Genomic DNA, 1,153,433 nt, shown 5'->3' on the forward strand with positions numbered 1-1,153,433 from the left:
CTTCTTAAGCAGACTTTTTAATTCTCAGTTGTAAAACCAACAAAAATGATTCAACACTTGTGAAAACTAAAAAAAATAATTTGGAAATCTTTGAGAACGTTAATATAGACTACAATAAATGTTCATCATAGAGAAATCGACTAAAAAAATATCAAAGTTATCCTGACTGCTTGAATTTTAAATTAAAAGTTGAAAACACACAAACGAAAAAATATTTTTTATGTAAATTTTTGGCTTCAGTTTCAGCATTCAGCTTCAGCAAACAAAATGTTCCAAAAGTTAAAAAAAGAAAGAAGTTTCTGATTCGAGTGGTTGAAATGACAGTTCTTCCATAAAAATATTTAAAAAGAAAAAAGCTAAAACTAGTAGAATCGAAGTGGTCCACTGTCAAAACTGCTCGAATTTAAAAAAATAAAGAAAATTAAAAAAAAATTAAGAAAATTGAAAAAATATTAAGAAAATTAAAAAAAAAATAAGAAAATTAAAAAAAATTAAGAAAATTAAAAAAATTAAGAAAATTAATAAAAAGAAAATTAAAAGAATGAAGAAAATTTAAAAAAAAATAAGAAGATTAAAAAAATAATACGTTCGTTAACTAAAATGTTTCATCGCTAATAAAATCTAATAAAAAAAGCTAATAAAATCAAACACATTTTACAAACTTTGCAAAATTCGAGCAGTTTTGACAAATGAGTTACGGATTCGAGTAGTAGAAATGACAGTTCTCCCATAAGGAATTGTAGCTTTCATTACATTGCAGAAAAATATCAAAAAACTGCTTGAATGGAGGGGCTTCACTGTCAAAACTGCTCGAATTATGAAATTAATGAAGCACCTGCAGTCGAGCAGTTTTTGACAGTTCGCTCCATAAGAAATACATTGTAGAAAAAAGCAAAAACTGCTCGAATGGAAATGCTCCATTTGAAAAAAAGTTATAAAAATAAAAATTTTCTGAAAAATGAAATTCTGATATTTGTCAAGCAATCTTTAAACAAATGTTTTCGTGAGAAACCTTAAGTTAAAAATTTTCGCTACTCATAAAATATAAAAATAAACCATCGTTGGGAGCGTTGCGCCATCGTTTCATTTTGAATGAAACACGAATTTCCGTTCTCCAATTTGCATTTCATTAAAAAATCGCAACAAAAAGGTAGAACCAATTAAGCTAGAGCAAAAAATATGCACAAAAATCACATTGAGTTTGCGGTTCCGTTTGCTACACAAAAAAAAACAGAGCGAAAGCGTTATGGCCGTTACTTTAAAAAGGCGTTCCCTCCGTAGCAAACGCAAGTGCTTCCACCTGGCGGCGAGTAGCGGGCTTAAGTATTCGTCGAAAGCTGCTGCGGCTGCGCCGCAGCCGACGTTGATGCGATGGCGCTCAGCGCGTTACTCAGGCTGGTACTGCTGCTGGTCGGCGCAGCCGACGCGTACGCAGCCGAGCTCGAGGGTGGCGAACTCTTCTTCAGCGCCGATATGCTGATTTCCGGCTTGATTCGGAGCTGCTGCTCGAGCTGGGCCGACATCTGGGGTGGCATTTGCGATTGTTGTTGGTGCTGACGTTCGTCTTCCGCAGCCATGCTCGCTACCGCCGAAAGCGCCGCCAGATGTTCGTGGTCGGGTTGGGCTGCGGCCGCTTCCTGTAGCTGGGAAAAGATGGGGAGAGGTTAGTGGGGTTAGCTTGCCCCACAGAGGGGGGCTGCGCGGCAAGCTTGCTAAGCTACTTGGACTAGAGGGGACTACGCGGGGTCTACGATCTACAACTTAGCAACGTCTACCACGAGCGAGGAGTTCCACGGTTGGTGCGGCCAGGACGCAGCCGGAGGCTGCGTAGCGTTTAAAATGGAAATGGTCACCGTTTGATCTGGGGACGATCGGCAGCTCATATCGAGGGCTTGGTCCTGCTGATCGTCACCTGCGGTGACCGGGGTGACCGTCACGGCGGAATTTGCCAGCCGACTGGCTGCGTCCTGATGGATTTGCTGCTGCTGCCGAACCATGGTACTTACTTGCTCCAGGTAGCTGCTGATGGTGGACGGGGTCGTGTGCATGAGTTCGGCCGCCCGCGGCAAGCTGATGATGCCGCGCTGAAGCATTCCGAGGATGTCGGTGGTGGTGGCGACGCCGGGGTCGTTTGCGGAGGCGGCAGCGGCACTCGCCGACGCCGGCCACATGTTGTTCATCCGGGACGCGGCCATGAAGGGGCCTCTGTAAGAAGGAGGAAAAAAAAGTTGCGTTAGCGATGCATGAGTGGGAACGTTACAAATGTTTTCAAACTTACCGGTAGGGGTGCTTCAGGCAGCCGTACGTTTCGCGGTACCGTCCGTACAGGGTTCCGTACGACACTCCGAGCAGCTTGGCGGCCTTCTTCATCTCGAGGGTTTTGTTCTTGATGCCGTCCATGACCCGCTTGGTGAAGGGTTCCTCCCAGAACTGGGGCCGGCGGCCCTTGGTCAGGTAGTCGTTCATCTTGATCACGTCCTTCCACTCTTCCTGCTCCTGGGGCGTCAGGAACACGGAGTTGTTGTGGTCATTGGGGCTGGGCGGGGACTGGTCGTCGTACTCGAACTTGGGACCGGAACCGACCCCGACCGCGGACAGGTAGTCTTGCGGGGTGTCGGGTCGCTCCATCTTGGGAATCATCTTCCGAGGGATGTGCGTGTCTTCGTCAAACTCCATCTCGTGCATCGCTTCCGGTGGCACCGTCCGGCTCTGCTGTTCCAAGTACGAAGCCGTGGCTGCGCTCAGCGGATGCAGGGGATGGTGATGGAGCTGCGAAGAGGCCTGCTGCTGCTGCTGATCTTCCCGCACCTGATCGTTCGAGCTGTCGTCCATCATGACCGCCACCAGCTGCGAGCTGGACGTGAACGGCGTAGAACTTCCGGCACCTCCCTCCACGTGCGAGATCTTGGGCAGCTGCTGGAACGTGTCGTACTCTTCGTCCAGTGGAGGTCGACCACGTTTCTTCTTGTTGCTGCTACCAAAGTAGTTCATCGGGGAGGCACAGTTGGCGGGATTCCTGGGCGAGCCGGCCGTCAACGGCGTCAACAGGGGCAAGTTCGGCGAGTCGGAGATCCGATTCTCCAAACTGCTCACCGTCAGCGGCGTCAACGAGGACGACCTGGCCGCCAGCGAAGACGCGTGATGCGGAGCCATCAACTTCTTCGTCTCAACGATCTTAATACTGTTGTTATTATTATTGTTAGCACTGGCAGGGTTCTTCACCAACAAACTCCCGTTGTTGTTGTTATTGTTCCCGCTGGCATCACTGCCCGCCGTACTCCCGTTGTCATCGTCCCGCCAGGAAACCTCCGCCAACCCCTTAATCCGCAACTCCTCAGCCGTCTTCAACAAAGAAGCCAACGACCCATGTTCCACGTTGATCTCCCCCTTGTACATGAACTCGATCAAGCACTTGATGTCCTCGAACTTGGCGTCCCGCATGATGATGATCGGATCCTTCTCGGTGGCGCCGCAGTTCGTCAGCAGCTGATCGAAGTAGGTGCTGCACGCGCACAGCACCACCCGGTGCGCCCGGATCGTTTGGCCCTCGCAGGCCAACGTCACGTCGCAGAAGCACCCGCGATCGAGCAGCTGTGAGAACATGGTCTGCAGGTTGCTGTGGTGGTACTTCCACCGGAGGCAGTACTGCTGCGGGAGCATGGTTTGTGTCTCGGGTTGAAAGTGGGGAACCTGGAAAGAGAGGACGTCGATTAGTCATTTGAATGTCAACAAACAGTAGAACATTTGTATGGTTCTCTGTCAAAATTTGATGATTTAAGGACAAATTCACAGTTCAATATTTGAATAATATGCAGCAATGGTAGAATACAGCAAGAAAATCCCAAAATCTCATAAGGAACCTAAAAATGTGGTTTTATCCATCGCTAGCCCAAACCATTCTTATCAACGTTAAGTCAAAATTGATTTTTTCTAGCATTCACCATTAGATCTCAAGTATTGAAAATGTAACTATGAAAGCCGAATCGGACTAGTCCACCACCGAAAAGGATCGAATAAAAATAGTTTTAGGAAAAAACAAATAAATTTTGAAAACATTTGTAGTGTTCACTCTAACATTTTTGATAAGTGAAAGCCAACCAAACGGTTCGATTCCTTTGCATCATGCTGCAGTTGTAAGATATAGCTATGAAATTAAAATCTGTCATAAAAAACCTTACAAATGTGGTTTTATTCATCGCTAGCGCATCCATTCTTATCAAGCTTAAGTCAAAATTGACCTGATTTTTTAGCTTTTACCATTAAACCTCTTGTATTGAAAAAGTAATTACGAAAGCCGACTTGGACTAACTCACCACCAAAAAGGAACGGATAAAAATAGTTTTAAGAAAAAAATATATTTTTTGAAAACATTTGTGATGTTCACTGTTTTAATTTTGACAATTTTGACAAAGCCAATCAGACGATTCGATACATTGGCAACATGATACATTTGTAAAATATAGCTAGTAAATTAAAATCTGTCAAAAGAAACCTTACAAATGCGGGTTTGTTCATCGCTAGTGCAACCATTTTTATTGGGCTCCCCTCAAAATTTGACTGAATTTCCAGAGAAGTCATTAGTTATGCGAATTCGATCCACAAAAAAATCTATCAAAATACAGATAAAAATCAAATTAGTTAAACATTTGTAAGGTTTTCGGTTACAATTGTGACAAGATACCCAAAAATTTAGCTCATCAACAACTATCAAAAACCCCTTTCGAATGCATCGATTAATCAGTATTTGCTTTATGATCACACCAAATTTTATTTGTCCATAAAAAAGTTCAAATCAGAAAAAAAAACATTTGTAGGGTTCCACATTATCTTTTTGTTTAAAAAAAAGACATCTAGTTTGACAAAATGTTTTAGCAAGTTGTAGATTTCAAAAACATTTCTCTAATCAAAATAGGAGCCTAGAACTCTACAAATGATGGTTCAAACAATTGTTATACGTCACTAAATCAACTGATTCAAAATTTATTAAGTAACAATCATTTAAACATCTTGGGCTAATCATCGCACTGTTGACATCAAAGCAAAAACGTGTTAGGAATATTAAATTGATTAAAAGTTGTTTTGATTTGCTCATTTTTAAACCAGTATTTAAAGGGCCTCTTAAAATTTTAAGTAAATCGTCAAACATTTGTATGGTTCTATGTAGTCATTTTTTCTTTAGTTATATCCTGTCAAAATCGCTTGTCATTAGGATTGCTATTTCCAGCATTAACCTTCTAATGAAACTGTCAGTCTAGAAACCTACAAATGTTCTACTGAATGAGACGTTATGCGTCGCTAAGCCAACTGGTTTGACGATAATTATGGTTATTATCACTTATTGTTTCTAACAAACTAACAAATGCTTTGGCAAATAAAAAGCTCACCTTCGCTTATCAGAACACTAAAAATGATGTTTCAAACTATTCTTATACGTCACTAAATTAACTGAATCAACATTTATTAAGTTAAAATCATCATCAGAATAAAAACGTATTAGGAATATTAAATTCATAAAAAGTTGTTTAAATGTGCACATTTTCGAACCCGTACTTGAACCACCCTTTTTTATTAAATTTAAAGTGAATCGTCAAACATTTGTATGGTTCTATATTGCCATGTTTTTACTTAGTGACATTCTGTCAAAATCCTTGTCAAAATCGGTTGTCATTAGGATTGCTGTTTCCAGAATTAACCCTCTAATAAAACTGTCAGTCTAGAAACCTACAAACGTTCTACCAAATAAGATGTTATGCGTCGCTAAAACAACTGGTTTGACGTTTATTATGATTAAAATCACTAATTGTTTCTAACGAACTTACAAATGCTTTGGCAAATAAAAAGCTCACCATCGCTAGACTAGAACACTAAACATTATGCTTGAAACAATTCTTAAACGTCACTAGAATAACTGATGCAACATTTATTTAGCTAAAAATCTATCAAACTTCTTGTGATAACGTCGCACTGTTGACATCAGAACAAAATCGTGCTAGGAATATTAAATTGATACAAAGTTGTTTAAAATTGCTCATTTTTTGAAACTGTATTTGAACTCCTTCTTTTTAATTGAGTATTAATTGCATCGTCAAACATTTGTAAGGTTCTATGTAGTCATTATTTGTTATTTCCTGTCAAAATCGCTTGTCATTAGGTTTGCTATTTCCAGAATTGACCTTCTGATAAAACTGTCAGTCTAGAAACCTACAAATGTTCTACTGAATAAGATGTTACGCGTCGTTAAAACAACTGGTATGACGTTAATCAAGATAAGAGTTTTTAACGAACTTACAATTGTTTTTTTTTTTAAATACATTGTTCAATATCGCTAGTCTTATTATTATTGTTGTGTTTGGATCAGAATTTGAATAATATGCTAATGTTTCGCACCTCATTTAATTTAAATCGGTTAAGAGTTCATATTTAAACATTTGTAGGGTTCCAAACTGGAATATTTTTTTCTGACCATTTTATATAATCAACACCTTTTTTCTGAGAGATTTTCGATATCACAAACTTCGTATTTGAAGTTAAGAACCTAACAAATGTTCTACCAAATCACAAAAGCCGTTGTTAGACATCGCTAAATCAACATTTCCGACGATGCTTAACTACAAAATACATCAAATTCGCGTCAGTTTCAAAAAAATAGTTTCCAGCACCGCCCTCAATTTCATCCGAACATGTCACTCTGCCGACATCGGAGATGACAAAAAAAATCCCCGCTGCATAAATTTAGGCGCGCACAAAAATGGGAAATCGGGGAAAAAATTGTGATGGAACGGTTTTTATTTTTTTTCCCGCTCGCTGAGATGCTTTTTTCTTATTTCAATCCCATTTTTTTTTTCGTTTGGTTGCTGAAAAAGTTGCTCCGGTGAGTTTCGAAAATTAAAAAAAAAATTAAAATGAAAACCCTTTTTGCGATGTTCGGAGCCTGGAAATTCAATATTATATAGAGCAGAGGAATACGCGGGAGTTTATACTTTATGGTTTTTCCTCTCGGGTTTTTTTTCTGCTCGCTGCATGTCGTCTGCTTTTCTTTTTCATATTGAATTTTCCTACCCGATCTAGGATGGGTTAGAAGGAGGGGGAAGCAGGGAAAGTAACAAAAAAGGGCGACCTGGCGAGGGAGGGGGAATATGACATTTTTCCCGACCGGTTCTCGTTTTTCATTTTTTTTGTCGTATTACTTCTTTTTTTTTTGGATTTTTAAGCATTGAGTTGCTTCTTTTTTTGTTTTCACTGTCTCCAGAGTGGTCCCTTTGCGGGGTTTTTCCTCTTTTCTTTTTGGGTTGTGTGCTTGTTGGTGTGTTTTTTCTTATATAATAAAATTTTATGACGGGAAAATCGATACTTTGGTTTTTTTTTTATTTTGCGCAAGCTGAATCTTGACAATTTTTCCGAGAAATAGACAAGTCGGATTTTTGTGAGGGTTCAACGTTGGCTCATTGGAAGTGTCAAAAATGATGAATATTTCTTTGAAAACATCACAGCATTCGAGTTTTAACTTGCAACGAAAGCGATTCTTATACCAAATGAAGAAAATTATAATTTATTAAACATAATTAAAGAACATTGCAAAAATCCATCGAAATAATTGTTTTTTCTTCAGAAAAAAACAAATAGAACTGAAAAATAAATATAATAGGTAAAAGAGAAAAAAGATGACAAATAATTAAAAATAAAAAGTTTTTTTTAAATAAATTTTTGCTAATTTTAATTTTTAATAATTTTTTTTAATAAAGAGTCATAAATTGATAAAAGTAGAGGAATTTTTTGCCCTCTTTTTTTTAATTTATGACATTTTAATATAAAAAATAAAAAAAAAACTATGGAAATTATATCTCTAAATTTTGGCAAATAACATCCTTCCAAAATTACAGACATTGAAAAAATGCAGCTTAAATAGCAACAAAAATTAACTTTAAAGATAAAAAAATCAAAGCAAAAAAATATATAAAAAAAAATTAGAAATTGGAAAAAACAGGATTTAAAGAAAATAACATATGTTATAAATGAAGATATCAAATTGGATGATATTTAGATAAACATAAAAATTGCAGTTTAAAAAAGCAATAATAAAAAAAGATTAAAACAAAATTTATTTCTATATTATAAAGAAATAGGAAAAAAAATGAATAATAATAATAAAGAACATTGCAAAAATCTATCGAAATAAATTTTTTTCACTGAAAATCCAAAAGAACTGAAAAATGAATATAAAAGGAAAAAGTGAAAAAAGATGGCAAATAATTAAAAATATTGAGTTTTTGGTATTTTTGGTAATTTTAATTTTTAATCATTATTTTTTAAATAATGATCGATAAATTAATAAGAGTTAATGAATCTTTTGCCCTCTTTTTTAAATTTCGACATTTTAATAAAAAAAATATGGAAATTATATATCTAAATTTTGGCAAATAACATCCTTTCAAAATTTCAAAAAAAAAAAAATAAAAAAATGGAGCTAAAAAAGCAATAATAAAAAAGTTAAAGCAAAATAATTATAATTATAAATAATTAATAGGAAAAAACAGGATTTAAAGAAAATAACATATTTTTTAAATAAAAATATCAAATTGGATGATATTTAAATAAACATATCAAACAAATAAGATTTTTTTAGTTTGTTTGAAATAGGACGGCAAATAATTTAAAATATTAAGCCTGGTTTTTATTTTTTCTATGAAATATATTTTTTTAAATTATCAAAATATTAATAATTTTCTAAATAAGAAATCATGAATTAATAAAATGGGAGAAACATTTGACCTACTTTTTTTCATTTATGACTTTTGGTTTAAAAAAAGTTTTAATAAAAAAAATAAACTGTGAAAATTATATCTCTCAATTTTGGCAAATCACAGCTTTTAAAAACAACAAAAATAAAAAAAATTGCAGCTTTAAAAAGCAATAATAAAAAAATTAAAACAAAAATCATTTAAGTATCAATAAGAAAAAGGAAAAAAAAGACTTGAAGAACATTTTTTTAACAATAATATAAAATTGAATGATTTTCAGAAAAAAATATCAATAAAACAAGATTTTTTTTAATTAGTTAAAAAAAAAGTATTAAAATAATCAACAATGAAAAAATTTAAATAAAAAAAATACTAAAATATTAATCAATTCAAGCGTTCGTTCAATTAAAGATAAAAAAAAAAACAAAAAATTAAAGAAATTATAAAAAAAAAAGTAAAATAAAACGACGCACTTAAAATTGCATGAAAACAAATTATACAAATAAAAGAAAATTATATTTAAACAAGAAAAAAAGTAATTAATAAAAATGATTTAAAAAGATAAAAGTTTTAATAAAAAAAAATAATCTCTGGAAATGACCTCTAAAATTTTTGGCAAATCACATTTTTTTAAAACAACGAAAATATAAAAATCAGCTAAAAATTGCAATAATAAAAAAAACTAAAACAAAAATACTAATTAAAAATAGAAAAAACAGGACTCGAAAATAAAAAAAAATATAATAATATAAAATTGGATGAAATTTTAATAAAAATAGCAATAAAATAATTTTTTTTTTAAATTTTTCTAAAAAAGGTTTTAATATAATTAACAATAAAATGGAAATAAAAATAAAATCAAATGAAATATAAATCAATTGATGGGTATTCACATCAAAATAAATCGTTGCTATAAAGATAAATAAGACCAAAAATATTAGAATTAACTAAAAAAAACTAAAAAAAACTACTCATACGAAAATAAATTATACAAATAAGAGGAAATTATCGTTACACAAGAAAAAGAAAGTCAATAATAATGTTTAAAATAAAACAAAATTTTACATATCATAGGAAATAAATTTAGTAATTCCAGTCATTCAGGCTTCAAACTCTTGATTGAAAAAAATATCAGAAATTTTCAGGAAACAAACTAGAAAAGAAAATCCTAAATATGTAACAAATTTCAGAAATTGCGAGGGCCATGCGTAGAGGTTCCGTTCCGAACGAGAGTGTGGAAAAATCGGACAAGTGGATATTGGATTTCGCCAAGAAGGTGTGCCCGGACTCGGTGCCGACACAACCATCATTCGACGTTGTTGATGGGAGCGATTCTAATCCTCCCTTCTCGATGGTAGAGCTCTCCATAGCACTATTGACGGGCAACAACACTGCTCCTGGTCCGGACAAGATCAAGTTCAGCTTGCTGAAAAATCTTCCGGACGTCGCCAAGCAGCGTCTGTTGAAACTGTTCAACACGTTCGTGGAGCAGAACATAATTCCACACGAATGGCGACAGGTCCGGGTGGTTGCCATTCAAAAGCCCGGTAAGCCAGCGTCCGACCACAACTCGTATCGTCCAATCAGCTTGCTGTCGTGTCTACGCAAGTTGCTGGAGAAGATGATCCTCGACCGCCTCGAACCATGGATGGAACGAGAGCACTTGCTGTCAGACACGCAGTATGGCTTCCGGAGAGGCAAGGGAACAAGCGACTGTCTAGCCTTGCTGGCCACAGGGATCGACATAGCCCGTGGTAAGAAACAGCAAATGGCTTCTGTCTTTCTAGACATCAAGGGTGCATTCGATTCAGTCTCCATCGATGTGTTGGGAGTAAAGCTGCGGCGGAGCGGTCTCAATCCGACGATGTGCAACTTCCTCATCAACCTGTTGTCAGAAAAACACATGCACTTTGTGCAAGGTGATCTGGCAATCACCCGGATAAGTTACATGGGTTTGGCACAAGGCTCACGCCTTAGCCCATCCATGTATAACTTCTACGTCAGCGACATCGATGATTGCTTGACCGGAGACTGCACCCTTATACAGTACGCAGATGACGCAGTGGTTTCAATCGCTGCCAAGAAGGAAGTCGATCTGCTAGAACCCTTGCAAGATACCCTGAACAACTTGGCCCATTGGGCAGTTGAAAAGGGTATTGAATTCTCTCCGGCGAAGACGGAACTGGTCGTTTTTACGGGGAAGCATGAACCGCCGCAGCTCAATCTTTCTCTCTCGGGAAAGACTATCGAGCAGTCGGACCACTTCATGTACATGGGTACCATCTTTGATCAGAAGGGAACATGGGGGAAGCACATTAACTACCTGAAGCAAAAGTGCCTGCAAAGAACTAATTTTCTGCGCAGTGTCTCTGGCAACCGGTGGGGTGCTCATCCTTCTGACCTGCTTCGACTGTACAAGACAACGATACTCTCGGTGCTGGAATATGGCAGTTTCTGCTTCCAGTCAGCTGCGAAATCACGCTTGTTGGTTCTCCAGCGGATACAGTACCGAAGTCTTCGCATTGTCTTGGGATGCATGCACTCAACTCACAACATGACCCTCGAGGTCTTGGCGGGAGTGTTGCCTCTGCGAACTCGTTACTACGAACTGTCTTACCGGTTCCTGATCCGGTGTGATTACAGGAATAAACTGGTTATTGACAACTTTGAAACGTTGCTGAACCTTCACGTTGAGTCTCGGCGCATGCTTCTATATTATGACTTTATGTCATCGTGGGAATGGAGCCCGAGCACAACGGTACAGCGCACGCCTCCGTTAACCAGCAGCACCCTGATTGGCTTCGACACGTCCATGAAAGCCGATACTCGCGGTATCCCAAACCATCTTCTGCGGGGAGTTGTACCGTCGATCTTCGCATCTAAATACAACCATGTTCCTCCAAACAACAGATTCTTCACCGATGGCTCCAAGCTTGACGGCTGTACGGGCTTCGGTGTTTATCATGAATCTTATCAGCTGTTCTTTAAGCTGAAGGACCCGAGTTCGGTTTATGTCGCAGAGTTAGCCGCGGTTTACTGCGCACTGCGAATCATCGAGACCATGCCACCTGACCACTACTTCATCTTCACCGATAGCTTTAGCTCTGTTGAGGCTATCCGGTCTCTGAAGCCGACCAGGGAGTCTACGTTTTTCCTCACGGAAATACGTAAGACTTTAAACAACCTGGCGGCTCAGTCCTTCAGCATCACGGTGGTATGGGTCCGCGCTCATTGCTCGATTCCGGGTAATGAGAAAGCGGACTTGCTCGCCAAGAAGGGTGCTGAGAGTGGAGACATTTTTGAAAGGCCAATTAGCCTACAAGAATGTTACGGTTTTCCGAGACAGCGTGCGCTTCTGGATTGGCAAACACAATGGGACGGCGACACCAAAGGACGTTGGATGTATTCCATACGACCTAAGGTGCAAAGAAAAGCCTGGTTCAAGGGAATGGACTTGACGCGTGGATTCATCAGAACGATGTCCCGCCTTATGTCGAACCATTACTCGTCCAAGGCTCATCTGTACCGTATCAACATGAGTGATACGAACCTTTGCGACTGTGGGCAGGGTTATCAGGACATCGACCATCTCGTATGGGCGTGTCCAGATCACCAGGCTCACAGAATTAAGTTGAAAGATACCCTCAGGGCCCGAGGAAGACCACCAGAAATCCCGATGCGAGACGCGATATCTCAACTTGACCTTGATGTTCTCTATCCGATCTATCAGTTCCTCTCAGATTCCAAAATATCCATTTAGTTTTCTTCCAGTTAGTTTTCCTTCAGTTAGTTTTCCTTCTGTTAGTATAACTCGCCTTCGCACAAAGCCGTCGTTTCTGGATTGCACCGGAAGCAAAGCAAGAACGCCCCAGCAGCTGGACACCGAGTTGCGGCTGAGGACAAAACGCAAAGGCCAGCAGAGCCAACCAAGACCCCTACACAATCCCCCTTCCCTTCCCACGCCTTGTCATTAACATCAATCCCTTCCCTACTAACCCCGAGTAGGCCGCGGGTAATCGGCTCCCCTCCCACTAACATTTACACACAAGATCCTCTGTAATTATTAAGCCAAATGTAATTACAAAAGCCGACTCGGTCCTAACCAGGTCCCAGTACCGAAAAGGACCTAATAAAAATAATTTTATGAAAAAAAAAAAAAAAAATTTCAGAAATTAGACATTTTATCTCAAATATAATTGTAACTTTAAAATGATTCTTCGAAAAATGGAAAATAAAAAAATATTAAAAATTAAATAAAACAACAAAAATGTAAAAAGTAAAAAAATAATTACAAGATAGAGCAACATATTTAAATGAAAATCAATAATTAGAAATCAAGAGAATGACAAAAACAAATAAATCAAATCTGATAAAGGTGATTGTTTTAATGTAAGTTCGACAAAAGAAAAAAAGAACAAAAATTCAAAGAAAAAAAAAATTAAAAATCAAGAAAAAATATCATTCAAAACTTGCTGGTTGTGTTTTATGAAATATTATTTCAATTTAAATATTTTTTACGCAGTTACAACATTGAACTCGAAAAAAATGAGGCCAAAACACGCACAATCTAATCAATCGATCCAAAGTGTACGTATTGTGTGGTGCGTTAATTCTTTTCGAAATTTTGACAAGACAAAGTCTAAACAAAATAACCGGATGCCCACTCATTCGACGTCGCTCGATAGCAACCAAACCGAACCAAGAGCCAAAAACAACAAAAAAAAAAGCGCTTATCTACTCGATTTTTTGTGTGTTTTTTTCTCTCCGTCATTTCCAACGATATTTTTTGACTCACACTCGAAATGTACCAGTTTTACGTTTTTTTTTGTAATTTCGGGAAGCGAAAAATTTTATTTGCCGAGTTATCGAACTTTACCAACTCGCGTCAGAGTTTGGCACAAAAAAAATGGCGAATCCAGTTTTGCGCCGAGGGGTGCCACGATGCAACTGTCAAATGTGCCATAAAAAATTACGTTTCAATCGTGGTGGCGTTTTGACCTTTTTATAGCAAAGTGACAGTTGCGCCCACAATCGAAGCACCCCTCGTGATAATTTTTTACTCCCAAAAAAAACAATCAACGTTCGTCATTCTCCGGAAAAAACGTCCAAGAAATCCGCCGAAAACAAAAAAACGCTCACTCACGGTGGAGTTCTCCGAGGCCAAAACCCCGTTCCGAACAAAAAAATCCCCTCGCGCAACCAAAACAAAAACGGTCCAAAAAGAACCATTACTCGTTTTAATTTGGTTCCATGAAATTCGTTCGGTTTTTGTTGCTGGCGTGAATTTTTTTCTCTCCAGCAGGCACAGACTGTGTTCTGTTTTGGAGTTTTTTTTGTTTACTTCGGCCGAAATGGTCCGAATTGCGCGCGCCCTCGCGCCTCAAAAACGTCCCGAAGAGACAACAAGAGAGTGAGCGAGACAGATAGGGAAAGAGTAATAAGAGAGTAGAGAAAAAAAACGAAATTAAAATTAAAAGCGAAGGTCGAAACGCGCGCGAGGTAATAAAAGATTGAAATGAGAGGAACGGCGACGACGTCAGTTCTCGAAAAAAAAGTTTCCCGAAAAAAATAACAACTCCGAAGCAGCTCGTCAAACCGGGATAAAAAGTTTGAACAAAAAATAGCTTGAAAAAACACCCCAAAAATTGGTGGAAGATAAAATGTGAAAAGTTCAAATCATGCTTCGCAACGAGGGGTCCTCCAATCACCATTATGGCAAACTTGACATTTGAACACGGTCGCCATTATGGCACTTTGACGTTTAAACCCTTAAAATTTGCAACAATTATGGCACACGTTGACACTCAACCCCCTCCCCCTCCATATTATGGCAACTTGACAGCTTCGCCAAAACTCGCCACCTTCAATTAAGGTGACAATCACGTCGTCGCCAAACTTTGCATATCCGATTTCTTATGGTTCTTGTTTTGCTTGCAGGCCCGCACCGCAGTCGAGGACGGATGTCGGACCGCCAAACATGGGAGTAAAAACCCCGAAATGCCAAAACAAAAAATGATTCAGCCCAATCGGCGCGCACCACCACGCGAAAAGGGTGTAAACAACAACAACAACAACAGACGAGTACGAGCGAGATGGCGCGCCGTTTTCGATTAACTTTTTTATCGAAGGAAAAAAATTGACCTCTGGACGCAAAAAAAAATCGACCTGTCATTGTTGGCAGTAGGCGCTGCGATTTTTTTCGCGCGGAGAGGTCACGCCATTATGGCAAAAAAAAACAAGTTTGACAGATGGGTGCCATTGTTGCGCGCAGCGCAAATGAAAACATTTGAAAAATAGGATTCCAGGGTTACAAAAAAAACCCGATTTTTACGTAATCCGAAAAAGTATGTAACGCGTCGCGAGTACTTGCGAGAGCGTCGCAATAAAAAAAAGCCAAATCCATCAAAATAAGTAACAACAACAACAACACGGCCGAGCACGTTTTCTGGTCAGATAGTGTGGGCACGTGTAAGGTCCGAAAAGTGCGCGCGCAATTATGTTTGGCGGAGCAAGTTTGCGAGCCTTAGCAGGCTGTGGAAGCGTTCCGCACGAGGTCGCGAACTTGACAGCTGTCGGCTGTGACAGCTGAGTTGCCACAATTTGAAATATTTTTAAAAAATACTTTTTTTCTGTTGAGAAAGTTGCCTTGAAATGTCGCCATAATTGAGTATGATGTAAACAATGTTGCAAACAAAAGTGTTGATCCCAAGCGAAATTTGACAGCTGTCAAACTCAGTGAGAGTCGGTTCTCTAATAATAGATTTGTTTTGCATCGATGCCATAAAAAATGGCCATCTTCGATTCTGTCAACAACAAGCTCAATAAAATAGTTTATAACGAGAAGATTTTCATCAGTATTGTTGTTATCACTTTCGCTAGGGTGGCTCCTCAACGCGACTGCCATCTGCAGGTTGCTGCATTTGACAGCTTCCAAGATGTGTGTCACCACGTGGGGTCGACTCCGGAGACACCCTGCCGGCGTAATTTTTTTCCTTCTTTTCTCCTGGTTTCTTAATTTTATTGATTTTTCGCCAATTTTCCATTATTCTTCTCCTCCCCCCACCCCATCGACCAGGGGTGGGTAATTTGTCTGGACGGCGAATTTTTCGCTCTTTTTCTTCTTTTTTGATAAGTCTTGCCCTCCTTTTATGGCACATTATTTTATTTTTTGCTACCTTTTTTCCTGGCACACAAACACCAACAAAAAAAAAGTGGGGAAATAACGAGCGTTGCTTTGGGATTTTCACGTTTTTCCTTCTTTTTTTGTGTGGGCTGTTGATTTCGTTTTTCAAGGAATCGCCACATCCTTGCGGAGGAGGAGAAAGTTCACTTTTTTTTGCGGTCCTTAGGGGAGAGTCAAAATCCATTTTGGAGGAGGAAATTTGATTGGATTGTTTGCAAATTTTGCCTTTTCGAAAAAGTTGAGCAAATTTGACCACCCTAAAAAAATCTTTTGACAGCTTGAGTTTATAGCAAAATTGACGTAAAAAACGACGCTTTTGTTTGAAGAAACAAATTGTGCCATAATTTTAAGAAGACCTTTTAGGTTTTGATATTTTTTCCAACCTAAATATAAAATCATTTGACAGCTCGAGTTTATAGCAAATTTGCCATAATGGCGACGTCAAACCATTTTTTTCTTGTATGACGTAAAAAAAATGCCAAAATTTTTACCAGACCCCCTTTGTTTTGATATTTTTTCCAACAAGTCTCAAAAAACGAACAAGAAATGCTCCAATTTTTTGCTATATCCTTTTCGGAAAATTTTGCACTCACACATCCACGACCTCTAGGAAGGAAAAACGGTGTGGAAGCAGACATGATTAATGTTTTCGAATATATATTATGTACAAGATATTTTTTTTTCGTTGGCTTCTGGAGACCGTCCTTGTTCCGGATGTTTTTTTTGCTTTCCTTCTGGGAAAGTCGGAGGAAAAAGAAGGTTTCTTTTTTTTGGGATTTCAAGGGGATCAGAAAATGGAAATGGATTTTCTTGCTCCCCGGGAAAATATGGAGGAATTATTGATCCGAACTTGGAGAAAGACAAATTTCGCTTTAAAAAAAGTGACAGCTGTCAAATTTGACGTTTGGTGATTATTGGGTAACGAGGGGTGTACCAACTTCACTACTATAAATTTAAAAGACTGACCATTTTCGTAGCAAAAAAGTGCCATTAATTTGTTGGTATACAAACAGCTGTTAAATTGTTAACAGTTTCAATGGACCAAAAGCGATGAGTGAACAAGTTATTCGTTCGAAATACAAACATCACGTGAATTTTTTGTTTACATTACGTTTTTAGCACATAGACATTGTTTTGCCTGAATTTTACCATAAAATTTGACGTTTAGTGACGAGGGATGCACCAATTCCATTGCGATGAACAGCTATAAACAAAACAGCTGTAAAACTTAAAGGCTAGTATGGAGATCGGAAGGAAAGGGGTCAAGAAACAGCTTTACGAACAGCAGAACAAAGGAGAGGGAGCATTTTCTTGGGGCTTTTCTTCACCCTCTCTGGCTTGCTTCCGCTGCCGCTGCTGCCCATTTGAAATTTTTCTTGACCGGTTCCTTCCGAAGTGCATACACCGCTTAAGATTGAAAGCTTATTTTGAAGAATTCTCGAGGGCAAAGGACAAATTTGACGTTTTGTGACGAAGGGTGTATAAACATTGCAGATATAAAATTTCTAATATAGACGATTTTCTTAGCAAATAAAGTGACGTGAATTAATGAGATTTTTTGTTTACATTTTGTCTTTGGCCTATTGAAATTGTTTTGATTGAAATTTTCCATAAAAATTGACGTTTAGTGACGAGGGGTGCACCAATTCCACTGCTATAAATTTATTTCGAACAGATTTTTTAAAGTTTTTATTTTTATTGTTAGTAAACAAAACAGCTGTCAAACTTAAAATTGAAAATTTTGTTTTGTAGAACTCTCGAGGGGCTCACGATGAAAACCCTAAGAATCTATCGATTAAAGCTTAATTAGAGTACGGTTACTTGACCCCAGATAAAATCATCACTTTTTTTTCAAAACTCCCGAAAAAGACCGCTAATTTGGTGTGAAATTAAGCGGCCAGAAATTTGAAATTCCAATTTGGGGGGCGCTGGGCAGCGAAAAAACAAGCCTCAACCTCTCATAGAGATGACCTTTCGGCTCAAGAAACAAGTTTTAAGAAGGTTAGAAAAAAAGTGTGAGCAACTGACTCAGCACTTTCTGCGGCAAATGAAAATGTTCGAAAAGGAGAAACGAAACGAACTCAAAACTTTTCAATTGATTTGTTTGGTAAAATTTGTTTGACGGAGACGCGAGGGGTCCACCAACTTTTTTTTATAGCAAACTTACCAAATTATCACATGCGCAGCGTATTTACTTTGTCAGCGGGTAGCGAATTTCAAGGGAATCTGCAAAAAAAGGAAACAAAAGTTATGGTAAATGACTGGTGTCTTTGGTCACAATTCTTCGAGCAAATCTAATTACAACGACCCCAATCGGGCTCGATGTGAGGCGGTCTTTGTTGACCGGGGGGGTACGCGACAGCAAACACAATCAATTTTCTTCGCTGGGCTGACGATCGAACGAAGAAGCTTTCAAAGCTGGTCAGGAATGTGAAGATGAATTATTTTTCTCTTTTCTTAAATATTTGAATGTTTTTTTTCCTAGCAAAAAAGAGGGAGATATAAAATAAAAATAAGCGCTCGGGAATCGACCGAAGAGAGACGCGCAAGAAAAAGCTCGTCTAAAGATAATTGAACTTTTTTTTTTTCGTTGTTGAATCCCTTTTCCCCGCCATGTGTCTAGCCCCTCGTCCCACCGTTTTTTTGTGTTCGCGCGCGCTGTCATCGCGAGTGTGCACAATTTTATAACCATTTCCATTGCATTTCTTCCCCGTCTCCGTTCGTCTCTCTTTTTCTTGGCAGGGTTTTTAATGTGTTCTTGCTGGGGAGATCCACACGTGAGGCGAGGGGTCCACCAACTTGGCTGTCAAATTATTTGACCTCATTGCTATAAAAAGTTAGGTGTCAAAGTTGTCAACAATCACAAGTTTTGTCAAAATCGATTTGCTATAAAACTAAGATTTGTTTTTAAAACTTCAGAAACGTTTGACATTTGTTGCCATGATGACAAATAATGTTGCTATAAAATGTCTTTTCAAAAGGTTAATGACATCATGACACCCCTCGCTTTCCAAACTCTTTCCCGGAGGCAGCAGCAGAAGCATCGAAAAAAAAGGATGGTATAAAATGAAAAATCATCTTTTCCTAGGAGTTGTGTTCACCCTCCTCCGCGGAACCTCCCCGAACTCCGCTTCGATTGGGTCTTATTTTTTTTCAATCTTTCACATTTCCACACATTTTCTCTCCATCATGTGGATATAAATATTTTTAATAAAGAGTAAAAAAAAATCCTTCTTTTCCCCCTTTGCGCTTCCATCTCGACTGACTTTTTTTTACTCCTGTACTTGATTTTTTTTCAACCCGAACTTGCATCGGAGACTTCTTTCGTTCCGCCACCACCGACGCGGACCGTTTTTCCCTTCGGGAAAGTATTTCGCCCCTGTCAGCGCGATCGATTTTCATTTTCCCGAAAGAAAAAGTCCAACTGAATTTAATCGAGTTTTTCGTTTGACAGGCGGCCATTATGGCGCGCGAGCGCGCCCGGGCGATTTGACAGCTCGCCATAAAAAAAGCGAACGCAAAGTTGATTAGCCTTAAAAAACTCTAAACTATCACTGCTGACATGTAAAAATGCCATATTTGCGAGTTTTTTTTGCTGCTCAATTTCAAAAGCCTCTTTTTCGAGGGGGGCTTGTTATGCGTGTACGCAGCAAACAACCTTCCGACAAAAAAACACAAAACTGTCGAAACACACAAAAACAATGTGGCACACACGCACCAAAGTCCAAACGACGAGGTACGCACTTTTTTTGTGTTGTTTTCTAAACACAAACTTCGACCAAGAATTTCTGACCGTGTGTGCGCAAACGTCAAAAAGGGTATACACGCTAAAGTGAGAAACAAAAAATATCCTTCATCGCACCTTTCTGGGTCAAAGAGTCGTCAATTTTGGGGAAGGTAAAAAATCTCTTGCCAAAAGGAGCCACATAACCTTAAATTTGTGCGTTGGAACAGCGGGGAGGAGGAGGTTAAGCTTTTTTGTCTGCGCATAAGTTTGCGCTTCACGCAAAACAGCCTTACGAGCGCGGACACAATTTATTTCAATGACTTAAATTTAAAGAGGGGAGCCCGAAAAAAAAGAGAGGCGAATTACTTGGAGCAGCTTGAGATTGATTTTTTTTTCGAGTACACTTTTGTGTGGCATTGGTACGGGGGGAGCGTTCATAAATGACGTAAATTTTGCTGAATTTGTCGAAAAAATGAATGTCGATGACGTAATTGATGAATGACCCCTTTTGGAAGATAATGCCGATTTGGTTGGAGTGAACGGCAATAAAAAGGGAACCAGCAAATTGACATGAGTTCTGAAGGTCGGTGGATTTTGAATAGATTTGATTTGTTGTTGTTGTTGTGGCTGATCGAATCGACAGATGGTTTATTGCTGTCGCAAATTTGCTTTGCTCCGATTTGCGTTTTAAATTGCTTACGAGCTTGTAAATTTAGCAAGATTAGCCCTAAACGTTGATAATTTGCTAAATAAATTAGGTTAAATTTAGGGTAAATAGTACCAAAATATTACTACATCACACTACACTCTCAATCAAAATAACCGATGTGTTAAAAAAGCCAAAAGAACCCAATATTTCAGTACTTTTTGTCCAACTCCATAACAAAAACGATAAACAGCAACCCAAAATAACAAAAAAATAACCCATTTTTTCGTACTCACAAATCATTAAAAGAAAAGTTACCCAAAATTGTGTAATCAGTAACTACCTACTGTCGTAAAAGAAAACAAAAAAAAGCGCTTTAAAATAATCCGAATTTAATTTTTACAATTTGAAATATTTTCAAAACAAAAATTACCCAAAATTGAGTACTATTAAATGAGTTTTGAGCCAAACGTCAAAATTTGCTTATTTTAAATTAAGTTTTACTGTTTGCTCACTTAGTTTGCTTTATAAAATCGAAATACTTTCAAGTGGTTGTGGGATGTCAAAATGTTTGAAAGTGAGTCCAATGGAAATATTCAAGATAATTTGCTATGACAAGTTTCTTCAGAGGAATGATCACACTTTTTCTAAATACCATACAAACTAACAAAAAAACCCCATCAAACTCGATTTCCTGGTAACATTACACGCTAAAAAAACCCCATAAATACCACCCAGTATCGTATTGGTGCCCTTCAAAACGAGCTTTGCTAGTATTGGTTGGCCCCAACCAGTTGCAATCAGCGAGAGCAAAAAGCAAAAAATTTGCGCGCGCGAGAGTTGTTTAGATGCAAATACTAGATGGAAAAGCCGCATATTTATTGCTAGCTGCAGCAACTAGTTGGAGTGATTAAAAAAGGCGGAAGGCGATCGGGGGTGGAGGGGGGCACATTTAAATGTAATGTTTCATAATTTTTATTATATACCGAACCAGCGAGACCGAACCTTGACAGTTGCCACGAGCAATTAGGGTGAGGGATTATACTGCGATTTGTTGGATTGTTTTATTTGTTTTAATTTTTGTGTTTTTTTATAGCTAAACTGACTTTTTTCGTCGAAAAAGACAAATAAAAAGCTTGAAAACAAAATATTACGTCTGTTGATCTGTGAGAAATGTCAAATGAATGCACCCAAACAAAAATATTGAAAAGAATTTTTGAATGTCAATTTGTACGCTTCTCCAAAATAACTTATTGTTGAGTTATATTTCCTCAGATTTCTTGAGGCTAGGTGAAATCCACCCACAAAAAGTTCATGATATTTAAAGTCTCTGAAATCTGAGTTTGTTTACGATAAGATTATGAAACACTGTCAAAATTGGGTAAAAACTGCACTGTTGTGTGAAGTCCATCAAAACTGCAATAAAATAAAACTCAATTTGAATGTTATATGATCAACTCAAAATGAGTAGTTTCAAAAATGTTATCTGAGTTTTAATGACTCTGAAATTCTTTTTTTTACGATAAGATTATAAAGAACTGTCAAAATTGGGTAAGAACTGCACGCTTGTGAGAAGTCAATCAAAACTTTAATAAAAAACTCATTTCTGAATGTTATATGATCAACTCAAAATGAGTAGTTTCAAAAATGTTATCTGAGTTTTAATGACTCTGAAATCAGTTTTTTACGATAAGATTATAAAGAACTGTCAAAATTGGGTAAGAACTGCACGCTTGTAAGAAGTCAATCAAAACTTAAATAAAATAAAACTCAATTTTGAATGTTACATGATCAACTCAAAAATGAGTAGTTTCAAAACTGTCATCTGAGTTTTACTGACTCTGAAATCAGTTTTTTACGATAAGATTATTAAGAACTGTCAAAATTGGGTAAGAACTGCACGATCAACTCTAAAATGAGTAGTTTCAAAGCTGTCATCTGAGTATGAAGAACTGTCAAAATTTTAAACTTTCCTAAATTTAATCAAAATTCAAATAAATTTAACCCAACCTTGAGGTCCATCAACGCCTGACGCTTCAAACCATCTACTCTCCATTCAGCGTGCACGTTCCCTCAAATCTTCACCTTTCCCTTTGAAAATATACCCTAATTACCGAAAGTAGCTGCAACTTAAAGAGCACTTTCGGTTGAAGAAATCGATCCCCCGCAAAACGCGCTGACTCACGACGACTCCCGGTCTTCAAAGCCCCTTTCAAAACATCAACAAAAAACACGCACACACACACAACAAAAAAGGACCTACTCTTTTTGTGAGTCCACACCGAAGATTAAAGTGCGTCAATCGGTGGGGTTTTATTGTAGGTCAAGCTTTTTGCGAAAAAAAAATCGCTTCTCGAAAAAAAAAACAATAACAACGCCGAAAGCACTCTCGCTCGCGCGAGAACTGTCATTATGACAGAAGGTGCGCGGCGGCGCCATCCGCATGAATCGATTAGGGTGTAAAACCAGAAGGGCATCTTCCAGAGAGTTGGCTTTTAAGACCCTGTGGCTACCGTATAATTTAACACCTAAGGTCCCGAAAAAGAAAAAACGCGGTAGCCAAGAATGGCCGCCGTGGCCTTCTTCGATCAGTTTTTTTTCGTTTGGTTTCTATTAGCTACCTTAAAATGTGGTATATCTTATTTTAGTTTAAAACGGCGGCGGCCGCGGCAAATCGCACAAACGCACATTGTCCGTCGCGAAGGTGGTAATTAAGGGGAGGGAGGGAGAGAGGGCCCCCTAATGTGGTCGACCTCTTAAGACCTCTGTCTGGGGTCCCTGGCGGCACGTGAGCGACCGTAGGTCATGCCGACGTCGAAAAAAAGAGCGAAAGATGATCCCTGTCATTAGAATTTTTTTTGCGGGATGAAGAGTTGGGGGTTTTAAAATTTAAGAAGAAGGTCGGAATCTGGGAAATCGGAGCAAAAGGAAATGAGTTTTCGAATTTTGAGTGACCTCGGGTCACCCGAAAATTGAGGTGAAATATTATTTGAAACGTAAATTGATTTTTAGTGTTTCCCAATTTTGGGTTAGAATTACTCTTTCGGTGGAGATGCCCTAAGTTGTAAAAGCATTTCAAATCAGGTTTTTGGATCGCAGTTTAAAATTAGGTGCGGTGGAGATGCCCTTAATGACCAATTTTTTACTATCTTAAGACCAGAATAGACGAAGAAGTGGTCCTAAGTAAGCTGTTGAAATGTGATTTCAAGTACAAATTAATTCCTGATATTGACCAATTTTGAATCCATATTATACCCACGGTGGAGATGCCCTAAGTTGTCAAGTTGTCACTTTTTACGTGCGTAGTGCACTTCAATAAAATTATAAAGCAATTTTGGTTTTTAATGTTATACTATTTTGGTTTTGAATTAGGTGCGGTGGAGATACCCTTAGTGACCATTTTTTGCTATATTTATGACCAGAAGATGAAGAAGTGGAGAATGTTATCCTATTTGAATCTAGAATAACACTTTCGGTGGAAATGCTCTCAGTTGTATAAGTATCAAAAAAAGTATTTCAAATTGCACTTTTGAATAAGGTGCGGTGGTGGTACCCTTAGTGACAATTTTTTGACCAGAAGATGAAGAAGTGGAGAATGTTATACTATTTTGATTTAGAACTACACTGGCGGTGGGATACCCTAAGTTGTATACGTATCCAAAAAAGTATTTTGAATCGCACTTTTGAATTAGGTGCGATATAAAATGCCCTTAAGGACCATTTTTTGCAACATTTATGACCAGAAGATGAAGAAGTGGAGAATGTTATACTATTTTGATTTAGAATTACACTGACGGTGGGATACCCTAAGTTGTATACGTATCCAAAAAAGTATTTTGAATCGCACTTTTGAATTAGGTGCGATATAAAATGCCCTTAAGGACCATTTTTTGCAACATTTATGACCAGAAGATGAAGAAGTGGAGAATGTTATACTATTTTGATTTAGAATTACACTGACGGTGGGATACCCTAAGTTGTATAACTATCCAAAAAAGTATTTTGAATCGCACTTTTGAATTAGGTGCTATATAAAATGCCCTTAAGGACCATTTTTTGCTATCTTTATGACCAGAAGATAAAGAAGTGGAGAATGTTATACTATTTTGAATTAGAATTACACTTGCGGTGGAGATGCCCTGAGTTGTAAAAGTATCCAAAAAAGTATTTTGAATTGGGTGCGATGGAGATGCTCTTAATGAAATTTTTTGGTTTTTTTTTATGCCCAGAAGACTAAGAAGTCGAGATGCCCTTAGTAAGCTTATGAAACATTCAAGTTAAGTGCGGTGGAGATGCCCTTAGTTGACTTTTCTTCAGAACTACCAAAAGCGAAGCAGTGGAGATGACCTAAATAGGAAAATGGAATGTGGTTTTGAATATAAATTGATTTGTTCAATTATTCAGTTTTGAGTTCAAATGATACCCGAGGTTGAGATGCCCTTAGTTTTCATTTTTTTTCGTTCACACATGGTCAAACTAAAGTGTCGTAATCAGGAGCGGTGGCAAAAGAAGAATGTAGCAAAATTTCAATTAAGCCAATTAAGAACCTGAGAAGCAGTGGAGATGCTCTAAGTAAGCACCTCTAAACACAGTGCGATGCGGTGGAAATGCCCTTAACTGTCAAATTTGGTCAATTCCTTTGAATCAGAAGTTAGCAAAGCGGTGGAGATGTCTTAAGTAGGATTTAATTTTAAAATAAAACCAATTTGAGAACGTTTAACAAATTGGGGTCAATTTCCAATCACATTACCCACCTCGCGCTCATTCCCATAATGGATTCTAACCTCAACGAACAAAAAACCACGCAAAAAACTCAAAGCTTCAATACTTTACACTACACCCCTCAACAATTTAAATAAAATGTTCGTCCCATATTTCTGGGCTGGCTTTTGCTACAAAACTCCACCACAACCTCGGGCATCGCTCGCTCGCTCGCGAACATAACCTTAAGTTGGGGCTAGGAAAAAAAAGTCTAGTGCATAGAAAAACTAAACACACCGCGCGCGCGAGACTTTGAAGCTTCGTCGTCGTTGAAAATGGCAATGAGAACTGCAAAGCGAGAAAAAAACAACATGCAAAAGTATTAAACTGTTGACGGGTTGGGAGAGAACAAAAAAAATGGTTAAGCTTGGTGCAGCGTGCACAGTTGCAAAAAATTAGACATTTTGACAGCTGTCAGTTTGACAGTTCGTTGAATTACGGTTGTGAAAATGCTGTCAAATTTTTCTTCAGTGAATTTGACAGTTCCAATCAAGATTTTTTTTTTCAGCGTGCACCAAATGGAGACGAACGATTGCTAGGCGACCCCGCGAGCGAAGACGGGTGCAACAGAGTAAACAAAACAAAACTATGCACGCTGAAGGGAGCGTACCCAAAGTGTGCGTAGCGAAAAAAAGCTCCTCGCGAGAGGAGGGCGCGAGGGGTTTGCGTCGAAATAAATAATTCATTGTAATTGAAAAATACTGCTCCAACGTGCATAGACGAGAGTGCAAGAGAGAGGCAACAAAAGGAAAGATCGGAAAAAAGAGGGAGAGAAGGTTCGGCCAAGGAGAAGAGCGAAAAAAAGAAGATTAAACCTTTTTTTTTGCATGTCGCGACGAGGGGTCCACCGAAGGTGGACGCGAACGGGGAAAATTTCTTTGACAGTCGTCCTCCGCTATTTATTAAATTTATTTTGTGCCCACAGAGTGCGCTGCGCGCAGCTGACGAGGGGCGCCCCGATTGCGAGTGACATGCGAAGCAAAAACGACGCACACACACTGAAATAAATGAGGACATGGAAAGTATAGTTCCATTTCGAGGAGGCAAGAAAAAAAAAACGGCGGAGAGACCCCGAACGCCAGAACTAGGATCGCAAAAAAGTATTTTCTATGTGCGGTGTTGAAAAGGGAGGTAAAAACGCTCTATGTACACGGGTGCAGCAGCGCCGCCAAGCGGCACACTAGCGCAATCCGACGCTAGTTTTAGTGTTGATTCTGACTGACATTTGTGAGCGATTTGAATGCTTGGGGAAAAGAGTGAGGGAAGCACGCGAGGGGTGCGCGGATATGTTTTTTATCATTATTTTTTTTTGTGTTCGCTCTTCTTGATTTATTTTAATGGACACTATGTACTTGGATGGAGTTTTTTGTCTTTTTTTCCGAAGTTGAAGGTACTTTTCCGTTTTTCTCGTTTTTATTATTCCTGTTTGCTGGTGGCTGCTGTCGCGACGCGACTCTGCTCGACGAAAAAAACTAGTTTGGTCTAGTTTGAGTGAATACTGTTTAAAACTGCTCAACAATTCTGTTTTATTCTAACAGATTTGAAAAAATCTATAATTCTAATGTTAAAGTGTCGTACCCCTCGCACTCTAATCGGATCTGCCAAATTGACAACTTTTGATGTCAGTTTGACAGATGTGATTAGGGTGCGGGGGGAAAGACACTTTAATTTCTTAAAAAAAAATCAGTTTGACAGTTTGACAGCTCAAGTGACCGAGGGTTAGGACACACCTCTCTTTTCAAAATTCACCTAACCTAAAATTAATTAATTTTTATACACTTTTCACGCACATTTCCAAGCCGTTTTCACCGCACAAAGTAGCCAAACGTCAGCTGACTGACTGCAACAGCTGATGCCCGGCTTTGACAAGCCAACATAATAACGCACACACACACGCGTACCGGTTTCGGCGCCGATCACGTGCACGGAATAACCCCCAAAAATCGAGCAGAAACGTGCTCCCCAACGCGATGGAGAGGAGATAACCGGCCTGCGAGTGAGTGAGTGAGAAGCATTCAACAAGAGGTTGTTTTGTTTTCGACGGCCTGCTCCCCTCACTCCGTTTTCCTCACTCCTCGCGAGAGATGAACCGGCGAACCAGTTGATGATTAATCCGCGTTCTCCTCCCTCTCTCTCACCCTCTTCTTCGTCGCCGCTCAGTAGGCTGTGATGAGAGTCGCGTGCTGCTGAATAGACCGCGCGAGTACGCAAATTTGCTCACCAATTTTCGGCAACGAGTGTGAAGGGGGTGAGCGGGTGAGAGAGTGAGAGAGAAAATTTGCGTGAATCAGCTGTTTTTGGGAAAGAACGTGAAACGAGACGACGTCGGGGAAGTTTTCGCTGTCTCGGACTGCATACTAAATTTGATAAGTAGAATAAATTTGCTGAAAAAGTGAATCATGGACGCGATAGCAAGTGCACTTGAAAACATTTGATTCGTTTGTCATGGAAACTTTCCTAAAATGTTTATCAAACTCTTTGTTTCACAGGCTGTCCCACCTTGGTCAACAAATGTTTTCGTGTAACAATTTAAAGCCTCAATGTTTTATTTTTAAATGGTTTGATTTGCCTCACTATGGTCAAAGATTCGTTTTGTCTCATACTGTTTGTCCCAATTGATGCTAAGGTTGTCTCATCATTTCTGTTCAATTTGGTAAACTTGGAAAAAGTTTGAGTTCGTCTCATAGAATCCGTCTCACCTTGTTAAAAAAATTCTGTCCCACTGGTCAAGGCTTCGGGTTGTCTCATAACATCTGTCTCAATTTGTTAGAAACTTTGATTTTGTCTCATACAATCTGTCTCACATTGGCCAATGCTTCGGGTTGTCTCATTATGTCTGTCTCAATTTGGTAGAAACTTCGATTTTGTCTCATACAATCTGTCTCACTGTGGCGAATGGTTCGATTTGTCTCATTTTGGCAAAAAAATGTGTGTTTTGTTTTGCAATCGAAGTAACTTTTCAACAAAATTCTTTCAACAACATCATTTCAAATCACTACCAAAGCATGTTCAGTGAGCAATTTCAATTGAGCAAAAAAAGTCTCACCGCAATAACGGGTTCTGATTGCATCGATTCAATCTAAATTAGTTATTTATTAAATTGCCTCCAGTACTAGGAAGAGTGAGACAGACCACCTCCTCTAGCCAGATGGGCGCGATAAGAGCCGAATAATTTAAATTAATGAATATTAACTGATTTTCTCTGTAAGCACATCTCTCGCCATCATCATCATCATCATCAATGCGATGACCTCTGAGTTTTTCCCCGATTTTTTTCTAGCCATAAAAACAACTTCTTTTTTGCAACATGCAACAATTCTCATCATGAATTCTATCGCGCGAATCTCATCGCTCGCGATAAAAAGAGAGAACGAAAAAAAAAAAAACGAAGAAAAACAAAACACAATCGAAATAGGAAAACGGCAACGGTTGAGGAAAGAAAAAAAAAAGCTCGTCAAGAACGGACGCGAAAAACAAGCAAAATAAAGCGCAAAAAGGAACGAAATTGAACTTCAGCGCGCGAAGCATCATCGAGTGGGTTTCCCCTTGCATTCACGTGGAGTCTAGGTTTGAGGGTGGTGCGAGGTGTGCTCTGAGCAAAAGTTTGCCGAGTTTTGAGGAAGTGATTCACTAACTTTCCGTTTTGCTAATTTTACGAGTTTGTTGAGTTTTGCTGAAAACGAACAAACTCCGCAAATTCTCTGAACAGTTGATTTTTTTTTTCATCTTAAAAGTTCTTTTGAATGATTTTAGAAAAATTGACTGAGACTTTCTTAAGTAAACGATAGATAACATTGTTTGTCATTGTTGCTCAAAATTAGCAAACTCCAAAAATTCTTTGAAAAAATATTTTTTTCTGTGCTGAAATGATTTATCAGATACACAATTACGTTTTGCCTATTTTTGAATCAATCTTGCAAAAAATATTGATTTTTTATCGCATAAAACAAGATGGAAAACAAAGTTTGCTGAGTTTTGCTGAAATTTATAAACTTGACAAATTATATGGAAAGATGAGTTTATCCATTATCTCTTAAAAAGTTGATGTTTTTGTAAAGAAATCGATGCCTGGAGTCTAGCATTTGGGGTGGTTCGAGATGTGTTCTGAGCAAAAGTTGGCCGAGTTTTGCGGAAGTGTGTTACCATTTGATTGTTGTTTCCGTTTTGGCAATTATCCGCATAAATATTTATACTTTTGTAAAAAGCATGAATGAAAATATAATTTGCTGAGTTTTGCTGAAAACGAACAAACTCCGCAAATTCTCTGAACAGTTGATTTTATTCTTCTTGAAAGTTTCTTTTGAATGATTTTAGAAGAATTGACTAAGACTTTCTTATGTAAACGATAGAAAACATTGTTTGTAAAATTTTGTTCAAAATTAGCAAACTTCGCAAATTCTTTGAAATTTTTTTATTTTGTGCTGAAAGTTTGCTGAGTTTTGCTGAAATTTACAAACTTCACGAATTCTCTGAAAAAAATATATTATCCATTATCTCTTAAAAAGTTGTTGTTTACATTAAGAAACCGATAGAAAACAATGTTTGCTGAGTTTTGCCCAAACTGAGCAAACTCCATAAATTCTTTTAAAAAATCCCAAATTGTATTTTTCTGTGCTGAAATGTATTTCAGTGGTTAAATGTTTGGCCGATTTTTCATTGAATTCATCAAAATCATTCATTCAAAAATCACAATTGAAAATTGTTTGCTGAGTTAACAGAATAAATAAATCCAGAAATTGTTTTAAACGTTACATTAATTTTTCCTACAAAATACTTTTTTCGATTTCCGCAAAAAATCGTTTTTTAAAGCAAACTCTAGAAAACATTATTTGCTAATTTGCTCCAAATGTGCAAACTCTGTAAATTCTTTGAAAATAAACTATTTTTGGGCTGAAGTGTTTAACAGATTATCATTTACGTTTTTTCAATTTTTCACTTAATTCAGCAAAAATATGGATACTTTTGCATAAACCACAATGAAAAACATAGTCCTTTGAAGCGTTGCTTTAATTCTTGTAAAATGTTCTTCTGAATATTTTTTTAAGGAAAAAGATAGAAAAAAATAATTGTTAAGTTTTGCTCAAAATGAGCAAACACCTTTCATTTTGTTCAAAACTTGCATTTTTGGGCTGAAGTTATTTAACTGGTTTATATTTATGTTTTGCACATTTATCACAGAATTTACCAAAGTATAAAGTACGATGAAACATAGTTTGCTGAGTTTTGCTGAACAAACTCTGTAAATACTTTTAAAATTCTCCTTTTTTGTGCTGAGGTGGTTTAACTGGTTTATGTTTCCGTTTTGCATCGCATTCAGAAAAATTATTGATAATTTTGCAAAAATCAAGATAAAAAACATAGTTTGCTGAGTTTTGCTGAAAGTTGACAAACTTAGCAAATTATTGGAAACGTTGCTTTAATTTTTCCTTCAACAATTATTTTAAAGATTTTAGCAAAAATTATTCCTTTGGTATGAAAACGATAGCATACTTTGTCTGCTGAGTTTTGCTCAAAATGAGCAAACTCTATAAATTCTTTTGAAAAATCGCAGTAACCACAAACGTGATTTAACTGGCTTTGTTTCTGTTTTGTCGATTTTTCATTGAAATCAGCAAAATTATTGATACTGTTGTAAAAAGCAGAATAAAAAACAAAATTTGCTGAGTTTTGCGGAAAATAAAAAACTCCGCTAACTGTTTAATGATTTTAACAAAAAAAAAAATATGAAGAAATCAATAGAAAAAATGTTTTCTGTGTTTTGCTCAAAATGAGCAAACTCTGTAAATTCTCTTAAAAAAATGTTTTATTTTTAAAAAAGCTCTTAACCACCCCAAAACCCCACACAAATGCACTTCCCCGCCAAGCTTTTCAGCAAAGTTGTTGCTGTGGTAGATTTTAGCTGGCTGGAACTTTAACAAGTAGTTTTTCCGCCTTCCACCAGAAAGCCATCATCATCAACATCATCGCGAGGAGAAAAAAAAGTGTAGGAGAGCCTGTTGCAGCAGCAGCTTGAATGCAGTTTTCAAAGGGGGTGGGGGTGGGACGGGTTGTAGGTCGGTGGTGGGAAGCAAAATTGCATTCGAACTACACAAAAAGGCCAGCGAAAAAGAGTCTAGCTAGAAAAAAAACGAACGATGTTAAGGGATGAGGGCATTGCCGGAGAGGGGGTGAGGGGAATTGTATAGTCGAGGTAATGGCAGCAACAAAAAGTACACACAACGAAGAAAAAGCACACACATCTTGAGAAACGAGAGAGAGAGGAAATCACAAAAGATGGAAAATTACTGAGCAAAAGTTTTGACTTAGGTTGGGCGAGAAGTTGATTAAATTTTAAAGCTTGGAAGAAGCTTGATTAAAATTGCGGAAAAATGTGATTTTTTCGAATCCTTGACTCTTGCGAGATAAAAATAATGGGTCACAATTTTATTTTCACATATTTGTTGACTCATTTTGAAGTTTCAAAATTTTCAGCAAACTAGAATTGACAAATAACATTTTCAGCAAACTTCTGTTCCGATGGTAAATTTTTCAGCAAACTTTGACAAACAATTTTTTTTTGCAAAATTTTCAGCAAACATCAATTAAAGAATTATCTTTTTTAGAAAACATAAATTTCGCAAGATTTTTTTTCAGCAAACTTCGATTTTGCGCATTTAAGCAAAACGATTTCATCAAGCGACGAACCTTCAAATTTATTTCATTTTCTTTTCAAAACTTCAGCAAAACCACGCTCAGAACGCTGACATCCTGTTGCATGCCACCGCCGGCCAGAATAAATCGTTTCAACTATTGAAACAAGGAAAAAAAGCGGCCTGCACCGTCCCGATCCCACATGATGCATTTTTATTTCCAACCGTTAAAACGAGGAACTAAAACGAGTTCCCCGCTTGCTCCACCCTCCCCCCAAAAGGGGCCTAGCCCCAAAGTTGTGTATATTTATATATTTGTTCGATTTTTTTCCTCCCTCTCTCTCTCTCAACTCTTTTTCATGACTGCATTACTGGCCGACCCCCGCTCTCCAAACCTTCCCTCCCCCCCCTCCCCCCAACCATCTCAAGTTCAGTAGAAGTATAGAAAATAATAATAAAGGTGGCATGCAATTGCAATCATGCGAGATGGGGTACCGACAACCTCCTCCCCCCCCTTATCCATCCCATTAATTCTGACAGAAAGTGGAGAAGGAGGGGGGGGGGGGTAGTTCCCCAGGTACACACCGTTTGCGCGCAAAAAAAACCTTGCCTAGAAAAGAATAATTTTAATAAACAAGCAAAACCCAGCGAGAAAAGAATAGTGGTCTTGATGGGGAAGGGGGGAGGGGGGGGGGGGTTACTAGCAAAACGGGGAAGAGAAAAACAAAATTACATTGATTTTTTTCCTCTCGTTTTCACAGCTTTTTTCCGTCTTTTCTTACATGCAACAGAGGGTTTCGAGCGAGCAACTAGCAGAACAAGAGAGTGGAGAAGCGGTGTTAACCCTTGGATGTCAGATGAGAGGGAGCTTTTTTTGGTGGAAAGCTTTTAAAATTTCACGCAGCTGATTGAGTTTGGGTTAGACAATGTTTCTCAGTGTAGTTTGATAATTTCAATAATGTAGCATTTTTAAGTTAAGATTTTCAGCAAACTTTTGTTTTTCAGCCAGTTTTTCGGCAAACATTGTTTCCACCTTGTTTTCAACTGATTTTTTTATTTTTCAAGTTTATTTCTCAGCAAACTGGTAATTTATTTATTTTGATTTTCATCCAATTAGAAATTTGCATTGATGCTTTTAAGCCAACTCTAGTTTTGTTGGCAGAATTTTGGCAAAACAAATTGTTAAATTTTCAGAAAACCTGATTTTTCGATTTTATTTTTCAGCAAACTTGATTTTTTTAAATTTCATTTTCAGCAAACATGAAAATTTCAGTGATGAGTTTTCAGCAAACAGCAGTTTCAGTAGCAGGATTTTTGGCAAAAAAGGTTTTATTTTTCAGCAAACTTGAACTTTTAATATTTTTTTTTAGTAAACTTTGTTATAGGATTTAGATTGTCAGAAAACTTCTTTTTTATTAGCAGGATTTTTGCCAAAAAAGTATAATTTTCAGCAAACCTGATTTTGTAGTTTAATTTCCAGCAAACTTGAAATTTTCAGTGATGCTTTTTTAGCAAACTTTCGGCAAAAAAAAAATCCAGCAACTTTGCTTTTTAAAATTGGATTTTCAGCAAACTTGAAATTTGGTGTGCTGATTTATAGCTAACTTTAGTTTTATTAGCAGGATTTCGAGCAATTAAAGTAGAATTTTCTGGCAATTAGATTTTTAGATTTTATTGTTCAGCAAACCTTCTTTTTTATTTTGATTTTCAGCAAACTTGAATTTGCAGTGCAAGCTCTAGTTTTATTAACAGGATTTTCGGCAAAAAAGTATAATTTTCAGTAAACTTATTTTTTTAATTTAATTTTTCAGCAAACTTGAGTTATCAAATCTGATTTTCAACCAACATGATTTTCGCAGTGATGCTTCAAAGCAAACTGCAGTTTCATAAGCAAATTTTAAGGAAAAAAATGTATTATTTTTCAGCAAACTTTTTGGCAAAAAAGTATAATTATCAGCAAACTTGATTTTTATATTTATTTTTTCAGCAAATTTGTTTTTTTTTTATTTGATTTTCTGCAAACTCAAAAATTTCAGTGACGGTTTTTAGCAAACTTCAGTTTAACTAGGCACTTTTTGTTTGGCAAAAAAAGTATAATTTTATAATTTCCAGCAAACATAATTTTTCAGCAAACTTGATTTATCAAATATGATTTCAGCTAACATGATTTTTGCAGTGATGATTTCAAGCAAATTGCAGTTTTATATGCAAATTTCAGGGTAAATAAAAGTTTTATTTTTCAGCCAACTTAACTTTAATTTTTATTTGTCAGTAAACATTTGATTTTGTAATTTTGATTTTCTGCAAATTTTTGACAGGCAATTGTATTATTTTTCAGCAAACTTTGATTCTTAGCAAAATTGAATTGTAGTTGAATATTCAGCAAAGACATTTTTTAGAATTTTAAAATAAATAAATTGTTTTGCTTTAGTATTAATCAGATTTTGAATATTTTTTCATTAAACAATATATTTTGCAAGACATTTTTCAGCAAAAAATGATTTTGCATTTTATAGTTAAATGTTAGTATTTACTTGAAAAAAAGTTTACCTAAATACTTAAATAGTTTTCCAGCGAAAATAGTTAAATAAGGCTTTAATTTAGTAAAAATGGGTTAAGAAAACTTAATTTTTTTCGTCATGATTTTGAAAAGACATAGTTTTATATTATGTTTTTTCAAGCAAACTTATTTTCAAAAACCTTTTTAGCACGCCTTTGAAATTATACTTTTCATTACATTTTAGTTTGGTTAAAAAAACCAGCTAATTATTTGAGTAATTTAGAATTTATTAAAAACAAAAGAAGTTTTTGCTGATTTTTTCATTAAAACTAAAGTGATGAAAAGTACAATTTCAAACACTTGCCGAAATTTTTTTTAACAAAACTTTCAAATTGTTTAAAAATTAAAAATTACCTAAGCTTTCAAATTGTTTAAAAAACTATTTTTTTAACAAACATTAAATGTTTTAGTTCATTTTTGTCAGAAAATTCAAATTTAAGATAATAAATGTTTAACAAACATGAATTTTAAGAAAAGTTTTGGTAAATCTTTTTCGGCGTTTTTTTAATTTTTAAAGAATTTTTTACGGTACATTATTTTTAATTTATTCAAGAAATAAATATAAATTTAAAAAAATGCAAAAACTTCAAAATTATAAAAAAATATTTTATGCAGTTTGCAGGAACAACTCGAACTAATGTTTACACGGTTACATTTTTTCAAATTATTTTAAATAAAGTAAGATTACAAGAAAAATCACGTTTTGCAAAGTACTGAATTGATTTTACATTTTTTTTAAATTAACAAAAGTGGAGTCCATTTCAAGTTGATTTTTAATATAAACTTTTGACGTAGGACTACTTTTGGAGAAAAATAATAAAAAAAAAAACAATAAAATATGCTTAATATTCAGCCTAAAAGACTACTATGAAATATGTTTAATAAAACTAAAAGAAATAAATGAAAACGTGCTTTTTAGTTGAATTTTCGCTTACTAAAAATTTGACGTAGGATTACTCACTTAATTGCTGATAGAACAACCGATTTTAAAATTAAGTTTTCGATAACAAACAAAACATGCACAATGTGAAAACAGAGCCGTTTGTAATGTTTGTTGAAATTATCAGAAAAACATATTTTAAGTCATAAAAAATGACGTAGGACTACTGTTTGATTTTGATTTTGATCCTAATGACATCAAGTAATTTTTTATTACAGTATAAAATGACAACCAATGTGAAAAGAGAAATTACTTGAGGCAAAACTACAAATTTCATAACTTTCTAGTGCAGTTTGCTGCTAGAAATAAAATTGAAGTAGGACTGCATCTTGAACTAAGTTGTCTTCTGATTGATATAAAATATTTTTTTGACTGACGGAATTATGGACCAAAAATGTTTCGAAAATAAATTGGATTGATTTTTAAACAAAAAATTTGACGTTGGACTACTTTTCAGGTTTATTTTGAATCCTTACTATTTAAAATGTTTTACTGATTCAACCGGAACCAGTTTAGAGAAAAAAAACAACATATTTATTTTTTCTAGCGGGGAATTTTTTTCAGTGTTTAACTTGACGTAGGACTACATCTTGCACATGTATTTTTTTATACTGATTATGAATAATGTTTTTGACTTGTAGAGAAATGATATTTTTGGAGGTACTGAATCAGTTAATTCTTGGAAATTTGTTTTTGTTGATATGAAGTTTTTATTTAAGTTTTGCGAAACAAATTACTTTGACGTAGGACTACTCTTTCCTGTGATACGTTAATACTTGAAATTTCTTAAGAGTTTTCCCCCAAGTCACTTGAGGGTTACCCCCCCCCCCTTAAAGTAAAGTGGGAGGCTGCGGTTTAAAGTCTCTCTCTATCTCTCGGAGGTCTAGCGGTGGCGGCGGCGGGTGGCCGGCTCTAGGTTAACCTTCAGAATAAATAGGTTTTTTTTTGTGTGTGCGGTGGAGATCGCGTACGTACTACAAATCCGCTGATTTAAAGGCTAAGAATAAATAATCGCGGCGGCGGTTGTGCAATGAGAGAAGATTGCGGGAGGTTGAGGTGGGGGGAGCGAGGGGAAACACACTCGCTTAAACTTGGCGTTGGTGGCTTTTCCAGCTTCCACCCCTGGTGCGATTCCGGATTGAGCGTTCTTTTTGCTGAATTTTTAAAGTTTTCAGCAAACTTTTTTGACTTGAAGAATTTTTCAGCAAATTTTTAATTACTTTTTTTAGCAAAGTTATTTGGTGTTTTTGTTTACTCAGCCAACATTCAGTTTCAGCAAACTGTCAAATTGCATTTTCAGCAAACTTCTTTTTGGTCTAAACTTTATCAGCAAAATCTTTTTTTTTTGCTGTTTTTTCAGCAAACTTTAATTTCGCCATTATATTTCCCTCACAGCACACCTATTTCGCGAAATTGCCTCTCCACCGCACAAAAAACAGGTTTTTCGAGAGTGCTATTTTCATTTGAATTCTCTCGGGCTTGTAGTAGAAAAAAAATGTGTATTGCCTTTGTTGACTCAGCGAGCCCTTGAAGCCCGGTTTTCCGTGAAGCCATTTGGTTTAGAGACAGAGAAGGCAGAACAAGCCTCCTCCGGAGGAGGAGGAGGTGGGAAAAATGTGTCTAACTTAATGTTTTTGCTAGAACTAAAACTAGTCGTGCCGAACGGTTAAATCGACTTAAGGTGTGGGGGAGGGGTTTGAAGGAGGGAGGGGGTCTAGTAATTCTCCGGTAAGATTCCAAGGTTTTTGCAACAACGATTTTGCCCCGGTGATGCTGCTGGAGCCACTTTGGATCTCCGCTGGTGAGAGGTTTTTTGTTGTGGAAGTACTGAATTTGTAATTATAGCTAAACGAGCAGCATTATGAATTCTGAAAATTACGTCGCAAACAACGCTCTTGGATGATTGGAGAGGGAAAAAGTGGGCAAATTGACGCTTTTTCTGCGATTTCTGATGATTACAATTTGAACAAAATTGATCGTTTAGAAAGTTTATACAATTAAAATTAATAAAGTTGCTGAAATTTGCTGAGTTTTGCTGAAAAAGATTGTTTCAAATAAATAAGTACAAATTGGTACATGTAGATTCCAAATTTGAAGAAGTGTTCAACAAAATCAAAAGACTGAATCATCGGTTTCCGTGGTGTAGTGGTTATCACATCCGCCTAACACGCGGAAGGCCCCCGGTTCGATCCCGGGCGGAAACAAGATGTTTTTTTTGCGGTGAATTAAACGGCATTTTATAGCAAAGTTTTAAAATTTGAAGTTTGGATGTTTCAAAGAACACGCAAAACTGCAAATGAAGCAATGCTCTTAAAATGTGGACAACAACAACTTTGACAGTTTGTTTTTATGGCTTCGCCATAATGGCGTGTTTTTCGGACAATTCCCTAAAATTGCGTTGACACACTTGACGAATGTTTTTTTTTTTGCTTCTACCTCCTTCAACCAACATTACCGTCGCCAGTCGTAACCATTTCGTTCGAAATGGCACTTTACCAGACCACAGAAAAAAGCATGATTATGATTCATTTCACTACTTTTTTTTGCCTTTCCGCGTCGTCGTCGTCTGTCAAACTCCTCGCGTCCAACAAACCAATTAGCCGTTTTGTAGTAATATTTTTTCGTTTTTTCCACTATGTGTCTCTCTCTCTTAAAATTACGTAGTCACAACTATAAAAAGCAATTACCCCCTCGCCCCCACCCACCCTCTCTTTTTCATCGTGTATTTCCTCCCAAAAGTCGTCCGTCACTTTGACGTCCGCGCGTCCCATAAAAGGAGATATTTTGAAATTTTTGCTCCCTCTCCCTCTCTCGCTGCTTCTTTGAAATAGAGTTCAACATGTTGTTTCGTAGAAGGCCTCCAGCTAACTTTTTTTTTGCCCCCCTCCTGCAAAGCCTACTACACATTATTACAACTATTGCCGGTTGCCATAAAAAGCGAGCTGTCATCGTCGTCTTCGCGTGACACGTGTGTGTGTGGTTGTCCTCCTCTTATTATGCTATTTTTTGCGCCTCCCTCTCCGAAGCTTTCGATGCTGTTGTTGTCATTGGCGACGACGTCTTCCCTTAAGGTAATGATGATTAGGCCCATTTGTTTGACTGTTTGTGGCGCTTTTTGTTGTCCCTTTTAGCTTTTTTGTGTGACGTTTGAGTTGGAAAATATGAAAGTTTGCTGGCGAGCGTTGCCATAAAATTGTTGCGCAAACGTCTAAACACGTGGTTTTTATGGCAAACTGCGCTTGCCAGAATTCGTCGAGGTCAAGCTCAATTTTTCCAGAACAAAAGGTCCGCACTTTTTTTTCCCCGACTGCGTAAAGTTTCTTTTGCGTCACGTACAGCAACGCACAAAAGTAAAAATAATGAGAAATAACAACGCGGCGCTGGCCAAGAACGGGAACAACAAAAAAAGAGACACAAATTGTATTATATTGAAAAATAAGCAAAAAATTACGAGGTTAATAGCTATATTTGAATGAATGTGCAAAACAGTGCGCGAGGAGGAGAGGGGCAAAAAATAACAAGTCTCTCTCTTCTTTTTGCGTTTGGATTCTGTGAGGTGCTTTTTTTTGCGCTGCTCTTGGGTCCGTCAAATTTGGTTTAAAAGCACACAAAACGACGTCAAGAGAGAACTTGGAATTGCAACAAAAAAAACGAACGACAATGATCGGCGTCCAAGAAATTGGTTTTGGACCACGGAATGGGCGAAATTGGGGAAATTTCGTGCGAAAAGTTGTGTCGAAATGGTCAAATGTAATTTTTTTAGTTGCTATAAAAGTTGTCATAAGGTTTATTGCACTTTGCCTTACCCCTTGCTAAGGAAATACACTTTTAAAATTGTTTTTTTAGAGCTGCTATAAAAGTTGTCATAAAGTTTGGCCAACCCAACAAAAAATAAAATACAAAAAATACACATTTTTGTTCACTTCAAATTCAATGTGCATTGATTATTTTTTGGTTGAAAAGTTGCTTTAAAAAAATTGGTCAAAATAATTGCTATTTCTATAACAATGACCTACCCGATAAAAACAATGAACTACACTAAAAAAAATTAGCATACATTTTTACAGCATTCGCTATAAAATTGTCAAAAGGTTCTAAATTTGACCGTCATTCAAAAAGCAGTAAGAATTTTTACTTTAAATTATTGTTGTTAGTATGAAAGTGTCCCTCCCCTCGCAAAACAATGAACTACACTGAAAAAAATAAACACAACATTTCGACAACATTCGCCTCACAACTGTCAAAATCACCAATTCCAACCATTTCCGTGCGCCTCGGCGCGCTGAAGGTCGTGGATCTCTCGCGGAGAGGAGGCCAAGTGGGGAGACACTTGAAGTAAACCAAATCAAAACAAAAAACAGAGGCGAACGAGTGTGTGCGAGAGAGAGAGAGAATCCAGCAGCCGGGTCCGAAAAAGGAGAAAAGGTTAAAACGATTTTTTGATTATGATTAATTTCATTTAAGCAGACGCGAGGCAAATGGAAGGGGGAAAACGAGGGGTTTTACAAGAAGGGGGAAAAAATATAATTTCGATCTGAAATCGAACGAAGCCGGAATTACGCATGACTTTGAGTTTTTTTTTCTGTCGATTTTTTTTTTCGGTCTCGCTCTGTCCATCTAAATTTTTATGGCGCGCCAGTTGAGGTCCCAAGTGTCAAACAAAAAGTCAAGCGTAGCGCTTCAATTACCACTTTTTGGTTGTTGTTGTCTCGGGGTGTCCTAACCTCCAAATCCACGTTTTTGACCGCTGCGTCAAGCTTTTTTTGTAACAATTTCCACTGAAGAGATGTGCACAATTTGTGGTAACTTTGTGAGACGAGCGTTTGGACGAAAAAAAAACTAACACCTTGGTACTGAGAGATGAATTCTGGGGCTCTTAACGGCCACGAAGTCGTCGACGACGACCAAGACGTGAAGAAGATAGTCTAATTGGGGCGATTTTTTTAACGCGTTGAATTAGTTGAAGTCCGTTTTTAATGGGGTTTGTGTTTCATATTTTTCGTAAAGTTGAAGGGGGCCTTCGAGAGTGGCGGTTGCGTCACTTTGTGAGGTTGGGTTTTTTGTTTGCTGTCAAACAAAATGTTAAAAGAAATGGAGTACGGAGAAACGGAAAGCTGTGCTTGCAGAGGCAATTGACACCTGTCACACGATCGGGGACGATTGTTTACAGTTTTAATTAGGTGATGCCAAAGAAATTGTGACTTTTTTCTCTTTCCGGCTAAAATAAAAACAAAGTAAACAAAATAATTATAGCATTTTAGGTTATGTTGATTGTCATACCCCTCGAGGTATTCTTTCAATGTCTTACGTCAGATGTCAAACCTTAAATGAGTTGAATAACTTAATTGCTTTTGTGTTCTTATTCTATCAATAGATTTTGCATAAGTTTTCTGAGGCACACTAATCAAAATTCTTACTTCGTTTTCTTGAATAATTCAGTCAAAAATTCGTTTTAGCAAATGTCACATAGTAATGATGGCATAAAAACAAAATAATATAATTTATCTCAGCTTAATTTTAGTCATAATTCACATCATCAAGCCTAACAAAAGAGCGCTGTGAATCACGACCATGACAGCTAATTTTGCGTTCTTATCAAAAAAAAAAAACCACAACCAGTGCACAAAAGTTCCATAAACAGTGATCTGACTAGTATATTTACGCTTGAAATAAAAGAAAAAAGAACGCGTGATGAGTAAACAATTCTGCGCGCGAACTCCCCCTGGCGGCATTATTCAAAATCGAGAGAACGGAAAAAATATTTTTCAATAAACCCCGTCGTCGTCCAAATGCAAAAGACAAACACGCAACTTTCCATGGAGGAGGCGGGTCGGGGATTTACTTTTTTATTTTCTTGGAAGAACCGCGCGCACAAACAAGTTTTGTGCCCTACGAAATTGAATTACCTGGAAGTGTGATGACGTTTAGTCAAGATTAATCTCTGGAAAAAGTATAAATACACTGAACGAAATCTACATCTAATTTTTGTTGCTATAAAAAAAAGCAACAGTGTTGTCAAAAACAACAAATTTCATCATCTTTCCTCAAAACCCAAAACAAAAACACTGAAAAAAATCGACGCGCCACTTCCAACAACAAACTGTCACCCGCGCTCAAAACAAAACAAAGCCGCTTCCGCTAACCTTGAACCAGAAAAACACACCAAATCGATCTCAATTCTTTGTCGCCTCCTTCGAATCAGCAAAATTTCCCATCTGCCCGGTGCCGGTGCGCACATTTTTGTTTTTGTTTATTATTTTGTGGAATTCTCACTCGCGCTTTGTGTCAAAACGCGATAAAATTTTGACTCACACTCACTCACTCACGGAAAGGTGTCAAAACTTGGAAATGGTCAGTCGGTGTGACGAACCGAAAATCGATTGTTTATAATTATAACAATTATCGATTAACCCAAAAAAGAAAAAGAGGAGGGATGCTGTCAAGCTGAGGGGTGAGGTCCACCGAGAACTGTTTTTTTTTCGATCGAAACGGAACGAAGATAGCGCTATAAATATTTTGCCAAAGTGTGACATTTTTGTCACTCGGGATGATGGATCCCAGCGGAGGCCGGTGACCTCATTTGCGAAATTGATTCCGGTGGTGAAGTGTGCAAAAATGTTGGCTTTAACCCAATTTAGAGTGACGTTTTGGGAGCTGTCAAACTGGAAGGCGCCATTATGGCAACTTTGACAGTTGTGTTCAGTGTTGCCATAAATGCTTTTTTGTCAACAAAAAAGTTGCATTCTATCGAAACAAAGAAAGTCTGACTAAGAATTCCGCAAAAAAGGAGCAACCGCAAAACGTCAGAGCAAACATTCTCACCACAAAAAAAAAACAACAAATCGAAATTACAAAGACTTTGAGCGTGAATTTGTTCGGGAAAAACACACACAGCAGCGATAAGATCTTGTGCACAAGTGCACCACGTGAAAAACGGCAACGGCCACACATTGGAAAAGTCAAAATGGAACAGTGGAACGCTGAATAAAACAGGGTAAACAACGCCGAGCTGAGCTGAGGTGGTGTGAGTTCTGGCTTGGTAATCATCATTATGGGATCGCCACAAACGTCGTCAAATGTGTGGACATTACGCTATCTGATTTTTTGGAAAAAAGTAATTTTTCAACTGAAGTTTAAAAATATTTAAATTGACGTTTCGAAAATTTGGTAAACAAAGCAAACTTGCCATAAAAATGTCGAAACGTCAAACCCAACAACCGTCACATCACCCTAACCTTTGTTGCTTCCTCCGTCCATCTAGGGACGGGTCGTCCTTTACCCACACCACAAAACTACAATATTTCTATACTTTAATGCTCGCCAAATTGCCTCTTCTTTCCTCATTCCTCGCTTTTTTTTGTTGTTGTCGCTCCTACTGAAAATGGATTTTCCCCAGCGAGAGCAAAAAAAAAGAACTCAATTCGAATAAAATAGACCGTTGTCCTACAATTTTCCCGGGAAAAAGGTTGGATTACCATGTCGAGGGTGGAGCAGAAGGAGGAGGAGGTGGAAAAAGGAGAGCCCGTTTTTGCCACCTACTTACATTTTCTAAATTGTTTTTGCTAGGGTGGAGCCGAGCCGACCTAATTGCTTGTTTTTCCTGCGACCCCCCCTTTGTGATAAATGGCCGTTTCTTGGGGACAAAAAGTTGATGGCTTTCGTGTGAAATGTGAGAGAAAGGTACATTTTTGCGTTTTTGAAGGTTTGGTTTTCCGGTTGTTTAAACGCAAAAAGTGAAACTAAAATTTAAGCTTTTTGCTTGATTCCAAATAACAGTGTAGGAATGACAGCTCGCCATAAAACTTGCCATAAAACAACCAAAGTCAACTTTTTTCGGGAACCACCCTAGCAAATCTCCTTTTTCTCGGTTCCATTAGTAAAGTTCGCCCTAACGATCGTTTTTGTCGTGGAATTTTTGGAAAATTTCCACACAAATTTCCCCCGTTCCCTGCTTGGTATGAAAATTTCCTTCTCCGAATTCCAAGCAACTTGAGTGCCAACCCACGTGTGGGTCGTTTTTGTCCCGTGTGGTCATCGTCGGAGTGGGGGTTGAGGGGTTTGCTCTTGGAAAAAGATTGTCACTTAATTTTATTTATTGCAGTAATATTTCATAGAAGTTTAATATTATTTAAATAAAAGTATTTTTTGAAACAAAAAAGAACAAAACCTTCCAAAAAGTTATGCTAGCTTTCTAGTTTGACAGTTTTTAGTGGAATACCGACAAAATATGATCAAACTTAGGGTTGGGCGAGCAACGAGAAGGGAAAAGGGACAGTTTGGTCACAAAAACTTTCCACCACACTCCCACAAAACGAGGTCCTTTTTCAAGGGAGGGGAAAGAAATTTCTGGAGTGATCCCTGGAAAAACGTCTCAAAAGTTGGGGTCGTTCATCGATTACGAACTCGTTGTTTGAATTTAAAGAAAGAATAGAAAGTTATTTGTAATTTTGACGTTTAGGGTACGATTATGGCAAATCTTTATGACACTTTGACAGCTTAACTAATGCTAACAAAATGCAAATTTCTAAAACAAAATTGACTTAAAAATATTTAAAAAGGGGTAAATTATGAACGACCCCCTGTTAAGGTAAACTGTCACCAAAAATATAAAAAATCAACTCAAAAAAAACTTTTCCCTCAGGGACAATACACGCTGACCTGAAATAGGTCGCTTTATGTGTTAGAGAATACCCAGTGGGGAGGAGGAAAAAAGGGCCCGGCTTTTCAAGTTGGAAGAGGGGGGACGCAGCAAAAAACGCCTCAAATTACTCAGAAAAAGTGGGGAAAAATCAATACTTTGGGAAACTCGCCGCACACACACAAACACATGTGCACAATGTGTGGAGGTCTCACGACTCTTTTTTTGCAGCTCCATGTTTTGTTTGTTCGCCGCTTAGGCGATTGTATTTTATAGATAAAAAAAATGTGAACGTGGAAATTTCCATGAGTAATGCTTTGAAACATTAAATTCTCATTTTCAAATCGATTTTTAGTGCTTTTCAAAGGAATTTTGACGTTTGCGCAACGTCAAGTTGACTGCGTTGACGTTTCCTTACACGCTGAGTTTCATTAACCCAAAATGACGTTCAATTACACCCAACACCATATTGCACTTCCCTGCAAAAAGATATCCACTTGTTGACTTACCGAAAGTGTCTGCGAACAGGTTGCTGCGTTGTTGTTGTCGCCACTCACACTTCCTTATCAGCGTCCAGTGACGTTTGTTTGTTTTCGTTTGCCGCACGCTCGCTCCCCTCTTGAACGAGGGGCGTCCCAATTTTTTTCTTGTTTTTTGTTCAAATCGCCGCCGCTGCCTCCTTTGTTATCAGTGTTTATTCAGCAAATACACACACATCCAAACACAGAGTAGTATCACTTTTGATGGATCTGTTTGATTGACTTTTGAGTGAGAGAAAAGGCTGCACTTTCCAGCAATTTCCGGAAGTTTGTTGTTTCTTTTTTTTCGAGTGTGTAACTGTTTAAAATAGTGATTCAGCAAGGTTTTGCGAACGCACACACCGACACGTGTTTGTTTGCTAATTTCTGTAGAATTGAGAACGGACGCGCGCGCAAAAACACTTATCTCCTCTGTTTTTGTGCCGCGGAATTTGTTTAGACTTCTCTCGTTACACGGAAAAATCGCACACACTAGCACAAACACCGCAATCTCACTTGAGCGTGTACCCAAAACAATGGCGAGAAATTCCGTTTAATTGTTTGTTTCGCACACTCTCACACACCTGTGTGACCTTAAACTCGCAAAGTGCAAGCTTCACCTTAATTCGGCACGTGAGCCTCTCTTCTGAGGCTGAGTAGGCTGTGATGATTCACACACGTGGGCTCCAAACTGACACTTGTCGCGCTTATCAATAGATAAACACGCACGCACACACGTACACAGCCTACTAAGATCGCTCACTATCGTGAACAAGTTGAGCAGCGAAGAAATTCCGGTGAATCACTCTCGCCTACTACGTTCTTTTATTTATATTTTTTTTCTATAAAATTCTTCGAAAAAAGCAGCACAACACACAAAAAACGTCACGCGAGTCTGACGGGGGCTCGAACTCGGTCCGTTCTCGCCGATGGCTGTTTCCGAAATGAGCCAAGTTTGGTGCGCTAATTTTGCCCTCCGAACTGGTTTCTTTCGTTTTTTCGTTTTTTTCATGTGCCACAAAACAAAGAGTGAGAGAGGAGAGGGAGCGAGCGCTCGTTTTTTACTCATTTTCAAATGTGTGTGCGTTTTTTGTTGTTGTTTGTGTCTCGCTCGCGCGCACCGGTGAGCCGGTATCGCGCGCTCTCGCTCTCGCAGTATATTGCATTCGGAGAGAGTGGCAAAAAACGTGCTTTTTTGTTGCGCTCGTGAGCGCTCTCTCGAGAGCGGTAGTGATAACAGCAAAAAATGCATTTTAGAAGTAATGTGTTTACATAAAGTCAGTTTCTTGAAAAAACTGAAATGTTTTTTCTTACTTTTTGCGTAAACTTAGATTATTACAGTAGAAAATTTGTTGTTTAAATAATAAAAATCACGATTTCTAAAAAAAATCATTAAAATATTGATTATCTTTAAAGTTACAATACTTTTAGTGTTGGCCTTTTTACAAATTTGAACTCAAGGCTTTTTCCCCTCAACTGAGTGTTCAAATGAGCGCTGGGAGTAAATTGCTCCCTCTCCCTGCCTTATTCTCTCTTTCACACAACCTTCACTGCTCTCGTGCATTGAAGGGCAGCGCAACAACAACAAAAAACTTTTATTAAAATTTATCCTTCCTTTTACGGCGGGTAAATAAAGAGGCACACACTCTCCGAGCAGGGGAAAGAACGTGTTGCGCGCCGAGAAGAGGAAAAGAGAGAGGGGGCAAGAATTTGGATTTTTTATTTTGAAAATATTGACACAAAAAAATGTAGCCTTCTCGCCGCGCGCTTATGTACATTTACGTTCACATTTATTCTCTTTTTTTTTTTTCTCGAGTTCTGTTTTTTTTGCCACTCTGACATGGTTTTATTTAAGCGTGTGTGTGAGTGTTTAAAAACGGAAAAATATGACGAAGAACGGGCAAATAATATCTTTGAAATGTGGCAGTCCAAGCAGGCCAGGAGAGAGGAAGGAGCAGCAAAAAATCTTGTTATTTAAATTGAAAGGGGGAAGTCCGAGAATGGGGTCGGGGTTGTCACCGTGCAGTGGGATTGGGTTTTCGAGTAAGTTTTTTTTATTACTGAAAGTTCACTTTTTGTACTCGCTGTGAACGGTTTGATATGAAACGATCGTTGTTTTGTGACTGAATCTGAAACGAATTGAATGCATTAGTTCGAATGAATTTTAAAACATGAACAGAGTGGTTTTTGTTGAAGCACAAAATTTAGTGGAATAAAATAATGTTTCAAAAATCACTTACGTAATTTCAAAACATATTGGAAAAATTATGGAGATTTAAACTCAAATTTAGTCAAACGTAGAATGAAATGTTTTTTTTATCAAAATAATCAAAAAAATAAAATAAAGAAAATCAATTTTACAATTTAACAATTTTACAATTTTACAATTAAACAATTTTACAATTTTACAATTTTACAATTTTACAATTTTACAATTTTACAATTTTACAATTTTACAATTTTACAATTTTACAATTTTACAATTTTACAATTTTACAATTTTACAATTTTACAATTTTACAATTTTACAATTTTACAATTTTACAATTTTACAATTTTACAATTTTACAATTTTACAATTTTACAATTTTACAATTTTACAATTTTACAATTTTACAATTTTACAATTTTACAATTTTACAATTTTACAATTTTACAATTTTACAATTTTACAATTTTACAATTTTACAATTTTACAATTTTACAATTTTACAATTTTACAATTTTACAATTTTACAATTTTACAATTTTACAATTTTACAATTTTATAATTTTACAATTTTACAATTTTACAATTTTACAATTTTACAATTTTACAATTTTACAATTTTACAATTTTACAATTTTACAATTTTACAATTTTACAATTTTACAATTTTACAATTTTACAATTTTACAATTTTACAATTTTACAATTTTACAATTTTACAATTTTACAATTTTACAATTTTACAATTTTACAATTTTACAATTTTACAATTTTACAATTTTACAATTTTACAATTTTACAATTTTACAAGACGCAAGACTTTTTCAGTTTGGCCTGGCAACCCTGCACATTGATCACGAGAACTGTCAAATGAAGGTACCAATCGAGCAACAGAAATTTCACTTTGCGGTTTCTTCTTTTAATCGATGGAAAAATATTTTTTTAAATCGCAAAAAAGACATATTGACAGATTTGAAAGCAGTTGCCAGTTCGAGTATTTTTAAGATTGATTTTCTTTTTAACATTTTGGTTTCTCTACAAATATTTATGTAAAATTTGTATTTGAAAATGTTTTAAATCAGGGATAAGTAACATTTTTAAGATTTTAAGAATGTCAAATCAAAACAAACAGATAAAAACTTCTTTTTTTAAATAAAATTAATATAGAATAAATTGCGTGATCGTTATTTTAATAAAATTATCAATACTTCTCCATCGCCAAGAAAGCCCCCTTTCCACTCTGTTAGATGCTTTGCTCGGAAGAAAAACTCATAAACGAATCCACAAAAAACAGAGAATGGCTTCGAATGAGAATTGAACAAAAGCAAAGCAAAAAGCAGTTCGCTCTCTCGCTCACCAACACCGATGAAACCACCGTCACGAATCATCTTCTCTTTGTTCTTTCTCTCTCTCTTTCTCATTTTGCATTTTAAATGAATCACCACCACGGCCGATCGTTTGTTCATTGACAAAAAAGTGCACATGCACAAATTGCGTTTTTTATTATCTTTAAAATATGAGAGAACAAAAGAGACGGAGAGAGAGCTCTCTTGCTCTCACTCTTTTTTTTCGAGTGTAAATTTTCCACTTTTCCCACCCTCATCGGCACCCTTGTCCCAGTTTACCCCGAACCACCCACCTTCCTCCTCACACAGGAAAGCCCCTTCTGAATTGTTTGGAAAAAGCTCTCTCAACTCAACTCCAAGTCAGGGAGAACTAGATTGTGTGTGCGTTCGAGTATTACTTTTGCATGCTTTTAATGCAAAACTTAGTTCTTGTTGCGTTTTTAGCGTTTTTGCCAGACTCGCTCTCTCTTTATTTTCTACCCTTCTCTTTATTACTTTTTACTCTTTTCCTAGTGTGGTGGTTTGCAGTAAAGTTAGTACCGCGCGCGTGGCTAGTATGTGACCGTTTGGCGCTGTTTTTATCCCATTTTAAGCGTTCGCACACACACACGTGCACGTGCACGATACCCAGAGCGGACTTATTTTATCTATTTATGAGCAAGCTGCTTCTTTTTTGTTGTTGCGATTCAATTTGGTGTTCTTTATTACTATCCCACTGCATCGCCACTTCTGTTGGGGAAACTGCTGTGCGGTTGGAAATGGCTCACTTTGAGTTTCGAAAGTGTACTTTTTGCTTGTTTAAACAGTGTTTTTTTTTTCATTTTCGCATTTTTTCTACGTGCAAAATTGATGGCGATACTTATAAGTTTGCTATTGCAATTTTTAAAGTTAACTTTCTTTTCTCGATAAGCTAAGCAAAAACTGAGAACAATGTGCAATTGCATTCAACACTTTAATTTCTGATTTACATTTTCATTCAAAAGATACTATAAATATCACTTACCGTTAACTGGGACCAATCGAGACAACAGTCTAAAAAAGAACGGCAGTTTTCAAGCATGAAATGGTGCATATTAGAAAATGTTTGTACTAATTTAGCTATTCTATGTTGTGAGAGATTCGGCATTCGTTGCTGATATTTCTATTATCAAGTGTGATTTTTTGCCAATAATTATGTTTCCAACATATATTTCTCAAATCACATTTGAAATTAGACAATCCCGTTGTAATCTTATTTTTATTAGCTTTTTGTCCAATCCTGTTTATGTGTATTTGGCCTTATTGTTGTACACTCAAACCCGATGGTTTGACACCAACTGTTGTTAAATGAACGGGGTCACTTTATAGTTTGACACCCCTTTTACACGCAGTTCACACACACATCACCAAACGTTTGTTTTGATTGTGTTTGTGAGCGCCATGTAAACAATGACAGTTTGTCATACCTTTGTTTGTAAAAATCAGTTATCCAAAATTAAAAAAATCAAACACAGCCAAACGATAAGTGATAAGTGACATTTAAGTTTGACAGGTTTACTGTTACTGGTTCCTCAGCAATGTTTTCGTTCATTGCTGAATTTCAGCAATGGTTACGATTACTGAATTGCGTTCAGTTATTTATTTTTCTGCAATGGAAATCCAAAATTTGCTGTGTAGATTTATCTTGAAAGTTGTGTTTTTTAAGTTTATAATATATCAGGCATTTAAAAATAATTGGCAACACTGCCAAATAATGCTTGCCCTTTCTGGAACATAGCTTGAAAGTTGTCTTGTTGCGGACCCATATGAATGATCATGTAAAATGGCCCGTGGAACACCTCTAAATTGATTCATATTTTTTTTTAAATGAAGGGTATTAAAAAAATATGGTAGTATGTTTTTTTGTTAATACAAAAACGACTGATTTATTCATATATCAACCTATTTTAACCATATTTTAATCCCATTTTATGAAATAAATATTTTGTACAATAATCTTAATAATTAAAACAATTTTACTTGTTTCAATGTGAGTGAAACAAGTAAATATCGTCAAAACTTTCATCAAACATTTTTTGACTACAATTTTATTCAAATAAATAAACTTTTTTCAAACACCTTAAACAATCAAATCAACAGTACTGATAGAAAACTGTGATTTCGTGTTTTTTTTTATTATTTTCATTAACGAAAAAGTTACTAACGAATGTAAAAATAACAGAAATTAAAAAAAAACTTCTACTGATAGATGTATTTTCTTAATCTTTTAAATTAAAATAAAGTTTTTTTTTTCAAATAACTTATTTTGTAAATATGGCCCGCAAGCTTATTGCAGCTTTAAATTTGGCTCGGCCTCAAAAAACTTTGATCACCCCTGCTCTAAAATATATATACAGTCGACTCTCTGGTTGTCAATATCCAAGGGCCCGTCGAGGAAGAGAATCATCAGATTACAGAACGATGCAAAATGAAGACTCGATTGAATATATTTTTTTCTTGATACCCAGCTATGGGAGAGAATCATGGCAACGTCCATCAAACAAAAACAAACTAATGTCAAACATCCTTCAAAGCATCGTTTCGCCAAGAAAAATGTCTATGCAAGCCATGAGAAAGTGAAATTATTGACAACCGGAAGAGATTTTTAAAGCAAACAGAATCCAAGGGACCGTCGAGGAAGAGATCCTTCAAGCAAGGGGAAATATCGAGGAATGAAGATAATTGAAGTATGCAGATTGAAGGGACTGAAGAATTCATCGATAGATGGAGAATTATTGATATCGAGAAGATCGACAGCCAGAGAGTCGACTGTAAAAGATAATCTTTCAAAAATAGCGTATCTGTGCAATTAGTTTTTTTTTGTTTTTTGGTGATTCTTGAAGAGTATTTTTATTTTACCTACAACTTTGACGAAGACATTAAATTGAACAGTTGAGATTCGGATCAACGGATATCTGGACGGAAACATCGGGGGTAAAGGGCATTTGGGTGAAATCTATCACCTGGTAAGGGGGCGTTCTTTTATTACGTAACGCAGTTAGGGGGAGAGGTAGTCGGTGTCTGTTACGAAATTTTATGAAAATTGTGGGAGGGGGGGGAGGGAGGGGGAAGGTGTGTGCTGAAATATAGTGTTACGTACACTAATATAAAAAAAAGTACCAAATTACCAAATTCTAGGAATTTTGCCTCCTTTTAAGTTAAGTAATCCAAAAAACCCAATTACTAAATAAGGAAAGGAGCCAAAATTCCTAGAATTCAGGAATTTGGTACTTTTTTTTATTTCAGTGTAACGCAAAATTTTCATACAAGAATTCATTAAAAAATTGCAAAAAGACCTTGCAATTGGTGTCAAACCATCGGGATTTGAGTGTAATCGAATCTTCGGATAATCTAATCAAGAAATTTTCGTTGTGTTATTTTTGATTGTAAAGCTGAAGTATGACCCATGACCTAATCTAAAAGATTTAGCATTTTTAAATCCAAGATGGCGGCCAAAGTTGCGGTGATAACATATCGTCGCCATCGTGCTAACTTGTCGTACGTGCATTTTGGGCCAAATTGAGTTAAGAACGCCATTTTGTGCAGCTCACAATGCCTCAATTTTTGACCTTCACAGATCCCCAAAATTCGATTTCAATCCTGAGATATTCAACAAAAACCGAAAAAACTCCGTGCATTTTTGTCACTTTACATATGAAAGTAGTTTCAATCTTGTCGTGCTATCTTGTCACTCCATGAAAATTGATGTAAATGCGACAAAAGGCCAAAGGGATTTCAGGCCAGGAAAGTCAGGATGCGTTTGTAGCACGTACAAGCTAGACTACCGTAAACATTTGTAATTATAACTCGGGACTCCAGCAACCAACTTCAACCAAACTTTGGGACAATGCACAGAATGGTGAGCCAAACAAAACGTGTTTGTTATTGCGTGCTCTCGTTTTTGAATATTCAAGGTCAAACATTAAAACGCGTTTTTCTCGGAACGTCAAAATGGCGGGTGCGACAAGATAGCACGACGACGCCGAATATAGAAACGATGCTATTTTTAATTTTAAAATCAATCAAATAATCAAATTCATTTAAAATGGGGTCGCAGAAATCGAATTTGATGTGGAGTGAAAAAAAATTACAAACTTTTTTAAACTATAATTTCTGGAGTTTTTTTTTTAACAAAGGTCCAATAAACCAAATTTGCTTTTTGAGTGTTTTTTTTTAATACCCCTGACTTAAGGCGGTTTCAAAAACACTAAAAAAACAAAAACTGGGAATTTGGTTTATTGGACCTTTTCAAAAAAAAAAAAAAAATCCAGATTTGTTATATGAACGTAGTACGGGTACAAAATTCAAAGTGTTCAAAGTTCAAAAATTGCGCGCCACGATATTTCACCACGCCATTGTCCAAATTGACTTATGTTTGGCCATTAAAAAAAGAAATTAAACAATCATCCTCTATTGACCGATGACGGCTGGCTAATTGGCTAAAGTCTCTAAACCACACCCGAAACCACCACCGAAGATAATCTCTTCAAAAGAAATCACCAACAAAAGAGGCCCCGGCTCCGTTACTGTGTGCATAAGGACGCTTCCCTTAAGTAGAGGTCAATTTCTACGGGGTCGTGTCGGAGGTCCTTCGCAAAGGAAAAAAGGATCGTTTTTAGCTCAAGAAGGGAGCAATGAATGAAGGAAGGTGTGATAATTTGCCACTTTTGAGCCAAACCAGAGAAAAGGACACGCGACCCCGGCGCCTTACGGAAGGAGGTTGTTGAGGTCAGTCAACTTTTAAGGGAGGAGGTCAGTTAAACAATTAACGAATGTTTTGATTGCTCTTTTTTGGGTGAGCTTGAATGGGTGTGGTATTTGAGGTGTGAAAAAGTAACATTTTTGTGATTTATTTGTCTTTAATTTGATTAGATTTGACCCAAGATAAAAGCATCTTGTGATGGCACATCAGAACTTTGGATATGGCTTTCAAAATAATTTGATTGTATTGTGAAATTCGTCGAATGCTGCGGTAGGGCCAAAACCTAAACCCACTAAATGTACAAGCTTTTTAAATACAGTTTGATATTTCGAAGAAATTACCAAATATTTTTAGAACTTTTAAATATCAATAATAAAAAAAAGTACTTCTAATAAAGAAATCGAAATAAACTTGAATTTATTTCAACTCCAACCCCCTTGTATTCCACATCTATTTCTTTAGAAAATGTTCTCCCAAATGTGCTCATCATGATCTTCTAATAGATGCCATAAATTAAACTTAAAAATTACGTGTGCATCCTCTCTGCTGTTTCTGCTGCATTCTTCCCGATCACGTCCCCTTTTTGTCGTCTTCCTTCCCGTATTTTTTTTCCCATTTTCAAAAAAAAGAAATTTAAAAAGCAAACGGTGCACAGTTTCCGGTTTGGTCCCAAATTACGCCAAAAGGTGAGAATCTCGGCTCGGAAAGACAAACACTCGCACACACACATTCAGGGACGAAAAAAGAGGATTCAAACCGGCGTGTCCCCGTTCCTCCTTTTGTGGCACCTCTTTTTCGAATTCTTTTTGTGTATTTTCTGTTTAAACACGCCGATGAAAGGAGTTTTTTCGTTGTTGTGGGAAATTAATCCTTTTTTAACCGGGCAATCGTTCGAAAAACGTGGCACAGCTGGGATGTTTTGAGACTTTGAAAAAATTTAAGTTTAATGCGATTTCTTTTTAAATTATGTGATTTTAGCCTCTCAAATCTTGGTTGTCTTTTGAGTTTTAAAAATGATTTAAAAATCAATTAAAAAATCGGACTGCCGAGAGCGGGAGGTATCAAATTGTTGAACGAAAAATCACAGCATGCTTCTTGAAGGGACTGACATTTTTTCGACAGCTGGAGCAATATTGATTTCGAGAAGATCGACAGACAGAGAGTCGACTGTAGTTTACAGTTGGAAGATAATTGTTAGGACATACCAAAAAAATACTTTTTGGCGGGCTTAAAAGAGCTTGTTTCAGTGAGTGTACTGAGCCCAAATCCTAAATATGATCTTAATTGGACGTAACAGGACCTGCGAACCATAGCTCTTTGCATTTGACGCAACAAAATCACTGTCGAACATTGACCTCCCAAACCTCTATTCGCCTCATGTCCGCTTCCGTTGTGCCCAGTTCTGGGTTCCGTCAACCTGTTCCAGAACAACTCAATCACACTCACACTTCCGCGCCGAACGTTCACTCTCAACTGTTCACAGCATAAAAATAAACACGCGCCTCTTTTCATTTGTGTCAAAATGAAGTACACGCTTCTAGAGGACTAGTCTGTTTTGGGATATTATTTCCCACATTATTATTATTTACATTATTTTGACAGATGATTTGAGGTGCTTTGGCCACTTATGCGTTTACTTTCAACATCACTGACATGTAAGCCAAATGTAAAGCAGCTTCTGATTTGATGTTTTGAACTGTTTTAATAAATAAAATAAAACAAATCTAGGCCGAGTGAAAAAAATATTGACCCAAAAATGACGAACTTCTCATCACAGTGTCCTGAGGCAAACATTGATCGAGCTCGAGCTGTCACAGTCCCTGCGAAATATTTCGGCCGACATATCGGACGGTCAGTCAAAAAACCAGCAAGAAGTCGCCTGACAAAAAAATTTTGCTAGAAAGAGATTGGAACTACTTTGAATGTTTTGATTAATTTCTGACTAGAAAGCCTTATTCAAGATATTCTGTTGAATTAAATTTCTGCTAATCATTTTTTTACTGTTAAAAAAGCACATAATTTCAACTGCAAACCCCTTCATCAATCCCGTCACAATGTTTACTTTCCAGGTGATAGACTTCCCCCAAAATGATCTTTACCCCCGTGATATTTCCGTCCAGAAATCCGTTGATCCGAATCTCAACTTTGGAAAACATTCTTCGAAACTGATGTTCGTCGCTGTTCAGATAACGATATTCCAAACAAAACTAAAACCTTCAACAGCTGAGCTGACTGCTGTTGCTGCTGAAGAAAATCAATAAAACGAAATCTCCAAAAAGAAAAAAAAAACCCTTTTCCCATCAAATTATGCGTCATCCCCTTTTTTCGTCAAAAATAAAAAAACGAGGTAACAAGAACCGAAAGGATTCAGCACCCTCTCACCGGTCGGATTGAAAATTTACCTCTTTCAAAAATCTTGCGCAAGCAAGCAAAAAAAAAGCGCGCCGAAAATCGAACAAAACTTCATTCAACCCTTGTCCTGGCAAAAAAAAAACTGATCCATCCTGCTGTGTGCGTCGAGCGCCGTTTTGAGGGATTTTTCGCTATACTGTATTTTTCTTACCTGCCTCAGATATTCTGTTCCCGGAGCCACAGGATGTGTTTGATTTCAATCCTTTCTTTTTCGTCAGCAGGACAAGCAGCAGCAGCACATGCTTACATGGCTGTTGGCCTATCGTGTGGGACCACATAGGACCACATGCTGTTTTGATTTGAAACTCTTCGTTCGGTGCGATGTTGAAAATTTAGTTTATTTCAATCATCAAAACTGTCAAATTGATGTTGGACATTGCTCGTTAAATTACCTAATAAATATTATTGATTTTCCACCACCGTTAGTCATCGGCTTGTTAGTTTGTTTGTTGATTTTTTAAAACGAACTCTAAGTCATCATCTTGGATTAGAAATTTTCAAACCAGAGAATATTAATTTTATACTTAAGCTCCTCGACCCGAAATAAGGAGGATATCATAACATTCAGGATCAGGGTCAGGATTTTGCGGCTGTATCTATTCTTTAAGACGATATCTAAGAATTTGGGAAATATTTGTAGAGCTGGACAACTATGGTAAAGAAACAGTCAACTTTTCCTTGGGGAAAAATACCTATTTTCATCAATCACCTATCTTTGGCATATGGGGAGTTTGCTGCTCGATTAAAGCTTCAAAATAATTGTTTGGGCCATTAACTTACCAGCAACAACTCCGCATCGAGTAAGCACACAAATCAAAATTTTTATCTTGCGCATGCTTTAGCTTTTCACATGACAAATAATCTCGAAACATGTATTTTTTTTAGCAAGCGCTATAAAAATAACAAACACCCCGAGTCACTTGACGTTTTACCTATTCTCGTCGAAATCTGACAAGAACCGAGCGCGATGCGAAGGCACATAAAGAACAATGGCCCACCACCAACACCACCAGCAGTGAGGCTTCCTCTGGAAACGCTACTTTTTGGTGGTTGAGTCCTAAATGTTTGTTTAAAATAACATGGACTTGAAGCCACAAAAATGCGCTGACAGAAAAAAAAATTTAGGCCGATAATAGAAATTGCGTCGGCAATAGGGCATTCTCGTCAGACGAGAATAGACTTTGAAAAAATAATTTTGTAAAATGGTTGGAAAATAGATAGAAATAAGTGTTGGTAAAAATCAAATTAAGCAGAAATGTTCACAAAAAGCTGCTGGTGTTTTTGGTTTTAGTAAATTTCAAGAAACACTCCGAATTATCGAGCATCATTCAGACACCTCCGCCTGCCATTAGCTTTGGCTCAAGTAGGTTCAAAGTCATTTTATGTACTACTGTACGTAAATTTCGATATCGTGCACCGTTTTCAAGTTAAAGCCACCTTAATTTTAAAGTGACTTTTCTAACTGAAAATTAAATCCAAAAGATTGGTAAACATGCGGCTGATTTTCAATGTAAAAAAAACATGTATTGTGAAAATTTTGAATATTGAACAAAAATATTAAAAAAAAATGCTAATCAACCTCAGCATTTGAAATGTTAGGATTGATCTGGGTGATGAATAGAGAGAATGATCCCACTTTGTTTACATCTACAAACTAGGAGTCTGTTCAAGCACAAGCATGACTTTTTTCCTCCTGGCTGATTTTGGAATCCTGCAGCAGAAATCAAACAATAAAGACAGCTTCTGGATGTATACAACCGCATCGACTCCATAAACAACTTTCGTTCATAATCATTAAAAATGTCGATCCTGCCTTCAACTTTCTTAAAATTTCTTAACTTCAACTTGACTTCCAGGTCCTCAAAAGCCACACATTTTTTATTCCTGCAAAAAAAAAAACTTTTATTAATGATCGATAACAATACTCTCTACTTTTAGTGAACAGTAAATTGGTTCCACTTTGACAGTTCAAAATTGAGGCCGTTTTGCGAACCACTTTTCAGCACCCAGATGGGCACTAATTTAAAAAAAAATGAATAGCTGCGATTATTTTCAAAAAAGTTACCCAAAAATGGCTATAACTAGAAAACGGTGCACTTTATCAAAATTTCACTACAGTACTTTTTGATTGCAAATTTGATTTTACTTCGAAAAATGAAGTTGAAACATTTTTACCACCAATATATTTCGATTTTTTGAAAAAATCAGTACTGATTCAAAAATAGGTCAAAGATTTGTTGCACATTCTGGAAATTTTGAAAAAGTTGGCACTTGATGTCCCCTAAAACATATCAAAAAATAAAAACTGTGTTTTTTTTTTAAATCAAATTTTTGTGACAAAAAGTGAAATAAAAGATCCAAATACCATGTATCATTTCTTTCAATGTAGTCTTTATCCATACTTACGTCTTTTCCAAAAACACCAAATCGATCAAAAAATTCCTACAATGGGTAATTCTCTACCAACTCACACGAAATCGGGAAAAGTTGCACTGACCCCTCTTCGATTTGCGTGAAACTTTGTCTTAAGAGGTAACTTTTGTCCCTGATCACGAATCCGAGGTCCGTTTTTTGATACCTCGTGACGGAGGGGCGGTACGACCCCTTCCATTTTTGAACATGCGAAAAAAGAGGTGTTTTTCAATAATTTGCAGCCTGAAACGGTGATGAGATAGAAATTTGGTGTCAAAGGGACTTTTATGTAAAATTAGACGCCCGATTTGATGGCGTACTCAGAATTCCGAAAAAACGTATTTTTCATCGAAAAAAACACTAAAAACGTTTTAAAAAATCTCCCATTTACCGTTACTCGAATGTAAAAAAATTTGGAACATGTCATTTTATGGGAAATTTAATGTACTTTTCGATTCTACATTGACCCAGAAGGGTCATTTTTTCATTTAGAACAAAATTTTTCATTTTAAAATTTCGTGTTTTTTCTAACTTTGCAGGATTATTTTTTAGAGTGGTTTGCTTATAAACATCACGAGTTATTGCGATTTTACGAAAAAAAGTTTAGAAAAAGTTGCTTTTTGCGTTTCTCTTTGTTTCGTCGTCCGTGTCTGTCGCGGGTGACCATGAACGGCCATGATCGATGACGACCAACTTTTTTAAAACTTTTTTCCGTAAAATCGCGATAACTCATGATGTTTATAAGCAAACCCCTTATGTCTATATATCAAAATTTTTGTTATTATCTGTTCTACTGTTCTACTTTGTAGAACATTGTTGCACTCTAAAAAATAACCCTGCAAAGTTAGAAAAAACACGAAATTTTCAAATGAAAAATTTTGTTCTAAATGAAAAAATGACCCTTCTGGGTCAATGTAGATTCGAAAAGAACATTAAATTTCCCATAAAATGACATGTTCCAAAATTTTTTACAGTCGAGTAACGGAAAATGGGAGAATTTTTAAAACTTTTTTAGTGTTTTTTTCGATGAAAAATACGTTTTTTCGGAATTCTGAGTACGCCATCAAATCGGGCGTCTAATTTTACATAAAAGTCCCTTTGACATCAAATTCTATCTCGTCACCGTTTCAGGCTGCAAATTATTGAAAAATACCTCTTTTTTCGCATGTTCAAAAATTGAAGGGGTCGTACCGCCCCTCCGTCACGAGATATCAAAAAACGGACCTCGGATTCGTGATCAGGGACAAAAGTTACCCCTTAGGACAAAGTTTCACGCAAATCGAAGAGGGGTCGGGGCAACTGCTGTGTGAGTTGGCGGAGAATTACCCCAATAGATACAGATTTTAGAATTTTCATAAATTATTTTTGTATGGACAGCTGTCAAATTTGTACGGAAAATTATATACCGAAGGCACCAAAAAAGTTTCAGCCGGATTAAAAAATATAACGATTTCGTAGCGAATTGCTCAGCTGTCGTTTTACAACTTCCTGGTGTTTCGAAAAAGTTCACTTTCTCTTGTGAAAGATTCTTTTACAGTTTCCAGGCCATAAATCTGGAGCAGCATTTGAAAAGGGCACATAAGAGAGCTTTCCATAATTATTTGCTAGATGATTATATTCCCCTTATACCCCTTCTCAACCCAAAGGGCCTCGTGGCGCGGTGGTTAGCGGCATCGGATGCCGATCCCTAAGTTGCTATGGGGCGTGGGTTCGATTCCCGCCTTATCCTCCTGGCCTTCTATCGGATGGGGAAGTAAAACGTCGGTCCATTTGCGTAAAAGAGGTTTTGGGTGACTCACCACACAGAACCTTCGGATGCCTAGAAATGAGCAGAAACTTGCAACAGAGCCCACAAAAGACCCGGGAGTCGTTAAAGTGGATTGCTTTTTTTTACCCCTTCCCCACTTTGTTATTCCTCAGTCCCAATTTCCCCCAAAAAATATATATATATTTGATAATTTACACTAACAAACCACGCATCCTTCCTCCCCCGTTGATTATGTGAAATGTGGTCCGTTCACAGAATCTGTCTCTGCGGTTAATGCAACGGAGTGTGCCTGGCCACTTAAATTTTTGCCATAAATTTAATGAGTTACAACATAACCAAAATAGGAACAAAAATTGTTTTACAATTAAAATAACAGTGAATTCTGTCTAAATTTAAATTAGTCTGAAGAAATTTCAAAACTTACCATTTCCACTACTTTTTAAAATCTACGTTATTCTGAAAAAAGTGTCCAGCTGCGCCCAGCATCATTAGCCGACCCTTGCTGTGCCACAACGCGCACATTTTTTGACAAATGTAACGGAAATTCGATACGTTTCTAATGAATCCTTACCCCTTTCCTCCGGTTCGGTTTTCGATTTGCGCAAAAATTTACCGTTGCAAAAAAGAAAAGAAAAATCCGTGAGAAACTTCCGTTTTTCCCCGTTTCCAAAAAAAAAAGATCGCCTAATATTTTCATCAATTTCGAACGTTTTATAGCGTCAATATCAATTTCTCAGGTTTCAATCCTTTTGCACCATTAATCTTTGCCGGGACTGCTCTAACAGGACCAGACGATCTGGCTGCCGTCGATCGTAAGCTGTACAAACATCATTTTTTAGCGTTTCTTCATTAATAACACACGCAAACAATGGATTTTTCGAAAAAAAAGTTCCTTCGATTTCTTCCCCCTTCGAAACGCATCCTAGCATGCCACGACACCGGAGAGATATCGGAGAGACCTAAAACCTTAACCCCATTACTTTCAATTTCTCAACCTTTTGCTCTCGGGCGGAGAGGTCTTTCTACGGAACCTTTTCCGTCTTGTTCCGTAAAGGGTCGCGCAAGGGGGCAGCTGACTTGGGTTTTTTTGGGTTTGGTTCTTTTTTTCGAAAAATGTTAAGATTGGGATCAGCTAGCAGTGAGGGTTAACCTTTTTGAAATTTGAACTGGATTTTTACCTGAAAAAACTAAAAACTAAAAACTAAAAACTAAAAACTAAAAACTAAAAACTAAAAACTAAAAACTAAAAACTAAAAACTAAAAACTAAAAACTAAAAACTAAAAACTAAAAACTAAAAACTAAAAACTAAAAACTAAAAACTAAAAACTAAAAACTAAAAACTAAAAACTAAAAACTAAAAACTAAAACTAAAAACTAAAAACTAAAAACTAAAAACTAAAAACTAAAAACTAAAAACTAAAAACTAAAAACTAAAAACTAAAACTAAAAACTAAAAACTAAAAACTAAAACTAAAAACTAAAAACTAAAAACTAAAAACTAAAAACTAAAAACTAAAAACTAAAACTAAAAACTAAAAACTAAAACTAAAAACTAAAAACTAAAAACTAAAAACTAAAAACTAAAAACTAAAACTAAAAACTAAAAACTAAAAACTAAAAACTAAAAACTAAAACTAAAAACTAAAACTAAAAACTAAAAACTAAAAACTAAAACTAAAAACTAAAAACTAAAAACTAAAAACTAAAACTAAAAACTAAAAACTAAAAACTAAAAACTAAAAACTAAAAACTAAAAACTAAAAACTAAAAACTAAAAACTAAAAACTAAAAACTAAAAACTAAAAACTAAAAACTAAAACTAAAACTAAAAACTAAAACTAAAAACTAAAAACTAAAAACTAAAAACTAAAAACTAAAAACTAAAAACTAAAAACTAAAAACTAAAAACTAAAACTAAAAACTAAAAACTAAAAACTAAAAACTAAAAACTAAAAACTAAAACTAAAAACTAAAAACTAAAAACTAAAAACTAAAAACTAAAAACTAAAAACTAAAAACTAAAAACTAAAAACTAAAAACTAAAAACTAAAAACTAAAAACTAAAAACTAAAACTAAAAACTAAAAACTAAAAACTAAAAACTAAAAACTAAAACTAAAAACTAAAAACTAAAAACTAAAACTAAAAACTAAAAACTAAAAACTAAAAACTAAAAACTAAAAACTAAAAACTAAAACTAAAAACTAAAAACTAAAAACTAAAAACTAAAAACTAAAAACTAAAAACTAAAAACTAAAAACTAAAAACTAAAAACTAAAAACTAAAAACTAAAAACTAAAAACTAAAAACTAAAAACTAAAAACTAAAAACTAAAAACTAAAAACTAAAACTAAAAACTAAAACTAAAAACTAAAACTAAAAACTAAAAACTAAAAACTAAAAACTAAAACTAAAAACTAAAAACTAAAAACTAAAAACTAAAAACTAAAAACTAAAAACTAAAAACTAAAACTAAAAACTAAAAACTAAAAACTAAAAACTAAAAACTAAAACTAAAAACTAAAACTAAAACTAAAACTAAAACTAAAAACTAAAAACTAAAAACTAAAAACTAAAAACTAAAACTAAAAACTAAAACTAAAACTAAAAACTAAACTAAAAACTAAAAACTAAAACTAAAAACTAAAAACTAAAAACTAAAAACTAAAAACTAAAACTAAAAACTAAAAACTAAAAACTAAAAACTAAAAACTAAAAACTAAAACTAAAAACTAAAACTAAAAACTAAAAACTAAAAACTAAAAACTAAAAACTAAAAACTAAAAACTAAAACTAAAAACTAAAAACTAAAAACTAAAACTAAAAACTAAAAACTAAAAACTAAAAACTAAAAACTAAAAACTAAAACTAAAAACTAAAAACTAAAAACTAAAAACTAAAAACTAAAAACTAAAAACTAAAAACTAAAAACTAAAACTAAAAACTAAAAACTAAAAACTAAAAACTAAAAACTAAAAACTAAAAACTAAAAACTAAAAACTAAAAACTAAAAACTAAAAACTAAAAACTAAAAACTAAAAACTAAAAACTAAAAACTAAAAACTAAAAACTAAAAACTAAAAACTAAAAACTAAAACTAAAAACTAAAAACTAAAAACTAAAAACTAAAAACTAAAAACTAAAAACTAAAAACTAAAAACTAAAAACTAAAAACTAAAAACTAAAAACTAAAAACTAAAAACTAAAAACTAAAACTAAAAACTAAAAACTAAAAACTAAAAACTAAAAACTAAAAACTAAAAACTAAAAACTAAAAACTAAAAACTAAAAACTAAAAACTAAAAACTAAAACTAAAACTAAAAACTAAAAACTAAAAACTAAAAACTAAAAACTAAAAACTAAAAACTAAAAACTAAAAACTAAAAACTAAAAACTAAAACTAAAACTAAAAACTAAAAACTAAAACTAAAAACTAAAAACTAAAAACTAAAAACTAAAAACTAAAACTAAAAACTAAAAACTAAAAACTAAAAACTAAAACTAAAAACTAAAAACTAAAAACTAAAAACTAAAAACTAAAACTAAAAACTAAAAACTAAAAACTAAAAACTAAAAACTAAAAACTAAAAACTAAAAACTAAAAACTAAAACTAAAAACTAAAAACTAAAAACTAAAAACTAAAAACTAAAAACTAAAAACTAAAAACTAAAACTAAAACTAAAAACTAAAAACTAAAAACTAAAAACTAAAAACTAAAAACTAAAAACTAAAAACTAAAAACTAAAAACTAAAAACTAAAAACTAAAAACTAAAAACTAAAAACTAAAAACTAAAAACTAAAAACTAAAAACTAAAAACTAAAAACTAAAACTAAAACTAAAAACTAAAAACTAAAAACTAAAAACTAAAACTAAAACTAAAAACTAAAAACTAAAACTAAAAACTAAAAACTAAAAACTAAAAACTAAAAACTAAAAACTAAAAACTAAAAACTAAAAACTAAAAACTAAAAACTAAAAACTAAAAACTAAAAACTAAAAACTAAAAACTAAAAACTAACTAAAACTAAAAACTAAAAACTAAAAACTAAAAACTAAAAACTAAAAACTAAAACTAAAAACTAAAAACTAAAAACTAAAAACTAAAAACTAAAACTAAAAACTAAAAACTAAAAACTAAAAACTAAAAACTAAAAACTAAAAACTAAAAACTAAAAACTAAAAACTAAAAACTAAAAACTAAAAACTAAAAACTAAAAACTAAAACTAAAAACTAAAAACTAAAAACTAAAAACTAAAAACTAAAAACTAAAAACTAAAAACTAAAAACTAAAAACTAAAAACTAAAACTAAAACTAAAAACTAAAAACTAAAAACTAAAACTAAAAACTAAAAACTAAAAACTAAAAACTAAAAACTAAAAACTAAAAACTAAAAACTAAAAACTAAAAACTAAAAACTAAAAACTAAAAACTAAAAACTAAAACTAAAAACTAAAAACTAAAAACTAAAAACTAAAAACTAAAAACTAAAAACTAAAAACTAAAAACTAAAAACTAAAAACTAAAAACTAAAAACTAAAAACTAAAAACTAAAATCTAAAAACTAAAAACTAAAAACTAACAACCTAACAACCTAACAACCTAACAACCTAACAACCTAACAACCTAACAACCTAACAACCTAACAACCTAACAACCTAACAACAACCTAACAACCTAACAACCTAACAACCTAACAACCAAACAACCTAACAACCTAACAACCTAACAACCTAACAACCTAACAACCTAACAACCTAACAACCTAACAACCTAACAAACTAATATAACTATTTCAACACTTTTCCCTCGCAACAAAAACCCAAAAAAGAAATCAAAACTTTTAATCCCTTCCACGGAAAATGACGAATCTGGCCCCGAAAAGAATTTCATAGGGTTAAACCAGCAGCAGCAACGATTCCTCAAAAACCCAAAAAAAAGAGGAGATTCTTCAGTTGCGTAACCTTAAACCATCGTAGCAGGCGCCCAAAGACGGGTGAACTTGGCCTGGCAAGGTCGACGACGACGACGAACCTTAAAATTTCGAGCCCAAAGCAACAAAAAAAGAAAAAAATGAAAAGAGGAGGACCTCAAGGGTGAAGCATATTTTGATAAATCGTAATCGAGCGTTTAGGAGAAAATTTTCGTTTTCGGCCCGTTTTCCCCTCGGATGGTTCGCCGGAGGATCAAGTGGTCTGGTCGGGATCGTTCGTTTTTTTTTGGAGAGATTTTTTTTTTTCGTTCAAAGAATAAGAAAGGGGGAAAGCTGTGCAATCGAAGATGTAATTTCGGAGTTTTTTTCTAGATATTTTTATTTCGATGGAAGTTTACTTTCTCACAGTACTTTCCTCGGTGTCAGATGATATGGTCCAGCTGGCGAGATTGATGAGGTTTTTTTTTCGTGAACATTAGGAACTTTTTATTCCTTGGAGTGCATTTGAAACTTGAGACTTTCGGCGAATATTTTGTTAATGAAGTGGATGATAAATTGATTGCGATGATTGATTGAATCGCGACTTTTCGCAAAAAATAACGATTTCTGATGTTCGAATTCTATTTTTTAATGTTTGAAAATTTCCGTTATTTTCAAACTTGTGTTCGGTAAACCGGTAAACCAACTAAAATCAGTGCATTTGCTATTGTTTGCATTCTTGAGTGAACTTAATGTATTTTTTTACAGAAGAGCGGTTCTCTCAGATTTCGGTCATTAGATTTTTTTTTGTATTTTTTAATCCGACTGAAACTTTTTTGGTGCCTTTGGTATGCTCAAAGAAGCCATTTTGCATCATTAGTTTGTCCATATAATTTTCCATACAAATTTGGCAGCTGACCATACAAAAATGATGTATGAAAATTCAAAAATCTGTATCTTTTCAAGGAATTTTTTGATCGATTTGGTGTCTTCGGCAAAGTTATAGGTATGGATATGGATTACACTGGAGAAAAAATGATACACGGTAAAAAAAGTTTGGTGATTTTTTATTTAACTTTTTGTCACTAAAACTTGATTTGCAAAAAACACTATTTTTATTTTTTGATATGTTTTAGAGGACATAAAATGCCAACTTTTCAGAATGTTTGGCCCTTTTGAAATGTTAGTTTTGGTTTAAAATATTTTTTTTGGAAAAGATCGGAAAATTTCACGAATGTTTCATATTTTAACATTGAAAATCGGACCATTAGTTGCTGAGATATCGACATTAGAAAATGGTGGGTTGTTTGGGTGAGACTTAGAAAACAACAATTTTCCTGTTTTTATACCTTTGCATGGCAATATTTCAGCAACTAAGGGTCGTATGAACAAAGTTCAGAAAAGCAAAATATAGAGAATTTTCTCAGCTTTTCAAAAATATTTTTTTCAAATGTGGGCAAACATGAACACTAATTAAAAAAAAAAGAAAAACTGCGACTATTTTGAAAAAAGTTACCTAAAACTTGCTATAACTTGAAAACGGTGCACTTTATCAAAAATTCACTAGTGTACTTTTTGATTGCAAATTCGAAAATTTTTAAGACCAATATTTCTATTTTTACTTAAAATCTGTATTGATTCAAAAAATCATAACTCGGTTAAAGATTTTTGCCCATTCTGGAAATTTCTGGAAAGTTGACATTTTATGTCATATACAAATAGTGTTTTTTTTGCAAATCAAGTTTTAGTGACAAAAAATGAAATTTAAAATCACCAATTTTTTTTCCGTGAATTATTTTTTTTTAGTGCAGTCCTTATTCATACCTACAACTTTGCCGGTTAAGGCTAAGGGGTCGCTTTTAATCGTTGAAGTTTATATAGGAAAATCACGAAACTGTATGGGGAAAAACATCGTTTCAGTAATTTTCTGCTAGGTGGCGCATTTCTCGCCCAAAATTGTCCAAGTGTGAGATTCTTGTAGGAAATTTAATTCCCTATAACTTTGTGGAAGGGTGCAAAACGATCCGAGTTGATCCTGATTTTTTGGTGATTTTTCTAGAAAAAAATATTTTTTAAATACTTTCTATATACCCCTTGTATACTTTCAAGTATATAAGCCAATTTCTTTTCATCGCATTGCTAATAACTCATCAGGATAAACTCGAATCGTCTTGCACCCTTCTACAAAGTTGTAGGTAATAAAATTTTCTACAAGAATCTCACACTTGGACAATTTTGGGCGAGACCTGCGCCACCTGTTGCAAAAATCCTGAAGCGATGTTTTTCCCCATACATTTTTGCAATTTTCCCCATATAAACTTCAACGATGAAAAGCGACCCCTTAACCTTAACCGATTTGGCTCAAAATTGGCACAGTAAATTGTTTTTGCCTAATGAATCGATCCAGTATTTCTTGCGATTTTCCGAAATTTTCAATTTTTCTTGTCACCCTAGTGTACATCCATTTCCAAATTTAAAAGCTTTAAGTGCTCTAAAAAATGCTGTCCTTATTCAGATTGTAGTCCCGATTCGCCCCAGATTACGGTAGTTTAAAAAGTTACTTAATTATAATTAACATTTTGTTGATCTTTTTAAAAAATAATTCAAAAACATCTTACAATTAAAAGGCATTTTCAGTACAAGAAATTTAATTTAAAATGTGAAAATTTTTGAAAATCGTGCTTCGCAAAATTATGACTTTTAACAGTTTTACCAAAAATGTATTTGAGTAAATTCTCCGCCAACTCACACAGCAGTTGCCCCGACTCCTCTTCGATTTGCGTAAAACTTTGTCCTTAGGGGTAACTTTTGTCCCTGATCACGAATCCGAGGTCCGTTTTTTGATATATCGTGACGGAGGGGCGGTACGACCTGCGAAAAAGAGGTGTTTTTCAATAATTCAGCCTGAAACGGGGATGAGATAGAAATTTGGTGTCAAAGGGACTTTTATGTAAAATTTGACGCCTGATTTGATGGCGTACTCAGAATTCCGTACTCAGAAAACGTATTATTCATGGAAAAAATACTGAATAAGTTTTAAAAACTCTGCCATTTTCTGTAATTTTTTTGGAAGATGTCATTTAGAGGGAAATTTAATGTTCTTTTCGAATCTACATTGACCCAGAAGGGTAATTTTTTTCATTTAGAACAACATTTTTCATTTTAAAATTTCGTGTTTTTTTCTAACTTTGCGGGGTTATTTTTTGAGTGTAACTATGTTCTACAAAGTTGTAAAGCAGACAATTACAAAAATTTTGATGTATAACAAAAAGAGGTTTGCTTATAAACATCATGAGTTTGTAGAACATTGTTGCACTCTAAAAAATTACCCTGCAAAGTTAGAAACAACATGAAAATTACCCTTCTGGGTCAATGTAGATTCAAAAAGTACATTAAATTTCCCTTAAAATTACATGTTACAAAAATTTTTACAGTCGAGTAACGGAAAATGGGGAAGTTTTTAAAACTTTTTCAGTGTTTTTCCAATGAAAAATACGTTTTTCGGAATTCTAAGTACGTCATTAAATCGGGCGTACAATTTTACATAAAAATCACGCAAATCGAAGAGGGTTCGGGGCAACTGCTGTGTGAGTTGGCGGAGAACTACCCACGAATTTAAACAGAAACTATTTTTCAAAAATAGTGCATGGATCGTGTGTGGCCTACCCCATGTTGAGCGAAAGTTTACCAATTGAAAAATATTAAAAAAATATATTAAAATCCTTTCAAAGTCACCCCCGGTTTACGGTATCAAAAAGTGACATGAAAGTGATGAGAATTTCACCAGTTGCTGAATTGCGCATTTTTTTACACAAATCTTTCATGAGAGTTGTAGAATTTCACTTTTTAACTTATTAATTTGGATAAAATTACACTAAAAATAGATCTTATTCAACCGAGACATTACGCAGTTTCACCATAGAAAAATGTAGGTTTGGTTATTGTTGATTTTTTTTATTTGTTATTGAAAGGGTCATTTTTCTCTCAAATTTTATTCAATTAAAAGCAGAGTTTATTTTTTCATTGTTATATTTCGTACACGTATAGTTTTTTTCTGACTTTATGTTAGGTTTTTTCATATGCTATTTTTATGAGATATTTTTTGTGCTTCCTTATTTAATGACTAAAATATGTTTCGATAAATTCACTTTTCAACGAATTGATGTAAATACTAAGAAAAATTACAAATTCTAAGTGTAATCATTTGATGTTTCATGTTGCTTAGAAAAATATGGTCCTAATCCTATACCTTCTATCAAACTATATTAGATGGTACATATCTTTTACTTTTGGGGCAATGACTGTCAATGATGGTTCTGAATTCAGGGTCCAGAAATAGTAAATTAAAATGAAAATATAATCACTACATGTAAAATGCTTCTACAAACAACACAAGGAAAACCAATTTTTGATTGAAAACTTCTGAATCAAGATTTGAATGTTTTTTTTCTAAAACAAACATGGCCGCCAAATGGCCGATTGGGGATGATGCCTTCCAGAGCCTTAAACCTATGTAGGGGGAGAGGGGATAATATGCACCCCCTGCTTTTCTCGGTATTTGGAAGAATTTTCCGGGGGAAAATTATAGAAATTGGAAGCTTAACACTGCTAAACCATGTTGGAAAAATTTGAGCATCGTGGTATAAAAACAGCTTAAGTTATTTGCAAAACTTTATAATGTTGTGTTTTCATCTAATTTTCATTGAACTTTGATTATGATTTTTGGACAATATAAAAAGCATTTATTGATATTGTAAATTTTGAGGTAGGGGAAATTCTCGTATGTTTGGCAGGTTAAGCACTCGCTCCTAACTCCATCCAATTTGCTGATTTTCACTATTTAAACAACTAATTTTGCAAAACTTTTGATAGAAACTGGCTAACTCACTTCTTATTGAGCTATTTATCACTCCATTTCAGTTGAAAACGCTTTTAATTAGCTTTAATTGAATGTCAAAGTTCTGACCTGCCAACATTAGAGGCACGCTGGAATTAGATGCTGTTCCCCTATATAGTTTTTGCCATAATCTTCGTTATTCTGTAGATAGATGAGTCCAAAAACATCAAAAAATGCATTTTGAATTAAATTTTATGCAAAAAGCGTGGTCGGGGCAAAATGTACCGCTGTGAAGCTCCTTTGTAAAAACAGCGGTGTCATCTAGTGGTGACTAGTGAAAACTGCTTTTACCATGTGCATTTTGCCCCGTTGTTGTAGTGCATTTTGCCCCGCATGGTTGTTTGAAATGAATCAAAAATATTTTTAGAAATCTGTTATTTTTAAACAATTTTGAGCTTTTTTAAGACTTTTTTCAATTGGATGACGTTGAATAATAGTTATTTATGAAAATCTAACGAAATTATTTCACAGAAATGCTTTTATGGTTGAGAAATCACAGTTTTCTCTTAGGGGGTGCATTTTACCCCCTGTCCCCCTACAATCATGGAAGACGTATAGAATTCTTGAAGAAAATCCAAATCAACTTACGAGCATAGTTCAAGCCAAAACGGGGTCAAGGCTATATTTCATGTTCAAAAGGGTACTTGGCTGCAGTCCATGCCGTGGCCAGGTCAAACTAATCAAATCGAAAGTGTCAAATTACTCCGTTTCACACGGATATTATTACGCTCAAGTCAAAATCAAGGGTCAAAGGATTGGATTCAATTACACATAATTTTCAAAATTTTGCTTGCACGATTAATCAATTTTAGTTTTTTTTCTTCTAAAATTGCATTTTAGCAATTATGCAAAGTTGAAAGTATTGGAATTGTTTCAAAAGAATCAATTTAAAATTAAATTCAATTTTGCTCTTGAGCAATTCTCTACGAAATCGGTCTTTTTTCTTCAATTTTAATTTTTGTATATTTTAATCCGGCTGAAACTTTTTCGGTGCCTTCGGTATGCCCAAAAAAGCCATTTTGCATCATTAGTTTGTCCATATAATTTTCCATACAAATTTGGCAGCTGTCCATACAAAAATGATGTACGAAAATTCAAAAATTTGTATCTTTCGAAGGAATTTTTTGATCGATTTGGTGTCTTCGGCAAAGTTGTAGGTATGGATACGGACTACACTGGAAAAAAATGGTACACGGTAAAAAAAATTTGGTGATTTATTTATTTAACTTTTTATCACTAAAACTTGATTTGCAAAAAAACACTATTTTTATTTTTTTTTATTTTTTGATATGTTTTAGAGGACATAAAATGCCAACTTTTCAGAAATTTCCAGGTTGTGCAAAAAATCATTGACCGAGTTGTGATTTTTTTAATCAATACTATTTTTTTCAAAAAATCGAAATTTTGGTCGCAAAAATTTTTCAACTTCATTTTTCGATGTAAAATTGAATTTGCAATCAAAAAGTACTTTAGTGAAATTTTGATAAAGTGCACCGTTTTTAAGTTAAATCCATTTTCAGGTGATTTTTTTAAAATAGTCGAAGTTTTTCATTTTTTTTAAATTAGTGCACATGTTTGCCCACTTTTGAAAAAAATATTTTTGAAAAGCTGAGAAAATTCTCTATATTTTGCTTCATCGGACTTTGTTGATACGACCTTTAGTTGCTGAGATATTGCAAGGCAAAGGTTTAAAAACAGGAAAATTGATGTTTTCTAAGTCTCACACAAACAGCCCACCATTTTTCAATGTCGGTATCTCAGCAACTAATGGTCCGATTTTCAATGTTATAATATGAAACATTTGTAAAATTTTCCGATCTTTTCGAAAACAATATTTTCAAAATTTTTAAACCAAGACTAACATTTTAAAAGGGCAAAATATTGAATGTTTGGCCTTTTTGAAATGTTTGTCTTGATTTGAAAATTTTTAAAATATAGTTTTCGAAAAGATTGGAAAATTTCACAAATGTTTCATATTATAACATTGAAAATCGGACCATTAGTTGCTGAGATATCGACATTGAAAAATGGTGGGCTGTTTGTGTAAGACTTAGAAAACATCAATTTTCCTGTTTACCTTTGCCTTGCAATATCTCAGCAACTAAAGGTCGTATCAACAAAGTCCGATGAAGCAAAATATAGAGAATTTTCTCAGCTTTCAAAAAATATTTTTTTCAAAAGTGGGCAAACATGTGCACTAATTTAAAAAAATGAAAAACTGCGACTATTTTGAAAAAAGTTACATAAAAATGGCTATAACTTGAAAACGGTGCACTTTATCAAAATTTCACTAAAGTACTTTTTGATTGCAAATTCAATTTTACATCGAAAAATGAAGTTAAAAAATTTTTGCGACCAAAATTTCAATTTTTTGAAAAAATTAGTATTGATTAAAAAAATCATAAATCGGTCAATGATTTTTTGCACAACCTGAAATTTCTGAAAAGTTGGCTTTTTATGTCTTCTAAAACATATCAAAAAATAAAAAAAATTAAAAATAGTGTTTTTTTGCAAATCAAGTTTTAGTGATAAAAAGTTAAATAAAAAAATCACCAAATTTTTTTTACCATGTACCTTTTTTCCAGTGTAGTCCGTATCCATACCTACAACTTTGCCGAAGACACCAAATCGATCAAAAAATTCCTTCAAAAGATACAGATTTTTGAATTTTCGTACATCATTTTTGTATGGACAGCTGCCAAATTTGTATGGAAAATTATATGGACAAACTTATGATGCAAAATGGCTTCTTTGGGCATACCGAAGGCACCAAAAAAGTTTCAGCCGGATTAAAAAATACAAAAAAAATCGAATGACCGAAATCCTAGAGAACTGCTCTCTTGTAATAATCTCTAGAAGTTGATGTTTAGTTCTAACAGAAACCAGCTGTTTCGAACCGTTACAGGCCAAAAGGATTATTTTTGCAGCATCATTTTTCAAACGCATCTCGCGTCCACCAAAATCATCAATCTCCCGTGAGCGCAAAGGTTTCAATTTCCAAGTTTTAAACAAATAACCCAAAAAAACGAGAGAAAACTTTTCTCACACTCCGCTTTGGAGAGCCCTTTAAATGTTCAGCTAGAAGCGAAAAGGTTTTTTAAAAAATAAATCTGTACCCGAAAAAAGAAACTTAAAATCTCCCGCAGGCCATCATCAATTTACCTCTTTCCCCCTATTTTTTTTTTGTTTAAATCTCCACTATTTTGCAACGCAGATAGACAAAATAAATTTCGATCGATTCCCTTTCGCAACTTAAAAAAGTTTAAAAACCGAGGGGAAAACCACCGCCAGTCCGCTCTTCCTTCCTTCTTTTTGCTCTTGGTGACCCTCTCAAATTCCAATCCTCCAGCCCAAAATCCCTCAAAATGATGAATTATTTGTCCCCTAAGTTGTTTCACTTTTTTTCGGAAGAATCTTCCTTTTGCTGCAGCGGCGCAGCGCCAAGTGCACTTTTAAATTGGGGTAATTTCGAGCGCAAAAAAAAGTTCACTTTCTCACGGTGACCTTTTTTTTTTTGAAAATTTAAAGGTCCCTCTCTTTTTTTTTGAGGATAGCACCTAAAAAAATCTGCCAGTTTAAAGGCCACCAAGCAAATAACTCATTACTATTATCATCGTTTGAACTCGGCGGGATATTCGATACCCTCATCGATGCCATTCGAAAAAAAAGGTGGTTTTTGAAAATTTGAAAAATTTCAGGGGTGAAAACAAAAAGCTCGATGTCGGGAAGAAGGTTAACTGTATCATTAGGTGAGCGAGCGTTTCTTTGAGGATTTAGGGAAATTTATTGAAATTTATCCCTAAGGGTCAGGGCATCAGGGATTGTGACTAAATTAAGGGTCTGTGGACGGAGTGGACGAAACGGAAAAGGTGCTAATTGACGGCGTTCGGTCAATACTTGGGCTGTGAAGGGGGAGGTATTTAGAGGGTTTTGTTTGAATAATATTTGCTTGGAGAGGCTTGGGGTGCAAGTATTTAAAAAATGCCCATGATTTTTTTTCATATTGATCACACCTAACGATCACCATGATAAAGAAACTGTGAGATCAAAGCATAAATTATTTTTTGCAATTCCGTCGTGAAACTACTTACTTTTCCTGTCATTCTTAAACGACGAAATAGCCTACTTTTCTGTACCAAAAATAACAGAATCGAATAGCAACACTTATCAAAATAAATGCGGAAAAGTTCTACTTTTCAGCATTGAAATGGGTGCTGAAAAGTTGAACTTTTCGGCACATGTTTCGAAAAGTAACACTTTTCAACATTTTTTTTATTTAAACGATTTATTGACAAAATACATGAAAATTTGACTTAAAATTTCACTCAATGGGTGTTTTTAGGAATTGCAAAAAATGTTGTATGGAACTCGTTGCAAAACTTGATTTTTTCAGCACTCTTCGTATTTATCCAACTCGGTGAACCTCGTTGGATAAATGTACGACTCGTGCTGAAAAAATCCACTTTTTGCAACTTGTTGCATAAACTACTATTTCACGATTAATTCTCTTGATGAACTTTAAAAGATTTTCTTTTGATGATGATTCTTCCATCGCTGGTCACTGATTTTTTTTTAAAGAGCAATTCTCTGAGATTTCGGTCATTCGATTTTTTCTGTATTTTTTAATCTGGCTGAAACTTTTTTGGTGCCTTCGGTAGCCATTTTGCATCATTAGTTTGTCCATATAATTTTCCATACAAATTTGGCAGCTGTCCATACAAAAATGATGTATGAAAATTCAAAAATCTGTATCTTTCGAAGGAATTTTTTGATCGATTAGGTGTCTTCGGCAAAGTTGACACTAAAACTTAATTTGCAAAAAAAAAACACTTTTTTTTTTATTTTTCTGATATGTTTTTGGAGACATCAAATACCTACTTTTCAGAAATTTTCAGAACGGGCAAAACATCTTTGAACGAGTTATGAATACTTTAATCAATACTGATTTTTTCAAAAAATCTAAAAAATTGGTCGCAATCAAATTTGCAATCAAAAAGTACTTTAGTGAAATTTTGAAAAAGTGCACCGTTCTCAAGTTACAGCCATGCCTCGGTTTAGCACCGCATATGGGGGATGCAAAACCGATGCGTGCATAACCGAGGCACAGAGCTTATAGGATTTTGGCTATATGGGAGACATTGGTTTTAGTCGTACGAAAAATCATCCAAACATCAAAAAATTATAGTGTTTTGAAATCGGGATGATGTCAGCTATCCATTAAAATGATTATTTCATGAAAATTTTCACAAAAATACGTATTTTTCCTATTTTTCGAAAATGCATTTTTTTCTCTAAAGAAACCAAAAATATATTGTTATTGCAATATGGGCATCAAATGATCAGGTTTTTTTCATACATTTTGGATGTAATAACAACATTTGTGTGGCAGTGCGTGGCCGAATGGTTATGCTGTCCGCTTTGTAAGCGGATGATTCTGGGTTCGATTCCCATCTGCTACAACCTTCCATCGGATGAGGAAGTAAAATGTCGGTTCCGGCCTTGGTTGTTAGGCCATTAAGTCATTCCAGGTGTAGGAGTTGTCTCCATGCCATAAATACAAACAACACACCAAACCAAACCTACTCCGGTAGAATCGCTGGCGGCGGTTGGACTCACAATCCAAAGGTCGTCAGTTCAAACACTGGGGTGGAAGGTTCCTTGGAGTAGAAAGAGGTTTGGGTGCTCTCCCCATTCAAGCCTTAGGACTCCTAGGTTCGAGCAGAAACTTGCAATAGAGACCACAAAAGACCCGGGGGTGTGGATGGTTTGATTTTGATTGAACAACATTTTTAGAAAATACTCAAAATTTTCACAAAACTACGTCTTTTTAAAAAAAACTCCAAATTTCAATTTTTACAATATGGGTATCAAGCCATCGGGACTTTTTCATACATTTCGAATGTAATAACAACATTTTTAGAAAATACTCAAAATTTTCACAAAACTACGTATTTTCGAATAAAATACTCAAAATTTCCGTTTTTACAATGTGGGTATCGAACGATCGGGATGTTTTCATACATTTCGAATGTTTTTTTGAAAATACTCCAAATTTTCACAAAACTACGTATTTCCGAAAAAATACACAAACTTTCCGTTTTTACAATGTTGGTATCAAACGATCGGGATTTTTTCATACATTTCGAATGTAATAAATATTTTTTTAAAAAATACTCCAAATTTTCACAAAACTACGTATTTTTTAAAATAAATACTCAAAATTTCCGTTTTTACGAAGTGGGTGTCGAACGATCGGGATTTTTTCATATATTTCGAATGAAATAACAATATTTTTTGAAAATTCTAAAAAATTTCACAAAACTACGTATTTTGGAAAAAATACTAAAAATTTCTGTTTTAACAACGTGGCTATCAAACGATCGGGATTTTTTTGATACATTTCGAAAGTTATTAAAAAAATTAAAATACTCAAAATTTTCACAAAACTACGTATTTTTGAAAAAAAAAATTATTTGACCATTTGATACCCATATTGTAAAAACTGAAATTTTGAAAAGTTTTACAAAAATACGTAGTTTTGTGAAAATTTTGAGTATTTTCAAAAAAAAAATATTGTTATTACATTCGAAATGTATGAAAAAATCTCGATCGTTTGATACCCACATTGTAAAAACGGAAATTTTGAGTATTTTATTCGAAAATACGTAGTTTTGTGTAAATTTTGAGTATTTTCTAAAAATGTTGATATTACATTCGATATGTATGAAAAAATCCCGATCTTTTGATACCCATATTGTAAAAATTGATATTTTGAGTATTTTTTTTCGAAAAAACGTAGTTTTGTGAAAATTTGGAGTATTTTCTAAAAAATTTGTTATTATATCCGAAATGTATGAAAAAACCTGATCATTTGATACCCATATTCCAATAACAATATATTTTTGGATTCCTTAGTGAAAAAATGCATTTTCAAAATACAGGAAAAATACGTATTTTTGTGAAAATTTTCATGAAATAATAATTTTAATGGATAACTGACATCATCCCGATTCCAAAACACTATAATTTTTTGATGTTTGCATGATTCTTCATACGATTAAAGCCAATGTCTCCCATATAGCCAAAAACCCATAAGCTCTGTGCTTCAGTTAAGCACTGGGCCGTGCTTAACCGAGGCAGCTGAACGGTGCAAAACCGAGGCGTGCAAAACCGAGGCATGACTGTATAGCCATTTTTAGGTAACTTTTTTTTTTTCAAAATAGTCACAATTATCCATTTTTTTAAATCAGTGCCCATGTTAGCCCACCTAAAAAAAAAATGAAAAGCTGAGAAATTTATATTCTATAATTTGCTTTTTTGAACTTTGTTGATACGACCCATAGTTGCTGAGATATTGCCATGCAAAGGTTTAAAAACAGGAAAATTGATGTTTTCTAAGTCCCACCCAAACAACACATCATAATCTAATGTCGATATCTCAGCAACCAATGGTCCGATTTTCAATGTCAAAATATGAAACATTTGTGAAATTTTCCGATCTTTTCGAAAACAATATTTTCAAAATTTTCAAATCAAGACTAACTTTTCAAAAGGGCCAAAAATTCAATATTACGCCCTTTTAAAATGTTAGTCTTGATTTGAAAATTTTGAAAATATTGTTTTCGAAAAGATCGGAAAATTTCACAAATGTTTCATATATTGACATTGAAAATCGGACGATTAGTTGCTGAGATATCGACATTGAAAAATGGTGGGCTGTTTGGGTGAGACTTAAAAAACATCAATTTTCCTGTTTTTAAACCTTTGCATTGCAATATCTCAGCAACTAAAGGTCGTACCAACAAAGTCCGAAGAAGCAAAATTTAGAGAATTTTCTCAGCTTTTCAAAATTATTTTTTTCAAAAGTTGGCAAACATGTGCAATAATTTGAAAAATGAAAAATTGCGACTGATTTTGAAAAAAAGTTACATAAAAATGGCTATAACTTGAAAACGGTGCATTTTATCAAAATTTTACTAAAGTACTTTTTGATTGCAAATTCAATTTTACATCGAAAAATTAAGTTGAAAATTTTTTGCGACCAAAATTTCGATTTTTTGAAAAAATCAGTATTGATTAAAAAAATCATAACTCGGACAATGATTTTTTGCACAACCTGGAAATTTCTGAAAAGATTGCATTTGATGTCCTCTAAAACATATCAAAAAATAATAAAAATAATAAAAAAAGTGTTTTTTTTTGCAAATCAAGTTTTAGTGATAAAATAATAAATAAAAAAATCACCAATTTTTTTTACCGTGTATCATTTTTTTTCCAGTGTAGTCCGTATCCATGCCTACAACTTTGCCCAAGATACCAAATCGATCAAAAATTTGATCAAATTATTAATTTCTCGTCTCTCCATACCCTCAGTGACCGTGATGGGAGCAAGGGCGTCTGTGCAATGTGTCCCTGCACACGCTACAATTTTTTTTTTGACAAGACAACAATTTTTTCAATGGATCAACTATGGTCCCCTTGGACCGAGCTGTCAAGTAGGAGCTTTTCTGTCAAGAAGGACCGCGAGGTTAATTTTTCAAAATTGATTTAAAACCCCATTTTAAACTCTTTGTGGTCGTATAAAGGGTCATTGTGTTCAGAAAAATTAGCTTTATCGCTGTAAACAATAATATCAGCAATCTAAGCTTCATTAGGACCCAATTGCTCTATAGTTAAAAATGACGAAAAGATAAAAAAGAACTACAGGGGAATTACAGACAACACTGCTTTGAGTCTCAAGGGACTTTTCTCATTTTTTTTCCGTGTCAAGAACACAACTGCCCGGCTGAAATCAGTATTAATAAATGTTTATTACTTTGTTCACTTGTCTCGCTTAATTGGTTGAATGCAGTTCACTTTTGTTTTGTTTGTTTTTTTGTTGTGTCATAAACAGAATAGTCATCCTATTATGGCTGATATAATCATAGTAATAATCATATTGTTTCATATGCTGGTTGTTCTTCTGTATTTGCTTACGATTTTGTTTTTGCACCGCGTTTTTTTTGTTTCGATTCTTGCTATTTTGGAAACATAATCACTCACTTTCAACTGTTTGCTCTGGTTCAAAACCGACATTGCTCTTTCATTGTGTTGTTTTTTGTGTTTTTTGCCGAAATGTTTAGTTTAGTTTTACGCCGACAGGGGTGTCGTTAAAAATGTGTAAAGTGTTACTCTTTTAGAATCGTGTCTAGGAATCTGCTTTTATTTCTCGGACTTTCGATTTTTTTGAATGTGACTGTTTTTTCTTGCTTGTAAGATTCGAAATTTTGACCGGATTCGGAACGATGCAAAATGAACAGAACTCATATTCGACTTATTGACTGTGTGATAGATTAGTTTGTTTGTTTGTTTTTTCTAACAAGAATAAGTTCTAACCAGAACTTGAGTGCAACTTTTAATGGTAGTTGGTATTTCTGGTATTTGGTTCTAATTGGATTGAGATTTCTTGCGTTAAAATATAAACCATGTTGTTTGTAACACACGTTAGTTTTTTTTTTTCGTGTAAGAATTGACCTTTTTGCTGAGTGAAATTGTTTCATTTTTTTTATTCAGGCTACAAGATAGTTTGTTTTTATTTTTTTTTGCTGTGAAATTTTCACAAAGAACGAATTAAAAACAATTGTTTTTCTCTTTTTTATTGTTATGTTTGTCGTCGAACGATATTACTTTTAGAATTTTTTTAAAGGGGTTACTTTCTACAAATGTCAAACTATCAAAAACGCACACACACAAGTACAATTTTGCGTGGAACTATATCAAACGTTTGTTTTTTTATTTTGTTTGGTTACCTTACGAAAAAACGAGTATCAAATCACAATTGGTTTGCCAATTTCAGTTTAAACTTTTGCTTCAGATTCAGGGTTGATAATTTCGCTTCAGAACATCTACAAAAAGGGTTTTTTTTTCTTTAATTCGATTTTACTTTGATATAGGTGAGTTCTATCTCTAGAGTCATTCAAGGTGATAGCGAGCAAAAATTACTAGAAAAAACTCTCAACAAAAGTTTATAGTTTCAATATTTGATATTAGGTTCGTAAATTGTTTTGTATTGGTTTTTGCACTAGTCTACTTCGAATAATTTTTATTCAATTGGTTTTGTTCTTAAATATCATTGTGTGTTGTGAGCGTGTGTGTTATGTGTGTGTGTATTTGTGTAATCGATGCAGATAAGTCACGACGAAACGAGAGCACTATCTGGAAGTCTTTGTTTAAAAATTATACAGTTTTCTATCCTACTTGGTTTTATTTATTTTACAACTTTGGTTTTAACAAACCTGTAATGTTTTGTTTTGTTTTGCTTGGGATTTGTTCAAAACCGATCTCGGTTTCAACCTAGAATTGGGGATATTTTACTTATTCGTGATAAGAGTTGTGGTATTTATCGTCTATGAATTGGTAATCATCTTTTTCAAGGTCTTTAACGATAAAATTGTCGTTATAGATATTTCGATAATTCTATCAGCGATAACTTATATTTAATATTTTTCTAAAATTTACTAAAACCAGCCAAATTATGTTGAATTTTCAAGCTTCCTTTAAGGTTTTTTTTGAAAATGCGGTAGGTTTCAAAATATAAATACTCAAAAAAATCACAAAATATAGTATTTTTTAAAGAACTCAAATTTTTATAATTTGCAATATGGGTATCAAACGATTTGAAATTTTGCATGTATTTTAACTATTTTAGAGTTTTTTTTAAATTAAATACTCAAATTTTCACAAAATACCGTACTTTCTCGAAAACACTTTTTTTTCTAATTTGCAATATGGGTTTCGAATGATTCGAAATTTTACATGCATTTGCACTGTTTTAGATATTTTTGAATGAAATACTTAAATTTTCACAAAATACCGTATTTTCTCGAAAATACTAAAACATTAATAATGCGCAATATGGGTAACAAACGATTTGAAATTTTGCATGCATTCTCACTGTATTAGAGTTTTTTGAATGAAATACAAAAATTTTCACAAAATACCGTATTTTCTCGAAAATACTCAAATTTTTAGAATTTGAAATATGGGTATTAAACGATTTGAAATTTTGCATGCGTTTTCACTGTTGTAGAGTTTTTTTTTTTAATGTAATACTGAAATTTTCACAAAATGCCGTACTTTCTCGAAAATACTCAAATTTTTATAATTCGAAATATGGGTATCAAACGATTCGAGATTTTGCATGCATTTTCACTGTTTTAGAGTTTTTTTTGTAGTGGGTCTCGTGGCGCAGGGGTAGCGGCTTCGGCTGCCGATCCCGATGATGTTATGAGACGCGGGTTCGATTCCCGCCTTATCCACTGAGCTTCTATCGGATGGTGAAGTAAAACGTCGGTCCCGGTTTCTCCTGTCTCGTCAGAGGCGCTGGAGCAGAAATCCCACGTTAGAGGAAGGCCATGCCCCGGGGGGCGTAGTGCCAATAGTTTCGTTTTTTTAGAGTTTTTTTTTAATGAAATACTCAAATTTTCACAAAATACCGTATTTTCTCTAAAATACTCAAATTTTTATCATTCGCAATATGAGTATCAAACGATTCGAAATTTTGCATGTATTTTAACTGACTAATTTTTTTTAATGAAATACTCAAACTTTCACTAAATACCATATTTTCTCGAAAATACTCAAATTTTTATTATTCGCAATGTGGATACCAAACGATTTGAAATTTAGAATTTATTTTAACTATTTTAGAGTTTTTTTAAAATTAAATACTATCACAAAAAACGGTATTTTCTCGAAAATACTCAAATTTTTATTATTCGCAATATGGGTATCAAACGATTCCAAATTTTGCATGTATTTTAACTGTTTTAGAGTTTTTTTTAATGTAATGCTGAAATTTTCACAAAATGCCGTATTTTTTCGAAAATACTCAAATTTTTATAATTCGAAATATGGATATCAAACGATTCGAGATTTTGCATGCATTTTCACTGTTCTAGAGTTTTTTTGAATAAAATACAAAAAATTTCACAAAATAGCTTATTTTCTCGAAATTACACATTTTTTATAATACGAAATATAGGTATCAAACTATTTGAAATTTTGGATGTATTTTAACAGTTTTGGAGTTTTTTTTACTAAAATTTTCACATATTTTCTCGAAAATACTCAAAATTTTAGAATTTGAAATATGGGTTTCAAACGATTCAAAAATTTGCATGTTTTTTTAACTGTTTTAGAGTCTTTTACAAAAATATTAAAATTTTCACAAAATAACTTATTTTCTCGAAATTACACATATTTTTATAATTCGCAATAAGAGCATCAAACGACTCGAAATTTTGCATGTATTTTAACTGTTTTGGAGTTTTTTTAATGAAATACTAAAATTTTCACATATTTTCTCAAAAATACTAAAATTTTTAGAATTTGAAATATGGGTTTCAAACGATTCAAAAATTTGCATGTTACTGTTTTAGGGTTTTTAAAAAAATGATATACTGAAATTTTGCATGTATTTGCACTGTTTTAGAGTTCAAATTTTCACAAAATACCGTTTTTTCTCGAAAATATTAAAAATGTAAAAATTCGCAATATGCGTAACAAGCGATTCGAAATTTTGCCTGCATTTTCACTGTTTTAGATTTTTTTTAAATGAAATACTCAAATTTTCACAGAATACCGTATTTCTCGAAAATACTCAAATTTTTATGATTCGCAATTATGGGAATCAAACGATTCGAAATTTTCCATATATTTTAACTGTTTTAATTTTTTTGAATGAAAAAGTGAAATTGTAAAAAGTTGAGTTTTTTGTGTTTTTTTAGTATTTGAACTTAAAAACATACCATTTTATCAAATAAAAAAAATACTTAGAGGCAACTTTAAAATTCAACATAATTTGGTTGGTTTTAGTCAATTTTTTGAAATATTTTAATTATAATTTATCGTCCGTTACCATCGATAGAATTATCGGAAAAACGATAACGATAGATTATCGTTATCGTCCCGACGATAACGATAACCATTATCGTTATCGTTAGACGATAATTCCATCGATTAACAACCTTGATCATTTTATATTCGGTTTGCTTTATTGGCTAAAAATAGGAGCGTGAGAAAAACAAGTTTGCCCCCGGCGAGAATCGAACCCGCGCCGCTTCCGGCAAGCTTCGATTCCCAACGCGAAAGCTGTCAATTCAACTACTTTCTGCAAACGCTCGTTTCAACGTTCTACGTTTCCGCAATTGCTACTTATTTGGTAAGTTTTAATCATGTTTCGTTAAGCCACTTAAAATTTTTCTTTTCCCAACTTCCCTCAACCGGAAAGGAAAAAAAACAAGGTCTACCTTACCGACGGGCGTCGTTGTATCGTGCTTGTCGAAAGAAAAGGCGATCGGTAAGGTAGATCCAACCAGCGCTTCGCTACCGATGTGTTGGTGTGCGTTTCGAGTGAGTCAGAAGTAAGAAAAGAAAAATCTAAAGCGTACGCTTGATGCATTTTGTTGTTGTTGTTGTTGTTTTGTTGGGTTAGATAATAAGTTAAAATGTGTAAGATTTATTTAGTTTATCTTGAAATTCTGTCTAGGCAAACAAGCTGATCTCTGGTAATATTTATTATTCATTTTTTTTTCGCTAAAGATTTCGAATGAAAAGGTGTGTCGCTTAAGGTATGGGTGTTGTGAATGTATTGGTGAGCTCGAAGCTGTCCGTCGCACTAGTTTGCGCACACGGTGGGAAAATTGACCAATTTGCAGTGCTAATTTTTGCGGGTTTGTTTTTTACTGAAATTATTCAACTTTCGGGCGACTTTCGGCCGGGCGACCGGACGGACAGCTTCCTCGTGCTTTGCGTTGTGTTTACTAGCAGTGTTTTTGTTTACTTTTTGTTTAATGCGCAACGATCGGATAAGTTTTGAAGGAAGATAAATTCTTAACTGTTACTTTTTTGTTTAATAATGTTAGACTTTACGTTACTTTCGCTAATTAACGCCTTCCGTTCGTCGGTTTGAATATTTGTTGGTTGATTTTTCTTTAACCATTTAACGCTCATTTGACATTTCTACTCCCTAATACGAATGTCAATATTTGAAGTAAAGATTAATATCACAGTAAATATTTCAATTTATTATCGACATTTACACATACACAAATATTCTGGGGGCGAAACTGTGTGGGGGAAATCTCGCTCTCACTCGCTCATTAACGCTCTCACGCACACTCACTCACGGGAAGAGATCTGTCACTAACACTGCTGCTGCTGGAAAGCACAAAAGGAGAGAGATTCTCACGGCCTACTGCCGCTGCGCTGCCAAGATTAAAACGTAAAATACACCCAAAACCGAGTCGATAACGGTAAGTAACGTTCAAGGCCTACTAAAAGTGACGTTTGTGTCTGCATTGTTTGTTTACTATAGTAAGTCTACACTTTGCTGCTGCTTCATTCCTTTCGCTCTACCATTGGTGTATTCGTTCCGTTTGTTTTTGTTTGTCTGCCGGTTAAAACGTGCGTTTCGCTAATCCTAAACATAACCTCGAAAAAAATCTTAAACTCAAAACAAAAAACTTGTACTACGTGCTATTCGTTTGTTTACCTTGCAACTACACGCTGAACTAAAACAAAAAAAAATGAGTCTCAATCACACAACTTTACTTGCAAGATTTGCAAAGTTAGGTTAGGTTGCCAAATGTTTGACATTTGGCAACCTAACCTACCAACCGTCAGCTGTCAAACCGCTCAAAGCAACAAAAAACACTCTCACATGCACAACACTGTTTGTTCGCACTTGCTGTCTATGTGTTTCAGTCGATTTTCAATGGGGTCCGCACGCTGCGTGCGTGCGCGCGCTTGTTAAATTTGAATAATTACTGAAATATTATCTTTACTTGAAATATATCACACGGGTTTCCTTCTCTTCGAGTTATTTCTTTTACAACTTGGTTTACTTTGTTTACTTTTAATTGATGTACTTGTTTTTTGCTTTCTTTTTGTTTGAACTCTACTTACTGGCGAAGAACGGGGGTGGTTAAATGTTGTGGTTAAATACGAGTTGATTAGTGGATTTTTGTTGTTGTAGAACTTGCTGGTTTTGTTGGGGTTTGTTTTGATGGATTTTTACACAATTATGTCGGCTGTATAAATCGCCGATGTTTTCTTGTTTATGAGTTTTCACCGAGTTTGCTTTTCTAGAAATTTAGTTGTTTTGATCGATCTTTTTTTTTTAAAAAAAAAGTCAAATAAATAATAATACAAAACTAAAAAAAAAAAATATCGAAGTGTCTTACCCCTCGGAGCAGCGTCAATTCGTAAACAAAGCACATCACTGGGCACTCGTTGCCATGACAGTTGGCACTTTGTTTTGCTTCTGTTCAGGCAAATTTTCCAACAAGTTTGCTTTGTTTTGGTAAGATTTACTCGAAACGGTCTTTGTTTTGTTCTAAAATGATCTAGTTTTGAAGAAAATTCTCAATGTTTAGGAAATTGGTAAGTTTAACGAAAGCTGTGGATGGTGATGAGTTGAAGAAGGCAGGATCGCTGGTAACCACCGTCATCGGCACCAGCAAAGAGATCCGGACTCGTATTTTGCAGGGAATTGTGCATACGGATTACGGAAACCTCCACAGAATCCTCTATGGTCACGAGATCTGGACGATTCGGCAGGAGGAGGAACGTGCCCTCTGAGTAAATGATCAATCAAAACAACTACATTTAATGTGAAATACTAGAGTACTTTCTACCCTAAACATCTTCGGGAAGGTTAGTTACAGATTCTTTAAAAATCAGTTAAATTATTCGCTTTGACGCAGCTTTTTCGTCAATCTTTTCTCACTTGTTCAGACGACCGAGCTACGGCTTTGCGTCTGCTTTGCGTCCGGTACAGTTAAGCCTACAATTCTGCACAGCTAACAGAAAACTTAAACGGTTCAAATAAAATCAAAACAACCAACCTAATCCTAGGTTACACGACAAAAAAAGAAACAGCCTTTAAACCTTAAAACTAGACTCTCTCGAGAATCATCCCGACCTACACCGTCCACCCAGCAAGTAGCGCCCTTCTACTTGCCCTGCTTGCCGGCATGCTTCCCCCCGTGTCATTTGCCACCCTGCGTCGGTCCGTTCCCATTGCCGACCGGGGCCACCCCATTGTTGCCGGCCTGGTTCTGCTGCTGTACCAGCGCCAGCTCCTCCGGCTTGGGCGGAATCAGCGTAAACTGGTCCTGCTCGATCGGTTTCTTCAGCCAGTCGCCCAGGTCCTCCTTCGCAAAAGCCGCAAACAGCTCCTTCTTCGCCTGCTGGTACTCCGGCACGGCCATCTTCGTTTCAAAGTACGTCGGCAGCACTTCCCGCAGCACCGGCGCCGGTTCCGGCAGTCGCTCGATGATGGCCGCGTACCGGCGGTAAAAGGACTGCTTCGACAGCCGGGACATCTTGTTGGTGTTGGTGTTGTTGTTGATGAGCTTGCCGGTGAAGGAGTTGACGATTTCCACCTCCTGGCAGCCGATGACCCAGTTGATGCTGAAGTTGGGCGGTTTCGTCTGGTTGCGCGACTCGGCCGACGTCATGAGGGCGAGGCGCGGCTTGTTGAGCCGGTACGGCGGCGGGAGGCCCTGGATCGAGTTCTCGACGCGGCCGCAGATGGCGCTGGTGGGAGTGGGGGTAGGTGGAAGAAAAGATTTGGGTGGTGTATTAGAACTGGGACTTGATGAATTTTGTCCATAGTGGATAGTTCAGTGCTGCCAAGCAATGTAATTTGCATTTTATTTTAATTTTGTAGTCAACAATTGATAGCCTTATTTCAAAATGATGATAAATTATAAAATTTTGGCAGTAGCAATTGTCAGTTTGTAAATTTCATCAATATTCTAGATTTTTATTTGATAAGGTCCTATAATCACACAATATTCTATAGATAATTGGAACTTTTCGAGAAATAATACTCTGGAATTTAATCAATTTTATCAATGCATAAATTTCTCAAATTTTACAAATTGAGGAAAATTTAGCAAAACTTCTCGAGTTTATCAAATTAATAGATTTAATTAATTTATCAATAAATTTCACAATGTAAGAAATTAAACAAAATTAACAAAATTATGCAATTTAACAAATCTAACTTTTTTTCAAATTAAAAGAAATATTCAGGATTTATTAAATTTATCAACTATTTAAACAAAATATCAAATTTATCGAATTTATCTAAGCATAAAATTTTAGAAATTTATATAATCAATCAAAATTTATTAGATATATGAAATGCATCCAGTAAACCTACTTTATAAAATCAATCCTGATTAATTAAAATTATCAATTTTAAAATAAATCCAAAAATCGAATTTATTCAACCAATTTTCGAATTTCGAACTTATGAAATTTATAGAACATTTCAAATTTATTATATTTCTAAAATTTATCAAATTTCTAAAATTTCTGAAATTTTTGAAATTTTTAAACTTTATGAAATTTCTGAAATGTATCAAATTTCTGATTTTTTTAAAAAATCATCAAATTTCTGAAATTTTTAAAAATTATCTAATTTCTGATTTTTTTAAAATGTATCAAATTTCTGAAATTGTAGTTATATTTGAAATTTTTGAAATTTCTGAAATTTATAAAATTTCTGAAATATATGAAATTTCTGAAATTTATCAAATTTCTGAAATTTATCAAATTTCTGAAATTTATCAAATTTCTAAAATTTATCAAATTTCTGAAATTTATCGAATTTCTGAAATTTTTCAAATTTCTGAAATGTACCAAATTTCTGAAATTTATTGAATTCAACAAGATTATCAAACTTATCAAAGTAATCAAATTTATCAAATTTATGAAATTTATGAAATTTATCAAATTTATCAAATTCATCAAATTTATGAAATTTATGAAATTTATCAAATTCATCAAATTTATCAAATTTATCAAATTTATCAAATTTATCAAATTTATCAAATTTATCAAATTTATCAAATTTATTAAATTTATCAAATTTATCAAATTTATCAAATTTATCAAATTTATCAAATTTATCAAATTTATCAAATTTATCAAATTTATCAAATTTATCAAATTTATCAAATTTATCAAATTTATCAAATTTATCAAATTTATCAAATTTATCAAATTTATCAAATTTATCAAATTTATCAAATTTATCAAATTTATCAAATTTATCAAATTTATCAAATTTATCAAATTTATCAAATTTATCAAATTTATCAAATTTATCAAATTTATCAAATTTATCAAATTTATCAAATTTATCAAATTTATCAAATTTATCAAATTTATCAAATTTATCAAATTTATCAAATTTATCAAATTTGTAATGTTGTACCTTTTAAAAAAATGCTATTTTATTAAAGATTTGTCGAATTTGTCATGGCAAACTGAGAATTTGTTAATTAGATCAATTTTTCAGCTTTTTTTAAGTTTCAATTTTGCTTTTTGAGTGATTTTGAAACCACCTTAATTAAATATTGTCCAAAATCACCGAAAAAGCCAAAATCTAAAATTTTGGTTCATTGCACGTTAAAAAACTCCATAATTTATTATTTTAAATTTATTTATTCGTGATTGTAAATTTGTAAATTTACAAGTTTAAAAAAATAAGGAAATTTTAACAATTCAGGAAAAAGCCCATTTCAAAAATAATGAAATAAGAAAATTAATAATACAGGAATTCTTCAAGTTAAAAATATCCTGAATTTGATAAATATGCAAATTTACTATTTTAATTCGCTTTAAATGTATTTTTTGATTTTAAAATGTCGTAGAATTATGAAAATTGGTAAATTTAATAATTTTGTTAGTTTTGAAATTTCAGTTATTTTGTAAAGTTTGTGTTTAGTGAAAATTTTGTAGATTTTGTCGAATTTTAAAATTTTTATCAATTTTGTTTAATATGTTAGTTTTATTTATTTTGTTAAGTTTGTTGTGTTTGCTAAATTTGTTAAGCATGGTAGTTTTGTTAATTTTGCTTATTTAGTATTTTTTTTAAATTTTATAGATTTCGTAAATTTTGTAATTTTTGTAAAATTTTGTTCGTTTGGTAGATTTTGTAAATTTTCCAACATTTGTAATTTTTTGTATTTTGTTTCAGTTTGTTCATTTGGTGAATTTTGTTGATATTGTTACTGAAATGAGTGCTGAAAAGTTGAACTTTTCAGCACTTGTTTCGAAAAGTAACTCTTTTCAACATTTTTTTGATTTAAACGATTTATTGACAAAATACATGAAATTTGACTTAAAATTTCACTCTTTGTTTTTTTTTGCCGAATTGCAAAAAATGTTGTATGGAACTCGTTGCAAAACTTGATTTTTTCAGCACTCTTCGTATTTATCCAACTCGGTGAACCTCGTTGGATAAATGTACGACTCGTGCTGAAAAAATCCTATTTTTGCAACTTGTTGCATAAACTACTATTTTTCTATGTTTTTGTGAATTTTATTAATTCTCGAGCAGACGGAAATATCTTGGGAATAACATTTTTTGATGTTCGAAAATACTAGGCCGATAACATTTTATGCTATTTTTAACAAAATTTGTTATAACGACGAGTTATGATTTTTTTTTGTTATTTGATTGTTATTGTAATAAAAGACTGATATCATTATATTCTTTGAACTAATCTTTGTTATTTTAACATCTAATCCGATCATCCCAATAACAGTTGGAAGTATTCTTCCATAACAAAAAATGTTATTCCAATGTTGTTTTGGGTTTTAACCAATATCAGACCAATAACGAATTTTGTTATGATAACATAAACTGTTATTAAACTCTTATGCAAAAATGGATTTTTCAGTTTTTTTTAAGTTTGTTTGTTTTGTTGTATAAGTTAAGTTTTATAAATTGTTAGTTTTGAAGATTTAGTTTTCTTAGCAAATTTTGTTAGCTATGTAAATTTTGCTAGTTTTGTAAATTTTATTGATTTGTTAAGTTTTTAAATTCTTTGATTTTCCGGATTTTAAAACACATCAAGTGTTAGTTTTGTTGATATTTTTTTACGTAATCTTTGCTATTTTGTAAGTTTTTTGAATTTGTATTTTTTTATTTTGTTAATTTAATTAATTTTGTTCATTATGAAATTTTTAAAATGTTGTTGATATTTTGATCTTCAATTTTGTTAAAATTGTTAAATACCATTAATTATTTTTTGTCTTAATTATAGAGTTTTATAGCCGGAGGCTGGTTCTACTATTAAATTAATGTTATGAATTTGTTATTTTTTATCTGCTTAGCTCAGTAGTTTTATTGATTATGTTCATTTGGTATTGTTGATTTTAGTAATTATCATCATCTTCAAAATTTTATCAAAATTGTAAATTTGAGTGATATTTTAAGTATCGTATTTTTTTAATTTGGTCCTTTTTGAAATTTTTGTAGATTTTTTGATCGTTAATTGCAAGTGATTTTTATGTTATAGACATGACCAGTATGACGAATAATATTGAAAATAATAAAAATTGCGTAAGAATTCTTAATTCTTACACGCTAGTCTTAAATTTTGACAAATTGACAGAGGGGTTTTGTTCTTTTCGGACAGCCTGGCAACACTGAACACCCCAACAGATCATGCGTTCGTTTAACGTGACACTGAACCTGGCTTACAATGTGTCTGAAGGAAATGATAAAACCTTTACCAAAAGAGGCAGCTTACCACACGAACAAACAAACAAAAAAGAAAAACAAATCTCGAAGCGAAGAACACATTCCGGCGTAACAACGTAAACACGCACTCCGGTTGACCGTTTTACATTGTTACGCCCGAATCGTTTGTGTCTATAGCAAACACTCACTCACACAGTGTATTGGTAACATAGTAGTAATAGCAAACACCCGGAACCCCGGTGGCTTTCGGAACTATTCAGCAGGAGTCTGAATACTGCAACGTTAGTTCCGAAAGTGTCAAACCGTGCGTTGCACACTACAAAATTTTCCTGACTAAACTTTTTTCATGGATTGCTTGGTTGGAAAATTTCGACGTGGCTGCTCACGCAGCGGCCGGTTCCGGGAAACAACACTTGTCATTTTTTTTGTTTGTTTCTGTTTCCGCTCTGTTTGTGGCCGTTCTCGTATCTTACCGGTACATGTGCGCCGGGTGCAGCAAGCTGCCCAGCACGATCGAGTGCAGATAGATCGGCTCGATCACGGACGCGAGCAGCGATCCTTGCAAGCCGAGCACGTTCCAGCGTGATATTTTGTCCGAGCAGGACATCGTCAGCAGACGCTGCCCCTGCAGGACACCATCCCACGTCTGAATGCCCTCGCTGCTCTTGACCGGTATCGTCCCTTCGCCCGATTCCACCTTGGTGCGCAGCTGGCCGCGGGCTTTCCTGTGTGTTTTTTTTTTTGAGGTTAGGGCGGGGTAGGAATGTTAGGGAGCGCGATCGATGAAAAGATGGAATCAGTTACGGGCTTTTTTTTCGAACGGGGAATTCCACCAAAGAAATTCAAACAAACAACCTAGCCAAGACGCAAACCTGAGCAGTGCCATCTGTTGGCAAAATTGTTTGCTTGCGTGCTTCTCTGGCGAAATGTCCCCAGATCAGAGTGATCTCCCTACCGGTTCGGGTGCTTGTCCACGTCCATGTTGTCGTTCTCGTGCGGACTAAACACCCGCGCGTCTCCGCACGGGGCCGTGTTGATGTACAGATGGAAGTAGATGCCGTCCTTGAGCCGGTACAGCTTGGACGAACCGTCCGTCGGCCGGACGAAGATGCTCGGCTCGGGTTCCGCCGCTTCCGGTTGTTCGCCATTTTTCCCATTTTGTTGAGCAACAGTGTTATTGTTATTGCCGTTATTGGTCGACGCAGCCGCAGCCGCCGCCGCCTGTTTGCAGTGCTGGTCCAGCTGGGTGTAGAAAAAGTCCAGCAGACCCCGCCGGGCGATGATTTCGGCGTGCGAGTCGTTGATCACGGAACCGGTGACGCTCATGTGCTCGCCGCTGACGCACTTGGTGCCGGTGGCGAGGGCGATGACCTGGAATGGGAGGAGATTTTGGTGATTTTTTCACTTTTAAAATTGTTCCCATACAAAATTTGATATTTTTTACTCAAATCCCATTTTCAAATTCTGGTCTCTAGGAACTCAAATAATAGTCATTTCTTTTCTAAAGAATGATTTTCTACGCTTAAAACATGGTAACTGTTTTCATTCTTTCAAAGAATTTAGAAAAATATCTAGGAATTCGTTGACTGACCAGTCTAAATGGAATTACCAGGTTTACTGGCAATATGCCACGGATTACTTTGATTTCCCAGAATTACTACGGATTACCAAAAACCACGCAGAATTGCTAAAATTTATAAAAATAACTTGGAATTACTGCCTAGCTTCCAGCATATTGAGAAAAGTCTTTGGAATTCAATCGACTGACAGCTGTCAAACGCACAAAACCACGTGCTTGGCAATAGTGCGTCCATCCCGGGAATTCCCGGCACAAAATACCCGGGATTTTTTTCAAAAACCGGGATTTCCCGAATCCCGAGAATTTTTATATTTTGTACGGGAAATTCCCGGAATCAAACAAAACTCTAATTTTGGCCTGGAAATTACATTAGCATTACAATTTATAAGTTTAAACTTTTCTAAAATTTTACGTAAATTGGTACCATTTTATGTGTTGTCATTTTTGTTTTTTAGACATCTTAAACCAATTTTTAAGCTGTTTTAGTCATGTCATATAGAAATAAATTAAAAATAAATATTTATAAGATACTTATTTTATTTGAATTAGAAATGTGGTGTATTTAAAATTCAAAGCACAACAGAGAACAACAAAAATTTGTTTAAGCTATCTAAAAACGTTATTTAATCCACCTTTAGTTGGTTGGTGCCTTCCTCGCATATTTCTATCAAAATATCTGAGATCCGGCCTCAAAAAAAGTTTATTAAAAACACTAAAGTACTTATAACTTTTGATATGTCCCGTGTCAGATCTTCAATCTTTTGGACTTGTTGGAAAGGTTTTTTGATTACCTATCCAACGATGGGTCGCATGATAGATCCGGACAACATTTTCATCAAAATATTTGAGATCCGGCCTCAAAAAAGTGTATAAATAACACTTAAGTGCTCATAACTTTTGACGGGATTGTCAGATCTTCAATCTTTTGAACGCATTGGAAAGGTCTTTCAAATACCTTTCTAACAATATATACCATGACGGGTTTTCTTAAAAAAACCACCCTTTTTATAATATTTCAAACTCTAGCCAAATCGTTTTTTTTAGCATAACTTTTGAAGTACTTTTCTAAACTTCATTATATTAACTAGGGTCTTGTGGGACCCTAAGACGAATCGAATGAGACCAAAACGGTCCAAATCGGTTCAGCCAGTCCGGAGATAATCGTGTGCATATTTTTCGGTGCACGGACTCACATCCAGACACACGTACAGACATTTGATCAGAATTTGATTATGAGTCGATAGGTATACGTGAAGGTGGGTCTACGAGGTCGAATAAAAAAGTTAATTTTTCGAGTGATTTTATAGCCTTTCCTCATTGAGTTGAGGAAGGCAAAATAACCACTATACGTAAAATGATTCTACAATCAACACAAAGAAAACCATTTTTGATTGAAACATTCTGAATCAAGATTTGAATGTTTTTTCTAGAACAAATATGGCCGCTAAATGGCCGATCGGGAATGATGCTTTTCAGAGCCTTAACATTGAAAATCAGACCAGTACATTGTCCAGATACCGTCAGCTTGAAAAATGATGGTTTATTTGTTGGAAAAAACACAGACAAAAGCTTCTGACCAGCAGCGAAATTATGAGTAAAATTTGTAATCAGACATGATTTAATATAATAAATAGAGCGTCCAATTTTCCTGGGTTTTGCACTCCCGGGAAACGGCAAAACTATTTTTTGAATAACGGGAATTCCCCGGATCCCGGGAAATTTTTGAAGCAGTCATAAAATATATGTTTTCATTATATTTGTTGTGTTTTTCTAGCTTAAATCATAGAATTAGCTCAAAACTGTTAATTGGTGATAAGCTACACTTCAATCTGAACAAGGACAACAGTCTTTAGATAGTTTAAAACACATTAAAAAAAAGTTCTTTGATGTGCTCTGGAATTTTCAATTAAATGATTTTAATCTATTTTTAACACTTGTAGCCTCAACGGGGTCAAAAAAGTTGGAAATGCAACTTTACCGGCTCTTTGAACACTTGGAAAAAAAAGTTGGAAATGCCTTTTTCATTGTAACTTAGGGTAGACGCATCTGTTTTGAATCTACCTTGTTTTAGGTGATTTTTGACATCCTTCCGGATCGAATGCAACAAGAATGATTTAAATCGGTTGAGTTTTCGCCGAGATACAGCCGGATGAAGTTGCATTTCCAACTTTTTTGACCCTCTTGGTGCTTTTCGTAAGTTTTGTTTATTTATTTATTTATTTATAAAACATGACTATAAAAGCTTAAACAACTGTCTGAAACAACAAGAAATAAAATTATACCAGACAATGTAACACTTTCGCTAAGTTTAGAATTTTATGTTTTATATTTTAAACATATTTAAAAAATTATCTTTAATTCACTACCGCCAACTGGGGATAATCAGGACTGCAGTCTAAATAGGTACAGGAGATGTTAGAGCAATAAATTTGGAAATCGGTGTACTAATTGTTTTGATCTGTTTCTGCTGTAACCGAAATCGATCAAAACAATCAGAAAATTATTTAAAAAAAATTAGCTTGGACAGCTGTCTTAATTCGTTACATTTGTCCTTATATGCTCCAGATGCCGGTTTTTAATTTCAAGTTTAAAGTCATAAATATACGTGAAAATATTTATGACATATGTAAATTTATTTTTAAGTGCATAATTGGGGCAAAATAAGTGCCTGTTGAAAAGAAATATACAATCTAAACGCAGGAATATAATATAAAGTCTTTTTTTTAAATAAATGAAATTTAATAGAAAATATTGAAGGCGCAAAGCATTTTGCGGACCTGTAAACTAAAATTTTAACATTTTTTTTCTTATAAGCCAAATTAATGCTGATATATGCCGACTACAAATTTTAATGCTTTTAAATTCTTATCGATTACTAAGTATTCAAGTGTTGATCTATTTCCACCACCAAATCAGAATTTCTAGTCCAAAATTTGATTTGTTTTCAATTTCGGGAATTCACGGGACAAATTATGAAAAATCCCAGCTTTTCTCAGTAGGGACGTGGCGTTTGGCGTTACATCGTGCTGCCATCTGGTTTTTTTAGCACAAAAGTGGAAAAGTGCTGAGTCATCGTCTAAAAATAGACAGTATCCAATCTCGCCAAGCAAAATGAAGTCGGTAAAGTAGTCGGTTTCGATGGAGAAAAAGTGGAATACGAGGTATAAGGTGTTTTTTTTAGATGTTGCAAATGGAAGAATTTACCTTATAGTTATTTCCAAAACCAGCTAGGCAAATTTCTTATTTCTAGTTGTTCGAAATTTGAAATTTGTCTCAAATTATATTGTAATGGAAGTTACAACTAAATATGCAAGACCATTTTGTTTCGATCTTGAACCACATTGTACCGGTTTCTTACAAAACTTTTGAGCAGATCTGACCACCTTGGGACCGGATCCAGGTTCTTCTTTTACAAAAAAAATTATATTTGGCATTGAAACCCGGGCCATTAGTTTTCAAGATCTTTTCATGGCAATATCTCAGCAACCAAAGTTCAAAATGTAGGAAATTTTCTCAGCTTTTTGAAAATATTGTTTTTTAAAAATAAAGAAACATGGGCACTATTGTTTAATTGGAAAAACTGCATGTTTTATAAAGGTTTATTAGGCCTTTGCAAATGTATTTTCGTAATTAAAAGACGCAACTTTTAGTACCCAAACATGTATAGGTCATCGCTGAAATTTGAAAGTTTTGTAAAAAAAAGTCGTTTATTCCTGTTTTCATCATTTTCTTGATCATGCGCGCGGCGCGTCGAAAAACACGGATTTTATTTTCAAAAAATCGTGTCTCGGAATCCTGTTCATGAACTCCTCCCATTTTGTTGTATATTATGTAAACTTTTCCAAGGAATCCGATAAAAATATTTTTAGATATAGGACACGGTCAAAACGCCATTTTAAGTTTTCATACGACTTTTTCAAATATTTGACTTGTTTTTTCGGTCCTCAAATTATTTTTCCTTGAAAGGCTAACTAACCACCTTTCATTTGCATCTGAGACAACTGAAAAACACATATGCAACTGTAAACTAGAGCGTTTGGTACGGTATGTCCACACATCCGTCCTCCCCTGTAGATTCTTTGAAATGTGATCCGTTCTCAGAATCCTCTCTGCGTTAAACTCAACGTAGTAGGGCTGCCCGCTTTAATTTTTGCAATTCATTCTCGGGTGTTCTCGAATGTACTGCAATTATTAATAATGACAAGAAAAGTGCTTGGGGCGTTATCTAATTACAAGACTTTCCAGCATGCTTTCATCGGCCTGGCTGCGTTTGTGTTAGATTAGATTAGACAAAATTGATTTTAATATCTGAAGAAAAAAAAATCGTTGTATCATTTTTTTCAGAGTAGTCCTCGTTTAAACCTACAACTTTGCCAAAGACACCGAACGATCCAAAAAATCTTTCAATAGAAACATACTTTTGAATTTTCACATACCATTTTTTGTATGAATAGCTGCCAAATTTGGCTGATAAATGATATGGACAAACTGATAATGAAAATGGCTTTTTTGGGAATACATGAAGCATCCAAAAAAAAAAATCAGTTAGGTTAAAAAATAAAAAAAAATCATTGAAAATTGATATCCAAATATAATAATTTGCATTTTGCATCCTAATTTCCCCAAAAGTTTTCGAATTAGTATTGATTTTTCAAATGTCTCGAAAACAATAACCCGCGTTGAACATAAAAAAAAAATAATTTTTGTTAGCTCCGTGTAAATTAAAAATTTACCCCGAATAATCCATGTCAAACCATCAAAGTTTCAGCAAAAAACTAATTTTCGACGCAAGACAGTGAGCAAGGAAGCAACTCTCTTCCCTTCAGTTTTCACCCTTGCTCTGTTTCCCTAAATCAGATAATGCAAAGAATTCCTCAAAATTGCCACCAATTTCGCCAAAATATCTGCACCAAAATTACCTTCGCCGACTTGACATCATAGCCCTGCGTCATCACGATGCCGGCCAGCACCTTCCGCCGCGAGTACACATCGTTGCCCTTCATCACCTCGTTGAACTTCTCGATGACCAACCTAAAAAAAAGGAAAACAATCATTAGCGTCACGCACACATCTTGCCTTCCCAAGGGGCAGGACACACTCACTTTCCAACCGAATCGGCAAACGTCTGCGGCAGCTCCACGTTCTTGCCCTGGTGGTCACAGCACTGTCCGAGGTCCCCGTTCGACCCGAACCCACCCATCATCGCGACCGGGTTGAGCCCTCCGGTGTTGAGGCCACCGGTTCCGCCGGGACCGATGCCACCGCCTCCACCGCCGCCGCCGATTCCGGACGAGTTCATCACGCCGAACTTGGCCTGCTGCAGCGGGCTGAACGAGATGTTGCAGAGCGAGGCGAGGGCCGCCTTGGCCGCCGCGTTCTTGGCCATCTTCTTGGACGGGCCGGTGCCCTCGAAGCGCTGCGTGTCCACGGACACGACCACGGTGAACTTGGAGTGCTGCAGGCCGTCCGTCGAGACGCACTCAAAGTGGGCGTCGGTGAAGAGCTCGTGCAGCAGCATGACGGGGCCCTTCTCGGGCTGCGGTTTCGGGGGTTGGCCCGGGGCCACGTTCCGGGACGCGTTCACCGCGGATGCCTTCAGCTCTGCGCGCGCCGTGTTTTTGTTTTTGTTTGGGTTTTGTGGGAACGAGAAAAGATGGATTAAAAACTGATAGGGAGATTTGCGTTTTTTAGAACAGAAAATTTGGTTTTAGAACAAAAACACATACGATTGGCTCGTTTTAGAACAAATGAGGAAAGGTTGTCAAACCGAAAAAAAGAAAACAATTGTTGATTCTCTTGTTTGTGGCAATTTTTTGGTTGGTTGACATTAGACAACCAAAGACAGTGGTGGGACAGTTTTAGAACAGGTGATTTAGAACAAGAAAAGGGTGGTGTTAATCGAGGGTTACAAATTTTGAAGTTTCGATGCATCGTTTCGAGGGGAGGTTCATGAAATACGTTACGCTTAATCCGAGATTACTCGACTCAAGAGTTTGATTTGTTTTTGTCAACTCATGGAAGGGGGAAAAGAAACAGGGTATTGTTGTTTGATTAGAAAATCATCTGAAAGTTGCATTATTTGTGAACTGAAAAACACATCAAACGTTCAGGCTTGAAAGAGACAGAGAGATGGGGTAGAAAGGTAACGCACACAAACACGTGTCGAAATTGAGGTGTAACACACGCACATCGAAAGTTTAGTACAGTTTTAGTACAACTTCAAAAAGAGAAATCATAACGAAAACACAAGTTCGATTCTCACTGAGAATCACCGTCAAAACACTTATCAAGGTTTGCTTTGATTTTTGCTGGTGGAGTTCGATTTTTTTGGTTTCGTAATGCCAAAATGAGGGCGTCCCTACCGGACTGGTCTAAAAAAATATAGAGTTACCGATAAAGCATGACAGGGTTTCAAAGCGTTTGGAGTTTCGGGGGAAAATGTGTGTGTCAGTGTGTAGCTGGGTGTGTATCGCTGTGTGTGTGTGAGTGTGTGAGAGAGAGTAATGATAACTTCTATTGTTTCCGCTAAAGTTGTATATGTACACATTGAGAAATAATCTTTAGTACAGAAAAAAATACACAACTAAACGCTAACTCTAGTACAACGAGAAAGGAGGCGTTTGCTACTTGTAATATGTACACTAATAAAAATTGAAGTAAGGTAAACTCGCGCAAAAAATTTCCGTATTTTCCTGAAATTGTTTTGCTTTTTTTTATGTACAGATTCATTAGTCGCGCATACTTTAGCCCGCAGTGATTTTTCGACCTTCATACAGTTTAAATATATTTGAAAAAATCAATGAAAATCTGTTGCGTGTTTTCGGGGTAAAATTAACTCTTCTTTTTTTCATCAAAAAACAAAATAAAAAAATTAACAATCATATAAGAAAAATCATGAAATGAATCTATTCTATTATATGTATGAAATTATATGCTTTATCTGTGGTAATATTATTTTAAGTTATGACAGGAAATTTGCTTTATATGATGAGCTGGTTTAAGGGAACGACAAGGTAAAGAAGTATTGGTTTGAAGGTAATATTGTGTTCACGATTATTTCATCGAAAGAAGATAACGACGAAATTATCGTAATCGTCAACGATACTTCTTTATTCATTCAGCGATAACATACGAAGATTTTGAGAAACGTATTCTATTTAAAGATTAAAACCCTGTAATTTGTTATGCTGAAGCATCAAAAAAATTTAAAACATAAATTTAAGAAACAAAATATTTTTTTGAAATATAAACTTTTAAATATTAATTTTCAAAAAATAAATTTTTAATAAATAAATTTGTAATTTATGAATTTTTAAAGTATACATTTGAAAAACATAAATTATCTAAATGTATTTTTTTTAATCTAATTTTTAAAAATATAAATTTTCAAAATATAAATCTTTAAATTATATTTTTTTTAAATGAAATTTCAAAATATATTTTTTTTAAATATATTTTTTTAAATATAAATATTTAAAATATAGATTTTTAATAAATAAATTTTAAAAATATAAGTATTAAAAATATAAATTTTAAAAATATTTTTTCTGAATACAAATTTAAAAACTATTTTTTCAATATTTTTTTCAATATAAATTTTTAAAATATATTTTTTCTGAATATATTTTTTTTAAATATATTTTTTTAAATATAATTTTTAAAATATAAATTTTAAAAATATAAATTTTAAAAATATAAATTTTAAAAATATAAATTTTAAAAATATAAATTTTGAAAATATAAATTTTAAAAATATAAATTTTAAAAATATAAATTTTAAAAATATAAATTTTAAAAATATAAATTTTAAAAATATAAATTTTATAAATATAAATTTTAAAAATATAAATTTTAAAAATATAAATTTTAAAAATATAAATTTTAAAAATATAAATTTTAAAAATATAAATTTTTGACAATATAAATTTTAAAAATATAAATTTTAAAAATATAAATTTTAAAAATATAAATTTTAAAAATATAAATTTTAAAAATAGAAATTTTTAAAATATAAATTAAAAAATATAAATTTTAAAAATATAAATTTTAAAAATATAAATTTTAAAAATATAAATTTTAAAAATATAAATTTTAAAAATATAAATTTTAAAAATATAAATTTTAAAAATAGAAATTTTAAAAATATAATTTTTAAAAATATAAATTTTAAAAATATAAATTTTAAAAATATAAATTTTAAAAATATAAATTTTTGACAATATAAATTTTAAAAATATAAATTTTAAAAATATAAATTTTAAAAATATAAATTTTAAAAATATAAATTTTAAAAATATAAATTTTAAAAATATAAATTTAAAAAATATAAACTTTTAAAATATAAATTTTTAAAATATAAATTTTAAAAACATAAATTTTAAAAATACATATTTTAAAAATATATATTTTAAAAATATATATTTTAAAAATATAAATTTTAAAAATATAAATTTTAAATATATATATTATTAAAATATAAATTTTTAAAATATAAATTTTTTAAATATAAATTATCAAAATATAAATGTTTCAAATATAAATTTTTAAAACATACATCTTTAAAATATAAATTTTTAAAATATATATTTTTAAAATATATTTTTTTTAAATAAATTTTAAAAATATAAATTTTTAAAATATCTTTTTAAAATACATTTTTTTTAAATATAATTTTTAAAATATAAATTTCTGAAAAATAAATTTAAAAAATATATTTTTTTTAAATACAAATTATACAAATATATTTTTTTTAAATATATTTTTTTAATTATTTTTTTAAATATAAATTTAAATATTAGTTTAATTTGAAAAAAAATTAAAACATTTTTTTTTTAAATATTAATTATTAAAATATAAATTTTAAAAATATAATTTTTTGAAATACAATTTTTAAAATATATTTTTTTAAATAGATATTCTAAAAATTTAAATTTTTAAAATAAAAATTTCTGAAATATTAATTTTTAAAATATAAATTTAAAAAAAAATTATAATATAAATTTTTAAAATATGATTTTTATAAATAAATTTTCAAAATGTTAATTTTAAAATATAAAGTTTTGAAATATATATTTTTATGTTTCTCAAGTAATATTTTTGAAATTCATTTAATACTGATTATTCAGAATTTGAGGGGTAAGTTTTTTTTCGCAAATTTTTTTATTTATTAGTTGAAATAAAGGATTTTGAGAATATTTTGATTATTTTGAACAAAAAAAAAAAAACACTGTGATCTGAAAACACAACTTTTATTTAATAGGTACGTTTGTCATGAATTTTCGTAAATTATCGCCGATGATTATCGTGGATAAATGACGCTAAGATTATCGTTATCGTAGCGATGTCCTGACAAAATTATCGGTAAAAAAATAATTTATTTAGGCATGTTTCCAAGTTTTTTATTTAATTGATAGTTATCAAAATCAAGGTATTCTCCACGTAATAACTAGTGACAAATATGTGGTTATATTTTTGATAAAAACAAAAAAAATTCTATTTGACATTTTTCCTCAATATTTTTTCTATCAAAATTTATTTTAAAAAATACAAAAAACGCCGCTTTAAACAAAGAGAGAGTTGCACAACGAGTGAGAGTGAACTTGCTCAACACATTCTCAACAAAATAAAATAAAAATCAACCAAAAGGTATAATGACAACAACGATCTTATGCACGTGTATGTGTGATGACGACGACATCGATGGGGGGCTGGGGGCAGTTGAATAAAACAAAAACAAAAACAAAAATGTAACAAAAACAAACGCAAAAAAAAAAAACAAAACAGTAGGCTACGCACAAGAAGGGGGTGGCGGGGGATCGCTATAACACATACATACAAAACATTTTCGCTTCGTTTGTTTTTTGGGAAGACTTTCAATTTCGCCGAAAAAATGCCAATTTGATGACGTCACGAGCTAACATCGTGTCACTACTGCGAGAGAGCGAGACAGGACAGACAAACAGGAACAGAGACAGAGAGAAACACTGTGTTTGCTCGTATGTGTATGTGTTTGAGAGAGAGTGTTTTTGGGGCAGCTCTCTCGAAGAGAGAGAGCGCGCGCGCTCGACGGAAGAGTACACAGAACAGAAACGTAAAATAAATGAGCGAGAAGGACACAGATAGAGCGAGAAACACGACAGATGACAGGACAGATAAAGGCACAGATAGGTAAGACAGAGAGAGAGAGAGGAGTGAGAAAAACAAAATATACTTGCTTTCTAATCGCTTCTTCCATGCTACATTCTTTTCATTGGAATTTTTAAATAGATCTAAACTTTGCTGAATTTTTTCAACCACTTGCCGGTGCCCGTTTTGCGCGTTTGGGGCGGCCGCCGCGGCCTGCTGCGATTGCAGCAGCGGCGGCTGTATCGGGACCGCGGAGGAGGGGGAGGGGCTTAGCGTGACATTTGACGTTTGGGGCGCCGCTGCCACCACTGCCGTCACCGACGACGACGACGACGGATTGCTGCGATTGTTCTGTTGGTGGTTGTTGCTGTTGTTCTGGTTGCAGCTGTAGTTGTTGTTGTTGTTGTTCCTATTGGTTGTTGCTGCTGTTGTGGTAGCTAGTACAACAGGACGTGATTGTATTGGTGGTGGTTGTTGTTGTTGTTGTGGAAGGTGGTTTGATGGTATTGGTAGCAGTGGTGGTTTGCGCGTTCGTGACGACAGAGCATTAAAGGGGTTGGAATTATTATTATTGTACGAACTGAGCGGGCTCGAGGGCACGGGCTTGTTATGGTAGCAATAGAGGTTGGCGGGAGGGTTAGTAGTATTAGTAGTAGTAAAGAAAATGTCATTACTATTGTTAATATTGGTGATGGTGGTGGTGGAGAAGGAGTTGGAGTTGGCCGCGGCGTAGGCTTTCACAGTGCCACCACCATTTTTGCCGATGTGGTTGTTGTTGTTGTTGTTACTGTTGTAGCTATTGTTCTTGTGGTGGTGGTGGTGATGCATTGGCTGCGCTAACAACGGTTGCGGATGTGGCACCACCTGACTATGATTGTGGTGTTGTTGTTGTTGTTGATGGTGATATTGTTTTGGTACGTATTGTTGATGTTGTTGTTGCTGATTGTAACTCGTGTAGTGATTTTGTGACTGATTGAGGTTAGGATTGTGACCGTGATGGGACTGTGATGGGCCCTTGTAAAAGGGCCCGGGAGGATGGGACGGGGAATAACCGGAAGTAGTGTTGTGGCTATTGCAGTTGCTGTTTAAACTAGTAGTATTGTTATGGCTAGCGTTTTGGTGATAGTAACTAGTGGTAGTATTGTTATGATGGCTGAAATTCGAATGTGGATTGGGCTGACAAGGGGAATTACTGTTGTTTGTTGAGTGGTTGTTGTTGTTGGTATTGTTGTTGTTATTGTTATTATTGTTGTTGTTGTGGCCGTTCTGCTCTTTGGACCCCTTCTCCGAGCTGGACTTCCGCTCCGCCGACTTCTTCTCCGGCGTCACCGTCTCGATCTGCTCCGGCAGCACCGCCACCGGGTCCGACAGCGGGAAGATGCTGTTCTCGATCATCGGATCGTCGCTGGTAAAGTCCACGTTCTGGAGCGGCTTGATCGGCGTCAACGTGGCGCCATCCTTGAACTGGATGAAGCTCCGGAGAGCCGCGGCAGCGGCCTCGATCCGGGCCAACTTTTTGCTCCGACCGTGGCCGATGAACTTCTGGCTGTCAACCTGCGGGCAAAGAGAGAAAAGAATCAAAATGGCGGTTCATCCACATTCACCAAAATCGTGTGACGTTTGCTGGATGCCAAAAAGTGAGGTTAAGTCGCCTCGTGCATCAGGTTTTACGCAGTTACGTAATTTGACAACTCGTGTGGACCAAAATTTCACAATTCTAACCTCAAAACAGTGTCGGAAAAGATCCGGCAGCAATTCAGTAACAACATTTCAATAGGGCGAAACCTACGATCCTGCCATTTCGGGAAAATCAACATTCAAAATTTTGCAATTCCGATCAATTCCTATTTCCACACAAAAGCATGAAAACCATCAATTTTGTCAAAACGTAACAGAAAATAGCAATAATTTCATCATAGAGAGCAATTTGAAATTAATTAAGGTGTTTTTGCTATTAAAAATTGAGAAAAACAAATTACGCCTTTTTGAAGAGCGTGCCTCCATTTTCGCCCCACCGTATTCGCCACCCACTCAACCAAAACAACGGTTTAGCCCGTCAGGTTACGCCGCAAAGCAAAAGTAAACAACAGATTCGCCCTTTTGTTTTTTGTTCATTTTTCGGGTTTTTAAAGAAAAAAAGTGGTGAAACAACTATTTTATCATTGTGAAACGTTACAGTCAGTGATAATACAGTGATATTTGCAACCTCAGTGATAAAAAAATTGGTCTAGAAAGCCTTCAGAAGGAGTCCGATTCAGGCCAAGAATCGTTGAGCCAGGATACGTAAGTAGCAAGTTGGTTTGACGATGTGGTCTATATTGAAGTGACGTTCCTTGGGGTGTCCCCACCGGAAGTGGGAGACATGGCACCTGACGACTAGGCCACCCCGCGACACCATCCTGCCTTCTCTATCTTTGCATAGCTTCAATGGTTACGGAGGCGATGATTTTGTACGGCATTCCTCCTAAACCTCCCTACACTAACTTTTTGTCCTGCAACTGCTAGACCCAGAATCCCCGGATGTTCCAAGAACCGGTAAATTATGGACCTTCATATCTAGATTGTGAATCCAGACCAGATCCGATACTACAATAATTGAAATTAAAAAGTTATGTATTTAGGATCATACAAATCTGTGTTTGTTGTGGAATTGTGGTCAGAGACATCAGAAACATACATTTTGATCCATTTTGAGGATTGTCAGGTTAAAATTCACTAAATTATAACGAAAATTTGGTGTTTCTAAATATACGTCGGAACTTGCAGAAAACACTACATTCGCCCCTCGTGATTGGATGAAAACACAAGGGCGGAAACTCAATTTGGTTTGTTTTGATTGATGTTGATGATTAGCCCTTTTGTTTTTTGCTTGTAAAACTACGTATTTTCGGAATTTTGTGATGATGGAGGGTGTTTTAGGATCAGTTTTGTTCGCTTTATATGATTCTGACAAAAACTCAGTTTGTTTACATCTGAGGGTTTCGCCCTATTGAAAAGTTGTTACTGAATTTAGAACGGTTTGACGTTTGCTGGGGAAGCCGAAAATGTGAGGTTATGTCAATTGAAAAAGGTCGATGAGGCTCTCAAGAAAAGCGCAGCCATCAACATAGATCGACTCTCGTTAGTCAAACGACCAGTTTTGAAGACCCAATCTATCGCCAATAAAACAACCCGAAATTAGTGCTGTGCTGTCACTGAAACTATCTTTAACCCCTAATTTTCATCAAATGGTCACATTTTGCCAGTCGTCCAAGTGTGCATTACCAGCCCATTAACGATTTCCCACACACACAGTAGGCAGACATCGTCAAAAATTCTTTCCACCTCCAAACAAGCCAACAAACATTGAACTGAACAAGAACATCATCATAATCATCATTACGGAGCGCAGATGGTGGTGAAGGTACACTGAAGCCCCGCTGGTTTGACAATGTCAAGCTAAATGTGTTTTGACAGGATTGCTCACAAAGATTCCCGCAGTGGAATACCACCTTAAACAATCAATTGTCAAACTAGCGATGCGTTACTATAGTAAATATGGATTCCCAATCGTGGGCAGTAATTAAACAGTTTCGGAAAATTGAGAATATCCTCAGGCCCTCCCTTAATTCTAGTTTTGCTCTGTCATAAACTGCTTCATTAGTGAGAGGTGCAGGGCCGCTGTTGTTTGATTGGAAAACGGTGTGTGTTTGCGCGATGAAAGGGGAAATTGTTGGTTAAATGGAAATGGCTTTAACTCGTGGTTATTGATTGCTTTTGTAAGAAAACGTACCCTTTTTTCGGCGTAGTTTTTACTTTATCGTAATTATTGATAAAAATATACCAATTTATGTCAATTTTGTAAATAGGTAATCTATTGTTTTTATTTATCGAATTTTTGGTTAACATCTAAACAATTACAAAACAAGAACTGTCAAAACTGAATAAGACACAAATTCGATTTCAATCCCGAGATATTCAACAAAAATCGAAAAAAATGTCCGTGCATTGTTGTCAAATGTTTCGATTTGATCGTGCTATCTTGACACACGCTACAATTCGCTGTAAGTGTGACAACTGGCCAAAGGGAATTTATCCAAAAGACGTTTTGTCATACGTACATGCCCGACTACAGTAAACGACATTTTGTTATAACTCGAGACTCCGGACAACCGAATTCAACCAAACTTCGGAACAAAGCACAGAATGGTCAGTCAAACAAAAAGTGTTTGTTATTGTTTATAATGCTTGCTCTAGTGTTTGTTTATTCAAGGTTAAACATTGAAACGCGTTTTTCGCGGAACGTCAAAAAGGAACGTGCTAAAAAATTTTTCGTCCAGTTTTTTTCCAAAAATTCCAAATTTTTTTTTTAATATTGGCAACACTGCAAAATAAGTTTTGCCCTTACTGAATCATCGTTAAAAAAGTTTCGTTTTGGTCCTCTAAATCATAAAAAAATATTTTTTTTTAAATATTGTTTTGCCCAATACGATTTTTTGTGTTGAAAAATAAAATAAAAAATGGATTTTATCGAATTGTTTGACCTTTACCTAAACCTATTACCAAAACTCCAACTTCGTCCACAATTCTGTTCTCCTGATACAGATTTAAGAATTTATAGGTACCATTTTTGTATGGACAGCTTGTGAGGGCCTTCCATATGACCAAATAAGTCGTCATTGGTTCACCTAAATAAGTCTCCATACAGCTGTTGATACAAAAAATGTACGTAAATATTCGTAAAATCTTTAACTTTTGAAGGAATTTTTAAATCGATTTGGTCTTCGGCTAAGTCTATCCGGAAAAAAATAAGTACACGGAAAACAAATTTTGGCGGTTAAATAATTTTTTTCACAAAATTAATTTCCCTAATTTTTTATTATTTAATTTATGAAATGTTTTAAACAAAATATTAAAAAAAAAAATTAAAAAAAATACTTCAGTTGTAAACGTAAAATCAAATTTTCAATCGAAAAATACTTTTAACAGATTTTTGATCCATTTTGAAAATATAGCAACTTAGAGTTCAATTTTAGCTGAAAAAAACCTTTTTTGATAATTTCCATTATTGGCCAGAGAATAAATCTGGAGTTTTTTTTGAAAAGGTCCAATAAACTAAATTTTCAGTTATTGCTTTTTGGGTGTATTTTAATACCCATGACTCAAGGCGGTTTCAAAAACACCCAAAATGCAAACACTGGAAATTTGGTGTATTGGACCTTTTTTTTTAAAAAAAAAAAACTCCAGAATTTAGATAATTTTTGTTTATTTTATTAATATTAAAATTCCAGACTTTGCACCAAAGATAAGTTTATTTGCGAAAACGTTAAGAATTACTCTAATGAGTCCAATGGTTAAAATTGGACTTTTATATTAATTTAGAAAAATTAAATCTGCGGCCTTTCCTGACAGAATTTATTGACATTGACAGCTTGTTCTATAGGATCACAGTTGATTTAACAATCCACAGTTGATTTTTTTTCAATATTTTGCATGAAAATCAGGGTGACCACTCAAAACCCAAATTCAAATTTTTCAGAACTATAAAAAAATATATGTATTTTTTATCTAAAGAGTTTTTCAGTTTTCAAAAAGCCGTAAGAGCCACCGTGACCTCTGACACTAATTTTCGTTTTGCTCCAAAATTAAACAAAATTTAATTTATTTTAAGTTTGGGGCACTTGAAGGACGTGTAAATGATCAATCTCAAGCATTTTTGATATTGGTTTCTCGTAAGTAGGTCGAATACCGATGCAAAAAGGACTTTGTTTACCAATGGCTCTTACGGCTTTTTGAAAACTAATCCGAGATATAAACAATTAGATAAAATGTCAAAAAAAAACAATTAACAATTTTAGTGAAAATTAAACATGAATTTTAATAATAAATTCCTTAAAACTTCAAAAAATCAATTGACCGAGTTATAAATGTTTTTTAATCAATACTGATTTGAAAAAAATCAAAATATTGATCGCAAACATTTTTCCACTTCATTTTTCGATGTAAAATCAAAATTTGCAATAACTTTAGTGAAATTTTGATAAAGTTTTCAAGTTAATTCCATTTTTAGGTAACTTTTTGAAAATAGCTGCAGTTTTTCATTTTTTTAAACGAGTACACATGTTTGCCTACTTTTGAAAAAAAAAGTTTCCTAAGACTCACCCAAACAACCCACTTCTTTTCGAAAACAATATTTCCATTTTTTTAAATCAAGACTAACATTTCAAATGGGCGTAATATTGAATGTTGAGCCCTTTTAAAATGTTAGTTTTGATTAAAAAAAATGAAAATATTGTTTTCGAAAAGATCGGAAAATTTCACGAATGTTTCATATTTTAAAGTTGAAAATCGGATCAACAGTTTCCGAGATCAAAAAATAAAGACTTATTGGGCAACACTGAGAAAACCTCATTTTTCTGTTTTCAAATCAAATCTCAACAGTTATGGGTCGTATCAACAAAGTCAAAAAAATCAAAATATAGAGAATTTTCTTAGCTATTCAAAAATATGTTTTTCAAAAGTGTGCAAACATGGGCACTTATTTAAAAAAAATAATAACTGCGACTATTTTTAAAAAAGTTGCTTAAAAATGGCTATAAACATTAAAACGGTGCACTTTATCAAAATTTCACTAAAGTACTTTTTGATTGCAAATTTGATTTTACATCGAAAAATGAACTTGAATTTTTTTTGATTAATATTTCGATTTTTTGAAAAAAAAACAGTATTGATTCAAAAATTCATAACTCGGCCAAAGATTTTTTGCATAACCTGGAAATTTTTGAAAAGTTGGCATTTGGTATCCCCTAAAACATATCAAAAAATGAAAAAAATAGTGTTTTTTTGCAAATAAAGTTTAAGTGACAAAAAGTGAAATTAAAAATCAACAATTTTTTTACCGTGTATAATTTTTTCAGTGTAGTCCTAATCCAAGCCTACAACTATTCTGAAGACACAAAATCGATCCAAAAATTCCTTCAAAAGATACAGATTTTTGAATTTTTATGCATCATTTTTGTATGGACAGCTGCCAATTTGTATGAAAAATTATATGGACAAACTGCTGATGCAAAATGACTTCTTTGGGCATACCGAAGGCACCAAAAAAGTTTCAGCCGGATTTAAAAATACAAAAATTAAAGTTAAAAAAATATCAATATCGTAGAAAATTGTTCAGTTAGAAAATTTTGGTAATTTTTGGCAATTTTAGTCATTTTGGCCAAAGCAAACGTTTAAAAGGGTAAATGTAAAATTTTGGGAAATTCAACAACAAATGTTTAGTTTTTCGCGATTTTTTTCAAAAGTTTGAAGAATTTTCATGAATCCGTAGTAAATTAGGGCGCAACCTTGAATGTATGTAAACAAGCTGTCTATCCCAAGGTTACGCCCTTTTGAGAAGTTACTACGGAAATTCGGTATTTTGTATAAGGTAACACGGAGTTTCAGTACATCAAATCTATGCGATATTTTTTTTGAGACAACAAAAAAATCGTTAAATCAACTCTTTTACAAGTTGAATAAAAACACTTTTTTCTAATTTTAGTCCCGAAACGCTCAGCTTATTTCACCACCACGTTTGTCAATCGTTACAATTGTACTTCCAGTCAAAATTTAATCTCAATTTGTAATTAAATTGAAATGCAATGAATCTGTTAAAATACTCACCACGACGGACATGGTAAAGAGCGGCGCGTGCACCGGCCCCGACTGGGACTCCAGGTTGTACACCAGATTGCGCTTCAGCTCGTTCAGCACCGCAACGGTGTTCTTGGTTTGGGGGACCTGGTCCGCACCGCCACCACCACCGCCTCCAGTCCCCGAGGGCGGTTCCCCCACCTTGAGCTGGGCCTGCTGCAGTTTGCGCCGTTTCCGGGCTGCCACGTGGCCTAGAGAGAGAGAGGTGGGAATTGAGATTTTTATCAAAGTGTCGTCGCAGCTCGTTTCGATTTTTGCGATAAGGGACTGCACTGCAGCAGAGGAGATAATGAAAATAAATATTTAATAAAGGGGGGGACTTGACACTTGAAAAGACAAAAGAATGAAAAAAAGAGATAAAAATATTCACACATTCTTGAAATTAATTTGCGGCCACCCGAAATGTGAACCAAACCAAGTCAAACAGAAAAAGGTGGGAACGTCAAACGTAACAGCAGAAACTCACCTGACGGTAGATTTACTATTTTTAGTGTCCATTTTGGGGCGTGAAGGCGCGAAGACGTTTTTTTTTTGGTAGCGGGAAAAGAGAAGAAAATAGACAAAGTAGAGGAAAAGTTAGTCGTTTTTCAAAATATTACGTTAATGAGAAAATCTAGAAAAGACTTATTTCGGTAAAGGTAGAATGAAGCAACATTTGAAAAGGGCATAACCTCAAAATTGAAAACAAAATCGCAAATTTCAAAAATTTTGCCGCATTACGCCCTTTTCAAACCTTACTCGCAATATTTCGCGGTTGTTTATGGAGTCGCACCGTTGCCAACCGCTCTCGTTCGGCCGTAGTTTCCTAATAGACTTTTGGGGTTTAAAAATAGTTGGCCCTCCCCCCTCCCCTTGCTCAGGTTCATTCATTGCAGTGGAATAAACACGCGTGAGACGACGTGAAACACACAGGTTGAAGTCGTGACGAAAGACTGCCCGCGCGGGGCCAGCTTGAAATTCAACCCAATTTTCAGCGTGTCAAGACGAACCTGTCAACGATTATGGCTGAGGGAACGGGACGGGTCACGCTAAGGGTTAGGTTGATTTTGAAGCAATAAATTGAGGTTTGCATTCAACTTTGTTATTTTTATTCAAAATTTTTCAATATTTATTAAAAATTTGTGTTACAAAATTAAAATTCAAAATAAAAAAAATTGGCATTCAAAAAAGTTATCCCTTAGCTTCTCAATTTAAAAAAAAACGAAAAAAAAATATTTTTCCTAAAATTAAATTCATAAAATTCCATCAACTCAAAAAAAAAAGAAACAAAAAATTCAGAGCTTTTTCAACGGTTTCTGTCGAAAGTGTGATCGATGTCATTCTTCTGCGAGTCTGCGCTGGGACGGGGCCATCGTGTTAGATGTCTTTTTTTTCCAGCGAGTAGTGACAAAGTGAGAAAATTTAGACACGAAAAAAAATCCGGGACCAAAACTGTCAATCAATGTGCCGTTTTTTTTTGTGACGCAGCTGATGTTGAAAGGTCGAACAGGGTGACAATTTGGACGGAAAAAGTTAAATCAGCAAGGTTGTTAACGATAAAATTATCGAGGCTCGATAACGATAACGTTAATTCTATCGTTATCTCGGGACAATAACGATAATCTATCGTTATCGTTATTTCGATAATTCTTTTAAAATCTTTCTAAAATCGATTAATTCAACCATATCATGTTAAGTTTTCAATGCTTTCACCAAGATTTTTTTTGTAAATCTAGGAAGTTGCAAATTAAAATATTTACTTAAAATTAATAACAAAATACCGTATTTTCCGAAAGTATTCCAATTTTTATAATTTGCAATATGGGTATCAAACGAAGCGAAATTTAGATTAACTTTTACACATTAAGAGAGTTTTTTTTTGAAAATATTAAAATTTTCACAAAATACCGTATTTTTTTCGAAAGTACTCAAATTTTCATAATTTGCAATATAAGTATCAAACGATGCGAAATTTTGCATGCTTTTTCACTTTATTCAAGCTTTTTTGGAAAAATATAAAAAAAATCACAATATACCGTATTTTTTTCGAAAATACTCAAATTTTATAAATTTGCAAAAGTGTGTATGAAATGAAGCATACACAATTTGAATGTATATTTGAAGCATGCAAAAATTCGCCTCGTTTGATACCCATTTTGTATAATTTGAAAATTTGAGTATTTTCGAAAAAATACAGTAATTTGTGAAAATTGTAGCATTTTCCCAAAAAACATACAGAATTTCGCTTCGTTTAATACCAAATGCAAATTATGAAAATTTGAGTATTTTCGAAAATATACGGTATTTTGTGAACAATTTTGAGTACATATTTATACGTTGAAACTTACTAAATTTTCAAAAAATATATTATTGTTGAAAGCATTGAGAATTTAACATGATATGGTTGAATTAATCGATTTTAGAATGATTTTGAAAATGACGACGACGATAACGATAACCGTTATCGTTATCGTCAGACGATTATATTATCGACGATAATGAGACAGAAACTACGACAGAAACTGCGACAGAAACTGAGACAAAAACTGAGACAGAAATTGAGACTGAAACTGAGACTGAAACTAAGACAGAAATTGAAAGAAAAACTGAGATAGAAACTGAGACAGAAAGTGATACAGAAATTGAGATAGAAACTGAAACAGAAACTGAGACAGAAACTGAGACAGAAACTGAGACAGAACTTGAGACAAAAACTGCGACTGAAACTGAAACAGAAACTGATACAGAAACTGAGACAGAAATTGAAAGAGAAACTGGGACAGAAATTGAGACAGAAACTGAGACAGAACTTGAGACAAAAACTGCGACTGAACTGAAACAGAAACTAAAACAGAAATTGTCAGAGAAACTGAGACAGAAACTGAGACTGAGACAGAAACTGAGACTGAAACTGTCACATAAACTGAGACAAAAACTAAGACAGAAATTGAGACAGAAACTGAGACAAAAACTGAGACAGAATCTGAGGCAGAAACTGGGACAGAAACTAGGACTGAAACTGAATCATAAACAGAGTTTTAAACTTATTGAATGAATTGATATCAGCAGACGTGCATCGGCACTCAATAGCACTTGACAGTTTTTCTAAGGCCATGGCTTGGCAAAGGCACCAAATCAATTTGTTTTATACAATAAGTATGTTTTTTTCATTGCACTATAAGTTACTGAACGACCGAAACCTTTATCTTCACTTATTCGCCCGTTTTAGCGATGAAGTGCTATTTGAGTGCTAAATAGCACATTTAGCACTTGAAATATTTGTGTTATTCAAATCACTATTAATTTGTTGGTAATGCACATTGTGTAGTGAAAAACGATAATTATAGACATCGAACTAAAGTTTGATGTGTTGCACAGTGAGCAAAGATTCACTCTGCCGGTTTGCTTAGGCCATCATCTCAAAATGTGGTGAAGTGCTATTGAGTGCCGATGCACGTCTGGATATCAGTTTGATTTCAATCTCAATTTCAGTCTCAGTTTCATTTCAGTTGCAGTCCTTTACTCAAAAAATTGCTCATCATAATGGCTTGCGGCTAATTCGACAAAGTTTGATTGGAAATATATCTATCAACTAAATACATTGCCAAGATTCAGGTCCAGGTGTCTGGCGGGCTGCAATCGATCCAATTAGCCTAAGAGAGAGCAAAACTTTACCCTTTTAGCTCGCGCCAATGCATTGGCTGAAGAACAAATAAACGGGCAATAATTGCACATGGAGTCGAACTAACAACCCAAGTTCAAGTGCATCCACGACAGATGCAATATCACAGAAAAAAGTGATTTTTTTAAAAGCTGATTTTGAAAAGCATCAGATAACGCTTAGTTTTTTTTTCAATAAAAAAATAAATTTTAATACAGTAATTTCTAAAAAAAATTAGGCCATTTTAAAAAGTGATTCCAGCCGCCACCTTTCAATTGTCGAGTCTCGATAAGGATTTTACGGCCCGAGCTCGTCTAGCAAACACAGCTCAGCAAATAGTTTGACGGAAGCTTTGTCAAAGATTCTCGTCCATAGCTCAGCGTGAAATGTTGAGACTTTGCAGAATGTCAGTGGAAAATTGCGTCACCTTTTGGGTGGTGGATGGAAAATTTAACATTTAACTCGGCCGTGATTTTCCGGGCAAGAAGCCAAAATTTACAGACACACATTCGCACACTAATGAACTGTAATTTTTTGTCCATGTGAAGTTGCATGCAAGGCGTCGTCAGCTGGTCAACCCTTGACTCGAGTTATACTGAAGTTTATTTTTATTTAATTTAGACATAATTTATGAAATAAAAGTTATGATTATTTCTCTACAATACAATTTTCGTTTGATTGATTCCAATCATTTTTGAAACAATTCATCAATTGTTTGATACTACATGACGGAGAAAGATTTGTTTTGTTTTTGCCAAACGTCACACTGACATGCTGTCAACAATGGCTTATGAAATGTAATGAGAAATTGACACAAATTTCAACATAAAAAAACGAACTATCATTGAAAAACATGAATCATGAGTCCATTGTTAAATTGATAGTTTTTGTATATTTTTTGAAATATTTCATCGCCATTTTTGACAGAATGTGTCAACCTGGCAGTTGACTCAATCAAATCGTTCCTAGTCAAACATTTCTACCGAAATTATTAATTTTACGAAATGTAAACAAAAAGTCTATCCTGCTTGTTCCAAATTGGAACAACAACTGACGTGAGCAGGGTGGTCTGTTTGTTTACATTTTCAACTGGACATTGTTTTGCTTGACAAGTTGGATGATGAAATAACTCATTCATCATCCACACAGTATAAAAAATCATGGTAATATTACATCTGGAAAGGGTACATTTTTTATGTCAGAAAAAAAAATGCGTAATTTTACCTCTGAAAATGAGTAATTTTACCACTTTTCTGGTGTAATGTCACTTTTTCAGTCTAAATTTAGGAAAAATTACATCATAAAAGAGGTAATATTCAACCTTCCAAAATTAAACCTTCGAAAATTAAATTATTTTTTACTGTGCACCAAACGTTAACGATGGTCGATGGGAAAGCGACTTAGCTGTCAAAATTGTACGATGAAATGTTTCAAAATATCTACAACATTGTTTTTTTTTCAAGTACGTTAAACTGCAAATTTTTGAGGATTTTTTTGAAACTTTTCATCGATAAGTCGATGTGAAGTGGATCGAAGTTTTATTGTTGAACTTAAAATTTTGGTGGATTTTCTGGAAACATTTCATCGCACAAATTTAACTGCACATGTCAGGCTGACATTTGTCGAAAATGTGTCAATCCTCGCCAAACTTTTCACAGATATGACATGAGAAAACTTAACGATGAAACATTTCAAAACAATTCACCAAAATTGTATGTTTAATAATACAACTAGAATCTTATTTGCAAAATGACAAATTTGTTGGATGAAATGTTTCAACAGCTAAAAGAATCACAAAAATTGAAATTTTCGAGATTTTGAAATAAAAACAAAACTGGTAAAAATTTTGAAACATTTCATCGCACAATTTTGACTGCTAAGTCGCTTTCCAAACATCGATCAAAACAATTTAATTGGGAAAAAATACGTAGTATGAACAAACAATCAATCCTTCTCACGACAGTTGTTTTTAACGTGAGCGTTTCACCAATTAGGTCATGAGGCTATTTCTTAATGTTAGCATACAGCCATAAAATGCACGCCAGAGAACAATTTCTGATTCTATCTGTCAACAAAGGTTGCAAACCAAAATTTTCAAAGTTGATTTAAAAATCATTTTTTTACCTTTTATGGTCATTTAAAGTGTCATTGAGATCAGAAAAATGAGTTTTATTTTGTTGGGTGAAACAGAATTGGGAATCTAATCTGAAATTAAAAACTATACACGCACTATCAAAACAGCTCATTTTTCATGAAAATCGAACCTACTCCGAAATAAGTTAAAATGCAGGGTGACTACTCCAATCTAATTTTCGGAATCCCGATTTAATTTTCGACTTTTTCAGAACTTCAAATAATAGGCATTTCTTATTCAATGAATGATTGCAAATCGATAAATTTACTTTGAAAAGTCAATCTTAACCATCGAAAATCAAAAAAAATCGAAATAGAAGCAAAACTGCAAAGTTTAAAAACAGCTTCAAATATGGAGTGCACTCATAATTTTAATTTAGAATTTTCGATTTTTTCCCGATTTTTTTTCGGATTTGGCGTAATTTTTTTCCCCAATATTCACGATTTGCCTACTTGAGTGGCCACCCTGATAAAATGTTATATTTGAATTAATTTTTACTCAGATTGAAATTCACTCCAATCTGACATTTGCTGCTTCACTCATTTGTGATTGTTGATGGGGATTTTTTTATTTTATTTTTTTATTTATTTCCAAAAAATAGAAATGTCATTTTAAAACAAAATTAAGGATGCAAAAAGTCAAGGGATACCTGTCAAAAAATTCCTCCCTTTTTAATAAAACATTAATCACACCTCATCGTTAAATACAAGCTATCCTCACGAAACCTTAAATCTATCTCACCAAATTGAGCCACGTGGTGCACGTGCGTTTGTGCTTTCAACGTTCCAATAATCTTGACGATCACACACACACGAGGCGCGCACACGCACGAGACATAAAGGTGGGAAGCAATAAAATTGAAATCCCGAAGAAAGCCTTTGGCACGCAAAAAACTCCTTGTTCCTTCCTCAATAGAATAGAATAGCAAGAAAAAAAAGCAAGCCCCTAATCGCTAGTTATAAATTGTCTGCGCGAAAGGATGGGAAAAAGGTAGGAAAAGTGGAAATCAAAATAGGATTAGTGTCGAAAATAGAACGCAAAGCTGTAATGAAATCTACCAATAAGATACGGTATGAGTGCAGGTTCCATTGTTACCGGGGTTCTGCTCTACTCAACCAAGATGATTGATGGAAAGGTGGGAATCAAACGTCAAAATCATCAACATCGATTTATTTTTTCAATCAATCTAAAAAATTACGTCGATCATCAATTCCTAAAAATTCTTCAATTTTGACAACCACCATTTCCCACCTTTTTCGCACCACCTTGGCTTCGCAAATCACTATCCCAACTCATAAATCCTACCAGAGAAGGGAGGGGAGCGTGGGGGCGGAAGGATTTATACCATCGGCACGCAACTCTATGTTTGCCAATCGGATCAACAAGCGTTGAAATTTCGCGAGCGCGTTCCTTCCCGTTTTACTTCGGGTGGTGGTGGGAACGTCCCACCTATTTGGAGGTTACTAGGGCAGAGGTCGGTCTGTGGGCTGGGAATTCACGTGTCGAGTCGAGTTTACACTTTTTCAAAGGTTTCACTTTGCACTTGACTTGATATAAGGCAGAGGAGGAGGAGGAACGGAATTTTGGGGTTAGGGTTCGTGTGCAATTTAGTGCACTTTTCGGGTGTGCCAAGTGCAGTTCCCACCTACGACATTACATCATTTGCACCTGACGGAAAAATGTCTGAAGGTGAGGTTAAGCGTTGACGTGGGAATTCTTTTTTCGAAGGTTTTGCTTCGAACTGTTCATGTGGTAGTAATCTATTTGGACAGTGAAAATTGAAAATTACTGGTATTTCCGACCTTTTAACCCAAGAATGGCTATGTTTGTGTCAGCGTACACGCTTTTTGGATGGTAAACAAACAGCTGTCACTTTAGAAAATGCAAATTGAATTGTTTGAACATTGTTTAAAAATGACACCATATTGAGGGGTCACCCACAAGTGACGTGGACATTTTAGGAGGTGGAAGAGATTTCAAAGAAACTTAAAGAAAATTATAATTTACTTGAGAAAAAAAAAACCAAACATGATTCACCCCTCTGCAGAGTTCACACACGTTGATTAATAAGTGGCTCCAAGAATTTTGTTGCGGAAATCGGACGCGGCACGTTCGGCCAAAGACCGCGTGTGATTATCGAAGGAATAAACACACCAGATGGGCTTGCTTGGCTTTGTTTATTTCCTCATCAGCTCCTCTTTCTCTCCAAACTACTGCTGCGCTGGAAGTCAATTTTGGAAACAGTGCACAGTAGAAAAAAAATTAATTTAGGTAACTTTTCTCAAATTTTGATGAATTTTTATTGAATTCTTTAAATAAAAATTAAAATAAAACAAAATTTTGAAGAAATGCCATGAAATTTCGACCAATAAAAGAGTAATATTGAAAAATTTCTTTGATACAATATTTTTTTATGCGTCCCTTGTTAGATTTTTGACTTTTTAGCTCCTTGGCTCTATGACTCTTTGGCTCTCTTCGAGTCTTTGCCTCGTTGGCTCTTTTTCTCGTTAACTCGTTGGCTCTTTGAATCTTTGACACTTTGGCTCGTTGACGCTTTGGCTCGTTGACTTTTTGGTCTTTGCCTCTTTGGTTCTTTTCCTCTTTGACTCTCTAGCTCTTTTCCTCTTTGACTCTTTGGCTCGTGTCCTCCGTCACTCTTTGGCTCTTTTACTCTTTAGCTCGTTGGATCTTTGACTCATTGGCTCTTTGACTTTTAGACTCATTGGCTCTTTGGCTCCTTGCCTCTTTTCTTTTTGACTCTTTGGCTCGATTGTTTTTGGCTTTTTTCCTCTTTTACTCTTTGGCTCGTTGGCTCTTTGACTCTTTGGCACTTTGGCTCTTTAGCTCGTTTAGTCTTTAGCACTTTTACTTTTTTTACTCTTTTTCTCGTCGGCTCTTTGGCTCTTTTACTGTTTGGCTTGTTGGCTCTTTGACGCTTTGGCTCTTTTCCTTTTTGACTCTCTTGCTCTTTTCCCTCCTTCCTCTTTGACTCTTTTCCTCCTTCAAACTTTGGCTCTTAGGCTGTTTAACTTTTTGGCTCGTTGGCTCGTTGGCTCTATGACTTATTGGCTCTTTGAGTCTTTGGGTCTTTGGCTCGATTGCTTTTTGGCTTTTTTCCTTTTTTACTCTTTGGCTCGTTGGCTCTTTGGCAGTTTGCTCTTTAGCTCGTTTGCTCTTTAGCACTTTTACTCTTTTACTCTATGGCTCGTTGGCTCTTTTAATCTTTGGCTTGTTGGCTCTTTGACGCTTTGGCTCTTTGGCTCTTTGAATCTTTGTCTCGTTTGTTTGTTTTGTTCGTTTTGTTCGTTCTGTTCGTTTTGTTCGTTTTGTCTCGTTTGTTTGTTTTGTTCGTTTTGTTCGTTCTGTTCGTTTTGTTCGTTTTGTTCGTTTTGTTCGTTTTGTTCGTTTTGTTCGTTTTGTTCGTTTTATTCGTTTTGTTTGTTTTGTTCGTTTTGTTCGTTCTGTTCGTTTTGTTCGTTTTGTTCGTTTTGTTCGTTTTGTTCATTTTGTTCATTTTGTTCATTTTGTTCATTTTGTTAATTTTGTTAATTTTGTTCATTTTGTTCATTTTGTTAATTTTGTTCATTTTGTTAATTTTGTTCATTTTGTTCATTTTGTTAATTTTGTTAATTTTGTTAATTTTGTTAATTTTGTTAATTTTGTTAATTTTGTTAATTTTGTTAATTTTGTTAATTTTGTAAATTTTGTTAATTTTGTTAATTTTGTTAATTTTGTTAATTTTGTTAATTTTGTTAATTTTGTTCATTTTGTTCATTTTGTTCATTTTGTTCATTTTGTTCATTTTGTTCATTTTGTTCATTTTGTTAATTTTGTTAATTTTGTTCATTTTGTTCATTTTGTTCATTTTGTTCATTTTGTTCATTTTGTTAATTTTGTTAATTTTGTTAATTTTGTTAATTTTGTTCATTTTGTTCATTTTGTTCATTTTGTTCATTTTGTTCATTTTGTTCATTTTGTTCATTTTGTTCATTTTGTTCATTTTGTTCATTTTGTTCATTTTGTTCATTTTGTTCATTTTGTTCATTTTGTGAATTTTGTGAATTTTGTTCATTTTGTTCATTTTGTTCATTTTGTTCATTTTGTTCATTTTGTTCATTTTGTTCATTTTGTTCATTTTGTTCATTTTGTTCATTTTGTTCATTTTAATCATTTTATTCATTTTGTTCATTTTGTTCATTTTGTTCATTTTGTTCATTTTGTTCATTTTGTTCATTTTGTTCATTTTGTTCATTTTGTTCATTTTGTTCATTTTGTTCATTTTGTTAATTTTGTTAATTTTGTTCATTTTGTTCATTTTGTTAATTTTGTTCATTTTGTTAATTTTGTTCATTTTGTTCATTTTGTTCATTTTGTTCATTTTGTTAATTTTGTTAATTTTGTTAATTTTGTTAATTTTGTTAATTTTGTTAATTTTGTTAATTTTGTTAATTTTGTTAATTTTGTTAATTTTGTTAATTTTGTTAATTTTGTTAATTTTGTTAATTTTGTTAATTTTGTTAATTTTGTTAATTTTGTTAATTTTGTAAATTTTGTTAATTTTGTTAATTTTGTTAATTTTGTTAATTTTGTTAATTTTGTTAATTTTGTTAATTTTGTTAATTTTGTTAATTTTGTTAATTTTGTTAATTTTGTTGAGAGGAGAGAGAGTGTACTCTAAAGTGTCAGACGCGTTGTCGCGGTGATCCAATTGAATTATGTTTTTACGCGTGAAAACTTCGGAATTTCGGTTGGAAATTGGTATTAATCGTTTCGTGTTGATGTGCTCCTTTGAAAGATTATGAAGTTACGCAATAATTTTGCAGTTCTTTGCTAGTTTTCAAGTGTTTTATCCGTGATTCCTTCTTCAGAAAACGCGTGAACACAAAAGGGAGCATCGAAAAGAGCGAAGTGTCAGTTTGCGCGAAAGAGAAAGTGGAAAAAAATGAGAACAAGAGAAGAGAATTGTGCGAGTGTCAAGAGCGGCGCGTTTTCGATGGTGAGGGGAAGACGGGAGAAGTAGTGCTGAGCCTGCTGTTGCTGCTTCTGCTGTTGTCCTGAATAAGAGAGGGACCGTTTCAAGAGCGGTGACTTTCTCGTGTGCTGCGGTTCGGGCCGTCGTGCTGAGGACGAGGAATCTGGTCGGCGTGCAAGCAAGAGAGAGTGCATCGGCAATAAACCACTGGCAAGCACTGCAGATAAAAAAGAGACTGGTTTGTTCTCGAGTAAGAGAGCATGAAATCGATGAATCAAGTTGTCGTCGAATATGCCGAAGGGAGGGATGTTCATGCAGTCAAATATCCTTTTCCAAAACTAAATGTTCAATGTTTAATCAATACCTTTTTTTTCAGCATGTTTTCAAGGTAACTTAACATAACAAATATCATAATCATAATCATTAATATTTCCATTTATAACATAATGCATATAAAACTACAAACAGGAGCGTTTGGTACGGTATGTCCACGCATCCTTCCTCCCCTGTAGATTCTGTGAAATGTGATCCGTTCTCAGAATCCTCTCTGCGGTAAACACAACGCAGTAGGGCTGGCCGCTTTAATTTTTGTAATACATTTTCGGGTGTTCTCGGATGTACTGCAATTATTAATAATGACAAGAAAAGTGCTTGGGGCGCAATCTTATCACAAGACTTTCCAGCATGCTTTCATCGGACTGGCTGCGTTTGTGTTAGATTAGATTAGATTAGATTAGATTAGATTAGATTAATTTTGTTAATTTTGTTGATTTTGTTAATTTTGTTAATTTTGTTAATTTTGTTAATTTTGTTAATTTTGTTAATTTTGTTAATTTTGTTCATTTTGTTCATTTTGTTCATTTTGTTCATTTTGTTCATTTTGTTCATTTTGTTCATTTTGTTCATTTTGTTAATTTTGTTAATTTTGTTCATTTTGTTCATTTTGTTCATTTTGTTCATTTTGTTCATTTTGTTAATTTTGTTAATTTTGTTAATTTTGTTAATTTTGTTCATTTTGTTCATTTTGTTCATTTTGTTCATTTTGTTCATTTTGTTCATTTTGTTCATTTTGTGAATTTTGTTCATTTTGTTCATTTTGTTCATTTTGTTCATTTTGTTCATTTTGTTCATTTTGTTCATTTTGTTCATTTTGTTCATTTTGTTCATTTTGTTCATTTTGTTCATTTTAATCATTTTATTCATTTTGTTCATTTTGTTCATTTTGTTCATTTTGTTCATTTTGTTCATTTTGTTCATTTTGTTCATTTTGTTCATTTTGTTCATTTTGTTCATTTTGTTCATTTTGTTAATTTTGTTAATTTTGTTCATTTTGTTAATTTTGTTCATTTTGTTAATTTTGTTCATTTTGTTCATTTTGTTCATTTTGTTCATTTTGTTCATTTTGTTAATTTTGTTAATTTTGTTAATTTTGTTAATTTTGTTAATTTTGTTAATTTTGTTAATTTTGTTAATTTTGTTAATTTTGTTAATTTTGTTAATTTTGTTAATTTTGTTAATTTTGTTAATTTTGTTAATTTTGTTAATTTTGTTAATTTTGTTAATTTTGTTAATTTTGTTAATTTTGTTAATTTTGTTAATTTTGTTAATTTTGTTAATTTTGTTAATTTTGTTAATTTTGTTAATTTTGTAAATTTTGTTAATTTTGTTAATTTTGTTAATTTTGTTAATTTTGTTAATTTTGTTAATTTTGTTCATTTTGTTCATTTTGTTCATTTTGTTCATTTTGTTCATTATGTTCATTTTGTTCATTTTGTTCATTTTGTTCATTTTGTTAATTTTGCTCGTTTTGCTCGTTTTGCTCCTTTTGTTCGTTTTGTTCGTTTTGTTCGTTTTGTTCGTTTTGTTCGTTTTGTTCGTTTTGTTCGTTTTGTTCGTTTTGTTCTTTTTGTTCGTTTTATTCATTTTTGTTCGATTTTTCACTTAGTTTTTGAGTATTTAAAAAATGGCTCAATATTGAAAATTAAGAACACGGTTGCCAGAATTAATTTCATACCAATTTTAAAAAAATAAAAACTTTTTTTTAAGTTTATTTTTAACTGTGCCCAAAAAGAAAGATTGTTTTCCTTCGTTCCTTTCTCAATTTCGCTCCAGTTAGTTAGCGGCTCACCTGACGACGGTGTGGCAGGTTAAAACGTGGCAATTAATTTCCAACTCAAACACACATACACATTAACATACGGGGAAATCGGCGAAGCCAGGTGCGGCATCTTTGGGTAACATTTGTGCGATGTTTCGTGGAGGTGAAATTGGCTGTTTAACACCTGGGTGCTTGAAAATTGAGAAAAATGAGGTTGTTTAGCTTGGTTGAGCTCATTTATCAAGCTGGAGTTGGTTGATAAACAGATTTCTGAACTGATTTTTTTTTAAACAAACTGTTCAAAAAGAAGTCGCCAAGTCGTCAAGTCTAGGTGCTGCCGCTAGTAGTTTAACTTAAAGTTCACGTCGCTTCAACAGTTGGAACCAGCGAGGTATCGATTGTTACTAACCCTTTAAAAAAACAAACTCCGCTCGGTCTTCAAGTTCTCATTGCATAATGCATGCAAACTCAACCCTAACCTCAAAATTTTCGTGCATCGCAATTTTGGCGCCCTCCGACGCCGGGTGAACGTCCTTCGGGAAGAAAACAAAACAAAACAAAAACAAAACTCAGCACACTTTTTTTCGCGAGGTGTCATCGTTTCACGAAAATAGGGGAAGGGTGGTGTGGGGGTGCATTAAGGGGAAGGCTCGCCGTATGAAAACACAACAAACCCGGAGGGGTGAACAAGAGCGAAGGAGGGAGAGCATAACAAAACTATTTTATGGCAACACCTCCCACCCTCTTAGTGTGTCAATTTCATAATTCAATTCTAGCTTTTCGCCTCACACCCCCACAGCACCCTGCCCCTCAACAAAAAAATGGTAAGTCAGGTGGGAAACGACCGAATGAAGGAGAGAGAGAGAGAATAAACATCGCATAATGACTGCACCACGTTCTCTCCTCTGTGTGTGTGTTTGTCATATTATTCTGTGCGGAAAGCCAAAAGTGTCAACGCGACTCGACCAAAAGAGCCGCCAAAAATATACAATATTGTCTAAATGCCAGTTTGGCCCCACTTGCCCTACCCCCTTGTGCTTTCCACCTTTTGACGTAGTGCTTCTTGTAACATATTCTAGCCTCCGCCCCACCTCCTTCCAAACTTTGTTCACCGTGAATGTCGTGTGGCGTTTTTCACGTACGTCCAAAAAAAAGGTGCCCGCGTCGACCTGAGCCGTAAATTTTGGGAAATATATGACACGCTGGTTAGACCCCCCTCGCAAATCCACCCCCAACCTTGTTCTAACAAAAAAAAAAAGAAGTGTCGCGTTGTTTGGCGGTCTCCAGAAAGAGCCAAAAATATATGCATTTCTGTGTGAATGTGTGTGTGAGTGTGTGGGTATGACTTATTTGCTTCCTTATATTTATTATGACTTTGTCGAAGAACGACGAAATCGAAGTCGAGAAATCGCAAAGCTTTATCGCACCTAAAGAAGAAAATAAGGTGTTTTATCGCTTGCCAAACTTGCATTCAAGTTAAAGTTGGTGCAATATTCTGAATCAACTATTAAAAGGTTAAGGGACTTTTTAACGATTTCTCGACACGAAATTTGTAATTTCCGTGAAAACACGTGAAATATAATATTTTACTTTATCGCAACTCAATTCGATTCGTTAAATTTTATTTAAAAAAATTCAAATTAGCACTCTTTTTATATGATTTATTGAAATAATATTCAAATACTTTTTTCAAAATAATATAAACTTTCAGAATTCGCAAAAAGAATATTTCCTATTTAGAAAAAAATGGGTACACGGAAAAAAATTGTGATTTTCTAATTAACTTTTCTTCACAAAAATTCAATTTTCTAAAATTCGTTTTTTTATTTTTTATATTTGTTTTGGGACAAAAACCCGAATTCACAAAAAGAAAATTTCTAGAGCATTTTTGAAAAACAACAAATCTGGAGTTTTTTTTTTCAAACGAACCAAACCAAATAAACCAAATTTTCAGTTTTTGCTTTTTGGGTGTTTTTTTAATACCCCTGACTCAATGCGGTTTCAAGAACACCTAAAAAGCAAAAAACTGGAAATTTGGGTTTATTGGACCTTTTCGAAAAAAAACTCCAGAAATGCGCCAAGGTAGGAAACCCATTCCTATTAAGAAAAAATAGGTACACGGAAAAAAAATATTTCAGAAAATCCGTCATTTTTTTATATGTTTAGCGGACAAAAACCCGCATCTTCTAAGCCATTCAGAAGTATGGACAATTTTTTTTTAAATAGTGATTTTTGTAATAAATTCAAATCCAATACTCAAAATTGTATGAACTCATTTTTTATGTAAAATCGAATTTGCTATCGAAAAGTACTTTACAAATATTTTGATTACGTGAACCGTTTTCAAAATATAGCCATTCAAAGTTGAATTTTATCCGATAAATTCCAGTTTTTGACTTTTTCAAATAGTTTCCACGATTGTCCATTCCTGAAAAAAAAAATATTTTGAAAAATTTAGAAAATTTCTTACAATTTCGTCTAAGAAACATTGAAGATTGGACCTCTGGTTGCTGAGATACAGTGACTCAAAGAAAATGAAACAAGAAAATTGTTTTTTTAATCAAATTCGATTTTTAGGAAAAAAAAGCGAGATAAAAAAATGTTGAGTAACAGTTTTTTTTTTTACAAAAATCACTATTTAAAAAATAATATAACTCGTCGGCAAAATTTTGATCCATATTTCTCAATGGCTAAAGATGCAGATGTGTCATAAAAATAAAAATAAAAAAATTAAAATACGGAATTTGGGAAATTGAATTTTTATGAAAAAGTTAAGTCACATTTTTTTCCGTGCACCTTTTTTTTTCTTTTTTTGGTTCACCCAATACACAACAAAATTAGTTCTTTGATCATGGGAAAGGCCTCCACAAAGTTTGAGCCAAATGTAAAAAATATTAGTAAAATCCATTTCAGGGTTTGGTGGAGCTCATATTCATCACTTGAAAAAAATCATGTTTAGCTGGATATCAAAAATTTGATTAAAATTTTGAAAATGCCATTTTAAGAGCTTATCAGTATCACCGTCAACTTAACTTGAAAAAAAAATCATTTAAAAATGTTAAAATATTCTTGTTTTTTTAAATCATTTTTTTAGATTGGTGATTTTTTCAGAAATTTTGTGTTTAGAAATATGGTCCCTTTAAAATTATTTTTAGCCTGTTGTTTTTATGTTTTTATGTTTTTATGTTTTTATGTTTTTATGTTTTTATGTTTTTATGTTTTTATGTTTTTATGTTTTTATGTTTTTATGTTTTTATGTTTTTATGTTTTTATGTTTTTATGTTTTTATGTTTTTATGTTTTTATGTTTTTATGTTTTTATGTTTTTATGTTTTTATGTTTTTATGTTTTTATGTTTTATGTTTTTATGTTTTTATGTTTTTATGTTTTTATGTTTTTATGTTTTTATGTTTTTATGTTTTTATGTTTTTATGTTTTTATGTTTTTATGTTTTTATGTTTTTATGTTTTTATGTTTTATGTTTTTATGTTTTTATGTTTTTATGTTTTTATGTTTTTATGTTTTTATGTTTTTATGTTTTTATGTTTTTATGTTTTTATGTTTTTATGTTTTTATGTTTTTATGTTTTTATGTTTTTATGTTTTTATGTTTTTATGTTTTTATGTTTTTATGTTTTTATGTTTTTATGTTTTTATGTTTTTATGTTTTTATGTTTTTATGTTTTTATGTTTTTATGTTTTTATGTTTTTATGTTTTTATGTTTTTATGTTTTTATGTTTTTATGTTTTTATGTTTTTATGTTTTTATGTTTTTATGTTTTTATGTTTTTATGTTTTTATGTTTTTATGTTTTTATGTATTTAATTTTGAACATTAAAACAAGCTATGTTTTATGGGTTTAATGATCAAATGTTTGAAATGTTTGAAATGTTTTAAATGTTTTTTATGTTTTAAGTGGTTTAAATGTTTTAAATGTTTGAAATGTTTTAAATGTTTTAAATGTTTTAAATGTTTTAAATGGTTTAAATGTTTTAACTGGTTTAAATGTTTTAAATGTTTTAAATGTTTTAAATGTTTTAAATATTTTAAATGTTCTCAATGTTTTTAATGTTTTAAATGTTTTAAATGTTTTAAATGGTTTAAATGTTTTAACTGGTTTAAATGTTTTAAATGTTTTAAATGTTTTAAATGTTTTAAATGTTTTTTATGTTGTAAGTGGTTTAAATGTTTTAAATGTTTTAAATGTTTTAAATGTTTTAAATGTTTTAAATGTTTGAAATGTTTGAAATGTTTGAAATGTTTTAAATGTTTTAAAAGTTTTAAATGTTTTAAATGTTTTTAAATGTTTTAAATGTTTTAAATGTTTTAAATGTTTTAAATGTTTTAAATGTTTTAAAAGTTTTAAATGTTTTAAATGTTTTTAAATGTTTTAAATGTTTTAAATGTTTTTTATATTGTAAGTGGTTTAAATGTTTTAAATGTTTTAAATGTTTTAAATGTTTTAAATGTTTTAAATGTTTGAAATGTTTGAAATGTTTTAAATGTTTTAAAAGTTTTAAATGTTTTAAATGTTTTTAAATGTTTTAAATGTTTTAAATGTTTTAAATGTTTTAAATGTTTTAAATGTTAAATGTTTTAAATGTTTTAAATGTTAAAAATGTTTTAAATGTTTTAAATGTTTTAAATGTTTTAAATGTTTTAAATGTTTTAAATGTTTTAAATGTTTTAAATGTTTTGAATGTTTTAAATGTTTTAAAAGTTTTTAAATTGTTTTTATGCTTTTTATGTTTTTAATGATCAAATGTTTTAAATGTTTTAAATGTTTAAAATGTTTTAAATGTTTTAAATGTTTTAAATGTTTTAAATGTTTTAAATGTTTTAAATGTTTTAAATGTTTTAAATGTTTTAAATGTTTTAAATGTTTTAAATGTTTTAAATGTTTTAAATGTTTTAAATGTTTTAAATGTTTTAAATGTTTTAAATGTTTCAAATGTATTAAATGTTTTGAATGTGTCAATTTTGTAATGTTTTTGAAGGTTTTTTTATTTTTCATGTTTTTGTAATTGTAATGGTTTTTTGTTTCAAATTTTTTTATTGTTTTTTTTTAAATTTTTTAATGTTCTTTTTTGTAACATAATAGTTTTAATGTCTGAAATGCTTTAAATGTTTTTTTTTATGTTTTGAATGTTTTTTATGTGTTGAACATTTGAATTTTCCTATTTTATTAGTTTAGTTTGGTTTTAAGGTTTATTTAAAAAATATATTTTACTTGTTGTGTGTGTGTGTTTTTTTTGTTGTTGTCTTATTTATTGTTCCAGTTTGTCAGATTGTCTTTCACAATTCGATCCACAGAATTGTTGGATTGATTCTAATATATTATTTCTTCAAAATACTATAAATCTTAATTATGACTGAGTGGCTCAAGTGGTGATATCACACAACAGGGTTGCCAGAATTTAAAAGTTTACGTTCATTTGGAAAAGTCTTTCAATACTATAAAAAAAAGCAATTGCGAAAGTTGTGTTCACTCAAATTGACTGCAAACGCTCTTAAAATTGTTTTTATTCAACTGGATTCGTGAAAAGATATTGCCATTTTACTATGTGTCGATAATTTACGCAGTGTTGCCAGATCTTCAATTTTTGTCTTCATAATTGATAAAAAAAAAAACATCTTGAATTTAGTTTAATTTTTCATGGGAATTTTTTCTAACAATCATTTCAAGCATGCTAAAATAAAAATTTTGATAGTAAATTTGCTTTAAAAAAAGGTTTAAGGCGAAACGGGACGCCAGTTAGTGAACAACCTCAGTTTTATTTAATTCAATTTCTGAACTCGACAGATTGCTTGCAAGTTTTACATTTATCGTCTGCAACAAAAAAAAAACTTGTTTAAGTCACGGCATTTTCCTTAAAGGTGCTTCCAAAAACTCGAAACGTTGTTTCAATATGGCGCTGCCAACCCGTTTCACCTTAATAATCGCAGATGATCATAATAAATTGAAGTTTGAGGTTTTAAAAATCAATTTAAAATACTACTGAAAATGCAAGGTTAAATCTAGTTTAATTTTCTGTACTAGCCATGCTCCCCTACAAAAAATACCGTTTCAAGAGCCTAGTGTTCAGGCATAACTACAGTCTCCGGTATGTATGTCCTTCTTTCTTCCTCCATAGCTCTGTTTAGTTCTGCGGTGTAGTTTTTCTTTTTATTTGTTTTTTTTCTTCCTTTTGTAGCACAACCAACCAACGCCTAATAGACTCTAGTGGCGCTCCTCGAAGACTCGACTCTTTTTCTTTCGCAATTGTAGGAAGCGTTTCAATTTTCCTTGGAGTTTTCTCCCCTCAGCTTGTTCTTATTACTCTTGTATCCCTTCCCTCAAGAGGGTGGGGGCGAAAACGTGCCCCACTATAAATAGATGATTTTATATTTCCTCCTACACTGCCGCCCTCACTCCAAATCGCTTTTCTAGTTTTTTCGAAACGTGTCCTGATTTATTTTGACGAATTTCAACTGAATTTATTCGCCCTTTCCTTGAGGTTGAAATTTATCGCTTCGCTTTATTTTGATCGCTAGAAGTAGATTTTGAAATTTATGACACCTGAAGCGTTCTTGCTTTTTTTTCCTAAATAGAACAAAAATTAAGTTCCAAACAAATCAAGAAGCGTTCACTTCAAGTGTCAGCATTAATTAAAATGTTTTCGTGCCGTTGATTGTTGCGCTCTTTGTTGTCTGGTCCGTGAACCAGCTTGAAATGTCAAAACAAAAAAAAAATCTAAAAAGGGTTAGTTTTTTCCCCGCCGCCGCCACCGTTATTTATTGTGTTTCATTAAATTTCTAACACCTTCTTTCTAAGCATCGAGAGACCGGAAGTAGCAGGTCCTTGGCGCGTTCCGGATCGCATTTTTAATTTATTTACCCCACCCACTTCCTTGCTCGCTTGGCTAACTCGTGACAATTCAAGGACTGGCCAGGGAACCCACCGGCAGCGATTTGTTTTTTTTTACCGTGATGTGGAGGGAGTTTGTTTGGCAGAGATTTTGTTTAAATTTAAACAAAATTTGAAACGTCAATTTTCATACCTAATTCAAAATTAAGAACAAAAAATAACTCTTCAGATTTTATTCAAATTAATTTAAAAACCTTGACAGTTTTAAAATTCTGTTATTTCAACAATTTTTATGTTTTTATTTTTGACCTGTTTCTTCTGAATTTCCATTTTTAATTTTTTTATGATGTATATTTTTTATTTATTTATTTTACTTAATTCTTAAGAGAGTAGTTTCGCCAAAAATAAAATTCTTTGTATTTTTTTTATGAAACTTTGCCCATTTCCTATGTCAAAAAAAATCATTAGACAACATTAGTGTTTCCATACAAGACTCCATAAAATTTTAGGGGCTGGTCATACAAAATGGGTTTGTAAATGTATGAAATTCTGTATCTTGAGAAGGGATTTTCTAATCAGAGTTGTACGATATGGTTAGGACTTTTCGGAAAAATAGGCATACGAAAATTTAATAACTTTACTAAATAAAAAAAATACTTAACTTTTCATCCCTAAAACCAAAATTCCCAAAATACGTTTTAATTTTTTATGTGGTTTAGGGGACTTAAACAGACATTTTCTGAGCCAAAGTGCGTGAAATCTGGTTCAGGAGATACGATTTTATGAAAAATCGTATTTTTTGGAAAATATTAAAAAGCTGGCCCAAAAAGTATTAGATTCCAAAAGCAAAATCAAATTTGAAATCGAAAAGTACTTTTTTGCAATTCCGTCGTGAAACTACTTACTATTCCTGTCATTCTTGAACGACGAAATAGCCTACTTTTCTGTACCAAAAATAACAGAATCGAATAGCAACACTTTTCAAAATAAATGCTGAAAAGTTCTACTTTTCAGCACTGAAATGGGTGCTGAAAAGTTGAACTTTTCAGCACTTGTTTGGAAAAGTAACACTTTTCAACATTGTTTTGATTTAAACGATTTATCGACAAAATACTTGAAAATTTGACTTAAAATTTCACTCAATGGGTGTTTTATGGAATTGCAAAAAATGTTGTATGGAACTCGTTGCAAAACTTGATTTTTTCAGCACTCTTCGTATTTATCCAACTCGGTGAACCTCGTTGGATAAATGTACGACTCGTGCTGAAAAAATCCTCTTTTTGCAACTTGTTGCATAAACTACTATTAATTTTTTAAATAAAATGTGCCGTTTTCAAGTTATAGCTACTTGTAGATATGAATTTTATATTTTTTTTTGTTTTTTTTTGCATTTTAAAAATTGTTCTTCAAAGAAAAAAACTCCTGAAGTATTTTTCGGTCTTTTTAATAAAAATTATTTAAAAAATTAAAATTTGGTTTAAACTATGAAATAAGGAAAATTATCTATTTATAGACCTTTTAAAAAGTGAAAGCTGATTTTATTTATTTAAGCAGTCATGATTTTGTCAAAAAATTTCAAAATATCACTCATATGATGAAAATAACCGGTTTTCTAAAGTGTTGCGCCAAAGAATTTAAAATGCTCTATTAATTTAAAAGTATACAAATCTAAGTGATTCAATGTATCCAAAATACTTCAATGTATCCTTAATCTTACTTTTTTTCAAATCCTAATTTAAACTTTTAGTATTGATTAATTTTTACCCCCGATTTTTCGATTTTTCGGAATTTTTAAAACATAAAGTTGAGTCAAAATTTTGCAATAGCCTTAATTTAGGCATAATACACCATTTTGAAATAAAACACACGGTAAAAAAAATCGATTCGAATTTGGATTGAAATTTGAGCGTTAATTTTTTTATTACAATTTTTCAACTTAAATTTTAATTATTTTCAAAGACGAAAAGTATCGAATGATTTTTTTTTAACATATGAGAAATATTACCAAAAACACAAATCCAAATAAAATATTCAAATTAAACTGAAAATTAAGAAGACAACAACTTCCTTGTTTTCTGTGTACCCTTAAGGTCAAACACTATAACATATACTGAAAATCCATACAAAATGTAACTTACATTGCCAATTAGCACATTAGAAAAATGAAATTAAAAAAGATATTTAGCTAAAACAAGAACATTTAAAAAGATACCTTACATTGTCGCTATTAATTTAGAAAAAGAAACTGAAATGTAAAGCAATTCTAAACCAAATCCGTGTCATTTGATGCCTAGAAATTGAAAATTAACAATTTATTTCATTTCCGATCCTTTAAAAAAACTTCTGTATTTATTTTGTGAAATTTTGAATGTTTTGCATTATAACTTTTTAGTTCAGATTCATAAATACGCCGTTTCATATCAATACTATAAATTATGCCGATTAAAGTATTTTTAAAAATACGGTATTCTGAGAAAAAATTGATCATTCTAGAGTAAATTTTCAAAACAACCTATGAGTCATGGGTTTTCTATGCAGATAGGACCTTTTGAAAATTTAATCAAGCATTGAAAAAACTTTATGTGTGAAAATTTAAGCATTTCAAAACTATAAACCAGTTTCGTTACGAACTGAGCCTTTTTTTTATTTTAATATTTTTATTTTTTAATCTGTCTGAATTTTTTTAGGTGCCTTCCGAAGCAATTTTTATCATCAGTTTGTCCATATCATTTTCAATACAAATTTTGCAGTGTGTGTGAAAATTAAAAATTCTTTAGCTTATGAAGAAGTTTTTTGATCGATTTGGTGTCTTCGGCAATGTTGTAAGTGATAAATGAGAACTACACTGCACAGTGGTCCAGAACGAAAAATTAAGTGGAAAATGGATTTTCCGAAAAATGGTGAAGTTTTGGAGCTTTGGTGTCTTCAGAAGAGTTGTTGCAAATGGAAAGACGCAACTTTTGATTTGCTTGAAAATTAGAATGGTTCACGATTAGGGTGATTTTGAAAATCTAACTTTTCAGGAATATTTTTGGGAAGTTTTCGTCTTATAGAAAGTTGTTAGGCTTGCCAATTCATGCAACTTTGTTGAAGACACCAAAATTTTATCTCGTAATCTACACCTTCTACGACCAAATTTATAAAAAGCATCTGAGCGAAACTTCAAAAATCAGTTTTTTGAACGTGGCAATTCAGGGTAATGTTTTAGAAAAAAAAACATGTTCGCGGCACTTTTAGAACTCTAAAAAACGAACATTTTTCTTATTTGACATGTCAATTTGGACTTAACGGTCAAAAGTTACAGCCATTTTAAGGAAAAAAAGATGCAAATTTAAAACTTAAATATCTCGAAAAGGCGCAAGCCAAATTTTAAGCGCCAGGTTGCATTTGAAAGAGGAGATCCAGCACTACAAACGCTGAAAAATCTCAGGGGTGTTTTTCTTTAAACTCGAAATATCTTCATTTGAAAAAGTCTAATTTGCAAGGGAAAACCATATGGGACCACCCTAACGAAATTCGAAAATTTTCCAAATATATGTTTTTCCATGTAATTTTGCCCGCTGAATCTGAATCTGCCTTCAGAATTGAGTCAAATTGTCAACAAATCGATTTTTGGTCATATTTTGGGTTTAAATGATAATTTTACATGGTCATTTTAAGGTTACTTTTTTGAAAAAAAGATTGCCCATCTTTAAAAAAATATGCTCAAAAGGCTGAAAAAATCCCTACAGGAAAACAGAAAAAATAGATTTTCTCAGTGTTGCCCAATAGGGTGTTTTTTGTACAACGGTAAACTACACGTTAAGAAACATTTCTGAACATCTTAGCATAAATCAACTATGGTCACCTGTCAAGCTGTCAAGCAAGACCTTTTCTGTCAAGAAAGTCAATGCAGTTAATTTTTAATAAAAAATCCGTCTTAAACACTTTATGGTCGTATTTTCAATGCTAAAACAATTAATTATGTAAAATTTCCGTATTTTTTAAATTTTATTTTATTAAAAAGAACATCTTCAAGAAAATAAAAAAAAAATTATCTTAGGCATTTTGAAATGATGGGCTTAGCAGTGGATCAAATTAATTTTGTGATTTTTTTAAGTATCTGGGGCGAAACGGGACTGCTGATATAGCCTTGTAAAACTGCACAATATTTTGATATTTTTTATTAGTAGCCGGGACCGTGGTAAAGGGGTAAGCGTGGTTGCCTCTCACCCAGTCGGCCTGGGTTCGATCCCAGGTGGCATTTTTCGAGACGAGATTTGTCTGATGACGCCTTCCGTCGGACGGGAAGTAAATGTTGGCCCCGGACTAACCTAAAAAGGTTAGGTCGTTAGCTCAGTCCAGGTGTAGGAGTCGTCTCCCTGGGTCCTGCCTCGGTGGAGTCGCTGGTAGGCAGTTGGACTAACAATCCAAAGGTCGTCAGTTCGAATCCCGGGGTGGATGGGGAAGCTTAGATGTAAAAAGAGGTTTGCAATTGCCTCAACAATCAAACCTTCGGACACTTAGTTTCGAGTAGGAATCTCTCAATCGAGAACGCATAGGCAATGCTGTAGAACGAATAATTTGATTTTTTTATTAGTTTCGGATAGAACAGAGACAGAACAACAAAAATTGTTCATCAAGCTTTTAAGTGCTTTTAAGTTAAACTTTTCGGTACAGTTTGAAAAGAGTACTGAAAAGTTGAAATTTTCAGTACTCAAATAAGTGCTTCAATGATCTGTTAAAAACTTTTATTTTTAGTGATAAAAAAGTAGGTCAAGATAGTTATTACACAACGAAATTGCAAATGTATATTTGCCTTCCTCACCTTATTGAGGAAAGGCTATAAAATCACTCGAAAAACGAAATTCTTAATTTGACCTTATAGACCCACCTTCATGTATACATATCGACTCAGAATCAAATTCTGAGCAAATGTCTGTGTGTGTGTGTGTGTGTGTGTGTGTGTGTGTGTGTGTGTGTGTGTGTGTGTGTGTGTGTGTGTGTGTGTGTGTGTGTGTGTGTGTGTGTAGGGATGTGGATCTGTGCACCAAAAAATATGCACTCGATTATCTCAGCACTGGCTTAACCGATTTGGACCGTTTTGGTCTCATTCGATTTGTCTTGGGGTCCCGAAACGAAACTATTGGCACTACGCCCCCCGGGGCATGGCCTTCCTCTAACGTGGGATTTCTGCTCCAGCGCCTCTGACGAGACAGGAGAAACCGGGACCGACGTTTTACTTCACCATCCGATAGAAGCTCAGTGGATAAGGCGGGAATCGAACCCGCGTCTCATAGCATCATCGGGATCGGCAGCCGAAGCCGCTACCCCTGCGCCACGAGACCCACCCATAGGGTCCCATAGGTCTCTATTTAAAATCAGCAAGTTTAGTAAAGTACTTCAAAAGTTATGCTAAAAAAACGATTTTGACTAAAGTCCGGAAGATTGTAAAAAGGGTGGTTTTTGTAAGAAAACCTGGCATATTATACATTTTCAGAAAGGTATTTAAAAGACCTTTCAAACGCGTCCAAGACATTGAAGATCTGACAACCCTATCAAAAGTTATAAGCACTTAAGTGGTATTTATGCACTTTTTGGAAGCCGGATCTCAGATATTTTGATGAAAACGTTGTCCGGATCTCTCATGCAACCTATCGTTGGATAGGTAATCAAAAGACCTTTCAAACGCGTCCAAGACATTGAAGATCTGACAACCCTATCAAAAGTTATAAGCACTTAAGTGTTATTTACGCACTTTTTGGAGACAGGATCGCATGATCATCTCATCTTATCTCATAACATTTATGCGACCTTTCTTTGAATAGGTAATTAAAAAATCTTTTCAACGAGCACGAATTGGACTGTTTTGTGTTTATTTTGGATAGTTCCCTTTAAATGTGAGGAAGGCGCCAACCACCTAAGGGTGGATTAAGTAACGTTTTTTATATAAATCAACAATGATTTCAAATTCACCTCAATGCACGGTGTTTAGTTAGATTTTTTCCCCTGCGTGGGATCAGGTTTTTTAGTTCTGCTTTATTTTTCCCCATTTTTAATTAAAATTTAGGCACACGTAAGTAAAACGCCCCATTCCAGGTGGTGGTCGTCGCTGTATTTTTTTTTCTCGCTCCATATCAATCAAAACTTTTACCCATCAAATCACAAAACTAACCCGGAAAAATAACAGCAAACTCTGTCGGGTGTTCTGTTCCCTGCACCCGAGGACCGTTTTTTGTTTTGTTGCTTTCGACGTTTTGTTTTGTTTTGTCGAGTTGGATAAAGTTTTGCCCCCTTTCCGCTCGTCTCCCCCCATTTTTGTCACCCCTGGAAAAAAAAGCCCGACAGACTTCAAACCTGACAGAACGAAGGAGGCGGAGGGGAAGGAAAATGAAAACTGTAATCATACTTTGGCGAGTAGTTTTGTTTACCTTTTTGTTAGGCAGGAAAAGGATTAGTACAATTGCGAGATAAACATTTTAATCAACAAATTTTAACCAATAAAGTTGATAATTTTGTTACTCTTTTTTAATATTGTTGGAAACAGTACCACCCTAACTTAACAACTGTCAAATGGGAGCAAAATCCAAAAAATAAACATAACATTAAAATTCTTACACCCTGTTAAGTGAATCAACTTGACACTTTTCCTTCCCTGTCATCGTCGTCGGGACAACAATTCTAAGTATTTCTTCCGTGTTTTTTCGTTTCTGTTCTGTTCCTCCTTCAGATAGAGAAAAAGTGACAGAAGGGACGCGCGCCGTTGTCACACTACTGCGCGATACTATGCCGTTATTGTTATAGTTTTAGTGAAACTCACTTTTAAGGGGAAACACAGGAAAGGGAAGCGAGGTGGTAACCGACTCTATTTGCACGCGCGCGCCTTTTCACACTTTATTAGTTGTTTTTTTTTCGTTCGAGTTCTAGTTGGGTTTGTTTTTGTTTTGAAATGTGTCAACACTGTGTCAGGTTTCGGGAGGGCGGAAAATTTGTTTATTGATCTAATTTAGAAGCTCGGTGGGCGGAATAATCGCTTGGGAGACCCCCTTCCCTAACCAAACAATAAAATAAAGGCACGATTAAAGTGACAGGCTGTGCTCGCAGTTTCTGACTGGTTTGATTGGTTGATTTTTGCGTAATTGTTTATTCCAAAAATAAACATTATGGGTCAATTCAATCACTGCGTTGGAACTGCTCCCATTTTTTTATTGAAGCCATTTTTTAACACAAAATCATACTTTTGCATTGGTGTAATTATTATGTTTTCTCAAATTTAACAAATTTGGTGTCGCTTAACTGCAATATGACCCCCCTAGAATACTCCAAAGTACTCAGGGAATGTTCAATCCAAGATGGCGGAATTAAAAATCCTTTTATGGTGGTTTTTTCCCTTCAGTCGCCATATTGGACGCCATCTTGAATATCTCGGTTCCCGTCGAAAATAGGGAAACTAACAGGCACATTCGTATTCGGGAGGGGCGATTTAATCTAGATCCATACAAAATTGACCTGTTACACAGTTTGCTTTTTGCATCGCTGTTTTCGGGTTTTTTTTTGTCCTGACTAAAAGCCAAATAAGTAAACAAATATTAATTTATGAGCAATACTCTACTCAATCTGCCGATTTCGACAATATTTTTTGTATTTTTTTATTTGGCTCAAACTTTGTGAGGACCTTCCCTTTGGCCAAAGAAGCCGTTTTGTGTCATTGGTTCACCAATGCAAAACTCCATAAAATTGTGGCAGCTGTCCATACAAAAATGGTACGTAAATATTCGAAAATTAGTAACTTTTATAATGTTTTTAATGTAAAATCAAATTTGCAATCTAAAAGTACTTCACAGAATTTTTAATGAAGTGCAATGTTTTCAGATATAGCCACCTCAACTTTAATTTTAACTGAATTTTTTTTCCGATTTTCGAAAAAATACTGCATATTATTGTCCATTTCTGAAAATGTTTTCTTTTTTCGAAATGTTCAGAAAATTTCCAATTAAACTGCCTAAGAGACAGGGTGATCACCAAAATCTCATTTTTGAATTCCCTACTATTTCCCAACTTTTCTAGAACCAGAAAATAACAGGCATTTCTTGCCTAAAGAATGATGAAATATCAATTTTAAAAAAAGCTAAAATCAACCAAAAAAAAACATACTCAAATTAAATTCACAAAATTATTTATGACTATTGAAATATTAACTGAAACTGAGCAATAGATTTCTTTAAAAAAATACTTCAAAAAAGGATTATTATTTTGATCCAGTGTAAAAACTTTAAAAATCAGTCTTCACAAAATGACTAGAAATTTAACAAAACATATAATTTCAATGTTTATTTAAAATTTAAAAAAATAGAACTTTTTCAATTCGTATTCAACTCTAAATGAAAGAGGATAGCAAAGAGTAAAATAACAGAATTTTAAATTTTATTTTAAGTTTTTTCATTTTATCAAAAAAATGCATTAAACATAATTACAGCTATCATTCTTTAAAAAAAATCTAAATTTCTTGAAATTCCTTGAAAAATATGTTGTTACCAAGTTCCTTTGTCAAAAAATTCCCTTATATTCTTTTTAAATTCTTATTTTTCAATTTTTTAAAATCAATTTATCAGGATGACAGTATTTAAATTAGTTTAATGATTTTTTCGTATAAGACTGCTTTCTACTCATTTTATGCGAAATGTTTTAAAAGATAAATTCTTCAAACTTTGTTGTAATGACCTAAACAAATTTTTATTGATGTTTTTTTGCAATTTGAATTTATTTTTTCCATCTTTTTAATACGTCAAAAAGTTTTTCCAATTTGCATTTAACGAAAAGCATTTGGACTTTTTTTGATATTTCAGTTTTTCCTCTAAATAAAAATTAAGCTTTATCTATAATTATTAACCCAAAATAAAAATATTTTTTCCAAGGAATTCAACATTTGGAAAAAATATTTGAAATCACTTAATGAGTTTAGTTTAACTTTAAAAATATTTACCGAAATAAAAAAAACTTGCCAAACATGTTGAAATCGTATTTTTTGCATAAACGTAGAAATTAAGTTCTGTTCTCATGTTGGCTTTTCAAGCATGTGTTGTTATTTAACACTCTAGCGCCCATGGTTACTCCAGAGCACCACTATTTTTTGTCTTCAAAATTAAAATTCTCTTTTATTTGACTAACATTGTCAAAAATAAATAAAAACAATTTGATTCATTAAAAAATAATCTGAAAATCTTTGTGATTATCATGTAATAAAATTCATCCAATATTTATTAGGATAATTAATTTCGCAAACAGTCTCGTTTTAAAATAACGGAAAAAACCTTACATTTTTAAATGTGCTAAAGACAAATTGAGTGAAATCAATTTTAATTGAACATAATATTGCAAAATTATTTAGGTTAGAAAATAATTTCCAAACAAATATGTTTGGGGTTTCAAACTTTTTGAAAAAAAACACAAGTTCCCGATTTTTCGCAGATTTTGGCGAATTCCCGACTTGAGTGGAGTGGTATTGGAGAAAAGCAGAGAATAAAACAAAAAAAAGAAACAAGGAAATTTATGTTTATTTATGTTTTAAAGTCTCATCCAAACTAATGGTCCAATTTTCAATGTTAAAACATGAAACATTTGTGATATTTTATGAACTTTTCGAAAAACAATATAAAAAAATGGAATCAAAACTAACATTTTAAAAGGGGCAAACATTCAATGTAACGCTGATGGAATGTTCAAATTACACCACAAACACTGTCTTAGTCAATATGAATAATTTCAATACATCCGAGAGCGCTCGAAATTGTGAACGGACCCACATTTCAAAGAATCAACAGAGGAAGAAGGATGCGTGGACATACCGTGAAAAAAAGCTCCGTGTTATTTAATTTTAGTGCCATCGTGATATATTTTTTAATTATTTTAAACATTCTCAAACAACATTCTACGCATCCTAAAATCTACTTCTTTCCCCTAACAAACCCCACCTTCTGTGTCCTTAAAGTATTAGTCTTGTGCGCTAACCAAAGAAACTTCCTTCCCACCCTCTCCCACCACCCGGTTTCACTATTCTTTAAACACCCCCCGCACCGGAAACCCCGGCAAGCATTGTTAGTGTGTTCAAGGAGAAGAAAAAAGGGGGGTTTCCCCGACTCTCCCAACTGGTTAGCTGTAAAGTGTCAGACTGGGGTGCCAGGCGTGATTTCGCAATTCAGAAAAGATTTTAACTCGGAAGCAAGTCGGCGGGGAGCCATCAACAGTCCTCCCCCCTGGCCCAGGGTGCCAGGAAGGTGGCGGTGACTTTCCGTTTTTTTGCGCTTGTGAAAAGGAGTCACATCTTAAGGAGCGAGAGAGGGTACACGAAAAATTGGAAATGGAAATTTTAAGAAAATTAAATTAATAAGTATATTTACAAAAATTGGAGAGCGATATTTAAAAAAAGCTTCTCAGAAAATATAACTAAAATCAATTTATAGTGTAGGCCCAAGCAGCAAACTTCAACAACTAACACTTGTCCAGCTTCTAGCACAACCAAACTACATTTGTGCACTCCTAGTTTGTTCATTCGCCTGGTTTCGCCTTGTTTAAGCTTGAGCACTTGGTAATTAAAAGTGGGTGCTGACCTTAAAGGGGCCAGAACAAAGTGTACACTTCCAGCACCACCCGTCATCGGCTCTGTTCAAGGAGAGAAGTTTCCTTTTGATCAAAGCAACCACGTAAGCAGTTCCATGTGTACGCAAGTTAACCTCAAAGTTGAGTTCCTTTGAAGTAAAGAACGTCTTTTGGTATTGTAGTAAGAGTTCATGACAAACAATGCAAAAATTGGCAAAATTGGTAAAATTGGCTAAAATTGGCTAAAATTTGCAAAATTGTCAAAATTGTCAAAATTGTCAAAATTGTCAAAATTGTCAAAATTGTCAAAATTGTCAAAATTGTCAAAATTGTCAAAATTGTCAAAATTGTCAAAATTGTCAAAATTGTCAAAATTGTCAAAATTGTCAAAATTGTCAAAATTGTCAAAATTGTCAAAATTGTCAAAATTGTCAAAATTGTCAAAATTGTCAAAATTGTCAAAATTGTCAAAATTGTCAAAATTGTCAAAATTGTCAAAATTGTCAAAATTGTCAAAATTGTCAAAATTGTCAAAATTGTCAAAATTGTCAAAATTGTCAAAATTGTCAAAATTGTCAAAATTGTCAAAATTGTCAAAATTGTCAAAATTGTCAAAATTGTCAAAATTGTCAAAATTGTCAAAATTGTCAAAATTGTCAAAATTGTCATCATTGTCAAAATTGTCAAAATTGTCAAAATTGTCAAAATTGTCAAAATTGTCAAAATTGTCAAAATTGTCAAAATTGTCAAAATTGTCAAAATTGCCAAAATTGTCAAAATTGTGAAAATTGGTAACATTGGCAAAATTGGCAAATTTAAAAATTGTAAATTGGAAATCGGAAATTGGATACATGAAATTAAAAATAGGAAATTGGAAACTGGAAAATGGAAATTAGAAATTGGAAATTGGAAATTGGAAATTGGAAATTGGAAATTGGAAATTGGAAATTGGAAATTGAAAATAGGAAATTGGAAATTGGAAATTGGAAATTTGAAACTGGAAATTGGAAATTGGAAATAGGAAATTGGAAATTGGAAATTGAATATTGGAAATTGGAAATTGGAGATTGGAAATTGAAAATTGAAAATTGAAAATTGAAAATTGAAAATTGGAAATTGAAAATTGGAAATTGGAAATTGGAAATTGAAAATTGGAAATTGAAAATTGGAAATTGGAAATAGAAAATTGGAAATTGGTAATTGGAAATTGGAAATTGGAAAATAGAAATTGGAAATTGTAAATTTTTTGGCTTTTTAAATCCTACAATACCATAATTTCAAATTTTTATGTTTTAGAATAAATAGATTGTATTTGTATTTGTATTTGTATTTTATTTTTCAACAATATACCGAAGGTACAACCTTTTTTGTATACATTGACTTAAATGATAAGGACCTTATGTTTCATTAAAACTAAATTACTAACTAAATTAAAAACTAAAACGAAATAAACTAAAGATATAAAAATTTCGATAATACGACAAATTACTTGTTTAGTAATTATTGTCGACAAGAAGCTAACCTATTCAAAATCATCAAATTGACAGGTTGTTTACACCAAAAACGTCAAACCTATTTTGGACAAAATTCTGACCACTACAACCATTAGAGCAGCTCCATCTTCGCCGGCAAAATTAAGAAAGACCAAAGACCGTAGCTACATTGAACTCCTGCTGCTGCTCGTTTGATTGCTCACTTTGACGTTCGCCGCTTGAGCGCCCGAGCTGTCAACGAGGCGTGAAAAATCGCTGCCCGCAGCCAAAGGAGAGACAAATGATAACAAATCAAGCTCGACATCGTTGGGCTCTTCACACAGCAGTTGTTTACGAGCGTGGGAGCCTCTTCTTCGATGTATGTATGTGTGTACGATCTGATTGTGTGAGTGGCTATTAGGTCATCCTTTATGGTTGGACAAGGAGGAAACACTGATCAAAATCAATGTTTTGGTTTTTAAAAATTGAAAATTTGTGATTTTTTTTAGAATGTTTCATTTTTTTATACTCTGTAAATTACCTCTATTAAAATTTTGGTATATTTTATGAGTGTTTAAATAAATCACAATATTGCATGGCTTTGGGTCATATAGAATTGATGAATTTTCGCCAACTCACTCGCACCACCCACACTTGGGAGCCAATTTGACGCGAATCACGTGGTGCATAGACAATAAGATTTTCAAACTAGACTCGTATTGTTCTGTCGCAGAGCTTTGGTTTGCAAGCTGTCAAACGCAAAGCGCCACCCATTTCAAGGTGGTCAATCCGAGAACTAATCAAACTTTTTTTTTCTTTCTAAAATGTTGCAATCCATTTATCTGTGCCGCTGACGTACTTGCACCGAATGTTGCAACTTTCTGCCAAATCAAATCCCAGAAAATGCATTCGACGACGATCCAAAAGGGTTTGCCACATAAATCAGCCCGGAGTTGTGCGGCCAATATGTGCGCGCACAACACATTCATGGATTTTCTCCAGGCGGAATCTAAATTTAAAATTCGCGACTGCCAACAGGAAATGGAGTTGCATTTTGCGCCAAACCAATAATTCAGCGGGGCAATCGCAATCAATTTGGCCCTTATTGCAAGTGTAAATTAGGGCTGAGGCCGCCACCAAGTTGCAGAAAACTTTACGAGCTCAAGAAGCTAAAGTTATTAACCCTCCCCGCGGTTGCAAAATAAATAACGCCGGCAAAGGTTAAAGACCACCCCCCCTCTCTCTACACACAGGTCGTAAGAATAAAACAAACGAAATGATCAATACCCGTAGGACCGGAGTCCAACCCACAATGTCAACCTCCTTCCCTTAAAAAGAACGACTCAAACTGCCTATTTACGAACGTTTCCCATCATAACCTCAATCCTAGCTTCCCCCAGCTAGGACACTACGCTGACGACCCCCGCTCACACCTGGACGGTCTATTGAGAGGGTCGTTCCCCGGTTCGATATCCTTCCTGAAAGTTGCCAGTTCTCTGCGAAAAATTACATGAGTTTGACGTAAATTTAAATTAATTGTAGGCTACCCTGAAGAAGTCGCTTGATTGTATCGAAACGTCAGTAAGTTAATTTTTTTGAATTAAAGCTCATTCGGAAAGCAAAATTTGATCACGATTTTAGAAGATTTATCGCAAGATTACCAATCAAAATTAGTTTGACCGATTTTGCTGAAATTACAATTTTTTGGTTAGATTTACTAAAATATTCGTTAAGTTTACAAATGTAATTTTGTTGAAAAAACGCTACTTTGTTAACTTGAACTGACAGCCAAAATCTGACTTTCTGTGTATTCCAAGTAATTCAAATATTTCACGAATTTCAAGTATTTTTTAAATGTTTTTTAAGTATTTTAAGTATTTTAAGAATTTTAAGTATTTTAAGTATTTTAAGTATTTTAAGTATTTTAAGTATTTTAAGTATTTTAAGTATTTTAAGTATTTTAAGTATTTTAAGTATTTTAAGTATTTTAAGTATTTTAAGTATTTTAAGTATTTTAAGTATTTTAAGTATTTTAAGTATTTTAAGTATTTTAAGTATTTTAAGTATTTTAAGTATTTTAAGTATTTTAAGTATTTTAAGTATTTTAAGTATTTTAAGTATTTTAAGTATTTTAAGTATTTTAAAATTTTAAGTATTTTAAGTATTTTAAGTATTTTAAGTATTTTAAGTATTTTAAGTATTTTAAGTATTTTAAGTATTTTAAGTATTTTAAGTATTTTAAGTATTTTAAGTATTTTAAGAATTTTAAGTATTTTAAGTATTTTAAGTATTTTAAGTATTTTAAGTATTTTAAGTATTTTAAGTATTTTAAGTATTTTAAGTATTTTAAGTATTTTAAGTATTTTAAGTATTTTAAGTATTTTAAGTTTTTAAGTATTTTAAGTATTTTAAGTATTTTAAGTATTTTAAGTATTTTAAGTATTTTAAGTATTTTAAGTATTTTAAGTATTTTAAGTATTTTAAGTATTTTAAGTATTTTAAGTATTTTAAGTATTTTAAGTATTTTAAGTATTTTAAGTATTTTAAGTATTTTAAGTATTTTAAGTATTTTAAGTATTTTAAGTATTTTAAGTATTTTAAGTATTTTAAGTATTTTAAGTATTTTAAGTATTTTAAGTATTTTAAGTATTTTAAGTATTTTAAGTTTTTTTAAGTTTTTTAAGTATTTTAAGTATTTTAAGTATTTTAAGTATTTTAAGTATTTTAAGTATTTTAAGTATTTTAAGTATTTCAAGTTTTTTTTAATATCAGAAGTCTCTTAAGAATGTTAAATTTTTAAAAAGTATTTAAAGTTTTCTTAAACAACTTAAAACAAATATTTTGTAATTTCCTTCAGAATCAACCTGGGTGTCGTACGGGAGCACCTTTTTCCGTCCAACTGCCGTGCAAAATCCGTGTTGTGTTTGGGGTTTGTCGAAAGACAACACAAAAAATGGCAACTGCCACACATTATAGCCCCATTAGTCTCTGCCCTCCCCCTTCGAAGTCAGGACCCAAAGGGGACGACGACCATCGAGTCCCCGCTTGATGGCAGGTTGGACGAAACTAGCCCTGTAGCCTTGGTGGTTTGTTAGTTGGAGGGAGGGAAGGAGAGTGGGGTTAAGTGGACCTCCTTGAGCATATTTTTCCACTTTGATGGAATGTTTCATTTAGTTGAAGACATATTGTGGGCGCAATAGTCCTGGCTGGTGGCCTCAGAGAGAGAGAAGAAGGAAGTTATTTCTTTTTCCTACTTAATGCGAAACGAGCGCGCAAGTATTTTCCCGTGCTGAAGATTAATTTATGCAATTCCATGAAGTCGCATATGTCACGTAATTAATATCACTTCAGGAAAGTCAGTGAGTACCAATAGCTCAGAAGCAGTGACTTAGTCTTCGTTTCAATACAAATTTGGAGGCAGTCCATAACAAAGCGCTATGAAAATATTCGAAAATCTGTATCTTAAGAAGGAATTTTCTGATCGAGTTGGTGTCTTCGAAAATCACGACTTACATTTTAAAATTTAGTATAAAATATGAACTGAGGACAATTATGTAATTTAAGACCTTTTCACAAGTTATACCTGACTTTAAGATTTTAAAATCTATATATATAAAAAATTTCGACGGTTTTGTTCGAACGCGAATCAATTCAACACGGAACGTTGGATCTAGGTGCTCTTTGTTGCGTTGGGTTCGTATGAGTCCAAGGAAGGTTCTTACGCCAAAAAGTTACAACTTTGGCCACTCAGGAACCGATTCCGAAAAATCTGCAGATTGTATGGGAAAAGTTACGTAAAATCAAATTTAGATCACAGGAGGCTAAAGAAGCTTAAGGCTGAAAAAAATAAAAAAGTCAACAAACGAAAAAGAGGCAGAACGAAGTTTGTCGGGTAAGGCTTGTTATTTATAAAATAAAAAATAAAAATTTCATAAAAAATTATTAGAAAATTTCTCAGCTTAAAAAAAACATATTTTTGGACATGCATTCTTGAATACTTTGCAGAAAAAATCTAAAATATATTCCCAATTTTGGCTATAACTTAATAACAGTACATTTTACAAAAAATTTAATGTTCTTTTCGATTTTAAATTCATTTCGGTGTTTGAAATGTTTTTTTTGTATTTTAATCCGATTTTAAGACACTTAAAATGCACAATTTTTCGACAAAAGCATAAATTCGGAACCAGATTTTGCACCGACATGCACTTTTGCTACAAAATGTATTTTTAGTCTCCTAAAACATCAAAAATTCAAAAACATCAAAAATTCCTATTTTGGGAATTTAACTTTTCGTGATAAAAAGTTGAACAACAGTAAATATTTTATAAGTATACTTTTGTCGAAAGTCCTAATCATAAACTAAAACATTGCCGAAGACAACAAATCGATCCAAAAATTTAATTTCCAAATTTCACAAACGAGTAAATTACAAGTTTTTTTTCTTATTTTGATCATTGAAAAATACATTTAAAAAAAAAATGTGCAAGGCAAGACAAACAAAAAAGAATATTGTAATTTTGTGAATTACCAAATATTTCAATAAACTATTTTACACAAAAAGCTCAAGCTTTAGTTTCGAAAAATCAAATAATTGGAAGGAAACTTAAAGATGTAAAATGTATTTTACAATGTTTTTCCCTTTAACATTAAGATTATACGATTTTAGTTTAGTTATTTTTTATTTTCAGAGTCGCGGGACAAGAACTTTGTAATAAAAATGTTTTATAAAAAGTTTGTATGTGAAAATTATGCAAATACACACTAAATAAAAAATTGTATTAAAAATTCTCAACTTTTAATATTTTTCAAAATGGGAACAAAAACGACGCAAAATTTTGTAAAGACTTTCCTAACATTAAAGTTTCTAGTGTAGCAAAGTAGAGTACAAATGTAAAAAAACGCTTTATTTTTGAGAAAAAAAAATTAATTCATCATTTTTTAAAACTAAAATATTTGAAGATTGCTATGCTGGTAACATTTTTTTTTTATTTTAAATCGTCACAAGTGTAATAAATAAATGATATTTTGTTTAAAAAAAACTACACTTTACAGAAAATTACAGCATTTTTTATGATTTTTTTTACTTCAATAAAGAAAACTGAACCTTGATGAAATGAAATAATAAATTTCGCGTACTTTGATACCCATTCTTCAAATTATGAAAAATTTGAGTAGTTCAAATAATAAGTTTTTTGGTGAAAATTCTAGTTTATTACCGCAAAATTTTAAAATATTGCAATGCCTTACAAAATGTTTTTAAAAATTATAAAAATCTGACCCGAGTTAACTGACCGCCATTATGGGTTGCAAATTTTCAGAGTTAGAGTTCAATTTAGAGTTTCGGGGTCATATTTAATCTCAACGTCCTAAAGTAAGATAACAACTATATTTTTTTCGTGATTAGATTGGTGTATTGAATATTGAACTTTTGGCCACTGATTTCAAAATTTTCAAATTTATTTTTTCGAAAAGATCATAAATTTCCACAAATGTTTCTTTTTTCAACATTGAAAATTGGACAAACAGTTGCTGAGATATTGGGATTAGAAAATGTGGGAATTTTTGGAGCAGACTTAAAAAACTACAATTTTCTTGTTTCTTGTTCTTTAACGCCGTATCCAAGCAACCTGAGGTCCAATCTTCAATGTTTCTTAGGCCATTTTAATTCATATTTTCAGTTAAAATTATACTTTAAATGGCTATATCTTGAAAACTTTATCAAAAAATCTGTAAAGTACTTTTCAGCTGCCAATTTAATTTAACATTAAAAAATGAAGTCAAAAAACTTTTTTTTTTAATTTTTATTATTTTTTTTTTCAAAAAATCTTAACTAGGCGACAACATTTCTACTTCTTCATGGCAAAAAAGTTGTGATTTTTTTGTCGTCTAAAACATATCAAAAAAATTAAGTTGTTTTTTTTTAAATAATTTAAGAACCAGCAGAAAATAGTTCCATATATCTTTTTTTCTAAATAGTTCTAATCAATACCTACAGCATTGCCGAAGACACCAAACCGATCATCAAAGTTACAGATTTTCTAATATTTACGTACCATTTTTGTATGGACCGCTGCCAAAATTGTATGGAGTCTTGTATGGGTGAACCAATTACACAAAATTGCATGTTTGGCCATAATGAAGGACCCCACAATGTTTGAACCAAATAAAAAAAAAATCAAATAAAATCCATTTCCGGGTTTGGTGGAATGTTTTTTCATTCTTCAATTTTTTATATTTATTTTTTATAGCTGATTTGTTGGGATCGACTAAATGTTGAAATATTGTATTCGTAAAAATATGCTTCGAGAATTCTGAATCAGCAACAATTCTTCTAATTTTTTATGCTCATTTTACCTCATTAATCCCCCTTCATTTTTGGTCTGTAACCGTACCAAGTTCACACAACCCGTCCATCCTTTCGCGTTGCTGTCGCTTCTTTTGTACACAAAAATCTACTCTAACATAAACATAACCACACATGCTCTTCGTCGTCGTCGTCGGTCGTCAGCTATGTCCCCCCTTTCCCAGGAGGATCCTTCCTTCCCTTTTAACTGGTTCTTCATGCGACACCCGGCCAGACCCAGAGGTTCGATTTCCCCTGCGGACTTTTTCTCTTCCTTGGACTCTCCAACCGGTTCTCCCCGAGCAGGGGTAAATAACACGGGAATACCAAATTTTGGTATTACTTGGGCTAATAACAGCGACCAAAATGTGCCCTTGGTTGCCCCGTAATAGATGGTAAAATACCATGAAATCATACCAAAGTCTTGTATGTGGAAGGGCACAACAATACCAATCCATGTTATTCCAAAGGTAAAATAATACCACAAAATAAAATCATTTCAATACCAAGTTGAGGTCTTCTGGATTTTTGAACATTGCTTGAATACCAAAACTTGGTATTGTCATGGTTTTATTTTTAGGTATTCCCGCGCCCTTGGAAAATCAGATTTTGGTATTCCTGTGGTCTTCCACAAACATGATTTTGGTATGATTTCATGGTATTTTACCATCTATTACTGGGCAACCAAGAGCACATTTTGGTCGCTGGTATTTGCACAAGTAATACCAAAATTTGGTATTTTCTTACAATTTTTAGTGCAGCAGTTGCAGTTTGTGAAAAAACGGAAATGATCCATATGCAAATGCCAAATCTACTCACCTGATGATTCCATGTTGTTCTTAGTGATATTCTTCACCACACCGAATGCATTTGTCATTGATGAACGGCCTGTGCTTGAAGTTCTTGAAGCTTCTGAAAAATAACAAGATTGAAAAATAAGTATTATTAAAATGAAACCGGATTGAAATTCACCAAAATTAAATAATGTGTTGATTGACTCGTTTTTCAAAGTATTTGGTTATCCCGACTTAAAGAAATTTCAACGTTTTTGAAAAAAATATCAGTGAGTATATCACAAAAAAAAAATCAGCTTTAACATTTTTATGTTTCAAGTCATTTTAGCGCAAAATTAATTATCTCGCCAAAATTTTTAAAAAAATTCCACAGTTTCAGAGAAAATTGATGAAACCTTTCAATACCAAAATAATACCAAAATGTGGCATCCTGACTTAGAAAATTTTCCACAATTTCAAGTCATTTCTGTAGGGGGTATATCAAAAATGTTTAAAATCAAGTTTGAAATTTCCTGTTTTCAATGAAAGCATCCGCTTTGAGATATCATTTTAGCGCAAAATTAATTATTTTGTCAAAATTGGTCAAAATTTTCCCATAGTTTCAGAGGAATTTGATAAAATACTGTAATACCAAAAGAATACCAAAATGTGGTGTTCGACTATTGACAAATTCTGCAATTTTGCAATATCAAAACAATACCTTAAATTGGTATGATACCACATTTTGCTCTTGCATAATCCTTAAGACAAATTTTCAAGGGTCCAGGAATACCAAAATTTGGGATTGATACCAGAGAAAGGTATTATTATGCATTTCCCTTGTTATTTACCCATGCTCGGGTCTGAGCGCCGGAACATGCCAGACGATGCGCCAGGTCGTCACTCCCCCCCCCCCCCTCCTCCACCACTACTTCCTTTTTTGTTCCTTGGGGTCCACTTTTTTGCTTCACTTTGAAACTTAGTTTTTCTGCGCTTCTTTCCTTGACGTTGTTTTGTTTAATGATGCTAAATAAGTAATCGGAGTTGGTTCTTCAATGAAGTTGTGCCAGCACAGCAGTGTGCACCTGCTCTGGGTGTGGTGGCCGCATCCATGTTTCGTGAAGGTTGTAGGACATAAGTTTTCTCGGAAACTTAATTTGCCCAACCAGCGGACCAGAGGCTCGTCGTCCAATAAGCATAAATTGCAATGCTTTAGTGCGCACAGGAGCAGCATAAAAGTGTAATGGGTGAAAGGACTGATACAAACTTTGTGTGTAAAACATTGCAAAAGCGATGGTTCTATATCAAATTAGTTTTGTTCTTGCCTGTTGAAACATGCAGCGTGTCACTGTACAAGGTTTGCTGAAATTGTTCCAACGATGTGTTTGGGACCACTTTAATGAAAAAAAACTGGACATTCTTGCATGAACTTTTTATAATATAACAACTTTAATTAGGTTAAAAAAATGACATTACATTAAAAAAATTGCGAATCAGTTCAATACGGAGCGTCGGATCGAGGTGCTTTTTGTTGCGTTGGGTTCGTAAAAGTCCAGGGAAGGTTCTTACGCCAAAAAGTGACAACTTTGGCCCCTCTGGAACCGTTTACGGAAAATCTACAGATTGTTTCGGAAATGTTGCGTAAATTCAATTTTTGATCACAGGAGGCTGATTAAGCAAACAAGCTTAAAACGTCAAGTAACTAAAAAACAAGACGAAGTTTGTAGGGTTAGGCTTGTGGTACTATAAAAAACACACAAAAACGGTATTTTTTCGAAAATTCTAAAATTTTCATAATTCGCAAAAATACAATCAATTCGAATTCGGAATTTTGCATGCATTTTCACAGTATTAGAGTATTCCGAATAAAATGCTCTAATTTTCACTTAATAAAATTTTGTAAGTACTTAAATTTTCGAAAACAGCAAAATAGGTATAAAACGATTTGAAATTTTGTATGCATTTTCACTGTTTTAGAGTTTTTTGAATTAAATTCTAAAATTTTCACAAATATCTTGTAAATGTGTAAAAAATCAAATTAAAGTATTTAAATAATAATTAAACTTTTATAACTTGCAATATGGGTATAAAACTCAAAATTTAGAGGTTTTTGGAGTAAATATTAAAAACCCGATAATTTGTAGTGCATTTGTTGCATTTTTCCTTCCTTTCAGTTTTCGGATTTTTTTTTCTGAAAGACATATAAGAATACTTTGTATATTAATTTCATTTCTTTATTTGATAATTTGAGTAGTAAAAGTAAAAAAAAAACACAAAATGTCACTTCGTTTGATACCCATATTGCAAATTATGAATATTTGGGTATGTTCGAAAAAATACAGTATTTTTGGAAAATTAGAGAATTTTACAAAAAAAATAAAAAACAAATGAAAAAAAGTAAAAGTGAATAAGGCATACAAAGTTTCGCTTCGTTTTATACACAGAATGAGAACTATGAAAAATTGAGTATTTTCAAGAAATATGGTATTTTGTGAACATTTGAGCATTTTGTGAAAATTTGAGTATTTACAAAAATACGGCATTCTTTCGTATAGACGACTTATTTATTGTTCCAGCAAAAATGATCTTTTGAGAACTATACAAACAAGTTATGTTTTAAGATTTCAAAACAATGTTATTGCTGGATTTCATCTCAACTCCAGTTATTGCCAAAGTTTTCAGAAATCAACCACTTTTGATTGATTGGCTCGACCTAAATATTAGATTATTTCGCTTCTCAAGTGTCAGCCGCGTTCAATGTCCAAACCCATCAAGCAAAATTAACACATACACAATCCCACGGGCTAGTGTCAAACGCCAAAATATTCATGCTCGAAACCTCATCCCTTCAAGCCCAGAACCAATCCCGCTTTTGTAGGTTAGAACCGACCCGAACAGACGGTAATAACTAAAATCATGCCATTTCAATAACAAATACTGTTAAAATAACAGAAAGTGCTATGGAATATTCTTGCAAAATCCATTCTTGCATAAGAGTTCAATAACAGTTTATGTTATCATAACAAAATTTGTTATCGGTCTGATATTGATAAAAAGACAGAACAACTTGAGAATAACATTTTTTGTTATGGAAGAATACCTCAAACTGTTATTGGGATGATCAGATTAGTTGTTAAAATAACAAAAAAATAATAACAAAGATTTGTTCGAAGAATAACTTAAAATGTTATAAGTCTGTTATTACAATAACAATCCAATACCAAAAAAATCATAACGACGAATAACAAATCTTGTTATAAATAACATCAAATGTTATTGGCCTTGTATTTTCCAATATCAAAAAATGTTATTCCCGCGTTATTTCCGTCTGCTCGGGGACCCACAACATAATCGATTTCCAGAGGCCATTTCATTCGCCAAAAACCAACCCCTTTACCCTTTCCCGCAAATACTCTTGAAAATGAGTGACAGTCCACAAAGCGCTGTGTTTGTGTGTATTGGTGTATGTTGATGTGATTTGAGTTTGCACTCCAAATGAAGAAGGGGTAATTTTCGGTGCAAAAAAAAGAAGCATTGAACCACTTTTGCGAGGTTAGGTCTTTGCGGAGAGGTTAGTGGCCAGAAGCCCGATGTGGAGTGTGGGTAGGTTGAGAGGTGATTTTAATTCCACCAGCACCACAACGATGATAATTATGACACGACACGGCAGGCAGTGAACTTTATGTTTCGCTTTGGGTTGATTTCCAAAACGTGATTCAATTCCATTTGTTTTTGTTCGACTGGGATGTTACAAAAAATTGCTTTGAAAGATTTCTTGAAAAAAAAAAGTTAAAAAAACAACTTGCGTAAGTCCACCTAAGCGTGTGTAAATGACAGTTCACTAACGTCAAGTACACGTTACTGTAAGAAGACGCATTATTTTGGTTTTTTTTACCCAAAGTTGTAATTTAATTTATTTCCTAATTTTAATCAAAACTTCAAAAAAAAGAAGATCGTAGGGAGTTAATGTTTTCAGAAAGTGCTGTAAAAAAACCCTTTTCCCCGCCATCTATTTTTCGCTGTAAGAAGCTGCCACTTTCAATCAATTTTCAAAGAGAGTTCGCGCAAGCCACAAGTGCTCGCGTCCGCGTCCGACCGAAATGTTTTGGAAAATTTATTTCTTTTCGGTTTTCGAAAAAAAGTTGCTCCCCTTCGATTTTTGCTTCGATTTCGTGCTCCAAAAAAATCACCCTTCCTTGTTAGTGTGTCATATTACGAAATTCAGTGATGAATGTGGAAACGGCGGAAGAAGTTGTAAATATAAAATGTGTGGCGTTGCAGGAATGTGAATTAATGATAAATGAGACAGAGTTATTTTTTTTTGCTGGTTTTTCTTTCGGTGGGAACTGATTTTTAAATATGACACGCGATTTGGTGGAAAATCGGAAAGAAAAAAAAAGGGAAAGTGAACACGACATGGTCATATTTTATGAGCGACGATAATTTTTGATGCCATGCATTATTTTGTGATTGTTTTCTTGAATACTATGAATACATAGATTTCAACTTCAAACAGCTGTTATGTTAGTTGACGAGATTTCAGTGGAAACTGATCTAAAAACCAAACCAATAAAAACTTTTGTTTGAATTTCACTTTTCCTGTTTGAAATTTTTCTTCTTTCATAGTAGTTTTAGCAATGGATTTGCCTTGTTAAATTGCAATTCAATTGCAAATTTCTTTTCAAAATTTTCTTCAAAATTTAAGTTTTAGGCAAAAAACCTTGTAAAATTGATTGTTAACTATTCAGAATAGATAATATAACGCCTTTTATGCATTTTTAAATCAAAAAATACTTTTTAAGTTTTCTTCAACAATTTTTGAATTTTTTGACCACAGATCATTAAAAGAAGTAAAAAATGTTGTACAAAAAAAAATATATGTTCATGGCTTCAATGATATTTTGCAAGTTCTTAATGGTATCAGGCTTGAAATTTGAAATTTAGTTTTTTTTGCCCCACCTTGACCTCGACCAGACTAATTTTGAGAGTTATTACACAAATTTTTAAAAATACTTAAAATTTTCAGAAAACTATGTATTTCCGAAAAAAAAGTACAAAAATTTCAGTGTTTTACAATTTGGGTATCAATTGATCTGGATTTTTTCATACATTTCGATATTAATAATATGTTTTGTGAAATACTAAAAAATTTCACAAAATCACGTATATTCAAAAAAATACTACAAATATAAGTTTTTTTTTCAAGATGGATATCAAATTATCGGGTTTTTTTCATACATTTCGAGAGTTATAACACTCATTTTTAAAAATGCTCAAAATTTTCACAAAACTACGTATTTTAGAAAAAATACTAAAAATCTCAGTTCTATACAATATGGGTAACAAATGATCGGGATTTTTTTCGCAATACTACGTATTAAAAAAAAACAAAGAATTCCAGTTTTTTATAATATGGGTATCAAATGAACAGGTTTTTTTCTTACATTTCAAAAGTACAGCCACAAATAAAAAAACACTCGAAATTATTTACAAAACTACGTATTTAACAAAAATGAAAAAAAAAAACAGTTTTCTACACAAAAAATCCAATTATTTGATTTGATAGCTGAAATTTTGAGTATTTTTTTCTCATAAGTACATAGTTCTGTGAAAATTTTAAGTATTTAAAAAAAATCTATCAAATTGTATGAAAAATTCCCAATCATTTTATACCCATTAGAAATATACCAAATTTTAATATTTTTTCATAAAAACTAGTTTTGTGAAAATTTTTAATATTTCACAAAAAAAAATTATTACTATCGAAAAGTTTGAAACATTTTCGATCAATTGAATCCCATATTGTAAAAAGCTGAAATGACAAAAAAAATTATTGCTATCGATTTGTTTGAAAAATTTGGAATATTTTTTCAAAAATACGTAGTTTTGTGAAAATTTTGAGTATTTGAAAAAAATGTGTTTTTAATTTCGAATGTATGAAAAAATCCCGATCATTTGATACTCAAATTGTAAAAAACTGAAAAATTTTAATATTTTTTTGAAAATACACAATTTTGTGAAAAATTTCAGTATTTCACAAAAATAAATTCGATTTTTTGTCGAAAAAAATTTGCATTTCCAACATACAGGAAAATACGTATTTTTGTTAAAATTTTAATGTAATTATAATTGCAATCGATAGCTGACATCATACCGATTCTAAAACACTATAACTTTTTAATGTTTGTATGATCTAAGGTAGGATTATGGCCAATGCTATGTCGTATGAGACAAGTAAGCGTTGTCTAATGTGCATTTTGAAGGAATTGAGAAATGGTACGCAATGGACCACATTTAAAATTATTTTATTCAAATGGGAAGCATGATAAATTTCGATTGAAAATAAAACACCAATCATGTTTTTCTCATTTGTTGAAAAATGCACATTGCACAAATATACTTTTACTGGTTGTAAACAAAACTAGACCCAAAAAATGCACCGTTGCCCTATGTGATGTTTTTTTTTTTCATTTTAAGCTTGAAATTCTTATTTGAATAATAAAATAAGTTTAAAAATGTCCCAATGCATACATTGTCACATTTCCTTCTAAATGCACATGGGACAAGTATGCATTTGGATTGAAAAAAAAATGAAAATAATGGTTTGATAACAATTCAGAAAAAAATGTAAACAATTATTATCAAATTGCGGAAAATTCTTGATTTAAAAGTTTATATTTAATGTGTTCGGCTGTAAACAACTGAAATTAAAAAAAGGACTGAAATTTCTTATGAACAATTAAATTTCATTTAAAAAAATAGGGAGTTTTTTTAATGTCCAATATAATGTTATATAATTTTAACTTTTGATAGTATAATTGAGCCAGAAAAAAAAAGAAAATTTGGGTTATTGGACCGTTACAAAAAAAAAACACCAGACCCACAAAACTAAAAAAATGAAAAAGTGGCTGTAAAAATATGAAAAGACTAAATAGGCAAAAAAAACTGATAGGAGGTGGTAGTTTAAGCCAAATACTATCAGGAACAAAAAAAAAACTATAAATGCAAATAAAAATACAAAAAATTAAACAAGAAAAAAATAAAGCAAGAGAAGTTAAGTTTTTCGTAGAGCAAAGTCGCTCAAAATTACCTCCAAAGTACGGGAAATATGCAAATTTTCGAAAAAAAAAATGGGGCATTACATGGTTAACTTCGATAATTAATCAAATAAAATTAATGATCAGAAAATGTTACAATATCTCGTAACAAAAAAAATGTACACCAAATTAGATAATGTTTTCAAAGATCTGTTACATTTTTCACGATTAGTTATTGAATATTGAAAGCAGTTACATTTGTTTGATAATTAGAAATTTTAACAAACAAAGAAATTTAAATTGTTCTTCCAAAACTCCAAAAAAGCCTAAAATTTTATTTTAAAACAAATCGATTGCATTGACCTCTCAACGACTTTCGGAATTCCCTCATCGATTGTTTGTTTTATTTTTATTTGATTATTCCATTTTATTTTTTATATCCTCAAAAATCAAATTAAATCCCCTCAACCGGAAACACACCGATAAGCGCGCGCTCTCCGGCCACTCATTGCGGTATAAATTTCCGTTTAATTTTTTAATGTCCCCACCACGCGACACTCAACAACAACAACAACAACGATGAGGACGATGCGAATTGTGTGAAACTTTTTTTTAAATCGATTCTGACACTTTTTTTACGACTGTTGTCTGCCGATTATGGCTACAGCGGGAGATGAAATTTGTAAATTTCAAAATCGCATACTTAAAAAAAAACAATCCCAAAATATCGCAAATTGCGCACAAATATTCCCCTCTAAAAATAACCAAGCGTCATTTCCCCCTCCCCCCCCAAACTGAATCATTCTCTCTACTCTTTCGAAAATTGACTCAATCGCGCAAAACTCGCGTGTAAATGACGTGCAGAGCAAAACTTTTCCTTCGAGAGTGAGATAAAGCACGCGGCGGCACCTCTGGGCCGTCACTTTTTGGCGCAGTGATATAATCGAGCTATTACTGTGTTGATGAGGGGCCAGCAATTTTCATTCACACGTTTCATCCCTCAGGAGAAAAACTATTTGCGATGACGTCGATGGGCTTTGATTGCGAACCCCTGCAGTTATGCAACACCAACCAAACCGCAGCGAAGCCCAAAGGTTCGCCAAAGGGCTGGTGGTTTTTTTTTGGGGAGGGACATTGAGGGTAGTTTGGTAGTTATTTGTTGACCGAATTACACTCTTAAAAGTGGTGCCATACTAAATCTGGAAATGGTGATAGATTATGAATCAAAAAAAATAAATATTATTACGCATTTTTTTGGTAAGATATAAAAAAAAATCCTTCCTTCAACTTCTTTTTTACTGTTAGATCGATAAACTACTGATTTATGAAAAATTAAATCAAATTTCCGTGCAATGTTTGTTACATTTTGTTCAATTTATTTAAAGGTTCAAAATTTCCCTAACAAATCGGAGGGATAAATGTACTTATTTGCATTTCTGATCAAATGGGCTCCAGCTCCAGCTCCACAGAAAAAAATAATGTAAATTTGGAAGCTTTAATTTTGGAAGGTTGAATATTACCTCTTTATGATGTAATTTTACCTCAATTTAGACTGAAAAAGTGACATTACACCAGAAAAGTGGTAAAATTACACATTTCCAGAGGAAAAATTACACCTTTTTTCTGACATAAAAGATGTACCCCTTCCCAGATGTAACATTACCATGATTTTTTTTTTCTGTGTCCAGCAGTCCCTTCAAATAGATTGCATTGATTTTTCTTTGGTACTTTGAAAACTTTAAAATTGTACTTGAAACACACATTTTATCAAAATAATGTGTATAAGCCTAACTGATTTTTGCAAATTAAAAAACATTAAAAATAATTTAGATTACGTATACACAGTAAAAAAAAATCATGGTTTTATTACATCTAGGAATAAGTTTATCGTTTATGTCAGAAAAAAGTGTAATCTTACACCTTTTCCGGACTTTTTCAGTCTAAATTGAGGTAATATTACATCGTAAAAGATGTAATATTAAACCTTACAATTAAACTTCTTCCAAATTTACACAACAAAAAATAAAATATATTTGATTTGATTAGAACGCGATTTTTAAAATATAAATCCTATAAACGAGGCAAATATTTTTCAAAGTTTTTGTCTGGACAGGGTTGCCAGCTGCAATTTGCTTTTTTGTGATTTTCAACCGTTTTGATTGGATTTTTTGACAAAATAAATCAGTATTTTACAATGTTGCCTTTTTAACTTGAGTTTCTTTTGTGCAAATCTAGCCATTTTGAAAACAGAAATTTTTAAATTTCTTTTCGGCAGTTGGCCAGATTTTTATAAACAACCCTGAATGTAGTTTTTTATCCTTAAGGGTGCACAGCAACAAAGGAAGTTATTGTCTTATTATTCCAAAATTTTCAAACTTGCGGACCCAATCCTGCAATAATGGGATTGAAAAATTAGTCAAACTTTGTTGTAAATTACTTTGTTGACAGTACTATAGGGGATGAATAAAAAATATATCAATAGTACCCATAGTTTTGAAGGTACTAAAATGTCTGTATTACAAAAGCTCTGGTTGGTTGATGTGTACCGTTAAAGTAAAAAAAAAGGTGTAAATTTAGCAGGTGTAAAATTGGAAGGTTTAATATTACCTATTTATGATGTAATACTACATTAATTTAGACTGAAAAGTGGCATAACAACGGAAAAGTGTAAGTAAATTTATTTTTTTAGATTTAAAATTTTTGGTTTAGTTTTTTTAAGGTGTAGCCTTTTTTCTATAGATTCTCTGTCAATTTACGAATTATCAACTTCAAAAATGCCTTAAATCATTCATCAATCAAAATTTGATTTGTTTTATCAAACAGGTGTCAATTTTTAATATTACTAACCCATTTATTATTTATTAACTCATTTATTCTGACATAAAAGATGTAGGTTAAGTGCCCCTCATTAAACAAGTTAGAGTGATTGACTGCCTGTAAAATACAAAATAAATGGTTCAAAAATCACATTTATTTTGAGCTTGTTTAACGTCACAATTTGAGCTTAACTTTCCAAAATCAGACAGTTAAAAATATCGTAATCAATCATATTAAGTAATGTTTACTATTTTGTATAATCGATCGCATGGAATAAAATTCAAAAAATAGTGATGTAGTGCAAAAAATTGCTTGCTGATCCAAAAGGGCTGTAAAACTTAAATAATTCGAAACAAACACAGGATTTTTTCGTTGCTTACGAAAGAATTTAAAATGCATTCATAAATTAGGAAAACTCACGCAACATTTTAATGGATCCTCATAAAAAATGATGATTGTGTATTTTTCGTTAAAAAAAATCACATTCCAACCCCATTTTTTCCTAAACGTAAGTTAACACATATTTATCATTGTACAATCATGGTAAAATGTCTATAATAATAAAAAAAATGCAATCAAAATTTATGCGAATGGTGGAGAAATTTAAATGATAGAAAATTCATTGATATCAGTTTAGACCAGTAAAAATTGTATCAAAAGTTCAAGTCTCTCCGACTATCCGAAGGCCTCGGAAAAGAAATCACTTCGGATAATCGAAACACGATTTTTTTCCGTCTTGTTTTTGATTGCTAAGCTTGAATATGACCCCAAACATGCCCTAAAGTGATTTATAATTATTAAATCCAAGATGGCGGCCAACATGGCGGGGTTGAAACGCTGATAAAATGTATTTGGTATGCTAAAAGGCTATCAACAGCTAAAATTTGACTAAAATGGTGTCACAGGACTCGAATTTAATGTTTAAAATTAGAAAATAAAGAAAATAGGATTTTTTTTGTTCATCATTCGATTATCCGAAGTCCCATACAAACCTTCGGATAATCGAAACTTCGAATAATCGAGGCTTCGGAAAATCAAGTCTTGACTATATTTATACTTTGAAACTTACAATATTTTCAAGCAATATAATCTTAGTAAAAGCTTAGTGAAAGTTCTTCTGTTTACAACAGCTTTCAAAATGTCTGTTTAAAATCTTGAGTAGTGCATGAAATAAAGAAAAATCAAGATTTGCTTTGAGGAGCAATTTGACAAAAGATTATTTCTAATTTTGCCGTATTTACTTGATTTCACGGCCGAAGGCAAATTTAAAAAATTAGGTCAAAAATCTGATTTTTAGACTTAACAATTAAAAAATAAAGGAATGAAAAAAATGCTTAAGTTTAAGCAACGAAAAATTATGGAATATAATTTCCAAGATTTACAAAAAAAAAATAACTCCACATACAATCCTAATTTGCCAGATTCATAAAAAAAATCATAAATCAACAAAACTATCACATTCAACTCGCTATCCAAATTGCCAAATTCCCCTTTCCGCACGGTATGACCATCACCAGCGGGCAATCGCTAACACAAACGACGACGTGACATTGTTTACATACATCTGCATCCAAATTAACGGGGCCGCCGCGTGGTTTCGTCCCGTGCATATTTCCATCCATCCTTTTTCATCATCCATTCCTTACCCATAGGCAGAATTTGACAGTCAAGAGGCTGATAAAAATCGAATTATGCCAGGCCTGCTGCTGCTGCTGTTTTTGTTGTCGCCATTCTTTATGTAAACTTATGTCAAAAACATAAACAATGACTTTTATATCCCGCCGTCTGACATGCATGATTTTTAAAACCCGCCAAACAAATCGCAGCAAACTGGTTGTTGTTAACCTATTTTTTAGTTTGGTGAAAATTTTTGACGGGCGTAAAAGGGATTGGTTCGAGGATTGGTTAGTAGTATATATTTTTGCTTTTTTATTGGTAATATTATTTAGTTTTCTATTCACTAATTTAAACACGTTCTCTACAGCTTTCAAAATGATTTCGCTCCAAACCATTGGAAGCTCGTGCCGTCACCGAGCACACATCAACCAGACCGGAACGCATTCCGGATCCCATCTTAAAAGGCCTGGAAAAGGCTCCTTGCCTAACTCGACCAAGCGCCAACTGCCCTCAAGAACTATTTTTGCTCCTGGAATACCCCCGTGAATTGTGCCGCTCGGATTGTGAAAAATTTCATTTCGACGTCCGACGTACAGTGCCACGGTTGGAGCGGTTAAGTTCGAACTCGAACATGGATCAGTCTTGGTTTCTCAACCAAAATAGGAGACCGTAGATGAATTGCAGGGCCGACAAGGACTGCTAGAGTGATAATTAGAAGAGATAATGGTTCTAGATTGCCGGTGGAGCTTTACAATAGCAGTCAAGAAGTGCGCGTTTCCAGTGTGCCATACCGCTGTAAAAAAAATCTGGATGTAAATTTATAATATTATGATCTACCTAGTGATAAGCTTCATTTTAAAAATAAAAATACGTTTCTTATTTTTAATTTATCTTTCATTATCTAACTCGCTTCGACTTATTTGTTTTATTTTTAATAATTTGCCCAAAATTTTCCAAGATCGACAAATAAAAAATATGGCTATTCAAAATCGATACTATTTTGAATTCAAACACACTGTTCAACGACAAGATCCACACCCCCTCCTAAAAACATATTTATTTCACTTGCAAATTTGAAAATTACAGATAAGTAACAAATTAAACATCATTAGGCTTCTGCTTCTGCTTGAATTCCAACATTTTGATGAACATTAAATAAATTTTATTTAATTGCCACTCCACGGTCCGCCGGGAGTGTTACTTCACTTTTCATCATCCAATTTGCATCCGGAACCACAAAAACCATTTTTGAGTTTTCTCCTGTTTTATTCGGTCTTGTTAAACCGGACCTCGAAAGAACACCACCGTTTCAAAAGAAAACAATTTTATTTTGACAAGGACTTTTCCTATTTTCCCCCAGCAACCCCCAGTGTGCTGCGATTTGTTTGGCGGGTTTTAAAAATCATGCATGCCAAACGGCGGGATTTAAAAGTCATTGTTTATGTTTTTGACATTAGTTTACATAAAGAATTGCTCCAATATGAATTATGAACGCGGAATTATGCGGCGAAGGCCAATAAAAAAAGGAGAGAACAAACTGAGGGAAAAGAAGGGGGGATTTGGGGTTGATTCAGGGAGGGGGAAAAATCAAGTAAAAGGAAGTTTAAAAGCGCTTAATCATCATAAAAGTCACTTGAAAAAGAATGAAAGGAAGTAAGTGAACAAAAGAGAAGTGGAAAAACTCGTCACTTTTCAATAAACAATAACATAACTGAAACAATACAGAAAAAAAAACTTTACATAACAATAAACAACACAAAACTAGGTCATCCCAGAATTTATTGCAAACATTTAAACGAACACACGAACGCACAACACTTGCTCGGCATGGCGACTCGAGGCGTAATGACACAAGTAAACCGTGCATAACATTATTTTCTAAAAGTATCGCCATTAATTGCCGCAAGGATATTTCCCAACAGTCGTGGGTGGATATCGTGGATATGGCGGTGGCGGAGCCACGTGCGACACCGGACAAAGTTTGTGGTATTCGTTCTAGGGAGGGAAGGGGGGGGGATTAAGTTCGCGCTAGTTTAGACACAGACAACTGGGTGTAAAATTTGTCTAGTTTAAGGAAATGATAATAATAATAATAATAATAATTGAATTTTTTTGAAAACATATTTTTAACCCAAATACCTGCATAAAAAAAAAAAATTAATAGAAACAAAAAATAAATACGAAAAAGATTAGAATAACAAATTTAGGCTTGAATTTTGAAAAAAAAAATAAGATATCGATAAAAAATATGCCAACTAAAATGCATAAAATATAATATGAGGAACGAATGCTTCATTGCCTATGTTAAGATATTTTTCGCAATTTTATCTTTTTTTATTTGTCAAAAAAGTCGTCAAGTATTATAAGTTTTTGCATACAGGTATCCATACAAAATAACTATGTGAATATATTAAAATCTGATAATTTTAGGGATTTTTTTAAAGTTGAAAGGAAATTATTATTGCTGTTAAAGAAAAGGATAATATAAAAAAATAATTCTCAAAATACGTACTTGTGAATTATCATGATGATTGCATTAAATCCGAGTACCTAACACCGAAAATGTACAGCAAAAATTAAAGCGGCCAGGCCTACTGCGATGCATTAACCGCAGAGACAGATTCTGTGAACGGACCACATTTCACAGAATCAACAGGGGAGGAAGGATGCGTGGACATACCGTACCAAACGCTCCGAATCAGTTGTGGTGTGTAAGTGTAAATTTGACAAATAATTGTATTTTTGGCAAATGAAATTGTAGAAATGGTAGGGGGGATTGGAAAAATGTAAGGTTGGAGGAATTGGGTCCTAATATGAAGCTTAGATTGCTGATATTATTTTTTACAGCGATAAAGCTTATTTTTCTGAGTACATTGACCCTTTGTATGACCACAAAGAGTTTAAAATTATTTTTTAAATCAATTTTGAAAAATTTACCTCGCGGTCCTTCTTGACAGAAAAAATTGCTACTTGACAGCTCGTTCCAAGGGAACCATAGTTGATCCATCGAAAAAATGTTGTCTTGTCATTATTGTTTTTGCATTAAAATGAAAAAAAGTGATCGGAAATGGTTTTTGATTGTGTTTTTTACCGTTGTACATAAAAATTGACATATGGCTTTAGTACCCAATTGCGTCCAGATTTATTAAATTAAAAAAAAAATTGAAATACGATCAAAAACAGTTAAAAAAATGTTAAGATTAAAAATTAAATTTGAAATCGAAAATTGCTTCATAATTCGCTTTGCTTCGATTCGCTAGGAGACGGTGATTTTAGCGGATTGCAGACTGGATTTCGATGATGATTCGAAAACTACTTCATAATTTGTTGAAAAAGTGCTCCTTTTTAATTTGAGGCACTTTTAGATCAACACTATCAGAAAATGTATTTTATGCAAGTTCATGGAAAAAAGAAAAACTTAACTAATAAAATAGTTTAAGCAAAATTTACTACAACATTATTTTCTAAAATTCAAATTGATTTTGAGAAACATTATTTTTATCACCACTTATTAAATTATCATTCTTCAACTGACGATATCTCGAGACTATTGGATCAATTTTCAGTGTGGAAAAAAACTACAGTAAAAATATCATTTTACATCCAAAATAGCGTCGATTTTTCAAGTAACGCTAACTCAACGAATATGTGTTCGATTTTCAAAATATCAAAAAATAACATAATTTTTTTTATTTTATTAGATAATTTGTTTTTCAAAATTTGTGAATCAACCCTATTAATTACATGATCAAAATTAAGTGTTTTGGGGCATTTTAAAATGTTAAGGTTGATTTGAAAATTTCGAAACTATTATTTATCGTAAGAACGCAAAGTTTTATGATTTATGTCTTTTGAAAAAAAAAACCTACGATATTTTGGTGATTTAAAAAAACTTTTTTTTTCTTTTTTTAACAGAGGCTTTATTTTATCAACCACTGGTCCAATGTTTAAAGTAGTTAAAGAAAATCCACAGGAAATTTTCCAATCTCTTAATTTTTTTAAAGATGACCAAGTTAGTCATGACTTCTACAGTACAGAACAAAAGTCAAGTCAATTTTTATACTTCAAAATGAAGTCAATTTTGTATTGTGTTTTCCACGTTTTTCAAAATTTAGTCTGGAACAATTTTTTTTAATGTTTTTGTCTCTCGATTCTACATGAGGTCGGGGAGGGAGCAAGATAATAAAAATAACGCAATTTCAAAATTTCAATTCAAGCAATATTTTCAAAAAAAAGCAGAAAGTATCACAAAAAGCTATGTATTAAACAACATTACAGTTATGCTACTATCAAAAATTTGCAAAATATCAATAAAATTATGAAAAAAAATTCTGATACTTTTTCGTCTGTAATTAAAAAAATCTAAATTTGTATCCAGGTTTTTAAGCGAAGATGGCGTTCGAATGGTGAACGTCCGAAATTTCAAAATCGCGCAGTAGCACCAACATTAGAAAAAAATGTGGCTGTCATGCCATGGCACACTTTTTTCGTAATGTTGGTACCACTGCGTGATTTTGACATTTCGGGCGTTCACCTTTCGAACGCCATTTTCGCTTATACAATGTATTCTGAATAGTGTACAATCGATTTAACAAGTTTTTTTTTATGAAAATGTCAAATTCAGTAAATAGTTATTTTTCTATGCTCCTGATTTTTCATGAACAAAAACTAGAAATAAAATTTGCAACGAATTTTGACCAACGTGTGCCGAAGCTAAAAATATACAATTTTTTGTTATTTAAAACCAATTCCAAAAAAAAATGATTTTCTAAAAATGATTAATTTGCGCAATTTAACATTTTGTCGATTTACTAGAATTATAATTATTTTTTGTCTGAGAAGTCCAAAGCAATATCTTCAACTTTGCCGAAGACACCAAATTGATCAGAAAACCCCGTTCTCAAGATACATATTTTTAAATATTAAATAGTTTTTTTGTATGGAAAGCTGCCAACATTGTATGGAGACTTGTATAGACGAACTAATTATGCAAAATAACTTTTTTTTGTCATAGAAAAAGTACGCATAAAGTTTAATCCAAATCAAAAAAATATAATAAATAAATTTGATAAAAATTTGCTAATTCTTGTGATAATGGCTCCAAAACATAATTAATTTGATCATTTGAAGGGGTAAATAAACAACTTAAGCGTATATTTTTTCCAATTTTGAACAATTTGATTTGATTTGATTCACAGACAAACTCAAATATATTTTTCCCATATATTCTTAGATATTCGAATTTTGAAGAAAGAGTAAATGGGTATAAAAAGATATTTTTTTCAGATGTTTTTTTTAAGTATTACAATTTTTTTGATTATTACAGGATTTGACAAGTCTCAGCAAAAAACTATAAAAAAATCTTCAAACAAACTTTCAAAAAACCTTACATCCCCTTATCTATGCTCCAAGACTAAGTTGTCATTATGGTTGGCCTTAACGTGTCTGGAAGTCGCGTGAAAATTCCGCGAGAGGGGGGCAAACCAGCCCGGTCGGTTTCACCGGACCCAAGACCAAAACCGCGTGGGACACACCGAGCGGAAGTGTGTTAGAGGCAATTAGCGTAATGCGGATATTTTCCATTCCCCCTCTATCGTAGTCGTAAGGCTCTTTTGGAATGCTCAATTCCTCAACCCCAACCAACTCAAGTCTGGGTCTGAATTTGGCTGAATAATTTCCTAGTTTTTTGCGGGAGTGACCCTGTGGTGCCCACTTTTATTGAATTATTTTTTGTTGATTTCAAATATTGAAAAAAAAAACATTTTTTTACCCTAAATTTAATTAAAAATTTTTACCAATGGAAAGTTACAAAAAACAACTCCTAATCTTAATAAAATGAAAAAAAAGTTGTTACAAGTTCGACAAAAAAAAGTCTAAGAAGAAGATTGAGGGTTAATCGCTTAGGAATTGGGCTCAAGAGTATGGAATGGTCACACACTGCGGTGGATTTGGTATTGAAATTGGAAGAGGGGACAGAAAGGCGCAGAGACAGCAACATTTGGCGGAAGATGGCATTGCGGAGTTGGCTCGGAATGTGGCACGAAATTCCTTGGGGGGGTTGAGGGAGAACATGGGCGTAGACATTTAGAAATGATTTTATTTGAGTTCAAACAACAATCGTTAGTAGATCGAAAAATGACGTTATTGTAAGACAAATTTGAAAGAACTTTTTTTCACAAAAACTGCGTAAATTTTACAGTCAAACTTAAACTGTGAAATTTTGTGTTGTACCCTGGACTATGTTATATAAAGCAATTTGTTGCAAGTCAAGAAAGTTACATAGAAAATATAAAAACAAGTAAAAATATTAAAAATCAGATGAGAAAAGTTATGTTTTTCGTAGAACTAAAGTGATTTGATTGAATTGGAAAATTTGGATTTTCAAAAAATAATTGGCAATTCAGGGTTAAAATATAAGTTTGAAGTTTTAACAGTTTTGCAATTTCTTGGTATTTTTTTTTTCAATTTGAGTAATTCTCGCTGAAAGTGGACCACTATTTACACAAGGTGCTCAAAAATCAAAAGCAATGTACTTTTCCAATAGCCCCCACCAAGTTATGAATGAAACCATGTTTGGTTGGTTAAATTTGTCCTCACCTCGGCGCCACAAAGCTAAAACATTTTTTTAAATTGGTAATTTTTTGACTTAGACGCGTCTACAAAATTGCTCATAACTTTGCAAAACTTCAACGAACCCTTGATGTTTAGGGGTGTTTTGGAAAGGAAATGAGCAGAGCTTTCGAATGAACTTGTCAGAAAAATACCGTTCCATACATTTTTAGCCACAAAACACCAATGTATTTTTAAAGTCATTTTTGAAGGCCGGCGCCCCGCTTTATCGAAGAACTGACAAATCCATTCGAAAGCTGAGACGATTTCACATAAAGGACCAATAAATCTAAGGTGTATGTTCCTCCTATCTTTTTTAATCTGATTTTGATTCTGCGAGCGCAGCGCTCCGTTCGCATTTCGGGTGCCCAAAATGTTGCAATTTGCTTGCCTCCTTTTAAGGTTTTGTCAAAAAATATAGGTGGTCACTTTTTAAATGATAGTTTATTGTCCAAGGATCAAAATGCACTTTCGATAATTGACCAATATTTATGTTTTTGGGTTCTTCCAGGCAATTTAATGTCGAAAAATTGTTTTTTTTTTTGTAAAATTCTCACCTACAATTGGGTGGACTTTTTTTCAGTAGAACTAATGAATGTAGCATGTAGGAAATTTCACCACGATCATTTTTCTCTAAAAGAAAACGTAATTTCGATACTCCAGTGCCAAGATATTTTAGTTTTAGTGAGAAAAAAAGTGCCAATTTTACAAATTTCTTAGAATTTACAAGCACGGCCTATTATTTACATGCGGCATATGTTCTGGAGGCCAGAGTATGGTTTCTTATAATTATTTTGGTCGCTGAATTCGGATCTGGAATCAAATTTCAGATAAACAGTGAACAGTGATATTTCAGTCACGCTAAAATATTATTTGCGTGTATTCCCCATTGCCACATAGGGATCGGCAGCCGAAGCCGCTAACCACCGCGCCACGAGACCTCTCAAAACAATCAGAAGTTGAAAAAAAACTTCTCCATAAAAAAAATCCGTGAGTAAAATATCAATTAAAGGTGAGCGAAAGATGACATATGACCGAATTCACTAGCGATTAAAATTACAGCATATTACCGCTTGACTCCAAATTTAACTGTTGATCTGAAATTTGATTCCAGATCCGAATTCAGCGACCAAAATAACTATAAGAAACCATACTCTGGCCTCCAAAACATATGCCGCATGTAAATAATAGGCCGTGCTTGTTAATTCCGATAAATTTGTAAAATTGGCACTTTTTTTCGCACTAAAACTCAAATATCTTGGCACTGGAGTATCGAAATTACGTTTTCTTTTAGAGAAAAATGATCGTGGTGAAATTTCCTACATGCTACATTCATTAGTTCTACTGAAAAAAAGTCCACCCAATTGTAGGTGAGAATTTTACAAAAAAAAAAACAATTTTTCGACATTAAATTGCCTGGAAGAACCCAAAAACATAAATATTGGTCAATTATCGAAAGTGCATTTTGATCCTTGGACAATAAACTATCATTTAAAAAGTGACCACCTATATTTTTTGACAAAACCTTAAAAGGAGGCAAGCAAATTGCAACATTTTGGGCACCCGAAATGCGAACGGAGCGCTGCGCTCGCAGAATCAAAATCAGATTAAAAAAGATAGGAGGAACATACACCTTAGATTTATTGGTCCTTTATGTGAAATCGTCTCAGCTTTCGAATGGATTTGTCAGTTCTTCGATAAAGCGGGGCGCCGGCCTTCAAAATTGACTTTTAAAAATACATTGGTGTTTTGTGGCTAAAAAATGTATGGAACGGTATTTTTCTGACAAGTTCATTCGAAAGCTCTGCTCATTTCCTTTCCAAAACACCCCTAAACATCAAGGGTTCGTTGAAGTTTTGCAAAGTTATGAGCAATTTTGTAGACGCGTCTAAGTCAAAAAATTACCAATTTAAAAAAATGTTTTAGCTTTGTGGCGCCGAGGTGAGGACAAATTTAACCAACCAAACATGGTTTCATTCATAACTTGGTGGGGGCTATTGGAAAAGTACATTGCTTTTGATTTTTGAGCACCTTGTGTAAATAGTGGTCCACTTTCAGCGAGAATTACTCATTTATCATAATTTCACTGCAAGCCACTGTCTGCAGCAAATGTAGAAAATTCCCTGACTAGACACTGGCACTATAAAACGGAAACAAAGTCTAGGAAACCTTCATTCCTCTAGAAGGGAGGGGGGGGGGGGGGTCAAAATAGTTTCACGCCAATTGCAAAACTATCCTCGCTAGAGCGCGCGCGATACCAAAACATACACAAAATGGTTCCAACTCACACTCACACATTCATACAACCACCGTCGGAGAAGAACCGGAAGCCCAAAGTCGTCACATTTTGTGCTGAATTTGCGCGAGAGAACTCTCGTTCGACTTCTTGTTGTTTTTCTGTTATTATTTTTTTTTTTTGGAAACAGGCGATTTCCACCGACACGGATGGTGGAAAAACGCAAACACACACATACAGCTAGGAGAAGGGCACAAACACGTTTGAAGAGGTGGGTGATGGAAGGATATCAGGGGGAGGGGGTTTAGAGCAGGGGTGCTCAAAGTTTTTGGAGGCCGGGCCAAATTTGGAACTCAAATGAGCTTGCGGGCCAAATTAAAAAAAAAGGTTATTGAAAAAAATAAATTACATTATTTTAATTTAAAAGATTTAAATGGCTATTTTAATAAAATTTAAATTCAAAATAATAGAAACCACAAAATAACGGTTTTCTATTCTGCCCACCATTGAAAAAACGGCTAATATCCACTTTAGGCAAAAACGAGATATTAGTACCTGTACTTGAATTTTACTGAAATAGTGCTTAGACTTGGCTGCCGATGCGAAAAACCAAACGGCTAATATGCCACTCTTATGGGAAATTGCCTTGACGGAGATTTTGTCACCAACACTAAAACGCGTTTTTCTCGGAATACTTGATTTGGCATAATAGCCGAATTTTCAATTATGGGCAGTATTGGTATCGTTGATTTTATTGTTTCAGGTATTAGAAAAAAAGTTTTTAGCTGAATGTACTTGTGTTTTCAAAAAAAAAAAACAAAGTTTTGTTTTTATATTTCGAAAATGGTGACATTACATGTTGAACAATTCATCTAAAAGCGTATTTTTATCTATAAATTAAGTGTGGCTAATGAAAAATCGTTGAGAGCCAGAATTTCAACATTTCAATGGAAAAAAATGTTAGAAAATGTTTTAAGCTTCCGTATAGTTAAACTGCAATCATTATTTTCAAAAAAAAAAAGATTTGACAAAAAAAACATTTTAGCGAAAAAACATTTATTTATTATTTCATCGAAAATTCACTAAAATTATTTTTTTCAATAAACTCAACTGATTCTTAATGCAAAGGAATGTATATTTAATAAATTTTAGCTGATTGCACTTACATTTAATTTTTTTTTAATTTTTGAAGTTTTTTGAAAATATATGTTTGCTCCTTGTTTTTGAGCCAATTTTTTATAATGGTGGAGGGGTGGGTTGATCGACGAAAGCTTTGTTAAATATTTGCAACAAACTTGATCCTCCGATTTCCACATTTTGTCTGCCTGAATCAGTTCGTAGTCAATCAGATTCGTTATCTAACTGTAATGAGTTCGAATCCCGAAGGAAGTGCAATGTATGTTTGAGGGTCAGTTCATAAAAGTGTCATTATGACTTGCAAATTAATAAAGAAAACTTACATTTTTGCAACTATTACAGAATTCTACCTAAGTCAATCTTGAACGTTTTTTAATATTTCTAAAAATGTTTGATGAAAATTTTGACGATATTTACTAGTTTCATTCAGATTGAAACGTATGAAATAGTTTTAATTATAAAATATTTTGAACAAAGTATTTGTATCCTAAAATGGGGATCAAAATATTGATAAATCATAAGTTTTTTTATTAACAAAAAAAAAAGATTAGTATATAAAAGTTTAAAATAAACCTTAATTTTGAAAAAGTATAAAATCACTTTACAAGTGGTCAACGGGCCATTTTACAGAATCATTCAAAATGGGTCCGCGGGCCACAAAATATCACCTCGCGGGCCACGTTTGGCCCGCGGGCCATACTTTGGTCACCCCTGGTTTAGAGGAATCAGCAAGTGACTGCATTAAACTTTCTAGTGGTGGAATTTGTCAAATTCAAGGGGCAATTTTGGTCACGAATCTGGAAACTGATACACACGGTGTGATTGAAAAGGACTTTTGTAGTTTTGGAGGAGAAACTTTTTCAATAATTCTTTAAATTTTGACCATTTAAACAAGATCCCAATTTATTTATTTTTTTCAGATTTGCTACCCTAGTTTTTCATTTTTTTTTCAGAGGTTACTAATTTGAAATTTTGGAAACAATTAAACAATTCTTATACATACAAATCGCTTGACTTTTTTTTTACCACTGAAGGAGGTATTCCTTACCGGGAAACTGTGTTTGCAAACTCACGTTTTTTGATAAACTCTTCTTTTTACCCTATTTTTTTCATTAATTTTATATCGTTGTAAACTTTTAATTAAATCTTCAAGCTTTCTGGCTTATTGCCAAAGTTTTTTGATAACCTATAGTTCGCATGATTGATCTGGACAATATATTAATAAAAAAATATTTTCAAATAATTTCAACTTTTTTTCTATTGATAGGGTTGTCAGATTTTTAATCTTCTGGAAAGATCTTTAACATAAACAAACAGAAAAAAAAGATGGTAATATTCATCAGGAAATGGTGACAGATTTTGTGTCAAAAAAATGTAAAATGTAACATGTAACATCAGAAAATATGGATTTGTTTTAAAAAAGGTCCACACTTAAAAAAAAATGAGTTCACGTAAACGTGAACAGAGTTCAAGCCAACGGGAACCAGGAAGAAAACTGTTCCTGGTTCCCGGTGGCATGAACTCTGTTCACGTTTACGCGAACTCATTTTTTTGAGTGCAATAAACCAAACTTCCAGTTATTGCCTTTTGGGTGTTTTTGAAACCGCCTTTAGTCAAGGGTATTAAAAAACACCCAAAAACAAAAACTGTAAATTTGGTTTATTGGACCTTTTCAAAAAAAAACTCCAGAAATGATGAATTGTCATCAGTTTCTGATGAATATTCATCAAGTTCACATTTCTACACAATTTTAGGTGCACAGTAAAAAAATCATGATAATATTACATCTGGGAAGGGGTACATCTTTTATGTCAGAAAAAATGTGTAATTTTACCACTTCTGGTGTAATGTCATTTTTTTCAGTCTAAATTTTTTACTCTGTTATATTTTACTCAAAAAAGAGGTAATATTCAACCTATCAAATTTTCAACATTCCAAAATTCAACTTTAAAAAAAAAAAACAATGAAAAAATGTATAAATTTGAAATGATTCTTTTATGATGTAATATTACCTCTGGCTGAAAGAGTAAACGAAAAAGTGGTAAATTTACATTTTTTTCTGACATAAAATATGTACTCATTCCCAGATGTAATATTACTATGATTTTTTTTACTGTGCAGCTTCCAACAGTATTTGAAGTTCCAAAAGTTAGTTAACTTTAATAAAGGCAATGTTGCAAAATAAGACAACTAAACCATTCTGTACGAAATGAGTCTTTTTAAATTTTATTTTTGAATTTTGTAATCTCTCTGAAATTTTATGCAAGCCTTTCGTATGCCCAAAGGAGCCTTTTTGCATAATCAGTTTGTTCATATCATTTTCCATAAAAAATTGGCAGCTGTCCGTACAAAAATGGCATGTAAATATTCAAAAACCTGTATTTTTCAAGGAATTTTAGAGGCTTTTATGTCAGAAAAATGTGTAATTTTACCACTTTTCCGGTGTTATGTAATTTTTCAGTCTAAATTGAGCTAAAATTACATCATAAAAGAGGTTATAGAGCAATTCCATGTCAACTAGGGAATCGGTTGTACCCGACCCTCTCCGATTTTAATGAAATATGGAGACTTTTATGTAAAATTGTCTGGAAAATCGACTCTCGTGTTCGGTTTTTGAAAATTTTGATGTTTAGAGCACTTTTGAAAACAAAAACAGTTTCAGTAAATGATTTTTGTATTTTTTTAGGTGAGTTGCTTCATTCTGCATTTTTCTTGAGTCTTTTTTTAACATCTTAGGCTATTTTCACAAAAATTTTGAACGAAAAAAAATCGTGGGCTCACCTTCAAATTTGACTTTTAAACTTAAAAATCAAAAAATCTCATAAAAGTGGTGTATTTTTTTCTTTCAGTGTATTTTTTTAAGAAAGCTCGTCCAATTTCCTACAAGTTTGTCTTTGACCACTTTTTGATACGATGCAACGGCTTCGAGATATAGCAATATTTAAATTACGAAATACAAAAATATTTAAAACACTTACGCCCTTCTCAAATGTCATTATCGAGTGTAACTGGCTCCATATACACGAAAATGGCTTATATATTCCTAGCATAACATGTCTACAAAGTTTCATTGAAATCGGAGAGGGTCGAGAAAAAAGTACCTAAAAAATTCCTGTTTTGGGCTGGAATTGCTCTATATTCAATCTTTTGAAATCACATCTTCAACATTTTCACAATTTTTTACTGTGTAGGTATGAGGACAACACTGAAAAAAAAGTGATGTACGGATTTTTTTTTCTGATTTTTAAAATCGCTTTTGACACTTAAACTATTTCTTTGTACTTTTTTTTCATTTTTTCATATGTTTTAGGGGACATAAAATGCAATTTTGTCAAAAAATTTCTGGCCAAGTAATTTTTTTTTAAAGAATTGCTATCTTTCATAAAAAAGTTAAAAAAAATCAACTTTTTTTACCCGTTTTTATTAAAAAATATTGTCGAGAGCTGCGAAAATTCCCTACATTTTGTTTTTCTTTTTAACATTATAGATACGGTTCTCATTGCTGAGATATGACCACGCAAAAAAAAAAACAGGTAAAATGAGATTTTCTCAGTGTTGCTAAATAAGCCCTTATTTTTTGATAACCAGTATCTCGGAAATGTATGGTCCAACTTTCAATGCTAAAAAATAAAAATTTTGTGTTCTTTTCAATATTTTTTTTCCGATTTTGTACATTCAGGATTCCTGTATCAGAAATATTTTTTTTAATGGGCTAAAAACACTTATTTTTTGACATTTTCAATTGTTGGGTTGTGATTAAAATGTGATTTGAAAAACCATCAAAAAAAAATTCTGTGAATCGATTTTTTTCGAAGTAGTCCTCATCAATACCTACTACAATAAGGTGGCCAAAATCTCAGATAATTTCTCAACTTCAATATTCTCAAAATGTCATGATTTTCTCTACAAAAAATAGTTCTAATCGTAAAACGGACTGCATTTTCAGATGTCTCCTGAAACAGGATGCAAAACAATCTTCAAATTTATATTCATTTGCAGTATAAAATATTCATATACGTTAGGCAAAATTATATGTATGTGTTGAAATATTTATTGCTTGTTTAAGGACATATTAAACTAACTATGACAAACAAACTTTTTGACGGTTTGCCTGCATACATATGACTTTGTTTGCGAGTTTGCCGCAAACTGTCAAACACAAAGAAGTGCGAATTTGTTCGTTTGTTTGCCATAATCTAATACCTTCTTTACTTGAAAAAAATTTTGATGTTGCTGTTGTTAGAAATTAGTGTAGAGGTCTTTATGATTTGGATAAAAAAAGTCTAAGTTCTAGACATTTCATTGGAGTGGAGGGCCTCGGTGCTGGACATTAGGTCTAAGTGTCCAATTTTTGGACATGAGAGCAGCTGGCATCGGTGTTGGACATTAGAATAAACCACCCTAAACCAGAATTAAAATCTTGTACTCACTTGCAGAATTCTTCCGCTTTCCGGCCCGTCGCGATGGCGACGCTGCCACGGGTGTGGTACCGCTTCCGGCCGACGACGCCGCCGCCGATCCCGAACCCGTCCGGGGAGGCGACCCGCTGGTGGTCGTCGCCCCTCCCGTGAGCACCGGAATTTTGTGACCACCCTCGCTATCACCGCCTCCGCCGCCACTTTTGGCCTGATTTCGCTCCAACGGTTGTTGGTCCATCTTTTTCCAGCGATACCGATCGTACACGGAACTGTTTGGACGCATCAAATACACGCTGAATTGGGGCGATTTTGCGGGGCCAAATTTGAAGCGATTCAGAGCCGGGACAGTATGAACTCTTTCAGACAGTTTCCACTTTTGTTTTAAATTAAAGACATTTTCTTATTCACTTGTTTCCTTTCACAAATCACAGATTTTTTTTCCGAGACAGGACTGGACGAAATTGAAAACGTTTCTTTGTGTTTTTTTCTAACGGTTCCTCCAAGTCGAGCTTTTCACAACCCTTTTTCCTTCGACAACGAAAAAAAAAACACAGAATTCGACGCGACGTTGATTCTATTGGGCCTCGTGGTGTCGTTTCCGGACTCGATCTCTGGACTCTGCAATGAAATAGTGATATTTGATTCGATTATGTCATTTGCCATTATGTCACACTCTCGGTGGAGGAGAGTAAAGGGGGTGAAGAAGCGTAATGTTTATTGCCAAAGGACGCCTTTTTTGTGTGTGGACTCTATTATGGGAATTTAAAGTTGTTGGATCCTTTTTTGAACGTTTCTTTTCCAACTGTGATAGCTGGCACAGTTTGCTTATTTTTAGATTCTTTTAAATGAGAAACATTTCAGCACAAATGATAACAATATGATGATGGTGGTGGTGACTCTGTTGCGTAACAACACGTGGTAGGACGTCTGGTAGTACTCCAGCAGGACACACATTGTACTTGCGGAAATTAAATTTCCTGGCAGACTTTATCAAATCAGTTGCTCTTTTAATCAGAGTGAATATCTTTTCTCAACTTTGAACCTCACTATGCTTTTCGAAACAGTTTCATAGTCCAACATTTTGCTGAACATTCGCATTCGCATGGAGTTGGTGATCTTAGCGGGTTGCAGACTGGACTTCGTCATGTAGATTACGTGATTGTCCAGCGCAGGTTGCTTAAAAACTGATGAAAGGGAATTAACGTTCAGAAATTTCGCTGAACAAAATCAAAACTAGCTTTCTAAGTGAGTAATTCTCTACGAAATTTGTCTTTTTTCTCAAATTTTAATTTTTGTATTTTTTAATCCGACTGAAACTTTTTTGGTGCCTTCGGTATGCCCAAAGAAGCCATTTTGCATCATTAGTTTGTCCATATAATTTTCCATACAAATTTGGCAGCTGTCCATACAAAAATGATGTATGAAAATTCAAAAATCTGTATCTTTTGAAGGAATTTTTTGATCGATTTGGTGTCTTCGACAAAGTTGTAGGTATGGATATGGACTACACTGGAAAAAAATGATACACGGTAAAAAAAATTTGGTGATTTTTTTATTTAACTTTTTAACACTAAAACTTGATTTGCAAAAAAAAAACGCTGTTTGGGTGAGACTTAGAAAACATCAATATTCCTGTTTTTAAACCTTTGCATTGCAATATCTCAGCAACTAAAGGTCGTATCAACAAAGTCTGAACAAGCAAAATATAGAGAATTTTCTCAGCTTTTCAAAAATATTTTTTTCAAAAGTGGGCAAACATGTGCACTAATTTAAAAAAATTAAAAACTGCGACTATTTTCAAAAAAGTCACCTTAAAATGGATTTAACATGAAAACGGTGCACTTTATCAAAATTTCACTGAAGTACTTTTTGATTGCAAATTTGATTTTACATCGAAAAATGAAGTTGAAAAATTTTTGCGACCAATATTTGGATTTTTTGAAAAAATCAGTATTGATTCAAAAATTCATAACTCGCTCAATGATTTTTTGCACAACCTGGAAATTTCTGAAAAGTTGGCATTTTATGTCCTCTAAAACATATCAAAAAATAAAAAAAATTAAAAATAGTGTTTTTTTGCAAATCAAGTTTTAGTGACAAAAAGTTAAATAAAAAATCACCAAATTTTTTTTTAACCCTGTATCATTTTTTTTATGTGTAGTCCATATCCATACTTACAACTTTGCCGAAGACACCAAATCGATCAAAAAATTCCTTCAAAAGATACAGATTTTTGAATTTTCATAAATCAATTTTGTATGGACAGCTGCCAAATTTGTATGGAAAATTATATGGACAAACTAATGATGCAAAATGGCTTCTTTGGGCATACCGAAGGCAACAAAAAAGTTTCAGCCGGATTAAAAAATACAAAAATTAAAATTGAAGAAAAAAGACCGATTTCGTAGAGAATTGCTCAGATGGTTTTTATTAATTTTGAGAATTTTCAGCAGCTACCATTCTAATGTATTTTGTATTTTTTTTTTTTAATTGTTTCACACATGATCATCAAACACTGAGCGCTGAGCAGTTCCTTGGAAGCATAGCAAAAGAGTTTTTATAAAGAAAAATTCTATATTTTTTTGTATTTTTTTTTACGTTTGCAGATTTTTCAATATTTTTTTTATAAAATATTGTTTTATTGGTTTTGATTGCTTAAAAACTACTTGGCAAAATAGCTTAAAACTTCAGTATCCAAATAAAATTAATGATAAGTAGTTCCTTGCAAAATTATTGTGTCCTTTTTCAGAGTAAAATGACGCTTTAAACGCAAAAAAGTTTAAAATGGATTTTTAAATTAATTTAGAAAAAATATATATATATATATCGCAGTCTATCATGACAGAATGTATTTTGATTGACAGCTCTTTCCAAAGGGAATATGGTTGATTCAAAGCTAAATTTATGTATGTAATTTATTTATTTTATTTATTAATTTTTTTAAGTCAAAGAAAGTGATCAGGATTTTTTTTAGGCCGTAGCCCAGTTAAGAAGCAGACAAACGTCAGAAATCCAAACAAACCGAAACGGCCGAGGGGTAAGTGGATGCAATATTCATGTTTAATAAATAAGCAAACTTTTTTCAAACTTTTAATTAAATTTCAAGTCACAATTAACAAAATATGAAAAGTAAGTAATTTGTAAATAAATTTAAGTTAATTAAATTTTACTAAATCCTATGATTTTTCTGCAATATTTTATACGTTGGAAGATTCTTGAATAATGATCGGTAGTTCCTTGCAAAATTTTTGTGTCCTTGAATTGAAATATATTTTAAGCTTATTTTTCAGTGGCCAATGCCACTTCAAACGCGTACAAAAAAGTTTGGAATTGATTTTTAAACTAATTTTCAAAATATATATCACAGCCTTTCATGACATAACGTATTTTGTTTGACAGTTCTTTCCAACGGGGTCGAAAGCTAAATGTTAACCTGTAATTTTTTTTATTTTTTATTCACAGAAAGTGATCAGAAATGGTTCTCTGGTCTGGTTTTTTTGGGCACGCCGCAAGTCGAAACCCATCCCCTACCGGTCAGTATTCCCAGTGAGCATATTTTACAGGAATCGAACCCATCACCTTCCGCTTACTAGGCGAAACCCATAACCTCACGGCCACGGAAGTTCGGGTTAGTGCATGCAAAATGCATGTTCAATAAATCAGCAAACATTTTTTTATTTAATTTCATGTCAGAATTGAAGAAGTATGAAAATCAAGCATTGTTTATAAATTTAAGTAACTTTTATTTTAATAATTCATCAGTGAAAAAAAAGAGCATCGGTGGTCCCCTCGTAATTTTCCGTTCAGCCCAGTTAGCGAGGAGCATTCGGTGACTGGGCTACGTTCAATTTTGTGTGGTTTTGCCTTCATGTTAACGGATGAGTTAAAAAAAAGTTTTTCGAAAGAATATTTTGTGAGTTTTATTTTTTTTTAAGGAAAAGCAGTTCAAATATTTTTTAGTTTTCCATTTTTATTTATTTTATAAGCAAAAGGTAAAGTTAGGCGAAATGTCCAATAAGCGAAACAACTTTTATGATTTCATCAGACAATTTACAAAACTCACTTAAATAAAAAAAAGACTCGGATTTTTTTCATTTTGTCCTTTCTTTTGTATGAAATTGGTCGTTAAATTTACAGTGAAAATATAATATTAAATGTTTCAAAAAATATGAAATGTATATGATTTAAGGTTGAAAATGGTGTAAAACGTTGACAAACTAATTTTTAATTAGTTTTCACTTTACCGTGAAGCGAGGTCAAGACTAATTTTATTATATATTTTTATTTTAACGGTGCACATCAATCAGGGCTTTTGCATCAAGTATCTTCAAAACTACGGTAACTAAAAATATATTTTTTTATTAATCCCCTAAAGTACTGTATACTAAAAAAATACAAAACAAAATTTTACTTTTTTTACAATCAGATTGTTGCAAGATTGTATCCGTAAATTTGACAATTTTGGAATAAGAAAACAACAACTTTCTTGGTTGCTGTGCACCCTTAAATGTTTTAAAAACAGTTTCGATTTTGTTTTAATGGATTTTGCGTTCACAAGTGGAAAGAAGAAATCAAATCTTAGAGAAGAAACATTCGTTCATTAATTCTTTCCCAAATTCTAATGTTGGCATATCAGCACTTTGACACTCAAATGCAGCTTCTGTAAATTCGCTTTGAACGGATATCGAGTAACAAATAGTTAATGATTTAGTAAGAAGTTTGGAAGCAAGTTTCTGTCAAAAGTTACGCAATTTAATTTGTTCAAATAGAGAGAAACAACAAATTGCATGGACGGGATTCTCAACCTGCCTAAATTATGAAAATTTCTAATGTATTATTTGGGAATACTCCTGGCTTACCAATTTTGAATTTCAAGCAAGAAATTTGATCTTATTATTTTACCTCCTTCTAATAAATTTAAAAGAAAATTTAAGCAAATATTAGGCAGTTTATAGATTTAAAATATAAGGTTGTAAACTTCTCTACAGACGTTCAAGAGAAAGCAAAAATAACAAATTAAGAAAATCTTTTAAACCAACAGAACAATAATTTTCAATTGAATCAATAAACCTTTCTACAATGCAAAAAAATTGTTATAAAGTTATCTTTCGCGTTGATTTTCGCCTTGATCCTAACCAGCACCAGAACCAAATAAAAATAATTTTTGAAAAAAGAACTTCCCTAACACCGACGTGAACTTCCAGTATCTAACTCTGAATTTAATTTCTACTCTGCAAGACAGTATTGAACTATATCTGGTCTTAAGCCATATGCCGGTTTTGTCGGCGATTAAAACTTTTCTGACATTTTGATCTTATTAGAACCGACAAAAGGACAACTTTGAGATTCTTTGACGTTTATGAAGGTCTCCTCGCCTGCTCAAACACACACACAATGTGTCCTATCCTTTGAAATCCTACTCCATCCTCCTTATCGTCCACCTTTGCCGCTGACTAAAACTATTTCTGCATTGTTTGTAAACTCCTCAATCCGAGCCGTAAATTGTTAATCATCTCATCACCAAGCTCTTCCGACAATGACGACGACAAGTACCCCTCTTCATCGGTTCCGCAATCTCCCGGCAAATCGGCCTTGCTGCTACGGCTCGAGAGCACCCCCGTGTCCGCAAAACTCATCAAAACACACTCGAGAACAGCAAGCGTTTGACACTGCCGCTGTGATAAAATCAATTTTCCCCTAACAGACACAACGAAACAAAAAACGTAAACAAACATGGTGGTGTGCGGCCCAGACGCGAGAGTCAGGGGCTTGGTTGTGTCTGTGTGTGTCCCGAACGCCGATTTTCCCAGTCGTCTGTGTCGGAATCGATAAACGCCAAGAAGGAGAACCTTCAGAACCCCCCATCGGTCCGAAAATGCCCCCGGGCTGATAAACGCCAGTCTCCGGTTTTCCGGATTGGAAGCTTGCTTGGGGATGGATTCGGAACTAACCTAGCGACACAGAACTTCCGGAAGTTTCGACTGGCTTTCGCGCACCTTTTCGGGCTGCAGCTTCCGGTTCGGCAAGGATATTTGCGGCTTGCTACGATTGGCAGGTGCGAACTTCTTTTTTCACTTCCAGAAAGCAACGCGAACGAAATACTTTTGACAACTCCCTCGACGACGGACGTGCCGAAACCGGGGAAAACGCGACGGAATCACCCGGAGAACCAAAAACCAACCGACCGACCGACTCGATTCCGCGGACAACGGGACGAAAATTTTCCTCGACGGGGCCTTATCACACTCTGTGCAAGCCAGAGTATAATTATTAGCAAAACGCTACACAAACACACCCACACAACGACGATGCACACACACGCGCGCGCACGAAGCAGCTGCAGGAACGACCGATTTTATCCGTCCGTCGTGTCGCGTCGCCCTCGTTGAACTGAAACCAGAGCTCCGCAGGAGCGGGTTGTCAAACGAGTCAGCGCTCTCTCACTGGTGCCGAGAGAGGGAGAGCGGGCGCGAAATCGCAGTAAGCCGAACGACGACGACGACGACTGCCTCCGGGGCCGCTTCGGAAGGGAATGTTTTTGTTCTGCCGGACGAGGCGTCGCGACGCGACGCGTTCTGCTGCAAGTTCTGAAAAGTGAAAAGCGTGTTTGGTGAGAGAGAGCGGCGGCGGCGGCGGAGAGAGCGCAGCAAAGTGACAAGAAAAGAGCAAAGGTTTTTGCCGAGCGAGAAGGTAGGGCAGTCGGGCGCCATGTTGGATTTTGGTGGTTGCATTTTTTTGCGCACAGGTGCGCGGTGATGGTTGCGATTTGGGGTGCAAATTGACAGTTGGGATCGCGGTCGAAGTAGGTTGGTGGAACACATGGCTTTCTACCTATATGATATACAGCCTTGGGTGGAACACGTGTAGAATCAGTAGAATTTCAGGCTTTCAAGAAATATGATCACAAATTTAGCTGAACTCACGTTCATCGGTACTCAACGAGCAGCAGGTGCTGTTTTCAACGATAAAAGACATGTAAACAAAACAATCCAGGCAAAACAATAGCTCTAGCAGAATTCTGATAAAAAAATACTGCTGTTAAAGTTAAATGAAAATAGCTAGCGTGAATCAAATGAAATGAATCAAATAATATAAAATTAATAATTTCATGACCAAAATTTATGAAATCATCACCAAATTTAAATCCCAAATTTTAACCAGAAATGGACCATTTTCTTGAAAAAGCCAAAATTGGCACCGATTTGGCTGAACATTTCTTTATTTTTTTGTTTAACTAACACTTTTATGAATCTGGAAATCTAGACTTTTTTTTAACTGATCCTATAAACAAATGAAACACAACAGCTTATAGGAAACTCTAGAAATATAGTGTTTCACAGAAAAAAATGGCAGTTCACATTATTTAAGTAAAATTACACAAAAAAATGTAATATTAAACAAACCAAATTTTTTTATGAGAAATAACAAAAATGACAATAATCATCTAAATGACAAAATAAGAACAAAATGGCTAAAATGACCAAAATTACTAAAATTACCAAAACTACGAAAATTACCAAAATGATCAGAATGATATCAGAATGGCCGAAATGACGAAAATGATTAAAACGACCAAAATTACCAGAATGATTAAAATGACAAAAATGACAAAATTGTTAAAATTGTCAAAATGACCAAAATGATCAAAACAATAGAGAATTTGCAGCAAAGCTAAAAGACGCGTGTCGCCTATGAACAAATAGCGTAAACCTATGATTTTTAGAAAAAATGTGTTTTTTCCTTCCTAATCAACATTTTTATAAAACTTATGCCGGATTCGGATGAGAAAAATTATTTCCAACAATTTGGTGTATAACTTTCCAATATTTGTTTGATTTTTCTATGAGAAAACTGTAAATTTAGAAAAAGATAGTAATTTGGACTATTTGGCAAGAAAGTCTGTCAAAAATCAATACAAATTGTTGAATATACGTTAACACATCTGTTATCAACTATATAACTGTTTATTTCATTGATATATACGGGAAACTCATTTTTCGTGTTCCAAAACATGTTTTTAAAGAAAAAGGTCACAAATTTTTGCGCGCCCAAAAGTTGATGTTCATTATTTTAAAGCAAAAAAATTTTCTCGTCTTTTGCAACCAGTTTCATGAAGATTGATGCAGGGAATCATGAGAAATAAGCGATTTTGTTCTTTAATCGACAGAAAGGCATACGACTTTAGGCAAGTAACCTCATTTTGGCGCCACCTACATTTGAAACGCAGTCGCGCTGCAAAACCTCAATAAAAGTGATCAAAATGTCAAAAAATACCAAAACGACCAAAACTGCCAACATGACCAAAATGATCAAAACGACAAAAATTATAAAAATGACCAAAATGACCAAAATGAAAAAAATGACAAAAATGACCAAAATGACAAAAATGAACAAAATGACCAAATTGACCAAAATTACCAAATTGACCAAAATTACCAAAATTACCAAAATTACCAAAATGATCAAAATGATCAAAATGATCAAAATGATCAAAATGATCAAAATGATCAAAATGATCAAAATGATCAAAATGATCAAAATGATCAAAATGATCAAAATGATCAAAATGATCAAAATGATCAAAATGATCAAAATGATCAAAATGATGAAAATGATCAAAATGATGAAAATGATCAAAATGATCAAAATTGACAAAATTGACAAAATTGACAAAATTAAAAAATTCACAAAATTGACAAAAATGACAAAATTGACAAAATTGACAAAATTGATAAAATTGACAAAATTTACAAAATTTACAAAATTTACAAAATTTACAAAAATTAACAAAATTTACAAAATTTACAAAATTTACAAAATTTACAAAATTTACAAAATTTACAAAATTTACAAAATTTACAAAATTTACAAAATTTACAAAATTTACAAAATTTACAAAATTTACAAAATTTACAAAATTTACAAAATTTACAAAATTTAGTAAATTTACAAAATTTACAAAATTTACAAAATTTAGTAAATTTACAAAATTTACAAAATTTACAAAATTTACAAAATTTACAAAATTTACAAAATTTACAAAATTTACAAAATTTACAAAATTTACAAAATTTACAAAATTTACAAAATTTACAAAATTTACAAAATTTACAAAATTTACAAAATTTACAAAATTTACAAAATTTACAAAATTTACAAAATTTACAAAATTTACAAAATTTACAAAATTTACAAAATTTACAAAATTTACAAAATTTACAAAATTTACAAAATTTACAAAATTTACAAAATTTACAAAATTTACAAAATTTACAAAATTTACAAAATTTACAAAATTTACAAAATTTACAAAATTTACAAAATTTACAAAATTTACAAAATTTACAAAATTTACAAAATTTACAAAATTTACAAAATTTACAAAATTTACAAAATTTACAAAATTTACAAAATTTACAAAATTTACAAAATTTACAAAATTTACAAAATTTACAAAATTTACAAAATTTACAAAATTTACAAAATTTACAAAATTTACAAAATTTACAAAATTTACAAAATTTACAAAATTTACAAAATTTACAAAATTTACAAAATTTACAAAATTTACAAAATTTACAAAATTTACAAAATTTACAAAAATTACAAAAATTACCAAAAAATTTGAAAATTAAAAAAAAAACAAATTCTCGCTAAAATGGAATTAGTTAAAGATATATTTTTTAAATTTGGATTTATGGTATTCAACGACACGTAATTTGAATTTTCTTCTTTCATTTGTCCACATTAAAAGTTTATGAAAATCAAAGTATTTTCAATATATAATACGGCATGTTGAGATCATTTTAGTATTTTACAAAAAAAAACTCAGATGTAAGACAACCCATTAAATTTTTAACATTTTCTGATAATCATATTGCAAAGAAGAAAAAATGGTATTTAAAAAACTCTATTTTGAGAAAATCCATTCAAGATTATGCCCAAATTGGAAATAACAAAAAATAACAGCAGAAATATCGAATCTCGGCAAATTTAATAATAAAAATTTAATCCCAAAGTAAGTATTTTGTTACTTTCATTTTTGGAACTAAAAAAAAATATCTTAAAATATGTCGAATAAACAAAATGTAGAATAGACAAAAGGTCGAATAGACAAAAGGTCGAATAGACAAAAGGTCCAATAGACAAAAGGTCGAATAGACAAAAGGTCGAAAAGACAAAAGGTCGAACAGATTTTTCACAAATGTGTGAATTAATCCTACACATATTCCTGAAATTAAAGTAAATTAATTTAAAAGATTATAAATTTTGCCTGAATTAAAAAAATAAAAGTTTTACTTTTCAAATAACTAGTACGTCAAGGCTTTCTTTCGTTTCTACTTCCCACAAACCAAAACCCATCGCAATTTCATCACTTTTTTCATATATTTATTAATTTTCCGTGTAACACAAAACGTTCAATATATTTTTTTGTTTGTTTTCTCTTTTTTGTTATAGTTTTTTTTCTCTCTTTCTGTTTTTTAAACAACGATTTGACGGTCAGTATTTGTTTTCTTTTTCTTTCTTTTTTTTCACCAACTGTTTCCCATAATAAATTTTCTCTCCCGTTTGCTTCTCACCACTAAGTGAATTTCACAAATTCAAAGTACAGACTTAGTCTTAAAGATTTCCCAACTTGCCTCTCTCTTTCTCTTACCCAAGAAAAAAAAACTCAGAAACTTTTAACCCCCACTTCTCTCCGCCTTCCTCTCGGCGTCTGATTCTGCCCAGTTTCCAGATTGTATCAATTTGTTAAGATTTGTCTGCTTATTTTGTTGGTTATGTTGTGCTTTAACGTTTGTTTGAACCGGTCAAAGATTTGTTTGTGTGTGTGTTTTTTTAAACTACATGAGATGAAAGATGGCGGCGTCTCTTTTGTTTGTTTTCTTGCAGAGAGAAGTATCGTTTCCTTTTGCGGAACAAATGGGTTTTAGTTTAAATTTATTTATTTTTACGTGTCGCATCCAAAAATAGATTACTTTTTCTCTTTTAACCTTAAATTTTTCATTTTTGAAATGAATCGTTGATTAGTTTGTTAATTTTTTTATATTTCTCTGTTTTCAAATAGTTCAAAACTGTTTTGTTTTTAGTTTTTCTCATTTTTAACTTAGCTAACTAGTTGCTTTCTAAATTTTTCTGTATTTTCTCTCTTTTTAAATATACTTTCTCTAGCCCAGCTCTCCATTTGCACTCGATCAAAAGAGTAATAACACTCTCTTTCTATTAACTTCTTCTTTTTTTTGTTAAATTGAACTAGCTATTCGTTTTCACGTGTCTGTGTTGTTGTCTCTGTGTGTACGCGTATTTGTGTGTTCTGCTTCAATCTGTTTGCACACAAGGTATTCGTTGAAAAACGTAATAAATTCTATCGCATTTTATATTCTTTCTCTTTTTTTTTTAGTACAAACAAATAAAACAGCAACAGTTGCATAAAATTAAACGTTTTACAGGGAGAACTGCTTTTATCTAACAAAAAAGTGGGATAATTTAAGACATAATAGGCATAAAAATAGAAACGGGGGCCGTCCATAAACTATTACACAAGAAGGAAAGCTAGTGTTCTAAACTATGTACAACTCGTCGTCGTTTCCTTAGCACGCTAAACCATAATTAACTAAAGTGGGAGTTTCAACTCACTCACTCTCTCACTCGCTCGCTCACACTCTCACTCTCTCACAACGATTCGCGCGCGGCCATTTTTAATGCATTTCTTTGCGTGTGTTTTTGTGTTAAACATAAATTAACTTTTCTTAAACTTTCTTTAAAAGAGGAATGTTTCAGTTTTACTTCATTATTTATTTTTTTTGCTTGGTTCATTCATGTAACTTTTCTCTCTCTCTCTCTCTCTCTCTCTCTCTCTCTCTCTCTCTCTCTCTCTCTCTCTCTCTCGTTTCTTATTTTCCATTTGTCATTTCATTCGTGAGTCGATTCTGCTGAGGTTATTCCATTTTTTCGCTTTCATTTTTAGTACAACAAAAGCGTATTTCACTAGTTTTTGTTTCAATTTGTGTTTTTTTTTTCAGAGCGTTGCCGGAGGTGAGTTGTCAAAAATTATCACAAAGTAAACAAAGCTGGAGGCTGGTTCGTAAATTACGTCACGCATCGAGTCTGCGCTTTTTTCGCGTTACGAAATTTGCAATGATTCGTGAGCACGTGTTAAAAAAATAGCCAACAGTCAAAAAAATTTACAAACTTGCTCAATTTTGAGTCGGCGCTGTTGTACTAAAAGTTTAATACTTTCAGTACATTTCACTAGACTTTTAGTACCTTATACTAAACTTTTAGAACATTGTACTAAACTTTTAGAATAATGTTCTAAACTTTTATAATATTGTACTGAACATTTAGAACATTGCACTAAACTTCAAATCACCAATTGTCAAAAAATAGGTAAATTTAGGTTAATCTATTTTGAGTCAAAGCATTGTACTAAAATTTCAGTAAATTGATTTGATTTTTTAAATATTTAACTGAACGGAACACTGTTTTTTTTTTAAATTCAGTACATGTTGTCGATTATCTGCGAATTTAAGAAAATGCACCAACTGTCAGAAAAAGAATAAATTAAACGCCTGAATTAAAATTTAGTACATTGTTCTAAAATTTAGGAGAAATTATAAAAATAGGTACAAGTTGGTGTATAGAAAAAGAAGGATTGTACTAAACTGTAATACAGTGCCGTCTTAAGTAAATGTTGACAATAATCTGCGTAAGCATTCACTAAAATTAACCAATTGTCAAATATGAGTTACTTAACTTTGGTTCATCGTAAATATACTTTCAGTTGAGTTGAATTGTTACGCATTACGTAAATTTACCAACGGACGTCGACGTCTTCATACTAAATTTTTAGTACAATGTACATATTGGCATTTAAAAAATATACTCAACTTAAGAAGAGTGTACTAACATTTAGTACAAGTTGGCAGCAATCTGCCGATGCATTTACAAAAACTTATCAACTGTCTAAGGCTCAATTTCGAGTTGAAGTCATTGTACTACAATTCAATGTACCTGAACTCAAACAAATTGTACTAAAAATTTAAAACATTTTTCTCCAATTTAGAACAATATTACAATAATCGGTAAATCTTGAGTCAAAATAACTGTACTAAACTTGAGTGCAATGTATAAAATTTAGAACAAGTTTGCAATCTGCCCATGAATATACTACCAAAAGCACAATGTTGAGTCTTGGTCGTTGTACTAAAATTTTAATTCAACGTACTTTAACTAAAATAAATTGCTCTAAATTTTAGAACATTGTTCTCCAATTTAGTACATATTGGCAATAACCTGTTGAATTTTGAGTCAACGTCACATTACTAAACTTTAGTACAGTGAATGCCCGGGCAATTACGAAAATTCATCATCTGTCAAATGTTCAATTTTGAGTCCATGTTAATGTACTAAATTGTACTAAATTTTGGAAAATTGTTCTCCAATTTAGTACAATTTTGCAACTGTTAATTTTTAATAACGTCATTGTACTAAACTTCAGTGTCGTGTATACAAATTTAGTACAAGTTGGCAATCTGCCCATGCAATTATGAAAATTCACCAACTGTCAAAAGCTCAATTTTGAGCAGTAGTCATTGTACTAAAATTTTAGTTCAATGTACTTAATTTTTCACTGGCTAGTAGAGGCGTGGTGGCAAAATAACAAAACAATAACAATTGGGAAAAGCGGGAAAGAGGACGGGGAAGGGGTTAGAAAAATGCATTTTTTAATTTTATTTGAGAAACAATATCACATCGACCAAGTCGGCTTTTCTCCCATTTTTCTGTTTAATTCTGTTTGTGTACAATTGTGTGTGTGTATTAGTGTGTGTTATTTCCAAGAAATAAAAAAAAAACAAAGACAAAGTGACCAGCACTTTGACCAATATAGAGATATATACTTGAACTACAAACTATGGTGCGGAGTTTCCGGACCCGGTTCGGTCGGAACAGCCGATTTTAGTACAAAAAGTTACAGCACAGTTGTGGGTAAAAAACGGGAACTAAACGTCCTCTCTGTGTCGCTGATTTTAGTACAAAACTCAGCGTTTAGTACAGCCCAAAAGCGACGGCGTTTGTTTCGGCTATGAGTGTGTTATGTGTTGTGTTACTTTTTTTTAGTACAACCAAAATGGACGAGAAACAGCAAGTGGATAGCGTTCGGTAAGCTTCAAGTGTGATTTGTAAAATATTTTTTTCCAGCGACCCTCTTTAAATAGTGTGTGTGTTAAACGCTCAAATTTGCTACCTATCGCATCGTTACCCTTTTTTTAGTACTTTGTTCTGAAAGCTTTAAGTTTTTATTTTGTTTTTTGAAATGTACGTTTTTTTAAACTTTATACTTTATATCTGTTTGCAATCTGTATTAAATGGTTTTACTCTCTTTTCGTTGGTATACATTAAGGTCACTCAACACTTATTAAAGATAAACTGTTTTTTAAAAATGTACTCTTTTTTTCGCGATTTTTGTCACTAGTATAAATATTATCTCTGTATTTTTTTTTTCTTTTTTTGCGAAAGTCGCAATCAATTTTGCTACACACATTAGCACAAGGAAAAACGGAAAAAGAGAACCAAAACCAAAAAACACTCGCAGCAGGCTGTTTGTTTACGTGGATTTAAAAGGTTATCTCTCGCTAGGTTATTTTTTCTCTCGCTCTCTCTCTAGTTTTATTGTTTTATGGCAGCAGTTATAAATCTTGTTGTAATTCTTGAGTGTGTTCGTGTTGCATTTATTCGCTATTTTACTTGGTATTCGTTTGGGCTGATTTTAGGGGGGTGTACTAATTTTTTAGTACAACTTTTTTGTACTAATTTTTTAGTACAGGTTGTAATTCATAAAAATTAAAACAATTTGATTTGTTCTGAAATTTAGTACAATTCAAACTTGTACTAAAATTTTAGTACAACTTTTTTTAGCTTTCTAGAAAAAGGAGCAAGCGTGCAAGTTTTGTGTGTGTGGTTGAGCAGATTTTTGTTTCGTTTTTTTGTGTGATAGGGATGAGAGAGTACGGTTGCTTTCGTGATTTTTGTTTAGTACAAGTGTTTCTCCAAATGGTTTGTGGTGACAAAAGTGCGACTTTTTAGCACTACGTTGGAAGGAATACGTTTTGTTTGCGAGATGTTTCCACCGTGCGTACGCGTTTGAGAAGATTTAAAAGATTGTATCTGTGTTTGAAAAAGTTGTTTTTTTTAGTACAAGTATATAAGAAGTCAGCGTTTTTGTTTGTTAGTTTCCTATAAAAATTACTTTGTAATTACCGCTTTCTTTGCATTTTGTAAAACAAACGTACTTTTTTCTGTAATGTTGTAATCTTAACTGTATTTTACCTTTATGATTTCTGTTTTGAACGAAATTTTGCGTTTCACATCCAGATTAGTTTATATATTTTTTTCAAATATGTATATATATTTCCCTCTATTTCCATACGATGAAATTTCCCAACAGCCAACAATGAACAACCAACGAAAAAACGGAAATATATTTCTGTTACGATGATATCACTACAAGTTCTGTTCTACGAATGCACCCAGAGTGGTTTGTCAACTCTGAGTTTTGTTGTGCCAAAAATAAAACAATTTTAAATTTGACCAAAGGTCGTCGACTCTCTTCAAAAATGTGCTCTCTCCCTCTCTCTTTCCTCCCCAAACCCTCCAAATTTCCCCTTATAACAATTAGTACAACAGCTTAGTTTCCGAATTCAACCACAATATTTGTTTTCCCTGATTTTGAGTTCTTTTTTTTTCATTTCATGGTCTCAAACCAAAAACTGTCAAATTGATTCCACTCTCGCGCTCTCTCTTAAAAATCTTTTCTAAGCTCTGTAACGCTCCCTTAAATACTCTCCCACCCTCCTTTCTCTCTCTCGCGCAACGCTTCCCACAGCGTTTGCTCTCTCCCATCTCCCTCTCTTTAACAGGTAAAATTACACTTACTTCACATCGAGGTAACATTTTGTTTTCTTTTGCGTCAATTTTTGCTTCTGCTTCGTCCAAAAACAAAAAAAAACTCCGGCTCTGGCATTAACGCGTGTGCCCAAGAGAGTTTGTGAGGTGCCATCTTTAGGTTCCAAAAGCGGGATGATTCTAGTCAGCCGGCTTGGCTTCCTACTTGGACTCGTCCTGGTCCATCGGCTCCTCAGAGTCCTCGCGCGAGATGTCCGATGTTCTGTTGGGAAGAGATCCAGAGATAAGATTATAAAAAAACGCATTAAAAAAATTCTTTAAGCAGCACAATAATGAAAATACTAACAATATATTCGAAGAACTTGCCAACATTTATAAAATAAATTAACATACTTTTCTATGTATTTCCCCGTTTTTACGCGAATGAATATAAATTTACATGGAAAAGATGTAACATTACACCATCCAATATTATACTTTTTTTACTGCACACCAAAAAAAAAATGTTAAACTTTATGATGTAATTTATACTAAAATTTACATGCTTTTCTGAGTAATTGCCCTTTTTACATGAATTCTTGCTTACTTTTAAAAAGGTTCTATGTGCGTAGGAAACCCATGCCGCATTGGTTGTTTTGAAAAGATAACCTGGAATTAATGCAAATTAAGCTGAAGCTGTAAAATTTTATGATGTAAAAAAATTACATTCTTTTCTTAGGCCCTTTTTCACATGAATTAATGTAAATTTACATGAAAAATATCCATCCAAAGTACAGTAAAAAATTGTTAAAATTCTAAGATGTAAAACTTTTTGAAGTAATTTTACCTCAATTTTAGTTTAAAAAGTGGCATGACACCCAAAAGTGGTAAAGGTAATAATGTAAAATATGACAATTTTTGTGACATCAAAGATACACCCCTTTTTTGAAATTTGGTGTTCTCCCCAAGATTTTTCTTTTAAAAATGAGGAAAAAAATACTAAAACTTAAATTTTCATTTAATAAACTTATCAAATCGATTGTAAGCTATTCAGAATTCTTTAAATATGATTTATCTATATATGAATTTTTAATCAAATTAAGGATTTTTAATCTTTTTTTAATTTTGAACTACAAACCAGCAAAACCACAGAAAAGACGTAAAATAAAAAAAAAATTTCATGAGTTCATTGCCATTTTGCAATTTGTGAAAGTAGAAAAATGAAAAAAATGAATCGCAGAAACAATATCGGCAAAGAACAAATATATTTCGAAAATTAAAAATAGTATTTTATAACAAATGCCCGATATTACACAAAAAAAAACATATCAGAAAAGATGTTTTATTTTATTAATCAGATTTAAATATTTAGAATATTAACAACACCGAAAAAATGTTACATGGTATCTCATATAACAAGAGGTAAAATAAAAATTGATGTAAATTTTAATGCGAGTTGCATAGAAATTTACATCAAATCATATGGAAAATTCAAAATTAATGTACGGCTTGACAGATTACATTGAATTTCAAATTTAAATTACATTTCCATTTAATTTGCTCCAAGTAGGGAAAAATGCATGTTTTATTTCGTGAAAATTAGATATGATTTAAAAAATGCAGTGAATTTTATTTCACCTGCAACAAAAAAAAAATCAAAGAAAATCAGGAAATGTTGTCAATTTTCATGGTTTTTTTTCTATAAAAATAAAAATAAATCGAAAAGTTTGGGCATTTTAAACTAGAGAAAAGTTGATATTTGAAAAAAAAACATTCTTTCTAACGCAAAAAAAAAGTTTTATGATCACTATTTTATTTTAGCCATTTAAAAAAAAGTATACTTAAATATTGGAATTGGAGAGATCAGATTTAAAAAAATCGTCTTTATTGGTTTTAGAAAGGATGTCTTGAATTTTTATAAATATTGATATTTCCGTACGATCAGTAAAAAGAAACCGTATGGTGTTATCAAGTCTAAGATTTTTTTATGCCCGAAAATGTGCCAAATCAAATGGATATTTAGTAAAAATAAAGATGAGAATTTCATATAAATCAAAAAAATTCCATGCGATTCTATGCAAAATTCCACGAAACATCCACCCAATTTTACAAGTTTTATCATGATACTGGATGGTACATGATCAATCGTGTTTTTTTTTCTTTAAAGTGTCACCCCTTTTACGTTGAACTTCTGAAATTGTGGCATAATTTCTGGTAAAACGTGTCGAATTTAATAATGTAAATTTACACATTTTTAACTTAATTTTCCTCTCGATTTGGGGATAAATTACATCAAAAAGATGTACCTCATTTCACCTTAGGTAGATTTAATTTACCTCCGTTTTTTTATGCAAATTTACACATTTTGGCGGACAACTGACATAGAAACTGAAGATCTTTTTGTAGGTAGGTTATTTTAATTTGGTCACTTCAAATTCGGCACAAAATTACATCAAAAAAGTTGTAAATTTACACTTTCCAATTTTAGACTTTTTTACTAAGCACAGCAAAAAAAAAAGTTTAAAATCAGCCAGTTACAAATTTTAAGGTGTAGAATTATCCCGTTTTAATGTGATATTACCTAAATTAATGTGTAAAAATTAAATAACACAGAAAAGGAGGGAAATTTTGCCAGTTTTTCATGTAATACCTTTTAATATATTTTGTATTTTATTGGCAGAAAAACGTGTAATTTTACATCAGAAAATACGTAAAATTACATCAGCGAGGCACAAAATTATGGGTTTTGTAATTTGCTTTGTTTAAATTACACTTCCGAGCGGTTAAATGGCGAATACCCTCTACATTTCGCACTCACCGATTCGGCGGCTGCATCGACAGCCCGGCCATCGCCGTCACCGTGTCCGACTCTTCCCGGTCGCCCGAACCGCTCAGCGGCCCACTGACGGCCTGCATGGCCGAAAAGCCCACGGTGTGGGCGAGCCGCTTGACGCAGGGCCAGTGCGTCATCTGGATGGCGATCGTCTTCTGGAGCGTTTCGATCGCCGACTGACAGGGCGGGCGGGACAGTTCGGTGGCGGCTATTGGCGAAAGGTCGTCACCGAGCAGGGCGCGCACGCACTCCTGGGCGGAGTCGCAGATGGCGGGCAGATCGTAGCCACCTTCCAGGGCGAGGACGACCTACGGGAGGGAGGGTTGGTTACGTTACGTTTGGGATGAAGATTGTTGGTTCTTACCTTTCCCTCGGCCAGCTTCATGAGCTCGCGCGTCAGGTACCCGAAGCAGGCCGGCGACACCATGTAGCCGCCGAGCGGAGCCGGGTGGCCAAAGGCCGCGTCGAACCCGGCCGACACGAGCACCAGATCCGGCTGGAACTCGCGCGCAATCGGCATCACAACGGTGCGGAACGCGGCCAGATACTCGGCATCGCCTAGCGGAGGGCTCAGCCCGCCGGACCAGGCAATGTTGACGTTGAAACCGAGGCCCGGGCCGGCCCCGCACTCGGTGGGACCTCCCGTTCCGGGGAAGAAGTTGCCGTCGTCGTGCCGATGGATGGACAGATAGAGCACGTTCGGATCGTCGTAGAAGACCTGCTGCGTTCCGTTGCCGTGGTGCACGTCCCAGTCGACGATCAGAACCCGCTGGACGTCGGAGGGAAGTCGCTGGCGCAGCACTTTGGCCGCGATGGCGATCGAGTTGAAGAAGCAAAAGCCCATGGCGGCGTTCGGTTCGGCGTGATGACCCGGGGGACGGACCACGGCGAACCCGTTCCGGATTTCCGCCTTGGCTGCTTTGTACGCGAGGTCTATCACGCAACCGGCGGCCATTCGAGCCGCGGCAGCCGTGTGGTGTTCGTTCCAAGTCGTGTCCAAATCCACCCCAACTCCGCCGCAAGCCAACCGTACAAAACTGACCCGGCTGGCGTCCACCTTCTGCCGGTTCAGCTGACTCGTCCCGAACAGCAGCGAATGCGCCTCCGTATGCACGGTTTGAAGTTCCTCCTGGGTCGCCTTCCTCGATCGCAGCTTGTCGCAACGCGACGCTAGCCCCGTCTCCACCAACCTCGCCCAAACGCTCTGCAACCTGCCGCTGTGCTCCGGATGGGCCGCGTTGTCCCCGCAAACACAAGTGTGCTTCAACATCAAACTGTCAAACGCCAGCCCGGTCGTCGGCTTCCCACTCTGCTGCTGCACCAACCGAATCGGAATCGCCGACGCCGACGACGAAGTCGTCAACTGCAACGGCCCCGGACTCGTCAACCCCTCGTTCGTGTAACTCAGCATGCTCCGGCTCCTGTTCTGCACCGTCAAGTTCACCGGCGGCGGAATATCGTCCTGCCCGGTGTCCGACAGCGCCGTCGCCATCGGATGATTACTGCTCGCCGGCGCCCCCAAATGCACCAACGGACTCGACGACGTCCGCGACAACGGCCTCAAAATCCCCGCCGCCGCCGCCCTCTGGTACTGATCCTCCAGCATGCCCAGCTGCATCGAGTGCCGCATCAACGCCAACTCCCGCTCCCGCTGCTGCATAAACTCCACGTGCTGCTGCTGCTGCAAACTCTCGGCCGAGGGATCCCGCTGCAGCAGCGACGTGTGCGACGTACTCTTGATCACGCTGCCCAGCCCGTTGTTGACGGTGGTTGTTGTGCTCGCCGCCGCCGTTATGACCGTCGTCTTCGGAGGTTGCTTTTTGTCCGTGAGGTCGATCACCTCGCCGCTTTCGACCTCCTCCTTGAGCTGGGGTTCGCGGACGCAGTTGGCGCGGTTCAGCGCCGTCTGGCGGATCTTCTGCTTCATCAGCAGGTGCTGCTCGTACGCTTGGCGTTCGGCCTATAGGGAGGGGGAGAAGACGGAGAAACGGGTTAGTTCCATTTAGGCAAATGCAAATTCAGAATTTTGATTATTCTTATAGAGAATTTAAATAAAATTGCCCTGCCCAATTCTCTACCAAATTGGCCAATTTAATAAAATTTTAATTTTTATATTTTTTTCTATTTGACTGTCATTTTTGGGGGGCTTCCCTATAACTAAAGCCCCTTTTTTGTCAATGAACGATCCACACAACACTTGAAAACTTTTAAGCAATTTTGGCAGCTGTCCATAGATAAAAAATTTAATGGTAGGTAAATAATCGAAAATCGGTATCACCTGGAGAAACTTTCTGATCTATTTGGTGTCTTCGGCAAAGTTGTAAGTAATGATAAGGAGTACCTATTTTAAAAAATAGTACTGGGAATTTAGTTTTTTTTTTTCGATATTCAAGGCAAATATTTTTCGCCACATTTTTCAAGTCTTTCTGATGCCCAGTTAAAAAGCAGAAAAACGTCAAAAATTAATAAAGCTAAATAATTGAGGGGTCAGTGGATGCAATAATAAATTTCATCAAAAGAATAAATATTGTTGATGTTTTCAGTAAATTTAATGCGTAATAAAGAAAACGAACCGTTTGTAGAAACGTGGACAGAAGCTGTGCATCGGACCAGCGTCTTCTGACGAGACTACGGATAGGTCACACCCGCTTGACTCACTCGTATCTCCTCGAGAAAATTGCGCCACCAGTTTGTCGCTATTGTGGCGTCTCCTTTACAGTCCAACACATTCTGCAAGACTGCAGAGGTTTCGAGGAAAGCCGAAAAAACAACAGCATCAGTGGAACACTTCCAACCATTCTTGCAAACGAGAAAAGAAAGGAGATCTCGATGATAAATTTCCTGAAAGAAACCAGTTTATACAACAAAATTTGAACCATTTTTCTAAGACATGAATGCCACAAAAGTGGTAAAATGTCTATAATAAAAAAAAATAAAATAAAATAAAATAAAAAAAATGCGTAATAAAGGATATTTTAAGTGGAAGCTCTGGGAATTGTTTTGAACTTTTATTTATTTATTTTTTGTTATTTTTATAAGAAAACATAATTCATCGAGGTTCCCCTCATCATTTTTCGATCAGCCCGTTTAGCGAGCAACATTCGGAACCTGGGCTACGTTCTCAGCCACTGGTGACTGGGCTACCAATTTTAACCACTTTTCTTTTTTTACCATTTTTGCAGGTAATTTTTTTAAAACTTAAGTTAACGCATTTTGGTTCAAATTTGGCGACATGTCAAAAGTGGTAGTCTTAAATTCTATAATATATTTTTTTTTTAGAAAAAGATTGCAAAATTTGACAAAGGTTTCATTATTTGATATATAATATTAGATCAATAGTTTCCAAGATATCGTCGATTGCAAATGAGGGTTAATTGGAAAACTGAAATAGATTTTTTCCCTAACATCCAGTCCTTAACCCTCTACGCCCAAATTTTTTTTCGATTTTTTTTTATTTTTCTACGAAAAACTTTACTTCTCTTGTTTTATATTTTTCTTGTTTAATTTTTTGTATTTTAATTTGCATTTATCTTGTTGCAGGCCAAGGATTGATACCTAAGAGCATGCAATGGCACTGACCTTGTTGCGTGCTCTTCGGTTGACGTCCACGTAAGGAACATCCTGGAAGGAGCGTAACTAACTACATCCGTAGTTCTGTTAGATCATCCGAATTATCTTGATCAGAACAGTATAGCTCTGGTTCCTTGCGAGTGTCCTATTTTCTTACCTCCACGTTGGCTTGGTTTTCATGATGACCTAGCTGGTGGCCTGTGGAAACGGATCGTAAACCTTTGACCAGCGAGGGTCAGAGTCGAGACGGCTAAAAGAAAGGGGCGCGACAATGTGGGAAAGGGAAGTAATTTGTGATAGTAGATGGTATTGTTTTGATTCGCAGTATGTTGAGTCAACTGCTGTGGATGTACCTGAAACATCACAGAACGGGGTTTCTATTCTTTCCATTTTTATCTACCATCTATCTTCTGTTCTTATTTTACTCAACTGATTCAAACTTATTCACTGATTCTTCTATTTAATATCCATCATTTAATTTTGATTTTACTAACTTTTGATTCTCTTATCTCTCAAAGCTTTTCCACTCTTTTTTTACCAATTGATACTGCTGTAACAAACTTTGTTTTGTTTTTTTTTTCCCTAAAAATATACTTTTCTTTAATGTACTAGTAATATCAAATCTATTTATCATTTGCCTAATCTTTTTTGATTTTATTGCGAATTTATTTATTTGAATAATTGTTTATCTGTCCTATAAGTTATCATTACTATAATCTACGCTTGTTTTTTATCTCTATTTATTAACTATTGTCTAATTTTATATCTAATACATCTAGCTTCTCATTTTTTATTCTTTAAAATACGCTCATCATTCTCTTACTATTTATTCTTGATTTTTTATAAAATATATTCTCTTTAACTGTCTATTGTTTTCAATCTTCACCCTTTTTTTCAAACAAGTGAGGTTTGAGCCCTTACTTAATTTATGGAATGGTTAAAGGATTAACACAAATATTACTATTGTATTTTTAGTAAACTTTTATAACATGCTTAGGACCAAAAATTGTAACAAAACACCGCGACAAAAGAAATAGCAACAGAAACACGACTCAACACTAGGAAAGATTTCAGGAGAAAACAATACACAGTAAAATAGCAACTAGTTTTTGAATTCAAACTGAAAATAAAACAGTTTTTGCTTTAATGAAAGTTGATAGGCACACTATAAATGGTTAGGCGCTTATACTTACATCAAACCCTACGTAATGTACCACCCCCGGCCGAGTTAAAATGCGTAACCGGAAAAGAAGGTGTGCATGCCTGGCACGAACACTCAAAGCGTGTTCTAGCGTGCTGCTCGTACTGACTCAGAGCAAGGGTGAGATGTAGGTGTAAGGGCAGTGCGTGTTCGTCGGGAACCTGGTGCATAAGATCGGTCAAGGCCCGTTCTTACACTGAAAATTGCGAATTGCGAATTTAATTTGCATTTATCTTGTTTTTTTTTATGTTTGTTTTCGGTAGCACAACCTCCTATCATTACATTTTGCCTATCTATTTTTAACATGTTTTTACAGTCACTTTTAGATTTTTTTGCTTGTATTTAACATTTTCTGCTATAAAATAACACAATTATCAATTAAATTTAAAAAAAAAATGCGTAGAGGCACAGTCTGGGACACTAAACAAAATTATAGAAAATGTTGGTAAAAAACACTGCCAAAGTTGACCCCTAAAAAAATTACATTTTTAAAAACATTGGCAAAGTCACATAAAACACGTCAAACTTCCAACCTTAAAATTTTCTAAAACTTTAGGAGTTCTTCTTTTCAATGCTTTTTATAGATCAAAAATTGGTTGAAAAATCGATTTTAGGCGATTTTTCAAATCGAAGCCGTCGTCTAAATGCGGGGTTGGGTTGTAGAGGGTTAAGTTCAGTCAGTCCACACATTACACTCATTACAAATTAATTTTGAGTCGATTTATATACGTAAAGGTGGGTCTAGGAGGTCAAACTAAGAAGTTGAATATAAAAAAAACAACAAAATAAAAAAGTAATAAAATAAAAAACAACTGATAAAATCGGAAAATATAGAAATAAAAATATCAAAACAATCAAAACGTTAAAATATTAACAAAACAAACTGCTCAAAAAACTAAAAAAAAAATCGAGGGTTGAAAACTAATTATAACAAATTAATAAATTTAAATAAAATTATAGAATATAAAGATATTTAAAAAATAAAATTAAAAAATATGAAAATAAAATAATAAAAATTTAATGTGAAGAAACCAAAAAACAAAACAAAAATCATTAGAAAAATAAAAAAATTAAAGAAAAACATATTTAAAACAAAAAAATTCAAAAAACATATTTCCATAATTTTGGCTTTCGAAAATATTTTCTATGTCACCCAAAATAAAAATAATCCTGAAAAATTTGAGGGCTAAAAAGTATTTGATTTCACAAATCATGAAAATATGCATGAAATCATCTGAAAACTGCATAAAACAAGTTTTTTTTAACATAATATTTCGAATTATTTTAAAATCCTAATGGGTAGTACCGCGAAAAAAAAATCGAAAATTTTTGTCTGAAACTAATACATATAATATTTTACAACACCTTTTTCATAAAAATGTAGATTTTTTTTTATTGGTTTAATCATATCATAAATTTATAAATATTTGCAACGGCCACCAATCAAAAAATCATTCAAGTAATAAATTCAAAACATATTTTTTTTATATCAACAAAAATCATAAAAAATTCAAAATATGCAAAAAAAAACAAAAAATCAAAAGAAACACAATAGAAAAACCTTCAAAAATTAACAAAATCTAAAATTAAAAGAATAAAAAATGGAAAAAAATCCATCAAATTCAAATAAATTAAATATAAAAAACTGATAAAAAAATAGAAATTGCTATCTTCTTATTCCAGAATTGTCTAGTTACGGACCCAATCCTGAATTGTAAAAATAATCAAACTTTGATGATGGGGGAGAGGGGGTAATAAGCACCTCCTAAGGAAAAACTGAAATTTCTAAACCATTAAAGCATTTCTGTGAAAGAATTTTGTTGGATGTTCTGAAACAACTATCATTGTACGTCATCCATGTGAAAAAAGTCTTGAAAAACTTCAAAATTGTTCGAAAATATGAAATTTATAAAAACATTTTTGATTAATTTCAAACAACCATGCGGGGCAAAATGCACCACAACAACGGTGCAAAATGCACCTGCTAAAAGCAGTTTTCACTGGTTCCGCTGTTTTTTTTTAAAGGTCCTAAAGCGGTTCATTTTGTTTTTTTTTTAAATAAAAAATATGAAAATTTAATTAATTTTATATGTTTTTAGACTCATCTATCAATAGAATAATCAAGATCATGGCAAAAACTATACAAATCAACATTTACAATATAAATTAATGCTTTTTACCTTGCCCAAAAGTCATATTGAAAGTCCAATGAAAATTAGATGAAAACACAACATTTTTAAATTTTGCAAATAACTTTAGTTGTTTTCGTGCTACAATGCTCACATTTCGCCAGCATTCCTTTGCAATGTTAAGCTTCCTCGAAAATTCTGTCTAACAACGAGAAAAGCTGGGGGTGCATATTACTCCCTCTCCCCTTAAATTATTTTGTAGACAATACTTTAGGGTATGAATCGATCGATTTTGCAGCTAACTTAAAAACCTAACCTAAGAAGATTTTTTTTCATAAAAAATGGCTTTTACCTTCAACATTTAAAAAAAATACCGCCATAGTGCCGAAATTTGATATAGAAGTTTTACAGCGAAGCTATAAGACACATGTCGCCACCTATGAACAAGTAGCGTAAACCTATAATGTTTTGAAAAATTGTGTTTTTACCTTCAAAATCAAAAATATTATAAAACTTACGACGGATTCGGGTAAGAAAAAATATTTCCAACAATTTGGTGTATAACTTTCCAATAGAGGATTTGACAAAAAGCTAAAAGACACATGTCGCCACCTATGAACAAATAGCTTAAACCTATGATTTTTTGATAAAATGTGTTTTTTCCTTCATAATCAACATTTTTATAAAACTTATGCCAGATTCGGATGAGAAAAATTATTTCCAACAATTTAGTGTACAACTTTCCAATATCTGTTTGATTTTTCTATGAGAAAACTGTAAATTCAGAAAAAGATAGTAATTTGGACTATTTGGCAAGAAAGTCTATCGAAAATCAATAAAAATTGTTGAATATACGTTAACACATCTGTTATCAACTATATAACTGTTTATTTCATTGATATATAATGCCGTTCTACGCATAATTGTCCCATGTTCAAAAAAGGGCAACTGAGAAAAACGCGATTGAAATTTTTCGATCGATTTCTGTGTTTCTACGCATAATTGTCCCGTGGGTTCCTATTCGCCCTATATGTTCCTAATCACCCCGGTTAACATTTTATCACCCTTATTTGTAATCTTCTTGCAGGTTAACAGGTAAACAAGATGAAATGCTTCGTAAAACTCATGATTTCGTGATAGAAAATACTTGGTGGGACAATTATGCGTAGAAGTTCAACGATGGGACAAACAGACTTGGTGTTGTTTTCAATGATTTTCTGAACAAAGTACTAGATTTTATGTGTTTTTCTGAAAGTATACGTAAAACTAAGCTTAAAAATGATAAAAAGTCAGAATCGTCCAAAAATGACATGGGACAATTATGCGTAGAACGGCAGTATACGGGGAAACTCATTTTTCCGTGTTCCAAAACATGTTTTTTATAGAAAAAGTTCACAAATTTTTGCGCGCTCAAAAATTGATGTTCATTATTTTAAAGCAAAAAAATTTCTCGTCCTTTGCAACCAGTTTCGATTTTTTTTTCTTCAATCCGGCAGAAAGGCATACGATTTTAGGCAAGTAACCTCATTTTGGCGCCACCTACATTTGAAACACAGTCGCGCTGCATAACCTCAATGAGAAGTGTGCTGCAAGACGAGAGAATTTGAAAATCTCAAATATTTTGTTACGTTATATGAAACGCTACCATTATTTAAAAAAAAAAATCGATATTGAGTCAGCTACTTGCCAATAGATGGCGACGTCATATTAATTGCCAGAACACCATGTACTTTCAAAACATATCCAATACTCACATCACTATTCTCGTAGTGCGTCTGCCCGATGTTCACCCCGGCCGCCCCCGTCAGCATCGGATGCCCGAGCGGCAACGGCGCCGACTGCGTCCTTCCCAGCGGCCGGTGGCCCTGCTTGTGTAACCGCGCTTGCGCCACCTGGGCGTCCGTAATGGGATGACCGTACACGGGGACCGGGGGCGGCACTCCGGCATGCATTCCCGCCAGATGGTGGGCCGGGTTGATAGACAGCCCACTGGCGGCGGCAGCCGCTGCGGCCGCCGCAGCAGCCGCCTGCAGCTGCTGCTCCGTAAGCTGTTCCAACATGGCCGCCCCAAACTGCTGCTGCTGAGATTGGTGGTGGGAGGGGGGTGGTGGTGGCTGCTGACCGGCAGCGGCCACCAGCGGATGGGGCGGTCTCAGCGGTACCATCAGCGGATTGTCGGCAAGGTGTGGCCGTCCGAGGGAAATGTTCGGCATCGAGGGGGAACTGAAGAGTGAGAGGTCGTTGATGCTGGACCGACCTCCGGGGCCGTACTGCGGGTCTTCGTTCTCCTCCTGGATGGGTGCGTTGGACGGGGAGCCGCGACTTCCGAGGGCGGGCGGTGAGTTTGGACCCGAATCGGGCGTTCCTCCGGTGGCGCAATCTGTGGGAGAGTAGCGAAAAGAATCGTTTGGTTAGTGACGCTAGCGAACCAGAGATGACGCGCGAAACGGTTGAGAGTTAGTGTTTAGCGAGAACAATCGCAGGCGGCGGCGGCGGCAGCTGCTAGAAAGTGAGGTTACGTTCGCAGATTAGTCTTCACACACGCACACAATAAATCACGCAGTCAAAGTGTAACCGTTTACCGGAGAGTTCCGTCGACCGTCGTCTGCTTCTTCTTCCTCATCATCATCCTGATCCCGCCATGATCTACCACCAAAGAAACGAATACGTACTTGCGGAATGTGCGGCGGCCAGCGCGGACAACTGCGGGTGCGTCGGATGGGGATGGGAACCGTGCTGGGACTGGCTCTGGTGCTGCTGCTGCTGCTGCTTCTGGAGTCGGCGCTGGGCCGCCTGCTGGAGCCGTTCCTGGCGGCGGGCGAGCGCCGGCCCCGTCATGGCACGTTTCTCGATGACCCGCTGCTTGATGCGGATCTTCAGCAGGTTCGACTCGGAAGCTGCACCACGGCAGGTTTGCGGGTTGGCATGCGGTTGAGAGTTTTGGTGTTTGCAATTACACAGGAAAGGCGGGGGGTTAGTAAATTGTTGCTTGTTTTGGCTTGTTTTTTTTTTTTTGGTTGAAAACAATGGGCAGAGTGTGTTATTTGTGATTATTTTGAGAAATGTTGGATTATGTTGCACATTTGAGACAATAAAGACGCCGTGAATTGTGCTTTTTAAGGTTAATTTGGCTCGTTAGGATGTGGACAACAATAACACCAAGTCATGCAATAAATAAATATCTTCTTTTTTTTTTCTAGGGATCACACAACATAATTCAAGGCATTATTTTTGATATATTTTTCTTCTGCTTAAAATATTTATTTTATATGAAAAAAAACAAGACTTGTTAAATTTCAGAAATTTTGAAAATGTAATGTTTAATGTTCATGGGGCTCGATTAGGTTTAACGGTCTCGTTTTATTCAAATTTTAAATCATTTTTGCCATTCTTAGGTTGTTTTTATTGATAGTTTTACCATTTTTTTCAAATTCCACATTATTGTTATGTTTTGTTGTGAAATCTTTAGTTTAGTTATTAAACTGTTCTGATTTTTTAAATATTTGTTTATTTGTTTTTAACTATTACTTTTTGTTGTTGTTCTTTTAAGATTGACATTTTAGTTATGTTTTTAGTGTATTTCTTTAATAATTATGTTTCTATCGTTTGTTTAAAAGAATAGTTTACATTTAATAAACTTATATTGTAACTTCAAAAATGTTTTATTCCTAATATTCTTTCTAGTTGTGCTCTTTATGTTGAAGGATATTTTTATTAGAATCCTTCTTTTTTAGTTCTTTTATCATATTTTTCATAATTTTGTACTTTTTCACATTTTTATAACATGCGGCTATTATTATTATCTTTTCTTTTATTTGAATATTCTATTCCTCATTTATTTTTTCTATCCTATTTTAGTACTTTTTCCTCCTATTTTATTCTTCTATTTTAATTTTTTTTTATTCAATTCTTTATCCAGTCTTTCTATTCTATTCTTTTTTTATATGTCTTCCTTTTTTAACTCTTCTATTCTATTATTTAGTTTTGTATTCTTCTATTTTTTTTAAATTTTAACCCATGCTTTTATTCTGTTTATTTTATTTTATTTCATTCTTCTATTCTATTTTTTCGTTATATCATTCTATCCGATTCTTCTGTCAAATTGTTGTATATTTTGCATCTATTCTTTGTTTGTACTCTTTTTTTACATTCTTTTAAGTTTTCCTTCTGTTCTACTCTTCTTTTGTTTTCTCATATTCTTTTGTATTATATTCTTCTAATCTTGTCTTCTATATTTATACTCTATTTTAACTGACATTCCATTTATTTTATTTTTATTATTTTTTACTCTTCTATTTCTCCCTTCAGTTATATTCTTGTTTCTTTCTTTTGATCAATTCTTTTTTCCTATTTTTCTGTTCTATTCTGTTTCTGCCCCTCCATCCTTTTTTCTATGACATCTTTCTATTATTTCTCTCTATTTAATTCTTTGATTCTTTTTTATTGATTTATTATTTTTTAACATCTGTTTTAATCATTAATTTAATATTTTTCTTTAATTTTAATTTTCAATTTGATAATGCTATACTATTTTTCTATTCAATTCTTCTTTATTTTGCATCTGTTATTGGTTTGTATTCTTTCCTTTTCTACTTCTTCTATCTTTAATTCTTTTGCATTCTTCAATTCTATTATATTGTATTTATTTTTTTTATATACTCCTTTTTTATTATAATTGTTTCATTATTTTTTTTTATTATCGTATTTATATTTTTCTATTTTATTCTTCTATTCTTTTCTTCTATAATATTTTTCTAATCTATTATTCTATTATATTCTTCGTTTCTATTATTTTTATTCTTGTCTTTTATTCTCCAATTATATTCTTCTATTCTATTCTATGCTTCTCTTCAATTCTTCTTTTCTACTCTTTTATTCTATTCTTCTATTCTATTCTTCTTTTCTATTCTATTCATCTATTGTATTCTTCTATTCAATTCTTCTATTTAATTCTTCGATTCAATTTTTCTATCCTGATCTTCAATACTATTTTATATTCTATACTTGTCATTTATTCTTATCTGCTATTTTTATAATCTACAAGCCTTACCCGGCAAACTTCGTCCTGCCCTTTTTTGGTTTCCTGACGTTTCTTGCTTGTTTGCTAATTCAGCCTCCTAAGATCAAAATTTGATTCTACGTAACTTTCTCCATACAATTTGCCGATGCTCCGGAATCGGTTCCAGAGTGGCCAAAGTGTCAATTAGTTAGCGTAAGAACCTTCCTTGGACTTATACGAACCCAACGCAACAAAGAGCACCTCGATCCGACATTCCGTGTTAAATTGATTCGCGTTCGAACAAAGCCATCGAAATTTTTTATATATATAGATACTTGTCTTCTATTCTTATCTGCTATTTTTATATTCTGTTCTTTTTGACTTTTTCATCATAAACATAATTTTATTAGGTTCCTAACGGTATTTGGATCTGGTTAAAATTTATTTTATTCTTTTTTTTCTATTCTTATCTTCTATTCTTTTCAACTATTCTTTTCCTCTACCTTTGCTTTAATTTTAATCATTCTTCTATTCTTTTCTGTTATTTTTTTCTTTCTTCAACTGTATGTTTCTGTTCTGATCCTATTCTTCTATTCTTCTTTTATATTTTTTCTTCTATTCGTTTTTTTAATTCTATTTTTCTGCTCTATTCTTCTGTCAAATTTTTCAGATCTATTCTTTAAATGTATACTTCTAGACTTTTTTTTATTAGGTCTTATAAACATATGAAACACAATAGCTTATAGGACCTTTTCAAAAAAAATCTCTAGACTTGTATTCTTTTATTATTGGTATCTATACAAGCTTATTATTCATATCTTCCGTTTTAGCTAAACAAGTTGATTATTCTGTTTTTGTTGGTATGTTTTTAAGTTCTGATTTTCTGATGTTTTTTTCTCTAATTCTGTTCTGTATTCTACTTGTTTTGTTTTATGTTACTTTATAAATGTTTTTATTTTTAAATCTTCCATAAAATTAAAAAAATGTGTTGCTGATATTTTTTGATTAACGAAAATTAATAATTTTATTTTATATTCAGAAAAATTAAATGTTATCCTTTTTTAAATGAGGAGATAATTTTGTGTGGTTTTTTTTTCTTTTTTAGTTTCAAAGTTGATTTTGTTATTGTTTTATCTGTTTATTTTTATTTTATTTTCTAGCTTGTTTTGCCTAATTGCTGTTCTATTTGAAAATAGAATGCTCTGGTTACTTCGTAAATTCAATTTACGGCAAATTTTAAATCTTTAGAATTTTAATCTTTAGAATAAAAACGATAAAGAAGGTGAATTTTATTCTGGGAAAGTTCACAATTATTTCTCAAGAGGTCCTATATGCCGATGGGTTTCCTATGTAAATAGGACTCTTGAACAAGTTAGTTAGATAATTCTTTTTATTTTTGATTAATCCGGTTAACAATTTTAAATAATTATAAACATTTTAATAATTTTTTTAAATATATTTTATAATATTATTATATTATAATATAATATTTTTGACAACTATTTCCAAAATTCGTAAGATTCGGAAGAATCTTCTTCCTTATTTTTATTTTTTTATGTTTTTGAAAAAATAATAACGTGTGTTTGCTCTTTCTAATTTTTTTTTGTATTAAATTTTTTGTGTTGATGCTTGATTAATTTTGACCTTTATTTTAATTTTATTTATTTAGTTTAAAATTTTGTTTAATTTTTATTTGTGATGTTCAAATTTAATTTGAGAAAAAATAAACTAAAAATATTGTTTTCTGAAATTTCTAAAAAAAACCCTAAAGAGTTAAATGAAAAACAACACACTCAAAAAAATCACACATGCACAAATCCCACTTACCGGTTTTCCGCAGCGGAAAGTCCGACTCGTACTTGGCGATGGCGGACGGCGGCGGGGGCGGAATTTTGTACGGGTGCGAACTGGCCGCGACGGCCCCCGCCTGGATGGACTCACCGGAGGAGGATTTCACCACGCCCCTTTAAAGCAAAACGGAAGAAAGTTAGCATTTTCGACGTTTCGGCCCACTCGCAATCTTCCTCAGGGTCACTAATTTTGATTTTTATGCCAAAACTCACCAATTTCGATAGGACGAGGGGGAATTCATTCCGTTCGAGGCTGCCGCTTGCTTTTTCTGTATCAGGAAGGTCTGAAAAAATTATAAAAATGTCTTAAATTCAATTCTAACCTCAAATTTGATATGTTTGAACCCTAACCTGAAGCTTCTGCTTGACCTCGGAGCTGGCGTTGGCGCTAAAGTCCTGCTTTTCCTTGCTCCGCTTGATCGCCTCCCGTTCGCGCCGTTCCCGCTGCTGGGCGGCCTCCTCGGCTAGCCGCTGGTCGCGCAGTTCCTGGAAGACGTACCCAGTAGTGTGGTGATAGGCTTGCGCTAGCTAGTTTTGTTTTTGGGTTTTTGGTTTTGTTTGTGGTGTTTGTTGTTGTTGTTGTTGTTCGTGATGGTTGTGGGTTGCAAGTGGGTGGGAAGGCAGGTGAAAATTGATTTTTTTGTAAACTTTAACGAATATTTTGTTTGTATTTTTTTTCACAACACTACTGTTCAAAGCTGTCCAATCAAATTTGATGAGCAATGAGCGCAACGTAATTCTTAGAAGAAAAAAAAAACTACTCACCTGAAATTTGTGTTCCAACTGTTGTCGGTGCTGCATCTCCAGCTCCTTGTTCTTCTCCTGGAAGGCATGCCAGAGTTTCTGCTTCTGGATTTCCTGTTCCTTGCGAAGCTGGAAGCAAGAATAAAAAAAAAAAATTGGGTTTATTATTGAATATGTCAGGAATTATTGTTCACACCGAACATACAAAGACTAAACAGCAAAAAAAACATACACTATTAAATTTAACAAGCATAAAAATACTCATGAAAATATTTGTTTCGTTCTAGTACCTTAAACGTTTTATACTATTTTAATAATTTATTCTGTTTCTTTTTATTCTTCTACCCTTTTCCTAAATTCTATTCTTTTTGACATTATAAGCAATCATGGGTCTGTTTCATTCCTCAATAATGTTCTTCTATTCTATACTTCTATTTTATTCTTCTATTCGATTCTTCTATTCTATTTTTCTATTGAATTCTTCCAATAAATTCTTCTATTCTATTCTCAAATTCTGTTCTTTTATTCTATTCTTAAATTCTGTTCTTCTATTCTATTCTTCTGTTTTATTTTGTATTCTATTCGTCTATTGTATTCTTTAATTCTATTCTTCTATTTAATTATTGCATTCTATTTTTTCATTCTTCTATTCTATTTCTCCATTTTATTTTATTTTTCTTCAATTTTATTCTTAAATTCTATTTTCTATTTTAATGAATTCTTCTCTTTTATTTTATTCTTCAGTTCTATTTCTCCAATTCTATTTTACTATTTTTATTTAATTTTTTTTTCAATTATATTCTTCTATTCCTCTTCATTCTTCTATTTTAATCAATCCTTCTCTTTTACTCTTCTGTTCTATTTCTCAATTTTATTTCTCTATTTTTCATATTTTGTTCATCCCATTCTTCAATTTTATTCTTCTATTCTATTTTTTTTCTTTTCTTTTATTCTTTTCTTCTAGTTAAATGTTTAATCTATTCTACTCTTTTATTCTTTTGTTCTATTCTTCTTTTCTGCACATCTGTGCTATACTTCACTTCTTTTCCATTCTACACTTTTTTCATATTCTAAATTTTGGATCTATTCTACCCTTTTTTGCTGTTTCTCTATCCTCTTTTTTCTAATATTAACTGTAAATCGTTATCGTTATTTCGATAATTCTATCAACAATAATCTTATCGACGATAACGGATAATAACTCATATTTAAAGTCATTCTTAAATTAACAGAATCCAATTATATCATGTAACATTTTCAATGCTTTCATTAAAAATATTTTTTTTGATAATGTAATAAGTTTTAAAGTATAAATACTCAAAAAATATCACAAAATAAAAATAAAATAAAAAAACATAATAATTTGCAATATGGGTATCAAACGAAGCGATATTATATATGCTTTTTTACGTTTTTTTAACGGTGCACATCAACCACAGTTGCACCAAGATTTTTTTACAGATATTTTAGTATCTTCAAAACTACGGGAACTATCGAAACAAGGATTTTTTCATCCCTTAAATTACTGTCTACAAAATTGTTTACAACAAATTTTGACTATTTTTACAATCAGATTGTTGCAGGATTGGGTCCGTAAACTTGCCAATTTTGGAATAAGAAGACAACAGCTTTCTTGGTTGCTGTGCACCCTTAAATATACATAAAAAAATCAACAAATACCGTATTTTATCGAGAATGCTCAAATTTCTATAATTTGCAATGCGGATATCAAACGAGGTGAAATTTTGAATGAACTCTCAATTTATTCAAACTTTTGAGTGAAATAGTAAATTAAAAACAAAACTGTATTTTTAGAAAAAAAATATATTAAAATTTTATTTAAATCGATTTTTTTTAATTAAAATTTGAATATTTTTGAAAAATTACGATATTTTGTGAAAATTTAATATACAAAAATTTTCACAATATATCGTATTTTTTCAAAAATATCCAAATTTTAATAAAAAAAATCGATGAAAAAAACTAATTTAATATTAACTTAAATAACGTGAAAATTCATCCAAAATTTCACTTCGTTTGACACCCATATTGCGAATAACAAAAAATGAGTATTTTAGAAAATATATTTTCGAAAAAACGGTATTTTGCAAAAAAAAAATAGTATTTTACAAAAAAAAACTCTAATAAAGTGAAAATGCTCTAAAAACAACGCCTTGCTTACAACCAATGTGGCAAGTTACGGAAATTTGAGTATTTTAGAAAAAATACAGTGAATGTCAAAATATGAGTACCTTACAAAAAAATAATAAGAAAACTTGAAAAACAAATCGCTCCTTTTGATACTTGTATTGAAATTTATGAAAATTTTAGTATTTTCGAAAAAAATACGGTAATTAGTGAAAAATTCAGCATTTTATAAAAAAAAAACACTTTAAAAAAAGCGAAAATATTTACATACTCTGTTTTTATTACTATTCTTTTCATGTGATTTTGCGTTTAAAGCTTGTTTATTCATCTATTTCTTCTTCAAAAAATCAATCCTCTTTGCTGTTATGTTAAAAATTGTTTTTTTTTTTATAAATTTTCTTATTAACGTTTTGATTGTTGTTTTTTTTTCATTTGTCTTCTTTTCGATTTTTTTTGTTCCAAATCCTGTATAAATAATTTTAAAATATGTTTTAAATATTTGTTTACTTAAATTTCAAATCGTTAATCTTTATGTTTATGTTCTTAATTTTAGTTTATTTTTAATCAAAAAACGCTTAAAGCATGATTTCTGTTATTATACTTTCAAAGAACTTAGGAAAATATCTTTGAAATTGTTTTACCAAGTTCACTTTTCAATTTTGTAAATTTTGATATTGAATTTTGGAGTTAATGTTTAATTATCTAGTTGTCAGTATTTAACTGCTTTAATTTTTTCAATAAAGAAAAGTTTTGTAAGATTCCATGTGTTACCACTTATTTAATGCAAAATGTTCGAAGAGAAAAATTCTTTGAACATATTTGCAATAACTTAAATCAAAGTTTCTTGGAATATTTTTTTTTTAGCAATTTCAATATTTTTGCATGTTTTCAAAATTACATGATTTTTTATTAAATTTTTGTATTTATTTTTTTTGTATCTGTAGTAATTTCCCCAAAATCACAAAAAAGTTAAAAAAAAATTAAATGACTAAATGAATTTAGATGAACACTAAAAAATATTTACCACAAAAACAAAAACATTGCCAAACTCAAGTTGGAATCTTATTTTATATATATTTAATCAATGTGACAAAATGAAACAAAAATTTTCGGCGGATTTTGGCGAATTCCCGACTCAAGTGGCCACTCTGCAATGATGGTACAACTATTGTTATCGTTTTTTGAAATTTAATTCTCATTCTTGCTTTCTATGACACAGACCATTTTTAAATTGAGCTAAAAAAATCTTTAAATTACGAAGAAATCCAAATTTAAATCAAATTATTGCTGTAAAATCTTTAACAATAAATAATATAAAATAAATTATGAAACCATCAACATTATTAAATATAAAAAAAAAACAAAAAAATAAAAAAGTTTGTCGTTACTGTTATAAGTTCAACCGTAGCCAAATTTAAGAGTAAAATTTCAATAACAAACGTCAAAATTGAAAAAATAGTAAACAAACATGCATTAAAAATCATAAAAAATTAAATAAATGCATTATTTAAAAACATAAAGCTGTAAAAAAATATCACTAAGAGTTTTTTAGATATGTTCAACAGAAAAAGCTGATCCAAACCAACCTTCACTGAATCTATTGTTTTGATAAATACCATTTACGACAACTCTATGATAACACCTCTATTTTCGATTTCGTTATCAGTGTCGTCACTGTTTTTTTCTAAACTGCCCATTTCTCATGGGTTGGGCCCCACTTCTGACGCAAGCTGCCAAAAATAGACGGTGCTTATCACACCTTGGCATGACCGTAAAGTGACGCGTATCTCCAACTGTTTGTGGGATTACACTTTGTTTGTAAAATTGATCGATTGTGGTGTTTACGAGGGGGATTTCCTCACGTAAAAAGTTGTTTGATTAAAAAAAAGTTAAAACGATTTTTTTATTGTTGGCAACACTGTCTAAACGTCAAAACGTTGTTAAGGTGAAACTGTAACAAATTCAAGATGGCGTCAACAAATCATTTTGAATTTCAAACAAATTCGCAAAACATTTGCAAAACGACCAAGTGCTAAAAATAAGTTTCATTCAAAAATTTCCACCGGAAATTGCTGTAAATCCTCATTCACAAAAGCGCACACTTGCGTAATGCAGGGTGTTCGTCCATTCATAAATCTGAGCAACAACAGCAAAAAAAAAAGCCAAGATCATCGCTCAAAAATAATTCCACCTCCTCCTCCTGCCTTCTGTAACGTAAGGTAAGGTGTAAAACTGCGCCCACGCCGGTCGCACAAATGTCAACAAACCAGCAATCTTGGCAGCTGTCAAGTTAAAATTTTTATTCCACCGGATGTCGGAAATTTTAGCAAAAATAACACACACACACACAAAACAAACACGCGTGGCAAATCCATTATGGATGGCGATTTGCGAAAAAAAAACCTCGCTTTATTTTTATTTTGGGAATGACGCCAAAAACTTAACGAAAACTGAACCGAATGACGCGCCATCTTTTGGACGGTTTCGGAAGCTGCGCGCGTCGTCGTCAAGTTGGTCGTGTTTGTTTACAACGCAATTCTGAATTTATTGCCCTTTGTTGTGATCAACCCTTCAGATTCTAAAACAAATTTGACAGGACTGTCACAATGCTTAATTCAAGCTTACCTTAAGCGTTGTTTACATTGACTATTTTGACGTTTCAAAATTTGAGATTTTTTAAATTCCTTTAAAATGGCACCTGAGGGTTAAGTCAACAAACTATGGGCCGAGCCAACTTGCCAAATTAACACAACACCACCACCTTGGCGGTGGTGGTGATGAGGAAGCCAAACACATTCGCTCTGTTTACATTTCTATTTTTAGTGACAGTCCGTGCCCGCACACAAACACAACCCCGCGTGAAATGAGCTAAGCGTGTATTTTTTGTTTCGCTCGTGTTTTTTTTTTGCACTAGTTTTGCCAAGCCATTTGCAAAAATAAAACTCGAAAAGATTATTATTCAAGGAAATTTCCTAGTATTTTTCGATGACACGGTGGAAATTTCGGGTGAATCACCCAACTTCTCTTGAGATGGATTGTTTTCAACGATCGGAAAAAGCTGTCAATAACGTCAAACTTTGACAGGTGACGGTTACGCACAACAGTTAGTAACAAGCTAGCGACAATGACAATAAAAGCAATAGTTATTTTGGTTTGTTTTGTTTTTCCTGTACATACACGCTTATCAATAATGACTCAAATAATAAATTACTAAATTATTTCAACTCAAATTTCGTAATTATCGAAGCTACTCAAAAATAAGTTTTGAATGTCTTTTTTTCTATTTTTAAGACTCAAATTTAAATGATCTAGAAGTTTTACGCACTTTTGGGTATGTTTAGAGTTACATTAACCCAAACATACGAGGACAGATTTAGTGTGTTGCGGTGAATTTACACGAGAACACTTTTGGGTGAATTCGGAGTGAAATTAACCTAAATTAAGGTTAATTTATTTAATTATTCAAACTTAAATTGGAGCAAAGTCAACAATTTAAATGAAATTTAATAAATTTCAGCCTGTGAAAAAAATTGCACCAAAAAATATATATTAAAAGTAACTTTAGAACTCCGTATAAAGACAAATTACAGTGTATTTAACTTAGGATTGATAAAAATTTCCTACGGCAACTTAACGTACAATAATTAGCAACACGAAAAAAAAACAATCTACAATATGTACACACTTATCAAAAATGACTGAAACCACTATTTTTTCAAAATTTTCAGCCTAATTTCCAAAAATACCTAGTAAGTTGTACTCATTTATTTAACTCAAATATAAGGGTGTAATTAAAAAATTTATTTAGTTGAAATTTTATCATTTTGTAGAACATTAAATTAGAGTGTAATCAACCATTTTTTTATGTTAATTTACAGAAAACAAGTGATTTTAATCAACTTTTGCTAAATTAATATTTGAGAAAAGCCAAATTTAAGTTAATCATTATTTCAAATAGTTTGTGATGTTGACTGTACTAGTTCTTTTGTTTCCAAAAAAAAAAATCGCGGATTAAAGTTATTTGTTTTTTTTTAAACATTGCACCAACCACGAACCCAAAATTCAAGCAAATAGGCTAATTTTAATTCATTTTTTCAAAAACGAACTTTTCAACAAAATCAGAGCGAAATTAGCCAAAATTTGTGTACATTTTATGATAACAGGATTCAATAAATTTCGGGTAAAATCAGAATTACCAAAAAAAAAAATATTTTCTATAAAAATGATTTTTTTACAGATTTTCTTATCTCAAATCTGTGAAACAAAATAGTAATTAAAAAATGAAGTGCGGCTTAACCAAAAAAAAATGGAGTGCGGCTAAACCAAATGAGAGTAACTTTACCGAAATACTCATGAACCATTTGAGTAAAACCAGAATAAAATGTATAAAGATTTAGTTAAGTTTACTCACATTCCGTGCAAATCGAGGTTTTTGTGTAAAAAGAATCGCTTTCTATAAATTCAAATTAGACTGACTACTTGCTAAATATATTAAAATGTTTTAATTTGCTAGTGGAATTTGGAACGAATTTTCACACATTTTTGTAATATTTTTTTAAAGAAATTGTCATTTCGTGAAATTGTTGAAATTTTGTACCAAAAATAGTAAGAGTTTGATGTGAAATTACAAAAAAAAAATCACCAACTTTAGGGGGATTTTAGAATTAACGTTATAAAAATTTAGTAAAATTACTAAAAACTAGGGGGTAGCCCAAACTTTTGGGTGAAATGCTAATCAAATTTTCCAATTTGAGTAAATTAAACTAATTATAATTTGATATTTGAAAACAGAATTCCAAAATTACTAAAATATGTTAATTTACGAAATAAATCCCAACAAAGTGAAATTTTAAATAGATTTTAAAAATATAAGTTTTCTTAAAAAATAAGTTTCAAGAAAAGAATATTCACAAATTTCCAATTTGTGAAAATTATATATTTTTTACAAAAGAAGGTTAGAATCCCAAGTAGCACTCATAACTTGTCGTCTGTTGAATAATAGTTAGACAGCTGTTTTGGATCAACATACGAGAAAAAATTTCAACGTTAGTTAAATAACAGTTTGTTTCACTACTTGTTTACCTGACTTATGTAACTCTTGAGATTTGTGCCACACAAGTGTTACAACACAGTCAACTTCACTCTTTTCCAACTTTAACACACAACATAGGGAATATTTTCACATGTTTGGGAGGGTTAGCACTTGCTCCTATTTAAACAATTTATTTCACTATTTAAACAATTTATTTTGGAACACTTTTGATAGAAACTTGCTTGCTCACTTCCTATTGAGATATTTATCACTTTATTTCACTTGAAAACACTTTTTATGAGCTGTAATTGAACGTCAAAGTGCTGATATGCCAAGATGCTGTTCCCGTATCTGCAGTGTTTACTCGAAAACAGTTTGTTGAATAAAAACAATATTGCACTGTTTGTTTCACTGCTTATCTAACATTGTCATGTGACGGCATCTGCTGAAAAATGGGCGCGGCCAACCATTCTATAAACAACCTTAGGTTTTCTCGCTTTGTTACACAAATTTTATCGGAGAATAGATTATATGACTGATGCTCAACATACATATTCAACTTGACATTGCGTGTTGTTAGGTGGTGTAAATTTGTACATGAGGAATTTAGAGTTTCAATTATGTTTATTTATTGAAGATTGCAATAGTTTTGATTGTTGACTGATTAATTTGTGAACATATCGCTGGTAAAAGCTATAAAAATTATCAGCTTATTGAGTTTATGATAGAGAAAACAACAAATCAAAACCATACTGATTCTAATATTACTCCGTGGTACGGTAATCGAAATGACAGTTGAAACGGTGTGTTATAACAAAGTTATATAGTGGAGTTATAAAAACTGACTTGAAACAAACTTATATAACTTCAATTTCAATGACAGCCTTCGTTGGAGTTATGTTCTTTGGCTATCAAAACAGACAGCAGCCTTCTTATTGACGCTTGGGCCAGCTTGTTTACTATGAAGCCCCGTGGAGAGATGTGGAAGCGCGCCTGGACCTGTCGTGGAGATAACAACAAATCGTCGAAGTCATCGGATCGAATCTTGGGAAAGAGGAAGTTCACCAAAAAAGGAAAATCTAAAAGTTCGTCATGCAGGGAATTTCCCACTAATCACAAGCGCGCCATGATTGTTTTTCTTTTTTTTTTAATTTCAATTTCAAATTATTTTAAATAAATTTTGCAGAAACAAGCGTACTTTTTTGATTAGCTTCGTCGTTGATTGAAATTCTAATAAGAAACGTTTGTTTACATGTAAGTTAGTCGACGGTTAGACAGCTGTTTTCAATCTAACTTACCTTTCCAGTGTGCGCTTTGATTTGACAGCACAGCCGTAAACCACGCCCCCTTTTTTCGTCGAAACTCTTGTTAGATAGCACAGTGTTGTCAAATACATTTGTACAACTTACTCTGATAACTTGCATCTTTTTTGGCAAGTTATACAACAGAAAAAAGTGCGCTTTTTCCAGTTCACAGGAGTTGTAGAACAAGTTGTGGTAACAAGGGGGTTTGGTTATACAACCAGTTAGGAAATACGTTTATCTGACAAAGTGTGTTGCTTGGGATGTAAAGGATCATAATTTTAATGAATTAAGAAAAATGCTTAATTCCACAACTTTTGAGTAAATTTCAAATGAACTCAATCCAAATTTGAGTGAATTTTCTAGAACTCGTGATTTGTGTAAATTTTTGGGTGAATTCTGTTTTTCATTTATTATTACAATTTGCCTTTTAAAATAATTTTCACAAAAACGGTATTTCATTTAAAAAATAATGCAATGTACAAAAAAATAATGTAGTTAAATCAAATTATAGTAATTATTTAAGTATAGTGATTTTTATAAACGTTTGGATAAATTCACAATGAAATTATTCCAAATGTGAGTAAATTTTCTCAAAATTTGATAGTTTTACGATCTCTTGAGTAAATTCAGAATGAAATCAACTTCGCCAAAACTCAATTTTTCAACCAATTTTCGATCTTTAAAAAGCATTGGAAAGAAGAATTCTTCAAATTAAAAAAAAGTTTGTGTTGGAGTTTTGACTTGGTTTATGTGACTTTGCCAATGTTTTTAAAAATATATTTTTTCAGGGTCAACTTTGACTGTGTTTTTCACTAAAATTTCCTATATTTATGTGAAAGTAAGTATGTAGTAATTTTATAATGTCTCAAACTATGCCTTTACGCATTTTTTACCAATTTAAATGATAATGGTATCGTTCTATAGCAGACGATATTTAAATTAAGCAAAAATTTGAAAATATACTCTAAAATAATGAAAATCTAGTAAGGCAAAAGCTAATGATAGAAGGTGGTAGAAAAAATCAAGTACTATCAGAAACAAACATAAACGAAAAATGATAATTTCAAATAAAAATACAATAAATATAACAAGAAAAACATTAAACTAGTAAAGTTTTTCAAAGAACAAAAGTTGCTCAAGATTACCCCCAAAACACGTGATTTTTTTTAAATTATAAAATTTGGTCATTAGAGGGTTAATTTGCTATGTGTTTGCCGAGAAGTTGAAAAAAATTCACAATGAAAAAAAATTAAAAACCATTTCGTGAAAATATTGAAATTTTGTACGAAAAGAATTAAGAAATAAATGTGAAATTACAAACAAAAAAATAATCATCTTTGGGTTATTTAAGAATGAATGCTTTCCCAAATTTAAGTAAATTTACTAAAAACCAGGGCGATACAAAAAATTTTGGGTAAAGTTTTATTTGCATCAACCCAAAATTTGAGTAAAATTACAATTTTATGTTTGCTAAGAATAATAATTTAGACAAAATTCATTTGAGATGTTTACTTAAAAAAAAACGATAATTTACGAAATAAATTCCAAGTAAAGCAAAAAAAGTTCTGAAAAAAATAGTCAAAAATTTCCTGTGAAATTAGATAATTTTAGCAGAAGAAAGTTTGAGTGTAAAGTACCAAAATTTGTTTGAATATACATAAAAAAATAGTTAAATTCCACAAAATGAAATTCAATATGAATTCCACCCAAATTTAGGAAAATTTAACATAGTTTTAGTTTTCAGAAAAAAACGAGTGTTGAAAAATTGCATTTTGAGAAAACATCAGTATTTTTTTTTAAATAAAAAAATAGTATTTTGTGCTAAAACATGAAAAGTTATTAACCAAAATTTGAACTACTTTTACTAAAAAAATATAGTGAATTTTACAAAAATGTCGGTTAAACCAGAATGACTTATGATAAGTTAATTTACTCAAATTCTATAATGGGCGATTTATCATAAGTGCAGTGCTTCTGGAGACGCGCAGTCCTGTTTTTTCGCGATAATTTTCGTCTCTTTTGTGTGGCTGTTTGTGCGTAATGTTCCGTCAGTGCAAGCGGATGGTTGTGTTTGTGTGCAAAGTGCCCTTTCTTCATCATCGCTGGTTGGAAGGCAATTTGACGGTTGAGTTCGTTAGTTTTACCGCGTTAAATAATATTTTGATTCATCAAGAACGTTGTGTGTTGTGCGAGTCTTTTTTTTGTGTTGAAAAGACCTTCCCATAGCTCCGTAGCTCGGAGGGCTCGACGTCGGTTGTTTATGTGTTAAGCCCTCTCCATAGCATCGTAGCTCGAGAGGCAACGATAATCAATACCTCATCTAGTTAACAGAAAGAAGATCGGAAGGCATTTGATGGTTGAGTTCGTAGCGTCGTTTCCGTAACAAATTTATGAATTAAATGGTTATATAATTAAAAATCAGACTACGCTATCATTGCAGCATTGCGTTTAACACCTCATTCTTTAAATAAACATTATTTGGCTTTATCTTTCCACAGCCGGCTGTCTAAGATGAAACCATTTCATTTAAAATTTAACAACAGTTAAACGGGAAATGTCTCATCCGCAGCATCCGATTGTTTGCCTTGAGAATAATACATCATCTCTCCAAACAAAACATTCAATTTTGGGTCGCATCATCATCTTCTATGATTAATCCTGACCATATACCCTACCCTACTAACACAATTTTCAGGTTTCTGGCGCTCGTGGGGTGTAAGCACAGAGCAAATCAGCTGCCCTAGTAGCAACCTGCGCTAACTAACATTCCCGTCCCTTAAAATCGAGGTCTACAAACTGACATGGCCGTTGGTGGCCAATGACTGTTACCTATTCGCAACTGGTCTAGCTTTAGCAATCATGGTGTTTTATCTTTTCAGCGCATTCATACATGCTGTTGATAAGAGAAACACCACTAGATCGTCGAAGCCTATAATCAGTAGTGCTGAAAGGATATTACGGTTCTGTTCAGCAACGGAGGGGCAACCATGGGTGATCTCTCATGCTCATGCTCATGCTCATGCTCATGCTCATGCTCTCAAATTCTATAATGGGCGATTTGAATACTACGCGAAGATAAAGTTTGATAATAATGGATTTATTTTTGAATATTGAGTAAATTTGATAGGAAAACATCTAAATCAGACCAAATTTGAGTGAAAATAACTTAAAATTACTTATTTCAGATTAGCGTACACACCAAACCTACGGATTACAACACGTCAAACAAATTCCACTAAAACACACAAGTATAAAAAAAGAAAGGTTTTCGTACTTGCAGCAGGCTCACCTCCAGTATCTGCTGGTTGATGTCGGACGGGACGGCGGCGCCACCGCCACCGGGCCCGGCCGCACCACCACCACCACTGGGCTGGGACGTCGAGGGCGTGTCCAGCGCGATCCCGGTGCTGGGCACCACCAGAATCCGGTCCCGTCCCATTGTCGAGTCGCGTGCCATTTCTGGGAAAAGAGAGAGATGGAAGAAATTAGGTTAGAATTAAATAGGTCGAAAAAAGGAACAACTAGACCCAAAATAGGTACATTAGCACTAAATTAAGCTGAAAAAAACAAAATTTGATGCACATTTCTCTCAACTTCGCTTCGAAAGTTAATTAATCAAGAGCATGGGAAAATTTCTCCACCACAAAACAGCCAGAATCGTTCTTAAAAGCAACAATAAAACAAGAAAGGAAAAAAAAACACTTTCCCAATGTAGAAATCGCTCAAATCAGAGAGGGGGCAACAAGAAGAAGGAGAATGCACTGACTGCGGGGAGGAATGTCATCAAGTCGTAAAAATTCCGAACTCTGCTGTACACACAAAGGCCTTTTCCGCGGTTCTAAATTTAGCGCCCGTGGGAAAAGTCGAACGCATGGACGCTGTTGTTTTTCCCGCCCTATCTGTAACTGTGTGTTTGGAAAATTAAGTTCGAGGGGGGAAAGCGCGAGAAATAGTGCGCTGCACTTGATTCGCTCTCTGTTGGGAGATTTTCGAATGGTTTGTGTCACACATGTGTCAAGTGTCAAATGGCATTAGTTGAAAGCACGATATTGCATTCCATAGAAATTTCGAAATTTCTCCTAGAATAAAACTATAAATCACATTAGTATGATAGTTAGGGCTAGTGATTTTTCACGAGAAATGAAAAAAAATGAAAAAAACATTGGAATTTCACGCCAATTTTACGGTACCGTAAACTGGGGTGACTTTGATTGCCCGGGGTGACATTGATAGAAATTTTATTTGGCCACTAATTTTGATACATCCAATGTAACAGTCACATTATTGCATATATGTTCGATAATAAGCTATCCCTTAATGCTTACATACTCAAAATTCTCAAAAATGTTTAGATATTAATTTGACGGGCATTTGAAAAACCTATCAAAGTCACTCCGGGCTATCAAAGTCACCCCAGTTTACGGTACTCTAAAGTCTGCTTAAAATTATCGCAAAAATGCGTTATTTTATAATTATTGTGTACAGGATAGTTGCTGAAAAAGTTAGCAGAAGTTGAAGATACAAATATTATTCCTTGACACAGAATATGACTCGCAAAAAATTCGAATTTTTAAACCAAAAATCAAATTTACGAATTTACGATTCAAAAATCCAATTTTACTGAGACTCAAGAAAATGATTTTGCTAAAATATTCCCAAAACGAAGCACATCCTAACTTTTCAAAAAACTTTTAAATTTTAATGGAAATACAAGTGCAATCAACTGTAATCAATTTAAAATGCATTCCTCCGCGTTTAGTATCATTATTAGGATGTTTGTGTTTATTCAAAAATCTTTTGATTTTTTGTAAATTTTCAATGTACAGTACCACCAAATGTTTTTTTGCTAAATTTTTTTTTCGTCAAATCTTACATATTTTGAAAAATAATGATTGCAAAACAACTGAACTAGTGTAAAAAGCATTATAATACTTTCTTTTCATTCAAATGTTGAGACTATGGTTTGTTATTTTTATTTTTTTATTTTTTTCCCCTCCCTGAATTTGTTTAGAAATGAAAAAAATTGTAATTAATTTTAAATAATACATTTTTAAAAAAAATAATTTAATATTTGTTTTAGTTCCATATAATGTTCATTAATATTAATCAAAGTTTGATTTTAAAATACGACATTTTCTGAAAAGTGTCAGTAGTTTCTACCAAAAACTTCAATTTTCCGAAAATCCTTACAAACTTTCACTACATTTTAACTCATGTATTTCAAATTACGAGTTTTTTTAAGTTACACAACACAAAATACACAAAACTGCGAAAATCAATATTATCTTTTACCTCATACTACATATTATGGAAATACATATCTGGTGTCTTTTCGGCAAAAAAGGACAAAAACCGTTTTTTCTGTAATATTTTGTTTTTTTTTTTTAAGTTTGACAACATTTTTGCACAAAAAATACTACTATTTTTCAAAGTAAAAAAAATCATGTCTTGAAAAATTTGCTTATTAACAGCCCTTTTTTTTGCAATTGACACTCATTTGTCAATTATGAAAATCTGAAAAATATTCAAAAATCTAAAAATCATTACAATTTTGTTCACTATTGGAAATGGCAAATTATGAAATTATTAAGTCAGAAAAAATGTTAGGGTTTGTAAAAATAGTATATGGGTCATTCCATGTCATATGGGAACACTTCAAAATAAAATTTTAACCCTTAAATGCCCCCTAATATTATATTTTAACGCTTTAAGTATTTAAATTCAGTTTTGACCAATTCCTTATATTTTTATTTGTTTTATTTTATCACCTTCGTGTTCCCCGGACAATTTTACATAATAATCAATGTAAACCTCAAACTAAAATAAACTATTAGCGAGAAACAGCGATTTTACTGGAAAAAAGTTTGATTTTGCGAAGCACTCGGAAGTACTTTTCAATAATAAGGGATGAATCCCCATTTCATGAATAAATGAAAGTTGCTAGTATTTAAAATTGAGGTGAAAAGTCATCGATTGTGATTGGACACTTAATAATATTTTAACTGAATGAATGTACATGACAAAAAAATCTGAATAAATAAAAATTAAAAAAAAGGGATGAATACCGCATAGTTCGGTTTTTATATGTGAGAAACTTATTTCGGATTTGAATTCATAGGACAGAGTGCAGTGCAAAATCTTTTTTTTTCAGTTAAATCGCTGTTTCTCGCCAACAGTTCATTTTAGTTTGAGGTTTACATTGATTATTATGTAAAATTATCCGAGGAACACGAAGGTGATAAAATAAAACAAATAAAAATATAAGGAATTGGTCAAAACTGAATTTTAATACTTAAAAAGTTAAAATATAATAAATTTTATTTTTCCTAAATTCCTTGGACAATTTTCTATAAAATGCAACCTGTAGAAAGTCTTTTGCTCATATAGTTGCAAAGTTATGATTAAAAGAAAAAAGAATAGAAATTCGTCAAAAAAGAGGGCGGTGCCAAAAATATAGGGATCAATCAGCACCAAACTTGGGATTTCTGTTAACTATCGATAGATGAACGTTCCCTCCAAGTTTTGTCCAGATCGGCGAAGGTCGAGTCCAAAAGTGTACCCAGTGACATGGAATGACCCATATTGCGCAAAAAAAAACTATTGGTCTATCGATACAAAAGTTAGCTTGTCTTGATGAAATTCATTATTTTTTTTATGAAAAGTTTGTGTCCTTCGTCCCTGGTCAGGATATTTACTGAGATAGATTTTTTTTTTTTTAGCGAGGGCAAATATTCAAAAATAAACTATAATTCAAGCTTAATAGTTAAATTATTGAAACAGAATGTATCACAAAATGGCTCTTTTTAATGTGTTACGCTACCGCAAAAAAAATATTACTGAAAAAATAAATATATATTTTTTTAAATGCCCAAAAAACGTTACACAATATATCCCAAGTTTTTTACGAACTATTGCGCAAGTTTTTTTTTTCAATAAATGTTTTTTGTTTAAGCAATTCAGTTTTTACAGATTATGAAAAATGTAAAGTATTGAAAAAATATGGTGCTTCTTAAATTTTTTAGCATTAATTTAAAAAAAATGTAAAAATAAAAACAAAATCTAAGTAAAACTTAAACTTCAAATAGGGGGAGAGGGGGTAATATGCACCCCCGGGGCAAAATGCACCCCCTGCTTTTCTCGGTATTTGGAAGAATTTTCCGGGGAAAAATCATAGAAATTGGAAGCTTAACATTGCTAAACCATGCTGGAAAAATTTGAGCATCGCAGTATAAAAACAGCTCAAGTTATTTGCAAAACTTTAAAATGTTGTGTTTTCATCTAATTTTCTTTGCACTTTCATTATGATTTTTGGACCTTATAAAAAGCTTTTATTGATATTGTAAGTGTTGAGGTAAATAGTTTTTGCCATAATCTTCATTATTCTGTAGATAGATGAGTCCAAAAACATCAAAAAATGCATTTTTAATTAAATTTTCTGCAAAAAGCGTGGTCGGGGCATAATGCACCGCTGTGAAGCTCCTTAGTAAAAACAGCGGTGTCATCTAGTGGTGACTAGTGAAAACTGATTTTACCCGGTGCATTTTGCCCCATGTTGTGGTGCATTTTGCCCCGTTGTTGTAGTGCATTTTGCCCCAATGTTGCGGTGCATATTGCCCCGCATGGTTGTTTGAAATGAATCAAAAATGTTTTTTCAAATTTGATATTTTCGAACAATTTTGAGGTTTTTTAAGACTTTTTTCAAATGGATGACGAAGAATAATAGTTGTTTTAGAACATCGAACAAAATTCTTCCACAGTAATGCTGTAATGGTTGAGAAATCACAGTTTTCCCTTAGGGGGTGCATATGACCCCCTCTCCCCCTACTAGTTTTAATTTTTTTGAAAATGCAGTGATTTAAAAATAAGGTGCTTCGCGAATATTTTAGAGTTTTTTTTACTGTCAAAATAACCCAAATCACGGAAATTATTTTGCGAAAAATTAAAAAAAGTTCTGCTGAAAATTTCATAAGTGCGAAAACATATTTAAATTTTGGCTTCATTCGACATGCAAATTTCGAATTATTAAAACAAAAGTTTACAAACATGAGTTAACAGATTTTAGTGCTAATATTTCAATATATATATTTTTAATTTGACCCAGTTAAAAACACGGTTATCTTTAAAAATAAGTAAATTTACATCTTTTTATGTGTAATTTCCCAAATTCCACATACATCATGGTAAAATTACACTGAAAAAAGATGAACATTTTATAACCTTCCAAAATTTAACTTTTTTTAAATGTGTAACTTTAATAACCAAAAACACAAAGTTTTGAAATTTCGATAGGGATTTGTCAAAAAGTTAATTTATTCAGATAATATTCAGATAACAATTTCGAATAATGTAATGAGGACCTGTTTTTTTTGTATTTTAATGTTTTCATTTCGATCCTCTAATCAACGTCAGTAGAACCGCAACAGACGCGCACACAAAACCTTGTGATATTTTCCAACGTTATCCCCCAATCGAAACAAATGTGTACGTCAAAAGCTCAAAGCATCTGAGCGGTATTACGCGCGATGATGATTCTAATTTTACTCCAAACGCGAGTTCACTTGATCCCGCCCGCGTGGTTCGTCGTTTCCTTATTTTTGACTGCTTCTTCTCTTTTCAATTTTGTTCTTTTTTTCGTCAAATTTGTATTCCTTTTCAAACTTTTTTTTCTCGTCTATTTTCATCATCATCTGCATCGTTATTGGTTTTCGGTGAGTTTGGTGCTTGTGCGTCAGAATGTTTTAATATATTTTTGTGTACTTTTTTTTTACGTTTTTTTCCCTCAACTTCTCTAGTTAAGTCGCATCGCCTCTTGCTGAGCGGGATTCTGGTCGCGCTAAAAATAGCATTGTTTAAAGTATAAATAAAGCGTAGTATACACAAGCGCACAGTTACACTCGATAAAAATAACAACATTTTGCCCCGACTCGAAGCTACAAATACACAAAATTGACGAACGCCGCCGCCGCCGCGCGCGCACAGCTTAAGCCGCGCTATGAATAGCGCACTAGAGTATAGTGCTTTGTTGATGTTAGTTAGTGTTTAGTGTTGGTGCAGCGCAAACTTGGGAAAGAAAGATCGGCAAAATTTTAGAATAAATCTCGATGAGATGATGCTTGGCTTTATGAATTATTGATTGTTTAGTCTGGAATTTGTGCAATTTAGAATTTCAATTTATCAAAGCAAAAAAATAATAATTTCAACTAAATGAAAGACAACAAAATTCAAGCAAGACCGTCTAATTTCACCCTAACCTTGTTCAAACAAAGATGATAGACTAGATTTTTAAAGTAACTGTACGCTGTCCCACCACGTCAATGGGACAGCGACGTCCAAGATAAGGTTTCCCGTACAATCACGTACGAGTCACTTTAAATTTGCGTACGCCTTCGAACCTGGCCTTATCGGAGTCCGTTGCTGGCAGAAATGTTCTAAAAATAGAACAATTGACCACATTGTCCTCCTAACGCTTGGCAATCGGGGGGTAAGATTTTAAAATGACTTAATAATTATCAAACCAAAATTACTAAGAAAAATATACTTTTGAGGATTTAATTTTGAAATTATTTTTGAATTTCTGCCCTTTTCAAAAAGTCATCCCCCTGTTGTAAGGTGAGCCGTTACACGCAGCGTAAAGTTTGATAAGAGACCGCTGGCGACTTGTACGATTTCTGCTACTCGTAGCTGTCACAAAGCGCCAGATATCGATGCGGGGTTTGCCGCCTTGGTTTCTAATCGAATGACCACCAATAAGCGACTATAAATAGGTGAGAACGCGCGAGTGATGGAGTGCCTAGTTCAAATTTAATTGTGCAGGTTGTCTCAACATTTCAGCTGTCTCAACTGCCTCCAAATGACGAACTGCAATCAAATTTTTAAGCGTCTCACTAGTTTCCACCAGATTAGGCGTCTCACGTGTCTGCCATTAAGTTCTCAGTTGTCTCAAATTTAATAGATTTTCACCACAATAAGCGTCTCAAATTTTTAGTGCCTCATTGTCTCAGCAATTTCCACGGCGTTTGTCTCAAGTTTCTGAAAAATTTCCACTATATTAAGCGTCTCACCAGGTTGTATTAAATTTCTCATCGTCTCAACAATTTCAATACTATTGAGCATCTCAAGAACATTTTTGCATTGAACGTCTCGAGTGGTTTCCATTTGACTGTCTGAACTCGACGTAACTGTGTTAACTGTAACACAAAATGAAAATAAATTGAGCGTCTCAACAATTTTCCTTGTATTTTACGTCTCAGGTGTCCCATCAGTTTCCACCGTTTTGTCTCAAAAAATGTCTACTGTATATGGCAAGATGCCTATCAGTTCAAAGTAGTTCACTGTCTCACCAACTTTAAATGATTTAAGCGTCTCACTCTCTTTCTCAGTATTTGATGTGTCAAGTGTCCCATCGGTTCCCACAGTCTCAAAAATGTCGACTGTATTGTGCGTTCCCACTGTATGAAAACAAATTTCACTGTGTTAAGCGTCTCACTGTCTCAGCAATTTTAAATAAGTTGAGCGTCTCACCAACTTTCTAAGTACTAAATGTCGAAGTGTGCCAACGTTTCTCACTGTCTAATTTTCCAAAAAGTGTCCACTTTATTATGCGTTCAAACTGCCTGATTTTTTTTTTAATTCAAATGAATTAAGCGTCTCAACAATTCTATTTGTATTAAGCAAGTGTCTTAAGGGTTGCCACTTTTCAAATTGTCTCACTGTATTACCATTTACACTGTATCACTTGTATCAGAGTCTCGGCAATTTTGAAATATATTGAGCGTCTCAACGTCTTTTTTTTTTTGTTTCTAACGTCTCAATTGTCTCCATTGCCACAGTCACAAGTGAAACATTTTCACTGTATTGCTGTCTCAGCAATATCAGTTGCGTCAGTTTAAACGTCTCAACAATGTCAACTGTGTTGTTTGCTTCCACTGCTTGAAAAAAATCACTGATCGTCTTAATATTGATTTTTATTAAGCGTCTCAAGAGTGTTTCAGTTTCATTATGCGTCTCAATTGTCTGAATAATTTCGACTGAATTGCGTGTCTCACTGTTTCCGCTATTTTGTTTAGCGTCTCAATTGCATTCAGCGTATTAAACGTCTCACTGTTCTTGCTGTTTTTCCCTCGAAAATGTCCAGTCTGCTTTATTTAGTGACTCCACTGTCTGATTTAAGCGTCTCACTGTCCCTTTAATTTAATTTGCATTTAGCGTCTCAATAACTTTCTTGGCATTAAGCGTCTCAAGTATCTTTAGTTACCACTGTTTTAAGTGTCTCATTAATTGCCCGTTTTATTAAACGTCCTATGGATGCGCAGCAACCAAGGAAGTTGTTATTTCGTCAAACGCACCGACCCAATCCTTCAACAATCTGATTCTAAAATTAGTCAAACTTTCTTGTAAATTGCTTTGTAGATTAAATTTAGGGGATGAATGCAAAAAAAAAATCGACAACTCCCGTAGCTTTGAAGATACTAGAATGTGTGTAACAAAACTCTTGGTGCAAAAAGCTCTGGTTGTTATGCACCGTTAACTGGGGCTTACTGTCTCAGAAATTTAAAAAAAAATAAGCGTCTCAAGTGTCCCAACAGTTCTTACAATCTCAACTGTCTCAAAAATGTCTACTGTTTTATGCGTCCTCACTGTTTTAACAAGTTCCACTGTGTTCACAGCGTCTCACTACCTCAGCGATTTAAAATTAATTAAGCGTCTCAACATGTTTTTGCATTAAGCGTCACAGATGTCTCCCAAAACATTCGGATGTCACCACACTTTCATTCATTGAACGTCTCAAACCTTGAAACGTTGCAACTGTCTTTATTGTCTCAACAATGTCCGTTGAATTAAATGTCTTTAAAGTATAAACAATAGCCACTGCATTGGGCGTCTCACTGTTTCAGCATTCTCGAAGGAGAGCGAGACTCTCAACACTTGTATTAAACGTCGCAAATGTAATAGCGATATCAACCTTCTTAGTTGTCTTAAAAATATCATCTGTATTATACGTTTTTCATGTTCGTTTAGGTGTCTCACTGTCTCAGCTATGTTCTTTGCAGTGACCGTCTCAACAGCTTTGTTGTATTTGAACGTCTCATGTGTTTCGCTCAATTGTCTCAACTAACTAAACTGCAATAACTAGTTTGATTATCTCAACTGTTCTGTTCTGTTTTAAATCGTGTCTCAATGATTTGCAATAAAATAAGCGTCCCAAAGGGTTTAAACTTCATCCAGAATCTAAATTGTTTCAAACATCTCAACTGAAATAACATTAATTAATTTTCACAGCATTAAATTCCTCAAATGTCACAGTTGTCTCAACAATTTCAATCGATTTTATGTCTAAAAATGTTTGAAAATTCCAATGTTATAAGCGTCTCAAATCAGTCAACTTTTTCTACTTCATTAGGCGTCTCGTGCAACCGCAAATGTTTTTGCTATCAACTCAAATATCTAGGTCAATTTTCACTGCGACAAATGTCTCAGTTGTCTCAACCGTTTTCAGAAAATTAGGTGTCTCAAATAATTCAAAACTCTAGTATTTTAGGCGTCTCAAATTAGTCAAGGATTTCTATTATATTAAGCGTCTCCGCTGTCTTTACAATCTTGCTTGTCAAAACATGTTGAATTTTCACTGCAATAAGTGTCGTTTATGTCTCAGTCCCAATAATTTACACAAAATTAATTGTCTCAGATGTTCCAAAAACTCCATTGTTTTAAGCGTCTCAAATTTGTCAGGCCCAGAGGTTGTTAAAGTGGATTGCTTTGCCTTTTTTCTAATGTTTTAGGCGTCTCGGTGAAGATTCTGTTGTCTTATTACATTTAACTGCAATAAATGTCTCAAATGTCTTAGATGTCACAAAAAAATACAGAATAAGGTGTCTCAAATATTAAATAAGATTTTTTTATATTAGGCGTCTCAAATGTGTTTTTTTTTGCTTAAATAAGCGTCTCAAGCGTCTCGAAAAAAGATTTATTTGTCTAAATTGTCACAAATATTTACAGAATAAAGTGTTTCAAATGTTAAAAAAGCGTTTTTATATTAAGCGTCTCAAATGTGTTTTAAGCGTCTCAAACGCCTTGAAAAAGGATTCCACTGTTTTAGGGACTAAATTGTCTCAAATATTTTTATTTATAGTGTCATAACTGCAGCCTCATCCCAAGTTTCGTTTACTAATATCGAAAACAGATTTTCTGGAACCACCAAAATGTCAAATCAAAATTATAAACGTTCCTGAAGGTCATCCCCACCCAACCAAATAACAAGAAGGTTAATTATTGCGATTTTAATCCCGGGCCCGCACACACACACACACAAAATCCCACAAATCACTCAGAAAAAAATAAGAAATCTCATCATTCCGGCCAACCGGCCGTTGATTGATTAGGTGGGAAGAAACGCGAGCCAAAGAATTATGACAAGTCGTGTTCTCTCGTCCCTCCACCATCTTCTCGCAACCCTTCATCATAATAAACTGTGGCGGCGGTGCGCAATTGAGCTTAATTCTCGACATTATGTCATCAATCATTGGGGGTTGGCTAGCCGACTAACTGGCACCACTGGTTTATAATATTTGCATATTATTGCGCCATTTTAGTTTAGTTTGTATTTGAAATTTTTATCGTTGAAATTGAAAATTTTCAAATTAAAATCGAAAAACAAAGTCAAGCTGTTCCCTTTTCCTCGACAACAATAACAACCGGGAACCAACAAGTGTTTATTTACTCACGCTCCTGTTTTCCCCCAATCACATTCAAACTGTAAATTATATACCAACCAAATCCCATCACAAATACATAAAAAGTTGCACCAAAAATAGACCAGCGAGTCCTTGAAAGTGTGTAGATCGGTTCCGGCGCCCAGCAAAAGAGGACTTGTTTTTCCAGGAAATTTCCCCACGAACGAGAGAAAAGTTTTCCCAAAGTGGTATTGGTGCGAAGGAAGTTGGTAGACTTTGACACGTCTGTGTATTGGTGAAGACGGGATGTCCTACCGCAATCGGTTTGCTGCTGCCCTTCCTCAGTCTCCAGGACTTGGTTGAAGTGTCCTGGGAGGGGGAAAGGAGAGTCTGATGGCAACACACCCTCTTAACACAGTGGGGTTGATTTGTGCGAAAATTGCTAAAAATAAATTAATTTTGAATTGGACAACTTTGATTCTAAGGAATAGCTCCGATGGAACCGGTATCCGGAACATCCCGGGTGGCCAAAACTGGTCGAAGACAAATGAAAAGAGTCGTACAGCAATTATCTGGCTTATTACATGAAGTTTGAAGTGTCGCATGACCATTTTGAGTGGTTCTAAGGAATGGCCCCATGGGAACCGGTATCCGGAACATCCGGGTTGATCAAATTGAAACGTTTTTTTTTTTTTTTTGCAGCAATGAAACATTTTCATTGTAGTAGCAATAATTTTCTACACATAATGGTATTATAAACCAGTTTTATAACTAAATTTTGTCAAAATTCCAAAACCATCAGAACCAGTATCCGTAACATCCGGAATCGGATCTAAATTACCAAAAGTAGACCTGTGTAACTCAGAAGTTGCCAGAAAGCGAAACTTTTATTTATCCTAAATTTGACCCAGCGTTTTTCTTATTTTTTTTAGCTTAATGGATTCAAAAAAGTATTTTTAAAATTAAAAAATAGATCTTTAGTTTCAAAATGCCAAACATAAAATAGCCAAAAAATAAATGCAAAAGGCCAAAACTGAAATAAAAAATATTAGTGATGGATAAAATAAATTAAACTTTTCGAAAAAAAAAATAAGTTTTGAGCGTTTTTAAAAGTTTTTAAAAGTTTTTAACGTTTTTAACGTTTATTTCTGATTTGACATTCTGGCGAATGGGATAAAGATCGTGAAAACTATTGTGACCCTGCAAACCTAAAAAAAAGCAAAAGAAAAATAAGGCTGAAATAAAGACAATAAAACAAAAATATTTGAGACAACTCAGTCCTTAGAGACAATGGAATATTTTTTTTTTTCGAGGCCTTATTGCATTTCTGAGACAACCAAGTCATTTGAGACACTATTGAAGTGAAAATTTGGGAACTAAAATATTTGAGTTATTTGAGTCAAATCAAGACAATTGAAACAGTTTTGTTTGTTTGAGCTTTTCATATTTTTGACGTTTTTTTCATTTTATTCTTATTTTTTAACATAACATAAATATTTTTAAACGTTTATAACGTTTTTAACAGTATTAGCGTTGTTAACGATCTTCACGTTTTTTACGTTATTCTTAATTTTTTTAAGTTTTTTTTTAACGTTTTTAACAGTTTTATAAATTTTCTTAAAGGTTTTTAAACGTTTTGATTTTAACGATTTTTAATGTTTTTATGCGTTTTTGAACGTTTTTTCAAGTTTTTTCAAATGTTTTTTTTTACATTTTTTGAACGTTTTTGAACGTTTTTAACGTTTTCAACGCTTTTAAAATTTTCAACATTTTTCAATGTGTTTTTAATTTTTTTTCAACATTTTTTAAATATTTTTTTAACATTGTTTTAAGCGTTTTTAATTTTTTAAAAGCTTTTTTAGTAATTTTTAACGTTTTTTAGCGTTGTCAACGTTTTTTTTTATTTTTTAAAAATTTAATAAACCTTTTTAAAGGTTTTAAAGGTTTTTTTTTAATTTTTTTTTAACATTGTTTTTAACGTTTTTAATGTTTTTTAGCGTTTCTTAACGTTTTTTTAGTTTTTAAAATGTTTTTTTCTAACGCTTTTATGATTTTTTAACGTTTCTAACGTATTTTTAACGATTTTTTTTATCGTTATGTAACGTTTTTTAACGTTTTTCACGTTTTCAAGTTTTTTAATTTTTTTGTAAAGTTTTTAAAGTTATTAACATAAATATTTTTAAACGTTTATAACGTTTTTAACAGTATTAACGTTGTTAACGATCTCAACGTTTTTAACGTTATTTTTTATTTTTTTAAAAGATTTTTAACGTTTTTAACGTTTTTTTTTAAGGTTTTTTCACGTTTTTAACGTTTTTAAACGTTTTGTTTTTAACCATTTTTAATGTTTTTATGCGTTTTTTAACGTTTTTTTGTTTTTAAAATGTTTTAACGTTTTTTTCAAGTTTTTTTAAATGTTTTTTTAACGTTTTCAACGCTTTTAAAATTTTCAACGTTTTTAAATTTTTTTTTCAACATTTTTTAAATATTTTTTTAACATTGTTTAAAGCCTTTTTTAATTTTTTTTTTCAAGCTTTTTTAATTTTTTTAAAGTTAAGTAAACCTTTTTTAAGGTTTTAAACGTTTTTTTTAAATTTATTTTTTTAACATTGTTTTTAATGTTTTTTTTTGCGTTTTTTTTAGTTTTTAAAATGTTTTTTTTTTCTAACGTTTTTATGATTTATTAACGTTTCTACGTATTTTTAACGTTTTTTATCGTTTTTAAACGTTTTTCACGTTTTTCAAGTTTTCCAAGTTTAAAAAAAATTTTAGGTTTTTAACGTTATTAACATAAATATTTTTCTACGTTTATAACGTTTTTAACAGTAATAACATTTTTAACGTTCTCAACGTTTTTTTAATTTTTTTAAGTTTTTTTTAACGTTTTTGTATCGTTTTTAACGTAAACGGTTTTCTTAAACGTCTTTAAACGTTTTTTTTAACTTTTTTAACGTTTTTAAAGTTTTTAACGTTTTCAGCGCTTCTAACATTTTTAACGTTTTTCAACGTTTTTTTGAAACTTTTATTCATTATTTTTTAAATTATTTTTTTTAACATTGTTTTTAGCGTTTTCAATGTTTTTTTGTTTTTTTTACTTTTTTAGCGTTTTTTTACGTTTTTTAGCGTTCTCAACGATTTTTTATAACTTTTCTTAAAGTTTATTAAACTTTTTTTAAGGTTTTTTTACATTGTTTTCAACGTTTTTAATGTTTTTTGCGTTTTTAATGTTTTTTAGATTCTAAAATGCTTTTTTTAAACATTTTTCATGTTTTTAAAACGTTTTTAACGTATTTTTATCGTTATTTAACGTTTTTAAACGGTTTTTAACGTTTCTCACGTCTTTTAAGTTTTTCAAGTTTTTCAAATTTTTCATGTTTTTCAAGTTTTTCAAATTTTTCAAGTTTTTCAAGTTTTTCAAGTTTTTCAAGTTTTTCAAGTTTTTCAAGTTTTTCAAGTTTTTCAAGTTTTTCAAGTTTTTCAAGTTTTTCAAGTTTTTCAAGTTTTTCAAGTTTTCAAGTTTTCAAGTTTTCAAGTTTTCAAGTTTTCAAGTTTTTCAAGTCTTTCAAGTCTTTCAAGTTTTCAAGTTTTCAAGTTTTCAAGTTTTCAAGTTTTCAAGTTTTCAAGTTTTCAAGTTTTCAAGTTTTCAAGTTTTCAAGTTTTCAAGTTTTCAAGTTTTCAAGTTTTTCAAGTTTTTCAAGTTTTTCAAGTTTTTCAAGTTTTTCAAGTTTTTCAAGTTTTTCAAGTTTTTCAAGTTTTTCAAGTTTTTAAAGTTTTTCAACCTTTTCAAGATTTTCAAGATTTTTAAAGTTTTTTAAGTTTTTCAAGTTTTTCAAGTTTTTCAAGTTTTTTAAATTTTTCAAGTTTTTCAAGTTTTTCAAGTTTTTCAAGTTTTTCAAGTTTTTCAAGTTTTTCAAGTTTTCAAGTTTTTCAAGTTTTTCAAGTTTTTCAATTTTTTCAAGTTTTTCAAGTTTTTAGTTTCTAGTTTTTAGTTTTCAATTTTTAGTTTTTAGTTTTTAAAAGTTTAACATTTGATAAAAAAAAATACAATTTTACGATTAACGCTGTTCCACTATGCCAAATCTCAAAGTAAATAAGACAACCCAAAGTGCGAGTGTGTATGTGTATTTCTCGAGTTTTTTTTTGAAAAGGTCCTATAAACAAAATTTTCACTTTTTGCTTTTTGGGTGTTTTTGAATACCCCTGACTCAATGCGGTTCTAAAAACACCCAAAAAGCAAAAATTGAAAATTTTGTTTATAGGACCTTTTCAAAAAAAAGTCGAGATTTGTAGACTATATTCCCATCCCAGCAACCCACATTTCCATCCGAATCAAACAACAACAACATCCCGATCCAGATCCCGAACCCCGAACCCGAAGCAAATAATAACACGCACAATTCATCACACTCACGCGCACACACCCTTAAAGAAGGAACACACATTACTCCGTCGTCGTCTAGCAGTCCAACACAACCGTAGTACGTGGTAGTAGTGGAAGCAGTAAGAAGAGGACCAACAACAACAACAAGAAGAGTATCGTTATCGATTGATGGCTAAAAATAGACTCCATGCGCCGCACGCGCTTGTGTCCCCCACCTCCACCCACACCCACCTTGCCTACCCTACCTCAATATGTTACCCACCACTCGTCACCACCTACTGTGTGGGGAACACTTGACTGACAGTTCGACCAACAAAGTGGTGGTTGGTTGGGTTTTGTAGTTTCTTTTTCTTTATTATGACGATTTTTTCAAAAGAATCCAAAACAATCAGTGTTACCCACTGTCAAAATCTTCTTTGTTCACTAAATTTGACATCAAATTTTACGAAATCCGATTGAAATTCAAAGTTTAACTCAATTTCGCAACATTCCTCACCATTTTCAAACCCACCCTGCAGCTAAAACTTTTTTTGAAGGGACAGTGAAGGTTAGTGGGTGCAACCACCCGCCCGAAATGTTACCCACCGAAAAGGTCGGCCAGCGCTTTGCGTGTTTTGGGTACACAATTTATTAGAGTTTCGGGTTGTTGGTGGTTTGTTTGGGGGTGGGTGTTTTGCCGCAGAAACCTGCAGCCTGGTCGCAATTATACGGTCCTCGTTGCGGTGGGTTGAGGGGTGGGGAGAACTTGTAACAAAAGGGGGCTTGCAGCTAAAAATAGATGATTGACACTCCCCGCCCGTTTTTGGGTTGAGGTTGAGGGAGTGGGATTTTTTTGTTCTATCGAAGAGCTTTCTTTTTTATGGATTCCTTGGAAGTTTTATTTAAACTTACATGGTATTTGTACTATTTTAACTTATCAAATTGTTTTTCTTTTTTTTTTGTTGCTTACCTAAAAAGAGAAGAAATAAAAATATTTGATTAGAATAACTGCACAGTCAAAAATTGTGTAAAATTCGAAGCTGTAATTTCGGAAGGTTCAATATTACCTCTTTTATGGTGTAATTTTACCTCAATTCAGACTGAAAAGGTGACATTACACCAGAAAAGAGGTAAAATTACATATTTTCAGAGGTAATTTTACACATTTTTTCTGACATGAAAAATTTTCCCCTTCTCAGATTTAATATTACCATGATGTTTTTACTGTGTGCATTAATTTTAAATAAACTTATCAAAAATGTAGATTTTTAATCAAAAATAATTTTGATTCTACCAAAATCTTCTTCAAAAATTCAAATAACCACAAATTTTCCAATTACCTTTATTATTCAATTACCACGAAAGCAGCCCACAATCCCTTCGGAAATCCAGCATCAAACAGAGTTCATTCCGGGAAAATTTTCCTCTTTCAGGTTTCAGTTATCCTCTTTCCAGAGCCTTTTTTTCCCGGAACGAAACACGAGGGACCTTGTTTCCACATGTTCAGTACCAGTACCAAAGTAGGGTCGGATGTGATTGACACTTATCCGATTTCCAGCCTGGCTGGTTTCCAGTTGGTTACCTGATTTCCGAGAAGGAAAAGTTTTGCAAAGCCTTTTTGCTTCGTGGAAGCGATAATTATCACCGGAAAATTATAGTGAAAATGTTGTTGATTCGATTTGCTTAATAAACTTCTACTTACAAAATCGAACCGTAAAATTACACATGAATAATGTAAAATTGGTAAAATTACACCCTTTCCACACAATCTTGCAGGAAGATTTCAATTTCAATTAAAAATATGTAATTTTACCTAAGAAATAGTGTAAAATTACACCAACAAGCTAAGCTATTTTGTTTCCTTTTTCAACATAAATTCTGGTGAAATTACACCAAAGAAATGGTTAGATTACATGTCCATGTTTTATATCATCCAAACTTAAACCATTTTTTATCTTCATCACAGAAAAAGTAAAAGAATAGAAGCTTGACAATTTTAAAGCATAAATTTACTTTCTTTTAAATGTAATTTTACTTTATTTTATGTGTAGAAATTGAATTACACATTATGTACCTATGTGTAATTCAATTTCTACACATAAAATAAAGTAAATTTTTACTTTAAAACTGTCAAACTTCTATTCATTTACTTTTTCTGATATGAAGATTAAAAATTGATTAAATTTGGAAGATGTTACACATGAACATGTAATCTAAACTTTTCTTTGATGTAAATTTACCAGAATTTATGTTGAAAAAGGAAATTGCACAAAAAAATTACTTCACCATAAATTTTTAACATTTTCTTAGGTAAAATTCTTATTATGCTGACGTGTTATTATGCGTATTTGTTAATGTGAACAAAGCCTAGAAAAGAAAATTCAGAATTTATTTCCCAACAAAATAGAAAAGTAAAAAAACACATTAACATTAACAAAATAAGCATCTTATTTAGATTTAAATTTAACACCTAAATTTATAACCAAACCTGTATCATCATCAGTCGTCAAAACAACAACAAACCAATTCAATCCACGTCGAGAGATATCACCGCAAAAACCAGTTTCTGTTGGCAAAATCCACAAACAGCACAACACAACACAACTCGACCCGTTCCTATCATCTGCAGACAACAGAGCCGCACGGCGTTATCACAGAGCCAGAAAACTTCTGCAAACTTGCTCTACTTTGGGCCGCTCTTGTGTCGCCATTGTGGCTCAGCAGCAGTTAGGGTGGTTCACAATTTGAAGGAAAAAAAAAGGTTTAATTTTGGAAGGTTAAAATTTTTATGATTGAATTTTACATGTTTTTCGATGTAATTTTACCTCAATTCATGTAAAAAGTGAAATTGAAATACGTAAATTTACACACTTTTCAATTTAAAATAAACATCTGTTCTGAGTCAGAACTTCTGACATAAAAATCTTTCCTCGTTCCAAGATGATTAATTACCACGATCTTTTCAACTTTTAAACTTAAATAAAAAAATATTATTAACTTAAATTCTTTGCCAGTGCGGCCGGATTTCGATGGCTATCTTACTAAATCTAAATAATTTTACAATGCGTAAATGCCCCTTAACAATAGTTGCTTTATACGGCCTTGAAAATTCTAAAAATATTGCTTAAGTGACAAAATCTTGCGGCAGTGTTGCCAGATATTAAAATTTTACAATTAATCGTAATAATCCTTAAATCCAAAGTTCATAAGGACGATTTTGGAAGTATTTTTTTTTAAATTCAAACCTTTGAAGATTTGCTAACACCCGCTTAAGTGACAAAGATCAACGTCAAAGTTGCCAGCTTTTAAAGTATCGTATCTCATTGGATAAATTTTACAAAAAAAAAATAACTGAGAAATTCACGATATCTGGAATTGCAAAGAAATGTGAATTGTGAGACTTTAGTATTCATAATTTTAGACAGGGTTGCCAGATTGTCCGAATATCTTTAAAATATCAATCTAAATACTAATAATTAAGAACACAGATAAAACAGATTTTAGTAGCTGTTCCGTCAAATTCATCATGAAAGACTTTTCTAAAAATAGCTAACAATGTACATTTAGACGGCTTGAATAGTACTTTTTATTGATATTTTAAATTAATACAGGGCTTAATACAGGGTTGCCAGTTTTCAGAGACAGAGAATGCCTTCAAATATTTAAATAACTAGGTTCAAAATATTAATTAGCATTTTATCAAAACGTCTATCATCCGAACTTGAAGATTCCGCAAAAGTGACAAAATCTCACACAAGTGTTGCCAAATCTTCATGGTTTACAATTAATCGGAAAGGACTTCCAAAATGTATCAAACAAAGTGTAACAAGAAGAGTTAAAAAGTTATTTTCATTCTTATCCCACAACATCCCACCTTCAAGTGTTTGCTAACTCGTGATAGTTCATGACAGGGTTGCCAGATTGTAAAATTTGTGTTTGTTCAGGTACCAATATTTAAACAAAAAATATCAGAAAGGAAATTTACAACAAAAATTCGACATCCAACTTTGAAAAGCTATGTGAGTAATATAAACTTGAGAATTCATAACTTTAGACAGGGTTGTCAGATTCTCCAAATATCCTAATCTTCTAAGTATCTAAATACTTATATTCAAAAAGAGATTTTTCGAAAGCTAAAAAAGTCGTGTTACGACTTCAGAAGGCAATATTAATAAAAAAATAACAACATTTGATGAATTATTTTCAAGTGGCAATGATTCTTGTCCAGGTTGCCACATTTTCAAACATATATTTTATAAAAATAATAGTAATAGTTCAGATAATAATTTTTAATTGAAATTCAATCTTTTCGGATTTGAAAAGCTGTATGAATTGAGAATGTAAAATTTTTATAACTTTTGAAAGGGTTGCCAAATTATGGGAATATCCTTCAAATATCCGATTTAAGTACTGAATTTTGAAACAGGGCTAAATTTGATTTTACTAAAATGTACATCATTCGGAATTTAAAAAAAATCTATGGGCCGACGAAATTTTACGGCAGGGTGGCCAGATCTTTAAAGTTAAAGATTAATTGTAGAGGTCTTTCATAGACAATCAAACTGAAAGCAATAAGATGGGTTGGAAAGTAATTTTCGCTCATTATCACAAAATACCAACATTAAATATTTGCAAATCCTCTTCTAAGTGACGACAGTTCATAACAGGGTTGCCAGAATGTTCAAGTTTGTGCATAAATCAATGGTTCGGAAAGGCATTTTCATCAGAAATCAAGATTTTTGGTTTTGAATTTTTTTGTGAATTGTATAAATTAAGTATTCATAACTTTTGACAGAGTTGCCAGACTTCTCGATCATCTTTAAAAAAATGTCTACACGTATTTTTACCACAAAAAAAATCCATAAATCTTATAGAAAGGCAATTTCTTAAGGCAGGGTTGCCAGAGCTTCAATGTTAATGATTTATCAATGAAGTCTATCAACAATTATTTGAGTTTATTTCAGTTCATAACTTTATAGCAATTTATAACATTCCACCAAAAATATCAGATCAATCAGACCTAAATGGACCTAAATAGCTATAATTCACGACAGGGTTGAAAGATTTTCAAATTTATGTTTTATTAAAAAAAACTCAGTTCGGCTAGTCATTTTCATCGATATTTACAATATCTGCATTTGAAAAGCTTTGTAATTTTTGTTAAGTTTTTGAACTCATAATTTCAGACAGGGTTGCCAGATTTTCGGATTTTACCCCCATTAAATTGTTTTTTTTTATTTCAAAAATCAAACTATTTTATGTTTTCTATAATTTGAATGTTTTTGTGTGTGTGTGTGTGTGTGTGTGTGTGTGTGTGTGTGTGTGAACCACCCTAACGCACAAATTAACTCCGGAATGACACCATATATGTGCGTGCATTTACAACCAAACAGAAGAAGCATCCCGCGCCCGAAAATTGAGTCCGAGCGCGCGCATATCGTGTGCGGCTAATTAAAACCAGTTTTATCCGGTGGGACAATTGATAACGAAGAAAGAAAAAAAAAAAAGTCGAGAAAAATTAAAGCGACCTTTGTTGTGGAATCTCGAATCTTGGTCGAGCCCAAATATTAGGCAAATTGTTGCCATTTGCGTCACACAGCTTCGCGATTAAGTGGTGGAAGTCGAAAACAGTTTAAGTTTTCAAAAAGGTTTAGATTATTATTTCAAAAAATATTTGAAATAGTTTGGATTCAACTAAAATAAGAAAATTTTGCAAATTTGTTATGAAAAATAACTATGAAAATTTAGACGATGATCAATCAAATGTAAAAGTGGCCGGCAGCGAAATTATGGAAAAGTTTAGTTTACATTTCCAACAAACAACCTGAAAATTTCGCCAAGCCTGCTTCTCCGAAAGTTAAATTGCAAGTAAAACCACCCCCACATAACAACGTTCGTAGTAGGCGGAAGACGCCCGCCATGGTTACAGTAATGATCTGACGAAAACGCTACTCTCTTCAGGACGTAGACAAAACACGGACAACAACTTTCGATAAGAGACTTGAAGAAGGAGGCTGCGAATCTCATCGGCGCGCGCGCCGACTTCGCGGAAATTCTTCAAGCGGAAACCTTCTTCTTCGCAACTTCTCTTCAGAATGTCTGAGCTCGCAACTATCGTCATTTGTTTTGCCACTTTATTATCATTTCTCTTCTCTTTTTCGTTTTCAACTTCTCTTCTTCACTTCTTCACTTTGCTCGTTGCTATCTTTTTTGCAAACTGTTTTGTTCTTTTCTTCTTCTTTCCTTGTCTCAATTGAATGAAGCTGTTATTGTTTTCGCTTCAATGTTTCCTCTATTCTGTTACTCTTTTCATCCCGCTTTGATAAATTACGTCCAGTTTTGGCTCGTGTGATCCGCTAGCCGTCAGTTTGGTGCCGTTTTTTATTCTGTTGCTGGCAATTTTATTGTATTGTAGTTCTTGGAAGTTGCTGGCAAGTTGAACTCTGGAACTCGTTTGGCATCCAGCTCTCTCTCTGGATTGATGACTGGATTTTGAGGTGGCTTTGTGGTTATTTACCAGAGTGATGATTAATGCTAAAGCACTGTAGTTTTTTCAAGAGCAATACAAAGTTAATTTTAGAACATCAAAAAATAATATTTTAAATCGATTGAATCGATTTTAGTCTATTAAACTAGAAATGAAAATTTTAAAATTGACATGCAAAATATCCAAAATATGAAAAACAAATGAAACTGTGAGCAAAATTCCAAATTAATTAATATTTCTACAATTAGGGTGGAAGTCTCTATTGTGGACTCGATAAAATAAGCTAGGGTTTATTTTGGATTGTTCGTGAAATTGTATTCAAAAATAATGACAACTTTATTGCCCATAATTTCGTAAATGCCTCACGTAAAATAACGACATGTTTTGATTTTTTTTAAGAAAAAAAAGTTTTAAGTTAATTTTTTTTTAATTTTGTAAAGTTTTTTCGATTTTTTTACTTAAATCTATTTGATGTTGCTCAAAAATATTATTTTCCGCAATATGTTTTTAGCCTTCTTTAAAATTTTTGTTGAAAATAAGTCAAATGTGGTATAACAATTACTCATGGTACCTAATCGAAAGAAATATTTAACCAAAGTTCATTGGCTTTGTTATTAGTCACTCTGTCTGCACTGGTTTTTCGATAAAAGAACCGAATATTAGTCATAAGAAGCGATATTTTTAACCGCACATTAATCATCTGGACAAAGTCTTCCAATTGTCTGTGATCTAGAGTGGAGAAGAGTAAGTGAGAAGGAGAGTAGAAGAGGGAGAGCGAGAGACTTGATTTGTTTTATGCAAGTCATGCTTAATTACTGTAAAGACACTATCGCTTTGCGGAATTCCTGCTTCTTTTCTGCTACTTTTTTTTGCGTCATGGTGACACAGTGGAAGTATGGTTTAACCCTCCTCAGCTGACCAATTTTGGATTAAATTTTATTTCATCTTTGTCGTTTTTACTTTGTTAGATTTAGCCACTTTTCTTCAAAATTTTGCTTGTCTAGTTTTGTGTTTTTTATAAATATTTTTTATTTGCATTTTTTTGTTTTGTTTATTTTGTTTATTACTGAAAGTATTTTCTCTACCTATCATACATTTTGAGCCCAACTGTCAAAAATGATCTCAAATTTTAATTTATTAATTTATATTATTTACTTTGCTTTGTTTTTATTTCTTAATTTTCTTGTGTTAGGCCTTTTCCTGTTACCAATTTTGTTTTTTTTTTCATAATTTTTCAGCTAATTTTTTCTTATTTTTTACATTTTCAAACATAAAATGAAATTATAAACGTTCAAAATGAAACAAACTGCATCAAAACATAATTTGGAACATAGCAAAAATTACTGCAAACTTATTTTGACATAAAAAAACTCGATATTAGTTTGCCCTAAACGACCTCAACGTTCAACATAAAATACCTAGACATGAAAAAAAATAACATAAAAAAAATTTACAGACAAAAATACGTTTCATAGAAAAAAATATTGTAAATAAATAAATTTCATAAAAAATATTTTCTATAAAAGAAATATTTTTCATAAAAAGGAATATTAATTTTTCATAAAAATATATATTTCCAAATAAAAAACTCATTAAAAAATATTTTTCGCAAAAAAAATAAAAAGAAATATTTTTCTAGATCATAAGAAAAAATTGTAAAAAATACTTTCCGCAAAACAAAAAAAAAATCATGAAAAAATATTTTTCATAGCAAAATATTTTTCATAAAAAGGAATATTTTTCATAAAAAGAAATATTTTTCATAAAAAAATATTTGTCATAAATCATCAGAAAAAAATTGTAAAAAAATACTTTCCGCAAAACAAAAAAAAATAATGAAAAAATATTTTGTATTAAAAGAAATATTTTTCATAACAAAATATTTATCATAAAAAGAAATATTTTTCATGAAAAGAAATATTTTTCATAAAAACAAATATTTTTCATAAAAAAAATGTTTTTCTAAACAAAATAATCCTTTAAAAAAAAATTCCGCAAAACAAAGTATTTTCCGTTAAAAAAAAATTTTCCGCAAAACAAAGTATTTTTCAATAAAAAAAATCATTCTAACAAAAAAAAATATTAAAAAAAATCCGTAAAAAAACATTTTTGGCAAAAAAATAGTTTTCTTCAAATAAAAGTCATGAAAAGAAAATGTACATCTAATCTAATCTAATCGAACACAAGCGCAGCCAGTCCGAAGAAAGCATCCTGGAAGAACTTGTGGTAAGATTACGCCTCAAGTCATTTCTTGTCAATATTAATGATTACAGTACATCCGAGTTACCCCGAAAATGTATAGCAAAAATTAAAGCGGCCAGGCCTACTGCGTTGCATTAACCGCAGAGACAGATTCTGTGAACGGATCACATTTCATAGAATCATCAGGGAGGAAGGATGCGTGGACATACCGTACCAAACGCTCCGAAACAGTTGTGGTGTGGTGTGTAAGTGTAAATTTGGCAGATAATAATATTTAGGGGCAATGGGGGAGGTGAGGGGAGGAAATGTGGATAGGAGAAAAGGAAGGTGGTAATGGGATAATATGGATATGATCAATAGAATATTATATAAAATAAGGGAATAAAATCATCTATCAAATAATGATAGATAAAATGGATAGATCTCACCAAGTCAAGATTCAACAGCTCCAGACAGCTGGCAACCGTTTCCGTATTTTTATATTCTCCGTCACATCCAGATGGGCGAAAAACTCTTCCACGATGACGATGGTCGTCGAAATCATGTGCGCCACGAAACCAACCTTGGGCTTGTTCCTTGTTCAGCGTCTGGTCGCGGGTCCACCGTCCGGATCTTTGGCCACGAGCAGCAGCTTGCAACGCGCACCCTTGAAGCAATCTCTTGCACCGGTTTGTAGTTCGACAATTCCGGTACATAACCCATCGTGGCCTTCATGGCGTTCATCGTGCCAGTGCTTCTTCCAGGATCCAAAATCGAGCTTCTTATAAATCCACAGGAACCAGCGTCGCAATTGCCGAAACCACTGGCTTAATCCAAAAATCCGCGTTGATTCAAATACTTCTGTAAACTTTTTTCTAAAAACTGATCGTAGAGAAAAAAACGACAGCAGAAAAAAAAACACGTCTGCCCGCACGCCCGGCTTACTGCCAAAGTCATGAAAAGAAAATGTACAGTAATTTTTTTTTTCAAGAAAATATTTTCCATAGATTATTTTTGTAAAACCAAATTCTATAAAAAGTGTTTATACCAAACAATATTTCTCATCAAAAATATTTGTAGTTAAAAAAATATTTTTTATATAAAAGCATATTTATTTTAATATATAAAAATATATATTTCCAAACAAAAAAATATCATTAAAAAATATTTTCGCGAAAACAAATAAAAAACTATTAAATTTTTTTTTTCAAGAGCATTTTTTTTTTTGAAAAAATTCTTTACGCCAAACAAAAAAAATTCATGAAAAAATATTTTTCATAAAAGGAAATATTTTTCATTAAAAAAATTGTCATAGAAAAAAGGTTTTTCTAAACAAAAAATCATTTTTCATGAAAAAAATATTTTTCGCAAAACAAACTATTTTCTATTAAAATATATTTTCCACAAAACAAAGTATCAATCCCAAGATTTTCTAAAATTTGCCAAGTTCTTTTTTTCAATTGGGTTTAAAACTGATTTTGGCGAATTTTTAGATCTTAGAGAACTTTAGAATTGGAAAAGTCATAAAAATCAAGTCAAGCCATCAAACCATAATTTGCCAAGAAAATAAAAAAAAAATGCAATTGCAAGAAAATCTGTGTAATTATCAAGTATGAAGGCCAAAAGTGAAAAGGGAAAATACATAATAACAAAAACAAAGAATTATAAAGAATAAATTCAGCAAAAAAGAAAAAAAGAAAATTAAAAGAAAAATATATTTGAAAAAAATATAAAAAAAATGCGGACATCAATTTAAAAAAAAAATAAAGATATTATTAGTTATTTATTATAAAAACAGACAAAACAATCAAAACTATGATGTTGAGTTAATAAATTATTTAGAAAAAAAATACAAAAAAAAAAAACAAATGACGAAAATAATATAAAACGAAAGGAATATTCAGTGAAATCATATAAAAAAGAAAATATATTATTAAATAATAAAAACTTTAAACTAAAAAAATAAGATTAAAACATTTTAACAGAAAAAATAGCAAAATCAAAGAAATAGTTATAAGAAAATTACAAAAAATATTAACAAAAAGTGGGACAACATTTTTAAGCACATCAAATAAAGTTATTGAAACCAGAATACGTAGTACTAGGAATAAAATATAAAAAATATTGTTTTTTTATTATAATAAAAAAAGAGAAAAAATATTGAAAATAAATAAAATACGTAACAAAAAAGGGTATAGAAATGAACCATGCAAGGAAACCAAGAAATAAAATTCAATAGAAACACATTAAAATATTTGAAAAGAAGAAAAAAATTAGCTTCGAAGACTTTCAAAGAAATCTGCTGAGATATTTAAAACCCAGAAAAAATAATGACGAAAAAAAAGGTCGTTCAAACAAATTAGCTATAACATAAAATTGAATTACGTAAAAATCGAAGTAAAAACATCAAACAATAAAAGAAAGAAAAAAATGAGAAAATTTAAAGAAAAAAAAATGAAGCAATCTTCTCGCCAGGGGTGTGTCTCCGAGCCAGTCGGATGATGACTGATGCTTCGAGAGCGAACTCCTGGTGACGGACCAAAAACCACCGCCAACGTGGGCAGCGCGGCGTGGGCGTTCCGCTGATGTGCGGTTTCTCTTGTAAAGTTTGCCGACAGCAAAGACAAATAGTCGATCAAATTTGCTTTCAAACGGTTAGCATTAAAAAAATCTAAGAATCAGTAAAAAGAATACGAATTACATTTAAATTTGAAATATAACATACGATTTGATGTAAATTTCCACGCAACTTGCATTTAAATTTACATTGTTTATCATGTAATTTTTTTTTCTGTGTAAAAATGAAGCAAAAATACGAAGTGACGTAGAAAATGACACAAATTTCAGCAAAACGTGCCCACAACAATTCTCACAAACTTTTAACAAGTCACACTCCAGCGGAAGTCTTGGCGTGAAAATGAAGTCGGAAAAGTGTAAATTTCCATCGAATCAGAAAGAACACCTTCGAAGTCGATGAACTTTATCCCGACGAGAAGCTGCTATTTCCGGCGTGGGCGGGGATTGCTTCAGCTTTCAAGGAAGCCTGAACCTAAACTTTGGATGTTTTTACTCCACACGAAATTTGCATTTACTGGTGTTGTTTGGTACTTTTGTTTTCCAGGAACGAAAAAGGTCACATCTTTGACGTGGGACTACGCTGTAGACTCTGTTTTCTAAGCAAATTTCGTCTTCCTCATTGTTCAAAGTGCTAATTTGATCACCCTTAGAAACAGCAATCAACGTGACTTGGAAAAGTTGAAGGAAAAAAATGTGACACCATCGACGCGCGCGACAGACGTCTGTGTTTTGACGGTTGGCTTGGTGGGCACGTATTCGCACCTGGGTAAAAATTGAGACCCAAACCTCACCCCCAAACTTCTCCCCTCTCGAACTGGTCAACAGTTTGTGGTTTCAGGTGGACAATATTGCTGAAGACTGTTGAATTTTGTGTCAAATATTGAATCGTGTTTAATTAGAATCAGCTGATTGAATTTGATCTTGATTGTACCTATATTGGGCCTATTTTCGGTCTATTAGACGCCCTTGTTTACATTCAAAAACATTTTCTTGTCTATATTTCTTCAATTACGGTGAAACACTTTCGAATTTCAGGCTTTTCCCCAAAATTGGATCCAACACTATTACAATTTAATTTCAAACAAGGGCGTCTATGTAGAATGTCCCAATGCAGACGCCCTTGCTCACTTCAAACACTCCCAACAAAAACTCACCAAGTTTCAAAACGTGCATGGCTAGACGCAACGGCGGCAAGCATAAGGTTGGACCGGTATCTAGCCGGTGGTGTCGCTTAATCTTGCTACGACAGTTCCGACAGTTGTTCCGGCTGCGGCGTACACGAGAACCGGACGGCGCTTTGCTCAGCAGCAGTACATCACTGGGACCGTTGAACTTGGCGGCAGCTCCTCGTTTTTGCAGTTTCTTCCTCAATCTGGTATCTTGTTTTCTGTTTTCTGTTTGATAAGACTTGTTTTCTCTTCTTTTTTTTAACTTTAAATCACACTTTTTCGAACTCTTCAAACACTTTTTTGATGTTTCCAACTTCAAATGGGTTCTTTTCAATCTTCCAAAAAATCAGTATCAATCACTTTTCAACAAATCGCTTCTCACTCAGAGTGAACTAAACGTCGCACCAATGAAAAAACGAAACGAACAAATAACAATTAAGTATGACAAATCGAAAGAGGATAATGACACAGCTCTTTTCTGACTTCAGAGAGCGAGCATGGTGGTGTACGAACAACAACAAATTGACACTCTCCACAATTTGTATAAGTCACTGTTTGTGTGGTGTCCCGGCAGCAAATAAACAGAGCAAGAGCAGCCAAAGAGAGCGAATGTGGGGAAACTTCCATCACTTGCTCATACTACAGTGTTGTGTTTTGTGAGCCGTGATTGGTACTTTTCCACTTGGAACTGGTTGGATCGGTCGGTTCAAAACAGCTGGACAACTGGAGCTGAAGGTGGTTTGAGAAAAGCGATCGTTCAACCTAATTAAAGGTTATGATATTGTCAAATTCTATCCACATTTGGCAAGGTGGACAAATTGAGGGTCAGACAAATTCTATCTTCGTCTGGCAATGTAGACAAATTGGGGGTCAGATAAAATGTGTAAATTTACATGTTTTTTTTCTATGTGAATGCATAGTTCCCATATAAATTTAGGTAAAATTACATTCAATAAGAGGTGTATAAAACTTTAAAGTTTTATAGTACATATTATAAATGTGTAATTTTACCACTTAAATGGTTCAAATTTACCTTGTTTCCAGTGTGAAACCACTTTTCAGTCAAAATCTAAGTAATATTACATCATAAAGAAGGTAATATTAAACCTTAAAAATTAACACCTTCCAGAATTACCAAAAAAAAACAAGGTCAAGCAGGGCGAATTGAAATTTAAAATTTGTACACATATTTCTTTTATGTAATTTCACGTAAGTTTATGTGTAAACAATCTATTTCATATTCAATAAACACTAAAATTTAATTCCATCGATTTAAAGCAGTTTCCGATGTAAAATTACACATTTTATCTGCAGTGGAATCTCTCAATAAAAAAATACATCCGACAGTATGTAAAAAGTTAGATTTCAATGTTGTTAAGGTTGAACATTACCCCGATTGCGATGTAATTTTATATCAATTTAAGCAGAGTAAGTAAAATTACAAATTTTTCTGACAAAAAAAAACTGTCAACATTCCCAGACGTGAATTTTCAGCTTGATGCATTTTTTTACAAAAAAATTGAGGTGAAATTACATGGAAAAGGTAAATTTTCACCTTCAAATATTCACCAAACCATTTTTTACCTCTTTTCTGTGTTTTGAATTAAACGTTTTTTACTCTTTCGAATCATTAACACTTTGCTGTTCCTATGTAGATTCTTAAAAGTAATACTGAAATACCGATACTGATACCGATACTTACACTGAAATTAAAATCAGGTTTTCATTAAAGTATAGCAAAATTAATTTTATTAGGGTGAAACCATCTTTTACATTTGAAAAATGTGTAATGTTACATCTAAAAATATGTAAACCTACCGCTTGTTTAGTGTTTTGTCATTTTCTAAGTCTAAATTGAGGTAATGTTACATCATGAAAGATGTAAAGTTACACCTACAAATGTGGCAGAAAGAGTAGAGCAATTCCATCTCAAATCAGGAATTTTTCTGGTACTTTTGTACCCGACCCTCTTCGATTTCAATGAAACTTTGTAGACATGTTATCCTAGGCCTATATAAGCCATTTTTGTGTATACGGAGCCAATTGTACTCGAACATAACATTTGAGAAGGGCGTAAGTTATTTAGATATTTCTGTATTCTGTAATTTAAAAATGACTGTAACTCGAAGGCGTTGCATCGTACCAAAAAGTGGTCACAGACAAACTTGTAGGAAATTGGACGGGCTTTCTGAAAAAAATACACTGAAAGAAAAATACACGCCACTTCTATGGGATTTTTCAATTTTTATGTTTAAAAGTTAATTTTTAAGGTGAAGTCACGATTTTTTTTCGTTCAAAATTTTTGAGGAAATAGCCTAAAATGTGACAAAAAGACTCACGAAAAATGCAGGATGGTATGTCTCTCCTAAAAAAATACAAAAATCATTTACTAAAATTGTTTTTTTGAAAAGTGGTCTAAACGTCAAAATTTTCAAAATCCGAGTACGGGAATCGATTCTCCAGACAATTTTACATAAAAGTCTCCAGATTGACCATTGTCCCAAGTCCAATCCTTGCGAAGTTACAGCGGTTTTAAAAATAAAAATGTTGAAAAAACAGCTTTTTTGGTGGTTTTTCTCATTTTCTGTATGACAAACTTGATTTTTCAGTCTCGAAAATATTTTTACCGGAAAGCTCGTTCAATTTCCCATAAGTTTGCCTTTGACAGCTTTTCAATTTGACTCGTTTTAATATTTACGTAGGATGATTTACCTTCCAGATTTCTACCACACTGAAAAAAATATTCTGTGTTCAGTTATGTGCAATGTAATTAAGCTTATATCTGTAAGCCCATGCATCCAATTGAAAAGTTGTCAAAGGCAAACTTATGGGAAATTGGACGAGCTTTCCGGTAAAAATATTTTCGAGACTGAAAAATCAAGTCTGTCATATAGAAAATGCAAAAAACCACCAAAAAAGCTGTTTTTTCAACATTTTTATTTTTAAAACCGCTGTAACTTCGCAAGGATTGGACTTGGGACAATGGTCAATGTGGAGACTTTTATGTAAAATTGTCTGGAGAATCGATTCCCACTATCGGTTTTTGAAAATTTTGACGTTTAGACCACTTTTCAAAAAAAACAAGTTTAGTAAATGATTTTTGTATTTTTTTAGGAGAGACATACCATCCTACATTTTTCGTGAGTCTTTTTGTCACATTTTAGGCTATTTCCTTAAAAATTTTGAACGAAAAAAAATCGTGACTTCACCTTAAAAATTAACTTTTAAGCATAAACATTGAAAAATCCCATAGAAGTGGCGTGTATTTTTCTTTCAGTGTATTTTTTTCAGAAAGCCCGTCCAATTTCCTACAAGTTTGTCTTTGACCACTTTTCGTCACGATGCAACGCCTTCGAGTTACAGTCATTTTTAAATTACAGAATACAGAAATATCTAAATAGCTTACGCCCTTCTCAAATGTTATTTTCGAGTACAATTGGCTCCGTATACACAAAAATGGCTTATATAGGCCTAGGATAACATGTCTACAAAGTTTCATTGAAATCGGAGAGGGTCGGGTACAAAAGTACCAGAAAAATTCCATGATTTGAGATGGAATTGCTCAGTATAAGAAAAAAATAATGGTGGTAATATAACACCTGGAAATGGTGATTTTGTATCAATTTTTATTGACAATGTGTAATTTTACATCAGACTGGTGAAATTTTCATCAGTTTCTGTTGAATTTAAAAGTTCTACACATTATTTAGGTCAAATTATTCAAAATATAGGTTATTTTCCATCAACCAAACACAATAAAAAAAAATTTGGAAGGTGTAGTTTTGGAGGTTGAATATTTCTTCTTTTATGATGTAATTTTACATAATTTAGACTGAAAAAGTGTCATAACACCTGAAAAGTTGTAAAATTACACATTTTCGGAGGAATTTTTATTTCTGACATAAAGGATGTACGCCTTCTTAAATGTAATATTACCATGATTTTATACTGTGCATTTTCACTCATAAAAAACTGTTTTTTGCTGTGTATTTTCATATTTTTTTGGTTCCTGTTTCCTATAAAAACTTTTAAGACGTTCAGATAATTTCAAAGTTTTTTGCAAACTTGCTAAAAAATAATACAAACAACATTGCAGTCATCGAAAAAAAAAACAGTGTAGTTTTACCCCCAAAACAGTGTAAAATTGCATCAGCGTTCTGCAATCGTCATCATTTTATTGGTAAATACATTCTTAAATTCCAAGATTTGGATAAAATTACATTTAAAAAATGCAATGTAACGTTCACAGAGCAGATAAAAACGATTTTTTGTTCCAACAATTCCTAAATTATTTATAATTTAAGGATTCCATACATCGGTTTGCTATTGATTTACTAGTCAGTTTTGGAAGCTTCAAAATTTCATAGAAATAAAAGGGCATTTAGATATAAAAACTATTTATTTTCTCCGGTGATTTTTTACTAAATGAAAAGAATTGTTATACAGAACAGAAAATCTAAAATAAATATTTTTCAAACACAAGTTTCTTTTAAAATTAAGACCTTTTGTTGTCAAAAGCAAAATTTGTTTTGAAAATTTATTCAGTTTGCCAAAAGTTCAATTGTCGATGATTGAAAAACGTGATGGTTTAATATTACATCAAGTTTCATGTAATTTCACCACAATTTATGTAGAATAAGTGAAATTACACATAAAAATGTAAAATTACACATAGTTAGAGGTAATATTACACATTTTTTCTGCCACTCCCAGATGTATTATTCCAAAGATGTTTTATGCTGAAGAAAAAATTCGAAAATATTTCTGTGACTTTCTGATTGCTTAGATTTTTTTAAAACTTGTAGATTTCTTTAAAAAAATGAATTTCAGAAAAAAAAGAAAAAAAAATTTGAAATTCTTCGATATTATTGAAAAAGAATAAGATGAATAAATCATCATTCTTTGAACTTCTTTTTTTGACATTTAACATGGAAAGTTTTTTTGTAAACATTGGAGTTTTCAAAAACAATTAATGATAATGGTTGCATTCTTTCAAAATAAAAAAAAATGCTGACAAATAATGTTTAAATAATAAATCGCAACATATTTTGCTAGAATTCGTCGATATAAACTTCACATTTTCTAACAAATTCCCAACCATGACTAGATTTGCTTGATTTGATAATACTTAATGTTAATGGTCGTAACGTTTACTAAGAGCGTATCCTAGACTATTTACTCTTCCCAAAAACATAAAACTCAAGGCGAAGCTCACTTGGGAATACCGAGGATATTACTACTTTGAATTTTTTAAGACTTAATTTTAATAGTGATTAAAACTAAAAATGATTCAGTCTTTTTCTTTTGAAAATATTTTTGCTAAATTTACTAAACACTATTTTGATCAATAAACAAGTCATTTGACATTAGTTTCCTACGACAAATTCCACCAAACTAATTAATTCACAAATTAGAGCCACTCCACAGCACTGTTTTGATTATCAACCAAACAAACTGGTTCCAGCGTTTTCTGTCTGGTGTCTGATCCAAGTTCCACATTTAAAGCGAAATTCCATCTCCCTCTCTTTGGCTCCTCTCTCTTCTTGTTTTCCTTCTTCAAAAACTGACGCACAGACTCCCCCCAGAGCGCACAACTGTTTTTACAACTTGTTGGTCTCTCTCTCCCGTGGCTTGCTTTGCGAGATGTTTATCTTTTCACAATTCGCGAAACATGCCAAAATCCGGTTTGCTTTGATCACTTCTCGAGTTTTTTTATATTCCTTTTTTTTAATTTGCTTTCCGTGTCTGGTCTTCATAAGACGAGCATTGCTGGCCCGATTTTTGCTTTGTTTTATTTATTTTGGTTGATTATTTCACCTCTTCCTTTTATCGCACTCGCGCAGGTTGAGAAATTTTGGCAATTTATTTCCTGGAGCGAAAACAAATAAAAAATCACACATGAAAGCACCGTGATTCACACCTTGGCAGGAAAATAAAAACAACGCTGAGCAATTAACACAAATGCCGTAATTTTGCTTGTATTAATTTTAGCGTGTAATCAGTAAGCTTCTTTTTTTTTCTTCGCAAAATTATCTCTTCCTTAGCTTCGCAAAATCACTCGCGATTGAGCTCTCCTCCACACTTCCGGTTTCTTATCACGAGCGAAAATTTCACTCTCGCAAAATTTCACTCGCGAAAATCGCACTCATCCAATCTGTCAAACAAAGTAGTGTGCGGCACTGCACGCGCTGCGCAACACTTTACTCTTCACTCTCTTTCTTCCGTTAAATTGCCTGAAAGTCGCAGAAAGTTGCGTGTGACACGCTCACCTAATCAGCAAGCGAACAACTCTCCTGCTCTCCTTCTTATGCTTCGCCCTCGACCCCCAAAACGCTACGCTCTCATCGCCGCCTTCTACGATGATTTTTCTTCACCCTCTCTCCTCTTTCGCCACACGTTCGCTTTTGTTTTTTTTTGTGTTTTTCATGTCGCGAATCGCGACGCAAAAACAATCCAAATTTTTTTGAAAACCAATAAAAAGAAATATCGCACTCACAAGCTGATAATAGCTCCGTTTACTCTTTCGCTCTTCTTTTTCCTCTTCCCAAACCAAACAAAAAAACAACAAAGTATTCACTTTTTTTTTTATTATTCTGTAATTAACAGCAGACGAACCCCCGCGGGGGTGGTTGCGGTGGTGGGGAAGAGTCTAGGCTGGGAGTGGCCAGCCAAAGAAGCAACACAACACACACGTTTTCAACGGCCGCGCTGGCAAGAAACACGTCTGCTCTGGACGAACGAACTCTCGAGACTGACACGACGACGACGAAGCAGGCGGCGAGCGAACCGAAAATCGCGGCGCGAACGGTGCTTTGTGTGTGAGTGTGAGTGGGGTGTTGGGGAAAAACCCGAAGACGATGGGGTGGGTCAATACATGGGTAAATCGGTTGTGTTAGTGTGGGTTGGGGGATGAGTGGGAGCGAAACGTGGGGAGAGGATGAAAATGGGAGGAAAAACGGCGGGCATAGAATGTAATGTACGAACATTAGTAATTTCTGAGGCTGAATTTGTTTGGATTTGCCTTGATGCAGTCGGAGAACATGAAGAACTCGTGATTGATCTCTAGAATTTCGCAATTTTCAATATTGTTGCATTTACAAGAAAACTTTGTCCATGCATTTCCTACATAAAAAAAAAACTTTGTTAAGAAAATGTACTCTGATACATTGGGAAAAAATTTACAATATTAAAAAAAAAAAATTTCGATCAGAATAAAAATTCAACTTACTCTGAAAATAAAGAAAAATAAGACAAAATTTAAACCATATACAGAAAAAAAATTATGGTAATATTTGTCAGGAAATGGTGACAGATTTTATGTCCAAAAATAAGTGTATATTACATGAGGAACTGGTGAATTTTTATTATTTTCGGGTAAATTTTCATCAGGTTCACATTTTTACACATTTTTTAGGTCAAATTGCTAAAAAAAGAGATAATATTTTTGCAACCAATTTTTCAACCTCCCAAATTCATTTTTTTGTTGTGTTCTTTAACCTTAAAAATACTCAAGGCTGAAAAACATTTAAAGTTTTTTTTGTGCCACGGAAAGGGTTACATAATTTTTATTAAAATTTAATATTTATTAATTATTTATATATAACAGTCCAGACTCGATTATCCGAAGTTTCCATTATCCGAAGTTCGATTATCCGAAGGTTTGTAAGACTTGGATAAGTTTTCTATAATTATATTTTAGATTATAAAAATCGGACAAATTGAATAAAAATAATTTTCTACGTGTATTTCTCAAATGACCTTAATATTTCAACTGAAAACAGCGTGGTAATTGTCGAGCTATGTTTCTATGTTAAAAATTGATTAATTTTTCAAATTTCCAAAATATTTCAAAATCATTCATTTTATTTTAGAAGAAATAGAACACCTATCATCGGCTGAAAAACATACATCACATGAATACTATTTTATTAATAAAATCAATAGTACCTAAATTTAACCTTCCAATTGCAATAACTTTGACCTTAATCTGCTTATTACTGGAAACAGTGTACTTTTTAAAAAATGTGTAAAGTAATTTCCGATTGCAAATTTAAAATTTTGTTTGACCGTTTCTTTGTTTTTTAAAAAGGTCACTTTATTTTTAAAAATGCTTCTATTCCAGGGTGGCCACCAGATTTCGATTTTCAATTTCCCGGTTTTTTCCCGGTTTTCTCCCGAGCCCAGAAGGAATTTTCCGAAATGTTTTTAAACCAAACTACAATGTTTTTTTAGGCTAACGTTAGTACCAAAATACTTTTTGAACGCATACATTTGGTTCAATGTTTGAATTCCTCAAGAAAGCTTTCAAATCTTGAGTAAAAATTAAGTAAGTTGTAAACGAAGCCGTTTTTATCTGTTTCAAATCCAAACATCTAATTTCCATAATGATTGGGATTTTTCATCATCATACATGTAGATTGTATAACCTCAAAATAAAAAAATCGTTTTATTTTTTAGAATGAGATTAATTGTTACTACAATTTATTAATTTTAAAGAAAAGAATTGCAAAAATAAATTGTTATCAACATTTCCGAAAAATCAGAGGCAAAAAATATTTTTCAAAAAACATCAAAATTTCAATTGAAATTTAAGTGCAACCAGCTGAAATCAATATAAAATGCATTCCCTTGCGTTTGGAATAATTTTTAAGCATGTTTGGGTTAATTTAATGATCTTTTATTTTTTTTTTTAAATTTTGCACCTTTAGTTTTTTTTGTCAAATCTTACATTTTTTGAAGACAAAACAAATAAACTAGTGTAAAATGTATTTGAACACTTTTTGCATTCAAATGTTGAGACAATGGATTGTTCCCCCACTTGACCCCGGCCAGAGCCGAGGGACAAAAACTTTGAAAAATATTAGCATCGGCCTTATTTTCAACATGATCTCAATTTTTGTGTTGATTTAGTAACCACCTAAAAGTGATTGCCTGTATTTCAAGTGACTTTTTTGTAGCAGAATTCTAAATATTTTGTATTTTTAAAATATCTGAAAATTTGACATAAATTTCAAACGACATTTAAAAAAACTTTGCAAAAAAAAATTCATTGCAAGTTGTCCTTAATAATTTGTCTGGCTGAGAATCTCAAATATTATCAAATAAAATAATATTTACAAACAGAAACTCCATGATATTATTATTTTTAAGTTGAAATATATTATAATTCAACGGTTCTCAACCTTTTCTAGGCTAGGTACCCTTTTTCGTGTTACTTAAGCTGCTGGTACCCCCTAGCGTTCATACATGATATTTTCGTTTGCATGAGATTTTTTTACATTCCAATTCACGAAGAAAGAAAGAATTTTGAAGTATTAAAAATGTCGTAAATCTTGTTTCTAGAGTTGTTTAAAAATATGTACTGGATAGGCCACACAACGTCCATGTACATTTCTCGGGTGAGTTTTCAAAAAGCCGTAAGAGCCATCGTGACCTCTGACACTAATTTTCGTTTTTCTCCAAAATTAAACAAAATTTCATTTATTTTTAGTTTGGGGCACTTGAAAGACGTGGAGATGAACAATCTCAAGCATTTTTGAAATTGGATTTTCGTAAGTAGGTCGAATACAGATGCAAAAAGAACTTTGTTTACCAATGGCTCTTACGGCTTTTTGAAAACTAATCCGAGATTTCTTCAAATCAGTTTTCTTAATAAAGCTTCAAAATAAAATGTTGTACCCTGTTTTTCTTTAAAACTATCTACTGAAAATGCCTTTAAATTTGGAGAAATTCTTTTTGTAAATTAAATTTTCGTTGTCTTTTTCATTTTTACAAACATCCCCCATATTTTTTTAAATTTTATTTTTATGTAAATTAAAATTTTGTAAATAGTATTTTTTTGAAGTTGTAGCTATTTTCAATTGAAAAATTATTTAATAAAATTCTTTTCTGCTTTCTTTTTTGAACATTTTTGATCCATTCTTTTGTTGCTAAGATACAGGCCAAGAAAAATGTTTTAAAATAGTGTAATTTGTGTGACAATTTGAAGGAAATGTCTTGATCTTTAAATTTAGAGAGATATTTACTGTAATGTTGTTTTCGTACCATGAGATCCATAATTTCTACTTACAAAAAATCCTAATTTTTATGTTATGCAAAACTAATATTTTAGCAAAGAAAGGTCGAATTGAAAGTATCCAAATCATGAAACATAAGATTATTTTTACCAACATGGTAGTAAATGGTAGTTGGCACAATATACAAATTTGAAACAAATATTTGTAGAAAAAAAACAAAAAAAAAACGGTGCAAAAAAATTTCAAAAAATTTCTAAACGAATGCAAATTATATATTTATCATTCAAATATTTTTTAAACATTTTCTGATTGGTCAAAAACAATTCGCACGTAATTCATTGCACCTTAAGCATGGTTGTTATTTTTTGCTTCAAAGCAATTTGTTTTTTTTTTCTCTCAAATATTTTGTTCGGGACAAATGTCCGCCATTGCGGGGTTTGTCCTCCGGACCCCCTGAGACCGCTCGTGGTACCCCCAGGGGTACATGTACCCCAGGTTGAGAATCGCTGGTAGAGGAAACATTTTGCTTTATTAAAAAAAAATCGCCATGTAAAAATATAACAGGATACAACAGAAAAAGAAACATCCATAACCAAGAAGCATGAGTCTATTACACAAATTCAAACATAGTTTTTGCGAATTCTTCATTTAGAATAACAGGAATAATATTCTAATTGAGAAAAGAACATATTGAATAATTTAAAGAGGCTTTTGTCAAATTTTAACTAAACTTAAAATATTTTCCCGGTTTGTCAGTCGAATTCCCGAGTTTTTCCCGGTTTTCTCCCGGTGGATAAAAATCCCGGTTTTTTCCCGGTTTTCCCGGTTTTTTCCCGAGGTGGCCACCCTGTTCTATTCGGTACCTGTTTTTGCACCATCCTAAAATTTAATGCAAAAGAAAATATTTTGACTATCAAACTCCGCTTTGTAAGCGGAAGGTCGATGGCTTGAATCCCATCTGGCGAGGCAAAAGGGGAAGGTGGCGGTCGAGGGGGGATTTCGGCTGCTGCGGGAATTGACTTTGTCAAGTCCCAAGCCTCCCCAAAACCCATCCCATCCAATCTCTCGGACGATCTGTTGGCGACTGAGTCTGAGCGTTGAAGAACTCTGTAACAATACGCAGAGAAGAGCTTCAAATGCTACTTTCGACTCGGTCACATGCTCTCAGGCAAAATTCGAGCTGAAGATTGGGCTATATGATCGGTAACGATCTCTAGATGGGTCAAAAATAAACGAGGTTTCCCCTCAATCTCGCTCATCTCCACGTCCTCGGATCGGTCTCTCGTGCTCGTGTGGCATGATATTGGGGGATTGGTCTGGGGAATGAGAGGGGGCAACTGCTCGAATAATTCGTCAAAATACTGTCTCGCTCAAACAATAGCGCTACGGAAGACGATCGTTCGGCAGGCTGTAACAGCAGCAAAACAGAAAACCTGAGAACAGATCATACTACAATAGATACGCAAGTGTCGCAGTGGTCCGTGTCTGTTCACAGTAAAAAAAAAATCAAACTTTTACTGATAAAAAATCAAATGAAAAATGGGATTTTTTTTCCGTGCACCTAATTTTATCTGAAAAGACTTAATCATAAACTACAACTTTGCCGAAGACACCAAATTGATCAGAAAATTTTGTATTTCCGGCCCGCAAATTATATGGTACCATGTATGTTGAAACTAGCGATGCAAAATGGCTTATTTTAGAATAGGGAATTTATGGACAAAGCTTAAAAACTCTGGCCAAAGCCGAGGGGGGGGGTAGCAAACAAATAAAAAAAAAAGTATAAAAATTGAAACAACAAGCCATGGTTTTTTACATTTCAACGAAAAAAGTGTTTGAAAATCTCGACTTTTTTATTAGGTCCTATTATCATTAGACAATAGCTTATTAGACCTTTAAAAAAAAACTCTGGAAATGCATTTTACACCTGCCCAGATGTTTTGCAATCTTAAGTTTTCAAAATATCAAAGCATTGGCAAAACTATTTTTATTGTCGAAAAAAACCTTTTTGCAGTACTGTACAACGGAATTTGACAAAAAAAAATATGCTAAATATGATTTTAAACGCAGGAAAATGCATTTCAAATTATTTCCAGTTCATTAGACTTCTTTTCCCATAAAAAAAAAAATTTAAGTTTTTTGAAAAAATATTTTTTTTGCCCCCTGATTCTTCGGACCGATTTTTAAGGGCGACGAAACTTCAAAAAATATTTGCAACGGCCTTACTAAAATTATAAAATATTATTAGAAAAATACTGAACAGTAGCGTGGTTCACGTTTCTATGAAAAAGACAAAAGTTGTTATTTTGTCTTGCATCAACCGGAATTTCGTTCTTTTATGTCCCCAGAAGCACTCCTGAAAATTTGAGCCCATTTGGTAAGGTCTAGGAGCTCCAGTTTTAATTTGAAATTTATGTGGGATTTTGATTTATTTTCCATGGGAAACTATCTCTTTTTACATTGTATTAGGATTTTTTTTTTATAAATCGATGAAATGACTTGATTCTTATAGTAGGAGATAGGTTTTGAACTGGGGAACAACTTTGTAGAACACACCAACTTGCTTGGTCTTGACCCTTTAAAGATACAGATACTTTTAGATGGTGGCTGGCCCCTTCAAAAGCCACCATCTAAAAGTATCTGTATCTTTAAAGGGTCACTTCCTAGCTTGTTGGTATGTTCTACAAAGTTGTTCCCCAGTTCAAAACCTATCTCCTACTATAAGAATCAAGTCATTTCATCGATTTATAAAAAATCCTAATACAATGTAAAAGATAGTTTCCCATGGAAAATAAATCAAAATCCCATATAAATTTCAAATTAAAACTGGAGCTCCTAGACCTTACCAAATGGGCTCAAATTTTCAGGAGTGCTTCTGGGGACATAAAAGAACGAAATTCCGGTTGATGCAAGACAAAATAACAACTTTTGTCTTTTTCATAGAAACGTGAACCACGCTACTGAACAGTGATGAAAACTATTTAAAATTTTCCACGTCAAAAATTGCAAAATTGACTTTTTTCGATTCTGAAAATACTTTGAAAGAAAAAGGGTCTAAAAATCTAAAAAAAAAACAAATCAAAAAGCCATAAAACTTTATTTAAAATAAAACCTTTTGAAGAAATAAAAAAAGTGTTACCCAATCTGTATTAATTTTTCATCTGACGATTTCTCAATAACTAGCAATGTCATAACAGTAGAAAAAAATTAAGTCAAGCTAGATTATAGAAATGATTCAAAATTGTCCATTTCCACTTTTTTCAATTATTATTATTAAATTCGAATTTGGTTAAAATCAGGAATATTACAAATAACAGCTTGCAAAACAAGATTTGGATTGAAAGTTTAATTTAGGTTTTTAAATTAAAAAAAAAAAAACATTTTTAAATTAACGTCCTCAACTTAGAATTTTAGCATCGGCCAGAGGTAACAAGATAGAATGTATGTTTCAGAAAAGTTAAGGTGGTAGTAGTTAAAAATTTTATGAGTGTGTTTAACCAGTCCAATAGCCAGTCCAGACCGGCTGTAAAATTATGAGAAATATAGCGAAATTAAAAAAAAATAGAAGCGAGTCGGAAACATGGAGAATATATCGTGCTTGCCATTTCATTAGGGCACATAACTTATGTAAACTGTCATTCGAGTGAAAGGGATACACTATTGTTTACAAAAGTTATGTGCCCTTTTGAAATGTTAGGCTCAGTTAATAAATTTGGAGATTTTTTGGAAGATTCTTGATCTCACTAAAACAATCAAACTTACGGAATTTTGATGTACCGCTATGCAGTTTTGGTCTAAAACAAAAAAATGCTGTGCCAAATCTGTTTTAAACTTTTTTAAATGTAGCTTTAAAAGCAAATCCAATCTAATGGTATCGGTGGATAAAGCGAATCTTTTGTGTGAAAAATGTCAGTAGACAGAAAGAGACAAAATCCCGAAGAGTAAAAAGAGAGCCAGCTAGAACATAGCAGCCAAGTAGCGACACCTACAAACTTGCAAATTTCCCTCATTATCAAGGTGTGAGAAACGCGCCACCGCGTCAAGAAGATTGATGGTGAGCGGTGGCCAAATGTCAAATTTGTTAAAGGTAAATCTTCTAAATTTCTAATTTCTAATGATCAAAATTACTGTCGGCAAAGTTTCGCGAGATCGCGCAAAACAACCACCACCATCAAGAGAAAAGAAGGAAAAACACACCAATCCAGCAGCCACTACCGTTCTTCAACCAGGTGGTCTACGAGCGAGCGAGAGCGAGAAAACGAGAGAGCGAGAGGGGAAGCTGTTTTCGATCATCTGTCAGTTTTCTCAACGCACGCTTATCGCGCGGATTTGCTGTGTTGGTTGCTTGTGTAGAAAACAGAACTTTTTACGATTATTTTTTTTTTCGCGTCATCATCAAAACTGCTCTTTCTGCACGGTATTTTTCTCTCCGTGTATTGGTAAGCGCAATATACTGAGAAAAAACACGTGTATGTGATTTTACCATTTTTTCCTCTCTCTGTTATCGATGGTTGATTTGCCGTTTTTTATTGCGTTCGTTTTTAGTTTATAAATAAAAGATTGACTCTGTTTTTTTTGCGTCTGAATTGTATTCTACTACAAGCTTTGCACCAATACTACCGTTTTGACAGGCGGGATTCACCCTTGGGGTCATTGGGGATCCCTTTTTGTGCGCTGCAAGTTGGAATTTGTACCTTCAAGTGATAAGATGTTCAAGAAATGAGTCTTTATAAATTAGTCTGTTTTTGCACAGAGGGATCTACACTTGCAGACTTTGGCTTCCAGTGACGGCTAGATGTTGATTCAGTTTGACGCGTTTCAGCTTTTTTTGCAGTTTGTTGCTACCCGGAATGTTTGGCTTTGTTTACGTTCCTTTTTGATCGATTAAAATTGTTTTGCTTGATTTTCAGTAGGGCGTAACTTAAGAAATAAACAAACGGCTTATCATTAAAAATGTTTTTGTTTACATGCGAAGTTACGCCCTTTTGAATGTTATTATAGCACAAAATTTATAGGCAACAACAACCTCCTGTCAAAATTGTTCATTTTTCCTCTTTCGAAACGATCCGTCAAGGAGTATCGTTCCGGAACAACGCAATGTGATGCATTATTTAACTGTTTACAAAAGTGTTTTAAGCACCTATCAGCAGCACCACCCAAATCCAGTATCTGTTGGTTCCCCGCAGAACTGCTCTAGATTACACCTGATAGCAAAAACACCCGTACAGAAAAGAGCCATATTTCATCGCCAAGTTGGCACTAATAAAGTTGATTACCAGCGAAGTTTAACCTCAAAAAATGACTTTGTTTGTTGACGCCGCCTGTCGGGCCGACAGTTTGCACATTCCGCTCCACACTAAACTGTCAAAAGTTGAGCTTTTTTAGCTGGCGCACGCTTGCAAAAGCGAGCTGTCAAAATGTTCCGCCTGCTTGAAGCAGCGTGATTCACCACCGCCGGTGGTGAAATTCGTGACAGATCCCAAAAGGGGTTGTCAACATAGCCAAATTAGCGATTAACCCCGTTGAGTTGTCAACAAACGCCAACAAAGAAACGCACAGCATTCGTTTTGTTATTGTTGTTGTTTTCGATGGTGTTCGCTTTTGTTGTTGTTGTTGTTGTTGTTGTCATTATGTTCGATGGAGCGTTTACGACAACACTACTCGTGTGTCTGACAACTTGGGGGGGTGGCGTTCGGAAGTCACGCAAGAGGAGGAGGAGTAGGCCGCATTCTAAAAATAGCAAACTGCGCTGTGTCTGTTTGCGCACTTGTTGTCATTATTTAAATATATCGCACACACAGAAGCGGGCCCGCGTCGTCGATCCAAGTGTGCGGTGCACACATCCGCAAGAAAGAGGGGCGTTTAGTAGTGTGCGTTGCGTTTAGTAGGCTAGGGCTACCCAACCGCGCTCTTTGTTTACGTTTTGCGCGGCTGGCAGTGTTGCCAGTGTTGGTAACCCTAAACCGTGCGAGCGGAACCATCTGGTTCGGCAGGACCTGCCAAGCAGCTGGAAGGTCAGGGACGGACAAAGGGCTGGTCCTGCTGGCCGAGAGAGAGAGCGAGTAGGTGAAACAGTTATTCGCCACATAACCTGTTCCGATTGCCAGCCAGAGGTATTGGTGGTAGTGGTAGCAATGTCGTGTCAAGAACCCGAACGACGACGAACAAAAAGCAAGCGAAAATTGGCATTCGCGACGACGAAGACGACGACAACATCGGAAACTATTTTTATTTGTTGACGTTACCGCACCGCGCGCGTTCGTGCGGTTGACATTAGCCAGGCCAAATTCAAGTTCAAACCCGAACTTCTCCAGCAACTGGAGCGATCAAAGTAGACGACGACGAAGCGGAACCTGACCCGTCGTCGTAGCAGGCCGCGATTCTGTTCTAAAATTAGAACGGCACAGCGAAGTCTCGGTTCTTGTCAAGAATCCCCGCTGAGCTGTCACGTTGCACCGCGAATCCCAACTACGAAGCCGTGCAAACTGTCACAACGTGGTTAGGATTCCAAGTGCAGCGGCCAACTTGGACGCTCGAATCCCGAAACCAAAAATAAACCCCGCACCTCGCACGGCACCCTTCGGGGAAGATCCGCGGTAATGTTTTGGGGCGTTGTTCTATTTCGGGCGCCGCGCGCCGTTTTCTGTGCTAAGTTTAGAATCGGGCCGAAACCTCAAAATTTTCACTCTCCGCTCCCCGTCCCAAAGTTTTTCCTTATTTACTGACAGCGCTTTCATTGTGTGCGTAGTTGTTATGTGTCATTCGGGGAGATGCATTTCGCGGTGCGGCGAGCGCAGAAGGAAACTTGCACAAAGTTTTAACGAAACGCGCAATATCGAGTGACAATAGCAATAAAAATTACATTTTTTTTTATGTTGTAATTCAATAATCATAGAAATAAAAAATATTTAATAATTTAATAATTTAATAATTTAATAATTTAATAATTTAATAATTTAATAATTTAATAATTTAATAATTTAATAATTTAATAATTTAATAATTTAATAATTTAATAATTTAATAATTTAATAATTTAATAATTTAATAATTTAATAATTTAATAATTTAATAATTTAATAATTTAATAATTTAATAATTTAATAATTTAATAATTTAATAATTTAATAATTTAATAATTTAATAATTTAATAATTTAATAATTTAATAATTTAATAATTTAATAATTTAATAATTTAATAATTTAATAATTTAATAATTTAATAATTTAATAATTTAATAATTTAATAATTTAATAATTTAATAATTTAATAATTTAATAATTTAATAATTTAATAATTTAATAATTTAATAATTTAATAATTTAATAATTTAATAATTTAATAATTTAATAATTTAATAATTTAATAATTTAATAATTTAATAATTTAATAATTTAATAATTTAATAATTTAATAATTTAATAATTTAATAATTTAATAATTTAATAATTTAATAATTTAATAATTTAATAATTTAATAATTTAATAATTTAATAATTTAATAATTTAATAATTTAATAATTTAATAATTTAATAATTTAATAATTTAATAATTTAATAATTTAATAATTTAATAATTTAATAATTTAATAATTTAATAATTTAATAATTTAATAATTTAATAATTTAATAATTTAATAATTTAATAATTTAATAATTTAATAATTTAATAATTTATTAATTGAATAATTTAATAATTTAATAATTTAATAATTTAATAATTTAATAATTTAATAATTTAATAATTTAATAATTTAATAATTTAATAATTTAATAATTTAATAATTTAATAATTTAATAATTTAATAATTTAATAATTTAATAATTTAATAATTTAATAATTTAATAATTTAATAATTTAATAATTTAATAATTTAATAATTTAATAATTTAATAATTTAATAATTTAATAATTTAATAATTTAATAATTTAATAATTTAATAATTTAATAATTTAATAATTTAATAATTTAATAATTTAATAATTTAATAATTTAATAATTTAATAATTTAATAATTTAATAATTTAATAATTTAATAATTTAATAATTTAATAATTTAATAATTTATTTAATAATAAATTTAATAATTTAATAATTTAATAATTTAATAATTTAATAATTTAATAATTTAATAATTTAATAATTTAATAATTTAATAATTTAATAATTTAATAATTTAATAATTTAATAATTTAATAATTTAATAATTTAATAATTTAATAATTTAATAATTTAATAATTTAATAATTTAATAATTTAATAATTTAATAATTTAATAATTTAATAATTTAATAATTTAATAATTTAATAATTTAATAATTTAATAATTTAATAATTTAATAATTTAATAATTTAATAATTTAATAATTTAATAATTTAATAATTTAAATACTTCTTTTTTCAAACTTTTTATATCAAATAAAAAAAACATTCATAAATAATTCAATTCAAAAAACTTTGAAGTATTCTTGGGGTATTCTTTAAAGTAAAATAACAAAATATAGGAGCAGTTCTACTTACTCAATGTTTCTTTATATGTAAAGAAATATGGCTTACCTAAAAAAAAGAAAAAAATGTGTAAATATTTGATCAATTTTCATAAAAATTAATAAAATTCCGATTCATTTAAGCCAACCATCAATTATGGCCCCACACCGTTTCTAACCGTCAAACACGTGCTAATCCAATTCACGGCCCGCGTTTGTCACGATCTCGCGCCGCTAGAAACTGTCGTCACCAATTTTAATAGATCATCAATTCGATCACTCGGACTAATTAATCATGCTCGCTGACTTTGCTGACGTCACCGTTTGGGCATCACGATTTTTCATCGGAAGGCTCGCGCTCGCGAAATATTTCAAAATGTCAGATTGAAATATTTTAACAACAAAAATGTTGGATTCGGAAAAAAATTACATGAAATTTGAATTCTTCAACAAAAAAAATTACAACAAGTCCTTTTGAAAAAACGAAAATATCTCAACAACTGGATCATCACCTGAGTGCCTTGAAGAGTTCGTGATCGAGTGCAATTATCGTTGACTAATGCGAACTGTTTCCCTCCTCCTCCTTCCGACTCACTTTTTGTTTCTTTACGGCTAACGATGTCGTAGGAGGTTCCTATTTCTGGTCCATGTGTTTGCATGCACTTGTCCCTTAACCAAGACGACAATGACGTCATTCGTGTAAGGTATCGGAGAGGATTGATAAGTAGAGCATCGCAGTTAAAAGAAAAGGTAATTCAATGTAATTTTACCTCAATTTATGTGGAAAACGTAAACTTACATGTAAAAAGATGTAAATTTACATAGTTCAACAAGCTTTCGTCTTGAACTATAATTATGGTTATATGAAATCAATTTCTAAAAATATATGCAAAATAACCTCCCAATTTGTCTAAACAAAGCGGAAAATTTCCCCAACTTTCATAATCACAAACTAATTTCGCTGAAACGCAATAGCCAACATGTAATATCAATTACGAGTGGCCTCGACGGCTCCTGACTAACTGCTGCTGTCATGGTTACGGATCATTATGGACCGGCAGCAGCCAGCCTCCTGCAGCAGGAGAAAAAAGGACTATTTTTAGCTTTAAACCGAATTGATGTACACACACGTACAAACTCGAGGCCGGCACGAGCTCTAGGGCTGATGTAATGCCACCTGATGATGATGGCGATTGGGGAAGTTTTCCATTTGAGAAATTTGAATGGTTTCGATAAATTTAAAAATGAATTCATAAGAACAAAAAATCATTGAAAAAGGTTTCTTAAAACCACTACACCCAAACGAACAATCCTTGACAAGAAATGCCATTTTAATTTCAATTTTGATCGAAAACCTCTCACTAACGTGCCTCATTGTATTTTACCTGATTGATTCCGACAAGCCACCGTGGCACAGCGGTAAAGAGAATGCAAACCAATCCGAAGGCTCTGGTTCGGTTCTCGGAAGAGAGGAAGATTTTTTTTTTTTGGTATCAGAGGAAGGGGGTCCAAACCTAAACGCACGTTCGAAATTACTCAATTTTCGTCAAAACCGAATTTACTCAAAATTGATTAAATAGGGCATCTGTCAAAATTGAGTGAATTTCTCATGGTCATTTTGCTCATTTCTGAGTAGGTTAATTTTTTTAATTTTGTCGAAAACTGAGTGATTTTTAACAAGCGTGTGAAAAAAATATTTTAGATTTGGTTGGGGTCATCCACCAATTCCGTTTTCCAAAATATTGTAAGAATGCGACAGGATTAAAAATTCTCTTAAATTTTGTTTTTTTTTTAACCCTTTCGAGCCTGATGGGTCATATATGACCCAAATATCAAAATTTCCAAAACTAGCCTATAATTTTTGTATGGTCATAAGAATCATTTTCCCATCATTGACTAAAAAAAATATTTTTTTGAAAATTCAGGCCTGAAAGGGTTAAATAAAAAGAAAACAAGTAATTTACTAACTTTTTTAAATTACAGATCAATGTTTTGCCTCAGAAAAAAAACTTGATGGATTCAGTCAATTCCAGTAAGCATAAGCATAAGCATAGGTACCCACCCGCAGTTGCTACTCCGTTATTGACCAGGACCTCCAGAAGTTACATCCACGAGCCGTGCAAGATGAGTGGGTGCTATCTTTCCTCGCTTCGCAACTTCTCAAATGCCCCTATCATGCTGATCAATACCGGCGCCGGCCACGACCAGTGGTAGGGTCACGGGGAAGTGGATGGGAATGTTAGTCCGATACTTGAGTGATGGGACCGCCAAATCGACTGCGTCTCCGACAAAGTATCACATGAGTTTTGAGGGGGTTAGTAGATGGGTATGAGGTCAGGATTCACGAGTGGCAGTGATGTGACCATGAGCATTTTGTTTATCGGTTGAAATTTTTTAATCTTAGGCAGCCGGCTGCGGAAAGATAGATAATTGATTATTTAAAATGGTTTATTTTTATCGTACGCGTGCCAGCCGAGCAGTAGTGCTATGGGCTGGACTTATCAGTATATTTTTACTGTTTTTACAATTTAGATAACGCGAGCAAATTTCAAAAATAGTAAATAAATGACGCTTTACTCTTCATAAAATCGATAGTTTGATGAGTTAATACTAAAACTGAAAGTTTGAATATTTTTTTTACGATCATTTACAACAAAAATTATCGCGAAAAAACAGGACTGCGCGTCCCCAGAAGCACTGCACTTATGATGGCATTATTCAATTATTATGACCAATCACCCCATGCACACAAACAGCGACACAAAAGAGACGAAAATTATCACGAAAAAACAGGACTGCGTGTCCCCAGAAGCACTGCACTTATGATCTGATGGATTCAGTCAATTCCAGTTGGATAAAACTACGAAATATTACTTATTCAAACCTGCTATATCGATTAGACTTGCCACCACTTCCGTTTCCCTACAGAAAAAAAGTATCAACGGCACCGATAGATTCTTTACACTGAGGAAAAAAAATTACGTAATTTTACATGCATGTAAATCTTCCATTTGGGTTTTTTTTACATAATTATGATTACAAATGTTTCAGTTCATCAGCATTTGAGCAATTCTCTAAGAAAAGTTTTTTTTTAATTTAATTTTTGTATTTTTAAATCCGGCTGAAACTTTTGTGGTGCCTTCGGTATGCCCAAAGAAGCCATATTGAATATTACGCCAATTAAAAATGTTAGTCTTGATTTAAAAAATTTCAAAATATTTTTTTCGAAAAAATTGGAAAATTTCACGAATGTTTCATGTATAAACATTGAAAATCGGACCAATAGTTGCTGAGATATCGTCATTACAAAATGGTGGGTTGTTTTGGTGAAATTTGTCCCGCCCGTGTGGATCAATCGGACCGCGCACTGGACTCACAATCCAGAGGTTGCCGGTTCGAATCCCGCGGCGGGCGCTCTAAAATTCTTTGTGTAAATATGGGTATTCGGCGCCGTCGCTCCGTGCCATACTTTCATACACTTAGGAGCCCAGGGCGGCGAAGTCCGTGTAGGAAGACACTAGCGGTTGGTGGTACTAGCAATGGTGGCCGACAGCTATAAAGTCAACTTCGTTTTTGGTGAAATTTAGAAAACTTCAATTTTCGTGTTTCTTTTTCTTAAAGCGGCTCTATCTCAGCAACCCGAGGTATAATCTTCAATGTCTCTTAGACAATTTTATAGCAAATTTTCTGAACTTTTCAAAAAAAATATTTTTAGAAATGGTCACTCATGTCACTATTTTTAAAAATCGAAAAACTGCAAATATTTCGCTAAAATCAAACTTTCGGTGGCTATATCTTGAAAACGGAGCCCTTTATCAAAAAATCTGTAAAGTACTTTTCGATTGCAAATTTAATTTTGCATTGAAAAATAATGTCAAACTTGTTTTTGCATGAAACTTCGATTTTTTCCATGAATCATAATTTTTTTCAAAAATTCATAACTCGGCGGCAGATTTTTTGACCATGTTTCTCTATGGCTCAAAAGTTGCGAATTTTTGTCCCCTAAAACATATCAAAAAATCTCGAAAATCAAAAAATACGTATTTTGGGAAATTAAGGTTTAGTGAAAAAAAAGTTGATTAAAAAATATGCAATTTATTTTTTCAGTGTACCTATTTTTTTCTCAAAAGTCCTCAACAATACCTACAACTTTGCCGAAGACACCAAATTGATCAGAAAATTCACTCAAAAGTTACAGCTGTTTGTATATTTACATACCATTTTTGTATGGACAGCTGCCAAAATTGTATGGAGACTTGTATGAGAGAACCAATGACGCAAAATAACTTATTTGGTCATAGGGAAGGCCCCCACAAAGTTTGAGTCAAATAAAAAAATACAAAAAATAAAAATGGTCGAAATCGGCCGATTTCGTAGAGAGTTGCTCTTCTTTGGATATACCAAAGGAACCAAAAAAGTTTCAGCCGTATTTAAAAACACAACAAAAAATCGAATGACCGAAATCTTAGAGATTTGCTCATTTAGTATAGTTGTTAAGTTCTAAATTGTATAATTCATCAGTCAATTTTGTCACCACATATCAGTTAAAAATTTGTCACAGTAGCCAGTTTTGTAAAAAAATACAGAAAAAAGATGAAATTTTTGAAGGTTTAAGTCTTACCATATAATATTTTTATAAAATCTTTAATAACGTAATTTTATCACAATTTAGGCGAGAAAAGTGCATTTTTGTCACATAGTCACCATTGAATTCAACACTATTTTCGAAATGTGCGGGCAAATTTCATAGATTTAATTCTGTAAGCATTAAAAAGTGTAATCTGGAAGAAAGTAATTTTACATCAATAATGTGTAAAAAAAATAATACCGAAAAAAAATATGTAAATTTCAACTTGCTGATTTTTTTTTAAAGAACGTCAAATTCTATCTCACAAGCTGTCTAAAATAACTTGAAGCAAAACATTGCCAAATTATATGTAGTTTTACATCAATTATGTGTAAAAAAAACTAAAAACAACAAAAACTTTGTAAATTTGAACTTGCTGATGATTTTTTAGTAAGTTTAGGAAAAAATAACCCTCTACAACCCAATCCCACCTCCAGACGGCCTTCGATCTAAAAAATCACCAAAAATCCATTTTTCAACCAATTTTTTATCTTTAAAAAGCATTGGAACGAACAACTCTTCAAATTTAAGAAAATTTTAGAGTTGGAAGTTTTACATGATTTATGTGACTTTGACAAAGCTTTTAAAACTGTTATTTTTTTAGGGGTCAATTTTGGCTGTGTTTTTCATTAACATTTCCTATATTTTAAGTAAAAAAAAAGTATGCAGAATTTTTTTTAGTGTCCCAGACTATGCCTCTACGATTTTTTTTACAATTGAAATGATAATAATGCCATTCCATAGCAAAAACAATGTGAAAAACAAGCAAAAAATTGAAAAAGTTACTTAAAAACATGAAAAAAACGAAAGGCAAAATGTAATGATAGGAGGTGGTAGAATGGGCCAAATACTACCAAAAACAAAGATAAAATAAACAAGATAAACTTAAATTAAAATAGTAAAAATAAAACAAGAAATTCATAAAACAAGAGAAGTCAAGTTTTTCCTAAAACAAAAGTTGTTCAAAATGACCTCCTGAACACGGAAAAAATAAAAAATACGAAAAAATTTGGGCAGTGGAGGGTTAAACAAAAAAGATAGACATTTTCTGTCAACAGACGAAAGAGAAAACCTGGAAGTTTGAAAATTGGAAGCTTAAAATAATTAAATCGCATAAGCATTTTGAAAGCTGGATCTATTTTGCGAATTCCGAGACAGTTACCTATTGCTTTGACATAATTCGCAGTATTGAAAGGCCGACCAGCTATTGTGTAACACTTTGAGATTTGTGAGAAAGTTAAAGTAAGCTTGAGAATATGCAACATTGTTTAAACTGTCAAAATGCTTTTCGGTAATTTGTAAAATAACAATAACAAAAACTAGCAAAATGTACACTATTTTAGTAGTAATTCTATTTTTACACTTAAATTTTGGAAAATTGAAATTGAAATTTTTTTTTTTCAAGCAGTCAAAATTGTAATCTTAATTTGAAGATAACAATAATCTAAAATTACATCAATACTGTGTAAAAATGGAATGACAACAATACTGATATAAATTTTAGCTATTTGATTTAATTTCACATATTTTTTTAGATAAAATATCACACATTTTTTATGACCCATCATTTTCAGCCAGGAAAAACCGATTAATTTACTCAAGAAACTGTGTAGAATCACAACTGAGAGCAACAATTTACACCTTTTTGATTATGACTAAAGTTTTTACAAATAAATCTACACAGAATTGACAAAAAAAAACAACTACATGAAACAGTAAAATCGAATGAAAATTAGTAAATGGAGCAACCGCCGTCGAGCAGTTTTTCCTTCTTTCTACAGTGTATTTCTTATGAAGCGAACTGTCAAAAACTACTCGACGGCGGTGCTCCATTACCATTACCAATTACTTGCATTTAAATTTGCATGATTTATCATGTAACTTTTTTTCTGTGTAGGAAAAATAACAAAAAATGTATTTGAATTTATACGTTTGAATTTGGAATCATACAGATTTTATTTTACTGAATAGAGTTGTTCAGCATGCCAAACAGTATCAAAAAACTCATTTAGTTGGATTTCGTTCTAGTCTGACAATTTTAATGATCCTACAGAGAAAATGTGTCTTTACTTAAAAAATCCATATGGGTCATCCTCCGCCAACGCACATGAAATCGGAAAATGTAACTTTGGACCCTGATCATGAATCCAAGGTCCCTTTTTCGATACCAAGTGACGGTGGAGCGGTAGGACCCCTTTCATTTTTCTGGATTTTTACTAAGACACATTTTCCAGTGATTTGTAGCTCGAAACCGTGAAGAGATAGAAATTTGGTGTAAAGTTGGACTCCCGATTTGATGGAGAAATCCCGTACAAAGTATTTTCATAACAAAAAAAAAGTTTAAAAATAGTTTTTAAATCTCTGCAATTTCCTGTTAAATTTTTTATGGGCATTTTAAATATGCACTCCCGAGCAGACGGTAATAACTTTGGAATAACATTTTTTGATATTTGAGAATACTAAGCCAATAACAATTTATGTTATTCATAACAAGTTTCGTTATTCGCCGTTATGATTTTTTTTTTGTTATTGTATTGTTATTTTGATAACAGACTGATAACGTTTTTAGTTATTTTTCGAACAAATCCTCGTTATTATTTTTTGTTATTTTAACAACTAATCCGATCATTCCAATAACAGTTGTAGTTATTTTTCCATAACAAAAAATGTTATTCTCAAGTTGTTTTGGCCTTCAACCAATATCAGACTAATAACAAATTTTGATATGAAGCATAAGCATAAGCATAGGTGCCCACCCGCAGTTGCTACTCCGTTATTGACCAGGACCTCCAGAAGTTACATCCACGAGCCGTGGAAGATGAGTGGGTGCTATCTTTCCTCGCTTCGCAACTTCTCAAAGGCCCCTATCATGCTGATCAATACCGGCGCCGGCCACGACCAGTGGTAGGGTCACGGGGAAGTGGATGGGAATGTTAGTCCGATACTTGAGTGATAGAGACCGCCCAATCGACTGCTTCTCCGACAAAGTATCACATGAGTTTTGAGGGGGTTAGTAGATGGGTATAAGGTCAGGATTCACGAGTGGCAGTGATGTGACCATGAGCATTTTGTTTATCGGTTGAAATTTTTTAATCTTAGGCAGCCGGCTGCGGAAAGATAGATAATTGATTATTTAAAGTGTTTTATTTTTATCGAACGCGTGCCAGCCGAGCAGTAGTGCTATGGGCTGGACTTATCAGTATAATTTTACTGTTTTTACAATTTAGATAACGCGAGCAAATTTCAAAAATAGTAAATAAATGACGCTTTACTCTTCATAAAATCGATAGTTTGATGAGTTAATACTAAAACTGAAAGTTGGAATAAATTTTTACGATCATTTACGACGAAAATTATCGCGAAAAAACCGGACTGCGCGTCCCCAGAAGTACTGCACTTATGAAGGCATTATTCAATTATTATGACCAATCACCCCATGCACACAAATAACGACACAAAAGAGACGAAAATTATCGCGAAAAAAACAGGACTGCGCGTCCCCAGAAGCACTGCACTTATGAAGGCATTATTCAATTATTATGACCAATCACCCCATGCACACAAATAACGACACAAAAGAGACGAAAATTATCGCGAAAAAAACAGGACTGCGCGTCCCCAGAAGCACTGCACTTATCAATATCAGACTAATAACAAATTTTGATATGATAACATTAACTGTTATTAAACTCTTATGCAAACATTGATTTTTCAAGAATATTCCATAAATGAAATGGCATGAATTTTGTTATTACCGTCTGCCCGGGCTAACCCAGAAAGGTCTTTTTTTATTTAGAACACAGATTAAAAATTTCGTTGATTGCTCCAAAATCTCGATGAAATGTTTCAATGTTTACGAAACCTTTCATTAAAAAAAATAATTTTGCGTTATTTTACAAGCAAATTTCCCTCCGTGCCCCACCATTCCAACTAACATATCACATTACGTTTGACCTTTCCGGGAGCTAGGATCCATCACCGGGACACCTCCTCCTCACACTGCTGCTGCTGCTGCTGCTGCTGCTGATCCAATCGTCCTTGGCGGTGAACGAACCGAACCGAGCTCTATTTTGGGGACCAACCCCCAAAATTAAGGAGAAGTTGGAGTGGAGTGGGAGTTTCCCGGGGTGCGTGTTTACCGTTACTCCCCACAGTAACGGGAAAATCAGCCCCCCTTGGGATCAATATATTCACAACATGTTGTTGATGGAAATTTGGGGAGGAAAGAGAGAATTACACGCTGAAAGAAAGTTGAGCCAGTCTATTTTGCGTCAAAGTTTCCATTCATGAGTTATTAGCGCGCTTCGCGCGCGCACAAGCTTCCAAAGGTTACAAACTTTCGAAAGAAGTGAAAAGTTCACCAAGAACAACAACAGCAAAAATCTCCAAAGTCCAAAGTCCATGACGCACTTATTGGAAGCCTTAAGGTGTCCATAAAATTAGCGCAAAAGTCAAAGTGCCTCAAAAAAGCAGCAGCAGCACCTTTTTTGCGCTATCCAACTGTAAGGATTCACACAGCCAGCAGAGGTCGTCCCGACCAAATGTCAAATGTCCTGTGCTCCATGGTTTCCAGCAGCAGCTGCTGCTGGCTGGTCCGAAATAAACGTCAATAACAATAACTCCTGGTTTTCGAAACCCACGCGCGGAAAAAAGTTGTACACAACAGTGTTGAGGTTAGAATAAGGAAAAAAGGACATTCCACTAGGTTAGGCTGAGGCTGGGAAATGTCAAAGGTGACACGTGGACACGGAACACGTGCACGGGAAAGGGAGCAGGTGGACTTGAAACTAGACTTGAAATAGTAAAATTTGTATCAAATTAAATGGGATATATTTTTTTGAATTACAGAACATTTTTGGTGCAGGTGAAAAAGCGTTGATTTAAAAAATGGACAAAGTTACGTAATTTGCGAATGATCTCCGTTTTGTTATATGTATTTTTTTGAAAGAAACGAAAAATTAGAGAGAAGTTGAAAACAATCCAACTAGCGCCACTGCATACACATTTATGGAAAGTTCCTCCAGCAGCACTGTAAAAGTCATGTAAACATGACTTTGTTTGTAACGTAAAATAAGTGCATCATGCCAAACCGACGTAGCATTTTTTGCGATTTATTTAAAAAAAAATCATTTGCTCTTGAAATTGTTATGTTAATGAAATTTACATAATTTTTCAGAAATATAATTTTCAAAGATCATTGTTTAATAAAATCCAAATTCGCAAATTTAATAGTCCTTTACTTTTTTTTTTTAATAAAAAGTGCTGACTTCGAGAAATATTCATTTTTGGGTAGATTACAGGTAGCATTTTTTTATTTTTATTTTTTTGAATGTAGCCTAAGTTTAGATTATCCAAAGGATTATGCGGAAAAAATGGATAGAAAAAAATAAAACATTGTTGATTCAATGTTCACTCAAAGTTACCACTTTTTATGTAGTTTTACATCAACTTTATGCAAAAAATAAAATAACGACAAATGATTTTAATTTCATATAGCTCAGTTTTTTAGATAAAATTGCACATTTTTTCTGGACCAAATTTTACAGAAAGAACAAAAAACATAATTTTACATCGGAAATTTAATAAAATTACATAAACGAGGAAGCTCAAAGTTGAGCAGTTCTCTAGGATTTCGGTCATTCGATTTTTTTTTGTATTTTTTAATCCGACTGAAACTTTTTTGGTGGCTTTGGTATGCCCAAAGAAGCCATTTTGCATCAAAATATTGTTTTCGAAAAGATCGGAAAATTTCGCGACCAATATTTCGATGCGATCAATATTTCGATTTTTAGAAAAAAATCAGTATTGATTAAAAAATTCATGACTCGCTCAAAGATTTTTTGCACAACCTGAAAATTTTTGAAAAGTTGGCATTTTATGTCCTCTAAAACATATCAAAAAATAAAAAAAAATTAAAAATAATGTTATTTTGCAAATCAAGTTTTAGTGATAAAAAGTTAAATAAAAAAATCACCAATGTTTTTTACTGTGTATAATTTTTTCCAGTGTAGTCCGTATCCATACCTACAACTTTGCCGAAGGCACCAAATCGATCAAAAAATTCCTTCAAAAGATACAGATTTTTTAATTTTCAAACATCATTTTTGTATGGACAGCTGCCAAATTTGTATGGAAAATTATGTGGACAAACTAATGATGCAAAATGGCTTCTTTGGGCATACCGAAGCCACCAAAAAAGTTTCAGTCGGATTAAAAAATTCAAAAATTTAAGTTGAAGAAAAAAGACCGATTTCGTAGAGAATTGCTCAGTTACCACTTTTTTTGTAGTTTTACATCAACTTTATGTGAAAAATAAAATAACAACAAAAATTATGTTAATTTCTAATAGATCAGTTTTTGAGATAAAATTGCACATTGTTTCTGAGGCCAAATTTTCCAGAAAGAACAAAAAAAGTAATTTTACATCGGAAACTATGTAAAATTACATAAACGAGCTAAAATGTAGACCATTTCAGTAGTAATTCAGTTTTTTAAACATAAATATGAAAAAAAAATTATAAAGGCAAATTTAATTCTTCACGATTATAACCTTCTAGATTGACACTTTAATTTAAAACAATTGAATTTTCCAATTCAAAAGTCCTTTACATTTTTTCAACGTACTGTCTTAAAGGAATATCCATTTTAGGGCTGATTACAGGTAGGAAACTAAAATTTCATTTTATTTTTTAATATATCCTAAGTTTAGATTATCCAATGGATCATACAGAAAAAATGTATCTAAAAAAATTGCATTATTTTTTATACAATTTCCACATGGTCCAAAAACAACCAAATAGAGGTGGTCACCATCAAACTTTGTATTTGTTTATTGTGCGAGAGATTTTTTACTTTTTTTTTCTATATAAAACTGAATTAATGAAAATTGAAAGCTCAAAGTTTCCATTTTTTATGCATCAATTTTATGTGAAAAATTTAATAACAACAAAAATGATGTAAATTTCTATAAGCTCAGTTTTTGAGAAAAAATTTCTCATTATTTCTGAGGCAAAATTTCAAGAAAGAACAAAAAACGTAATTTTACCTTAGAAGCTGCGTAACATTACATATTTTACATTTGTAAAAAAATTTAGTCGTAATTCCAGTTTGAACAAAAATATATTTTATATTTTTAATATATTTTTTTTTTTCAATTGTTGAGCAAATTCTTTGCTATTTTCCTATTATGGCTTTGAAAATCGGAAAAATAGTTACCTAATCTTCGGAAACTTTGTAAAATTGCATAAAAGAGCTAAAATGTAGACCATTTCAGTAGTAATTCAGTTTTGTACACATACATTTAAACAAAAAAAAAAATATAAAGGAAAATTTACCTGCCAGAATGACACTTTAATTCAAACTAAAACGAAAAAAATATATGACTAAACTTTACAGAGTTGAGCAATTTAGCATTAGCATTAGAAATAGAGGTCGCCAATTCCGGATGGCTGAACAACGATGATTAAACTTTACAGAGTCTTTGAGAAAACATCACAAATTTTCAAGACAGAAAAAAAACGTAAATTTTACCTTAGAAGCTGCGTAACATTACATATTTTACATTTGTAAAAAAATTTAGTCGTAATTCCAGTTTGAACAAAAATATATTTTATATTTTTAATATATTTTTTTTTTCAATTGTTGAGCAAATTCTTTGCTATTTTCCTATTATGGCTTTGAAAATCGGAAAAATAGTTACCTAATCTTTTGTACAAAAATATGTTCAAAATTTCAAAATAAAGCATTTTTCTATAAAAAATAAAATATAGTTTTTCGATTGCAAATTCTTCTCTTAAGAAAATGTTTTGTAATGTTTTTAGAGTTCAACTGAAATATTTTTGAAAAAAAAATATTTTTTTCGAAAAGTCTACGTGATGAAAAAATAGTTTTACTTTTCTATGGCTCAAAAATTTCCTATTTTATCCATTTAAAGTTTAAAAATAAATAAATAAACAGGTTTACTGATAACTACATTTTTTTTAGATAAAAGCGAATTTTAAAAATGGGAATTTTTTAGAGCGTATCTTTTTTTTAATTATTCTAATAATTTATCCTTTTTCAATTCCACCAAGGCGTTTAAGTCTTTTTTAAGCTTTTTTTTAAATAAACTGAAAATACAAAACGAAAAAAAAATTAATACTTAGTTACAGTCTCACCATTCCAATAGCAAAAACGTTATCAACACTGCTCTGTCCAGAAATAGAAGCTTCGTTTGCTTTCCTCGAACACGTCAAAAGCTTCACGTAATACCGGTAACAAATCTTCCCTCATTTCTTCTCATTCCGGACCGTCAATTATGGGGAACGATATGCCTTCGTTACGACCTCCTGCTCTTCCTGCCATTTCTAGTGTTACTTTTTTTCTGTCGTCCCGATCAAAGTTCGAGGAAGATATAACTGTAAAAGTACCGTTACGTTACATTAAATTTGATATGTTTTTATTGTTTTTTAAATCATTTTTTCAACAAAATTTATTTGGTATGATAAAATGTCATCAAAGTGCCACTAAAAAAAAGATAATGATAACATTTAAATTTACTGTTTTTTTTACTTAACCATTAAATTACCGTTAAAGGTAAACAAACATTAAATCAACAGTTTTTAATCAATTCCTACGAGAAATATAGCCAAAATTAAATATTTTACCTCAAGAACGAAATAGTTTGTTTTGAACCATACAGTTTAATGTTCCTTCAGTAAGGATCTTTCAGGCGAGTCCTTCTCTTCCCGGGATCACTCCGTTGGCAGGCAAAAATAACGAACCATTATCTCGTCGTAATGATGAATATTTCCATCAGCATTTTTCCTTCCCAAGAAAAACGCAAAACGCGTATCGGAGGCAAACACCGCAGCAGCTTAATATCAATTACCGATAGTTGCAATCCTGGGGCTGGTCCGAGCGCTATTTTTAGCACCCTTATAATCATTTGTTTTCCTTTCATTACCGTCAGCTGTAATTGAGTAATCTGTGTGTTGCTAATGTGCCGACACGTGACGACGGCGATCGAGATCGATTCCTGGAAACGGTCTCTGTCCAAATCGGTGATCTGTCGTCAACGATTAGCCCGTTTGACGTCACAACCGATCCGTCATCGATTATCTCAACAGAGATAAACAACAACAAACCACGCCACTCTTTTAAGAGTCACGATCAGCTGTCAATCTGCGAGGTGTCGGTAGGGGATCGTTCGGAAATTACGTTACACATTTAAGTTTAGATTGTTAATGTAAAAGTATTTACAACATAAAAATCTGCAAGCGTTACGTAATTATTGAATGATCCCCTCCAACTAGACACAACAAACAACTTTCAAGCTGTGGGTTAACGGCACCGTTACGGAGGAGGAGAGTAGTTTCAAGGACATGGTCAGGGGGTTGATGACGATCGATCGTCACCGTTTTGACGGTCACGGTGACAATCACAACACGAACTAGAATGTTTCGTTGTGATTTGGTGTTCAACGTGTCTGAGTGAGTGTTTTGTTTTCATTTGCTGAGATTGCCGTCGGAATATTGAAGTCGAATTAAACGACCTTACTAATTGTCATCGTCATGTGGACAAATTTCTGGTAATTTTGTTTAATATTCCATATCTCCAGTGTATTTTTACTTATTCCACATAAATTTATGTAATATTACATCGAAAAAGAAGTAATATTCAACCATCCAAATGAATCAACCTACCAACACTCAATGGTTTATGGTTGAATATTACTTCTTTTTTGATGTTAATTTACTTCAATTTATTATGAAAAATTTACAATAAATAATTAATTTAAACTAAAAAGCGATATACACAGCAAAAAAGTTGAATTTTGGAGTGTTGAAAATTTTGTAGGTTGAATATTACCTCTTTTTTGTGTAATATTACCTAAAAAATGTGTATGTGTAATGTCAACAAAATCAATGCAATATTACATCTGGAAACATTGACAGATTTTGTGTCAGAAAAAGTATGTAATTTTACCTCACATAACGTGTAAATTTACATCGTTTTGTGTGAAATAAAAAAACAAATGTGTAATTTTACACTATTTTGAGATAACATCTTTCCTGACACAAAATTTAAGGAAAGATGTGTTAATTCTCAGGTGTAATTTCACTTAAAGAAATGTTTAAAATTATAAAAAAATATTTTTAACACTTTTTAAGGATTGTTTCAACTTTTTAGCGTTAATTAAGGTAATTTTGCATATGAAAAAAGGTAAAATTACATGATCAAATTTTACACATTACAAATTTACACATTTTTTTCTGTGATGTACAATGCAGTCAACTGCGCAAGTATATTTGTTGTGGCACAATTTGCTCGAACCCAAAATTAATTCATCCAGATGGAAGATTGAAACGTTGCAGACTGATTTCGTCACTGAAATGCGCAGTTTATTTCCATAGAATTGCAAAAATAGCACACACCTCTCCTTTATTCTTCTATCTCGAAATCGAGCCCACTAAATTTAATTGAAGAATTATCTATTTAAAATTTTACAGATTAAAAAAAATAATAAATTGTAATTACAAAAAATACATAAAATTTCATCTCTATGGGAAACTCTCCGCACCTTGGGCGGAGGAGGAAAAAGTGACTCTCGGAAGAAGCCAGCAATCGGCAGTTTATTTATGAACATTTTATTTATAAATTAAAACGAAATATGGCCAAGCTTCCATGCCTCAATGGCTTCAGCTGAGAGGCGGCAGGGGAAAAAACGCGAGTTTGAGCGCGTCCAAGCCGCGCTCGATTGGTTCTTGGTGGCCGGTCGGATTCGAAGGAGGAGTCCGAGGAGAAGGGAAAGTGGAAAAGCAAACAATTTATATTTTCGCTATTTTTAGTATTCAGAATTCAATGTATATGGATATATACTGATTTAATTTCCAAACAGGATGGCTTCATTTCGCTTGCTTGCCGATGTCGTTACTGATTTTGTTTGCATTACTCCTTCGGGGATTTGCACAAAGACTTCTGAATAAAATTGTAAATTTACTAATATTTCATGTAATATTACAAAAATTATGAATAAATCTTTTCTCGGACACATAATCTAAAAAAATCACATTCCGGTCACGCATGTAACTTTACATGGTTTCTCTAGTAAAAATACACATTTTTCTGAAACAAAATCTGGCGGAATCAATTTGGGCAATTAAACCCCAAAAACGATGAAAAATTTCATATGTGAGCTGAAACTTACATAATTTAATTTGTAATTCCATTTTTTACACATAAATTCCGGTAAAGTTACATCAAAACCGAAAACCGAATTATATTAAGCTCATAACGAAGGCAAAATGAGCAAAAAAACATACGACAAAGTTTGTGAAGATTCCAGCAACTTCTTGCAATTTACCACCTTCACCTGTGAGCAGCTTTTGCGTCATCGTTCTCAAATTGCACACATACACTTGCTGGTGCTACTGCGTGGTTCGTCAAGACGTCATCAGGGGTTATCAAAACCACCCCACCTTCAGGTGAGATAAGCGGAGGCCCGTGCTATTTTTGGGGCAGCCAAAAACGGTGACGTCAGTCGGGGCCCCAAAAAATGTGTCCTTTGAACACGCAACAATTCGTTTTGAGAGAAAGTCACTTTCGTGACGGAGAACGATTCCGTATCAGGAAAAGGGGAAGGATGACGTCCCCCAACCATTGAAGGTGGATTAGTTCCTGAATAATTGATTCGCTCAAGTTGGGGCTTGCTTGTGAGAAACGAGGCCGAGGAGTTCCTCCAAGTTTCGCTGACGTCGGTATGTCACCGGAAAGGATCCGCGCGGGCAAATTTGTTTGTCACAGGTGGTTACCAAAAATAGTGCAGGAAAAGAAACAGCAGTGAAAGCTCAGGCGAAGCTCATGGGAGTTACCCTCAATTGCATGTAGTTTTACGTCACACATTTTTGATGACAGATATTTGAAAAGCATTGTTTTCTGAGCATTAAGAAAATTCAGCACAAATTTCCGTGCTTCTTATGAAAAAGTACATGTTAAATCATGTAATGTAAATCAAACTGTAAAAAATCATCATGTTATAAAACATCGGACCATGTTGACAGATTTTGGGTCCGAAAATCATTTTATGTTATCTCTTAAACTGTGTAAATTTACATCCAAAGAGAAGTAATATTCAACTACTAACTTGCTCAACCTTTCAAAAATAACATGTTTTCTCGATGTGGGATCGTTCTTGACGGGTCGGTACACGCTAGTGTCCGTGACCAACTGTAGGAGTTTGTTGTTGTAGTCCTCTTTGTAGATTATCACACTCCTGTTCCCTTTGTCAGCTTCGGTAATGATAATTAATAATAATATAGGCCCTGAAGAAGGTCCCAACCAAGGACCGAAACGTTGGCGACGACAAAATATAAATCGACGCGTTTTACTGCGACTGCAAGCCGAAACAATCTCCCTACGTTTAAAAATGAGAAGATTTAACATTACAGTTTCAAATTATTTTACTCTCAAATTTACACATTTTTCACTGTGTATTGCAAAAATAATTGTAAGGAATTTTACTTGGATTTTTTCTTTAGTTTAATGTATTCGTTAGAAAAGCTTATTTTTTTATTTGCTGTATATATTTTTTTTAATTTTATTTCATCAGCCTCTACATTATTTGTCAAAACTATCAAAACAGATAAAAATTTAAAGTTTATAACATTATGTTTAATTATAAACTACTTGAGTTTATTATGTTTGAATAAAAAACGATTATTTGAGATTCTGCTTATACAAATTATTAATAAAATTCAATAGCTTCGGACGGTTAAATAACGTGATGGTTAAATCTTAGTACTTTTGAATGTAATTTTACCTGAATTTACGAGGAATAAATGAGATTATACTGCACTTAATTTAAATTTACACATTGTACATCACGGTGGGTAAGAAGGGGATTATTATGCAACTTGCATGCACCTCGGAAATTCCTTCTGGAGGTTGTTGGGGGGACTATTCTGAGTCAGAAAAATCGATTCCCAAAATATTCTGTCGGTGAAAACTGGTTATATCTCGATTTGAAGTTAAAAAACCTAATATATCACCTAAAACCTCAAAAATACGACTAAAATCACGGTCTAACTCTGGACAAAGATGCACATTTTCATCAAGATATCAATTCTTAGTCCCCAAAATATATTCCTGACATAGTACACCTTAAATCGATTCATTACTTGAGTCCCAGCGTCAACAAGAGGTGTAAAATAGTGTTATTTCTAAAAAAATATTTTCAATTTGCTCTGGTAAATAAACTGTCATGTCTAATGTTGTAGCATTGTTGCAAACAAAATGAAGAACAATTTTGCAGAAAAAAGAATTAAATTTCATCCATTTTCAGTAAAGTTATGTCTATTTTAGTGGGAAAATTGCTGCCAATTTTCAAAGTTCTTCGATATTTAACACATTTCTGTTATTAACAGCTACTACGATCATACTCAGTAGGATGTAATAAAAATTACATTTTGGCGGTCATTCTGGGGCTTGTTACGGAGGGCATACTGAGCTGAAATCCCAAATATGAGCTTGATTGAACTCAACAGGAGCTGCTTTTTGCATTTGAATTTTTAATAAGACTTAACCCGTAATTTTTTTTTCAGAAATGTAGATTTTTTAGACATTTTGGCCACTGAAGCGTTTATTTTCAACATCATTGGCGTGTAGGACAGATCCTTGCGCATGTTTTGGTAAATATAACATTGTAGTTTTGAGCAAAATGAAATGGTGCGTCGCCTATCTTTTCTGCTCGAACGTTTTTTTTAGAAAAAAAATCAAAACTTTGAAGGCCTGTACAGAGCTTCACAGTGCTTCAATTCAATATTATATTTACCAAAACATGCGCAAGGACCTGTCCTACACGCCAATGATGTTGAAAATAAACGCTTCAGTGGCCAAAATGTCTAAAAAATCTACATTTCTGAAAAAAAATTACGGGTTAAGTCTTTTAAAAATTCAAATGTAAAAAGCATGCTCCTGTTGAGTTCAATCAAGCTCATATTTGGGATTTCAGCTCAGTATGCCCTCCGTAACAAGCCCCAGAATGACCGCCAAAATGTAATTTTTATTATATCCTACTGAGTATGATCGTAGTAGCTTTTAATAACAGAAATGTGTTAAATATCGAAGAACTTTGAAAATTGGCAGCAATTTTCCCACTAAAATAGACATAACTTTACTGAAAATGGATGAAATTTATTTCTTTTTTCTGCAAAATTGTTCTTCATTTTGTTTGCAACAATGCTACAACATTAGTTTTTGAATTCAGACATGACAGTTTATTTACCAGAGCAAATTGAAAATATTTTTTTTTAGAAATAACACTATTTTACACCTCTTGTTGACGCTGGGACTCAAGTAATGAATCGATTTAAGGTGTACTATGTCAGGAATATATTTTGGGGACTAAGAATTGATATCTTGATGAAAATGTGCATCTTTGTCCAGAGTTAGACCGTGATTTTAGTCGTATTTTTGAGGTTTTAGGTGATATATTGGGTTTTTTAACTTCAAATCGAGATAAAATCAGTTTTCCCCGACAGAATATTTTGGGAATCGATTTTTCTGACTCAGAATAGTCCCCCCAACAACCTCCAGAAGGAATTTCCGAGGTGCATGCAAGTTGCATAATAATCCCCTTCTTACCCACCGTGACATGCAATATAATGATTCCTTTGATTTGTGCTTTTGCAATGTTAAAAGTGTTGAAAATGTAAACAATTTATGTGTCAGAAGAAATGTGTAATACGTTAAAATTGTAATTTTACATCCTTTTGTGTGTAAATTTACTTGCTACACATTTTTTTTATTAAATTTACGGTTAAAAGAGCAAAAATTATTGACTAAGATAAATTTAACTTATTTTAAAAATTTATTTGATTAAAATTTTGTATTGTATGTTGAATTTTGAAAGGTTAAATGTTACCATATTTTTTTAGAAATTTTACTTTTAAAAGGTGTTTGAAAATGTGAATTTCAACAGAAACTGATAAAAATTTAACCGTTTTCTTATGTAAAATTATACATTTTTACACAAAATCTGTCTTCATTTCCAGATGTAAAATTACCGATTTTTTTCTATTTACCTTTAGTATGCAATTTTATTTCACTTTATGAGGAAAAGGTGCAATTTCACTAAAAAAATGCAAATCTTTATTTTTTAAAAAGGAAATATTTAATTTTTGCTGATAATTTTTATTTCAGATTTCCAACATAATGTTACCACGTTTTTTTACTGTTTAAGTCTAATTTGTGTTGTATTTAAAAAAAAAACCTCTGAATTGTCTCAGAAAATTCATTGACAAATAATACTCAAATTTCAGGTTTCATTGAAAGTTGAATTGCACCAGGACAGTTTCTGTCAGAAATAAATATTACCTAAAAAATGTGTAACTTTACATCATTTGTATGAACTTTTACCATTCTACACAAAAATTAAGGAGAATAATGCTTTTTTAAATTTATTAAAATGCATTAAAAAAAGCACAAACAAGGTTTTTTTAACAATTTTTTTTTGTTGGAAAAATGTAAAATTTTTGTGGGATTGCTATATTCATGAATTGCCTGCTTTTTTATTCTCCTTTTATATGTTTGCCAGAACAAGTTGTTCCTTGTTATATTTTGCGGAAAGTTCATTTTTTTCAATTACCTGAAATTGTATTTTTATTTTCTTTGTTCTGATAATAAGTTTTGCTTCCATTCTGTAGTTTTTTATTTTCTTTTAAGTAACATGTTTTTATAATTTTTTGTGGTCAGCCTTATTCTGATCTTATTCATCCGGTTTTGACTGGTTTTCCCCAGTTATTATGTCCCTTGTTTGAATAATATATTGATTATTTTGTTGTTATTATCGATTTCTTCTCTAATATTTTTTTTATTCTTTTTATTATTTTGATTTTGTCAAATCTACTTCTTTTCTCCTAATAATTTTTATTGTTTTTTCAGACCAGCATTGCATTTTTGTTTTTTTGTCAATTTTTGTTTTTTTTATTGGTTTCCCTAATGAATTGGTATGCTTTAGATTTTGCTTTTATTTTTTTCAACTCTAGCTCTTAGTGTTAACTTCTTCCTCTTTCATATAGTTTTTTAATTGTTATTTTTTGTACGATAATTTATTTCTAAGTTTAGCTTTTAATTAGTTAGTACGCACTTTTTTCTCATTATTTTCATACATTTATGATAACATTTTATTAAGAGAATACTTATGTCTTTTTGTTTTTTTATTCGAAATAGTGGCACAGCTTTACTTTAATTAATGTTTGTATTAACTGCTTTCATCTTTCTACAGTTTATTTAAAACTCCTTTTTATAAAACTTTTTTGGCTTTTTCAAAGTTTAGATCAATATTTTCAATTTAAGGGCATTATTTGAATTTTAAGAAAAAAAATTCAGTTGTATTTTTTCCCTTGATAAACAATTTTTCAAAAAAAAATCATTTGAGTTCACAACCCATTAGAGAAAGTTGCCAAATCTTCGATATGTGGTCTTTAAAATCAATTTTTAAGAATAGTTTCAATGCTTTTCCAAATGATTGCATTTGAAATTTCCTCAAACGAAACATCCAATCACTTCGGAAACAGTCAGCAAAATGCCAAAAGGCCACAATTCCAACTACGCCACAAACACACCAATTTATTGATTGAAGAGCAGTAGCGCGCGGCAAATGTGTCTGGAAATAGAAACTGCCCCTGACTGCCTGCCGGCGATGGCTTCTCAGGGGTTGGGTTTGGGCTTGGTTGCCCCAGGAATCGGCTCCAGCTCTTCATGCATGCATTAAACGAGTTTGGCGCTAAATATATCACACGCCAAACAAATCTCCCTTCTGCGAAAGGAAGCAACGCCTGGAAGAGACACACCAGTGACAGGTCACAGTTGAGAGTATTGAAAAAGAAGAAAAGAAAATTCAACAATAAAAAAGTTAAAAAAAAAACAATAAAAGGCAAAATAAAGAAACCAAGAAGAAGATATTTACAAAGAAAAACAAAAATAAAGAAATGTCAGGTATAAAAAGATATTTCAAAACTAAGAAAAAAAAACAAAAACAAACAATACTTTGTGCCACGTTGTCCCTCAAAACCTTGCTCGTTTATCAACAGGACCGGAGAGCTATTTTTAGCGTTCCGATGCAGGCAGGCAGGTCTCGATTGCATAATTAGAGCGGCTAAATTTAACCCAGAACCGATTCGGTCGGTTGTCAATCGCAGCAGGCGGTTGTGTGCAACTGACAACTTGTGACAGCCAGCGCAGCCAATGATGCCGGCTGCAACAATGTAAAAAGGCTTAGCGCAACTTTGAAAAAGTTTATTTTTTAATTTGATTTTTTTCAAAAATTTATTTGATAAAAAAAAACTCAAATCACAAAAAAAAATCATTTAATTTTAAGTTCATGTTAATTTATTTTTTATTTTTAATATTTCACTACAAATTGTTACCACCTTGATCAGCACGCCGCCAACAATAGAAACTTTGTTTGGTACCGAGTCTGATTGTTACGTGGCGAGTGTTTTGTGTAGTTTGTTATTAATAAACTCACCACCACCATCGCCACCGTCCTCCTGTCAAGAGCTTGTTTTATCACCGAGCTAAAAACGATTTGTTTTCCCCTTGTTAACCCTTGATTGACTTAGGCGGTTTTTTAGCAATTTTTAGTTTGTTAGTTTGTTAGTTTGTTAGTTTGTTAGTTTGTTAGTTTGTTAGTTTTTTTGTTTTTTTTTTTGTTTTTTTTTGTTTTTTGTTTAGTCAAGGGTTAACGAGGGAAGGAAAATGTTGCTAAAAGCACTGCTGATAAGCATCATGACAATCGTATCCCGTCAAAATCGGGTTGAGGAAGGGGGAAGGAGTACACAAACATTTCCCCCTCTCACTCTTTCTCCCGGCTAAAAACGAAACTATTGGCACTACGCCCCCCGGGGCATGGCCTTCCTCTAACGTGGGATTTCTGCTCCAGCGCCTCTGACGAGACAGGAGAAACCGGGACCGACGTTTTACTTCACCATCCGATAGAAGCTCAGTGGATAAGGCGGGAATCGAACCCGCGTCTCATAGCATCATCGGGATCGGCAGCCGAAGCCGCTACCCCTGCGCCACGAGACCCTCCCGGCTATTTTTAGCAATTCGCGTGCTGTTTTATGTCGCTGATGGGTTTCCTAAGTGGTGCTGGTGTAGCCATTTTTAACTTTCGCTCGTTAGGGGCGAAGAAGCGCCTGGCATATACTGCTGATAAAGTATAATTTGCCATTGGAAACATCGCCCGATATCATCGCCGGGAAGCTATTTCGGTAAACGCTCTCGGCGAGGGTACTTAGTTTAAAAAAAATTGATTTGATTTTGCAGAATGAATTAAATTGACCTTTTTCGTTCTGAATAAACGCGTCAAAAAATAGAAAAAAAATGTATTTAAAAAAAGGCCTTTTCAAGAAAATTTCTAAAAATCTTAGAAAACTATGTCATTTTATAAGAAAAAAATAACTTGCAACTTATAAAACAAAAACAAATTGATAATTAAAATCAGACGAAGATATTTTGAAATTTTCATGAAAAATCGCACTCAAGAGAGAAGGGATTGGGCGTCTGAAATTTTAAAAAAAGATGTTCACGTGATTTGTGGATGGCCCCTTACTCATATTATTTATAACAAAAAAAACGACTTTTTCATTTCTTCTATAAAATTAAATATGTGTGTAAACGAAGACAAATTTGGTATGGATTTCACAAAATACAGTTGTTTTTGAAAATATTTACAAAGTAAAATCTAACATGAATTTTCACAACATTAAGTTGTTTTTTCAAAGTTACTTAAATTTCAAATGAAGACAATGTTTACATTATTTTTGCAACAATAATGTTTTGGTTCAATTAACTTAAAATTTCAAAAACTATTAAATTTAAAAAAAAAACAAAAATTTAAGTGCTTTATTTTTATATTTTTAACATACTCAAATTATCACAAAATACTTAATATTTGAAAATACCTATCAGTACAAGATACCTACAAGATAAGACTTTTTAAAAAATCATTTGCTTTACAAATTTTGAATTGGATATAAAATGCTAAATTTTTTACAAAATCAATTGGTATCAAGTGAACCAAATCTATCATTAAATTTCTAAGATTTTGTTAAGGTTCTAAAATTTTCAAATTTTTTTTTTTAATAAAATTTGCAATATGGTTTCAAATGAAGACAAATTTTGCATGGATTTTTACAGCATTGATGTTTTCGATAAAATTGTTTTTTTTTCACAAAATATCGTGTTTTTAAAAAAATAAAAAATATTTTTTTAAAACACCTAAATTTTCAATTTTTTTACATACTTGAAAAACGAAGCCAAATTTGGCATGGATTCCGTTAATAATTTCGGGATAAATACAAACACTTTCCCAAAATACGATATTTTTGAAAATTTTCAAGTTTGTTAAAATGAGTTTCAAACGAAGATAAATCTTTCAACATTTTAACATTTTTACATTCTTACATTTTAACATTTTAACATTTTAACATTTTAACATTTTAACATTTTAACATTTTAACATTTTAACATTTTAACATTTTAACATTTTAACATTTTAACATTTTAACATTTTAACATTTTAACATTTTAACATTTTAACATTTTAACATTTTAACATTTTAACATTTTAACATTTTAACATTTTAACATTTTAACATTTTAACACTTTAACATTTTAACATTTTAACATTTTAACATTTTAACATTTTAACATTTTAACATTTTAACATTTTAACATTTTAACATTTTAACATTTTAACATTTTAACATGTTAACATTTTAACATTTTAACATTTTAACATTTTAACATTTTAACATTTTAACATTTTAACATTTTAACATTTTTACCAAATTTTAACATTTTAACCAAATTTTAACATTTTAACCAAATTTTAACATTTTAACCAAATTTTAACATTTTAACCAAATTTTTACATTTTAACCAAATTTTTACGTTTTTACCAAAAATTTTACATTTGAACGAAATTTTAACCAAATTTTAACATTTTATCAAAATTTTAACATTTTAATCAAATTTTAACATTTTTTACCAAATTTTAACATTTTTACCAAATTTTAACATATTAACCAAATTTTAACATTTTAACCAAATTTTAACATTTTAACCAATTTTTTACATTTTAACCAAATTTTTACGTTTTTACCAAATTTTTTACATTTGAACGAAATTTTAACCAAATTTTAACATTTTAACAAAATTTTAACATTTTAACAAAATTTTAACATTTTAATAAAAATTTTACATTTTAGCCAAATTTTAACATGTTAACCAAATTTTAACATTTTAACCAAATTTTAACATTTTAACCAAATTTTATCATTTTAACCAAATTTTAACATTTTAACCAATTTTTAACATTTTGACCTAATTTTAACATTTTACCCAAATTTTAACACTTTAATCCAACTTTAACCAAATTTTAACCGAATTTTAACATTTTAACCAAATTTTAACATTTAAACGTTTTTTTACATTTTAACCAAATTTTAAGATTTTAACCAAATTTTAACATTTTAACCAAATTTTAACATTTTAACCAAATTTTAACATTTCAACCAAATTTTTAAATTTTACCCAAATTTTACCTTGATATTTTTTAAACATTTTATTATTTCAACATGTTAACAATTTTACATTTTAAAAATGAATAATGCATCAGTTTGAAAATAGGTATGCAAAAACTATATATTTTTTATTAATGTTCCGTCATTTTTGAATGCTCCCTGTTTGACAATTTTTTAATGGATTTACAACATTTTCTGTATAGTCGAAATTTTATCAGATATCGGAATAAAAAAACTACTAAAATTTTCAAAAATTATTATCAAATGTGGAAAGACGTTTTAAAATTTGAACAAAATGTTTTTATGCAAATTTTCTTATGTATTTCAAACGATGCCAAATTTGAAATAAAATATTTATAAAAAGGAAATAATATTTGCAAAACTCCATTTTTTTTTATCAAACTCCAACTTTCATAATTATATATAGGTGTCAAATCAAGATAAATTTTGCATGAACTTGAAAAAAATTAGAATTGTGAAATTTTCACTGAATACACTAAATTAGTGAAAAGAAATCCTAATTTCAATAATTTTACACAACACTCTAAACTCAACTGAATATACCTCTAAATAAATTAACCAGTGACAGTGTTGCCATCCCTTCCACTTACCATTTCCGGCTTTGAATATTTTTAACCCTCACACAATGCCATCTGGTGGGCAACGCACACACCCTTTATGACAGCAAAGCATGGATATCTCCCTTTCACTCTTTCTTTCCAATTTAAAATTGCCGCAGAGTTGGAGGCGGATGAGAGTCGTCCTTCAGAAAGCTCAGCACCTTTACTCCACTCTTCTTGGTGCCAACCAGGGAGGCAGGGTGGCCAGAGTTATTCTCGGCTATGCGGAGAATGATAAAAATAACGCTTTTATGGCGGATTTACCCGTTAGGGTAGGGGGCTCAATTGTTGGAGATTGTCGAAATTTAGATTTTTTTTTGTTATTTTTTACACGGTTTTGATATTTTGACAGCAGTGTTGCCAAATTTTTAGATTTAAAAAAAGTAAGTCAAATACATAAAAATTGCTATAAACATTTCCAACCATCTAATGCCCCACTACAAGTCAAACCAATCACAAGAGGTCGTTCTATAAAAAGAACTAAGCCTTTTCCGTTTCAAAATAGTCGGATTATTTTCTCTGCCCCTCTGCACTGCACACTTCAGCGGATTCAAAACAGACACCTGGGAGTCGTCCGGGGTTGCCATCTCTTTCCCTCCCCTTCAGCGTCAGTCAGAAAGCAGTTTGCTATAAAAAAAAAATCCCCCCCTTCCTCTCGTTTTCTCCCCCTTTCCAATGCACACCGGCATTTGATTCGATTGGCAATATATGCAAGGAATTTTCTATTTTAATCCTCCTCCACCACAGAAGAGAGAGAGAGAAAACCGTGCTGCCAGCAAAAAAAAAACAGCTTATGGTCGATAAATTTAGCTGCGCGACATATGACATGACAGAGTGCACCGCTGTTTACTATTTCTAGGGTGTTGACAACAAGTAAGAGGGGATTGCGACAACAGCGGCAACTCTTGAGCCAGACTACTAGACGCGAGTGTCGTCCCCTGCAGGTGCGAACAAGCTTTCGAAAGGATTATGACACAAGACTGTCAATGTGGCAGCGAGGCGTGCAACTGTCAAAAGTTTGCTATAAAATGCAATGTTGTTGACTTTTTCTCTGGAATCAAACTGAAGTGACAAAAGAAAAATATGGCATTATGGCAACACTGCACCCGCAGCTGTCAAAATCGCTATAAAAAACCAACAAAACCGCATTCATGCGCGGAAATAATAAACAAATCAAAATAATGCTTCGCAGTTCCATTCCTTTTGTTGTTGTTTTTTTTTTAATTATTTTTAGGTTATAAGTTGAAAGTTGTTCGCGCGTCCGCACACACACACACACACACACACACACACACACACACACACACACAGAAGAAAGAAAAACGACCGAATGGGCTCTAAAAATAGGACTTCCCCCCCTGAAACGGGGCGCGCGCTCTAAAATGTGCGGCGGTCTAAATTTAGCACGGGGCTGCTTTCCTTCGTGCCGTCTCTTTCTGGCCCAGAAGTCAGGTCTCTCTTTTTGCTTGCACTTGTTTCGGTTCGATTTTTCGAATTGTGGGCGCACGGTTTTGGCTTTGTTTTTTTGGGGTGAATATTTATTGAAATGAATTATTTTTCATTTTCGTCACCTGCGAAAGTTTCAGATTTTTGTACAGAAATATTACTTCAATAAATCAGGTGCATCAGCGATTTTATCATCAAATCTTAAGTATTGCAAGTTATTACAAAATTGAGATAATTTCATTAAAGAATTTACCATTTTCGAAAACAAATCAATAATTTTCTTATAATAGAAATATTTTATATATTTTTTTGTATTATTTCACATTGTTTACATATTTTAATTGCAGTGTTGCCAGTTCAACTAATATTTAAATAAAATAAAATTTAATAAATTAAAATTTTAAAGTTTTATAAACTCTTCTAACCTAACTTCTTCGTAAATATAAAAAAATATGAAAAAAAATCAAAAAAATAAGAGCGTTGCTTAAAATTGTGACAGCGTGAACCAAATCTAGACTCGAATTCGGCGATAAGAGTCATGAGGTAAATCTTGCTTAAATGTGATGTCTTCAATTGAGTTTTAAATATATGTTTGCTATAAACTAGGTTTTTTCCGTAGGTTCTAGTTTTCTTTCGATTTTTTTCTTTTTAAGCCCTTGATATCAATTTTGTTTAATTTTATTTTCAAATTACATTATTTTTTTCTACCTATTCTCATTTTTGCATTTTCTATCTTTAATTAAATTCACATGAGAATGTTCCAAAATGTTCTGTTTTCAAGCTTTTTTTAAATGTTTAAATGAGATTTCTAAAAAAGTGCTCACGTTGTTTGTGGATAATCTCTTTTAGAGTTCTATTTTATTTTTCTTATATTGCTTCAAATTTGATTTTCCTTTTTTTCAAATTTATTTAATTTTTAAACTATTTTCTATTTCATTTGACTATATTTTAAAAAATAAATGCAAAAATATATACTTGTATTCAATTATTTTTCATAATTTCTCTCTTTTTCATCATTTTAACACAATTTTTGATTGTTCCATGAGAGAAAAAAAACCTTTTTTGTTTACTTTTTTATGTTAACCTGTTGTAATTTTTCGGTTTTCAAATTTACTACACACAGTAAAAAAAAGTTGAATTTCGAATGGTAAAAAAAAGTTTGCTTGAAGATAACCTCTATTTCGATGTAATTTTAGCCTCAATTTATGTGAAATATGTTAATTACACATTGCAAAAAAAAAAATACACATTTTTAGAGGTAATATTATACATTTATGTCACACATTACCACATTCCTCGATCCAGGCCATGATTTGCACAAAGTAAAAAAAAGTAAATCAGATTATGAGTTGAAAAAAATAAGGTTTAAATTTACCTCATTTTATGTAATTTTACCATAATTTGTGTGTGAAATATGATAAACAGGTTACTAAGTTTCTCATAAAAACACATTGTTCTGGCACAAAATCAATTAGAAAAAAATGTGATACGAAAAATATGTAATTTTACATCATAAATGGGTAAAATAAATTTACCAGGAATCCATTACACTTTTACATGTGATTATATTTCTTAACCATAAATTTAGGTAAAATAACATAAAAATAGGTTAATCTATACTTTCATAATTTTTAAATTTTTTACACTGTAAAAATATTTTTTTTAATTAAGTCCAAAAATAAGCCTCAGAAATTTATTCCGAAATTTAGGATAGTTTTCTTTACACTAAAATTTACTCATTTCATTGTTTTTAATATTGTTTTATTTTATTTTATGATCAAAATTATTGTTCTTTTTATTCATTATCTATTGTAAAAAGTTATAAGGGTCATTCTCCGCCAACTCACACAGCAGTTGCCCCGACCCCTCTTCGATTTGCGTGAAACTTTGCTCTAAGGGGTTATTTTGGTTCTTGATCACGAATCCGAGATCCATTTTTCGATATTTCGTGACGGTGGGGCGGTACGACCCCTTTCATATTTCTGGTTTTTTACTAAGACACGTTTTTCAGTGATTTGTAGCTCGCAACCGTGAAGAGATAGAAATTTGGTGTCAAAGGGACGCCCGATTTGATGGCGTACTCAAAATTCCGAAAAAACGTATTTTTCATCGAAAAAAAGTTCAAAAATAGTTTTAAAATCGCTGCCATTTCCCGTTACTCAACTGTCAAAAATGACATGTCATTTTATGGGAAATTTAATGTACTTTTCGAATCTGAAATAACCCAGAATGGTCATTTTTTCATTTAGAGCAAAATTTTTCATTTTAAAATTACGTGTTTTTTCTAACTTTGCAAGGTTACATTTTAGAGTGTAACAATGTTCTACAAAGTGTCACAAATGATGTATTTCACATTAAATACATCATTAAACATTCAAATGTGATTTGAATGTTAATTTGCAACAAATCATAAAGATTTTTGTTTGTTCATTTACGCATGATCTAGTCGATTAAATTGATTCTTGAGTTAACATCAACCGAGTTTACATGTGATTCTTAATTCGTAATTTCCGTATTGAGTAAATTCACACTATTTTCACGATGTATTGCTAGAATAGTTAATAAATTTCTAACACAATTGTAGTTTGATAATTTGTGATGCAGCAAAAGTACCTTCTATTAATTTTTTTGTCATTGTTTTAAGATAAATTTTAACTATTTTGTTGTCTGATTTTCTTAAGGGTTTGTGCATTTTTTCAGCTTTTTTCGAATATTATTTTATTTTATCTGTTTACTTTGCACAAATGAATGTCTAACTTAAACTTTGGTTTTAAGCAATTAAAATTTTAAATATTACTTTAGGTTCATTTCTTGTACTTGTATCACTCTTTTTAAGCCTGTGCAATTTTTCTTTGTTACTCTTTTTCTGATATTCCAACAAAACATTTTTAATCATTTTCCTCTTCATTTTGGAATATTATTTTTTAGTTTCATGATAAATTATTATAACTTTAAATTAATATCAAAATAAACAATGCTTTTTTCCTAAATTTATTAGAAAAAAAATTGTTATCTAGTTTTAGGGGTCAAAACATTCACTAATCACCACCTCGTAACATTTCTCACCCTGATGAGGGTGATTTTATGTTTCCACGCACCACCTAAACATTGGTAAATAAACCCACACAATTTGCCCCAAACACACATTGACATAATGTACTCTGAAAAGATTGCAGGGTATATGTACGGAACGCAAATATAAAAGAATATGAGAAAAATAAGAAGAAATAAAAACGCACAAAAAAGCTTGTTTAGTCCAAAAATAGTTCTGTTTTTGCCTGTTAGAAAGATTTAATGTGACACAGTGAAAAATTAAAAAAAGGTGTAAATGTAAACATGAAAAATTACAATATTTTTTTAAAGTGCAAACAAGGTTAGATAAAAATTGCGTACCAAATATATTTTTTTAATCATATTTCTCCCCATCAATTTCGCACAAACACACACCCTCAAATTCGCGAAAGAGTGTGTTTGTGTTTGTTCGCTGTTTAGGCTATGTTGGCTGTTCATTTTCCAATTTTTCATCATAAATTGGTTTGTTTACTTTTCGACGAGGATGGCGACTTCTTCGCTCGGTTGGAGACATAAACGACACCATCAACACTACTACACAGTGAAAAAAATTGAGTGATATTGGAAGGTTGAAATATATGATGATTGAAATAGACTTCTTATTCGGTGTAATTTTATTACAGTTATTATTTTTTACTGTGTACCACTTTCACCAAGTGCGGAAGTATATTTAGAAATGTTTGAAAAAAAAAATCCCAAGAAAAGCAGGCTCAGCTTATTGGTCAAGTTGGCCTTGGGACCATCCATAAACCACGTGGACACTTTTTTGGGAATCTCGACCCCCCCCCCCTTCGTGGACAATTGTCCATATAAAAAAATCTTTTTTGTATGGAGCGTGGACAATCGCCATACCCCCTAAAGTGTCCACGTGGTTTATGGATGGTCCCCTTGCACTAATGAATATTTATCTTGATATTTATTGATGACAAGATGACCTGTCACTTTATCGCTCGTCGCGCTGAAATTTGTTTTGAGGTTAGAAACGATTGCAAAGAGAAAATGTCATAAATTTAAAGAAATTCAACCGTTCATCGATTGCAAATTCCCTCAAAGCAAAAATCCTAAACCCTAAATTTCTAACCTCACCCAAAAAAACGCCCCTTTAAATCCAAACCGCATCGAGGCAATTTCGCCGTCACGACTTATGAGCGTTGCGATTTTTCATTTTCCCTCCCTGTGTCTGTTCCGCTGTTTCCGGTGGGGGTTTTCCCCTCGCTCCTTGTTTAACACTGGAACGCCCAACGTATGTCCAACTTACACGGACGCCCAAGCCTCCCAAAAAAGGTGGAACGGTAACTTCAACTCGCTGGTTCTCGGGCATTACTCAACCAATTGGCACGATTCTAGTTTCCAGTGATTTGTTAGGATGTCTAGATGATTCTAGAACTTTGAAGAACTTAATTTGATCAAATCTGTAATTTTTGCGACCAAAAACATCGTTCCACCTTTTTTAAAACGACTGTCTCCGCGGAATTTTTGGCGAATTTTTTTTTACACCCGAAAAAAAAAGTTGGAACGATGTTTTTGATCGCAAAAATTACAGATTTGATCAAATTAAGTTCTGCAAAGTTCTAGAATCATCTAAACATCCTAACAAATCACTGGAAAGAAGAATCATCTTTATTGGTGCCCGAGAATCATTGAGTTGAAGTTACCGTTCCAACTTTTTTGGAGCCTTGGGCGTTGGAATGTTAAAGGAAGGAAAGCTCTCTAGCTCTAGGCCCCACTTTGCATCGACAATACATTAGTCTCTGCCTCTGCCGCTGTCTGTGGGGAGCTAGGTTGGCGTTTTGGTCGTTTTAGGGTGTGTTATTTTTTTGTGTGTATTATTTTTCTTTTCTTTTTTTCTTTCTAAAGCGGAACTACCCCCAACCATGTGAGGGGAATATGGTAAAGAGATTCTAGTTTTCTAGTTTGTGCTTTAGCTCATCAATGGTACAGTGGACTCTCTCGTTATCGATATTGAAGGGACCGTCGAGATTGGGAGTTATCAAATTATAGAACGGAAAATCAAAGCAATCTATTTGAAGGGACTGAAAAATTTATTGACATCTGGAGCAATATTGATATCGAGAAGATCGACAGCCAGTAAGTCCACTGTAGTTGTATTTTTTTGTTAGTAATTTTTATTTTTTTTTTATTTTTTTAATTTACAATTTTATTTATTATTAGCATTATTTTTGGCTTTTTTAATTGACATTTTTGTTTAACAAAGCACACAGTAAAAAAATCATGGTAATATTACATCTGGAAAGAGTTTAATATGTTGTCAGAAAAAATGTGTAATTTTACCTCTGAAAATGAGTAATTTTACCTCTTTTCTGGTGTAATGTGACATTTTCAGTCTAAATTGAGGTAAATTTACACCTTCCAAATTTTTTTTACTGTGCAGATTAATAAAATGTGTAAATTTTTAAGGTGCAATATTGAAGGTTGAATATTACATCTTTTATTTTGTAATTTTGCCTCAGTTTAGACTGAAAAAGTGGCATTACATCAGAAAATTGATAAATTTACATATTTTTAGAAATAAATTTACATATTTTTAGAAATAAATTTACATATTTTTAGAAATAAATTTACATATTTTTAGAGGAAAAATTACATATATTTTATATTTTGCTCCTGGTTTTGATGTTATATTCAATTTTTACATATTTTTGAATAAAACTTTTTTTTACAGGTTCACATTTTTGAATTCTTTTATTTTTATTTTTACCTTTCCTTCTATTGTTTTTCAGCTGTATTTATCCTAATAAATTGGTAAAATATACCTTTCTTGCTGTAATTCTGCGTATTATTATTATATTACGTAGAGTTTTTTGATTGTAATTTTCATTACATTTTATAGCATTGTTATTTTGGGGCACTCTATCAATTTAAACAACAAATTGGTTAAGTAAAATTCCGCTTTTCGTTTTTTTTTTTCATTAATTTCTTTTTGCTTATTATTTCTCAACTTTTTTAATATGTTTCTTCACACAATGCGTTTACTTTGTTCGATAATTTTTTCTTTGCTATAAAAGTTTAAACAAATTTTTATTTTTTTTTCTATAATTTGCTATATTTACGTAGTTTATTTTGGCATCCATTATTTAAAATAGTAATAAATGCAACAAGTTGCAAAAGAAGATGTTTCAGCAGGAGTCGTACATTTATCGAACGAGGTTTATCGAGTTGGCAATTTCCTAAAATACTTTTGGAACTTTTCAGCCCTTTTACACGGATTTTTTTAGCCAAAGTTTTAGTTGACTTTTTTCCACAAAACAATAATTTCACAAAATCCATTTATTTTAAAATTTGTTGATATGTTCCAGGGGACAAAAAACCGCAAGTATGGACAGCAAATTTGCGCAAAGTTAGGTTATTTTCTAATACAAATTTTACTCTTACTCAATCGAAAAATACATTGGAGATTTTTTGATAGAGTTCACCATTTTCAAGATATAGCCATTTAAAATATCATTTTTATTTTTTTTTTTATTTAAAAAAGTGTCCATGATTGTCCATTCCTATTTTTTTTTTCAAAAGGTTGACAAAATTTACAATAAAATTGCCTAAGATACTATGAAGATTGGATCTCTGGTTGCTGAAATACAGCGATTAAAAGGAAAAAATACAAGAAAATTTAAGTTTTTCATGTCTCATCCAAACATCCTTAAATGTTTTAGTATCAATTTCATAAACTAATGGTCATATTTTTAATGTTAAAGAATGAAACATTTGATAAATTTTTTGATCCTTTCGAAAAAAATACTTTTAGAGTTTTGGAATCAACTCTTACATTTCAAAAGGGCTTCATATTGAATATTTGATCTTTCTGAAATGTTAGTCTTGATTCCAAAATTTAAAAAAAACGAAAGTATCGGAAACCAGATGTCCAATCTTCAATGTCCCTTAGGAATCTTTATAGGAAATTTTGTGAACTTTTCGAAACAAATATTTTCAGGAATTGACACTAATGGGCACTATTGAGAAAAAAAAAGAAAAACTGGATTTTTTCAGTTAAAATTTAACTTAAAGTGTATATATATTAAAAACGGTGCAATTTGTCAAAAAAAACAGTAAAATATTTTTCGATTGAAAATTGTCAAACGTTATAGAAGGCAAGTAAAATTTCTAAGTTTCTAAAACAAATTTGTTTTCAAAAAATCATAACGTGGCTGTAAAATTTATGTTCATAAATTTCTATGGCTTAAAAGTTGCGGTTTTTACCCCCACAGATTTTGGGAAATTTAATTTTCGTGAAAAAAAAGAAAAAAAGAAACATTTTTTTCCCGAGTACCATTTTTTTTCTTAATTGTCCTCATCAATATCTACAACTTTGCCGAAGACACCATATCGATCAGAACATTCTTTCAAAAGATACAGATATTCGAATATATACGTACCATTTTTGTATAGAGAGCTGCCAAAATTATATGGAGCCTTTTATGACACAAAACGGCTTCTTTAGCCATAGGGAGGGACCCACAGAAAATTTGAGAAAAATAAATATAAAATGAAACAATTCATGCTTTGAATTTGTGATTCTTTCACTAGATCAATTTTGAATAGTTTGAAAAGCACTTTTCTGTGAATTTTTATGAACTTTTATCCTCCTATTTATTGACTTCATAGCCCCACTGTTCGACCAGGACGACAACAACAACACAGGAAGCTTTCCCCCCCCCCACACATTTCTCCAAGAACACCCCCCACCTTTACACGATTGTGTCACGTGGTGGTGGCGCTAGTGTCGGGGGCCGACCAAACGAAAAGAAAGGCAAGAAACGACCGAAAACGGCCTTGAAAATAAATAATAACAGACATTTGCTGCCGGTGGGTGGCAATTCTCCCGGAAGCAACTGCTGAAAGGGAGGGAGTTTCGGTAGGAAATTCGAACAAATTCTCAGTGTGCCACCCTCTCCTTCCATATTCTCCCACAAACAAGTCGCAGCAATTGAGGATATGTTTTCATGGTCGACTTGCGGAGCACATGAAGAAAGAAGAAAGAAATGTTTGAGAGAAAGAGGGAGCCACGCTTTTTTGTTCCATACATAAGTGTAGTGCGCGCCTGAATGTATGTAACATGCTGGTAGCAATGGCGACGAATTGTACTGTACTGCGCGTGGTGTGAATGTGTGTAGAATTAAGGACATTTGGTACTTGGATGGTAACCCTTGGCTTGTACAGTTTTATTTGTTTGTTTATTATTTTTTTAAATAAGCTACATTTAGGTAGGCATGATTGGTTTTCGTTCTTAAGGTTGGGTTGTTTTTTTTTTTAATTTTAAGTTATTATTTTTAACATCAATTTCGAGTTCAGTTATCCCATATTAATCAAATTCGAGTGGTCTTTTACATTGCCAAATGCATCATTAAGCTCATTAACCCAAAATAAGACAACGAAAAAAAAGCAATAAAACACAAATTCATAACAAGATATTCAAAACCAAGAAAATGAAAAAATATTAAAACTGACAAATTCTTAAGAGAAATTAAAAAGAAGGAATAAAAACAAAATTAAAAAATGAATGCAAAATAAGAGATTCAAAATAAAAAAAAAACATGTTTGTGTTTCTTTTTGTTTTTCTGTGTTTCCGTTTTTTCTGTGTTTATATAGTTTGTTCTTCTATTTTTGTTTTTAATGTTTTTCTTTGTTTCGATTTCTTTAAATTTTCTGCTTTTCTTATGTGATTCTGGTTTTTCTGTGCTTGTGTTTTTTTTCCTGTTTATCTGTTTTGGTGTTTTTTTCTGTTTTATGTTTATCTGTTTAACAGCATTTTTGTTTTTCTATTTTTCTGTGTTGTTCTATTTTTTATATTTTTCATTGTTTCGGTTTTTATATTTTTCTTTGTTTCGTTTTTTTTCTATGATTTTCAGTTTTTTTTAGTTTTCTGTTTTTCTTTTTTTCAGTTTTATTTTCTATTTTTTAGTATTTAAGTTTTTCTGTTTTTTCTGTTTTTCTGTTTTTCTGTTTTTCTGTTTTTTTCTGTTTTTCTGTTTTTTTTTTCTCTGTTTTTTTCTGTTTTTTTTTTGAAATTTTATGTTTTTTTCTGTGTTTTGCGTTCTTTCTTTGTTTACATTGTCTGTTTTTTCAGTGATTCGAATTTTCTGTGTTTTTATTTTTCTGTTTGCCTATGTTTTTTCTGTGCTTCTTTTTTTCTGTTAAATTTAAATTGACTTAAAATTCAGTTTTTTTTTGTGTTTCTGTATTTTTTTTACCGAAATTTCATTTTTTATAAACTTTGAAAAATCGGTTGATTGAAAACAGAAATAAAAAATCAGAAATAATAATTTCACAGACAACGAATTTTATCAAAGCTATGAAAAAAATGTTACAATGATAATACAAAAAAAAGATAAAAAATTTAATTATTTTTTGAAACTGAAAAATATATAGAAAGAAAACAAGGCAAACATTGCAAAGATCATAAAAAAAGTTTAAACAAGAATTTTATAATAAGAACATCAAACTGAGATATTTTACATGGGGAAATAAAAAAAAATAATCAAGAATTCAAAATAAAAAACAAAAACAAAATTTCAACCACGAAACAAAACAAACTTTACCAAGAAATTAAAAATACACAGTAAGGCCGTTGCAAATATTTTTTGAAGTTTATGTCCCTCGCCTCTGACCAAAGTTGAGGGGGGGGGGGGGCAAAAGAATAAAAAAGTTTAAAAATAAGATTTACGAGCCATGGTTTCAACATTTCAATGAAAAAAGTGTTTTAAAATGCATTATACACCTGTCCAGTTGTTTTGCAATCATTAGTTTTCAGAATATCTAAGTATTGACGAAAATTTTATGTTTCGCAAAAAAAAAAAGTTTTTGCGGTTCTGTGCATTGGAAATCCGTAAAAATTCAAAATATTGTAATTCCAGCCCAAACATGCTAAATATGATTATCAATGCAGAAAAATGCATTTTAGATTGTTTTCAGTTGATTTAAGTTTAAAAAAAATAATTTTTGAAATCTAAAAAATAAAGAATGTTCTAGTTGAAAAGCATGGATCATGACATCAAATGTTGACAAATCTTTTGTCAGAAATATCTGTAATATCAGCACTAAAAATGTGTAGATTTACATCTTTTTATGTGTAAATTCACATGTTTCACGTAAAAGTAAAATCACACCAAAAAAACTGTGAAATATTTTTTTTTTCAACCTTCCAAAATTACATGGCTTTTGCTGTGTACATTTTACACATTTCCAGAAAAAGTTTTATTTTGTTTGGTTACCACTTTTTTGATGATATTTTACCTCAATTTATGTGGAATATGTGAAGTTACTCATAAAGAAATCCTAATTTGTTTTTTTTTCCTAACACAAAATCTTTAATGTTATAAAATCTGTTTTGTAATATTACTATTTTGTAACTGTACAACATATATTTTTTAGATTCTAAATATGTATTGAAATGTATGTCCGAATATACTTAAATTAAAAAAAAATGCAGAAAAAATTAATATAAATCATTTCAAAATTATTACACCATTTTTTTTTTCATGAATAGACTGAAGTTTTTTTGCGACAAAAAAATATTTGTTTCAAAATTAAAAAGAATCTTGCATAATCCGTTTGAAAAAATACTGGACATATATGAAAAAAAGATAACAAGGCTAAAATAATTAATATAAATTCGTATAAAAATAAAAACTAAAAAATGAAAGAAAAAACGTCACATTGAAGCAAAAGCTGCACAATTAATGAGGACATTTCCAGAAATAATAATTCCGTGAAAAAAAAAACGTCAAAATAAAAGGGGCAGTAGAGGGTTAAGGTCACAATTTTATAAAATCGTGTTCTGAATAGCTGTTTTCAATTTCCCAATCATTAAAAGCTTCAACAGATTTAAACTTTTAAAATTTCATATTGTATTTATTGCACACGTGTGACCATTCCCCATGCCGAAGAAATTGTCCGTTCCCAAGACGATCGAAAATAGCAACGTAACTCTATCTCTCTCTCTCTCTCTCGTATTGGAAACCGAAACACACAGTCCGGGATGTGTGTTCGTCAATAAGAAGAGTTTTTCCCGGGACTCCACTTCTCTTCCCCCTCCCATCCACCCAAGCAGCTTTCCAAGGTTGTTTGACGGCGCTTTTCCTCTTCGCATTTTCCGTAAACCAGAAGAAAAGCGCATTTCAGCACTTGGGAGGGGGTGGTGGAAAAAAAACTGTGAGTCTAAAAATAGCCCGTCGTTGCTCTTTGCTTCTTCCCGCCCCAAAGCGGAGTTGGACCACATTTCAAAATCGATTACTTCCACCACTGCTGCGGAAAAGCTTCCCATTTTTGACTAATGATTTATGTGTGACTTACCGTGCCGATTCAGGAAGTGCCCTCGGGAGCTGTCCATGCTGGAATGATGACGAGGCTGCGCCGGTGCGCTGGTGGCAGGCACGCACACGATCACACGAGATGATCCTGAAAAATTAAAAGAGTCAGAAATTTTATTTATTTTTAAGAATTCAAAAGTAGTATAATAAAAAAGGATTTTAAATCGCAAGAAGTTTTTCATACGAACTCAACTGTTTTTAGTTTTTCAGAAACATTAAATAAACTGCTTGAAAATGAAAAGTGAAAAGTAAGTTAAACCAAAAAAGGATACACAAAGAATAAAATTTAAAAAAAAATCAGAAAATTAAAACAAATTGAAAGCGACAAAAAACTGCTCTGACCGTTTCCTACCGTTTGTCACTTTCACACCGTTCGCTACTGAATACTCTCTCTTTGCTCTCCCTCTCACTCGAACCGGCTGGTACAGCGAAGGGCACTCAGAGAGACCGCTTGCGTTATGTCGCTCATTCGCTGAGTCGAAATAGTTTGCGATCGGCTTTATTTTGCTCAGTTATTAAACTGCTTAAAATCTAAATGTTTTGCAATTTTGTTGATAACACAACATCAAAGACACTTCTAAAAGCAATTACCATCATGCCAAATACAAATTTACGGCAAACTGTGGTAGTGCAGGCCAAAAGAGCTCCGAGCTGGTATGTTGTTAGATTCTCTCCTCTCTGGACGTATTCGTGTGTAACTCGGGTCGATGGACGGAGTGGGAAAAGCAATTCACAAAGTATTTGAGTCGCTGGGAGAAGCGATTGATCAAGTCGCTCGCAGCCTGAGTGTCGTGTTCGCTCGCGAATGGTTGCGAGCTCCAGTGAGTGAGTGATTTCTGATTTTTGAACCGAAAATACGGACAAGGGATTATTATATTTGATTTACAAAATTCAAGAAATTTTACATTTAAACCGTCTTTTATTGTTATAAAGAATGTTGTTTTTATTTTTTATTTTTTGAGCGTGGACAATCGCCAACCTGAGAATATTTTCAAGTCATATTTGAGACAAAATAAGGATTATCGACTGTATCGGACTGCAAAACTTTTTGTTTGAATGGGATCTCCTCTATTTCATAGTGTTGCTTAAAAAAGTGATTTTTATATGCTTTCTTTTATTTATTTTTTTCAATTGCTTCTTGTTATTTTTCAAATATAGATTTCTGTTACCATTCTCATCAAAAAACCTAAATTTATTTTTTCATGTGATTTTTTTTTTAAATTTGTAATTAAATGCATTGTAATTTAGATCGAAAATTAGCTACTCAACATTCAAGGCATATTTCCGTAGTAACTATTCAAAAGGGCGCAACCTTGAATGTAAACAAACTGTTTATCCTTTTCGCTATAGTGACAGTTCGCGTTAAGTGTGGGTGGGATAGGCTGCTTGTTTACATCCAAGGTCGCCCTTTTGAAAGGTTACTACGGAGCAATTCTCTGAGATTTCGGTCATTCGATTTTTTTTTGTATTTTTTAATCCGGCTGAAACTTTTTTGGTGCCTTCGGTATGCCCAAAAGAAGCCATTTTGCATCATTAGTTCGTTCATATAATTTTCCATACAAATTTGGCAGCTGTCCATACAAAAATGATATGTGAAAATTCAAAAATCTGTATCTTTTGAAGGAATTTTTTGATCGATTTGGTGTCTTGGGCAAAGTTGTAGGTATGGATATGGACTACACTGAAAAAAAATTATACACGGTAAAAAAAAATTTGGTGATTTTTAATTTCACTTTTGTCACTAAAACTTGATTTGCAAAAACACTATTTTTAATTTTTTTATTTTTGATATGTTTTAGAGGACATAAAATGCCAACTTTTCAGAAATTTCCAGAATGGGCAAAAATCTTTGACCGAGTTATGATTTTTTGAATCAATACTGATTTTTTCAAAAAATCGAAATATTGGTCGCAAAAATTTTTCAACTTCATTTTTCGATGTAAAATCGAATTTGCAATCAAAAAGTACTGTAGTGAATTTTTGATAAAGTGCACCGTTTTCAAGTTATAACCAAATTTATGTAACTTTTTTGAAAATAGTCGCAGTTTTTCATTTTTTTAAAATAGTGCCCATGTTTGCCCACTACTGAAAAAAAATATTTTTGAAAGGCTGAGAAAATTCTCTATATTTTGCTTTTTTGGACTTTGTTGATACGACCCATAGTTGCTGAGATATTGCCATGCAAAGGTTAAAAAACAGGAAAATTGATGTTTTCTAAGTCTCACCCAAACAACCCACCATTTTCTAATGTCGATATCTCAGCAATTAATGGTCCGATTTACAATGTTAAAACATGAAACATTCGTGAAATTTTCCGATCTTTTCGAAAAAAATATTTTCAAAAATTTAAAATCAAGACTAACATTTTAAATGGGTATAATATTCAAAGTTTGGCCCGTTTAAAATGTTAGTCTTGATTTTAAATTTTTGAAAATATTTTTTTCGAAAAGATCGGAAAATTTCACGAATGTTTCATGTTTTAACATTGTAAATCGGACCATTAATTGCTGAGATATCGACATTGGAAAATGGTGGGTTGTTTTGGTGAGACTTAGAAAACATCAATTTTCCTGTTTTTTAACCTTTGCATGGCAATATCTCAGCAACTATGGGTCGTATCAACAAAGTTCAATAAAGCAAAATATAGAGAATTCGCTCAGCTTTTCAAAAATATTTTTTTCAAAGATGGGCAAACATGGGCACTAATTTTAAAAAATGAAAAACTGCGACTATTTTCAAAAACGTTACCTAAAAATGGTTATAACTTGAAAACGGTGCACTTTATCTAAATTTCACTAAAGTACTTTTTGATTGCAAATTCGATTTTACATCGAAAAATGAAGTTGAAAAATTTTTGCGACCAATATTTCAATTTTTTGAAAAAATCAGTATTGATTCAAAAAATCATAACTCGGTCAAAGATTTTTTGCCCATTCTGGAAATTTCTGAAAAGTTGGCATTTTATGTCCTCTAAAACATATCAAAAAATAAAAAAAAATAAAAATAGTGTTTTTTTGCAAATCAAGTTTTAGTGACAAAAAGTGAAATTAAAAATCACCAAATTTTTTTTTACCGTGTATCATTTTTTTTCAGTGTAGTCCATACCCATACCTACAACTTTGCCGAAGACACCAAATCGATAAAAAAATTCCTTCAAAAGATACAGATTTTTGAATTTTCACATATCATTTTTGTATGGACAGCTGCCAAATTTGTATGGAAAATTATATGAACGAACTAATGATGCAAAATGGCTTCTTTGGGCATACCGAAGGCATCAAAAAAGTTTCAGCTGGATTAAAAAATACAAAAATTAAAATTAAAGAAAAAAGACCGATTCCGTAGAGAACTGCTCACGTGGATTTCTTATTTTTGTTAGTATTTTAATGTTTGACATTTTTTTTAAGTTCTCATATTGTTCATGTCATGTTTGAGATCGTTTTTTTTTCATTTCATGATGCAAAAATATTTCCTAATTTTGAATTTTCTAGTTTAATTTCTTACTTTTTTGTCCAAATCTTTAATTTTATGTTTATTTATTCAGTTTTGTTATAACACATTTGATATTTGGGAAGAATTTTGGTATTTTTTAAAACATTTTTGCAGCTTTTTCAACCTTTTCTAATTTTCTTTTTTGAATTTCTTATGTGGAATATATTGTTGAAAGCTTCTTATGTTGATTTTCTAATTTTACAGTTGTTACAATTTTTTTTATCTTTATTATTTTTATTTTCCATCTAGTGAATTTCTGTACTAAATTGTTCTATTTTTTTCAATTTTGAATCTATTATTCTAAAGGCCCAACCTCGTGACTTAACGGATTTCTTTCTAATAACTCGAAAGAAAAAACTTGTTTAGACAAATTTTTAATCTTCAGAAAGTTTTTTTTTTTCTTTCTAAAAAATAGTTTTAATATTACTTCTTTTGTTTTCTTTATTTTCTTGTAATCCTCAAATAACGATAGTTCTATTGAAATTGTGCATGCTTTTCACATTATAAAAGTTTTTTTTTGTAAATACTAATTTTTTTATAAAATAGCGTATTTTTTCAAAAGTACTCAAATTTTCATAATTCGCAAACTCTAATAAAGTGAAAACGGATACAAAATTTTGCTTCGTTTGATACCTATATGACAAATATGAAAAATTTGAGTACTTTCGAAAAAAAATTATTTTGTGAAAATTTATGTGTTTTCAAAAAAACTTCAATAAGGTGAAAAAGCATACAAAATTTTGCTTCGTTTGATTTCCATATTGCAAATTATGAAAATTGAAGTATTTCCGAAAAAAATACGATGTGAATACTGGCTATAAAAATGTAAAAATCCTCGCTACGAAGCGAAATTTTGTAGGATTTTTACATTTTTAAAGCCTGTATTTTTTTCAATACTAAATTTTTCACAAAATATCGTATTTTTTCGGAAATACTTCAATTTTCATAATTTGCAATATGGAAATCAAACGAAGCAAAATTTTGTATCCGTTTTCACTTTATTAGAGTTTAATTTGAGAAAACTAAAATTTTCACAAAATACAGTATTTCATAGAAAATACTTAAATTGTAAAATTTCGCTTCGTTTGATATTTATATTGCAAATTTAAAAAAAAAGATTGTTTAAAAAAACGGTATTTTGTTAAAATTTTAGTATTTTCAAAAAAAAGTTTAGTGAGATGAAAACAACATGTCGCTTCATATTGCGAATTTTCAAAATTGAAGTATTTTCAAAAAAATACGGTATTTTGTGAAAACTTTAGTATTCTTTAAAAAAAACAAGCTATAAAAAGTGAAAAGCTTACAAAATTTGGTTTCATTTGATACCCATATTACAAATTATGAAAATTTGAGTACTTTCGAAAAGATACGGTATTTTGAGAAAAGTTTGAGTATTTATACATTGAAACTTACTACATTATCAAAAAATGTAGAATGCGAAAGCATTGAAAATTTAACATAATTTGGTTGAGTTGTGTCGATTTTATAAAGTTTTTAAAAATGACTCATCGGCGATAAGATTATCGTCGATAAAATAACCAAAATAGCGATAACGATAGATTATCGTTATCGTCCCGACGACATCTTAACATGTTTTTCCAGAGGCGACTCGTCCACCTGTTCAACCTGTTCATTGAACAGGTAGCCGATTTCATGCGGATAATTTTTTTATTTAAGTACCACGGTGCTTTTTAAACCAGCAACATACAATAATTGTTTATTACAATTTTTGTTTGAATATACGTTGACAAATTCAACGCCCTATGTTCAGCAGCGCTGCATGCACCGAAAATGCTTTGGCCCGCCACCCTTTTTTTCCTTTGCGGTGTCAGTCTAAGGCCGTTTGTGATCCATCTCGACTGGCCCGCCACCCTTTACTCTTTACCTCTCTTTACAACCCACCAATACTAAAGCGAGCCAGCCTAGCGGGCCACGCGCAAATGCTCGTCGCGTTCAACACCGACCCTTTGAACGTCGGGGAAAAAATCTCCATACAGAAAAAAATCAACACATGTAAAGAGCTTCCTATTCATACACAGCGGCAGTATCGATGTGTTGGTGAATCAGGTTCAATCTGAGAGCGTGAACTGACAGCATTTTTGGGAGGGAGCGAAATGCCACCCCCAGGCCCCAGCCGACTTAGCTCGCTCAGCTCTCCAGAGAGCTGCATGCAAAAAGTAAACAAGCCAGCGCGTTGACAGCACGTTGAGAGCATGAATAAACGAGAGAACGCGAGAGCACCACAGATATTGCTCTATATTTGGCGCACTTTTAGGCATCAGGCTGTTTTGCGCAGACTGGTGATGGCTTGTTTCAAAACTGGAATGTTCAACTGCTCGCGTTGAACCTCTTCGATCTTCTTGGTTACTTTGGTACTTTTTTTTATTTCAGTGTAGTGGATTCTTGCTCTACTGGAATGTGATGTAATGTTAAGTTAAGATAGTATGATTGATAGATTGAATTGAAACAATTGAAACAAAAAAGTACTGTGCTTTTTCCAGAATCGGGACACATGAGAAGAATTATGACAGTAGATTCAACCATGATCCTTATTTTATTTTTCGGATGGTTCTATTTAAAGCGGTTTAAGATTTGATGCCATTAAATGCTCTACAAACGACTGTTTTTATTCAGACTGTAGTCCCGGTTCACTCTAGTTGAATATATTATTATCCATATATTGTAGCATGAATTTGTTCTGAAAACTTTTTTTCACTGATGCAAAAAACAAATATTTTAATTATCTCGGATTAATGTCAATATAGCTATGTTTTTAACATCAAAAGCCCTTCAATTCAATTTTCTAAACATTTGACAAAGGATCAAAAGCGATACGACCTGGTTCTAAAAAGTATAGAGTAAAATGTCAATTTTATTTTTAAATAGTAACCAAGTTAGCTCAATATTAGTTGGGTTTAAAAAAGCCCAACAAACAGTTTTCTTTTGTTAAGGATGTGGTATTTTTTTCTAACATCCTGATGAATAGTTTTTAAATTCAGTATAATATTCAATAACTTCCCTTGAATTTCGATAAGGATGGCAGAGCGATTACTCTATTTTTCCACATTCCCCACGATAATGATTAAGTCTTAAAAATACATTTTAACGAAATAAAAAAAAGTCTAAATCATAATTTTAATTAATTATTTGCATAATCAGAAAATTATAATAGTATAAAAATAATAAAGCGTAAAAATAAAAGCCATTGCACAGTGGTCCGAAACCGAAATCTAGCGTGACAAAATTGATAGCGGCCACACGTTAAGATTTAGAGCTTTGGTGTCTTCGGGACAAATGATCAGGGTCAATAGGGGCATCTTTTGGTATGGTGGACATTAGGGTGGTCCAAATTTTAGGGTGGTTCAGAATTTTTATTTTTGCGAGATGACGAGATAGCGCTTTGGTGTCTTCAGAAAAGTTGTAGGGAACACCATTCTGAGCAACTTTGCTGAAGGGCCCAAAGCTCTATCTTCAAACGGGAAGTTTCTAGAGCCATTTTTGTAATTTAGGTTTAGGTGTTTATGAAAAAATGAGTTTTTTGAATTTATCAACTCAGGCTTATGTCGTAGCGAGTTGGTGTCTTCTAGACATTTGAAGAGCTTATCAAAACACACATTTATCTTCCAAGAGAGCGAAAATCGGACCTTTTAAACGAAAGTTATAGCCAAAATACGACGAAAAAGACGCCATTTTGAAATGTGAATAACTCGAAAAGGTGGTGGAGTTTGACCTCGCTCTTAGAAGCATCTGAAAGTACACATTCTAGAGTACATTTGCTGAAAATATCTCGGAGGTCTTTTTTGTTTAACTCATTTAATCTTAATTTGAAAATGAGCATTTTTAAATCGTTTTTTGCCCATAACTTTTGATAGAATTGGCCAAAATTCGACAAGCTCTACAATTGTCTAGAAGGGCTCAAAAATGTACAAAATGATCTAGTGGTTGTAAAAGAAGAAACAAGTTTTTACTGAAATATTTCAGGAATCAACAAAATAATTAAATTTATTCCTGAAATATTTCAGTAAAAACTTGTTTCTTCTTTTACAACCACTAGATCATTTTTTATATCTTAACGTGTGGCCGCTATCAATTTTGTCACGCTAGATTTCGGTTTCGGACCACTGTGCATTGGAAAGAAAAAAGCTTTAAAAACATTTTTTAACATTGAACAGGTACTTCATTTGGGCACGAGTCGCCTCTGTGTTTTTCAATGTGTTATTTTAAACTTGTAATTTATTTTATTGGGGTCTGGTACGTTTCGCCGAATGGATATTTCGCCGAATGGACATTTCGCCGAATTTAAAAAAGAACGATTCATGTTTGAAAGAATGCAAATACTCACAGAAGTATTCTCAAATCCTTTTTTAGTACTTTTTTATCCTTTTTCTTTTTTTCTTTTGTTTTTAATTCGGCGAAATGTCCCGCACCCATTTTATTGTTATTTAAATTACAATCTAATCTAATCTAATCTAACACAAACGCAGTCAGTCCGATGAAAGCATGCTGAAAAGTCTTGTGATAAGATTACGCCCCAAGCATGTTTCATGTCAGTATCAATAATTGCAGTACATCCGAGAACACTCGAAAATGTATTACAAAAATTAAAGCGGCCAGCCCTACTGCGTTGTGTTTACCGCAGAGAGGATTCTGTGAATGGATCACATTCCACAGAATCTACATGGGAGAGGAAGGATGCGTGGACATACCGTACCAAACGCTCCTGTTTTTAGTTGTATAAGTGTTATGTAGATGGTGTTTGTGTTACATATAGTGTTGATTGATTTTTTTTTTTTGACGATTAAATATAGTAAATATCAATAATTTTATAAAATAACCCTCTACCTAGAAAATAGAATAGGTGTTTTTATGAAATAAAAGATTTCAAGAAAGTAAGAGAAGGAAGATTCGAAATTGCATGATATTAAGTCTGAAGAATGAAAAAGTACAATGTGAAATAAGTCTTATGTTATTTAAATTTCAAAACTCCTTACTCCAAATTAAAAGCATAATTAGTTATCAGTTATCTTTGATTTTTTTTTTTTTGTTATTTTCTTTTTTTTTGTTCAATATTTTGATTTTGATTTGAGTTTCTTATTTTTTCAGTTAATTTTTCATTAGATATATTTTCGTTTCGCAAATATTCGTAAAATAAATATAATTGAACTATGTATCGTATTTTTACAAATTTTTATGTAAACTAAGAATGCAAAATATAATAAATGGAGGTTATAGAACAAGCTTGAAAGTAACAATAAAAACAAGAACTATAAATAGACACAAAAGCTGATCAAATGACCTTTTTTCATTTATATTTAGTTTTTATTTTATTTTATTTTGGTATTTGGTACTTAATGTCTGTTATTAATTTTGAATTCAATTTGCTTTGGTTTTTTGAATTTCTAATTTAGTGTTATTACTTAGTATTTCTTATTTTGATTTTTAAAAATAAGAAACTGTCTTGGTTTCAAATAATGAAGTCATAATAAGAAATTTAAAGTAAAATTCGTCTAATTTTGAATTTCTTATTATATCCTCAGATTGATAAAAAAAATAGCTTTTTTGAACTTTTTATTATGTTTTTATTTATTTGTTAATAAACCTTTAATCGTTAAAGATTTGCTTATATTGGAAAAAAATTGTCTGTTCTAAAATGACTCAATTTAAAAAAAAAACATAAACAGGATATTCAATCCTACTTTATTGAACCAACCTTTTATAAACTTTCTCCGGTCAATTCCTTCAGCATGGTTCAATCATGCTGCTGCTTGCAGCAGCTTCTGGTCATATTCACTTAGAAATTTAGACACTAAACTTTTCTGTTTCCTTTTCACGATTTTCCTTAATTTTACACAATTTTCACACTGGCACTTTGCTACTTTCTTGTTTCAAGCGATACTTATAATTTAGCCACTATTCTTTCAACAATTTTATAAACTTATTTTCACTACTAATAATGATTTAACATACACTTGAAACCCGTTTTTTTCTTTCTTTCTTCTTCAGAAGAAGCCTAAAATTTATTTTTTTCTCCTGTTTTCACTCAAACTCTTCTTCGTAAACAAGAAATTCTTCCTTCTGCTACGCTGCTGCTGCTGATGATGATGACGATGATGAATTTTAGATTCCAATGACGAATTATTACGGTGATGACGACGACCGACGGAGCAGCGCGATGGCACCTGAAGACACACCGTTTTTTTTTTTATTTTATTTTATTTCTTCTTGAGGTTTCCCGTTCCGACTTCCTTCAATCTTCAATCTTTGCTCAGAATTTGCGATGAAATTCTTTTCCCAGGCCAGTTGGAATCAACTTCCAAGAGACTCCCGCTGCTGAATCTGGTTCTCGCTCCGCGGAATTCCTCCGCGAGGAAAGCTCTCCCGGAACTACGCCACGAATTTCCGCGATCCACGACGAACTAAAACGCGGTTTTAATAATAAACTAACCCCGTGCTGCTGCCAGTACTAGCGAGGCACGACCTGACCGAACCGATCGTCGCGGAGGAGGAGAGCAACTTGTTCGCATCTTCGACTGAAGAATCTGATTTTTTTGCGTGGATATTTTTTTCCTTCTTTCTTCCTTTCAGTTTGTTGTGACGTTTCGACGTTTGACGTGCGAAAGTGGCTGCGTGCGTGGGAGGGGGCGCTCACCGAACTTGCGTGCAAGTTGTGAGTGGCATTTGAATAGAGAGTTTTTGGGGGGTCGGACAGTGGCGTACTGAAATGATTTAAAAATTTGAGGGGATAATTTTTGAAACCATAAGATTTCGAGTTTTGTTTTTAAAAGGTCCTATAAACAAAATTTGGATTTTCTGCTTACTGGGTGTTTTAAAACCACCTTGAATCAGGGGTATTCAAAAACACCCAAAAAGCAGAAAATCAATATTTTGTTTATTGGACCGTTTTTTTTTAAAGAGCATGCATGCATGACATTTTTAATAGTATCCTAGATTCTTATGTTTTTTAAATGCAAAATTAGACAAAAAACAGGGACAAAAATATTACCAAATAAAGAAAAAACTTTCTGTAAAGAAAAGCTGCGAAGCTAATTATTTTTAATTATAGTGATGATACGAATTTTCCTGATGATATTTACATTAAAATCTGCTGCTGAACCACAGTTATTTCTGAAATTTTTTGATAATTGGGTACTAAAGCCCTATGTCAATTTTTATGTACTACGGTAAAAAACACGATTAAAAACCATTTCTGATCACTTTTTTTCATTTTAATGCTAAAAATTTGTTTGACAAGACAACATTTTTTCGATGGATCAACTATGGTCCCCTTGGAACGAGCTGTCAAGCAGGAGCTTTTCTGTCAAGAAGGACCGCGAGGTTAATTTTTCAAAATTGATTTAAAAATCCATTTTAACGTCTTTGTGGTCGTACAAAGGGTCATTGTACTTAGAAAAATAAGCTTTATCGCTGTAAACAATAATATCAGCAATCTAAGCTTCATTTTAGGACCCAATTTGATACGAAATGTTTTTTTTCTTTGCTTTTATTTAAAATGTTCAAAAATTTACTTTTTCAGCAAAACGCACAATAATCAGCTCGAATGCTCGTCAACTTCAAGAGAAATAAAAAAACCAGTTTAGTTATATTAGTTTACATCGATTTATGGCTTGCCAGAGATCTATGAAAGATATTTTTTAATGAACAGGTATCGAAAAATAAAAATATGTCAGCTTTGTTTGGAGAAGCCATTTCAGAGAACCAAGCATAGAACGGACTGTTAAAAAAGAAAGACCACAAACCATTTGATTAAAATAAATTTAAAATCTTGTCAGATTTTAAACATCTCAATAATTTTTAAAAGTTCAAATCAAACCAGTATCAAAACTAATATTTTGCAGTAGTAATTTTTTAATGTGCTCGAAATTGTAATCTTTTAAAATCCATTAATTTTTAAACTATTTGATTTGTTTGAGGATTTTCAAAATATATCAAGTATTACCACGGACGAACGGACATGACACGGTGTGTGTGTGTGTGTGTGGTCCAATCCAATACCCGCTGGCCGGCAGCGAAATTATGGGAAAGTATAGTTTGTATCAGACTTGGTTTATGCTGATACAACATATCTCAGTCCCGGGTATTAGGTGGTGACAGCCCTCGCGCTGCTTCCAATGACCCATTTCAGAATGGCAGAGATCCTAGCGGCCCAATTCCGAGGTCCTTGGGCATTGTCTGGCCCCGCCTAAACATAGAGCAAGAACCAGACGGGTTCTCGAACTATCTTTAAACTTCCAATCCCATCAGGCAAAACAGGGATCAGCGCGTATATAGTGGTAAATAAATGGCATTTGTATAACACTTCATTATTTTTTCCCTCCTCCTACGAAGCTCGCACACAAACTGGCCCCGACGCCCGACCAACTCGTTGGATTTTCTTCTTTTTTTTCACTTTTTCACTCCTTTTTTTCACCAAGGATGCGCAGGCTTAATCCTGTCATCCTCCGACGAAGCTCGCACACAAACTCACGGACGAACGGACATGACACGGTGTTTCAAAAAGTGAAGCAGGTTTTCTTTTACTCTTTCTTTGCGAAAACCTGCGCAGACGAGATCGCTTATGTCAAAATCTTCGCACCACGTGGTTTAAAACGTAAACAAACCCATCTGATGATGGGCATTTTTTGATATGGTCGTATGAATTTATATTAAAAATACCGTTTCTACCAGTTTGTCGGCAATTTCAGTATCCATGATAAATTGCAATAGAATCATAACGACAAACTTAATGCCAACAAACTGTTTCTAGCATCATATTAATGCTAAATGTTTTAAATAATTATTGCATAAGACATTTTGAGAAATCATGCGTAATCGCGCGATGCTACTTCGATAACTCGAATGTAAATGGCGCAAGTGATAGTTTGCTTCAGAAATTTGAAGAAAATTTGTTCCTGGTGTCATGTCCGTTCGTCCGTACTCAAACGTCAAAATTCAGCTATCGGTTGTTTGAATAAATAATCACAGATTCGATTATTTGAAGCAAATTTGTTGAGATGAATTTAGATAATATTGAGTCCTAGAATTAAGCTTAAATTTAAACAAAGGATTACAACGATAAAGCTTTGTTTGGATTTTAAATAAATTTAAAAAAAAATAACTTCGCGGCCCTTGAGGAATTCTTGATAAAAAAGGTCATACTTAACAGCTCGTTGTCAGCTATTATTTTTTTTCAGCAATTTAGCTATTTTTTAGCATTAAAAGGAAATAAAGAGTTATCAGGAATGGTATTTAATCGTGTTTTTTTTTACATATGTAAAAACAGCAAGTGGAGAAAAACGCATGTCAAATTTGTTCCGCCCATAAGTCTACGTGTTAGAATTTTACGAAAAGGGGATTTTCTTTGGTTTTCTAGAACAAAGTATTACATTTTATTGGGTTTTCTGATTGTTTACATGATTTCGAACCAAACTGCATCACTACTTCAAAATTGACGAAATTACATATGGGACGAACTAGCAATTTGCGGCAGTTTAGGATTCAAATTGAGATTAATTTGGTAATATTGTTATTCACAAAGATGAAACTAATTTTCCGAGGGTAAAATTATCAATCCGGGCTAATGTTCTTTTTTCATTCATTTTATCGAAATTAATTAATGTTTCCATCAAATTTAGTTTGAGGATGCATAACTGGGCTTTGAGATGAAAAAATATAATTTTTTTTATATGATTTTGGCTTTAAGATAAGATTACTATATAATTTGGGTTTAGTGCAGTGTTAACCAACCATGAATACTTCCAAATTATTAATAAAACATCTTAAAAAAACGATTGTTTAACAAAAACTATTTTTAAAAACTTCAACCATGATGTTATTTTATAATTTGATTGATAGGTTATTAGTTGTCATTTAAAACAGAAAATGTAGACATTCAATAGAATACCCTTTCCAGTATGATTGAAGTAAAATTCAACCAGGTTGTTAAATATTTGCAGTAAATTAATAAACCTATTTGAACAGTAATAAAACTATTCTATTCATCCTTTTCCTCCTCCATGATAATCAAGAAGCTCGCTTATTCACAATTTGAATGTAAACAAACCATCATCATCACTCTGTTTATTTCATTGCAATTAAGGTACCCTTTTTGCACTGCTTCTGTGAATGTCCGCCGACCACCAAACTGGTGCACCAAAATATTCCGTACGTGACCAACGACGGTTAGTGCGCGTGCGTGATCATCAGTGATCGTTAATCCTCACCTCTCTCTTCCAGCTCTGATCAGTATCGATCGGAAATTGGCACTCACCGGTTGGGCAGACTTTTATTCTTAATCATGCCGAGGGCGACCGTGAACTTGTCGATTATCATTTTTATATCCTTTGTGATAACTGCAACGCATGCGGTACGCACAACCCCTGGCGACACGTGGAACTGTGAACGAAACGCGTCACGCTGTAAGCTGGAGGTGATCGTCAATTATGGCGAAGCTGGGCTGGAGTTTGCCGTACACTTTAATTGCGCCGCGAAACCGATTTTCAATCAGCACTCACGGAACGTGTTTAGAAATGTGAAGCGTTACAGACTTGAGGGTGATGAAGTCAGTCGGGATGGATTGGGTCTGGAGTATTTGCACTTTCCGGAACAAGTGGAAGTTCTTGTGATGGCTGATTACTGTTTGGAAAGGATTGCTGATGATGCGTTTGCGGAGTTTGCAAGTTTGGAATCATTGACTTTGAAAGATAGCGCAGTTAGAAGGATTGAAACAAAAAGTTTTCAAGGGTTAAGCAATCTGAAGAAGTTTGAAATCGATAGCGTTCAAATTGAATCAATGGATACAGAAGGGCTTAGCGATTTGAGAAATTTGGAAAAAGTACTAATTGTGAACAGTAGATTAATTACCTTCAAAACAACTGGTTTGAAAAGGCTCAATAATGTAACCATTGTTGACTCGACAGTTAGTGATATTAACGAAATGATCATTATGCTATCGGCTTCTGTAGAATACTTCAACGCAGTCAACATAAGCTGTAATCAAGACGCTATTGTTAAGTTGTGCAGCTCTAGCAACAGTTTCCAGCTGAAAACTTTGCAAATAGAACGCTCGAACCTTAAAAGTTTCTCAATGTGCAACTACGACCAAATACAAACGCTGAACCTGTTCAGTAACGAACTAACCGACGCAACGGTGCAGCTTTTTGCACTTAAAAATGTCAGAGTCATTGATCTCAGCTTGAACCATCTAATTCATTTCACGAATACGACGTTATTCGACTGTCCACGTCTTGTTAAGCTGAACTTAGAGCAAAACAGGCTTCAATTTCTTCACTTGAGTCACTTTGAGCATCTTCAGGAGATTATCCTCTCAGGGAACCAGCTCCACGAACTAATCCCAGAACTCTTCGTTCCTTCGATTGACCTCATAGTTGACGACAATCCCTGGGATTGCGTTTGGTTACTTCAGCTGATCCAGCAGCACCCGCAGTACTTCGCTCAGCTCAAGTACCATCAAATTCACTACGGTCTTACGGTTCGTGGCCTCCCTTGCATGGTCCATCTGGCGGTCTCAACATCCACCTCGTCAACCGAACCCCTCCCGCTCAGTACACTTCCCACCATTATACGCCACCCAGTCCAAACGTACCCAACGGTGACCATCGTGGAACCATTCAACGTGCCATCCAAGCTCAAGATCATCCTGGCAACCGTCGTAACGGGACTGTTTGTATCGCACAGCATCCTCCTGGTGTACAATCGCTACAAACGACTACACCACGAGCCCTTCTATCGACGCTTGCCCAAGGAGGATCAGCTGGCACGGTTTACCATCACCACGCGGACGAATTCGTTTCTGTACGAGGCGCCAGCTCCGGAGGTGCAGGAAACGGCACTGCTGCGCCACATCTACGAAGAGTTGCCCGAACGGAGGACGGAAGAGTGCTACGATCATCTGCAGTTTCATCGGTTGGAAGTGGAGGAGGATGTGGTTGATGTTTAGGATAGGAACAAGATCTTTTAGGGTTAGAAAAAAAATAATTTCATTTGAAGTGAAATAAAGTGTTAAAAATGTGAACTGAATTAATTTCGATGATAAATTATATTAATATTGTTATTTTATTTAGAGTTGCTGTATCAAAATCCTAAACCCTGACTGCATAAAAAAAATGAAAAATCAATAACCTAATCTAATCAAGGAATTCTTCTTAAATAAGTAGATTTATGGAATTTAATAATTCTGTATGAAAGTAATTTATTAATTTATACAGTCATGACTTGACTATTGAAAGGCCTTTTAAAAATTTCGCTTCGGATAGACGAATTAGGAAAAACATTTACTTTTTTATATAGGTAATAGTTCAGTTTTCAGTAACACGAACAGGAAACAAACATCAGAACCACGATCAGAACTCTTGTGTGAACTAAAAATAAAACATTGAACCCAATTGTAAAATTTTCTCAGGAATACGATGGTGATGTCAAAACTTTATTTAAAATATGCTCTCAATGTGAAAATTTAGCATGGAAGACTTAATTTCCGCAACATAGACTGGAAGCTCCTTAAAAAAAATAATGGAAGACGCAGATCGATTCTATGCACAATAAAATGAGTCCTGGTTCGACTTTGTACATCTTGTAGTTCTAGAGATATGTTATTTGAAAATGAAGGTTTTTAAACATTTTTTGCGAAAAGGTGAAACTTTGCGGACCACAAAAATCAAAATTGTTGAAACAGCCCTATGAAATTTTGGCTTGATCAGAAAATGGTGATTTCAATTTTGCAATTTTTTAGGCACAAATAAAGTAGCATGAAATTAAAAAATAGATAGTTAAAAAAAATCAATTTCAAAACAAAACAAAATTAAACCAAAAACTTAAGAATCTAAAAATAAAAAAAAGAATTAAAAAAATTACAATTAAAAATTATTTAATGAAAATATATAAGACCTATGGATTTGAAAAAAAAATAGACGCAGTTCGAACTCGAACTCCAAAGTCCTCGTTAAAAATTCACTCCGGATAATCGAATAATTTTTTTTTGTTTCTCAATATTTAGGTCCCTAACCCCTAACCTCTTCTTTAACCCTCTGCTGCCCATTTTCTTTTATTTTTTTTATTTTTTCCGTTTTTATAAGATCATTATGAGCAACTTTTGTTCTACGAAAAACTTTACTTCTCTTGTTTTATGTTTTTCTTGTTTTATTTGTAGTATTTCAATACGTGTTTATCTTGTTCAGTTTATATTTGTTTTTGGTAGTATTTGGCCTATTCTACCACCTTCTATCATTACATTTTGCCTTTCTATTTTTTTCATATTTTTACCGTCTCTTCTTAAATTTTGTGCTTGTTTTTCACATTTTCTGCTCTAGAATGGGACCATAACAAGGACCATTATCATTTAAATTGTAAAAAAAATACGTAGAGGCATAGTCTGGAACACTACAAAAAATACTTCTTTTTAGTTAAAATATAGGAAATGCTAGAAAAAACCACTGCTAAAGTTGACCCCTAAAAAAATACATTTTTAAAAACATTGGAAAAGTCACATAAAACAAGTCAAACTTTCAAACCTAAAATTTTCTAAAATTTCAAGAGTTCTTCTTTCGAATGCTTTTAAAGATCAAAAATTGGTTGAAAAAATGATTTATGGCGATTTTTTTAGATCGAAGCCCGTCTAGAGGCGGGATTGGGTTGTAGAGGGTTAACCTTGAATGTGACTCAAAAAATGCTCCAAAATAACCTTATTTTGTGTAATTTTAAATGATGGCAAGAATAGCAGGATTTGAAAATTTGTAGAATTTAAGAACACATTAATTTAGGAATATGAGAATACTAGAATAGGGTCCTAAGCCCTATGTAAATTAGTATGTACAAAGATTAAAAACACGCTTAGAAACAATTTCTGATCACTTTTTGTTATTTTAATGCAAAAACAAAGTTTACAAGACAACCTTTTTTCGATGGATCCACTATGGTCCCCTTGGAAAGAGCTGTCAAGGAGGACCGAGAGGTTAACTTTTCAAAATTGACTAAAAAATCATTTTAAACTCTTTGTGGTCGTACAAAGGGTCATTGTACTCAGAAAAATAAGCTCTATCGTTGTAAGCAATCTAAGCTTCATTTTAGGACCCAATAAAAAAAATATGAATTTAAAAAATTAACGCCTCGAAAATTAAAATAGTTTATTCAGGAAGGTGCTGTGTCCTATCCCTCGCCTAGACCAGACCAAAATCCATGATAAAGCTGTCAGACCAAATCTGTCAGACCAAGACTGTCAGACCAAAGAGCAAAAAGTAAACAATCTTGGTCTTCGATGTAGGTGCACACAAATCAAGAAAATAAAATTTGGAAAAGAATTTTATTTTTTTCAATTCAATGACTGGTTTTGGACTGCAAAATTGAATGTACGCCATAAAATGATTAAACAGTGCGGCGTCCTGTACACCGACAATTAAATAAGCAGTTAAAAGCCTTATTCTTCCACTTTAATTTTTGATCGCGTTTTCGGTTTACACCTGAACAATCTTGAAATTATTTATACGGATTTGTGATTCCTCTCTTTCCATCATTCCCTTGAGTTTATTTGTTTCTCCCAGGAATTACAAGCGTTCTCACCTCGGATCTCACCGTCACACTCGCTTAATCCAAACTGTCATATTTTATTGCACGAAAGTTCAAAATCTTAGTCAAAATCACTCAGTTATCGTCGAAACAGAGCCTACTCAGAAATGAGTAAAGGAATCATCTGTCAAATTCGAGTGAATTTCACTCTGAAATTATCAAAAATCGATTCAAATTCACCCAGATATGAGTGAAATACACTCAAATCTGACAGGTTTGACGAAAACTGATTGATTTTGAACGTGAGTTTCAGTACTCAATATAAATGTTTTTATAATTTGCCTTGTTGTCCTAATTTTTATTTTAAAGAATATTAAATAACAAAAAATATTTAGAAATAAATATCACATTTTTTTCTCTTGATCACCCCCATCGCCCTCTTCAAAACAACTCACCAGCCACTCCCTCGCAGCGCGCTGAGTTCCTTCCGCGCTCAATCCGTCACTCACTCACGCGCCGCAGCCATCCTGTCAAATACGGCCAGCTCAGCTCCGGCGATCTCCGCTTTGCTTTGCTGTCAAACTTCCCATCCAAAAAAAAAAATCTCTCCGGAATCGCGTCCACAGAAAACTTTCCAATTTCTTCCGTGTCCCGAAACGCGCGCGCACCCAGAACCGTCTTTCCCCCCGGGTGTGTAGTAGATTCGCCGCGCCGAGTGTTCCCAGAGTTGAGCAATGGATCGCTTCGGGGTTGTTTTGCTGGCGCTGGTCGGCGCCACCGCACTGTTCCAGACGGCCCAGGCCATCATGTTTGGGCTGGAACCGAACACGCAGAAATGCCTCAAGGACGACATGCAGGGCAACCAGATCGTGGCCGGCGAGTACGAGGTGACGGGCGCGCCCGGCCAGAAGATTAACTACGTGGTACGTTTTCGGATTTCCCCTTCCTTTTAAAGGGCAATTAGTTAATGATCCGGATTTGCTTTCAGGTGCGGGACAGCAAGGGCCACATCATGTCCCAGAAGGAGGACATCAGCAAGGGCAAGTTCACCTTCACCAGCGAAATGTACGACACGTTCGAGATTTGCTTCATCTCGCAGGTTCCGCCGAGTAAGTTTGCAAAGTTGTGAAATTTGTCAAAAAAAATCGTTGCATAAAATTGCTCTTTCGTTGCAGCGCACCGCGGCGTGAACCAGGAAGTGTCCCTCGACATCAAGAAGGGCATCGAGACCAAGAGTTACGAAGGGGTAAGTGCGGAGGAGGGGCGCTGGAAAGGGCCAAAAACATTTCCGTCTAATTATTGGTTCTGTTTCCTTTCTCTACTTTCTTATCGAAATTTGATAAAAAACGAAATGATGTTGTACATTTAAACTCTGGCGCTATCGGGCGTGTTTTTCGATTCGATAGCAGTTTATGAGTGCTGTAAGTTTTTCGTTTTCCCCCAACAAAAGCCACGTTTTTCTGTGTTTTTATGAAATCAGTTTTCTAGTTTTAGCTTGTGGCTTTTTTTTTTCGTGTTTCAAGATGCAAGTTTGACCTTATCTAGAAATAAGTCACAATCTTGCAGTTTAATTCATTCATTTAACAAAATTTACATCTGTTTTATTTGTCATTACTAAAAATCATTTCGTTCGTAACAATAAGCTTAAACATTGCAGAATTTCAATGTCAAAATTTCATTTGTTTAATACAAAAACGTCTTCTTTAAATAGCTCATAACTCGTCCGGGTTAACCTCGGATCGTTTTGCGGTCTTCGACAAAGTTGTTTGTCATAAAATTTTACATATCATTCTCACACTTGACAAAGATCCGACACATTTAACGCCATTTTTTGATATCTCTTAAGATTTTCCAAAATTTAATTTTCTTTCTTTTTCTTGTCAATTTTAAGTTATATTTTAGGTTAGAAACCCAAATTTTGAGAAAGAAAAAAAAATCTTCATTCATCGGATAATCATGTACAAGATTGTTTTAAATTTGACATCCCTAGTTTTTAATTCTGTTTTTTTTTTATGTTTTGGCTTTATACATTTTCATTTTCTTTAAATTTTAAGATTCCCTAAACTTTTAATTTCAAAATTCAAAAGTTCCTTTAAAAAATCAAGAATTTAATCTCTCTTCAATTCTTAATTCTGAAATTCTTGAATTTTTCATTGGTTCAATTCTTGAATTTTTAGGTTCCTAAATGTTTAAATCCTTCAATTTTAATTTCTTAAATTTTGTCATAATTAAATATCAAAATACTTAGATTATTAAATTCTAAAAAAAATCATTTTAAAAATGTTATATTGTTAGATTCTTCAATACTTAACTGCCGCCATCTCAAATCATCAGAAAATCATATAATTTTGGAGCATATTTGAAGTCATATTTTAGGTTTCGTGAAATTTTAATGAGCACTTCGGAAATTTTGATAATCGAGTACGAACTGTTCTTTTTTCCAAATCCCTAGATTTTTTATGTACCTATATTTTTTTCAATTTTATTTTTTTTAAGTTTGTGATTTTTTAAGTTTTTTCAAATTATATTTTCTGTGATTTTTTTGTTAATTTTACATCAAGAACTACAAACAATTTTTATATTTTTTCCGTTTTTTTATCTTTTCTTTGATTTCTTGTTTTGTTTTGTTTTTGAAATTTTAAATAAGTTTTTTTTATTTCTACAATTAAATTCATTAATATCTAAATTTTTAAAGCATTAAGTTATTTTTTTACATTTCTTACTTTTTAGGTTTTGTTTTTTTATTTTTTATATACAGTCCAGACTCGATTATCCGAAGGCCTCGCATTTTATTATTTAATAAGCAATCAACGATTCAAATTTGACTAAAGTGGAGTCGCTGAACTCGAATTTGATGTTTAAAACAAGAAAAAGAAAAAAAAAACAAAAAAATACAAACCTTCGGATAATCGAAACTTTGGATAATCGAGTTGCATTTCTGAATTTGTCAATTGCCAATTTTTATTTTTTAGGCCAAATATTTTTCAATTTAATTTTTTATTTTATCAACTCAAAAAATCAGGGGACAAAAAAAAACTTCAAAATTTTAATGGAAATAGAAGTCTAATCAAATGAAATTTTCTTTAATTTTTTTGTCTGCGGGTCCCGCCTTTGAATTTTAGATGGGATTTAACCCTTAGATATATTTTTTCTAAATTTAAATATTCTTGGCGCAAAATAAAAAAGATTAGAACATTCAAAAAATTAATGCTCCAAAATTAAAAATTCATTTTTTTATTTTAATAGTTTTTTTTATTCCAAAAATATTGAAAAAAATGATTCAAAAAATTTCGAAGCTTCTAAAATTGTAATTTTTAGAATTCGAAATTTCTAAATTCAGAATTTTAAAAATCTGTAATTCAAAACTAGAAAATCAAAAATTAAAAAAAAATAAAATTTAAAATGTCAAAATTTGAAAATTAAAAAAATCTCAAATCTGGAATAATTTAAAAATTATTAATTTCTTTAAATTCTAAATGCCAAATTTTTTGAAGCCATATTTTAGGTGAGAGATTTTGAAATTTTGAGAAAAAAATATTTTAAATATTGGAAATGATATTTCTTTTGGAGTGAAATTTTAGCGAGATTTTGGAATACAAACTGTATTTGAATTCATAGATTTTGAACTTTTAGACTTTCGTAATTCAAAATATAATGTTATCAAAATTTTAGATTTTGGCTTTCTTAGCTTATGTTTTTAAAGTTAAATAAAAAAAAATTGTTGTTTAAAAGTCCCTCTAGTTTGCAAAAAAAAAAAATATTCATCGGAAAAAAGGATTTTTTGCATCCATTCCTTTGGAGCCTTTAAACATAAAACGAGTTTGTTTGTTATCAAAAAAAAATCTGTATTACTTTTTTTCCTTTAAAAATTGATATTTCTTGAATGTTGGTCGCGATTGGGTTTTAGGTCGGAGCGGATTTGGCGCGGATTTTTTTTCGACTTTCCCGTAACAACCCTGCAAATTAAATTGCATTCCCTGCGTTAAGAATCATTATGAGCATATTTGGGTTGATTTAAAAAAATATGAATTTTTGAATTATCGATGTTTAGTATCGTAAAAAGTTTTTTTTTGCTAAAATTTTTGTTTCTTATATTTTTTGAAAACTAATGATGGCTAAACATCTGAACTAGTGTAAAATGCATTTTGAAACACTTTTTGCATTCAAATGTTGAGACTCAAAAATCAAAATCAAATTATTCGCTCTACAGCATTGCCTTGGCGTTCTCGATTGCGAGATTCCTACTCGAAACTAGGTGTTCGAAGGCTTGATTGTTGAGGCAATTGCAAACCTCTTTTTACACCTTAGCTTCCATCCACCCCGGGATTCGAACTGAAGATCTTTGGATTGTTAGTCCAACTGCCTACCAGCGACTCCACCGAGGCAGGACCCAGGGAGACGACTCCTACACCTGGAATGAGCTAACGACCTAACCTTTTTAGGTTAGTCCGGGGCCAACATTTACTTCCCGTCCGACGGAAGGCGTGATCAGACAAATCTCGTCTCGAAAAATGCCACCGGGACCGTCTGGGATCGAACCCAGGCCGATTGGGTGAGAGGCAATGTTGAGACTATGGCTTGCTATTTAAATTTTTTATACGTTTGACATTCTACCGAGATTCCGATCATCTCTCGCGTGATCGCATTCAAATGACTTCTGTCACCACGCAGTAAACACAAGGAAGACAGAGAGAGAGAGAGAGAGAGAGAGAGAGAGAGAGAGAGATGCGACGAACATACAAAGGAGTTTAATAATAATTTAAATTTTTCAATCTCAGAACGCAGATTATTATTTTATTTTTTCACTATTTTATAAATATTAGCAAAAACAAAAAGAAAGCATTCGTGACTGAATTAAAAAGTTTAGCTTTAATTTCGAGTTTTTTTTGTTTCCCACTAACAAAAGTGTGCTCCTCTCCAGTTTTGTACGCTAGTCGAAATTAGCTCGAAGGTTTTTTTTGTTCAATATTTTAACAATTATTTTTTTTTGTTGTTCCAGATCGGTGAGGCGGCCAAGCTCAAACCGCTCGAGGTGGACCTGAAGCGCCTGGAGGATCTCTCGGATGCCATCGTGCAGGACTTTGCGCTGATGCGAAAGCGCGAGGAGGAGATGCGCGACACCAATGGTAAGAAAAATCATCTTTTTTTTCGTTTCAATAAATAATTCTTTTTTTTTCTCGTTTCAACAGAGAGCACCAACAGCCGCGTGCTGTTCTTCAGCATCTTCAGCATGTGCTGCCTGCTGGGGCTGGCCACGTGGCAGGTGCTCTACCTGAGAAGGTACTTTATCGCCAAGAAGTTGATCTAATTCGTGGTGGAAGGTGGAAAGCGGGGTCAGGAAGAGGAGGCATTTTGGGAGCCGTGCTTAGAAGAAATAAATCAACTTTTTGGAGAAGACAGTGCATCAATCTGAGAAAGAGAGAGAAAACAAAAGTTGAAGATCTGTGCTTTGATACGAATTGCGGGGGTATTAAATAAATTGAGACGGGGTTCAAAGAGGGAACAAACAAAACAAAAACACAGAAATACTTATTTGAAAATCCGATTCAGTTTCGTTTTGCTTGACGTCGTAAAAGGTCGCAAATATACTTTTAGGTTTGTTTTACTCATGCGTTATTTTGAGTTTCTAATCAAATTGAATAAACACACCGAGTGTAGCTTACAATTTTTTTTTGTTGGACGGTGTATCGACTCGAGCTCAAATATGATTAGACCCGATTATTCACCTATTTTTCAGTTCTCTCCCACACACAATTAATACAATTTGTTTCTGGTTGTCATAAAAGAAGGTTTTATATCTAGTTAATTTAGGCATCGATAAGAAAACTAGGTTTGACGCAGTGAAATAAATGAATTTAAGAAAAGAAAATTGTGTCTTTTACTTCGAAATGTTCTCATTTTTTGTGAGCCTAAATAGTCTCATTGGCCACCGAAAGAGTGCTTCCCAAACACAGATGTGACTGACAAATTTGTTTCAGGGTGCTACAAGGAAGGACAGCTTCAAGAAACCTATAAAGTCTCACAAGGTAGGTGATTAGGCTGAAGCAAAGCAATCACACAGCACTCTGATGCCAAATCAACTCATTTCCAAGCTGGTCTATGACGCCGTCTCCTTCCAACGTGGGTCTTATTTGGGCGAGGTCATCCCAGAAGCCGTCGACGTAGTTTACGAAAAGGCCATGGCAAACGGCAACTTAAGCTTGTTACTTTATCTCACAAACGATAAAGTGTATACCCCAGGGTTACCAACAATCGGCAGTACCGACCGAATCCGAACGTTCCACGCAGTCAATAGGTTAAGCCAGCTCAAAACTGATGTCGATGAAAATTTATCATCAAAACGTTAAGACAATGTTAATTTTTGACGAAGAACTCCAAAGGGCTCTGATTTCTGATGCGATTTCAATCCAGTAAAGTGGAAAATGTTGCGAGTTACGAAAATTGTGCATGGTAAGCAGTTGAAGTTCTCGTCCGTGTTTGAGAAGGGCTCTGCAGTGTAACTGCAACACGCAAAACCAAAAACAAAACTGGCGAAAAACGGTGTGATCGTGGAACGGAGAAAGCTTCACCTTATCTAATCCCGAACAAGGACCTCTTCACACGTCTGCCAACTCTGGCCAACAATGCCAAGGTGACCGCTATATCTAAAAGCTCACCGGCCGAGGAATCAAGATCGGGTGCCGAGTCGGGTGCGCTATACGGTGGAGAAATAAACAAAGAATTGGAATTTTCCTTTTTGAATGCGACTGATAATTACAAACGTTTCAAAATTTTTGTAATCGATATAATAATCATTAGTTTTTTGGTCGAAATGGAGTTAGAAAAAAAAGTTGTCTTTATAGTTGTCGGCAATCGTGTCGCCAACTATTGCTAGTATCAACCAGCAACTTCTGGATTATGAGTCCACTGCGCTGTCCGATCGATCCACACTGGAGGAACCAATATGAAGGTAAACCAGAGTGAAAATAAACAGGACAATAATCATAAAAATATCTATTTTCTTACTGAAAAATTCAATAATAATCTGAAATTTTAAAATTCAACGATAAAAAATTATTCAAAAATAAAAAATACGGAAAAACAAACATTTTTGAAATTTCAAATAACAAAATAATAATGAAGGAAATTTCAACATTTTATAATATCTGAAATTTGAAAATTCAAAATAATAAATATGCAGAATTGAATAATAATTTGAATATCAAAGCAATATCAAAGTATTCATAAATTAAAAAAGGATAAAAATTTCAAAAATTACAAGTCAAAATTTCAAAAGTTTTAAAAATCAAATTAACAAAAACCCCGGAATTCTAATATTAAAAAATTCTATTTTTAAACAAATTCAAAAAATAAAAATTCTAGAATAAAAAATTAAGAATTCATGTATTTTAAAATCTAAGAATTGGGTACTAAGGCCATATGTCAATTTTTATGTACAGCGGTAAAAAACACGATCAAAAACCATTTCTGATCACTTTTTTCATTTTAATGCAAAAAAATAATGACAAGACAATTTTTTTTCGATGGACCAACTATGGTTCCCTTGGAACGAGCTGTCAAATAGGAACTTTTTTTGTCAAGAAGGGCCGCGAGTTAAATTTTTCAAATTTGATTTAAAAATCCATTTTAAACTCTTTGTGGTCGTACAAAGGGTCATTGTACTCAGAAAAATAAGCTTTATCGCTGTAAACAATAATATCAGCAATCTAAGCTTCATTTTAGGACCCAATCCAAAAAAAATAAATTTAGAAATTTAAAAATTTAGAAATATAAAAATTAAAGAATTTTATAATTTAAAGATTTCGAAATAAAAATATTAAAATTCAAAAATTAAAAAAAAAACAAAATTCAGAATTAAAAAAAAATTACAAATTTTAAAAATTAAGAATTTATTAATTCAATAATTGAAAATTAAGGAATTTTCAGAATTTAAGAATTCAAGAATATAGGAATTTAAGAATTTAAGAACTTAAGAACTTAAGAATTTAAGAATTTAAGAATTTAATAATTTAATAATTTAATAATTTAAGAATTTAAGAAATGAAGAATTTAAGAATTCAAAAATTTAAGAATTTAAAAATTTAAGAATTTAAGGATTTAAGAATTTAAGAATTTAAGAATTAAAGATTTTAAGAATTTTAAAATTAATAATTTAAGAATATAAGAACTTAAAAATTTAGGAATTTAAGAATTTTAAAATTTAAAAATTTAGGAATTTAAGAATTCAAGAATTTTAAAATTTAAGAATTTTAATAATTGAGTATTTTAAGAATTTATGAAAAACTTTCAAAACATTACTTTATAATTTTCTAATTTCATAACTTCGTAATTTCATAACTTCATTACACGGGGACATGAAAAATCAAAAGAGTCACGAAGAGAATGCGCAACATTTCTTGACAGCGTTCCTTCCTATCTGCATACTTAGCTTTAGCTATAAGTACAGTATGAAGTTCTCGTTAGAATAAAATAAAAAGATTAAAATATTCAAAAATCCAAATTCTTAAAAAAAATAAAATTGAAAAATTAAGAAAAATAAAGAGCCCAAAAATTTAGGAATTGAACAAACTGCAATGAAAAAAACAATGAAATACGGAAATTATATTATTTAAAAAATCTTAAACTCAAAGATTCTGAAGTTTTAAAGCTCCAGAATTATTTTTTTCAATTTTAAAATCCTTCAATGAATTGTACAATTTTTGAATACATTAATTTTGATGTTCTAAACTTTCCAAATTTTGAATTTTAGATTTTTTTTATTTGGGAATTTTTGAATTTGTAAGTCTTACAATTTTTTAAATTTCAGATTTTTTGAATATTTTGAATCACCAATTTTTTAAACTTTGGAAATTTTATAATTTTTAAGTTTTGAATTCTTTGAGTTTAGATATAGGGCTTTTTCTAGTCTGAAATTTACCAACGAGAAGTTTGTCATTTTTGGGTTAAATTATTTTTTTTTTCACTGGGCCTAGAAAGCCTCATTTCTGGAGCAACATTTGAAAAGGGCGCATAAGCATTTTGCAGGTGAAACTATTTTGCTACTTCCCAGGCAATATGCAACTTTTTTTCAAAACCTATTACGTTAAACGATAGCTGGGAAGGCCAGCTATTGTTTCCCACTTTGAATTATAAGAAATAATTACCTTAAGCTTGAGAAATCGACGGTAACATTTCAAAAGGCATCTTGTACATTTTCACGCAGATAAATACTGCCTTATCAAATTGATAAATATCATTACTTTTGATTATTGTTCTGATAACGTTGAATTATCGTTTTGATAAACTTTACGTATCGAAACGACAATCTTCTTTATCATTTTGATAAATAGCATTATTGCTAGATTTTTTTTTTCCGTATGCACGTTTTTGCCTGTCATTTGAAACATAAACAAACAAACCAAAATGAGTGAGGAAACGAACAAGTTTCTTTAAAGACGTTGTACCCGGAGGATTTGGCCAGCTTACAAAATAAAGGTCGTCTGTCGGTCGAGTCCAACTGTGTGTAAAGGTCAACGTGCTTAAAGAAGTTGAGGAACCACCGTCCCTCTCTTCCTACTGTCGTGGTTTCACCGGAGAAATTGGAATCCTCCAAACTCACGGTCACAATGATCAAGTCCGCAATGGCGAGTCCTGCTGCTTCCGCAACTGAAGAGACGCACCCATGCTGGCCATATTGGAAAAGCAACTGCAGTTTTCTGGAAGAACCAGAACCGGAGCCTAAGAAAAAAGGGAAACCGAAGAATCTGGCACCCAGGAAGAAGAGGCTGGCTGACGTTGCCAATGGAACCGGTGAAGGATAGTGTCAGATTTGCGCTGAATTTCAATAGGTGAGTTTTAAAATAAAAGTTGGATTTCTAGTTGGTCGTGCTAAACGTGCTTCTTTTCAGTTGCGTGTTTCCTGAACCAAACCCTACCAGAAATCAGGACACCGTCAAGCCGCTTTTCGACGTCTTCGTCCTTGTAACACAACGCACCCAGTATCGAGAGAATCCTCCGAGGTGGAGTTTCGACCCGATGGCCCACCACGGATGCACATCTACAACCTGGAGAGTCCAAACCTCTGTCACAAATGGCAGCAACCGATGGACCATTCACCGAGTAGGATTATCTTCTTATGGTATTACAATTTTGTAACAAAATAAAGTTTAAAAAGCAGCATATATTTTGTTTGGTTTTATTTTATATACGAAGAACTAGCAGTGGAAGGAAGATAAATAACATTTTCAATTTGATAAAATACTTTATCTTTTCTATAAACTCATTTATCGAAATGATAAATATTTTTGTCGAAATGATAAATTTTGCTTTTGACGTTTCTCAAATGACGTTTATAAAGCGATAATATATTTTGTCAAATTGATACACATTGTTTATTAAACTGATAAGAAAAATTATCAAATTTGATAAAATAAATTATTGGTTGCCAACCGATAATTTAATTTATCGAAATGATGGCAGAAACTTATCGAATTGATAATTCTTTTTTCTGCGTGTTGACACTTTCTGGGTTATTGCATATTCTGAAAGTACTCCTAATATGCTACCTCTCCACCAAAAATGAGCAAAAGTTACTTCAGTAAAGTCTGTTTAATCATGATTTTAAATAAAGTAACATAAACAAAATCTCTGCCATCAGCAGTCCCTGTTTATATAGCCATGTCAACCTGTCAAACAAAAGACTACATGAACCTCGTGACGAAAAAAAATCATCATGAAAAAAGCGCCATGTACATTCGGCGAAGAAAAACGAATCATAACAAGGCGTCCCCCTCAATGACAGCAGGGTATCACGTGATATAGACGTTGGTGATTTCAAAAGAAGTTATGTTTGTTTTACTCAAATAAAATTAAATGATGTTTTATTGAATTTGGATGATTAAGTATCAATAAAAGCAACGTTTTTCATCGTTTGTTATTATTAGATCATCTTATTTTGCTTTTATATTAAAATGGGAATTGAAAATGGGTGCTCAACATTCAAATGCGTTTTTCTCAAAACGCATGGTTTGTACATGATGCTTTTTGAAATGTTGGCGTCGAAATAGCAAAATAGTTCAAACTGCTTAACCGCCCTTTTCTCGTGTTGCTCCAGATTTTAGAAGTCAAGGCTCAGTGAAAAATACATAATTTTACCCAAACATGACGAACTTCTCGTCATCAGTGTCCTGATGTAAACAATGATTGAGCTCGAGCTGTCACAGCCCTGCGAAATATGTTGACTAATATATCGGGCGGTCAGTCGAAAACAAACAGCTGGAAGTCGACTGACAAAAAGCTTTTACTGGAAAGCGATAGCAAATCTGATTCAAACAAACGTCTAGCAGCCATGTAAACATACTTTGAATGCGTTGATAAATTTTTGACTAGAAACCCTTGTAACACTAACATTCAACAGAATGTCCAAACTAGCGAAACGGTACTGCAGTTGTTGTTTCCTCACAGTTTTTGGTCGATGAGGCATCATCACCCCCCTCCACTATGACAGCAACGCGAAACGTCACGCGAACGATGTAAACACGGAACAAAATCTAAAGTGCTCAGATCTTTGTCCAGGAAGTCAATTTGGAAACGCAAAATCTCCGTTTAAAAAAAATCCACTAAATTAGTTTTAGCAAAAAGTTCCCATTCAAAATGCGCAAAACATGGGTCAAGCGGGACAACATCTACTACAAGCCGTTCTACAAGCAGAAGCTCAAGATGACCCTGCTCGGGGTGCTGCTGATGGCGTTCGTCTTCTTCGGCTACCAGTTTTTCTACATCAGTCAGTTGCAAACGACGGAGTCTTCGCTTCACACTAACCCGCAAACTAACCGGCACGGTTCGGTAGTGGCCGCCAGTAGTAACGTTCCACCTCCATCACATTCGGCAGGGAATAATGGCGCCGGAGGGAAGCAGCCAAGCAACAACAACGCCGTGCAGGACGAGGGAGGGGGAGGAGGAGGGGACGGCAACAGGACCGCCGACTTCCGGGGACCGTCGGAGGACGCGCGGTACGTGTACGTCGAGAAGGTTGGCAGTTACGAGAAGCGGATTCTGCGGTGAGTGAGATTTTTGAGTGAAGTTGAGAGATTTTGGACGATTGACGCCTTTTTTTCAGGGGCATCCGGTTGCGCGACCTGGACGCGTACCAACCTGGATCGTCGGCGGCGTTCCGCTGTCTGTCGTCGACGCGCCACGTCAGCTGGGCGCGGGTCAACGACGACTACTGCGACTGCCCGGAGGACGGGAGCGACGAGCCGGGGACGGGGGCGTGCGACCGGGGCAGGTTCTACTGCCGGTTCCAGAAGCGGCATGCCACGGGGAGGGGCGGTTACACGTCCGTGCCGAGCGGGTGGGCCAACGACGGGGTGTGCGATTGCTGTGATGGGTCGGACGAGTGGCTGAGTGGGGCGGATTGTCGGAACACGTGCAAGGAGCGGTTCCCGTACTGATGGGAAGGGTCTTTCTACTCGCGAAAATAAATTATTCTAGTGTTACACAAAAGTTTGACGTTTTCTTTCAAACTCCACCGAAGAAAAAAAACGCCCCGCCAGCTTTGATTCAAACGTGACAAATCGTTTGCTTCTTCTTCTTTTTGTTTGCCGCGGAAAACTTTTACTCCATAATTTCTAATCTTACCGAAAAACATCGACTCTAATTTCTTCTGACACTTTCATTCCGAAAAATACGACCTAAATTCACGCGCTTGCTTTGATTGTTTTCAAATCATCTTAATTTTCTTCTGAGTGCATTTAATTTAAAGGTTATTTTCATCGAAAATAAGCAGCTTTTTTGTTGTTGTCAAAATTCGCTCCAAATTGAATACTTTTTGTGTTTGTTTGTTTGTTGCTGTTTGCTGCTACTCACTAAAAACTCGCCACTTAAAAACTAGCCTGAAATATCGTCGCACTCGCTTACTGCTACATTCTGGTTTTTTTCTTAAACAATCAAAGGAAAATTATACCTAAACAAAAAAAAAAAGCTTTAAAATAAATTCTCTCGCGCACATGATCCAGCATTCCAGAAGTTACTGTATTTTATAGAAAAAATAATGTTCTACACTTTTTAAATGAAATATATACCTACTAAATCTGTTATACTCAAAAAAAGAAAAAAAGAAAGGAATCCACAATCATTTTTTGAAATTAATGGCATGGTAAGAATTTTACACTGGTTTTGCAAAATAAACAAAAAGAAGGAAAAAAAAAGGGAGGAAACTGTACAATTTTTTGTTGTCCACCATCAGCCGCCGTGTGTTGTGGGAAGAATGCGCACAATAATCCTCGAGAAATGCATCGCGATTGCGTTCGTCCTTTTTTTTGTTGAGAGGGGGATGATTTGGGAGCTGTGAAATAGAGAAAGAAAAAATGTTGAAGTTTAGTTAAAATTGGTTGGATTTCTTCGGTAATAAGTTAAAATTGGTTGGATTTCTTGTAATTTTTATCTGGTAGCACTGCAAAGGTTTGTCCAATTTTTTCAAATTAGATTCTGTGGAATGATTTGAGATATTTTTTTTTTTTTTGGTTTTTAATAATATAAAACTTTTTATGATACTTTGATACTTAAAAAAAAAAAACTTTTGAGACCAAGATCGCTTAAATTCAGTTTTTTAAGAATCCTCCAACATCGACTCCTCTTTTTTGATATTTAATATTTTTATAATTAGAATTTTGAAGTATCCATGTTTATTGTTTCTTAAATTTTCTGAATTGTAAATTATTAAATATTAGGACTAAAGATTTTTTTTAAATATGGGTTTTAACAATTTTAAAGTTTTTTTTAAAAAATGTTATGGTATCTTTTGTATTAAGTTTTTTATATTTGTAGTTTTTATAGAATTACTTTTTTTATTTTTCATTGTAGATTAATCAGTTTTCAAGATTCTTAGATTTTTTTTTAAATTTTTGTTAGATTTTTAGTTTAGTCTTGAGATATGTAAATTTTCCACGAAATTTTCAGTTTTTTTATGCCTTTTTAAATTCTAGATTGCTTGATTTATAATTTTTAGATTTTTTTTACGATTTCACCATTTTTTTCAAATTTACCGTTTTTTTCAATTTTTGGCCGTTTGGATTTTTAAAGAATTCCTGATTCTTCGACTTTTAAAGATTTTTGGTTTATTGAAATTTTTATTCTTACATTCTTTTTAAAAGTTTTTTTCGATAATTAATTCTCTGTATTGTGGATTTTAAGTTTCCTTTATTTTCAAGGCTGTGAAGATTAAAAATTTTACGAATCATAGATTTTTAAATTGAAATTTTTTAATTTGAGATTTTGAGACTTAGAATTTTTAGATTTTTATTGTCCGGTTTTCATCTTTTTTAATATTTATTTAGATTTTTTGATTTGTTAGAACTGTAGATTTGTATTTTTTCAATATTTTTAATGATTAAGATTTTTAAATAGGTTTCGTTTTAGATTTCAAGAAATTAAATTTATTATGCATGGACTTTTAAGATTTTACCAGAGAGAAGGGAACGATACTCGATATGAATACTCTTTGATTTTACGATACTTTGAACTTTTCATATTTATTATTTTGTTATTTGATGATTTTTTGATGATTCGATTTATTAAATTTAGATTTTTCATATTTTTAGGATTTTATTGATATATTTTTTTTATTTTATAGAAATAAAAATGTAAATATCTTTCTTGGATTTTTATACAGTCAAGACTCGATTATCCGGAGTTTTGATTATCCGAAGTTCGATTATATTGATATTTTGGCCGCCATCTTAAATTTTAAAATTCTAAATCACTTTAGAGTAGTTTAAGGATCATATTAAATCTCAACAATCAATTTATCCGAAGTGAGATTTTGCCAAGGCCATCGGATAATCAAGTTCGGACTGTATTTTTTAAATTTTAGTTTTGAGGATTTGAAAAACTCTAGATCCTAGGTATCACTATTTTGAAGTTTTTATTTTGGGCATTTTGGATTTTCATATATTTTTTTTACCATCTCAAAAATCTATTTAAATTTTTAAGGTTAAAAATTATTATTGAACTTTTCTAAAGATTTTCAAATTTTTGGATTTTAAACTTTTAAATTTTTATTCCAGATTTTCAGTAAAACTGTGAAAATTGACAAGTAACAGTTTGTAAACATAGAATGTATTCTTCTCACGTTTTAACACATTTTAAAATTCTACGGTTATCAAATTTTAAAGTTTACCATTTTTAACTTTAAAAAATAAAGATTTCGATATTTTTCTGATTTTTGATTTCTACTTTTATCTAATCTAATCTAATCTAATCAGACCCTAGCGCAGCCAATCTTTCGAAGGGATCCTGGAGAGTGCCTTAGGTTAGATGACGCCTAGCACTTTTCTTGTCATTTATTAACATTTGTAGTGCGCCATTGCATTAGAATGCATTGAAACATCACAAGCGTTAAACCGGCCAGGCCTACTGCGTAAAGCCGTATCGCAGAGATGACTCGTAATTGGGTTGAGTTTGAGCACTGAGTGTTCGAACAACAACACAATTCTGAATCGACAGGGGAGGAAGAAGCGTGGGGACACACCACCATACGCTCCGAGATTTTTGGTTGTATTCGTTGGGAGCACCATGCTAAGAAGGTTTGGTACTCCGGGACCCTCTGGGATGGGACATTGTATTTCCACGAATGCCCTGGACTCTATTTGCCGTGGTTATAGCGCCACAACTCGCTCTCTGTAACAGTATTCCTAATTCCAGTACACGCTCACCAAGTCGTCATGGCCTAGTGGTTAGCATTTTTGCTTACCAATCCAAAGGACGGAGGATCGAACCCCGCCTCGAGCGACTTTGATTTTTCGTTCATATTCATCATTTCAAATTTATGTGTTCTTAACTTTCTCGTTGGGAGCAGATGGGAATTGAACCCAGAACCATTCGCTTACAAAGCGAACACCGCAACCAATCAGCCACGGCCGCTCCAAAGATTTTTGATTTCTACTTTTAGGTTAAAAATTCATGTTTTAGATTTTTTTAGTTTTGCATTTGGAGATTTTTAGATTTTAAGCTTTTTACAGTAGATTTGTAGATCTAAAAAAAAAATATTTCGAGATATTCCCATAATTATGCTGCGAAATACCACAAACATCACCGGATCACCGCAATTTTTAAATTTTGTGATTTAAAATTTTGCAGATACTTAAATTTTGTTTTTTTTTAGGCCGCTGCAAATATTTTCCAAAGTTTATGTCGTTTCAGTTTAGATTAGATATAATTTTAGTTTTTTTAGATCCAATTTTTTTTTTTGATTGGTAGATTTATATTTTTTTAAGATTAATAATTTCTTGTTGATTTTATTTTATGATTTTGTAATTATCTGATTTTTGAATTCCAGGATTTTGAGATATTGAGATTTCAAATATCTAGCCATTAAGATTCTAAGAATTCAAAGTTTTTTTTTATTTTTGGTTTTAGAATTTTTAGATTTTAAACTTTTGTTGTTTTAGTTAATCAGAAGATTTTCAGGTTTATTTCAGGTTCTTAAATTTTCGGATTCTAAATTAAAAATATTTTTATCTGCAACTTAAATATTCTTAAGATTGCTTGAATCCGAATTTGTAAAATTCTTGGATAAAAAACTTGAATATTTTTTATTTTTAGATACAAAAATCTATTGTTTTTAATTTTAAGTTTTTTTTTTAATTTAGAATATTTAGATTTGTAGATTTCTGGAGTTTTTTTTTTAAAAAAAGGTCCAATAATTCAAATTTCCAGTTTTTGGGTATTTTTGAAACTGCCTTGAGTCAGGGGTAGCAAAAAAAAAAACACCCAAAAAGCAAAAACTGAAAATTTGGTTTATTGGACCATTAAAAAAAAACTCCGGATTTGGAAATGTTTAGTTAATTTAAAAAAAAAAAATAACAGCTTTTTAAATATCAATGATTTTTGTCAATTTTTCAGCTATAAAGGTTTTTTAAATTTCTAAATTATTAATTTTTAAGATCTTGTTTTAAGATGTTTTTTGAATTTTTTAATTGTGAGATTATTATATTTTAAGTCAATATACAGATTTATATTTTTTCAACTTAAGAAAAGAAGATTTATTGATTTTAATTTAAGATTAATTATTCTATACATATGAATTTCTCAATTTTACAACTCTTAGAATATTATTTTATTTCTTTATTTTAGATTTTTTAAATTTTATTAATTTTAGATTTTAAAATGTATAGATCTTTTTAATTTTTCTATTCATACATAGATGATTAAATTTTAAATAAGTAAATTTTTAGGTAAGATTTGTGAATACCTTTTTATATGTAATAACTCTTTTTATTACCTTTTTGGATAGTAGGATTTTCAGATTTAAATTTTTATTTTTTATTTTTAGTTTTTTAATTTAAAATAGAGTCATTCCTGGTCGAGAAATTGGTCGATTTCAGTTAAAATTGGTTACAAGAAATTGTAATCGAACAACAAAATGCTTATGTGCAAACATTAGGCTAGACTTTTGATTTTTTTTAGATTCCTAAATTATTGGTTTTGCTTTTAGATTTGAAGTTTTTTTTAATCTGATGATTTTTGAGATTTTCCAAATGGTTTTAGAATTTCTAGGTTTTTAAAGATTTGAAGTTTTTTTTTTAATTTATTTACTAACATTCATAATTTCATATTGGTTTTTTTGTTTTTTTTTTCTATATTTTTAAAATTTGATTTCAGTTTACACAATATATCATAATTCAGTCAATTGCTCAGCAAAACGGATAGACGTCGAAAACGACGCTCATCTATTTAGTGGGACAGATTTTTATTTTTTTTAAAATTTTGGACGGTTTGAACAGAGCCTCAGAAAGATCAATACATTGATGTGTTTTAAACCGAACCACTTTTATGAGAATGCATTTATGTAAAGAAAGTAATAAATTTAAAGTAAGCCATTTCAATAATTTCCGGTTTTCAGTTTATCGAATTTTTTTCCTAATAAAACTAGAAAAATAGAATCTTATAAGTCTACAAACCTCCCAGAACTTACCCCTTTCTGTTCACTTGTGCCCATTCTCCTCCTCGTCCTCCCCGTCGTCCAGCTTGTCCTCCTCCAGATCCGTCTCGTTCCCTCCGCCGGTAATCATCTGCTCCACAGCATCCACCGCCGTCACAATCGAATTGCCTCCAACCACTCCCATCTGCTCCAGCTGCGTCAAAATCGGCTGCTGCTGTTGCTGCTCATCCACGGAATTCGTCCCCGTCGTGCTCAGATTCGTCGCCGTCAATTGCTGTTGCTGCTGGACCTGCTGCTGAGCCTGCGCCTGCAAGTGCTGCTGGGCAAACACGTTGATCTGGTACTGCCGGAAGCGGTTCAACACCTCAAAGTGCGTAAACAGGTTCGTCGAGTTGGCCTCACTGGGGTACAGATGCCGATCGAAGGGCGCCCCCAGACGCTTCAGCAGATCCGTAAACGCCTTCTCCTCCTTCCGGATCCACGGTCGGTGGTCGTCCTGAATCTGGTACGGCGTGACGTGCACGTGCACGTTGATCCCCAACCGGCAGAGCGTCTCCAGCAAACTTCGCGACGTGATCCAGGTGTTCTTCCCCCCGCCGTGACCCCCGTCCAGCCAGTACATGTCCTTTATCCGGGACACCAACCGCATCATGGTGCTGTCGTCCGGGGTGAGCGTTTTGTAGTAGTGAAACTCGTAGATGAACTGATTGAGGACGACGCAACCCTTGCTGAAGCCCATCAGGGCGAGGTTCGCCTTGTCCAGGTTGAGACTTTCGCGCCACCAGAGCAGCTCGTTGATGTCGGCGGTGGACGAGTTGGTGGAGGCGGAGGAAGATGGGGAGGATGTGCTGGCGTTGTTGGTGCTATTGTTGGAGGTGGTGGAGTGGCCGTCGGACTGGAATAAAAAAAATGAAAACGTTTTACTTTTGGTAGTTAAGTGGCGATATCATACGGCAGGGCTGCCATATCTTCAATACTTATGCTCAACTGAAAGGTCTTTTGAATTTCTAGAGTACATTTCTGCAGTAAGAAGGTTTCGGAAAGCCACTTTCATCAAAATTATAGGATTTGAATTGCTAATTTCGTTGAGTACTAATAACTTTAGACAGGGTTGCCAGATTTACAATATGCCTACAAGGTACCTTCAATTGTATTTTTTTTTAAATTTCCGACTTTTCGAAAATTTTCCAAAGAAATAATAGATTCTTACCTCAGGATAAATGAAAATCAACAAAACATTACAAAATTTCTAAACATTTTTTAAATATATTCGTAAAAAACTAATTGTGGAAACATAAAAAAAAACTTTAAAAAACGTGGTGATTTATGCATTTGATTGTAATTTCTCGACTCACGATCAAGATTTCTCGATTGTAAGATTACGACTTACCATCGAGAAACTACGATCGAAATTTTACTATTGAGAAATCTCGATCGTGGATCGAGAAATTACGGTCAAAATTTGTAATACCTTTTTCGTGGTTGTTTTGATTGAAAAGATGGACAAATTTCAAAAATTTTAAAAAATAAAAAAAAAATTATAAAAATCTTAGGATTAAAAAAAATATCTTTTTTAATTTTCAAAGATTTTTTTTCTTTAAAACATTAAACTTTTTTTGAATTTGATTTTTTTTTATTTTTAATTATTTTAACTTTTTTTTCATTTTTTTTTTAATTTCGTGGTTGTTTTTATTGAAACGGTTGTCAAATTTCAAATATTTCAAATATTTCAAATATTTCAAAAATTTAAAAAAATTCAAAAATTTCAAAAAATTCAAAAATTTCAAAAAATTTCAAAAATTTCAAAAAATTCAAAAATTTCAAAAAATTTCAAAAATAAAAAAAAATTAAAAAAAACTCAAAAATAAAAAAAATAATAATTTTTTAATTCAAAAATAAAAAAAAAATCTAAGGATTAAAAAAATAAACTTTAATGTTTTTAAATTTTTAAAAAGTACTTATGAATTTATTTTTTTTATGTACTAACTTTTTTTTAATTTTTATTTTGTCTTGATATTTTTTTTATTTTTAAAAAAATTTGTGAATGTTTTTATTGAAATGATGGTCGAATTTCAAATAGTCAAGACTAACATTTAAAAAAAGCGTAATATTGTATGTTTGGCCCATTTAAAGTTTTAGTCTTGACTCAAAAATTTTCAAAGTATTGTTTTCAAAAAGATCGGAAAATTTCACAAATGTTTCATGTTTTAACATTGAAAATCGAAAAATTTAAAAAAATTCTAAATATTTAAAAATTCAAAAAAAAAACTATTTTTTTTTGTTTTTAAAAAGTACTCAAGAATTTAAATTTTTTTAAATGTTTTGAGACTTTTAAAATTTTTAAAATTTCTGTTTTTTTTTTAATTTAGAAGTTTTTTTAGTTATTTACCTTTTTCTACCTTTTTTATTTTTTTTATCTTTTTGTATTTTTGATTTTCTTAATTAATTTTTTTTATTTTATGATTTTTTTTAATTTTTAATGTTTTTGAAATTTATAATGATTTTAAATTTTTGAAACTTTTTTTTTTAATTTTATTAATTTTTTGACATTTTTGAAATTCTGCATTTTTTAAAACATTTAAAAATTTCTGAAGTTTTTGACGCATGACGAGATTTTCTCGATCGTCAGTCGTAATTTGTCGATGGTAGGTAGGAAAAATTCAAAAGACCTTTCAAATGAGAAAAAGGCAGGAAAATTTTGGCAACACTGCGTAATGTTATGAGCACTTGAATGGATGTAATTGAATTTAAGGGTCAGATGACGCAAATTGGGATGGAGATATTAAAATTTACAATAATTAACGGGACTGCTTTTTGATAAAAAAAAATCAAACTTCTAGCCGCCCATCTTTAAAATTGTGTAGTAAAAAGTACCACACAATGCTTTATACATTATTACACTTATGCTACTACCAAAAATTTGTTGTGTTCCTACCGCTTGTCACTTCCACATACCAATCGCTACTGAATACTCTCTCTCTCTTTGCACATCCTCTCACTCGAACCGGCTAGCACAGCGAAGGGCTCTCTGAGAGACCGATTGCGCTTTGTCGCTCAAAGCTGACTCAAAATAGTCTGCGCGATCGGCTTTGTTTTGATTACTTATTACAGATGACATTTTACAGAATCTACAGGGGAGGAAGGATGCGTGGACATACCGTTCGAAACTAATCTAATTCAATCAAACATAGATAATAATGGGTGTCAAAATTCTTCTTTTTGTCACGAAACATTTCAAAAATTATCTTCCGATATTTTTTAAGGCTACTAGTATTAAAGTTTTTTTTTTCCCTTACCTGCAACACATCCACGTCCATATCCGTCACCACCGACGATGCCGTCGTCGTCGTGGTGCCCGCGGTCGTTCCGGACGTTGCCGCCGCCGCGGCCGCTGCCACCGTGGCCGCCGTCCGCTCCAGCTCCCCTGGGCAAAGGCTCGAACTCGTGGCCGCAATCAGCTTGTGCAGCAGGTCCGGCTCCAGCACCGGTTTGGTCAACTTTTTCGTCAAGTTGTTGAGTAATCTGAGGGAAAATTGGTTTTATTTATTAAATTTAAATTTAACATTTCAGGAAAACTCACTCTTCGAGGTGCTGCAGGGAAAAGTGCATCGGCGTGTGGTCCGGAATGCCGGCGTTGTTCCCGCGCACGAAGTTATCGAAGCAGCTGAACGTGCTGTACTCCATCCGCATGGGTCGCACCACCACGATGTGGGCCCGGGGAAAGGAATCCCGCAGCAGGAGGGCCGTGTTCTCCAGGTTCCACTTGATGTAGTTTTTGTTGTCGCGGTTCGTTTCCATCTTTTCCGGAATGTCCTGAGAAATGGAAAATGAAAGAAAAATTGAGGACAAAAGTATTTGCAAATATTGCAAAAAATGTAATAATTAAAAATAACCTAATTAACCAAAAAAAATGCAAAGATTGTGAAATATAATGTTATCGGCAATAAGCAACGATAACCCAAATTGATCAAATTAAATTAAAACAAAATAAACTATTCATACAAAATCCTCTCAGACCATTAAATATTTTATTAAAATCAAAGTTTTTTGGTAGCTTTTTTTTTCTACAAAATACCGAAAATTTCGATCTTCTACATATGTAGGGACCATCCATAAACTACGTGGACACTTTTTTTAAAATCTCAGATCCCCCCCCCCCTTCCCCCTCGTGGACAATTTCCATACAAAATAAATCTTTTTCATACAACGCTTCTTCCAATTTTGCGAACTGGTCATATAAATTGGGCTTGTGAATATTCGAAAATCTGTATCTTGAGAAGGTTTGATGTCTTCAACAAAGTTGAAGGTTATGATTGAGACTTTTCAGAAAACTTTTTATCATTCAAAGTTGAATTGAAAAAACCCCGTATTTTACGATTTATTTTTTATATGTGTTTTAGGGGAATGAAAAAGGCATCTTATGCGCTAGAATTTGGGATGATGCCAAATCTTGTACCTGAGTTATTGTGCGATCAGTACCTAGCTGGACTCGGTCACTGGTAACGACCGGCGACTCAGTGACCGACGAAATAGGCGGCGGGCCAGATGCGGGCATAAAAATGTCAAAATCTCTTCCCCCCTCACTTCGTCTCACCATCCAGCTGCAGCTTTGTTGACAAACAAACGGAGCACGCGGTCGCATGATGGCGGCATCGAGCCAGAATTAGGGGTGATCATGTGATTAAAAATGAAAGTTTTTTCAAGAAAAATAATATTTTTCCGACCGAATAAAAAAATTGCGAGCATGTTCAAACAATTTTTCCTGATATCGGAGAAGTGATAAAAAGGCAAAATTTTAATCCATAATTTTTCTATAAATTGATTTTTTTCACTCCAACTGGGAACCCCTAGGTCTATCCACGACCGTTTCCAATGACCGTGAGAAGAAGCCAGAAAATCCAGCTACGAGCTAAATCCACAATATAAATATTTCAAAAAATTGTGATACAATTGTGAAAACAATATTTCAACTACTATTTTAAGAATTTAAATCAAATTAGGATGATGATTTGACACATACAGTCCAGACTCAATTATCAGAAGCCTTGATTATCCCAAATTTAGATTATCCGAAGGTTTGTATGGGACTTCGAATAATCGAATCACGAGCAAAAAATATTTTTTTCGTATATTTAAATTTGAGTTGTTGATTTAAAAATAAAATGCATTTTTTCAATATTTATTGGTCACCATCTTGAATTTAAAAATTCTGAATCAATTTAGCATATTTTAGGGGTCATACCTAAACTCGACAATCAAAAATTAGACAACGAAAAAAACAATTTTCCCGATTCGATTATCCGAAGTGATTTTTTTCCGAGGCTTTCGGATAATCGAGTTTGGACTGTAATACTTTTTTTTAAGCAGAAAATCACACAAAATTTTTTTTTTTTTGCATTGAAAATCGAATCAAGATTTGCAAGTTAAAAAAGGCTTATTGGATGACACTGAGAAAAACTCACAAAAATGCTTCACTGTATCAACAAATTTGAAAATCTAAAAAAAAAATAAAATTCTATAGATTATTTTTCTTTTGCGGTACAGTTTTCCATCACATTGGACGACAAGAACTTTGAAAAATATTTTCAACGGCCTTACTATTTTATCGTTCAAAACTCCTTTTTTATGTTCGAATTTGTTACCCTTTTTGTTATTTTTTTTAAATGTTATATGCAAGGATTTTTTTAATAGTGTTTCTAATTTTCTAATTAACTTCGAGTAAAAGCTTGAGCTTTTACTCGATAAGTTACACTTAACTTTATTATGTTTTAGCAATTCCATTCAAAAGTATAAACTCCAAAATTAGAAATGACCCGCAATTAGTCCAAAATTGGCCGAAATAATTAGGAACTTTTTTTTTATTCGACCATAAGGGTGACCCTAGCCAAGTGAAAATGGTTTAAAAAAAATGGATTACTAAACAAAATGTCAAAAACATTTTGCTTTGAATGGTGATTCGTTGAACTATCAGGAACATAGTTTGAGCTCCGAAAAATCTAGCCGATCTTTTGAAAAGGTCTTATGAAACTATAAACTGTCGTTTTTTGGCATTTGGATCACATTTTAAAAATATGGTGAGTAATTCTTCGCCAAAACCAGCAATTTGTAATAGTAATTTGTAATTGGTTGCTTTATTAGATACGATAACTCCTATAAATTATTGCCTTTCATATGATTATAGGACCTATTCAAAAAGACTCTAGATTAGATATGTGCATGTTTTGACGATTTTTAAATAAAATTTCTTAAAAAAAAACAAATTCCCAAAATCCGTTTTTTTTCATATTTGAAATTTCTTGACAAAAAACCGCAACTGAGTCATAGAGTAGTATGGACAAGGATGTTGCCGCCAAGTTATAATTATTTTTAAATGAGTTTTTTTTTTTAAATAGAAATTTGTTGACTTTTGATTGTTTACACTAATTCACTTAAAGTTGAATTTTAACTGATTTTTTTTTCGAAGAGTTCTTCCAATAAAAAAAATGAAATCGAAGATTGGACCTCTGGTTGCTGAAATACAGCGAATAAAAGAAAAAGAAACACAAAAAAATAAGTTTTTTAACTCATCCAAACATTCCTGCATTTTCTAATGCTAATATCTCATCTAATAATGGTCTTATTTTTAATTTAAGAAATTTTAGGAACTTTTAGATTTTTTTTAAATTTTGGATTCAAGACTAATTTTTCAAAAGGGCCAAACATTCATTATTACGTCCATTTTTAGTGTGAGTCTTGATTTTACAATTTTTTAAATATTTTTTTCGACAAAATCATCAAATTTTACAAATGCTTCATTATTTAACATTGAAAATAGGAGCTTTGGGACTACCCATAAACCACCTGATACTCAATACCTACAACTTTGCCGAAGACACTAAATCGATCAGAAAATTCCTTCAAAAGTAATACATTTTTGATTATTTTTCTATATTTTTTGGTAATAGCCGTTGGTAATTGGCCTTCCGCCTCCACAAAATTTGAGCCAAATCAAAAAAATAAAATGGTCGAAATCGGTCAAATCGCTCTGGTTTAAATATTATTGTTTTTATTATTTTTATTTTTTTTAGGAAAGTTTTTTTTTCTTGTATACTTTGTGGTGCTTTCTTGAACATGTTTTGGCCATCTTCACAAATATTTTAACCCTTTTAGATAAAAATCAAAATTTCCAAAACTAGCTTATAATTTTCGTATGGTCATAAGAACCATTTTCCGATCAGTTACACATCAAAATGGCCAAACATTAAATATTACACCCTTCTGAAATTTTAGTATTGATTCAAAAAAATAAAAATATTGATTTCAAAAAGATCAGAAAATTTCACGATTTTTTTTATATTTTTACATTGAAAATCGCTCCATTAGTTGCTGAGATATCGACATTAGAAAATTGTGTTTTTTTTTTGTGAGACTTAGAAAACATAAATTTTCCTGTTTTTAAATCTTTGCATGGCAATATCTCAGCAACTAAAGGTCATATCAACAAAGTTCAAAAATGCAAAATATAGAGAATTTTCTCAGCTCTTCAAATATATTTTTTTTTCAAAAGTGGGCAAACATGGGAACTACCTAATTTAAAAAAATAAATAACTGCGACTATTTTCAAAAAAGTTACCTAAAAATTGCTATAACTTGAAAACGGTGCACTTTATCAAAATTTCACTTAAGTACTTTTTGATTGCAAATTGCGACCAATATTTCGATTTTTTGAAAAAATCAGTATTGATTCAAAAATTCATAACTCGGTCAAAGATGTTTTGCCCATACTGGAAATTTCTGAAAAGTTGGCATTTGATGTCCCCTAAAACATATAAAAAAAAATGAAAAAAAAATTAAAAATAGTGTTTTTTCTTGCAAATCAAGTTTTAGTGGCAAAAAGTGAAATAAAAAATCACCTAAATTTTTTTTTACCGTGTATCATATTTTTTCAGTGTAGAGCAATTCTCTACCAAAACCGGAAATGGATTTTATTTGTATTTTTTGATTTGGCTCAAACTTTGTGGGGGCCTTCCCTATGACCAAATATGCTATTTTGTGTCATTGGTTCACCCATACAAGTCTCCATACAATTTTGGCAGCTGTCCATACAAAAATGGTATGTTAATATTCAAACAACAGTAACTTTTGAGTGAATTTTCTGATCAATTTGGTGTCTTCGGCAAAGTTGTAGGTATTGTTGAGGACTTTTGAGAAAAAAATAGGTACACGGAAAAAAAATTGCAGATTTTTTTATCAACTTTTTTTTTACTAAAACTCAATTTCCCAAAATACGTATTTTTTGATTTTCGAGTTTTTTTTATATGTTTTAGGGGACAAAATCCGCAACTTTTGAGCCATAGAGAAACATGGTCAAAAAATCTGCCGCCGAGTTATGAATTTTTGAAAAAATAGTGATTTTTGGAAAAAAAATCGAAGTTTCATGCAAAAACAAGTTTGACATTATTTTTTAATGCAAAATTGGATTTGCAATCGAAAAGTACTTTACAGATTTTTTGATTAAGGGCTCCGTTTTCAAGATATAGCCACCGAAAGTTTGATTTTAGCGAAATATTTGCAGTTTTCAATTTTTAAAAATAGTGACCATGAGTGACCATTTCTAAAAATTTTTTTTTTTTTGAAAAGTTCAGAAAATTTGCTATAAAATTGTCTAAGATACATTGAAGATTGGACCTCTGGTTGCTGAGATACAGCGGCTTAAAGAAAAAGAAACACGAAAATTGAAGATTTCTAAGTCTCATCCAAACAGCCCACCATTTTCTAATAACGATATCGCAGCAACTAATGGTCCGATTTTCAATGTTAATACATGAAACATTCGTGAAATTTTCCGATCTTTCCGAAAAGAACGGAAAATTTCACGAATGTTTCATGTATTAACATTGAAAATCGGACCATTAGTTGCTGCAATATCGTTATTAGAAAATGGTGTGTTTTTTTTGTGGTGATATTAGGAAAACTTCAATTTCGGCTCTATCTCAGCAACCCGAGGTCCAATCTTCAATGTCTCTTAGACAATTTTATAGCAAATTTTCTGAACTTTTCAAAAAAAAATATTTTTAGAAATGGTCACTCATGGTCACTATTTTTAAAAATTGAAAAACTGCAAATATTTCGCTAAAATCATACTTTCGGTGGCTATATCTTGAAAACGGAGCCCTTTATCAAAAAATCTGTAAAGTACTTTTCGATTGCAAATCCAATTTTGCATTAAAAAATAATGTCAAACTTGTTTTTGCATGAAACTTCGATTTTTTTTCCAAAAATCACTATTTTTTCAAAAATTCATAACTCGGCGGCAGATTTTTTGACCATGTTTCTCTATGGCTCAAAAGTTGCGGATTTTTGTCCCCTAAAACATATCAAAAAATCTCGAAAATCAAAAAATACGTATTTTGGGAAATTGAGTTTTAGTGAAAAAAAAAGTTGATAAAAAGATCTGCAATTTTTTTTTCCGTGTACCTATTTTTTCTCAAAAGTCCTCAACAATACCTACAACTTTGCCGAAGACACCAAATTGATCAGAAAATTCACTCAAAAGTTACAGCTGTTTGAATATTTACATACCATTTTTGTATGGACAGCTGCCAAAATTGTATGGAGACTTGTATGGGTGAACCAATAACGCAAAATAGCTTATTTGGTCATAGGAATTTTATAGCAAATTTTCTGAACTTTTCACAAAAATTTTTTTTAGAAATGGTCACTCATGGTCACTATTTTTAAAAATTGAAAAACTGCAAATATTTCGCTAAAATCATACTTTCGGTGGCTATATCTTGAAAACGGAGCCCTTTATCAAAAAATCTGTAAAGTACTTTTCGATTGCAAATCCAATTTTGCATTAAAAAATAATGTCAAACTTGTTTTTGCATGAAACTTCGATTTTTTCCAAAAATCACTATTTTTTCAAAAATTCATAACTCGGCGGCAGATTTTTTGACCATGTTTCTCTATGGCTCAAAAGTTGCGGATTTTTGTCCCCTAAAACATATCAAAAAATCTCGAAAATCAAAAAATACGTATTTTGGGAAATTGAGTTTTAGTGAAAAAAGTTGATAAAAAGATCTGCAATTTTTTTCCGTGTACCTATTTTTTCTCAAAAGTCCTCAACAATACCTACAACTTTGCCGAAGACACCAAATTGATCAGAAAATTCACTCAAAAGTTACAGCTGTTTGAATATTTACATACCATTTTTGTATGGACAGCTGCCAAAATTGTATGGAGACTTGTATGGGTGAACCAATAACGCAAAATAGCTTATTTGGTCATAGGAATTTTATAGCAAATTTTCTGAACTTTTCACAAAAAAATTTTTTTAGAAATGGTCACTCATGGTCACTATTTTTAAAAATTGAAAAACTGCAAATATTTCGCTAAAATCATACTTTCGGTGGCTATATCTTGAAAACGGAGCCCTTTATCAAAAAATCTGTAAAGTACTTTTCGATTGCAAATCCAATTTTGCATTAAAAAATAATGTCAAACTTGTTTTTGCATGAAACTTCGATTTTTTTTCCAAAAATCACTATTTTTTCAAAAATTCATAACTCGGCGGCAGATTTTTTGACCATGTTTCTCTATGGCTCAAAAGTTGCGGATTTTTGTCCCCTAAAACATATCAAAAAATCTCGAAAATCAAAAAATACGTATTTTGGGAAATTGAGTTTTAGTGAAAAAAAAAGTTGATAAAAAGATCTGCAATTTTTTTTTTCCGTGTACCTATTTTTTCTCAAAAGTCCTCAACAATACCTACAACTTTGCCGAAGACACCAAATTGATCAGAAAATTCACTCAAAAGTTACTGTTGTTTGAATATTAACATACCATTTTTGTATGGACAGCTGCCAAAATTGTATGGAGACTTGTATGGGTGAACCAATGACACAAAATAGCATATTTGGTCATAGGAAAGGCCCCCACAAAGTTTGAGTCAAATCAAAAAATGTAGTCCTCATCCATAGCTACAACTTTGCTGAAGACACCATACCTATCAAAAAAATTCCTTCAAAAAATACAGATCTTTGAATTTTCATACATCATTTTTGTATAGACAGCTGCCAAATTTGAATGGAAAATTATATGGACAAACTAATGATGCAAAATAGCTTCTTTGGGCATACCAAAGGCATCAAAAAAGTTTCAGACGGATAAAAAAAATACAAAACAAAAATCGAATGACCGAAATCTGTGATCTCAATAGGTGGTTTTTCACTACGTTCCCAAATTTCTCGGAGACTTGCCGTGTCGATCCACAAAAAATTAAAAAAAAATCGGGAAAATAAAGCAAAATAACTTTTATATTATGGAAACATAAAAAACTATAACTTCTACTAGAATCAAAATATCTTTAAAAAAAATAAACACTTCCTCACCTGCACATCCCCACCAAAGTACACGACCGCCGTGCAGTCCTCCTTGGAGCGCAGCAGCGGTGGACAGTAGATGATATGGTTGGTCCTGTTCTGGTAACCCTTGACGCCGTTTATCCGCACCGGACCACCTTTTGGAAGTTGTTGTTGCTGTTGCTGCTGCTGCTGGGATGGACATTGCTGTTGCTGCACCTGTTGTTGCTGTTGTTGTTGCTGGAGTTGAAGAATTGACGTTCCGGACACGATTCCGGAGCTGCCGCCGGCGGCGGCTATGGCACCTGCTCCTCCCGTCGTTGTCGTGGCCGTCGTCGTGGTCGACGACCCGTCACTGCACCTTAACGCGTGCATCGTCGGATGAGCATCCGGATTTGTAGATTTTTTTGTTGACTTCCTGAGGAAAGAGGGAGAAGGGGGAAAACATTGTTGGTTAGGTTTTGTTCTAAGGAGGCCATGACAATTTTAATTAGGTCGCAAATTTCGGGAAGGCAACTTGACAACTCGTTCGCAACTAAGGCGCCGTGGCTTAGTTGGTTAAAGCGCCTGTCTAGTAAACAGGAGATCGTGAGTTCGAATCTCGCCGGAGCCTTCACTTAAGAAGTGGAAATATTTTTTTTTATCTCTACTTTATCGATGAAGCTCATAAATTAGTTACTTTAATTAAAAATTGATTGATTGCTACCCAGAAAAAAAAAACTCCCCATCCGTGACAATGACATTTGGGTGATGCCATTGCCGTGACCAGGATTCGAACCTGGGTTACTACGGCCACAACGTAGGGTCCTAACCACTAGACGATCACGGCTACTGGGGAGTGTTGAAGATATCATGTGGTGGAACTCAATCAAAGCAAACCGGTTGGGAGAGAGTGCATTCGAAGCGAGTTGGTGGCGATATGGTGAAATAATCTTGTTTCGTTTTGCTTGAGTCACCCAGTTTTTACACTGGGTTGCAAGAAAATCAAATTGTTGTGTTATTGAATTGTTTGAAAATTTGGACTTTATTTTAGAAACTTGTTTTTGCATAAAATTATAAAAAAAAATCACCATGAAAAAGCAATTTCAACTAAAACATAATTACAGAAGTTTAATTGAAAAGCTAAAAAAAACTTGATTGATAAACTAAAACAATGCATCTGATTGTTTTAAAGAGCACAAGAAACTAAACTCTAACTCCTCAACACGATTCGACAACCTCTTCGGTTCTTCTACCACGAATGTCAACCAAGGCGCCGTGGCTTAGTTGGTTAAAGCGCCTGTCTAGTAAACAGGAGATCGTGAGTTCGAATCTCGCCGGAGCCTTTCAACTTTCAGAAGTTGGGAAACTTTTTATTTTGAGTCTCTGAGTGTTCTCATAGGCAGAATACTTAACGCGGGGAAGGCAGGCTTCAAATATGAGGAGGGGAGCGTTCAGGAATTACGTATCCGCATAATTTGTTCAAATTGTCAGATTAAAAAAATGTTTTCGAGTTTTGTTTCAAGTGCAAAGTGGGTAAAATTTAATTAACCTTTAAAAACGTAGAAAAAAGTTAAAATGAATAATAATAAAAAAAACAGTAAAACGAATTTTTCATGCACTAATTTTCTAAAAACATTTTTTGGAAAATACAAATTTGACAGTTTATTTGTTTTCGATATATGTGTTTTTTTTGGGCAAATTTTTTTTTAAATAAAATTTTCTTAGAAAAACTAAATTAATTCTAAACTATTCAGATTACATTGTTTGACGTTTATTTGCATTTTTAATTTAGCTAGAGACTTTTCATTCCTCTTTGAGAAAAAAAATGCTGTGGGACTACAATATTTGAAAACGTGAAAATTCAGAAATATTTTTTTCATGGATTCATTGATTTTATGCAAAATTGTGGCAGAAGCATAAATGTAACAATAAAAAAATTGTTGATAATTGTTGCTTTAAAATAATTTATAGTTTGGGTTGAAATTTGAATGAAATGTTTAAAATTAATATCAAACCATAAAAAACACGATTTTATAATATTTTTTTTTTGGAATCCAAGAAAAAATGTCAATCTTTATTTATGTTTATTATGTTTATTTTCCTCAAATCATATTTTTAATAAAATTACCGAAAATAATATGGTAAATTAGAAATGAAAAAAAAAAATATCGAAAATACAAGATCTAAAAGACGTAAGGAAAAGTGAGAGGTCGAAATGACAAAAGGTCGAACGTATAAATGAAAAAAAATAGAAAATAAAAGAAGAGGTTTAAGAGTCAAATAAAGACAAAAGGTTAAAAGCACTAAATGTCGAAAAGAAAAAAAAGGTTGAAATGACAAAAAGGTCTAAGAGACAATGATCGAAAGGCAAAAAAGTCGAAAACACAAAAACAATAATCTTAAAGACAATGTGGCGTAGGACATAACCTCCAAGTGACAACAGATCAAAGGGACTAAAGGTCAAAGGAAAAAACGTCTAAGAGCCAAAAAATTCAAAGATAAAAAGGTCGAAAATAAAAAAGTAAAAAACAAAAGGTTTCAGAGCCAAAGATCGAAAATACAAATAATAGTCAAGAGTACAGAATGTTCAAACGAAAAATGGTTGAAAATAATTGAGTTGAAAAGGTTCAAAAGACAAAGATCAAGAAGGTCGAAAGTACAAAATGTCGAAATGAAAAATAATAAAAATAAAACAAAATGGTCTAAGAGACCAAATCGAAAGGAAAAAAGACAAACAATCTTAAAGACAAAATATCGAAAGATATAAGCTCCAAAAAATAAAATGTTAAAAAGAAAAAAAAGAAATTAATAATGGTAAAAATAAATAAATAAAAAGTCTAAAGCAAACGACCGCAAAAAGACAAATGGTCGAAAGTAAAAAAAGTCAAAATGAAAAATGGTCAAAAATGATCTAAAAGCAAAGGTCAAAAGTCTAAAAATTAAAAAAAACATCAAAAAGGATCAAAAGACAGGGTGCCGTAGGACAAAAGCTTCAAAGGACACAAGGTCGAAAGGATAAAAGATTGAAAAGGCAAAAGATTAAAAGTACAAAATGTCCAAATGATCGAAAAAAATAAAATGTCGAAAGTATCAAAAACTCAAGGTCGAAAATACGAAAAGACAAAAGGTCGAAAGTACAAAATGTTGACATGAAAAATGGTCATAAACAAAAGGTCTAAGCGACAAAGATCGAAAAGACAGAATGTCGAGAATACAACATGTTGAAATGAAAAATAGTTAAAAATTAAATGGTCTAAGAGACAAAGATCGAAAAGGTCGAAAGCACAAATGTTGAAATGAAAAAATGATAAATTGCCAAAAGCGCCAAAGATCGAAAAGACTAAAGGGCGAAAGTACAAATGTTCAAATGAACATTGGCAAAAAAACAAAAGTTCTAAGAGCTAAGATCGAAAAGACAAAAGATAAAAAAAAGGTTAAAATGAAAAAAATAGTAAAAAACAAAAGGTCCAAGACTCAAAGATCGAAAATCCCAAGAAAATCCAAGAGGTAGGAAGTGTAAATATTGAAATGAAAAACTGTAAAAAAAAAACAAAAGGTCCAAGAGCCAAAGATCGAAAAGACAAAAGGTCGAAAGTAAAATATGTTGAAATGAAAAATGGTCCAAGCAACAGAGTTCGAAAGGGGAAAAAAGTCGAACGGACAAAAAAACTAAAATACAAGGTGTCTTATGACAAAAGCTCCAAAGAACAAATTGGCAAAAAGATAAATGTTCGAAAAGCAAAAGGTCGAAAGTAAAACATGGCAATGAGACAAATGATCGAAAGGAAAAAAAAATCGACAAGACAACAAATCATAAAGACCAGTACTAGTAGGAAATAAGCTCCAAAGGACAATAGGTCGAATAGACAAAAGGTCGAAAGGATAAAAGACAGAAAAGACAAAAAAAGGACGAAAGTACAAATGACGTCATGAAAAATAGTCGAATAAAGATAAAAAAAACAAAATGTCGAAACAATGAAATGTTGAAACAAAAATTGCTCGAAAAACAAAAGGTCTAAGACCAAAAAAATTAAAAATTGTTGAAAAACAAAAGATTCAAGATCGAAAAAAAGGTCGAAAGTACGTTATGTTGAAATGAAAAATGGTTAAACAATAAAATGATCTAACAGACAAAGTTCGAAAGGCAATCCATAGGGAAAAAAAAATCTAAAATACAAGGTGTTTATAGGCCAAAGGTTCCAAAGAACAAATTGGCGAAAAGATAAAAGGTCGAAAAGACAAAAGGTCGAAAGCAAAAAATTGCTGAGACAAGAGATCGAAAGGCAAAAAAGTCGACTAGACAACAAATCTCACAGACAAGGTGTCGTAGGACAAAAGCTCCAAAAGTCAAATTGGTGCAAAAATAAAAGGTCGAAAGGAAAGATTAAAAAGACTAAATGTCGAAAGTATAAAATGTCAAATAAAAAATTATCTAAAAGACAAAAGGTCGAAAGGTCAAAAAACATAGCGTTGTAAGATATAAGCTCTAAAGGGTAAAAGTTCGAAAAGGAAAGTGTTCGAGAATGAAAGGTCGAAAATACGAAAGCTGAAAAGACGAAAGATAGAAATCGTTCAAAATTATTTCTTTAAGTTTCATTCTGTGAATTTTTTTTGTTAATATTGTGTAATTATATGATTACAGAAAACATAATTTATTTTAAAAAGCTTAGTTTTTGTTTATGAACTAAAAAAATTTAAGATATCAAGAACAAGAACAAATTATTTTTGTTTTGAAAAATTTAAGACAATCAAATCGCCGAATAAACTTTTTACACATTTTATTTTTTAAACCAGTGCTACTTTCTGCCAACGGCAAAGTGCTCTAGTTTCACACTTCGTTTCTCCCTCCACCACCTTTATCAATGGTCAGGTCGTCAGGTTTTGGAAGAGAGAGAGCATAGCAACAAGCAGAAACGAAAGGTGGGGCAGAAATTTCGTTCGTTTCATTTTTACCCTCACCACAGCAGACTGGAGAGGGTAGAGCAAAAGTGAAAGGTGACCATTTTTAACTTCGATTTACCTGAGTTTCTTACAAGTTTCTTTTAAAACAGCAGTCAGAAATTGTCTGCTTTGCCGACGCCGACTTTGTTTCGAGCAGACATTTATAGCCCGCAAAACAAAATTTCATAACATCTGTGGCGAAAAGCGAGTTTGGCTCTGTCTCTTTCTCGGAACAGCTGTGGTCGAAAGCAAACTGCTTGAAAGCGATAAGATTAAATAAACTGCGAGGAGAGACAAGCAGCAGCGGTTGAGTTGTGTGGGTCATTTCGAAATTACGCACTTGAACGATGTCGAATTTAGAAATTTTATTGTAAATTTTCATTTTTGTAACGTCAAAACAATTAAAAGTCTCTAAACTTTTCTTGTCACGTAATTTCCGAATGACCCCCTCCCCATTCGCTGACGAAATCGTTTGAAATCGCACTCCTCTGAGCTATCACATTTCGGTTTCAGACAAAACTGCTTAGTTCAGCGTCAAAATTGAGCGATGAATGTCTTCAAAAAAAGCAACCTTTCCTCTTCCGTGACAATGACAGTTATGTCATTGCCGTGACCAGGATTCGAACCTGGGTTACTACGGCCACAACGTAGGGTCCTAACCACTAGACGATCACGGCTACCGAGGGGTTGTAAAATCGGAAGGAGTGATTGGTGAACTGGTGGTGAGTGTTCAAGTGGTGAGTCAGTGAATTGCTTGATGAATAATCGTGTTTTTTCTTATTTTAGCTCGAGTTTGATATAATTAAAAAGGGGATTTCCAGCAACAAGAAAAAACTAGTTTTCGAGTGTTTGTGAAATGAGTGGGAGAGCGTACCAGTAAAAAAATGTCGCAAAATAAATATTTTGAAGTAAGAAAGTGAACGCGGATTTACCATTTGGACACACAAAAAGATGACAGATTGCACTATCGATGCAGAAACTCGTTAAAGCCTTCCAAATGCGTAGTGATTGCTTCTAAGCCAGCCAAATTCCAACACTCCCGGTAGCCGTGATCGTCTAGTGGTTAGGACCCTACGTTGTGGCCGTAGTAACCCAGGTTCGAATCCTGGTCACGGCAATGACATCGCCCAAATGTCATTGTCACGGAGGGAGTTTTTTTTTATCTATTATTGTTCTGAAATTATGGATAATTTGTCGAAATAATTTATGAAAAAAAGGTGGAGAGAAAAAAAAACTGTTCGAAAAGACAAAAGGTCGAAAATACTTTAAAAAAGATTCGATCTCTTAACATTTTAAACATTTAAGCAAAATTCATATTCGAATAAAAGTGTTAAAAAATGTAGATAAATTATTAGCCAACTAGGTAGATCTAATTTCCAATCAATCAATTTTTCATTCGACTATGTGTTCATTCGACCTTCTATCTCTTTAACCTTTTACTCAATCGACCATTCGCCCATTCGACCTGATGCTAACTCGACCTTATGTCCATTCCATGTTATATGAAGTCAACGTTTTGTTAATTCGACCTTGATGCCCATTCGACCTTTTGCCTTTTAAAATTATTGCTCGTTCGAACTTATGTCTATTCGACCTTATACTAATTCAACCTTATGCCCCTTCGAGCTTGTACCAGTTCAGCTAGATGTCCATTCGACCTTTTGCTCATTCGACCTTATGTCAATTAGCCCTTTATATTATGCTATTTCGACCTTTTCAATTCGACCCACTAGCGTGCCCAGGTCCTCAAGGAAGGTGGGGCAAAAATATTAGAGTTTTGAAAATTTCGTCGTTTATGGACACCCCCTGCCCAATTTTAGAACAAATTTCCGAGGATGGTGGGGCAACTGCCCCATGTTGCCCCACCCTGGGCACGCTAGTGATTCGACCTAACACTCATTCATCCATAATGCTAATTCGACCTTATGTCCATTCGACATTTAAGCACACTCAACCTTAGGCAAATTCTATATTATGCCTGTTCAGCCTTGCACTGATTCGAACTTTTTTTTTTCAAATTTCGACCTTATGCTCATTCGACCTTTTTGTAAACACATTCATTACCATCAACCTTTTGTTGCACAACTAACAACAACGAAATTAACAGTAAAAAGATTACAGCACACTCAACTACTTTCAAAGTGTGCTAAGGCTCCGGCGAGATTCGAACTCACGATCTCCTGTTTACTAGACAGGCGCTTTAACCAACTAAGCCACGGCGCCCTGGTTGGAAGCGGAATGGATATTACGTAACCGGTGGTGTTAATCGATTTGAATGAGGTGATTTTTGGGAAGATCTTGTGTATTTAGCTGTTTCGCGATGATAAAGGTTGATTTGTAAAATTCTGAATAAGTCGATTGAATTTTTGAATTTTATAGAATCATTGATTTGGGTATTAGAAAAAAATTGTTTGAATAACAACTGTTCTAAAAAGAGAAGATCAATTCTTGTAGGAGAAATAATTTAAGTCTAATAAGAGTTAACTGTACATATATTTGAGTTAACTTCGAACACATTAGAAAAATAAATTCAAATTAGAAAACTAGATTTACAACACAAAAAAGTTGTATCAAGTAACTTGTAGTCAAATTGAATTGACTAATTTTTGATGTATTATTTTCAATAAGGACAGAAAAACCTTCCCAATTTTTGGAGGGTCAATTTGCTCTAACCAGAATATCTGAATTGAAACGTGATCCATTAAAAAAACATCGTAGGTGGGCTCGTCCGGGATTTGAACCCGGGACCTCTCGCACCCTAAGCGAAAATCATACCCCTAGACCAACGAGCCCGTTGAAAATTGGTTTGTAGATTTTCAATAATGTACTGCTTTTTTGTTGTTTTTGTTTTTTTCAGGTTTTTTTCTGCAAAAATATTGAACTTACTTTTTTGACTTATTCGTTTATTTTTTAGTGTTTTTTAATTTCTTGTTAAATTTTAGTTTTTTTTTTGCATCACCATGACGAATGAATGCCAATATTTTTATTTTAAAAAGTACAAATGAGCAAAACGTAGCTTGTAGTTTAAATTTTACTATTTTTCATTTCGAATTTTTCAGATAAAATCAGTTTTAAAAGGCTTAAAAAGATAAATGCAAATAAAATTCTAAAAATTAAAGAAGAAGTTTTTTATTTGAACAAAAGAGGGTAAACTTTAAAAAATTGACAGCAAATTCGGAAGCTGTATTTTTTTAAACAAATTGTATTATTGAAGCCGAAGAATCCAATTATTATTTTTTAAATCACAAACAAAATGAAAACTCTCTCTCAAGTCCAATTAACCAATTCTGGAAACATTCCGAAATGATGCATGTAGGAAACACTAATTATCTCGTTTTCCTCCCCAAACAAAACGGAAAAGTCGGCCACACACAAATCGAACCAAACTCAAGAAGGGGGAGGAAATTTGTATATTTGCGTACAAGACCAAGCTTCCGCTGTAAAACATACTTTTCACCGCCGCCGCGACGACACTCCCTCTCCAACTGACGGCGCCACCCTACTTCACCTCCTTCTTGAGGGCAGAAGATCGAACCGCTCAAAATATTTTGCATTGTGGGATTTTTTTCTTCTTGTTTGCTCTTTTACTCATCTTAGAATATATTGACGAGCAGACGCCACCACCACCACTGATGAAGTGTGGTATAGTGAAACGCACAAGTAGGGAAGTAGGGTAGGGTAGGGTAAGGGAGCCAAATTTGGGAAATTCAAAACTAAACTCGAATCAACCTTTTCATTTGTAAAAGCCCTAAAACACTTCTTTCAACCAAATTTAATGTAAGGGTGATCACATTTTTTTTTGAATGTTTTTTTTCCAAAAGAACGAAAAAAATGTTATGATATTTTCATTTGACATTAAAAATTGAAAAAAAACTTCATGTTTCCTGTTTGCTTTTCATTCAGAGGCTGTTTCTCAGCAATCATTGGTTCAATCAAATTCAATTTTAGTAGGACATTTTCTGAACTATTGTTTTTTTTTGTTTTCAGATATGATCAAACTTAGTCATGTCTCTAGGTACAGGTAAAAATACGTTTTAAACTAAAATAATAATTTTAAGTGGTTACAACCTAAGATATCGTAATTTATGTTAAGTTGCTTTATGATTTGAAATTTATTTTGACATCCAAAAAATAAAGTTTTTTTTCTTTTTCCCAAAAAAAGTGATAGATTTGCTATCTTCGCAAAAGTTTTATAGGGACTATCCATAAACCACGTGGGAACTTATATGGAAAGGAAATCTCAATCCCCCCCCTCCCTTCGAGTGAAGGAGCTATTACACTATGGCAAACAAACAAAAAAACTCGCACTTTTTGACAGTTTGTCAGTATGCCAGCATTGTTTGTTTCCCTTGATTTGTTTGTACAAACGTCAGCCTGCATCAGCGTTACCACACGTACAGATATTTGAGCACATATTCAAAGCTCAAAATAATTGTTTTCAATTGATTTCAGCAATCAAACAAAGGATTGATTTGTTGACCAAAAAGAGGATCATTTTCCAGAACTTTTGACTTATTCATTTTGGGAAAATGATGTTTAGCTTAGAAGTTAAACTCGTTTGAGCATTTTTTATTTGCTCAAATATCTGTACGTTGTGGCAACGCTGGCCTGCATATACTTTCCCTTGTTTGCTAGTTTGCCGCAAACAACTTTGCAAGTTTGGCAAACTGTCAAACCCGAAAAAGAGCGAGTTTGTTTGGTTGTTTGCGGTAGTGTAATGGCTCCTTGACAATAGTTACTCTTATTAAATAAAATTAATTATATCATTAAATTTTTCATCAAGAAAAATTGCAATTGTATTCTTTGTATCTGGTATATAAAATTCAATTTTATAAGCTTTAAATGGAAAATTTCCAACTCAGATATTTGCCAGATATTTAATACAATTCTAATCGAAAAATATTCGTTTTTTAAATACAATACCTAGTTTTCAGGTGAAAGCTATTTCAAAGATAACTTTTGGCAAAAGTATGAGTTGTTTTGAATTAAAAGCACATAATTTGGGGTGTACCCCATTTGCCATTACGGTATTTCCCAAAGGACGGTTGGCATAATTAATACTAGCTATTTTTGTTTTGTAAAATTTTGAGTTCGCATTTTAAAGAGAAAAATGTTCTTTTTCCTGTTTTTTTTTTTTTTAAACGGATGATATAAATTTCAGATTTTATGATTCTCGAAAAAAATAGAAATCTTAGTTATTTTTCACAATAGATGATTTTTCCCCCTTTTTTAGAATATTTCTCAATCATGTTTTTTAATACAATTTTTAATACTTTCAATCAAAATTTAATTTCAACAGGTAAAATTCTAATTTTTACATTGTATATTTTTCCTCTTTTCAAATATTTTGCAATTGAGTTTTTTTTTAGTACAATTTTCTTTTCTTTTATTCAAAAATGAAACATAAAGGAGTGATGTATATTTTTTGCATTCTTTAAATACAATTTGCAATTAACTTTTTAATGCAATTTTCTCTTCTCATATTTAATATTCAACCTAATAAATAAAAAAAATTAACTAATTTTTAAGAAGGTCACAAAGTGAATCTCTTGGGAGAATTTCCCTTCTTTAGGTAAAATTTTGAATAAAAGATGGGAAAATTGCTTGAAATAGCTCAATTGTCGAATTAAGGAATAATTTAATAATAATAATTAAGGAAAAATTTTGTTATAAAAATATAAAGGCAAAATATTTAAAAAAAAAAGAGGTAAAATGTAATGCATCAATAAATTTTTACTTTTTCAAGCAATTTTTTTTAAATTAATAAGGCTGGTACAAATATTTTTAAAAATTTTTGTCACCCCCCCCCCCCCTTCAAAATTGGCCCGAAAAATCAGGGTGCAAAAAAATATTTTTGCAATAAACTTCAAAATTTCAATGAAAATTCAAGTGCAGCCAGCTGAAATCAAATTAAAATACATTCTCCTGCGTTTAAAATCATTTTTAGCATGTTTGGATTTGGAAATTTTTCGATGCAAAATCTTTTTTTTCGATACAATTTTTGTTTTTGTCAGATCTTAGATTTTTTGAAAACTAATGATTGCAAAACAACTGAACTAGTGTAAAATGCATTTTAAAACACTTTTTTCATTTAAATGTGAAGACTATGGCTTGTTATTTAAAGGGATAAAAACTTTTTTAAATATTTGCATCGGCCTAAAAATTGCACAAAAAAAACTTTATTGTGAAAAAATTAAAGAAGGAAAAAAATCTATTAGGGTCACATTTCAAAGGCAATTGTTTTTTCTACAAAATCATAATCTCATCATAAAATCAAAAATAACATTTTCTTAGGAAAGAATGTAGGTTTAATAAACACAAAGTAAAGTATTTTTTGATTGAAAATAATATTTTTTGAAATTTTGTAGAGTGCATTTCCAATTATAAATTGAAAGAAAAAAAAACCTTTTTGTGGTTTTTTTTGGTCTTCTTAAACAAATTAAAATACGGTTTTGGGAATTCTTGAGATGGTGGTTTAAATTACGTTTTCTCTCATCAGTCATTTTTTAAGAGTCGATAAATCAGCAAATATGCTTCCGATTTTCAATATGAAAAAATAAATTTATTGAAAAGTTGCCGATCTTTCAAATATTTTTTTTTATTAATTTTCAAAACAACCCTTACATTTGATATGGTCGAAAAAAGTGTTTTAAGGCCTTTCAAATGTTGTCGATGGATTGAAAATTTAGAAAATATTTTTTATTGGAATGATCAAAATTAGAGAAAACTCCAGCATTTTTTTCTGAAAACAAAACATAATATTGAATGTTTGGCCCTTTTGAAATATTAGTTTTGATTTAAAAAAAAATGTTTTCGAAATGATCCGAAATTTCACGAATGTTTCATATTTTAACATTAAAAATCGGACCATTAGTTGCTGAGATATCGACTTTAGAAAATGGTGGGTTGTTTGGGTGAGACTTAGAAAACATCAAATTTTCCTGTTTTTAAACCTTTGCATGACAATCTCTCAGCAACTAAAGGTCGTATCAACTAAGTTCAAAAGAGCAAAATATAGAGAATTTTCTCAGCCTTTTAAAAATATTTTCTTCAAAAGTGGGCAACCATGGGCACTAATTTTTAATAATGAATAAATGGGATTTTTTTTTTTTTCAAAATAGTGGACTCTATCAATATTTCACTGAAGTACTTTTTGATTGCAAATTCGATTTTACATCGAAAAATGAAGTTGAATAATTTTTCCAACCAATATTTCGATTTTTTTTAAATCAGAATTGATTCAAAAATTTATAACTCGGTCAAAGATTTTTTGCCCGTTCTGAAAATATCTGAAAAGTTGGCATTTTGAATTTTAAAAAAATAAAAAATAGTTAAAATAGTTTTTTTTATTCAAAACCTGCCCCCTTTACCCTACCGACGCGATCGCACGATCTCAAGTGTTTGCGTATTTTTCACCGTTTTTCCCTCCCTCTCGCCCAAATCGTGCATTTTCTCCGCGAACGGGGAGTTTTCAATTTTCCAACCGCGAAAAGATCTCGCCTCTCGCCGAACTCACGATCAGTTCAGAACCGACCTTTCAGCCGTGAAAACGCGTTTTTCCGCGCGCGCTCGCCGCGGTTTTTCTCGATCCGGAAAAGATCTTTGAAAAAAAAAATCTACTTTCGACGTAGCAACCCGTGTTCGCGCCTACCACGATCGGCACCAAATCAATCTTTCGCCCAGCACTAAATCAACCCTTAAGCAGCCCTTTATCGGCCCTCGCATGATCGCAGTTTGGAAGAGCTTGCAAGAGGCCCAAAAAAGGAGGAAATTGCGAGAAAACGAGGAGCAACAGCCGACGAGCGCGATCCAAGGCGATGGACAACGGCGAGTGACATCTGCGACGACGACGACGACGACACCAACACAGCCAAAGCAACAACAAGCCCATCGTCGCCGACTGCGGGCGGCCGTGCCGAGAGAGCGCAGCCGAGAGTGCCTGGTGCGAGAGAATCGGTACGCGATCGAGCGAGCCGAAGAGGAGCAGTGGGAGCGGGAGCACGAGCAGCGGCTCACCAATACCGGCGCGGGTGCACGTGCTCGTCGTGACGGCCGCTTTGCCGGAATTGATTTGCAGCAGGAAGTGGGCGAAGTGGGTGGCGGCAGAGGAAGAGGGTGGCAAAATCAGCACTTTTGTTTAGAACGCGGTGGACAGGCGGAAAAGCGAGAGGAAGAGGAAGAAGAATGGAGTAGTTTGCGTGCGGCGGAGGATCGAAGGAGGCGACGGGTCAAAGACGGCGAAGACAGCGACGACGACGACGACGCCAGAGCGAATTATGGATCGGCGTTTAAATTTAGTTCTTGTTGGTGTCTGTAGGGTGGATTGACCGGTAGTGGAGTGCACTTTTAGGGAGAGAGAGAAAGCAAAATAGGTTTGTTTTTGGGGGAGGGAAATTATGCATTTTTATTGACCCAACTTGCAACAATACTTGATTTTACATACAAATATTACACTTTCTCGGTGTAATTCTACGTTGTCAATCAGAATTTATGTAATATTACATCATCAGAGAGGTAATATTACACCTTTTAAAATTTACAGTATTTTATGTGTATAAATTATATTTAATCATTTAATGTTTTCACCATGCAAAGTTATCTTTCGTTAAGGGACTATCCATAAACCACGTGGACACTTTTTTGGGAATCTCAACCCCCCCCCCCTTCTTTTTTGTATGGAGCGTGGACAATCGCTTACCCCCTAAAGTGTCCACGTGGTTTATGGATGGTCCCTAAGGCTGGTACAAATTTTATTTAAAGTTGTTGCACCTCCCCCGAAAAAAAAATCAGGGGGCAAAAACAATATTTTTTTCAAAAACTTCAAAATTTCAATGAAAAATTTAGGTGCAATCAACTGAAATCAATTTAAAATGCATTCCCCTGCGTTTGGAATCATTTTTAGCATGTTTTGGGATAATTAAAAAAATCTATAGATTTTTAGAAATTTTTTGATATTTAGTATCGCAAAAAGTTTTTTTTCCCAAAATTTTTGGTTTCGTCAATTTTTACAATTACGTCAATTGAAAAGAGTTACAAAATTGAAGAATAAAATAGTAAAGAATTTCTGAATTATTGATTTAAAAAAAATAGCGAAAGATTTCTTCCAGATATAAGAAAATAAGAATTAAAGTATTCAAAATTTTAGAATCCCAGATTTTTTTAAAAATATTTGAGTAATAGAAAAAAATATTTTTTGCAATTCCGTCGTGAAACTACTTACTTTTCCTGTCATTCTCAAACGACGAAATAGCCTACTTTTCTGTACCAAAAATAACAGAATCGAATAGCAATACTTTTCAAAATAAATGCTGAAAAGTTCTACTTTTCAGCACTGAAATGGGTGCTGAAAAGTTTAACTTTTCAGCACTTGTTTCGAAGAGTAACACTTTTCAACATTTTTTTTATTTAAACTTTACTTTAAATTTCACTCAATGGGTGTTTTTCTGAATTGCAAAACTCGTTGCAAAACTTGATTTTTCCAGCATTCTTCGTATTTATCCAACTCGGTGAAACTCGTTGGATAAATGTACGACTCGTGCTGAAAAAAACCTCTTTTTGCAACTTGTTGCATAAACTACTATTTTTGACTTCTGTTATTTCACAATTAAAAAATGAAGAATTCATGAAAAGAAGCGTTTTTTTTTTCAATGTGGAATGTTTTAATTTTAATCTGTAGAGTTTTGGAGTTTTTTAAAGTTTTTTATTTAGAATTTGAAATTTAACCATTTTAGAATCATAGAATTGTAGAATTCAATAATTAAATTACCTTTTTTATGATGTTATTTTACATCAATCAAGACTGAAAAGGTGACATTACACTAGAAAAGTAGTAAAATTACACATTTTCAGTGGTGAAATTACATATTTTTTCTGACATAAAAGATGTACCCCTGCCCAGATGTAATAATACCATGATTTTTTTACTGTGCGAGTTATCCAAGTAAAATTCAACTAAAAACAATAAAATTTAACTAAAATGTGTTGAAAATGTATATGGGATTTTTTTTATTGATAAAATTGTAACAATTTCAACAATATTTTCTACTATAATTTTTTTTATAATTTCAAAAAACGAGTCAAAATTAAAACTAACAAACAATAAGAAAATTAGGTTATTAATCGTGTTCTCAGTAATTCACATTGTCATCATTTAATTAATCGATAATTTCATATTTTTTATTTCCAATAAAATTTCAACATTTACTATTAAACATAAGAATGAAAGAATTCAAAATTTTAGAATCCCAGATTTAAAAAAAAATATTTGAGCAATCGAAAAATTGAATTTTTCGAATTTTGTAATTTTACAATTTAAAAAATCAAGAATTCATGAAAAGAAGCGTTTTTTATGTGGAATTTTATAATTTTAATCTGAAGAGTTTTGGATTTTTTTAAAAGTATTTGATTTAGAATTTGAATTTTTAACGTTTTAGAATCTAAAAACTGTAGAATTTAATAATTAAAGAATTGAAGCATTAAAAAATAATTAAATAGTTTTCAAATTAATGAGTTCTAGAATAAAACAATTATAGAATTAAGGAGTTTCAAAATTATGGAATATCAGAATTAATCTTTAAATAATTTAAACTTTTAGAATTTAAGAATTCTAGAGTTTTATAATTATAGAATCCTGGATTATTTTTCTAGAAATTCTGATTTTTGACATTTAGAGTTTTAAATTTTTAAGGATCTTAGAAAATTAAAAATGTAAAATCAGAATTTAGAAGTTAGGAGTTTAAAAGCGTAAGAATTTCAAATTTTAGAAATTTGAGAATTTAAGAGTTAACCCTCTAACGCCCATGGTTACTCCAGAGCACCACTAACTTTTGTCTTCAAAGTTGAATTTCTCTGCAACCAAGCATTTTTTCAACCTGGTTCAACCTGCATTAGTTTATGTAGATTGTTAACTTATAACCATTCCAATTTCATCAAATTTGGTCGATCCAGTCTTGAGTTATGTAGAAAAACGTAAAAAATCTTGATTTTGCTCTGGGCGGGAAGGGGTTAAATAATAAAGTGTTTGAATAATTGAATGATTGAATAATTCAATAATTAAATGATTAAGTAATTGAATAATGAAATATTGAAACTATTGAAAATTTAAATTATAAAATATTTAAGTAATTAAATATTTAAATAATTAAAGAAAATAAAATAATTCTTTAATTTAACAATTGAAATTGAATAAAAAATAAAATAATTAAATAGTCAAATAATTAAATAGTTTAACAGTTAAGGCTGGTACAAATATTTTTAAAAGTTTTTGTCACCCCCCCCTTCAAAATTGGCCCGAAAAATCAGGGGGCAAAAAAAAAAATTTTACAATAAACTTCAAAATTTTAATGAAAATTCAAGTGCAACCAGCTGAAATCAAATTAAAATACATTCTTCTGCGTTTAAAATCATTTTTAGTATGTTTGGGTTTATTAAAAAATCTTAAGATTTTTTGAAAATTTTCGATGCAAAATCTTTTTTTTCGATACAATTTTTGTTTTTGTCAGATCTTAGATTTTTTGAAAACTAATGATTGCAAAACAACTGAACTAGTGTAAAATGCATTTTAAAACACTTTTTTCATTTAAATTTGAAGACTATGGCTTGTTATTTAAATTTTTATATTTTTTATTTTTTTAAATTAAAATCTGAGAAATAAATAATATTCAATAAATCATAAATTTATGAATAAATTCATCAAATCCAAGAAATAATTAATTAATCAATAAGGGAATAAAAAAAATAAGAATTGAAGATTGATGAATTTATAAAGTTAAGAATTGAAGATATAGAGTTTTAGATTTTAGTGTATTAAAAATTAATTTATTGATATATAATTTCAGAATTCCATCATATTAGAATTTAGGATTAATAAAATTGTAGAATTTCAGAACTTCAGAATCCAAGAATAAAAACAATAGTAATGTTAAGAATTAAGTTATTTAGTAATTAAACAAATTAAAAGTTTGAGGATTTAAAAAATAAAAAAAATAGGATTTGTAAGAATTTGAGAGAAAATCAAGAATCAAGAATTTAGAAATTTAAGAATATTAAATTTTTTGAAATTTTATTTTTTTCTGGAATTTTTTGAATTTTGTAACTCAAAAGTTTGAAATAGAAATTGCAGTGTAAAAAAAATATGTTAGGATCTTTGAAAAAAAAAAAACTAACAAAAATTAAAAGTTTGTAAAACCTTAATTTGTATTTTCACTAAAGAATCATGAATTTAATAACTTAAGTGTTTAACAATTAAAATTTTTGTTTGGGAAATTCCAAAATTTATCCCAAAATGGCTTCCTTGGGCCAAAAAGAAAAGATCCGTAGGGCAAAAATAAGGTGACGCGATGCAAGTTAAGCGTTGAAGTTGAAGTTGTTACTTTCATACAAAACAGTTCTCTCAAAATCGCTTTATAACTATTCAGGTTCAACTCGGATCAATTTGGGGTCTTGGACAAAGTTATAGATCTCTCGCTGAACACACTAAAAATTTATCTGGAAAAATATGAATATTTTGCCTTTATTTTAAATTTCTATTTTATTTTCAAATAAAATTTCAAAAATAAAAAATATATTTTGCCTAATCATCCTAAAGAAGATCGTGGAATAATTGTGAATGCATAAGAGGGCACAAGGAGAGAAGTGATGAAATACTCTGGAAAACTTTAAAATTTTCGAAAGAAAACTAAATTATTTGCCATCAATTTTACTGAATATTTGTTAAAATTACAGAATTTTGTTCAATTTTGTTTGAATTAGAATTGATTGAATTGATTAGAATTGAATTAGATTAAAATTTCTTCCAAAAATATCAAAATTAATTTATTATCTTTGAAATTAGGATAATTGACGAAAGAGAAGAGATGTATATTCTCTCTCGACTTCAACTGGGGCAAATGAGTTCATACATACTTAAACGAGAGAAATACAAAAGAAAGAGCGTTGCTCTCTTGCTCACTGTCTTGCCTCCCGACGGCCAAAATAATATCGTTTTCTTCTTTTGTCAGTTTTTTTTTTGTGAGAAATTTAAAATTTAAAGTTGGATCAATTTAAATCGATTTAAAATGGGTTATAGAATCCAGTGATCCACTACCGCTCAATTCCACCTAAAATTCTTCAACTAGCATACAGCAAAGTGTAGTGACAATTAGCAAAGCACCCTCGTAGACAATCATTAGACACTTAGTGCTTGAACAACAAAAAAACATCTCTTCAAAAATGAACCGCCAACGCTCGTCGGTCCGCAGCCGCGGCTCCTCCTCCACCACAACGAGCGACCCCCGCGAGAAGGTCAAGGACTGCTGCCGGAAGTTTATCGCGTTTATGTGCACCCAGGTCGGCGTTGGTGGCCTGATCGTGGTGTACGCGCTGGTGGGCGCCGCCAGTTTCATGTCGATCGAGACACAGGAACCGAACCCGTTGATCGAGTACGTGTCGGTGCTGCGGAGGAACTGCGCGGCCGAGCTGTGGGACGTAACGGAGCAGAACAACCTGTTCAACAGTTCGATTTGGCACTACGAGGCGGATGTGGTGTTGAAGCGGTACCAGGACGACCTGGCGGATGCGATTCGGCGGGGGTACGATGGGCGGACGCCGGAGGAGACGTGGATCTTCCCGGCGGCGTTGATGTTCTGCCTGGCGGTGTTCACGATGATCGGGTACGGGAACATGGTCCCGAGGACGGCCTGGGGCAAGGGCGCGACGGTGATCTACGCCACGTTTGGGATCCCGCTCTACATCCTGTACTTTATGAACATGGGCAAGGTGTTGGCTTCCACCTTCAAGTGGCTCTACACGTGGCTTCACGAGTGCAGCCACGGCCACGACGACGATCTGGCTCTGGAGGACGGCAACGGAGTCCCGCAGCGAAAGCGGATCATCGTCCCGACGACGGCCTGCCTCTGGGTCATCACGATCTACATCGCAACGGGGACGATCATGTTCGCCGAGTGGGAAAAGTGGTCCTACCTCGACTCGGCGTACTTTTGCGTGACCAGTCTGTGCAAGATCGGCATCGGCGATCTCGTCCCCGGAGCCAACATCCTGGACTCGCAGTCCGGCAAGCCGACCAAGCTGGTCATCAACTTTGTGTACATGCTGCTGGGGATGGGCCTGGTGGCGATGTGTTACATCCTGATGCGGGAGGAGGTGCGCATCAAGATGCAGGAGATCAAGGAGGACACCCGGCTGTGCCTCGAGGACATGAGCTCCAAGTTTGCCAAGTGCTTCGGGACGGGCAAGGACGCGCAGTACTACGATTGATTGAATTGGATTCCAGTGAAGAGTGCGTGTGCGTGTGAGCAGTGTTTCTTAAAAGTTAGTAATTTATTTTGTATTGTTTAAGAGAGAGTTGAAGTGTGATCCAAGTGTTTCGCAAACGAATGGGGGAAAAAAATGAGTCTGTCAGAAGTGGGATTCGAACCCACGCCTTCAGAGAAGACTACGACCTGAACGTAGCGCCTTAGACCGCTCGGCCATCCTGACTTGTGAAAATTGGGGAGACACGAAAGAGCGTGGTCAGAATTTGAAGAAAATTAACGATGTGAAAAAAGTGAAAAAGGTGAAAAAGTGAGTGATTTAATATTCATGAATTTCTTCTGTCCCCAAAATAGTTTAATTGAGATTAAAAAAATCAAATTGAGTCAGATGTAAAAATTTGTGATGCGACCCAACAGTTTCAAGAAAAATTAATCATCAGTCAATCAGTTAATCTTTGAATTAAATTCTATTTAACGAATATCTGCGCCAAAAAAAAAATCAGCACAATAAAAAAAACAAATTTACCTCGATCGAGGTGGAATATTTGAAATTAGACAGATGGAAATTTACAAATTTTTCGAGGTAATTTTACAAATTTTTAGAGACAAAATCTGTCAACATTTAACGATGTTCTCATATTAGCAGGCTGGAAGGATATTTTTTATTCTTTAAAACAAATCTATCTCAAAACTATTTTTTCATGCAATTATTGTCGTCTTGGTCGACAAGCATTTATTAATGATGTATATTTGATAACAAAATTGTGGTGAATTTAACCAAAATTTGGTCATTCATTATCATCACCAAGGATTAGTGATGATCATCATCTACAGTAAAAAAAAATCATGGTAATATTACATCTGAGCAATTATCTGCGAAATAGGTCTTTTTTATTTAATTTAAATTTTTGTATTTTTTTAATCCGGTTGAAACTTTTTTGTTGCTTTTCGGTATGCCCAAAGAAGCCATTTCGCATCATTAGTTTGTCGATATTATTTTCCATGCGAATTTGGCAGCTGTCCATACAAAAATGATATATGAAAATTCAAAAATTTGTATCTTCTGAAGGAATTTTTTAATCGATTTGGTGTCTTCTGAAAACAAAATGATGCACGGTAATTTTTTTTGGTGATTCCTAATTTCACTTTTTGTCACTAAAACTTGATTTGCAAAAAAAAAACACTATATTTTTCATATGTTTTAGGGGACATCAAATGCCAACTTTTCAGAAATTTCCAGAATGTGCAAAAAATCTTTGACCAAGTTTTATTTTTTGAATCAATAATGTTTTTTTTACAAAAATCGAAATATTGGTCGCAAAAATTTTTCATTCTTTTTTTTCGATGTAAAATCGAATTTGCAATCAAAAAGTACATAAGTGAAATTTTGATTGTTTTCAAGTTATAGCCATTTTTAGGGTATTTTTTTTTTTGAAAATGTCGCAGATATTCATTTTTTAAAATAAGTGCCCATGTCGAATGACCGAAATTTCAGAGAATTGCGTCACAAATGAATATTTGGAACAACTTGTAGAATGAATTTTATCAATATTGTCAAGGATTCAACATTTTTATACTCGAACGAAACGCCATGACAATGCAATGACTGCAGTCTTCTTCTTGATTGATGAGTTTAACTTCTTAAAACAATTATAAACAAAATATCAATATTACTCTAATATTATTAGAGTTTTTTTTTGGTACTTTGCGAAACAATCAGAAATCAATAATAATTAATGAATTTTGGTCAGCAAAACATGTAGCTAATTTACACAGTAAAAAACTATGTATTTTTGAATGTTTAATATTATTTCTATTATGACGTAATATAGCCTCAATTTTGGCTGAAAATGTGAAATTAATGGAGAAGAGGTTTATTTATTTTTGTCATAAAAAAAGAAAACAGTTTTGCAGTGATTGATTTTTCAATAATAAATTTTAAAAAAAATAGGTTATTCGGATTTGAATATCCGAAAACAGTAAAATTTAACTTAAAAGAGTTGAAAATGCTGATAATATTTTTTATTGAAAAAAAATGTAACAATTTTAACAATATTTTTGACTATAATTATTTATAATAATTATAATTTCCAAACGAGACAAAATTAAAACTAACAAACAATGAGAAATCTAGTTATAAAATGTGTTCTCAGTAATTCACAGTGTCATTAATTAATTAATTAATAATTTCATCATTTTTCCAATGAAATTTTGATATTTAATATTCATTTATTAGCCCTTGATTTTTCTGCAAAAAATCTAAAAAGCTGATCAAAAACGTTCAATAGAATGTGTAATGGCGCTAATATTAGAAATGATTTAAAATAACCTCAAATTAACTCAAAAAACAATGTCTCTCAATTTTTTATTAGCTTGTCGAACTTGCAGTATTTTTTTTCCTGTCATACGAAGGCAAATCAAGAACAAATGAGTCGATTAGTAGAAAGTAATCGAATTTTCGAAATTTAAAATTTTCAATGTTGTTGCCTTGCTAATTTTGTATCAAATTTAACAAAAAAAAAAACCGCTTTTGAAAAATATTTCGTTGCAAATACAATTTTAAACTAAACAAATATCCAAAAATACATTTTGTTTTTCAAAATGTTTAAAGTTTGACGATGTTTCAATAAACTAATTTCAGTGTACTATCGAAAACTATCCTGGATCGATAATGATGTAAACATGGAACGAAGTGAAAAACTCTTTCAAATTTATACATAGCAATAAAGAAGTTGAAATACGGCGAATTTGAAGCAGTATTTTTTACATTTAAACATACATCTTTTTAATGTAATTTTACCTTAATGAAAATGTTAAAAAAAGATGAAATTTTTGCATGTTTTTTATGTAAAAGTAAAAATTAACATCAGAAACTGAGTAAAATTACATTTGCTACCGCCATCAGGGGTGACATTGGGTTTGGGGGGGTGAGATTGGGTCATACAAATTTCAGCTGTTTTGTGTGACCCAATCTCACTCCCAGACCCAATGTCACCCCTGATGACGGTACACAAAATAAAAAAAAATCAAAATTGGAATTCAATGTAATCTGTCAAATCACAAATATCAAACATACGATTTGATGTAAATTTCCATGCAAATTTACTTTACTTATCATTGTACCTTGTGTTACATTATTTATCATGTTTTTTGAGTAAAGATATCGTTTTTTCTATGTAATTTTATTTTTTACAAAAAGGTACGTCTACAAACATAAAAATAATAACGAATGTTACATTTAAATGCGATTTTATGTAAATTTGCAACGAATCATTCACAGAATTAAAAATGTAATTTTCCAATACATGAGACAGTAAATCAAATAGAAATGTAGTTGCTGTAAAGGTGATATTCAAAGTAAATTCAAATTTCATTTTAATTTACATTATTGATCACGATACTTTTTGGTACATGATTTATCATGTAACTTTTTATTTCTTTGTACGTAAAACATGATTTTACGTGTGAAATGTGTGACGATTCCACAAATCATTATTTGACATCAACTGAGTTTACATGTGATTCATAGTTACCGTCTCTAGTAAACTTTTTTATTTATTTTTTTTTACAATTCAGTATTGTATATGAATCTATTTTTAGTCATTACATTGATTTTTTTGAAGCTTATTAATTGTTTTAAAATTCAAATTCAGTTTCAAAAAATAACTCCCATTCGTTTCTGAAAAAAACCCAGATCACACTCCTCAAACTTTACCTATAATCTCATTAGTTTGTAACGATTTTATATTTCCCCCACTCATCCTCAATCAAAACCGACGAACCAACAGGTTAATTCCCTGTTCTAGGCACTAAGTTTCTCTGTAGCAAGTAGGAGGTGTGCCTAGGTTATATTTATCGGATAATCTCTTAGGTTAGTTGGTGGCACGCGCAGCACGCTGAGCAAAACAGAGCAAATTTGTTCGATTTTTTTTTATTATTTTGATTTTAAAATAAATCTACAACGGACTAAACACAGCCAAGAGGTGTGAGATGAGTTATGAATTGTTTATTCCTCGAAAATCCGAACAGCCCTTCCCCAGTTGAGTGTCTGAACGCAAATCTTGTTAGTGTTTACATTTTTGTGGGGTTGATCGATCTAATTTAGACGTCTTTTTAACGCTTGAAGAAGGGGTAAATAGAATAATTTTGCGTTGAAATGCACGTGCTCGTAAAAAAATATCGTTCTCCAGGAAATTCCACAAATCAAGTTAAAATTAAATCCCAACAAAATTCTGGTCGAAAAACAGGATGAAGAAGCTGAGCAGTGTCCGTCAAAAGTCTGTCACGGTTGCGCGGTTGATGTTAATTAAGTGCATTTTACGGAGCAACGATTGCCAACAAAATCGAGTAGTTTTGTTGCACCGGAAGTCTGAATCTTCAAATGAGTCATAACCCCCGGAGCGAGTGTCGAAAATAAAAATTGTCACACCCGAGAAAAATAAGAAGGTAAGTCCACTTGGCTGGCATTTAATCATCCTAAATCGAGTGGATCAGGCGAGCTGAAATCGAAAAAATGTCCTAAGGGAAGTTTTGACAGTGGCGTTTGAGACAAATTTGCAATTTGCGAAAAAATATAAAGCAAACAGGATGAATTAAATTTTGCACGGTACATTAAGAGACACACCGACTCTCAGAGTTGAAAATTTCACACTTTTTTTCAGTCGACATCTATTTTTCTCTTTATTTCTGGTTTTCTTTTACGCACCAAAACGCAAGTTAAGTCGTTCATCAACGCGGTGGGACGCCGTCGGCTTGGGAGGTAGAAAATAGCAAAAAAAAAAAAAAGGTGCAACGCGTGAAAGCAAAACAAGATAGACAAGATGATGTGGCTTGGCGGAGTTTAAAAACGAGAACAAATATCGGTTTCCGTGGTGTAGTGGTTATCACATCCGCCTAACACGCGGAAGGCCCCCGGTTCGATCCCGGGCGGAAACAGGGAATCTTTTTTTGATGGAATCGTAACAGTGATTTATTGAGTTTAGTTTTGTAATAGTAGTAAAAATACAAAAAAGTTTATTTTTGCAATTCCAACTATGCAAACTACTAACTTTTCCTATCATTATTGAACGACGAAAAAGCCTACTTTTCTGTACCAAAAATAACAGAATCGAAAAGTAACACTTTTCAAAATAAATGCTGAAAAGTTGAAGTTTTCAGCACTTGTTTCGAAAAGTAAAATTTAAATATTGAAATAACAAGCATTTTACACTAGTTCAGTTTTTTTTGCAATCATTAGTTTAAAAAAAATAATGTAAAATTTGACTAAAACAAACATTTTAGCGAAAAAAAACTTTTTGCAATAACAAACATCTAAAATTTTCAAAAATTAAAAAGATTTTTAAATCAACCCTAACATACTAAACATGTTTCTAAACGCAAAGGAATGCATTTCAAATTGATTACAACTGATTGCACTTAAATTATATTTTTTTGCCCCTGATTTTTCGGGCCATCTTTGACAAAAACAAATTTGTACACATTTGTTTTACCCATAGTGCGTAATGTTGCAACCTCTAGTTTAGAAAATATGACTTTATTTATGAAATAATAATTTTTGGAAAATATCGAAAATCGGGGATAAAAATTTAAAAAAAAATTTTAAAGCAAAATCGAAAAGTTCTTTAATTTTTTTTAGTAAAATACAGTTTTGTAAACTTTTGGCTACTTTTAGGTACAAATGTTCGTTTTAAAAATATTTCGAGCTTAAAAAAAATGGAAGAAAAGCTCACCTGACAAAATATTTTTCAAAGTTGAGTTTCTTAGTGTCTGAGATACAGGCGCACAAACAATTCGAATTGAGGAAAAGGAATTTCTCTAAGTGTCACCTAATTTTTGTCAAATGTAATTTTCAACTGACGAAATCTCGGAAACTATTAGTCCGATTTTAAATGTTTATCTTCGGAGCGTTTGGTACGGTATGTCCACGCATCCTCCTCCCCTGTAGATTCTGTGAAATGTGATCCATTCTCAGAATCCTCTCTGCGGTTAATGCAACGTAGTAGGGCTGGCTGCATTAATATTTGTATCACATTTTTGGGTGTTCTCGAATGTACCGTAATTATTGAAAATAACAAAAAAGTGGGACGTAATCTAATCACAAAACATTCCAGCATGCTTTCATTGTACTGGCTGCATTTGTGTTGTTACGATTTTTTAAAATTGAAATTAGATAAATAATCTAGATTTAGACCATTTCAAACGTTAGGCTCGATTTTGAAATTTTAAAATTATGAGAAATAAAAAAATACAAAAGTTTAAATTTTTTACACTAAAAATTGGACTAATAGTTTCCAAGACGTCGTCAGTTGAAAATTACACAAAAGAAAAAACATTTTCATCGATTCAAATTCTTTATCGGCTGTATCTCAAAAATAAATTGGCCGATTTTCAACATTCTAGAGAGGAAATAATGGAAAAAAATGTCAGCTCTCAAAAAATATTTTTTTGAGGTGCTTTCTTTCAAGAAGTATTGTTAAAATTCAAAATAACGAAAAGAAATCTAAAATAAAAACCCAGAAGTGGCTATAACTTTATAAAAAAAATAGCAAAATACTTTTCGAATGCAAATTTGATTTAACTTCAAAAAATAATTTCTTTTTTTCCACATCTTTGGTATTAAAAAAAAAGATTTTTTAAGTAAATCATATCTGTAGAACCAGATTTTAAACCATCAATCTCACACACTATGGCTCGGAAGATGTCTTTTTAGTCTTCTAAAACATATAACGAATCAATTTGGTGTCTTTGGCAATGTTGTAGATATTGCTTAGGGAACGTTCTTTTATTTTGTAATGCAAAAAAAAAAATGAATTTTCAGACTCCCTCGTCACAAAATTTCCTACAAATTTTGTATGACGACCATTCTTCCAGAAACCAAACAAACAATTAGTCAGGACGGAAATTAACCCCAAACTTCTGTAGTTTTTCAGAAGAGTAATTTTGAAATTCATTTTGAGTTTTATTTAAAGTTTTGTTCCTCTGCTATGGTTGGGGGCCGAGGTAGGGACAAAACAATAAAAAATACATTACATTAAAAATATTTGTAAATATAAAGCAAAATTTATAAGGCATCATAACCAAAATGTCCAAGAGTTCATTCAAATATTACGTAACACATTTGCATTACGCTTCACTAAATTGATGAAATTTGAATGTGTTTTTGAATTTTGTAATATGGAAGAGGTAGACTTAAAGGGACCAATTATTTGTGTAACGTAATATTTGAACGAACCCTAAGCTTCATCAAAATTTGTTCAATGTTTATTTTGTCTGCAGTCTAAATTTTATTTTTTTTATGTAAAAAAAACAAATTTGAATGAAAATGGAAAGCAAAGACCTGTCAACAAATTTTTCAACTCATAATATTAAAATCGTGCACGAATAGTTCATTTAAACTAAGAGATAATGCATGTTTATTTTTGTTGTCGGAGTCCTTTTGCGAGGAAAAATGATTTAAGACTCTCTATTCTCTCAATGCGCAAAAGTTTATTTTTGTGTCAATTTGTATGTACACTCAAACCCCGATGGTCTGACACCAACTGTTGTCAAACGAACGGGGTCACTTTTTAGTTTGACACGGAGTTCACACACACTAGCAAACGTTTGTTTTGATAGTGTGCGTGAGCGCCGTGTAAAAAGTGACAGTTCGTCAATTTTAAGTTTGATGGGGTAAATTTCATGGAACGTCACTCATTTTTCTCCGCGTACGTTTAAATCTGTTATTTTTTTTCTTTAAATATTTCACATTTATCTTTTTATTAGTACAAATAAATACAAATTATAATCGCTAGAAAATGTAAACAAAAATCTAAATTAAACAAAGTGAAAATATTCATGAAATCTGTGCTGTTGAAAAAACGTTTAAAAAATGTAATTCGAAAAAACCTCAATGGTTTTGTAGCAACCCAACAAAAGAATATTTACTAAAATTCTGAATATCATCAAATCACTTTTTTCAGTTTTTGTTCTTAACCCTCAAACGTTTATGGTAGCACCAGTGTTCGACTAAATTTGTTAAGGGGTTGCCAAGTAACTATTTATTTATTCAAAAATTTTATTTATAAAAATTGTAGACATATCTGAAAAAATACATTTTGAGCAATATTGTGAAAATAATTTCAAATTAACTGCAAATTAACCGTTAATTTTCTCCCATGAGCCCAACTCAAAGAGAGCCTCGCATCAAAAGTGACTCTACAACATTCAAAGCATGACATAGTTGCCAGCCAGTCTGCTGGCCAGGAATCTGCTGACAGGACAAATCTGATCAATTGCAGTGGATTTGATCGCACACAGAACCATGTGTTAGCCCATTTTTCCCCTTTTGCAGTCCATTATTCAGTGTTGTGCTGAAAAGGTTGCTTTTTACCCGCCGGAGCAAGTGAGTGAAATTATTGTTTAGTGAACAAAAACTTCGATCATTTAGGTAGATCGAGGTAGAGACGAAAAATTTCAGCGTGAATAATTCAAGAATTCAAAAAAGTCATTTTTACTGTCGAACAATCGAATTCAATTCAATAAAAGTGGTGAAATTAGCAGCGAGATCAAAAGATCTACAAGGAAAATAAAAAAACTAGCTGTTTCCGCCCGGGATCGAACCGGGGGCCTTCCGCGTGTTAGGCGGATGTGATAACCACTACACCACGGAAACACTTGTTTTTAAAACAAGCAAATTCCAACGGAAGTTTAAATTGAAAAACTTGACATACCTCATTCGAAATAACGCCCACCTGTTTCAACATACATTCCCACAGGCAGTTTTTTCCCAAATTTAATTCGACAAGATGTTAAGGACCGAGATTTACTTCGCTCAAACATCCTACCCCTAAAAGAGTTTGTCTTTTTTCTTGTGTTCTCAAACGAGGAAGAAACCACACCAAGGACCACCGCGAGGCGAAAGGCAAATAGTCATTATAAAAAATTAACTACCTTCGTTTTTACAAATTAAAATTTAAATAAACACTCCCTCCCCACTTCTATCTCTTTATGGTGAAAGGGGGGGGGGGGAGGGGGGGGAGGCGCAAGTGTTTTGTTCCACCGGATTTTGAACCAGCTGAGTACACATCGACGCAGAGCTTTGGTCCCCAGGGCTGCAGCGGGGACCGAAAGCAGCAGCAGATTAATTCCCTCGCGGTCGGTTGCTGCACCCCGTAAATGGCATAAATTAGCCAAACGGCGGCGGGCGAAAGTGGGGTAATTTTGGTAATTGTTGACAAAAAAAAGGTTAAAACTTTTTAGAAAAAAATCTGCTTTGACAGATATGTTTTCTCTTTCATTTCAAATGCAAAATTCATGTTTTCAATCAAAAATTTGTTATATCATAAACTTGTTTAAAACAAAATCTATTATTTTGAAAAAAAAACATTATTTTTAAACTAAATCTGCTTTTCACTTTCAGTTGATATGAATTTTATATGCATTTTAAACTTCTAAAAATATTAGAGTGGTTCAAGTCAAATTGAACCACTCTAATAAATGCAGATGTGGAGACTGGTTTTGTGAATGGAACCCACCTACATTCAGAATCATCAGGGGAGGAAGGAGGTGTGGACATACCGTTCCAAACGCTCCGAGTTAGTTACAACAGAAATTCCGTATCAAAGCTAAACTTAATTTTGTAAATGGCTCAAAATTGGTCAGAAAGTTCCCTGGTCCAAATAATTGAACAAGTGAAAATGTGGCAATAAAGTCTTGCGGTATAAAATTTACAAATGACAAGACTTAGTTATTTTAGGTCCCTAAACCAATTCCCATACTTTGCATGTTGCATTTAATTTTATATTGAAAAACCTTCTTTTTACATTTTCCGTCATTTAATTTGTATACGTTTATACCAGTTGCAGGGTGACCACTCAAATCCCTTTTTTAAATTCCCAAATTTTCCATTTCTTATCTAAAGAATGACTTCAAACAAAAAACTCTTTATAAAACCATTGAAAAAATCTAAACGAATTTAAAGAAAATAAAACCATTGACAATTTTCGTAAAAACAGAAATTTAACAGCAAATTCCCAAAAAAAAACCTTTTTTTTTAATTGAAGCACTCATTATTTTGATTCCAATTAGAAACATAAACAATTAGTCTTTGAAAATAACCGAGAGCTTTATAATATTTGTAATTTCATTGTTTATTTTTAAAATTGGCAAAAGTATAGTTTTTGATACTTCGTTTCATATGACAAAAAGTTAAAGAAAACTAAATTTAAAATTTTATTCTTAGTTTTAAAATATGATTGCTGTTAATATTCTTTCGATTAGTTTGAAAATATCTAGGAATTCGTTTAAAAAATGTTTTTACTAGGTTTGCTTTTGAATTTTGTAATTTTGGTATAGAATTTTTAAATTAATGTTGATTTATCTAATTGTCAATATTTAACTGCTTTATTTTTTTTTAACGAAAAAAACACTTTTAACATATTTGCAATAAATTAAACCAAAATTTGTTGGATTTATTTTTTTACAAATTCAATTTTTTTCATGAAAAAACGATGTTTATTCTGAATGAAAATTTTTAAATCCTTTTTTTTCCATTCAGAACGAACATCGAATAGATTTTTTCGATAGTAAAGTTTTCCGATAACTGAAAATCAAGCTTTATCTAAAGTCGTAGTCACCCATACTAACAAAAAATCAAGCGAATCATTTGGGAAAAAAAATCATAAGACTTAATGAATTTAGTTCAACAATCAATATTATTTACCACAAAAAACATTTATCATCATTTGCAGTCCTCATGAAGAGAATTTCTGATCGATTTCGTGTCTTCGGCAAAGTTGTCTATTCAAGTTACACACAAATAGGTTTACGGAAAAAAATAACGTTTTTTAAATTTCATTTTTATTCACTACTTCTTGAAACACTTTTTTTTGTTTAAAACAAAATATATCTAAAATATTAGAATTTAAAAAGGATAACATTTTTGCTATTATAAAATATAAGTGCCTGCCTCGAAAAGAAAATTTGAAAAAAAATCAAATTTTCTTTTTTTGTTTTTGTCCGCTCAACAAACATTTTGTTGCTTAAAATGTTTATGATTTTTTAACTTTTGATGATTCTTTTTCAGAAAAAATATAGGGAAAAATTAAATCACTAATTATAAACACAATTTTCTAAATTTGAAGCAAAAAGTATCACAAAGTAATTTGTGAATTCTTTCATTCTGTGGTCTCAAAGTTAAAAATTAAAAAAAATCTTTTTAATAATTGCAAAATTGAACATTATAACATTATTTTTTGTATCCTAACTTTTTGTAGAATTTTTAAGGGGGAAAGACAAAAAAAATGCCATAACGGAAAAACGATGTATTTTTTTTAAGATTTCATAAAGTAACGCTGAAACGAGCATAAAGCACAAAAAATACAAATGAAAAATACAATCATGTAAAAAAAATCACAAATCCTTCAATAATAATCTACCTAATCTGAAAAAAGCGCAGCGAAATTCGTCAAATATTTAATAATTCTTAAAATCGTTTAAATATTTGAATCATAAATACAAACAATAAATTCACGAATTTTAATACTTGATTCTATTTATCTTTTTTATTAATCGAAATTTCAAATTTTTGGAACACAATTTTCTCCGTGTGGGTCTCAAAGTATATAAGTTTTGGAATAAACCAGACACCAAACTTCCTGAATTAATGTATATCTTAAAAAAAGTAAGAAGAATCCCAAAATGGTTGAGGCATGATTATTGATTACACTTTAAATTTCTACAAAAATTGCAATAAAAACGAAGAATCCATAAAAACATTTTAAAAAAAAACATGAAAACGTCAATTTAAAAAAAAAAATCGTAAAATGTTTTCAGTTTACAATCGATTGATCAGGTTTTTTTTATAAATTGGCAACATTTAATATATTTTGAACCTTTGATAATGTTGTTGAATAGGCAGTGCAAGACACCCGAGGAACAGATTGACGTGATCGCACACTTGCTGACACATGGCACGAGAAAATGATCATCTAATTCAGTTACAGTTTTTTTTATTATTATTATTTATTATTTGTTGTACTCTTGATCCTCGGTCCTAACCTGGTCGCAGCACCTAAAAGGACCTAATAAAAATAAGTTGTGAAGAAAAAAAAAAAATGTTGTTGAATCCTTTTAGGTGAATGACAAATTTTGAACATTTGGCAACCCTGTCATTAATAAATCGCCATTTCAGTAGTTTTTTCGAAAATACTATAAAGAAAGAATGATGTAATTTTTTATTGAAAAGGCAAAAAATTCTTCCTCATTGTCAAATATAATTTTAAAAAATCGCGTAACTGGGAACACTGCCAAAAGATATCAATATTTTTTTAGTCTGGCAACGCTGAAAAAAATCAAACAAATTAGAAAAGGGTCATACACACTTTTAAATTAATTGTTTTAAAATTTCTTTTTTTTTAATCTTTAGTTTAAATTTATGTGCCACAATTCCACAATTCACCCCAGGCAATTGTACCAAACCAGCCCCTGCGTTCCCAGGAGCGAAATTTGAAGTGCTTCCCGTCCTGTCCCGCAAAATCTCAAAAGTGCAACCGGGAAAAAGGACACCCATTTCCGGCAGTAGTTGTTTCTTCACCACTTCCCCTTCCCAACCTTTCGTCATCGTGCCATCATCGTCTGCCAAACACAAGACACGAAACCGGTTGTGTAAATACAATTTCGCGTTTTGTTCTGCCGGTGCCACCTTCTCAAAAATGGAAAAAAAAATGGAAAAGATTTGGAAGAGCGCTTTTCCGAAAAATGACGACGCATTTTTAGAGAAGGTTTGACGAAGATGATTTCGACTTTCTTGGTTTTAAAAGTGAAATTTGATTTTCTTAATTTGTTTTTTTATAATTTCTAAAAATAAAATTTAAGTTTTTTCTCAAAATGATAAATTTTCCGCCAACAGGCGGCAAGTGATGCAATTTCCAAGTCTAAATCCCCATTGTTGGGGTTGGTTCAAGTTGTTTGTTTTTCCCTTCAGAATCCACACTGACTGTGATGATGGTGGCAGCCGGCAGTTCATTTGTGTGCTATTTTTCTTTTTCCCCGGAACGAAACAACAACAACAGCAGCACCGCCAAAACACACTCCGCCAGATCCAAGAGATCAGGATAAAACTTGGAGAGCTTTTTTCCACCACTACCACCGGCAAGAAAAGAAAGGAAAGCGTGTTTGCGCGTGTGGATAGTGGTGGGTTTTCTGTTGCAACTTTTTTATCAACTTTTTTCTTCAAGAGACAGGATTATTCGCACTGGATAAGCATCATCGTTTATTGTTGAAGAGTAAAGAACCAGAAACAAGTTTGTAGAATAAATAACAACAACATCAACCACGCACTCTTTAGACTTTACATAATTGTTTTTAGATTATTGAAAAGAAATATTACTCCGGTTCTATATGGATAATTTAAAAAAAAAATGTAAAAAATAAATTTGTCCTAACAAAAAAACAAGAACAAAAATATTCGTCATTTTACGCAACCTGTCATTTCCCCTTTTTCACGTATTTCAAATTTAAAAAGTTCAAGTTGAAAAGTCAAATTTTAAGGTAATGTCACAATTTTTTTTCGCTCAAAATTTTTAGGAAATAGCCTAAGATGTTACAAAAAGACTCACGAAAAATGCATGATGGTATGGAATTTTTACTTACTAAAACTGACATTTTTATTTACTAAATCTGTTTTTTTAAGTGGTCTAAACGTCTGTCATATAGAAATTGCAAAAAACCCTATTTTTCAACTTTTTTATTTTTGAAATATATTGAAGTTTAGACCACTTTAAAAAAAAAACAGTTTTAGTAAATGATTTTTGTATTTTTTTATGAGAGACATACCATCCTGCATTTTTCGTGAGTCTTTTTGTCACATTTTAGGCTATTTACACAAAAATTATGAACGAAAAAAAAAATCGTAACATCACCTTTAAGTTTAACTTTTAAACGTAAAATTGAACAATCTTATAAAAGTGGCGTGTATTTTTCTTTCAGTGTATTTTTTTCGGAAAGTCCGTCCAATTTCCTACAAGTTTGCCTTTGACCACTTTTGGTACGATGCAACGGCTTCGAGATACAGTAATTTATAAATTACAAAAAACAAAAATATTTAAATAACTTACGCCCTTCTCAAATGTCATTTTTCAGTACAATTAGCTCCATATGCGCAAAAATGGCTGACATAAGCGTTGGATAACATGTCTAAAAAGTTTTACTGAAATCGGAGAGGATCGGGTACAAAAGTACCACAAAAATTCCTGATTTCAGATGAAATTGCTCTATTTACTTGTTGAAAGAAAAGCACCCATGAAAAAAATATTTTTTTTGAATGTAAAAAATGTTTTTTTGCAGATTTTTCAATGAAAATATTTTAAAAAAAATATATAATTTGGTCTAAACTACTAAATTAGTAGACTTATCTTTTTGAAACCCTTTTGAAAGGTAAAGCCTAATGTTAAAATTTCGAAATTATTTTTACTAAAAATATCAGAAAATTTCGCAAAAGTTTCTTCTGCCATTGAAAATTGGACAACTAGTTTCCGAGATATCATCAGTTGAATATTACAGGCTAATTACTAACTTCACAAAAATCTCAAATCTGTATCTCAGAAACTCATTGCTCGATTTTCCAAGTTTGAGAGAGAAAATTGCAGGAAATTTTCACGGCATTTCAAAAAAATTTCAAAGTTCAAAAAAAGAAAGAAATCGAAAATTGATATAGTTCGATGAGATGAGAAAAAAACTGTGTTTTGAGAACGGTATTTCCAATAGATTTGTTGTCTGCGGAAAACATATGTATAACAGAAAGCTGAATTTAAAAAGTTGTTGACCAAAAAAAATAATTCAAAAATTCGTGAAAGATTTTCGAAAAAAAAATCGCAAAGCTGAAAAACAACATTTTGGAAAAGACCAAAAGAGTCCTTCTTGTTCTCTTCAACATTCTTCTTCAATTTCTCCAATCATCAGTGACAAGTGATCATCAGTGATGTCTGATCGTAGCCTCCGCCACTGTTCAAAAATTGATGAAAAGTTCTTTGTCATTTTGGGCATGTCTGTAACATAAACACTTGCAGCACCTTCTTCAACATAAAAAAAATGACAATTCTAAAAACCTATTCCACATGTTTTTTTTTGTCATTTAAAAATGATGTGTTAGTATTTTTTATTTTTTGTTTTTTTTTTGGGAAAAAGTAACTAGAAACTTCTGTTGCAATTAACGTTTGAGATTAAATGGTCTTCATGCCGTTCAAATGACAAACGGCGTAAGTGCCAAAATGAAAATAAAAATCAAAATTACATTTGAAAATTTTATTTTCAAGCCTATTTCAAAAACATTAAGAAAAAAAGTAAATCCATAACCAAATATTTAAGAATTCCTTTAAAAAAAGGATTTTATGTCTATTCCGATCATTCATGGGAATTTGACAAATTTTAAAATAACCCAATTTGACATAAATTTGATAACAAAAAAAAAACTAATTAATATGGTAGGTAGAATAAGCTTGCAAAACTTTTTTATGGTTTTTCAATAAAATAGAAGATTATTTTTTAATTTTCAATTAAATTGTTTTCCAAGAAAAAAAATAAAGGAGAAAAAACAAGATTATGAAATTTCAAAATTTGTAAGCAAAACCTATTACAAAATGCATAAACTGGAAAAAACGGGAAACGAGAAATTTGGCATTTATTGAAAATTGTTCTGACCCTGGTACTGATAAATATTTTGTAACAAATTTCTAAAGGAAAGTAACTTTAAATGTTAAAACAAGTGTGAGGATCAATTAATGGCTTTACTGCCTTAACAAAATACAGCATCAAAAATATCTTTTTCTACTAAAAATTTATCAAGCTTTTAAAATTTGTAAGGAAATTCTGTTGAAAAAGGAGGGAGGGGAGCAAAATTATTTTTTTGCGTTACGTAATAAAAAAAACGTTCCCTGATTATAACAGTTGCACTGCTGTCATAAAATTAAGAAAAATCAGAGAAACCTTTATTTTATGCAGATCTACAAAACGCATTTTAAAGCTTGCCAAAATATTGTATGAATTAGGACAAATCGACGAAATAAAAAGCGTAACGCCTTCGCGTAAAGAGCAGTTTGTCTGTATCAAATCAATGAATCTTTTCCGATCTGAGAATCAAAATTCCATAATTTGAAAAAATTAAGTAGATTAAAGTAGAGCGATTCTCTACCAAAACCTGAAATGGATTTTACTTGATACTCCATACAATTTTGGCAGCTTTCCATACAAAAATGGAACTTTTGAAGGAAATTTCTGATCAGGTTGGTGTCTTCGGCAAAGTTGTAGGTATTCATAAGGACTATCCAAAGAAAAATTATACACGGAATCAATTTTTTTTTCAATTAGCTTTTTGTAACGAAAATTAAATTTCACAAAATCCATATTTTTTCTTGTGGAAATTTATTTATTTTTCAGGGGTTCTAAAACCTAAACTTTTGAGCCATAACAAGTATGGACAATGATTTTTGGAAAAATATAAATTTCACCCTAATTTTTTTGACTTCTTTTTTTCTAATTAAATATAAAATTTACAATTGAAGAGTATCTTTTTTTTTACTTAAAGTTAAATCATGACTCTAAAAATATAGTTTTTCAAATTTTTTATGTTCCTGAAGATAATTTTTTCGAAAGGTTGTGAACATTTGCAATAAAATTGCCTAAGATAGATTGAAGATTGGACCTCTGGTTGCTGAAATACAGCGAACAAGAAAAAGAAACAAGAAAATTTAAATTTGTCCAAATTTTTTTGGCTTAAAAATGCAGTTTTATGTCCTCTAAAACACATAAAAAATACCAAAAAATAAAGAAAAAATACGGATTTCGAGATATCGGGAAAATTAACATCTGGAGTTTTTTTTTTTTAAAAAAAAAAGGTCCAATAAACCAAATTTCAAGTTTTTGCCTTTTGGGTGTTTTTGAAACCGCCTTCAGTCAGGGGTATTAAAAAACACCCAAAAAGCAAAAACTGAAAATTTGGTTTGTTGGAAAAAAAAACTCCAGAAATGGAATCTACAAACATTAGAAATATTGAAATTTAAAAAAAAACTTGAGGTACCAACGAAACTTCCCAGCACCATCTGCACAATAAACCCATCACAAAATTGCATCTCCGAGAGTCTAAATCTTCGTTTTTTTTTTGGTTCTGCTTTAGGTAAAAAACAAACCCACACCGGAACAATTCCAGGAAGCGGATTAGAATTTAAAATAAACGCTCGCGAAGTCCTCTCCGCAGACTGTCTCTCTCTTATTGACGCAACAGAATTTGCACAAAAACGGGGGGACCGAAAAGTTTTGGCTGATCTGACGATGATGATGCACACACACAGCAGCCAGATCCTGCTGGAATGAAGGATTTAGCGCGGTTCTTGTTGCTTTTTTTTCGAATAAGATCCCAACAAGAACGCATTTTTTGCTGTAGTTTTTGTTTTCTGTCCGGATGGAAATGTTTATGTAAATCCGGTGGCATTTCCAACAGGAGCAGCGCGTTTGCGTTCTTTGTGCAGCAGCTTTGTGATGTGGCGCTGTTGTTGTTCCATTAGGAAGTGCCATTTTGGCGCGAGTATTTATTTTTTTCTCTGATATGCATATTTAAGGCTGATAAGAATTGCAGGAGGTGGAATGAACTTAAAACTCAGTTTAATCGATTGTTTAGTTGGAATCAGCTCTTGAAAGCAGTTCTAATTTGAAAACATGCTTCGAATGTACGAGTTTGAACGACCAGCCAAACATCGGTTTCCGTGGTGTAGTGGTTATCACATCCGCCTAACACGCGGAAGGCCCCCGGTTCGATCCCGGGCGGAAACAGGAAACTTTTTTTTAACTAAACTGACATGAACTACGTTATTCAACACCATTCTGGCTATGTCAACGGCATAACTACTTTGACTTGATAAATCACGCCGCGTGCCGACTTGAGTTGACTTACCCTGGAAAGAGAAAAAAGAGAACAGAAAACATCAACATTAATCATAAATATGAGCAACTTTTGTCAAAAACAAACAGAAATTAATTTCGCAGAATGAACACGCACACGTGTTACACTCACAAAAGTTTCTAGCAAATAAAACTTAATCCTCGCGCGAGAAAGCTCGCGACGACAAACTTCAAAGTGCATCTCCTCTAATGAAATTCAGCCTCATTTTGGAGAATTTCCCTCATCCCCTTAAAAAAAACCGGAGTGAGGAGAGCAACTAATTAGTCATGATGTAATTCGAAATGAATTCATTTCGCGCGCTCCGCGCTCCCGTGACGTATAAATATTTATCTTCTCGCAAGAAAACGCGTCATCTTGCCTCCCCAAAATAGTTAAGACTAAAAGTATTTAATGCACTCGGAGAAAACACACAGTTTTAGAACTGAAAGTGACAGTCGCGGAAACTTTACGGTGCTCGCACTCTTGAGCGATGACAGACGACTTCGTCGTCGTCGAGGCTAAAAGTCATTTGCATTAATTATGATAATTTCGGGCGAGCAAAACATTATGCTCAGGTCGAAGCAAGGCAATTTCTCAAAAAACGAGAGGAACAATTTGTTCTATTTAATAAGCCCATCCCATTCTTTTTTTTTCAACGAGTGGAAAGTACCTTCTTCATAGTTCTTCAATTTTGCTGTTTTATCAAAGGGGAAAAGGGAAGAAGTAACAATTATTCTTGAAATTTGTTTCGACTTGACTTCTGTTGTTGAAAGTCGATGAAAATGGCCGGTGGCGAAAAGCAGAGCATTTTTCAGCAATTTTTCATTCGTGAGTTCCGACGAGAGAACTCTTTCTTAACATTTTCCCTATTTTTTTTATTCGGGAGGAGGTTGAGGAAGAAACTGCAGCCAGAGGGCGATATTTAATTTATCATTTTGTGTGAATGTCTTTATGGAGAAGGGACACTGCAACAATGGAAACGTTTCTGTGGAGGTTCAGTCAAATGGAAACAAAAAGTTTGCTTAAAAAATTACTTGTCAGAATATTACAAACATGTTTAAACGGTTAAAAATGTTGTTTTTTTTTTGTGTTCAGCGACTGTCCACGCTCCGCTTTCGGAAATCGTGTTTTCGGCCTCTCTTACCGTGAAACAAATATTAAATCGAATTTGCATCTTCGGCAAAATTGTAGTTATTGTTGAAAGGTCTAAAAAAAGTTCAAATCTAGAGTTTTTTAAATAGAGAAAACGTTCATAGAATTAAAAAAAAAACACTGGAAACGTAAAAAAATAATATTTCTTCAAAAGTAACCAGTAGAAGTGAAAATCAAGCTTGACCAACTCTGAAAAAACCTATAAATTTAAAAATTAAGATCTGAAAAATATTTTAATTTAAAAAAATAATACAATTTATAATTTTTTGTATGTTGGCATTGAAATTAATATGATCAACTCGTTTTAATAGGAATTTTACTGATGAAAGATTCCTAAACCACCTTTTTTAATATCTTAAATTCCAAATGCCAAAGAAATTTTTACTCTTGGATTCATAATAAATTAATAATTATTTATAGTTCAGTTCATCAAAAAAAAAAAAAAAAACTTTTAAAAAATAACAAAATATTCTATTTTATTTCACCAGATTTACAGGAATCAAATTCTTGATTTTTCCCGGTTTTTTCCCAAGGTAGCCACGTGAAAAATTTCTGGAGTTTTTTTTTTTTTTTTTTTTTTGAAAAGGTCCAATAAACCAAATTTTTAATGTTTGCTTTTTTGGGCGGTTTCAAAAATACCCAAAAGGCAAAACTGGAAATTTGGTTTACTGGACATTTAAAAAAAAAAAACTCCAGATTTAATAAACAAATTTTTAACGCAAAATGTACAGCGCAGTTATTATTTATTTTACAAAAAAAAAAAGAAAAAAGAATGTAGAAACAGCATACATTTACAAAATGCAACTTGAAAAGAGGACTTCTGATCAATTTAGTGTCTTCGGCAAAACGGGTGGTTACAATTTAGGACTTATCAGAAAATAGCAGTACAAGAAATAAAAACTATTTAATAAAGCCATTTTTGTCGTTCAATGTTACATCCTCAAAATATTTAGTTTTGAATTTTCTTGAATTATTTTGAATTACAATTGTTTTATTTTCAATTAACGTGTTTTTGAAAATTCATGTTCAGATACCAAATCATCTTTGCAACCGAAAACTACAACATTATTTATGATACAATTCGCATGTTTGGGGCAACATTTTTTGTTTCTTTTTCAATTTTGATATATTCGATACTGGAAATACACTTCGACAATGAAATATTTGTGTAAGGATGACAAAATTTACTACGATTTTTCTCTTTACATTTTTTGCCTCGGAAAAATCTTACTTTGGATAATTCGAATTTTTTATTACTTTCGTTGGCTAATTTTGGATTGTCGAGCGTATGCTGGACCCCAAAACTACTCTAAAGTGATTTAGATTTTTTTAATACTAGATTTCGATGATAAAGTATTGAACAATGCATTTTTTAATTTAATAAACAATCAAATATTCAAATTTATCTAAAATTGGGTTTTTTTTAGATCCGTAAAACGGGGTGACTTTGATAATTATTAGATTTTTCCGCAAAATATCATTCTGACCGTGGTATAAAAATGTTCAAAGTACCTCAAGAAGAACTTTTCATAAAATTTTGAAAAGTTAGTTAACTACCGAAAAATCAGGGGGCAAAAAATATTCTTTTCTAAAAAAAAATCATAGTTTCAATGGAAATTCAAGTGCCATCAGCTGAAATCAATTAAAAATGCATTCCCATGATAGTAGTCCTAATGTAATACCTCCTTCAGATTTTTTTAAAACTAGTGGTTAAAAGACAACTGTTATTTTTTTAAATGCATTTCGCTACTTTTTTGACTTGTAATATAAGATAAATTCTGTTCAATAAAATAAATTCTCTACGTTTTTGCAATTCGACTGGCATTTGACTTTTTTATATTTGCTTTTTTATATTATAATCATGTTAACCCTCTACAACCTAAGCCGGCCTTTAGACGGCCTTCGATCTAAAAAATCGCCAAAAATCAATTTTCCAACCGATTTTTGATCTTTAAAAAGCATTGGAAAGAAGAACTCTTTAAATTTAAGAAAACTCTAAGGTAAGAAGTGTGACATGATTTATGTGAATTTGCCAATGTTTTCAAAAATGTCATTTTTTTAGGGGTCAACTTTGGCTGTGTTTTTTACTAACATTTCCTATATTTTCAGTAAAAAGAAGTATGCAGAATTTTTTGTAGTGTCCCAGACTATGCCCTTACGCATTTTTTTTGCAATTTGAATGATGATGATGCCATTCTATAGCAGAAAATGTGAAAAACATGCAAAAAATTGAAAAAGTGACTGTAAAAACGTGAAAAAATTAGATAGGCAAAATGTTGGTAGAACAGGAAATAGAATACTACCAAAAACAAACATAAACTAAACAAAATAAATGCGAATTAAAATACTAAAAAACAAAAGAAGAAAACATAAAACAAGAATAGTAAAGGTTTTCGTAGAACAAAAGTTGCTCAAAATAACCTCCTAAACACGGGAAAAATAAATAATTTCGAAAAAAATTGGGCAGTAGAGGGTTAAGGCTGGTACAAATATTTTTTGATTTTTTTGTTTTCGACCCGAAAAATCCGGGGGCAAAAAAATATTTTTCAAAAAAAATTATCATAATTACAATGGAAATTCAAGTGCAATCAGCTGAAATCAATTAAAAATGCATTCCTCTGCGTTTTAAATCATTTTTAACAAGTTTGGTTTATAAAAAAAATCTTTAGAATTTTTTAAAATTGTCGATGTACAGTACCGCATAAACTTTTTTTTCGGTAAAAATATTGTTTTCGTCAAATCTTGCTATTTAAAACACTTTTTTCATGCAAATGTTGAGACTATGGCTTGTTATTAAAATTTATAGAAAAGAGTAAATTTTGTCAAAATTTCCATCAAACATTTTTGGAAATGAGTTATAGGTCGTTCTAATTTGATTAAAGCAGGAATCTGTTGAGATAGTTAAAATATAGGTATATAAATAATTATTCAAAAATGCTATTTTTTATTATCTGGGCCTCAAACTTATTTTGCACTTAGAAACCATTCACCTCATGATTTAAACTCATAACGGTGGGTTACGAATCTGAGGACTTAACATCTGATTATGGCAGAATTAAATTTATTGAAATTTTATTGAAATGCAAACCCCGTTTAAACGATTTATCATAAAAGTTTTACATTATTTGTTACTTTTGCAAAGTTTGCATAACCCCCTAAAATATATATAAAAAAATCAATAAAAAAACAAGTACATTCAACTTAATACCTTTTAATTTTCATTTTATTTGTGATTGTCGATTGTATTCAGTCATAAAAATTGTATAGATTTCAATGATTATTCAGACTAGAAAGTAGCAATAAAAAACAGATGAATAATATTTGTGTTATTATTTTTTTTGATTTTCTGATTTTACAAAATTTTAAGCTTTTTGTACAAAACTGTATTTTTTTTGTTTTCTAATATTAAAATGACGAAAATGTTCTAAACTAATTGAAATTTCATAAAACTTGTAAAAGATGATTTATTTCAGTTTTATAGATTGAAATTTTCAAAAAAATCTCATTTGGCCCGCAGGCTCATGTGAGCTTCAAATTTGGCCCGCCATTCAAAAACTTTGAGCAAACCTGGTCTAATACCTCCTTAATTTTTAACAAAATTTGTTGTGATATTACACATTGAAATTTGTCGTATATTAAATATATTTTTAATTGGCTTCAATTTTTTGGATATTGGAAATCATTTTGAAATATTTCAAACGGTCTAAATTGATTATTTTTTATATACTTTTGTATTTCATTGATAATTTTGGAAGAATCAAAAATGTATTAGTTAAATCCATGGTTTTCACAAATTTATCTCACTGTTAATCCCATAAATAACAGAGAATGGATCGCATCCCATAAAAAACGTCCCTTCTTTCAGTCAGACTGTTGCTTAAACTAAACTTCTGTCTGGTGGGCAGTAGCCGGCGCCATATTCCTCCCACCGTGGAGATGTGACGGAACGCGACAAATCACCAAGAAACAAATGAATTCCTTTTTAGCCCGTAAAGTGCTCAAATCATCAGTCGATTTGTGGCAGAATTCTTTTTTTGTTGATTTTATGCAGCTTAAAAGTACAAAAGAAATAGCCGGCTGCGAAATTATGTGAAACTATACTTTGAATTTTTTTATTTCTTGAGGTGGCACTGTATTGATATTTCGTTTGAAATAAGTTTTGATTTTGAATAGCAAAGTTTTAAAATTTCGTTCTGTTTACTTTCCTGCAATGCAAACTGTAAAGCTCCAGGTAAATCTTGAAATATCTTCTCGTGGATTGGATTTACCCTACCTTTTTTCAAATTGTTTCGCCTACAGGAAGGATTGGTAGTAATAATAGTCCTTCACACCAACATGGCAATAAATTTTAACGATGTTTCTCTTCAGGATTTGCCTAAATTTACCTAACCATAAATTGGCGCTCAACCCAAGCCTTTACCTGGTCTCCGTCTTAAAACTCTAACATTGCCAATCTCAAACATTCAGTCTCTCACCAAACTTCCATCAATACGTTTCAGAACACCGCGCAGCCATGGCCGATCGTCAGCAACAGTACCCGCCGTTCCAGCCGCACCAACGCGGAGGAGGAGGAGCAGGTCGCGGAAGAGGCGGTCCCCGTGGTCGAGGTGCCCCGGGAGGTCCTCGCGGTTACGTCAATGGCGGCGGCCAGCCGCGCTATCCCAATCAGTACCATCAGAACCAGAGTGGTGGCGGGTATGAAGGTGGTAACGGCGGCGGCGGAAACTGGCGTAATGGTAACGCGAGAGGGGGTTGGAATCGGCCCCAGAACAATGGCGGCCAAGGTTACGGTCAGCAGAGGCAACCTCGGGGTAGTCCGCAGTTGAACGAAGTGGTTAGTGAGCAACCTCCGGTTGCGGAGCAACCGGAAGTGAGAGTTGACGCCGTCGCGGATCAACAGCCGGTTCAGCGGAACGCGCAAGCGGCCGGGGATCGTGGAGGTCGTGGAACGATGCGTTCGGGACGGGCGATTCCGGATGTGGTGAGGACGCGGGCGGCGGATTGTCAGGTGACGAAGCACGGATCGTCGGGCAGGCCGATTGCGCTCACGGCGAACTACTTCCGGGTGATGCATACCGACGGGGAGGCCATGTTCATGTACCGGGTGGACTTTGTGCCGGACATTGAGAGCGTGCGGGTGAGGAAGGCGTTGATGCACCAGTTGAAGCCGACGCTCGGGGCGATCCTGTTCGACGGGGGCTCGATGTTCATGAGTCGGGACAAGACGCGGAACGACGAGAGCGAAATTACGACGAAGGAACTGCAGAGCCAGCAGGATTACCTTGTTAAGATCAAGAAGGTCGGTACGATCGACTGGACGTCAGAGATGGCACTGACTGTGCTCAACCTGATCAACCGACGAGGTATGGGAGGTCTCCGTCTGCAGCAGATCGGCCGGAACTTTTTCGATCCCAACGGGAAGGTCCGGATCGCCGAGTTCGGGCTGGAACTCTATCCCGGCTACATCACCAGCATCCGCCAGCACGAGCAGGACATCCTGATGTGCGCGGAGGTGACGCACAAGGTCATGCGCGAGGACACCTGCTACGGGATCCTGCGCAGCTGTATGGCCAACGGGGGCAACTGGCAGGCGGACTTTACCCGCGCGATCCTGGGAACGGTGGTGATGGCGACCTACGGCCGGAACAGCACGTACACGGTGAACGATGTGGAGTTCAACACGACGCCGGAGCACTCGTTCGAGACGGCGAACGGGCGGATGACGTTTTTGGAGTACTACCGGAATCAGTACAATATCGTCATTCGGGATCCGAGGCAGCCGATGTTGGTGTCGCGGGCTAGGGCGCGGGATATTAGGGCGGGGAGGCCGGAGCTGTTGTATCTGGTGCCGGAGCTGATGCGGGCGACCGGACTGACGGACGAGATGCGGAGGAACTTTACGTGAGTACCATTTGATGATCTGTTCTGTTACACTACGATCCTTTCAAGTATACTAGAGTCCGGTATACAATCCTTTCAAGTATACTGGAGTCCGAAAGACACAGTTCGGAATACGATTCTTTCAAGTATACTGGAGTCCGAGATACAATCCTTTCAAGAATACTGAAGTCCGGGATACAATCCTTTCAAAGTATACTAGAGTCCGATATACAATCCTCTCAAGTATTCATACCAGAGTCCAGGACACAATCCTTCAATGTATTCCAGAGTCCGAGATACAATCCTTTCACGTATCCATACGAGTCCGGGTGCAATCTTTTTAAAGTATACTAGAGTCCGGGATACAATCCTTTGAAGTATACTGGAACCTGGGATACAATCCTTTCAAGTATACTGGAGTCCGGGATACAATTCTTTCAAGTATACCAGAGTCCGAGGTACAATCCTTTCAAGTATACCAGAGTCCGGAATACAATTTTTTGAAGTATACTAGAGTCCGGTATACAATCCTTTCAAGTATACTGGAGTCCGGAACACAATCCTTTGAAATATACTAGAATCCGTAATACGATTCTTTCAAGTATACTGGAGTCCGGGATGCAATCCTTCAATGTATTCCGGAGTCCGATATACAATCCTCTCAAGTATTCATACCAGAGTCCAGGACACAATCCTTCAATGTATTCCAGAGTCCGGGATGCAATCCTTTGAAGTATACTAGAGTCCGTTATACGATCTATTCTTCTATATCAGAGTCCTGAATACATTGTAATTGTAAATCGGAGGATTACTGGCAAGGTTGATAACGATAAAGTTATCGAGGCTTGATAACGATAGTTCTATCGTTAACGTTATTTCGATAGTTCTTTCGGCGATAATCTTATCGCATATAATGGACGATTTCAAAATCTTTCTAAAATCGATTAATTCATCCATATCATGTTAAATTATCAAAAATTTCACTAAGAACATATATTTTGAAAATCTAGTAAGGCCGTTGCAAATATTTTTTGAAGTTTATGTCCTTCGACTCTGACCCAAGTAAAAAAAAATACAGGCCGCGCTTTCATTATTTAAATTATAAAAGTGTTTTCAAATGCATTATAGGCACCTGTCCAGTTGTTATGCAATCATAGGTTTCCAAAATTTCTAAGGATTGACGAAAATTTTATGTTTGTGAGAATTTTTTTTTGCGGTGCTCAACATTGTAATTTCATGAAAGTTCAAAATATTTTTAAACGAGTCCAAACAAGCTAAATATGATTATCAAAGAAGAAAAAGGCATTTTAGATTAGACTTCTATTTCAATTGATTTTTTTTAGTTTTATGGAGAAATATTTTTTCCCCCTGATTTTTCGAACCATTTTTAAAGGGGAGGGGGAGGGAAGGGGGGCGACATAAATATTTGCAACGGCCTAGGTTTCAAAGTAAAATATGTTCTCAAAATTGCTCTCAAAATACAATTTTTTTCGAATGATCTCAAATTTTCATAATTTGCAATATGGATATCAAACGAATCCTAATTTTGCATGCTTTTCACTTTTTAAGAAGTTTTTTTTAAATTCAAAAATTTTCACAAATTACGATTTTTTTTCGAAAATACTTAAAATTTCAAAATATGCAATATGGGTTTCAAACGAAGCGAAATTTGGTATGATTTTTTTCACCTTTGAAAAATAACTTTGAATCACCTTTGAACACATTAACTTGACATAAACTTTGAAAAATATTTGCAACGGCTTAAGTTTCAAAGTAAAATATGTACTCAAAATTACTCTCAAAATACCGTTTTTTTTTCGAATGTACTCAGATTTTCATAATTTGCAATATGGATATCAAACGAAGCGAAATTTTGCATGATTTTCATTTTATAAGGAGTTTTTTGAAATACAATTTTTTTTTACAAGTTTCGATTTTTTCGAAAATACTTAAAATTTTAAAATATTCAATATGGATACTAAACGAAGCAAAATTTTGTATGATTTTTTCACCTTTAAGGTGAAAATCTGAGTACTTTCGAAAAAATACGGTAATTTGTGAAAAAATTTGGAATTAAAAAAAACTTTAATAATATTAAGTTATTTTTTGGAAAATACAAACATTTTCCAAAAAAAAAACTCAAATTTCCAAAATATGTATTATGGATATCATACGAAGAAAACTGTTGTATGTTTTTTCACCTTATTGGAGTTTTTTTTTTGAAAAAACTAAAATTTTCACAAATTACCGTATTTTTTCGAAAAAAACTCCAATTTTCAAAATATGCATTATGGTTATCAAACGAAGCCAAGTTTTGTACGTTTTTTCACTTTATTAAAGCTTTCTTTTGTTAAAAATACTAAAATTTACACAAATTACCGTATTTTTTCGAATAAAAAACTCAAATTTTCAAAATATGTATTATGGTTATCACACGAAGAAAAAATTTGAACGTTTTTTCACTCTATTGGAATTTTCTAGTTTTGGATAATACTAAAATTTTCACAAATTACCTTTCAAAATATGCATTATGGTTATCAAATGAAGCGAAATTTTGTACGTTTTTTCACTTTATTAAAGTTTTTTTTTATCAAATATAAAAATTTTCACAAAATACCGTATTTTTCGAAAGTTCTCAATTTTTTTAAATATGCAATATGGGTATCAAACGTAGCGAATTTTTTTTATGCTATTCACTTTATTAAAGTTTTTTTTGTGGAAAATACTAAAATTTTCACAAGCTACCGTATTTTTTCGAAAAAAAACTCAAATTTTCAAAATATGCATTATAATTATCAAACGAAGCTCAATTTTGTACGTTTACTTTATTAAAATACCGTATTTTTCGAAAGTACTCAAATTTCTAAAATATGCATTATGGTTATCAAACGGAGCGAAATTTTGTAAGTTTTTTCACTTTATTAAAGTTTTTTTTATCAAACATACAAATTTTCACAAAATACCGTATTTTTCGAAACTACTCAAATTTTTAAAATATGCATTATGGTTATCAAACGAAGCGAAATTTTTTATGCTTTTCATTTTATTAAAGTCGAAAAAAACTCAAATTTTCAAAATATGTATCATGGTTATCAATCGAAGAAAATTTTTGTATTTTTTTTCACTTTATTGGAGTTTTTTTTTAAATACTAAAATTTTCACAAATTATCGTATTTTTTCGAAAAAAAACTCAAATTTACAAAATATGCACTATTGTTATCAAACGATGCTCAATTTTGTACGTTTACTTTATTAAAATACCGTAATTTTCGAAAGTACTCAAATTTCTAAAATATGCATTATGGTTATCAAACGAAGCGAAATTTGGTTTGCTTTTTCAAATTGAGTTTTTTTTAAATACAATTTTTTTCACAAAATACCGTATTTTTTCGAAAATACTAAATTTTTTTTAATTTGCAATATGGGTATCAAACGACGCAAAATTTTATATGAAGCATTCACAATTTGAATGTATGTATGAAGCATGCAAAATTTCGCTTCGTTTGATACCCATTGTTGCATATTTTGAAAATTTTAGTATTTTCTAAAAAATACGGTATTTTATGAAAATTTTGGAATTTTCCAAAAAAAACTCTAATTAAGTGAAAAACATACCAAATTTTGCTTCGTGAGACACCCATGTTGAAAATTAAAAAAAATAGTATTTTCGAAAAAATACGGAAATTTGTGAAAATTTTATTATTTTCCAAAAAAGCTCTATTAAAGTGAATAAAGCATACAACATTCTGATTCGTCTGATATCCATGTTGCATATTTATAAATTTTGAGTTTTTTCGATGTTTTTTTTTTGATTATAAAAAAATCTCTGATAAAGTGAAAAAGCATACAAAATTTCGCTTCGTTTGATACCCATATTGCATATTTAGAAATTTTGAGTATTTTCGAAAAGAATACGGTATCTTGAGTACTTTCGAAAAAATACGGTATTTTGTGAACAATTTTGAGTACATATTTTTACTTTGAAAATTACTACATTTTCAAAAAATATATTCTTTATGAAAGCATTGAAATTTAACATGATAAGGTTAAAAATGAGTTATCGTCCATTATCGGCGATAAGATTGGTCCGGACATCTGAAGTTCCTACTCATCAAATCCTAACCTCAACCCCTTTCCACAATTCCAGCCTGATGCGCGCCTTGGCGGACCACACCCGGCTGACGCCGGACCGGCGCATGCAGCGCCTGGAGGCGTTCAACCAGCGCCTCCAGCAAACCCCCGAAAGCATCGAGATCTTCCGCTACTGGAAGACGGAACTGGACCGCCGGCTGGTGGAACTCCCGGGCCGCGTTCTGCACCCCGAGAAGATCCTGTTCCACGAGCAGCAGCTGAACATGTGCGTAACTCCGGACGCGTCCGCCGAGTGGCAGATGGCCTTCCGGAACAACCAGATGTACCGCTCGGAGCGGCTCCAGAACTGGTTCCTGATGGTTCCTCGTAGCTGGGACCGGCTCGTGCCGGGGTTCGTCGAGTGTCTGCGGCAGGCCGCCCGCGGAATGCGCTTCGAGGTGGCCGATCCCCAGCTGATCCGCATCGACAACGACTCCCCGATGGCGTACGTGTCCGCGCTCAACCAGATCGTCAACCGTGACCCGCAGCTGATCATGTGCATCGTGAGCAACGACAAGGCGGACCGCTACGCCGCGATCAAGACCAAGTGCTGCGTCGAGCGGGCGATCGCCACCCAGGTCATCAAGGCCAAGACGATCACGCCGAAGGGTGGCAACGTGCGCACGTTGATGTCCGTCGCGACCAAGGTCGCCATCCAGCTGAACTGCAAGATCGGTGGAATCCCGTGGATCGTGACGAACCCGCTCCGTTCCGTCATGGTGATCGGGTTCGACGTCTGTCACGACACCCGGAACCGATCGCGCTCGTTCGGAGCCCTCGTAGCGACCAGCTACCACGAGTCCATGAAGCACCCCCGGTTCTTCTCCACCGTCAACCACCACTCCGCCGGCGAAGAACTCTCCAACTACATGGCCCAGAACGTCGTCAAAGCGCTCCGTGCCTACCGCGACGAGTTCCAGAACCTCCCCAACCGGATCATCATCTACCGCGACGGCGTCGGCGACGGCCAGCTCAAGTACGTCCACGACCTAGAAATTACCTCAATCAAAGAAAAGCTCAAACTCATAACCAAAGACGCCCCCACAACCCCCAAGCTGACCTTCCTCGTGGTCAGCAAGCGCATCAACACCCGGCTCTTCCACGACAAGCGCAACCCCGTGCCGGGAACGATCGTCGATGACGTCATCACCCTCCCGGAACGGAACGACTTCTACCTGGTGTCGCAAAGTGTCCGCCAGGGAACCGTTTCCCCCACCTCGTACAACGTCCTGTACGACGAGTCCGGACTCACCGCGGATCAGCTGCAGGTTTACACCTACAAGCAGACGCACCTGTACTACAACTGGTCCGGAACGGTGGGCGTGCCGGCGGTTTGTCAGTACGCCCACAAGCTGGCGGCACTGGCCGGACAGCATCTGCACCAGGCGCCGCACAGCGATCTGGAGAAGAAGCTCTACTATTTGTAGGGTTATGACGAATGACCTTCAAAAATCAATAATTCTAAAAACAAGAATGTAATGAATATTTCTGGAGCAACACTTGAAAAGGGCGAAAAAGCGTGTTGCTCTAGACTTCAAGTACAAAAGCTAGAAATAAAAGAACACCAAAGTTATTTGAACTGTTGCGTTTTATTGTGTAATCTAGAAATGTAACCTTATCACAGTCTCGTCTTCAATAAGTGCCTCTTTAGCTCAGTGGTAGAGCGCTGGTCTCGTAAACCAGCGGTCGTGAGTTCAATCCTCACAGGAGGCATGGGTGATTATTTTGATGGGAAATTGACAAAATTATAGAAAAATTAAAGATATTCGTAAAAAAAAACTTTCGAAAAAATATGAATTCTTCTCAATATTCAGTTTATCTAAGTTGCTGTTGCTGTTTGACAAAAAATAGTTAAAATTTTACTTTTAAAAATAAATAATTAGTATTGTTTTCAATTTATATTCAAATTCGAAAACGAAACCACAATTTTTACAATACCTTTCTAAAAATCAAATTATTGAATTCTTGAATTTCATAATTAATGAAGTTGATTTTTTTGAATTTTAAAATTTATGAATCTTTAATTTTTTTTAAAGCATAGAGTTCTAAATATTATAAAATTTATAATTAAAAAAATATATCTTAGAATTTTAAAAATTTAAGAATTTAATAATTTGCGAATTTTAGAATTTTAGAATTTTAGAATTTTAGAATTTCAGAATTTTAGAATTTTAGAATTTTAGAATTTTAGAATTTTAGAATTTTAGAATTTTAGAATTTTAGAATTTTAGAATTTTAGAATTTTAGAATTTTAGAATTTTAGAATTTTAGAATTTTAGAATTTTAGAATTTTAGAATTTTAGAATTTTAGAATTTTAGAATTTTAGAATTTTAGAATTTTAGAATTTTAGAATTTTAAATTTTAGAATTTTAAATTTTAGAATTTTAGAATTTTAGAATTTTAGAATTTTAGAATTTTAGAATTTTAGAATTTTAGAATTTTAGAATTTTAGAATTTTAGAATTTTAGAATTTTAGAATTTTAGAATTTTAGAATTTTAGAATTTTAGAATTTTAGAATTCTAGAATTTTAAAATATTTAAAAAAAAAAAATTAAAATTTGAGAATTTGAGAATTTTAGAATTGTAGAATTTGAGAATTTTAGAATTTTAGAACTTTAGAATTTTAGAATTTGAGAATTTAAGAATGTTGGAATGTTTAAATTTTGGAATGCTAGAATTGAACAATTATTATATTATTTTGTTATTAATTTTAAATCATATTTTTTTTAATTTTTAATTTTTAAATTTCGAAACCTTAAAGCTTTGATTTTTTGAAGTTTTGAATTTCAAATTTAATTTTTTTAGAATTTTTTTTAATGTTAAAATTTAGATTTTTTTAAAACTAAACTCACCGTTTTCAAAATATAGCTAATGAACTGAAAAAATCCCGTTTTTCGATTTTATAAAAAAATAAAAATGTCCATGATTGTCCATTACTGATTTTTTTTTTCTAAGTGGTCAGAAAATTTCCATAAAATTGCCCAGGAGACATTGAAGATTGGACCTCTGGTTGCTGAAATACAGCGAATAAAAGAAAAAGAACCTAGAAAATTTAAGTTTTTTAAGTCTCATCCAAACATTTCCACATTTTCTAATGCCAATATCTCAGCAACTAATGATCTATTTTTCAGTGTTGAAAAATGAAACATTTGTGAAATTTTATGATCTTTTCGACAAAAATATTGAGTATTGATTCAAGACTAACATTTTAAAAGGGTCAAACATTCAAAATTACGCTCTTGAATTGGTAAAAAAAAAATTTGCCTTATCTGACATTTAAAAAAAATACATTTCCCCTAAATTAAAAAAAAAAAAGAATTATAGCATTAAAGAATAAAAAAAAATAAGAGAACTAAAGAGAATTAAAATACTCAAGAGAATCAGAAAATGTAATAATTTAAGAAATTCAGAATTTTAGAATTATAGAACTTTTTCAGTTACTAAATAATAATTTGATTAAATATTTGAAGACATAATTTAAGAAATTTAACATTCAAGAATTTATTTAAGAATAACATTCAAAAAAATTTGATTTTAATGTTTTTGTAAAATAATTATTAGTTTTCAATTTAAATTTCTTAGCTTTAAAAATTTTGAGTCATTTGCTGAGATTTAAATGTCGTTTTAAATAGCCATGCATTTTCGAAAACAACAAAATCTAAAAAATACAACAGAAATGCACGGCTGCCGACTTAACAATTTACGCACCATTATACCAAGAGGCCCCATAGCTCAGTTGGTTAGAGCGTCGTGCTAATAACGCGAAGGTCGTGAGTTCGATCCTCTCTGGAGCCAAGTTCTTTTTTTTTCAAGTCACCACACACAATCATTACACTAATTTAACCCGTCATTTACGAAGGCGGCAATCATTTAGTGCAATACGTGTGTTTGTGTGCGGTGCGCGCAACAAAGTATTCTCATAACGTGATAATGGTAGGTGATTAGCTTGAGTTGTAGCTGCTGTATGGGCTCGCGACATGCTCGTTCAAGTGGAAGGGAAAAGAACTGTGATGAGGAAAAAATCACACTTTCCCTGTGCAGATAATTACAACGTGTAGAGCAGGGTGTGATTTAAGGATGGGGTTGGTTAAGGGGAAACGGATCAATAGGACTAATTGAAGATAGCAATCTTTATTGTGTGAAGCTTGTGTTGACACAAACTGCCTCCACTCGTGTGTGGATCAAAGCTGAAATAATGCTCATTGTTGCTTCTTTTAACGGTGTTTAGTGCTTGTAAGCCCTTTTATGTTATTGTAGATATCTCCTAAGTGCTTGTTAGCCCTTGTAGCGACCCTATATCAACACTAACGTCTCTCGCTAGAGCACTAGCGAAAAATCGATGAGGCAAACGCTCTGCCCCTCATTACTCTCAATTATGTAAACAAGATTGTGTCGTTTGATCTCGTTTGCGCCATCGATGGGACATGTTGACACTTTTTTCCTACTTCTTCTTGTTGTCTCTGTCGGACATTATCAGTCCCGATACATGTTGTGGATTGAACGCCGTAGAAGAGGGGAGTTCGCGCGCGTCCTTTCTGCAGTAGATGGTGGTGATTAGGTCGCGAAACAGCAGGACGCGACGCGGGGCACCATCGATTAACTTTTAATTATTCATCTGTAACACAGGGCAGCGATTGCAGCATGTCCTGTGAATGGCGGGATAATTCGCGCGCTGGCGCTTGTTTCTGTAGTTGCAAGGAGTAGGTAGTGCGATTTAGGTGTGATTTTACAATTAGTCGCAGGAATTTATTGATTTCTCGGGAACAAATCAATATTTTTATTTTTTTTTGTGGCAACTTGTACGTCTGAAGCAGATTTAAACATCATTTTACACCAGTTCAGTTTGTTTGCCACCATGTTTTTTAAGTAGAATTTTTTAATTGATGATAACAAAAATTAATTAAACATTTAAAAAGAATATTTTCTTTTAATTTTTTAGTTCTTTAATCATATTTTTTAAATTCTTTAATTGGGTACTAAAGCCCTATGTCAATTTGTATGTACAACGGTAAAAAACACGATTAAAAACCATTTCTGATCACTTTCTTTTCATTTTAATGCAAAAAAAAATATTGACAAGACCACATTTTTTCGATGGATGGAACTATGGTCCCCTTGGAACGAGCTGTCAAGTAGAACCTTTTCTGTCAAGAAGGACCGCTAGGTTATTTTTTCAAAATTGATTTAAAAATCCATTTTAAACTCTTTGTGGTCGTCAGGCCCGTAGCCTGGGGTGGGCTTCGGACTAAAGCCTCGTATAAAGGATCTTTGTACTAAGAAAAATAAGCTTTATCGCTGTAAACAATAATATCAGCAATCTAAGCTTCATTATAGGGCCCAATTATTGTTTGTTCTTTTCTTGAAAAACAAAAAAAGAGGTAATTTTGAAGCATTATTTGATCGACCAAATAACGATCAAAAAAAACGTGAGAGGACAACGCATCCAATGTACTCTCCTCAAGTACGAACTGTGTTTAAATTTTTCAAATACATAGATCTAAAATTTTACGGTTTTTTTTAATTGCAGGGTGTTACGGCGAAGCAAACAAAAAAACCGCGCCAAATTCGCGCTGCCCTGAAACCCAATCCGCGCCATTTTGAGAAAAAAAAATTTCGCGACAAACACACAGAAAAGTTTTGTAATAATTTTTCAATTTTTCAATCTCAGAACGCATAATCTTGAAACGCCAAAAATTACAACACAAATTTATTTTTGCTTGGATGAAGTAAACTAAAGGTAACTAATCAAAACATGAAATTTCAACATTTAGAAATTTAAATCTTAAAACTAAATCAAATTAAAATTTAAAAATAAAAATTTTAGAATTTTGAAAAATCCTAAATCTTGCAAATTTCAATTCTTACTATTGTGTCCCTCAGAAAAATCGACGCACGAAATTTTCTATTATTTTCTTCTCACAATTTCTCTAACCTAAAAATGATTCCAAAAATGCTCCAAAGTTATCAGATTTTTGTAATAGGAACAAAAATTGTAGCATTAAAGAACTCTGCAGTTTTCCATTTTTTAAAAGGTTTAAATTTAAGAATTCTGTAGTTCTATTTTTTAAGGTCTAAAATAAAAGAATTCAAGAATTTGAAAATATTTTTTTTGTTCTCTTGATTGAATTTTCTGTTTTTCAGTTCCAAATATTTTTCAAAGTTTAAGTACCGTCGTCAGGGGTGACATTGGGTCTGTGGGGGTGAGATTGGTTCATACAAAAATGCTGAAATTTGTATGACCCAATCTCACCCCCCTGACCCAAAATATACAAAATTATATTTACCAGTTTTTGAATTTCTTAAAAAAAAAATGTCAGAAATTTAAGTTTTTAAGCATTTAAGAGTTCTGCATTTTTACATGTTTTAAAAGGTCCAGAATTTAAGAATTCTGTAGTTTTCTGTAGTATTATATTATAGACCTTAAAAAGTAAGGTCTAAAATAGAAGAATTTAAGGATTTCAGAAATATTTTTTTTTGTTCTCTTGATTGTTTTTAATTTTATTTTATCTTTTGATACCTTAAAAGTTTTACAATATTTTTATTTTTGAATTTAAAATTTTATGTTTTTTAGTTCCAAATATTTTTCAAAGTTAAAGTATGAAATATCATATTTAGGAGTTTTTAAATTTCTAAATTTTTTTGTCAGAAATTTAAGGTTTTAAGCATTTTAGAATTCTGCAGTTTTACATTTTTTTAAAGGTCCAGAATTTAAGAAAAAAAAAAAGAATTTGAGAAATATCTTTTCTTGATTGCTTTAAATTTATTTTTATAGAATTTTGTGTTTTTTTATTTATAATTTTCGCAAACTTTTAGTTTAATTAATTTTTGAATTAATTTATTTGACGTTTGAATTTCTGTTTTTTTAACTTTTGGTTTTTAGTCCTATTAAAATAAAAAATGTTGAGAATTTCTGAAAATTTGAAATTAGAATGCTAGAGCATTCATTTTTGGATGTTATGATCTTTCTATTTTCCCCAAGAATGTTTAAATTTAGAAAAAAAAACTTTCTACGAGTAAAATTCCGTCTAAAATTTAAAGGCGGAGGCCAGCTTCCGTTAAGTCTAATCAAGCTCATATTTGGGATTTGAGCACAGTATGCCCACCGGAACAAGCCCCAATAATTATTTTTGTTACATCATAATGTCTCTAATAGATTACTTTTTCAAAACAACCAAAGCTCAATGTAAGCGAAATATTTTCGGGAAAAGTTTGAGGTATGACAAGATTAAAAATTTAATGTATCCAGTATAAAATAAACACTAAATAAGGTTAAAAAACCACCAATCGAAACTCAAAAGAACTTAAAAAAAAAAATATTCTGAATCGGTAAGCAGATTTTGTTAAAATTAGTTGAGTGTAGTAATAAATTTATTTAAGAAATCCTTAACAGTACATTTAAAGAAATATCTCTTCATATTCTTCATTTCTCGACGTTTCTTATTTAGAAAATACAAACAAACATTTTCGGAAGAAAATACAATTAATAAGAAATTGAAGTTTTTGCACTCGGAAAAACGAAAAAAAATAAATTATCCTAATTCCTGATAATATCAGGAAAACTATCGCGTTCTTAACTTTTTGAATTTAATCTTCTGAATTTTAGAATTTGAAATTTATTGGTTAGCATTAGCATTAGCATTAGCATTTGGAGGACGCCCCACCACCGGAAGGCTCCACAACGCTTATCCCACTGTTTGGTCTGGTTGTGTTAGACCCTCATCCGGAACAATAATCCAACACGGGAGATACCATGTCTTCATCTTTTGATGAGTGTGTAATACAACCCAGGGCATAAGGGGGTCCAGGCCGGGTCCAGGCTATCCTCAGGGATGTGAAGGATCGTTAGTAAACACCTATCTAAAGTGCGCAAGGACCCCTACGTCACCTTAGTGGTATAGATGTTTGTAGGGAGGTTTTGGACTCAATGTTAGTAGGAGAGGTAGAACCCTAGGATACACCTCGAAAGGCGTTGCGGGTTGGTTGTACAGTCATCCCACATATTCGGAACGGTTTACAGATCGGCCAATGTTCAACAAATCATAGAAAATCGTTAATTGAACATAATGATTTGCTTTTACCTTCATGTGAAAGCTTTTCTTGCGATCTTTCGATTGATGTATAGACCGGCTGTACATTTTTACGTTTTATAGCAAGTTTTTAAAGAAAAACATTGATCCTTGAAATCCACAAATTCGGAACACTTTTTTCTTACGACGTAAACAAACTTTTTTTCCCTCCAGGAGTACATATTTTTTACAAAATACCAACTTCACACTCTGAAACCAATAAAACACATGCTTAGTAATGTTTTATGAATGGTCTGATAACTTTTTTGTGAAAATATCAGTTAAATTCAGGTGTTCCACAATTGTGGGAGGCACAATAACATCCCACAATCATGGAACAGGAAATTTGGAGGCAGTGTTTTGGTGCTCTGAATAAAATAATCTTGAAATGCAGTTTTTTGTTGAAAAAGTACTACTTTTACTAGTGGAATAGCAAGATAATGTACAAATAAAGGTCCTAAAAATAGCAGGGTCGACAGAAAAGTTGCATTTGGCATCCTATTGACAAATTACCACAAAGGTGTTCCGAATATGTGGGATGACTGTAACAGTATTCCTAATTCCAGTCTATGCTCACCAAGTCGTCATGGCCTAGTGGTTAGCATTTTTGCTTACCAATCCAAAGGACGGGGGATCGAACCCCGCCTCGAGCGACTTTGGTTTTTCGTACATATTCATCATTTCAAATTGCTGTGTTCTTAACTTTCTCGTTGGGAGCAGATGGGAATCGAACCCAGAACCATTCGCTTACAAAGCATACACCGTAACCAGTCAGCCACGGCCGCTCCCTTTTAGAATTTGAAATTTATTGGTTCATGAAAAAATTACAAAATTTTGGAGTTCTGTTCTTACAGAATTTTAAATGTTTTATTTTTTTATTTTTATCGTTTTTCACCATTTTGAGCACAAGCAAGATACTTTCTGTAAACAAAAATCCATTTTAAACTTATGGTGGTCGTTCAAAGAGAAAGCTTTCTCTGTCTGTGTAATAAAATCGGGATTTTAAACTCAATGTTTAGACCAATTCTGGAATCCAATTGAAAAATTACCTTAGCATTATAGGCAGTGTTGCGATTTTGAGCGCTCATCTGCTCAAGAGCGAGCATTTTTCGGTCATTCGTGAGGAGGAGCGCGACGCGAGCTAGCTCACGTTTGCTCGTGCTCGTGTTTGCTCATTTATTTTATGAGCGAAAATGCTCATTGCTCGCGCTCGCGCTCATTTTTGCTCATTGAGCAAAATGAGCGGCATTTTTTTACCTGTAACGGGTAAACGACAATAACTTTTTTTTCAGCAGAGCTTCGAGGTTGTTTTTTTTAATGGAGGCTTGAATAGGATAATCTTAATAATATTGGATGAAGTTATTTGTCATATTTTTTGTTTTGAAACTTATTTTGGAGTCAGAATTAAGGGGTTAAGGTGTTACATTAAGATCTGTACACAGTAAAAAACCATAGAAATATTTCATCTGGGAAGTACGTCTTTTATGTTAGAAAAATGCGTAATTTTACTTCTGAAAATGTGTAATTTTACCACTTTTCTGGTGTAATGCAACTTTTTCAGTCTAAATCGAGGTAAAATTATAACATTCAGAGGTAATATTCAACCTTACAAAATTTCACCATCCAAATGTACACTTTTTTTACTGTGTAGAAATAATTCGATTAATAAAAAAAAGTTGATAATAGAGTAACACGTGAAAGTGAACTGTTTAATAAAGCTGAAAAGTATCTTTTAAGGAACACAAATATGTTTTCTTGGTAATAAATTACGTAATTTTTTAATCGTGAATGTTTTGAAGTCTGGGCACCTCATCTTGTTTAATCAATTATTTGTAAATAATTTAGCATAATAAATGTCAATTCTGTGTCTTAGATGAATTTCAATAAACTATATTATTTAAAGTAGTCTATTTCAAATAAATAAATAAATGAGAAATGAGTCTGGCCACAAGTAAAATTATGTTTTAATATAAAAACAAATAATTGTCTTCTGCTGTTAACAGCTTATTTAAGACCTAAAAATGCAGTTCCTTGAAAGTTTAGTCTATTTATGAAAGTTAAAATGATAAGCTCATAAGTGTGTCTGGAATTCTAAGTTATTGTGTCTTGAATGCAAATCAGCAATTTTTCATTGATCGAGTATTTAATAAAAACTAGTATTTTTAATTATAAAACTCTGAAAAAATACTAGGCTGACAATATTAGATGAGTACATGCCTCTTTTTCGTGATGAAATTATCTCAGGAAATTGAAATGAGCTTCAAAATTGGCAATCCAATTGGCCTATGCGTGATTCATCAACAATACTAAAAATCTACCTACTTTGGTGATGAGCGCTCATTGAGCGCGAGCGCATGCGATGAGCATGAGCGAGCACGAGCTACCTGACAAGTCCTCATGCTCATGAATGAGCGAGCACGGATTTTTGCTCGCTCGCTCATTCGCAACCCTGATTATAGGTGACCAACATAGATCAATAAGGTACTGATAAGGTAAGTCAAAAATGAATGCTCCGATAAAAGGTACCGGGCAGACAAATCTGGGGTAACATTTGAAAATGGGGCGTAAGCATTTTGACAGTTGCAACTATTTTGCAAATTCCGAGGCAACAAGTAACTATTTAACAATCCCAGAAGTGTTGAGAGGTAGCTGGGGAGACAAGCTATTGTTTTACACTTTAAGTTTTGTGAAAAAGTTTCCTGAAGTATGAGAATTCTGGCAAAACAATGTAATTGGGCCAATGTCGAAGTGTAAACAAAGAGTCCAGCTCGTTCCTAATGTAAACATTACAGACGTGAGCAGGACAGACTGTTGTTAACAAATCCACATTGGCTCATTTACATTTTTTTCTTGAATTAGCAAAATAGTTCAAACTTTCAAAATGCTTACCCGCCTTTGTCTCATGTTGCTTCAGAAATGGAATTTTCAAAAATATAAAAAATAATCGATCAGCAAAAATATAAAAAAATAAATAATAATAAAATTACCAATCGAAACGCACTTCTCTAACACCGACGTGAACTTCCAGTACCTCAACGAGTCTAGTAGGCATAGAATTTATTATCGAAAATGCGCTTCCCAAACACGGACGTGAACTTAAAGTACCTAAGATGGAATGATGAAGAACCGGTGCCCGGTGATGCTTCCGACAACTTCATCAGATTGGTTGGTTATTTTTAAATGAGCGAAAGGGAATCCGATTCCAATTCTGGAACCAGTTCACGATGATAGACAATCGATTCAGCAAGCTTTTTTGTAATCATGGCAACAGTAATCCTTTCCCACCTGCTGAAAGTAACAAGAAATTTGATTGTTATTTTAGAACGACGAAGTTGACAACACGGATCTGCGCAAATTTGAAATGACAGATTCTGCCACCCCGCTCCGCGGAGGTCAGAACCGAACTCTTCCCACCCACAATCCCTTCTCTGTCTCTTTTACTGGATCCTGGACTCATTTCAAAGAAGACAAAAAAAGAATCCCAATTTGTCCTTGAACGCGCGAATAAACTGTCGCGGACTCTCTCTCTCCCCCTCCCGGTTGATTATTTTCAATCAACACACAAACAAACAAGCAGCTCGCGCGCTCGCTCCCTTGCCGAGGCGAACACTAGAAAACGAAGTTTCCAATATTTACAAACAGTTTTTCGCGTTTTGTGCTGCTCGGCCTTCTTTATTTTGTTTTGACTTCTTTTTGCGCTTGCTGCTGCTGTCACAGCGAGCAAAGAAAGAAAAAAAAACAATCAACAAAGATGGCTTTGCGCGACACTGTCCCGTCACTGTGTGCGTGCGGGCGCGCTTTGAGGTTAGAATTTCTGCGGCCACAAACACACCAACACACACACACACGCTGTGTGTGGCTCTGAAGAAGCTCAAAAAAAGGGAAGCGATTTTCATGGGCACTTACCGAGTCCGAAACTCCGGAACCGGATTGGGGCCCCTCGCGGCCACAGATTCCACCGGAAAACTAGCACCGCCCGTTGCCCGAACCGTGCCCCACCGGATGTGCACCCGCTAGAGCCGAACCGCGTCGAATTTCGGTAAGAAATCACCGCCACAAGATTTCCCTCGAAAAATCCCGCAAACACAAATAAAACACACTCGCGAAAAAGCACTCTGTGTTGTGATGTTGCGCACAAAAATTGTTTCTCTTCCTCACTCACTCACTCGCTGCTCTGGTGCTGCTGTTTTTTCTTGCTCGCGCGCGCTGCGGGGGAGCGTTTTTGTGTACACAAAGCGGTGGAGAGAGCGAGAGGGGAATGCCGCCGCGTTCTGATTGGAAAATAACGGTGTGCGGCGTCGTCCGAGGACCCCGGTGGCGGATTTTTGACAGATTGCGTGAAATGGAAGGGGGTGATTTTGTAAAGGGCGTATATTTTGTTGTTTTGGTTTTGTTAGAAGTTTTTGAAATCAAAGAGCATGTATTTCTATCGGGCTCATAATGTTGGCATATTAACACTTCGACGCTCTGTGTTTAATTGGGTACTAAAGCCCTATGTCAATTTTTATGTACAACGGTAAAAAACACGATTAAAAACCATTTCTGATCCCTTTTTTTTCATTTTAATGCAAATTTTTTTTTTTACAGGACAACATTTTTTTTTATGGATCAACTATGGTCATCTTGGAACGAGCTGTCAAGCAGGAGCTTTTCTGTCAAGAAGGACCGCGAGGTTAATTTTTCAAAATTGATTTAAAAATCCATTTTAAACTCTTTGTGGTTGTACAAAGGGTCATTGTACTCAGAAAAATAAGCTTTATCGCTGTAAACAATAATATCAGAAATCTAAGCTTCATTTTAGAACCCAATTCAGATTGATGAATATCTACTCCTAAAAGAATCAGCATGTGATGGTTGTGCCCTTCTTGAAGCCAGTAAATGATGTTTTTAGGGCTGCGGAGTTGGGTCATATTTCAAGCGACTCCGACTCCGGCTTTCTGAGATTAGCCGACTCCGACTCCGGCTCCGGCTTTCAGCTCCAACCGACTCCGACTCCAACTCCGGCCTACCAACTCTAGCCGACTCGGAGTCCAGCATTCAAAAAATGATTGGCTTCGACTCCGACTCCACATATTTTTAAATGTTTCAAAAGTTATTTAACTATTATTTCAAAAACATTGATAAATCGGATTATTTAAAAACTCTCTAAGTGGAAAAACGGAAAAATGTTTCTAGTTTTACAAGTTTTATACGTTATTGAAACAGAAATCAAACAATTTCTCCAGTTTTGAAGGCATTTCAGAAGAACAGTTTGATAAGTCAATTTGGATTTATTTATTTTTTTATTAAATTGTTTTTTTTTTGAATGATCATTATCAGAAAGCCGGCCTTAATGATCGATTTAACATATAAATTCAATTTGCTCTCTTTTAGGCTGGCATTTATAAGAAGCACAGTGACTATAAAAGTCACCTTGTTTTTTTAAATAACAATTTTAAATGAAACTATTTTTTGAAGCTACATTGATTTTATTAAGACATCACGCCAAGGCTTGTACTCAGACCTGAGTAGGTTCTATTTTGACCGAATCGACCAACGTTGTTTATCGTGGGCTCTTCACTAATACTACTGCGTGGGCTCTGTGAGTTGTCTGTTTGTTTACACCAAAATTTAATCTTCAAGAAACATCGCTTTTTGTGTGTGCAAATCTGTTACGAAAAAAGGTGAGAACTGTTGCTTCCGATTGACCGGGAAGATTTGCCGGGTAGTACTGGACCGGGGACTGGCCAAGTCCCGCTGTTGATCCTTCCGATCAACTCGCTGCAATCTCCGACAGGGAGTAACCGACCAAGTGCAGAAACATCCATGATTCCGAGATTGTGGAGGAGCTGGTCTTTCCGAGCATCCTTCGATAACCTTCTCCGAGGACTAGCCCACTCCCGCTGTCGACTCGTACAGGGAATCGAACTTGCAAAACGTCTTCATCGCCACTTCGCGGGGCATTTATCCACAGTCTCTGGCGGATAGGGTCCTTCGGGAACTTGTGTTTGGAAATCCGTCCTGTGTCATTTTTTTTTTTCATGGAAATCATTTCAACATTATGAAATTATGCCTTTTTTCACCACGCGGTTTGTTTATTTTCAAATTTTGACAGCAAATGCGTTCTTCATCTTCATTGTTGTCTTAATGTTCGCGTCGAACATTTAGGTTTCATAAATATGGCCGTTGTGACAGAGGGCTGGAATCGACCGAAGCAGAGTGATTTTCACACAGAAATGAGTTATTCTAAATGTGCGTGATTGACATTATTCAACTACGTAATTTACGGACGAACCATGGTTGCCAGCGATCACCAACTAACTTCACCACAAGGGACATGACTTCCATCGTATCGCGGCAGCCCAGTCAAATCAATCCGAATTCTGAAACGGAATCTAATTAGAATCGTAATCGAATTCCGTTTCAAACGCAACAACCGGTTCGAACACGGAACCGGTTGTTGCGTTTGAAACGGAATTTGTATACGATTCTAATTAGATTCCGTTTCAGAATTCGGATTGATTTGACTGGGAGGCGGCGCGCGGGTGATCTTGTTCAGTTCTGTTCGGTAACCGTTGGAAACGGTACAAGTTAGTGATTTTCCTACAGATTTCATCTAAATTTAAAAAAATCACAAGTTTTAAATTCGAAGTAAGTGAGTGAGCAAAGCATTTGAAAGAACAACAGGATTCGACTGCGTCTGAAGAGCTGGGATGTTTCGATAATCAATGTAAGTTTTTAATTTGATGGTTTATTTTAACAGTTGAATGTTATCATTCGAATTAGGACAAATAAATCATGGCTTTCTACCTAAGGTACTCGCGATAGAGTTATCTACGTGCGCATATATTGCGTGTACGTACACGAAAAAGATTGAGGTTAAATTTTGTACCCGCCAGCAAAACAAATGGTGTGCTAGTGTGCGTGGAAGCAGGCTTAGATAGCTCTATTGAGTGTGTAGTAGTGCGGTTGTCAAAATCGCTATCTCTGACTCTCTCACTCCACTGACACTGGCATTGTTTATGTTTTGGTTTTCCTGGCACGGTCCATTGTTTTTTTGTTATTGTTTTGGTTTTAGTGGCACGGAGTCATGCACTCACACTCATGCAAAGCAAGATGGCGAGTACCTATGATATACAGCCTTGCAAATAAATTACCGTCAGTGGGGGTGACATTGGGTCTGGGGGGTGAGATTGGGTCAAAGTGATTTTTACGGATTTTACCATTTCTCAGGTTCTTCTCAATGAAACTGAATTCTGTTAAAAGGGTTGTGTAGGGGATATCTTAAGATGACTTCACTGAAAAAATCTCGTTCCTAGAACAAATCCTGTTATTTTGGCAGCTGTCTAAAGTTGGGGTACGTTTTTGGCCAACGTTTTTGGCCTCTCGAAAAATCATTTTTCTAATATTTTTGTTAGAATTGCTCGAAAACTACCCAAATGTTTGAAAATCTCCACATCAAACAGTGTAGCGTGTCAATACGATTCACTCGAACAAGAAACACTGTTAGATGACTTGTTTTTACCATATCGTTGTATTTGAGCATCATTTTAGTTTCATTTGACCCAATGTCACCCCCTCTAAGGGGTGAGATTGGGTCAATTTTCAAACTATTGGCATTTAAGGTAGTGTTCATCAAAATCCACCATATTTTGGGAAAATGTTAGTAAACTATCTAAGAACAAATCTACGTTGAAAGATTTTCGATGTTATTTAAACTGTTTTTGTTATTAAGAAATTACGAGAGGTGTATCGTTTTTTGACCCATAGTCACCCCCACTGACGGTATAACAAATTTGATAGCCGTTGAAAAGTCGCATTTTTTTACAGTTTTGCTGGGCCAATTTTCTAAAAAGGCTTTCTATAGTCGAAAATTTACCAGCACACACCTCTGAGTGCCGTAGAGTTATCTACGTGCGCATGTATTGCGTGTACGTACACGAAAAAGATTGTGGTTAAATTTTGTACCGCGCTTTCGCTGCCGCTGCTGCCCATTTGAAATTTTTCTTGACCGATTCCTTACGAAGTGCATATACCGCTTACATATCGACTCAGGTCGAAAACTGAACAAATAACTGTTTGTGTGCACCGAAAAATTCTCACTCAATAATCTCAGCACTGGCTGAACCGATTTTAATCGTTTTGGTCTCATTAGATCCGTCTTGGGATCACATAAGTCCGTATTGAAAATTATGTAGTTTAATCAAGTACTTCAAAAATTATGCTAAAAAAACATTTTGAGGAAAGTCCGGAAGTTTGTACAAATGATTGTTTGATCGTGTTTTTTTACCGTTGTACATAAAAATTGACATAGGGCTTTAGTACCCACTTAAAAGGCCTTTCAAATGACACAATAATATTCAAAATCTGCTAACCCTATAATTTGTTATCAATATTACGCCCTTTTATTCCCTTTATGTTATTCTTGATTTGAAAATTTTGAAAATATTGTTTTCGGATCGGAAAATTTCACGAATGTTTTAACATTGAAAATCGGATCATTAGTTGCTGAGATATCGACATTAGAAAATGGTGGGTTGTTTGGGTGAGACTTAGAAAACATCAATTCTAGACTTTTTTGATTAGGTCCTATAAACATATGAAAGACAATAGCTTATAGGTCCTTTAAAAAAAACTCTAGAATTTTCCTGTTTTTAAACCATTGCATGGCAATATCTCAGCAACTAAGAGTCGTATCACCAAAGTTCAAAAAAGCAAAATATAGAGTTTTCTTAACCTATTAGAAATATGTTTTTGAAAAGTGGGCAAACGTGGGCACTAATTTAAAAATATGAATAACTGCGACTTTTTTCAAAAAAGTTACTTAAAAAGTTACCTATAACTTGAAAACTGTGCACTCTATCAAAATTTTACTAAAGTACTTTTGATTGCAAATTCGATTTTACATAAAAAATTAAGTTGAAATTTTCGCGACCAATATTTCGTAACATCATAACTCAGTCAACGATTTTTGCCCGTTCTGGAAATTTCTGAAAAGTTGGCATTTGATGTCGCCTAAAACATATAAGAAAAAAAAAAATAAAAATAGTGTTATTTTGCAAATCAAGTTTGAGTGACAAAAGGTGTAATTAAAAATCACAAAAAAATACCGTGTATCATTTTTTTTTTTCAATGTAGTCGTTATCGATACCCACAACTTTGCCGAAGATGCCAAATCGATCAAAAAATTCCTTCAAAAGATACAGATTTTTGAATTTTCATATATCACTTTTGTATGGAGCTGTCAAATTTGTATGGTAAATTATATGGACAAACTAATGATGCAAAATGGCTTCTTTGGGCATACCGAAGACACCAAAAAAGTTTCATCCGGATTTAAAAAATAAATAAAATTAAAATAAAGATCGATTTCGTAGAGAACTGGTCTGTAGTTAAAATTTGATTAAACTTTTTGTTCTAGAGTAAAATTTCAAAACAACCATGGGCCATGGGTTTTCTATGCAGATAGAACCTGTTAAAAATTCAATCTAGTGTTGAAAAATTCATTTTGAAAATATTTTTCAACATTGGCTCTGTAGCTATTCTCGCGATTTCTACCTCACAACAGGGATCCCGGGTTCCGGGATTAAATCCTAGTTAGTTCCATTGAAATTTTGGAATTAAACTTTCAATATAATCGAAATCCTCGATGTCATATATAAAAGGTCTTTTTTACTGTCCACTGTCGAGTTCAACTCGAATCAAATCTTCAAACCATTAAACTTACCTCTTTTAAAACTTGTCTAAAGAAAACTGTCATCATAAATTTGTTTCGGATGAATAAAAAGATGTTTTACTTCGTAAACATAAGACTTTATTGAAACACATAGTTTTTTTTTCACCGTCCTGGGTCCATCCTGCACGCGAATGAAAAGAAGAAAACATTTTAGAAATTGTAAAAAGAGTTTCATTTGAAAAATACAAAACATTAAAGGGACTGTCATCATAATAGCTGGTTTGTCTCCGCTTACTCACCCTTCAGAATATGGTTTTTCACCCTGAAATAAACGCTTTTTTTACAACAATCACACTTTAAACATCAAAACCGTCGGGAAAAAAATTCTTCAAATAATAAAGTGAAATTGTTTTGAAAACGATAATAAAAAAAAATCAAAACTTTGCTTGCTTTCGAAATTGATACGCTGCTCGCTTGACAGTTCGTCACTCTGTCGGCGTGTGTTGGTGGGTGCGTGTCTGTAAACAACTTGCGCGGTTATTTTAAAATCTGTTTATTATTGATTTCTATTGTAAATTTCAAAAATAGGGTTTTTCATATTGGTTGTTCTTTTTTTTTTCATTTGCGTTCAATGTATACGGATGTGTTATTTCTGTTTTCTTCACTTTTCTCTGTTCAGTAGACTTGTTCTAGCGTTCTTGTGTGAGTGTGTGTGTGTTTGTTTACATTTCGGCATTCGGCGCGGGTTTTTTTAGTATTATTAGTAGTAGTTTAGGAAAGGTGGTTGCCATCTAATTTTTATGATGCACATCATGTTAGGGTGGTGGTGGTTTCATGTTTTGTATGTCTGTGTGAGGCTAACAATATGGCTCCTTTCTTTTTGGTTTAATTTTTTTCTGATATTGGCTTCTGTTTACTTTTTTTCAAGAAAGAAATTTTGGGTACTAGGTTAGAAAAACTATTTTACAAGTAACTTTTCTGTTTTTTTTTTTTAAATTCGACTTTCATCCGGCTGCGCACCCTTAAGGTGGAGGCAGCCGGCACTCTCCTTGCAGAGTCCTTCCCTTGTATAAACCTTCGAGTGTGTAATTTTAGAGTGTATCTGTGCAATCTTTCTTTACAGTGTTTGCGAAATTTAAGGTACATCTTATCGATAAAAAAATATCACATAAATGTTTTTTTACTTTCTTTTACTTTCTTTCCTTAGTACACCAAAACGTGTAATCATGTCGTGCTTTTTTATGGTTTAATAAACACACGAAACTGCAAATTTATAGTTTGGAATTAGCCGGTTGCGCCGTCTGTGTGTAAGGTGAAAACAAACACTGTCAATGAGAATGGGTGAGTTTTTCGTAAGCTTTGAAAGTTGAACAAGTTGAACGCGTGTTTTTTTTTCAGCTAATAGTTTGTTGTTGGTTTAGTTTTTTTTTCAAGTCTTGATCCAGAGTCTGTGAATCTTCTTCGTCGTTTTCTCGCTTCTGGAAGGAATAGAAGGAAATTTCATACTTTTTACAGGTTATGTTCACTAATTTCCTGCTACTATGCTTCTGCTTCGTTTGATTTATACTTCGTAAAGTGATAGAAGTTAAATATAGTTAATATGAAAAAGAGGAAAGTTGATTTTTTGATATAGAGTTTGTTGTTTTTTTTTTGTTGTGGTTTCGATAAAAATATGTTTTTTTCGTTTTATTTTTATATTTGCAAATTTTTCTTTACTGCTGACCTGTGTCTTGAGTTATCGTTTAAATTCTAACAAGAGCAAAAATTCTGAAGGAAAGAAGATAACTTGTGTGTGTGTGCTTTTTGTTCAATTTCATACTTGATTCCTACGCATATTTTGATAAAAAGTTCTAATAGTCTGTGTGTTTCTTTACAGCAAGGGTTGCACCCTTCATCTTTGATTAAATTCCCTCAAATTTCTACAGTTAGAGAGGTTTTTCGCTCGAATTAGTTTTGATCCTAGTCTCCAAATTTTAGATCTTCGCTTTCAAGAGCTTGTTATAAATTGTGTTTTTCTGAATTCCATTTTGTACACTCTGATGGAACGGAAAAACCTTACAAAAACAAAATAAAACTGATTAAATTCAACTGATTGGCTACTGGTTTACTTTATTTATATCAAAGTTGAGCGGAAACCAACGTCCAGCTGGGAAATGTCAACTTTGAGTACCCCTCGGCGAGCGTGCATTTTGACAGTTCCCCGAACTGTCATCGGTTCCCGGGAATACGTATTTTCATCGAGTGGATACAACCCCGTAACGATTTGTTTTTCTTAAGGCGGTCGCTAATCGCATTCTCTCGCTCGCAGCGCACAGCCGCCTGCTCGTTTTATAGCAACTTTTTATGGCAATCGAAATGTCAGATTACGTGCGTTTGTTTTGATGGACGTTTGACGTTTCGAGTGCGGGGGACGAAAACACTTTGTTTTATGGCAAAGGTGCTATAAAAATCGCAAGGTCCGTGCGAGGTAGAGAGAGAGCATCAAACTTTTTTTTTCCTAGAATTTTCACAGAGCTTTGATGATACCAGTTCATGGGTGCGGTGCCAGAGAGCGCTAGGTCTCTGTCCACAAATTTACACGTGTGTTTCGAGGGGGAAAAGGACGAAGGGGGTTGCGGGAATCTGTGGGAAAGGGGGAGCTGGACGGGTGTCAAAACGCACGTGTGACAGTCGATCGATTCCAGTCCAGTTGTTTCTGGCGCTAAATTATCTATAAGCTCGATTTTGTTGTGGTTTTTTGGCGACCTTTGGACGCCATTTTGCGAGAAAGTTCCTGTCAGTTGACGTAAACAAAGGATGGAAAAGGGAAAACAAAACAAAAAGCTGCCTCTATTTTCGACGCTTGCGTGACTCTTTATTGGGTATTTGAAATGACAGAAACAAAATAAGAAAACAAAAGAAAAAGAATACTAAAAGTGAGTAGAAATATTTTGATTGTTGCGTGTACATGTGTGTGTGTATTAGCGTGGTTCACGTTTCTATGAAAAAGACAAAAGTTGTTATTTTGTCTTGCATCAACCGGAATTTCGTTCTTTTATGTCCCCAGAAGCACTCCTGAAAATTTGAGCCCATTTGGTAAGGTCTAGGAGCTCCAGTTTTAATTTGAAATTTATATGGGATTTTGATTTATTTTCCATGGGAAACTATCTTTTTTTACATTGTATTAGGATTTTTTTTTATAAATCGATGAAATGACTTGATTCTTATAGTAGGAGATAGGTTTTGAACTGGGGAACAACTTTGTAGAACATACCAACATGCTAGGAAGTGACCCTTTAAAGATACAGATACTTTTAGATGGTGGCTGGCCCCTTCAAAAGCCACCATCTAAAAGTATCTGTATCTTTAAAGGGTCACTTCCTAGCATGTTGGTATGTTCTACAAAGTTGTTCCCCAGTTCAAAACCTATCTCCTACTATAAGAATCAAGTCATTTCATCGATTTATAAAAAAAAATCCTAATACAATGTAAAAAAAGATAGTTTCCCATGGAAAATAAATCAAAATCCCATATAAATTTCAAATTAAAACTGGAGCTCCTAGACCTTACCAAATGGGCTCAAATTTTCAGGAGTGCTTCTGGGGACATAAAAGAACCAAATTCCGGTTGATGCAAGACAAAATAACAACTTTTGTCTTTTTCATAGAAACGTGAACCACGCTAGTGTGTATGTTCTAAAATCAAACAAATATTTACAAATACTATCCTTAGCGCGCACTGACTATCTTGGAATAAATTGCAATTGTGGTTGTTGTGTGTACGTGTCTGTGTGTGTGTGGAAACTTAATCGCTATAAAAAAGGATTGTTTTTAAAAATCTACGTTTATAGTAAAAAAAAAGCCTTACAATTACGCACCCGTTCTGTTTGTAGGATTTACTTATTGTTTAAAAGCTTGCTTTGTTGTTGTTTGTGTATACGTTCGTCGCGTGTCATTTGAGTTGGTTTCTGCTCTCTGTCAAACAAAGGCTCTGTCGACAAAAGTAGATTAAATGTTAAACGAACAAAAACAATACAGGAAGAACTTACTCTCTATGACGTACAAAATGGTCGCTTCTTGAGGTTGGTGTGAGTGAATTGTGTAGGTGTGTGTGTGTAATCTGACTAATACTAGCACGCAAATGCTGCTCCTCCGTGCAGCAGTCTGTGTTGGTGTGATGCTTGCGCGTATCTTTGTGTGAGTGTGTGTCGCTTACAAACGAATAGAAACTTTTGACAGCTTGCCGGCTTGTTGTTTTTTTTGTTATTATCTCTCTGTAGTTGTGTTGTGTTATTCTTCTTTCTCTCTATACACGGTTTAGAAGGGAGGAGGGGGAGGTGTCCTTAGAATATAGGTAACGCGTTACAGGAATTTTCTCGTGGCTTTAGTTTTGCATCGAAAACGATTTTGTTTTTTAAAAACGTATGTAAAAGTAGTATTCTTGGAGATCATTGGTGTCTTGCTATATCAGCTTACGCTCGTTCTTAAAATTTTGACAAAAATATAAACCTAAAATGAAAGTTTTTTTTTTCTGAGTGCAGCCGACTTTCGCGGCTCGCGAGTGTCAGTTTCGTTTCTGTGTATGTGTGTTTTGTTGTTGTTGCGAAAATCGACTTATCTACTAGCTCACGCACATGAGCGCCGGTGGCGCCGGTGTATGGGTGAGACAAACAGAGAGAAAGAGTGCGAGAAGAGAAGGAGGAGGAAAAGTTATTTGCGCACAACAGTTTTGCGGTTTGCTCTGGTATACACTTATGCATATGGCACTTGTGGAAGAAATTTGTCACAGCTTGTGGGATGTGAGAGTGAGGGTGTGGGAGTGAGTTTTGACTGTTTGTCTGAAATATTTTTTATGAGAGATTATTGCTGGAAGAGAGCGTCAATGCATTGAAAGAACAGTTTGTTTTCGTTCAATAATTTCTTTCTTTTCATGTTTTTTTTTCAGGATCGTCCAGGACTCCTAAACTATGGAATTTCTTCGAAAACACTAGAACAACGTGTACAACAGTCTTCAAATGAAAGTGTATCATCGTAAACAAAGCAACTTCATCAAATCGTAAGACATCGCTAAAGCAACGTGTACAACAGTCTTCAAGTGAAGGTGTATCATCGTAAACGTCGCTAAAGCAACGTGTACAACATTCTTCAAGTGAAAGTGTATCATCGTAAACAAAGCAACTTCATTAAATCCTTAGACATCGCTAGAGCAACGTGTACAACAGTCTGTAAGTGAAAGTGTATCATCGTAACAGAAGCAACTTCATCAAATCGTTAAACGTCGCTAGAGCAACGTGTACAATAGTCTTCAAGTGAAGGTGTATCATCGTAAACATCGCTAAAGCAACGTGTACAACATTCTTCAAGTGAAAGTGTATCATCGTAAACAAAGCAACTTCATCAAATCGTGAAAAAACGCTAAAGCAACTTGTACAATAGTCTTCAAGTGAAGGTGTATCATCGTTGACAAAGAAACTTCATCAAATCGTAAAACATCGCTAAAGCAACGTGTACAACAGTCTTCAAAAAAACGCTAAAGCAACTTGTACAATAGTTTTCAAGTGAAGGTGTATCATCGTAAACAAAGAAACTTCATCAAATCGTAAAAAAATCGCTAAAGCAACGTGTACAATAGTCTTCAAGTGAAGGTGTATCATCGTAAACGTCGCTAAAGCAACGTGTACAACATTCTTCAAGTGAAAGTGTATCATCGTAAACAAAGCAACTTCATTAAATCCTTAGACATCGCTAGAGCAACGTGTACAACAGTCTGTAAGTGAAAGTGTATCATCGTAACAGAAGCAACTTCATCAAATCGTTAAACGTCGCTAGAGCAACGTGTACAATAGTCTTCAAGTGAAGGTGTATCATCGTAAACATCGCTAAAGCAACGTGTACAACATTCTTCAAGTGAAAGTGTATCATCGTAAACAAAGAAACTTCATCAAATCGTAAAAAAATCGCTAAAGCAACGTGTACAATAGTCTTCAAGTGAAGGTGTATCATCGTAAACGTCGCTAAAGCAACGTGTACAACATTCTTCAAGTGAAAGTGTATCATCGTAAACAAAGCAACTTCATTAAATCCTTAGACATCGCTAGAGCAACGTGTACAACAGTCTGTAAGTGAAAGTGTATCATCGTAACAGAAGCAACTTCATCAAATCGTTAAACGTCGCTAGAGCAACGTGTACAATAGTCTTCAAGTGAAGGTGTATCATCGTAAACATCGCTAAAGCAACGTGTACAACATTCTTCAAGTGAAAGTGTATCATCGTAAACAAAGCAACTTCATCAAATCGTGAAAAACGCTAAAGCAACTTGTACAATAGTCTTCAAGTGAAGGTGTATCATCGTTGACAAAGAAACTTCATCAAATCGTAAAACATCGCTAAAGCAACGTGTACAACAGTCTTCAAAAAAACGCTAAAGCAACTTGTACAATAGTCTTCAAGTGAAGGTGTATCATCGTAAACAAAGAAACTTCATCAAATCGTAAAAAAATCGCTAAAGCAACGTGTACAATAGTCTTCAAGTGAAGGTGTATCATCGTAAACGTCGCTAAAGCAACGTGTACAACATTCTTCAAGTGAAAGTGTATCATCGTAAACAAAGCAACTTCATTAAATCCTTAGACATCGCTAGAGCAACGTGTACAACAGTCTGTAAGTGAAAGTGTATCATCGTAACAGAAGCAACTTCATCAAATCGTTAAACGTCGCTAGAGCAACGTGTACAATAGTCTTCAAGTGAAGGTGTATCATCGTAAACATCGCTAAAGCAACGTGTACAACATTCTTCAAGTGAAAGTGTATCATCGTAAACAAAGAAACTTCATCAAATCGTAAAAAAATCGCTAAAGCAACGTGTACAATAGTCTTCAAGTGAAGGTGTATCATCGTAAACGTCGCTAAAGCAACGTGTACAACATTCTTCAAGTGAAAGTGTATCATCGTAAACAAAGCAACTTCATTAAATCCTTAGACATCGCTAGAGCAACGTGTACAACAGTCTGTAAGTGAAAGTGTATCATCGTAACAGAAGCAACTTCATCAAATCGTTAAACGTCGCTAGAGCAACGTGTACAATAGTCTTCAAGTGAAGGTGTATCATCGTAAACATCGCTAAAGCAACGTGTACAACATTCTTCAAGTGAAAGTGTATCATCGTAAACAAAGCAACTTCATCAAATCGTGAAAAAACGCTAAAGCAACTTGTACAATAGTCTTCAAGTGAAGGTGTATCATCGTTGACAAAGAAACTTCATCAAATCGTAAAACATCGCTAAAGCAACGTGTACAACAGTCTTCAAAAAAACGCTAAAGCAACTTGTACAATAGTCTTCAAGTGAAGGTGTATCATCGTTGACAAAGAAACTTCATCAAATCGTAAAACATCGCTAAAGCAACGTGTACAACAGTCTTCAAAAAAACGCTAAAGCAACTTGTACAATAGTCTTCAAGTGAAGGTGTATCATCGTAAACAAAGAAACTTCATCAAATCGTAAAACATCGCTAAAGCAACTTGTACAACAGTCTTCAAGTGAAGGTGTATCATCGTAAACATCGCTAAAGCAACGTGTACAACATTCTTCAAGTGAAAGTGTATCATCGTAAACAAAGAAACTTCATCAAATCGTAAAACATCGCTAAAGCAACGTGTACAACAGTCTTCAAAAAAACGCTAAAGCAACTTGTACAATAGTCTTCAAGTGAAGGTGTATCATCGTAAACAAAGAAACTTCATCAAATCGTAAAACATCGCTAAAGCAACTTGTACAACAGTCTTCAAGTGAAGGTGTATCATCGTAAACATCGCTAAAGCAACGTGTACAACATTCTTCAAGTGAAAGTGTATCATCGTAAACAAAGCAACTTCATCAAATCGTAAAACATCGTGTACAACAGTCTTCAAGTGAAGGTGTATCATCGTAAACATCGCTAAAGCAACGTGTACAACAGTCTTCAATCCAAAGTGTATCATCGTAAACAAACCAACATCATCAAACCGTCAGACATCGCTACAGCTTCAGGTTTGACATTATTCAAGCAGCAGTAATCAAATGTGAGTACCAAAACCAGAATTTCTACACCGACCTTCAATTGATACCCAATCGACGCAACCTCCTCCACACACAAGTGCCCACCCAGACGGGTAGCCCAACCATGGGGGAGATCATTTAATTCGCTTAATTTGACACGAAATCGGCTGCGCAAAATCTCATTATTACCGTTTAAATAAACATCACGACAGGTTGCGCGGAGTCACACCGAAAAAAATGCAAACGTAAAAAATTCGAACCGAAAAAAAAAATTCCAACCAGAACGTGACCACATCAACTATGAAACCGCTTGCCGCCATCCGTCAGCGTCCACACAGTCTGTCAGATGGCATAATGATAATGATGGCCACCGGCGGTGGCCGCCGCGGCAGGTTTTTAATTCCTCCAACGCTCCGGTTGGTCGGGCTTATTTCCGATGTGTCCACTTGACCGTCAAAAAAAGAATTATTGGCTGATAATTAACCCTTCCACCGAAAGTGATGTCCGAATACCGATGTTGGAGCGAGGGGAAATGAGCATATTGAATTCATCATTCCGTCATTGTGATGGGTAATTAGGGGGCCCCCTTTTGACGTTTATGGAATCAAAATGAAATAATTGGTTAATTTGGGTTGCTTTCGGCTTAAAGTTTACCCATTTTCGCGTTCACTACACGTGCGGGTGACGGCTGCCAGCGCGGGGAAAAGTGGAACTACTCACTTTCTCCCGAGCTGGGTAGTTCTAGCTGTCAAATGTCACTTGATTGTAGTTAAAGTTGAAAATAGGTTTAGTTTCAAAATTAATTTACTTGAAATTAAACTATTTCGCTTGGCTCAGTACTCAAACAAGTTAAAACAAAGATGCTGACAGTTTAAATTTACATAACCCCAAAATACTCAAACGCCATTCAAAATTCGCGATTTTTCAACTAGCCGCGGCATTTCCGGCCGAAGGCCGGCGTCCCTGTGGAAAGGGATAATTTTTACAATATTATTTTAATTTATTGACAGCGGGCGCACCCGTTCGCCCGCTCTTCATTTGCATTTATCCTGATTTCGTGATTAATGTCACTTTTTTTTCTGCGTGTTATCGTTGCGGCAGGATTGTCGCTACTCTCTGTTGGACAACCATTTTATAATGCATTGCGCTCTTTCTCTCTCGAAATTTTTTATTGTTTTTCTTGTTGTTGTTTTTTTGTTTTTGGAAATTTACTCCACTTTCGAACTCTCCAGCTTAATTATTCATGATTAAAACGGAAAAGTTCATTGCGAAAACCCATTCATCTTTGTTTTCTGCATGAAACTGAGTTGTTTTTGTTTTTGTTTATGTGTGAGGGTGTGGAAAGGGGTTTTGTGAAAAATTTCTTCTCTCTAAATTAAAATCCTAACCTAACCAGCAAAACACTGCGCTGTCAAAACGTCAACGGTTACTGGGTTGTTGTTGTTGTTGTTTTGAAAAGGGGAGAAGGGAGGAGTTTTGTTTACACACAATATGACTTACCGCGCTCACAGCTCTATGAATGTGTAGTATGGTAAGAGTAGGTTGGTAACACGTAAACAAACATTTACCAATTATTTGGGAGGATCGCGTTGATGATATTTTGACGCTTCTCAAAACAAAGGCGAGTGTGTGTGTGTCTGTGAGTATGTGGTGTGCTTGTTTGTGTTGGTTTGCTAAAATATTCGATTAGTTTAATAACTAAGAGCCTTAATTAGGAACTTGACTTGAAAAACAATGATTTCTTTATGGCATCGCGCTCTAAGCTGGGCTTCATGTTTGACATTTTTAAAGATTCGGTTTGCGGTTGTTGTTGTTGTTTTGTTGTCTGGCGAGTAAACGTCAAACGGAACTGTGCTCTGGAGTGTTTCCTCCTCTCTGTTGATAGTAGTAGTAGTGTTTGCAAACTGTGTGGTTCTTGCAATGGCCGTGCGGCGGCGCTGCGGATGGTTGCGTGGTGGTCGTCGTTTGTGCCTTGTTCCCTGTAGTAATCCGTGCTGCTAGTTCCGCGCGTTTGTTTACATTTGCATCTTGCAGTTCGTGGGCGTCCCGAACTTGGGCGCGTTCAGCCGGTCCGCGTGCTTTATCCGCAGGTGCGACCGGAGCGTGTCGATCCGGCTGTAGGACGCCGGACAGTACGGACAGACGGAGCGCTGCGGGGTGTGCGAGTGGAAGTGGTGCCATCGGTTGGTGACCTCCTTGCCGCAGGAGCGGCACCGCCAGGCCGTGCCGGGCTCGCGCGACGGCGTAAACATGTTGTGGTACGACATCTGGTGGTGCAACGGGTAGTGCCCGTGGTGGGAACCACCGAGGCCCCCGTCGACGCCGTGCCCACCCCCGGTGGGACCGTCCGGGGATGCCGCCACGACCAGACCCGCCGACGTGAGAATGCTCCGCGACAGATGGTGCTCATACTGTCCGCCTCCTCCCCCCGGCCCTGCAACCAACGAAAAGGGAACAGAAAACACACCGATGGGCATTTGGGGGCCAACTCTGTTTGGGGACGCGTAACGTAGGCAATGGACGTGCCCTCGTTTTGGTTTTGACTCGCGAGGTCGCAACTTCTTGCGGATATTGAGGGAAGAGAGTAGTGTAAAAGTGTGCGTGTGTAAAGGATGCGATGAAAAAAGAGACACTGAACTGAATTTTATTTTGTTTGAAAATTTGGCAGCACTGCCCTTGATAAACGTCAAAAAAAATTTCATCCAAATTTACTCAGATTTTCGACTAGTTTTCAAAATTTATATTCTCTAAGATATTAGTAAAATTCACCCAAATCTGTCATGTGACCACCAAAAAGTCATTCCTGAGAAAGATTTTCATTTTAAATACTCAGTTTTCGCAAACTCGAACCTACTCAGAAATGAGTAAATAAGGCTAATGTAAGGCTTGGGTAAATTCCTCTCAGATTTGGCAGTAATTCACTAAATTTTCGTTGAATTACAAGAGAAATTCAGTCAAATCTGACATTTGATCCCCTTACTCATTTCTGAGTAGGTTCGATTTGGACGAAAAATGAGTAATTTTCAATGTGCGTGTTTGTAAAAGTAGCTGTCAATTTCTGACAAGCTACGTTGCAAATTAATCAAAACAAGATACCGCCATCTAGGTTGAATCTGGACAAATGGGGCGAATTTGGACAGCTGTTTAAGTCATGTTTTGGCAAAATATGTTGATATATTTTTTTATTGGTTTCAGTTAGAACAGCCACAAAACAATAACAAAGATTTCATGATTTCCAAAATCGAAGCTTCAAAGCGCTCTCAGAACCAGGGATGCCACTTGGTTTTTTGAAATGTCTGTAAAAAAGTCTGTGTATGTCTGTGCATTTGTCTAAAATTTAAATATATCAATTCTCAGTCATTGAAATCCATTAGAAATCGCGTTTTTAAGCATTTGAAGTCTAACGAAATAAGTTTCGACGAAAACAGATTACAAAATATTAATTCAATGAAGTTTTTTAAAAGTCTGTGTACCTCAAAAAATGTCTGGCACAAGCTCAAAAGTCTTTGAAACACAGACAAATCTGTGTATCTGGCATCCCTGCTCAGAACTACTGTCCCTATTCAGACTGTAGTCCCGAATCACCCCAGATGACAGTACTCGTTTCTAATGTAAACGTCATCTGATGCGAGCAGGATGGATTGTTTGTTTACACCTTACAAATGGCTCATTTACATTGTTTTGATTGGAATAAGACTTGTTTTAGTGACGTTTTAATTGTCAAATCTTCGATTATTCTTAGATAATAGTAATACTAATGGCCGACGCACAAAGTGATTTGTTTACATTTTTTCGACTCTCCCCGCGAACGTCAATCCAAACAAAATTGCTGCCGGATCTTTTTCCGGATCTCTTCCGTATGGATTTGACGTTTGCTGAGAGTGCCAAAAAGTTTGTTTATGTTACTGCTTGCAAAAAAACAATGAATTTGTTGAATCAAAAATCTAAGCTAAATTCCAACGAAACCTAGCTAGTATTACTTTAGTGTGCACGCGTCATAACTGACAGCAGAGCTGTCAAAAATGACAGCTTTCTCAAAACAAGTGCACGTTCGTCGAAGACAACTCATTTAAAGCATAATATTACCTAAAAACTTTCTCAACAAACTTTTTTCTCTGACGTTCATCAAATTGAACCCAATTTTGAGTAGCCCAAAATTACTTTTAAGCCTAATCCAGTTCAGTGTCATTCAGTTCAGCGAAACAAAAGACAGTTTGGAAGCGAAATTAAAACCGAGGATAAGCAGGATGAAAATGCATAAGTGTGTAGTTTTGTGTGTGTGTTTCGATGTGTTTGCGGATACAGACTCAAATGCAGAAAGATGCAATTAAAAATAAAAACTAATAAAGTCACACACACACAGGCGCGCGCTCGCAAAAAAAGTGGCAAATTTGTTTCAGTGTGCTTGATTATCGCCCCGCGCTAGCTTTGATTACGGATTACTCAAACCCCGTAATTAAGGGGGTGGATTTTGAATGTTTTTTTTTTGTTTAAAAATCAGAAAAGGTGATTGAAAGCCTTTGTTGAATGCAAATTTGTTGCGCGCTTACTTTTTTGCGACGCGCGCTTGTGTGTGTGTGAGGTTATAATTAAAACATAATCAGAAAGTATCAAACTAAATTTAATTAAACATAAAACGAAATCCGGACGCTCAATGCGTAAGTGTCACTCGGATTTTTTTGTATGAAAAGAGAGTGAGAGAGAGAGAGAGGTAGAGGCAGACAGATAGTTTGTTTGCGTGTGTAGAGGTGTGTTTGTGTGTGTTTGAGAGAGAGATAGAGGATACAATCAATCGCGTGCGCCACGTTTCCAGTTTGGTGAACTCTCGAAACTTTTAATGATATGATGATACTGTTTTTGTTTTTTTATAGTTTTTTTGGTTGTTCCACGGAAAGGAGTTTGAGGAAATCGGGAAGAGGGGGAGGGGTAAAAAAAGAGTGTTTTATACTAGGTTATGTGATACTTTCCAGGTGGAAGAGGGGGTGGGCGAGGGGATTTATTTCGATGTGAGGTGATTTTTTCAGACAAGGAAACGACTCCTAATACGTGCCACGCCATTTTTAATTTGTTTTTCAGGAATGTGTTCTTGTCTTGCGCGGCAAGCTGTCAGGAATGAACGAATGCGAGAAGACGAAGGGTGGAAGGGGGGGGAGAAATGTCAAACTTGAACACAAAAGTCAAACAGAAACAAACGGATGAGATATGCCACACGTGTGTGAGTGCGAGTCAATTTCGAGTGAGTGACTTGAATCTGTTTTTTTTTTCAAACATAAATTGAGTTTTTTTTGCAAAATGCCGCTGCGTGTAGTTTTTTTTTATTTTGGGAAAATGGGAATGGAAAGGGAGAACGGGGGTCTGTTGTCGTTTTTCCTAATTGCGACCCTGGTCAGGTTGCGCCAAACTAGAGCAAAAGGATAAAATGTGAGTTTTTTTTTTTTGGTATTTCTTACGGTAACAAATTCGATAAAAATAGGAGAGTGAGAGAGAGAGAGAGCAAGAAATCTAGAGAAGAAAAGGGTTAGCCAAACTAAAGTTTACTAAAAAAGATAGGAAAGATAGAAGAGAGAAGAGCGAGAATTAGTTTCAAAAGAAGAGAGCGAGAAATAGTGAGAGAGAGAGAGAGAGTAGCAAAAACAAACTGCCTGTCACACGCACGCGTAGCGGCGGTGGTGTCGGTAAAGTAGAGCGCGTGCCGAAAATCTCTCTCGAGGACACACGCTTGACAGAAACACTCTGCGGTTGGTTGGCTGGTTGGTTTTGGTATGCTTGGTGGTGGTGAGATCAAACGAAACAAAACTGGATGAGCGCGTCTCAGTGTCTGTGTGAGTGTGTGTGGTTGAAAGAGAGCGAAACACGAACACGAATGAGAGCGTGGCAGACTTTTCCGATCGGTCGGTACAGAACATTGGCTTTACTTACTGCAGCGAAAGGGGGGAATTTCTTTCATTGTTTACGTTTTTGAAGGGTGTGTGTTTGCGAATCGATATGCTAGTGTCAGTTTGTGATTTGAGGCTCACAAAAAACGGTGGAAAGGGGCGGGATTTCCGAAGAGAGGGGGGAAAAGGGGGAGGAGTTTAAAACGCTAGTTCACATTAATAAGTAGATGGCGCTTCGAACCGTGGCATGGCGCGAATTGATTGCATTCTCACAGTATTGGTAGGTACTCTCTCAGTGTTTTCAAAACAAGGTTTGTTGTGACAGTTGACTGTTCTCTGTTCTTTTTTTTCTGTAGTATATATTAGTATGAGTTCAGAAAGGTAACACGATAATCGAGAATTGTGCAAGTTTATGTAATTTTGTTTTCTGTTAAGAAGAAGGAAAAAAGACAACGTAAAAGTGAGTAAAAACTAACCAAAATGAAGGAGAGCAATGAAAGAAGAAACTGGCAGCGAGAAACGAGTTGGCAAAACAGAGTATGAGCACGATGTGTGTGTGGTAGTGGTGAGCGGGGTTTGGGTGGAACAAGGAGTTACGACCATAACGCTATGACGCGGTGCCGGGCCGGGAGGTTTGCGTAACGTCCGCGTAACGTCTCTCTATGTTTAAGGGTCGTAGCGCTAGCTTCACGTACGGGTATTGGCGCAGTCGGGAAAGAATCGGTAGATCGTCGTCGGTTCAAGGTCGTCGTCGCGACCGAGGCGTCTTCGCCATCATCTTCACACGTTCAGCTCCGGGTGCTTGGAGCGGCAGTGCATCAAGAGCGTATCGCTGCGGGTGTACACGGCCGTGCACAGACTGCACGCGTACTTGCCCGGAAAGTGCACGTAGTAGTGGTTGCGCACGTTGCACACGATCTTCCCGCACAGCAGGCACCGTTTGCGTTCGTCCAGCGAGTTCACTTTCTCGAATATCTGCGCGATACGGTACGTCTTGAGCTCTGCAAAATAGTGGGGGGGGTGGTTGCAAACACACATACACGCAGATGCGGTGGAGAATGGGGGAGAGAGAGAGAGAAAAAGGGGAGAAAATGACAGGCGACAATCTGACGGAGAGCGGCGATTTGAGAGAGAGAGGGAGAGGGAGAGAGCGTGCGCGCACGCACACAGACATTTTTTCCGATTGCTCTTTGTGCGGCGATTCGCGCGTCTTCTTCGTTCGGTCCCGTGCCTCAGCGATTCTTCTTATTAATGTGAAAAGCGTTTGTTCCTTACACTAAGTTAGATGTACTTTTTTAGAATAATGAAAAAGGGAACGAATCTGGACTGAGAGAGAGAGAAATAGATACTGATATTCAATGTTTGGAGAGAGAGCGAGCGAAAAAGTACGGTACTCAAATACGAGAGAGAGAGAGAGAGTGTGTGAGAAATAGCTGTAAACTGTCAACTTTGAGAGCGAGAGAGAGAGTAAAAATTGGTGAGTTGATAAAAGAGAATGAACGTAAAAAGAAATGTCAAAAAGAGAGAGCGTATCGTAGCGGTCATGAATTTGCTTGTGGTGGTGGTTATTATTCATCTAGAATTACTGGTTTAAGAGAGAGAGTAAGAAAAAGGCAAAATTGGTAATGATTTTAGAAAGAAAAATAGAACGAGGCAATAAAAAGGGGGTGAGTAAAGATGTAAGAGAGTAGCGTAAAACTATGTAGACATTGATTTTTTTTAAATGTGCGTATTGTTTTATTTCGAAAGTTTCTCGTTTCTCTCAAAAAAGAGCGAACTTCGCGTGGGGCTCAAATTTCTCTCCGCAAAAGAGAGTGAGTGAGCGATTGAGAGCGAAAAGTCGGTGTGTAACTTGTGTGTTTTTGTGTGTGGTGGTGTGAGTAGAGGTTTAAAAGGTTTTATCGAGAGAGAAAGAATTGGATCAAATATTCGAGAGAGTAAAAATCCTGATAATGGTAAGAGTACTGAGCAAGCAGAATAAAATTCAAACCAAGCAAAGTTTCGATTCGTTTGTAGATATGAATTGTTTTTTTTTTAAATTGAAAAATCATACAGAGTTTGCGCAAGAATGTAACGATACTGTTTCGCAAATCAGAAATGAAAACGAAACAAAACAAGTTTAAATAAACCTAAAATGAAACTCATTTTCCCTCCTTCTTCGAAGATCAGACGATCAAAGTGAACTGGCGATTTTTTCCAGTGTCTTCGATTTTGACAGCTATCAAAATCGCTTACACGATTGTAAGAGATTGAATCAAAATATGTTTTTGCGTTCCCACTTTGACAGATCCAACTTGATGTTTACACGGCTGTCAAAAACCAAGCAAATAATTCCTTAGCTCGAAAAAACACGCGAAAAAGCATCGCTTTTTGCGCGTCTCATCCCGCGAGTAATTCTCGCGGGGCAATCGAATAAAATAAGGGTTAATGAATATGTAAATTGTTGAAAAACAGCCAGATTAATGGCGTCCGGAGAAAGGAGACAAAAAAACGCGTGGAGTAAACACAGCGAAACAATTGACAGCGCACCCGCACACACCCACACGCTCAATTCGAACGAAGCACAAAAGAGGAAAAAAACTCTGTTGACTTTATTTTCCCATGTGGCGTGACGCGCACTGTAAATAATTGAATCCTCACGCCATCTTTTTTTTTTTTTGCTTGCCAAAAGTCGCGAATTTGTCACAAAATTAAAATGAAATAAACACATATTGAATGTTTGTGGGTGTGGGTGAGCGCGCGCGCTCACTTATTTCGTCGCAACTGTCATTTTTTCTTCCCTCTCCCATTTCCTCTGTGCTGTGTTGATTCATAAATTATTGGTTTGTCTACCATTTTTTTTCACCTTTTTAACCGTCGCAAAGTAGTTTACAACACACCCCCACCGACGAACGAACGAGTTTGACACGTTTTCCTTTTGACAGCGCGGCGAACCAACAACCACGGGCGGACGAAAACAAAAGAAACAAGCGGCTTTGTTTACACTTTGGCCGCGCACACAGATGCGCGTTTATTAAACATGTTTTTTTTTTCATCTTCGACACGACTTGGGGATTTTTGACGTTTTTTTTTGCGTTGTGAAATTATATTGAAACAAAAAATATATTCTTTTTTTTTTCTCTTTACGCCTAATATAAATAGTGTGTGTGTGTGTTGTTGTTGTTGTTGTTTTAGAAATGATTATTAAAAATAATCACCGGTCACTCGATATAATCACCTTAAGTCGATAACATTAATAGTAATTAAATGTAAGTCAGGTAAGTATTGATTAATATCAAAGAAATAGCAATTAATTTATTTAATAGACTTTGTAAAAATACAGCGACTAAGAAAACATTACATTGTTTCGCTTGCTTTTTTTTTCATCAATTTTCTGTTAATTGTTTACTTCACATATTTGCTACACACTAGCTTAGTGCGTGTGTTTGTCGGTCTGTGTAAGTCCGTCTCATTTCTATTTGTTTGTTTAGTATATATAATGGTTTTTTCACATTGTTTTGTTTTTTTTGCTGCTTTACGACAATCATTTTTTTTAATTTTAGTTTTATTTTGCTTTGTTTTACATAACTGTCCGTTTCGGAAGGAAAACATTTTTTCATCTGTTTCTTTCTTTCTTTAGAGGGGTAACATAAATGACCAATTGTTTACGTTGCGGTTTACTTCGCCCTAACCTTTTTTGACACCGCAGAGTATCTTCACTTCTCTGAATTTGTTTTGTTTCACTTTTGTGTGTATGTATCTGTGTGTTGTTTTGCTGTTGTTTACCTTCATTATAAATAATCATAACTAGTCAATATTGCACGTACGGTTCCTTCTTCTATTATTTTTTTTCATCGAATCGGTCTCGTTACCTTTTTAAAAGTTTGTTTACACAGCTGTTCGGCTTCATCACCTTCTTCCTATAATACACTCACAGCATTGCTTTTTCGCCCCCATTCATTTTCACTCCGACACGCATTGCTTGGTTCATTGGGCTTACACGCACACAACACATCGAAACGGATTTCTGCACAACACAAACAACAAATGTCGGCCCGTTTTTTAGCACCACTTTTCGCTTCGTTTTGACCTAAAATTTCGTAACTTTCAGTGCAATTCTTTCGTTTTTTTTTTCCTAGCCCCGCCCACTTTTTTTTTGTCTTCCCGGAAAATTATTGAGGAAAAACGATTTTTTTTCAAACTACTTAAAAATTGTGTGTTGTCGACAGTTTTGAGAAGTGTTTCGTCGGAAAACAGTGGAAATGAGTGTTTTTCTTTCTATTTTTGCAGTATCACATGTTTTTGTTTTCATTTTGGAAGAGAGTTTTACTTGTTTTTTTTTTCAATTTAAAAATATTGGAGAAATTATAGTTTTTGGAGTTTCGATGAACGTTGATGTTTGATTTTCATTTTGTTAAAATTGACTTATTCGCTTTTAGCGTGTGAAGTAGACAGCTGTCAAATACACGTTGAATAATGTTGCTAAAATTACTATTCAGCAAAAATAAATTAATTTATTTTTTTTGCCACTTTTCACTCTAAGTTTAATAAAAAATGAGTAATTTTTACCCTGATTTGAGTGACATCAATATGACATTTGATTGGAAGCATGTTTATTTATTTAGTACACGCTGATTTTAAATTTTCTCTAAAACATTCAAAATAACCCAACTTTTTCAATATAGAACCAATAAAAATAAATGTATTTTTTTAATCGGGTAAATTCTTCTCAAAATTAAATAAAACAAAGAAAAAATGATTAAAAAATAGTCAAGTAAACGTTTGCTTTCAATTAAAATTTTAAAAATGATTGTAAACCTTAAAATGTGTTAAAAATCGACTCAAAAATCGTCGAAACCTAATCTACTCAAAAATGAGTAAACTCACCAAAACCAAACTTACTCAAAAAATTACTTAGTTGAAAATGTCAGATTTTAAAGTTTTACACGAAATGCAATTGAAAATGAGTCAATGTCAGTCGAAATGTACTCAAAATTGATCATCATCACGTTGAAAAATATAGTCCAAATTTCTTCCAGCAAAAATAAATCAATTTATTTGGTTTTGCCACTTTTCCCTGTTTTTAAAAATAGTAATTTTTATCCTGATATAAGTGAACCTCAATCTGACATTTGATTGGAAGCTTGTTTATTTTATTATACACGCTGATATTAAACTTTCTCAAAAACATTCAAAATAACCCAAAACTTTCAATAAAAATAACTGTAAATTTTAAATCGAGTAAAATTTTCTCAAATTCAAGCAAAAATAAGTCAAAATTGATCCAAACGTATGTTTTCATTTGAAATTTTGAACCTCGGAATGTGTGTTGAATCGACTCAAAAATCGTCGAAACCGAACATACTCAAAAATGAGTAAACTCACCAAAACCAAACTTACTCAAAAATTGATTCAGTTGAAAATGTCAGATTTTGATGTTTTACTCGAAATGCAATAAAAAATGAGTCAATTTAATGTCAGTCAAAGTGTACTCAAAATTGGTCATAACCAAAGTTACTCAGAAATGAGTTAAATTACAAATGTCAGATTTTAGACGAATTTCGCTTGAAGTTAACACGTTCGCATTTATTTTTAATTTTGAAGTACCGGAACTTGAATGTGTTTGAAATCTACTTTAAAAAAAATTAAACTGAATCTAAAAAAAAGTTGCACTTGCAAATGTCAGAAAATGAGTAAATTTCACTTTATTTGAGTGATTCAAAACTCATTTCCGAGTAGGTTCAGGTCGAAACAATTCGAATAATTTTGAATGAAGGCTTCAAAAATGTTTTCTAAATCTTGCCAAAAATCGTCGAAACTAAATTTACTAAGAAATTAGTAAATTCGTCAAAACTCAACTTACGTGAAATTCAGTTTAGTTGCAAACGTCAGATTTTGAATAATTTGCTCTCGAAGTTCAACGAAAAATGAGTCAATTTCATCCAGATTCGAGTGAACACTGACGTTTGTCTTAAATCTCATTTCTCATTTAGAAAGTGAGCGTGACAAGTTAAATAAAAAATTACTAAAATCCACCCAGACGCTCGCGTTTTTTTTTTATTTCGAAGAACCTGAACCTGAATGTGTTTTAAATAGTCTTAAAAATTGTTGAAACTGAATCTAAAAAAACAGTTTACTTGCAAATGTCAGAAAATGATTAAATTTCACTTTTGTTTGAGTGATCGAAAACACATTTCCAAGTAGGTTCGGTTCAAAACAATTTCAATAATTTTGAATGAAGGCTTGAAAAATGTTTTCTGGATCTTCTCAATAATCGTCGAAACCAAATTTACTCAAACATGAGTAAATTCGTCAAAACTCAACTTACGTAAAATTCAGTTTAGATGCAAACGTCAGATTTTGAATAATTTTCTCTCGAAATTCAACAAAAAATGAGTCAATTTCATCCATATTCGAGTGAACGCTGACGTTTGTCTTAAACTAACCTCATTTATCATTTCGAAAGAGGGCGAGATAAAAACTGAAAATGATTCTGAAACTCAAAATGTTTTCAAAATCTTCTCAAAAATCGCCGAAACCAAATGAGTAAATTCGTCAAATTCAAACTTACTGAAAAATAAGTTTAGTTGCAAACGTCTTTTTTTGTATAAAATTCACGAAAAATGATTAAATTTCATCCAGATTTGAATGAACTCTGACGTTTGTCTCAAACCTCGTTTCTGAGTTGGTTCGATCCTTAGCAACTTAAATAATTTTGAAATAGAGCGTGACAATTTCTGAAAATGGTTATTAACCTCAAAATGTTTTCAAAATTTATTCAAAATTCGTCAGAATCAAATTTACTCAAAATTTGGTTGGTTTGCAAATGTCAGATTTTGAGTAAAGTTAACTTGAAGTTCAATGAAACAACATTGAGTTATTCTCAATCTGACATCCCCTCTGGTATCGCCAGTGTTAAAATTTGTCATAACTAAGCATTCTTAAAAATGATTTTCGTTGCAATAGTAAGTTTTTGAGTTAATTTTCTTAGTAGGAGTAGGCAATTTAGGATGTGAATTATTCTGAACCTCATAAAATGATTCTTCTGGTCTGAACTTTCTCAAAAACTTAATTTAGTTGTAAATGTCATAATTTGCATGAGTTTGAATCTTGAAGTTCAAAGATAAATGAATAAAATTTACCCAGCTTTGAGTACGCTTCAAACTGTCATTTGCTTCCAAACTCAATACTCATTAAGTATAGTTTTAGATTTGAACGAGTCTAATGTCAAAATTTGAACCCGTCAAATGCAAACTGTCATATTTTTGATTGTTTTGAAGAGATCTTGCTCAAAAGATAGTAAAACCTTCTGCTGGTTAACAACATGAACGAACAAGACCAAAACTCTAACAGCCACAAAAAGCTGGAAACATTCCCCGCAGATTAAGTCCTTAAGCTGCCCAAATCTGCTGTCCATTTCCGGAGCGATCCCTCATCCCCTCAAAAACTCCCAAGTCCAAGAAGCAAAAACTTTCTCCCTTTTCCCGGAAGCAGCTTCTTCCGCTGCGCAATCAGCGCGGAAACTTGGCTGCCGCAGCAAGTCGATAATTAAAATTCAAACGACTTTTAACAGTTGATTTCCGACCCGTTGCACAATTACAACTTTGGAATACTAATTCGATTTCCGGTTGGTGGTTGGTGCTGGCCAGGACAATCAGAGCTTCTGTCACCGAAAAAAAAAAACCCCGAAAGGGGGTTTTCGTGCCCGGAAAAAGTTGCTCCTTCAACTTCTCGGAGCAAAACAATAATTATCGCTTTCTTTGCTGCGGCCTCGGCTATGATTGAGCTTTGCGGATTTTCTGCCCACCCCCCCTTGGAGAGAGCGGCCGGGACTTAATTGTTTTGTTTTTGTGTTCTTTTGCGCGGAACTGTCATTCGGACGTGAGTCTTTTTTTTGTTTCTCTTGGGCTCTTTTGCTCCGTTTGGCAATTTTGAGCTTGCGGAGGATTTGGCTACTTTCCCGGAATTTGGGGGCCGAATTTATGTAGTTTGAGGTTGGGACGAGACGGGATCCGCTTTGCGGATATAATTATGTCGTAGTTTTTGGCTGGACGATGGGAATTGTTTTTGGGGAGTAAAGAATGGTTATCTTTTGTTGATTTTATCTTAATTCTTGTGGAAATTTGAGTTGCAAAAACTTTCACGTCTAAACACTAGCTGTAAAGTGAGTTGTATCGAGTTAGCGTGTAAACGTAATCAAAACAAATGTGACAGCTGAACATCTACTCACTTTTGAGTAACCATTTTTTGATTTTTGAACACTTGAGTAACAAAAACAAACTAAAATAAAATCGTCGGAGCGTGTAAACGCAATCAAAACAAAAGTGACAGATGGAAAGTTACCCAAATTTGGGTAGGCTGCCCCCTTCAAAACATCAACGTTCATCGCACGATACTCAAACAAATGATTTTTTAACCCATCCAAACCCTTCAAATTTCGTTCCGCTTCGCGTCTATTGTTCTCCCGCTTTTTGACAGCTGCCGCTCTCTTCATTGGTGTGCGTGACTTCCGGTGTGATGCTTTACCTTTGCGCGCGCGGCGCGCTTGTGTGTGGTTGCTTGCTTTGACGTTTACAACAAATATCCGTTTTGTTTACCTTTGCGTGAGTGACTGTGACTGTTTGTTTGTTTATTATTAGTACTGAAATACATTTTACTGCCAAGTTTTGTTTTGTTTTGCTGCGTTTTACTCTACTCTTCACTGAAATGCTTCTGTTTGTGTGGGAAATAAATGCTAAACGCAATAACAATGAGCCTAACATTCAAAAACGGAAATAAAAACAAAAAAGATAAATAAGTCTGCGCGCGTGTGTTGGTGTAGAAAAAAAAAGGTAAACAAACACAGCTGGGGGAGGGGCGTTTTAACCTAATAGGAATAACTCTATTTACAATAGCACGATGCTTGTGACAGCCGGTTTAAATGAGGTAGTATTCACACACAAACAAAATGTTTGTTTTCGTTTCACTCCATTGTGTGCGCGAGCGTCTGTTTGTGTGTGTGTCAATAAGTCAAAGAAAATTAAGAGTGTCGGTTTGTGTGTGTTTGTGGTGTCTTTTTGCGGTTTAAACAACTAAAAAACTTAAACAAACTTAACAAATTAGCGCCGCTAGGGGCGCCGGTTTTGTTTTCCTTTTGTTGCAGTTGTGTGTTAAAAATAAGCTAAAAATGGTAATTTTTATCATATTGCACGTTGTTAGTAAAAATAATCAGGTTCGCGATTCTGCCCTTTACAGTTTACATACTTTACATGTTAAATCTTAACGACTGAATGTTGTTTTCCTTTGTTGTTGTTGTTTGTTTGTGTGAGCATGTTTTCCCTAGTACTTTACTACTTATAAATGTCTATTTGAGTATGTAGTTGTTGTTTTTTTGTTGTAAATGCCTTCCATTTCTCGTCTCTCTCAGCTGGCCTTTTTGTGACTGGTTTCGGTTTCTTCTGCACTATGGTTATGTTTTTTTGTTTGTTTATTTCGCAACAAGGAATGATGGTTCCACTGTTTTTTGTTAAATTTATGTATTTTTTTGTCTCTTGGCGGCAGTAGAATGTATTTCACGTATGCGATTTGACTGGTTTGCTTCACTATGAGCTTCGTCAGTTGTTTTGTTATTATTTACAAAGTTTTCTTCGACTCTTTTCTTCTTGCCAAGTTATTTTTGTATTTTTTCTCTTTGATTTTACGTTTACCGTCAGCTCGGGTAGTAAATATTTTTTTCTATTTTTATAAATATTTGCTTTTCCATTGTGTTTTCTTCCTTTTCTGCTTTACCATTATAAATATAAATATTTTACCTTTTTTAACGCTGGTTTGACGCTTGTGTGTTACTTCAGCTGCTAAACTTAATGCTTGCGTTACGCTCCATATGTTTTGCTTCAAATTGTAAATAAACAGCTAACGATTCATTGCGAAAGGAAACAAAACAGCATTCTTTTGTTTACTTTTTTATCATTTGATTAATTAGCCTAGAATTGAATTACTCGTAAAAGGTGTACTATAAATAATGAATAAATTATTACAAATTATGTTACGCTTCCTAGGGTTTGCAACAAGCGTTACACGCGTTACGCGCGTGTTTGACTCAAAAGTAACTGCAAGTAGTAGTAGTAGGTAGTATGCCCGCGGTTTACAAGTAGAAAAAGATATAGCTTAGCGTAACGCTTGATTTTTTTGCAAAAAAACTGTGACATCGTTACGCCGAAGGCGCGTCGCCAACAAAACAAAAACCCCTACCGGAAGAGAACGACACTAACTGCGCGAAGACCTGAAGGTGCGTAACTCTATTGAGCAATTATTATTCTCGCTACCTGCGCTCTACTCTACTCGCTAGTTGTTTCCCCTTTCTAAACTGCGCGTGCTCAAAAACGGAGTAACGTCTACCCTAACTTGCGTAGGCTTGAACCTCAACACGTCACGCGTTACGACCCTGTCCGTAGCTTGCTTTTGTTCTTTTTTTGTTTTCTCTCTGTACAGCTTCACTACACGCTAAAACTAACCCTACGCTAACTGGAATCTAAATCGAACGCAAGTTTCCAGCGAAAATGACCGAATTTCGGGGTGAATGACCTGTTGTTGTTGTGTCAAGGTTGAGGTTGCGTCACTTTTGAAAGAAAAAAAAGTTTCATCTTTACCCTTTCTCTTCCAGGTATTCCACGAATCGAAGTAGCGCCATTCGTGAATGGTCCCCCCCAACTGTCAGCTCAGTTTGACGTTTCAATGAGCTGTCAAGAGGAATCGCTCGCAGTAACGCAGGTAACGCAACCATTTGACACAAACGCGCACGCACGTTCAAAATCACTCAGATTTCGTCAAAACCGAACCTACTCAGAAATGAGTAAAGGGGGCATCTGTCAAATTTGAATGCCACTCAGTTTTCGTGGAATTCTGAGTGAAATTCACTCAAATCTGACAGATGCCCCCTTTACTCATTTCTGAGTAGGTTCGGTTTTGACGAAAAGTGAGTGATTTTGAACGTGCGTGCACACTCTGTTTATGACCTAAATGTTGGGGTAAACAAAACCGTCAACCAAGAAAACATGGCAACACTGCTACGCGCGGTACACTTGTCAAAATCTACATCTAGAGGGGGGAGGTGTGGTTACAAGGGTGGTGGCGCTCAATATTTTGACAGCTAAGCTCGGCGCATAAGGGTTCATGGCTAATGGTCTACAGTCTATAATCTCACTAGTGTGTGTTTGTGTTTTGTTGTATTTGCTTGTGGTTATCGATACGGTGACTTTATTTGGGGAGGAGGGGGGGGGGGGGTCTTGATATGGAACTAGAGTGGGGTGGGGGGTTAAGCTACTAAGTACTACTACCACACGACACTAGCCTGTGTGTGCGGGGGAAGATTGGCTAGGTGGGTTCCGGAACGCACTACTACACAGTCAGTATATTAGATAGGGGGTTGGCCCCGCCCCGTCAACGTTTGACAGTGTGGCACAGGGAGTCGGCGCGCACTCCGTTAACGATATCGCAGATTTTTGACAGTAACCTTTGCCGGGGTGAACAATAGTAAACATAAATAATAAGGTAATTTTTTTCTTCTCTTTTGTTTACGATCGGTGTCAGTGATAAAATCTGTTACAAATAAAAACAAAAACAAACAAACAAAAAATCCTGTAAACTTAGGTTAACAAATAAGCAAGGCCTCTCGCTGCGGTAGAAGTAGAACCTGCAGAAGGGGTGAAGGGGACAAGGGGGCGCCGGAAACATTCAGAGAACACACATTTAGATGACCAGGGGTTGATGATTAGCTAGCTATCGTTGCCGTGGCGACGAAGTCGGCGTCGACGGCGGCCGTTCTGTGGAGGATTTGACAGCTGTATGACCGATCGGTTTGTCCGCCGGGACTTGCGGCATACCCGGGTGGTGGTAGTGGTCGTAAAAGTCCTGCCCGGCAGAGTACAGATTCCCAACGCTGTTGCTACGCCGTCCGTACAACATGCTATGACCGTTTTCGAGATTCTTCCAGTGGTTGTAGCCGCCGCCGGTGATGTCACTTTCGCCGCCGCCGCCAGACTGATCTAGATAAGAGGACGGTGAAATGCTGGCCGATGCGGGCCTTGTAGCCGTCCGTTCGCTACCAGGTACATTGTTGTTGTTGTTGGTTGGTGCTACCATCATCATCATCATGCTACTGCTATTGTTGTTGTCGGTGACTACCGTCGAGGAACTATCTACTATGTCGCCGCCGCCATTTTGTCTAGGGTACTGCGCGTCACCGGTTGGATGGTAGTGTTGGTGGTGGCTGTAGCCGGGCGGCCAGTGGTGGTACCTCCTATATCAGTCGGACGTGCCGCTCTGGGAGTGCAGTCCGGGCGAGGAGGACGCCGTCGAGGCGGCCGCCGCTGCAACGGCCGCCGCCGCCGCAGCCGCCGAGTTTGGAATGGGAAAGTCCGCCTTGAAGGGGCTCAGGGCGGCGTAGTTGACGTTCGCGGCGAGGCCCGCGGCCGCGGCCGAAAAGTCCGTCTTGAAGCTGTTGGCGGCGGCCGCGGCGGCTGAAATGGCGGCGGCTGCGGCGGCCGCTTGCGACGCCATCGCCGGCGACATCATGTTGTCGAACTTGCGCGTGTCCGGGTTGTACATCGGATGCTTGAACTTGCAGTGCGTCCGCAGGTTGTCGCTCCGGGTGTACGTCGCCCGGCACAGCGGACACTCGAACCGGCCCGGGAAGTGCACGTGGTAGTGGTTCCGTATGTGCGTTACCACTTTGCCGCACAGCTTGCACCGGTGCAGGTTGCAGCCGCCCGACAGACGCTCAAACGTCAGCCGCATGTGCCAGGCCTTGGAGCCTGTAGGGGTGAGATTATATATAGAGAGACACAGACACATAGAGAGGGAGAGAGCGTTTGACAGAGAGAGAGAGAGGTGGGCGAGACACAGAGAGTGTGAGAGCGAGAGTGGGACAGAGCAAAACAAACAGGACGGCGCGTGTTTGAGGGGGCGGCTGTTCCAGGAGACTCCAAAGTGACAGCTGTCATCCGGTTCAATTTGGCGCTAGAAAGTCATGATTTCATCTATGGCTCTGAATCGCACTATTTTTGTTCGATCAAAATGGCTGATTTCTAAAATTTGACAGCTCTGTCTGATATCGTTTTGTTTACGTTTGTTTCTACACCCTCATTCAAAATCACTCAGCTTTTGACTAAACCGAACCTACTCAGAAATGAGTAAAAAGGGACATTTGTCAGATTTGAGTGAATTTCACTCAATTTTCGTTGAGTTCTGAGTGAATTTCGCTCAATTTTCGATGAATTCTGAGTGAAAGTTACTCAAATTTGACAGATGTCCCTTTTACTCATTTCTGAGAAGGTTCGGTTTTGGCGAAAACTGACTGATTTTGAATGTGCGTGACAGAGGAAGCTAGATTCTTTCAATGATTTGATGGTTTGCTTAAAGAAAATAACCAATACAAACAAAGCAATGTAAACATTACTTTACCTGAATAAATGAGAAAACCAACTTGCAACAAAACATTGTGGTTGGCAATTTTGACAGGTGTGGTATTTCTGTGATCTTCTGTTAAGCTTTGAACTTTGAGTGACTCTAGTTCTTTTCTGAAGTCACGATTTCCTTGTTTATATTTTCAGAAATTTTGACAGCTGATGTTGTTTTTTTACTGTCTTGGTAGCTGTCAAGCAGTTTAAGTCGCTCACGAAATGAATTTTTAGGATTTTTTCCCCTTTTCAACAGGCGCATTTCAAATAAATAATTTTTGAGTAGTTAATTTCACCCAGTTTTTTAATCCGAACCTACTCAGGAATGAGTCTTGAAAGTATAATTTTCATTCATTTCTGAATGACATTCACAAGTTTTGGGTAATTTTTACCCAGAATTCTGAATGAAAATTACCCAGACTCGAGTCAATTTTACCCAAAACCGGGTAAAATTCACCCAAAAATGAGGGAAAATAAAACTTTAAAAAAATATTCGTGAGTTGGTTTGGGTTTGATCAAATCTGAGTGATAATAAATCAGAAATAAGTTATTTCAATTGAGCGTGTAAATACAGAATGACTGTTATATTTGCAATGTCAAAATTTGTGAAAAGATGATTTCTATCAAAACAATGAAAAAGGACCTTAGACAAGATGTAAACAATAACTGAAATCTACTTGTTCCAAATGTAAACAAAAACTGACATTTGCAGGACGCAAAGTTTGTTTACACTCCTTCCATATTGATTAGCAACAAATAAAGCTGCCGCAAGGTTTGACAGCTCCAACCTGTCAAACGCCTCAAAAATGTGATAAAAAGTCGCCTGATTGCGCCGACTGACAGCTGTCAAAGTGGAGTCTCCTTCGCGTCCAATGAAACGCCCTCCTCTCACACGGCGAGTTCGACGCGTTGACAAACGGGTTGTTGTTGTTGTTTTGATTGCGCGCGATGACACATTCGGAGCGAGCTTTTGTTTCGATACGAATCGATTCCCGGGAAAAAGTTTAAAAAAATAAAACACAAAAAATGACAGAAAAACAAACTCAAAACAAAACAGGTCAAAATATAAAAAACAAAACACAAACGAAAAAGGGGGGGGGGGGGGGGGGAAAACGAAAATGACGCAATGTAAGGGAAAACGAAAAAATAAAGTTTTAAAACAATAAATGAAATCAACCAAAACTGTACAAAAAAGAAGGGTAGAATTTATCCAAACAGAAGAGAGTAAAAGAAAGAAAGAGAGTTAAAGAACGAAAGAGCAGTTAATTTCTCTCCATAGCTCGGTGTTTGCAGAGAGGCGCGCGCGCCTCGTTGTTGTTGTTGTTGACAGATTATTAACATGGGTTTAGTCGGGCGCGCACGCGCGCTTTTGACAGGTGTCATGGTGGTTTTATTTGCAGCGGAGGCGGTTTAGTAGATTGTTGTTGTTGTTGTTTTTGTTCTGAGGGGGTGAACTCGGCGGTTTGTTTTCTAAACATTATTCTTAGAGTTATATTAGAGTTATATAGCTGGTGGTGAGAGAAGAGTATCCAATTACAGAGTTTACAAAATACACTTAGAGAGAGAGAGAGAAGGGTAGAGGGTGAGAAAATTACAATTAGGTAAACAAAAATATTGATATGAACGTTTTTGCGTTGTAACGAGAGTTTTTTTTTGCTTTTTTTTGGCGATACAGAGTGGGACAAATTTAGTAAACACACTTAGTTCGGAAAACAACGTAACTCCAATCACAAGATATACAAGTAAGAAACGGTGGACGAAAACACGTTCAATTTGGCGGCCAAACTGCTTTGCGGATTAAAATATTGTTTGTTTTTTTCGGTGTAAGTGTAATGTGTGTCTGTGTGAGTAGATGTCGCTTTGTTTGTTTTTTTTTTGTATGGAATAAAGTAAAAGAATCACCAACCAGCACCAACATAGAGATGTTTCAAGATAAAATGTACACAAACAAAAACCGGCGCTGCGAAGCAGCGCACTCGCTCTTTTGCTTTTGTTTTTTGTTTCAAACACTTCCGTGTAAAAACAAAATGGCGACAAAAAAAAAACACGAAAAGTCAAAACCAATTGAAAACTGAACACTCGATTTTACATGTTGTGTTAAAAGCAAAATACACATTCACAGGATTAGTGTTGTAAGGTATTATTTACACAGAAAGAGAGAGAGAAATATATATGTATATGTATTCATAAAAATGGTACTCATAAACGCTAGCAGAGAAACATTTAGAAAACATTTTTTCGCGACATACTTTGTTGTGCCGCAAAACTTCCAACAAAACAGCGAATGTTGTGACGTCAGCGAGACAGCGAGATAGAGTGGAGACAAACACATAGGCAAAACAAACGCGCGGGAGAAGAGCCGTCACAGTGGAGAGAGAGCGGAGAGAAAATCGGACTGCTGCTGGCGCTGCTGCGTTGCGCTCACAAAAACACACACACATAGAGAGAGCTGAACAGGTGAGTGACAGACAGAGAGAGTTGGTTTTTTAAAGTGACAGCGAGAATGAGAGTGATGGGTTCGTCGACAAAAGAGAGAGACACCAGCGAGAGAGAGAGTTGGAACGCAACGTTTCAAAAATTAAAAATTACGACATCGAAATGTTGATTTGAAAGTTGACAGTCATGCGTTTGACGTTTGGAGTTGGGAGCGCTGCGCGCTCGCAATCGGACGAAATAATAAACAACACTGACTGAACTTGAGAATAAAAACGGAACGCATAAAGAAAATATTGAATGACCCACTTAGAACGAACAAAAGGGGACCATAATAAAAAAAATCGAAACGAGTGGTTTAGAACAAAAACAAACAAAAGGGTGACACCTGGCCAATAATAATAAATAGCAAAGTTTATTGCCGTTTGCCGCCGGCCTTCGGGAAATATCTGCAAGATTGAGATTTATGTTGATATCGTTGCAGGAGGATTTTTTCCTCGTTCTTTTAACTCCCACCCAGCGCAAAAAAGGAGGAATGGCGAACATAACCTCGCAAGCCGGCACGACCGTGCCGGCTTGGAGGTTATGTTGGCCCGTGTGACAAAAACAATCTGTAAATATGATTAATGTGGGTTGGTTTTGCCGAGAAATTTTTTTCCCGACGCTTTTTAGTACACCCGGTTTGACAGCAAAAGGCGCCTCTGGCGCCCGCTAGCGAAACTAAAGTGACGTTTCGAAATGCAATCACTGTGCCACAGTGTGCGGTTGGGGACCAACCGGGCGCGGACTAGGGGTGGTGGATTAATGTTTGTGTTTTGTGGTTGTTCTAACCTGGTTATTTTCACAGTATTATTAATCGTTTTCATGGAAACGTACAAATGTTTCGGCTTTGTCGTTTTTTTTGTGTGGTTACAACGTGACTGCCTTGTTTATTTTTTAAATTTATTATTTTTTGGTATTGTTTTCATATAAATATACTTTTCTATATAAAAATATATCTATGTATATTAGTCTACTTTGTTACGCTACCGTGTATATGGCTGTTTGTTTACTTTATTCTCCTAGGTTGCTACGTCTTATATATTGCAAACGGTTTCGGAAAAGAACGCAAAAATCAGACTAGATGAATCAACAGTTAACCCAAGGAACGCCAAACTATCTCGCAAGTTCGCTTTAAGTGGTATTGCACGGTCAACTCAGACAACTGTACTAAAAAACTGTACTAAAACGCAGATCTACGGTTGTTTTGCACTATTCTTCTAGAATAAGGTCCGACTAGCGGTAGGTTTAGCTATTATTAGATAGTGGCGGGGGACAACATCCCTCGGCGCGCCGAGGGACCCCCCGCCATCTGTCAGTTTTGACGTTTAGATGAACGCATTCTTCTTAAACTTGAGCCGCTGGTGCTTGTTCCGGGCGGCGTTTAATCACATGTGGACGATGTGGTTGTAGAACCGGTCCCTCAGCTCCGGATGTTTGACCTTGCAGTGGGCCTTCATGTTGTCGCGGCGGGTAAACTTCTGGCCGCAGACGGGGCACTCGTGGCTCTGGGGCCGGTGGATGTTGGCGTGGTGCCAGCGGTTCGACACCGTCTTGTGGCAGCTGACGCAGCTGTACAGCGTCGGGAAGGTGCCGGTCAGCTGGATGAAGAGCGACGAGTAGTCGATGTTGTGGTCCCGGCGCGTTCCGGCCGACCCCGAGCGGGAGCTCTCGCTTCCGGAACCGGTTCCGGTGCCGCAGAGACCCCCGGAGCTGGTCCCCGGTGGGGTGCTGCTGGACAGGAGCGACGATCCGGACGAGCCGGAACGCTGCTGCTGGGCACCGAGCCCGTTGAGTCGCTGGTGGTGCTCCAGCAGGGATCCGGCCGGGCCGGGCAGGTGCGGGTGGTGCCGGGACGCCATCGCCAGACGCAACATCGGGTCACCTGGAATGCACACAGCACAAGGAGCGGGGGGTGGCATTCAGATGAGAAAAGGGGGCGTGCCTCAAATCACGCAACGCACACATACAGAGAGCCACAATCGAGAGGGGGGAACGGGGCGGGGAGGCAAACTCAAAACAAAGGGGTTTGTTGTGTTGGGTGTCAGCTTTTGACAGCTCTGTCAAACTCTACTAGTAAATATACTCAATAGGCGGCCACTAATTGGTTATAGCTTATTCATATGTAGGTGTGTGTGAGTGTTTGGGGGGTGGACAGAACGAACACTAATCTAAGTTTGATGCTTGCTCGTATCGGTTTGTTATGACACATCTGTCACTCGAAACCCCCACCCGGTCTAGTTGCGTTTTGTTTTGAAACTTCTGCCGCGGGGCGTATTCATGGATGCACTAACACTCAATAAAAGATATCGTTTGAAAGAAAACAACACAAATAATCCGTAACGCAGCTCTAAGAGGGGGATGGCAACGAAAACAAAACAAAAACACACGCAAAGATGGACAATTTTGACAGCTTTGCGTGTGGTGGCTTGTACTAAACAAAGATCGCGTCGTTTGTGTTGGTGAGGGGACGAACTATAACAATCGAAAGCGGTTTGGTGATATTGGTGTGAGCTTTGGGAGCGCTAGGAGGCTAGGTTTGCGGGTGTGTGTGTGTGTTGGTGTGATTGCGGCTAGTTTATTTTTTATTTTTCTAAGGTTGTTACGACATTCGAATTGCGGTTTGTTTTGTGATTTGACAGCTAGGTTTCACAGTTTTTTTTTGTTTACTTTCGTGAGATCGATTTGGCAGGTTGGTTTTTTTTCGGTATCGGTATTGTCATATACGAGTAAATATATCCATACTGGTTACTAGTTTTGGTTTTTTTAATGGTATATATATGTATATAATAGGCACTAAATGTTATCATATAATACAACACTAAGGAATCACTAAGTTTTGGTTTCTGTATTCTCTGGTTTATCAACTAACACAAGCTTGGAAATCAAACGGAAGGTACGTACTAAGGGAAAACAAACGGAAAACGAAACAAAACGAGTTTTGACACGGGCAAAAGAGACTAAAACAAAACAAAAATGTGTCTACCGTTTTTTTAGAATGCAACGTCGTTTTGCTCTTTTGACAGTTCAAAGGAACAATTGTTTGTAAACAATGATGATTGTGTGTAAAAGTGTTGCAGACGCTCAGTTGTTGTTCAACCTTCTCAAGGTTTCAAAAAGTACTCATTTTTTGACAGTTCGATTGTCAGCGTAATAATCACTGCAATGTATCAAAATGTAATGGCTTAATTCTGCGAAAATTTCCCTCAAAGCACTAACAAAACCCCGACAAATCCGCGCCAGACAAACTTATCCCCAAACAAACAACTCCAGAGGGAGCAAATGACAGATTCCGTTCCCCCCTTAGGGGAAGAACAACAACAAACCCCGCAGGAAAACTTAGTTGAAAAACTTCTCCCGAAGACGACGATGCACAGACAATCACGAAATTATGCATTGGATTGTGCATAACCCCCCTAAAACCTGATCTAATTCAACCCCCCTGGAGCGATTTGCGTCCTCAACTGACAGAACTGTCCTTTGAGCGTTTAAATCCTTTTCCCTGTTTGAGGAGGGGAAGGATTTTGGTCTCGAGGCGAGACAATTTCAATTATATAATTACATCGGAGGGAGTTCTCCTCAACCTCACAATTGCTCACTTAGAGTGGGCGAAATTAGGAGGAGGAGAAGTCCCTCAGTTTTGTGGTTCCTTTCATCTTGAGAGGAGTTTCCTCTCTACCCTTTGGAAATGTAGTCGCGAGCTCGGAATGAGCACTTGGAAATGCAGGTGGAACCGTTGCGAGGGGAAGGTTTGAAATTTGAGAAAGAAAATGATGAAATTCGATAAAAGTGGGTAAACATTCATGATCGTATAAAATTCGAGCTGTCAAAAATACACGAAAAATGGAAATTTGTCAAAAATCTGGTAACATTGCAAAATTTTACATCTTCTAACTAATATCAATTTGAATATTCTTCTAGAAGCGTGTAAATGTCAAAATAAGTAAATTTTGTTTCAGCGTGTAATTGTCAAACCTGCACGCTAACAAAATTAGAATAAAAATGTCTAAAAGAAACATGAAATATTTCACTAGATAACGTCATATAAATGTGGTATTTTTGATCAAATTTGACAGCTGCTTTTCAATAGTTTTATTAAATGGTGTATCTGTCAAAATAATGGAATAATAATTTTCTAATTTTTGTCAAACATTGAAACATTTCCCAAAACCGAACCTACTCAGAAATGAGTAATCTGTCAAATTTGAGTAAATTTCACTCAAAATACATAATAAAATGAATTCATCCAGATCTGAGTGAAATTCCCTCAAATCTGACAGATAAATTTCACTCAGAATATAACTGAAATTCACTCAAATCTGAAATGTCAAATTTACCCTTGTCTGAGTTCGGTTTTGATGAAAACTGAGGAATTTGAAATCAGCACGTTCAAAATTACTAAGAAATGAGTAAATTTTACATCTGTCAAATTTCAATGGATTTAACTTAAAATTCATAAAAAAATTAGTGAAATTTACCTAGATCTGAGTAAAATTTACTCAAATCTGACAGCTGCAATTCACTCAGAATTCACGAAAATTGAGCGAAATCTCTCAAATCTGACAGATGCCCAATTTACTCTTTTCTGAGTTCTGTTTTGACGAAAACTGAGGAATTTGAAATTAGCACGTTCAAAATCACTCAGTTTTCGTCAAATCTGAACCTACTCAGAAATGAGTAAGTTGGACATCTGTCTAATTTGAGTGAATTTTACTCAAAATTCATCAAGAGTTGAGCGAATTTTACTCAAAATTAATCAAAAGTTAAGCGAATTTTATTCAAAATTCGTCAAAAATTGAGTAAATTTACTCAAAATTTATCAAAATTGAGTGAATTCTACTCAAATTCATCAAACGTTAAGTGAATTTTATTCAAAATTCATCAAAAATGGAGTTAAATTCACCTAGATATGAGTTAAATTCACTATAATCTAACAGATGCAAATTTGAGTGAATTTTACTCAAAATTCGTCAAAAATTTAGTGAACTTAACTCAAAATTCATCAAAAATTGAGTTAATTTTAATCAAAATTCATCAAAAGTTGAGTGAATTTTACTCAAAATTTATCAAAAATTTAGTGAATTATAATCAAAATTCATCAAAATTTGAGTGAATTTTTATTCAAAATTCATCAAAATTTGAGTGAATTTTTATTCAAAATTCATCAAAACTGAGTGAAATTCATCTAGATATGAGTTAAATCCACTCAAATTTGACAGATGCTAATTTGAGAAAATTTTACTCAAAATTCGTCAAAAATTGAGTGAATTTTACTCAAAATTCATCAAAAATTGAGTGAATTTTACTCAAAATTAATCAAAAGTTGAGCGAATTTTACTCCAAATTTCTTAAAAAAATTAGTGAATTCTACTCAAAATTCTCGATAAAATTTTCAAAAGGCCCTATCTGCATAGGAAACCCATGAGGGTTAGGTTGTTTTGAAAATTTAATGTAGAATTCATCAAAAGTTGATTGAATTTTACTCAAAATTCATCAAAATTGATTGAAATTCACCTAGACATGAGTTAAATTCACTCAAATCTGACAGATGCTAATTTGAGTGAATTTTACTCAAAATTCGTCAAAAATTTAGTGAATTTTACTCAAAATTCATAAAAAATAAGTGAATTTTAATCAAAATTCATCAAAAGTTGAGCGAATTTTATTCAAAATTCATCAAAAATTGAGTAAAAGTTAAATTTTATTCAAAATTCGTCAAAAATTGAGTAAATTTACTCAAAATTTATCAAAATTGAGTGAATTCTACTCAAAATTCATCCAACGTTAAGTGAATTTTATTCAAAATTCATCAAAAATTGAGTTAAATTCACCTAGATATGAGTTAAATTCACTATAATCTAACAGATGCAAATTTGAGTGAATTTTACTCAAAATTCGTCAAAAATTGAGTGAATTTTACTCAAAATTCGTCAAAAATTGAGTAAATTTTACTCAAAATTCATCAAAAGTTGAGCGAATTTTACTCAAAATTTCTTCAAAAATTTAGTGAATTTACTCATAATTCATCAAAAATTGAGTGAATTCTACTCAAAATTCATCAAAAGTTGAGTGAATTTTACTCAAAATTCATCAAAAATTGAGTGAAATTCATCTAGATATGAGTTAAATCCACTCAAATCCGACAGATGCTAATTTGAGTGAATTTTACTTAAAATTCGTCAAAAATTGAGTGAATTTTACTCAAAATTCGTCAAAAATTGAGTGAATTTTACTCAAAATTCATCAAAAATTGAGTGAATTCTACTCAACATTCATCAAAAGTTGAGTGAATTTAACTCAAAATTCATCAAAAATTGAGTGAAATTCATCTAGATGTGAGTTAAATCCACTGACAATGACAATCCATCTGACAGATGCTAATTTGATTGAATTTTACTCAAAATTCGTCAAAAATTGAATGAATTTTAATCAAAATTCATCAAAAGTTGAGTGAATTTTACTCAAAATTCTTCAAAAATTGAGTGAAATTCACTAAGATATGAGTTAAATTCACTTAAACCTGACAGAAGCCACATCTACTCATTTCTGAGTAGGTTCGTTTGTGACGAAAACTGAGTAAATTCTGTCAGTCATAAAAAAAAAAATAAAACATCTGACAGTCCAAATCCCAAGTGTCTTCCAAACCAAATTAGCGCCACCTGACGGCCCAAATCCTCCCCGCACGCTCAAGATGCAGTTAATGATGATTTGATTATTTACACACACTCGACGTCGTCGTCGGTGTCGTTCTATTGCATACACCTCGGGGGCAAATCCCCGCGCGACGGTGCTGCCATCGCTTGTCGATTCTGGTGGCGGTGGCGGCGACGACGACGGGAATCAACAGCGCAAACAACCAACTAATCTCGTTTTCAAGACATAAATACACAACGCTCTCGGGGTTGCACACTTACAGGCGCGCGCACACAGACACGTGTGTCGGTGACGTGGCGCAAATCGAGATTTGAGACGGGATTCTGCTGGTTGGAGTTGTTTGAGGTGTCACAGAGTTGGGGAGGCGAATTTAGGCTAACTTTGGGCGTAAAACTGTTTTTGTCAATAGATGGCGCTGGTCAGTTATTGATTGAAGTTTATTTTCTTGCAATCTGCGATCGAGTACTGAAGTTTGAGGGGTATTTCGTTACAAGAAACGTTGTTCATGATCTAGTCAAGACTCGCACCGCTGGACAAAAATAAATCGCGTTTATAAATTTTGTCAATAGATGGCGCACATAAATTTCTCTCGTACAAAAAGACTGTTTCCAGTTTTGAAAAAACCCAAATTTGTAGAAAGGAACAAATCAAGCATACCTTTAGGCGCCTAACAATTTCCCCTCAATAGATGGCGCCAACCAAAATTCCAGTCTTTTAATCTGTGACTTGCTGCAGTGACATCGCGTTAAACTCTGCAAAGCAAGTGTGCAGCGAAAAGACGGATTACTTGGTCCCGTGGGTGGGTCGTAGCGCCAAGGGAATTTTCCTAGCTAGGACGACGACGAAGTCGTCGAGGGGATAAACTTCCTAATTGATTAAGATATGAATAATTAATTTTCTGGCTCAAAGGAGCAAACCGCCGAGTTGAGGTTAAGTCGGAGCAATAACGGGCTCTTTTTGCACAGCAGAACGCTGATTACACACTGATTCGCGCGCGCTAAGACAACCGTTAAGACAGGTGACGATGCGATAATTTCCGGCAGCTTAAGCAGCTGTTTGACAGTTGCGCCGAGGGGTATGTAAATGGAATTTCACGCTTGGTTTGGGGTGGCAAACAAAGTTGGTGGAGGAGCAACTTGGCTGCAAATTGGTGATTTGTGGTTTTTTTTTTAATGAAAACGTAATGGGTTAGATTTGGGTTGATTTTGTGGTGGGTTATTTTTAATCTTATTTTGAGGCATTTCCTCTGAGAGTGTACAACTGACAGCTTGTTCACATGTTTTCTAGATTGATTTTTGATAGAATACTAAATTTGAGTAGGTTGCCTTACTTTTCTTAATCAAAGTAGCGATTACAAAAAAATACCCCGTAAAAATGCATATTTTTTGTGTGTAGGGCCGACAATGGCTTGATGTCGGGCAAACTGTTAATTTCTCAAAAGTGACAGCTGTTTGTTTAGCGACACAATAAGTGTGCACGCTGAGGTGTTTTTCCTCATTTTTTGAATATTTTAAACTCGTTTTGAAATTCTACCCAAAATTGGGTTCTTAACTTATCAACTACTCAATCTTAAATGGCTTTCCTTTTAATCAAAATCGACTTAACCAAAAAAGTTCACAATCGCACCTGTCAAATCAAAGTGGCAATCGCACGCCTGTCAAACGTCGTCTACCTGACTGTTTTTTTTGCTCTTCAAAGAGCAATCCAGTCCCACTTGCTATTCGTTTCACATCGCCCGAAACCAAACTTTAAATTAAATCAGATATCTGCTAACCACTCTCAAGCTGGGATGTCGTCTTTTTCCCCCCTCCCCTAACTGCGACCAGTCGCCAACGAGGCGCAAATTCTGCTCTCGCAGGATAGAATAAAAATTGAGCTGCACATATCGTGAGGAGGGATACAAAAAGGAGGGCACAATCTTCCTCGAAAAGGGCATTTTTATTCTCATTCTTGATTCTAGAGATGATTCACTGCGAAAAATCAGCTTAAAAATTGCAGCAAAAGTTGTTTTGACACAAAATTTAGTACTTTTCTGTTTGACGTAGAGAAATTACTCATTTTTTGACAGCTGCACATCTAGCGACAAAAGCTACTTTGGTTAAAAATTTAGTAAAGTCGTTTTTGTGTGTAATGAGTAAAAAGGAATCATTTTTTGACAGCTTCGATTCAATTTTGGGTACTCTCTCAAGACATTTTAATTGAGACAGTTTGAACAAGTTTTTCGATGTTTTTTGAAGATAACCTAAAAATTAAGTAAGTTTCCATTGAACGTATTAAAAGTACTCATATTTTGACACCTAACGGAACAAGCTGCTTTGACTCAAATTTTAGTACTTTTTCGGTTGTGTACTCATTTTTTGACATTTTGAAACCCAATGACAAAAGCTACTTTGGCTTAAAATTCACTTACGTCGCTTTTGGGTGTAACGAGTAAAAAGTAATCATTTTTTGACAGTTTCGGCTCAAATTTGGGTACTCTCTCGGGACATTTAAATTAGGACAGTTTTAAAAAAACATCTTGATGCTTTTTTAAGATAACCAAAAAATTAGGTAAGTTTCTGTTGAACGTAATAAAAGTACTCATATTTTGACACCTAACGATAAAAACTGCTTTGACTCAATTTTTAATACTTTTGTGGTTGTATCAGTTGTAACAGTTTAAAATATTCGTTCAATATTTTCAATATTGATCATCAACGTAAAAAGAACAATTTTGACAATTTGACTCAAAACGGCAAAGGCTGATTCAAATTCGAGTTCTCTGAGTTCTCGTAGAGAAAGTACTCATTTTTTGACAGCTTCACATCAAGCGACAAAAGTTATTTTGGTTAAAAATTCAGTAAAGTCGCTTTTGTGTGTAACGAGTTAAAAGTAATCATTTGTGGACAGCTTCGACTCAAATTGGGGTACTCTCTCTGGACATTTTAATTGTGACAGTTTAAAAAAGTTTCTCGATGCTTTTTGAAGATAACCTAAAAATTTAGCAAGTTTTCGTTCAACTTATAAAAAGTACTCATTTTTTGACAACTTGAAACCTAACGGCAAAAGCTGCTTTGGCTCAAATTTGAGTTGAGATTTAGGGAGTTTACTTTCAACGTATAAAAAGAACTATTTTTTGACAGCCTGACGGCAAAAGCTAAACATACTCCAAATTTGGTACATTTTTGGGACGTGTAAATTGCGAGAATTTAAATATTCCTTCAATATTTTTTAGATTTACCAACAAAACTAATGAAAACGTATTAAAAAGATTTTTTTGACAGCATGACACCAAACGGTAAAAATCTGCATTGACTCAAATTTGAGTTCATTTTTGGGACGTGTAAATTTAAAATATTTCTTCAATTATTTAAATTATTTTCAGATTTACCAACAGAATTAGTAAACGGCAACTAACGGTCGTCGAGCAAAAACTAAAATGACTCAAAATACAGTATGATTTATTTTGAGTGTAACGAGCAAAAAGTACTCATTTTTGACAGATCCTTTTGCAGCTTTTACTGAACTTTGGGTACCCTTTCTCGAAATTTTTAAGAGCTGCTAAAACATTTAGTTGATTTGCGTTAAACGTATAAAAAGTACTCATTTTTTGACAGCTCGGCACAAACAGCAAAAGTTGACATGACTCAAAATTCGGTGCTGTAACTTGAGAGTTTATCGAGCGGAAAGTAGTCATTTTTTGACAGATTCTTCCATCAAATAAAAAAAAACTTCGCAACATGGACTCAAATTTGAGTTCTTTTTTGAGACGTGTAAATTTAAAATATTTTTTCAATATATTTTTCAGATTTACTAACAGAATTAGTCAGTTTACACTCAACGTATAAAAAGAACTTTTTTTTGACAAATTGACACCTAACAGTAAAAGCTGTATTGACTCAAATTTAAGTACTCTTTTGGATTGTGTAAATTTTGAGAATTCAAAATATTTTTTCAATATTTTTCAGATCTATCAACAAAATTAGTCGGCCGACAGGCAAAAACTGCAATGGCTCAAAATACAGTATGATTTATTTTGAGTGTAACGAGCAAAAAGTACTCATTTTTTGACACATCCTTTTGCGGCTTTTACTTAACTTTGGGTACCCTTTCGAGACATGAAAATTGCGGCAGTTTAAAAAAGTTTCTGGAAATTTTTAAGAGTTATTTAAATATTTAGTTGGTTTGCGTTAAACGTATAAAAAGTACTCATTTCTTGACAGCTCGGCGCAAACAGCAAAAGTTGATATGACATAATAATCAGGTGCTGTACCTTGAGAGTGTATCGAGCGGAAAGTACTCATTTTTGACAGATCCTTACAACCCTTTGAGTGCAAAAGCAAAAGCACTCATTTTCAACAGATCTTTTTGCAACTTTTACTAAATTTTGGATACCCTTTCGAGAAATGAAAAATTGTGACAGTTTAAAAATGTTTCTGGAAGTTTTAAATAGTTACTCAAATATTTAGTTGGTTTGCGTTAAACGTATAAAAAGTACTCATTTTTTGACAGCTCGACACAAACAATGAAAGTTGATGACTCAAAATTCGGTGCTGTACCTTGATAGTGTACCGAGCGGAAAATACTCATTTCTTGACAGATCCTTACATTGATTAAAAAAATCATATCGGGATGAACTCAAATTTGGGTACATTTTCGAAACTTTTAATTTGAGACAGCTCAAATCGTTTTTCCGATATTTTTTTAAGGGTTACTTTAATTTTACATCAAATTTCCTTGCAAAATACCCAACTCCAGTGCAAGAAGCTGCCCCAAGAAAGGATCCAACCATTTATCCTGATGGGACCTTGGTTACAGACTCCTCATTCTCGCCATGCAGCCAAACGTGACACTAAAGTGATTTGTGGTGGGATGTAGTGCAATTTTCCTCACACATTGCCAGCTAGAATTCCCAAGGTCATCCGACTACGGGGAATGAAATGTGCCTTTAAATTGCTATTTACCGCCCCTTCTTGCCCACACTCGGAACCTGGAGTTGGCCACGGGGTACATTTACTGGGTTCTTACCGAGTCGGTTCTAGAAAACGGGGGAGGTCCCAGGGAAATGATTAATGGGCGCCTTCTCGCCATGTCATCGCATATGGTTTTTCCTGTGTAATGAACTTCAGGCCTCACATGGAACGATCCCCCTCCCTCTTTGCTGCTTCTTGTGAGGACATAAATGCAAAGTGTGCCTCTTTAAAACCAAGAGGGGAGTGCACTTTGGAGTGAACCCCCTTTTGCTTGGCAGGAAGACATTTTAAACTTACTGGAAAATCGATACTGATAAGCTGGAAGGAATTTTTTCCACTTGAAAAATTGAAACCCATGCAGCAAAAGTAGTTTTGACTCAAATTTGAGTGGGTTTTGTTGAGCGTGTGGCGCAAGAATGTACTCATTTTTTGACAGCACAACCCCTTTTCAATTTGCTTTTGACTTTCAAAAAGTCTTCTTACTTTAAATTGAGCGTGAGAAAAAGTACTCATTTTTTGACAGCTCGAAATTTAAAAGTCCCAACAAACCTTAAAGGTTGCCCCCCCCCCACCTAATCGATACGTTTAAGGGGGACGAAACCTGGAAAGCAACCCCTTACCCAACTTTTACCCACCACGAAAGTACGCCTGTAATTATGCTAAGTGAAAACGGCATTCATGGTGACACAATAGCGGTTGCACGGTGGCGAAAAAACTCACCCACCTAGGAAAATGTCCTGGGTCGTAACGAAAAAACCGTATGAGCGACAGCAATTAAAAATTCCTTACGGGCGAATGACCAGAAATAACATGCACAAACACACACCCCGTGGGGGGGAGGGGGCATCGATTTTCCTAGCAGAGAGAGCTTTTTCGTAAATTTGTGGCATCGTGCGCTGTTGGAGCAGGTGGGATTTTTGCTCAAACCGCAAGAAGCGTGTAAGACTGACGTTTTGGAACTGTCATCGAAAATTAGTCGAAAAATTACTCAAAATAATGTCTACATTTTGTGCAACTAGAAAAAGCGTGTACAAATGACAACTTGGAAATGTCGGCACGCAAAATTGAGTCAAATTTATGCTTTTTTCAAGTTGCAAGTTTTGAGAAGTCATCAACTTACGAAACTCAAAATTGAGTAAAAATATTTCTTATATAGAATCGTATTTTTGTGATTAGTTTAAACTTTAAGAAGCGTGTATTAATGACAGATTTGAAACGTCATCAAAATACCAACATGAAATAGCTGAAAAAGGAATCAATTTCGTGATTTTATAACATTAAGCAAAATTGAGATAAATTGTAGTTCAAGATTAACTTTTAAGATTTTTTTAAACTTCAATAACCGTGTAAGAATAGCAGTTCGCAAACGTCATCAGCATGCTTATCAATATCTACTCAAAATTGATGCTGATTTGTGTTTGTTCTCTGAATCACGATAGACTAGACTCATAACTGTGTAAAAAAAAATTACTAAAATTAATGGAATTTTTGAGATTTGTTTGATCTTTGAGAAGTGTGTAGAAATGACATTCCAGAATCGTCATGGACACACTTAAAAGGAGTTACTAAAAATTGAGTAAAAATCTATTTAAAAACACTGGAATTTCTGTGATTTATTCAAACTGTGTTAGCGTGTACTTTTGACAGCTCTCAAACGTCATCAGGAAATTTCTAATAATCAAGTTTTATCTGATAATGAATTGATTTTTTTTTAACTTTAAAAACATGTGTTAGTGACAGTTCGGTAAAGTCACCAACACACTGACAAGGAATTACTCAAAGTTAAGTTTAATTATGGATAAAAAAACATTATTTGATTAATCTCCAATATGTGTGCATTAATGACAGCTCGGAAACGTCATCAAAACACTGGCAAGAAATTACAAAAACTGATATAAATATGAGCTGGAAGGCAATGTATTTTTTTGTGATTTCATGAAACTTAAAAAAAGCGTGTAGAACTATTTTTTTAAATCAAGCAAAACAAGCCGAATTGTAAACAAAGAGTCTGTCCTGCTCGTTGTTAATGTAAACATTCACTGATGTGAGCAGGATAGACTCTTTGTTTACACTTCGGCTTGGGCCCATTTATATTGTTTTGCTTAGAATGTTTCAACTTCAAGAAACGTGTAAAAATGACAGTTGAAAACGCCATAAACTTACTGACGGGGAGTCACTCAAAATTGAGTTGAAATGTAACTTAATTATGCTTAATTATGATTTATTCAAACTTTCAAATCCGTACACTTCTGACAGTTCGTGAAAGTCGTCAACACGTAAACAAGTATTTTCTCAAAATTAAGACATATAATAGCAGAATCATGTTGAAATTTTTGAGATTCTTTCAAAACTTCAAGAAACCTGTAAAAATGTAGAAAAAATCAGCATTGCATTAAATTCAACAAAAAACGTGTGAGGATGGCAGTTTGGATACGTCATCAACACGCTAACAAGAAGTTACTCAAAATCGAGTCCATTTATAGTAGAATCTCTTTGGAGTTCATGCAACAATTTTTGAATTCCAAGAAGCGTGTACGGATGACGGTTCGGAGACGTCATCAACACGCTTACCAGAAAATACTCAAAATTAATCGAAATGATTTAAATATAATCGATTCTTTTTAATCTCCAAGAAGCGTGTATAAATGACAGTTTGGAAACGCAAAAAGTTGCTCTAAATTGAGTCAGATTCCAAAGCTGAACAGCGGTGTTATTTTTTTTAACTCTAACAAGCCTGTGAAGCGTGTACGGATGACATTATGGAAACGTCATCAACACGCAAGTAGTATGGAGTTGCTCCAAATCGAGTCCATTTATAGCAGAATCTCTATCGAGCTCATGCAATTCTTTTTAAACTTCAAGAAGCGTGTACGGATGACAGTTTGGAGACGTCATCAACACGCTAACCAGAAGTTACTGAGATTGAGTCAAATTCCAAAGTTGAATGGCGCTGTAATTTTTGGATTTTTTGCAACTCCAACAAGCCTGTGAAGCGTGTACGGATGACAGTTTGGAACCGTCATCAACACGCTAATATGGAATTGCCCCAAATTTAGTTATATAATAGCAGAATCGCTTTGTAGTTCTTGAGTTCTTGAAAACTCGACGTCAACTAGCCGACGAAGAGTTACTCAAAATTAAGTCAAATTATGAGTGACTAAACTTCAACTAGCGTGTAAGAATGACAGTTCGATATCGTCATAATCGCGCTGACAAGACGGTACTCAAAATTGAGTGACATTGAAGTTGAATGGCAAAAGAGAAATAATAATGTAATTTTACATGCATTTCCACGTAAAATTATATTTTAACGTAATCCACCTCAAAATTTAGATTTTTAGGTAAAAAATTGTCACACAAAATTTGACAAACCAATCTGACCCAAGTCAGAACACCGGCAACGCTGGCTGCCGCCTGCCCTGGGCGAGCGAGGACCTCTGTTTAATTAATCGTTCAATTACTGAAAATTACACGGCAATCAAAACAACTGCTGGCTGCCGGCTGAGTGAATCAGGGGCAGCATTTAGTCTGTAATTTGGCACTCTCGGGGCAAACTATCGAATCGAATCAGGTGCACGAAATTAGATTGAGTGTGTCTCGATGAGTGTGAGTAATTTTTACAGCATTTTTAATTGTGGGGAACTTTTTTGACTGGGTTTTAATTAAGTTGATTGCGGTGTACTCGATTTTGAGTAAAGAGATTCGGGTTTTTTAAATCGTGACATAACCCAAATTTGCGTTCGTTGTCATTTTATTCATTTGACAGTTTTAAAAGAGTTTAAAAGAATTGGTTTGTATAAAATTTCATACTTTTTTCAAAGATTTATACCGTGATAAAAGGACGAAAAACGAGAGGGGGGAAAATTCAAAAATCAATGAATCTACGAGTCAAAAACAAACAAAAGTCGGCGAAACAATAACTTCAATAAGAAAAACAAAGAGAGAAACCAAGAGGAAACAAGCCAAAAGAAAGAAGAACGGGGGAAGAAACGAAACAAGGGTGTGAAACGGGGGGTGAACGAAAGAAACGAAGAAACGAACGAACCGAAGTAAAAAAAGGCACTTGCACAAACACTACCTACTGCTTCGAAACGGACAACAGAACAATAACGAACAACATACACACATACAGTTTGCATTCCGAAACAACGAAAAGAGCGAGAGCGAGAAAAAGAGTTTCAAGCGGTGCGAGTTCGAAAATGCAGCGAAAGAGAGAGAGAGAGCGGCGGCGGCACGTGCAATATGCTACAGACAGATAGCGAGAGAGAGTGAGAGTGAGAGTATGGGTGACGGCACAGTAGGCGACGCGCGCGCTGCGCGCAGTCGAAACGTCACACTGGCGGTTTGTTTTGTTTTTGTTTGCGTGTGTTTCTTTTTCGGACGCTGTGCAACACTCTCTCTATTGTTTTGTTTGTTTGTTTTTGGAATGGTAAAGCGGGGAACGTTTTTTTGTTTTTTTTAACACTATCTCGCTAAGTCTCTACCAGAGTACACTACAACTGTCAAATTCTAGTGGTAAAAAAGCATGCACTTCAAAAAGGGTAAAATATAGTAACTGTGAAAGTAGTTTTGTTTTTGTTTACTTTATCAAAACACCAAATTACCCACATTTATTCTTTTGGTAGTTTTTCTTTTCTTTTTTGGATTGTTTTTTTTCTCGTCGTGTTCATAGTGGGGGGAAAAAAGGTGGGAATGGTACTTTACACGTTTTTTTGTTTGTTCTCAGCGTGCGTAGTAGGCTGTTGGGCTCTCTCTAACGAGAAACACGGAGAACGGGGTTCACTACACACTACAGCATTTGGTATTCGACTAAGAGGGGGGAGGGCGGGTGGTGTGGGTTTGGTGGGAATTCTGTTCTGTTTGCTTTTGTTTACGTTCGGGCGGCGAAAACAAAACAATGCGGGAGTCCGCCATCGTTTGCGAAGGGTTTCTGACAGTTGGGCGCAGAAACAAGATGGTGGACGCCGTAGAGGTGCAAACAATTTTTTGCTTGTTGTGGGAATTGTTTTTTTTTCGTTTCGGGACAGGAAAATCAAAATTTAAAAATGTGCGTGGCGAGGCGTATCAGTTGTACTATTTTGGGTTTTAATAAAAAGGCTAGCGTTTGTTGTTTTTTTTCTTGGGGAAACTGGAGAGAAAAGAGTTAGTAGTTGGGGATTTTTTTGGGATTCACGAGGTCTGTACAGAGAAAAGAGAGGCTGGAACTAAATTTTGGGAATTTTGTGGCGATTGCAACGAAGGGGTTCATAAAAATATACAGGGTAAAATAAGTTTGACGTTTTGTTTTTGTACACTCAGAAAAGTGATCGATCAGTTTTAGTACATTAATAAATTATTGAATTATGAGTGAAGCTCGATCACTTTTCCGATCAGCGGGGGTTTGAGGAAGAAAATTAGAGAGTTAAGTAAACTTAAAAACCAAACGAATGAAAAGAATGAGAAATCAGAATTTGTACAGATTTTTTGTTTTGATTTTTTTTTCAAAATAAAGTAAGGTAATCTATTCACAATTTTGTATAGTTTTGGGATGGAAACATAAAAAATAATGAAACAATGAAGAAAACGAAAAACGAATGAATACTAAACGGAAAATTTGAAAAAGAAAACTGGGAGCACTGGATCGGGAATCAACTGTCAAAAGTTGGGACTTTCAGGATCGTTGACTAAAGGGTGGGAACGGGTGGCATTTTTTTGCGAGAGAAAAAAATCTTAGCAAAAATAGGACTTTCATGAGAGAAAAGAGAGAGTACAGACAGAGAGAGAGGTTGAGAGAGTAGTATTCATACTAGTAGATAGAGAGAGAGTGAGAGAACGGGTACCGGAACAAAGTGGGCTCGTGGTTTGTAACGTAGGGTTACGTTCGATTTTTTTTTTCATCATGTCAAAAAACAGCAGTAAAGTAAAACGTGTGTGTTCACTTGGAAATGCGTAAAATAAAAACACCTTGAGGTGGGCACTTACCGTCGATGTTGTCCGGGTGGTCCGGGTGCGAGAGGTGGCCCTCGTTGTCGCCGGAATCACTCAGCGGGGGCATGTTGCTCGGCAGCATGCTGCCCATGTCCTCCGAGTTGAGGTTCATTGGCATGGGCTGTGTGGGGTTTCGGTAAAAGAATGTTAGAATGTTTGTTGTATTTTTAAAGCAATTTTTTAACTATGAAGAAAATCAAAAAAAAAAAGAGAAGAAACAAAGTTCCATTTTTTCTAAGAGCCGGTTTTAAATTAATATCAAATTGTATAGAGTATAACGAAAATCGGCAACACTGCCAAATTTAGATTCTTGGCAATTTACGATTTTTCAATATTATTATTTGATAATTATTCATTTAAAAAAACATAACCAAATTTTAGTACAAACCTAATCATTTAAATTCAATAAATAATACTGTAGTCCTACGCCAAATACGTTGAAAACTTACGAAAACAGTGACAATAACACAAATTTTTAAATGAGAACAAAAAAACAACAGAGCAATTTTTTACTTTACATCAATACTTTTTATTTTAAACCAAAAATAAACATTTCCGACTTTTTGGCAACCCTGCCGTTTTTTAGTTTTTTTTTCCATTTTTTATAATTTCTATGTTTTTGGTAAGAACACATAACTAAATTTAAATTTAAATATTTTTTTCAATTTCTTTGAATAAATAAAACCAATAACAATGACAGAACTTTTCAAGAGAAAACAATGCTAGATTAAGCTTTAGCGGGACATTTTTAAAGCCGGGTCCGGTGGTTTAGTGGTTAGCGTGGTAGCCTCTAAACCCCAGTATGGCCTGGGTTCAATCCCAGACGGACCCGGTGGCATTTTTCGAGACGAGATTTGCCTGATCACGCCTTTTATCGGATGGGGAAGTAAAACGTCGGTCCAATTGCGTAAAAGAGGTTTTGGGTGACTCACCACACATAACCTTCGGACGCCTAGAAATGAGCAGAAACTTGCAACAGAGCCCACAAAAGACCCGGGGGTCGTTAAAGTGGATCGCTTTGCTTTGCTTTTTTGGGACATTTTTAAATTTTAAAACGCTATAAAAGATTTTGGGGTCTATTTCCTTTTTTAAACTTTTTTTTTTAATCTTTCAGCAAAGTTAAAGATTGTAGGTGCTTCTGACAACGTTATTTTTTTGCACTTCAGTAACACAAAATTCATTATGAAATATAATGAAAAAACAAAAAAAAAAAAGATTTCAAGGTTTGCCTTTTTTTATTTTTTAAATTTGTTAAAATTTGTGAAGGGATAAGAATTGTTTTTTATATGAATAACTTAAGACGTAGTCCTACTTCAAACATGAATCAAATAAGTAAAGTTCCGATAAAATTGTGGTTTGGTTGAGCGTTTTTTTTCGAATAAATTTTAATTCATCCGATATTTTTCCTAAGCAATATTGAAAAATTGACGTAGGACTATGGTTATTAATATTTTTTTACATTTTGACGCAATTTTATTTTAAGAAATTTGATTTTTTTCTAATTTTGAAAACTTATTTAAATTTGTGAAGGGACAAGAATACTTTTTTTTAAAGAATTACTTAAGACGTTGTCCTACTTCATACATGAATCAAATGAGTAATGTTCCGATAAAATTGTGGTTGTGTTGAGCATTTTTTCCGATTAAAAGCCAATTAAATATTCTTCGATATTTTTTGAATAATTTTTAAATTATCCTATATTTTTCCTAAGCAATGTTGGAAAATTGACGTAGTACTATGGTTATAATTATTTTTTTACATTTTGACGCATTTTTATTACATAAATTATTATTACATAAATTATATACATAAATATTTGTGAAGGGATAATAATTGTTTTTCTTTTAAATGAATTACTTAAGACGTAGTCCTACTTCATACATGAATCAAATAAGTAAAGTTCCGATAAAATTTTGGTTTGGTTGAGCGTTTTTTTCCCGATAAAAGCCAATTAAATATTCCTAGATATTTTGTTTGAATAAATTTTAAATTATCCGATATTTTTCCTAACCAATATTGAAAAATTGACGTAGGACCATGGTTATTAGTATTAATTTTACATTGTGATGCATTTTTATTTCAAATTTTTTTTTTTTTTTTTTTATTTGTGAAGGGATAAGAATTGTTTTTTTAAAGAATTACTTAAGACGTAGTCCAACATCATACATGAATCAAATTAGTAATGTTCCGATAAAATTGTGGTTTGGTTGAGCGTTTTTTTCGATAAAAGCCAATTAAATATTCCTTGATATTATGTTTGAGTAAATTTTAAAGTATCCGATATTTTTCCTAAGCAATGTTGAAAAATTGACGTAGGACTATGGTTGTTAATATTTTACTTTTTTACATTTTGACGCAATTTATTTTAGAAATAGATTTTTTTTAATTTTAGTTTTTTTTATTTGTGAAGGGATAAGCATTGTTTTTATTTAAAAAAATACTTAAGACATAGTCCTACTTCATACATGAATCAAATAAGTAAAGTTCCGACAAAATTTTGGTTTGGTTGAGCGTTTTTTTTTCCGATAATAGCCAATTATATATTACTAGATATTTTGTTTGAATAAATTTTAAATTATCCGATAATTTCCCTAAGCAATATTGAAAAATTGAAGTAGGACTATGGTTATAATTATTTAATTTTTTCATATTTTGACGCATTTTTTAAAATAATTTTGATTTTTTATTAAAAAAAATGTTTAAAATTGTTTTTTTTTAGGAATACTTAAGACGTAGTTCCGATAAAATTGTGGTTTGGTTGAGCGTTTTTTCCGATAAAAGCCAATTAAATATTCCTTGATATTATGTTTGAATAAATTTTAAATTATCCGGTATTTTTCCTAAGCAATATTGAAAAATTTACGTCGGACTATGGTTATAATTATTTTATTTTTTTCTCATTTTGACGCAAACTTCTAACAAATGTTTAAAAAATATAAGCAATTATGAAAAAATAACATTTTCAAATGTAATGGAGGAACCAGTTAAAAAATGTATTCAATTATTAACGATAAAAATATGTTGATAAAAAAATTAGATTTTTCTATTTTGAAACTTGTTGAAATTAAAAAAAAAAGATTATTTGTACCATTTTTTTTAAATAAATAAAGACGTAGTCTTACGTCATACTTCAATCAACAGGTAGAGTACTGTTTTAACGCCATGAAATTAATATTTTCTAAATATTTTTTTTAAAATATTATTTTTAAAAGTCAATATTTTTAAAACATTAACTTCTGTCATAAAGCAATATTGACGAAATGACGTAGGACTATGGTTACGTTTCGTTTTTTTTAAAGTTTTGTCCCATTGCTTCAAAATTTTAACAAACGGTAGCACAAAGTGGCATTTTTGAGGAGAAATTTCAAGGAAGAATAAATGGTTAGTCTTTTTTGTAAAAAATGACGTAGAAGTACGCAGTTTGAACATTAGTTTTTTTCCTAAACTTGTTTTAAAGAATTCTTTTTTAAATTTAATTTGTTAGATTTATTCAATACAGAATTTGCTAGAAAGTTATATTCTATTTCATTCATGAATGTATTTAAAATTGTCTAGAGTATTTTTTGACGTAGGGCTACGAAAAATTAATAAATTACGTGCTTTTTTGTGTAAGAATTTCAATTAATTAAAATTATCCCCGGAAAAAATCGTCCTTATTTAACAAATCAAAACACAAAATAAAAAATCATTCAAATCTCCCCCACTGCCTTCGATTTGACAGCTGTCACTTTCCCCGCTCTTATATTTACATGCTTCGACTTGTAACGGATATGGTTCAGGTGCGGGTGTGACGAGTGGTGGTGGTGGGGCGGAAGCGGATGATGCTCCTGCCCCGGGCTGGAGGGTGTCAGCAAGCTGGACATCTCCTCCGCGTACATTGGCATCTTAACGGGCTAAACGGCGATGGTGCGAAAGAATGAGAAAGAGCAAAGAGAGAGGAAGAACGAAACGTCAAAATTGTTTGATTTTTTTTCGCTCAGCGAGAACAATAGCGTCGTGCTTTTGTCTGTCTGTCTGTGTGTAATTGCAGGCAAAAAAGGTGGCGAAAAATCGACGCGAACCAAAAAGAGATAACAAAAAGAAAAATATTTAAAAAATTAATCCCCAACACACAAAAGCGGGGTAATTGAGATAAACGGCTACTGAAAAATGTATGCTCCCGCGAGCGCGCCGGCAACACTGCCGGGGCAGTTTATTTTAATTTTCCATTTAATTTAAAACGATAAACTCATTTCCCGCTGTAAATCAATGTGGTGAGCTGCATCAATCTTGCCGCTCCTCGGCCGTTACAGGCGGCAGTGGTGCCAGTTTTTGCGCGCCGGTGTGGCAAAAACGGATGGGGAATCGTCATTAAATTTACAAAACCACCGACCTAATCTGTTTCGAGCTTCGTTTTGGGCAGTGTTGCTAGTTTTTTCGGAGAAAAAATGTTAATTTTTCTAACTTTTTATTTCAAAACAAGACAACTTTTAACAGTTTTGTCAGTTTTTCTTCTCAATTAAAAAATCAAAAATTCCAAAATTCTAGCAACACTGCCTCCACACATGACAGCGCTCCGTAACTCGGTGCCAATTTACGACGGTGGCCACCGGGAGCTTCCTAGTCCATCTGTCCCTACCGGTAGCAGATTTCGTCGCCGAGTCCGGGTGTAAGCAATTAGTGTTGTCCGACCGGTTCGATGTGGCCTTGGGTCCACGTGTGTCACTCGCGCGCAAAATGGACAGTCGTCAATGTCAGGCGCGCGACAGATTGGACGGACACGTGCATCGGAATCGACCAGAGAGAGCGAGCCTTGAGGGCATTTGATGGGAATGTGGTTTTGAGAGGTGTGATAGTGTGAGTGAGGGGAAGGGGAAAAGGGGGAGGAGGAGGTTTGCAATGTAATTATAATGTTGTAACTTGTTGGTCACACGCGAATGCGTTTGTTCGATGACTGCTGGAAGGGATTTGGAAGTTTGGTGGGAGACTTTAAATTTTAAATATTTTAGGCAATGTGGAATGCTTTAATTTTCATTTGTTGAGCTAATTTAAAATAGAAAATCTTTTTTTAATAATAGAAACTTGGCAATACTTCTAGAAAGTTGTGTAATTTGATTTATTCAAAGACATTCTACAATTCTACAGAATTGCAAAATCGAATAGCATTGTTTTCGTACTTTCAACTTCAACTGTTTCATAACATAATATCTAGAGTTTTTTTTAAAGCTCATACAAGCTATTGTGTTTCATATGTTAATAGGACCTAATAAAAAAAAGTCTAGATAGGTTGACTTTTATTAACAGTGCTCCCAAAATTCCAGAGTGTCTTTCAAATAACAGTCTACCAATGTTTGAAAGGACTCAATTGAATTTATATCAAAATTTGCAAAGCATGAGGCTTTTAAAATAAAATGAAAACGCTGAAGTGTTGATAATCTTGTCAGGGTTGCCAGTTCTTCCAAATTAACAAACAGGCAAAAAGACTTCTGGTCGTTTTCATTACAATGTACATCATCTTGCCTTGAAAAACTCGATTTATCCGATATTTCATGAAAGGGTTGCAAGATCTCTACATTTTCTAACACATCGAATATTTTATATAAATAAATATAAATAAAATTTATTTTGTTTATTTGGATTGGTAGCAAGTCTGTCAAATCTGTTGGCAGTTCTTGTAAAACAAAATTTTCTTTTGATATAAAAAATATTCACAAATTTAGTAGATTTTTTTCTTGTTCTTAGGTGTAAATTTACATTCTTGAAATGTAAATTTACGTAAGTATTGTGCAACATTGTTTTTTGTTGAACTGATGAGGTGAAAATTTGTTTGTACATTTATGTGTAAAACTTCTATTACACAGATTTTTTTTCAACAAAATCATCAATTTCTGATACAAAATTACACTTTTTGTTTCAATTTTTTGTATCACCTTACCTGAAAAACAACTTTTTATGTAGTTTCATTTTTTTTCATTTTTTACCTGAAAAACAACTTTTTATGTAGTTTCATTTTTTACCTTTTAATTAATGTAAATTTACATCAAAATCAAATAGGTTATCAATTCAGCGCATTTTAACTCATAATATTGTGATTTTACGATAAATTTTTTAAAATAACACTTTATTATAGTGTGGTTAATAACACAGAAAAAAAAGTTAAATTTGGAATGTTGATAATTTGGTAGGTTGAAAAAATAGGGTAAAAATCAAAAACTGATGAAAATTAATTATTTTCTGGAGTAAAATTATGATTTTTTTTTTGCCGCAAAATCTGTCACCATTTCCTGATGAATATTACCATAATTTTATTTTCTGTGAACACTTTATAAATTTATAGCTTCTTTTGTGTTGGAAAGAATCAGGAGTGAACATCAAAAAGCATTTTCAATCTTTCAAGACAGAAATTCTGGTAGAGAAAATGTGTAAATTTGTATCAAAAGCTGTTAAAATTTTCACCTTTTTACACTGCAAAATAAAACAGTTGAATTTTGGAATGTTGAAAATTTGGTAGGTTGAATATTACCTCTTTTTTGAGTAATATTACCTAAAAAATGTGTAAAAATATAAACCTGATGAATATTAACCAGAAACTGATGAAAATGCATCATTTATTGATGTAATATTACACTTTTTTTTATACAAAATCTGCCACCATTTCCTGATGAATATTACCATCATTTTTTTACATCAAAAAGTGGTAAATTTTAATTTCAAATTTTCAACTAGTAAGTTTTCTTAAACAAGATTACACTTTTTTTTAATATTTCATGAGAGATTTTTTGTTAGAAAAAATGTATAATTTGGGATCAGAAACTGAGGAAGTTTTTATCTTATTTATATTTTTTTTAAACATAAATTTATGTAAAATTACATCAAATCATCAAATTACACTGTCAAAACTGTAATTAAACTACGTTTAAAATTAGGTAAATTTATAATTTCTTGTGAGTTGGGAAGAATCACGATTGAACATCAAAAAGCTCTTGCAGAAAAGATTTTTTAATACAATTTTTTACGCGTAAGATCAGGTAAAATTACATCATAAAGGTGTAAATTTACAACTTCAAATAGTCAACTCGTCGATTTTCAAATTTTTATACTTATATGTGACATATGTTCACCATAAAATTTTCAGCATTCCAAAATTACACTTTTTTACTGTGGAATTCGACCAAAAAAGTTGGGATGTTAAGATTTTATGTTTTTTTTCAAATGATTGTATTGTCTAGAAATTATGTATTTGCCATATTCTCATTTATTTCTCTAAAAAAAAATTCATAAACGTTCAAAAATCATCTCAACTTATTTGCAATGTTCTATGAAAAGGACAAATGATTTTTTTGTGTTATCAAATCTTGGCTTTAAGCCAAAGATTTAAAATTAAATAAAAAATAATACACAAATGTCAGTTCAGGAGAATATTAAAACTTTTTGAACATTATTTTAAGAGAAATTTTAATTATCCATAGTTATCAAATAAAACATCCTAAAAATTTAGACTGATAAGTTAAATTATTTTCTAAGATAGAATAGATGAAATAAAAAAACAATGTATAAAAAATATTTTTAGACAACACATTTTAGTTGAAATGTGGACAGATTTTGGGTGAATGCACTCCAAAATCGCAAAATTTTTAGTATGAAATTTCATTGTGTAAATATTTACACTCTTTGACTATTTAATAACTCATAATTTTATCATGACAAATAATGTTTGATTCAATATGCTTATACGAACTTTGTCTTAAAATCATGGACAGATTTTGTTTTTAAATAAAGTGTCCCATGTGCATTTTTTATGTCTTAAATTCATTTTTTATTTGTGGTTCGTGTTATCTCAAAAAGTTTCTTTTAAAATTTGTCCTATTCTTAAATTAAAAAAATATGCATCTTAATGATTTCCATATTTTTTCATACTGCAGAAATCATCAATTACTACTTTTCCATTTCCATGGTGGATTTAACAATTTAAGGGTTAACTACGCTGCGTCTCCATCGAAGTTATCACACCAGAATAATTCAATGGAGCCGCACGGTAGTTTTGACTAGTCCACCACTTTCCGAAACTAACTTTTTTTTTCAATTTCCCCAAAGTTACTGACACCTTCATTCCGCAACAGATATTAAAATTTTTAAGGGATAACACATTCTTTTCTCACTGTCTCTGCGCTCTCGTCGAGTTAAGCCTTAAATATGATTATGAAGTGGCATCAGAAGTAGCTCTTCCTTTTTCCCCTTCTTTTTTCCAACCACTTGTACTCTAACCCATTTTTTGTCTGTGCGAGCTGCGCTTCCAGTGTTGCCAGCTACACTTTTCGCCTCACCCCCTCCGGTGAGAGTTTCGCGTGTTGGCAGCTAGTTTGTGGTACAGGGGAAAAAAAGTGCTGTTGTTGCTGATGGAACCGTAACGGGAAGTTGTTTTAAGTTGATCAAACAATAATTTAAATTTCTGTCTTTTTTACAAAAATAATATAAAAATTTTGTCACAAATTTTAAATTTAATAAAAATTTCAAAATTACCCCACCTCACCGCACCCTTCAACGTCGTTGAAGTCTCTTCATGACCAACGAAAAAAAAAGTAACCGTACATCCTCAAACCCCTCCCCTATCTCCCCCATGGATTGTTTTAAATATAAAATTTCCCCATCGTCGAGCCCCTCGGAAGAGTTTCTCTGGTCGTCCTTGGGACATGGCGCGCGCGCGCCACCCCTGTGTGCACGTGCCAGTCCGCGCCAGTGGGTGGATTTGTAGAATTTATGTTATGAGAACTTGAAACATGAGAAGTAGCGTAAGACATGTTTTACACTGGCTGGCTGGTCGGTCGGTCGTTCGTCCGACTTCTGGTGGTTGAAGCGAGCGAGAAGGAGGGTGGCAGTGTTGCCGGTTTTTCGGGATTTTGAGTTAAAATGAGAATATATATTTTGTGTTTAAATTTTCAGCTAATTTGCTCATAACTTTTAAAAAGACATTTTCGAGGAAGTCATGTCTCCTGATGATAGAATTTTCAATTTTGGAAGTGTTGCCAGTTTGAACAATCGAAGTAAAAAATTGCTGACTTATTCAATTCCACCGTAAATTTTGATAATTACTCTTGAAGAGACACTTTTAAGCACTAGCGTGCCCAGGGTGGGGCAACATGGGGCAGTTGCTCCACCATCCTCGGAAATTTGTTCTAAAATTGGGCAGGGGGTGTCCATAAACGACGAAATTTTCAAAACTCTAATATTTTTGCCCCACCTTCCTTGAGGACCTGGGCACGCTAGTGCTTTTAAGATTTATAAGTCGCCTCCTGGTGGAAAAATTCAGAAGCTGGGAAGTGTTGCCGGTTTTCAGAGTTCAATCTTCTATTTACGAAATGTTTTTTTTTTCAAATTGGGTATATAGCCTTTTCAAGAATTTTCTTACTTTTGTGCTAAATTTGGAAATTGGAAACTCTAATTAGACTAATTTGTGATGTTGTTTGTTTTTATTATAAATTTTTGGTTGATATTTATAGAAAAAAATGTCTTCTCAAGGCAGAATTTACAAACTAAGCGGCTTTCCAGTTTTTAGCGCTTAACGGTGAACATCAACCAAAGCTTTGCACCAAGATTATTGTTACAGACATTTTAGTATATTCAAAACTACGGGTACTATCGATTTCATTTTTTATTCATCCCTTAAGCTACTATTTCCAAAAAATACAACAAAATTGATCTATTTTTAAAATCAATTTTTTTCAGGATTGGCCGTAGGTTCAACAATTTTGGAATAAAAAGACAACAACTTCCTTGGTTGCTGTGTACCCTTAAACAAATATTTGTTAAACTACTTTTTTTTATTTATTGAAAACTGTAGTCATTTTTTTGATGATCCTTCATTAATTATATTCATTTGCAAATATAATTTAGAATTAAGAAGTGTTACCAGTTTTCAGAATAAACACATTAACTATTGCAATATTTTTTAATCAATTGCAAATTTTTATTACTTTTTCTTAAAAGCCAATTCAGGGACATTTTTTCCTAATAGAAGATTTTTTTTTGTCATAGATGTTTGTTCTAAATTTCAAATAGGGAGCACTTTCAAGCTTAAATTACTTGAGGAAAAGTATTTTAAAACAAAAAAAAATAGAAGATAAGAAGTGTTGCCAGTTTTCAGACTAAAATTTCTGAACCTATTTTTTTATTTGAGGTTTAATTTTATATTTTTTCTTAGAAATTCTTTTCCAAGAATTCTTATATTTTGATGCAAAGATTTAGAACTTGAAAAGTTGTGCCAGTTATCGAAGTTTCAACCCAAATTTGCTCAACTGCTTTGTTTTTAAATTTGCTGAAATTTTGGTAATTATTCTTAGCAATCAATTTTGGAAAACGCTTGTTTTCTGCAGACAGAGTTTAGAAGCAGGGAAGTGTTGCCGGTTTTTGGTGCCCTTACTTAAATTTATGAAACAGTTTTTTTTTTAAATTTACTGAAAAGTAGTTTTAGTAGCTTCTATCAATTATAATCTTATGACAGTAGAATTTAGAACCTAAGAAGGGTTGCCAGTTCCAGAACTAACACTTTACCTTTTGCAACGATTTTCTTCATGCAGCAATTTTTTTCTATCTAAAAAAGCTTGTTCCGGGAAATACCTGGTGAAAGTATTTTTGAGGCTTGAAAGTGTTGCCAGATGTTTCTTTTAAATTTAGAACTAGTTTTTACTAATTAACTGCTGATCATATTATTTGTTTTTACAAAACCTTTTTCAATAATTATCACTAGTAGATAATTATTGAATTAAAATTTAGAAGTTAAGAAGTGTTGCCTATTTTCAGAGCTCAAGCTTAAATTGGCAAAACTGTTCTTTTTCAATTTGATGCATTTTTTGTAATTTTTCTTAAAAAATCTTTTTCAAGAATTCTCAAATTTTCGTGCCAAGATTTCGAAGTTGAAATGTTGTACCAGATTTCGAATTGGAAACTCTTTGAAAATTTTGGTGAAGTTTCAAAAACCCTCGATTTCTGACTTTAAATGCTGAGAAGTGTTGCCAGTTTTCAAAATGGAATGTAATAGGTGAAACTGATAAATTTACTAGCGTTGTTTTTGACTTTTTATCAATTATTTCTAACGGCAGTAGAACTTCGGAAGTGTTGCCAGTTTTCAGAATGGAAACATAAATTTACTGCAAATATTGACAATTTTTCTAAGAAGGCAGATTTCCGGAAAAATATGTCTTTTTTGAAATAATTTTGAAGATGGAAGAGATGCCAGTTATTGTTTTAATTTATAATCAGCATTTGGAGAAACAGTTTTGTTTTTATTTTTACAAATTGTGGTAAAATTTATCAGAAATCAAATTGTTGCCAGTACCACAATTATTGTTTTACTTGATATCAACATTTTAACTTCAATTTGCGAAATATTTATTTTTTTATTCATTTATTTATTTATTCGTCAAACAAACGTAGACTACATTGATCATTGCTTGATTACTAATTACAGGTGAACATTATTTTAATTATATTTTTTTAATGTAACGAAATTTTGGCTCGCTTTTAGAGAAATTCGTTTTTTCAAGAATTCTCATGTTTTTTTATTTGATTTGGAAGCTGGAAAACTTTTCATTTTTTAACACTTAACCCAAATTTCTTCAGCTAATTTTACTGCCATTTTTTTGCAATTATTGTTAGAAGGCAATTTTCGGAAACGCTTGTATTTTGAAGGTACAGTATAGAAGCTGAGAAATGTTGCCAGTTTCCAGATTTGTGAACAAAAACTTGTCAAACTGATTAATTTAATTAATTTAATTTGAATTTTGGGAAATTTTTGTTTGAAAAACAGTCTACCAATTATTGTCTTCTGAGTAGAAGAGTTAGAAGTGTTGCCAGTTTTTTTTCAGAATTGTTGTGGTAGAATTTAGAACATGGGAAATGTTGCAAGTATTCCTGATTGAAACATAAAGTTACTGTGAAAATTGGTCATTATTCTGAGATACTGTTGTTGAAATATTTCTGAAGTAGAAAGAGTTGCTAGTTTTATGGTTTTGATAAGCAATTTGGAGGAACTCATATTTTTGCATGTCGATTATTTTAAGTGGACATATTTCCAAAAATTTCCAGTTTTAAAATGATAAATTTTTCTTCGATTTGATTCTAGGTTCACCCTAAAATGTTAACGTGCCAAATAAAAATAAACAGCTTATAAGATAACTTGCAAAAAAATTCAACTGTTTTTTAAAACTATTTATTTATACTCTTCAAATGCTTTCTTAGTTCAATGCTATCTGATAGATTTTTGAAAGTCTTGCCGGTTTTCATGAATTATTCTAACTTCAAAAAATAATTCAAACATCTTTCTGACCGATGTATGGAAGTGTTGCCAGTTTCCAGGATTCTTTCAACATTGAATATTAAACATTCACTATATCTAATAACGTCTGAATCTTAGTCTGAAAACATTATTTAAAAAAAAATTATACTTGTTTTCAGGTACTTTGCAGTGTTGCCAGTATTCTTTAATTTGTTAAACTTATTTTTTTTAAATAATGAAAATTAATTGATTTCAAAATTAGAGTTTTTTTTCAAAATTGATTTAATTTTCAAAACTTTCCCAACTCTGGCAACCCTTCCCAACCCTTCGTTTCGCAAAATCGTGCCGCGGGGAAGTCAAACCTGCTGCCTGCCCTGTCAAGTGCACCGCGCCCGTGGCCAAAGAAGAAAGTCCAAGTTCAAGCAGGAGCATCTAGTGGGTTGGTTAAGTAAGCGTATTGTCACGGGTGGAATCCCCGCGCGATGTACACGTCGGCGAAAAACTAATTAAAACAAAAGCTACGAGGACAGTTTTTCTTTCCTTCCTTCTGTGTTTTGCTATGGGGAAGTCCCCCCGACATCCGGGGGATCAAATTGGGCTCGCGAAGAAGGTTTGAAGACCTGCTGGAGACGGGGATTACAGCGGGGGTTTGCTAGTTTGAAATCGAATTAAGGTGTCGGAGATTAACTGTCAAACTTCCTGCAGTGGAATACCACCTTAACTGGAATTAGTGACAACTGTCAAGTGTAAGAAAACCTCTAGTTTTGAAAGATTCCAATCAGCAAATCCGCCCTGTACTCGCGAGAAGGATTGCAAGAAAAAGAACCCAATCTGTTGATGCATCTTCGTTTGGGGACTTCCGGGAATCATTGGCTTGTTTTGTTTTGTTTTCGGAGAATCACTCACGCCGGAAGTGGAGACGTTTGTCAGTGTCGCGCGGGATTGACGAGCAAGAACTAGAGAAAAGAGTTCTTGTTTTGCGGGGGGGATTGATTGTGTGATTGTAATTTCAGTCACCCCCGGGTAAACAGTCACTAAATCAAGCTTTGCTGGGGAATTTGGGGGTTTTGAGGAGATCATCAAATACCCTTGAAAGAAGCCTTAAGCTGGTATTGCACTGCAGGAAATATTGTTGACAAACTTGTCAAAACACAGTTTTGACAGTTTCCGTGTTTGAAACTGTCAAAACGTGTTTTGACAAATTTGTAAACAAAGAATCCCAAAAATTGCTTCCATTTCCCAAAATTTCAATGCTCAAAACGCCAAACTCACCGCCGGAAAGCCACGTGCCAATCGCCACAAAACCGAGTTAATTCCGGCTGAAAAAGGCTTATTACATCAACATTGTCCCTTCGGGACCGAGAATCCAGGCCGACAACGACGCCGGAGGTGGCCGCCGGCCATAGCGCAATTATAATTACGATGATAATTGTCGTTTGGCCTTTTTGCCAGGCCATGGTCACCACCGACGCCCCAGGACCATATTTTCGCCGGGCCAAACGAACAGGCAAAAGCCTACACACGGATGACGTTAGGGGAGATTTGGGCGTTTTTTGCCGATTGCTTTGACGAGCTGTCAAAAGAGTTGGTTTGCTGATCGTCAAAATTCACCGAAAATGACGGAACTTCAGCTGTAAACAAACAAGAATTCCTTTTGTCACTCTGACAGATGTTTACAGGAAGTGTCAACAAAATTTAAGTTTGTTTACATCTTGCTCTCACTGCAAAAAATCGGTTTGTTTATGTTTTGCAGTTTCAAGTCAGTGTTTGTTTAGTTTAGCGTGCAGCGTGACAGTTCCTGTTGGTGCTTTGTTTACATTTGAAAGGGAACAAAACTCAAAGACGAAATGTAATCAAACAGTGCATTCTGTTCAAGTCAGTTAATGTTTACATTCCGAATAAGCATGATGCATTGTTTGTTTACACTACGTTTGTTTTGGTAGACTTGTGAAAACATTCAAAACAACTCAGAATTCGTCAAAACGGAGCTTACTAAGGAATGAGTAATTGGAGCAACTGTCAGATTGGGATGAAATTCGCTTAGAATTTAAGAAAAACTTAACAAATTCAATCATTTTTGATTCTTTTCTAAGCAAAAAACACTCAATTTTGACAATTTCCCTACTTTCTCAGTTTGGTAGATTTATTCATTGCCAAGTCAAGCAAAACAGAGGAAGTATAAACAAATAGTTCTAGATGTAAACACACACTGAACTGAGCAGGATACATTGATTGTTTGCACTTTTTGTCTTTGGGTCTAGCTACCCTACAAGCGTAAACAAAGAACCAACGAGAACTGTCACGCTGCACGCTAAACTGAACAAATAAAGTTAATTAAGTTTTCAGTTAACCATAAAATTGTGTTTACTTTTTTCCTGGTACTGAGTGAGGCACTCAAACATGGGAAATCCAAAATGGTGCATCCAAAATTGCTGAAAATTTGTCAAATTTTGGGTGAATTTGACAATTGAGTTGAGTAAAATTCACCAGGATTCGTGTGAAATTTACTCAAATCTGACAGTTCTAGTTGCTAATTAAATTTTGGCGAAATTTGAGTAATCCCAAGTCCCAAGTCACCTCTTCAAATGTAAACAAAGAACCACCGAGAATTGTCACACTGCACGCTAAACTGAACATATAAATTTAAGTTTAATTTCAATAACCTGAAAACTGTGTTTACTTTTATCTCGTACGGAGTTAAGCACTCAAACATGAGAAATCCAAGATGGTACACCCAAAATTACTCAAAATTTGTCAAAACCAATCTTATTCAGGAATAAGCAAGTAGAGCATCTGTCAATTTTTGGGTGAATTTGACTCAAAATTGAACTGAGCAAAATTCACCAGGATTCGAATGAAATTTACTCAAATCTGACAGCTTTCCCGCTTACTCATATCTGAGTAGGTCCAACTTTGGCGAAATCTGAGTTGAGTCATTCCAAGTTGCGCCCTCTCAAAACGTAAACAAATCGCCACCGAGAACTGTCAAAATCAGTTTCGTTTTCAGTTAACCTCCAAAACTTTCCCGTACCCCAAAATCCCCCCAATAATGAGCTATTGAGAGGACTCATGCCGTTCGTAGCCTCCTGTGATCGATTAGACGATTTCCGGGGGGCCCCATCCAGAGTAATTTGATAAATTCAAACTTAATTAGCTATTGTTTTGCAAAAGTGCCAGCGCGAAATCGGCAGAGTCCAACCGGTCCTCGTCGGAATCTATCATTGATGACCGGACTGGCCAACCTTGGTCGGGCTGCCTAATTAAAAATGTAAATCCTGCCCGGTGCAGTTCGTAGCGTTCCCTGTAAGCGGGACCAGATTGGGTGACAAATGACGGTGAAGATTGACGGATAATTAGTTTCCTGGCGGGGTTGCTGCGATGTGGGGATTTGCTAATCGGTTTTTTGAGGAGGGGCGGAAGTTAACTCGGAATTGACGGAGGAGGATTTAAACTATACGAAATGGGTTGGTTTTGATTGGTGCAGTTTTGTTCGTGAAAACCCTTTTATTGGTTTGTTTTTGTTTACATTTTTTATTGACGATTATCGCGAGCTGTCATCCAACACGCTAAATTATGATTACGTCTGATGAGGTTATTCTGCAACCTGAATGCAATCTTACTCAAAATTTAGTTCGGAAATCATTTGCTGTCAGTTTGTTTATGTTTACAATTTTGTGACAGTAACCCAAGTTGGCGTCGATTTTCACAAGCTGTCACTCTACACGCTAAATTCCGTTTACTTGAAATAAGGTTATCCTTCTACAAGTTTCCAAAATTGAGTCCGAACAAGTCTGCGTTATTAATAAAGCCAATTTCCTCGATTTCCTTATTAAATTCATACAAATTGCATTGACTGTCCCCTTTAATTCTCCCCCATTATTTCCAATCCAAAAGCCTAATTCAATTGCAGTATTCCATCGAGAAGTAAAAGATCATCAAAAAGCAACCCCCCCCCCCCCCCCTTCTTCCAGCAGTCGGAACCGGTTCCGGGGGCGACAATCTGCTGCCAAGTCGCTCTCCCTTTACTTTCTCAACCCCCAAAAAGTCCTCTGGCCAAAAAGAGGCCGCCCCTCTTTCATCATAATTTTATTATTGCAACTCTGCACACACACGTGTGCGTCTGGACTGCATCGAAACTGCCGGATTCTTCCGGCTGCAAAAGAAGAGCCTCTCGGGAGGGGTGCCAGCTCTGGGACAATGTCCACTTTTTGTGCGCACGGAACACACTCCCAAACGTCCGGGGCAGACTGTGTAATTGCAGGCACTGATTTTTTGGGTGGTGGTGGCTCCAGAGGAAAGGGCGAATTCTGCAAACAAATTTTGTAAATTGCTACTTCGACTTTTTGGAAAAGGACGTCAATGGTATTTTTAACTTTTGGTTTGTGGCAGTGTTGCCATCAACATCGAAATTCTTCGAAAAAATTGCGCTAACGTGAAAAAAGGCATATGGCAACACTGCCGCAAACGCAATTTTCCGGCGTCAACTGTGCGGTCAAGCTTCGAGGTCGCCAGGAAGTTGGAATCATATTGCGCGCGCGACTGCCTTTTACCATTATTAGCATATAATCGTTATCCTCTGGTTATGTCCTCGTCCCGGTTCGGGTTTGGCCACGGAGGTGTCGCCCACAAATAGTGGTGCGCACCGGCGAAAGAGGGCGAAGCCATAGATTGGTTATTATGATGTTCTAATTTTTGTTGAAAATATTTTTTTAAATGTCCAAAAAGAATTAGAAATTTGGCAACACTTTTAGAATTAAAAAACAATCTAAAGAAATTAAAAATTAAATTGGCAACACTGATAAAATGACAGCAAGCAAATTTCAAACCATCTCTACACGCTAATAAAAAATAAACAATTTTAGAGTTATTTTTGTTACGCAGATTTCGTCAAAACCTAACTCATTTTGTGGTAAATTCCGCTCGTTTTTTTTTGCTATATTTAACTACAATTTGACATGAAATAAACTCAGTCTAAATTTTGAAAAAAAAAATGTGAAAAAACTCTGGAAAACTGATTTTTACGATAAACGTGTGAAACTATCACATTACACGCTAATGTTAGAATAATTTTTGTTTTTTTTTCGTAAAATTCACGAAGACTCAATTTTGACCAAATTTGTCAAAAATAAAGATCATTTGTTGTTAATAATATTTGTTTTGTCTTTTTACTCAGTTCAGGATAATTTTCACTTAAATTCGAAATTTGAATGAATTTTTGGTTTGTATTTTTGCGTGAGTTTTATTAAGACCCAATTTTTATCAATTTTGTATAAAAAAAAAGATTATTTCCATTGAAATATTAATGAATTTTTATTCGTATTTTGATCAAAAATAATGATTAATTCTTAGCAAAATAGTTTTTTTTTCTTTTTGCTCAGTTTAGGGTAATTTGTATTCAAATTATTCTTCATGCTCATGCTGAGTTCTAATCAAATTTAAATGAATTTTGATTCGTTTTGTTTTGCGTGAGATTAACTAGATACAATTTTATCAAAAATCAAGATCAATTTTGGGTTAAACATATTTGGTTTGTCTTTTTACTTAGTTTAGTGTAATTTCCACTGAAATTTTAATTTTAAATGAATTTTGATTTTTTTTTTGCGCGAAATTCACTAAGACTCTATTTTGATCAATTTTGTCAATAATCAAGATCAATTCTGGGTAAAAATATTTGTTTTGTCTTTTTAATAAATTTAGGGTTTTTTCCACTCAAATTGAAATGCATTTTGATTCGTTTTTTGCGTTGAATGCCTGAGTAGGACCAATTTCGCCAGTATATGTGGAAGAAAAACATTAAAATGTTTTATTTTTACTCAAATTTAATCGAAATTAAATCTATTCCGGAATAAGGTACGATATCTTTCCACTATTTTTAACGTGATTTTAACCCAAATTTGCATAAATTTGACTCTTTTTGTACGAAATATTAACCAAGACTCGTGAGTAAGACATCATGGATTAAATCGTTAATTTATTTGTAGAATGAGCGAAAACAACTCTTAAATGAATAATTTTTATTCAGATTTCCTCGAAACAGCTTAGGGTTGAATCTACTCTTTATATGAGTTTCACTTGTTTGTTGCGTCGAACTTACTAAAACTTGAGCTAATTACACCTTGAGACAATATGACTGAAATAAGTATTTTTTTCTAACTCAAATTTCGTCGAAATTAAAACTTTTCAGAATTGTGGTGGTCTTTTCACGCAGGTTACGGTTTTTTTCATTCAAAATTAGATAATTTGTTTCTACTGAATAAAATTTTAGAATTTAAAAAAAAGAGAGCAACAATAATTCTGAAATGCGTTATTTTAGATAAGCGTGCAGAACTGTCATTGCACACGCAAAATTCAGAACGATAATTTTTCATTTCATTTAAATTGTGTTTTTTTTTTGTAGAAAGTTAAAATTTATTTCCTTTTGTTAACGATTTTTTCAAAACGAATAAACTTAAGAAGGTATTAAACTATGACAAACAAACAAACTAGCACTTTTTTATCTTTGAAAGTTTGCTCAAATCGCACACTTGTTTGCGGCAATCTCGAAAACAAAGCGAGTTTGTTAGTTTTGTCATAGTCTAGTACCTCCTTAAATTGATTCGCTTTAAAAAAAAGTAAAAAAAAAATGGGATACATTTTGACTTTCCTAAAAAAAACGGCTTAAAAAGAAACGGAAAAATGTTCGTTCTGGATTTTGCGTGGGAAATTGCAGTTCCGACGCTGATCTTAAATAACTCATTTCTCGATTAAATTTTCAAAAGGTCCTATCTGCATAGGAAACCCATGAGGGATAGGTTGTTTTGAAAATTTAATCTAGATTTCAGAATTATTGACTAAACGATTATTTTTCCATTTAATTCTAATCGTTTCTTTTTAAGAAGAAAGTTAGAATTTATTTCCTTTTGTTTACTTTTTTCAAAACGAATCAACTTAAGAAGGTATTGGACTATGGCAAACAAACAAACTCGCACTTTTTTTGTGTTTGACAGTTTGCCAAAATCGCATACTTGTTTGCGGTAATTTCGCAAACAAAGCGAGTTTGTTTGTTTTATCATAGTATAATACCTCATTAAGTTGATTCGCTTTTTAAAAAAAGTTGAAAAAATGGGAATACATTTTAACTTCCCTTAAAAAATTACTTAAAAGAAACGGAAAAATGTTCGTTCTGGATTTTGCGTGTGATCGATGTTTTCGTTTTACTCAGTTTTGAGTGAAACGATGTTTAGGAAAGGGTGATTTTTGCACTTTAACAGTGCAACAGTATAGAATCAAATCACAGTTGGAAAATCGTTTTAAAGCTTGTCAAAACTATTGAAATGATCAACAAGCTTCTTAGTTAAACAAATATTTTCATGTTTTTCCAAAAGAACTATTTTCAAAGTGATTTTAACGTGAATTCATTATTTTAACCTCAATTACCTATTTTTTTGTGAAATTTAATCGTATTTTGCCTCAAATTCAGTGGACAAAATCTTAGTAAAAAAAAAATAGTGAAATGCCTTATTTTTGGAAGACCGAGCAGAACTGTCACTTTACACGGTAAATCCAGAACAAAACAGTTTTGCTTTAAATTATTTTTTATTTATGTTTGAGTAAGTTTCTTTTATAAAAGTAAGTGTAGTTTGGCACTGCCAATCGAACTGCCTGTATTTTACACGCTTAACTAATCTTACTAATTTGTTTACACTCGGTCCAAAGCGAAAAAAAACATTTGGAAGAGTTGAAAAGAAAAATGTAAATACTAATTTCTGTGTTATTTGTAATCCAGAAATGAGTTAGTTTGCATGAACGTGTGATAATCAAACTGTCGAGCTGTCACTTTACACACTAAATTGTGACTTTGATTTGTTTGAAATTGATATTTATTATTTTTAAACATTTGATGTTTGTATTTTTTACCCAACTTTGAGTACCCAAGCAAGTGTTTAAATTTTATCAGCTTCAGTGCTACCAACCTATCTAGATTTCCACTCTATGATGGTCAGCCTTGGAAATCAACTGTGAGTTTTTGCAAAATGAGAAACGATTGCCGGCCTCTGCAAAACGGTGGTGGAACGGTGGAAAATCGACGGGGGCGCATCTCTCGAATAATGTAATTTCGATTGTTTGTTTATGGATTGAGTTATGCATTTATAATGATGTTTGTGGAAAGGAGGAGGTGATTTGGCCGATTGCAATCAGAGTGGACGATTCACACACTGCATTTGACGGGTTTTGGTCGCTGATTAGGGAGTGGTGGGGAAATCGTTTTGGCAACCCCTCTGGAGAGTTGTGACGGTTGTTTTGTGGGTTGGTTTTGTCGAAAATTAAAAGGAGGTTATGTGAATTTGATAAGGGTAATATTTTTTTAGATTTTGGTTGATTTCTATTAGTGTGCAATGTTGACACATCAACTAGTAGAAACTGTGCAAACATTTTAACGTGCAATTTTGACAGTTGTAAAAAAAAATCAGGTTCAAGCTTAAAACTACTTTTCCATAAAGAATTCCATCGTCCACGTCCCAGAAGTCAATTCCCTTCTGGGGAAAAATCCAAAAACGAAAAGGAAACCCCAAAAGCATGTCGTATCATGTAGCCCCCACACCCGAAAAGTGCAACAAATTGACTGTATCAAAAATCAATTTCGAACCGTTTTGGGAGGGCCCAGTCCGTCCCTTCCCGGGAGAAATCGGATCGTATGTCGAATCGAAGAAAGTAAACGTTGCAGTAGCAAAAAAATGGCTGTGCAAGCAGTAGCAGCTTGACTAGTGACATTTGGGAAATAAGGAACGTGTGACAGATTTATGGTTCAGTTTAGGAGCCCGAAACGATTGGCGCTTGCGATTTTTGTTTTTTTTTGTTTCGATTTGGGAAGAGAAATTACTTTGTCGGTGGAGTTAAATTTGGGTAGTAATTGAAGGAAGTTTGCTTAGGGTTGCGTTTAGCGTGCGAAATGACAGTTGGTTACCTGATAAATATAAACACTTTGAACGGAGATTTGATCTCATTTAAAAATATGCAAAACCTTTTCAAAATAAAGCATTAAAGACTTGGGTAAAATTTTAACGAAATTAGCTAGGTTGCAATCAGTGTGCAAAGTGACAGTTCGTTGCCTGATCAATGTAAACACTTTGAACGAAGATTTGATCTCATTTTAAAAAAAATGCAAAATAAAGCAAGACTTGGATAAAATTTGAACGAAATTAGCTAGGTTGCAATCAGTGTGCAAAGTGACAGTTCGCTTACCTGATCAAAACAAACTCTTTGAACGGAGCTTTTATCTCATAAGAATGCAAATTTCAATGCCTCTTCGCCCTAAATCGACTTTAAATCAGCATTTGAAGAGCACTTTTGCTGCACTTCCTCTCAACCAAGTTGGTTAACCTAACCCTCTTTAACTCATTAGAAGAAGTACCCCCCACTTCCGGTCCGTTCATCAGCGCTAAACTATTTGCTCTCGACACGCAAAAAAAAGCAACGAGCACGTGTCACCTTTCAGCGCCATTTTTTTCTGGCGTCATCCTGCACGTGCCATTCCGGGAACGCGCGGACATTTGAGATGACGGCGACAACAAGAATGTTGTTTGCACACCACTTGCCCGCCCAGCTCCCTTCAGGAATGTCACCTGGCAGCGCCATCTCGACGTGAGAAAGGTGTAACTTTTTTTTGTGCGAAATTAACATGAAAGGAATTTGTCGAGTCCTCCCTTCAGGAATTTTTTTTTGTCTCCACTGACAGGAGGTGAAAACGAGCGCGTTTCTGAAGGTATAAAACCACTCGAACTTCGACAGGACTAATTGGACAGCTGCGCTGGCCAACTCGTCGTGGTTTCCGGCAAAAAAAGTCCTGTTTAAACAAGTGAGGATTAAAGGATAATCACACTTCTTCCGCCTTGCTTCCCCCCTTCAGGAACGACGAAAACCGGGCGTGAAGAGATCGTTTGCGGCGACACAGTCGTGATGATGATGAGCTTTTACTTAACCTGCTCTTTTCTTCCCCCGAAAGACCCAAGTTCGGTGTCACACATACACAGCGTTTGTATGTGTGCCGTCACACACACACCTGGAGGAGACGTTCTGTAAGAGTCCCGCACGATAAACGAGCAAACTTGTACGTTGGCAAACATTACAAGGAAGTCGTCGGAGCAGGATTATGAAAAGCTAAAGTTTTCCCAACCTCCCCTCCCGAAAACTGTCACTCTATCGTTTGATGAAGAAAAGTTTGGATTTATTACTGGTTGCTTCGCAGAAGCGCAACCACCGCAAAACTTGATTTTACATTTGTTTTGTTTTTGCGACGTGACGTTACAAACTGTCAGATTTCGGCTAAATTAAAAAGTTAATTTTCCGCGCGCACACATTTGGATCGTGCTCTCTGGTAGAAACAAGTGGAAAAGATTGCAAACAATGTAAAGCAATGGCTTCCTTATCGCTGCTGGCGGTTGGTTTTTTTTTAACTTTCTTTCTATTTTCTGTGGAGCTTTTTCTGCACGAGAAGGATGAAACGGCAGCAACAGTGTTGCCAGCGGGGGCCACTTCTGAAAGGGGGGGTGAAGTGGCGTGCTTCCTTGCAGTTTGCTGGTTGTTTATCTGTTCGCACAATGAGGTTGCTTTATACTTGTTTATTTTTTGTTAGAGTTAAATTGTTGTTAAAGAGCTAGGAAATTAACTATTTTTAAAATCTGAAACCTTTCTCCATATAGTAAATTAGAGTTTGGACCGATTTCTTAACTTGTCAAAGATACAAAAATTTCCCCTACTCTTTGTAATCAATTTTCAACAATAACAATTTCTTTCTAGGCCCAGTGAAAAAAAAATATTTTAACCCAAAAATGACGAACTCCTCTTCACAGTGTTCTGATGCAAACAACGATCGAGCTCGAACTGTCACAGCCCTGCGAAATATATTGGCTGACATATCGGGCGGTCAGTCAAAAAAACCAGCTAGAAGTCGCCTTGCAAAAAACTTTTGCTAGAAAGAGATAGGAGATCTGATGCAAACAATATCGCAGCAGCCATGTAAACATACTTTGAATGTGTTGCTAAATTTCCGTTTAAAATCAAAATGACAGATCTGTCATACATTTTTTTTTGTTATTTGTGTAATTTTCTAGAATTTTGCCTATTTTTTCCAGATATTTTTTTTTATATTTTGAAAAATCTTTTCCTTTGTAAAAAAAAATATGTTTTTTTATAAAAGGATCCATAAAATTTTGCGGGCTGTAATATAAAATGGGATTGTGAATATTAGAAAACCTGTGCCTTGAGAAAGGATTTTCTGATCGATTTGGCGTCTTGAGCAAAGTTGTAGGTTATAACTATGACTTCCCATTCATTAATTTTGCTCTTAATCACTAAATATTTAAATCCTACGATAGATTAGGATGGTGCAAAATCTGGTACCGGAGGAATGATTTTTTCAAAGAATTATGAAAACCTGAATAATCGCAAATAAAATTCAAAAAATTAAGGTCAAGGTTTTCGAGAAAAACTTTAGTTTTTAGCAATTCAAAAATATTTCATGAGGAAAAAGCACCCTCGCAGAAAAAAAAAATCCAATTGCAGATAAAATTTCCTACAATTTTTCTTTGTCAATTGCTTATCGAACTGCTGGTTGCTGGGCTATACAGACTCTGAAACTTTGAGTTTTGTGAAAAATGAAACTTCAGAGCAATTTTCTGTCTTTTTTATGAAAATGATTTTATTATTTTTTGTACAATACGATATATATATATATCGACTCAGTGTTTTCAGTAAAGATGATGGTAGTTGGTAATATTTAAGAGAATATAACAAAATATTTACACCCCTAAAAGAATATCCCAACATTTTTTTTTACACCAAAAATGAAATATAGGAAAACTTTTTGTTTTTTCAAACCCTTCAAGGGTTGATCCAGGGGCAATTTTGAGCTCAACAAATTTTTACTTAAATAATTTTTAATTAAATTGCCAGTAAATTTGACTTGCAATCGAAAAGGACTATTTTTTTCTTGTTTCATCGTTAAAAATTGATTATTTCAGTTGAAAGTTTAGAATTTAAGTTTTAAAAATTATTCGTGTATGTCTATTTCCGTTTTTTTCTGACTAGCTGAAAGATTTCTCAACAATTTTCTTTTTTGGAATTTGAACATTGGACAAATACCTAATTGCTGAGATGAAGCTTCGCAAAGAATTGAAACTAAGAAAAAAAACCTTTTTCAGTTGTTTTCCAATTTTTCCTACGATTTTCGATAAGTTTTGGTCTGGTTTCGATTTTAAAATAAAAATGCTTGTGAAATTTTACGGTCATCCCAAAAAATATTACCAACATTTCAAAATCAACCCTAACATTCGAAAGGGTCAAATTCGAAGTTCGGAACAAGTACTTAATGAAATGAACACAACTAAAAGAAAAAATAAATACATACTACTTAAAAATAAAAATAACTAAATCATTCTCAACAATTTTTTTTGATATTTTGCTTTTAAAAATGAATTTTGTAAACGTTTTTTTGTTATTTTAGAAAAATCACGACTTTTTTCATAAATTTCAATATTATTTTTTTCTATAAAAACAATAATTTCTCTGTTAAAAAAAGGGTTTCAGTAGATTTTTAAGGTCCAATAAACATTATTTTCATTTTCTGCTTTTTAGGTGGTTTTGAATACTTCTGACTCAAGCACTTAACAAGCTAAAAATGAAAAGTTTGTTTATTAAATCTGTAAAAAAACCCAATTTTTTTTGGTACGCTTTGAAAATTTCCCTTTCGTTCCCTTAAAAATATTACCTTATTTTCGTAAAACAGCAAATAAAAAAATTTGTTGATTCTAAAATTTTCGTTACGTCATAATAGAAAGCTCCCTAATTTAATCATAATTATTTTTTAATATTTTATATTTAACATGTTTGATAAAAAAAATCGTAAAATCGACACCGCCATTCGCCCTATGAAAACTGTTGGTGAAGAAACGTCAACATAGCAACAACAACACAACAGAAGTTTTCTAGCAGAACAATTTGAAAAAGACCGATACCGACGTAAAAAAAACGAGAGCCTCATCTCGAAACGTCAAACAGGAACGTACACGCTCATTTCAAATAACTATTTTCTTAATTAATTTTACCTAGATTTCTTCAAACTCAGGGGGTAGCGAAGAAGCCGCCATCTTGGAAGTTCAGATAACAAAAACTTAGAATCAGTGTTATACATATTACTTTGGTAACACGAATCCTGGTTAAACTCAAAAGTACCATGCAAATGTGTAAAACCAAACTGAAAAATGTGTAATGCCGATTCTTAGTGTACGGGTGCACTGTTTGATCGACCCAAAGAAAAAAAGCAAAAAAAAGGTAAACAGAAAAATCACTATTTTCGATATGAATTTTCAGCCAATATTGGGATGGAATCTCCAAGGATATGATAGAATTTACCATCAGCAACACAATTCACGTGTTTTTTTTTCAGATATTTATCGTTTGAATTGCAGGAAATTTGAAAATCAAAAACCCAAACAATGATTTTTTATGGGCTACCATTTGACAGTTAGTGTTTTTGTTGTGAGCTCTCATTTGACAACCGTGCTAATGTCGACTGTTGTCGGTTTGCTTAGGTCGGAATAGGGGTGCCATCCCCCCGTTCAAACTCCACGTACTTAGGAATGAATTTTGGGTTATTTTACTTGAGTGTGGTTCACTTTTTCTAAGAATTCTAATAAAAACTATAATAAAAAACGGGTGAAATTAATCCAGAAATGTGTGAATAAAAATCTTCCAAAACAAACAAAAGTTAAATAAAAAATCTTTTTTGCTCGTTTCCAATGTAAACATCAACTGACGTGAGCATGGTGGAATCTTTGCGTTCTCCTCGTCCTTTAAACATTTTCATTGTTATGCTTGATAATGTTAATTTTGCTACATAGTAAACAAATGAGGATGGTTGAATATTACCTTTTTTTCGATGTGATTTATTATGCATGTGGAATATGTGAAATTACACACAAAAGATGTAAATTTTCACAGAGGTAAAGTTAAAATTTTCCTGTTCCAGAATCTTTAAATATTCCTCCATGTTTTTTTAAACTGTGTTCTGTTATCATTTGATCATAACAAAAATATTTAATAAAATCGGATAAATTAGGAATAACTTTTCTAGTTGGACAACTTGACAAAATACAATCAAAACAATGTGATTAAGCCAAAAACGCTATCCTGCTCACATTAAGGCAGGTGCAACATTTAATAAGGGCGGATGAGCACTTTGACAGTTAACTATTTTAATAATTGTCGCTTCAGGTAACATTTTCACAAAACTCGTAGTGTAAACAAAAGATTGCCTCCCCACCCTCAAACATTACTTTTTGCCTTGGAATTTGCAAAACAGTTGCAGCTGTCAAAATGCTTGTGCGCCCTTTGAAAGTTCTGCTCCAGAGGGAAATGATGTAAGAAGAAGCAACATAGTTCCGCATAACTTATTTTAAGATTCTTTAGATGAACACCTAGAATTCGGCATAAAATTTGATATATTTATATTATAATCTATTTGATTTAACCGATTTCGACAAAAAGCCACACCCCCTTTGGTCTGACAGCTTTACACTCGTTTGTTTACACTTAGGCACATTTACAATGTTTGTCTTCTCTTCAGCAAAATGATAAAATTTCCATGAAAATCTCATGTTTGTAAACAAACGACGCCATCTTGCCAATAAAGCTTACTGAAGTCTCATTTTTGCCCCAAACTCAGCAAACGTCAAACCGGAAACCGAAGCTGCCAGATCTTATCCAGAATTCTAGATCCGGTAGCAGGATGTACTGGTTTGACTCGGTTTGACGTTTGCGGAGGTTGTCAAAATGTTGATTATAACCTGAAGAAGGTGCCCCTGTGTTTTGTTTTGATTTTTCAAGGTCACTGCAACGCCGCCACACAATTCCGTCAACTGTCAAAGGACTTCTTTCCGGAAGTTACGCAACACACAACACACAGTCCAAACTCGGCTTAAATTCATCACTTTTTTTTATTGTTTACTCTCTGGTGTTCCTACTGGTTTACATGTATTTCTTTCGACTTTATGTTTTACTTTGAGAAACAAAATATTCACTTTTAACATCAATTCCGGCTGTAAGCTGCTCTCTTCAAAGTTTTCTCACTCTCTCTAAAAACAACAGTTTTAAATTCATCTTCTGCAAAAAAAGGAAAACTAAACTCTCTAAAAACTTTCTAACCTCTAATTCTACGCAAAAATAAAGTAACGATCGTTAACGATCGCCAGCGTTTCGCTGGCCTGATGGCTTCCACGGGACCGGGTTTTGGTTTATCACAACATCCTCCTACCTCGCTGCTGCTAGTCCGGAACTCCGGACCGCTCCTCCTCCCTCAAGTCCCTCCTCCTCCGCTCAGCTCGAGCTCCCTCATCTGGCGCTCCTTGCACAGCCGGTGCGCCTTACACTTGTCGTGATGGTTGACAATCTCCAGCCGGAAGTTCGAGTTGCCCTCCACGAACGACGTCCGGATGTCCGGGATGTCGTTGCTCCAGCGGCGACAAAACTCGCAGTACATGTAGTTCTTCCCTTCGTCGTACTTGAGCCAATCGAACTGGTCGAGCCAGTTGGGCCGGAAGCGGCCACCCTTGCGCGACGAGGAGGTCGTGGTCGGGGCGCGGGCACGCGGGTTTGCCGCGGGTTTCGGGCGGGGCGGGACCGGTGGTGGCGGTTCCACCGGCGTCCGGAAGATCTCCTCCAGGAGGGATTCTTCGGCGGAAGTGGTTCCGGGGGCGGACGCCGCCGCCGACGGATTGGCACTGGAAGATCCACGGGTTTGCTGTTGCTGCTGGAGTCGGTACCAGTCGGAGAACTGGCCCGGACTGGCCGCGGCCGCGTTCGAGATGATCGAAATTGTACTTTGGGCCAGCTGGAGCTGCTGGGTTTGGTGTTGGCTCTGCTGGCCGGAAGTCGACGGCTTCAGCTGTTCGGCCAGGCTCGTAAAGAGGGACTGCTGCTGCTGACGCTGCTGGTGGAGCAGGTTCTGCGGGTGGAACGGTTCCTCCTTTATGGCAGTTGTGGTGGTCGTGGTCAGGGTTAGCGTGGGCGCCCGACTTCCGGACGTCGACGGTTGTTGTTGTTGTTGTGGTTGGGAAGATTTGCCCGAGGACGGCTCACATCCCCAAACATTTTTCTGTCAAACATAGGAAGGGGTAGGAAGGGTTTTGTAAACAATTGCGCCGGGTTGTTTGCTTTGTTTATTTTTGGTGTCTCGCTAGTGTGTATTGATTGTTTTGTTTTTTGATAAAGCTTTCACAAATCTACCAACAACTGTGGAGGAAGGGACAATGCTTTGCTTTGCTTACTGCAAAATTACTCATAGTTTTTTGTTTGTTTGTTTATGTTTGGCATTTGTTTTGATTCGCAAGGGACGACAATGAACACATTGTTTAGATTTTTTCTTTTCGACGCTCGATTCTTTCAGAGTTCGCTCGCTGTTTGTTTTTGTTTTGTTTTTTTTTTTCGTTTCGCTACAACTTTTCCGACTAAAACAGACAAAATTTTGATTGATCGAACCTGCCGTGTTTGCTGCCCGCGAGAAACAATTCGAATCCTTCATCCTTCCGATGAATTTGACGAGAAAAATGTTTGTTTTGATTGTTGCGTTTTGCGCGCTCGCGCGCGCGTTTGTTTACTTTTTTTTTTTTTGATTTGGTTGTGCCGATGACAGTTGACAGATTGCGTTCGTTTGCGCTTGGCGCAGTCATTGTTTTGATTTTCAAAAAAAGGGGTGTTTAAGTATGTGTGTGCTAGAAAGCAATCGGTGGGTATAATTATTTTTCGTTTTGTTAAAAAAAAGTTCCTTTCTCAAGACCGAAATAAATAGTAAACAAAAGTATGCTTGCTTGTTTGTCGTTTGTTTGTTTTGTAAAAAATATGGAACCAAAAGAACCGGCTCAAAGAAAAAACCTAGACAAAGTTCCAATTGATGAGGAAAACATATTTACAGTAACGAAAACAAAACACAAATAATAATAAAGGTAAACACGGAAATGAAGAGTAAATGAAGGGTAGCCAGCACCAGAAAGAGAGAGAGAAGGAGAAAGAAAACAAAACTAGGAGTATCTAAGCGATAACGTGAGTCTGTGTGTGTTAGTGTTAGTAGCGGGTAGGGAATGTTAGCATTGTTACGTCACTTTCTTTCTAGAACAAAGGAGCCCAATGGAGGAGGTTAACAAAACAATAGCAAAACAATAGAGTGATCGTCACTTACCGGGAAGTCTGGAGGTAGCGAGTGATGTCGAACGCCGGGCATGTCGGGCAGCTCCTGCTTAATACTAGACTGGATGATCGGGTGGCCGGACAGGGAGAGGACGGGCGCGGGCGAGCCCGACCCGCCCTTGAACTCGTCCTCGGGCTTTGGACTTAGCTTGAAACTACTGTGTGATGACGCCTGGTAGGGAGGAGGAAAAACGTGTAAAATTGTTAATAATTTTACATTCTCACTTTAGTAAATATCTAGCCAAACAATGTAATTGGGCCAATGTCGGAATGTAAACAATGAGTCTATTCTGCTCGCTAAGAATGTAAACATCAACTGACGTGTTTACACTTTGACATGGGCCCATTTACATTGTTTTGCTTGATATTTACAATGTTTATTTTTGAGCTCTCTTTGGTCTTTTAACATTGTTTTGCTTAGAACTGTCAATAGAACAAGTGGGAGAGACTGTTTGTTTATATCCAATGTGACGCTCCTTTTGAAAGGATGGAAATCAAGCAAAACCATGCCATAAGGCCAAAGACAAGGCAAAGCCTATCAACATTGTTTTGCTTGAAACACTACTACAACTCATTTTGAAAAATGCTGTTGGTAACAAGGAAAATTTGTATTTATTTATATACCTTTCTATTTATTTTCAAATGATTTTGATTTTGGCGTTTGGGGGCCATCCAAAAACTACGTATTGTGTCCATTTAGTTTTATTAAATTTTACAACACCATTACAGCAAATTCCTCATATAAAAAATCTCTTTTATATATTTTGAAGAAAAAAAATCCATTTATTTGGAAAAACGCTTTAAAACGTTTAATTAATTCAATAGTCTACATAAATATTAAAATTTTCTAAAAAATGCTAGCTGCGAATAAAATAAAAAAAATCGAAGAAATCATTAAAAAACAAACATACATTAATAAAAAAAACTAAGATTGAGAGAAAATTTCAATCCAAACCTAGAATTTTATTTTTTTTGTTCCAAAAATACAAATTTAAGAATTTGAGAGCATTATGAATTCAGAATGTTACGAATGTTGAGAATATTGGGAATGTTGAACATGTTGAAATTTTTTGAAATTTTTAAGAATATTAATAAATTAAAATTTAGGAAATTTTGCAAAAAAAATAGATTTTTGTTTAAAAAATTCAGAGAATTTTGATGATTTACTAAAATTAGAAATTTGAAGAATTTTAATCTTTAAATAAAATTAGAGTTTTCCAAATTTTGAAATTTTTGGAAAACTTTGAATTGTTTGAGAATGTTGTGAAGGAATGAGAATGTAGTGAGAGGAAATTCATAAAATAAAAAAAAACATAAAAATTTCAAAGATTTTGAGAATTTTGAAAGTTTGAACATTTTGTGGATTTTGAGTATTTTGCGAATTTTGAGTATTTTGCGAATTTTGAGTATTTTGACAATTTTGAGTATTTTGACAATTTTTAGTATTTTGACAATTTTGAGTATTTGGTCAAATTTGAGTATTTTGGTCAAATTTGAGTATTTTAGTCAAAATTTTAAAATGTAGAAAATTTTGAGATTTTAATTTTTTTATAAAAATTAAGAATTTTAAGAATTTTAATGATTTTGAATTTAGCGAATTTCGAGAAATTAGAAAATTTAGAGAATTAAGAGAATTTTGAGAATTTAGAGAAATTAGAGAATTTAGAGAATTCAGAGAATTTTGTCAATTTAGAAAATTTAGGCGAAATTGTTAATTTTGATCGAGTATTTTAAGAAATTTGGGAAAATTGAGAATTCGAAAAAAAACATAAAATTTTGAAGTTTTAAAGATTTTGAGGATTTTGAGAATTTTAAGAATTTTGAGAATTTTTAATATTTTGAAAATTTTGAGAATTTTGATTATTGTGATTTTAATTTTAATTTTAATTTTTTTGACAATTTTGAGTCGAATTTAACAAAAAAATAGAAAAATTAGAGAGTATTATCAATTTTGACGATATAGAAAATTTAGGAAAAATAGTGAATTTTAAGAATTTCGATCAAGTATTTTGAGAAATTTAGAATTATTGAGAATTTCGGAAAAACATGAAATTAGAAAATTTTAATGATTTTAAAAAATTTTAGAGACCGGAAAAAAATTGAGACTTTTGGAAATTTTGAGAATTTTTAGAACATGATAATTCTGAGAATTCATAAAATATGAAGAATTTTGTCAATTTTGAGAAATTTTACAATTTTGACAACTTTGAAAATTCTGAAAAAAAATATTTTTTTAAAGAATATTGAGAATTTTGAGAATTTAGAAAATTATGAAAAATTAGAGAATTCTCTATTAAATTTTCAAAAGGCCCTATCTGCATAGGAAACCCATGAGGGATAGGTTGTTTTGAAAATTTAATCTAGAATTTAGAGAATTAAGACATTTAAGAGAATTTTGAAAATTTAGAGAATTTAGAAAAAAATGAGATTTTGAAAAATTTTGATAATTTTGAGAAATATGAGTATTTTGAGAATTTAGAGAATTACGGAAATATTGTCAATTTAAATTTTTTGAAGGAAATGAAAAATTATATTAAAAAATTAAAAAACTTAAGAATCTCAACATTTTGAAGATTTTAAGAATTTCAGAACTTTTAAGATTTGAAGGATTTTGATATTTTTGAGAACTAAGAGTATTTTGCTTATTTAGAAAACTTGAGAATATAATTTTTTTGAGATTTTGTTGGAAATTTAAAGAGTATTGGGATTTAGGAAATTTCATGAATTTCAAAAAATTTGAGAATTTAAAGTATTTTGAGAATTTTGATCATTTAAAAAAAGTTGGAGAATTCAGAAATTTTCTAAGATTTAGAGAATTTTGAGTATATCGAGAATTTTAAGACATTAATGTTTTTTTTTATTTTAAAATTTCTGAAAATTTTGAGTATTTTGCGAATTTAGAAAATTTAGGATTTTTGAGATTTTTAGAGTTTTGGAAGATAGATCAACATAGATTGTCAATCGAATGAATTAAATTTTGAATAGTCTATCTCATCAATTCATTTTAGAATAAAATATTTTTTTAAGCTACACTGCCGTTCTACGCATAATTGTCCCATGTTCAAAAAAGTGCAACTGAGAAAAACGCGATTGAAATTTTTCGACCGATTTCTGTGTTTCTACGCATAATTGTCCCGTGGGTTGTTATTCGTCCTATGTGTCCCTAATCGCCCCAGTTAGCAGTTTATCACCCTTATTTGTGATCCTCTTGCTATACAACAGGTAAACAAGGCATAATGCTTAGTAAAACTAATGATTCCGTGTAAGAAAATACTTGGTGGGACAATTATGCGTAGAAGTTCAACGATGGGACAAACAGACTTGGTGTTGTTTTTGATGAGCTTCCGAACAAAGTACCAGATTTTATGTGTTTTTCTTAAAGTGCACATCAGACTAAACTTAAAAATGGCATAAAGTCAAAATCGTCAAAAACTGACATGGGACAATTATGCGTAGAACGGCAGTACATTCCGTGTCTAATAAATTAACTGAAATTTTGCAATAATTAGAAAATTTTAAAGATTTAAAGTTTTAAAAATTGAAGTATTTTTAGAAAGTTCCAGTATTGCTTCAAAGTCTCGGTATTTTCCTAAAATTTTATTATTTAATACTTACATTTTACTATCATGAATTCAAAATAATGCAACTGAACTAGAAATATAAAAAGTAACAAACTAATTAAAACAAAAATCGAGCTATGACAGCTGCCGTGGCAAAGCTGAGAAACTGTCAATTACCGGAATTAAATCCAATCGAATCAAAGAATCGTCGGTTTTTATTGCAGTAAATAAATAAATAAAATGCAGTTTTATTTTGTGGTTAAACTTTAATAGTTTGACACCTGTCAGTGGTATTTTATTCTATTTGTGATGAAAACGTAACATAATGTCTGTCAAATTTTCTAACCTTAAAGTTTGTTTACTTGTAACCTATATTGTAAATTTGCGCTGAATTGTAAATTTTTAAAGAATTGCTGTAACCTCACTCGGATTATCCCCAACTAAGTCCCCCTGTAAGTACGACTCCCGTACACGTGTGTGTGTGTGTGTTTGCACGGCGCTCTCTCTTTCAACATTTCAAACATTCTTCCGCCACAATGGGAAGAACTAAGAAAGAAAAACGTGGTGGTGGTAGCACTGAAACGTTTCACTCGCAGTTCGCCCGCAGTTAGGCAGCACCACTTGGCATCATCGTAGCATGCCGTTCATAAAACTCCCGGTTTTTTTTTCCTCCTTCAAAGTTATGCACGGAGGGGGTTGGTGAAGCTGCTTTAAATAAGCTTGATGGCACTCTTGAGTGGGGGCAAAATTGTCCAGTGGCGTCGTAAGGTTGTGGAAAAGCTATCTGTCAAACAGTTTGAGCAAACTGTCAAACGCCGTTTGACGCCACTGTCCCGCTTGCATTTTTTTTTTGAGGTTGGAATGGCATTTCCCATCCAACTTCCAGAGAGATCTGTCGAAGTGACGAAAGATATTCATGTTTATGTAAATTTCGGTCGCGCCTCCTCCTCCTCGTGAATGTTGTGCCATTTTTACGGGGCGTTATAGCACCAAGCGGAATTCAACAGGAGTCGTCCGGGCGGGGACTGTTTTGTCATTCATAATTTGTTTCTTCGGAGGAGGAAGGCGGGCAAAGTCGGGGCGGGGACATTTGAAATAGTTTTGCCTAATGCAGTGTCGGCGTTGCCGACAAGAAAAGCTTAAATGGATTTTTAATATTTTGGCCGCGCAGCGGCACAAGTGTCGCCGGTGATGCTTTTTTGAGTTATTTCTGAAAGAGGGGGCGGGGAAGAGGGGCGGGCACATATTTGCATAAAGTTTTAAAGTTTTTTCCTCCCCGCAGGGAGGGGAAAAGGAAGTTCTGTCCACTTTGTTTCGCCCAAGAGACCACAAATTCCTGTTGTTTTATTCATGACGACCGGTAGGAAGAAACTCACCTGCGATTCGTACCCGCCTTGCCGATCGGTGATCAGGCTCGGTGTCGACGGCAGAGATATATCACAGGTGCTGGACATTTTACGCTTCTTCTTGCTGCTCCCGCCGCCACTGTCGCCACCGCCGGACCGGTCCAGATCCCGGTCCCGCTCGTCAATCCCGCCCGACGGCGAATAGTCCCGCTCGTCAAGCCCGCCGCCGCCGCCGCCCATTGGCGTCAACAAATCGGCGCTGCTGACCCGCCGCTGCTGCTGCTCCTGCAGCTCCACCCGGTGTCGGAGTTCCGCGGCCTGCTCCCGGTCCAACCGGTCCCGCTCCCGCCGGGCCGCCTGAATCTCCGACTCGCGCTCGCGCAGCTCCTTTTCCCGCAGGGACGCCACGTGGTGCAGAGTATTGTTGTTGTTGTTGTTGTTGTTATTGTTGTTATTGTTGTTGTTGTTGTTGCTGCCGCTGTTGGCGTCCCGGTCCCGGCTGAGACTGTTGCTGCTGTTGTTGTTGTTGGTGAGGGAAGCAGGTGGGCAGGAGTCTCGGCCATCGCGGGAGTCACCCCGCGGCCGGTCCGGGCGGCTTTTGTCCGCGTCCGACGAGTACCGGCTTTCGGCGCTGCTCTCGGTGAGACCTCGGACCTGCGAATTTTGAGAATTAAGAGAATTTTGAGAATTCAGAGAATTTTGTCAATTGGGTACTAAAGCCCTATGTCAATTTTTATGTACAACGGTTAAAAACACGATTAAAAACCATTTGTGATCACTTTTTTTCATTTTAATGCAATTTTTTTTTGACATGACAACATTTTTTCGATGGATCAACTATGGTCCCCTTGGAATGAGCTGTCAAGTAGGAGCTTTTCTGTCAAGAAGGACCGCGAAAAAATTTCAAAATTAATTTAAAAATCCATTTTAAACTCTTTGTGGTCGTACAAAGGGTCATTGTACTCAGAAAAATAAGCTTTATCGCTGTAAACAATAATATCAGCAATCTAAGCTTCATTTTAGGACCCAATTTAGAAAATTTAGACAAATTTGAGAATTTTAGGAATTTTGATCGAGATTTTGAGAATTTTAAGAATTTTGATAATTTTTAGTACTAGATTTTTTTTTTATTTTTATAATTGATTTTTTTTTTAAATTTAAAAAACTTAGAGAATTGATTTTTTTAGAGATTTAGAGAATTTAAAGAAATTTAAGAATTCAGAGAATTTTGACAATTTAGAAAATGTAGACAAATTTGAGAATTTTAGGAATTTTGATAGAGATTTTGAGAATTTTAAGAATTTTGATAATTTTGAGAATTTTTAGTACTAGTTTTTTTTTTTAATTTTTATAATTGATTTTTTTGAAAAATTTAAAAAAAAAATAAGAGAATTGATTTTTTTAAAGATTTAGAGAATTTGGAGAATTTAAAGAATTTAAAGAATTCAGAAAATTTTGACAATTTAGAAAATATAGACAAATTTGAGAATTTAAGGAATTTAGATCGAGATTTTTAAAATTTTGGTAAAAGAAATTTTTTTTTGAAGAAATAAAAAAAATAAAAAAAAACTTAAAAATTTGAAAATAAGGAAAACTTTGAGAATTTTAAGAATTTTGATAATTTTGAAATTTTGGAGTATTACATTTTTTTAAGCTTCTTGAGTTTTTTTTAATTGTGATAATTGAAAGTTTTTGAAATATTTTAAAAAACTTAGAGAATTGAAATTTTTTAAAGATTTTATTTTAAGAATTTTGGAGATTCTAAGATTTTTGAAATTTTGAGAATATTAAGAATTTTGATAATTTTGAGAATTAAGAGTATTTTGATTATTTTGTAAATTTTGATTATTTTAAAAAATTTGATTATTTTGAAAATTTTGATTATTTTGAAAATTTTGATTATTTTGAAAGATTTGATTATCTTGAAAATTTTAAATATTTTGAAAATTTTGATTGTTTTGAAAATTTTGATTTTTTTAAATTTTAGGAATTGTTTCAAACATTTGGGAATTTTGTTAATTTTAATTTGTCTGAAAATTTTGAAAATTTTGAGAATTTTCAAGAATAATTACCATTTTGAAATTTTTTAGAATTTTCAAGAATTTAGAAATTTTTTATCATTGAATTTTGTTATGTTCAAGATTTTTGATTTTTTTAAATTTTAAAAATTATGAGAATTCTCAAAAACAATTGTTATTTTGATTTTTTTTTAGAATTTTCAAGAATTTAGAGATTTTTTATCATTGTAAAGAATATTAAAAAAATAGAATTTTGTTATTTTCAAGATTTTTGATTTTTTTAAATTTAGAGAATTTTGGAAACCAGTAAATTTTGAATACTAGAGGATTCAAAATTTAAAATTAAAAAAAAAATGTCGGGAATTTTCTGTTTTTTTTTTTTAGATTTTGAGTGTTTTGAATATTTTGAGGAATTTTAGATGAATAGAATCATACAATTATATAATTTTTAAAACCATAGAGTTTTGTAATGTTTGATTTTAGGAGATTGTTTAGTTTTTTACCGCAAATTTATAACGAACCAAAGCATATAAGAATGTTTTGTGTATTTGTGGTGTTTTCCAAAATATGGTTGTCAATCGAATGAATTAAATTTTGAATAAACCATCTCATCAATACATTTTAGATTAAAATATTTTTTTAACGACATTCCGTTTACAATAAATAAACTGAAATTTGTTTAATTTGCAAGAATTACCAAATTAATGATTTTTACAGAGATTTGAACCCATTAATTTTTTTTTATTGAAGTATCAATATCAAGCAATATCAGTGACAAGTTATACGAATTCCAATCAAGTCACGATATATGTGGACAGTGTTGCCAGAATGTTAATGTTTATTTTCATCATTAATCATATCATAACTTGGCATTGATTATTTTTATGAATTCTCATGACATTAGGAAGTGTTGCCAGATCAGCAGTATTTATTTCTAAACTTTTGTTTTTGTGAAAAAGTTTGTTTTTGTTTTTTGTGGAATTTGTTATTTTGTATTTATGAGAGTTTTGATTTTGTGGGGTTATCCATAAACAACGTGGACTGTATAGAAAGAGGAATATTTTTAAAATTTTATTAATTTTTAAAAAATTTAAATTTTTTATAGTTTTTATAATTTTTATAATGTTTATAATTTTTATAATTTTTATAATTTGAATAATTTGAATAATTTGAATAATTTGAATAATTTGAATAATTTGAATAATTTGAATAATTTGAATAATTTGAATAATTTGAATAATTTGAATAATTTGAATAATTTGAATAATTTGAATAATTTGAATAATTTGAATAATTTGAATAATTTGAATAATTTGAATAATTTGAATAATTTGAATAATTTGAATAATTTGAATAATTTGAATAATTTGAATAATTTGAATGATTTGAATAATTTGAATAATTTGAATAATTTGAATAATTTGAATAATTTGAATAATTTGAATAATTTGAATAATTTGAATAATTTGAATAATTTGAATAATTTGAATAATTTGAATAATTTGAAAAATTTGAATAATTTGAATAATTTGAATAATTTGAATAATTTGAATAATTTGAATAATTTGAATAATTTGAATAATTTGAATAATTTGAATAATTTGAATAATTTGAATAATTTGAATAATTTGAATAATTTGAATAATTTGAATAATTTGAATAATTTGAATAATTTGAATAATTTGAATAATTTGAATAATTTGAATAATTTGAATAATTTGAATAATTTGAATAATTTGAATAATTTGAATAATTTGAATAATTTGAATAATTTGAATAATTTGAATAATTTGAAAAATTTGAATAATTTGAATAATTTGAATAATTTGAATAATTTGAATAATTTGAATAATTTGAATAATTTGAATGATTTGAATAATTTGAATAATTTGAATAATTTGAATAATTTGAATAATTTGAATAATTTGAATAATTTGAATAATTTGAATAATTTGAATAATTTGAATAATTTGAATAATTTGAATAATTTGAATAATTTGAATAATTTGAATAATTTGAATAATTTGAATAATTTGAATAATTTGAATAATTTGAATAATTTGAATAATTTGAATAATTTGAATAATTTGAATAATTTGAATAATTTGAATAATTTGAATAATTTGAATAATTTGAATAATTTGAATAATTTGAATAATTTGAATAATTTGAATAATTTGAATAATTTGAATAATTTGAATAATTTGAATAATTTGAATAATTTGAATAATTTGAATAATTTGAATAATTTGAATAATTTGAATGATTTGAATAATTTGAATAATTTGAATAATTTGAATAATTTGAATAATTTGAATAATTTGAATAATTTGAATAATTTGAATAATTTGAATAATTTGAATAATTTGAATAATTTGAATAATTTGAATAATTTGAATAATTTGAATAATTTGAATAATTTGAATAATTTGAATAATTTGAATAATTTGAATAATTTGAATAATTTGAATAATTTGAATAATTTGAATAATTTGAATAATTTGAATAATTTGAATAATTTGAATAATTTGAATAATTTGAATAATTTTCATAATATTCATAATTTAAATATTTTTTCATTTGAGTAATTGGAGTAATTTGAGTAATTTGAATAATTTGAATAATTTGAATAATATGAATAATTTGAACAATTTGAATAATTTGAATAATTTGAATAATTTGAATAATTTGAATAATTTGAATAATTTGAATAATTTGAATAATTTGAATAATTTGAATAATTTGAATAATTTGAATAATTTGAATAATTTAAATAATTTGAATAATTTGAATAATTTGAATAATTTTCAAAATATCCATAATTTAAATATTTTTTAATTTAGCAATAAGGACTTTTAAAATTTATGTGTGTTGAATACTAAAATGTACAATATTTTTGAAGATTGTTTTTTTTTTACAAATTTGTTTGGAAAAAAACTAAAATTGTCACAAACTAAATTTCGGTTTTCAAAAAACATGTCTAAATTTGATGATAATGTGTATAAAAAATAATATAAAACGCAGTTCAAGCAAAAAATGATCTAAAGTTGTTGATTAGTAGTTTTTAATGAATGAAAATTTTCAATCACGACTGTTCAAAATAATTCAAATATCTTCAACTTTTGCTAAATTTGGTAAAATGTATCATTTCAAAATATTACTTTGAATTTCTTTAAAAAAAACTAAATATTTCTTCTGTTCGCTAAAAATGCATTTGAAAACATTTAGTTTTAGTATAAAATAGTTTTTTTTTTGCTAATTTTGATCACGAAATGAAGGTTTCAATTTCTTAATCTTAAACGACACTCACCTTCAAGCTCTCCGCCGTCTTGAGGAAGTTCTGCAGGTTGTGCTGGCCGACGTTCACCTCGCCCTGGTACATAAAGTCGAGCAGGGCGCGCATCTCGCTCACCTCGACGTCCCGCAGGTAGATGATCGGGTGGGGGTGACGGTTCTCGACGAAGATCTGCTCAAAGTACGGACTGCACGCGGACAGGATCGCCTGGTGGGCCTGTTTTCATAGAAGGAGAGAGAACAATAGAATGTCAATCTCTCAATTGACGGTGGCGCCGCCACCCTGGTGGCGGGTGACGGAAACTCCAACTCACCTTGACAATGCCCTTGTCACAGGCCAGCGTGACATCGCACAGCTTCTCATCTTGCAGCAGCGTCGTCAGCACTGTCGTCAGGTTGGACTGATGGTTGTTCCAGCGGAGACAGTACTGCTGGTCCATTGTTCCTGTGTCAGTGCTGTTCCTGTGCGAGAAAAGCGGAAGGGAAGAAGAAAACAATACAAATTAGTGGTCCGAAATTGGTAACAATTTTCGAGGTTAGGTTAATTCCTAAATTGCAGTCCACTTCCGGGCGGCTTTGCAGGTTCAAGAAGGTTGAAAATTAACACCCTCATCCAGAGAAGAAAGAAGGTGCACGCAAAACGAATTTTCATTATTTTCCACTTAAAAGCTACCCAGCTCATGCTGGTGTACAGGCTGGAAAGTCTGACATTTTCCGAAAAAAAAAGAAAAAAAGCAAGCAAGAAGGCACAAATTGTTGGTGGTTTTTCCCCAACCCCCCCTCAAACCCTTAAGTTTAAGGTAAGAACAGAACAGTACAAGTTCTTAAATGTGGGTAAAGTTGCTGAAGGTGAGAGTGTGTGGTGACAAATTAAATATACCTTTTCGACCACGAGAATGTTCGTGTCTGGCGAAACGAAGAAACTAACCCGCTTCTCTCCCTTTTCCCCCTCCTTGGACAAGAAAATGGGAACCGGAAACATTTGTTACCGAAAGATTGTGGTCTCTGGCCAACACGGAGGCGATGACGACGATGGAGACACACGATTTTTCTGCAGGTTGGTGCTGACGGAGACTGTCGGGGAGGGTGGTGTTGAATTTTACATGAATTTTAAGTATTTTATAAAATATTCAAAATGCTTCTAACAAAACATTAATTTTTGCTTGATATTGATCTATCAATCAATACCGTAAAAATAATTTGTTTTTTTTTTTTTAATGGAAAATATGAAGTTTTATTTCCTTTTTTGACATAATTTAGTTCAATTTTTGTGGAAAAACAAAATAACTAAAATTACAGTTTTTTTGCGATTTTGCCAAAAAGGGTTTATGTAATTTTCAAGATCAAAGTTTTTAGATTTTGTATTTTTTTTCTCTGAAGCAATGCTTGTAAAATTGCATTAGGGGCAATTATGCGGACATGTGCAGAAATTGCTTTAAAATTTAAATAACTACGTGTAAATTCAGAAACTCTATGAATTATATAAAAAAACTGATTACTTTTTATTACATTTTTTATTGTTTATTTTTTATTACAAAATACTTTTTACATTGTTACAGTCAAAAAATTGCCAAATATTAATGAATTTTCTAACGTTATTTTCAAATCAGATTTAACGTCTTTTCCTTTCTGTAGTCCAAAATAAAAAATTAAAGAAAACATGAAAATCCTATACTTAAAAAAATCATCAATAAAAGTTAAGCAATGTATTTATTTGCCTTTTTTTGGGAAAAAAAAGTTCAAAAAGTAGGAAACAAGAACATGAAATAAAATGTTCAAACTGTATCACAAAAACCAACTGAAAACGGAAATATTTAAATATGATGATAACCATACCATATTTCACAAAAAATATCAAGAAAAAAAAAATGAATTCAAAAATTAACTAAATCAACAAACAATGATTGATCTAATATATAAATTATAAATTTGAATTTTATATAAATTGCTAACAAAAATTAAACAACAAGAAATAACAAATTCAATCAGTTAAAAAAGTGATTAAGTAAAATAAAAACGAAAATAGAATGAATGTAAAAAAAATACAGTAAAACATTTTAAGAAATTAAACTAAACGTTTATCAAATAAGAAAGAAAAAGAAACAATACCAAAACTTACATGATAACCTAACCCTTTAAAGCCTGATGGGACATAATCCAAAAATCAAAATGTCCAAATCTGAAGATTGTTTTTTTGTTTATCAAAATAAAAATATTTGGCAAAATCAACAAAAACATTCAAGTCAAACTAGTGTTTAAAGCAAAAAAGCTGCTAAAAATGAAATATAAGAAGTAACAAACAAAATTAAATGAAAATTATAAACATTTTTTAAATAGATGAAAAATAAAAAATTAGAAATGTTTTGCCTTCCTATACCTATCGACTCAGAATCAAATTCTGAGCAAATGTCTGTGTGTGTATGTGTGTGTAGGGATGTGGGTCTGTGCACCAAAAAATATGCACTCGATTATCTCAGCACTGGCTTAACCGATTTGGACCGTTTTGGTCTCATTCGATTCGTCTTGGGGTCCCATAAGTCCCTATTGAAAATTATGAAGTTTAGTAAAGTACTTCAAAAGTTATGCTAAAAAAACGATTTTGGCGTATGTCCGGAAGATTGTAAAAAGGGTGGTTTTTGTAAGAAACCCTGTCATGTTATACATTTTCAGAAAGGTATTAAAAAGACCTTTCCAATGAGCCCAAAACATTGAAGATCTGATAACCCTATCAAAAGTTATTAGCACTTAAGTGTTATTTATACACTTTTTGGAGGCCGGATCTCAGATATTTCAATGAAAATGATGTCCGGGTCCATCATGCGACCCATCGTTAGTTAGATAATCGAAAGACCTTTCAAATGAGCCTAAAACATCAAGGATCTGACAATCCTATCAAAAGTTATTGGCACTTAAGTGTTATTTATACACTTTTTAGAGGTTTGATTTCAGATATTGTGATAAAAATATTGTCTGAATCTTCCATGCGAACTATCGTTGGATAGGTTTTTTTTTATCAGACCTTGCCGATGAGCCAGAAATATTGATGGTCTGCGAACCATATAAAAAGAAATGAGTAATAAAGTTGATTTGTTAAACATGTTAAGGGGGAATGTTGCTATTTTTTACTGAATGTATTGACTTTATGAATATGAGGAAGGCACCAACCACCTAAAGGTGGATTAAGCAACGTTTTTTTTCATTACATTTGAAAAATTTAAACGAAAAAGAAAACTATTTGAAGAAAAAAACAAATGACAAAAAAATCAAAATACTTAAAAGTGAGTTTGAAAATTAATAAATAGAAAAGACGTTTTCATAATTAAGAAAAATATCAATTAAAAATATTGAAAACAGAATTATAAAATTACTAAAAATTAAACTTATTTTAAGATTTTTTTACTAAAACAATAAAAATGTAAAAAGGAAAAAAAAATTAGAGGGTATTAAAAACACGAAAAGTTAAAAGTCAAATGTAAAAGACAAATAAGAAAACTATTGCATATATACAAAAAAACATAAAAAATGTAAAAAAAGTGCAATTGAAAACAAATAAAGAGACAAGAACAAGACGTCTACAAAATCAAAAACGTCTACATAACTAATAAAAATTAACAATCAAAAATCAGATACAAAGATTTTGATGAAGGAATTTAAAAGATACAAAAATGAAACTAAAATGAGAAGTTTTGGAAAAAATTAACTTGAGAATAAAAATTTAAAAAAAAATTTAAAAAAGACAAAAATGAGACAAGGTATGGAAATAATAAGAAAGGTTAAAAGTCAAATTTAAAAGAAAAATAAAATTCATTTTGAAAAAAAAAACAGATGAAAAAAATACTAGAAAACATGAAAAAGTGAGATTTAACACAAATTATGATTTGAAGTGCTCATAATTTAAAAAAATAATAACTAAAAATGAATAAAACAATCTTAAAAATAAATTTAAAATAAAAACTTAAAAAAAAATTTAGGCCGTTGCAAATATTTTTCAAAGTTTATGTCGCCCCCACTTCGAAATCGGTCTGAAAAAAAAAATTTCCAAAAAACTTCAAAATTTCCATGAAAATAGAAGTCTAATCAACTGAAAACAATCTTAAAAGCATTTTTCTGCATTAATAATCATATTTAGCATGTTTGGGCTTGTTTATAAATGTTTTGAATTTTCATGGAACCGCACCGCAAAAATTTTATTTTTCACAAAAAATAAAATTTTCCTCGATACTTAGATATTTTGGAAACTAATGATGGCAAAACAACTGGACAGGTGAATAATGCATTTTAAAACACTTTTTTCATTAAAATGTTGAAACCATGGCTTGTAATTTCAATTTTTATGCTTTTTTTTATTTTTACTTATGAAACTTATGAAAAAACTTAATACTTTTATTAATACAAAATTAAAGAAAAACAAAATCCAATAATTTTTTATGTAAATGAAATGAATATTTTTCTACACATATTTTAAAGAAAATTAACAAAAAACTTGTAAGGCCGTTGCATTGTTGTTGTTTGAAGTTTTTTGAAAAAAAAAAAATTTTTTTGCCCCCTGATTCTTCAGACCAATTTTGAAGGGGGGGTCATAAACTTTGAAAAATATTTGCAACGGCCTAATTAAAAAAAAGTGTTTCAGTTTTGCTCATTCAAAATAAATTTTGAATATTTTACTTTATTTGAACTAAATGTAAATTAAAAGTCTTTATTCTATGTTAAAAAGTATAAAAAAGCGAATGTAAAAAAAGCTATATTAAATACGAATTTAAAGTCAATTCGTCATTTTAATTTTGGAAAATTATCAATTTAAAATCAGATACAAATATACAAAAAGAAGAAATAAACAAAAAGAAACAATCAAAAAGAATCTTAACTGAAAAGATAATGAAAACTGAACACGTAGAAAGTCTAAATTGTTTTCAACATCAATTATGAATGATTCAAATTAGGACACAAATTAATAAGCTAACAAATGAACATTACGCTATTTTCAATAAAAGTTAAATATTTAGTTGATAAAAATAGGTGAAAAAATGTTGTATTGTAAAACATAGAATATTTCAAAGACACATTTAAAAATTGAAGTTTCACGTGAAAAATAGAAAAAATAATAGGAATATCTAAAACTAAAAAAAAACCAATATTAAAATTAAAAAAGACCGAACAGACATTTTCGAAAGGGATATTTAAAAAAATAAAAATTGATATTTTTAAAGATGATAAAAACGTTTATCCAAAAATGTTTTTTTTTTGCAAAATTCAATCAGTAATCAGTTTTTGTCCACATTTTTCTCCACATTACGACCTGAGAATTGACTTCTATTCTAGCCTATGAGAAGCAAATTCTGATTTTAGTTTTGTTTCATAATATGTGCAAATTGCACAAGTCTTTTCCCCGCCTATTAGCAGCCTCACTCAAATTAGCCCTAATCGAACAATCAATAAATTAGAGTACTGCAGTGGGCGCTAATTAACTAGTCGAAACAAACCAATTTGCTATGCTTGAATCTTTTTCAAAAAAAAGATTCGCGTTTTTTCAAGCTAATTTTATTAAAATTATAAAGGTGACAAACACAAAATCAAACTCACTCCAATCGACTGTGATCAAAAAGAAGAAAAGTGTAAAACCCCCTTTTTTGGTAGAAGAAAAAGTTAAAGGAAACCCCCTTTGCAAGACATGGCAGTGCTCCCAGCACTGCAGAAAATGCCGGTTGATTTTGCGTCGTCGACGACGATGATGATTGTTTGCATATGACACTACTCAGTCTGACTCTTCTTCTTCTTTCTCGCAACTGAACCATCGTCATCATGCTCTGCAATGTAAACAGTTTAGAAGTGGGGCTTTTGGCACTGTTGCAAAAGTTGGTAAACAAAACTTTAACGGTCAATTTGAATGGTTGGAAACTCACCACGGCAAATTTGAATTCACCACAGCACGCGTTTTTGACAGTTGCTTGATTTGTTTAAAAACAATTTTGAATTTGTTTTTTAAAAACTTTTTTTTTCAGTGCAATTAAGGTGAAATCGGAGTACATCAAATTGAGCTTCTTCTTCTTTGTATTCTTCTTCCTAGTAGTCATTGAAATCATTAGCGTCATCAAGCTGATTGTTTTGTTGTTGTTTACCAAATAAAATCAAACAAAAATCTGTTTATTTTGTTTAGTTTGAAATTTCAATGTTTACAAATATGTGTAATTCACCTTACAGTGTCACTATGAGAAAATATGTTTCAAATGTTTTATTTTTTTAAATATTTACCTGTAAACGTTAAATAATGGTTAGTTAAAAAATATTTATGCCTCTGGATTTCATCAGGGTTGAAGAGTCAGATAACGTTTGAAGCAAGGTTTGAAGCGACTCCAAGTCTTGATTCCAGCCCCGACTCCACGAGCGTGAATATTGTTAAGATCAATGTTCTCAGGGAACCTTCCAACTGTGCCAGGGAGGTTGCTGAAGATCGTAAAACTTAATCAACTTATTTTTGTTAGTTTGAATCAATTACAGCAGATCACGATTTGTAAAACCATTGATTTTTATTTAACAGATATTTTACTTTTGATAAAATAGATGATTTTCAGGATTATTTTTTCAAATATTTTATTTTATTTTACCCAACACGTTTAAACTAATAATATAGAACTTTTAGATAAAGGAGAGATCGGATTGCATTTAAAACTTATTTTTGAAGGCAGTAGCTTTAGATGATCCCCGACGATGTATGTACATCTCGATCGTGTTGATGTGTTTGCTGCCGACTCAGGTTCGCGTGACGTGGCCCGTTCCGTTGAGCCAAAGCGGAAACAGCCCCTTCGCACAACTGTTCTGAACAACCTTTCTGCGGGATTCTTGCACACTGCACAAACCTGGTACAAACGCAAAACCATCGCCTTGCTATGCACCAAACCCGAAGTGACGTCCTGACTGCCAAGGCTAAAAGCAGACGACCTGTGAATGGGGGTGGAAATGAACATTTTATTAGCAAAGGTTTGACATCCGGTCAAATCCGGTGACGGGACCTTTGAAGCCCACCTACCTTCTACTCCAGTAGCACACCGACAGATGTTGGACGGATTTTGAGGAGACTTTTAGCGGGTTCTTTCACACATCGGCTCACCATAACCTTACGTGCCTTGAAACTGGGTGCGCCGGATAGCTTCCAATCGATCCGCTTGGGTGGTGGAGACATTTTGGTTGTCTGGGCGATCACGTGCTGCTTTATGGCTTCGGCTTGCCTGGCGGCACATATCGGACAATGTTGTGCAAGGTGGACGGAAGCAGGACGGAAGCCGACCGGCCATGTGACAGTTCCGTTTCCGATGGTTTGAACGGGGTCGTATCCTGTGCGCTGGCACTGCTTGATTTGGATGAATCGGAACTGCTGGAGGCGGAGGACGAGGAGCAGGACTAATGAGTTTCTGGTGATAAAACTGGTTCCGGTTCGGGTAGAATTGGTGGCAAACGGCTACTTCCTCCGCTTATTCTGCAGCATCACATACAGGGTTTTGTCCAAAACTTCCAGCACGTCGGTTTTGTAGCAAGAACTGCCGGACGAGTAACCAGTGCGCCGGCTAGAAAATCCTCCAGCGGGTTTACTGTGCAGACTCGTTAGGAAAAGACCGAAATTGCTCATGTCTAGCGAGGAGCGGAAGCAGCGACTCAGTCACCATCGGCAAGTGCTCCGTGATCCGGCGAAGATCTGGAACTAAACATACTGAAACCGTCCAGGATGGCAGAATAACCGAAAAATTACGTTCGATTTTGCGACTTGCGGTTTGAATTTTGGAAAACTTTTGTTTGTTTTGCTCGCTTGCTGCGATTTTTCCCGAAAACATGACAGATGGAGAATTGCGACAGCAGCAGGTGCAGTGATGCCAATCCGAGGGTGAACGAAATTAAGTCAAATATGATTTTTCTAAAAATGGTTGATTTTATTGTCAAAATGTTGTTTTTTGATTAGATTAATAAATATTAATGCATTTGAAAAATGTTCCGTTGCTTTTGCTGATATTTTGATTCAAAAAAACTCGTTTGTTTTTTTTATTTTCACTTTAACTTGTGATTGGTGGCTGGCAACGATGTTTGCATGTGTTGATGTACGTTTGGCAAGAGCTTGTGACAAGGCAAATTGACCAAAAACCTTGATTTTACATACGTCTGTTTCAAAAGTGCATGTCGAAATGGTGATTTTCTTGCTGTGTAGGAGCAAAGAAGAAGACAAGTATTTTTTCGTGCATGGCTGTGCTAAAAAATCGCCAAATTGTGAAAAAAGTATAGTTTTTCGGGTCTTCAAAAACAGTTCTTTGGGAAGTTTTCCTCAATAAAGAAAGTGCTTAGTGATATGAAGCGTATCTATAAAGATAGCTTCGAATTACAAGTGAATCTAAATCAGCGCCTAGTTCAAAGAAGAAAATGTTGAAGAAGACTTAAAACCGGCAAGAAGAAGCAGCGGCCAAAATATTTTTGGCTGGCTTCCAAATTTTTTGGAGTTTGTGGATTATTTGAGTTCATAAACACAAAACTGTGAACTTCAATTGATAAATTGTGTTCATATCTTGTAGGAGATATCTTTTGGTAAAGGTAAGTGTCTGAATTGTGATGCTAGAGCCAATCTTCTGGCAGCGGGATTTCGTCTTCACCGAAAATCAAGGACATAAAGCAAATCATTGATTTGAATTAAGGACAAACGACGGCAGCCTTTTCGGCCATTTTTTTTATGCCTTAGAATTTCACCTTAAGGTGACTTTATCTTGCTAGTTTTGAGTAAGGACTTCTGTGTGACATATGTTCATTCCAAAGGGAGGAGGGGGGGCAACCTCGTAAGACAATTGTGCTGTCGTCAGGATGTTTCCTCGCCGTTTGCCTTTTCGGTCAAAAGTGGCAAAAGTAAATCAAGTTGATTTTTCGGTATCAAACGAATCTGCAGAATTCTTTGGATAGATAGAGTGTGAGAGTGAGCAAATATTTGAGATTTTTGCCTTTCTTCTCTGTGATGGCCTTTTGGCACCCTCCCCCTTTGTAAGAGGCTAATTGATGGGTAGATTTGTGGGATAAGCAGAATCTTTCTTCTTCTGGCTTTTTTTGTTTGGACGTAAATTAAACAAAAGTGTCGACAAACATTGGTTTCGTCAGTTCACAAATCAAATTGAATTGTTTAAGGGGGATTTATGGTTAGGGGTTTTATTTTGAATTTTGAGCTTCAGACGATTATCATTCTCCCTTTCACCCACAATAATTCATGGGGTTATGAATTTAACTCGTGAGTTCATGAATCTTATTCATGAGTTCATGAAACTATTTCATGAATCTTATTTTTAAGTTCATGAATCTTATTAATGAGTTCATGAGTCTTATTCATGAGTTCATGAATATTATTCATGAGTTCATGAATATTATTCATGAGTTCATGAATCTTATTCATGAGTTCATGAATCTTATTCATGAGTTCATGAATCTTATTCATGAGTTCATGAATCTTATTCATGAGTTCATGAATCTTATTCATGAGTTCATGAATCTTATTCATGAGTTCATGAATCTTAGTCATGAGTTCATGAATCTTATTCATGAGTTCATAAATCTTATTCATGAGTTCATGAATATTATTCATGAGTTCATGAATCTTATTTATGAGTTCATGAATCTTATTTATGAGTTCATGAATCTTATTCATGAGTTCATGAATCTTATTCATGAGTTCATGAATCTTATTCATGAGTTCATGAATCTTATTCGTGAGTTCATGAATCTTATTCATGAGTTCATGAATCTTATTCATGAGTTCATGAATCTTATTCATGAGTTCATGAATCTTATTCATGAGTTCATAAATCTTATTCATGAGTTCATAAATCTTATTCATGAGTTCATGAATCTTATTCATGAGTTCATGAATCTTATTCATGAGTTCATAAATCTTATTCATGAGTTCATAAATCTTATTCATGAGTTCATGAATCAAATTCAGGGGATAAAAAAACTAATTCATGACTTCATGAATCTCATTCAAGAGTTCATGAATCTTATTCATGTGTTCATGAATCTTATTCATGAGTTATAAATTCTAAACCATGGGTTCATGAATCTAATTCATGTGGTCATAAATTTAATTAATGATGTCATGAAAATTGGTCACGAAATCCTGAATTAAATCACGCCATCAAAAATCAATCATGAAAATATTACGTAGAGTAACGTCTACTTGTCTGTGTTGTCCAAAATTTTGACATTGCAAATGGCGACTCAAAATTTGACATTTGACAACCTAGCTCAATTTTTTTTTTCGCGATTTACCAATCGAAAAAGCCACTTCCACTTCCTGCAACTTGATAGTCGCTAATTGCAGCGCCACCTAAAATCGCAACCACCCCGTTTGACATTTCGCATGATGTCACAACAATTGTGCGACGTTTCGCCGCTGCGAGCCCTCTCACTTTTGGCCCCAAAAACCGAGACAAACGATGTCGCCGGTAACCTCACCCATTATCTAATAAAGAGTCTCTCGAAAATCCCTCTCTCTAATATGGTCACCAAGGAAAAAGAAAAAAATATGGCGATTTCTTCTTCTTTTTCGGCACAAATCTTCTTAGACCAAAATTTCACGCGCGTGAGACCACGCTGTCACATGGTCGCCCTCTTCCGGCGTCGTCAAATTTAGACTAATTCTGGCCAACTTTTTTTTCGCTGCTCTTTGTTGTGTGTGCGTCTTGGTGACCGACAACCTTAACCTAAAAAAAAACTCAATTTAATTTATTTGAAGTTCGCGGCGCAAAAATTGACACGTCGCGTGGAGTCATAGAGTGAGGTTGTTAGATGGTGAGTGAGAGTTTGACATTTGGCAACACTGGATTAGAAAAAAACAATCTGACAGATGGCACAAATTAGTGTTTATTTAGTGCTAATTTGTGCTTTTTTGTAGTTTCCTTTACCCAATTTTGAGCAGCAAAATTTGACAGTCAAAATTTCATTTTTCAATGTTTGTGCTTCGTCTTCAAACGCAGTCTATGGCAAGAAGGATTATGGCTAGCGCAAAATAATGGTTTCGCAACACCACGTAAACACACACGTGTGCGTGCGTGCCAGTAAAGGGTTTCCTCACCTCGAAGGTGAGGGTTAACCACAGACAAATAGACGATTGTTTTCCTCGAAAAAACAAAAACAATTTAAAACTGTCAAATTGCTTCAACAGCGCCACGCTGTGGCCAATCCTAAAACTAAAATTTGACAGTTTCGCGTTCAATCCACTTGTCTATGTCCACACACAAATGGTCAAATGGTCGAATGACGCACGTTTTGGGGGTGTCAAACCCCTGCGTGTGTGGCCGTCGGCGCGAGCGACGAACCCCCCCAAAATAGGGCACTTTGTATGACAGGGCACGTCGCAAGAGGGCGTTCGCGCGAATTCTTTCAAGGTTCGTCGGGTGGCGTTTCGGCGAAGAGAGGTACACGTTGAAAAGGGTTTGAAAAGAGTTGGGATTGGATGGTGACTCATGAAAAAATAATGTTTGAATTTGGAAAGAACAACAAATCCCAAGGCGGGTTCAGCGAGCTGTCAAAAAATATTAAGCACGAAAACCGGATTTTATATGGAGATTTTCAGAAAAGTGAAAATGTTAAAAAAAATTGAGCAATTTGCACCGGATTTTTTTTCTGTACTTTTTTTTTGTTTAACATGCCCGTTTTCAGCTGAATTTTATTTTTTTGAAAAAATATGTTGGTTTCAAAAGCGATTTTTGGTTTGGTTTTCATGGCAACAACTTTTTGACAGCTCCAAAAACCTGCCTTACCTTATCTAATCTACATATTTTGAACAAATCGGTGAATTTGACAACACTGAATAACTGTCATTTGTTGACATTTTGGCGCACACGATTATTCAAAATTACTCAAAATGAATCCAAAAGTTGAGAGAAAAAAAAAACAGAATTACTCAGATTTCGTCAAGACACAAAAAAAGTTAACCAAAAATGTTTATCATTTTATTCAAAACTTAATTAAACTTATTTTTGAGACCAGTTTTTGGGAAATCTGAGCTTTTATGAATCAGAGTGTTCTTCAAACAATAATTCAAAATTACATAGATTGCATTGACACCGACACAGAAATTAGTTAAACTAAGCTTTGGATAGAGTTCTGAGAAACAGTTTTTGGGTGAATTTTACTCAGAATTGTGCAAACTGATTGAAAGTTGAGTGAAAAAAAACAGTACCTCATCCAACGAAAACAAATGTTGAAAATTGTAATTGTTTAGAATTCATAAAACTTGTTAAAAATTTTAAAAATTGTTTAAAAATTCTTTAAAATTGTGAAAAATTGTAAAAAATGTTAAAAAATGTTAAAAATTGTAAAAAATGTTAAAAAATAAACAAAATGTAAAAAAATGTTAAAATAGGCTAAAATTGTTTAAAATTGTGTAAAATTGTTTAAAATTGTGTAAAATTGTGTAAAATTGTGTAAAATTGTGTAAAATTGTGTAAAATTGTGTAAAATTGTTTAGAATTGTTTAAAATTGTTATTTAAATTGTAAAAAAGTGTTATTTCTTTTTAATGTTGAAAATTGTTAAAAATGACAAAAAAATGTAAATTTTTCTAAAAGATTGTTCAGAAATGTTAAAATTTGATGCAAATTACTAAAATGTTAAAAATTGATAAAAAGTTGTTAAAAATTGTTCACAATTGTAAAAAAAATGTAAAAAATTGTTAAAAATCGTAAAACTGGAAAAGATTGTTAAAATTTGTTAAAAATTGGAAAAGTTGTATTAAATTATATATTATATATTGTATTTTTGTTATATTGTCAACAAAAATAGATAAAAATTGTATTTTTTTTAAACTGTTAAAATTGTTGAAAACTGTAAAAAAAATAAAAAAAGTAAAATCTTTTAAAAAATTGTTAAAAATTGTTCAAAACTGTTAAAAATGGTTGAAAATTGCAAAAAACTGTAAAAAATTGTTAAAAATTGTCCAAAACTGTTAAAAATGGTTTAAAATTGAAAAAAATGTAAAAAAAATAAAAAATTGTTAAAAAATGTTAAAAATTGTTAAAAATTGTTAAAAATTCATAAAAATTGTAAAAAATTGTAAAAAATTGTAAAAAATTGTAAAAAATTGTAAAAATTTGTAAAAATTTGTAAAAATTTGTAAAAATTAGTAAAAAATTGTAAAAAATTGTAAAAAATTGTAAAAAATTGTAAAAAATTGTAAAAAATTGTAAAAAATTGTAAAAAATGTTAAAAATTGTAAAAAATGTTAAAAAATAAACAAAATGTAAAAAAATGTTAAAATAGGCTAAAATTGTTTAAAATTGTGTAAAATTGTTTAAAATTGTGTAAAATTGTGTAAAATTGTGTAAAATTGTGTAAAATTGTGTTAAATTGTGTAAAATTGTGTAAAATTGTGTAAAATTGTGTAAAATTGTTTAGAATTGTTTAAAATTGTTATTTAAATTGTAAAAAAGTGTTATTTCTTTTTAATGTTGAAAATTGTTAAAAATGACAAAAAATGTAAATTTTTCTAAAAGATTGTTCAGAAATGTTAAAATTTGATGCAAATTACTAAAATGTTAAAAATTGATAAAAAGTTGTTAAAAATTGTTCACAATTGTAAAAAAAATGTAAAAAATTGTTAAAAATCGTAAAACTGGAAAAGATTGTTAAAATTTGTTAAAAATTGGAAAAGTTGTATTAAATTATATATTATATATTGTATTTTTGTTATATTGTTAACAAAAATAGATAAAAATTGTTTTTTTTTAAATTGTTAAAATTGTTGAAAACTGTAAAAAAATAAAAAAAGTAAAATCTTTTAAAAAATTGTTAAAAATTGTTCAAAACTGTTAAAAATGGTTGAAAATTGCAAAAAACTGTAAAAAATTGTTAAAAATTGTCCAAAACTGTTAAAAATGGTTTAAAATTGCAAAAAATGGAAAAAAATGTAAAAAAAATAAAAAATTGTTAAAAAATGTTAAAAATTGTTAAAAATTGTTAAAAATTCATAAAAATTGTAAAAAATTGTAAAAAATTGTAAAAAATTGTAAAAAATTGTAAAAAATTGTAAAAAATTGTAAAAATTGTAAAAATTGTAAAAATTGTAAAAATTGTAAAAATTGTAAAAATTGTAAAAATTGTAAAATTTGTAAAAATTTGTAAAAATTGTAAAAATTGTAAAAATTGTAAAAATTGTAAAAATTGTAAAAATTGTAAAAATTGTAAAAATTGTAAAAATTGTAAAAATTGTAAAAATTGTAAAAATTGTAAAAATTGTAAAAATTGTAAAAATTGTAAAAATTGTAAAAATTATAAAAAATTGTAAAAAATTGTAAAAAATTGTAAAAAATTGTAAAAAATTGTAAAAAATTGTAATTTTTTTTTAAAATTGTAAAAATTGTAAAAAATTGTAAAAAAAAATAAAATTGTAAAAAATGTAAAAAATTGTAAAAAATTGTAAAAAGTTGTGAAAAATTGTAAAAATTGTATAAAATTGAAAAAAAAATTAAAAAATGTCAAAAACTTTAGAAAATCGTTAAAATTGTTAAAAATTGATAAAAATTGATAAAAATTGATAAAAATTGTTTAAAATTGTTTGAAATTGTTAAAAATTGTTAAAAACTGTTACAAATTGTTAAACATTGTTAAAAAATGTTAAAAATTATTAAAAGTTGTTGAAAATTGTTAAAAATTGTTAAAAATTGTTAATAATTGTTAAAAATTATTAAAAAATTGTTAAAAATTGTTAAAAATTGTAAAAAATTGTCCAAAACTGTTAAAAATGGTTTAAAATTGAAAAAAATGGAAAAAAATGTAAAAAAAATAAAAAATTGTTAAAAAATGTTAAAAATTGTTAAAAATTGTTAAAAATTCATAAAAATTGTAAAAAATTGTAAAAAATTGTAAAAAATTGTAAAAATTTGTAAAAATTTGTAAAAATTTGTAAAAATTTGTAAAAATTTGTAAAAATTTGTAAAAATTTGTAAAAATTTGTAAAAATTTGTAAAAATTTGTAAAAATTTGTAAAAAATTGTAAAAAATTGTAAAAAAATGTAAAAAATGTTAAAAAATTGTAAAAAATGTTAAAAAATAAACAAAATGTAAAAAAATGTTAAAATAGGCTAAAATTGTTTAAAATTGTGTAAAATTGTTTAAAATTGTGTAAAATTGTGTAAAATTGTGTAAAATTGTGTAAAATTGTGTAAAATTGTGTAAAATTGTGTAAAATTGTGTAAAATTGTGTAAAATTGTGTAAAATTGTGTAAAATTGTGTAAAATTGTGTAAAATTGTGTAAAATTGTGTAAAATTGTGTAAAATTGTGTAAAATTGTTTAGAATTGTTTAAAATTGTTATTTAAATTGTAAAAAAGTGTTATTTCTTTTTAATGTTGAAAATTGTTAAAAATGACAAAAAATGTAAATTTTTCTAAAAGATTGTTCAGAAATGTTAAAATTTGATGCAAATTACTAAAATGTTAAAAATTGATAAAAAGTTGTTAAAAATTGTTCACAATTGTAAAAATGTAAAAATTGTTAAAAATCGTAAAACTGGAAAAGATTGTTAAAATTTGTTAAAAATTGGAAAAGTTGTATTAAATTATATATTATATATTGTATTTTTGTTATATTGTTAACAAAAATAGATAAAAATTGTATTTTTTTTAAACTGTTAAAATTGTTGAAAACTGTAAAAAATAAAAAAGTAAAATCTTTTAAAAATTGTTAAAAATTGTTCAAAACTGTTACAAATGGTTGAAAATTGCAAAAAACTGTAAAAAATTGTTAAAAATTGTCCAAAACTGTTAAAAATGGTTTAAAATTGCAAAAAAAGGAAAAAAATGTAAAAAAAATAAAAAATTGTTAAAAAATGTTAAAAATTGTTAAAAATTCTTAAAAATTGTTAAAAATTCATAAAAATTGTAAAAAATTGTAAAAAATTGTAAAAAATTGTAAAAAATTGTAAAAAATTGTAAAAAATTGTAAAAAATTGTAAAAAATTGTAAAAATTGTAAAAATTGTAAAAATTGTAAAATTTGTAAAAATTGTAAAAATTGTAAAAATTGTAAAAATTGTAAAAATTGTAAAAATTGTAAAAATTGTAAAAATTGTAAAAATTGTAAAAATTGTAAAAATTGTAAAAATTGTAAAAATTGTAAAAATTGTAAAAATTGTAAAAATTGTAAAAATTGTAAAAATTGTAAAAATTGTAAAAATTGTAAAAATTGTAAAAATTGTAAAATTGTAATTTTTTTAAAATTGTAAAATTGTAAAAATTGTAAAAAAATAAAATTGTAAAAATGTAAAAATTGTAAAAATTGTAAAAGTTGTGAAAAATTGTAAAATTGTATAAAATTGAAAAAAAAATTAAAAAATGTCAAAAACTTTAGAAAATCGTTAAAATTGTTAAAAATTGATAAAAATTGATAAAAATTGATAAAAATTGTTTAAAATTGTTTAAAATTGTTAAAAATTGTTAAAAACTGTTACAAATTGTTAAACATTGTTAAAAAATGTTAAAAATTATTAAAAGTTGTTGAAAATTGTTAAAAATTGTTAAAAATTGTTAATAATTGTTAAAAATTATTAAAAAATTGTTAAAAATTGTTAAAAATTGTAAAAAATTGTCAAAAATTGTATTTTTTTTAAATTGTAATTTTTTTTAAACTGTAAAAAAATGCAAGAAATTGTTATAATTTGTTAAAAATTGTTTAAAAATGGTTCAAAATTGTTAAAAATTGTATAAAATTGTATATAAATGTATTTTTTTTTTTAATTGTTAAAAATTGTTAAAATAGTTGAAAATTGTAAATTTCTTTAAAAAATTGTTGAAAATTATTAAAGCTGTTAAAAATTGAATAAAAATTAAAAAATTGTTAAAAAAAAATCTAAATTGTACAGAATTGCTAAAATTTGTTTAAGTATGTTGAAAAAAATTAAAAAATGTTAATTTTTTCCAAAATTGTTAAAAAAATTCAGAATTGTTAAAATTCGTTGTAAATCATTAAAAACTGATTAAAATGCTTTTAAATTGTTTAAAATTGTGTTTTTTTGAAAATAGGTAAAAATTGAGTGTGTAGCTTTCATTCAAAATCTGCATAAAATGTTTGTTTTGACGTTTTGTTTCGAATTTCCAACCTTGCTAAGATTTTTCATGAATGAAAAGTAAAGTTAAAATTCAAATCAGCCAGGTTTAAAAACAACTTTTTTTAAAGAAAAATGTTGTCAAGTTTGGCAAATCATAAGTCTCGTATGAGTTGGAAAACGTTTTTTTCCCAAGATTTGATATAAGTTTAAAAGAATTTTAAATTTACTTGAACTTGGGAAACAATTATTAAATGTTATAGTAGCAATCTCAAAACAAAATTTACCAAAAACTGAGTTAAATTAACAAAGCTCATTTCTAGGCAAGCTAACTTGGATAAAATTTGGGTGACAATTTCTCACAACTAAGACACTTCAAATGAACGTTTGGGATTCAGTTAAAATCTGTAGAAATTCTGATAAATTTGTCTGATTTGACAATTTATCACAATAAGCAGTGTTGTCAAATTTGCGATATTACTCTTTTTACTTTTAGTGTCAAAATTATCACTCCAAATGTAAACTGTTCAATTTTTTGGCAACCCTGATTCCAACTATCACCATCTCCCAGCAAATTTTCCACTTCATCAAACGTCAAAAGCCACTCTCAAACATCCCAAAGAACGCATTCAACAACTGTGCCTTCTCCCCCCGAAAAAAATATCCACCGCACTTAATTAATTTCTCAATCTTGTCCTGCACCAGCATTCCGGTGCCCGGGAACACACAACATAACCTCACTATTCCGAACCCGACCCGTTAGAGCGGGCCAATTGCGCTCCACCGCCGTACCGTACCGTACCAGATAACGACGACAATGATTCACACTTCATTGCGCGTCCTGAAAGATATCCTGGTCCGCTTCTTTCTCGATGATCACCGGTCCGCTGGACCTTGGACCATTGCGTCGGTTGAGTTTCAGGGCGAACCCTTGGCTTTCAAGGTTGGGAAGTGGACGATTTTTTGATTTTTTGGGGTTTCCATAATGGCGAGGGGTTGCTATAAAATCAAGTTTTGACAGTTGGGCAGTGTTGCCAGAAATGCAAAAATTTTCTAAGAAGAAAAAAAATGTTTAAAAAAAACAATTTTATTTTTTAACATAAAATTTAAAGATGCTTTTTACAGATGGGTAGTGTTGCCAGAAATTCAGAAATCTTCAAGAAAGAAAAAAAATTGTTTAAAAAAAATCATTTTTATTTGTTTACTTAAAACTCAAAGATGCTTTTGACAGTTGAGCAATGTTGCCAGTAATTCAGAAATTTTTTAAGGTAAAAAATTGTAAAAATGGTAAGTTTTAGGAAATTTTAAATTAAAATAAATGATTCTGACAGCTGGGCAGTGCCCCCAGCGCCAAGGGATACCTCTAACGATGCAGTCCTGGAAGCTGCTCCGGAAAAGAGCAACTAATTTTCCTCTTTTACAACAGACGAGTCCTAAGCCCCCGCTCGCCCGAAAAAGTGGGCCTTGTTAGAGTATAGTTGTGCAGGAACTTCCGGCAAAGGATGCCCGGAACAGTATACGACGACTCTGTCCTGGGGCTTGTTGAAGCGAGAACACACCGGCAAAAGGCCAGTACTAGGTAAGATTGGGTTGGCCAAGATATCCTGCTTCTGTGTGCGGTGCGATATTTATTACACCATTTAACCTATTAATATTTCAAGCCCTTGTTTGAAGCGTAATTTATACTTTCATCTTCATGTAATGAAGCGGTAAAATGTAAGAGTTGGGTTGTGTGTGTGTGTTCAGGGTGGAAAATTTACCTTTTCTGTAGATTAAGGCTTGGTTTGTGGGAGGGATTACTTAAATAAGATTTAGCCAAGTTACAGCAGGCTTGAATTAGTCAGACTGTAGAGCTTATGGTTATCCAAAATGTCGTCAAAGTCCATAAATAAAAAATATTGAAGAGGGCTTTCCGGTTAACTAGTTAATAATTATCCAAATGATTATCCCGGTTATCCAAGTGGTTATCCAGATCATTCAAGAGATGATCTTGGTTATCCAAGAGGTTATCTTGTTCATCCAAGAGGTTACCTAGGTTATCCAAATAATTATTGTGATCATTTTCTTATGTTTCGTTTATTTTTGAAACATTTTGTGTAATTTTTTCACATCTCTTTAGCCAAATTTTCTGCAAGCAATAATCATGCAGATAGGCTTAGATAAAAGTTCCCATTTTTTATCCATGATGTCAAAGGATTATTCAAAAGGTCGTCAACGTAAATAAACACCGATTTTTGGAAGAGGCCGTCTCGATTTTCTATTCAATGGTTATCCTTCGATTATTCCGTTTATCCAGATCATTATCGAAGAGGTTAACTTGGTCAACCAAGAGGTTATCTTGGTTATTCAAGACGTTATTTAAAGTAACCAAAAGGTTATCTCGGTTATCCAAAAGTTTGTCTAGATTATTCAAGAGGATATCTAAGTTATCCGAGAGGTTATCTTGGTTATCCGAGAGGTTGTCTAGATTATCCAAGAGGTTATCTTGGTTATCCAAAAGTTTGTCTTGGTTATCCAAGAGGCTATCTAAATTATCCGAGAGGTTATCTTGGTTATCCAAAAGGTTATCATGGTTATCCAAGAGGTTATCTTGGTTATCCAAAACTTTGTCTAGATTATCCAATATGATGTCTAGATAATCCAAGAGGTTTTTTTGGTTATCCAAAAGGATATCTAGATTATCCAAGAGGTTATCTTGGTTAGCCAAAAAAATGTCACGATATCCAGATCATCGAAGAGGTTATTTTGGTTATCCAACAGGTAATCTAGGTTATGCTAGAGGTTGTCCAAGTTATCGATGAGGTTATCCTGGTTATCGAAGAGGTTATCTTGGTTATCCAAATTCAATAGGTTATCAAGATTTTCCAAGAGGTCATCTTGTTTATTCAAAAGTTTGTCTAGATTATCCAAGAGGCTATCTAAATTATCCGAGAGGTTATCTTGGTTATCCAAGAGGTTATTTTGGTAATCCAAGAGGTTATCTTGGTTATTCAAAAGTTTGTCTAGATTATCCAAGAGGTTATCTAGATTTTCCAAGAGGTTATCTTAGTTAACTAAAAGTTTGTCTATCCATGATTATCCAAGAGGCTATCTAAATTTTCCGAGTGGTTATCTTGGTTATCCAAGAGGTTATTTTGGTTATCCAAAAGTTTGTCCAGATAATCCAAGAGGTTATCTTGGTTATCCAAAAGTTTGTCCAGATAATCCAAGAGGTTATCTTGGTTATCTAAAAGTTTGTCTAGATTATCCAAGAGTTTATTTTGGTTAACCAAAAGTTTTCTTGGTTATCCAAGAGGATATCTTGGTTATCCAAGAGGTTATCATGGTTATCCAAGAGGTTATCTTGGTTATCCAAAAGTTTGTCTAGATTATCCAAGAGTTTATTTTGGTTAACCAAAAGTTTTCTTGGTCATCCAAGAGGATATCTTGGTTATCCAAGAGGTTATCATGGTTATCCAAGAGGTTATCTTGGTTAACCAAAGGTTTATTTTGGTTAACCAAAGGTTTATCTTGGTTATCCAAGAGGATATCTTGACTATCCAAGAGGTTGTCTAGATTATCCAAGAGGTTATCTTGGCTATCCAAGAGGTTATCTTGGCTATTCAAGAGGTTATCCTGGTTATCCAAAACTTTGTCTAGATTATCCAATATGATGTTTTGATAATCCAAAAGGGTTTTTTTGGTTATCAAAAAGGATATCTAGATTATCCAAGAGGTTATCTTGGTAAGCCAGAAATTTGTCTTGATTATCCAAGAGGTCATAAAATTTTGTTTCACTAGTTTCTAGGTTACAGCACATCTGTATCAAAGCCATCCCAATAAAGTTCGCGTCAAAAGAGAGCACAAAAATGGCACGCTACTTGACCTTCAAAATGATTTAAATTCAAATTTTGCGCGTCTGTGTGCGAGAGAACGAGCCAGATGTGTACGCTGACGAAGAAGACAAGCGACGATGATGACGGTGTCAATTTCGACCCAAAAATGGCGTTTGTAAAGCGCATTGTTGTTATTCAATAGATGGGAAAAATATTGCATCGCAAAATGAAAACAAAGTTTGACAGTTGACGCTTGAAATTGGAAGTGTTGCCAGGTTGTCAAAATTTACTTCATTTAAATTGACATTTTTGCAAACAAAGTTTGCCGCAGTGGAATACCACCTTCATCAGCTTAAGTCAAGTTATTTCGTTACGTAATTTTTGAATACACCTTCAAGATTTACTCTTCATCTGTTTTGACAGCTCAATTTGACGTAGAACTACGACTTACCTATTGTTTTTTCAAACAGCATTCGACAACATCAGATGAAGCATGAAAATAAAAAGAGAAAAACAAATAATTTGTTAGTATTTTCGAAATTTCCAAAATCAAAAATTCAACTCCCAGTTTTATTAGGGTGGTTCCCCCCCGGATAAACGAAAACTATATCGATTGCAGTGTGGAACTTAAAAAAACCTTATGAAATATGGTCACCATTTGTAATAATGTTATTTGGCGGACCTTGATTCCTATTTGTCAAATGGTAACCATACGTAATAGAGTTATTTTAATGTCTATAATGGTCAACAATTTTCTTCAAAACTTTAAAAAACTGTTAGCGGATGTCTTCTCAAATGGTTACCCTTAATCATAAGGTAATTTAAAAGTTCAAATGGTGCAAATTGCGGACCTTGATGACTATTCGTCAAATGGTTACCAAAATTGTTATAGTTATTTCAAAGTTTATAATGGTAAAATGTTTTTTTGGTAACATTAAAAAACTATTTACGGATGTTTCTTGAAATGGTTACCATAAATCATGAGGGTATTTTAAAGTTAAAATGGTAAACCTTGATACGCGAGCACCATATTGAATCATTTTTTCCACAAAAACAAAATGGGTACTGTTATTTATTTTAGATTTTTGTAGATTCTATTTAACGAATTCTTTAAAGTTTATTTATGTCTAACATATTTTGAAACATAAATCCAACAGGTGGACAAAAAACTGAGTGCCCTGCGCGAGCCACGTTTCGAAGAGCTGTACTCGGACCGGTTCTCGCAGTTTAATCCGATCCAGGCGCAGGTCTTCAACGCAGTTTATAACAGTGAGGAAAATGTATTTGTTGGGGCGTCAACCGAGTCGGGAAAGATGACGATTGCGTAATTTGCAGTGTTGCGCATGCTACAGCAGAATCCGCACGGTCGGGTTGTTTATTTGGTCTCGAGGAACGCGCTGGCCGATCTTCATGTTTGGCCAGAACTCGGAATGCAAGGTGGTCAAATTAACGGGGGAAACCGGAACGGATATGAAGCTGATTGCCTAGGGACAAATTATCGTGACCACGGCAGAGCGGCCGCACCGTACTTGTGCACCACCTCCATCGGGTCCGGGTAGTTCTTCTTGCGCTTGCTCATTTTCTGCCCGTCGGCGGCCAGCACCAGCCTGTTGCAGTTCGGTCCGGGTAAATCTCAGAATTCCATAAAGTTAACGCACCAGCTAGGTGCGCCATCGTCACCTCCAGCTGGGCCATGGCCTTGGCGGCATCGTCCGCCTCCACGTACTGGACGTAACCGAAACCCTTGGAGCGTCCCGTCTCCTTGTCCATCACCAGCCGGAGCACCGTAACGGTTCTGAAAGGAGCGAAATCTGCCTCCAGCTGCTAGATGGTGATGGTCCGCTTCAATTTTCCCACAAACAGGACCTTTTCCTTGGTGGATTCCTTCGGGGCCTTGGCCTTTGCAGCAGCGGGACTGGCAATCGGAGCAGGAGCCTCCCGACCTCGAGACGGAGCTCCTCGACGGATTCCGGCGGTTAGAGCGGTCATGCGCACGAGGCCATCATCCGTAAGGGGCCAAAATCAATCCGTCTGGACGTGACATCCTACCGAACATGAATTAACCTAAATTGGTTAAATTTCTCAAGTTTTTCAAACTTTTAGCAAACTTATGTAGTACCTATTCCATGAGAAAATTCTAGAGCAGCAAAACGAAAATCGAACGGAAGCAAAGACGAAATCCAACGTCATATCGATAAACAATCTTGTCCTCCTTCTCGAACCGATCAATGTTCTGCAAACGTCCTTGATTATGTCCTTGACGCCGTCTTCCTTGAAACTGAAAGAGACATCATTATTAGCAACGACTTCTAGATAAATGCTCAAGATATCAAACTCACCGCAATTTCTCCGCACGCTCAACCGGCGAATTGATGAGGTACAACTTAGCGCGTCCACCCCGTACTTATGCAACACCTCCATTCGGTCTGGGTAAATCTTCTTGCGCTTGCTCGTCTTCTGCCCGTCGGCGGCCAGCACCAGCCCGGTGCAGTTCAGGTTCTTGAACGGCGGCTTGTTGAACAGGGCCGTCGAGATTTCGAGCAGCATGTAGAACCAACCGCGCGTCTGATCGATTCCCTCGGGAAGTTGTAGGTAAGAAAGTAGTCGGCGGTTTTGAACGGGTAGTGATTCTGGGCGAACGTCATCAAACCAGCAAACCCCTCGGAATGCGCTTCAGCGCGGAATTTCCCGGCACGGCGGATGGAATTTTGATGTGATCGATGCTTTCGCGGTGCAGATCTTCGGATTTTTTGTCAATTCCGGTCGTTTTTTTGTGGATTCCGGCCGGTAAGAGGTTACACAACTACAAATTTGTATCAGAACCAAAAAAAACTTTTTGCCGGACACATTCAAAACAAAAACAATGGTTTGACAGATCTAGCTGTCAAAGTGTCAATTTTCCAAAAATCGCGTGAAGAAGGTGCACGCTTACTGGGGGAACACCATTTTTGAGTTCGTTCAAGCAAAATGAAGTTCGGTTCAGTGATGGCAATTTTGAGATGAGTTTGTTTTGATTTTGCATGGCAAATTTGAGATCACTGAACCGAACTTCATTTTGATTGGCGACTTTGCCGAAATAAAACAGGGACATTTCTGGACTAAGCGCGTTTTGAAAGTAGGTGTTTTGGTAAGTTTGCTAAAATAAATCTTTTATTTGAAATAAAAACCTATCGGTAAATTTGTTATTTTACAGAAATATTTTTGACGCGCCGGATTGATTACCAACGGAGAACCTTGAGAAGAACCGTTAACATAAAAGCAGCAGGAGTTTCTACGGAGCGATGCCAGGTTGCCGTCCAAGAGTAGTATCAACAAAATTTAATGTTTCGCGAATTTCAATCTTTCCCATAACAATCTGAGCCATGACAAGATCTGTAGATAGTGTGAAAAGTCTGCAAGCACAAAAATCAGGCAAAACAATGTAAGTGGGCTTCGGTTCGCGTGTTCAGATGATGGTAAAGAAAGTGTGCTCCTACAAGGTGATTTCGCTGATGCACAAGCTAAAGGCCGCCAAGGTGATTCCGTCGAGCATTGTGCCCAACTACGAAAATCCGTACCGGGTGTCGTTGACCTTCCTTAACAGGCTGTGCACCAACATTCCGTTCTAGATGTTTGAGATAGTGTACGATACATGCGACTGGTCGACTGGCTAGAGGCGACAGGGCAGTACATTCAGGTTTGTTTAGCTGCTTGATTTTTTGAATTGTAGTTGAAAATGTAACTTCTAGGTCAATCTGGAGCTGCACAACACTTTCAAGGCCGACGATCTGGGCAAGGTATTTATTCAGTTAAAGGTGGTGGAGCGCAGGAAGCAGACCAGAAACACCGGAAATCAAGCCGGAGCCGGACCTCAAGAGGTTCCCATTCGATCAAGAAATTGACCAAGATCCCTTTGCACTTTTTCTGCTTGTTGAACAGTTTTCGCGTGCGAAGGTATGTACTCAAGTATGTACTTGCGAAACTATTCCAGATCAAACTGTCAGCGAACATTTGCAAATTACGAAACATGGACGGTGAAGGCCATCAAGAAGAATCTGAAGAAATGCAAGTGGGACGCGGCCCGGTACGCGCTTCATCTTTTGGCCGATTTGTTAAATTGTCACGTCATCTCTCTTGTTGCTCTAGCCGTTGGCCTAGGTTGGCCGGGAGTTGTACTAGAAGAAGGAATCGGCGGTGGAAAATTTGCTGGGTCGGATTTAGGTGTTTTTGAACAAGCGCACCAAGAAGCATCATAATTCGCCTAATTCGCAGGAGTTTACCAATTTTAACTGACAGAATCTATATCAACCAAAAAAGAAAACAAATTCAGGAGCACAAGAACAAAAAGGCTCGAAATTCATAAATAATTTTAAACATGTCATGTTTCTGATGTTTGTTACTTTATGTCAATTGTTTGAGCGAATCATTTTTCAAAAGTTAAATATAATAATATTTTTTTTTTGGATTTAACGCATAATTGCGAGAGCAAGTATCGAGCGTAGCAAGAGAAAAAAAAATGAGAGAGCGCGCAAGCCAGAGTATTAATAATCTGCCTTGCGCGCTCTCTCGTTTCTCTTCTCTCGCTACGCTCGTTACCTGCGCTAGTGCAGGCAAAGCGCAGGCAGAAACAGTCTGAAGCGAAACGTTTGTGCGGCTGGTCGTTGTTTACGCTTTGTGTGCAGGTATAATTTTCAAACAAATCATTTGATTTACCAGATACTTTGTTTACATTTTTCTTGTTGATCATTTCAGCGCCGTGGAGAACTTGAAACAACGGAACAGCTGGTGCTGGAGGATTCGATCGGCAATCAAAAGAGATCTTGGCGGCAGCCGACCGACAAAACAAAATCGAAGCGAACGCACGATTGGCGTTAATCAAGGAAATCATTTGAATCATCAGATAAGTACACATATTTGAATGTTACATTCTACTCGATACTTTGTGATTTTTTCTTATTTTTTCAGGTTTGTACGACTTTGGCAGTATGATCAACCGAACAGAATCGGCAATCAACTAGAATTAAAGCCGAAAAAGTTCAAATATTATTGTTGTGAACCATCCGTCAAAAAGTGAACAAATTTATATGATTAACTTAAATTTACCATTTGATAACCATGTATCAAAAAGTAAAAACTGGTCGGCATTGTTCAACAAACCTTAAATAACAATTTGAAAACTATTTCTCAAATAGTGAAACTGGGAAAAAAAAGTAGGATAAACCTTAAATAACCATATGAAAACTATTTCCAAAATAGTAGCGCTAGGTAAAAATAGCAAGAAAAACCCTAAAAAACCATTTACAAACCCTTTCTAAAATAGTAGACGCAAGGTTAAAATTTGTAAGAAAAACCTTAAAATACCTTTTAAAAACCATTTCTCAAACAGTAAAAACCGAGAGAAAAAGGTCGCTTTTTCGCGGAAATTTACTTTATTTTTACCATTACACAAATGGTAATCTTACGAAACGTTGTTCGGAGATTTTTAAAGTTACCGTTGCTAACCACCCTCAATTCAGATGGTCGAACTTTATGAAAAATGGTAGGGTACCATTTCCGATATGGTATTTTTAAGGTTTTCCTACCATTTTTCAAATAGTGGTTACGATCTCTGAAATGGTGAGTAAACCATTTAACAAAAAGTTTTTTTAAGGTTCTCGTTTATGCGGGCCCGCACCTAAAACCGTTCCAGACAAAACCCACTGTTTTGCCACGGCGGTTGAATTTATTCACTTTTCGCCACAAACCGATTTATCTCGTCGCCCCCCAAATCCGCCGTCGCCTTTTGTAAGCGAGCTGCCCCCGAATGTAGACTCGGACTCGTTCGGTGGAACGCATCGTCACGTTCCACTGTTGCACCCCAACTGGTGTGTGTAGATCTTGATAACACGCAAGTGATGATTATTGAGGTGAGTTTTATGGTGAACCATGCGGACCGTAAATTTTGAGGTTAGGTTGCAGTGGAGGAGAAGGAGCGGGGCCAATTTGGAAGATTTGTGATTCGCAACTATGGGTAGAGGTTTATCTGGGTTGATCTGGCGTTCAAGTGACTGGGCGATAATCACCCTAATTTAGTGTGAGAGGAATGACAAATGTTGCGCTAGGACTGCTTTACCGACGCTTGCTGTCAGTTTTGACAGCAAAATGACGATTGATAGATGCATATTTGTCTGAAATGGCAAACAAAATGCGATAAAAGAAGACTCTTAAATCCTTATTTATTAATTTTTCAAAATTGTCACGTAATTTGTGAATGAGTTTGAATCTGACGTTTAACAGCTATAAATGTCAACGAGCCACGTCACAAAAGTCGATTGTCGGCACATGTTTCTATCACTCAGAAATCAGCTTGCTTTGTATTCTATTTTTATGACAAAAAAAAATCTTAACAGAATCATCCTCAGAGGGGATGTCCATCAATTACGCGACCGAATGCAATTGTGCTACTTTATCGACTAATTTGACACAACTGGAGTCCGCTGTCCTATTGTTTTGTTTTAATTTACACGCCCAACAGTAATCGGAATTATACAAAACATTACAACCCAAAAATGAGTTTTCAGGCCAACGTCAAATTTTGGGTAGAAATGACTCAAATTTTGGTGATTTCCACTCAATCAATTTTGTTTTCACGAATTCTTAGTGATTTTAGTCAAGGGCTTCTTTTCAAAAACTTATCCTTGCTCTCCAAGTTGTTGTTGTTGTTGTTGTTGCCTCGCCCAAGATGACAGCTAGACAATGATTCATTTATGACTTTGAAAATTACCGATTCCTCGTGCGATAAAATAAACAGTAATTTATTGACATAAATCGCGACCTGTCAATCTCGGGCGGCCCGTGTTTCTCGCCGACCTGGAGCGGGGTCAACCCACGAGAGACGCCGGAGGAGGTTGGAAGGTTCAAGAACAACCCGTTTTCGCGCCGACTTCCAGACGACGCATCCTGGACACATGGAGATGGTAATTTTGTTGAGGGTTGAAGAGTGCAAGGCAGAAATATCCATTGAAAATTGAGTTATTTTTACTTTTTATTGGAATAATTGCAGTTTTTGATCGTTTCGAAACAGTAAGGGAGTCTACTTTACCGACGATTTTGACAGATGAAAAGAAAAACGTGTTTTTGACCGATTTGATCGCTGGAGGTCAACCTGGTTAACATGTGACACATCTCGGATGATTCCGATTGTTCCAGACGGGATCATCCGTCTGGAAAAAAGAATCCTGGTGGCACATGTTTGATGTTAATTTTTGTGTCGGTTAAAGGGAGGAACCAGAGATTACAATTTCAAATTGGGATGGATCCGAGGAGGTATTTTTACGTCAGAATAAATTTGTCGATTTGACGAGTCTCAATTGACAGTTTCGTCATATGGTGGTGGAGTTGGGATTACTTTGTTCTTAGTGAGATCTACTTTATCGACATTTTTGACAGATGACATTTGAAAAGTTGTTCAAAATCGTTTTATTTTGTAATTGCATTTATTATAGCTTGTTTACCTCAAGAACAATGCAAGCTAATTTCATGTAAACGTGTACACTGAAAAAAAATCAATTCTTGTGAATTAAGTTCACGAATGTGAGAACCACGAAGGAATTTATTCATGAGTATGGTGCATTTGCACTATAAACGTGCATATATTCCTTCGTGGTTCTCGCATTCGTGAATTTAATTCACGATTTCGAGAATTGATTTTTTTCCGTGTAGGAAATATTTGATTTTGCAAAAATATGCCACTTTTTCAAAACAATTAAGTCTTGTGTAATTTTTACTCAAAATCCATAATAAACAAACAGACAAACAAACCTAACTAACATTGTTTTGCTTTCTAAAGATTTACAGTCAAGGATGAAATATTTCAGCTGTCAATTTTGACAGCAAATTTTGGTTCCATATCTGTCAACAGTCGGAGTTTGTTCAAATATTACGTAACACACTCTTATTACTAAAACCGGATCTACTCAGAATTGGTTTGAGGGGAAAACTGTCAGATTTGGGTGATTTTAATGCAGATTTAAGTAAATTTCCCTCTTTTTTTTGTTGAATCCTGAGTGAATTTTACTCAATTCTGACAGTTGCACCATTTGCTCATTTCTGAGTATTTGCGTTACGTAATATTTGAACGAGCTTTCAGTCGCTCTCTCATCATCATAATTATAAATTATAAATTAAGCGCTACAATAAAAAATGGTCAATGTGGATTTGAAAACAAATAATGAATTGTATTGCAAATGTTAACATTAAGTGACGTGAGCGAGATGCACTGTTTGTTTACAAATCCACTTTGGCCCATCTTTACTGTTTTTTTTAAAGAAATCTTTTTTAAACCAATTTCGATAAACTATGTCGATCACATGTTTGACGTGATTCGATTTGTGACAGATGTCAAAAAGATATGACAAATGTCAAAATTGACAGTAGAATTATTTCATCTGTTACCCACAGATTTAAATTAGATGGATTCTTCTAAAAAATTGTCACTTCCGGCTGTCCAAACTTTTTTTTTCAATATTTTTTGAATTTCGTCATTTTTGAATGACCCCCATCCAAAATCGTTCCTTGTCAAAATTATCATCGCAAATACCTTCACCGCGTCGTATTTATATCATCTGAAATGCATAACACAACCCTCCCCCTCCTCGAACTGAAATATTCATCAATCGATTTAAATTCTTTCACCACCATTTGACACTCACTCTGCGCGCGCTAGAGTAAACAAACCGAAAAAACAACAACAAAAACAATTCTCAATTGGCTTTGACGCTCGCAACAAAAAACCCTCTCTGCAAAGTCATTTAGGAATCAATTTTTAAATATTGCTAAAATTGACTCCCCCCCTCACACCTGCCACATCGAAAGGTTGACGTTTGAGCCAGATGGCAGCCCTGTTACTCAACACATAACCTCGAAAAAACGAAACAAAACAAAAAAGCGATAAAATCAATCCAGTCGCAGCAAAGAGAGAGAGAGGTGAAGGGCATCATGAAATGTTTAAGCATTTCCAATTAATATATTATACCAACACTTCATTATTAAATCATGATTGTTTTCTCGATGCATGGACGCAGTGTTCCCAGTAACGCTGCGAGTTTTCGCTCGCACAAAAAAGTGACGGAAAAAAAGAGCAACTGAACGCTGAAAACATAAGCCGCCCTCGCAAAATATTCATGTGCACACACATACAGTCACAAGTTTTTTTTTTGGGAAAGGGTTACGAACAGACTTCGTTTGACAATTTGTTTCGTTTAAGCTTTTACAGAGTTAATTTGAGTCCAAACAATGCGAATATCAACAAAAGTCAATTTTCTAACCTCAAAACGCCCAATCTAGTTGGCGGCGCCCACACAGCCGCGAAATGTCAAAAAGGGCAAACGAGCACTAATCGCGCGCACCAACACAACCGTGCGCGCACCAACCCAAAATTTGTCCTCGAACGACTCGCGAAAAAAAAACCCCGAATCAACACGCCCAAACACGTTCGCGCGCACACACACTCGCCTGCTAAGTCGGGTTTAAAAAATTTCGCGATCTAAATCGCGCGAGCGCGCGTGCACTTGACACTCCCGCGAGATCGTAGCAAGCGAGAGAGTGAGTGCTTGAGTGCGCTCTCGCGAGCGCTCACTCTCTTTGTTGATGTTGATTTGCGGCGAAAAAGAACGGAAAGAAGAATCGCTCGCGAAAAAAATCGTAAGCGAGCGTACTAAACTAATAACAATAACGAGCGGCTCTTGCCAAAAATATCCGCTGGAAGAGGAGGAGAAGAAGACGAAAAATCCCTAACCTCGTCAGAGATAGCGCAAGACGCACCAACACATGTGAGAGTGAGCGTGAAAAAATAAAATAAATATAAATAATAAACAAACCGCAACGAATGCGCGAACAAGTACGCGAAATATGAGAACGCGGACTCTTGTTATTCTTCTTTTTTTTGACGTTTCACGATGAAGGGAGCGAGCCCAACTTGTGTGTGAAATCTAAACGATCATCATCTAGTCATCCGCGCGCGCACGTGTGTTTGTGTCGGTTTGCCAAATTATTGGTTTCGTTTATTTTCGTAGGGTTTCCGAACGTGGTCGGCTCGTAGTAGGCGTTGGTGTCGTCGGTGTGAACGAACTAGGAAGTTCTTGAAACCGTTATGGCGGCTCTTCCCTGAGCGAAGGGTGACGTAAGCGCAAGTGTTTTACGCCGAAAGGGCTGTTGACCTTGTTGACGTTTGCGAGGTGGGAAGGTAAACAAAGGCGGGGTTTGACGGAAGAATTTGACGGTTGTTGAACTTTTTGACACTTGGCGAGAGGTTTTGGATAGTTTTATGAGCGTGTTTGACTCAATTTTAGAACAAAATTTAACAATATTAGAAAGTTACGTCATTTCTGAATGGCTTTGCATACTGAAATGTCATCCTTAACGTCATTTCTACACGCTCAACTCAATTTCTGTTCCTTTTTCGTAAAGCTTAATTGGACTAAAATTTCGATTAATTTTGACACGCAAAAAATTTGTAAAATCGCGTTACGTCATTTGTGAATGCTGACTGCATCTTCAAATCTGTCAGTCAACAACAACAATACACGTTTACTCAAAGAAGATTCAACATTAAGTATGAAGTCATCACAAACATAATTTTGTGGCCTCTTTTCTTAAAGTGCACAAATTTGACAGTTCGTATAGAAGGTCGTTTACAAATTCCGTAACTTACTTTTGTTATTGAAAAGTTTTGTCACAAAATTGAAAAATTAAAAATGAAGTAAGTAAATTATACAATATGGAGTCCTTTTTTATTTTTGTGAGCAAATTTGACAGATCGTAAAAAAGGAAATTCACAAATTCCGAAACGAACTGATCAAAATAGTTCCGTCCAAATTATCTAGTTGTCCGAAAAAAAGGGTTTTCGGAGTACAAAATAAACATAAATAAATGACAAAAAGAATCCAAATCAGAATCTTAACTGACAGTAGCGCCATTCAGTAATTACGTAACGATGTAATTCTGATAAAAATGGTTAATTTCAAAATAAAATCAACAAAAGAAGGAAAAAAAACTTAAATTTCCTAACAAATTTTGACAGCTCCTCCATAATTTTCCCATTCATTTTTCCCACTCACTGCCCCCGTCAAAATCGCCTTCTTTCACTGGGCCTAACCTTACCTAACCTCGGTCGATGATTTGTGGCCCACGACCACCAACTGGAACTTATGTTATGCGGGCCCCCGCGTGGGTCTCATCAAATTTGCACTTTTTGGCTATTAGCCAAAAAAAATCGCAAGCAACAACCAACAAAAAGAAGAAGAGCGCGATAAGCCGCCGCGCTTTATTATGATGACGTTTTGCAACTAAATCGCGAAAGGGAGAAGGAGAGAGAGGGGATGGTACCATTAATTATCACTTTCCACGAGGTTCCACCTCGAAATGGCTGGAAACCATCGTTAAAGGGATCCATAACCTCTCAAAGTCGAAGGAGTGTGTGTGTGTGTGCGCTATAATCGCATTACCATTAACAATTTAGCGGAAAATATTATAAATTAAACGATGACGAGAGACTGAGAGGGAGAGGGTTCAAACTGACAGGTGGAATGCGATTTTTGGGTTTTTTTTTTGCTAAATTAGAAGATAGAAACACTCATTGGTACTTGAAATTGAATTTGACAAGTTTACTTTGCTTTACTTGTCTAAAAGTTTGACTCAATTTGATACTTATACGTTACGTCATTTGTGAATGTAAACTGTGAAGTAGCTAATCGTAAGTTTCGTCACAAAAAAGAAACTTAAAACAATGTTTAGTCCAATAGTCCTTGACCAAATTTTCTAAATGAAAAAAAATATTAAAATGAGGTTACGTCATTTGTGAATGATAACTCTAGCTAACTTTCAAAGCAATACATGGTCAAAAAATGAATATTTAACATTTAGTAAACTTTTCCTGGCATTAATTTTGAGTGCTCTGTTTTGACACAAATTTCAAAAATTCAAAAGCAATATTTTGATTTTTATTCTTAAGCATTACATCCACAACTTGTCAAATCGCGTTACGGCATATGTGAATGCTAACTGTAGAAATCAACAACGTAAACAACACACGTTTACTGGAAGAAGACGTTTAACGTTTCGCAAAGCTACACTAAAACCATGTTTAGGTCTTTTTTCCAGAAACGTGTACAAATTTGACAGTTCGTTGAGAGGGACATTCACAAATTCCGAAACTTACGTTTGTTATTGATATGTTTTGCAACAAAATTGAAGGAATCAAATACAATTTTGGTTCCTTTTTCTGAAGATTTATTTGACAACATTAAATACATAAAAAAAACTTGTATAGTTGGGTTACGTGCTTGGTTACGTCATTTGCGAACGATAACTGAAGCAAACTGTCGAAGAAATAAACGTTTACAGGAGGAAGTCTTGACATTTAGGATAGTTATCAGAAACAGAATCAGCCTGCAGAAAATGTGAGGCCTCTTTGCTGAAAAGTATATAATTTTGACAGTTCGTAAAGAAGGTCGTTCACGAATTCCGAAACTTACTTTAATTATTGATATTTTTGTAACTAAATTGAAGAAATCAAACACAATGTATGCTTCATTTTGTCTAGTGATTTATTAGACAAAATTTGATACAAAAAATTCAGGTCACGTCATTTGTGAATGATAACTGAAGCAAACTGTCAAAGCAATACTTGTTTACAGAAGAATGTCTAAACATTTAATAACGTTGTCAGAAACAAAATCGTTGGGCAGAAATTGTGAGGCCTTTTTTCTTAAACGTGTACAAATTTGACAGTTCGTAAAGAAGAAGTTCGTTCACAAATTCCGTAACTTACTTATGTTATTCAAAGTTTTGTCACAAAATTGACAAAATTAAAAATTGATCGAGAAAATTGAGCACAGTCCTTTTTATCTATTTTGATGTGCAAATTTGACAGTTCGTAAAGATGGTCATTCACAAATTCCGAAACTCACTTTAATTACAGATAGTTTTTGATACAAAATTTAAGAAATCAAATACAATTTCCGGTAAATTTTCTGATGATTTATTTAACATAATTTAATTATTAAAAAACAAAAAAAGTAGAGTTGCGTCATTTATGAATGATAAATGAAGAAACTTGTAAAAACAATACACGTTTACAGTAAGAAATAAAAAAACTTGGAGAGTTAACAGAAACAGAATCAGCGGGCAGAAATAGTTGGGCCTCTTTTCTGGAACGTGTACAAATTTGACTGTTCGCAGTGAAGGTCGTTCACAAATTCCGAAATTTACTTATTTTATTAAGTTTTGAAATAAAATTGACAAAATCAAAACTTGAACGAGGAAATTGAGCATAGTCTTATTTCCTCAATTTTAATGTGAAAATCTTACAGTTCATAAAGAGAAAATTCACAAATTCCGCAACTAACTTTAGTAAATCATAACTTTTTCGCCAATTTTGACAGTTTGCACTGTTCAAAAAACCGACCAGCTACTGTTCAACCTACAAACGAAAAGTAAGGCCAAAAAAAAAACCTTAACTTGGTGCAAATTTCTGCCTTTTTCCCTCTCTCTCCAAGCCGTGCCCATCAAAAGTTCGAGTGGTTTGGTCAGTTTTTGGTTGGCTTTCTTTTCGGGCTCGGACCTCGGTTAGGGTGCGAAGCAAACGAAAACAAAAAAAAGAATCGCCTTAAAAAATTTTATGATTGCAGTATAATTAGTGACTAAAACAGGGAAAACATGTTTAGTGTGTGTGTGCGATTTTTTTTCGCGCTTCAGGTAAGTTGATATGGGTGGGGCCAAGCTCATTCATTGCGCGAATTAATTCAGAGTGTGGAGCGGTTTTTTTTTCGCGGAAAGTTGATCTTGTTTAATGTGGCGGAATTTTTTTCGCGGGCCAAAATCGCGATTTGGAGGTTAGGCCCTCGCGCGAAAGCACATGTTTATGTCGTTAAAACCCTGCGATCAAGTTTTTTTTTTACGAACTGGTAAATTGCTAATTTAATTTGACAGTGCACGGTTTGACAACCTAACCTCAAACGCGCGATCATCTAAGCAACCACACACACCGGAGAAAGTCCCAACAAATTTCGCGGCAGAATTTGAATATTTGTGTGATATTTACGCTAATGAATTCCTTCCCCCCTTTTCCTATTTTTTTTGCTGGATTTTGTCTCAAGTAAATCCCCCCTCCAAAAAAAAAAATCGAGACAAAACCCACATGACAGCGCTCAAAAGTACAGTTAGGCAAAAACAAGAAAGCAAAAGGGACCGGCGCAAATTTCGCGTTAAAAGCGCGAAAAAAAGATACTTTTTTATGTCTTTTGAATGCTGTCATTTTGTTTCCCTTTTTTTTTGCTTGGGACCAAGATATGCTACTACTTGTCACATGTGGTGAAGGCAAGCCCCGATTCTGCAGAATCGGAGACGGTTTGTGCTAATTTGGTCATCGCTAAAAATAGAGCTCGGCGCGATTTGGTTCAGTGCAGTTGGGAGTACTTTCAAAATGATGTTGATTTTATGTTGTGAGCTTGTTAAAGTGTCAATATTACACAAAAATAAAACAACTTCTTTCATCAAAATAAAAAAAAACAATTTGCTGCGTAATCTGAAGATGGTCCTTGACAAACTGTCAAAACAATACACGATGCGAGAAGGTTGCTTAAATTTGCATAAAATTTAGTTTTCCAGAAGATCGCTCTCTTCATTTTTTTTAAAGAAATGAAACGTTAAACATTAGCTGTTAATCTCAGCTGTCAATTGTCAATAGAAGTAAACAAGCAGCTCATCTCGCACACACTGAATGTAAACATTCGCTAGAGCGAGGGGGTGGACTCTTTGTTTACATCCAAGGTTATGCACAATTGATAGGTGATATTACACGCTAACTTGAAATAACTCAACTCTGAGTAATTTTTACTCAAATTTCGTAAAACTGGACCAACCCAGGAATGAGTATTGGAAAGTTTCATCAACTCAATTAACTTTAATCGGGCCTGGATAAATTTCACTTCTAATGTAAAATTCACCAAAATCTGTTTTGGTTCTGAAGACATCTATCATTTTCGAAATAAGATTAAAGGTTACTCACTTTCGTTTCGAATCTGGTAACATGGATTCGTTTGACAGTACAAAACGGGCCGAAGTGTAAACAAACAGTATATCCTGCCTACGTACCCGTATTTACATTGGGTACGATCAGGAAAAGCTATTTGTTTATCCTTCAGCTCTATCATTTACATTATTTTGATTGATTTTCGCATTTGTCATCTTCACGCACATTCAAAATCACTCAGATTTCGTCAAAACCAAACCTGCTCAAGAATGAGTAAGTGAGCTCAAATTTACTCAGAATTGGGTCCTAAAATTAAGCTTAAATTTGTGATATTATTGTTCACAACGATAAAGCTTATTTTTCTGAGTACAATGACCCTTTGAACGACCTCAAAGGATTTAAAATGGATTTTTAGTTCAATTTTTAAAAATTAAATTCGCGGCCTTTCTTGACAGCTCGTTCCAAGGTGACCATAGTTGATCCATCGAAAAAATGTTGTCTTGTCAATATTTTTTGTTTGCATTAAAATAAAAAAAAGTGATCAGAAATGGTTTTTAATTGTGTTTTTTATTGTTGTACATAAAAATTGACATAGGGCTTTAGTACCCAATTCAATACAATTCAATTGTTGCAATGTAACAATCACAAACGACGTAACATTCTATTTTTAACCATGCAAAAATTGCTTTTGTTCGCTGTCAGTTATAATCGGATTAATGATTTTATGATTAATCGTAATTTTGAGTCCGTTCTCAGTTTTGTGCATTTATTTGACAGTTTATCAAAGGAAGCGTTCACAAATTACGTTTGCTGTAATTTTTTAAAATGATAAATAAATAAAATATAGCAAACCACATTTTTTTACATTTTTTTTACATTTTTTGTTTTATTCGTAGCCGAAAAAGTTTTGTAATGTTTCGTTTAGTAATTTTGTCAAATTAAACATTCTTAAATTACGTTACATGTTATTTTTAAACGATTTTAAAAATATAAATAAATAATCTCGAATAAAAACGAAGGACACACAGACAATTCTGATTCACCCAAAAACTTACAATTTCCATTTATCATCCGTCGGTATCCGATAAATATCGATTCCGTATTAATTTGGCAGTTCGTCAAAGGGCACGTTCGCGGTTGACGTAACACGTTATTTTCAAATAAAACAAAAAAAATGTTTTGCCTTCAACAGCCGCAATCAAATTTGATAAGGTCATTCATGAGAACAAAGTAACTTAAAATTTCGAGTACTTTGCTAGAAGCGGGAATAAATTTATGAGTTCCTCAAATGAGTTGTCCACAAATTACGTTACATGCTATTTAAAGTGAAAAACATCTTTTTTGCAATGACAGCTGTCGCCTTATCGGTTAAGCAAATTAGTGAGACCAAAGTAAGCACAGTTTCCTTGCTCGGTGTCGTGCATCGGTTTGACATTTCTTCGAAGGGATCATTCGCAAATTACGTTGAAATTGTTGTAATGATAAAAATAATAATATTTGTTGTAAGTTAATTAGATAAGGTTTAATCTGGGTGCTGAATAGTGGTTCGCAAAACGGCCTCAATTTTGAACTGTCAAAGTGGAACCAATTTACTGTTCGCCAAAAGTAGAGGGTATTGTTATCGATCATTAAAAATTGTTTTTTTTTGCAAGAATCAAAAATTTGTGGCTTTTGAGGACCTGGAGTTGAAGTCAAGAAATTTTAAGAAAGTTGAAGGCGAGATCTTCATTTTTATAATTATGAATGGAAGTTGTTTATGGAGTTCATGCGGTTGTATTCAACTAGAAGCTTGATTCCGTTTGAAAACCTACTGGTTTAGTGAAAATTTTCTCTGTTGGATCAGCTTCGCTAGAATTAGTGATGTTTTTTTGCTGGACCAGGAAAAGCTGCAGGATTTCAAAATCAGCCAGGTAATTTATCTGCGACATCGCAGAATGACACTCTTACCGCAGTTCTTCGTCAACCGTATAAAAAAACCTTTTCTAAACGATCGATACTTGAAAACACACACAATTTTCCAGCAAAATGTCCAAAACTAGACAAAATAAAACACATACCACTGATAATAAAACAGCTCATTTACCAGTAAGAAATAAGTCATCATTGTGCTTGAACAGCCGCCTACTTTGTAGATATAAACAAAGTGGGATCATTCGAAAATCACGTTACGCATTCTCTCTATTCAGCACCCAGGGTTTAATAAGGGCGAAGTAAATTTCGTTTCAAATTCGTTCTCGGCAACGAGCATTTGACAGTTTGTAAAATGGAACTTTCATAAATAAAGATACATAGGGGAAATTCTCGTATGTTTGGCAGGTTAAGCACTCGCTCCTAACTCCATCCAATTTACTGATTTTCACTATTTAAACAACTAATTGAGCAAAACTTTTGATAGAAACTTGTTTGCTCACTTCTTATTGAGGTATTTATCAATCGATTTCAGTTGAAAACGCTTTTAATTAGCTTTAATTGAATGTCAAAGTTTTGACCTGCCAACATTAGAGGCACGCTGGAATTAGATGCTGTTCCCCTACTCGTTATTTGGAGTAGTTTGTTTTGCTTTTGAAGAGTAAGGCCAAAGTAACCTCACTTTCAAATACTTTCTCATTACCGTGTATTGTTGACAGTACGTCAAAGGGAGCGTTCACAAATTACGTTTCATGATGGTTTCATTCGACAACTGGATTAGTGAGTTATTGAGTGCTAAGCAGTAAGGCGTATAAGTTTGACAGTTCACCGAGGGCAAATTCACAAATTACGTTACATGATGATTCAGTAAAACAAAAACATGACAAAAATGAAAAAAAATCGAAAAAAATCAGAAACAATCCTGCAACATCTAATCGCTTTATTATGCAAACCGTCTCCATTTCCGTTCCGCAAGTTGGTCCCAAAATTCCTTCGCCACGAACCTTATGCCGCAGAGTTCCTCCAAAAAATCCCCTTCAAAAACCTTCACCGATGATCTCATCCCGATCTGTTTTTTTTTTTTTGCAGACGTTTGCACAAGCAGTTATTCCTCCTTCCCTTCAAGAAGTTTCGGAACGGGGTTTGGACTACCTGTGAAACAAGTTTTTTTCTTTAAATATTTTTTGCGGATGCGCGTGGGTGCATCTCATCTTGAAAGGGTTGGCCCGGCGCGCGGAATAAATTACCTCGCGCCGGTTAAGAACCATTAAAGTATTATTTCGTTTAATGTGCTGACCAACCGGCTTCGCCGGTCGTTCAATATTTGCGCAAGCTAATGGTGAAGGTTGAGGTTAGGTTTTTGGCACTTTTGACGTTTCAAGATGTCGAGAAGCTTTTTGGGGAGGTGTTTGACCAAAAACGATAAGAACGATAACAAGGGGTTTGTCAATGGCTTTTTTTTAAATCAGTAATCGTTGAATAATTCGATTAGCTCAACATCTGAAAGCCTTTTCGCGCAGATTTTTCACCATCAAACCGCACGTCGATAAACGGCGCAACGCCATGAATCTCAATCGACCCCCGCCCGGAAACTGTCATTTGAAATTCTACCCTGTATGAGTTGTGCAACAGAAAAAACCACGCTCCCAGGCCCATAATTCAAACCAATCTCATCAAACAGCGAAAAAAACCTCCAAATCGGAGGCCATCCACGTCCGCGCGATCGATGGCTTCCTCCTCCTTCTCCTTCAAAATCGATTCCGTCCACGAATGCTTTTAATGTTTGTATTATGTAAATATTTGCAAATATCTCATTTCGAATCGCTGATTTCGAGTGATTGATACTGGCCAGACAAAAAAAAAACCGAACCAACCAACATGTGCCACACTCACAAACAAAAAAAAAGCGAAAAGATTGCACAAATCCACTCCCACGGCAGTTGACAGCTACGGCGAATGCTGTCACCCTTCGCGCTTAGAAAAAAACAAAACAGCTGTCAAAACGAAGCAAAAAACCTTTTAAAACTCGCCAAAATTTGCATTAGAGAGAGGCACGCGGTCGTAAAGAAGTTGCTGGAGGCACTTTTATGACCTCCTGAGCTTCTTTTTGACACCTCTCTTTTTTTTTCGGGCGGTGTCAAAATGCACCACCTCGCGGTGGACCCCTCGGCGTGCCGGGATTTTCAAAACAGTAGAAAGTGGTCAGTCTCACGCTCGCGGTGATCTTCCCGAAAACTATTCTGTCATGCAAAACACGAAGATTTTGGAGGTTTTTTTCTGCGTGGGTGAAAGGGTCCACCATCTTGAACTTTTCGTTTTGCGTGGTGACACTTTCTAATCAAAGATGGCGGCGGAGTCTGACAGCAGCGCGTTGATTTATTGCTCGTTTTTTGGGAGGTGAAATCGATAGATTTGCTCTCTCTCGCTCGCGCAACTTCGGGGCCATGGTCGTCAATTTGATAGCGTCCTTAATTTTGAAAGCGCGAACGCGATAAAAATTCAAATTAGGTTTAGAAGGTAAGGACGCGGTTGCGGTGGGTTTTCGAGGTGGTGTTTTATCGATTGATCGAAATGTTGGCGATTTCGGATTTTTTTTTGTGAATTGAAAGTTTGGAGTCTTTGAGATTTGATGAGATTGCCAAAGTGCAATAAAAATCTTGAATGGTAATCTCCTGCCATGGATGACCTAGTTTAGCTTGACGAATTGCCAGAGTAGTACCCGTCACTGAAACATGCGCGAAATTTGTTTTTTTTTATTAATTTGCTTATCCAGTCCTTAACAAAACAAAATTTCACATTTAAGCATTTTTTTTGTTTTATCCTTTAAAAGTAACATGCAACGTAATTTTCGAATGCTCCCTTTGAAGGAATGTCAAACGTCAAATGTCAAATTTACGCTACTGTGAAAAGATTCAAAGTCAAATTTACTCTGGTCTAATAAGGCTGGTACAAATATTTAAAAAAGTTTTTGTCATGTTCTGATTTCGATGCTCTCAAAAGGGGTTATCCATAAACCACGAATTTAAAAAAGTTACCCCAAACTGTCTGATGTCAAAAGCCAACATTTTTTTCTTGTTTTAACTTCACAAAGAAAAAAAAAAATGTTGAATTTTGAAATGTTGATAATTTTTTAGGTTGAATATAACCTCTTTTTTGAGTAATATTACATAAAAAAATGTGTAAAAATGTGGACCCGGTGAAAATTCACCAATATCAGTTGAAAATTCACCAGTTCTTGATGCAATATTGAATATTGACACAAAATCTGACATCATTTCCTAATTTTTTTTCTGTGCAAATGTAACGTCAATTCCGAACGACCCCTTCGTCGAAATGCCAAACTAATACATGTTAGGGACCATCCATAAACCACGTGGACACTTTTTGGGAAACCTCAACCCCCCCCCCCCTTCGTGGACAATTGCCCATACAAAAAAAATATTTTTTGTATGGACCGTGGACAATCGCCATATCCCCCCCCCCCTAAATTGTCCACGTGGTTTATGGATGGTCCCTTATCAAGAACCAACGTATATTGATACTGTAAGGTAAGACCATTTCAGTTCTCAAAAATTGTTGGACGAAAGTAAGACATTTTCATTTCAGAAACGCCCTTAGTAGGGCGCTAAGAAAATAAATAGAGAATTTCCTTTTGAGAAAAATCCCTAAGGTAATTTATAACGCCCTCTAGAGGGTGGTTGTGATATAAGTGATAAATTTTCGTTGAGAGAAATCGCTTTAAAAAATTAAAACACTTCATGAGGGCGCTTAAATTTGAGTAAAGATTTATTGTTTATTTTTGAGTAGAAGACTTAAATACAGGGCGCTTAAAGAAAAAGTGCAAATGTTTCGTTTGAAAATCATCCAAAGAAGTTGAAAATGCCTTCAGCAAATTTCCGGTAAGGAAAACCTTTAGAAAAAAGCAAAACAACCTAAGGAGGGCGTTTGGAAGGGTTCATCGAGACCAGAGATTGGTATTAACTAAGAAAATTAATAAAAGCTGTGAAAAGAGCGAGCTAGAGAGGCGATTAATTACGAAAAAAAAAACCATTTTGAAAAGTCAAAACCACTATAAAGAGAATGCTGTGGAAGTAAGTAAGAAAAAATCCTTTAAAAAAAATTATCGCCTTCAGAAGAGCGTTAAGAGCTAAGTAGCAAATAAGAAAGAAAAATCTATAGAAATTGAAAAACAACCTTTAAAGGGCGTTTCAATAACAAACGGGGAGTATCCGTTGAAAAAATCTTCAAAACGCCCCGTGGAGGGCGCTTAGAAATTTTTATTGTTAACATTCCGTTTAAAAATCAAAACACCTTAAGAAGGGCGTTAAGTAATCGAAAAGATATCACCGTTGAAGAAATTCCTTAAAGTGGGGGCGCATTGAAAAAGCTCTTTGGAGGGTACTAGGGAGGTCAACAAATAAAAAACATCCGTTGAGAAAAATTAAAAATTTAACAAAAACTCCTGGAAGGGCGTTTAGTTAAAGAGAAAATAAACAAAAGCCGTTGAAAAAAATCTGTCTCTAATTTAAAAAAAAAACCCTTAGAAAGGCGTTTCGGGATAGTTGGAATTAACCGATGAGAATCAAAATCGCCTTTACAAGGGTGTTAAGCGGTAAAAAGGAAATAAGAATAAAAATCAAAACAAACTCAAGAGGGCGTTTAGTGATAAATGGGGAGTTTCCGCTAAGAAAAAACCAAAAAACTTGTAAACGCCCTGTGGAGGGCGCTTAAAATGTGGAAGGAGAATTTTTAATGAGAAAAATCCCTCAAAAAAACCAAGACGCCCTCTGAAGGGCGTTGAGAATTAAGCAAGAAATTAAGAATTAAGAAATTGAAGAAAACCCGTTAGAAATTAAAAACGCTTTCAGAAGGAGGGCGCTTCTAAAGTTAAAAAAGTGATTTTTTGTTGAGAGTAGCTTTGAAGCTTATAGACTGAAATTTCTCGTTGAGATAAATTAAACAATAAAATATTTCTCAAGAGAGCGTCAATCAAATAGAAAATTGAAAAGGACCCGGAAGGGGGCGCATGGAGGTTTAACGGTGAATTTTTAATGAAAAATTGTTAAACGTCTAAAACGCCCTTTGTTAGGTGTTAAATGAAGTAAGTAGAATATTTCGGTTGAGGATAACCCTCTAAAAATAATAACACTAGGGATAGTGAGAATTTTCCGATAAAAAAATTCATGTAAAAATTGATAACGCCCTCAGGAGGGCGCTTGAAGAATTTGCCATAAAATTTCGTGAAGAAAATCAATTAAAAAAAAACTCTTTTGAAGGGCGCTCAAATATTGGAAGGGCATTAAGAGGTGAGTAAAGAAAAAAAAATCCCTGAGAAAATTGCCAAAAGGGCGTTTAGAGGAGAAGTAGGAAAACGCCCTCCGGGAAATAAATTATGCTGAGTAAAAACCCCTAAATTGCTATACTTGATTTGCTCTGAAATATAAAGAATAATTTTTAAAAACTAAATAATAAATATTTAAGTGATAGTTTCAATCGAAAACATCCTCAAAGATTCGCTATTCTCGATTTCATTGGTAGGTTTTCAAACGAGCACTTACAATGAACTCACTTTCATGAGCGATGAACTCAAATGCATGTAAAATGACACAACCAGGAATCAGGGAGCAGGAAATAGGACGCGAATGTCAAGAAAATGAAGGAATTCGACGATAAATGGGAGAGAATTGAGCGAAAAGAGACCGGAAATGGAATTTTTTCGTTCAATTCTCTCTTGTTTTGCACAAACAATGAACGTTCTGACCGAACGATGAACGTTTTGACCGAACGGTGATCATTTTGCTTCGTGCTTGTTTGAAAAGATCTGAGTGAAAAAGATAATAAAATGCAACCGAACCATTTAAATGAGCCAATTCGTTGTGAGGAGGGTGCAAAAATTAGCACGCGGCAAAATGACCAAATGTTGATTTTGTCAATTCGAGGTGTGGGATTATTGTTTTAATCCTTTTAATTGTACAAAAATTGGCTTGAAACTATTTCTTTCAGAACTAAAATGATTGCTTTGAGTTTTTTTAAATATATTTTTTGTTACCAAAATTTAATTTCACCTGACAAAATCTCACAAAAACCCTCTGTCAAAAATCGTAAATCACCGACCCAAACCGAAACCCCGGAAAGTGATCCAATCCAATTGATCCAATCGATTTCAAAGAAAAAATTTACTCACAAACAAATCCAAGAAAAAAAAACTCCCGTCGGCCGAGAATCGATCCGGTCGCCTCCTTCGATAAGCCCAATCATCTCCGACGGGCCAACAAGTTGATGCGCGTTGTCTTCCTTCTCTTTGCCTCTTCTCTCTCTTATTCTCGCTATTCTTCTCTCTAATTCACTCATCGTTTTTTTGGCAGTTTGAAAAGAAGAAGCCCAGTGGAGAGGGGAGAGCGCGCGCGCGGGAAGTGGGGAGCATGTTTGCAGATTTTTGGTTTGCCGATTCTTCCCTTTCTCTCTCATTCGCGCGCGCACGCTCTCCCTCTCTCATTCGTCAAACGATCATCTCGTCAATGATCATCGCGATCGTTTGCGCTCGTTTGGCGTGAGCAAATTTCTGTGTTTTTTTTTTGCTGCGTGAGTTTGTGTGTGATGGAACTTTTTTTTTCTTCGCGTGAGTGAAATAGATAAATAATATGAAAACCGAAAATAAATAATGACAAAAGAATTTACCTTCAACTTTACAACAAAGTTTTGCGCTGCGCCGCTTACGATGAGCGTGTGTTTGTCGCACATACACGCCAAACGAGGGTTGACGAGGATTTGATTTCTTCCCTTCGCCGCCGTCTGCACAACTGTGTGTGTGCTCCGAATGTTAAATCAGTGTCGCCCCGCGAAAATATCTCTCTCACACGATCAGAATTTCATTCGCGACCTTTTTTTTGCGGTTTTCTTAGTGGTGGTTAAATTTGCGATGTTTTTGCTTCTTTTTTTGAGGTAGAACGCGAAGATCGCGTAAAATTCGCAAAAAATCTCCAAATCCAAGGTTAAACTTTTAGGATCGCGCGCTCGCGCTGAGCGCCCTTCGCCCTCTCTCTCCACTTCGTGGACTTGCGCGGACTTGGTCTCTCTCTCTCTTGACTTGCGTGCGAATTATTATTATTATCACTTTCGGCACTGACAGCAATCGTCGGCGTCGTTCATCTCACCAACACTGACTTGCGATTTTTTTTCCTTTCGTCCAGCGATTTGTGATGTTTTTATTCAGATCTTTTTCATTCGCCCAAAAAATGCAAACAATCAAACTCTTCTTCCTGGTTTTTGTATTATGCTGGCGCATTAAAATGCATTTTAAAAAAAGCTACAACTACTACAAACAAACTACCAAACAAAACAATTGTCGCGACACCGAATTTCTCACTCACACTCTCGCGACAAAAAAAAAAAAGAATTGAAACGAACGAACTATCACATTTGATTGAGAAACAAGATAGAATAAAAATCCTGGAATAAAAAATAAAAATTCAGAACTTTTGTTCGTAAAAGCCATCTGAGGTGGTGACGACTCCTCCTGAATAGTCATTTTGAATTCATAACAAGGAAGGACACGTGATCGGGAGGACATTTTTTTGCTTTCCAGAAGAAGAGGATCGATGTGTGGCACTAAAAATAGCGCTGATATTATATTTACAGGCTGTGGTGACACTGACAGCTGTGTGAGCATTTCGTTGAATAATAATTGAATAAACCGGGCAGACGCTTTACGTAAAGAGTTGGATGACTTCGGCGAGTTGATGTGCGAACTTGCGTCGTAATCGAAGAGGTTTACGTCTTTAAAATTTATTAAGTAGATTAGGTTCTATTTGGTTCAGAGTTCCACCCAAATATTTTTCTAGTAAAATATCATTTACGCAAGCTAGAATAATCCAATGTAGCTAATATTTGAACAGCAGATGTGTAAGAAGGTTGGCTACAATCTGTCGGGTTGATTTTCCCGAAAAATGTACAGTTTTCGAGAAATCTTAATTTTACTGAAAAACTTCCAAGTCTTGACCTTAGCCCTTAAGACCCCTATTTAAGGCTTTTTTAAGCCATTTTGCTTCAAAACGCGTTTGAAATTTTTTAAGTTATGTTTATAAGAAATAAGTTCATTGTTGTTGGGTTCAGAGTTCCACCCAAATATTTTTTTTTTTGTAAGATATCATTTACGCACGCTTCAAAACCCCAATCAAGCTCAAATTTGGACAGTAGATGCGTAAGAAGGTTGGCTACAAGTTGTCGGGTTGGTTTTCCCGAAAAATGTACCGTTTTCGAGAAATCTTAATTTTACAGAAAAACTTCCCAGTCTTGACCTTAGCCCTTAAAATCACTATTTGAGACTTTTTTAAGTCATTTTGCTTCAAAACGCGTTTGAAATTTTTAAAGTTATGTTTATAACAAATAAATTCAAAACACCTTCAAAAATGATTTAGGATATCTGGCAACACTGTTTAAAAATATGGGTATTCAAGTTAAATATTGAATGTTGGATTAATGTTGTTGCACTCAATAGAAAAACATATTTTTTTTGTACTCCATTTGCTGGACATTTGAATGTTTTTTTTCTCTGTTAAATAATAAATTTCATGTCTAGGCAACACTGTCAAGGGATATCAAGACTTAAGTGACATTTACAAAACATTTCATGGCTAATTGCTTTAAATTTGTTAAAAATTTACTTCCACTGGCCAGTTTTTGTACTCTCTTGAAAAAAAATGTGAGGAAAGATTTTCCGATGCTTTAGAAAATCTACGAGCTGGCAACACTGTCGAAACAAATATTTTTGTGACTGGAAGTCGTAAATTTGAGTGACAATTACTTCCGAAAATCACATTTTTCACATCTTAAGAATTTAGTTGAAAGATCACTTAGATGAGCCATACATTTTGGCTGTCTGGCAACACTGTCAAGACATAAGAAGACTTTCAAGTGAATTCGTATGAATTTTTCATGACTGGATGTTGTAAATCTGGATGAAATTGGTATCAAAACCCACTTTTTGATTATTATTTTTTTGACTATCTTCGCTTTAAATTGTCAAGGGCATTTTGATTAGTCATAAAATTTGGTGGTCTGGCAACACTGCCATAAGAAATCGAGTCTCAGGCTAAAATTTATTCTTTTTTTATCGCTTGTTGCAAAGTTTACTGAGAATAACTTCATGATCCTTATTTTAAGTAATTTGAAATAACTTTTCGATGAAGCATTTGAAATTATTTTAGATCTGGCAACTCTGTTCAATGTTACAAAACTTAAGCGTATTTCATCTCACTTTTTAAGTCCAGATGTTTAGAGTTTAAATGTGATTTTCTTAAGAAACCACATTTTTGTGCATAGTTGAAAATATATTTAAAAAAAAAATTCTGATTATGAACAAAATTTTATGATCTGGCAACACTGTCAAGATTTAAAGACAGATTATGACAGATGTTGTAAATTTGTATAAAAATAATAACTTCAAGAATCAACCTTTTTGTATTTCATTGAATCAGCTTTCCGAAGAAAAAATCCATTTTTTAATTATCTGGCAACACTGTCATTTAATATTATTGATATTTTTTTCAAAATCAGATGCTGTAAATTTGGATAAAGTGACTTCTACTTTTTGTACATCATTGCATTGGTAGTTGACAGACCATTTAAACAAGTCATGAAGGTTGAAGAACTGGCAACCCTGCCTAAAGTTACTGAGTACTTAAACGAAATTTATTAAAACTAAAAAATGTTTTTTTATAAGAAATTCTCTTAAGGAAATAACATTTCTGAGGCTCATTCAATAGGTACTTGAAAAATATTAACTAAGTTTGGAGATCTGGCAACCCTGTCCAAGGTTTTGCTCCAAATAAAATGTTTTAGTTCACAAAATTTGATAAATATTTTTGCGCGATATTTTTTTTTGTATTTTGTTAAGCGGGTTTTTTTTCTCTCAAGAGCAGGAAAATAAAAAAAAAATACGGAAGCTTTGCAAATATTTGTCCAAAAATCTTTTAAATTTATCTTAAAATCTAGTTTCATTTCAGTAACACATGATTTGTTCTGAGAACAGAATTATTCAGATTTACAACAGCAACAAAAACTAATGCAAGCTTAATTTTCAGAAATGGCCGCTTATTAGCATATTTTTTTTATTTTTTTTCATTGTTAAAAAACTTGATTTTTAAAAAGTATTTAAAAAATATTGTTGCTTTCGGTTTTTCTAAATAGATATTGAACCAAAAAATATTTTTGACAATTCTTAAATTTTATCAAAAAAAAACAAAATTTTGAATTTGGGAGCTTTTAATCTTGCAAAATTAAGAAAAGAAAATTAAACCAATTAAAAAAATAACAAATTTAAAAAAGGTAATGTTGTTCTTTCTCGTTGATTTTCTTCTTTAATCGCTAGATCTGCACTATTTGGAGTACATATCAAAAATTATTTAAAAACAATTTTGGGTTTTTTTAAGTCAAATAAATTGAGTTTTTTTTTGCTTTTTGTTGTTTTTAAATATCTCTGACTTAAGAGAAAATTTTAACTATTGCTCCTTTAAAAAACTCTAGATTTGTAACGTTTATTGATTATTTTGAAAGTTTTAAAAACAGAAAAATAATAACATGAAAACTAATCACATTTTTCTTAAAAAAAATTACTGACGGAATTTTTTAAACGATTAAATCGATTTTTAATAAATTTTGTTATAAGGTTTTGTTTTTGTGTTAAATTTTTTAAAGTGAAATAATCATACGAGAAATTATATGCTGAACAACTTTGTAGAAGACCGCAAAACGATTCGAGTTACTCTTAAAAAGATATCAGAAAAAGTCTTCAAAGAATCGTCAAAAACATTTTAGGTTTAACACGAATCGTTTTGCGGTCTTCTACAAAGTAGTTCTTTTTAAAAATATGAAAAATAGTTTTTTAGTGATAATCCAATTTTAGTTTTTGCTTTTCCAAGGTTGAGGGCAAACTATACTCAAAAAAAATTTTTTTCAAAATATTTTCCATGGAAAAATATCCTATTATGATATTTCAAAAGTAGTTTTAAAAGTTTACAAAGTTGAAAGCAACAAAAAATCTATTTGAAAAAAAAACTAGTTTTTGTCGATCAAACATTGCGCAACTGTCCCCAAAATTTGACCAACTGGTCCTAAACAACCCAATTTAACCTCGATTAGGCGAATATTATTTGCGCAAACAATTTGTTTACCAAAGAAGAAGCAAAAAAAAAAGCTCCCAATTTACAAACTCACACAAGCTCGCCAAACATCTCATAAATTTGCTGTCACAGCCTTTCGCGCATCACACAGCCTGCTTTTTTTCTTATCAGTTACGAAAATAGTCACTTGTCACCACTAACACACACTAACTCAAAACGCCGTAAAAATAAAGAATCCATCAAAGTATGCGATGCGCCCCAAAATAACGACGTCCAACGTTCGCGTCCTCTCTTCATTATTTTTATTTTTTCGCAAACACCAGAATTCCTGGCCTGCTTAGACATTTCTTCGCCGCTGTCTTTTTGACGTTCTTCTTAGTTCACGCACACATCCGCGCTAACGCGCGCGAGCGCGTTTTTTAGTGGGTCACACAGATCTAGCTCTTCACCAGCATGTGCCAATCTTCGTCTTCTTCTTCCACAAAAACTGTCCTTCCCCATTTGAATTCCTCAACGTTAAAAACTCTTCACAGATTCAAGTTTCGCCCCGAAAAAAGGGCGCCTCTCGAAATAGTCCAGAGTGTGCCCCCCGTCCCGCCGTCGCCGCCATCTTGAAACCGAGGGGCTCACCCAACTTGTGTCCACGGGTCTTTGAGGTTACGGACTTGTTTTTTGCGGGCTTCGCCCGCAAGGTCCGTTAGGCGAAAACTTGTTTCAGCAGGTTGGGCACTTGTCCGGGAAATCGTAATCCTAGTAGGCGCCTTTTGCAACTCGCCTGAGGTAGGGGGTTTCACTCGAGAGTCCCTGAGGTAGATGCGGTGTGTGTGGCGCGAGGCGCCCTTTTCGCGGCGAAGGAGCGCCTTAACCCGAAACCGACGAGACGCGAACTTGTACTGAGCTGGATCGAGTGAGAGTGCCGATTTTGCGCGCGCGCTCTTCCTAAACAGGGTTCGTCGCCGAGATATTTCGCACACACACACACGTCAAATTCGGCAAACACGTGGGCGACCCGCCCGCCACCGCTTTCCACCCCTCAGTTAGACGGAGAAGGCGCCCTCGCGATAAGGCGGCTAGAGCGAGCGAGAAGCTGTCAAAAAATTCGCGAACCACGCACACAAACGCAGCCAAATGTCACACGTGATCGCCCCGCAGCAGGCCTTGGACCGTTTTCGCCTAACTGAGAGTGTTCAGGGGGGCGCCTTCAAGGTTCACCGTGTCACACCACTACCACTGAACTCGGAAATTTTGCCAAAATTTACACACCCTCTGATCGTCGCGTCGTCGCCTTCGGCGACCCCGGCTTAGAACGATTCTAGTCGGCCACCAATACACACACAGCCCCACAGATTTTTGCACTGCTCCCGTTGGTTCTGCGCGCCCGGTTCGCGTAGCCGAACCCTTGCGCCCTCTAATTCGCAATCGCCGCGAACCTTTTTTTTTTTCGCCGCAAAACCGACAATACCGCGGCAAAAAACGCGAACTAAACCGACAACAACGTTTGTAATGTAATTTTTTTTTGTGTGTTGATCCGGGACGGTCGGAACAGTTTCTCCCCGTGCCGGGCCCGCGGACGTTCTGCTCGGGACTGATTCGGCCAATTCCCGTGCGCAGTCAGATTAGGCCCCTCGCGCGCGGACGTTCCGGGGGAGCGCAGGGAATGACCGCCGCGCCGCGCCTCCTTCGATCGAGATCGCGGCAGCAAGAGATTTCGCGCATCTCTCCTCTCTCTTGCGCTGCGCGCAAACCGGCTTAATTTGCTCTCTCGCTCTCTCGCTCTTGCATTCTCTCGCTCTTTTATGTTGTCCGTTCTTTCGCTCGCTCGCTCGCGCGAGCCTACTCTGATTGAGTGCTATGCTAAATTGGGTATCATAAAAATTTAGCAAAACCTTGGCAAACCCTCTCTCGCGAAATTTTTGTTTCGGTCGTGTCGCGTGAGATTAAGCTTGTTTGTGCGAGTGTGTATGTTTGGAACCTTCAGCTTAGTCGCGCTCCCTTTTGGCAGGGGCGTGCGGGCGGGGGGAGTGACGTTTCGATTAGACTTTTCGAGAAACTAACCTAAAATTGATTAGTTTTCGCGCCAGCGTGTACGTGTAGGCTGATATAAACAAAGAGCTGTCATTTTAAGCAAAACAATCTTTGTTTACATTTTGACTTTGGCCCAAAAATCCTCAAAATTCAAATCAAACTCATTTTTAAGAAGTTTCTTGTAAAAATAGATATCGAACCGCTTACCCAAATCCTACATTATTGGATTACCCTAAGTCCACACCTCTTCATCGTGACCAAAACCGTCAAAATATTACATCAACCGGCCAGACCAAGGTTCGAGGCCCATTCAAAGGTACCTTCGCGAGCCGTGTTCCGAATAGACAGACAGACAGCCAGACAGAGACGGAGAGCCTTCAAATCTCCAAATCGAATCGCGAAGGCACTATTTACTACACCCCCCCTTCTCTCCTCTTCCTCCAAAAAAAGAAGCCCCAGTTCGCGAAACCTTTCATCACCCCGCTCCGGCGTGTCTTATTATTGTTATTTGCGAATTGATAATAATAGGTGAAATCGTTACGTTTTTTCTTCTTCCCTCACCCTTGCCTCTTTCTTTTACGAAAAAAGAAGCAACAAAAATCGGACTTATCGTTATCATTTCGTTATCGATTCCCCCCCTCCCTCTCGCTTCCCCTCTATCATCTTCTCCGCTTCCACTTGCTTGAAAGGATTTTGCCTCTTTGTGATTTGACGCGAATTCGGCCAAATTGAACCATGTTCAAGCAGGCTGCGCGGAGCGTCATCGCGACCTAAGCGACACTCGCGATTAGTGAATTTTACAAGAAAGAGAAAAGGAGAGAGGGAGAGAAAGCAGTGGCGTTTGAAGGGAGCCGTAAAACTTTTTCAAGTTGTCATTTTTAAAGGGTTTCTAGACCAACATTTCATCTCAACATTTCTCTTCATCACAACAATGGTTTATCATGCGTCTTAGCTGTTTTTTAAGGGTATCCGTTCGATGACAAGCCGCCATATGCCACAGGGACTGTGACAGCTCTTTGTTTTCATCAAGAATTGACCAGCAGCTGTGGCGACACTCTGGCGAGGATTTACTCAATTTTTAGGTAAATCAAAGTTGTTTCACTACAGATAGAAAGCCTGATACTAAGAGTGCGTTCTTTTATAACGAAATGCAAAAATTTGGATTTTTGGACGGACGTAACAAAATGGAGCGTAACACGGCTTTCGACCCCCTCCCCTCCTCCCAACTGCGTTACGTAATAAAAGAACGCTCTCTAAGTTGACAGTTCAACAGGACGAAATCTTTAAAGTAAACAAGCAGTTTATTCCACCTACGATCAATATAAAACATTTACATACTGAGATTAGCGAGATGCTTGTTTACATCCAAGGTATCGCCATTTTGGAATGCTTGTTTCAAAATGACCGAAAACAATAATAAAAGAAACAACCAGTCACAATTGTAATAGGCTACCAAAACCAAAACATAAACAAACCAGCTTCCATTGTAAAGATAGAGACAAAGTCAACAGAGCAAAAGAAAAAAAAGTGCATCTAGCTCACGTAAATTTATGCATACATTAGTAATGAGTACATTTCCAAGATTGTTTACACTTCACATTTAGTTCTTTTACATTGTTTTGATTATCACAGTTTTGACAGCTACTGTAGCCATTTGATTTTGCTAGCTGACAAAATTCAACCTCACTTTATTTGCGTGTACGTACACGCAATACATACGCTATTATCACCAGAGCATTCTTTGATTACGTAAAGCAAAAAAATAAATTTCGAACAAACCTCTTTTCCATTACGCAATAGAAAAGAGTGCATGAATAAATTGTAATTTTCGGTGTAAAATATGAAGTAAACATTTTTTTTTTCAAAAGAAGATGCAACATTCTTTACGAAACGAGCATTACTCCCTTTTTTTATGCCCACAAGAAAAAAAAAACAAGAAAAAATGAAAATTTTGGCAAATCGTAAGAAATTGTGGCTCGATACTGCCAATTTTGAGCCAAATCGGTTATGGGTCGCTTTTTATCGTTGAAGTTTGTATTGGAAAATTCGAAAAAATATAAAAAAAAGTACACAGAGTAATATTACATAAAAATCTAAACTTGGTGAAAATTAATCAAAAACTGATAAATATTCATCAATTATTGATGTAATGTTACACATTTTTTTACACAAAATCTGTCACCATTTCCTCATGAATATTACCATCATTTTTTTCTGTGTATAGTGAAATGAAAATTTCAAAATTCCGCCAAAAGGTGGCGTTAAATGTGTCGGATCATTGTCTTTTGTAAAATTTTAAGAAAAACAACTTTTTCGAAGACCGCAAAACGATCCGAGTTAACCCTGACGAGTTATAAAAACGATTTAAAAAAGAAATTTGACATTTTTACACAATTTTAAAGTAAACTTACTCAAAAAATAAGTAATATTCAACCAACCAAATTCTAAACATTCCAAAATTCAACTTTTTTTTCTGTGCAAAGAAGCCAGTTCGCATAACCAGTTTATTCATATAATTTTTTATACAAAGTGTTTATTAAATCGCTATTCGTCACTACACAGAAAAAAGTTTGGAAGGTTTTTTTTTTTTTTTTTTTTTTTTTTCCAGGTCGCCATGGGAGCCCGGGGGGTGGTCCCTGTTCCACTCAGAAGTGACTTGTGGTCAGGGGGGCCCCGGGTCTCCCAGGCTCAACCACGGTTGCCCGAGGAGCCTGGGGGGTGGTCCCTGTTCCACTCGGAAGTGACTTGTGGTCAGGGGGGCCCCGGGTCTCCACGGTGCAACCGTGGGTTCTCCTAATACACTAACAAACATTGAGCTCACTGCCAAAACAATGCTTGAAATACGTGCGATTATTCCATCTACTGTCCCTAATTCCTTTTTGAACGCAATACAAACTGATTTTGGGATACTTTTTAACTATGTACGACATCACAAACATTGTCAACCACAGTCCTGCTTTTTCCTTCTGATTCCTTCCGTTAATTTGCCTAGTCAGTACATCCTCTGGATCTCCACAGATCCCCAAACGATCAGTCAACGTTCTTCTAAGCCACTGCCAGATTTCTTCCGTCTTTACACAATGCTTGATTTTATGCTCGTTGCTCTCCGGGACTCCACACCACTCACACAGATCATCTTGCAGCCGTCCTATGTTGTACTTGACCAGTTTTTCCTTCGAGATCACCAGATCGTTGTACAGCAAAAACATCTGAGAGCGGCACTCACTACTCAGGAAGCTTTGTCCGAGATTTTCCCACAGCTGGTTCCAATTCAAAGCTGGAAATCGTTCCTCCACCTTGGGTGTTGTCCGATTTTCGTTGATGAAGTACCTGTACAGAGTTTGCACGGATGTTGACATTGGATTCGGTTTGAGTAATACTGCTAATTCTAGCCACTCTCTGGTGTTTCGGCTCAGCGCTTGTTTTTTTGAAAAATTTAGCAAAGTTGTGTCTTCTACCTGGTTGTTGCCAGTCCCATACAGAATGGTCTTGATGAAAAGTGCCTTCGCCTTCGCTTCGGGGTCAACCAGCTTGATCCCTCCTTGCTCGTAGTCCAGATAAAGTTGCTTCCTCTCAGTCTTGAAGATCTGCCTCGGCCCCCAGATGAACTGCCCAGCAATCTTCCGGAGTTTTGCGATGTGCACATTGTCTGGTGGGAACACTTGACAAATGTACCATAACTTCGACAGCACGAAAACGTTCAGTAGCCACGTCCGTTCGATCAAATTTAGGTTACGGGTCCGATGTTTCGACAAACGGAACTGAATGTCTCCAAGTAGCTTATCAAAATTCCGTTTGACGATTGCGGACCACCTTTCGGTGAATATAACTCCGAGGATCTTGATCTCGTCTGCCTCCCTGAATTGTTGTGGACCACCTTTCGCGTTGTTGATACGAATAAATGCTGATTTGGCCCGGTTGAGCCTAATGCAGGATGCTTCAGCGAAAGAGTTGATAATTTGGAGCACCAAATCGAACTCTGCGTCATCCCTGATGAGTATCACCAAGTCGTCCGCGTACGCCAACACCCGAATGAACTTTCCAGACAGTAAAACTCCCCGGATGTTCGCCGATAATTTCCGCACCAATCCTTCAATATACAGCACAAACAGCACCATGCTCAGAGGGCATCCTTGGCGTACAGAGCTTCCGATCTTCACGTCCGATGTGAGAGTTCCATTAAAGATGATCCGTGATGTTGCACTTTCGTACAGGTTCTTGATGCAGTTGATGAACCGCTCAGGGACACCAAATTTCTCCAACACTTTCCACAAGAAGACATGATTCACCTTGTCGAAAGCTTTCTCCAAATCCACACTCAGTAGGAAACCTTTGAAACGTTTTGATTCCGCAGCCTTGGCGATGATAGTTCTCACATCAATCAAGTTGGTGGAGCACGATTGGTTGACCGTGCAAGCTACCTGTCCAGCACCCAGCAAATCTCCAACCACAGCGTGGAGCCGGTTCGCCAGAATCTTTGTAAAGATCTTGTAGTCCGTGTTGAGCATCGATATTGGTCTGAATTCGTTTAGATTATCTGCTTGGTTCACTTTTGGAATGAGAGTGATTATTCCAGCAGTGAATTCCTTTGGCGGCTTCAATGACCCATCCAGATAACGGTTGAACAGTTCCAACATGTCGTTCTTTAACATCTCAAAATACACGGAGTAAAATTCGTAGGATATTCCGTCCGGTCCAGGTGACTTCTTTTGGCCGCACCAGCGACCACAGCCTTGAGTTCCGCTTCATCTATCGGCCTTACGAGTTCTTGTTGCTGCTGCAAGTCCAAAGAGTTAGACACATCCCTGAGAGCTTCCACTGAGCTTTCTAAGCTTGCTGAATCTTCCGCCTGAAAAGTTCCCGTAAAGAAGTCCTCGATCTTCTTCTTCAAACGTTTCGAATCCGTAATCAAATCATCTCCGTCTCGCAACTGGAACTGGCTGCCGTCGCAACCCTTGTGCATCTGGTTAGAAACATGGAAGACACTCAATTTTTCTCCTTCTAGCATCGAAGTTTGGGGAAATCTCGACCCATAGAACTTCAAACGATCCAACTCCATCCTCATCAGCTCCGATTTTACTTCTTGAAGTTGTGTCCTGTTGTCAGCTCCATTTCGCCTTTCCGCCGCAAGGTCGTACATCTTGGCATATAGTTCGCTCTTCGCAGAGTTGATGCGGCAATTGAAGATCCTGCTCTCATTCTTGAAGAAAAACTGAGTCTTAGGCTTGACTACCGTGTTCCACCAAGTGCTTCTGTTTCTAGTGTAAATCTCACGATCCTTGAGCTGGTAGAAGTCGACGACGTATCTACACGAGATATCGTCCTTGTTGAGAAGACTGCTGTTGAGTTTCCAGTATCCTCGCCCGCGTTGACAAAGCGCAGACTGGTCGACCAAAAACTTCATCACTACTGCTGAATGGTCCGAGAAGGCAACCGGAAGGTTGAAATTTTTGTTAGTTGAATATCTCGTTTTTGAGTCATTCTACTTTAAAAATGTTAATCTTTTGAAAATTCATTAAAAACTGATGAATATTCACCCATTCCTGAAGCAATATTACACATTTTTTTGACGCATAATTTGTCACCATTTTCTGATGAATATTACAATATTGTTTTTTGTGTAGAAACTGATGAAAAAAAAAAATGATTTTTTCCACAAAAAAATCGAAAAAAATATTTAGAAAATCTTAAATTATTGATGAATAATCAAATTTTTAATCAAAAAGTACCTTAGTGACATTTTGATCAAGTGCACCGTTTTCTTGATCATTTTCAGGTTGTTTTTTTTTTAAGTACAAAATAGGCCGTTTTTGGAAAACAAATTGAAAACCTCCTAGATTTTGTTTTTTTCCCTTTGGTGATAAAACTTATGGTTGCTGAGATATGGACATGCAAAGATAAAAACTGGAAAAAATAGATGCTCTCAGTTTTGCCCAATTAGCCATCATTTTTTTAACCACCGATATCTCGAGAACTGTTCCAACTGTGAACTGTTTTCCCGCTTTTCGTCATAAATAATTTAAAATTTAAAAATCAAGACTAACTTTTTAAAAGGGCTGAAAACACTCATTGTTTCATTCGCCAAAAATCAGTATTTTAACAAATTTTGAGTCTTTTAAAAACATTATTAGTTTATTAAATAGAACTCATAAATTAAAAAAAAAACATGGGTTTACCGTCATTCGGAATGACATTAGGTCTAGTAGGTGAGATTGGGTCATATAAAAAATCTGAAATGTGTATGATCGTATAATCTAGTTGGCAAATAATAAATTTTATGTGCTTTTGGAACATTTTAAGAAAAAAAAAACTATTTTTAGGTAAAACATGTATTATATAAAATGAGATTAATTTTATTTCATGCTTTGAATTAAGTTTCAAATGCAACATAAATCGATATTTTTTTTTTAAGTAAAATTAGTTTTGATGAATTTAAGGCAATTATTTTACATTTGTACAATTTTAAATAAAATTCAAATTTGTTTTGATAAAAAGATTATAAAAATAGTTAACTACATTGAACGATTATTTTACTCTCAAGTTTACGTCCTATTGTAAAATTATCTAAGAATTGGTAAAAATGTTGATATGTTTTAGGCTTGGAAATAATTTAAATTAAATTTTGCAATTTAAGCTGGACCTGGTTTTTCTAAAGGGAAAATCCACAAACACCTCGCCATAAAAAGAAAACAATAAGTTGAAAATTAGCCGAGTTCAAGTGAGACCGTGAAAAAAGTCGTCTTCTCATAACTTCTGTCCAGGTTGCCAACTCCACCCAAACAATTCGCACACAGGCAAAGCGAGACGCACTAAATTTGGGGGCAGAGCTGTAAACTGGGCCTACCGCCGCAAAGGCAAAATTTGAATTGGAAGCAAAGAAGGTGTCTAATTAGAGATTTGCACTAATCTCGCTAATTAAGTTAATTCATCGTTTTTTTTGGGTGCTCTGAGAGTAGAAGGGAGAGTGGGAGAGTAATACCGGTGGCGCGGAATATTTCGCAGATTAAAGGAAGAAAAGATGAAAAATGAACCGACGGATCTTTTGAATAAGAGGGCAGGGAAATAAATAGATAAAAGAAAACCAAGTTTAAGGAGAATGAAAGATGATCGCTGGATAGATCGTGATTAGGATAGAAATGCCCGCGGGAAATAAGACACGATTTTTTCAAGTTGAAAGAATTGAAGTGACGAACCTTAGCTTGCTAACGAGATTTGTTTGTTTGAAGTATTTTATGAGTTAGCGTTAGCGTTAGAGTTAGAGTTAGCGTTAGAGTTAGAGTTAGAGTTAGAGTTAGCGTTAGCGTTAGCGTTAGAGTTAGAGTTACAGTTAGAGATAGAGTTAGAGTTAGAGTTAGAGTTAGAGTTAGAGTTAGAGTTAGAGTTAGAGTTAGAGTTAGAGTTAGAGTTAGAGTTAGAGTTAGAGTTAGAGTTAGAGTTAGAGTTAGAGTTAGAGTTAGAGTTAGAGTTAGAGTTAGAGTTAGAGTTAGAGTTAGAGATAGAGTTAGAGTTAGAGTTAGAGTTAGAGTTAGAGGAGTTAGAGTTAGAGTTACAGTTAGAGATAGAGTTAGAGTTAGCGTTTGACTTAGAGTTAGAGTTAGCGTTAGCGTTAGAGTTAGAGTTAGAGTTACAGTTAGAGATAGAGCTAGAGTTAGAGTTAGAGTTAGAGTTAGAGTTAGAGTTAGAGCTAGAGTTAGAGTTAGAGTTAGAGTTAGAGTTAGAGTTAGAGTTAGAGTTAGAGTTAGAGTTAGAGCTAGAGTTAGAGTTAGAGTTAGAGTTAGAGTTAGAGTTAGAGTTAGAGTTAGAGTTAGAGTTAGAGTTTAAGTTAGCTTTAAAGTTAGTGTTAGAGTTAGAGTAAGAGAGTTAGAGTTTGAGTTATTGTTAGCGTTGGATTTAGTGTTAAAGTTAGCGTTAGCGTTAGAAATATAGATAAAGATCGAGTTTGAGTAAGTGCTAAAAAAGATTGGAAACAATAATAAAAATTCCAAAAGTCTAAACCAAAAAACTTTGCAAATTTGGATGGATCAGACAAAAAAAAAACACAGAAGCTTCAACAACCCCCTCCCATAATTGAGCGGAGACCCCTAGAAGGTGGTTTTGTGGGCACGAGCCTCCTCGTTTCGTTTCGCCAAGTTCCAGGTTGAAGCACGGGCACAAGTGATTCCCTCTTGCCTTTCTTTTGGGACTCGTTTGGGCCGCGTGGCTCCGTGCCATTTTCGGTCAAGTGTTCAAAACTCCCCGAAAACCTGGGCGAACCGCTCGCGATTGCACTGATAGTACAGGTTTCGAGCCGCGCCAAAACCCTCAACTTGTGTACTATTACACCGCTTTTTTGGTATTTTTTTCCCTGTTGAGTGAAAGGAATTTCGCACGCTAACGGTAGTTTCAATGGGTTTTCGGAATAATTAATGGTACCCAAAAAGTGTGAGCCAACAGCTGGGACTTTTGTTTTGGCGGGGCGAAACCCTAGACCAGGTTGAACTTTGCTAACGCGATAACGACTTGTAATTCGCTACCGACCGAACGTTTTACTTTGGCGCGATGGATGAGCGTGAACTTGGCGTTCCGTTCCCAACGCCTACTCCGGGGGCTGGACTTGCAATTTTTGTGCAAGACAAATGTGCTAATTACTACGCACCCCCACTCAGAAAAAGAGCGATCCTAATGGTCGCTAATTATCGCGCTGACAGATTGCGGATGAAAGTGGGGTGGAATTTGTCCTGGATTTAACTTTTTTTACAGTTTACTTGAGTTCATGGTTTTTTTGGACCAATTTTTGACACTTACCTGATGTTGTCCCAAAAGAAGATCAGTGCGTGAAATGAGAAATAAAAACACAAGAAAGTCAGTTGATTAGTCAAAATCATTTTCAACATAATGCTTAGTAAAAATTTAAACATCCGAAGGATTGAAAAGCAAACCTCTTTTAAGGTGATTTTACATCAATAATGTGTAAACAATAAATTACACCAACAATGATAAAATTTTCCGCTCGCTGTTGTAGTTTGACACAGTTATTGATGTAAAATTACAGTGCTATTTAAACTTTTCTTTTCATTGTTGAACATTGCAATTTTTGAAAACAAAATTACGAATTTTCGAAACGTTTAAAAATGTCTTTTTAAAATCAACTTCATTTTCTTTTTAATTGAATGATGTTCATTTTTAAATGAATAGTTTAAAATTACATCTTACTTGTGCATTATACCTCAGTTTATATGTGAAAAGAATTTTGAAATGGAAAAAATCGTAAATTTACATACTTTTAGCGGTTTATCTGTTAATTGTTCGTAAAAATTGCAAAAAAAAACTGTACTTTTTTGTTTTTTTTAACGCTAATTACATCTTTTTAAATGTGATTTTACCTCAATTTATGTGTAAAAAGTGCAATTAAGTGTAAATTTACGTACTTTTAGCGGTTTACCTGTCAATTGTTCGTTGAAATTGCAAAGAAAAAAAATGTAATTTTTTGTTTTTTATTTCACGCACATTATATCTTTTTAAATGTCAAAGTGTAAATTTACGTACTTTAGCGGGTTATCTGTAAATTGTGCGTAAAAATTGCATAGGAAAGATGTCCTTTTTTATTTTTTCTCGCGCATTACATTTTTTAATGTGATTTTACCTCAATTTATGTGTAAAAAATGCGATTAATTACACAGTAAAAAAATCTATAAAACTTGAAGGTTATTTTTTATTGTGTACAAAAGATGTAAATTTACGTTTTACGTATTTTAATTTTTTTAATGTAATTGCGAAAAAAATGCAATGCAATGCAAAATAATGTAAATTTACTTGATATTTTTTTACACATTTTAACTACATTTCCTGATTGCCCTGATTGTAATATTGCCACAATTTGGTTGCTTTCCACTATGATTTACAATATGATAAAGAGCTGGATATAACATTAGAGATTAAGTTCAATTTCAAGTTTGAAATCGTCGTTGAAGAATAAACATATTCCAAAAATCCAATCAACCTTAGAAGAAGTAAAAATCTTCAACCTGCAAAATTTTGCACGAAAAACCCACCGCCAGTCTCTCGAAACCGTCAACTCTCCTAACACTACCCGTCACTAGAAGAAGAAGACCTTCACCTAACCAGTTTCGCAACGCTGCCGCGCGATAAAACATTGCCTAAATTCCTCCGCGGGGGCCACCAACCTCCTCCTCCTCCTCCTCTGAAACCCCATGCGATCATCGTCATCATCCAAAAAAATCAGCAATCATTCGCCGACCGACCGACCTGCCCAACCCGACCCGACGATCATCATTCGGCGTGTAATTTTTTGCACACAAAACTAATCATTACAATTCAGTCACCACCAACACAAACGAAGCGAAGAAGAAGGCAAGAAGAGAGCAAAAAAAACTTTGTCGTCGCAGTCGGCGATGATCACATCATTTTTTGGCAAACCCCCGCCTTCCTCCTACCCCTCGCGACGGGACTCGAACCTCCGTCCTAAAGATCGCGATCGCGATCGCGGCGGCGGCGTCACTTTTGACCAATACTTGTCCAAATTTCGCAATCGCTGTCTCTATTACTGTGTGTGTGTGTTTCAAATGTTTAAAACATGTTTTATACGTTTGACCTATCGCTGTCCTTTTATATTAACCAATTCCAGCTATTCCGGCACGACACCGAGGTCTTCCGACGTTACCGCACACCCTTTACCCGATCTTTGAATCTTCGCCCTCTCTCTGTCTATCGCGCGCTCTAAACGATCGTTAGTTTGGAGCGCTGCTGCGATGCACGTGTGTGTGTGTTGCAAAAATAATAATAATAACAGACTACCGAAAACAACACACAAAAAAATCGCAAAACCATACGCGAATTTTGGCGGATTGCATAACTTAAGAGGCAGGTTTTTGTGGAACTGGTCGGCGGATCTCTGTTTCAATCTATCTATCTCTATCGCGCTAGTCTTTGTGTCTGTGGCTTTTAGTTTGTTTTACTATCATTGTCTACCAGAGCTTCCAACTCCCGGGGTCTTCCTCGAAACATTCGAATCTGTGATGATTTTGTGAAGGCTCGTAAATTTGGATAAATAAAACTTAAGATTACACAGAAAAAAAATGTGTAAATTTGGAAGCTTTAATTTTGGAAGGCTGAATATTACCTCTTTTATGATATAATTTTACCTCAATTAAGACTGAAATAGTGACATTACACCAGAAAAGATGTACCCCTTCCCAGATGTAATATTGCCACGATTTTTTTTCTGTGTATTTCAGAGAATAATTCCCTTCCAGATTTGATTAAAAAGTTGTTGTTTATAAATACATTTCTGCTCAGAATCAAATTCTGAGCAGATGTCTTTGATAAAAAAATGTAGCTCAAATATACTGGAACTAGCTGACTGAATAAATGCCGGATTTGTTCCATTCGGTCCGGTTTTGGATCCCACAATTCCCTTTTGAAAATTATTAAGTTTGATAAAGTTCTCTATAAGTTATACACAAAACAAGATTTCATAAGATGCAAAAAAGAGTTGATTTCATATAAGCTCAACATTTCCGACTTGGATGTCTCAAATCAAAAGTTTGATAGGTGTCCCAATTCTTGCGGAAAATAGTGTTCATAAAAATGGTAAGGTAAAAAATATATTTTCAGGGGTGATGATAGTTTTTCTTGTTGAAATCATATTCAAAGAGTTGCAACATTATTTTTAAAACTATTTAAAATGCATTTCCCTGCTTTGATAATCATGTTTTGCATGTTTTGGACCGTTTAACAATGTTTAGAATTTTTATGAAATTCCGATGTACAGTACCGCAAAATGTTTTTTTTCGCCAAAAAAAAAAAAAAAAAATTGTCAATACTTTGATATTTTGAAAACAAATTATTGCAAAACATCTGGACTGGTGTAAAGTGCATTTTAAAACACTTTTTTCATCCAAATGTTGAAACTGTGGCTTGTAATTTCACTCCTTATACTTTTATTTCTGCATCCCCCCCCCACTTTGGCCAGAGTCGCGGGACATAAACTTCAAAAAATATTTGCAACGGCCTAACTAAATTTTTCAAGCTTTTTAACAAAATACATATAAATTTCATGTAAAATTGTTATAAAGTCAAAAGTTTGGTTAAATTTCTTTCAAACGAGTTCAGTTTATGAAAATATACATTTTTATTACATTTTAAATTGAATTCGAAGTACGAGTCTAAACTTTTCACATTTTATATGAAATCTATTCTACTTGAAATGCCTATAAATTTGAAGAATTTTCAGTGGAAAATTTTCGAAAGAAACCGAAAATGCACCCCGTTTTTTTATTCAAACTAATTTGAAATGGGAAAATCGTGACACTTGAAGAATATTAAAATAATGCTACTCATAAAAATTTCTTAAATTATAATTAACTACCTATTTAAAATTTTCCATTTTTTTGCTAAATTTTCATTGAAGTACTTTGAATACTTTTCTATCACGGACAGGGTGGCTCCATACAATTCCGATATCTCGAATCTCAAACGGTTGGTCAGATTTTCAATGTTGAAAAATTTGCAAAATTTTGTGATCTTTTTAAACAATATTTCAAAAAAATATATAATTTGGTCTAAACTACGGAACTTTGAAAAAAATTAAACTATATTTATTGAAAAGATCAGAAACCCCGCAAAAATGTCAATTTTAAACACTGGAAAGCGGACAAATAGTTTCCGAGAATCGTCAGTTAAAAACAGTCCAGGCTCGATAATCCAGAGTTTTGAATGGGAGTTCGCATAATCGAATTACGAACGATTTTTTTCGTTTTTTTATTTTCTTACTTTTAACATCAAATTCGAGTTATGCGATCCCATTTTAGTCAAATTTGAATGGTTGGCTGCGTTTTAAATTGAAAAAGCATTTTTTCAATATTTCATCATCGCCATTTTGGCCGCCATCTTGGATTTGAAAATTCCAAATCTCCTTAGAGTAGTTTACAGGTCATACTAAAGCTCAACAATTAAAAATAAGACAAAAAAAAATAAAATTGGGTAACCGAGTCTGGACTGTAACAGGCGAATAAGGTAAAATTCATTTTTATCTATTCGAACTCTTTGTGGGTCTGTATCTAAAAAACTAATTGCTTTAAAAAAAATCGGGGTTGCACAGAAAAAAATTGTGTAAATTTGGAAGATTTAATTATGGAAGGTTGAATATTTCCTCTTTTATTATGTAATTTTACCTCAATTTAGTCCAGAAAAAGTTACGCTTCACCATAAAAGTGGTAAAATAAACATTTTCAGAGGGGACCATCCATAAACCACGTGGACACTTTTTTGGGAATCTTTTACCCCCCTTCGTGGACAATTGTCCATACAAAAAAAATCTTTTTTGTATGGATCGTGGACAATCGCCATACCACCCCCCCCCCCCTAAAGTGTCCACGTGGTTTATGGATGGTCCCGAGGTAAAATTACACATTTTTTTCTGACTTAACAGATGTACACCTTCCCAGATGTAATATTACCATGATTTATTTTCTGTGTGCTTTTCTTTCGCTGCAAAAAACCAAGAGAAACGAAAGTGTATACCTTAAAGTAGCTATAATTTAAAAACAATATATTCTTTCAAAAATATGTAGAATACTTTTCGATTGCCAATGTTATTAATTTTTTAATTTTTTTTTTATAGTGATTTATGATATTTTTTTTTAAAAAAAAAAAGATCCATCAAGCACGCACTACGGTTCAAAAGAAGACTTTTTTAGTCCCCTTAAACATATCATAAAATTTCTAAAATTAACTTAAATACGTATTTTGGGATTTTAACTTTTAGTGATACAAAATTCAATAAAGGTATCGGATCTTTTCTGTGAACCTATTATTTCCTCAAAAAGCCCTAAACATAACCTACAACTTTGCCGAAGACACAAAATTATTTTTATAAAAAAAATATTTTCAAATTGTTTTAAATCAAAATTGGCACTTTTAGCTTAAATAATTTGAAAATTGGGCTTAAATAATTTAGTTCTTGTTATAATTTTTTCGCCAAGGAAACAAAAACATAAAATAAAATTAAAAAAAAACTATAAAAATTGAAATGACAGGCAAAACTTTCAACAATAAAATAAAACATTGCTTAATCCACCTTTAGGTGGGTGGTGCCTTCCTCAAAAAAGAGCATAAATAAGACTTATTTTTATCAAAATATCTGAGGTCCGGCCTAAAAACGTGTTTGAATAACACTTAAGTGGTTATAACTTTTGATAGGGTTGTCAGATCTTCAACGTTTTAGGCTCATTGGAAAGGTATTTTGATTACCTATATAAAGACAGGTCTCATGGTGGATCCGGACAGCGTTTTCATTAAAATATTTGAGATCCGGCCTCCAAAAAGTGCATAAATAACACATAAGTGCTTATAACTTATGATAGGATTGTCAGATCTTCAACGTTTTGGGATCGTTGGAAAGGTCTTTTAAATACCTTTTTAAAAATGTATAGCATGACGGGTTTTCTTACAAAAACCACCCTTCGTTTTTTAGCATAACTTGTGAAGTACTTTACTAAACTTCATAATATTAACTAGGGTCTTGTGGGACCCTAATACGGATCGAATGAGACCAAAACGGTCGAAATCGGTTCAGCCAATCCGGAGATAATCGTGTGCATATTTTTCGGTGCACGGACTCACATCCAGACACACGCACAGACATTTGTACAGAATTTGATTCTGAGTCGATAGGTAAACGTGAAGGTGGGTCTACGAGGTCAAATAAAGAAGTTCATTTTTCGAGTGATTTTATAGCCATTGAGGTGAGGAAGGCAAAAAGGATTTTTTGGAAATTCAACTTTTAGTCGGAAAAAGTTAAACAACAATCGTATTTTTTCCGTGTGGTTATAATCCCCGAAAAGTCCTAGTCATAACCTACAACTTTGCCGAAGACACCAAATAGATCAGAAAATCCCTTCTCAAGATACAGAATTTCATACATTTACCCATTTTGTATGACCAGGCCCCAAAACTGTATGGAAAACTAATGATACAAAATGACTTCTTTTGATATAGGATGTCAAAAATTGAAGTAATACGGATTTCAATAAATTAATTTTCTTTAGTGAAAAAAAAATATTTAAAAATCAGCAAACAAAAATAATCCGGGTAGGGACCATCCATAAACCACGTGTACACCTAAGGGGGGGGGGAGTGGTTCAGCGATTGACCACGCTACACACAAAAAAAAATTGTTTTGTATGGAAATTGTTCACGACTGGGAAGTGAGGGGGTCTGAAATTTCAAAAAAGTGTCCACGTGGTTTATGGATGGTCCCTGGCTGAGATATTGGCATTAGAAAATGTGGGATGGCACTCAAAAAAAAACAATGACGCAAAATGGCTTTTTTTGGCCATAGGGTAGGCCCCCACAAAGTTTAAGCCAAATTACAAAATACTGGGCAAGATTTTTTTTATGAAAAAGTATGATGTTGGTGTACATTGGATCTTGAGATTGGATAAACCAGCTTCATCAAATTACTTTAATATTGACACCAATTAAACCTTAAAGCTTCAAAGATCGTTTACAGCTTTTCAAGTCTCCAATTTGCGCCGTAATGAATTCCTCCAGCTCTATCAAACTAAACCTTACTGTGTAATAGATACACTCATTCCGCTCAGCAATCGAAAGCCTTGGCGTTGGCCTCAAGGTTTCACAGCTAAGAAAGGCCCCCCGTCAAACCTGTGCTGCCTTTTGGCAATTTCCTTGAGGTTGCTCTGCGCGCCAACTTCAAGCCTGCCCAATATAATTTACAGCACTGACTGTTACGGATTGGCTATCAGGTTGATTGTGCCAAGACCCCCGAAAGGATTGCATAAGGCTCGTCTTTAGTGCCTACCCTTAACGTTGGAAGTGTTGCGGAATCACTTTTTGGCTCAAACGATGATAACTGCAAACTCCTCCACAAACAATCCAGGAAGATGCTGAACTGGACGGGGTATTAACACCTTTTTCCAACCTCTGGATTGCCCGCCAAACAGGTGCTGCGGCGGTAATAGTCTTCAAAAGTAACACCTCTCGCTCGGAAAATTGCCCGACTTTTCGGCTCATTTTCCCGGCCAAGACCCCCCACACACACACGCAAAATTGGATTTCAACCGGAAGAACCGGAAGGCCCCGCTATGCCAGCAGAAAAGCAACACTTGACAGTTGCGTTTGGGGATTTTGAAGAGCAGTTTGGAGTCTCGGGCTAATTATCGTCTATTAGAAGGCACCTTCGCAGGCAAATGTTTGAGCTATTTTTAGGGGGGCGGTTGGTGAACGATAATGAGCGCCAGCGCCAGATGATGCCACTTCTTCGACTTTTTTGGGTGTTCATATGTGAGGGGGGTTCTGGAGCGATTCTTCCCGGTTCAAATCGATTCAGCAGCGCGCACATATGGTGGAAGAAGAAACTTTTCCGGTTTTTTTTTTTCTGATAAAAACACTCCAATTTTTGCCCCTTTTCCGATGGTGGTTATGGAAATGCGTTCAAAGTCTTCTTCCTTCTTGGTTTGTTTTTAGTTTTTTTTTTTGGAGGGGGCTAGGAAAAGGTAGCCAGATTTTCACCTGTTGCCGACGCGTTGGACTTCCGTCGTGGCAATCAGGGAAGAACGTTTGGAAAGGAAAGGAAAACAGGGATGAAGCTCGGTATGAGGCCCTCGGTGTGAGGCTATGAATCAGGTGGATATTTTTTTTATTCCTGACTGTCAATTCAAACTATTCTTGTAAATAACAACAAATACATGACGAAGTCCAGTCTGCAACTAGTTAAAATCACAGTCTTTTGTTTGTGGCCAAAGTCACCACCTTTGTTATTTAAGGTGAATAAAATTTCTTTTATTTTTAGATTACTTTTTCAAAACAATCAATACTGTTTTATTTTTTTTAATTATATATTTAAATATATTTCAAGTAAAGAAAAACATTTTTAAAGAACTTTTAATCGTAATTAGATGACTAATTCTTAATTTTAAATAGATTTAGACATTTTGGACAAAGTTGTAGGTTATGATTAGATTTTTGCTAAAAATATAAAAAAAAACGCTAGAAATATATATTTGTACTTTTTTTTTTAAAGGGCCAATAAACCAAATTTCCAGCTTTGCTTTTTGGGTGTTTTTGAAACCGCCTTGAGTCAGGGTTATTAAAAAACACCCAAAAAGGAAAAACTGAAAATTTGGCTGATTGGACCTTTTAAAAAAATCTCCAGATATTTTCTTATTAAATCTCTTAATGCTTACAGTAAATTTTTCATAAAAAGTCTTTTTTGAATGTTTATGATTTTTTTCAAGATTATCAACGATTAAATTATCGAGGCTCGATAACAATAACGTATGTTCTATCGTTATCGTTATTTCGATCATGCTATCGGCGATAATCTTTTTTGAAAATTAAGTAGGTAGTTTCAAAGTAAAATATGTACTCAAAATTGTTCACAAAATACCGTTTTGCCTTCCTCACCTTACTGAGGAAAGGCTATAAAATCACTCGAAAAATGAACTTCTTAATTCGACCTCGTAGACCCACCTTCACGTATACCTATCGACTCAGAATCATGTTCTGAGCAAATGTCTGTGTGGATGTGTGTAGGTGGGTGGACAAAAAAATTGTCACTCGATTATCTCCGGACTGGATGAACGGATTTTGACCATATTAGTCTCATTCGATCCGTCTTGGGGTCCCATAGGTCTCTATTTAAAATCAGCAAGTTTAGTTAAGTACTTCAAAAGTTATGCTGAAAAAACGATTTTGGCGTATGTCCGGAAGATTGTAAAAAGGGTGGTTTTTGCAAGAAACCCTATCATGTTATACATTTTCAGAAAGGTATTAAAAAGACCTTTCCATTGAGCCCAAAACATTGAAGATCTGACAAAACTATCAAAAGTTATTAGCACTTAAGTGTTATTTATACACTTTTTTGAGGCCGGATCTCAGATATTTCAGTAAAAATTATGTCCGGGTCCATCATGCGACCCATCGTTAGTTAGATAATTGAAAGACCTTTCAAATGAGCCTAAAACATCAAGGATCTGACAACCCTGTAAAAAGTTATTAGCACTTAAGTGTTATTTATACACTTTTTGGAGGCCGGATCTCAGATATTTCAGTAAAAATTATGTCCGGGTCCATCATGCGACCTATCGTTAGTTAGATATTCGAAAGACCTTTCAAATGAGCCTAAAACATCAAGGATCTGACAACCCTATCAAAAGTTATTAGCACTTAAGTGTTATTTATAAATTTTTTGGAGGCCGGATCTCAGATATTTCAGTAAAAATTATGTCCGGGTCCATCATGCGACCCATCGTTAGTTAGATAATTGAAAGACCTTTCGAATGAGCCTAAAACATCAAGGATCTGACAATCCTATCAAAAGTTATTGGCAATTTAGTGTTATTTATATACATTCTGGAGGCCGGATCTAAGATATTGTGATAAAAATATTGTCTGAATCTTCCATGATAACTTTCGTTGGATAGGTTTTTTATCAGAAATCAGTCATAAAATTGATTTGTTAAACATGCTAAGGGAATGTTGCTATTTTCTCTTTATGAATGTGAGGAAGGCACCAACCACCTAAAGGTGGATTAAGTATCGTTTTTTTGAAAGTACTCAAATTTTCATATTTTGCAATATGGGTATCAAACGAAGCGAAATTTTGTTTGCATATTAATAGAGTTTGCTTTTGAAAAATATATTTTTTTTAAACCGTTATTTTTCGAAAGTACTGAATTGAAAAAAAATGCAATGTGGGTTTCAAACGAAGCTAAAATTACTAAAATTTTCACAAAATTCCGTATTTTTTTCGAAAATACGTTTTTTTTAATAGACAATATTGGAATCAAGCGAGACAATTTTTTTTATGATATGAATCATACACAATTTGAATGATTGTTTGTTTTTGTTTATTTTATTAACGTGACTTTAACCTAGAGAGTCATGATTGTATGAACCATGCAAAATTTCGGTTCGTTTTATACCCATATGGCATGTTTTGATAATTTGAGTATTTTTGAAAAAAAATCAGTTTTTTGGTGAAAATTTTAGTATTTCCAAAAAAAACTTAAATAAATTGAAAAGGCATACGAAATTTCAATTCGTTTGATACACATATTGCATTTTTTGAAAATTTTAGCATTTTCGAAAAAATTTGGTTATTTGTGAAAATTTTAGTATTTAAAAAAACTCTAATAAATTGAAACAGCAAACAAAATTTCGCTTTGATTATGAATTATGAAAATTTGAGTATTTTCGAAAAATAGCGCATTTGTGAAAATTTTAGTATTTTCAAAAATACTTTCATAAAGTGAAAGAAAGAAACAAACAAACCCTTATAGCAAATTATGAAAATTTGAGTATTTTCGAAAAAAAAAAACAATTTTGAGTACAGTGAGTTGAAACTTACTACATTATCAAAATCAAATCGAATATCGAATAAAAAAAAGGTGCAAAATCAACAAATTTGGTACTCTACATTTTTGGTTAAAATTTAAAAAAAATGTTTTATCATTTTCAAAATATATCAGGCAGGTCACTGAATTTGTTTCTTCAAATTTTGGTCCACACTGTACAAAATTTCCTCGAAAAATCAGTGGGCAGAAAAAAATATGCTAAAAATTTAAATATTCAATTACAAAAAAAGTTGAACAATCGATATTGAACTATGTCGGGTGTATTCAATAACGTTCATTTTTGTTATTTTAATCAAATATAACTTTTTTAGACTTTTTGTAATTAATTTAGATTAAGAAGGCAATACTTTTCCTAAATTTCTTGATATTTGGTTTTATTGCTGTAAAATTTTGTGATACGTCTTTTAAAGTAAAATAAAATTGAAAATATTTTCTTTAAGCTAAGCCAATTTCTCTATTTTTAAGACTAAGTTATATTGGACACTGACACAATTTGAATAAAAGCTAAACACAATTATTTTAGGAAGTTTCGTATGTCAAGCTTGATTTTAATTTTTTTTCAGTTTTTAATGAAAAGAGCACAATGCTTCATATTTTAATTTTGAAAATTTCGCCGAATGAATAGTTTTTTTTAGCCATTCGAAAATATTTTTTGCAGGAGTGCTTTTCAGTCTAATTAGGGTCAAGTGAGTACACTTTTGAACTCGACCTTCACCGATTTGTACCAAACTTGGAGGGATCGTTCATCTATCGATATTTCGCCCTATTTTTGCCGATTTTCTAAAAAAAAACTTGTGTTCTTTTAATTATAACTTTGCAACTATTTGAGCAAAAGATTTTCTTCAGGTTGCATTTTATAGAAAATTGTGCAAGGAATTCGATAAAAATAAAATTTTAACCCTTGAATGCCCCCTAATATTATATTTTAACGTTTTAAGTTTAAAAATTCACTTTTGACCAATTTCTCATCGTGTTACCCGGCCAATTTTACAAAATAATCAATGTAAATCTCAAACTAAAATGAATTTCCGAGTGCTGTGCAAAACCGTACTTTTTTCAGTAAAATCGCTGTGTCTCGCCAATAGTTCATTTTAGTTTGAGGTATACATTGATTATTATGTAAAATTGTCCGGGGAAAACGATGGTGATAAAATAAAATAAATAAAAAATATAGAATTGGTCAAAAGTGATTTTTTAAACTTAAAACGTTAAAATATAATATAAGGGGGCATTTAAGGGTTAATATTTTATTTTTATCGAATTTCTTGGACATTTTTCTATAAAATACAAACTGAAGAAAGTTTTTTGCTCAAATAGTTGCAAAAGTTTCAAAAACAAAAATCTAAAGATTAATAAAAAAAAGTCTAATCAACTGAATTTAATAAGAAATGCATCTTCCTGCGTGTGGATGTTTGAGATCGATCAAAAATGTTTTATTTTTTTGTGAAATTCCGTTGAACAATAAAACAAGGAGTTTTTTTGGCGAAAAATAAATACTTAAATATTTTGAAAACCTTCAACATTCAAATGTTGAGAGGATGGCCCCTTTTTAAAATTTTATTTTTTTTGTGTTTTAGTATTTTAGTATTTAAGTATTTTAGTATTTTAGTATTTTAGTATTTTAGTATTTTAGTATTTTAGTATTTTAGTATTTTAGTATTTTAGTATTTTAGTATTTAAGTATTTAAGTATTTAAGTATTTAAGTATTTTAGTATTTTAGTATTTTAGTATTTTAGTATTTTAGTATTTTAGTATTTTAGTATTTTAGTATTTTAGTATTTTAGTATTTTAATATTTTAGGATTTTAGTATTTTAGTATTTAAGTATTTTAGTATTTTAGTATTTTAGTATTTTAGTATTTTAGTATTTTAGTATTTTAGTATTTTAGTATTTTAGTATTTAAGTATTTAAGTATTTAAGTATTTAAGTATTTAAGTATTTAAGTATTTAAGTATGTAAGTATTTAAGTATTTTAGTATTTAAGTATTAAAGTATTTAGGTATTTAAGTATTTAAGTATTTAAGTATTTAAGTATTTAAGTATTTAAGTATTTAAGTATTTAAGTATTTAAGTATTTAAGTATTTAAGTATTTAAGTATTTAAGTATTTAAGTATTTAAGTATTTTAGTATTTAAGTATTTAAGTATTTAAGTATTTAAGTATTTAAGTATTTAAGTATTTAAGTATTTAAGTAGTGATTAAGTCTAAAATATTTATTGAAAAAAATATAAAAACAATTTTTGGACTGTATTTTTTCATGACAAAATTTTTAAAATTGGTAATAGAGGCTATTTTTAACTCTCTTTAGAGCTCTATGAAATTTCTTAAAGCTAACTTTGTAGACATAAAATGCTGAATAACTGAACACAACCCTGAGTGGAGAACTTTTTCACCCTAGAATTCTGACCTTACCATAACACCACCTTCAATTTCTCCTCTCCACCCTTTCATCTCGCACGCAAATCGATCACGCAGCAATTGAGTGTAAGATTCAAATTTCGGAAGAAAACAAAAACCAATCCAACCAACAAAAAAAAGCATCGATCTTTCGAACGAACGCCCAAAAACAACAGGTGCGCTCGTGTGCCGCCACTTTTCAGTTCCGGACTGCAGTTCCGACTTCCCGTTTCCGATCCGCCCCCTCTCTCCCTCAATCTCCCTTCTTGACCACTTCTTCCCCCCCCCCCTTCGAATCCCTCAAAAACTCGAGAAGGGAAATTAAGTTAAAAAGCTCAAATACAACAATTCAAATGTAGCTGAAATTAGCCTGGCCGATAATGCTCTGGTGTGCCTCGCCTTCTGCCTGGAACCGTGGCCAACACGCGGCCCGGGGCGCCTTCCAGAAGAAGAAGAAGAAGAAGAAGACGAACGCCTCGCTGGAGGGGTTATTAAGGGGGAGGCCAAGTGAGGGTGGAGGCAGATAATGATAATAACCAAAGATGATGATGGCTGGCTGGCGGCTGGCAGCAGTCGTTCCGGTGGAGGACGGAAGATTCCGGAGGGGGAAGGGGGGGGGGGATGCTGCCATTGGCCACTTTTGGCCACTTCTTATCATCGAGGGCGAGGGAGAGAGAGAGAGAGGGAAGGGGAAGGTTGCAGCAGGAATTTACAGTTTTGGGGCTTCTTGGGATGCTTTCGGGGGATGGTTGCCCCCCACAACTTGTCAAGATCACTTTATTCTCTGGGAGTATTCTCTGGAAAAGTAGCATTTTTTTTAATTTTTATTGTTATTTTTTATATTTTGTTTATATTTTATATTGTTATTTTTTTATATTTTGATTTTGAAATGAATTACCAATTGAAAAATCTCTTGCCCTAGTAACATTTTTTAAACTTCTAGGTTTTATCATGGTTCTGAAAACCCTCATACGACCTAATTAGGCTTTATGACCTACTTAAAACCTAAAATGTTGCTAGGGGTTGCTGGCAGTGTTCCCAGATTTCTGGAATGTATGTATTATAAATTACAACACAGCTCACAGTTGAATTTTTCAGCACTCAAATGCATGCTGAAATAGTAGTTTATGAGACAGGGTTCCAAAAAATAAAAGATTTTTCCAGCACGAGTAGTTCAAAAAATGTAAATTTTTAATTTATTGATTAAGTGGTATTTTCCCAATAATTAATTTGATTCTCAAACTCTATTGGAAAAAAAAATTAAGCAATTAGTTCAAAGTTTCAGCATTTTTCAGCATTTTTTTTAGAAAAGCTTGAGGAAAGCTCAAATTTGTAATGCCATTTTCTTCTCATACCATAAAAGAACCATACAAAATGCAAATTAGTTACAATAGTTAATTAGGTTACATTACTAAGCTTTAACTTTTGACCAAATAATTTTTAATTTAAATTACAAAACGAAAAAAAAAACAACAAAATTAAAAAAAATCCCAATTTTCAAAATATTTGAGTAAAAATGCTTAAAACATCTTATTGTTATGTTTGGTTGGTAAATATTTGGATTAAATTCCCTGAGATATTTTACATAATTAATTTAAAAAATGGGTGATGTTGCACAATATTAGCCTAAAACATAGATTTTTGAAAAAAAAAAATATTGGAAATAACACAAAAAATAATTTTAATTTTGATTTTTTATAAACATAAAAAATAATCTGATTTTAGCCCTTTTCCAAATGTTAGTCGTAATTACAAACCTCTGCAAAAAAATCTTCTCAAATGACACATTTATCAACGTTACTTAATAAAAATTCAACAACATTTAGAAGCGTATTGTTGAACTGATTTCACTAGATCGTAAAAGATTTTTCTTGAAATAATTCGTTGGCCTTGAACTGTCAAAAATCGATCACGGTAAATAATTTTATGTCATAGTTTTTTTGTATGATTAAGGCCGATGCAAATATTTAAAAAAGTTTTTGTCCCTCGGGCCTGGCCGAGGTCAAGGAGGGGGGGCAAAAAAATAAAAAAATATAAAAATTTAAATAACAAGCCATAGTCTTCACATTTAAATGAAAAAAGTGTTTTAAAATGCATTTTACACTAGTTCAGTTGTTTTGCAATCATTAGTTTTCAAAAAATCTAAGATCTGACAAAAACTAAAATTGTATCGAAAAAAATTGATTTTGCATCGAAAATTTTCAAAAAATCTTAAGATTTTTTAATAAACCCAAACATGCTAAAAATGATTTTAAACGCAGGAGAATGTATTTTAATTTGATTTCAGCTGGTTGCACTTGAATTTTCATTGAAATTTTGAAGTTTATTGTAAAAATATTTTTTTTGCCCCCTGATTTTTCGGGCCAATTTTGAAGGGGGGGGGGTGACAAAAACTTTTAAAAATATTTGTACCAGCCTAATAAGGTAGTTGAATTGGTAGATTTTTGACAGTTCGATGTTTCATCTACCTCGGATCTACCAAAATCAATTAAAAAATAAGGATTGGGAGTCCAATGTCAAAATTATGGGGAGTAACATATTGAAAAGGGCGCAAAATCGAAATGAACCGAAATATTTTTTATATATATTTTTTTTAATTGAATTATATAATTTTAATATAAGGTTTTTTAACCCTCTACTGCCCACATTTTTTTTCGAGAATTTTTATTTTTCCCGTGATCAGGAGGTCATTTTGAGCAACTTTTGTTCTGCGAAAAACTTTACTCTTGTTTTATGTTTTTCTTGTTTCATTTTAAGTATTTTAATTTGAATTAATCTTGTTCAGTTTTTGTTTGTTTTTGGTAGTATTTGGCATATTCTACCACCTCATATCATTAGATTTTGCCTATCTAATTTTGTCATGTTTTTAAAGTTTCATTTTTTTGCTTGTTTTCACATTTTCTGTTCTAATATGGCACCATTATCATTTAAATTGTAAAAAATGCCTAGAGGCATGCTGGAAAAATCTCTGTATACTTTTTTATTCAAAATATAGAAAATGTTAGTAAAAAACACACCCAAAGTTGACTCCTAAAAATTACATTTTCAAAAACATTGGCAAAGTCACATGAAACATGTAAAACTTCTAACCCACAAATTTTCAAAAAAATAAAAATAAGAGTTCTTCTTTCAAATGCTTTTTATAGATCAATAACTGGTTGAAAATTGTTTTATTTTTTAATCAAGGCCCTTCTAAAAGCTGGGTTGGGTTGTAGAGGGTTAATAACAAATTTTAAATTTTTGTGAGTTATTCTAAATATTTAAGAGGATAAACATAATTTGAAAATTTAACTCTTTGTAATATATTGTTTGATGGAGATTAGAAATTACCAAAAATTATTGCCTTGTGTAATTTTTTTCATCTTTGTTGTGCCTTTCGTTTTATAATTCAATGTTCACATTTATTTTAGTTGCGTCTTTTAATTACGAAATATTTGGTACCCGTTTTCGTCAATACTCATATTTACACAAAGAATTTTACAGCGCCCGCCGCGGGATTCGAACCGGCAGCCTCTGGATTATGAGTCCAGTGCGCGGTCCGATTGATCCACAAGGGCGGGACAGAAAAGCATATCTAATACCCTTTCGTTTGCGCTCAAGACAGCTAAAATCGGTCGAAATGGTGCGGAGTTATGACTTTTTTTTCTTAATGTGGTTTTTGCGAAAATCGACGCAAATGGCAATTTTTCGGACCACCCCCAGAAATTTTTTTAACCCGATTGGAGAACTTTTTTTTCGAATCATGCTGTTTTCGTGGGGCATCGCTGATAACTTATTAAATTTGAATGGTTATTCAAGCAAAACGACGTAAGTAGTTGGACCAAACGTAGTTGGGTTCGGAGACAAACATTAATTGACGTGATGAAAATAGACTGCTTTTTGGCAAATGCAAATTGAGAGAATCCAAATATTTATTGATAATTTTTGGTATTTGAATTGATTCTGTTTGAAATATTATCGTTTTATTCGAAAAATCTTTAAGCATCCAGGTTGGTTTTCCACACCATACCGATTGTTTGTTCTTTGCATAATATGAAATGATCCATCATTAGCGACACAACACATAGAACTTTTTTTTTAAATATATTTTGTTTTGTGACCCTCTGAAATGTTACTCCCGAAACAGCGCCACCAAACATTTGGTGGCGGTTTCAGCAAGCTTCGTCAGCGTCAGACTCGTGATAAAAATTGACAGTTTTTTTATTTTTTTGTGCAAGGACATGTTTTTTTTTGGGAAATAATAAAACAAACCGGACTTTTCTTATTAATATTCCCTAAGATTTTCTGTATATACCTAGAATTTTAGTATTTTTGAATACCTCTGACTCAAGGTGGTTTTAAAACCACTCAAAAAGCAAAAAATCGATAATTCTACAGAGAATCGCCTCCTGAATCCCCCTCTCTGGAAGAGCCTGGTCAAGTTCCGGCGATGGCCCGCGGGTGAGGTGGCGCTGTACGGCGCGTAGGCAAATTAAGCTTGAGAGCGGTTTTTCGCGCGTTTCACGGCGCGTTCATCGCGGAATTGGTTGTTTTTCGAAAGCGTGCCTCTTATTAGAGTTTGCGCTAACAGGACTTGAAACCCAAAAGTGCGCTGCAGGTTTTCAACGCCTCAAACTCGAAAAGAAGCATAACAGATAACAGATGATAGCGCAAGGCGCGCCCGGAATGCAACTGTTGTTAATGAGTCCCGCCGGCACCTGTGCCGAAGATCAGTGGCCAAGTGTCCGCGCAGCAAATGTGGCCACTTTCGATGGTGCGCACGCGCAAATCGCTCTCGCTCGCAAATGCGATTAGCGTACGATATCTGTGCGGGACTCGGATGTATAGTGGCCATTAACGGCCACTTTTATTTGGTTCACTAGTTTTAACGGCCATTTGGGTCCGGGCCAGTTTGGACTGCGTTGCTGCGGACATGGAGGAGATCTTTACTGTTTTGAATATATTTGTGTGATACTATTGGTAGTCGGGAACACAAAATTAATGTTAGTACAAAAATCTATTTTTAGATTAGAAAAGAATCCAATCTTCACTCGTACTCTGTATTTAATCAAGATCAGTAAATATCTGCACCAAAATGAATCAGCAGGTGCCGGTTTTATTTTGTTTTCTTTCTGAACAATTTGTGACAAAAGTAACGAAAAGGTTTGAAAATTTTCACAATCTCTGCATAAAACACATCGAACGTATTTTTTTTTTATTTTTTGAAATTAAAAAAATTAAAAAATTAAGAGCGAGTTTTTCACCAATGTGTAACAGGTCGTATCGAGGTGCTCCGATTTGGATGAAACTTTCAGCGTTTGTTTGTTTATACATGAGATGAACTCATGCCAAATATGAGCACTCTACGACAAAGGGAAGTGGGTTAAAACGGGCATTGAAGTTTGAGGTCCAAAAAACCTTAAAAAATCTTAAAATTTTCGTAAAACTTCATCAATTCCAATTCTCTTTGATGCATTCGAAAGATCTTTTGAAGCACTTCAAAATGTGCCATAGACATCCAGGATTGGTTCGACTTTATCTCTTAGCTTTTGCAAATTACTGTCAAAAATGGTTTTTTTTAAAACCTTAATATCTTTTTGCAACAGCCTCCAACACCTATACTCCCATAGGTCAAAATATAGGTAATAACATGGACTATAAGCCTACGGTGCTAACTTTTTGGCCAATCGCAGTTTTTCTCATAGTTTTTTCGATTTTTCTAGAACAAACATTTTACAACGTTAGTTTTTGCCCTGTAGGCCGCCATAGCGGGACTTTTTGGTCTCAATTTTGTCATATTCGGAATCCTCGGACAATTTCACGTAAGTTAGAAGTATTGGAGTTGTAAATTTGATTGGAAAAATTGCCATTTAGAATGAATTAAAATATTTTTTAACAATTTGTTGGATTAGGGGTAAAACAGGTTTTCGGCTACTTGATACAGCATTTGACGTTTGATCATAGGGTAAATAAGATCTATTTCTTTTTTCAAAAATGTTTTATTTAATTATTTTTTAAATCAAATTTACAACTCCAATACTACTAACTTACGTGAAATTGTCCGAGGATTCCGAATATGAAAAAATTGAGACCGAAAAGTGCCGCTATGGTAGCCTACAGGGCAAAATCCAACGTTATGAAAAGTTTGTTATAGAAAAATCGAAAAACTATGAGAAAAACTGCGATTGGCCAAAAGTTATTACCGTAGGCTTATAGTCCATGAAATTCCCTAACTTTTGACCTATGCGAGTATGGGTGTTGGAGGCTGTTGCAAAAAGATATTGATGTTAAAAAAAAAACAATTTTTAACAGTAATTTGCAAAAACTATATGAGAATAAGTTGAACCAATCCTGGCTGTCTATGGCTCATTTTGAAGTGCTTCAAAAGACCTTTTGAATGCATCTAAGATAGTTGGAAATGATGGCTTTTTACTGAAATGCGAGCAAATTTAAGATTTTTTATGTTTTTTGGACCTCAAATTTCAATGCCCGTTTTACCCCACATCCCTTTGTCGTAGAGGGCTCATATTTGGCATGAGTTCATCTCATGTAGCATAGCATAGCATAGCATTGGTGTCTACCCGTAGCTGCTACTTCGTTATTGACCAGGACCCCCAAACATTGCTCCGTGGACCACAGATGAAAAGTAGGAACCAATCATCACCCCTTCGCAATTTTCAAAGGTCCCTATCGTGCTGATCAATACCGACGCCGGCCACGACCAGTGGTAAGACACGGGGAAGTGGATGGGAATGTTAGCCGATACTTGAGTGATGGGACCGCCAAATCGACTGCGTCTCCGACAAAGTATCACATGAGTTTTGAGGGGTTAGTAAGATGGGTATGAGGTCAGGATTCACTGTGGTAGGTGATGCGACCATGAGCAATTTGTTTATCGGTTGAAATTTTAAAATCTTAGGCAGCCGGCTGCGGAAAGATACCTATCTAGGGATTTAAATATAGTATTAATTCGACCGCGATTCTCCAGAAATTCTCCGTCGGCGTGCCTTCCGATCAACGGTGATGTAGGAAGGGCTTCATTCATTAAAATTATTTTATATCATAAGCCTTAAAACATATCCGTCGACGTGCCTTCCGATCCTCGATGATATGGAAAGGACTTAATCCAGCAATACGACTTGCTTGTCTCAAAAAACAAAAATCGGATCGTTTCTATCGAAAACTATATAAAGAGAACAAAAATAAAATTCATCGGCCAACGATCGCGCGAACAAAAAATAAATGAAAAAAGAAGAAGAAGAAATCCAATCACCCCATGCACTCGAACAGCGACACAAAAGAGACGGAAAATAACACGAAAAAAACAGGACTGAGCGTCCACACAGGCACCGCACTACTCTATTTGGCATGAGTTCATCTCATGTATAGACAAACAAACGCTGAAAGTTTCATCCAAATCGGAGCACCTCGATACGACCTCTAGAACAAACCGAGCAATATTTACAAATACTGCCTCTTAAAAATAAATTTTGAAGTTTATTTTTCACGTACAGTTTAGGGTTTGACATTTATTTAAATTCAAGTTGATCATTTACTTCACAACAAAGTAAGAGAAAATGAAAAAAATCTGTCAAGTTCATTCAGTTGAGAAAATTTCTGAATGAAAAATTCTAAAAATTCCGAAAAATTAATATTTTTCATCAATAAAATGAAACAAATCAATAGGGTTAGTGAAATTTCACGATTTCGCGGACAACGTGAAATCCGCGAAATTTGTCTTTTCTGCGAAATCCCGTGAAATTTTATGTTTGCGTGAAAATGTAACGAATAAAGATAATCGTAAGAACTTCTGTAGAATCAAGCGAGTGAATAACCTTGTTCATATACTAACATAGGGTTAGTGAATTTTGACGATTTATGTTCGCCGACGGTATAAAACTCTTGAAATTTATCAATTTTCTCAAATATTTTTTTTTATCAAATAGCATCATAATAAATATTTCAACAATAAAGACTATTTCAGAAAATTTTATTAGTTTTCAATTGAAAAGTTTGATTCGAACCATTTGAAGAATTGTTCAGGTTTTTCAGTATTTTAGAAACTAACTAAATTTATTAAAATACTACTCTGTTACTTGAAAGGTATAATTTCAAAAGAAATAAAAATAATTCAGCTTTGTTTAATTCAAAATTAAATAAAGAGTATTTTTTTTCTTTGAACCTTTAAAAAAAATTTCTGAGTCCTGTTTAAATAATTTTAAAAATATTTGATTATTTATTAGGGTGGATGATTCTCTTGAAAGAAAAAAAAGCACCTTTTTCGTTTTCTGTTCTTATTTTGAATAAAAATTTCTATTTCGTTCCCAATTATATAATTTTTGCCTATTGATTTTAAATTAAGCTTTTGAAAAAGGAGATGAAAACCTTAAAAAATATTTTGAATTGATTAATTGTCGCGGAAAATTGAAACTACTTTACTCATTTTGGCTGGACAAGATTGTTAAATCTGATATGATAGATATGAAATTCAATGAAATGAAACCTGATAAAACAGAAGCAAATCAGCGGAAAATTTTTAGCTTTATAAGTCGAATATAAAAAAAATCAGTTCAACAAATGATAATACGCATGCTTACATTTTGTTTCAAAATATAAATAGAGCCCATCCATTAACCAGATGGAAACTTTTTTGAAAATAAGGAGATTTTTTTTTTGTGTCAAGTCAAGTCAAATTTAGTTAGGATTTTTTTAACTTTATTGAAGAATAGTATTTAATGAAGCTAAAAAGTAGTTTTTGTGATTTAAACATAACTTTTTCAGAGTTACTTAAACATTTTTCACGTTCCGTGAAATTTGCGTGAAATTTGGTGTTTTGAAATTGAGGTCCCCGTGAAATTTTCTATTTTCGAGCGTGAAAAATCACTAAGCCTACGTCATCTGTCAAAAATTAAGTGACATGTCATTTTATGGGAAATTTAATGTGTTTTTTAAATTTTGAAATAACCCAGAAGGATAATTTCTTCATGTAGAACAAAAAAAGTCATTTAAAAATTTCGTGTTTTTTTTTCTAACTTTGCAGCGTTAATTTTTAGTGTGTAACAATGTTCTACAAAGTTGAAGAGCAGAATTTTGAAATGTAAAAATATGGCATGTGCCTGTATTCTTCACGAGTTATCAAAATTTTACAAAAAAGTTTTTTGAAAAAAAATATGATTTTGACCATTTTTCACCAGTTTTTCGAGTTTCTAACCTCTCAAACTCAACCTACACTGAAATAAAAAAAAGTACCAAATTCCTCAATTCTAGGAATTTTGTCACTTTTCCTTATTTAGTAATCGGGTTTTTTTGGATTACTTAATAAGAAAGTAAGTAATGTAAAGTAAAGCGATTTTAAAGCTATTTTTTTAACTTTTTTTGATGAAAAAAAATGTTTTTTCCGGAATTTTGGTACGCCATTGAATCGGGCGTTCAATGTTACACAAAAGTCCCTTTGACACTCAATTTCTACCTCTTCACGGTTTCGAACTACAAATCACTGAAAAATGTGTCTTGGTAAAAATCCAGATAAATTAGATGGGTCGTACCGCTCCACCGCCACGAGTTATCGAAAAATGGACCTCGGATTCGCGATCAGGGACCAAAATAACCCCTTAGAGCAAAGTTTAATGAAAATCGAAGAGAAACGGGAACGCCACTACAAATTTTGTTTAAAATTTCAAAAAAATTTAAAAGCATAGTATTTTTTAAACTATCTTTTTTTATTTTTCCACAATATCAAATATTACAAATATTTATCCTCAATTTTATCTAAAAACAAATAAAGGCTCTCAAAATCTCATTACTCAATATTTTTTTAATGTTGGACTAGGCTGTTCAGAAAGTATTTCAGTACAATGCCCCTATATTGGGTCTAGTGCCAATTTTAGACCCATGCGGCAGAGTAGATTTTAGCGATTTCCAAATCGTTCCTCGAAATTGGTTGCATGCTGGCCGGCAGCGAAATTATGGGAAAGATTTTTTTGTATCGCACTCGGTTTTGTGCCGATAAAGCTCATCTTAGTCTCGTGTTGAACTTTTTCAGAATGACAAAGCGGTCTAACTCCGGGGTCATCGGTGATTTTTAAGCGCGCATTTCATGCGAAGAAATTAAGATTAAAATTTGGGGATTTGATCCCTGAACCTTTCGCTTGTGAGACAGATGCCGATTTTCTCAATTGCCGTAGCAACATTTTTGCAATTCTTTCAGGTGCCAGGGAACGCGTGAAATTTCCGCTGTTCCCTTTTACTGCGAAGTTTCAATCTTCGCCGAGAAAACAGCCCTTGTGGACTCAGCCCGAGGAACGCGGAAGGAAAAATTACGCAATCAGAAAGAGCGAGATAGGGCAAACATATGGAGTGCATTTCAAAAGAAAAAAAGAAAAAGAGAAAATTCTTGATACCGGTGAGTTGAGATGATTTAAATACTTCCTGAAATTCCACTCGCGCTTTCCAGCAGGTATTTTCCTTTTCTTCTCTTCTTCACCTCAAAGGAGAAGGGAGAGCAGAAAGAAATGATACTCGCGCGAGTGCGATCTCCCTTTAATTGGTGGCGAAGGTAACGCTTCATTTCAGAGGAGGTTTTGTTTGGCTCTCCTTTTGTTCTTGTTCTGTCTCTCTCGCTGCTTCGGAAGTGATCTCTTCCGGTAGCGATTAAAACGAGAGTGCGATCATTATCCGATTAGAACGCCGAGCGAACGTTGACCCTTTGAATGTGTTTTTTTATGGCAACGCCATTATGGCGAACTGTCAAACTGCCACGCTTACTCAAAGCGACCCTAAATTGAGCCATCACTCTCAACGCCCTTCTCCACCGAGATATAGTTACTAGCATGAAAGGAATCATTATTTTTCCACCTCAAAACAGAAGGAGCGGAGAGTTGGTGCGTTCGTGAAAGAGTGAGCGAGAGGAGGGGGGCAAAATTATGGGCGGTTCACAACTGCGAGAAGGCGGGGAAAATTGAATTGAAACCGAACAAGAGGAGAAGAGAAGAAGCACGCGAAGAAGTCGGTGGAGCAATTTGTAACAATTTAATCGTAAATTTATACCCCCTTTAATTTAATGCAACCGGCACGCTACTGCCTACTACGATCTGATTTTTGACGTTTCGCTTTGTGTGCCATAATGGCGGACGGACGGCTGGAAAAGGGCGCAGAACGGAAATCGTGGCGCGCCGGTTGTGCGGTACTCTCGCGAAGCGAGATAAGAAAGAGAGCGAATTAGGAGGAGAAAGGATGAAAGGTGAGAAGAAAGAGAAAGATGAATTATTGTTAAAAATTAACTTATTTACCGCTCATTACAGGGGGTGGGGGGCGCGCTACTGCGGTAGCGGAATTTTGTGCGGAAAAAGATTAAGAAGTTGCGATTGTAGGGTTATGGAATATCAAGAGGCCACCGGTTTTAGGCTGCGGGCACTTGGTGTTAATGATTTTCCCACCAGAGCGCCACCTGTCCGTCCGGATTTCGGTGCGACCAGGGCCGACCGCCTAATAAAAAACAATAACAATGGGCCATTAAGATCTAATGCAATTAGCGAAATCAGTGTGATTAGTGCCTTGCGCAGGCCTGCAAACCTGTCAAATCTGTATCGCGCTGCTGTGTGGGAGAGGGTCAGTTCCCATTAATAAACAAAACAGGGTTGTTCCGCGACGCGTTTCGCACAGGGTCACATCGGCGGTGGCCATTTGAAATGTGTAACGAAAGGAAGGTTCTCTCTCTAATTGGGTTCGGGAAGGTTCTCAGGAAGTTGTGGGCCATTTCTCTAGGGAAAGGCGCCGCCGCCGGAAGTGGGGACCCGTTGGTTTATATTGGAATGTGCCATAATGGCGCGTTTTGACAGTTAGCAGGGGAGGAATGTCATAATGGGCGTCGATTATATGAGTAAAAGTAGGCTAAATTGCAGAAAACACTTGATTGACAGTTATTTATAGCCAAAATTGCTTAGACGGGTAAATTTTTGACGACTTTCAATTTTGAATAATTCAATTTGCGACTCCTACCGCCTGGGTTGACATTTCCTCAAAGAGCTATTAGACTATGGCAAACAAACAAACTTTTTGACAGTTTGGCAGTTTGGCTGCATTTGTATGCAGAAACGTCAGGCTGAATACATTTGGTTTCCGAGTTTGGCAAAAAATGCGAGTTTGTCTGTTTGCTTGTCATAATCTAATAGCTCCTTTAGTAACTTATTAAAAGAGCGTTACCTTGGATGAAAACAAAGACTATATCCCTTTTTCTCTAGTGACAGTTCACGTTAAGTATGAGTGGAATAGTATGTTTGTTTACATCCTGAGCTCTGTGGGGCGAGTTCTGTCGCCGTTTTCACACCAGCTCGAACTGTCAAAATTGCACTAGCGTTTCACGGATTTAGAAACTCATGTTAGGTATGCTGGACTTCCGAAAAAAATTAGGGTTAGATGCGGGCATAAAAATGTCAAACCCCTCTCCCCCTCACTTCGTCTCACCATCCAGCTGCAGCATTGTTGACAAACAAACGGAGCACTCGGTCGCATGATGGCGGCATCGAGCCAGAGTTAGGGGTGATCATGTGATTAAAATGAAACTTTTTTCAAGAAAAATAATACTTTTCCGACTGAATAAAAAAATTGCAAAAAAAATTGTTCAAATAATTATTCATGATGTCGTAGCAGTGATTGAAGATCAAAATTTTATTTAATATTTTTTCTTTGAATTGAACTTTTCCAATGACCGTGAGAAGATGTCAGAAAATCCAGCTAAAAGCTAAATCCACAATAATAAAAAAAAAAATATAACAAAATATTAAAAATGTAGCAGACCAGATTTATCATTGATTTATTTGCAAGCAGTGACATAACCAAACTTTTCGGCACAATTCGCAAACGTCAAACCAGCACAAAGTTGGTGCTGGATCTTTTTGCGGATCTCTTCCGGAAAAGATCCGGCAACAAATTTGTATGGTTTGACGTTTGCGGAGGGTGTCGAAAAATGTCAACAAATCACTTGGTGCCATAACAGATTCCAAAACAAGACTGACAGGTACTAAGAAAAATCCGAGACAATTTAGACAGTTCGAGCTGGTGTGAAAACGGCGAAAAACTTTGCACTACACAGTTTCCGCCCTATTGAAAATTTACTATACAGGTTTTGAAAGGACGTATCCTTAGTTGTAAACAAACAGTTTATTTGACAGCAATACCGCTGGGTCTCGTGGCGCAGGGGTAGCGGCTTCGGCTGCCGATCCCGATGATGCTATGAGACGCGGGTTCGATTCCCGCCTTATCCACTGAGCTTCTATCGGATGGTGAAGTAAAACGTCGGTCCCGGTTTCTCCTGTCTCGTCAGAGGCGCTGGAGCAGAAATCCCACGTTAGAGGAAGGCCATGCCCCGGGGGGCGTAGTGCCAATAGTTTCGTTTTTACCGCTAACAAAGCATAGTTGCCATCGAGTGTCAGTCTGACGGCGTCCTATTATATCCAGCAACGGATGTAAACAAACCCAGCTGACATAAATTTGAACGGAACAGGGGCTAAAGACGAAGCTGTAAACAAACACTATTTATACGTTTGACGTTTGCTGAGTTTAAATAAAGCAAAACAATGTAAAAGGACCAATGGCGAAGTATAAACAAAGAGTCTATCCTGCTCGTTCCTAATGTAAACATCTACGTAAGCAGGACAGACTGTTTGTTCACACTACGGTTTTGGCCCATTCACATTATTCTCCTTAAAATCACTTCGTTCATAGATTGCGATTATAAACGGACGAGGTAAACATCACTTTTTGATAAGTTCTAGGTTGTAATGGCCACTTAAGAATAAAAAATTCTAAAGTGTGTTTGTAAACAAAGAATGTATCTTGCTCACTCCTAATGTAAACATCCACTGACGTGAGCAGGTGGATCCGTTGTAGCGTCTTTGTTTATACGGATCTGACGTTTCCTGATGTTTTCTGACATTCGAGAGGTTGACGATATTATGGTAATTTTTTTACCCCTTTGAAAATAAAAATTGCCATCAGTTTTGCTTTGAAAATTTTAGAGATTTGACATTTTTTGACAGTAACAGTAGCAACATAAATCTAGCAACACAATGTAGGCTTGTAAACAAACAGAGCATCTCGCTCACATTAGTGAATGTTTACACTAAAAGTGTTTGTTGTTGTTTTGCTCTCAAAACACATTCAGAGTATCAGAATGGTAAACAAAACATTCAGTTCAGGTGTCAGTTTTAGACCACAAGCTTAAACAAATCGTAAAAATCTATATGTCATTTTTTTAGCTCAAAAAATGCTTAGAATGTCCTCTTTTTGATCGAGAAACTCGGTTTTGACGGCTGGTGGATTGTTTCCGGTTGCATTTGCCGGGAAGTTACCTCAACTGCATGAGAGATAACTTTAGTCCATAACTTGACAACGGTCGCCGGTTCTGGAATCTCGGAACATCCGGAAAACATGTTTTTTTTTTAAATTTTTGTCAATAAATCGATTATTGGATCAATAATAAAGCGGATTTTATTCTATTAAAAGTAACAGAATGACAAACACAACTTGGGATCGATTTCGGCAAACGGTGGTCACTTCGGAACCGGTTCCAGGATACCGATTTCAAATTATTGTTTTATCAGAAACCCGTCATGATGTATATCAAAGTTCATTAAATTGCAAATTACGACCATCTAAGTGCATGTCGATGTTTCCTGAACCAACATGGCCACTCCGGAACCGGTTACTTTGGGCCACTGGAGGACACTTCCAGAATAAGCTATCATGCGACATGTCAAAAGTCATGAAATTGAAAATTTCGTCCATCTAAAGGTTTCTATGGCTACGCTAATGTCAAATTCAGTTTTATAGCACCCTTCATTATAGCAACCGCTGTAAACAAACCCGAATCTGACAGCTCCCAACCAGCTGATTGCCGAAATCCAGCACCTGCTGCTGCGGCTATTCAAATTAGCCCGGGACCGGAAGCGCGCACTAAACAGTTTCGGGCTGCCCAAGGTCAAGCTGCCAGTTTTACGCATCCATTCATAACCGGCGGCCGTTCGCTTCATTCATTTCCATTCACAACTCCCGGCCTCGGAATGGGCTCTCATTCCACGGTTTCATTTTATACAATTTTGGTGCGCTTTTTTTTTTTACTTTTGCGCTCGAGAGTCTGGCCAGTCAATCACCGCAGAGATTTGCCCACTTTTGAAGGAATAAAATGTAAAGTAAGTTGTACAACTCTTTTGGCTCTTTCCAACACCACCCCGAAAAATGGACAGCTCCACATCTTAACGAAAATTACCCAGTTAACTCAATCCGAATTCTGAAACGGAATCTAATTAGAATCGTATACAAATTCCGTTTCAAACGCAACAACCGGTTCCGTGTTCGAACCGGTTGTTGCGTTTGAAACGGAATTTGTATACGATTCTAATTAGATTCCGTTTCAGAATTCGGATTGATTTGACTGGGTAAAGGCTGGTGTGCGAGGGGTATTTTCGAAAATTGAATAATTTCCACTTCTGAGGGGTCGATCACAGATCGACGGTGGCGCCACCGATTGCGGATTGTCGCGCAACTTGAATGTCGCAATTCAAAATGACCGTTACTTTTGGCAACACCGAAAAAAAAACAACTCCTTCCACGTCCGCTTGTCTATGGTTGCACAAAATTCTTCGACGTTCTTTCAGGAAAGGAGTTCCGAGTTTTCCCCTCGAGTTGGCTGCGGCGGCGCACAGTTTGTGATCATCGCGCCGAGAGTTCTGTGTGCGTTACTGTTGGCTGGTGGCGCCAGTTCTTAATTCGGTAAATGGCTGCCCGCAGCCGCAGTTTTGCGGAACTTGGTGCGCTTTTGTGGGGCTGGAGCTTGGTGCAGAATGTTTTTTTCAACGTAACTATTTTTTTGATGCTCTATTGAATTCATTTGACAAGACGTACATGGACATTTTGTGATCCAGCTCGGTAAACATTTTAAACATATAAATCATGAGATCATTCTTACCGGATGAATAATATTTGAAAAATAAATTTAAATTCAATCAATGTCACCCCGATTAATGAAGCTTAATTTTTTTTTAGATTTGTTCAACAATTTTAAGGATCAAACTTTACGTTTTTTTTCAGAGCAATTGTAAACATTTAAGCAATTAATATATTAAATATATTTAATATTATTTCAAAATTAGTTGCAACTATTTTTTATATGTTTTGTCAGTTTTAAATATTTTCAACACGACACTTTGATATTTTTGGTATTTACATACAAAAATGAGCACGCAGAAAAGAAAAAGTTGAATTTTGGAATGTTGAAAATTTGGTAGGTTGAATATTACCTCTTTTTTTGAGTAATATTACATAAAAAATGTGTAAAAATGTGAACCTGATGAATATTCATCAAAATCTGATGAAAATTCATCATTTTCTGGGGTAAAATTAATCATTTTTTTTGCCACAAAATCTGTCACCATTTCCTGATGAATATTACCATCATTTTTTTTTCTGTGCATATTGAGTGCCAAGATTGATTAAATAATTGATACTTTGTTGGTATAGTTATGCTGTCAATTTAACAAATGTAACGTTTTAAGACCGATAGTGATTTTTTATTTTTTACGATTAGGCCGATGCAAATATTAAAAAAAGTTTTTGTCCCTCGGCCCTGGCCGAGGTCAAGGGGGCAAAAAATAAAAATATAAAAATTTAAATAACAAGCCATAGTCTTCACATTTAAATGAAAAAAGTGTTTTAAAATGCATTTTACACTAGTTCAGTTGTTTTGCAATCATTAGTTTTCAAAAAATCTAAGATCTGACAAAAACAAAAATTGTATCGAAAAAAGGTTTTGCATCGAAAATTTTCAAAAATCTTAAGATTTTTAATAAACCCAAACATGCTAAAAATGATTTTAAACGCAGAAGAATGTATTTTAATTTGATTTCAGCTGGTTGCACTTGAATTTTCATTGAAATTTTGAAGTTTATTGTAAAAATATTTTTTTTGCCCCCTGATTTTTCGGGCCAATTTTGAAGGGGGGGGGGGTGACAAAAACTTTTAAAAATATTTGTACCAGCCTTACAAGAAACTTCAAAAAATGGGCTACAAAATATTATATTTTTTTATTTTTTTTATTTTTATCTTTTAAATTTTTAAACAGGTCGAAATTTTTGTTGAAAATTTTTTAAAATTTTAAAATAAATACAAAAAAATTGAGATTTTTTTTAATTGTTGAGAATTATTTGGAAATATTTGCAACGGCCTAAATAACATTTTTTTTGAATTGTTGAGAGATTTTCGTAATATTTAAAATTATTAAAGATAAAAAAAAAACGAAACTTTAGAATTTTTAGATTTTTTGGAACTGCTGGAATTTTTATAATTTATTAAAAACATTAAATTCGGATTTTTTATAGGTCCTATAATCTGTTGTGTTGATTCATATTTTTATTGGACCTTGAAAAAAACTCTAGATAAGTTTCAAAAATTTAAATTTTTTATTTAATAAAATTTCAATTATTTTGAATATTTTTTGAAAAAAAAAGCGTATTTTAAATTATTCTAAGAGAATTTAAAATTTTTAGAATATTATAGCTTTTTAAATAACTATTTTTTGAAATGATCATTTTTTTCAAGTGTTCAGAACAATTTTTAAGAATTAAAAAAAACTCCATTTTAATATAAAAGCAAAATAAGATGTTCTAATAATAACAAGCGATGAAAAACGTTGCTTTTATTGGTACTTGATCATCCAAATTCAATAAAACATCATTTCCGTAATTTTATTTGAGTAAAACAAACATGCATAACTCCTTTTGAAATCACCAACGTCGATATCACCCTGCTGTCATTGAGGGGGGCGCTTTGTTATGATTCGTATTTCTTCGCCGAATGTACATGGCGCTTTATTCTTGATGCTTTTTTTCGTCTCTGATGGCAGAGATTTTGTTTATGTTACTTTATTTAAAATCATGATTAAACAGACTTTACTGAAGTAACTTTTGCTCATTTTTGGTGGAGAGGTAGCTTATTAGGAGTACTTTCAGAATTTGCAATAACCCAGAAAGTGTCAAAATGTACATGATGCCTTTTGAAATGTTACCGTCGAAATACATAAATACAGGCATAAAGAGATTCTTGGCTGATCGACTGATTTTTTTTTAATTTGGACTGCACACTAGGGTGCCCAGAATATGGGACTTTTTCTCAAAACCTCGCTCCACAAGCTGAATATTGTTCCTTGAGCTATTTTAGGACTCTGGGCCAAATATGAACAAAATCGGTCAACATTTACCCATTGATACTCGAAGGTGAAGTTTGTATGGGAAAAATTTGAAAAATTTATGGAAAATCCAACTTTCTTACGGTTTGGTCTCCACGGCTCGCTACTTCCATCCAAATGTTCCCAAAAGTGAGATTCTTATTGAAAATTTAATGCTCTACAACTTTGTAGAACATACCAAAGCTGTCGATCCTGAAAAGTTATCAGCGATTTAAAAAAGTTATTTTTGTATGAAAAACATTTTTTTCACCAACTTTAGGCTCGGGTATCAATGGGTTAATCTCATCCAATTTCGCTCAAAATTTATACAGATGCTTAAAATAACCCAAAAAACTGTTTTCCGCTTGTGGAGCAGGGGGTCATTTTTTCTGGGCACCCTACTGCACACTTAGATTCATTTACCGAATTTGGTAGTTGAAAACTCGGTAAAGTATAGATAGAGGCAAATCATCTGTCAAAATGAACAAAATTTCACCGAATTTCGGTTGTACGATGAACAATAATAAACTTCACCTACCGAATTCGGTAATTTTCAGTTTACCGAACTGTTCAGCAGTTGAAAATTCGGTAGACTAAACCGAATTCGGTAAAATAAATCAAATAAATAAAGTTTGTACACACAGGTTAAAATATAGTGATCATAGTGACATAACACAATTAAAGCTATCCAATCAACCTAAATATGTTTCAAAACATAATGGCATCTGTTAAATTTCTTGACTCTATTTGCGATTCAAAAAATAAATGTAAAATATATAAAAGTTTTGCGAAATGACCTCCATTATGACAAATATTGAAAAAAAATAAGCTCATAAATTTTGTTAAATTTTTGATAACTCCGACTCTGGGTTTATCAGAAATTTCAACTCCGGCGCCGACTCCAGGGTTCGAACTGGCGACCTTTGGATTGCAAGTCCAACCGTCCAACCGGAAATACAAATATTTAAGTGATATCAGACGCAAACTCTTCGAAAGAAAGCTTCTTTCACATTTCGCCATAAAACCATTATCAGAAGGACACATCAGCCGTGTGACACTCCTGTTCCCTGCATATCTTTATCAAACGCAGCAACCCGTCACAACAATTGCCCTCCGGGACCATCGGGCTCGCAACTTTCTGCATACTAATTAGCCAAAACCAAACTACACACGTCGTCAAGGCCCCATTCGTAGGCAATTCAACATTAATCTCCCGACTTTTATTCCGTCAACTGCAGCAGCAAAAAAACCAGAACGTCCCATTTCAGTTCAATCAAAAGGACAGGTTTTTTTTTGCTTCGTTCCATTGCTTTCGCCACCTGTCTGCTGCCTTGGCAATGCAGAAATATTTTTGCATCAGAGATAATGCGCGAGATCCCCTACAGTAAACCTAATTCCAGATCTCGGATGGTGGAGGAGGCGGGGAGAGGCGGGAAGAGTCGGGGAAGGGACCTCAACCAGTAGATTCCAAGACCTGACGATAACGGATTTACGGCATTTGCACGCGTGATTTGAGTTTCTGGGATCAGGGATGGAAAAAGTCGCAAGTTTTGTGGTTTCAGTCATGTGACAGTTATGTGACAAAGTCATGCGACAAAGTCATGTGACAAAGTCATGCAACAAGTCGTGCAACAACTCTTGTGACAAGTTCCAGGAAAAAAAATGAAAAAGTCATGACTTTTGCCAGCACTGCCTTCTGACACGGAACAATATAACAACATAACCTAGCAGAGTGGCCTTCCCCTTGTGCGCATATCTTCCATCTTAAATCAATACAATAATTTGAATGTCGTTTTCTCCTCGGCAGAGACATTAAAAGCAAAGGAAAAGTGCGCCGTTTTTTTCTTCTTTCGACATCTGGGCGCGCAGAACCGGGAGAATCCGGAACGATGCCAAAGCCTATCTTGATCCTAATCAGCGATTACACCTTATTATAGCAACAGGTTTGTAATGGAAGAGTGGAAACCCTTGCGATATTGGCACTGACCCTGGCGTGAACTCCATCAACCCTCAGCTGATCAAATCAGCAAAAAAAAACAAGTCACGGTAGCAACCCAAAGGTCCTGGCTTCGAAACCCGTCAAAAATGTTGCTCAAACTTTTTTTTACCGACCTCACCTGTCATTCAAGGGTTAACATTGCATTCGTACCGTACAACCGATCATTTTTCCCGTGCAGAAAATCAACATCGAAGCACAAGTGCGTAAAACCAGTGCCGCTTAGCGTGATTTTAATAAGATACCCCGGTCCATCCGGTGTCGGTCGGTCGGTCGGCATAAAGAAGCGTGGAGGCCAATCGTTCGTCTTTTGCCTTTGAACCACCACCGGCGTAGAAACGACCAAGAGTGTGCTGCTGCTGGCTGCTCAAAATCAATTACATCCCATCTTTATTATTATATTCATTACCGCTTTTTTCGATGATTTACATTCCAATTATCGCACTTGCCAATACATCAGAGAGTGAGGGGTTCCTCCTTCGTCTTACACCGCTTCTTGCCTTCTCAACTTCCATTTTTCGAGCTTCCCCTTAGTTTTCATTGAGGAATTTTTTGGCGCAGCTTTGCCACCCACCAGCGATTTAGACTATGTACAAGCCACCACTGGAGGGGAGGGAAGCATATTTTGCATATCGACACCACCTTGGCGTGGGTTCCGCCCACATTGCAATAAAAATAAACTGCAAGAACAAGGGAAGAAAACAATTGGATTTGAAGGAGGGGAGGATCCACGGAAATATTTGCCATTTCTGACTACCTCATCGCGAAATTTGGGCATTTTCTGATCGATGTGGAGTCTTCGGAAAAGTTGCAACTAGTCTATCTACCACAAACAAAAAGAAAGGAAACTCTTTTCCCAAAATCCATCAATCGTCAGTTTAACGGTCAATTTGAACCATCGAAAATCGAAAACTCACCACGGCAACTCATATTCACCACAGCTCTCTCTCTCTTTCAAATTGATTAAATTTTGATAAGCGTTTTTGATGATTTACGTCTGTTTGTCTGTGTTATTGTTTTCAAAAAATAAATCATATTGTGACAGTTCACTATCACTATCTTTTTTAAATTTCCTTCAAAATTGTGCATAGTTGATTCCAAGATTCATATTTGTTCTTATTTCATACTTTTTTGTGGAAACCAAAAATTCGATTGTAAGTACAGTCCAGAGGATTTCCGAAGCCCTCGGAAATTTACACTTCGGATCAGAGCTGAAAATGTCAGGGGTCCTGACTCGAAAATCGGTGACGCTGACTCGAATTTTTGAGATCCATTCACAAAACCGCAAAACCGTGACATAAACAAACCCGGCGCAGTCGTGACTGCCCTAGCTCACTGAGCAGCTGCAATGCGAGGCAGTAGTCGACCAACGCTCATTCGACGTTGCACGCACACACATAAAGAAACAAGTTTTTACATAAAAAGTTGGTATTTATGCGTGGAAATGTAATTTTGAATATAAGTTATGGTTGTTTTAAGTGTTTTGCACAGTCTAGAACCATTCAATTGTTTAAAAATGGTCAAAATAGTGTTTAGAGAGGATTTTACGAGTCAGTCATACGACACGAATTGAGTGAGTGTTGCTCATTTTTTCACGTCTCTCATTCTCCAGCAGCCGACCGGCACGAGTCAGGCGACAGTGGTTGAACGGACACAGTAGGCTTACAGTCAGATGCTAGCAGTGAACTGACATTTTGGTTTGCTTCATGTGTACGCTGGGTTGGAAACATTTTGCAGGCTTGCTTCGGATAACCGAATCACGAAAAGGCGAAAATGTGTAAAAAACGTATTGTTAGTTTCTGAAAAACAAAATTTATGAACTTATTTTAATATTTAAACTCTGAACATTTTTACTTTTTTGACGATTAAAAATAAAAAAAAACTTTCACAGATATTTGTAATCATTCATATATTTGGAGCCTAACATTTCAAAAGGGCACATAACTTTTGGAAACAAGAGTGTATCTCTCTTACACCTTATGTAAACTGTCATTTGAGTGAAAGGGATACACTTTTGGTTACAAAAGTTATGTGCCAGTTTCAAATGTTAGGCTCCAAATATACACAGTAAAAATTGTGTGAATTTTGAAGGTTGAATATTACCTCTCTTGAGATGTTATTTTACCTCAATTTAGAAAAATAAAATGATAAAATTTTTAGAGGTGAAATTACACATTTTTCGTGCATTTTCAATTTTTATATTGCCAAGCAAATATAGTGTTTGTTTAAACATTAAAATAAATTCAGAAAATGTTATTTTTCAGAAACAGAAACAGAGAAAAAAAATTATGGTAATATTACATCAGGAATTGGTGAATTTTCAACAGTTTCTGGTGAATATTTATCAGGTTCACATTTTTACACAAAAAAATCTTATATTCAACCAATCAAATTTTCAACAATCCAGAATTCAACTTTTTTTGCTGTATATAGCATATTATATTTCATTAGTTTTTGGTCTCCCACCCCCTTGATATTTCTCCAAAAAATATTATATACTGAAATTGATATTTCACAATTTGTAAAATCGATTGTAAACTGTTTTTTCAGTTTTAGGAATACATTTATAGACGTTATATATAAATGTATTCCTAAACATGTTTATACTTTTTAATCTTTTTTCAAATTTTGAATTTAGGAACCACCGATCTGAAAGAGACGTTAAAGTAAAGGAAAAAGAAAAATTCATAAGTTCAAAACGAGTTTTTTTTTTCAAAATATCAAAAAATAGGCTTGAAAAATGAAATTTAGTTTAATTTTTATTTTTGCCCTCCTAACTTTTTAATTATTTTTTAACTAGTCTAAGTAAACCAAAAAATAAAAAATTAAATAAAATTAGGAAAAATACAATAATTTAAAAAATAAAATGAAACAAACCAAATTACTGAAAAAAAGGAAAAAAGAGTAAGAGAAAAGAAATTGACGCAAAAATAAAACATAAATAAAGATCAAAATTCACATCCTTTACATGCTAAAGTAAGATTTATGAAAAGAAAGAGATTAATGCTTAGAACAAAAAAAAAAAAAAAAAACGAAAAGAATGAAATGACCTTTAAAATTACAAATAAAATATTAAAAAAAAAACTGGTAATTTGAAAAAGTTTAAATTTAAGATATTCACTTTTAAAATTAATGTTCATTGAAAAGAATTAATCAAACATAAAAAAATAGTAAAAATAGAGATCAGAATAAAAACTTAAACCAAAGAAAGAAAGTTAAAGATAGAAAATCAGAAGAAACACAATTAATGTTGATAGTGTAAAAAAGAGATAGCAGTTGAAAAGAATGTTAATATTAAATAATAAAATCAAAAGTGGAAAAAAGAAACAAAGAGCTGATAAAAAAAGAGATAAAGTCAAAGAACAACAGATAAATCTATTAAATTAATAGAATCAAGAGATGATAAAGTTAAAATTTTACAACATCAAAACAAAAAGTTCAGTGAGTTGAGGTTGAATGTAAAAATGAAACTGAAGAGATGAATTAATTGAAAAAAAAAATCACAAGGAAAGCATGAAAAAACTATGGGAATAAATATTTACAAAAGGAACAAGATAATAAATGTGATAAAAGAGCAGTTCTCTAGGATTTCGGTCATTCGATTTTTTTTGTATTTTTTAATCCGACTGAAACTTTTTTGGTGCCTTCGGTATGCCCAAAGAAGCCATTTTGCATCATTAGTTTGTCCATATAATTTTCCATACAAATTCGGCAGCTGTCCATACAAAAATGATGTATGAAAATTCAAAAATCTGTATCTTTTGAAGGAATATTTTGATCGATTTGGTGTCTTCGGCAAAGTTGTAGGTATGGATACGGGCTACACTGGAAAAAATAATACACGGTAAAAAAAATTTGGTGATTTTTTTATTTAACTTTTTATCACTAAAACTTGATTTACAAAAAAACACTATTTTTAATTTTTTTATTTTTGATATGTTTTAGAAGGCATAAAATGCCAACTTTTCAGAAATTTCAGGTTGTGCAAAAATCACTGACCGAGTTATGAATTTTTAATCAATACTGATTTTTCAAAAATCGAAATTTTGGTCGTAAAATTTTTCAACTTCATTTTCGATGTAAAATCAAATTTGCAATCAAAAGTACTTTACTAAAATTTTGATAAAGTGCACCGTTTTCAAGTTATAGCCATATTTAAGTGACTTTTTGAAAATTGTGGCAGTTTTCATTTTTTAAATTAGTGCACATGTTTGCACACTTTTGGAAAAATATTTTGAAAAGCTGAGAAAATTCTCTATATTTTGCTTATTCGGACTATGTTGATACGACCTTTAGTTGCTGAGATATTGCAATGCAAAGGTTTAAAAACAGGAAAATTGATGTTTTCTAAGTTTCACCCAAACAACCCACCATTTTCTATCGTCAATATCTCAGCAACTAATGGTCCGATTTTCAATGTTAATATATGAAACATTTGTGAAATTTTCCGATCTCTTCGAAAAAATATTTTGGAATTTTCAAATCAAGACTAACATTTCACAAAGGCCAAACATTCAATATTACGCCCTTTTAAAATGTTTGTCTTGATTTGAAAATTCCAAAAATATTTTTTCGAAAAGATCGGAAAATTTCACAAATGTTTCATATATTAACATTGAAAATCGGACCATTAGTTGCTGAGATATTGACGATAGAAAATGGTGGGTTGTTTGGGTGAAACTTAGAAAACATCAATTTTCCTGTTTTTAAACCTTTGCATTGCAATATCTCAGCAACTAAAGGTCGTATCAACATAGTCCGAATAAGCAAAATATAGAGAATTTTCTCAGCTTTTCAAAAATATTTTTTCAAAACTGGGCAAACATGTGCACTAATTTAAAAATGAAAACTGCGACTATTTTCAAAAAGTCACTTAAATATGGCTATAACTTGAAAACGGTGCACTTTATCAAAATTTTAGTAAAGTACTTTTGATTGCAAATTTGATTTTACATCGAAAATGAAGTTGAAAAATTTTACGACCAAAATTTCGATTTTGAAAAATCAGTATTGATTAAAAATTCATAACTCGGTCAGTGATTTTGCACAACCTGAAATTTCTGAAAAGTTGGCATTTTATGTCTTCTAAAACATATCAAAAAATAAAAAATTAAAAATAGTGTTTTTTGTAAATCAAGTTTTAGTGATAAAAGTTAAATAAAAAATCACCAAATTTTTTACCGTATTATTTTTCCAGTGTAGTCCGTATCCATACCTACAACTTTGCCGAAGACACCAAATCGATCAAAAATTCCTTCAAAAGATACAGATTTTGAATTTTCATACATCATTTTGTATGGACAGCTGCCGAATTTGTATGGAAAATTATATGGACAAACTAATGATGCAAAATGGCTTCTTTGGGCATACCGAAGGCACCAAAAAAGTTTCAGCCGGATTAAAAAATACAAAAATTAAAATTGAAGAAAAAAGACCGATTTCGTAGAGAATTGCTCAAAATGAGAAAATATTTTAAAATTGTATTGAGAAAACAAGGCAGATAAAACATTTATAAGTCTATTGTAAACAGAATGAAAAAATCAGAAAAAAATATTTGGTACAGATTTATCATCAGAAAAAAAACATATCTAGAGTTTTTTTGAATAGGTCCTAAAACATATGAAAGACAATAGTTTATAGGTCCTTTTCAAAAAAACTCTAGACATGAAAAAAATGATAAAAAAGTATAAACATATGGTGATCGAATTGAAAAAACAGAAAAAAAAACAAATAAATTAAAGAATATGAAACAAACAGCTAAAATCAACGAATCAATGTTAAAAAATTATACACGAGCAGCAATTTAAGGAATTTATTATTCATTATAAATATCAAAACATAACAAAATGAAGAATCGGAAACTAAAAAAAAACTTTACGTAAATTCACAATTTAATTCTTAACAAAAAATAACAACTTCAAATAAAAAAAAATAAGAACTAAAAATCGATCAATAAAAATTGTTAAATAAAAAAAAGAAATGAAATCAAAGAAAACCATGGAAGAACAGAAAAAATTATAACAAAAATAAATAGACAAAAGCAGAAAAGAAACAAAATAGAAAATGTAAGAAAAATAAATGCTCGAAAGTGCAACCCAAATAACAAGTGAACATTCTTAAAACCTGACAAATCAACAAAAGGATAGTGGAAAAAATCAAAATTACAAAATCGATAAAACAAACAAAACTAATTTTAAAGTGAAAGCGATGAAAACAAAACAACAACAAAAAAAGAAAAACGAAAAAACAAACAAAAAAACATTGCACTAAAAAGTGAACAATACAAAGAATTAAAACAAATTAAGCAGATTAATCATGCTTTGGAGGGATTTTTTTTCGACTTTTCAGCAAAACTCTGTCCCACGAAATCAACCAGCCAAAAAAACCAGTTTCCCTCCACCGAACCCCACAGCAAAATTAGCTGCGTACTGATAACAGGCTCTTTCATCTCATTTTCACCACCTTTCACCATTCACCATGCTGCTCTTGTGCTGCCGATGATAATGGTTTGGCACGAGCCAAATGCAAATTGAGACCAAATATTTGCGGCGAAACCAAAAAGGGGCAAGAAAGTAATCGCCAAAAGTATTGAAAATATGGTGAAGGAAGAAGAAGAAATTGAGAAGAGAGCGTTATCACCATTATCGCGGTCAGATTTCGATGACGTCACAAGGTTTAATCAAAAAGGAAGAGAGGTGAGGGAGAGGGAGAGAGGATTTTGAAAGAAAAGAAGAAGAGTAAATAACAATAGCGAACAAAAAAGGGGCGGAGAAAAAGGTTGAAGTTTTGTTTATTTATCATTTTTTTTGTGTGTTTTAGATTTACGTCAAACGCGATCAGATAAATCAGTCAAGTGGATCAAAAAGGTGTTAAACAGAGCAAATTTTGCCTTCATTAGCATAATTAAGCTTTGATTAAATTAGTACTTGCTCTTTACCAAATTTATTGTGTCAAAGTCCCTAATAAAAAATAAATATTGATCGATTCTTTAATTACTTAAAGTTATTTAAAAAACAAACAATGTTTTGTCACGTATTTGCCCTCTTCATGAATTTGGTTGTATGATTGCTTGACTTACCTGTTATTTTCAAAGTAACGGTTCGACGATTGCATGGAATAAAAAGAAAAGTATAAAATTAGCAATAGTTGAAGTTAAGATAGACAATTCTTAAAGGTAAATCCCCAAATTTAGAATTGAACTAAAACATTGGAAATGCGTAAACAAATCCTGATTAAAAAAGGATGTTAGCATTAACATAATATTGGAAATTGTAAGAATAAACAAAAACACAAATAAAACAAAAACAGAAAACAAGAAAAACAGACAAACAGAAATACAGAAAAAACATAAAAACAGAAAAAAAAACAGAAAAAACAGAAAACCAGGAAATCAGAAAAAAAACTGAAAAACCAGAAAAAAACAGACAAACAGAAAAACAGAAAAAAACTGAAAAAAGAAAAAAATAAAAAAAAAAACAGAAAAAGCAGAAAAAAAGAGAAAAAACAGAAAAACAGAAAAAAACAGAAAAACGGAAAAACAGAAAAAAGAGAAAAACAGAATATACAAAAAAACAGAAAAAATGGAAAAAAACAGAAAAAAACACAAAAAAAAACACAAAAAAAAACAAAAAAAAAACTAGAAAAAAAACAGCAAAAAACAGAAAAAACAGAAAAAAAGAAAAAAACTGAAAAATTAGAAAAAAACAGAAAAAAACAGTATAAAAACAGACAAACAAACAAACAGAAAAATAGAAAAAAAACTGAAAAAAGAAAAAAATAGAAACAAACAGAAAAAACAGAAAAAAACAGAAAAAAAACAGAAAACACGAAAAAACAGAAAAACAAGAAAAAACAGAAAATACAAAAAATACAGAAAAAAAACACAAAAAAAAACACAAAAAACACAAAAAAACAAAAAAAAACTAAAAAAACAGCAGAAAAAAAAGAAAAAAGAGAATAAACAGTAAAAACAAAAAAAAACAGCAAAAATAAAAAAAAAAGCTGAAAAAACTGAAAAAAAGAACAAAAACAAAAAAAAAACAAAAAAAAACAGAAAAAAACAGTAAAAAACATAAATAAACAATGAAAATGCCATAATGTGTTAGAAGTCTAAATAGAAGTATAAATAGAAAATTTAAAAAAATAACTTCATGTAAACTGTTTCAGAATCTAATTTCAGAGAATTTTATGGATTAATATAAAGGAAATTTTAATGAGCAGATTTTCTAAATAAGTACCAGGTTACCAATATATTGTTATACATTTCAGTCCATCGATTCCCCCCTTCGCAGAAACAGTCTATCCTGGCCCCTCCTAATCCCAAAGTGGCCACTTTTTCAACCTGTAACTTCACGTGCCCCGCTCTCTCTCTCGCTCGGAAACAGGAATCCAATTAGCTTCAATTAGCCCCAAAAAGGCACCATCATCATCATCCTCAAAGCGTCGAACAACAACAACGGCAACTGCAGCAGATCTCTATCAACACCCGGGTCCCCTGGTCCCGTCCTAACTGTGGTTCCGGATTACCTATTCAACCAGTCAGCGCTGGGAAGAACTGGCCAATAAATCAATACCTCCTTGGCACCTCTCGAACCAACCTGCTTGAGCTCTCTTACAGGTCCATTGCTCATTAGGTGTCTATTAATAACTGCTGGTTCACCTGACCATGGGCTTCGGGCTTGGAGTCTGGAGGATTTTTTCTGGTTTTGGCCCCGAGGGTTCGGTCGGACGCGTGAGGTTTTATATTAAATTATAGCCGCTTGAAGGGGCGAAATGCGTGCTGGCACGCACTTTTCGAGTCTGAAGGTGTCTTTTCAACGTTGGAAGCGATTTTCTTGAAGCAAAACATCATAATGTTGAGTTGATGCCGAGTTGCCACTACTCGCCACCAGATGTCACTACTTCGCATTGTTCAGCTTGCATGCAAGTAGCTTGCATGGAACTATTCTTTCATTCAACCATATTAGCTGAAACATTTTCTCCACTAGATGTTTCTGAATTTGGAATGGAAACAAACTTGATCTTTTTCAAGCTCCAACTGTCCTAAAACCTAACCTAACCTCAAACGATTCAAAAAGTCCAGTTACGTGTCCAATCCCTCGGATTACAACAATCCCCGGGCCAACAGGTTCTTCTCACAGGGAGAGAGAGATTTGTCACGACAAACCGGGCTCCTCAAAACCCCCCTGAGAAGCTAGGCCCTCACGCGGATTAAGGCAAAACTAATCGACCTGGTCACGACCTCTCCGGCGCGGAACCATGGAAAGAACCTGCGGCAGTTTCTGCCGGATCGGTTCGGGCCCATTTGTAAACTCCGCTGTCTCCGGGGTTGACCTTTGCTATTTTGTTGGGGATTGTGTGTCTCTTTCTTGCGGTTTTAACCTTTGAATGGTTGGGTTGTTTGAAATTCGAGAAAAAATATGTTTCACAAGAGTTGCAAATATGTTGCACTGCAGTTGCAAGTTGTAAAAAGCTAATTTTTAACTTGTTTACTAAAATTAAGGTTCAAAATCTTGGTAAAACTTTTTTGTAACTTCTGTAAGGCAACAAAAAACCTAAAATTTAGTTGTTGAACAACGGTTACAAAAGTAGCAAAACACCTATATTGGCACTTGAGGGTCCAAAAAATGCGTTTCCTCTCAATATATCGCTGCTGCATGTTCCCATCAGTCGTCCTCGCCCCTTCACCCTCTCAAGGGTATCTTTTTTCTGCGTCTTCAGACGATGATTCGTAAACTGGGTTAGAGGAAATTTGAAATTCAAATTTTTGCATAGGTGGACACCATTAATGCCGCCGCCGTCGTCACAATCGAAATTTTATTTTTGACCATCGAAAATCGAAGAGAAAAAAAGATCGAAAGATTTGTGGTCAACCGCCCAGAGGGACACCGGCAGGGTGACACGGGACTTGAGGGTTGTGCAGAAAAGAAGAAGAAGAAAAAAAAACTCATTTGAGCCAATGATTAATGGTCCTCCGAGGCTTAGCTGGAAACGTTCAAGGTGGCTTTTGGGGCGAAACTGCACCTTCGCGAAGCCAATATGGTGCGATGACTAAGCGGAGATTGGTGTTAGAAGATTTTAGGTTGTTTATGAAAGCGAAATTTTAGGGGTAGACTTTGGTGTTGCAGTTTTACAACAGGAAACTGAAATCAGTACTGAAAAGTCTAGCTTTACAAAAAATAACGCAATTTCATACAAGCTTACATACATCAACACTAAAAAACAGATTTGTTGAAGGTTTCTACACCCAACTGACAGTCGCATGATTGTGATGCATGGCGGCATGAAAGTATATCAGAATCTGCATGAAATCTGTCCTCATGCATTTTTTGCGATATAGGAGTATGACATTTTTGCCCGTTACCGACAATTATTGACATTACCGACGGCTTTTTGGTTGTATTTCACAAATAAAACACTTAGCAGAACGAGGATTGAACCACCAACTTCTTGGTTATTGATCCGACACGCTACCACCGCGCCATGGACGCTTGATGAAAAGTGAGTGAAAGAGCACCAACATATGCTTCTCTTTGGAGTGTTGCTCGGGGATGGGCCAGCTTTATATGTGTTGGTAAGAACTGCAGATCGCTGAAATTTTTACACGCGGGCAAAAATAATCTACGGGCTTGCTGCAAAAAATGTTATAAAATATGACATTTTCTGCAGCAAATCCAATGTTGCAGATTTTGAGATATATTTTTCCTTTGGGTGTAAGTTAATATTATAACAAGTTGCCCCTACTTGCCACTAGATGTCAGTATTTCACTTTGCTGATCTTGCATGCAAGTGACTTGCTTGCGATTAACTATTCCCATACAAGCTAAGACAGAGATATATATGATAGGTTAGGCTGGTACAAATATTTTTAAAAGTTTTTGTCACCCCCCCCTTCAAAATTGGCCCGAAAAATCAGGGGGCAAAAAAAATATTTTTACAATAAACTTCAAAATTTCAATGAAAATTCAAGTGCAACCAATTGAAATCAAATTAAAATACATTCTCCTGCGTTTAAAATAATTTTTAGCATGTTTGGGTTTATTAAAAAATCTTAAGATTTTTTGAAAATTTTCGATGCAAAATCTTTTTTTTCGACATAATTTTTGTTTTTGTCAGATCTTAGATTTTTTGAAAACTAATGATTGCAAAACAACTGAACTAGTGTAAAATGCATTTTAAAACACTTTTTTCATTTAAATGTGAAGACTTGTTATATAAATTTTTATATTTTTTTATTTTTTTGCCCCCCCCTTGACCTCGGCCAGGGCCGAGGGACAAAAACTTTTTTAAATATTTGCATCGGCCTTATGTAAAAATTAAAGTAATTAAAAAATAAAACCTACTTAATTTTGATCACGAAAACACTGTATGGCAGGGTTGCCTGATTTTATGATTCGTAATGAAATTACTTTTTGAAGAAAGTGTTGCCAGAACAAAAAAAAATACAATCGGAAAACTAGTTTCATAGTTACAAGAGAACTTATGAGACATTTACTCATAAAATGACTTTGTTTTTCTACCTTTTTAAAAAAAGTTTTTTTTGTAAATATGCATTTTTTCAATTATTTTTTTGAAATACTAACATTTTAATAATACATTTTGTCTGAAAAAATACTTAAAAATAATAAATTATATTATGGCCAAAATTTAGACTGAAACTTAAATTTAGACACAAAAAAACTAAATTTTCAGAAAATTTTAATCATCAATGTTTGTGACTATCAAAATCTAGTTTTAGGAGAAACTGCTTTTGAAATTAACTTTATTTTTTCTTTAGACTTTTTTCTACCTTTAATTTTAAAAAACCTATTTTGTGTCAAATTGTTTTTTTTTCCATTTTTAATTAAATAATTTTTTTTACACTATGCATTTTTTATAATATACTTAAAAATAATATTAAATTGCATTATGGTCTTAATTTTGCTTTTTTAGAAAATAAAATAAAAACTACTAAAATTAAAAAAAAAAAAACAGAACATTCAATTAAAATTAATTAATCTTATTGGAATGCTAGTTTCACGAAGAAATCAAACCAAAAAAAAATATTTTTTTCATGCTGAAAAATCAAAATTTATTAAATCATTTTTTTACGCAAGACTTATTTCAATGTATATATGAAACAATTATAAATTATAATTGCATTATGGTCTTAATTTTCTATTTCATAAAAAAACAATTCTCACAAAAAATACAAATTTCCTGAAATTTGAGATCATTGAAATTAACGATCTTATGCTTGTTACAAAAAAAATGTTCAAAAATATGCAATTTTTTATTTTGAATTTGGATCAATTTTATGTACCATTCATTTTAAAAAAGTTTTTTTTTATAATTTTTTATCATCATTGTTATAATTTTTGAATTACTTTTGAGAATATACTTCAAAAAAAAAACTAACAAAATTATCACAAATAAAAAGCTAAAATTTTCAAAAAATCAAGATCATTAAAATTTATGACTTCTCGGAAAGCTTGGTTCAGAAAAAATGTTTTTTTCAAATTAACAACGTTTGCTCTTAAAAAGTTACGTTGTATGTACTAAACTGATCATAACTTTTAACAGTGTTGCCATTTACATTTTTCAAATTGGGATTTTTTTACATGGTTTTTAATTACTAAAACTTTTACAAGACCTTTTTCAGAAAATTAAAAAAAATAAACTTTAAACAAAACATTCAAATTTATGACTGATCGAAAACCCGTTTCAGAAGTTATTGTTATTAATTTTAACAACATTTGCATTAAAAAATAATTTTAAAAGTTTTGTTTTATTGTGATTTTTTCGTCTTTTAAATTATTTTTTCATTATTTTTAAATTAAATTTTGTATGCTTACAAAATAGAAAATCACAAATATAATAAAAAGAAATTTTGATTTTATTGAAAAACGAATAATAAATTTGCATGCATTTAAAACAAAGCTTGTACAAAATGCTTACTTTTTCACAAAAAGCACGAAATTAAAAAAAAATAATTAAAGAAATTCAAAGAAAAGTGTATTCATGTTTCACGGCTTGATTTTTTTGTTTGCAAAAATACTTACTTTTTTTACTAATTTAAATAATTTAAAATATTTGTTTTCTTCTTTAAGAGTTTTAAGAAAGGGTGCTTTTACAGTTGATGGTTTTATTTTTGGTAGATTTCATTAAACTCTACAACAATCATGCTAACTAATTTGTTCTAGTGCAACACATCTGTAACGCTTCTGCAACATCTCAAATCGCTCCAAATGAATCATCTCAGATCGCGAAATCTTCCAAGGACTTTTGCTAGATTACCAAATTGGTCCCATCACGCTAACCATCCACCATTCCCTCTGCCCCAAAAACACAACTCAAAAAATAAAATCGCCAATAATTACAGGGTTAACTGATAGCGACCTTTTCGTTCGTTGTCTCCACGCCACAAAGTGTTTCTATTTTAAGTGTCCAACAGCAAAAAAAACATCCCCATCCAACATTTCTAGCCGCCAGCAACTTGCGGTGGCCCGGCACGAACTCCACGGAATGTAACACAAAAAAAAAACAACATCCAACCCAAACTCCATTCGTGTAATCAAAGTGGAGGGCCCTAAGGCACCGGTTTTTGCATGCCAACCTGGTTTGCGCTCTCGCGAAACAACCGTAACTTTTTTTCACCCTCCCTTCCAGGGACACCCTGCGGGTTCGCTCCAAACGCCCTGGCCAAGCCCTGGAACGGTGATGTTGGTCAACGCGCGCGAAAAAAATGTCTGCAAAAAAACTAGTTTTATCAAACGGGCGAAAGGGGTCCGATTTTGGGGTTACAACGAAAAAATGTAAAATTACATGTAATCGCATGTAAAATTACATGTTCGTTAAAAATGCGTCGGAAAGGCTTAAAAAAAAGTTTAAAATAATACAATGTTAAAAAAAGGGCAACAACTGGACACCCTACCCTAGCAAAACACCTAGAGATGATCTAAGAGCTCTGGTGAGTAGCGGCAGCTTGGCTCCTAATCCACAGGTGAGTGTGGACGATCTGGTCCGGAGATTAGACGGTTTGCAGGCAAACAAACACAAGCACACACACGAAAAAATAATATATGTTTCAACTCACTTTTGAGGGCTGAGTTATGGTGGACAGGAGAAAATATGTTGTCAACATCGCGCAGAGGGATTTGCCAACGACCAACGAACGGGTAATCTAGATTTTAATTTAAGTGCGAAGAATTTGCTTTCTCTGGCATTTTTTTGTTGCTTATCCAGTTTGTAAAGCGATTAGCATAAATCTTGCGCTGACAAAGTGTTACAAAATGATAAAATCTTGGAAGGTTTAGCAAAATTAGGCTAGTTGGAATTTCAGAAAGGGTTCGAAGCTTACAAAGAAAAAAAAATAACAAAAAATTGCATAATTAAAATGTTACACGATATTTCATGTAACATACCATAATGGGTAATGTAAGTGTAAATAAATGGTTCATCGAAGCGACAAAATTATTGTGTGAACAAGTCGCTCAAAATACTAAAATTATAAAAAAAATAATTTTAGTGTTTAAAACTTCGTGACTGTCAATGTGTCAAGGTGTCAAGGGATTATCTTAACATTCAGGATTTTTGTTGAAAACTTTGAAAAATTTCAGAAAATTGCTGTTTTTGATTTTTTTTTTATTTTGCATTTTGCATTTTGCATCAAGTCAAACTAAGTGTTATTAAAAGATATTCATCATATTTGAAATTTTGCATAGATTTTCATAAAATGTAAGGTTTCTGCTAGAAACATTTAAATTTAGATAGTTTTATTAGAACAAAATTATTTTCACTTTAAATTATAAAATGGAGTAATACTTGCTTTTACTTGCAGGATTTTCACAATACAGTCCAAACTCGCGTATCCGAAGGCCTCGGTAAATTTTCTTTTCGGATAACCAAATTAAGAAAAAAAATGTTTTTCGTGATTTTTAATTTTCAAATCCACGATGGCGGCCAAAATAGTTGTGATGAAATATTGAAAAAAAAAAATGCATTTTGTAATTTTTAAGGCAATCAAACATTCAAATTTAACTAAAATGGGGTAACAGAATTCAAATTTGATGTGAAAAACAGAAAAAAAATTTGATTCGAGTATTCGAAGTCCCATAAATCCTTCGGATGAACGAAACTTTGAAAAAAAAACATAAATTGCATAGATTTAAAACGAAATTTGCATTTAAAAACACCTTTAATTTTTCACAATAAAAAAACATATATATTTTTAAATTCATACGAAGTAAAGAATTTAATGCAACAAAGTTTGTAAAATTTGACCCCTGAAATTATGTAAATTTACATATATTGATATGTAATTTTACATATCAAGCGAATTTTTTTTTTCAATTTGTACGATTTTTTTATTTCGGAAAAAATTGAAATTTTCACAAATTACCGTATTTTTTTCCAAAATGCATTATGCAATGCAATACTTTAGAAAAAATACGGTATTCAGTAAAAAATTCAGTATTCAAAAAATCTATTAATGTGAAAATGCAAACAAAATATCGCTTCGTTTGAGAACCCATTTTGTATATTTTCATTTTTAATTTATGTGTAATGTCGTAATTTATGAAAATTTTGGTATTTTCCAAAAAAGAATTTAAAAATTGAAAAAGCATACAAAATTTTAAATCGTTTGATACCCATATTGCAAACAATGAAAATTTTAGTATTTTCGATAAAATACGCTACTTTGTGAACAATTTTGAGTAGATACTTTGAAACTTACAACATTTTCAAAAAATATATTTTTAGTAACAGCATTGAAAACAGTAGTCGGAAAAGCAAATTTAGCAGGAATAATTTATTTCCGCTTCAAGGATGCATTTTCGAGCTTCAGCGTCTAAGAAGCATTTGTAAAAAATGAAATTTTACATCTTTTGGTCAAAACGGTATTAGGGTGGTCCAAAAATTTCTAATATTTTCAAAAACTATCTTCGCTTCTAGATGAGACAGAGGTATACTTTCTTCGTCAGTATTGTAGTACTAGCCATTTCAAACAACTTTGTCGAAGACACCAAATCGCTATCTCTTAATCTGATCATTCTACAGCATTTTATATGAAAAGCAGTAGGGTGGCCCATCAAAAAAGTGTTTTTATTGCGTATCTTTTTTGTATCATTTTCGGCAATTATGGTGACTTCGGGACATATTTAGAGCATAAAAATACGCGTCTTTTGAGATGTCAACAAAGTCGCTAGGTCATTTTGGTAAAAAGTTACAGCGTTTTTTTTTTTAGTTTTTAATAGGCCTTTTTCAAATGTTTGTATCTTTTCGAGGGGGACACAAAAAAATACGCTCTGCGGTGCATCTGAAAGCTCAAAACTTCTTCTTTAATATGAATATAACATCTCAAAAGGATTTTTCTTAAACCCAAGTTACAGCGATTTAAAATGGTCATTTTATGAGATTTTGTACCATGCTCTATGAGAAAATTTACATGAATGTCGCATTAATCAGTATCAAAACTGCTCTTAGTGAGCTCAAATGCAAGTAAAATTGGTTTGTGGACAAACGTGGTCGAACCTGGTTTTTATGGCAACTCGGGTGGTCTTAGATGTCCTAGGGTGGTTCATATTCGTTCACTCTTATAAGATATGTTTTTTTTAAAATTCGCATAGAAGATATTATTTTTACAAAACATTATTAGTGTCAAAGCACAGTCAAAAGTTTTCGTCAATTGACATACAGAAATATTTTCATGTTGTGAACCGTTTTTAATGTATACTTTTATGTATAATTTCAACATTAAAAAAAATCTTTTTGCAATTCCGTCGTGAAACTATTTACTTTTCCTGTCATTTTTGAACGACGAAATAGCCTACTTTTCTGTACCAAAAATAACAGAATTGAATAGCAACACTTTTCAAAATATATGCTGAAAAATTCTACTTTTCAGCACTCAAATGGGTGCTGAAAAGTTGATGTTTTCAGCACTTGTTTCGAAAAGTAACACTTTTCAACATTTTTTTTGATTTAAACGATTTATTGACAAAATACATGAAAATTTGACATACAATTTCACTCAGTATGTGTTTTTTGGAATTGCAAAAAATGTTGAATGGAACTCGTTGCAAAACTTGATTTTTTCAGCACTCGTCGTATTTATTCAACTCGATGAACCTCGTTGGATAAATGTGGACCCGTGCTGAAAAATCCTCTTTTTGCAACTTGTTGCATAAACTACTTATAAAATCTTGTAAAAAAACATAAGGAAAATATAGTGGTGTTGGACATTAGGTCATGTTTATTAATTGTTGGACATTTGGATTGAGCAGCAAAGTAATCCACATTCGTTTTAAATTTTTGACATTGAAGAATGGCTTAAGTCATAAGCCATTTCATCGACCCCACCTTGGAGAACCGTTTGCTTGAGCCCTTGGGCCAGATGAATTAACTCTTTCTTCCGCAATCCTTCGTTTCAACAACGTTTCTTCTTCCTTTTTATCACTTCTTTTTTCCCCCCCCCATCAGATCGATTATAATTCCGCCCGTCGACCAACACACGAACCATAAAAGAGCCCCCTATAATTTTCACCACCTCCAATTCATTCAACCGATTTTTCAGCCGCCACTAGTTTATGATACAGCATCTTCGTATCTTCGTTTTCTTCTTCAGGAAGATGATCTTTCTTCCTTCTTTACTCCCTCTCATTCAGTTCAGACCCCAGGCAATCCCGCGATGATAGTTGTGTTATATTACGATAGTTCTAATTATTTTACTTAAATAATTTACCAATTCAATCTGCACCGCTTCATTTCTTCGCTTTCCCCCCTCGTCATTCATTCTTAACTCCTCGTCTTCTTCTTCTTCTTCCTCTTCTACATTTCATTGAGCAATTGATCGCGTTCCGGTAGTGTACGGCGCGGCCTCAACGCCGGAGTTCACGGACGCCGTGAACGGCGATATGCAGATGATCCAACATCGAAAAAAAAAACAGCTAAGTGGAGTGGAGAACTGGCTCAATTTAGAGGAATATAAAAAAATAAAACATTAAAAGCAGGCTTCATTCAAACGGCGATTTGAGCCGTCAGAATTGTGGTTTACGCAAAAAAGGTAAAGAAATCGAAAAACCATGCAGATCGCTCCGGGAACATCTGGCCCACCTTCGAAGAGTGGAGAATTTTTCCGTTCTATTCTTCCTGGCTTCTTTCCACCTGTTAAAGAAGAGGTGTCAGTGCACTTCCTTCCGGTTACTTCCGGAAAAATAATCGGGGGCAATTTTCCCCGATCAGGAGTTCGTTGAGCTCGTTTGGGGAGGGGTTTGGGTTCATGGGCCTGATGAATTTTTGGAATTTTCTTGAACTGTGGTGAGTTTGTCTTCAAATCCCTACTACACAGAAAAAAAAAGTTGAATTTTGGAATGTTGAAAATTTGGTAGGTTGAATATTATCTCTTTTTTTTTCTCTTTCTTTATTTGTGTAATATTACATAAAAAATGTGTAAAAATGTGAACCTGATGAATATTCATCAAAAACTGATGAAAATTCATCATTTTCTGAGGTAAAATCTTTCACCATTTCCTGATGAATATTACCATCATTTTTTTTTTCTGTGTACCAAAAGGTAGCGAATGACCAAAAAGGTTAAAGTTACCTTAAATAAATGAAAAAAAAATAAATAAAAGCAACCCTGCTACCCAAATTTCAACAAGTAATTTTATAATTTTCCCGTGAATGTTGTTGACAAAAAATTATATATTTCGCTTATTCTTGTTGTTTTTGTTGTAATTTTTAGTTCTGTATTAGCGTTTTTAGTATTTATTTATGTTTCATTTGATATGTTTGAAAATAAGTACTTTTGTTACTTAAGAAAAAGTGTAATTTACCCTCTTTTCCCATGTAATTCTAATTCTCCATAGTAAATAGAGAGTTAAATTGATGTAATAATACATCATAACGGAGGTACACAGTAAAAAATTGTGTAAATATCGGAGCTGTAATTTCTGACGGTTGAATTTTACCTCTTTATTGATGTAATTTTAACTCAATTTAGACTGAAAAAGTGTCATTACACCAGAAAAGTGGTAAAATTACCCATTTTCAGATGTAAAATTACACATTTTTTCTGACATAAAAAATGTACCCCTAACCAGATGTAATATTACCATGATTTTTTTTACTGTTTGTGGTCACTGAGGGACATTTTTGTTGCTTTTTTGAAGTTCAATTGATGAAATATTTATAGATTTTGATGAAAAGTATCGGAATCATTTTCTTTCGTAATTTAGGTTCACTCATAAACACAGATTTTTTTTTTGTAAATTGGTAAGGTGTAATTTTGGAAGGTTTAATTTTACCTCTTATATGATGTGATTTTACATTTTTCCTTACACCAAAAAAGTTGTAAATTTACATATTTTTAGAAGTAAAATTTAAAAAAAATCTGACATAATTAATGTTCCCTTTCCCAGATGTAATATTATCATGTTTTTTTTTCAATGCACAATAAAGCAGTTTAATTTAGGAAGTTGTGAAATTTGATGGTGTTATAGCAATAAAATATACATAGCAAAACAAAAAATAAAATTTGAAAAGTTGGTGAATTTGGTGGTTGGATTTAACCTCAATTTATGTGGAATTGGTAAATTTACTTTGATTGAGTTCACTCAACTTTTGTGACACAAAATTTATCATCATTCCAGGATGTAATATTATCAGATTTCAATTTAACATTTAATTGACACATTTTTTGAGGAAATATTATAATGTTTTTCAACGCAACATTAGTTTTTTTTCCTGATAAATATTATTTTATTTTTTTTTAATTTTACAGACTGAAATATTTTTTTTCCAGTCCACAATTTTTTTTTTTTCATTTTGCTTGAAACTGCAAGAATCGATAAATTCAAAGTTGCAAGTTTGAGCGCCGAAAAATTGCTTCAAATTTTGAATTGTCAAATTATCACTCTTTTTTGCCTTCCTCCCCTTACTGAGGAAAGGCTATAAAATCACTCGAAAAATGAACTTCTCAATTAGACCTCCTAGACCCACCTTCATGTATACCTATCGACTCAGAATCAAATTCTGAGCAAATGTCTGTGTGTGTGTGTGTGTGTGTGTGTGTGTGTGTGTGTGTGTGTGTGTGTGTGTGTGTGTGTGTGTGTGTGTGTGTGTGTAGGGATGTGTGTCTGTGCACCAAAAAATATGCACTCGATTATCTCGACATTGGCTGAACCGATTTTGTCCGTTTTGGCGTCATTCGATCCGTCTTGGAGTCACATAAGTCGCTATTAAAAATTATGCAGTTTTGTTGAGTACTTCAAAAGTTATGCTAAAAAAACAATTTTGACTAAAGTTCGGAAGATTGTAAAAAGGGTGGTATTTGTAAGAAAACCTGTCATGTTATACATTTTTAGAAAGGTATTTGAAAGACTTTTCCAACGCGTCCAAGACATTGAAGATCTGACAACCCTGTCAAAAGTTATAAGCACTTAAGTGTCAGTTATGCATTTTTTGGAGGCCGGATCTCAGATATGTTGATGAAACCGTCGTCCGGATCTCTCATGCGACATATCGTTGGATAGGTAATCAAAAGACCTTTCCAATGCGTCGAAGACATTGAAGATCTGACAACCCTATCAAAAGTTATAAGCACTTGAGTGTCAGTTATGCACTTTTTGGAGGCCGGATCTCAGATATTTTGATGAAACCATTGTCCGGATCTCTCATGCGACCTATCGTTGGATAGGTAATCAAAAAACCTTTCCAACAAGCACGAATTGGATTGGGGGTCTGGCTACCCTATCAAAAGGTGTAAGCATATAAGTGCCCTGCAATATGAAGACTATCCAATCTAGTGGTATGAATAATGAGTCAAATTGATAAAACACTGAAAAACATCGCCCTTTTGTGTCTATTTTGGATAGCACCCTTTAAATGTGAGGAAGGCACCAACCACCCTAGGGTGGATTAAGTTACGTTTTTATTATGTAATTATACGACCCTTCGTAAAGGCCTTTCATATACACAGAAAAAAAAGTTTAATTTTGGAATGTTGAAAATTTGGTAGGTTGAATATTACCTCTTTATTCGTGTAATATTACATAAAAAATGTGTAAAAATGTGAACCTGATGAATATTCATCAAAAACTGATGAAAATTCATCATTTATTTTGCCACAAAATCTGTCACCATTTCCTAATAAATATTACCATCATTTTTTTTTTCTGTGTACCTATTGCATAGGTTGGTGTTGGATAATACCATAAAAAGCTACATGATTTTTTCTTAAATATTGGAAATCATTGCCAAATGTTGAAAAGCTAAGCAGAAGTTTTTTTTTAAATAAGGCAAACGTTTTTAAATCAAAGTGTGTAATTTTTGAACTAAATTTTCTTCACAGAAAAAAAGGTTGAATTATGGAATGTTGAAAATTTGGTGGGTTGAATATTACCACTTTTTTTGTAATATTACATTAAAAATGTGTAAACATGTAAACCTGATGAATATTCATCAAAAACAGATGAAAATTAATCATTATTTTTGACACCAAATCTGTCACCATTTCCTGATGAATATTACCATCATTTTTTTTTCTGTGTTCTTTTTGTTGTAATTTTACTTCAATTTATGTGAAATAGTAGTTTTCTTTACGTTTCGGCCTACTTTTCTCCTTTCGGCCATCATCAGCTGGAAGGTTTAAGGTAGCTTGTGTGGTTGTAGTACAAATTGTGAATAACTTTCTAATTTTTGTAACATTGTAATATTTTTTTGTAATTTTGTTCTAAATAGATTCTGATGATGGCCGAAAGGAGAAAAGTAGGCCGATACGTAAAGAAAACGTTTAAAAATTGTGTTATTATTTACCGAAAAATATCAATTCAAACCAACATTTTAAATTGGAACAGAGTTTTAAATAAAATGAAAAAAAAAAACTAAATTTCAAAGTTTTTGTTTGAGAATTGGGATTTTTTTAAATGTTGATAATTGTTTATAAACAATTTTTTCTATTTTTGTGCATTGTTTTTTTTTACAAATAAAAGTAAATTTTCCAATGATTTTTAGTTATTCAAATTGGATTTTTAGCAAATTATAGATCTAAGCCTGACTAGAAGCTGAATTGGGACTTAGAGGGTTAATAAAGAGTTAGCCTAAAATTTTCATATAATTTGAACACAACTGATTACGAGTATAGCGGAATTTTTTATTTTTGTTTTGTTTGCAAAATTTTAGGGAGCGTTCTTTTATTACGTAACGCAAAAATACTGGATTATTTGGATTGTTAAACCCTCGTTACAAAATTTCCATACAAATTTTGACATTTTTGTATGGAGCCCTTAGGCTATCTCAAATTTAATTTAGACCACAGACAAACAGACGAAGTCATGGAACATTTTCATCACTAGCGCCATCTAGTTGTGAAAACACACACACAGTAGGAGATTTGTGGTAGGATGCGTAAATACAGTTTCAAAGCACTGTCAAACGGGTATAGTTGAGCTGAGGTTAAAAATTGCCGTGGTGAGGTTACAATCGTTGAAAAACCCTTAGCCCACCTGTTGGTCAGTCCAAACCACCAAGCCGTTTCAGATGCTGCTCAACAGGTTTCGTTTTTTTACCTGTGCTGAAAAGCTCCCCAAGAAATAGCTCAAAGCCACACAGCAGAAGCAAAAACAAACACACACAAATCTTGAACCGCCACACTTTGCAACTCTCCAGCGCTCGCTAGCACAAATAAGGAACAGGTTACACCGAGGGAAGCCATCAAGTCCCTCGAAGAGATAACCTCCACCAGGTACCGGTGTGTGGACACGGTGGGAAATTTGCAAACAACTTAGCTGTCATTTGCGTGCAATGTTGCATGCCATTACATGAAATGGATGTAATTTTGAGGTGATTTCGATGTAATTTCGTTTTTTCTCTCCGTGCTTTCGATTTCTGCCATTTTTGGCAGCAGGGCAGATCTCTCCGGAGCTTATCCCTTAATCGGCTGGAGATGATCGTTTCGCGCAAAACCGTTTCGTTTCGTTTCTTCGTCTACGACGACGACGGACGTGAAGGGTGATCATTATCTCGTGTGACCCGTCCTGCCGTGTTCCCCTCCCCCCTTTGAACAAGTTGTCTGTGGTACGGTATAACCCCTGCAGGGCTAAGATTTGCTGTTCGGAGGCCCCCCTCGATAGATGCCAAAACATAAAACCTTGCAGTTTACGGACGGCTTTAAGCCAACTTGACTTTAACTGTCAGTAGGTTTGCTGATTTTTTTTATTATTATTTTGCGAGCCGTTTTTCTTCGTCTTCTTCTTCTTCGGAGGGGGGGCCCACTTGAACCGGCCTTTTTATGCGCCAAGGTACCTAACCTACCCCCCTTCCCCCTCTCGAAAACGGCCCTGAGAGAGCTTAGAAGAGGTAGAAGTTGTTGACTGGGGGACCACTTTTTGCTGTTGTTGTAAGGTTTTGGCCTGACCCAGGAAGATTAGGTAACCACCGTTTGTTGGAGAACTCAGGTTTTAGGTTAGGTTTCGCCGTTGGAGCGAAGAAACGACGAATTTTTGCAAGGTTGCTGGGCGCGAAGGTTCGCCCAGTTTTGGCCCGACTGGAAGGAGTTGTTGCGCTGATGGCGATCGCTTTGTTTCATTAGGGGAGTGTGCCAGCCTGAAAAGGTTTTTGGCGCAGTGTAAAAGTGAGGTTAGGTTCTCCGTAGGGGTTCAAAGTGTGGTCAATTTGGCTGGTTTGTTGGGTTTTAGGTTAGGAACGAGTTTTGGGGGAAACTTTGGAGTTGGAGTCGTTTTTGGCTTCCTCTCCGAGGAATGCCATATAAAATCACTTGAAAATTGGCCAAAAAATTGCACTTCGATTTCTCGGAAATGGCTGAACGGATTTGGACACTTCCGGTTGCATTCGATCCCTCTTAGCTTCCGATAAGTCGCTATTGAAAATCTTCCCCGTAGCCCTTTCCTGTCAAAAGATATTTACGAAAAACGATTTGCAAAACTAAAATGGAAAAACAAAAAACGATGAAAAATTTTCAAAATTGCTTCATTTTTGCACAACTAGGTAGTCTGGAATGTCCTCCATCCACGGCTGAAACGGGACAAAAATCCATTGAAATTAGCCAAAGTTACAGCCACTTTAAGAAAACTGTTTGCATTCAGCCGCCTCCAAATCGACTAAAACGTGGCCAAAATTAACCAAAATTTCGGCATGTTGCACATTTTTGTAAAGCTTTTTCAAAACCCAATCCAATGAGATACATATCTCGACGAATTATTAGGCTTAGTCGCTAATATCTGCACTAAACTGCTATTTTTGACGATACCAATGCATTATCACATGCTGGTTCGCCCATCCGGCTAAAAAACCCAGAACTATTATACTTCACCCGAAAGCATTTTTCATCGTGCTTCGAATGTCATTTTAGGAAATAAAATTCCCTTTGTGAATCGCGTCCAGCATGCTAAGATTCCGCCGACCTCAAATCAGGTCCAGCATGGCCCCAAAAACGTCTTCGCCAAGCCAAGACAAGTCAAGTCATTTCGGGAAATGACAATATGTAATGTGTTCTTAGATACCTATCCATGAGCCATCGATCGACTCCGTTAGCGATACACTTTTTACCCTTTCTTAAATTTTCGCTTTAGCTGTAGAAGGTGAGAGCGGAATGCAAGGCGAGAGAAGGAGAGAGTTTACGGAAATTTTGACTCGTTCGAGCACTGCATAGGGACGTGGCGTTACATCGTGCTGCCATCTGGTTTTTTTAAGTGCAAAAGTGCTGAGTCATCGTCTAAAAATAGACGGCGTCCTATCTCGCCCAGCAAAATGAAGTCGTTAAAGTAGTCGGTTTCGATAAGAAAAAGTGGAAAACGTGGTCTAAAAATAGTGACGCCATCCCCCTATGCCGTCACGGTGTAAAAACTCGCGTGCATTGCTTACATGGATTTTCGTCGACGAACATGGGCGTATTTTACTTCTACTCGGATTGAATAGCATTCGATTTAGTAAGTCTCTAGACTATATACTAAGTATTCTGTTTTCAGTCAAAAAGGATCGCAAAGTTATTATTTTAAATTGTTTTAAAAATCCATTTTAAATCCTTTGCGGTCGTACAAAGGGTCATTGTACCCAGAAAATTAAGCTTTATCATTGTGAACAATAATATTACCAATTTAGTTGAATTTTAGAACTCAATCAACGAATCGCCTCTATATATACATGTACATTCTCAATACATTTATTTGTGTATGAACCGAGAAGAGGAAGCCCCCATTCACCTAGGTGGATTAAGTAACGTTTTTTATTGACAGCTTTGTTACAGCGAACAACTTAGTAAACCTCAATTTCAATGGTTTAAAAATGTGTCATGAAGCAAAATTGTATACTCAACTTGACAAACTTTTGAAATTGGCCGATTTTATAAGAAAAAACGTATTTTTTTAAATTTTTTGATATGTTTGATTAAAAATAAGCATCTTTTGAGCCAAAGTGTATGATGGTGCAAAATTTCAGAGAATTTTGAAAGAATCTAAAAAAAATGATTTGTGAAAAATACTGAAAACATGGTGCAAAGAATTAAAAAAAAATTATTTAAATTTGCAGTTATAGTCACTCTAAGTTGAAAATTTTGAGAAAATTTAAGATTTTTACCAAAAATTACAAAAAATACAAAAATTACAAAAAAAAACAAAAATTACAAAAATTTCAAAAATTACAAAAATTACAAAAATTACAAAAATTACAAAAATTACAAAAATTACAAAAAAATACAAATATTACAAAAATTACAAAAATTACAAAAATTACAAAAATTACAAAAATTACAAAATTACAAAATTACAAAAATTACAAAATTACAAAATTACAAAAATTACAAAATTACAAAAATTACAAAAATTACAAAATTACAAAATTACAAAATTACAAAATTACAAAATTACAAAATTACAAAAATTACAAAATTACAAAAATTACAAAAATTACAAAATTACAAAATTACAAAAATTACAAAATTACAAAATTACAAAATTATAAAATTTCAAAATTACAAAATTACAAAATTACAAAATTACAAAATTACAAAATTACAAAATTACAAAATTTACAAAATTACAAAATTACAAAATTTACAAAAATTACAAAATTACAAAATTACAAAATTACAAAATTACAAAATTACAAAATTACAAAAATTACAAAAATTACAAAAATTACAAAAATTACAAAAATTACAAAAAATACAAAAATTACAAAAATTACAAAAATTATAAAAAATACAAAAAATACAAAAATTACAAAAATTTCAAAAATTACAAAAATTACAAAAATTACAAAAATTACAAAAAATACAAAAATTACAAAGATTACAAAAATTACAAAAGTTACAAAAATTACAAAAAATACAAAACTTACAAAAATTACAAAGATTACAAAGATTACAAAAATTACAAAAAATACAAAAATTACAAAAATTACAAAAATTACAAAATTTACAAAAATTACAAAAATTACAAAAATTACAAAAATAACAAAATCGCCAAAATAATCAAAATGACAAAAATGATTAAACTGACCAAAAAGACCATTTTGGTCATTTTGATCAGTTGATTATAATGATCCAAAAGACCAAAATGACAAAATTACCAAAATGACCAAATTGGTTAGGGACCATCCATAAACCACGTGGACACTTTTTTGGGAATCTTTTACCCCCCCCCCCCTTCGTGGACAATTGTCTATACAAAAAAAACTTTTTTGTATGGATCGTGGACAATCGCCATAACCCCCCCCCTCCCCGCCCCTTAAGTGTCCACGTGGTTTATGGATGGTCCCTTATCAAAACGACAAGAACACCAAAATGATCAAAATTACCAAAATGACAAAACTGACCAAAATGAACAAAATGACCTATGACCTAATGACCTGACCTAAATAGATTAAATGACCTAAATGTCCAAAATGATCAAAAATTACCAAAAAGACAAACATGATCAAAATGATTTTAATGACCCAAATGGCCAAAATTACTAAAATTAAAAAAATGACCAAAATGGCGAAGTTTTTTTTTTAATATATTTTGGAAAGCTGAAAAAATGCCTTCATTTTCTCTCAAAAACTATGGAACTGGCCTCAAAAAGAATTCAAATCGCTGAAAAGTAGTTTTTCAAAGGACCAGAAAATGAAATTTTGAGAAATTTTCTGACCATTAAGTGTAAAAAATGTCAAACTTTCGAAATTTGGGAATGATGTTTTTTTTATTTCGAATTATGAATGAGGAAAATTATGTATTTGTAGGCCTTTTAAAAAGTTATGCTTGATTTGTATAATGAAATTATTATTTTAAAACAAAATCAGCATGTTAGCGCTAAAAATATTTTTTAAAAGCCTTTTCAATATATTTTTAAGATTATTTCTTTGGAATCAGAGGCTCAAAAAATATATTTTTGAATCCCCTAAAACATATAGAAAAAAGTAAAGCATTCGCGAAATTTTGTGATCTTTCGAAAAAAATAAGACAATTTCAAATAAACGACTTGTTTTGAATTTTTATGCCCATTGCAAATGTAATTCACTTTTTTGGACCTCAAAATAATATTTAAAAAAAATTTTTTTGTTAGACAGTTCAAAACAATAGATACTACTTTGCCAAAGAGACCAAATTGATCAATCCTTTGCTAAACGAATATGTTCGAACATTTTAAAAACAATTCACCCAACTTACACGAAATCGGAAAAAAGACTCCCGATTCCTCTTTTAATTTCGTGAAACTTTGCTCTAAGGGGTAACTTTGGTCCCTGATTACGAGTCCAGGGTACATTTATCGATGTCTCTTGACGGAGGGGTGGTACGACCCCTTACTTTTTTGGATTTTTAATAAGACACGTTTTTCAGTGATTTGTAACTCAAAACCGTGAAGAGGTAGAAAAAAACGTATTTTTGCAGGGTAACTTTTAAGAGTGTAAGAGTGTGATAATGTTAAACAGAGTTGTAGAACAGACAAAAACCAAAATGTTGATGTATAAACATAAGGAGGTTTCATTTACTCCTTTGTTTTATGTTATTGTTTTGTATTTTTTTTTGTTCGCTCTCACACCAAGATTACACACAACACACCTAAAATGTACCGCCTTGGGGGTTGAATCTATCCCGAGTTTGACAGCTGCTTACCTCTAGCGTTGTTTGCATTGATGCAAAACGTGTGTCCTTAAGGTAAGGTAGGGCTAGTAACGAAGCAACAAACGAATCTGTTTAAACCTAAGGAAGTTTGATATTAAAATTAAAAAAAAAAACCTTTTAGAGCTTTATCGCAATTCAAGACATCGGATTTCTCCGTCGAAGAGGGTGATGAAGAAATCGCCCAAAATAGCAAATAAATGTCGTCATTTTTCTAACCTGAAAAGGTCAAACAGTTTCGCGAAACCTATGGTCGGCCCAAAATTGCAATCCATCCAACTGGAACCACAGAGAGCCGGTCGTTAGTTGGCCCGAACCAACTAAGCCACTTACTGCATCGTAAATCATCATTTAACCCAAAACCCAACACAACAGAGACTACCCAAAAAAATAAGCAACCCAGCAACTCCCAGACTCTCCAAAATAGGTCCCCGTCCGAGATTCAAGTCACACAAAATTTCACTTCCATCCATTAAAATGTCACCAGCAACTAATAGATTTTCAAGGACTGTCCTCGAGCGGGGACCAGCAAAAAAAAACATAAAATAAAAAAAAAAACTTTGCGAAATCACCACACACACACAAACACGCGCACATGTGGTCACCCGAAAATCGCCATCTTTCTAAAATCGCGAGAAGACCTTCGGGGCCATCAAGTAGTCAGCGCGCGCGTTGTGCGAAAAAAAGAAGAAAGAAACGTCAACGAGAAGAGTAGGCGAAGGAAGAAGAAAAACGATCACCCAAAAACAGCGCTAAGCGCGATAAGAGAGCGCGCAAAACCCGACCAGCCAAAAATTTTACACACACCAAGCCAACACGAAGAGTAAGGGAAAGAAGGACAGAGTGCGCGCAAAAAAAATCAAACACACACACAGCAGGCGAGAGACCTTCTCTAAAACCTACGCGCGAAACCTACGAAGTGAGCAAATAAAAAAAAAACACGATCGTGTAAGTCCAAGAACGGAGTAAAACGAAGCAGCCGAACTAAAGTTTGCGAAAAAGAAGAATGAAAAAATCCGCGAAAGAACAGCTAGTCGCCGAAATAAATAAATACAGCAACAGAAAAACTTGTCTTGCCCGCGCGAGCAACAACAACAACAAACAAATAAACAAAACAAAGAAAAAAAAGGCGAGCGACACACGATCATCGACGAAGCAGGCGACGCTCGCACACTACGCGAGAGAGAGATCCCTTCCGTCATCGCTGACTTCGTTGCGGCCCTTTGGGCCGCAACTGTCAAAAAAAGAGTTCCAAAAAACAACCCTGCGCGTCGTCCCCATTAATCCGGAACCAACGGGACTCCCTCCATGGGGGCAGGTTCCCGTTGTGTTTTATGGGCGATAAGTGATTCGGACCTTTTTTGCCTGCTTGAGTGAAGAGAGAGCGGGCCCTAGGCACTAACACATGGGTCCAAAAAATAAAAAGAAGAGTATTGCGCGTTGCGAAAAAGATCGCGCGTGAATTCGGCACTTGATAGCGATCATCGGCGACGACGACGACGCCGCGCGCGCAAGTGTGTGCGCGTGATCGTGACTTTGTTGTTTTTTTTTTCGGTGGTGTGTTTGTCGTTAAGATTTTTCGGGTTTTATGTCGGTATGGGATCGCGGCGATGAGGCGTGAGAGATCGGTTTTGGTTCCTTCTTTCTGCGGGGAATGAAAAAAGGGAGCTTTAAAAGAATTAGTGAAGCGGATTGTTGTCTGAATTGCGATAAAGATCTGGAGGTTTTTGTTTTCGAGGGTTAGTTAGAATATCAGGTAGATAACTTTTTTGAGCTTTGTTTACATTTTTCACGTTGAAAAGTTACCTTAGAAGTTTTTTTTAAGTCTAGTGAAAACAATTCTTCAACTTCAAATAAACATATTCATCACAGTAAAAAAAATTATACAATATAGGGCAGGATGAATTTTTGATTCCAATTAGCGAATAGTCTCTGAAAAATCCAGACTCCATTATCATAAGTCTCGATTATCCGAAGGTTTCTTAGCAACTTTCGATATTTGAATCGTTGAAAAGAAAAATCTTATTTCTTGTTTTTTTTTCTTTAACTCATTGTCTCAATATTTAATGACCGCCATTTTGGCCGCCATCTTGGATTAAGAAATTTCAAATCAATAAATAAATTCCCTGTGAAAATTTTTGCCTTTACATCGGTTGATCTGCTTGCAAATATTTAGATTTCGAAAGTTTAAAATTACCTTTCCAACAATTTAATATTACCGTAATTTATGTTGAATAAACCAAATTACAGGTACTAGATTCACAGGGGTAAATTCAGTGGATTAAAATTAGTAGGTGTAAATTCTTTTGAAATAATTTAACATAAATTAATAAGGTAATGATGAAATTACTGCAAAAGATCTATTTTCCGTACATTTTTTTTAAATTAATGAAAAATTCAACTTTACTCATCTTCTAGAGTGACCCCTGAACCTTACCCGATTTGGGTCAAAATTAGCACAGATGCTTATTTTTGCCTAAGGAATCGAGCTAGAAAGTGTCACCTAAGATTTTCCAAAAAATATCTTTACTGTCACTTTGTTACACATCCAATCTTTCAAACAGATTAATAGAAAAATGTGTGTTTCGACGAGTGAAATTTGAATTATTTTTGTAAATATGTTTATTAGGGATAGATTTATTTAATTTAGGTAACTTACGTTAAAGGAGAGTTTCCACAAACTTTTTTTTAAATTGTTTATAATTTTTTTTATAAATGAAAGTTATTGTGAGCTAAACTTAACATTTTCAATAATGACCAAATTTTGAAATTTTACTAATAAATAATTTTCCTATTTATTCCACTTAGATAATTCCGAAAAATGTTGAGTTTAACTAAAACTTAGACAAATTTGTGAAAAAATGTTTTTTTAATTCTTAAATCCTTAAATATGTTGTTTTTTTTTAGATACGATGTGTCATTTCCTTGTATTTTTGCTACGAACATAAAAAAACAAATCACAGTCAAATTTTCTCCGATTTTCAATAATAATTTTCGTTTTTTTGTCTCTGTTAAAACAATGCACCGTTACAACTATAATAGAACAATGAATGATTAAAAAAATACATATTTTTCTGTGTAGTATCTCATATGCCAATAAATTAAGGTAAAATTACATCGAAAAAGAGGAAATTTTCAACCATTTTTTTTGACCCTATTCACATTAAACGTTTTGTTTCACTCCCAATACAAATGTTTCTATTGAATATTGAAAAAATCTGATTTTTTTTAAGTTTTATAAAATTCGTTAAATGTTGAATGAAATAAAATAATTAAAAATTCTTCAAAAAATAAAAATAAACTGGAGAAATGAAAATGTTTAAATTTTCTAGTAAAATTTTTATTTTGTATGTTTCATCATTCTTTCAAACATGAGTTATTCTCGAAAAAAAAAGCTGGGATTTCATAAACTTTTTTTTTGGCATTTTATAAAATTCGGCAACGCAGAAATAAAGCGATTTAAGTGCAGAAAATTAAGTTTGTCCGAATTTCAATTTTTGCATTCTTTCAGGAAACAGCAGCTTTTCAAAAAATATGCATTTAAAAATAATATCAGGTCTGTGAGTTTTTTATGCATTCTTTCCAGGATCTTTAAGAAATATATAGTTCTAGTGATTTTTTTGAAAGGTCCATTAAACATGTTTTGCTTTTTGGGTGTTTTAAAAAAACAATGGCTCAACGCGGTTTCAAAAAGCAAAAAAATAACATTTTGTTGGACCATCTAATAAAATCCAGAGTTTTAGAATGCTTTGATTTAAATATAATATTCGATTGTTGTTTAAGATTGATTTCTTCAACTTTCTTGCATTTCTTCAAATGTGATCAGTTCATTGTTGATTCTTTGTACGAGAATTTGATGTTTACAAATTAATTCCTGTAAATAAGTTAACTTTTAATCAAGGAAAGGTTCCCAAAATTAAAATGTAACAGTTTGTTTTTAAATATTTGCTTTTCTCCGAACAACTTATTTTAAGCATCTATGAAAATTTTGAGCGAAATTGGTTGAGATTAACCCATTGATACCCACGGGGATGCTTCGGCTGTCATCTGCATACAATGTCACTGAAGCCTAAAAAGTACCAAAGTTTTGGTGTCTAATGTCAAAATTATGGGGAGTAACATGACGAAAAGGGCGCAAAATCGAAAGGACGAAAATCATTTTTTTCTTTATTTTTGTTTTGTTAGTTAAAATGAAATTAAATGTTTACCATTATCCGGGGCAAATCGGGACACATGAGGTGAATTGGAATGTGATTTTAGCAATGTTTTTGCACAATATTTGGATATTTTTTATTGGTTTCAGTCAGCATAGACACAAAACAACAAAATTAGTTTCTAAATTTGAACTTTTATGTCTAAAAACAGCTGTTCATAGAAGGCTTTCAGGTCGAAAATTTACCAACACATTCAAACCATGGTGTACCATAGAAGTTGGTTTGTTTGACTCAAAAACATGCTTTTTTGTAAACGTAAATGTGGTCAAATTCAGAGTTTTTTTTTAAAGGTCCTATAAGCTATTGTGTTTCATATGTTTATGGGACCTATTAAAAAAAACTCTAGAAATACCATGCTTCCTCGCACCTACATGGTGAGCTCCACGACGTTCCTAACAATGGGCTATGCCCTGTTGGTGGACTCGCTCTTAAGGTTTCCCAACAACATGGTTGAGCTCACATATTGGTTTAACCACCTCAATTTTTTTTTTACCTCAGATTGTAGATTAAAATTAAAAATATAATTATCTGTAAGTTCATTGGCCAAATTAGAGTTTGCGGCAGACATTTCAGAGGATTTTAAAAAGACACCTGCTGGGAAGAAGCTTTGACTGAGACCTGATGCTAGACATATATTTTTGTTGGTGGCATTTTTTTAATGAAAAGAATCATTCTGAGCAGCTACAGGATTTTTTTTTCCAAAAAATTACATAAGATTTATTATGTTTTGATTTGTGATCCTCTGAAATGTAAATCTCGAAACAGCGCCACCAACATTTGGTGGCGGCTTCAGCAAGCTACGTCTGTATCACGGGCCTGTTGATACCCGAGCCTAAAGTTGGCGGAAAAAATGTTTTTCATTCAAAAATGACTTTTTTAAATCGCTTATAACTTTTCAGGATCGAGTTTTACAGCTTTGGTGTGTTCTACAAAGTTGTAGAGCATTAAAATTCCAATGAGAATCTCACTTTTGGGAATATTTTGATGGAAGAAGCGCACCGTGCAGACCAAACCGTAAGAAAATTGGGTTTCCATACATTTTCTCGATTTTTCCCATACAAATTTCACCCCAAAGTATCAATGGGTAAATTTTGACCGATTTTGCTCATATTTGGCCCAGAGTCCTAAAATAGCTCAAGGAACAATATTCAGCTTGTGGAGCGAGGTTTTGAGAAAAAGTCCCATATTCTGGGCACCCTACTGAGCATCTTGAGAAGGAATTTCCTGATCGATTTGGTGTCTTCGGCAAAGTTGTAGATTATAATTGGGACTTTTTCGAGACAATAGGTACCTACATGGGAAAATCTTTTCACCGAAATTTTTCACCGTCTTCAGTTCATTGGCATTTTTAGATAAAAACTTTCGAAAAAAGATCTTTTTTTGCAATTTAAAATAATTATTCCTCATTTTCAACAGACGATAGCTCAGAAACTTTTGGACCGATTTTCAATGATAAAAATGAAACTTTAGTGAAATGTTCTGCTATTTTCAATAAAATTAACTTGGAAAATTCGCATTTTCATTATTTTAATAAGTGTATACTGCCCATGTTCGCATAAATGTCCCATATGCAAAAACAGCAAGCTGAGAAAAAAGCATTTGAAGTTTGTCCCAAACATAAGGCTACGTGTTAAGTTTTCGCGAAAAAACTGGATTCCCCCCTGATTTTTAGAACAAAGTACTGGATGTTATCGGCTCTTTTGAAAGAGCACACGATTTTGAACAAAACTGCATCAAAAACTCGAAATCGATAAAAATTCATATGGGACATTTATGGGATCAGGGGCAGTATATAGCCCGTTATTAATATTGGGTTTGATCTAAAAAAAAGTAAAATGAAGTGAGCCGAAAATTTTAAAATATCTTCATTTTTTTCATTAAAATTTTCGACCTTATATCCTTCCAATATTGTCACTCATATCCTACCTTTAGCATTGCATGCTTTGAATGCGCATCAATACAAATAACATTAGAGGTAAGCAACTGTCAAACGCTGAATGAGATCATCTTACAACAGCGAAACTCCTGCAGTTGGACTGCAGTTCATTTTTTTTCTTTTTTCTTTTTCTTTTTTTTTTGATTCGTATTGGTTAGAACGCCATTTGAAATTTATATTTTGTTAAACTACTTTTCATTCGTAATACTTCTTTCAAATTTGCGGTAAAACTAAATTCCCAAATAATTTTCCCCAGTTTTTCCAGCGACCCCTAAAACCCGTGCAAAATTCGACAAAAAATTACTTCATTACCAGACCCGGTTTCACCTCCTCAAACCCAACTCTGTTATTACCCAGAATTTATTTATTATTTAATTTTGCTAAATTGCCACTTGGCGGACCTGACCAAAACCCCGTCCGTCCGAAGAAGAGGTTAGTTTGCCGTGTTCACCATAACCTAACCCCTACGAAGAAGAATTTCGCGTGAGGTGGCGGCAGGCGAAGCGGTTCTTCGTGCCACGGAACCGGTTCCCCCCCCCCTTTTGCAAGTGCCTCTTTGCCAACAAGTGATCTAACTGTCCTCTTCGCCGAGTCCGGGGGCAAACATCCGCGCAGAACGAGACAAGTGGTGGGCTTTGCACGGGGAACCGGTCCGGCGGTTCCGGTTTCCCAGGCCACGGGCCGGGTTAACCTGGCTCGGGGTGACAACGTTGAAAGGTTGTAATTAATATTCCACAGTTGGGTTTGTATTGGGAATGACGGGACCAGCGGGGGGTTTCGGAGCAGGTGCAGCTGGAGAAACCGCTAGCTGACAGCTGTCAAAGTGACAGCTCGCTCGGAACTTCTGACATAACCATGCTAGCAACACTGTCGGTTGACAGCTGTCAAAGTGACATCGTACACGCTGAAAGGCCCAGAGGGACCCTCGCGGGCCCAAGCCGCGCAATCCCTCAACCCGGCAAATAAATCATCATAACGGCAAATCAGTGTGTGTTGTTTCCAGATTCTGGTTTTGACCTAATCCGGCCACGCTGGCCCCGAAGCGCTTCTTCCCTCTCTTCAAATCGTGCCAAGGAATGCTATTCCCTGCACCTGACAGGCTGCAAACCGGTTGGATTAGCAGCACTTCTTCGTGCTAGGTTTTTTTTGCGGGCAGCTTTTTGCAATCCGCTTCGAGAGGGCAGCACCTCACCGGCGTTGAAGTTGTGCCCTTTTTCCAGGTTCCGTAACGGCAATCCGGACAATTCTGTCAACAAATTTGCGAAGGAAGCGCATTTTTTCACGATTTGACAGCGCAATGTAAACAACATTTTGACAGTTGGAGCGTTACGCTTCGCGTAACGCCTACTGCGATCAAAATTGGGCAAACACGTGTTGACGCGCAACGCGCGGTTGAACACGCAGAAGAGTGGCGAGAGCGGGGTCTCTCACTCTCTTGAGTGAGTGGGAGAGTGAGTGCTCGTGAGAGCGGGAGAGCGAGAGATTCATTAAGTTGCTCTGAGAATCGACAATGTTTTCATCGCGCGCCGCGAATATTCTTATTAGTTTTGTTTACTTTTTGAGCTGGTGTGCGAAAGATTAGTTGAAATCGCGATCGAAATGTAATCAAATTTGACAGTTCTAGTAGAAAGTAACCCTTTCAGCGTTACCTTACACTAAATTCACGTTAGAGCTTCGTCAAAACAAGCGTTACATCACATTTGTTTACACTCAAAACCCAGTCACTTGATCACACGCTGCGCGTACCTGCGTCAAACCGACTGTCAGTACCGCGTGACCAAATATCCTCAAAAAAAATGTCAAGCCGCGTAACCTCCAACACCACCAACGCAACGCTTCGCGTTACACAAAGTACACGTGCTGGCATCCCTTCTCCTCACCACACCCCCCGTTACACTTCTCTGGCTGTCACTTTGCGTTCTCTTTATGTTTTTGTTATTGTTGTTGTCGTTCGTTTTTTCACACCAACTCTCGTTCTATTTCTCTCGCAATGTGATAAATTTGTCTCAATTCAAAATAGTAGTGCTACAAAGTATGACAGTCACTCTTTGACGGTAGTGGTGTGATTGTTTACCGATCCAACGTTGGCATTTATTTTTCGGGTGTGTTTGCCACCGCATACTTTGTTTTCAAAGATGGCGCCATAATTTGCGCACGTCAGTTATCTCCTCGTTTTGTTTTGTTTTGACGCAGAGATTAGGCATTTTTTCAACTGTTTTTTTTTTCATTTTCGTAGACTGAAAATATTAAAATACTGATAATGTAATCGTCTTTTTACAGCAGAGTGTAACGAAAGCGGTGACACTTTGACACTTTCGGTTGGACCCCACGTGCCGTTATCTGAAGGGTGCTTTGATAACGCAATAAATTTGATTTGAGCGAACAAGGGGGAATTCCAAAGTCTGGGCTATTATATTTTGGGCTGGTGTAATCAGAGAAGGGATCTCGAATTGGACTTTGAGGGATAAAAGTTAAGTCTGCGACTTGAAGATGTCAAACCATCTTGTTTTCAACTAGCAACACTGCCATCTGACAGCTGTCAAATTTAACTTTCCGTAAATGAGTTATAAACGTAATGCGAGTTGTTGTTTTTTTTTAAATTTTACCTTGATTATTTCCAAAGTTTGTGTTATTATGAAATTTTATTACTCACCTGTGATTTGTTTTCGAAAAGAAGCCGATTCGGAAAGCATGAAAGAGAAGAAAAGTTAACGGATTAGATGTTGTTTTTAATTGAAAATTGGTATTTTATTTCATCATTCATTTCAAAAGTATTTTTTATTAGTTTGAGATGAAAAAATGTTCTAATATCTTATTTTTCTGAAAATTCCATGCATTTGTTATTTTTTCCATATAAAAATAAAGTTTATTTGAATCAAAAGATGTCTGATTGTAATTGATTACGCCTAGATGTATGCACAAAAAAACGAAAAAAAGCTTTGTAAGCTAGTTTCCCAATATTTCCGCAAGAGGTCTAAAATCAATGTTTTTATTTACGACTTCCGAGTCAGAACTGTTAAGGCTCAACTTTTAAAGGACTTTATCAAACTTAATAATTTTCAACTGGGACATTTGGGACCCTAAATGGGACAAATCTGGCATAAATCCGTTTAGTCAGTTGAAAGATATTTTTTACACTTTTCCTACAAACAGACATTTTCTCAAAGTTTGATACTGTTTCATCCAAAAATAGACAAAAATAAATCTCCCAAAACTCATTTCTTCTATTCTTTTTCAAACTTAAAAAAGTTTGTGAAAACTTTTGAGACAAAATTTTGGGTAAATTTTACTCAAATTTGTGTAGAATAACGTAAAATTTAAGTGAAATTTTGAGTACCCAATCCATCAACTAATTTATGTGATATTATTACTCAGATTCCTTCTAGATCTGAGAAAATGAGAAAAAAAGAAATCTGAGTAATAAGAACACATAAATTAGTTGATGGATTGGGTTCCCCAAATTTTCAACTAAGTTTTACGTTATTCTACATAAATTTGAGTAAAATTTACCCAAAATTGTGCCCAACAAGTTTTCAGTAACTGAAAAACAGCTAATGTTTGAAATTTTAATTAAATCTGAGTAATTTTCAATAAGCGTGTGCATCAAAATGTCAACAAATGAAATCCAGTGTTGCCAAATTCTCCGTTTTATTGTTCATGTCCGGAAAAAAACTATTTTTTTATGAGTCATCAAAAGTAACTCACCTCTTTTCAAACCCTCTTTAATAATTGGTTTTAGATTTGATTCGACAAAAAAACACAAAACTAATTAAAAAAAAAACAAATTTAAAAAAATTAGCATTTTCAAAAAAAACTCAATTACAAAAAAACTTTAAATAAATAGAAAAAGCATACCAAATTTTGCGTCGTTTGATAACCATATTGCATTTTTTTAAATGAGTATTTTCGTAAAAATACGGTTCTTTGTAAAAATTTTAGTATTTAAAAAAAACTCTAATAAAGTGAAAAAAAAAAAAACATACGAAATTTCGCTTCGTAGGGTACCCATATTGCAAACTATGAAAATTTGAGTATTTTCGAAACTGTACAGTATTTTGTGAACAATTTTGAGTTTGAATTCTTAGTGAACGCATAAAAAATTTAACATGATATGGTTGAATTAAGTCGATTTTAGAAAGATTTTAAAAATGAGTTATCGTCCATTATCGGCGATAAGATTATCGCCGATAGAATTATGGAAATAGGGATTATCGTTATCGTCCCGACGATAATTTTATCGTTAACAACCTGGCCTGCGTATGCACAAATATTCTCAGATTTTTACATATCTAATTTGCAAACTTATTATATAAGTCACTTATTGAACAATGTTTGACAAATGGTCGGAGAGAATAAACATTGAAAGCAAAAAAAGAAAATCAAAAATATTCTGAAAATTATAATAATATTTTTGCAAATTTTTATTTTTCTTCGATCAAACAAAATTTTGAAAATTAAAAAATGCATTTTTTTATTAAAAAAACAGCAATATATGTTAAATTCTTTCAACAAATTAAAAAAAAAGAATGACATTTTGCTCATCAATAAGTAAATTGCAAGTTTTCAGAAAAAAGCCTTTTATTTTTTATCAATTCGTCATGAATTCTTCTCTTAAATATCCTTTGCTAAAGTAGGGCTACAGTTTTGATAATATTTAAATTTGGAATAAATCCAAATAGATTAAAAAATGATAATTTTTCAAATAAATATGCATCTGAAATCGTTTTTTAATTGAGCAATTTTGACTTAAAAAGTTATTTACTTCCAGTATTGAGTATATTGATATATTTTCAATAAAATGTGGAGCATACATTAAAAAGAAAAAAAATAGCCAAATATCTAAAAAAGATTTCGGAGTCTGACACAAAAAAAGCTAATTTTGCGAAAAATAAAGTTTACAAACCAGAATTATAGAAAAATAATCAACAATGCATGAGCACTCACTGAGGAAAAGCTAGAAAAAATTACTCGGCTACGAACTCTCTAATAAGATCTCCTAGGCCCATGTTTAGAGCAAAATATTCACACTCGATTATCTCGGCACTGGGGCTGGCCCAATTTTGGCCGGGTTGGTGTCATTCGATGTGACTTAGAATCTCACAAGTCCTTGTTGAAAATTAATAAGTTTTGCTTAGTAATTCAAAATTTATGCTTAAAAAACGATTTTGGTAGTTCTGGATAATTGTTAAATTGATGCATTTTGAGAGAAAACTTTTCAGATTGCATATCTTTAGAAAAGGTGTTTGAAGACCTGTTCAACGCTTCAAAACATTGAATATCTGAAAATCCTATCAAAAGTTATGATCACTTAAGTGTTTACAATACACTTTTTTGAAGGCGGAACTAAGATATTTTGATAAAAATTATGTTCGGAACATTCAAAGCGATATATCGATGGCAAGGTAACCTAATGAAATTTCTAATAAGTCATAGATTTTGAAGATCTGGCAACCCTATCAAAAATTATCAGTACTTTAATTTAATTTTTAAAAAATCCGTTAGATTTCGGATTTTTTAAATTAAGAAAAAAAACTAAATAAATGTGAGAAATTCGCCAACCACCTTAAGGTGGATAAAGTAACGTTTTTTTCGATAAATATACTTAAAAACTGATTCATTAAACACACTTAGAATAACAACCCAGTAAAAAGTAAAGAATCCAATCGATTTCAGCATCAGCATTACATCCTTCCATTAAGATGATGTAACCAACCTAAAAAGCTTCTCATCGTCGTCATCATCATCATCCAAATCATCATCAGCAGACGTACTAAAACAAGAACCGGCAAATCTCTCAGTCAGTAAACGCACGCAATTTTGACCTTTTCCCTTAACCAACAAAAAAGAAAAAAAACTTCAAAACGCTTACTTTCGCTCTCACTCTTCTCTCAGCTCAGAAATGTTCCGTCACGCTGGTATTGGTGTCGCACACGTTAATTCCCACCACCCCCTCTTCCCCCCTCTGCAGATTGATCCCAAGGTCATCCGCGATGGTATGAGGGCGTTTTCCACCGGAAAATGCCCCCCACCTCCTCTCCTTCGAGGAAGAACCAAAAAAAAAACCATCATCGAAACCGTCTGGGGACGGTCTGTCGCAGAAGTGAGAAGTGAGGAAGGAACAAAACTCTCCAGCAAAAGTCGAGCGAAACGAGAGTGAGAGTGAATCCCTGCGAGCTGGCCTAGATTCTAACCGACTGACTGACAGGCGAGCCTGACGTCAAGGTGTGTGGCGAGACGCGACGGGATGTTCCGGATTTACAGCGCGGAAATTGTCCCTTTTTGCCCCTCCCCCCCCCCCTACCCCCCTCGCTTCAAAATTTGGACTGAACATGTGTTTGTGCGTGGGTGGTGAGGTTTGTCCTTGGAAGTAAGGAAGGAATTTGGAACAGTGTTTTTTGGGGGATTTTTTGACGTTTGAATTGTATCCAAAAAGTTTAATGTTTTGAACAGAACAAAAAAGAGAAACACATTTTTCCTTGAATTTTCCTAAAATAAATCTTAGAATCTTACAGCAAAATAGTAAATGTATTGTAATTCGTGATGGCGAATAAATTGAATGCATACATTTTCTTCTATTTGTATATAATTTTACCTTAATCAAAGCAAAAAAATAAAATAAACAATCGATGATATAAAGAAACAATCTCTATTGAGGTAAAACCACAGACAAGCCGACGCAGATAATTGTTTTTTTTTCTTCCAAAATGCATCGATTAATCTTCACTAAAGCCATCTAGTTGTGAACACACACACCGCACAAAATGCAAAACAAGCAACTTGATGCTTCTGGGCTCTTCAATGATTACTAGATAGGAATCCCAGCAAGTTTAGTACCAGAGACAACGAGGCCAGATTATTATATGGGAGATCTGCATTTTCCTAAAATTAAATCTGTATCATGTCGAATTCAATTTTTTGAATTTTTAACAGCAGTTTTATGCGTTTTAATCATGTTAAAGAATAATTCAATAACTGTTGAAATTTTTAAAAATATAATCATTTTAAAAAAAATCAGTATATACAGATGTTTGTTATTTTTTGTATCAAACTGTCAAACGCATGTAAACGAGCTGTGGTGAATTTGAAATTTGCAGTGGTGAGTTTTCGATCAAACAATTGCCTGTGGTAAAATTGTGCAAATCCAGAGTTTTTTTTAAAGGACCAATAAACTATTGTCTTTCATATGTTTATAGGACCTAATAAAAAAAACTCTAGAAATGCATATTTTTTTAAATGTTTACATAAATTATTGTTGAATAACATAAAGAATTGGTAATTTATTATTAAATCTTCATATTTTATCCTTTATTTAAAATTTAGTTCCTAGTGTAAGAACATGTTTTTTTCTAAAAAAAAATATTTTTTTTAAACAAATCTCGCATGCATTACCTTTTTTACCAATTTACAACTCAATACTAAGACGAAGTGTTCTAAAATGTTAAAGCATTTTCACCAAGAAAACGAAGTGTTCTAACATGTTAAACAATTTTCGAATGATTAAAAATCATCCAAATCGAAACTTCCCGAGAATAGTTTATATTATTTTTTCTTGACAGATTCAATGAACTTCAAGATTTTAAGATTTTTTTATACGAATAAGTTTTTATTTATGGTGTGATTTTGAAAACAGTGTGAGTTGAAAACAGCTTGGAAAAAAGCAAGTGTAAAGTATTTTACACTTATTAAGATTTCGTTCTAAAATAGTTTAAAAATAATCATTTTGACCCTTTCGAAATGTTAGACAAAATTAAAACAAAATGAGACTACTTTGATTACATAAAAATTTACCTTTTTCTTACGCTTGAGATATAAGGTTATAATATAATTCAATATAAATTTAGTAATTCTCAAGAATTTCACAAACTCGTTCAAGTATTTGATTTTGTACTTTTTTCGAAAATAGCTTTTTTCCATCATTAATAATTACATACACATTTGTTGGCTGGTCATACAAAATGGGCACGTGAATATTTGAAAAAACTGTATCTTGGAAAGGTATTTTCTGAACGATTTGATGTCTTGGGCAAAGTTGCAGGTAAAAATGGAACTTTTCACAAAAAAAAGGTATAAACAAGAATAACTTTTTTAAAGGACTTAAACACTTACTATTGACATTTTTAAATGTTGGGCTAGATTTTAAAATTTTAAAATAAAGTTTTACTAAAAATGAGCAGAAATTTCACAAAATTTGCATTGCAACGAGTTTTAATCTTATTTTTAAGCAGTAGTTTTGAACGACTTTTTGGTTTTCAGACAGCACTATGCATTTTTATTGCATATTACATTTTGAATTGTGTTTTTTTTACGTTTTAACTTTTTTCAAAGAATTAAAATGTTATTTTTTTACCAATAAGGTCCCTTGCAATTTTAGTAAGTTTTTTTTCTTAACTTTTCTTACTTTCGATAACCCCTTAGCTACAAGCAACAATTGTTCCAAAATGGATTATGATGTAACACACAGCTGAAAGGAACTCCAAAACTCTGTTATGTATTCCAAAAGAACTTATTGTGTATTGATAATTCACCAATAAAACCGAATTGAAAAAAATACCAATAAGGTTGCAAATATTTTTTGAAGTTTATGTTCCTCAACTCTGATCAGTCAAAAAAATAAAAAAAAGTTAAAAAATTGAAATTACAGACCATGGTGTCAACAATTGAATGAAACCACACATGTCCAGTTGTTTTGCAATCATTAATTTCCAAAATACCTAAATATTGACGAAACTTTTATTTTTGCGAAAAAAAAAGTTTTTGCGTTGATGTTTCATAATTTCATAAACGATCAAAACATTTTTTAACGAGCCTAAACATGCAAACAAAAAAAGCATTTTAGATTGTTCTCAGTTGATTAGACTTATATTTTCATTGAAATTTGGATGTTTTTTGAAAAAAATATTTTTTTGAATCCTGATTTTTCGGACCAATTTTGAAGGGGGAATATTTAAACAATTTTTTTTTATCAATTTTTGGAATAAAATTCACATAACATTTGGGGCTGATGAAGTTTTATTATCTCATAAAAAAAGCTAAGCAAACTAACTTAGATAAAATGTTAGTACCGAAAAAATATTTTGAGAAACCTAATATTTTTTTGATAGTCCCAATTAAATTAGTATTCAAAATTCAGTCTGCAAAGACGGTGTTATTGTCTTTTTTATTTCAGTTCTATTGTTTTAAAAATTGAGGGATTTTTTCTTGGATTGATCAAAAACCAAACAAAATAAATGAAAACAGATAAATTAAGTTATTCGTAGAACAATAATCTTGGAAAAATAAAAAAAGTTCCGCAAAATTTGGGCAGCAAAGGGGTTAATAAGTTAAACTTATTTGCTGTTACCTTTTTTTTTATTCCAAATCATTGGTGCTCAAAGTTTTTGAATTTGAAGCTCACACGAGCTTACGAGCCAAATGTGAAAATGGTTTACTTAAAAAAATAAATACGTTATTTCAATCTTAAAATACATTAATCAGTTGATTTTTTTCAATTTGCAGTTCTTTTTTAAACATTAGGAACAGAAAAGGAAAATTTCTAAGATTATTGTTTAATAAAGAATCAAATTAATTGAAATCAACAAAATTTAAAAAATATTTGATTTTTATTTTCTATGAGCTGCAATTTTTATTTTCATTTATATTTTCCTTGATATTTAAGTTTATTTTTTTCAAGGGTGACACACACTTTCAATAATGACGTTTAAAAAAAATAATGTTCAACTGTAATAATAATTTCCATAAAAATTGGATTAATGTTGGTCTGCCAGAACCAGATGTTAGTCATTCAAATAAGTAACCCAAATGTCATGAGTGGGATTTGACCCGAGGCTGAATGTTTTTGAGTTCAAAATGAGTGAGGCTCAGTCCATAAACAATGGTGCGTTATGATTTAGAATTAATATGGAAATCTCTGTTGATTTATTCGAAATTTAGTTGCAATTTCACTCCACTTCCCAGTCCTTTTGACCACCCAAGGAACTTTGAAGGTTACACCCTTTTCTGCTTTTCCAAAAAAGGCATCTTCCAAAATGTTCCCATCGAAAACAACCTTATTAGTCCCGAGCTGAACCATTAGAAAAGGTAGCAGCACCCTTTTTCTCTCGCTCCGAAAGCTGATATTTGTGCGTCATCGTCCCCATTGGAAAGGAAATTTTCAAAAGAAAAAAAAATGGAAAAGGGCGGCTGCACGTGCGTCCGTGTGCGTGAACGGCCTTCAGGTTCGAGCCGAGTCTCGCCGGCTGGGAAAATCGATAGCAGATTCCCTTGCTTTGTTTTGGAGGGGGAGGGAAGGGGAGTGGGAAACACGTGGAGCAGGGCTCCATTACTACATGTGAATCTGTTTCTTCTTTACTTTGTTGTTGTTGCTGCTGCCCGGAAAAAAAGGTCCACTCTCAGCTCAGTTTTCCCTTTCATCGGGAAAATAAGGGAGAGCGAAAGGATTACCTTTGGCTTGGTGATGGTGGCCAGATTGAGATCTGGAAAATTCCAAGGTCATTTCAAAATTTTACAAAAATATAAGGAAATTCGTGTTGAAATTTCAAATATCGCTCAAAGTTCAACTGTTGAATCGGTGACCGGCAAATATCGAGAACCGGCGAAAGGGAATTTCTTAATATCTAGGTGGAAATTGGGGTGGAAAGCATGTTTCTGCTCCGATTTTTCTCGCGGGGTTTGATTGTCTTGGTGTGAGAGATACTCTGACTTATGAAAGGGAAAGGGAAAAGGGATGAACAGAAAGTAATTCTGTGTCATTCTAGGGTAAATTTCGAACAGTGTAGATAACAAAACAACATTAAAAAAAGTTGGAAATATAAGAATAAAAACAGAATTTTTAAAAGCGGTATTTTACAACAACTTTGTTGAACAACTTAATTTTAATGCAAAGTTCTAATACAAAGTTCTGATAAGATAAATAACTCACAAATATATGAAATTTCTATAATGTTATAAAAAATAATTATCAAAAAGATAATTCATCCAACTACTCATCATTAAAGTATTCCTTACATCTATTTGCAATGACATAATAACGCAAGACAGGGTTGCCAGATATTCAAAATTAATGACTCAAATATCTTTCAAACACTCATTCAACGAAAGTGGATTTTTTAAACCAATTGACTTTTATTTGGCATTGAATTATTCATCATTTTAAATTAGCTTTTTTTTTCTCAGAACTGTGCTCCCAGATCAACCAATTTTATGACGGATTTTTTTAAACATCTTTCCAACAAAGATACCGTTAGTTATTTTCAATCATTTTTTTTCAAGTCCGGATTCTAAAGGCTTTGTAGAATTCACTAAGGTCACGATATCTTAGGCCAGTGTTGCTAGCAAGTTAATTTTGTTGTCATATCAGTTAGGTTTTCCACATCACATTTACCAAACGATGGTGGATTCGGACAATAAAACCAACTGTACAACGCTCGGCCTGAAAAGTAATTTAAATTTCACCTAATTACTGATAATATATGACAGTGTTGCCAAATCTTCAACATCCATCCTTCTTTAAAAAAGTTTTCAAATTACAGAAATTTAAGAAGTATTTTTTTGTCTTTTTATTATCTGTTGACTAAAATTTAAAAAAATATGTTATTTTTGTTTTTAATAATGGTAGAAAATTGAGGAACACATTAAACTATTTTTTTATGTCAATGCTTTTTTTGAAATCTGTTTTTTTTTCATAAAAAAATCGAAAGATTAAAAAACATTGAAAAATTGATTTTAATCAAAAAACGATTAAATCAGATGTTAATTTCTACCCTTTAGAAAGACTTTGAAAGATTTTTAACAAATTGGGATGTTGGGAAAAAAAACTTTAAAAAAACTAGAAAAATCAGGCAAACAAAATTCTTACAATCAAGAATGGGAAAGGTTAGAAAGGATTTGAATTAATTCAAAAACTAGTAAAAATCTGATGGTTCTTTTGATTTTTGGCCTCAAGGTTTTTAAAACATTCATGAAAATTTCAAAGTTTCTCACTATTTTTGAACTTTTTTAAAAACTATAAAAAAAATGTTCGAATTTGGCAGAAAATGTACAATTTGACAAAAATGATTAGTTTCATCTAATTATTTTTGACAGATTGTACATTTTCTGCCAAATTCGAACATTTTTTTTAGATTATATTTATGTTAATTAAAAAGTACTTTAATTAAAATAAATATTTAATATTTTTTCGAATTTTAATTAAACTCGTTTCTTTCCTAAAAAAATGTCAAAATTTGGCAGAAAATGTACAATCTGTCAAAAATGATTAGTTAAACTTAATAATTTTTAAAAAAGTTCAAAAAAAGTAAGAAAACTTTAAATTTTTATTAAAGTTCTAAAAATTTGGTCCCAAAACTAACTATGAAATTGTTTAGTGTGATTTTATGAATATTTTTTACTATCTAAATAATTGACATACAATCTGTTTAATTTTTCTGAATTATGTTTCAATTGTAAATCAGAAAATAATATTTCATTAATTTATGGTATTAAATTAAAAATCTTAAAAAATACCTTAAAAAAACATTTAAAAAAATATTTTTAGATTAAATTAAATTTAAATGTGTCATATTATTTCTTTTTTATGTAATTTTACTTAAGTTAACATAGAAAATGCGCATCTACATCGGGATTGATGTAAATTTACACATTTTTGAAGAAAATATTTTCAAGTAGAATAGAAATTATTTTTTTCGAAAATTTTCACCTGGAATTACGTACAACTAAAAAATGGAGCGAACGATCGAATTTTTCTGAATGATATTTCAATTATAAATCAGAAAAAAATATTTCTTAAATTAATGGAATTCAATTTTAAATCTTGAACAAATACTTTAAAAAACAACATTTTGAAAAAAGTTTTTTTTCAGATAGTACTAAATTTGAAAATGTCATATTACATCTTTTTTAAGTAATTTTACTTTAGTTAACGTAGAAAATGCGCATTTACGTCGGGATTGATGTAAATTTACACATTTTTAAAGAAATTTTTTTCCGAGAATTTTCACCTGAAATTACGGACAACTAAAAAATGGAGCACGTTATTGAAAATATTGTTGTAAATTTTGATTGGAAAAATGATTTCTTATATAGATTATTTTTAAATTTTGGACAACCATATATTCTTTCAAAAAAATTACATTTTTTCTAAACTACTCGTTACTGATTTCACACTATTCACACTATCCTCATCTCAAGCGAGAAATAAACCTATTTTGGTCTTAAAAATATGTATCATTAATACATAATTTTTTTTAAAAAAATACTTGTTTTTGCGATATTAATTTCGATGATAACAAGTGAAATAAAAAGATTTTTTCATTTTTATTTGGAAAGAATCACAATTTTGTTTATCTTTGACTATTTTTTCTAAAAGGTTTATAATTATAACCTAAAGCATATCATTTTAAAATAAAAAATGGAATATTTATACATCCCCCTTTTTGGTATGATCAGCTCGCATAATTGTATGGAGACTTTGATTGGAAAACTAATTAAGCTAAAATTTAATTTAAAGGCATTTTTTTACTTTAGGGAAAAAAGTTTCGTTCAAATTCTAGTTTGCGAAATGCAAGAAAATTACTTATTGCAAACCTAAATAACATTTAAAAATATTCGAAGTTTTACTTTCAAAAGATTTGATTAAGTTGTTTTGTATTGAAGTATTGGTGCTTTTTATCCAACATAAACAATTGCAACAATATCAACTAAAAAATTAACAAAAGTTTTCAAAATATTTTCAGTTTTGTAAATTGATTTTTTATAATATTAATAACCACATTTTTAAGGTACCGTCATCAGGGGTGACATTGTGTCTGGGGGGTGAGATTGGGTCATACAAAAATGCTGAAATTTGTATAACACAATTTCACCCCTCATGACGGTTTTGTTTTGTTTGTCCAGTTAAGGAGCTATTACACTACGGCAAACAAACAAACAAACAAACAAACTCGCACTTTATGACAGTTGTCAGTTTGTTCAAATGTCAGCCTGCATCCTTTTAACCTTGTTTACCGCAAACAAGTTTGCGAGTTTGTCAAACTGTCAAACACGAAAAAATGCGAGTTTGTTTGATTGTTTACGGTAGTGTAATGGCTCCTTTACATTTTGGCCAATGCTTGATAGATCTAAACGCGCAGTGGTGACAAGCTCAAAAGGTGGTTGACTGTTAACTTATTGATTGATGGATTTCGAACAAAATTTACATCTGCTTGTCTATGGTTTGACATTTTTGGTAAATGATATAAGCCGGGCAAAAGACGAAGTGTAAACAAACACTCTATCTTGCTGGATCCTAATGTAAACATCAACTGACGTTTGCAGGTTAGATTGTTTGTTTACACTTCGTATTTGGATATTTTACAAAGTTTTGTTTCAAAAGTCTCAATCCCAAAACATCACAATCAGAGATAAAACTCTGGTGTGTGCGATAATTGCCACCACACCCCACACCCAGCAAGCAGTGTGCGAAAGGAAAACACAAACCTACACCACTGAGCCAGCCAATCAACCAGCCTACTTTGTGTTGTTGTGTACTAATCGCCACCAACAACAGTAACAACAAACCCGGTCAGCTCAGCTGTCACTGCTGGCGAATTCTCCTCTCTCAACCTGTCGGAACGTCGTGCACCAACACAACCATAAAGCTCGTGTTTTGTGGTTAGGGTGTTTGGGGGGGCTTGAGGACGTAAACAAGAGGAAGAGGAAACCCGCCGACAGAAAGTAGAACTTTTCCTGGACCCGGTGCCCCACTAACGAGATGGAGGTTATGTCGCACTTTTTTTTTAAGTTTAATCGTCACGCACTTACATTTTGACAGATAGCTGGCCGCTCCGCCATTCACCCACCGTGGTTGTGTTTTGACGTTTGACGGCGAACTGACGTGTGCGCGACGACACTAACCTCCCGGTCGTCGTCGCGTAATCGCTCGGGTAATGAGCTCAACTCACTGACTGCTGGGAAGGGAATCGCCGAGGCAAATATGGCACTAACCACTAACACACACACGCACGGGGTAGACACACGTGTGCGAACACACACAGACACACACACACGTGAAGGGAGGGCACTTTGGTTGGCGAAAAATTTCGCGAAAAAACCTGAGACTTTTTTGTTGTTTGCTAAAACCTGAGCGATGCGAGGTCAACCGGTTCTTCCTGAGCAACTACGGCGCGAGGTGACCAGCCTAATCCGCGTTGAAACCGAAGAAACGCTAGTAGACCGTAGTCGACGTAGCAGGCGTCGACCACATCGAGTTCGCGAACACGAACACTGCGTGTTGAACTGCTGGACGGAGTAGGCGATGATGGTACACCGGCAAAGGTTCTCCTCCTGCGGTTGTTACGTCGACTTGTCGACGACGACGAGCGCGGCTAAAGTTAGCGCAAAAAAAAAGTCTGTACCCAAAAGAATCAGCAAATATAGGAAACCTACACACGCAAAAGCCGTCAAGCTCGTGTGGAGAGAGAACGTGTCCCGGCCCGCACACCACGTGTCCCCGTGTGTCCATACAGCGGAGAAGGTGGGAAGCCCTCCCGGAACGGGCCGCCACGTGATTTCTGGGGCAGCCGTCCGCCGTCATCGTCATCGTCATTGACGAGTCAAGTCAAAATTAGCGATTTAGGCGATTTAGTGAGGTGTGGGTTGGCAACACTTCCCACTCTTTTAGAAGAACCCTTTTAATCAGTGTGGGATGGGAATCGATGGGCTCCGGGGGGGGGGAGGGGGGGGGTTACAGAGTTTGAGGAATCTCGGAATGATCAGCTGGAGGTCGAGGAGGAGGAAGCAAGATTTGGAATCTGACAAAACGTCGTCGTGGGAGAGAATGGGTGGCAGGGTTGCCAGGAAGATGGGGAGTTTTAATGTTTAACTTTGGATGAAACTTTGTCAATTAAAAAAAAAACAAATCAAATCAATGGTTTATTGTGATTCCATTATCCGAAGATTCGATAAGGGGATGTTCAAATATAACGGCTAGAGATTTCCGGGATTTCAGACTTCCTCCCCACCCCCTATCACGCACTTTTCTTATATATTTAACATGGGCTGTCACAATCCCAAGACCCTTTGTATTCCTGATAAAAACAAAGAGTTGTCACAGTTGCTGCGAAATATGTTCGCTTGACATCGGGCGGTCATTAGAAAAAAATAGCTTTATTTGCATCATAAAGCAATTCAATCAAAACTATGCAAAAGGTCCGTAGTGAGATAGTAAACAAAGAGTGTTGTGACGTTTCATTCCAGATGTAAACATCCTCTAGCGTGAGCAGGTTACACTGTTTGTTTACAAACTGTATCTTAAGCTTTGTTCCCTAAGCTATATGATAACAAAAACTAAATTCAAAATTCCATCCCAGCTTTCAAAATGTTGAAGCTGAAACATTCATTTCACATCGTTTCGGTGTTGTATTACACATTTTTTTTTTCAAAATGTCAATAAATCTATTAAAATATTTTTTTCCTAGGTTTTTCCCAAACTGATATCTAAAAATTAAAAATTTGCGAAAAGTCTAAAAGTGCCTTGGTTGATTGAAAATATAATACAATGTATTTTAAATAGTTTACAATCAACTGAACAAGTTTTTTTCTATGACAATTTGAATTTGTACAATAATTATTAATTATTATAAGTATTTGGTACGCTCCCTGATTTATTGGGACATTTTTGAAGGAAAGAGAATATCTCTGGTTAGTTTGCAAACCATCGTAACGACCTCCGAATTTAAATTGGCCTAATAAAAAAACTCAACTCCATCCAAAAAATGAAAAAAATAGTTCTGAAAATTCCTAAATTACTAGAATATCTACAAAACATTAGAAATAATAAAAACATCTGATAAAAATTAAATTTATAAGTTTGAAAGTTTTTTTTATATTTGATTTTTTTTAATCTTGAAATATGTAAAATTCTTAGAACATTGAAAATGTTTAAAATATAAGTCAGTGAATTCAATTTTTTTCAAAATGAAAATAATTATTAAGTATCATAAAATAAAAATAAAATTGAATAATTTTCCCAGAAAAATGAGGATATAAACATAAGTATATGCATTGACCTGACTAGAAAAAAATCTAAATCTTGAAAGAACCAAAACATATAATAAAAAAAAACTAAAAAGTCAACAAATTGAAAAAAAATATCAGCAAAAACCGAAAAAGTTTTTAAATTTTATTTTATCTTGTTGATACTTTTTGGGTACCTTCCATAGGCCAAAAGATGTACATATAATTTTTCATACAATTTTGACAACTGTTCATACAAAATGGTTTGTGAAAAATAAAAAAAAATCTTTATCGAATTAGTGTCTTCGGCAAAGTTGTAGGATGAGGATGAGAATTAAACTGAAAATTAAAAAAAAAATATGCGCGGAAATATTTAGACATACACAAGAAACACACGAATAACATTTTAAAGGTATTAAAAGCATTTTTTATACAATTGTCAGAAATTGGAAAGGATTTTAAAAATTTCTTATTTTTATTAACGCCGAAATTCGACTTAGGTTAAACTGAAAAAATCATTTTTTTCTGTTTTAAGTATCTTTTCATAATCATATCTCAGCAACTAAATATATTATATATTAATTTTTCGCCATAAATTCATTTAAAAGACTTTTTTGATAAATTTTTGTTTTTAAATTATATATTGGTTAACCATTTTTAGCCCATTCTGGATTTTTTGAAATGATTTCTGTTAAAATAAAAGTAGTGTTTTTTCCAGTAGTTCCAAAAAGAGATTAAAACATAGCAAAAATCCCTTTATTGATACAGATTTTTGAATTTTTAAAACCATTTTTATATGGACAGTTGCCAAATCATGAAAGCTAGGAAATCCTGTAATCAACATACAAATTAAAAAAAATTATAGTAATCAAAATATATTTTATAAAGTACAGCTTTGTTTTCTTCATTTAACCCTTTCGAGCCTGATGGGTCATATATGACCCAAATATCAAAATTTCCAAAACTATATTTTTCCCATGGTCATAAGAATCATTTTCCCTTCATTGTTTGAAAAAATATTTTTTTGAAAATTCAGGCCTGAAAGGGTTAAAGTGTCAGCCGCATTTACGGCTTTTTTTCTTTTCAGCCTGCATACATTTTGCCTTGTTTTCGAGTTTGCCGCAAACAAGTTTGCGAGTTTGATAACCTGTCAAACACGAAAAAGTGCAAGTTTGTTTGTGTGTTTGTTTGCGGCAGTGGCATAATAATAGGCAATTAACCACTCGAATTTCACTAAACTGAGGTCTCAGAACACAAATTTGGTGTAAAAAGTTAGAAAATTAACAAAACGAAAAAAGTTTTTTTTTGTTCGTGATTCGATTATCCGAAGTCTCTACAAACCTTCGGATAATCGAAACTTCGGTTAATCGAAACTTTGGATAATCGAGTCTGAACTATGGCATCAATTGTTTAGAGCTACTGGAATCAGTTGAGTGTAACAAATGCTTACAAAATTTTAGAACATTACTAGAATTCCACTATAGAAAAAAACTCTTAAGATTAATTATTAATTGTGGCTCAAATCACGTTTAGTTCACGATTTCATGAAAGGAATTCATGAACTCATGAAAAATATCGCGTAGTATCAATTTTATTCATGATTTTTTAAATTTTGGAGCACATAATTACCGTGTTTACAAAACATGTGTTTACTAGCCTAGCTAATTGTGTACAGTCTAAACTCGATAGTCTGAGGGCCTCATACAAAATTGCTTCGGATAATTGAATCTCGAAAAAAAAGTTCTTGTTGACATTTTTTTATTGTCGAGCTTAAGTACCCCTACCCCTAAACTACGCTAAAGTGATTTAGAATTTTGAAATCCAAAATGGCGCCAAAAATGGCGGTGATGAAGTGTTAAAAAATGCATTTTGTTATTTAAAATAACCAGGAAACAAATTGTGTAAGTTTCGAAGGTGTAATTTTGGAAGGTATCTCTTTTATGATGTAATTTTACCTCAAAGAGAAAGAGTGTTCAACACCAGAAAAGTGGTTTAATTACACATTTTCAGAGGTAAATTACACATTTTTTTATGTAAAAGATGTACCCCTTCCCAGATAAAAAATTCAACTATTCAAATTTGACTAAAATGGGGTCGTAGAACTCTAATTTGATTTATAATATCAAGATAATGATAAAAATACGAAAATATTATTTTTCTTGATTCGATTATCCGACGTCCCATACAAACCTTGTTTTAACATGTTTTAACAAGAAATTTTCAGAACCCAAAAATTACCCCAATTACGCATTTAATTAAATTAATCTGACAACCTTGAAGCGCTGGAGGTGTGAGCACAGAAAAAAACTAAAACCTCTCTCATTCTCACACACTTTTACATTCCTCCTCACCCACATTACAAGAGTCAAAGTATTTGCAACTCGCAAACAGCTGACGGTTGCCAAGGTGGTGTGAGGGGAGTGGGGGAGCAGCAACAGACAGCCATAAACGCCAACTACGATGACGACGACGACGATTACAGCAAAAGTGACCGGTTAGCGCAAAATTCCCCCAAACCAACACTCACACACTTCTTAAATTAACTCCCCAAATGAGTGAGAGTGAGTAAAGAGAGAATGGAGAGAGAAAAATTGTGCGTGATGGCGAGACAGTCGTCAGCAGGTGCGAGAGGGGGGGATGTTTGTGTTGGGGTAGGTGCCGGCGCGAGTGCCGGTCGCGAAAAAAAATAAAACAACAACAACTCACGCACACACACACATACACGGCGGCGCACACGTGTAACAACAACAACAACATCGGCGAGATAATCGTCGGCAGAGAGAGAGAGGAGAAAAATTGAGTAGGCTCTTTTGCTGATGGTGTGTAAGAAAATTACACCGGACGAAGCATGCTTTGATCTTGTTCTGTAATTGAGAGGCAACAAGAGAGAGACACGCACACTTTAGGTTGGTTGTGTGTGTGGAGTGCGAAATCAGATGATCTGACAGCTGGTGAAAGGGGTTGGTGGGAAGAGAGAAGCAGTAAATGAGCTGCTTACCGACGCATGGGGTGGAATAATCGGTTGGAAGAGAGAAAAAGAAAAACAAGCCGACTAAGCTGGGCTTGAACGGAAGGAGCTTTGCAATGGTGGGTTGAGGAGCTTTTGGTGCTTTATTTTTTGGCGAAAGCTTAGGCAAGACAAGCGTTAGCGCCTTTGCGTGCTGGGAGGCCCGAGTAGGAAGAAATAATGCGATCAAGATTCAGGTTTTTGGAAAGCTATTAGGCTTGACTTAAACGTGCGTCTCCATTTAAATTTGTGTTTGAATGTAGATAATTCAAGCATATTTTTTCAAGAGGTGAAAAAGTAATCTAGAATTTTTGTTTTCGTCACTGCAATTTTTTGTTTGAATTTGTTAATTTAATGTATCTTTATTGTCCTTTTTTTATACGAGATAAACGACCGGATTTTTTCCGTGTTCTATGAAAATCTAAACTTCTAATGTTTATATTTATGTTCTAATTTTTAAAGTTTTTTCATAATCATCAAGTTTGTTTAGGTTTTGTATTTTGTTTTACTATTTTAATAATCTATTGCCAGTTTTGCAGTTTTTTTCATGTTCCAGTTATTTTATTATATTTTGCTACATTCTCACATTTCGAATAATGCATTTCAGTCGAACGTTAATCAAAACTTAAACGATCTCGGGTTTCAATCTAAAAATTCGACAGAATCATTTTTGAACCAATTTTAATCTTCGAAATGAATTCGAACGGAGAACTCTGATATGTTTTAAAAAGCTTTGGTTCGATGATTTTAATTTAAATTGAATTGAATTTGAGTATAAATCAACAATAAATTCAAGGGTCAACTTTTTCCGTGTTTTCACTAATATCTCCTCTATAACAAAAATGATACAAAAAGAATTAAAAATATACATAAAAAACATTCACAAATCGAAACATTAACTCGAAAATAATTACTTGTAGTAAAATAGAGGTCTAAAACTATCAATGATGGGTTTCTTTTGATGATAGGACCTTTATGAAAACGTAAGCGAGAGTTGAAAACCTCAAATTGAATAGAGGAAAAATGCGACAGGAGTAAAGCAAAGTTTTTCCTGAATCAAATGATGCTCACAATGACCTCCTGAATACTTGAAGAATACACTTTGGTTTGTGAAAAAAATGGAGAGAGAAATGATGATTGGGGTTGAACAGAATAAGATATTTTTTTTTTATTGAATCCTGTTAATTTTCTTAAATTATTTCAAATATTTTTAAATAATGTTTTGCAAGAAATTTGGAACGTTAAAATTTTCCTAGAAAATTCAATTTAAAACAATCATTCATTCCTGAGTTTAAAAAAATCCACAGAAATTACAAAAAAATTAAATCATAATATTTTTATAAGACATACAATGTTTTTCATAAACTGAACATTTTCTGATTTGATTAAATTAAATAAGATTTGACTAGATTTTATAACATTTGATTAGATTTGATTAAATTTGATTCGATTTGATTAGATTTGATTAGATTTGATTAGATTTGATAAGATTTGATTAAATTTGATTTGATTAGATTTGATTAGATTTAATTAGGTTTGATTAGATTTGATTAAATTTGATTTGATTTGATTAAATTTGATTTGATTTGATTAGATTTGATTAGATTTGATTAGATTTGATTAGATTTGATTAGATTTGATTAGATTTGATTAGATTTGATTAGATTTTATTAGATTTGATTAGATTTGATTAGATTTGATTAGATTTGATTAGATTTGATTAGATTTGATTAGATTTGATAAGATTTGATAAGATTTGTTTCTTTTTTATTGAATTTGTTTGATTTTTGATTGAATGTAAATGAAATTTGATAAAATGTAGATTGGTTTTGATAAAATTTGATTTGATTAGAATTGATGTGATTTTAGATTTTAAGTTATGATGACATTATAAATATAATATTTTTTGATTTGATAAGATTTTTTTAAATTAGATATGCATACTTTTAGATTTGATTACAAGTGATTGTGTAAGATCAAATTTTATTTGAATAAATTACCTTCTAAGCTTACATATGATTAGATTTGATTTGACTAGATTTGTAAAAGTTTGATCCGAATTGGCTGAATCTGCTTAGATTTGATTTTAAAAGACAATTTTTTTTTTGAATAACTTCAAAAAATCAAGTTTAGTTTAACAAGGTTTAATTCAATTTAATTTATGATGGAAATAAAAAGCATACTGATTTGCTACTTTCGTAAACTAACTTATTAAAATAATATTTCATAAGTAAAATTTTTCTTTCTCTTCATTAATTTTTTGCAACTATTATTGCTTATTGCGAGATAAAATCACGTTTCTCCTCCGCTGTGAGTGACAGGAGATTATTGCCGCCTAACTACCGCAGTGTAAAAATCAGCAAGTTGAAAAATTCTCGGGTGAGTTTTCAAAAAGCCGTAAGAGCCACCGTGACCTCTGACACTAATTTTCGTTTTTCTCGAAAATAAAACAAAATTTCATTTATTTTTAGTTTGGGGCACTTGAAGGACGTGTAGATGAACATTCTCGAGCATTTTTGAAATTGGTTTTTCATAAGTAGGTCCAATACTGATGCAAAAAGAACTTTGTTTACCAATGGCTCTTACGGCTTTTTGAAAACTAATCCGAGAATTCTACGTTGATTTGGCTGTCAACTTTGTTTGTTTTGAATATTTTCCAAAAAGTCAGCTGAAAACTCAAGGCAACCTTTGACAACAGCCAAAAATTTGTTCTGCGGTTGTCATGCGGCTGTCATGCGACCATTATCTTTCGGTCGTATCACCGCGCGTGAACTCTAATTATTGACGCCCGCAGTAATATATGAAAACATGTTTCGATTTTTAACATAGTTTAGTAGTCGAAAATTAGAAAAATAAATGCTACACAATTTTTTGTCCTACCGTTTATAACATATTTTCAAATAAACTGATGTATGTTTTCAACATTAAATTGCCATAATTTTTCGAAAACTAAAAAAAATTAATGGTTTGTTTTGCATTTTTATAGCATTGATTTTGAATAAACACTTTCCGAATAAGCAGTTCGAATAAAGTGCGATTTTTTCTGGTGGATTGAAAATACAACAGAGTTTTGTAAGCGTGTTATTTTTTTAAATGATTTTTACAGCATAACAAATATTGTTTTCAATTTATGCGAATTTCAAACATTTAAATTTTATGGTACTTTGAAATTAAAAAAAATACATTAAAATAATTTTGTACATGAATATTGCTGAAAAAGTTAGAATAACCAAAACATGCAAACAATAATCTCCAGACAAATAAAAGTTTAGTTTTGTGATTTTTTGAATGTTTTCTTCAACTGAAGTTACGATTCAAATACCCTTTTTTGACTGAGTTTAATTCCTAAACTTTATTCATAACGAAGCACATCCTGAACGAATTTTTCATCAAAAGTTCAATCGGTAAATAAAAAATGTAAAATAAAATTCTTTTTGTTGTCGTGGGTTTCAGCTAAATGTAAATTTGCGTATTTCATTGAATTTTAGGCAAAATTCCTTTCATTGTAGTTTTTTAAACATTTTTTTTTACAAAATGTCAAAATTGTCAAAATTGTCAAAATTGTCAAAATTGTCAAAATTGTCAAAATTGTCAAAATTGTCAAAATTGTCAAAATTGTCAAAATTGTCAACATTGTCAAAATTGTCAAAATTGTCAAAATTGACAAAATTGACAAAATTGTCAAAATTGTCAAAATTGTCAAAATTGTAAAAAAAACTGCTTATTACAATTTACAAAATTAGTTCCAACTATTGATATCATTAGGTAAAAATTGCTTTGAAATGTCCGTAACTCTCATCACACCACGTTCAGTAAAGTTTTCTCCCAACTTTTAACCATAATTGAATATAATCCCAGTTCATAGTTTTTCCAGATTTCCCACCGGTGAAAGCTGCCAAATTGCACCAAAGTAATCAAATCAACAGCCTTCCCTCTTAAATTGCTTAAAACGGCACCTCAATATTGGCCCACATTTTTCGTTACTTCCTGCCCACTTCTCTTGAAGGGGCAAAAAGTGTCAGTACAAATTGTATCCCCTTTATCTGCCACACAGGGTGTAACACCTGAAATGCAATCTGGCTCCATTGCAGCATAACTCGTTGCTTTTTTTGTGTGTGTCTTTACTATCATCATGATAGTTGCACACTAAATTACACACACATACAGAGCTTTTAGAGTTTTCTTCTTTGACCTTACCTGGTCCAAAAAACGAACGACGCCAACGACGATATTGTTTCCCATGACTTTGTCCCAATCCAATAATGTAAGTCCGGCCAAGTCATTTTTTGCTGTTGCAGTCAGTCTGTTGTGTGTGCATTTCTTCCCAAGACACCCACCCCGCTCTTCTTCCTCAGAAACGAACCTTATTTATCTTTTTGTTTTTTGCCTCCACCGGTTATTTCCGGATCCGGTCCAGGGACCAAGACGACCACCGCCGGGAAGGGATTTGCGGCAAATTCCAGGATAATAACAATCGAGTTCAACTGGCAGTCCCCGTTTCCCGTGGGGAACGGAAGGGAGGCGGGGGGGGGGGTCTATCTGGCCATGAATCATCACACCCGCACAAATCGCTGTCAGGGGGCACCCCTCGGCGACCCGGAACCGGCGGCGGTGTAACCGGGACCGAGCTGTGGCGTGAAAGTTTGCTTTTGCACGACGAAATCGCCTTCAAGTATGCAACCTGGCGAGACAATTTGTATGGGCGAAGCAGTGCCATCTAACGGTCTTCTTGCAGAGGTTTCCCCCCTAATAAATGTGCAATGATATTTTACGTCCCAAGGCGGCGTCCTCCGCCTCCGCCAGCCAATTGGTTCCGGAAGCTGGAATGGAGACAACCTTGAGGGCATCGAAGTGCGGAGTGGAGCGAGTGGTCTTGCCAAGAACAAGAAAAAAGTCAGGTCTCTTCGTAGAGTTGTTCGGGGAGAATAGAGAGGTCACTCGGGAAATACTTTGGAGGCTTGGAGGATGAGCAGGGGCGGTGTGAGGGTTGGTATTTGAGTTGACGGATCCCTTTTTAAATATAATTAATTTGCTGAAATTCTTAAAAATCATTAGATTAACCCTGATTCTGATTTCTAAAGTCGACTTAATTCAACCATATATCATGTTAAATTGTCAACGCTTTCATTTAGAATATATTTTACGGGAATGTATTAAGTTTCAAAGCATAAATACTCAAAAATTTTCACAAAATATCGTATTTTTTTCGAAAGTACTAAAATTCCATAACTTGCAATATGGGTTTTGAATGCTGTTTCACTTTTTCATAGTTTTTTAGAAAATACTAAAATTTTCACAAAATTCCGTATTTTTTCGAAAACTATCAAATTTTCAAAATTTTCAATATAAATGTCAAACGAAGCGGAATTTTGTTTGCGTTTTCAATTTATTAGAGTTTTTTTTATAAAAACTAAAATTTTGACAAATTATTGAAAATTTATGTATTTTCGAAAAGTACGGTATTTTGTGAAAATTTTAGTATTTTCAAAAACAAAACAATACAAAATTGAAAAGAATACAAAATTTCGCACCGATTGATAACCATATTTCAAATTATGAAAATTGAAGTACTTTCGAAAACAATACGGTATTTTGTGCAAATTTAAGTATTTTCCTAAAAAGACTCTAATAATTTAAAAAATCATGACTAATTTCGCTTGTTGTGGTACCCATATTGCAAATTTTGAAAATTTGAGTATTTCCGAAAAAAATACGGTATTTTGTGAATATTTTAGTTTTCAACCAAAAAAGAAAAAAACTCTAATAAAGTGAAAAGCACACAAAAAATCGTATACTTAAATTTTTACAAAATTCCGTTTTTTTTCGAAAATAATCAAATTTTGGAAATTTGGAATATGGATGTCAAACGAAGCGATATTTTTAATGCGTTTTCAATTCATTAGAGTTTTTTAGATTGAAAACTTTAAATTTTCACAAATCCTGGAAAATTTTAGCATTTTGGAAAAATACGGTAATTTGTGAATCTTTAAGTATTTAAAAAAAAAAACAATAAGAAAGTGAAAAGGATGCCAAATTTCGCTCCGTTTGATGCCCATATTTCAAACTAGGAAAATTTAAGTAACTTCAGAAAAAATATTTTGTGAAAATTTTAGTTTTCAACAAAAACAAGTAGTAGTACAACTCTCTCTCTGAAAACCACGCAAAATATCGTATACTAAATTTTTTACAAAATTCCGAATTTTTTCGGAAATAATCAAATTTTCAAAATTTGGAATATGGATGTCAAACGAAGAGAGTTTATTTTGGTCAAAAATTTAAAAGTTGACAAATTTTGGAAAATTGCAGTGTTTTTAAAAAATGCGGTATTTTGTGAAAATTTTAGTATTTAAAAAAACTGTAAAAAAGTGAAAAGGATACAATATTTCGCTCCGTTTGATACCCATTTTTTAAATTATGAAATTTTGAGTTTTTTCGAACAAATATGAAATTTTGTGAAAATTTTAGAATTTTCCAAAAAAGTGTCTACGGGGTTTGTGGATGGTCCCTTACTCGAAATTGAAGTTTATCCAAATTTGAGTACAATTTAATTTGAACTGATGGAAGTTTCTTCCTAGAAAAGTGAGAACTAAGGAAATTCTTGTAAATATTCGAGTTAGAAATCGATTTTAATTAAAGCCAAAGTAAGATTTGTATAGATTAAAACTTAGATTAGAAATTTTAAATACTTAAAAAAAATTATAAGGTAAATTTCAAATGAACATTACTCGAGTTTATTATCAACCTACATTGGAGTATAAATTACCCTGAACTGACAGTTCCTAACTCTTTCCTGAAAATGTGATTTTCAAGTCAATTTCGTGTTATTTTGCTTGAGTTTTACTGAGAGATTAAGAAAACTTAAGAAAGTAATTACAAATTTGAATTTATTTTTGGCAAAAGCAGTTTTGAAGGAAATTTGTGCTAACCTTTATTCGACTTCTAAACCGATTCAAAGTTTAGTTAAATTTACCTTGAACTTAGAAAAACTAAATTTTACAATATTTCGTTAGAGTTTGAAATCAATCCAAATTTGAGTAAAAATGTAAACCTTTTGAAAATGAAGCATTTTAAATTCGTTTTTGAAAAGTGGTTTGAAATTCAAATAATTTTACTCAAGATTGTTCAAGTTTAAGTAAACTGTAATTAAGATTGACAAAAGACCTCCATATTGGTAAAATGGACTTCAGATTGCTAGAAAATTAATGCTTTCTAATCCCCTGATTTGTTTGTTTTGGAATAAATTTATTAAAACGGCGTAAATGAAATGCCAAAACTAGGTTAAATTTACTCAAGAGAATCCATTAAAAATCTAAGTTAGTCTAATTTGGGTAGCAAGATAACTATCAAGATGTATTGATAAATAGATTGGCCAAAACAAATTCATTTGACACAAGAATGATTCATTTTGGATGAAAGTGCATTTTTTGTTCAATGCACGAAGTGGTTTGTTGACATTTTGTGATTTTTTTTTGGCTCTGTGTGAAATACGTCAAACCATTCAAATTTTAATTTTTGATTAAAATGTTCAAAAGTTTTTTTGTAAGGCGACTTCTGCCTGTTTTTTTTTTTCACTGTCCGCCCGATATGTTAGCCAACATATTTCGCAGGGATTGTGACAGCTCGTGCACGACCATTGTTTGCATCAGGACACTGTGACGAGAAGTTGGTCATTTTTGGGTTAAATTATATTTTTTTCACTGCGCCAAGAAAGTCTATTTCTACTTTCAAAGAAATTTACTCAAAAGTAGGTTATTCTAGTAAACTTCCAATTTCCACCTTAAATTTTCATATTACGCCCCTGTACACGAAGAAGCAGGCACTAGCTTCAAACTCAGCGCCGGTGACTTACAATCTCACGCCGGAGCACGTGCCATCGTTTTACATCTAACTCTGCAGCAGTTCAGCAGAGAGTATGTCACCCCTGGGGGGCACAAATGTCACAGGGGTACACGTTGCGCTGAACTGGTGAAAAATTGAGTAAAATATAGTTTTGTTTTTTTTTTGTCGAATTATAAAATAAATCGATTTATTTCATGGTCACTGTTTACTTTTAGTTTCATGTAAATTTACGTCTCTTTAAAAATTACTCAATTCAAGCCACCGTTCCCCAGCTGGAATGCGCCATCATAAACCATCAATAAGCAGGCAAACTTTTCTCCCCACCCCCCCTTCCTCCCTTCCAGTATAGTGTACAAACTACTACCTCTTGCCAGCTGGAAGTTCCCCGTTCGGTCTTTTTTTCATAGCATAAATATGTCGTGGAAAAAGGCAGCAGTCCAACGACGCCGCCCGGAATGGGTGAAAAACGCAGGTAAATGCAGCAGTTTCGATATACGTGAGCCGTTTGTCAATGCAGGCAGCATAAAATAACGAGGCAAAAACCTTAGATGCAATGCCAAGTAAAATTACACCGGAAAAACTTTTTTGCGGCCGTGAGAATGTTCAGTTTGATTTGAATATATGTCAATGTTTACACGAATTTATGACAATTTTTACACCGACAAAATGAAATCCCCGTGGAATCTCATTTTCGCCGAAATAAACATAAACATTAAGAGTGCAAGCACTTTGCGGGAGCAACACGTGTTGTTCCTCTGAGCACTTCACAATCCCCTCAAAACCACCCCGCCTGCTCACTTACACAACACAAATACAGCCACACTCGAGGGGGGTGGCGGGCACAAGTGACCCGCGATAACAACCCCCAAAACAATGAGTATGTTTGGGGGGAAGCAAACAGAAAAAAAACAAACAGTGAAGTCGGGTTGATTTGGTTGAAAGAGGAATCTTACCCTAAATTGAGTAGTTTTAGTAGATATTTACACTTTAAAGCTGTCACAACTGTCGAAACCATTCTTGAAATCACTCAAAAAATAATAATTCTAAACAAGCGTGTATCATTTGACAGCCCATGTGATTAAACTGTCAAAAAATTCATAGAGTAATCTAAGCCCGCTCTCACACACACTAGCACGCCATTTGTTTTGCTGGCTGGTACAAAATTTAACCTCAATCTTTTTCGTGTACGTACACGCAATACATGCGCACGTAGATAGCTCTATTAGGTTTTACACCGTGACGTCATTTGACAGCTCGCGTGCACTGTTTACATAGACTTAGTCGCGTTCGAACGGAAAGTGCTGGGTATTTTTTTTATTCAAAATCAGCCGAAATTACAAAAGTCAGGTGGTAAGTAAATTGTTAGTGAATTTATTTGCAAGATTTCAAGTTTTTTTTTTTTAAATTCATTGCAGGAAACCGAAGGCGAAGTGGGCGGCAAACTTGTCTACATGCTCGCTGAACCCGAACGAAAACGAAGCCGTGCTGCTGACGGAGATGGTCAAGCAATGCCTTGTTCCGACGCTCTGCCTGGAATGACCGATCACCAAGGACATGCAAGTCCCAGAAAACTACCGCACCGTCTTCCGACCGCTTATGCTCCAGCTCCAGCTCCCGAGGACATGGTCAAGTTCAATCTCGAGCGCTGCAACCTCGCCCTCCTCCACCAGCAGAAAACCGGCAGACTCTTCATCGTCCTGTTTGAGAAGAAAAAGAAGCTGCTCTCGGAGGTTTTCCGTTGTCGAAGGCCTGCGAAGCGGAACCACTCCAAAAGAAGCTAAAACGCTACCACCGCAACCCGCTCAGGCCTAAGAGGGTCTCCAGATTGTTAACGAATGTACCGGCGCAGAATGGAGTACGCGTATCGCAAGGAACGACATGATCAAGCTGCTGTTTAAAAACAATCCGGAGAAGCCGCCGGAAATCGAAGAGCTGGGCGAGGAAGGAGTTGGAACCGTGCAGATGTGTGTCGGAGTATCGGCGGATCCGTTTGCGGTGCGGAACTATTATCCTCCTCGTGGGCGATTCTTGACGTGGGCCTGACGGAAAAGGACAGTTTGTCCTTGGTTCAAATTAGTACGAACTGGTAGTTCGGTTCAACAAACAACTGGTCTCCGGCACTTGGCAGCGAGGGTGCTTCAATCTACAGCCATTCTTCGCCAGTTCTGGAATCACGGATACCGGAGATCGTCTGGTTGCCGTGGTGATTACCAAGAGTGGCCAGTTACATGCAGTCGACGATCGACTGCCACGTTGGCGTTGATTGCTCCTACGAGGTGATCCCAGGCCCTGGGTGACCACTGAAATCCCATTTTCAAATTCCCTACTTTTTCCTGACTTTTCCAGATGCTCAAATAGTTACCATTTTTTATCTAAAGAATGATTTCAAATTATTACTTCAATAAATTCGTAAAAAATATTACAAAGGGGAAAGCTCTCATCATTATAAATCAGATTTTTTTTAAAGAAACACTAAGATTTTGTTTTTACTGGCTATGAAAAAGGATTGAAATTTCTTTAATTTTATTGATTTGTCATGATTCCAGTTATCAAAAAACTTCAAAATATGTTAAGGAATTCGCTTAAAAAAAATCTACCTGATTCCCTTTTCCATCTTCTGAATTGATTTTTAATATTTGAATCAATGTTGATCGTCGTCGGTTGATCTATAGAGTTTTCGCTTCATTGAAAAACCTATTTTGATAAGACTAATTTACCAATAATTTGATGCGAAATGTTTGAAGACGCAAATCCTTTAAACATATTTGTAATAACTTAGTCCAATGTTCTTTGAATTTATTTTATTGCAATTTTATAATATTTTTCATAATATTTTTAATACGTAAAGGTTATTAATTTTATTCATTCTAAACGAAAAACTTTTGGATTTCAATCGATTTTTTTTCGTTTAAGCGGATTCAAATATCTTTAAAAAAAATTCAAGTTATTCATAAAAGTTTGATGCTGGGGTGTAAAAGTAAATTATGGCCATTCATTACAGGCTGGCGCAAATAATAATATTTCTTCCAAAAAAAATCGTCATTGCATATGGAATGAGTTGGGCTATAATGTCCTTTTATAAGATTTTACCAAATTTTAAAATATACCCAGAACCTAGGGATTTTCACTTTAATGAATCTTTCTTATAATAATTACATTTGATTTACATAATAAGTGGATCACCTTCAGCTTTAGTTAGCTTTTTGTGATTTAAACACTGTTCATTTTCATAACCTAAAAAGTATATGATTTATCATTTCTCTAACACTAGGTACAATGAGGAAAACAATGTTAAGAAAACATAACCCAACCTAAAACTAACTTAAACTTACAATAAACTAAACCAATCCTTGAATCAAGGGGTATTCAGAAATAGCTCATTTTTCCCTGAATATGTGACACTTTGATTTTTCTTCAATGAACTATTCTATATCTATGTAAATCTTCTGAAACGATAATTTAAACTGATTGTTGGCACATTTATTGAGTTTTAACTTCTTTTAATCAAATATATGGTAGCTCTTTGGTATAAATATCAGGGTTTTATAAAATTCAAAAACTTTTGTTAATTATAATTGTTTTTTTTATGATATTTCAAGTTGGCAGAATTCCTTTAGTGTGACAAAAACTATAAAAATATTTTTGCAACAGTAATCACATTAATAATATTCTCAAATAGCCTTTTCACACTGAAATAGATTAAAATATCAGAAGAAAGCTTACATTTAAAGTAAGTTGCAAAAGACAAATTGAGTGAAATAAATTTGAAGATTGTGCAAAATATTAAAAAATATTCAAGAGTTAGAAAATAATGTTCAGACACCTATGTGCTTGGCATTCCCGACTTTTTGACAAAAAATTACAAATTCCCGACATTTCCCCGATTTTTGCGGATCTTGACAAATTCCCGGCTTGAGTGGCCACTCTAAATGATCCTGGTGCTTCGGGATAACGAGCGAGATGAAGTAGTTGGCCAACGCCAACCCCTTCCTGCAATTCGGATCGACCCGAAGGACCACATTGGAATGCTAATCAACTACAGTCTAGCGGACCATGTCGTCAAGGAGCTTCTAGATTATTGAGGATAAAAATAAATTCTTTGACTAAAAAACAAGTTTGATTTTATATGTCGGAAATAACAACGTCTGATTAAAATAAAAGCCAAACAGGATTTTAAAATTCCACTGTCCATCAATTAAACTCGAAACCAGGATCACTTCTCTAGTTGTAGATTGAAGCACCCTCGTTGCCAGGTGCCGGAGACCAGTTGTTTGTTGAACCGAACTACCAGTTCGTACTAATTTGAACCAAGGACAAACTGTCCTTTTCCGTCAGGCCCACGTCAAGAATCGACAACGGAAAACCTCCGAGAGCAGCTTCTTTTTCTTCTCAAACAGGACGATGAAGAGTCTGCCGGTGTTCTGCTGGTGGAGGAGGGCGAGGTTGCAGCGCTCGAGATTGAACTTGACCATGTCCTCGGGAGCTGGAGCTGGAACATAAGCGGTCGGAAGACGGTGCGGTAGATTTCTGGGACTTGCATGTCCTTGGTGATCGGTCATTCCAGGCAGAGCGTCGGAACAAGGCATTGCTTGACCATCTCCGTCAGCAGCACGGCTTCGTTTTCGTTCGGGTTCAGCGAGCATGTAGACAAGTTTGCCGCCCACTTCGCCTTCGGTTTCCTGCAATGAATTTAAAAAAAACTTGAAATCTTGCAAATAAATTCACTAACAATTTACTTACCACCTGACTTTTGTAATTTCAGCCGATTTTGAATAAAAAAGATACCCAGCACTTTCCGTTCGAACGCGACTAAGTCTATGTAAACAGTGCACGCGAGCTGTCAAACAGAAATTCACGATTGAGGTTAGCCGCGACGGCGTAAAACCTAATAAGGCTTTCTAGTCAGAAATTTACCAACACATTCAAAGTATGTTTACTAGAGTGTAACAAAAATGACTTTTTGGCGGGCATTCAGGGGTTTGTTCAGGTGGGCATACTGAGCCTAAATCCCAAATATGAGCTTGATTGGACGTAACAGGAGCTGGCGCTCCGCCCTTCAATTTTAAATGGGATTTAACCCGTAAAAAAAGATTTTTTCAAAAATGTCACTTTTTGAGGCATTTTGGCCACCAATGCGTTTTCCAAAAACATCACTGGCGTGTAGGCCAGATCCTTGCGCATCTTTTGGTATATATAACATTGAAGTTTGGAGCATCCTGGAGCTCGGTACAGACCTTCAAAGTTTGGCATTTTTTTCGAAAAATCGGCCCCGGCAAAAAAGATATGCGTCGCACCTCGCGACGCCCGAGACGCCATTTGATTTTGCAGTGATGTTTTTGGTAAACGCATTGGTGGCCAAAATGCCTCAAAAAGTGACATTTTTGAAAAAATCTTTTTTTACGGCTTAAATCCCATTTAAAATTGAAGGGCGGAGCGCCAGCTCCTGTTACGTCCAATCAAGCTCATATTTGGGATTTAGGCTCAGTATGCCCACCGGAACAAACACCTGAATGCCCGCCAAAAAGTCATTTTTGTTACATCCTAATGTTTACATTACAGCTGGAGGTTTGTTTGCATCAGGTTTCCTATCTCTTTCTAGCAAAAGTTTTTTTTTGTCAGCCGACTTCTAGCTGGTGTTTTTGACTGGTCGCCCGATGTGTCAGCCAACATACTTCGCAGGGCTGTGACAGCTCGAGCTCGATCATTGTTTGCGTCAGGACACTGTGACGAGAAGTTCGCCATTTTTGGGTTTAATTATACTTTTTTCACTGCAGTGCCCATGGGCCTAGAAAGCCATATTCAAGCGAAGAAGTACCCAATTTCATGTAATTTGGTTGAAATTAATGAGTAGTTTCAATTAATCGTTTAGATGTTGCCTCTTCAGAACTGTCACAGCTGTCACAAGCTTCTTGAAATAGCCAACTAGTAATTCAAAACAAACTTGTCGACAACTCGTTCGAATGAACTGTCATACTTCTACACACTCATTTCAAATCACTCAATTTTCGGTAAAATCGAACTTACACGGAAATTAGTAATCCAAGCAAAAAAATATAAATGGGCCAATACTGAAGTGTAAACAAAGACGTTATCCTGCTCACATCAGTTGATGTTTACATTAGGAACGAGCAGGATAGACTCTTTGTTTATGCTTCGACATAAACATAATTACATTGTTTTGCTAGAGTTGGGACACTTTGGGTAAATTTCAAGTAGATCTCTGTGAATTGCTCTAAGTTTTGGTTGATATTTATAAGTTTTTTTTTTTCGAATCTGACAGTTCTAACTTCTACTTATTTCCCAACAGGTTCTGTTTTGACGAAAACTTGGTGTTTTTCAAGGTGCGTGTAGAACTGTCAAAAGCTCCTTAATTTCACATGGAAAGTAATCAAACAAGCGTGTAGAATCCGACAGCCGGTTCGAATGAACTGTCAAAAAATACACACTCAGTTCAAATCACTCAGTTTTCGTAAAAACCTAGAGTACTCAAAAATGAGGAAATTGGACAACTGTCTGGTTTGGGTGAATTTCAATCAGGTCTGCGTGAATTTCACTCAATTTTCGTTGATTTTTGAGTGATTTTTTCACAATTTTGATAATTGAAGAAAACTGCCCAAGTAACATTTTAGGCTTTATCAAAGCTGTCACAACCGCTATAAAACCTATCAGCCAAAACCAACATTAAAATCCCTTAGTCGTAACAAACTCCCCAGAACCTTGATAAACCCCACTTAAAACCCAAAAGGACCTCCGCAAAAGGTTGTTACGGCCTATTTATAAAACCTACATAGGAGTTCAAGGCTTTACAACTGAATCCTAACAACATCCTCAAAGCCTTGATAAAACCTTTGTTAAAACCTAGTCAGGAGTTATGGAAAAATGACATTTCATACGTCTTCAAACGTCTTATGCCAAATAGGTTTTATTTTGGCAAAAATAAGTCTTCGTCTTGCCAAATGAAATTATGGAGACGGTTGTCAAAAATGGCGATGATAAATAATAGATATCAGAGGTAATCCAAATAATTTGAAAGCTTATTTCTCGCAATTGATGGCTCAAATTCAGCTGCGGTTGAAATTTTATTGATAAATGTAGGGGAGATAGAGCCAAATAATTCAACTCGCTTCATCAAAAATCAATATTTTTTAATCATACTGTTTAATGTTAAAAAATATTTTATTGCAATTCTTCGAAAAAAATGTTCAAAATATTTTTAAACATCTATCGCCATATTAATCATACCAGAAATTCAGCATAAATGTGTGTTTTCATCAAATTTAAATCAAATTTTTCAGTTTTTCATTTTTTCAATCAAGATGGCGGTCAATCATATTCAATCAGAGCACGCGTTTAGCGCCATATTTATGCACTGCTATTTGGCCGCGATAAATGCTCTTTTAGGAGCTTATGGGTTTAAGTGAGCTTTTTACATGCCTAATGGCACTTGACAGCTACAACACCCTAGGTTTTAACAAAGCATGCGATAAAACCGTTTGGCATGGCATTGCCATCTGGTTTTCAAGCCTCTATTAAAACTCTCATAAAACCTTATTGAAAGCCAGTCGGCTTTTATTTCCACCCGGTTTTATGCCCGAGGCATAAAACCTTGTTAGAACTTATTAATTAGCTCTTGCTTGTTGGTTGCGGTGAATGCCCAAATAAAACTATTAAGCAATCAAGATGCTATAATAAAACCTCAATAAAACTTGGTGGTGGCTAGTTGGTTTAAAAATGTTACTTGGGTGAGTGATATGAATTTGCTTGTAGAACAGTCAAAAATGTACACTCTCAATTCAAATAACTACTCTGTTTTCGTCAAAACCATAAACCAAACCTACCTCAAAAATGAGTAAAAGAAACAGTTAGATTTGGATACATTTCACTCAACTTTGGATGCATTTCACCCAACTTTTGTTGAATTCTCAGTTAAATTCTATCGAGAAATTAAAAGTGAGAGTGTGTGCGTGCAACATGGAGTTAAACTTTTCGAAGTGCCATGGGAACCTTCACAGCAGCTGCACAGAAAGTTTAACTCCATATTGCACACACTCTCACTTTTAATTTCTCGATGAAATCTGACATTTAACTCAGTAACTCATTTCTGAGTAGATTTGGTATTGGCGAAAAATTAGTAGTTTGCGTGTAGAACTGTGAAACTGTCAAAAGCTCCTTGAAATAGTAATTTCAAGCAATCGAGTAGAATTTGAAAGTTCATTCTTATAATCTGTCAAAAACTAAAATTGAAGCACTTTGGAGGAACTGTCAAAAGATCTTTGGAATAATTAAAAAAAAAATCCAAACAAGCGTGTAAAATTTGACAGGTTACATAAATGTCAAAAATCTAGAATTAGAAAGCTGACGGAAGCCGCTTGATATCTTTTAGAAATAGTAATTCCAAGCAAGCTTTGGAATTTTACTGCACATTTCTATAAACTGTTAAAAATTTAGAAATTTAGGATTGTCAAAATCTCCTTGATAAAAAAAATCTAGAATTGTAGAACTATCAAAAGAGGCTTGGAATAACCATAAAAAAAGTGATTCCAAACAAGCGTGTAGATTTTTTCGTAGTGGAATTTGACAGCTGATTAAACTGTCAACAATCTAGAATTGTAAAGATTTTTTCGTGTGTAGTTTGACAGCACTATCGTTTAAACTGTCAAACATCTAGATTGATCCAAAGCTTCTTGATATCTTCTTGACAAAGTAATTCCAAGCAAACGTGTAGAATTTGACTGCTCAATCCTACACTGAAATAAAAAAAAGGATCAAATTCCTAAATTCTAGGAATTTTGCTTCCTTTTCTTATTAAGTAAACCAAAAAACCCAATTACTAAATAAGGAAAGGAGCCAATATTCCTAGAATTTAGGAATTTGGTACTTTTTTTTATTTCAGTGTATAAACTGTCTAAAGTCTAGAACTGTAGAACTGTCAAAAGCTCCTTGAAATCTCCTTAGAAGAAGTTTTTCCAAGCAATCGTGTAGAATTTGACAGCTCATTTATATAATCTGTCAAAAATCTAGAGTTGTAAAACTGTCAAAAGATCCGTGGAATAACCTAAAAAGAAGTAATTCCAAACAAGCGTGTATATTGTTTCGTGTGGAATTTGACAGTAGATTAAACTGTCAAAAATTTAGAATTGTAGAACTGTCAAAAGATCCTTGGAATAACCTGAAAAGAAGTAATTCTAAACAAGCGTATACTTTTTCGTGTAAAATTTGACAGCTCTTTCGATTAAACTGTCGAAAATCTAAAACTGTGAAGCTGTTAGATTGGATTAGATTAGATTAGATTAGATTAGTAGATTAGAAAATCTAAAACTGTGAAGCTGTAAAAGGCTTCTTGTTATCTTCTAGAAACAGTAATTCTGAGCTGTCAAAATTGTGGAGCTGTTGAACTGTCAAAAGTTAAGCTCTTGAAATCGCCTTAAAAGTAGTAATTCCAAGGCATCGTGTATTCGTGTCATCCATACAATCTGTCAAAAATATGTAATTTGAGAACTGTGAAAAGATCTTTGAAATAACCTATAAATGAATAATTTCAACCAATTGTGTATAAGGCTAATAAATTAATTGTCAAAAATCTAGGGTTTAAAACTGTGAAAATATCATTGGAATAAACTAAAAAAAGTATTTCCAAACCAGCATGTAGATTTTTCCGTGTGAAAAACTGTCAAAAATCTCGAATTTTAGATACCTGAAATAACCCAAAAAGTAATTATTCCAAACAATCGTGCAAAATTTGACAGCTCATTCGGCTTGAACTGTCAAATCTCTACACGCTTGCATGAAAAACCTCATTTTTGACTGGTTTTTAACGCAAAATCCCACCAAAACCGACAGAATTGACTGTTTCTGCCCCGTTTTTTTGTTTGTTCTGCCATTCTCTTCATGAGAGAATGGCAGAAGCCCCGGCAGCGATTCACAATCCTCCCGCAAACACAGCGGAAACAAATTACATTCATCACACCACCGTTGTGTTGCCGTGGCCACGACCTCTCGCGGGACCGACACAGGAAGTTGCACAATAGTGTTACACACTTGTTTCACCCGAGGACATATTGCGCTGTTTGTGTGGTCGCGGGAAACAAGAGGTGGTGGGAAAGAGCGTAATTTTTATGCTCATTTTCAGATTAAATTCACATGCTGGGAGGGTGTTTTACAACCCATTGGTGGGATTACTGGATGAGCAAATCGAGAGTTGACAGATTAAAGAGATTTTTTTTGTGGTTAATTTAGAAGTGACGCACCCCTCGTTTTGCTGTCACTTGTTTACATCCAGCGCCAACTGTTTCAATCCCTTCCCGAGAAGGTGACAATAGGCTGCCGAACTCCATTGTTCTTGCGATTCGAGCGCACCTTCGTTCGTTTCTGCTCCCTCGCAACCTTTCATAACCATAAAGACAACAAAAAAAGTTGGAGTGGATTATCCCTTGGTTACCACCATTGTCGGCGCGCGCGCTGTCACAATTGACAGCTGTCAGTGGGGTAAAGTGGGGCTAATCAGTGCTTGCCCTCAGATATCGTTGCCAAGGTTTTGAAGAGGTTATGTTTTGTTTGGAAGTTGACAGATTATGGTTAGCTAGCGAAAATTGTCAACTGCCGGTCACAAAGGTCAGTTCGCAAACAAAAACTTGTTTCCAAACAGTTGCGCCCCTCTTTCCGTCCCAATTTTGACAGTTGGTCGCCCACCAGGTCAAGGTAGGCGTCGCTATCGACACCCGAAAAACTTTTACAACCGACCAACGGAACTCGCCGGCAAAAAAATCGACTTTCATCCTCGCTAGATGGCAGCACCGAGTGTGACGTGTTAAGTGGATTGCTTTGATTTCGGGTCGAATTGCATTTACATTTCCAACCAGCTTTGTTTTGGGCGCCATTTTTTTCGCAACCTCACAATTCGACGTTGAAACCGGGTGCAATCTCCGGAGGAAAAAGCGGAATTTCTGGATTGATGGATTTTCGGATAACCTCGAGGTGCCGTCACGGGCGGCGTTTCGCTTTGTTGTTGTGCAGTCGGAACGACTGTTTTTTTTTGCTTTGTTTTTGTTTTAATGGAGTTGCCAGACGGAGACGGATGCCGCCACCGCCACAGTTTCAAGGCTAGTTGAAGTTGACTTATTTTTCGGGATTGTCTGCCGCGGGGATTACAATACAATGTAGGGATGGCCCCCAGGCTGTCAAAGTGACGTTTCGCTGTCAAGTTACACGGTTTCGCGAAAGCACCAACTTTCGAGTTTAAGTTTGTTTTGCGAGATCCGGATTTCTCAAAATTGACCATCCCCAGGGCGTCCCGGAGGGACGCTGCCAACTTCCGGACGGACGTCACCCGGATTGAGTGACTTCGGTCTAATTACACGGCAAAGTGACCTGAATTAACAAAGCTCGTGGCAGCGTTCTTTTTTTCGCTTGACGGGAGGGGGATTCCCGGACTGGCAGATGAATGGGTTTTTGTCTAAATTGACATGTAAATAGTGGCGTCCTGGACCTTATCCTGGACGTGCAAGCTGACAGTTGCGAGGGGCAGGGCGAGGGGGTATGACACAAAACAATCCTCTCCGGATTAGAAAACGATATCGTCCATGGAGTGCACGTGTTATTGATGGTGGGTACGTGCTTCGCGTGCAAGGATTACATTTGTTTTGATGGTGGGAAAAAAGAAGGGGGTGGGCAAACACATTTGCGGGTCCGCCTGTCTGGTATTTGCGAACGGAAAGAATCAATTGGTTTGTTTTTGTTTCGTTAAAACCGTTTTGACGTTTGAACAGTACCCGTAAACTGGGTACTTTTTATGCAACGGCAAACGTAAATATTATTTTTTATTATTTCAAATTCATTTGAAAGATTCATAAAGTTGCCTTTGACATTTCAACGCGTGCTCTAAACTGCTTACTTTCTACGCAGTGTCAAATGTCAAAACAGCAACCGAAATGCTGATATTTGCTTACGAAACAGCGTAAGTTATGCTGTTGTTATTTTTTGTTGACCAACGATTTGTCATCAACATTACGTTTGACATTTGAAACGTACTCAAGACTGGGTAGAATCAACGCTACGCCAAATGTCAACAAAAGTTTTTTTGGCTATCGAATTCGGTGAACAATATTTGATTGCCAAGCTGATATTTATTAACAGCTAATAATATTTTTGCTTTGTTTACCAACCGTTTGATAGCGTAAACGAGTTTGACGTTTGAAAGCTACCCAAAATTGGGTTGAACCAATGCTATGCCAAACATCAAATTACGTTTGGAAATCCTACAAATCCTTAAAACGATAGTTACAGCTGTCAAAGCAAAAGATTATTCTGCTTTTTGTTTTGTTGACTAACACTGGTATTTAGTAATCGAAAGCACAAGTCTGGAGTTTTTTTTTGAAAAGGTCCAATAAACCAAATTTTCATTTTTTGCTTTTTGGGTGTTTTTAGAACCGCCTTGAGTCAGGGGTATTCAAAAACACCCAAAAAGCAAAAAATGAAAATTTGGTTTTTTGGACCTTTTCAAAAAAAACTCCAGAAGTTAACATTGTTTTTGTTTCGTTAACCATCGATTTGACAGCGATAACGAGTTTGCCGGATTAAAGGTACCCAAAACTGAGTAGAAACAACGCTACACCAATTGTCAAAAATAAATCTGTGAACTTTCCTAATCTTTACAACGCTAGTTTGACAGCTTTCTAAGCATAGCATTATTAAAACGTACTCAAATCTGCGTACTTTCTACACATCAAACGTCAAAACACCAAATCACCTCACTCAACTCTTTCCGTTCGTGACGTGCCGAGGGGAACTCCACGGGACGCCCTCTGCATTAGTCAGGTGTTACTTGACACCTCCCCCTCCGTCCCCCTTGACACGTGGATTGTTTACGTTCGATTGATATGTGTGTGTGTGCGCGCGCTTGGGGTAAATTATCTGTCAATAAAAGGCTGCCAGCAAGCGAAAACTATCAACACGTACGCGCGCGAGCGTCGTTTTTAATTACGGTGTAGAGTTGGGTTTGGGAAGTTGTTTTTTTTTTCGCTAGTTCTTTGGCACCGTGTAAAGGTTGCGGGCAAACTGTTTTGATTTATTGGAAAAGTTGGGCGAAAGCTGGGGTTCGGGGATGATTTAGTGCTCAATTTGTGCGCGAAATCACTTGGGAATTGAGTTTGAAGTGTGTTATTTCAATTTTTCAGTGCGTTTTTTTGTGTAGAGAAACTGATCAGAGTTGACAGTTCGGACGACTGAAAGAGGTTATGGAAAGTGACGTTTGATCGCTTCAAATTTTCGTAAACAGCGAAAATGGTTCATCTTAGGACAAAAATAAGGCGTTTTGTGACAGAAAAGTGACGTCTGAACTGTCAATTTTCAATTGGTCGTAAACTTGGATGTAAACAAACAGCAAAGTCTGCTTACACTTTGTGTGATCAGTCACTAGAGTGGGTTGGATGAACAGTTTGTTTTCATTCATAGCTATGCCCTTTTAAAATGTTATATCAGATCTAGCAAAACTATGAAAAAGGATCAAAAAAAAAAATAAATGTAAACAAATAATGAATCCAGCATCTTTCTAATACCTGATGATGCAAAAGACGTTTGAAAAAAGAAATGAGTCGTCTGACGTCAGAAAAGTACTACCTTCTCACTGGAAGGCAAAGTCTGGCTTTATAAATATTTCGTCTGATCTCTGGAAAATTACGTTTGACAAATTAATTGTAACGTCTGATAACGCCTAATGAAGATAAATTGTAATGAATGTCGTCTGTCGTCAGAAATTTGCTTGCTCTTTAGTGGAATGTGACATCTAGCTTTGAAAATGCTACGTCTGATCTCTAGAAAATGACGACTGACCAAGAAAATGTAACGTTTGGTAACGTCTGGAGACGACATTGAAAGAAATGTCGTCTGACGTCAGCAAATTATTCTCTCTTTACTGAAATTTGAGATCTGACCTCTGATAAATGGCGTTTGACCAAGAAAAAGTAACGTCTGATAACGTTTGATGACAGAAAATCACGGTGAGCGCCGTCCGACGTCAGGAAATTATTACATTTTCATTGGAAATCGACGTCTGGCTCTGCAAAGGCTTTCTCTAACTTCTGGGAAATGACGTCTGATCAAAAAAATGTAACGTCTGAAAACGTCTGAGGACGGAAAATTGTAATAAATGTCCTTTGACGTCAGAAAATTTAAATCTCTTTACTGTAATTCGAAATCTGACATCTGAAAAACAATTTCTGACCAAGAAAAGGTTGCATTTCATAACGTCTGATGACGAAAAATTGTTATGAATCACGACTGACGTCAGATGATTATTACCTCTTACTACAACTCATCGTCTGACTGTATTAATATTTCGTCTGACCTCTGGAAAATTACGTTTGACGAAGAAAAGGTAACGTTTGATAACGTCTGAAGATGGAAAATTTAAAGAAATGTCGTCTGACGTCAGAAATTATATCCTCTTTACTGGAATTCGAGATCTGACCACTGATAAATGGCGTTTGACCAAGAAAAGGTATCGTCTGCTAACGTCTGATGACAGAAAATCGAAATTAGTGCCGTCTGACGTCAGGAAATCATTTCGTCTTCACTGGAAAGCGATGTCTGGCTATTGGAATGCTTCCTCTGACCTCTGGAAAATGACGCCTGACCTAGAAAAGGTTACGTCTGATATCGTCTGATGACGGAAAATTGTAATGAGTGTTGGCAGACGTCAGAAAGTTATTACCTCTTCACTGAAAAGTGACATCTAGCTATGAGAATGCTTCATCTGACCTCTGGAAAATGACGTCTGACCAAGAAAAGGTAACATCTGATGACGGAAAGTTGTAATGAGTGTCATCGGACGTTAAAAAGATATTATCCTTCACTGGAGTTCGACGTCTGGTTATGGAAATATTTCGTCTGACCACTGGAAAATGATGTCTGACCAAAAATAGTCTGAAGACGGAAAATTGTAATAAGTGTCGTTTCTCGTCAGAAAAGTTAAACCTCTTTACTGAAATTCGAGATCTGACGTCTGGAAAATGACGTCTGATGACGAAAATTTGTCATGAATGACGTCTGACGTCAGATAATTATTTTCCTCTTACAAGAACTCAACGTCTTGCTGTATAAATGTTTTGTCTGACCTCTGGAAAATGGCGTTTCACAAAGAAATGGTAACGTTTGATAACGTCTGAAGACGAAAAAATCGAAAGAAATGTCGTATGACGTCAGCAAACATTACCTTTTTACTGGAGTTCGATATCTGACCTCTGGAAGATGACGACTGACTTTGGAAATGTATCGTCTGACTATGTGATGACAAATATTGTCATGAATGACGTCTGACGTCATAAAAATATTACCTTTTCACTGAAATTCAACGTTTGGTTATAAAAGTGTTTCGTCAGACCTCTGGAAAATTGTATCTGACCAAATTAAGATGACGTCTGATAATGCCTGATGATGGAAAATTGTATTGAATGTCGTCTGACGTCAGAAAATGTTAATCTCTTCACTTGAAAGTTTCATCTGGCTACGAAAATGCTTCATCAGGTCTCAGGAAATTGGCGTCTGACCATGAAAATGTAACGTCTTATGACGTCTGATATCGTCTGCAGACGGAAAATTGCTATCAATTGACAGAGAAGTTATTTAGGATTTTTCACAGTGACTTCCAACAATAAATATGTGATGTCTGATAACGTCTGATGACGTCTGATAACCTCTGAAGACGGAAAATTGCAATCAATTGACAGAGAAGGTATGTCTGATTGTGCACAGTGACTTCCAACAATAAATATGTGACGTCTTAAGACGTCTGACAACCGTAAAGTGCAGTCTAATGACGTCTGATGTCAGTAAATGGTATACTCTTCACTGGAAAGTTCATCTGGCTATGAAAATACATAATCTGATATCTGGAAAATGGCGTCTGACCAAGAAAATGTAACGTCTGATGACGTCTGATAACGTAATATTGCTTTCAATTCACAGAAAAGTTATTTCTGATTGTTCACAGCGACTTTCAACAATAAATATGTGACGTCTGAAGTCGTCTGACAACCGTAGAGTGCCGTCTGATGACGTCTGACGTCAGAAAATGTTAATCTCTTTCACTGGAAAGTGTCATCTGGCTATGAAAATGCTTAATCTGTTTTTTTTTGGAAAAAGGCAACTGACCAAGAAAATGTAACGTCTGATTACGTCTGATGACGGAGAATTGTTATCAATTGACAGTGAAGTTATTTCCGATGATTTGCAGTGACTTCCAACCACAAAAATGTAACGTCTGATAACGTCTGAAGACGTCTGACACCCATAAAATGCCGTCTGATGACGTCCAACATCTTAAAAAGTGACATCCAACGACGGAAAACGTTACAATCCCCCAAAAAATCACCCATTTCACCTTTCAAACGCCCCCTCCCCTTTCCCATGTTTATACCTGCCAACGCCGTTCAAGTGGCAACACTAATGGAAATTTATTTCTTTTCATCAGGCAATCAGGGCCAACAGGAAAAAAAGCAACTCGAGGGGCGCATCACTTGTTTATGTGGAGCTCAGCAGACACTTCATAATCGAAATGGCCTTTGATCACGCAAACCTTTCGCTCCTTCCCTAGACCTAGAATTGCCACACGTGGCACACGATTGAAAAATTCATCATTTTTTCGCCGCCACACCGTAGAAAGGAGGAGGACTTCCGGGGTCTTTCGACGACGATATCTACATATCAATAGCGATTTGTGAAGTGAAGGAAGAGAAGCGCCTTTTACTTGCCAGCCGAATTTGTTTCGTTTGAATTGCAGGGAGAAAAATTGGCACTCACGACTCACGAAATGTGCAAATGTGTCGTAATGAAACGACGGCGCTGAAATGTTGGATTGAGTTGATGACATTATGGATTCGATGGAGAGGGACGAGGAGTGAGAAGATTTGCTGGTAACACTGCCAGTTTGACAGTTTTTTTTTCAACGAGTTGTGAGTCGTGAGTCATGAGTTATGAGTCGTGAGTTGCTAATCATGAATTGTGAGTCATCTTTCTTGAGTAGTGAGTCATTGTTCTTGAGTTGTGAACAATTAGCTTTGAGTAGTGAGTCGTTAATAATGAGTTGTGAGGCGTTAATCATGAGTTGTGAGTCGTTAATAATGAGTTGTGAGTCGTTAATCATGAGTTGTGAGTTATTAATCATGAGTTGTGACCAACTAGCCTTGAGCAGTGAGTCGTTAATAATGAGTTGTGAGTCGTTAATCATGAGTAGTGAGTCATTAATCATGAGTTGTGACCAATTAGCTTTGAGTAGTGAGTCGTTAATAATGAGTTGTGAGGCGTTAATCATGAGTTGTGAGTCGTTAATCATGAGTTGTGAGCTATTAATCATGAGTTGTGACCAACTAGCCTTGAGCAGTGAGTCGTTAATAATGAGTTGTGAGGCGTTAATCATGAGTTATGAGTCGTTAATCATGAGTTGTGAGTTATTAATCATGAGTTGTGACCAACTAGCCTTGAGCAGTGAGTCGTTAATAATGAGTTGTGAGGCGTTAATCATGAGTAGTGAGTCGTTAATAATGAGTAGTGAGTCATTAGTCATGAGTAGTGATTCATTTAGCATGATTTGTGAGTTGTTGAGTTCTGATTCCAAATTCTAAATAGTTTGAAAGATGAAATTACCTACCAAAATTCAATTCTTAACCTTAAAAATTTCCCATCAATCTGGCAACTCTGCCCATTCATCAGTTTACGTTTTTCCGTTTACCTTCCGTTTTTTTTTTCTCTTCTCACTTCCAGACAACTCCGGATGCTTCATAAGACCAAACAGAAGGCCCACCATCCGGCGAAAAAACTCAAAAAAATGAAAAACCTCCTTCCGCATTAGCACCGTCCGGAAACGGGTGACAGATTTGTCAAAAAACCGTCTCCGATCCTTCTGGCTGTAAAAGAGTCACCATAACGAAATTGATTCGATTTGGCCCCCTCCCTTGCGCCTGAAAGTATACCACCCGAAAATTTTCCTCCTCACTGCAGTGAGAGCCATTTCTTCGCTTTTTTGTTTCCCCCACTTTGAAATATCGTGACAAATAGAGACAATTTGTTTTTTTTTTCGCTCTCTCCACTAGATGGCGCGCTCGAAAGTGTGTTGCAGCCCGGTTGCAGCCAATCTGGCGCGGCGCGAAAACTGCACCGGCACTTTTATTGCATTTTTTTTCGTACTCTCTTTTGAAAGCTCCGTTTCCGCTGACAGCTGCATTTACTGACGACGAAGGGGAAGGTGTTTATGAAAATTTAAAAACTTATCTAACTTACATCTATCAGCTGAAGAGGAAGAGAAGGGAGAGGGGAAGGAGTAGTTTTGTGTAGAGTGAAAACGCCTTTTGCTATGCAACCGGTGAGAGCCATCTGGTGGCGGTGAAAGGAAAAAGTTTTGAGTGATGGGAGTTTTTTTTTTTGAGAGGAGAAAACTGCTGTCATTAAATGTCAATTTCCGGGTGATTGTTTCTTACAAGCGGAAGCTCCAACTTGGAGCGTGATTCTACGTTGACGTGATTTATGCTTAACTTGTTGAGTCACGAGTTGGCGCTCACGACTCATGACTCGTGAATATTGATTCGAAACTCATTGATGATTATTAATGATTTTTCGACTCCAATTCAACAACTAATGGTTTAAGGTTCATGAATATCGACTCATAGCTCATGAATATCGACTCATAGCTCATGAATATCGACTCACATCTCATGAATATTGGCTTACAGCTCATGATCATCGATTCACATCTAATGAATATCGGCTCACATCTTATGAATGTTTACTCACAACTCATGATTATCGACTCACATATCATAAATATCGACTCACATTTCATGAATATCGACTCACAACTCATGATTATCGGCTCACGACTAACAAATCTTCAATGATGACTCAAAATCCATGAATTTCAACTCACAAATCGATAAATTGGTTCATGGAAAATCACTATCAAACACCGACTTTAATTTCAGGAGACTCACGACTAACAAACCATAAATATTGATTTCAAAACTCATTGACTCACAAATCAGTAACATCGACTTACCAATCAAGAATTTTTAGTATTGAATGTGACTAGTAATTGAAAATTCTGACTCACGATTCATGAATATTGAATGAAAAATCTTCAATATCTTCGTCCAAAGACGACGCGACTAAAAAGTCTAAAAGCAAAAATCAAAAATCAAAAATCAAAAATCAAAAATCAAAAATCAAAAATCAAAAATCAAAAATCAAAAATCAACAATCAAAAAACAAAAATCAAAAATCAAAAATCAAAAATCAAAAATCAAAAATCAAAAGTCACAAAAGTCACAAAAGTCACAAAAGTCACAAAAGTCACAAAAGTCACAAAAGTCACAAAAGTCACAAAAGTCACAAAAGTCACAAAAGTCACAAAAGTCACAAAAGTCACAAAAGTCACAAAAGTCACAAAAGTCACAAAAGTCACAAAAGTCACAAAAGTCACAAAAGTCACAAAAGTCACAAAAGTCACAAAAGTCACAAAAGTCACAAAAGTCACAAGAGTCACAAGAGTCACAAGAGTCAAAAGAGTCACAAAAGTCACAAAATTCACAAAAGTCACAAAAGTCACAAAATTCACAAAAGTCACAAAAGTTACAAAAGTCACAAAAGTCACAAAAGTCACAAAAGTCACAAAGGTCACAAAAGTCACAAAAGTCACAAGAGTCACAAAAGTCACAAAGGTCACAAAAGTCAAAAAAGTCACAAAAGTCGCAAAAGTCACAAAAGTCACAAAAGTCACAAAAGTCACAAAAGTCACAAAAGTCACAAAAGTCACAAAAGTCACAAAAGTCACAAAAGTGACAAGTGACAAGGGACAAGTGACAATGATAATGATCACGACTCAAGTTACAGCTTACGACTCATAAGTGACAATTCACAGCAATTAATGTACCCAAATTTGAGTAAAGTTTTTTTACTCAAATCAAAGCAAATTTAGTTTTGTTTACTTTTTTACACGCTAATTTCTTTTTACAATTTACGAGTTATTTTAACTGAGAAATTAGTTTTAGGTGTTTCCATTGCACTCATTTTGTTGTTGTTGAATTTTACCCGATTTTTGTTGATTTGTCAAGGAGGTATAAGACTATGACAATCAAACAACCTTGCACTTTTTGGTGTTTGATAGTTTATCAAACTCGCAAAATTGTTTGCGGCATACTCGCAAACAACGCAAAGTTTGGGCAAGAATACAGGCTGACGTTTCTTCAAACAAACGTAGACAAACAAACAAAGCAGGCGAAATGTCAAACTGTCAAACAGTGCGAGTTTGTTAGTTTGTCATAGTCTAATACTTCCTTCAGGATTCAAATAAAATCACTCGAAAAAAACTAACTAGTTTTCGTCAAAATCCCGGTGAAAACAACTCACAAACGAATCATTCAAAATGACCGCGTCCTCCAACCCAGAAACTGACAGCTCGGTTTGCGCTGCCAATTTCGGCCACCGCGAGCGCTCCCGTCGCCGCAGAGGTTTAATGCTTTATTGGTTATGTTCAGAGCGGCGAGTGTGTGTGTGTCCAGGTGAGAAAATCAACACCAATTTACGGCCAGGGCTTGCTTTGTTTAATCAATATTGCTTTACAGAAGAGGGGGTGGCGGTGAGGCTTAAATTTTCGTTTTTGAAAAAAAAAAAAAAAAAACATGAATTCAACTGCCAGCACTCTAATATGAACTGGAAAGGGGGGAGGAGGGGTTGGAGAGACACGTTGGTTTCGGTAAATATCGTTTTCCAATAGAGGTTATTTAAATCTACAATTGCATGTTTATTATGGTTAAACAGATGGCACACCAAATGGGTTGTGGCTGGGAAGCCCACCTCATAAATTGAGAGGGAGAGAGTAAGTGAGAGGCTGTCAGTCAGGGCAGGGAGTGTGGACTGTCTAACCAAACAGACAATGGCACAGAGGTTTACCTAGTTTTAATATTTGTTGGAAATTGGAATTGCATTTCGAGCCAGCGGAATAAAATGCACTTTATTTTGCTGATCAGGTGATGAATTTTAAAAGTTTGACCAACTCAAATTTAGCGTGTCCGACGCGGAGCTGTCAAAAAAAAGGGCGTTAACGCTCATTGTTTTGATTTGCATGCCGCAAGGAGTTTACCCATTTGTGCCTAATTCCAGCTGTCAATCAAACATTTCAACCAAGAGATTGACAAGGACTCTTCGTTCGTTGTCTGTCAGATTGCAATCACGCCGCGTGTCATCACCTTTTGCTGATTATTATTGTTATTATACGTTTCCAGCGAATGATTGAAGTCGGACTGACTGTTGAAAGCTTCATTTGAGGTTGCCAGTGTGGCCAGATTGGCTAGGTGCGCGCGATTTACCTGTCAAAAGTGATGAAAATGTGCGGAAAGGTGCTTGAAATGAAATTATTTTTAAGGCGAAATGATGAGGTTAGGTTGGTGTAACCTCAAATACTGTAATGTTATCGCACCCAATCAAGTCAAGTGATGGAGCGCGTTTGAGCTGTCGGGCCTCTAAATTGCGCACTCGAGTAGAGAGAGTAGATTTGACACTTGGGTGAAGAGCGGCGCGGCAAGCCTTCCAATATTGGCTAACCATTTACTACAATAATCCATGCAAATTGCGCCCACTCCGGCTCTAAATTTGATTTCCACTGCACAAGTCAGGAAGGAACGTGGAGGCGCATCTGCTGCATCGGTTCGGGGGGTTTTCGGTACGGGAAGTTGGGGTTAAAACGTAAAGTAACTTTTTACTTAAGAGTTGATAAGATTCCGCAAGAGCAAAGTGACAGCTGGCTTGAGTAGAGCTGTGCCACGTGAGCTGTCAAAATCCAAATCAAAACAATGTAAACTTTGACAGCCAACTTGAGCTGATTTGACCCAACTCTCCCCTCACACAATCCCGTTGTAATCCGTCGGGCCAAATATTTGCACAGGGAAATCTATCGGCAAACAGGGCGCCCGACCCTTCAAACTCACTGAAATCAATCTGCGTTTACACGGTGCAATCGCGATGCCGCAGAGTTCGTTAATTAGTTCCCGCCCGGAAATGGACGTCCACGGTCGACTGTTTCTGATCTCGACGTTCGTCGCCAGTGTCGTGCTGTGCGTCGGATCCAAGCTGGCCGAGGGGACCTTCCGGAGGAGCAGTTACGCCGGGGGTTACCTGCGTTACGCGGGCGATGGATCCGTGCTGGCGTTACACTTTGTTTACCTGGCTAGCTCGCGCGAGGTTTGGTTAGGTAGTTCACCACAGTAGGCGTTGAGTTGGGAACCTTACAAATGTTTCGTTTCAGCTAAGCCAAACGAGTCGCTTCGGCTGGTGGCGGATTCGTTGGGCTCGCCGGTGGCGAGCATTTACGCCCACCTGCAGTTTCTGGTGTCCGTGCTGGGTAACCACTACATGGCGGTTTGTGCCTCCGACATCGTTCTGGAGTACTTGGGCATCCTGTTGCAGCAGCAACGCATGGTCCCGCTGGACCCCGTCTGGAGGGCGTACTGCGCCCTCTTCGGAAACGCCCTGCTAACCGCCCTGAACTGTCACAGCGTCCCCTGGACCACGGCGACCTTCGCCGTCTACATGAAGTCCCTCTTCATGAGCTTCTGGCTGGCGAAGGTCTGGTTCAACCTGCCGGCCATCCAAGCCGCCATCACCTCCAACCAACGAGACTTCCTCCTCCTTTGCGCCCTAACCTTCACCCTCCTCATCATCCTGATCTCCACCAAAGAGCTCGGCTGCTTCCCGCACGACGTAGTCTCCGCCAACCAAACCGTCCTAATCCCCCTCTACGAACACCTCGTCGGAATCAACGCTCCAGAGCTCCCCATCATCGCCGCCTGCTACGGCGCCGGCTCCATGAACAACTTCTTCCTCGGATCCGACCCAACCATCCAAGCAGCCCAGTCCGGACACCTCCCCTTCGCCCTCTCCCTAACCCACCCCACAACCCACGCTCCAATCGTCCTCCTCACCACCCGCACCCTCATCACCGCCTGCGCCGTCCTCTACCTCAACCTCTACGACCTAACCCTCCTCTCCTCCTGCTGGGACTTCCTGCTCCTCACCAGCGCCATCCTCTTCGACGTCACCCTGCTCCGCGCCCGACACATCGACCTCAACTGTCAATTCACGCACCATCGTCCAGTGTTGCCAACCTCGCTGCTCCACGCCAGCTTCCAACTCGCAACCGCAGGTTGGATCTTCCACCGAATCTCCCCGCTGCGCCAAGTCACAACCACCCTCCTCTTCACCGCCGCCCTCACGATCGTGGCCTTCAAGGCGCTTCAAAGTGAACCGTTTGTCGAGCTGTGCTGTAACCGGGCCCGGCTGGAATGCGCCGACCGGGAGAGGCCGCCACCTGCGGTGGCCAAGGACGCCGCGGCGACGACGCCGTGTTTGGTGTGAAATTGTGCGGTTGTTCCCCCCCCGAAAAGGTCGCACACGTGGCCACTTCCGGGAAATGGAATGTTAATTCATTCGTTAATAAATAGCTGCAAAATAAACACAAACGAGTCCGTAATGCGAAACGAGAGTTCGTGTGTGAATATCTTGCGTCGTTTACACACGTGTGCCACGGCCGGAGGGCACGTGGAATCGACGGTGAGTGCGTGTGTGTGTCATGAAAGGGGATTTACGTGGATTGACCGGAACGGTAATGCGGCATTAAGGGGGATTTTTGGGTGCACGGGAAGAAAAAAGTTAATTTAATTTTAAACTCAATGAGACTTTTTTTTACACGGTGTAAGTGACAGCTGTCAGAAATGCAATAAATCGATAAAAAAATTGTGTTTCCGTTGTCATTTTATCAGAAATCTACAAAACTGACAACACAGTCAATATGACAGCTGTCAGTTGCTGTACATGATGACACAAAGTTGTATGCAAGTTGGCAATAGGTACTAAGCGTTATTTGTAAACAAAAACATTTTTAAATAAATTTTGATCGATTCACAAATAAATTATTCCAAAACTGCTTTAAATTGATCATCTGCAGATCATTAAATCAAAAACAAATGAAAATTCTGTTTACTATGGAAGCGTTCTTTATTTACGTAACGCTAAATTTTGTAATTTAGACCCGCGAACCCTTCTGAACACAACATTTCCATACAAATTTTAAAATATCGAGCGTAACACAGCCTTCATCATCTCCTCCCCCTCAACCGCGTTACGTAATAAAAAAACGATACTTAATCCACCCTTAGGTGGTTGGTGCCTTCCTCACATTTAAAGGGTGCTATCCAAAATCCAAATGTGCGTAAATAACACTTAAGTGCTTATAACTTTTGATAGAGTTGTCAGATCTTCAATGTTTTGGATGCGTTAGAAAGGTCTTTTCAATACCCAGCCTGCGATAGGTCGTATGAGAGAACCGGACAACGTTTCCATCAAAATAACTGAGATCCGGCCTCGAAAAAGTGCGCAAATAACACTTAAGTGCTTATAACTTTTGATAGGGTTGTCAGATCTTCAATGTTTTAGACGCATTGGAAAGCTCTTTTGAATACCTATCCAACGATAGGTCGCATGAGAGATCCGGACAACGTTTTCATCAACATATCTGAGATCCGGCCTCCAAAAAGCGTATAAATAACACTTAGGTGCTTATAACTTTTGGTAGATTTGTCAGATCTTCAATGTCTTGGGCGCGTTGGAAAGGTCATTTTAATACCTTTCTAAAAATGTATAGCATGACGGGTTTTCTCACAAAAACCACCCTTTTTACAATCTTCCGGACTTTTGTTAAAATCGTTTTTTTAGCATAACTTTTGATGTACTTAACAAAACTGCATAATTTTTAATAGCGACTTATGGGACCCCAAGACGAATCGAATGACGCCAAAACGGACAAAATCGGTTCAGCCAATGTCGAGATAATCGAGTGACAATTTTTTGATCAACATCCCACCACACACACAGACATTTGCTCAGAATTTGATTCTGAGTCGATAGGTATACATGAAGGTGGGTCTAGGAGGTCTAATTGAGAATTTCGTTTTTCGAGTGATTTTATAGCCTTTCCTCAGTAACGTGAGGAAGGCAAAACGCACCCTACATTCTTGTTTACAATCTGTCAAACAAAAGTCAACAACGATCACCAAAAATTTACGAAAGTCAACAAGTATAAGAACAAAAGATTCAAGAAAAAAAGCAAAAGTCAACATGATAAAAAATCTATAAAAACTTACAATGTAAACAAATGTTAAAAAACCAAAGCAATAATAAACAACAATGACTCAAAACATGAAAAATGTGTAAAATAACCAGCAAAAGTCAACCAAAACAACAAGAGTTAAGAAAACTCTACAAAAGTTAAAAAACTAAAGTAAGTAAACAAGTGTCAAAAAATGTCATGAAACGACAAGAATTGCTAAGACATGTCAAAAAATGTCAAGAAACCGATGCCTCTGTGCTCACTTGTGCTAACACGATAGGAATGCCAGCAAGCTTAGCACTCTCATGTACAGAGGCATATAAATGTCAGAAAAAATCAACAAATTATTGTACGATCAGTACCTAGCTGGACTCGGTCACTGAAAACGACCGGCGGCTCAGTGACCGACGAAATAGGCGGCGGGCCAGATGCGGGCATAAAAATGTCAAAATCTCTTCCCCCCTCACTTCGTCTCACCATCCAGCTGCAGCTTTGTTGACAAACAAACGGAGCACGCGATCGCATGATGGCGGCATCGAGCCAGAATTAGGGGTGATCATGTGATTAAAAATGAAAGTTTTTTCAAGAAAAATAATATTTTTCCGACCGAATCAAAAAATTGCGAGCATGTTCAAACAATTATTCCGGATGTCGGAGAAGTGAGAAAAAAGCAAAATTTTAATCCATAATTTTTCTATAAATTGATTTTTTTCACTCCAACTGGGAACCCCTAGGTCTATTCACGACCGTTTCCAATGACCGTGAGAAGATGCAAGAAAATCCACCTACGAGCTAAATCCACAATAATAGAAACGTAAAAAAAGTCATTTCATCTTATTTCATGAAATGTCTAGAAATGTCAATAATTGACAATAAATGCCAAGAATGTGAAGAAATGAAACGAAATGTCAAAACTGTCAAATAATGTCGAGAAATGTCAAGAATTGTAAAAAAAATGTCAAGAAATTTTATTAAAGTCAAGAAATTAATAGAAATGTAAAAAAGTCATTTAATTAATTTCAAGAAATGACAAGATTTTTTTAGAAACGTCAAATAATGTCGAGGAATGTCAAGAATTGTAAAAAAAGTCAAGAAATGGTACTAAAAGTCTAGAAATTACTAGAAATGTAGAAAAGTCTAACATTAATTTCAATAAATTACAAGATTTTTTTAGAAATGTCTAAAAATGTCAAAAAGTGTCAATAAAAAACTGGAAATGTAAAAAATATTGTTTTCAAATTTCATGAAATTTCAAGAAACCTACAGAAATGACAAAAAAACACAAAAAATGTAAAAGAATTATAAGAAAAAAATCAATAAATTGAAAGAATTGTCTGGAAATTTTAATAATTTCAAAAAAATTGACGAGAAATGTTCAGAATTGTAAAAAATATCATTTTATTTTATTAAAAGTCAAGAAATTAGCAGAAAAGTAGAATTTTTTTTAAGAAATGTAAAAAAGGTACACATGAAATAAAATTCAAATTCAGAAAATGGCAGTAAAAGTCAAGACAACATGAAATTTCAAGAAACAAGAAAAGACTAAAAATGTCAAGAAATATACGGAAAAATCGAGAAATTACAAGAAATGTCTGAAAATTTCAATAATTATCAAATAATTTCGAGAAATGTCAAGAATTTACAGAAAATGTGAAGTATGTCGAGAAAAGTTAAAAAATGTCAAGTATTTCTAGAAAAAGTCAAGAAAAAACTACAAATTAGGAAAAGTATTTTTTTCATGAAAGGTCAAGACAAATAAATAAATGTCCAGTAATGACAAGACAATTTTAAAATGTCAAATAATGTTAACAAATATCAAGAAATGGAAATAAATATCATTATAAGTATAGAAATTACTAGAAATTTGAAAAAGTCTTTTTTTTTATTTCATGGAATGTCAAGAAATATAAGGAAATGTCAAGAAATTGCCAGAAATGCTCAAAAATGTCAAGAAATGACAAGAAATGTCTAGAAAATCAAATAAATGTCGAGAAGTGTCGAGAAATGACAAGAAATAGCATAGCATAGCATAGCATTGGTGTCTACCCGTAGCTGCTACTTCGTTATTGACCAGGACCCCCAAACATTGCTCCGTGGACCACAGATGAAAAGTAGGAACCAATCATCACCCCTTCGCAATTTTCAAAGGTCCCTATCGTGCTGATCAATACCGACGCCGGCCACGACCAGTGCAAGACACGGGGAAATGGATGGGAATGTTAGTCCGATACTTGAGTGATGGGACCGCCAAATCGACTGCGTCTCCGACAAAGTATCACATGAGTTTTGAGGGGTTAGTTAGATGGGTATGAGGTCAGGATTCACTGTGGTAGGTGATGCGACCATGAGCAATTTGTTTATCGGTTGAAATTTTAAAAATCTTAGGCAGCCGGCTGCGGAAAGATACCTATCTAGGGATTTAAATATAGTATTCATTCGACCGCGATTCTCCAGAAATTCCCCGTCGGCGTGCCTTCCGATCAACGGTGATGTAGGAAGGGCTTCATTCTTTAACATTATTTTATATCATAAGCCTTAAAACATATTCGTCGACGTGCCTTCCGATCCTCGATGATATGGAAAGGACTTGATCCAGCAATACGACTTGCTTGTCTCAAAAACAAAAATCGGATCGTTTCTATCGAAAACTATCTAAAGAGAACAAAAATAAAATTCATCGGCCAACGAACGCGCGAACAAAAAATAAATGAAAAAAGAAGAAGAAGAAATCCAATCACCCCATGTACACAAATAGCGACACAAAAGAGACGGAAAATAACACGAAAAAAACAGGACTGCGCGTCCCCACAAGCACCGCACTACTGATGCCATTATTTAATTATAATGACCAATCACCCCATGCACTCGAACAGAGTGTCGAGAAATGACAAGAAATGTAGAAAAAGTCAATAAATGTTTGAAAAATCAAGCAACTACAAGAAATGTTGAAAAGTCATTTTTAAAACATTATTAAAGGACAAGAAAAAATAAGAAATGTCAAGTAAAGACAAGAATTTTCTAAAAAGTCAATGAATGTCAAATAATGTTGAGAAATGTCAAAAAATATAAAAAAGTAATGATATTATCAGAAATTTAAAACAGTCAGTGTTTTAAATTAAATAGAACGTCAAGAAATATAAAAAAGGCAAAAATGACAAGAAATGTCAAATATTTCAAAATGCCAACAAATGTCTGCAAAATGTCAATTAATGGCAATAATTGCCAACAATGTTTAGCATTTCAAAAAAATTAGCTAATGTCAACTCTTGTCAAGATCTCGAATACGCTTCAGTCAAAAGAAGTCAAAAGAAGTCAAAAGAAGTCAAAAGAAGTCAAAAGAAGTCAAAAGAAGTCAAAAGAAGTCAAAAGAAGTCAAAAGAAGTCAAAAGAAGTCAAAAGAAGTCAAAAGAAGTCAAAAGAAGTCAAAAGAAGTCAAAAGAAGTCAAAAGAAGTCAAAAGAAGTCAAAAGAAGTCAAAAGAAGTCAAAAAAAGTCAAAAGAAGTCACAAGAAGTCAAAAGAAGTCAAAAGATGTCAAAAGAAGTCAAAAGATGTACAAAGAAGTAAAAAGAAGTAAAAAGAAGTAAAAAGAAGTAAAAAGAAGTAAAAAGAAGTAAAAAGAAGTAAAAAGAAGTAAAAATAAGTAAAAAGAAGTAAAAAGAAGTAAAAAGAAGTCAAAAGAAGTCGAAAAGAAGTCGAAAGAAATCAAAAGACGTTAAAAGAAGTCAGAAGAAGTCAAAAGAAGTCAAAAGAAGTCAAAAAAAGTCAAAAGAAGTCAAAAAGTCAAAAAAGTCAAAAGAAGTCACAAGAAGTCAAAAGAAGTCAAAAGAAGTCAAAAGAAGTCAAAAGAAGTCATAAGAAGTCGAAAGAAATCAAAAGACGTCAAAAGAAGTCAGAAAAAGTCAAAAGAAGTCAAAGGAAGTCAAAAATGACAAAAATGACAAAAATGACCAAAATGACCAAAATGACAAAAATGACAAAAATGACAAAAATAACAAAGTGACAAAAATGACAAAAATGACCTAAATGACCTAAATGACCTAAATGACCTAAATGACCTAAATGACCTAAATGACTTCAAATTACACGTCAAAAAATTCCGGATTTATTTTTAATTGGAAAGAAGATTAGAAATCCTAGAATTATAATTCGCAAACTGTCTAATGAAAGAAATTTCCTATTTTATGTTTTTCAGCACTTTCAAAAGTTCAATTTCCAACAAAATTTCCCTCCGTGCTTGCAGCACAGAAAATTGACGCGTCATGTTACAAAACCGCACCATTCACACCGAGTTGCACTCGCCGAGTGTGTTGCCAATTGCCTCCACGTGGATTTCGGAGATAATCCTCCGCGGGGCGGAGCCCCAGCCCCCTGCTCCTCTTCTCTTACCGTTCATCGTTCCAAGTGGCCAAGTTAATCGAAAACTGATACCACCGTGGAGTCCGAGCTGCTCAGTCGGTTGTAAAAATGTGTACATATTTGCTTTAAATCAGAACTAATGGCGCACAATGGCCTCTCTCGGTGGCCACACAGTGGCGTTACCGAGGGTGGGTTCGAGAGGGAGGGGGGGGGGAGGTCACTTGGTTATTGGACCTTCCCACACACACGCAGTGTGTGTGATGGCCGATGAAAATTCGCAACCACAAGCCCGTGAGGGAAGCCACTTCAGTGGCTACCACCTCCCCCGTTACGTCACTTTGACAGCTGCGTAGCCCCGGGCGGGACCTTGGCCACGGGTGTGTGATAAACCGAAAACTGGGCCAATCCAGCTGGAACTAATTTGTGTACCCAAAATTGGAGGGGAGGGGGGAGTTGGCCATTCACGGCCGCGACCGCAACAATAAAACGTGAAAATTTGCGTTACGCCCTTTTGCGCTTCCAGAAACGTCAAATTAGCGTTACGCCCCCCGCTTCCTCAATGTAACGCCCCGCTCGTTTTTAACTCCACACTTTCGAAAATCGAATCAGAAAACGAAAACAAAAAAGAGCTTAACTATTTTAATCAATTTCCTGTTTTCAATTGCCGAGGTGTCAATAGAGAGCGCCCTCTTCCGGTGGGAAAGGTTCAAGGGGGCGCATCCTCCTCGAAAATCGACACTTGGAATAATAAACAAAATTGAAAATAGTTTTTCGCTCGTTGGGAACCGATTTTTTTGTTTGTCTCTCTCACTTTGGATGAAAGAGAGGTGTGGCCGGAAATGGCAAAGAGGGTGTCAATTTCAGCGCTTACCTTTCATTTAAAGTTTCGAGCTTTTGTCGCGCGCGCCCTCGAGCGAGAGGGCGTTGGAAAATGAAAGAGGAGCGTGTTTTGTTACATCAATTAATTAAAGTTTTCTGCGCTCGGATTTGAATGGAGGAATGTCATTGGAAAGGAGGAGATTTATTTACAGAAAAGGTAGCTGGTGAAGATTTGAAATGAGATTCCAGTATTAAATTCTTCTATTCATCTTCATCAAATGGACAAATTCAAAAAGTCGTGTAATATAGAAAATTGACAGATGAAATCTGTACAACAATTTAAATTAGTCTTTCATGTCTTATTCGTTGTTGAATATCAGTACAGTTTGAATTAAATCGATTTCATTCAAACGTCAAAACAAGCTGTCAAACTGATGGATACATTTCAACCCCATGGCTCAACGATTTCCGATCACGTGGATTGGTGCTTTTGACAGCTGTCAGTCAATGCGCTGTTCATAAACAAACAGTACATCTTGCTCACGTTAGTGAATGTCAACATTTAGCTTGAGAAGAATGCATGGTTTGTTTTAAAAACAAACAAATTGGTCCATTTACACTGTTTTGTTCTAATATTGATTATGCACACACAACAAAAACCGTGCAACTTTCGCTGAATTACTAAAGCAAGAAGTGAAGCTCACCCAAATTGGGTACTAAAGCCATATGTAAATTTTTATGTACAACGGTAAAAAACACGATTAAAAACCATTTGTGATCACTTTTTATTCATTTTAATGCAATTTTTTTTTTGGCAAGACAACATTTTTTCGATGGATCAACTATGGTCCCCTTGGAACAAGCTGTCAAGTAGGAGCTTTTCTGTCAAGAAGGACCGCGAGGCTAATTTTTCAAAATTGATTTAAAAATCCATTTTAAGCTCTTTGTGGTCGTACAAAGGGCCATTGTACTCTGAAAAATAAGCTTTATCGCTGTAAACAATAATATCAGCAATCTAAGCTTCATTTTTGGACCCAATTACCCAAACTTAGGAGAATTTACCAAACAACACATTGGATGACATTCAACTAAATTTGAGAGAAAATTATATAAATATAATAAAAATTTACCTGAAACCACTTAAATTGGACATACTAGAATTTGAGAAAAATCTATCTGGGAGAAAAAAAAAAATTAAATTTTAGAGTAATTTACTCAAATTTTGAAATTTATTTAATTTTGAAAATTGTTTATGAAACTAAATCAAATTTAGACGAAAAATTTCAAATCAAATTCACCAAAAATTTTATGCGAAATATGCCTTAACTTTAAAAAAATTGGATAAAGTTTATCAAAATTGAAGTTAATGTGCCCAAAAAGCTGTTTTTTTTTGCATAACACGTCGGGTTAAACTCATCAACATTTGAGAGAAATTAATCTTAATATGAGTTAGTTAACCAAGAAATTAAAGGATGGAACTCAGTCTAATTTGGAAGAAATTTTTATCCATTAAAAGAAAAAGAGTTGTCATTACACTTTCATTTAAACTGACTGAAATATGAGTAAAATTTGCCAAAATTTGAGTGAATTTACTCAAAAACATTTTGCGTGAAAATCATCGAAATTAGAGCCTACATAGTATTATTCTGTAAATTTGAAATATTTAAAACTACCTCCTTAATGATAACAAAGGAATGATAAGCTAAGAGGAAAAATATTACAGTTTTTCTAACAGAAAATATATACTCATTCTCAGATACAATTTAACCATGTTTTTTTTTTAACTGTGTAATTTGAGTGGATTTGGCCAATAAATTTTTTGGTAAAACTCATCAAGTGAATTTACCCAAAACATTGAAAGTGGACTCACTAAAATTTGAGAGAAATTGACTGAAGTATGAGATAATTTTACTCAAAATTAATTATTCCCTTAAAAACACTGTTTTTGAGATAAAATATCCTAAATTGAGTGAGTTTATGTAAGATTTATTTAAAAAAAAAAAACATTTTTTTTACCACATTTTTTGAATTTTCAAAAGATTACTTTGGATAATATTAATATCTTTTTTTTCAATTTTTAGGACAACTTTATTTAAATTCAATATTAGTAGACTTACTCAAATTTAAAACAAAATAACTTAAATTAGCGAAAAATTTACTTACAATTGCGATAAGAACACTGTTTATGGAAGTCATACAAACTAAGAAACAATTTACCCCGAAAAATTACTCAAAACTCAGAAGACACTAACACAAATTTTGAAATTAGCATTAGCATTAGCATTAGCATTAGCAATAAAGGTCGCACAATTCCGGATGGCTGCACAACGCTTATCTTGCTGTTTAACTGTAATTAAACGTATGATAGCACTAGACTCTCATCCGGTTACAATATTCCAACACGGGAGATACCATGTTTTCCTCTTTAGATGAGCGTGTAATACTATCCAGTAAGATAACGGGCTCCTGGCCGGTACCTTGCTAACCTCGGGGATTGGAAGGTATGTTAGTAAACATCTATCTAGAATGCGCAGAGATCTCTACGTCACCTAGTGGTATAGATGTTTGTAGGGAGGTTTTGGACTCAATGTTAGTAAATTGAACGTTTGTTTTTTTTAACACCACCACCACCACCACCAAAACCATACCATCACCACAAAAAGACATGCTAGATTTTAATACAAATACATTACAAAACGAACACAACCATAAAACCATCTTCCTGGCCCTGCTGCGTACACGATACTGACGCGCAATAATATCAATTACCATAATGACCCCCCACTGCATGCATGACTCGAACATGAACACGAACATAGCACAAAGAGAACACCACAAAAATCCACCTTCCCAACACCACTGCTTGCACGATACTCGACACTAACACAAATTTTGAAATTCACTTAAATTTGCGTGAAATTTACACAAGTTTGAGATTAATTTATCCTTATTTGAGCAAATTTGCCCAAAAACAATATTGGTGAAACTCTGTGAAATTTGCGAAAGATTTACAAAATGTTTGAAGAATTCACCTAAAACATTTTTCAGGAATCCCTTAAATTTGAATAGAAATTTTCTTAAATTCGATAAAACATTACTCAATGAAACAAATCTACTTATAATTTTGTTTTGGTGAAATTCATTCAAATTCATTAAAATTTGAGAGATATTTTTTGGTGGACTCTTGCAAAACAGTTTTAGTAATTTAGGCCATTGCAAATATTTTCAAAGTTTATGTCGCCCTCCCTTCAAAAATGGTTCAAAAATTCAGGGGGCAAAACAATATTTTTCTCAAATGTCTAATCAACTGAAAACGATCTTAAATGCGCTATTCTGCATTGATAATCATACTCAGCATATTTGGGCTCGTTTAAAATTATTTGGAACTTTTATGGAATTCCAATGTGCATCACCACAAAAACTGGACAGATGTGTAATGCATTTTAAAACACATTTTCCATTCAAATTTTGAAACTGTGGCTTGTAGTTTCATTTTTTTTTTGCATTTTTTTTTATTTTTAATTTTCTCCCATCGACTTTGATCAGAGTCGAGGGGCATAAACTTCAAAAAATATTTGCAACGGCCTTGCTCAAATTTAATTAAAATTTACCCAAATTTTAAAAATATTGACTTGTTTGTTCTTTTCTAAAGCAATCTTGATGAAACTTATCCAAATTTGAGAAAGACTGACTTGAATTGAGACGAATTAACCTTAAACGTTTTAAAGAACTTTCTAAATTTTGAGTGCAGTTTACCAAAATTTGAAATAAATGTTCGCAGTTGAGTAAATGTACACAAAAACAGTTTTGGTGAAACTTATTCAAAATTGAGCGATTTTTTTTTCCAAATTTTAATTTTTTCCCGAGTTCAGAAGGTGATTTTGAGCAACTTGTGTTCTACGAAAAACTTAACTTCTTTTGTTTTATGTTTTTCTTGTTTCATTTTTAGTATTATTTTTGCATTTATCTTGTTTAGTTTATGTTTGTTTTTGGTAGTATTTAGCCTATTCTACCACCTCCTATCATAATATTTTGCCTATCGAATGTTTTCATGTTGTTACAGTCCCTTTTTTATTTTTTTTTGCTTGTTTTTCACATTTTCTGCTATAAAATGGCACCATTATTATTTAAATTGTGAAAAAAATGCGTAAAGGCATAGTTTAAGACACTACAAAAATTACGGCATACTTCTTTTTACTTAACATATAGGAAATTTTAGTAAAAAATACTGCCAAAGTTGACCCATAAAAATTAAATTTTTAAAAACATTGGCAAAGCCACATTAAACAAGTTAAACTTCCAACCCTAAAATTTTCTAGCATTTCAAGAGTTTCTTTCCAAGGCTTTTAATAGATCAAAAATCGGTTGAAAAATTGATTTTTGGCGATTTTTGAATCGAAGCCCGTCTAGAAGCGGGGTTGGGTTGTAGAGGGTTAACTCGAATTTAGGAGAACTAAATCTAAACCACATTAGGAATTCACACAAATTCGAAAAAAATTATCAAAAATTGTTAGGAATTTACTCAGTTGAGTAATTTACCTAAAAATAAAAAAAAAACATTTTATTGATGATTATAAAATTTTAGGAAATTCACTCACATTGGAGTGAAGTCGATCCAAATTTGAAAGAAGTTTACTCAGTCATGAGTCATTTACTTAAAGTTGAAAATTTGCCTAAATTCATGAAAATTAACTGAAATTAAGAAAACAAAATCCCAGTAAACTTTGGATGAATCTAAACTAAATTTGACAGAATTCAATTGGAAACGGAATTCAATTCGAATCGTAAACGAATTCCGTTTTTAAGTGTAAATTTGTGTTTTTTTTTTAAATTTATTAAGACATCTTTGGTAGAAAAACAGTCAAACTTGAGAAAGAGTAATCTCAAAAAGTGTAAATTTAACCGAGAAAATTTTATTAGAAAATTTATCCAAATTTAAAAGGAATTCACCCAAATTTGAGTGATAACAATAAAAGTTCACAAGGATTATCTCAATTTCAGAAAAAAAACTAACTTAATCCACCTATGTGGTTGATGCCTTCCTAACTTTTTACCAACAATGGGTAATATGAGTGGTTTGGACACATATTTCAGCTATTTTTTAGGTCCAGAAAAATAAGTACACAGATATAACTTAAGTTGTCATAACTTGAGACAGGGTTGCCAGATTTTCAATAATGTGGACTCGTTGGAAAGGTCTCTTGATAACCTAACCAACGATGGGTCGGATGATGGTTCCGGACATCGTTTACATACATTTAAGTGAGATCCGGCTTCAAAAAAGTACATAAATATCACTTAAGTGATCATAACTCAAGACAGGGTTGCCAGATCTTCGATGTTGAGGACTCGTTGGAAAGGTCTCTTGATTACCTAACCAACGATAGGTCGGATGATGGTTCCGGAAATCGTTTACATACATTTAAGTGAGATCTGGCTTCAAAAAAGTACATAAATATCACTTAAGTGGTCATAACTCGAGACAGGGTTACCACATTTTCAATTATGTGAACTCGTTAGAAAGGTCTCTTGATTACCTAACCAACGATGGGTCGGATGATGGTTCCGGACATCGTTTACATACATTTAAGTGAGATCCGGCTTTCAAAAAGTACACCAATATCACTTAAGTGGCCATATCTCGAGACAGGGTTGCCAGATCTTCAATGTTTTGGACTCGTTGGAAAGGTCTCTTGATTACCTAACCAACGATAGGTCGGATGATGGTTCCGGAAATCGTTTACATACATTTAAGTGAGATCCGGCTTCAAAAAAGTACATAAATATCACTTAAGTGATCATAACTCGAGACAGGGTTGCCAGATTTTCAATTATGTGGACTCGTTGGAAAGGTCTCTTGATTACCTAACCAACGATGGGTCGGATGATGGTTCCGGACATCGTTTACATACATTTAAGTGAGATCCGGCTTCAAAAAAGTACATAAATATCACTTAAGTGGTCAAAACTCGAGACAGGGTTGCCAGATCTTCATTGTTGTGGACTCGTTGGAAAGGTCTTTCGATTATCTAACCAACGATGAGTCGGATGATGGATCCGGACATCGTTTACATGCATTTAAGTGAGATCCGGCTTCAAAAAAGTACATAAATATCACTTAAGTGGTCATCACTCGAGACAGGGTTGCCAGATCTTCGATGTTGAGGACTCGTTGGAAAGGTCTCTTGATTACCTAACCAACGATGGGTCGGATGATGGTTCCGGACATCGTTTACATGCATATAATTGAGATCCGGATATATGTGAAAACACATTTTTATACATAACTTTTGAACTACTTATCGAAACTTCAAACAATTCAATAGCGATGTATGGGACCCTAAACCAAGTCGAATGCAACTGGTTCGATCAAAATCGGTTCAGCCAGTGCTGAGAAAACTTGGCAAGATTTTTGAACACATACATACATACACACACACACACATACACACACACACACATACACACACACACATACACACACACACACAGACATTTGTTCAGTTTTCGATTCTGAGTCGATATGTATATATGAAGGTGGGTCTTCGAGCTTTTAATAAAAAGTTCATTTTTAGAGCAGGATTATAGCCTTACCTCAGTGAGGAAGGCAAAAATACTAAAATTTGAGAAATATTTTCAAAATCATATGATTTACAAGTGTGCGAGTGACAGACGTCAGTTTATCACATTTAGTAACTGTCAAACCACCAGTAGCTTAGTGTAAACAAATTGGCTTATTTCAGATTGACAGCTGAGTACCAGGTCAACTGAACTTACTCATAATTTGAGTTTACCCAAAATTGAGTAACATTTCATACCAAATAAGAGTTGTCATTTTAATGTTTTTAACGAATCTCCAGTGCTGCCAGTTTCACAGTTTTGATAGTTTTATAAGTTTTTCTAGCAAAAAAAGGACCAAATTCGACAAACCACTATCATTACACGCTTAAATTAACTTCCTTCCCCCCTTTGGCAAGCCAAACATATTCCATTTTATTCCGACCCGGCAATCAAATAAAACTTTCCCGCTCCGTTCGGAAAAAGGAAAAACTTTTTCCCCAGGACGGGGGTTTTTCAATGGGGCGTGAATTAAATTTACAAAATTCTCCTCTCTGCACAATTGTGTAAAAACCCTGAAGGCTAAAACAAACCCGCACACACTCTCGGGGCAGTTACGAATCGGAAAACACATGTACAGAGTGCTCTTGAAAAAAAAAAAAACCAAGCTGGACCCAAAGTAAACGCTTTCGGAGCGGAGAATAAAAACTAATCAAACCATGGGTGAAAATACTATAGTTAGCGCGGGGACAAAAAAGGCCCCGGGAACGGAATAAAGTTTGGCGTGTGGCGTGGCGTGGAGTGTAGAATAAATTTTCGTAACGAACCAACCAACTAGCAATTTTGCCGTGCCTTCACGATGAATTCATGAACACAAATGAACGAACAAGGGGAAGGAGGGTTGGCCTCAGGGTTTTCCGGTTCCGGCGGCAGCCGAGGCGACAACATTCGCTAAACACATTTGGAAAAATATTTTGCATTCTTAATTGAGAGGAGCCCAGTATGGGTTTTGCGCGCTCGAATGCACCATATTTATTCTGGGGGAGAACACAAACACACACCTACAGCGTGACAAAAACACGTGTGAGTAACAACAGCAAAAAAACACGTGCAGCGCGGAACAACCCCGGTGAAAAAAATACGGCTGGGAGGAAAAAAACACATCACTTCTAAGCGCTTTTAAGCGTGTGAAATGACAGAAGAAGAAAAAAGAATCGCTTCATCTACATCATTGGTGCCAATTTGCAGTTTGGCAACACGGCAGCGGCAGCCAAAACATATGCTCGCTGAGCTGTGTTAGTGTGTGTGTTTGCTAATTGCATGCATTTTATTTGCACTGTGACGCGAGCGCTCAACACTGTTTTGCATACATCTGTATGCGAGTGGCTAATTTACATCGTTTAGTTGATTTTCTGGGTGCACTGTTTGTTTTTTGTTTGAGGTGTATTTTTTTGACAAGCCGTTCGGTACAGGTTTTCTAAGCCCGGTGCAAAAAAATGTGAAAAGAATCAATTTAATGAAAAAAACAATGTTTTTTTGTGATCCTTTTTCTGCGCGTAAACAAAGAGCTGTCAAACTCCAAATACACACTCGCTTAATGTTAAGCACTTGAAAAGTAATTTTTGGACCACCAGCTGGCAACACTGCCGCTGGTTTTGCAAACAATTATCACCCAAGTCGCTTGTTACAAACAAAATAAATTTCGCCCCCTAAAATTGGGTCGCACCGGAAGCTTGCTCCAGAGGCTTTGTCACCCCCCAAAGCAGTCCAGCTGTTACAGTGCAAACAACAACAACTGCCAACATGACCATGGCAACCTTGATTATTCGGGTCGCTAATTTCGCGCGTCTTCAAATTTGGTGACGAGGGGTAGGACAGTTGTTTCAATTTTATAAAATTAAAAAATGTTTAAAATTTGAAATTTCAATATTTTTACTAGTAGAAAGCAAGCAAAATTTCAAAATTGTTTTTCAAAATCAACTATTTTTTTGAAATTTTGACACAAGTGTCCTACCCCTCGCTCTACGAAGCGTTAAACGTTTAGAAACCACTTTGCCGCAAGAGTCTCTGGCACTCAAGCAAGGAGCTCCTGTGGCCACATTCCGACTTTAATTGGCTAATTCTTCCTCGGCGGTGGAGTTGCCAGCACCACCGAAAGTGGTTTCACCGCGCAAGCTGTTTGAGGTTAGGTGGTTTACAAGAATTTGTGCTAGGTTATGTTTTGATGCTGGGTGAGTCTTCTCGTGACTACTCAAAATTGAGTAGAATTGTGATGAGCAAATTTGGGATTCACATATAAACAAAACACAGTTGTGTTTAGCTGGGTTAAACTGGCAGCAGTGTTGCCAGATTACTAGTTTTTTGACAGCTCAGAATTATCTATCAATCGAGTTACTTGGAACACCTTTAAAGTTAAACCACCTTGAAAAAGGAAAAAGTAAACAATCGATTCCCCCTAACCCAACATTATTCCAAGCTTGAAAACCTCAGGGCGTAAACACTCTTGCGGTTCTCGGTGCTCACTCAAGTGTTGTTGAAGTCCGGTGCGGTCAATCGATCCAGGTTACAGTTTCTTCCCAGGGTTCTTGCATGTGTCATGCCAGAGGGGTGGAAGACATTTCCACAAGTAATTCACCCCCTTTTTCTTGGACTGACTTGCCTCCGGATTCGGTAAAACTCTTTGCTTGGAAGGAAAAGTTGAAGGTTTTCCTGCTTTGATTGCAGTTGTGAAAGTTTTTTTTTTCTTTCTTGTTTTGCAGTTTTTGAGAGAATCTTTAAAGTTGGAAATGTTTTCCTTTTTTAGGGGTGATGTAATGTAGGAGTCACTTGGTGCCATCACTTTGGTTTTGGAAAGCAAAATTTCAAGGTTTTTAAAACTACTCCCACCTTTGATACAACACATTTGACATTTGTGAGCAGTGCTGCCAAAAACCATTTAGTTTATCAAAACATTAGTTTGGCAATGTTCTTAGAAAACATTTCCAACAAAAAATTGCAAAATGAATTCTAATAATATATTTTTTAAGCACTATTTCCACCTTTGTTAGATAATCTTGTCTCTTAGTGTTATTGACATTTGTGAGCAGTGCTGCCAACAACCATTTCACTTATCGAAAATAAATACTTAAATTTGGTAGTGTGGTCAAATTACATTTCCCTTTTAAATTAGCACCACAAATCAAATAATTTTTTTGTAGGCTGTCACCTTTGTTACATAATCATGTGTCTTAGTGTCATTTAGAAGCTCAGATTTCGACTTAAGTTCATAGAACAAAACGAAAAAAAGAATTATGATGCAGGATAAATTGAAAACTGAAATTTGTGAGCAGTGCTGCCAGATATTGTTTCAGAAATACCAGCTTGCAATTCACAAAATATTTTTCAAATAAAATTAATTCAAAGTATTAATGATTTTCAATCCATTCCCACCCTTATTTAGATTTTTTCCTTCAGTGACATTGTCTATAGCTGAAATCTCCTGTTTTCAAAACTTATCGATGAATAATATCAAAGCTTATATTATTACCAGGCTGCCAATAACCTTTTTTATAATTTATCATCTTCCAAAATAAAATACATGACGCCTCCAATTTGCAATATTGGCTATCGTTTCTTTAAATTCTATTCCCAGCTTTGTTAGCAATCTTGCCCTAAAGTGACATTGTCTAAGCCCAAATTTCAAGTTGGCAGAAAAAAAGGAACCATTGAAGAAATATGATGCAGAATCGTTTGAAAGTGAACATTGATGAGCAGTGCTGCCACACATAATTAATTCAAAACTTATGTCAGTGCTCCCAGATCGCAATTCTAGTATTATTTCACCAACAAAATCAAATTAAAATTTAAAAATAAACGTAATATAATATGATCTAGAATAATTCGAAAGATTTCAATTGGGAGCAGTGTTGCTAGAAATTTCATTTCTAATCATTTGAACAAATCAGTGTTGCCACCTTGCAGTTCAAGAAACATTTCTCAAAAATATTAAATCAAAAGTCAAGGTTTTTTTTTTGTCTTAATTTCCACCTTTGTCTTTCAATCCTGTCCCTTTTTTGCAAAATTATAAATTAAGATGTCCACAAAATTTTGTAAAAATTTACCGAATATTTTAAAAATGGAAAGTTGTGACCAGTGCTGCCAGAAATCATGTCATTTTTCATTCTTTTAAAAAGTGTGGTGGGGATGATATAATCTAAATTTTCGTTGATACCAAGGTTTTAATCGATAGAATTATCGTCTAACGATAACGATAATGGTTATCGTTATCTAGGTCGTGCGAGCTGTCAGTTATGGTCAAGGTTCATAGAAAATTATGGTATGCCAGATATTAAATGATATCATGTAAATTTTATCAAACTTGTTTTACAATGTTTTTTAAAAGGGCTGAATTTATTCACTATGAACTTATTTATGATCATATTCAAATGCTTTCACACAGTTGTTCTTTTGCTCCACCAACTGAATGAATTTCGCAAAATTAAAACCACGTTTAACGCAGATCGCAGCCATCAAGAATTTGAAACAAATCCAGATTTGATTCACAAATTACAAAAGGCTAAACATTATTGAAATTGTAAACGATTTTTTCAAACAATTTCTTTGATCGGATTAGAATTCATCAACTCATTAGAAGCCTTAAAAGCTAATAAAATTAAAAAAAACTTTGAAAAAATAAATCTGGTTTGAAAATCTGCCATACCATGAGCGTTTAAAGCCTTGAAACGCTGGTGCAATTTTGACAGTTTGAGCTGGTGTGAAAACGGTGACAAAGCTCGCACCACACAGATCGTTATCATCGGAACGATAACGATAATCTATCGGTATCGTTATCGTTATTCAACGGACGACCAACCAAATTATGTTGAATTTTCAAGCTCCCTCTTAGTAAATATTTTTATTGATAATATGGTATGTTTTGAAGTATAAATATAAAAAAAATCACAAAATACCGTGTTTTTTGAAAGAACTCAAATTTTAATGATGTACAATTTGGGTATCAAATGATTCAAAATTTTGCATGCATATTCACTGTTTTAAAGTTTTTTGAATGAAATACTCATATTTGCACAAAATACCGTATTTTCTCGAAAATACTCAATTTTTTAGAATTCACAGTATGGGTATCAAACGATTCGAAATTATGCATGCATTTGAACTGTTTTTGAGTGTTTTTAATGAAATACTCAAATTTTCACAAAATACCGTATGTTTTGAAAGTACTCAAATTTTTATGATTTGCAATATGGGTATCAAACGAAGTGAAATTTTACCTGCTTTTTTATTAAAAAAAACCTAACACAGTTAAAATACATGCAAAATTTCGAATCGTTTGATACCCATATTGTAAATTATAAAATAATAGTACTTAAAAAAAGGTATATTGTGATTTGTTTTAGTATTTATACTTTGAAACTTACCATATCATCAAAAAAATCTACTAAGAAGAAGCTTGTAAATTCAACATAATTTGGTTGATTTTAGTCAATTTTAGAAATTTATTAACAACGTTAACAACCTTGGTTGATACCATCATTCCTGTCAAAAAAACTGGTTTGGGAATGAAATGCCAAGATATTGTGAATTATCTATTCCTACTTTTGTTACATAAGCTTGTCTTTTCAATGACATTGGTTTAGGTCGAAATCTGAAGAAAAAACAAAACTAATGCGTCTACATTATATAATGAAAAATAAATTTAAAGTTGTCAGCAGTGAGCAGTGCTGCCAGAAATCGTTTCATTTATCATCCCTTGGAAAATAATCACCAATTTGAAACAATTTGAAAAATGACATGCAGGAGCAGTGTTGCTAGAAAAAAAATCATCATTCATTACCTTGAAAAGATGCAGTGTTGCCAAGTTGCACTTCAGTAAATATTTCCCATTAGTGTTAAATTAAAAATACTTTTTTTAATTTGTAAATTCCCACCTTTGTTGTTAAATCCTGTCCCTTTTTGTCATGAAACAAAATTCTTTACAGAAATTCACAATTTAAACAGTGTGTATTTGAAAGTTGAGAGTTATTAGCAATGCTGTCTGTTCCCACCTTTGTTACACAATCTTGTCCTTTAAGTGACATTGTCTGTAGTCGAAATCTCAAACTCGCAGAAAAAAACGATGAAATCAATGGCAGAATGATTATAAAAATGACAATTTTGAGTAGTGCTGCCAGAAATCATTTCATTTACCATCACTCATTGTTTTCAGTTTTTTCCAGAGTTTTTCTGCATAAAATCTCAGAAAAATATTTAAAAATCTGGTATTTTAGTGTTATTTTTCTTTAAAGTTGACATTTGTTAGAAGTGCTGTCAAATAACATTTCATGTACCATCGTTAAAAATAGAAAAGTTGTAGTCAAGAAAATTTTGCGAATTATATCAATCCAAAAATATAATTGTTTATTTTTTAACTGTTCCCACCTTTGTTCTATAATCTTGTGTTCTTACTAATGTCCCATCATTTTATGTCAAAATATGCTGTTATTTTTAAGTTGAATTATTAGTTCAAATTTATGAAAAAATGTGTAAAAAGCAAAAAAAGCAGCAAATTTCAAAAACAAATATTCAAAACAGCAACATAAGCTTGTCTTTTCAATGACATTGGTTTAGGTCGAAATCTGAAGAAAAAACAAAACTAATGCGTCTACATTATATAATGAAAAATAAATTTAAAGTTGTCAGCAGTGAGCAGTGCTGCCAGAAATCGTTTCATTTATCATCCCTTGGAAAATAATCACCAATTTGAAACAATTTGAAAAATGACATGCAGGAGCAGTGTTGCTAGAAAAAAAAAATCATCATTCATTACCTTGAAAAGATGCAGTGTTGCCAAGTTGCACTTCAGTAAATATTTCCCATTAGTGTTAAATTAAAAATACTTTTTTTTAATTTGTAAATTCCCACCTTTGTTGTTAAATCCTGTCCCTTTTTGTCATGAAACAAAATTCTTTACAGAAATTCACAATTTAAACAGTGTGTATTTGAAAGTTGAGAGTTATTAGCAATGCTGTCTGTTCCCACCTTTGTTACACAATCTTGTCCTTTAAGTGACATTGTCTGTAGTCGAAATCTCAAACTCGCAGAAAAAAAAACGATGAAATCAATGGCAGAATGATTATAAAAATGACAATTTTGAGTAGTGCTGCCAGAAATCATTTCATTTACCATCACTCATTGTTTTCAGTTTTTTCCAGAGTTTTTCTGCATAAAATCTCAGAAAAATATTTAAAAATCTGGTATTTTAGTGTTATTTTTCTTTAAAGTTGACATTTGTTAGAAGTGCTGTCAAATAACATTTCATGTACCATCGTTAAAAATAGAAAAGTTGTAGTCAAGAAAATTTTGCGAATTATATCAATCCAAAAATATAATTGTTTATTTTTTAACTGTTCCCACCTTTGTTCTATAATCTTGTGTTCTTACTAATGTCCCATCATTTTATGTCAAAATATGCTGTTATTTTTAAGTTGAATTATTAGTTCAAATTTATGAAAAAATGTGTAAAAAGCAAAAAAAGCAGCAAATTTCAAAAACAAATATTCAAAACAGCAATAAAAATTTGGTTACAGATTGTGATACATGCCTAAATATAAAACAAAAACTATTCAAGATAAATTTATATAAAAATACCAAAATTTAATGAAGAAAAACATAAAAAGAATAGTGAAAAAAATGGATGGTAAAAAGTTAAGCTCAGTATAGAAATGCTGCAAGAAATTATTTAATTTATCATCACTTAAGAAGTTGCAGTGTTGCCAGATTCAACAAAAAAATACTCTAGACAAATCTAACAATAGTGATAAAGTCTTTTCAATCACTAGTCATCTTTTTAGGAAGAGGAATCTGCTAATGTCATGTTGATGATCTCAAACTGGCTGAGCTGAGTGGAAAAAGTTGCAGTGTTGCCAAAATGCAATTCCACAAAAATCAATAGAAAAAAGTGGGAGAATATAATGCTGAAATATTTGAAAATTGGCATTATTGAGGCAGTGTTGCCAATTCCTTTTAAATTTATCATCACATTGAAAAAGTGGCTTTGCTGTCAGATTTAAAAATTTCAGTTCCCACCTTTTTTACACAACCTTGTGTAGTTTTCAGGTAAAAAAAATAAAGCTTAAACAAAATATTTATTTAGCAGCGCTGCCAAAAATTTGATTTTATTCATCATCATTGAAAAAATTAATTGTAACAGTGCTGCCAGATGGCGATTCCACATAACTTTCCCCAATAAAATCAAATTTAACCGGACAAGCTGTTGAATCATCCATGTAACGAGTCCGGAACATTACCAGCAAAAAGAGCTTACCTCCAAAAATGGCCATCCGGAAGCAATTCCGGGCACCGAAACTTTAAACTTGCATCAGAATCAATGACGTGGAAAGATAATCATCGGTGATGATATCCTTGAAACCGACACCCACCATCATCATCATCGCTGCTGCTGCTACTGCATTGAGTTGGTAACCCAAAATTGGCACTCTCTGGCAACAGTGCCATTCCCATCCCCCCTCTCTCTTTTGTTCGAACACAATAGGCGAACGTTTCCCATTGTGTGGGCGGGCGTTGGAAAAGTTTTCCAAGTGGACTGTCCGAAGGATTTGCCACTCGAAACCACAATCTCCATATATGTTGTTGATATATTCAAGGGGTTCCTGAAGGGAGGCAGCTTGTAATCCCACCCTCACCTTGAAACTTCCTCCTCCTTTATTCTGGCCGAGAAAAGCAATTCAAAGTAACTTAACGAACGCCAGTGTTGCCAGCGCTAAGCTGGCTTCAAATCCTGTTTTCATCAATTTCAAGAAGAGATTCAAATTTCTCGCCACACCTGCCAAAAAAAAAAGCTGGCCAACCATTCCCGTTGCACTTCTTCAAAGTCCTGTGCCAATATTGCGGCGGCGGCCCCACTGCAAAAGAAACGGCGATAAATTTTTCAATGAATAATTCCCGTGTCTAGCTTTTTCGTGCACGCCGGAAGCGCTTCTCCTTTTTGGCGCGAGATTTGGGCGCCAGATGGCTTCTGGGCGCCACCTTTTCGGCAGCGGAATCTCCTTACTTTGCCGTATTTGGGGAGCTTCTGGTGCGATTTCAATCAACGGGATTTTTTCTCGTTTTCCTTCGATGGATTTGTGAAAGTGTGCAGCGTTCACACACACATACACTTCTTGGCGGAAAGGCTTTTGACAAATTGTCTCGTTTTTGATTACTGCTCATGAATTCGCAATTTGGTGGAGATTTTTTTTGAGAAGTTTTGAATTGAAACTGAATTGCAAAGGGTTTTATGTGTTTTTCTTTTGCTGTTTTTTTCTTGCTTCGCTAAGATGATAAACTCAATTTGAAAACATTCAGAAATTCAAACAAAAGTTGACATCAATTATTCTTTAAATATAAAAAATATCGTTTTTTCAAAAGCAATTGAAATTGGCATTGGGTTTTGGCTGTGCATTTTACCCTAATAAGGCTTTCTCGGCCCAGTGAAAAAAAAAATATAATTCAACCCAAAAATGACGAACTTCTCGTCGCAGTGTCCTGATGCAAACAATGATCGAGGTCGAGCTGTCACAGCCCTGCGAAGTATGTTGGCTGATTTATCGGGCGGTCAGTCAAAAAAAATCAGCTAGAAGTCGCCTGTTAAAAAACTTTTGCTAGAAACAGATAGGAAATCTGATGCACACAAACGTCCAGCTGCCATGTAAACATACTTTGCATGTGTTGGCAAATTTCAGAGTAGAAAGCCATATTGTTTGAATTTAAAAAATAAAATAAAAATTACGGGCTTTCTGGATAAAAAACACTGAAAGAAAAAAACACGCCACATCTATGAGATTTTCTGACTTTTAAGTTTAATAGTCAAGTTTGAGGGGGAGCCCACGATTTTTCTCGTTCAAAATTTTTGTGAAAATAGCTCAAGATGATACAAAAAGACTCACGAAAAATGCAGGATGGAGCAACTTAACCAAAAAAAATACAAAAATCATTTACTAAAACTGTTATTTTGAAAAGTGCTCTAAACGTCTGAATACGGGATTCAATTCTCCAGACAATTTTTACATAAAAATCTTGTAAAGTTACGGCGGTATTAAAAATAAATATGTTGAAAAAAATGTTTTTTTTTAATGGTTTTTGACAATTTCTATACGACAAACTTGATTTTTCAGTCTCGTTAATATTTTTACCGGAAAGCTAGTCCAATTTCCCATAAGATTGTGTTTGACCACTTTTCGAAATAACTCGTTATTATAAAGATTTAAGCTAATTTACTATCCAGGTTACTACCATCCACTGAAAAAATATTCTGTTTTCAATAATGAGAATTCCTGTTTTGGGCTAGAATTGCTCAATAATAATAATAAAAAATCATTGTTCATTAAGGTCTTTCGATTATCTAACCAACGATGGGTTTGCTTAAAACTAGTTCATAAATATCACTTAAAAGGTCATAACTTTAGACAGGGTTGCCAGATCACATTTGTTTCGTTTTCTTCAACCTTAAAAATCTGGAGGTTTTTTTAAAAGGTCCAATAAACCAAATTTCCAGTCTTATGCTTTTTTGAAACCACCTTGAGTCCGGGGAGCCCAAAAAGCAAAAAAACTGAAAATTTGGTTTATATTTGGAGCCGAGCAGGTTTTATTGGACCTTAAAAAAAGCTCTAGAAATGTTTTTTTTACTTACAGATTTATTTAAAAAAATTGACTTATTCAAGAAGCAAGAAAAAACCTAAACAAAATTTTGATAAAAAATAAATATTTAGTAACTTTATGTTTAAAGTATTGAAAAAATGTAACTAATACAATGTACTGAATAAAAAAATAACGTTAAGTATCAAATTTCATGGATTTCACGAGTTCCGTGAAATCGTGAGAATAAACTAACTATATACATCAACATTTTTCTTTGTAAATCATGACTATTAAACAAATTATGAAAATTTAAGTATTTTCGAATACGGCATTTTGTGATAATTTTAGAACTTGTGACAGTTTGAGAGTTGGATATTAAAAAATCTAATTAAGTGAAAATCTATAGTATTTAGAATAAATGGCCACATGAGCCCATTTTAAATGAAGGCAGTGTTGCCAGCCTACCAAATTCATGACTTATCGAGAAGGTCTTTCAAGTCATTTTCCCCCAAATTTACAGCATCTGGGCTTAATAACATTTGAAAATTCTACTTATGTTGCGATATCTTACAACAGTGTTGCCAGATCATCAATCCTTCCAACTTTTCGAAAAAATCCTAAATTTAAGATTTTTTTATTATTTAGATTTCACATAGTCAGGTACGCAAATGACCAATTTTCTACAAAATCGGGCGATTTCGACTATTTTTATTTTTTTTATTTGGCCTAAACTTTGTGGGAACCTTCCCTATGACCAAAAATGCTATTTTGTGGCAGCTGTCGATACAAAAATGGTATGTAAATATTAAAACATATGTAACTTTTGAGTGAATTTTCTGATCAATTCGGTGTCTTCGGCAAAGTTGGAGGTTTTTTTGAGGACTATTGAGAAAAAAATAGGTACGTGGAAAAAAATATTAGCAGATTTTTAGTTAACTTTTTTCCACAAAAACTAAATTTTCCAAAATAAGTTTTTTTTTTATTTTCGAGATTTTTGATATGTTTTAGGCGACAAAAACTCGCAACTTTTAAGCCATAGAGAAGTAGGGTCAAAAAATATGCCGCCGAATTATGAATATTTAAAAAAATATATTTTTGGAAAAGTCGAAATAACATGCAAAAAATTACCAATTTTTTTTAGATTTTTTTTATAAGGACCCCCGTTTTCAAGATATAGCCACCTAAAGTCGATATCTCAGCAACTAATGCTTCGATTTCCAATGTTAAATCGTGAAATTTTCCGATCTCTTCGAAATCAGTAATTTGAAAAAAAAAGTCAAGATCAACATTTCAAAAGAGCGTTAGTCTAAATTCAAAATTTTAAAAAAATATTGTGTTCGAAAAGATCATATTTTAACACTGAAAATCGGACCATTAGTTGCAGCGACAAAAGAAAATAGTGGGTTGTTTGGGTAAGACTTAGAAAACATCAATTTTCCTGTTTTTAAATCTTTGCATGGCAATACCTCAGCAACGGGACGTATCAACAAAGTTTTAAAAAGCAAAATGTTGAGAATTTTCTCAGCTTTTCAAAAATATTTTTTTTCTCAAAGTAGGCAAACATGTGCACTAATTTAAAAAAAAAATTAAAAACTGCGACTTTTTTCCAAAAAAATAAATAAAAATGGCCTTAACTTGAAAACGGTGCACTTTATCGAAATTTCACTAAAGTACTTTGTGATTGCTAATTTGATTTTCATCGAAAAATGAAGTTGAAAAATTTTTGCGACCATTATTTCGATTTTTTTAAATCAGTATATTGATTCAAAAACTTTTTTTTGCACATTCTGGAAATTTCTGAAAAGTTGACATTTGATGTCCTCTAAAACATATCAATAATAAAAAAAAATAAAAATAGTGTTTTAAAGCAAATCAAGTATAAGTAACAAAAAGTGAAATTCAAAATCGCCATCATTTTTTTTACCATGTATCATTTTTTTTTTCAGTGTAGTCCTTATCCATACCTACAACTTTGCCGAAGACACTAAATCGATCAGAAAACTCCTTCAAAAGATACAGATTTTTTAATTTTTATTTATCATTTTTGTATGGACAGCTCCCAAATTTGTAAGGAAAATTATACGGACAAACAAATGATGCGAAATTGCTTCTTTGGGCATATCGAAGGCACCAAAAAAATCTCAGTCGGATTAAAAACTACAAAAAAATCGAATGACCGAAATCTCAGAGAATTGCTTTAAGTAAATGATCCAATAATGTGGATTTGTAAACAACAGTTTATCCTGCTCATTCCAACTGTAAACATTAACTGACGTGAGTAGGACAGCCTGTTGTTGACAAATCCACATTGACTCATCGACATTGTTTTGCTTGAAATAGGCTATTGCGTCCTTTTGAAAACTATCCCGAGACTAGTTGTTTACATAAGCAATTAACACGGATGGAGGGAGAGCTGTCAAAATTAATCTTATGTTCAAAATAACTGAGATTTTTCAGAAACTGGTTCTGCCAAGAAATTAGCTTTTAAAGGGTTTAAAAACTAATTTCAATCTAGAAGGTTTTTTTTTAATTTTTCCTTCTCTCTTGCCAAATCCATTGTTAGAATATCCAATTACATCAAAATGAATTATAGTTCAAGTCATAGTTGAAAGGAACTCCAAAACTCTATTAAGTTATAAGAAATACGGAATGGTTAATTGATTATTTACTAATAAAATAAATTGAATTGAAAAAAAAACTAATTCCTGGGAAGAGACAGTTCCTGATAAATCTTAGTTGATATAACTCAGAAATGAGTTATTTTGAATCAGCGTGTACAAATCACATTAAACAGCAGATTGATTTTGACAGCTCTCCCCTCATCCGTCACTCTTCCCGCCAGTCGTCTGTCACCACTCTCTCTCACGTTGTTGATATTTACAAACCCTCGCCGGTTCAGTGTTCCCAGCATTCTTCGCAAGAGTTCGTGTCAGAGCGTCAAGCACTATTAGATTCGCTCCGAAAGTCGCAGCGAAAGAAAAACAACCTTCGTTTGAAGTGCATCGATTTCACAGTTTTCCAAATCACATTTCCAGAGATCGCTTCGAAACCGGTGCCGGAAGAGTGGTAGCCGAGAAGAGGATTCCAAAACCAATGGATCAAAAGTGCACACAAATCAACGTCAAAAGGAGGAGGTGGAGCAGGATGCCACACTCTGTCAATATTGGCCCCTCGCCCGACTTCGTCGGGAAACGCTCCGTCGACGCGTATTTTTCGTCCGGAACTGAAGAAGTCAACATGTAAAAAAGTGTCTGTGTCGATTGAAATCGAGAAATGCCGGAGGAGGAGGAGGACGAGAAAACAGAATTGAAAACAAGACGCGCGCTGAAATTGACAGCTCGATTCTAACCCCAAAACACTGCTGCGGAAGCAGCAGCAGCATCCAAGCAAGCTTTGCTTGCACACTCTTTTCCCACTGACAAACATTTATTATTCCATTCAGGGCGGCGAGAGCTCTCCTCTTGAGCGGATTCGATTGTTGTGATTTCCACCTTTTCTTGCTTCAAGGGGGCATCCGGAAGAGAGTTCGGAGTTTAGAGGAGGTGCAGATTTAACCACGCAAATAGCGAGGTTCCGAGGTCGGGAATTACTGCTCTGAATAACCCCTTTTCTGTGCGATTCTTTCTTTTGCTTTTCAGGGGTGCGATGGAAAGCTGTTTACCCAACACTCTGAGCGCGACATTCCATCGAGACCGAACGAGATTGAAGGGTTTCACTTGGCGGAGTGACGTTTTGCGAGATGGTTCCGGCGATGGATGCAATCTGCCACCGGGAGATTGAGCATATTTATTCTGCATTATTCGGTGATTGATGTGGTGGGGTGTTAAATAAACAAACGATTGCTGTTAATATCTGTCAAATTCTGTCAACCGTAACTCCCATCTGTCAAACCCACAGCGTCGTAACGCCTCAGGCGTTACGCTCGCCATTATCGCTGCGCTTAACGACCAGCCATCGCGCATTTTAACGACCGCTCAATAATTTGTGTTTTCACAACAAAAGCTTTTAAAATTTACGGACTTCCCACCTTCAAATAAACTCGAAGATTGTAAAAAGTGTGACCATAAAATGCGCGGCGTCCGGTTAGATTACTCCCGGTTCTTCCCGGTAAACACAATAACTAGCCACTATCGAGAGTGGGACCACACCTGGCCATTTTCTCTCCTCCTCCCCCTCAAACCCGGAGTTCATAAAAAGAGTGGCTCCATAAACATTTCACGCCACGTCGGTATAGTACACAGCATCCCGGGTACTTGTTACGCCCGTCCGGAGAAGGTCCCCGAACGGAGGTGATACGACCTCCTTTCAGGAAAGCACACGTGGAGTTTTGCCTCCCCCTCCCCTCTTGGGGAGGAACGAGGATATTGTAATCAAAAATCGTAAAATAAATATCCTACACCGAAATATTATACACGAGCCGGAGATCGTTCCGGAACTGCGCCGGGGTGTAACACGTTCAGCATCGGGGTCCTGTCGAAAGTTTTTGGCCGGATAGTTTTTGGGGCACGCAGGGAAGTTTGAGGCAAAATTTAACCTCAAAAAATGTTTTTAATTTAACCCAAAAATGACGAACTTCTCGTCACAGTGCCCTGATGTAAACAATGATCGAGCTCGAGCTGTCACAGCCCTGCGAAGTATGTTGGCTGACATATCGGGCGGTAAGTAACAAAAAAACCAGCTAGAAGTGGTCTGACAAAAAACTTTTGCCTGAAAGAGATAGGAAATCTGATGCAAACAAATGTCCAGCTGCCATGTAAACATACTTTGAATGTATTGGTAAATTTCTGACTAGAAAGCCTTATGCATTGGAAAAAGCCAATTGGCTAGAAATCTATCTCCAAAAAGAGCTGTTTTTCATGAGCTTGTGTTATGACAGAAGCTTGTTTTGATGACATGTCAAAGAAACATAACTCAGCTAGCTCACACCACAAAATAGTTAGTTATTTCAAAAATAGTGAAAATATGACAATTTTCCGGTCAAATTTCACCGGATTCTTTTCTGAAGGGTTGTTTAGTATGCCTAATTGAATCGAAAAAATTGCTTCGAGCTAAATTAAACCCTTTGAAAAAAAAATCTGTTCGAAAATCCGCCTTACCGTATCTAATCTACATACCTTGAGCTCACACTTATGTAAACAATGACAAGGGGGAGCCTGACCATTTATTTGAATTTAATTCTTTTTTTTACAGTTATGCCCCGGTTTTCACGCCTCGGATAAGCACGGCTCAGTTTTTTAAACAAAACTACATATTTTTTGAAAAAAAGAACCCAATTTCTGGTTATCAAATGATCGAAATTTTTGCAAACATTTCGAATGTTATGACACAATTTTTTGAAAAAAAAAATCCGAATTTTCACAAAACTACGTATTTTTGAAAAACTGCTCAAAATTTCAGTTTTTACAAAAACCAAAAGTTTTTAAACAAACCGATTGTTTGATACCTATATAGTAAAAACTTGAAATTTGAGTGTTTTTTCAAAAGTTCGTAGTTTTAGTGAATATTTTGAGCATATTTAAAAAAATCCATCGAAATGAATGAAAAATTTCCAATCATTTTGTAATCATTTTGTAAAAAAAAAACATTTTTTTTATTAAAAGTGGAAATTGGTGTACTGTTTAAAAAATACGCGGTTTTGTGAAAATTTCAAAAGTAATAACACAAATTCTTAAAAACACTCAAATTACAAAACAACATTTTCAAAAAAATACCGAAAAATTTAGTTGTTAACAAAACAAATCTGATCATTTGATACCCATATAGTAAAAACTGAAAATTTGAAAAAAAAAAATCATAAGTACGTAGTTTTGTGAATAATTTGAGCACATTAAAAACAATTCCCAATCATTTGATAATCTTTTTGTAAAAAAACATTGTTTTGAGTAAAACTGAAAATTTGTGTATTTTTAAAAAATAGGAAAGTTTTGTAAATATTTCAAAAGTATTAATACACATTTTTGAGAACACTCAAAATTTAAGCAAAACTACTTATTTAAAAAAAAACAAAAAACATTAGTTTTTAATAAAAAAAAGTCCAATCATTTGAAGTAAAAACTGAAAATTTGGGCATTTTTCAAAGATACGTAGTTTTGTAAATATTTTAAGCACATTGAAAACAATCCATCGAAATGAATGAAAAAAATCCCAATCATTTAATAATAATTTTTTTAAAACACATTTTTTTTAAACTGAAATTGTGCGTATTTAAAAAAAAAACGCAGTTTTGTGAAATTTTCAAAAGTAACAACACAAGTTTTTGAAAACATTCAAAATTTTATCAAAACTACATATTTAAAAAAATACCAAATAATTTTGTTTTTAACAAAAAAAAAACGATCATTTGATACCCAAATAGTAAAAACAAAAAATTTTAGCATTTTTTCAAAAGTACGTAGTTTTGTGAAAATTTTCAGCATTTTAAAAAAAATCCATCGAAATGTATGAAAAAATCCCAACAATTTCATAACCATTTTGTGAAAAAAACATAATTTTTAGTATTTTCTCAAATGTTCAAATGTTTTGTGAAAATGTTTAACATTACAAAAAAACAATATTAATATCAAAATGAATGTAAAATTTTCGATTATTTGATACCCACATTGTTAAAAATTGAAATTTTGAGTATTTTCAAAAAAAAAACGTATTTTTGTGAAAATTTTAAGTATTTTCAAAAATGTGATTTTACATTCGAAATTTATAAAAAGCCATATTGTAAACATCTAATTTTTTTTGTATTTTTCCGAAAATACATAGTTTTGTGAAAATATTAGAATTTTTTAAAACATTCAAAATTTATGAATAAATCTCGACCATTTGATGAATTGCAAAATCACAACATTGCAAAAACAATAATTTTGAGTTTTTTTTCGAGAAAAAAAAATGCATTTTCAAAATAATGGAAAAATATGTATTTTTGTAAAAATTTCATGTAATTATAATTGCAATGGACAGCTGACAGGACCTCAGTTATTTTCAGATGATTCCAACTTTTTGTCCTTTCCTTTCCTTTGTGATGAAGCAGGTAAATGGTTGGAATTTTGATTTTTAATGTAACAGCAAGATCCGTTTTGCAAAATGTTCCTTGGATCAACCATAACATTTAGAAGTCGATTTTGTATGAAAATAGGCCGATTGCCGAAATTTGAGCGAAATCTATGCAGGAGACCATCGACCTAGGGTTTTTTTTTGTGTTCTCCTGTGTATTAAAATCGATATTTTTTATTATTGATATTGATCTTTTTTTTAAATACACAGTAAAAAATTTAATTTAAATTGTTGAAAATTTAACTTAATTTCGGTATTATTTTCTGTGTGGAATATGTTGACCATTGTAAATTTTATACATCTAGAAAAATTATAGGACAATGAAAATTACCTGAAATGAAATTATTTTTGGAAAAGCATTGTATTTTTTTTTGAAAATATGTACTATAATTTATCAGATTTTTTTTTGAAAATACAAAAATTTTCACAAATTACCGTTTTTTTTTCGAAAATACTCATATTTTCAAAATATGCGATATGGGTATTAAACAAATCAATATTTTGTATGATTTTTCAATTAATTAGAGTTTTTTAATTTACTAAAATTTTCACAAATAACCGTTTTTTTAAATACTCAAATTTGCAATATTGGTATCGAACGAAGCTTAATTATATATGCTTTTTCAATTTATTAGAGTATTTTTTTAAATACTAAAATTTTCACAAATTTCCGTAATTTTTCCGGAAATACCCCAGTATTCAAAATGTGCAACATGGGTATCAAACGAACTAAAATTTAATTTGCTTTTTCATAATAATATAGTTTTTTTTTAATATTAAAATTTTCACAAATTATCTGTTTTTTTTTAGAAAATAAATAAATTTGCAAAATATGCAAAATGGGTATAAAACGAAGCGAAAATTGGCTTGCTTTTTCAATTTGTTAGATTTTTTGAAAAATATTGTTTTTTTCACAAATGACCGTATTTTTTTGAAAATAATAAAATTTTCAAAATATGAGTATCAAATGACGCAAAATGTTTGTATGAAGCATGCCAAATTTCACTTCGTTTGAAACTTATATTGCATATTTTGAAAATTTTAGTATCATCGAAAAAATACGGTAATTTGTGAAAATTTTAGAATTTTCCAAAAAAAATCTAATAAAGTGAAAAATCAGACAAAATTACACTTCGTTTGATACCCATACTGCAAATTTTAAAAATTTGTGTATTTTCGAAAAAAATACGGTAATTTGTGAAAATTTTAGAATATTCCAAAAAAATCTTATAAAGTGAAAAATCATACAAAATTTCACTTCGTTTGATACACATTTTGCAAATTTTGAAAATTTGAGTATTTTCGAAAAATAATACGGTAATTTGTGAAAATTTCAGTATTAAAAAAAAAAAAACATTCTTATAAAGTGAAAAATCATAAAAAAATTTGCTTCGTTTAGTACCCAAATTGCATATTTTGAAAAGTTGAGTATTTTCGAAAAAATACGGTAATTTGTGGAAATTTTAGTATTTAAAAAAAAATCTAAAAAATTGAAAAAGAATACGAATTTTCGATTCGTTTGATACTCATTTCGCAAAATTTTAAAATTTGTGTATTTTCGAAAAAATATGGTAACTTGTGAAAATTTTAGAGTTGGACAAAAAAACTCCAATAAATTGAAGGAGCATAAAAAATGTCACTTCGTTTGATACCCATATTGCAAATTTCGAAATTTTGAGTATCTTCGAAAAAATACTAAATTATCAAAAAATATGTTTTTAATGAAAGCACTAAAAATTTATTATGAATTGATTGAATTATTTGATTTTAGACAGATTTTAAAAATGAGTAATCGTCCTTTATCGATAGAATTATCAAAATAACGATAACGATAACCATTATCGTTGTCGTCAGATGATAATATTATCGGCGATAATTTTATCGATTTTCAACCTTGGTATACAAAGTAGAGCGTCCAAATTACCGGGGTTACAAATTTCCTGGGAAACGGGAAATTTTCAACTAATTTCCCGGGAAACGGGAAATTTTCAACCAATTCCCCGGGAAATCCCGGGAATTCCCGGGAAATTTAAATTTTTTGAAAATTGTTTTGATCTTGGTTCTGTTGCAATTAAGTTGTTTAGAACAGCGACTGAAAGGCTAAAACAAGTGTGAAGATCAATTAACAGCTTAACTGCATGTAAAAATCATAAAACTGCAAGAAAATGTTATTTTTTTTTTCTTATTTTATAAGCTCCAATAGTACAATAAATCAAAAAATAATGTAATTAATTTTGCTATCAAGGTAATTAGACAGTGAGTAGTGGAACAGCATCTAATTCCGTCGTACCTCTTATGTTGGCAGGTCAGCACTTTGACGTTCAATTACAACTCATTGAAGGCGATTTCAACTGAAATAGAGTGATAAATAGCTCAATAAGAAGTGAGCAAGCAAGTTATTTTTAAAAGAAATGTTTTGATATTTAACCTTCCAACACCCATTGTTACACCATTGCTCCATTTTTCTTTTACAACATATTGTAATTTCTTGTATACCAGATATTTAACGAATTGAAATAATTCTTCTTGCACAAAACTATTTAAAAAATGTTAAGATACCAATTTGATTTTCATTCATTAGATCATGGTAAACAAAAACGTAAAAATTCTCAATTTAATTTATTTTATAAGAAATAATTCCAAATATTCTTGAAAAAGCTTACTTAATTTTCCCGTAGCTTCAAAAATTAATATTATCAGATATCAAAGTGTCTGATAATCTGATTAATTGTATATGAGCAATAAAATTAATTTAATTAAACAAAATCATCTTCATTTATTTTTCTCTGAACATCTAAAAAAAATGGTTCCAAAAAGTATAGAAATGTGTATTTTTGCTTAAATTTCGGGAATTCCCGGGAAATTTACATATTTCCCGGGAAACGGGAAATATATTTTTTCGGGAAATCCCGGGAATTTTTTTCCCGGGACGGGAAATTGGACGCTCTAACCCTGTTTGAAAAATGTCGCACGTCGTACAAGCTGTCGCGCGGTTTTGATTTTACCGTTTCGATATCGATTGGTCGAAAGGACGACAAACGTACGACAAACACTCGACATGCCCGACATTGTTTTTTCTATCGATTTTCCTTCAATTCGACGTCACGATTTTCGTCGACGCAAACAGTTTGACAGTTCTCTTCAGTTGATCTTGTTCGGACTTGATTGCAACCGAATCGAACCAGCTGTCCTTCCTTTTGGGATTTGGTTTAGGAGCCTCGAAGATTTTGGACGATTTTCGACGGATAATAGGTAAGTTTAGTTCTAGATTGTGATTTTTTTGCGGCGAAATGTTCCGGGGTGCGCGAGCGACCGAATCAAAGTGTCTTGTATTTCAGATTTCGGTCTTCGTGGCGGTTGAGGAGGACGTGAAGGAGGACGGGACGGGAAGGAACCGGTTTGCGATCGAGGAAGGTTGGTGTTTGGTGTTTTACTTTCCGCGGGAGGTGGCGGCACATACCTGATGAAACTGGTAAGTCATGTTTTAAGTGTGTGTTTGTGTGAAATTGTATTAAATTCAAAACCTCAAAACATCAAAATTGTTACTTAACGTGGATTAGATTATTCAATAATTCCAAACTAAAGAAAAATCAAAATTACTAGAATTTAAACAATCTTAAACACTAAAACTGTGAAATTCTAAAGTTTTCATTCTTAATTTTAAAATTCTAGTATTTCAAAATTATAGAATGCAAGAATTTGAAAACTAAAAATTCCTTTGAATTCATGTATTTGTGTAAATTGTTAATATTATTAAATTATAGAATTTAATGATTCATAAAAATTTTAAGTTTTAAAGTTCTCATTAAAAAATCTGAAATTTTAAAATATTTAAATTCAGAAATTGAAAAAAACCTCAAATACTAAAATTTTTTAATTCTAAACTACTTAAATTGTTAAATTCTAACATTGTTAAAATTCTTATATTTCCAAAATCTAAGTGTCGTTCATCATATTTAGAATTAGAGTTAAGAATTCAAAAATTCAAAAAATTATGAGTTTACAATTCTTAAACAAAATAATAATTTAAATTTGTTTATAGTTTTATATTTTGAATTTTTAAAACTTTAAAAATTCGAAAAATTATAAAAATAATAAAATAAGAAATTTTCAAAAAATTCTGAGACTTCTTGAAACTCCTAAAATCTTTAAATAACTTTAAGAACTATTAACTTTTGGCCTATCAAATATTAGGAATTTTAAAAATAACGCGAACGGAATTGGATGATTTATGGATTTCAAAATTTTAGAATTTTAGAATTTTAGAATTTTAGAATTTTAGAATTTTAGAATTTTAGAATTTTAGAATTTTAGAATTTTAGAATTTTAGAATTTTAGAATTTTAGAATTTTAGAATTTTAGAATTTTAGAATTTTAGAATTTTAGAATTTTAAATTTTAGAATTTTAGAATTTTAGAATTTTAGAATTTTAAATTTTAGAATTTTAGAATTTTAGAATTTTAGAATTTTAGAATTTTAGAATTTTAGAATTTTAGAATTTTAGAATTTTAGAATTTTAGAATTTTAGAATTTTAGAATTTTAGAGTTTTACAATTTTAAAATTTTAGAATTTTAGAATTTTAGAATTTTAGAATTTTAGATTTTTAGAATTTTAGAATTTTAGAATTTTAGAATTTTAGAATTTTAGAATTTTAAATTTTAAATTTTAGAATTTTAAATTTTAAATTTTAGAATTTTAGAATTTTAGAATTTTAGAATTTTAAATTTTAGAATTTTAAATTTTAAATTTTAAATTTTAAATTTTAGAGTTTTAGAATTTTAGAATTTTAGAATTTTAGAATTTTAGAATTTTAGAATTTTAAATTTTAAATTTTAGAATTTTAGAATTTTAGAATTTTAGAATTTTAAATTTTAAATTTTAGAATTTTAAATTTTAGAATTTTAGAATTTTAGAATTTTAAATTTTAGAATTTTAAATTTTAGAATTTTAGAATTTTAGAATTTTAGAATTTTAGAATTTTAGAATTTTAGAATTTTAGAATTTTAGAATTTTAGAATTTTAGAATTTTAGAATTTTAGAATTTTAGAATTTTAGAATTTTAGAATTTTAGAGTTTTACAATTTTAAAATTTTAGAATTTTAGAATTTTAGAATTTTAGAATTTTAGATTTTTAGAATTTTAGAATTTTAGAATTTTAGAATTTTAGAATTTTAGAATTTTAGAATTTTAGAATTTTAGAATTTTAGAATTTTAGAATTTTAGAATTTTAGAATTTTAGAATTTTAGAATTTTAGAATTTTAGAATTTTAGAATTTTAGAATTTTAGAATTTTAGAATTTTAGAATTTTAGAGTTTTAGAATTTTAGAATTTTAGAATTTTAGAATTTTAGAATTTTAGAATTTTAGAATTTTAGAATTTTAGAATTTTAGAATTTTAGAATTTTAGAATTTTAGAATTTTAGAATTTTAGAATTTTAGAATTTTAGAATTTTAGAATTTTAGAATTTTAGAATTTTGGAATTTTAGAATTTTAGAATTTTAGAATTTTAGAATTTTAGAATTTTAGAATGTTAGAATTTAAGGATTTTAGAATTTTAGAGTTTTAGAATTTTAGAATTTTATCAGAATGATATTTTTTTAATTTTTAATATTAGATATCCCAAATTGCAATTTTTTTTTATATTGCATGATCCTTAAAAATCTTCAGAGTTTTAGAGTTTTTAAAATATTTTCAAGAATTTAGAAATTCAAAAATTTTAAAATCTTAAATTTTAAACAATTTAAAATTTAAAAAAATAGCAAACATACATACTAAAATTTGTTATAAATTAAATTCTTGTAATATCGGATTTTAAAATTAGTTGCGATTTTAAATCATTTTTTTTAATGTCTTAATTTTAAATTTATTTTAATGTTTGAAATACATTTCTGAAATTTTTATATACACTCAAACCCCGATGGTTTGACACCAACTGTTGTCAAACGAACGGGGTCACTTTTTAGTTTGACACCCCTTTTACACGGAGTTCACACTCACTATCAAGCGTTTGTTTTGATAGTGTGCGTGAGCGCCGTGTAAAAAATGACAGTTCATCACTTTTTAGTTTGACTTTGACCAACCAACGGGGTACAAACTGAAAAAGTGTCAAACGAATAAATGACCAACCACCGGGGGTTGAGTGTAATTATTATTTAAGTATGAATTTAATTTATAAATTTTTTCCCATTAAAGTAATTTGGGAATTGTCACAGTGTATATTAAGAAGCTATTCTAGTCATTCCTAATGTAAACGTCAACGTTATCTTTTTTCAGGGAACAAACACGTACTCCACAATCCCACGTTATCTCGTACTCCGGTGACCATTAATCCGTCTGAGATCCAAGATTGGCGTCGCATCCGGGTAAAACTTTGATCAGCTCGTCGAGAAGCAAAAGTCCAACACCAACATCTAAGCCGGAAGCTGCGGTCAAGGAAAATCCGAGACCATCTGAAGAAAGCCAAGCCAAGAATCGGCTATCCGGAAGTTAAATTTAGTGAAAAAGTGAATATTATAGTGAAATTAGGTGTGTTTCAATAAAAAAATTAAATAAAAAAACAAAACAACAGTTTTTTCAACAACAACATAACCTAAAAATCCGAAATGACAGCACACGACAATAGCACGACATCCTAAATAACAAAACCGTGCGACGTCGGTCGAATGTCGCACGACAATGTCGTACAATTTCGATTATCGATCGCACGACAAATACGACATTTTGGTGCAAAAACGTATGACATTCGCGAGAAAGTCGCACGACATTGTCGTGCGACGTCGTACGATTGCACGGACGACAAACGACGGACGACTGACGGACTTTTCAGTCAGGGAATACAAAGTTGAGCTAACATTCATGAAAAAATCCTTTACTGATTGATGTTTTTTGAGAGATCGGGAGCGATTTCGATCATCAACAACAATATCATTTCAATGAAAGTTAAATTGTGCTAACAAAAAACAATTGAGTACTCTCCGAGATTTGTTCGATTTGCCCAAAAATGAGTAAAAAAATTCCAAATTTGAAAAAAACAGATCGAGAATGGAACCATCTAAAATTCAGATCAGAGTATTTAGTATTTGACTAAATTTGATGGAAATAACTGAGAAATGTTGAACTTTGCAACAATAAATAGGCTATTTTCAGTGCTGCCATCTTGCCATCCTAATTTACTTTCAACATTTCCAACCATTATTTCCCACAAATTTCCTCCAGTGCAGCTGCAAGCTTTCAACCTAGCCCCAAAGGCGACATGTGTTGGAAGGAAAGTCCCCTCTCTTCCCAGAGCTGACCAAACCTCCTGGCTCGGAGAATTTGATTAGAATCTGAATTTTGTAACGGAGCCTCCCCCACCGGAGAAGATCCCTCTGCCCGCAAAAGTTGTGCGGAGAAAACTGGTTTACATGCTTCGACAAGCCTTGCTCTGGAAAGTGCTGTCACACCAGCGCCAGCAGCAGTGTTGCCAATTTTTGGACAACAAACTAGTTTTTACACCGGGATTCTTTTCCTCTCCCTCGGGGGGAGGGTTGAGAAAAAAAACACACTCACAGTTTTCCAGTTGCATTTTCCGGGTTAGAAGGCACAGTGAAGAAGAAAGCTCTGGGGGCAACCTTTTGGTATTTATGGGATTATCATGAACTGGGCATCGACTTGGGCACAGCAAAGGGCGGTAGAGAGGACTTTTGTAAAGTAGTTTAGTTGCCAGTGATAGCTTTTCACCCCATTTTGGGAAAGTTTGGCTGGATTTTTGCTTCTTCTTCTTCTTCGTTTTTTTCGAGCTTAGATTTTGCCACGCTGTGATTCTTGATACTAGATAGACGGAGGCAACTTTGGGGATATTTGGAGATAGGATCAGTTTCTTTGGGGCAGGGTTTTGTGGGTGACAAAGTTTTTGGGAGTAAATTTTTCGGGTTTGTTATTATTTTCTGAGGTCGAGCTTGATGATGTGGAGGTGTTGGTGTTTTGCTAAGGTCAAGGTGACATGGTCTGAATGTGTTTGTAAACACAGATCAGATTTTAACGAAAGTGTCCAAAATTTGAGCACTAAAAATAGCAAATTGAATCAAAGCTTATTGAATATTAAGGGCTAAGGCTGAGACTGAGAATTCTGTAAAATGATTATTTTTCGGTGAACTTGCCGAAAATATTACATTCGACCATTACGGAAAATTGACAACGACGTCAATGTTCTTAAGAATAACCTTATTTTGAATATATTATTCATGCATTTTCATAAAATCAATTATTTCATAAATATCATATTTCTATGTAATTGTAATTCAATAAATTTTTGTAATATTTTCGCAAATTTTATATTTAAATTGTGTTTCCTTAAATTGGTAAAAATAAATAAATTTTAAGGCTTCGATTTTACAATCAAACAGTTTCATCATCATGACTTCTCTCCATTTTAACCGATTTTAGCTGTCTTGGGTGAAAGATAATAAGTTTGACTTTCAAAGAAAAAAAATAGCTTGAAGTTTCGAAAACTTTAAATGCCCTTTTGACGGTGTCTGGACCAAAGAGCCTATATCTGAACATATTTATATCGGATTACTTGAGAAATTTTACGTAACACATCAAAAAATGGGTGAGGTTCATTAACAGAATTCCCAGATATGATTTTTTGAAAATAAAATCTGGGTTTTTCGACGCGCCACGCGTAAGAACGAAAAATTACGAAAACGGGAAAACTACATTTTTTACTTAAACTGCGATAAGTCAAAAACTTTAGTAATGACCAATACTTTTTAATGCACAAAAAACATTTTGTATTAAAAATGCGCAATTTGTATCTTGGAAGTTTTCATATGACTTTTTCAAATGTTAGGCTGCATTTTTGAAACCAGCAAAACATTGTTTTTTAAAATTTCAAACCAATTAACTTCCATTTAAACCCAAGACAGCTCAAATCGGATAGAATGGAGCAAAGTTATGATTTTTTGAAAAAAAAAATGGATATTTGTGAAAATGACCATTTTTTTGGACCACCCTAATACGGCGTAGGTCACCCTAATGGCCAAACAAAAAACAAACGGTTCTAAGTATTTCGGCAAAAGTTGAACTAAATCGAAGCACTTAGTTTTTTTTTTGTCTTTACCCTAGTAACATTTTTAAACTTACAGGTTTTATCATGGTTCTGAAAACCCTCATACGGCCTAAATAGGCTTTTATGGCCTACTTAAAAACTAAAATGTTACTAGGGTAACTTTCATATGGAACTGTTGTATGGTTTTTTGCTGAATTTCGGTAAGAAGCAAATTTAAAACTTCAGGAGTGATAATTAAAAATAAATATTAAATAAAAACCCGGTTTTAGAATTTATTGTGCTAGAAGTTTCAAATTTAATTTTCGAATGTAGAAAAGTGCTTGCGAATTTATTTGAGTTGTATTTAAGCGTCATGATTTTTTTTAAATATCATCAATTTTTATTTGTGGTTTAAATAGTGTTGCCAGATTTAAACTTAATATGAATGGTTTAACTAGGAAAAAAAATAGCGTTAATCTTCTAGAAAAGTTGCCATCAAATCTTGTGATAATAAGAAGTAATCATAAGATTTTTTTTAAAAAAATATAATGTTTTCTAAGTTAATCTTCAAACAGTGTTGCCAGAAAATAAATATTTTGATTTGATGATAAATATTTTATTTCTATTCTTTGTGAAAATTTCCCTTAGAATAATGCAAATTTGGCTTGTAAAAATAATTATAATTCAACTTTGATATTAGTCTCAAGCCAAACATAGATCTAGGGTTTTTTTTTCTCAAAATTTATTTTCCCTAAAAGAGCAAAATCTAAACTTAGAAACATGTACCCTCCCTGTAAAGGCTTTTGAATTGATCTCAGTTGAAAGGTTCTCCAAATCTGTGAATTGCAAATGTAACATCCTGGAGCAGAACTGTTAAATTCTAATAAACACTAATTGAATTGAAAATAATTATAATTAGTTGTAGGTTATAATTTGGACCATTAAGAAAAAAAAAATACACCCTTATAAAGTATTTTTTTTTTAAATAACTTTCCAACAAATAAGTTTGATGTGGACAAACTTAACCCCCTTCGATTTTTTTCCTTTTTTTATATGTTTTAAAAGAAAAAAAAGGGCAAATTTTGAGCTATCGGCAAATTTCGAGCTAAAGGACGTTTTGTCGCCATGATTTTGAAAAAATAAAATGTTTGTTGTCACGTAATTTCCAGTTTCTTTTTTCCAAGGCAAAAAATCAAAAATTGGATCAAATTTGAAATTTGAATTATTTCAGTATCACGAGCAGTGCTGCCAGTTAACTAGTAATAAAAATTCAACTTTTTTTTTTTATTTTTAAGAGTAATTACGTTTTCAGCACCTAATTATGCAAATGAAGAATTATGCACACCTAAAAAAAACATTTTTAGATGTAAAATTGAATTCTAAATAAAAAAAAACTTTTGTAAAAAAAATTGATAAGCTGCGTTTTTTAGGTAAAGCCATTTTTGTTCAACAAAATTACCTATATTAAATTTTTATTCATCCTTGTCAATCTTTTATCAAAAATATATTTGAAGTGCTGAGAAAATTCTCCACAATTTTCGGTTTTTTGATATTGTTTGTCCGATTTTTGGTTGCTGAGGCCTTGCAATAAATTAAAATTTCCAAAAATGAGTGTTTTTAAGGTCTACACATTTGCCCCTTTAATTTCAATCGATGATATCCTGGAAACCATTGATCAGATTGTTAAAAAGTGTAAGTGTGAAAGTTTCACAACACAAATTTTAGATTTATAAAATTATGACCAGAATTTCAAAAAGATAAAATCATCATATTTGAGCCTTTTCAAATGGAAGTCGTGTTTTGAAAAATCGGAATATAGTTTTTTCGACGAGTTGAGAAAATTCGCGAAATTCTAGAGAATTTCTCAGAAGGCAAATCAAACAATTACGCGCAAATGAAAACAGTCATTTAAAAAAAAACTTTTCTGGCAACACTTATTGAAGTTTGATGCATTAAATGTAAATTGATTTGAAAACAAGATTTAACGTATTTTCTGTTGGAAATAGAGATCTTGGCAGCCCTGCTAGAAAATTGATAATACATTTTCTTTCATAGAAAATGTATTAAAATACTCTGGATTGAATATTTCACGCTAACAACTTTGGGAGCGTTCTTTTATTACGTAACGCAAAATATTGGATTTTACGCAGGAGGGGGGCTACTCCTTCGTAACAAAATTTCCATACAAATTTTGATAATTTTGTATGGAGCGCAACAAGGCCTCCAACCCCCTCCCCCCCCCCCAACTGCGTTACGTAATTAAAGAACGCTCTCTTTCGTGTTGAATATAAAATTTGGAATTAAAAATTCACCGTTTCATTGTTTATTAGGGCAGTCAGCTTAGATGAATGCAAAGTTGTGCAATCTTCAGTATTTACACACCAAACGTCAAACAGTGTTGCCAGAAAACACATTTTCAACTTGATGATAGTTAGACTCTTAAATGTCTTCACAGTCAAATGCATGGATGGATTTTTATTGTGATCTATTAAAATGATTTCTAAATTTTACACAATATGGATACAATTTTTTTAAATTTTAGTAATTTTGGCAACACTAGTTCCAGTAAATATTTATTACGCATGAGCCATTGAAACCGTGTTTTGGTAGTAATGAATCGTGCTGGAATTTTCTAAACAATTTAAAAAATGCAAAACATAGTACTTTGTGCACACTTTGTTAGGACACTTGTAACAACATAGGCCAAAACACGCGACTTCCCGAAGGGATTAAATTTTCACAATGGCAGTGTTCCCAGAAAAGATTTTTGATATTTTTAAATATGTGTCAATCAATTTTTTTACCTTTAATTTGATTTAATTGAAGTAAATTATTCTTACAATTTTGAATAGTAACAGTGTCATGAGCAGTGCTGCCAGCTTACTTCTACATATTAGAAATTCAAGCATTTTTTTATTTTTTTTAGAAAAATTACATTTTAAACAGCTGAATGTTCAAATGATACAAAATTTTGAACTGAAAAAAATCGCATCGTCCCTTCGGGAAGCACCAATTTCCACCAATTTTGTGCCCGAATGAACATCGCCCTAATCGCTCCCTCAATTACTTCCCTAATTGACCTTCCCGCGGCCACTAAATAGCCCGCGACGACCGGTGTTTCATCTTTTCTTGCATCGTCCTAATGATTGATCATCATCATACCGTTCCGGCGGTGCCGACAATCTTCCTCCTGCGCAGTTCCAATCTCCGGCAATCATTCCGCATGCGATTCTCACATGAAAGCGTAATCCGAACCTAATTAATTATTAGCGAGCATGGTAATTGCATTGTAAATACGTAATTATTGCAGCAGGACAGATGCAGTGTTGCCAGTCGCAATCGATTGCAGTTTCCTGCTCCGAGGTTGGTATAAATATAAACGTTATCTATCAACCACCAGGCGGGGGCCGGATTAAGGGGACTTTGGAAGGGGAACCCTTAACAATGGTCTAGCAGGGCAAAATTTGACTCGTTGTGGTCTGAAATTCGAAATTTGAGGTCTTTCGACAACGTTGGTAACGAGAACTGTCAACATTTTGACAGCTGAAACGGTTTTGTTTTGGTTGCGAGAATCAAAACAAACAGTTGGCAGTGCCTGTTGGTATAAATTTTGACAGCTGAAGTAACTTGTTTTGTTTTTCGAGCTACACGCTCAACAAAGTCGACCAAACTTTGAGTTCAACCAACTTTTGCTGCCAGGGTCGCAACGAGATCCAGCAAAACCGGTGTCACAAACCGGAGATGAGTGTTATTAGATTTTGATCATTTGTCAGCAGCGTCAGCACGAGGACATCCTCCTAGCATAACCTTAAAGTAAATCCCCGACCTTCTACACGACTCTGCGCTTGCATGAGAAACCCCGTAATCCAAGCAATTACTTGAAGGTTGTTAGTTTGCGTGTTCACCGGCTAGGTGGAGCTGAGCTGTGCTGTGTAATGAATTTACATAAACATAAATTGTGAGAAAGTTAATAACACTGGGAGGGATTTCCGTGCTATCATGCGGGGGAGAAGGTGTTTGGTGCGATAAGGATAAGACGAGCGATTTATTGCGCTGAGACGGGCTGTTAATTACAACGTGTCGTGGTTTGAGCTTTACATTAAACTGGCTTGAGTTTTAATTAATTTTTACGACTTGAAACTAGTTTAATCGAAGTAAGCGTGCATCTTTGACAGGTAAACAAAGCAAAACACGGTTAGAGAAAGCTACTCAAAAATGGGTAAGAAATGAATTGACACTTGCAGTGCTGCCAAAACTCAACCACTCAAACTCAATTTGACACCAAACAGCTAACCCGTCAGTTTTGACAGCTCTCACCCAGTCTGCAAAATGGCGAAGGGGGTTGACGACCCCGCGCGCCGAACGTCACCTCACTCAAGCCTTGGATGTCACTGCAGGTGCAAAAACACAACCCTCCCAATGACAAATCAGACACTGAGTAGCAGGCGGTAGAGGAGGGGGGAAAATGCAACCGATGCAACAGAGAGAAAAACAAGACCAGGCAATCATGACAGGCCATGACACGTGTACTCCACGGTGGAAAAAGTGCAGTGTTGTTGTTTTTTTCCTCAGTTGCAGTGCCTTGCACTTTTATTGAGGCTATATTTGAGGCAGTGAGGCAAGTGACAACACCGCGATGACGCTGTCATGGTTGCAGCCGGGTTTTTTTTTTCGGGGGGCTTTTGGAGTTGTAAACAACGTTTGCGCTGTCAAAAGGTGGTGGGGAACTGTAAGAAAAACAGTTTAGGGATCTTACTCAATTTTGGGTACTAATTTAGGGTGAGTTTTTTCAGATTTGACAGTGGCAAACTGTAAACAAAGAGTCTGATCCTACTTCCTAATGTAAACATCAACTGACATGAGCAGGACAGGCTCTTTGTTGACACTTAGAAAGTTATTTAAAGCCCATTTACATTGTTTTGCTTGAATGTTGAAGTAATCAACAAAAGTTTGAGTCTTTTTGATTTGTTGTGTGTTGCCTTTTTGACAATTCGCAGTATTTTTTTTAAGTCGGATTAGCTGTCACTAGTTGGCGATGGACTGTAGAAAATGACAGCTAATGTTAGATCTAACACAATTTTGAGTAATAACTCAGTTAACGTCATGTAACATTAAACAATAACAAAAAAAAAAACAAAAAAAACTTTCAATGATTTCACTAAGAATATATTCTTTGAAAACCTAGTATGTTTCAAAGAAAAATATGTACTCACAATTGTTAACAAAATACCGTATTTTTTAGAAAGTACTCAAATTTTCAATAATTTGCAATATGGGTATCAAACGAAGCGAAATTTTGTTTGCTTTTTCACATTAATAGAGCATTCTATTTCTTGCACATTAAAAAAGTTTTTTTTTTTTGAAAATATTAAAATGTTCACAAAAAACCGTACTTTTTCGAAAGTACTGAAATTTTCATAATTTGCAAAATGCGTATCAAACGAAGCGAAATTTTGTATGCTTTTTCACATTAAAAGAGTTTTTTATTGGAAAATACTAAAATTTTCACATAATACCGTATTTTTTAGAAACTACTCAAATTTTCATAATATGCAATATTGGTATCAAACAAAGTGAAATTTTGTTTGCTTTTTCATATCAATTGGTTTGTTTTTGTAAAATGCAAAATACCGTATTTTTTTTCGAAAATACTCAAACTCTCATAATTTGCGAAATGGCTTTCAAACGAAGCGAAATTTTGTATGCTTTTTCACATTAAAATGTTTTTTTATCGGAAAATACTTTTTTTTACAAAATACCGAATTTTTTAGAAAGTACTCAAATTTTCATAGTGTCCAATATGGGTATCAAACAAAGTGAAATTTTGTTTGCTTTTTCACATTGATAGAGTTTTTTTTGTAAAATACAAAATACCGTATTTTTTCGAAAATACTCGAATTTTCATAATTTGCAATATGGGCATCAAACGAAGCAAAATTCTGTATGCTTTTTCACTTTGTATAAACTTTTTTTTGTAAAATTTTAAAAAATCATTAAATACCGTTTTTTTTGGAAAATACTCAAATTTTAAAAATTTGCAATATGCGTTGCAAACGAAGCGATTTTATTTTTATTTTTCACTTTATTAGAGTATTTTTAAAAAAATACGGTAATTTGTGAAAATTTAAGTATTTTCCAAAAAAAATCTCTAGAAAATTGAAAAACCATACGAAATTTTAATTTATTTGATACCCAAATTACAAATTTAAAAAAATTAATTGGAGTATTTTCGAAACAACGGTATTTTGTGTTAATTTTAGTATTTTACAAAACTACTTTATAAAGTGAAAAAAATAGAAAATTTTGCTTCGTTTGATACCCATATTGTTGATTTTTCGTTTTGGAATTTTTTTTTTTTTTAATTTGAGTATTTTTTAAAAATTACGGTAATTTGTGAAAATTTAAGTATTTTCCCAAAAAAATCTCTAGAAAATTGAAAAATCATACGAAATTTTAATTTGTTTGATATTCAAATTGCACATTAAAAAAATGAATTGGAGTATTTTTGAAAAAGTACGATTTTTTGTTTTGATTTTAGTATTTTACAAAACTACTTAATTTATATGAAAAACATACAAAATTTTGCTTTGTATGATACCCGTATTGCTAATTTTTTATTTTGATATTTTAAATTATTTAAAAATTTGAGTGTTTTTGAAAAAAATGTATTCTGTGAAAATTTTTGCAAACACAAAATTTTTCACAGAATACATTTTTTTTCAAAAATTCTCAAATTTTAAAATAATTTAAATTACCAAAATAAAAAAATTAGCTATATGGGTATCAAACGAAGCAAAATTTTGTATGTTTTTTTCACATTAATTAAGTAGTTTTGTAAAATACTAAAATTTAAACAAAATACCGTAATTTTTCAAAAATACTCAAATTTAATTTAAATTTAAAAACTCTCAAAAATAAGCATATAAAATTTTGCTTCGTTTGATACCCATATTGCAAATTATTAAAAATAAATTAATATCATAAAATACGGTTTGTTGTGAAAATTTTAGTATTTTACATAACTACTTCAATAAAGTGAAAACACATTCAAAATTTCGCTTGGTTTGATATCCATTTAGTAAATAAAAAAAAATGTTTTTCGAAAATTATTAAAATTAGAGTATTCTCGCAAAAAAACGGTATTTTGTGAAAATTTTAGTATTTTACAAAAATTCGTAAATAAAGTGAAAAAAAACATACAAAATTTCTTAAAGGATGCATTGGCATAATGACCAACTCAAACCATTTGTTTTGTTTACAAAATGTAAACAACATATTGTTGTCAAAAAACGGCGAAGAACCCTGAGATAACTTTTCAATAAGACGTAACCTCTGGTGTTTACTAGTAAGGTTACCGTAGAACTGTCTACATGACAGTTGGATCGTACTTGATTTTGAGTACCAGCTCAGTTGATGTCATGTGACATTGCACAGCGGCAGTGTTGCTAGTTTAAAAAAATTAAAAGGTAAACAATAAAAGTCGAAGACTTTTTGATTCGAGGTGTATCCAAGTTTGACATTTCGCAGTAAAAACGTATTTGCTTTAAAAAGTAGGCGGTGAACCTTAAAATTGACAGTTCACGTTAGACCTTACTCAGTTTTGAATACTATCTCACTCAACGGTATGTGACATTTGCCAGTGTTGCTAGTAAACTTTTAAAATAAAAAAAAAGTCTAAATATTTTGAATTCAGCGTGCAATTTAACACTTCCTCATGGCAGTGTTGCCAATTTGACTGCTTTTCGAAGAAAAATCTTTTTTTTTCACAGTGCCATACAATTTCGAGACATACCTCAAGTAACCTCATCAACAAAAGCCCCCCTTTCAACGAGGCAGGGTAGCAAAAAAAAAACGGTGAAAATGCACTGACGACCGCCACTCTTCATATTACATTTTCAATTATTATTTCCACCCTCTTGAGCGCTTTTCATTCCGCCCGCTGTGAATAAAATAGCGAGTAAAAAGGGGGTTTTGTAATGTGTGTAACCCTACCCGTCTGGGCTTCTGTCTGGCGAGGGGGAAATGAATTGAATGTTTTTTGCTCTTTCCCCTTTTTATTTTGCACAAAAAAACACGTGCTATTTTTGCGGAAAAAGTTTTCACAAATCACAACCTTTTACCATTGTCTTGATTGGCTTCAATCAACAATCAACGGGAAGGATCGAATCGTCGATGCAAATTTTCTTGTTGATTGTTGATTGCCTTCTTCAAGACGTTTCTTGTTAACCAATAGCTGTCATCGCAATTGAGTGAGCTCTTAGGAGTCCCAAAATTTGACGTTTCGTCATAAAATTTTATAGCATCTGTCATTTACAGTTAAAAATCAACAATTTTGACAGTTCGTCATAATCGTGGATGCTATAAAAACCCAAAACCAGCTCACTTAAGAGCCAATTTTCCCCCTGCCCCACAACATCACAAGCCCCTCTGACAGTCACTTCCAAGGGTGAACCTAACCTGGTCCGAAAATGCACCTTCATGCTCTGTCCTTCCACCTTTCACCACCTTCTTGGCGGCAAAACAACAAGTCAACACTGGGTGAAAACAAAGGTAGAGAAGGGGGATGACTTGGAAATAGGCAGCTCAATTTCCGATTACAGTACACAAATCATCGTGTTGTTGGTTTTTTTTCCTTCTTGTTTTGTTTTTGTTGGTGGGAACTAGGGGTGGGGGGTGGGTAACAACCCCGAACAGGACATCAAGACAAGACACGAACTCTTCGTTCGCGCGCTGACAGCTCCGAGGAAGACACCGGCAATTTCCGGTGAAATGGAGTTTTTGGGACGGGTGAAAAGTGGAATTTTTGAGCGCGCGAGTGGTTTTAGCGTGTGTGCGGTTGTCAACGTGATTACACGGTCAGTGGGAAGTGGGTTGTTTTTGTGTTTGAGCAGGTAATTACTGATTACGAATCACTTAGTTTTCGGCAAAATTTAACCTACTCAGAAATTAGGAAATGGGGGAAATGTCTGATTTGGGTAAATTTGACTAATATCTGATTTTCGTAATTTTATGTTAAATTGTGATTAAAATTCACCAAAAATCTGTCATTTTCCCTATTTACTAATTTCTGAGTAGGTTAGAATTTAGGCAAAACTGAATAACTATAAACGTGCGTGTAATACTTTACAATGTTGTCATTGAACGAGTAGTTGTCAGTCCCACATAGAAAAATGGGCGGAAAACGGCCAGAAAGCGGGGACGTTTTGCCTGAAAGCGGGCCCGATTTTTAGCACGCTTTTTCCCCTCGTTGTGGCCCATTGCGTGCCAGAATGCAACATTTAGGCGGGCGTTACGCATTTTGGCCGAGCTGTTACGCCCGTCTGTGGCACGGTTCTGGGCACATTTTGACCACGATAACGGGCAAAAAAGCGATGGCGGAACGGGGCGCATTATGGGGGGCGCTTCTTCTTCTTCTTTAGTATTTCCGGATCCAGTTTAGAGCGGTTAGGGTGATCAATACAATTAGGGTGACAAAAAAAAACAAAACAGATTAAAATGTTTATTCAAAGAGTTTCTAAAATTACAATAAAAGCCACTTAACCTATTTAAAACTAGCCTATATAAATAAAAGTTGAATTAATATGTTCAACTTAATTTAAAATGGTCCTATTGGTTTAAATAACTGAATTTGATAAAATTATTTTACAAAACTAACCAAAATAGTTTAAATAACTTTAAATTAGTAGTAATTATAAAAATTTAGTTGAATTGAGGTAAATTTTGATAAATTAAGGTTAATTTAGAATAATTGAGTTAAATGTCAAGTTTAGTTTAATTTAGTTGATTAAGTTTAATAAATTTAAATAAGGTTAAATCAAGTTAATTTAAGTTAAATGAAGTTAAATTAAGTTGAAGAAATTCAGATGAATTCATATATAAGTAAAAATAAGTTAAATTTAGAAAATAAATTTAGTTATTAAAATTTAGTTTTGTTTCGTTTAAAATTTGTTAAATATGGTAAAATTTAGTAAAATTTATTAAAATTTAGTAAAATTTAGTACAATTCAGTAAAGTTTCGTAAAATTTAGTAAAATTTTCTAAAATTTAGTAAAATTTAGAAAAATTCAGTAATATTAGGTAAAATTTAATAAAATTTATTAAAATTTAGTAAAATTTAGTAAATTTAAGAAAAATTTAGTAAAATTTAGTAAAATTTAGTAAAATTTAGCATAATTTAGCAAAGTTTAGTAAAATTTAGTAAAATTCAGCATAATTTAGCAAAATTTAGTAAAATTTAGTAAAATTTAGTAAAATTTAGAAAAATTTAGTAAAATTTAGAAAAAAAATAGTAAAATTTGGTAAAATTAAGTTGATCTAGTAAAATTTTATAAATATAAGTTAAATTAAGTTTAATTTAGTTACGTTTAGTAAAAGTTAGTAACATTTAGTAAAATTTAGTAAAATTGAGCAGACTTTATTTAAATTTAGTTAAATTTATTATTTTTTTTAAATTTAGTTAAATTTAGCAAACTTTAGACAAATTTAGTTAAATTTAGTTAAATATAGTTAAATTTAGTTTAATTTAGTTAAATTTAGTTAAATTTAGTTAAATTTAGTTAAATATAGTTAAATTTAGTTAAATTTAGCTAAAATAAGTAAAATTTTGTGAAATTTAGTTAAATTTAGTTAAGTTAAGTTAAATTTTATGAAATTTAGTTTAATTTAGTTAAATTTAGAAAAATTTAGCAAAATTTAGAAAAAATGGTAAAATTTGATAAATTTAGTTAATCTAGTAAAATTTAATAAATATAAGTTAAATTAAGTTAAATTCAGTTACGTTTGGTAAAAGTTAGTAACATTTAGTAAAATTTAGTAAAATTGAGCAGACTTTACTTAAATTAAGTTAAATTTATTAACATTTTGTTAAATTTAGCAAACTTTAGATAAATTTAGTTTAATTTAGTTAAATTTAGTAAAATTTAGTTAAATTTAGAAAAAAATAATAAAATTTAGTAAAATTTGGTAAAATTTTGTAAAATTTAGTAAATCTAGTAAAATTTTGTAAAGTTTAGTAAAATTTAGTAAAATTTGTAAAATTTAGTGAAATTTAGCTAAATTAAGTTAAATTTAGTTCAATACTTCAGTTTAGTTAAATTTTGGTAGATTAAATTAAATTGATTTGAGTTAAGATCAGTTAAAATAAGTTTAATTCAGTTAAACTAAGATAAATTCTATTATATTTAGTAAAATTTGGTTCAATTCAGTAAAATTTAGTTAAATAAAATAAAACTAAGTTAAATTTAGTTACAATAAGTTAAATTCAGCAAAATTTAGTTAAATAAAGTTAAACCAAGTAAATTTAAGTTAAATTAAGTGAAATCTAGTAAAATTAAGTTAAACTTAGTTAATATCAATTACATTTAGTTTAATTTATTAATATTTAGTTTATTTCAGTTAAATTTAGTTATATTTAGTAAGAATCAGTTGACTTACAATTAAGTAAGAATCAGTTGACTTTAAATTTAGTGAAATTCAGATAAACTAAGTTAAATTTAGATAAATTAAATTAAATTTCACTAAATTAAAATAAATAATGTTAAATTGGGTTTGCTAAGTAAAGTTGAATAAAGTGAATTTAGTTAAATTAAGTTAAATTCAGTTAAACTTAGTTAAATTTAGATAAATTAAGTTAAATATCACCCAATTAAATTAAATGAAATTAAATTGGGTTTGCTTAGTATAGTTAAATATAGTGAATTTAGTTAAATGAAAATATATTCAAATAAATTATGTTAAATTAAGGTAAGATTGAGTTAAATAAAGTTAAATAATCTTAAATAAGCTTAAAAATAGTAATATACAGTTAAATAAAGATAAATAAAGTAAAATTGTGTTAAATATTGCTAAATTTAGTAAAATTTTGGTAAACTGAGTTAAATTACGTTAATTTAAGTTAAATTAGTTTATATTAAGTTGAATGAATTATTTCGGTAACATTTACTTGAATCCAGCTAAATAAAGTTAAATTTATTTTAAATTTGAAAAATTAAAAAGCCAAATTTCACAAAATTTAGTTAAATTTGATTGAAAATTGTTGAATTTAGCGAAATGTAGATGAATTTAGTAAAATTTCGTTCAATCTGTAAATTTAAGTTACATTTAGTTATAATAAGTAAATTTTCGTTAAGTTAAGTTAAATGTAGTGAAATTAAGTTGAATTTAGTAAAATAAATAAAAATTTAGTGAAATTAAGTAAAATTTAAATTTATTTTAGTTGAATTTAACTTTAAATTAAGTATAATTAAGTTTAATAAAGTTAAGTAAATTTTATCTTTATTTGAGTAAAAATGAGTAAAATTAAGTAAAATTATGTTCAGTTTTGTCAATTTGATTTTATTTATTTAAAATTTATTGAAATTTAGTAAAAAAATAGTAACACATAGTTTAATTTATATCAAGTTTGAAAAAAATTTAAATTTTGTAAAATTAAGTAAAATTGATGTCAATTTCGTTATTTGTTTTGATTTAGTTAATTTTTTTAATAAGTTAAATAAATTTCAATTTTGTTTAATGTAGTTTACTTTAGTTAGAGTTCGTTACATTTAGAAATTAATGATTAAATTTGTTTACAATTGCTTTTATTTCAGTTAAATTATGTTATATTTTGTAAAATTTGTAAAATATAAAAATATTTAGTTAATTTTAGTAAAATTTTACTAAATTTTAATAAATTTTATTAAATTTAACTAAATTTTACAAAAAATAACTGAATTTAACTACTTTTGACTCATTGTAACTAAATTTTACTCATTGTAACTAAATTGAACTTAGTGTAAATAACTGTAACGAAATAAAAAAAAACACGTTTTGCAAAATTAAATGACATTTCACTATAAATTGAAATCAAAATAAATTAAAATCAATTTGACTAAATATGAATCAATTTAACTACGTTTTAATCATTTTAACTAATTTTAAATCAAATAAACTAATTTTAAATAAATTAAACTAATTTTACATCAATTAAACTGAATCTTATTAAGCATAAATCAATTTACTTCTACAAAATTTCACATATATTTTACTAAAATTAACTACATTCAACTGAAATAAAATCAATTGTGCAAAAATTTTAATCATCAATTTCTAAATTTAACTAACTCTAACAAAAGTTAACTTAAATTGAAATAAACTAAACTAAATAAAAAATTAACTAAATTAAAACAAATAACTAAATTTGAATCAATTGGCTACATTGACATCAAATTAACAAAATTTAACATAATTTTACTTCATTTAGATAAGTTTAGCCCAATTTAACTTTACTCAACTTAATTTTACTAAATTCAACTTAATTTTACCTAATTTAAATAATTTTAGCCAAATTCAACTAAATTTCGCCAAATTTAAAACTAAATTTAATTTAATTTCATTAAATTTAACTTAATTTCACTAAACTTAACTTCATTTTACTTTATATAACTAAATTTAACTAAGTTTTGCAGATTTTACTAAATTTAACAAAAATTTTCTTTATTCAGCAACATTTTACTAAATTTAACCATTTTAATCAAATTGAACTAAATTTAGTAGATTTCAGCTATTTGTTTTTTTTTTTTCTAAATTTAACTAAATTTTACATATTTAGCTAAATTTAGCTTTAGTTTACTAAATTCTACTACTTTTTACCTAGTTTAACTTACGTGAACTAAATTGAACCTAGTTTATTTTTTTTAATTTTTACTAAATTTTAACTAATTAAACTTAATATACTTGTTTCTACTTATTTTTTTCTTTGCTTATTTAAATTTAACTCAATTTAACAAATTCAAACTAAATTTAACTTAATTTACATAAATTTAACTAAATTTTACTTAATTAAACTTATTTCAACTAAATTTAAGTTAATTTAACTTAATATAAGTTAACTTAATTTTATTTTCCTAAATTTAACTAAATTTACCTTAATTTCACAATTTTTTTTAATTTAAATTAACTTAACTTCATTTAACCTAGTTTAACTTTTTTTAACTTCAACTAAATTTCACTTAATTTACCTTAATTTAACTTAATATAACATAATCAAACTAATTTTTACTTAATTTTGCAGAATTTAACTTAAATTACATTAATTAATCAAAATTTAACAAAATTTTAAATTTTGTAAAATTCAGATGAATTTTGAAAATTTTGTTTAATTTGGTGAAATAATGTTTAAATTTGTAAAATTAATTTAAACTTAGTTAATTTTGTTAACATTTAGTTAATTTGATTTAAATTTAGTTACTTTTATTCAAATTTTGTTAAATGTAGTTAAATTTAGTTAAATCTGGTTCAATTTAGTAACATTAAATGTTCGATTAAATATGATATAATTAAATTTATTAAAAATTATCAAAATTTCGTTGAGCTGTTCTAAATTTACTTGAATTAGATTAAGATTTAGTTAAATTGATTTTTAATCTAGTTAAATTTATTCTGATTTAGTTAAATTGATTAAAATATTTTTAATTTGTTAGAATTTAGTTATTTCTAGTTAAATTTATTTAAAATTAATTCAATTATGTCAACTTTAGATTAAATTAAGTAAAATAATTTAAAATGATTACCTGAAAAAGTTTCAGTTTGTTAATTTTCATAAATTATAGTAAGAATTACTCAAAATTGCAAAAGTTAAAGAAATTTACTTAATTTTTTTTAGTAACATTAATCAGTTAAATTATCAAAATTTTGGTAATTTGTTTATGTTCAATTAAAATTTAGTTAAGTTTAGTTGAAATTTCTTAACAAATGGTTTCCTGTTTTGATGCTGTAAAAAAATGATGTTGCTAATTTTTATTTTTGTAGTTTTGAACTTCTGTAATTTTTTTTATTTTTGCTGATTTTTTAATCTATGTTTTTATATTTTTATTGCAATCGAGAATATTAAATTAATAATTGTTTAGTGTTTTTGTTTAATTGTATATTCGTATCTGTAATTTTTTGTTTTTTTTTTGTATTTTTGAATCGATGTATTTATATAATTGGGAATTTCTACATCATTAAAAAAAATTAGTAATGATGGAAACTTTATGTCGTAAAAGAAATACTGAGGGAACGAAACGCAAAAAATTCTAAGTATAAAATATAGGTATTCGGTGCCCTCTCCCCGTGCCATACCTTCACACTTAGGAGACCCGGGAGGCGGAGTCTTGTCGCAAAAAGAACGATACACGCCTGTGGATCCGTTGACGAAACCGCAAGGTTTAAGAGGGCCACATTATAAGGTGTTACGTCGATTCCGTTTTTTTCCGAGGGAACGAAACACAGCAAAGAATCGATAAAAAAAATGATGTGGGGGGACATTCAAATAAAATAAAATAAAAAAAAACATTGAACTTTGAATAGTAAAATAAAAGCTACTTTCCTGCAGATGAAGCAGAACAAAACGGGTGCGAGATGTCAATTCTATCTCGGAAGAAGAAATGGGACAAAATGCGGAACACTCTAGCAAACCAACGCTGGTCAGTTGAGGTTCCCGCTGACGGTACTCATGCCGAAGTGACCTCGGCCGGACCCGGCGGCGTGACGTCCCTAAAGTTGTGAGTGGTTGCATCTGCTGCCTCGAGTTGGTCAGCTCGGTTGCGGTTGATCCGACGGGGAACAATTAGTTGGCCCACCGACGGCTGCAGTGGCGGCGCAGAAAACTGTTTCCCTCCGGCGGCCGTTTGGCTCAGCGCCGACAAACTGCGCTGGATGTTGGGGCAGGCGGACGGGATAAACTGCTGCACGGCCGGGTTGGCGGCGGCCGGTTCGACGGCCTACTCGTACAACATCATGCGCAGCAGCTCGTTCTGCATGATGCTCTGGGTGTGAATCTACAGCTCTAGCGGGGTCGGAATATGCGGCTGGTGTTGCTTTGTGCTGCTGGTTCTGGGCCAGGAGTTAGTTGCCTGCTCGATTTCGGGCCACCATGATGACCAGCACCAGTTGGAACGGCGGAACCAATCACTGGAGCACGGTCCGGATTGGGCGGTGCCGCTAACGATCCTCAAAAATCGAGTCAACGTTCTCCAAGTTGACTCTGTTCCGCTGGCCCAACCTCCGGCGGCCATCCACTTCCGCGGCCATCCACTCCGGCTCCTCCTCGATGACCGTGTCCTGGAGGCGGTAGTCACCGACACCGACGTAACACTCAAGTAAAAAAGATGACCCTTCTTTGCATCACCCCTCCGGTAAGTCCGGTGAGCTGTCAAACGGTTTTTCGAAAAATGTATTAGCAAGGCAACACTGATTCTATTTCGTTTGTAAACACAAATCAGCTGATTCATTCATAAACTACCTTTTGTTTGCAAACAATGGGTCAAGCAGTGTTGCGAAATATATTTTTATCGGCAAGGGGTGATTCCAAGGAAGTAATTGGGGTGAGTCGTGCTGGGACACATTTCAGCAGATTTTTTACATGGAGTGTTACGTCGGTGTCGGTGCGGTAGTAGTGATGGTGATGGTGGAATGAAAATGAAAGATAAAAACTTACCTTTAATCTGCCGACCAAAACACACCAGAACAACATTTTTTTTTTCTAGCCAACTGAAAAGTTCAAACGAAAAAGTTTGACAGTTCGCGCGTTATGAAAAAAGAGAGAGTGTGCGTTTTGGCATGCACGAAGTTTATTGGTGTGCGTGTGCAAATATAAAATCAACATTTTCGCGGATTGAGTCTTGGATAGAGGGTCTGAACTGGCACTGGGGATGCCCGATTTTCGCCCGCAGCCCCCCTAAAGTTAGAGTGGGGTTTAGTTTCTTGTCTGATGATCAAAGTGGTTTGTTCCGGAGCAAATTTGAACTGGTTTGACGTTCGCTGAGAGTGCTAAGGATTCGGTTGTATCTCTGCTTGCAAAAAATAATTGACGTTTAATCACAAACTTTAATTTGACCGTTCCCATTTACGTTGTTCAACTGTCAAAGAAGTGGGTTGAATCAAGACAGTTCATGGTCACTTTTAAGGATTATTCGAGCGGGCCCGACCGAGTAAAATTGTAACAATTCTTAAAATTTTAAAGTTTAAATAGTTCTATTTTTTTTTTGAATTTGAGAACTTTAAATAGGTTTTAAAAAAATGTGCAGCCTCTTAAAATTTGCAAAGTTTTGAAAATTCCCAAAAAATCTGGAAATAAATGTGAAAAATTCTTAAGACTGATTTTTTTTAAGTTATGTAAAATGTAAAAAAAGATAAATGTTTGAATTTAATTGAATTTGTTGAAGCTGCACAATGGTTAGAACTTTAAAAATTCTTGAAATTAAACATAAAATATGATAAAAATAAAATTCTTAAAAATGGAAAAAAGGCAAAAATTCTAAAGATTCATTGAAAAAATATAATTTGAAAAATGTAAAAGATGTGTAAAATATAAAAAAGTTTAATTTTTAAATTTGTTGGAACTGCACATTGGTGAGATCATTAAAAATTCTAGAATTAAAAAATTTAAAATTTGAAAAAAATCTTACATTAAAAAAAATTGTAAAGATTCCTTAACAATTATTTAGGAAAAATTTTAAATTAATAAAAACTAGCATTAAATATTTTCTTTTATTCAAAAATGACAAAATCTAAAAGTAAAATCATTCTAAAAATAAAAAATAAAGCTCCAAAAATGTTAAATTGCATAAAATCTACGATCGCTAAAATATTTATTTATTTTAAAAATTTTGAACACATCTGAAGATTAATTTGAAATCCAAGACAGTAAAAAATTGTAAAAATTGCAAAAAAAATGTAAAAAGCTGTAAAAAATTGTAAAAAATTGTAAAAAATTGTAAAAAAAATTAAAAAATTGTAAAAAATTATAATAGTAGACGAGTGCTGAAAAAATCAAGTTTTGCAACAAGTTGCTTACAACATTTTTTGCAATTCCGAAAAACGCTTCTTTAATGGAATTTTATGTCAAACATGCATGTGTTTAGTAAATTCATCGTTCAAAACAAAACAAATATTGAAAAATGCTACTTTTCGATACTAGTAATGAAAAGTTTAACTTTTCAGCACCACTTTCAGTGCTGAAAAGTAGAACATTTCAGCACTGTTATTGAAAGGTATAAATTTTCCATTCTGTTATTTTTGGTAGGGAAATGTAGGCCGTTTCGTTTCTCCAGAAGGACAGGAAAAGTTGACAGTTTCACAGTGGAATTGCAAAAAAAATTATAAAAAATTATAAAAAATTGTGAAAAATTGAAAAAAATTATAAAAAAATGTAAAAAATTGTAAAAAATTGTAAAAAATTATAAAAAAATTGTAAAAAATTGTAAAAAATTGTGAAAAAATGTAAAAAATTGTAAAAAATTGTAAAACATTGTAAAAAATTGTAAAAAATTGAAAAAAATTGAAAAAAATTGTAAAAAAATGTAAAAAATGTAAAAAACTGTAAAAAATTGTTAAAAATTGTAAAAAAATGTAAAAAATTGTCAAAAATTGTAAAACATTGTAAAAAAATGTAAAAAATTGTAGAAAGTTGTAAAAAATTGTAAAAAGTTGTAAAAAATTGTAAAAAAATGGAAAAAATTGTAAAAAATTGTAAAAAATTGTAAAGAATGGTAAAAAATTGTAAAAAGTTGTAAAAAATTGTAAAAAATTGAAATTTTTTTTAAAAAATTGTATTTTTTTTAAAAAAATTGTAAAAAATTGTAAATAATTGTAAAAATTGTTAAAAAATGTAAAAAATTGCAAAAAATTGCAAAAATTAAAAAAAATGTATAAAATGTTAAAATTGTAAAAAATTGTAAAAACTTGTAAACAAATTTAAAAATTTGTAAAAAATTGTGAAAAATGTTAAAATTTGTAAAAATTTGTGTAAAAAAAAATGTAAAAAATCAAAAAAGGTAATTTATTTTTTATTTTTTTTATTTGTATTTTTGTTTAATTTTATTTTAAATTGGAAAAAAAACTTTTAAAAATTGTGAAGAAAGTAAATAAAAATTAATAAATTTTAAATTTGTTAAAACTTCAAATATTCCCAAAAATTAGAAAAATCAAATTGCAAATAAAGTTAATTAAAAAAAATGTCAAATGGAATAAAAAAAAGTTTTTATTGTTTTAAAATTTAAAATAGGCATATTAGCAAATGCCTGAAATTCATACAAAAATAATTTTTTTTATAAAACAATCTAAACATCCAATTTATTTAAAAAAAAAACTATTAAAAAATCATTGATTAATTTTTTTAAACGTTTATGCAATTTTGACGATTCCATTTTTATCACGTGTTTGGATGTTTAAAATTTTTGGAACCTTAAATTTTAAAACCTGGTCTTAAATCTGTAAAAAATTAAAAAAAAAGAAAATCCTATGATTTTTGTTATAATTGAAAGGAATCTAAACTCCTATAAATTTTTCAAATTTCTTAAAAATTACAAAGAAATAAAAGTATTGATAATCAATCAAATAAATTTTCTAATATTCTTCAATAATATTTTGTGTTGATTCAAAACTATCAAAATTCGTAAGGTTCTGAAGTTTTTTTAATTTTTCACTTAGGCCGATGCAAATATTTAAAAAAGTTTTTGTCCCTCGGCCCTGGCCAAGGTCAAGGGGGGGGGGGCAAAAAAATAAAAAAAATATGAAAATTTAAATAACAAGCCATAGTCTTCACATTTAGATGAAAAAAGTGTTTTAAAATTCATTTTACACTAGTTCAGTTGTTTTGCAATCATTAGTTTTCAAAAAATCTAAGATCTGACAAAAACAAAAATTGTATCGAAAAAAAACATTCTGCATCGAAAATTTTCAGAAAATCTTAAGATTTTTTAATAAACCCAAACATGCTAAAAATGATTTTAAACGCAGAAGAATGTATTTTAATTTGATTTCAGCTGGTTGCACTTGAATTTTCACTGAAATTTTGAAGTTTATTGTAAAAATATTTTGTTTGCCCCCTGATTTTTCGGGCAAAGGAAGGGAAGGGGGGGGGGGAGGGTGACAAAAACTTTTAAAAATATTTGTACCAGCCTTATTCATACATTTAAAAAAATATGTTTACTTTTTGATTTATTTGTTTCATATTTTATATAATAAAAAGCATAAAAAACCCTTAAATTCAAAAAAAATATTTAAAAACTAAATACTACAAGCCTTCAGGACTTTGAAAAATATTTGCGTACAGTTTTTTTTTTCAATTGAAAAACATTAATTTAATTAATTTATTTATTAACTTTTTTTTGAGAAAAACTTGTAAATATTAAATTTTTAATTGTTTTCAATTTTACAAATGTTTTGAATTTTCCAATTTAAAAGGCAATTTTGAAAATTAACTATTACAAAAAAAGTATGGGAAAAATTTCGAAAGTTTTATTCAAAATTTCCTACAATGTTTCAAAGTAAAATTGAATATTGTATAGTAAATTAGTATCTAAGTGTCAAATTTATGCTGCTGATAAAATGATAAGTTTATCCCAGAAAAAATCTACCGAGACAAAAATGTTCCATATTTTACCAGATGGCTGAGAGAGAGCTGTCATTTGACAAAATTATCCTACTCCAAAACTGTATACAAACGCTAGCTGATAAGTGTAATTTTAGGCGAGTTTTGTTTTCGTTTGCCGTGTGTCACGGCCGTTTCGACGAGTAAGTTTTTGTTTGACTTTCGTTCAAATGTTATTGTTTACGATGAGTCTAGGCAGCTCAAGGTCAATTTAGGAAACACAATTTAGATTTGATATCTGTCAAACGACATCGCGGTTAACACTGTCAAATATACACTGAGAAAAATCAACCCCAATAAAAAGTTTCACAATTTCGCCACCAGGGGCGCCCAAATCACAAGATCGGTCATCTGTCAAAAATATCCCACCCACAAAAAAAATGTAAACAAACTTATTGTTACTTACCACCGGTAGCCATCCGGCGTTGCGACCCCGAACCGGCCGGCAGCAGTGCTGCCAGTCCGGGGGTCTCAATCAGCCAAACACTGCTGCAAACACTGCTCCGGGCGTCATCGGTGGGCAGAGTCTCCGCCATTGGTGATATTTGGCCACGGCTTTCCGGACAACTAGTCGGTTGTTGTTGTGGGCGCAAATTTTGACGTTTCACGTGCGATTCTTTGTTTTGTTTTGATTTTCGGATTCGCGAAGTCGGATGTTTGGGCTTGACGGTTGCGCGCAACGGTAATGGTTGATTGAAAAAGCTCGACGCACGCGGAAGTGTTGCCAGTTTTGTTGGTTGATTGAAATGAGCTTGTTTTGATTGAATGTTTGACAGGGCAAGGGAAACGTCACTTTTAGGGTGCGCGCTCGCGGGGTTTTGAATCGATCGATTGTTTACACGGGGTTGGAGGGGGGGTTTGGGGAAGGTTAGCGATGGGTTAACTTGTCAATTTATTATACAGGTTATGTTTGTGGTTGGCTATTGTTGTTGGCTAGTTATGAATTCGACTAAATTGGGTTATCAATACAATCGCAATCGTTTAAATACTTTTGATCGTTTTTGTTTTTGTTTAGCTAATTTCGTTTTGTACTCGGAAACTCTACGGATCATTTACATGTCTTGTTTTTTTTTTGTTTGTGTGTGGTTGTGTAGTTTTGGTTTTGTGGTTTAAACTTTATAATTTATGGTTAAACTACCGGAAGCGAAGCGTTTTCAAACTCTACGGAAGCGAATTTAATGGGTTAAATAGTTCCAAAAAGTCGAAAGCACGCTCTTAACACTGTTCCTTGTTTGACACTACCGTGGTTACTTTAGGTGGATTAGCTTTACTTGACAGTTCTCGGCTGTTTACACACTTTGTACACGCTTATTCGGTATTAGGTAATTTTGCTTAGTGTTTAGGTTATCATTTTTGGGAGGGAACGAGTAGAAGATATGTCGTTAGTTGCTTACTTTTTACTTATTTTTAAATACACATTTTTTTTTGTTGATAAATTGGTTAACCTGGATTGCTACTGTTTTTATTACTGTCACGTTATTATCATTCATTATTATCGTATTTGCTTATTAGTACTGCTTGTCAAACTTTACAGGGTACTTAGTACTGTGGGTTATTTGCGCTACTCTTTAGTTATAATCTAGCTCACTTCCGTTTGACGGTTTTTTTTTCTTTGATTGTTATTACAAATATGTTTCGCACGTGTTTATATGTAAAATTTAGCTTTGTTTTGATTTGATTTGTTTTCTTAGTTACATATGTATGTGTGTGTTTCCCTTGATTCAAGCTCGCATGGTAAATGTACAAGATTCTTAGGAGATTCTAACTTGGCTCAACTTCACTTCTCATGGTTTTACACCACGGGGGGGTTGTTTGACGTTTTTGGCGCGGTGGAAAGCCCAAACATACCTGCGCTGGGATTCGACCTTGCGGAAGTCGAGCGGTTCGTGCGGCTCGATGCCGTTAAAGGGCGGCCCGTACCCGTTCGGGTACCGGCCACTGTACAGCGGTATCGTCGGCGGCGATGACATGGTGTCGAGCACTTGCAGCAGGAATTTCAACGAGCTGGAAGGAAGGAGAAAGCAGAAAAGAGAGCGATCAAAAGACAGTTGACAGGTTGGTTTGCCATAATGGCGGCCGTTTGACAGGTGCCATCATGGTGAAATCAGAAAAATTCTCGTTTGCTATAAAATAGAGATATATAAAATAGAAGAGAAATTTGACAGCTTCCAGTCATCATGTGTTTGCCATAATGCCAATGTTGTTATTCATTTTTATGGCAACAGAATCGACTACAACCTAGTTATGCTTATTGTCTTCAAATTGACAGAAAGAAAGAAGACAAACTAAAGGAAAATAAACAATTGCTCATAAACTATAAACACTTTTCTAAATAGCAGAAGAGTTTTGACAGCTCAATATGTTCAAATTGACAGATGGAAAAAAACGCCATAATGCAGGCTACCGTTAGACGCTTTTACGGAAAAAACGACAACAATCTGACAAAAACTTAACAACACTTAATAACTGAAGAGATTTAACAGTCTTTTGACTTTTAATTGACAGATGCCATGATGCAGATTATTATTAATCATTTGTATGACAATCGATTCACCATAACCGAAACAAAAAAATCAAACATCAAACAAGATTAGACAGCTCAATTGATGGAAAAAAGCCATTGGCTGATGCACGAAGTAATTCTTGTTTACATATTTTTGGTACCCTCCGCAAACGTCAAACAATACATAGTTGATACCGGATCTCTCTCATAAAAGTCCTGGAAAAAAAATTGTTTATTTTTTAGCTATTTAATCATTAAAAAATCAAGATATCTTAAGAAATATATAAATTTAATATTTTTTTAAGAATGTTGGAGATAATAAAAAAATCAGAATTTTTCAGACTAAAACAATTTTTATAATTTTTGGAATAAACACAAAATATTGTTGTAGATCATCAAATTTATTTTAGCTATCAAAACTATTATTTGTATTTGATTTCTGTGAATTTTGATAATATTGCAAAATTGTATAAAGCTTTTTAATCGCTTGTCTATTTAAGTTTTTAAAATGTTTTTGCTTTGTAGATTTGTTTTTATAGATTTCATAAACATTTGATTTTGTAGAAATTTAAGGCATTTTTGCAGTATTAAAATTATGTGCTTGTTGATAATTTAAAACAATAAAATCTTATTTTTAATTTAGGTTTGATTATATTCTAATTCTTTTGATTTTGTTTTTAATTTTATGATTTTTTTTTATTTTGAGAATTTTTCAAACTTTAGCAATTGTGCAGATTCAACAAATTTTAAAATTTATCAATTTTTACATTTTACACCATTTTGTTATATTTTTACCACTATTTTTCAATTTTTACATTTTTTACAATTTAAAAAATATATATTTTTTACAATTAAAAAATATTACAGTATTTGTCATTTTTTTACAAATGTTTCACAACATTTTACAAATTTTACAACTCTTATGAGCTTTTTATTTTTTTTTTTTTACGATTGTTTAAAATTGATGAAATTTAAAATTTATAACACATTTTAAAATTCATCAATTTTAACAATTAACACTATTTTGTAATTTTTTACCATTTTTTCGTTTTTTTACAATTTTATAAAAAAAATATAATTTTTTAAATTTTTTTATCAATTTTTTACAATTTTTTACAATTTTTACAATTTTTACAATTTTTACAATTTTTACAATTTTTACAATTTTTACAATTTTTACATTTTTTACAATTTTTACAATTTTTACAATTTTTACAATTTTTACAATTTTTACAATTTTTACAATTTTTACAATTTTTACAATTTTTACAATTTTTACAATTTTTACAATTTTTACAATTTTTACAATTTTTTACAATTTTTTACAATTTAAAAAAAAAATTACAATTTTTTAAAAAATATACAATTTTCTATAATTTTTTTCCTTTTTTTTAATTTTTTACAATTTTTCTTGCATTTTTTCTGACAATTTTTCTCGCAATTTTTCTTATAATTTTCTTGCAATTTTTCTTGCAATTTTTTTTTGCAATTTTTCTTGCAATATTTCTTTCAAATTTTCTTGTTATTTTTCTTTAATTTTTTCTTGTAATTTTTCTTGCAACTTTTCCTGCAATTTTTCAGCATTTTTTGCAATTACAGTTAAACCTCGCATATGCACCTCATATGGGGGTTTCTTATGCGAAGCACGCATATGCGAGGTACAGGGCTTATGGGATTTTGGCTATATGGGAGACATAGGCTATATTTTATAAAAAATCAACTAAACTATACAAATTTATAGTGTTTTGGAATCGTTATGAAGTCAGCTATACAGCTACACCAAATTTACATGGTTTACGATGTTCTAGGTCATCCGAAACTTCGTCAAGTTAAGGCCTATGTGTTCAACGCCGTACAAGTATGAGGTAGGCGATTTGACTGTGGTTTTTGACCACAGGTCATATCCGGATAACCTCAGGGAGGTTCAGGGACTAGTCTACCGATATGTGGTGATGTTCTGGGTCCTGTGTAGAGTCCCTGAAGGTACGTCCGATGGGTCTACCGCCGTAACAAGGCAGAGGTCGGTAGTTTTAGACCTCAGATCATATCCGGAAAGCCTCAGGGAGGTTCAGGGACTAGTCTACCGATATGTGGAAATGTTCTGGGTCTTCTGTAGAGTCCTGGGAGGTACGACCGATGGGTCTACCGCCGTAACACGGCAGAGGTCGGTGTTTTTTGACCTCAGATCATATCCAGATAGCCTCAGGGAGGTTCAGAGACTAGTCTACCGATATGTGGAAATGTTCTGGGTCTTCTGTGGAGTCCCGAGAGCTACGCCTGAAGGGTCTACCGCCGTAACAAGGCAGAGGTCGGTGGTTTTTGACCTCAGATCATATCCGGATAGCCTCAGGGAGGTTCAAGGACTAGTCTACCGATATGTGGTGATGTTCTGGGTCTTCTGTAGAGTATCGGGAGTTACGGCCGATGGGTCTACCGCCGTAACAAGGCAGAGGTCGATGGTTTTTGACCTTAGATCATATTCAGATAGACGCAGGGAGGTTCAGGGACTAGTCTACCGATATGTGGTGATGTTCTGGGTCTTCTGTAGAGTCCCGGGAGCTGCGTCCGATGGGTCTACTGACGTAACACGGCAGAGGTCGGTGGTTTTTGACCTCAGATCATATCCGGATAGCCTCAGGGAGGTTCAAGGACTAGTCTACCGATATGTGGTGATGTTCTGGGTCTCCTGTAGAGTACCGGGAGTTACGGCCGATGGGTCTACCACCGTAACAAAGTACATGTCAGATGTTTTTAACCTCAGATCATATTCGGATAGCCTCAGGGTGGTTCAGGGACTAGTCTACCGATGTGTGGTCATTTTTTGGGTCTTCTGTAGAGTCTCAGGAGTAACGGCCGATGGCTCTACCACCGCAACAAGATAGAGGTCGGAGGTTTTCGACCTCAGTTCATATCCGGATAGCCTCAGGGAGTTTCAGGGACTAGTCTACCGATTTCTGGTAATGTGCTGGATCTTCTGTAAAGTCCCTAGAGCTACAGTCAATGGGTCTACCGCCGTAACAAGGCAGAGGTCGGTGGATTTTGACCTCAGATCATATACGGATAGCCTCAGGGAGGTTCATGGACTGGTCTACCGATATGTGGTGATGTTCTGGGTCTTCTGTAGAGTCCCGAGAATTACGGTCAATGGGTCTACCGCCGTAGCATGGCAGAGGTCGGTGGATTTTGACCTAAGATCATATCCAGATAGCCTCAGGGAGATTAAGGGACTAGTCTACCGATGTGTGGTGATGTTCTGGGTCTTCTGTAGAGTCCCAGGAGTTACGGTCAATGGGTCTACCACCGAAATAAGGCAGAGGTCACTGGATTTTGATCTTAGATCATATCCGGATAGCCTCAGGACGGTTCAGGGACTAGTCTACCGATGTGTTATGATCTTTAGGGTCTTCTGTAGAGTCCCGGAAGTAACGGCCCTGAGGCTATTCGGATATGATCTGAGATCAAAAACCACAGACCTATATCTTGTTACGGCGGTAGACCCATCGGCCGTAACTCCCAGGATCTTACAAAGGACCTATCACATCAGTAAACTAGCCCAGAACCTCCCTGAGGCTATCTGGATATGATCTGAGGTCGAAAACTTCCGACCTCTATCTTGTTACGGTGGTAGACCCATCGGCCGCAACTCCCGGGACTTTACAGGAGACCCAAAACATCACCACATATCGGTAGACTAGTCCCTGAACCTCCCTGAGTCTATCTGGATATAATCTAAGGCCAAAAACCATCGACCTCTGCCTTATTACGGCGGTAGATCCTTCAGGCGTAGCTCTCGGGACTCCACAGAAGACCCAGAACATTTCCACATATCGGTAGACTAGTCCCTGAACCTCCCTGAGGCTATCTGGATATGAACTGAGGTCAAAAAACACCGACCTCTGCCGTGTTACGACGGTAGACCCATCGGTCGTACCTCCCGGGACTCTACACAAGACCCAGAACATCACCACATATCGGTAGACTAGTCCCTGAACCTCCCTGAGGCTATCCGGATATGATCTGAGGTCTAAAACTACCGACCCCTGCCGTGTTACGGCGGTAGACCCATCGGACGTACCTCCCGGGACTCTACAGAAGACCCAGAACATCACCACATATCGGTAGACTAGTCCCTGAACCTCCCTGAGGCTATCTGGATATTATCTAAGGTCAAAAACCATCGACCTCTGCTTTGTTACGGCGGTAGACCCGTCGGTCGTAACTCCCGGGACTCTATAGATGACCCAGAACATCTCCACATATCGGTAGACTAGTCCCTGAACCTCCCTGAGTCTATCTGGATATAATCTAAGGCCAAAAACCATCGGCCTCTGCCTTATTACGGCGGTAGACCCTTCAGGCGTAGCTCTCGAGACTCCACAGAAGACCCAGAACATTTCCACATATCGGTAGACTAGTCCCTGAACCTCCCTGAGGCTATCTGGATATGATCTGAGGTCAAAAAACACCGACCTCTGCCGTGTTACGGCGGTAGACCCATCGGTCGTACCTCCCGGGACTCTACAGAAGACCCAGAACATCACCACATATCGGTAGACTAGTCCCTGAACCTCCCTGAGGCTATCCGGATATTATCTAAGGTCAAAAACCATCGACCTCTGCTTTGTTACGGCGGTAGACCCGTCGGTCGTAACTCCCGCGACTCTATAGAAGACCCAGAACATCTCCACATATCGGTAGAGTAGTCCCTGAACCTCCCTGAGTCTATCTGGATATAATCTAAGGCCAAAAACCATCGACCTCTGCCATATTACGGCGGTAGACCCTTCAGGCGTGGCTCTCGGGACTCCACAGAAGACCCAGAACATTTCCACATATCGGTAGACTAGTCCCTGAACCTCCCTGAGGTTATCTGAATATGATCTGAGGTCAAAAAACACCGACCTCTGCTGTGTTACGGCGGTAGACCCATCGGTCGTACCTCCCGGGACTCTACAGAAGACCCAGAACATCACCACATACCAGTAGACTAGTATCTGAACCTCCCTGAGGCTATCCGGATATGATCTGTGGTCAAAAACCACAGTCAAATCGCCTACCTCATACTTGTACGGCGTTGAACACATAGGCCTTAACTTGACGAAGTTTCGGATGATCTAGAACATCGTAAACCATGTAAATTTGGTGTAGCTGTATAGCTGACTTCATAGCGATTCCAAAACACTATAAATTTGTATAGTTTAGTTGATTTTTTATAAAAATATAGCCTATGTCTCCCATATAGCCAAAATCCCATAAGCCCTGTACCTCGCATATGCAACTCTTGCGACAAAACCGAATCAGGTGGAATGACTCGTATATGCAAAGTTGCATATGCGAGGCGCTCTTATACGAGGTTTAACTGTATTCTTGAAATTTTGCTTGCGATTTTTCTTGTATTTTTTCTTATAATTTTTCTTTTAATTTGTTTTGCAATTTTTCTCGCAATTTTTCTGCAATTTTTCTTGCAATTTTTCTTGCAATTTTTCTTGCAATTTTTCTTGCAATTTATTTGTAATTTTTCTTGTAATTTTTCTCACAATTTTTCTTGCAATTTTTCTTGCAATTTTCTAGCATTTTTTTGCAATTTCTCTTGCAATTTTCTTGCAATTTTTCTTGCTATTTTCTTTTGCAATTTTTCTTGTGATATTTTTCTTCCTTTTTTGCAATTTTTAAAAGTAAGGTTTGAGATTTCCAAAAACGTGTCTGCGTGGTTTATGAATGGTCCCGAATGCAGATTAAATTATAGCAAACTTTCAAAACTGCTTCAAACAGCAGCAGCCATAATTATGTATGATCGGAAGAGCCCCCAGTCACGACGTTCTAGCAAGATTCTGGCTGAATCAGATCTGCTAGAATTTGTCGTGACTGAACCTTTGCTCAGAACACGAACAGAACATCTGTTACAGAAGATTTCTGACAGCTAAGGGTTATACATGTGACAAGAGCTAAGTTCCTATTAAAAAAAGTTGTTGTCAGTTGCTTTATTTATAAATTTGTCAAAAAAAATTAACCTCTTTTGACAGGTGTAGCAGACAGACGCCACAATACATGTCAAACAATGTTTATGCTATGATTAGATTAAATACTTAATAACAAGAAACTGTCACCTTGACAGCTCAGTTCTCGCTTCTCATCGCACTAATAAATTTGAATGAATAGATTTTTTGTGATTTAATTATTGTTGATGTTCATTTTAAATTTTTCTATTATTTTAGTTATTTTGACTCCAATAGGGTCAAAATCAAAATAACGTGGAAGTCAAAATTATTTTCAGCTGGAAATAAAATAATTTCGAAATTAAGATTACCAGCTTTTAATGATAAAAATTTAGGAAGAAATTATAAATATTTTTTTTTAGAAATGAGTAAGAACTAATTCCAGAGTTTTTGTTTTGTTTTGACGAAAAATGGAGTGAAAATTACTCAGAAAATTAGCTATTTGAATTAAGCGTGCAGAGAGGTGTTTTGACAGCTACGTGTCAGACGTAGATATGCCATAATGGCATCAAAGTGACAAAAGAAGAGACACCATAATGGCGTTTGTTGTCAAACGCCTTTATTCCGAAGCAAATTTGTCAATTGGCAGTTCTCTTTTTCGGCAAACTGTCAAAACTCCCCCCAAACAGCACGCGTCCCACCAATAATTATGATTGATCCGTCCAACTCCTGCACCCAGACTGGATTAGGTATTTATGGAAGTCACTCAATTTGCCCCGAGCTAATCAAATCGCTCATCCCAGTTTGACAGGTCTCGCTGCCGCCGCCATAAATCTTCCCCACAAAAACAACAACAACAACAGTTCTAAGCCACCGGTAAATCACACGCCTCTCACCACAAACCTCACCTTGGTGGTTCTGTTCTGTGGTCACCGCCAGTACATGTGTCAAAGTTGACAAATTGACATCTCCCCTGAACGAGGGGGGAGAGGGGAGGAGGGGGTCACACCTCGTAAAACTCCACCACCATCGACGAGGGGATATTTAATTACTTGTGCCATAAATATGGCGCTGCCATTTTGAAAACAGGCCGAAATTTACAGATCAGTTTCAATAATTAATAGTTTATAATCAATCTCGGTAGGTGGCGGGTGCGGCAGGGCGAAACCAATCGCAGTAGGCACACGTGTGTGTGTGTGTGGGTATGTAGGCAAAAATATAAGCCGCCATTAATTTTTACCCAGTCGAGGTAGGCTTCCAGTTGCTTGTCACGCACCGGTTGACAGTAACAAGCGAGCTAACCTCACTTTTGAAAGTGTCAAAATAACATTGACAAATGCGACGTTGTATATTCATTCGACCTGTTCAAAGCTTCCGCCTCGATGCACAGGTTATAATTCCGAAACCCCAAAATGACTCCACCATGGCCTACTGCTGCGAACGCAGCAGTTTTTCCTTTGTTTTGATAAATCTAATTTGGTCCAGTTTGACAGTTGTGTGCGGGTTTTCGGGAGGCTGCGGCAGAGGGTGTGTCATAAATCCACTCTGTAAAATTATCACACAAAACTATTGGATGCCTAAAGTTGTGTGCGTGTGAGTGCGTAACTTTACAAACTCCCAGGAGTTTGACAGCATGGTGTGCGGTGGCGCAAGCCGGTGATTTGTTGCCGTCGATTCTAACCTCAACCCCCTGCTGCGTAAATTCAGAGTTGAGTTGCACAACCTGATAGTTTATGTTGCAGCTTGTTAGTCCAAACAGTTGTTTTGGGTAAACTCAAAGGTCATAACTCGATCGAGTGGTTATTATTTATCGTGTAATTTACCCGCAACCGGTGCTGTGCACACTAATTTAAACGTCACTACCGACAGCTAGCTGTCAAAATAAGGCCCGCCCGCCCTTACCGGTACACCGTTATGGGAACTGTCAAAATGCGGCGCCACACGGCGCAACAGTTGCCCATGGTTTTGACGTTTGCGGTCGCGCGACGGAACCTGCGAAGTGAGCAAACAGAATGGAACGCGGATGAGTGTGGGTTGACAGTTCGGTGAAATAACCCAAAAAATGGGTCACTTTGAAGGAGCGTGCACTTGACAGTTCACCATAACGGTGTAAACACTGAGAGAAAAAAACTTACCTTTTTCGCTAGAAAACTACAGATTTTGACAGCTGTCAAAAGTACACACTGCGTGCGGGTTAGTCAAATTCGCTGCAGAGTTGAGGAGAATGAATGTTGGGTTGATTGATTGAATGTTTTTTTTCGGTGTTGACGTAATGGTTGATTGAAACTTTCCGCAGATCGATGGCAGGCTGGCCGGTTCTTACACGCTAAACTTTAAGCACACCAAAATTATTATTGTTTACACGGTTAAACATTATTATCTTATTCTTGCAGTAGACGATAATTACAGGGGTGGGGTCTACCCGTCTCGCGATGATTTTTGATGTTGAAATGTTAGACTGAAGCTCTCTTTTTTAAGGTTTTTATTCACAACTTTATTTTTTTACAGGTTATGATTTCAATTAGGCAGTTTCAATTTGGTGGTTCAATTTTTAACCTCGCTACCTAGCGACGAGGGGCAGCCTGCCATACAATCGTCGCCGTCGCAACTGACAGCAGTGTTGGCAGCTGGTTGGGAAACATTTGGCGAGTGCCATATTTCCGGCGTCCTCCAGCTGTAATCTTGGCTTACAATATAGTGGCGTCGCCGGCTGGTCGCCTGCAAGATTTGAAGAACGAAAAAGAGACTCGCTTTAGTTTTCTGGGGGCAGTGTTGCCAGCACCAACAACAAAAAAAAAACATCAAAAAGTACTACGGAACGAAAACTCGAACGCGTCCAATTCAATCAGGGGGGCCAAATTGAATTGAGCGCTTCTCAGTTTCCGGACCGTTTGGAGAAGGAGCACCAGTCTCTGTCAAGGTCGACCAGTGTTGGCAGCTTTGATCTCTCCGCACTGCTTGCTCGTGCGAAGGGAGGGGGGAGGGGCTGCCGGAAGCCAATTTGGACATATTTTTTTGTTCATTGGAAGAGAAAAACTAGAGGAAAGTGGCATGTGGCACTTCTGGCTTACATTCTGTTAGATAAGATCTTTGGAAATTTTGACGATTATTGGACCGTGACAACTGGTGTAAGATTGTGTAAACATAGAGTAGAGATTGAAATGGAAGGGTGGTTGGCAACAGTTATAAATTTGTTAATGTCAAATTACACGTCTATTTGAATTGATGCACTGAACAAAATTGAGCTGAAAATATCTTCTGAAATGTCTTTAATTTGATAAAAATATTTGAAGGTTTTGATTTTTTATAAACTGTTTTAAAATCCAAAGCTTAAACGTTTATTTTAAATTTAGCAATTTTGGTAAGCTGAGAGTTTTAAGATTTTAGTTAAATTTTGAAACCAAAAATATGATTTTTTGTTTACGATATTGATTTATTTTTATATTCTTATTTTATTTTTTATACAGTTTCAGTTTATGTCCTGAATTTTGTAGAAAATTCACATTTTAGAATAATGGATTTATTTCCATTTTTTTAGCCAAATTATTATTTGCTTGAAGTTATTTTCAGTTAGTTGAGATAACAAAAGTACATTATATAAAAAAGCAAATAAAGATGATTTGAATGAAATATTTTTGGCAACACTGATAGAGAATTGAGTTGATTTAAAATAGATTTTTTTTCAGAAGTGTTTGTGAAGCATTTTTTTGCATGATCAATGTTTAGTTTTTACATCAAACAAAAGATTGAAAAGAAAAAGAACCGATTTTCGCATATAGTCATGTGCCCAGAATGAGATTTTTTTTTTGTATTTTATAAGATCGTTTTTAGGTCGATGCAAATATTTTTACAGGTTTTCGTCTCTCGGCTCTGGCCAAAGTAAAAAAATAAAACAAATATAAAATTTAAGTAACAAGCCAGAGTTTCAACATTCGTTGAATTCGGTTTGTATAGTAGTTTATGCAACAAGTTGCAAAAAGAAGATTTTGTCAGCACGAGTTGTACATTTATCCAACGAGGTTTAGCGAGTTGGATAAATACGACGAGTGCTGAAAAAATCAAGTTTTGCAACGAGTTGCTTACAACATTTTTTGCAATTCCGAAAAACGCTTATTTAATGGACTTTTATGTCAACCATTCTTGTGTTTAGTAAATTCATCGTTCAAAACAAAACAATATTGAAAAATGTTACTTTTCGATACTAGTGCTGAAAAGTTCAACTTTTCAGCACCCATTTCAGTGCTGAAAAGTAGAACTTTTCAGCACTGTTATTGAAAGGTATTAATTTTCCATTCTGTTATTTTTGGTAGGGAAAAGTAGGCCGTTTCGTTTCTCCAGAAGGGCAGGAAAAGTAGACAGTTTCACAGTGGAATTGCAAAAAATAATTTTCAAAACAACCTAAGTTTCAACGAAATTTGTTTTGCGATTTTTTATTTGCAACAGCCTCACTAATATTCAAAATCAAGAAAAGGTATCAAATAAATTACCAATAAAATCTTGAAAATTAAACATACATTTTTATTGGCAGTGTTGCCAGTTTAAAAAAAAGTATTCAAAACTTTGGAACCAGCTCTAACCTATAACAATGGCATGGATTTATGTTTTGAGAAGAAACTTGTATGGAAATGCTCAAAAAAAAATAACAAAAAAAAGTTGAAAAAAAAAACATTAAAATGTTTTAATCTCGAAAAACACGGTTGAGACAATATTTCTAAAAAGATTTGTAACAAATTTTGTTGAAAACTTGTAGAAAAATTTTTTGTTCCAATAACATAACCCATTTCACCAAACTTTCCATTCGAAAATATTATAAAAAAATTGATACCAAATGTGTGGTGAAAGTACCTTTTTTGACGTTTAAAAAGCTTTATTCTGATAAAAAATAACAAAATTTAAAAAAAATCACAGATAAATTCTTTTTAAAGTTGCTTTTTATTCATTATGGTTTGATGTTTATAGATTGGTTGAGTTATGTTGTGGCATAATATTTGACACAGTCTTATTTGACATAGGGGAACAGCATCTAATTCCAGCATGCCTCTAATGTTGGCAGGTCTGAACTTTGACATTCAATTAAAACTAATTAAAAGCGTTTTCAACTGAAATCGAGTGATAAATAGCTCAATGAGAAGTGAGCTCGCAAGTTTCTATCAAAAGTTTTGCAAAATTAGTTGTTTGAATAGTGAAAATCAGCAAATTGGATGGAGTTAGGAGCGAGTGCTTAACCTGCCAAACATACGAGAATTTCCCCTAGAATGGTCACAATATTTAATCTTAATTTTGGAAAATATTCTTTGCAGACTCGAATTTATGGTCGAATTTGTTATAGAAATATTAATTTTATATTTGTTGATGATTTTTTAGCTTCTAATAACTTTGGCAACCCTGCCTGAACTTGTGAGTACGTAAATAATATTGTAATAACTGCAATTTTTTGATTGTTAGAAAGTTCTTTGGAATGTTACAACTGTGACATACAATTTTAAATGTCAAATTATTTTTTAAATGTTAATGGAAATCAAAAAAATACATTTATATCTATCTTCTAAAAACTTTTATTATTAATTTCTGCCAACACTGGCTTAACCCTTTCGAGCCTGAATTTTCAAAAAAATATTTTTTAATCTAATGATGGGAAAATGATTCCTAAGACCATACGAAAATTATAGGCTAGTTTTGAAAATTTTCATTTTTGGGTCATATATGACCCATCAGGCTTGAAAGGGTTAAGTTATGAGCACCTTTTTAAATTATATGATATTTTTTATTTAAAAAAATGTGATTCCAATTTTTCTTTACTATTCATACAGGTTCTACAACGGATGATCTGGCAACATTGTCATGATAAATGTCAGACTTTTTAAAATATTTTGGAATTTGGTAAAAAAAAAGTCAAAAATCATATTTTCCCCAATTTAAATTGTTTTAATATCTGGCAACCCTGTCTGAGATGATGAGCACTTGAGTATTTTTTTAAATTGTTTTTAGCTGTTTCAATAACTTAAATAATGTAATAGAATGATCATTACAAAAAAACATTATCTTCGGTGGCAGATGGATGGCAGCCCTGTTATGATGTAACAATATTCACAAGAAAAGTGATTTCTTCTATTTTTCGATGAATACAAATTAAAATATTTTGTCAACTCTGGCTTGAGATGGATTAAAAGAAATTAAATGATAAAAAATTAAGTACTGTTTTTTCTTCCAACTAGTAATTTTAACAATCATCCAATGAAAATCAAAAAAATATTTTTTTTACTATTTTAAAGCAAATTCGAATATTGAGATTTAAATATTCCAGCCTTTTAATGATAATAAAAGTTAGAATTATGATTTTTTCAAAGATTTGTGAAATCTAAAATATTATTTCCTTTTTTTAATATGTTGCAAAATTTAATTGCAATAATGCTAAGATCTGATTTAATTATGTTTTCATATAAAATTTATAAATATTTAATAAAATAAACCGCCTGATTTCGCCAATGAAATCGTATAAGTTTTCATAAAAATTGATAATTATTTTGTATATTGTTGTTCATAGTCGTTTTTTGAATGTTTTTCTTCAGAAAATCTCGCTTTCAATTTTAATTCAATCTCGAAAAATGAAACGGACTACTTTTTTTCACCATAAATAACAAAATCGAAAAGTACCGTAAAACGGGGTGACTTTGATAGCCGGGGTGACTTTGATAGGTTGGCGATTTTTCCGCAAAATGAAGAGTACAATTAAAATACTTACGGAATGGTTTAGAATCATACTAACTGTGGTAAAGAAGTGTTCAAAGTACTTCAAGAAGAACTTTTCATAAAATTTTGAAAAGTTTAAAAAGTTAGTTAACTATAATAAAGAAAATGTTGATGAAATTCATTATTTTAAACTTCTCAAAGTGTCATGATTTTCTCAATGAACATGATTTTGAATCGGAAAACGGAATGGAATGCATTTTCAGATTCCTTGGACAATTTTCCACTAGGAGAACGTTAAAAAAGTTTGTAAATAATAAATCATATGTGTTTTTGAAACACAATTCAAAAACAATATCCTAATTTACAAGCAAATTCAGTTGAACAAATTTCATATAAAATGTGAAAACTTGTGATTCTTGAGTATAAAATGCAATATAAGTCGAATATTTTATAAACAGAACTAGTTTTAACAAATTTTAGGCAAAATCCCGACTTTTTAACAATTTTACCTAAAATTTATATGTATTTTCTTTAAAAAATTATAAACTTAGCTAACTAAATATAAACATTGATTTTTTTTTCTTAAAAACTATATCAGCTACTTTAGTGATGGTACATTTAACGTACAAATAAAGTTTGAACATCTTAAACATGATTTTAACAAGAAAAACTATGACTATCAAAGTCACCCCGGTATTTTAACTAAGAATTTTTAAAGTAACTATTTTTCTAAACACTATTGAAAAAACTTGTTTTCCAAAATTGTTCATGGACTTTGTGTGGCCTACCCCAGTACATGTTTTAAAAATAATAATCTTGAGAAAAACCTTGCCTGTTGTAAAATATTCCAAAAACAATTTGAAATCCTATCAAAGTCACCCTGGTTTACGGTATAATTAATTAATTCAAGTGCTGAAAAATTGTACTTTTCAGTATTCAAATAAATTTGATAAAGTTGATCGTTTCTTCAACTGCCCTTTAAAGTAACTCTTTTCAATATTGGTATGATTTTTGACACATCAAACTGAGAACTAAGTCAAGCCAAATACGATTCATTTAAAATTCTACTAAAAAGGGTGTTTTTCGGAAACTTGAAAACTCTTTTCAAAACTCTTTTATTTTAGCATCCATTTGGATGCTGAAAAGTTCCACTTTTCAGCACTTGTATCGGAAAATAATACAGTCAAGACTCGATTATCCGATTAATCGAGTTGTGCGACTACATATTAGTAAAACTTGAAAAGTTGATTGCCTATTAAATTCGAAATATTTTTTTATGTTTCATTTTGGCCACCATCTTTGATTTTAACATTCTAAATCACTTTATCACAGTTAAGGGCTCATAATTGAGCTGACAATCAATAATTATAAAATGAAAAAAATATATTTTTTTTGTGATTTGAACCTCCAAAGATTCGAATTATCGAGTCTGGACTGTACTTTTTAAAACCTGGGTTTTGACAAATGAGCTTGTATATAATTGTCTTTTATTTCTTGGAAAATAAAAAAAAACGGTTGAAATTGGAACTGGACAAACATGAAAATATTTCTTAAAAATCATGCAAATTGTTTTTCTTTCTAATTTTTCCAAGAATATTTCAGTAAATGACTAATTATGATGACTGTTTTAATATTTCAAAAAATGACTCACGCATTATCTTATAAATTGGTCTATGCTGAGTCTGTTTGCCATATTTTGCTTTGGAAAAATATCTAGCTAAAGTCACTCAAATGCTTCAGAACCACTTTTTTCGTTAGTGTAATGGAGAACGCATTGGTTACACTGAGAAAAATAGTCCCATGTTTTCAATGATACTTTTGACATGATTTTTAAATTTATGTCTGATTTAAAGTTATTTTATGGCAATTTTTACTTTTTTTTTTAGCAAAAGTAGTGAATTTAAATTCAGAAAACTTTTTTGCAAAAGCAAAAAAATCCATCTCAACTGCTCTTTTCCCAGCGTGTCCTTTCCTTTCCAAACCAAGAGTGCACTTTTCCTCCATCTTTTCGCAGACTTATTTCCTGCTCCCCCCCCAACCCAGTTCCTCACCCCTTCAAAATTGCTTTCCGAATTTCCCCCCCCCCGCTGTAACTGACCACACTGAATGCGCCGGAAGTGTTCGGAGAGGATGAATTCCCGACGCGAGAGCGGAAGGGAAGGGTGAAGAAATTGTTTCGATAATTGATGCGACCACTGGTCGCCAGCTGGGGAAAAAGTTTTTTTTGCGCTCGCTTTTCCGCATTTTCCACTTTTCCAGAAATTCTCGCTCACACTGTCTTAAATTGGGTTTGCTGCTGCTGGTTGAGAAAATGGAATTAACTTGTTGCATTTCTGAAGGAGGTTAAGGGAGAACCAAGTTACGGCGCTGGAAGATTGCGGATGACAGGATTTAGGGCAGTTGGGAAGTTGTTAGCAGTGCTGCCCGCTTTTCCGGATTATTTGGGCTCCGAAGATATGAACTGAGCGGAACCTGGTTGGCTTGCCGCTGGTCGTGAGACTGTGAGCTATGAAGTGGTTTTCGACGATTGTTGGTTTTGGGGAGTAGATAAATTTTGAGGGTCCCCGCAGGGGAGAGAGAGCTGCTTAGTTTGTGGGTGATTGGTGGGAATAGTTTGGTGGGATCGTGGCGGGTCATTAGCGATTGTTAGAATTGAAATTGATGTGTTTTTCCAGATTGGAGTCGTAGGGACAGTTTAGATGTATTGATTGTTTGCATAGGTTTAATTTAATTAATTGAAGTAGCAATTTTCAAGATTATTTTTACGTTTTTAATCTTTTTACGAGAATAAATTTACTGTAGTAATTTATCTATACAATCTTTAGAAAAAAAAAACAACATTTCAAACCGGAGAATATAATTGTAACCAAGAACGTATTGTATAGATTTCCAGCAGAATTTAATTTTGTTAAAAACCATGCGTCTCCATGAACTTATAAAAAAATACCATAAGCATTGAAAGAATTTCACGGAGACGCATGGTGTTTTAAAATTACTTGCTCTGTCCGACTATGGTACAATGTTGTTTAGGTGCCAAATGTTACCTTCTCAATTTTACCTTTATTATTCACAAAGCCTACTTATTATCGTTGCAAATGTGTAACAATTTGATCTATTATGGCAATAGATTCCTAATTTGTGATTAAAATTTACTCAAAACCAGATTAGATAAGATAAGATTAGATTAGATTGACGTAAAAAATTACTTTGACCCAATGTCACCCCCACTGGCGGTGTTAAAATAAATTGATTTCTATCCGTGGAAATTTTTTTATGGAATGTTGTTTATTTTGTTTACAAAAAAACACAATCTACAAAAAAATCTTTTAATTAATTTTGTTTAAAAATAATCGATTTTGTCAAACTTTTTTCCAGACAATTTTTTTTGTGGAAATCATATAAATATAATTAACAATTTAAAAAAAAATCTCTCGTAAAAATTAGTCAAAAATAGATTTACTAACTTTTTAATCAGAAAGGAACAAAAAAAAAATCATTTTTTTAACGGTACTCTTTTTCAAAATTTAAGAATCCTTCACAGCTAAAAAAGTAGTAATCCAGCTGCGTGTAAAAGGCCTGGGTGTAAAATAAATATCGCATTATTTTATGCAATTTTATATGATTTTACACTCTGAAATATGTAGCCCAGCAGTATGGGAAACCTACTTGATCGAATTATCAAGCTCATATATGCGTTTATCCTTACAACTTTTCATCGGTCTGATGGCCGAGTGGGCTAAGGCGCTACCAAAAGTTGCGTCTTTCAATTACAAAAATTTTGATACCCAAACATCTATAGGTCATCGCTGAAATTTTAAAGTTATCGCAGTTTTAGTGAAAAAAGTTGATTTTTTGCCGATTTCGTCATTTTCCCGTTTTTGCGCGTGGCGCGTCGAAATACGCAGTTTTTATTTTCAAAAAATCGTATCTCCAAAACGTACGGTTCGACATCGCCAATTTTTTGATATGTTATGTGAAATTTTCCGAGGAATCCGATAAAAATATTTTCAGACATAGGCTCTTTGGTCCAGACACGGTCAAAACGCCATTTTAAGTTTTCATACGACTTTTTCAATAGTTAAGCTAGATTTTGGAACTTTTACTATTTTTCCCAAATAGCCAAACTCATCACCTTTCTTTGCGTCTAAGACAGCTAAAATCGGATGAAATGGCGCGGAGATATGATTTTTAGAAAAAAGTGGTTTTTGCGAAAAATTACGAAAATTGCCATTTTTTGAACCACCCTAGCACGATGTAGGCCACCCTAATGGCCAAACAAAAAAATACGGGTCTAATTATTTTGGCCAAGGAACCCCCAGAAAAATTTTGAGCCCGATCGGAGAACTTTTTTTTTGGTTTAGGCTCTTTTCAAATGGAATTGCTGTATAATAAAAATTCTATCAAAATGATTGAAAAACTCTCAAACATTTTATACCCATTTTGAAAAAAAATCAGTATTTTTTCAAAAAGACGAAGTTTTGTGAAAATTTTAAGTATTTCATGAAAAATATTTTTGTTATCAAAGTGTATGAAAAACTCCCGATCATTTGAAACCCTTATCGAAAAAACCTTTAATTTGTTGTATTTAATCGAAAATACGTAGTTTTGCGAAATTTTTTAATATTTTCAAAAATGTGTGTTATAACTTTCGAAATGTAAGCAAAAATGAGGATCATTTGATACCCGTAAAGCAAAAACCATAATTTTGAGTATTTTTTCGAGAAAAAAAAAAGCATTTTCAAAATACAGGAAAAAGACCATTTTGAAAAAAAAACAAACTTTTAATATTTTTCAAATAGACGAAATTTTGTTAAAATGTTGAGTATTTCACGAAAAATATTATTTTTATTAAAGTATTTCTCGAGAAAAAATTGCATTTTCGAATTACTGGAAAATACGTACTTTAAAGAAATTTTTTATGTGACTTTATAATCTTGATTCTAAAACACTATTACTTTTTAATGTTTGGATGATTTTTCATAGGATTATTGCCAGTGTTTGAAAGCAAATGGTATAAAACATACACACAAAATCCAAATAAAATATTCAAATATCAATGATTGAAAACAATTCTAAAATTTTGAAAAATTGCACCGATTACCATATAATTATTTGCTTATATTTCTAACTAAACAGTTAATTGGTGTCTATATCAGACAAATTTTTTCGATTTTTCATGAAAAAATAATTTTAAGAAAAAAAGGTTATTTTTTAGATTGTGTTTTTAATAAGTAGGGGAAATATGCCCATTCTAATCACTCTAAGCCGTTCGACCAATTCTCATCACTTTTCCGTTTTCCGCTATTAAATCAACATTTTCAGATGTTTCAACAATGGAGAGTTGCTTGCTCACTTTTATTTGAGCTATTCATTACTTTGGAACAGTCTAAAACACTTTATATAAGCTGTAATTCATGATCAAAGTGCTGATAGGCCGATAATAGAAATAGGCTGAGAAAGGGTATAGTTCCCCTAGGCTTTGTGAATTTTTCGATGAAAATATGCAATTTTCACGAGGACCATAACACCACAAAGCTTCATCCATAAAGTTCGTCACATTTAAATCATTCGAAACTTAACTTCCGATGATTTTTGGGAGTGTAAAATAGGGTAAATTAGATATTTAAGTTTCCTTTAAATAAATTACATTGATAGTATAAACTACTGAATAGGTGAACCTGATTTTTTTTAAATTGATCAATCTGTTTGCAAAGCCAAAATAAAAAAAATAACAAAAGTTTTACAGTGAAGAATCATGTCTAGTTTTATAATGAAATTTCCTGTAGCATAACCCCCTTACCCCTTTGAGGACTTTTGTCAGACAGGTAAAAAAATTACAGTATTGAAATTTGACTTTCAAGCGAAAAAAAAATACGTTTTCGATAAAAAACAATTGCCATTTACAATAAGCCCTTTTAAAAGAATATTACGTAACTGCTTTTAAAATTGAGTAATCTTGCGTGCAATGTTCCCCGACACGTAAAACCTATCATTTTCTTTACACGATATTTGACGGAGTTTTAATTCAACGCAATTATCACATACTCAGCACCAAACTCACTTCAACTGTAAAAAAAACCACCAGCGAACCCTCCCGTGACCGATTCCTTGCAGATAAACTCCACAAGCCATTAATTTTATTGTCTCTCTTCTGTCTTGCTACACACAAAAGCTGACCCACAGCGCGCCGCCAAGAATCACAGTCCAACACCATCGCTATCAACACCCCGCATTTTGCCACGCAACACACACACGCTCAATTAAAAAGCCATCAAAAAGTCTGTCCCGATAAGAATCGCCCCGTCTGGCGTTACCCCTATTGTTCCTGCTCCTCCACAATATCCATCGCTAGCACAACACGGCGCGGTCAATATTTGTCAGCAGTGATTAAGGCAAATTAACGCCCTGTTGAACAGCAGCAACAACAACAACATCAGCGCGCTCTGGCCAACCTCCGAAAAACCCCGGAAAAGAGCGCGCCATCTACCGTCAATTTCGCCAACCGTTCGCAAGTTACAGAGTCCCGCTAAAATTATGACAATTAGCACCGCCGTCGTCCGGCGGTGGTGGCTGCCTATCTTTAGGCGACCGTGTAAAAGCAGACGGTGCTGCTGTTGTAGGGTTCCCCCCCTCAAACAATCGCTAATAGAGTTAGTTCGGGCTGGGACGACCACTTTCTATGATGCAACGTATGCGCGCGACACCCTCAATTACACTCGACCGAAGGTAGGCAACCCGCCGTTCGAGGTAACTTATCTAGATCAGTGTGGTGGCTTCGAACGGTAGAGGCAGGTGTTGCATGTCGTTCGGCAATAAAAAGATTAATTTGGGCTGATAATGAAATTATATATCAGTTAAAAATTAAAAGCAAGGTTTCGCGGTACGAGAGCGCCTGCAAGTATGCAGCAAGAGTTTCGCCACCAGATGGCAGCGCTGTAGTGCGCCGAACAGAAGGACGACATTTTCGGGGAGTGCACAGATTGTCGAAACTAGATAGCGTTACACGGTGACAGCGATTGTCCGACGTGACAATGGCAGAGCGAAGCTCTGCGCGACCTTGGGGTTATAATCAACCCACCATGAGCGTGCAGGAAAATGACAGCGTGTCAACTCTACACGCTTATTGCGGATTGCGTACGAATAAAGCACATTGTTTTTCTAAGTAATAAATTCCAACTCGAAAAAAAAAGAGCTAAAAAAACCTTCACGACCTTGCGTAACGCCAGTGTTGCCAGCTGCTGCTGGGTCAAGGTGTCGTTGGATGCAGACACACGTGTGCACCACACTGCAATCACGACCGGGTACATTTTTTTTTCCTGCGACCCTTGCTCAACATCCAATGCCAATAAGTTCGGCACTCGTTCGAGCTGCTGGGAAGTGCTTAGGAAAGGCCACCTTCTGTGGCGTCCCCTCTAGGGTCGTTACGATTCTGGGTTTCTTTTTTTTTGCGAAGGGAATCGACGTGCAGAGAGTCGTGCTTTTGGGGTGGTTCTAATCCAATAAAATCAAATATTCAAGTAAAACTTAATTTTTACCCAAACGTTTGATTTTTACAAAAAAAAAAAATGGGGGAAAATCAAATTTAGGATTTTCATTACTCAAACTGAACAACTAACTAACCAACTGTCAAAATTTAATACAGATCAAGAATATTTTAAATCGTTATCTGATTTTCAAGCAAGTGTCCAAATAATTGATTGGTTTTGCTCACGTTTCGTGCATTTTCATGCTGATTGTTGTTGAAGAAGAATACTTTTTTGAAGCGTAAAGAAGACTTCTTTCAATTTTTCTAGTCTCAATTTGATCCAAATGTCAAATTTTGGATAAATATTACTTAAAATAAGACAAAATATCTGGTCAAGGTTACGTCCATATGAAATGTTTGTTTTGGTTTTGTCAAAAAAACTTTGTATCAAATATCAAATTTGGAAAAAACTCAACTAAACATTCAAACAAGTTCAGTGATTGCTTGTTTGAAATTTAACAATCTTTGAAAACGCTCATAAGGCTTTCAAGGCCCAGTTAAAACATATAATTTAACCCGAAAATGACGAACTCCTTGTCACAGTGTTCTGATGTAAACGATGATCGAGCTCGAGCTGTCACAGTCCCTGCGAAGTATGTTGGCTGACACATAGAGCGGTCAGTCAAAAAAACCAGCTAGAATTCGCATAACGGAAAACTTTTGCTAGAAAGAGATAGCAAATCGTATGCAAACAAACCGGCAGCTGCCATGTAAACATACTTTGAATGTGTTGGTAAATTTATATCTAGAAAGCCTTATATTATTTTTAAATTAATTTCCTGGTCTAGATTTGCAAATCTCTCTCTCTCTTTTTTTTTATTTGGATGAAACTTTGTGTATTCCATTTTTAAAACCCAAGAAAAGATCCAGCAAGCAAAAAAAAATTACATACAATGTAAGAAATGATTTAATATTTTTGAATGATTTTGATTAAGTGAATAAAAAACTTGTTACGTGGTCAAATTTTCAATGTCGAGTTAAAAAAATGCTATTCTCTAAAAATTGTTTTAAAAAAAACGATTTTTTGGGTCGCTATAACTTGAAAACATTGCAAGATAAAAAAGGTTTTGTGATGTATTTTTCAATTGAAAATTTGATTTTACATCTAGAAATAAAAAAAATGCATTTTTCCCCTTTAGTGAAAAAATATGATTTTTCACTCGAAAAACTGGCAACACTGCCAAATGAATTTTTCCCAGCTTGTGCCATAGCTCAGAACATGCCCTTTTTAACATCTGAAACAAATTCAAAAATGAGATTTTGCACAATTTTTTTTCGAGCAACTCAATATTTTTGCGTAAAAAACGAATTGAAAAAAATATATTTTTTTGAAAGTCCTAGACAATATCTACCACATTTCCGAAGGCATCAATTTGATAATAAAATCCATTCTCAAGATACGGATTGTTTAAAATTTCTTTCTGAAGTGTCAAAATTGCTCATTTGCTGTTGTACTTATTTCAGAGTTTTTTTAAGTTTTGGTGGAATCTGTGTAAAAATGAGTAATGGACATCTTTCAGATTTACGAAATGCACTCTTATTTCGTCTTAACTTGTTTTGTGTCCAAATGATCGAAATAAGAAATTTGGTAACTGCTGCTTGCTTTTGAGGAGCTTTTGACGAATTAGAAAAATAAAAGTTCCCTTGCATTTTGTCATATTTGGAGTAAAATAAACCCACATCCGAAATTGCTGAAACGCTTATATTTGAGAATCCCAAGGTTTGATAAAATCTGACTTAAATCTTCATTTTGTTTTTTTTTTTAATTTTATTTACTTCAGATTTGCTTCTGAAATGATTTGCTGTAATACTAGTGAGATCCTCATTAAATATCACTAATATCAGAAATAAGTTTTCAGACAGAAACAAAATATTTTACTCAAGCTTACTCCATTCTGGCATTGGCAGTTTAACTCGTAACTGCCATTTTTTACGAAAAATACTATCAAAAAAAAGCTTCGTGGAACAACACGATTTTTGAGTAAAGATAACTCTATTCTGAATTTTGCTGTTAAATTTTAGTTGATTCAGGTATTTTTTTTTATTTATAAATTTCACACGTTTGAAAGCAACGTCAAATTAAGAGTAAAAATATTTAAAAGAGCAATATAATTCATCAAGTTTTTCAAAATCTGCTCATATTTCGTCAAAGATGAACACGTTATAATATTGTATATGGAAAATTGCACATTTTATGCTGAAATTATCAAAATGAAAAAAACATGAAATCATAACTTGCTTTTGAGGATTTATTTGAATTTGTTCCCTATATCTAGAATTTGTCAAATAAGAGTTTCTAGCTTGTTTCTTATGTCACATTTTAGTAAAAATAGCAGAAATCTAAGGTTGTTGAAACCCTTATGTTGTTTGGATAAAATCTGAGTGGCATTTTAATGGAAAACTCGAAAAGGATCTGAAGCGTGTTTACACCTCAAAACACTATTCTGACTGATGAATCATCAGTCAGTGATGATCAGGTTTTTGGTGAAAATATTTCAATTCTGATAATTATCAGAACAGTTAACGTTTGAGCATGTTTTGTTTCTGCTGAAATCCGAGTGACAATCTCATCAAAATTATTGAAAAATAGGAAAAAGTTGTACACTCAAAAAATCGGTTTTAAAACTACTCTAGTCTGCCCAAACTAAATTTTTAGAAAATTCATTTTGCTGAATTCTTTTGAAAATGGTTGATCATAGTCACAATTTTTCTGCAAGAAGTCTGACTAAGTGTTGAAAAAAATAGTAACAAAAAAGAAAGATTTATAAATCATTGACGAAATAATCTCTCATTTTTTTGAAAGTATATTTTCTCTGAAAAAATGAGTTAAATTCCTTATTTACAACTAAAAATAAACCAAGTCCGACATTTGGTATTTGGCTTGCATTTGAGGAGATTTTTACGGAATATTATAGGTATTTTCATCACATATAAACAAATCAGAATTTTGAGGCAACGTGACCTGTGTCACATTTTGAGTAGACATTTTTTATAGTTTTAATGCTCGATTTAATAAAAAAAGGTTAGTTCAAACTGAGGCCTATTTTTATTCAACCAAACTTTTTTATAATAAAACAAGCATTGAAATTATAAAAAAAAGATTGAGTTAAGAATCAAAATCAAAAAAAACCCGAATCCGATTTGTGTTACAGAAATCATCAAAATAATTAACGTTTTGCTGCATACTTCCTGAAAGTTTTTGTTGAAAATCTTTATTCAATTTATATAAAAAAATGGAAAAGTTGGAAATAAATTTTGAGTATAAATAACTCAGTTCAAAGCAGCCAAACTTTTTCTGAGTTGGTAAGAATTCAAACCTTAAAAATTAGAAATATAACAAAATTCGACCAAATATGGTATTTGCAACGAAGTTTAACTTTTGTTTGATTTGGTATTGCCAAATTCTGGGTGACGTTCTTAAAAAACAAAGAAAATGTATGAGCTGAAGTACAATTTACAATATTTTTCCTTACTTATAAGATATAAATACAAATACAAAATTAAATGTCCTATTTTAGCTGTAATAGCCTTAATCTGATATTTGCTGCACAAGTATCGAAAAATAGCTCAAGTTAAAAATTTGTTTCATACCACTTTTTTCGAAAAATCGCGATAACTCGTGATGGCTACAAGCAAATCCGTTATATTTATAAAACATTTTTTTGTAATTGTCTGCACTAGAACTTTGTACAACATTGTTACACTCTAAAAAATAACCCTGCAAAGTTAGAAAAAAACATGAAATTTTGAAGTTAAAAAATTTGTTGCTTCAAAAAATACATTAAATTTCCCTTAAAATTACATGTTCCAAAAAATTTCAACAGTTGAGTAACAAAAAATGGCAGAGATTTTAAAACTTTTGTTTTTCTGTTCGATGAAAAATACGTTTTTTTCTGAATTTTGAGCACGCCATCAAATCGGGCGTCCAATTATACATAAAAGTCCCTTTGACACCAAATTATCATCTCATCACCATGTCAGGCTGCAAATTCTTGAAAAACACCTCTTTTTTCGCATGTTCAAAAATGGAAGGAGTCGTACCGCCCCTCCGTCACCAAAAAATCATCATAAAGAACGCAAACATCTAACCTTTGACAATTCCAACCAGTGCAGTGTTGCCAACATTCGCAAACAAAAGGGAGGAACCACCCTGATAACCCCGGAAGCTCGGGGTTTAAAATTACGTTGCAGGTGTAATAAAACGGTTGCAGTTAAGAGGTGGAGGGGAGGGGCGGTTTGGCTCACCTGGGTGAAAGCCAACTGTTGGATGTTTGGAATAGTTGCATGCCATTCATTCGTCGTGAGAGAGGGTACAAGAGGAGAGAGCTTGCACAAACACAAACACCTACACGTGTACACAAAACTCTAACCCAGTTGGGGTCGGGAACATAGTTGGAAGAAGACGGTTTGGAGGGGGAAAGGTATTCAACTGATAATCGGAACGAAGAGTGGTTCAACAAAAATGCAATAGGGATGGGAAAGTACAGGAAAAGGTCGTGTTTTTGGGGCAGTGTTGCCAAACTCAGAAAAAAGTAATCATCGTGTGACAATTCGAGAGAACTTTCGATTAAGCAGCTGTCAAAATATGTATATGTTGAAAGTACCCAAAATTGGGTAACCTTTCTTTCAAGTTAAGGGATAGCCTGTCTTTTCAAGAAAACTGCCAAAGAAATTCAAGAAAAAGCTCTTTCTTTTCGATATTTACGAAGGAATTCACTTGTTGATGCACGATTTCCCTTGCCAGAATCGACCAAGAGGTGCAATTTAAAGCAAGTGATGAATAAACGATTATGACGAACGAATTTCAAAATTGAAGCCAATAATTCGACTCCGGCAAGAGTGCATCGCTTCAAACTGTTCCGTATCATGTAACGCCGACTCCTTCAAACTTTCCCCCAAAGAAGAACATCGACTTTTGCAAACAAACTCAATTTACTCGACGTTCCAGTGCTGCCAGGAATCGACACCCCGAAAACTTGCTCCTCAAAACTTTGAAGAAACTGCGCCTACACACTCAAAGAAACAAAGTCAATTTTGAAGGGAGGAAAAGTTAACTCTCGAGCTACCTGAATAAACTTGCATTGAAAGTTACGCCCGAAGGTAGGCACACACACCAAGTGTGCGCTTCGCTGTAATGGATATGGATTCTGCCATAATTTCCATTGTTTATGCCGGAGGGTGCAACTCAACCATGAATCCTCAAAGAGCAGAACATTACAACGATGTAATTCGAGAGAGAGAGAGTGAAGCCCGAAAGAAGTTGCTCAAACAATTTGCGGAAGTGGCTCGTCCGCTTATCTGCTGTTTACCAAGGCATTAAGTTTTGGCATGTTAAGCTGTGTCGAGAGGAAGGGAAAAGGACGGAGAGGTGCCTCAAAATCGGCGTTATCTTTGTTCTAGCAATTTTGTGGGTAGGCAAAGTTTGGCGTGTAGAACGTCAAACTGTCGGAGAAGGGTTGCCAGTTTTGTTTCTTTTCTCAATTTTGAAATAAAACTAATTTTAAGTTTGATTTGAAAAAGAACTATTTTTTTCATTTCATCGCCTACAATATCTGTCAAATGTGGCAAGGTTGCCAACATTTAAATAGTTTTGAAAATATTATTTTCTCAATATTTTTTTAAACTGCTAGTTGCTAGATTGGAAAGTTCGCAAAATTTTACAAATTCTTACATAATTTTTACAAATACGAAGCAGTGTTGCCAAGCAGAATAATTATTTAAAATTTTACGTCTTTAAGCCCTATAATAATTTGTAAGTAAAACAGTTTAAAATACGCTAAGAAAACAATTTCCATCTCTTTTCATGATTTAAATGCAAAAAAATAAAAGGACAAGACAACATTCTACCATGGATCAACTATGGTCTCCTTGGAAAAAAAAGTCAAATAAGATACTTTCTGCCATGAAAACTCATTTTAAACTCTTTGTTGTCGTACAAAGTGTCATTGTGCTGGTAAAAAAAGCTTTATCGTTTTGAACAATAACATCAAACATTTAAGCTTAATTTTGGATCCAAATTCTGAGAGAATTTGAACAGCTTTGACAAGGCAGTGTTGCCAAATTGAGAATTCTTAGAGCTTCATCAATTCTTATCACTTAACACCAGCTTTCAAACATAACAGTGTTTCCAGATAGAAGATTTAACTAAAAAAATAAATTCTAACAGAGTTTTGACAGATTTCAAACAAAGCAGTGTTGCCAAACTAGAGAATTTCTCGATTTTTTTCCAATTCTGACAGAGTTCTCACAGCACCGCTGCCAAATAGAAAGTCATACTTAGCAGTGTTGTCAGACTGTGTTGTCAAACTAAACAGTGTTGCGTGAAATAAAAAAAATGGAATCCAAAACAAAAACTCGTTAATTTTGACAAAAATTGTCAAATTGATAAATTAAAAAATTAAAAATATAAAAAAGCAAAATTACGAAAACTGAAAATAAAAAATTGAAATATTCAAAAATTCAAAAACAAATAAATTGATAAACTAATATATTAATAAATAGAAAAATTGTTAAAAATTTAAAAATTAAACCAAATAAAATTTCAAAAACTTAATAATCAAAAATTTAACAACTAAACCATTTAAAAATTGAAAAATTGAAAAAATGGAAAAATGGAAAATTAAAAAATAGAAAAATTAAAAAATTTGAAAAATTAAAAAAAACTTAAAAGTTTGAAAAATTGAAAACTGAAAAATTGAAAATTGATAAATTGATATATTGATTAATTAATATATTGATAAATTAAAAAAATGTTAAATTGATAAATTAAAAAATTAAAACAAATAAAATTTCAACAACTGACAAATTAAAAATAAAAAATCAAAAAATAGAAAAATAGCAAAATAGAAAAATAGAAAAATAGAAAAATAGAAAAATAGAAAAACAGAAAAATAGAAAAATAGAAAAATAGAAAAATAGAAAAATAGAAAAATAGAAAAATAGAAAAATAGAAAAATAGAAAAATAGAAAAATAGAAAAATAGAAAAATAGAAAAATAGAAAAATAGAACAATAGAAAAATAGAAAAATAGAAAAATAGAAAAATAGAAAAATAGAAAAATAGAAAAATAGAAAAATAGAAAAATAGAAAAATAGAAAAATAGAAAAATAGAAAAATAGCAAAATAGAAAAATAGAAAAATAGAAAAATAGAAAAATTGAACAATAGAAAAATTGAAAAATAGGAAAATAGAATATAAAAAAAATAAAAATTTAAAAATTGAAAAATTTAAAAATTTAAAAATTAATAAATAAAAAAAATAAAAAATTTAAAAACTAATAAATAAAAAAATTGATAAATTGATAAATTGATAAATTGATAAATTGATAAATTGATAAATTGATAAATTGATAAATTGATAAATTGATAAATTGATAAATTGATAAATTGATAAATTGATAAATTGATAAATTGATAAATTGATAAATTGATAAATTGATAAATTGATAAATTGATAAATTGATAAATTGATAAATTGATAAATTGATAAATTGATAAATTGATAAATTGATAAATAGATAAATTGATAAATTGTAAAGCTGGGCATGAAGCAGTGTTGCCAAACTTAAAAATATTTCGACTTTTTTTATCAATTTTGAAGAAATTTTTACAGCTGTAAAGCATAGTAGTGTTGCGAATTTTAAGAATTCCAAGTAATTTTAGCCATTTTGGCAAAATTTCAACAGCTGACAGAGTTCTCACAGGTGTAAAACCAAGAAGTGTTGCCAAACAGTATAATTGGAAGAAATTTTTGCAAATTTTGAAAGAGTTTCAACAGCTGTCAAACAATACAGTGGTGCAAATATAAGAATTCGTCAAACTCAACTTTTTCTGACAGAGTTTTTGAAGTTGAAAAATTAAGCAGTGTTGCCAAATTTTAGAATTGTATAAAATTTCATCAATTATGACAAAATTTCTGTAGCTGCCAAACATAGAAATATTTCAAATTTGACGGATTTCACAAAGTATAATCAAATTTAGTATTTTTTGTGGTTGTCAAACAAGGCAGTGCAGCCAAATTGTTGGATTCAGCTAAATTTCAAAAATCTGACAGAATCTTTAATGTTATCAATCAAAAAAGTGTTACAAATTACAAAAAAAAGGTCGAAGTTACATAAATATTGACAAAATTGATGCAGTGTTGCCAAATTGATAAATTCTCTCGAAATGTTGACCAATTTTTTTACAGCTGTCAAACAATTCAGTTGCTTGGTTGATGAACATTTACAAAATTTCTCAAATATTAATAACGTTTTCACAGCTGTCAAACAAATCAGTGTTGCCAAAAAGAAAAAAAATCTCGAGGCTTTGCCAATTCTGTCGGACATTTCACTGCTTCCAAACATAGCAGTGTTGCCAAAAAGAAATTTCAAAGTCTGACAATCTAAACAGTTTCGCAAAAAAGACGAATTCCACAGCTGTCATATGAAGCAATTTTTATAGCTGCGAAACCAAGCAATGTTGCCAAGAAGAATTCTCCAAATGTTACCAATCCTAACAGAGTTTACACCTCTCAAATGAAATTGTGTTGACAATTTTTAGAATTATTTGAGATTTTCAACAATTCTGACAGAGTTTTCACAACTTTTCACAAAACGAAACAGTGTTGCCAAATAGAATAATTCCTTGAAATTTCATTAATTTATACAGGGTTTTAACAGCTGTCAAACGAAGCAGTGCTGCCAAATAGAAGAATTCTTTAAAATTTCACTAATTTTGACAGAGTTTTCTTAGCTGTTAAACTATAAAGTGTTGCCAAATAGAAGAATTGCTTCATTTTCCAGCTGTTAAACTAAGAAGTGTTGCCAAACAGCACAATTTCTAGAAATTTTACCAAGTTTAGCCAAATTGTAGGAAAAGGATAAAGTGTTGCCAATATGGGGGATTCCACAGAATTTATTCAATTCTAGAAGATTTTACAGCTGTCAAACGTGACTGGCAGTGTTGCCAGGTGGGTAGATTCTACCAAATTTTACCGAAAGTTACAGAAATATTAAAGCTGCCCAGAATAACTCAGAATTCTGTTGCAAAATAGCAGAATTTCTCGAAACTTTAGCATTTCTGACAGAATTTCTACAGCTGTCAAACGGAGCAGTGTTGTCAAATGGAATAATTTATCAAATTTTACGATTCCTGACAGAGTTTTTACAGCTGCAGCAGTGTTTTTTAACAGCTGTCAAACTAAGAAATGATGCCAATTTGAAAATATTCCACAATTTCAAAAAAAAATTAAGCAGTGTTGCCAAATTGGATAATTAGGAAAACTTTCAGCAATTTTAACAGGGTTTCTGTCAAACTTAGTCAAACCAAGTTATCTTTTCTAATTGAAAAACGAAGCAGTGTTGCCAAATTTCAAGAATTCCCCAAGAAATGGCACCAATTCCGAAAGGAACTAAGACTATTTACATATCGTTACATCTCAAAGTGGCACTCTTCAGGAGCAGCACAATTTCACTAAGCTGATTAACAGAACTCTTCCGGAAAGTGTGCGATGCATCTTTCGGGGTAAAAGCCCAAAGGAGCAGAGCTAGGGTAAACTTTACCCCCTTTCTTCAAATTTCACCCCAAAAGATGGGCTAGATTGTTGTGGATCATTTGCCGGCACTTTTTCTGGAGGAGCAGTGGAGATGTGGAGAAATTTGCCTTTTGGGAAGTTTTCCAGGGTGATGAAGATCTGAAGGGGGGATTTGCGTTGCACTTTTCAGTTGGACTCAGTTTTGGGTAGATAATTTTTTTTGTTGGGTGGGGGTAAGGTTTACTTCGTTAACTGTGGATTAAGTTTGGGGAAAATGTGTGTGGCCTCCTCGGAGCTGGGAGGATTTTGCCGGCTGAGTAAATAAAATATTTTACACCGGACGTGTGAATTACCATACTTCGTCGAGTGGATAAACTGACCGGCTGTAAGGGCAGCCTGACCGAGGGCAGTAAATAAATCTCTCCAACTGACAGGTGGGATTTAACCCAATTTATGGGTTATTATTCGCTTCAGTGTTGAGTGGAGGCTTCATATTTGCTTCTTTTGGAGTTAAACGAAAACAAATTCTTCAAAGATGGGTTTTTTGAATCACAGTGTATAATTTTGACAGGTGTAACGACTAGAGCGTTACGTCAAATTTCGCTTCAAGTTGATAAATCAATTTCACCGTGTACCTGTTTGATAGCTGAAACGCCAGGGGCGTTACACCGCCAATGTTTACATTTTTCTAATGACATTTCAATTGAAATTGCGTGGAAATTTACGGCCACTTGGTGACAGTTTTATTGGTGCCCCCCCCCCCTCCTCCCCACCTTCTTCCAAACATTCCCACCTACCCAGAAATTATCTCAATTATTTTGATTTAATTTACACATCGATAGCGCTTCGCTGAGTACGCACGGACCCACAAAACTAATGCAAAAAGCGGCGCTGATAATTTTAGCTAGATAAACAGCAGTGCACCCACTAAAATCATCAATTTGCTTCCCCTGGAGGATGAATTATTGGTTGCCCCCCTCGCCTTCGGCGAGATTGTAATCTGATTAATTATGGAATAATTGTTTTGTTATTATTTCCTGAGGGGTAATGCGGTGTAGGAGGAAGTGAAAATAGCAAATGCGTTACGTTTTTTTTGTTTAAACATTTTCTGACATTTTGGTGAGTACCAACTGAAAGAGGGAGGGAGGCCACGGACAGGTGGCACATTAGACAGAACATCATAAAATTAATAGTTGCAGAGGAAATTGATTCGAATGGAGTGCGCCCGGAGGCCACGCAGCAGCTGGATTAGCAGGGCTTTGGATTGGGTGTTTTGGAGTGGAGTTAGGGATGGGGGAAATAACTTGTTTGCTAATTAAAAATCGTGTAGTTTTGATTTGAATAGTGATTTAGAAATGAACACGGTTTGAAACAGGGGTTTTAGATATAATTGTACAATACAATGCATTTTTTTTTCTGGCAGCACTGAACGTAATATTTGACTTTTGACAGGCGTTACAAGCGTTAGGTCGAGTATTTTTTGCCTGTCATGGACAATACTAACAGAAATTCTGGTAAAATTAAAGATTGAAGACTTAAAATTTGTTTGTTTGAAATATGTGTTTTCTTTATCAGGATTTTTTTTATTTTTTTCAAAACATCTTACAACAATGCCGATTTGATTTTGAGTTTCCTTTCTATGAATTTCTCACAAAAATAGTGAATAATTACTATTTGCTCACTCTGTCTCGCTGTTACATAACTTTTTGAATGCTCTCTAACTGCTTTTTATTTCAATTTTTATTCTCGTTCACTTGGTTATTTAATCTAGAACTCTCTCTTTCAATAACATACTGACTTACTCATTTTCACTAACTGACCTATTTTTGCTGTTTCATTTTTCATTTCTCTAACTCACTCACAAATTTTCACTCTCTCACTTTTGTTCACCTTCATTTTTGTAATTTTTGTCTAATTTTCGCTTTTCTTCTCTTAAAAAATGGTTTTTACTCATTCGCTCTCTGTCTCACTCACTCTTACCAATGCATTCACGTGTTCTCACTTAGTCATATCACCAATTATTTTTCACACTTAATTTTTAATTTTCTCTATAATTCTCTCTCTCTCTCTCTCTCTCTCTCTCTCTCTCTCTCTCTCTCTCTCTCTCTATTGACCCAATGAAAAAATAATCAAAATCCATTAAACTAATTTATAAATTCCAAAAATTTTAAAATGATTAATTAAATATTTTGAGATTATTCTTCATTCATTAATTATTATATTCAATAATTTTAAACCGTTGATTAGTTATCCTTACGAATATTTCGATGTTTGAATTTTCAATGTGAATAAACTGACTAACTCATATAAATTCGGGTTTTTTTTAATTTGTGAATTTTTCAATTTATTTATTAAAATTTTTAACTGTCACAAATATTTTCCTATTATTTAATTTTATCTTTTGAATTTAAAATAAATGTTTATCATTCAATCTGCAGTTTTTAAAATTTATGAATGGTCGAATTCTTCAATTAATTTATTATTTAATTGTAGTTGAATTTTAATTAACATTTTTGAAAGATTTTTACTTTCAATGTTTTAAAATATATGACTGGTTTAATTTTCTTGTTCAAAGAAATGATTTTTTTTATTTTTCTTGAATATTTGGATTTTAAAGATTATCATTTTTATCATAAGTTTGTATTTGATTAGGGGAGAGTGGGGAGACTTGATCCCCTTTTTTTGTATCGCACATAACTCTGTCAATTTCTCACAAAACTATAAACTTTTTGCATGAATTGAAAGCTTAAACATTCATCTATGTTTGGCTTATAAGGATATTTCATCAGATGAACTCTTCGAATCATGCCAAGCGTTTTAAAAAAATATTTTAAACCGGCATTTTAAAAATGTTAGGGGTAACTTGATCCCCCTTTCAACATTTTGAAGAAATCTTAAGCAAAATGTTTCTTATTCATCCAAACTTTTAATTTTCTATAAGTCACAGCAATTTCACATAAAACCTGTACGTTTGTGTTCAAAATATAACAAGTTTAGTATGTTAAATATTTAAAAACTTAAAATATTATTTTTTAGCCCAAAATTAAGCATGTTTACAAAAGCTGGAAATTTTTGTTTACAAAACTTTTGATAAAAGGTTCAAACTGCAGTAAGTTATGTACAACTATACTAAAGGAAACTATGTATGAAAACCCAGCTCAATTAATTAATCTTGAAGCTGATTCCAGTGACTGTAAAAATGCAGGGATCAAGTCTCCCTAAACGCACTTTTTTAAACAATTGATTGTAAAAATAGTTTGACGATAAATTTAATATCAAATGCGTAAGGGTTTTGAAGTTGATAAGTTTATCAAACAATTCATGCATAAAAAATATTTGTTTGAATAATTTTTGAGTGTTTTCTATACATATCAATACAAAGAAAAAAAAGATCTCTTGGATGTTTTTTTGTAGCTCGTTTTAGAAAAATGTGTGTAATTGAATCTAAACATTTTTTAATATTTTTTCTTTGTTTTCTACAATGAGTTTTAGTTAATTTCGCACAATTTTCTAGAACAAAGCTAATTGTTTTACCCACATGCTGACGAGATACAGGCTTGGGATCAAGTGTCCCCGGGGATCAAGTCTCCCCACTCTCCCCTAATTTTAAATTAATTTGAAAGTTCATATATTGAAAAAAAAAATGTATTTTGATAAGAAACATGTTTTTTATAAACTTTCATGCCTGGCAATTGAATTTATTGAATCAAAGTTAAAATAAATTTGTTAAAGTATTTAAACTGTAATGTTGCTTTATGTTTGTAATTTTAAGATTTCATAAACTGAATTACTTCAAACGTTAAATTAACATACATAAAAACATATTTTTCAAATAAATGAATGTATTTATGTTTCTTGAATAATTCAATTATAAGATTTTTCTAAACTGCTTTCAATATCTGTTTTTATCCGACAGGTTTGAAAAAAAAAATACTTTATTCTCTACGAATATTTATGTTTTAAACATTTTGTTTCAATTTTATTTTGAATAAATATGATTTTTTTTATTTTGCAGTTTTAAATTTAAAAACTAACTTAATCCACCTATATGGTTGGAGCCTTCCTCACTTATTACCAACAATGGCTGATATGAAATTTCATCTCTTTCAGATACAAAAATTTCATCTCTTTTTTAGATCCGGAGTAAAAAAGTTCATCAATATCACTTAAGTGTACATATCTCGAGACAGGGTTGTCAGATCTTCAATGTTTGAACTCGTTGGAAAGGTTTTCTGATAACATAACCAACGATGGGTCGGATGATGGACCTGGACATAGTTTACATACATTTAAGTGAGATCCGGATATATGTGAAAACACATTTTTATGCATAACTTTTGAACTACTTATCAAAACTTCAATCTGTATAAAACTCGATCTATGGGACCCTAAACCAAGTCGAATGCAACAGGTTCGGGTCAAATCGGTTCAGCCAGTGCCGAGAAACATGAGCTAGTTTGTTGGTCACATACATACATACACACACACATACACACAGACATTTGTTCAGTTTTCGATTCTGAATCGATATGTATACATGAAGGTGGGTCTACGACGTTTTGATTCAAAGTTCATTTTTAGAGCAGGATTATAGCCTTACCTCAGTGAGGAAGGCAAAAATTACATACATTTTCATTTTACTTTGAAAGTTTTACATTTTTAATCTGTGATGATTAATTTTTAATTTATGATTTTTCAACCGAAATATTTTTTTGAGTTTATCATTTTCAGAACTTCTTATCATAAAAAAATAAAATATTGATTTTTGTTATTTTCTTCAATTCAATGATAATTTTATCATATTTTTTATGTTTTTCATAAACAAATTTATTTAAAATTGTTAAGAATTTTTATTATTTTTCAACTAAATTGTATAATTTATATATTTTTAAATTAGTTATTTCTTTAATTTTTTAATGAGACCAATTTTAGTTCAATGCCTCCTGATTGCAAAAAAAAAGTGAGACACTGAACTTAGATTGATAAAAACCGCTGAAACTAAATAAATAATTATAAATATGATAATTATAAAACAAAAAATATTATTTTTCTTTTTTTATTGAATCCCAGGGTATGATTTTAAATAGTCATAGAAATTTTATTTGCTAAAATTTCATAATCCAAAATTGATCAAAATTGATTTTTTTAAATTTTCTTCTTCCAAATACATTTTGAACTTTTCTGCTTCTCGAAAATCTGAATGTCAAAGTTTGTAATTTTTCAAAGTTTTGTTCTAAATTTTTAACTTTATTAACGTAAATTTAATAAAATACATATATTTAATTTAGAAATAGTAAAATAAAAACAAATTAGCTTTCTAAAATTCTATAATTTTACAATATGAAGATTATAAACTAAAAAAAAGTTAACGATTGAAATTTATAATCTGATAATTCTGAAATTCACCGATTAATAATTTGAAAATTTCAAAATTCTAATAATTTTTTTTTAATTTTTAACTTCAAAATGAAATTAAAAAAATATTCAAACAAGTGATAAAAATAATAATGTTTAAAATTCAGATATTCACAAAATAAGTTAAAAATAATATTTTTCGAGCAAGAAAATTCAAATAAATAACCAGCTTTTAAAATCAGTTTAAACCAAAACAATCCAAAAATACAACAGGAACAAACTGAAAACATAGCATTCTACAAAATAATCATTTTCCAAGTTCTAAGATAATAAATTATGAAGGTCTTTAAGGGTGCACAGCAACCAAGGAAGTTGTTTTGTTCTTATTCCAAAATTGTCAAACTTACGGACCCAATCCTGCAAGAATCTGATTGTAAAAATAATCAAACTTTGTTGTAAATAACTATGAAGACAGTAATTTAGGGGATGAATAAAAAAATATATCGATAGTTCCCGTAGTTTTGAAGATACTAAAATGTCTGTAACAGAAATCTGGGTGCAAAAGCTATGATTGATGTGTACCGTTAAATTTAACAAAAACTGTTAACGAACGAAGAAAAGCCAATTAAAAACTTTTAGTTAAAGATTTTTAATAACTTAAAGATTTGAACATATTTATTTCTACTTGACTAATAACAAAATATAATTAAAGTTAAAATTAATGTGATTTTTTAATTTCAAAACTCTCTATATAAACCAATGATAAAAATGATAAGAAGAGAATTTATTTAAGAAAATAAAATAAATAATTTCTTCTAACAAAAAAAAGGTTTTGATACATTGGAAAAACATTAAATATGCACGAAAAAACCAAAAATTATAAAAAAAAACTTTTTTAAGACATGTTTTAAAATGAATTTGACACCTGCGCACATATTTTGCAATCATTTGTTTTCTAAATAATTAAATATCGGTGAAAAAAAAATTGTGAGAAAAAATCTTTTTAATGTATTTTTACAAAATTCGCTTTATTTTTAAATCGATCCCAAACATGGTAAACATGAATTTTAACACAGAAAAATGCTTTTCCATTTTCATTTGTTATCGATTGATTAGACTTCTAGAGTTTTTTTTGAAAAGAACTTGCAAGCTTTTCTTTTTCATAGGTTTATAGGACCTTTAAAAAAACTCTGAACTTATTCTACCATTAAAATTTTGATGTTCCTGAAAAAAGCAATTTTGGTATAAAAAAGCATAAATTTGTTTTGTAAATTTGTTTCTTTTCTTGTTTAATAGATCTTTTTATATCTTTTTGTTTGTCTTCAGTTTTTAGAATTATATATTTTTTTCAATATCAATTATCCTTTTATCTTGAAATCGTAAGAATGCTTTAATTTTAAATTTGTGTGGTAATGTTTAGTTTTAAAGTTTCAAATGTATTTTCCAAACATTATTTTACATTTTTTTATTTTCAAAGATTAAAAAAATGCAAGCATAACAAAAATTGCTGCAATTGTTAAAAAATGAAAAATACGTGATTGTAAATTTTACTCAATAGGTCTTAGAATTAATCATTTAATCATGCGCTCTTTTAGGCTTTTTATAATTTTTTCTAAAAAGCCTAAAAGAGCGCATACAAAAATTTATATATGCAATGAAAACTAAATTGTTTACAAATCAATTTTCAAACGTCTTTCAATGGAAATTTTATATTTTTATAATTATTTTTTTCTTGTCAAACTTACACAGCAAGTTCTGATGTTCGTTTTCAGTTAATATTTACTGAAAACTGCACTACTGAAATTTTCAGTTAGTTTTTCGCTGAACTTCAGTTAAAATTTGTATGGAGCTGTCAAAGTTTCCTGAAATTTCAGCAAGTTTTCATTTACTGAAAATTTCAGAAGTTCAGATTTCAGTAAATTTAACTGAATTCAGTAATGAGAAATTGGTGTGACGGACCCAATCCTGCAACAATCTGATTGCAAAAATAGTCAAATGTTGTCGTAAATTAAGTTGTCAACTGTACTTTAGGGGATGAATAAAAAATTATATCGATGGTTCCCGTAGTTTTTAAAATACTAAAATGTCTTTAACACTATTCTTGGTGCAAAAGGTCTGGTTGATGTGTACCGTTAAGTTTAATTTGCGACAGCTCGAACGAGAATATTAAAATAAGAAGAAAATATTTGATATTAATTCTTTTTTAAGTTACTTTTATTCCCATTTTAAACCATTGCTGCAGTGCTGCCATCGCACGTCACCAAAATCGCGATAATAATTCCAGCGCGGACGACCACATTGGTTGCCTCCTGTCAAAATATTGACCGCTCTGCGCCATTGTTTTGACAAACACCACCAGTTCGATGCAAAACACACACAATACACACCCTTCTAAATATCAATTATTATTGCAAACACCAAATCCGGACACTTCTTTTCAAAACAAATCGCGCTCGTTCGGCAGAAGACAGCTCAGCGCTTTGTCAAATTACACAAACAATGTGTCAACGACTGCGTCGTCGTGCTGGACCGTCAGGTCCAAGTTGGCCTTGCCCTAGAGCGGCGGACGACGAAAAATATGACAGATTCTTTTTTTGTTCCGTCGCGTCATGACGTCCTGCGATGACTTTGATGGTGGGACGTGCGACATTTTTTTTTGAGGGGGAGAGGTTATGTTTTAGAATCGATGCTCTGAAGTCCGGAGTTTCGACCGGTCGCACTTTTCAATAAAGCAATCAAAATAAACGACTTCCATCAACGAGCAGGTTTCGGATATTTTTTGAACGTGAGGGAAAGATGCCCGGGTTCGCAGCCGGATGTTGACAGACGGTCCCGAACACGGTTTTTGACAGCTGTGCGCGGGCATGCAATGAACATGGAGTCTAATTGAAATCAATCTCTGCGTAGATTTTTTGATGAATTCGAACGTGACGTGTTGACGCAAGCAGGCTTCAACCCAAATTTGGGTAATGTTTCGCGAGCGTGTAATGGGTAATTTGACAGCTCATCCAAGTTTGAAAACAAATCGACAAAAAAGCAGTCTGCTTGCAGCTGTCAGCTGGGCGCCAAGTCGGTTGCAAACGCATCAAGACTTCACGTCGCCACGTGCATCAAAATTACGTTATTATCATTTATTTTCACATTTCTGCACCCCTCGGCAGCCGTCGTCAAGAATTCCGGACTTTTTTTCCTCCTGCTCCAGCTTGATGACGGTTAATCTTCCCTTGCGGTCTGGTTTGGCTTCGTTTTTTTCCTCCTCAAAGTGCCGCTGTCACATTGCTTTGACTTTTTTTTTCTTTGATTTATGGAGGAGATTGTGTGGAACTCGTTTGCGGAATGCGGAAGTAGCGTTGTAAAGCGGTCTTTGAACCTATGCAGCAAAAATGGCTGTTTCAAACTCAAGTTTGAGCGTGCATTTTGACAGTTTGCTGCTGTCAGTGGCAGTGCAGCCAAACTGTCAACTTTTTCGCGTAGCAAAATTTTCATTGTTTTCGAAAAGATAAAAGCCAAACATTGCGGCCACTTGCCTCCAGATTTATTACATTACAGGACAAATAAAGAGCAATCAAATAAAGCGCTTCCCTCACCGCTTCCGGCGAAATGTGTAACAACAATTCTTCCCCTTCCAACGAGCAGTCTTTATCGTTTGTGTTTTTTGTGCGTCCAACCCAAAAAGGAAGACGAAAGTCGTCTTGCCGAAAAAAAGGAAAAAACTTTTCCTCAATGCAAGTGATGTCCTCTGAAGAAACGGAGCTGTGCATTGCTGCTCAGACGCTGGCAGCACTGCCAGCCGCAGCCGCCCGTGGCCTTTTGACAGCTTCGAGGTCACTAACTGCCTGGTTGTGCATTTTGAGGCGGGGGTTTTTGTTGTTGCTCCAGACAGTTTATTTCTTGTGTACTCTTTTGTGATGTCTGCGTTTTGGGAACTGGTCCAAGTTGAGAAAAGACGAAAAAGTTTCTGGCAACGCTGCGCGTTTCATGTGACATTTTGGTTCCAAATGCAGCTTTAACTTAAAGTTTGACAGCTGGCCCAACCCGTGCAGCAAAAGCTGCGCTTTCAACGCACAATTTGCTTTCCCTCTTTGAGAGTGTGCAATTTAACGGTTCCTCCAGCAGAAGGTCATCTCGTTACACAAAAAAAAGCAATCCAGTCCCGTTAACCCACTCCGATAATGCCTTCGCATTGTCCTCGCCGGTCTTGCCAAGTCAGCCCGCAAATCCTCCATAAATCTGTCAAGTGTCATTCCATTCTGCACCCAGGGATAAACCTTCCCCGTTGGCAACACCGAACCCATAATTGAATTACTTTTCCATCCTCAATCTCTCGCTCTCTCTCTCTCTACTCGGTTCGCATCCCTTGCATCTCAAATGCATCATCTTCCGCAAACGTCCTTGAACGCTTGTTGTTGTTCTGGATCATGCTGGCACGAAGCAGGAGGCACGTGTCCCAACCTCTACTCCTCCGCCAGCTTGTCAGACAACTTCCCGGAAGTGTGACCCTCCCTCCTTCGGTGTAAGCCCCCTCATTGTCCAGAGAAGGAGTGCCCGTCTTGACGATAACAACAGGTCGTTTCCCGAGGAAAAGAACCGTCTTGAGGAAGGGGGTAGAGTGGGGTTACTTTGTACGCGGGCGTCGTTGTGGTGACGGTAGCTGTCAAAAGTTGGGTGTAATCTAACCTCAAATTTCTTTGAAAAGTTTGTTGGCTGTTTTGACAACTGTCAAAATTTCTCAAACAACCTTGTTGACAACTTCTTTTATAGTTTGAACCAGTTCACTTTAGACTACGCCTTCATTATAGTGACGTCATCTGTCATAATCACACTTTATTTACATTTTTTGGTAGTGATCTAACCTCAAATTTTCTTTAAACAACTTGATGGATGTTACTCTTTCGGTAATGAGTCATTATGGCAACGATAGCTGTCAAATTGTCAAACAGAACTTGGCGAAACTTCTTTTATAGCATTCACCACGGAGGTGGTCGCCAATTTAGCGACGTCAGCTGTCAAACTATATATTGTTTACATCTTTTAGGCGTTGGAAGCGGTCGTCACCGTGGCATCATTATTTGTCAAAATTGAACTGTTTGTTTACATGATGTTATTAGGGTTATCAAAAAATAAATTTCTCTGATCATCTTACTGATAGTTTCATTCAATCAAATCAAATTATGGCAACAATAGAGGTCAAAATTTCTCAAAGCACTTGCTGTGAGTTTCTTTCATAACTTGCGTCACTTTAAGCTGGATGTTGTCTTGACTGATGTGATTTAATCTGTCAAAATTGTACTGTTTTTCACATCATTTAGGAGTTATCAAATATTAAATTTCTCTGAACAACTTATTGGCCACTTTTTATTCGGGAAATCGCCATTATGGCAACAATAGCTGTCAACATTGCCTGAAACACTTTGCTGGCAGCTTCTTCCATAACTTCCGTCCTTTTAAGTTGGAGGTTTGCGTCACCGATGCGACGTTATCTGTCAAAATTGTACTGTTTTTACATCATTTAAGAGTTATCAAATCTTAAATTTCTCTGAACAACTTATTGGCCACTTTTTATTCGGGAAATCGCCATTATGGCAACAATATCTGTCAACATTGCCTGAAACACTTTGCTGGCAGCTTCTTCCATAACTTCCGTCCTTTTAAGTTGGAGGTTTGCGTCACCGATGCGACGTTATCTGTCAAAATTGTCCTGTTTTTACATCTTTTGAGGGTTATCTAACCTTAAATTTATCCTAAACAACTTATTGTCTTCTGCAAGCAGAACATAATTAAACTTTTCATTACCCTCACCAATCGTCAAAGCAATACAAATTGCTTCCGGATCTTTTTCCGGATCTAAATCCGGCAATAATTTTGTATGGTTTGACGTTTGCGTACCCCCAAAAGAAGATAAACAAATCACTTCGTGCATCAGCCAATGGAGCATTTCCATTCGAGCAGTTTTTGCTTTTTTCTACAATGTATTTCTTATGGAGCGAACTGTCAAAAACTGCTCGACTGCGGGTGCTCCATTGCCAATGGAGCATTTCCATTCGAGCAGTTTTTGCTTTTTTCTACAATGTATTTCTTATGGAGCGAACTGTCAAAAACTGCTCGACTGCGGGTGCTCCATTATGTCAACAGTAGCTGTCTACATTGCTCAAGGCACTTGCTGGCAGCTCCTTCCATAACCTACGTTACTTTACGTTGACAGATAGTCGGCATTGTGGAGACGTTAGCTGTAGCTTTTTTTTTACAGTTACTCAATCGGATAGCCATCAAAATGGCAATAACAGCTGTCAACATTTCTGAAAGTAGTTGCTGACAGCTCTTGTTAAAACTTCCTTCACTTTAAGCTGAAGGTGGTCTTTGTCGATGTGACGTTATCGGGCGGAATTTTGCTATTTTTTAACATTCTTTAGAGTTACCGTCAACTGGGATGAATAGAGACAGCAGTTTTAAGAGCACTTAAAATCTTGACATTAAAAAACGACACACTATTTTCGTTGTTGTTCCTTGTCTGTTCTATCCGAAACCAGTAAAAATAACCCAAATATTGTGCAGTAACAAGGCTAAACAGCTGTCAAAATTCATCCCATGTGTCCCGATTCGCCCCTGCTGATGGTACCAACCTTAAATGAAGCAAAACAATGTAAAACAGGCCATAGGCAAAATGTAAACAAGCTGTCTATCCTTCTCGTTCCTAATGTAAACATCAACTGACTTAAACTAGAGAAGCTGGAGATTATTAGAAAACGGACAACTCAAATCAAAAGTACCAATCAAAGCACGAGAACTGTCAAACGGAGCTACCAATCGAGCAAAATCCATTGTCTTTTGCCTCTTTTTGCTTGATTGGTATCTCCGTTTGACAGTTCTCGTGCTTCGATTGGTACTGTTGATTTGAGTTGTCCGTTCTCTTAATTTAACTAGACAGTCGATTTGTTTACATTTCGTCTTTGGTCAATTTTCATTATTTTGCTTGAAATTTCTCCGTAGAACTTATTGCAAGTTACTTAATCGGGTAACCACCATTATGGCATAACCTCCTTCACTTTCCGTTCGAGATGGTCGTCACCAGGGCTGTGGAGTCGGAGTCGGAGTCGGTGGAGTCGGGTCTTTTTGGGGACCTGGAGTCGGAGTCGGTGTCGGAGTCGTCAAAACTCGAACAGCTGGAGTCGGGGTCGGAGCCGGAGTCGGCTTAATTTTTATGAGCTGGAGTCGGAGGCGGAGTCAGAGCCGAATATTTCTGATAACCCGGAGTCGGAGTCAGCTAGAGGTGGTAGGCCGGAGTTGGAGTCGGAGTCGGAGTCGGTTGGAGCTGAAAGCCGGAGCCGGAGTCGGAGTCACCTTATCTCAAAAAGCCGGAGTCGGAGTCGGAGTCGTTTAAAACATGACCCGACTCCGCAGCCCTGGTCGTCACTGTGGTGTCGTTAGCTGTCAAAATTTCGCATTGTTTATGATATTCGGGGCATGGCTTTCTACCTAAGGTACTTGAGATTCATCTAGTAGAGGAAATATATCCATTTTAATCATTCTGAGGCGATCGACTAATTCTCAATACTTTTGCAGTTTTCCGCTTTTAAATCAACATTTTCAGGTACATCAACAATGAGAGTTGCTTGCTCACTTTTATTTGAGCTATTTGTTACTTTGGAACAGTCAAAAACACTTTATGAAAGCTATAATTCGTGATCAAAGTGCTGATAGGCCGATAATACCAATAGGCTGAGAAATGAAATATTTCCCCTAATCCGATGATAATATTTACCATTTTTTTACCACACCGGCTCAAATGTCAAAAAACGTAAATATTATGATCGGATTACTGGACGAATTGACTAGTAGTGCGGCTGTCAAAATCGCAATATATTTCTCAACGTCAACGTCACTGACTTTGTTTATGTTACGCTTTTCCTAGCATGTTCTTTTGTTATTGTTTTAGTTTTAGTGGCACGGGATGATCCACGCACACAAACGCATTCCTATGGCGTACTGCCGAGACTTGGTGGATTCGAACCTCAAATTTCTTTGAAAATGTGTTGACAGTAGGGTAGGTTAGTCCTGTCAAAAGTTCTCAAAAATGTAACTGACTTTCATAGCTACAGGCACGTTCTAAATCACTCAGTTTTCGTCAAATCCGAACCTACTCAGAAATGAATAAAGGGGGCATCTGTCAGATTTGAGTGAATTTTACTCAGAATTCAACGAACACTGATGGTACGTTCGTTTGAACAGCCGGTGCGGCACTGAGCGCCGCACTCGTCGGTGCCAGTTTTGGTTCAATCGAACATCATTTTTCAGTGTGCATGGAACTCGCATGAAACTGAAAAAATATCGAGTGCGGCACTAGAGTTTCAGTTCCAAGATGGCGGTGAAACTCCTGCGGAACTAGCGCGAGTTTCTTCAAGCAAACACTTTGACAGCTCTGAGTGCGGCACTCAGTGTGGAACTAGCCCTCAAACGAACGTACCATGAGTGATATTCACCCAGATCTGAGTAAAATTTTCTCTAGATCTGACAGCTGCCCCCTTTACTCATCTCTGAGTAGATTAGGTTTTGACGAAAACTGTGTTATTTAGAACATGCAGAAAAAATGCACTTTGTTTACATCTTTTCAAGTAACTTAACCTCAAATTTCGTTTGACAGCCACTCGATCATTGTTTACATCAGGACACTGTGACGAGCAGTACGTCATTTTTGGGTGAAATTATAACAATAGCTGTCAACATTGCGCTGACGTACGTCAAAACTGTGTCCCAACCTCGCCCCGTTCGACGGTACCATGGCGTCACCATGGCGAGAGAACATCTTAATTCAATGTTCGCCCACCGGCGCAGATAATGGAGCGACCAGCGCCGACATCCGCTTCCGCGGTGGCCACCAGCGGTGACATCTTGGTAACAGTTCGGGGAAACTCGCGGAAGAGAAAAACAACTTTACACCGAAGGGTGTGTGCGGCGTGGGTTCGCTCCTGTCACTTTCTGATCTGGGCTCGGTCGAAGTCTTGAAGAAGGAGGAAGCCTTCCGTCCGATAATAAATAGCACTAAAGTAGAAATAATAATCATCGCGGGAACCCACTCCGCCGAGCAGCGGTGATGTACTCCTTAATGGATTTCTCAGCATTCGATTTTTCTGTGCACGGAAAACAGTAGTGGACAATTGGACGTGGGTAAATTTCACACAAAAAGTAAGTCATTTTTGGTGAGCGTGTAGCAAGCTGTCAAACGTTACAGGGGTGCCAACTAAACAGAATAAATTGTTTAAGAATTTTTGAGCGTGCGTTTCTGTTGTCTGTGGCCGAACAATGGATCGTGACGGAAGCTGCTTCCGTTGTCCTGATTGTCCCGAAGAGATGTGCAAAAGGATGCAGCTCGCGCGATTTCTTGTAAACATCCTTTGCTCCTCCGCGCCAGCACTAAATTGCTTCAAACGCGATTGCAGAAAGCGATAAATTTCATGCGATTTTATTCCCCTTTTTCCGCTTCAGCTCCAATCAGAGTCTCCGAGTCTTGCCCGTTACAATCGTTCAATAGAAAAAAAGCGGAAAGAAACCGTATTATTCGAGTTAAGATAACATTTGCGGCAGTGCTGCCATCTAGCGGCGTCTGACAGCGAAAATAAACCCCGGTTATCGTCTCGCACCGTCCGATTGGATTAGGATTTGATGCACCCCCTTCTGTCATCGCAAAAACGTCTAAATTTCACACCTCGCCTAGCGCGATCGCAGCGCCGCCTACTGTAAACAAAACAAACGCCGCGATAACCACGCAGTAGGCGGGCGCGCGCGCCAAGAGAAAGGTAAACAAACAAAGGCCCGAAATGTGGTTTGATGGTGGAAAAAACGATCGTAAAAGGGATGATTTGGCTGGTTTTTTTGAGGTTGGAATTTGCCAATTCTAATCTGCGCTTGGCGGGAGGCACTTGAGTGTCCAGAAATTTGCGAATCTGTCAAAAATAAACGTCAAACAACTCAGGAAGAAATGTCTGATTTGAGTGAGTACTAGCATTCAGTAGAACTCACTCAGCTCGTAGTTTAAATTACCCAAAATCTGACATTTGTCCATTTACTCATTTTTGAGTAGGTTCTTTTTTGACGATAACGACGTAATTTGACGAAAATAAATAAATTTAAGCGTGTACAATTTTGACAGCTTGTCAAATCTACACGCTCTCAAAAAAGCTTGTCAAAAAAGCGCCCTTCGGACGCTCAACGCCAACCGTCCCACCACGTTTGTAAATATGCAAATCATCCTCGTCACACACTCAAAACACAAACCACCCCAGTTTTGGGTGATAATTCTCGCCAGTTCGTTTGTTTTGCTCTCAGCGAGGTTTATCCCTTCCACGGCGTTTTTTTTTCGTTGTTGTTGTTGTTTGTCTCATCGCTTTGACAGATTATGGACAGATGAACCTGTCAGGGGGTAGCGAGCGCGTGTGGGCTTGTGTTTGTTTTTGGTTTTCGCTGTTGTTGTTGTTTTCCAAATCAACCCGTCTAGATCGCAATAGAAAGCGAACGGCGAATTTGCATAGAAAATTGATACGATCGGAACGGCAAAATAGCTGGAAAACGGGAATTTATTAGTTTTTTTTTGTTTTTGGAAGGGAAAAAAAGTTTGATTGGCTGGCAGGGTTTTGTTGACAGTTGGGTTAGAAAAACTTTAAACGCAATTGAATTTATTGCAATGGCAATATCTTAAATTGACAGATGAAATTGGTTAAATTAATGTTGGCTTTGTGGTCAATTTTTAAGAAAAGATAGCGCAAAACAAAAAATGACAATTGACAGATAATCGCTACCCATTTTTGGGTAGTTCTAGCTTTGACATAGTTCGAATGCTTGTTTGTTTTGAGAAATTGATCAAGAACATGATGCAGACAGGATGAAAACAAGTTTTGAAAACAGATTGACATTTCATCTAAAAGTATTCTATAATTGACAAATATAAAATTTAGTCTTGTCTTATTTTGGTTTGAAATGATTGCTTCTGAAGGTCAATTCAAGGAAAAAATGTAAACAAACCGTCCATCGCGCTCACGTCAGTTTGTTGTTTACATCAGTATCGTGCAGGATGGACTGTTGACAGTTGTCAAAAAATCGCTACTCACTTTTGGGTAACCCTAGCTTTGACATAAATTGAGTGAGCATTTGTTTTTGTTTTTGTTCATCAAGAAATTAGAGCAAAAGGTACAAACTGATGCTTATAATCATCAAAAACCTTTATTTTTCTTAAAACCAACAAAATTTTCATTTCTGTTTGCTTACAATTCAAGTTAATTCTTTCAATGCCCCACAAAAAAGGTAAACATTCAACGTTACTCTGGGCACAGCCAACCTGGTGGTGGAAAATTACCCACACAAACAGGCATAACCGGTGAATGGCCCTCCAGGGCACAACAATCGGTTCCAGAGCGCGCGCTCCGGATGGCAACAGAAGTCGTTTGTTTGTTGTTTTTCTTTTTTTTTAGTTTGCGCTAAAGGTAAAAGGAAATTAAAAAGTCATCGAGCCGTTATGAGCAAGCCGGTGCCTGACCGGAGCCAGGGCCAGGTGGTATTTACTGGGGTTGAAGGGTTTTTTTTCACTGGGTTTTTTTTCGCTGGGTTGTTTGAAGTTTCGTCTTACCCTGGTGAAGCTAGTTGACAATCGCCATTGCCTTTTGCACTGTCACTAGATGAGATATCGTCTTTCTGTAATCAAAACAAAAATAGAAGGGAAACGAGTTTAGATTTTGTTGATTTTGTGGCAGATTACGGTTGGAAATCTAGTAAAACAATTTTAAAAGGTTTGGAGAGGAAGTGTAAACAAACAACGCATTCTGCTTATGTCTGTTCATATTTGACGTTTGATGACGACACTGCAAAAAAACACAGTTTTGTTTAGATTTGGAATAAGGCTAGGCCCAGTGATAACAATATAATTTAACCCAAAAATGACGAACTTCTCGTCACAGTGTCCTAATGTAAACAATGATCGTACTCGAGCTGTCACAGCCCTGCAAAGTATGTTGGCTGACATATCGGGCGGTCTGTAAAAAAACAGCTAGAAGTCGCCTTACAAAAACTTTTTGCTAGAAAGAGATAGCAAATCTGATGCAAAGAAACCCGCAGCTGCCATGTAAACATACTTTGAATGTGTTGGTAAATTTCTGACCAGAAAGCCTTATTAATTCTGACAGTTTTGGCAGTCTTTCAAACCTCTGAGTGCCAAAGATGCTGGTTTGTTTACATCAGAATCTGCCCGATGACAACCGCCATATTTTACAGGGACAGTGACAGCACGAGCTCGATCTTTGTTTACATCAGAATGCTGTGACAAGAAGTTCGTCATTTTTGAGTTGAATAATATATTTTTTTCACTGGGCCTACAGAAGCCTTTTTCACAAAAAAATCCAAGCAAAATAATGTCAATAAAGCTGTCAAGCTGTCACTGTCCCTGCGAAATATGTTAGCTGTCATGGAGCGGTAGGCTTTAAAAACAACTTTTGCTAGAAAGCGAAAGCAGATTCTAATGTAAACAAACCAACTTCTGTGGTACTCAGAGGTGTAAATGTGTTAGTAAATTTTAGCCCAGTGAAAACAATATAATTTAACCCATATATGACGAACTTCTCGTCACAGTGTCCTGATGTAAACAATGATCGAACTCGAGCTGTCACTGTCCCTGCAAAGTATGTTGGCTGACATATCGGGCGGTCAGTCAAAAAAACCAGCTAGAAGTCGCCTTACAACAAACTTTTGCTAGAAAGAGATAGGAAACCTGATGCAAACAAACCTCCAGCTGTAATGTAAACATACTTTGAATGTGTTGGTGAATTTCTGACTAGAAAGCCTTATGTCAGTTTATATTTGACGTTTGATGATAACTCTGACGACTCTGCAAAAAACACAGTTTTGTTTTGATTTGGAATAAGGCTTTCTAGGCCCAGTGAAAAAAATATAATTTAACCAAAAAATGACGAACTTCTCGTCACAGTGTCCTAATGTAAACAATGATCGAACTCGAGCTGTCACAGCCCTGTAAAGTATGTTGGCTGACATATCGGGCAGTCAGTCAAAAAAAAAAGCTGGGAGCCGTCTGATAAACACTTTTTGCTAGAAAGAGATGACAAACCTGATGCAAACAAACCCCCAGCTGTCTGTCAAACCTCTGAGTGCCACAGAAGTTGGTTTGTTTACATCAGAATCTGCTTTCTCTAGCAGGCTTTTGAAAGCCTACCGCCCGATGACAGCCACCATATCTCACAGGGACAGTGACAGCTCGAGCTCGATTTTTGTTTACATCAGGACACTGTGACGAGGAGTTCGTCATTTTTTAGTTAAAAAATAATGTCAACAAAGTTGTCGAGCTGACACTGTCCCTGCGAAATATGTTAGCTGTCATCGGGCGGTAGGCTTTAAAAATAACTTTAGCCAGAAAGAAAAAGCAGATTCTAATGTAAATAAACCAGCTTCTGTGGCACTCAGAGGTGTAAATGTGTTAGTAAATTTTAGCTCAGTTAAAAAATATAATTTAACCCAAAAATGACAAACTTCTCGTCACAGTGTCCTGATGTAAACAATGATCGATCTTGAGCTGTCACAGCCCTGCAAAGTATGTTGGCTGACATATCGGGCTGACAGTGAATAAAAAACAGCTTGAAGTCGCCAGACAAAAAAACTTTTGCTAGAAAGAGATAGGAAATCTGATGCAAACTAACGTCCAGCTGCCATGTAAACATACTTTGAATTTGCTGGTAAATTTGTTGTAAACAAACTGATAGCAACTGACATGAGGATAATGGACTATTTTTTTGACATATTTCCTCTTTTTGCATAAATTTTGAATTTTGAAATTTATGGCATCACTGGTTCCTCAGTTTCAAAACTGTCAAAATCAAAACAAAACAACCGCATTCCTGCCACTTTAGCAGAAACAATTCAAGCTGCCTGAGCGCGATTACCGCGCGATAAAGGTCGCGATTATCGCGCATCATCGCGATAATGCAAAGCGAAAACAGCTGTCAAACGCTTCGGCCATATTTTTTCTCGCGCGGATCACCATTAAATGTTTGCCCAACTGATTACGATATTAATTTTTCACGCCCAACCACTCTATTAATTATTTTATCACTCTTTCGCAGAAAGAGAGACAGAACCAGATTGTCATTCGCGCCCGAATGTTTGCACGCTTGCATGACTTATCGATTGTTAAAGGGTTGGCATTCAGCGGGGCTGTAATTTTCGCTGGAACCCCAAATCCGCGCGAATCACTCGGAAACAGAGAGAAAAAAATCCGACCCCAAAACTCCGATTTCTGAAAAGTAAATAATCCCGCGCACTCGAACGTTAAATATTGATTCAAACCGCGCTCGCGCCACTTCGGTCTGGCAACACTGCCCCCCAAACCAAACCCCACCCAAAATCGGGTTAATTCCGATGCGGTTTTCCAGCGGATGAAAAACCACAATCGGACTCCGAATCGCCCCGCACCCCCAGGCTGTCATTGACTGGTGCGGGTGACAGTTGGCCACAACAACAGTAGAGGCAAGGGGTGGGATTTGGCGAGCTGTCAAAAATTGAGCCGGTGTATTTATTTTAAATATTTAACATTTCACGCGGTTGCTCGTGTGTGTGTTTGGGTGGGGGCCGTTCCAACTCTATCATTATATCGCACGCGATAGGCTTTTATTTGGACACGTGTGGCGCGATCCGGAACCGACCTCCGGTCGGAATGCAGCGATTAAAGGGCTTCGATTGATGATGACCTTCCCCGGGTTTATTTACATAATTATCAAAATAGCAGGCCAAATAATGTCTCATTAATTTGCTATTAATAGTTGATTACCCGCCCCGTGACTCCCTCCGGGAGTTCCCGACAGTTCCGGCGGTTGCGGTTTAAAGATGGTTCCCATAAATAAAGCTCCGACAGTGGACAGAGCCGTTTCACTTTTTTTCACTACTATTAGGTTGACACTGGAGCTAATGAAAATGTGTGCGTCCTACCCCTGGCGCCTGCGGCGCCTACTGTCAATTTGACAGTTGAAGCAGGGTTGGCGCGAGATGCTAATTAAAATTGGTTGTGTTTTTGCAGCTCCGATCGGCGGTGGCCCATAAATTGGTGCAAATTAATAATGCATTACATAATTAAAAACGATGGCCGCGATCAAGGTGAATCAAGGGTGGGAATTGTGTGTGTAATTACTGCTGACGCTGGTGGACTGGCGTAATGTTGACAAATTGAAATTGCTTTCCGATCAATCGGTATGGTAACAGTTTGGTTTATTATTTATTTGATGTCAAATTTCTTTCATATGGGTTTCAGTCGAAAATTTATTAACACATCCAAACCTTGGCGCCCCGAAGTTGGTTTGTTTGCATCAGAAATCTGCTTTCTTTTTCTAGACCCCTCGATGACAGTTAACATATCTTGCAGGGACAATGACTGCTCAAGATCGATCTTTGTTTACATCAGGACACTGTGACGGGGAGTTCGTCATTTTTGAGTTAAATCACAGTTTTGCACTGGGCCTAGAAATCAACAACTTTTTTTTTTAATTTGTTGGTAAACAAACATCTGCTACAGGTTTCCATAAGTCAAAAATTTACCAACACACTCGAGCTCGATCATTGTTTGCATGTGACGAGAAGTTCGTCCTTTTTGGGGTTAAATTATTTTTTTTCACAGCTCCCAGAAAGACTTATTGATGCTTATTTAAACTGTATTTATAATCGTGAAGACAGACTTTCAGACAGAAAAAGTATGATTTTACCTGAAATATTGTGTAAATTTACATTAAAATTACATTTCTTCAGGTGAATACCCAAAAATTTGGTTAAAATTAGAAGTAGACAAAAATAGAAAAAATAAACTTTTTTATTGATTTTTTTTTCGATAAAATTGTTTTTGTAGTTGAAATTAATTTTTCTGTTGACAAAATATTTATACAGCAAAATTGTATTTGGCTAATATGTGTTCACCAATATCAGTATCTTGGGTTGTTTGTTTTTTACCCTTTAGTCTGACAGAAAGATTGAATCTGACAGCTTCATGCTGGACTTTAATCTGGTACCAAGCGAGGGATAGGACACAGCTTTCTATTTGTCAAATTTGTTCAAAAGTGTTTATTTTGAAATTATATATTTTTCTAACTGTGCTGATATTTATCAATTCATTACACACTAAAAAAAATCTGGCAGCTTTTGGAAGCATGTAAAATAACAGTCCATCCCATCTGCTCTAGTGAAAAAAAAGACATCTCAGCAGATTATGAGTATTTTTGACGAATTTTCGGTGAAAAAAGGCAGTTAATTTACTCAAACTCAATTTTTTTCTGTAGAAACTTTAAGTTATTTTTGTTTTCAGCAGAGTTATGAAGAGCTCGAATATGAAAAATTATCTATGTTCTATGATTATAAAGCTTAAACATTCAAATAATTTGGTAAATTTTGTGATTTGAATATTTGTTCAGACTTTGTCAAACTATAGCAAAAAGTGTTGTCAAAAGTTGAATAAAACAAATGTTCAAATTATTTATGGGTTTATGTAAACCTAACTTAAACTGAACAATTGTTCAAAAATTATTACTTCAAATCTAAAATGTGTATATTTTTTGTAATGTGTTGTTTATTTTCCCAAATAAAACAATTTGTCCACCTTTTGTCTCTCTTTTTATATCTTATTTTGATTCAAATATCAAATTCCATGTTTATCTTTTTCTTAACTAAAAGTTTCACAAAATGTTCAAAACATGATTGGGGACCATCCATAAACCACGTGGACACTTTAGGGGGGGGGGCGGTGTGGCGGTTGTCCACGATCCATACAAAAAAGATTTTTTATATATGGACAATTGTCCACGAAGGGGGGGGGGGGGTTTACAGATTCCCAAAAAAGTGTCCACGTGGTTTATGGATGGTCCCTTGAGCAATCAATAGAATTGAAAATTGTTACAGAATTATGAAATTTGAATTTTTGGTTGTTAATAAACTAAAACTAAAAATTCAAAGGGCAATTTATTTGTGCCTTTTTTGATTTCATGAATTAAAAAATTCAAAATAGTAGTTTATGCAACAAGTTGCAAAAAGAAGATTTTTTCAGCACGAGTCGTACATTTATCTAACGAGGTTTACCGAGTTAGATAAATACGACGAGTGATGAAAAATCAAGTTTTGCAACGAGTTCCATACAACATTTTTTGCAATTCCGAAAACACCCTTTGGACAGAATCATGGGACAAATGTCCATGCATTGAGTCAATGCATCGTTCAAATCAATAAAATGTTGAAAAGTATAACTTTTCCTAACAAGTGCTGAAAAGTTCAACTTTTCAGCATCCATTTCAGTGCTGAAAAGTAGAACTTTTCAGCATTTGTTTTGAAATGGGTTACTATTCGATTCTGTTATTTTTGGTACAGAAAAGTAGGCTATTTCGTCGTTCAAGAAAGACAGGAAAAGTAAGTAGTTTCACGACGGAATTGCAAAAAGTACTTTTTCTTCCATAACTTCGCTAATAACAGATCATTTTCATTAAAAAAAATGTTTGAATTTTTTTCCAAAATTATTTTTTTCAATTTCAAATTTCGATTTGGCAAAAATCGTTTAAAAGAGTTTTTTTTTGATTTTTTAGCCAAACTTGGTGCAGTTTTCAAAATGTGGAACTGGTACATTTCGCCGAATTGCATAAAAATAACTTTTTTGTATGTTTCAATGTATTTCTTCGCTGCTGTGCTATCTAATCACTCGATCCAACTTTTTTTTTATGAAAGGATAATAATGTAATAATAATGCAATAATAAAATAAATTTTTATAAAAAGTAAAGAACTGATCACGTTTGCTAGACTGCAAAACTCACAGAAATAAATCAAATAATTTGCTTGAACAAAAATGCTAAATCTCACAGATATGATTCAAAATTGTATGCTGATATAAAATATCTGAACTTGTTTGAAAAAAATGTAAACACTAACAAGAAAAGGTTTTTTGAAAGTCGATTATTCTTTAACCTTTTATTTTATTTCAATCATTAGATTACAGCTTCTAAAAAGCGTTTTCAACCCTTATCGAGCAATTAATAGCTTGGTAAGAATTGATAGTGAAAAATAATAATAAAAAGAGATTTTGACATATTTTTTACAAAAATAAATGATTTCTGATTTTTATTTTGGAGTTTTAAGTTTGTTTGCTCTCTTAAAAAATTTCAAATTTACGTTCTTTTGAACTTTCATAATGTGAATTTCTTTTCTTTTTGAAAATGGAATTAAACACATTTTTTAATTATTCTTAATATCAGAAAATGTTTAATAGTTAGATTTTTAGAAAAAATAAAATTTTTTGTTTGATTTTTTTCAATCAATAAAAAAAAAGCCCTTTGATGCTTGAAATTTATAAAAGTTATTTTATAATAATTTTATGTTTGATTCCATCTTGACCTTTTGATGGTTATTTTTTTTTTATTTTTTTAAGAATTGTATAAAAGCTATGTTTTCAGTTCTTTTGAATTGTTAAAATTTTCTTCTATTTTTGAATATAAAAAAGAAGATTTTTTAAATTTTTCAAAATTTGCGCTATGTTTGACTTTTTTAAATTTTTAAAAAATGAAGAAAAAACAATTCATTTTTTTTATATTTAAAATACCAAAAAAGGTCAACACTTTGATTTTTTACAATTTTCAAAAATTCTTTTGTAAAAATATTATTTTCTTTTAATTTTTGGAATTTTGGAATTTTGAATTTGAAATTTTTATCCATTTTTAAGGCTTCAGAATTTTATAAATTTAATGATATTTTTTTAAGTTGCTGTTACAAATTTAAAACCAAATTTCTCGATCCATGATTTCAATACGAAAACTTAGTGAAAGTCATAGGTTTATTTTCATGATTACATGGATTGTACTTTTTTTAAGTGCATCGAGAACACAATGTCTAGAGTTTTTTAAAGGTCCTATAAGCAATTGTGCTTCATATGTATAGGACCTAATAAAAAAAATCTAGATTTGTGGTTTTGGATTTTAAATGAAACCTATGATAATTCAAATATCGCAAATAATTAAAATCTGTTGAAAGAAAATATTTGAAAAAAACATCAAAGTACGAAACCGAATATATTAATATTTGAGCCCGCTTAATAAATATTAATTGAAATGTAATTTTGGTAATTGTGTAATTTCGATTCCGTTCCAGTAGAATCAAGTAAATTTATCAAAATTTTATTGGTTGGATCATGGCAAATATTTTTGAAACCGTTTTTAGCCTTTAAAAAAGATACAGACAATTATTTTGCGTTCCTCACCTTACTGAAGAAAGGCTTTAAAATCAATGAACTGCTTAATTGGGTACTAAAGCCCTATGTAGATTTTTATATACAACGGTAAAAATCACGATTAAAAACCATTTCAAAATGACTTTTTTAATTGCATTGCAAAAAAAAATATTGACAAGCCAACATTTTTTCGATTGATAAACTATGGTCTCCTTGGAACGAGCTGTCAAGTCAAGTAGGACTTTTTCTGTCAAGAAGGACCATGAAGTAATTTTTTTATATTCAATTAAAAATCCATTTTAAATCCTTTGTGGTCGTCCAAAGAGCCATTGTACTCAGAAAAATAAGCTTTATCGTTATGAGCAATAATATCACAAATTTAAACTGCATTTTAGGACCCTATTCGACCTCCTTGACCCACTTTTCCGTATGTCAATTGGCTTGGGATCAAATTCTGAACAAATGTATGTTTGAATGTGTTTACATGTCAATAGAACATTGTCGCTCAAATATCTCGAGACTGGCTGGCGATCCAACTTGGGGTCCCATAAGCTCATGTTGAAAATTATTAAGATTAGCAAAGTACTTTAAAAGTTATGCTGAAAAAAATAAACATTTCGACAAGTGTCCGGAAGATTGCTAAAAGAGATGATAGTTTTTAATTTGTTAGATAAAACCGCTCCATAACATATTTTTAGAAAGTAGATATAAAGACCTTTCCAATGAGTCCAATAGTTTTCATATTTGGCTACCCTATCTGAAAGTATTTTAGTGATGAATTAAGTTTGAAAAAGGTTCTGAATAGTTTTTAAGATTTTTTTAAATTTAATTTTTAATCAGTTATTTTTCAAAACTTCAGTGATTTTTTTAAATAAGACAAACTTCAAACCCATAATTGCATTAGCACTATTTCTCTCAAAATTGAATTACGTACAAAAATATTATTTGTTCCTCGCTCTCAACCATCTGTCAGTCAACTCCCATTAAGTCATTACGTCCATGTCATATTTGCTGTGGCTAGCAAAATTAAATAACACAAAAAAAACCAACCGAATTCAATCAAATTGATTTAATTTCGTCCAATTTGTATAATCATTAAATTGGCCTTCACACACACACAGACAGGTCACATCAATGCCAGCGGAATTCTTTTGTGTCACACAGTTGTATTTTTTTTTCGCGAAAATGTTAAATTCATTATTTAATATTTGTGCTTCTTTTGGCACCACAATCACACATTTTAACGCGGTGGTGTTGTTACATCCAACACTCAGAAATCAACGCGCGACGACCCTTCATCAGACGTCATTTTGGGGGTGACGTGATTTTTTTTTTTCGTTGTTGAAATGTCATTAAATTCCACTCTCTTTTTTTTTGAGGTTTTTTTTTCGACGTTCGTCACGCAATTTTAATCGGAAATGCACTTTTTTTTTCAAATTTTCGAACAATTTCAGCGCGTTGCTGCATACATTCAGGCTCATTTCGGCTAGTGACTACTAGATGGCGCTTTTAGTGCAAACTTGTTTTGTTTTGCTCTTTCAAAAAATCCAAAAATAGCCACCGATTAAACCTCACAGTTCGCGACCTTTGGCATCAAAGTTGTCACCACCAGCTACCCTCCTTCGTCCCTGCCAAAAAAAAAGAAGAAAAAATACGAACTCATCGATTCTCCGCGCCACCAGAGTCGATATTTTTACATTTCCTGAACCGAAAGCAGCGATGGGAGAGGCGGTGAAACAGGAAGCACTGGAAAAGTGCAAAAATTTGGAAAACCAAACCATCAAAGGCATATTTTTGCCATATTTCGCTGTGTCAGTTGGCCTGGCTGCCTACCTTCAGGAGTGTGTCTGCGGTGGTGCAGGCGGTGGCGTTGCATATTGGCAGGCGCAAATACCTGTTTGTTGTTTTTTTTTTTCGTTCCAGCTCCCCCTGGAGGCACGTGTTCACTGTTATGAAAATATTCCGGCAATCGTTTTTTTTTTGCGGCTCTGCCTCGCGTTTCCAATGTGAAATTTGTTATTTTTATTTATATTATTTTTTTTTCACCTTGGCAGTCAGTAAAACGGCTGGCAACAGTTAGCGGGCAGGCAGGAGGCCAATTGAGGACGTGAAATCGCATTTTGAATGTTTGAAAAATTTAAGGTTTTTTTTCGCTGCTGCTGTTTTGGCCTGCAGACAGGAAGGATGTAAAAGAAATGGGAAATGGGGAGTGGTGATTTAAATTTGACAAGTGGAATGAAGTGTTGAAAGGTATCATTTTGACAGTCAAGGTGAGGTGGAATTTTCAACGCGTTTGAATTAACTTCAATCAAAACACTTTTAAAATTAGAGCCAGAAAAATCGAAGTAAAAACAGGAAATCATACTAATTTAATTCCAGGATTTCTCTAGCTACAGACATCGTTTTTATTTAAGGTAAAATGCGAAAGCAGTGAAAATATTTTTTTTAAATTCAAAATATCCAAAATTATAGAAATGGTAATTTTTATGCCTTTAAAAATTCCAAAAATATTTTTTTTTAAATAAAATTGTTAAAAAATTTCAAAAAAGTAAAATTTTAAACTTCAAACAAAAACTAAACAAAAAAGGTTTTTTTAGATTTCAAAAATATAAAAATGAGCTTTTTATTTTTTTTAAATAAAGTAAATTAGTAACATAAGTTCATATTTTATTTTATTTTCAAAAAAAAAAGTCGAACAATATTAAAGATAAATCAATGATATAATAATTCAAAAAAGTATAAAATTTAAGAAAATATTAAACCTTAAAAAATTATCAATTGAATTAATAACAACTTTCATTTAAATTAGGAACAATATCTAAGTTCCTAATTTTAATTTGGTTTGGATTGAAAAAAAATCATTTATTCATTTTTTATATGAAATTCAAATAAAAAAAATTTAAACAACTAAAAATTATAAAATAAAATCTTTAAAGTATAAAATTGAAGAAATGTTTTAAAAAATCAAGATTTTTTTTTTGAAAATAGACAAAAATAATAGAATTTTTAAAAATTGAAAAAAGCGAAGAATGGATTTGATTATTTGATCATTTTATTTGAAAAAGAAAATAAAAACATGAACTTTCAAAAGAAATTAAAATTTTGAAAACCTTATAACATTTAAACAAGTATAAAATTTCAGGAATTCTTAAACTTTCTAGAAGAAAACAATTTCAAAAGTTCAAAAATTTGAAATGAATTATAAATAATATCTTTTAAAATTTTATTATTAAAAAAATGACCTCAAAGAAACCAATTGTTTTTTTTTGCATAATTTTTAAAACTAACATAAATTTTCTTTTTTTATCTTAGGCCGATGCAAATATTTAAAAAAGTTTTTGTCCCTCGGCCCTGGCCGAGGTCAAGGGGGGGGGGGCAAAAAAATAAAAAAATATAAAAATTTAAATAACAAGCCATAGTCTTCACATTTAAATGAAAAAAGTGTTTTAAAATACATTTTACACTAGTTCAGTTGTTTTGCAATCTCTAGTTTTCAAAAAATCTAAGTTCTGGCAAAAATAAAAATTGTATCGAAAAAAAAGATTTTGCATCGAAAATTTTCAAAAAAATTTAAGATTTTTTAATAAACCCAAACATGCTAAAAATGATTATAAACGCAGAAGAATGTATTTTAATTTGATTTCAGCTGGTTGCACTTGAATTTTCATTGAAATTTTGAAGTTTATTGTAAAAATATTTTTTTTTGCCCCCTGATTTTTCGGGCCAATTTTGAAGGGGGGGGGGGGGGGGGATGACAAAAACTTTTAAAAATATTTGCCTTAGAAATAAAAAATGGAACCATTTAAAAAATTCTAAAATAAAAGAAATGTTTTTTTGTTTCCAAAAAAATGGTAAAACATCAAAAGAAGAAAAAAAAATATATAAGGGTAATTCTCCGCCAACTCACACAGCAGTTGCCCCGACCCCTCTTCGATTTGCGTGAAACTTTGTCCCAAGGGGTAACTTTTGTCCCTGATCACGAATACAAGGTCCGTTTTTTGATATCTCGTGACGGAGGGGCGGTACGACCCCTTCCATTTTTGAACATGTGAAAAAAGAGGTGTTTTTCAATAATTTGCAGCCTGAAACGGTGATGAGATAGAAATTTGGTGTCAAAGGGACTTTTATGTAAAATTAGACGCCCGATTTGATGGCGTACTCAGAATTCCGAATAAACGTATTTTCATCGAAAAAACACTAAAAAGTTTTAAAATTCTCCCATTTTCCGTTACTTGACTGTAAAAAATTTTGGAACATGTCATTTTATGGGAAATTTAATGTACTTTTGGAATCTACATTGTCCCAGTAGGGTCATTTTTTCATTTAGAACAAAATATTTCATTTTAAAATTTCGTGTTTTTTCTAACTTTGCAGGGTTATTTTTTAGAGTGCGACATTGTTCTACAAAGTTGTAGAGCAGATAATTACAAAAATTTTGATATATAGACATAAGGGGTTTGCTAATAAACATCACGAGTTATCGCGATTTTACGAAAAAAAGTTTTAAAAAAGTTACTTTTTGCGTTTCTCTTTGTTTCGTCGTCCGTGTCTGTCGCGGGTGACCATGAATGGCCATGATCGATGACGACCAACTTTTTCAAAACTTTTTTTCGTAAAATCGCGATAACTCGTGATGTTTATAAGCAAACCCCTTATGTATATATATTTTTTGTAATTGTCTGTTCTACAACTTTGTAGAACATTGCTACACTCTAAAAAATAACCCTGCAAAGTTAGAAAAAACACGAAATTTTAAAATGAAAAAATTTGTTCTAAATGAAAAAATGACCCTTCTGGGACAATGTAGATTCGAAAAGTACATTAAATTTCCCATAAAATGACATGTTCCAAAATTTTTTACAGTCGAGTAAAGGAAAATGGGAGAATTTTTAAAACTTTTTTAGTGTTTTTTTCGATGAAAAATACGTTTATTTGGAATTCTGAGTACGCCATCAAATCGGGCGTCTAATTTTACATAAAAGTCCCTTTGACACCAAATTTCTATCTCATCACCGTTTCAGGCTGCAAATTGTTGAAAAACACCTCTTTTTCGCATGTTCAAAATGGAAGGGGTCGTACCGCCCCTCCGTCACGAGATATCAAAAAACGGACCTCGGTTTCGTGATCAGGGACAAAAGTTACCCCTTAGGACAAAGTTTCACGCAAATCGAAGAGGGGTCGGGGCAACTTTTCCCGATTTCGTGTGAGTTGGTAGAGAATTACCCATAAAATATCAAAAAGTATATTGAAACATTAAAAAAAACCAAAAATGCTAATAAATTTTTGATTTGTTCTTTTTATTTAAAAATTATTTGTTATTGAGAAATTTTAAATCATAAAATTTAGAAGTTTTGAGTTGCCGACTTTTTGTATGATTCCTATAATTTTGGATTTTTGTAGTTTTACATAAAAAAAGCTTCGAATGCAAATCGAGATTTTCTCAATCGTCAGTAATATTTTGTCGATAGTAGATCTAGTAATCACGATTTCTTGATCTCAATAGTACATAGTTTTAAATAAATGAATTTTATTGAAATATCTACTTCTCTCAATTTAACAATGTTTAATGTTTAATGTTTAATGTTTAATGTTTAATGTTTAATGTTTAATGTTTAATGTTTAATGTTTAATGTTTAATGTTTAATGTTTAATGTTTAATGTTTAATGTTTAATGTTTAATGTTTAATGTTTAATGTTTAATGTTTAATGTTTAATGTTTAACGTTTAATGTTTAATGTTTAATGTTTAATGTTTAATGTTTAATGTTTAATGTTTAATGTTTAATGTTTAATGTTTAATGTTTAATGTTTAATGTTTAATGTTTAATGTTTAATGTTTAATGTTTAATGTTTAATGTTTAATGTTTAATGTTTAATGTTTAATGTTTAATGTTTAATGTTTAATGTTTAATGTTTAATGTTTAATGTTTAATGTTTAATGTTTAATGTTTAATGTTTAATGTTTAATGTTTAATGTTTAATGTTTAATGTTTAATGTTTAATGTTTAATGTTTAATGTTTAATGTTTAATGTTTAATGTTTAATGTTTAATGTTCAATGTTTAATGTTTAATGTTTAATGTTTAATGTTTAATGTTTAATGTTTAATGTTTAATGTTTAATGTTTAATGTTTAATGTTTAATGTTTAATGTTTAATGTTTAATGTTTAATGTTTAATGTTTAATGTTTAATGTTTAATGTTTAATGTTTAATGTTTAATGTTTAATGTTTAATGTTTAATGTTTAATGTTTAATGTTTAATGTTTAATGTTTAATGTTTAATGTTTAATGTTTAATGTTTAATGTTTAATGTTTAATGTTTAATGTTTAATGTTTAATGTTTAATGTTTAATGTTTAATGTTTAATGTTTAATGTTTAATGTTTAATGTTTAATGTTTAATGTTTAATGTTTAATGTTTAATGTTTAATGTTTAATGTTTAATGTTTAATGTTTAATGTTTAATGTTTAATGTTTAATGTTTAATGTTTAATGTTTAATGTTTAATGTTTAATGTTTAATGTTTAATGTTTAATGTTTAATGTTTAATGTTTAATGTTTAATGTTTAATGTTTAATGTTTAATGTTTAATGTTTAATGTTTAATGTTTAATGTTTAATGTTTAATGTTTAATGTTTAATGTTTAATGTTTAATGTTTAATGTTTAATGTTTAATGTTTAATGTTTAATGTTTAATGTTTAATGTTTAATGTTTAATGTTTAATGTTTAATGTTTAATGTTTAATGTTTAATGTTTAATGTTTAATGTTTAATGTTTAATGTTTAATGTTTAATGTTTAATGTTTAATGTTTAATGTTTAATGTTTAATGTTTAATGTTTAATGTTTAATGTTTAATGTTTAATGTTTAATGTTTAATGTTTAATGTTTAATGTTTAATGTTTAATGTTTAATGTTTAATGTTTAATGTTTAATGTTTAATGTTTAATGTTTAATGTTTAATGTTTAATGTTTAATGTTTAATGTTTAATGTTTAATGTTTAATGTTTAATGTTTAATGTTTAATGTTTAATGTTTAATGTTTAATGTTTAATGTTTAATGTTTAATGTTTAATGTTTAATGTTTAATGTTTAATGTTTAATGTTTAATGTTTAATGTTTAATGTTTAATGTTTAATGTTTAATGTTTAATGTTTAATGTTTAATGTTTAATGTTTAATGTTTAATGTTTAATGTTTAATGTTTAATGTTTAATGTTTAATGTTTAATGTTTAATGTTTAATGTTTAATGTTTAATGTTTAATGTTTAATGTTTAATGTTTAATGTTTAATGTTTAATGTTTAATGTTTAATGTTTAATGTTTAATGTTTAATGTTTAATGTTTAATGTTTAATGTTTAATGTTTAATGTTTAATGTTTAATGTTTAATGTTTAATGTTTAATGTTTAATGTTTAATGTTTAATGTTTAATGTTTAATGTTTAATGTTTAATGTTTAATGTTTAATGTTTAATGTTTAATGTTTAATGTTTAATGTTTAATGTTTAATGTTTAATGTTTAATGTTTAATGTTTAATGTTTAATGTTTAATGTTTAATGTTTAATGTTTAATGTTTAATGTTTAATGTTTAATGTTTAATGTTTAATGTTTAATGTTTAATGTTTAATGTTTAATGTTTAATGTTTAATGTTTAATGTTTAATGTTTAATGTTTAATGTTTAATGTTTAATGTTTAATGTTTAATGTTTAATGTTTAATGTTTAATGTTTAATGTTTAATGTTTAATGTTTAATGTTTAATGTTTAATGTTTAATGTTTAATGTTTAATGTTTAATGTTTAATGTTTAATGTTTAATGTTTAATGTTTAATGTTTAATGTTTAATGTTTAATGTTTAATGTTTAATGTTTAATGTTTAATGTTTAATGTTTAATGTTTAATGTTTAATGTTTAATGTTTAATGTTTAATGTTTAATGTTTAATGTTTAATGTTTAATGTTTAATGTTTAATGTTTAATGTTTAATGTTTAATGTTTAATGTTTAATGTTTAATGTTTAATGTTTAATGTTTAATGTTTAATGTTTAATGTTTAATGTTTAATGTTTAATGTTTAATGTTTAATGTTTAATGTTTAATGTTTAATGTTTAATGTTTAATGTTTAATGTTTAATGTTTAATGTTTAATGTTTAATGTTTAATGTTTAATGTTTAATGTTTAATGTTTAATGTTTAATGTTTAATGTTTAATGTTTAATGTTTAATGTTTAATGTTTAATGTTTAATGTTTAATGTTTAATGTTTAATGTTTAATGTTTAATGTTTAATGTTTAATGTTTAATGTTTAATGTTTAATGTTTAATGTTTAATGTTTAATGTTTAATGTTTAATGTTTAATGTTTAATGTTTAATGTTTAATGTTTAATGTTTAATGTTTAATGTTTAATGTTTAATGTTTAATGTTTAATGTTTAATGTTTAATGTTTAATGTTTAATGTTTAATGTTTAATGTTTAATGTTTAATGTTTAATGTTTAATGTTTAATGTTTAATGTTTAATGTTTAATGTTTAATGTTTAATGTTTAATGTTTAATGTTTAATGTTTAATGTTTAATGTTTAATGTTTAATGTTTAATGTTTAATGTTTAATGTTTAATGTTTAATGTTTAATGTTTAATGTTTAATGTTTAATGTTTAATGTTTAATGTTTAATGTTTAATGTTTAATGTTTAATGTTTAATGTTTAATGTTTAATGTTTAATGTTTAATGTTTAATGTTTAATGTTTAATGTTTAATGTTTAATGTTTAATGTTTAATGTTTAATGTTTAATGTTTAATGTTTAATGTTTAATGTTTAATGTTTAATGTTTAATGTTTAATGTTTAATGTTTAATGTTTAATGTTTAATGTTTAATGTTTAATGTTTAATGTTTAATGTTTAATGTTTAATGTTTAATGTTTAATGTTTAATGTTTAATGTTTAATGTTTAATGTTTAATGTTTAATGTTTAATGTTTAATGTTTAATGTTTAATGTTTAATGTTTAATGTTTAATGTTTAATGTTTAATGTTTAATGTTTAATGTTTAATGTTTAATGTTTAATGTTTAATGTTTAATGTTTAATGTTTAATGTTTAATGTTTAATGTTTAATGTTTAATGTTTAATGTTTAATGTTTAATGTTTAATGTTTAATGTTTAATGTTTAATGTTTAATGTTTAATGTTTAATGTTTAATGTTTAATGTTTAATGTTTAATGTTTAATGTTTAATGTTTAATGTTTAATGTTTAATGTTTAATGTTTAATGTTTAATGTTTAATGTTTAATGTTTAATGTTTAATGTTTAATGTTTAATGTTTAATGTTTAATGTTTAATGTTTAATGTTTAATGTTTAATGTTTAATGTTTAATGTTTAATGTTTAATGTTTAATGTTTAATGTTTAATGTTTAATGTTTAATGTTTAATGTTTAATGTTTAATGTTTAATGTTTAATGTTTAATGTTTAATGTTTAATGTTTAATGTTTAATGTTTAATGTTTAATGTTTAATGTTTAATGTTTAATGTTTAATGTTTAATGTTTAATGTTTAATGTTTAATGTTTAATGTTTAATGTTTAATGTTTAATGTTTAATGTTTAATGTTTAATGTTTAATGTTTAATGTTTAATGTCTAATGTTTAATGTTTAATGTTTAATGTTTAATGTTTAATGTTTAATGTTTAATGTTTAATGTTTAATGTTTAATGTTTAATGTTTAATGTTTAATGTTTAATGTTTAATGTTTAATGTTTAATGTTTAATGTTTAATGTTTAATGTTTAATGTTTTAAGTTTAATAATTTCAGAGCCATTATTATTGTTTTAAATTTGAAAAAGGTCCAAAACAATTCCTTTAAAATGGCTGCAATTAATCGATCAACTCTGCAAACGTTGCCAAAACTGCCCTTGGTCGATCGAAGCCACTGAACCACAATTAATGATAAAATATGCATTGCTCCAGTTGTCCACATCGCCTTCCCTACTTCCCCTTTCCGGAACCATATTTTGAATTATATACATGAAGTAAAATTTGCCTAAGGGAGTCTCTTCCAAAAAAAAACCTCTCTTCTTCTTCTTCCTTCTACTAGCCCCCAAAAACCCAAAGAAGCGACTCACCCTTAACATATGTGCTCGACCACGTTGCTTATTTTGCATACACGTGTGAGTGTGTGTGCTCGCCTGTGTGTAAGCTAAATTATCATAATAAATAGAGGAGGTCAGCCGCACCACTGGTCTATTAATATTTTTTGCCGTCTTCTTCTTCTTGAGGCCCTCCCAGCGAATCGCCCCAACGTGGACTTTTTTTCCAATGGCGGGGTCGAAGGTCCTCGCCAGAGGCAGCTTCCAAAGTTCTAGGTCGTGGACACGTGTAGATTGAAGTGGGGCGCACACAAATTACGACCCGCAAACCAGCGCCCGTAATAGGGACGTTCTCCTACCGAGGGTGTGTGTGCGCCGTAGCTTTTCCTACAGGGTTTGTTCCAGCAGATGTGACGCCATTATTTCTCGTGACCGCAGATTTATATAAATGGTGCAAAATTTAAGGGCCTTTGGAGTTTCTCGGCCGGAATTGGCGCTCCCGGAGATCTTCGAGCGAAGGAAAGAGACGGAGCGTTGTTTTGGTTTATGGGGGGACCGTGGGAGAGAAAGAGAGAGAAGATAGTGTGTGAGTGTGCGGTTACAGCGATGATCATCGAGAAATTGGACCAATACATTTTTCTCTTTTCGTGGACTCGTTCCTGATTGATGACAGATTGGTTGAACAAAATCAAAGTTCAATCTTTAAACTTCTAACTTAAATCTTCTTCTAGCTTCCAACTTCCAATTTCCAATTTCCAATTTCCAATTTCCAATTTCCAATTTCCAATTTCCAATTTCCAATTTCCAATTTCCAATTTCCAATTTCCAATTTCCAATTTCCAATTTCCAATTTCCAATTTCCAATTTCCAATTTCCAATTTCCAATTTCCAATTTCCAATTTCCAATTTCCAATTTCCAATTTCCAATTTCCAATTTCCAATTTCCAATTTCCAATTTCCAATTTCCAATTTCCAATTTCCAATTTCCAATTTCCAATTTCCAATTTCCAATTTCCAATTTCCAATTTCCAATTTCCAATTTCCAATTTCCAATTTCCAATTTCCAATTTCCAATTTCCAATTTCCAATTTCCAATTTCCAATTTCCAATTTCCAATTTCCAATTTCCAATTTCCAATTTCCAATTTCCAATTTCCAATTTCCAATTTCCAATTTCCAATTTCCAATTTCCTATTTCCAATTTCCAATTTCCAATTTCCAATTTCCAATTTCCAATTTCCAATTTCCAATTTCCAATTTCCAATTTCCAATTTCCAATTTCCAATTTCCAATTTCCAATTTCCAATTTCCAATTTCCAATTTCCGATTTCCAATTTTCAATTTTCAATTTTCAATTTTCAATTTTCAATTTTCAATTTTCAATTTTCAATTTTCAATTTTCAATTTCCAATTTCCAATTTCCAATTTCCAATTTCCAATTTCCAAATTCGATGTTCAACAACTGATATTCCATAATAATCTTGAGGTCCGTAATTGAGTGCTCTTTCGAAAATGCTTGAACAACCAGATCAAGTCATTTTGCCATTTTGAACCAAAAAAAAAAACCCAGCCAGACACATGTCCAACACTGCACTCAAAACCAGAAGCACCCTCCAGCGTCGCGCGACGTCTGGCTTGCGATATTTCCCTTTGATCCGATAATGTTTTCCTTTTTTCAACCTCTTTTTTCCACCCCTTTTTATCACGAGAGGGGTAAAACCATTCGCGAGTTGAACCCACCGCACCCACAGGATGACATTGATCGGCTTTCGACACACTCACCCACACCCACACAAGTGTAAACAAGTGACCACAAAGCTGAAAGTGCGTCACACGGACTCGCCAATTGTGACAGGTTTTGCGGTTTTGAGGTTAAGGCGATTGTCGCACGTGATTGGCATCTCTGGAAGCGCCTGCAAGTAGGCAATCGCTCAATGCTTCGGCCGTGTCATTTGTTTCCTTTCGTAGAGCAGCAAAAAAAAGTGTCTCGGAATGTCCCGAATAAATTTTACATTTTTTCCCCCACCACCACCAGAAGTTCGTAATGTGCTGCAGCGAAACTGAGAAAAAAACGCTGCCCTCCAAAAATCTCAATCGGGATGGAAAATTTATGGTTTAAAATTTATCGCTTCAGCGAATTTACCCGGTGGGTAGCTTTAATGCTCGACGAGTACCTGGATATTGGAAGGGGAGGGAGAGGATTCCAGAGAAAATGGGGGAAAATTTGTAAACTTAAATAATTTAAATATTTTCACGGCACATTTTAAAATTTTCAATTTTAAAAGCATTCAAAAAACCATAAGTTAAGCTATTGCAAAAATTATTTCAAGTTTTTGTCTCTCCTTCCCTTCATTTTTTTCAAAGATGGTGAAGAATTGCTTTCTCGTAAAAATAAATCTAAATAAAAACTACTATAAATATTAAAAATACTCTTAAATGTTTAATGATTTGTCAACAAAGTCTTCAATGTATCCCGATTATCAAACAAAAATGATGCAACTCTTTGGTAATGGGATCCAGTTACACTTTCACAAAATATTAAAATTTAATTTGGATTTATGAACTTATTTTAACATTTCGATGTAGAGTGCCACAGGCAAACAGACATAAAATCATCAACATGTTTCCTTTAAATTCATCGCTCACTCTACTCTGGAGCCATCTAGTCGAGATTTATGCAACTTTAGCTGTGGTGAATTCAATGATCCAGTGGTGAGTTTCTGTTTTTTAACAGAATCATCCGTTAAATTCTTTTATAGTTAATCAATATTTATTTATTTGCATTAAAAAGAATTAAAATTACATAAAATCTTAAAATTGATGATAATATCTCCAAACCGCATTTCTCCATGGACTTTTCCCAGCGTTCCATTTTCCGATCTCCCAAAACATCCTGTCTTGTTACTGTCTCACGGTTACGAAAATTGGAAACATAGTCCTCACCGGCGAGAGAGAGAGAGGAGTCCTTTCCGTTTTTTTCCGAGCACGTGTCCCCAGTACCTGTGTTGCGTTTTACATCGCTAGCATTTTTTCCTTCTCTTCTCTTCTTTTTTTTTTTTTTTTTGCTGGCCAGTTTCAGTTGCATTCTCCCGATGGTGCAGCCACCAAAATCAACTCTAAAATATGCCAAGCTGGATGAAGAACAGGAAAAAAATGCCTGCACCAAATCGACAGGATAACACGTCGACCAACGGGGGAGTGTCGGGTGTCCCCTAGAAATCTGTGTTTGTTTTACAATTCCTTTTGCTTTTGAGAAATTGGCAACAAAAAAAGCATTTTGGAAAAACATGTAAATTTACAGTAAAAGCCATGTAATTAGCAAATCTCAACTTGAAGCCACCCTCACACTGCTAGCGGAATTCATCCTGGCAACACTGGTTTTCAGCATGAACCAGAAAAACGACGACGAGGACGATGCTGGTGGTGGTGGATTAGCCCTGGCTCAGAGCTCGCAGTGAGTGTGCGAGCCTGAATGGGTGAAGGTGGAAGCGCACAATCCCAATCCGCATGATCCATGTAAATTACACTCGTTCAATCTTCTTCTTGCCTCCGGAGTCACTGTTCACTGTCGGCTGGAACTCTGAGTACTCTTCCCCTCTTTGTCGGTCGTTTGTTTTTCTACCATCAATTGTGATGGATTTCTGGTGGAATTGGAGTAGATTTTACTGGAAGGTGGAGGATCCAGCTAAAAGGGTGAAATGTCATTGTAGAGTTGACTTGTTTAAAATAGAAGTTTTGGTTTTTTTTCGTTTGAGCAACTCTGGTTTGTGATAAATTTAAGTTTTCCTCAAGTTTGCTGTTGTTACTTTTTTAAATGTTGCTTTTCCATATTTTGGTTCTTGATTTTTTCAAATTTTTAGCAACTTTAATTCTAGAATGTGCATTTGTTTTTCTTTCTTTATGTTTTCATATGCAATCAATAATTAAAATTTCAGATGTTTTTTTAAATCAATTTTTAACTATTTTATTTTATGTTTTTTATTATTTTAGCAACTTTGGTTGATAAGGGACCATCCATTTTTTAACCTCGACCCCCCCCTCCCCCCCATCGTAGATAATGTTCATACAAAAAAAAACTTGTTTGTATGGAGCCCCCCCCCCCCCAAAAGTGTTCACGTGGTTTATGGATGGCCCCTAAAGAAACTTACCCGTTTTGGTTTGTTCTGTTCTGTTGAAATTGCTGCAAGTGTTATTTAAGCAACTTCTTTTCATCACTTTACTTTTTTGATGAATTTTTGTTTTGAGCTCTTGTTATATTGTTATTCAGCAATTCCCCACGAAAACAGCATGATTCGAAAAAAAAAAGTTCTCCGATCGGGCTCAAAACTTTTCTGGGGGATCCTTGGCCGAAATTATTAGACCCATATTTTTTTGTTTAGCCATTAGGGTGACATACGCCGTGTTAGGGTGGTTCGAAAAATGGCATTTTTCGTCGATTTTCGCAAAAACCACTTTTTTTCAAAAAGTCATATCTCCGCGCCATTTCATCCGATTTTAGCTGTCCTAGACGCAAAAGAAAGGTGATTAGTTTGGCTATTTGGGAAAAATAGTAAGAAATTTCAAAAATCTAGCTTAACATTTAAAAAGGTCGTATGAAAACTTAAAATGCTGTTTTGAAGGTCTCGGGACCAAAGAGCCTATGTCTGAAAATATTTTTATCGGATTCCTCGGAAAATTCCACATAACATATCAAAAAAATGGTAAAGTTATGTTTTCGCAAAAATTGAAAAATTACGAAATCGGCAAAAAATCAACTTTTTTCACTAAAATTGCGATAACTTAAAAATTTTAGCGATGACCTATACATGTTAGGGTACCAAAATTTTTGTAATTAAAAGACGCAACTTTTAGTACAATAACATCTATAGGTTGTCGCTGAAATTTTAAAGTTATCGCAGTTTTAGTGAAAAAAGTCGATTTTTTCCCGTTTTAGTCATTTTCCCATTTTTGCGCGTGGCGCGTCGAAAAATCCAGTTTTTATTTTCGAAAAATCGTATCTCAGAGTATCGAAAACATAACTTCACCATTTTTTGATTTGTTATGTGAAATTTTCCGAGGAATCCGATAAAAATATTTTCAGACGTAGGCTCTTAGGTCCCGAGACCTTCAAAACAGCATTTTAAGTTTTCATACGGCCTTTTCAAATGTTAAGCTAGATTTTTGAAACTTTTTACTATTTTTCCCAAATAGCCAAACTAATCACCTTTCTTTTGCGTCTAGGACAGCTAAAATCGGATGAAATGGCGCGGAGATATGACTTTTTGAAAAAAGTGGTTTTTGCGAAAATCGGCGAAAAATGCCATTTTTCGAACCACCCTAACACGGTGTATGTCACCCTAATGGCCAAACAAAAAAAATACGGGTCTAATTATTTCGGCCAAGGATCCCCCAGAAAAAAAATTTGAGCCCGATCGGAGATCTTTTTTTTCGAATCATGCTGTTTTTGTGGGGAATTGCTGTATTATTAGTTTTCTTGTTATTTAATTTTAAATTAATCTATTTTCAATTTTTCAATTTTTAATTTATTTTTGCTTTTCTTTTAATTAATTTTGTTTATAAGATTTCTCTTCAAGCTAAGCTTTTCGAGGATTTTTTGTTCTATTGAATCATTAATAACTTTTATTTTATTTATTTTGTTTTTGTTTTAGTCGTGACCTCTGAAACCTACTTGATTTTTTTTAACAGAAAGAATTTTCAGATGCAGATGAACAATTTAAGTATGTTTGATGTTGGTAATTCATAAACTGATTTAATTTAAATAAATTCAATCGATTGAAAAGTTTGCAATTGGACCTTGTGAAAAAATATTGAGAAGTATTTCTAGCATATTTAAAAAATAAATACGTTAGATTTTTATCGCAAGTAAGTGATTTATTTTTATTTTTTATGAATATCGAAATTTTATTTTTTTTATTTTTTTTATTTGAAAATGCTGCTGCACTTGAACTTTATAAAATTGGTATTATCCAATAAACTCATAAATTGATAATAAAAAAATAAGATTTTAAAATAAATAAACTTATATTTTGGAAAATAATTGCCTAATAAGTTGATGAATTTATTAGTAGACAAATTGATATGTTTATAAATTAAAAATTTAAAAATTCAAAAAAAATGATAAATTGATAAATTGATAAATTGATAAATTGATAAATTGATAAATTGATAAATTGATAAATTGATAAATTGATAAATTGATAAATTGATAAATTGATACATTGATAAATTGATAAATCGATAAATTGATAAATTGATAAATTGATAAATTGATACATTGATAAATTGATAAATTGATAAATTGATAAATTGATAAATTGATAAATTGATAAATTGATAAATTGATAAATTGATAAATTGATAAATTGATCAATTGATAAATTGATAAATTGATAAATTGATAAATTGATAAATTGATAAATTGATAAATTGATAAATTGATAAATTGATAAATTGATAAATTGATAAATTGATAAATTGATAAATTGATAAATTGATAAATTGATAAATTGATAAATTGATCAATTGATAAATTGATAAATTGATAAATGGATAAATTGATAAATTGATAAATTGATAAATTGATAAATTGATAAATTGATAAATTGATAAATTGATAAATTGATAAATTGATAAATTGATAAATTGATAAATTGATAAATTGATAAATTGATAAATTGATAAATTGATAAATTGATAAATTGATAAATTGATAAATTGATAAATTGATAAATTGATAAATTGATAAATTGATAAATTGATAAATTGATAAATTGATAAATTGATAAATTGATAAATTGATACATTGATAAATTGATAAATTGATAAATTGATAAATTGATAAATTGATAAATTGATAAATTGATAAATTGATAAATTGATAAATTGATCAATTGATCAATTGATAAATTGATAAATTGATAAATGGATAAATTGATAAATTGATAAATTGATAAATTGATAAATTGATAAATTGATAAATTGATAAATTGATAAATTGATAAATTGATAAATTGATAAATTGATAAATTGATAAATTGATAAATTGATAAATTGATAAATTGATAAATTGATAAATTGATAAATTGATAAATTGATAAATTGATAAATTGATGAATTGATAAATTGATAAATTGATAAATTGATAAATTGATAAATTGATAAATTGATAAATTGATAAATTGATAAATTGATAAATTGATAAATTGATAAATTGATAAATTGATAAATTGATAAATTGATAAATTGATAAATTGATAAATTGATAAATTGATAAATTGATAAATTGATAAATTGATAAATTGATAAATTGATAAATTGATAAATTGATAAATTGATAAATTGATAAATTGATAAATTGATAAATTGATAAATTGATAAATTGATAAATTGATAAATTGATAAATTGATAAATTGATAAATTGATAAATTGATAAATTGATAAATTGATAGAATGATAAATTAAGAAATTTTAAAAAATAAAAATAATTTCGTTATGAAAATTAAAACTCGGGGAACTTGAAAAAATACTCCACTCAAATTTGAACCCAAATAAGAACAGTTCCGATCTGTTCCAAAACTCATCCCCCAAGAATAACACAATCCTTGGGAAATGAACAAACAGTTACCAATCTATCTGATGGCAGAAGAAAATGACCTCAAGGTTGAGATCCAATCGAGCCTTCACAGCACGGATGACCAGTTACAGAACTTGTCTTGTGTAAGGATTTAGAACTTTTTTTTAAATGTATGTTTCAGTTTCATGAGATGAAATGGTATTTGATGCTCATAAATCAATCTGGCACTAGAGTAAAAATCAATCACACTTTTAGCTGAAAAACCCCACTAACTAATCTCATCAAGTCAAATTCATCAAGCAAAAAAAAAACCTGCGATCCAATGCTAGGTTTCCCCGATCAAACAACACTTTTCAGCACTTTTTTTTCGTCTGCACCATTTTTCAAGGATGAGATTTCAGCCAGCTCATCTCAACCTCAGAGGTTGGGAGAAGTTTGAGGCAGCAGTAAAGTACAACTCAAACACAGTGGCAAATTAATTGATTTCACTGATTTGGCGGGGCCGACCCCACTTTGGAAACTCTCTCCCACTCGCAATGCTGATCGCTTCATTATCGAGAGGGGTAAAACAACAAAAAAAAAAGCTGAAACGATGGAGTCTGTAAACAGGGATTGGTGTGGTTTTCCACGTCAGTTTTAGGGGGGAAGCTTCACAGATTAACAGACGTATTTTTTAAATAAATTTGATGAAAATTTTTAAAACGTTGAAATTAACTAACATTAAAATTTACGAAAAAAATTTATTCAAAAAAAACTTTCACGTTTGCTGACCTCTGTCAAAAGCTTTGAACTTTTACCACGAAATCTAGTTTTTGCTTAGTAGCTCGTTGCTTTCTCTGGTTGATTAATGGTTGTCGGAAGGAGAGTGTTTTGCTGGCCGATTACGAGCATTCATTCATTTTCCAGAAGAAGAAAAAAAAGAAAGATGGATGCATTGACTGGCTAAAGGTTGAATCATTTTGGTGTTGGGTGTTTTTCTGGGTTGGTTCAACTGACTTTTATAATGATGTCTGACACATTGCTGTGGATGAAGGTTTGCTTTTAAATCAGAATTTCAGGGTTATTTTCAAAGATTTTTAAATTTAATACAGAAATAAAGCAATATTTAAAAATTTAAAAAATTATAATAATTTAATAATTTAAAAAAAAACTTTTAAAATCCTGTTATGCAGGCAGTGTTGCCAGTACACAACAACTATCAACATTTCACTTCGAAGTTTGCATTAACAATAATTAAGTTTCGATAACTGAGAAAACTTTTCTAAATTGTCTTTCAAAATATTTGTCCAAACAAGTACAGCAAGGCTCATCATGACTTTTATGACTTTTTATTATGAGAAGATTTGTTAATCACACAAGTTTCTATTTTTTACGGAGTTGGCAGATTATTTTTTTTCATAAAAAAAAATATTTCGAATTTTTATAAGGTTGCCTGCCAATTTTTTTTTGAATTGAATTTTGAATTGAATTTGAATTGAATTTGAATTGAATTTGAATTGAATTTGAATTGAATTTGAATTGAATTTGAATTGAATTTGAATTGAATTTGAATTGAATTTGAATTGAATTTGAATTGAATTTGAATTGAATTTGAATTGAATTTGAATTGAATTTGAATTGAATTTGAATTGAATTTGAATTGAATTTGAATTGAATTTGAATTGAATTTGAATTGAATTTGAATTGAATTTGAATTGAATTTGAATTGAATTTGAATTGAATTTGAATTGAATTTGAATTGAATTTGAATTGAATTTGAATTGAATTTGAATTGAATTTGAATTGAATTTGAATTGAATTTGAATTGAATTTGAATTGAATTTGAATTGAATTTGAATTGAATTTGAATTGAATTTGAATTGAATTTGAATTGAATTTGAATTGAATTTGAATTGAATTTGAATTGAATTTGAATTGAATTTGAATTGAATTTGAATTGAATTTGAATTGAATTTGAATTGAATTTGAATTGAATTTGAATTGAATTTGAATTGAATTTGAATTGAATTTGAATTGAATTTGAATTGAATTTGAATTGAATTTGAATTGAATTTGAATTGAATTTGAATTGAATTTGAATTGAATTTGAATTGAATTTGAATTGAATTTGAATTGAATTTGAATTGAATTTGAATTGAATTTGAATTGAATTTGAATTGAATTTGAATTGAATTTGAATTGAATTTGAATTGAATTTGAATTGAATTTGAATTGAATTTGAATTGAATTTGAATTGAATTTGAATTGAATTTGAATTGAATTTGAATTGAATTTGAATTGAATTTGAATTGAATTTGAATTGAATTTGAATTGAATTTGAATTGAATTTGAATTGAATTTGAATTGAATTTGAATTGAATTTAATTGAATTTGAATTGAATTTAAGTAAAAATTTAATTTTAGAGAAAAAAAACATAAAAGTCACCTCTTAACATCATAACCCTCAACTGTTTCTCCCAACAGTCATCTGCGGTTTTTATTATTGTTGCAATTTGAAGAAAACTCAAGGAAAAGGAGAGAAAAAAGCATCCTCCCCCTGGTGGAAGCACTTTCGCTGCCAATTGACATAGATTTTCCTGGAAAACTTCCCCTCCCGCGCTCCTCCTCTCGCCGAGGCAACTCGTTTTGCACTTTTACTACACTTTTCTCCGGTTGGATGGTTTATTTTTTTTTGGTTTGTTTGTTTTCGGGAACGTTTGTAAATTTGCTTCCCCGTGGCTACCTGCTTTATGAAGTCGTTTCGTTTTTTTGTTACTCATTTTTATTTAATTTTGTTGAGGGAAAAATACGCGGAAAAGGTAGTTTAAATTATTTGATCGTTTTTTTGTAAGATTTATTTTCTAAATTAAAAAAAAAAACAAATTTTCCACAAATTGCACACTTTACCCCATCAACCCCCGTTTTCTTTCTTGGCACCATTCACTCAACTGCACTCCACGTGTAAGTCGAAGAGCCACATCCAGAGCACACACAAACAAAGCGATAAAGTTCAAGGTACACAAAACCGTGGCGAGTGTTCTTACCACAGGATTGCCGGCTGCAGCGTTTCAGGCGCTCGGAACTGTAAAAACTCTCCGTTTCCGTGGGGCCACAATTTGGCGCCACCAGAAAAAAAACGAGATCGCAAACTTTTCTCGCAAGTGCTACAGATTTACTTCGATTTCCAGGGTATTCCGTCATCATCATCATCATCATCGTTTGATTTGGTAAAGGGGAGAAAATTGAGGTTGGTTGGCACACTGATCAAAATTGACCGAAGAGATCGATCAACTTGATTGTGGATTTATATTTTGACACGACTAAGTTTTCTTAACTGTAATTGCAACCCCGCCTCTAGACGGGCTTCGATTTAAAAAATCGCCAAATTCCATTTCTAAACCAATTTTTGATCTTTGAAAAAGCAAGAACTTGAAAGATTTACGGACTTCCAGATAATGATGCAATGTTGAACATTGAATTTGGAAATTGGAAATTGGAAATAAGAAATTGGAAATCGGAAATTGGAAATTGGAAATTGGAAATTGGAAATAGGAAATTGGAAATTGGAAATTGGAAATTGGAAATTAGAAATTGGAGATTGGAGATTGGAAATTGGAAATTGGAAATTGGGAATTGGGAATTGGGAATTGGAAATTGGAAATTGAAAATTGGAAATTGGAAATTGAAAATTGAAAATTGGAAATTGGAAATTGGAAATTGGAAATTGGAAATTGGAAATTGGAAATTGGACATTAGAAATTGGAAATTGGAAATTGGAAATTGGGAATTGGAAATTGGAAATTGGAAATTGGAAATTGGAAATTGCATGTTGGAAATTGCAAGTTGGAAATTGGAAATTGGGAATTGGGAATTGGAAATTGGAAATTGAAAATTGGAAATTGGAAATTGGAAATTGGAAATTGGAAATTGGAAATTGGGAATTGGAAATTGGAAACTGGAAATTGGAAATTGGAAATTGCAAATTGGAAATTGGAAATTGGAAATTGGAAATTGGAAATTGGAAATTGGAACTAATATCGAAGTAGAATACGTATTAGAAAATAAATAAAACTGAATCACTAAAACATGCATAAATAATCGCGTAAATTTTATTTTTCTAAATGTGGACAGATTTATTCGTGTGGATAATTTTTTTAAAAGGAAGATTTTCTGAATTTTTTTTCCTAGTTCTTCTCAGAAATCAATTCCATATAATTTTTTTTTCTAACCACAATTCCAACCCCCCCACCAACAAGCAACTATTTTCCCATCACAAAACGCCCTCCAACAAATGCAGTGCTCACACGTCGGTGTGTGTGTAATGTTAGCATGTAAATGTAACCGTAAATTTCAACCCCGATGATGGCGGCATCCATAAATAAGCACGAGTTATGAATGCTATACGACCTGTGGGGGGGGGGGGGCGGCTCCACCACACTCGACAGTAACCGCGAAGGCGGGGGGGGGGGAGGGTCTCTTTTGTCGTCTGTCACGACGACAAGGCTCACGCGAGAAGGAAAAGGTCCTTTGGTGAAGGCCGTACCTCCCCATTGAGTGGGGAGTTCTCCCTTCCGGGGTGGTTGTCGTGCAATGGGTATAACTTTAGGGGTTTGAGGAGTTTTGACAGAGGGGTAGTTGCATACCTTTAGGAGATTTCATTTTATTTTGATTGTTTTTGAAATCAATTAATGATTTTAAAATACTCTTTCGTAAAAAAAAACTAATTTTATTAGCCTAAAATTATGCCAACCCCCTAAAACAATTTTTAGGTACGCCCATGATCAAAACGCCTACATCGCGACAGCCATTCTAGTCGACCTTTGACCTTAAAGTATGCAACCATTTACTAAATTGTCGACTCTCGCATATTTCCACCTATTTCGCGGTGAACTTTTCCAAAAGTAAACAAAACAGCAGTTCCACCCCCTCTCTTTCGATGCATTACAATTTTGCAAAATCCACGTGTGAGAGTATGTATGTGTGAGTGCCACCCACCACAAAACCGCAACCTCCACTTTATCATCGTTAATCATAATCCGCTCCCCCCTCCCCTAAGCAACCCTCAGTCGAATCATCCCGAAAGTAGGCAACATACACACAGTTGTTACAGAGCCCGGCCTTCTGGGGCAGGCCACGTGGGAAACTTATTAAATTTAATTATCACACTTTGGACTAATTTCGGCGAGGATCCCCCCTCCCTCCTATTTTTCCCCCTAAAAGTATGCAGCACGAAATTACATCCGCGGCCAAACTGGCAGGAGCCAATTAAATTAACTCGAGATGGGTCGGGAAAAAGTTTGCGTATTTTTGCACATTAAACCAACGTTCGACGGGCGGATATTCACACACGTGGTAGCTTTGTTTTTTAGTTTGAGAAGGGGAGGGGGGAGTTGCAATAAATTGGATTTTGTATTACTGTTGGGTGATTGCTGAAGCAGCAGCCCCATTTGGAGTGTAACGATATTTACTGAGGGAAAATAAATTTAAAGTTGGGTTTTTGTAGGTTTATAGGCAGCAGAAAAGTGTTTTAATGTTATTTTTTATAAGTTATTTAAATTATGAACTTCAATTATCTAGTAAATATTATATTATTAAATTTATTGTTTTGTCCAAGTTGAATAAATTTCATAAAAAGTTTCTTTAAATATCTATCTCTTGAATAATTTTGTAACATTTTGTTCAATTTTCAAGTCAGGGTGGCCACTCAAGTCGGGAAAAAGTCGGGAATTCACCAAAATCCGCCGAAAATCGGGAAAAATTCAGGAATTTGTTATTTTTTTCCAAAGAGTCGGGAATCCCAAGAAAACTTGTTAGAAAATTATTTTCAATTTTCAAATTAAATCTTCTCAGTTCTTATTAAGTAACTTTCTTTGAATTTAAGGTTTCTTTCTCTATTGCAATCAGTTTGAGAATGAATAGTATATTTAAAACATTAAAATTTCTTATAAATGTTGAATGCATTTTACACAAATTTTTATAATATTTACTATTAATCAAAAGATTTTTTTAGTAAATTTCTGCTTTTCAAACAGTGAAAGCATCTAAATTAAAACAACAACAAAATTAATTAAACATTATTGAGCAATTCCAGCTCAAATCAGGATTTTTTCTGATACTTTAGTACCCGACCCTCTCCGATTTCAATGATAAATAAGCCATTTTTGTGTATATGAAGCCAATTGTACTCAACAATGACATTTGAGAAGGGCGTAAGTTATTTGAATATTTTTGTATTTTGTAATTTAAAAATTACTGTATCTCGAAGTCATTGCATCGTAGCAAAAAATGGTCAAAGACATACTTGTAGGAAATAGGACGAGCTTTCTGAAAAAAATACACTGAAAGAAAAATACACGCCACTTTTATGAGATTTTTCAATTTTTAAGTTTTAAAAATAAATTTTAAGGTGATGTCACGATTTTTTTTCGTTAAAAATTTTTGAGGAAATAGCCTAAGATGTTTTAAAAATACTCACGAAAAATGCAGGAAGGTATGTCTCTCCTAAGAAAATACAAAAATCTTTTACTATAACTGTATTTTTATAAAGTGGTCTAAACGTCAAAATTTGTAAAAAACGATAGTGGAAATCGATTTTCCAGAAAATTTTACATAAAAGTCTCCTTATTGACCATTGCCCGATGTCCAATCCTTGTGAAGATACAGTGGTTTTAAAAATAAAAATGTTGAAAAAATAGCTTTTTTGGTGGTTTTTGGCAATTTCTACTTGACAGACTTGATTTTTCAAACTCGAAAATATTTTCACTGGAAAGCTCGTCCGATTTCCCATCAGTTTGGCGTTCTGAATACAAAGAATTTGTCTCTCCAAACTTTTCGCATAAAATAAGTGGTAAAACATGGAATCTTTTCTAACTGAATTTCTGAATGGAAAAAATATATATATTTGTACTGTAAATATAATACTTATAACAAGATTAATCAACATTGATTGAAAAATTCAATATCAAAATTCACAATATCAAAAAGGGAAGTTAGTAAAAACTTTTTCAAAGGAATATCCTTGATATTTTTCTATTTTTTTTTTTTTTTTCAAAAGAATAATAACAGTTATACACAATTCTAAATTAGGTTATCTTTAACTTTTTTCCATTTCCAATTCCCTAGTAACATTTTTAAACTTACAGGTTTTATCATGGTTCTGGAAACCTTCATACGGCCTATATGGGCTTTTATGGCCTACTTAAAACTTAAAATGTTACTAGGGTTGAAACGATGCGTCAAAATCTATACCAATTTTATAAAAAAAGCATTGAAATTATAGGTATTGTTTGGTTTTCGGTTATTTCCAATCTGTTTATTTTTCTATTCTCAATCAAAATAATGAGTGCTGCAATTTATTAAGTATTTTTTTATTTATTTTAATTTAGAAATTTGTTGTTAAGTTTCTGTTTTTTTATGAAAAATGTCAATAGTGTGATTTTTTTCATTTTATTTTGTTTGAAATCATTCTTTACATAAGAAATGCCAATTATTTGAGTTTCTGGAAAAGTCAGGAATTTGAAAATGGGATTTGAGTGGCCACCCTGAATAACTACCCTCAAACCTTGTTTTGTTGGGTTAAATATTTTCATTTGTTTGGGTTACAAGAATGTAAATAAAGGATGATTCTTATTTATCAAGAAAAAAAACTTATCAAGCAAAACAAACAAAATATCACAAAAATATTGAACAATTTTAAAAATTGCTTTATAATGTTTACTAATTGAGGATATTACAAATATGTTTATTCTACTAACTTTCATCAGGGATTTGTGAATTAAAAAATTAGATGAGAACATTTAATAATATTATTTTTTTTACTTTTTGCCATTCTCTTTTCGTTTTCGATTGAAACCAAGTAATTTAATACATTCTGTTTTTTTTTAAATTTTAAATACATGTTTTATTGTTTAAGTTTTCTCCGTTTGTCGATTGATTTATTTGTTAAGTTTCTATACAAAAAATGCTATTGACAATTAATAGCTTTTTTCAAATTTATTCAGTAATTATGTTCTGTCGTACCACCCTGAATAACTGATTTTCTGTCAGTTTTTCAATAAAATCTGAATAAAGATTCTTGTTATGTGTAACATCTTTCATTTATCTGGAATAATTAAACTACTCAGAACGGAAGTTATTTTAAAAATTGAATAATCTGTTGTTAACTTTTCAGGATAACGATTTTTTTTGCATTTTAATTCAAACAAAGCAATTTAAATATTTTTGCATTTATTTTCAATTTTGGGACCACAGATCAGAAAAAAATTACGTAAAACGTAAAGGAAACGATATTTGTTAGGTTTTTTTTTAACAAACTCGACCATAGCCATGGTACAAAAAATTGAAATAAAATTATACCAGCCTTAGTTTATCAACCAGCTGGGCAAAAAGATAGAAAAGTTGAGCAACAAGCTTAAGGTTAGTCCAAAGTCACACTTCGTGAATATTTTTTTTCCAATTTGATTAGTTAGTATAAATTGTAAAATTGATTTAGAATAACACGGATAATTATTATCATCAAATTATAATTAGAAAGGATAATGGTTACAAAAACGAACTTCAATATTTTAAAACTTAAAACTTTAAAATATGTAAAAAAAATAAACTTAACTGTCCTGTCAACTTTTTAACTAAGCAATTTACCAGTTAATTCAGTTAGTTTTGAATAATTGGTGGTTTTTAAAATTTGTTGAAATCAGATTTTATTTTTGTTTTCTGAAAATCCACGTTTAATGTAATACCTTAGTTTGTTTAGTTTCATCAAAACTTCTTGAAGAGGTTTCAATTGCAGACTTTTAGTTTAAATAAGGTTAATTAATTTCATTGTGTCAGTTTGAAAATTTGCCATCCGGATTACATGAACAAAGCATGAAATGGATTTTATTTGTTTTTTATTATTTGGCTCAAACTTTGTTAGAACCTTCCCTATGACCAATTTTCCATATGAAAAAAAGAAACATTTATGAAAATTTTTGATCTTATTGAAAAAATATGTTGAAAAGTTAGTCAAAATATGTTCATTCTGGGAGAACAGAAAATTTTACAAATGTTCCATTTTTTACTCATGTACACTTCTTTAAAATATCGAAAAAATGAATTTTCGATTTTGTTAAAACAAAATATTTAGAGTCAATGACTAAAAAAACATATTTAAAATAAATCTTTTAAGTTTTTTTCAATCGAAAATCCAATTTCACATTAGTAAGTAGACAAAAAAAGTGAGTAAATTTTTTCGAACAATTTTATATCAAAAAAATCTAAGAAATTGCGGATTTTGTGCCCTAAAATTCTTTTTGTGAAGGAAAGGTAATTTAAAAATTGGTAAAAACCGTTCTCATCAACATCGACCGCTGCCAAAATTGCGTGGAGTCTTGTATGGGAGAACCAATGACACAAAATGGCTTCTTTGGTCCTAGGAAAGGCCCCCACAAAGTTTGAGCCAATTACAAAAAATATACAAAATGATAATGCATGAAATCGGGCGATTTCAAAGAACATTGATAATTTTCATCATATCAATAAAAAATAATACAATTTGTATTTTTTTTAAATTTGGTTGTTTGATTTGTTCATTTATTGAATTGAGGTTTTTTAAAAGATAAAATTCCGTTTTTTAAACCTGTTGAATTTTATTAAAATCTGCCTAACTAGTTCCGAGCATTTGAAAAATAAATTAGGAAAAAAGATTGTAATTGAATGATCAAGCTGTATTTATGCAAAGCATGTGCAATGAATTTAATTTTAATAAATTTGTTGTTTTTTTTTAAAGAGATTTTTCCTTTGTTTGTTAGTTTCACCAACTTTTTAAAATATTCTTACATTTCTTATGTATTATGTCTAATGTGTTTACATCTTAATCATTTTACTTTTTGCAATCCCCTTTTTATTTTTTGCTGGTTTATATAAATTTACCTTAGAATTACTTATAATATCATGAACCTCCTCCAAAACTTCATTCCTCGCATTAATGTTTGCCGTTAGCAATATCAACCTTGCCGCAGGATCAACATGGTCATACCTAAAAAGTGACTCTCGTTGCAGTTTGGCAATTTTCGTGAGCTTTTCCTTAATTTTACAATCAATGATTAACTGACTGCTGTTCCCAGCAACAAAATCAGTCCTCGTCTTGCTAGATCGCCGCACCGCTTTCCCCTCCGGCGATTTCTTTTCCGAACGCTCCGCCGAAGCCCGGTTCAAGCGGTCCAGCTCCGCCGTCACGTTGTTGGCCAGTTTGGTGAGCTTTTCCAAAACTCGCTCCAAGTTGCTCAAGTTGATGGACGCGATGATTTTGGCCTCGCCCATCCTGACGCTGGCTGATCCGAACTTTAACGCACCACCGGTTGGAGATTCGGTGAAATTGTTACTGTCTAGCTTGGCAGCTATTATGGCCGTTAGACAGAGAAGGAACGGCGTCAGCAGCATGTTGTTAGTTAATAAAAATTAAAGCTGTTAAAATAAGACATATTCAAAACTCAGCACTAAATTGATCTCAATAAGCTGGGAGTCGTACTTACGAGAAAAAATGTTTGTTAAATGAAATTAGTCCGCTTCTGTTTTGTATCAATCATCAATTAATTACATCAAAAATTACAAAGCATGCTGGCAAAATATAATTTTCTTAATTTCTACCAAAAAGGCAAGCGAGTTTGTTTTAGGTAAAGAATTCTATTTGGCCATTTTGGTTACCTAAATCCATCAATGTTTTCTACTACCGGTCAAATGCGGGTAGCTAAGTTAAGCTTGAACGGGAATCGAACTTAGTTTTTTCTCTTGTGAATCAACAATGCAGTAAATTGAGGTTTTTTTTTTGTAGTTGTACATTATTGTAAATATTATAACTAGATTTAATTTTTTTTCCAAATAGTACTGCGCAAAATAAGACAACTTTCAAAATTTTGCAATGTTTTGCCTTCCTCACTGAGGTAAGGCTATAATCCTGCTCTAAAAATGAACTTTTTATTAAAAGCTCGAAGACCCACCTTCATATATACATATCGACTCAGAATCGAAAACTGAACAAATGTCTGTGTGTGTGAATGTGTGTGTGTGTATGTATGTATGTGTTCAAAAATCTTGCCAAGTTTTCTCAGCAATGGCTGAACCGCATTCGACTTGGTTTAGGGTCCCATACATCGCTATTGAATTGTTTGAAGTTTCGATAAGTAGTTCAAAAGTTATGTATACAAATGTGTTTTCACATATATCCGGATCTAAACGATGTCCGGAACCATCATCCATTCCATCGTTGGTTAGGTTATCAAGAGACCTTTCCAACGAGTCCACAACATCGAAGATCTGGCAACCCTGTTTCGAGTTATGACCACTTAAGTGATATTTATGTACTTTTTTGAAGCCGGATCTCACTTAAATGCATGTAAACGATGTCCGAATCCATCATCCATTCCATCGTTGGTTAGGTTATCAAGAGACCTTTCCAACGAGTCCACAACATCGAAGATCTGGCAACCCTGTTTCGAGTTATGACCACTTAAGTGATATTTATGTACTTTTTTGAAGCCGGATCTCACTTAAATGCATGTAAACGATGTCCGGATCCATCATCCAACCCATCGTTGGTTAGATAATCGAGAGACCTTTCCAACGAGTCCACAACATTGAAGATCTGGCAACCCTGTCTCGAGTTATGACAACTGAAGTTATATCTGTGTACTTATTTTTCTGGACCTAAAAAAATAACTGAAATATGTGTCCAAACCACTCATATTACCCATTGTTGGTAAAAATTGAGGAAGGCATCAACCACATAGGTGGATTAAGTTAGTTTTTTTTTGTAAATTTCAGTAATTAGTTCACTTTTTTTTTTACAAAATATTGAACGAATAGAAATACTAAAATTTCAATTATTAGAAATATGGCTATCTTAATATATTAAATTTTGCACTAATTTTTACCAGATTAGTTTTTTTTAACTCTAGAATTTATCAAAAAACTGTATTTTAATTAAAATGTTACAATTGATTTTGCTGAATTTGTTGATTTTGTTAATTTTGCTAATTTTGTTAATTTTGTTAATTTTGTTAATTTTGTCAATTTTGTTAATTTTGTTAATTTTGTTAATTTTGTTAATTTTGTTGATTTTGTTGATTTTGTAAATTTTGTTATTTTTGTTATTTTCGTTATTTTTGTTATTTTTGTTAATTTTGTTAATTTTGTTAATTTTGTTAATTTTGTTAATTTTGTTAATTTTGTTAATTTTGTTAATTTTGTTAATTTTGTTAATTTTGTTAATTTTGTTAATTTTGTTAATTTTGTTAATTTTGTTAATTTTGTTAATTTTGTAAATTTTGTAAATTTTGTAAATTTTGTAAATTTTGTAAATTTTGTAAATTTTGTAAATTTTGTAAATTTTGTAAATTTTGTTAATTTTGTTAATTTTGTTAATTTTGTTGATTTTATTGATTTTGTTGATTTTGTTGATTTTGTTGATTTTGTTGATTTTGTTGATTTTGTTGATTTTGTTGATTTTGTTGATTTTGTTGATTTTGTTGATTTTGTTGAATTTATGATTTTGTTGAATTTTTGATTTTGTTGAATTTGTTTATTTTGCTGATTTTGTTTATTTTGTTGGTTGTTTAATTTTGTTGATTTTTTGATGTTTTGATTTGTTTGTAGACTTTGATTTTCTTATGATTGTCATCGACAAAATCAACAAACTCAACAAGATCAACAAAACCAACAAAATCGACAAAATCAACAAAATCAACAAAATCAACAAAATAAACAAAATCAACAAAATCAACAAAATCAACAAAATCAACAAAATCAACAAAAACAACAAAATCATCAAAATCAACAAAATCAACAAAATCAACAAAATCGACAAAATCAACAAAATCAACAAAATCAACAAAATCAATAAAATCAACAAAATCAACAAAATCAACAAAATCGACAAAATCAACAAAATCAACAAAATCAACAAAATCAACAAAATCAACAAAATCAACAAAAACAACAAAATCATAAAAATCAACAAAATCAACAAAATCAACAAAATCAACAAAATCAACCAAATCAACAAAATCAACAAAATCATCAAAATCATCAAAATCATCAAAATCATCAAAATCATCAAAATCATCAAAATCATCAAAATTATCAAAATCATCAAAATCATCAAAATCATCAATCATCAAAATCATCAAAATCATTAAATACATTAAAATCATCAACATTTACAAAATTTACAAAATTTACAAAATTTACAAAATTTACAAAATTTACAAAATTTACAAAATTTACAAAATTTACAAAATTTACAAAATTTACAAAATTTACAAAATTTACAAAATTTACAAAATTTACAAAATTTACAAAATTTACAAAATTTTACAAAATTTACAAAATTTACAAAATTTTACAAAATTTACAAAATTTACAAATTTACAAAATTTACAAAATTTACAAAATTTACAAAATTTACAAAATTTACAAAATTTACAAAATTTACAAAATTTACAAAATTTACAAAATTTACAAAATTTACAAAATTTACAAAATTTACAAAATTTACAAAATTTACAAAATTTACAAAATTTACAAAATTTACAAAATTTACAAAATTTACAAAATTTACAAAATTTACAAAATTTACAAAATTTTTCTCGGAACGTCGAAATGGCGGGTGCGACAAGATAGCACGACGACGTCGACATGTAAACTCGGTTGATGTAAAATCATGTTTTTACGTATGATTTGTTGCAAATTTACGATTTGCATGTAAATTTGAAAGATTAATGACGTGAAAAAGTGTTACATAATTATATATGTAAAATTCAGAATCATTTTTTCTGTGTCGTTTCAAGCCACTGTCAGTCGTTTGCTGTGGTGAATTCATAATGGTCGTGGTTTAAATTGACCGTTATATTTTTGAATGATGGCTTTTGAATGAGATTTTAACCTGTTTGTCTGTGGTTAAGATTTTATTATTGAAGCTAAATATGTATTTTAAATTTAAAACTGAATCAAATTTAGTTAATCAAAACTCTGAAAACACTTTATCTGAACGCAACCCCAAACCCGACCAAAGTAACAACCAAGCCAAGCCAAAGTTACACAACTTACAACCAACGGCAAGGAACGCGAAAATAGTTCACCAAAATAAGAAAAAAAAAAACCGATGAGACTTTATAAATTCTACCAAGCCACAGCGTCGCCATTTCGATACACATAATAAAAGTGCAGCCGGCTCCCAGTGTAATCTTGCCTCGAAAGTTGACTGGATGTTTTTTTGGTTTCTTCCCATCGTTGAGCTTTGAGGAAGCAGATCGGTTGGCACCAACTTATTTTCCAGCAGCAGCACTTTTTTGCTGTCCTTGGTGTGGTGATAATGGTGGGATAGGGTGACCATTTAACGTTTTTTTTTGGGATTTGTTGTCATTTTTAAATGAAATTTTTTTTTTTTTTCAAAAATAAAATAAACTAACGAAAATTCGAAAAAAATGGTAAAATTGTGGTTTAGGTCACCTTGTTTGCTGCAACTAAAATCGTGGCAGAATATCTGCTTTCGTGGCAAGCTGAAACCCCGGGCCTGTAAAATCAGGACAAGATGCAGCAGCTTGTAGACTTGAGGAAAAAAAAACGAAGCACGGAGCAAACTTATTGGGAATTTGTAAACCTCGCTTTACTGTGGAATGGTATACGATGACGAGCTCGGCAGGGTGACAACTAACCTGGAAAAAAAGAGAGGAAGAGAAAAGAAAGTTGATCAAAATGTGTTCAACGGTTTAAAAAAATTAAAATTTTAGTTTTTGAGATACAAAATTCAGCATAAAATACGTCGTAAAATTCGTAATTTCCAGTAATTTTCATAACAACTTAAGTAGCTACCACAACTCGATTTTATCGTCACCACCAGCTGACTAACTTTGGGCGGAGAAAGCTCCCCCCCTTCATCGTCACAGCTGGTCAGGCTGGCCACCACTTGGCAGTTTGCTAGGAGGAGCTCTACCCCCGAAGCTGGTTGGCAGCTGGCCAAAATATACATTTATTAGTTCTACTGTATTGGCCCCGGCGCGGAAAACCCCTCAAAAGTTGACTGCGATTTCTTGCTTTTCTTTTTTTCCTTTTTTTTTGTTGGTTATGTTGCACAACAAAAGCGCCCAACTTGGGCGGAAGAACCCATTATCGAAGGCAGGGAAGGGGGTTTTACGACAAAATAACCGGCACTGTCCGCTCACTAACTTCCGGCTCATATGTGCTGCCAACCATCTATACTGCACTGTCCTTGGTGCTGCTGTTATCAGTGTGGAAGGGTTTTTTTTCGGGGGAAGATGGCGATGAGGACGATGTGCTCCCCGCTGGAGATGGTTCCGTAGAAAAGGGTGTAATTAAGAGTAGTTTGAAATATTTCAAGTATATTTTTCAGAAAAAAATGAGAGAATAAGTTTTCAAAATATCTCAGTATTGACGAAAATATTTTTTTTAGATTTTTTTTTGCAGTTTTAGAGTTTAAAAAAATTTATAATATTTTTTACATGCCCAAACATGCTTAAAAACAATTATGCCGAAACGTGCATTTATCCCTTTCAGGCCTGATGGGTCATATAAGACCCAAAAATCAAAATAATCTAAAGTAGCCTATAATTTTCGTATGGTCCTCAGGATCATTTATCCATCCTTAACTTGAAATATTATTTATTTGAAAATTTAAGCCTGAAAGGGTTAAAATAGTTTTCTGACATCAATTATTATTAAAATTTGGAAGTTTTTTTTTTAAAAATCCCCTATGTCTTATTTATTTAAATTCAGCAATTCCCCACGAAAACAGCATGATCCGAAAAAAAAAATTTCTGGCGGTTCCTTGGCCGAAATAATTAGACCTGTATTTTTTTGTTTGGCCATTAGGGTGACATACGCCGTGTTAGGGTGGTCTGAAAAATGGCAATTTTCGTCATATTTCACAAAAATCATATCTCCGCGCCATTTCATCCGATTTTAGCTGTCTTAGGCGCAAAAGAAAGGTGATTTGAGAAAAATAGTAAGAAGTTTCAAAAATCTAGCTAAACATTTGAAAAGGTCGTATAAAAACTTAAAATGCTGTTTTGAAGGTCTCGAAACTGTAGTGGGTCAACACAAGTTTAGTGTCAGTTCTTGCTGACTCATATTACAAAGTTTGAGGCAGAACAATTATTTATGTTCTACTTCTTGGGCGACCTACTTGTCACCCAAATTCAGTAACACGATCATCAGCATAACACTCGTTTCCTTGTTGATATTTAACACTGACCCTCTTTATGGGTACCAAATGTTGAACAAACAGGCACCGAGCATTCGGCTGTTTACAAGTTACCACCCGAAGAGTGCTTCGAGGTAAATAACTTGTATGACTGACTCTCGCCATCTCTTTCTGTACGTTATGTAGATTTAACGTGAGTACATTATGATTATGTAACTAGACTTAAGCAGGGTAGTTTAAGTCCATGACAAAAATAAAGATTGATTCTAAAACTGGAAGTCGAACTGGTTAGATCTCTTGTATCACCGCCCGCTCGTAACATAACAGGACCAAATGGCCTATGTCTAAAAATATGTTTATCGGATTCCTCGAAAAATTTCACATAACATATCAAAAAATTGTGAAGTTATGTTTTCGATACTCTGAGATACGATTTTTTGAGAATAAAAACTGGGGATTTCGAGGCGCCACGCGCAAAAATGGGAACATAACGAAAACGGGAAAAAATCGACTTTTTTCACTAAAACTGCGATAACTTCAAAATTTCAACGATGACCTATACATGTTAGGGTACCGAAGGTTGCGTATTTCAACAATATTTCTTTATGGTATCCAACAAAGTGATTTTTTGCATTTTCATTGCATAAATGATGGTTTACTTTAATGAGTACACTTTTGGACTCGACCTTCTTTTTTGACGAAAAAAAAAATGACACATAATATTATATTTTAACGTTTTAAGTTTCAAATTTCACTTTTGATCGATTTCTCATATTTTTATTTTTTTTATTTTATCACCATCGTGTTCCCCGGACAATTTTACATAATAATCAATGTAAACCTCAAAATAAAATGAACTATTGGTGAGAAACAACGATTTCACTGAAAAAAAAACCTTGATTTTGCGCAGCACTCTGTCCTGTAAATTCAAATCCAAAATAAGTTTCTCACATGACCATTTTTCTACAAAATCGGTCTTTTTACTTCAATTTTAATTTTTGTATTTTTTAATCCGGCTGAAACTTTTTTGGTGCTTTCAGTATACCCAAAGAAGCCATTTTGCATCATTAGTTTGTCCATATAATTTTCCATACAAATTTGGCAGCTGTCCATACAAAAATTATGTATGAAAATTCAAAAATCTGTATCTTTTAAAGGAATTTTTTTTTATCGATTTGGTGTCTTCGGCAAAGTTGTAGGTATGGATATGAAAAAAAAGTTAAACTGTAAAAAAAAATTTGATGATTTTTTATTTAACTTTTTGTCACTAAAACTTGATTTGCAAAAAAAACACTATCATTTTTTTTTTTTTCATTTTGTGATATGTTTTAGAGGACATAAAATGCCAACTTTTCAGAAAATTTTTTTGACCGAGTTATGATTTTGTTAATCAATACTGATTTAAAAAAAATCGAAATATTGGTCGCAAAAATTTTTAGCTTCATTTTTCGATGTAAAATTAAATTTGCAATCAAAAAGTTCTTCAGTGAAATTTTGATAAAGTGCCCCGTTTTCAAGTTTAATCCACTTTTAGGTGACGTTTTTGAAAATAGTCGCAGTATTTCATTTTTTTAAATTAGTGCACATGTTTGCCCACTCTTGAAAAAAAATATTTTTGTAAGAAAAAAAAGAAACAATTATTCAATATTACGCCTTTTTGAAATGTTAGTCTTGATTTAAAGTTTTTGAAAATATTGTTTTCGAAAAAATCGCAAAATTTCACGAATGTTTCATATTTTAACATTGTAAATCAGACCATTAGTTGCTGAGATATCGACACTAGAAAATGGTGGGTTGTTTGGGTGAGACTTAAAAAACATCAATTTTCCTGTTTTTAAACCTTTGCATGGAAATATTTCAGCAACTAAGGGTCGTATCAACAAAGTTCAATAAAGGAAAATATAGAGAATTTTCTCAGCTTTTCAAATTTTTTTCTAAAGTGGGCGAACATGGGCTCTTATTTTCAAAAATGAAAAACTGCGACTATTTTCAAAAAAGTTACCTAATAATGGATTTAACTTAAAAACGGTGCACTTTATCAAAATTTCACTAAAGAACTTTTTGATTGCAAATTAATTTTTACATCGAAAAATGAAGATGTAAATTTTTTGCGACCAATATTTCGATGTTTTTTTAAATCTGTATTGATTCAAAAAGTCATAACACGGTCAAAGATTTTTTGTCCATTCTGGAAATTTCTGAAAAATTGGCATTGAATGTCTCCAAAACATATAAAAAAATAATAATGTTTTTTTTTTGCAAATCAAGTTTTAGTGACAAAAAGTGAAATTAAAAATCACCAAATTTTTTTACCGAGTATCATTTTTTTTTCAGTATAGTCTATATCCATACCTACAACTTTGCCGAAGACACCAAATCGATCAAAAAATTCCTTCAAAAGAAACAGATTTTAAATTTGCAAATTCCTTCAAAAGATACACATTTTTGTATGGACAGCTGCCAAATTTGTATGGAAAATTATATGAACGAACTATTTATGCAATATGGCTTCTTTGGGCATACCGAAGGCACCAAAAAAGTTTCAGCCGGATTAAAAAATACAAAAAAATCGAATTATCGAAATCTCTGTGAATTACTCAAATTTTGTAAATTTTGTAAATTTTGTAAATTTTGTAAATTTTGTAAATTTTGTAAATTTTGTAAATTTTGTAAATTTTGTAAATTTTGTAAATTTTGTAAATTTTGTAAATTTTGTAAATTTTGTAAATTTTGTAAATTTTGTTAATTTTGTAAATTTTGTTAATTTTGTAAATTTTGTTAATTTTGTAAATTTTGTAAATTTTGTAAATTTTGTTAATTTTGTAAATTTTGTAAATTTTGTAAATTTTGTAAATTTTGTAAATTTTGTAAGTTTTGTAAATTTTGTAAATTTTGATGATTTTGATGATTTTGATGATTTTGATGATTTTGATGATTTTGATGATTTTGATGATAAGGTAAGATATTTTTAATGATATTTTCAAGGTTTTGGTGAATTTGAAGATTATGTTGAATATCTTGTTGATTTTATTGATTCAGTAGATCGAGTTGAATTTGATTGATAATAAGATAATTCAACAAAAAAAAAACAAAATGGTTTGTTGATTTCTACTATCATTTTCAAAATTTTGTTCGCATTGTTGGTTTTGTTATAAGAAATCAATAAATTTTAATTATTTGGGTATTTCAGGTTTCATATTATGATTACATTGACTTTGCGGTATTTTAAATATCCTTTCTGCCATTTTTATTTGACTGTTTTTTTAATTAATCTTTTATGTTTTAATAATTTAGCTTATTTTCACTTTTCTTTAATTTTTTCTGTTTATTTTTTGCTTTTTTAGAAAATTCTCCAATGAATTTCCCCACTCCTTTCAATTTTTCCCTGCTCTTGCGGAACCAAATGGTGCCCAATATTGGAACTGACACGTGTTTGGTGGAAAACTTTTCACCTCTCAGTTATTTTTTCGTTTTTTTTTTTTTGAAGATTAAATCGTCCCAGTCCAGGCGCCGATGAAAAACGCTTCAAACTTTTCCTTGCGCGAGAAACAATTTGGGGGTAAATTTTGACTAAAATCGCTGCAAGGTTTGAAATTTGCCTACCTTCAGGCTCATTCAAAAATAAAAAGGAATCACCCAGAGGTAGGCAACCGAGTGTCAACTTTTGTAACGAAATTGTTTCCAAATTGCCAAATGACCCCAAACCAAGTTGCATCTCGAGCACCTTTCCACGAGCTTCAGGAAGAAGAGTCTTCAGAAGCAGTTTTTCTTGCGCGAAGCGCAAGGTAAATTATGAAAAGAAATTTGTTACAAGTCTCGAGTGGGTTGAGGGTGAAAAACGCCACGATTATCACCAATTAAGGCGATTGTTTACGACTCGCTTGACGTCGTGGTTCGTTAGCGATGGCCAACTAACTTGGTGTGTTTTTTTTGTGTTCATGATTATAATAATAATCATCATCGTAATAACCGTCCGGACGCGCTAATCCGTTTAATTATTTTACAAGAGCGAGCTGTGTTTGTGCACGCTGCCTGCATCCAGGCGAATTAAGTGGCACTTGTTTAGCGTGTTGCATACCTTCCGGGGCGAAGGTCAAGCAAATTTCTCTTTTCTTTTCTCTCAAGGAGGGCAAAAAAGCAACCAGATTGGATAAAGTTGGCGCAAGCAAAAGTTGCTCCGGAATGAACTTTGAATGGAGTGAAACTTGGCTTGAACGGGTGACCACGTGGTCGTATTTTTTTCGTTTTTTTCTTTTTAGCTTCCCGAAAATAGAAGAGAGAAGAAACCCATTTTAGCACATATGACTGCTGAATTGGCTTTCCCTCTAAAAAGAAGCAAAAAAAAAGAAGCTAAAAGAGGCAAGGGCAAGGAAGCTTTTGTTTCAGGGAAAACATTTTTCATTGTGGGTTTTGGGGCGCTTGCTTACAGTTTTCTGTGCAAACTGTTGTTTCGTGTGTGTGTGTGTGTGTGTGTGACGGGTTGGTCATTGCAAACGTATGTACATGTGAGTGTGTGTGGAGAGCGCGATTTTTCCTCCAGTTTTTCCCCACCCAGAATTTGGCTGCTTTACAGCAGTTGCAAGTTTTATCCGTTTGCCTTTCACCTTACCGTGGAGGGAGTCAATTTCATTTTGAATTTAATCGTTCTTTTGGGTGCATTTTTTTTATATTTTAAGAAGTTGTTTTTAAAGATGAAAATTCTTGAAACTTTGGTAATTGATGATTATTATAATTTTTTATTTGTCACAAAATTTGCATTTTTAAGCATAACGAAAAATACGAGCTAGAGGTGCACAACAACCACAGAAGATGTTGTCTTCTTATTCCAAAAATGTCAAACTTACGAATTTTATCCTGCATCATTCTGATTGTAAAAATAGTCAAACTTCAAACCTACCTCCTAGTAGTTTAAAATAATGAAAAGTTTTGAAAGTAAGCTAATCAAGGTTGTCATTTAAAATAATATAGATAATTTTTACGTTATCGTCATTGCGATAATTCTATCGGCTTTAATTTTATCGCCGATAGTGAATGATAACTTATATTTAAAATCATTCCAAAATCGATTTAATTCAACCATATCATGATAAATTTTCAATGCTATGACTAAGAATATATATATATATATTTTTAAATGTAGTAAGTTTCAACGTATTAATACTCAACATTGTTCACAAAATAACGTTTTTTTAAGTACTAAAATTTTAATAATTTGCAATAGGAGTATCAAACGAAGCAAAATTTTGTATGCTCCTTTACCTTATTACAGTTTTTTTTGTTGAAAATAGCAAAAAAAATCACAAAATATCGTATTTTTCGAAAATACTAAAATTTACAAAAAATGCAATATGGGTAGCAATCGAAGCGAAATTTAATTTGCATTTTGAAATTATTAGAGTCTTTTGCGGAAAAAAATCACAAATTATCATATTTTTTTAAAGTACTCAAATTTTTATAACTTGAAATATGGGTATCGAACGAAGCGAAATTTTGTATGTTTTTTCTTATGTTTACATTTTTTGGAAATAACAAAAAAAATACTCTACTTTTTTAAACTACTCAAATTTTAATTTTTTTTGAAAATTCTAGTTATCAACAAAAAAACTCATATAAAGCGAAAACGCATACACTTTTTTTAAAGAAATTTTGAAAATTTGGGTGTTTTAGAAAAAAATTGCATTTTGAAATTATGAGAGTCTATTGTGGAAAAATATCACAAATTATCATAGTTTTCGAAAGTACTCAAATTTTCATAACGAAGCGAAATTTTGTATGTTTTTTCACATTTTTATATTTTTTTTTAAGCAAAAAAGAAATCAGAAAATACTCTATTTTTTTCAAAACTACTAAATTTTTTTGAATTTTGTGAAAATTTTAGTTATCAACAAGAAAAAACTCTTATAAAGTGAAAACGCATTCAATTTTTTTTGACAAATTTTGAAAATTTGAGTGTTTCGAACCTTAATACAGTTTTTTTATGGCAAAAAAAATCACAAAATAGCGTAACTTTCGAAAATACTCAAATTTTCAAAACTTGAAATATGGGTAGCAAATGAAGCGAAATTTTGTATGTTTTTCACATTTTTAGAATGTTTTTTTGAATTATCAGAAAATACTCTATTTTTTCGAAATTACTCATTTTTTTTTAAATTTTGTGAAAATTTTAGTTATCAACAAAAAAACTCTTATAAAGTGAAAACGCATCAACTTTTTAGGCAAATTTTGAAAATTTGGGTGTTTTCGAAAAAAATCGCATGTAGAAATTATTAGGGTCTTTTGCGAAAAAAATCACAAATTATCATATTTTTTTAGAAAGTACTCAAATTTTCATAACCTGAAATATGGTTTTTGAACGAAGCGAAATTTTGTATGTTTTTTCACATGTTTATAATTTTTTTTGAAATAACACAAATTTAAAAAAAAAACTCTATTTTTTCGAAACTACTCAAATTTTCAAAATTTTGTGAAAATTTTAGTTATCAACAAGAAAAAACTCTTATAAAGTGAAAACGCATACAAGTTTTTTTTTTGACAAATTCTGAAAATTTGGGTGCTTTCGAAAAAAAATCGCATTTAGAAATTATTAGGGTCTTTTGCGAAAAAAAATCACAAATTATCATATTTTTTTAGAAAGTACTCAAATTTTCATAACTTGAAATATGGTTTTCGAACGAAGCGAAATTTTGTATGTTTTTTCACATGTTTATAATTTTTTTTGAAATAACACAAATTTTTAAGAAAAAACTCTATTTTTTCGAAACTACTCAAATTTTCAAAATTTTGTGAAAATTTTAGTTCTCAACAGAAAAAATCTCTTATAAAGTGAAACCGCCTATAATTTCTTTTTTGCAAATTTTGAAAATTTGATGTTTTCGAAAAAAAATGCATTTTGAAATTAATAGATTCTTTTGTGGAAAAAATTACAAATTATCATATTTTTTCGAAAGCACTAAAATTTTCATAAAAAGCAATATGGGTAGCAAACGAAGCGAAATTTTATATGTTTTTTCACATTTTTATATATTTTTTTTTAAATAAGAAAAAATATCAGAAAATACTCTATTTTTCGAAACTTCTCAAATTTTCAAAATTTGGTGAAAATTTTAGTTATAAACAAAAAAAATTCTTATAAAGTGAAAACGCAAACAAGTTTTTTTTGGCAGATTTTGAAAATTTGGGTGTTTTTGAAAAAAAATTGCATTTCGAAATTATTAGAGTCTTTTGCGGAAAAAAAATCACAAATCACCATATTTTTTCGAAAGAACTCAAATTTTCATAACTTGAAATATGGGTATCGAACGAAGTGAAATTTTGTATGTTTTTTTCACTTTTTATTATTTTTTTTTGAGATCAAATTTCAGAAAATAATCTTTTTTTTTCAAAACTATTCAAATTTTCAAAATTATTGTGAAAATTTTAATTTTCATAAAAAAAAACTCTAATAAAGTGCATACAAACGCGTACAATTCTTTTTTTCAAATTTTGAAAATGTGGGTGTTTTCGAAATAAAAACGGTAATTTGTGAAAAATTGAGTAAATTTGAAAAAACTCCAATAAATTGGAAAAACATACGAAATTTTAATTTGTTTGATACCCATATTGCAAAATTTGAAAGTTTGAGTACTTTCGAAAAAATACGGTATTTTGTGAAATTTTTTGTATCTTCAAAAAAATAAACTATCTTACTGTGAAAAAGCAAACCAAATTTCGCTTCGTTTGATATTGCAAATTTTGAAAATTTTAGTTTTTTTTCCAAAAACTACGGTAATTTATAAGCAATTAATGATTGTGCGACGATGGTTAAAACACATGTTTTATTGGTTAACAGCATTTGAATTAAAAAAAAACTAAGTAAAAATAAGCAAAATAATTGGATTTTTCAAGTCCTTTTCACTTTACAATGAATTTCTTGAATATTTTTTCAAAACAACTTATGTTTTTTGAGGTTTTTGTGCAGACAGGATATTTTGAAAATTTAATCAAGATTTAAGATTTTTTTTGCTTCAGTTTGAGTGAAAAAAAAAATCAAAAATATGTTTTACGGCCCTTTTCAAACCTTACCTTTCCAGAACATGGTTAGAAATTTAACTTAACTCGCTTTGTATATAGATGACAATCGTGACGCAGCGTTGATTTTCAAATTAATTGAGAGTGTACCCAATTTTTTGGGAAAAGAACTAAAAAAAATTAACAGAAATTTGACTTGGTTTTTGGATTTAATTTATTTTTAGTTCAAAAACTACATTTTAAATTTTTCAAAAGGTGATAAATCCTCTTAAATTTTTTGATTAAAACTGGCTCTTAAAAAATGTGAAGTGTACAGCAACTGGACTGATTTTTAATGCAAGAAAAAAATTGGTTTAAATTTTCTGAAATCAAATGCTGAACAGTTTGGAAAATAAAGGACGTATTAGACTATCAAAAACAAGCAAACAAACAACTTTTTTGACAGTCATCCTGCATACATTTTGCTTTATTTGCGAGTTTGCCTAAAAAAAAATTGCGAGTTTAGTTAACTTTCAAACACAAACAAAGTGCGAGTTTGTTTGTTTTTTGCCATAGTCTAATAGCTCCTTAAGTGAAAATTAAAAAAAAATACATAGAAAATTTCTAAATTGAGTGTGTTTTGAACATTAAAAAAAATGATTTTGATGAATGTTTTAAACAATATATTTGTCCACAAAAAAAAATAATTTCAGATTTATCAGAACTAAATATGAATTAACAATCAAATGTTACTGAGAAGAGTTTGTGCCTTATAAGCAAAACTAAGGAATGGTGTATTTTTTTCGGAATTATAGAAAGTTTAATACTGAAATTTAATTTAAATTATGGTAGTTTTCGTATTATTTCTAAATGTCACCTCATTTGACAGAAACCTAGTTAATACAAACAAGCTTTTCATAATCTGAAAAAGAAAGTAACAAAAAATTTCATAGTTATCAAATTACACTTTTTCAAAAAAAAAGCAAAATGTTGAAGAAAAAATTTGGTTGGAATCTCTTATGCAATAAAAAACATGATTTATTCAACATAAATAAAGAAACAAAATTTGCTCGAAAATCATGGGAAAAATAAATATAACGAATATTTTAATTGCTTCAACATTGATATTGAATGTGCCAATAATTTTTCTTTTTGGAATTTACACATCCAAAATTCATCAACTTTATTTTTATTTGATGAATTCATTATATTTGTGGGAACCTAACCTGTGACCAAAGAAATTATTTTGAATTATTGGTGTCATAAAAATTGACAGCCGTCCAATTTTCTCAACATCTTTTTTGTTATTATTCAATATTCAAATATTTCCAGGCTTATTTTTAACTTTTCAAAAAAATTAAAAAAAAGTTTTCTTTACTGCTTAGAACTAATTTAAATGATAATTTTTTAACATTTTTTATTTAACATTTTTCATAAATTGAGATTAACAAATGTCAGAAATTTCTATTGCACTTTTTTTTACTTTTGAAAATCACTTTTTTTTGCAACAGTAAAATTTGTATGGAGACTGTAATGGATTCATTGATCGTTATAAAATGGTTAACAAAAATGATCTAGAGTAAAAACAAAATCAAGCCCAGATAAGTTGCCTACCTTTCGGCGCATTCTACCAAGTCAGCGCCATCTGACGGTGTGACGCTTTGCTATTTTCCCATTTTGTTTTTTGCTCCCAAAATTTACAGCCACATCTCAACTTTTGCCCTGGCACAGTACATTTGCTCTCCGCTATCTTGAGCTGTTTGTTGTTTCGTTTGAAGCAGCAAAAAAAAATCAAAATAAAAGAAAATCGTTCAAGATCTCCCTCCCGGAAAAAGACAAATGAATGCAGTTTTGTTGACTCGCGCAAGGAGAGTGATTTTTACACAATTGTGCTTTTTTTTGCTGAACCAAACGCTTGATTGACAGTGGCGCCACCAGGACGGCTTCAGTCAAGCGAGCCCGAGCTGAAAAATGATCTTCGAATTGTGTTGTTTGGTCCAGCTCGACACCGTTGACGGGGTGAGGCGAAAGTTTGGCAAATTTTTTCTGCTCACAGTTGATTGTTTGATTGGTGAAATTGTATGCCAAGGAAGCGAGGGACTGTGCAAGTGTTATTGACAACAATCTGGAGGACATTTGGAGCAAAAAGTGTGCCAATCTTGAGATTGGTGACCCGAATCGAAATTGGGTGGATTGTTTCAGATAAACGCTTTGTATTTGTCTTTGTCTTGTCTTTGTCTTGTCTTTGTCTTGTCTTTGTCTTGTCTTTGTCTTGTCTTTGTCTTGTCTTTGTCTTGTCTTTGTCTTGTCTTTGTCTTGTCTTTGTCTTGTCTTTGTCTTGTCTTTGTCTTGTCTTTGTCTTGTCTTTGTCTTGTCTTTGTCTTGTCTTTGTCTTGTCTTTGTCTTGTCTTTGTCTTGTCTTTGTCTTGTCTTTGTCTTGTCTTTGTCTTGTCTTTGTCTTGTCTTTATCTTGTCTTTGTCTTGTCTTTGTCTTGTCTTTGTCTTGTCTTTGTCTTGTCTTTGTCTTGTCTTTGTCTTGTCTTTGTCTTGTCTTTGTCTTGTCTTTGTCTTGTCTTTGTCTTGTCTTTGTCTTGTCTTTGTCTTGTCTTTGTCTTGTCTTTGTCTTGTCTTTGTCTTGTCTTTGTCTTGTCTTTGTCTTGTCTTTGTCTTGTCTTTGTCTTGTCTTTGTCTTGTCTTTGTCTTGTCTTTGTCTTGTCTTTGTCTTGTCTTTGTCTTTTCAGAAAAATCTACAAAATGTTAGTTTAAACTTTAAAAATCTGACAAAGTACCTCTTTGCACGCACACTAAAATCAAGTTTACATTTAAAGGTTGAAAATTTGGCTGGTTTAATATTTTAAATTTTGTAAATTTTGTAAATTTTGTAAATTTTGTAAATTTTGTAAATTTTGTAAATTTTGTAAATTTTGTAAATTTTGTAAATTTTGTAAATTTTGTAAATTTTGTAAATTTTGTAAATTTTGTAAATTTTGTAAATTTTGTAAATTTTGTAAATTTTGTAAATTTTGTAAATTTTGTAAATTTTGTAAATTTTGTAAATTTTGTAAATTTTGTAAATTTTGTAAATTTTGTAAATTTTGTAAATTTTGTAAATTTTGTAAATTTTGTAAATTTTGTAAATTTTGTAAATTTTGTAAATTTTGTAAATTTTGTAAATTTTGTAAATTTTGTAAATTTTGTAAATTTTGTAAATTTTGTAAATTTTGTAAATTTTGTAAATTTTGTAAATTTTGTAAATTTTGTAAATTTTGTAAATTTTGTAAATTTTGTAAATTTTGTAAATTTTGTAAATTTTGTAAATTTTGTAAATTTTGTAAATTTTGTAAATTTTGTAAATTTTGTAAATTTTGTAAATTTTGTAAATTTTGTAAATTTTGTAAATTTTGTAAATTTTGTAAATTTTGTAAATTTTGTAAATTTTGTAAATTTTGTAAATTTTGTAAATTTTGTAAATTTTGTAAATTTTGTAAATTTTGTAAATTTTGTAAATTTTGTAAATTTTGTAAATTTTGTAAATTTTGTAAATTTTGTAAATTTTGTAAATTTTGTAAATTTTGTAAATTTTGTAAATTTTGTAAATTTTGTAAATTTTGTAAATTTTGTAAATTTTGTAAATTTTGTAAATTTTGTAAATTTTGTAAATTTTGTAAATTTTGTAAATTTTGTAAATTTTGTAAATTTTGTAAATTTTGTAAATTTTGTAAATTTTGTAAATTTTGTAAATTTTGTAAATTTTGTAAATTTTGTAAATTTTGTAAATTTCGTAATTTTTTTAAAACCTCACACAGTTTGAACCTAATCAAGAAAAAAATATTTAAAGAGGTTTAAAGATAAAGTTTTTTTTTAAATTCGTTAACTGCTTTCAATGAAATACAAATTACTCAAAAAAGATCTCACCAAAACAATCTCAAACTCAAATTATCAATTCATTCATCATCCACCTCATTCCCACCCCGAAAAAAAAACCGTGCTGCCATCTCAAAACCACGTGGACCAACACACAACTCCGGTGGGAAATTTAGCGGATGAACCAGTCTTCCCAAACCATCCCATTTGCAATTGTTTATTCATTATTCCAGCAAGTCGAGCTTTTCGGCAGTGTTGCCAGCTAAAAAGTAAGAGACCACCTTGAGTTTCACCCTCGGAGACCAGTCACTTTCGGCTTCCGGCTCATACATCTGCAACGGTCCCTCAAAACTTCCTCACACGTGGTTGGAAGGTGAAGTTTGTGAGGGGGGTTTGGTCACAAATTACGTAACGGTTTTTGATTTTTTGAAGAATTCAATTGTTGGAGTTGTCCAAAATATTTGAAATCATTTGAGAAATTTCTTAATCACATTTTATAATGAACAGACAATAAAATAACCAAAAAATAGTATTGAGTTACGTAATTCTCGATCGCCCCCTCAACTAAAGTAAAACTGTTTGAAACTCCTCGTGGTTGGATTTAATTTGCCAGAAAGGAGTGATTTCTCACCCTCAAAGAGGGGAAGTTGTATGCAACAGGAAGACTCACTTTCGCACCAGCACCAGCACGTGAGACCTGGCCAGCGGACCGGAAACCGGAAGTTGCGCAGGGAATTTAGGGAAAGGGGGGAAGGAAACGTGTCTGACACTCCTCGGAGATGATGGATAGATGGACATGGGCGCTGCACCAACACGGAGCACCAGCACAAACAAAGGGAGAAGCTTTTGAACTCGCGCAGCAGGCGTCGAAACGGAAACCGGAAGTGACCCCCCCCCCCCCCCCTCACACTCACACGCACGCACAGAAGGATGCCAATTTTCGCACGTTTTAAGCTCGCGCACACACACAATAGAGGGGATGATTATTATCACACACTCGCCACGGGAAAGCTGTTGCTCGTCGAAGATTAGCCATCGCCGTGTTTGGAAGAGAGGAAGGAGGAGCTCTTTTCCTGAGGAAAAAGGAAGAGTTACCGTCGAGGATGCGGATTCGGGATTTTGAAATTCGAAATTATCAAAAAATGTAGGAAAACTTCTAACCAGAAACATTTTTCAATTAAAAAACTCAAACAAACAGAAGTCAATTTCTTTAAAAAACATCAATTAACAAATTAACGGTCAATTTGAATTATCAGAAACTCACCATGGACATTTCAAACTCACCACATGGCTCATTTGCACACGTTTGACAGTTGCTTGAAAAAAAAAACAAGTCAGCCCTAGCATTTCATATCTTGACTTTTTTTTGATAAGGTCCTATAAACAAATGTAAACATTGAGTGTATCCCTTTCACACCTTATGTCAAAGTCCATCGGAGTAAGCGGGATACACTCAATGTTTACATTTGTTTATAGGACCTTATCAAAAAAAAAAAGTCAAGATATGCCTTTTGGGTCTTTTCAAATGTTGAGGTTGGTTTGAAAATTGCATTTTTTGTCATCTAAACTATTTCAAAAAATTAAATTATTCAAAAATTGTTGTTTTGTGCCATTTAAAAAAAACACATAAAAAAACGTTTAATCTTTTTAGAGTGAAACTATTTTTTAAAGAAAATTATTTTTTTTTAATTGTGTTTTAAAATATCGAAAACCTCGACAATTTAATTTTAATATTTTTTATAGAAAAATTAAATTTGCAATCGAATCATAAAACCGTTTAAAAATTATAGATAATTTTAGTAGAAGTTTTCTATTTTTTAGGTTTTTTTTTTAATTTAAAAAATAATTCCTGGGGGAACAGAAACCCCCTCAAACAATAATTTTGAAAGACTCAGAATATTTTTCTGTGATACAGCCTTATAAAGAGTTCGAATCGATCGAAATGATTTTTTCTTAGTTTTACATAATTAGCCTTAAATTTTCAACTGACGATATCTCGGATACTATTGATCCGATTTTCAATGTTAAAAAATGGAAATTTTGCGAAAGTTTCTGATGATTTCAACAAAAATATTTTCTAAAATTTTATTACTTGGTCTAAACCTAAACTATGAAATCAGAAAACTATCTATTTGTTAACCTTTCCAAAAGTTAGGCAAATCGATCGGAAAACCATGCTCCAGATACAGAAATTCTTACATTTACATACCCATTTTATATGACCAGCCCCCAAAATTGTATGGAGACATGGACGCATGGACAAAGTTGAATCAGAATCAAAATTAAAAAAAAAATAAAAATCACGGAAAAAAAATTTGAAATTGTAGGAAATAACTCATTTATAACTTTACTGAGCACAAAAATGAGGAAGCATGAATGTTACAACGGTTATCGTGGACAGAATTTACATAAGAAAAAAAAAGTCCAATTTAACCACGAAAAATTAGTAATAAATTTTCAACATTTCAAAATTGCAGTATCAAAAATAAATTTTATTTATTTTAAAAAATGCAGAGATAGTTCAAACGCACTTAATTTAGAATAAGAAATCTCAATAACTTTAGAATGAGAGATTGAGAGGAGGATAAGAGAGGTTGTCATTATAATTATTAAATTAACTGCCAAACTGAACAAAATATTTTGTTTTGTTATGACCAACAAAAAGTTTTCTGATTTACATATTTGACATACATTTTTCATTGTTGAATTAATTTTGGATTGATTTTAATTCGATTTTCTTTCGCTACAAGTTAAAAGAATTATAATTTTGGAAAAGTTTAAAATTTTGATGGTGTAATATTGCATCTTTTTCAATGTAATTTTACATCAATTGTTGTGGAACAAGCAAAATAACACTTTAAGTGATGTAAATTTACACTTTTCAGAGACAACATTACACATTTTTTCCAACACAAAATCTGTCACAATTTTTTACCGTGTACGTGAGAAAAACACCAAAAATCGTTTCGAAACATGCAAAACTAAACACAACTATTGTAATTTTATCGCAGAAAACGTGTAATATCACTCATTTATGCCGGTTTTTTCTCCTTATAATGTGTAATTTAAATGTTTCATCTACAATGAGACCATTTAAATTGACGCAATTTTTCAACTGTGTATGGCAAATTTTACAAAATTCTCACTGAAACCCAATCATACCTTGTTTGCAGCAATTCCCCACGAAAATAGCATGATTCGAAAATTGTTCTCCGATCTGGCTTAACATTTTTCTGGGGGTTCTTGGCCGAAATAATTAGACTCGTATTTTTTTGTTTGGCCGTTAGGGTGACCTACGCCGAGTTAGGGTGGGCCAAAAAATGGCATTTTTGGTAGATTTTTGCAAAAACACATTTAAAAAAAAAAAAAAAAACTCCGCCTCATTTCAACCAATTTTAGCTGTCTTGAGCACAAACGAAAGGGTATTAGATAGGCTTTTATGGAAAAATAGTTAAAAGTTTCAAAAGTCTAGCCTAACATTTGAAAAGGTCGAATGAAACATAAAATGCTCTTTTGAAGGTCTCGGGACCAAAGAGCCTAAATCTGAAAATATTTTTATCAAATTCCTCGGAAAATTATACATAACATATAAAAAATGGTGAATTTATGTTTTCAATATTCCGTGTTACGATTTTTGAATATAAAAACTGGGTTTTTGGACGCACCGCACGCAAAAACGGGATAATGACGAAATTGGCAAAAAAACGACTTTTTTCACTAAAATTGCGATAACTTTAAAATGCGATGACCTATAAATGTTTGAGTACCAAAAGTTGCGTCAATTTCACGACGAAAATCCGAAATTTTTGGGACTACTTCAACACGATGTATGTCTTCTTAAGGGTCCTACCAATCAATACATATATCGTTGTTAGGGCTTAAGAATTTGAAAACGAATCTATTTTTTTACCAAATTTGAGCACTTTTTATTCACTTCCATATGAAACTGCCGAAAAGATTTGTAATTTTACATGTAATTCCTCTCAAAGAACCAATTGTAGTAACATTACGTAACTTTTACACTAAGATATTTTACAGCTTCAAAATTTACGAATTTCTGAGCTTTTTAGTTACGTTATTGAGCAATGTTAGCACATTATTTTTATTAAAAAGTATAAATCGAATAAAACACCGCTTTGATTTGTTTTGTACTTTGTGTTTTCAAGAAGTTTAAGATGTCGCACATGTCAAGAAAATATTGCACGGCGTGTTTTGTAGAACAAACTTTTAAGGAAAAAATAATTAGCGGTACCTTCAAATATAAATTATAAGAAATTTTCACAGCCCAGCAAATTATTTCATAAAAAATTTCTTAGACTTTTGTACAAAGTAGTTGTCAAATGATGTAGAGTGCAAAATAATACAAGAAACAACTTTTGCAAATCACTTAACATTTTAAAAAATAGTTTGAACTGAATTTTAAAATATGTGGAATTGGTTTAGAAATGAAAATTATAAAACCATATTAAAACATGAATGTTACTAGAATTGATGGATTTTTACAAAATTTTGCGTACAAATATTACTTGTGTGCTCTGATTTACCTGCTTAATTGACATTTTTGGTTTGGTTACTAAAAAAATTTCATAAAATAAGGCTGGTACAAATATTTTTAAAAGTCACCCCCCCCCCCCCTTCAAAATTGGCCCGAAAAATCAGGGGGCAAAAAAAATATTTTTACAACAAACTTCAAAATTCCAATGCAAATTCAAGTGCAACCAGCTGAAATCAAATTAAAATACATTCTCCTGCGTTCAGAATCATTTTTAGCATGTTTGGGTTTATTAAAAAATCTTAAGATTTTTTGAAAATTTTTCGATGCTAAATCTTTTTATTCGATACAATTTTTGTTTTTGTCAGATCTTAGATTTTTTGAAAACTAATGATTGCAAAACAACTGAACTAGTGTAAAATGCATTTTAAAACACTTTTTTCATTTAAATGTGAAGACTATGGCTTGTTATTTAAATTTTTAAATTTTTAAATTTTTTGCCCCCTTGACCTCGGCCAGGGCCGAGGGACAAAAACTTTTTTAAATATTTGCATCGGCCTAATCAACGAAATTTAAAAAAAAGTCTTAAAAATAGATATCTTAGAAATTACTCGATCAAACTAACTACATATTTGAAAGTAGCGATGATTTTTTTTATTCTTAAGGTTGCTCAGGAAACACACCGTGATTGCCTTTTGAAAAGTGCAGAAATATTGTTATGATTGCTCCTTACTAAATTTTGGAATAAAACTTTTCGAAACTCTGACGATTGATCGTCTGATTGACGATTATCACACGCTAGCAAGTGAATTAGTAAAAGCATGAAAATTAAAAAAATTACAATATGCTTTAAAGAAATATATAAATGTTTTAAACATTCCACCACTGCTCATTTTATAAGTTACCGTCATCAGGGGTGACATTGGGTCTGGGGGGGTGAGATTGGGTCATACAAAAATGCTGAAATTTGTATGACCCAATCTCACCCCCCAGACCCAATGTCACTCCTGATGACGGTACTTCCAATTTCAAAAAGTATCACTTTTCGATGCAAGTGATGAAAAGCTAGACCTTTAAGCACTCGAATGAGTGCTGTAATGATGTTTTGAGCACTGTAATTACAGGAAATTAAGCTTTTACACAAAAATTACTTTACAGAAAAAGTAAATAATAATAAAATTGTTCTTTTTTTGCAATTCCATCGTGAAACTACAGTCGACTCTCTGGTTGTCAATATCCAAGGGACCGTCGAGGAAGAGAATCATCAGTTTACAGAACGATGCAAAATGAAGACTCGATTGAAAATATGTTTTTCTTGATACCCAGCTATGGGAGAGAATCATGGCAACATCCAGCAAACAAAAACAAGCGAATGTCAAACACCTTTCAAAGCTTCGTTTCGCAAAGAAAAATGTCTATGCAAGCCATGAGATAGTGAAAATATTGACAACCGGAAGAGATTTTTAAAGCAAACAGAATCCAAGGGACTGTCGAGGAAGAGATCCTTCAAGCAAGAGAAAATATCGAGGAATAAAGACAATCGAAGTATGCAGTTTGAAGGGACTGAAGAATTCATCGGTAGATGGAGCAATATTGATATCGAGAAGATCGACAGCCAGAGAATCGACTGTACTAACTTTTTCTGTCATTCTTGAACGACGAAATAGCCTACTTTTCTGTACCAAAAATAACAGAATCGAATAGCAACACTGTTCAAAATAAATGCTGAAAAGTTCTACTTTTCAGCACTGAAATGGGTGCTGAAAAGTTGAACTTTTCAGCACTTGTTTCGGAAAGTAACACTTTTCAACATTTTTTTTATATTTAAACGATTTATTGACGAAATACATGAAAATTTGACATAAAATTTCACTCAATGGGTGTTTTTCGGAATTGCAAAAAATGTTGTATGGAAATCGTTGCAAAACTTGATTTTTTCAGCACTCGTCGTATTTATCCAACTCGGTGAACCTCGTTGGATAAATATACGACTCGTGCTGAAAAAATCCTCTTTTTGCAACTTGTTGCATAAACTGCTATTATTCCTCTGCAAGAAGAGGTTATATTTAACCTTCTCATTTCAAAACTTTAATTTTTTATTGTGTATTGATTTCACAAAATCATTATTGAAACATTAAAACTTTGCATTCGTTTCTTGTTAAAAGAAAACACTTTACAGATAGTAAAAAAAAGTAAATTTGTTAGGAATAATATTTGGTGTTGTTATATTAGTTCTATTATGATGTAATATTATGTTATGTTTTACACCTTCAAAATTTACAAAATTATTTTTTTTTGTTAAATTCTTGAGCAATATTAGAAAACAGCTATGATTATTTTTTGTACTTTGTAATTATATCCAGAAATTTTGGAGAAAGTCACTTTTTGTTTACCAAAATTGGGCTAAAATTGAACCAAAGTTGATACTTTTTTTTAAAGGAAATGGTTCTGGAAACTGTTGTCTGCTTAAAATGTCATGGTGTAATGGCAAAAGATTGACAAAAAATGTGGAATTATCATGACAAATTTTGCAAAGAAATGATTTTTATTTGATCATATTGTTCCCAGGTTTCCAGCTTGGATTTTGCGGTTATTTAAAATAAAGCTAAAAAATCTGGTAAATTTGGTTCGGAAAAGTCCTTTAAAATCGAAAAAAATCTTCTTAAAAAAAATAGCTGGAAAATGTCGGGAAAGAGCCTTTCTTTCATAAGTTTTTTTTCTGTTAGGCCGTTGCAAATATTTTTCAAAGTTTATGTCGCCCCCCCCCCCCCCTTCAAAATCGGTCCGAAAAATCAGGGGGCAAAAAATTTTTTTTCTAAAAACTTCAAAATTTTAAAGGAAATAGAAGTGTAACCAACTGAAAACAATTAGGAATGCATTTTCCTGCATTCAAATTCGTATTTAGCATGTCTGGGATCGATCAAAAATATTTTCATTTTTTGTGAAAATCCAATGTACAGTACCGCAAAAAAGTTTTTTTTCGGCGATAAAAAAAATCTCTTCAATACTTGCATATTTTGAACACTAATGATTGCAAAACAACTGGGCAGGTGTAAAATGCATTTCAAAACACTTTTTTCTTTCAAATGTTAAGACCATGGCTTGTAATTTCAATTTTTATATTTTTTATTTCCCCCTCGACGACATAAACTTCAAAAATATTTGCAACGGCCTTAGTGAAAAGATGACAATTTGAAGAAGAAAAAAAGGATTATGAGGTCAAATTACTCATGTTGCTGTCACAAAATCTTTGGCCATTTTTACAGATCGGTTTATGTAAAATTCCAGTGAAAATAAAAATAATGGAAACTTTTGAACCAACCACTCCTTTAAAAAGTAACTTCCAGTTTTGAAAAGTACTATTACTTTTCGATGCAAGTGCTGAATAGTTGGACCTTTCGGCACTCAAATGAGTGATGTTATGAACTTTCAGCACTGTTGTTTGCGATGACGATGGGTGGGCCGTTTCATCACTATAAAATTGTAGGAAAAATCAATATTTTTTAAATGGAATTAAAAAAAATCGATTGTTTTTGCAACTATTTAAAGACTTTATTTATAATTGAAATTCGAAAGGTGTCAAATTTGGAGGAGAAAATTTACATAACTTCTAATAAAATTTTACATCTATTAAAATTTTTAAATTTTATTTTCACAAGAATTTTTAAGCAATTTTAGAGCATTTTTCCTATAAAATTTTAATTTGCAAATTTAAATGATTTTTGTCATACTTTCACCAATCATCAATTCATCTTGTTAAAAATAGCCCACCTTTTTTCAATAAACTCACCCCGAGCAACAGAGGACGAACGACGGTGGTGGTGGTGGTGGTGCCACTACAAAGCCAAGTGGAAAATTGCGTGTTTGTGGTGGAAAGTCCAGGAAAAGCCCTAACGCGGTGTGAGCTGTGGCAAGCTATATCAAAGAGATTCTTACTTTTCTTTCATATGTTGTTTTTTTTTGTATTTTTCCTCACATTATGAGAGCGAGAACGATGATGAAGATGGCGTGCTTGCTGGGGGGAGGTCATGCAGGCGTAGATAAGTTAAGCAATTACTTGCGCCTCGAGTGGGGAAAGCCAGCACGAGTGACTCTTGTAAGTCTTGGTAAGTCACTGTAAGAGGATTATGATGAATAGGCTTTCGTGATTTTTATTTTAATGTTTTCATCGGAAAAGTTGTTTAAAAAAATAAGTACTATTTATTCAGAAAAAATAACATTTGAATTGCGACAACTCAATCGAAAGCAGCAAATTTGTTTTTCCAGAAATTTTATCACCATAATATAGAAAAAGCCATAAAAAAAGATGCCACCAAGAATTCAGCGCCAACCAACCAAGCACAGTTGGAACGATGGCAAATTGAAAATTATGGAAACTGCTTGCCAAAAGAGAGCAAGCATTACTGTTCGGAAGGGCGAGCTGGGAGCCCTTTTGGCGCAAGTTTGCGCTGTAATGGCCATTAATTCTGGTGGGCTCTTTTCCTACGGCGGGGGAGGGGTTTCCTTGAACTTTTGAGGGCAGAAATCGATGCGTGCGTGGTCACTTGGAAGGGAGGACAAAAATTTATTTTTTTTGCAAAAAAAAACGGATGGCAGACATTGGAATTTCATAAAAAATCAAAATATTTTTAATCCAGTCCAAATGTGCTAAATATGGTTATCAATGCAGAAAAATGCGTTTTAGATTGTTTTCAGTTGATTTGACTTACAATTTTTGATAAAATTAAGATTTATCCCATTAATAACTGCAAATAGAGCGTCCAATTTTCGTTACAAAAATCCCGGGAAACGGGAATATCTCAACCAATCCAACTTGAAGTGTGATTTTACTTGAAACCCTTTTTCTATAAAATTTCAGCTTAAAATTTTTATATATTTTAGCATGTTTTGAAATATAATTGCATTCCTTTGGCAACTTTTTATATTACAAATTAGTTAGTTTTTTTATGCTCATGGTAGAAGCGCCAAATCTCCATATTTATTTCTTCAAACTTTAATTTCTCTTAACTATTAAATGTTTAAAAATAATTCTTCCATTTTCAATTTTTATCAAATTTGGTCATGGTTAAAGAAAACGTAAAAAATCTCAATTTAAAATTAACCTATTCAGAAGAGCAATAAGATCAGTAAATTGACTTAAATCATATTATGTTCATAAATGGGTCAGGTCAACTGAGTACACTTTTGGACTCGACCTTCACCGATTTGGACCAAACTTGGAGGAAACGTTCATCTATCGATAGTTAACAGAAATCCCAAGTTTGGTGCTGATTGGACCATCCCTCTATTTATGGCACCGCCCTCTTTTTTTGGCGATTTTCTAAAAAACTTTTTTTTCTTTGCAACTATTTAAGCAAAAGACTTTCTACAGATTGCATTTTATAGAAAATTGTCCAAGGAATTCGATAAAAATAAAATTTTAACCCTTAAATGCCCACTAATATTATATTTTATCATTTTAAGTATTAAAATTCAGTTTTGACCAATTCCTTATATTTTTATTTGTGTTATTTTATCACCATCGTGTTCCCCGGACAATTTTACACAAAAATCAATGTAGACCTCAAACTAAAATGAACTATTGGCGAGATACAGCGACTTTACTGAAAAAAGTTTGATTTTGCGCAGCACTCGGAAGTACATGATGTACTTTTCAACAAAACGGGATGAATCCCTTATAGTTCGGTTTTGATATGTGAGAAACTTATTTCGGATTTGAATTTATAGGACAGAGTGCAGCGCAAAATCAAACTTTTTTCAGATAAAAAAGGTATAAAAATATAAAAAACCAACCATGGTATTAATACTTGTAATTCATATAGTGTTTCAAAATGCGTTTTACGCATGCCCAGTTGTTTTTTTTAATATCTATGTATTAACGATTTTTTTTCTCTCGCAAAAAAAAATGCTGTACTGTTCAAAGGAATTCCATACAAAATTCAAGACATGCTAAATATGACTTAAATCGCAAGAAAATACATTTTAGATTGTTTTCAGTTGATTAAACTAGTACTTTCATAATAATTTTAAAGTTTTTTGAAAAAATATTTTTTCGCCGCCTGATTTTTCGGGGGAAATAAACATTGAAAAATATTTGCAGCGATAACATGAAAAATAAAAAATTTTAGCGAATTAAAACTCACAAAATGTTTAAATTTTTTATTTCTGATAATATTTTTTTTTATTTCAGATAATATTTTTTTTGGCTCTTCTATAAAAAAAATATCCATAGAATTTAATTTCATGTTCTCATGAAAAAAAAAACAGAATCTGTTTCTTATAAGATTTGTTATGGCCAATTTAATCAGGTTGAACGTTTTGATTGATTTATAACCATCAATTCTTATGTGTTTTCATTATTTCTCAGACCTGCAATATTTTTTTTTAAATGTCTTTCAGAGGTATAACTAGAATTTTCAAGCGTTTTATTATTGGAATTTCTTTAACAACAACAAAAAGTAAATGATTGCTCAATAGCATTAAAATATAATTTATTACAAATTGATTGGTATTTTCCTTTAATATAAAGCAGATTGACTATGGAAATGACTGTTTTTTTCGTGTGTTTCATCGGATTTGTCCCATATCAAAACAACAATCTGGAACATAGTTAAATTCTTTTGATATTTTTTGAATTTATGAAAATAATTTATCAAAATTGATTTCTTTTCTGAAGATTTGCTAAGAGAAATAAAAATATAGTTTTCTAAAAAATAGATGATTACGAAAAGTTTAAAAAACATGATTTCAAAACTGCAATTCAAAAAAGTTATTTTGATAATTTTTTTTAATGTAAATTCTGAAAAAATACTGAATAAAATGCTTGCATTATTTGTAAAAATTTTCTAAACCTCTTATTTGTTTTCACCTTTCTTTTATTGTAATTTGTTTTATTTTGTAAGTGCTCTTTCCAGTTAACCCTCTACAACCTAACCCCGTCTTTAGACGGGCTTCGATCTAAAAAAATCGCCAAAAATCAATTTTCCAACCGATTTTTGATCTTTAAAAAGCATTGGAAAGAAGAACTCTTAAAATTTTAGAAAAATTCAGGGTTGGGAGTTTAACTTGTTTTATGCGACTTAGCTAGTGTTTTTAAAAATGTCATTTTTTTAGGGGTCAATTTTGGCAGTGTTTTTTACTAACATTTCCTATATTTTCAGTAAAAAGAAGTGTGCAGTAATTTTTGTAGTGTCCCAGACTATGCCTCTACGCATTTTTTTGCAATTTAAATGATGATCGTGCGATTCTATAGCAGAAAATGTGAAAAACATGCAAAAAATTGAAAAAAATTGAAAAAGTGGCTGTAAAAACATAAAAAATTAGATAGGCGAAATGTAATTATAATAGGTGGAAGAGTTGGCCAAATACTACCAAAAACAAACATAAACTAAACAAGTTAAATGCAAATTTAAATTCTAAAAATGAAACAAGAAAAACATAAAACAAGAGAAGTAAAGTTTTTCGTAGAACAAAAGTTGCTCAAAATGACCTCCTAAACACGGGAAAAATAAATATTTTCGAAAAAATAATTTGGGCAGTAGAGGGTTAATAACTTATTTTAATTTTACTTCCTAAATTTTTGCTATTCATAAATGAACTTGAAATTTAAACAATATCTGTCAATTTCGAAAAAATAACCTCAAAATAGGTACAAGTAAAGTTACTTGAAACTAATCAAATTACACCTACAATATTTTAATTTAAAGATGTCCTGTAATGCTTTTTCAAAAGGAATAAAAAACGTCAGTAAAGTTTCATCTAAATTTTCTATTATTGGATTATGTAATAATAAATTAAATATAATTTAAAATGTTTAAAATTATCTAATTTAAAAATGAGGTTTTTTGAATTTTGATTTGAAATCAATTGATTTGAAAATTAATTGATGAAATTTCATCAAAAATAGTTCAAAATAAATTGCTATTTACGTTACCAGATTGAATCTAAAATTTTCGGGCAAAATAATTAATTTCCTAAGGGGCCATCCATAAACCACGTGGACACTTTTTTTAAAGCTAACACCACTCCTAAAATTTGTGGTGTTTTTATCATGAAAATCAAATCGTGTGATTAAAATGCACTTAGTGAATCAACAAACATAATTTAATAGAGTTTTAAAACTTTTCCAATTGTTTAAGAAAATAAGGTCAGAATTTGAGGTATTTATTCTTATATTGTTTAGAGAAATGACATCTGCAAAAATTATGCACCAAGTTTTGTAAAAAAATAGTTGTTTAAAAAGAGGTAAACGATTGAAAAACAGGAAATTGGGTGGAGGTTTAAAAAAAAATTAGAACCGTTAAAACGTTTATGTTAATTTTTCCTGTTATAAGCAAATTACCTTTGTTTTGCTTTCTTTTTTACATAATGCTGGTCAAAGTTGGCCCGAAAAAAAAGGGGGCAAAACAATATTTTTTCAAAAAACATCAAAATTTTAATGGAATTTGATGTGCAATCAGCTGAAATCAATTTAAAATGCTTTCTCCTGCGTTTAGAATCATTTTTAGCATGTTTGGGTTGATTTAAAAATCTCTAGAATTTTTGAAAATTTTCCATGTTATTATTGCAAAATGTTTTTTTTTTTCACTAAATTTTTTGTTTTCGTCAAATCTTACACTTTTTTAAAACTAATGATTGCAAAACATCTGCATTAGTGTAAAATGCATTTTTAAACACTTTTTCCATGCAAATGTAGAAACTATGGCTTGTTATTTCAATATTTATTTATTTTTTATTTGTTTGCCCTCCCCTCGATCCCTGCTAGAGCCAAGGGACAAAAACTTTGAAAAAGATTTGCATCGGCCTAAATAAAGAGTAGAGATTAGCGAAAAAAAAATCTTGGCAATTGAACAGAAAAAAGAAATTCATTTTTTTCTTTATTTTTAACTTTAAAGTTTAAATGTATCTCCAGTTTACTCTCAAAATTTCACCCCAATCCCAGCATGCCAAAAAAGTACTTTTTAAAAATTATCGTTTCCTTTTACAACGGTTCAGTTACAAACGAAGCCATTTTTTTTTATTGTCGAAACACACACACAGAGGGTGACGAGCAGCAGAATTTATTTCATTGTTTTTGTGCCGACATTGCCAAAATTGTGTAAATCGAACGGAGGGCCGACGGCAAATTGAGGGTTTTGCAAAACTATCGCCAGATGTCGTTGTTTTTTTTTAAAGGAAATCGCCTAAAAGTAGGCAAAATTTTGTTTGAGCTTGATTTTCAGAAAAATAAAATATTTTTGCTGGAAAAAATCCAAAACACTCACAAAGAGAGAGAGAGAAAACAAAACGAATGGCATTGAACGGGTTGCACCCGGAGAAATGCAGTAAAATGACAGTATTTTTACGCTCTTTATTTGTTTTGTTCGTAATGGAGAGCAAAGAACAGACGAACAAAGCAGGGATCGAGGGGGAAGGAGCGGCCAAGAGTTATGAATTGCGGAAGGTTTACGCTCCATTAACTTCCGATATGACTAGTGTAGTGTCGATATCCGGCCACTAGGTGCCGCCCCGGCTTCAGAAGAGGGGAGGCGGAATTGAGGTTAGGATTTCTGTTCTGGTTTTGCGGGACACGGTTTTTTTTTTACAAGGTATTGTTTATGGTGGACTATTTTTTATTGCTTGTTTCCCTCTAGGTTTGCGAGTGCGATTGATTACAGGATTTTGCAATTTTGTGAAAAAGAGGGGGAGGGTGGAGAGAAGGGAGGTCCTCCAGGTGGAAAGTCCAATGTTTAGTGGTTATGAATATTTTTACATAAATTGATTGGCAATCGATTGGATGGGATTATTTTAACCTGCTGCTGCTGCAATCTGCTGTTGTGCGTGATTATTACGCGTGTTGCACACGTGTACATTGTGAGTAATTTTTTACTTTCGTTTAATCAATTTATTATCATAGCTGGAAGCGATACAGGTTTTTTTACCAATCGTGAAAGAGATGAATTTAATATTTTTTTATTTAAAATCTGCTCTGAATTAATGTTATAAATTTTCGCTTTGAAAATAATAATCATGAAAATGTTAGTCACTAATCAACAAGCTTGGTCAATGAAAATTCAACAATTGAGGGTTTTTACTTTGACAACTAAGAATAAAGTGCCATGCGTCTCCTTGGAAATTAAACAGCCAATAGAAATTAAAGGAGACACATGAATGATTGTGCTGTGAATTTACATTACTTTTACCAAAGATTTCTGTAGTAACATTTTTGGTGTCTTTAACACTACAAAAAATATTGATTCTACAATTCTATAGGTAAAAAACAGTAACTGTACCAATTTTGAGCCAAATCGGTTAAGAGTCGCTTTTCATCGTTGAAGTTTGTATGGGAAAATTCGAAAAAATGTATGGGAAAAAGCAGACATTTCTAAATTCCTCCAGAAGGTGACGATAAATGTGTCAGATCATTGTCAGGTGTGAGATTTTTATGCGAAATTGTATGACAAACAACTTTGTCGAACATCGCAAAACGATCCGAGTTAACCCTGACGAGTCATTAACGATTTAAAGAAGACGTTTTTGTATGAAAAGATTTTTGTTCACCAACTTGATATAAAGTTTAAATTAAGCTTAATTTTCATTAATTTAATTTCCATTTAATCAAATTTTACAGCTTGATGATTTTAAATTTATGATTTTCATTTTATGATCTCGTTTTATAATCACTAAAAACTTTTGATGTAAAACCCGATTTTTCCTGACGTAACAAAAAAATTGTTGAAAAAATTTGAAAAGACAGAACTGTTGTCGTTTTTTAACAAGTAAACATATAGAGTATTTAAATAATCATGTAAAGTAATGTTAGCGTAATCATTTGAACTAAACTTCAAAAAAATAATAATATAGAGAACTTGTTCACATTTTTACACATTTTTTAGTTAGTATTACTCAAAAAAGAGGTAATGTTCAACCTACCAAATTTTTAAGATTCCAAAATTCAACTTTTTTTTTTGCTGTGTACTATAAATACTTCCCTGCCAAGCTCTGCAAGGCTCTAAGCAATTCTTCTCATATTGTATTCCAGTTTTTCATATTACAAGCGGACTCTTCAAAGTTCGTTTTTGCCTGTTGAAAAAACGGTATTTTGAATTTCTTCAAAAGTGTGAAGCATTTAAAATGCTTTTTGCCTTCCTCACCTTATTTAATTTATATTTTAAAGCTTTAAACAGAAATAACGAAGGAATTCTGGAAGGTTTGGTAGCTTGAACATTTTCCTTTTTTAGTAATATTACATAAAAAAGAGTAAAAATTTGAATCTAATGAAAATTTACCAACATTGATGGAAATTCACCAGTTCCTGATACAATTATTACAATTTTTTTGACACAAAATCTGTCATCATTCCCTGATGAATATTACCATAATTTTTTACTGGGTACTTTTGACGTTCCATTTTCGAAGGTTGTGTTGATTCCCTTGGATTTAATGAATTTATTTCAAATAACTTTTTTTAACTAGCAACTCCTGTTATGTTAGAAAAAAAAGTTCTATTTTGTCGAAGGAAGCATAATTATTGAGAACAAAAAAGGCAAAATTTTCAAACAAATGAATAATTTGATAGCCCAGTTGTAGATGCAGAAAAATGTTCACAATTTAAGTTTGGAACTAAACTTGTTATTCAACCTGCCATAGCTTTTGCGGTTTTTTTTTTTTTTTTTGAACGAATTTTCATAATTGTTTTGGGTAGAGCAAATGAATTTTACTGCCAAAATTCGAACAAACGCATGTAAACTGATTGTAATGACTTTAGAAGTTGTTTTTTTTCATTTCAAGCCAAATTGCAACAATTTACGACAATCTGAAAATGATTTAATAAATTTAGTAAAAATCTAAAAAATAAAATTTTATTTTTAGAAAACAAATCTAGCAAATTAATTTAATTGGGACAAAGATAAAGATTGCAAAAAAACGTACACAGAAAAAAATTATGGTAATATTCATTAGGAAACGGTGACAGATTTAGTGGCAAAAAAAGAATGATAAATTTTACCCCAGAAAATGATGAATTTTCATCAGTTTTTGATGAATATTCATCAGATTCACATTTTTACACATTTTTTATGTAATATTACTCAAAAAAGAGGTAATATTCAACTTACCACTTTTTTTTACACTTTTTTCCTCTCATTGTACTGATATTTGGCAAACAAGCTTAACATTAGAAATTAAGTTTTTTTTTATTTGCATTTGATTTTACGGGTAGAATATTTGAGAAATGTGACGCATTGAGCGAACACCAAAGAATTTCACGGGTTCTCAATGTAAGAACCAAATTCCACGCATTCCGCAAAATCTCTAAAAAATCACTAACCCTAGTCATCGAGTGTAAAGCTTTTTTTTAACAATATTGATGGTTATGCTATTAATAGCTACACAGTAAAAAAAGTAATGCATAAAAAAATTATGTGTATATTCATCAGGAAGAAGTGACAGATTTTGTGTCAAAAAAAGTGTAAAATTACATCAGGAATTGGTGAATTTTCATCAGGTTCATATTTTTTATGTAATATTACTCAAAAAAGAGGTAATATTCAACCAAACAAATTTTGTACATTCCATTTTTTTTTTGCTTTCACAGAAAAAAATCATGGTAATATTGCATCTGGAAAGGGGTATGTCAGAAAAAATGTGTAATTTTACCACCTTTCTGTAGTAATGTAGCTTTTTCAGTCTAAATTGAGGTAAAATTACATCAGAAATGAAGTAATATTCATCCTTCCAAAATTACACAATTTTTTACTGTGTTGTGGTAATATTACAAGTAAGAAGGGTCAGAAAAAATGTGTAATTTAACCTTAGAAAATGTGTAATTATAGCACTTTTCTAGTGTAATGTCACTTTTTCAGTCTAAATTAAGGTAGAAAAATGAAAAAATGAAATGAAAACACATTTTTTACTGTGATATTAATAAAATTTGCAATAGTCTAAATTTACAAAATACTTTTAACAATAGAATTCATTGATTAGTTGATTTTTTTTATTGTTCCATTTCTTCAATAATTTGCAATATATTTTTCATTAAATGAGCTTTCAAAATAACATATTTTGTATTCTATTTATATTGTTAAGTTGATAATTGACGTAATTGGATGTTCACCAACCAAGCAAAAAATCCAATGGTAAAATCGCATGCAACACAGAAAAAAAATCATGGTAATATTGCATCTGGGAAGGGGTACATCTTTTGTGTCAGAAAAAAAGTGTAATTTTACTTCTGGAAATGTGTAATTTTACCACTTTTCTGATGTAATGTCACTTTTTCTGTCGAAATTGAGGTAAAATTACATCATAAAAGAGGTAATATTCAACCTTCCGAAATTACAGCTTCCAAATTTACATTATTTTTTACTGTGAAAAGCATGCACATCACCTTCGTCAAAAAGACTCTTAATATTACACACTGCATGTACAATTTTTGTTAACAAAAAAAAATTCAGCCGACGGGATTCAATCCCAGCTCCACAGTAATAACTGGAGCCTTAGCCCGCTCGTCCATCAGGCCGATGAAGAATGGGAAGGATAAACGTATATATGAGCTCATAGAAAAAAAATATATAACATCTGGAAAAAGGTACATCTTTTATGTCAGAAAAAATGTGTAATTTTACCTCTGAAAATGTGTCATTTTACCTCTATTCTGGTGTAATGTTGCATTTTCAGTCTAAATAGGGGTAAAATTACATCATTAAAGAGGTAATTTTTAAACCTTCTAAAATTTCATTGCTGTGCTTGACATTTTGATCGAGTCGGTTTCCCATACTGATGGGCTACATACTTCAGCGTGTAATATTACATAGAATTTCACAACATAATGCAACATTTATTTTGCACCCAAGCCTTTTACACGCAGCTGGATTACTACTTATTTTTGTGTGCACAGAAAAAAAAATAATGGTAATATTACATCTGGGAAGGGGTACATCTTTTATGTCAGAAAAAAAGGTGTAATTTTACCTCTGGAAATGTGTAATTTTACCACTTTTCTGGTGTAATGTCACTTTTTCAGTCTAAATTGAGGTAAAATTACATCATAAAAGAGGTAATATTCAACTTTCCAAAATTACAGCTTCCATATTTACATTATTTTTTACTGTGTGTACGGATGTATTCACAGCCATAAATGTGTCAATTTGGAAGGTGCATTATCGGCAGGTTTGATATTACCTCCTCTATGATGTAATTTTACGTCAATTTAGACTGAAACATTGGCATTTCAGCGAACAAGTGGCAATTTTACACACGTTTAGAGGTAAAATTCTTTCTAACGTAAAAGAAGCAATGATTCCCAGGTATAATATCACCTTGATTATTTTTACAGAGATTGATATTTGTATTTTTCAAGTATGACCCATGGAAAACGATTTATTTACACAACATCTTAAATCGTAAAATAAAAATAAAGTTTAGCTAAGGTTTAATGTAGGTATACTTTGCTTAAGTAAAGCAAACTTTTGCAGCACTACAAAACTTTTTTTTTTGTTATTTTCAGAATAAAATAAAATGATTTCAAATACTGTTTAAAACACAACATTATTAAATTCATAATCGTTATGCTAATAAAAACGCAAAGTGACGTGTTAAGATTTTTGTTTTAAAAGTGAGATTTTATCGAGTTTCAAACTACATCATGAATGCAACTATTTTTTTTTTAGTTTTATAACATTTATCTTTTTAAACAGTTTTTGAATTTATTTCTAATAACATTTTTACAAGAAGCTGAAAAGAATAACGAAGGTAAATTTTTTTTCCAATAGTTTGAAAAAAGTTGCAAAAGTTGTGTTCCGAATTTGTAAAATTCGAGAGTTGATGGTCTTTTAAAAATTATCTATAAAATAGTCAACATAAATTGTTCCTTTTTTTAGCAAAAACATTTTTGACCCAAAATCCTTATCCCAAAATTGTTATTTCAGATAAGTATTGAGAAGTTTTACAGTGCTTTGACAGAAGCTTTGTGATTAAGCTGTGGCTCAATTTTATTATGGATAAATATTTTTTGTCTACATTAAAATTAAGTTTGAAAATATTTTAATGGTTAAATATTCCTTATTTTTGTGTAATTTTATCTAAAATTATTTATAAAAAAGATGTCTGGTCACAAAATTGTGTAATTTGACATCAAAAACTTGTAAAATTTGCTACAGTTTCTATTGAACTTTTGTACACATTAATTTAGGTAAAATTACACAAAAAAGATGTAATAATGAACCACCAAATATTAAAATTTCAAAAAAATATTGCTTCGCAGTAAACAATGAAAAAATGATTCTTTCTCTCAATATAAAATTTGAAAGCAACATATTTAATTACAGAAAATCTTCGGTTTTGACAACCAAATCAACACCACCACATTATCAACAACATTCCAGTAATTTATTCAATGCAATTCCAAGTCAACTCTCCTACAAATCCCAACCACTAGCAGCTCCTCCCTGGACACGGAGAGAATTACGCCAGTATCAATAGTGTGCACAGACACTCAGCATAATTTCGCACTTCGATAGATCCCTTTCTCCGGCGCAAAATGGCAAAATGGCAATGGTTTGCGCGACCAAAGCCCATCATCATAATTCATATTGCAATTTTGCCTCCTCCTCCCTCCTCCTTCTCCAAGCAGAATTCCAACAAATCGCGAGAAACATATTGAGCATGACAGTAGTACCAGGTAGTAGGAAGTCGCCTCTGGAGTCAGTGGAAGCAAACAACAACATCCATCCCTCCCCCCCTTCCTAGCACTCTCTTATTTTAAAAATTACCATACAATATGAATATATTCCACCTTTCTTCATCCCCTTTGCAGTTAGTTAGGTGCTGAACGAACGAGGCCGGGTGACGAAAGGCAGCACCTGGTGATCCACCCCGGTTACACTCGCACAAAAGTGGGTGTAACTTTACCGGGCTGGTAAAGTTACAGGCATTTTGTTACACTTTAGCATAATTCTCATGAAATTTGGAAAACACATTTGAAGTTGGCTTCAAAAACTTAAAAAAATGCAATCATGTAAATTTACATGATTTAACATGTAATTTTACAGGAAGTCCTTTCCGATGTTTCCTTAATCAAATTCGATGATTTGTTTTTTCGCAACAGTGCCACCATGGTTGTTACACACTTCAGCTGCCGCTGCCGCCACCAGAGCGGAAGCCCCAACCTTTGGCCTGGCTGTGGTGGCTGGCCAACTGGATGTAAAATTGCATATGAATATAAATTCTTATTTATTTATTCGTCCCCCGCACACTGGAAGCTAACTTTCGTGGGTGTGTTCGTGTGTGTGTGTGTGCTAAAAAGGGAACGATTTATGGGATGCCACCGCAGTTGGTACCTGTTTGAAGAATAAAAAAAAGAGACTTTTTTTGTTGTTGTTGAGGAGCTTTTCAAAAGCTTCTCACCAAAGTTGAGCGATTGGGAAAGGAGCTAGAATTGTTACTTTCTTCTGGAAATTTGTGAGTGTGCTAAGAGAGAATCATAATTGGAGATGTCAAGAACTGTGGTCACAGTATAAATATAAAGCAAATGAAATTGCTAATTGAAAGTTGCTGAGATTTGAAACAAAACTTCTAGTTTTAAAACACTTTATTCTTTTTGATTATTTTGAAAAACTGTACATAACATTAACTATTCAAAATTGTTACAAAAACAACGAAAACAGAATAAAAAACTCAATAACAATAAAAAATTGCCTGCGTTAACTTCGGCAATAGTTTTGTTTTGAAAATATTGTCCCCTTCAAAATTGTTTCAAAAAGTCAGATTGCTAGAAAAATATCGTATAGGCCTCCTTTAAAGTTTGCAAATTGAATCAGGGAGCACAAAATTCATTTAAAAAAAAACTTTAAATTTGCAATGAAAATAAACGGGAAATCAATTGATAACAATTGAAAATGCATTTTCCTGCGTTGAAAATCTATTTTAGCAAAAGATTTCTCGAGAAAACATAGAATTTCTGAAATCATACAACTATTTGGAGGCTTGTAACTTCAGTTTTTATACTTTTTTGCCCTTTATTAATTGTTGACCATTTTCATAATTTTATTGATATCTCATTTATTTTTTCAGTGGCATATTTATACTTCTTGCTCGAATTGTTGTTAAAAATTGGGCATGAAATTAAAATTTTCATTTTATAGGTTATTTATTGCTAGATTTCAACACCTATTCACTATGGTTTCTTTTATTATTTGAATTTCGAAAATTTCGCCAAAAATGCTGAAAACTGCAATTTAAAAAAAAGCAAATCTCTTAAAACAAAATCTCGAAAAAAAAATATTTTTGTTTAAAGTCTCAGTTGAAGCAAAGAAGCGAAAAAGCTTAGTTTATAGTTGTTTGTTTCTTACTACTTTTCTGATTGGGAGAGGTGCAAGTGGTAGAGAAGAATTTATATAAGTCTAATTTTCTACAATTAACTTCTGGTGTAAACTTTTTGGTTTCCTTCTTTATTTATTTTTGAGAGAATTTTTTCTTTTATTTTGTGTTCTGCAAATTTTCATTTGGATATTGCAAATTGTGGTACGCAGCATTGTTTGTGTTAACTTATTTTTTACAGAGGCAATTCACTGATTACTAGAGCTAGTGATTTTTCATGAAATTTGGTCAAAAACGTAAAAGTTGCTGCTCAGTGTATTAGAACATTGATTTTTGAATTCAATTTCAATTCAATTAGTTTTTATTAGTAAATAATCAATTCACAATTTCGTAATTCTTATAACCTAATAGAGTTTTGGAGTACCTTTCAACTATGATTTTTACTATAGTTCATTTTGATGTAATTGGATATTCTAACAATTGATTTGCCAACAGAAGGAAAAATTATTTTTTAAAAAAAACCTTCTAAATTTGCTAAGGAAAAGGATAGAGATAGAAAAGCTTAAAACTAGATCACAGTTTGTTTAGTCTTTTGACGTCGAAAAACTTCGCTGCACAAGGCAGCTTATCCGTTGTAGATATACTTCATCATAAGCTCACTCAGAGCTTGGAATTGTTCTGCCTTGTTCCGGCAGGCACGAAAGCGCGTGAGCATCTCTCCAGCAAGAGCGAAAAACTCGGGAAGCGTGAAGAGATCATCTCCGGTAACGTCTGCTTGTCCCGGTGAAGTACCGCTCCCAGAAGCGGCTACTCTAGCGTAAGAACCTCCCCAACCGGGAGGGAACGCTGGGTTGGTCGAATGGAACCGCTCCGCCGCCAGCTGCTGCAGCGTTCGTGCTCGAAGTCTTTGGAGGTTGGCGGGACGGATTTTTGAATTCAAACACACCACAACATTTTCATTGACAATATCAGTAATCAGTTGAAAAATATGGCAGCAATTAAAAAAACGATTAACATATTCCATTTAATTTGAGAAAAATCAAGATAAACTCGTTATTTTAGTTAATATGATTTGTTTTAATTCATGAGTAATTTTTTAAAATCTCTTACAAATGGAATATTGACTGAGCCCTTCTAAAGCAATGAAAAAAAATCCACAAAATTAAAATTTAAATTTTAACCCCACTAAGGCCGTTGCCGATATTTTTCTCAGTATTTAAAATTCTGAAATCTTAATTTTTTATTCAACTGATGAAAATTCCTTAAAATTTATCAAAACTGAACTAAACTAAAAAAAGAAATCAGCTTTTCTTGGAATATTGCAAACTTGTTCAGTATTTTTCCTGTACTGTAACACACTAATTTAATTTATTTCGGCAGTTTTCACGAAATTTGAATATCTCTTCCATATACTAGTATTATTAATCACTCATGTTACACTGATATCACTTCCACTTTGCTTATTGCTCGTCAAACTGAGTTTAATTCGCGCACTTGTGCCATTTTATCAACTATAACATTTTATTTTGATTTGAACCATTTTTCCCAACCTAAATATTTGTATAATCAGCACTGGTAAAAATTATTTTTGCAATTCCGTCGTCAAACTACCTACTTTTCCTGTCATTCTCAAACGACGTTTTCACAAAAGTTAACCATTGGTTTGATAAATATGAAAGTTCAAAAATATTGTGGGCAATTTTATAATTCGTTCCAAAATTGGTCTGAAAAATCAGGTGGCAAAACAAAAATTCCCAAAAAAAAACTTCAAAATTTCCATGAAAATAGAAGTCTAATCAACTGAGAACAATCTGAAATGCATTTTTCTGCATTGATAATCATATTTAGCATGTTTGGGCTTGTTTAAAAATGTTTTGATTTTTTATGAAATTCCAATGTACAACACCGCAAAAAAAATATTTTTGCAATTCCGTCGTGAAACTACTTACTTTTCCTGTCATTCTTGAACGACGAAATAGCCTACTTTTCTGTACCAAAAATAACAGAATCGAATAGCAACACTTTTCAAAATAAATGCTGAAAAGTTCTACTTTTCAGCACTGAAATGGGTGCTGAAAAGTTGAACTTTTCAGCACTTGTTTCGAAAAGTAACACTTTTCAACATTTTTTTGATTTAAACGATTTATTGATAAAATACATGAAAATTTGACTTAAAATTTCACTCAATGGGTGTTTTTCGGAATTGCAAAAAATGTTGTATGGAACTCGTTGCAAAACTTGATTTTTTCAGCACTTTTTGTATTTATCCAACTCGGTGAACCTCGTTGGTTAAATGTACGACTCGTGCTGAAAAAATCCTCTTTTTGCAACTTGTTGCATAAACTACTATTTTCGCAAAAAATTAAATTTTCGTCAATACCTACTTAGATATTTTGGAAACTAGTGATGGCAAAACAACTGGACAGGTGTATAATGCATTTTAACACACTGTTTTCATTTAAATGTTGAAACCATGGCTCGTTATTTAAATTTTAATATTTTTTTTATTTTTTTTTGCTGTGTAGAAACTTCAACTTATTCAAACACTATTCATTTCTCAAATTGATGACTGACAATTGTTTGTTGATCTGCTTTATCAATTTTGGCGAAAGATAACCTTTTGCGGTTTTGACATGCAAATATCACTAATATCGTTTTCAACAAGGCTAAACAACTTTCAGTTTATTCTGTTAAATTTTCATGACAGTCTTCAAAAAATGTAGGAATCCGGAAAAAAATACATTATTTGTTATTAAAAAATGCACTTAGCGTACAGGATCAACGAATTAATATTTGAACGTAAAATTACAAAGTGATTTTTGAAATGAAATAAATCAGCTTAATTCCTTTAAAGAGTAAAATTAGGTTAATTTTTTTTTTGGTTTTTGCTTAATTTGATTTGACTAAATTCTATTCTATATCTATCAGCTTTTGTTGTTCAAGACAATTTTTTTTCGAAAAATCGGCTCTAAAAATTAGAAAACAATACAAATTATATTTAAAAAAAACCTCCAAAATTTGAATGGAAACAGAAATCTAACCAACTGAAAATAACCGAAATAGCACGTTCCATTTTGTGAATTTTCATGGTTGTTTTTCCAGCAAAAACATTTTTTTGTCAATTCTCGGTTATTTTGGACATTGACGCTTGCAAAACATTACGACTGGTGCATTTTAATAACGCTTTTTGAATTCTATTATTAGTTCTTTTTTTTATTGTTTGAAATTTTGAACTATGAACTTTTGATGTGATTTTAACTCTAGCGAAAAAAAAGAAAAATTTAAAGCGACCTTATTTTGACAAATTAAAAAAATGTTTTGATTTTTCTAAATCAGTCATCCGGAGCACAATAAAAAAAAATTTATGCATTTTTATTAATGTGGCAAATTGAAGCTCATTGTTCTATTTCCTGTTTATATTTTCCTAAGCCGTTCTCCAACTTGATACTCAACCCTGTAATGCCTACATTTTTTTTTGAGGATTTTTATTTTTCGCGTATTCAGGATGCATTTTGAGCACTTTAGTTCTTTACACTTTTCTTGTTCTATGATAATTGGTTCCATTTTTAAGTTTTTTTTTCATACATTTATCTTGTTTAGTTTTTGTTACTTCTTCTACCTTTTGCCTTTTTTGTTTTTACTTGTTTTTACTGACAATTTTTTTTTTGCACGTTTTCCACATTTTCTTAATATAAAACGATACCATTGTCATTTTAAATTGTAAAAAAATGTGAATAAGCATAGTCTGGAACACTACAAAAATTATTGCACATTTTTAGATACTTGAAATATAGAAAATTTTGGTGGAAAACGCAGGCAAAGTTGACTCCAGAAAAAAAACACATTTTTAAAAAACATCGAAAAAGTCATCTAAAACAAGTCAATCTTCCAGCCCTAAATTTGATTAAATTTTAAGAGTTCCTTTTTCCAATACTCTTAAAAGATCAAAAATTGGTTGAAAATTTGATTTTTGGGTTGTAGAGGGTTTCGATAAGTGTTCAATGTGTGTCCGTATTTTTGTTTTTCTCGCTTATGTTGTTAAAATAATGAAATTTTAACTGGAAGTATTGCTTGATACTCACATAAAGATTTAGATTCAAGTAAATATGTCCAAATTTCTACAATTATGCATTTTCAAGCATTTTCGAAATTTAATAAAACAAAGATGAACAAGATGATGAACAACACGCCGGAAATTTAAGTTTTAACATCCAAAATTCACGTTTTCAATGATTCAATTGATTTAAATTCTGAGATTTAAAAACATTTAGGCCGCTGCAAATATTTTTTGAAGCTTATGTCATTAAAAATATATACATAAAAATTGAAATTACAAGCCATGGTATTAACATTTAATTTGAAAGAAGTGTTTAAAAAATGCATTTTACACCTGTTCAATTGTTTGGCAATTTTTAGTTATTAAAATATCAAAGCATTGACGATTTTTTTTGCCGAAAAAAAACATTTTATTTTATTTATAAGGCTGGTACAAATATTTTTAAAAGTTTTTGTCACCCCCCCCCCCCCCCCTTCAAAATTGGCCCGAAAAATCAGGGGGCAAAAAAAATATTTTTACAATAAACTTCAAAATTTCAATGAAAATTCAAGTGCAACCAGCTGAAATCAAATTAAAATACATTCTCCTGCGTTTAAAATCATTTTCAGCATGTTTGGGTTCATTAAAAAATCTTAAGATTTTTTGAAAATTTTCGATGCAAAATCTTTTTTTTTCGATACAATTTTTGTTTTTGTCAGATCTTAGATTTTTTGAAAACTAATGATTGCAAAACAACTGAACTAGTGTAAAATGCATTTTAAAACACTTTTTTCATTCAAATGTGAAGACTATGGCTTTTTATTTAAATTTTTTAATTTTTTTATTTTTTTGCCCCCCCCCCCCCTTGACCTCGGCCAGGGCCGAGGGACAAAAACTTTTTTAAATATTTGCATCGGCCTAACGGAATTTTACAAAAAATCAAAATAGTTTTGATCAATCCCAGACGTGCTTAATGTTATTTTTTGAAAAAAAAAAAGTTTTTTCCCCTGATTTTTCGGACCGATTTTGAACTTTGAAAGCGACCTAATACAGATAATAAAAAGTGTAAAATATTAAATACTCCAAAATTATGGCATTAGTGAATATATTACGATGGGGAGCAATTTTTTTTGACCAGAAATACCCCAATTTTTGACGAAATTTTTGAACTTTTTCAATTTAACTTTTTTTTTTGCAATTTATTTCCAGCAGTTTTTAGAGTGTGAAATTAAGTATCATCGCCCAAGTTGTAATGTCTTAGGCATTTTTCAATTAGATTCACTTCTTTATTCATAAAATGAAGCTGTTTATTTTTAATATTGTTTTATGTTTATGCTTGGAATTAGAAATTTGAGTAAAGAAAAAAAATAAGTTTGTATTTCAACAATGAATTATTTGATGATATTGCAAATTCAGGTAACATAAGGTGGCTTAAAATTTACAAAATTTATTGGAAGAGCGAAATTTAGTTTTGTTTTTGCAAATATTTCTTTTTATTTTGAAAACGAAATCCTTGGTTCAATATTTATCTTCGATTAATTTTTTTTAACAAATTAATTTACTTATTTTTTGATTTCAATGATTCTATTGGTGAATCATTGGTAAAAAAAAATCGAATAAACCAAAATGGGTTGAGTGAATATCAGTATTACGATAGGGAACAATATAATTTCAAACAGAGATTTAACAATAACATTTTATTGCTTTTATTTCAAACAGTTTTCAGAGTGTGAAATTCAGAATCATCGCCCAAGTTGTAATTTCTTAGGCATTTTTCAATTATCTTCACTTCTTTATTCATAAAATGAAGCCATTTATTTTCAAAAAAAAAAAATATGTTTATGCTTGGAATTAGAAATTTGAGTAAAGAAAAAAATTTAAAAAAAAAAGTTTGTCTCTCAACAATGAATTATTTCAAACTCTGATGATGTTGATACTTGAGGTGAAATAAGGTGGCCTAAAATCTTCAAAATTTATAGAAGAGCGCAATTTTGTTTTGATTTTTTTAATATACCGTAAACCGGGGTGACTTTGATAGGATTTCAATTTGTTTTTGGAATATTTTCCAACAGGTAAGGTTTTTCTCAAGATTATTTTTTTAAACATGTACTGAGGTAGGCCACACAATGTTCATGCAATATTTTGGAAAAAAAGGTTTTTTTTAATAGTGTTTAGAAAAATAGTTACATTAAAAATGCTTAGTTAAAATTCCGGGGTGACTTTGATAGTCGTAGTTTTTCTTGTAAAAATCATATTTAAGATGTTCAAACTTTATTTGTACAGCTGATAAAGTTTTTAAGAAAAAAAAAATCAATGTTTATTAAGGTTACTAAGTTTATAAGCTTTTTAACAAAATACATATAAATTTTAGGTAAAATTGTAAAAAAGTCGGAATTTTGCCTGAAATTTGTTAAAACTAGTTTTGTACAAAAAATTATTTATTTATATTGCATTTTATACTGAATTCAAAGCACGAATCACAAGTTTTCTTATTTTACATGAAATTTGTTTAACTGAAACTGCCTATAAATTTGGAGTTTTTTTTAAATTGTTTTTCAAAAACACATATTATTTATTATTTACAAACTTATTAAACCTTCTCCTAGTGGAAAATTGTCCAAAGAATCCGAAAATGCATTCCGTTTTCCGATTCAAAATCATGTTCATTGAGAAAATCATGACACTTTGAGAAGTTTAGAATAATGACTATCACCAACATTTTCTTAACTATGGTTAACTAACTTTTTAAACTCTTCAAAACTTTATGAAAAGTTCTTCTTGAGGTACTTTGAACACTTCTCTACCACGGTCAGCAGGATTCTAAACAATTCCGTGCGTATTTTAATTGTACTCTTCATTTTGCGGAAAAATCGCAAACCTATCAAAGTCACCCCGTTTTACGGTATATCTTTGATTCACACATTTCCAACAAATTGTAGTTGATTTTCAAAAGTTGAAGGGTGAAATCTTGAAGTAGGGTTCGGTTTCAATTCCAAATTTCTGATGTTTTCATCTTAGAATATCTGTCGAAATTTCAACAAAGGTAATATTTTAGTTGTTTTTTCTGTCTCAAGGTGTCTAAAAAGAATGATATTTTTTCGTGAAACAGATTTTTCTAATTTATTTTTGTGAAGGAATTAGACAAAAATTGCACTTCTGTAGTGATGCATAAATGATTTTTTTAAAGTGGAACTTTATCCTAATTTTTTCATGATTTTTTTTACTAAATTAATTTTTAAAAATAAACGCCTAACAACTAAAAATTACTACAAAAAAACATCGAATTCCCCCCCATGATCGCCACGCAACCTCGCGTTACAGCGTTCGCGTTACAACTACCCGCTCAACTTCGCGCAAAAGTCTTCGCGACCGATAGCACTCTTCCCGACGACGACGTCGTCGGGTGGCCCGATGTAAAACCGTTTCCCCCCCTGAATGCATGTGCAACACCACGACTCACACTGATTTACTTCTTCCTTGTATTTTTTTTTTTTCAATGACACACAAGCGCGACATATTTACCCAAACTCAGCGCGTTGCGGGGTGGTTTTGCCTAACTGCAGGCGGAAATTACTTTTTGTGCCTAGTTTTAAAGTTGAGTTCTTACCTCGTTGACCGTCGAAGGGCCGGCTGGCGCCGACTTGTGCGGGATGCCCTTGCGGCGGCCGCTCTTGAGGGGCTGTATTTTCGCTAAGCTGGGGGGGGGGGTTCCTCACAAGCCCGAATCACTCACCCAATTGACCCCGCTTTGGTTAGTTTTGAACAAGACACACACTGACACACACACACACACTTGTCACCGTTTTCTTTCAACCGTTTTGCACAAAAGCGCCTAGCGGTAGGCAATTCAGCCTAACGGTATGCAGCACGGCACACACAGACACAAACACACGCGACGATTACAGACTCGCACTCAATTATGTAACACGCACCAGGACACAATTGCATACACACGGGCGAATTTTGTGATTTTTTTTGCTGCTGCTCCGTTACTGTCTACTTTGCGGCGCGACGGCGACGAAACGACGGCTGCCACGAGATGGCGCTGGGTAAACGACACGCGGGTTGCCTGCTCGGCGGGCGCAACGCAACTGCACCGGTTGACGTCCAACCAGGAAGTGCATCCAGGATGGTTGTGTAACACACCACCACCAGAGGACGACACCGTCGAGAGAGAGAGTGTGAGAGAGCGACCACGACTTACGACCTTTACGGCTTGGAATCTCGCGCTGCACTAAATAATGACGCCGACACAACATTACTTTAAATGTACTGTGAAATATCCCATTTTTACTAAGAGAGAGAGAGGGGGCGAGCGCGGTTGCATACACACGGGCGCGCATCCAGCCCGACGGCGCGCCTGGATGTATGTAATGGAGCCAACTACTTCCTGGTTCGGGCCACACGCTAGTGTGCGAGCGGCACCCGACGGAAGTTCGGGAAGACTCGCTCGCGCGCGCACACCACACCACAATTACACCAAGTTACCTCACCAACTAGTGAGCCGTCCAGGAACCCATCCAAGTCGGTCGACCCTATTTACTCACCACTACCAGAGCAGCGCCCTCCGCTGAGCGCCCGACGACGACGACTACAACGACGCGTTCCATGCAGCTACTGCGAGCTGGTCGGGCGATGCACATGGTCGCCGCCATACCCCCGGCCTTGCCACGATACTGCCCAATACCCGCGCCGACAAAAAATCAACAAACTTTACACACAACACACCGAATGCCGAACGCCTCCCGAAGCGCCCATTGCAACTGCTGCTGCTGCACCCGGCTGCATACCATCCAGGCGCGCGCGATTACAGCCGGACTGCACCGAAGTGCACCCGAACCGCTTACGAAGGCTCCTCGTACGGAGCTCGTTAAATTTATTGGTCTCTCTGCTTTACTACCCACTTCCCCCTCACCCCCCTCAACGACACCCATTAAAGGTACATATATTTACCACCCGTCTGACAGCCAGGACGGGGAACCCACCACCCCTCCCCCCCCCCCCTCAAAAACATCCTTTGTTTACATGCGCACCAGACGGAGACGGAACTCACCGCACTGCCACTCATCATCGCCGTCACTCAAACCGTCTGCGCCGCGATGACCTACCCCAACTAGAAGCACTCACTCTCTCCGGCACTCTCCGTCACTCACCTGCGTTCGAAAACGTCAGCAGGCTCTTCCGCGGTACGCACACAACTTGTCGCACTTTAATTCGGCGGCTTCGCCGCCAACTCCGATCGCCGCGCGTGCTGTCGCCAAACAAAACTAGCCAAAACTCACCACTCTTGAAGGCATTCTGAGCGCGGATAGACCAAAAAGAGACCAAAAACCGTGACTGTTGACTGTTATCAGCAGTGCACGGCGAAAAAAGTGCACCATTGCACCAATACGAGTGCGCGCAAGTGTAAGTGTGGTGCACGATGCCTACCTTGCGGGGGCGCCGTCATCGTCAGTAACTCTTTACATACTCAGGCTGACAGTTGTAACTCTGGGTGGGGTAGGGGGAAGGGGGGGACACGTGCTGGGACACGGTAGACACATGTGACACACTTCTGCGTGTGTGTGTGTGTTTGTTTTGATCGGTTGGTGAGGAAGTTACTGCAGGGGTGAATTTAGACATTGGCGATGTTTTTTTTTAAACAAAATTATCAAAGATTCTGCAATAAAACATCAAGCAAATGCTGTCAAACGCGAGTGAATTCACTGAGGTGAAATTTGCAATGGCCGTGGTGAGTTGCTGAACTCTCAAATTGGATTTCAAAAAAATTTCGAAATGGCTCGAATTTTTTTAAGGGCATCCCTGAAACCAAAAAGCATTTTTGTGCCATATTCTTGATTTGCACAACGAAATGGGGGTGTTTAAATCGAGAATCGTTTAAAAAAAAGAATTTCCGTGACTTAAATTGAGAATCTGACTTAAATCAAGAGTCTTTGGGATTTCGTAATTTGTCGAAGAATTTTCAAAATGTATCAATTGAATATTGCTTAGTTATGATATTTAAAACATTTTCGCATGGTTTTGGAACACCTGGGATGTTCTAGTCCATCCGAAACTTCCGGAAATTTTGTGCAACTGGCTTACCAAAGAAACAAGTCGAAACATCAAAATTTTGACAACGGATCCTACCCAGACTACTCCAGTGAGTACGGTGGGCTACAGTACATTGTTGTAACAACTTATTGGGATGATCTGGGTCATCCAAGGACTCCCTGGAGGTCGACGGTTTTTGACCCCCGAACATATCCGCATAGCTTCAGTGAGTATGGTAGACTACTTTCCAGATGTTTTAAGATGTCCTGGGTCATTCAAGGACTCACTGGAGTTATCTGTGGATCTACCGCCGTAACAAGCCAGAGGTTGACGGTTTTAGACCCCGGAATATATCAGCATAGCTTCAGTGCGTATTGTTGACGTTTTTTGTGTTTGGATGTCCTGGGTCATCCAAGGACTTGTTGGAAGATCCCAACATACCAGGAATGAAGTCTACAGTACACACTGAAGCTATGCGGGTATGTCACAGGATAAAAATCCGACGACATCTGGCTTGTTACGGTGGTCAACCTGCAGATCTTAACTCCAGGGAATCCTTGGATGACCCAGGACATCTCAACACATGTGGAAAGTAGTCTACCATACTCACTGAAGCTATGCGGGTATGTTCCGGGGTCAAAACCCGTCGACCTCTGGCTTGTTACGGTGGTAGACCCACAGGTCTTAACTCCAGGGAGTCCTTGGATGATCCAGATCATCCCAAAAAGTTGTTACAACAATGTACTGTAGCCTACCGCACTCACTGAAGCAGTCTGGGTAGGATCCGTTGTCAAAATTTTTGAAGTTTCTTTGGTAAGCCAGTTTCATAAAATTCCCGGAAGTTTCTGATGGACTAGAACATCCCAGGTGTTCCAAAACCATGCGAAAATGTTTTAATAACATAACTAAACAAAATACAATTTAAACGGGGACCAAAGTCGGGGTTTTCACCATCAGTAGCTCCAGTGACCTACGGATACTCTGCATCATATTGGGATGTTATAAGAACTTCCGTCTGTATTCACCATCGATATAGCTTCAGGTAGCTTCAGTGAGCCACGACGGACTCGCTGCGTTCTGTTGGAATGTACGAGGTCATCCAGGAACTCCCGGAAGTTAAGGCCTGGATATCTACTTGATCAACGGGGGTCTATATGGCTGTATTAACCATCGGTATAGCTTCAGGTAACTTCAGTGGACTACGAAGGGCATTCAGCGGCATATTGGATTATTTTGGGTCACCCAGGAACTCCCGGAAGTCTTGGCCTGGATATCTACTTGATCAACGGGGGTCTATATGGGTGTATTAACAATCGGTATAGCTTCAGGTAGCTTCAGTGAACCACGATGAATACACTGGGATATGTTGGATTGTTATAGGTCACCCAGGAACTTCCGGAAGTTAAGGCCTGGATATCTACCTGATCAACGGGGGTCTATATGGCTGTATTAACCATCGGTATAGCTTCAGGTAACTTCAGTGGACCACTATCGATACTCTGCAGCATTTTGGGTTGTTTTGGGTCATCCAGGAACTCCCGGAAGTCTTGGCCTGGATATCTACCTGATCAACAGGGATCTATATGGCAATATTTAGCATCGGTATAGCTTCAGGTAGCTTCGGTGGACCACTATCGATACTCTGCAGCATTTTGGATTGTTTTGGGTCACCCAGGAACTCCCGGAAGTCTTGGCCTGGATATCTACCTGATCAACAGGTTTCTATATGGCAATATTAACTATCAGTATAGCTTCAGGTAGCTTCAGTGGACTACGATGGGAATTCTGCGGCATGTTGGATGATTTTGGGTTATCCAGGAACTCCTGAGAGTCATGGCCTGGATATCTACCTGATGAACGGGGGTCTATTTGGGTGAATTAACAATCGGTATAGCTTTTCATCGACCTATAACAATCCAAAGTACTCCAGCGTATCCATCGTGGTTCAGTGAAGTTACCTGAAGCTATACCGATGGATATTATACCCATGTAGATACCTGTTGATCAGGTTGATATCCAGGCCATGACTTCCGGGAGTTCCTGAATGACCCAAAACAATCCAACATGCCGCAGAATGCCCGTCTTGGTCCACTGAAGCTATCTGAAGCTATACAGACGGTTAATATAGCCATATAGACACCTGTTTATCATGTAGATATTCAGGCCATGACTTCCGGGAGTTCCTGGATGACCCAAAATCTTCCAACATGCCACAGAATTTCCATCATGGTTCACTGAAGTTACCTGAAGCTATACCGATTGTTAATTCACCCATATAGACCCCCGTTGACTAGGTAGATATCCAGGCCATGAATCTCAGGAGTTTCTGGATGACCCTAAACAAGCCACAGAGTGTCCATCGTGGTCCACTGAAGCTACCTGAAGCTATACCTATGGTTTATATAGCCATATAGATCCCCGTTGTTCGGGTAGATATCCAGGCCATGACTTTCGGGAGTTCCTGGATAACCCAAAATCACCCAACATGTCGCAGAATGCCAATTGTGGTCCACTGAAGCTACCAAAAGCCATACCGATGGTTAAGATAGACATTTAGACGCCCGTTGATCAGGTAGATATCCAGGCCATAATTTCCGTGAGTTCTTGGATGACCTAGTACATTCCAACAGATCACAAGGTAGGTCACGAAAGCTACCTGAAATTATCACGGTGGTAAATACACCGGTACAGACCCTTGTTGAACAGGTAGATTCAGTTCAGTTCATAACTTCCTGATGTTTTAGGATAACCCAGATTAGCTCAACCTGCTGCAGAGTATCCAGCGTAGGTCATTGAAGCTGATTTGAATACCCGATAACCTGTTATTACATTATTATTATGCACAGAAAAAAAAATCATTGAAATTTTACCCCTGAAAATGTGTAATAGGGTGGCTCGACATGATCGATTTTTCAGAACAGGCATTTTCCGGTCCCATTTAGGCCCCCAAACAACCCCCCAAAATTTGGGAGCGATTGGGTTTGACCCGGCTTTCCGCAAAGCGATTCAAATTTGTATGGAAATTTGTATGGGAAAACCCTCTTTTTTACATTTTATTTTTTATCATTTTCATTTTTCACTCAATTTAAAAACTAACACCGTAGAAGTATAGCCCTGAATGTCCTCTAAAACTTTCCCGAAGAAAGTATGGTCCTATCTTGCTTCTGGAAAAAGATACAGAGTTTTTAAAAGAGGCATTTCAAAATAAGTGCTGAAAATTATATTTCTTGCCAACACTGCCAGTACTTCGGTAGATATTTCGGAATCTTATTTTTTAACGTAATAAGGAAGCAACCTAGCAAAATGGTGTCTTAGGAAAAGTTGTTGTATATGAATGTGGCTTTTATTTAAAATTATTGACATGCAGGGTGACACACCTACAGGGTGTCAACCAAGCTCTAACTTCTACTGGTGACCTTTTAAAGCGTTGGTGTCTTAGGAAAAGTTGTTAAGCTAATTATTCCAAGAAATTTTGACATAGTTGGAAGACAGGGTGGCACATCTACAGGGTGGCACATCTACAGGGTAGCACATCTATAGGGTGTCAACCCATTTCTCGTTTCTATTTAAGACCTTTTTGATCACTGTAAATTGGGCGAAAAAGGGCACAAATTGCAAATTAGGCCTGCCACGCAAAAGGAGGCTGAACAAAAATTCCTCAAAAGTCATTATTTCACATAAAATTTTCTGGAGAATCGATTGCGCATGATTAAAAACAGTTTCCGATCTTGCAAATTTAATTTTACATAAAAAAATTAGGTCAACAAATTTTAAGTACTAGATTTTTTTTTACAAAAATCACTATGTTAACAAATTATAACTCGTCGGAAAAATTTTGGTTCAAACTTCTGAATGGCTTAAAATATGCGGGGGTTTGACACCTAAAACATATTTGAAAAAAATCAAAGATTAAAATATACGGATTTTGGAAAACAGATTTTTTTTGTGAAAAAAAACACCAATTTTTTTCCTTGTTTCTATTTATTTCTGAATAGTCTTCATCAATACCTACAACTTTTCCCAAGACAAAAAATCAATAAAAAAAATCATGAAAAGTTACAGATTTTTTTATATTTACGTACCATTTTTGTATGAACAGCTGCCAAAATTGTATGGATATTTGTATGGGTGAACCAATAACACAAAATGGTTTCTTTGATGATAGGGAAGTTTGAAAAGTTTGAACCAAATCGGCCGATATTGTAGAGATTGCTCCAATGTCCTGAACATTTTTACAGAAAAAAAATCCATCATTCAGCTTCCTTTTTTCATAGAGCAATTTACAGAAAAAATACAACTTATCAGAAAGTTACCAAACTAGCATCTTAACTTTTTACCGGGTTTTTAAACATGTGCAATCGATTCCCCAGAAAATTTAATGTGAAAAAATGACTTTTGACGAATTTTTGTTCAGCCTCCTTTTGCGTGGCAGGCCTAATTTGCGATTTGTGCCCTTTTTCGCCCACTTTACAGTGATCAAAAAGGTCTTAAATAGAAACGAGAAATGGGTTGACACCAGACATGCATCGGCACTAAGAGCTCTTCTTATCGGCACTCAGCTTGTTCTGGTTGGCATTTAAGTTTAACGTAATGTTGTGCTTGTTGTCAGTTAAAAACGTCATTTTTTTAGCATGAATAATGTTTAGAAAGCATTGGTTCATTGGAAAAACCGACTTTAGGTATATTTTCACGTGACTGTTCTCATAAGCGCTCAAGAAGAACATCTTAAAAGCTCTTTGAGTGCACTTAACGGTTCTTACCCTACATCTCACTTGGTTTATAATATAGCCTCTCAGGGTCTTCGGGAGCCTTAAAGATTAGCGTAATTCGTGTACTCTAAACACTGGCACAATATGCTGGGAATCATCTACGCCAAATGCCAAACAAGTTCTTCTAAAAGAGGAGTTAGAGCGGATGCACGTCTGGTTGACACCCTATAGATGTGCCACCCTGTGTTCCAACCATGTCAAAATTTCTTGGAATAATTAGCTTAACAACTTTTCCTAAGACACCAACGCTTTAACCAGTAGAAGTTAGAGCTTGGTTGACACCCTGTAGGTGTGTCACCCTGCATGTCAATAATTTTAAATAAAAGCCACATTCATATACAACAACTTTTCCTAAGACACCATTTTGCTAGGTTGCTTCCTTATTACGTTAAAAAATAAGATTCCGAAATATCTACCGAAGTACTGGCAGTGTTGGCAAGAAAAATAATTTTCAGCACTTATTTTGAAATGCCTCTTTTACAAACTCTGTATCTTTTTCCAGAAGCAAGATAGGACCATACTTTCTTCGGGAAAGTTTTAGAGGACATTCAGGGCTATACTTCTACGGTGTTAGTTTTTAAATTGAGTGAAAAATGAAAATGATAAAAAATAAAATGTAAAAAAGAGGGTTTTCCCATACAAATTTCCATACAAATTTGAATCGCTTTGCGGAAAGCCGGGTCAAACCCAATCGCTCCCAAATTTTGGGGGGTTGTTTGGGGGCCCAAATGGGACCAGAAAATGCCTGTTCTGATTGAATTAGTCCATTTTGAAATTTTCCCATACAACTTCAAGCCACCCTAATGTGTAATTTTACCTCTGAAAATGTGTAATTTTACCCCTATTCTGGTGTAATTTCACTTTTTTAGTCTTAATTGAGGTAAAATTACATCATAAAAGAGGTAATATTCAAACTTCTTAAACTACACCTTCCAAAATTACTCAATTTTTTGCTATGTATAAAAAATCATAACAATTCTTAATAAAACTCAAAAATATTGAAAACTCTTTTCACGCGATTTTGTTTAAGACAAAACCAAAATTCGCGTAAAAAGAGATTTTCCTGTAGAAGGCTCCATACAAGTTTGGCAGCAGCAATTTTGGTTTTGGTTTTGGTTTTGGTTTTGGTTTTGGTTTTGGTTTTGGTTTTGGTTTTGGTTTTGGTTTTGGTTTTGGTTTTGGTTTTGGTTTTGGTTTTGGTTTTGGTTTTGGTTTTGGTTTTGGTTTTGGTTTTGGTTTTGGTTTTGGTTTTGGTTTTGGTTTTGGTTTTGGTTTTGGTTTTTTGGTTTTGGTTTTGGTTTTGGTTTTGGTTTTGGTTTTGGTTTTGGTTTTGGTTTTGGTTTTGGTTTTGGTTTTGGTTTTGGTTTTGGTTTGGTTTTGGTTTTGGTTTTTTTGGTTTTGGTTTTGGTTTTGGTTTTGGTTTTGGTTTTGGTTTTGGTTTTGGTTTTGGTTTTGGTTTTGGTTTTGGTTTTGGTTTTGGTTTTGGTTTTGGTTTTGGTTTTGGTTTTGGTTTTGGTTTTGGTTTTGGTTTTGGTTTTGGTTTTGGTTTTGGTTTTGGTTTTGGTTTGTATAAGATTTTTTTCAAATTCTTAAAATATTGAAAAATGCCTAAAATAAAAAAATGATTGTCAAAAAAAGTGATAATTAATTGAAAATAATTATAGATAAATTTATAGTTAAAGTTGACTGTTATATTGATTGATTTTTACGATTAATGATCTTGACAATTGCTTGAAATTATTTATTTTCTTTGAATACAAATCGTGTTAAATCATCAGATTTTCAACAGCTCTTACCACTTAATATTTACAAGCAACAACAAGTCAATTTACCCCCTAAACGACAAGCTCAAGAGCAGCTCTAACAAAGTGCGCCACTTGAATGCGAACCACAACTTCAAAAAAAGAAAACCTTTACATCACACCTCTAAACAAAACACGGCCCTGACATAAAAGAAGCAACCAAAAATGTGAAAAATGCTCATCTTGATTCGTTCTGAAAAGATCAAAGCTAAACTCTGAGTCCTTCTGGTTGCCCCTGCCCAAGCCTACGAACCCATAAACAAATAAGAGATGGCCACAGACAAACAGATGCATTGAAAACGCTTCATCTCGTTGTGAACAGAACAACTGTCAACGGCATGTTAATGAGCTGTGGTGAATTCCAATTTGCCGTGGTGAGTTTCTGTTCAACCAAATAAACGGTTAAATTGTCGATTTATGGAATTTGAAAGAGATTTACGTCTGTTTGTCCGTGGTTCATCACTTAACCACCCCCTCCCTCCCTTCCCACACCCATTCTTCCGACAAAATCGTGTAACTCTTGTAAACTGCAACATTTCAAGCCCTTTGCAGAAAATAAAACAGGCTTGGTTCTCACCCCTCTGCCACGGCAGCAGCTCTCACCAACACTTACAAGCGATGTAACTCACCAAATTCACCCCCTTTTATCGGTGCAAGAAAGGGGAGGTCGATGACAGTCGGGCGGTTCCCGTTCCACCGCCGCTTTGTTGGCCTAGATCCGGAATCCGACGCAAACCGTCTCGCCACAGACTTTCTCACGAAACGTCACACGGTGAGTGGCGGCGGCGGCTTCCGGCATCAAACCAAACCCATCCCCCCTGGCTTCGGTAGACAGTCAGTAATAATGGTAAAGTTCAAGTGGACGAGGGGTTGAATTCAGGGAGTTTTGTGGTATTTGATTTCGGTTTCTAGTTTTTTGTTTGAAGTTTGAAGTTTGAAGATTTTAATTTTAAGTTTTAAGTTTTAAGTTTTAAGTTTTAAGTTTTAAGTTTGAAGTTTGAAGTTTGAAGTTTGAAGTTTGAAGTTTGAAGTTTGAAGTTTGAAGTTTGAAGTTTGAAGTTTGAAGTTTGAAGTTTGAAGTTTGAAGTTTGAAGTTTGAAGTTTGAAGTTTGAAGTTTGAAGTTTGAAGTTTGAAGTTTGAAGTTTGAAGTTTGAAGTTTGAAGTTTGAAGTTTGAAGTTTGAAGTTTGAAGTTTGAAGCCCAAGTTTGAAGTTTGAAGTTTGAAGTTTGAAGTTTGAAGCCCAGTTTGAAGTTTGAAGTTTGAGTTTGAAGCCCAGTTTGAAGTTTGAAGTTTGAAGTTTGAGTTTGAAGTTTGAAGTTTGAAGTTTGAAGTTTGAGTTTGAAGTTTGAAGTTTGAAGCCTGAAGTTTGAAGCCCAGTTTGAAGCCCAGTTTGAAGCCCGATCTGTTTGAAGTTTGAAGTTTGAAGTTTGAAGTTTGAAGTTTGAAGTTTGAAGTTTGAAGTTTGAAGTTTGAAGTTTGAAGTTTGAAGTTTGAAGTTTGAAGTTTGAAGTTTGAAGTTTGAAGTTTGAAGTTTGAAGTTTGAAGTTTGAAGTTTGAAGTTTGAAGTTTGAAGTTTGAAGTTTGAAGTTTGAAGTTTGAAGATTTTAATTTTAAGTTTTAAGTTTTAAGTTTTAAGTTTTAAGTTTGAAGTTTGAAGTTTGAAGTTTGAAGTTTGAAGTTTGAAGTTTGAAGTTTGAAGTTTGAAGTTTGAAGTTTGAAGTTTGAAGTTTGAAGTTTGAAGTTTGAGTTTGAAGTTTGAAGCCCAGTTTGAAGTTTGAAGCCCAAGTTTGAAGCCCAGTTTGAAGTTTGAAGTTTGAAGTTTGAAGTTTGAAGTTTGAAGTTTGAAGTTTGAAGTTTGAAGTTTGAAGTTTGAAGTTTGAAGTTTGAAGTTTGAAGTTTGAAGTTTGAAGTTTGAAGTTTGAAGTTTGAAGTTTGAAGTTTGAAGTTTGAAGTTTTAAGTTTTAAGTTTGAAGTTTGAAGTTTGAAGTTTGAAGTTTGAAGTTTGAAGTTTGAAGTTTGAAGTTTGAAGTTTGAAGTTTGAAGTTTGAAGTTTGAAGTTTGAAGTTTTAAGTTTTAAGTTTGAAGTTTGAAGTTTGAAGTTTGAAGTTTGAAGTTTGAAGTTTGAAGTTTGAAGTTTGAAGTTTGAAGTTTGAAGTTTGAAGTTTGAAGTTTGAAGTTTGAAGTTTGAAGTTTGAAGTTTGAAGTTTGAAGTTTGAAGTTTGAAGTTTGAAGTTTGAAGTTTGAAGTTTGAAGTTTGAGTTTGAAGTTTGAAGTTTGAAGTTTGAGTTTGAAGTTTGAAGTTTGAAGTTTGAAGTTTGAAGTTTGAAGTTTGAAGTTTGAAGTTTGAGTTTGAAGTTTGAAGTTTGAAGTTTGAAGTTAGAAGTTTGAAGTTTGAAGTTTGAAGTTTGAAGTTTGAAGTTTGAAGTTTGAAGTTTGAAGTTTGAAGTTTGAAGTTTGAAGTTTGAAGTTTGAAGTTTGAAGTTAGAAGGAAGAAGGTGGAAGTTTGAAGTTTGAAGTTTTAAGTTTTAAGTTTTAAGTTTTAAGTTTTAAGTTTTAAGTTTTAAGTTTTAAGTTTTAAGTTTTAAGTTTTAAGTTTTAAGTTTAAAGTTTTAAGTTTTAAGTTTTAAGTTTTAAGTTTTAAGTTTTAAGTTTGAAGTTTGAAGTATAAAGTTGGAAGTTTGAAGTTTTAAGTTTTAAGTTTGAAGTTTGAAGTTTGAAGTTTGAAGTTTGAAGTTTGAAGTTTGAAGTTTGAAGTTTGAAGTTTGAAGTTTGAAGTTAGAAGTTTGAAGTTTGAAGTTTGAAGTTTGAAGTTTGAAGTTTGAAGTTTGAAGTTTTAAGTTTTAAGTTTTAAGTTTTAAGTTTTTAGTTTTTAGTTTTTAGTGTTTAGTTTTTAGTTTTTAGTTTTTAGTTTTTAGTTTTTAGTTTTTAGTTTTTAGTTTTTAGTTTTTAGTTTTTAGTTTTTAGTTTTTAGTTTTTAGTTTTTAGTTTTTAGTTTTTAGTTTTTAGTTTTTAGTTTTTAGTTTTTAGTTTTTAGTTTTTAGTTTTTAGTTTTAGTTTTTAGTTTTTAGTTTTTAGTTTTTAGTTTTTAGTTTTTAGTTTTTAGTTTTTAGTTTTTAGTTTTTAGTTTTTAGTTTTTAGTTTTTAGTTTTTAGTTTTTAGTTTTTAGTTTTTAGTTTTTAGTTTTTAGTTTTAGTTTTTAGTTTTTAGTTTTTAGTTTTTAGTTTTTAGTTTTTAGTTTTTAGTTTTTAGTTTTTAGTTTTTAGTTTTTAGTTTTTAGTTTTTAGTTTTTAGTTTTTAGTTTTTAGTTTTTAGTTTTTAGTTTTTAGTTTTTAGTTTTTAGTTTTTAGTTTTTAGTTTTTAGTTTTTAGTTTTTAGTTTTTAGTTTTTAGTTTTTAGTTTTTAGTTTTTAGTTTTTAGTTTTTAGTTTTTAGTTTTTAGTTTTTAGTTTTTAGTTTTTAGTTTTTAGTTTTTAGTTTTTAGTTTTAGTTTTAGTTTTTAGTTTTTAGTTTTTAGTTTTTAGTTTTTAGTTTTTAGTTTTTAGTTTTTAGTTTTTAGTTTTTAGTTTTTAGTTTTTAGTTTTTAGTTTTTAGTTTTTAGTTTTTAGTTTTTAGTTTTTAGTTTTTAGTTTTTAGTTTTTAGTTTTTAGTTTTTAGTTTTTAGTTTTTAGTTTTTAGTTTTTAGTTTTTAGTTTTTAGTTTTTAGTTTTTAGTTTTTAGTTTTTAGTTTTTAGTTTTTAGTTTTTAGTTTTTAGTTTTTAGTTTTTAGTTTTTAGTTTTTAGTTTTTAGTTTTTAGTTTTTAGTTTTTAGTTTTTAGTTTTTAGTTTTTAGTTTTTAGTTTTTAGTTTTTAGTTTTTAGTTTTTAGTTTTTAGTTTTTAGTTTTTAGTTTTTAGTTTTTAGTTTTTAGTTTTTAGTTTTTAGTTTTTAGTTTTTAGTTTATGGTGCGTTCGTTTGACCCGTAACGGTCCAGAATCAGAATGCAACTCGAATGATTGGGACTTTTTGAGGCAGATTTCAGTTGAATAAGTTAGCGAATTCGCTCGATTGGGCAAGCTTTATGGCATAGTTGTGTATTTCAGTTTTTTTTTCTGTGAAATAATAAAAATAATTGAGCAGTAAAATTTTAAACTTTTGAGAAAATCGATTAAAAAGTTATTCGGGTTTATCCCTTTCTCTAAACATATTGCCTACGTGTATTCTTCATCAATCAGGTTCAGTAAATGATGCACTTTTGCGTTACATTAATTGTGCACGCGGGTAAGTCCGTCCCATGTAAACCATCGTACCAATCTAAATTGCTCACTTTGAATCACTGTGACACTTTACTGTAAGGAAAGATAATGGATTTCGGATTCAAGAAAAAGTTTGGTCTGATTTTACAGGTTTTAATTTTTATTTATAAAGCTACTTACAAGCTAAGACCTTTAAAACAAATATCTGTCTTAATAATTTTATAAAATTTATCTTTAAACGTATGTTAACAAGCAGTTTCTACACTCTCTTATTCGCATATTAAATAGTTTTTTCTTGGTACTGCAGATGTTTTGTTTAGCCCAAGGCAATATTTTTCAAGGCATCTTTGACAGAAAACGATGCATCAAGGCTTCGTTAATAATTAAAATAAAGTGATTAAATTGAATTGAAATTTATCAAAAAAAAGCTGATAAACACAAAAAGATATTATTTTGCGATTATGGGCAATTTAAGTTTAACTTTACTTTCTGTATCAACCCGAACAAATAAATGTTATCAGTGGGAATGAGAATCAGATTAGCGTACAACTATATTACTCAGGTAACCGCTTCCTCGTTCAGCTCCATTTCCAATTAGATAATCAATCACATCAGAGTGGTCAGCAGCTTCTGCTACGTTTAGAGGTGTGTCCTCTAAGAGCAAAGTTTTGGCATTAATGCAACCTCCTTTTTCGTGTAGCAACTTAACTATTGGCAAGTCACCTTTTGCTGCGGCGGTGAACATTGGAGTGACTGCTTCATTTACAATTATTTTGTTGACATTTTTATCAAATGACATTTTTTTAGATGTGCAATAGAAATCAGTTCTACTGTTTGGATTGGCTCCATTTTCAAGTAGAAACTTTGTTATTTGATAATTACGATGATAAGCAGCAAAATGCAAAGGGGATCCGTATTCATCGTCCCAACTATTTATTACGGTTTTGCGCAAATTCAAATCAAGGCTTTCAAGTGCAATGCGAATTCCATCTAGATTGTCATTTTCAATAGCAGCCATTATGTTGCGCCATTTCGTGCACAAATCTGTCATGAACTGTATGAATTTTGATAGAATCGAGGATATTTTTATGTGCAAGTCTGGATTTAAAAACTCCTCTTTCAATTTCGCTTTTAAAAGATCTTCAATTTCATATACTGACCAAAAATCAAATGCTTCTGAAACAATATGTTTCATTTCGTCCGTAGTTTCTGGCAGGTCAGCCAAATCCAAAACACGTAGAATTTCTTCCTCATTCATTATTTTGTTAAGCAAAAGTCCATCCTTCAAGAGCAGCTTTATTTTGTCTAGAGTAGATTTTCTCATGATTTTATTTAATCTAATAATTTTACCGTCAAAATCTAAACTAATCATCCACGAATCAATTTTCAAAACTATTTCATTGCACTTTTCACAGGTAACAAAAGCTTTCAAGAGTGTCTTTACCCAATTGGTCTTGTCCAAAGTGTATATTTTAAATAGCTTCAACATGCAATGAATTTTTGTAAGTCTTGCCGGTAATTCAGTATCGAATCCAACGCCGTTTTCACACAAAAATCGCATTCGGTCGATCCAAACTCGGTTGAAGGCATCAAATGTTAAACCATCAAAACGAGAAAGTGTGACGGAAGGCATTATTCGGTATCCACGCCAACTGATCATGGGCTGTCTGAGTGAAAAGCCCCTCTCCAAAAACTTTTTCGTCAATGACAGATCGTAACGGAGCAAAAGAAAACTGACGTCGGAAAAATTGTTATTATTGAAAATGTCAACGTCTGTGACATCCAGCAGCATTTCAATCACATTCTGAGGTGTTTCTTCATTGCTGAGTGCATCATATATGGGAAGCTTTGAGTTGTTTGCGTATGGCTGGCCAAGTTCGTTAAGTCCCATCTTGAGGAGGTTTTTAATTGAATCATATTGCTCATTAGTTAGCAAATGAGAACAAAAAGAATGATAAAACTTATCAATCCATGTGACATCGTAGCCAAATTCCCTTACAAGAGATATTACAATTTCATAATGATGATTGCTGGCAGCCAAGTAAAGCGGTGAAAATCCCCAACTATAATTTTCAGAAAAAGCTTTCTTGAGAAAATCCGTCCCTAATTGAGTGGCTAAAATACGCACCAACTTTGAATAACCCATCTTGGCTGAAGAAATCAAAAGTCTATATTTTTCATCGTCTGTTAACAAATTAATTGTTGCATTAAGCATTGCGTCAGAGGGATTAATCAAACAATGTTCCACTACACTAAGTAAATAATCGGAAGAAAATCGTTCGAATGACTGACACCCATCATGCTCTACCAAAAAGATGCTCTTGAGTTTACCTAAAATCAGATCCACTAAATCTGTTGCATTTCCCGCTTGAGTAAAATCACTCAGTGCCTTAGTTTGAATAAATTGACATATTTGTCTCTTATCATTTCCGACTAAATTCTCCAGCAGAGCATTTGCTGCATCGTGCTGATCAGACGAATAATTTTTAAGCCATTTCCAGACAGCTTTTGCGACAAAAAACTCGGCAAATGTTAAATGAGCGAACTGCGGCTTTCCATCCACTATTCGACTGACGAAACCACGTTTTTCCTTCCCAATTTTAACATTTTCGATGTCTTTTTTAATTTTTGAATACTCTTCTTTCGATAGTAATAATTTCAAAGTATTCTCATCAAAAATGGCATACAAAGCAAGTCTTGTATGCGATTCTTTGAACAACTTAAAGAATTCATATTCAGTGCAAATTACTGCGGATGGATCAATATTTTGTTTCTCCTTTAAGTATACATTTTCAAATTTTATTTTGATAAATTTCTTGTAAAGAAAACATAGATTAAGTTTCGTTTTGAACAGGTTTAAGGAGACAGAATTACCAGATTTAATGTAATCTTCTAACACATCTTGAAGACATGTTGCAATCATTTCAATGTGCAAAGGAGTGCTTATAAAGCTTTTTCCATTAAAATAAGTTTGCGTGTACTGTTTCAACATTGCGGTCACAAATTCTTCGAATCGAGTTTGGTTCAATTCAGCGTCTGTGAGATTAGTCTTCCAAAACATTTCCAAAAAATTACGAATATCGTTTTCTGTGAATGGAACAAAAGAGTGCGCAAAAACGTTTAAACTATTTTCCAGTGTAACTTTTGCACTGTTGTCACGAGTAGTAACTATTAGTTTCATTACGTGCTCTTTGACAGTGTTTAAAAATTCCAAAACCGATTTGACATAATTGGGAGCAATCTCATCAAACCCATCAACTAAGAGAATCACATTTTTTTTATTTAAGAATCTTTCAAACAAGATTTGTTCAAATTTTATCATCTCACTGTTTGAATTTGCATTCGCTTTTTGCATCACATAAAGTAAGAAACTTTTTACTTCTTCAAAATCTACTTTTTTGTTTTCCATGCTCTTAAATTTTGAAGTGTAATCATTCAAATTGATTCGAATTACCATCGAAAGACTGGAAATCTCATTTTGTTGCTCAAGTTGGGTCATCAAGGTGGATTTACCCATTCCAGGCTCATCAGCTATGATCACCACTGGTTCGGAAAATGATTTAAAATTCACCAAAGGAAACTCTTCATCATCGTACTGCAAAAGTTCACGCAGTTTGGCAACACTGTTTAAAGAACATTGCCATAAAAAGTGATCTTTGTGCTGCTTGAACCAGTGAACATTGCGTAATGGATGTCGAGAGCAAATCTCATGAAAGTGCTCTTTTGTTTCTGAGATGATCACTAAGTCTTTGAGGTTTTCTTGAATATTTTTTGTGTCATCAATTATTTCAAATTTGTCTTTGTCATGATTTTTTGTCATTTTTCTCAACCGTTTGAACCGACGGGCAATATAATAAGGAACTTGCTCATTATCCATTGGAGCAATTTGTAAAGAATCATTTTCTAGCAAATTGAGCAAAATCGCTCCAGTGATTAATCTGCCTGAGTCATTCGACCCATTCTCATCAGGTTCTCCAATGAGATCGACAAGTTTTATCGGTCTGCCCTGGAATGAAACCATTTTACTATCCATCAAACCACTCCGACAGTTCGTCGTGAGATCCGCAAAATCAATCTTCAAATCTTTAACTTGGTGCAACTCCAGCATCAACCCAGCTTCACTGATCAAAATGATGTATTTTCCACACTCTGCCAGTTTCGTTCCCAGTTGGGATTGTTTCAACTCTGCAACTTCTTTCGAACTGCGCACGATCAAACATTTGAACTCGTTCGGTTCTAAAAACGTCGATAAAATTTCTCCGCTGTCAACTCCATCTAGATCAAAATCCACAATGGCGAGTGATAGTTTAAATTTTTGAATCAAATGTTGGCATATTTTAGCATAGCTCAGTATTGGAACTTTGCTGCTAACGTTGATTATTCGTTTGTCAGCTGGAATTGTATCGAAACCAAGCTCTTGGAATGACTCTGCGCTGAAATCTAAATTAAATCGCTTTGAAGACTTGAAACAAATTTCAGTAAGATTCATCAGCATTGATTGTTCGTTAACTTTTTTCAAAGCATTATCCAGAAAATCGCACTCTTTTGTGAGGAAATAAACTTCTCCCTTTTCTTCCCAATATGTTTGAACCAAAGCGTGATACATTATATATAAAACTGAATTATTGTTGCCAATTTCCTTCACGGTGATTTGCCCCACTTCTTTTTCATTTCCTTGGTTGTAGTAAATTTTATATGATTTGAAAAAATCTTCAACGATCGATTTACAATTTTGCTCATTCACGTCTTTTCCTTCATTTTGAAGAATTTCACTCGTTATTGTGTCTTTGCTTAAAATTTCAATCATTGCTTCGCTTGGCTCAATTTGAAATGCCCTTCCTTCGTCGTTTGTTTTGAGCAGCGGATTTAGTTCTGCTTGTTTTGAAGGAGTGAAATCACACTTTGCATTGGTGAAAACGGCAATTTCAAAGTCGATCTCCTCGAAGCTCCCTTGGAAGAATCCGGCAGTGTTTGAGGGGCTGAACTGTTCTCTTACTTCTAAGTAGTTTTTGAAGTTTTTTACCAAATTTAAGAAGTTCTTTTGGTTTTTCTTTTCAATCGTTGTGTCGTTAACTTGTTTCAATGTAATTTTGTTATTTTTCGGATCATCCCGGTGTTTGGCCTGAACAAGAACAACTTGTATTCTTCTTCCGCCGTTTATGTCTCTCCGTATGACCAAATCATCAAACTGTCCCATCTCGTCAAGGTTCGATCCCAGATAGAAGGGAGTTCCAGAATCAATCAGCCGATGGAGCATTAGGGCTAATAGCTTACTCTCATAGTGGTGTCCAGCAATGGCAGACGTGCCTGGTCGTCGCGAGTAGGTGAAATCACTCGATGGCTGATCCTTTTGATGAGCAAGCTTTGGCCTTTTGCTGCTACAGTGCGCCTCCTCAGCATCCGTGTCAACCTTTCGCTGAGACATTTTGGCTGTTTTTTCAGGGTGGTTTTATGAGGGACTCTGGGAGAATGTCTGTAAATCAACAAAGAATCAGTTGATGGCAACGAATAATATTCAGAATAAACTTACTGAATTTTAAGCAGGAAATGAAACAATATTAGTTGTTTTTGTTGCCAACCAAATCCTTTGGTGAATCAGGCGATGATGTTTGATGAGCCTAAAAAAGGAAATCAAAAGTTAATAGAAAGCCACAATGTTCACAATTTGGCAATTTGATGATGGTTGCAAGCAAACCCCTTGTGTTGAAATATCAAAATTTTTGTTATTGTCTGCTCTACAATTTTGTGGAACATTATTACACTATAAAAAAGTAACCTTGCAAAGCTACAAAATGTTGAATTGTATTCTAAATTAAAAAGGACTCTTCTGCGTTAATGCAGATCCCAAAAGTATATTAAATTTCCCATAAAATTACATGCCCCAATAGTTTGTACTCCATTAAAACGGGCTTCCAATCATTTTATTTAGAATCATTCTTTCGAATAATTTGCTAATAGATGAAAACATACTAATGGGTTGTTAGCTTGAAGCATGAGCGGTTTCAAAATCGGAATTACTTTGGCATTTTTCCAACTACTGGGAAAATATGCCAAAGCAAAACATTTGTTGAACACTTTGACCAATCTACTCAAAGTGGCTCCTGGTAGAGGACTTCTGGCAACATTGCCCACGAGTGGTTGATTGTTTTGTGGTGCGCCGGGATTTTCGTGATTTTGTCGTGTTTTCGGAAGTTTTTGGTGTTGATTGTGTGCTCGAAAGATGGATGTTTAATAGAAGTTGCCCGGGAAGGTGAAGGTTTTCCAACAACAAGGGTTTTCCCGCTTGTTCTTGGAATAAAATATTTCGGCGGTTCGGTGTTTTCTTTTTCATTCATCCATCGAAGTGAGGTCGGCGCGTTGCAACCGTGCATCATTTGTGCAAGTGTCAAACGGAGGCTTCACTTTCCTGCAGGGCTGAGGAGTGGCGTCCGCTGTCCAGTGACGTTTGTTCGTTTTGAGTGAGGGAGAGAGAGCATCGTCAGTGTTTGGGGTCATCGCGGTTTGTTGGTAAACAGATGACATGCTGGCGTTGTGCTCTGGTGGTGGGTGGTGTTGACTACCGAGTCTGGGTGTTGGGTGGGAGGCTCATTGGTTTAGTGATGTTGGTTTGCGAGTGATCGGTGTCGGTTGTGTTTAAAAGATGGAAGGCGGATTTATTCATCCATGAAAGCGGAAAATATCTGCGAGTGGAGGATTATCTACTATCATCTGGTGAGTTCGTTCCATGTTGCGTGTTTACTTGATTTTTTTAAGTATGTGTGGGAAAAGTGATAGATAGTGAATCCTATTTTTTAATATTCTTGGTATTTTTTTGTTTGTTGTTTTTTTTTGCTCTGCCTTTAAAGATTGTCCACGTTGTGTTCGGGCCGTAGCAAACCATTGAGGTTTGAAGTCGCATCGTAAAATTTTTTCTGCACTTTGGTAATTACCTTAAATCAATTCGATTTCATTTTTGAATAATCAAGTTTAAGTGAGTTCATTGATCATTAGTGTAGTGCCTATGAGGACGCGCAGTCCTGTTGTTTCGTGTTATTTTCGTCTCTTTTGTCTCGCTGTTTGTCTGCATGGGGTGATTGGTCTTCTTCTTCTTCTTTTCATTTTTTTAGTTCGCGCGTTCGTTGGCCGATGAGTTATTTTTTTGTTCTCTTTATATAGTTTTCGATAGAAACGATGCGAATTCTTTTTTTTTAGACAAGCAAGTTGTATTGCTGGATTAAGTCCTTTCTATATCATCGATGATCGGAAGGCACGCCGACGAATATGTTTTAAGGCTTATGATATAAAATTATTTTAATGAGTTCGTTTTGCGATGCCTGTCCGTCGGGTCGCATGTTTTTTCGCGTCGTTCGTCGTCGGTGAGTTTTTCGGGTGATTGCGTGCGTTTGTGTGTGAAGGTGCGGCTGGCTCTGGTTGTCACAATGACAGTTGAGCCAGTCGGTATAGCTCGTAAAGCACGGTGAAAAATATTGTTTCAATGCGTTCAAGTCCTTCAGATATCATCATAACTCACCAATAATTAATTGGTCGCTCATCTTATAATAATTTAAAAGTATAAATAGTCTCAGGTCAACTCTACGTAAATATATTACGCTGAGTATAATATTTCACCTTATAATTACACATAATTTTGATTCTATCTTTCCACAGCCGGCTGTCTAAGATTGAATCATTTATGCTAAACTCAACACCAAATAACCGGGAATGGTCTCATCCGCATCTACCGTTTGTTTGCCTTGAGAATACATAATACATCACCCTATTACTCAACGAAATTCATTGATTATTGGGCCACATCATCATCCTCTATGATGAATCCTGGCCATTACCTTTTCCCACTAACAAAATCCCAAGTAGAAGTAGTTTTCCGGCACACGCGGGGGTGTGGATATCGTATAGAACCCACCCTTGGTAGCAGCCTGTGCTAACTAACATTCCCGTCCCGTTCCCTCGAGATCTACAAACTGACATGGCGGGCGCCGTTGGTGGCCAATGACTGTTGCCTATTCGCACACATTCGTGTTTCAGCGACCTTGGTGTTTTATCTTTTCGGCGCATTCATGCATGCTGTTGATAAGGGAAACACCACTAGATCGTTGAAGCGTATGATTGGTTGTGCTGATAGCATATAACGGTCCTGTTCAGCAACGGAGAAGGACAACCATGGGTGGTCTCTCATGCTCATGCTCATACTCATGCTCTACTCAAAGTGGCTCCTGGTATTTTTTTTTTTTTTTCAAATTAAAATGTAAAAAAATACCATCCTTGCCAGGGGCTTTCTTATTTTTAATTCTATTGATTATATTTCGTTTAGATCCGTATTAAAAACGTCATCTGATGAAAATTCTTGTTCAACAATATTCTGAAATTCTATTGAAATGATGAGCACTCTCAAACTGCTGAGCAAGTTTTTGGGCTTTCTCCCCATTAGTTAATAGAATATTATCACCATCGTTTAAAGAAAGGATTAGTTAATGAGGTTTCTTAAAAAACCTTTGAAAGTTTTTAAAAAGGTTTGGAATAACCCAAGTACCACTCATAACTTGTCGACTGTTGAATACAAGTTAGACAGTTGGTTTTGTTCAACATACGAAAAAAAATTCTCAACACTAGTTAAATATCATTTTGTTTCACTACTTGAATAACTGGCTTGTATAACTAATTAGTTTTGTGCAACACAAGTGTTCAAACACAGTCAACTTCACCCTTGTCCAACATCCTCACATGTTTGAGAGTTTAACCCTCTACAACCTAACCCCGCCTTTAGACGGGCTTCGATCTAAAAAATCGCCAAAAATCAATTTTCCAACCGATTTTTGATATTTAAAAAGCATTGGAAAGAAGAACTCTTAAAATTTTAGAAAATTTCAGGGTTGGAAGTTTAACTTGTTTTATGTGACTTTGCCAATGTTTTTAAAAATGTCATTTTTTTAGGAGTCAACTTTGGCTGTGTTTTTTACTAACATTTCCTATATTTTCAGTAAAAAGAAGTATGCAGTAATTTTTGTAGTGTGCCAGACTATGCCTCTACGCATTTTTTTGCAATTTAAATGATGATGGTGCGATTCTATGGCAGAAAATGTGAAAAACATGCAAAAAATTGAAAAAGTGACTGTAAAAACATGAAAAAATTAGATAGGCGAAATGTAATTATAGTAGATGGTAGAGTAGACCAAATACTACCAAAAACAAACATAAACTAAACAAGATAAATGCAAATTAAAATACTAAAAATGAAACAAGAAAAACATAAAACAAGAGAAGTAAAGTTTTTCGTAGAACAAAAGTTGCTCAAAATGACCTCCTGAACACGGGAAAAATAAATATTTTCGAAAAAAAAATTTGGGCAGTAGAGGGTTAAGGACTTGCTCCTAACTCCATTCAATTTGCGGTCTTTCACTATTTAAACAAGATATTTTGGAACACTTTCGATGGTTACTCTTGATTCTTAACTATAATTTTTCTCTTCAACCAAAAACTTACGCAACTTCAATGTCAAACAACTTTAAATGTACTTACCTTTTAAAATACAATTTTGACTCTTCTGGAGATATGGCGTTGGGCCTCTAATTCGTAACCTCTGAACTCGTTTGTTGTTGTTTACATGAAGCGTCGAATGTCCTTTTTTTTGCCTGAAATAAAGTACAGAATTAAAAAAAAAATAGTATCAACACTGTCGTGAGCTTGTACTGTAATCTGGGGTGAATTTGTAAGATTTGAACATTGTTGGAAATAGGATATTTATTTTGAATTTTCTGTGGCTAATGATCACAAACCAAACGTTTGAAATTAGTAAATTTCTACAGTTTGTTCGATTTGTAAAATAGTTTATTTTTTAATTTAAAACAACGTTGCCCTGCAAATATACTCAAAATGTTGCTTCATAACTTTTTTAAACACAAGTGGCAAAACCAGCCCAAATTGTTGATATGCCAACATTAGGTCCTGGAATCAAATGCTGTTCTCAAAGTTATTTTTAAATGAACTTCATCATTTAAAATTGACTTGATAGTTAAAATTCTCGGAATCGGCTCAATCTTTAAACAAAAATCACACCAAGAAGAAATTATCAAATCGCGTTGATACGCGTGGCAACGCGTTTAACCTCGTCTAGCGCAACAATGAGTCATCCAAAAAAGATGAATAAAAATTCAACTTTAGTAGCACTTACTGGTATTTTCCAAGGAGCAAATCACAAAGTATTGGTTTTTGATTGGAGATTTATCAACAGCTCGCTCAAATTGATAGATTTTCCACACACTGAATTAAATTATCTAGACTTCTAGAGCCAAACCCTGCAATCTTTCGTGACAAACCCTTCGACATGTGGAACGAGACTAACTTCGTGCGCCGATTGTCCCGGCACTTACTTAGTCACACTGGCTAAACTCTCACGAGCGAACCGGCAGAATGAGAGACTTGACTCATTCGCGCTCGCTCTCCTTAACTTTTGGTTTTATGCTCGCAAATTTGCTAATGACGTCATGATTCTAAATCTGGACACTTTTGATAGTAGCATATCTTTTTAATGTTGACTTGTTGTGCTTCGAATCCCGGACACTCGTTTTAGCTTATAAATCGCACAAATTTGGACTAAAATTCTTCAGGTCTCAAACGAGCTCAAAGTGTTGCTGTGCCTTTCCCGTTGCTTTTAAAATGTTTCAGTGAAATGTTTCACCAGATTTTTGTTTTTTTGGTAAATACTCATATTTTATTGAATTGTTTTGGCAATGACTACAGCCTCCAAATCAGTTTGAAATAAAAGTTGTTGGAAAATTCATCAAAAAAACACAGTTTTTACCATTTTTATGCAAACTCTTATCCAAATAATTAATAAAACAAGAGAATTCGAAGCATGATGTTTTATTGGTGTCGATAAAAAAAGAAAGAAAAACTCGCCCTGATTGTTTTAAATGTTTTTAATTTGATCGTTCTGCTCAAAATGTTGACAAATCATAAATAAAAATAACTCCTCGACGTTAACGTGATTTGTCCAACCTTTGACTTTGGTCCTCTTGCATGGTTTTGCGAGAAATGCGCAAAAAAATATACAGGCGGTTTGACAGTTTGTTCCATCCATCGAGAAACAGGATTAGGATGCATAAATAAGCTTTTATTGGAGACTCGATGATGCGCGTGTTTCTCTTTCAAAAATGATTAAAAAAACTCCAACATGGCAAACCAGAGAAAATAAAACTTCAAAATTTGAATAAATGTAAATTTTGCAATCAAATGAAAACCAGTTTGAATTTGTTTTTCCTTCATTTACAACCATTTTGAAGCAATTTCAGGATTTTTGAAAATTATTCAGAATATCCACTAAGTTTCCACGTGGAGGCGTAGTCTGGGACACTACAAAAATTACTACATACTTATTTTTCCATAAAATATAGAAAATGTTGGTGGAAAACGCAGCCAAAGTTGACCTCAGAAAAAATGACATTTCCAAAAACATTGTCAAAGTCACACAACACAAGTCATGCTTCCAACCCTAAAATTTTCTAAAATTTTAAGAGTTCTCCTTTCCCCGCCTCTAGGCGGGCTTCGGTCTAAAAAATCGCCAAAATCTAATCTAATCTAATCTAATCAGACCCTAGCGCAGCCAATCTTTCGAAGGGATCCTGGAGAGTGCCTTAGGTTAGATGACGCCTAGCACTCTTCTTGTCATTTATTAACATTTGTAGTTCGCCATTGCAATAGAATGCATTGAAACATCACAAGCGTTAAAGCGGCCAGGCCTACTGCGTAAAGCCGTATCGCAGAGATGACTCGTAATTGGGTTGAGTTTGAGCACTGAGTGTTCGAACAACAACACAATTCTGAATCGACAGGGGAGGAAGAAGCGTGGGACACACCACCATACGCTCCGAGATTTGGTTGTATTCGTTGGGAGCACCATGCTAAGAAGGTTTGGTACTCCGGGACCCTCTGGGATGGGACATTGTATTTCCACGAATGCCCTGGACACTTTTTGCCGTGGTTATAGCGCCACAACTCGCTCTCTGTAACAGTATTCCTAATTCCAGTCCACGCTCACCAAGTCGTCATGGCCTAGTGGTTAGCATTTTTGCTTACCAATCCAAAGGACGGAGGATCGAACCCCGCCTCGAGCGACTTTGATTTTTCGTTCATATTCATGAATTTCAAATTTATGTTTTCTTAAACTTTCTCGTTGGGAGCAGATGGGCATCGAACCCAGAACCATTCGCTTACAAAGCGAACACCGTAACCAGTCAGCCACGGCCGCTCTCACGGGCTTCGGTCTAAAAAATCGCCAAAAAACCATTATTAAACCAATTTTAAAAAGTATACGATAGAAGAACTCTTAAAATTTAAGAAAATGCTAGGGTTGGAAGTTTGACTTTGCCAATGTTTTTAAAAATGACATTTTTTTAGGGGTCAACTTTGGCTGCGTTTTTCATCAACATTTGCTATATGTTTTGTAAAAGTAAGTATGCAGTAACTTTTGTAATGTCCCAAACTATGCCTCTTCGATTTTTTTCTACAATTCAAATAACAATTGTATCGTTCTTTAGCAGAAAACGTGAAAAACATGAAAACAACAAAAAAGCAAAAGATGATAGAAGGTGGAAGAATTAGCCAAATACTATCAAAAACAAACGTAAACAAAACATGACAAATGCAAATAAAAATACAAAAACTAACTTGATCCACCTATGTGGTTGATGCCTTCCTCACTCTTTACCAACAATTAGTGATATGATGGGTTTGGACACAAATATCATCAATTTTTTTTTTTCGATTCGGATAAAAAAATAACCAATATCACTTAATTTGTATGTATTGGTTTCTTTGGAAAGGTCTTTTGATTGCCTAACCAACGATGTATAGCATATTGGGATTTGAGTTTTTTTTGTTCACTTTTCAAACATATGGATATTTGTGAAAACACATTTTTATACATAACTTTTCAACTATTTATCGAAACTTCAAACAATTCAATAACGATGTATGGGACCCTAAACCAAGTCGATTGCGACCAGTGCCGAGAAAACTCAGTGCGAGTTTCAGTCACATACATGCATACTAGGGTGCCCAGAAAAAATGGCCCCCTGCTCCAAAAGCGGAAAAAGGTTTTTGGGGTTTTAAAGCATCTGTGTAAATTGTGAGCGAAATTGGTTGAGATGAACTCATTGATACCAGATCCGCTAATAACTTTTCAGGATCGAATTTTACAGCTTTGGTATGTTCTACAAAGTTGTAGAGCTTTAAATTTTCAATAAAAATCTCACTCATATTGTACGATTGAAAATATTCTTTTGGTGAAAATTGCGATTTTTATTTCTTTTGGAAATCATATCATTTATAATGGGGGTGGGTCTCGTGGCGCAGGGGTAGCGGCTTCGGCTGCCGATCCCGATGATGCTATGAGACGCGGGTTCGATTCCCGCCTTATCCACTGAGCTTCTATCGGATGGTGAAGTAAAACGTCGGTCCCGGTTTCTCCTGTCTCGTCAGAGGCGCTGGAGCAGAAATCCCACGTTAGAGGAAGGCCATGCCCCGGGGGGCGTAGTGCCAATAGTTTCGTTTTTTATCATTTATAATACAATGCTTTCATCATAAGACTTTCTTTTGTGCTGACGTTATAAATAAACAAAGTCGATGTTATTAATTGAAAAAAGTTCTACCATTGTTTCATTCTTTAGTAAGAAAAGCTCTATCTCACCCCAGGTGGGATTAAATCGGGTTTTTATTTTTGGTAAAACTTAGATTTTTTGAAAACCAATAATGATTGCAAGAAAGTAGTACTGCACCTAATAACCCCAGAGGCACAGACTCAGGGGGAAGACGGACTGTTTGACTTTAAAGTCTGATTTGGGACTAAAAAACGACTAAAACCACAAAAAAGATTATTAAAAGTAGAATGATCCGATTGCTGAAGCCAATAAGGATTCCATAAAAGTCAGTTGAACATTCACATTTCGATTTGTTTACCGTACTCGGTCCGATTTCCGACTGGAACTCATTTTCATTGAGAAAAAACTAACCTAATCCACCTATGTGGTTAATGGCTTCCTCACTACTTTCTAAAATTTGAACATAACTCATAACATAACTTAAACAGGGTTGCCAGATTCAGACTCGTTTGGAAGGTCTCTCGATTACCTTTCCCACAAAAGGTAGGGATGGATCTGGGAATTGTTTACAAAAAAATAAGTGCTTTTAAAAGGTATAACTTGAGGCAGGGCTGCCATATCTACAATGTTTTTGACTAGTTGGAAAGGCCTTTCAAATACCTATCCAACGCTTTATAACATGATGATATTTGGTGCGAATTCCTGCCATTTATTCAACTTCCGAAAATATGCGAAAACACATTTTTATACATGGGTCATTCCATCTGAAGCGGAACAGCATTTGAAAATTACCATCTCCGATTCTGCTCAAATTTGGCAGAGGCGATATGCCAACATTAGGTGCTCGATATAATTACGGACTGTTCTCCCAATTATTTTAAAACGAGCTTAATAATTCAAAATTGACTCGCCGGTTACAGTTCTCGAAATCTGCTCAGTGTTTAAACAATAATCACATCAAGAAGAACTAATGGTGGAATGATCAAAGCGAGCAAGAACGCGTTGACACGTGTTGTAACGCGTTTAACCCCGGTTTAGCGTCAACCGAAAAAGATTCAGCTTTAGCAGCACTTACCACTTTTATCCAAGGAGAAGATATCACAATTTTGTTTTGTGTTTACTATTGTTGTTTACACACGCTGGTTCAAATTACAAACAACACCCCGCACTCTTTCGTGACGAACGCGATGACGGCCTGGACGTGACTAATCCGATTAAGCTTCGTGCGCAGTCGGCGCGCCCCAGCTTACTAAACTCTCACGATGCGAATCGGCAGAATGAGAGACTCGACGGTTGGGGGGTTCTCTTTCGCTCTCGCTCTCTTGCACACTTTGCTCGTGCTCGCACCGTCACAAACGGAATTGTCGGAGAGGAGAGAAGAACCAAACTGCGATGTTTAATTTGAAATTTGTTGACAAGCTTAGTTTGTTTATTATCTTTTTCACTCAGATGTTTTCAAACACGCACGAAGCAAAAATCTCCCATTGGCGCCGAATTCCTTCATTTTCTTGACAATCGCGTCCCATTTCCTGCTCCCTTATTTCTAATTGTGGCTTTTTACATGCATTGGAGTTCATCGCGGCCGTCTTAAGACACATCACGAACCCATCGAAGCTTCCTGTCGCCGAAAGTTTGGAAATCTTCAAAGCCAAATCATTCTCGTCTGTTCTCAACAGTGTCCTTTTGCAAAGTTGTGAACAAGCAAATCTTGAGTTTTTCAAATCCCTCTGATTTTTATTTTGATTTGATAAACTTTTGCACTATCTTCAAATGGCTATAATATTAGTGTAATCATTCTGTGAAAATTCTCAACTTGAAGTAAATATTTACTTTCATTTAAACCGGTAAAACAACCAATTTTATCCAGGTTTGACTCAACTTTAATTTCGCCACCAGATGTCGTTTCGAGCCGCCGTGCAAATTATGATTTTACTTTCTCGAACAGGCAACACTTTTCCGTTTCGAACGATGCTGCTCCATCAGGTGGAAGAATTTCCCACACGAAGCCGGAATGTCCAGCTCGAAAATCTGCTAGTTTGTAGTTAAATTTTGAAACTTTTTAGAAAATTAATTAAAAAGTTATTCGGGTTTATCCCTTTTCTAAACATATTGCCTACATGTATTCTTCATCAATCAGGTTCAGTAAATGATGCACGTTTGGGTTACATTAATTTTGCACGTGGGTAAGTCCGTCCCATGTAAACCATCGTACCAATCAGGGGCGCCGACTAGTCCAAAATGTTGGGGGGGCACGGTTGTTTTCCGAAATCGATAGGTAAGAGTGGCGATTAGATGTTAAAGTTTCTTGTATATCACGAATTTTAATAATTTTATTACGAATTTTTTATCATCCGGAATCCATTTTTTTAAAGATAATTTAATAAAACCTGATTAAGAATGTTAATTGTGGGGAATTTTTTATATGTTTGGAAGAAGAATTCCTTCTCATTAGCTCTCACTTATTTTGTGGAAGTAACAGTCAATAATAAAAATAATCGAATATTTAGAAATTCAACAATACAAATATTCTAAAATAAAAACAAAAGTAAAAAGCAAAAAATTAGAACTCCACAAATTCTTAAATACAAATACAAATTTAAAAAAAAAACAAAGTTAGAAAAAAATTAAAGATACACAAAATTCAATATTCAAAAATAAAACAAATTAATAGATTAAAAGAATTTAAGTATTTAAGAATTTAAGAATTTGAGAATTTAAGAATTTAAGAATTTAAGAATATAAAGAATTTAAGAATTTAAGAATTTAAGAATTTAAGAATTTAAGAATTTAAGAATTTAAGAATTTAAGAATTTAAGAATTTAAGAATTTAAGAATTTAAGAATTTAAGAATTTAAGAATTTAAGAATTTAAGAATTTAAGAATTTAAGAATTTAAGAATTTAAGAATTTAAGAATTTAAGAATTTAAGAATTTAAGAATTTAAGAATTTAAGAATTTAAGAATTTAAGAATTTAAGAATTTAAGAATTTAAGAATTTAAGAATTTAAGAATATAAGAATACGACCAAAAACGATTTAAAATGGATTCCCAATACTAAATAATGCTGATTTCCTGTTTTTTTTTTGTATTATTTTCTACTCCCTGATTTTTCAACATAAGGTTTGAGGGTGCAGTTAAAATTTCTATAGTCTTTTTACTTTTTTTAAATCGTTCATTAATTTCAGAAGGCGATACACTTGTGTTTTTAAGATTAAAATGATGAATCGAGTTTTGAATTGTCTCAGATTAGGTTTTAATTTGTCAGTTTCTCAGTAAAGCGGTGCGCTAGTTTTGCAAAATTTACTTTGTTTGAAATAATTGTATTTTTCGGCTCAAATCGTTTCTAAAATTACCCAAAAATTATCGAATTTATCAGCATTTTAGTAAATGTAAAGCAGTCAACAAATGACCATTTTGAAAAGAGTGTCAGTTTATATTGATCTACAATGGCAAATCGCAGAATGTTGCGTTTGAAAACATAATGATTGTTTTCGCAAGAGTTTGATTGTAGATAAAGTGCTATGGAAAAAGTACATTGGTTTTGTTTTTGAAACAACATGCACAGATAGAAATCTTATGAGCAAATCCGTTAAATCTATGTTGACGACATCTCTCAAATCATTTATCGATGCCTCTGTGCTCTTTTATTAAGCTTACTGATTTTCCTAGAGAGCACAGTGGTATAGATAAAATGTTGTCGATTTAGAAAAAATGCATCTAAATCCAGAAAATTGTAAACGATTTTGTTCAAAATATTTCAGCGATTTCGAAAACAACAAATGTTTTTGAACTATTTTACGGATTCGCTTACAAGAATACTATCCGTGTGTACAAACAATGTTCCATTTAAGTTTTAAATATTATTTTCAATTATTTCTGTGATATTTTTATATTTGAAACAATAATATTTTTCTTCCAAAATTTCTTGGGGGGCACAATGTATGGGGTGCCCCCCCAGCCAAATTTTAGGGGGGGCAAAAAGTACCGTGCCCCCCCAGAGTCGGCGCCCCTGGTACCAATCTAAATTGCTCTCTTTTATTCACTGTGACACTATACTGTAAGGAAAGAAGATGGATTTCGGAATCAAGAAAAAGTTTGGTCTGATTCTACAGGTTTAAATTTTTATTTATAAAGCTACTTACAATCTAAGACCTCTTAAACAAATAGCTGTCTTAGCAATTTTAAACAATTTATCTTGGAACGTATGTTAACAAGCAGTTTCTACACCCTATAAATCGCACCTCAAATAGTTTTTCCTTGGTACTGCAGATGTTTTCTGTCTTTTGGAAGGTTTAGCCCAAGGCAATTTTTTAAAGTTTGTCCTTTAACTCTGATCAAGGAATCTTTTACGGAAAGCGATAAATCAAGGCTTCGTTCAAAGTTTAGAAAAAAAATCTTTCTTTGCATTTATCATGCAACGAATTTTATTTTTTGGCACTTTTGACCATTTTTCTGAAATAAATAAATTTAGAAAAGAACTGAAATACACAAAAAATATTATTTTGCGATTATCGGCAATTTAAGTTCAATTTTACTTTCTGTATCAACCCGAACAAAAAGATTGTATCAGTTGAAATCAGAGGCAGATTCGCGTTCAAAAATAAATTGGAAAGGGTAATTTAGTAATCACCTCGTTTTGCCCCATTTTCAGTTAGATATTCAATTACATCAAAGTGGCCAGCAACTTCTGCTACGTCTAAAGGTGTGTACCCACTGCTGTAAGTTTTGGCATTAATGCAACCTCCTTTTTCGTGTAGCAACTTAACTATTGACAAGTCACCTTTTGCTGCGGCGATGAACATTGGAGTGACTTCCCCTCGTTCTATTATTTTGTTTACATTTTCATCAAATGACATTTTTTTAGGTTTTTTACAAGTATCAGTTCTACTGTTTGGATTGGCTCCATTCTCAAGAAGAAACTTTGTTATTTGATAATTTCGACGATAAGCAGCAAAATGCAAAGGGTATCCGTATTCATCGTCCCAACTATTTATTACTGATTTGCGCAAATTCAAATCAAGGCTTTCAAGTGCAACGTGAATTTCATCTAGTTTGTCATTTTCAATTGCAGTCATTATGTTGCGCCATTTCGTGCACAAATCTGTCAGGAACTGTATGAGATCTGATAGAATCGAGGATATTTCTATGTGCAAGTCTGGATTCAAGAATTCCTCTTTCAATTCTGCATTTAAAAGTCCTTCAACAATATCACCAGACAAAAAATCTAATGCTTCAGAAACAATATGTTTCAGTTCGTCCGTAGTTTCCGGCAGGTGAGCCAAATCTAAAACTCGCAGAATTTCTTCCTTATTCGTTATCACGTTAGGTAAATGTTCATCCTTAAAGAGTTGCCTTATTTTGTTTAGAGCAGATTTTTTCATGATATTATGTAACTCAATAGTATTACCCTGAAAATGCAAACGAACCAGATACCGATTGATATCCAAAAATATTCCATTGCACTTTTCACAGGTAACAAAAGCTTTCAAAAGTGTGTTTCTCCAATTGGTCTTGTCCAATGTGTCTATTTGAAATAGCTTCAAAATGCAATGAATTGCTGTAAGTTCTCCCGGTAATTTAGTATCGAATCCAACGCCATTTTCACACAAAAATCGCATTCGGTCGATCCATACTCGGATGAAGGCATCAAATTTGTTTTCACCAAAAAGTGGAATGGAAGGCCTGATTTGATCTCTAAACAACTTGATCATGAGCTGTCTTAGTAAAAAGCCCCTCTCCAAAAACTTTTTCGTCAATGACAGATCGTGACGGAGCAAATAAAAGCTGACTTTGGGAAAATAGTTTGTATTGAAAATGTCAACGTCTGTGACATCCAGCAGCATTTCAATCACATTCTGAGGTGTTTGTTCATATATGAGTGCATCACATAAGGGAAGCATTGTGTTGTTATTGTATTTGTATGGCTGGCCAAGTTCATGGAGTCGCATCTTAAGGAGGTTTATAATTGAATCATATTGCTTATCCATTAGCAATCTGGAACAAAAAGATTGATGGATTCTATCAATCCATGTGACATCGAAGCCAAATTCCCTTACAAGAGATATTACAATTTCATAATGATGATTGCTGGCAGCAAAGTAAAGAGGTGAATATTTCCATCCATCATTTTCAGAAAAATATTTCTTGAGAAAATCCGTCCCTAATTGAGTGGCTAAAATACGCACCAGCTTTGAATAACCCATCTTGGCTGAAGAATTCAAAAGTTTAAATTTTTCATCGTCTGTTAACAAATTAAATGTTGCATTAAGCATTGCGTCAGGGGGATTAATCAAACAATGTTCCACTACACTTAGTAAATAATCGGAAGAATTTCTCCCGTTGGTCCAACTTTGCCTCTTCAAAAAACTGCTCTTAAGTTTACCTAAAACCAGATCCACTAAATCTGTTGCATTTCCCGCTGGAGTAGAATCGTTCAGTGCCATAACTTGAATAAATTGACAAATTTGTCGCCTATCATTTTCGATTAATTTTTTCAGCAAAACTTTTGCTACGTCTTGCTGATCAATCGAATAATGTTTAATCCATTTCCAGACAGCTTTTGCGACAAAAAACTCGGCAAATGTTAAGTGAGTGAAATGTGGCTTTCCATCCACTATTCGACTGACGAAACCACGTTTTTCCTTTCCAGTTTTTATATTTTCGATGTCTTTTTTAATTTTTGAATACTCTTCTTTCGATAGTAATAATTTCAAAGTATTCTCATCAAAAATGGCATACAAAGCAAGTCTTGTATGCGATTCTTCAAATAATTCATGAAAATCGTTATCACTGTACACCATGGAAGATTCATCCATTGGCGTTTTCCCTAAATAAATTTCTTTAAACTTTTTATCTATAAATTTTTCGTAAAGAGAAATCAAATTTACTTCTCTTCCAAGCTTGTTTAGGATGTCAGAACTACCAGATTCCATGTAATCTTCAAACAATTTTTGAAGATATATTGCAATCATTTCAATGTGCAAAGGTGTGCTGATAAAGCTTTTTCCATTCAAATCAGTTTGCGTGTACTGTTTAAACATTGCAGTCACAAATTCTTCGAATCGAGTTTGGTTCAATTCAGCGTCTGTGAGATTAGTTTTCCAAAACATTTCCAAAAAATTACGAATATCGTTTTCTGTGAATGGAACAAAAGAGTGCGCAAAAACGTTTAAACTATTTTCCAGTGTAACTTTTGCACTGTTGTCACGTGTAGTAACTATTAGTTTCATAACGTGCTCTTTGACAGTGTTTAGAAATTCCAAAACCGATTTGACATAATTGGGAGCTATCTCATCAAACCCATCAACTAAGAGAATCACATTTTTCTGATTTAAGAATGTTTCAAACAAGATTTGTTCAAATTTAATCATCTCACTGTTTGAATTTGCATTCGCTTTTTGCATCACATAAAGTAAGAAACTTTTTACCTCTTCAAATTCTACGTTTTTGTTTTCCATGCTCTTAAAATTTGAAGTGTAATCATTCAAATTGATTCGAATTACCATCGAAAGACTGAAAATCTCCTTTTGTTGCTCAAGTTGGGTAATGAAGGTGGATTTTCCCATTCCAGGTTCATCAGCTATGATCACCACTGGTTCGGAAAATGATTCAAAATTCACCAAAGGAAACTCTTCATCATCGTACTGCAAAAGTTCACGCAGTTTTGCGACACTGTTCGACGAACATTGCCATAAAAAGTGATCTTTGTGCCGTTTGAACCAGTGAACATTGCGTAATGGATGACGAGAGCAAATCTCATCAAAGTGCTCTCTTGCTTCCGAGATGATCACTAAGTCTTTTGAGTTTTCTTGGATGTTTTTATTGTCATGAACTATCTCGAATTGTTCATGATTTTGAAAGCTTGTTATTTTTCTCAACATTTTGAAACGTCGGGCAATATAATAAGGGACTTGTTCACTATCCAATAGAGTAATTTCATATTGATCATTTCTAAGCAAATTTAGCAAGATCGCTCCAGTGATTAATCTGTCAGGGTCATTCGACCCATTCTCATCAGGTGCTCCAATGAGATCAACAAGTTTGGTCGGTCTGCCCTGGAATGAAACCATTTTACTATCCATCAAACTACTCTGGCATTTCGCCGTGAGATCTGCAAAATTTATCCTCAAATCTTGTATTTGGGGCAACTCCGGCATCAACCCAGCTTCACTGATCAAAATGATGTATTTTCCACATTCGGCCACTTCTGTTCGCAGTTGGGATTGTTTCAACTCTGCAACTTCTTTAGAACTGCGCACAATCAAACATTTGAATTCGTTCGGTTTTAAAAACATTGAAAAAATTTCCCCACTTTCAACTCCAACTTGATCAAAATCCACAATGGCGAGTGATTGTTTAAATTTTAGCTTCATATGTTGGCATATTTTTGCCATGCTCAGTATTGGAACTTTGCTACAAACGTTGATGATTCGTTTGTCAGCAAGAATTTGATCGAAACCAAGTTTTAGGAATGACTCTTTGCTGAAATCCAAATCAAATCGCTGCGATGATTTGAAACCAATTTCGGTGAGATTTGTTAGCTTTGGTCGATCGATCACTTTCTGTTTGGCTTTTTCTAGAAAATTGCACTCTCTTTTGAGAAATTTAACCTCATTCTTATCTTTCCAATATTGCTGCACCGAATCATGATACATTAGATACAGAAGGTGATCGTCGGTGCCAATTTCCTTCATAGTGATTTGCCCCACTTCTTCTTCGTTTGCTTGGTTGTAGTAAATTTTATATGACTTGAAAAAATCATCAACGAGTGATTTACAATTTTGCTCATTCACGTCTTTTCCTTCATTTTGAAGAATTTCACTCGTTTTTGTGTCTTTGCTTAAAATTTCAATCATTGCTTCGCTTGGCTCAATTTGAAATGCCCTTCCTTCGTCGTTTGTTTTGAGCAGCGGATTTAGTTCTGCTTGTTTTGAAGGAGTAAAATCACACTTTGCATTGGTGAAAATGGCTAGTTCCATGTCGATCTGCTCGAAGCTCCCTTGGAAGAATCCGGCAGTGTTTGAGGGGTTGAACTGTTCTCTTATTTTTAAGTAGGCCTCAAAAATTTTATGCAAATTTAAAACGTTCTTATCTTTTTGGTTTTTCTTTTCAATCGTAGTGTCGTTAACTTGTTCCAGTGTAATTTGTTTCTTATCCGGATCTTCCCGGTGTTTGGCCTGAACAATAACAACTTGTATTCTTCTTCCGCCGTTTAAGTCTCTCCGTATGACCAAATCATCAAACAGTCCCATCTTGTCAAGGTTCGATCCCAGATAAAAGGGAGTTCCAGAATCAATCAGCCGATGGAGCGTTAGGGCTAATAGCTTACTCTCGTAGTGTTGTCCAGCAATGGCAGACGTGCCTGGTCGTCGCGAGTAGGTGAAATCACTCGATGGCTGATCCATTTGATGAGCAAGTTTTGGCCTTTTGCTGCTACAGTGCGCCTCCTCAGCATCTGCGTCAAGCTTTCGCTGAGACATTTTGGCTGGTCGTTCAGAGCGGTTTTATGAGGGACTTTGCGAGATCGTCTGTAAATAAACAAAGAACCAATTGAAGACAATTATTAACATTTAGAATAAACTTATTTTAGTTTCATCATTCAGTATCGAGCATTTGAAGGAGCAGGTTGTCTATTCTTTCAGCATGACTCGTCGCGTCCCGGCGCAAAACGCCGACAAAAAAGGCAAAAAAGTGGTACTGGTAACAAAACGAAGGGCATTTCAATAACACATTTTGTTAAAATACCATAAACTGTACATTCTCGACACAAGCATGCTTATGTGAAACGCCAATTTAAATATTATTTTAACTTTATTTTTTAAATGTTCCTGGCTGGAAAAGATCAAGGGAGGTACAAGAATAAGCAGAAATAAAAATGTTGGATCAGAAGATTCAAGAGAAATGTTTGAAATTCAGGTGAAAATGTGCTATTCCTGAGTTTTTTTTTAGTTTAGTGTTGGTTTTAGTTAGTAGCAAACAATTGTTAAAACGAGCACGAGCACTCAAATGCTTGTTAAAAGATGCCGAGCTTCCGTGGCCGTGAGGTTACGGGTTTCGCCTTGTAAGCGGAAGGTGACGGGTTCGATTCCTGTCTGGCTCGGCAAAGTCAGATCCCTTAAAAGAGTAAATATGCTCACTGGGAAAACTGACCGGTAGGGGATGGGTTTCGACTAGCGGTGTGCTGGGTTTCCAATTCAGAGGTCGTGATTTCGATTTTCGTACCGGGATGATAAAGTTAAAAAAAAAAGGTGCAGGTGGTTATGTTCTACATGACCAATATGACAAAGAACTTTGTACAAAACTCCTAAAAAATATTCTATTTTATTTTATATTTTTAAAACATTGCCTATGTATTTAATCCTAAATAATTTATTCCTATAAAATGTTTTCAATCTTTGGCACCTCTGTGGAAATAAATTGCCAAAACAAGTATGGTTCGGAAAATGTCCAATCAAAATGGTAATTTTCATGTCCAGTATCAAAAACCATGAATTTTGATACCCATATTGCCCCAAGTCGTATGGTTCGATTAATGTCCCCCCGGTAGAACCTTCCCGAGGGCACTGGCCACTCCGGGTGTGGCCAATCCAGTCCAGGCCATTTTCATTATCAGTTTCAAAAACCATGAATTTTGATACCCATATTGGCCCAAGTCGTATGGTTCGATTAATGTCCCCCCGGTAGAACCTTCCCGAGGGCACTGGCCACTCCGGGTGTGGCCAATCCAGTCAAAATGGCCATTTTCATTATCAGTTTCAAAAACCATGAATTTTGATACCCATATTGCCCCAAGTCGTATGGTTCGATTAATGTCCCCCCGGTAGAACCTTCCCGAGGGCACTGGCCACTCCGGGTGTGGCCAATCCAGTCAAAATGGCCATTTTCATTATCAGTTTCAAAAACCATGAATTTTGATACCCATATTGCCCCAAGTCGTATGGTTCGATTAATGTCCCCCCGGTAGAACCTTCCCGAGGGCACTGGCCACTCCGGGTGTGGCCAATCCAGTCAAAATGGCCATTTTCATTATCAGTTTCAAAAACCATGAATTTTGATACCCATATTGCCCCAAGTCGTATGGTTCGATTAATGTCCCCCGGTAGAACCTTCCCGAGGGCACTGGCCACTCCGGGTGTGGCCAATCCAGTCAAAATGGCCATTTTCATTATCAGTTTCAAAAACCATGAATTTTGATACCTATATTGCCCCAAGTCGTATGGTTCGATTAATGTCCCCCCGGTAGAACCTTCCCGAGGGCACTGGCCACTCCGGGTGTGGCCAATCCAGTCAAAATGGCCATTTTCATTATCAGTTTCAAAAACCATGAATTTTGATACCCATATTGCCCCAAGTCGTATGGTTCGATTAATGTCCCCCCGGTAGAACCTTCCCGAGGGCACTGGCCACTCCGGGTGTGGCCAATCCAGTCAAAATTGCCATTTTCATTATCTGTTTCAAAAACCATGAATTTTGATACCCATATTGCCCCAAGTCGTATGGTTCGATTAATGTCCCCCGGTAGAACCTTCCCGAGGGCACTGGCCACTCCGGGTGTGGCCAATCCAGTCAAAATGGCCATTTTCATTATCAGTTTCAAAAACCATGAATTTTGATACCCATATTGGCCCAAGTCGTATGGTTCGATTAATGTCCCCCCGGTAGAACCTTCCCGAGGGCACTGGCCACTCCGGGTGTGGCCAATCCAGTCAAAATGGCCATTTTCATTATCAGTTTCAAAAACCATGAATTTTGATACCCATATTGCCCCAAGTCGTATGGTTCGATTAATGTCCCCCCGGTAGAACCTTCCCGAGGGCACTGGCCACTTCGGGTGTGGCCAATCCAGTCAAAATGGCCATTTTCATTATCAGTTTCAAAAACCATGAATTTTGATACCCATATTGCCCCAAGTCGTATGGTTCGATTAATGTCCCCCCGGTAGAACCTTCCCGAGGGCACTGGCCACTCCGGGTGTGGCCAATCCAGTCAAAATGACCATTTTCATTATCAGTTTCAAAAACCATGAATTTTGATACCCATATTGGCCCAAGTCGTATGGTTCGATTAATGTCCCCCCGGTAGAACCTTCCCGAGGGCACTGGCCACTCCGGGTGTGGCCAATCCAGTCAAAATGGCCATTTTCATTATCAGTTTCAAAAACCATGAATTTTGATACCCATATTGCCCCAAGTCGTATGGTTCGATTAATGTCCCCCGGTAGAACCTTCCCGAGGGCACTGGCCACTCCGGGTGTGGCCAATCCAGTCAAAATGGCCATTTTCATTATCAGTTTCAAAAACCATGAATTTTGATACCCATATTGGCCCAAGTCGTATGGTTCGATTAATGTCCCCCCGGTAGAACCTTCCCGAGGGCACTGGCCACTCCGGGTGTGGCCAATCCAGTCAAAATGGCCATTTTCATTATCAGTTTCAAAAACCATGAATTTTGATACCCATATTGGCCCAAGTCGTATGGTTCGATTAATGTCCCCCCGGTAGAACCTTCCCGAGGGCACTGGCCACTCCGGGTGTGGCCAATCCAGTCAAAATGGCCATTTTCATTATCAGTTTCAAAAACCATGAATTTTGATACCTATATTGCCCCAAGTCGTATGGTTCGATTAATGTCCCCCCGGTAGAACCTTCCCGAGGGCACTGGCCACTCCGGGTGTGGCCAATCCAGTCAAAATGGCCATTTTCATTATCAGTTTCAAAAACCATGAATTTTGATACCCATATTGCCCCAAGTCGTATGGTTCGATTAATGTCCCCCCGGTAGAACCTTCCCGAGGGCACTGGCCACTTCGGGTGTGGCCAATCCAGTCAAAATGGCCATTTTCATTATCAGTTTCAAAAACCATGAATTTTGATACCTATATTGCCCCAAGTCGTATGGTTCGATTAATTTCCCCCCAGTAGAACCTTCCCGAGGGCACTGGCCACTCCGGGTGTGGCCAATATCCTATAAATGTGGCCCCAAGCCCATTGCCCCAAATCATTCTGGTCCGGTGAACGTCCTTACAATCTTCATAAGAACAGAATTCCTCCCAATTTAGTGCACAAACTGTGTTTTTCAATGTGTGCGTGTGTGTGTGTGAGCAATAAAATTACCACCGTGGATCCGCTTTTGTCGAAACCTCGTAAGGTACTGAATTTTTCTGAGACTATCTGTTAGCTTAAATAGTTCGCATGAAATGTGGCAACATGGTGCAAATTTTGCCTCCTCTCCTGTTTACGTGGAACTGTCACGCGAGAATGTTGCACCACTGTTGCCACATTTCATGCGAACTATTTAAGCTAACAGATAGCCTCAGAAAAATTCAGTGCCTTACGAGGTTTCGACAAAAGCGGATCCACGGTGGTAATTTTATTGCTCACACACACACACGCACACATTGAAAAACACAGTTTGTGCACTAAATTGGGAGGGATTCTGTTCTTATGAAGATTGTAAGGACGTTCACCGGACCAGAATGATTTGGGGCAATGGGCTTGGGACCACATTTATAGGATATTGGCCACACCCGGAGTGGCCAGTGCCCTCGGGAAGGTTCTACCGGGGGGACATTAATCGAACCATACGACTTGGGGCAATATGGGTATCAAAATACATGGTTTTTTAAACTGGTAATGAAAATGGCCATTTTGACCGGAGTGGATACACCCGGAGTGGCAATTGCCCTGGGGAAGGTTCTACCGGGGGGGAGATTAATCGAACCATACGACTTGGGGCAATATGGGTATCAAAATTCATGGTTTTTGAAACTGATAATGAAAATGGCCATTTTGACTGGATTGGCCACACCCGGAGTGGCCAGTGCCCTCGGGAAGGTTCTACCGGGGGGACATTAATCGAACCATACGACTTGGGGCAATATGGGTATCAAAATTCATGGTTTTTAAACTGGTAATGAAAATGGCCATTTTGACCGGAATACACCCGGAGTGGCAATTGCCCTGGGGAAGGTTCTACCGGGGGGGAGATTAATCGAACCATACGACTTGGGGCAATATGGGTATCAAAATTCATGATTTTTGAAACTGATAATGAAAATGGCCATTTTGACTGGATTGGCCACACCCGGAGTGGCCAGTGCCCTCGGGAAGGTTCTACCGGGGGGACATTAATCGAACCATACGACTTGGGGCAATATGGGTATCAAAATTCATGGTTTTTGAAACTGATAATGAAAATGGTCATTTTGACTGGATTGGCCACACCCGGAGTGGCCAGTGCCCTCGGGAAGGTTCTACCGGGGGACATTAATCGAACCATACGACTTGGGGCAATATGGGTATCAAAATTCATGGTTTTTTAAACTGGTAATGAAAATGGCCATTTTGACCGGAGTGGATACACCCGGAGTGGCAATTGCCCTGGGGAAGGTTCTACCGGGGGGGAGATTAATCGAACCATACGACTTGGGGCAATATGGGTATCAAAATTCATGGTTTTTGAAACTGATAATGAAAATGGCCATTTTGACTGGATTGGCCACACCCGGAGTGGCCAGTGCCCTCGGGAAGGTTCTACCGGGGGACATTAATCGAACCATACGACTTGGGGCAATATGGGTATCAAAATTCATGGTTTTTTAAACTGGTAATGAAAATGGCCATTTTGACCGGAGTGGATACACCCGGAGTGGCAATTGCCCTGGGGAAGGTTCTACCGGGGGGGAGATTAATCGAACCATACGACTTGGGGCAATATGGGTATCAAAATTCATGGTTTTTTAAACTGGTAATGAAAATGGCCATTTTGACCGGATTGGCCACACCCGGATTGGCCACACCCGTAGTGGCCAAACCATGAATTTTGATACCCATATGGCCCAAGTCGTATGGTTCGATTAATGTCCCCCCCGATAGAACATTCCCCAGGGCAATTGCCACTCCGGTTGTGGCCACTCCGGTCAAAATGGCCATTTTCATTACCAGTTTAAAAAACCATGAATTTTGATACCCATATTGCCCCAAGTCGTATGGTTCGATTAATGTCCCCCCGGTAGAACCTTCCCGAGGGCACTGACCACTCCAGGTGTGGCCAATCCGGTCAAAATGGCCATTTTCATTACAAGTTTCAAAAACCATGAATTTTGATACCTATTATCCGCTTACCACCAAACCGAAGTGCGCAACACTTCTGTTGCGCGAAAAAATCTGTTGCGCCGAACAAAAATGCTGTGGTTTGTCGTTAGCGTGTACATCAGCCTGTGGCGCAACAGCTTTGACAGGTGGCGCCTGTATTTTGATTTTTGTCTGCTTTCACAATATATTGCCCCAAGTCGTATGGTTCGATTAATGTCCCCCCGGTAGAACCTTCCCGAGGGCACTGGCCACTCCGGGTGTTACCAATTCGGTCAAAATGGCCATTTTCATTACTGGTTTCAAAAACCATTAATTTCGATACGGGACCATCCATAAACCACGTGGACACTTTTTTGGGAATCTTTTAAACCCCCCCTCCCCTCGTGGACAATTGTCCATACAAAAAAAGAAATTTGTATGGATCGTGGACAATCGCCATAACCTCCCCCCCACCTAAAGTGTCCACGTGGTTTATGGATGGTCCCTACCCATATTGCCCCAAGTCGTATGGTTCGATTAATGTCCCCCCGGTAGAACCTTCCCGAGGGCACTGCCTACTCCGGGTGTGGCCAATCCAGTCATAATGGCCATTTTCATCACCAGTATCAAAAACCATGAATTTTGATACCCATATTGCCCCAAGTCGTATGGTTCGCTTAATTTCCCCCCGGTAGAACCTTCCCGAGGGCACTGGCCACTCCGGGTGTGGTCAATCCAGTCAAAATGGCCATTTTCATTACCAGTTTCAAAAACCATGAATTTTGATACCTATATTGCCCCAAGTCGTATGGTTCGATTAATGTCCCCCCGGTAGAACCTTCCCGAGGGCACTGGCCACTCCGGGTGTTACCAATTCGGTCAAAATGGCCATTTTCATTACTGGTTTCAAAACCATTAATTTCGATACGGGACCATCCATAAACCACGTGGACACTTTTTGGGAATCTTTAAACCCCCTCCTCGTGGACAATTGTCCATACAAAAAGAAATTTGTATGGATCGTGGACAATCGCCATAACCCCCACCTAAAGTGTCCACGTGGTTTATGGATGGTCCCTACCCATATTGCCCCAAGTCGTATGGTTCCGTAAATGTCCTCCCGGTAGAACCTTCCCGAGGGCAATGGCCACTCCGGGTGTGGCCAATCCTGCCAAAATGGCCATTTTCATCACCAGTATCAAAAACCATGAATTTTGATACGCATATTGCCCCAAGTCGTATGGTTCCGTAAATGTCCTCCCGGTAGAACCTTCCTCAGGGCACTGGCCACTCCGGGTGTTGCCAATTCTGCCAAAATGGCCATTTTCATCAACAGTATCAAAACCATGAATTTTGATACCCATATTGCCCAAATTTGTATGGTTCCGTAAATGTCCTCCCGGTAGAACCTTCCCTCAGGGCAATGGCCACTCCGGGTGTGGCCAATCCTGCCAAAATGGTCATTTTCATTATCAGTTTCAAAAACCATGAATTTTGATACCCATATTGCCCCAAGTCGTATGGTTCGATTAATGTCCTCCCGGTAGAACCTTCCCTCAGGGCAATGGCCACTCCGGGTGTGTCCAATCCTGCCAAAATGGTCATTTTCATTACCAGTATCAAAAACCATGAATTTTGATACCCATATTGCCCAAATTTGTATGGTTCCGTAAATGTCCTCCCGGTAGAACCTTCCCACAGGGCACTGGCCAATCCGGGTGTGGCCAATCCGGTCAAAATGGCCATTTTCATCACCAGTACCAAAAACCATGAATTTTGATACGCATATTGCCCCAAGTCGTATGGTTCCGTAAATGTCCTCCCGGTAGAACCTTCCCTCAGGGCAATGGCCACTCCGGGTGTGGCCAATCCTGCCAAAATGGTCATTTTCATTACCAGTATCAAAAACCATGAATTTTGATACCCATATTGCCCAAATTTGTATGGTTCCGTAAATGTCCTCCCGGTAGAACCTTCCCTCAGGGCAATGGCCAATTCGGGTGTGGCCAATCCGGCCAAAATGGCCATTTTCATCACCAGTATCAAAAACCATGAATTTTGATACCCATATTGCCCAAATTTGTATGGTTCCGTAAATGTCCTCCCGGTAGAACCTTCCCTCAGGGCAATGGCCACTCCGGGTGTGGCCAATCCTGCCAAAATGGTCATTTTCATTACCAGTATCAAAAATCATGAATTTTGATACGCATATTGCCCCAAGTCGTATGGTTCGATTAATGTCCTCCCGGTAGAACCTTCCCACAGGGCACTGGCCACTCCGGGTGTGGCCAATCCGGTCAAAATGGCCATTTTCATCACCAGTATCAAAAATCATGAATTTTGATACCCATATTGCCCCAAGTCGTATGGTTCGATTAATGTTCTCCCGGTAGAACCTTCCCTCAGGGCAATGGCCACTCCGGGTGTGGCCAATCCTGCCAAAATGGTCATTTTCATTACCAGTATCAAAAACCATGAATTTTGATACCCATATTGCCCAAATTTGTATGGTTCCGTAAATGTCCTCCCGGTAGAACCTTCCCTCAGGGCAATGGCCAATCCGGGTGTGGCCAATCCTGCCAAAATGGTCATTTTCATTACCAGTATCAAAAACCATGAATTTTGATACCCATATTGCCCAAATTTGTATGGTTCCGTAAATGTCCTCCTGGTAGAACCTTCCCACAGGGCACTGGCCACTCCGGGTGTGGCCAATCCGGTCAAAATGGCCATTTTCATCACCAGTATCAAAACCATGAATTTTGATACGCATATTGCCCCAAGTCGTATGGTTCGATTAATGTCCTCCCGGTAGAACCTTCCTCAGGACAATGGCCACTCCGGGTGTGGCCAATCCTGCCAAAATGGTCATTTTCATTACCAGTATCAAAAACCATGAATTTTGATACCCATATTGCCCAAATTTGTATGGTTCCGTAAATGTCCTCCCGGTAGAACCTTCCTCAGGGCAATGGCCACTCCGGGTGTGGCCAATCCTGCCAAAATGGTCATTTTCATTACCAGTATCAAAATCATGAATTTTGATACCCATATTGCCCAAATTTGTATGGTTCCGTAAATGTCCTCCCGGTAGAACCTTCCCTCAGGGCAATGGCCACTCCGGGTGTGGCCAATCCTGCCAAAATGGTCATTTTCATTACCAGTATCAAAAACCATGAATTTTGATACCCATATTGCCCAAATTTGTATGGTTCCGTAAATGTCCTCCCGGTAGAACCTTCCCTCAGGGCAATGGCCACTCCGGGTGTGGCCAATCCTGCCAAAATGGTCATTTTCATTACCAGTATCAAAAACCATGAATTTTGATACCCATATTGCCCAAATTTGTATGGTTCCGTAAATGTCCTCCCGGTAGAACCTTCCCACAGGGCACTGGCCACTCCATTTTCATCACCAGTATCAAAAACCATGAATTTTGATACCCATATTGCCCCAAGTCGTATGGTTCCGTAAATGTCCTCCCGGTAGAACCTTCCCTCAGGGCAATGGCCACTCCGGGTGTGGCCAATCCTGCCAAAATGGTCATTTTCATTACCAGTATCAAAAACCATGAATTTTGATACCCATATTGCCCAAATTTGTATGGTTCCGTAAATGTCCTCCCGGTAGAACCTTCCCTCAGGGCAATGGCCACTCCGGGTGTGGCCAATCCTGCCAAAATGGTCATTTTCATTACCAGTATCAAAAATCATGAATTTTGATACCCATATTGCCCAAATTTGTATGGTTCCGTAAATGTCCTCCCGGTAGAACCTTCCCTCAGGGCAATGGCCACTCCGGGTGTGGCCAATCCTGCCAAAATGGTCATTTTCATTACCAGTATCAAAAACCATGAATTTTGATACCCATATTGCCCAAATTTGTATGGTTCCGTAAATGTCCTCCCGGTAGAACCTTCCCTCAGGGCAATGGCCACTCCGGGTGTGGCCAATCCTGCCAAAATGGTCATTTTCATTACCAGTATCAAAAACCATGAATTTTGATACCCATATTGCCCAAATTTGTATGGTTCCGTAAATGTCCTCCCGGTAGAACCTTCCCACAGGGCACTGGCCACTCCATTTTCATCACCAGTATCAAAACCATGAATTTTGATACCCATATTGCCCAAGTCGTATGGTTCCGTAAATGTCCTCCCGGTAGAACCTTCCCTCAGGGCAATGGCCACTCCGGGTGTGGCCAATCCTGCCAAAATGGTCATTTTCATTACCAGTATCAAAAATCATGAATTTTGATACGCATATTGCCCCAAGTCGTATGGTTCGATTAATGTCCTCCCGGTAGAACCTTCCCACAGGGCACTGGCCACTCCGGGTGTGGCCAATCCGGTCAAAATGGCCATTTTCATCACCAGTATCAAAAATCATGAATTTTGATACCCATATTGCCCCAAGTCGTATGGTTCGATTAATGTTCTCCCGGTAGAACCTTCCCTCAGGGCAATGGCCACTCCGGGTGTGGCCAATCCTGCCAAAATGGTCATTTTCATTACCAGTATCAAAAACCATGAATTTTGATACCCATATTGCCCAAATTTGTATGGTTCCGTAAATGTCCTCCCGGTAGAACCTTCCCTCAGGGCAATGGCCAATCCGGGTGTGGCCAATCCTGCCAAAATGGTCATTTTCATTACCAGTATCAAAAACCATGAATTTTGATACCCATATTGCCCAAATTTGTATGGTTCCGTAAATGTCCTCCTGGTAGAACCTTCCCACAGGGCACTGGCCACTCCGGGTGTGGCCAATCCGGTCAAAATGGCCATTTTCATCACCAGTATCAAAAACCATGAATTTTGATACGCATATTGCCCCAAGTCGTATGGTTCGATTAATGTCCTCCCGGTAGAACCTTCCCTCAGGACAATGGCCACTCCGGGTGTGGCCAATCCTGCCAAAATGGTCATTTTCATTACCAGTATCAAAAACCATGAATTTTGATACCCATATTGCCCAAATTTGTATGGTTCCGTAAATGTCCTCCCGGTAGAACCTTCCCTCAGGGCAATGGCCACTCCGGGTGTGGCCAATCCTGCCAAAATGGTCATTTTCATTACCAGTATCAAAAATCATGAATTTTGATACCCATATTGCCCAAATTTGTATGGTTCCGTAAATGTCCTCCCGGTAGAACCTTCCCTCAGGGCAATGGCCACTCCGGGTGTGGCCAATCCTGCCAAAATGGTCATTTTCATTACCAGTATCAAAAACCATGAATTTTGATACCCATATTGCCCAAATTTGTATGGTTCCGTAAATGTCCTCCCGGTAGAACCTTCCCTCAGGGCAATGGCCACTCCGGGTGTGGCCAATCCTGCCAAAATGGTCATTTTCATTACCAGTATCAAAAACCATGAATTTTGATACCCATATTGCCCAAATTTGTATGGTTCCGTAAATGTCCTCCCGGTAGAACCTTCCCACAGGGCACTGGCCACTCCGGGTGTGACCGATATCCTACCAAATTGTTCCCAATAATTTCGGTATTCCGGTGACCGTTCTGGCTACCGTCAATAACTTCTTTGACCTCCTCTCAGTTCGTGCACCACCTGCGTGTGTGTGTGTGAGCAATAAAATTCCCAACGTAAGGTCCGTCTTTGATGAAAGTCTGATGGACACTAAATCCTCCAGAGGCTAATTTTTAGCTTAAATAGTTTTCACGGCATCTACGCAACAGGAACAGAATGTCACGCCGAGGGCTTGCGACGGTAACGCTACATTTTCGAAAAATTTTGCATTGACACCGCAGATAGAGCTTTAAGACAAAGTCCTTTGTCAAAACATGAGGGGTTTGCTTGTAATCATCACGAGTTATCACGATTTTACGAAAAAAAAAAATGTTTTGTATACTTAGTCAATATAGTTTCAAACACAAAAGCTGGCATTTGCTTAAAAAAAACTGTAACAAAATAAATTTGTGAAAAATAAGAAAATTTGTTCCGCATTTAGCACAATCATTTTGATGAGAAATTGGTCCATGTCCATGTGGGGTTTGTTGCGTTTAACAGCACGTCATCATTAACGCATTTTCGACCAACGAGGTCGCTTTCACAGGATAGCACACAACAGACGACACTTCAAGATATCGCTTTCTTTATCTCGATAGTGTGTCAACTAACTCAATCTTTTTTTTTTTTTTTTTTTGCTCAAAAATAAAATCCGTTTGTGATTAGTTCCGTGCATTTTACTGCACTGCAAACTGTCATATTTTTTAATTTCTCGTAAATGGATGTTAATTTTGAAAGGACCGTCGAGAGCGGAGTTATCAGGTTTAGGTTTATCGAGGAATCCATGATCGACAACAAGAGTGTCGACTGCTAAAATGATCGGATATCAGCTTCACATTTAAATGTTTTTATTTTAATTTAAAAAAAATGTGATTACATTTTGTTCTTTCTCCAAGCCTCCGGCAATGACATCACCGATTATGATAAGAATACAAACGCAAGCCGACTGCAAAAATACATTGGCACTTCGATTCGACTTTCCGGCTGCACCCGCTGCAGTTACACAAACCCTGATAAGATTACAGCGTTTGTATTGGCTGGGGGAAACTATTGAGTTAGGGAAATAGGGGGAGTAGCATTTCTTGGAAAGAATTTTGTTAGCTTATCTGAAACTACTATTATTCTACGTCATCCATAAAAAAAAGCTCAAAATTAACAGATTTCCAAAGCATTTTCGATTTTTAACACAAAAATGCGGGGCAAAATGCACCGGGCTGATGCAGTTTCCACTAGTCACCGCTAGATGACACTGCTGTTTTTACAAAGGAGCATCACAGCGGTGCGTTTTGCCCCGACCTCGTTAAATGTTTAAAAAAATAAATAAAAATACGTTTTTAAATAGAGAATTTGCAGCAAAGCTAAAAGACGCGTGTCGCCACCTATGAACAAATAGCGTAAACCTATGATTTTTAGAAAAAATGTGTTTTTCCTTCATAATCAACATTTTTATAAAACATATGCCGGATTCGGATGAGAAAAATTATTTCCAACAATTTGGTGTATAACTTTCCAATATTTGTTTGATTTTGACAAAGGACTTTGTCTTAAAGCTCTATCTGCGGTGTCAATGCAAAATTTTTCGAAAATGTAGCGTTACCGTCGCAAGCCCTCGGCGTGACATTCTGTTTCTGTTGCGTAGATGCCGTGAAAACTATTTAAGCTAAAAGTTAGCCTCTGGAGGATTTAGTGTCCATCAGACTTTCATCAAAGACGGACCTTACGTTGGGAATTTTATTGCTCACACACACACACGCAGGTGGTGCACGAACTTGAGAGGAGGTCGAAGAAGTTATTGACGGTAGCCAGAACGGTCACCGGAATACCGAAATTATTGGGAACAATTTGGTAGGATATCGGTCACACCCGGAGTGGCCAGTGCCCTGTGGGAAGGTTCTACCGGGAGGACATTTACAGAACCATACAAATTTGGGCAATATGGGTATCAAAATTCATGGTTTTTGATACTGGTAATGAAAATGACCATTTTGGCAGGATTGGCCACACCCGGAGTGGCCATTGCCCTGAGGGAAGGTTCTACCGGGAGGACATTTACGGAACCATACAAATTTGGGCAATATGGGTATCAAAATTCATGGTTTTTGATACTGGTAATGAAAATGGCCATTTTGGCAGGATTGGCCACACCCGGAGTGGCCATTGCCCTGAGGGAAGGTTCTACCGGGAGGACATTTACGGAACCATACAAATTTTGGCAATATGGGTATCAAAATTCATGGTTTTTGATACTGGTAATGAAAATGACCATTTTGGCAGGATTGGCCACACCCGGAGTGGCCATTGCCCTGAGGGAAGGTTCTACCGGGAGGACATTTACGGAACCATACGTCTTGGGGCAATATGCGTATCAAAATTCATGGTTTTTGATACTGGTGATGAAAATGGCCATTTTGGCAGGATTGGCCACACCCGGAGTGGCCATTGCCCTGAGTGAAGGTTCTACCGGGAGGACATTTACGGAACCATACGTCTTGGGGCAATATATGTATCAAAATTCATGGTTTTTGATACTGGTGATCAAAATGGCCATTTTGGCAGGATTGGCCACACACGGAGTGGCCATTGCCCTGAGGGAAGGTTCTACCGGGAGGACATTTACGGAACCATACGTCTTGGGGCAATATATGTATCAAAATTCATGGTTTTTGATACTGGTGATCAAAATGGCCATTTTGGCAGGATTGGCCACACACGGAGTGGCCATTGCCCTGAGGGAAGGTTCTACCGGGAGGACATTTACGGAACCATACAAATTTGGGCAATATGGGTATCAAAATTCATGGTTTTTGATACTGGTAATGAAAATGACCATTTTGGCAGGATTGGCCACACCCGGAGTGGCCATTGCCCTGAGGGAAGGTTCTACCGGGAGGACATTTACGGAACCATACAAATTTGGGCAATATGGGTATCAAAATTCATGGTTTTTGATACTGGTAATGAAAATGGCCATTTTGGCAGGATTGGCCACACCCGGAGTGGCCATTGCCCTGAGGGAAGGTTCTACCGGGAGGACATTTACGGAACCATACAAATTTTGGCAATATGGGTTCATGGTTTTTGATACTGGTAATGAAAATGACCATTTTGGCAGGATTGGCCACACCCGGAGTGGCCATTGCCCTGAGGGAAGGTTCTACCGGGAGGACATTTACGGAACCATACGTCTTGGGGCAATATGCGTATCAAAATTCATGGTTTTTGATACTGGTGATGAAAATGGCCATTTTGGCAGGATTGGCCACCCTCGGAGTGGCTATTGCCCTGAGGGAAGGTTCTACCGGGAGGACATTTACGGAACCATACAAATTTGGGCAATATGGGTATCGAAATTCATGGTTTTGACAAAAACTTTGTCCTAAGGGCACTGTCTACGGTGTTAATCCAAAATTTCGCGAAGCGAAAGTGTAACGATTTGTGTAATTGTTTAAACGCTTATATCTTCCACCCAATTCAAGCAATCTGCATGCTTTATCCACCAAACGAAAGGGAAAGTCTTAAATTGCAAGTAGACTATTTCACAAAGTTGATAAAACTTTGTTAAAGTATTCAAAAGTTAAGATGAAAATAAAAAATGAATGCAGGAAAAATACCGGCTGCTGATTGGCTGAGAGCACTTAGCAAATTTTGCATCCTTTCCTGTTTTCGTGGAACTGTCACGCGAGAATGTTGCACCACTGTTGCCACATTTCATGCGAACTATTTAAGCTAACAGATAGCCTCGGAAAAATTCAGTGCCTTACGAGGTTTCGACAAAAGCGGATCCACGGTGGTAATTTTATTGCTCACACACACACACACGCACACATTGCAAGACACAGTTTGTGCACTAAATTGGGAGGAATTCTGTTCTTATGAAGATTGTAAGGACGGTCACCGGACCAGAATGATTTGGGGCAATGGGCTTGGGACCACATTTATAGGATATTGGCCACACCCGGAGTGCCCAGTGCCCTCGGGAAGGTTCTACCGGGGGGACATTATTCGAACCATACGACTTGAGGCAATATAGGTATCAAAATTCATGGTTTTTGATACTGGTGATGAAAATGGCCATTTTGACTGGATTGGCCACACCCGGAGTGGCCAGTGCCCTCGGGAAGGTTCTACCGGGGGGACATTAATCGAACCATACGACTTGGGGCAATATAGGTATCAAAATTCATGGTTTTTGAAACTGATAATGAAAATGGCCATTTTGACTGGATTGGCCACACCCGGAGTGGCCAGTGCCCTCGGGAAGGTTCTACCGGGGGGACATTAATCGAACCATACGACTTGGGGCAATATGGGTATCAAAATTCATGGTTTTTGATACTGGTGATGAAAATGGCCATTTTGACTGGATTGGCCACACCCGGAGTGGCCAGTGCCCTCGGGAAGGTTCTACCGGGGGGACATTAATCGAACCATACGACTTGGGGCAATATAGGTATCAAAATTCATGGTTTTTGAAACTGATAATGAAAATGGCCATTTTGACTGGATTGGCCACACCCGGAGTGGCCAGTGCCCTCGGGAAGGTTCTACCGGGGGGACATTAATCGAACCATACGACTTGGGGCAATATGGGTATCAAAATTCATGGTTTTTGATACTGGTGATGAAAATGGCCATTTTGACTGGATTGGCCACACCCGGAGTGGCCAGTGCCCTCGGGAAGGTTCTACCGGGGGGACATTAATCGAACCATACGACTTGGGGCAATATAGGTATCAAAATTCATGGTTTTTGAAACTGATAATGAAAATGGCCATTTTGACTGGATTGGCCACACCCGGAGTGGCCAGTGCCCTCGGGAAGGTTCTACCGGGGGGACATTAATCGAACCATACGACTTGGGGCAATATGGGTATCAAAATTCATGGTTTTTGAAACTGATAATGAAAATGGCCATTTTGACTGGATTGGCCACACCCGGAGTGGCCATTGCCCTGGGGAAGGTTCTACCGGGGGGGACATTAATCGAACCATACGACTTGGGGCAATATGGGTATCAAAATTCATGGTTTTTGAAACTGATAATGAAAATGGCCATTTTGACTGGATTGGCCACACCCGGAGTGGCCAGTGCCCTCGGGAAGGTTCTACCGGGGGACATTAATCGAACCATACGACTTGGGGCAATATGGGTATCAAAATTCATGGTTTTTGAAACTGATAATGAAAATGGCCATTTTGACTGGATTGGCCACACCCGGAGTGGCCAGTGTCCTCGGGAAGGTTCTACCGGGGGGACATTAATCGAACCATACGACTTGGGGCAATATAGGTATCAAAATTCATGGTTTTTGAAACTGATAATGAAAATGGCCATTTTGACTGGATTGGCCACACCCGGAGTGGCCAGTGCCCTCGGGAAGGTTCTACCGGGGGGACATTAATCGAACCATACGACTTGGGGCAATATGGGTATCAAAATTCATGGTTTTTGAAACTGATAATGAAAATGGCCATTTTGACTGGATTGGCCACACCCGGAGTGGCCATTGCCCTGGGGAAGGTTCTACCGGGGGGGACATTAATCGAACCATACGACTTGGGGCAATATGGGTATCAAAATTCATGGTTTTTGAAACTGATAATGAAAATGGCCATTTTGACTGGATTGGCCACACCCGGAGTGGCCAGTGCCCTCGGGAAGGTTCTACCGGGGGACATTAATCGAACCATACGACTTGGGGCAATATGGGTATCAAAATTCATGGTTTTTGAAACTGATAATGAAAATGGCCATTTTGACTGGATTGGCCACACCCGGAGTGGCCAGTGCCCTCGGGAAGGTTCTACCGGGGGGACATTAATCGAACCATACGACTTGGGGCAATATGGGTATCAAAATTCATGGTTTTTGAAACTGATAATGAAAATGGCCATTTTGACTGGATTGGCCACACCCGGAGTGGCCAGTGTCCTCGGGAAGGTTCTACCGGGGGGACATTAATCGAACCATACGACTTGGGGCAATATAGGTATCAAAATTCATGGTTTTTGAAACTGATAATGAAAATGGCCATTTTGACTGGATTGGCCACACCCGGAGTGGCCAGTGCCCTCGGGAAGGTTCTACCGGGGGGACATTAATCGAACCATACGACTTGGGGCAATATAGGTATCAAAATTCATGGTTTTTGAAACTGATAATGAAAATGGCCATTTTGACTGGATTGGCCACACCCGGAGTGGCCAGTGCCCTCGGGAAGGTTCTACCGGGGGGACATTAATCGAACCATACGACTTGGGGCAATATGGGTATCAAAATTCATGGTTTTTGAAACTGATAATGAAAATGGCCATTTTGACTGGATTGGCCACACCCGGAGTGGCCAGTGCCCTCGGGAAGGTTCTACCGGGGGACATTAATCGAACCATACGACTTGGGGCAATATGGGTATCAAAATTCATGGTTTTTGAAACTGATAATGAAAATGGCCATTTTGACTGGATTGGCCACACCCGGAGTGGCCAGTGTCCTCGGGAAGGTTCTACCGGGGGGACATTAATCGAACCATACGACTTGGGGCAATATAGGTATCAAAATTCATGGTTTTTGAAACTGATAATGAAAATGGCCATTTTGACTGGATTGGCCACACCCGGAGTGGCCAGTGCCCTCGGGAAGGTTCTACCGGGGGGGCATTAATCGAACCATACGACTTGGGGCAATATAGGTATCAAAATTCATGGTTTTTGAAACTGATAATGAAAATGGCCATTTTGACTGGATTGGCCACACCCGGAGTGGCCAGTGCCCTCGGGAAGGTTCTACCGGGGGGACATTAATCGAACCATACGACTTGGGGCAATATGGGTATCAAAATTCATGGTTATTGAAACTGGTAATGAAAATGACAATTTTTACCGGATTGGCCACACCCGGATTGGCCACACCCGTAGTGGCCAAACCATGAATTTTGATACCCATATTGCCCAAATTTGTATGGTTCCGTAAATGTCCTCCCGGTAGAACCTTCCCTCAGGGCAATGGCCACTCCGGGTGTGGCCAATCCTGCCAAAATGGTCATTTTCATTACCAGTATCAAAAACCATGAATTTTGATACGCATATTGCCCCAAGTCGTATGGTTCGATTAATGTCCCCCCCGGTAGAACCTTCCCCAGGGCAATGGCCACTCCGGGTGTGGCCAATCCAGTCAAAATGGCCATTTTCATTATCAGTTTCAAAAACCATGAATTTTGATACCCATATTGCCCCAAGTCGTATGGTTCGATTAATGTCCCCCCGGTAGAACCTTCCCGAGGGCACTGGCCACTCCGGGTGTTACCAATTCGGTCAAAATGGCCATTTTCATTACCGGTTTCAAAAACCATGAATTTCGATACGGGACCATCCATAAACCACGTGGACACTTTTTTGGGAATCTTTTAAACCCCCTCCCCTCGTGGACAATTGTCCATACAAAAAGAAATTTGTATGGATCGTGGACAATCGCCATAACCCTCCCCCACCTAAAGTGTCCACGTGGTTTATGGATGGTCCCTACCCATATTGGCCCAAGTCGTATGGTTCGAATAATGTCCCCCCGGTAGAACCTTCCCGAGGGCACTGGGCACTCCGGGTGTGGCCAATATCCTATAAATGTGGTCCCAAGCCCATTGCCCCAAATCATTCTGGTCCGGTGACCGTCCTTACAATCTTCATAAGAACAGAATTCCTCCCAATTTAGTGCACAAACTGTGTCTTGCAATGTGTGCGTGTGTGTGTGTGTGAGCAATAAAATTACCACCGTGGATCCGCTTTTGTCGAAACCTCGTAAGGCACTGAATTTTTCCGAGGCTATCTGTTAGCTTAAATAGTTCGCATGAAATGTGGCAACAGTGGTGCAACATTCTCGCGTGACAGTTCCACGAAAACAGGAAAGGATGCAAAATTTGCTAAGTGCTCTCAGCCAATCAGCAGCCGGTATTTTTCCTGCATTCATTTTTTATTTTCATCTTAACTTTTGAATACTTTAACAAAGTTTTATCAACTTTGTGAAATAGTCTACTTGCAATTTAAGACTTTCCCTTTCGTTTGGTGGATAAAGCATGCAGATTGCTTGAATTGGGTGGAAGATATAAGCGTTTAAACAATTACACAAATCGTTACACTTTCGCTTCGCGAAATTTTGGATTAACACCCGTAGACAGTGCCCTTAGGACAAAGTTTTTTTGTCAAAACCATGAATTTCGATACCCATATTGCCCAAATTTGTATGGTTCCGTAAATGTCCTCCCGGTAGAACCTTCCCTCAGGGCAATAGCCACTCCGAGGGTGGCCAATCCTGCCAAAATGGCCATTTTCATCACCAGTATCAAAAACCACGAATTTTGATACGCATATTGCCCCAAGTCGTATGGTTCCGTAAATATCCTCCCGGTAGAACCTTCCCTCAGGGCACTGGCCACTCCGGGTGTGGCCAATCCTGCCAAAATGGCCATTTTCATTACCAGTATCAAAAACCATGAACCCATATTGCCCAAATTTGTATGGTTCCGTAAATGTCCTCCCGGTAGAACCTTCCCTCAGGGCAATGGCCACTCCGGGTGTGGCCAATCCTGCCAAAATGGCCATTTTCATTACCAGTATCAAAAACCATGAATTTTGATACCCATATTGCCCAAATTTGTATGGTTCCGTAAATGTCCTCCCGGTAGAACCTTCCCTCAGGGCAATGGCCACTCCGGGTGTGGCCAATCCTGCCAAAATGGTCATTTTCATTACCAGTATCAAAAACCATGAATTTTGATACCCATATTGCCCAAATTTGTATGGTTCCGTAAATGTCCTCCCGGTAGAACCTTCCTCAGGGCAATGGCCACTCCGTGTGTGGCCAATCCTGCCAAAATGGCCATTTTGATCACCAGTATCAAAACCATGAATTTTGATACATATATTGCCCCAAGACGTATGGTTCCGTAAATGTCCTCCCGGTAGAACCTTCACTCAGGGCAATGGCCACTCCGGGTGTGGCCAATCCTGCCAAAATGGCCATTTTCATCACCAGTATCAAAAACCATGAATTTTGATACGCATATTGCCCCAAGACGTATGGTTCCGTAAATGTCCTCCCGGTAGAACCTTCCCTCAGGGCAATGGCCACTCCGGGTGTGGCCAATCCTGCCAAAATGGTCATTTTCATTACCAGTATCAAAAACCATGAATTTTGATACCCATATTGCCAAAATTTGTATGGTTCCGTAAATGTCCTCCCGGTAGAACCTTCCCTCAGGGCAATGGCCACTCCGGGTGTGGCCAATCCTGCCAAAATGGCCATTTTCATTACCAGTATCAAAAACCATGAATTTTGATACCCATATTGCCCAAATTTGTATGGTTCCGTAAATGTCCTCCCGGTAGAACCTTCCCTCAGGGCAATGGCCACTCCGGGTGTGGCCAATCCTGCCAAAATGATCATTTTCATTACCAGTATCAAAAACCATGAATTTTGATACCCATATTGCCCAAATTTGTATGGTTCTGTAAATGTCCTCCCGGTAGAACCTTCCCACAGGGCACTGGCCACTCCGGGTGTGACCGATATCCTACCAAATTGTTCCCAATAATTTCGGTATTCCGGTGACCGTTCTGGCTACCGTCAATAACTTCTTCGACCTCCTCTCAAGTTCGTGCACCACCTGCGTGTGTGTGTGTGAGCAATAAAATTCCCAACGTAAGGTCCGTCTTTGATGAAAGTCTGATGGACACTAAATCCTCCAGAGGCTAACTTTTAGCTTAAATAGTTTTCACGGCATCTACGCAACAGAAACAGAATGTCACGCCGAGGGCTTGCGACGGTAACGCTACATTTTCGAAAAATTTTGCATTGACACCGCAGATAGAGCTTTAAGACAAAGTCCTTTGTCAAAAGTCGTTTGTTTTTATTTGTTGTCGTTCTTATCTACAACCTTCAACTGTTCCGAAGACGCCAAATCGATGAGTTATTGTTTTCTCAAGGTACGGATTTTTGATTATTTTTAAAGAACCACAATTTTTTTGGAGTCTTGTATGGAGAAATCAATTATGCAAAACTGCATTTTTGAACAAAAAGCTAGGTGATGATTTTTTTAATAATACTTTTTCAACCTCTTTTTCAAACTGAGATTCAATCAAACTGACATAACCATCAATTTTAAAAGCGTGAAATTATCCAAAATATTAAAGTGTTCAACGATTTAGTATTGTCTTGTTTGCTTGCAAGGTATTCCATACCTTTAAATTTTAATGAGATTTACGATATTATCAAAATCTGCAAGGATCTCAGTTACTGTCCCATTTCACATTTCTTCCTCCGTTTAGAGAAGTTGAGAGAGCACATCGAAGATAGTTGTTTGGCAAAATTTAAGTGTTCACAAGGATTTCTTTCAAACTTATTGATGAACTGAAGTGTCTTAGTTATTGGTTCGATTTTATTTCACGTGTTTATTTTTTGACTTGGCTGAATATTCTTGTTTTAGAATGATTAAACGATTTCAAAATCATTTTACTATTATTTAAATGGACATTAATATTAACTCAACTACTTTTGACAGCTGTTCAATTTTATTTTGTTTTAATCTTTATTTCCTATATTTTTAAAGCAACGTTAAACTTAAGTAACTAATTACAACGAACACATTTTTTCTTCTAAATTGTGTGGATGCTTTCCATCGCAAACATTGTCCGGCAACCAAGGCTTCTCTCACATAGCGAAGCTCACACTGTCATTGAACTCTCTCTCACTCTCACAAATTGCATTCGCTCAGCGAACGGTCTTTCGACACTCTGCCTCTCCCATGACTGCACTCAAATGGTTGCTGTCACCACGCAGCAAAACGCAGAGCAAAAAAAATGTCCTGCCCAGTGATGAAAGCGGTTTCAAATTTCGTGCAATCTCAGTCTGTGACCGTTCCCTTTCCGAGCCTTGCTTGCAACACTCTCATTTGTGTGTGGACAAGTTTGGCACTGCTTTCAATCAGCTCGCCAAAATTCTTTTTGGGGGTTGAAAATGTTGGCTTTGAAGTTTTCGGAGTTGTGAAAGATGATTTCCCAGTGGGTGGAGTTGGGATATTCCCGGTTGGTGACTTTGATTGGGTTCAGCAGAATATTGAGTAGCTGAAGAGGTTCTCCAAGAGCTGAAATATGTTGTGCCTTATCAAGAAGCTAAACAGCGAGAAATTTTCCCTGTCGAGCCCCCAAAGACAGTCGGCTAGTTTCCCATTTCTAGGGGATTGTGGGTCATGCCGCCTTCAACCAATCCCAAAAGCAAACAGTAACATTGTCGATGAAATTGAAAAGTACCAGAAATGAATCTGTTTCCGTTGAATCGTTAAGGGCAAATGTCTAAACAAACTTACAAATCTCAAGCTGGTCAATTTTTCCATCAAAATTTCCAACCAAAATCTGTCCAACAATCGCTGTAAACTACTTCGCGACGAAAATCTCCGCAAACATCCGTCCACTATTTGAGTGACGAAGCCAAAGTTTCCCAAAGCTGCTTTGGCGTTGGAAGAATCCTGCTGAATTCGGTAGCGAACCACATCTGGACTGATCAATTTCACCTCTTGTTCGTCGACAAGTTGAGTTTTGACAAATTTACAAAAAAAAGTGTGTTTTTCAAAACCTCTGCCATAATTTGCTCGTGCCACTCTTCAATCAAAGGCTTGCCTCCATTCGGCGTCTTTGAGGTTAGTTTTACAAAAGATTTCCAAAAAGCGACGAACCTCACCGTCTGCAAATGGAACAATCACGTGTTGAAGAGTCTTTCAATTCAAAATTAAGTTCAAAAATGGTAACTTCCCTTTTTTTGAAACTTGAAACTTCTTCTCGCGAATTTTCACGCATAACCATCGAAGGGTCGAAAAGACCAATTTGTCACTTAAGCTGGGGTCATCAAGCTGAATTATCCCATCCCGGACTCACCAGTTATGATCACGAACGGTTCGGAAAATGACTCTCAATTTACACAGGAAGAGCAAAACTTTGCGTAGAAAATGATTTTTGTGTTTCAAAATTAACTCCATTTTGGAAAGTGACTATTTCATTCAATCGCTTGCGGCTACGCTCAACGTAGTGAGAAATTTGGTGATTCATTAATGTACTTGCTTAAAATAAATAAAAATCAAATTTCTCGTCATTCTCTCCAACGAGATCTTCCAACTTCAGCAAATATTTCTAACAAGATGCTCGAAGTCATGCACTTGCAGCAACTCCGCCATCAACTCACATTCACTGTTCAAAATGATGAATTGTCCGCACTCTTCAAGTTTTGCGCCCAACTGCATTGAATTCAATTTCAAACCTCGACATTTTTTTTAAATTGGGCAAATTTGTTCGTTTGACCCAGACACGGTCCAGAATCAGTTTTGGCTTGGATTTTCCGGTGAACTGCAACTCGGATGATTGGGACTTTTTGAGGAAAGATTTCCGTTGAATAAGTTTGCGAATTTGCTCGATCGGGCATGATTGTTTTTGCTTGGTTGAGATTTTCAGTTTTTTTTCTGTCAGATATTTGGTCAAATTGAGCTCGGAATAGTGGTTTTCCACCAGATTAAAAAAAAAAAAGGTGGGAATTTTTAAATTCTTTTTCGTTGGATTGCTTGTGGATTATTCTTAACGTTCTCAACAGATCTCAAACCAAAAACGTTTTATAATTTTCGAACTTTTGTGGATTTTCAATATTGGAGTCATTTACATACTCTTACAAAGTGCTGAAAGTATCATATAACTTTCATCAAGTTTAAAAGTAAAATCATTCATTTTTAGTTTTTAGTTTTTAGTTTTTAGTTTTTAGTTTTTAGTTTTTAGTTTTTAGTTTTTAGTTTTTAGTTTTTAGTTTTTAGTTTTTAGTTTTTAGTTTTTAGTTTTTAGTTTTTAGTTTTTAGTTTTTAGTTTTTAGTTTTTAGTTTTTAGTTTTTAGTTTTAGTTTTTAGTTTTTAGTTTTTAGTTTTTAGTTTTTAGTTTTTAGTTTTTAGTTTTTAGTTTTTAGTTTTTAGTTTTTAGTTTTTAGTTTTTAGTTTTTAGTTTTTAGTTTTTAGTTTTTAGTTTTTAGTTTTTAGTTTTTAGTTTTTAGTTTTTAGTTTTTAGTTTTTAGTTTTTAGTTTTTAGTTTTTAGTTTTTAGTTTTTAGTTTTTAGTTTTTAGTTTTTAGTTTTTAGTTTTTAGTTTTTAGTTTTTAGTTTTTAGTTTTTAGTTTTTAGTTTTTAGTTTTTAGTTTTTAGTTTTTAGTTTTTAGTTTTTAGTTTTAGTTTTTAGTTTTAGTTTTTAGTTTTTAGTTTTTAGTTTTTAGTTTTTAGTTTTTAGTTTTTAGTTTTTAGTTTTTAGTTTTTAGTTTTTAGTTTTTAGTTTTTAGTTTTTAGTTTTTAGTTTTTAGTTTTTAGTTTTTAGTTTTAGTTTTTAGTTTTTAGTTTTTAGTTTTAGTTTTTAGTTTTTAGTTTTTAGTTTTTAGTTTTTAGTTTTTAGTTTTTAGTTTTTAGTTTTTAGTTTTTAGTTTTTAGTTTTTAGTTTTTAGTTTTTAGTTTTTAGTTTTTAGTTTTTAGTTTTTAGTTTTTAGTTTTTAGTTTTTAGTTTTTAGTTTTTAGTTTTTAGTTTTTAGTTTTTAGTTTTTAGTTTTTAGTTTTTAGTTTTTAGTTTTTAGTTTTTAGTTTTTAGTTTTTAGTTTTTAGTTTTTAGTTTTTAGTTTTTAGTTTTTAGTTTTTAGTTTTTAGTTTTTAGTTTTTAGTTTTTAGTTTTTAGTTTTTAGTTTTTAGTTTTTAGTTTTTAGTTTTTAGTTTTTAGTTTTTAGTTTCGAGCCGTCGGGCAAATTTTGTTTTTGCTTTCTCGAAAAGGCCACACTTTTTCCGTTAAAAATCGATCCGTTTCCTTTTTCGAACGATGCTGCTCAATCTGGTGGAAGAATTTCCCACACGAAGCCGGAATGTCCAGCTCGAAAATGTTCCTCATTATAGTTTGATCTGCTAGTTTGTAGTAAAATTTTGAAACTTTTGAGCAAATTAATTAAAAATTTATTCGTGTTTATCCCTTTCTCTAAACATATTGCCTACATGTATTCTTCATCAATCAGGTTCAGTAAATGATGCACGTTTGTGTAACATTAATTGTGCACGCGAGTAAGTCCCTCCTATGTAAACCATCGTACCAATCTAAATTGCTCTCTTTGATTCACTGTGACACTATACTGTAAGGAAAGAAGATGAATTTCGGATTCAAGAAAAATTTGGTGATATTTTACAGGTTTTCTTTTTTATTTATAAAGCTACTTACAATCTAAGACCTCTTAAACAAATATCTGTCTTAGCAATTTTATACAATTTATCTTAAAACGTATGTTTACTAGCAGTTTCTACACACTATAAATTGCACCTCCAATAGTTTTTTCTGGGTACTGCAGATGTTTTCTGTCTTTGGAAGGTTTAGCCCAAGGCAATTTTTTAAAGTTTGTCCTTTAACTCTGATCAAGGAATCTTTTACGGAAAGCGATAAATCAAGGCTTCGTTCAAAGTTTAGAAAAAAAATCTTTCTTTGAATTTATCATGCAACGAAATTTTATTTTGTGGTACTTTTGACCATTTTTCTGAAATAAATAAATTCAAAAAAGAACTGAAATACACCAAAAAAATATTATTTTGTGATTATCGGCAATTTAAGTTCAATTTTACTTTCTGTATCAAATCGAACAAAAAGACTGTATCAGTTGAAATCAGGGTCAGATTCGCGTTCAGAAATTAATTGGATAAGTTAATCACGTCGTTCAGCTCCATTTCCAATTAGATACTCAATCACATCAGAGTGGCCAGCAGCTTCTGCTACGTCTAAAGGTGTGTACCCATTGCTGTAAGTTTTGGCATTAATACAACCTCCTTTTTCGTGTAGCAACTTAACTATTGGCAAGTCACCTTTGGCTGCGGCGATGAACATTGGAGTGACTGCCCCTCGTTTTATTATTTTGTTGACATTTTCATCAAATGGCATTTTTTTAGGTGTGCAATTGAAATCAGTTCTACTGTTTGGATTGGCTCCATTCTCAAGAAGATACTTTGTTATCTGATAATTACGACGATAAGCAGCAAAATGCAAAGGGGATCCGTATTCATCGTCCCAACTATTTATTAACGTTTTGCGCAATTTGGAATCAAGGCTTTCAAGTTCAACGCGAATTCCATCTAGATCGTCATTTTCAATTGCAGCCATAATGTTGCGCCATTTCGTGCACAAATCTGTCATGAAATGTATGAGTTTTGATAGAATTGACGATATTTCTTTGTGCAATGCTGGATTTAAGAATTCCTTTCCCAATTCCACATTTAAAAGTGCTTCAATTTTATCTCCTGACAAAAAAATAAATGCTTCTGAAACAATATTTTTCACATGATCCGTAGTTTTGGAGAGGTAAGCCAAATTTAAAACACGCAAAATTTTTTCCTTACTCGATATTTCATTAGACTCATATCCATTCTTACAGCGTTGCCTTATTTTCTCTTGAGCAATATCATTCATGATTTCATTTAACAAAATAGTTTTACCCTCAAAATCCAAACGAATCTTATACAAATCGATACGCAAAAATATTCTGTTACACTTTTCACTGGTTATCAAACCTTTCAATAATTTGTTTTTCCAATCGGTCCTGTCCAATGATGCGTTTTTGAATAGCTTCAAAATGCAATGAATTTCTGTAAGTCTTGTTGGTAATTTCGTATCGAATCCAACGCCGTTTTCACACAAAAAACGCATTCGGTCGATCCAAACTCGGTTGAAGGCATCACATTTGTAATCACCATTAAATGAACATTTAAACAAATTAACAGGCATGATTTGATCTCCACGCAAATTGATTATGGACTGTCTAAGAAAAAAGCCCCTATCCAAAAACTTTTTAGTCAATGACAGATCATAACGGAGCAAATAAAAATTGAATTTGGAAACATAATTTGTATTGAAAAAGTCAACGTCTGTGACTTCCAGCAGCAATTCAATTACATTCTGCGGTATTTTTCCGAGGCTCAGTGCATCATATAAGGGAAGCCATTTGTTGTTAAAGTATGGTTTGCCAAGTTCGTAGAGTCCTATCTTGATGAGGTTCAAAATTGAACCATATTGCTCATGTTGAAGCAAATAGGAACAAAAAGAATCTCCACATTCATCAAGCCATGTGACATCGAAGTGAAAATCCCTCACAAGAGATTTTACAATTTCATAATGATGATTGCTGGCAGCCAAGTACAGCGGTGAAAATTCCCATTCACCCCTTTCAGAAAAAGCTTTCTTGAGAAAATCCGTCCCTAATTGAGTGGCTAAAATACGCACTAGCTTTGAATAACCCATCTTGGCTGAAGAATTCAAAAGTTTAAATTTTTCATCGTCTGTTAACAAATTAAATGTTGCATTAAGCATTGCGTCAGGGGGATTAATCAAACAATGTTCCACTACACTTAGTAAATAATCGGAAGAATTTCTCCCGTTGGTCCAACTTTGCCTCTTCAAAAAACTGCTCTTAAGTTTACCTAAAACCAGATCCACTAAATCTGTTGCATTTTCCGCTTGAGTAGAATCACTCAGTGCAATATCATGAATAAGTTGACAAATGTGTCGTTCATCGTTTCTAATTAAATTCTCCAGAAAAACTTTTGCTACGTCTTGCTGATCAGACGAATAATGTTTCAGCCATTTCCAGACAGCTTTTGCGACAAAAAACTCGGCAAATGTTAAGTGAGTGAAATGTGGCTTTCCATCCACTATTCGACTGACGAAACCACGTTTTTCCTTCCCAGTTGCTATTTTTTCGATGTCTGTTTTGATTTTATAAAACTCTTCTTTTGAAAGTAATTTTTTTACAATATTCTCATCACATATGGCATACAAAGCAAGTCTTGTATGCGATTCTTCAAACTGATGGATTTTATATTTAGTGCATATCACTCCAGATGGATGAATTTTCAAGTTCTTCTCTAGGTAAATATTATTAAACTTTATATTAATGAAATTTTCGTATAAAGAACACAAATTGAATTCTTTTCTAAGCTTCTTTAAGATGTCAGAACTACCAGTTTTAATGTAATCTTCTAACAAACTTTGAAGACATGTTGCAATCATTTCAATGTGCAAAGGAGTGCTTATAAAGCTTTTTCCATTAAAATCGGCTTGCGTGTACTCTTCTAACATTGCAGTCACAAATTCTTCGAATCGAGCTTGGTTCAATTCAGCGTCTGTGAGATTAGTTTTCCAAAACATTTCCAAAAAGTTACGAATATCGTTTTCTGTGAATGGAACAAACGAGTGCGCAAAAACGTTCAAACTGCTTTCAAGTTTACTCTTTGCACTGTTGTCATGTGTTGTAACTATCAGCTTCTTAACGTGCTCTTTGGCAGTGTTTAGAAAATTTAAGACTGGTTTGACATAATTGGGAGCTATCTCATGAAATCCATCAACTAAGAGAACCAAATTTTTATGATTCAAGAAACTTTCAAACAAGACTTGCTCAAACACCCTCTTCTCACTGTTTGAATTTGGCGTGGCCATTTGCAGCACATTAAGCAAGAAACTTTTTACCTCTTCAAATTCTACATTTTTGTTTTTCATGCTTTGAAATATTGAAGTGTAATCAAATAAATTGATTCGAATTACCATCGAAAGACTGGAAATCTCCTTTTGTTGCTCAAGTTGGGTCATCAAGGTGGATTTTCCCATTCCAGGTTCATCAGCTATGATCATCACTGGTTCGGGAAATGATTCAAAATTTTCCAAAGGAAACTCTTCATCATCGTACTGCAATGCATCACGCAGTTTTGCGACACTGTTTAAAGAACATTGCCATAAAAAATGATCTTCGTGCTGCTTGAACCAGTGAACATTGCGTAATGGATGACGAGAGCAAATCTCATCAAAGTGCTCTTTTGTTTCTGAGATTATCACAACATCTTTTTGAGTTTTTTCGAAATTTTCACTATTCAAAGCCATAAAGTCAGTAAATTTAAGATATTTTGACTCCGATTCTCGCAACGGTTCCAATTCCGACTCCGACATCACAGTTATGCAATCATTTTGAACGATCACAATTTTTTCTTGATTTTGAAAATTTTTCACCTTTCTCAACCGTTTAAAACGACGACCGATGTAATATGGAACTTGCTTTCTTTCTAAAGGCACTATTTCACAAAAATTATTTCCAAGCAAATGTAGCCAGATCGCTCTAGTGATTAATCTGTCAGGGTCATTCGACCCATTCTTATCAGATGCTCGAATGAGATCAACAAATTTTATCAGTCTGCCCTGGAATGAAATAATTTTGTTGTTGAATGGAAGTAACGTGTTCACTTCCAGAGGCTGTAAAGCTTTAGTTTCTTCCCCGGCGAGTTGGCCTTTTTTGTTTGAATTGGCTATACTATCCATCAAAAAACTCTGGCAGTTCGTCGTGAGATCCGCAAAATTAATTCTCAAATCTTGTACTTGAGGCAACCCCGACATCAACGCAGCTTCACTGATCAAAATGATGTATTTTCCACACTCGGCCAGTTTCGTTCCCAGTTGGGATTGTTTCAACTCTGCAACTTGTTTAGAACTGCGCACAATCAAACATTTGAATTCGTTTGATTTTAAAAACATTGATAAAATTTCCCCACTATCAACTCCATCTAGATCAAAATCTACAATGGCAAGTGATAGTTTAAATTTAAGCTTCAAATGTTGGCATATTTTAGCATAGCTCAGTATTGGAACTGTGCTGCTAACGTTGATTATTCGTTTGTCAGCTAGAATTGTATCGAAACCAAGCTCTTGGAATGACTCTGCGCTGAAATCCAAATCAAATCGCTGCGATGATTTGAAACCAATTTCGGTGAGATTTGTAAGCTTCGGTCGTTCGATCACTTTCTGTTTGGCTTTTTCTAGAAAATCGCACTCTTTTGTGAGAAATTTAACCTCATTCTTATCTTTCCAATATTGCTGCATCGAATCATGATACATTAGATATAAAACTGGATCTTCAGTGCCAATTTCCTTCATAGTGATTTCCGCCACTTCTTCTTCGTTTACTTGGTTGTAGTAAATTTTATATGACTTGAAAAAATCTTCAACGATCGATTTACAATTTTGCTCATTGTCGTCTTTTCCTTCATTTTGAAGAATTTCACTCGTTTTTGTGTCTTTGCTTAAAATTTCAATCATTTCAACGCTTGGCTCAATTTGAAAAGCCCTTCCTTCGTCGTTTGTTTTGAGCAGCGGATTTAGTTCTGCTTGATTTGAAGGAGTAAAATCGCATTTTGCATTGGTGAAAATGGCAAGTTCTATGTCGATCTCCTCGAAGCTCCCTTGGAAGAATCCGGCAGTGTTTGAGGGGTTGAACTTTTTCCTTATGTCTAAGTAGTTATTAAAATTTGTTAACAAATTTAAGAAGTTCTTTTGATTTTTCGTTTCAACCTTAGCAAGTTCTATGTCGATCTCCTCGAAGCTCCCTTGGAAGAATCCGGCAGTGTTTGAGGGGTTGAACTTTTTCCTTATGTCTAAGTAGTTATTAAAATTTGTTAACAAATTTAAGAAGTTCTTTTGATTTTTCGTTTCAACCTTAGTGTCGTAAACTTGTTCCAATGTTATTTTGTTTTTGTCCGGATCTTCCCGGTGGTATTTCAAAGGTGTATGCATCAAGAGCAAAAAAGTGATCGTTTAATTGATTAAAAAAAAAAAGTTGGTCGCTAAAGTTTTTTTTTTTTTTTTTGCTGTTTTCCTCTCAAACTTTGCCGTTTAATCAATTAAACGATCACTTTTTTGCTCTTGATGCATACACCTTTGAAATACCAACAATGTTGATCTCAGCACGGTGGGTTTTCAACTTCTGTGACTCATTTCAGGACATAAAAATTGGCACCTCGACCAAACAACAACAAACGTGCCCGGAGGTCTAGAATCAGAAGCCCGAAACCGTATCTTGTGAACATATTAAATAAAAGGTAAGTTCATTTTAGGAATAAGAACTGATCCACAACTGGAAGGGCGGATCTATTGAGCACTTTTAAAAGAAGATTTTTATATATATATATATATATATATATATATATATATATATATATATATATATATATATATATATATATATATATATATATATATATATATATATATATATATATATATATATATATGCAGCGAAGTTGGTCGCTAAAGTTTTTTTTTTTTTTTGCTGTTTTCCTCTCAAACTTTGCCGTTTAATCAATTAAACGATCACTTTTTTGCTCTTGATGCATACACCTTTGAAATACCAACAATGTTGATCTCAGCACGGTGGGTTTTCAACTTCTGTGACTCATTTCAGGACATAAAAATTGGCACCTCGACCAAACAACAACAAACGTGCCCGGAGGTCTAGAATCAGAAGCCCGAAACCGTATCTTGTGAACATATTAAATAAAAGGTAAGTTCATTTTAGGAATAAGAACTGATCCACAACTGGAAGGGCGGATCTATTGAGCACTTTTAAAGAAGATTTTTATATATATATATATATATATATATATATATATATATATATATATATATATATATATATATATATATATATATATATATATTTTTTTTTAATAGTTCAGTTCATTTAGGGGAAAGTGGGGCAAGTGTAACAAGCCAAGGAAATGCTCGTTATAACCCATCAAAAACGTTAAAAAATCTGTAGGATTTTTTTATAATCATCTTATTCCAGGTCTTGACTAAGACTTTGATAGAACAAGTTTTAAAAAAAATCTGTTTTTTTAATGTAAAAAAATGATTTTAAAAATTTTGATTTTCTGTACGTTCATTTTAAAAGGGCCAAATATTGAATATTACGCCCATTTAAAATGCTAGTCTTGATTTAAAAAATTTCAAAATATTTTTTTCGAAAAAATCGGAAAATTTCACGAATGTTTCATGTATCAACATTGAAAATCGGACCATTAGTTGCTGAGATATTGTCATTAGAAAATGGTGTGTTTTTTTGGTGGTTTTCAATTTTCGTGTTTCTTTTTCTTAAAGCGGCTCTTTCTCAGCAACCCGATGTCCAATCTTCAATGTCTCTTAGACAATTTTATAGCAAATTTTCTGAACTTTTCAAAAAAACTATTTTTAGAAATGGTCACTCATGGTCACTATTTTTAAAAATTGAAAAACTGCAAATATTTCGCTAAAATCAAACTTTCGGTGGTTGTATCTTGAAAACGGAGCCCTTTATCAAAAAATCTGTAAAGTACTTTTCGATTGCAAATTCAATTTTGCATTAAAAAGTAATGTCAAACTTGTTTTTGCATAAAACTTAATTTTTTCCAAAAATCACTATTTTTTCAAAAATTCATAACTCGGCGGCAGATTTTTTGACCATGTTTCTCTATGGCTCAAAAGATGCGGGTGTTTGTTGCCTAAAACATATCGACATACATACATATACATATTATAAGAATTTTTAATTATTAAAAGAAAACATTTACAAAAATTAGGAAATTCTCGGTACAATATGGTCAGGAGCACAATGTTGTGGTCAAAACTGTAGTTAAAATATGCGCTTATTGCGAAAATTAAGCAACAAGTTTTTATTCGCCCAAAGCTATTATAATTTTCACGTATCTATATCGACTCAGAATCGAATTCTGAGCAAATATCGGTATGTGTGGTGGATGTTGAACTGGTTGAAAGTCCGGAAGATTGTTAAAAGGTGATTTTTGTAAGAAACCCCGTCATATTTTAAATTTTTCAAAAGTGACCATTCCGACGAGCTCAAATGAATCGGAAGGAGTGACAGATATCCCTATCAAGAGTTATGAGCTCTCAAGTGCTATTATACACTTTTTTAGGCAGGATTTAAAAAAAAATGAGAAAATGATGAAATACAAAAATCATTTACTTAAACTGTTTTTTTGAAAAGTGGTCTAAACGTAGTGGGAATCGATTCTCCAGATTGCCAAAAACCACCAAAAAAACTATTTTTTAACATTTTTAATTTTAAAATCGCTATATCTTAACAAGGATTCGACATAGGTCAATAGTCAATATGGAGACTTTTATGTAAAATTTTCTGGAAAATCGATTCCCACTATCGGTTTTTGAAAATTTTGACGTTTAGACCACTTTTCAAAAAAACAGTTTAAGTAAATGATTTTTTTTAGGAGAGACAACCATCCTGCATTTTTAAGGACTCTTTTTGTAACATCTTAGACTATTTCCTCAAAAATTTTGAACGAAAAAAAATCGTGACATCACTTTAAAATTTAACTTTAAAACATAAAATCAAAAAATCTCGTAGAAGTGGCGTGTATTTTTCTTTCAGTGTATTTTTTTCAGAAAGCCCGTTCAATTTCCTACAAGTTTATCCATGACTAATTTGAGAGGATGCAACGGCTTCGAGATACAGCCATATTTAAATTACAGAATTCACAAATATTTAAATTACTTACGCCCATCTCAAATGTTACTTTCGGGTACAATTCTTTAGAGTTACTTTAGAGTTCTAACTCTATATAAGCTTTGGTTATATAAAAATAAATAAATTAAAAAAGATTTTTTCCAGAGCAAATGTGAGGAAGGCAATTACCACCTAAGGGTGGACTCACTTTTTCCTCACTTTGAGGAAGGTTTTTTTTTTAAATGATTTTTGCTTTCTGAATGCAACTCAAACAAAGGAAACCATGATGTTAACGATGCCTTAAAAATAATTACCTTTTTATAATTTCTTAAACAGTCTGTCTGCTGGTCACACGTTGCGAGATCCAGACCTTTGCCTTGATGATAGATCGTGGCCGTGGTCCGTTAGACGATATTGATGACTTGTTGATGTTGCTTAGAAGATCCTAACTTTTCCCTAAAAAGACAAAAAGTTACAAATAACAGATAAGTAACGTGAACACACAGAGCACCCAAACCACTTTCTACTCCAAGGAACCTTCCACCACAGGGTTCGAACTGACGGGAAGCCCAAAATTTGAAAAAGTCCCAAATTATTATTTTCAGCGACTTCAACAGGTTACTCTTGATTCTTAAATATCATTTTTCTTTTCAACGAAAAACTTACGCAACATCAATGTCAAACAACTTTAAATGTACTTACCTTTTTAGTTACTAATTTGACTCTTCTCAGGATACGGTTTTGGGCCTCTAATTCGTTTGTTGTTGTTTACATGAAGCGTCGAATGTCCTTTTTTTTTGCCTGAAATAAAGTACAGAATTAAAAAAAAATAGTATCAACACTGTCGTGAGCTTGTACTGTAATCTGGGGTGAATTTGTAAGATTTGAACATTGTTGGAAATAGGATATTTATTTTGAATTTTCTGTGGCTAATGATCACAAACCAAACGTTTGAAATTAGTAAATCTCTCCATTTCGTTCGATTTGTAAAATAGTTTATTTTGTAATTTAAAGTAACGTTGCCCTGCAAATATACTCAAAATGTTGCTTCATAACTTTGTTTAAACACAAGTGGCAAAACCAGCCCAAATTGTTGATATGCCAACATTAGGTCCTGGAATCAAATGCTGTTCTCAAAGTTATTTTTAAATGAACTTCATCATTTAAAAATGACTCCATAGTTTAAATTCTCGGAATCTGCTCAATATTTAAACAACAATCACACCAAGAAGAAATTATCAAATCGCGTTGATACGCGTGGCAACGCGTTTAACCTCGTCTAGCGCAACAGTGAGTCATCCAAAAAAGATTAATAAAAATTCAACTTTAGTAGCACTTACTGGTATTTTCCAAGGAGCAAATCACAAAGTATTGGTTTTTGATTGGAGATTTATCAACAGCTCGCTCAAATTGATAGATTTTCCACACACTGATTTAAATTATCTATAGCCACACTCTGCAATCTTTCGTGACAAACCCTTCGACATGTGGAACGAGACTAACTTCGTGCGCCGATTGTCCCGGCACTTACTTAGTCACACTGGCTAAACTCTCACGAGCGAACCAGCAGAATGAGAGACTTGACTCATTCGCGCTCGCTCTCTTTAACTTTTGGCTTATGCTCGCAAATTTGCCAATGACGTCATGATTCTAAATCTGGACACTTTTGATGATAGCATATCATTTCAACGTTGACTTGTTGTGCTTCGAATCCCGGACACTCGTTTTAGCTTATAAATCGCACAAATTTGGACTAAAATTCTTCAGGTCTCAAACGAGCTCAAAGTGTTGCTTTGCTTATAAAATGTTTCAGTGAAATGTTTCACCAGATTTTTGTTTTGCCTTTCTTACAAAAGAAAGGTTTAAGGTTTGCTTTTGGAAAAACGCTTTTTTCAGAAATCTAAAAAAATTCGTGCACGGCTAGGATTCGTCCCAGGAAAAAATCCTATTACTAAATTGAAGGTTTAGATGCGTTCTTTCGATTGAATTTTGGCCCGAAACCCGGAACTCAAAGTCTGATTTTTGAGAGCTCTTTTTCTGAAATACATGGCCGATGTCTGTATCCGCTCTTAAAAATTTGTGTCTTCCATCACTGGAAAACCGCTCGTAAAACCCACAATTTTTAAAAGCCAGATCTGTAGCCATGAGGTCGGAGACGAACATTTTATTTTTCGATTCACAATTTTCGACCAGTAAATGTGGTCAAAGCCATTTTTGGAGGTATTTTTTGGACTATTTTATAGATAACACTATCAAATTTAAAGAATTCAGTTTCAAACAAAAAGCCATTCGAAAACATGCGCTATAAACTGTTTGGGCCCAAAATTTGAAGCTTTTCCAAAATGTATTTCCAGAGATATAGCGATTTTAGTGTTTTTCGTCTTATTTTTACCCTATTTTTTCCTATTAAATTTTTGGATTTATACAAAATCATATACTGAACATCAAATTTGAAGTCTCGGCTCGTTCTCGCTCGAAAGCTCGACAAGTCGTCAAGTCGAAGCTTCAACGCCAGCGCTTTTACGCTTGCGCGTTTTACGCTGCGCATGAAAGTGTTTTTTTCTGGCTTCTCATAATTGATCGACAAAGTGCAATAGCGATACATATTTTTTTAAGTTAATCATAGACTAATATTATAGACTGAGTACACTTTTTTTTCTAATAATGTCAATCCAATATGTTTTTCTTAATTAAATTTAAATGTTTTGCGACAAATAATGTACTTCTGAAATTTAAAAAAAAAATGGCATCTGAGGTTTAGCCTTAAAAGATTCGAAGCTTTTGGTAAAATTCTCACTGGATGGTATCATTATGGTTTTGAAAAAATAATTGCACCAAAATATTTCTCGGAGTTTCATCATTTTGTAAGAAAGGCTCTATTTCACCTCTGGTGATATTAAATCGGGTTTTTTTGGTAAATACTCATATTTTATTGAATTGTTTTGGCAATGACTACAGCCTCCAAATCAGTTTGAAAGTAAAGTTGTTGGAAAATTCATCAAATAACACAGTTTTTACCATTGTTATGCAAACTTTTATCCAAATAATTGATAAAACAAGAGAATTCAAAGCATGATGTTTTATTGGTGTCGATAAAAAAAGAAAAGGAAAACCCGCCCCGATTGTTTTAAATGTGTTTAATTTGATCGTTCTGCTCAAAATGTTGACAAATTATAAATTAAAATATCTCGTCGACGGCAACGTGAGCAGGGTGGACGACGGTTTGTGCACCCTTTGACTTTGGTCCTCTTGCATGGTTTTGCGAGAAATGCGCAATATCCTGATACACACATTCACACACACATGCACACACACACACACACACACACACACACACACACACATACACATACACACATACACATACACATACACACCCGTGAACCGTGGGGACAGGTGAGGGTCCCTGCGGAGCTTAGCTGCCAGCTACCGGGCGGGTTGCAGTTGGCGGATAGCTGTCGGCGATTGCATACATTCATTGCATCGCCCCCGGACCAGCAGCGGGAGGATGTCTAGGACGTGGCGGAATTGAACAAGGGCTCTGTTTAATTTCTTCGAAAAAACCACATGGGTCCGTAAACACCTCTGTCAAGCGATCGAACGCCGCTATAAGTGTTTTAGCCCAAAACCTCACCAAACCCCGAATCCAAGATGTGACGCGACCCGTGTCGAGGGATGCATGGCTGGGGGGGTTCAACAAATTCCCAGTCGATAACGGAGCCTGTGGGGCACAGGGGCGAACCCCACACGTAATTTGCCCTTACTGCGTCACGGCAGGGCACTGGCGCAGCGGACCGTATTTCCCTAGCGACTCGTGGGATTCAAAATGAAGACAAGTGAAACAAACCAACAAAGGGTCCCGATGCGCCCCAAGCATCGGAAAACACGGAGGTAGAAGAGGACGCAAACGTCGAAATGGCAGGAGGCGAGTCAAACGGCGGCGACACAGCAGGCGGAGTGGCGAGCGCGTTCCGTGGAAGCGGGAAGGTGTTGAGATCCCCAGTGTTGAACCAGGCGGCTGCTTCGAGTCAGCAGATAGGAGTAATTGGAGAGGAGACTCCCAAGTCATCCTTGTTGAACTTCGCCGGCAGTACCCTCAGGACGGAGTCCTGCTCGGAAGGACCGCGTTGCAGGAGGTCAGAAGGAGGGTTAACGAACTCTTTGATTTCATCAAGGACAAAAACAACGTCCACACCAGAATCAAGCAGATGGTGAATGGAGTCAAGGCAGCCATGAATGCCGCAGAGCGCGAAAACAGCTCGCTGGTGGTGACGCGGAATTCACTGAAGCTCAGAGCTGAAAGAGCCGAAGAAACGCTGAACACAAAACTGGAGGAGGAGGCGCTACGGGAGAAAGAACCGAAAACGCCGCCCGGCCCAGGCTCTAAAAGGGACAGGGAAACGCCTGGAGAGGAGGAGGATGCAAAGAAGCAGAAGCAGGGGAATGGAGACAGTCCGGACCCAGCGAAGGAGCCAGAACCAGACCCAGGGAAGGAGGAATGGGAGAAGGTCAAGAAAAAGAAGCGGAAGAAAAAAGGGAAGCAGAACGAGGACACCCAAAACCCCAAGTTTCGCAGGAGCGTAACAAAGGCGAGGCTTTGGTGGTCGAGGTGAAGGAAGGTGTTTCGTACGCAGACCTCCTCCGGAAAGTACGAACCGATCCGGAACTCAAGGAGCTTGGCGAGAACGTGGTTAAAACCAGGCGCACACAGACCGGAGCGATGCTTTTTGAGCTGAAGAATGACCCCGCGGTCAAGAGCTCAGCTTTTAAGTCCCTCGTCGAGAAAGCCGTAGGCTACGAGTCGAAGGTAAGGGCGCTATCGCCGGAGACAACGATTGAGTGCAGGAACCTGGACGAGATCACGACGGAGGAAGAGCTAGAAGATGCGCTGATCGTTCTTCTGGATGACCGTACGACACCGATGGCAATCCGGTTGAGGAAAGCCTACGGCGGCACGCAAATTGCGTCGATCCGACTATCGACGCCTTCGGCGTCTAAGCTGCTGGAAGCCGGCAAGGTCAAAGTAGGGTGGTCGGTGTGCCCACTGAGGCCTGTTCCTCGAGTGACCCAGCAGATGACGAGGTGTTTCCGCTGTATGGGTTTCGGCCACCAGGCGAGAAATTGCGACGGTCCCGATCGAACCAAAAGTTGCAGAAGATGTGGTAGAGAAGGCCACATGGCAAGAGACTGCAAAAATAAGCCGAAGTGCGTGCTCTGTAAAGAAGGCGATGGCAATAGCCATGCGACGGGTGGCTTTAATTGCCCGGTGTACAAGAAGCTGGCCTCGGTCAAAAAGTAGTGGAGGTGTCCCAGGTGAACCTCAATCACTGCGACACTGCACAGCAACTGCTGTGGCAGTCGACCGCGGAGACGGGGTGTGACGTGGCAATTATTGCAGAACCGTACCGAGTTCCTCACGACAACGGAAACTGGGCCGCGGATACAGCAAGAATGGCGGCGATACACGTGATGGGGCGGTACCCCATACAGGAAGTGGTCTCGAGGGCGTTTGAAGGATTCGTGATCGCCAAAGTAAACGGAACCTTCTTCTGTAGCTGCTATGCTCCCCAAGATGGACCTTGGAGCAGTTTCAGCAGATGCTGGATAGTCTGACCGATGAACTGATCGGACGAAGCCCGATCGTTATCGGAGGTGACTTCAACGCGTGGGCGGTCGAGTGGGGTAGCAGATGCACCAATGCTAGGGGCATAGCCTAATGGAAGCTCTGGCAAAGCTAGACGTTAGGCTGGCGAATCGCGGAACCAGCAGTACCTTCCGCAAAGACGGTCGTGAGTCCATTATCGACGTTACGTTCTGTAGTCCGCGACTGGCGGCCGACATGAACTGGAGGGTGAGTGAGGACTATACCCATAGCGATCACCAAGCGATCCGGTACAGCATCGGGAGACGAGCCCTGTACCAGATAGGAGCAGCCGGTCCTACGGAAGGAAATGGAAGCTGCAGTACTTCGACGAGGGTCTCTTCGTGGAAGCGCTCCATTGGTGTGATGGTCCCCAAGACTTGAGTGCCGACGTGCTAGCAGCACAACTGGTGACAGCATGCGACACAACCATGCCGCGGAGACTGGAGCCAAGGAACTGTCGTCGTCCAGCTTACTGGTGGAATGAAGAACTCGGTACCCTTCGGGCAAGTTGCCTCAGCGCCAGAAGACGAGTCCAGAGAGCAAGATCCGAAGCAACTAGAGAGGAGCGCAGAGAGGAGTACCGGTCTGCAAAGGCCGCGCTCAAGAAAGCGATCAAATGCAGCAAGACAAACTGCTTCAAGGAGTTATGCCAAGACGCTGATGCGAACCCTTGGGGAAGCGCATATCGTGTCGCGATGGCGAAGATCAGAGGCCCATCGATGGTGGCAGGGCTGAGCTGTACGATTTTGAACTAGTTAGTCGCTGTTGGCGGGTTTAGGGCGCCAATGTTCTTGGCGAGGGCGCTTCTCCTCATAGGGCGCCTATATTTGTACAAGGGGCGCCAAGTGATGAGCGGGGGGGGAGGGGGTGGAATATGCTGTTCGTTTTTTGATTACAAAAAAAAATAACAGCTACGTTAGCAAATGAAAAAGTGAGTTTCAGAAAGACACATAAATTTTATCCATTTGCCCTTTCCATTAGGTCCCTGCACTAATCATAAAATGTTGTTTGATTATCGGCAAACTGCAACAGTTATTTAGCAACAGTACGAGTATGAATCCCCTATTCGGAAAGGTAATCAATTTTCATACAAACATATTTCATTTAAAATCAACATTACTCTATCTCAAAATAACATTGAAAACTTTATCAAGTTAACATTACTGTACCGTCAGTTTGTCTGACTGTGGGTCAAAAAACGATTCACTTCTCATTACTTCTTACGAACAAATCTAATCTTATCTATCTAATCTAATCTAATTACTTCTAACGAACAAAAACAATTTAAATGATAGCGAAAAAGCGAAGGATTGATCTTAGATAGTTTACTAACATTTTCCAAAAATATGATGGAATTTGATGAATCGTTTAAAAATTGAAACTAAAATAATGCTCTCATACAAAGCAATGATCAAAACAAGTAACTCAGCAGTGTTACTCTTTCAAAGTAATCGACCCATTTCAAAGAACATATTAGAAGGTTGATTTTTTGAAAAATAATTTTTGGTGAAAACCGTACCCCACATATATAAAGCTGCCAAAATCGCGGGTTTTGTTCTTGGAATGTGATATTTCTGATGTATCCTACTCTACCCGTTAAATATAATTAAGTTTCATTAAAAAGACTGAGAAATTGCAAATTCCTTAAAAAATAATTTTGACCCGATTGCACCCCTACAAAGGTAATTTTATTAATGATTTGGCAAAAATAGCCACTCCAGCCGCAATAAATTAAATCATCGCAGCGAACAAAATGTATACTTCAAACACAGATCAGACCCTGATATAACATAACACCGATCATTGTATGCTAGCGATGCATAAAACGAACAGTGTGAACAGAGCAAACAGCAACGTAGTAGCATCTAGAAAAAGGAAAGAATCATCAAAACGGAACACGTTGAAGAGCATTGCTAGTTGATTCAAAACAAACGCGGCAGCGTTTCGCGGCGCAACTTGACAACTTAGCAAATTTGCAAAATGCAAAGTTTCTCTTGGGCCCTGCTGAGGGCGCCAAATGGTTTAAGGAGGGCGACATTTTTGTTAAAGAACTTGTTAGTCGACGACTAACCTCGACTAACCTACAGCTCATCCCTGGATGGTGGCTGAAACGTGTCCCGACAAGCTGAAGGTCATTGTGGAAGGGCTCTTCCCAAGACATGACCCAACGACATGGCCTCCTACACCGTACAACGACGAAGGGGGTAGCAACGCCGAAGGTCATCTGATCACCAACGAAGAACTTGTGGCAGTAGCGAAGAGATTGAAGGTGAAGAAAGCTCCCGGCCCGGATGGAATCCCGAATTTCGCCCTGAAATCGGCGGTTCAAGCATTCCCGGATAGGTTTCGAACAGTCCTGCAGAAATGCCTGGACGAAGGACACTTCCCCGACCCGTGGAAGGTTCAAAAGCTCGTGTTGCTGCCGAAGCCAGGCAAACCACCGGGGGACCCATCATCGTATAGGCCTATATGTTTGCTGGACACCCTCGGAAAGCTTCTGGAACGGATCATCCTTAACCGGCTGACCAAGTACACGGAGAGCGAGCATGGCTTAGCAGCGAGGCAGTTCGGCTTCCGTAAAGGGAGATCCACGGTGGACGCCATCCGGAAAGTGGTCGAGAAAGCCGACGAAGCGCAGAGGAAAAAACGCAGGGGGAACCGCTGCTGCGCAATAGTCACGATCGACGTCAAGAACGCGTTCAACAGTGCGAGCTGGGCGGCCATAGCAGCAGCGCTGCACAAAATGAAGGTGCCTGACTATTTGTGCATGATCTTGAAGAGCTACTTCGAGAACCGCGTGCTGGTCTACGACACTGCCGATGGACAAAAACCGTTGTTGTTACCGCGGGAGTTCCGCAGGGATCCATTCTGGGTTCAGCACTGTGGAACGGAATGTATGACGGAGTGTTGACACTGGGGCTACCCAACGGCGTAGAGATTGTTGGCTTTGCAGACGACATAGTGCTGACGGTAACCGGCGAAAATGTCGAGGAGGTCGAAGTGCTGGCTATGGAGGCAATCGCAATGATCGAGAACTGGATGCTCGAGGTGAAGCTGCGGATCGCTCACCAAAAGACGGAGATGGTTCTGGTTAGTAACCACAAGAAGGTGCAGCAGGCCCAGATACAAGTTGGGGAACACGTAGTGCACTCGAAGAGAGCGCTCAAGTACCTCGGGGTGATGGTGGATGACCGGCTGAACTTCAACAGCCACGTCGATTACGCCTGCGAGAAGGCGGCTAAGGCGATCATGGCACTGTCGAGGATTATGCCGAACAACGCTGGACCCAGGAGCAGTAGGCGCCGCCTCTTGGCAAGTGTCGCGACGTCCATACTTAGGTACGGCGGACCGGTATGGTGGACGGCGCTGGGGACGAAGCGAAATCGAGCGCTGCTCGACAGAACGCAGAGACTGATGGCCATGCGGGTTGCAAGCGCGTACAGGACCATTTCGTCGGAAGCGGTTGGCGTTATAGCCGGAATGATCCCCATCGGCATCACACTGGAGGAGGACACCGTGCGCTACACCCGGAGAGGCACGAGAGGTATCCGGGAAGCTGCGAAAGCCGAATCGCTGGCAAGGTGGCAACGTGAGTGGGACACCACGGAGAAAGGCAGATGGACGCATCGGCTTATCCCGTCCGTATCCACGCGGGTGAGCAGAAGGCATGGAGAGGTCACCTTCCACCTCACACAGTTCCTGTCGGGCCATGGCTGCTTCAGGAAGTACCTGCACAGGTTCGGACATGGAGAGTCTCCTCTCTGTCCGGACTGCGTCGATTGCGAGGAAACACCGGAGCACGTGGTGTTCAGCTGCCCTCGCTTCAAGGCAGCGCGAAGCGAAATGCTGGCCATTATCGGAGCAGACACCAGCCCGGATAATGTGGTGCGAAGAATGTGCAGTGACATCGCCAAGTGGAATGCGGTCGTCGGAGCGGTGACGCAGATCACTTCGGCTCTCCAGCGGAAATGGAGAGACGACCAGAGGAGGAACGACTAGAAGCCTAGTTGAAAACCCACGAGTGTGGCTGTGAAGGAGAGCATATGACTAACCGATCAAAAGCAACGCGATTTGTGGGCGCGGTTAAACCCTCGCATGGACTCATATGTATGTAGAACAGGAAATGGTTCTAGCACCCGGCATGGTTCCTGTAAGTAGACTAGTGCAGAAAATGCAACGCCTATCCCCGAAGTTATACCGAAAGCTGGTCCCGGGGGGAAAAGGGCACGGCGTTCAAGGACTGGTTTAGTGGGTCGGGAAAACTCTTTTTGTTTTCCCAACCCTACACTACCTGAGAAATGAATTCTCAGGTGAGAGAGAGAGAGAGAGAGATCTGTTCAGTTTTCGATTTTGAGTCGTGTATACATGAAGGTGGGTCTCCGAGCTTTTCAAAAAAAAGTTTATTTTCGTAGCGTAGGCTTAACGAAAAAAAAAAAAAAAGGAAGTATGAGGTTTTTGTAGAACAAAGGTTGCTCAAACCTCCCGAACACGGGGAAAAATTAAAATCCTAAGTTAATTCACCGTTCAACACATAACAAAAACGGCTGGAAATTGTTACTTTTCCTTATTGTAGGGAATTATTTTTTCATTACGTTATTTCGCTAGAGAATAACGTCATGATTCGAATCCCCGGACGCTTCTAAATCCGGACACCTCATCTAGTTTCATCTATTATTTGGACAAAAGTTCACATTATGAATGTCAACACTGTGTTATTTGATGAATTCTAACATCAACTTTCATTTAAAGTTTGTTCGAACGGTGTAGTTAATGCCAAAACAGTTAAATAAAATAAAATTATAAGTTTACCAAAACTGTGAAACATTTCACTGAAATATTTCATAGGCGGCCGAAGCCGGTTTTGATTTCCTTAAATTCAAGCAACTTTTTATATAAAATATCGATTGTTTTGATATTAACAGCTTACTTGAGACCTAAAGAATGCCTTTCACTAACATTTCAGTCCAAATTCGTGCGATTCATAAGCAAAATCGAGTGTCCGGATTTCGAATCAGCTTTTAACAGTGTCCGGGATTCGAAGCACAACAAGTCATTTTAATTTCAAAATTATGAAGAAAAATTGCTAGAAAAAACATATTTTACATACATAGACATAGACAAAACAAGGCAACTCTTTAAGGATGAACATTTTCCTTTCGAAATAACGAGTAAGGAAGAAATTCTATGTGTTTTGAACTTGGCTCACCTGCCAGAAACTACGGACGAAATGAAAAATCTTATTTCAAAATCAATTGATTTTTTGATAAGAGATAAAATTGAAGAGATTTTAAGGGCGGACTTGAAGGAGGAATTCTTAAATCCAGAATTGCACATAGAAATATCCTCGATTCTATCAAAACTCATACAGTTTAGGACAGATTTGTGCACGAAATGGCGCAACATAATGACTGCAATTGAAAATGACGATCTAGATGGAATTCGCGTTGCACTTGAAAGCCTTGATTTGAATTTGCGCAAATCAGTAATAAATAGTTGGGACGATGAATACGGTTTTCCTTTGCATTTTGCTGCTTTTCGTCGTAATTATCAAATTACAAAGTTTCTTCTTGAAAATGGAGCCAATCCAAACAGTAGAACTGATGGTTGCACACCTCAAAAAATGTCATTTGATGAAAATGTTAGCGAAATAATTAAATATGGGGCTGTCACTCCAATGTTCATCGCCGCAGCAAAAGGTGACTTGCCAATAGTTAAGTTGCTACACGAAAAAGGAGGCTGCCTTAAGGCCAAAACTTTCCGCAAGGAGTACACACCTTTGAACGTAGCGGAAGCGGCTGGCCACTCTGATGTGATTGAATATCTAATTGAAAAGGGGACGAGTATGTGGAGGTAACGCTTCCGCCCCGTAAACCGGCCCATATCACGACACCTTTGGGAAGACGACCAATGTAAGTTACGAAAGAGCCACCTGAAAAAAAAAATTGCAAATGCACAGAAAAATCATTAATTGCTAGAGAACAGCGAAAAAAAAAGCTTCATAAGATAATACAACAATATGAGTCTTGATTTTAATCGACTGCTGTAAGGAATTTCTCAATCAGAAGCGAAGGAAAAAAAGTTGGAATTTCTTTTTTGCTGTGGTTAGCTTTAAAAAGACCAAAAAGACAGAAAAAATAAATCTAAAGTACCGTAAACCGGGGTGGGATTGATGGCCGGGGTGACATTGATGGAATCAAGCTTTTACTTGCAACGTGAAAAATACGAATCAAACAGAAACGGAATAGCGTTCAAAGTAGTTTACAATTTGGAAAAGTTTAAAACTATGCTTATGAAAAGAATTATAAATCGGATTGTTTGAATATTCGCCAAAAGTGTGTGCAAATCATGCTTTTATCATTGAAAATGACTATGAATCGGAAAAACGGTCTGTATTTGCCGATTCTTTAGACAATTCCAAAATATCTTCAGATTTACGAGCATTTTTGATAGAAGTAGACTATATATGAAAAAAATGTGAATCATGTCAAAACCATGAAATATTGAAATTTAAAAAAAATACTGATAAATTTCTAACAATATTTAAACTATCTATTCACCTAGCCTTACGTTTATATACATTTTACTAAAAGTTATTAAACTTATTCAAATCTTGAGACGAGTTGCATCGTTTGCATAACATTTGAATAATTAATTGAAATCATATCAATGTCACCCCGGTTTACTGTAGGAAGTGCCTGTTTTCTAAGTTTCAAGATAAATTGTATAATGTATAAATCTTAAAGATATTTGTATTCTAGGTCTTAGGTTGTAGTCAGCTCTATTAATAAAAAAAAAAAGTCTGTTAAATCTGACCAAGTTTTTCTTGAATCCGAAATCTTCCTTTTACAAATTTCCTTTAACAGGTTTGGCTAGAATTCAGGTAAGCACGCACAACGCAACGCAACTCTGTTGAACTCTACTGAGCAGTTCTCTCAGATTTCGGTCATTCGATTTTTTTTTGTATTTTTTAATCCGGCTGAAACTTTTTTGGTGCCTTCGGTATGCCCAAAGAAGCCATTTTGCATCATTAGTTTGTCCATATAATTTTCCATACAAATTTGGCAGGTGTCCATACTAAAATGATGCATGAAAATTCAAAAATCTGTATCTTTTGAAAGAATTTTTTGATCGATTTGGTTTCTTCGGAAAGTTGTAAGTAAAGATACGGACTACACTGAACATTTTTTTCACGGTAAAACACGGTAAAATCGTAAAATCATCAAATGCCAACTTTTAAGAAATTTCCAGCATGGGCAAATAATCTTTGACCGAGTTAGGCATATTTGATTCAAAACTGATTTTTTTCAAATAATCGAAATGCTGGTCGCACATAGTTTTTAACTTCATTTTTCGATGTAAAATCCAACTTTCAATCAAAAAGTACTTTAGTGAAATTTTGATATAGTGCGCCGTATTTCAAGTTACAGCCATTTTTAGGTGACTTTTTTCAAAATAGTCGCAGTTATCAATTTTTTTTTCAAATTTGTGCCCATGATTGCCCACTTTTGAAAATAAAAATTTTAAAAGCTGAGAAAATTCTCTATGCAAAAGTTTAAAAACAGGAAAAGTGATGTTTTCTAAATCTCACCCAAACAACCCACTACTTTCTAATGTCGATATCTCTGCAACTAATGGTCCGATATACAATGTTAAAACATGAAACGTTTGAAAAAATTTCCAATCTCTTCGAAAACAATATTTTCAAACAAATAAAAACAAAAATAATATTTCAAAAGAACCAAACATTCAATACTACGCCCTTTTGAATTGTTAGTCTTGATTTTAAAATTTTATTTTTCAAAAATATTTTTTTCGAAAAGATCCAAAAATTTCACGAATATTTCATGTTTGAACATTGTAAATCAGACTATTAGTTGCCGAGATATCGACATTAGAAAATGGTGGGTTGTTTGGGTGAGACTTAGGAAACATCAATTTTCCTGTTTTTGAACACTTGCATGGCAATATCTCAGCAACTAAGGGTAGTATCAACAAAGTTCAAACATGAAAAATATGAGCAGTTGTCTAGGAATTCGGTCATTCGATTTTTTTGTATTTTTTAATCCGACTGAAACTTTTTTGGTGCCTTCGGTATGCCCAAAGAAGCCATTTAGCATCATCAGTTTGGCCATATAATTTTCCATACAAATTTGGCAGCTGTCCATACAAAAATGATATGTGAAAATTCAAAAATCTGTATCTTTTGAAGGAATTTTTTGATCGATTTGGTGTCTTCGGCAAAGTTGTAGGTATGGATATGGACTACACTGAAAAAAATGATACACGGTAAAAAAAATTGGTGAATTTAAATTTAACTCGAACCGCCACAAAATTTGTGACCATAGCGACAGTTCAGTGTACCACCAGCTTTTGATGGCATTTATGACGTTAGCCTTAGAAAAGGCAGCTAACAAGAAACGTCAAGCTATATCCCCCTGAAGAAGGCGCCAATCAGCGCCGAAACGTCGGACACAGCATAAACAGCGTTTCACTTTGCCCAGACTGAGTAGCCGAACAAACTCAAAATTTAAATTTAACTTTTTGTCACTAAAACTTGATTTGCAAAAAAACACTATTTTTAATTTTTTTATTTTTTGATATGTTTTAGAGGACATAAAATGCCAACTTTTCAGAAATTTCCAGGTTGTGCAAAAAATCATTGACCGAGTTATAAATTTTTTAATCAATACTGATTTTTTGAAAAAATCGAAATTTTGGTCGCAAAAATTTTTCAACTTCATTTTTCGATGTAAAATTGAATTTGCAATCAAAAAGTACTTCAGTGAAATTTTGATCAAGTGCACCGTTTTCAAGTTATAGCCATTTTTATGTAACTTTTTTCAAAATAGTCGAAGTTTTTAATTTTTTAAAATTAGTGCCCATGTTTGTCCACTTTTGAAAAAAATAGTTTTGAAGAGCTGAGAAAATTCTCTATATTTTTCATCTTCGGACTTTGTTGATACGACCTTTAGTTGCTGAGATATTGCAATGCAAAGGTTTAAAAACAGGAAAATTGATGTTTTCTAAGTCTCACCCAAACAGCACACCATTTTTCAATGTCGATATCTCAGCAACTAATGGTCCGATTTTCAATGTTAATATAGAGCAATTCCAGCTCAAATCAGGAATTTTTCTGGTACTTTTGTACCCGACCCTCTCCGATTTCAATGAAACTTTGTAGACATGTTATCCTAGGCCTATATAAGCCATTTTTGTGTATATGGAGCCAATAGTACTCGAAAATAACATTTGAGAAGGGCATAAGGTATTTAAATATTTTTGTATTTTGTAATTTAAAAATTACTGTATCTCGAAGCCGTTGCGTCGTATCAAAAAGTGGTCGAAGACAAACTTGTAGGAAATTGGACGGGCTTTCTGAAAAAAATACACTGAAACAAAAATACACGCCACATCTATGAGATTTTTTGATTTTTAAGTCTAAAACTTAAATTTAAAGGTGATGTCACGAATTTGTTTTCGTTCAAAATTTTTGAGAAAATAGCCTAAAATGTTACCAAAAGACTGACGAAAAATGCAGGATGGTATGTCTCTCTTAAAAAAATACAAAAATCATTTATTAAAACTGTTTTTTTGAAAAGTGGTCTAAACGTCAAAATTTTTCAAACCCGGTGGTGGGAATCGATTCTCCAGACAATTTTACATAAAAGTCTCCATATTGACCATTGTCCTATGTCCAATCCTTGCGAAGATACAGCGGTTTTAAAAATAAAAATGATGAAAAAACGGGATTTTTGGTGACAGACTTGGTTTTTCAGTCTCGTAAATATTTTTACCGGAAAGCTCGTCCAATTTCCCATAAGTTTGCCTTTGACAGCATTTCAATTTAATGTAAGGGCTTACAGATATAAGCTTAATTACATTGCTTATAACTGAAAATAGAATATTTTTTTCAGTGTGGTAGAAACCAGGATAGTAAATTTAATTACGCAAATACAAAAACGATATAAATCAAAAAGCTGTCAAAGGCAAACTTATGGGAAATTGGACGAGCTTTCCGGTAAAAATATTTACGAGACTGAAAAACCAAGTCTGTCACCAAAAATCCCGTTTTTTCATCATTTTTATTTTTAAAACCGCTTTATCTTCGCAAGGATTGGACATAGGACAATGGTCAATATGAAGACTTTTATGTAAAATTGTCTGGAGAATCGATTCCCACCACCGGGTTTAAAAAATTTTGACGTTTAGACCACTTTTAAAAAAAACAGTTTTAATAAATGATTTTTGTATTTTTTTAGGAGAGACATACCATCCTGCATTTTTCGTCAGTCTTTTGGTAACATTTTAGGCTATTTTCTCAAAAATTTTGAACGAAAAAAATTTCGTGACATCACCTTTAAATTTAAGTTTTAGACTTAAAAATCAAAAAACCTCATAGATGTGGCGTGTATTTTTGTTTCAGTGTATTTTTTTCAGAAAGCCCGTCCAATTTCCTACAAGTTTGTCTTCGACCACTTTTTGATACGACGCAACGGCTTCGAGATATAGTAATTTTTAAATTACAAAATACAAAAATATTTAAATACCTTATGCCCTTCTCAAATGTTATTTTCGAGTACTATTGGCTCCATATACACAAAAATGGCTTATATAGGCCTAGGATAACATGTCTACAAAGTTTCATTGAAATCGGAGAGGGTCGGGTACAAAAGTACCAGAAAAATTCCTGATTTGAGCTGGAATTGCTCTATATTAACATTGAAAATCGGACCATTAGTTGCTGAGATATCGACATTGAAAAATGGTGTGCTGTTTGGGTGAGACTTAGAAAACATCAATTTTCCTGTTTTTAAACCTTTGCATTGCAATATCTCAGCAACTAAAGGTCGTATCAACAAAGTCCGAAGATGAAAATATAGAGAATTTTCTCAGCTCTTCAAAACTATTTTTTTCAAAAGTGGACAAACATGGGCACTAATTTTAAAAAATTAAAAACTTCGACTATTTTGAAAAAAGTTACATAAAAATGGCTATAACTTGAAAACGGTGCACTTTATCAAAAATTCACTAAAGTACTTTTTGATTGCAAATTCATAACTCGGTCAATGATTTTTTGCACAACCTGGAAATTTCTGAAAAGTTGGCATTTTATGTCCTCTAAAACATATCAAAAAATAAAAAAAATTAAAAATAGTGTTTTTTTGCAAATCAAGTTTTAGTGTTAAAAAATTTAATAAAAAAATCACCAAATTTTTTTTACCGTGTATCATTTTTTTCCAGTCCATATTCATACCTACAACTTTGCCGAAGACACCAAATCGATCAAAAAATTCCTTCAAAAGATACCGATTTTGAATTTTCATACATCATTTTTGTATGGACAGCTGCCAAATTTGTATGGAAAATTAAATGGACAAACTGATGATGCAAAATGGCTTCTTTGGTGCATACCGAAGGCATCCGAGCAGACGGAAATCACTTCGGAATAACATTTTTTGATATTTGAAAATACTAGGCCAATAACATTTTATGTTATTTATAACAAGATTTGTTATTCGTTGTTATGATTTTTTTGTTATTGGATTGTTATCGTAATAACAGACAAATAACATTTTAAGTTTTTGTTCGAACAAATCTTTTTTATTATTTTTTGTTATTTTGACAACTAATCCGATCAACCCAATAACAGTTGGAGGTATTCTTCCATAACAAAAAATGTTATTCCAAAGTTGTTTTGGCTTTCTACTGTTATTAAACCCTATGCAAAAATGGTTTTTTTTTCTGTTATTTTAACAGTATTTGTTATTCAAATGGTATGAATTTTGTTATTACCTTTTTAACCTAAATATCCGAGATCCGTCCTCGGAAAAGTGTAAAAAGAACACTTAAGTGGTCCAAAGTTTGGGATCGATTCAAATAAAAATAAAATAAAAGGGTTTTTGAAGAATTAACGAAAGAAAGCTTATTTTACTTTTCATGCACCATTTTGCAGTAATCCATGGCAAATCTGAAATTGTTTCCAACCGAGAGAAAATTGCCTTCCTGGGGGTGAAAAACCCCAACCGACTTTTCAAGAAGAAACCAAAAAAAAACATCCGCCACCTTTAATGTAAACAAAGCTAAAGGCACACACACACACATAAATACTATCAAAATAAGTGTAGCTGGAGAATGCAACTCTGCTACACCGGTGCCCGGCGGTGGCGTTTCCCCAACGATAGTGGTGCCCATTCAGGACAAATTGAATTTGCTTCCTGCTTATCTGCGTTCGCCGTGTTTCCATTCCCCGGAGGGGGGGGGGGGTCTTTCGAGGCCGAACTCAGCCTTTGTTCAGCTTCAGCACCTTTTTCACAGAAGAATTGATGTTTTTTTTAAATTGGTCAATTAAAAATTTAACGGTTAATTTGAATTTTTCCGTAACTCACCACAGCAGTTTTCGAATTCACCACAGTTGTTTGAGAAAATTGAGAATTTGTTCAAAGATTTTCGTCTTTTTGTCTGTGACTTTTCGTTTTCATGATTGAATGCTAAATTATGCTTTTAAAAAAAATAAGTATTTTTTTTACTATCCCGAGCAGACGGAAATAACTTGGGAAGGTCAGTTTTTGATATTGTGAGAAGATCGAAATATGTTATTGGGATGATCGGATTAGTTGTTAAAATAACAAAAATCAATAACAAAGATTTGTTCGAAGAATAACTTAAACTGTTATTATGTTGTTATTGCAATAACAAACCAATAACACAGAAGGAATCATGAAGGAATAACAAGATTTGTTATTTTGTGCGGAGAGGTGGAGCAGCATAATAACAAAAAATGTTATTGAACTGGTATATCTCCATAACAAAAAAAGTTATTGTATTGGTTTATTTGTAATTTGCAAATAAACCTGCAGTTGCCATAACTCCTCTGTACTAGTCAGGGCTGCAGAGTCGGGTACCTCCAAGCGACTTTGAATGCATACTTTGAAGACAACTCCGACTCTGGATGCAGGATATGACGTCAACGACGACTTCAGCTCTCCAAAAATACCCGACTTCACAGATTCCGACTCCAAGTAAAAGTTGCTGAAAATTAGATGAATCCGATGCAGTCTCCGAGGTCACACTCCAGCTCGAACTTCAACGTCAGCTCCGACTTCCTGGCTCTGTGAAAATAATAACATTTTTTGTTATTCACACTTTAAAAATTCTCAATAAATAAATCAATTCCGTTAGGGAATATAACAAAATTAAAAAAAGAACTCTCAAAAGTTAATTTATCGAATTAATTTTAGCTTGAAACCCCATTTCATGGTGAAATAATGACCCCAATGAAATTGGTCAAAATTATGTTATAGTTCTAGCCAATTTTAGTAAAATCCCTTAGGGGGTATATCAAATAATTAAAAAAATCAAATTTCAAAATTTCAACTTTTCAGAATAATTTCAGCTTAAGGACCCCATTTCATGACCAAAATAATGATCCCGACGAAATTGGTCAAAATTATCCCATAGTTCTAACCATTTTAAACAAAGTCCTTTAGGGGGTATATCAAATAATTAAAAAAACAACTTTCAAAATTTCAACTTTTTAGAATAATTTTACCTAAAGGACCCCATTTCATGGCCAAAATAATGACCCTGACGAAATTGGTCAAAATTATCCCATAGTTCTAACCATTTTAAACAAAGTCCTTTAGGGGGTATATCAAATAATTAAAAAAATCAACTTTCAATATTTCAACTTTTTAAAATGATTTTAGCTTAAGGACCCCATTTCATGGCCAAAATAATGACCCCGACGAAATTAGACAAAATTATCCCAAAGATCTAAACATATTTAACAAAAGAAAAAAATAATAACAGATTGTGTTATGGACACTTAGAAACTTTTCCATTTGTGCGATTTATGGTAATTTTATTTCTAAGTCAGTATACCGAACGAATAACAAATTTTGTTATTAGGAGAGTTTTTGAAATGTATAACATTTCCTCTTATTAGCGTGTTATTAAACATTGTCAATATAATATCACTTCAATACCAAATTTTGTTATTTTATCAGAAACTGTTATTATTTTTTCTTCTTGAAGTTGAACTTCAGGATAAAATAATAACACTTTTTGTTATTTTAACAGGATTTGTTATTGAAATATTATTAATTTTGTTATTACCGTCTGCCCGGGATGTCTTTAAATTCTCTACAAAAGTTCTCTGTTAAATAGACCTTAAAAATTATAAAATATTCTTGAAATATTAAATATCAAGTTGGTCACCTCAACTCCCCTTAAGGCACGAACCCAACGGAGAAGGATGTGGAAACCCCAAGTTTTGTCCAGGGACATTAATATAAAATAGATTTTATTGCTTTATTATCGTTTCCTATACAACGTTATCGTCGTCGTCGTGATTTTACACACTGGTGGCCACATTGGCCTCGAAAGAGAAGAACAACTCCAAGAAGCAGCAAAAAGATTCCTTCCCCTTCCGGGTTGAGCTTATCCCTTCTTGGGAAAACCGATTCCGGCCTTTCATCTTAAGGTAGATCCCGGGCAGACGGTTATAACGAAATTATTGTCGTTTCAATAACAATTACTGTTAAAATAACAGAAAGTGTTATGGAATATTCTTGAAAAATCCATTTTTGCAGAATAGTTTAATAACAGTTTATGTTATCATAACAAAATTTGTTATTGGTCTTATATTGGTTGAAAGCCAAAACAACTTTGAAATAACATTTTTTGTTATGGAAGAATACCTACAACTGTTATTGGGATGATCGGATTAGTTGTTAAAATAACAAAAAATAATAACAAAGATTTGTTCGAAGAATAACTAAAAATGTTATTAGTCTGTTATAACAAAAAAAATCAAAAAACAAAAAAATCATAACGGCGAATAACAAATCTTGTTATAAATAACATAAAATGTTATTAGCCTAGTATTTTCAAATACCAAATAATGTTATTCCCAAGTTATTTCCGTCTGCTCGGGGAATAACAATTATTAGTCTATGAACATTATAAGTCTATTATTACAATAACAAAAAAAAATCCTAACGACGAATAACGAATCCTGTTATAAATAACATAAAATGTTATTGGCCGAGTGTTTTCAAATATCAATAAAAGTTATTCCCAAGTTATTTCAGTCTGCTCGGGATTCCCTACCTTACAAGGTAAAACCGCACAATATTAATTCCAGGCTGAGGAGTGGTCGGAGTGAAAAATGTTGTTTTTGTTTAATTAAGCCCCAGGAGAGCGGCGCAGTCGATGACATATTTGCTCGATCAAAGCAAATTTCAGATTTAATTCCTTGCTTGCTGGAAGGGGAATTGGAGCGATATCTTTTCTCGCCGGGATTGGGAATGTCCTAGCTTGAAGCTGTGGAAAAAGAAAGCTTTGAATTGATTGGAACAAAAAGAGTTTCCTTCAAATGGGTAGGTAAGTGATACATTTTATAAATTTTTACTACGTTTTTGAAAACATTTTAAAACTCGAACCTAAAATTTTGAAAATAGTATGAAATTTTACAAAAGTTTCATTTTTTGACACTGAAAATCGTCGTTGACGATCCCGAGCAGACGGAAATAACTTGGGAATAACATTTTTTGATATTTGGCCAATAACATTTAATGTTATTTATAACAAGATTCGTTATTCGTCGTTATGATTTTTTTTTGTTATTGGATTGTTAATGTAAAAACAGACTTATAACAGTTTAAGTTATTCTTCGAACAAATCTTTGTTATTATTTTTTGTAATTTTAACAACTATTCCGATCATCCCAATAACAGTTGGAGGTATTCTTCCATAACAAAAAATGTTATTCCAAAGTTGTTTTGGCTTTCAATTATTATCAGACCAATAACAAATTTTGTTATGATAACATAAACTGTTATTAAACTCTTATGCAAAAATTTTGATTTTTCAAGAAGATTCCATAACACTTTCTGTTATTTTAACAGTATTTGTTATTGAAATGGAATGAATTATGTTATTACCGTCTGCCCCGGATACTTCCAAAAGTATTTTAATAATTTTGATTCAAAATCATTTCATTTATTCCAAAAAAAAAAGTCCGAAAAACAGTCCAAACAAACGACATGAACTCAGTTTCCTTATCTTTTACCCCCTCATAATAAGTATCATCACACCACCGTGATACTAATTTTCCGGAAATGGTCCCACACATCCGGAACATCCTCCACAACTCCTTCTCCCCGCCACTTTGTTTGTAAGAGTTTTTCCTCTATGGAGCACGACCGACACACCTCTAGAGAAGAAAAAAAAACTCCAGGAAGGTGGACATATTTTTCTGGGGGCTATTTTTCTTGTGGTCACGACGTCGGAACTAGCTCTTTTCTGCATATGTGTGTGTGTGTGTGTGTGTGTGTCAACTTTTCCGTCAGTCATCTCTGCAAGTGTGGAAAACTTTCACTTCCGGGGGCCTAAAATGGACCTATTTTTAAGAGACATTCAAAATCTAGCAGCACAAACAGACATTAAGTTTTGTGTGGAAAGATAAGAAAGTTGGCCCCAGCCCATTGAGATACTGGTTGGAAATATTGTACCCGGATGTAGTTGAGATTGGACGAAAAAGCCTTGAGGGGACGTTTTGTTGGAAATTGTTTTCCATTTTGAGTTCTAAACAAAAAACTAAAAACTAAAAACTAAAAACTAAAAACTAAAAACTAAAAACTAAAAACTAAAAACTAAAAACTAAAAACTAAAAACTAAAAACTAAAAACTAAAAACTAAAAACTAAAAACTAAAAACTAAAAACTAAAAACTAAAAACTAAAAACTAAAAACTAAAAACTAAAAACTAAAAACTAAAAACTAAAAACTAAAAACTAAAAACTAAAAACTAAAAACTAAAAACTAAAAACTAAAAACTAAAAACTAAAAACTAAAAACTAAAAACTAAAAACTAAAAACTAAAAACTAAAAACTAAAAACTAAAAACTAAAAACTAAAAACTAAAAACTAAAAACTAAAAACTAAAAACTAAAAACTAAAAACTAAAAACTAAAAACTAAAAACTAAAAACTAAAAACTAAAAACTAAAAACTAAAAACTAAAAACTAAAAACTAAAAACTAAAAACTAAAAACTAAAAACTAAAAACTAAAAACTAAAAACTAAAAACTAAAAACTAAAAACTAAAAACTAAAAACTAAAGTTAAAAGTTAAAAGTTAAAAGTTAAAAGTTAAAAGTTAAAAGTTAAAAGTTAAAAGTTAAAAGTTAAAAGTTAAAAGTTAAAAGTTAAAAGTTAAAAGTTAAAAGTTAAAAGTTAAAAGTTAAAAGTTAAAAGTTAAAAGTTAAAAGTTAAAAGTTAAAAGTTAAAAGTTAAAAGTTAAAAGTTAAAAGTTAAAAGTTAAAAGTTAAAAGTTAAAAGTTAAAAGTTAAAAGTTAAAAGTTAAAAGTTAAAAGTTAAAAGTTAAAAGTTAAAAGTTAAAAGTTAAAAGTTAAAAGTTAAAAGTTAAAAGTTAAAAGTTAAAAGTTAAAAGTTAAAAGTTAAAAGTTAAAAGTTAAAAGTTAAAAGTTAAAAGTTAAAAGTTAAAAGTTAAAAGTTAAAAGTTAAAAGTTAAAAGTTAAAAGTTAAAAGTTAAAAGTTAAAAGTTAAAAGTTAAAAGTTAAAAGTTAAAAGTTAAAAGTTAAAAGTTAAAAGTTAAAAGTTAAAAGTTAAAAGTTAAAAGTTAAAAGTTAAAAGTTAAAAGTTAAAAGTTAAAAGTTAAAAGTTAAAAGTTAAAAGTTAAAAGTTAAAAGTTAAAAGTTAAAAGTTAAAAGTTAAAAGTTAAAAGTTAAAAGTTAAAAGTTAAAAGTTAAAAGTTAAAAGTTAAAAGTTAAAAGTTAAAAGTTAAAAGTTAAAAGTTAAAAGTTAAAAGTTAAAAGTTAAAAGTTAAAAGTTAAAAGTTAAAAGTTAAAAGTTAAAAGTTAAAAGTTAAAAGTTAAAAGTTAAAAGTTAAAAGTTAAAAGTTAAAAGTTAAAAGTTAAAAGTTAAAAGTTAAAAGTTAAAAGTTAAAAGTTAAAAGTTAAAAGTTAAAAGTTAAAAGTTAAAAGTTAAAAGTTAAAAGTTAAAAGTTAAAAGTTAAAAGTTAAAAGTTAAAAGTTAAAAGTTAAAAGTTAAAAGTTAAAAGTTAAAAGTTAAAAGTTAAAAGTTAAAAGTTAAAAGTTAAAAGTTAAAAGTTAAAAGTTAAAAGTTAAAAGTTAAAAGTTAAAAGTTAAAAGTTAAAAGTTAAAAGTTAAAAGTTAAAAGTTAAAAGTTAAAAGTTAAAAGTTAAAAGTTAAAAGTTAAAAGTTAAAAGTTAAAAGTTAAAAGTTAAAAGTTAAAAGTTAAAAGTTAAAAGTTAAAAGTTAAAAGTTAAAAGTTAAAAGTTAAAAGTTAAAAGTTAAAAGTTAAAAGTTAAAAGTTAAAAGTTAAAAGTTAAAAGTTAAAAGTTAAAAGTTAAAAGTTAAAAGTTAAAAGTTAAAAGTTAAAAGTTAAAAGTTAAAAGTTAAAAGTTAAAAGTTAAAAGTTAAAAGTTAAAAGTTAAAAGTTAAAAGTTAAAAGTTAAAAGTTAAAAGTTAAAAGTTAAAAGTTAAAAGTTAAAAGTTAAAAGTTAAAAGTTAAAAGTTAAAAGTTAAAAGTTAAAAGTTAAAAGTTAAAAGTTAAAAGTTAAAAGTTAAAAGTTAAAAGTTAAAAGTTAAAAGTTAAAAGTTAAAAGTTAAAAGTTAAAAGTTAAAAGTTAAAAGTTAAAAGTTAAAAGTTAAAAGTTAAAAGTTAAAAGTCAAAAGTTAAAAGTTAAAAGTTAAAAGTTAAAAGTTAAAAGTTAAAAGTTAAAAGTTAAAAGTTAAAAGTTAAAAGTTAAAAGCTTAGAGTTAACAGTTTTTTTTGCAGTGAACAAGTTGAACAATAAACATGTTGAACAGAAAACGCTGAACAGTAAACAAGTTAAACAGCGATCAAATATGCTCAAATTTGCTCTCCTTGACGGACCTTGTTTAGAAAGTTTCGAAAAATAAAACCGCCATGTAATTGCCCTAAAGAACTCAAGGAAACCAAAAGAAAAACCAGACCAATTCCAAACTGTTCCCTTTGCTCAAAACCGTCACCAATTTTTTGTCACCATCCTGAAACGAACGAACCAAGACTTCGACGGGGAACGCAAACCGCATTCATTTCGAAAATTAGTTAATTTTTCTTTTCAGTTTCCTTCCCGGAAAGGAAAATTAAGGTGAAACGGGAAGGCGGCACGGGGGGAAAACCACTTTTCATTAGCGCACCCACAAGAACAAGAGTGCCAATGCCGACGACGACGACTGCGAACGAACAATTGTGGCTTGTGTGTGTCTGTGTGACTTGCCGACTGACTTGAACCTTAAACGAACCTTCCAAATAGTTTTAAGGTCCCTTCCCTTCTCGCTCTCACTTTGAGGCCGGATAAATTTTTTTTTTTTTTTTTTGTTTCCCAAACTCGATCGAAGAAAAATTATTTAATTTCTGCGGTTTCTTCGCCGCGCGAAAAAAAAAGACCTGGAACTGTGCAGTTTTTGGCCGCCATATTGATTAGGGTGAATTTGGGTCGAAATGTGACGCCATAAATCATGGTGGCGAAAAAGAGGCAAAAGTTGATAAAACCGCCCCAAGGCGGCGCTGCGAGCAGCTGTCAAAACGCGCGAATCGTCATTATCTTGTGGCGGTCCAGAAATTTATGCATTTATTTTCAAAGGTGAAGAAAGAAGGTCGGAGGAGGGGGGAACATTAGCGGCGCTGAGTGCATCTCCGCGTGACGTTTATTTATGTAAACAAATCGGAAAAGTGTCACATGATTTAGAGGAAAGTTTTCGTCGTTTTTCTTTTTTTTTTGGTTTGCGCCGGAAGTCGTTTAGTTGTGGGAAGGTCGGCAAAAAAGTGAGGTTAGGAAGTTGTCACAACTTGTCCCAAAGTTTCGTTTCGTTCTGTTTGTTGCTGAAATTGGTAGAACAAGACAAGCGTGCAAAACAAGCTTGACGTTGAATGGTCACCAATGCGATGGATGCGTGGGAACGATAAGCGGTTGAAGGTTGTTTGGATTGTTTTGCGTAAATAAGTGTGAGCTGTGAGGTTAGGTTTGTTTGTTTTAGTGATCCACATTCAATTGAGTGATTTATTGGTGATATTTTTTATAGTTTTGAATAAATGTAGTTTTTATACAAGATTCAACACACCTGAACTGCCCATGAACGCATAAATGTCCCATATGCAGGGGCGCCGACTAGTCCAAAATGTTGGGGGGGCACGGTTGTTTTCCGAAATCGATAGGTAAGAGTGGCGATTAGATGTTAAAGTTTCTTGTATATCACGAATTTTAATAATTTTATTACGAATTTTTTATCATCCGGAATCCATTTTTTTAAAGATAATTTAATAAAACCTGATTAAGAATGTTAATTGTGGGGAATTTTTATATGTTTGGAAGAAGAATTCCTTCTCATTAGCTCTCACTTATTTTGTGGAAGTAACAGTCAATAATAAAAATAATCGAATATTTAGAAATTCAACAATACAAATATTCTAAAATAAAAACAAAAGTAAAAAGCAAAAAATTAGAACTCCACAAATTCTTAAATACAAATACAAATTTAAAAAAAAAACAAAGTTAGAAAAAAATTAAAGATACACAAAATTCAATATTCAAAAATAAAACAAATTAATAGATTAAAAGAATTTAAGTATTTAAGAATTTAAGAATTTGAGAATTTAAGAATTTAAGAATTTAAGAATATAAAGAATTTAAGAATTTAAGAATTTAAGAATTTAAGAATTTAAGAATTTAAGAATTTAAGAATTTAAGAATTTAAGAATTTAAGAATTTAAGAATTTAAGAATTTAAGAATTTAAGAATTTAAGAATTTAAGAATTTAAGAATTTAAGAATTTAAGAATTTAAGAATTTAAGAATTTAAGAATTTAAGAATTTAAGAATTTAAGAATTTAAGAATTTAAGAATTTAAGAATTTAAGAATTTAAGAATTTAAGAATTTAAGAATTTAAGAATTTAAGAATTTAAGAATATAAGAATACGACCAAAAACGATTTAAAATGGATTCCCAATACTAAATAATGCTGATTTCCTGTTTTTTTTTTGTATTATTTTCTACTCCCTGATTTTTCAACATAAGGTTTGAGGTGCAGTTAAAATTTCTATAGTCTTTTTACTTTTTTAAATCGTTCATTAATTTCAGAAGGCGATACACTTGTGTTTTTAAGATTAAAATGATGAATCGAGTTTTGAATTGTCTCAGATTAGGTTTTAATTTGTCAGTTTCTCAGTAAAGCGGTGCGCTAGTTTTGCAAAATTTACTTTGTTTGAAATAATTGTATTTTTCGGCTCAAATCGTTTCTAAAATTACCCAAAAATTATCGAATTTATCAGCATTTTAGTAAATGTAAAGCAGTCAACAAATGACCATTTTGAAAAGAGTGTCAGTTTATATTGATCTACAATGGCAAATCGCAGAATGTTGCGTTTGAAAACATAATGATTGTTTTCGCAAGAGTTTGATTGTAGATAAAGTGCTATGGAAAAAGTACATTGGTTTTGTTTTTGAAACAACATGCACAGATAGAAATCTTATGAGCAAATCCGTTAAATCTATGTTGACGACATCTCTCAAATCATTTATCGATGCCTCTGTGCTCTTTTATTAAGCTTACTGATTTTCCTAGAGAGCACAGTGGTATAGATAAAATGTTGTCGATTTAGAAAAATGCATCTAAATCCAGAAAATTGTAAACGATTTTGTTCAAAATATTTCAGCGATTTCGAAAACAACAAATGTTTTTGAACTATTTTACGGATTCGCTTACAAGAATACTATCCGTGTGTACAAACAATGTTCCATTTAAGTTTTAAATATTATTTTCAATTATTTCTGTGATATTTTTATATTTGAAACAATAATATTTTTCTTCCAAAATTTCTTGGGGGGCACAATGTATGGGGTGCCCCCCCAGCCAAATTTTAGGGGGGGCAAAAAGTACCGTGCCCCCCCAGAGTCGGCGCCCCTGCCCATATGCATTTTCGTCACTTTTGAGTTATTGATGCAGTTTGGTTCAAAATCGTGTGCTCTTTCAAAGAGCCTATAACATCCAGTACTTTGTTCTAGAAATCAGGAGGAAATCCAGTTTTTTCGTGAAAACCTAACACGTAGCCTTATGTGTGGGACAAACTTGTTTAGCGTTTTTCTCAGCTTGCTGTTTTTGCATATGGGACATTTATGCGATCATGGGCAGTGAACTCAAATTCCAAATTCCAAATTTCCAATTTCCAATTTCCAATTTCCAATTTCCAATTTCCAATTTCCAATTTCCAATTTCCAATTTTCGATTTCCAATTTCCAATTTTCAATTTTCAATTTCCAATTTCCAATTTCCAATTTCCAATTTTCAATTTCCAATTTCCAATTTCCAATTTCCAATTTCCAATTTCCAATTTCCAATTTCCAATTTCCAATTCCAATTTCCAATTTCCATTTTCCAATTTCCAATTTCCAGTTTCCAATTTTCAATTTCCAATTTCCAATTTCCAATTTCCATTTTCCATTTTCCATTTTCCAATTTCCAATTTCCAATTTCCAATTTCCAATTTCCAATTTCCAATTTCCAATTTCCAATTTCCAATTACCAGTTTCCAATTTTCAATTTCCAATTTCCAATTTCCAATTTCCAATTTCCAATTTCCAATTTCCAATTTCCAATTTCCAATTTCCAAATTTCCAAATTTCCAAATTTCCAATTTCCAATTTCCAATTTCCAATTTCCAATCTCCAATTTCCAACTTCCAATTTCCAATTTCCAATTTCCAATTTCCAATCCAATTTCCAATTTCCAATTTCCAATTTCCAATTTCCAATTTCCAATTTCCAAATTTCAGATTTCCAATTTCCAATTTCCAAATTCCAATTTCCAAATTCCAAATTCCAATTTCCAATTTCCAATTTCCAAATTCCTATTTCCAATTTCCAATTTCCAATTTCCAATTTCCAATTTCCAATTTCCAATTTCCAATTTCCAATTTCCAATTTCCAAATTTCCAAATTTCCAAATTTCCAAATTTCCAAATTTCCAAATTTCCAAATTTCCAAATTTCCAAATTTCCAAATTTCCAAATTTCCAAATTTCCAAATTTCCAAATTTCCAAATTTCCAAATTTCCAAATTGCCAAATTGTCAAATTTACAAATTTACAAATTTACAAATTTACAAATTTACAAATTTACAAATTTACAAACTTACAAATTTTCAAATTTACAAATTTACAAATTGTAAATTTACAAATTTACAAATTTACAAATTTACAAATTTACAAATTTACAAATTTACAAATTTACAAATTTACAAATTTACAAATTTACAAATTTACAAATTTACAAATTTACAAATTTACAAATTTACAAATTTACAAATTTACAAATTTACAAATTTACAAATTTACAAATTTACAAATTTACAAATTTACAAATTTACAAATTTACAAATTTACAAATTTACAAATTTACAAATTTACAAATTTACAAATTTACAAATTTACAAATTTACAAATTTACAAATTTACAAATTTACAAATTTACAAATTTACAAATTTACAAATTTACAAATTTACAAATTTACAAATTTACAAATTTACAAATTTACAAATTTACAAATTTACAAATTTACAAATTTACAAATTTACAAATTTACAAATTTACAAATTTACAAATTTACAAATTTACAAATTTACAAATTTACAAATTTACAAATTTACAAATTTACAAATTTACAAATTTACAAATTTACAAATTTACAAATTTACAAATTTACAAATTTACAAATTTACAAATTTACAAATTTACAAATTTACAAATTTACAAATTTATAAATTTACAAATTTACAAATTTACAAATTTACAAATTTACAAATTTACAAATTTACAAATTTACAAATTTACAAATTTACAAATTTACAAATTTACAAATTTACAAATTTACAAATTTCCATTTTTCCAAATTTCCAAATTTTCAAAATTCCAAATTTCCAAATCTACAAATTCCAAAATTCAAAAATTTTAAAATTTCAAAATTTCAAAATTCCAAAATTCCAAAATTCCAAAATTCCAAAATTCCAAAATTCCAAAATTCCAAAATTCCAAAATTCCAAAATTCCAAAATTCCAAAATTCCAAAATTCCAAAATTCCAAAATTCCAAAATTCCAAAATTCCAAAATTCCAAAATTCCAAAATTCCAAAATTCCAAATTTCCAGATTTCCAAATTTCCAAATTTCCAAATTTCTAAATTCCAAATTGGGATTGAGATTGGGACTGAGATTGGGATTGAAGAATTGAAGTATTGAAGAATTGAAGAATTGAAGAATTGAAGAATTGAAGAATTGAAGAATTGAAGAATTGAAGAATTGAAGAATTGAAGAATTGAAGAATTGAAGAATTGAAGAATTGAAGAATTGAAGAATTGAAGAATTGAAGAATTGAAGAATTGAAGAATTGAAGAATTGAAGAATTGAAGAATTGAAGAATTGAAGAATTGAAGAATTGAAGAATTGAAGAATTGAAGAATTGAAGAATTGAAGAATTGAAGAATTGAAGAATTGAAGAATTGAAGAATTGAAGAATTGAACAAAATAATTCACTTTTCAATGCACATTTCCCTCAAACTCAAACCTTCAACTCTCCACAAACATTACACGTGTCACCATATCCATTTCCATGATTCACATTGCTTGACCCCCCCTTCAACAACCCCGTCCCAACCTCCCACCCCCATAATGACCAATTTATGACGACGATAATTATAATCACAGCTTTAACGACCAGTGAAATTACCAATTACCAATAATTAATTTGTTGACATTACGCAACGCGTCGCACCAGCAGTGCTGCCACCCCTCGGCCGGTTGTGCGAACTACGCACGCACGCACAATTCCGGGAATGTGGTTCCAGTCTAGGTTCTGGAATGCCCTCGTAAGATTTACGCTCCTCGATGGTGGTGTCTTTGGACATTGCTGCTGGAATTTGTAAGCTGCACGGAGGGAAATCCTCAGGGTGCGTTACAGGCGTTACGAATTTTCGAAATGCTGTCAAAATCGGCGAGCAAACTGGCAACAATTTCACAAAATTCCAAAATCTTGGCAACATTTCCCACCGTGCAGCATCCAAGTAAGCAGTGCCATCAAGCAATAACCCTGTAATCCCCAAACATTCCGCTTCTCCAGACCGGAAGCTGAATCGGATCGTAGCAGCCCGTAATTACCATGCTCGGAAATCGGTTTAATGGCCTGCTGGTCCCAAGTCTGGCACCACTTCCCGACCCAACGCTGGAAATTCAATTTTCTCTCAGTTAAGTAAATAAATTATTAAAATGTCCGAAAACATTCCTGGCGAAGCAATAATAAGCTTGATAATCTGTAAATTGTTCCCCATTGGGCAACCCTCCCCAGAAGAACCCGGGTGTCTCCTCTGGAGTTGAGGACTCCCTTACTTGGTTGGATTTGCCTGCTGCAGCAACGAAGACGACACTATCAAAAATGCATAACGTTTACCGTTTACGTCGTCGTCTGTGGCATCAGCTTAAGCACTTCTTGCAAAAACGACCGGCACAGCTTGCTTTGATGGGCTGCCGCTAACCCTTAGTGCGCGTAAACAGTGGACAAGCAGGCAGCACTGGCCCGTTTTTGACAGCTGAAACTGACTTGCAACAAAACTTTTGTTTCGTTTTCAGAAATTTTTCAAAAACTGGCACCAAGGGATGCAAAGTAAATGTGAGCGGAGTCTTACCTGCCTGGGTTGGAAGTGGCACCTTTTTGCCAGCCTTTCAATGCGCGCTCGAGGAGCCCATCAGCTTTGACATTGTCTTTGGAAGGCTCTAATGGCAGCGGTGCCAAATTTTCCGGTGAAAATGAGGTGCAGGACCAGCAGCGAGAAGGTGCAACAGATTGGAAGTCAATAAAGGTTTACAGCTTTGCGATAGGTGTTTGGGATTGTTTTTTGAAGTTGACAGTTTATGATTAGAATTACAGTTGATACAATTTGCTTTGAAAAGTTTTCTGTTTCCAATTCTAATAAAATTATGTGATTTTTATGGCATTACTTTACATATTAACATAAATAAATCTCATTTTTATGATCAATTTAAAACTCCAAAAACTCACCAAGCTAGTTAAGATTTCACCACAACGAGTTTGACAGTTACTTTAAACGTTTAAACCATTAAACATGCACAAACATAATTTTTTTCTCTATCAAATGTTGTATTTTTGAGAACAAAAAAAAAACAGATTAATCACAGCCAAACACACGTTAATGACTTTGAATATCCGACAATTGGGTACTAAAGCCCTATGTCAATTTTTATGTACAACGGTAAAAAACACGATCAAAAACCATTTCTGATCACTTTTTTTCATTTTAATGCGAAATTTTTTTTTGACAAGACAACATTTTTTCGATGGATCAACTATGGTCCCCTTGGAACGAGCTGTCAAGTAGGAACTTATGCGTCAAGAAGGACCGCGAGGTTAATTTTTCAAAATTGATTTAAAAATCCATTTTAAACTCTTTGTGGTCGTACAAAGGGTCATTTACTCAGAAAAATAAGCTTTATCGCTGTAAACAATAATATCAGCAATCTTAGCTTCATTTTAGGACCCAATTAGAAATTTAACAGTCAATTTGAATGATCTGCAACTCACCATGGTCATTTTGAATTCACCACAGTATACTTACACCGGTATGACAGGTGTTTCACCAAGACGGCTCTACACGGCTCTGCAATTCCTGCAGGAAATTTTATTTATTTTATAAACAATGTACACGAAAAAAAATTGGAACATAACTCGTTCATTTATTTTTCTATAATATTTTATTAGACTTTTTTTTATTGGAAGACAACAACTACAATTTTCAAAATGATTTCGATAAGATTGTTGCGTTAAAATAAATTGAAAAAAAAAAACAATTGAGGTTTTGCAGCGCGACTGTGTTTCAAATGTAGGTGGTGCCAAAATGAGATTAATTGCCTAAAATCGTATACCTTTCTGCCGGATTGAAGAACAAAATCGATTATTTCTCATGATTCCCTGCATCAATCCTAATGAAACTGGTTGCAAAAGACGAGAAAAAAATGTTGCTTTAAAATAATGAACATCAATTCGTGCTTGCCATTTCATTAGGGCACATAACATAACAAGAGTGTGTCCCTTTCACACCCTATGTAAACTGTCATTCGAGTGAAAGGGATACACTATTGTTTACAAAAGTTATGTGCCCTTTTGAAATGTTAGGCTCCAATTTTTGGGCGCGTCCGGTGCATATCAACCAGAGTGTAGCGCGTCGAGATTTGTGATACAAAAATTGTTGTACTTTAAAACTACGGAAACAATGGTAGTAAATCAAAGAAATAGTCTTCATAAGAAATAAAAAAATGAATTAAACTTACTATTTCAAGAGTTTTTTTTTTTTTTTTGAATAGGTCATATAAACGTATGATGGACAATAGTTTATTTGACCTTTTCAAAAAAAACTCCGGATTTTTACCATCAATCTGATGCAGGATTGGGTTCGTAAATTGAACGATTTTGGAAAGAAAACAATACTGGTAGGTATGTGCCCTTAAGTGGTTTACGTTTGAATACAAAAAAATCCTAAAAATTTTACTTTTTAAATACAGCGTTTTAATAATTTGATGTGGATGTTATGTAAAAGTAAGAACATTGCTCAATTTTTTAACAACTTTAAAGTTTAATGTGCTATATTGTTATATTAACACAATAAGGCCATTGCAAATAGCCGAGGGAGAGGGGGGAGGGATTTGACAAAAAAAACAATCAAATATGTTTAAACGAGTCCAAACATGCATTTGGAACTATTTTTAGCTGATTGCACTTCTATTTCCATTGAAATTTGGAAGCTTAAAAAAAATTCTCCTTTTTTTGAGCCGAATTTGAAAGGGGAGGGGGGGTGAGGGTGACATAAACTTTGAAAAATGTTTGCATCGACCTGATTTTTTTTGTGAAAAACAAAACCATTTTTTTTTTTTTTTTGCAGAACTTGAATGATTAGCAGTACGGTCACAAAAAACCATAATTAGACCGATTTTTTTCACATTATTAAACATCACAAAATACCTATTTTCTCTAAAATAATCCTTTCTTAAAGATTGCAACATGTATCCAGTTTTGAATAAATTTTCAGAAAATATACGTTTTTTGAGCAAAAAATTAACCACCTCCAAAAAAATGACGAAATTCACCACCACCGAAAAATGACGAAAATTGCAATTTTTCGAACCACCCTAGCACGGTGAAGGTCACCCTAATGGCCAAACAATAAAATACGGGTCTAATTATTTTGGCCAAGGATTCCCCATGAAAGTTTTGAGCTGTTCAATTGTATTACATTTTGCAAGAAAATATGTTTATTTTTATTACTATTGGCACTGATTAATGACTTTTTTCAATTCCTGTACAAATTAGACAATTAGGTATTTAAAATGCATTTTACTACGATGCTTATCATTTAAGGCACATTTCTGACGTTGTTGAAGCTTGTATTAATAGAAAAATAATGTTACTATTTACTCAATTTAGTTTATAAGCCTTCCAACAATAAATGTAAAAATTGCAGGTATAATTCATAAAAAAATGACTTAAATAAATTCTGTTAAACTTTTTTCTATAAAGATATCGATCTATATTGCATTTTAAACTAAATTCAAAGCACGCATCAAAAGTTATCATATTTCGTATAAAATTTGTTCTACTGAATCAGCTTACAAATTTGAAGATTTTTTAGAATTGTTTTCCGTTTTCCGATTATAACTTATATTGATGGAGAAAATCATAACACCTAGCGATTATTGAATTAATCATCATGCTCATAATTCAAGTAAAGCAACATTTTAAACTTTTCAAAATTTAATGAAAACTACTTCCCAAAGTACTTTGAAAACTTCTCTACAACGGTCAGTATGATTCCATACCATTCAGTACGGATTTAATTTCTACTCTTTATTTTACGGAAAATACTCAAACCCTTAAAAATCACCGTCTCCCCGGTTTAGTTTTATAAAAACTTATTGTTAACCGTTGTGGAAACTTGTGATATTATATGTCTAATGTGTCATTCACTCATCGAAAGATGTAAAATAAGATTAAAAAAAACTAAATTGTCAAAGGTTACAAATCGCTAATCATTTTGAAAATTTTATTTTTACTTTAACCTTTTTAAAATATAATTTTGACAGGAATAGAAATTACCTGTGTGTCCTGATATAGCGGATGCAACCAAAATTTAAACAGTTTATAGATTGTTAATGGTATCAATGGAATTTTATGAGTAAATGTCATATTTTCCTAGGCGAGTATTAATGAAATGAGCAGTTCTCTACGCAATCGGTCCCTTTTTATTTTAATTTATGTATTTTTTAATCCAGCTGAAACTTTTTACAGATACAGATTTTTGAATTTTCATAAATCATTTTTGTGTATGGACAAATGAATGATGAAAAATGGCTTCTTTGGGCAACCCAAAGACACCAAAAAAGTTTCAGCTGGATTAAAAAATACAAAAAAAAAACGAATTACCGAAATCTCAGGGAATTGCTCAAATCCCGCATAAAAAAGTACCATATAAAAACTTTTTTTCATATGGTAATTGAACTTTAAACTATATTGTTACTACCATTTCCAAAAATGTTTGACTACTATTTTAAAAATGGTATTTATATGGTTGGCATGAATTTTTACTATCTCACAAATGGTTTAACCATCTGGCATAAGGGTGGTTAGCAATGGTAACCTTAAAAACTCAGTACTATTTTCGTCAAAAACTGTTTGTTGTATGGTAAATAAATGGTTTAAGTACTATTTGGCAAAAAGTAACCTTAAATCAAACAGTTCACAAATAGTTTAATATAGTTAAATTTTAATTTTGGGAAATTGAAAAAACGATTTCACAAATAGTTACCATTTCTCAAAGTGTCATTGTATGATCCAATATGGTAATCAAATGGTAATTTTTTATCCGGGATGACACATAAAACACATAATTTTGCAAGTTGTCTGAACAGTTAATAAAAAGTTAGCTCTTTGAAGCATCGGAAGGCTGAGAAAATTTACGATAACACATTTTAAAATGGTGATAAAAATTTTTGCCTGTAGAGTCTGTTCTAGAAAACACGCCATGAATTGATTCTGTATAATATTGAAAAAATAACAAAAGAAAATTAGATAAAGCTTGTTATTCAAAGTTCCATAATATTCCAAAAAGTAACGGGTTTTTTGCGAGTTGTTTTCCTGTTTTTCGCTTTCTCCTACAACAAACTGGTATTTACCGAGATATATACAGCTGAAAAGATCCTGCAAAACTCTGTGTGGCTCTTACAAAAACAATTCTTGAGTTTTTTTTTTGATTAGGTCCTATAAACATATGAAAGACAATAGTTTATTGGTCCTTTTCAAAAAAACTCTGGAATTGTTGGTTGATAGACTAAAGAAAAAAAAAGAATTTAACTTTTGAAAATCGCTAATAGGACAATCATGCGTTTATGCGAAGTGTATTTTTTTACTGAGTGTAAAAAGCTTTTTAAAAAAATATTTTCACTGAAATTTCGAAACTATTTTTTGTATATTTTTAATATTATTTTTCCTCAGAGGGAAAAAAATTAACAATATTAGCTAATTTGAATCTAATGTTTACACAAAACTGTTTTTTTTAATACTGTTTTTTTTCCAATTTCCTTGATGAGTGTTAAACAGCAGGATTATTCAAATCACTAATCTTTGTTTGCAAAGCATGTTTAAATTTTCACTAACCCCCCCCCCCCCTTCCCCTCCCTTCCCCTTTTAATATTCCAATATTCTTATTCATGACATTTCAGGGCAGTATTTTAGCATTTCTGAATTATTCTTAATTTGACATTTGAAGCCGAATCTATCACAGATTTTTACAACATGATGTTTTTTGCGCAGCGACCCATATTTCATGAAATCTTGTTTTTAATATCTACAATAATACAATTATTCAACTTGAAACCTTGAACAACTAAATAAAAATTTAACACTTCTTTTTCGAATTTTTAATTTAATATCACATTCCCGAAAATGAATTTTTTTTTCTTCCTTCTCAAAACCCAACAAATCTGGCACCCCTTCCCGGTGGCAATCCATTAGGTAGCCGTTCCGTTGATGCCATCCGAAAGACTCGGTCTTCCCGTAGATTGCAAAATCTTACTCATCGCCATCGTCATCGTCCGAAGATGCCGGCGCTCCTCGTCTCGACTCGGTGTGGCACTTATCGGGAAACCATTTGGCAAACCTCGGAGGGCTCGGAACGGAACCGGAATAATCCCTGTAAATAAATAAGTACACAACACACGCATGTAATACCCTGCACAACGTTGAGACATCGTAGGCAGAGGGCGAAATGTGCTCCGAAATGCCTACATTCAGGCGGTTAAGCCTAAAATAGCATACATCAAGGGGGGGACCAGTGCAAGGATTGTAATTTATCCTGGAATCTCCTAGAAGGAGCGGCTCACGGGGAAGCTCCGATGGTAATTATTACGGGGACAAGTTAATCTTGGAGGGGCAATCGATTCTGCCACTTGGGGGTGCATACATTTAGGGGTGAAGTGTCTAGCGAGAATCGCAACTTCATCAATCATAATAAAAAGAAATTTCGATTGGTTATGCGCTAATCGTCGGGAAATTTGAAAATCACAAAAAAAATCACTTTTCACTCCGAATATTTTTTTACGACCACGCGCTCTCTTTGTCAATTATGCACTGATGACGCTGCATTTTCAGAGGGCAATCTTCTCCTCGCAGCACACAATACACGACAAAAATGCGAAACAAAAGGCACACACAAAAAAAATCACTTTTCACTCCGAATAATTTTACGACCACGCGCTCCCTTTGCCAATTATGCACTCACCAATAACAAATTTTGTTATGATAACATAAACTGTTATTAAGCCCTTATGCAAAAGTGGATTTTCCAAGAAGATTCCATAACACTTTCTGTTATTTTAACAGTATTTGTTATTGAAATGGCATGAATTTCGTTATTACTGTCTGCCCGGGTTCCCGAGCAGACGGAAATAACTTGGGAAGGTCAGTTTTTGATATTGTGAAAAGATCGAAATATGTTATTGGGATGATCGGATTAGTTGTTAAAATAACAAAAATCAATAACAAAGATTTGTTCGAAGAATAACATAAACTGTTATTATGTTGTTATTGCAATAACAAACCAATAACACAGAAGGAATCATGAAGAAATAACAAGATTTGTTATTTTGTGCGGAGAGGTGGAGCAGCATAATAACAAAAAATGTTATTGAACTGGGATGTCTCCATAACAAAAAAAGTTATTGTTTTTATTTGCAAATAAACCTGCAATTGCCATAACTCCTCTGTACTAGTCAGGGCTGCAGAGTCGGGTACCTCCAAGCGACTTTGAATCCATACTTTGAAGACAACTCCGACTCTGGATGCAGGATATGACGTCAACGACGACTTCAGCTCTCCAAAAATACCCGACTTCACAGATTCCGACTCCAAGTAAAAGTTGCTGAAAATTAGATGAATCCGATGCAGTCTCCGAGGTCTCACTCTAGCTCGAACTTCAACGTCAGCTCCGACTTCCTGGCTCTGTGAAAATAATAACAGTTTTTGTTATTCACACTTCAAAAATTCTCAATAAATAAATCCATTCCGTTAGGGAATATCCCTTAGAGGGTATATCAAATAATTAAAAAAATCAACTTTTAAAATTTCAATTTTTTAGAATAATTTTAGCTTAAGGACCCCATTTCATGGCCAAAATAATGACCCCGACGAAATTGGTCAAAATTATCCCATAGTTCTAGCCAATTTTAGCAAAGTCCCTTAGGGGGTATATCAAATAATTAAAAAAATCAGCTTTCAAAATTTCCACATTTTAGAATAATTTTAGCTTAAGGACCCCATTTCAGGGCCAAAATAATGACCCTGACGAAATTGGTCAAAATTATCCCATAGTTCTAACCATTTTAAACAAAGTCCTTTAGAAGGTATATCAAATAATTAAAAAAATCAAATTTCAAAATTTCAACTTTTCAGAATAATTTTTGCTTAAGGACTCCATTTCATGACCAAAATAATGATCCCGACGAAATTAATCAAAATTATCCCATAGTTCTAGCCAATTTTAAACAAAGTCCCTTAGGGGGTATATCAAATAATTAAAAAAATCAACTTTCAAAATTTCAACTTTTTAGAATAATTTTAGCTTAAGGACCCCATTTCATGGCCAAAATAATGACCCTGACGAAATTGGTCAAAATATCCCATAGTTCTAACCATTTTAAACAAAGTCCTTTAGGGGGTATATCAAATAATTAAAAAAATCAACTTTCAAAATTTTAACTATTTAGAATAATTTTGGCTGAAGGACCCCATTTCATGGCCAAAATAATGATCCCGACGAAATTGGTCAAAATTATCCCATAGTTCTAGCCAGTTTTAACAAGGTCCCTTAGGGGGTATATCAAATAATTAAAAAAATTAACTTTCAATATTTCAATTTTTAAGAATAATTTAAGCTTAAGGACCCCATTTTAGGCCAAAATAATGATCCCGAATAAATTGGTCAAAATTATCCCATAGTTCTAGCCAATTTTAGCAAAGTCCCTTAGGGGGTATATCAAAAAATAAAAAAAATCAACTTTCAAAATTTCAACTTTTTAGAATAATTTTGGCTTAAGGACCCCATTTCATGGCCAAAATAATGACCCCGACGAAATTAGACAAAATTATCCCAAAGATCTAAACATATTTAACAAAAGAAAAAATAATAACAGATTGTGTTATGGACACTTAGAAACTTTTCCATTTGTGCGATTTATGGTAATTTTATTTCTAAGTCAGTATACCGAACGAATAACAAATTTTGTTATTAGGAGAGTTTTTGAAATGTATAACATTTTCTCTTATTAGCGTGTTATTAAACATTTTCAATATAATATCACTTCAATACCAAATTTTGTTATTTTATCAGAAACTGTTATTATTTTTTCTTCTTGAAGTTGAACTTCAGGATAAAATAATAACACTTTTTGTTATTTTAACAGGATTTGTTATTGAAATATTATTAATTTTGTTATTACCGTCTGCCCGGGTTGTACAAAATTGCTTGGATTGACAAACCCAACAACTTTCTGAAAGGCAAATAAATCACAGAAAATAGATTTTCAAGATCGCCCTAGTCGTGAACCAACCTAATTTCCATTTGCATCAACTCTTCTGAAGATTCGATCTAAACATCAGCCGAAAATCCATTTTTAAACCAATTTTTGATCTTTAAAAAGCATTGGAAAGAAAAAAAAATTCACGAAATTCTAAAATTAGAAGTGCGACTTGTTTTATCCCAGGTAGACGGTATTAACAAAATTCATGCCATTTCAATAACAAATACTGTTAAAATAACAGAAAATGTTATGGAATCTTCTTGAAAAATCAATTTTTGCATAAGAGTTTAATAACAGTTTATGTTATCATAACAAAATTTGTTATTGGTCTGATATTGGTTGAAAGGCAAAACAACTTTGGAATAACATTTTTTGTTATGGAAGAATACCTCTAATTGTTATTGGGATGATCGGAATAGTTGTTAAAATTACAAAAAATAATAACAAATATTTGTTCGAAGAATTACTAAAAATGCTATTTGTCTGTTATTACAATAACAATCCAATAACAAAAAAATCATAACGACGAATAACAAATCTTGTTTTATAAATAACATAAAATGTTATTGGACTAGTATTTGGCTGTGTTTCTTAGTAACATTTCCTCTATATTATGTGAAAATAAGCACTCAGTTATTTTTGTAGTGTCCCAAACTATGCCTCTAAGCAAATTTTTTATTCAATTTAATTGATAATGGTTTTGCTTTGAAAAACAAGCGAAAAATTTAAAAGTGACTGTAAAAACATGAAAAAACTAGATAGACAAAAGGTAAAGATAGGAAGTGTTAGAGTAAGCCAAATACTATCGGAAACAAACATAAACTCAGCAAGTTAAATGCAAATTAAAATACTGAAAATTAAACAAGAAAAATATAAAACAAAAGAAGTGAAGTTATTCATAGAAAGCAAAGTTGCATAAAATGACCTCGTGAACACTGGAAAATAAAAAAAAATCGAAAAAAAAACTTTGGGCAGTAGAGGGTTAACTTTTTGTCACTAACAGTCTTTTTTCAGACTTTTTTTGTTATGTTTTGGGGAACCAAAAAAAACATCTTCTAAGGCATAGTGCGTGATGGTGCAAAATCTGGTGTAGGAGATACGATTAAAAAAAAAACGTTTTTTTGGAACATACCGAAAATCTGGACAAAAAGATTACTAAGAATCAGTGTTACCAGATAAATCGAATTTGCAATCGAAAAGTACATTACAATTTGTTTTGAGAAAATCATAAAAAAACGATTTATTTTCGTATTTTTTTATTTTTAAAAATATTTCTTGAAAGAAAAACAACCCCGAAAATATATTTTTAAAAGCAGAGAAAATTTCCTACAATTTTCTCTGTGGAACTTAAAAAATCGGGCAATTTATATATAATATTGAGAAGATTTCAATGTAAAAAATAAAACTTTTGTAAAAAAAACTTAACCATTCAATTAATTAATATCCGAAAATTATAATAAAACCTAAATTGGTATTAAATTGATAAAAAATGAGTTTATAGATCCGTAAAAATCCTATAGCTTTAAATAATTTATTATATTTTTAAAAAAGACGAGGCATAATATTGACTTGTATTTTTGATATTAAATTTGAAGAAACGTCATATTTAAATATTTTCCATCAAATATCACCATTTTTTGAAAATCAGGACAAATGTATCGAACTAAGACAGCTTTTTAACCCATTTTTTGCATAATTTTGATTTTTTGATTGATTTCGGATAAAACAGGAACAAAACAACAAAACCAGTAGGTACTAGAATTTCCAAATTTATTGCTCTAAAATCTTCTGTATCTGTCTCGATTTTCCCCAGTTGGCGGTAGTGACTTAAAGATAATCTGTATAATACGTTTTATATAAAAAATGAAATTCTAAACTAGGCTTGGAAACACCAAATTTCACGAAAATTTCGCGGAACTTGATAAATTTTAAAATAATTTCAAAAATTTTATGTTTAAATGTCAGAAACTAATTTTATGCTTCTTTATACCGTAAACCGGGGTGATTTTGATAGGATTTCGATTTGTTTTTAGAATATTTTCCAACAGGTAAGGTTTTTCTCAAGATTATTATTTTTAAAACATGTACTGGGGTAGGCCACACAAAGTCCATGCACTATTTTGGAAAAAAAGTTTTTTCAATAGTGTTTAGAAAAATAGTTACATTAAAAATTCTTAGTTTTAATTCCGGGGTGACTTTGATAGCCATAGTTTTTCTTGTTAAAATCATATTTAAGATGTTCAAACTTTATTTGTACGTTAAATGTACCATCACTAAAGTAGCTGATATAGTTTGTAAGAAAAAATCAATGTTTATGTTAAGTTAACTAAGTTTATAAGCTTTTTAACAAAATACATATAAATTTTAGGTAAAATTGTTAAAAAGTCGGAATTTTGCCTGAAATTTGTTAAAACTAGTTTTGTTTATAAAATTATCGATTTTTATTGCATTTGATACTGAATTCGAAGCACGAATCACAAGTTTTCACATTTAACATGAAATTTGTTCAACTGAAAATGCCTATAAATTTTGATTTTTTTTTAACTGTGTTTCAAAAACACATATTATTTATTATTTACAAACTTATTTAACCTTCTCCTAGTGGAAAATTGTCCAAAGAATCCGAAAATGCATTCCGTTTTCCGATTAAAAATCATGTTCATTGAGAAAATCCTGACACTTTGAGAAGTTTAAAATAATGACTTCCATCAACATTTTCTTAACTATAGTTAACTAACTTTATAAACCTTTCAAAAATGTATGAAAATTTCTTCTTGAGGTACTTTGAACACTTCTCTACCACGGTCAGTATGTTTCTGAACCATTCCTTACGTATTTTAAATGTACTCTTCATTTTGCGGAAAAATCGCAAACCTATCAAAGTCACCCCGGCTATCAAAGTCACCCCGTTTTACGGTAGCTGAAAAGTTTTCGCTGATTTGCTTCTCTATTATCATTGCACACTTTATTGAATTTAATATCAAAGCAAGATCAAACAACCGTTCCTAGCCAAAATGGTTAAAATAACTTGATTTTTTTCCAATAAAAAAGATGTTTTAAGGTTTTCAGCACACTTTTAAAAAACTAAATTACTAAATCTGTAAACGTAACAATATCTTCAATTTTTTATTCAAAATCAAAACAGGAAACAAAAAAAGTTGGAATTTTATAACTTTCATGGGAACCATCTATTAAAATAATCAAATAACGTGAAAATTAAAAAGAACTCAGTAAAAACAGAAATTTCCAAAAATAAATCAGTTGAATTGAACAAAATCGCAATATTTAAAAAAAAACATAATATACTCGATAAGTCAATTTTAACAAGTTATGTTTGAAAAAGCAAAAATTTTTAGAAAACTTTATGATGTAAGAATAAATGGAATAAAAAGATTAATGTTATCTTCCACGTGATAACTTGATGATTCCGATAATATGTCTTTTTTTCACTTCTCAGTAAATGTTGTCACAATTTTATGTTAATGTATGTTTTGCTAACAACTCTTCAAATGATTTATAACACGCTTTCAAATTAAAAACTAATAAAATGTAAGGTTCAAACTCAAAAAATAGATTAGAAAAAATTTTTGGTTTTCACGGAAATCTTAAAATTTCACGCCTTCCGCGAAATCATAAAAATTCACTAACCCTATTCTAAACTTATCTAAAATTTTGCATTGACTGGTATAATTTTATGTGCTGTCGTTCTTTGTTTAATTTTTACTCAAAGAGAAAATGTTAGGAAATTTTCTCAGCTTTCCACAATTTTGATAATTTTCCTAATTTCATAGCTTATACCAAAATATATAATTTCAGAAAAAAAATTATTGAAAGATCAGAAAATTTCGCCAAAAAATAATTTAGCATTGAAATCGCATGGTTTTCCACACACACACACAAAAATGTCATACTTTTCTATGGCTCAATATTTTCTGTTTTTGTTCTCTAAAACAAATAAAAAAATCCAAAAATAAAAAAAAATATAATTGTTTTTAGAGATGTTTTTTTAGAAAAATCCACAAAAAAAACTCTATGTACCATTTTTTCTGATTCGTCCTCATCAATACCGACAACTTTGCCGAAGACACCAAATCGATCAGAAAATTCCTTCAAAAGATACCGATTTTCGAATACTTACGTACCATTTTTGTATGGACAGATGTCAAAATTGCATGAAGCCTTGTATTGGAGAAACAATGACACAAAATGGCTTCTTTGGTCATAGGGAAGGCTCCCACAAAGTTTGAGCAAAATCACGAAAAAAAAAATGCACGAAATCGGTGATTTCGTACAAAATTGCTTGTAGAGATTTAAATTTAAAAATCGTGAAATATTTTGCGAAAATTTAGAGAATCACTCCGTAACGAACCTTAACTTACCCCAAATTATAATTTGAAATAATAATCAATCAATTTGACGATTGAATAAGAAACTCACCACAGCATTTTGAAACGCGTTTGACTGCTATTTGAAACTTTATTTCGTGCTTTCAATGCTAGATGGCTCTAGAGAGAGTTGATTGAAAAGTTCTAGAATTCACGTCCGTTTGTCTGTGAAGCTGGTGGGCGCACCTAAAGTTTGAAGTAAATGTCAAACAATCGTTTTAAAGCTGTGGTAAATTCAATACTTGGTAGTGAAATTCTAGTTAGGTTACTGATCATTCAAATGGTCCATCAAACTTTCAATTTAAGGATTTAAATAGAGATTTACGTCTGTTTGTCTGTCGTTTAGTAATGAATATTTCTTGTGAAAAAAAGTCGTGAAAAATTTGTGATTAACGTTATTTTCTCCAGAAAATATTAAATTTGATCTCTCTTCCTTTAAAAAAAAATACTACATTATGTATTTTAATCATTTTTTGAACAAAGAACACAGACAAACAGACGACAAAGAACCACCTAATAAGTCCTTTATCCATCGATCGCCCCTAACCAGAGCCATCTAGTTGTGAACGTGCACACTAATGAAAGCAACTGTCAAACTTGTGCAAACAAACTGTGGTGAATTTGGCATTTCCATGGTGAGTTTACGTTCATTCAAATTGAACGTTAAATTTTTAATACTGAAATTAAAAAAAAAACATTAACGACTGCTAGTCTGTGCCAATTCAAAACCACAACTAAAACCCATTATTACTCGCAAATTTCCACACAAACCTTCGACGGGTCGCGAACAACTAGCACGAAAAAAAAAGTGATAAATTGTGATAAATTATCACAAGACAGGGTGGCTCATCCTTTCTTGACTTGCAGAAATTGTACAAAGAGGAAGAAAACGAACGAGAACGTTTTCCCACTGCGCTGAAAAGTGCAATTTGTAAGCCATCAATCATGTTTGCTTCATTGTTGCACACCACGATATTCACCACACTTATTGGGTGCAACCCCTTTGTGATGAGACACAATCGAGTAGTTGATAGTTTTGGGGTGGGTTTTGGTGCAGACCAATCGAGATACTCTCTAAATTTACATAAAAAAACCAAAATTTGACATTTTCTGGAGAAAAACAGTGCTTTAATTGATTCAAAAAAAATATGGATAACTGGCAACACTGCACTGGTTTAAGAATTATTTTTGAAATTTTAAATTTAAGTAATTGACCACAAGAACTCCACTTAAAATTGCAAAAAAAAATTCCTCGAAAGTTTCAACTTCTGTTTGGATCTGCCAATTTTAAAAAAAGGGCCCCCAGAGTGGAAATAAATATTTGGTTTAGGTTGGACTATTTTTTAGAGCAATTCTCAACAAACAAACAAAAAAAGGAATTACATTCGATTGCACTCATCCGTGGCCTGCTGCATGTTGAAATCCGGCACGGAACGGACTCACTCTCTTGTCCAGAAACTTTTGTCGGATGGCAAACATGCGCCAAAGGAAAGCAAAGCAAAGCAACAACAACAACAGAGAGAGAGAAAAAAAAACCGCTCAAAACCCCCAAATGTATTATTATTGAGGAAATATGTATCGTATGAATACGCGATGTCGTTCCTTCCAGGATCGTTTAGTAGTGGAACTTTTGCGAGGAGAATCGGCGCAGCTCTCCGGCGAGCCGTTTAGGCTGGAAGGGAAACGGTTTACAACGTGTTGTTTAGAGAAAAATGGAGGAGGGCGGGAAATTGTTTGATTTTTTGATGAGGGGTGACGAAATTGGAAAATATCATCGTAAGAATTTTATTTTTATCATGAAACTTATAAATTAATAAATTAATAAATTAATAAATTAATAAATTAATAAATTAATAAATTCATAAATTAATAAATTAATAAATTAATAAATTAATAAATTAATAAATTAATAAATTAATAAATTAATAAATTAATAAATTAATAAATTAATAAATTAATAAATTAATAAATTTATAAATTAATAAATAAATAAATTAATAAATAAATAAATTAATAAATTAATAAATTAATAAATTAATAAATTAATAAATTAATAAATTAATAAATTAATAAATTAATAAATTAATAAATTAATAAATTAATAAATTAATAAATTAATAAATTAATAAATTAATAAATTAATAAATTAATAAATTAATAAATTAATAAATTAATAAATTAATAAATTAATAAATTAATAAATTAATAAATTAATAAATTAATAAATTAATAAATTAATAAATTAATAAATTAATAAATTAATAAATTAATAAATTCATAAATTCATAAATTCATAAATTCATAAATTAATAAATTAATAAATTAATAAACTAATAAATTAATAAATTAATAAATTAATAAATTAATAAATTAATAAATTAATAAATTAATAAATTAATAAATTAATAAATTAATCAATTAATAAATTACTAAATTAATAAATTAATAAATTAATAAATTAATAAATTAATAAATTAATAAATTAATAAATTAATAAATTAATAAATTAATAAATTAATAAATTAATAAATTAATAAATTAATAAATTAATAAATTAATAAATTAATAAATTAATAAATTAATAAATTCATAAATTAATAAATTCATAAATTAATAAATTAATAAATTAATAAATTAATAAATTAATAAATTAATAAATTAAAAAATAAATAAATTTATAAATTAAGAAATAAATAAATTAATAAATTAATAAATTAATAAATTAATAAATTAATAAATTAATAAATTAATAAATTAATAAATTAATAAATTAATAAATTAATAAATTAATAAATTAATAAATTAATAAATTAATAAATTAATAAATTATTAAATTAATAAATTAATAAATTAATAAATCGATGCCATTTGCTCTCTTGTACTAAGCTAGCTGGTTTTCCTATCTAGTTAGCATAAGAGAGCACAGAGGCATCGAAATCCTGAAATCCTGAAATTCAGAAATTCAGAAATTCAGAAATTCAGAAATTCAGAAATTCAGAAATTCAGAAATTCAGAAATTCAGAAGTTCAGAAATTCAGAAATTCAGAAACTCAGAAATTCAGAAATTCAGAAATTCAGAAATTCAGAAATGCAGAAATTCAGAAATTCAGAAATTCAGAAATTCAGAAATTCAGAAATTCAGAAATTCAGAAATTCAGAAATTCAGAAATTCTGAAATTCTAAAATTCAGAAATTCAGAAATTCAGAAATTCAGAAATTTAGAAATTCAGAAATTCAGAAATTCAGAAATTAATCATTCTAAAACACTTCAATAGCCCCTCGTCTCGCGGAAAACCGGAACCTGCACCGACCAGAAGTCCTAGTTCTCACCACACGCGCCTCAATTGAAGTGTACATCAAACTTGCAACCAGTGCCAATATATACACAACAACAACAACATCAACAAAAACGCCCGGCACCACGAGAAACGCCACCAGGAACCGCGAGAATCGGACTCTCTCCCTTTCCACCGGAAGTGCCCAGTTGCAAACGATTCTGGTGGCCACCCGCGCGGCAAGATTCGACAAGCATTCCGAGGCAAACCAAAACAGCAAACATGTACTCAATAATTTATTTCCCCCTCTCACTTCCCGGTGCTGCCACCTACCTTTCACTTTTGACACTCTCGCGCGCGCGGCGGGCATTTTAAAAAGAAATAAATCGCTAACGCGGCAGGAGCCAAAATATAAACATCAGTCCCGGAAACCCCGGAGTAGTCCTTCCACTTGGGACATATATTTTGCAAAAGTGGCCGCCGGCGGCGGCGGCGACTAGATTCCGATTCCGGAAACATTCAAAATCACCCCCGAATGGAGGAAAAAACGCCCGGCCTGGCTGCGTCCTGACTCTAATCAGGTTTCGCATCTCCGTTGGAGCTCGCTAGAAAAAGTTCCGGCGGATAATTGGAGGGGCGAATAAATTTTTATGGCCGCCACTTTGGAGTTTCGCTATCTTGTTCCAGTCAGTGCCGCGGGACGTCGTCGAAGAAGGCGACGACGATGACTGCAGCCGCAGCCAGAGAGCTGTCAAATTGAGGTTAGGGCAGCCGAAAACAAATAGAATTAAGGCGAACCGGACAAGGTTCGAATGCGAAATCGGTTCGGGGGACGGTTCCCGGGGTCATTTCGTGTGGGGACGAATAGTTCCGGAAGGTTTGAGGGGGGTCATAGACTTTGATGAAGATGTGACATTTAAGCGTAGTTGTATTTTTTTTGTCAATTTTGACAATTTTGACAATTTTGACAATTTTGACAATTTTGACAATTTTGACAATTTTGTCAATTTTGACAATTTTGACAATTTTGACAATTTTGACAATTTTGACAATTTTGACAATTTTGACAATTTTGACAATTTTGACAATTTTGACAATTTTGACAATTTTGACAATTTTGACAATTTTGACAATTTTGACAATTTTGACAATTTTGAAAATTTTGAAAATATTGACAATTTTGACAATTTTGACAATTTTGACAATTTTGACAATTTTGACAATTTTGACAATTTTGACAATTTTGACAATTTTGACAATTTTGACAATTTTGACAATTTTGACAATTTTGAAAATTTTGACAATTTTGACAATTTTGACAATTTTGACAATTTTGACAATTTTGACAATTTTGACAATTTTGACAATTTTGACAATTTTGACAATTTTGACAATTTTGACAATTTTGACAATTTTGACAATTTTGACAATTTTGACAATTTTGACAATTTCGACAATTTTGACAATTTTGACAATTTTGACAATTTTGACAATTTTGACAATTTTGACAATTTTGACAATTTTGACAATTTTGACAATTTTGACAATTTTGACAATTTTGACAATTTTGACAATTTTGACAATTTTGACAATTTTGACAATTTTGACAATTTTGACAATTTTGACAATTTTGACAATTTTGACAATTTTGACAATTTTGACAATTTTGACAATTTTGACAATTTTGACAATTTTGACAATTTTGACAATTTTGACAATTTTGACAATTTTGACAATTTTGACAATTTTGACAATTTTGACAATTTTGACAATTTTGACAATTTTGACAATTTTGACAATTTTGACAATTTTGACAATTTTGACAATTTTGACAATTTTGACAATTTTGACAATTTTGACAATTTTGACAATTTTGACAATTTTGACAATTTTGACAATTTTGACAATTTTGACAATTTTGACAATTTTGACAATTTTGACAATTTTGACAATTTTGACAATTTTGACAATTTTGACAATTTTGACAATTTTGACAATTTTGACAATTTTGACAATTTTGACAATTTTGACAATTTTGACAATTTTGACAATTTTGACAATTTTGACAATTTTGACAATTTTGACAATTTTGACAATTTTGACAATTTTGACAATTTTGACAATTTTGACAATTTTGACAATTTTGACAATTTTGACAATTTTGACAATTTTGACAATTTTGACAATTTTGACAATTTTGACAATTTTGACAATTTTGACAATTTTGACAATTTTGACAATTTTGACGATTTTGAAAATTTTGACAATTTTGACAATTTTGACAATTTTGACAATTTTGACAATTTTGACAATTTTGACAATTTTGACAATTTTGACAATTTTGACAATTTTGACAATTTTGACAATTTTGACAATTTTGACAATTTTGACAATTTTGACAATTTTGACAATTTTGACAATTTTGACAATTTTGACAATTTTGACAATTTTGACAATTTTGACAATTTTGACAATTTTGACAATTTTGACAATTTTGACAATTTTGACAATTTTGACGATTTTGACAATTTTGACAATTTTGACAATTTTGACAATTTTGACAATTTTGACAATTTTGACAATTTTGACAATTTTGACAATTTTGACAATTTTGACAATTTTGACAATTTTGACAATTTTGACAATTTTGACAATTTTGACAATTTTGACAATTTTGACAATTTTGACAATTTTGACAATTTTGACAATTTTGACAATTTTGACATTTTTGCATCTTTTCTAAAATCTATGACTATTTTGGTTCCTCCTCATAAATGAGAATGGCCTCTGGCCTGCTACAGGTCAAAGGCGTCTGGTTCTTCCACGAAAAGAAGCGACAAGTAAACGATGAACTCTCTCTCTCTGGCCCCGGAAGGCACCAGCTCGGTCCTCCAGAACCAGCAGCTTCGAGGTTATGTTCATTTTCTTCAACATTATTAAATATCACTTTTGGATTTCCTCTCCTTAACCCTAACCTTAATCCACTCCCCCTACCAGGACTCAGAAAAGCCAAGCTTTCGTATTCGGTGAGAAAACTTTTTTTTTCTCCACCCTCCGGAAAAACTTTTTCCCTGTCACCATCACGTGTGTGTGTGACTGTGTGTGAGTGTCAAACCAGAGATGCTGTCACATTTGGTCGATGTTTCTTTCCCTCGGTTTGACCGCCACCACCTTATATTGTGCTGATGATGGCGGAAGCCAAAATTAAATTGAGGACGTAAAGTTTTCGTTGCATCGCCCCCTGCCACCACCGCTCTGTCGACGTTTGAGGTTATGGTTGACGCACACAGATGTAACTGGCAGTCGGTCGGTCTCGGAGTGAGGTTGAGTGAGCAATCCCGTTCTCCTCGACTGGACCGGGGATCTTTTGATCGAATCATTCCGGACTTTTGGACGGAATGTAAAACAAGCGTGAACAAGTCTTCCAAGGACGGAGAGTGGGGTGCGTTCACGCATGTACGCGCACGCAGCCAAACTGTCAAATGCGCCTCGATGAACGCGGCAGCGTGACGGCTGTCAAAGAGACAGCAGCTTGTTTGTGTGTTGGTGACGTTTATTGTTGCGAGATAAGTGTATGGTTCTCGATTTCAATTCGACCTAAACATATTCTTCTGCTTTGTTTGTAAACAAATAATCCAACCTGCACACGTCAGTTGATGTTTACATTACGAACAAGAAGGTAAACGTCAAATGCCGTGACGAGGATGCACTATTTGTTTACACTTTTTGTTTGTTTTTTTTACCATTGTTTTGATTGATATTACCACCGTTTGTTTGTAAACAAGCATTGCATGCACTTTTTGTTTACAAACAATAACTCTTTCACAGTATTTTGCTAGAAATCACAACCCAAGCCATACGTCAAACGTGACAGCCAAAGTCGCAGCTAAAATCAAGTCAAACAGTTACAAACGCACTCAATCTTTGCCAAAATCCTGACAAGCTTTGACTGCAAATCCATTTCCGTTTTCCCTGCAACATTCCTCGAAGTAATCTAATTTATCAAACCCCCTCGCAAGAAAACTAAGTCTCAATGCATAGATAAGCAGACTTTACAAAAGTTATTAAAAATTTAGTCAATTTTCAACTCATGACTCTTGACTCTTGACTCTTGACTCTTGACTCTTGACTCTTGACTCTTGACTCTTGACTCTTGACTCTTGACTCTTGACTCTTGACTCTTGACTCTTGACTCTTGACTCTTGACTCTTGACTCTTGACTCTTGACTCTTGACTCTTGACTCTTGACTCTTGACTCTTGACTCTTGACTCTTGACTCTTGACTCTTGACTCTTGACTCTTGACTCTTGACTCTTGACTCTTGACTCTTGACTCTTGACTCTTGACTCTTGACTCTTGACTCTTGACTCTTGACTCTTGACTCTTGACTCTTGACTCTTGACTCTTGACTCTTGACTCTTGACTCTTGACTCTTGACTCTTGACTCTTGACTCTTGACTACTCTTGACTCTTGACTCTTGACTCTTGACTCTTGACTCTTGACTCTTGACTCTTGACTCTTGACTCTTGACTCTTGACTCTTGACTCTTGACTCTTGACTCTTGACTCTTCACTCTTGACAACTTTTAACTTTTAACTTTTAACTTTTAACTTTTAACTTTTAACTTTTAACTTTTAACTTTTAACTTTTAACTTTTAACTTTTAACTTTTAACTTTTAACTTTTAACTTTTAACTTTTAACTTTTAACTTTTAACTTTTAACTTTTAACTTTTAACTTTTAACTTTTAACTTTTAACTTTTAACTTTTAACTTTTAACTTTTAACTTTTAACTTTTAACTTTTAACTTTTAACTTTTAACTTTTAACTTTTAACTTTTAACTTTTAACTTTTAACTTTTAACTTTTAACTTTTAACTTTTAACTTTTAACTTTTTTTTTATGTGGGTCTCGTGGCGCAGGGGTAGCGGCTTCGGCTGCCGATCCCGATGATGCTATGAGACGCGGGTTCGATTCCCGCCTTATCCACTGAGCTTCTATCGGATGGTGAAGTAAAACGTCGGTCCCGGTTTCTCCTGTCTCGTCAGAGGCGCTGGAGCAGAAATCCCACGTTAGAGGAAGGCCATGCCCCGGGGGGCGTAGTGCCAATAGTTTCGTTTTAACTTTTAACTTTTAACTTTTAACTTTTAACTTTTAACTTTTAACTTTTAACTTTTAACTTTTAACTTTTAACTTTTAACTTTTAACTTTTAACTTTTAACTTTTAACTTTTAACTTTTAACTTTTAACTTTTAACTTTTAACTTTTAACTTTTAACTTTTAACTTTTAACTTTTAACTTTCATGTTTTTAGTTTTTAGTTTTTAGTTTTTAGTTTTTAGTTTTTAGTTTTTAGTTTTTAGTTTTTAGTTTTTACTTTTTAGTTTTTAGTTTTTAGTTTTTAGTTTTTAGTTTTTAGTTTTTAGTTTTTAGTTTTTAGTTTTTAGTTTTTAGTTTTTAGTTTTTAGTTTTTAGTTTTTAGTTTTTAGTTTTTAGTTTTTAGTTTTTAGTTTTTAGTTTTTAGTTTTTAGTTTTTAGTTTTTAGTTTTTAGTTTTTAGTTTTTAGTTTTTAGTTTTTAGTTTTTAGTTTTTAGTTTTTAGTTTTTAGTTTTTAGTTTTTAGTTTTTAGTTTTTAGTTTTTAGTTTTTAGTTTTTAGTTTTTAGTTTTTAGTTTTTAGTTTTTAGTTTTTAGTTTTTAGTTTTTAGTTTTTAGTTTTTAGTTTTTAGTTTTTAGTTTTTAGTTTTTAGTTTTTAGTTTTTAGTTTTTAGTTTTTAGTTTTTAGTTTTTAGTTTTTAGTTTTTAGTTTTTAGTTTTTAGTTTTTAGTTTTTAGTTTTTAGTTTTTAGTTTTTAGTTTTTAGTTTTTAGTTTTTAGTTTTTAGTTTTTAGTTTTTAGTTTTTAGTTTTTAGTTTTTAGTTTTTAGTTTTTAGTTTTTAGTTTTTAGTTTTTACTCTCTTTATCTATGCTTCAACGACAAATCGCAAGAAACCGGCACGCGTTAACTGATTTTTCTTCCTTCGTTTGACGTTTGTCTTTCTTTTTTTTTTCAAGAAAAGCAAAAGAAACCGCTCTATTTGCACCGTTGCGACTGTATTTGGCGAAAGGGGAAGCCAATTGTGCATTCAAATCACGTTCCCGGTTGCGACTAAAAACCGAGCACAAGTCAGTGGACAAGTCACTGTACTTTGGGGCGCTCCTTTCGAGAAAGAAAAAAGACTTCCCCGGCATCATGAAAATCAAATAATACAGTAACAGCTGCATCAGCACGATGCTTTTTTGTCGTAGCTCCAATTTTTAATTCGGAAAATTTAATAAAACAAAGCGAGCGGTGGAGTGGGAGATCAAATCGATGTACCATTTGGAATTTTTGGAATGCAGTGTTGCCAACTTTTAAATTTTCTGTTAAGTTTTTACAGTCAAACTATTACAGAAAAAAAATTACCAAATTCTCAAAACTGGACGCCCTCCCCTAATTTTCAGATTTTAAGTAAATTCTGCCACCGTGTCCTGTCCATGTCCAAACTGGTGATGATGGTTCCATTAACCCGGGCAGACGGTAATAACAAAATTCGTGACATTTCAATAACAAATTCTATTAAAATAACAGAAAGTGTTATGGAATCTTCTTGAAAAATCATTTTTTGCATAAGAGTTTAATAACAGTTTATGTTATCATAACAAAATTTGTTATTGGTTTGATATTGGCTGAAAGCCAAAACAACTTTGAAATAACATTTTTTGTTATGGAAGAATAACTCCAAATGTTATTGGGATGATCGTATTAGTTGTTAAAATAACAAAAAATAATAACAAAGATTTGTTCGAAGAATAACTGAAAATGTAATAAGTCTGTTATTACAATAACAATCTAATAACAAAAAATTAATAACGACGAATAACAAATCTTGTTATAAATAACGTAAATTGTTATCGGCCTATAGTATTTTCAAATATCAAAAAAAGTTATTCCCAAGTTATTTCCGTCTGCTCGGGAAGTTTTGGGAAATGCATAATGAAAAGACAACACGCGGAGAGTGTTCTTTTTCCGGGACTGAGATTGTCTTTTATGCTTCTGGTTTCTCGGACTGCTGTGTCCAATTGTGTCTGGTCCAGCATAGAAATGAGCTGCTAATGGTGGAATTAAAATGTTTGCTGGAATTTCCAATTTAAATTTTGTCTTTTCATCTAGGTTTGAAGAAATTTTTTTACCAATAAAACAATTGTTATTTTTTCAAATTTTATCACAAAATTACAAACAAAGTAGTAAATTTTGAGTAAATGTTCAATAATTCTTTTTAAGTCCGGCCACCCGAGCAGACGGAAATAATTTGGGGATAACATTTTTTGTTATTTGAAAGTATTAGGCCAATAACAATTTATGTTATTTACAACAAGATTTGTTATTCGTCGTTATGAATTTTTGTTATTGCCCGAGCAGACGGAAATAACTTTGGAATAACATATGCTGATAATTGAAAATAATAGGCCAATATCATTTTATGTTATTTATAACAAGATTTGTTATTCATCGTTATGATTTTTTGTTATTGGATTGTTATTGTAATAACAGACTAATAACATTTTTAATTATTCTTCGAATTCTTTGTTATTATTTTTTGTTATTTTGACAACTAATCCGATCATCCCAATAACAGTTGGAGGTGTTCTTCCATAACACAACATGTTATTATAAAGTTGTTTTGGCTTTCAACCAATATCAGACCAATAACAAATTTTGTTATGATAACATAAACTGTTATTGAACTCTTGTGCAGAAATGGATTTCTCAAAAAGATTCCATAACACTTTCTGTTATTTTATCAATATTTGTATTGAAATGGAATGAATTTTGTTATTACCGTCTGCTCGGGCAACTTTCATAAAAAAATATTCCTTAAAAAAGTAAAATCATTTCATCTAATCGCACCGACTATCAAAATAATCCCCACTTAGCTTCAAATGGCAGCTCAACAAGCTTCAACCACAAAATCCGTAATTTTACAAAGTGTGATCCAACCCTCCTTACGGGGCAAGGACAATTCACACCCATCAAAGCGGATTATGAAAATCCAATCAAATTGAACATCGCCAAAAAAATCACCTTCACAAACTGTCCTGTCACGGGACATATTGACCACTTCCAGCCATTCTCTCCACCAATACAAAGTACCTTCCCCCAAATACACCATCAAAGCTAGTAATATTTCCCTTCCCCCTTCCAAACTCTGGACCAGCGTGTTCGATGTTCGCTTTGATATGAAAATCGCCCCAAAACAAAAGACTATTTCGTCGCCATCGTGCTAACTTGTCGTACGTGCATTTTGGGCCAAATTGAGTTAAGAACGCCATTTTGTGCAGCTCACAATGCCTCACCTTTTGACCTTCACAGATCCCCAAAATTCGATTTCAATCCTGAGATATTCAACAAAACCGAAAAACTCCGTGCATTTTTGTCACTTTACATATGAAAGTAGTTTCAATCTTGTCGTGCTATCTTGTCACTCCATGAAAATTGATGTAAGTGCGACAAAAGGCCAAAGGATTTCAGGCCAGGAAAGTCAGGATGCGTTTGTCGCACGTACAAGCTAGACTACCGTAAACATTTGTAATTATAACTCGGGACTCCAGCAACCAACTTCAACCAAACTTTGGGACAATGCACAGAATGGTAAGCCAAACAAAACGTGTTTGTTATTGTTTACATTGCGTGCTCTCGTTTTTGAATATTCAAGGTCAAACATTAAAACGCGTTTTTCTCGGAACGTCAAAATGGCGGGTGCGACAAGATAGCACGACGACGTCGATTTGTGTCCAACCTCGCAGGAATCGGAACACACAAAGACCAACCCGGGCACCACCACCACCACTACTATGCTAATTCAATTAATTAACTGTCACATTCAGCGCTCCGATTCAAAAGCGATATCCCCTGTGGAATAATTCCTCCCGGTGAACGGTTCCGGGGGGACATCGTTTTTTTCTCTCTCTCTCTCTCTCTCTCTCGAGGATGGGTTCGATGTTCGTTTTTGGTCATCACCCGGTCTTCAAAGGGTGAACCAGGTTTGGTTTGATTTTGGCCCTTTTCCCAAAAGAAAAAAAAACGAGCAAGCCTTTTAAGTAAAAGATGCAATTAAATTACAATCAATTCACTTACTGCGAAAGTTTGGCTTGCTCACGTGTGGTTCGGAACGGTGTCCTAGTCGCGAGAACCCCGGGAACGACCCAACTTTGTTGCTGGCCAAACTGCCATTAATTTAGTCCTAATTTGAGGGTTGTTGCGGGTGCCAAAGTGGTGGCTTTCGTAAGTTTAAGTTTTTAATCCTTGGTAATAAATAAATACAAACATTTGAACAATAAACTTCAAAAAATGTTAAAACTTTAAAAATGAGAAAATTTCACATTGGACAATTATGCATTAATGAGCAGCCACTTTTAGAACATATCAAAAGTTCTAAAACATCTTAAAACTAAAAAAAAATAAGCAACAAATTTGTTCAAACATCCAAGAAACTTAACTCTATGTGAGAGGCGGTGTATACCAAGTTAATTTGCAACTTGAGATTTCTTGCATTTTCTGAGATCTGAGATGATTTAATTATTGATTAGGACATATTTTTTTTAAAATATTTTTGGAAATAAGCAATTCTATGAAGATTTTCAATTATTTGATTCTCATTCAGATTCTTGGTAACTTTTTTGAGACTTTTGTTATTCTTTCAAAATCTTTAAATAATTCAATAAAATCGTTCCTTACAAATGAATAGTTCCTTGGAGATAGAAATAACGGAATTTAAAAAAAAAGGTTTTAAAAGATGATACAATGGAAAACATTTTTGATTTATTTTTATCATTAAAATGTTTTGAGATGATTTTATTTTAATACAAAGAAACATAGCAAATGTCGAAGGAAGAAAGTCTAATAAGAAGTTTTATAAAAACATAAAAAATCGTAAAATCATAAAAATCATTAAAATCATTAAAATCATTGAAATCATTAAAATCATTAAAATCATTAAAATCATTAAAATCATTAAAATCATTAAAATCATTAAAATCATTAAAATCATTAAAATCATTAAAATCATTAAAATCATTAAAATCATTAAAATCATTAAAATCATTAAAATCATTAAAATCATTAAAATCATTAAAATCATTAAAATCATTAAAATCATTAAAATCATTAAAATCATTAAAATCATTAAAATCATTAAAATCATTAAAATCATTAAAATCATTAAAATCATTAAAATCATTAAAATCATTAAAATCATTAAAATCATTAAAATCATTAAAATCATTAAAATCATTAAAATCATTAAAATCATTAAAATCATTAAAATCATTAAAATCATTAAAATCATTAAATCATTAAAATCATTGAAATCATTAAAATCATTAAAATCATTAAAAACGTTAAAAATCTGAAAAATATGAAAAATCTGAATAATCTAAAAAATATAAAACATCCTTAAAATCCACAAAATTTCAAAAAATTCAAAAATCTGAGCAATCTGGAAAATCTGAAAAATTTGAAAAATCTAAAAAATCTGAAAAAAACTAAAAAGCCAAAAAAAATATTTTTTTAAGATCTGAAAAAAAAATCTAAAAATAAACAAATAAATCTAAATAATCTAAAAAAAACTATTTTTTTTTTTCAAAAATCCCAAAAATTTTGAATGCTTAAATTTAAAATTTGATTGCTAAAACTTAAAAATCTAAAAATTCTAAAAAAATGAATTATACACCTGTCCAGTTGTTTTGCAATTATTACTTTCCAAAATATGCATAATTCCACAGTATTAACTATTTTTTTTGTAAAAAAAAAGTTTTCGCGGTGTACATCAGAATTTTATTTAAAAAAAATTAAGCGAGCCCAAATAAGAAAAAAAAGATTTTCAATGCAGAAAAATGCATTTCAGATTGTTTACAAATGATTAGACTATTATTTTCATTGAAATTTTGATGTTTTTTGAAAATAAATCTTTTGGGCAAATTTTGAAGTAGGGCTATGCTATGGCTTGGCCGGTGTAAATATGTTTGGCTCTGGACTGGAGGGAATAAAAAATATAAAAATTTAAATAACAAGCCATAGCATGTGAAAAAAAAGTTCTTTGAAATACATTTTTTTACTAGTTCAGTTGTTTTGCAAAAACAAAAAAACTTTTAAAAATCGGTGTACCTGCTTTCAAAGATAAGAAAGTCCAAAAATTAAAAAAAAAATAAAGTCATAAAAATCGGAGAAATAAAAAAACGGAAGAATCGTTAAATTGGAAAAATAAGATAAATCTGAACAAACAGAAAAATAAGAAAAAATAAAAAAATATCAGGTTTAAAAAAAACTGAAATATTTGAAAACTAAAAAAAAATCAGAAAAATCAGAAATATTTAACAATATCTGAAAAGAATCTGAAAACAAATACAATTATGAAATCACAGCAAACCTCACTGATCTCAAAATTCATGAAGTTCTGAAAATCTTAGGAATCTGAATCAATTTTCTTAATAGAAGCAGTTATGTTAAAAAATTGCGGGTTAAGAACTGAGGTTTTAGAAATCTAAGTATCTTAATCTTATTTCTAAAGAACATTTTTGCTAATATATTTTATAGCGAAGATGTTGCTATAAAATCAAAAGAATCTGTAAAACCAAAAATTCAGAAAAATAAGAGAAAACAAAAAAACTGAAAACAAACAAACAATAATATAAAATTTCCAAATGTCCACAAACCCATTTAACAAAATTAAAAATTTGAAAATAGTTGTAATACTTGAAAACATTTGTGAACATTTGGAAACATTTGAAATCATTTGATATCATTTGAAATGATATGAAAGCATATGCTGGTACAAATTTAAAGTTTGCGTCTCCACCCTCCCCCTCCCTCCCCCCCCCCCCTTCAATGTTGGCCCTAAAAATCACGAGGGTAAAAAAATATTGTTTAAAAAAAAACTTATAAATTTCAATGGAAATTAAACTGCAATCACAAATCATTTTTAGCATGTTTGGGTTGATTTAGAAAATGTTTAGAATTTCTGAAAATTTTCGAAGTTTATAATCGTAAAATGTCTTTTTTTGTTGGCAAAAAAAAATGTTTTCGTCCAATCATACATTCTTTGAAAACTTAATATTGCAAAACAACTGAACTAGTGTAAAAAGCATTTTAAAACACTTTTTCCATGCAAATGTTGAAACTATGGCTTGCTATTTCAACATTTATAATTTTTTTGGCCCGCCCCCCTCGACCCCAACCAGAGCTGAGAGACAAAAAAAATTGCATCGGCTTAAATTCCAAGCAGTTAAGAGTTCAGAAAAAAGCTGCACCATTTGAAATTACTGAAATGTTATAACATTCAAATCGTAGCTTTGACGTTCCACCACTCACATTTTTCAAAATAAAATTGACTATTTTATAAGACAAGAAAGTTATCTAACTACTTTCGCTTCAATTTTGGAACCATATTGAGCGCAACTAACGTAAATTTCCCGTGAAATATCCCTCTCACCCCAAGAGGTGCCACATTTCGTTTGCGAGAACGTCTGAGGAAAAAAATGTGTGTAAACCCCTCGCTCTATCGCCAAACTAGTGCGACTAACTACGTTTTAGCTAGTTTTTTTTTTGTTTCTACTTTTTCTTTTCGCCTTCCAGGATAAACATCCACCTGGCGACAGACGGAAACGCTGCTTGCTGCCACTGTTGCTACCAATTTTACCGGTTGAAGAGAAGCACAAAACTTGGTCTGCTGCTGCTGCTGTAACTTGGCAGGATTAATCTACCTAGTAGTGTGGAGAAAGTTTGGTTTTACGATTATTTTGAGGAATTAGTTACCTTTTCCCACAATCACAACTCCACGCCGTTCAAAATCAAAATCTATTTATATTCTTCCCTTCCCCAGAGCAAACCACGTGGAGACCAGGCAAAAAACTTTCTCCTTCCACGTGGCACCGGTCGACGCCTGGGTATGTGCAACAAGCGCAACAACCTGCTGCCGCGGTTTATCCCTTTTAATTCACTTTGAATTTGGCGCAATTTTCATAAATTTACTCACACCACCGCGCGGGAAACTTGAAAGCACCAAGTCACAAAACGTCTGTGTAAACTGGAACGAGATGAAGCTGTTTAGCACTGGCGACGAATTAATCTGCCGTGAATGTAGTCAAAAAAGTGATAAAAATAAAATAAAGAGATAACAAGAGTAACTAGAAAAGGAAAGGACGTTTAAGATTACTCACACGCTTGATTGCGCTCGTATGGAAAGTTGACCCTGTAGGAGTTGGAAATGAAAATCTATTATTTTCTCTTTCTAATTTCTTTCTGAATTTCTTCTTATTTAGTTAGCTCTTAATTATTTCTCAGATTACCTCTTTTCTCTTTTCCCTTTCTCTTTTGTCTTTCCTCATTCCTCTTTTCTTTTTCCTCTTTCCTATTTCCTATTTCCTATTTCCTCTTTCCTCTTTCCTCTTTCCTCTTTCCTCTTTCCTCTTTCCTCTTTCCTCTTTCCTCTTTCCTCTTTCCTCTTTCCTCTTTCCTCTTTCCTCTTTCCTCTTTCCTCTTTCCTCTTTCCTCTTTCCTCTTTCCTCTTTCCTCTTTCCTCTTTCCTCTTTCCTCTTTCCTCTTTCCTCTTTCCTCTTTCCTCTTTCCTCTTTCCTCTTTCCTCTTTCCTCTTCCTCTTTCTTTCCTCTTTCCTCTTTCCTCTTTCCTCTTTCCTCTTTCCTCTTTCCTCTTTCCTCTTTCCTCTTTCCTCTTTCCTCTTTCCTCTTTCCTCTTTCCTCTTTCCTCTTTCCTCTTTCCTCTTTCCTCTTTCCTCTTTCCTCTTTCCTCTTTCCTCTTTCCTCTTTCCTTCCTCTTTCCTCTTTCCTCTTTCCTCTTTCCTCTTTCCTCTTTCCTCTTTCCTCTTTCCTCTTTCCTCTTTTCTCTTTCCTCTTTCCTCTTTCCTCTTTCCTCTTTCCTCTTTCCTCTTTCCTCTTTCCTCTTTCCTCTTTCCTCTTTCCTTTTTCCTCATCTTTTCCAAACTATTTGGTGGTGAAAAAAATATTTCCGTCTTACATCTGCTCTTGTTTCTGTCAAAACCTCAACTGCTTTATATCTCTGCTAATCTGTTTTTTCTATATTGTCAAATTCACATATTTTCTTATTTTCTCTCTCTCTCTTCCTTTCTCACTCTATTTTTTTAAATTCTTTTTTTGTATCTTTCTTGAGTGTTTTTTTTATGTTGTTTGTTGTATGTTGGTTTAGTGTTTAATTGACTAATGATTTTTTTTTCAACTGCTTCTCTTCTCTCCTGATCACTTGCTTTTTTCTTGTATAATCCATTTAGATCTACTGCATTATTCGTTCTTATCATCCATTTCTTATTTAATCTCTCTTCCTTTTATCATTTTATCAACTTAAATAGGGCTTCTGATTAATGGTACTTTCATCTTATTTCTTGAATTGTTATTAATGTTTGTCAGTCTTTAAAAAAAAAATTAAGCCATCGTTTCCCCATTTTTCTCATGTTTGTTCTATTCCTTATTACACATTTCTTCCTTTTGCTTTTGCTTTTGCTTTTGCTTTTGCTTTTGCTTTTGCTTTTGCTTTTGCTTTTGCTTTTGCTTTTGCTTTTGCTTTTGCTTTTGCTTTTGCTTTTGCTTTTGCTTTTGCTTTTGCTTTTGCTTTTGCTTTTGCTTTGCTTTGCTTGCTTTTGCTTTTGCTTTTTTGCTTTTGCTTTTGCTTTGCTTTTGCTTTGCTTTTGCTTTTGCTTTGTTTTTCTTTTGCTTTTGCTTTTGCTTTTTGCTTTTGCTTTGCTTTTGCTTTTTGCTTTTTGCTTTTGCTTTTGCTTTGCTTTTGCTTTTTTGCTTTTTGCTTGCTTTGCTTTGCTTTTTGCTTTTTTTTGCTTTTGCTTTTGCTTTTGCTTTTGCTTTTGCTTTTGCTTTTGCTTTTGCTTTTGCTTTTGCTTTGCTTTGCTTTTTTTGCTTTTGCTTTTGCTTTTGCTTTTGCTTTTTGCTTTTGCTTTTGCTTTTGCTTTTGCTTTTGCTTTTGCTTTTGCTTTTTTTTTTTGCTTTTGCTTTTGCTTTGCTTTTGCTTTGCTTTTGCTTTTGCTTTTGCTTTTGCTTTTTTGCTTTGCTTTTTTGCTTTTGCTTTTGCTTTTATTTGCTTTTGCTTTTCTTTTGCTTTTGCTTTCTTTTGCTTTTGCTTTTGCTTTTGCTTTTGCTTTTCTTTTGCTTTTGCTTTTACTTTTTTGCTTTGCTTTTGCTTTGCTTGCTTTTTTGCTTTTTTTTCTTTTGCTTTTCTTTTTTTTTATTTTGCTTTTGCTTTTTGCTTTGCTTTTGCTTTTGCTTTTGCTTTGCTTTGCTTTGCTTTTTCTTTTCTTTTGCTTTTTTTGCTTTGCTTTTGCTTTTGCTTTTGCTTTTCTTTTGCTTTTGCTTTTTTGCTTTTCTTTTTCTTTTCTTTTGCTTTGCTTTTGCTTTCTTTTTCTTTTGCTTTCTTGCTTTGCTTTTGCTTTTGCTTTTTGCTTTTGCTTTTCTTTTGCTTTGTTTTTGCTTTTTTTGCTTTTGCTTTTGCTTTGCTTTTGCTTTGCTTTGCTTTGCTTTTGCTTTTTGCTTTTGCTTTTGCTTTGCTTTTTTGCTTTTTTTTCTTTTTCTTTTGCTTTTGCTTTATTTCTTTGCTTTTGCTTTTTGTTTCTTATTTCTTTTTGCTTTTCTTTTCTTTTCTTTTTTTGCTTTTGCTTTTGCTTTTATTTTGCTTTCTTTGCTTTTGCTTTTGTTTTGCTTTTGCTTTTGTTTTGCTTTTTGCTTTTGTTTTTGCTTTCTTTGCTTTTGCTTTTGCTTTTGTTTTGCTTTGCTTTTTTTTGCTTTTGCTTTGCTTTTGCTTTGCTTTTGCTTTTTTGCTTTCTTTTGCTTTTGCTTTTGCTTTGCTTTGCTTTTGCTTTTGCTTTTGCTTTTGCTTGCTTTTGCTTTTGCTTTTTTGCTTTTGCTTTTTTTTGCTTTTGCTTTTGCTTTTGCTTTTTGCTTTGCTTTTGCTTTGCTTTTGTTTCTTTTGCTTTTGCTTTTCTTTTGCTTTTCTTTTGCTTTTGCTTTTGCTTTTCTTTTCTTTTTGCTTTTGCTTTTGCTTTTGCTTTTGCTTTTGTTTTGCTTTTGCTTTGCTTTGCTTTTGCTTTTTTTGCTTTTGCTTTTGCTTTGCTTTCTTTTGCTTTGCTTTTGCTTTTTTTTTTTCTGCTTTTGCTTTTGCTTTGCTTTTTCTTTTGCTTTTTTTGCTTTTGCTTTTTTTCTTTGCTTTTGCTTTTGCTTTGCTTTCTTTGCTTTTCTTTCTTTGCTTTTGCTTTTGCTTTGCTTTTCTTTTGCTTTTGCTTTTGCTTTTGCTTTTGCTTTGTTTCTTTGCTTTTGCTTTTGCTTTTCTTTTTTTTTTGCTTTGCTTTTGCTTTTGCTTTGCTTTTGCTTTTTCTTTTGCTTTTTCTTTTTTGCTTTTGCTTTTATTTTTTTCTTTTGCTTTTGCTTTTGCTTTTGCTTTTTATTTTGCTTTTGCTTTTGCTTTTGTTTCTTTTTCTTTTGCTTTTTCTTTTTCTTTTCTTTTGCTTTTCTTTGTTTTGTTTTTGCTTTTGCTTTGCTTTTGTTTTTTTGCTTTTGCTTTTGCTTTTTTTGCTTTTGCTTTTGCTTTTTCTTGCTTTGCTTTTGCTTTTTGCTTTTCTTTTGCTTTTGCTTTTGTTTTGTTTTGCTTTTCTTTTGCTTTGCTTTTGCTTTGCTTTGCTTTTGCTTTTGTTTTGCTTTTTGCTTTTGCTTTTGCTTTTGCTTTTTGCTTTTGCTTTTGCTTTTATTTCTTTGCTTTTGCTTTTGCTTTTGCTTTTGCTTTTGCTTTTGCTTTTGCTTTTTTTTGCTTTTGCTTGCTTTTGCTTTTGCTTTTTTTTTTTCTTTTGCTTTTGCTTTGCTTTGCTTTTGCTTTTGCTTTTGCTTTGCTTTTGCTTTTATTTTTGCTTTTGCTTTGCTTTTGCTTTGCTTTTGCTTTTGCTTTTGCTTTTTTGCTTTTGCTTTTGCTTTTGCTTTTGCTTTTGCTTTTCTTTGCTTTTGCTTTTGCTTTTTGCTTTTTGCTTTTGCTTTTGCTTTTGCTTTTGCTTTTCTTTGCTTTTGCTTTTTGCTTTTGCTTTTTGCTTTTTGCTTTGCTTTTGCTTTTGCTTTGCTTTTGTTTGCTTTTTGCTTCTTTTGCTTTTGCTTTGCTTTTTGCTTTGCTTTTGCTTTGCTTTTTGCTTTTGCTTTTGCTTTTGCTTTTATTTTGCTTTTTCTTTTGCTTTTGCTTTTGCTTTTGCTTTTGCTTTTGCTTTTGCTTTTGCTTTTGCTTTTGCTTTTGCTTTTGCTTTTTCTTTTTCTTTTTCTTTTTCTTTTCTTTTTTTTCTTTTCTTTTCTTTTTCTTTTTCTTTTTCTTTTTTTTTCTTTTTCTTTTTCTTTTTCTTTTTCTATGTTGATTATTTCTGTTTTTCTTATCTATTTATTTGTATTTAATTTTGATTTTGTTTTTATTTCTATTTCCATCATCTTTTTCTTTCTATTTTGTTTTTCCTTTTATTCTTTTTTCATCAAACTCTTTAAGTTATTTCCTTCTGTTTTTTTAATATTTTATTTATAATATTGCATTTTTTTATGTTTTTTTAATGTTTTTTTAGTTTTTGAGCTTTTTTTTGCTATTTTTTATCATTTACAATTTTTTACCTTTTACTTTTTTCGTATTTGTATCGTATTGTTTGTATCTTTTCAGCATATTCTTATATTATTTTGATCAAAAGTTTAACTATTTAACATCTCTTCATTTTTAAAGTGTAACTTTTGTACGTTTGTATTTTTTTTCTGCGAATTTCAACATTTTTCGTTTCGCAGGTATTCAAAGGGTTCACACCCTCTCCCAAAAACCACCCCCATGTAACAACACGGTGGAGGGGCCATCCTGTCGTCTTGCAGGATTCGCTTGACGCTGAAAGTTGTTGTTGCCAACTGTAAGCTGCTGCCACCGGTTGATGTCGCGATAAATACTCGTTTCGGGGCCGCGAGCAATCAAGCGGATGCAAACCCAGTTTGATGGGGCTTAAGCGATGTTGCTTCCGAGAAAATTTGGAGGGGTGAGAGGAGAGAGGTGGGTTTATTTGAGGAGGTCTGGCATGAACAAGTCATGTAACGTGTGCTCTCACATGCGAAAGGTGTAATAAATTTGCGGGTTTTGAATAAATAATGAATAATTTGTTGGAAGGAGATTGCAGTTAAAATTTAAGTTAAAGCCAATTTAACAAAGTTGAACATTTTGAAACGAAATAGTATTTCATGAACATATGCAAATTTTGAAACAAATTCATGAACAAATTCATGAACACATTTTTGAACACATTTATGAACAAATAAACGAACAAATCAATGAACAAAAACAAGAACAAAGCCATGCACAAATTCAAAACAAACAAATTCGTGAACAAATTTATGAACCAATTCACGAACAAAAGCTTGAACCAATTCATGAACAAAATCATGAACAAATTCATGAACAAATTTATGAATAAATTTATGAACAAATTTATGAACAAATTCATGAACAAATTCATGAACAAACTCATGATCAAATCCATGAACAAAATCATGTACAATTTCATGAAATCATGCACAAATTCATGAACAAGTTATGCATCTAATTTATAGAAAAAATCAAGAACAAATTCTTCAACAAATCATGAGCCAATTCATGACCAAATTCAAGAAAAAATGTAAAAATAAAGGCATGAACACATGAAACAAAATCATGAACATAGAAAAAAAATTGATGAATAAATTGAACAAATTCCCCACAAACCCTTACTCCCATAATTTTCCCAGCAACTCCCTGGCCCAATTCCACCTAAACTCCTCAAAGCCCACCTTCAACAACAACAGCACCAGCATCTCACCCCGAAGAATAGAACATTAATCACTTTGTAATTATTATTAATGCATCGACACATCGCTTCCCACTTCCTTCCCATCCGTATTTTTGTTTCAACAAGGGAAGCGTCGCGACGCCACCGGAATTGCCGAGTATTGATCTCTCTGGGCCGTCGTCGCATCGTTTGATGGCCGGGACGAGAGTTGGGCAGAACAATTCTTGTTGCACTTGTAAACAAGTTCTGCCCCAGGAGTTGCCACCGAGGACAACCAAGACGACGAGGATGAGCGCCGGAAGCAGTTGTATTGAACTTTGTAAATTCCTGCTTAGTTTTGGGCTGTCGTTTGGCGTGAGTTTGGGTGATTTTGTGAAGTCGTTGAAGAATTCGTTCTAGAATTTGTTCAAACATTTGTCCAAAAATTTGTCCAAAAACTTGTTCAAAATTTTTTTTCAAAAATTTGTTCTTGAATTTGTTCAAAAATTTGTTCAAGAATTTATGCAAGAATTTGTTCAAGAATTTGTTAAAAAATTTGTTCAAAAATTTGTTCTTGAATTTTGTTCTTGAATTTGTTATTAAATTTGTTCTTGAATTTGTTCTTGAATTTGTTTTTTAATTTGTTCTTAAATTTGTTCTCGAATTTGTTCAAGGATTTGAGCAAGAATTTGTTCTTGAATTTGTCGGAAGCAGTTGTATTGAACTTTGTAAATTCCTGCTTAGTTTTGGGCTGTCGTTTGGAGTGAGTTTGGTTGATTTTGTGAAGTCGTTGAAGAATTCGTTCTTGAATTTGTTCAAACATTTGTCCAAAAATTTGTCCAAAAACATGTTCAAAATTTTTTTCTAAAATTTGTTCTTGAATTTGTTCAAAAATTTGTTCAAGAATTTATGCAAGAATGTGTTCAAGAATATGTTCAAAAATTTGTTCAAAAATTTGTTCTTGAATTTTGTTCTTGAATTTGTTATTAAATTTGTTCTTGAATTTGTTCTTGAATTTGTTTTTGAATTTGTTCTTAAATTTGTTCTCGAATTTGTTCAAGAATTTGAGCAAGAATTTGTTCTTGAATTTGTTCAAGCATTTGTGCAAGAATTTGTTCAAGAATTTGTCCAAAAATTTGTTCAAAAAATTGTTCAGAAATTTGTTTGAAAATTTGTTCAAAAATTTGTTCTTGAATTTGTTCTTGAATTTGTTCTTGAATTTGTTCTTGAATTTGCCCAACAAATTTTTCAAGAATTTGTACAAAAATTCGTTTAAAAATTTGTTCAATATTTTTTCAAGAATGTGTTCAAAAATTTGTTCAAGAATTTGTTCAAAAATTTGTTCAAAAATTTGTTCAAAAATTTGTTCAAAAATTTGTTCAAAAATATGTTCAAAAATTTGTTCAAAATTTGTTCAAAAATTTGTTCAAAAATTTGTTCAAAAATTTGTTCAAAAATTTGTTCAAAAATTTGTTCAAAAATTTGTTCTAAAATTTGTTCAAAAATTTGTTCAACAATTTGTTCAAAAATTTGTTCAAAAATTTGTTCAAAAATTTGTTCAAGATTTATTTTAATTTGTTCCAGAATTTGTGAAAAATTTCGTTCAAAAATTTGTTCAAGAATTTTTTCAAATATTTTTTCAAGAATGTGTTCAAGAATTTGTTCAAAAATCTACTCAAAAATCTATTCAAAAATCTATTCAAAAATTTGTTCAAAAATTTGTTCAAAAGTTTGTTCAAAAATTTGTTCAAAACTTTGTTCAAGAATTTGTTGAGAAGTTGTTCAAGAAAATGTTCAAAAATTTAAGATGTTTTTTTTTATTTGTTCAATTTTAGAAAAACTTCGTTCAATAATTTGTTCAAGAATTTTTTCAACATTTTTTACAAGAATTTGTTCAACAATTTGTTCAAGAATTTGTTCATGAATTTGTTCAAGAATTTGTTCAAGAATTTGTTCAACAATTTGTTCAAGAATTTGTTCAAGAATTTGTTCAAGAATTTGTTCAAGAATTTGTTCAAAAATTTGTTCAAGAATTTGTTCAAGAATTTGTTCAAGAATTTGTTCAAGAATTTGTTCAAGAATTTGTTCAAGAATTTGTTCATGAATTTGTTCAAGAATTTGTTCAAGAATTTGTTCAAGAATTTGTTCAAGAATTTGTTCAAGAATTTGTTCAAGAATTTGTTCAAGAATTTGTTCAAAAATTTGTTCAAGAATTTGTTCAAGAATTTGTTCAAGAATTTGTTCAAGAATTTGTTCAAGAATTTGTTCAAGAATTTGTTCAAGAATTTGTTCAAGAATTTGTTCAAGAATTTGTTCAAGAATTTGTTCAAGAATTTGTTCAAGAATTTGTTCAAGAATTTGTTCAAGAATTTGTTCAAGAATTTGTTCAAGAATTTGTTCAAGAATTTGTTCAAGAATTTGTTCAAGAATTTGTTCAAGAATTTGTTCAAGAATTTGTTCAAGAATTTGTTCAAGAATTTGTTCAAGAATTTGTTCAAGAATTTGTTAAAGAATTTGTTCAAGAATTTGTTCAAGAATTTGTTCAAGAATTTGTTTAAAAATTTGTACATGAATTTGTTCAACAATTTGTTCAAGAATTTGTTCAATAAATTGTTCAAAATTTTGCTCTTGAATTTGTTCTTGAATTTGTCCAAACATTTGTTCAAAAATTTGTTCAAGAATTTGTTTAAGAATTTGTGCAAGAATTTGTTCAAGAATTTGTTCAAGAATTTGTTCAAGAATTTGTTCAAGAATTTTTGCAAGAATTTGTTCAGGAATTTGTCCAAAAATTTGTTCAAAAATTTGTTCAAAAAATTTTCAACAATTTGTTCAAGAATTTGTGCAAGAATTTGTTCAAGAATTTGTCCAAAAATTTGTTCAAAAATTTGTTCAAGAATTTATTCAAGGATTTGTTCAAAAATTCGATCAAAAATATGTTCAAGATTTTTTTTTTAAATTTGTTCAAGAATTTGTGGCAAATTTGTTCAAAAATTTGTTCAAGAATTTTTTCAAATTTTGTTTCAAGAATTTTTTCAAATTTTGTTTCAAGAATTTTGTCAAGAATTTGTTCAAAAATTTGTTCAAAAATTTGTACAACAATTTGATCAAGAATTTGTTCAAAATTTTGTTCAAGAATTTGATCAAGAATTTGTTCAAGAATTTGTGCAAGAATTTGTTCAGTAATTTGTCCAAAAATTTGTTCAAAAATTTGTTCAAAAAATTTGTTCAAAAATTGTTCAAAAATTGTTTCAAAAATTCGTACAAGAATTTGTATAAGAATTTGTTCAAAAATTTGTTCAAAATTTGTTTCAAGAATTTGTTCAAAAATTCGTTAAAAAATTTGTTCAAAGATTTGTTCAAGAATTTTTTCTTGAGAATTTGTTCAAGATTTTTTTCTAGAATTTTTTCAAGAATTTGTTCAAAAATTCGTTTAAAGAATTTGTTCAAGATTTTTTTCCAGATTTTTTTCAAGAATTTGTTCTTGAATTTGTTCAAGAATTTGTTCAAAAATTTGTTCAAAAATTCATTCAAAAATTTGTTCAAGAATTTGTTCTTGAATTTTTTCTTGAATTTGTTCAAGAATTTATTCATGAATTTGTTCAAAAATTTGTTCTTGAATTTGTTCATAAATGTTTCTTTGAAACCAAATTCAATCCCAAATCACTTCACGGTTCCCGTATTTGTGTAACACTCTGTGTGTGTGCGTTCGCATTTCTGTGGGAAAAGTTGTTGCGCGTGTTGTTGTTTTCTGAGAACAAATGTTCCCCGTACCAGCAGTCCGGAAAAACCCTCCCCGCTAGATGACAAAATAATAACCTCGCCACAACGTTGCCTCGGCCAGTGACAGTGTGTGTTGAACAAGTTGGTCAACCTTTGAAAGGGGGACGGCCATTCTCCGGGGAGTTTCGATTAATTTAACACTGATGATTAAATATCGAATTGTTTTGCGTGTAAGACGACAAGCGGGAGCGCACGCAGGTTTGCTCTGGGAATTCCGGCGTCTTCCGGCTGGATGGTTCTGGGAGCTGGGGACCGGCACCGGAGTGGACGTGAAAGCCGGGTTTACATGTGTTTCGAGATTTATGCCGGGCCGGGAGCATAAGTGAATAATTTGTTGGCGAACGTGAACGTTTGTGGATGCATGGGACCACTTCTTCAAGTGGAACAGATTGGACCATTGCCGTTTAATCGATTTATTTGTGGTTTATTGTTGGATGAATGAAAGGGACTCGCTCTTAACTGATTGTTCATTGTTAATTGTTCATTGTTCATTGTTAATTGTTCATTGTTCATTGTTCATTGTTCATTGTTCATTGTTCATTGTTCATTGTTCATTGTTCATTGTTCATTGTTCATTGTTCATTGTTCATTGTTCATTGTTCATTGTTCATTGTTCATTGTTCATTGTTCATTGTTCATTGTTCATTGTTCATTGTTCATTGTTCATTGTTCATTGTTCATTGTTCATTGTTCATTGTTCATTGTTCATTGTTCATTGTTCATTGTTCATTGTTCATTGTTCATTGTTCATTGTTCATTGTTCATTGTTCATTGTTCATTGTTCATTGTTCATTGTTCATTGTTCATTGTTCATTGTTCATTATTCATTGTTCATTGTTCATTGTTCATTGTTCATTGTTCATTGTTCATTGTTCATTGTCCATTGTTCATTGTTCATTGTTCATTGTTCAAATTTTGCAACATTTTTCTTGTACGATCTAAAAGGTCAACCGAATTTCTACCAAAAGTCAAATATCTTCTTTTCCAATTCATGCAAATGAGAACATCCCACAAACGATTCAAAGTGAAACTATTTGAATAACATTACCACACTTTCTTTCTTTTGGCATAAAAAGCCCTAAATTCCTTTCACTCACCTCACACAAAAAAAACAAACCCAAAATGAAAAGTGAAGCAAAAGAGGAAGAGCCGTCGTCCGATCTTTTAATCACAGAAAATCTCACCTTTCCGGGGGTGGAAAAGTTTTTCCTTTTTCAGCCGGCGAGCAAAAGATTCCATTGATGAAAAGTTTTTTGATATGTTAAACGCTTCCACCTGCCGGACAGCGAACGCCTTCGGGGGTTCGCCGGAACTGACACCGGCCAGACCTTCCCTCTCCTTCTAGCGGGAGGGGAAAGAGTCCATCATTAAAACTATCTCTCCCGGAAGTTGCGGGAGAGGGGGGAGGGTGAACACAGAGGAGCCAACTTCCAGAACATTCCGGAAATGCAGTTTAAGATAATCGCCTCGAGGGGACGGCCGGCGACGTTCGTTTAGAAAGTGCTTCAAATGTTTGGGAGATGATCAAAGATAAGTGGTAGACTAAATTAAAGTTATCGACATTTGAAACACTGACATCTGGCGGTGAAAAGGGCGCTCAAGTTGAACGCAACAAGGCTGAGGGCTTGCATGCAAGCTTAGACTCACGATACACTGCCATCTAGTGGCCAAAACTAAAAACCGTTTAAATTCAAAGTATTATTGAGCAAATATTTGACAATTCACTCACTCTCAACTTTGATGTGTTTATTGCGGTTCCCCCTCCCCGAAACCATTTCGCTGGGAATCGTTCAACTTGCATCCAAATCGAGCTGTTTGCATTTCCAATTTGAATATAAATTTGGTGTGTTTACAATATTGGCAGCTTCCCACCCTACCTCAAAGCTCAACGCAAGCTTCTTAACTCGCAATAAGCCACCACCACCACCCAGATAGTATGAAGATAGTATCAGCTCTCTTTCTCTAGTGCAAGGTTGTGTTCCGTGTATATTTTATCCCGGGACTACGTTTTTTTTATCGCTTCCTGCTACTGCCTTGTTTTATTGTTTCGTTGATTATAGATTTCGGGCTGAGCCAAATCATATTTCTTCTTTTTCCAGTTGGCTCGTGTGCGCCGCCATTGTGTATGCTTCGCAGGAGCTTTCCAAGTACAATGGTTTGAAACGAAAAGGGGAGGCTTGGGCTTTTGGTGTGAACGTTGGAAATTAGTTGTAATCATTAGGCGAAAAAAAGACTCGTTGGACTCTAACCTAACCTAACCTAACCTAACCTAAATTTAAAAAAAAATTGAAACAGCCAGCCCAACTGCGTTGTGTTTACCGCTGAGAGGATTCTGCGAACGGATCACATTTCACAGAATCTACTTGGGGAGGAAGGATGTGTGGACATACCGTACCAAACGCGAGATTTTTTGGAGCTTGGGGGCTAATGTTTAAAAAGTGGAATTTTGTTAATTTTTCAGTTTAAAGAGTATACTTTGGATCTGTGATTTTTTGGATTTCTCAGATTCTTTTTTTTTTTTGTTTCTGTCATACGACTGCTGAGACCATAGTTGGTCCATCTCGCATTCTCAGATTCTTCAGGCCGTTGCAATTTTTTTTTTCAAAATTCGTGTCAGCCCCTCCCCCACACCTTCCTTTAAAAATGGTCTGAGAAATCAGAGGGCAATTTTTTTTTTTTTTTTGCAAAAAACATCAGATTTTTTATGAAAATAGAAGTCTAATCAACAGAGAACAATTTAAAATACCTTTTTCTGCAATGATAATCATATTTATCATGTTTGGGCTCGTTTAAACCTATTTTGAGCTTTTATGAAATTCTAATGTACAGCACCACAAAAACTTTTTTTCTCGCAAAATTAAAATTATTTACAAATTTAGGAAATTAATGATTTCAAAACAACTGGACAGGTTTAAAATGCTTTTTAAAACACTTTTTTCATTAAAATGTTGAGACCGTAGGCTGCAATTTCATTTTTTTTTTTACTTTTTCGAGGGACATAAACTTCAAAAAATATTTGCAACGGCCTAATGGGCGATAACTCATATTTAAAATCTTTCTAAAATCGATTAATTCACCCATAGCATGTTAAATTTTCAATGTTTTTACTAAGAATAAATTTTTTTTAAAATCTAGTGAGTTTCAAAGTTTGAAATGTACTCTAAATTGTTCACAAAATACCGTATTTTTCGAAAGTACTCAAATTTTCAAAATATGCAATATTAGTACTAAACGAAGCGAAATTTGGTTTGCTTTTTCACTTTATTAGATTTTTTTTTATTTTGAAAAATACTTCAATTTTCATGAATTACCGTATTTTTCGAAAATACTCAAATTTTCAGAATATGCAAAATGGGTATCAAACGATGAGAAATTTGGTTTGCTTTTTCACATAAGTATTAGTAAGTTATATTTGAAAAATACATAAATTTTCACAAATTACCGTATATTTTTTAAATTACTCAAATTTTCAAAATATGCAATAAGAGTACCAAACGAAACGAAATTTGGTTTGCTTTTTCACATTAACACCTAAACTCACGAGCTAAAAAAAGGGGGAATTTGTATGGAAATTCCCCCTTTTTCGAGCTTGGGAGTTTAGGTGTTAATGAAGTTTTTTTTTTTCAATATAAAAAAAATCACAAAATTCCGCATTTTTTTGAAAAAACTAAAAATTTTGGAATGTATGCTTTGTATGCTTTTTGAATTTATTAGAGTGTTTTTTTAATACTAAAATTTTCACAAATTACCGTATTTTTCGAAAATACTCAAATTTTTTAAAATATGCAATATTATGAAGCGAAATTTTGTATGCTGTGTTTTGGGAAATATTGTAAATTGTTCACAAAATACTGTATTTTTTCGCAAGTATTCAAATTATTCAAACGAAGTGAAATTTTGCATGCTATTTCACTTTATTAAAGTATTTTGTTTGGAAAATGCTAAAATTTTTACAATATACCGTATTTTTTCAAAAATTCTCAAATTGTCAAAATAAGCAATATGGGTATCAAGCGAAGCAAAATTTTGTATGCTTTTTTCAAATTATTTGAGTGTGTTTAGGAAATTTTGAAAATTTTCACAAGTAACCGTATTTTTTCGAAAATACTCAAATTTTAAAATAATACAAAGGGTATTAAACGAAGCAAAATTTGGTTTGCTATTTCAGATTACTAGAGTTTTTTTTTATTATAAAAATTATAACAAAGTTCCGTTTTTTTTTGAAAAAAAAACTAAAATTATACAAATGTGCAATATGGGTGTAAAACGACTTCAAATATTGTATGCTTTTGAATTTTTTAGAGTATTTTTTTTTGAAAATACTAAAATTTTTACAAATTACCATATTTTCGAAAATACTCAAATTTTCTAAATATGCAATATTGTTATAAAATGAAGCGAAATTTTGCATGCTTCATACATACATCCAAATTATGTATTCATCATATCATACAATGTTTTTCCATATAACATATTTAAGAAAAAAATTAATAATTTGAAAAAAATACGGTAATTTGTGAAATTTTAAGTCTTTTCCAAAAAACCCAAATAAAGTGAAAAAGGATACAAAATTTCGCTACGTTCGGTCCCATAATGCAATGTTTGATAAATTTGAGTATTTTGGAAAAAAAAATACGGTAATTTGTGAAAATTTTAATATTTTCAAAAAAAAACTAAAAAAAACTCGCTTTGTTTGATATCCATGTTGCATATATTGAACATTTGAGTATTTTTGACATGCAAAATTTAGCTTCGTTTGATAACCATATTGCTAATTGTGAAAATTTGAGTACTTTCGAAAAATACGGTATTTTGTGAACAATTTTGAGTACCGTCATCAGGGGTGACATTGGGTCTGGGGGGTGGAATTGGGTCATACAAATTTCAGCATTTTTGTATGACCCAATGTCACCCCTGATGACGGTACATATTTATACTTTGAAACTTACTAGATATTCAAAAAATATATTCTTAGTAAAAGAATTTAAAATATATCGATTTTAGAAAGTTTTTTTTTTTTTGTAAAATCATGTTCCATATGAAAGTTAAAGAAAAAAAAATAAAAGTGTTTCGATTTGGCTCAAAATTTTTCTGGGGGTTCCTTGACCAAAATAATTAGACCCGTATTTTTTTTTGTTTGGCCATTAGGGTGGCCTACGCCGTGTTTGGGTGGTCCAAAAAATTGCCATTTTCGTCGATTTTCACAAAAACCACTTTAGCTGTCTAGGGCGCAAATGAAAGATGATAAGTTTGACTTCCAAGAAAAAATAATGCGGAGTTTCAAAAATCTAGCCAAACATTTTAAAAAGTCAGATGAAAACATCAAATGCCGTATGGCGGTGTCTGGACCAAAGAGCTTATATCTGAAAATATTTTCATCGGATTCCTCGGACAATTTTACATAACATATCAAAAATTGGGCGAGGTTCTTTAACAGGATTGAGAGATATGATTTTTTGAAAATAAAATCCGGGGTTTTCTACGCGCTGCGTGCGAAAATGAGAAATTGACGAAATCGGCAAAAAATCAACTTTTTCACTAAAAAAAACGAAAACGAAAAATTGACCTTTCTGGGTTTATGTAGATTTGAAAAGTACATTAGATTTCCCTTCAAATGATAATTTCCAAAAAAATACGGTTGAGTAACGAATAATGGCAAAGCTTTTTTTTGTGTTTTTTTTTTCGACGAAAAATCCGTTTTTTTTTTTCAGAATTTCGAGTATGCCATCAAATCGAGCGTCCAGTTTTACATAAAAGTCCCTTTGACACCAAATTTCCATCTCATCACCTTTTCAGGCTGTAAATTATTGAAAAACACCTCTTTTTTGCATGTTCAAAAATGCAAGGGGTCGTACCGCCCCTCCGTCAAGAGATATCGAAAAATGGACCTCGGATTCGTGATCAGGGACAAAAGTTACCTCTTGGGACAAGCTTTCACGCACATCGAAGAGGGGTCGGGGCAACTTTTCCCGATTTCGTGTGAGTTGACAGAACAAAAATTAAAGTGGCCAGCCCTACTGCGTTGTGTTTACCGCTGAGAAGATTCTGCTGGGGGCTTAGGTGTTAATGTTATTATTTAAGTATTTTGTTTTTTTTTTAATAAAAAAAATGATATTTTAAAATTTAGAAGTTTAAAGTATCAAGAGAATACGTTGGATCTGTGGGTCTTCTGTGATTTTTAGGATTTCTCTAATTTTCGATTACTAAAAAAATGTTGGATATCTTAGCATTTCAAAACTGAATTCTTCAATTTATTATGATATGTTAATAAATATTTACGATTCCACAATTGTTTATCAAGGTTATACTTAAATTCCCCAGCCTCCCCTTTCATCCCTAGTACTACTACCACCCGCAATATTGCGACTCGCCAAATTGGAAATATATTCCTACTGCAATGCAACTTGTGCTTCCTGCCTTACGACAAATTTCGTCCTCCTGGCAACAACAACAGAGAAGGCGGAAGCCTCCCCTCTCTCCGGAACATCCCCGAGAGCACACCAGAACCAACAATTGTACGAAATCAATTCTGGCGCTCCACAAACGCAAAACAATCCTCAACCCACCCCCTCAAATTTTCCTGTTTCCAAATTTGAAGAAAAAAGTAAATTAATTACACCTGGGAAATAACATTCCAGCGCACACGTCGTCGTCGTCAGTCGCAGATTCTTGTCCACGTGTCCCCGGCTAGATCTGTAGCTTGTAGGAGGGCCGCGGGAAAAACAACAGACAGTGTCGTTGGTCGCCATTTGCCGGCGGGGTTCGTCTCATGAATAATTAATTACATTCCAGATACATCTCCACCTTTCCCCCTAAGGCAGTTGTTGGTGGCGACGTGACAATCCAGAAGATGCGAGTTCGATCGATTGTTGTTTGGCGCACAAGTTGGGGGATTTTTTTTTGCGGGGAGGTTTAGATTTCATCACTTCACAGGTGGCGGGTTTGAATTTGCACCTGGCCTTGAAATGGTCGATGACCTTAAATAAATTGGATGCTTTAATCGCAACTTCAAGAAATTGATGAAAAAACACATTTTACCTATACATTCTGGTAGATTAAACTAGTTTTGAAGAATTTGATTAAAAAAATCGCCTGAATGTAGGCAAGCGTCAAACCAAATTGCTAGAAAAGCGCCTGCATGTAGACAAATCGATTCTCACGCCACTCTCAAAACCCATCACTTAACAATTACACTTCGTTCAGTTTCGATAATTATTTCCTTCCCGAGCAGACGGAATTCATATTTGAAAATACTAGTCCAATAACATTTTATGTTATTCATAACAAGATTTGTTATTCGTCGTTATGATTTTTTTTTTTGTTATTGGATTGTTATTGTAATAACAGACTAATAACATTTTTAGTTATTCTGCGAACAAATCTTTGTTATTATTTTTTTGTTATTTTAACAACTAATCCGATCATCCCAATAACAGTTGGAAGTATTCTTCTATAATTCTACAACAAAAATTGTTATTTCAAAATTGTTTTGGCTTTCATCCAATATCAGACTAATAACAATTTTTTTATGATTACCTAATCTGTTATTAAACCCTTTTGAAAAAAAATGATTTTTCAAGAATATTCCATAACACTTTCTGTTATTTTAACAGTATTTGTTATTGAAATGGCATGAATTTTGTTATTACCATCTGCCCGGGTCGACCTGCCTCGAACTCATCCCAAAATCCCAAATCTAATCCAACAAATCAACTTCAAGCAGTTCCAACCTCGCGCAAATATCAAATTAAACTTTAAATAACGTTCATATTAAAATCAGCTTGAGTAGCGAGAGGTCAACGGTTGCGTGTCTCAAAAAGAAATATCGAGCAATATCAAACTCTAGACTAGCTTCCATCAATCAACATCAAAACAACTCCGGAACACGCAAATTCTAGTGCGAAGGGCTTCTGGTAATTATTCTAAATCGATGGGTTCATCCTTTCGTGTTTTTCGAAAGCGGAAAATTCACCGAAAAAAGGCCCCCTCAGTTTCAAAGTCTCTCACGCAAATTAAACCACTGGTTCTTGGCTGGGATTTTTTTTTTTGAATTCGTCGATTTAAAAAAGGATTTAAAAAAAATCCGAGAAGGACACAATTCCAATTCCAACCACTCACTCGAGAAATCGAGCAGCTGTCCTGCGGTGTGCACTATTTTTGCTTTGTCTTTTGGAAGTTGAAGGTGGAGTCTGCAGTGGAGAGGTGTTTGTCACGTTTGGGTTGAGAGACAAAACGGTGACTTGGACTGTGGACAGTTTTAACTAAATTAGAAAATTGGAAAAAAAATACATTTCAATAAACTTATCTTTGAAATAGACAAGTAGCATGTAGAGATTAAAGATTGACACTTTAAACTCCTAAACAGTTGCGAAAATAAATATAGTTGAACTTTTCAGCACTCAAATGGATGCTGAAAAGAACTTTTCAGTACTGTTTTGTTGTGAAAAGTAGGCTTTTTCATCATTCCAGAATGACTGGAAAAATAAGAAGTTTCAAAACGAGTCGCAAAAACGCCACTAATTCTAGGCAAAAAAAAAATCACAAAAACAGTAAAACAAAATATACGTAATTTTGCAACACTAGTTTTCCATACAAGTTTTCAAAAAAAATTGCTGGCTAGTCATACAAATTGGATACGTAACTATATGAGAATATGTATCTTGAGATAGGATTTTCTGATCGACTTGGTGTCTTCGGCAAAGTTGTAGATTATAATTAGGACTGTTCAAAAAAAAGTTGTATTCCTAAAATACGTTTATTTTAAATTTTCGATTTATATGTGTTAATCAAAAAATAGCTTAATCAAATATACCATTGAAATGTACTTTATCAAATTGTCGATAAAGTGCATCGTTTTGGGTTTAAAGCGAAAATTTCAACATCATTTATTTATTTATTTTTTGAATACTTTGTGAATTGCAAACAAATATGTTTTAAAAGCTGAAAAAAAAATCTCTCTCAGACTTTGTAAATTGGACAGTAAGTTTCAGAGATACAGCCTCACAATGAATTCCAATGGATGAAAATAAGTGTTTGAAAGTGTCACCTAATCAGCCTGTCATTTTCAACTGACGATATCTCAGTTTTTTTTTCGAATTTTAAGGCTGAAAAATGTAACTTATCTTTTCAATTAAAATAATTTAAGTAATTTATTTCATTAAAATTTAGAAGTTTTCATTAATTTTTTTGTAATATTCTCAAAATGATTCTTCAAATTATTTTAAAAACTGACATTAAGGAAATAACTGCAAGAATGAATGAATGGAAAGTTATCACCAATATTAAATTGCTTGAAATTTTCAAAAACAGTCTAATAAATCATCTGTCAAATTTCGTACTTTGAAAATTTTGTCAAACTTCCTTTAAAACGACAATATCAAAAAATAACTACAATTAATACAAAAAAAAACAAACAAATAAAAATTTAGGAAATAGCTCATGAAAAAAATACCAAATATTTTATGTAGGTGGACAAACTTTTTATCCAAAATTACAACAAAATGGTGACCATCACATTTTATCAATACCTATCCAATTTAACACAAAAGATTATTTCAGGAGTCAGTTCAGGAGAAGAGTTAAAAATGCAATTAATCTTCTGTAAATTATGAAAGTGTTTCCAGATCGTCAGTTATATTTAATTCCTTTGCAAAAATACGCTATCAAATATTTAGAAAAATAATTCTGTTAGTAATCTTCAAAAAAAATACTAACATTCTGCGTTTAATATTTCAATAAATTATACTTTGCTACCCGGTATTCAGCCTGTTTGCTACCGCATTAAAGAAATTATGCACGAAAAAAAAAACAAATCAAGCAAAGAAAAAAATTTAAAAAAAAATTTGAATTAAAAAACATTTAATAAATAAAAAAATACAAATTTTAAAAAAATTCAAAAAAAACAAAAATCTTAAAAAAAAACAAATTTAAAAAAAATCTATTTATTTATATATTTAAAAAATTTCAAATATTTCAAATATTTCAAATATTTCAAATATTTCAAATATTTCAAATATTTCAAATATTTCAAATATTTCAAATATTTCAAATATTTCAAATATTTCAAATATTTCAAATATTTCAATGTTTCAATGTTTCAAAAGTTTAAATTTTTTAAAAATAATAAAAATTAGAAAAAAAAACAAAAAATATCAAAAATTAAGATAAAAAAACATATTACAAAAAAATAAGTTTCAAATAAATTTTTATTCAAAAAGAGTTAAAGTATTATAAAAATAAGAAAATATATGAAAAAAGTATTTTAAATGTAAACAATTTAAATAATTGAAAAAAATAAAACATAAAATAATGAAGAGATAAAAAACATTAAAAAAGTCGTTAAAAAATAGAGCTTGAAATAATTTATAAAGTTGAATAAAAATATAAATGTATCCCTCTTACTCCGATGGACACTGACATGTGAGTGTGAAGTGTGAGAAAGACACACTTCATAAGACCTAACCAATAGAAATTTTGAAATTAATAAATTGATAAAACACAAAATAAAAAATTTATAAAAATAGCAACAAAAAAACCTATGTTTAATGTTTAATGTCTTCTAAATCATCAGATAAAACATCTATCAGATATTTTTTTTAGAATTTTTGATTTTTTTAGTTTAGGATTTTTAAATTTTTGAACTATTTGGAGTTATCGAATTTCTGATTTTTGGATTTTTTATTTTATTTCGGATTTTTGAATTTCTGATTTTTTTAGTTTTTGTCAAGGCCCCCCCCCCTTCAAAGTCGGCCTGAATAATCAGGGGGGCAAAAAAATAATTTTCCGAAAACCTTCAAAATTTTACTGAAAATTTAAGTTGTATCAACCGAAAACCAGTTAAAATGCTTTTTTCTGCCTTTACAATCATATTAAGCATGTTTGAATTCTTTTAAATTTCCATGAAATATTAATGTACAGTCCCACAAAAAGTTTTCATTTTCCGCCAATACATCGATATTTTGAAAACTAATGATTGGAAAGCAACTGGATGCGTGTAAAATGAATTTTAAAACACTTTTTTCATCCAAATGTTAAAACCTATTCATGTAATTTAATTTTTTTTTTGTTGCCACCCCCTTCACTTTGGTCAAGGCCAAGGGACATAAACTTCAAAACAATATTTGCAACGACCTAATGTTTGCTCTCACCAACAATTCAAAACTTCAAAAAAGTTCAAGTTTGCGCAGCACTCTGTCCTATAAACTCTGATCCGAAATAAGTTTCGCACATATAAAAACCGAACTACGCGGGATTCCACCCTTTTTGTTGAAAAGTAGTACACCAAGCACTTCCGAGTGCTGCGCAAAATCAAACTTTTTTCAGTAAGATCGCTGTGTCTCGCCAATAGTTCATTTTAGTTTGAGGTTTACATTGATTATTATGTAAAATTGTCCGGGGAACACGATGGTGATAAATTAAAAAAAAAATATAAAAATATATGGAATTGATCAAAACTGAATTTTAAAACTTAAAACGTTAAAATATAATACTAGGGGGCATTTAAGGGTTAAAATTTTATTTTTATCGAATTCCTTGGACAATTTTCTATAAAATGCAACCTGTAGAAAGTCTGTTCCTCGAATAGTTCCAAAGTTATGATTAAGAAAAAAAAGTTGTTTTAGAAAATCGTCAGAAAAGAGGGCGGTGCCAAAAATAGAGGAATGGCCCAATCAGCACCAAACTTGGGATTTCTGTTGACTATCGATAGATGAACGTTCCCTCCAAGTTTGGTCCAAATCGGTGAAGGTCGAGTCCAAAAGTGTACCCAGTTGACCTGGAATGACCCTTAAATAATTTCAAAACGAAAAGACGAAAAAAAACTTTGGCCAAACTTTGAATCATGACGCTATCGTTTTTTTCTTGTTTTTAAATCATTCAATTGTTATATAAATTTGGATGTCTAAAAACATTGAAATTTTAAAAAATATCTGCTGTATGACTAACTGATACAAGTAAAACTTGCATACTCAAAAACATAATTGTAAATTGCATGAATAACCTTCATTTTATGTTTTGAAAACAAACCAAAACCAATTTTTTGTCAAGTGGAATTCTATATAAATAAAGTACTTAAGCTTTACAAAATCAGAACAACTAGAAGCTATTTTAAAATAAACACAGTAGTTAATCCTCAGACAACGATGATTAAAGACACCAATTTGTATTTAAAAAATAAAAATCTCCAAAACCAATCCAAAAAAGAAACAACTTTTCAACTTCGTTTTTAAATATCAATACATTCTGCCTAAATAACGTTTTGTGGTTTAAGCGATAGATATTTTATAACATGCTTACCATAAACTCACTTTTTACTAGTTTATTTAAAATGTGTATCGAAAAACGTGTTCAATTATTTATGTTCGATTTCAATTTAGTATTTTTCAGAATTCTCGAAATTTTGGTAAAAATAAAAATTCTAATAATGTGATAACAAATTTAGGAAAGTTTACAACTCAATAAAGTTCTAAATTTATTGAAGTTAAAAATATTACTTTATGTAAGAGAATGAAATAAGTAATGTCAACAAATATCGAAACATCCATCAACGAAAATAAAAGCAACTGCCTTAAAAATTTCAGAAAATTTTAAATTTCAATCATTTATTTATTATGTTTATCAGAACCTCATTGAGTTCTAGAAAGTTACTAAACTAAAATAGTGAAAATACAAATCTAGAGTTTTTTAAGAGGTGTTAAACCTTGAATAGTTAATTCCATAATTGGTTTGTTATTTGATATGTTTTGGTTATCATATTGCGATGTATCGCCTGTTAACCCTTGAAATGAAATGTAAATAAATAGACGTCCTGTCAAAAAAAAAACGTTAACCTGGTTTTCAAAAATAAAAGAGCAAATCATTTTTTTTTTTTTTTTTTGCGAAGTCTTTTTGCGCTCAGTAAGTTTAGATTCACCGCTTTTTTTTTAATCTGATTTTGCACTAAAGCTTATTACATAATTGCTTCCAAAAAACGTCAAAATAATAAACTCTACTAAAACCCACTATCTTGAAATGGGCTCCAATTTTTTTCCACCATTCCCTCCAAATCCCAGTAATTGTCCTTTCCATTGCGGTCAATGGAAAACAATTGCGCGCTAATGAAAACAGAAACACAACACCGGACCGAACCGGTCTTTCCCAAAAAACCCTTCCCCGAAATGCAACAACAACAACAAAAAAATAAACACTTTCAAACGTCGATTCCAAAATCTCAGCTCTCCCGGCTTTCGGATTGGATTCTTTCCGATTCTGGTCGGCTGTCCAGACCACACATGGAGCTCGAGTTCGAGCATTTTTTTTTTTTTTTGAATTAAATATACTTTATTGAATCTTTCTTATAATAATTACATTTGGTTTACATAATAAGTGGTCAGCTGTGGCTCTTCAGCTTTAGTTTGCTTTTCGTGATTTAAACACTGTTCATATTCATAACTTTAAAAGTATATGATTTATCATTTTTGTAACACTAGGTACAATGAAGAAAAAAATTAAGAAAACATAACCTAACCTAAAACTAACTTAATCTTACCATAAACTAAACCAATCCTTGAATCAAGGGGTATTCAGATATAGCACATTTTTCCCTGAATTTCAAACATTTTTCTTGAATCTTCTGATCCAACATTTTTACTTCTGCTAATTCATGAACCTCACTTGATCTTGTCCAGCCAGGAACATTCAAAACCATTTTGAGTACCTTGTTTTGGACACGCTGGAGCTTCAATTTATGAGTTCTAGCGCAACACTCCCAAACAGGTACTGCATACTCAATAACGGGGTAAATTATTTGTTTGTAAACTGCTAGCTTATTTTTCAAAGATAACTTTGATTTTCTGTTAATTAAAGGATACAAACACCTGATGAGAATGCTGCACTTGTTCAATATTTTATCTACATGCTGTCGAAACAATAGTTTCGAGTCAAGTATGAGACCTAAATATACAACTTCCTTTGACCAGGGTATTGAAACATCATTCATTTTAATCAAAACATCATCTTTTGGGACAAATCGGGCCGATTTGGAAAGTGGAAAAATGATGGTTTGTGTTTTGGCTGCATTTATGCGAATTTTCCAGTCGCCAAAGTATTCGGAAAGAACGTCAAGACCCTTCTGAAGACGGCCGACTAAATATCTGGTTATTTTACCCTTATAAATAACGGCAGTGTCATCAGCAAAAAGTGACAACACACCATTACCAGGAAGAGTAGGCAAATCAGATGTAAAAATATTGTACAGAAGTGGGCCAAGAATACTTCCTTGGGAACCCCAGCATCAATGTTGAATAATCCAGAAGCAATCCCATTCAGAAAAACCTGAACGATCTCTCCGAAAGATAGTGCTGGATAATTTTGATAAGATACATTGGAAAACCGTATAAATACAGTTTATGTATCAAACCATCATGCCAAACATTGTCAAAAGCCTTCTCAACATCCAACAAAGCCATAGCAGTTGATTTAGACTCAAGCTTGTTCTGCTTGATGATTTTAGTTACTCTCGTAAGCTGATGAGCAGTATTATGCCCCTTTCGGAAGCCAAACTGCTCATTCAAAATTATATTATTATCGTTGGTAAAATCCAAAAGCCTTGAATAGATGACCTTCTCAAAGAGTTTGGACAGACTACTCAAAAGACTAATGGGACGATAACTTGTTGGCGATGTTGGATCTTTTGAGGCTTCAAAATTGGTATGACTTTGCCCAGCTTCCAATTGGTGGGGAAGTAACCAAGTTGCAAACATTTATTGAAAATATTGGCTAGATGTTGAAAGAACTGATCACTCTGTTTTTCAACACTAGATTAAAATGTTATCAAAGCCAGGAGCTTTCATATTTTTCATTTGTTTAACTGCAACTTTGACTTCCTCACCAGAAACATGGGAATCTGCAGGAAATTCAAAGGTAGAGTCATTGATTGTTGAAATACTATTGGCAACTGATGTTTCTTTACGGCTGGTCATGGAAGCGCCAAGATTATGTGAACTAACAAAATGAAGCCCAAGTGCATTTGCCTTTTCCTCGGATGTAATCAAAGGAGAATCCTCAACAATAAGAGGAGGAATAGGCTTTGGTTTGTTTTTAAGAACTTTTGAAAGTTTCCAAAATGGTTTTGAATAATTCCCAAGCTGGCTTACATGTTTTGAAAATTCTTGATTTCTGATATTGTCAAGTCGGTCTTGTATGATTTTGTTCAAATTGTTAACTGAAATCTTTTGTCATAGTCCCCAGTCCGTTGATATTGTCTCCTATAAACATTCCTAAGTCTAATCAAGTGTTTAGTATCTACGTCAATATCAGTTACCTTAAAATTAACAGGAACCTCCCGAACGTTGGCAGCCTCTGCTTGGTTGATAGCCTGCTGGATCACCTCCAGCGAACGATCAATATCAGCAGAAGTTTCCGGGTGTTGATCATAGTCGATGTTGCTGTCTACCACTTGCTGAAACTGCTGCCAGTCAACGTTGTGGTAATCTTTCCGGGTTGGTTGCCGCTGCGGAGTAACGGAAGCTCCAACCTCCACAACCACCGGATAGTGATCAGAACTCAACTCTTCAAACACCTCAGGATGAGCCACGTTCTCAGCCATATTGGTAATGAAGAAATCGATGATTGAGTGATTCCCAGACCGAGCCACCCTCGTTGGACGATCCGGACTCACAACGTTGTAGTATCCGTTTTGCAGATCGTTGTGCAGAATCACTCCGTTCCGATTCCTCCTGCTGTTGCCCCAAACTTCATGCTTCGCGTTGAGGTCACCAGCGATGATGTACTTTGCGCTCCGCCGTGTCAGCTTCTGGATATCGCCCTTCAGTTTTGCTGCTGAACCATCTCTGGCATTCACCTGACGTGGGCAGTATGCAGCAATGAAGAGTACTGGGCCAACCGAAGTGGGAATTTCCACTCCAACGGCCTCGATGATGTCCAGCTTAAAGTGTGGCAGCCGGCGTGGCTTGAGATCACGATGAACAGCGACAAGCACACCTCCTCCTCCAGACGTGGTCCTGTCGAGCTGCGTCGCGATCTTGTAGTTTTGCAGATAAACTTTTTCACCGGGCTTCAGATGAGTTTCCGTGATGGCAGCTACGTCGATCTCCTTCTCGCGAAGAAAATCCACCAGCTCTAAGTTCTTCCTCCTAATGGAGCAAGCGTTCCAATTCAGCAGCTTGAGGGACCTACGATCCATACTGGATGACGAACGAGGTCAGCACTTCAATCTGCTGGGTCTTGGTTTTGCATCCACGCAGTGCAGCGGACATCTGTTTGAAAATATTGAGGAGTTCGGTTGAGGTGTAAAGATCATTACCATTTTCCTCAACTGCTGGTTCTTGGGTTGGTCTTGGCTCCTGGCTGAAGCCCGGTGGTGGCGGTCTCGGCTCCTGGCTGGAACCCGGCCGTGGATGATTCATCTCAGCTCTCTTCCTGGGATCCAACGGCAACGGTGCCAAGTTCGGGACCTGGCGTCGCGGTTGAAGAGGTGGAAAATTTTGCTCCACCAGGGCTGGAGGAGTTCTACGACGCTGAGGCTGATTCTTCGTCGATGCTTGCTGCCGAATTTTCACGAACTCAGCTCTCTTGGGGCACTTTCGGTCGGTTGACGAATGCTCACCGTTGCAGTTGAGGCACTTCACCAGCGAATCTTGGATGCACTGGGACGTGATGTGCGCATCAGTACCACATTTGGCGCAACGACGCTTCAGGTGGCAGTTCTTACCTCCGTGCCCGAAGCCCAGGCAGTTGAAGCATTGTGTGACGTCACGATGCACTGGTCGGTATCGCTCCCACGACACGATAATGTTGAAAACCGCTCGGATTGCCTTCAGCTCAGGAAGCGTCGTCGATCCCTTAGCCAAATGCAGCAGGTAGAGCTGGTCACGGTACTTGATGTCTTTGTTGCGTCGGCTCATTTTGTGCACGGCCAACACATCCAGTTTCAAAACTTTTAGCTCGGCAGCTAATTCCTCCACTGGCATGTCGTACAGACCTCTGACGACGATTTTGTACGGCTTATCCATGGCGACATCATGGGTAAAGTACTCCGCCTCGTTTTCGGTCAAGTAATCCTTGACCAGTTGATAGTGCTGCCTGGATTGCACCAGCACCTTAAATCCGTCCTGACACAGACGAATGTTGCCTTGGACTTTCCCAGACTTGATGAGTTCAACAAGCCCCGCACGAAAGTCGATCGTTGCTGCTGATTGCCTCACATAAAAGGAGGCAGTTTCTCCTTTCGCTGTTTCACTTCATTCTCCTTTGCTTCCGCTACCTGGTCCTCGTCAGGCAGTCCAGCGAACTTGTTGTTCTTCAAAAGCTGCTCCTCGTGCGATGAAGAGTTCTCCTCCTCCTCATCCATCGGTACAGTACCGTCGCTCTTTTTCGTCTTTTTGCTGTTCGATGTCACTTCCAAAAGCACCTTCCTTTTGGAAATTCCCGGTTTTTGGCCATCAGTTGAGGCCTCAACCTTCCTTTTGGAAATTCCCACTTTTTTGCCTGCTTGAGCCGCAGGTAGGGCAATATTGCCGGCGTTTTGCGCCGGGACGCGACGAGTCATGTTGATTCAGACAACCTTCACCAACGAATGCTCGGATAACAATGTCAGTTCGAGCATTTGGTGTCCCTTTCCCCGAAAAGTCCGAACAATTCCACCGAATCTCCTCGGAACATCATCAGAGGGAGAACATTTAGGCGCAAAAAAAAAAACGCGCGTGCTGCTTCAAAATCCGCAAAAGAACAACAGCCCAACCCCTCGTCGGGAAAAACGCGCGCCCGACTCTGTTCGAATTAAGTTTACAAATCTCGGTGCCGCACAAGAATCGGCATCGGAAACCGCAACCGTCCCGGGGACAGGGAGAGAACCAGTCCACCACCAAGTGATTCATCGTTTATAGACGAGCATTGTGGTTTTTTTGTGCGTGCCGTTGCCACTATCTAGGCGCGCACGCAAAAACCGAACGCCCCAAGCTATGCAATCCGCACACGCAGGAACCACGCGCGCCCAAATGTAGGCAGCTCTTGGACGATGACGACGACCGGACTGTAACAAACAAGAACTCCTGGCCGACGCCGTTTGGTGGACCAGAGAGTGCACTCCGAAGAGATGGTCCGTATCAAATCACAAACATCAACATCTCGCCCTGAACGAAACGACGCGGGCTGGAGTCCGAGAGTCACTTTTCGGAATCGGAGCATCCGCGGGACAGTGGGCCGTGTGCGTGTGTGTGGTGGACCACGCGGGGTTTTGGCAAAGATCCTAAATTTAAGTTGCAGTGGGGCCGGATTTGTTGAAAAATCTTGAATTTGAAAATATCGATTTGTCAAAACTATTAAATACAAACGTTACCAAAAACCATGCTACCAAGTTAACATGCTACCAAATTACCAAGTTTACCATGACAACAAATTTATAAGCTACCAAGTTACCAATTAAAAGGTTACCAACAAAACCTATTGACAAGTCGCTAAGCTACCAAGTTACCAAATTGCGACACAAGCTACCAGGCTACCAAACTAAATCATTGCCTAGCTACAGTTTTGACAAATTTTCCAGGCTACCATGGCAAACCATTTTTTGCTACCAAGTTACCAAATAGCAAGATTTCTAATTTACTCGATATAACATTTCCAACTACCAGGTTAATAATTTTATCAAAATTTCAAGTTACCAAATTACTACGGCAATATGCTACCCACTTTTATGATCACCAAGCTACATTAGCTACCAAGTTACTGAATTGCGACACAAGCTACCAGGCTACTAAACTAAATCATTGCATTGCTACAGTATTGATAAGTTTTCCAGCTAACAAGTAAACAAAGTGAAGATTAACAGGCTACCAAACATTTTTTAGCTACCAAGTTACCAAATAACTTTTTTTTTATTTCACTCGATTCAAAAACTACCAATATATCAATACTAACAAGATTTCAAGCAACCAAATAAACACGAGACTAATCTACCAACTTTTATGATCACCAAGCTACCTTAGCTAAAAAGTAACCAAGTTGAAGATTACCAGGCTACCAAACAGATTTTTAGCTACCAAGCTACCAAATGGCATTTTTTTATTTTACTCGATTCAAAAACTACCAATAAATCAATACTAACAATATTTCAAGCTACCAAATAAACACGAGACTAATCTACCAACTTTTACCAAGTTGAAGATTACCAGGCTACCAAACAGATTTTTAGCTACCAAGCTACCAAATAGCATTTTTTACTTTACTTAATTCAAAAACTACCAATATATCAATACTAACAAGATTTCAAGCTACCAAATAAACACGAGACTAATCTACCAACTTTTATGATCACCAAGCTATCTTAGCTAACAAGTAACCAAGTTGAAGATTACCAGGCTACCAAACAGATTTTTAGCTACCAAGCTACCAAATAACTTTTTTTTATTTCACTCGATTCAAAAACTACCAATATATCAATACTAACAAGATTTCAGGCTACCAAATAAACACGAGACTAATCTACCAACTTTTATGATCACCAAGCTATCTTAGCTAACAAGTAACCAAGTTGAAGATTACCAAGCTACCAAACAGATTTTTAGCTACCAAATAACTTTTTTTTTATTTCACTCGATTCAAAAACTACCAATATATCAATACTAACAAGATTTCAAGCTACCAAATAAACACGAGACTAATCTACCAACTTTTACCAAGTTGAAGATTACCAAGCTACCAAACAGATTTTTAGCTACCAAGCTACCAAATAACTTTTTTTTTATTTCACTCGATTCAAAAACTACCAATATATCAATACTAACAAGATTTCAAGCTACCAAATAAACACGAGACTAATCTACCAACTTTTACCAAGTTGAAGATTACCAGGCTACCAAACAGATTTTTAGCTACCAAGCTACCAAATAGCATTTTTTTATTTTACTTGATTCAAAAACTACCAATATATCAATACTAACAAGATTTCAAGCTACCAAATAAACACGAGACTAATCTACCAGCTTTCATGATCACCAAGCTACCTTAGATACCAAGTTACCAAATTGGAAGATTATCAATCAGCAATATCGTTGAGTTACCAAGCGACCAAGCCTCCAACTAAAGATTACACAGCTGTCAGGCGGTTGAGTTACCAAGCTACCAAGCATCCTAATACGATATTACCAAGCTAATGGATTTCTAAACTTTTGAATAGGAAAGTTTTCAGGCTACCAATCACCGTGGTACCGTTTTCAAATGTCTCATGAAAATAGATGTCAAAGTATTATGCTTTGCTACCAATTAATCCAGTTTCTAACATACCAAGTTACCAAATTGCAAATGTCACCAAATTGCCACATGGACAAGTTTTCATGCTACCAATTGATCAATATCAGCAAGGCGTAAAAACTACCTCATGACCAGGCTGACAAGTTTTGACCAAGTATTCAAAAAGTACCAGCTTCTAATCAACCCAATTATTTGATACTTTAGCTACCAAATTTTAATAAAGCAAGTGTTCATATCACAATCTTATAAATTTTAAGCCATTAAGTTACCAAGTATCACATTTACAAGCTACCAAACAGTAACATCATCAAATTGCCTAGTATAAGGAAGCTTTCTGAATCCAAGCTACCAAGTTACCAAATTATCATATTATCAAGCTCTCGTCAGCAACTCGTTTCTGAGCTACTAGGTGCAAGATTATCAACTTACCAAACTAACAAGTTTCAAAGCTACCAATGTAACAATAATAAAGAGTAATAAAGCCTTTAAGTTACCAAAAAAAATAAGTTTCAAAGCTACCAACAACATTGCCAAGCTACCATGTAGTATCAACAAGTTTTCAAGCTACCAATCATCCAAATTGCAATAACACCAAGCTGCCCTAGAGCCCGGTTCATTTTGGCTACCAAGCTAGCAAGTTCAAACTTAGTAAAAAAAAACAACACAAAAAAGTTACCAAGCTGCCGTTAAAACAAAGTTACCAAACCACTGCAGAAACTAACTACAGTATTGACAAGTTGCCCAGCTACCAATCAATCAAATTGTTAATTCTTTAGCATCCAGTTTCTAAGCTACCAAGTTAGCGTGGTGTAGGTCTATGGCGTTACCATTTTCAAAAAATTCCAGGTTACCAATGATAACCTGTATCAATAAAAAAGAATTTTCAAGCTTTTAAGTTACCAACATAACAAGTTACAACATTGCCAAGCCACCATGTAGTATCAACAAGTTTTCAAGCTACCAATCAACCAAATTGCAACAAAATCAAGCTGCCCCAGAGCCCGGTTCGTTTTGGCTACCAAATTCAAACCAAGTCAATAAACCATATTAAAAAGTTTCCAATCTACCAATAAACAATGTTACCAAACCACAGCTGAAACTAACTACAATACTGACAAGTTTCCCGGCTACCAATCAATAAAATTGTTAATTCTTTAGCATTCAGTTTCTAAGCTACCAAGTTACCGTGGAGTAGGTTTATGGCGTTACCATTTAAAAAAAATCAGGTTACCAAACTTTTATATTACAATGGCACAGCATGGAAACGTATCCAAGCTACCAACTTAACCAAATAGCTAGATTATTACTTTACAAGTTCCTTCGCTACCAAGCAAAAACATTCCAAGATTTTCAAGATTATTCACAGAAACAAGTTTCCCAGCTACCAATCAATCAAATTATCAATTCTATAGCATCCAGTATCTGAGCAACAAAGTCACCCTGGCGTAGGTTTATGGCGTTATCATTTTCAAAAAAAAATCCAGGTTACCAAACTATAATATTACAACGGTACAGTATGGAAAGGGATCCAAGTTACCAACTTAACCGAATTGCTAGATTATTATTCTGCAAGTTCCTTCGCTACCAAGCTAAAACATTTCATGATTTTCAAGCTTATCCACAAAAACAAGTTTCCAAACTACCAATCTACCAACTGTGTGAGGCACACAGAATAAACAAGAACATAGACTGCCAATTAAACAAATTTTAGCTACCAAGTTACCAAACGGCAAGGTCATCAAGTAACCATTTTTAAAAGTTTCCTTGCTACAAATTTTGAAATCAGAGGTTACTCGATTGTCAAGTTACTGGGTTACCAAATTCATGTGTTTTCAAGAAATTTATGTGACTATATTCTAAACTTTCATTTTTGACATATTTGCTACCAAGATGGTGTCAAGTCGTGTCATCTATGCCAGCGATTCTCAACCTTCTTCTAGGCTGGTACCCCCTATCATGTAAATCAAGTAGGCTCGGTACCCCTGTTGAGAATCGCTGATCTATGCTACCAAGATTGGGTAACCTCTTTTGTTTCGTTACCAGAGCTGCTAAATTCTCAAGCTGCTACATTACTAATTAGTGAAAGTAACATGGTTTCATGAACTCAGGTTACCAAGCTTTCAAGTTACCATGAAGCTACCAAACTATGACGCTTCCAGGCTTTCTTCTTACTAGAGCTACCAAATTACCTGATTGCCAACATCGATATGATTTAGAGCTATCATGGCTATCAACAATACCAAGTAACCCATCTACCAACTTGCTACCAAAATATCTGATTACCAAGTTGACAATGTGGCAGGATGCCACATAAAGACTACACGAAGTTATTATATTACCCTGAATCGGGGTTAAATTGGCAGTTCTATAAGCTCCCCACTCTGCCAGAAATCAGAATTTATTATTTTGCTTTAAACTGTGAAGGGGCCGTCCATACAAGTGCCCATACAAATTTAACAGCTGTCAGTACAAGATGGTATCAAAATATTCTTGAATCTTAAGCACGAGATTCCAATGAAAAAGAACGTCAAGTCTTCGGCAAAGTTGAAGGCATTATTAAAGAAAGTTCGGGAAAAATAAAACTAAAAAAAACACATTTTAACAAAAACAACAACAAAATGCTCAGAAATATAATTTTATTATTTTAATTTTATTCACAAAAAAAAACTTTTGAGCCATAAGAAAATGCTAATTGTTTTGTTTGATTTTTCCTTGAATTTAATTTCGAATTTCAAAACCACCTGAAATCAAGATTAACATTTGAAATGAGTTCAAGATGGCTCGATACCGATAACGATATTACTATCGTTATTTCGATAATTCTATCGGCTATAATCTTATCGCCGATAATTCATTTTTTAAATCTTTCTAAAATCGACTCAATTTAACCATATCATGATAAACTTTCAATGCTTTCATTAAGTATATATTTTCTGAAAATCTATTAAGTTATATGCTCAAAATTGTTCACAAAATACCGTATTTTTTCGAAAGTACTCATATTTTTATAATACCCATGTTTTTTTTGTATGCTTTTTCACTTTACTAAAGTTTTTTAATTGTTAAAAACAAAAATTCACAAAATACCGTTTTTTTAAATACTTCAATTTTAAACATTTGTAATATGGGTAATATCAAACGAAGCGAAATTTTGGTTGCTTTATCACATTAAAAGAGTTTTTTTCTAGAAAATAAATAATTTATTTTTTACAAAATACCTTATGTTTTTGAAAGTACTCATATTTTCATAATTTGCAATATGAGTACGAGACAAAGCGAGATTTTGTATGCATTTTAACTTTACATAAGCTTTTTTTGTATAATATAAAAAGAACCACAAAACACCGTATTTTCGATAATACCCAATTTTTCAAAATTTGCAATATGGGTTTGATACGAAGCGATATTTATGCATTTTATCTTTATTCGAGTTTTTTTTTGAAAATACTATTTTTTTTACAAAATTTCGTATTTTTTCAAATGTACTGAAATTATCATAATTTGCAATATGGGTACCAGACAAAGCGAAATTTTATATGCTGTTTCACTTTACATAAGCTTTTTTTGTAAAATACAAAAAATGTCTCAAATACCGTATTTTCGAAAATACTCAAATTTTCAGCGAAGCGTTTTTTTTGCTTTTTATATTTTTTAGAGTTTTTTGTTATAAAATACAAAAAAAATCACAGATTACCGTTTTTTTCGAAAATACTCAAATTTTTTAAATTTGCAATATCGGTGAGATGCAAAATTTTGTATGAAAATACACAATTTAAACGTTTTTATGAAGCTTGCAAAATTTCGCTTCGTTTGATACCCATATTGCATATTTAAAAAAAAATCATTAATTTCGAAAACATACGGTAATTTGAGAAAATTTAAGTATTTTCAACAAAAAAAACAGAGGTACAGTCATCCCACATATTCGGAACACCCACATATTCGGAACACTTTTGTGGTATTTTGTCAACAGGATGCAAAATGTAACTTTTCTGCCGATCCTGCTATTTTTAGGGCCTTTATTTGGATGTTCTCTTGCTATTTCACTAGTAAAAGTAGTACTTTTTAAACAAAAACTGCATTTCCAGACTATTTTATCCAGAGCAGCAAAACACTGCCTCCAAATTGCCTGTTTCATGATTGTGGGATGTTATTGTGTCTCCCACAATTGTGGAACACCTGAATTTAACTGATATTTTCACAAAAAAAAGTTATCAGACCATTCATAAAACATTACTAAGCATGAGTTTTATTGGTTTCAGAGTGCAAAGTCATTATTTTGTAAAAAATATGTACTCCTGGAGAGAAAAATGGTTTTGTTTACATCGTAAGAAAAAAGTGTTCCGAATTTGTGGATTTCAAGGGTCAATGTTTTTCTTTGAAAACTTGATATAAAACGTAAAAATGTACAGCCGGTCTATACATCAATCGAAAGATCGCAAGAAAAGCTTTCACATGAAGGTAAAAGCAAATCATTATGTTCAATTATCGATTTTCTATGATTTGTTGAACATTGGCCGATTTGTAAACTGTTCCGAATATGAGGAATGACTGTAGAGCAGACGAAATTTCAATTCGCTCGACACCCATATTGCATTTTTTTTAAATTTGAGTATTTCCGAAAAATACAATGTTTTGTGAAAATTTCTGTATTTTACAAATTTAGTTTAACACTCAAACGTTCGGTAGTCATTTGACCCCTATTTTTCTGAAAAAAATGAGTAAATTTCGCTTCGTTTGATACCCATATTGCATATTTAAAAAAAATCAGTATTTTCGAAAACATACGGCAATTTGTGAAAATTTTAGTATTTTCAAAAAAAAACAGAGGTAAGGCAGACGAAATTTCAAATCGTTCGATATCCATACTGGAAATTTTTAAAATTTGAGTATTTCCGAAAAATACGATGTTTTGAGAAAATTTCTTTATTTTACAAATAAACTTCAACACTCAATCGTTCGGGTAGTCATTTGACTCCTATTTTTCTGATTTTTTTTTAGTAAATTTCGCTTCGTTTGAAACCCATATTGCAAATTATGAACTTTTGAGTATTTAAAAAAAAATCGGTATTTTTTGAACAATTTTGAGTACATATTTATACTTTGAAACTTACAAGATTAAAAAAAAATATTTGTGAAAGCATTGAAAATTTAACATGATATGGTTGAATTGAGTTGAATTTAGAAAGATTTAACAAATTAATTATCGTCCATAATCGGCGATCATATCGCCGATAGAATTTTCGAAATAACGATAACGATAACCATTATCGTTATCATCAGACGATAATATTATCGATTAAACGAAAAAAAACGAAACTATTGGCACTACGCCCCCCGGGGCATGGCCTTCCTCTAACGTGGGATTTCTGCTCCAGCGCCTCTGACGAGACAGGAGAAACCGGGACCGACGTTTTACTTCACCATCCGATAGAAGCGATCGATCGGTTGTTATCGATTAACAACCTTTAAAATTTAGTTTTGATTGAAAAAAGTCATAATTTTTATCGGAAATATTGAAGAAAATTACAGTGAATATACAATTTGAGTACAATTTTAGTAACAACGGAAAAAAACTTATATTTCCTATTTCTTTTTCACTATTGAAAACAAAACAAATTTTAAAATATAAGCAAAATATAAATTTAAGCTTTATTAACCTAATGCATTATGTCAAAATTCTGAAAATAATGTTGTGGGATCTAATCTTATATTGCATCTAAAAGTTCAGTAAAGCAAATAGATAGGGGCAACTTTTGGATTGGTTGAAAATTAGGGTGGTTCACGATTCGGATGCTTTAAAAAATCTAACTTTTAAGGAATATTTATGGGATTTTTTTTACTTCTAGAAAGCTAGAACCTTGTCGAAGACACCAAAATTTGATCTCGCAATCTTCTACGACCAAATTTAGAGAAAGCATCTAAGCAAACCTTCAAAAATCATTTTTTTAAACGTAGCAATTCAGGATTAAGTTTTAGAGAAAAGTAATATTCAGGGCACTTTTAGAACTCTATAAAACGAACATTTTTGTTTTATGATAAGTCAATTTGGACTTGAGGGTCAAATGTTACAGCAATTTTAAGGTAAAACAGATGCAAATTAATAATTTAAATATCTCAAAATAGTTCAGCCCAAATTTTAAACGCAAGGTTGCAAGGTCGAATGAGGAGATCTAGCTCTCCAAATGCTGAAAAATCTCTTTAAACTTGAAATATCTTCTGTTAAAAATGTCTTATTTTCATGGGAAAAGTGTATGGGGGTGTACCACCCTAATGAAATTCGAAAATTGACCAATTATTTTTTCAAGAAAAAAATAGATTTTTCGTCATATTCTGGGTTTAAATAATAATTTTATATAGAAATGAATTCTATCAATTTCTTTAATTTTTTAATCTTTCACCACTGACCAGCAAAACCATCCCTCCTGGCAACACTTTCCCCCCATTATCATCTCGAAACCCAAATCTACCATCATCCGAGTGTGTTGACTCGAAACAGCTGGGCCGCCGTCGTGTCGAAAAATCGCGCCACATCAGGTGTTGGCCGCGATACCCTCTTGAGTTTCCCAGAACTCCAGGACCCATTGTTTTCCAGGACGTCGTCACCGTCATTTTGACGCGAGTTGAGAAGCCGCGCGACACTTCTAAAACAACCAACCCTAGGACCATATTTCCCACGGTTCGGCACGGCCCCTAATGCCGTGGTCACGGCAGGTGGTGCCAATTTGAGAGGGTAAGGGGGCGGTTGTTGGACATGTTTGCTGAATTTTGTCCGTGTCAACAAAGAGCTGTCAAAATAAGCGAAATTCAGTTTTTAGTACAAGCGAAAAAATCAAGTGACAACTGTTTGTTTACATAACAAAACACTTATTGAAAGATACTCATTTTAAAGGTTAAATAACCCTTAAACATTCATTTTTCGGTGGACCCATTGGCAAATTACCCCCAGCTTTTCATTTCGCGCTTTTTGACAAACTTTGGGTGCATAAATCAGCCTACCGTTTACATCCCCTCCTCAAATCGACAGAGCCCTGAAGTGGCCGGCACGAATCCCACGAATTCGGACCTTGTCTGCTGCCCGCTACAAATGAGCCCACCAGACGGTCCAAAGTGCAGTAACGCAGGGCACGTTCCGGAACGCATCTGCTGCACACAACTGCAGATGAATCCCCAACGGTAATTTGAATATTTTTTGTTGTTCTTGCCGTCATCAGCCCCCTTAATTTGACAGGATCAACTGTAAGGTTGGAAGAAATTTTCGCCCAAATCTTGCTGAATTTTGAATTAATTGATTTTTAGTACAGAATCCTTGCAATGACTATCTGAAGACTGATTTTTTAGGTTTTAGTACAAAAATTTAATCCCTCCAACCTTTTAGTACACCAGCCTCGACATTCGCCAGCACAGCAGCAAGGTGTCCGGCTCAAGGTGTCAGCTGAAGAGGTGTCTCGGTGAGATTCTTCACGGGATCAACCAAAAGGGCCACCCCGTAATGAGCTCCGATCGGTGCTTTATCCGCTCAAGTGTGACCTCCTCGACCGCGGAAAAAGGCGCCTGCCAAAAGTTTCGTGCCACGGCGAAACTGTTGACTCAGTTTTAATGGATTTTCCGATCAGAGGGAGAAGCGTCTCGTCCTTTTTTTTTGTTGTCCGCGGCTCTGGCCTTCCACAAATTAGATGGAAATGCATCGCTGATTTTCTGAATTAATTAGCCTGTCACTTCGAGGGGGGTGAAATAATTATTCATTGTTAAAGGAGGGTTACGGGGACGACCTGGGCAAGTTTATAGATAATGAATTGCTGCAAAGTTATTTGACTTTCTGTTGATTTATTGATAATTTTGTTATATTTATCTCATCAGCGATCGCAACTAGACTTGGCGACTTGGCGACTGCAATAAATAACTTCAAAAAACCAGATACGATAAACTTTGTACTAAAATTACTAATTTTGTATAGTTCTAGTCAAATTATTTGCCTAAAAACGGCTACAAAACAAAAAAAAATAAAATTTGTAGAACAACCAGCAAAAACTTTTGTACTAAAATTTAAACAAAATGTTTTTAAAAAGTTATCATCATAATGGCTTCTAATCAAGCAATAAAATATATTGTACTAAAAATCGAAATGCTTTGTACTAATAGAGTGAAATCGTTGAATATAGTGCTATGTTCATTTTTGTCATTTTAGTCATTTTTGTAATTTTTGTAATTTTTGTATTTTTTGTCAATTTTGACAATTTTGACAATTTTGACAATTTTGACAATTTTGACAATTTTGACAATTTTGACAATTTTGACAATTTTGACAATTTTGACAATTTTGACAATTTTGACAATTTTGACAATTTTGACAATTTTGACAATTTTGACAATTTTGACAATTTTGACAATTTTGACAATTTTGACAATTTTGACAATTTTGACAATTTTGACAATTTTGACAATTTTGACAATTTTGACAATTTTGACAATTTTGACAATTTTGACAATTTTGACAATTTTGACAATTTTGACAATTTTGACAATTTTGACAATTTTGACAATTTTGACAATTTTGACAATTTTGACAATTTTGACAATTTTGACAATTTTGACAATTTTGACAATTTTGACAATTTTGACAATTTTGACAATTTTGACAATTTTGACAATTTTGACAATTTTGGCAATTTTGACAATTTTGACAATTTTGACAATTTTGACAATTTTGACAATTTTGACAATTTTGACAATTTTGACAATTTTGACAATTTTGACAATTTTGACAATTTTGACAATTTTGACAATTTTTACAATTTTGGCAATTTTGACAATTTTGACAATTTTGACAATTTTGACAATTTTGACAATTTTGACAATTTTTACAATTTTGGCAATTTTGACAATTTTGACAATTTTGACAATTTTGACAATTTTGACAATTTTGACAAATTTGACAATTTTGACAATTTTGACAATTTTGACAATTTTGACAATTTTGACAATTTTGACAATTTTGACAATTTTGACAATTTTGACAATTTTGACAATTTTGACAATTTTGACAATTTTGACAATTTTGACAATTTTGACAATTTTGACAATTTTGACAATTTTGACAATTTTGACAATTTTGACAATTTTGACAATTTTGACAATTTTGACAATTTTTACAATTTTGGCAATTTTGACAATTTTGACAATTTTGACAATTTTGACAATTTTGACAATTTTGACAATTTTGACAATTTTGACAATTTTGACAATTTTGACAATTTTGACAATTTTGACAATTTTGACAATTTTGACAATTTTGACAATTTTGACAATTTTTACAATTTTGGCAATTTTGACAATTTTGACAATTTTGACAATTTTGACAATTTTGACAATTTTGACAATTTTGACAATTTTGACAATTTTGACAATTTTGACAATTTTGACAATTTTGACAATTTTGACAATTTTGACAATTTTGACAATTTTGACAATTTTGACAATTTTGACAATTTTGACAATTTTGACAATTTTGTCAATTTTGACAATTTTGACAATTTTGACAATTTTGACAATTTTGACAATTTTGACAATTTTGACAATTTTGACAATTTTGGCAATTTTGACAATTTTGACAATTTTGACAATTTTGACAATTTTGACAATTTTGACAATTTTGACAATTTTGACAATTTTGACAATTTTGACAATTTTGACAATTTTGACAATTTTGACAATTTTGACAATTTTGACAATTTTGACAATTTTGACAATTTTGACAATTTTGACAATTTTGACAATTTTGACAATTTTGACAATTTTGACAATTTTGACAATTTTGACAATTTTGACAATTTTGACAATTTTGACAATTTTGACAATTTTGACAATTTTGACAATTTTGACAATTTTGACAATTTTGACAATTTTGACAATTTTGACAATTTTGACAATTTTGACAATTTTGACAATTTTGACAATTTTGACAATTTTGACAATTTTGACAATTTTGACAATTTTGACAATTTTGACAATTTTGACAATTTTGACAATTTTGACAATTTTGACAATTTTGACAATTTTGACAATTTTGACAATTTTGACAATTTTGACAATTTTTACAATTTTGGCAATTTTGACAATTTTGACAATTTTGACAATTTTGACAATTTTGACAATTTTGACAATTTTGACAATTTTGACAATTTTGACAATTTTGACAATTTTGACAATTTTGACAATTTTGACAATTTTGACAATTTTGACAATTTTTACAATTTTGGCAATTTTGACAATTTTGACAATTTTGACAATTTTGACAATTTTGACAATTTTGACAATTTTGACAATTTTGACAATTTTGACAATTTTGACAATTTTGACAATTTTGACAATTTTGACAATTTTGACAATTTTGACAATTTTGACAATTTTGACAATTTTGACAATTTTGACAATTTTGACAATTTTGACAATTTTGACAATTTTGACAATTTTGGCAATTTTGACAATTTTGACAATTTTGACAATTTTGACAATTTTGACAATTTTGACAATTTTGACAATTTTGACAATTTTGACAATTTTGACAATTTTGACAATTTTGACAATTTTGACAATTTTGACAATTTTGACAATTTTGACAATTTTGACAATTTTGACAATTTTGACAATTTTGACAATTTTGACAATTTTGACAATTTTACAATTTTGACAATTTTGACAATTTTGACAATTTTGACAATTTTGACAATTTTGACAATTTTGACAATTTTGACAATTTTGACAATTTTGACAATTTTGACAATTTTGACAATTTTGACAATTTTGACAATTTTGACAATTTTGACAATTTTGACAATTTTGACAATTTTGACAATTTTGACAATTTTGACAATTTTGACAATTTTGACAATTTTGACAATTTTGACAATTTTGACAATTTTGACAATTTTGACAATTTTGACAATTTTGGCAATTTTGACAATTTTGACAATTTTGACAATTTTGACAATTTTGACAATTTTGACAATTTTGACAATTTTGACAATTTTGACAATTTTGACAATTTTGACAATTTTGACAATTTTGACAATTTTGACAATTTTGACAATTTTGACAATTTTGACAATTTTGACAATTTTGACAATTTTGACAATTTTGACAATTTTGACAATTTTGACAATTTTGACAATTTTTACAATTTTGGCAATTTTGACAATTTTGACAATTTTGACAATTTTGACAATTTTGACAATTTTGACAATTTGATCAGTAGTGCGGTGCCTGTGAGGACGCGCAGTCCTGTTTTTTTTTCGTGTTATTTTCCGTCTCTTTTTTGTCACTGTTCGAGTGCATGGGGTGATTGGCTATTATAATTAAATAATGGCATCAGTAGTGCGGTGCCTGTGAGGACGCGCAGTCCTGTTTTTTCGTGTTATTTTCCGTCTCTTTTGTGTCACTGTTCGAGTGCATGGGGTGATTGGCTATTAGAATTAAATAATGGCATCAGTAGTGCGGTGCCTGTGTGGACGCGTAGTCCTGTTTTTTTTCGTGTTATTTTCCGTCTCTTTTTTGTCACTGTTCGAGTGCATGGGGTGATTGGCTATTATAATTAAATAATGGCATCAGTAGTGTGGTGCTTTTCGGGACGCGCAGTTCTGTTTTTTTACCTTCTTTTTTTCATTGTTTTTTTCCCACTCGCGTTCGTTGGCCGATGAGTTTTTTTGTGTTGTTCTCTATTTATAGTTTTCTAGAAAAATGTACCTATTTTTTTTTTTAGACTAGCAAGTCGTATTGCTGGATTAAGCCCTTTCTATATCATTTCAATAATCATTTCAATAAATGAAGCCCTTCCTACATCACCGTTGATCGGAAGGCACGCCGACGGAGAATTTCTGGAGAATCGCGGTCGAATTAATACTATATTTAAATCCCTAGATAGCTATCTTTCCGCAGCCGGCTGCCTAAGATTTTTAAAATTTCAACCGATAAACAAATTGCTTATGGTCGCATCACCTACCACAGTGAATCCTGACCACATACCCATCTTACTAACCCCTCAAAACTCATGTGATACTTTGTCGGAGACGCAGTCGATTTGGCGGTCCCATCACTCAAGTATCGGACTAACATTCCCATCCACTTCCCCGTGTCTTACCTCTGGTCGTGGCCGGCGTCGGTATTGATCAGCATGATAGGGACCTTTGAAAATTGCGAAGGGGTGATGATTGGTTCCTACTTTTCATCTGTGGTCCACGGAGCAATGTTTGGGGGTCCTGGTCAATAACGAAGTAGCAGCTACGGGTAGACACCAATGCTATGCTATGCTATGCTAATTTTGACAATTTTGACAATTTTGACAATTTTGACAATTTTGACAATTTTGACAATTTTGACAATTTTGACAATTTTGACAATTTTGGCAATTTTGACAATTTTGACAATTTTGACAATTTTGACAATTTTGACAATTTTGACAATTTTGACAATTTTGACAATTTTGACAATTTTGACAATTTTGACAATTTTGACAATTTTGACAATTTTGACAATTTTGACAATTTTGACAATTTTGACAATTTTGACAATTTTGACAATTTTGACAATTTTGACAATTTTGACAATTTTGACAATTTTGACAATTTTGACAATTTTGACAATTTTGACAATTTTGACAATTTTGACAATTTTGACAATTTTGACAATTTTGACAATTTTGACAATTTTGACAATTTTGACAATTTTGACAATTTTGACAATTTTGACAATTTTGACAATTTTGACAATTTTGACAATTTTGACAATTTTGACAATTTTGACAATTTTGACAATTTTGACAATTTTGACAATTTTGACAATTTTGACAATTTTGACAATTTTGACAATTTTGACAATTTTGACAATTTTGACAATTTTGACAATTTTGACAATTTTGACAATTTTGACAATTTTGACAATTTTGACAATTTTGACAATTTTGACAATTTTGACAATATTGACAATTTTGACAATTTTGACAATTTTGACAATTTTGACAATTTTGACAATTTTGACAATTTTGACAATTTTGACAATTTTGACAATTTTGACAATTTTGACAATTTTGACAATTTTGACAATTTTGACAATTTTGACAATTTTGACAATTTTGACAATTTTGACAATTTTGACAATTTTGACAATTTTGACAATTTTGACAATTTTGACAATTTTGACAATTTTGACAATTTTGACAATTTTGACAATTTTGACAATTTTGACAATTTTGACAATTTTGACAATTTTGACAATTTTGACAATTTTGACAATTTTGACAATTTTGACAATTTTGACAATTTTGACAATTTTGACAATTTTGACAATTTTGACAATTTTGACAATTTTGACAATTTTGACAATTTTGACAATTTTGACAATTTTGACAATTTTGACAATTTTGACAATTTTGACAATTTTGACAATTTTGACAATTTTGACAATTTTGACAATTTTGACAATTTTGACAATTTTGACAATTTTGACAATTTTGACAATTTTGACAATTTTGACAATTTTGACAATTTTGACAATTTTGACAATTTTGACAATTTTGACAATTTTGACAATTTTGACAATTTTGACAATTTTGACAATTTTGACAATTTTGACAATTTTGACAATTTTGACAATTTTGACAATTTTGACAATTTTGACAATTTTGACAATTTTGACAATTTTGACAATTTTGACAATTTTGACAATTTTGACAATTTTGACAATTTTGACAATTTTGACAATTTTGACAATTTTGACAATTTTGACAATTTTGACAATTTTGACAATTTTGACAATTTTGACAATTTTGACAATTTTGACAATTTTGACAATTTTGACAATTTTGACAATTTTGACAATTTTGACAATTTTGACAATTTTGACAATTTTGACAATTTTGACAATTTTGACAATTTTGACAATTTTGACAATTTTGACAATTTTGACAATTTTGACAATTTTGACAATTTTGACAATTTTGACAATTTTGACAATTTTGACAATTTTGACAATTTTGACAATTTTGACAATTTTGACAATTTTGACAATTTTGACAATTTTGACAATTTTGACAATTTTGACAATTTTGACAATTTTGACAATTTTGACAATTTTGACAATTTTGACAATTTTGACAATTTTGACAATTTTGACAATTTTGACAATTTTGACAATTTTGACAATTTTGACAATTTTGACAATTTTGACAATTTTGACAATTTTGACAATTTTGACATTTTGACAATTTTGACAATTTTGACAATTTTGACAATTTTGACAATTTTGACAATTTTGACAATTTTGACAATTTTGACAATTATGACAATTTTGACAATTTTGACAATTTTGACAATTTTGACAATTTTGACAATTTTGACAATTTTGACAATTTTGACAATTTTGACAATTTTGACAATTTTGACAATTTTGACAATTTTGACAATTTTGACAATTTTGACAATTTTGACAATTTTGACAATTTTGACAATTTTGACAATTTTGACAATTTTGACAATTTTGACAATTTTGACAATTTTGACAATTTTGACAATTTTGACAATTTTGACAATTTTGACAATTTTGACAATTTTGACAATTTTGACAATTTTGACAATTTTGACAATTTTGACAATTTTGACAATTTTGACAATTTTGACAATTTTGACAATTTTGACAATTTTGACAATTTTGACAATTTTGACAATTTTGACAATTTTGACAATTTTGACAATTTTGACAATTTTGACAATTTTGACAATTTTGACAATTTTGACAATTTGACAATTTTGACAATTTTGACAATTTTGACAATTTTGACAATTTTGACAATTTTGACAATTTTGACAATTTTGACAATTTTGACAATTTTGACAATTTTGACAATTTTGACAATTTTGACAATTTTGACAATTTTGACAATTTTGACAATTTTGACAATTTTGACAATTTTGACAATTTTGACAATTTTGACAATTTTGACAATTTTGACAATTTTGACAATTTTGACAATTTTGACAATTTTGACAATTTTGACAATTTTGACAATTTTGACAATTTTGACAATTTTGACAATTTTGACAATTTTGACAATTTTTACAATTTTGGCAATTTTGACAATTTTGACAATTTTGACAATTTTGACAATTTTGACAATTTTGACAATTTGATCAGTAGTGCGGTGCCTGTGAGGACGCGCAGTCCTGTTTTTTTGTTATTTTCCGTCTCTTTTGTCACTGTTCGAGTGCATGGGGTGATTGGCTATTATAATTAAATAATGGCATCAGTAGTGCAGTGCCTGTGAGGACGCGCAGTCCTGTTTTTCGTGTTATTTTCCGTCTCTTTTGTGTCACTGTTCGAGTGCATGGGGTGATTGGCTATTAGAATTAAATAATGGCATCAGTAGTGCGGTGCCTGTGTGGACGCGTAGTCCTGTTTTTTTTGTGTTTTCCGTCTCTTTTTGTCACTGTTCGAGTGCATGGGGTGATTGGCTATTATAATTAAATAATGGCATCAGTAGTGTGGTGCTTTTCGGGACGCGCAGTTCTGTTTTTACCTTCTTTTTTCATTGTTTTTTTCGCGTTCGTTGGCCGATGAGTTTTTGTGTTGTTCTCTATTTATAGTTTTGAAAAATGTACCTATTTTTTTAGACTAGCAAGTCGTATTGCTGATTAAGCCCTTTCTATATTTTCAATAATCATTTCAATAAATGAAGCCCTTCCTACATCACCGTTGATCGGAAGGCACGCCGACGGAGAATTTCTGGAGAATCGCGGTCGAATTAATACTATATTTAAATCCTAGATAGCTATCTTTCCGCAGCCGGCTGCCTAAGATTTTTAAAATTTCAACCGATAAACAAATTGCTTATGGTCGCATCACCTACCACAGTGAATCCTGACCACATACCCATCTTACTAATTTTCAAAACTCATGTGATACTTTCGGAGACGCAGTCGATTTGGCGGTCCCATCACAAGTATCGGACTAACATTCCCATCCACTTCCCGTGTCTTACCTCTGGTCGTGGCCGGCGTCGGTATTGATCAGCATGATAGGGACCTTTGAAAATTGCGAAGGTGATGATTGGTTCCTACTTTTCATCTGTGGTCCACGGAGCAATGTTTGACAATCCTGGTCAATAACGAAGTAGCAGCTACGGGTAGACACCAATGCTATGCTATGCTATGCAATTTTGACAATTTTGACAATTTTGACAATTTTGACAATTTTGACAATTTTGACAATTTTGACAATTTGACAATTTTGACAATTTTGACAATTTTGACAATTTTGACAATTTTGACAATTTTGACAATTTTGACAATTTTGACAATTTTGACAATTTTGACAATTTTGACAATTTTGACAATTTTGACAATTTTGACAATTTTGACAATTTTGACAATTTTGACAATTTTGACAATTTTGACAATTTTGACAATTTTGACAATTTTGACAATTTTGACAATTTTGACAATTTGACAATTTTGACAATTTTGACAATTTTGACAATTTTGACAATTTTGACAATTTTGACAATTTTGACAATTTTGACAATTTTGACAATTTTGACAATTTTGACAATTTTGACAATTTTGACAATTTTGACAATTTTGACAATTTTGACAATTTTGACAATTTTGACAATTTTGACAATTTTGACAATTTTGACAATTTTGACAATTTTGACAATTTTGACAATTTTGACAATTTTGACAATTTTGACAATTTTGACAATTTTGACAATTTTGACAATTTTGACAATTTTGACAATTTTGACAATTTTGACAATTTTGACAATTTTGACAATTTTGACAATTTTGACAATTTTGACAATTTTGACAATTTTGACAATTTTGACAATTTTGACAATTTTGACAATTTTGACAATTTTGACAATTTTGACAATTTTGACAATTTTGACAATTTTGACAATTTTGACAATTTTGACAATTTTGACAATTTTGACAATTTTGACAATTTTGACAATTTTGACAATTTTGACAATTTTGACAATTTTGACAATTTTGACAATTTTGACAATTTTGACAATTTTGACAATTTTGACAATTTTGACAATTTTGACAATTTTGACAATTTTGACAATTTTGACAATTTTGACAATTTTGACAATTTTGACAATTTTGACAATTTTGACAATTTTGACAATTTTGACAATTTTGACAATTTTGACAATTTTGACAATTTTGACAATTTTGACAATTTTGACAATTTTGACAATTTTGACAATTTTGACAATTTTGACAATTTTGACAATTTTGACAATTTTGACAATTTTGACAATTTTGACAATTTTGACAATTTTGACAATTTTGACAATTTTGACAATTTTGACAATTTTGACAATTTTGACAATTTTGACAATTTTGACAATTTTGACAATTTTGACAATTTTGACAATTTTGACAATTTTGACAATTTTGACAATTTTGACAATTTTGACAATTTTGACAATTTTGACAATTTTGACAATTTTGACAATTTTGACAATTTTGACAATTTTGACAATTTTGACAATTTTGACAATTTTGACAATTTTGACAATTTTGACAATTTTGACAATTTTGACAATTTTGACAATTTTGACAATTTTGACAATTTTGACAATTTTGACAATTTTGACAATTTTGACAATTTTGACAATTTTGACAATTTTGACAATTTTGACAATTTTGACAATTTTGACAATTTTGACAATTTTGACAATTTTGACAATTTTGACAATTTTGACAATTTTGACAATTTTGACAATTTTGACAATTTTGACAATTTTGACAATTTTGACAATTTTGACAATTTTGACAATTTTGACAATTTTGACAATTTTGACAATTTTGACAATTTTGACAATTTTGACAATTTTGACAATTTTGACAATTTTGACAATTTTGACAATTTTGACAATTTTGACAATTTTGACAATTTTGACAATTTTGACAATTTTGACAATTTTGACAATTTTGACAATTTTGACAATTTTGACAATTTTGACAATTTTGACAATTTTGACAATTTTGACAATTTTGACAATTTTGACAATTTTGACAATTTTGACAATTTTGACAATTTTGACAATTTTGACAATTTTGACAATTTTGACAATTTTGACAATTTTGACAATTTTGACAATTTTGACAATTTTGACAATTTTGACAATTTTGACAATTTTGACAATTTTGACAATTTTGACAATTTTGACAATTTTGACAATTTTGACAATTTTGACAATTTTGACAATTTTGACAATTTTGACAATTTTGACAATTTTGACAATTTTGACAATTTTGACAATTTTGACAATTTTGACAATTTTGACAATTTTGACAATTTTGACAATTTTGACAATTTTGACAATTTTGACAATTTTGACAATTTTGACAATTTTGACAATTTTGACAATTTTGACAATTTTGACAATTTTGACAATTTTGACAATTTTGACAATTTTGACAATTTTGACAATTTTGACAATTTTGACAATTTTGACAATTTTGACAATTTTGACAATTTTGACAATTTTGACAATTTTGACAATTTTGACAATTTTGACAATTTTGACAATTTTGACAATTTTGACAATTTTGACAATTTTGACAATTTTGACAATTTTGACAATTTTGACAATTTTGACAATTTTGACAATTTTGACAATTTTGACAATTTTGACAATTTTGACAATTTTGACAATTTTGACAATTTTGACAATTTTGACAATTTTGACAATTTTGACAATTTTGACAATTTTGACAATTTTGACAATTTTGACAATTTTGACAATTTTGACAATTTTGACAATTTTGACAATTTTGACAATTTTGACAATTTTGACAATTTTGACAATTTTGACAATTTTGACAATTTTGACAATTTTGACAATTTTGACAATTTTGACAATTTTGACAATTTTGACAATTTTGACAATTTTGACAATTTTGACAATTTTGACAATTTTGACAATTTTGACAATTTTGACAATTTTGACAATTTTGACAATTTTGACAATTTTGACAATTTTGACAATTTTGACAATTTTGACAATTTTGACAATTTTGACAATTTTGACAATTTTGACAATTTTGACAATTTTGACAATTTTGACAATTTTGACAATTTTGACAATTTTGACAATTTTGACAATTTTGACAATTTTGACAATTTTGACAATTTTGACAATTTTGACAATTTTGACAATTTTGACAATTTTGACAATTTTGACAATTTTGACAATTTTGACAATTTTGACAATTTTGACAATTTTGACAATTTTGACAATTTTGACAATTTTGACAATTTTGACAATTTTGACAATTTTGACAATTTTGACAATTTTGACAATTTTGACAATTTTGACAATTTTGACAATTTTGACAATTTTGACAATTTTGACAATTTTGACAATTTTGACAATTTTGACAATTTTGACAATTTTGACAATTTTGACAATTTTGACAATTTTGACAATTTTGACAATTTTGACAATTTTGACAATTTTGACAATTTTGACAATTTTGACAATTTTGACAATTTTGACAATTTTGACAATTTTGACAATTTTGACAATTTTGACAATTTTGACAATTTTGACAATTTTGACAATTTTGACAATTTTGACAATTTTGACAATTTTGACAATTTTGACAATTTTGACAATTTTGACAATTTTGACAATTTTGACAATTTTGACAATTTTGACAATTTTGACAATTTTGACAATTTTGACAATTTTGACAATTTTGACAATTTTGACAATTTTGACAATTTTGACAATTTTGACAATTTTGACAATTTTGACAATTTTGACAATTTTGACAATTTTGACAATTTTGACAATTTTGACAATTTTGACAATTTTGACAATTTTGACAATTTTGACAATTTTGACAATTTTGACAATTTTGACAATTTTGACAATTTTGACAATTTTGACAATTTTGACAATTTTGACAATTTTGACAATTTTGACAATTTTGACAATTTTGACAATTTTGACAATTTTGACAATTTTGACAATTTTGACAATTTTGACAATTTTGACAATTTTGACAATTTTGACAATTTTGACAATTTTGACAATTTTGACAATTTTGACAATTTTGACAATTTTGACAATTTTGACAATTTTGACAATTTTGACAATTTTGACAATTTTGACAATTTTGACAATTTTGACAATTTTGACAATTTTGACAATTTTGACAATTTTGACAATTTTGACAATTTTGACAATTTTGACAATTTTGACAATTTTGACAATTTTGACAATTTTGACAATTTTGACAATTTTGACAATTTTGACAATTTTGACAATTTTGACAATTTTGACAATTTTGACAATTTTGACAATTTTGACAATTTTGACAATTTTGACAATTTTGACAATTTTGACAATTTTGACAATTTTGACAATTTTGACAATTTTGACAATTTTGACAATTTTGACAATTTTGACAATTTTGACAATTTTGACAATTTTGACAATTTTGACAATTTTGACAATTTTGACAATTTTGACAATTTTGACAATTTTGACAATTTTGACAATTTTGACAATTTTGACAATTTTGACAATTTTGACAATTTTGACAATTTTGACAATTTTGACAATTTTGACAATTTTGACAATTTTGACAATTTTGACAATTTTGACAATTTTGACAATTTTGACAATTTTGACAATTTTGACAATTTTGACAATTTTGACAATTTTGACAATTTTGACAATTTTGACAATTTTGACAATTTTGACAATTTTGACAATTTTGACAATTTTGACAATTTTGACAATTTTGACAATTTTGACAATTTTGACAATTTTGACAATTTTGACAATTTTGACAATTTTGACAATTTTGACAATTTTGACAATTTTGACAATTTTGACAATTTTGACAATTTTGACAATTTTGACAATTTTGACAATTTTGACAATTTTGACAATTTTGACAATTTTGACAATTTTGACAATTTTGACAATTTTGACAATTTTGACAATTTTGACAATTTTGACAATTTTGACAATTTTGACAATTTTGACAATTTTGACAATTTTGACAATTTTGACAATTTTGACAATTTTGACAATTTTGACAATTTTGACAATTTTGACAATTTTGACAATTTTGACAATTTTGACAATTTTGACAATTTTGACAATTTTGACAATTTTGACAATTTTGACAATTTTGACAATTTTGACAATTTTGACAATTTTGACAATTTTGACAATTTTGACAATTTTGACAATTTTGACAATTTTGACAATTTTGACAATTTTGACAATTTTGACAATTTTGACAATTTTGACAATTTTGACAATTTTGACAATTTTGACAATTTTGACAATTTTGACAATTTTGACAATTTTGACAATTTTGACAATTTTGACAATTTTGACAATTTTGACAATTTTGACAATTTTGACAATTTTGACAATTTTGACAATTTTGACAATTTTGACAATTTTGACAATTTTGACAATTTTGACAATTTTGACAATTTTGACAATTTTGACAATTTTGACAATTTTGACAATTTTGACAATTTTGACAATTTTGACAATTTTGACAATTTTGACAATTTTGACAATTTTGACAATTTTGACAATTTTGACAATTTTGACAATTTTGACAATTTTGACAATTTTGACAATTTTGACAATTTTGACAATTTTGACAATTTTGACAATTTTGACAATTTTGACAATTTTGACAATTTTGACAATTTTGACAATTTTGACAATTTTGACAATTTTGACAATTTTGACAATTTTGACAATTTTGACAATTTTGACAATTTTGACAATTTTGACAATTTTGACAATTTTGACAATTTTGACAATTTTGACAATTTTGACAATTTTGACAATTTTGACAATTTTGACAATTTTGACAATTTTGACAATTTTGACAATTTTGACAATTTTGACAATTTTGACAATTTTGACAATTTTGACAATTTTGACAATTTTGACAATTTTGACAATTTTGACAATTTTGACAATTTTGACAATTTTGACAATTTTGACAATTTTGACAATTTTGACAATTTTGACAATTTTGACAATTTTGACAATTTTGACAATTTTGACAATTTTGACAATTTTGACAATTTTGACAATTTTGACAATTTTGACAATTTTGACAATTTTGACAATTTTGACAATTTTGACAATTTTGACAATTTTGACAATTTTGACAATTTTGACAATTTTGACAATTTTGACAATTTTGACAATTTTGACAATTTTGACAATTTTGACAATTTTGACAATTTTGACAATTTTGACAATTTTGACAATTTTGACAATTTTGACAATTTTGACAATTTTGACAATTTTGACAATTTTGACAATTTTGACAATTTTGACAATTTTGACAATTTTGACAATTTTGACAATTTTGACAATTTTGACAATTTTGACAATTTTGACAATTTTGACAATTTTGACAATTTTGACAATTTTGACAATTTTGACAATTTTGACAATTTTGACAATTTTGACAATTTTGACAATTTTGACAATTTTGACAATTTTGACAATTTTGACAATTTTGACAATTTTGACAATTTTGACAATTTTGACAATTTTGACAATTTTGACAATTTTGACAATTTTGACAATTTTGACAATTTTGACAATTTTGACAATTTTGACAATTTTGACAATTTTGACAATTTTGACAATTTTGACAATTTTGACAATTTTGACAATTTTGACAATTTTGACAATTTTGACAATTTTGACAATTTTGACAATTTTGACAATTTTGACAATTTTGACAATTTTGACAATTTTGACAATTTTGACAATTTTGACAATTTTGACAATTTTGACAATTTTGACAATTTTGACAATTTTGACAATTTTGACAATTTTGACAATTTTGACAATTTTGACAATTTTGACAATTTTGACAATTTTGACAATTTTGACAATTTTGACAATTTTGACAATTTTGACAATTTTGACAATTTTGACAATTTTGACAATTTTGACAATTTTGACAATTTTGACAATTTTGACAATTTTGACAATTTTGACAATTTTGACAATTTTGACAATTTTGACAATTTTGACAATTTTGACAATTTTGACAATTTTGACAATTTTGACAATTTTGACAATTTTGACAATTTTGACAATTTTGACAATTTTGACAATTTTGACAATTTTGACAATTTTGACAATTTTGACAATTTTGACAATTTTGACAATTTTGACAATTTTGACAATTTTGACAATTTTGACAATTTTGACAATTTTGACAATTTTGACAATTTTGACAATTTTGACAATTTTGACAATTTTGACAATTTTGACAATTTTGACAATTTTGACAATTTTGACAATTTTGACAATTTTGACAATTTTGACAATTTTGACAATTTTGACAATTTTGACAATTTTGACAATTTTGACAATTTTGACAATTTTGACAATTTTGACAATTTTGACAATTTTGACAATTTTGACAATTTTGACAATTTTGACAATTTTGACAATTTTGACAATTTTGACAATTTTGACAATTTTGACAATTTTGACAATTTTGACAATTTTGACAATTTTGACAATTTTGACAATTTTGACAATTTTGACAATTTTGACAATTTTGACAATTTTGACAATTTTGACAATTTTGACAATTTTGACAATTTTGACAATTTTGACAATTTTGACAATTTTGACAATTTTGACAATTTTGACAATTTTGACAATTTTGACAATTTTGACAATTTTGACAATTTTGACAATTTTGACAATTTTGACAATTTTGACAATTTTGACAATTTTGACAATTTTGACAATTTTGACAATTTTGACAATTTTGACAATTTTGACAATTTTGACAATTTTGACAATTTTGACAATTTTGACAATTTTGACAATTTTGACAATTTTGACAATTTTGACAATTTTGACAATTTTGACAATTTTGACAATTTTGACAATTTTGACAATTTTGACAATTTTGACAATTTTGACAATTTTGACAATTTTGACAATTTTGACAATTTTGACAATTTTGACAATTTTGACAATTTTGACAATTTTGACAATTTTGACAATTTTGACAATTTTGACAATTTTGACAATTTTGACAATTTTGACAATTTTGACACAATTTTGACAATTTTGACAATTTTGACAATTTTGACAATTTTGACAATTTTGACAATTTTGACAATTTTGACAATTTTGACAATTTTGACAATTTTGACAATTTTGACAATTTTGACAATTTTGACAATTTTGACAATTTTGACAATTTTGACAATTTTGACAATTTTGACAATTTTGACAATTTTGACAATTTTGACAATTTTGACAATTTTGACAATTTTGACAATTTTGACAATTTTGACAATTTTGACAATTTTGACAATTTTGACAATTTTGACAATTTTGACAATTTTGACAATTTTGACAATTTTGACAATTTTGACAATTTTGACAATTTTGACAATTTTGACAATTTTGACAATTTTGACAATTTTGACAATTTTGACAATTTTGACAATTTTGACAATTTTGACAATTTTGACAATTTTGACAATTTTGACAATTTTGACAATTTTGACAATTTTGACAATTTTGACAATTTTGACAATTTTGACAATTTTGACAATTTTGACAATTTTGACAATTTTGACAATTTTGACAATTTTGACAATTTTGACAATTTTGACAATTTTGACAATTTTGACAATTTTGACAATTTTGACAATTTTGACAATTTTGACAATTTTGACAATTTTGACAATTTTGACAATTTTGACAATTTTGACAATTTTGACAATTTTGACAATTTTGACAATTTTGACAATTTTGACAATTTTGACAATTTTGACAATTTTGACAATTTTGACAATTTTGACAATTTTGACAATTTTGACAATTTTGACAATTTTGACAATTTTGACAATTTTGACAATTTTGACAATTTTGACAATTTTGACAATTTTGACAATTTTGACAATTTTGACAATTTTGACAATTTTGACAATTTTGACAATTTTGACAATTTTGACAATTTTGACAATTTTGACAATTTTGACAATTTTGACAATTTTGACAATTTTGACAATTTTGACAATTTTGACAATTTTGACAATTTTGACAATTTTGACAATTTTGACAATTTTGACAATTTTGACAATTTTGACAATTTTGACAATTTTGACAATTTTGACAATTTTGACAATTTTGACAATTTTGACAATTTTGACAATTTTGACAATTTTGACAATTTTGACAATTTTGACAATTTTGACAATTTTGACAATTTTGACAATTTTGACAATTTTGACAATTTTGACAATTTTGACAATTTTGACAATTTTGACAATTTTGACAATTTTGACAATTTTGACAATTTTGACAATTTTGACAATTTTGACAATTTTGACAATTTTGACAATTTTGACAATTTTGACAATTTTGACAATTTTGACAATTTTGACAATTTTGACAATTTTGACAATTTTGACAATTTTGACAATTTTGACAATTTTGACAATTTTGACAATTTTGACAATTTTGACAATTTTGACAATTTTGACAATTTTGACAATTTTGACAATTTTGACAATTTTGACAATTTTGACAATTTTGACAATTTTGACAATTTTGACAATTTTGACAATTTTGACAATTTTGACAATTTTGACAATTTTGACAATTTTGACAATTTTGACAATTTTGACAATTTTGACAATTTTGACAATTTTGACAATTTTGACAATTTTGACAATTTTGACAATTTTGACAATTTTGACAATTTTGACAATTTTGACAATTTTGACAATTTTGACAATTTTGACAATTTTGACAATTTTGACAATTTTGACAATTTTGACAATTTTGACAATTTTGACAATTTTGACAATTTTGACAATTTTGACAATTTTGACAATTTTGACAATTTTGACAATTTTGACAATTTTGACAATTTTGACAATTTTGACAATTTTGACAATTTTGACAATTTTGACAATTTTGACAATTTTGACAATTTTGACAATTTTGACAATTTTGACAATTTTGACAATTTTGACAATTTTGACAATTTTGACAATTTTGACAATTTTGACAATTTTGACAATTTTGACAATTTTGACAATTTTGACAATTTTGACAATTTTGACAATTTTGACAATTTTGACAATTTTGACAATTTTGACAATTTTGACAATTTTGACAATTTTGACAATTTTGACAATTTTGACAATTTTGACAATTTTGACAATTTTGACAATTTTGACAATTTTGACAATTTTGACAATTTTGACAATTTTGACAATTTTGACAATTTTGACAATTTTGACAATTTTGACAATTTTGACAATTTTGACAATTTTGACAATTTTGACAATTTTGACAATTTTGACAATTTTGACAATTTTGACAATTTTGACAATTTTGACAATTTTGACAATTTTGACAATTTTGACAATTTTGACAATTTTGACAATTTTGACAATTTTGACAATTTTGACAATTTTGACAATTTTGACAATTTTGACAATTTTGACAATTTTGACAATTTTGACAATTTTGACAATTTTGACAATTTTGACAATTTTGACAATTTTGACAATTTTGACAATTTTGACAATTTTGACAATTTTGACAATTTTGACAATTTTGACAATTTTGACAATTTTGACAATTTTGACAATTTTGACAATTTTGACAATTTTGACAATTTTGACAATTTTGACAATTTTGACAATTTTGACAATTTTGACAATTTTGACAATTTTGACAATTTTGACAATTTTGACAATTTTGACAATTTTGACAATTTTGACAATTTTGACAATTTTGACAATTTTGACAATTTTGACAATTTTGACAATTTTGACAATTTTGACAATTTTGACAATTTTGACAATTTTGACAATTTTGACAATTTTGACAATTTTGACAATTTTGACAATTTTGACAATTTTGACAATTTTGACAATTTTGACAATTTTGACAATTTTGACAATTTTGACAATTTTGACAATTTTGACAATTTTGACAATTTTGACAATTTTGACAATTTTGACAATTTTGACAATTTTGACAATTTTGACAATTTTGACAATTTTGACAATTTTGACAATTTTGACAATTTTGACAATTTTGACAATTTTGACAATTTTGACAATTTTGACAATTTTGACAATTTTGACAATTTTGACAATTTTGACAATTTTGACAATTTTGACAATTTTGACAATTTTGACAATTTTGACAATTTTGACAATTTTGACAATTTTGACAATTTTGACAATTTTGACAATTTTGACAATTTTGACAATTTTGACAATTTTGACAATTTTGACAATTTTGACAATTTTGACAATTTTGACAATTTTGACAATTTTGACAATTTTGACAATTTTGACAATTTTGACAATTTTGACAATTTTGACAATTTTGACAATTTTGACAATTTTGACAATTTTGACAATTTTGACAATTTTGACAATTTTGACAATTTTGACAATTTTGACAATTTTGACAATTTTGACAATTTTGACAATTTTGACAATTTTGACAATTTTGACAATTTTGACAATTTTGACAATTTTGACAATTTTGACAATTTTGACAATTTTGACAATTTTGACAATTTTGACAATTTTGACAATTTTGACAATTTTGACAATTTTGACAATTTTAACAATTTTGACAATTTTGACAATTTTGACAATTTTGACAATTTTGACAATTTTGACAATTTTGACAATTTTGACAATTTTGACAATTTTGACAATTTTGACAATTTTTACAATTTTGGCAATTTTGACAATTTTGACAATTTTGACAATTTTGACAATTTTGACAATTTTGACAATTTGATCAGTAGTGCGGTGCCTGTGAGGACGCGCAGTCCTGTTTTTTTTTCGTGTTATTTTCCGTCTCTTTTTTGTCACTGTTCGAGTGCATGGGGTGATTGGCTATTATAATTAAATAATGGCATCAGTAGTGCGGTGCCTGTGAGGACGCGCAGTCCTGTTTTTTCGTGTTATTTTCCGTCTCTTTTGTGTCACTGTTCGAGTGCATGGGGTGATTGGCTATTAGAATTAAATAATGGCATCAGTAGTGCGGTGCCTGTGTGGACGCCTAGTCCTGTTTTTTTTTCGTGTTATTTTCCGTCTCTTTTTTGTCACTGTTCGAGTGCATGGGGTGATTGGCTATTATAATTAAATAATGGCATCAGTAGTGTGGTGCTTTTCGGGACGCGCAGTTCTGTTTTTTTACCTTCTTTTTTTCATTGTTTTTTTTCCACTCGCGTTCGTTGGCCGATGAGTTTTTTTGTGTTGTTCTCTATTTATAGTTTTCTAGAAAAATGTACCTATTTTTTTTTTTAGACTAGCAAGTCGTATTGCTGGATTAAGCCCTTTCTATATCATTTCAATAATCATTTCAATAAATGAAGCCCTTCCTACATCACCGTTGATCGGAAGGCACGCCGACGGAGAATTTCTGGAGAATCGCGGTCGAATTAATACTATATTTAAATCCCTAGATAGCTATCTTTCCGCAGCCGGCTGCCTAAGATTTTTAAAATTTCAACCGATAAACAAATTGCTTATGGTCGCATCACCTACCACAGTGAATCCTGACCACATACCCATCTTACTAACCCTCAAAACTCATGTGATACTTTGTCGGAGACGCAGTCGATTTGGCGGTCCCATCACTCAAGTATCGGACTAACATTCCCATCCACTTCCCCGTGTCTTACCTCTGGTCGTGGCCGGCGTCGGTATTGATCAGCATGATAGGGACCTTTGAAAATTGCGAAGGGGTGATGATTGGTTCCTACTTTTCATCTGTGGTCCACGGAGCAATGTTTGGGGGTCCTGGTCAATAACGAAGTAGCAGCTACGGGTAGACACCAATGCTATGCTATGCTATGCTAATTTTGACAATTTTGACAATTTTGACAATTTTGACAATTTTGACAATTTTGACAATTTTGACAATTTTGACAATTTTGGCAATTTTGACAATTTTGACAATTTTGACAATTTTGACAATTTTGACAATTTTGACAATTTTGACAATTTTGACAATTTTGACAATTTTGACAATTTTGACAATTTTGACAATTTTGACAATTTTGACAATTTTGACAATTTTGACAATTTTGACAATTTTGACAATTTTGACAATTTTGACAATTTTGACAATTTTGACAATTTTGACAATTTTGGCAATTTTGACAATTTTGACAATTTTGACAATTTTGACAATTTTGACAATTTTGACAATTTTGACAATTTTGACAATTTTGACAATTTTGACAATTTTGACAATTTTGACAATTTTGACAATTTTGACAATTTTGACAATTTTGACAATTTTGACAATTTTGACAATTTTTACAATTTTGGCAATTTTGACAATTTTGACAATTTTGACAATTTTGACAATTTTGACAATTTTGACAATTTTGACAATTTTGACAATTTTGACAATTTTGACAATTTTGACAATTTTACAATTTTGACAATTTTGACAATTTTGACAATTTTGACAATTTTGACAATTTTGACAATTTTGACAATTTTGACAATTTTGACAATTTTGACAATTTTGACAATTTTGACAATTTTGACAATTTTGACAATTTTGACAATTTTGACAATTTTGACAATTTTGACAATTTTGACAATTTTGACAATTTTGACAATTTTGACAATTTTGACAATTTTGACAATTTTGACAATTTTGACAATTTTGACAATTTTGACAATTTTGACAATTTTACAATTTTGACAATTTTGACAATTTTGACAATTTTGACAATTTTGACAATTTTGACAATTTTGACAATTTTGACAATTTTGACAATTTTGACAATTTTGACAATTTTGACAATTTTGACAATTTTGACAATTTTGACAATTTTGACAATTTTGACAATTTTGACAATTTTGACAATTTTGACAATTTTGACAATTTTGACAATTTTGACAATTTTGACAATTTTGACAATTTTGGCAATTTTGACAATTTTGACAATTTTGACAATTTTGACAATTTTGACAATTTTGACAATTTTGACAATTTTGACAATTTTGACAATTTTGGCAATTTTGACAATTTTGACAATTTTGACAATTTTGACAATTTTGACAATTTTGACAATTTTGACAATTTTGACAATTTTGACAATTTTGACAATTTTGACAATTTTGACAATTTTGACAATTTTGACAATTTTGACAATTTTGACAATTTTGACAATTTTGACAATTTTGACAATTTTGACAATTTTGACAATTTTGACAATTTTGACAATTTTGACAATTTTGACAATTTTGACAATTTTGACAATTTTGACAATTTTGACAATTTTGACAATTTTGACAATTTTTACAATTTTACAATTTTGACAATTTTGACAATTTTGACAATTTTGACAATTTTGACAATTTTGACAATTTTGACAATTTTGACAATTTTGACAATTTTGACAATTTTGACAATTTTGACAATTTTGACAATTTTGACAATTTTGACAATTTTGACAATTTTGACAATTTTGTCAATTTTGACAATTTTGACAATTTTGACAATTTTGACAATTTTGACAATTTTGACAATTTTGACAATTTTGACAATTTTGGCAATTTTGACAATTTTGACAATTTTGACAATTTTGACAATTTTGACAATTTTGACAATTTTGACAATTTTGACAATTTTGACAATTTTGACAATTTTGACAATTTTGACAATTTTGACAATTTTGACAATTTTGACAATTTTGACAATTTTGACAATTTTGACAATTTTGACAATTTTGACAATTTTGACAATTTTGACAATTTTGACAATTTTGACAATTTCGACAATATTGACCATTTGGCAATCATAAAATGAATAAATTATGAAAAATAAACTTTTTTGTTGTTCCATTTCTCAAAGAATCCAACTAATCTGAACATGATATTGCCATTCGAAGTAATTCAACCGTGAAAAAGGTAGAAAATTCCGGCAATCATCCACGCTATCCGGATTCCTTACAGAGGTGGCATTTCCCCGTGGAAATATTATCTCGTCCAGAGGTAATCATCTGGATTCCTTCCCTATTTGCTCACTTTTTCCGCTCATTTCCTGCTCGCCAATAAAAGCCCAGATGGATTACACACAAAGTGCTACGCCGAGCTCATGCTTCGAGCAATATAAGCCATTAAATTTCGAAAATTTTTAAGGACTTCCCATCTCGCGCTATGTTTACCTCCTGAACGCCTTTCAACTGGTGGAAAATGCTTTCCATTTTCCTGCTCTTTCTATTTACACACACAAATACACACAATGCAACATGATTTTCCTTTTCTCTTGCCTTGGCCACGTGGAAAAGCGCTTTCTTTCGCGAAGGAGATAACAAAAAAAAAACCAAGCTGCAGCGGAAAGACGACGATAATAACTCGGCTCTCTTTGAATTTTCCTCCCAAGTCTGGGGGGAAAATGTCGGCGGCAAACACAATAAAACTGATTTCTCATCGTGGGAGCCCAAATTTTTAGTTTATATTTATCTGCGGACCCTCGCCAGGAAAAGGAAACTACAAAGACCATTTTCCAAGATCCGGAGGCGGAGAGTCCCGTGACCTCGGTTAGGGACCAGGTTGATGGTCGTAAATAATGAATTTTTGGTCTAGTTTTAGGAGAGATTGGAGCTAATAACTCTAATTTTGGAGGGGGTTCTTGCCAATTTGGTCATTGTGCAGTGGATTTTTTCATCGAGTATCGATTCTAAACTGTCCCTGTTTGCATAAATGCCTCAAATGCAAACCATCATGCAAGCCGAGCAAAACGGTAAGAAAATTTTGTCTCATCCATAAGGTTATGTTTGGTAAGGTGAGGTATTGGTTGACTTTAATATTTTTAACATAAAAATACATAAATTTAACATAAATAAACATTTGAATCGAAATTGGTCGTACAGTTTCTGAGATATCAACTTCGAAAAAAAAATGTCAGAGAATGTTATATTTATTTAAAACATACTTTGTTTTACTAATTTTCATAAAAAATATTAAATGTTAAATTTACTAAAGAAATTTACATAAAAAAATTAAATTGCCCAATTCAATATTTTTTGTAAATATTTTTGGTATATTTTTGGTAAAGTGCAATAAAATTAGGGGTATTTTGGATCAGTGTGTTACTGTATGTTCCTGAATCATTCGCATTATTCTAAAATACGACCAGATCGATCTGAAAAACTTTCTCAAGATACCATTTGTTTAATGCATTGTTAACCTTTTTGTTTAAATTAACTCATTAAAAAAATAAAAAAGCATATCAACATTTCATTGCTTTCACTAAGAATATATTTTTTGATAGTGCAGTAAGTTTCAAAGTATAATACTTTAACAATTTCACAGAGTACCACATATTTTGAAAATACTAAAATTTTCATAATTTGCAATATCAGTATCAAACGAAGCGAAATTTTTATACGCATTTTCACTTTAATAAACAAATTTTAAAATATTGCAATTTTCACAAAATACTGATTTTTTCTTGCAAAGTGCTCAAATTTACATAATTTGCAATATCGGTATCAAACAAAGCAAAACTTATATCCATTTTTATTTTATTAAAGATTTTTTTGTTAAATACTGTTTTTTACAAAATACCGTATTTTTTCAGAAAATACTTAATTTCACAATTTACAATATGCACACTTAGTTTTTTTTACCGAATTCTGTAACGTCAAAATGTACCAAATTTTACCGAATTTCGGTTGTACGATGAACAATAATGAACAATAATCACCGAATTTGGTAATTTTCAGTTTACCGAAAAGTTGAGCAGCTGAAAATTCGGTAAACTTTACCGAGTTCAGTAAAAAGTGCAAACGAAGCGAAATTTGCAATGCATTTTAATTGTATCAGCGTTTTTTTGTAAAATACTTAATTTTAAACTAAATATCGTACTTTTTCAAAATGTCCAAAATTTTTATAATTTGCAATATCTGAGCGAAATTTTATATAAATTTTCATTTTACAGAGTTTTTGAAAAATGTTTAAAAAAAATCACATAATACCGCATTTTTAAGAAAATATTTCAATTTTCATAATTTCCAATATGGGTATTCAAAAAAATACGGTATTTTGTGAAAATTTTAGTATTTAACAAAAAAAAACCCTACTAAAATACAAAAGCATAAAAAAATCTTTGTTTGATATATATATATTGCAAATATTGAAATTTTAAGTATTTTCGGAAGAATACGGAAATTTTTGATGTAAATTTGAAAAAAAAAACTCGAACAAAATGAAAATGGATATAAAATTTCGCTTTGTTCAATACCAATATAGCAAATAATGAAATTTCGAGTATTTAAAAAAAATAAGTTATTTTGTGAAAATTTTAGTATTTAACAGAAAACTCTAATAATTAAAAAAGTATAATATTTTTTCATTATTTGATACCCATATTGCAAATGATGAAATTTTGAGTACTTTCGAAAAAAAACTCTAAAAAAGTAAAAATGCCTACAAAATTACACTTAAACTCGATTGTATTTGACGTTATTTGATATCGATATCGTACAAATACACAAACTTGAAGTGTTTTTTGACAAAAAATATCAAGAAAAATATGTTAATTCTTGATAATTTAAGTACATTACATTTTATAGCTATATTAAAATAATTGCGTCATTGCTGAAATTTGGTTTTTTGTTAAAATCTTGTGCTTTTTTAATAGTTTTTAAGCAAGGAGGACCTTCTGAAGGACCCTTTGAAATATAACTCTAGAAATGGTCCTGAAACAAAATTTATAAACAAAACTGAAGATTTGGTATAACCAAGATGATATTTAATTATCGTATTTCAGTAACGATAATAAAACTTCTACCGTTATTGTCCCGACATCAACGATAACCTTATCGTTTTTGCCTGACAATAAAATGATCGGCGATAATCTCAATATTTAATATTTTAATCAAACATATTAGTTCGAATTTTTACACCGTGAGTAGAAAAAATAGAAAATTAGTTTTAAACATTCTTATTTTTATCGCTAAAACTATATAAGTGAAAAGCATAAAAACAAAATAAGTATTTGAATAAATTTGTAAAGATTGTAAATCATTGAAAAGATATTCACAGTTTTTCATACAAAATTGGTTTTTTTTTTTAACTTTCGGTAAATTGTATCATTTTAAAACATGAGATTGAGACTTTTACATTTTATTGCTATTTTATAATTTGATGACTTGAACTTTTCTAAAACATGTTGTTTTATTTTTTGATCAATTATTTCTGTAATGATTATATTGATTGAAACATATAAAAAAATACGTGTTTCTCTAACATTTGTTGTTACACACGCCAGCGTATTCGATTAGAATGTTAAAGGCAGAAAGAAGTTTTTTAACAGGGCAATGTTGGTTTTTCGTTGTTAATTTTTTTATGATAAATTTAAACATTAAAAATTACTAATTCGTTGTGCATTCTACAATAGATTCAAATAAATCATTTCTTAAAATATAACTTTAGCCATAAAAAGAAAAAAAAGATTTTTGACTATTTATAATTCATTGCTTGACATTTATCTTTTTCATTTTAGTCTTGTCTTTTAAGTATCTATATTAAATTGTGATTTTGTGACCACTTTTTGTTATTTTCTGCTAAATTAGCTGAAAGGTCTACGATTACTACTCTTATAATTTTTGCACAATAGAACCAATCTAGAGGTTTTTTTTAAAGAAGCTATTGTGTTTCATATGTTTATAGGACATATTAAAAAAAAAACTAGCAATCTACTTACGAGAAATAGGAGGAGACATTTATGAAGTTTCACGATTAAGAATTAGTGCAAGACAGTGAGCAAACGAGCAACTCTCTCTCCTTCGCATTTTTTTTTTAGTTACTCCGCTTTGCTCCCATTTTCTCTTGCTCGAGAGTCATCGAAACAATTTGAGAAAAAGAGAGTTGCTCTCTTGCTCACTGTCTTGTTCGTTCGTCGAAGAATCACCGTTAAATCTCGTCACAAAAAGGTTTTATCGACACTTCTCGTTTGCGTGTATCGTTTCAAAACAAACCGATCGTTTCAAGTCAACCAAAGCCAGTGGGGAACTTTTACCATCACTTTAACAAACATTCACGTTGATATCCGATGAACTGTTCCTTCCTCGTTGACACTTTGCTCTCCCTCTCCCAAAATCATCAACCTGATAGTAGACCTCGAGTTCGATCCGCTCAGCCCGACAAAAAACCCAGTTCGCGGGCATGCATATGTCAAAATTTATGACCCTCGATGCATTATGAGTCACCGGGAGCAGCTGCCGGGTCTTGCGGATCAAGGTCCCCGCCCCGGTGTGTGACCAAAGAACTAAAGTCGGAACAAAAAAAAAACTTGTAGGCCGCACGGCCGGTTCCCTGTTGGAGAGAGAGAGTGAGAGAGGTTCGTACCGCTAGGAGGAGAATAATAAATTATTTATTTTTCCTACTGGTGCCGACCCGGGCAGTCCAGGGTTCCGGAGTCCCGGAATGTTGTGTGTGTGTTCCTCTCGGATATTCCACCCAGGAGATTGTCGCCGCCATCGTTGAGGTCCTTCTGCTGGCCTAGTGCTCCTCCGTACAAATAACAACAGCAACAACAGCAAATGATGAATAGAGAAATTTGAATATTTTTATGTCCACGTGGGAGGCCACGTGGCGAAGGTGGGGGGAAAAAATCCTCCGCCACTAGTATGGAAAGCAAGAAACAAAGCCTCTTCTCTCGTTCGACCGTTTCGACAAACGGGACATATGAATATCGTAATAGTTGCTAAATCTCTGACATCGGAGGGCCCTGAGGAATTGGGAACGGGTCCTCGGAGCAGAGGCCATCGATATCTCGGACTCGGTCGCGTTGGTGTGACTTTTAGACCGGGACAAGTTTGCAACCTTCACCTTTTTTGTTGTTGTTGCTGTCTGGAAGAGTTTTTGGAGCATAGAAAATGAATGATTTGCGAAGAGATTGTACCTGGCTCGATTCTAATAACTGGCGTCAACTCAACTTAACTCAACTCAACTCAACTCAACTCAACTCAACTCAACTCAACTCAACTCAACTCAACTCAACTCAACTCAACTCAACTCAACTCAACTCAACTCAACTCAACTCAACTCAACTCAACTCAACTCAACTCAACTCAACTCAACTCAACTCAACTCAACTCAACTCAACTCAACTCAACTCAACTCAACTCAACTCAACTCAACTCAACTCAACTCAACTCAACTCAACTCAACTCAACTCAACTCAACTCAACTCAACTCAACTCAACTCAACTCAACTCAACTCAACTCTCCAGCAGGTTTAACCGGTGCACTTCCAAACTTTCCTATAAAGACCAATAGCTGCTTTAACATTCCGCAAACGAATCCTCTTTTCAGCCGAACCAAATAAATAATAAAACATATTCCGGGTCAAACCTAGCAGAAACGCTAAGTGCCCTCCGGGGCCACAAAAAGAGTGCCCGCAAAGAAAGCACCTCTTTTTGCCGAGATGTCAAAGTTTTCTGGAGACAAACTTGACTTACTCACCGACGCTGCCAAGTTTCGGCGTCGACAAACATGAAAGCAAAGTCCGAAGCTCTTCTACATAATGAATACAAGTGAGTTTTTGCGTTTCTTGCGAAAAAAAAACCTCCCGAATAAAATGACCAATGAAGCAAGGCCGCAACATAATTTGCTCGAGGCTGACCTGCAAACCTAACCTCAAAAAAGTTCCAAATTTGGCTTTTAGCGAAATTGTAAGGACAGTTCAACCTAAACCGCAAAAAATGAGTACAACTCCTTAACGTCATCTTTTTTTCGAAGGAGGTGGAGTCCAACCAGCCGGAACCAATCGGCGAGTCTGGCCAGCATGACATTAAAATATCTTTTTAATTTTTCCACCCAACCATGACGGTCGATGACGAAGACGCCCGCCTCGTACAGTGGCGAATTTCCACCGCCGTCAATGAACTGGAAAATAATTACACTTTATTGGACGGAAACTAAAGGGATGAAGAGTTCGGGGACCCACCGTCCCGAAATTGCACGTGTTTTACAAGCTTGATTGGGTTTTGGGCATCTGGCGAGTTCGGTTCGCAAGATTGGAATTTTTCGAGGAGCGAAGATGTGAACAATCTGGGAAGAAATTGCGGGGAAAATCACGGCTGCAGAAAGAATAGCCAAGGTTTTGAGCGGTCGCGACTTGACTTGGCGACTTGGAGGCTGGTTTTTAGTACAGAGGCATCGAATTGTTACTTTATGAAATAAAGCATAATAAGTTGTTTTAAAATAAGTTTAAAATCGGATTTAATTGTTAATTTGCCTGTTTGTTTTTTTTTATTGAAAATACAACTTAATTTTAGTACTAAATTATGATATCTGTCGATCACCAAAATTTGAATGCAGAAATTTTCAAAATTTAACAGTAAATTATGCACTGTCACAAGCTAGCACAGCTCTCAAACAAAACCTTCTACACTTTTCTCACAAATCTGTTCAGAAAACGATCCTTGGAACTTATTTTCTTAGTTGAAAATTTTAATCAGCAATTTTTAGTACATAAACGTTACAATCTTAACATGGTAAAATTGCGACCTGATTCCCTAACAGTTTTGTTTGGCTTTCGTGTAAAATCAAAGAGTAATACAAAAATCGTCTCAATTTTCAACAAAAAAGTGATTGATTGATTTTTAGTACAGATTAGTTTTTGGATCAGTTTCTTTGGTAGTATTATTTTAATTTTATTACCTTAAATGTTTTTTGCCTTTTTTGCGAGACTATAGGAACAAATTTTAAATTTTTTAAAGTTCATTTCTAGACTTTTTTTGAATAGGTCCTATAAACATATGAAACACAATAGCTTATAAGACCTTTTCAAATAAAACTCTAGATTTAGACTCAGAATTTTGCAAATTAAAGACTGAGCTTTGTTATTTTTTTTTGTTAGGCTTTCCTGTATCTGTAAATTGATAGTTTGATTGGTAATAAGTACAACGCGTGTTACAGAAAGTTTTGACTAATTGTCAAGCTGTTACAGACATTAGTTTAAACATGAATAAAGGCAACAGTTTTTTGAGCAGATAAAAGTTTAAAATTTGTAAATTGTGTACTAATTTCCCCGAACTGTGTTTGTACTAACCAAAACCTACCCAAAATTTCAAAAACTGTTCAAAAACCTGACTTAAACATCTGTCCGTCATCATTTAGTTCAAAAATCGGAATCCAGATTAAGAGACATGACAAAAATGACAAAAATGACAAAAATGACAAAAATGACAAAAATGACAAAAATGACAAAAATGACAAAAATTACAAAAATGACAAAAATGACAAAAATGACAAAAATGACAAAAATGACAAAAATGACAAAAATGACAAAAATGACAAAAATGACAAAAATGACAAAAGTGACAAAAATGACAAAAATGACAAAAATGACAAAAATGAATAAAATGTCAAAAATGACAAAAATGACAAAAATGACAAAAATGACAAAAATGACAAAAATGACAAAAATGACAAAAATGACAAAAATGACAAAAATGACAAAAATGACAAAAATGACAAGACAAAAATGACAAAAATGACAAAAATGACAAAAATGACAAAAATGACAAAAATGACAAAAATGACAAAAATGACAAAAATGACAAAAATGACAAAAATGACAAAAATGACAAAAATGACAAAAATGACAAAAATGACAAAAATGACAAAAATGACAAAATGACAAAATGACAAAAATGACAAAAATGACAAAATGACAAAAATGACAAAAATTACAAAAATGACAAAAATGACAAAAATGACAAAAATGACAAAAATGACAAAAATGACAAAAATGACAAAAATGACAAAGATGACAAAAATGACAAAAATGACAAAAATGACAAAAATGACAAAAATGACAAAAATGACAAAAATGACAAAATTGTCAACATTGTCAAAATTGTCAAAATTGTCAAAATTGTCAACATTGTCAAAATTGTCAAAATTGTCAAAATTGTCAAAATTGTCAAAATTGTCAAAATTGTCAAAATTGTCAAAATTGTCAAAATTGTCAAAATTGTCAAAATTGTCAAAATTGTCAAAATTGTCAAAATTGTCAAAATTGTCAAAATTGTCAAAATTGTCAAAATTGTCAAAATTGTCAAAATTGTCAAAATTGTCAAAATTGTCGAAATTGTCAAAATTGTCAAAATTGTCAAAATTGTCAAAATTGTCAACATTGTCAAAATTGTCAAAATTGTCAAAATTGTCAAAATTGTCAAAATTGTCAAAATTGTCAAAATTGTCAAAATTGTCAAAATTGTCAAAATTGTCAAAATTGTCAAAATTGTCAAAATTGTCAAAATTGTCAAAATTGTCAAAATTGTCAAAATTGTCAAAATTGTCAAAATTGTCAAAATTGTCAAAATTGTCAAAATTGTCAAAATTGTCAAAATTGTCAAAATTGTCAACATTGTCAAAATTGTCAAAATTGTCAAAATTGTCAAAATTGTCAAAATTGTCAAAATTGTCAAAATTGTCAAAATTGTCAAAATTGTCAAAATTGTCAAAATTGTCAAAATTGTCAAAATTGTCAAAATTGTCAAAATTGTCAAAATTGTCAAAATTGTCAAAATTGTCAAAATTGTCAAAATTGTCAAAATTGTCAAAATTGTCAAAATTGTCAAAATTGTCAAAATTGTCAAAATTGTCAAAATTGTCAAAATTGTCAAAATTGTCAAAATTGTCAAAATTGTCAAAATTGTCAAAATTGTCAAAATTGTCAAAATTGTCAAAATTGTCAAAATTGTCAAAATTGTCAAAATTGTCAAAATTGTCAAAATTGTCAAAATTGTCAAAATTGTCAAAATTGTCAAAATTGTCAAAATTGTCAAAATTGTCAAAATTGTCAAAATTGTCAAAATTGTCAAAATTGTCAAAATTGTCAAAATTGTCAAAATTGTCAAAATTGTCAAAATTGTCAAAATTGTCAAAATTGTCAAAATTGTCAAAATTGTCAAAATTGTCAAAATTGTCAAAATTGTCAAAATTGTCAAAATTGTCAAAATTGTCAAATTGTCGAAATTGTCAAAATTGTCAAAATTGTCAAAATTGTCAAAATTGTCAAAATTGTCAAAATTGTCAAAATTGTCAAAATTGTCAAAATTGTCAAAATTGTCAAAATTGTCAAAATTGTCAAAATTGTCAAAATTGTCAAAATTGTCAAAATTGTCAAAATTGTCAAAATTGTCAAAATTGTCAAAATTGTCAAAATTGTCAAAATTGTCAAAATTGTCAAAATTGTCAAAATTGTCAAAATTGTCAAAATTGTCAAAATTGTCAAAATTGTCAAAATAGTCAAAATTGTCAAAATTGTCAAAATTGTCGAAATTGTCAAAATTGTCAAAATTGTCAAAATTGTCAAAATTGTCAAAATTGTCAAAATTGTCAAAATTGTCTAAATTGTCAAAATTGTCAAAATTGTCAAAATTGTCAAAATTGACAAAATTGTCATAATTGTCATGATTGTCAAAAATGAAAAAAGACAGAAAGAACAAAAACAGCAAAAATATACATAAATGGATAAAACTTCAAAATGAATCTCATTTGACTTAATTTTTTAAAATTTAAATATTTTTTTCAAACTTCCCTTAAAGTAATTAATTTCCCGAAATTGTAAAACTAATCCCTAAACAACCCGAAAACGACGACCCCACTGCGGCTAGCCAAGAGTACCAAAGTAAAGCACTCTGTCCCAAAACGATACTTCGCGGCAAACTTTCCCACTTTTGACGAATTTTGCCACCAATAAAAGTCAAACATATGCTCTCGACGGGAAAACTCCAACCATGCACAACAAAAGTGACACACTGATGACGGTGCGAGGTGCGGGTGCAACCTTGCTCGTTCTGTGATAAGTATGGTAGCGGGACCTATTTTGATTCTATTTTCGTCATAGTTTGACTTTTTTTAATTTGAACTTATGTGAGTCTATTTTGGACCTATGCTGCTCCCATTTTGGTACTAGTTTGAACCTATTTTCGACCTATAATGGATACAATGATTAGTGCTGAAAAAAAAATATGAAAAATTGTTCAACAAACTCCAAATTCCAAAACTAGCCCCACAGTTCCACTGACTGAGAAGCCGTTGCCACTCTTCCCAAGCCGGCGGGAGAAAGTTATTCATATTTCACATAACTCAACTATAGCCAGCATACCAGACCACGTGGCATCGTCGTCGTCGCCGCCATCATCGGTTCGAAAACGGATCATCAGCGATGCGTTGTTGCGTTTGATCCCGAAACGTCCCCACACCACTCTTCCCTTTTGGAAAATTTTCCGGCGGATATTTAGAATGTTTTCTCCTCGCACCACCTCCCCCTGCCCTGTGTTAAGGTGCATTCTCTTGCCATTTCAGGGGGGGGGGGCGGAAAATCATTTCAATATTTTATGTAACCTAACCTCACCATCCAGGCTCCGTCCGGATGACGTTCTGGCGTTCCAGGGAATATCCAGGCATTTGCCGTCGTTGGTGGCCGGAAGTAGTCGGTTCCCGCGGGTCGAAGGCTCGATGACGAAAGTTTGCAAATTTCATGGTTTACGTTAAATAAATTACCGGGCTCGCGAAAGCGAGGAAACGAGCGCTGCAGGCTTTTGTGCGAGGAATGACATCTGATGAAGGAAGGTTTTGGAAGAGCAGGCAACCAGAACCAGAACGTTTGTTTATTGTTTTTGCAAACATTTAAGAAGCTGAAAAAAGGTTTTCCCACCTCTGTGTTTTACAGATGCTTACCTTTAGTGTTGTATTACCTTGTCAATATTCAAAGCATCAGTGTAAACAATGCTGAAGATAAAGCCTGATCTACAACAGGAAAATCGCAGGATCGCAGATGACAGCGCAAGTCAAGGCTGTATATCATAGGTACTCGCAATCTTGCTTTGAATTAGTGTGAGTGCATGGCTCGGTGCCACTACAACCAAAACAATAACAAAACAATGTCAGTGTCAGTGGAGTGACTGAGAGAGTCAGCACGCAAAATCCATATAACACAGATCTGTGTAAAATTTGACACAGATCGCCCAAAACCGGGAATACACAGAATCTGTGTCGAAGCCTTGTACACAGATCTGTGTACAACGGTTGTCTGTCAAATCTGTGTAATTTTGAAACAGCTATCTGTGTAAAATTTTACACAGAATCTGGGTAAAAAATTGCAATTTATTTTGAATTCAGTTGTTGACTTAAAATGTCCAGGCCAATATAAATTAAAAAAATGCAAGATTTATTAATCCATAAATTGAGCATCATACATAAAACAATATTAAATAAATATCGAAAAAGCTGGAACACTTGGACGCGACGCAGTTAACTCGTGCTGCCTCTGGAAGATCCCGCCTGGAACCGGAACCGGGAAATTTGTAAGCGCGGGCTTGTGCTCTGGTGTTCAACTCTGAATACTCGAGGTTCCGACCTAGCACCAGCCTTTCCTTTCCGTGAGAATATATGTGGGACACCTTGAGTAAAAATTAAATAAGGTTAGAATTGCGTAGCAAATATTGATGAAATACATTACCAAACAAACTCATGAATCCAACTGCTTTCTGTGGGTATACAGTCCAATTGATAATCAGCATGTTAAAAATCTAAAAAATAAAAGTATGTTGATAATATTACAATAAATAATCACGAGAAAAAAAACTTACCAAAGTTCTGCATGAAAGACGCCATCTTTGCTTTTTTACATTTTTTACCCAGGTTTGAAAGGAAAGCTGAACGGAAATCTGTGTAATTTTTAACACAGATCTGTGTTATAAATCTACACAGTTTTGACAGCTAGAACATGTTCAACAAACTGTGTAATTTTTTTACACAGATCTGTGTTATCGGGATTTTCGGTGAGAGATAACGATTTTGACAACCACACTACTACACACTCAATCGCGAGTACCTTAGGTAGAAAGCCATGAGCGCAAGTTTTGAGCACATGCACCGCAGATCGCAAGGTCCAAATTTTGGAATGTATGAAAATTTCCGCGGGTTTTCTGCGTTGACAGTTCCGAATTACTCAGTTTGAAGTTAATTCTACTTATGATTGATATTTTTTCTCAATTTTGAGTAGATTCAAAGTTAGGGGAAATGGCAGGTCATACGAAATAAATCCGTAAATATATGAAAATCTGGATCTTGACATTGAATGATTCGGTCGATTTGGTGTCTTCGATAAAATTATAGATAAAAATTATGACTATTCAAACAAAAATAGCATTAAAAAGATACCCTTTTCCTTATTTAACCTTTTTTTTTTAAAGTTGGATTCTCAAAATACGTAGCTTTTGATTTGCAAAATCTGTTTCCAAAAAAAACGATTTGAAAAAAATGGCAAAAAAAATATATTTATACCCCCTCCTCCCCCTCGTAACAAAATTCCCATACAAATTAAAAAAAAATGCATGGAGCGTAATACGGCCTCCGACCCTCCCCCCCCCCCTCCCCCAACTGCGTTACGTAATAAAAGAACGTTCTCTTATTGAAAATTAACAAAATGCGGTCGAAAAAAATTGGACTTTTAACAATTGAAAAAATCAAAAAACAATTAATTTTGGATAACTTTCCTCATTTCATATTTCAGACCAAATTTTAAATTTTGAAATATTTTTTACTGAAAATATTTGAAAATTTCACAAAATTTTTTTTATCGGCATTGAAAATCGATTCGATTGAATTGATTCAATTGTTTCGAAATATCTAATTAGGGGAAATATACCCTTTCCAATCAAACACCTATCTTCGTCATATGGAGAGTTTGATGCTCGATTAAAGCTCCAAAAATACTATTTAGGCTATAAACTTACCAGCAACAGCACCATCTCGAGTAAGCACGCAAATGTATGCCACTTACTGGCCAAAAAGATCAAATTTTATGCACTTTTGATCATAATTTCTATTTTGCGAGATCATTTTTCATCATTTTGGTGGCACACACATCCACACGCAAGATCAGAGGTTAACTGCTTAACGAAAGTCGCCATCAATATCTTTTCACTTGCGCTAACGATTTCAAAGCGCTTAAGATATAAAATTGCTTCCAACTACCGGCAACATGTTCTTTTGCACATTAGTTAGTCACTCACTTGAAAAATAATCCCGAAAAATGTAAATAATTAGCAAGTGCCATCAAAAAAACAAACGCGCCAAATCTTCTGACATTTGAATTTTGAATACCCATTCCAATCGAAGGCTGAAGAAAACCGAGCGAGAAGCGAAGGCGAATAAAGAACAAAGGGTGGCCACCAACACCACCAGCAGCGCTTGTGGTGTTGCCAGGAAACTTTCTCTATATATGCAACTTTTCTTGAGTGTTCGCTTAAAATTTCATCAATTTTGGCAGCACTAAGCAGACCCAAAAGTGCGCTGGAAGAAAAAAAGAACTAAGCTGAAATTAGAAAAATGGGCGTGGCCCAATGCACACGACTGATTAGAATGCATTTTTGAAATATTTCTTTTAAATGCTTGTAAAAGGAATAGCATAACTTTTAATAAAAGTGAAAATAAACAGAAATGTTCACAAAAAGTGGCTCTACTCGTTGGTGTACTTGGTTTTAGTGAATTTCAAGGAACAATCCAGATTATCCAGCATCATTCAAACATGACCGCTTAATAGGCTTAAAATGGGCATATTTCCCCTATGTGACGCTTATAAAACTCATTTTAATCTTTTGGATTTTTTTGTTAGGCTGTATCTCAGAAACTCATTGCCCGATTTTCATAGTTTAAGAGTAAAAATTAAAGGAAAAACTTTCAGTTTTTTGAAAAAAAAATCAATTAAAATAAATCTTTCTTTTTAATTATCTTAGTTTTTAAACTCAAAAAACCTAACAAACATCGAAGGTTTATACCTAAAAGTATGTAACTTGAAAACGGTATATTTTATCTAAAAAAAAGGGTGGAGTACATTTCGATTGCAAATATGATTTCGCTTTGAAAAATGATCTTACCATTTTTTTTTGTCAAAATTTACAATATTTTTCAAAATACGCTATTTTTTCAAAAATCTAATTTAGATTTAGCACCACCACGCACTATGGCTCAATAGAACCCTAAAAGAAATAAAAAAATCGAACATAAAAAACTACGTAATTTGGGCATTCCACCTTGAGTCATTTTTTATTTAAAATAGAATTTTCGATTTCAAATTCAATTAGGCTTTTGATAATGTTTTTTTTTTAATGTTTTATCTGCCTTTAAAAACACACAATTTTGCAAAATAATCATATTTTTGGAACCAGAATTTGAATTAAAACAACACTATGGCTCAGGAAATGTATTTTTAGTCTCAAAACATATAACAAAAATAAAATTAAAAAAAATGCGATTTTTGGGATTCCCACGATGTAATTTTAAAAAGCGGATTTTTCCCGTGTACTATTTTTCTCTGAAAAGTGCTAATCATAACCAACAACCCTGCCGAAGACACCGAATCGATCAGAAAATCACCAAGGTTGTTAACGATAAAATTATCGAGGTTCGTTATCATTATCGTTATTCCGATAATTCTGTCGGCGATAATTATTTATAATTTTATATATTTAATATATTTCTAAAATTGATTAAAATCAGCCAGATTATGTTGAATTTCCAAGCTTCCCCTAAGTTTTTTTTTTTTTTTTTTTTTTTGATAATATGGTAAGTAATCTCAAAATACCGTTTTTTTTAAGGTCTCAAATTTGTAGAACATGCAATATTGGTATTAAATGATTCGCAATTTTGCATGCATTTTCACTATATTTTAGAGTTTTTTGAATGAAATACTAAAATTTTCACAAAACACCGTATTTTCTTGAAAATACTCAATTTTTTTTAATTCGCAATATGGGTATCAAATGATTCGAAATTTTGCATGAATTTTTCCTGTTTTAGAGATATTTCTTCTCAAATTTTGATAATTTCGAACGATTTGAAATTTTGCATACAAATTCACTGATTATGAGTTTTGAAACATTAAGCTCAAATTTCCACAAAATTCCGTATTTTTTTAAATACTCAAATTTTCCTAATTTGCAATATAGGTATCAAACGATTCGAAATTTTGCAATGTTTAAGATTTTTGGAACCAAACACTCAAGTTTTCACAAATATATTTTTTTTTAAATACTAAAACTTATATAATTTGCAATATAGATGTCAAACGATTCGAAACATTGCCTGCAATTTCACTGTTTAAGACATTTGGAATTAAACACTCATTTTTTACAAAATACCGTATTTGAGCCGTTACAAATATTTTTTGAAGTTTATGTCCCTCGACTCTCAAAGTCAAGGGGGGCAAAAAAAATAAAAAAAAAACTGAAATTGAAACAACAGGCCACGGTGTCAACATTTGAATGAAAAAAGTGTTTTAAAATGCATCATACACCTGTCCAGTTGTTTTGAAATCATTGATTTCCAAAATTTCTAAAAACTGACGAAAATATTATTTTTGCAAGAAAAAAAGTTTTTGCGGTGCTGTACATTATAATTTCATAAAAGTTCAATTATTTTTAAACAAGTCCAAACATGTTAAATATGATTATCAATGCAGAAAATGGCATTTAGGATTGTTCTCAGTTGATTAGACTTCTATTTCCATTGAAATTTTGATATTTAAAAAAAAAATCCCCCCGATTTTTCGGACCAATCTTGAAGCGGGGGTGGCGACATAAACTTTGAAAAATATTTGCAACGGCCTTATTAGAAAATAAATAAATTTTCATAACTTTAAATTTGGGTGTCAAACGATTCCAAATTTTCTCTGATTTAGAGTTTATGGAATGAAATACTGAAATTTATTAAAAATACGACATTTTGTAAATTTTTTTGAGTACTTATACTTTGAAACTTGCTATATTATCAGAAACTAAAATCTTGTTTGATTATGCTTAGACCTGAAATTCCCCTTATTTGTTATTCCATGAAACATAAATAATCCATGACAGCAATTTGTTGTCATAGCGACTGTGCTATAAAAAGTTTCTTGTTTTATTGTTGAAATAAATCCAGTCATATTTGTTTTAGTGGACTTGGCATAAACTTCAATTGAAAAAAATAACCGAAAATTCCAATTGTTCTAAGTTATTGCAATTAATTATTTATAATCATCATAAAAAAGGCTCACCAAAGTGGTCCCAGAGCGGATGACGCGTTGTGCCTTCCAGTTTAGTTGATATGACCGAAACCCCCCCTGAAGTGCAGTTCCTGACTAGTCTACTATTTAAACAATGAATATTTCAGTCAAGCCAAACTGGACGTCGTTTTTCCTAGTTTCTTGCAGACCAAGAAGCTGAATGGTAAGATTTTTCCGAAGTGGTAGGCAATGTGGGGTCAAATTTGACAGCTACACGGCAAATGACCTTCACCAACAAAAAATGGGTAAATTTGCACGTTACGTTGCGTACTCAACTTTGAGTTGCTTCATCCGGACAGGGTTGCCAGCCGACCCCGGTACCTTTTCCTTTCCCCCCAACTCAACGGAAACAAATTGAAGTCACTTGAGAAAGCGGTTGGCGCCAATGATGATGAGAGAGGGAGTCGTCGTCGTCCCAAAAAAAAACATCGCAAAAGTTTCGCTGAAAAGGATTTACAAGTTGCTTTTTTTCGCGCTTTGCTTTTTCTACAAGTGTGTATTTATTTCTGCAAACTGGCAAACAACGTTGTGTGCAAAGTGGTCCTCCTGCTGCTGCTGCTGCTCTATTCAGAAATAATAAATAATGAAAAGCTTTTGCTCAGAGACTCCAGCGCTTTTCAGGGAGTCATGTTTTGGTTTACAAGTGCCACTTGCGGCGGGCTAAATTAGCACTTCTTGGTTCCCGAAAACAGTCCAGGTGCGCTATTGTTTAATTAAATGAATTAGTAACAAGGGTTGGTCCGGGGGAGGGTCCTGGGGGGTCAGATAGCCGTGTTGAAACAGACGGTCCGAGGGTCTTGCCGCAATTAGTCCGCTGCCTGCTTCAGGATAGTGAAGTAGCTGTAAGACGCTCGGAGAATCTGGAAGCAAAAAAGAGTCAAAGACTTGGTTGATGTTTTGTTTGTTTCTTGATGAGAGATTTGGGGTTCCAAAGAACTGGCAACAATGGCGGTAAGCTGTCAAACGGGGGGTGATTCAGCAAGAGTCGTGTGTTGACAGTTCTTTAAAAAACATTTCCTTGAAGACAGGGATTGAATGACAGTCATTTGACGACAGACAGTTGACGACAGTCAGTTGACGATTGTCAGTTGGTAACGGTCAATTGATGATAGTCGTTTGACGACAGTCATTTGACGATAGTCATTTGACGACAGTCATTTGACGACAGTCATTTGACGACAGTCAGTTGACAACAGTCAGTTGACAACAGTTAGTTGATGACAGTCAGTTAACGACAAACAATTGACGACAGTCAGTTGTCGACAGTCATTTAACAACAATCAGAAGATGACAGTCAGTTTTAACGATAGTCTGTTGAAAATTGACGCAGTCGGTCAACGACAGTCAGTAAACGACATTCAGTTGATAACAGTCAAATGACGACAATCAGTCGATGTCAGTCAGTTGACGACATTCAGTTGACGACAGTCAGTTTTAACGACAGTCAGTTTTAACGACAGTCAGTTGTAACGACAATCAGTTTTAATGACAGTCAGTTTTAACGACAGTCAGTTTGAACGACAGTCGATTACCGATAGTCAGTTGACGACAGTCGGTTGATGACAGTCAGCTGACGACAGTTGACGGCAGTCATTTGACGAAGATAGTTTGACGACAGTCAGTTGACCACCGTCAGTTGACGACAGTCAGATGACGAAAGTCAGTTGATAACAGTAAATTGTCGACAGGCGTTTGGTGACAGTCAGTTGACGGCAGTCAGTTTTAACGACAGTCGGTTAACAGTTGATGCAGTCGGTCAACGACAGTCAGTTGACGACAGTTAGTAAACGACTGTCATTTGACAACAGTCAGTTGACGACAGTTGACGCCGCCGTCGAATCAGCTTACCGCAATGAACGTATCCAGCGACATCGACACGATGAACGCCTTCATGATCCTCGGCTTGATGCTGTAGCAGATGAGCACGAGCAGGTTGCGGTTCACCTTGGGCGGGTAGTTGTACCAATCGTTAGCGAATGCCGACTTTGACAGCTGGTCACTCTGGTGCTGAATCTCGTTGGCGTGCCAGTAGTACAGAAACAGGATCGCCGTCATGGTCATGATGTAGCACACGTCGATGAACACCTGCACGGCGGAGTCCGTGACGGACGCTTCGAACAGCAGCGCGCACAGCAGAACCGAAAACACGATAAAGTCCAGAAAGACCGGCCCCTGGATCAACGACTCCAGCTCGTCGGTGTACTCGTGCAGCTTGCGTTGCCGCTGGACGCACTCGATGATCAGCTCGCGACGCGCGTTCAGCCGTTCCTCCTCGGGGTCTTTCAGCTCGCGGATCAGGCGACCGCTTCGCATTCCCGACGTGACGTATGCGTCCAAATGGCGCAGCTTGTGGTTCAGGATCGTGAGCGCTGCCCGAACGTACACCATTAGACTGACGATGAACACGTGCCAGCACGGTACGATCAGCTGTCCCACGTACATGATGTACAGCTGAACGGCGTAGATCGCACCAAAGTTCTCCTCCTTGTGTCCACCAGGGTACCAGGACCGCAGGATCATCGGAGGTTCGACGCGCTCCGCTTCCGGAACGCTGCAGTACTCGATCAGCGCGTAGACGCACATGGTGTTCGCCGTAACCAGAGCGCAGATCCAGAACACCGCCGTCAGCCGCTTCATGTAGCCGACATTGTCCCAGAAGATCGCCTTCTCCGCGGGCGTCCCGTAGTCCAGAATGTGCCGGACGCCCTCGTCGGCGAACTTGATCGCGTTGTTGAACCTGGCCCGGTTCCAGTAGAAGTGAAAGATCCGCAGGATGATCGTCGTGAACAGCAGCGTTGTCGCTGCGTTCGCCGTCATCTCCCCAATATCGCCCCAAACCTGCACCAAGTCCACGTACTGGGTCACGTTGAACGCCAGCATCGAAGCCGTGAAGCACACTCCCCGGAAGCAGTTCAGCTTCTTCAACGGCTGACTCTTGTACAGCAGAATCCCGTAGTACTTCAGCCCGTTCAAGGTCAACCGCAGCAACGGATTGCTGTAAACGTCATCCTCCTGGATCCACTCGTCCTTCAGCTCCATCACGACTTCAACTGGTCCGCCGACAGCCCAAACCCAACCCTAAATAGCCGACGGAACCGCAATTATCACTCTGCCAATTATAATCGAATTACGACGATGTCTTTGATGATGACTCGAAACCCCTGCTCAAATATTCATCAGGGAATCGGTTCATCTGTCAAAGCAGGCTCTGTGTTTGCCGTCGTTACACACCAAAGCCTACTCCGGACGCAGCCTGCTGAGACTAATCGAACCTGACCGGTAATCATTGCCTGTGAGCCTTCTGCAAGTGCCAATTGTCCTGCAGAAATGGAACTCGGTATTGACGTTCATTTACACCCTATTATCCTTTGGAAGGTGTTGTTGACAGGACAGAACGAAATGGACAGCAGTCGGAAGCTGCGGGGGGGTTGAGATCTGCATGCCGGAAGTCCAGTGATGCGTAACGTGTGTTTATTACAGAGTGGTTACTTGAACCAGGTCAAGTTGGGTTTCTGAAGAGGTGTGGGTCGAAGTAATCTTCAAGCTTGAATCGTTTCTTGAGTTGAGGTTGATTTAATTTGAGGTTAGCTTCGGACTGGGATTGCTTTAATATACAGCAGTTACTGTTGATTTTTTTTAATGAATAACTCCACCCCTGCTTTTGACAGCTTTAAATTTGCAGCTGTCAAACGCAGGGGTGGAGCCAACTCAAGGAACAAAAAAACATAAAACATGTTGACAGTTAAAATCAGCACTATCAATGTCACGAAATTTGTTATTAAAATGTGATACTCCCCGTCGAACAAAAAAAAATTGAAATTGTTTCAAACGGGGCTCCCTTTGATCTGATCCACGCCGGGTGACGTTCCCTAACCTCACTCGCTTTTGCAAAAATCGTCGGAGAGGGAAGGCCCGAACCCCGGCATAGTTAAGTCTATTATTACACAAAAATGGTTCGCGAATGCGTGACCTCGTGCAGCGCGATGCAACGCGGAATTTGAGGTTAGAGGGGTGAAATGGGCCGCTGTCAGAGTGACGTTTCGAGTGGAAGTTTGCTGGATGAACTGTTTGTTTACGTTTCAAATTGCGTCCTTTTGAAAGGTTGATTGAACAAATCCTTCGACTGTCAAATGCGTGGTACAAATGTAAACAATCAGCTATTTTACCCAAAAATCCCTCTAAAAGAATCCCTTTCACAATCGCGAAAGCCCAACTCCGCGCGGGGATAATCCCCGCCCAATTGTGCCACTTTTGTAGCAATTTAGTAATAAACAACCGAGAGGACCCCTCGTCACACGAGGGGTACTCCAACGCGCGCTTCTTCTGGGATGACGCGATATTTAATATGTCGATCCGGGGCGAGTGCCACTTTCAATATAATAATTTGAAACAATGGCCCCCACAATTGCGTGCGGGATTGGCCACTTGGGGACAGGGGTTTGACAGACCAACGGGGGGGGGACTCGTTGAGTGGCCCCGTCAAATTTTCGGCAAGACCACGCTCCAATGACCGGACGATTGGCTTAAAAATTGAGCCGCGGGAAGCCCATCGTGGAAAAAAAGTTGGCGCTGGAAAATTCCCGTGTCCACACAAGATTTTGAGGAGGAGGAGGAGGAGGACGGGGGCCTAATTCGGATCGCTGGGGGACCAGGATACCCTCTTGCGGAGGCTTGGGTCAAGTTTCGAGGGGAAAAAGACTAATTTTAAAGAGTTTTTCGTTGAATAAACAAATACCAATCATTCAATCAATTTTCTTGAAAATATAAACAAAGCGTACCCCTCGGCTGTCAACATGACAGCTCTATCTGTCAAAGTCAAGACGATGTTAACCGCTTGACATGTATAATATGCGGCCCAGGGGTAAGACAGTTCAATTGTGTTGTTTTATAGCAAAAAAAAAAAGCTTCAACTGTCAAACGTCAAAACGTCCCCGAAATCCCCTTATTAGTAACAACACTGACAACCAGCCCGACACAATTCGGGGCGCCGATTAACGAATCAGCCCGCAAACGAGAAGCAAAGTGCTCATCGTTATCCACTTCTAACCTCACTTTTGTGACGAACTCCCAAGCCCGCTCCCCTCTCGTAATTGAAAATGTCGGTATCAAAATTTTATTAAAATTCAATTGATTTTATGCATCGTTCCTCCCGCGAGGGAGCGAACAAAAGTGGTGGAATTGTGCGTACGCCGTCGTTTTTTGTTTGCTGTCAACAGACCTGTGAAAAAGCGAAAAGTTCGGAGAGTGGGACTGCCACTTTATAGCACCTTTAGCTGAGGTTTGGTTGGGGTTGTCGAAATGGTTTGTTGAAATACCTCAAAAATGTTTGAAGATATAAGTTTGAAGGTTGTTAAAATTATGGCAACAATTTTGAAAGCTGATGTCAATCAGTTTCAGTAAAAAATAACACTTGCCACCGTTTTGGTCAATTTTTCACATTATGGCTACAGTTTTGACAGCTGTCACATTTTTATAACACTTGAAACTCAAATTGTGGAATAGTTATTTAAGTTGTGCCAAAAATGTTGACAGTTGTTTTTATTATTTATAGAACAAATTTGCAACGAGGAACCACCCTAACTTGCCCGTTCCCCAAATTTCCGCGACGCACTGACATTTAAAATGAATTGTACTATCAATTTCTGATTAAAATTGTATCACGACCACTTGACCAGCTTCACGCGTGGCATCAAGTTTATCGCACTCTCTTGAACCGCGCGAGCGGCCATCATGGCACCGGTGACGTTTCGTCGCCAATCCCGTTGATCGCATTGTGACGAAAATTGATTTGGCGCTTTGCTCCGGCGAAATCCATCTTAATGCCATCGTCAATTATTACCCCCGTTCGGAGACTCCAAAATTACATCAAAGCGTCCAGATTGAAAGGCATTGAGCAGATTTTCCTCACCCTTTGAACCACGCGTCGCATAAATCTTCATCTCCTCGCGGGCCCTTCCGCACACTGGACGTCCAGGGTTAATCGATTTGCACACCGGAAAGACACGTCCAGCCGGGGGTTCCCAAACTGTCAACGGAAGCCATAATGGCGGCGAAGCCGCGTTCGAGCTGTCAAACTGACAGCGCGTGCCGCGCCATTATGGCGCGCGCCTGACAGCTTCGGAACCGCTGGCGGCCAGCTCTTGCGCCCGGAAGTATGAATGCAAAACAAGATGAATGACGATTACGACAATAATATCGGGTCGGGGAGACTAACGCCGAGGTCGGGACGTGATGTGTTGGGGAGTGTTTTTCTTGTGCCCCAGAACATCGCCGTCGTCGGGACTCTTTAAGAAGAAGGAAAGTTGTGTCGGTGTCGCACGTCGTCGTCCGATGAAGTTTATCAATTTTACTTCTCAGCAAAGCTTCCAGCGGCTGCCGGTTGGTGTCGCTGCTTTTCCGAATGATCGATTTCTTCCGAAGCTCGTTAGTGTTGGAGCAGGAGTGGGGTTGGCCCGACGAGCGGTCTGCTTCCGGCTGTTAGCCGGTGAGCAGCGCAAATGTCACGTAGTCGGGGCTTGGACTAAATCTGCATCTCGGGTGGCCGACTTAGGCAATGCATCACGTGAAGAGCTTTAAAGCAGTCGTTAGGGGGCGAGATTTGATGAGTTTTATGGCAGGGCTAACTTCAACCTAAGCTTATGCTGACCTTGACGCGTAAACGTCATTGTATCAATGTTTACATCGATAGAGGTAAGCTAGTGTCAAACTAGCCCAGAGCATGAATCATATAGGTAATTACCAAGGACGCAATTAGCTATCGATCTAAAACCAATTCCCCGGAATCATATTTGAGCAATTACTCTTGTAACTTTGACTCCACCGATGACCTAGCTATCCGGTCACATGGCTGCCGGGCAGGCAAATCCGGATTGCAATATTAATTTGCCGGATTACACGCAGCCAAGTGTACGTGCGACCAAATGGCCAAACGAAATGATAACAACAGCTCCGACCTCCTTCTAATAGCCGAGAGACCAAGAACCGACCAGCAAACGTCCACCCGGGGCGTCCCGAAGGTGTATCTTGGCCAGCATAAATCATAAATAAATCATCAATCATGGTTTTAATTTAATTTTACTTTATGTAACACTGCACATCGAAAGTTGGCCTGCTTCTTGCGGGAACGACTAAGATTTTGCTTGCACGGAAAACGCGAAATCGTCTCCTTTGAGCTATCCCTCGTTTGACAGGTCGCGCGAGCGCCATTATGGTAAACTGACAGCGGATCCCCATTTTATGGCGATTTCGAACTTCCAGTGCCAAGAAACGTCGCATCTTGCCAGACTCTGGCCAGGAATCTCCCGACAAGAGGGGGAAGAAAATCGGTTTACAGCCCGGCTCGTAACAACGTTGGCCAGGACTAGGCCAAACTCCTGGCGAGAGCCAGAATCCGGAACAACAGGCCCGGCCACAAAATATTCAAACAATCTCATTTTGCCTCAGCAAGTCCTTCGCCCCTCTCGAACGTCTTCTTCCCGGTGTGAGAATCAATAATTGAACTTTGAAGATAACTTTTCTCGTGCCGAACATTCATCCCCCCCCCCTCCGGGAAGTCGGGATTCTTCTTGGCCACAGAAACGAGGACGCACAGTGTTCAAGTGCAAGTGCAAGTAAGCAACTCAGACTTGGAAAAAACAACAACAACATTAGACTTCTTGTGGAAGAAAAACTCGATTTTGCCCACCCCCTGGGTCATCATCGAGGGGTTTGACGTTGAGTCGGACGGAGGATGATAGCCGGCAGCCCGGACATGAAATTCGACAGGAAGTTGGACGGAATTCTTTCTTCGACCCCCTCCATCTGGAGGAGCGGGTGTGGGGTTGTGTTGTGCACACAGAAGTTGTTATGATTATCCGATTTACAGGATGACTCGGAGAGGTCCCATAAATACTCAAATAAATGTCACTTGTATGGGTTTACGGTTCACCGATTGCCGGGGTCCGGGGGAAACTGTTTGGGCTGTTTGAGATAAGATGGAAATCCAGTTGGGTTGGATGCAAAACGAAACAATATTTGAAGCAAGAAAAAAAAGGATGTCGTTCCCCTCGTTTGACAGGTTGGCAAGCACTGATTCCTATTTTAAAATGTTGACAATCGTTAGCTACTATTTTCCTTCTAATATTAGTAATAAACTGATTCAAAACGGTCTACACAACTAGAAATTACATGATTGCATTAGAAATTGTATAATTTTATAGCAGAATTTAGACTCTCACTTTTTGACATCACTTCCGTACCAAAGTAACTTTCAATTTACTTATAATGATATTTACTGTAGATGTACGTTTTATCAAATTCTTCGTTATTTGACATTTTTTGTGAAAAAAAAGTGAAAATATTAATGACGTAACACAGTCAGTGACGTTATATTTGAACGGACCCTTACACAATTATGTAAAATAAAATTCTTTTTTTCCACAAAAATTAAAAATATGTAAAACAATTTTGCAAGATTGCTCAAATAATTTTTCTTGCACAATTTTTATTAATATTGTTTTACTTTTGTAAAAAAAAAACATTTTTTGCTACAAGATTACCCCTCGGTTTGGCTCGATGCCGACATCTTGCGACTAGGTGCTTCGTTTGTTTGTCAACAAAGCTGTGTATGGTGAGACGAAGGGAGGGGGGAGAGTTTTTGACATTTTGATGCCCTCCGGTTTTTTTTTCGGTCGTTGAGTCGAGTTTGTCTAGAAAAACGCTATTTTTTCGATATATTTAAAACATAAAATGCCATCTTTTCAGCAAATTCCAGAAGAGGCTAAAAATCTTAGACCAAGTTACGACTTTTGGAAAAAAAAATCAAAAAATCTGGAACAGGTCAAACAAAATTGTAGAGTTTTTTGGGTGAAACACAAGGCGGTTTCGAAAACACCCAAAATTTGTTTATTGAACATATTAAAAACAACTTCAGCATAATTTTAAATATTGTTTTCTGCAAGTACTGAAATTTCGGAAAAAGACTGTTGAAAAATAATATATAAAATTGGTGATTGCCTCGATTTTGTATAATTTTTTAAAACTAACGTTAAAAAGGGCCAAATTTGCAATATAACGTTTTATTTTTTTTTTTTTCAGTTGAAAAAGTTATCTAAAAATTGCTATACAGCAGTTCCAAATGAAAGTTAAAGAAAAAAAAATAAAAGTGCTTCGATTTGGCTCAATTTTTTCCGGGGATTCCCTGGCCGAAATAATAAGACCCGTATTTTTTTTTTTTTTTTTTTGCCAATGGGGTAACCTACGCCGAGTTAGGGTGGTTCAAAAAATTGCCATTTTCGTCGATTTTCACAAAAACCACTTTTTTTCAAAAAGTCATAACTCTTTGCCATTTTAACTGATTTTAGCTGTCACGGCGCAAATGAAAGGTGATAAGTTTGACTTTCATGGAAAAATAGTCTGGAATTTCGAGAATTCTCGCGTCCGCCGTCGGTGTGTTTTTCGTTTTTTTGGCGTGCGTGTGTGCGTGTGAAGGTGCGGCTGGCTTTGGCTGTCCCGATGACAGTTGAGCCAGTCAGATTTGCGATTCCTTTCCGTAGGGTCGTAGAATTCTCGCGTCCGCCGTCGGTGTGTTTTTCGTTTTTCTCGCGTGCGTGTGTGCGTGTGAAGGTGCGGCTGGCTTTGGCTGTCCCGATGACAGCTAGCCAGTTTGATTTGACCCTATCATACCATTTCAGCTCGATACACATCGAAACTCGTCGTTCGCACCGTTAATCAGTACCTCACTAAACATCAATCATTTAAAACTCGTAAAATCATCTCAAGTTAAAAGTTACATTGTTTAATCCTTCATTCTTTAATTACAAATGATTTTGGTTCTATCTTTCCACAGCAGGCTGTCTAAGACTAGACCATTTCATTTAAAATTTAACAACCGATAAACGGGAAATGTCTCATCCGCAGCATCCGATTGTTTGCCTTGAGAATAATATATAACATCTTTCAACAAACACTATGATTTTGGGTCGCATCATCATCTTCTATGATGAATCCTGACCAAACACCCTATCCTACTAACAAGTTTTCAGGTTCCTGGCGCTCGTGGGGTGTAAGCACAGAGTAAATCAGCTGCCCTAGTAGCAACCTGCGCTAACTAACATTCCCGTCCCTTAAAATCGAGGTCTACAAACTGACATGGCGGGCGCCGTTGGTGGCCAATGACTGTTACCTATTCGCAATTGATCTAGCTTTAGCAATCATGGTGTTTTATCTTTTCAGCGCATTCATACATGCTGTTGATAAGAGAAACACCACTAGATCGTCGAAGCCTATAATCAGTAGTGCTGAAAGGATATTACGGTTCTGTTCAGCAACGGAGGGGCAACCATGGGTGATCTCTCATGCTCATGCTCATGCTCATGGAAAAATAGTCTGGAATTTCAAAAATCTAGCCTAACAATTGAAAAAGTCTTATCAAAACTTCAAATGCCATTTTGACGGTGTCTGGAACTAAGAGCCTATATCTGAAAATATTTTTTACGGATTCCTCGGACAATTTTACAAAACATATCAAAAAATGGGCGAGGTTCATTAACAGGATTCTGAGATATGATTTTTTGAAAATAAAATCTGGGTTTTTGACAGGAAAAATAGGCAGTCAGGAAAAAATCACCTTTTTCACTAAAACTGCGATAACTTTAAAATTTCAACGATGACTTATACATGTTTGGGTACCAAAATTTTCGTAATTAAAAGACTTATATCATCAAATTTTACTTGAGTACATTTAGATTGAATATTGGATTTTACATTAAAAAAAAGTTAAAAAGTTTGTTTTATTGATTTTATCTCATTATCACTTTCAACTTGATTATCTTGGATAATGATTTTTTGCCTATTCTGGATTTTTCTTGAGAGATGTCCCCTAAAAATATTTTAAAAAATGAAGAAATATTAGATGTAAAAGTTATTTTCTTTTTGAGAATACTTTCTAAGCGATCAAAAAGTTATTTTAAAAACTTCTATAATTCTAAAAAAAATTCTATAATTTCACAAATTCTTTTTGAACATTTTGAAATCAAGGGTAATAAATTCAAAGTTCAAATTTTTTTATGTATTGCGTTTCAGTACTTAATGTTGAAAATCGGAAAAAACCACTTTTATAAAAAAAAAGTTACCTAACTATGGTTATAAACAAAAAACGGTACATATACAATAAATTTCACTATTTTTTATGGTTGTTTGACTAAATTTTTGCATTTTTTTTTCAATGTCACATTTTTTTCTAAAAAGCAAAATTTGGTCACAGATTTTTTGACTATTGAGAAATCGAAATATCCCTATTATTTCTAAAAATCAAAACTTGGCCTCAGATTTTTTTTCATATTCTGGGATTTTGTGAAGAGATGCCCCCAAAAACATATAAAAAATAATAGTTTAAACGATCTGTTTTATATATTTTTTTTTCGATGCAGTCATCACCTACAACTTTGTCAAAGACACCAAAACGATCAAAAAATCATGAAAAGCTACAGAGCAATTCCAGCCCAAAACTGGATTTTTTCAGGTACTTTTTCCTCAACCCTCTCCGATTTCAATGAAACTCTATAGACATGTCGAGTCCCGCCCGTGTGGATCAATCGGACCGCGCACTGGACTCACAATCCAGAGGTCGACGGTTCGAATCCCGCGGCGGGCGCTCTAAAATTCTTTGTGTAAATATGGGTATTCGGCGCCGTCGCTCCGTGCCATACTTTCATACACTTAGGAGCCCAGGGCGGCGAAGTCCTTGTAGATAAAAAGGAAGACACTAGTGGTTGGTACTAGCAATGGTGGCCGGCAGCTATAAAGTCAACTTCTATAGACATGTAATCCTACGCTTATATAAGCCATTTTTGTGTATAAGGAGCCAGTTTCACCCGATAATGACATTTGTGAAGTTTTAAATATTTTTGTATTTCGTAATTTAAATATTGCTGTATCTCGAAGCCCTTGCATCGTATCAAAAAGTGTTCAAAAACAAACTTGAAGGAAATTTGACGGGCTTTCCGAAAAAAAATACACTGAAAGAAAAAAACACGCCACTCTTATGAGATTTTTTGTTTTTTTTTTTTTTTAAGTTTAAAAGTCGAATTACACCTTCAAGGTGAACCCACGATTTTTTTCGTTAAAAATTTTGTTGAGAATAGCCTAAAATGTTACAAAAAGACTCACGAGCAACTCACCTAAAAAAAATACAAAAATCATCATCTGAAACTTTTTTTTAAGTGCTTTAAACGTCAAAATTTTCTAAAACTGAATACGTAAATCAATTTTCCAGACATTTTAAATAAAAGTCTCCATATTGACCACTGTCCTATGTCTAATCCTTGGAAAGTTACAGCCGTTTCAAAAATAAAATTGTTGAACAAATAGGATTTTCGATGTTTTTTGACAATTTCTATATGACAGACTTGATTTTTAGGCCTCGTAAATATTTTTACCGGAAAGCTCGTTCAATTTCCCATAAGATTGTCTTTGACCCCTTTTTGAAATATCTAGTATTTTTGATGATTTAAGTTAATCAACTATCCAGGTTACTACCATCCACTTAACTACACCGAAAAAAATATTCAGTTTTCAGTTATGAGCAATGAAATTAGCATATATCTGTAACCCTATTCTTCCAATTGAAATGTGGTCAAAGACAATCTTATAGGAAATTGGGCGCGCTTTCCGGTAAAAATATTAACAGGGCTGAAAAATCAGGTTTGTCTTATAGAAATTGTCAAAAACCATCAAAAACACAATTTTTTCAACAATTTTATTTTTCAAACGGCTGTAACGCGAACAAGACGTAACGACGGTTTCCGCAAGTGTTGAAAAAAATCTAATAAAAGTCAAGTTTCAGCAACTTGAGGATGTTTTTCACCTGATTGTTGGAAATTAGGCTGGATTTGTTTGAAAACTACAGGTTATTGGTGAAGTAGTATCAAAAGGCATCAAATTTGATTGAATGCATCTTAGAATAGCTAACTATTGGGTCCTAAAGCCCTTTACAAATGTTTAAATTAGACAATTTAAAACAAGATTTAGTCGAGAACAGAACACTGATGAAGTCTGCAAGTAGTAGACGAAATACGTATCTGTCAAGATATTAAAAATATATAGCGGAATTGGGTCCTAAAATGAAGATTAGATTGCTGATATTATTGTTTACAGCGATAAAGCTTATTTTTCTGAGTACAATGACCCTTTGTACGACCACAAAGAGTTTAAAATGGATTTTTAAATCAATTTTGAAAAATTAACCTCGCGGTCCTTCTTGACAGAAAAGCTCCTACTTGACAGCTCGTTCCAAGGGGACCATAGTTAATCCATAGAAAAAATGCTGTCCTGTCAAAAAAAAAATTTGGCATTAAAATGAAAAAAAAGTGATCAGAAATGGTTTTTAATCGTGTTTTTTACCGTTGTACATAAAAATTTACATAGGGCTTTAGTACCCAATTAAAAGGAATAACTCGTCTCTTTGTATTCACAAGATTTAAAACTATTTCTGATCACTTTTTGATTATTTTTTTATTTATATTTGACCCAAAATTACACCAGTTTGTCCGAGCGTGTAATGTTTACTTCTGAGGCAAGAGGATCAGTCCTTTTGACAGTTTCGGCGAAGCTCAGATGTGTTTTGGTTCGAGTTGGACACATTGAGAATTTACGACACCGGAATAGAGTTAAATACGTTAACCGTGTTTTAATAACCCAAAAAAAAAGACTAGTTCTAACCGCAGCGTGTATCGATTGAAAGCAAATAAAAAAGAGGGTGCGTGTTTACAGTTGAAACGATACCTTCTAAGTGGGAGTCCGGATCAGCACTCTACAAGAGGTGGAAGTCACCATCTTTCAAAAACGAGCATCCAAACATCTGATAAAGGCCCAGCAAGCTCAACCTTCATAATCCCGGATTATTTCCCCCTCTGTCGTCACCCACTAGCAGCAACACCCACTCACGTGACGCGTGAAAATCAATAGTAAACAACACCAACAGCCTCCGGCTCAAGGTCACGTGAAAGCTGCATAAATCCTCATCTCTTCCTCCTCGTCCTCCGCGTCACTTTCCAAGATTAACTCCCGGATGTACCGCGGTCAGGCCTTCCGGTCCCATAAATCCGCCCGGATTCCGCCACGCCAAGACTATCGCATAAATCTTGCTCAAATTTCCACGTGAATTCGGCCTCCACGGCAGAGTTTCCCAGGGTTGTAATCCAACCAACTGACAGCTCACCACGCGCGCTCCGCGCGGGGTGGTGAATATTTATATTCATGGTGATTAACCCCCCCGAGTTGTTTTTGTTGTTGGTGGCGAAAAGTAGGCTTCTGCTGCAACTTAATCCGATTTATTCTGATCACAGTAGGCGCCCCATCCCAGTTTGCCGCGGCACGTGTCCTGTAATCATCGCACACCACGTGGTGGTGGGCGCCCCGCCTCCTTCGAATCATCGTCATTGAGTTCTTCCCCACTCTCCAGCGCCACCTACGACGAGGGTTGGGTGCATCGTTTCACCATCATTTAATTTCCTTATACGCTATGTACAGTGGAGGGCCCGCTCCGAAAGAGCTTCCAGCCCACTACGTGTGCGACAGAGGGAGACGGAGCGCCGAACGCCCAGAACTCCCACGAAAGCGACGAATGCGGGCCGTGGCCCGAAATGCACCCGAATGCAATTACTGTCGTCATCGTCGTCCGGAAGCGCTTCGTCGCGCGAAGGAGGAGGGGTGTCTGCAGTCATGGACACCAACACCAGCCCGGAACTCCCATGACGCCATCTTTGGCAGTGGTGGTGAGTTTGGTGAGTGCGCAGCACTCAGGCGATTGCAGGTTCCTGCGGAACTCGCGAGAGCGGAGTTCCGGGATCTCATGAGTGCTGCCAGACGTGAGAACCGGGAAGTTCCGAGGCGGGGGGGTGCCACACCCGAAGTGGGTCAGACATGACCTTGACAATGGCTTTTGGCGTGTGTATTTTATTATCGCTTGTCGCCTCTCGCTCGGTGTTTGCTGGCGCTCTCTCTCTCTGTCTATCTATTTCTCGTCGCATTTTGGAGGGGAGAGGACGTGCCGAGGGATGCGAATCCACGGACCGTTTTTCCGACCCCGCGAGCACGCTTATGTAATGGAGAGTGGCGGGTTGGAGGTGGGTTAAAGGCGGGCTGGCGGCGTGGATAACTGATGATGCAGACGGCAATTTGTCGCTGGGGTTATATTTTTGCGAAAATATTCAATAATTTGGACGCGGTTGTTGGCGTGCCAAGTTTGCACGGTGGTATCCTTGAGGGGTTGTGGACCACGTTGTGGATGTTGTTTACTTTGACAGCTCCTCTTCTGTTTGCCTGTTTACTTTTGATGGAGTTCGGTAACAACACATTTTGACAGCTCCGCCAGGATGCATGGCTTTCTTCCAAGTCTGTCTGTCACTCGACTGTCACTGACTTTGTTTATGTTTTGGTATTCCTGACACAATCCATTTCGTAGTAACTTTTCAAAAGGGCGTAACCTTGAATGTGAACAAACAGTGCACGCTCTACTGACAGTTCAGATTGTGAGTAGAATATTCTGCTTGTTTACATCCAAATTAAACTTTACTACGGCATTGTTCTTTTGTTATTGTTTTGGCGCTTTGACATTTCTTTCTACCTGCCAACGGGGCGGTAAAGCTGAATCCAGAGTGGGATTCAGAATCAACAAATCCTGAAAGGACTGACCTGTCAAATCTGGCAACTTCAGATTCAACAAAATTTCGTCCAATTAGGCACAATTCATCCAACCTTCCAGCTAATCCATTACCAACGATGATCCCCGTTGGCAGTCCTTCAGCCTCCGGGACGCCAACTCCATTTACGTAAGTAATGAAACCCGATCTCTTTTCTTAAGGCCTCCCTAATGGGTTCTCCCCGGGGCCCTGTGTAAGTTCCATAACAACGACACAAAAGCTGCCATTTATTTCGCCATCCACGCATAAATCTTGCACTTTTTCCCAGACCCCCGCTGCTTCAAGAGTACAAGAACCGGCCGTGAGAGCGAGCCCCGGCTAGCGAGCGGAAGAGTGAGGTTAAAACTTTCCACACGGCGAAACAAACGGCTCAATTGGCCGTGTCCTCGCACCCTAAAAAAACGCAAACCGACGAACGCTTTAAACCCATTTCCGGAGAAGCGACAGTAGAGGCCCCTCACCCCTCGTTTGTAATTAAAATGCATTTAAGGTGGGCGCAAGTCGGCGTGGGGTGGGGGGAATCTGGGTCGTCGTGACAGTAATAAAGGCCTACTCGGGAGGCTTCATCGATCCGTTTGTGCACACACCCCACAGGAGTAAACCTTTTTGGGGTTGACGCTGGCGATGATGTAACCCCTCCGTTGGAGGGGGGGGGGGGTCTGACTGACCAGCTCTGTGACGGGAGAAAAGGGCGGCGACATACATACACTACACAAACACAATAAAGCGGAACTGGAGCGGCGGCGGCGACAGTAGAGGCCCGCGGGTGGGTGCAACTGGGGGTAGTGTTACCCACAGTTAAAAACAGGATGGAACTTTGAGAAAAGTTGCTGTAAAAAGCGGCAGCCTCGCTCTGGAACGAGCGCTATAAAAACAAATATAAACCGTATCGGGTGGCGTTGCAGCAGAACACCAGTAGCCGTAACACCGCTCTATAGCTACAGTCAACGCTTGGCACGTGCAGTTATGTATTACAGAGTAATTGCATTCACTTCCTCTCTCTCGCTTCGTGTCCTCGGAATCTCGGCAGTACATGGGATGCGGCGTTATAAATAGAGCGATCTCTTCATTTGGTGGGTACCAACGTAGGGGTAAGACGTGTGGGGAGCGCCGAGCTGTCAAACGGGGTGGGTAACGCGTGTGTCGTTATCAGTGCCGAGCACTGCAATGTCGCAACGGGGGCTTACAACCGTAAGCAAGTGAAGATAAATGCAGTTAAATCGAAAAAACTGCCGAATTGGTCCTCGCCCAAACCCGATACAAATCGCTCTCCATGATTAAACGTCCACTCCGACAGACAAATGGGCCTTATTAGCCCCCACTCCACTTGAGTTATGATTGACTTCTGGTCCACATTTACATCAGGCGAGCGCGCCCCGGAATCGGAGATAATCTCCCAGCCAGACCTGGACCCGACCCTGCTCGCATACACACAATTTGCGTTTGATTGAAAATTGGAATTGCAATCTCACAGCTTGCCGCAGGCGATAATATCGGCATTCCGGCTCGGAATCATATCTGCGCGCCATCTCTCGGCCAGTCTGGTGGTCATCGATCATTGCGGGGCCGTCGGCTCTATCAATCATCCCCCGAAAACGTCGGCCAGCGGAAATCGAAATGAGCAATTACATAACCTCCAACCCGCGTCGTCGTCCTGTCAGTTTGACAGTCACCGGTGTAAGCTCCCTGTCGGAGCGCATCAGGCTCCGTTTAAGAGGATTAGCGGACCGTGTAAACGAGCTACCGTTGTCGGATCCGAGTCAATTCCGCCGTAATCCCCGCTTCGATTTGAAGGACACACTCTGATTTTATGCAGTCGCCAGTAATAAACAGTCGAGGCCGGTTGGGATAAAAATGCCATCAACTTTTATGCCCCTTCTCGTCGTGTACAAGATTGCCGGGAAGACAAGCAAGCGTTGCACCGGGAATCCTAACCTCGCGAAAAGTTTGACAGGTTCCCCTCAAACGAACTTCGAAACTGACATTTAAGACGCCTACAGTAGAGGCCGCCACAAACAACCCACTCGTCGAGTTCAACCAACCTTTTTGCTGCATAGGTCAAACGTCAAAACCGCCCGAACCCACGATGCCCGGTGTCGGACTTTAAAGCCAAAACGGAATCACCGTGTGTCCTCTCCGTTGTCGTCGTTGGGGGAGGATTACATAAAATCAACTCACCACCGACCGTGTCCCCCCCTCTTCCGATGGTCCTGGAACCAGAAGGACGATTATGGGCAACAGGAGCGGAGAAAAAACCTCGACTATGGAAATAGGTGGCGCTGGTGCTGACTTTAGCTGGGAAGTCACTTTTCAAACGGGCGTAAGCTCAGCTAGATTAATCTAAACATTTGAAATTGATGTTGCGCCCTTTTGAAAAGTCGCTCACCGACGATAACCTGCAAACTGCCCCGACGGTGCTGCTGCTGGGTCGTTTGAAAAGGAAGGAAGAAAAGGATTTTACATGTGAAATTGATACGACAGTAATGCATTTCGATGGGATATTGGGAAAGTGACACCGGCAGAGAGTGAGAGCGAGTGTGTTTGTCGACGTGGCGTGTTTGTTGAGTGGGGGGAGCGGAAAGAAAGTGAGAATGATTTGGACGGGTGATAATGTGATTGTGTGAACTTTGGACTATATTTTGGATGCAGTTGGAACGATGTTATTTATTTTGTTTATTTATAAAGCGATTCAATGATTGTACTGATGATGTAAGATTTATTTTACGTTTAGTGGAGTCCTTTTCTCCTAAATTAACTTAGTTATTTTCAATTGGTCTTTAAAAATTAAATTTAAAACCAAGTTCATGTCAAACGTGTGTAAATAAGCAATGGTGAATTTCAAATCCCCGTGGTGAGTTACTGATCACCAATTTTGAAATAGATTTACGTCTGTTAGTCTGTGGTAGTAGTAAGGTGCTAATCTTTCAAATTTTGTTATTGATTCAAATGATTTTGATGTATTATGTCATTGAAATCAATCAAAATAAATAATACCATGAAAACACATAACATAAAGAAAAAATGCGAGTTTTGTTTGGCCGCTGCTTAGATAGCGTTCTTTTATTACATAACACAGTTGGGGGGGGGGGGTGTCGAAGGCCGTGTATGGAAATTTTGTTACGAGGGGGGAAGGGATCCAAAAATCATTTTTTCGCGTTACGACTTAACACTTAGACTTACTTCTCCACCTTTTTTCAAAATCGTCTTTTGGACAGTTTTTACTACGTGAATTAAAAAATAACTTCAAATATTTATGCTTTTACAACAACACATTACAATATATTTTTGTTATTTCTTCTAGGTCCATAAACCACGTGGCAACTTTTTTGGCAATTACCGAAAATTGTTAGAAACTTTGTTAGCCTTTCGAAATTATTTTTTTGCAGGGTAGATTTACTTTCATAAAGTAATTTTAAATAAAAAAAAAGTCAAAACCATTAAATACAGATGATTTGAATATTTATATTTTTTTTTTTTGATAATATTTTGGGCTGGTACAATTTTTTTTGAAGTTTTTGTCACCCGCCTCCTTCAAAGTTGACCCGAAAATATTTTTTCAAAAAACTTTGAAATTTCAATGGAAATTTAAGCACAATCAGCTGAAATTGATTAAAAATACATTCCCCTGCGTTGAAAATCATTTTTAACAAGTATGGTTTGATTTAAACTTCTTTTGAATTTTTGAAAATTTTCGATGTTTAGTATCGCAAAAAGTTTTTTTCGATATTTTTTTGTTTTCGTCAAATTATATATTTTTTAAAACTAATGATTGCAAAACAACTGAACTAGTGTAAAAAACATTTTAAAACACCTTTTAACTATAGATTCCCTGTTTTCCTAAAATAATCATTTCCTTCAAAAAATTATATCTTCGTGCTTCTATGACAATTATTGTGGTTCGGTTGAGCGTTTTAGCAGAATGCATTACTATGAATACAAAGAGACGAGTTGTTCCTTTTAACTCCTATGACAATATTTGGAATTCCACTTTCCGGAATGAACGTTTTCTAGAAAATCAAATTTTGCGTGACGCACTTTATGGATGACGCCTTATATGTTTATGCCTAAAGTCGAAAGTGGACAAACGGTCAAAAGTGACTAGAATGTCTAATTTTGTAAAAATGTAAAGATATTTGAGAAAATAATGAAACTGAACATAGTTTAATAATTTTGTGATTTTATAGTCTTTCTGTCATGAACAGTTCTTGGGAAAGTTTGATATTTAAATTCATTGATATATAAATTTCTTCCAAAAAATAATTTGTTCCTATTTCGAAAACATTTTAGAAAGTTTTTCCATTCTTTGAAAATAAGAATTTCTTGAAAAAAAATGCTGAATATTCACTAAATTTCTAAGAAATGTTATTCGTGAATAATCATGAATTAATTTTATAATTGATTTATGATTATTAAATTATTTGTAAGTTTTGTTTACCATTCTAGAAACTAAGAGCATTTCTTATAAAAGTTTGATATCGAGAAAATATTTAATATCAAACTTATTCGAATATTCTTTCATTATTATTATTGATTATTGTTTGTGTGACTTTTTACATTATTTTCAAACATGAGCAGTTCTTTAGAAAATTTTCCGAGAAATTTTTTTATTCGGGATAACGTCATGATCCGAAATCCGGACACTCAGATTTGTTATAGCTGGCAAAAAATCATGTAACAAGTTGGAAATGTAGAAATATCATCAGGATGTAGCATAAACAGTCAGTTTTAAGAGAATGCATGCAAAATATGTCTATTCTAACAAATTTTCATCAGAATTTTAAAATTTAAATAACTTGTTGTGCTTCAAATCCCGGACACTGATAAAAGCTGATTCGAATTCCGGACACTGGATTTTGCTTATGAACCGCACAAATTTGTACTGAAATGTTGGTTAATGGCAATCTTTAGGTCTCACATAAGCGGTTAACATCAAAACAATGGATATTTTATATAAAAATTTGCTAGAATTTAAGGAAATCAAACCCATAAATTTCTGATTTGCCTTCCCAGTGCTTCAGACGCCTATGAAATATTTCAGTGAAATATTTCACATTTTTGGTAAACTTATAATTTTATTTTATATAATTGTTTTGGTATTAACTACAGCGTTCAAACAAACTTTAAATGAAAGTTGATGCATTCAAACAAACTTTAAATGAAAGTTGATGTTAGAATTCATCAAATAACACAGTTTTGACATTCATAATGCGAACTTATATCCAAATAATTGATAATACAAGATGAGGTTTCCGGGTTTCGAAGCGTCCGGGAATTTGAATCATGACGTTATTTTGAAAATTTTGTCAAAATAATTTATTTTTGAATATGAAACCTTGTATTCATTTTTGAGGGCAAGATAAGAAAAAAAAGGTAAGAAATCATTTAATTTTTAACTAATTTTTATATTCAAAAATAATAGTTTCATAAAATGTCAAACATTGTTGAAAATAATGTTGTAAAGAGTAATGTTCTTCAATGCATAAAAAATAGTTCACAACCAATATTAAGAGGCAGTATTTGTAGATTCTGCTCGGTTTGTTCTAGAGGTCGTATCGAGGTGCTCCGATTTGGATGAAACTTTCAGCGTTTGTTTGTCTATACATGAGATGAACTCATGCTAAATATGAGCCCTCTACGACAAAGGGAAGTGGGGTAAAACGGGCATTGAAGTTTGAGGTCCGAAAAACATGAACAATCTTAAAATTGCTCGCATTTCCGTAAAACTTCTTCAATTCCAACTCTCTTAGATGCATTCGAAAGGTCTTTTGAAACACTTCAAAATGTGCTATAGACATCCAGGATTGGTTTGACTTTTTCTCATAGCTTTTGCAAATTACTGTTAAAATTGGATTTTTTTAAAACCTTAATAACTTTTGGCAACAGCCTCCAACACCCATACTCCCATAGGTCAAAAGATAGGTAATTTCATGGACTATAAGCCTACGGTATTAACTTTTTGGCCAATCGCAGTTTTTCTCATAGTTTTACGATTTTTCTAGAACAAACAATTTACAACGTTAGGTTTTGCCCTGTAGGCCGCCATAGCGGCACTTTTTGGTCTCAATTTTGTCATATTCGGAATCCTCGGACAATTTCACGTAAGATAGAAGTATTGGAGTTGTAATTTTGATTTAAAAAATAATCAAATAAAACATTTTTGAAAAAAGAAATAGATCTTATTTACCCTATGATCAATACGTCAAATGCTGTATCAAGTAGGCGCAAACTTGTTTTACCCCTAATCCGATAAAATTCTAAATAATATTTTGATTAATTCTAAATGGCATTTTTTCCAATCAAATTCAAAATTCCAACACCTCAATCTAATGTAAAATTTTCTGAGGATTCCGAATATGTCAAAATTGAGACCAAACAGTGCCGCTATAGAGCTTTATGACGTTTCGCGTACGCACACTAGCGCACCATTTGATTTTGCTGGCCGGACAAAATTTAACCTCACTTTTTTTCGTGTACGTACACGCAATACATGCGCACGTAAATAACTCTATGGAGGCCTACAGGGCAAAAACTAACGTTGTAAAATGTTTGTTCTAGAAAAATCGTAAAACTATGAGAAAAACTGCGATTGGCCAAAAAGTTAATACCGTAGGCTTATAGTCCATGAAATTACCTATCTTTTGACCTATGGGAGTATGGGTGTTGGAGGCTGTTGCCAAAAGTTATTAAGGTTTTAAAAAAATCAATTTTAACAGTAATTTGCAAAAGCTAAAAGAAAAAGTCAAACCAATCCTGGATGTCTATAGCACATTTTAAAGGGCTTCAAAAGACCATTCGAATGCATCTAAGAGAGTTGGAATTGAAGAAGTTTTACGAAAATGCGAGCAATTTTAAGATTGTTCATGTTTTTTGGACCTCAAACTTCAATGCCCGTTTTACCCCACTTCCCTTTGTCGTAGAGGGCTCATATTTGGCATGAGTTCATCTCATGTATAGACAAACAAACCCTGAAAGTTTCATCCAAATCGGAGCACCTCGATACGACCTGTTTTACATCGGTGAAAAACTCGCTCTTAATTGTTTATCCCAAAAAAATCCACGTATTGATTGATCACTGATCATTTCCGACTGTTCAAATTTGACTAAAATGGGGTCGATTATCCAAAGTCCCATACAAACCTTTGGATAATCGAACTGTCGGATAATCGAGTCTGGACTTTCAAAACATAAATTAATTAGTTATGGCTCAAAATATAATTAGTTTTAAAGTAAATAATATCCTAAAGTATATAATGTCCTTAAATGAAGCTTTAATTTGTGATATTATTGTTTACAATGATAAAGCTTATTTTTCTGAGTACAATGACCATAGAGCTTTATGACGTTTCGCGTACGCACACTAACGCACCATTTGGTTTTGCTTTGGTTTTGCTGACTGACAAAATTTAACCTCACTTTATTTTCGTGTACGTACACGCAATACATACGCACGTAGAATGCTCTATTTCTACGAACGCAAAAAAAAATAAAATGGATTTTTAAATCAGTTTAAAAATCAATAACTTCGAAGTTTGTAAACAATAATTGTAAACAATAATATCACAAACTTAAGCTTCATTTAAGGCCATTATTTACTTTAGGATATTATTTACTTTAAAACTAATTATATTTTGAGCCATAACTAATCAATTTATGTTTTGAATGTCCAGACTCGATCGCAGCCCTTCTTAACAGAAAAGGTCCTTCTTGACAGCTCGTTCCAAGGGGACCATATGTTATCCATCGAAAAAATGTTGTCTTGTCAATTTTTTGTTTGCATTAAAATGAAAAATAATGTTCAGAAATGGTTTTTAATCGAGTTTTCTACCGTTGTACATAAAAATTTACATTGGGGACCCTTTTACAGAGCGAATTTGCTTATCGAATGGAACTGTATTCGAATGAGCGAATCAAAATTTGCTAATTGGGTACTAAAGCCCTATGTCAATTTTTATGTACAACGTTAAAAAACACGATTAAAAACCATTTCTGATCACTTTTTTTCATTTTAACGCAAAATTTTTTTTTGACAAGACAACATTTTTTCGATGGATTAACTATGGTCCTCTTGGAACGAGCTGTCAAGTAGGAGCTTTTCTGTCAAGAAGGACCGCGAGATTAATTTTTCAAAATTGATTTAAAAATCCATTTTAAACTCTATGTGGTCGTACAAAGGGTCATTGTACTCAGAAAAATAAGCTTAATCGCTGTAAACAATAATATCAGCAATCTAAGCTTCATTTTAGGACCCAATTGGGTACTAAAGCCCTATGTCCATTTTTATGTACAACGGTAAAAAACACGATTAAAAACCATTTCTGATCACTTTTGACAAAATTGACAAATTGACAAGACAACATTTTTTCGATGGATCAACTATGGTCCCCTTGGAGCGAGCTGTCAAGTAGGACCTTTTCTGTCAAGAAGGGCCGTGAAGTTAATTTTTAAAAATTGAATCTAAAATCCATTTTAAATCCTTTGAGGTCGTTCAAAAGGTCAATGCATTGTACTCAGAAAAATAAGCTTTATTGTTGTGAACAATAATATCACAAATTTGAGCTAAATTTTAGAACCCAACTGAAACGACTGACAGCTGTCAAAAGCTTGAAACGAACAATGGGGTTGAAACGTCAACATCAGTTTGACAGCTGGTTTTGACGGTTGAGTGCTTTTTACTTCGAATACGATCGAATTAGCAAAATTCGAATCAACAAATTCGCTCTGTAATTTTTTTGAATGCCAAAAAATTTGTCTATTTCGATCATTACGTGATTTATAAATATTCCCTTAAATCACACCTGATAAAAAGTTGTAAACTAACATGCTCTCGTCACAAATAAACAATCAATTACAATTCAATTCACAATGTTAAAAAAATACTAAACCTTTTTCTCAAAAAAAAAACGCGCACGTGGCGTTCCTCAAAAACAAAAAACCCCCACTGCCACGTGCTCAACGAGTGCGTTCAATGGCTTCCTCCGACAGAGGCCACACTATTTTTCTTTGAAGCAAGTGAAACACGCCACGGCGCATGCGAGCTAACCTCGCCCGCTCCGCCAAAAACGTCAAAACAGTGCTAGCGGAAGCTTTGAAAATGTCGTATATTTCTGAATTTTCATGAAAATTAAATTTATTTTTAAACTTTAATTTGTATTTTTAACGTTTTACATTAGCTTATTTTCATGTTGTTGACAAACTTATAAGTAATTTTGAAATTTGACCATTTTCAAACCCTCGTCCCGATTTTCACCCCAACGTTTGACAGTCATCGCCAGAGTTGTCGTTCGCGGTAGAGAATTTCTTGCGGTGGCCGTTCGGGCAAGAGAAAAAAAACGTCGAGGTGGAAGAAAAAATCCGTGCGCGATCGTGGAAAAAACACGTACCAAATTCCGTCACCTGCTCGACCCGTCGCGGAAACAGTTCTTCTCCCGGTTTGTGTGTGTTCAAGTGCGCGCGCGTTTCCGGTGGTGATTTGTTGTTTTCCGGAACAATCCGGATTTTTTTTCGGAACCGTCAGATTGTGGCAGATTCCGGAGCGCATTTTTGCGGTGGCCACACAGGCTAGTTGTGATTTGGAAACGGTCCCCCCCGGAATTGATTTGCTTTGGTTGAGTTCCGGATTTTAACGTCCCCCTCTGAAACAAAAAACGATCCGGATTGTCCCGGGTTTGACAGCTGAGAAACATCAACACAGCCGCAGCAGAAGAAGAGGACCCCTCGGCGCTCCCTCTCTGTTTGTGTGAGGTAAGTGTTCCAAAAATTATGTAATTTCTAGAATTATTAAGGCACAACCTGCGTTCCGTCCCCGCAGGGGACGACGGAGAGGTGGTGAGGCAGGTTCCGTCTGGCCGTCTGGTCGCCGTTAAGGGTGCCAAATTTAACCATGGACCATTTACATGTTTTTCGCCCCCCTTGCCGAGGGGTGGTTAATCCGGAGGGGAATCTTTTGGCTGCGGGGCCACGGGGGTGGCCAGTGTAGGGTAGGCCAGGGGCCTATCATTGCCCCGTCGAAAGCAATGAAAAACCAACACAAATGACGACGACGACGATGACGATCTGCCGTCCTCGAAGAAGGCACAGGCTAGAGGGGCAAAAAGGCACAAATTTGGGTAAAAAGTTGGGCGGAGATTTGCCGGTTTGACACTTTTGGAATTGCAAAAAAAAATCATTTAAAAATCTCAAAATTTGATCCTGACTCAATGCAAACTTCTTAGAAATCGATGAATCGATGACTTTCAGTTTCAATCGTTGCCACTTGAAACGAACACAAACAAACTTGAATTTCGTCACTTTCCATTAGAATTGCGTCAGAAATTATCCCTTGCAGTGGAGCATCCACATTTTACTCAAATCCCGCTTTCAGTGTACTCAACTGTCAAAGTATGTTTACATAACAGCTACCGGTTTGTTTGCATCAGATTGGCTATCTCTTTCTAGCAAATGTTTTCTTGTCACGCGACTGCTAGGTGTTACTTTTTTGACTGACCGCCCGATATGTCAGCCAACATATTTCGCAGGGCTGTGATGTGACAGCTCGAGCTCTATCCCAGTCAACTCAATCGGAATTCTGAAATGGAATTCAATTCGAATCGTTCACGTAATCCGTTTTAAACGCAACAACCGATTCCGTGTACGTATTGAATTCCATTTTAAAATCCCGATTGAGTTGACTGGGTTAAACTGAGTACACGCTCGTCGAAAATAACTCATTTTTGATAAATTTCAACTCCATTTTTAAAACTAGGAGGAATGAGTTTGGAATATCAAAATTCACATAAAATTAGGTATTTCTTTTCAGAGTAAATAAAAAGAAATCGCTTTAAAATGCTATCCTTAATAAATCAATCTTAGTGTAAGACGCTTTAAATTAGGTAATTTTAGAAAAAGGTCCTTAGTATCTGGGTTCTCATTCTTAAGGTAAATTTGCTCAACATATAATATTGAAATTTTGAGCTTTCTCTCGTGCGCTCTGTAATGAAAGACTTGAGGGTTTTCAAACATCATCAAATCAAGTGTCCAACACGAATGTGATGTTAAAATAAATAGCAAACATGGCAAATGTGTTCAAGTTATGTAGATTAGTAAGGTAAGGCGGGTTTTCCAGCTGTCAAAATAGTTAGTTAGCACGAAACCTGGATTTGATATGGAGATTTTCAGAATAGTGAAAATTTGACCATTTTCCGGGCGTTTTTCGCGTTTATGGCCAGAAAATGGTCAATATTTCACTTTTATGAAAATCTTCATATAAAATCCGGGTTTCGTGCTAACTATTTTGACAGCTGGGAAATCCCGCCTTACCTTATCTTATCTACATACCTTGAAATGTGATCAAAAAGTGACAGTTGTGACAGAATAATAGTTTTTTGTTTAATGCAAGCGAATTTTAAACCAAATAAAAAAAAATCTGCTAAAGGCTATTTTTAATGTACTTTTGGGCAATCTTGTGCAGTTTTTTAATCCTTCAAACTATATTTCTAGAGTTTTTTTTTTTTTTTTTTAAAAAAAGGTCCTAGGGGAAATTATCCTATGTTTGGCAGGTTAAGCACTCGCTCCTAATTCCGTCCAATTAGCTGATTTTCACTATTTAACCAACTTTTTTTTTGCAAAATTATAAATAGAAAAAAGCTTGCTCACTTCCCATTGAGCTATGAATCACTCGATTTCAGTTGAAAACGCTTTTTATTAGCTGTAATTGAACGTCAAAGTGCTGATATGGCAACATTAGAGGCACGATTTAGTTAGATGTTGTTTCCCTATAAGCTATTGTCTTACATATGTTTATTGAACCTCTTAAAAAAAACTCTTTGTTTACATTTTTGAGTTATAAGATATTTCAACAAATTGAAAATTATGTCTTATTGCAAGTATCAACTCTTCGAGGTTCAATTACTTTTGTTATATTTTTCAACCAAAAAACGAAACAATACTCGAATTTAGCTCTTTTTATGTCATTGTCATTATACATTGAGATGTAAAAATTAAGTTACTGATAAAAAAATAAGGCAACAAGTTTCTGATTTAAAATTTACATAATTTTTTGAAGGAAGATTTTGAGTAAAAAAAAATTAAAAATTTTAGGCCGCAAACCGATTAAAATTACATCAGCGAAGTTAAGGTTAAAAAAGATTTAAAGATATAAATTAACACTTGAAAATATTTTAAACTCGCCGTATGTTTCACACTAAAACAAAATGTTTTCTTTATTTAAGGGTATAACTCAAATTGATTTCTCCAAAAGAATTCAAATTCAATCAAATTTAAAAGTTGCTAATTATGACAACATCACGCAGAAAAATATTTTGTAGAATCAGCCTGTACGAGGTTTGATTCAACAAAATTTTTGTTGAATATAATCAACGCCGATTTTGCGTTGAAACAAACCTTGATTTTCTCAATTCCACAAAAATCTTTTGTTGTTTTGAAAAAGTTGCTTTGACGTTTAGCGTTGATTCAACAAAAATCTTGATTTTCAAATCAACAAAACGTTTTGTTGATTCAAATATGCCTTATTTTTCTGCGTGATTACATTGCTGATTGCTAAACTCATTTAAGCGCTTATGTAGATGAAAATCACTCAAAATGAAGCGAGCTAAGCTTAACAAGAAAAGCTAAATTTACCCCAAAGATTAATTGAGAAAAAATTAACAAACAAACTTTAACGCTAAGTATTTTTTTTCACACGATATAAGAGATATTTTTACTTTGAAAATCAGAGTGAAAATAACCCTTAGATAAATTCATCGGACGCACTTTTACAATGAAAGTTGAAAACTTGTTTTGAAATCTCAAGAATTTGAATAATTTCTATCAAAAGCTTCGTTTTTCCGCCTCTAAAACGCATTAAAACTATTTTTTGGACTTTAATTTGAGTAAAAATTGACCGAAATAGATTCGACTTAAGATAGGTTGTTTAAATATTAATTATAATAATTTTGAGGAATTAATTTAAAATAATGAAATTTAATAAATACCTTTTATTCAGCTCGAATTTTTTAAATTACTTTAAATTTTTTGAAAATATGCTGTTTAAAGTTTTTTAAATAAAATACATATTTGTCACGTTCAGTACAGTAAAATTCAATTTTTGAAATAACTTCATGAATCAAACATTTGTGATTAATTTTTACTAAAAACCCTTTTAATAAAATACAGTAAACTATAAATAACCCAACTCGAAAATAGGGCTTAACTTCATTGTTTATAACCAGCATAAAATTGATATTTTGTTTCATTTTATCAAATATTTAAACAAACCATTGCAACTGAAATGTGGCAATAGTTTTTAAATAGTTTTTTTTATATTTAAAATTTGTTCATCAAAATTTATTTAGTCAATGCATTTCTACAATTTGTTTACTAACGTATTTTTTTATTTGAGTATGTGCTCAAATTTGTAATCCAAAACGTTTTCGTTTTAACTGTAAAACAATGAAAAAAAAAACATTTTTACATTTAGAAAACTCGTAAAAATATACTGAAAATTTTGAATTTACGAAATAGATTCAAGTTAGTTTCATCAAGCCTCTTCACTTTTTTTTTGCTATTAAATAGAGGAAAAGAAAAAAGTAAACAATGATTCAAATTTAAAGGAAACTTTAAAACAGATATGAGATATTTCGACAGTTGTTAAAAGACTACTAACTGTAGTCATGATTTGAGCAATTTTTTCTTAAATAAAAAGAATTAAAACATTGTTGCTCTTTTTTAAGCAAAGATGTTGACAATTTTTTAAATAAATTTCTAAGTTAATAATGAATTTCTAAGCTTCTATGTGTACTGTCTATACTTGATTTTGTAAATTTATTTAACAGTTTTGACTTTATTCTTCAGGTACGAAATGCCTATAGAATTTGATTATTCGCATTCTCAAGAAGATGATGATCTTAGCGGGTTGCAGACTGGATTACGTCATGTATATATGGTGATTGTCCAACCTGGATTGCTTGGAAGTTGATAAAAGGCAATTAAACCCAATTTTACTAGGACAAGACAGACAGCACAATGAAATCCATCCATTGCCGGCCACATTGTTTTTTCTATTGAATAAAAAACAATATTTTTTATGACTATCAATTGTTAAAAAGACACTAACCCGCTCCAATGAGCACCCGAATTAAAAATTTATCTTGAGTTTTTTTTAACACGCTCAAATCCATAAAAAGTGACTTTCTGAAGAAGAACTTTTGCCTTAGTTATTCGAAATGACTGTCCGCACAACTTTGCTAAAGACACCGAAGCAGTATCTCTTCATCTTAAAAACATATATAAATTCTGAATGACATAAATAATTGGACTCAGATTGTCTACACCGCACCAAAAAAATGCTCTTACTAGCCATGACAACTTCAACCTAATTTCGGCATTTTTGGATTTTGTCTTTATTAGTAGACAATGTTGCACAATGATCATTTTTTATTACTTTAAAAAAAACCTTCTTAAAGTATCCATAAAACAAATGTGGTTCTTTTTTTAACCAAATTTTCATCAATTTCACTTGCAACATTCTTTGAAGACCACCTAAGTCACAAGATCTTAGAACAGTGTTGCCATATAGCTAAATTTGTATGATTTATCGGTTAGAACTTTGAAACGCTTATTCAGCGATGTTTATAAAGGTGGTTTCGGACGTATTTTTAATAAAAATTAAAAAATCCTGCTTTAAAAAAATATGTGAATTCCACTTAAGTACTCTTAATTCAGGACAGTGCAGCCAGATTTTAAAATTTTCTGGATAATTAAAATAATTATTCAAAAATGTTGAAGTTGGCATGGATTTTTATAAAAGTCACCATTTTCTGTATATTAAAGAAATCATAAGATAATGTATGATTACTTTACTTAAAATTGTCCAATATTTACCCAAAATAATAAAATATATTTTTTTACGAAAATTTCTATACATTTAATGCAATTCCGCACACTCTTCCAACCTCAACAAGGCAAATCTAGAAAAACCATCCACCTCTTCCTCTCCCTCTCCACCGATCGTTAACGTGTTCCTTTTTTCTCTCTCTCTGCCCTGTCGTCACACTGTGCTGTTGTGGCTCTGCCGTCGCTGCTGTCGTTTCGAATGTATAGTAAAATCGAATATTTTTAGTTTTATTTCATCGCGCCGCGCCCCCCTCCGGCTTCCCTCCCCCTAAGCTTCTGCGACCTTCCCCCCTTCCCACCCCTTTCGATTTCGCAAGAAAAGAGGCGACTTTCCGTTCATTCGATTCGATTCATTTCGATTATTTTGCTGTTGTTGTTGTTTTGGGGGTTTGTTTTGTTGTTGTTGTTGTTGCATTTTGTTAAGTTTTATTATAGAGTGGCGCTGCTGACGGGCCTCATGACTGTTGCGGTGGAATACGGGGTAATGAATTTATTAAAAGGTTGTTCCGAGAGAGAGGGCAGACTCTTGAAAGTTTTTCTTCGATTTCGGATATTTTTTTTCGGGAATGCCTAATGGTAAACCCAAAAAGGTTTTCAAGAGGGGTTCTTATCGGTCAGCGAGAGCGCAAACTGGTTCTTGGAAATGAGTAAGTTTGGAATTTTGGTTTTGTTATTTAAAAAAAAATTACAAATTCAGATGACTCTAATTTTGGTCAATGTTGACAAATGTTAGGTAAAAATAAGTAACTGTGCCTATTTTGAACCAAATCCGTTAAGGTTAAGGCTAATAACACGTCATGGTTAAGTCGGTTCTTTTTGCAGTCTTCGAAAAGATGTTTGTCATAAAATTCTATATAAGAATCTCTCAATTAACAATAATTCGACATAATTTTCGACACCTTTTGGTGGATTTTTTTAAATTTTCACTATTTTTTAAAAGAAATCCATTTTTTCGGAAAATATCGAAACTTATTTGATGTAAAATTTAAAAAAAATAATTTTTGAATTGAAATTCAGTGAAGGCCAGTAATTTTAGGCCCTCAAATATCATATTTCAAAGAAAGTTGTTTGTAAATTTCAATTAATTCTTAACTATCAAAAATACATTGTGTAATATCAATTCTTGCAATTTTGGGAAAGAATAAAAAAAAATGGGAATTTTAGAGACCAAAAAACGGAAAATGACTTGGAAGTTGAGAAAAAAAAAATCAAAATTCTGAATATTCAGTCTGAAATGGAAGAATTACATTTAGTTTTTAATTTCGTTTTTCATGAAAAAAGTTTTTTCAGAAAAAATTATTTTTGCATTTTTTTTCTTTACAAAAAAATGCAATATTATATTATATTGACAAAATAGCAGATTTACACATGAAATTTTTTGAGCTGTGTATCGAAACGATTTTCAATGTTAAAATTAAGATAATTATAAAATTGTCTGTTCTTTTCAATATAAATATATTTTTGAACATCAAGCCTAACATTTGAAAAGGGCTGGAAATACTCATTTTCTATAAATTCTTATTTAATTATTCTGTTTAAAAAATATTTGATGGGGAAAATGAACTCCACAAAAAAAATTATACTCTGAGAAAATTTCCAATTTTATAAAAAAAAATCGGACCATCAAGAACAACGTGGACAATTGAAATCTCGACCCTCCCTCTTCCACCCTTCGTGGATGGTCCCATAATAGTTTATTATATTAAAAAAATTACAATTTTGAAAATATTTAATATTTGAAAATCATTTGCACTTTGCTAAAAAAAAAAAAAAATATTTTAGATTTCAAAAACATACAAAAAAATATTTCTGATTTTTATTTTAGATAATTTCTTTTTTATCTTTGATGTTCGGTATTCTATTTTTTCAACTAGATGACGCTTGTATTACGACTAACTTAAAAATCCGTATATTTTATTGAACATATTAAAAAAAGTGTCAAAAAATTTTGGTAATATTTTTTTTATTTCACAAATAGTTGAAAATTGAATGTAAAAAATGTAAATTTGGAGTTTCTTAAAATTCCACTTTTTTGTATTTTTTGGACCATCAAATTCCATAAAAATGAAATATTGTGTGGACTTTGAATTTTTGACTTTTGATTTTAATTTGTTTACTTTTGATTTTTTTATTTAACTTTTGATTTTTAGCTTTTGATGTTTAACTTTTGATTTTTGATTTTAATTTTTTTAATGTTTTGCCTTTTTGGTTTTAGATTTTTTTTAACGTTTGATTTTTGACTTTAAATGTGTGATTTTTGACTTTTGATGTTTGGCGTTTGATTTATGACTTTTGATTTATAACTTTTTATTTTTGACTTTTGATTTTTGACTTCTGATTTTTGACTTTTGATTTTTAACTGTAAATTTTAGATTTGTGCTTTTGGGCTTTTGCTTTTTGGTTTTTGATTTTTAACTTTTGATTTTGGCTTTTGATTTTTCTCTTTTAATTTTTGGCGTTTGATTATTGACTTTTGATTTCTGACTTTTGATTTTTGGCTTTTGATTTTTTCCTTTTGATTTTTTACTTTTGATTTTTGACTTGATTTTTGACTTTTGATTTTTGACTTTTGATTTTTGACTTCTGATTTTTGATTTTCGACTGTAAATTATTGATTTTTGACTTTTGATTTTTGACTTCTGATTTTTGATTTTCGACTGTAAATTATTGATTTTTGACTTTTGATATTTGACTTTTGATTTTTGGTTTTCAATTTTTGATTTTTGGTTTTTGATTTTTTACTTTTGATTTTTGGCTTTTGATTTTTAGCTTTTGATTTTTGACTTTTGTTTTCTGACGTTTGATTTTTGACTTTTGATTTGTGACTCTTGATTTTTGATTTTCGCCTGAAAAATTTTGATTTTTGACATTTGATTTTTGGTTTTTGGTTTTTGATTTTTGACTTTTGATTTTCGACTGTAAATTATTGATTTTTGACATTCGATATATGACTTTTGATTTTCGGTTTTCAATTTTTGATTTTTGGTTTTTGATTTTTGACTTTTGATTTTTGACTTTTGATTTTAGATTTCTGACGTTTGATTACTGACTTTTGATGTTTGACTTTTGATTTATGATTTTTGATTTTCGACTGTAAATTTTTGATTTTCATATTTGGCTTTTGATTTTCAGTTATAAATTTTTTACTTTTGATTTTTGGTTTTTGATGTTTGACTTTTGATTTTTGACTTTTGATTTTTTGCCTTTTTGGTTTTTGACTTTTTTACGTTTAATTTTTTACTTTAAAGGTGTGATTTTTGGCGTTTGATTTTTGACTTTTGATTTATGATTTTTGACTTTTGATTTTTGACTTTTGATTTTTGACTGTAAATTTTTGATTTTTGACTTTTGATATTTTTTTTTTGATTTCTGGTTTTCAATTTTTGATTTTTGGTTTTTGATTGTTGACTTTTGATTTTTGGCTTTTGATTTTAGATTTCTGACGTTTGATTACTGACTTTTGATGTTTGACTTTTGATTTATGACTATTGATTTAAGACTTTTGATTTTTGATTTTCGACTGTAAATTTTCGATTTTTGACTTTTGATATTTGACTTTTGGTTTTGAATTTTTTACTTTTGATTTTTGATTTTCGACTGTAAATTTTAGATTTTTGGATTTTCGACTGTAAATTTTCGATTTTTTACTTTTGATATTTGACTTTTGATTTTTGGTTTTGAATTTTTTACTTTTGATTTTTGATTTTCGACTGTAAATTTTAGATTTTTTGATTTTCGACTGTAAATTTTAGATTTTCATATTTGACTTTTGATTTTTAGTTATGAATTTTTGACTTTTGATTTTTGGTTTTGATGTTTGACTTTTGATTTTTGACTATTGTTTTTTTGCCTTTTTGGTTTTTAACTTTTTTTTCTTTTATTTTTTGACATTAAATTTTTGATTTTTTGAATTATAGATTTTAAATTATAGATTTTTGACTTTTCATATTTGACTTTTGATTTTTGGTTATGAATTTTTTACTTTTGATTTTTGGTTTTTAATGTTTGACTTTTGATTTTTTGCCTTTTTGGTTTTTGATTTTTTTAAGTTAAATTTTTGACTTTAAATTTGTGATTTTTGATTTTTGGCGTTTGGTTTTTTAACTTTTGACTTATGATTTTTGACTGTATTTTTTTTAATTTTTGACTTTTAATATTTGATTTTTGGTTTTGAATTTTTGACTTTTGATTTTAGGTTTTTGATTTTCGACTGTTAATTTTTAATTTTTGACTTTCGATTTTTGACGTTTGAATATTGACTTTGAATTTATGATTTTTTATTTATCAAACTTAGGCTGATACAAACATTTTTAAAACTATTTTGTCCTCAGTCCTAGTCTTGTTTTATTCGTTTAATTTATTTTTCAATTAAATCATTCAATTTAAAATAAAGATTTAAATAAATCATTGTTGCAGAAACTGCTGCAAAAAAGACAAGATGTCAAACAGCACGAGTAGATTCAACTTAGTGTGTACGTAAGTGACAGCTGGTTTCCCCAGCTTGAAATAAACAGTAATATTCTGATCAGAATTTCAATCGGTTATGCTGGACAAACTTTTAATGGATTTCTATTAGAAAAGTGTGAAAGATTATTATTATTACACGGTTAACAAAATTTTAAAAATAAAAATTTAATGTTTTTTTTAGAATAGTGTCCTCAGATTTCACTGATTGTTTCTGCAAATAATTCTTATGACAAAAAAAAACGATTTTAATAAACAAAAAAAATTATCAGTTGACCGAAAAAAAATCCACCCATTATATTGCACTTGAACGCCACGTTCAAGTGACGCAAACAGATGGGCAATTATGGCCGATTTGTGTTGTTTATTTTGCCAATTCACAGTTGATGGCTCCCCCCTCCTGGGAGGAGGAGAGCGAGGGGTAGATAAGCATTAAAATTGGCAAATACCGGCTGCAAAAGGTGTCGTCGTCATTAACGACAATTATCTGGGGGCAGTGTTGCTAGATTGTTGTTTTTTTGAAGTTGAAGAATATTTTTAGGTTAGGTTTTTAGGGTTTGAAAATTTAGTTTTAATAATTATCAGTTTTTTTTTAAGAGCGTTAAAAAAACTCAATTTGGCAACACTTCCCACAAACTTCTAAATCCTCCTCTCCAACCAGAAATGACGCGCAAAGGCCGTGACCAGGTCACATGGCCCGTTTGTTGGGAATAACTGCACGTCAAATCGTTTCAGGCCACCTTCTTGGGTTAAACCACTTCTCTCTCGAAAAAGGTAAACAAAGCGGCGAGGGTAACGTAAAGAATGCAACATTCTTTCGTGCAAATGTTTACCCACCTCGCAACAGACAGTTGTACAGCACACACATAAAGCGCGCGTGTGGGTGATAAGATAAACAACAAACTCGCGACGGTGATGAGTCCGACTGCCACGACGACGACGACGCCGGTGTGAGGTGGCAACTACTTAACCCTTAACGACCTTGTTGTAACGTGAGACGGCGAGAGCGGCTTGAATTGTGTAAATAAATGTTTTTGAGGAGATTTGGGTTGGAAAAAACAACAAAAAGAGGGTTATTTGTTGAGCGTGTAGCTGTCAAAACAAATATTACACGGTGATTGGGAATTGAAAAGGTTTGTTTTTCGAATTTTTTTTTTTTGTTTGAGAAATATTTACAATAAAATTAGTTCAAATGTCAAATTACGTGACAAATCAACCTCAAGAAAACAAAAATATTTCCTTATCATTTCAATTAGTCAAACCGTCCCAACTCAATCAAGTGCCAACGCCGCACGCAACCCAATTCATTGACAAATTAGTGGCCAACAAAAATGACTCATTCACCGACGATCGTTGACGTAACAGCTCCTGTCAATGGCCCCCGCGCGCCGCGCAGCACAATTCGGATGAAAAACGATCGAAACGCGTGTTCCCCGAATATGCTGGTTTGATCAGAGGGGTTGAGCGCGCTGGTTTGACGTCTTTCAGTTTGCGTGAAAAAAATTTGACGAAATTAGATGTACTCAAAATTGAGTACTCGTTCGAAATCGAAATTTTGGTGAGTCACGTCAAACTGAGCCATCAACATCTGTCAAACTAGCAAGGTTTAGCTGTATTTTTAAAGTGTGGTGAGAGATCTGAGCAATGGGAGAGCGAGAGAGAACAAAAAAGAGAGAAAGAGAAGAAAACAAACATGCGTGAACGCGGCGTGACTTAAATATTTGTAAACTTAAACCAATTGCGTACATGCTTTAACAAGGGGGGAGAGGGGCGAAGAAGTGAGAGGGGGAAGGGGGAGGTAAAACATTTACTAACAAAAAAGATAACGGTTTCCACTAGGTCGTAACTTGAGGAATTTGGAAGTTGTTCGCCTTGGGTAAAACAGACAAGTGGGCGTGCGAAGCTCGTACAAATTAGTTGATTTATGGTTACTTTAAATGGAAATTTTATTAAAAGTGATTCTTGTTCAGAAAATGAGAACAAATTTTGCAAGTATTAATATATTTTTAGCTTATATATTTACACAGATTTTTTGTCATTTCTTAAACTTCCTCAAAATTACATCTATAAATAATTTTCTTTTCTGTGAATTTTGGCTAAGTTTGCTCGGTCCTGAGTTAATTTAACTCAAAATTGAGCAAAAAAAAGTACAACAGGTTTATCATTTACTAATTTTTGGGTTATTTCAGTCAGATTCTGTCAATTACTTATTTTTATTTTTTTGTAATCAATATTACTCAGATTTTAGTAAATTTCACCTGAGTTTTGATGAATTTTCCTTGAGTTTGGGTTAATTTCACTTAAAATTCTTGTGGAATTCTAAAAAAGGGTGGAATTTAATTAATAAGTAAAACATATTTCTTCAGACAAATTCCCACAAAATCTAAAAATTAACGACTGCATTAAATTTAGCGTGTAGAAAGGAAAAAATGACAGCTGGGACAGCTAGCTTTTGGGTAATTTGATACTTCACATATTACTTAAATTTTGGTTTTGAGTTAATTTTAGTTGAGTTTTGATGAATTTTAGTCTGGGTTAATTTCGCTCAAAATTCTTGTAAAATTCACTCAAACTTGAATCAACTGATTTCAGACAAAACACCTACTTTCAATTGTGTGTGTTAAAGGAAAAAATGAAAGATAGCTGTGCCGTTATAAAATTTCCAGCATCTTTGGATTATTTTTACTCAGATTTAAATTACCCAACCTACTCAAAAAATAAAATTCAATACCTTGAGTATTACTCAGTTTAGAGTAAATTTTAGACGAGTTTTGATGAATTTTAGTCTGGGTTAATTTCATTCAAAATTCTTGTAAATTTCAGTCAAAAATAAGTGAAACTGATTTTTTCATTTGCTTAATTAAAAACTAAACGACTAGTTTCAATTAAGTGTGTAAAAGGAGGCAATGACAACTAGCTGTCCCAGTATAAAATTTCCAGCATTTTTGGGTTATTTTTACGCATTACCCAACCTACTCAAAAAATAAATGCCACGCTTTGTGTACTACTCAATTTCAAGTAACATTTTTTTCTGAGTCTGAGTAAATTTAACTCAGTTTTTGAAATCTCCTCAAATTTAAGTAAAATTAACTTAATATTGGGCATAAAAATGCTTCAAACATATTCTTAATAAAATTACCAATTAGGCGTGAAGAAGGTTAAATGACAGTTGGCGGCCATAGATTAAGAACTTACAGCGTATTTTTTTTAGCCAGATTTTATCACTTTGAATTTTTCCCTAGTCTGGGTTTTTTTTTTAAATTATCTTTAATTTAAAATAAACACTACATTAGAAAGGAAAATGTCTTGCATGTTTGATTTATTTTTACTCAGATTGATACCAACCAACCCAAAAAAAATAATTTACGGCTTACTCAGTTTTAAGTAATTTTAGCAGAGTTTAAACAGGGTTTTGATAAATTTCACTCAAATTATTTTAAAAATGTCTCAAATCTGAGTGAAGTTAAATTATTTTTGAGCATGAAAAAGCTTCAAACTTATTCCTGACTATATTGTAATTTTAACGAGTACATTTAATTAATTTAGTGACTACATTTAATTCAGCGTGTAAAAGGGGACAATTTATGCATTCTTGATTTATTTAAACTAAGATTTGGATGTAACCCAACATACATAAATATGAATTCGATACTTCATTTAACTGAGTTTAACTTAATTTTATTTGGGTCTGAATTTATTTCAATCAATTTTCTAGTAAAGTTCACAAAAAATATGGTAAAATTGTCTTGATTCTGAGTAGAATCTTGATTCTAATTTAAACGAAAAGATTCAGTTAAGAGTGTAGAAGAAAAAAATGCCCTGTCAGTTAAATTTGAATTTTGAACACGAATTCGATTTGAAGCTTATACGAATTCCGTTCAAAACGCAACAACCGGTTTGTTTTTATAATTTTACTCGGGTCTGGATTATTTACTTACAATCTTGTAAAGACCACTCAATTTTGAGCGGAATGACGTCGAATCAGCATTTAGAATAAGGAAAAAATCAGCTGACATTTTTGATTTATTTTAACACAGATTTTGAATAAGGCAATTTTTCCAGATCAGGGTGAATTTCGCCTTAGTTTGGCCTAATTTTATATAGGCTTTGAATACATTCACTAATATTTTATTAAAATTTATACTATATTATTGAGTAAAACAATGAATCAAGCTTGTTATTGACTGAATCTTTAACCTCAAAAGTAGATTCAATTCAGCGTGTTGTGGTAGAAAATGACAGCTGGTTCCCAGTCAAATCAATCCGAATTCTGAAACGGAATCTATTTAGAATCGTATACAAATTCCGTTTCAAACGCAACAACCGGTTCCGTGTTCGAACCGGTTGCAACAACGGAATTTGTGTACGATTCTAATTAGATTCCGTTTCAGAATTCGGATTGATTTGACTGGGAAACTGTGATTTACGTTTTTTGCAATCGATGAGTAAATTGTAATCAGATTGAAAAAAAGTCTTTTTAGTTGAAGAGAAATTTAGTACGTAAAATTTGCTCTAATATGAGTGAAAACATGTCCCAGATCGAAATATTCATTAGAATTTTGTTACATTTAAACGGTTATGTCTGTCAGACTTTTAGTTGACCTCAAACAGAGTTTGTAAACTATGCATTTCATATAGATTCTGAGTAAATTTCAAATAAAATCGCATAAATAATGTGAAATTTTCCTGAATGCCAATAAAAAATAATATTTTAGGTGCAATGGGTAAAAGAAGACTAAAGCATAAACTTACTGAGTAAAATAACTTTAGCGTGTCAAAAAGGAACATGACATCATTATTAAATTTCTTTACTATATTGATAGTAATAATAAATAATAAATTTAAAACACAGATCTTTAAAAAAAATCCGAATTTAAAGTTTGTTAAACCTAATAAATGGGTAATTTTCTCCAAAATAAAAACAAACTTTTTTTTTTGATAAAAAATAAGTCAAAGAAGAATGCACGAGCATAAATCAAATGAAAGATGAACATGGCAGCTAGTTGTCCCACCAAGGAATTTCCGACCAAATTCTACTTGACTTCAACCGGTTTTGTCTGGCAGACCCTCCTCAGTGAACAACAGAGCTAGTTATGATTTAAAATTGAGCAGATCAGGCTAAATTTCATTCAAATCAAGGAATTAATAACACACTTTAAACTTGTTATTTTTTAACTAGAAAGTAGACTTAATTTGAAGCTAAACGAGCAGAATCAATTTAGCGTGTTGTGGTGGAAAATGACAGCTGGCTGTTCCAGTATGAAATTGCCGATTGAAATCTGTTGGTTTTGAACCGGGTATGTCTAGTAGACTCGTTCCTAGTGTTAACATCAATTGGCGTGAGCAGGATAGGCTCTTTGTTTACATTTCGGCATTTGCCCATTTACTTTGTTTTGCTAAAAATAATTTGAATCCAATCATGAATAACACACGAACTTTTAGATTTCGTCGTTTATTCATGGAATTTGAAAAGAAGACTAAATTTTAAATAAATCGAGTCGATTCGATTGAGCGTGTAAAAGTAAATAATGACAGATTACCCAGTCTAGAGTTTCCAGCAGGAGGCTGTTTGAGTGGAACCGGTTATGCCTGGCAGACTTTTAGTAGACTTCTTTCAGAAATGTACTGGAAGCTGTTATTTTTACACGACTTTAAAGATGTTGCGAATTAATTTTAAGGAAAAATTGTAAAAAATCAACCTTTTTTCTCTGACAGACTTCTTGTAGATTTCTGTTCGAAACAACATTTTCTCGCCCACTTTTCTGTGGCCGTTATCTTTATTTCATGTGTTCAACCCGTATCAAACGAAACCAGCCACTAATTAGTGGCGCTGGAGCAGGAGGGCCTTTCAATAAAGTTGTAAACACACGCGCTCGCGTTTCGGGAAAGTTGTTCTCCCCTCTCTCGCTCTCTCACCTCGCCTCACTCTCCCCCCCACAAACCGCTCAGATTTGCGTAACCGGCGCCTTAATTAAAACCGCTTGCCACTAAAATATCAAAAAAACGCATTTTATTACCACCGTTTTCTGATTTTTCTCTCCCACTCTCTCTCTCTCTCATTTCCGGTGTTCGCTCTCTCGCGATCGCGATCGCGCTCTCTCGAAATTTTCCGTCGACGGTGCTTCAGTCAGTTGAGCGTCGCGATCGCATCCGGACGGATCTTGGAGCACAGGATCATGGCGGCTAGCAGCAGCAGCACGACGGTTCCGATGTCGGCGTCGTCGGCGAGTCTGGCGGGGGGGACCGCACCGGCGGTGGCACCGCCGACCAATACGCCGTGGCCCAATAGCAAGGACGACTACGAGCTGCGGGAGGTGATCGGGGTGGGGGCGACGGCGGTGGTGCACGGGGCGTACTGCGCGCCGCGGAACGAAAAGTGCGCGATCAAGCGGATCAATTTGGAGAAGTGGAACACGTCGATGGACGAGCTGCTGAAGGAGATCCAGGCGATGAGCAGCTGTAACCACGAGAATGTGGTGACGTACCATACGAGTTTTGTGGTGAAGGAGGAGTTGTGGCTGGTGTTGAGACTGTTGGAGGGGGGGAGCTTGCTGGACATTATCAAGCACAGGATGAAGTCGGTGAACTGTAAGCACGGGGTGTTTGATGAGGCCACGATCGCGACGGTGTTGAAGGAGGTGTTGAAGGGGTTGGAGTACTTTCATAGCAATGGGCAGATCCATCGGGATATAAAGGCGGGCAATATCTTGCTCGGGGACGATGGGACGGTTCAGATTGCGGACTTTGGCGTGAGTGCGTGGTTGGCCACGGGTCGGGATTTGAGCCGGCAGAAGGTTCGGCACACCTTTGTGGGGACCCCGTGCTGGATGGCACCGGAAGTGATGGAACAGGACCACGGGTACGACTTTAAGGCGGACATCTGGTCGTTTGGCATTACGGCGATCGAGATGGCGACGGGCACGGCTCCGTACCACAAGTACCCGCCGATGAAGGTCCTCATGTTGACGCTGCAGAACGATCCGCCCTCGATCGACACCGGCGCCGACGAGAAGGACCAGTACAAGGCGTACGGCAAGACGTTCCGCAAGATGATCGTCGAGTGTCTCCAGAAGGAACCCTCCAAACGCCCCACGGCCAGTGAACTCCTGAAGCACCCGTTCTTCAAAAAGGCTAAAGATCGCAAGTATCTGACCGCGACCCTGCTCGCGACCGGCCCCTCGATGGCCACCCGAGTCCACAAAGCTGCCAAGCGACAACCGGGCGCGTCCGGCCGCCTCCACCGAACCGTCACCGGCGAGTGGGTGTGGTCCTCCGAGGAGGAAGACAACGGCAAACAGTCCTCGGACTCGGACTCCGAAGAGCCCCGCCCCATGAACCGCCTCGAGCAGATGGACTCGTCCGCGTCGGAAACCGAAGACGCCTCGGAACCGTCAACCCTAACCGTCGCCCCCACAACCGACGGCCTCGCCGCCCTCTCCCTGGCCGCCGACGACGACGACGACGGTCTGCCCCCCATCAACCTGGTCCTGCGGATGCGGAACGCCAACCGGGAACTGAACGACATCCGGTTCGAGTTTGCCGTCGGCAAGGACTCGGCCGAAGGCATCGCCTCGGAACTCGTGGGCGCCGGCCTCGTCGACACGCGCGACATCGTCGTGATGGCGGCGAACCTGCAGAAGCTGATCGACCTGCGCGCCACCGGCCTCAAAACCGTCACCTTCCAGCTGAACTCGGGCTTCGGCAGCGGCGAAACCGCCGACGAAAAGTCCCTCATCGGGTACGCGCAGATTTCCATCACGGACTAATGTTTTTTGTTTATGTGTGTGCTTGTTATGTGTCTGTGTGTGCGTGCGTGCGTGTGTGTGCGAATGGAAGCCGGAAGAAGAAACATTCTATTTTGAGGGGAGAAACAAAAAAAGTGAGCGCGGTTTTCCTTGTGTTTTTCGATTTCTTACATAGGTTTTAAACGAAGAAAACAATAAATAGCAAGTTATTTAGATTTAGTACCTATATTAATATATATATTCTATACTCTTCTCTACCGCTGCATCTAAGTATATTTGAGATAACAAAACAACGCAAAACATGCCGCCGCAGTCGTGCCGACTGCAGGGTTGTTACGGAACTCGTTTCGGAACCGGTTCTGTGAAATTAATTTCAAACCGAATCTAACCCGATCTGTTCAATTTTTCTCCGACTGGGAGTTGCAGCTGTCAAAAAAAATATTTTTCAATTTGGTAGAAAAAAAAGTAATTCTGAACAATGCGATCAATCTCAATTCGATTTCAGTGCGATTAGTTCTTTTTTCCGTCGACTGGGAATTGTAGCTGTCAAGGCTCTACACTGTTATTTGAAGACGTCCAATTACGAAAGACTTCAGCTTTTTTTTTGTTGATTGTGTAATTTTACCTGTTATTATTTTATTTCAATTGATCAATACAAAAAATTAATCGAATTCAGAAAATATGCTCTAAGAAGTCTTGAAGTCGCCTCAATCCTGAAGCGGTTCTTCGAAATTAATCTCGCACCGAATCCATCACGACTAGCTCAATTTTGCTTCGACTGGGAAGTGCAACTGTCAAGACTCTACACTGAAAAATGTCGGGGAAAAATATCTTAAAATCATATTTTTTTTACTGACTTTTTAGAGTTTTTCAGTTGAGATCACCTCATTCCTCAACCGGATCTTTGAAATCTCTAGCTGAATCTACCCGATAAGTTAAATTTTCCCTGCGACTGTGAATTTGAGCCCTTTATTTCTCAAATATTTAGCTTTTGTTATGCTAAACATGAGCTTTTCATAACCGGTTCTGTGATAATAATCTAGCACCGAATCCATCCCAATTAATTCAATTTTCCTCCGACTGGGAATTTAAATCAATAACAGTAGCAATGACTAATAATTCTGCTTCATGAATTTCCAGTTTATAAATGATGAATGTTGAATAAAATTTCAAAAAAAAAAACATAGAAATTATTAAAACAATATCAGTGAAAGATCTTTCTTGAAAACAATATTTTTATTAGTTGCTCAGTCCAACTCTCCTTTTCTGAACCGGTTTCGTTAAATCTATCTGTCCCGATTTATACGATATTCCTTCGACTGGGAAATTGCACTGTTAAAAAATAAATAATGTAATAATTTTACAAATATAGATTTGTTTTGTTTTTTCTAAACCGGTTCTAAGATATATTTCTCAATTAAAATTAAACTGTTATATTTTGATTTATATTATATCGTTTCTGAACCGGTTCTATAAAATTTCTGATTTTTTTGCCGAATTTACCTTATTTCTGAACCGGTTCTATGATATTAATCTCCAATCGGATGCATTCCAATTGATTGAATTTTCCTCCGACTGGGAATTAAAATTGAGAAAAAAAATAATAAAAATTCCATAATACTAGTTTTTTGTTGGTAAAGACTTTTTTCTGAACCGGTTCTATGATATATCTCTTAGTTAGAATTCAGATCTCGATAAGTTAAATTTTCCTCCGACTGGGAATTTCAACAGTACCCAGTCAAATCAATCCGAATTCTGAAACGGAATCTAATTCGAATCGTACACAAATTAAGTTTCAAACGCAACAACCGGTTCGAACACGGAACCGGTTGCGTTTGAAATGGAATTTGTATACGATTCTAAATAGATTCCGTTTCAGAATTCGGATTGAGTTAACTGGGGAAATGCTCTACACTGTCATTTATTTTTTTCTCAGTTGAAGATATGTTTTAAACTGTTGAATTTTGATCTGATATTTTTTTTTATTCAAAAACATTTTTTCTTTTGTAATTGTAACATCAATTATGTATTTGTTCTGACCTATTTAATTTAAAAGTGATAAGAATTCAAAGTTTTGTGAAAGCTTTTTATTTTCATTTGAATGAGTTCAATATGTTTAATATAAAAAAAGTCCGGAACGAAGAAATTGATCAAGAGTTTTTATTCAAATGGTCCAATTACCCATTTTTTTTAGTTTCAAACAGAATTCGATTTGAATCGTATACGAATTCCGTTTAAAACGAAACAACCGGTACCATGTTCGAACCGGTTTTCGCGTTTGAAACAGTATTCGTTTACAATTCGAATCGAATTCCATTTTTTAAACACTCAAAAAGCTTAAAAATTAAAAGTTCTTATTAAAAAAAACTGCAGAATGTTGATCATAAATCTTATTTTTTCAAAAATGTTCGAAAAAACTGAAACATAGAAATTGTGCAACATTTTGTCTTTTTTTTTTTTAACAAAAAATACTTCTATGAACTTTTTCCGTCGAATTAATCTCATATGGGAACCGGCTCTATGAATCTACTATCGAACTGAATTTATCCCGATTGATTACGATTTTCTCCGACTGGGAGTTGTTGCTGTCAAAGCTATGCACTGTCATTTTATTTTACCCACTTTCAGATTAATTTAACCATTTAATTTTTTTTTTTGCTTGATATTTTTGTTCTATAAAAGCTTGTTAAAAAGCGATAAAATTAAGCATTTTATTCGAATGTGTAATTTTTTAACCGGTTCTATAAAAGCAATTTAGAGTAGAATGCATTTGAAAATGTTATTTTATTCCTTTATTAATAATGTTTGAAACATATTTTCGAATAAAAAAAGTATTCGTCGGTTTCGAGGCTCAGAACTAATTCATTTGCTGAACTGGTTTAGTAAAAGCAAATTTTATTTGACAGCACTTCTTTCAAAATTGCCTCAATTCATTTATTATTTCGACTAAAAACAACATCGAAGGGCCGAGGTACACGGAAATTCTAAATATCTCCGATAAAATTGTAATTGAGTTGAATTGAAACTCAAATTTAAAAAGTCGAATTCATCTTATTTCTGAACCGGTTCTCTATCGGCATTCAGCACGATGAGCTGATCTTTTTCCGACTGGGAATTGAAGCTTTGGGCAAAAGGACAAGTTCCCTTATTTTCAGAACATTTTTTTTTTTTCACAATTCAGTTGAATTCAAATGATTGTTTGCCTGACATTTTTCTGCACTGTTAATTTGTATTATTTTTTAAAAAATGTTATCTTTTTTGCTTTTTTTCTGCAATAAATATTTCTTCGCGCATCAAGACTTCGTAACAACCCTGCATTCGCACGCATATAATCCGCTTTAAATTGAGAGAGAGAAAAAAAAGCAAGTTAAAACGACTATACTTATCACAACAAAACAAAAAGTTGCAAATTTTAAACAAATTTAAAACGGTGAATTAAAAACAAACAGAGCAGTGCTTTAGCCTTTTCCAAGACCTAAAAAAATACAAAAAAAACCTCCTTCGCAAACCCCATCAACCGATCACAAATACACACAAAAAAAGAGAAGAAAAACAAATGATCACACGTTTTAATTGTTATCACAAACTCTCTCACACTCACACACGCGAAACCCTCTAAAAAAAATGAGAGATAAAGTAAGGAAGCGAAAAAATCACGCGCGGCGCAATTTTGTGCAGGAAAGGCCAAAATTCTAATTAACGAAAAAAAAGCAAACATACACAACAACAACAAAGCACAGATGTGATGCAGTCGCAGCCTTGAAAAATTAAACAAATACACACACGCAGAAAAAAAGCGATGGCTTGGTCGGAAGCGGAGTTAGTTGAACCGTTTCGCCCGACTTTGAAGGACTTTGAAGTGTGTGTGGCGTGTGAGGTAATAAGAAAGAGAGGGAGAGCGATAAAAAAAGGTAAAATTAGAGAAGAAAGATGATTTGTATTTTAACGAGAGGTTTAAATCATTACAAATGACGAGCAAAGTGTAATTAAATCGTAAGCGGAACGTAAAACAAAAGAGTTATAATAAAAAAAAAAAGAAAATACCTACAACGTAAATAACAAAGTAGCATCTTAGGAAAGAGAGGAAAAATAAAATAAAAACAAAGCAGCAGCAGCAGTTGTTTTTAGCGGTAGATTTCAAATCACAAATCACCTCCCCCTCCCCTTTCTCTTCTCTTTTTCTCTCGGGAAACATATATCAAACGAAGCAAAAAGAATGTTCTTAAAAAATCACTGAAAGGAAATAAAAACAAAAAAAAACTATAAGAGGGACAAGCAGACAAGCATTAAAAACCAACAAAACGACAAAAAAGCGACTAATAAACCAGCATCTATCTAGTTGATGAGAGCACTCTTGAAGCGTTTTTCTTTCTTTTTTTTTTGACGTTTTTCATTTTTTAACCAACTCTCCGAAATCTCCTTTAAACTCTCCCATCTGTCAAATTGCCATACAAAAAAAAATCCGCTTGGAGGCGCCACCATCGCCAACGGGGTTCGTCATTGACGTAAACGTGAAACTTCTGGACTTCTGGAATCGATGATGTCAGGGACAGCACGTGTGTGTGGCTATTTGAAAGGGTGCTCAATGACCGAGCGGCAAAAGCTTGATCCGAGGGGGGGTTTGATTTCTCTAATGAAGAATCTATGCTAATTAGGGGGAAGGTTAAGCGATACGAGAGGCGAGTTTCGGGTTTCGTGAAGCGTTTACAGGAAACATTAAAGTGTGTCGGGCCCGTTTTTTTGGCAAGCGGTTTTGAGATTTGCATTTTTCGATAGTTTTTTGGATTGGGGTTTGACGTAATAATCGTTTTGGAAATTACAGTTAGAATAAAATACTAATTTACAGTCAAATTTTACTCAGTTCTGAACCGGTTCTGATCAACCGATCTCTGCCAAAATCTAACCTGAAGGGTTGGAATTTTTAGTGACTGGGATTTTGGACTGTCAAACTGCTACACTGTTATTAAATTTTACCTAACCATGATTATTTTTATTTTATTTTTTTGTATTTTAAAATTTTTTGTTTTTTTTTTTATTTATTTTTTCTTACATTTAACATAAATTTCGAGTTCTGTTCTTTGTCAAATTTGAGTAATTTACTGCTTAAAAAAATACAAAATACATTTATTTAAATATCATCACCTTAATTTTGGCCACCATCTTGGATTTAAAAATTCTAAATCACTTTAAGCTCGACAGTCAAAAATAAGACAGCGGAAAAAAAGTTATGCTCGATTAATCGAAGTTTCGATTATTCGAAGTATTTTTGTTTCCTAGGCCTTCGGAGAATCGAGTCTGGACTGTATTGCAAATTTAGATTTTGAGATTTTTCCATCTTTGGTTGAACTTTTTTTTATAAATAAAAGTTTTTTTTACTTTTGTTAGTAAATTTAAAAATATTTTAAAAATCCAAAGATTTCTGAAAATATCAGAAATATTCCAAAAGTCTCCACAATCCAAAAAATCTAATAAAATTAAAAGTCAACAAATATGTATTTTCCAATGTTGAACTAGTAGTTAACTTTGAAAACTGAAAAAACATCTTCTGAATATATCTGATACTTTTATTATAACTGAAGAAAACTTGAACAATCTTATAAATTACGAAAACTTAAAAAACTTCTAATTTACCCTTTCAAGCCTGAATTTCAAAAAAAAATAAACTAATGATGGGAAAATAATTCTTACGACCTTACGAAAATTATAGAATAGTTTTGGAAATTTACATTTTTGGGTCATGCTAAAAATTCTATAAATCGAAAAAAAAAACTTAAACAAAAAATCTTACAATTAGAAAAAATGCCTAAAATCTTTACAAAACATTAAATCTTGAAAATTTTACTTATCTTGAAAAAATCTTCTAATCGGGTGCGGGACATTTCACCGAAGGGACATTTCGCCGAAGGTCGTTTCGCCGAATGGACATTTCGCCGAATTAATAAAAAGAGAAAACGAAAAAGGATAAAAGAAAAGGATTAAAAAAGTAAAAAAGTACTAAAAAAGGGTTTGAGAATACTTCTGTGAATTTTTGCGTTCTTTTAAACATGAATCGTTCTATGTTTTAGCTTTTGGTAATTTTAGTGTTTTTATATCTTTGTTCACCTTTATATTTTTGTTTACCTTTAATTTAATTTTTTTTTAATTCGGTGAAATGTCCATTCGGCGAAACGTACCGATTCCTTTTAATCGTAATTTTTTTGAAATATCCTCAATCATAATATGTTTTAAATACTAAAAATCTTTGAATTTTTTTGTTTAATCATCCACTTCTCGCAGGCCAAGGATTGATACCTAAGAGCATGCAATGGCACTGACCTTGTTGCGTGCTCTTCGGTTGACGTCCACGTAAGGAACATCCTGGAAGGAGCGTAACTAACTACATCCGTAGTTCTGTTAGATCATCCGAATTATCTTGATCAGAACAGTATAGCTCTGGTTCCTTGCAAGTGTCCTATTTTCTTACCTCCACGTTGGCTTGGTTTTCATGATGACTTAGCTGATGGCCTGTGGAAACGGATCGTAAACCTTTGACCACCGCGGGTCAGAGTCGAGACGGCTAAAAGAAAGGGGCGCGACAATGTGGGAACGGAATGTAATTTGTGATTGTAGACGGTATTGTTTTGATTCGCAGTATGTTGAGTCAACTGCTGTGGATGTACCTGAAACATCGCACAACGGGGTTTCTCTTCTCTTCATTCTCAGCTACCACCTATCTCCTATTTTTATTTTGCTCTTCTGATTCCCAATTCTTCGCTGATTCTTCTATTTAATATCCAACATTTGATTTTAATTTTACTAACTTTTGATTCACTTATCTCTCAAAGCTTTTCCACTCTTTTCTATCAATTGATACTGCTGTAACAAACTTTGTTTTGTTTTTGTTTTTCCTTAAAAATATACTTTTCCTTAATGTACTAGTAATATCAAGTCTTTTTATCATTCGCCTAACCTTTTTTGAATTTATTGCGAATTTATTTATTTGAATAATTCTTTATCTGTCCTATAAATTATCATTACTATAATCTAAGCTTGTTTTGTATCTCTATTTATTATCTATTGTCTAATTTTACATCTAATACATCTAGCTTCTCATTTTTATTCTTCAAAATACGCTCATCATTCTCTTACTATTGATACTTGATTTTTATAAAATAAATTCTTTTTTACTGTCAAATGTTTTCAATCTTCACCCTTTTTTTCAAACAAGTGAGGTTTGAGCCCTTACTCAATTTATGGAATGGTTAAAGGATTAACACAAATATTACTATTGTATTTTTGGTAAACTTTTATAACATGCTTAGGATCAAAAATTGTAACAAAACACCGCGACAAAAGAAATAGCAACAGATAAACAGACTCAACAATAGGGAAGATTTCAGGAGAAAACAATACACAGTAAATAACAATAAGTTTTTGAATTCAAACTAAAAATAAAACAGTTTTTGCTTTAATGAAAGATGATAGGCACACTATAAATGGTTAGGCGCTTATACTTACATCAAACCCTACTTAATGTACCACCCCCGGCCGAGTTAAAATGCGTAACCGGAAAAGAAGGTGTGCATGCCTGGCACGAACACTCAAAGCGTGTTCTAGCGTGCTGCTCGTACTGACTCAGAGCAAGGGTGAGATGTAGGTGTAAGGGCAGTGCGTGTTCGTCGGGAACCTGGTGCATAAGATCGGTCAAGGCCCGTTCTTACACTGAAAATTGCGAATTGCGAAATTGCAAATTAATCATCCACTTCTCTTAGTTTTTTGTTTAATTTTTAAGATCTTCAAAATCTTTATTTTGACTTGAGTCTCGAATTTTTATTCAAAAAAATAATATCTCAAAAACTTTCAAATCTTTACCAAAGTCCAAAAATAAATACTCAAAACCTTTAAAATTTGAAAATATTATAAATCTGTTAAATCTCTTAAAGTCGCTTAATTTTTTTTTAATAAATCTTAAACACCATTTTAATCTTTTCAATTTAATCTTTCTAAACTTTTCTATCTTCTAATTTTTTATAACTTTTAAAACATTTTAATCTTTTGAATCAAAACCTCGAAATTAACAAAAAATAATCTTGTGTATTTCAATAACCAAAATCTGTGGGAAAAATAATATTGACTAAAAAGTCTTAAAAATTTTAATAATAAAATTAAACATGACTTGTTAGACCATACGAAAATTATAGAATAATTTAGATTTCTGGGTCAATATGGCACACCAGGCCTGAAAGGGTAACCCGGTTATATCCTTTATATCTCTCGAATTTTTAAGTTCAATTTTTCAAGTCACTCAAATCTTTTTAATTTTCTTGAACTACTAAATCTAAAGTTTTTTAAAGGTACAAAATACAATAGCTTATAGAACCTTTTTTTTTAAAAAAAAACTCTGCACATTTTAAAATCATTTAAATCATGTAGATCTTTAATATCTCCAGCTTTTCATATCTTTACATTCTCAAAATAAAGTAAAATCCTGTAAATCAAAAAACAAATATTTTTTGCAATAGTTAAACCAAATCTCGGGAAAAAAATACTAAAGTTGACTGTAAAATTTAAGAAATCAGAAAAAAAAATTACAAACACAAGATGACAAAAAAATCCTTAAATATCCAAAAGAAATTAAAAAACCTTGAAAAATCGTGATTAAATAATAATCCTTAAAAAAATAAATGACAAAAAGCTGAAATAAGAAAATTGAAACTTGCAAGAACCTAAAATATAACAAAAAGAAAGTAATTTATGTTAGGTGATGAAACCAAAAATTTGATATAACTGAAAATTCGAACAAGCTTAAAAAAAATCGAAAGCTAAAGATTTAAAAACATAAAAATCACAAAAAAAAACAATTATTCTTTAAAGTTTACAAATCTGTTAAAAAAGATTTAAAAACTTGAATAAATTACAAATCATAAACTTTCAGAAATCAAAGACACCTGAAAAATCTAAAAATTGTAATAAATGTTATTAATTTAAAGTACTTAAAATCGTAAAAAACCAGAAAAAATGCCTAATATTAAAACCAAATAAAAAATGTTTTTTTCTTGAAAATTTAAAAAATATAAATGAGATTTTTTACAAATAAACTAGACATAACAAAATTAAAAAAAAAAACGATATTGTCTTATATCATCAATGAATAAATTTTGAAATTCGATTTTTCATTTCAAGCATTAATTTCAAAACATGAAACAAAAAGTATACTAAATTCTTATACACTATCACAGATTGAGAGAAATAAATTTGAAAAATTGTGAAATTAAAGCAATCTTTAAAAAAATGAAAATTGTTTTAAAAATAGGAGGCAAAGTATCAAAAAAATTAAAAATTCGCATTATTATAATTATTAAATCGTTACAACTTAAAAATCAGAATTATCTAAGGATATCTAAAACAAACCATTTTTTTTTGTAATTTAGACTTACATTCAAAACATTCAATACTATGCCCTTCTGAAATGTTAGTCTTGATAAAAAAAAATCAAACATTGTTTTCGAAAAGATCGGAAAATTTCACGAATGTTTCATATTTTAACATTGAAAATCGGACCATTATGCTGAGATATCGACATTAGATAAAGATGGGTTGTTTGGATGAGACTTAGAAAACTTCAATTTTCTTGTTTTTAAACCTTTGCATGGCAATATCTCAGCAACTTTGGGTCGTATCAACAAAGTTCAAAAATGCAAAATATAGAGAATTTTCTCAGCTCTTCAAAAATATTTTTTCAAAAGTGGGCAAACACAGGCACTAATCAAAAAAAATAATGATTGTCATTTAAAAAAAAAGTTACCTAAAAATGGCTTTAACTTAGAAACGGTGCACTTTATTAAAATTTCACTAAAATACTTTTCGATTGCAAATTCAATTTTACATCGAAAAATGAAGTTGAAAAAATTTTGCGACCAATATTTCGATTTTTTGAAAAAAAGGTCAAAGATTTTTTGCACAGCCTGGAAATTTCTGAAAAGTTGGCATTTGGTGGCCCCTAAAACATACCAGAAAAAAATTAAAATTGTGTTTTTTGCAAATCAAGTTTTAGTAACAAAAAGTGAAATTAAAAATCACCAAAAAAAATTTTTCACCGTGTATCATTTTTTTTTCAGTGTAGTCCTTATCCATACCTACAACTTTGCTCAAGACACCAAATCGATCAAAAAATTCCTTCAAAAGATACAGATTTTTGAATTTTCATACATCATTTTTGTATGGACAAATGCCAAATTTGTATGGAAAATTATATGGACAAACGAATGATGCAAAATGGCTTCTTTGGGCATACCGAAGGCACCAAAAAAGTTTCAGTTACAGTGCAGTTGTCAAAACGTCAAAAACGCCAGCAGAGTTGCCAGTCAAACTGAAACAGCTGTTTTCGAAATCAAAACAAAGCAAAATTAACGACTCTTCGTCCATAACCTTCAAAACACTGCAGGACACACTTTTGCGATCGAATTTCGCCCCTTTTTCCGTTTATTTTGCAAACTTTTACGCCAGTGGGAAAAAATTCCATCTGTTACAACCACGCGCTGTCAAATGGGCCGCCAAAATTAAGATTTTTTTCCCCACACACACAAACAAATCCAGCTCTCAAATGTGGCGTTGCAATTTTCAGAAAAAAAGATGTTTGCTTTTTTTCCGAGCCGTATTTATTTGCACCAAGTCGGTGAAAAAATAAATTTCTAGCGCCATTTCTTTCCGCGCGCCACGGCAGCTTAAGATTTTTTTCTTTTTCGAAAAATTCGCAATTCTATTTTCGGCATTCCGCGGCCAGACAAGAAGCGTCCGCCGTCGGGGGCGGTGACGAATGGGTGCCATGCTGACCGATGTACAGACGGCGATGACGGTGAATGGCATCTTTTTTTTTTTTTTTGTACCAATGTTTGTAGAGAATTTTCGAGTAACTGCAGTTGCCGGCCAAATCTGGCCTGCAGTTACCGGCTGGCAGCAGCCCGTGGCAACATTTTGGGTTTTTTTTCGATTTTTGGGGTGAAATTGACGAAAACGGTGATTAGTTCACCCTGAGGAAGTTGCATCGAAACGTCAATGGTGAAGATTGATTAGGTTCAAGCGGTTGCTGTCGAAACCGCTCGAATTAACGCGACCTTCGAGTAAGCCGCCGTAATCGTGCAGTTTTGACAGCTAACGGCTCGCAGAGCTGTCACCCGTACACGCTAAATTGTTGCAACCCAATTCAAAATCTGCCACCGTGCGATAATTGCGATGTAATCGCGGAATTCTGCTCTTTCGCGTTGGTCTGTTGCCAGCTCAGGCAAAGACTTCAGGCATTTATGCACTCTCGCGGTGGTCCCCTGACCACAGGATAAACAAAACCTCAAAGTACCCCCTCCCCCCCTTGCCTTCCGGCCATCACCAGCACCAGCTGATTCGAGTTTGATCGTTCACGAAATTAACCCACAAAGCTGGCGCCACCCAACGCTCTGAACACCTGATTCTGGGTCCACTTGTTTTGTTCCAAACGATGCTCCAAACTAAATTAGCGTGTCGGACCCGCCCCCCATCTCCTTTCCACCTCCTCGAACAAAACGAAAAGCTCCCAAAAATCCCGACGATTAATTGCTCGTAAAGTGCTCTCGATGGGGAAATAATTGATCCCGTCCCTCCCCCCCACTTCAAATACGGTGAGACGAGACCCCCCCCCCCCCCCCACCCCGTAGTTGTTTAAGGGACGGGCATTCTTTCGCGTAGGTGGACGCAAACGGTCAACTCGGTAAAGAAAAAGGGGGGGGGGAGGGACCAAGGGATAAGTGCATTCGCGTAAAACCGACAACATGTGTAGAAGCAGTTTGGCGGCACTCGAAAGTGAGGTTATGAGCAAATGTTTGTCGGGGGTGTTGCGTTTGACAGTTTGCGTTACCCTGATGTTTGTTGACATTGAGCTACCTTGAGATGCATCTAAGGTCGATCAACCTTGAGATAGCGTACACTCTAAATCAGAAGTACCCTCAAAAAGGATTCTATCTATCCTTTATCTGTCAACACAAGGTAAACAAACCCTGTTTGAGGGTTACTTCCACCCTTTTTTTCAAGTTTACTCGTCGTTACCACCGGTAAACTTGAAAAAAGGGTGGAAGTAACCCTCAAAAAGGGTTTGTTTACCTTCTGTTGACAGATAAAGGATAGATGATAGAACACTTTTTGAGAGGTACTTCTGATTTTGAGTGTAGATTTGGACCCGGGATTGTTAAAAATAAACTCGCAATTAATTTACAAGATTTCACTTGACAACGTATTTTTTAGCTTTTTATATCGATAATACTATGGCCACTTTTCAAAATTACTCATGCCAGTTGATGTTTACATTAGAAACGAGCACGATGAACTGTTTGTTTATTTTGCTCGTTTTTTATTTTTCTTTGAAAAAATCATTTTGAGTTTTTTGATGCGCTCAATATTTTGCAAAATCCACCAAATGACAATTTCTTCGTGATTTGAAGAGCGTTCTTTTATTACGTAACGCTAAATTTTAAGGATTTGAATAATTCCGCGTTCCGAAATATGTGAACACCTCGCAAACCACTTAGAATGCTGGGTTAATTTTCTCAAATCTGCCTCACACTCTTAGCTAAGTGAATTTCACTTAACTTTCGTTGTATTTTGAGTGAAATTCACTCTAATCTGACTTACACTCATATCTGACTCAAATTTCGTTGATTTTTGAGTAAAATTCACTCATCTGACTTACATTCATATCTAGGTGAATTTTACTCAATTTTCGTTGATTTTTGGGTGAAATTTATCAAATTTTACTCACACTTATATTTGTGATTGGTGATTGTTACTCAATTTTCGAAGATTTTTGTGTAAAATTCACTCAAATCTGACTTGCAATCATATTTGAATGAACATCACTCAATTTTCGATTAATTTTGAGTGAAATTCACTCAAATTTGACTTACACTCATGTATGGGTGAATTTCACTCAATTTTCGATTCATTTTGAGGAAATTCACTCAAATTTTACTCACACGAATATTTGGGTATTTTCACTCAGTTTTCTTTGAATTTTCAGTAAAACTCACTCACACCTGAATTTTCTGTGAAATTCACTAAAATTAGACTGACACTAATATTTGGATGGTTTTACTCAATTTTTGTTGATTTTTGTCTAAAATTCACTCATCTGACTTACACTCATATCTGGGTGAATTTCACTCAATTTACGTTGAATTTTGTGTGAAATTTTCTCAAATTTGACTCACACTAATATTTGGGTGAATTTTACTCAATTTTCGTTGAATTTTGAGTGAAATTCACTCAAATTTGATTCACACTAGTATTTGGGTAATTATTACTCAATTTTTGTTGATTTATGAGTAAAATTCACTCAAATCTGGATGAATTTCACTTAAATTTTGCTCACTCTAATTTTTGGGTGATTTTCATTCAATTTTCGTTGATTTTGGAGTGAAATTCACTCAAATTTGACTCACACTCATATCTGGCATTTTGGTGAATTCTGAGTAATATTCACTCAAATCTGACAAATGCCCCATTTACTCGTTTTTGAGAAAGTTCGAATTTGACGAAAACTTAGTGATTTGAAATTAACAACATAACCTGCTTTAAATTTTGTTTGCGGGGTAAATGACAGTTTTAAGTGAATTTTACTTAAATTTTACTTTACTTCCCATACATAAGTTTGACAAATGTAAAATTTGGAAAAAAATTGTAAAATCTGTGAAAATTTCTTTAATATTTCATTAATTCTATGAAATTATCTGACAAATATAATATAAGGGTAGGGGAAATTCTCGTATGTTTGGCAGGTTAAGCACTCGCTCCTAACTTCATCCAATTTGCTGATTTTCACTATTTAAACAACTGATTTTGCAAAACATTTGATAGAAACTTGCTTGCTCACTTCTTATTTAGCTATTTATCACTCGATTTCAGTTGAAAACGTGTTTAATTAGCTTTAATTGAATGTCAAAGTTCTGACCTGCCAACATTAGAGGCACGCTGGAATTAGATGCTGTTCCCCTATATTTTTAAAACAATTATTTGAAAAATAATTCGAACATGACAGATCGAATTCTTCAAACAAATTTTAAATTACAACTAATGAAAATATAAATAAATGTTTAAAGAAAATCAAATTTCGTTTTTTTTTTTTCATTGATTTTTTATAATTTTTATATATACTACATCAAAATTTGACATACAGAATTTTCTCTAGAAAGGTGAGATTTTGCTCAAATCTGGGATAATTCAACTTTTTTTCAATTGGATATTCCGTAAAATTTATTCAAATCCGGCAGGTCGTCCAATCGAACTCCAAAAAAATAAGTTCATAAGAAAAATGTCAGATTTGGGTAGATTTTACTCATTTTCCTAAAGGACTACTTTAATTTGATTTTATTGTAGCTGTTTTGCATCATTTTGCGTAAAAAAAATTTTTTTGAAAGAAAAATGTCAGATGATTTTTCACCAACTTTTAAGCCACAGAGAAGAACAAATTCTGGGGTCTGAACTTTAGAGAAATTCATGATTTTTTAATACAAAATCACAGTTGTGAGCAAAAAGTTTTTTAAAATTGTCTGGTAAAATGCCGTTTCAAACTTGTCACTTTCGAATTATTTACAGATAAAAAAGTAAATTTTTGTTTTTTTTTATTTTGATTTATAAATTCAAAAAAGGAAAGGAAGGAGGAATTTTCGGAAAATTCTGCTAAATTTCCATTTTTTTTTTTCAAAACCTCACACATTATAAATCTTAGTTTCACATTGCAAAAAGGAGCTCAAAACATATTTTTTTATCTTTTTGTCTTGTTTGGCTTGATTTAAAATAATTAAAAAAATCCATTCCAATACAAATAATTGCTGCGATAGTGCATTGCATAGAATTTAAAATTTATTTATTTTTTAAATAATCTCCGTTAAATTTCATTTTTTTATAAGCATATTTCCAAAATTAATTCTTACATTTCAAAGGAGGGCTGAAAACACAAATTTTGACTTGTGTGACAAAATTGGCTTGATTTTGAGCAGTTAAAAAAATAAAAAAAAAATATAGTATTGGTAGGTGCAAAAATTCAGTACATTTTTCATATTAGGACTTAAAATATCATTGCAAGGAATGAATTAGGAATTTGATAAAAAAAAACAAGTGAAATCTTTTTAAAATTTGCATTTTTTTTTTAAATATTTTTTAAATTTCAAAATTAAATCACACATTTCAAATGGGCTTCAAACAAAAATTTTGACCTTTTGACATGGCTTGATTTTAAAAATGGGTAATTCTCTACCAACTCACACGAAATCGGGAAAAGTTGCCCCGACCCCTCTTCGATTTGCGTGAAACTTTGTCCTAAGGGGTAACTTTTGTCCCTGATCACGAAACCGAGGTCCGTTTTTTGATATCTCGTGACGGAGGGGCGGTACGACCCTTCCATTTTGAACATGCGAAAAAGAGGTGTTTTTCAACAATTTGCAGCCTGAAACGGTGATGAGATAGAAATTTGGTGTCAAAGGGACTTTTGTGTAAAATTAGACGCCCGATTTGATGGCGTACTCAGAATTCCGAATAAACGTATTTTCATCGAAAAACACTAAAAAGTTTTGAAAATTCTCCCATTTTCCGTTACTCGACTGTAAAATTTTGGAACATGTCATTTTATGGGAAATTTAATGTACTTTTCGAATCTACATTGTCCCAGAAGGGTCATTTTTCATTTAGAACAAAATTTTTCATTTTAAAATTTCGTGTTTTTCTAACTTTGCAGGGTTATTTTTAGAGTGTAACAATGTTCTACAAAGTTGTAGAGCAGACAATTACAAAATTTTGATATATAGACATAAGGGGTTTGCTTATAAACATCACGAGTTATCGCGATTTTACGAAAAAAAGTTTTGAAAAAGTTACTTTTTGCGTTTCTCTTTGTTTCGTCGTCCGTGTCTGTCGCGGGTGACCATGAATGGCCATGATCGATGACGACCAACTTTTTCAAAACTTTTTTTCGTAAAATCGCGATAACTCGTGATGTTTATAAGCAAACCCCTTATGTCTATATATCAAAATTTTGTAATTGTCTGCTCTACAACTTTGTAGAACATTGTTACACTCTAAAAATAACCCTGCAAAGTTAGAAAAACACGAAATTTTAAAATGAAAAATTTTGTTCTAAATGAAAAATGACCCTTCTGGGACAATGTAGATTCGAAAAGTACATTAAATTTCCCATAAAATGACATGTTCCAAAAATTTTTACAGTCGAGTAACGGAAAATGGGAGAATTTTCAAAACTTTTTTAGTGTTTTTTTCGATGAAAAATACGTTTATTCGGAATTCTGAGTACGCCATCAAATCGGGCGTCTAATTTTACACAAAAATCCCTTTGACACCAAATTTCTATCTCATCACCGTTTCAGGCTGCAAATTATTGAAAAACACCTCTTTTTTCACATGTTCAAAAATGGAAGGGGTCGTACCGCCCCTCCGTCACGAGATATCAAAAAACGGACCTCGGTTTCGTGATCAGGGACAAAAGTTACCCCTTAGGACAAAGTTTCACGCAAATCGAAGAGGGGTCGGGGCAACTACTGTGTGAGTTGGCGGAGAATTACCCAAATATTAAAAAAAAAATAAATTAAAAAAGCTCCTAACTCGTGTCTTTTTTTTCTTCTAAAAAATATCAGAAAATAAATAAATTAAATTCACTTTTTGCGAATTTTGCCGTTGTGAAAAAAAATTAAAAAATAGGGTAAATAATTTTAAGAGTGTAACTATTTTTCAACATTGTCCTCATCAAAACCAATATTTTTGCTGAAAGCGCTAAATCGATCATAAAATCCCTACTCGAGATACAGATTTTCTATTTTTTGCACCTTTTTTTATGGAAAACTGACACAAATAAAAAATCAGAAATATTTTTATTTTTTTTTTATTTTACTATTTTTTTTTATTGTAAAATTTGTCAAAATATTAGAAAAATTATGCTTCAAACCGAAATCACTCTACAAAATATTGTGAAACGGTCCGCTCTAATGGAGCAAATGTCAGATTTAGTTAAATGTTGTTCATATTTTGTAAAATTTTGCTTATCAATTTCAAGTATTGAGAATTTGAATATTTTTCAATTTAATTTTGAGTATAATTCATTAATTTATGAAAGCATTGAGCACCACTAGTCAACATAATTCGAATTCTAAAGCGGAATTCAATTCGAATCGTATACGAATTCCGCATTAAACGCAACAACCGGGTTTGAACCGGCGTTTGAAACAAAATTCATTAACGAATTCAGTTTAAAAATTCGGATTGAGTCGACCAAGCAGTTGGTCGAACTTGCTCTAAATTGAGTTAAAGATGGCAATGTCAGATTTGGGTACATTTTACTCATTTTTCATTTCACTAAAATTCCTTTGAATTTTGAGTAAAAACCCTTCGAAATTGATTTGAGATGATTCTTAAAGCAGGTCATATTTTGAAATGAGTTGATGGATCAAATATCGGACGACAACGTGTGACAACCACGACGAACTGTCAAAATTCACACGCTTAAAAAAAAAGTCTGAAAAAAATGCCACCTCAATTTTCGGTGCTCGAAGCTGACGCCACATTAAACTCTTGGCACTCTCGCAATGACATTTGAATGGGGTTGGCCCATCCCGAATCGGACGGGGCGCATCATTTGGCCGGAAATGGGTACCCCCCTTCCCACCTCCCTCTTTCAAAATTACTCCCAGAATTTAAAAGTAAACAACATCCCTTTTCGATGCCGCAAGTTGCTCCCAGTTCACTGGAAGGTAAATATTTAGCTTTTTCTCCTAGTCAGAATTCGAAAATTTAATTCAAATCGAAAACTAATTTATTTTCCAGCGAGCGAGCTCGCGGTTTGCTGGCCACACTGCACGGGACTTTGTAATCTTCCCCCGGAATGCATTAAAATATGTGTGTTTACCGAGCCAAGTAATTACCCCATTGCTTAATGGTGGTAACCATTTAATTATGTAGCGCTCCCACCATTGGGCAGTGCTGCCAGCCAATCGATTTTCCGGTTTTTTTTTTGAAGATGGTTTCTCCAAAGCGCTGGACGTTTTAATTGTGCAACTGCTGGTGGGGGATTTTGCCATTTGCTGCGTAATTTTGCACCTGAATTCTCCGAGGGGTAGGTTTCTGAACGATAAGGTTATGTTTATTTTTGGAGCCGGTGCGCACGGCTGCGGTTCCGGATAATCAGTTGTTTACATTGGGATTTGATACGGACGTGGGCCGTGGAACGTTTCGCCTTTCTGTGGTGAGGTATGCTGGTGTGTTTGGAAAGAAAATTTTAGATTTTCGTGAATTCTTTAACTTCAAAAATCAATTTAAAATTCATACAATTTTGTTTTTCAAATATGCATCTTTTAATTGCAAAATTGTTGCAGAATTTCCAACATTTTAATTTTCAAGTACAACTGGCTGCACTGTTTTACACCAATTTGACGGAAGGTAAACAATTCGCAAAATGGAACGACTGACAGCTGTCAAAAGTACGAAAAACATGCTCGGGAAACAATGTTCAAACATTTTTTTTAATTTTTTCCTTCGAACTGTACAATTAGCGAAAATTGGCCAAATCTTTAAAAAATAAAAAAGTAAAAAAATTAAACAATTGGCAGCACTGATTTTTGACAGATAATTATGAGTATACGCTCAAGAGAAATTGTCAAAATTAGGTTGAAAAGTTTCTAGGTTCTTGTAAATAACATCTTCAGGGCACCTTTCAAAAGAAACTAGTCAAGTTACAATTAACAAAAAAATCTCGTGCCAAATAGCAAAAAGCAAAAAATCAAGCAGTTGGCACCACTGCTTTCAGACAGACGACCACTTCAGTAAACGCACAAGCCTCGTCATATTATATTGAAAAGTATCAAAGTTATAGGTTTAAACGAGTAACATTTGGCAGCACTGCTTGTATAAATTTTAAAGAATCTAGGCAAATTACACTGTAGAAGCGTAAAAAATATCAATATTCTCTTACCAATTAGGCCAATTAGACACAAGTTCAAAGGCAGATAGTTGGCAACACTGTGTTTTGACAACTTTAGTACACACTCAAGAAAAAGCAAGACTTGTACGGTTGATGAAAATGTCAAAATTGACGATCCAATTTGCTAAAAGTTGAAAAGGTTAACATTTGGCATTACTGATTTTTTGACAGATAGTAACGGTTAAACACGCTAAACGGTGACAACCTTAGATCAAGGGTAGGGTAAGGTTGTCAAAAAAAAACATTTTTCCACTTGGTGAAAAGTGGATTTTGACAGATAACAATTTAGTACTCAAGGAACTTAAGGAAGACTTGGAAACCTTTTAGAAACCAGAAAAAAAATATTGAAAATTGTTAAAAGTCAAAAACTGCTAAATTGGCAGTTGGCAGCACTGCTTTTTAAAGCATAGCATTAAAAATTTGGAAGAAACTATTCAAGTCAAATCGAAAAATAACGAAATTATCGATCAATTTTGACGAAAGTTGAAGGACAGTTGGCAACACTGCTTTTTGGCAGATTTTTTTCTGTTTGACAGATAGTATTGTTTATTACACGCTCAAGTAAAATTATTCAAAATAAATAGTCGCGTAAGTCATTAAAATTTCATTAGTATTCTAGCAACATAGACAAGTTGATGATCACATAATTCCCTAAAATATTCTAAAAACCTAACGAAAACGTAAAAATAAACAAAAACATCGATCTCCCCAAAAGGTAAACAAACGCATCGCAAAAAACAATCACCTCTTCAGCAGCAGGTGTCAAAGCGAGCTCCCACTTGAACCGTGCGGGTAAACACACCCCTTAACGAGCTCGTAAATAGAGGTAAACAAGTAATCAGTAGCGACGGAGACGTCGACGGGGGATCCAAATCCAAGCCAAAACCGTTTGTGAGTTGTTTAAACCCACACACAGAGAGTGTACTTACTGGCAACCCCCTTCACTTTCAATCAGGTTCGATTGGTCGTCTTTCCGAGAAAAAAAAGTAAACTCCAACTGGATTGGCAAACGTTTGCCAAATTTGAAAATCTCGAGTGGGTTTGGTTTAGTGTGCAGCTTTTTGACGTTTGGCGCGTTTGACAGTTGTCAGCTTTTTGTTGTAGCTGTCAAATAACTTAAAAGATTATGATTTTCAGAAAATCTGTAATCTTTTTTACCTCAAAAAAAAAATCTTAAATTTGTCAAGCAAAAGTCTAAATAGTCCAAAATATCGCAGTACAAAAAAATCCGCGTGGGGGCCCGGACCGTCGTCCGGTCCGGCCGAATTTCTTTGGCCATAAATCATCGCAAGACAGTATTAATTAAAATTAAATAAATATAAATCGTACACGGTGTAAAATGTGCAGCGGCGGCCCACCGGCCCGTCGCGTAGATTGCACCGCACAGATTTTGGGAAGGTCAAATTTGCAAAATCTGCAGCTTACGCGCGCGGTTGAGCTCGCGTGTGTGTAGGTAGAGCACAGTGAGAGTGTTATTTTGAAAACTGTAAAATTTAACCAATTTAATCAAAATTTTCAAAATTGTCAAAATTGTCAAAATTGACAAAATTATCAAAATTATCAAAATTATCAAAATTGACAAAATTGACAAAATTGTCAAAATTGTCAAAATGGTCAAAATGGTCAAAATTGTCAAAATTGTCAAAATTGTCACAATTGTCAAAATTGACAAAATTGTCTAAATTGTCTAAATTGTCAAAATTGTCAAAATTGTCAATATTGTCAAAATTGACAAAATTGACAAATTGTCAAAATTGACAAAATTGTCAGAATTGTCAATATTACCAAAATTGACAAAATTGACAAATTGTCAAAATTGACAAAATTGTCAGAATTGTCAATATTACCAAAATTGACAAAATTATCAAAATTATCAAAATTATTATAATTATCAAAATTGTCAAAATTGTCAAAATTGTCAAAATTGTCAAAATTGTCAAAATTGTCAAAATTGTGTAAATTGTCAAAATTGTCAAAATTGTCAAAATTGACAAAATTGACAAAATTGTCAAAATTGTCAAAATTGTCAAAATTGTCACAATTGTCAAAATTGTCAAAATTGTCAAAATTGTCAAAATTGTCAAAATTATCAAAATTGTCAAAATTGTCAAAATCAAAATTGTCTAAATTGTCAAAATTGTCAAAATTGTCAAAATTGTCAAAATTGTCAAAATTGTCAAAATTGTCAAAATTGACAAAATTGTCAAAATTGACAAAATTGTCAAAATGGTCAAAATTGTCAAAATTGTCAAAATTGTCACAATTGTCAAAATTGTCAAAATTGTCTAAATTGTCAAAATTGTCAAAATTGTCAATATTGTCAAAATTGACAAAATTGACAAAATTGACAAATTGTCAAAATTGACAAAATTGTCAGAATTGTCAATATAACCAAAATTGACAAAATTATCAAAATTATCAAAATTATTAAAATTATCAAAATTGACAAAATTGTCAAAATTGTCAAAATTGTCAAAATTGTCAAAATTGTCAAAATTGTCAAAATGGTCAAAATTGTCACAATTGTCAATATTACCAAAATTGTCAAAATTGACAAAATTATCAAAATTATCAAAATTATCAAAATTGACAAAATTGTCAAAATTGTCAAAATTGTCAAAATTGTCGAAATGGTCAAAATTGTCAAAATTGTCAAAATTGTCACAATTGTCAAAATTGTCAAAATTGTCAAAATTGTCATAATTGTCAATATTGTCAAAATTGACAAAATTGACAAATTGTCAAAATTAACAAATGACATAAATGACGAAAAATTACAAAAATTGAAGTTGAAGTCGCGCGCCTGCTTTGCCGAATTCAAAAAATTGCACAAATGTCATAAATACACGGTTACTATTTTTAACTCTTTTCCACCTCTTACCCACCGTCCATTTGGAAAACGTCAAAAAAAAGAGGCAATTGCTGAGGTGAGGTGCGGCAACAAAAACTGGTCACTAAATAAAATATAGACTAATTTCGTCCTCGGTTCATGATTTTGTTCACACCCAGAAACACACAACCAACAAAAAAAAAAGTCTGTCAACTCCATTGTTTAATGTTACCCCCCGAAAATGCACGCGGCAAAATTTCTGGGGTGGTGGAATTAAAAGGTTGCGTGATTTTAATTTGGAAAAATTGCTCCACCAAAATATACCACGACAGAAAAAAGGGGTTTTTTTTTAAACCAAAAAAAAAGCAGGACTGTCGAGTGCACCTATGACAAATAGGGTGCACGCGGTTCGAAATTGTTTTATGCTGTAAAATAATTTTTCACATCGTTATGGATCCATTAGAGAAAATACAGTGGTGAAGAAGGGTAGGGGGGTCACAATTCATGTGTGCGGTGCAATCACGATGTGGCGTAAATTTGCCCTGGCACACGCGGGTTTATTTATTGATGCACTTTTCCGCAAAGAGGAGGGAGGTGGGAAAATCGAGAGGGGGTGGGGTGGGGAATTTGTGCAGGATTTAGCGGGATTTTTGCACGTGTTAATTTGAGCTCAGTGTGCACGCGTGGAAATTGATGGTTTTCGGAGATTTAGCTGTTGGTTTATTTTATTAGGTTTAAAATATCCATTTTTTAACCTTGTTCAAATAACGGTGCATTGTTGACAGATTACACTCTCATTCAAAGAAACTTTGCTAGGTTTGATATAGAATCTGTCAAAAGCAAATTTAAAGAAAAGATTGTTTCTTTCAATGCTAACCTTTCTTGTATGGTCTTGTTAATTGATATTGTTTTGGCAGTTTATATTCCATTTTTCGAATGGACTTGTTTGCAAAATTTTACCTTTGTTTATGTTTCACACCGTTCAAAATTACTCAGTTTTCGCCAAAACCGAACATACTCAGAAATGAGTAAGTGTGAAATCTGTCAGATTTGAGTAAATTTTATTCAGATCTGGGTGAATTTCACTCAATTTTCGTTGAATTCTAAGTGAAATTTACTCAATCTGTCAGATTCCCCATTTACTCATTTCTGAGTAGGTTCGGTTTTGACGAAAACTGAATGATTTTGAACGTGCTCTTTGAACCATAAATGGCATGAATATTTTCAACGCAGTCACTCATAATTTAGCAAAATTTGAGTGAAATCAACCCAATTCTAACTTTAATTATCGAAGCTCATTTCTGCGTAGGTTCTTGTTTTGAAGGAAACTTAGTGATTTTGTATAATATTGTATGAGTGCGTCTTATTTTATCTGTGTGCAATTCTTCAAACTTTGTATTGACCTGCACTAATAAACTCTAAATTTGAGGATGAAAGTGAAGTTTTTAATAAAATAAAACCCACACTCACATTCTAAATCACTCAAATTTCACGATAATTCAAGCAAAACAATGTAAACAAAGAGGCTATCCTGCTCACGCCAGCTGACATTTACATTGGGAACGAGCAAGATAGACTCTTTGTTTACACTTTGACATTTTTCCAATTACATTGTTTTGCTATAACTAAACATGACCTCGAGCTAGGTAACATACAAACGTCAGATTTGCATGAATTTAACCGTTCAGCACCGAAAATAAACCCCCGCCAAACTTTGCTGGACATCCGTTTTACCTATTCAGGAGAGGCGGTCCCATCCCGCTCGGCTGCAGCTTCGCGCAGACACTTGTCACAAACAAACAAGTCTCGTTCACAACAGCGAAAAAAAAAACGAAAAGTTTGTCACTATTTGGAGCACCGCGTCACAAGACACAAACAAAACAAAAAAAAACAAGCATAAAAACAAATCTGTAAACACCAGTCTTGGGCCAGAAATGCTGGTGGGGCCGTGTCCGTCCCCAAAGTGACAGCTGCGCTGCCGCTGAATTTTGCCCAGATTACTAATTAAAGCACGTTCGCTGCTGCGCCGCCAGGGGGACGGACCAACTCTTCTTTGATATTTCGCCCAAGTTCATCAAAAGTGCATGTCGGCGGACCACCGGCCGGCCGGAACAAATTAAAAATAGTGCCGCGCGCCCAAATCGAGCAAAAAAGGTTGAAATTTTTTGGCGCGATTCTCCCCTCCCCTTCACCGCTCTAAATCCGACTGTCAGATTTCGGTCTGCGCGTGTGTGAGTGTGTGGGCAAATAGAATGATAAATGTACCGTTTGCAGGACGATTTTCACCTCAATTTTACACGGCAAACGCGCTCTCGGGGTGTCCATCAGCCAGCAGCAAGTTCGGAGCAGTAGGCTTTGAAAGTGTCGGAAAAAAAAATTCCATTCCAAAAAAAAACCAAAATATTCCACGGCAACCTCGCTCCTACTTGGGGCGCCGCCGCCTGTTTGTACTCTAATTAGGGTAAACACGGCAAACACGCGCGCCCGGTTGGCCAAGCGTGACGAAAAGTTTTTGACTGGCAGCACTGCCCACCGGCTCTGCAGTTGTCAATCGAGAAATTAAAAGTGAGAGTGTGTGCAACATGGAGTGAAACTTTCTGTGAAGTTGCTGTGAAGATTACCACGGCACTTTGAAAAGTTTAACTACATGTTGCACGCACACACTCTCACTTTTAATTTCTCGATACTTTTTTCTTTCTTTTGCTTGTTTGTGATGGGTTTTGAGATTGCACTTCGCACAGGCGACCATCATCATTCGCGTGATAATTCGGCTCCTTGGCAACAATCGCACCCAAAAAAAATTCAATGCAGCAAGTAAAACCATCAGTCTTTGGGGGCCCTGATTGGAATGTAAACAGAAAATAAGCCGGGCGCGAGGGTGCGGAAAGGTGCGATTTTTTGAGAAGGAATTGTGTGGAAAAAAACGATATCGTTGATTTCTTTTATATTTAGCTATCAAATTTGAGAACAGAGAGGCACAACAAATTTTCGAAAATTTTATTTTTGGATATGATTTTGGTGACAAAAAAATGTTTTCTTTTGGGCTATGGCACAAGTTGTCAAAATTCATTTGGCAGTGTTGCCAATTTTTCGAAACAAATCGTGAATTTTGAAAGACGATGGAATTTTTTTTTAAAAAAGCTATTGTTGAAGAGAAAATTTTTAAAATATACTTTTTCGAATGATTGTAAAATTTCACAATAAATTATTTTTTTGACATTGAAAAAAGAACGGTGATGAATAGAGAGAATGCGTAACATGATTTTCGAATGATCCCACTTTGTTTACATCTACAAAGTAGGAGGCTGTTCAAGCACAAACATGACTCTTTTTATTTTTTAAGAACTGCGCGCGAGTTTCATTCTGCGATGTCGCAGTTAAATTCCCTGGCTGATTTTGGAATCCTGTAGCTCTTCCTGTTCCAGCGAAAAAAAAACATCGCTACTTCTAGCGAAGCTGATCCAACAAAAAGAGAAACATTTCACTAAAAAAGTAGGTTTTCAAACGGAATCAAACAATAAAGTCTGCTTCTGGATGGATACAACCGCATCGACTCCATAAACAACTTCCACTCATAATTATAAAAAATGACGATCTATTCAAATTTCTTAAGATTTCTGGACTTGAACTCCAGGTCCCAAATGCCACACATTTTTAATTCTTGCAAAAACAAAAACAATTTTTAATGATCGATAACAATACTCTCTACATTTGGTGAACAGCAAATTGGTTCCACTTTGACAGTTCAAAATTGAGGCCGTTTTGCGAACCACTATTCAGCACCCAGTACTTAACTGCAACTTTGCCGAAGAAACCAAATCGATCAAAAAATCCTTCAAAAGATACAGATTTTTGAATTATCATATATCATTTTTGCATGGACAGTTTCCAAACTTGTATGGAAAATTATATGGACAAACTAATGATGCAAAATGACTTCTTTGGGCACTCCGAAGGCACCAACAAAGTTTCAACCGTTTTTTCGAGACATATTTTTTTGCAAAAACATTATTAATAACGGAAAACCAAAAAATTGGCAACACTGTCAAATGAATTAGCCATTGCTCAAAAAATGGCATTTTTGTCATCTTAAACATAAGTAACCAAAAATTATTTTTTTGTGTGCGACAAGTCCAATTAGATTTAAGTATTTTTTAGAGTGTAACTATTTTTCTAAAAATGTCTAAAGAATGTTCACAACTTTGCCGAAGGCGCCAAATCTTTTAGAAAACCCGTTTTTGAGAAGATACACGGTTTCAAAAATTGTACGGAGACTTGTTTTGACGAACAAATGATGCTAAGTGTCTTGGTCATAGAAATAGTACACACAAAAAAATGCAACAAAAAGTAAGCCTTTTTTAATTGATAAACTTTAAAATTTCTCTAACTCGAATACGAAGAGCATCTAGATTTCATGAAGGTTTTTTTTCGATTTGAAATTTAATTCATCAAATTATTATTTTTTTAATAAAAAAAACCTTTTATTCAAAAAAAATAATTTAGTAAAAAATATTTTTTCTGTCAAATACAGAAAAATATGTTTTGTTCAAAATAATACATAATAATTTTGAGAAATAAAAAAAAACAACTCTAAATTTTACGATTTCAAATAATCCATCCTGAACTTCAGATAACTATTTCTGGAATGTACCTATAACTTTGCCGAAGACACAAAAACGAACAGAAAATTTCTTCTCGAGGTCTGGAAAAAAAATCAAATGTTCAAATGAAATTGACGAACAGTTGTTTACTGAAAACGATTCAAAATGTACGTCCCTTTGGTTAACAAGAAATTCAGCTGGTTTATTTAAGATTTGAAATATGAAAACTCATTATTTTTGCCACAAATCGGCAACACTGCCAAATAAAATTTTCACAGGTTTGGGCCGAAAATGATTTTTTTTTTTGGAAATATGTACATAGTTATTTTCTTTTTTTGAAAAAAATAGATTAATTTATTTGTTTAGAGTGTAACTACATCTTTCGAGGAAATCCTTTAACAGTATGCCAAAGACTCTAAACCGACTAGAAAATCTGTTCTCGCGATTTTCATTTTGATAGAAATTTTGTGACAACATTTTATGAAGAGTTTTAATATGTACAATTTGATAACTTGTATAGATTTTTCGCGAGAGAAATTTTTCAGAGGTTTTAGAATACTTAAAAAAAACTGAAGAAAATGAAAAATTACGTCAAAACATCACGTCAGCAGAAGTTTTTTTTTATTAAGAGTGCTGACCGAAAAAAAGCAATTTAATCCTAAGATTTGAGTAAAGATATTTATAAAAAAAAAATGCCAAAAATTAGTCTCAGAAAATTGCTTACACTCAGAGTTAATCAAACCAGAGGACAAACCTGTATGTACTCAGAATTGAGTTCTGATGCAAATGTCATAATTTGGGTAGATATTACTTAGAAGAAAATCAAATGGAAATTATTCTGAATAGGTCATTTCACTTCACTCAATTTTTTTTAAGATCATCCCTAATTTAAGTACGTGATCAAGCGAAATTTGAGTAAAATTCACTCAAATCTGACAGTTGCCCGATTTACTCATTTCTGAGTAGGTACAAAAATTGAAGGATTTCAGATGATTGCGAAATCTGTCTTTCATCAAAATGTCGAGCAGCGTAAAAAAACACATTTCAGAGGATTAAATTCCTTAACCAGGTGTTATTCACAAATAACGTAGCATAATATGGGTCTGGGGTGTTGAACGATGTGGTTTTACTAATGAAATAATCAGTGTGGAAAAAATCTACGAGGGGTGAGTGGAAGGTAGACAATCCTCTTTCAAATGTTACGTCATTTGTGGATAGTGTTTTCTTTGACAGTTACAAATTGTTTTTTTTTAGAAAAAATAACACAAAAACTTGAAAAAAATATCGAAATTTGGATTTTTTATTTTAATCACAATTTTAGAACCAGCTATTTCTATCAAATGTCTCAATCACTTATGCAAACTCTGCATTCAATTTTATAATCAATAACCCAGCAGCATATCCAAAATTTATCGTCAATTGCCTCCAACCTTGTTGTCGCCGCGACAAAAGCGCGCGTCCGTAAACAAAACCATTCCGGTGATTGACTACACAGAAAAAAATATGTGAATTTACTCGACACGGAAAAAATGAATCACATGTAAACTCAGTTGATGTAAACTTGAGATTCGACGTAAACGGTTGAATCACACGTAAAATCATGTTTTTACGTATAATTTGTTGCAAATTTACATCAAATTGAATTTAAATTTAAATGTTTAATGACGTGCAAAAGTGTTACATCATAAATGATGTAACATTTAGAAATTTTTTTTTTGTGTGTATAAACAGCGCCCGATGCCCAAGCGCAAACTAATGATTCCACTATTGTCACACCCCTCGCTAATCCCCCTGTCCCTCCTCAAAAGTCAACATGACAGTTCGGGCCGCCTATATTTGGCGCAAAATGTGTCACACAATCGGCGGCGACGACCCGTTTACGGTTGATTATGTCGTGACAATTGCGGTGTAAAATGGCCGCCGCCACCGCCACTGCAGCGCCACCTTTTCGAGGGAATTTCAACCAGCGAAAAAAGGACGAAAACGAGGACACACAATACATTGTTTAATTAATTTAGTACGGTCAATGGAGGAGGGTTTTCCCTGGAATGACGGCGAAACAGTTGCCGGAACGTGCCACCCGGGTGGCAGGGCGCTGCGATCGGTAAAGGGGTGAAGGAGGGTTCCAGAGGGTGGAAGATAATTGAACTATTGAATTTCGACTGGGCTGTTTGATAAAATTTATCAGTGAAAGTGCTGGGAAGGGAAGGGTGATTCCTTTTGGCTAAGCCAGAAAGCGGTGCAATCAAACCGGCTGGAACTAATTCATTTTCCAAAAACCCATTTTCAATTCGTTCCCCCAGAAGAGGGCGCGAGTGAGCTTTTGTGGGCGCGGTTTGGGTGTGTGGTTTTATTTATTTTTTTAGAGGAGAGACAGGAGGTTGCAACTATCCCTCCATGTGTGTGTTTTGGTTTCGCTAAATTTTGCGAGGGTTGTAAAAGTTTTTCTGCTTGCATCGCCAAGGATATTCGGCTGGAAGGGTGTTGGATTGTAGTTTTGGAATATTTGGGTTTTACTTGGATATATTACCAAATACATTGAATTCATCAAAAGTGTAATACTCAGAAATAATTAGAAATAGATTTTGAGGACATATGCAACATTTTGGTTAAATTATACTCATTTCCCATAAATAAACTAACCCAGCCCTGACAGATCCGAACCTACTCAGAAATGAGTAAACTTGCTGTCAGATTTGAGTGAATTTTACTCATAATTCAACGAAAATTGTGTCAAATTCACCAAAATCTAAGAAAAATTCCTCCAATACTCTAAAACATGCACATTTACCCATTTCTTAGGTTCGTTTTTGATGAAAACTGAGAACCTTAATAAGTTTTATTTTGTGATCTATGATTTAGTTAATATGGATTGAGAGAATTTTGAATCTTGGCTTGACGTTTTTAATCCAT

The 1,153,433-nt window shown here is 33.7% G+C and overlaps 15 protein-coding genes, 1 long non-coding RNA gene and 14 other non-coding genes across 54 annotated transcripts; 14 read left to right on the plus strand and 16 right to left on the minus strand.

Annotated features, from left to right (window-relative positions):
* Positions 1 to 591: 591 nt before the first annotated feature.
* Positions 592 to 45,300, minus strand: LOC6044762 (protein bric-a-brac 1). 6 transcript variants are annotated; one of them, XM_038266769.1, is made up of 6 exons: positions 44,961 to 45,300; positions 44,332 to 44,571; positions 18,089 to 18,147; positions 2,279 to 3,690; positions 2,007 to 2,205; positions 592 to 1,643 (listed from the first exon to the last, which is right to left on the minus strand). In XM_038266769.1, the coding sequence occupies exons 4-6, from the start codon at positions 3,658 to 3,660 to the stop codon at positions 1,320 to 1,322; spliced, it is 1,905 nt and encodes a 634-aa protein (XP_038122697.1). In that variant the 5' UTR covers positions 3,661 to 3,690; positions 18,089 to 18,147; positions 44,332 to 44,571; positions 44,961 to 45,300; the 3' UTR covers positions 592 to 1,319. The 6 variants fall into 6 exon arrangements, with proteins under 6 accessions (XP_038122697.1, XP_038122696.1, XP_038122694.1 ...); XM_038266768.1 differs by having other exon boundaries at positions 44,332 to 44,659; XM_038266766.1 differs by having other exon boundaries at positions 44,332 to 44,727.
* Trnav-aac lies at positions 37,316 to 37,388 on the plus strand. Its single transcript has one exon. It is a non-coding gene; the product is annotated as a tRNA-Val (tRNA).
* Positions 45,301 to 81,958: 36,658 nt separating the features above from the next.
* Positions 81,959 to 180,195, minus strand: LOC6044766 (double-stranded RNA-specific editase Adar). 6 transcript variants are annotated; one of them, XM_038249588.1, is made up of 11 exons: positions 179,668 to 180,195; positions 173,684 to 174,289; positions 109,412 to 109,426; positions 108,916 to 109,136; positions 101,946 to 102,825; positions 101,361 to 101,708; positions 96,249 to 96,747; positions 96,066 to 96,177; positions 90,523 to 90,938; positions 90,041 to 90,292; positions 81,959 to 85,600 (listed from the first exon to the last, which is right to left on the minus strand). In XM_038249588.1, the coding sequence occupies exons 2-11, from the start codon at positions 173,952 to 173,954 to the stop codon at positions 85,051 to 85,053; spliced, it is 3,564 nt and encodes a 1,187-aa protein (XP_038105516.1). In that variant the 5' UTR covers positions 173,955 to 174,289; positions 179,668 to 180,195; the 3' UTR covers positions 81,959 to 85,050. The 6 variants fall into 6 exon arrangements, with proteins under 6 accessions (XP_038105516.1, XP_038105505.1, XP_038105538.1 ...); XM_038249577.1 differs by having other exon boundaries at positions 179,623 to 180,195; XM_038249610.1 differs by having other exon boundaries at positions 102,465 to 102,825; positions 179,623 to 180,193.
* Positions 180,196 to 184,106: 3,911 nt separating this feature from the next.
* Positions 184,107 to 313,023, minus strand: LOC6050605 (histone deacetylase 4). 9 transcript variants are annotated; one of them, XM_038249902.1, is made up of 12 exons: positions 312,179 to 313,022; positions 302,960 to 303,064; positions 218,656 to 218,825; positions 206,904 to 207,011; positions 206,490 to 206,666; positions 206,352 to 206,422; positions 206,116 to 206,252; positions 201,962 to 202,186; positions 201,044 to 201,669; positions 192,754 to 194,349; positions 192,375 to 192,697; positions 184,107 to 189,839 (listed from the first exon to the last, which is right to left on the minus strand). In XM_038249902.1, the coding sequence occupies exons 2-12, from the start codon at positions 302,994 to 302,996 to the stop codon at positions 189,779 to 189,781; spliced, it is 3,531 nt and encodes a 1,176-aa protein (XP_038105830.1). In that variant the 5' UTR covers positions 302,997 to 303,064; positions 312,179 to 313,022; the 3' UTR covers positions 184,107 to 189,778. The 9 variants fall into 9 exon arrangements, with proteins under 9 accessions (XP_038105830.1, XP_038105829.1, XP_038105836.1 ...); XM_038249901.1 differs by having other exon boundaries at positions 218,641 to 218,825; XM_038249908.1 differs by having other exon boundaries at positions 206,490 to 206,624; positions 312,179 to 313,021.
* An 8,487-nt stretch (positions 313,024 to 321,510) lies between these two features.
* LOC6043591 (transmembrane emp24 domain-containing protein bai) lies at positions 321,511 to 326,854 on the plus strand. Of its 2 annotated transcripts, XM_038249151.1 has the most exons (6): positions 321,511 to 321,908; positions 321,974 to 322,094; positions 322,161 to 322,231; positions 322,392 to 322,406; positions 325,985 to 326,111; positions 326,175 to 326,854. In XM_038249151.1, the coding sequence occupies exons 1-6, from the start codon at positions 321,720 to 321,722 to the stop codon at positions 326,291 to 326,293; spliced, it is 642 nt and encodes a 213-aa protein (XP_038105079.1). In that variant the 5' UTR covers positions 321,511 to 321,719; the 3' UTR covers positions 326,294 to 326,854. The 2 variants fall into 2 exon arrangements, with proteins under 2 accessions (XP_038105079.1, XP_038105080.1); XM_038249152.1 differs by lacking the exon at positions 322,392 to 322,406 and having other exon boundaries at positions 321,513 to 321,908.
* A 5,611-nt stretch (positions 326,855 to 332,465) lies between these two features.
* On the plus strand, positions 332,466 to 333,463 carry LOC6054237. 2 transcript variants are annotated; one of them, XM_038256021.1, is made up of 3 exons: positions 332,466 to 332,746; positions 332,855 to 333,023; positions 333,083 to 333,463. In XM_038256021.1, exons 1-3 carry the CDS (start codon positions 332,617 to 332,619, stop codon positions 333,414 to 333,416), a joined length of 633 nt encoding a protein of 210 aa, XP_038111949.1. In that variant the 5' UTR covers positions 332,466 to 332,616; the 3' UTR covers positions 333,417 to 333,463. The 2 variants fall into 2 exon arrangements, with proteins under 2 accessions (XP_038111949.1, XP_038111943.1); XM_038256015.1 differs by having other exon boundaries at positions 332,469 to 333,023.
* A 236-nt stretch (positions 333,464 to 333,699) lies between these two features.
* LOC6043588 (UPF0565 protein C2orf69 homolog) lies at positions 333,700 to 410,690 on the minus strand. Its single transcript, XM_038255993.1, has 6 exons — positions 410,464 to 410,690; positions 350,278 to 350,666; positions 342,486 to 342,718; positions 342,202 to 342,427; positions 338,939 to 339,800; positions 333,700 to 334,309 (listed from the first exon to the last, which is right to left on the minus strand). Exons 2-5 carry the CDS (start codon positions 350,620 to 350,622, stop codon positions 338,949 to 338,951), a joined length of 1,656 nt encoding a protein of 551 aa, XP_038111921.1. The 5' UTR covers positions 350,623 to 350,666; positions 410,464 to 410,690; the 3' UTR covers positions 333,700 to 334,309; positions 338,939 to 338,948.
* Trnat-agu lies at positions 350,787 to 350,860 on the plus strand. Its single transcript has one exon. It is a non-coding gene; the product is annotated as a tRNA-Thr (tRNA).
* Positions 351,005 to 351,076, minus strand: Trnah-gug. Its single transcript has one exon. It is a non-coding gene; the product is annotated as a tRNA-His (tRNA).
* Positions 351,499 to 351,572, plus strand: Trnat-agu. The gene has a single exon. It is a non-coding gene; the product is annotated as a tRNA-Thr (tRNA).
* On the minus strand, positions 355,776 to 355,847 carry Trnah-gug. The gene has a single exon. It is a non-coding gene; the product is annotated as a tRNA-His (tRNA).
* On the plus strand, positions 356,216 to 356,287 carry Trnah-gug. The gene has a single exon. It is a non-coding gene; the product is annotated as a tRNA-His (tRNA).
* Positions 357,320 to 357,393, minus strand: Trnat-agu. The gene has a single exon. It is a non-coding gene; the product is annotated as a tRNA-Thr (tRNA).
* On the minus strand, positions 357,891 to 357,962 carry Trnap-agg. Its single transcript has one exon. It is a non-coding gene; the product is annotated as a tRNA-Pro (tRNA).
* LOC6043596 (TWiK family of potassium channels protein 7) lies at positions 362,685 to 373,417 on the plus strand. Of its 2 annotated transcripts, none has more exons than XM_038256004.1 (3): positions 362,685 to 363,542; positions 368,286 to 369,477; positions 373,208 to 373,417. In XM_038256004.1, the coding sequence occupies exon 2, from the start codon at positions 368,380 to 368,382 to the stop codon at positions 369,421 to 369,423; it is 1,044 nt and encodes a 347-aa protein (XP_038111932.1). In that variant the 5' UTR covers positions 362,685 to 363,542; positions 368,286 to 368,379; the 3' UTR covers positions 369,424 to 369,477; positions 373,208 to 373,417. The 2 variants fall into 2 exon arrangements, with proteins under 2 accessions (XP_038111932.1, XP_038111937.1); XM_038256009.1 differs by having other exon boundaries at positions 368,293 to 369,477.
* Positions 369,563 to 369,645, minus strand: Trnal-cag. Its single transcript has one exon. It is a non-coding gene; the product is annotated as a tRNA-Leu (tRNA).
* Positions 374,282 to 374,354, plus strand: Trnav-aac. The gene has a single exon. It is a non-coding gene; the product is annotated as a tRNA-Val (tRNA).
* Trnav-aac lies at positions 377,997 to 378,069 on the minus strand. The gene has a single exon. It is a non-coding gene; the product is annotated as a tRNA-Val (tRNA).
* Trnav-aac lies at positions 387,146 to 387,218 on the plus strand. Its single transcript has one exon. It is a non-coding gene; the product is annotated as a tRNA-Val (tRNA).
* Positions 392,993 to 399,923, plus strand: LOC6043601 (protein aubergine). Its single transcript, XM_038266499.1, has 2 exons — positions 392,993 to 394,380; positions 398,507 to 399,923. Exons 1-2 carry the CDS (start codon positions 392,993 to 392,995, stop codon positions 399,915 to 399,917), a joined length of 2,799 nt encoding a protein of 932 aa, XP_038122427.1. The 3' UTR covers positions 399,918 to 399,923.
* Positions 400,132 to 400,203, plus strand: Trnat-cgu. The gene has a single exon. It is a non-coding gene; the product is annotated as a tRNA-Thr (tRNA).
* Positions 402,213 to 402,286, plus strand: Trnai-aau. Its single transcript has one exon. It is a non-coding gene; the product is annotated as a tRNA-Ile (tRNA).
* A 9,910-nt stretch (positions 410,691 to 420,600) lies between the features above and the next one.
* On the minus strand, positions 420,601 to 874,663 carry LOC6043608. The gene is made up of 15 exons (XM_038266500.1): positions 874,021 to 874,663; positions 791,301 to 791,365; positions 744,013 to 744,168; positions 503,563 to 503,710; positions 503,265 to 503,465; positions 497,967 to 498,590; positions 493,023 to 493,202; positions 491,148 to 491,942; positions 467,313 to 467,456; positions 463,558 to 463,684; positions 442,368 to 442,873; positions 441,850 to 442,292; positions 441,737 to 441,753; positions 430,888 to 431,104; positions 420,601 to 426,717 (listed from the first exon to the last, which is right to left on the minus strand). The coding sequence occupies exons 3-15, from the start codon at positions 744,132 to 744,134 to the stop codon at positions 426,243 to 426,245; spliced, it is 3,999 nt and encodes a 1,332-aa protein (XP_038122428.1). The 5' UTR covers positions 744,135 to 744,168; positions 791,301 to 791,365; positions 874,021 to 874,663; the 3' UTR covers positions 420,601 to 426,242.
* LOC119768856 (isoleucine--tRNA ligase, cytoplasmic-like) lies at positions 526,150 to 527,099 on the minus strand. 2 transcript variants are annotated; one of them, XM_038260353.1, is made up of 2 exons: positions 526,237 to 527,099; positions 526,150 to 526,181 (listed from the first exon to the last, which is right to left on the minus strand). In XM_038260353.1, the coding sequence occupies exons 1-2, from the start codon at positions 526,662 to 526,664 to the stop codon at positions 526,163 to 526,165; spliced, it is 447 nt and encodes a 148-aa protein (XP_038116281.1). In that variant the 5' UTR covers positions 526,665 to 527,099; the 3' UTR covers positions 526,150 to 526,162. The 2 variants fall into 2 exon arrangements, with proteins under 2 accessions (XP_038116281.1, XP_038116350.1); XM_038260422.1 differs by lacking the exon at positions 526,150 to 526,181 and having other exon boundaries at positions 526,244 to 526,395; positions 526,457 to 527,099.
* Positions 659,427 to 662,897, plus strand: LOC119768834 (multisite-specific tRNA:(cytosine-C(5))-methyltransferase-like). Its single transcript, XM_038260256.1, has 3 exons — positions 659,427 to 659,556; positions 659,622 to 659,938; positions 662,490 to 662,897. Exons 2-3 carry the CDS (start codon positions 659,658 to 659,660, stop codon positions 662,704 to 662,706), a joined length of 498 nt encoding a protein of 165 aa, XP_038116184.1. The 5' UTR covers positions 659,427 to 659,556; positions 659,622 to 659,657; the 3' UTR covers positions 662,707 to 662,897.
* A 12,744-nt stretch (positions 874,664 to 887,407) lies between the features above and the next one.
* On the minus strand, positions 887,408 to 902,024 carry LOC119765144. Of its 2 annotated transcripts, none has more exons than XM_038248371.1 (4): positions 901,919 to 902,024; positions 896,765 to 896,877; positions 892,779 to 892,866; positions 887,408 to 892,721 (listed from the first exon to the last, which is right to left on the minus strand). In XM_038248371.1, exon 4 carries the CDS (start codon positions 892,671 to 892,673, stop codon positions 887,787 to 887,789), a length of 4,887 nt encoding a protein of 1,628 aa, XP_038104299.1. In that variant the 5' UTR covers positions 892,674 to 892,721; positions 892,779 to 892,866; positions 896,765 to 896,877; positions 901,919 to 902,024; the 3' UTR covers positions 887,408 to 887,786. The 2 variants fall into 2 exon arrangements, with proteins under 2 accessions (XP_038104299.1, XP_038104298.1); XM_038248370.1 differs by lacking the exon at positions 901,919 to 902,024 and adding an exon at positions 897,417 to 897,565.
* Positions 902,025 to 935,658: 33,634 nt separating this feature from the next.
* On the minus strand, positions 935,659 to 941,428 carry LOC119765250. 2 transcript variants are annotated; one of them, XM_038248730.1, is made up of 2 exons: positions 940,994 to 941,428; positions 935,659 to 940,849 (listed from the first exon to the last, which is right to left on the minus strand). In XM_038248730.1, exons 1-2 carry the CDS (start codon positions 941,069 to 941,071, stop codon positions 936,173 to 936,175), a joined length of 4,755 nt encoding a protein of 1,584 aa, XP_038104658.1. In that variant the 5' UTR covers positions 941,072 to 941,428; the 3' UTR covers positions 935,659 to 936,172. The 2 variants fall into 2 exon arrangements, with proteins under 2 accessions (XP_038104658.1, XP_038104659.1); XM_038248731.1 differs by having other exon boundaries at positions 935,659 to 940,720; positions 940,865 to 941,428.
* Positions 941,429 to 943,705: 2,277 nt separating this feature from the next.
* On the minus strand, positions 943,706 to 945,275 carry LOC119765251. The gene is made up of 3 exons (XR_005276597.1): positions 945,134 to 945,275; positions 944,496 to 944,594; positions 943,706 to 944,249 (listed from the first exon to the last, which is right to left on the minus strand). It is a non-coding gene; the product is annotated as an uncharacterized LOC119765251 (long non-coding RNA).
* Positions 945,276 to 1,081,814: 136,539 nt separating this feature from the next.
* On the minus strand, positions 1,081,815 to 1,084,397 carry LOC6048780 (odorant receptor 56a). The gene is made up of 2 exons (XM_001865612.2): positions 1,083,199 to 1,084,397; positions 1,081,815 to 1,082,210 (listed from the first exon to the last, which is right to left on the minus strand). The coding sequence occupies exons 1-2, from the start codon at positions 1,084,387 to 1,084,389 to the stop codon at positions 1,082,157 to 1,082,159; spliced, it is 1,245 nt and encodes a 414-aa protein (XP_001865647.1). The 5' UTR covers positions 1,084,390 to 1,084,397; the 3' UTR covers positions 1,081,815 to 1,082,156.
* Positions 1,084,398 to 1,106,268: 21,871 nt separating this feature from the next.
* LOC6048779 (serine/threonine-protein kinase OSR1) lies at positions 1,106,269 to 1,128,462 on the plus strand. Its single transcript, XM_038253406.1, has 2 exons — positions 1,106,269 to 1,106,771; positions 1,122,490 to 1,128,462. The coding sequence occupies exon 2, from the start codon at positions 1,122,539 to 1,122,541 to the stop codon at positions 1,124,126 to 1,124,128; it is 1,590 nt and encodes a 529-aa protein (XP_038109334.1). The 5' UTR covers positions 1,106,269 to 1,106,771; positions 1,122,490 to 1,122,538; the 3' UTR covers positions 1,124,129 to 1,128,462.
* Positions 1,128,463 to 1,153,433: the final 24,971 nt, after the last annotated feature.

The sequence above is a fragment of the Culex quinquefasciatus genome, chromosome 1, assembly GCF_015732765.1.
Source record: "Culex quinquefasciatus strain JHB chromosome 1, VPISU_Cqui_1.0_pri_paternal, whole genome shotgun sequence".
Lineage (NCBI taxonomy): Eukaryota > Metazoa > Arthropoda > Insecta > Diptera > Culicidae > Culex > Culex quinquefasciatus.

What these genes read in the sequence shown, in the direction of transcription:
- LOC6044762 (XM_038266769.1), bottom strand. Translation starts at nt 3,660, where the DNA reads ATGCTCCCGCAGCAGTACTGCCTCCGGTGGAAGTACCACCACAGCAAC. An exon ending in TGCCTGAAGCACCCCTACCG is followed by an intron (nt 2,206 to 2,278) that starts GTAAGTTTGAAA and finishes TCCTTCTTACAG; the next exon opens with AGGCCCCTTCATGGCCGCGT. An exon ending in TCAGCAGCTACCTGGAGCAA is followed by an intron (nt 1,644 to 2,006) that starts GTAAGTACCATG and finishes ATCTTTTCCCAG; the next exon opens with CTACAGGAAGCGGCCGCAGC.
- LOC6044766 (XM_038249588.1), bottom strand. Translation starts at nt 173,954, where the DNA reads ATGCGTCCAAACAGTTCCGTGTACGATCGGTATCGCTGGAAAAAGATG. An exon ending in CATCACCAATATTAACAATA is followed by an intron (nt 101,709 to 101,945) that starts GTAATGACATTT and finishes CTGTTGTACTAG; the next exon opens with CTACCACAACAGCAGCAACA. An exon ending in TTTGCCGATTCGGTTGGAAA is followed by an intron (nt 96,178 to 96,248) that starts GTGAGTGTGTCC and finishes CCTTTTTTTTAG; the next exon opens with GTTGGTCATCGAGAAGTTCA.
- LOC6050605 (XM_038249901.1), bottom strand. Translation starts at nt 302,996, where the DNA reads ATGGACAGCTCCCGAGGGCACTTCCTGAATCGGCACG. An exon ending in GCACTTCCTGAATCGGCACG is followed by an intron (nt 218,826 to 302,959) that starts GTAAGTCACACA and finishes CTCTTTTCCCAG; the next exon opens with AAATGGCACGCGACTCGACA. An exon ending in AGTTGGAACACAAATTTCAG is followed by an intron (nt 206,667 to 206,903) that starts GTGAGTAGTTTT and finishes AAACAAAACTAG; the next exon opens with CTAGCGCAAGCCTATCACCA.
- LOC6043591 (XM_038249151.1), top strand. Translation starts at nt 321,720, where the DNA reads ATGGATCGCTTCGGGGTTGTTTTGCTGGCGCTGGTCGGCGCCACCGCA. An exon ending in GCCAGAAGATTAACTACGTG is followed by an intron (nt 321,909 to 321,973) that starts GTACGTTTTCGG and finishes ATTTGCTTTCAG; the next exon opens with GTGCGGGACAGCAAGGGCCA. An exon ending in CATCTCGCAGGTTCCGCCGA is followed by an intron (nt 322,095 to 322,160) that starts GTAAGTTTGCAA and finishes CTTTCGTTGCAG; the next exon opens with CGCACCGCGGCGTGAACCAG.
- LOC6054237 (XM_038256015.1), top strand. Translation starts at nt 332,617, where the DNA reads ATGCGCAAAACATGGGTCAAGCGGGACAACATCTACTACAAGCCGTTC. An exon ending in TACGAGAAGCGGATTCTGCG is followed by an intron (nt 333,024 to 333,082) that starts GTGAGTGAGATT and finishes CCTTTTTTTCAG; the next exon opens with GGGCATCCGGTTGCGCGACC.
- LOC6043588 (XM_038255993.1), bottom strand. Translation starts at nt 350,622, where the DNA reads ATGCACGCGTTAAGGTGCAGTGACGGGTCGTCGACCACGACGACGGCC. An exon ending in TCCCTGCAGCACCTCGAAGA is followed by an intron (nt 342,428 to 342,485) that starts GTGAGTTTTCCT and finishes ATTTTCCCTCAG; the next exon opens with ATTACTCAACAACTTGACGA. An exon ending in TGGACGTGGATGTGTTGCAG is followed by an intron (nt 339,801 to 342,201) that starts GTAAGGGAAAAA and finishes TTTTTATTCCAG; the next exon opens with TCCGACGGCCACTCCACCAC.
- LOC6043596 (XM_038256004.1), top strand. Translation starts at nt 368,380, where the DNA reads ATGAACCGCCAACGCTCGTCGGTCCGCAGCCGCGGCTCCTCCTCCACC.
- LOC6043601 (XM_038266499.1), top strand. Translation starts at nt 392,993, where the DNA reads ATGGCCGATCGTCAGCAACAGTACCCGCCGTTCCAGCCGCACCAACGC. An exon ending in GAGATGCGGAGGAACTTTAC is followed by an intron (nt 394,381 to 398,506) that starts GTGAGTACCATT and finishes CCACAATTCCAG; the next exon opens with CCTGATGCGCGCCTTGGCGG.
- LOC119768856 (XM_038260353.1), bottom strand. Translation starts at nt 526,664, where the DNA reads ATGCTGCTCGAAATCTCGACGGCCCTGTTCAACAAGCCGCCGTTCAAG.
- LOC119768834 (XM_038260256.1), top strand. Translation starts at nt 659,658, where the DNA reads ATGCTCGCTGAACCCGAACGAAAACGAAGCCGTGCTGCTGACGGAGAT. An exon ending in AAGAAGCTGCTCTCGGAGGT is followed by an intron (nt 659,939 to 662,489) that starts TTTCCGTTGTCG and finishes TTGTTGAACCGA; the next exon opens with ACTACCAGTTCGTACTAATT.
- LOC6043608 (XM_038266500.1), bottom strand. Translation starts at nt 744,134, where the DNA reads ATGTCATCGCCGCCGACGATACCGCTGTACAGTGGCCGGTACCCGAAC. An exon ending in AGACGGCGGAGAGCTTGAAG is followed by an intron (nt 498,591 to 503,264) that starts GTGAGTGTCGTT and finishes CAAAATTCGCAG; the next exon opens with GTCCGAGGTCTCACCGAGAG. An exon ending in CCACCCGGACAACATCGACG is followed by an intron (nt 442,874 to 463,557) that starts GTAAGTGCCCAC and finishes TCACCCCTACAG; the next exon opens with GCTCCAAGGCCTGGCACATG.
- LOC119765144 (XM_038248371.1), bottom strand. Translation starts at nt 892,673, where the DNA reads ATGTCTCAGCGAAAGGTTGACACGGATGCTGAGGAGGCGCACTGTAGC.
- LOC119765250 (XM_038248730.1), bottom strand. Translation starts at nt 941,071, where the DNA reads ATGCATACACCTTTGAAATACCACCGGGAAGATCCGGACAAAAACAAA. An exon ending in AACAAGTTTACGACACTAAG is followed by an intron (nt 940,850 to 940,993) that starts GTTGAAACGAAA and finishes GAACTTGCTAAG; the next exon opens with GTTGAAACGAAAAATCAAAA.
- LOC6048780 (XM_001865612.2), bottom strand. Translation starts at nt 1,084,389, where the DNA reads ATGGAGCTGAAGGACGAGTGGATCCAGGAGGATGACGTTTACAGCAAT. An exon ending in CGCTGGATACGTTCATTGCG is followed by an intron (nt 1,082,211 to 1,083,198) that starts GTAAGCTGATTC and finishes TTTTGCTTCCAG; the next exon opens with ATTCTCCGAGCGTCTTACAG.
- LOC6048779 (XM_038253406.1), top strand. Translation starts at nt 1,122,539, where the DNA reads ATGGCGGCTAGCAGCAGCAGCACGACGGTTCCGATGTCGGCGTCGTCG.